Genomic DNA, 859,508 nt, shown 5'->3' with positions numbered 1-859,508 from the left:
TGGTCTCAGGATGGAGCCCAAGCTCTTCTTCATATGGCCTCCACAGCCCTGCTGGATTTGGATCCCCCTCCCCACCTCTCAGCCCCATTATGCTGTTTCTGTCTCTCTCTCTCTCTGCATCTGGTGCCCAGGCCTTAACTTGGTTCTTGTAATGCTCATTAACACCTCTTAGCCTTTGAATGTGCCTTTATATCTTCCTGGAAACCTCATCCTCCTTCCTCCTCTTCCTTTGCAGAGTCAACTCCACTTTACCCTCAGCTCAAATGCTGCTTTCTTAGGGAAATCGCATGATTCACTAGATTAAACATTATGTTATTCCTTAAATTTCCTTCATACCTCCTATTTCAGTTTATGCAATAATTTGATCAATCTGTCTCCCCTACTAGACTTTAAGAGGCAGAAGATTGAACTCATAGACACAGAAAGTAGAAAAGTGGTTCCCAGGTGCTAGTGGAGGAAATAGAGTTGATAAAAGGGTACAAACTTTTACATATAAGATGGATAAGAATCTGAAGATCTAATGTATAACATGGTGACTGTAGATGATAACACAGTGTCGTATAATTGAAATTTACTAAGAGAGTAGAACTTGAATGTTCTCACCGGCTCCAAGAAAGGTGGGGGATAAATACGTGAGGTGATGACTGTGTTAATTAACTCAATGGGGAAAGTCCTTTCACAATGTTTATGTATATCATATCATCACATTTTAGATTTTAAATATCTTCCAATTTTGTTTTCTATACCCCAGTAAAGCTGGAGGGCATAAAAAACAGGCAGGGAGCAGACACCGTGTCAATTTTGGCTTACCTTTGTAGCCTCAACATCTAGCCATGGCAGACCCTCCATAAAGAATTTTTGAAGCAATACATATAATCCAAAATCCCAAATCTTACTGCTGCAGGTTAAGAAAAAAAAAAATGGGTTGGTGTTTCCAAGGTCATTGTAAGAAATTAGAGGCTGTGATACAGGCTTGAGTCATCAGATTTCATACAACTTAAATTGCTCCTCTGCACCTTCAATTCCTTTTGGATATTTTTAGAAACCCTGGGTCTAAACAAAGCTGTGGAAGGAAAATTCATACACCCACCCCCCACCACATGTGTGGTATGCAGCAGAGCAGAAAAACAATCAGAAACGCACTCGATGAAGGAGAAAACAGCAGAACGTGAGTCCCTGGGCAAAGCATCTTGGAGAGGCCAGCCCAACAGCTGTTTGCATTAAAAATGATTGCTTTATATTTACGGCAGACGAGCAACAATAAGGAGTTTATAGCCTATAATCTAACACAAATGACTTGGGAAAATATTCTTAATAGATAGCTCAGTGAGCGTCCCAGGGTGTTGGGAAACCCAGCAGGGAACACTCAGAATTGGCCTTCGTCGATCTGACAAATCCTCACTGACTGGCTGCATGTTAAAACATTTCTCTGCACAATTTTATGTTCTTCCACTTAAGGAGATGCTGCAAAAGACGCAGCAAACTCTGAGGGAACAGACCCTCACCAGATACTCAGCCCCCAGAGTTCCCACTGGCTTCTTAGAAACCGCGCCCTCCTCCCTGGGCTGCATCAAGCCAGGGAAAATGAAGCATGACCTTGTGAAATATCAGTTTCTGGCTCTCTTCCCTCCTAATTGTGGGGATGTTATCATGGCAGAAGAAAAAAGTATCGTTTTCCACACTCCATTCTGGAAAACGATATCCATCTGTGGGAATGCTGAGCCGGCATGATTGCTGTGGCCAGGCGTGGCATCAGACGGACAGACTGGGTGAGAGTTTGGTTTCTGTGAGGGATAAGCTGGAAAAAAGGAAGTCGGTTCTTGGGAATTCGTGTTCTCAGTGCCCTTTCTTCTAACCCTCTTCCCAATGCCTGGGGCTTTCTTGCTGCTCAGTGATGCCCATTTGAGCCTGCAACACCATCTTATGTTGATGATTCCTTTACTGTACACATGGATCCCTAACTGGATTGCATATATACTTCTTAAGAGCAGATCAGTGCCTTAGACCTCTATGTCTCCCTTAGACCTCACTAGGACAATTCTTTCCAGTGGAAAGCAACTACTAGAAAGAACACTGCCTCTCACCCCTGACCATAGCTAATAAATACCTTGTGTCTCTGCTTTCACTAATTCCCCAATCCTTGTGACACTGGTCTGACCTATGCCCCCATCTCTCTTTGTCCTTAATAGTTAAGAACTTTAGATCCATCATCAAGGATTTAGGGACCAGCCTTCTAGCTGTCTCACAGTGGTGTGATCTTGGGGAGGTATTAACCGCCAGGAGCCTCAGTATTCCTACCTGTAGAATGTGGATATGACTGATACCTACTTCTCAGGGGTGTGGTAGAGACTGAGCATGACATGTGCCATGTGTTGATGTTGTTTGCACAGTGCCTGTATTGAGTCAGTGCTCAATCAGTGTTAGCTTCTTGCAACAGTTTGAATGTGTCTGCCCCCTGAAATTTCATATGTTGAAACCCTAATGCCCAATGTGCAGTATTAGGAGTTGGGACCCTCGGGAGGACCTAATCATGAATGGGATTAATGCTTTTATAAAAGAGATTCCACAGAGCTCCCTTGCCCATTTCACCATGTGAGTACACAGCAAGAGAGTGACCGTGATGAACCAGGAGGAGGGCCCTACCCAGGATGTAACCATGCTGGCGCCTTGATCTTGGACATCCCAGCCTCCAGAACTGTGAGAAAAAACTTCTGTTTATACACTACCCAATCTGTGGTACTCTGTTACAGCCGCAGCATGGACTAAGACACTTCTCTTCCTCTTTTATCTTCTTTTTATGAGGGTAATCTCATCTAGGTCTACGAATGTTTACAGAATGCAAAAATTGTCAATGCTCTCTACTAGAAAGGATTGTCCTAATGAGGTCCGAGAGAGAGAGAGGTCTGAGACTTGGACCTGACCCTGAAGACCACGCAGTCCAGTTAGTGATAAATGTATACAATACAGGACCGAACACTAAAAGACAGTAAGCTCTAAGGTCGAGCTTCATGGACTTGGGAAATCTTATCTGAGAAGCAGGGCCTTTAAGCTTTCAGAAAGATTAGCAGGAAGAGGATAAGTATTCTGGATTGGAAAATGACTTGACATGAGTAAAGATCTTTAGGTAAGAAGTAGAATAGCAAGTTCAAAGGACAACAAATAGACCATGTGACTAAACTGTCCTGTATGTGTTTGGAGATTACCAGAACACATGGCTAAAAGAAATCTTTGCTCCAGGAACCACAGCCCTATGGGTGTTTTTGTACATGAATTAGAGGCTATTCAGAATCACAGAATAAGCATATCTCTTCCTAGAGCTCCAACTTACTTGAAAATTAAATTTCAAATACATCATTTGTTCATTAAAATAAATCCAGGAGGGGAGGGTATAGCTCAAGTGGTAGAGCACATGCTTAGCATACACAAGGTCTTGGGTTCAATCCCCAGTACCTCCTCTAAAAATAAAATTAACAAGTAAACCTAATTACTCCCCACCAAAGAATTTAAAAAATAATTTAAAAATTAAAAAATAAATCCAGATATAATGTAGAATAGACTGAAAAATTCAAATGAAAACCTATGATAAACAATGAGAATTTACAAATACTTTACATTTTAGTAGGCTGCTTGAAGCTGTGCTGCAGACATGGAAAATCTCCACTTGGTGGCCTAAGTTTGAGATTCACAACTAAACCAGAGAAGTGTTCCTGGTAACTGAAATTGCATGGGACCAAGAAGGTAAGAGGAAAGGTAAGAGGAAAGGTAAGAGAAAATGGTAACATGTTGGATGCCAAATCCCTTTTTCTAATTTTGTCTATATAGAAGGAATGAGGTTTCAAGGGAAGGCAGCTCTTGCCTGGGGGTACACAGCTGAGGCTCTCTGGTGCTCTTTAAATAACAACCAAGAGAGAGCTCATATGTGGGGTAGCTCTAATATAAATTGTTCTCCTGCTTCTGTGGTACTCTTTCAAAATTAAATCTTACAAGTTGTGGTAGAAACCTTGTGCAATGGTTTTGATAGCTTGTAAGTTTTCCATGTCAGATAAAGAGCTTCCTATTCAGTTGTGCACCATTCCTAGTCAGTGGAAGGCTTGTAGGAAATCTTTCCTGAGTTGCTAGTGAGTTGTTGCCCAAATTATGATTTTTTTTTAAGATCTCTAGCTTTCAATCTGTCACTCTGATGGCATTAAATAAAGTATCTCTAGGAGTCTAGGGTGACCAGCGCACTTCAGGTCCTGCTGGCAGCCAGGAGTCCCAGAGACACAAGTTGGTGAGAAAAATCAATTCAGCTTCAAGAGAGGTATCTACATGGGTCCCAGAGGAACATGGAAATGTCACCTACTCCTATAGTGTCCACAACACACTGCAGCAAGGTGGAAAAGCATGAACAATACATTTTATAGCAAATAGACTCCAGAAATCTCAACCAAGTAGGATTTTCTTAGGACTCTAAGGAAGGTTTCCAAGCCACAAGCTGGAAGAAAATACTTACAATTCACAGAGCTGACAAAGGATTACATCCAGAAAATGTAAAACTTCCTCATAAATCAATAAAGGAAAGACTAAACCTCAGTAGAAAAATGGATAATTCACAGAAGAAACCTGAAAAGCCAATAATCTTGGGGAAGAAAAAAGGTCAACCTCATGGTAATCTTGTAACTGCAAATTAAAACCACAATGAGATAACACTTTATATCTACCATATGGAAAAACGTAAAAGCTCTAACAAAACCAAATTTTGACTTACATATTGAAAACCCAACATCATATTTTCTATCAAAATGCTTATGACTGTAAATTGGCATAACCACTTAATAAGAGTAGTTTATCAATATTTAATAAAATTAAAGATATCCAAATCCTATGGCCCAATAATTCCATAACAGGTATAGAGCCCAAATACACTTCCACAAAACTATACAAAGAATATTCATGAAGCAGTAATTGTAATAGTGAAGAATTGGAAACAACCTAAATTTTTCCCCAGTAATAGAAAAATGGGAAAATGTTGAGTTTTTGTTTACAGTGGAATACTATATAGCAATTAAAATGAGTAAACTGTACATATATATATATATATATATATATATATATATATTTATCAGCATGTTTAAATCTTGAAACTATGTTTACTAGAAAGAACAAGAATACAGTAACCACAATATGATGCCATTAGAATAAAATTTAAACCCTAGATCAATACTGTATACTATTGTTAAACATGGTAAAAGTATAGATACATGAATGGGAAGGATACAAGCCATCTTCAGAATACCAGTTACCTCTGGGGAAGAGAGTTGGGAAATGAGATTGGGAAGGGGGCAAGAAAGGCTTTAACTGAATACTCTATGGCTCAGAGCAGTCAGAAATCTCCCATGAGAAATAAAATCCCGAAGCCTGTGCTTGGGTGAGGGGAGTCTAAATTTACACTGCTTACATGACATAAAAATCTCCAGCTGAGAAACTGATGTTTTAAAAAAAACACAGTCCTGTACTAATCAATCCCCTAAAGCACTTGGCAGAGACACTTTCATAACTTGGGGTGCACATGACTGACTAGCACACTCATAAATCCCTACTGATGATCAGCTCACAAACAAAAATTACAAAACATACAAGAAAGTAGATAGTAGAGCATGATGAGGGAGAGTCAGTGGGCACCACTAACTGGAGAACAAGCCTTCCAGGACCTGATGTTATAGAACATTCCTAAAGAAAGTAAATGATAAGAAGTCCCCATTCCCATTGAAGTGGGCCCTCAGAGCGTCTACAAAGTGCTATTTCAGAACTCCTGTGGAACAATGACTGGTGTACATCTCCTTTTCCTTCCTTTCTGAAAGAATGTGTTCACTGAGATTATCCGGCTGGTGTTCTACCACCATGTTGGAAAAGGGGAAGATATTTATCTTTTTGGTTCACAGGCCTCAAGAGACAAAGAGGAATGGTGTCTGGATCTGATGGGGTTTGAACTGGATGAAATGACTGGATGGGCCTTTGACTTGCTTCCGTTGGGGGATGAGAGGGCTGGAATATGCTCTATAACTGAGAAGAAGAGAGAAAAATAATATATGGTGATAAAAAAGCAGAGACATTTACTGCTCACCAAATATTCATGTGCTCCCCCACATTTTCCAGGCCACTTGCAGTTAGTCAGGACCAATAGACTATTTCTAGGCAAAGGACTCTAAGTGGAAGTGACACAGGTCCCTTCTGGACAGAAGCACAGAAGAGAAGGCGTTGAGATCTCCTGCTCTTCCTTTTTGTTCCCCAGTGACAGTGGCAGCTGCATCTTGAGATAGTTTAGCCACTAGATGGAAACAGCTGGATTGCTGGATCACTGCTTGAAAGGCAGCTGCAGACTTTGCATGAGAGAAAAATAAGCTTTTATGTGATAAGCCAAAACTCATGTTGTGTGTCACTCTTATGTACCCCCCCCACCAACACACACACACACACACACACACACATTACTCATTGAAAAGATCTCATACAAAAATTAAAACTACACAGGGAGGCAAGCCACTATGAGAGGAACAGCAGACATAACCTGGGAATGAATGCCCCAAAAGTCTGAAATAATGGAACTATATGATATCAGCTGTATTAAAAAGCATATTTTGAGTATTTGAAGTACTATTTACAGAAATATAGGGTAATATTTGGGAAATTTTTTAAATATTTGAAAAAGAGATTAGCAGATCTTTTAATAATGAAAAGCACTGCATTTCAAATTGAAAAGTTAATAAAAGATACACATCATATATATATATTTTTTACTCATTGTTTATGGCACAAGTGAAGCTGAAATGCAGTGGGAAATGAAGTGTCTTTCAATAAATTAATTTTTTATGAATTGAGTATTCATATGAGAAAATTGAATTTTGATTTATACCTCACATTATTCAAAAATTCTAGATGCGTTGCAGAAGATCTAAAATATAAAAGTAAAATTTCTAAATGAAAACATTGAAAAATATTTTAGGCAAAGATTTCTTAAATAGAATGGCCATAGAATACTAACAATAAAAGACAGTTGGACTATGTTAGAATTAAGAACTTCTGTTTGTCAAAAGACACCACTATGTGGTGTTGGGAAAGCTGGACAGCTGCATGTAAATCAATGAAGTTAGAACACGCCCTCATACCATACACAAAAATAAACTCAAAGTGGCTTAAATATGACATGACACCATAAAACTCCTAGAAGAGAACATAGACAAAACATTCTCCAGTATAAATCATAGCATTTTTTTTTAGTTAAATCTCCCAAGGCAATAGAAATAAAAGCAAAAATAAACAAATGGGACCTAATCAAACGTATCAGCTTTTGCACAGCAAAGGAAACCATAAACAATATGAAAAGACAACCAACAGAATGGGAGAAAATATTTGTAAATGATGCGACTGACAAGGGCTTAATTTCCAAAATATACAAATAGCTCATACAACTCAATAACAAAAACAAAGAACTCAATTCAAAAATGGACAGAAGGCCTAAATAGTCATTTCTCCAGAGAAGAAATACAGATGGCCAACAGGCACATGAAAAATATACTCAACATTACTAATTATTTGAGAAATGCAAATCAGAACTACATCGAGGTATCACCTCTCACCAGTCAGAATGGCTATCATTAAAAAGTCCACAAATAATAAATTCTGAAGAGGGAGTGGAGAAAAGGGAACCCTCCTACACAGTTGGTGGGAGTGCAAATTGGTGCAGACCCTATGGAAAACAGTGTGGAGGTTCCTTAAAAAACTAAAAATAGAGTTACCATATGATCCAGCAATCCCACTCCTGGGCATATATCCAGAGGAAACTCTAATTTGAAAAGATACATGCACCCCAATGTTCATAGCAGCACTATTTAAAATAGCCAAGATGTGGAAGCAACCTAAATGTCCACTGACAGATGAATGGGTAAAGAAGATGTGGTATATATATAATGGAATACTACTCAGCCATTAAAAAGAATAAAATAATGCCATTTGCAGCAACATGGATGGACCTAGAGATTATCATACTAAGTGAAGAAAGTCAGAAAGAAAAAGGCAAATACAGTATGATATCACTTATATGTGGAATCTAAAATATGACACAAATGAACTTACTTACAAAACAGAAGCAGACTCAGAGACATAGAAAACAAATGATGGTTACCAAAGGGGAAAGAGGGTGGGAGATGGATAGTTTGGGATTAACAGTTACAAATAACTACATATAAAACAAATAAACAACAAGATCCTACTGTATAGCACAAGGAACTATATTCAATATCCTGTAACAAACCATAATGGAAAAGAAAATGAAAAAGAATATATATTATAAGACGTTATATCAATTTGCTGTACACCACAACCTAATACAACATTATGAATCAGCTATACTTCAATAAAAACTTTTTTTTAAAAAGACACCACTATGAAAGCGAAGAGGCAAGCCACAGAGTGGGAGAAGATATTTATAGTATGTACACCTGACAAAGTATTGCTATCCAGAATACCTAAGGAACTCCTGTAGATTAGCAATAAAGACATACACCCAAAAGAAAGATGGGCAAATAAGCACTTGAGAAAAGAAGCTTTTCAAAAGGCAGTTAGCACTGAAAAAGTTGCTCAATGTCATTAGCCATTAAGGAAATACAAGTTAAAACTTGTGAAATACCAGTACAATGCCACCAAAATGAATAAAATGGGAAAAAAATATGCTGGAAAAGATAATCAAGCAATTAGATCTTCCCTTCACTGCCGTGGGAATGTAAATTAATAGTCATTTTGAAAGACTTACTACACAGTAAAATAAAACTGGACAGTTGCATGCCCTATGTGGTAGCCAAATATGGCTCCTGAAAGATGTCCATGTTCTAATCTCAAGAACCTGTGATTAGGTTACATGGCAAAGAGGAATTAAATTTGTAGATTAAGTTAATGTTACAAATTGCCTGATCTTAAAATAGGGGTATTATCTGGGTGTGCCTAGTGTAATCACAAGGGTCCTTAAAAGTGGAAGAAGAAATCATAAGAGAGAACTGGATGAGGGAGCAAGAAGGATTCAAACCAGTTACTGGAGGAAGGCAGGCATGAGCCAAAGAAAACAGGTGCCCTCTAGAAGCTGGAAAAGGAAAGGAAATGGATTATTTCCTGGAACCTCCAAAAAGAAAGACAAGCTTGCGAACACCTTCATCTTAGCCTAGGGAGAGTCATGTTGGACTTCTGATATACGGAACTGTAAGTTACTAAATTTCTGTTGTCTTAAGCCACTAAGCTTGTGTCAGTTTTTCATGGCATCAAGAGAAAGCTAATCTAATTTATGATGCAATAATTCCACTCCTAGATATATACCCAACAGGAAGGAAGAGATATGTACACAAAAAGACATGTACAAGAATGTTCATACAGTCTTATTCATGATTGCCTCAACTAGGAAACCACCCACATGTACATAAATAGATCAAGTGTAATGTCTTAATACGTGGGATACTAAACTGCAATGAGAAACGAATGCTACACACAACAATATGATGGCTCTCACAAACATAATGTTGAGTAAAGGAAGCCAAAAGATTTGAGATTGAGAACTGCATTTATAGTAAATTCAAGATGAGTAAAACTAATCTAGGTTTTTAGAATTAGAATTGTGGTTGCCTTGTCAGTGGATCTGGTGACTGAGGAGGGATGTGAAGGGGGTCTGTGGGGTGCTGGCAATTTCTTGATCTGGGTGGTGGTTTCACAGTGTGTTTGGTTTGTGAAAATTATTTGAGTTGACATTTATGATTTATGCATATTTGTGTATGTATGCTATATTCCAATAAGTAGTTTAACGTTAGAAAACAACGAGTTGATTTTAAAACAGATCACACCACTGAGGTGAGAATTAAAAATTGAAAGATTAATCTGAATGAATTCTGCAGAATGCCACTAGGGGATATTAAGATGTAAAACAAAAGAAAGAATGTAAGAATGAGAAGGGTCAGATTTATCTACAATACATGCTACGTAAAGAGAGAATAGGTGATGAAACATTCAAAGAGATCATGCTGAAAATTTTCCAGACCTAATACAAGACATGACTCTTCAGATTTGGCAAGCAGAGTAAATAAAAATGAAAATAAATACATCTCTTGATATATTGTAGTTAAGCCAAGAAATACTATTATCATACAACAATAGAGGATGAAAGGCAGTGGAATAATAATTTCAAAGAGCTGAAGAAAGAACAGCAGTCAGCCTAGATTTTTTTTTCATTCAGATATATTAAGTATAGTTTCCATAGGGCAAAATTCTCTTTTTACTTTATGCTTCTGTGAGATTTGACAAATGTATACAGCCATGCAATCTCTACTCTAGTCAAGATATAGAATGGTTCCATCACACAGAAAAATCCCCTCATGCCCCATTATGGTCAACCCTGCTCCCACCCCAGTCCATGGCAACCACTGATCTGTTTTCCATCCCTGTAATTTTCATTTTCTAGAATATAATATAAATGAAATCACACAGAATGTAGCCTTGGCCCACAGACTAACTTCACTCAGTATAATGTATCTGAGACTTACCTAAATTGTTGTCTGTATCTATAGTTCATTTCTTACTGCTGAGTAGTATTCCGTTGAATAAAGGCAATACAATTTATTTACCTAACCACCAGTAGAAAGATATTTGGGCTGTTTTCAGTGTTTGGTACTTATGAATAAAGTTGCTATAAAGATCTGCATGCAAAGTTTTCTGTGGACATATGCTCTCATTTCTTTGGGATAAATACCTGGAAATGGAAATTCTGGATCATACGTGGCAAGTGTATGTTTAACTGTATGAGAAAACTAATGGTCTTCTAAACCGGCCGTGCCATTTCACGTTCCTATTTGCAACATGTGAGAGTTCTAGTCGCTCCTCACCCTCGCTAGCACTTCATACTATCCATTTTTTTTCCATTCTAATCTGTGCGTAATGATACTTTGCTGCCATTTTAATTTGTATCCTTTCATGTGCTCTTTTCCCATTGGTATACTTCTTTGATTAAGTGTTCAAATCTTTGTTCATTTTAGTTGGGTTTTTGGTTTTCTATTTTAATTAACTGTATTTTGAAGAAAAAATTTTTTATTTAGATGAACCTGATTTATAATTTTTCTCTTTTTTCTTTATTTTTTAATTGAAGTATAATCAATTTAAAATGTGTCAGTCTCTAGTGTACAGCATGGTGATTCAGTTATACACACACACATATATATATGTATTCTTTTCATGATAAGTTACTACAAAATATTGAATGTAGTTCTCTGTGCTATACAGTAAGACCTTGTTGTTGATCAATTTTATATGTAGTAGTTAGTATCTGCAAATCCCAGATTCTCAATTTATCCTCCCCCGACCTATAACCATAAGTTTGTTTTCTATGTCTATGAATCTGTTTCCATTTTGTAAATAAGTTCATTTGTGTCATTTTTTAGATTCCATATATAAGTGATATCATATGGTATTTGTCTTTCTCTTTCTGGCTTACTTCACTTAGTATGATAATCTCTCGGTCCATCCATGTTGCTGCAAATGACATTATTTCATGCCTTTTTTATGGCTGAGTAGTAGTCTGTTATAACCACGCCTTCTTTATCCAACGATCTGTTAATGGACACCTTTGTTGTTTTTATGTCTTGGCTATTTTAAATAGTGCTGCTAGGAACATTGGGGTTCATGTATCTTTTCAAATGAGAGTTTCCTCCAGATATATGCCCAGGAGTGGGATTGCTGGATCATAGGGTAAGTCTATTTTTAGTTTTTTAAGAAATCTCCATACTGTTTTCCACAATAGCTGCACCAAATTACATTCCCACCAACAGTGTAGGAGGGTTCCCTTTCCTCCACATGCTCTCCAGCATTTATCATTTGTGGGTTTTTTAATGATGGCCATTCTGACTGGTGTGTGGTAATATCTCATTGTAGTTTTGACTTGCGTTTCTCTGATAATTAGCAGTATTGAACATCTTTTCATATACCTGTTGGCCAACACATGGGGATCACTGTTGACCTTGGTGAGGGGTTTCCAGTGGCATGATGGAAGAGGAGCACTGGTGGCAGCCTACATAGAAAACTGGTTCAAAGTGGAGCAAAGTTGGGGGTTGATACTGAAGTAGAGTCAAGAAGAATTTTCTTCTTTTTTAATGGGAGAGAAAACAGTCCATTTTTATGCTGAAGGGAAAGCTCAGTAGAGAAATGTAATTACATGGAAGAGAGAGAAGAGAATTTCTAGAATGGTCACGGAAGAGAGGGGAATAGAATCTGGTGCACAGATGGGAGGGGCTTAACTTTAGATGGGGATATGGATGGTTCACACACAGGTGAGCACGCAAAGAGAAGCCTAAGGACGGAAATTTTAGCAAGTGGCTAGCTGTGGTGGAATCTAGAGAAGTAGAAGATCTCTTGATTGCTTCAGTTTTCTCCGTGATGTAGGAGCCCGGTTCAGAGACAGAGATGAGGAGAGGTGTAGAGAGAGAATGAGAAGGAAGACACGGAGTGGGAGAGGGAGGAGGGGAGAGGCTCTCTCAGTGGTTTGAGGAGAAGGAGGATGTGAAAGTCACATATATCTTTGAGCCTCACTTATATTAAGGACAAGAATTCATAAATTGCACAGATTTTGTGAGGGTTGGCAATAATATTAAAAAAATCCAGTGTTCAAATCTCATAGTTGCCATCATCATATCAACACATCGGTGTGTGTATCTGCTTCTCTCTCAGGCCCCCAGTTCTCTGAGAATACAAATCATGTGGTGCTTTTTTCTTTGGATGCTACCTAGAAAAGTATGAACTCCATTCGCTATCTTAGTATTTTTAATTGTAAGAAACTAGAACAAAAAAATGCAACTAGAGGAAAGAAAGAAGTCACTCGTAATTCTACCACTTCTCGTTGATGTTTTGCTTTTTTCATGCTGACTTTTATTCCAGTCTCCTCATAGCTAGACATCACATAAACAGCCAACATCACATATTATTTTTTTCATGTAACATTATGTATTAAGCATTTTCCATAATGTTAATCTTCAAAATCATCATTTCAATAAGTGCATATTTTTTCATGTATACATTCATGTGAATGAATGTATTAAATTTTATACAGCAATTTAAAATGGGACATTTGTTTCAAATATGTTATTAGAATTTATTACTATGAATGCCTTAGAGCATATTTGAACATAATTGAGGAGTTCATAATAAAGCTGCCTACCATTTAACTACTGGTTACTGACTACCAGTTATGGAGTACTGCACTAATGATTCTTCATGCATCTCGTTTGATGACCTTAATGGAAGAAAAAGTAATTTTTGTATTTATATACTTCAGCATATATAAAAGCTTTTAAATGTCATAAAAATACTCTTGAGCTGACTCATCCTAACTAGATTTTAATATGTAGCCATATTTTAGAATATTCTGAAGAAATGAAATATCACAGAGTTGAAGCTTTTTATCCCATTGTCCTCCCTTCTTCCCCATAGGTGACTACTATCCAGAATTCAGTGTTTACATTCCTGTTTCTTTTCTAAGTACTTTGTTCACATGGATGTGTCAATAAGGAACATACAGTATTGAATCTGTTTGTTTCAAGTTTTGTATAAATGGCTTAATACTTCACATAGCATTTTTGAACTTCATTTTTCACTTGTTTTTAAAAGTATTTATGTTGATATGTGATGTTTTCATTGATTTAAACAGCTGCATATTTTCCACTGTATATATAATCACAATTTATTATCCATTATGTTGGTAGACACTTGGGTTCCCAATAATTTGCATTTGCAAGCAATGCTCTAATTGGCATCTTTTTTCACGTATGCCCTAAGATTTGGAATTGCAGAGTTCTTTAGCATATGTATCTAGATGTGAAATTAAGTAGTCTAGAATGGTGTTTGGGAATCTGTACATAGTTTAAAAGCTCCCCAGAGCTTTTGGTGTGTAGCTGGGGATGAGAACCGCTGCTCTAGATTTTATCCTTTGCAGGTACAGTTAAATTATCCCCACCTCTTCACTTTACAAATGTTGAGTTAGAGGCATAAAATCCTGATTGCTAAGGATGCTGCCTCAGTGCTTTGGGGCTGACAGATCTTAAGAGCGGCTGTGAATATCTGTGTATATGGTCTCTCTGAAGAGGGATTTCAAAGCAGACTGGTCACCGGTCACTAAATGACACCTTTGCAATTCAGCTGCCACCTCTGTCTACGCTTTTACCTGTGGAAGGGAAGAATCAAAACATAAGCCAAACAAACTTAGCTAGGCCTAACACAAGCCAAACAAGCTCAGCTAGGGCTGGGATGGCAAATCATTCTTAACTTATCTGCCGGTGGTAATCAGTTGCTGGAAGCTGCCTCAGCAGAACAATGAGAATAATTATGAAGATTGCCTCTGTGGTGAAGATTGCTGTGATTGATTAGTGATGTCTGCCATGGATTGGCTATCAGTGGTCAGACAGGTGAGGTGCATAATTGGTGTCTACTTGGAACCTAAAAAAAATGGACTCTTTCTGCCTCTTTTATTAAATGTCATACTCTTCAAGTATTACACAAGTTACCGGTACATACTGAGCATAATAATAGATGCTTGTCATAAATGTATTTTGCCTTTTCTTATCAGTGATACAGAATGGCAGATGATAATCAAAGGAATGTCTTAGAAATCAGGGCCAGAATAATATTTTCATGGAAATGATTTTAATTTGCACTTTCCCTAATGACTAATGACTTTTTAGTTTCTTTTCATGTGTTTATTTGCCATCTATATGTCTTCTTTGGTAAAGGGTCTATTTTAACATTTACCCATTTTTATCACGTCGCTTATCTTGCTGAATTTAGAGAGGTTTTTTTTTATATTCTGTACACAAAGCCATTATCAGATAGGTGTCACTTATCTTTAATATTCTTAACACTCTCTTTCAAAGTACAGACATTTTTAATTTTAATCAAGTTCAGCTGATCCATTTCTTGTTATGGTCTGCACTTTTTGTGACTTATCTAAGAAATTTTTGCCTAACTCAAGATCAAAAAGATTTTCTCCTATATCTTCTAGAATTTTTTAATATATGTAACACCTACTTATAGATACAGACCATTTCAAGTTAATTTTGAGTTGGTGTAGGAAAAAGGTCAAGGCTGTTTACTTATTGAGCATATAAATGGCTAATTGTTCCAGCACCCATTGCTGAAAAGATTATCTTTTATCCATTGAATTACCCTGGCACTTGGGTTGAAAATCAGTAACCATGTATACGTGAGTCTATTTCTGAACTCTTGATTCTGTTCCTTTGTTCCATGTGTCTCTCTTTTAGCCAGTACTGCAATGTCTTGATTATCATATCTTTATAGTAAGTCTTCAAATGGGTAATGTGAGTCCTCCAACTTTGTTCTTCTTATTCAAAATTACCTATTTCAGCAATTTTACTTCCTTTGCTTTTCTGTATAAATTTTAGAATTACTCTGTCAACTTCTACCCCAAAAAAATCATGTTGGGATTTTGACTGGGATTGCATTGAATGTATAGAATTGACATCTAAGAGTGAATTTTCCAATCCATGAGCACAGTTATATTTGTCCATTTATAAGGTCTTCTTGGTTTCTCTCATCAACATTTTGTCATTGTGAGCATTTAAATCTTTTGCCTCTTAAATATTTTGTGTTTTTAATGCTATTATAAATGGTACTGTTTTTATAATTTCAATTTCCAGTATTCTTTTCTAGTATCTAAAAAAATTGATTTTCATATTTTGACCATATATCCTGCAACCGTATTAAACCCACTTATTGGTAGATTCTTTAGGAGTTCCTATGTAGACAATCACGTTTTCAATGAGTAGAGGTTTGTATCTTCCTTTCAAATCTGCACACCTTTTCTTCTTCTTTTTTATTTTATAAGATTCATTGCTAGGATCTCCAGTATGTTGTTGAAATGAGCAGTGAGATCAAACATCATTGCCTTTTTCCTAATTTTGGGAGAAAAACATTTATTCTTTCATATACGTATATCTGTATATCAGCTGTAAAGATTTTTATAGATGTCCTTTATCAGGTTGAGCATGTTTCCTTTTCCTCCAAGTTTTCGGAGAAATTTTAACATGAATAGACATGAAACTTCATCCAGGGTTCTTTCTGCATATATCAGATGGTCATTTCCTTTTTTTTTTTTTAAACTCTATTTATTTAGTAAATTATATTGATTAATTGTCAAGCGTTGAACTAACTTTACATACCTGGGGCAGACTTCTCTTGGGCATGTATTATCCTTTCTGTTTGCTGCTAAATTTAATTTTCTAATTTTGTTAAATATTTTTGGGTTAATTTTTATGAGGGAGATTGGTATATAATTTTTATTTCTTAATAATGTCTTTGGCTTTGGTATCAGAGTAATTCTGATCTCATTAATGAGCTGGAAAGTGTTGTCTCCTTTTCTGTTTTCTGGAAGAGTTTGTGTAAATTTGGTCATATTTCCCCATTGAAACCATCTAACCTGGGTTCTCTTGGAGGGAAGGTTTTTAAACTATAAATTGAATTTTTTAATAGATGGAGAGTTAGTTAGGTAATTTATTTCTTCTTGAGTGAGCTTTCATAGTTTGTATCTTTCAAGGAATTCATTCATTCCACCTAAATTATCGAATGTTTGCCATAAAAGCTTTCCATAAGATTCTTTATACTTTTCATGTTAGTTGGCTCTATAGAGGTGTCCCCTGTTTCATTCCTGATATTGACCATTTATGTCTTCTTTCTTTCATTATTATTCTGGCTAGAATTTTTAAAATTATTCTTTGCAAAGGACCAATATTGATTTTATTGCTTTTCTCTATTACATTCTTGTTTCAATTTGAATGATTTCTACTCTTTAGTATTTCCTTCTGTTTATTTTGGGTTTGACATGCCCTTCTTTATCTAATTTCTTAAGGTAGAAGCTTAAGTTACTGTTTTCAACCTTTTCTTTTTTTTCCCCCTAATATAAGCATTTAATGCCAAAATGTTCCCTCTGAACACTGCTTTAGCTTCATTCCGTAAATGTTTGTATGTTGTGTTCTCATTTTTATTCAGTTAAAAATATTTTCTAATTTCTCTTGTGATTTCTTCTCTAACATGATTTACTTAAAGAGTGATGTTTAATTTTCAGAATTTTTGATTATTTTCCACATATCCTTGTGTCTTTGATTTCTAGTTTAATTCTGTTGTGATCAGAGAATATTTTTTATATCATTTGAGCCTTTTCAAATTATTGAACCTTGCTTTTGGTCCAGATTGTGGTTTATCTTGATGAGTGTTCCAAGTTGAAAATAATGTGTACTCTATTATTATTGTGTGACAAATTCTTTGAATATCAATTAAGCTTGTTTGGTTTCTAGTGTTTTTCAAGACTTGTGTGCATATCCTTGTGACTTCGTGTCTGCTTGTTCTAGCAATACTGAGGTAGAAGTGTTGATACTTGTAACTGTAATTGTGCGCTGGTATATTTCTTCTTTAAGTTCTACTAGTTTGTTTTCATGTATTTTGAAGCTCTTTTGTTGGATGCATCCACATTTAGGATTGTTATGTCCTTTAGTGAATTGACCCTTTTTTCATGATAAAAATTTCCCTCTTTATCCAGGTAAATAATGATTATATTAAAATTTACTTTGTCTAATATTAGTATAGTCACTCTGGCTTTCTTTGACCAGTATGCTCATACTGTACTCTTTTCCATTCTTTTAATTTTAATCTCTTTGTGTCTTTAGATTTAAAGTGAATTTCCTATAGACATCATCCACTGGGATCTTACTTTTTCAATCCAGTCTGACAAATCTCTGACTTTAATTGAATTGTTTAGATCATTTATACGTAATGTAATTATTGCTATATGGGATTAAATCTACCATCTTGGTATTTGTTTTCCATTTGTCCTGTCTGTTCTTTCTTCCATTTTTTTTCCTATTTTGTTTTCTATTTTAGATGCAGTGAGAATTTTTTTATGATTTCATTTTATTTCCCCTATTGGCTTTCAGCTATGTATCTTTGTTTTACTTTGTGATGGTTTCCCTAGGGTTTCCAACATATATTTTCACTTTATCTTAGTCTATCTTCATATAATATGATACCACTTTACCTATAGTATAATAACCTTACAACAGTATACCTTTATTACCTTCCTCCTGTCCTTTGTGTTATTATTTTCATATACTTTATTTCTACATGTTACAATCCCCTTGGTACACTGTTATTATTTAATGTAAGCAATTATCTTTTTTAGAAGATTTATTGAGGCATAATTTACATACAATAAAAATCACCCATTTTAAATCCACTTTGATGAATTTCAGTAAATTTACAGTTCTGGAACTATCATGACAATCCAACCTTGGAACATCCCCAGAAGTTCCTTTATATCCGTTAGCCCACTCCCATCTCACCCTACTTCCAGCCTCAGGAAACCACTGATCTACTTCCTGTATTTATTAGTTTTTGTTTTCTTTATATTTAATATAAATGAAATCCTACATCTTTGGATCTTGCTTCTTACATTTAACATGTTTTTGAGTTTCATATACATCATTGTATATATCAGAAGTTTGTTCCTTTTAATTAGTGAGTAGTATTCCATTATATAGATATATTATTTATAGTTTTTTATCTAATCATCAGCTGATAGACATATAGTTGGATTCTAATTTTTGGCTGTTATGAATAATATCACTGTACTGGATTTTTTTTTTTTTGTAGATATATGTTTTTCTTTCTCTTTGGTAGGCATTTAGGAGGAGAATTACTGGGTCACGTGCTAAGTATATGTTTAATTTTTAAGAAACTGCCAAACAATTTTCCAAAGCGGCTGTACCATTTTTATTCCTACTATCAATGAACGAGTGTTCTAGTTTCTCCATATCCTTGTCAAAGCTTACTAATTTCAGTCTTTTTGATGTTGACCAGTCTAGTGGCTATATAGTCATGGCTTGTGATTTTAATTTACATTTCTTTATGACTAAGGATTTTCAGCATCTTCCTCCATGTGTCCACTTGTTATTGGTGTCTCTTCCCATATCTTCTTTGATGAAATGTCTCTTAAGGTCTTTTGCCTATTTTTAATATGGCCATTTGTCTTTTAATTATGGAGTTGTAAGACTCTTTGTATAAAATATATCCTGAATGCAAGAACTTTTGTTGGCTCTTACCTGCTGTTATTCCCATCCGGTACATTTTCATTTTAGACACTGTGTTTTACAGCTCTAGACGTTCCATTTGATTCTTTTTATAACTTCAATGTTTCCCCTACCTCCTAAATATATCAAGTATATTTATAATTTATGAGTATAATTGTCTTAATTATATCATCTCTACCATTTCTGGGTCTGTTTCTATTGATTTCAATTTTTTCCCTTTTGTAAATCATATTTTCAGGCTTCTTTGTGTTCCTGGTAATATTTTACTAGATGGCAGTTATTGTGAAATTTACATGGTTAGGACCTCATTTTTTTTGTTGTTGTTTTTGTTTTTGTTTTAATATGAAACTTGGCTTTATCTCACACTTGAATGGAACATGGAATCAGTTGAATCCTTTTGAGATTGTTTTTAAGCTTTTCTTAGGTGCATCCAATGTGTCTTTAGCTCTACCACAAAGGTAATACTCTTCTGAAGTTTCTACCCAATGGCCTGCATATTATGAGGGACTTCCTCTGTGGCCAGTGGAAACACTTAATTCCCAGTCCTGTTTAAAGTCTTGGAATTAGAGTCATGCTACTACTCTCTGGGGATTCTTCCCCCAGCCTCATGTAGTTTTCCCTCACAAATAGAGACTCAGAGGACCCTCTCTGTAGGTTCTTGGAATCTGGAACTCTCTTTTGTTCAGCTCCCACTTCTCAGGATGCAGTCTCAGAACTCGAGACTCACTGGCCTCTCCAATCTCAGTCTCTTCAACTTAAGAGAGAATGCTGAGTTCTCCTCCCTGTGCTTTAGCCTGGAAATTATCTCTAGGCTGTAAGATAGCACAATTGTACTGCTCACCTCATTTATTTCTCATTTCAGGGAGCACACTCATGCACTTCTTATTTTCCAGTGTTTAAAATCCATCTTTTTTATACACTGTGTCCAGTTTTCTATGTGTTTAAGATGAGAAGGTAAATCCAGTTCCTGTTACTGTATCATAGCTAGAAGTTTTAGATGAAAAGAATGACATGATCTTGCATGTATTTTAACATTATGAGGCTACTGGGTTAAAAGTTGATTACAGAAAGCACAGAATGACAGAGGCAAAGAATTAGGAGGCTATTACTATAATCCAGGCCATAAATGACAATCACTTGTGGTCATGCTAGACATGAAATAAAATGGTAGAATTCTGGACTTGAAGAAAAAGTAAACAGGATTTCTTGATTGTTTGGATGTTGAGTATAAAAGGAAAAGGAAATGAAGGATGGCTCAAATAATTTTGGCTTAAGTAACTAGAAGAATGGGGAGGTCACTGAAAAGAACAGTTCAGTAGAGTGTTGAGAAGAAATTCTGACAGGGGTGGATCAAAGATAAAATGAGAAGGGAGGAACTGGACATGAGTTCCAGGAGAGACAGCTCTCTCAAGGAGTTTAGTCAATCACATTCCATCTCTCAAGGGACTCACAATCTAGTTGGGGAAGAAGGGAGATGTGTAAAGAGATAATTACATTGGTGTAAGGTGTGCAGTAATAGAGATTTCTTTAGCCACAGATCAAATGAATAAGTCTGTAATACAGTGGGATATTAAAAAAGGAAGTATAAAATACTTCATAGAGGTGGTGATGCTTGAGCTGCGTGGTGAAGGACCAGGAAAATTTCACCAGAGGGAGGAGGTGGGCAAGGGCATTGCAGAAGGAGGGAAGAACATGGGATAAGACAACAGGTAGCAAACATCTCAACACACTGAGGAAATGTTAATTCTCCATGGTTTAGCCTAAGGTGGGAATGAGGATTCATGAAGAAATGAAGCAAGAGATAAAGACAGAAACAAGTTAGTTGACAGAGACCCTTCTTTACCATATATATACTTCAGACTTCATTCTGTAAATAGTGGAAATGCCTCTAAGCTCTGAATGTGACTGGAGGAGTTGAAGAGGAAAGCCACTTAAAGGACCTGGGTAAGAACCATTGAGGCCTGAACAAAGCCAAGGAGGTGTAGCATTGTGGGTAGGACCTCACAAAGTTTTAAGCTGAGGAATCAAGAGGTCTTGGCGAGCTGATGCATGGAATGAGTTAAGAGGAACAAAAGGAAGAGTTAAAAATGACTTTTAACATTTTGGCCTGGCCATTTGAGGAAATGGTGATGCCATTAGCTAAACTTGGGAAAACAGAAATTTGTACAGTAAAATATTTTGCATGCCTTCCCTAGGACTGAGTTTTCACTCAATGATGTGATGGCTGTAAGGGTAGGCTAGAAGGGTTTTTAATCTCCTACCCTGGTGGTCTTCATCAGGTTTCCCTACTACCCACCAGTCACTTAATACTTAAAAACTGTTGGAAAATATGAGGCTGCCTATACAAGATAGCTTTAATACAGTTCCCTTAACTAGTTTTACCAGTTTGCTATTTACAAATACTCCTGGAACTGCCGTAGATTCCACATCTGGTCAGATTAATCCAAAAGTTTAGGCTTCTCTTCAGACACACAAATGATAGGGGTAACAGCATTCATTGTTGTACTGCACATAGACTGGAGTCAGTACAACGGTGAGGGAGAGAGAATTCTTATCTTCCCAGAACAGGTCTCCCTCCTGCTCTAGGACCTAGCCAGAGTGCCCATCTTTATGTTCCTCCAGCTAGTCAAACTGTACTGTAGGGCTTTTACACGTGCTGTTTTGTCTCTTGGAATAGTGACCTAACCCACCCGATACCTTATTGTATCATAGCTAGATTCTTCCTATCTTTTGAGTCTCCTTCCTTAACCACTTTTTGGAGATATTGCTAGCCTCAATTAGTCTTTATCATACCACCCAATGAATTCCCTTTCCAACACCTTGTAATTTGTAATTATTTACTTTTTTGTCTACTTGCTTGTTTTACATCTGTTGCCCTTACAAGACTTTATGAGAGTGGCAATCATGTTTACTTTGTCTTCACTATACCATATATAATTTCTGCACCTAGAAAGTACTCAGTAAATACATGTTAAACGAATAAGTAACAATTAAAAAGTAGAAAATGAGGGTTATTTTTAAAAAGCATTTCATCAGTGAACCAACAGGAGAGAGTATTATTTTAGGATGGGAGGAATTTCCTGTTGTTTTTGAAATCATAGCACATAGATAGTAGCTTTCCCTAAGATTGATCCTGTGTGATTTGGGCAAACATAACTGCCAAGATTACATTAGTGTATCAGCCTGAGTCATAATGCTAATGGCGATAATACATAATCCCAAAATCTCAGTGGAGGGTTTGGGTTTTTCTCATGTTCAAGACTGAATGTTTGACCACTGTCTTCTGTGTGGTAATTCAGGGATTCCAGTGTTTTTGGTTTTGTGTGTGTGTGTGACTCTACTATTCTCTCAATGACACTTTGGGATCCTTCACTGGATCCTCTCTATCCAGCCAACAGTCAAAGGGAGAAGTCTTGCCTGGATATGTAAGAGGTTTCAAAGACCAAGTCTGGAAGTGGTATGCATCACTTCTGCACACACTCTGTTGGTCAGAATGAAGCACATGGCCCCCGTGTAACTGCAGAGGAGGCTGAGGAATGTAGTCTTCCTTTGTGCCCAGCAAAAAGAAACTAGATCTGAGAGCATGAAGCCAGCCTCTGCTACAATAGGGGACTTCATTTGGTTACTGTGAGGATTATAGAGTTCATGGATGCAAAAGTCTCAGAATAGCACCCAGCACATCAGGGACATCCATGATTCCAGGTAAGTTGCAAGAGGAGTTTCTCTGAGTTTGCACTAATCACTGCTTGCTAAACAAGGGTGATATTCTAAAGTTTCTGTCAAACCCAACAGCTGGCTGGAGAGTTTTGTGAGCCCCAGTGCCCAGGGAGGCCAGCCAAAGATGCAGGTGCCACCGCCAAGTCTGTGCAGCACATCCTCATGCTTTGTTTAATTTGGTTCCCTGGGTGGGATGAGTTTTATGAGCAGGTGTTCCGGTTAATTAGGTGATTAATACTCCTCAAATTGGAGAGCCATTTCCCCAGTGACAGTCCTTGCTTTGCTCAAATATGAGACAAATCTTTATTGTATAGTTTGGAGAGGCACGTGATCACACTCACCTGCCTGCCAGGCCTCTCAGGTCAGCACTCTGGCTGACCCCACATCTGGCTGAGTCACCATTTCAATGTACCAGTTTAGGGGAACAAAATTTCCCCAGATCATCTGATTTCCTCTCAGATCAGGGCAAAGTTGATCTGGGGGCACATCATTGGTTCCCTGCTGGGGATTCCAATCTGTATCATCTGTCAAGGTCAGAGTCATTGCCTCTGCACAGAGCCCTCCAACTTCTGCAGCAAGGTGACTAAGCTACCTCCAGAGGCAAATCAGGCATCAGAGCTCGTTTTCTAAAATTTGCTCTCTGATGATAGAAATCTTGCCCCAGACTCTCATATACCACATTCCCAATGCCCTCTCCCCAACCCCATACACCGTTCTATTCCTGCCTCCTTGTCTTTGCTTCCCTCAGGGCAAAGACCCCTTTCCTTCCCATGGATTTCATCAAATCTATGCATCTTTCAAAAGCCAAATGGTATTCTTCAGCCCTTCCAATTCAGCTTGAAATGATTTCTCCCTTTTTAGAATTTTCACAGCAATTACTGTATGACCCACGTCAATTAGCATTTAATTATATGCCGTATATTTTCTCTTCTTTCATATATCTTGATTTTGTCTTCCTAACTGGATTGTTGGCAGAGTGGGCTGTGTTTACACCTGGACATATATGAAGTTCCCAATAAGTGGTTGTTTGATTGCTAAATTAAGTTAAATGCCACTTTGTACTTCTGGAAAATGGTTCAGATTCATTCCGCTATACCAGCTTGAGCCACACAGTTGAAAATACGACCACTCACTCCTGTTCCTCACATGTTGCAGCTTTATAATCACAGAGGGACCAGATCTCTTTCTCCAGTTCTAGTTAGAAAAATCCTAGGGAAAACTCTGATTTGCTCATTTCAGCCATGTGGTGAACTGCTTAAAAATCAGTCTTCAGGGAAATAAGATTATATATTAAGAACAAGAAAATTCTGAACCTCAATCACACAGTTGGAGTAAACGAACAAGTAATAGTTGTCCACTACAGATGTATCTGGATTTTGGAAGGTTCTCTTTCTCTATCTTCTCCAAGACAGGTTATTTTAAAATTAGGTATTCATTCATCAAACCTTTATCTAGTAGGAGTGGATTCTGCTCCTTGGGGAGGCTCAATCGATTAACTGTCAATAAACCTTTATTATTCATTCTTAGAGGACAGAGAAAGAAGCCTTTCATTGAAAAAAAAAAAGGTCTGATTGATGGTACCTTTCCCTTAACCCTATTCTCTAGAAATGACCTAAAATTCACATCCTTTGGTTGTTCTCTTTCCCAGGAGGATTTAATAGGGATTATAGTCTTAATTTCAAATTGGAGTTTTCATCATCTCTCTCCCTCTCTTCCTGTTCACCTACTCTTTAGAGACCTGCTTTGGTGGCTCAAGGAGGTAGTGTTCTTTTCAGGGTCCCTGAAATGAATGACACGACTCAAAGGAGTAACTGAAGAAAGTTTAATAAATGGACTGTTTAGAAAGGTGAAGCAAGGGTTAAGGAAACAACAAGGGGTGGGGACTGCACAAGATTTAGCATCAACAGGATGCTGTTCTTACTCTTACCCTCCAAAGAGGCAAGGGATGGGACTGGGAGTTGGAGGACAGGCCTGGAGGACATGAATTATGACCTTCAGTGGAGGAAAGCAGCCACTGCCAAACTGGAACCCTTGTGGAAGGAGCCTTGGCCTCTCTCCCTCCAGCTGCCTGACATTCTGCTGGTTCCCCACATGCCAGACCCAAGGGAGTGCAGGGGATACAGTCCATGAAGGTCAGCCTCCTCGCGAATAGAGCCGGGTGACAGTGGGCAGAGAATGATCTGGACAGTCCATTAGAGAATGATCAGCATAAATGTTAAGTTTCAATGGAGTGGGAGCAAACATATCAGAACGAGGAAGAATGTGTATTGTTAGCAAAAAACCCTCCCAGATATTCTGGAAGAATGTAACTTCTGGAAGAATGTAACTTCTTCCCCCGAAGATCAAGCAACGTTGATTAAAATAAGTAAAACTGAAACGAGAATGTAAAATACGCTAGCTGATTGGGAAGATCATTAATTCCTGTACTCATTCATTCATTCATCATCAAAGATTTATTTGTACCTCTAGGCATCAGGCATGCAAAAATGGATTAAACGTCTCTGAATGTTTGAAGATTTTTATAAGAAAATGTTGGAACAAATGGATTATATAGGGTGACTGCCCTCGAGAATCTAATAGTCTGGCCCAGCAAGGTTTCCTAGAGAAAGTGACAGCTAAACTGATTCTGGGGGAGCCAGATAGGAAAGAGCAGGGGAGGATGTTCCAGGTGGGATATTGAGTAGGTGGGGGAGAGAGGTGGGAGCTGTGGCGGTAAAGACAGAGATCTATTTCAAAGCTCAAGATTGCACTATCAGATCTGCATTAAAAAAAAAAAAAAAGAAAGAAAGAAAAAGGAAAGAAAGAAAGATCCTTGATCTTCAGAGCAAAAAGACAGATTGGTGGAGCAAAACAAACCAAATTAGAGAGAACTGATGTGGGGGCCAGTGTGAACAATGGCCACATATGAAAATAGGATCTGAACAATGGCAGAAGGACCAAAAGTGAAGAGGGGACGGATGCGGAAGATAATCATGGGGACGAATTAATAGGGACTCAGGAACTGAATGGCTGTGGTGTGAGGCGGAGGGAAGATGCTCTGGTGCTGTTCCACCTCCCTCTCCTTTTTCAGCTAACAGCTCCCAGTTTTCCTTTGCAAGGGCTGCTCCTACCTGCCCAGCTGAGTGTAGTTTCCGTAGTAAAATCGTCACCCACGAGTCCTTGTCGCCTCTGGACAAGAGGGTGGTCACGTGATGTCAGCAGGCCAGTGAGTCTTTTCCTCCGGAGAATTAGGAATTCTGGGGCTTGGCACCTGGATCCTACCGTGGTTCTTGTCTTTTTTAATGCGTCGGTCTGCAGTTTTTTCCCTAACTTTTTATGCTACCCAAAGGCCTTCTTAAAAGAGTCATTTTAAAAAACTTCAGTCAGTCAGTTGTCTTCTATGGCTGCAACTGGAAAATCCCAAGTGATTACAGTGGCCTTGTGAATGGCGGCACCTTATACACTGGGAGTCAGAAAACGGGTGGAGGAGAAAGTTTGAGGTGGCTTTTCCTGGGGGAATTGGTGGGTAGTTTGCTTTTGAGAAGCCTATGGAAAAGTAAAGGGAAAAATTTTGTTTTTGATTTGGAAAAAAAAAAAATCGAAAAATCCCAGGAGACTTGTGTGGAACTCTGAAAATCATACCAGAGTGCAAAAGCTGTCTCTGGAACCTAGACATAAAAAGTCCTACCCACTAGCCTGACCTTCTAAGGACTTACTCAGGCTTCTCTAGGGAGAGTAATTCTTCCATGGGGAGGCTGACACATTCTGCAGATGCCTTGGAAATCGGTGGCGGGTGGGGAGGAGTGGATGTGGCCCCATTCTAGGCGTGGGGAGCTCTGGTTACCAGCTCTGGCTCTCTTGTTGATTAGCTGGGTGACCTGGTACCAGTGCCCTCCCCTCTCTGAGACTTAGATTATTAAATACAAGGGTTGAATTTTATTGGGAGTTCTCCAAAAATTCCAAAAGTATTTTAAGTTTACATGTTAAAAAGGTCAGTGATACTGGGATGCTGGGTTAAACAAACTTTAAACCAGTTTCCTTATTGCAGGACTCTTAAACACACTTATCTGTGATGCAGTCACCAGGAGAGGTGGAAGTGAGCAGCCTTTCTTACTCTGTCTTTGCTCAAGGAAACTTTACCCCACCCCAGGAAGAAACATGTGGAACTAGTAGTCAATAGAACACACTTGCAGAAATGCTGGGTTAGGTGATGTCTGCGGCTGTTCCAGCCCAAACACTCAATGACTTTTTGCAGCCAGTGTCCTCTGCACCTACGGTTTCTTCCACTTGCCCCTTCCTTGGGTTGGTTGATTCTGAGCTCTGTTCTAAGGTGGCTCTCCCAGGGAAAAGGCACTTGAATGCCTATGAGTCACTTAAAGACCTAGTCAAGCTCATGACCCCCCACCCCCACCCAGAAGCTTAAATGGAGAGCACCCCATGCCACCCCAACACACAAACACAGAGACACACCCTCTGTGCCCAGAGCACAGATGCAGGCCTAGCCTGAAGGGATTGCAAAACATGCTTTAGTGTGCATTTGGGAAAACAAAGAAAGCTCTACTCTTTTCTGCTCCAGACAGTCTGAGACGCTTGTGTACCCTTGGGCCTTTGCCCAGTTTTCTCATCTGCCTCAGTCCTGGTACTAAATTGGTTCAAGGTTTGGAAGAAAGCTTCAGAGGAAAGGATGTTTAGAGTTCTTAGTTGCTGAAGTCACCCTAAGGACCAGAGCATAAATGCTCTATGGCCACCAGAGGGCGATGACACCAGCATCCGTACGGAAAGCTGCTCTCAAGAATAACAGCAATAAATTGCACCTAATGTGTTTATGAATGATGGAGGGGCTGAAGTGTGTGTGTGTGTACATGTATGTACAGTTGGGTGCACTGGAGCTAAGACTTTGAAAATCTTCTGAGTACAATAAAATAAAATCTGCATCTCTACTACGTATTCATAGGAAGCAGTTGAAAGTTTCCTTGAAGGAAAATGAAGTAGAAGGAATCAGAATAGCATTTATGTGAAAGAAAAAGGAAGAGCTCTGGGGAGCGTGGTTGTTGTTGACATGAGGTGTGTTTGCGTATGTGTGTGAGCACGCATGTGCGCATGTGTTGTACATGATTGAGTGTGAGCGTGTATGAGCGTGAGTGTGTAAGCATGTCTGTGCACAAGTGCGCGTGTGATGGTGTGTGTGCGCAGGCTTGGGTGTATTTGTAGGTGTGAGTGTGTGTGTATGCATGTGTGTATATGCAGGGCTCATTCAGACTTTTCTAGTGTGAGCAGACCTCAAGGAAGTCTGGGCGATACTTCCTCCAGTTCCTGCCCTCTCCCTCCAAACAAACAAACAAAATCATTCCTGCAAGTATTTATGGAGCCTGTAACACGTGCCCCTCCCCACGGCATCTGGAAAAGCTCAGACCTGGCCAATTTAGAGCGGGCACTGCAAGAGGAAGGCACTTGGGGGCAGAACGGATGCCTTGCATGGGAATGACTGTTTTGGGAAAAAAAGAAGAATCGCTTTCTCCAAACAACCCAGTGAGGTGGGCCCAGACAGGGCTGCGGCCTCCTGGCTTTGAGGAAAGCAAGGCTCAGAGGTGACATGATTGACCCAGAGTCACCTGGTCAGGAAGCAGGAGCTCAAGGACCAGGAACATGGCATTGTCAGTCCAGGGATCCAAGGTACTGCCATCATTACCTGTAGCAGCATAGCAGGCATTGGGGCTGAGCAAAGAGGGACGGGCCTCCTGGTAGAGTGTGCCAGCAGCAACCTGAACAACTCAAATGACCATTTTCTGTGACATGTATGGCTGTGGAGTGCATTAGTGTCAATACAGTAGGTCCTTCAAGAAGAAGTTGTGGATCTTTGCCAAGATAACGTAGAATCGTTGAGGATCTTTGTAGATGAGATTGGGCTGCAGCTTCAATAGGCTGGGAAGTAAAACACGGGTGAATGAGAGTGCCGCGGTTTGCGGTTCCCAGTAGCTGTGTGACTTCAGCCAAGTAACCTCTCTGAGCTTTGGGTTTTTATTTATAAAATGGGGGTACACAGATGCCCCCTTGCGGGACAGTGTTGGGACCGAAGGAAGCAATATGAGTGCCTAGCTCAGTGCCAGAATAAAGAAAAAGTGCCACCAGTCAAACCTTGGCTCCTAAGAGTGAATGAGTCTCAATTCTGAGGCCCTGCTGGCCGAGCCCCTCTCCTTCCCAGTTCTTTCCCTCTCCCTCGCCGTCCCTTCCCTCTCCCCCTTTGGCTGCCTCCTCCCTTCGAGCTCTCGGTCGTTCCAGCAAAGTTCCCAACTTAGTCGACATGACGCGCGGCGCAGCCAATGGGAGGCGGAGCTGGCGTTTTTGGGGGGGCGGGAGGGGTGGGCCCCGCGTCTCCGGTGTCTGCCCTGCTCAGTGAATGGAGAGAGCGAGCGCCGGCCAGCTCACCCGGCCGCCCTGTGCCCCAGCCGCCGCCGCCGCCGCCGCGCTCCCGAGCCCAGCCCCGAGCCGGACCTCCCCGGGCGCCGTGTCCCACTGCGCTCGCCTCAGGTCCCCGACCCGGCCCGCGCCCCGGGCCGCTGGCCAGTGGGGCCAGGGGGCGCTCGGCACCTGGGCACTCCGAGCGATGCGCAGCGGGGCAGCGCCGGCCCCGCGGATGGAGCTGCTGCTGCCGCTGCCGCCGCCGCCACCGCCCGGCGCGCCCCGCTCCGCCCGCGCCCCGTGCGCCTGAGCGCCGAGCTCGCTCCTCCTCCGCGCCAACTCCGCCGCACGCTCCCCAGGCCGCCCGTGCTCCCCGCGCGCCTCCGCGGGCTCCACGCGTCTTGCCCAGCCGAGGCAGCCTCCTTCGGGCGCGGGCCGCTGCACACCATGGCCCCGGGGCGGACGGGGGCCGGCGCCGCGGTGCGCGCCCGCCTGGTGCTGGCCTTAGCTCTGGCGAGTGTTCTGAGAGGGCCCCCAGTCGCCGCCTGCCCCACCAAGTGTACCTGCTCCGCCGCCAGCGTGGACTGCCATGGGCTGGGCCTCCGGGCGGTTCCCCGGGGCATCCCCCGCAACGCCGAGCGCCTGTGAGTACCCCTGCCCCGCCCCGCCTCACCCAGGCCACCCACCTGGGTCCCACAGAGGGGCCCCCAGGCACCACATCCTTCCTTTCCCCTTGGCCGCGCTGGGTAGTCTCTGCCTTCACCCTTTCCTGGATTGGACCCTTCACTGAGTTGGAAGTCTGTGGCTTTGGGCAGGTCTGGGGAGAGAGGTCTTGAGGCCCCCTGTGATGGGCAAAAAGCAGCGTCTCTCCAAAGGTGAGGGTTCCAGACTCAGGGCCAACTGACAGCTTCCAAGGAAAGTGCTGGCAGGAGGCGAGAGGAAGAGAGAACACTGCAGCCAGGGAGGTCTTAGGGTGAGGGTAAGGGGTCTGCACTCATTAAAGAGGAGGCGAATGAGAAAGGTGAAGGGTGATGCTGCGTCAGGGCAGAGTCCGAGAGAGGACCCAAGACACTGTAACTGGCTCGGAGGTCAGAATGGGCCAGCTGCTCTCTGGCTGCCCTTGCGAGGAAAGTTAAGAGTGTGTTTGAAGGTCTAACTTCTGAGGAACCGAACAAATTCAGAGTGGGTGCTTGCAAAACCCGCCCTGCCTGAAGCGCAGCCTCGGAGGTGCCAAGTTGCAGCCCCGGCGAATTTTTTATGGCTCAGTTATAAATGCCTCCCCAAACGGGCTGGAGAATGGAAATGCTGACAGCCCTTTAAATGAGACCGAGCGCTATAATCTTACAAACCGCACTCAGCCTCGGATCCTGGGCTTGGCAGCAAGAGGAGAGACGCTTGGAGAGTGGGGTGGATTGACCCTCGTTTTAACCCCAATTGTGCAACCAAATATTTACTTTTCATATGTCAACGTTTTGGAAACATTTATCATTTTGATCCTCGGACCAGTTTCAAAACTTGGACTCCGGGGTGGGCTCTTCCTAGCCTGCCGTTGGGGAGTGGGGAAGGAAGGAGAAATGGTGGAGGGGGTTGGAACGGGACTGGGAACACAGCCCAGAAGAGGGAGAGGGTTTGCTCTAGCTGGTAGATTTCTCTATGCCTTGCTCTTCCTCTGCCTCCTTCCCCATATGTCTTAGGGTAGGTACGTGGGTCTTCCAGACTCTGCCTTCTTGACTTCAGGCTGGAAGAGAGTAGCAAGAGACTAAGATGAATTGTCCTAGAGTGTGTTATTTCTGTTAATCACCTCCTGTCACTCCACTGCTCTTCCACTTACTCTGTATGTGTCCACGAGCGGAGACTCAATAGAACTGCCTTCCTTTTTCCTGGAGCTTTCCTTGAGCTCAAAACATTTTTTTTCCCCCAAGTGCAGTGATTATTCTGTGGGGTTGAACCATGCAATTGTAGAGTGTTAGGGCTGAACCTTCATTAACACATTGCAAAAAACAAGGCTCAGCAATGTGAAGTGACCTGCCTAAGGTCACACAGCAAGTTGATGGCAATAAAAGGGCCAGAATTTAAGGTTTCCGCAACTTAATTCAGACGTTATATTCTACCATACCAGTGCAAAACTTGTTTTAGTGGTATTTTTGGAAACCTTTAACTTATAAACTAAATTCCCCTCCCTCCTCACCCCAGGGCCAGCCACAGGAGTTAGTGAAATAATAACTGTAGCTAATGTTTAATGAATGCTCTCTGTGCCTCAGTTTGTTTACATGGGTTATCTTATTGAATCTCTACAACAGTCTTATTAGTTACACAGGTAGTGCTTATTATTCTACTTTACAGTTAAGCCTTTTTGTCATTTGCTCAAGGTCATGTAGTAGCTAGTTAAGTGTTTGAATTTGAGGATGTCTGGCTCCTAAATCTGCACCCCCCCCACCTCTGCTGGACATCCTTGGAACAAGGGTCAGCTTGGGCCAGGATCTATAAATAGACAGTCCTGGGAGGGTTCTCCGTGGGCTTGGGTCTTAGAATAGGCAGCAGCTGCTACTGCTTCAGGTATAGCCTGCACACATGCAGCTCTCCTGTTGGGGTCTTGAGTCTACTTCTCTTCCATATTCAAAATCATGTTGCATATTTGAGACCAAGGAGAGTGAGCCCCTCCCCTAGCATGTAGGAAGTCTTCAAAAGCATCAGGCACAGCACTGCAGCCAGCATGCCACCCAGCTACCTCCCCCAGGAGACTCCTGCAGCTAGGGCTGCCCATCTGCTCTACAATTGGAGAAACTGGGTAGAGACTGGAGTCCTGCGCATTCGCATGGGCCCCCTGCTGCAGTCATGGCCACTGGCAGAGTAGGAGGTACTTTGGGATATTTGAGTCTCATCTGCCTTGGTTCTGGTCACTGGTGTCCCTTTGGCTGGGATGCATAGGGGTGATGCGGCTGCCAAGACTGGCTTGTCATTCTAGTCTCTTTCCTCCCCAGGAGAGAGGCAGACTTTATAAGCAGGGTGGGCCAGGGTTACTGCGGGTGTTAGGTACAGCTCCCACCCCCATAGTTCTTCATTACCCCACACTCTCTCTCAGTCAACTCACATGTAACATTTCAATTCTGCAAACTCTTAAGGAGGGTTGGGGGGAGGTGGTTTGGCATTTCTGAGCTATGCTAAGGGTTTCTTTAGGGAGGCATTTTTCATTCATTCCTCCCTTCATTCATTCAACAAACATGACTTGAGCGTCTACTGCATTCCAGTAACTGTATATAAAATCATGGCATGTATAGAAGAAAACCAGCAATTCAACTTAAAGAAAGAATGTAAGCAAAGGACAGAAGAAGGAACTTTCCTTTAGTGAGCCCTTTAAACTTCTCCGGGCTTGTTTTTGCTTGTGGCTAAGTTTTGCCAGCATTGCCATCAGTTGCTCGGGACCTTCCTAAAATGCATTTCTGATCTCAAATGTTTACACTGTGTTTTGTAACCGAGAGGAAGCATGTTCTCCCTTCTCCTCCATTCCTGCTATTCTACCTCCCAAAGAGGCATTTATGAAGGGATGGGGCGGGCGAGGGAGGGTTGTTGTTGACTTCTGAGCCCTTATCCACCCATGGTATGCTGCTGAGGGAGACATGCGTGAGGATAATGTGGTCACCATTTGGACTTTGCTTCAGGCCTGGAATGGGACCTGTTAAATTGTTCATCATTAAGCTGGTATCAGAGTTATGTCTGTGTTCTAGCATATTCTCCATAATGTCAGAACATCACACAGAGAAACTCTATCGTTTATAAACTACTGACAAAATTTTTTTCCCCCTCAATGGGGAGGTGACACCCACAAGAAAGCTAAATAAACACAGAGGAGAATTCAGTGTAATTTATTATCCACGGAGCAAAGATAGCCGACAAGGAGAGGGGAAGTGAATGGTGGTGCCTGAAACAAAACATTTACCACGGAGCACAGAGTAAACAGATGTTGCGTTTACCCTTCTGAGTACAAAAGGAGCCCGCAGATGTAATTCTTCTCCAACCACAATCTCAGCCTGGAAAAGGAGGAGACAGATGAAAATGAACTCTCACGCGGGGCCCCCTTTCCCCATCCTGCCTAAGGGCAGCCAGAGGCCCACTTTTCACCCGCAGCGCGGTGGCGGCCTGAACAGTGGAGCGGGGCAAGAGTGGACATCTTCGGTTTTTCACTTGGCTCTGGAACATACTGGAGAGTGCTGTATTTAAATAAACATTTCCTGTTTGCGAAGGAATACGGACTAAAGGCTGAAACGTGAGAATGTGGTAACTTAATTTTCTCCATCACTCCAGATGACGGCAAGCTTTGCCGGTGGTGGTTGGGTCCAATAAAAACCGGCACCATGTCATAGGCTTTCCCTTACTTGACCACAGAGGTCCTGAGGTCAAGTGGGAGACTTTCCAAGATGCTCAACAACCAAGCCCTGCATCCTGGTACTCTAAGCCCTAGGGGCAAGCTGGTGGATCGTGTGGCCTCTCTAGGCCAACCATGGGGATGTGGCCTTTCAGGGAGGCACAGTGCTCTCCTGCTGAAGCTGGGCTGGACATGAGCAGCTGAATGTATCCCCCTCCAGTGTGCTGTGCAGCTCTAAGCAGATTGATCTACCTCTCTGGGCCTTGTTTTACTGAAAGTAGAACTTTAGTCTATGGTTTTTTGTGTATAGTCTATAATTCAGTGGTGAACTGTCAGGGACCTCTTCCCCAGAACATAGAACAGTGCTTGGCACATAGTAGGTTTTCAACAAGCATGTGTTGAAGAAATTAATGATGAATTTCAGAAATACAAGTCTTTCTTTAGTTCTTACAAGTGAAAGCTTGAAAGCTGGGCAGTTAGAGATTTGCATTTTTATGTATGGCTAAGGGCTACTTACTAGTAACCTATTACATGAGTTATTAAGGGTTTCTAAAATTTGGCTTTCATGAACTAAAATTATTGCTTTACTAGAGTTACCATGGACTCATAATGAGCGATCCAGTCTGGAGTCTGGTTGCCAGGTGTTGCTTAGCAACCCTGCAAAACTCCTACTGTGCACGTGCCCATGAAAAGAGCTAACAATCCTGCACACTTCAAACCACAGGACTTTCCAGTCAGGAACTCATCAGTATTATCCTGCACTCTCTGTTGTTTCTGATTGCTGCTCTGCTTGTATTAATGGATGTATTTGTGGATTCATTTTGAAGTTTTGTTTTTGCCTGTGATCTGGGGCCTTGTTTATTTCTGCACTTTTGCCATTTTGATAGTTATTTTGTTTCTCTCCTTTTCTGTTTGTTGTCATGGAGTTCTATCTCCCCTGGAAAGTGAGAACAGTGGGATCTTTTGCACTCAAGGGGACCAGGCAGAAAGGTTTCAGAGCCCCAAGTTCAGACCTGGGCTCTGGAGACAGACATCTCTGGTTTGAAATCTGGCTCTGTCTTTGCTGATGCACCTGCGGTGGGTTACTCTTCTCCTCTGGGCTGCAGTCTATTTAAGTCCCTTTGTACCACATTTCCACGCCCATAATACAGGGATGATAATCGGACCGGCCCCGTGGGAATGCTGTGAATGTGGTGGCTCCAGGCAGTTCACGTGATGCACTCAGCACAGTGCCCAGCACGTTGCTTTTCCGACGACCATTCCTTACTGGTAAAGTGCTCACAGTAAATGTTCCTCTTGGGGACAATTAAATGAAATAATGTACAGGAAGTGCTTAACACAGTACCTGGCACATAGGCCTCCACAAACGATTAATGATAGTGACCACGGCTGTTGTTTCCATTTCTTCATCTGGGCTCCATCCAGCTGGAGGTTTTTGAGATGCCCACTGGGAAGTGCCTGTTGAGGCAAGTTCCTCGCCTGTGCGGAGGCTGTGCCCAGCACCCTTGTGCCCGGTTCCCTGCCTCTCCTCTCTAGCTAAGCCCAGGTTGGCCTCTGTTCCATAAAAAGGGGATTACGGTAGAAGCGGTTTATATCTTTTCCATGGGCGTGCTGCTTTGTGGTATATTTAAATAAGGGATGCATTTTATTTATTTATTTTGGGGGGTTGGATTTTCATGGGGAATTTTTGGCCCTGACTTTTTTTTTCAATGCTCATGCCTTCTGTCTTTCTCTAAAAACCTCCTTTTACCGACTTCCCATGTCTGCCTCTGTTAACTGCTTTTACTTAAAACAGCTGTATTTACTAGCATGCTCCACCCTCATTATGTAAGGTGGTCTTAACCCTTTTTAGAACTGCTAGAAAAAGAAAAAACAAAAACAAAAACAAAAACCAACATACGGCTTTTCTGGACAGCTTTTCTGGACCACCACTAATTCTGGATAGGGTAGATCAGAGGGTACCCCGCTGTCGTGCGTGATGTTGAATTTTCAAGGCTCTCCATTGTTCTTCTCCAGACTTAAATATAAACCCATCTTACCCAAGTGGGATGAACTCATTAGGAATCCTTATTCTGGAGACCTGGGTTGTGTTTTGTTACTACTGCTAGTGCTGGCCTGCCAAAGGCTATGCTTTCCTCCCCACTCTCTGTGGTCTTCGTGGTTCTGTTTCTAGCACCATATTTCATACAGCCATTCCCTGGGAAATGTTGTCAAGAGTGTGGGATCCAAAGTCCTTAATACTGAGTGGACTGGGAAGTGGGAGAGAAGTAACTTTGTGAGTAGAGGTGTGGACTTCAGAGCCAGAGTGGGCTCCAATCCTGGTTTACCGCTTAACTAGCTGGGTGACCTCAGTTTCCTCATTTGTAAAACGGAAATAATAATAATACCCCTTCATAGGATGCTGTGAATATTGAATTAACTCACATAGTGACTGCCCGAACCAAAGTGCATCCTCCATGAATATTCCTATCATTATGATTACTATAATTCTTAATAATTGTAGTCTTCCTTCCAGAGCAAGCTTGCGATAAAGCCTGATTTGGAAAAATACAGATTGTCAAGGTTGAAAAGGGTCCTCTCGTCCCAAGCTCCAACCATATGCAGGTTGATCTTCCAGCAACATAATTTTGGGGAAAGATAATTTTCCTTTGCTTGATTATATTTAGCAGTGAGGCACTCAGTTTTTCCTAAAGCAGTTTATTCCAATTTTAAAAGCAGTTCTAAGAAGAAATTCCTCTTTGTTTAGGAGTTGAACTGATCTCCCATTACTTGTTATTACACAGAGCAAGCAGAATCCTTTTTTCCAAATGATAGGATTTCAAACATCTTACTGCTGTTGCGTTTCTCACCACCCACTTACCCAAGTCTTCTCTCTTCTTCCATAAACTTTTCTTCCATAAACTCAACTATTCTGTGCATGTTAGACTTTGAGACAGGTCCTCTCCCTGTCCCTGGTTATCTTGCTCTAAATAGGTTCTGATCCTTTTTGCCTGTGTTGGTTCGAACGAGATCTTCTGCTCCTCGCTGGCTGGACTCCTGTCACTGCTGAACTCTCACTTCGGACAGCCACTGCCCCTGGGGCTTCTCACTTCGGCCAGGCTGGTCACCGCATCCCCAGCGTCTCCCCAGCCTTCCCTGCTGCTGACCCTACTTCCCCTCGTCCCAGATTTGTGCACTTGACTTTTGGCATCCAAGTGCAATGCTTTGCGTTTATCCTAATTAAATTTTGGCAAATGGTTTCATTTCATCAGCTTTTCAGGAACATTTCTATTTTGAATTTCCCTTTTCGCATGTTAACCGCTCCTCTCCTCATTTCCTCTGCATTTCTAGCGAGCTTGCCCCACAGACCTTTATCCAGGTCGTCAGTATAATCAGCAGCATCCTCTCTGCTTTTTTTCGAAGCCTTTCTATGATCTGGGTGTGGATTACATAAATATACTGTCCTGGTCTTTCTGGCCGGGGTTGATAAAAATGTTAAGGTCTTATTGGCCTGTAGCATCTTCTCTCCCTGGAGTTCTGTTCATATTTTCTCTGGAATGGTTTCCTATTAATGTTTAATTCCTCTGTTTGTTGAATTTTGTCTAAACTTTCGGTTTCTTGTAGCACTTCCCATCATGATTGCTGCTTCGCCCTTGTGCTGTCAGGCTGGTGCCAGAAGTCCTGTCGGCGTGGGACGTGGGGAGCGTGTGTGTGTCGGTGTATATGTGTGTGTTGTTCTCTCCCGTAAAATATTTTAGACTGAGAAACTGGGCCCTTCTTCCAGCAGCCTAGCTCGGATGAGAAGCCTCAGTTTCTCAACGTGATGTCTTTTACCATCTGGGGTGCCCGTTGGCATGGGGCCCACTTGCTTGAGTAGTGCTTGGAATAAATGTGATAGAGGATGAAGCGTGGAGGACTGAGGCCTGCAGACGCTCCCCGAGTCTCTGTCACCAGTGATAATAATAATAGCAACAGCAATCACTGAGGCTACAGCAGCTGCTATTTAGGGAGCCCCTCTGTGCCCGGCGCTGCTCTCACATGACATGCATGGACTCAGTCTTTGAACAATCATGCAAGTCAGGCACTCACTCTGTCCCCATTTTACAGATGAGTAAATGAAGTCAGAGGGGGTCAAGTAACTTCCACAAGTGGAAGGAGTGGAGTCAGGGTTCATCCAGACAGGCTGGTCTCTGTCTTCCCCATCTTCTAAACCCAATTCTCAAAGAACAAGCAGAAGGAAAACAAAAACAAAAACAAAAACAAACAACAAGTCCCAGCTGAATTAGCGAGAATCTGTTTGATGCAAGGTATCCTGAGAGGAATGCCAATGCCATGTTCTGGACACCTGGCCAAGGAGCCACCGCGTCCAGCACGTCCAGTTTGGGGAAGTAAGTGACTTTTGAATTGGAGCTTGAAGGATGACTAGGGTTCCCATAGGTGGAAATGGGAACATGGCTCAGATTCGCAGAAGTTCATGGTTACGTGGAACCTAAGGGCCTGAGCCCAGTTTAAAATGATAGGAGCTGCACTTCAGGAAGTTTTATCTAACATAAAACTTTATGGCATTTAGGGCATTTAGGGTTAAATGCAGTCTTATGAAAAATATCACCATAGTTTTGTGGCTACTTATTATTATTGTTTCTTTTTTGGATTTGAGGGGAGACACCCTCTGAGAACAGAGCTGCTGAGCCTTCTTGACCAGCCTTTCCCCCACAAGTATCTGCCTAGCTTTTCTCAGGGATTGCCCTCCTTTCCAGTTCGTTGTGCCACCGGCCTTCTCTCAGCCGTGATCTCTGGGCTCCCGCCACCCTGAGGTCAGGTCTTGCTAGAACAGGACGTATGTAAGACGCATTCCGGCTGCAGTGAGGGTGACTTCACTTTTCACGGCCTCCTCACTGCTTGTGTGGGCTCACACTCTTCTTCTCTTGTCCGAAATGCCAGTCTTGAGTTCCTGACCCCTGATTCATTCCGCAGTTTGGCAGCAGTGTGGATTGTGGTTCCTGAAAGCCTGCCAGCCCGTTTAACCACCCACCTTGACTCCCTCTTGAGTGTTCTGGCCTCCCTAGTTCCTGTCTGCTACCCAGCGTACCCACTGCTTGCTCCCCCTGCTCGCAGGAATCAGTGTGTATCCTGACCCAGGCTGGTCTGCATGGTGGGAAGTCCATGGTCCTCTTCTGATCCGAGGTTTGTGGGCTTGGCCATGGCTTTGTGCATCTGATGTAGCTCTCCTGGAGCCTGGGCTACTCCTCACCCCTGCCTTGACCCTTCCAGCTTGGCTTGCCCTTGGCTGTTCTTCATGTAGCTCTCCGTGGTCTAGTACTCCACTGGGACTTTTAGCATCTAAGCCTCAGGGCCTGCGATTGGATTTCGGGAGAATCTTTGCAGCCTGGACTTTCACTGGAGACCGGAGACTCCCAGTCCATGGCTGTGTCCTGGAAATAACCCCAGACTTCATCTTCATGACCATCTGAAGCCTTTTATGATGCCCAGGGTTGTGCTCAGAGGGACTCCGGGGCTGGACTCCATGAGTGACGAATTGCAACATGCCCCTAAGCTCCCTGAAACCAAGGCAGGGAAGAAAGAAGATTCTTCTGTGATTGAAAGGCTCGGTGATAATGATTTCATTAGAGAGCTGTTCTGCTCAGAAATGTGTTACAGAAGTTCCTGGACCGTCTAGCACTTTCCTGACATTCCTTTCTCTCCTCTGGGTCTCTGTCCAGCTTTGGAATGTAGGTAGAAAAGTGTTTTTTATATGGGGTTTTGAAGTGGTATTAATGGGAAACCATTAGGGAGTACAGTTTAATGTAACCTTTAATGAAGAAAAACGCCTACGTGGAATCCTGCTTTCCATCATTTCTTTAACTGCAGGACCTTGTAGGAGTATCTTTCTGAGTCCTAATTGTCTCCTCTGTAACCTTTACAATGGTAGGAATAACACTTCTCTCGTGGGGCTGATGCAGCTTTAAATGAGATCAGATGTCTGCACATGCCTCCTAAATCTAGTGCTATGTAAATGCCTCACTGAGTCCACTCACAGTGTCTGATTTTAACCGCTAAATCCTGCATCCGAATGGTGATTAGAGCTCATCTTAGATTCTTGCATTTACAGATGAGGAAACGTGGCAAACGCCAAAGCCTTGCTCAGGGTCACCTATGTTTTTGAACTTTTTCTGGGGTTTTCCTCTTCACTTCTCAAGATGCATCTTTTCCAAGTGCAGATATAGCCTCACACCAGTCATGTCAGCAACCCAACCAGGTGGAGCTGGGAGGGCTTTTTGCCTGAGTAGTTAATGAGTGGCCGTTTCCCAGAAAGTGGAACCAAGAGGCTCCCTGAAAGATGGAGTCATTTAAAGGAGCTATTTGCTGAGTGCCTGCAATGATGAATAAAGCAAGTGAAATGTCCTTATCACCAGAACAGCTCAAAATAATATGGAAATCAATCCAGGCTGTCGTTTCCCACCAAACGACTGAGCAAGACAAGGGCCACTGCTTTAGGTTCAGAGAGATTTATGGGATGGTAGGGGAAATGAAGGATGGGACACCACTGATGAAAGCAAGCCCCCACTCATCCCATTTAGTGGATACAAATATTGTAAAGAAACTCACACACCATTAAAAAAAATAGTACGAGTAGAATTTGAAAAAAAAAAACAGAACTCATGGGGAAAATATTAATCTGAGAACAATTGTATCCGAGAAAGAATTCAAGTATGCCTCCGCAGCTAGCTGGCAAACAGCACAAGTTCTGCATTTTATTAGAGTCCTCACTGCGTAGAACGCTGACCTTACTTGAGAAGCATTTCATAAACACTGACAGCACAGCAGCTTCGAGGCCGTGAGGAGACACAGGGCCTCCTTTGGGAGGCCAGCTTCCCCTCCTGGGCTGTTCCTGGACCACTGGACGTTGTTTCCCTGTGGTGCCCCTTTCCTTATTCTTCTCCTTTAGGTCTAACAAGGCAGGTAGGGGTTTTCCCAGAGGGAAGATGAGGGAGTAGGGGTGGGGGGCTTTGGACTGAAATTTGCCCTCTGCGCAGGTTTGCCTAGGAGTGGGGAAGGCTGTGAGGAAGACTCGGCTTTGAGGGAAAGAGTTGGAGAACTTTCGTTTGGCCCAGTGTCTTTTTGGAGATGTCACCTCGCGCCTGGAGATGTGTGACGTGTATGTGTGTAGAAGGGTGGTTCCTGGGCAGCATTCACCTGACCCTTGGGAATGGGAGAGCTGTGGCTGGCAGTAGCCCTGCGAAATGTGTGCCCTCCATCTCCTCCTGCTAGAAGTTGGCACTTTTCTTTCCATCTGCTGCCAGCTTACAAGTCCTGAATTTCTGCCATGGAACTTGGTTCTTTCCCTCCCCCTCTCATTTCCTCCCCTAGCCAAGAGATTTTCAGACTTTTGAAGTATCTCTAGAGATCATCTGGTCTACCCGCTCCCCACTGCTCTCAGCAGACTCAGACAGATACGTGTCTTCAAGCTGTCGTAGGAGGGGACCTCAGCTTAGTGGTGTGAACTGCCCTCGTGAGAAGTTTGTCCTGCTTTCATTTCAGCCCCGATCGCAGCATTTGGTCCTCAGTAACGATAACTCAGAACTGTAGGAAGCCTCTACCAATCTGGGAAACTAGGGAGACAGAAGACGGACCAAATCTAGTACAAAAAATAAAAAATAATGTGGACCCAGAAGGGAGAGGCACCAAAGGGTGAGTTGGGATTGCAGATCATATCCTGAGGGCTCTAAGCACCAGGGTAGCTCACGATCTAGAAAAGGAAGGTCCCAGACAGAAAAAGCTGCAAAGGAAGGAAAACTGGGAACAAAGACTGGAGCAGAAATCCAAAATGGGAAGGCCAGTTACTTCATGGGAGTTTTTAATGGCTCTAGCACCCTGCTTCTAATTACTTCATACCACAAGATGGTAACCAATCTGCTGTGTTTACTCTGTTTAGGCATACATTTTAATACTTTCTGAAACATTTCCCATAAGCTTTCTCCTGCCATGTGCCTTCCTTGTATGTTCTAGAAATTTTGCAAAGACCTAAATCTCCTCTGGGTTCTTTCCCGACTGGAGCTGCATGCTGATTTGAGCCATATTCAGCCAGGAAGCTCTCTTCCCGTCTTTAAAACAAGAAACATCTCCTTCTGAGAAGACTGCGCTACAGTTTTCTTTGTCTGTGTTGTTAACGAACAAAGAGGCCCCACTGCAAAACAGCATTTCACGAGCAGAGCGGAGCTGATAGCACCTCTTGCCAAATGTGACTGTGTGTAGTTGTGTGGGGGTGTGGGGGAGAAACAGCTTTGTCAAGAGGAGGGCCGAGGGAGGCAGCTCTGGGGAATTTTTAGCAACTGCAGCATGGTGTAGTGGAAAGAAAGTTTGCCTGGGAATTTGGAGACCTGGCTGTACCTCTGACATACTGTGTGACCTTGGACAAGTCACTTGACCTCTCTGGGCCTCAGTTTCCTTGTCTTTTAAGGGGATGAAGGGAGTAGACTGGACAATCTCCAAGGATCATTTTAGTCCTATGCATCCTCACTTCTAGGGGCTGGGATTTAGGGTTTAGACCTGAGCCAACATCCAACCAACCCAAGGGACTTTCTAGAGGCAATAGAGAGGCCAGGACAGCTGCTTCAGGGAGTGGCTGGTCCTTGATTAAGGCTCAAATAATTAGCTCAGCTCCGCAGTAAGCTTTCTGAAATTAAGAAAGAAAAAGATGTTTAGTTTCAAAAATAGCAGTCAGTGTTTCTTAAACCTGATTGGCTTTGGGCTTTGTAGACTTTATGCACAGGCAGAATTTCCCTTCCTTTATAGCGGAGCAGTTTACAGTATTGATGCTGGAATTGGTGTGACCTGGGCTTGCGTGGCATCACAAGCTACGTAATCTTGGGCACGTTCTTTGACAGTCACCTGCCTCATTGGGTTGCTGGAGGATCAAATGAGGTGATACAGTCAAGCTTAGAGGCTAGTGCCTGGCATTAAATAACCACTCAAAAAGCCATTATTCTGATTACTTATTGCTGCTTAACAAAGCACCCCAAAACTTCGTGTTATAAAGCAACCAGCACTTTATTATACTCCGTGATTCCTTGGGTCAGGATTTTGGACACGGCTCAGTAAGATGGCCTGTCTCTGCTCCCTGATGTAGGAGGCACCATCCAGAGAGTGTGGGAGTGACTGGGGGGACTTGAATGGCTGGTACTAGCATCATCTGCTGGTTATTTACTTATATGCCTGACACCCAGGTGGGGGTGACTTGAAGGCTGAGCTGTGCTGGGGCTGTTGACCAGGGGTGCCTACATGTGACCTGACTTATGTGGCTTGAGCTTCCATGAAGCATGGCAGCCTTAGGGTGATCTAGCTTCTTTCACTGGGGCTCAGAGCTCTCAGAAAATTGTGTCAGTCAGCAACCCAGAAGTTGCATGGCTTTTTATGAACTAACTTTAGAAGTAACATAGTCACCTCTTTCCTGTATTCCATTGCTCTAAACAGCGCCAGCTAGCTCAGATTAAAGGGTAGGGAAGTCCCAGAGAATGTGCGGCCATGTTTTAAAAACTACCACCATGGAATTATCATTGTTATTTTCTATACCGTGTAACTAATCTCCTAACTGAATTAAAAGCTTCTTGAGGGTGGGAGCTATATGTGTCTCTGTGGGCTTAGTACAGTGCTTGTGAAAATAAAACTAAGTCAACACATTTTTAAAAATCAAATTGACTTCGATGGGTAGGAGCAAAGTCCCTGAGCTTTAAAATCAAAGAGATTTGGATTTTTAAAACATCTGTATTCAAAATGTGCCCTTTGACAAAATACTTGTCTTTTTAGACTCAGTCTTCTCACCCCCAGAAATGGAGACAGTAAGACCTATATCGAGGATTGTTGTAAGAATTAGCAATATTATATGCAAAAGGCCCAACACAGAGTTGATGCTGATGAAGACTGTGGGGCATCGTGGTACTGTGGCGAGAACACCGATGCTCAAGCTGACAGATCTGACTTCAAATCCCATCACTTCTTTTCTTCAATGAAAGACAAGTCCTTTCATTGTTTGAAGTCTTAGGATCCTCATCTGTAAAATGGGTATAATAGTAAATACCTTTGTAAAGTGAGTAGCCACAGTTAACAATTGTAGTTCTCTTGTTTGTATATTGATTCATCCATGAATTTATGCATTGAACAATTATATATTTAATTATAATCCTGTATTTAATTACACAGTAGCCTCATTTTTCAATTCCCTGTATACTGGGGTCTGTTGATGCCTAAATCTGGGAAGATACCCTCGCAGGGCAGAGAACTTGCCCTCTGTCAAGGAGCCAGCTTGGGATACTACCCAATTTGAACACATCTGCAATTGAATTTTAATTACCCCTGTTGGCTTTTCACCCCAGAGCGCCCCCTGGCTACCTGGAGGTATAACCATTTTGCTCAGATAGCCACCTTTCTATTTTTCTTTGGGCCAATCCTCTTCCTTACTGCTGTGTAACTGCAAGCAAACATGCTAGCTCTTACTGTGTCTGTTTTTGTTGTTGCCTTTTTTTTTTTTTTTAAAGCATTGTTTTCCTGGCTCAGATTCTGCAAACTCTACCACAGGTCACCAGGTTTAATTTTTGTAGGTAGTTTCTGGGACCTGAGGCTCTGTTAGGAACCACTGACTAGGAGCTTCTTCTTTTCTTCCCTAAGATCTGCTAAAAGCTCCCCCCCCCCCTTCTTTTTGTCTAGATAATCTGATAAAATCAATTGACCTTGTTCTTAGAAAAACGCACAAACTCACAGTATTTTGCAAATGATTTTGAGGCCATTCATGGCCACTTTTCCAGATGGCAATTTTCTTCTGAACGACCCTATCTGTTTCAGTGATTTTGATTACATGGGCTTCTGGGGGTTTGCTGAGTTCTACTTGAAGTTCATGGTATGCCTGCGAGATTGTTGTACATCTTCTTGCTTATGTAAGTCTTTCCATCCTCTCCCTCGTAGTAGGCGTGCTGTGTGGTGGCTGCCTAGGATTCAGTCTCGCTTCCTAGGAGAATATTGTCTTTTGCAACTACAGGATACAGTCTGGTGGATTTGTAGTCCGGGACTTTGCCCTCGCCTACTCAAGGGAGGAGCTCATGACCCAAGTCAGGTCCATCCAGTGCTGCCTCCCTGGAATTGGAATCTTGACCAGAGGGACAAAGAGATTGGACATGATGGTTTGACATACCATCTGAGCACTTATGCAAGGACCAGACATGCCTGCTTTCCTTTTCCCAAGAATTTCTTTTAAGAGTCCCATTGAATCCAGAAGTCCCTGATAGCCTCCTAGTGAATTCTCTTTTGCTCAGGTTCACAGACTTGCAACCAAATAACTCTGAGAAAGCCACAGACAGCAAACTTCTGTGGGAGAAAGTGGCATAATGAGAAAGATTGTGCCTGGCATTTGGAGAAAGGCAGACCTGGGTTTGAATCACAGTTCACCATTCACCAGCTGGGTGCCTGTAGGCGAGTTCACTTTTCTGTTAGGATGTCAGCATCATTGTAAAATAAAGATAATGAGTCCTGAAACCCTGATTCTCAGACTTGGCTGCACGTTGGAATCACCTGGGGAGATTTAAAAATGACTGAAAACAGGGTCCCATCCCCAGTAATTCTGATTTAATGATTGGGATGGGGAGGGCGGTGCTTCCTGGATGTGATTTTGTAAAGCTCCCAGGTATTTCTGTTGTGCAGCAGTGTTTGAGAAAACTGACCTAATGAAAAATTTGAAATTATGGAGAATATTAAATAAGTTATGAAAAACACTTAGAGAGTTATGTAGGGATTGATAAAAGTCACTCTCCTTTCCTTTCCTTTCTTAAGGGAAGCAGAATTGCTCGCTTTTGCTTCTAGCACAGTTTTCTTTGTTTGGAGTAGTCATAGCGATGCATGACAACCACGGTGCAGTGTAACCCCGAGTATTTATACCATCTGAGGTGAAGGCCAATCATGAATGTGGCCAGGATTATAGAATATACAAACATGTGATTACTTTCACATCCATAGAATAACTAGGGCGAGTTCAACAAGGCTCTGTGAGAGCATTCTAAGGAATAACTGCTTTAATGGGTGGGCGAAACTGATTCATAATCTCTATGGCAACAGCAAAATAGAGTGATGTCGTCCCAAGGGACCTGGACCAGAACCCAAGACAGTTCTCTCCCAGATCTGCCCGGCAACCTGCTGAGGGACCCTGCCTCAAGCAATTTTCTCTCTCAAGTCCTCGGTTTCTCCAGACTCCATTTGCAACAGAATCTTTGAGGGAAATATGTTGACATGACGGTTGTTAAGACAATGATGAGAAGATTCTATAGGAAGCAAAGGGAAAGCAGGGCCTTGCGACTCTTAGAGGAGATAATTATCTGTGTGTCTGTATGTTGGTTCTCCCATCTGCCGTCCTCCCTCTCCGCTTCCCCACAGCCTCTCCCGTATCTTGCCATGTAGGAACCGATCCAAACCTGTCTTTATAAAGTCCTTTCTACAAAGAAGATGCAACGGGAGACTTGCATCTCCCCAGGGCTTTTCTGCCTCAGTACTATTAACGTTTTGTGCTGGGTGTTTTTTGTTGTTGTTGGGGGCTGCCCTGTTCATTTTAAGACACTTAGCAGCATCTCTGACCTCTACCCACTAGATTCCAGTAGCACTCCTTCCTAATCTAACAACCAAAAATGTCTCCAGACAACGCCAAATACCCCCTGGGAGACAGAACCACCTCTGGCTGAGTAGCACTTCCCTAGCCCAATCTCAGGGAAGTGTGTTTACATTGATAAAGCCGCATCCATGTTGTGAATGCACAGTGGTTAACCTCTGTAGTGCCTTCAGAGATTTTTATCAGTTGTCCACGAGCCTTGTGTCCATTGTCAGAGATGGGGGTTGTGAGTTACAGAGGAGTTAACAGGAATAATATTAATAACCACGGCTACCATTTATTGAGTGTTTATTATGTGTTATGTGCATAGCTAAGTGCTTTATATATTATATTGTCTCAGTTAATATTTACATCGACAGAGTTTGCAAACCAGTGACCAGTAGGCCAAAACCGCCCTCCAAAGTGTTGTGCTTGGCTCACATGGTATTGGCTCACATATTGGTGGTGGTTTTTTTTCAAGTGTTGATTTCTTGCCAACATTTTAAGATTGGGTGAGTTCATATAAAAGTCTATTTCTAGCTTTGTTTTTAAAAATTGGAAAATTTGGCAACCGGAGGTCAGCTTGGCTCTATGGCAGTGATTGACAGGCATTTAGATGAGGCATGTCTCCATTTCACCACAGTCCTCACCACTCCCTATTGTGACTCCAACCCTGAGACTGTGTGTCAGCTTCCATTTGGCATTGTGATATTTTTCTTTTGCTCAGCCCAGCTTCCCTTGTTGGTATCATCTGCCGGGCTCCTCTAAGCTGTCATATTTGTGGCTCCTTCCTTACCCTACACTGTGTGCATATATTACTGCTCCCATTTTAAAGATGGGAACACTGAGGCTAAACCAAAGGAAAGCTCTTGTCCAAATTCATACATCAAATAAGCAGCAAAGCTGGGAGGAGAATCTGAGCCTTCCCACCTCGCCAGCATAGCCCTGCCTGGCATCACGAAGTAGCCACTGGTAGAGTCTCCCTGCGTCCTAGGACTCTCCAGCTGGATATTCTGCTGGAAGATCTTAGGATTTCCTTGGAGAACTAGGTCTCAGTGTCCTTCTGCTCACCAGGAAACCCACATGTCACTGGGATGGGAAGAGTGTCTTCTGAGTGTAGCTCCCAAGCTGCGTTTTTTTCTGTGTCTATGCCACTCTTTGGTCTGTGTCCAAAAGCTGCTCACACACTCCCACATAGCTGTGGGGCCAGCTGGTGTGTGTGCTTCTGCCTGAGACGAGGCCGCTTGCCTGCGGGGAGGATGTGATTGCTTTAGGAAATTAAGTGGGAGTGATTAATTAGGAAATGTACTGAGGACTCTGGAAAGAAATAGCAGAAAATGAAAAAAAAAAAATTGGAACCCTAAATACAGAAAGCTTCTGGCCACATGGCTAAGGATACTGCGTTCAGTGGAACTGAAAGCATTTGATCCTTTTTTTTTTTTTTTTTTTTTGCTGCCATTGCTTTGATATATAAGGATGCTGGAAAGAACCATAAAATCAGCTGATCCAACCTCTCCTTTTACCAAATGGCAAATGAAAGCTCAGAGAGACCACGAGGAGAAGCTGGCAGCTTTGAAAGAACAGCAGGGCTTGGGACTCTGAAAGACCGGGGTTTGAATTACTGATGCATCCTTGCTAGGTGTGGAATCCTGGGCAGGTCTCTGCGTCTTGGGTTTCCCACTGTGAAATCAAGGTAGCCCTGACCACTGCTGAGGGTGGCAGCGAGACATTAGTGAACAAAGGCAGGCACAATGGCCGTTAGTGAGTGAGTGATACGTGCCAGGCACCGTCCTAGCACGTGGCTTGTGTTGTCTTACTTTTTACAGCAGTCCTACGGGGTTGGTGCCATTCTTAGCTCATTTTGTAAATGAAGAACAAAGGCACTGAGAGGATCCATTATTTATTCAATGTCCCGTAGCTAGTAAGTGGCTGAGCCAAGTTTCCCAAGCAGTCTAGGAATCCACGTTCCAACCACTACGCATTCTGCCTCTTGTGCACGTGATATAACGTACAGATAACTTATATAATCAATAAATCACACAGCATCCCTTGCTATTACCCGGTCACAGCCGTGGCTCCCACACACCTGCGGAGTCCTGCTATGTAGTTCTCCTTCCTTCACCCCCAGTGGCTTGACTTTCGGCTTGAGGGTCCTCATATGCAATAAAACTTTTAAGTTACGGGTGAAGTATTGAGCCCGGGAGCTATTTTTTATTCTGTGGGACTTTGATATTTTCAATATGCTTCAGTCTAATACAAAGCTTCCTGTCAGGGCAGCCTGAGTGCCGTTGCCGTCCACGCACGTAAGAATTACGGTGCTGCCAGCGTGAAATGCCCAGCTGCCTGGCTCCTTCCTTCTGTGTTTTCTCTTGGGGCCTCGTGGGACAGCCCCCTGCTATTCTTACTGAGTTTTTGGCTTGTCAGTCAACCTTCTCTTTGGAAACTCTATCCAACCCCAGTCCCATTTGTGGGTTTTAATACAATGAACGTTCTTTCTGGCCCCTTAGGGGATGGGTTCTGGGTCTTTGCTGGATTGCCGTGTGGTGATGGTGCTTGTTCTCCCCCCAGTCCCCTTGCCAACATGAGCTCGGGGGGGGGCTGGTAGCCCAAGCCGAGAAGAAGCAAGGCTGTACTCCTCGTCTCTGTGCCTCTGGATGGCGATTCGCAGTCCTTCTGGTTGGCCTGGAAGTTCATTATTAGGAATGCTAAGTGATGAGTCTGCCCTCATCCTGGGGGGAGCCCCGTCTGTGTCCCCAGAGAGCCTGGGGATCAGAGGTAGTTCTGGAAGGGGGTAGGGTTGTTCGGGTCTGTACACTAATACGGGAGCTTCATAGTAACAATAAAAGCTGACTTCTGTTGACACCTCAGGTTGTGCCAGGCACAGTGCTAAGGGTTTCTTCTTGTTTCGTTTAATCCTCACGAGAATAGGATCAGGTCTGACAGTGAGGCACAGACAGGTTAAATAGTTTTCCGTGTGCACACACAACAGTAGAGCCGTAATTCAGGCCAGTCTGACCCACAACAGCTTTGATTTTTTAACCACCCCACCTTATAGTTTATAGTCTTCTTACTTTTGAGGTGCCGTCCAGTGGGCTCCCCGGATTCTAAAGCAGCTGGTTTTACTGATTCCTAGACATGGAAAAACTGCAGAAAAATGGTGCAGATGTTCCCTGAATTAAAGCCCTGAGATCCTTGCTGCCTGGATCTCTTCTGTGGAGCTGGGCTTTCTTGTGCCATTTCCACATTCCATCAACAGGAGAGTCAGGAAAGAGCTGTGCAGGACATCAGGTCCAAGGGAATAATACAGCACTGTCACCGGGAGAGCCCATTCATTCATTCATTCATTCGTGCACGCATTCGACAGAGCTATGCTCAGTGTACCACGTGCCCCTGGGATGCTCTGGTGAACAAACCATTTCTTATCTCACCAATTTTCTCTTACCAAAAACGACCTCATCACACCTACTACATTGGCTACAGTCAAACAAAACAAAACAAAAGCCAGGAACCCAGAAGATAACACATATTGGCGAGGATGTGGAGAAATGAGAATGCAATGTAAAATGGTGCACCCTCTGTGGAAAGCAGTGTAGCAATTCCTCAAAAAGTTAAGTGTAGAGTTACCATATGATCTAGGAATTCCACCCCTGAGTGTATACTCAAGGGAAGTGAAAGCAGGGACTCAAACAGATAACTGTATGCCAATATCCACTGCAGCGTTATTCACAACAGCCAAAGAGTAGAAACAACGGAAGTGTTCCTCGGCAGATGAGATGAGGTACGTACATACGATGGAGTGTTATTCAGCCTTGAAAAGGAGTGGAGTTCTGATATGTGTTGTGACCAAGATGAACCTTGAAAACATTGCGTTAAGCAAAATAAGCCAGACACAAATATCATATGATTCCACTTAAATGAACTGTCCAGAACAGGCAAATTCATAGAGACAGAACATAGATTAGAGGTTATCAGAGGATACAGGGACTGGGGAAGAGGGAGTTAGTACTTTATGGATACAGAGCATCTGTCTGGGGTGACGAAAGGTTTTTGGAAATAGTGGTAATGGTTGTGCAGCATTGCAGATGGACTTAAGTCCAACTGAACTGTGTACTTAAAAATGGTTACAATGGTGAATTTTATGTTATAGATATTTTACTGCAATTTAATAAAAATCTCATCATAAGAGAAAGAAAAAGTGTGCTTTGTCAAGGAGCAAAGTCTTACAGAAATCCCTTTCTTACTCACCTCAGTGCCCAGGCTTTATGCCTAGCACAGGGCCTGGCATATAGTGGATGCATGTTTCTTTTTTTGCTGAACCAAACTGGGAACAGACTAATTCCATTTGTAGTCGGAAATGGCAGTGAGGCTGTTGAGTGTAAATTTTACTACCATGGCAACTGTGGAACACAGAGATGATACATATGAAAATGCAGTCGTATTTTTGGCAGTTGGGGTCAGCTGGAGGTAACACGGCCCATTGCAGGTAAATAGAAGCTTTGAGGGAGAGTGAATTGTTAGTAATTGTTATAAAAACTCAAAATCCCAACCAGGCTGTGTCCTCCTTGTTCTGGATGAGAGCATCCAGGCAGCTCTGTGGACCAAATGGACCAAAGGGGTAAGAGGATGAAGTTGGTATTGAACTCTAGGAATCTTTGTTACAAGCTCTCAAGGGAAGACAGGAGGCCAAGCACACTTGCCTCCGCTCATTCATGACACAGTTCAAATCCTCAGAAAGAGCCTCTGTGGGCCTAAGCATCTCCTTGGCCATTAGCAGTGTCACAGCTGGTATCTGGGAAGAAGACAACCACAATTTGTCATTTAAGGAAGTAGACCTGGGAGGAGCTGAAAGGGATTCGTCTTGCAGTGTTGTTTCATGGACCGAGATGCTTCTTTTAGAAGGGAATGTGAATTTTGTGTTGCATTCAGTTGTTCTCCCTCTGTTTAGGCTGAGAACCATTTTTGGATTGGGAAGGAAAGCCTTTGCCTCCCTTCCCCTCTAACACGCCTTCTCCCTGACTGATACACACACAGATGTGCAATACCCACACTTAAGCATTATTAGCAGTGGGGGAGCAGTCTTAGAATCCAAAAACCTCATCTCTTGCAGGGTCCACTGTCCTTTCCCCAGCCCACCTATGATGTCCCTCTTCCAGACTCAGAGTTCTGAGCCTTTCTGATGTGTTGTGTGACACAGTGACACCATGAAAGAACCTAGCCCTCTGACACTGCCACGGGGTGAATCCCATTTGAAAAGGTCTTTAGGCAGCTTCTTGGGGACCTGGGGGTGACTCCATGGTAGTACAAAGACCATGGAGTTTGGAATAGGGGCTTGATTTCAATCCAGACTTTGGCACTTGATAGCTGATTAATTTTGATAAGTCACCGAGCTTCAATTTCCTCATCTGCAAAATGGGCACAGTGATACCTATGACCCAGGGTTCTTGGGTACAACACCTGTCCATGAGAAGGACTGGCACACAACCTGCAGGTAGGCAGCTGCCCACTGCTTGGCAGCTACTGCCATTATGAGGAAATATAATGTTTTGTGTTATTTGGATCCGGCGCTAGACGGTACGGATGCTGGTCTGCTTGACCAGCATAATTTAGAAGAGGTCACGATAGCACCCAGCTGCACGCCGTGGCACAAAGAGCTAACGGTTAGAGATTACTCACTATACTTAAAGCACCAAGCTGCGTTACACACATTACTGTGTTCAGCTCTCACCACAGCTCTGTGATGTTGGTACTATTATCATAGCCGTTTTTTAGAAGAGAAAATTGAGGCTTGTTGAGGTTAGTGACTCACCCAAGATCACCCAACCAGTAAGTACTTGAACCCTGACATCTGGCTCCAGAGCCCAGCTGCATACCCAACACACTGGCTGCTGCGAGCACCAGAGCCTTCCTTGGGGCTACTTTGGAGGCTGAGCCAGGGAGATTCCAGTCGCAAGATTTGCCTTGTGTTCTGACCACTCAGTCTGAAGGAGTCCTTCTCCTGTCTTGAACATCTCCCCACGTGCCCATTGAATGAAGTCCCCATTCTTTGTTGCTTTTCCAGGCTTGCCAAATTCAGTCCCCATCAACCATGCTTTAATTGGTTCATTCTTTTATTCATTTTGTCAACATTCATTTGCTGAATAGCTCCTTTGTGTGATGACTATTAGTGATCATTATTTCCGTATACTGAGGTCATTTATGGAGTACTTACTAGCCCCTAGGCGCTGTCCTGGTGACTTTCACACATTGTCCAACGTACTCTTCAGACAACTGTGCATGGCAGACCTTATTACCACTCACTGCTTGTTACTACTTGACAATTGATGAAGCAAAGGCCATTAGGAGGTTAAATTGCCTAAGACCCCCCAAACTATGTTAGAGCCAGGATTCAAATCCTTCAAAGCCTTTCTCAACCCTTGACCCAGGAAGATGTCCTCCCTTTTCCATCTGTGGTAGCATCAGTTAGTCTTCTAGACTAGTGGTTCCCAAGCTTGGGCAGGCATCAGAATCACCAGAGGGCTTGTTAAAACCCAGATTGGTGAGCCCCACCCCCAGAGTTTCTGATTCAGTGGGTTGGGATGAGGCCCAAGAATGTGCATTTCTAACAAGTACCCAAGTGATACCACTGGTGCTGGCGAGGGGACCCCGCTTTGGGAACCACTGCTCTAGTCCAAGTTCTTTACATCTTTGTTGTAACTCGAGCATTACACAGTACAGAGTAGCTCCTGGATATGTATTTGTTATTTTGAATTGTTCAATTGCACATTCATTTTTGCTTTGTCCACCATGTTGTGCTTTTATTTCTAAGTGTGCACATTCTTAGACTTTGCCATTTAGGATTTAAACTCCTGGGGATCAGGAGTTCCACTTTATACTTTTCAGTACCTTTTGTGGAACCTTGCATACACTGGGTGTTAGGTAAATGTCAGCTGGTTGGTTGATGATCCAGAGACCAACCTCACTAAGACCCAAGTTGCAAGCCAGTTGAACTCTGGGAGTATAACTCTTGAGACAATTTCTAGATACCGAGAAGAGGGCCTGGTATATAGTTGGTGCTCAATAGTGTTTGTTGAATGAATATCACTAGTCTCTGTGGCTTTGTGGCCAATAGCCTGTGGCTCTACCTGCTATCTTTTTCCTTTATTCTTTTTTTCTCAGTGAAGCATTTTATTTTATTTTAACCATTTTAAAATTTATGTATATGTACTGTTCGCTATTTCTAAGAACATCTACTTGCTGTTTTAAGCCCAGTTGCAGCTTGGGAACTCAGCCTCAATGCATAGGTTGGTGGACGGAATTTCCCAGGGTTTTCAGTTCACCTACAGCAATGATTCTCAGTCCTAGCTGCATATTGGAATCACCTGGGGTACTTTAAAATGATGTGGATGCCTGATACCTACCCCCAGAGATTCTGATTTCAGTGCTCTGGAGCGTGACCTGGGCAGCAAGACTTGTAAATCTCTCCAGCTGATTCTAATGTGCAGCCAGCATTGGAAACCCTGACCTAGAGCATTTGGCTGCATCTCAGGGGCATTTACCATGGGCTGTGCCGTGTACGTGCACATGGGTGCACACGTGTAGAGAAGCACGAGGCCGGCCACTCCTATTTGAGTGGTGCAGAGTGAGCATCTCTGACTCTGGATGAGGCGTCAGGGATTGGAAATCAAACCTTGGGTAAAAGCTCAGCCAAGCCAGAGGGTACTTGAGAACATGGAGCATGCCTGCCTCCCTCTCCTATGGCCACTGTTGGCCGACTGCTGGTTGCCATGTCCCATGGCCGAGGGGCCTGTTTCAAGGCTGAAGGCAGGAGGTGGTGAGCTGAATGCAGGTGGTGTGGCCATTGCAAGGTCCTTTTGTTCCCCTTGGTTCAGAAAGGGCCGTCCTCCCAGGGGCTGAGGTGTGGGGCATTGCATTTGGCATCGTGCACTTTGGCGCAGAGTTTATTCTTGGGTTTCTCAGTGGAAATGCACACGGCTACTTGAGCCCCACGTGCTGGCTGAGAGCAATGCGAAAGGTCATGCCTGAGCCCCCACCCCAGCAGGTTGCTTGACTCAGCACAATCCTGGTGTAATTAGGCATGACAAGAAGGAAAAGGGGAAAGGGCTGGTGCTTACCGGCGTGCACGCAGCCCGGGGCCCCCAGGGACCAGGGGGATTCAGAAATGCCAGCTGTTCTCAATTTTATTGGAGCCAAGGTTTGGCTCACCTACAGCCAGCTCCATCATTTTGTCCCTGCACAGTTGGGGTGTTCTTCAGTATATCAGCAGGATCAAGTCTCCCAGAGAGATGGTTGGGTGAGTAATTCTCATTCCCTTCCCTTCCCTTCCCTTCCCTCATCTCAGTGTGGCCTCAGAAGCTGTGGGTGGGAGACGCAGTCACATTACTACTTTCAAATCACCCACTGCGGTGTGAGAAGTAGCTCTGAGTACAGCTCTATGCTGGGCGCTGGGGCGGGGACTGAGTCCTCAGACCTGATTTCTGTCCTAACAGAACTTTTACCCTAGGTAGGAGAGCTGCCCAGTGTAAAAGCTCACCTGGTGAACTTGATGACTTGAAGCTCGTCCGTCCCTTCAGGAACGGGAGAAGTGAGGCACAGAGAGAAGGGGCAGAGTGGGACCCTGAGTGTGTTCTTGTCGGCGCTTCCTCCAGCTCAGAGAGACTGTTGGCCTGGAGAGCTTGGTGGGCCTCTGCCCTGCTCCCACCCAGTTTCCTGCTGGTCTCCCTCTGTCCTCGCCTGCCTACCTTCCCCAGCACTGTGCTTATTTGTCCAACACTGCACTAGGACTCAGATCCCCCAGTGCGAAGCCCCGAAGGCTTTGCCTGCGGTCTCAGCTTCCTGAGCTCTACCCTGTGATGCTGTAGGCTCTATGGCTAAAGCTTTACTTCCAAAGCTTTCTTGCTTCTGATATGGTACTATTTTTAGCATCCTTCTCCAGTTATATGAGACTCTCCCACTGTTGTTTTCTTTTGATTTGTCCATCCATGCCCTTGTGTTTTCCACAGAGAGTATGTTGCAGTGAGACAGTCCCTGCAAAGTCCCTTGCTTGCTTCCTGAAACGATTTACCCCCTTGTGGTGCCCCACGTACCAACACCATGGCCCCAAGCCACGTCAGAGTGAACAAACCACAGACTGGAATTGCAGCCGTACAACAGAGAGGAGTCTTTAATTTGGGCTTAAAATAGCCCACAGCCTGAGAGTTTGAGGGATCAGGAGCAAGGTGTAATCTCAGGAATGGGTGTTGGGAGACCCACCCCAGGATGACTGAGCAGGGACTGTGGTCTGGGAGAAAGACAGACAGAGACGGTAGGAGTCTGAGATGGAGGCCCAGCAGCAAATTTAACATTGTCTTCTTGGATCTCTTTCATAATGGAAGAGTGAATGATGTGGCAATAAAAATACGTGGGACCTAGGCCTACTCCATCTGGAATGGAGTATCTGCCCCGCCTCCTTCCTCAAAAATCTCTACAGGTGTTGTTGTAATATTAGCTGTAATCGGGGCAGCCATGCTGCTACGCTCTTGGGTTACCATGCACATTACATGCCCCCGAGGTGCCATTCTCACTGTATATACTCTTGAGCAACGCCCCCTGGAGTTGTGTAAGCCATGACACTTGTAATAAGAAGAGGAAAGAGATATTGAGCACTTACGGGCTAGACATTCTTCTGTCCTCTTGACAAGAATAAACTTGCTTAATTCTCAACCCAATCCAAGGAGGAGGACACTGTATCTCCATTTTACAGATGAGGAAGTGGAGGCACAGTTTAAATAACTTCTCCAGGGTCGTGTCGCTAAGTCAGTGTACCAAGTGCGGAGTAAGCTTCCGTGTAACCCTAGTGCCCACACTTGACCTTGATGCCTTACCTTGCACGTTGCATGTGTGGTTTTTAGTCTTCTTATTATTGTGATTGCCGCCTGTCCTCACTTGGGCTCCTGTAACAAAATGCCACAGGCCGGGTAGCTTACACAGCAGAGGTTTATTTCTCACGGTTGTGCAGACTAGATGCCCAAGGTCAAGGTGCCAGTGTGGTGGAGTTCTGGTGAGGGCTCTCTTCCTGGCTCGCAGACGGCCACCTTCTCTCTGCGTCCTCACATAGTAAAGAAAGTGCTCTGGCATCTCTTCCTCTTCTAAGGACAGTAATCCCATCAGGGGGCTCCATCCGTGTGACATCATCTAAACCTAATTACCTCCCAAATGCCCTACTTCCAAATACCAACATGTGAATTTTTTGAGGGGCGCAAACATTCCATCGTAACACTGCCATTATCTTATTTTCAACCCTATTGGATAGATAAGTTCCTAGGTTAGAGGTCAACAAACATCTTCTGTGAAGGATCACATAGTAAATATTTAGGCTCTGAGGCCCGTACTGTCCAGTCGCAACAACTCAACTGCCCGAGTCGTGTGAAAGCAGCTACAGACGGTCTCTACGCAGACGAGCCTGGCTGTGTTCCAGGAAAACTATATTTATGGGTACTGAAATTTGAATTTCATATAATTTTTATGTGTCAAGAAATACGATTCATCTTTTGATTTTTTTCAACTATTAAAAAATATAAAAGCTATTCTTAGCTCATGGGCCATATAAAAACAGGTTGAGGGCTCCATTGGGCCTGTGGGACACAGTTTTCTGACCCCTATCCTGGAGGGCAGGGATGTCCGCCCCGGGATCTCCCTCGGTCCTGACTGTCAGTCTCCATCCACAGATGCTGATTGAATGAATTACTGTGCAGTAGGCTCTCCCAGGTACGCTGGCTGACTCAGGGGTACCACTGACTTTCAGAGCATGAGTTAGAAGTTTCTGTTTCTCAGAGCAAGGGATGGGAATGCAGGCATTGTCACTGTGGCTGAGAAGAGGGCAGGAGCCTCCCTTCATGGATGTTTGTAGGAGAGTGAAGAGAATTTTTTTTTCCTACACAAAGTGTAAGAATTTATCCTTCACATACAGACCTACAGAACGTGATTCATAATAGGAAACAGACTTCCTCTCAAAGATAAATGGAATGTCCCCCTCCTCCAAACTGAGAAGAGAATTGTTTCCTCTTTACAAAGGATACAAATTGGATTCTCAAAGGAATAATCAGAGAAGTTTTAAAAATTCTCATAATAAGCAAGGTACGGTTTCACGAATGATGAAAGGGAGGTTTGCCTTCCTTGGGTCTGGACATACAGGACTGGATGGAGAATCAGATGGGCCCTTCCTTCTTCCTGCCTAATTCCTGTCCCTTGGCATTTTATCAACACCAGATGGGCGAGAGTGGCTCCTGCCTGAGTGGGGTTGGTGGGCCCATCCGGGTCCCAGTGGCTCAGTGTGAATGAAGGCAGTCTCTTCTTCTTCCACACTCTCCTACAGTAGGTCCTCCTTTCCCCAGCCAAGCTTCCTGACAGCTGCAGTTCATTCTGGTCCGCGGGAGAGGGCATTACAGACGGGAGGCTTGCCTGAGCAAGGGCGTGGTGCCTGGGATGAGCCTGGTGAGTGCGGGGGACCTGCCTGGTTGGACTGGGCTATTTTGGGCTACACTTCCAGGCAGCCAGCCCCAAGGCTGAGGCCTGTTGCCTTGGTGAAGGTGGAGAACCAGCACCACCTATCTGGATGAAGCCAGCTGTGTGTTTGGCTGAATGCTGTCGGGCATGGATGCCCAGAGTTGATACAGGAGCAGGAATGGCTGGGAGAGGGAGACACTGCAGTCATTTCATCTGAAAGCCTTAACTCCCCCGTTTTTCCTGGGTCCTGGGGACGTAAATGGAAATCCTACACAGCTCTTGCCTTCTAGTTGCTCATCATAAAGTAGACAGATTCAGCTCCTTCAGTTCCCCAGGAGATAGAGGAACAAGAGCACGGAGCCCAGCAATCCAGCTCTCTCCTCCAGAACTGTCACCCTGTGGGTAATACTCAGAGGATGTTAACTGGGGCAAGTTACTTAAATGGAGATAATGGTAGTAGACACCTCATAGGACTGCGGTGAGGGCTCAAAGGGGATAGTGCCTGATACATGAAAACTCAATACATGGCAAAATCATTTTTTAAATAATAGCAATCAGATAATTATTATATTAATTACTCAAATAATTACATAATTATTTGATAATTAAGTAGTTGTATTATTATTCATAATTACTATTAGTATTTCCCAGCAGTAATAGTTTCCTGCCTTTGTACACCTCTTTTTTAATTTATAAAGCCCTTTCTCTTCCAGTACCTCATTTAATCAACTCAAAAGCCCTCCGAGGGTCAGCAAGCGCTATTAACCCATTTGCAGATGAGCAAAGGGGCTTTCCCCGAACTCTGCAGTAAGTCATTATGGAGCCAGATTGGGAGCCCTGATGCCACAGCTCCTGGTTTGGTTGTCACCAATAACTGTGTCATTCTGCCTTCTCACAGGGGTCTGGGGCCATGTCAGTAGTGCCCAGATACGTAGCAAGTGTTCTCTGCTCTTCAGGAGCGGATTGCCTAGTTGAAATTTGAAGAGCCTCAGTCTCAGAAATGGAAAGTCGACCTACGAGTGGGAGCCACTTTTGCTGCCTCCGGCAAGAGAAGGCAGGCCAGAAATCCACCAGCCAGGAGTCTTATATGACGCCATCAGATGGCACCTAGAATTTTCTTGTGCTTAACCTGCAAAGACCTGTCTCTGATTTCCTGCATGTCACTCAGCAGATTCTCTCCATGTGTGAAATGAGCAGTGGAGCCAGCTCCCTGGTGGATGGTGTCAGCTCCAAGTTGCATCACAGCCCCCCCACCCCTCCACTCCTCTTCGCAACAGACCTTAACATTATTCTGTGATTACTTTGCATCATCCTTTCCAAATGTGCATCAAATTAAAGAGTTATTAGGGCATGGCAGGACATGTTTATGGGGAAGAATTTCCTTTAAAGTCACAGCTCAGCCTGAACTCACTTTATTAGTGTTTATACAAAGTATGTAGTCCGTTCTGATGCAATCCATGTTTATATTCGTGGGGCAATCATTGCATTCCTTGGGCTGCTCCTTCCTGCTTTCTTAAAGCGATTACCGCACCTGTATTAAAAGTTAATGTGTGTGTATTCTGTGGCTGGTCGGGCTTGGAGACGTGCACCGTTCAGAGAATGACGCTTAACCACGACGCGTCCGGCCAACAGCATAGACTTGGAAGCGGTGAGGGCACAAGTAGACAAGAGGAGGGGCTCCTTCAGGCCACCTGGGCCCCCTCGTGAGCACTTCCTTGTCATTCACCTCCGTCGTGGGTATTTTGTGGCCCTAGGGAGTATGACATTGTGTTGTTTGCTCAGGATGCTCTCAACTTCTTCTTGTTTTCTTAATATAATTATTAATGGCAGTCCCTTTGACTCACAAAAGCATTCAAGTTTGGATGATAGTCTACGTGGTGCCCAGGTTTCCCGCTATAAATGAAACATAGGCATCCACTTTGGCTCTCAAGCCGTTGTCAACAAAGGGCAGATGTAACTCAGTTAAAACTGTCGATAAAGAGCTCAAGTTCAGATCATTCAGTCATTCAACAGATGTTTATTTGTGCCTTTTATCTACCAGACATTGTGCTGAACCCTGAGGACTCAAACATAAATAAGATACAGCCCTGACCCCCAAGAAGCTGGAGTTTATTGGTTTAGCTAAAATGTGGGGTATGTTATGAAAATTCTCTGATTAGATCACTTCATTTTGTCTTCCGTCCTTCAGGACTCCAGATTTATTTCTTGTTAGTCGATTGTTAACGTTCTCAGGCCCTGACACGTGACTGCCTGGACATAAATGCTCATTTGGTACTTAGCAGCTTGTGGCCGCAGATGGGGTCTCAGTCTCCCTGTGCCTCTGTTCATCCATAAAGTGGGACTGATAACAGCATTGACCCTGTGGGCTGATTGTGAAGATGACAAGAGGTCCTGAATGTGAATGCTTAGGGTGTGCTTGGCACACGCTAAACACGCAACACATGCTGGCTCTTGCATAATAATTACTCATTCTGCAGTCATTTATTTAGACCCTCGTAGGGGCTGGCTGCAGCTTTTGTACCTCTGTTGACTAGAACTTAGGCAACGTTCTTAAAGAAAAAAAATAATAAAAGCATATTTTAAGGTAAGGTGTGTTAATGAAGTTCAAAGCATGTGAACATTATCGTGGGGGATAATTCAGGGTCACTGAGATTCTGACCCTGAGGGATCAACCAGTTTATTTTTCTCCTTTTAAAGTTGGGGGAGGTAGCTTTTCCAAGGTCACGCTCTGAGTTAGAAACCGAATGTGGTGAAAGACCGTGGAGACTTGACTTCTAGCCCGTTCTTTCCCACTTTGCCATATCACCATGTGTATTGGTCAGTATAGACAAGGCTGTTTGCAGGAACAAATGAATCCAGATATATCCATGGCAAAACGCAATAAAACTGTATTGCTTCTTCATATCTGGGTAGCAGTGGGTGGCCTGTGCTCTACACAGTCACTCAGGAACCCAGGCTCCTTCCGACTTGGGATGCCACCGTTTTTGACATGCGGCCCACACATGTCAAGAAAAACATGAGAAGGGAAGTGAATGTCATATTGTGTGGGATATTTTATGGCCTTGCCTGGAAATGGCATGTGTCACTTCCATCCACGTTCCTTTAAGCAGATCAGTCACATGGTCCCACCCAGACACAAGGGGTGCGGGGAAATTGAATCTTGCTGTTTACTTAGGAGAATGAAATTGTTTGGTTAACACGTAGCACTGTCCCGGCCATACCATGTGCCTGACATTTCTTGCCACGTTTCCCGAGGCTGACTCCGGTCTCTTCTGAGACGTGTGTTTCTCCCAGGGATTTGCAGAGCCGTTTTTCCCCTGTGCTCTCTGTTGCAGTGTGGGAGGGGTTTTGAGAACAGACCTTCTGGGAAGAGTCTGAGGTGTCTGGGCATGATACACTGGGGCATAAAGGGGGACGGACCCCTTTCAGTTGACAGTCATCACCTGGAGGTTATTGCTCAGAAGGGAAGAAGTTGCCTTAAAGTGTCACAGGACTAATTTGGGAAGGATTTTTTTTTTTTTTCCTGAGAATGAGGTTTGAGGTGTCCTGGGGTGTGGGGAGAGATCTCTGTGGATGCTTCATGGAAAGAAAACATGCCTGGGTGGACTAGGGAGACCTGGGGGAAGAGCTATGGATGAGAACCGGTGCCCCTTCAAGGTTAGTTAAGCACCAAGGTCCCATCCACCCTTTCTACATCTTACTTGTGCTCGCATTTTAAATGATTAATAATCAGCAAATTCATGGTGATAGTCACTTGTTGAGTATTTGCTGTGTGACCAGCCTGATGCTAGAATCACTTTATCATCTCGTTTAATCCTCATAACATCCTAGGAGGGAGGTTCTGTTATTATACCCAATTTACAGATGAGGCAACAGAAGCTTAGGGATGCGTTAAGTAACTTGCCTGAAATCACACTGCTATTTGCTAAGATCTGAGCCCAGGCTGTCTGACTCCAGGACCTGCTTTTAAGCATTATGCTCTGGAGCAGGGATCTCAAATTGGAATGCAGGTAAGGACCACACAGGTGACATAAGCAGATGAATGTGACTGACAAATATCAGAGCATATGCGTTGTCCAAGCGTCTTAACTGCAGTTTACACTGGCCACGAAGGCCCAGGGCTATCACATCATCTGACTTCCGGGAGACAAACCAGAATTCCAGATTCGTATGTGAAATGCTCTCCAATTGGCAATTAATTTACAAATGTTAAAGTCATACTGAGGACCAGACTAAACATGTCTGCAGGCCAGACGGGGCCCACGGGCTCCCAGTTTGCAATTTCTACTCTACTACCTCCAGCAAAGAGCAAGATGTGCCCAGGTGTGCCCCTTTCCTGCCGAAGGATGAAGCTGAACAGAGCAAGGCAGGGGCCGCAGGAAGCCCTCCTGGTGCGAGGAGAGGGAGAGCGGAGCCCCCGTGCTCCCCCCTCCTCCCTGCAGGGCCCTCACATCCACCGCAGCATCCATGCATCCACCGCTGCATCCGCACATCCAGGTTGCTTCTCTTTCTGGCCCATTCTCCTCCCTGCAGGTAGCTATCTGCACGGCGCTGGCTGCAAACGTTTGCAGGTGTAAAATTATATATGCGAGAGTGTTGCCAAGCCAGAAACTTAGCCCAGGGAGGGTTAGCTCCCGAACAACTGAGGTAGTGTGAAGCCAGTTTTTAAAATCAGATGCAGCCATTTCTCTCCCAAATGCGTGTACGTGTTTTTAAACTTGCATGTGGTTATGTAACTGATGAGAATGAAGTGCAAAAGTCGGAGAATAATTGAATCACGCCTCCTGTTGTGTGAGTCGGGAGAGGTAAAGCAGGAGGTGGCAGCTCTGTGAGGGTGATCCGCAAGGAAACACGGCTGTCTGTGACCCGGTGGGATGACAATTTGACGGTTCTTTGACACGCCGTTTTCTCTCTTCCATCAGGGAGGCTGGATGGATGGCACTAGGTCCTCTGGACCCGGAGAGGAAGCAAAGGACACCCGTTAGGGTAGGACAGTCTGAGCAGTTCCTGAGAAGTGCCCTTGGGCTCGTCAGGGAATGCTTTCTTTTGGCCGGATTTCCACTCAAGACTTTAGCTCTGCTGGTCACTTTAGCAGTAGGGAGACTCATTTCAACTGAACCAACTTTTTTAACACTTTTTTTTTTGAGGCAGGGAGGGTGGGTGTATTAGTAATACCTATTTACTGTGGGAAACGTTGACAATACTAATGAGCAAATGTGACGTGCTTAAAAAAAACGAAACAAAACAAAACTTCACACAAGATCCAAAGAAAACGAGTGTATGTTTCTCCAGGCGTCTCCAAGGGGCCTCACTTCGCACAAGGTGTCTGGGAGGAAGCGAGGGGAGTCGAGTCTGTGGTCTTGGCTCCCACGGAGCTGCAAGCTCCTTTGGGAGACGGAGGCAAACACACAGGAAACCAGCAGCAGCACACGAGGTGGCAGGAGACGTGATGAAAGGCCAGAATGAGTTGTGCAGAGGCTAAGTGATGCAGAAGTTCAGAAGTTCAGAGCAGGGAGAGATGAGCGTAGGATGGAGAGGCTGGGAGCGCTGCGGAGAGCAGGGGTGGGAGGCGTCCCGAACCCTGGGAAGAGGGCGTGTCAGTTTCCTGGAGCAGCCGTAACAAAATACGGCAAACTGGGTGGCTTCAGTATACTCTGTCATGGTCTGCGGGCTAAGGTCTGAAATCGAGGAATCGGTAAGGCTGTGCTCGCTCTGAAATCTATAGGGGAGAGTCCTTCCTGGCCTCTTCCCAGCTCCTGGTGGTGGCCCGTAATCCTTGGTGGTCCTCGGCTTGTAACTCCCTCACTCCAGTCTCAGCTCCGCCGTCTCATGGTGTCCTCTCTGTGTGTCTCCATCTCCTCATCTTATAAGGACTCAAGTCATCCTGGATTAGGGCCCACCCTAATAGCCTCTTTTCACCTGATGACACCTGCAAGGACCCTTTATCCAGCTAAAACCACATTCACAAGTACTGGGACTGAGGACTTCAGCATGTCTTTGGGGGGAACACAACCCATAACAGAGCGCTAGGATTTGGATGGGGAGAGGAGGTTGAGGGCCTTCGAGGCCAGCAAATTGCAGGAACGTAGCAGGTGTCCACGGAGTGCCTAGCCTGGTTGCTGATCTGATGGGTGCGCAGTAAATGTCTGCAGACCGGAAGAAGTGAGAATTAAGTGAGGCAGGCTGAAGCAGCGATGAGAACCACCTGGCTGCAGTGCTGTTGCTCTGTGAGGGAAAATGGCACTTGAGAGGAGATGAATCTGGTTGTAGGGGGCAGGTTTGATGTCAGGGAAGGAGACCGAGGGCCATGAGATCAGTCACGTCCCTGCTTGACCCCTTCCATGGTTCTGGTTGCCTTCCGTGGCCTTGGAGGCTGCCCCGTGGGTGCTCCGCAGTCTGGGTGCCACCAGCCTCGGCATCCCATTTGATGCCGTTCTGCTCCAGTCACCTGGACCTCCTTTCTGGAGCTTAGGCCTTCCAAGTGCTTTCTCTGTTCAGAAAGTCTTTGTGTCTCTGTTCCTCCAGTTATAAATTTCTCCCTTCAGCCTGTCCTTTCTGGCTCCTTTTCGTTTGAGTCTTGGACCAAATATCTCTAAGAGAGGCCCCTCCTGGGCACCCTTAGCTGGTACCCCAGCTTCCTCCCACCCCCACCTTTATTCTCTTCACCTCGCCCTGGAATGATTTCTTGGCTGTTCCCTTGCAGCCTGTAGTTCTGCTGTTTGTCTGTGGTTGCCTGTGTCCCGCTCTGCTAGTTTTCTGTTACCCCCCAACAGTCTTATCACAAACTTGGCAGCTTAAAGCAACTCCTATTTATCACCTCCCAGTTAGCTGGGGGCCTCTGCCTCAGGGTCTCCCAGAGCTGCAATACAGCTGTTGGTTGGGGCTGTCATCTCATCTGAAGGCTCTACTGGGGACAGATCCACTTCCAAACTCTCGAGCCTGTCGGCAGAACTCAGCCCCGTGCAGCCTGTTAGACTGAGGGCTCCGGGCTCCTGCTGGTGGTCCCCAGGTCCTCGCTGGCCATCAGTGGAGGCTGCCCTTAGTCCTTTGCCTGACTGGCCTCCCTCACAGGCTGCTTGCCTCCTCACCGGTAGCCAGGGAAGAGCCCCCAGCAAGACAGGGAGTACGGTCATATGTCATCACAGAAGGGGCCGCCTTGACAGGCCTTCGCAGTCTTATATGGATGAGAAGCCAGTGAGCAGGTCCTGCCTGTGCCCAGGGAGAGGGGATCACCCAAGGGTGCTAGTTAACACCAGGAGGCAGGGATTGTGGAGGCCGCCCTAGAAATTGTCCGTCTCTCTCTCCAAGACCATAAAACTTCCCCTAAAGGGAAGTTTCGCTTTTGTGCGGTTGTTCAACACCCTATCCCGAGCCACAAGCACAGTGCCAGGTTCAGAGTAGGTGTTTAATACAGGCGTGTCGCAGGAAGAAAGGAAGGATTCAAGGGAAAGAGACAGAGAGGAAGGAAGTCACGAAGGAAGGAGCGGAGTGACCTGCTTTCCCCTACAACAGCCAGGACAGCCAAACTGCTTGCATTTATCCTAAGGCGATGCCTCTGGCTTTTTCTACATGCCGTTTCTTTTACCAGAATCCTTCTTTTCCCTCTCACGTATTCCATGCCAACCAACCTGGCTGTGTCCAAGTCATTCTTGAGGTCTCAATGAAAATGTTACTATTTTGTGGAAGCCTCTCGTGACCTCTAAACCCTGATTACTCAGTCCTCTTTTTTTTTCAGATGTTCCCATAAGCTTTCATTTATACATAACCCTGGTGCAGTATAGAGCAAGAGTCTGTACACCACAGCCTCAAGCCAAATCCAGCCTTCATCCTGTTTTGTAAAGTTTTATTGGAGCACAGCCACTCCCTTCAGTTTGTGTATTGTCTATGGCAGCTTTCATGCTCCGAACCAAAGTTGAATTGTTGCAACAGAAAATATGGCTGGCCAAATCTAAATTATCTATTATCTGGCCCTTTAAAGAGAAAGTTTGCCAACCCCTAGTGTAGAATGCTTACACAGTCTGTGATATTTGACCCTTTATTTCTTTCTTTCCGCTAATCTCTGAGTTGCTTAAGGACAAGAGACCATGCCCGTCTTGTTTACCCCCGTTTCCCAGCATATAGAACAGAACCTAAATGGTAATGGACAAGATATGTTTGTTGAATGAATGAATGATAAAAACTCAAGTAATGATTATTCCAGGAGGGTCAGTTTACAAAGGGACTATTTCAGAGGTGTGGGTGTGGCTCAGGGAACCAGGACCAGAAGCATTAGAACTATTACCATCCCTGAACTAGAAAAGAGACAAGGAGGCAGAGTTTGCGGGCGGGAAGTGGTCAGTCATGAAGAGGAGCTGTGACCTTTGGTGGTGACACTGCTGACCTGGGTGACCTCTCAGGGCAGGAACCAGGAGCACGGTGCCCTCCCTCTCTCTGCTCCTTCCTCCCATCTCCCGTACAAGTCGAAGAGCAGCAGAAGGGTCCATTCAGGTGAGCCTCCCAGCGTGTGGGAAAAGGTGAATAACTGAAACTGACGCCAAAGCCCCCTCACCAGCTTCCTCTGGTTTGATTGGAATCTCTTCTCTGCTGGTTGTAAACAAGGAGTCAGAATAGACAAGAAGCCTTTCTGGCCCCTCCCTACCCCTTTCCTGAGCAGGATTGCCCAAATCAGGCTATAGGATCTTGATATGAGGGCATCACACCATCTGAAGGCTTGTTCAGGAGCTCACTGTCCCCGTCCTCAGACCCTTCACTTCTCTGTGATCCCTGCCGTGGCCCCTGCTGTCACCACACCTCCACACGCACTTCTTTCCCATCTGCTCCAGGGGTCTTCTCCTCGAATTCCTGCTCTTACCGCTCGCTCAAATCTCTGATCGCCCACTCTCCACGGAATCTAGACCACATCTCTTAACATTTAATTTTGCATATTCTTACATTGTTCCCTAAGTATCTCGTAAGTCTTCGTCCATCTCCTCAACTAGACTGCAAGCTCAAGGTACCTGACGAAAAGGACCAAACCGTCATTTTTAAGCCCGCTTTGTTCTGGTCCCCCAAATATGAGAATTTTGAACCTCAAAATTGTGAAGACTTTATAGATCATGTGTCCAGTCTCCTACCCATCAGACCCTAGGCATCACGCCCAACGAAAGCCAGCTACTAATCTCCACTGTATATGCCTGTAATAGGGAACTACTGTGTTGTAAGGCAGCCCTTACAAATTCGCCAAATGTCGAGACCTCGTCTTTCCTGAAATCCGGAAGGCAGCAGTCTGTATACGCGGGGGCAGGTGGTCGTTAAGTCTGACCTGAACTGATAGTGCGGCCTCTAGCTCTGCACCTTTCACTATCACAGATAAACATCTTTTGTGAAGCCAGTCCTAATCTGCAGCTCTGCAGCCTCTCCCTACCGGCTGTTGGCTGTGGGCGAAAACACACCGCTCCAAATGCTGTTTACAAAGTAATTCTTCGCAAACTTTATCTCTTGAGCCTCATGGCCATCCTGGACAGCTGGTATTTTTGGTCGTACTTTACGAAAGTCTCAACAATACCAACAGCCGGGACTCAGTAGAGTTAAGTGACTTTCCCAAAGTCTCATAGCTACGAAGTGAGGAAGTGGGGACTCAAATCCACATCTTATGGGTTTGCAGTTGAAGCCCTTTTCTCCCTGCCACGCCATGCTGCTTCCCTGGGGGTGGTTTTTTGCCCATCCCCCTTCCTGGATGTGCCACGGCAAAAAGAAAATTTTGCAAGAATGCCTCAGAATGAGTCAAAAGAAGGATGAATGTACACGTGCCAAGATAGGGACAGCGGCCAGCCCTAGAGCATTTTTGTTTCATTTTTTCCAATGTTGTTCTGAATTGCACTTCCTCCCCACCCCACCCAAGGTGTCAAGCAGATGTGAAAACACCACAGAGCTCCCAGTCACAGCATTGGTTTATGATTCACTGACTGGGATGGGGAAAAATAATGCCGGAGTTTACCATGGTGACGCCTGTTTGCGAGGAGGCAACATGGTAGAAGATGAGCAGCGTGGCAGAAAACAGACATAGGCAAACACAGCAAGAAGGCGCTTTCCCCTGGAGTCTGTGGAAGGGCTCAGCGCTCCCACCGGCTCAGTCCTCCCTGGGATAAAAATGTGCCAGCTTGGCTGGAGTGGGCGGGCAGCAGAGCCACTAGGAGTAGCCCTTCGCTTTCTTTTAAGACGTATGAAGGGAAATTCTATTCTGTTCTGTTCCATCCTATTTATTCATTTATTTTTCCTGCAGTCATTGGTTCCCTCGATGCAGTAGAAAATGCTTAGCTCTAATTGTAGATGGGCAGCATGATGTGATGGTTAAAAACACGGCCTCTGCATTCAAAGAGCCCAGGTTCAAATCCCAGCCTTGCCGTTTACTGCTTGTGTGACCTCATGGCAGGCTGCTTTCCTGATGAAACCTTCTAAGCTAGGGTGGGAATGAGGGAAACTGAGCTTCAGCGTCCTCGTGTGAAAAATGGGGCAGTAGTAGTACCTGCCACATACGATTGCTGTCCGGATTAGAGAGAATAGAAGTTCTTGGCACAGTGCCTGGTGCATAGTTTGGGCCCAGCAAATACCAGCTGTTATGAAGGCGGATCTTCAGTATCTTTGTCTGTTGAAGAAATATTGTAATACCTACCTTTCAGAACTGTTGCAAAGAAAGGGGGAAAACACACACAAAAAAGGGATGGAAAGCTCCTGACTCAAAGATACTGCATTTATCAATATAGACTGCTCTAACAAATAGTCCCCAAATTTCAGTGGCTTAAGAGGTGTTTCTGGAATGTGTCTGAGTCTAATGTGAGCAAATGGGCCACAGGAGAGGGAAGGTCTCTGTTCCACACAGTCATTCATGGACTCAGGCTCTTTGTGTCTGCCATCCTTGGGGTCCTCCACTGGATCTACGGAATCCAGCCCAAGACGAGGGAAAAGAAAGACTATGGAGGATTGGGCAGGAAGTTTTATGGATCAGACCTGAAGGTGCCATGTATTGCTTCCGCTCGTGTTGCAGTGATGAAAACTCAGTCACATGGTTGCAAGGGAAGCTGGGAAATGTAGCTGATCTATGTGCACCAGACAGAGAAGAACGGTCTGGTGGGCAGCTTGCCTGTCTCTGCCCCCAGTGTTCAGTGCGTGGTAACCACAGTGTGTGATTCCTAATGTAACACCATGGTGATGCCCATGGCACCCTAAGCCCCACTTAGAGGGCAGCCCTAATTACAGTCTTCACTTCTCGGAGCCTGAGAGAAGGGTCCGTTCTCCCCTCGTCCCTAGAATGACATGGGGGCCTTTGGCCCCTGTGAGCCATCCTTGACCATAATGACAGGACTCAGGGTCTCCAGAGTGGCAGGCAAGCCTCCAAAAGGATATGCTGTTGGGAGTCATGTGAATGCAGTTCCAGTGTTAATGGTAAATTAACATTCAGACATTACATATTTCTCTTGTATCGTTCTATTGTTGCAAAACGAATCACTCCAGAACTTAATGGCTTAAGACACACACTTACTTTAGTATTGTCTTGCATGATTTCTGTGGGCAGGAATTCAAGAGTGACTCAGCTGGGTGATCTGGCTCAGAGCTTCTCATAAGTCATGGTCAGGTGGTAGCTGGGGCTGCAATCTCAAAGGTGTCTGCACTTATGCACCTGACCTCTGGGCTGGAAAGACTCAGACAGCCAGGGCTGGACCAGCTGGGGCTCCTCAAGCATCTCTCCGTCTCTCTGGTGCCTTCACATGATCCAGGGGAGACTTCACACCTTCTGATTTTCTCGGATGGAAGTGCCGGGCTCTGAGAAAGAGCCAGGCAGTCACTTACTGCCTCCTCTTATCCAGCCTCAGAAGTTCTGCAGCATCACTGCTGTCTTATCCTGTTTGTCCAAGCAGTCACAAAGGCCTGTTCAGGTTCAAGGGAAAGGGGCATAGAATCCATCTCTTGAGGGCAGGTGCATCAAAGAAATCATCTGTAGACGTGTTTTAAAATCGGCCCACTTCCCCACCCCACATCTAGACGTGGTAATGGCCTCCCCATCTAGGATCACCCTAGTTGGGATCATTCATGCCTGCACATGGTTCAGAACTTGTACTGGGCTGAAATAGACTGATTTCCCACAAGGACAAAGCTGAAGGTCGAGAAGTCCAGCTAAAGGTCCAGAGGAGCCCGGACTGGGATGGTGGGGCTGGGGGAGGGAGGGCCACATGAGGAGGTGCAGCCTCTTCTCAGTGGCAATTTCATTAGTTCCCATTTTCAGCCAAGCAAGTTGACAATCCAGGCTCTGTGCTCCTCACCGTTCCTAGGTCTGCAAGTGGGAGAGGGTTATGCAAAGCATGGAGGCTTAGAGAAATCAAGTTCCTCTAACTCAGCTAGGAGTTGGGGATGGGACAGAGATTTAAACCCTGACCTGTGTCACCTCAAAGCCCATGTGCTCCCTGACCTCCCTGGCAGTGTGTATAGGGTAGGGGTGGGGGTGGGTGGCAGGCAGATAACACAGCTCTCTCTGCACCCAGGTACCACGGAATTAGAAATGCTGCAAGGGAGAGGCAGTGGGAGGGGACCGCCCTGGGCGCTGTCACTCTATTTACCAGCCACACGATGCACTCCACTTTTTGCCTATAGGAAGATAGCACACCAACAGTCTCTTGGGGAAATCCCGGGACTCATCTCTCAGGCTCTTGGTGCACTGAAATTTCAGAGCGGAGTTTTTGCAGGGGAGGGTGGGAGGGATGGGAGGATGCAGTTCAGCTAATGATAGTAACGGCAGCTGCCATGATTGAGTATTCAGCAAGTGCCTGATAAGCACTGTGTACACATCATCTCATTTAACCCTGATAAAAACTCTTGGGGTCAAGATTGTCACCCTCATTTTGTCAATGGAGAAACTGAGCCTCGGAGATAAAATGAATGGCCCTTAAGTCACTCAGTAGGTAGCAGGGCAGGGATTCAAACTCAGGGCTGCTTCCTCCGTCTGAAGCTCAGCCTCCCAAACACGGGCTCTGTGGCTGGGGCAACCCCACAGTCCCCACCCGACCCCCTGCCCCCAAGTCCACAGCATTTCAGCAGCACACTTTGTGCCCCTTCGTAAATAAATATTAATTGGAAATGTGGGTGCCACGGCCAGTAGCACAAGCTGCCAAGATACCACGCTGTGTCCTAGTAATTAAGCCCTTAGCTGCATCATCGTATTCGCAGTTATCAGGGCCCCCAAACATCCACCTCAATTGAGATGGGAGGTGAGAAGGAACTCGGGGTGATTATGAGCACACACAGAATCCTGTCTATGCACTGATGTTCAATCCTTGCACGAACAGACTTTCTTTATTTCCCTGTGTAGTTTTTGCTCTTCCTTTACCAGCACTCAGCATAATGTGAGAAGTCTAAACACTGCCCCCCTCCATCACAGGCTGGTTAAGAACCAGCTTTGCTATTTTAGGTAGTGGAAAACTGGATGGAGAAGGGGAGGTGATTCCTTGGTGGGTTGACTGAAGGACTCACTTGATGTTTATTTCAGTATGATTTTTGAAATCAGGAGAGTAATTCTTCTTCAAATTTGATTTTCCTTATACAAAGTGCTAGAATCTGAACATTGTTTCCCTTTTCATTTTATGACAGTTGAGAACTCACAGGTCTTTCTGAGGCAGAACTGTAGGATGGCAACTTTAGGACCTGACTAGGACAACCAGAGAAAGAGTGAACATATGGGTGGAGACCCGTCATTGGGAAAATGGTCTCTTAGAACCTAAGTGTTCTGGAGGAAAGCAAAGCCAATTTACAGACACCTTGTTGAAACTTCAAGTTGGGCAAAAACCCTGAAAAGTTTCTCATCGGGAAGGCATGATAAGTAGAAATTAATTGTTGGGCTGCCATTGTTAAGAACTGTAACATACCATTCACTGTCTTTTTTTTTTCTTTCTTTTTTTTTTTTGCATCCAGTCTTCTTAGATAATTTTAGTGAGCACAATATGTATACAGTTGTTCACAGGCTCATTCTTGACTTTGGTTTTCTACCACCCAAGGTTCTCCCTGACACTGATACCACCTATAATACTTTGAGTTTTTCCGTGGCAAATTCTTATCTATGTGGCCATCTTCAGGAGCTTCAGCCTATAAGTTGGGGCAGGAGTAATCCATGTAGCTGTCTTTACCTGTTGTATAAGATTGCTCTGTGCCAGGCACATGTTCTCCTATGATGAGCTGTGTAGTTAAATGAGATATGGCCTTTGTCTTCCGAGAGTTTGCAAACTAGAGCTGAAAAATAGACAAGTACCTCGGTGGGTACCAAAGTCAGTCAAGATTCTTTTGGTTTCAGGGGATAGAAAATTCAACTCAAACTGATTTAGGACAAAATATAAGGGAGATGGGATAGACTGGCTCACATAATCCCAAAATACAGAGATAGCTGGCTTCAGGCATGGGTGGATCCACCTACTGTTTTCATCTCCTGGCTTTGGGAAATTCTCTCTTCATGGTGGCAAGATGGCTTCTGGCAATCCTGAACAGCTTAGCAACTCCAGTGGAGAGAAAGCTATTGGGAATTTGAGTCATGTTTGCATTCCTGAAACAATCACTGTGGTTCAAGGGAGTGAAAATGCTTATAATCCTGACTTGGATCAGGTGCCCATCCTTAGAGCTGGGGAGAGGGGTCAGCCCCACTTGTATGGTATAATCTGAGACCTGAGGGTGGGGAGCTTTCAAAGAGAAATTTGTCATCTGAAGAAGGGGCAACAGAAGCCAAGCAGCTGAATATACCAGGGCCCTACTGTGTGCATAATGGCTAGCTTATTCCATACAGTGTCCTTAAGGTTGGTTGGCAGCTCTAGAGGATACCATTAATCACTGAAATTGCCTTCTCCTTGTCAAGCAACGTCCCTCCCGTCCAAGTCAGTCTGGATTGAATAGACCATAAGTGTAACCTGCAAAAATCTGACCCGAATTTATTCTCCATTGCAGGGACCTGGACAGAAATAATATCACCAGGATCACCAAGATGGACTTCGCCGGACTCAGGAACCTCCGAGTCTTGTAAGTAGCACGTGGCTCTCTGATGCATCTTCTCTTTCAGCTCTTTAGCCCTGTGAAAATGTTCCACTGCCCTGACCTCACACCCCCAAGCACTGGGCACCAGGAATCCACCCTTCTGCAGCAGAAAGCCCTTCATCGGTACATCCAGGTTTTCCCAGCTCTCTCATGCTGTGTCTCCATGCTGCTGGCTGGGCCAGACCGATGGGAGAAGTCAGTTCCGGTGACAGGGAGAACAGAAGGTTAGACACAAATAAATCAACATGCCCGGCTTCTAGGATGACAGCAGAGTCAGGCTGACTCACCATGCTTCCCTTCCATAGAGATTATAATTTCTTCTCCAGCCTGTGCATTAAATGAGCAATCAGGACAAAAGTTATTTATCTTGTTGCTTAGTGGAAAGGAGGGGAGGAAGGAGGGAGAGAGTCAGACAGGGTCAGAGCCCTTGCTGAACTCCTGCAGCTGTGCGCAGACAGGTAGCACAATTTGAGCTGGGCTTCGATGCCACCGGGCAGCAAGATATATCAGGTTTCACTGCTAAATATGGAGCACTTTTACCCATCCCTAAGTCCCAGAGATAAGCCGCCCAAGTGCTTATCTACCGATGCATCTCAGACATTCAGAGGAACAAGAGAAGAGCGATTGGACCCTCTTTGCTTCTTCACTCAGAAGTTGATTTTGACCCATAAGTGTGGCTCCGTAAGTCTGGCCACTGCCTTGGTGTTTGTTGTGTCGCGGAATTTTGGCTGGCAAATTTTTACTAGAAGGTAGCAGCAGAAGTCTTGGTATTGGAAGCCACTTTCTTCTTTCTACTAATAGTCCTTTCTAATACAGTGAGTGTTATTTTAGGGACTGGAAATACTAGGTTCTGGTCCTGACTCGGAATTAACTGCCCATGTGACAGACCTTGGGCAAATCACTGTACCCCCTTGGGCCTCAGTTTTCTCATCCGTAAGACAGGGAGTGAATAGTACCTTAGTTTCCTAGGGCTGCTGTACCCCGATACCACAGACGGGGTGGCTTAAAGAACAGAAACTTACTGTCCCACAGTTCTGGAGACCAGAAGCCCCAAATCAAGATGTCGGCAGGGTTGGTCCCTTCTGAGGGCTGTGAGGGAAGGGTCTGGCCCAGGCCTCTCTTCTGGAGGCCTCAGGGATTCCTCGGGTTTTTGATGGTTGTCTTTTCCCTGGGTCGCTCTCTCCACGTTATCTTCCCTCTACACGTGTCTGTCTCTGTGTCTGAATTTTTCCTTTTTATAAGGACTCCAGTCATACTGGGTTAGGGCACATTCATTTTACCTTGATTACCTCAGTTAAGACCCTGTCTCCAACTGAGGTCGCATTCTGATACATTGGGAGTTAAGGTTTCAACACATGAATTTTGGGGGGAGAGGGGCATGCCATTTGAGCCGTAACAAATAGAGGTCCTCATGCATATAATGCTGCATGGTTTGGACATTTTCATGAACAGCCTGTTTATTCTCACTGGAACCTGTGGAACATTACGTATATCGCCTTGTTTTCCTGATGGAGAAGTAGATATGGTAATGATGATGATGAAAGCTGACATATAGATGGTGCCTTCCACAGACCAAGCTCTGCTGTGTCATTATTAACTCCTCTCTGCCCAGAGGAAACAGAGGCACAGGTAGATTAAATGGGTCCCAACTCCACGTCACAGGGAGCTGAAGGAAGAGAAAGCAGAGCCCAGAATGTGTGCTTTCTGACCTCCGTGCAGTACCTCTGTTGTCTGTTTTACAGACAGGTTAGCAAACCAGGAAGGCGATGGTCTCCCGTTTGCAGCGCTGCAGTGAGGTGGCTTACCTGAGTACCCTGAGCACCGGCGTGTTGGGGATGCTGGGGTGTGAACACGGGGCTTCCAGCCCGCAGATGACTCTCCCCTCGATGCGGTCTCTGGTCTTTGGCCAGTACACCCTCCTCCCACCATCCCTGGAGGGAAGACCCTACCCTCTGCCAAGTCTTTCTTTTGCCCCAAACAGTCATGTGTCTGTCAAATGACTGGCAGCTCTGACAAGTGCGTGTGGGTCAGAATTGAGACTGGGAGAAAGGCGGGGGAGTTTCATGGCTCAGTTTTAGGGTGATTTTTATTTGAGAAATATAGGCAGTAAACTTCTGGTTCCAGGTCATTTACCAGCTTAAAGAATAGACATTTAACTTCTCTATTTTTTTCCCCATCTTTTCCCTCTGCATCTGTGAGAGATTTCCTTTCATACAAGTCAGAATTTTCACCTGATGCTTCATTTTTCTAACGCAGTCAAAAATAACCCTTTGATTTTTCTTACCGTGACATCAGAAAGACTAATAAAAATTCCAATTTCCGTATCTGCTGTCTGCGAATAGAAAGTTTAAAATAATCACGAAAGATCATATCAATGTCCTCTGGATGGTCTACAACATTCCTTTGACTGGGTTTATCTTTTCACTTAATTGGTACATTCTTCCTATTTTGATCAGCAGTGCCGAAGCCCTCTCCCTCCCCACGCTTTATAGACTCTGTTCATATACTGTGCCTCATTATCTGCCTTAGCAACTCAAAGGCAATCCCATTCATGTGGCCCTTTATTACTGTGAAGGAGTCTGCTACGTGGGATAGCTGAAATGCTTCCTAACCGACACCAGCAAAATATCCAGACATTTAAACCATTTTTTTCCCTCAGTCTGTTCTTTTTAGCTGAGTAACCTAGACAACTATCTTTTTTGAAAAGCTTTCATCACACCTTGGCACTTCCCTGTATCTGTTTCTTATTTACAATTGATAGTGAAGCCAGAAAAGACTCAATAGTCTTGAATAATTTGAGCTCGCCACCCGTTTCCATGCAGAACTGTTAATACGGTGCAGGTGAATGGGTGAACGCAGATAAAATGAAGATTGGGGGACTTTGGCTTCATCCAAAGGCAATTTTCCCCAAATAAAGTACATTCAGGGAGAAGATCGAAGAATTACTTCTAATAATTCTTTTCTTCCAGGGGCGGGAATAGGAAAAAGTCTCTGCTGGTGGTATCAATTATATTCCCTTTCCTAGTCTGTTGCAAGAACTCTGCTATGCCCACAATGTGGGGACCAGCTTTACCCCAAATGGGGTTAGTAAAAGGGTTAAACTCCACCCCAGCTATCATCACATAGGGGTGATTTCCGATTGTGATCTAGTGTTAAAACTAAAAAAATAACAATGCCAGAAGAACTGAAAATGAACACAGCCTGTGTCCCTCTAACTCATAACAGATTCAAGCCCTAGACAGCCCTTCTGGGGGTCCGGCCTTTCCTGGAGCCCCGGCATCTGGTCAGTGAAATGGGAGTGACAGCACCTGCTTTAGCACAAGCTCCTGAATTGCATCACAGCCTAGAAGTCTGGGTGGGAGGTCCACCACTCATTCACTCAGTGATGCGTTTATTCATCAAATGTTGATTACTTATTGAGCTTCTAAAGACCAGGTACAGGCTGGACTCTTGATAGATCTAGGGAGTAGATCCCAGCAGGACAAACAAGGCGAGCTAAATACAGATTTATTTGCAAAGGTGTGGGCGAGGCTAAGAGAAACCAGGAGGAGATGGTGCAGTTCCCTGGGGCTTGGAGCTTCAAGAGCAGTGGAGGAAGTGGTTAACTGAGCCCAGCAAAGTTGCCTGACAGCACCTGTGGTCTTAGTAGAAAAACGCAGTCAACCTGAAGTGACCTGGGAGGGAGGGAGCTGGGGATAAATCCCCTACCTGACTCACTCTCCTCCCACCCTCTCCTCTCCTGCTGGTGACCCCCTTTGGCTGAACCCAGTAGGAAACCAGAGTCAGGGAAGCTTCTTGATGAAGTGGGGAAAAGTTAGCCTCCCAGGGCCCGAGCCAAGAGGAGGAGGGGTAGGTACCAAATACAGATGTGTTCCCGTCTCTTCTACTCCCCTTTCGGAAAGAGGCTCATAGTATTAGATTAATGAGTAAGGAATGAAGATACTCATCGTGGGATTCGGGGTTAGACCCTTTCAGAAACCGTGAGAGAATGTGACTCTCAGCCACCCTAGGGTTGCTCCTTGTGACAATCGGGAAGTAATGACAAGTTCTGTGATGGATTGATTGATAGTAAAAGCCCAGCTGAACAAACCCCTAGTCACGAATATTGCACTGGTTCCCTGTTTAGCAAGATGTGCTGGTATGAGTCTGTTAGCATCCCCAGGCCCTCCTTGCCATATGGCGGAATGGAAAAGGAAGAGAAGGGGGGATAAAGAACATGTATTAAGCTTCCGACTGCACTCCAGATCCTGGGCTAGATAATTTATATACTTTATTCCATTTTTATTCTCACGAGGACTTATGAGATGTTTTATTTTTTCTGCCTTACAAATGAGGAAACTGAGTCTCTGAGAGGTTGACTGGGTAGCCCCGTGTCACACCATCAGCTGGTAAGAAAGCAGGAAAGAGATTCTCCACCAAAATTGACAAGCACCCCAGACTGGGAGTTAGGGTTCCCCCTCGCTGGCTGTGTGACTTTATACAGATAATCTCCCCTTGAACAAGTCTCTTAACGTCTCTGCTCCTTGGTGCCCATATAATGCTAAGTGAGGAACAGATATGAGGCCGGCCTGCAGGGCCCAGAAGTAACAAACGTGTGACTCAGAGCGGGTGAGGACTCTGGCCGACTGTTGCTGCTTGGAAATATGAGAGCTGACTTCCCTGAAGGAGTTTCTTTCGTCGGGTGTGTGTATGTGTGTATAATATCCTGGTTTCTAATTGTTTGCTACCAATTCACAAAAAAATGTGAAATATCATTGAGCCCAAACAATATACCCCCGTCAGTGTGATAGTCATGTGTCCGAAACATCATGTGTCCCAGACTAGCCTTTTCCTTGAGGACATAGAATCAGTATGTGCTGTGGCCCGAGGTCCTCTTTCGTTTTTTGTTCATTCACTAAGTCTTTATTCCGTGGCTGCGGTGCTTGGCACCTGTGTCAGGGCCGGGACTATGATGGCGAGCAGAAGTCCTTCCCCGCTTGGTCCTTAGGCATCGTGAGGAAGATGGACTTGAAAATACACACAAGGGCCCGACTGTTAAGCAGGGGCTTGGGGAACGTCTCGGAGGTGGAGGGCTGGAGTGGAAGGAGTCTTCTGAAGTGAAGGCCAGGCTTCCTCAAGGCTGCTCTTCCTTCTCCTGCTTTTCCTTCGGGTGCATCAGGGCACCTTCCCTCCTTCCTGATCCAGAGGAGCCCAGAGCCCTTCCTAAACTCCACCTTCCAAAGAAGCATCCTTCAACCGCAGCTGCATCCCGGCTAAGTCCCCTTCAGCCACCTGGGTCTGCCCTGGATGGAAACTGTGTGCGCTCACATCTTTCCTTCCCTACAATGCAGCTAATCCAGTTTAAGCTGCCATTTTTTTTTTAACTTAAGGAAACAAATGTTTCATTGTATGCTGAATTCTTAGGATATGCCACATGCATGAATCAGACTTTTAACCACCTGCTTTGCGGACTTTGGAGGTCAGCAGAGCCTGCCCGGGAGACCAAGCTTTTGTGACCATTACTTTCATGTTGGGAGCAGCCAGGCCCTGGGCAAGTGGAGTTCTAGGCACAGGCAGTCATGCGACAATAGCTTCAGCCTTTCTACGAGGTGACCCAGAGACAGAGTGAGCGGAGAAGGCCCTTTTCAATGAAGTATTTTTGACTCCTTGGAGGAGGGAGCTCTGAGGGGAGAGATGCTGAATATATATATATATATATTTTTTTTTTTTTTTTAATAAGAAGCAGCTTTTACCTCTTTTTCTGTGCAACATCCTGCAGTGCTTGAAGGGGGGGCCTTTGCTGAGAACATTCTTAAAATAGAGGCATGGAAACCAATCTGTCAGGTAGAAGTGTGCAGGCGGCGAGACCCTGGTTACCGTGACACCAAGCTGGGATGTGCATTATCTTGTCCCAACAGACTGATCCTGGCGGGGGGTGGGGGGTTGCCCAGAGGGTCAAGGAAGGGGCTGAGTGACCATGCCTGCATGGCCTGAAGCCTAGTACGAGAACCCTTGAGCCCCGCATGCCCTTGACCATTGCTGCTTCTGTGGTTCCAGGCATCTGGAAGACAACCAGGTCAGCGTCATCGAGAGAGGCGCCTTCCAGGATCTGAAGCAGCTGGAGCGATTGTAAGTATAGCACAGCCTCCTTTCTTAAAAAGTCTTATTTGTAAATTGGCAGCACTGTGACCTTGCTCCGAAAAGAAAAAAAAAAAAGCTCCAATGTTCAATAAAATGTTTGTTCTTATATTTAAAGCACATTAGATGCCTGTTAAAGAGATACTGAGATCCACTTAAACTTTTTTCTTTAAAAGATGCTGGAATTGGCATCTGGGGCTTGTTTTTCTGCTTCCCAGCCTTGAGCTCTCTCTTGGTAGCTGTACGTGGAGCTTGTTCCTGCCCAAGCCTCAGCCTTCCCTTTTGCTGGGGAAGGAGGACCGTGGTTAGTTATCCCCATCATGGAAGCCAGCATCAGCTACTCCCTACTCCTCTGCACGGGCGGCAGGCTCCCTTCTCAGGCCCTCTCCTCCCTGAGCCCCCTCTGCCCCATTCTCGTGGGAGAAGAATTCAGGCGAGTGGGCGAGGCCTTCGGTGTGCCTGTTTCTCCTCTGAGTGATCATCAGCCTGTGCCAGGAAGCCCACATATTTCCACGAGAGAACGCATTGCCAGTGGTTTAAAAATAGGCCACTGTTCTGAGTCTGTCAGAGGGAGAGAGGAAGAGGGGTGGGGATGGGGGATGGAGGAAGCCTCCATTTGTTTTATTGATTAATGCTTTTGCAGAAGACTCCTGGGTCACTTTGATGCGGGGGAGGGGAGCTGCTCAGATGGTTAAGTGGGCAGCTTCACCTTTCCTCGGTTAATCACATCTGGCAGCTCATAACATCTGGATATTTGCTTTCTGCCCTTTGAGTGGGGATTGTCCCCAAGAGCACTTAGTCATGCTGGTGGGCGGCTCTTCCCACGTTTCCCTCCGTATCCTGGTTGACCTGCCATTTCAGCCTCCTTCTCCTGCAGTTCAGGGGACGGGGCTGCATCAGCTCACTGCTCTCCCTCTTACCTGGAAGGATCCTTCCATAGTTACCTGCCCTGTTGCCAACTCTCATCTACAGGGATGCGCTTGGGTAAGGTGGAGGGCCTGCCGCCCACTTGTTCGCGTTGTGATCCGCCATCTTTTCCCTTGGAGCCACTCCCTCTGGGGCGACATGGGAAGGGGAAAGGGCCATTACCCAGTAAAATCCTTAACTCCCCACTCTGTGGTATGCACTGTCTCGTTTATTGCTCTCCTTCCAGGGCAGAGGTCAGCATGGCATGTCCTACTGTTGCTGGTTTTGAGAATATGACATTTATTCCTTAATAGGGAAAATAGATATACAAATAATGAATGTTGCTTCTGTTTATACTTTAAAGTTTCTTAAAATTTTAATTCTTCTCCTTATTTAGACCAAGGGGGGAAAAAGTATGTGTTGAACCTGCTTCCTTTGTATGAAATACTCAAATTTACCGGGGCAGAATAAATACAAAACCCTTTGTGATAAGGCCGCTTCTTGCTTAGTGTTCTGATTAGAAGTGTAAATAAATTCCCATTTCATTAATTTCATGGTTGTTGGGAAGGAACTAATTGAGTACCGTGGACATGCTGGGACCTCTGCCAGTGTGTTATATGCTGTCTGTAATTTTATCCCCACAAAATTCCTAGGAGGTGTTATTACCCTCGTTCTGCAGATAAAGAAACAGAGACTCAGGGAGACGAAGCCAAAGAATTGTCGGGGGGGGGGGGAGGAAGCCAAGATTCAAAGCCACATCTGTCTGACATCAAAGCCCGCGTTGCTTTATACTTCCGTGCTGCAGACATTAGATGAAGTGTGATCTTTAGCAATGGTCCTGCAAATAGCCTGTCATGCACCCATTTAACTCCAGGGACTATCCGTGGGATATTCTAGCAAAAGGTCTTTTCTTTGGCTTGGTGAACACGGCTGAAACACCGTGCATGTCTGGGGCACCGAGGGGAGTACAGCTGCAGGGTAAACCTGGCTGTTTCTCTACTTCGGTGTATTAGGAGGGCAATGCTAGCTGCTGTACTAGATACACCCTCAAGTCTCATCATTTAAGACGGTGGAAGTTTACTTTTTATTCATATAAAACCCAACAAGGGCACTCCTGGTCACCGGGCCTCTCTCCTCCAAGGGGAGACTTCAGGACGTGGGCTCCTTCCACTCCCCGGCTCTACCATCTTTAAATCTTGGCTTCCAAGTTACCAATGTTTGTCTGCATCAAGCCAGCAGAAGGGAAAACAGCAGGAAGGACTGCACATGGGGGGTTTTCACAGGCAGGACCTGGAAAGAGTACATGTTACTTCTGCTCTTCCGTACCTGAGGCTAGAACTCAGCCACGCGGCCGCCGTAAACTGCAGGGGAGGTTGGGGAGGTCGTCCAGCTCTGTGCTCTGGAATGAGAGGAAACAGGCTTAGTGAGCAGCTAGCCAGTCTCTGACTTGTATTGCAAGTGAGCTGAAGAAGTACTTGGTCCGGAAGAAGAATGGAAGCGTAGGCAGCTGGACCAGTGTGCACAGCGGGAGAGGCACCCTCGTTTAAGGCTCTTCCGTGTCGGAGTGTATGTGACGTTATCCTGTCTGGGGTTCATCTGGTTTTGGTTACCAGTCTGTCCCCGGGACAGAGAACTACAGAATGGGAAAACACAGTGTGTGTGCTAGTAACAGCGGACAGAGTAGATGGCTGATTGTGCTGGCTTATCTTACCTGTGTCTCTGGATTTGGTAGTGGGTTCATCTCTCTCGATCACCCTCTGAAAAAGAGTCTGGAAATTATGTCATTTCTGTGATGTCTGTTTTCGTTTGGAGCGGTCATCATTGGTGTGATCTCCTGAGACTTACAGGGGAGGGGGGAGAATTCTGGCCTTCAGGTCTCTATTCAGGAAATTCTCTGTTCCTCCATGAGAGGACTCCTGCTCCAGACTGAGTTAGGTGCCCTTCTCCCATGACAACACATGATTGTCTATATCATAGCATGTATTCCGCATTTGCCTGATTGTCTCTCCCCAAAACATGAGTATTTTGAGGTGAGGAATTGTGTTCCTTTTAGCTGCTAATCTTAACGCCTTCCACAAGGCATGGTAGGAAGTACCATTGTAGAATTTTTATCAAAAACTTGAGGTTTTGTTCTATACCAGTGGTTCTGAACTGGCGCCAATCCCCACCCCAACCCCTTGGGCCAGAGGACCATGTCTGGAGACGTTTTTGGTTGTCACAACTGCAGGATGCTAATGGCATGTAATGGGTAGAAGTCAGGAATGTTGCTCAACACTCGTACAATATACAGGACAGCTCCCACAACAAAGAATTACATCCCCAAATGTTAATAGGTTTCAGGTCAAGAAATAGCTCTTTCCTATTATGTGCTAGGTGCCATCTGAGTCACAACATATGCCATATCATTTAGTCCATATAACAATATTATGAGGTTAGAATTATCATGTTCCTTATGTGATAAAATACAAAATTCAAAGCATTGCCCATGAAGTATTATCGCTAAATATGCTTGCCCTAAATCTAATTTAGTTAGATTTCTCTTCTGGTTTCCAGGAAGTGAACAGGATAGAGGAGCAAGTTAAATAAAACCAGGAGGAGACAAACAAATCCTGGCGGTGGGCCATTCTATAAGATAACTGCTCTGGTCTCTTCAAAAGTCATTGCAATGAAGGAGGTGGGACTTGATTCTTTTAGGTTAAAGGAAGCTTAGGATAGAAACAGCATAAAAAATTGGGAAGGTTAATGGAGTTTAAATGAAATTAAAAGATTAAATGAAATTGAAAGATTAAATGAAATTAAAAGATTAAATAAAATTAAAAACTGAAACAAGGAGTAGAAAGTATGTATGTCCTATATCTATCAAGAAATTGAACCTTTGATTAAAATATTTCACTAAGGATAGTCTAGGCTCAGATGGCTTCACCAGTAAATTTGACCAAAGTTTTAAGAAATAAGTAGTATTGATTTAGGATAAACTAATTCTATAAAAATAAAAAAAAAGAGCTTTTGTCGTTGGGACATCACAATCTTTGTAGCAAAACTCAGCAAAGGTATTTCAAGAGAAAGTATAAACCAACCTATTTCATGAATATTTATATGAATTTCCTAACAAAATATTAGCAAAATGAATGTGGAGGTACTTGAAAAGGATGTATTGTGACCAAGTTTGATTTATTCAAGTAAGGCAAGGTTGGTTTAATATTTGAAAACTCTCCCCTCAAATAAAAACATGCTAAATAGCTGGGACGGCAGTACCAAAGACTCACAGACCAAATTTACAGTAAAAATAGTTGAGAAAGGATCCCAGTCAGCACCTGCCTCCCCTGTACAAGCAGGTGGGGAAAAACAGCTGGTGGTTGTAAGACGGTTACGTCGTCTCACCTGTGTGGGAGAAAGCAGAGGGAGGGCCTTGAGAGCGGGAGATTGCCTAAGTTCCGGATACATACTCACTGGAAAACACAGTGCTCAATCTGAGAAAAGCTGTCAAATCAGAAGGGAGTTTGAATAGATCCAATTCATGGTTACGTACAAAGGACTCATAATGTGATACTGACTAATTAGTACTCGGAGTATTCTGGGTCCTGTAAATTCTTCAAACTAGCCAAAACAAGGCCCTTTTCTAAAGTCCTAGCATTGATAAGAAACTTTTGGGAGTAGTCAATCAGAACAGGAACAATAGTAGAAAGGAAAAGAGAACTTATTGATAAAGGTGTTAGAAATCACCAGAAGAGTCAGATGTTAGAAAATGGAAGGCCGTGTTTTCCATTGGTTTGCCAAAGCAAAACAGAACACACGTGCACACACATGCACACACACACACACACACACCCTGCCCTCCCCCCAAAAACATCCCACCAAGAATGAGTTCTAAACTCTTAAAGCTAAAAAGTTATCACTTCCCAACCCTCCTTCATAAAATGACAGGGAATTTCTTTCATTTAAGAAATAAGCAACCAAGAAGATTATGATTGAGGCCCATACAGAAATTTTTATAAGAAAAATGAAGAAGAAGAAACGTCACAACCTCCACAGAAACAATGAAAACATGCAAGAAAGAGGCACCCACAAAACAGATGAAAACTGCAGTAGAATAGTTTAATAAAACTAGCTGCACAAATTTAAGATCTTATAAACTCTAAAAGAACAACATAAACCTGAATTTTAAAAACTCAAAAAGTAGATGATTAGAGAAAAGTAGGATTTGAAAGGAGGGGCAGAGAACTCAAGAAACAATTTAGGAATAAAAGAAGTCATTTCTAAATAAAGACTGCCCGCCCCGAAGAAGAACAAGCTTGGAAGAATTACACTATCCAATTTCAAGACTTACTATAAACATACAGTAATCAAGACAGCATGGTATTGGCGAAATAATAGACATATAAATTAACAGAACAGAATAGAGAGCCCAGAAATAGACCCATTCAAATATAGTCAACTGATTTTTGACAAGGGTGTAGAGACAGTTCAATGGAGAAATAGTCTTTTCAATAAATGGTGCTGGGAAAATTGGATGTTCATATGCAGAAAATTGAACCTAGACACAAACCATACGTCTTATACAACATTTAATTCAAAATGGGTCTTAGACCTAAATGTAAAATGTAAAACTGTAAAACTTCTAGAAGAAGACATAAGAGAAAAAAAAATCTACATGACTTGAGTTTGAGGATGAGTTTTGTTGTTTTTTTTTTTTTTTTACTGTAACACCAAAAGCCTGAGATCCATGAAAGAAAAAAGTTGGTCAATGGAACTTTATTAAAATTAAAATTTTTTTGCTCTAGAAAGGACACTGTTAGGAGAATGAATAAGCAAGTCACAGACTGGGAGAAGATTTTTGCAAAGCACATATCTGATAAAGAACTTGTATACAGGATATATAGAGAAGTTTCAAATCTCAGCAGTAAGAAAACAAACGCTCTTACCCACAAAAGAAAGAAAGAAATGAAGGAAGGAAGGAAGGAAGGAAGGAGCAAAAGATCTGAAGAGGCACTTCACCAAAGAAGGTATATAGATGGCAAATAAACATAGGGAGACAGTCTCAGCATCATTTTCACTTGGGTAATGCAAATTAAACAATGGTGAGGTACTGTTGCACACCTACTAGAATGGCTGAAATGCTAAAAACTGACAATACTATCTGCTGGTCAGGAGGTAGAGTAACTGGAATTCTCATTTATTACTGCTGATGATGCAAAATGGTACAGCCACTTTGGAAGAAAGCTTAGCAGTTTCTTAAAAAGCTGAACATCGTTGTATCTCATCATCAGATCAGTGGTTGCTAGGGGTTCAGGGAAGAAGAGGGGTTGGAGGGTGGAATGGGTGAAGCATGGGAGAGGACGGACTTAGGGTGGTGAAACTCCGCTGTATGATGCTGAAATAGTGGGTGCTTAGCATATGCATTGATCAAAATCAATAGAATTTGACAGCACCAAGACTGAGCCTTAATGCATGCAAATTAAAAGTATCATTTAAGAAACTGGAGGATCCCATGATGAAATGCAGACTGTGATGAATGTATGAATCAACCTCACTGAAGGTGATGGAGGAAAAGACTGACCGAAGTAGATTTGAAATGAGTGGAGTCTATGAGACTAAAGACAAAAGGACTAGCACAGAAGAACTGTGCTCTAGTTGAGAGTTGTTTCCCACAGGGTATGGGTTAACAAATCTGAAATCACTATCCACGTACATTGGGATTAACAACGGTTGGTGGGGCAGGTTTCTCACTGTTGAAATGGTGGTTACAGACAAGCAATGGAGAAAGCTGTAATGACCCAGGAGGTAAGGGATTAGAGTTGGAGACATCAGTATGAACAAATGCTTAACCCAATATAGATACTTTCACTTAATACAGATGGACAAATACATAGAAATATTTATTGTTATGTGAATACACATAGGTTTGCATACAAGCAAATATTTACTTGCTCTCTTAGCAAGATGGCTCTAGAAGCAGTAACACTGCAGTGGCATTGAACATGCCTGGCATGTATGAGATCTGGGTTTCTAATACAGTTCTCTATTAAAAAGGAACTACAGTCTCTTGGAGAAATGGATTGATTCCAGGACTGGGGCTGAGATAGGCTGTGCCAGAAGGGAAGTGCTCAGAGACAACAACAATAACCAAGACATGGAAACAACCTAAATGTCCATCAACAGGTGACTGGATAAAGAAGCTGTGGTATATTTTTACAATGGAATACTACTCAGCCATAAAAAAGAATAAAATAATGCTATTTGCAGCAACATGGATGGCCCCAGAGAATGTCCTTCTAAGTGAAATAAGCCAGAAAGAGAAAGAAAAATACCGTATGATATCACTTATATGTGGAATCTAAAAAAAGAAGACAAATGAACTTATTTACAAAACCAAAACAGACTCACAGACATAGGAAACAAAACGATAGTTACCGGGGGGAGGGGGTTGTGAAGGGATAAGTTGGGAGTTCTAGATTTGCAGATACTGACTGGTATACATAAAATAGATAAATAAGTTTATACTGTGTAACACAGGGAGCTAGCTATATTTGATATCTTGTAGTAGCTTATGGGGAAAAAAGAATATGAAAATGAATTATTTGTATATTCATGTATGACTAAAGCATTGTGCCGTACACCAGAAATTGACACAACATTGTAAAAAAAATACAAAAAAACCAACAACAAATGCACAATCATGGGATATGACAAAAGGACATCAGAGCCAACTAAGAGAGCTCCTAACAGCCAAAGCTGAAACAATTTGATCGACAAATAAATAAATCAGTGTTGTATTATAAGTATATACCAAAGTATAAAATAAATATCCATGAGTTCATACTGCTGTCAATAAATTATTGAGTAAATAAGTGGGGAGAGGAGAAGTCGCCCATGCAGAAAATTCTGAGTAATTTATGTAGGTTTCCTGCCCTCAAGGAGGTGCCGCATTACCCTTCACTCCTTAAATGTGGGCTTTGCAGAGTGACGTCCTTCAAAAGAGTACTGTGCGAAAAGGGGAGGGTGGGAAATAGTAACTTTACAGTGGAGAAATGTGACCCGCACCACCTCAGCCAGGTGATCAAGGTCCATACCATGTTGATGGTATGTATCTTGGATATGGTGTGATGAAAACAGTCGTTTACTTGGGTAATGCAGATGTGATCTTCATCTCAAAAAGCCGTCACCCCAGTCTAATGAGAAAGACATCAGGCAAATCTCAACTGAGGGATATTCTAAAAAGTGTGTGAATTGTCTGCAATACTGTCGACGTCATCAAAGACAAGAGAAGCCAGAAACTGTCATGGCCGATAGGAGCGTGGGAGACGTGACAGCTCAATGTAATGAGGAGTCCTGGGTGGTACCCTAAAACAGAAAAAAAAGACATAGGTAAGAACTAAGGGAATCTTAATAAAGTATTGACCTTGGTTAATAATAATGTGTTAATACGGGGTCACTATGGCAAATGTACTGTATTAATGTCAGATTTTAATACTGGAAACTGGGTGGGAGGTGTGTGAGATCACTCTGTACTGTCTTCCCAACTTTTATGTAAATCTAAATCTATTCTAATATAAAAAAATTTATTTAAAAAAGTTGACTGTTCCAAATCCCACTTGAATTAGAGATTCATGGGCAAGATAAATGTTGTTATTGTTTTACACCGAAAATACGTACTAACTTAGATGGAATTCAAGAGCAGATAAATGTAATGGATAATATTTTAAGAGAAATGGAAAATGGAAAGGAAAAAATTTTAAATCAATAAGAAACAAATATGGAGGTAAAAGGAATTTAAGAGAAAGTGAAAGACGTAGAAGTCAGTAAAGAAGTTTTAATACACGTAGAATATGAATCTCTGAGGAGGAAAACTACAAAATGCAACAAAACAAAACTAATAGTAATGAAAAAATTCTTGAAATAAAAGATGATTTGAAGGCACATACTGAAAGGACACCAGATGCCTGGAAAAACAGACCTTGCAGGTTCAAAACTAAACATTTTAATAAAACAATTGTATTTTAAAGGGAAAAAAAATCCTTAAACATTCAATCAATTTGATACTCATAACGGAAAAGAAAATCAGATTTCCAGCGTAGTTTTGACCCCAAAGCTAGAAAACAACTGAATAACTTTTTAGGGACACAAACTGTGAAGCAGAGATTTTATAAACTGTGAATCAGAGCCATACGTATATTCAAGAGTAATGATGACCAAAAAAAAAAAAAAATTATGAGCATTCAGGAACTCAGGCATCATTGTTTTCATGGAGCTCTTCTTAAGGAATCTCCCAGAGAACAAGTTTCATACAACCGAAAGACTGGAGAGAGATTGGCCTAAGGACAGATACGGTCCACACTTCTCCTCGAAGTTAGGTGGGGACTTGATAGAATTCTGTGGGATGAGGGAAGTCCTGTCCTCTCCCTGATCCTCCATCCCCGCTCCCTTTCCCTGTGCTGGCTAAACTGACAGGACTCTGTAGAGACACAAAATGGAAGGGTTCTGAATCCCTGCTGACGTGCAGATGGCTATGACATGAACCAGCGATAAATTTCTGTTGTCTCTTAAATAATGATGTATTTCTTCCCACTAGCAGAATAAATGAGAAAAGTCCTTTCATCTCCAAAGATGCTAAAAAAAAGCATTTAATGAAATTCAACACTAATTCATAAAGTATTTAAAATACTAAGAATAAAATGGAACTTCTTTACAAAAACCCTGAAACAAACATCATAATTAATGGTGAAACATTTAAAGTGTTCCTCTGGAAAGACACCTATCATCATGACTCCCATTCAGCATTGTATTGGAAATCCTGGTCCTGGCAACGATTTAAAAAAAAGGAAGGATGGAAGAATAGGGAAAGAATAGGCATAAGGATTAGAATAGAAGAAATATAAATGTCATTATTTGCAGGTGCCATGATTATAAGTATAGAAAATACAAAATAAGCTGCAGATAAGCTATCAGGATTCCTAAATGAATTCCTCAGATCACTGGACACAGTATCAGTATACCAAAAAATCAATATAATTTCTATATACCAGCAACAAATAATTAGGAAATTTTTTTAAATGATGTTTATAACAGCATCAAAAAAAGTCAACTGCCCAGGAATAAATCTAATGAAAGATGTGCAAAGCTTTAACAGAGAAAACCACAAGTGTTACTGGGGAAAAAAATGAAAGATGACTCAGATACAGCACAATACATTATGTTCATGGATTAGAAAGTGCAGTATCTCAAAAATGTCGGTTCTCTCCCAATTGATACATAGATTCAGTGCAGTCCTAATGCTAACAGGTAGGTTGTTGTGGAAATGGTTAAATGATTCTAAAGTTTACACGGAAATGCAGTTGGCCAAGCGTAGTCAAGACAGATTGAAGACCCAGACAATTGGAGGACACTTGGTGTCTAGAGGACAGAGATGGTGCTGTGAAGTAGCTTGGAATGGATGCTCTAATAAATTGTGATGGAGTAATTAAATATGGAAAACAAATAATCTTGCCCCCTGGCTCATACCATTCACAAAATCAGTTACAAGTGAATTGTAGATTTACATTTGAAAGATAAAATAGTAACCCTTCTGGAAAATAACATAGAATATCTTCATGACTTTGGGGTGGTTGACATTTCTTAAGCAGGATACAGAAGGCACTAAATTTCCAGGAAAAAAAAAAAAACAGAAAAATTGGACTACATTAAAATCACTTTTGTTCATCAAAATACATCATTAATTGAGTGAAAAAGCAGGTCACAGGGTGGGTAAAGATATGGGCAGCGCATGTAACTGACACAGAAGTTACATTGCGAATACGTAAAGAACTTCTGCAAATTAATAAGAAAAAGAAAAATGACCCAGTAGAAAAATGGTTAAGGGTTTTGAACAGGCACTTCGGAAGAGAGGATATCCCAATGGCCAAGGGTCATATGAAAAGACGCTCAATGTGCCATTAGTCTTCAGAGATGTATAAAATAAAACCACAGGGACATACACTCTACGCTCATCAGAACAGTGTAAGAAAACTTACAAGTTGATTATGATGTGAAACAAACTACATTCATACCCTGCTATGGGACTCATTGACTCTGCTACTCCAGAAAACTCTCTGGCAATGTCAAGTAGAGCCGAACATACACACACCCCATGACCCGGCAACTCTGCTCCTCCATTTACATCCCACAAAAAACATCACACACAAGGATGTTCACAGCAGCACTCTTTGCCATAGCCCCCAACTGGAAACGAGCCAAATGCTCATCAACATGAGAAAAAAAATCAACTGTGGTATGTTTATACCATGGGATAGACTGATGGAGAGGGGAGACAGCCAGCACAGAAAAACTACTGCTACACGTGACAACATGACAGATCTCAGACACAGAGTAAGTGACAGAAGCAGGACATAAAAGAATTTATGTTACTCGATTCCAAATCAGGCAAAAGCAATCTATGGTATTAAAAGTCAGGATAGTGTTTATCATTGGAAGGTTGTAAACGGAAGGGGGCTTTAAGGGGTTTCTGGGGTGTACCATCCTGTTTTGAGATCTGGGTAGAGGTTTGGTGGATCTGTTCACTGGGTGGAAATGCTACAAACCATACAATTCCAACTTGTGCATTTTCTGAATATATGTTACACTTCAAAAAATTATTTTAAAAAGAGATTTTAGACACAGATGTGAGAATCAACTTCAATCCATGGCTCTTAACTGAAGCCTGGTTTGAAAAAATTAATGTGTAAAATAAAATTTGGGGACAAATGGAGAAATCTGGGAAGTGGACTGGGTATCAGATGATGTTAGAGAATTACTAGTTTTGCTAAATATGATAATGGTACTTAGTTACATAAGAGAATCTTCATATTTGTGGGGGGGGGGAGTGCATGCTGAAGAATTCAGGGACCAAGTGGCCTGATGTCTATCATTCACTTCAAAGTGGTTCAGTAAAGAAAACAAAAGCAAAGGTAGCAAAATGCAAACAACCATTGAATTGAAGTGGTGGGCATAGGAATGCTCAAGATACATTGTGCCTTTTCTGTATGTTTGAACATTTTGTTGATAAAAAAACATTTAATGTATTTAAAAAAATGATCATATCCCTTTCACAGAGGAAAAAACTGAAGCTCAGATAGTTAAAGTAACTTGCCATGCTGAGATTCGAATCTGGGACTATTCCGAATTCAGGAACTAGGGGGGAAAAAAAGGTCCCTGTCAAGACCTAGCAGGAGACTGAGATATTATGTTATTCAGTTTCCTCATTCTGCAGACAAGGAAACAGGCTAGAGAGGAATTTGACTTCCGTGAGATGTTCCCGCAGCGTACAGTATTTGAGGGGTCGAGCTGCCTTGGGTTAGCTCGGTTTTCCAAAGAACAGAGCACAGTGGCGCCCTTAGCTCTAACCCAAAGTTCACATTTACTCTTTAATTAGATGTGAAGTAAGTAGCTAGATTGTATATTTAAATGCGTATATGTGGCAAATACATATGTTTTTAAATTACTGCAAGAGTCATTTTGTTCCTGGTGGATAGAACTCTGCTTGTCGCACCATCACTAACATGTCTTATTTCCCTGGAGCTCATCATTTACAGGCCAGACCCTCCAACAGCCCATGAATGTGGCTTTTTCTTCATTCGGCCTCATTTGTATCAACATCAAAGCCTGAGCATTGTTATTAACTCAGAATTATGGACAGGGTTTTCTTTGTGAAATTTATCGCCTGCGGTGTCAACACTTAAATTACTCTAAGTTCTTGGGAAAAAAAAAAAAAAAACAACCAGTATCTGTGTGGGTATAAGCTGCCAACACCACAAAGACCACCGCTGACAGATTTTTGATTAGTTTATATTATTATCCCCTATTAAAAAAAAACCCAACAACTTCTATCTTGGAATATTTTTTCCATTGGTTCCTTAAGAATTACAAGACAGACGGAAAGGAAGCTATACAATTTATTTAGGCAAATATCAGGGGGAGAATAAAAGCTAGGGAAGATCTTCACGGCCATTGGAGGCCCAGGTGGGACCACAGGGCTGCGGGCATAGGCCAGCCCTACTTGACTCCTGCCACCAACCTCGCTCTCCTCTGGTCGTATTGAAAGGACTGAGGTAGAAGAAGAGGAGGCTGTTGGCAGACTTACCCCTAAACCCTCCAGATTGCCATATAGTGGATGATGGGGCTCTCTCCTAGGGAGGGAACAAAACTCAAGAGTGTAGGGTCAGTGATGGCAGGAATTTAAGCCAATAATGTAGGAAGAAATTATCGCAGGGCAGTAAGGAACCTGGGCTCTGGTGTTCAGGCTCACATTTACATGCTGTTTGACCTTGGACAAAATTAATGAGCCTCTTTGAGCCTCAGATGCCTCATTTATAAAACATCTCTATATCTGCCTCATAGGGCTGAAACTAAATAGCATGCATGCAAAGCATTGAGGATAGTCTCTGGCTTGTCATAAATGCTCCTAAGCCTTTCACTTCAGTCTCTGAAGCAGGACTGAAAAAAATGACTGATTTTGTGTTCCTGGGGAATCTCTTGAGACAGAGATTGTCATATTTTTTCCCAGCAGCTTCCTCTCCCACCCACCCCACTGCAGCCCATCCACCTCCAGAGGGGCGTGCAGGAGAAATTTTTCATCTTGTGTGTTCGACAGTTCAGTGTTAACAGGCGTTTACTGAGCATCTTCTGTGCACCAGGTATTGTGTTAGCACTAGCATTTTGGGGGAAAATACGAGGGAATCCTTGTCTTCGAGGAGCTTACTGGGAAGGCAAGCATGTAAACATGTGTCTTTCAACGTGGCAGATATTGGACTTTGAAGAGTGCAGAGAGGTCTCTACTGGAGAGGTCAGGGGAAACTTTACCAAGGAGGCATCGCTTGAACTGGGTCTTGAAGATAAAATAGGAATATAAATCATGACTACCAGTTTGACAAAGAATGATGCATCTGGGGCCATTTAGGATGGGGACACGAAGAACAGGGGCCACTCTCTGGAAGCTTCCACAGGCCCGTCCATTTGCTAGTTTAGTTAGAGTGAGTGTGTGGTGGACACTTAGCCTAATGATTATAAAATGAAGCCCATGGACTCTAGAGTTAGGTTAGACCTGGATTTGAACCTGGATCAATCTTCTCCTTTCACTCACTGGCTCTGAGACCTCGGGAAAGTTCCTTAATAGCTCCAAGTACTGTCAGTTAGGTGGAGATAATCATTGTTGAGCAGAGTTGCCTTTCAACCAGAGGCTTATCTCTGAAGTTGGTATGAAAGGTAAAAATGGAAGATATTCAGAATTACTGACAATTTGGTTCTACCTCTCATAAGTAAGACTTACAGGGACCATTTGGAATCCCCATCAACAAAAAAAGGCTGACCATGAGCAGCCCATGAGGACTGAGAGGTTGAGGGAGGAACAGAGCAGAGGCATTTGGAGGCACAGGTTCATTGAGAAGGATGACTGATAGGACCTTCTGCAGCTTATGTTTCTCCCTTGTTCTTCTCTAATTGTTGCTGGGTGCCTGCACTTCGGTTCGCTCACAGGTTAAATGCATACATGACGTGCTGACTCTGTTAACCTACTTCACCAGGCTCTCATGAGATTACCCTTGTGAAGCATTTCACACCGTGACTAGCACAGTTATCACACAGTATCTTTAGCCATCCTCCTGGACCCTCCTTCTCTCCCTTCTCTGCATCATCATCGTAGGTCAAGAGTGATGAACAAGGAAAGAACCATTTCTTTGACCAAGTGAACCCAATGACTGCATTTTCACTCACTGGCGTCTTTCCATCCTTAGGTCACACGCCGCCTGCCAAACACACACCAAGTCGCCTTCCTGACCTTGTTCCACCATCAGAAGTGGTCAAAGCATGTTTTTTTTTTTTATCGAAAAACAAGCTTTATCGTATTTTCTGTCTGATAGCAGTGAAGGCGTTGTCAGAAAGTTACGTATCTGCTAAAGCATTCTAAAAAGCCGCACACACAAAACAATGCAAATCATCATTCTTATTTCTGTAATATTGTCCTTGTGGGGACACGGCCACATCATCCATGTAGAATTGTGCCCAGTTCTTCCCCTGAATTCCTTGAAAATCAAAAGAACCAATACTTGAGCTTAATTTGTTGTGGTCTCTTTCTTTACATCACATTGTCTGGCAAGAATTTTTAAAAATATATCTAAAGGATCAGTTTTCTCATTTCAAAGTGTAACAAGGATAATGACGCTAAGCCTGGGAATATATTAGCCATGTTTTGAATCTCAAAATGCTTACGTCTCCCTCTTTCTCTCCGTGTGTGTGTGTGTGTGTGTGTGTGTGTGTGTGTCTTCTCCAAGATGTGGAGGTTTGGAATCAAAATGGTAATTGACCTTTAACGAGAGCGCTGAGAGAACTGCTTCTGTGTAGCGTGTGGCTGTGAGCTGGATTTTAAATGTTTGATTAAGTTATTAGAGTGTTTTTGCTTTGGCATAATGTACTATAAATTGACGATTGCTGGCCAAAGCAGTCAGTCAGTGGAGAAGAATAAATTGTTTTGAGAGGTGCTTCAAAACCTGGATTTTCTTCTCTTGGAAAGACAGGATCTTAAATAAATCATGTAATACAAACGAGAATTTCCATAATTAAGGTTCTAACTAGGAAGATCCCTGGGAGCTGTCGAGTTATAAAATGAGGAATGATATTCCAGGATGCTTTCCTTTTCGTTTTAAACTTAATGTTTTGCGTGTGCTTGTTTTTAGTGGCCCAAAGACCAAACAGCACAAAACAGGCACATGTTAAATATATGTTGTTAAAGACTTTATCTCTGAGCTGTGAGTGCTGTAGGGAGATTGAGATGCTAAACAAATGTATTAAAAAAAAAAAAAAAGGTTTCAAGACACCCTTGCTTTACAGAGCTTCAAATGGCTAGAGGTCCCTGTTGGCTGCACCATGTCATTACTTAGAGAATTTCTGTTTGGCAGGCCTTACTCCCCGTCACCCAGTAATTCCACTCCCTGACAGCTTTTCTGTTTTCAGAGCATGTCCTCCAGCTTCTGTCATTTAGGAAATCTCTCTTAAATGGCAGCTCCCCTCTCGTGGGGACTCTGCATGGCTCTCGGCCTCAGACCCTCTCCCCAGGATTCTTCCAGCTGTTTCCGCAAAGTCCCACGGCCTCCCGGCAGCACTGCTAGGCTCTTCTCCTGGGAGCAGCTAAATAAATAAAATGTGATTAAATGTATGTGATTGGCTCTGGTACTGCTGTCTTTATTTGATATATGTACACACTAGAGAACTTTCTACCGTACAGTGCACAAGTACACCGTTTATAATTGATTAAGTAGGGCGACTGTGGTCATCTCTAGAAAAGCAGACCCTCAGATTCTCCATCGGGAACCTGGGCACGTGCTACAAGGTTGCGTCCCTGAGATCAAATGAGATGAAGCTGGGACCCCAGCCCTTTGTAGGAGACTGTAGAGCGCTGCCCCCGTTGCACTGCTGAAACGCTGGTTTTTGCTGGCAATTAGTTGAGTGATTAGGAGCAGGGGCTGTGTCCTCAGGCTACCTCGCTGGGAATTTCAGGTTCTCCGCTGGCCAGCTGTGCAGCCTCAGGCAAGTGCCTTAATCTCTCATCTGAAAAAGAGGGTAATAGAATTACCTACCCGAGCTATTGAGAGGATTAAATGAAATAATGCATGTCTTGTGTCTAGCGAAGCATCTGACATAAACTATAGTTAAGTGCTTAATGGGTATGAACTGTTAATGACATCATCATCATGATGATCAGATTTAAGTGACATAATTTAGTTATAAAACCTCTTTTAAGATTGGAAGCAAGTGTCAACGTGAGGATGGACTGTTCAGCGCTTCCCTCACCTGCGAGTGCTCAAGTGTGTGCGTCCCATGTGTGCTGAAGCCCATCCAGGCACTGCCCCCAGGTCACCTGTGCCCAACACTCTGTCTCCCCGGTGGCCTCCATGCCTCCCACTTACCTGTGGTCTTGTAGACCTGCTGTCGCCCAGGACCCACCCTTTCCCAAGCTGGCCCCCGCTTCCTACAGGGCGGAGGCTGGAGTGACAGGAGTGAGGATGCTGGGCCCAGGGACATGAGGAGTTCCTGTCAAAGTCCTGCCACTCCTCCAGTCTTAGTATCCATCTCATCCAGGCGTCCCCCAGGCTCATAATGTTCAAATGGCCCTTCCAGCCTCCACTTTGTAAGATACGAGAGAAAATTTAGGCTTGTCTCTTAGCAAAAAGAAATGAAGATGAGTCTTACTGGAAGCTTTGAGTATCGTGAGATCCCCCATTACCCCCTCTATGGACGGTGACAAGTGAGAAAAGGGACTGAGGATAATGACTGGCGTTTTTGATTTTGGCCTTCACCTTGCCCTTAGAATAATGAATAGCACTAACATTTATTAAACACCTATTCAGGCAGACAGGGCGCTTGGTGCTTTATAGATACTAACTGCCTGAATCCTCTGAGCTACCCTGCAAGGCAGGGGTAATTTTCAGCATTTTACAGGTGAGGACGCAGAATCTCAGAAAAGGTGAATCACTTGCTTTCAGTCCCGCAGAGCAGGGACTGGTGCCTGAACCGAAGCTTAAAACCAAAGCAAGTGCTCCAGGTCTCCATGGGTTTTGGTTTTGTACTGGGGACTGAGTCAGGTTGCAAGGCCACTTCCTCTTCTGTCCCATGAAGCGGGGAAAGGGCAGAAAGAAGACAGAGGCTGAGGCGAAGTCCGTCCTGCCTCCCAAAGGCATATCTAGGTGGGAGATTGTGTGCCCCCCCACCCCGAGCCCAGCCATTCAGCTTCGCCCGTTACCGCCTTCCCCCTCCCCGCAAGGCGCTCTCGGGTTTACCCAGCTCTGTATTGCTGGAGCTCCCACTGCCCAGCTGTGACTGGTTAGCAGGTGGCGGTGGGGATTCCACATCCACATCACTGAATCAGGGGTGGCAGGGACTGGAGGGGGGATGCAGAGCACTGAGGGATGTGGGTGGCGGCTGCCTCTGACTAGCCTCTCATCTCTCCCTGTGTCTCCACCCCCACTGCCGCTGAACTCACCCGTGCCATCAGCATCTCTTGCTTGAAGGACCACAGACCTCCAGGCTTACCTGTTTCCACTCAGGCCCCAGGGACAGTGTCCACACTAGAGCAAGCCAGAGTGCGCTTCTCAAATACAGACTGTGCTTAAAATCCTTCCTTGGCGTCCTTTGGCTCTTAGAATCGACTTTGGTTCCTCCTCCTGGCCCTCAGGGCCCGTGGGGTCTGGCCCCGCCTCCCACCCTCCCTTGCAGCTCCTCCTCTCCCCTCCTAACCTAGTAACCACGTTCATCCCAGCAACGAGGTCACTTTCTCAGGGAAGCCTTCTGTGCCCCTCCAGGCTAGTCAGTCCCTCTCCCACATCTTCTTACAGGACTCGGACCCTTTGCTCATGTCAGTCCACGTTTATACATTCGTTAGTGATGCTGGGTGGATGTTTGTCTCCCTCATTGGACTGTACACCCCGGAAATGGAAGCATGTGTCCGTGCTCGGCACAGCATCGCTGGCACCTGACGTCGAGCCTGGGCAGAACCCGCTCTCGTTAACACTGGTTGTGGGAGTGAGCAGTGTCACTGGTGATTCCTGTGCTTGGGAAACCCAGGTAGGGTCCTCATAGACTGAGGGTCCTTTGGCCACCCCAGCCATTTCCCTTCCACCTCCAGCTGGATAGGCTCAGCTGGGCTCTTGTCTCCCACCCGCAATGGGAATGATGAGTGTCTAGAATTTCCTTTAGAGTATTTAATTATGGTCGTTCCCTTGCAAGGTCATACGCTTATCCCACTGAGGAGCCCATTTGTGAAACCCGTCTCCTAGAACTGTCTTCACTTCTCCCCCGGCAGTGATAGAAGACCAGGTACATAGTAGGTATGCTGGAAATGTTTGTTGAATGCTCTGCAGCATATCACTTTGAATATCCATCCTTCCTAGCAGCAATTTTTAAAATTGAGATTCAGTTTACATAAAATGAAATATACATTTTGAACGTTACATTACATTGCATTTAAAAAATGGAGCCAGGTATTTTGGTCAGCTGGGCAATTTTCTATCATAGTAATGTTTTATATACTAACTTCTGTGGTGATCTTTTATGCGTGCTGCATGCATATGTTTCCTTGTTTCATCTCTACTGTAACCCTGTGGAGTAATTGTTATCCCATTTTACCAGCAAGGAAACTGGGATCCAGAGAGGTTAAGTGATTTGACCAAAGTCTCAATGCTCTGAGAATTGGAGGCAGGATTTGAGAGCAGCTCTCATGGTCTCCAAAGCAGATATCTTGCTGTTGTGGGCTCTTGGGCATCTTAAATCCTAGGTGGTAAAGACAGGATGCAGTTACAGAGTCAAAAGCCTGCTTGTTCTGTGCATCTTGCAAGCAGACCCTGAAGGTAGCACCAAAGACGGAGCAGCCGTCTCTCAGCCCCTCCCGTTCCCTGCAGCCTCCTCCCTCACCTCCTAGGTACCCCTGCAGATGGCCTGGGAGACACACATGCAGGCATTGCTACAGAAACGGATCTCTGAGTCAGCCCTAAGAAAAAAAGAAACCTCTCTGCTGGTTTTATTTTTCTTGGTTGATTTATTTGACAAGGACCCGTTTTGCACATCATTTTGGAATTTCAGAATCTTTTTTTATCTCTGCAGTTCTCTCTTAAAAAGCCGAAGAAGAAATAAAAGAGAGGCTATGTATGCTACCCCCTGTGCAATGCTTTCTAAACCCTGAGCTCTGCCTTTTTACTTTATTTTCTGACCCTGAGATCACACGGGTTGCAGAATAGGGGCTGAGCAGAGCTAAATCCCATCAGGTAGGAGTCCGATTTGCACTAATCCCTAAAGGCACATCTCTATCAGTGTTGTTTGACTTGGCAGGACACCTACGTGGCTAAACCCCACAGAGGAAGAGCACATGAATTATTCACTCTCCAACGGGGCTTCTCTGCTGAGATTAGGTGTTACAACCAGCCAGCGAAAGGAAATGTTCCCAGCTCTGGCTGGCTGCAGATTCAATTAGTGTTGGGTTCTTTACCTGGAGGTCCAAGCGGCCCCACTCCGAGGCCTTCAGCAGAGATTCCAGACGGGTGTTCCTGGGGTCACGCTTTGGCAGCAAGTCCATTTACAGACACATCCCTCATCCTGGCACATGGCATGTCAGGTGCAATCAAAGCAGGCAGCAGGCTTTCCTGGGAGCTTGTTCCACTTTAACATGTGTTTCAGCTGTGGGAAAAGCACGGGGGTGGGTGGACCTCAAGCTGAATTTACAGTTGCCTTTAATAACCCAAGCAACTAAATTTACTGGGTCACCATGCCCCTTTGAACTGTGGTGTGGAATTTTCCATGTACAGTCCTGTTTCTCCGGGGATAAGCAGACTTTCCCATTCAGGTTTGTTGTTGTCTTTGTTGAGTGAATGCCCATGCCTTGGCCGTTTTGTTGAGAACCAGCTTTGATCCAGGGTTGGTTGGGGGATTTGTGGCCCTTGATGCTTACATTTGATGACACTGGCTCAAGTGTGGCCATCCACCCGGGCAGATTGCCTTGTGTGTGCCAGCTCTATAGGAGAGGCCTGGATCTGCGACATTCTTCCTCCTAAAGGCACTCAGGGCAAAGTTCTGCATCTTTTTTTCTTTTTCTTTTTCTTTTTTTGCCTGCTCCACTTTCCTGAGTGCTTTCTGGTTTTGCTAAGAGTGAGTCATGGCATAACTTGGTCAGTTCCGTTAGACCCTTCTAATAGAACCAAGTTCAGGGCTGAGATGTTTTTTTCAGTAGGTCCCACATCTCAAGGCCTAGAAATCAGGGAAATAATTTGCTTCGATTCTGGAACATCTTTATTTTTCATTGCAATCCTGACACGTTTGGTTAAACGGCACCTGAGATCAATTCAAATCAGCAAATTGATATCGAGCACTCACGGTGTTGCAGGAGCCCGTGCTGGCAATGGTGGGAAACGGAGCTCAAGGCACAGTGGAGTCTTTTGACTTCGAGTGATTAGTGTCCTTCCTTCTGTGCCAAGGTGCGACAGATAGAGCATTTCCATTTTCATGGATTTGTTATGTGTGTGTGATGTGTTTTAGATAAATAGCTCTTCAGAGGCATGGCCTTAGGGGTATTTTTGCTTAGAATGAGGATAAAACAGGCAGTCAAGTAAAATTGAAAAGGTGACTTAACTTACAGAAAGATATTAATTATACTACAGGTGATACAAAATGATAACAAAGTGCTACGTGAGTGATTAGAATCTCAAAAGCCAACATCCTCGATGTACTTAAACGCCCATCCCCAAGGAAGCAAGTCAGTTTATTATTCAGGGAAGTAAGCCAAGGGCCTTTGAGTGTTTGACAATACCTGGTCATTAGCTTGCATGGCCCACTGTTCAGCGGAGCCATGATGGACTTTTAATGAAACGTCCTCATATACTGCCCGCTGTCCCCACAACAGTGACATTGAGACGGAGACCACTCCCTGCAACCTTGACGATCCAGAGGAGGAGGAGTTTCCGCGGGAAGCAAGAAGCTTGTCACTAAGCATGCTCTGCAGTGGTCCTGAGAGCGGGGTGCCGGGGACATGGCAAAAGGCAGACACAGCACCATGAGCTGACCGATGGCTAGACGTCAGAGAAGGGGCAGAGGGAAAAAGGTGTCTTGAAGCGTGGGGGCTGCTGGTCTGACGGACTAGTGACACAGGGAAGAAACCCCACCCACGTGCCCCTCTGAGGAGCCTTAAACCCATTCAGATGTGTAAGACTGTTGAGTGCAGTGAATAGACTAACACCGTCGTGGCATCTCTGCGGTGACTAATTTGTGGCTCCCTGATTTTGTTCTGTGCTAAGTGGTCTTCATGTTGCAATTCCGGCAGCGCTGAACAGCTACACACCATGTCCACGATTCTGCCCGATTACTGGCGTGCACGTAATGACAGCCTGTTGAATGGGGGGAAGCAGCGCATGAACAAAGCAGCTGAGCCCGCGGGGAGGCACAGATGTTCTGAGCTGTGTGTGCTTTCAGTCAGATTTTCTCCAGTCGGGGAGAGCCAGGATTGTGAACACCGATACTACGTAGGTTCACGTTTACACTTGCAGTTCCAAAGAGCTCACGTTCGATTTCGCAAGGAAGTCTGGAACTAGCCCCAAAGCATCTTTGTCTGAAAAAGAAAGTGAGTTCTTGAGTCCTGACCTCTTGCAGTACCTGGGGTGGGGCCCCGCTGGGTTTGGGATCTCAGGAGTCTGCATAAGACGTCCCACTCTAAGGAAGAGCCTGAGGGCACATCATGGGCAAAGTCCTTTGTCCCAAGAAACCAGATCAGTTGATTAATACAAAGAGCGAGAGCAGGCAGTGGAGGGCTGGTGTAGGGTCAGACACCAGAAAGGGCTGTTACAGAAGGAAGCCGTTGTGGGTGGTGGGACTGAGGTGGGTGTGGGAGTCTTGTCCTGATGGGGCTGTTTCTCATTGTTGACACTGTGCTTTGTTCTCTGTGCTTTGTGGGGAGGGGTTGGTTTGAAGAACCAGTTTAGAGAATGGACCCATGACATGACCGTATTTCTCTAACCAAGCACCCATGCTTTATTGTTATTGTTGACTTTTTCAAAATGGAAGGTGGCAGGTACTACATATTTGTGATACAGAATTATTAAAGATTAGGAGTCAATAAAATGTAAGTGTCACTGCTTTGCCTGATTCCTGGTTGCCCTTCCCAAATGTAGCCATCTTATATGCTACCAGAAATTATTCTTCTACAAACTTATTAAGGTGTGTATGTTTGAGAGAGTGAGTGAGATCTCATACACCGATCAGAACTTTATCCATGGATGGAGAAGATAATCATTTATTTGGTGTGGTTGAAGGAAGCCAGAAGGTTCCATAGCCCCCCCCCCCCCCAGAAGTCCCCAAGACCTGCCATGGAGCCATGATCTTTTTTTTAGCCATTTGAAAATTATCTTTTAGATTAAAAAAAATTATTAGAACTATTTTTAGAGCAGTTTTAGGTTCACAGCAAAGTTGAGAGGAACGTACAGAGATTTCCCATATACTCTCTGCCCTCATATGTGTCTAGCCTCCCCAGTTATCAGCATCCCTATAGAGCAGCATGCGGTTGCCAAGGACAGGGCCAGGGCCGAATGAGAAAGCCATATCAGCAAGACCACAGGGCTAGAGTGATACCAAGCCCGTGGAGGGGAGCCAGAAGACCACCAAAGCCCCAGGGTCGGGGACAGGGGTCCTGGCTCATTCTGATTGGCCACCTGGTGTGTGAGCCAGCAAGCTGTGATTGAAGAGGTAGGCAGCAGCAGCAGATCACAGCCAACACGTTTGCCTCTGCGTCTGTCTCCGTGCGCACGGAGACAGCGAGCCTCTGCAGCTGGAGACTTCTCGACAACTTGAGGTCTCAAAAGGCTTCTGAGAGCAACAGAGGAAGAGCCACTCAATGATCGCTCACCTGTGATCGTGTGTCTTTGTTGACAAATGCCTGTCTTTGTGCGTATGGTGATAAACTGCTTCTGCGATTCCATGTCTGAATCTCTGTGTTGCAGTTTCTCAGGATAGGCGTAGGCATCCCAGAAAGTGTCACCACTTTGCTTGTGGTGGAGGCTGAGTGCGATGAGAAGCCCTCCCCGTGGCCACGGGGTCTGGAATCCATCCCTCTCAAGGTGGGGCAAGCCCCTTGCTGCATGCCTCGCTCAGCCCACCCTTGCCTCCTCTGGGCAGTACCCATAGTACAGACAGTAAACCCTGACTTACTAATGGTGTGATAAGTTGCATGATGAGTAACTGAAGTTCTCCGAACCTCAGTTTTATCATCTGTAAAATGAGATTAATAATGGCCTGTACCTTTATAAGGTTTCTGGAGGATTTAATTAGTTAAGACCTGTAAAGCTTTTAGAACACCGCTGGTAAACACCCAAGAAAGATTAGGTAGTGCCGCTGTGTTCTTCTGGAACCGTATTCTGCCTCTGTTGTAAGCCTGTGGTCTGGGCTGGAGGTGGGTCAGTCCAATCTTGTGGTCTTTCTGTTCTTTCTGGCCATAAACCTCTGCTGGGCAGGGCCTGAAGTTGACCCGATTCCTATCTGCCTCTGTCCTCAGGGAATGTGTCCTCCACTGGCCCCAGTGTGTTTGCTGATTTAATCAAGAGAGTGATTCAGGGCCCATTCCATTGTTGATGTTGGCTCTGGGCCTAATCTTGTCTGTCTTGAACTGTAAGTCCAGGAAGATGGGCCTGATCTGGTTCAAGTACTCCGCAGGGTGGAGCCTCCCCAGCATTTGGAGTGATAAATAAATGCATCTGAGGAGGGTGGCTAGGTTGGTGGTAAGTTCATCTCAGTTTTACCAGTTCGTCCCTTGGAGAGCATCTTGTTACCTGAAGAGTGACCATTTGGACCATCATTCTGCCAGGAGACAGGAGTGTCTTGGGCACTGAGTTTTTAATAACCACTGCTGGCATTAATTGGGCACTTACCAGTTGTAAGCTCTGTGTTAACCGCTTCCATATGCATAATCTTGGGTGAGCCTCAGAACTGCTCGATGAGTCAGCGGGGTTGTTTTCCCCTTTGCCTAGACGAGGGCATGGAGGCTTGGGCATGTTAAATCGCTTGCCTTAAGGTCGCAGATCCGAAAAGTGCAGAGCCGGGACTTGGGCAGTCTGCCTGCAGAGCTCTAAACCCTCAGACCTTACTGTTCTCACCAGTCACCTGGAGGCCTGGCTACCAGGCAGAGGCAGATTCAGCAGATCTAGGGCCTGACCTGAGATGCTGCATTTTTCACAAGCTCCCAGGTGATGCTGATGGTGCTGGTCCCTGGACCAGGCTTTGAGTGACGAGGCACCAAGCCAGGAAGCCACATAGCCTCGGCTTGGTGTGTTATCTGTTTGTTTTGCTGGGCATAAGGCCTGACCTCATGCAAAGTTGACTGGCAGCCATCGGCTCACCACTCACAGCAAAGGTGATGTCATGTGGGGCTTTCAGCAAGTGAGACGCTAAACCCTGTGAGGCTTTGGGGGACATACTTGATGAGACAGTTGCCATGCTCTTAAAAGTTAGGCAGGGTAGCCCCTCTCCCTGCTGGCTTGAATCCATCCTACTTGACAGAGAGAGAGTCCCTCCACCCCAGATGTGTCTGTTTTCCTAGTCTATGCTGCGTTCCTGGCGAGGTCACCTGACTCTTATTTTGAACCCAAATCTCTTTCTCTTCTTATGCTCCGCCTCTCTGATCATGGTCTACTTTAGCCTTTCATTCTCCCCAGGATAAATCCTTTCAGGAGTTTTCGATTCCTTCCTTGGCTCCAGCCTTCCTTTGGTTGTCAAGTCCCAAATTGATTCAGCCTGTGTCATATCGCTGACATCTGTGCCCTCCAAAACCTAGAGAAAGGGACAAGACCCTGGTCACCTCTTAATAACAGAAGCCATTATTTATTTGATAGCTGATATTTGAATTATCTACTTCCTTAAGCTCTTACCATTCTCCATTGAAGGTGCTATTATCATTGCCGTTAGTCTGATGATGTGTACAAGATCAAGAGATTCGCTCCAGGTTACCTGGAGAGTAAGTTTCAGCTCCAGGACTGAACCCAGAGAGTCAAACTTGACCCTCTCATTCCTCGCCCCTCTGCACTACGCAGTGATCTCCTTTCTCTCCATCCCCACTGCAGCTTGAGGTATCACCGCCAAACACATTTGATCATGTATTCATTCAGCAACCATATTAGGCCTCTGGTATGTTCCAGTGCTATGCTGGGTGCTGGTAATACAGTGGAGAGTGAGACAGGCATGTTCCCTGCTTGTACGGAGCTGCATTTCAGTAATCACCCTATTGCTACTTGCTGGCCACGTGACTTTTAACAGGTTATTTAATGCATGGACATCCATATGGCCCATGTGAAGCTCAGTTTTCTCATCTATAAATGGGGATCATTATTGTACCTACCCCACAAGGATGCTGCAGAGATCAAGTGTGGTCATGTATGGAGCACTTAGCGCAGGCATATAGTAGGTGGACAATAATCTTACCTGAAGTTGCATGTGAATTAAATCCAGGTTCCTCAGCTTGCCGTTCCAAGACCTTTGCTCCAAACACACATGAATCATTGCCCTTCCCCAGGCATGACACACGTCTTCTGATTCCATGACCCTATTCAAGTGCTGTTTTCTTTCACTGTTTATAACAACCCCACCTCTTCTCCACTGTCAGACTCCTCCTCACTCTTCAAAGCCCAACACACATCTTTCCTCTTCCACTAAGTCTTCACCAATCTCACCTGTAAGAATAGCTTTCTGTTCCGTAATACCCTCGTCCTCTGGGCTCCCGTGTAGCACTGGATCACGCTGCCCTGTGCTCTAGTTTACGAGTTTGTCTCCTTTGCCCCATCGTAAGGTTCTTCAGTCATTCAGCAAACACTTCATGAGCACTCCCTATGTGGGAAGCACTGTGCCACCTACGTGGTATGTAATGGAGGTAATAACCGTCCTGGGGCCTGTCTTCACAGAGTGTCCAGTCTGGCACAGCACTAGCCAGGGGAACATTCTGCAGTCATGGAGATGTTCCATCTCAGCACTGCCCCATGTGATAGCCATTCACCACAGGTGGCTATTGAGCATTTAAAATGCCACTAATGCAGCCGAGGGACTGAATTTTTAGTATTGTTTAATTTTAATTTGCCTAGCCACATGTGGCTATTGGACACTGTATTGGACAGTGCAGGCAGCAGAAGAGAGCTGTTAATCAAAATCACCAAAAAAAAAATCAATGGAAAATTGCAGTTGTAGTAAGTACCAGGCATGTAGGAGTACATGTTTGTGTAAGGGCAGAGTAGGGGGGATCTGACGTAGCTTGGTAGGGATGGTTGTCAGGGAAGGCTTTCCTGACGTAGTGATGATGGAGCAAAGATTTGAAGCTACTCAGCAGAATATGCGAGGCATGGACGGCAAGCATGCAGATAAGCAAGCTGCATGTGCAAATGGTCTGTGGTAGTAAAGAGCCTGGCCTCTGAGAGGGTCTCTGAGAGCCCAAGAGCAAGCACCATCCTTCCCTCTTCTTTGAAACCTCCAAGGCACTGAGCACTATGTTATGCACATGGTAGGCACTGCATTAAATTTCAAGTTTGGATGTGTGACGCCAAGGCCTCACTTCCTACGCAGACTTACCTGTTTCCTCCTCAGAAATACCCCAGCTGGGGAGCCAGGAAACAGGAGCTCCAGCTCCAGCTCTGCTCTGGAGGCTCCAGTCAGTAAGAACTCTTGTCTTTTTGTCTCAAGGAACCTTCTTTACCATGTATATGGCTGGCAACCTCCCACCTCTCAGGATTGTGGGAACTATTCTTGTTGTCTTTTGGACCTGTGGTTGTGGCCACACGTAGGGGTGGAATCACAATAGAACCTGTGTATTGTATCATTTGTTCATTCATTCAACAAACACTTGCAAGGACCCGCTTACCAGCAGGTACTCTGCTAGGTGTCGAGGATGCCCCTGACCTCACAGAGCTTGTACTGTGGTGGGGACCCCCATGTGTCCCAGGCTGTAGCAGGCAGGGCCACCGGCTTTTCGTGGGACCTGTAGAGTGTTCGTGGCAATGTGTCCTGGGTCACTGCAAATCAGACACTCCCCAAACCCAGTCATCCTCCACTCGGGTCCCAGATGCCTCGGCCCTGAAGTCGAGCCCTGAGATTGTCAAGTACTTTAGCTATGGACTCCTGGGACTTTCCCACAATCTGTGATATGTGCTCCCCAAGAACTCTGCCCTGCATCCGAGTGGGACGTGTGCGAAATCCTCAGAGTCATCATATTTTAATAAGAAGAAACAAGTAACTCCTTGTTTACACTCCAGCTTTCGGTCCCCACACTGATTCCTTTTTCACACCCTTGGCTCATGAAAGAGCTTAAACAAAGTTTCATTCCCCAAGGCTGGGGGAAGGGTGGAAAGTCTTAATTTTTTTTTTTTTTAACCTGCTCAAGGTCTTGTCCAAACGAGTTGTCACCAAAAAATGAAAGCCAGATGTTATTTTAGTGAGAAATAAATATGTGGCCAAGCTGTGGATTGAACCCGAGGTCTCCCTGGATGGTTTCCACGTGTGTCGGTAGCCGGACGCCCAGGTACCGCGGCTCACTCTCTTTGTCTTGACTTCGCGGAGGCGCAGCACGCGCAGATGGCTAATGAGCAATTAGCGTCCGAGCCCGCATCCCTCCACGGCCGTACCCATCGGCTCATAAGTCAGATTCAAACCAGCTCCGTGAGCCGCCGGGGGCTTCTGAGTTCAGGGTGAGAGGCAGAGACCCTTGTCTGGAAAAGGGGGAAAAAGACAGGGAAAGACAAATTCAAGCTCCAAGTGCTTCCTCCAGCTTCTCAACGAGGGATCTGCTTTTGTTGGGAGCCCTGAAATCCTCACGGGGAACATACTTCAGATGACCATCGAGGAATTACAGATGAAATCAGGGCCTCGGAGCACAGAGCGGCCCTTTGGGGTTTAACATTACAGCGTGTTCTTCCCCAAGCCTGATTCAATGGTGAGCTTTTCAGCCAAAGGAAGTGTTTTCGGTAATTGGCCGAATCTCTGTAGGAAGACCGCTGAGCTTGCTACTGCTTCTATCAGCTTTTCTCTTCTCTTGGATTTTTTTCTCACACTTTTCAAGTTCTAGATACAATCACTTGTGCCCTGGCCTTTGAAACATGTTTCCCTGGCATTAGAACTTCCTTGGAGGGCAGAGAAGAGGTGGGAGAGGGGATAGAATGGAGCACAAAGTGTCAGCGGGGCCCAGAGCAGAGAATAAACCCTTGGAGAAGAGGCGAGCAGCATCAGACTGGAGGTTGTGGGCAAGGGAATTAGAGGGCCAGGCGGGCAGCTGATGGAAATTAGGGATGTCCCACCCCAGACTGGGAGCAGGGCGCGTGGGCAGAGCCAGCCAGAGGGAGGCCTGCATTCTGGCTGACCACAGAGAGTCTAGGGGAGGAAGCCCAGCCAAGGGGCAGGATTACAGGCACCCAGCGAGGGTCTCTAGGGAAAGAGGGGTCTGGCAAAGGCGAGACTGAGCCCCATCTTTAAGGAACCTCTCTGAGGTTTCCTCCTATGTAAATTGAAGATTCATCGCTCATAGGGTTATTTTGAGGATAAAATAGATTGAGCACCATAAAGTGTTCAAGTGAGTGGCACTCAGTAAGTGTTGCTATTATTATTTCCAGGCAAGGGTTTAGACGTGATGAAACAAGGAAAGACATTTCCTGAAACATGAGCTGATTATAGGAAAGAAAGTTTTTCAAACTAGGTTAGCTTGGCCTTTGAAATGTACTATTTATTTATTCATATATTCATTCAGTCTTTCTTGCCTCAGTCAAGAAATCTTTACTGAGCCGCTTTGATGCGTGAAGCCCTGTTCTAGGCCCAGGGACACAGAGATGATTTAGAGCAGAGGTTGGCAAACTGTGGCCCATGGGCCAAAACTGGCTCAATGCCTGTTTTTGTAAATAAAGTTTTATTGGAACACAGCCATGCCCATTCACTTGTGTATCGTTTATGGCTGCTTTCATGCTACGTTGGTAGAGTTGAGTAGCTGCGGCAAACAGCAGAGTCTGCAAAGCCGGAAGTAATTACCATCTGGCTCTTCACAGAAAACGTTTGCTGAGCCTGATCTAGAGAGACCTTTCAGTGTGGTGCCCAGTCTCTAATGAAAGAGGCAAGTCAATAGAAAATTGCAGTCTAGCAAAATCATTTCAGAGGACCATGTAAGTAGAAAAGAAGATCAGACAGGCTTCCTAGAAGAGATATCGTCTCAGCTGAGACCTGGAGGCTGAATAGGAGTGAGTGAAGTAGAGGAGAAGGGAAAAGTGTTCCAGACAGAGGGAACAACATAAGCAAAGGCTCAGAGGTAAGGGAGAGCAAGGTGTGTTCAGGAGCTGAATGAAATTCATCATGACTGGAAGGACCGAGGACAGGGGACATAAAGCTTCACAAGTAGAATGAAGTTTTGATGATTTGCTGAGGGCAGGGAGGAGATACTAAAGCATTTTCAGCAGGGGAACAACATAATTAGGCTTATACTATAGGGATGTCAGTCGACCTGGAATATGGAAGCTGGATTTAAAAGTTGAGTGGAAGGTTAGGATCAAGACTAGAGGCATAAAGGCCAGTGGGGAGCCCATCTCAGTAATGCAGGGGGCGAGCATGGTAGCCTGAGCTAGAAGGTAGCAGGGGAGTTAGGGGAAGAGAATGGTTTGGAGACATATTTAAGAGGCAGTGCTCAGAGCACATAGCAGTTGATGGCCCATGGGGAGTGTCAAGTGGAAGGGAGTGAAACATGGAAGAGGGTCACTCCCGGAGACGGGGACCATGTGGGCAAGAGCACATGGGGTGGAAGGAGGTGACAATGTCCATGTTGGACATGCCTGTGGGACGTCCATGGGGAGATGCCAAGTTTCCAGGGCAGCTCATGTCATTCATTCCACTGCTTTAAGACAAGAGGTGAAGGTGTTAGCCACTTTGATATCTGAAGGAAGTGTTTTCTACGAAGAGGAAAGCAAGGAAAGGCTCAAGGGAGAGTGCGCCCTGATGTGTCCTGGGCGTAGCAGGGAGGCCACGTGGCTGGAGCAGAATGAGAAAGTGGGAGAGCGGGAGGAGGCCGTGATGTCCATCTCGCCTTCGCCCCAAGTGGGATGGGAGCCAGTGGAGGGTCTCGAGCGGAGGAATGACTTGATCAATGAGGGTTCTGAAAGGATCACTCTAGCTGCGAGGGAAGAACAGATGTCAGGGAGCGAGGGTGGAACCAGGAGACCAGTCAGGAGATGACGGCAAATCTGAGTGCACCTCCTCCTCCTCTGTGCGCATCAATTTTCCCTTCTAGCCTGACAACCTCAGAGTCTCTGTGGCTTAACAAAAAGCAGCATTTATTTGCCTCACTGATGGGTCATGGTTTGGCTGGGTTTGGCTGATTTCAGCTGATCTCAGCTAGGCTCGGCAGGGTGTGGATTCGGGCTGTAGATGGGGTCCAGGAGCTTTCATGTGACTTCTCAGTCTCCTTGGGGCTGGTGGCTACCAGAGGCATATTTTTCTCATGGCAGATGGAAGAAGAGATGAGGTCAAGCCAAGTCACAGAAGCACATTTAAAGCCTCTGCTCACGTCACACCCACTGACTCTCTGTTGGCCAAATCAAGGTACATGGCTAAGCCTGGCATCCTGGGACAAGGAAATAGACACTGCCCACTTGAATGGGAGCTCCTGCAAAGACACGTGGCCAAAGTCTGGGGTGGATGATTCCATAGTGGAGAAGGAGGAAAGAACTGGAAACAGCAAACCAACTTACCACGTCCTCATCCAGTGTCACCAAGTTATGCTCTATCATCTTCCTCTTTCTTTCATCCATCCCTAACACTGGTCCTCTTTGACCCACACACGGCCTTCATGTGATCTCCTTCATGTTCTCTCCACGTCGACTCTTGTTTCTTCCAGACAACACATCCTGCCCACTGCCGGCTGAGTTTTCTTTCCTACAAGGTTCCTTACTTCACACTGATGCTGCTTGAAAAACTTCAGTGACCAGCCATTTAGCAACACAGAGTTCCCCAAATGCCAGTAATTTCTATTCCCTCTTCATGGTTTTGGTTAATGTGTCACACCTGTATTATTATTATTATTATTATTATTATTATTATTATTATTATTATTATTATTATTATTATTATTATTATTATTATAATAGTTTCCTTAATGTAACTTTAAGACAGCTTACTTTTTTCCCCTAGCCTCATCTTAAATCATAATGACCACAAGAAAGTTGTATATTTTTTCTAAAACACGTGTGCTGATGAAAATAAACAAGCTTGTGCACTGACGCTCTGAAATCCCTAGAGGTATGGTGACTGCAGGTGGGACCCACTCACCTCCCACCGTCCCTGCAGCTTCATCCCACTGGTCTAGCCTTCACTCTCACCTCAACATATTTCCGCTGCTGGAATCATGATGGTCTCCTCACTGTCTGTGCACCTGTCATGGAAGAGGATTTGCTGGGTGCCTTGCTCTAATGCCCTCGGAACTGGAAGACCCTACCTTTTTCTCTCTGCCTGTCCTTCAAGACGTGCCTCCTCCATGTGGCCCCTCGCCCCTCGTTAGCAGGTTGTCACTTCCTGCTGCACTTAGGGTCTCTGCCCATCACCAGTGCTCAAGCTTCTGCTTCTCTCATCATTCCACGTGTACTGATCTCACCGACCTGGTGCGTGAGTGCCCCAAGCCTTGCATGGCCTGTGCCTGCCAAGTCTCTCTCCATCCACCCTGCAGGGATTCCTCATCCTTCACTCTGCATATTAAAACAGGTGCTGCTTCTGTGGTGACCCATCACAGTGCTTTGGCCGTGTTTCCTCTCTGCCCTTTCTCTGTCTTTCATTCCCTGGCTCGTTCCTTGTCTTTCAAGATGCTAATCAAATATTGCCTCCTCCAGGAAGCCATAAAGACTGCTCCCATGGCTTGCTGTATGTCCTTCTCTCTGAGCACACGTCACATGTGTGCCCGTGGTCCCCGGTAAACTTATCTCCCTTCCCCACTAGACTGACTGTAAGCTCTTTAAGGAAAGGATCTTGTTGGAGTTTGTGTCCCAGAGCATGACGTAGAAGAGGTACTTAGTAAACATTGAATTTTCAATCAATTTACGAATTAAGTGACTTGAACTTCGCTGTTTCAGCAGGACTATACATTCTTTGAGGGCAGAGATCCTGCTTTCCTTTTTCCCCCCTTCTCCATGCTGCTTGCCCCAGGTAGGCAGACAGTAGGTGCTTATTAAATTTGCAACAAGATGAGCTTCTTAGGAAATGCATGAGGTGGCTGTGGTTGATGGTGAAAATTGATGCCAATTAAGGTAGCTTAGCAATTGTAGACTCTTTTAGGCCTACGCTGATTTTGAACACCAAATGCATCATGATTTTGACTCCTGAAGACATACAGGGCTGTGTTGGAGCCCTTTGCCTTTGTTCATGATTGAAAAGAAAGATAAAATTCATGTTAGGTACCTCATCCTGTGCATTCTGTATGAGCTCTACATCTGGAGATGGTGTCGGATTCTTTTTAGGATGGAACTGGTATTTGTGTGTGTGTGTGTAAGACAGAGAAAAAGAGAGATAGCAGTCCAGATGCCAACACACCTGGAATCTATTTGTGAGGATCACTGGTTCAGTCCACAGCTTGGACCATTCATTTATTTCTCTCTAAGTGAACATCTGGGATTCAGTTTGAGACGCCAGCAAGTTTGGATGGGATCTCAAAGCCGTGGTTGGGATAGGGGGCTGCTCGCCTGAGGTGGGAGTGAGAGAGGTGAGCAGGGGCTCTCAAACTGTTCTGCAGAGTTTAGTTCAAATGCAATAACCAGAGGGCTGAGAGCCCCTTCCCATGCTGGAAAAGCATTCAAAACAAGAAGTAACCAAAGGAGAGCCAATCAGATCAAAGCGGTAATGCAGTCTGAAAAGTGCCCCCTTTCTTCTTGCACCCTGTTCCCTTTCCACCCCATAGTGCTAAAAATATCTAGGTAGCTTCCTTTTCTAAGGAAAAAAACAAAGAAGAAGAAGAAGGAAAAAAACCCTTGGACCTGGACCAGAAAGGAAATGCTATGGGAAAGTAAAATTCTAATTAGTTATAGATGAGAATTGGTCACAGATAATTATTCTACATTCCTTTGCTCATGCCTGGGAGGGCTTAAAAGATCTTTTTTTGTTGCTAGATATATGTATCTAGATACCTAGATAAACACACAGAGACACTCACCATCATTAACAAATCTTGCAGAGTCCAAGTGTTTAGAACAGAAATGAAAGGGGAATTTGTCATTCACCAGCTAGGGATGTTTGAATCTTTTGCCGTGGGTCCTCTTTTCTCCTTTCTTTCTTTTTTATCCCTCTATTTTCTTTTACTTTGAACTTTCTCAAAACGAAAGGAAAGGTCAGTGGGTTCAAACAGGATCATTTTAAACAGCGCACTTCCAGAAACCTTGTGCAGAGTTGCACCTGCCCTTGGTGACATCCACCAGCTCGAGTATTTCTCCTTCGATTTGCATCTGTCATGTTCCTACCTGCGGGTTGGAGGGGTGGGAGACCCAGATGAAGGGCCTAGAATAATCCAGAAAGTCCTGTGGCGGACTGTGCTCGTGCCGTCCTATTGAGAACCAGCTTTGCAGCATTGTGTGGGGGATTTTTAGTGGGGTGGGGGAATCCTACAGCTGCCTAAAGTATTTGTCTCTTAATTCCTAGTAGAAACGACTCAACATCCACTGCAGGCTGCTCAAGGCGCGCACAACATCTTGATGGAGCGTGTTTTTACAGAACTATGCTAACTTCTAAGCAGTTCTCAATCCTCCTTTCCTGCTCAGCCTAGCTCTCTCATTTTCATTCCCAGGCAGCACAGACAAGAGAGAGTTAGCCTTCGGGAACCTTCTGCCTTTTCTTTTTTTTTTTCTAGCATTCTTCTTTTACTAATACAGAAACCTCACTCTCATGCCCCCTCCATGGTGTAGGGACCCTCACCCTCACTCTGGCTTCACTTGGTTCTGAAACTGCCCCTGCTTGTCGCTCACCCCACTGTGCAGTTCAGATGGCGTGGGCCTCCCGCTCCTCAGCTTTCAAGACCCTCTTTCAAGCACTGTGATAAACGTGCTTAATTTGTGCTATTGTGACCGCAACCCTCCGGCTACCTGGTTGCAACACCCCTGGAAGGTCCTCAGTGAGATACTCTGGCTTTTTGTCTGTCTGTTTTGTTTTTGTTTTTGCTTTCATTTTTTTGGTTCTTTTTATTATCGTTGAAGGATAGTCAGCTTGCAATTTTGCATCAATTTCTGGTGTACAGCTACTCTGATTTTAATGACCAGAGGTGAAGTCGCCAGCACGGGGTTGTTGGGGCAGCACTGCATAGCAACTTACAGCCCTTTACGTCTCCCTCAGAGTTCACCATCTTCACCTCATTTGTTCCTCGGTGATTCTGTGGAATAGGGGAAGCAGGTATCCACTCACTCATCCATTCATCCAACCAACTAACCAACCAGACGTTTATCGAGCACCTACTGGTTGCTAGAAACTATTCTAAACTCATGAGTTGCAGTGAAACAAAACAGACAAAAACCCTGTTCTCGGGGTGCTTCATCCTAGAATGGATGTCCTCATAAATATTATTATCCCCAGTATTCACAGAAAGAAACCAAGAAAAAGAGAATTTCAACCCTAAGGTCGGATCGCTCCTTTAGATCTGGATTTAGAATCCAAATATTGTGTCCAGCTCTCAGAGTAAGGAGAGCAGCATGGGGGTGACAGGAATCAGCTCGTCCAGCCCCTGGTTCTGTGGAGGGCAGTGGTCCACACAGTCACATGGCTCTTGGGGGCAGAGCTCGGGCCGTAGCCTGGCTTTCCTAAGTGCCAGCCCCCAGACCCTGCCCATGAGTTCTTGGATCCTGTAGTGGCCTGAAATTCACTGGACCTGTCACTATCCTCACCCACCTAGTGACCTCTGTTTTAGTCCACTCAGGCCGCTGTAACCCAGTACCACAGACCGGGTAGCTTAAAAGCAACAGAGATGTCTTCCTCACGGTTCTGGAGGCCAGGGGTCCGAGATCGGGGCTGTGCTGTGGTTCTTCCGGGCGTCCTGCTGTGTCCTCACATGGCAGCAGGCACAAGGGGTCTCTCTGGAGCTGCTTCTATAAAAGCACTGATCCGTTCCTGCCCTCATATTCTAATCAGGTCTCCGAGACCCCACCCCCTAATGCTGCCATCTCGGGGGGGTGGGGGTTAGGGTCTCAGCGCATCAGTTTGGGGGGAGGGACATACAAACATTCAGACCGCAGTGGCCTCCGTACTTCCTAACCCAGCAGAGATTTCACAGCCCATTTTCCTGAGTACTGTTAAGCGCACTCCCTCAGTTCCCTTGCCCGGCCCTTCCTCCCTCCCAGTGCCTGGGAAAACCCGAGCCTTGGCTGAATTCAGTCTTCCGTGGTCTGCACCCTCCCACCCAGGAGACTTGGGTGCGGCCGGAGAATTAACACGTGCCACGCGGACGACTCTCACTCACCACTCGGGGTCACTGACCTCCCGGGGACTTGCTGCTGCCCGCCAGCCCTCCAGCCTGTGCTGGTCAGTTCCCTCTCCTGCTCTTTCCTGGATGCCTTCTTCTCACCTTCTCTCCTCAGTCATCAAACAGCCCCTTCTCCCTCCCTTGGTCTTTGCTGAGAAGACAGAAGTAGTTGGAAGAGGCCTTCCACGGACTTCCACACCGAGAACCACCATACACGGTCCCCTAACCTAGGCCTTCTCTGCTCTTGCCACCGATGACCTGTCCTGGGCCCTGTCAGAGGCCGTTGCCATCACCTGTGCATTGGAATCTCCCCTGCTGCCCATTCAGGAGCCTCACTCTAAAAATATCCCCTCATCCCCTGCATCCTTAATTTACTGCTTGACAGATCTTTCATATCAGCATACAAGTTGCAGTTTCCCCCATCTTAAAAAATAAAAGCAAAGCCTTTCTTGACCCCCATTCCCCTGCTAGCTATCAACCCATTTTCTGCCTCCCTTTTTAGCAAAATCCCTCAAAATTGTTGTTTGCCCCTCCCGCTCTTTCTTGAACCACTCCAGTTAATCGTCATGCCTGACTCTGTACCAAGCTGCTCTTTCCAGGTCATCATATTGCCAAGTTCAGTGTTGTCCCCGTCTTTCTCTACCTCTTGGCAGCATTTGACAAGCCAGTCCCTTCCTCTCCTCTTCCCTCCTTGGAGCCCTTTCTTCACTTGGCTTCCACAATTCCACCTTCTTGCTTCTGCTACCACACGGCAAGGTTTCCTCCTCGCTCTGGTCTCTAGTGGATGGTGCAGCCCAGGACTCAGTCCTAAGTCCTCTTCCCTTCTTTTCTTCATCTCCCATGGTGGCCGTGGTGCATATAGTTAAATCCCAACTACATCTCCCATTTGGTCTCATCCCTGAAGCCCAGATTTGCATATCCAGTTGTCTATCAGGTGTCTGCACGTGGATAGTTATTGGCGTGTCCAATTTAACGTGTCACCTCCGGTCCCTCACCAGACCTGCTCTACCCGCAGTCTTTTCCCACCTCAGGTAACAGCGAGTCCAGACTTTCAGATGCACAGGCTGAAACCTTAGCATCACCCTTCATTCTCCTGTCTCAAGCTTCACCTCCAAGTCCATTGGCAAATCCTGTCTGCTCCACCTTCAAAATATTCCCATCTTAACACCTCTGCAGGGACCACCCTGCTAGCAGGGTAAAGAGAGTTCTCAGAGAAGGGAGGAGCTTGCACAGAAACCCTAAGGCAGGGGAAGATGCATGACTGGAGTACCTCAGAAAGGAGAAAGGCGTGATTCTTCAGTCTGGGGAGCCGCCTGCCCTTTTGGCCCCGTTATGAAATGGGGTCAAAGCAATCCCTGTGGGGATCTGAGCTTTGGCCGCTGCCAAGTGGTCTGGCTGTCTGGAATGGGTCTGTCCAGCTCTGAGGGATGTGCATGACTCCGTTCATTGCATGCACATTACGTTTGCAGTCTATGTTGTGTGTGTGTGTCAGTGTATATGCATTCACATGCACACATAAGTATGTGTTTTCTCCCACTCTGGACATCTTTTCCTGGATCCTGAGCCTTCAGTGTACCAAGGTAGTTCCATGTCCTGTCTGCTGGGGGATCCCCAGAACCACCCGCTCATGACTTTAGTCCTAGATGAAGCAGCCTTGGGGTTCCCTGCATTGTTCTAGGCAAAAATGACCTAGGCCTTGTGGGTGAGTCACCCTAGAACAAGATGACCTCAGAGCGCTTGGCTCCTTCTCTGCAGAGCCAGGACTCTTGCCCTTTATCCCCCACCCCCAAACCCTTTGCTCCTCCTGAAATCAGGGTCTTCTAGAGACGGGTATTTGGGCACACGGCAGCAGCTGGGACAGGGTCAGAGGCAAGGCAGGCTCAGGCCACTGATGTGCTCTGCTTTATCCCTAACAGCCGTGTAATTAGAGGAAAATTGGTCCAATGTGAGGTGCGGGAAAGTTCAAAAAGGGTTGTTTTAGGGTCTTTGTGCTTGTTTTCTTTTCATGCTGGAGCCTTGTGTTGGATCCTGGCGAGGTGAGATCCTGGGCAAGCCCCAGAGCTCTCTAGAGCTGGACAGATATCTCGGAACAAAGTCACGCATGAGGGCAGGCAGGGGCTGAGAATGCCGTTGGGGAAGTTCTGAATGGACAGATCGTTTAGGTCTGAGAGGGGAACAAGGATAAATGCTCTTAAGAGATGGCTGCGGATTCCCCTCCTGGCTTGGGGGCAGTGATTTCCTGGGACCCTCAGAGCCTTCTGAACCTAGAGGACAGCAGGACATTAAATAGGCCTTGGAAAGTAAGGCCAAGGAAGCACAGGGTCAGTTTCCTAGTCTGCTTTGACTCAGTGTCTCTAGCTATAAAATGAACAAATACTCCTTGTTAGTGGCTTCTAGGATTGTTGGGTGGCCTTCTGGTCAACCAAGCACCCAAGAGTTAAGGAAGCAGAGTGGTGAAGGGGTTCAGAGCATGGATTTTTGGTGTCAGAAAGAGATCTGTCCAAACTTTATTTATCAGCTGTGTGACTTTAGACAAGTCCCATAACCTCTCTGTGCCTTAGTTTCTTTGTGTAAAGTAATGACAGTAGCAATGTCACTTTAAGGATGAAATGAGATAATGCATATAAAGCACCTCCCACAGCACTTAGTACGCTGTAAGTGCCTTGTGTTGACAGAAAAAAAAAAAAAAGGAAGGAAGGAAGAAACAACAAGAACAAAGAGGTCATTGTTGCTTTGATGCTAAGGCAAGTTGGTTATTATAATAGTGCTCACCAAATATCCAAGCATCCCTGTGGGTTTCCCAGCTTCTTTTGCAGTTAGGTTCAGCCGTGTGACTAGTTCTGGCCAACAGACTGAGAGCTGAAGTGATAGGAGTCACTACTAGGTCAAGGAAGTTACGAGGTGATACGGCTCCTCCCCAGAACCCTGACCTGGGAGGCCCCATGGTTCTCTGTAGCATCTTATAAGACGGAGCAAGCCCCTTGTGTGAGTGTGGAATCTGTGCCCACTGGGTTAACCCAATGAGATTTTGGAGTTTATTTGTTACTGCTAATAGCCTTGCTGACCAATACAATCATCTATGAAGGAGAGATAAATGTCCCCTCCTTCTGACCTCTTGGGGCATCTGGGGATGATGATAATGATAATAGCAGTAGCTGTAACAGCTACCATTTATTGAGCACTTGAGAAACACCGCAGAGCCCATCACAGATGTGAAACCATTCAGCCCTCTCAGGTATCTCTGACGAGGTTCGTGTTTTGCTATTACATAATGATTGTGTTCCAAAAATAAACTCTTAAGTTATTTTTGAAAAAGGCTCACTTAAACAACTTCAGTGGGGAAAAAACTGCTTAGGGCAAGCGTTCCAGACTATGACAACAAAGTTATTTATCCGACAGAAATGTCAAAAGTAAAGGTTTTTAATTGCTATTAGGACGTTTTTGAAGTTACAAACTAAAAATAACAGATTTTCAAAACTGACATTAGCCAACCTAAATGTCACTGAGCAAATGCTGAATTCCATGGAAGACAAGATTCAGGTCAACTTGCTTCCAAACCGTCAAAATAAATTGTGGCTTGGTCCAGAAGTGCTATTAAAAGGAGGTCCCATTAGATCTCAATAAAGCTGCTACCCAAAAAATGTAAAACTAAAAATACATTTAAAAAAAAAAAGGGGGAGATCCAAATAGTAAAGAATAGCCAGTCACCCAACCAAAGTGGCCCCGGGGCGTTGGAGCTGTAAGCCGCTAGATCTTCCCCCCACGCATGCAGGGGCTGTTTCTGATCATAACAGTGGTATAAAGCAGCAATCGGCACAAATCAGGTTCCTTGCTGAACTGGTCATGTTGCATCCAATTTACATGGTGAAAATGTGCATAGCAGGAAAAAAAAGCCCTGAATTTGATTTGTTAGGCAGATTAGGGAACCAAGAGACTACGAAGCCATCAGTGGCTACAGTGAGCAACTGTGGAAACTGCTCCTGTTCAGGGTTCTCTGCTCTTTTCTCTGCTCTGCTCTGCTCAGAGGTCCCCTGATGTATTGTGACATCCGTACATCCTCGTGGATGGAGGTGCCACCTCTGAGCTGGGATTCCAGGCCTCTGGGTTTGGTTCTGCCCTTCTCCTGGGGCCTGCCAGGAAGTGTCCGGCCTGGAGCTTCCGCTCTGAATAGCAAAGCTACTTTGGCCCTCGGTGATGCTTCTGAAAATACCAGTAGACCTGGAAGGCATCCAGGCTGCCTAGGAAAGTGCCTGGAGAAGGGGACCCAATTGATTTCATTGCTAAAGCAAACAGTCCTGGTGACCTTTGGGAATGAGCACACTTTGACTCCCTCCCTCCCTCAGGCCTTAGCTGCAGCAGCTGAACATTCCACACCTCCCTGAGAAAGGGGAGACCCTTGCTGTGAGGGTGCTGGGGCCTGCTGCTGCCTGAGGTGCTTCCTTCCCGCCTCCTCTCACTGGTCCTGTACTGACTGAGGGGAAGCACCAGCCCTTGCTGGACAGTAGGTCAATAGTGAGGCAGGTGAGCCTGGGAGCCGCGTCTCTTGAAGATTCTGGAGGATGATGCAGACAGACTCAAGCAAGTGGGCCCCCCGGGCATCCTGTTCACCTGAAAACAGGCTGGCTCCCCTCACCCAGCCCAGGAAGCCCATTGATTTTTCAGGCTCCCCGAATTGGCCATTCCCACCTTGCGAATTGCTTATGAAATTCAACAGGCCTTTACTGAAGGCCCCCTCGCATGCCTGTGTCTGCTTGGGTCACCGATATTAGACATACTTCCCGCTCTCAAGGACCTTCAGGAGTTAATGGAAAGTTGAGACCCACACATTAGGTAATACATCATGACAGTCTCAGATGAAGGGCTGAATTTAAATACCAGGTATCATTATCCAGGAGAGGTAAGAGCACAGGTTTGGCATCAGGTGTCTGGGTTCAAATCCCATCGCCATGATTTGGTCAAGTTTGACTTTGGGCAACTCTGTTTCCTTATTATAGGGTGACCAGGAGTACTAGCCTCAAAGCATTTCCATGTGGAATTAAAAGAGATGGCACGTGGGACGTGCCTTGTGCACTACAGACTTGTGGTCTTCGTGTTATTACCAGCTACGGCTACTAGTTGTCAAAATATATTTGAGGGACCCCAGAAGTAGAAGTCCTGAATCTAAGCACACCCGCTACCGCACGGTGGGCCTCCCTGCTCTGTTTCTTTCAGCAATGGTTAGTCATTCTGACTGATCAGTTACCCAAGCGGGAGCCCCCGGGGCCACTTGTAACACCTCCACTCCTGCAACTCTCTCAACTCTCACGTGCGTTCAGTCACAAAACCCTGCTGACTGCCCCCTCACATCTATCTCCGACACTCTGGTATGACTCTTACCCTCAGCCAGGTCCTCACACGGCCACACTGATTAAACAGCTCGCCTTGCTTCTGATTTCACCTTCTTCCAAACCAGGCGTATGGCTACTCAAGAGAACTTTTAGAAATCCAAAACAGACCATCATTCCCTTGCTCAGACCCTTTCTGTGGCTCCTTAGGACTCTCAGTAAACAGCCAAGCCCGAATCCTTTTCTTGTGACCCTCAAGGGCCCTCATGATATGACCTCTGCCTGGCTCTGCAGCTTCATCCTTTGTGTTCCCCAAGTACCTCCGTGTTCCAGACACTCTGGGTCTCCTTGTCCTCCGTGACCATGCGCATACTGCTCTCAGAGTCTAGAACCCTTTATCCCTGTCTCCTGAAGAGTCTCAATTACGCTTTAAAAATAAACACCAAGCTGCTTTCCTTGGGAAGCCTTCCTTTCCCAGGTCTGGGTGAGCTGCCCCTCCTCTGTGCTCCTACAGTATCTTTGCTTGCAAGATTATGCTGCAAATTTTTGTTTCCATGTCTGTCTCCTTCACCAGCATCTGACATCCTTCTTCATCTGCATCTTACTCATGCAGATAGAGGGAGGCACTGTATTCGTAATGAAAACTGACCGGTAAGATGGATGGGTGGATAGGGGATAAATGGACAAGATGGGTAGATGGATGGATAAGTGAATGGTTGAGTAGAATAGTGGGTGGATGGATGGATGGACAGACAGACCATAGACAGACAGGGTAAAGGGTTGGTTGTGTGAACGGATCAGCTAATGGTTGCATGGTTGAATGAATAGACCAATGAATGACTTCAATAAAGTGGCAAAAGCCTCTAATGAGATCTTACACCCTGGTACCCTGAGGAGGACCGTCAGGGTACCACAAAGACAAGGCTCTGTTTCTTGGAACTTCACAGTTCAAGCTGAAAAGCAGGATGACCTTGCAAGTAGCAGCCAGAGGGGTTTTGACCTTGACTCTCCCCATTGTTCCAGGAGGAAAGCTGAGGAGTGTTGACCTTAGAGGGAGAGAGGACACCCAGATGGGCTTTACATCACTGACCTGGCCCATAGCCTGTTTGCCGACCTCCTCAGGTCTGACCTCATACCAGCCCGTTCGGTCCTTTTCTCCATCCAGGCATCACGGATTTATTTCTAGCTTGATCTAGGGCAGATTTGCACGTCTGGGCCCAGGGTGACAGAGCAGCAGATGGCATGAGTGATGGAGGACACAGTGGCCACCAGCCTCCTCCGTCTGCAGCCCAGCGCTTACCTGCTCCTCTCTCAGAAGACAGCACATTTCATGCTTCATTTTCCTGTTCGGGAGCTGCTCGTGGAGCCGCCGCACAAGAAGTGCACCTTGTGCAGCTTGGAGCCTTCGTCAGCTCTTTGAGGAAGACCTTTCAGGACCACTTGGTTCACTAAATAAACATGAATAAATCCTGGAATAGAATGAACCAGAAATGAAATGTATCGAGCTCCCCTTGATGCGGAGGACCAGTATGCAGCCCACCCAGGCCAAAGCAGAGAGACCCCGATGCTCTGGGGAGAAGAGCCCAGCCCAGCCACCCTGCAGTCCTCGTTCAGGGTTTATGAAGCAGCAGGCAGAGCACAGTTGACTACATTTGGTTGTGTTTTTATTTTTGTCCAGCCACAAATACCGGCAAAGAACTGCAAACGATTCCTTCCCTTCCTGGAGCCTCGGAACCAAGCTGGTTTTATTTTTAGCCTCAGCTCTGGTTTTGAGCTTTTAGCACGCCCAGTACCCTAGGCACTGCAGGCAGCGGTGGGCCTCAGTGCAGGGTTTTTGCCTAGACTGGAGCGTTGGTTGTCTGAGTGTGACTCTCACCAGGCTTTGTGCAGCTATGACGAGAGAGGGTGGTTCCAGACAGACCCTCAGAGAGACCCGCTACTGGCCTTGGGGACTTCCAGGAGTGCCCTCTTCAGGGAGGGAAGTGCAGTCACGGTGACAGGTGGTCTGGGCTGGGGGTGGTGGAGGGGGCAGATCTGGATGAAAGGGAGCAGAGACAAAAAGAAGAAAAGGAAGGGGAGAACAGAAGGGAAGGAAGCTGTCGCTGTTGAAAGGCTTTGAGCAACCCAGGGGATCAGAACCAGGGCTCTGGCGGTAGGCGCCCAGGTCTGCATCCTGCCTTTACCACTTCCTAACAGGGTGGCCTCGCAGAACGTGCTCAGCCTCTCCAGGCATCCGTGTCCTTGTCTGTGAGATGCAGGTAACAGTGAAGGCTGTCTTCAAGCTGCCCTGCCTAACATGTAGTGTAGCATCTGACATGCGCTTCTGACTCAGTTTGGTTATGATTGCCGTGTTCTCATTACAGTGCTAAACGTTTATGCACATGCTGTGTCGTTAAGACTTACTGTAACTCACCGAGTAGGGTCGTTTGGCAGGTGGGAAACTGAGGCTCAGCGAGCTAGGTAACTTCCCCTAGGTCCCACGGCAAGAGCATGATAGAGCCAGACCTGAACCCAGCCTGGCCAACCTCACAGTCACAACAGCATGCCCTCTCCGGGACCAGTGCTTCCACGTGTTCGAGAGGGACTTAACACTGACTGTACGGAAGCTGCTCTGAACAAGGAGCTAGATCCCCAGCCCTGCCCTCCTCTCCCCCGGGATCCCCGCTTTCATCCCACTTCCATGACAGGAACACAGGAAGAGCAGATACTGGGACACAGGAAGAGCAGATCAAAAGAGCCCCGGTCAAATTCACAGAGACAGAAATTAGAATGATGGCTGCCGGGGATGAGGGGGCAAGGGCAGTGGGGTGGTGGTGGTCAGTGGGTGTAGCGTTTCAGTTTTGCAAGCTGCAAAATCTCAGGAGATCTGTTGCTCAACAATGTGCATATGCTTAACGCTGCAGAACTTTAGACTTAAAAATGTCTAAGATGGTCAATTTTATGTTATGGCTTTTTCTTTAAACCACAATTAAACAAAAATTAAAAAAAAAAAAATTCCAGTGCCGGAGTCAGGTTGCTGTTTTGGTAGGGCAGGGAGTTTGAGTTTCTCTTGTCCAACTTCCCAGCCTTATCTTGGCTTCCTTCCAGTCAGGAGTCTCACCGACAGCATCGCTGGTCCACTCCTGCCCACACGCCGGGTGAACCCCTTTAGGGCTGAGCCACACGCTTCTGACAGGAGCCTCGTTCCTCGAGGTCCTAAATGCTAAAAGGTCCTAAAAGACCTCGAGGTCTCTCACACACTTTGCCTTTTTAAACTTCCCTCTAGTCCCCTGTCCTTCTCACGTATTTGTCCGTCGACCTGGAATGAAAAAGGGAAAAGGGTATAAACGCCGTCCGGGGAATCATGTCTGCTTGGTGCGGTGGGGGCAGTGCAGACTTTGGGGCCAGAAGCCGGGAAGCAGCTCGCCTTTTCTTCCCTTCACCTGGCTTGGCTCTAAGATGGGCTAATACAGTTACCTCAGGAAGCCCAGCATGTGCAGTTCACTCCAAGCGGAGAAGTTCAGCCAGGCTGTCAGTGATGCTGTTGCACCAGGAGATTCTGAGGATTCTGGAGACAGGAGATTTGGGGACACTAGTTTGGGCTTCGCCGATTAGGCTGCATAGAGATGCTTGGACAGAGACGCCTGGGAGCAAGCATGGAGCAGGTGTGCCCTCTTGGCCGCACGCTCCCAAGGAGCGCCGTCTTCATGGAGACCACAGCAATGGCTCACTGTCCCTCAGAAACGCAGGTGGCCTTCTTTTCTGTGGGCATCAGCATCAGCCACTCTCAGGAGAGAGTCTGGCTCTGTTGCCGCCATCCCCTGTGGGGCATCCCTACTGGGCTGGGTCTTCCCCCCAGCCACCCTGCACACCTGGACCGAGACCCGACGTCCCCATTGTGTGCGGTGAGGACAGCGCCCAGGGTCAATAACTTTTAGGGACCCATGAAAATGTTTTAATTTCTTTTAAAATTAGAAGAAGAGAAATGTGTTCAGGTCAAAGGAAACATTATGTAACATTAATATATTTGTTTTTATAATAACATAGTTATAATATATAATACTTAATTTTTTTTTTTAAATAGGGGAATGTGCCCGAAAAGGCAAAAGTGCCGAGGGCCCACGGAAGTCGTAAACGGCTGGCAGGGATTCCGTCTGACCCTCCAACCCGTGGTGATCTGCCCCACCCTCTTCTCTGTCCCTGTCTCCACTGCTGTCTGTCCCACCACCCCCACCCCTCGCCACTTAGGATCTGGAATATTCTCTCTGGTATTTTATTTATATTTAGGATCCCGTTTCACATGCCGGATCCATCACTTGGCAGTAGCTAACTAGAGCAAGCACGTTCTGATCAGTTAGTGATGTCTCTCTGAGGCTTGTGACGGGGGAGTGGCCAAAAACATGCCGTATTCTTGCTTATGATTGACCTGTGCCTTTTATCCCCAACTTGTCTACAAGCTCCACTAGGTGGAATATACCTCACACGTGCTGAGCACACCCCGTGGAAAGATCTGGAAGCTCTTAATACCTGTTGACTGATGGATGGATCCAATTTCGTGTCCCCTTGACATCCTTTCATTCTTTTTTTCCTCTTCAGGCGCCTGAACAAGAATAAACTCCAAGTCCTCCCTGAAATGCTTTTCCAGAGCACCCCGAAGCTCACCAGACTGTGAGTAGCACGGTTTTGTGTTCTCTACCTGGTGTCTTGCCTGGATTTGCTGACGCGGAGAATGTGGCTGCCTGAGTGTGGGGAGCCCCAAGCCGCGTGGGGCTTGGTAGCGTGTCGGCACACACGGACACCTGGAGCCGGGCTTCAGCATGCTGGCCCCCACACTCCTCGCCAGCCCGCCTTTCGTGGTCCCTTCCTTCAGGGATCAGCTGCGTGAGTGGCCGACGTGGGCTATGGTCTTGTGGTAGCGTCTGCCTCCTTTGCAAGGAGGGAGGAAACTTTTCCTTATAACTTGAGTCTGAATTTATCTCAGGGAAATGCCCTGAGGGTGCGCTTGGATTCACACAAGCCAGCCAGTAGTCTCAAGGGCGCTGGTTTGGAGTAAATGTTTCAACCTCACGTGGCCTTGCTGGTTGGAAGGATTCCTTTGTCTGCTTCCTCCTGCTGCTGGTCTTAGAATGCTGGGTCTGGAGGTCTGTGACTTTGTGGGGAAAAGAAAGAAACACCATGAATTTTGCTTTATCTTTGGAATGGTCCAGGATATAATGAGAAGGATGGGAGGGGACTTGGAGATGCCTCTGTGTATTTATTCAGCATGAGAGTTTGGAAGGTCCAGAGTTGGAGGTGCACGTCAGGATGGAGATTGCGGTTCATGTCTTGTGGGTTTTAGGCAGTTGCTGATTATTGACGGTGAACAGCTCCATGATTTTGAACCAGAAAGTCCTGCTGGCAGTGACTAGTGTACATTACGGGGTGAAGGGGTTGCCCAGGGCTTGACTTTCTGGATGGAGTGATAAGTGTCTGACTGCGGCGAGGGTTATACCCTGGCTGGGAGGCTCTCACATTACCGGGGAGGCTCCAGAGTGGTGGCCACCGTTCTCGTTTCCAGGGGCTGTGTTTGATACCTACTTATGCAGTCCACCAATGCATGTAGGCTCTGGGATCGACTGGGAAATACGAAACACACAGTAATGCGTGCGCTTAAGAAATCAGGAATCTGTATCTCTGTGTGTACACACACACAGAGGCTACACACATGAATGTACTTTCAAGAGCACTGTGTTGGAACAGAAACAGGCCAGGGCTGGCTGGTGTTTCAGTGGTGCAGTGGCCCTGTGTGCCTTCTCTAGGACACCCCTGGCTTTGTCAAGGTCTCCTCTTGCTGGTGCCCCGTTTCCCTCGCTCAGCCCACCTGGCTGGCTTGGCTAAATGTGGGAAATGGTGTGCCTCCATTTTCCGTCTTCCACTCTGAATCCTCCGTGACGGGCGTGAGGGTGTGGGAAGTGCGATGAGTGTCCAGCAGAGCTGAGGAGCGATACCAAACGGGCACACAGGGAAACCACTCTGGTTTTTAACTTCCTCTTCCCTGTACAGTTCCTTCCGTAATTTGCTCACCTAATAGCCATCTCCCCACCCAGCACTACCATGTGCCTTTTCAGTCTGCTTTTAACGAAATAATCAGGCTATATGCTGTTCGTCTTGAATCTGAGCATCACTTTTGAGCCTGTGGAGCTGGGGCTGCTGGGCGACTTTGAGCGGGTGGGGTCTGTGTCCCAGTTGCCGCAGGACATCAGAGGGGCAGGTTCTTGCTCACAGAAGGCGTGGCCTCGCAGCTGCTCCCCATGGCCTTCAGGTGATGCCCATTTTGTGCGAGGCTGGTCTTGATTCAGGCAGAGGACGAATTTCAGGGAGTGATAACAGGTCTCTGAGATGCTGGGGGCCAGGCCGAGGCAGGTGGCACAAGGGTGTGGGAATGTCCAGTGTAACTGCCAGTGTCTAACTGAGAGAGGTCGGGAGAGTCACTTCCGTCCTGTGCCTAGACATCCTTATCAGTAAGTGGGAGTTGCCCCTCTTCCCTTCTCCGCCCCCCTGCCCCGGAGCTGTAAGAATCCTATGAGATTATGGCGTGCGTGTATTTTCTAGGGTTTAAAGTGCTGTATGAGAGTTATCGCCGAGATTCATATCGTTACTCCTACATTTCCCATCTTCACAGCCTCAGTTTCTAATCTCCTTTCTCTGGGAGGCATGAAGGAACCAGGAGCTGCCATGAACACTCCTATTATGTGGAGCTTTTGCTTCGAGCGGGAAAGCTGCAGCTGGGAAGGCAGAGATGACCTTTGACTCATTTTGGTACCCATCCGTCTCCAGGTCCCCAGCCAGGTACAGTGTGACACGCGTAGGCACTCAAGAGTTAGGTGAGTGAATAAATGAATGATGCAGGCCTAAGGATATAAACAGTGCTCTCAGGGAGTTTTGATTCTTTCATGCACCATTCATTCATTCACTCGCTCATTCATTCATTCGTTTAATAAGCTTTTCCTGGGTGCTTGTTCCTGGTGTTGAGCTGCAGACATGCAGACATGAAGGATGCCCAGTTCTCCATGTGCCCTGTCATGACACATTCTGAATGGCTGCCAAAAAGCTGAGAGCTAAATATAAATTTGTTTTTTAATTGAAGCAACTATAGTAACCCAGGCTTGGGCTGTAATCAGCAATCCCTTTTTCTCTCTGGGCTTGATCTTTGATTTTTCTTAATGACCCTGTTGTGTCTTTGTCTTATTTTGTCAGTCATTCCAGGGCCTTTCTGGAAATAAGCAGGGTGCAAATTAGAAATCAATAAATGTGCAATCATGAGTGTGTATACATATGGCACTGGCTCTGTTTTAAAAGAGCGCTGCCTCTCGGTAGACACAGCGAGCCATTTTCCGGGAAATGCTGGATCGGGATGCTGGGCGGCTGTCTCCCCCGTGGTCTGCCGTGTGGGATAAGCTGCAAATCTGGACACCCTTTATCTTATTGGATCTACAGACAAAACCTGCATAATACTCAGTGTTACCTCAAAAATACCTTTTGGAGAGGCTTTGATTGTATAATAAGACATGTCTCAAGTAGTGATGGGAAAGGGAAATAATATTTATTGAGAACCTGTGCTATTATAATGCTACTACTAACTGTTAGTGACGGAAATGTGACTAAAACTAGTTTAACCCAAAGGGGAAATATGTTAGTTCATATGCCTGAGAAGGCCAGCGGGGGTTACAGATGGCTTTAGGAGTAGCTGAGTCCAGGGGCGTGGCGGTGTCACTGGGACTTTATCTCACTCCCTGCAGCCCTCGGAAGAATGCACGGGATGGTGGGCAAAAGCACACTCGGAGGGAACTAAAGCCTAGCAACCTGGGTGGAGAGGGTGTCCTTGACAACGGTCCTGCAGAACAGAATGAGGGTCACACGTGCAGCTCTGAGCAGATCGTTGCTGCTGGTGAGATGGTGTCCTCTCATTGATCGGGTTTGGGTCATATGTTCATCACAGTTGTTCGGGGGTGTGGGTGTGCGGGGCTTGGGGATGGGTTTCCCAAAGGAAAGAATAATTCTGTTATCAGAAGACGGAGGGAAGAGATGCCAAACTTGAAGCATAGCAGACATCCGCAAGTTTATTGAGCATCTAGCCTGTGCAGTTCACTGTGCTTTCACTGGGTGGTGTGGAGCCTCACAGTAACACCTCGCGATAACAATAGTGAACAGATTGCATGCCAGGTGCTCTTCTGAGCATTTTACGTATCACTCGCTTGATTCCCCTAACAATGCTGTGGAGGAGGTGCTGTGATTATTCCTGTTCTGTAGACATGAAACTGAGGCTCAGAGAGGTCAGAGATCTTGCCCAGCATCCTACAATTCGCAGTGACAGGACTAGAGTCAAATGTGGGTAGTCTGACTCCAAAGTCTGCTTTTTCCTACCGCAGTTAGCTCCCTGCCTTAGTACTCCCATTTTATAGATGAGGACACTGAGGCTCAGTTTGTCCATTTGTCTATGGACAAATCACTTGTCCATAGATCCTGTATTTCTAAGCAGCAGCACTGGGCACTCTGCCTCAACACTCAGTATTAAATCTACTTCTGAAGCTTAGAGGTGCTGTCTACCTTACCCATGCTTGTCTGCCCAGGACACAGCAGCCCTGGGAACCGAGTGCATGTGTGTCGCCATGAGGTACTTCCGTTTTCTACCACGCCACACTGCCATGCTAGCTGTTGTGGAGCGCTGAGGTCCTGCTAAGATGGTAGGTCATGGACCTGTCATGTGTCCAAGTATCTCGATCAGGCTTTGGCTGGTTGCCCCACCCCAGACCCCCGCAGATCCAGCACCATCTGACTCCTTGACGCGTGTGTATAGTCATGACGTATCTACCCTCTGACTCTGTTCTCCAGCACACAGAGCACGGGCCGTAGAATCTAGAGCTTAGAAGTACCCTGAGGTTTAGGTACTACCCCTGTGGTCGGTAGAACACTCAGCGAAGTCTCTGTCATGCCTTGGGCACTCAGTAACTATTAGCTCACTCCCGTCCTGATGTGGATCATGAGGTTCTCAAGTGTCAGGACCGTGCTTCTGCTCTTTCTAGGTTCCCTATCACTCCTGACCCAGAGCTGAGCATAGGAGATGGCAGGAAGATGAAGGGGTTGAGGGGCTGTCGGTCACTTGCTGTGAGACCATGGGCAAGTTACTTTACCGCTCTGGGTCTCAGGTTCTGCATCAGTAAAGCAGACAATAATGGGACCTATTTCTCTATGTTGTTGTGAGATAAACGGAAATAGCCCACAGACAACCTTTGGCATCGATTATAACACATAGTAAGTACTCACTGAAAGATGGCCATGGTTAACTTTTGCTGGCTGACTGATGGGAATGGTGCGTGTGCTGGGGCTTTGGCATCTGTGGTGTAAACATTTTAGCACCTGGCAGGGAGTTCAGCTGCAGAACAAATGAGGGCTGAGGGAGTGTTGCACTGGGAGTGGGCAGATCCTGGTCCTCCTCCTGGCTCCACCACCCGCAAGCTGTGTGACCTTCGGTGTGTGACTTCACCTCTCTGAGCCTCACTTATCTCATCTAGAGAGGCTGGGGTGGAGCGTGGTCTGTTCCATGTCTGTAGGTTATTGATTCCTCCTGTTTTGCCTCTCCTTCCAGCTTTCTCTTTCACCTACACATGGGGGAGGGACTGAAGGGTTTCTGCTTACTTGGAAGTTAAGTGGTTAATGTTGCCAGAAATTCCTTAGAAGAAGCGAAAGACAGGATGAAAACAGTAATTAAAAGCTCTCTGCCTTTCACCGGATTAGGGAGCTTTGAAGGGGATGAGAGGGATGCGGTGGTTCACAACTGTTTTTTGAGTTTGACTTTGCCGTATGAAGTTGAGCAGACCACCGGCGTCCTTCTGGTCCACCTCTCCTGGAGTCATGTCCAAAGAGTCCCTTAAATATTTGGTAGTGGTCTAAAGCCTGTAGCTGAATAAGCAGTGGTGCTAGCAACAGGACGGAGGCCCCCAGTTATTCCCCACACGGTTCTACAAGGTATTTGACAGGTTAAAAAAACGCCACTGGGGTTAAACTGCTGTCGCTCACTTGGGTCCGTGGAGTGATAAGAGCCTTGGGAAGTTAATCCCCAGGCAGCTGAAAACAATATGAACCGTGGCCAGCGGACTTAGCCCTGAGGCACTGGGGCGGCTGTCCTGGTGGAGCTGCTTCCCGTCCAAAGAGTTAAAGGTCGTGAGACCTCAGTTTCTTGGGAACTTACCTCCAGTGGGCGAGTCCTCCTCTGAGCTCTCATTTCCGCCCGCTTGTATTTCTCCTTCGTATTCACCATTTTCTGCCCTCATCACAAGGCCGCGTGCATCCATGCCCTGTATCCTCAAACAAACCGGAAGCTGCATTCTGCCAGGTGATCTAACGCCTCTTGGCGGCAGCCCAACATTCGAGCAGAGAACGGGGGCTTTGGAGCCTTACAGACCTGGGTTTGGATCCTACTCTCTGGTGACTGGCGCTGGGCAAGTGACCTCAGCTGTCTCAGTCCGTGAGAAAGTTGGCTGTAAAACGGGGGTGATAACCATCACCCCGGTGTTAGTGTGCGAGGGCTGCCATAGCAAGGTACCTCAGGCTGGATGACTTAAACAACAGAAATCTGTTTCCTCACCGTCTGGAGCCTGGAAGTGTCAGATCAAGGTGCTGGCAGGACTGGCTCCCTGAGGCCTCCCTCCTCGTCTTGTAGACAGCGGTCTTCTTGCTGCTGTTTCGCGTGGTTGTCCCCTGTTCACCCTCACCCTGGTGCTCCTTCCTCTTCTCATAAGGATGCCAGCCTTATTGGCCTAGGGCACCCACCACATTTTAGCTCAATCACCTCTTTAAAGACCCAATCTCCAAATATTCTGAAATCCTGGGGGCAGGGGCCTTAACAAAGAATTTACATCAGCACAGGCATTCCCCAGATGTGTATCGCATATTTACCCTGGGTCAGGGGCTCTGCCAGTTGCTTTTAGGTAGATTCTCTTAGTCTCAGATTTAGGAGGTTAGCTACTACATTATCCCCATTTTAGAGATAAAAAAACAGAGTCCTAGAGATTTAGACAGCTTGCCCAAGGTCATAGAGCCAGTCACCGGAGGAGCCAAAATTCAAACCCAGGCTTGCCTGACTCCAGAGCCCACATTCCAGACCACAATCTCCATCCTATAGTTATGAGAAGTTAGTAACTAAAGAGCCAGGTGCCACCTAGTAGAAGGTCAGTTAGTTTCTTTATCTCTTCGACGCCCTAAATGAGCCCAGACTTGTGGACTGGCTGGAACCGAAGACCTCAAGGTGTTACCTTCTGCTACTTTGTAGGTCCTTTAGCAGCCATCTTAGCCTTCCAGTCCTGCGCTAACCTTTAAAACTTAACTATATGCAATATGTATCTCCATAAAACTCTGTATTGATGTGAAACGGTGCCATAAAAGTGAAACACCAATGGAGAAGGCAAAAACCATGCTACTCAGTTTTCCAGCAGAGCTGTTATCTGATGTGGTGAAACGCTAATAGGACGGTGGGAAACCAGTCCTTCAGGAGGATGGTGGGGGCTGCAGAGATGCTTACCTGCCTGGAGCCGGATCCCACAGTCCTGTCCCCCTTCTGGGCTGACCCAGCCTTCAGAGGCCAGGGGACCGACAGTAAGACCAAATTCGCCCTTGCAGATGCCGGGTCACTTTTTCCAGGGGCACAGCTACCTAAAGCTCATGGAAAAAGTCTGTGCAGACCAGAGCTCCTTTCCCTCCTCCACCAGCAACCCCCCAGTCCCTGAGCGCCGCGGCGAGGCCAGCCTCGTGTCTGCTTTACAGCAGGCTCCTTCACCTGCAAGCCGCGCCGTGTGCATGAAGACGGGTGTAGCTTTATTCCGCTTGTGGACAGATCATGGATTGCAGTGGGTGCCGTGCCACCCCTGGGGTTTCTGTTCCATGTGAGTTGCATTCTCTGTGATGACTGAAGCCGGAGCGAGGAAAGAGGCATGGAAGGTTTCTGTTCTTCTCTTCCCCACAGAGGCTCTATCCGCCTGAGCACAGAAGCCTGTTGCCTTATCCGCAGAGTTGATTCTGAGGCCGATACTTTGGACTGCCTTATAGACTCTCACTGTAGAATTTCAGAACTAGGAATAAAAGTTTTCTAGGCCAGCATTTTTCAACCTTGACTGTGCATCTCAACACCTGGGAATCTGGTTGAAATGTGGATTCTGGTTCTGCAGGTCTAGGGTGGGACCTAAGAGTCTGCATTTCTAATGAACTTCCAGGTGATGCTCCTGGTCTAGGACCACACTTTGCAGAGCAAGGATCCAGACTACAGTGGTTCTCAAACTTAACGTATAGAAAAAAAAAAATTCCTTTGAGGTCCTGGTTAAAATGCTGGCTCCTAGGTCATGTACCCAGGATCTGGAATGGCCCTAAGGATTTGACTTTGTAAATTGGCACCCTAGGTGATTTTGGTGTATGTCACCCAAGGGGCATATTTTGGGAAACACTGATACAGGAGAGCCCCTATTATTTTATAGATTTGGAAGCAGGGAAAGAACCAAGCATCTTGTGAGCACCTACTGCATGCTGCATACTTTATGCACTTGCCATCTACTTTGGTCCTCCTGCAAGATAGGTATGTTTATGCCCACTACACAGATGAAGAAACTGAGGCTTGAGGAGTTTAACTCACCAGGGATAATCCCAGGTCTTTCTGACCCCCAATTCTGTATTTTTTTCTGGTTTATAGTGTGCTGCCTATGCTGAAAGAAATCTTGAAAAAGGCAGGGAGTCAGGGGCAGGAGAGAGAGAGAGAGAACAATCACGGATCTCGGAGTCTTTCAAGGTTCAGCGTTTGTACTTTTATGCTCATAAGAGCTTATATGAACACGTGCTTGTATCTGAGATCTAGGTTATTAAGACTTGAAACATTGAAAGGGAAAAATGTATAGACATAAACGCATGTTTGCAAGTAGACCTTTCTCAATTCCCTACAATTTATCAAAGATAAAGTGAAGTTTTACGTTTTCAAATTCTTTAGCCCTTTAGGCCAGCAGAAGAATTTTCTCAAGTGATCAGGTAATACTTGTACTTGAGAACATTCTGCCAGCTTGGAAACTTTTTAAAGAATTTTTTTAAGAAAGAAAGAAAACCAAGCTGTGACTTTACAATGCTTTGGAATTAAAGAATATGCTTGTAATTTTTACAATTCTTCACAGACTTCTTTGCCACATCTGGTTGATATTACTGGCAGGGATATATGGGGGAATAAACCATGGGCTGGAATGTGAAACATCCCACAAAATGAGTTTCTTATAGGTTGCTGCATAAAACATTCTGAGTCTCCCTCTCTTTGGAAGGCTGGCTTAAGTGATTTCATGGATTTAGTATTTTCTTTGGTTCGAAGGTAAGGGTTGTTGCTGGCCTACTTGGTGGGGGTTCCAAAATGGTTTTCCAAAGACGTGCGGAAAGGGTTAACATTCTAGAGTTGTGCCATGGATCAGGATGGGAAAAGTCACCGTTGAAGGAAGTCAGACCGACCTTTGGTGAGAAATACTGGACGCTGGTGATGATGGTGAAACTGGGGCCAACTGAATTGCTACAGAAAAAAAAAGAATGTAGCAGGAGAGGGTTATATGTGTCAGAGCTTCAGGAAACCTTCAGGTGGTGCATGAAACAGCTGATGGCAAGAAGAGCTCAGCTCCTTGCAAAGCCAAAAGCCTCGGTCCATCCGTGCATTCTCTGTGCTGGATACGAACACAATGAGTTGGGGAAATCAAAAAATAAAACACCCAAGCTGATACCTGGCACGTGGTCAATTCCCTACTGGGGACATGGCTGCCTGACTCCTAGCTAGAGAACTGTGTGACCAGGGACAACTCAAGCATTCGTTGAACACTTGCCGTGTGTGTGTGTGTGTGTGTGTGTGTGTGTGTGTGTGTGTGTGTGTGTCTGTGTGTGTGTGTGTCCCTGCTGCATGCTGGTTGTTGGGATGCGGAGCAGAGTGCAGACGTGTCTAATCCCAGCCTGGAGGGTGTGAGCGTGGGCTGCTCGCCACCTGGCTCCTTCTCAGACTTCCTTGGCCGGGACCCACCTGCAGAGTTGGAACCTTTCTGCACAAGACCATGTGCTGCTCTCAGCACCCTGTGGCCTGCGGTAGAGCTGGCCAACCTCGGCAGGGCTGTGTGGACATCACCAAGGGTGCTCAAGTAAAGTCCGTGCTGTCCAGTGGCTACACAGCCCTTTGTTGAAAATGAGAACCAGAGGCTAGCCTTCACCCGCACCCTGGCATCCTCAGTCTCCTGATCTGGAGTTGGAAACTGTCAAGGGAATTGAAAATGTCGGGGAAATACCACATTGCATATAGAAAAATATCAGCCTTTTGAGGTGGGCAGACCCCAAAACATCCATTCTTCAATTGCCTGAATGTTGCTAATGTACCCACATCCAATAATCTTGAGATTTTTGTTCTTGAATCACATTCAACGTCAACAGAAACATTTCTAAAGGGCCTAATCATTTCTCATTTTCAACCAACGTTTGGGAACCTCTCCAGGGGACAAATAATGTTTTAATTTGTTGTCCCAAATTCTAGCATAATTTCAAATCACACACATACACTGAAGCCTGTAACTCTGGATTTCTGCTGGCTTTCCTATAGGCTCAGTATCCTGCATTTTGAGCATTAATTTCCATTTGTAAGGTTTGCAGTCCGTTTACAAAGTCCCAGAGACTGAGGCTTGTAATGAAAGTGTTGACACGGTATTAACAACAGCAAAACTATGATAACAGAGGACTGTCCAAGCCAAATAGAAATGGAGAAGTTTAAGTAAATTTCACGCTCCTTGCCTGAATGTGGTGTACCGCGCCCACGTTTTTGATTCATGGTTTAGAATAATATTTTAATGTTTTATTCATGATGTTCCTTTCTTCCCGTCATTCCTTCCTTAATTCCCCTCATCCTGCTTATGGTGATGCAGCGTGCTTGGGAGTCTGGACTCATCTTGATTGGCGCTGCTTGTTGTGTAGCCAAAAATCCTCCCCATGGTTGGCTCAGTGGAGTATTCAGCCATGGAGATGATCATTTGGCCTCTCATTGGCATGTCTAGGGCTCTGGACTCCAATTTTTCATCAATGAGTCAGCTTTTGATTGAAATGTACACAGAATCATGCCAACGTTTCTCCCAGTGAAGGAAGCATCTTGACTTTTGGAGGTCAGAATGCTCTGTCTAAGGGAGAAAACTGCATTTCTAAGAGGTGGAAGGGTAGTGGAGGACTGATTCCCTCCGTGTCAGTTTCATTTAATTTGGGATTCATGAAACTCTAAGCTACAGATGCTCAAGAGAGACCTAACTTCAATAATTTTTTAAAAATGAAAGTCATTGGTAGCAACATAGAAAGAAAGGCTGGATCATCAATGTTGTTACTATCACAGCCCTAATCATCTCCTTCCCGTGTCTCTACATCTCCCACTCTGTTCCCCCTTTTATTTCAAAAGCACATGCACATACACAGAACATACCACACACATACACATGAAACCTTCCCTCTATATGAGAATCCCAGACAGATAAATGAAGAGACTTTCCAGGCTGCTGAATCAAAGCACAGATACAATTTCACGTTAGTGCAAGATACTGACTTTTAAATTAGCTCAAATGATTGAGCAGCACTGAGGAGATATCAGAGGTCAGAAAAAAGCGACAGTGGTGGTGGAAAGAGGAGACACTTTGTCTCCTTGGCTCATATAATTGGTGTTTTTGGTGCACAGAGATGGCCAGTAGCAGATCTGCTTCAGAGACCGTAAATTATTAGTGTAAATGTTTTCTCGTCTCCAGAGAGAGTGTCTCTTTTCCCTGGAAAAGATGTGCACGGGTCAGGCTTCTACCCAGAACCTTTAGGGACTTTCATTCCATTTTACAACACAGAGCAGAGCTTTGTCAACCACCAGTTCCCTAGGGCTCAGCCAGGGAACAAAATTATCTTAGGAAGTAATTGTTATGGCTTCCACTGCTAATGGCATTCTCTGCAGATCCTCTTCCCTTGTGCATGGCACTTCCTTTAGTTAAGTGAGAGTGAAGGATGGGAGATCATTAGGCCTAATGAGGCTGGAAAAACAGCAGCCAGGAAAGACCAGTCACCCAGGGAGTCCCTTACTTGCCGGTTTCCTCCCAAGTGGAGAGTCATTGATAGGAGGGATGAGGAGACTGGGTAGAATTTGTCACCATGCGTTACCAGTTGTCCCTCACCTTCCATCCCCACTGCCACCATCCTTTCTCCATGAGATGACTGCAAGGACCTTCCCAGTAAATCTTCCTGCTTCTGCTGGTGTTCCCCCAGTATCCATCATCCATCCAGCAGCCGCCATGATTGCTTTAAGGCAGATCGGATCTCCTTATTCCCCTAATTAAACCTTCCAGTGACTTCACATTGTTCTAAGAATAAATTCAAATTCCCCGTACTACGTAATCTGGCCCCACCATTCTTCCTGAGCTGTCCTAGGCCACTCTTCCCACATCCACCAAGCCGCAGCTTCTTCCTGATGCTGCAACACCCCTGTCTCTCTCTTAACTCATGGCCTTGGCCTTGCTGTACCTTCTGCCTGGAACACACTGACCCCAGGTGTTGGCATGGCCAGGTCCTTCTTGAGATTCAAGTCCTGGCTCAACCATCACTCCCTCAGAAAGCCTTTCCTGACCACCGACCTACAGTAGCACCCCTTCCTTACCAGACACTGTCTGTAACATGACCCAGTTTTATTTTCTTCATGGCACCTACCACTACTCGAAATTCTTTTTCTCACTTATTTGTTTACTTTCTGCTCTCTTTTCCCCCAGGAGAATGTAATCTTCTTGAGAGCAGGGATGCTGTCTGTCTGGTTGACTCTGCAATTACCTACCACTGCATCAAGCATGTAGTGGGCACTCGATGCATATTCTGTAACGGAGTGCATGAGAGAAAGAACTTGGTCTCTCCCAAGTCTGCTTTTCCTCTCAGTATGTGGTCAGAGGCATCTTCTGCTCCAAACCAGAGCTCTTTCCTCATTGCCCTGAAAAACCCCCAAATGATATTTAATAGCATATGTGCACATACCTGCACAACACGGACACACACACACACATGCATGCAAACTCAACAAGTATACACACAAGAGGATGAATAAAACTGATAAACTGGACTTCTTCTCCCAGTTTCCAGCCTCTATTTATTTCACCTTTTGCAAGACAAATTACTTGGGACTAAAAAGTAAACCCTGCCCTGGGGTTCTGAGAGGGCCTTCGTGGAATGAGCCCATCCACATACAGATGGGCTACGCAGCGCAGACATGGGCTGACTTCAAGGGCCACTGGGGTGGGACTTCATACTGCCACCAAAGAGAGAAACAGCCCATGTCAGGATGCTCCACTAGCAGATGTGAGTCAGTGTCTGAGACTGAGAGCTGGGGAGGAAATGTTATTTTTTGATGCTTATTTCAAAGACCTGAGAATAATGTTCTATGATACAACGAAATGAAAAGGTAAACTGTGCTTGCTTCATCTCCAGGCCTCATTGATTTTATTTATTTATTTTTTTACTTTTAATGGGCATTGAAAGGAATTGTCTAGCTATTGGAAGACTCAGCTCAGTAAAGCCTTTCCAGAAAAGAGACCTATGTGGACCCACAGGAAAACCAAATCTTAGTCTCAAAAAAAAAAAAAAAAAAAAGAATAGATTAATTTACTGAGCATTGATCTAAACCTCCGAATTATTTTTTTTTCCTTGATCTGAGATCTAAACCAGAGGTTGTTTGAAAGACATCTGGTGAATTAGTCCACACCCGGAGTGAACCATGTCTTCTGAAATAATTGAACCAGAACCACACTGGAACATCAAAATACTAATGTTTTCCAAACGGACTCTGTCAGAGTCTCTGTCTGGTGTAGCTACAACACCAACCTACTGTTTGATCCATGTCTCCCCTACCGACCCTCGGACCCCCACCCGTCACTCCTTTCTGCAAACCTGCCGTCAGCAGTGGGCAATCACAGGTGATGCGCTGGGAGTGCAAGGCCTTGGAGACTCACTTTACTGCCGCCACGATCAGGAGAGGGGCCGCTGTTCTGGGTGACTTGCCCCACTCACCACTTTTAATTTCACATCATGAGGAGAAGAAGAGGTGTCTTTTCTTGAGATGAATGGAGGAAAAGGGAAGACAGGGTGGAGAGAAAGGAAGAAACCCCAGGATAAGAGAGGGAGGGAGAAGAAGGAACAGCAGTAACCAAAAGTGAACATGGAACAGAGATGGCAAAGATAGTAATACGGTGAAGGGGAACGGAAAGGAAATAAAGAAAATAGGAATCTTTGGGGAGAAATTTATCTCAGGTTTGTTTTTGTCTTTTTCTGGTTCCCTCCAAGGCAGATGGAAGGATTTCTGATCACCTTTGTGCCTCTCCTTTCTGTACCAAGCTCTGTGTAAACTCTTGTCTCTGCAAGACACCCTCAGGGGGCAAGAACAATATCCTCTTCATAGAATCCCAGAGCTGGGTGGCACTTCTAGAGTATCCAGAGCTACACCTGTATTTTACAGTTGGAGAAACTGAAGCACAGAGCAGCAGGGGACTCACAAGCCCCAGCCCTAGGGTTCCTGGTCTGGTGCTGAGGGCACAGCCCAAAGACACATCCTTACCTTTGCCATGACTTTTCAGTAAGTGACAGGGGAGATAAACCATGGGAGAAGGGTCGTTGGCTCACAGTGATTGGTGCTTCCCGGAGTCAGGCTGCCTGGGATAGCAGTTTATCTTTTAAGAAAAAGGATATTCTTTTGAAAGAGGTAATACTGCTCATCCAAGGAAGGAGGAGCAGTTCTTACCTGTGAAAGTGTTGTTGGACGTTCTGTGGATACATTATGTGGTTATTGTCACGACATACCTGAGGAAGGGAATGAAAGAAACAAACCTCACAGGAGAGCCATTGCCAGAAAAGAATCAACAAAAGAGGCAACTGAAAGGAAGGAGTAGAGGCCGACTCCCTAAGGTTTCCATCTTAGTGCTGGAAGAATGGCGGTACCATGATGGGGAGGTGAAGTGGAAATCTTTTTGGAGTGGGGTGATGGGAACTGCTTCTCAGAGCCTGCAGTCGCCCAGGGACATTCCAGCCTGGTGCATCTGAATTTCCACCCCCTGGCAATTTCAGATGTTGAAAAGCTAAAGTCAGCTCGGTATCCAGCTCAGCAGCATTTCCTTTCCCATCCCAGCTGGTTACTTCTCTGAGGGCATATCCTTTGTAAGGAGCCTGTGCATTTAAGAAAATGACCCCAGCCTGTTACTGGTAACCCAGCAGCCGTGCAGGAACTGACCAGTTTTGCTAGGGGCACCGCACCCTTCTTACCTTCCATATACAACCCATTTACCTGCACCTAATTAGCCAGACTTCAGTGTCGACTCCCAAATTGCTATGCTAATGATGGCAGCCCTCCCCTCCCAAGAAATGCTGATCTCCCAGCTCAGCGTGAGGGACTTCACTAATACCTCTTTCCAGTGATATAATTTGATTCCTCCATAGGAGGCTGCTCGGGTCCTAGCTCACTTAGCACTAAATCTCTTGCTAGATACTCTCATTACTTAATCTTTTCAGGCCCCAGACTAGCCCGGGCTTGTTATTTATTTATCCGGGGCCCTGTTTACTTCCCTGTTGTAAATTACTTCTGGCTCCTGGCCGTCTGATCGCTGCACTGATAGACTAATAGCTCGGAGCTACCGCATTTGCCTTGTGTGATGAAGCAAATAATATGCTTAACTTATGGGAGAGAAGTACACCCTCCATTTATTTCACTGGGGGAAATATTACTCAGGGGAAAGGGCCAAATCATTTACCTAGTGGCTGCTGGTGTAATTACGGACAGAATTATGTGAAACAAATTGCCATGTCTATAAATCTAAACCTCCAGTGTCTCAAAGGCGGAGAGGGAATTTTGGTGGCTGGCATGGGTTCTGCGTCCCTGACGGGTGAGTTTCTGAGACAGTGCTGGCAGGAGGAGGAGGTTGGCATTCTGGTTTTCTTGGCAAGGAAGGTGCTCTTCCCCAACTCCAAACTTTAAACATCTAAGGCCAGAGTGGGCAGACTGTAGCCCCTCCAGCCCACTGCCACCTGCTATTGCAAATAAAGTTTTATTGGAACACAGCCACACCCACTCATTTACATACTGTCTACAGCCCTGTCTGTGCTACAGTGGTAGGGGTGCATAGTCCTTGGCAGAAACTGTATGGCTCCCAAAGCCAAAACTATTCACAATATGGCCCTTTACCGAAAATGTTGCTTTGCCAGAAGAAGAACCTTCAAACAAATATTTTATATGGAGTTGGAGAGGTTAATTTGGATCACTCCCCTTAACTCCAGGATGGTCACCACTCACCCTGTAGTGCTTCTGAATCTCTTCCTGTGGCTTCTCTCGACAATTGTGTGGCTCAGTAGGGATTATGAACCCATTTGACAGAAGAGAAAAGTGAGACTCTGAAAGGTGGAGTGTTTTGCCCAAGGTCATTCAGTTAGGAAATTGGAGAACTGGGATTCATACCTTGCCTGCCTGGCTCCAAGTTCTGTCTTCTTTCAGCTCAGCCCCGCTGCTTCCCGAGAAAAAAACGAAGGATGAAAGCATTGGCAGTGGGGGAGGATTTATCTCGGCCTTGCCTCTTTGCAGAAGGGCTGTTGAAAGGGAACATGCGAGCAGCCAAGTCACAAGAAACACTAAAGCTAGAGGAGAAGTGAGGGGGGTCTTGTTTCCTCCAGTCCACACTCACTGTGGGGTGGATGGTGGAGTAGAACCAAGAGTACTTTATCATGTTGGGAAACATAACAGTTGTTTGTCAGGAAGCAAGAGAAAACCAAAGAGAAGAGGGCCTGGGTGATAAAAAGCTTATTTCACGGCCTGCGTTGCCTGTGTGATACTGACTGCCAGAGAGAGAGAGAGTGTAGCCCACGTGGCGTCCTCCTGGGGGAGGTGGACGCCCAGCTCTGCTGCAGCCAGGGTGGAAGGAGAGCCTTGGCTCCTGCACCCTCTGGGAGCAGTTCTCTTGGCTCTGGGGCAGCCTGGAGCCAGACTCAGATGCCGTGAACTTGTGCAGTGGGTGTGGGAAAAGTGACGTGTCCGAGGCCTGCAGACATCGCCAGTGGGCCTGGTGCAGGTGTAGAAATCTCAGGTTGGAAACGGAACCAAAAGCACCTCTTGCCAAATAGTCTTTGGGCTCTGAACCTAAAGAGACAAGAGAGTATATGGAAATAATAGTGAATAACACAGCCATGTCTCAGCAGCTGCCATCTGAATGTTTACAAAGCAGCAGGCGTACTTCTAAACCCTCTCATCGCCAGGATCTCATTTAATCTTCATAATCATCTCGTGAGGTGGGTGTAACTAGTCTGTTTTATTGAAGAGGAAATGGAGCTCAGTAATGATAAACAATTTGCTCAAGCTACTGTATTAATGGTGGAGCTGAGAACCCAATCTGCCTGACCCCCTTAATCATCCCACATACTTGGGGCGGGAAGTGGGGGAACCACAGACATGGAACCAATCTATCATGGACCAGCTCTGCCATGTGGATCTATCATTTTCTTGTCTTAGCCTCAGTGTCCAATGTTTGGATGGGGATCACAGCCAGGGTTGTGGGGATAGTCAAACGTGATGGTGTATTTTCAGCATAAACGTGTTGTCTGGCTCATGGTAAGAGCTCAGCCGGTGACACCCCCCCCCTTTCTCTCTTCCCATGGTGACAAGACAGAAACCCCAGCTTTTCTGTCACTACCATCACTGTCTGTGGTGTCCTGCTGAGCTCTCTGGGGAGTAGGATGCACAGACCCAACCTCTCCCTTTGAGGCATTTCCCATCTAAGGCGGAGCTGCATTTATCCGTGCATCAGTGGATATACATTTATGGACCGTGCAGCCAAAGGGGAGAGGACGTCCCACGAAATGGGAATGGAGCAAAAGGCATCTGCGTCACATCTATGTCAAGGGAAGTTGTGTTTTAGAGGAAGACTTTTTTGCAGTGCACTCATCTTTGCTGAGCTCTGCTCTGGGGAGTAGAAAGCAGAGAGAGCTTCGGAAGTACGCAGGTGGGACCAGTGAGGGCCAGCTGCCACTTCTCTTTTGATTAAGCTACGAAGCCTCGTGGTTCAACTCCTGTAGTTGGCATGGATCGCAGTATACTGATGAGTTGGCCTTCAACAGAAGAATTCGAAGCACAAGAAAATTATCATTGTTTGGTACTGTCCTATGTGCTGGGCAAGTTCTTTCTCCAGCATTTTTAAATTTTTTTCCTCCCAACCGTGAGAGGTGGGTATTAGTCATCTCCATTTGCATTGAGGGAAAGGGTTTAAAGGACTTTTGGTCTCAGGGTTAAGAAGAGATGGAAGCAAGATCAGAGCCCGTGTCTCCCCAGCTCTGGGGCTTCACACCTCAGGTGACCTGTCTTCACACTTTGAAGAAGAGATACTTTCTTTTCTTCTCCCTAACGGCATCCCAACCATCTCCAGAGAATTTCTAGAAATTATTCCAGGGGCTGTGTGTGGCTTCTTGGGGGTCTGACCACTTCCACCCTAGAGGAACCTGGCTTTTTAGGACTCTCAAGGTTACCACTGACAGAAACCTGAAGCAAAGTAGAATCAGGAAAAACAAACAAGCATCGTTGATGACAACACAAAGCCGCAATGAGGGCTGGGGCTAAAGATCACCAGGACCCAGCCCAGAGCCCACTGGGTGTCATCTCAGCATCTCTCTGCCTGGCAGATTCGTTCCCTCCTGTCCCCTTGTGGTGGAACCCTGGCAGGCTGACACCGTGTCCTTACAGCTTTGTGACCAGAGAGCAAAGAGTCTTCCCTGGAGTTCATTCCAAAGGATTCTCGGGGCAGGACTCCATGGAGCCTGGCTACAGCTGTGTACACTTCTCCGGACCGATCATTGTGGCCGGAGGCTTGGACCAACGATTAGCCCAGTCTGGAACGATTAGCCCACATACTGGAAAAAAGTGGGGTGGATTCTAGACACACAGAGACTAGAGCAGACATGCCTCAGCCAGGAGGTGCTCTGATGATGACGCGTGCCAGACATCACTGTCAGCCTTATGCCCAGAACCCTAGGCTGCTTCAAGACAGCAGTTGTGCCTAGAAACCTTGCAGTTTCATTCTCGGGTCCTCCCTGAAATAGGGCAGGCACATCTGCAGCTATTCCAGGAATGACCCAAGGGAGCTTAGGGGAAAAAAAAAAGATTGAGAAGACATCCAGGCTGTGTAGGAGTGGACATTTGAATTCACAGGCTGGGAGAGTAATGTGGAGAAGGGATGCAGACTCAGGAAGGCTGTGCCTTTGTTTCCACGTCTAAGAGGCAGCATCCTTGAAGCCGGGCGGGACTTTAGGAGAAGAGAGGGAACTGATGGAGTTCTGGATCTTACCTCGCCTCCCTCTCTGGCCCTTACCCTGCCGTGCCTTGGCTCAGTCCTTCCAATCCCGCCACAGCTAGACTTCGGCAGGTCAGAGACTCGCCGTGATTTGTTTTCTCTGCATCTTTATGCCTTCTTACTCATACCTGGAAGGCTTTTCTCACATCCTGTTGTCTAAGTAAATGTCACTCTTGAAGACTCAGCTCTGCTCTCTCCTCCTCCAGGAAGCTCTTCCTGATAACGCTAGTCTTACTTATGAGAATGACTCCCTCTGGGCCCTGTTTTAGCATCAGCTTTGCCAACTCTGAGGCCAGTGTTTTGTCTGCCTTTCCCACCAGACTATGAGCTATTTGTGAGTGGAAAATTGTATTTTTATTTTTTTGTTAGCAGGGTTTAGTGCTGTGCAAAAATATTTTTTTTAATGGAAAAATTGAATTAACGGTGTCTTAGTTCAGGCTGCTATAGCAAAATCCCATAGATGGGTGGCTTAAATCGCAGGCGTTTGTTTCTCACAGTTCTGGAGGCTGGGAAGTCTGAGATCCAGGTACCAGCAGGGTTGGGGTTTGGTGAGAACTCTTCCTGGCTTGTGGAAGGCCATCTTCACAAGGTGTCCTTACACGAGGACGAGAGATCCAGAGAGAGAACAGGAGAGAGAGAGAGATGGAGAGAGAGTGCTCTCGCTGGTCTCTTCTTCTGTGGGTGCTAATCTCAGTCTGAGGACCACCCCCTGCCCCGGGGACCTCACCTAAACCTAATTACCTCCCAAAGGCCTCACCGCCAAGTACCATTATGTTGGAGATGAAAACTTCAACATATGAATTTTGAGGGGAACACAAACATTAAGCCCATAACAAACGGGAAGTCGTACCAGGGGGCAGATGTCGATTTTATGGGAATCATTACCTCTGAGGTATCTGAGGGGAAGGATATGAACACTGGCTTCGAATCTAGATGTGTGTCTTCCAAATCTGTTCCATCTTAATGGATGTTCAGGAAAAATTGTCCTGGTCAGATAGGTCTGGGAGCTACTGTGCTAAAGGAAGTACGGAGGGCTTTTTGATCGTAGGACTTCTCAGAGCCTTTACCAGGTTAATATGCTTTGTAAATTTCCGAGAGGTGAGAATGAGTACATAGGTAGTTCCCAGATATTTTCTGACTGTGGAATCTGTATTCATGGCACATTTGGTGGGACCTGGGCTTTTCAGGACTGACGTTGAGAAAATGTGAGGTTAGAACTTTTAAAACATTAGATGAATTTATAGGTAAGATGGCCATTAAAAGACCCTGAAAGAACTATCGGTGGGCAATTCGTTACTTCCCCAGGGGACCCTATGGTGCTCAAAATGGATCAAAGATTTGTCAGTCCAGGTTGGTGATTCTGAGGCCCCAGTTAATTGTGATCACAACTTGGTAGTTGAAAGCCTTCTTATTATTGGTTCTGATTTGTCGCCAGGAATCCTCTCCAGGTACTTCCTTCCACTGAGGTCAAGAAGCATTTCAGAGGCTTTCTGAACACCCCACGTCTTTCTCAAAGCCTCCCCTGATCTGCGAGAGGAAAGGTGGCATTTCCCCTCCGTGCCCTACTCTGTCTGCACTCGCTGGTCCTCTCCCTTCATGTCCTCACCCACCACCCTCAACACTTCCCCTTTGACTTTGTCTCTGGGGGGGGGGGTCCATCTGGCCCCAAGAGCACAGAGAAGCTGCAGGTCACTTAGGCGTTCTGGGTGAGTTGTTGGAATCCAGATCCCTGCCCGAATCCAACATCCCCACCCTCCCCCTTCACTTTCCCTCTTGTGGGGGGGGGTGGACTGAATTCTTCTCAGCCGAGTCCTATGAGATGGATGCCTACAAATACTCAGCAGCTTCCCCAAAGCAGTGAATATTCATGCCTTCACTTGGTGGGCTGCATTCCAGCCTGGGGACAGGGACCTTTCCCCACTCTGCCACCCTGTCCCTTAGGACTGCAGTCTGACCCATGTGTCTCCCGTGGGGAGCCCCATCTTCAGCTGAAATCTCTTTCCTGAAACTTCAAATCCAGAGAGGGCTGCACCAGCCTCAGATCTGCTGCCACCGCTGGAATCTTGGTGTCGGACACTTGCACAGAGCCCCTGCAAAACACACTCATACTTTCCCCTGCCCTTCTGCTCACACACATGTTTGACCCCTACTGCCTCCATGCTTGTTGCCCGTGCTCATCCTCCCTGCCCGGGATGCCCTGCCTTCTCTTGCAAGGGCTTTCCGAATCTAGAGACAGCACCTTGACAGGGAATTCTAAGTTAGAAGATTACTGCAAACATGAAATGAAGCCATCCTTATAAAGCACTGAGCACATTGCCTGATGTCCTGTAGATGTCAGTTGCTTTATCTAGTCCTCAAGCCTCAGATCCTCCCCATCCAGTGAAGACTGTGGTCTTCTCACCTGGCATCGGTCCCCCCAGTTCCTCAGCATGATCCTCAGAGACACGTGGAGGACACATTTAGTGATATTTGGGGCACTGTTTCGTGGACCGCCCTTCATCTTTGGCAGTGTCAAGCAGGATGCTCCCTCTATTTCCGCCTTTTTCTCCCAACTGCGCGGTAGACCATTGTGTTGTCTGCCGGGGTTGATGGCACAGAATAGCTACTTAGTTTACTTGTTTGTGTAATTGAACCACCTGATTGGCTTTAAAAAAAAAAAAAAAAGTCACGGATTTGGAAAAATCATCCCTGTTCTCCTTGCAACCATTCTTTTATTTAAAGAGATTGCAAAATGGTGCTCCCTGAGATGGAATTCTGCTCACAGATACATTGTGTTTGGCCTGCAAAATTTGAAGCAAATGAGTTGCCCATATTTAAAAATTGAGACATTCCATATAAAAATCCAGATTGCTTGTCCCTCCCCCCAAATTGGGAGCTCTGGCCGTAGCACGGGGTCATGGTCATCAGAGCCGATTCTCGGGTGCCCCTTTCAAGGAGCTTGCCTTCTCCAGTTTGCTACCATTCCCATCACTCTCACTGCCCCACGTTGGCCCTGCTCATTTATTTTCATAACCTGTGTAGTCTTAAATTAGGGCGCCAGACCGTCTTCATTCCCCAGCAGCTGTGCGCAGAAGAGGTGGCTAAGGCCCGCCAGGCCAGGGCACCGACTGGCAGTGATGGTGGAGACCACCGAGGCGGGACGGGCTCCCAGCAGGGCTCCTTTTTTCTTTGTTGCGTTTGGAAATTGTCAAAGACTCTGCTGGATTTTTCCTTGATGCTTTCCATGGCCCCTTCACCCCTAAGAAGTGGGCCGAGCCAACATCATGCTCTCCATCCACAGAACAGGGTGCCCCACAAAATGAAGGTCCTCAGATGCTCTTCTTGGGACTCTGAAGGCCAGGAGGTGGGGAGGCAGCATGAGCCTTTCAGATGCGGGTGTCTGTGTAGTCTGTGGACCTTCCCAACACATCTGCCACCTCCAGCCCACAGGGCCAAACCCCCTCCTCTGGGTGCAGTCAGGGAGCACGGAGAGAATTCCAGCTCAGCATGCCTCGAGGAGGCCCTTCCCCTGCATGCCCGTTACCTGGTCCAAGGAAGGGCACGGCTGAGCTGCCTGCCCCACATCGCAGGCTGCCTTCCACCCAGGAGGAGGGCCGGACTCCACCTCTGTGGCTAGTCCACGTGGCCTCCAGCGTCACACCGTCAAAATCAGGCCTTGAAGCTCCTCCACCCGGTGGGGCTTTGCAAATACGGGGTGTAGAGAAACACACAGGTCTGTTTTTAATTGAAACAGTGACTTCATTTCATCCCGGAGCCCCTTGGTCAGGGCCCTGTTTTTGCGGTGACACGGCTTCTCTCTCAAGTTCAGGCCCCTCTGTCTCCAGGTCCTAGTGATGTCGTTGCCGGCAAATGATGGGGGCTGGGGAGGGGGGGTTGCTAATTACTGCCTGGACCAAGCAGCCGTTCTCTGATAGGCAGCAATTTGTGGTGAGGAGACGTCCCTTGCCAGCGATCCCTCTCTAATTTTCTGCACCGTGAAAACTTCTTCCACTCTCTCTCATTTGACATCTCTAGGTTCCCTGGGCTCAGGACCTTCTCATGGAAAGGTTTGGGAGAAGCCAGCTAATTTATTTTCCTGAGTTATGTCATTGAAAGCTGATTCCGTTATTTCTTCCAGAAAAAAAAAAAAAGTGAGCTTTCATACACTTCGTGTGTAGACATACCGTAAAATGCTATATTAATCTGGAAGGGTCCTTTGAAATCTCCTGGTTTAGGCATGGCAAATTGATTACATCTTGAATGCCAACCATGATTAGATAAATGGTGCCCAGGGTAATATGCTGAAAAGGATTCTGAGGCTGATCCAAGCTCAGGAAGGCGCCCTGGGATTATATTACACTCGGTTGGCACGGACCCAGGATGGAGACCGGCAGGATGTTCGCTAGGTACGGCCCTCCCTGATGGCGTTCATGCTCCCCGTCTGACAGGTGAGGAACCTGTGCCCAGACACCAAAGGCAACTCGGGTCCTGCTAGCTCTTACGACACCCCTGTGTGTGTTGGAAAAGGAGCCCCTTCTGAGCTGACAGTGCTTCAGAGTCAGGGGATTTGGGGTGAATCTTAAAGGGAGTGACTAGTGATTCGAGGGCTCCACAGTATCACTGTGGGGCAAGCAGAGGTGTAGAGCTGAGTGGCCCCCTCACCCTCCGTTCCAGCAAGGTCTCTGGCCAGTGGCCGCATCCCAGGGTCCAGGGAGCTTCTATGCAATTTGTCTCTTGTCACCATTTCCTGTTGTTCCTTGTGAGGATGCAGGCAGGTCAGACACTGCCCCTCAGCCGTTAGGAGCAGCTGTAGAGGTGAGAGCTGGAAGGGGAGTCTGTATGATGGAGCGGTTTGAGACTGAAAGCCAGACAGACCTGAGCTTGCATCCTGAGTCTGCCTCTTTGGGGTCCTGGGCCGAGTAACGTCCTTTCCCGGAGATTCAGTTTTGTTTTCTTTTGTTTGGAAGTAGTACCTACTTCATAGAGCTTTGGTAAAAAAGTAAGTGAGATGTTGCAAGTAAAGCTTCTAGCACAGTGCACAGCATTTAATTAACACTGTCTCAGTAAATGTTTGCTATTTTTATCATCTGCCTCCGTGGAGCACATTTTCCCCTGTCAAAAGTCCCCAAGGCAGAGAATTTAGCAGATTATCAAGCAGTCCTGGGGCACCAGGACTCTGCAGTCTTAGAACAATAGACAGCAAGAAAGTAGAATATATATTCTTTTCTAAAAAGTTATGTTTCATCTAATTAAAAATTATTTGAGTGAACCATTTTGGAAATGCGTACTAAATCACAGTTCTGTAAGACACGGAGCTTCCTCTCTGGAAACTGTTTTCATTACCATGAGGTTGTAGAAAGGGGCTGACCTGTGCTCAGAATGAGTGGCCCAGGAGGATGACAAGGACTTGGGTTCTGTTGACCGGTGGTGCAGGAGAAATGCTTGAAAAGATGAAGACAGGCGCCCGTGGGAAACTCCCTCATTATTGCCCATCTTTGTTGCCAGAAACCTCAACAGAACATTAACGTCCAGAGCCTCACCATGGAGAGGTCAGGAAGTTCTCGGGTAGTGTTCCAAGAGTTCCACCTACCCCCAGGCCAGAGCACTTTCCAGAGTTCACCCAACCTCTGCCCCTCCTCCCCCATCACTCATCTCCTGTTAGTGCTGCTCAAGGACCAGGGAGGTCCGGGATGCTAGGAGGCAGGTGGCGTGAGCAGAAGGACCGGTGCTGGAAGCCAGGCTGCCTGGGCTTGCCTGCTACTTATCTTGGGCAGGTTGTTTCACCTCTCAGGGTCTCAGCTGTGTCACCTGTGTAGTGGGCATGATGCTGATACCTAGTTCACGAGCTTGCTGTGCAGATGAAATGAGTTAATGCATGTAGGTGTGTGGAACAGGGCCTGGAACCAGGTAAGCATTCTGTTATGTCAGCCAGTATCATTGTTATTATCATTGTTATTGTTACAGGGAGGTAAGAAAGTCACTTTGGAGACTATTCCGAATTCTCTAAATGCTATGGGAACATACAGAGACTTTTCTGGATAGGAAACATCGTTTTTCTCATTCTACCATTCCTGAGTTTCTCTTACCTGTGCTTTCAGTGCTATTCCAGGAACTGGGAAAGATGAGACCTGTAGTATTAGGGAAGGTGTTCTAGGGGGCAGGGGTAGGGGAAGGCATGGAGATGATGGTTACGGATGTTCCCAGCCCTTGGTTAGGTGTTTACTGCCAGGAAGGGTGAACTGACTTGACTGAGACCCCACAGCTATGTTGTCATAAGGTCTCACCAGGGTTCAGACAGAGCTGTGTGCAGCCCTAGGACCCAGGCTGGTTCTGCCACCTTGTATCGCTGCCCTGTTACTGAAGAAGCTCTCCACGGTCCTGCCAACCGCAATACCGCTATCGCGTACCTTGATGTGTCCGCTGCCAAAGGAAGCATCTGAGCATGAATACGCCAAGTGAATCACTTACCAGGCAACAGTTTTCTCATTAAGAACATGTGTCAGCAAATGAATCTGTATCTCAGCATGAACGAGTCCTTGGGGGGGAGTCATTGGTCTCCATGGAAAAGAAAGCTGGAAACAAAAGCAGTGACCCCAGAAGAGGAGGAGAAGGGGGAGGAAGAGGATAAAGAATGGTAGTGTTAGCGCAGAGGTGAACCTTAGATCAAAAGGTGAAAGGACACAGTATGTGGTTTCTGGAGCCGAATCCTGGCTTTGATCTTTACTGTGTGACCTTGGGCAAGTTACTTAACCTCCCTGTGCCTGTATCTGTGAGACAGGCACGATGATGCTAGTTCTCCCTACCTCATAGGTTCCATTCAGCTGACAAACGTCTGTTGAGAGCACACACTCTGAGCTAGACACTGACACTCGATCCTGTTCCAGGTGCTGCGAGCACAGCTGGGTTTGAAACAGAGCGAAATATGAGCCCTCAGGGAGCTCGTGTTCCATTGGGGGGATGCACAGGATAAACACGTTTAACAAATAAAGGAACTACTATGTTGGATAGTGATACGTGCTAAGAAGAACAGTTACGCAGTGAGGATGATTGTGGATGGCAAGGTGAACAACAAGAGAAGGAAGCCAGAGGGCCCTCACTGAGGAGGTGACATTTGAGTCATGAAGGTGAGAGAAGGAGCCACGTGGGTGATGGAGTGCATGAATGAGTGAGTGAACGGGCTCGTGTGGATGAACTACGACCATAATATACGTAAAGCTCTTAGATAGCACCTCATACGTAGTATGTGCTCAGTAAGTGTTAGCTATTTTTATATTTAGCAGATGAAGCAGTGAAGTTGCTGCCATGCCCCCTGTTTCTGGTTTTCTGAAATGACAGGTCGACAACGTCTCATTGCAGACAGTTGTGTCATAGGACCTCTCTGGCACCAGCTAAGGCTCGTCACACATACGTGGGTCCTAATTATGTTCCCGTATGCATGTAGCCCTTTGGAGATTTTCATATTTGAACATGTTTGCACCACTAGCTCCTGCCCTGTGGGGTAGGTAGGGCAGGTGCTCCCAGCTGCCCCATCTTGTTTAGAAAGGGCGGAGGGATCTGGCATTTCCCGAGCAGTTACTACGCTCCAGGTATGCTGCAATTGCTTTTCATTTATTTGTTGCCTCCCTTCATCTTCCCTCGGTCCAGAAAGGCATGCGCTATTGCTCCTGTTTGAAAGGTGAAAACCATGGTGCAGCTAGGGCTGTGACCCTCCCCGAGAGGCACAGCAGTGCGTGGCTGGGCCCTGGACATCCTGTGGTATAGCATCGTCCTGGCTTGCCTGACCCCCATCTTTGTCTGTGTGTGATCCCTTAGGGATGCCACCTCGGGGTGGCCAGCCGTGCACAGGAAACCAGGGGACGGGGGCCTGTGGTCAGCGTGCAGTCAAGTGAAGTGGAAAGCAACCCAGTGAGACGGGCACAGATCCGCTAATCCTGATGGTTGGAATGCCAGGGATAAATGCAGCCCTGGGCCCGGAAAACAATAGCTCCACATACCAGCAGGAAAGGGCACGGTCGTTGTCCCCCAACCCAAACAACTGCTCTTGATCCAGCAGAGCCAGGGCCTGGAGCCTTTGGCTGCGTACAGCTCAGGAAAAGGCTGACTCACAAGAGATGAGAGCACGGCCCGGAGGGGATGGGAAACAGCAGAAGCCAGGTTTGCCCCCAGTGGCATATACTTTAGGGCTGAGTAACGTAGCAGACAGCCAGTCTCTCCTACCATCCCACCCAGAGTGGAGCACACCCTTGAGCCACAGAGATCATTTGCACTAAAACAATCGGGCAGAGGGGAACCACAGACTGTTGCTTCTTCAGGAGGGGATTCCGCGGTCCTGAGCCCCCCACCACCCTCCAGAGTGGGACCTCTGGAAGCGAAGCTTTCTCCAAGGGAATTGAATCAGCCGGAAAGATTTCAGATCATATTCTCCCTCCCATTGACTTATATATTTATTGGTCTTGGTGGGGAGTCTGAGGGTGGTGCTTAGAAGGCCTTCAAGGGAAATTCTAAAACAATAGGCTAGACTTCCAAATATGTGGTCGTGTTGAGATGTCTTGGGTTGCTTTACCCTGGCTTTGAAAAGGAGCAGCCAAAACATCTTGCTTTGCTAAAATCCTTCCGGAATATGAATCACTGGAGTGAGGGTTGGGGGAAGCTGGATGCTGTCATGGCTCGTCCTGAGATGGGTTGGGTGCCTGTCTCTCCTGGTCTTCTCATTACACTCTGCTCCCTGCCCTGGAGCTGCTCTCACTGAGCTGGGCCCATAAGTGCCACCTCTGCCCAGGCCCTGAAGGAACTACCAGGGCAGAAGTCTGAGGAATTTGCCTTGGTGATTCTGATAGGGAAAGTCACAGAATTGGAAGAGGATGAGAGGGAACATGTCACCCACCTTCCACGGTCTGGGAGATTGTTCCTGGACATCTTTAGTATTTCCTGATGTGCCCCGGACAAAGGTAAAAATGAACTTCCCAGATTTTTCACCCTTCCCCTGAGCTAATACCCCACATTGTCTGACTGATCACTTTGGTGAGAGTTTAGGTCTCCAGAACAGCAAAGAAATATGGGAGAATCAGAACTTCAGTTTTTTTTTCAGTTACTTTTCTCAGCAAGTGAGTTATATTTTAGATGTTTGTCCAAAGAATATCCAAAGAAAAAAGAAAGCAACAGCCGTAGGGATATCCACAGCCCTTTTCCTCAACACCTGTTGATTAAACAGGGCCTGGCTTGGAAAGCCTATGTCTGGGGCCATGATACTCTGGGATCTTGAGCACAATTTAGGTTTCCTGTGTTTGAGTCTGCACACTCAAGGTGAGAAATGTGCAAGTAAGACAGATTAGGTCCACTGACTGTTAGCCTGGTTATGCCTTTTTATTTCCCTGTTTAATAATCAATGGCATCATTTTCTTCTTTCCCCTTGTGTCCATCTATGAGATTTTTCACCCTGCTTGAAATCAAGCTCAAGTCTCCATTTTTTGCAAGTCTTCCTCTCTCTGCACGGTCTCCCCACCCCCACCTTAGGTGTCTATCGTGATTTGGTAACGCAACCAGGGTCGTCTGGTGACAAATCATAACAATGATCCCAGCCATTTAGGACCTAAGCCCTGTCCCATGTGCCGGGCAGCATGCAAGGTGGTGGTTCTAATCCCACTTCATCCTTAGAGCAGCCCCATGAGGAGAATAGGGCATGTGACTTCATTGATGTCCCATCTCAGGAGCATGGAGGCCAGGATTTGCGCCCAGCTCTGTTTGACCCCTCAGCCTCTGACTGCTGAGGTTTTGACTCCTAGCGTGGTCTGCGCTGTTGGATAATTTTGTGCACGTGCTTATCTGGGCTTGATAACTAGGGAATACTCTGCAGGCAGGAAGCTCACATTTCTTTGTGTCCTCATGGCATCTGGCACAACACGTGTGTTTCTGTGTGTTGTTTGAGAGGCGTGTGCAGCTTGTGTTCACTTTGTACCAATTAACCAGGAGACAGGAAGAAAGGGAGACTTGGCTCCTGTAGCGAGAAAGCCATGATAATGCATCTCAACCTTCTCCTATCACACCCACCCCTAGAGATCCTGAGTCGGAAGATCTGGGTGGGACCGGATAATTTGCATTTCTACCAAACTCCTAGGTGGTCTGGGACCTCATTCTGAGAACCACTGTCATAACAGGAAGTACAACCCAAGTTCAGATCCCAGCTCAGCCACTTACTCTCTGACCACAGGCAAGTTTCTACAACTCTGTGACACCCAATAGAGTTTTCTCTAAAGAGAGAGTGGTACCCTCCTCAAGCTGTTGTGAAAATGAACAGAATATCACATATACACGCAGTATTTCTCTACCGGATGAGGATGTGCCCTTCCTATCCTTTACAAATAGGAATTTATTTAATACCCATGACAAGCCTCATATTTTCTTCGTTGTCCAGAGAGGTGACTGAGGCCCAGAGGGGTTCTGTGATTTGCCCCAGGTCCCCGAGCTACTCAGTCTGTGGAGCCGGGCGACAGCCCTGGCAGCCTGGCTCCAGAGCCACACGCTCAGTACCTGCCCTGTCCTTGGCAAGCACGCCTTCCCATTGCGAGGTGGGCTAGGAATGGGCCCTCCAAAAGGGCGGAGAGACTGGTGTTCTAGTTTGTAGGCATATTAACCAGAAACAACAGAGAAAAGACAACTCTTTTATGACCACGGCTTGCAAATCACACACTTGACCTCCCTTCTGATATCAATATGGTCGGGCGGGAGTGGCTGTTTCTCTTTAAACTCCTCTGGCACCAAGGTTTATCATTGCTCAAGAGGAGGGTGCTTGAAAGAAGCCTTGTGGGCTGAAGGAGTGTAGGAGGTGGGTTGCGGGTCAGTAATAAAAGTGGAGAGAGGTTTGCAGCTCCCCCGCTGAGAGCCTCAGGAGTCTGGCTAGCGGGCGGGGTGCAGAGGCACGGCCTAAGGAAGGGGCAGTGATGGACAGGGTGGGAGGGGAGCGAATAGTTTCAGCCTGGCCGGGTAACTGAAGCCGAGAGGGCAGGCAGTGGGAGAATTCCAGCTATGTCATGGGAAATGGCTATGGCCAGGGCTCTGATTAGCAGCCGACCACAAATCCCCTGGGACCCAGCCAAGGGTCAGGAGACTGGGGCGCCACTGAGATGCCAAATGGTTGCTGTATTTTATTGTCAAAGGAGAAGGAGGCGATTTTGACTGTTATCCCTGCATGTGAGTGCTGGCACTGCCAGGAGCTGAGAGCTGGGTGGGGACGTGGGAGTGAGAGGGAAGCTAGCAGAATCCACTTTTCATTCCAGAGAACATAGAGGAGAGACCAAGCCACGCTGCTGGTGCTTGGCATGATCTCAAAGCTTTTTTGGCCACCATCTCTGAAGCATTTCTGCCCTTTCTTCTCCTCTCTGCAAGGTGAGACATCAAAGTCTCCTGTTGCCGTGTTAGAGACATAAAAGGGAAAAAATTGACCTGGATCCTCCCAACTGTATATACGACAGAACAGACGGAATAGCAGGGCTCCTGGGAGCACTGAGTTACCAGTGAACCCCAGCAGTCTGCTTGCTTGACATCTTGGGCTTGGAGCTGAGCAATGAGATGTGGAAAAATCAACTCTCAGAGTAAATGAACTCAGGGTCACAATGGGGGCCGCTGGAGGAATGGGTTTGTGTCACTTGATTCATTCCCCTGGCTTATCTCAAGGCCTGGCAGCATAAAGCCCTTATAAGTGTTTGTTGACTGAATGAGGGCTGATTGATTAATTGATTGATTATGTTCAAGAGGGTAAATTGATTGACTATGTCCAAGAGAATAATGGATTCAAAAAGAATCTCAGCCAACTTCTTAGAAATGTCTCATGAAGGGAAGCTTTCTCTGAACTCATCATGGCTTTGTGTGACTACGGAAGGAAGTCTCTCAGCCAAGCCTCTTTTTGGGGGGATTTCAGTAGGTTTCACATTACACTGTTGAGGTTAATAGCTCAGGCCCTAGAGTTAGACTAAATAGATTTGTACTGGGCAGAGGAGATACGTAACCTTAGGCAAGTCACTTAACTTCTCTGAGCAGTAGTTTTCTCAGTGTTATAAAATGAGGAAAAGAGTAAGTAGTACCTTCCTCTCCCAGTTCATTAGAATAATCTTTGTGGTAGACCCATATTAGTGCTCAGTAATTACAACCCTTTGGTATCACTGAGGATTACAATCAATTGCAAGGAATAGAAAACCACATGGTAACAGGGTTTAAACAATGTAGAGAGTTATTTTTCTCTAAACTGAGAATCCGTGGAGAGGAAGTCTGGAGTTGCTGCAGCAGTTCTGTGCTAACAGCTACTCAGAGAGCCAGGTTGCTCTAGCTTTTTCTTCCATTATCCCCGTGTTTAGGCCTTACCCTAATAATCTAAGTTGGTATGGCAGCCCTTAGCATACATTTTCCAGGAAGTAGAATGGAGGAAAACCCAAGGAAGGAAAAGAACGCATGCCAGTTGCATCTTAAGTAAAGTAGCCACAGAACAATTCTCCTTGCATCACATTAGCATATAGTTGGATCATGCTTTTTAAAAAAAAAAAATCCATCTATCTCTGTCTTTCAACTGACATATTGAGACCATTTACATTTAGTATAATTATTGATATGTTGAAGTCTGCTATATTACATTCTGTTATCTGTTCTCTTTTTTGTTTCTCTGTTTTCTCCCCCACCTCAAGTCTTCTTGTGGGTCACATGATAATTTTTAAAGAATTCCATTTTTATTTCTTTATAGTATTTTGAATATCTCCTTTTGTATGCCATTTTTAGTGGTTTCTCTAGGTATCATGTTATACATACCTAACCTATCACATTCTTATCACTGGTTTTAACAATTTACCAGTTCAAGTGAAGTGTAGAAAGCTCACATCTATTTATGTCCCTTCACCCTCCACAATTTATATGTCTTAAATTCTTCCTCTCCATACATTGAGAACCACACCAGGAAGTGTTCTAATTTTTGCTTCAACCACAACCATAATTTAGAAACTTTAAGAGAAGAAGGAAATAAATTTACTCATATTTTTACCCTCCCCACTATTCTTTCTCGTTTCTGATGTTCATTTCTTTTCTATTTAGAGAATTTCTTATAGCCATTTTTTATGATAGATCTACTAGCAACAAATTGTCTTAGTTGTCTCTCATCTAAGAATGTCTTGATTTTCCCTCCATTCTGAAGGATTGTTTGCTGTGTAGAATTTTGGGTCAATGGTTCTTTTTTTTTTTCAGCCCTCAAAAAAATTTTTTCCCTTTCCTTCTGGACTTTATGGTTTTTGACAAGAAATCTGCTATCATTCAAATTGCTTTTCCTTATAGGTAAGATAATGTTTCTCACTCACTGCTTTCAAGGTTTTTTGTTTTGTTTTTAGTTTTTAGAAGTTTCACGATGATGTATGAATTTCTTTGGGTTTATCCTGTTTGAGTCAGTTCGCCTTCTTGAATCTGTGAGTTTATGTCTTTTTCCAAATTTGGGATATTTTCAGCTATTACTTCTTCCAGGTCTCCCAGTGACACAGATGTTAGATCCCTGAGGCAGTGTCCATTTCTTTCCAGTCTGTTTTCTCTCTGTTGTTTAGATTAGGTCATTTCTACTGGCCTATCTTCAAGCTTACTTATTCTTTTTTTTTTTTTTATAATTACAGTATAAAATTTATTCTCTATGATGTGCAATACCCCTGTTCTATTGATTTATAATCATTTTACAATATTGTGTCAAATTCCAGTGTTCAGCACAATTTTTCAGTTATTCATGGACATATACACACTCATTGTCACATTTTTTTCTCTGTGAGTTATCATCACATTTTGTGTATATTTCCCTGTGCTATACAGTGTAGTCTATTCTACAATTTTGAAATCCCAGTCTATCCCTTCCCACCCTCCACCCCCCTGGTAACCACAAGTCTGTATTCTCTGTCTGTGAGTCTATTTCTGTCCTTTATTTACGCTTTGTTTTTGTTTGTTTGTTTGTTTTTGTTTTTGTTTTTTAGATTCCACATATGAGCGATCTCATATGGTATTTTTCTTTCTCTTTCTGGCTTACTTCACTTAGAATGACATTCTCCAGGAGCATCCATGTTGCTGCAAATGGCATTATGTTGTCGGTTTTTATGGCTGAGTAGTATTCCATTGTATAACTATACCACATCTTCTTTATCCAGTCACCTGTTGATGGACATTTAGGCTGTTTCCATGTTTTGGCTATTGTAAATAGTGCTGCTATGAACATTGGGGTGCAGGTGTCATCCTGATGTAGATTTCCTTCTGGATACAAGCCCAGGAGTGGGATTCCTGGGTCATATGGTAAGTCTATTCCTAGTCTTTTGAGGAATCTCCACACTGTTTTCCATAGTGGCTGCACCAAACTGCATTCCCACCAGCAGTGTAGGAGGGTTCCCCTTTCTCCACAGCCTCTCCAGCATTTGTCATTTGTGGATTTTTGAATGACGGCCATTCTGACTGGTGTGAGGTGATATCTCATTGTAGTTTTGATTTGCATTTCTCTGATAATTAGTGATATTGAGCATTTTTTCATGTGCTTTTTGATCATTTGTATGTCTTCCTTGGAGAATTGCTTGTTTAGGTCTTCTGCCCATTTTTGGATTGGGTTGTTTATTTTTTTCTTATTGAGTCGTATGAGCTGCTTATATATTCTGGAGATCAAGCCTTTGTCGGTTTCACTTGCAAAAATTTTCTCCCATTCCGTAGGTTTTCTTCTTGTTTTATTTCTGGTTTCCTTTGCTGTGCAGAAGCTTGTAAGTTTCATTAGGTCCCATTTGTTTATTCTTGCTTTTATTTCTTCTAGGAGAAAATTTTTGAAATGTATGTCAGATAATGTTTTGCCTATGTTTTCCTCTAGGAGGTTTATTGTATCTTGTCTTATTAAAGACTTATTTAAGTCTTTAATCCATTTTGAGTTGATTTTTGTATATGGTGTAAGGGAGTGTTCTAGCTTCATTGTTTTACATGCTGCTGTCCAGTTTTCCCAACACCATTTGCTGAAGAGACTGTCTTTATTCCAATGTATATTCTTGCCTCCTTTGTCAAAGATGAGTTGACCAAAAGTTTTTGGGTTCATTTCTGGGCTCTCTATTCTGTTCCATTGGTCTATATGTCTGTTTTGGTACCAATACCATGCTGTCTTGATGACTGTAGCTCTATAGTATTGTCTGAAGTCTGGGAGAGTTATTCCTCCAGCCTCTTTCTTTCTCTTCAGTAATGCTTTGGCAATTCTAGGTCTTTGATGGTTCCATGTGAATTTTATTATGATTTTTTCTAGTTCTGTGAAATATGTCCTGGGTAATTGGATAGGGATTGCATTAAATCTGTAGATTGCCTTGGGCAGTGTGACCATTTTAACAATATTGATTCTTCCAATCCAAGAGCATGGAATATCTTTCCATTTTTTAAAGTCTTCTTTAATTTCCTTCATCAATGGTTTATAGTTTTCTGTATATAATTCTTTCACCTCCTTGGTTAGATTTATTCCCAGATATTTTATTACTTTCGGTGCTATTTTAAAGGGGATTGTTTCTTTACTTTCTTCTTCTGTTGATTTATTGTTAGTGTAAAGAAATGCAACTGATTTTTGAACGTTAATTTTGTAACCTGCTACCTTGCTGAATTCTTCAATCAGCTCTAGTAGCTTTTGTGTGGACCTTTTAGGGTTTTCTATTTATAGTAACATGTCATCAGCATATAATGACACTTTTACCTCTTCTTTTCCAATTTGGGTCCCTTTTATTTCTTTCTCTTGCCTGACTGCTGTGGCTAGGACTTCCAGGACTATGTTGAAAAGGAGTGGTGATAGTGGGCATCCTTGTCTTGTCCCAGATTTTAGTGGGAAGCTTTTGAGTTTTTCACCGTTGAGTACTATGCTGGCTGTAGGTTTGTCATATATAGCTTTTATGATGTTGAGATATGTTCCCTCTATACCCACTTTGGCGAGAGTTTTTATCATAAATGGGTGTTGAATTTTATCAAATGCTTTTTCTGCATCGATTGAGATGATCATGTGGTTTTTGTCCTTTCTCTTGTTGATGTGATGTATTACACTGATTGATTTGCATATGTTGAACCAGCCTTGTGTCCCTGGGATGAACCCCACTTGGTCATGATGTATAATCTTTTTTATGTGTTGTTGGATTCTATTTGCTAAAATTTTGGTGAGGATTTTGGCGTCTATGTTCATCAGTGATATTGGCCTATAATTCTCTTTTTTTGTAGTGTCTTTGCCTGGTTTTGGTATCAGGGTGATGGTGGCTTCATAGAATGACTTTGGGAGTATTCCCTCCTTTTCAATCGTCTGGAAGAGTTTGAGAAGGACTGGTATGAGTTCTTCTTTGTATGTTTCCCCAGTGAAGCCGTCCGGTCCTGGACTTTTATTTGTCGGGAGGTTTTTAATTGCTATTTCTATTTCCTTTCTAGTGATCGGATTGTTCAAGTGTTCAGATTCTTCTTGATTCAGTTTTGGTGGACAGTATGTTTCCAGAAACTTGTCCATCTCCTCTAGGTTATCCAGTTTGGTTCCATATAGTTTTTCATAATATTCTCGTATGATATTCTGTATTTCTATTTTGTTTGTTGTAATTTCTCCATTTTCCTTTCTTATTTTGCTAATTTGTGCTCTCTCTTTTTTCTTCTTTGTGAGTTTGGCCAGAGGTTTGTCGATTTTATTTACTTTTTCAAAAAACCAGCTTTTGGTTTGGTTGATTTTTTCTATGGTCTTGTTAATCTCTATTGTATTCAATTCCCCTCTGATCTTTATTATTTCCTTCCTTCTGCTGCTTTTTGGGGCTTTTTGTTCTTCTTTTTCTAATTCATTCAGGTGATGGGTTAAATTGTTTGTTTGAGATTGTTCTTCTTTTTTGAGGAAGGCCTGTATCGCTATAAACTTCCCTCTTAGCACTGCCTTTGCTGTGTCCCATAGGTTTTGAGTGGTTGTGCTTTCATTATCATTTGTCTCAAGGTATTTTTTTAATTTCAGCTTTGATTTCCTCATTGATCCATTGTTTTTTCAATAACATATTGTTTAATCTCCATGCTTTCCTTTTTTTCTCCTTTGTTTCTCTGTTGTTGATTTCCAGTTTCATGGCATTGTGGTCAGTAAAGATGCTTGAGATAATTTCTATCTTCTTAAAATTGTTGAGGTTTCTTTTGTGCCCAAGTACATGATCGATCCTGGAAAATGTTCCATGTGCACTTGAAAAGAATGTATATCCTATTTTTGGGGGGTGTAATGCTCTGAAAATATCCATCAAATCTAGTTTTTCTATTGTAGTATTTAATTTCTCTGTTGCCTTGTTTATTTTCTGTCTGGAAGATCTGTCTAGTGATGTTAATGCAGTGTTAAAATCTCCAACTATGATTGTATTCCCATCAATATCCCCCTTTATCTCTGTTAGTAATTCTTGTATGTACTTAGGTGCTCCTATATTGGGTGCATATATATTAACGAGTGTAATATCCTCATCTTGTATCACTCCTTTAATCATTATAAAATGTCCTTCTTTATCTTTCTTTATGGCCTTTGTTTTAAAGTCTATTTTGTCTGAAATCAGTACTGCAACACCTGCTTTTTTGGCTTTTCCATTTGCATGGAATATCCTTTTCCATCCTTTCACTCTCAATCTATATGTGTCCTTCTCCCTAAAGTGGGTCTCTTGTATGCAGCATATTGAAGGTTCTTGCTTTATTATCCAGTCTGCCACTCTGTGTCTTTTGACTGGAGCATTTAGTCCATTAACATTTACAGTAATTAATGATAGCTGTGTGTTTATTGCCATTTTGAACTTATCTTTGCAGTTGAATTGGTATATCCTCTTTGTTCCTTTCTTCTTCCTTTTGTGGTTTGGTAATTTTCCTTTGTATTATCATGGATTTTATTTAATTTTTGTGACTCCTTTGTAAATTTTTGGCTTGTGGTTACCCTTTTTTGTAAATCTGTCAACCCATTACTATAACTGTTTTTATTAAACTGATAGTAACATGATCTCAAACCCATCCTACTGTTAAAAAAATTTAAAAAAGAAAGAAAAAAATATTCTATATTTCCCTGCCTCCCTCTCCCACTCTCAGTGATTTGTATGTCTTCTTTTATAATTTCATGTTTACTTTATTTGTAATTCATGAGTTATCATTTTTCCAGTTATGCATTTCTCATTTCTGTAGCATCCTGCTGCTTTTCTATTTAGAATAGCCCTTTCAATATTTCTTTTAGCATGGGTTTAGTGTTGCTAAACTCCTGCGGCTTTTTTTTGTCTGTGAAACTCTTTATTTCTCCTTCTATCCTCAAGGATAGCCTTGCTGGATAAAGGATCCTAGGCTGCATCTTTTTCTCATTCAGGGCTTTGAATATATCTTGCCACTCCCTTCTGGCCTGTAGTGTTTGTGTAGAGAAATCAGCTGAGAGCCTTATGGGGGTTCCCTTGTAACTTACTCTTTGCTTTTCTCTTGCTGCCTTTAGAATCATTTCTTTATCCTTGACTCTGGCCATTTTGATTATGATATGTCTTGGTGTGTGTCTATTTGGGTTCTTCCTGTTTGGGACCCTCTGAGCTTCCTGTACTTGGATATCTGATTCCTTCTTTAAGTTTGGGAAGTTTTCAGTCATGATTTCTTCAAAAACCTTTTCAATCCCCTTTGATCTTTCTTCTCCTTCTGGGACCCCTATTATGCGAAGATTGGGATGCTTTATATTATCCCATAGGTCCCTTATGCTATTTTCATTATTTTTTATTTGCTTCTCTTGTAGTTCTTCTGAATGGGTGCTTTCTATTGCCCTGTCTTCTAGATCACTAATTCGTTCCTCTGCATTATCTAGTCGGCTTTGCACAGCTATTAGATCATTCCTCATCTCTGTCAATGAGTTTACCCATTCTACTTGGCTCTTCTTTATAGCTTCAATTTCATTTTTGACATATTTTATATCTCTAAACACTATCTCTTTTAATTCCTTCAGCAATTCGATCACTCCTTTTTTGAAATCTTGATCTAGTAGGCTATCGATGTGTATTTCGTTAATCTTTCTTTCAGGGGATTTCTCTTGTTCTTTTAATTGGGAAAGGTTTTTCTGCTTCTTCATCTTGCTCCTACCTCTTTGGCACTGTGGTTTATGGAGTATCAGTTGTTTATTTTGGTCCTTAAGGATTTTATCTATCTGATGCCTATTTAGGAATAGAACTTAGGAAAAAAAGAAAAAAAAATAAGAGAGAGAGAGAAAGAATTTTAAAAGAAGGGAGAAAGAGGGTTTGAAAACAGTGTATAATGAATAATAGAAGAGTGAGTTGAAGCAGAGTATTAATCGGGTTGAGACGTCCTTTTGAAACCTTTACAAAAAAAAGGGGGGGGGGGAGATGAATAGATGTATTTGAAACCTGTGTCTAATCAATAGCAGGACATCAAAACCCAAGAGAAATAGAAATGAATTAAGAAGTAAAGATTAAGAGAGTAATAGAAAATAGAACAGGTAAAAACAGATTTAAAAAAAAAGGGGGGGGGGTTGTCGGTGTTCTCCTGGAGTCTGTGTGCTTTTAATGTGAAGTCTTTCTGTCTTCGTCCTGTTTTGGAAGCTCAGCTTCCTGTTTTCAGAGGCCCTCCATTGGCGCCCTCTTCTGTGCTGCTCCCAGCACCTGTCGGCAAGCTGATGGCGCCTCCTCCTAACACTGGGTCAGGTGCAGCTCTCTGCTGTGGGCGGGCGGGTCGCTGCTCCTCCGGATGCCGCAGTCAGATGTTGCAGACTGGCCGGGTAGGAGGGCGGGTCGTGCCCCCTCCCAGCACCTCGGTCAGGGGCTGTGTTCCTGCCCGAAAGGCAGGGGGCCGCTCTCGCTCTACCTGCGCCGCCGCCGGTAGCGCCGCTGCTCTGTGCGGCTGCGCGCTCCGCCCTGGTCGGCGCTCCGCCCTGCGCTCCGGGAAGACCGAGGGACAGCCCTGTCCCTGCTCCGAGCCAGAACCCAGCTCCTTGTTTGTCTTTGTGGAGCAAGTTCTCTGAGGGACCAGGATGGAAGGATCCTATCTGCCCCGGGCTGCAGGCCAGTCTCAGTCTGGCCTTTGAGGCTGCTAAGCCCTTCGGTGGGGATGCAGGTTTCGCCCCCGCCCCCGCCTGGGTGCTCAGCGCGGAGGATATGGCGGCTGTGCCTAAGCCCCGCCTCTCTTCTCCCGAAAACTTTCCGCGGGTTTTCAGAGATGGGGGTGTGCACCCTTCCCCCGAGAGCACATCAACCTTGCTGTTTTATGGAGGGCCCAGGTTGTTCTGCCCTGTGCACCCACAGCCACGGCGGGCAGCCCCTTGCGTTTCCCCGGGGCTGCCTCCGTGCAGCCGCCCCCGTCCTCCGCCCGGCTTGGGCAGCCTGGCCCTGCCCGCCGCTGCCGGCCGCGTCTCAGGCTGCGTGTCGGGGGGACGCTCTGTGCCCGTTTAACTTAGTTCTGTTAGTCAAGGGCTGCTCTGTACAGATCCGAGCCTCGGAGGCTCCCCCTCGTCCCGCTGGCCTCTCTGTTGGAGAGGGGAGACCCAGCGAGAGAGCGCCAGTCCTCCTTTGCCGCTCCCTCCCCGCGGGACCCGTCCGGCGCTGCTTTGCCTTTTGTTCTTTCTTTTTTCCTTTTCTCCTACCAGATTTTTGGCGTCTTTATCTTTTGAAGAGGGCGATGTTCTCTCGGAGTTCCGCAGGTGCCCTGGTTGGCTGAGTGGGTCTGTAGATGTGGGTCTTGGTGTATTTGTGGGAGAGGGTGACCTGCGAGCGTCCTTCTACTCCGCCATCTTCCCCGTCTTCGCCCAAGCTTACTTATTCTTTCCTCTGTTCATTCCGTTCTGCTGTGGAGCCCACCCACTGAGTTTTTCATTTTGATTATTGTATTTTTCAGTTCTGAAATTTCCATTTGGTTCTTCTTTCATCTTCAGTCCCTTTGCTGAGACTGTTGGGTTTTCATTTGTACCAAGCCTATTCTTTATTGCTCGTGGGAGCATTTTCATGATGGCTGCTTTAAAAATCCACACCAGTGTTGACACCTTTTGATTGTCCCTGCAAATTTAAGTTGTGGCTTTCCTTGTTCATGGTACAATGAGTGATGGCTCTATTGAAACTGGATATTTTGGGTGTTATGCAATGGAACTCTGGATCTTATTTAAGTCTTCTGTTTTAGCAGGCTCCTGACACTGCCCTGACAGTGGGCGGAGGTGGTACTGCAGAGCGGGCAGAAGTCCTGATTCCCCCTTGATACTTGGAGGAGAGGTTGCCTTGTTATGGCTGGATCCTTGATATTTGGGGGCTGGATGGAAGTGGGGTTCGGCTGCCAACTGTTGATACCACGCAGCTGCGAGGGCAAAGTGCCTTTTTACTGCTTTCCACATGGCTTCCCCAACACCACAGGGTGGGTAAAGGTGACCTCCTCATCTATGGGCAGTGGTTAAAGCACTGACCTTCCCTGGGACTCCTCTGCCACCACCACAGTGGTTAGATTGTTGGGAAGAGCCAGCTTGTCGCCTGTCACCAGGCGAGTCTGGAAGACCAGGCCCGCCGTGTGGTCTCCACTGACACCACGGGGAGGGAGGGGTTTCATTGGCATTCAGCAGCAGGAGCTTGGCCTCCTCTGTTACTCCCTCAGCAAGGGGCTGGGACGCCTTGTCAGGCTGATGAGGGTAGGAGTCTCGGTTCCCCACTTAGCCGGTGCTGGTGGAGATGAGGCTACGGAGTTTTCTGTGATGTGTGGCTGGAGTGGAGCACTTATTGTCCCGAAGTTTCCTGCTTGAGAGGCTGCCTCTTTTCCACTTCTTTGACTAGGAGAGGTGGCTTTTTCGGTCTGTGCCCCCTGATAGATTGGGGCTGCTGGCTTCACCAGCAGCAGGTCTGGGGTAGGTGAGACAAATAGAAAACCCAAGGAGCTCACCACCGTGTCATTAGGATATTTGTTTCACATCATTTCCAGGGCTTTACATTGAACTCAGTGGGAGAAGTAAGGAAAAACATCTACTCCACCTTCCCAGAAGCAGAAGTCCTCTAAGATAGCTTTGAAAGCATTTCGTCAGGTACCTTGATGGTCCTGACAGGGCAGACCTGAGCCGGCTGGCCTGAGCCATGGCTTATCCATATATAAATCCACCTCTCAATCCCCTAGTGATTGTTCTTAGAGATTTCTGCCTGGCGCCCATTACAAAAGAGGTGGAAGATGCTCTCCACTGAACTGTTGATGAAAAGCTGTTCTCAAAGGGAGGAAACAGCCCAGGGTGGGGCAGAAAAGGGGTACAGTTGGGCCTCCCTACCTCTACTGCCTTGGAGCGCCTCTCCCCCTGCCAATCCCAGGGCCAGGCTGCAGGGGCAGAAAGACTGTTGACAGGCTGAGCAGGATGCTTGTCAGAACAGCCACTGGGGGTGGAGATGAATCAGGGTGTCCGCAATTTGGGTCTTTAGGGCCATTAGATGGGATTTTGCCTGGCTCTGTGTGTGTGTGTGTGTGTGTGTGTGCGCGCGCACGTGCGCGTGTGTGCATGCACATATGTATGCACACATGTGCTCTGTGGCTGTCTGCAAGACATCTGTCTTAGAGGAAACCGTGTTTTCAGAGTCCTCTCTACCATCGTATTGATTTCTCACCCTTTGTCAAGAGGGAATGAGCTGGGATGAGAGTCATTGTTTTTCTCTTTTGCTGCCAGGAGAATGAACTGGGTGGCTTATAATCATAAGCCTGACATTTCCCAGAGTGTTTCCTGAAGCTTCTATGGGCTAGTAAATTAAAAAGTTCCGTGGCCAAGAACATTTGAGAAATTCTAGGTTAAAATAAGTTAAACACATTTACTGTGGGACTTCTACGAACCTTTCACGTGCTGATGTGCGTTGTAAAATCTGCAGTTTCCCCCATTTGCCCGGTCACGGATCCGTTTTATGATGGAGCATCGCAGGAGCCTCGTGTCCCGGGGAGACATCTTGCAGGAAATGCTGCCATAGGCAAGGTTCAGGAGAAAGATGGTCCTTCTAGACAAAGTTCACAAGCAAACTCTCTCCCCATCTGTGCCCACCTCTGTGCCTTCAGGAAGGGCAGCCCCAGTTTGCATCTGTCACGTGGGGAGTTGGAGAGTGATATCTTAGTCAGATCCATGTCCCCATAAGCCCTTATTTAAAGGAAAGGACTCTCCCTTGAGTTTCCCTCAAAGGGTCATGTGCCCCCAAGTTACACAGGGGCGCAGGCTCATTCCACTGATGGGGAGACTAAGGTTTATATACTTTTCTTACCTTCTCTCAGCTGCAGCCCTGTATCCACCTTAGAATTGAGATCAGTTCATTTAGGGACCGTTTGCTTCAGCGATTTGATTTTACCTAGGACAAAAAGTTTATACTTTTAGCAGCTTGTGGGGCATTGGGGTTTTCAAGAAATTAATTTCAGATCCAAATTGTTTGTGATGTTGCATCATGTAAACGTGACTTGAGCCAGGAGAGCGGCTCTGATGCTATCAGTTGCAGACACCGAGGTGTTGACAGCGGTTGGAACAGGCTCGCTTTGTCTGAGTAGGAATGCACGCTCTGAATACTGACCGCGTTGATAGGGAAGACTTGAGCGCGTTGTCCTTTTGTGGAGGCAAATATGTGAATGTGCTTTGTAAACTGGTCCTTATCTGACTCAACAGACACAGGGTTGACCAGCTCAAACACCAGCCACTGACACTAGGCTACCAGAAACCGCAACTGCTCGTTCACATTAGAGTTACTGTAACCAGGTCTCCGTGAAGCTGGCAGGTCAAGATGCCTGTCTTTAGTGCTCTCATTCTGTTTGAGTCTTAGAGCTGAGTTTTAGATGACTTCCTCTGTTATGTTCCTTAAGTAAAACATGAGATGTGGCCAAAAGAGGGCTTGGTCTGAGATTGCTTTGAAGGTTAATTTGGAAAATTGGTGAGCTTGCACGTTCAAAATGAACGTTCCAACAAATCAGGCTCATTTCCTCTAATCCACGTTCTCAGTTTGCCCCAGATTTCAAGATAAATTTTCAAATTCCTGAACGTCAACACCCCATAATTAGCACAACAGCTAATAGTTATTGTGCACTTTAAAGTTACCAAGCATCATGCTACCCTTTATAATCACTATCAGATTGAATTCCTTGGACAACGCCATGGGGCTGTCTTGACTTTATAGGGAGGAAACTGAGGCACAGAGTGACTGAGAAACAGATTCAAGGTTGCACAGCCAGGGAAGCTCTGGGGCTGGGATTCGAAGCCAGCAGTCTAACTCCAGAGCCTGTGCATCCCCTCTCGCCTGGGCACAGCCCCATTCCCAGCCGTGAAATGAGACAGGCGGGCAGGGGCTAGACCTAGAACCCTAGGAATAGGCAGAAGGGGCCGAGTCAGGCTCAGCTGGAGGTGACAGCAGGGGGCTGACCCCAGGAAGTGGAGAGTACGGCCGTGAAGGTGATGTCGGTAATGCCAAAGAGCTTTTACCCCGGGGAGGTAATTACGAGTAATGGCAGCAGAACAAGTGATGGAGAAGCCAGGAGTCTGTGTGACCCAGAGCTCTGGAAAGGCTGGCAGCATCAGGGGACCTTGTCAAGGTTTCAGCTGGATGGGAAGAGTTCAGAGGCAACCCCTGCGCATTAAAGGACTCAGGTGTCACATTGTTCACCTTGATAGGCTCAGGGCAAAGGAAGACACCTGGAACCAGTAACCAGAACCAGAGTCCCAGGTGTTGACTGAAGGCAAAAGTTGAGCTAAAAGGTCAGGTTTAGAACCAGAGTCAAAGCTGTGCTGAAGATGGAGCATCCCCACTTGTGAGGCAGAAATCCCGAGATCCCTTCCGCCCAGGTGATAATTAACTCCTCGTACCGATTCAGGACAGGCCCCCAGGCAGAGAGCAAGCAGGCTCTGCCTGACACACAGCCTGTCCTGGAGCCAAAGAGAAAATCCAGGCCTGGGCGTTTCCAAAGAAAAAAAAAAAAAAAATGCCAAGTATCTGAATGTTGTCTTGACAGTCTGTTAGTGGACATATGAAAACAGCAGGGGTGTGGCAATACCACTTAGCCACTCACGCAAATAAAACTCAGTCCGCTGCCACAGTTTGCGGGATATCATATTTGTTGAGAGAATGGGAATTCTAAAAGGGACCTGTAAATTGCCCAATATAATTTCCATTGCTCTGTAAAGTCCGGAAGCCGGATATAAGGCTTTTTGGACTTCAGGGGTTGTTCAGGGAGAGAAAAAAACCATTGTTTGTCCATTTGCTAAATACTAGAAACTTGCTCTGAGTCAAAGAGGGGTCGGGGGTCCTCCTGCCCTCCTCTTGGGCCCACGTGGAGTGAGGGGTGGGCCGCGTGACTTGAACTGAAGCAGCTTGTCAATATTCAGCTGTGAGTTCAGAAACCTGGCCCACGTGAGCAAAGTGATGTCTTAGCCACACACACGCCCCAGGAGATGTGAACTGGATTAAAATCAGAGCAGCGAGGCTGTGGGACCTCAGAGCCTTCCGGAGGTATTTTTAGAGTGCTTTTAACCTGAAAAGGGGGAAGTGCTACCTTTGCGGAGACCAGGAAGCTGTGAAGCGCTCAGAGCTAAACCAGGCTAATGTGGGGAGGCCCCTTGGCCCGTCCCTGGGGTTGGGGTGGGAGTGCCTGTTGTTACGCCCTGGGAATCCGACACTCAGGGGAACCTACTTCCCTCCCTCATTCAGCCTGAGGCTGGGACTCCGATGATGTCAGGGAGGGAAAGAATTATTCCCTTTATTTGTGAATGTGGTTCACAAACACGTGGGCAGCACTGGATCCACTTGTCAGGCCTGTTGTCCCCACTCTCCTGTTGCGGATCTCGAGGTTCCTGTCCCGACTTCTCACAGCTCTGCAGGAGACCCTCCGCCCTTACACTCAGCACACGAGGCAAAAAAAAAAAATCATGTGTAGTCCAAATTACCCTGAAAAATAACACGAGTCACCCCCACCAAGAGCTGTGGCCGCCCGATTTGCCCTCCAGAGTTGGAAGAGAGCAGTTTCTCCAGTGGAGTACCAGCTAAAGTAGTTGACTTGTATTTTGAGATGCCCGAGGGAGTGGCAGGTTTGAGCCTCCCCTGCCAAGCTCTCGGGACGTTCGCCTTCTGAGCACTGTGGCAGGTAGCTGTTTCCGTGATTGCCTGTCTCTCTCTTCTTCTTTGTAACAAATGCACATACTGGAATTTGCCCCATTTAAGTGCATGTGCGCTGGGAATGTACTGTAAGTTACAGAGCAGGCATTCCAGCCAAGGCCCCCTGACTTCAAGCCTGGGCCCTTTTGTACCACTATCATGTGGCCTCCCTTGGTCCAGTATTGCCTAGCCAAGGGAGCCGTTGTCTGCTGGCCTTTCGGTAGTAATGATAACGAGGATGATGACGGTAACAAGAAGTACTGAGATCTCAAGATCTCATCTTGCACTGTGTGTACATATTTTTATCTTCTTTGCTCTTCCAGCAACACCCGGAGAGATGCACTGATTATCCCCATTTTACAGAAGGGAAAACTAAGGCCTAGAAAGATTGAACAGGGTCACTCGGCTGGTAAGCACCAGGGATGGGTTCTGAACCCGGACCCAGGCATCTCCAAAGTCCTTGCCCTTAACCACCTTGCCCTTCTGCCTCTTTCTCTTCGTTTTCCTTGCCCACACACCCTGTGAGGAAAGCGAGCCCTTCAGAGGTAGACGGAGCAGTCATGAGCACCTTACCCTGATCTCTGTGGCTTGCTCTTAACTGGGACCTGGGAAGAAGTTAGTAGCAAATGATCTTGTCATCTGACTAAACAAAGTTCCCACGAAGTATGATGCTGATGTCACATGGAACCCTCGCCAACCCCCCTTCTGCCGGTGCTGAAACGTTCCTCAGATACAGCACACTGTCTACTCTGCAGAGGAAGCTCATTTGGGTCCTGATGGGAGGGTTGTTCCAGCTCTGATTTTCCGCTCACCAAAGCTGTTATCCCAAACTGACTTTTAAAGCGACCTAGCTCTTTGGGGTGAGTGCCGCACCTGTAGTATCGTTTGGCTGTTAGAACCCGGTCCCCGTGATGCAGAGGATGGAGCTCAGGGAAGCCTCAGAAATGAGGACAGGAGGGTTGATCCCAATAAAGGGGGGAAGCAGGGCCGTGCACAGTGGAAGGAATACTCTCCCAGGCAGAGACGGCTGCCAGTGGTGCATTGAATGGAATGGCCCCCTGCTGTGCAGGGAGAGAGGGCCGTGGCCAGGCCAAGAGCCGCTGGTTCGGTGGGAAGCAGGGGGATTGCTGCTTCCGTGGAAAACGCTGATCCCAGTGTCCCTTACGTGCAGCTTTTCTCCCCCACTCCCTGCGCTGATTCCTGGCCTGACACCTGCCTCCCAAGTCCCAGCTTGTGTTGCTGGGATTTCTTCCACTGCTGAGCCCCTCCCATCCGGAAGTCCAGCTGCAAAATGTTTAGGGGGTCCTCTCTCTCGGGGTCAAGAAAGGTTGGAGTTTTGCTCTCTCTAAATTGCTGGGGACTCAAATTCAGTAGATGTTTCCAGCCCCTCTAGTGGGAGTTCAAATTGCCGATTCACGAAGCCACGTGCAGTGGGCGGGTAGGGGCGGGGGGGGGGTCCCTTTAAGAATGACATCATTTACTGAATGATATCTGGACGCTGCTCTGCATCCCCAGGTCCTTTGGAGATGAGTAGGTAGGACCATTCTTGTTCAGACCGGAGCTCTTGTTCAAGGTGTTGGTCAAGGTCACAGTGCTTCAGTGAGGCCCAAGAACAGAAGCCAGGTTGCCTGATTCCCAGGCCAGACCTCTCACACTCTGTATGCTGGCACCCCCTTAAGACAAAGAAGCGACACTGGCTACTCTACCCAAAATTCTTACATCCCTATGTGACATAGGTGTGTATATGTGAGAAAAAGTGTGTGTGTGTGAGAGAGAGAAAGAGCGGGAAATGGGTGTGTGTGTGTGTAGAGTAGGATGGGATGGTGTTCCTTGATCCCAGCCTAAAACAGAGGCCATTTTCCTTTCCTTATTTAGACCATTGTTTAGACCCAAGTGTCATCTGCTTGTCCCTGAGAACCTGCTCAGCCTCACGGCTTTATCTTACTTCATATTTAACCTCATTAGCCATTTGCGGGCGTGCCTGGGCCAGACCGTAATGGCAGGCACACACGGCAAGGGGCCCTGCTGTTTATCTCTGCTGTGGAGTGTCTGGTGTAGTAATTAACTTTGAGGTCTTGCATACAACAGGCTATGAGGGGGAAAATCAGAAAAGCCCTCGCTAATCTGCACAAGACTTTATAAAACAGAAACCAGTTATTTGTTTGTTGCTCGTATAAGGAATATTTGCAATATCCAATTGCATATCAAAACGTAATGGAGAAGAGCCTGGTTTTCGTGTCTAACTGCCAGGGTTGGAATCCCACTCACCAGCTGCGTGATTCTGGGCAAATTGCTTTCTCTCTCAGAGCCTCAATTTTGTCATCTGTAAAAGAGGAATGTAAAACGAGGATGAAATGAGATACGCAGTTAAAGTCCTTGGCTCTGGCCCTGCACACAGAGAGGTCCACTGAAGCAGGGAATCCTCTCCAGCATGCTGTGGCCGTCCAGCGTCCAGCGGTACCCACCGCCTATGGCTCAGATTCCTATTAAGTGGGATCGTCTAACATTGATCATTCCTGACTCAGAAGGACAGAATTGAATTGTTAACGGAGTACCCCCAAGACCTTCCAGATTTGAGACACAATTGCATAACCAGGTTTCTAAAATCATTTACCATTAGTTATGCCCATGATCTTTCAAGTTGTGCAGCAGCAGACAGTGTGCCCCCCTTCGCTTTCATGGGCACAGGCAAAAGCAGTTAAATATTGGCCCCATTCAGGTCCTGGTTTCCTCGAGTCTCTGGACTTGTACTGATAGCCACTAGAGGGTGCACCAGGGGCCTCCGGAGTCTAGGTCGGCTACTGACAGACTGAGAAGTCCAAAGTCAATCCCTGCAGAACCCTCAGAAGGGAAAAGCCATACTGCAGTGTAGATGACAGGAACAGAATTTTGGAGCTGGAATTAATAAAGGAGTCTTACCGCATGATGGAAAAAAGCCCACGTTGTATTCCTTTGTGAGGTCAGGCTGTATCTTTTTCTAACAAGACCATTTACAATGATTTTACCCCCAAGCGATCATTGAGTACAAAATTCCCTTCTCTAAGCAATCAAATAAAATCTGTTAGTATCATTTCCTTTTAATTTGTCATGCAATTAGCGTGTGATTAGAACTTCCCAGGCTGTGTTTCTTTCCTCTCTTTTAGGAGGCTGGGTGGCCGGTGGTCGTGAACTTTAGAGTCAGAGAGATCTGGCTTCAAATCCCCGCTTCCTCCGTCTACCCGCTGTTTAGCTTTTGGCAGATCATACCTTTCTGACCCTCAGTCTTCTCCTCTATAAAATGGGAATGCTAATACTCCTGTAAAGGACTTCTGTGAATAGTAGGTGCGCAGTACAGTGTCTGGGATAGAGTAGCTTTTCAATAAATGGCAGATATTATGATTATTTTGACTTTTAAATGGTGCTGTTAGTCACAAACACCACTGATCTGCCTTGGAGAGCAACTTCGGACTTTCAGGCTGTAATTAAATATGTCAGCTCCACTACATCACAGTTAAAATTTGATCCATCCCGTTTCCTTGTTAAGCATTTATTAGACCATTTAAGAAACAAGCATTTTATATGAGTGCCAATGCCGAATCATAATTAGTGACAATTTGTATACAACACTTAACAGAGGTCGGAAGCTGTTTATGCAAGAGGACAACAGTCCGCGAACAACGTGCGAAGAAAATATACCTCCTTGGCCATTCCTAACGTTGCACGTCAAGGTGTTGCATTTAATTAATCTGTAGAACGTTTAATCTCAGACTTATTAAGAGCATTATTTTGTGAAGGCAAACAAACAGCTCTGCTAGCGGCACCAAACATGTTTATTCCAAATAGTTAATTAAATTGTGTCATTTCCTACCCTGGAGCTTTCAAGCTATTCTGTTTTTCTACCCGTGTGGACATTTTGTCATCATTCGTTTTTATTTCCTCTCCGGCCTTTTAAAAAGAGAAGCTGAGCAGCAGCCCACGCGTCTGTGGAGCTGGAGCATCTTACAAAGTTAAATTGGCTAAACACGGGCCCAGCATGGGCTGCTGGGGCCACCCCCATCTTTCCAAACCCACTGGGGTTTTCCAGCAGCATCCAAACATGCCTGAATGATCCTGAACCTGAACATGAGCAGCAGTAATGGACCAAGGCTTAGAAGATGTTGGAAGTCCCTGGAGCTTGGAGCTGTGCGGAAGGAGGAACAGAGACCTGACCCTGAGTGCCAGGAGATGGGATGGTTGGCTTCCAAAGCTGCCGACCCACATCTCTTCCTGTTTCGCTCTGGCCTGCAAAAATATACAGGGATATATCAGCTTAGGATCTTTCTCTCGGAAGTACAGGGGCTTCCTTTCGGCTTTAAGAATTCGGGGCTCCAGCCCTGGAGAGGGTAGGGAGGACTTGGAGGCAGAGGGAAAGGCTCACAGCTCTGCGTGCCTGGGCTGCAGTGGCTGGGGAGTCAGCATCAGACTCCAGTGCTGAAACTTCCAAGGGCCGGGGGACACTGGACATGGGGCAGGCTGGACTGGACACCCTCCACTAAGAAGCGGGGGGCTCCGGGTCTCTCCACACTCCCACGCTGGCACCTCCAAAAGTGCTGGGCTAAAAAGTACAAAAGTTAGAAAGAAAGGTGCAGAGGGCCAGGGTCTCTCAAATTAGTCCACAAATAGATACGAGCTTGCAAGTCCTCTTGCACAGGAGCATCAGCCGTGGTTCCATCCACAAGGAGCTGTAGTCCAGTGTGACAGATGACGCCAGTGGACATTGACCGAGCACTTGCTCTGAGCCAGGCACTAGGCTAAGTGGTTTCCCCATATTAACTGCAAACAGTTCTGTGAGGTAGGCACAATCATTATCTCCATTTTACAGACAAGAAAATTGAGGCACAGAGAAGTTAAGTGACTTGCCCAAAGTCACACAGCTGGTAAGTGGCAGCTCAGGGATTCTGCTGCACAAAAAGATGATGTGGTAGTATCATGCATTAAGAAAGCAAGCAAGCAAGAATAAACAAGCAAACAAACAAATAAAATACGTGTACACATATATGTATACATCCATGTATCAGCTTGGAAAATTTATGTGAAATTTGAAAAACTCAGGACAATAGATGTTTCAAGGAGGACAAAGTCCCAGCGAGCTGAATCTTTGGCAAAGGTGTCCTTAAGACATGGGGCACACCAGTTGGGTTTGGAAGAACTCACAAATGTGGAGAGAGGGAGAGAGGCAGGAAGAGCATCCCACATGGAGGCAGTTGTGCAGGTGGCCGGGGAGCCGGGAGGCGCTGGAGTGATCTGAGACGGGTGGCAAGGGAGGGCACATGAAGGGGCTGGAGGATGACTGGGGCCAGCTGGCTTGTGGAGTGCCTTGAACGTCAAGCCATTGTCATCAGACCAGAACCAGGGGAAATGAAGTGATTCAAGCCCCGCAGCTGGCGGCATCCTGAAGGGCACCAGGCTCCCTCGGGGCAGTGGATCCCCCTGTCCTAAAGCTGGAAGCTGTCGTTAGTTAGTAGAATAATGACACAGGGCCACGTGCTGCATCAGTGTCGCTGTACCATGCCACCAGCCTGTGCTTGAGCAGGAGTACATTTTGTGGTTATGCCTGGCTTTGTGCCCTGGTTCTGCCGTGTAGCTGTGTGCCCTTGGAAGCGTGACTCAGTTTCTCTGTGCCTGAGTTTCTTCTGCGCTGTCAAATGGAGGTGCAGTGCATTTCTGGGGCAACTGTTGTGGGAATCACAGTGCCCTGGCAGGTAGTAGGTCCTCAGTATGTGTTAGCTGTCACTCTTTCTGTTATTATCATAATCGTGGTAATAATAATTTAGCTTTGAGATCTGAGCATTATTCCAGAGCCCAGAGGATGCCAGGGACAGACAGACAGGTTTAGCCCTCTCTCTGCTTCTCAGCTGTCTGCCCTAAGGGCAATTAATTATGCTAAAGGGTGACAAGGAGCCCAGCCACTCCACCCCGGCCACTTGGTTGTAAAGATCTTCTTTGCGGCTGCCTTACTGCAAGGCTGATAACACAGGTGTGCTTCCTTCGACCCAGGGAGGCTCGCTGAGTGGAGGTCCGTGGGCTCTGCCTGCAGCTTTGGCTTCTCTAGTGTCTGCACGTCCCTACCTTAGGGGCAGTGTCAACACAGGAGAGGCCAGCAGGCAGTACCAGGCTTTCCCGGGAAGGCCACTTACCCTCAGCGGACCTTAGTGGGCATCACAAAATAATAAATTGTATTTCCTCTCTAGTCCAGGAGACAGGAAGTTCCAAATTGGACTCTAATTAACTCTAAAGGAACAATGGGTTCCTCCAGAGCCTGGCAGCTCCAAGCGGGTCTACGGAGGTGTCACGCAGCCTTGGAAAATAATTACAACCGTAATGACGATGGCTCCAAAGTCGGGCTCCTGACGACACACCGCCAACAAATGTGTTTCTCCTTCCTCGCAAGGTTCGCTGCCCTTAATTGCTACCCTGCTTCATTAAGGGGCAATTAATTTTGCGACTGGGTTTAAAAAGGCGGCAATTATCGGGCGAGGACAAAAGCCCGTGGTTAAACATAATCAGCTGGCAGTGAAAGGTGCTCCTTGGCTGATTCAGGGGGAGGGAGGGGAGAGGCTTGTGTTCCAAACAGGCCCCGTTTTCTTTCTTGGCTTTTCTTTTCTCAGTTCACAACTGCCTCTGCTCTTACAGAGTCGGGCATGTGACAAGCCTGCCTTTTTCTGCCCCGGTTACAAGACTTGGCATCTCACAGCTGATTTTGAGGTCTTGGCCAGTGGACCTTCTCCTGCCATAGAAGTCACCCAGAAGGCCGGGGCCAAGCTCAGTGCGGCCAGGGGCCTTGAGTGGCGGGCGTCGCTTCCCAGAGACACCAGACTCCACCTTAGGATTTGACATGCTGGGGGCACTTTTAATTCCAGCGTCATCCTTGGACACACATTCATTCATTCTCACGTCACATGCCACATGTTTGTTGCGAGCATTGTAGACACTGCGCAAGTCTCTTGGGGTGAAGTGGTGAGCACAATAAGCATGTCCCATGCCTTCAGGAGTTTATAGACAGATGGACAAGCTGGATGCTAATGAAATAATAACCCAGATACTTCACGAGAAGCCCTGAAACATGCCAGGCAAGAAAAAGGGACTACGGGAGCATACACCGGGGCATCAAAATGGTCAGGAAAGAGGCACTTGGAGCTGAGACCAGCAGGAGACGAACTCAGTTGGCCAGTGTGGGAGGGAGGGAGGAGCCTGGTCCCGGGAAGAGCAGGTACAAGGGCTCTGAGACAGGAGCCGGTGAGACTCCTTCAGAGAACAGCAACTACTGTCAGTGGACCGGAACCCAGAGGGGAAGGAGGTGAGTGTCACATGTAAAGGGCTAGGCAGCTTGATGGACCTCAGTTTTCCCGTCCATGTAATAAACATGGTGCTGCCTTCTCTTGTCTACACCATAGCAAAATTGTGAGCATAAAGTGAGAGAGTAGCTTTGTGACTGTCATCTGTGCTGCAGTGTTTATGGAGATCCTGCCAGGCACCAGGCATTTCCCTTACAGGGGACAGTCAAGGCTGGAATCACAGTCCTCAACCTACTGACACTGCTTAATGCTGGCAGTGTGAGATCCAGGACCTTCTGCTTTCATATTTCTACACTCTCTCCCCATTTTTCACCATGTACCCACGTGAGCCTGCCTGTTGTGAGCTCTTCTCTCTCTCTCTCTCCCTCCCTCCCCTTCCTTCCCCTCCTCTCTCTCTCCCCCCTTCTCTCATACACCCACGCACATGCATCCGTATTGTTTATTTAAACAAAATTGAAATCATACTGCACTGCGACAGTGTGCGGGTTATGGCTTGGGCTTTGGTGTCAGATTGAGTTTATATCTTGGCTGTGGTCACCACAGGCCACCAACCTCTTTAAGCCTCAGTTTCTACATCTGCAGAAAGGAGGTGTGAATTATCTGCTTCACTGGTGGTGTCTGGATTAGACAAGAAGACAGTCCACAGAGAGCCCTTAGCAAACTGTAAACCCTCGATAGACAGTAACCCTAACGACAGTGTTGTTGGCCTTCCTGTATGGCTTAGTACAACATCTGGCACCTAATAGGTGCTCAGTAAATGATGGTACAGTTACTGAGAATAGCATTGACAAGGATGCTTTAGGATGAGGCACAGACACAACTTATAAAAAAATGAGGAGTTACTAGCTTTTAGGACTCATCCCCTTTTCCTCTTTCTTTCTGCATCTCTATTCTCTCTGGATTGAATGGGCTTTCTTTTTATCTTTTTTTTTTTTCCCCAGACTTTATTTTTTTAGAGCAGTTTTAGGTTTACAGCAAAGTTGAAAGGAAGCCGCAGAGGTTTCCCATCTACCCCTCCCCCACGCAAGCATGGCCCCGCCATGGTCAACATCCCCCACCGGAGTGGGACGTTTGTTACAGTTGATGAACCGGCATTGACACATAATCACTCAAAGCCCACAGTTTACATTAGGGTTCACTCTCAGTGGCATACATTCTGTGGTTTGGACAAACGTACAATGACACGCATCCATCACTGTAGTGTCATACAGAGTATTTTCTCTGTGGGTGGGCTTCATGTAGCAGAAAGGTGGTCTCCAGAAGCTCCAAAGATGTGTTCTTCCACCCACGACCAACGTGGAAAGGATGTCGTCTTGCAGCTCCAGGCGCAACAGCTCCCAGTGTGGACTCTCGTTGGCTCTGCTGGCACACGTGCCTGTCACGTGGACCAGTGACGGCAGCCTGGGATTGGAGCTGGGGTGGTTGGCAACCCCCGCTGTACAATTGTGGGGTGGGAGTGGGGATGTGGGACCAGGTTGTCCCAGAGAGGGTGGGATGGTTTAGTGGGGACACCCCCTGATTAGGACCAAGGCTCAACTCACGGGTGCTCTCGAGCAGACTCATCAGGGCTTCGAGGATTAGCGCTCTGTCATTTGACTCAGGACCTAGACACTTCGTGAGTCCCAGTCTACACTCTGTCTCAAAGCTAATGAACTGCTTTGCCATTTCTCTCTGTCTCTGGGCTGAATCCAGTGGGCAGTGACCCAACGCCCAAGTGATTTGCGAGCCTGAAGGAGGAGGGGAGAGGCTGATTATGGAGTCAGCAATTACTCTGCCCAAGCCCATGCCTGGCAGGGCCTTATCTTTATTTATAGCTGGCTGAGCCTCCCAGAGCCCAGTTTTTGCCCTTGAGTGACTAGTACACTGCAGTTTTAGTTCATAAAACACTGTTTATTTATAATCCTTAACGGATTCTGTTTTATTAAAAGAGAAGTCTCCATCCAGAGTATAAATAACGTTAACTGGTTAAGTTTTAGTTTACATTCACAGCGAATACACAATGGATGGGCACACACCACAGAATTATGCACACTCATGACCTGACTTTATTAAAAAAAAATGTTTAAAGGTCTCTGCGGTCTGAACAAAACCTTTTCCAAAGAAAGGAGAGTTGGAGTGGAGGAATTTAAGATTTTTAAATTAGCTTTGTGGCAGTTGGTTTTTTTTTTTTTAAGTTTCTTTTTGTTTCTTTGACAGTATTTATAGCAGGCACAATGTCTTTGGGTACAGTTCTATGATGGGGGGGATGGAATTGGGGTAGACCTGAGTCTGTTTCTATTTGAGTGTGTGTATGTGAGTGAGTGAAAAAGAGAAAGAAAAAGAGACAGAGAGAACAAATCAAGGGAACAGAGAAGAGGGTTCTTGGAGCTGGTGGCCCTGAGCTGAATCTTGAAGGATGGGTCCGATTCTGAACAGTTCAAAAGCAAAAAGGAAGGAAAAAAAGTGAGCCAAACTCATGGCACAGGGAAGAAGTTGGGTTGTTTAGGTTACCGTGAGAGGATCAGTTTGCAAATGGCACGAAGGTGACACAGGGAGATTAGACTCAAAGATAGGGCGCTGCTGGAGGCTGACGGCCAAAGGGTTTTACACTTGATTTAGAAGGCAGTGGGGAGGAGCATGGTTGACCTTCCTCTTACGTGATTCTTCCAACTGGTCCCATCCCTCAGAAATGGTCTTCCCTCTTTTAACCAGTGTCTCCCCTGAACCCTGGTGGAGCAGCCCCCATTGCTCGCCTGCCCGCCCTCTCTTTCGCCTCCCTTCTTCTTCTGTCGGTCTTTGTGGTTGCAACACCCCCTGGAGAGGTGACCTCTGTGTGACAGTTTGCTCTTGGAAGGAAGGAAGGGGAGACTTCAGGGTCTCCGTGGGGTGAATAGGCTCTGAGTTTCTTACCAAAGACCTACTAGTGCTTCAGGAGTTTCTGAGTAAACTTTGGCCCCTAGTGGAGGGAGCGGCTCTTTGGGATCTTCCTGTAGCAGCCTTGCCAAGGGGGAGACAAGTCCCGGAGAGAAGATGGGGTTTTTCAAGGCAGTAAAGCTCCAGGGGATGCCAGGAATATCCTGCCTGCATCCTTCCTTCTTCTCTTCCTCCCTCCCTTCCTTCCTTCCGATGAATAAATTTATTAAGCCCCTATTGTGTACTTGGCATTTTTCATAGACTGTCCCATTTTCTCCTTGGAGAGACCTGGAAGGGTTTCTTGGGACAGAAAGATCGCAGCCTCAAGCATCGTCGTGGTCCTTACACACACAGGAAGGGACGGCAAATACTTGGCGTATTGGTTGAGACTCTTGCCTGTAGCCAAGGCCAATATCACAAATAGATCACAAATTACTGTCTCGTAGCACCTAGAAGATGCCTCAGAATCATTCTTGACACAGGTGTCCAGGCGGCAACTCCCAGCTGGTAAGAGTGGGCTCCCAGGATTGGCCCTGCATGTCTGACATCCTTCCTAAATACCACCTGGGTGTGCCCGACTTCCTTCACACGCGGCTGCCTGGTGCGCCTGGAGCGCCTGCAGCTGCGTACGCCCCGCCCCACCTGCCCCCCTCCTCATCTCGCCCCCCACCCGGCCCTTCCCGTGCTCACTCACAGCTGAGAGGACGCACTGGCCGCCACTGGAAACTGGCAGTGGTATCTGAGGCTGGGGCTGGTGGTGAGGAGGCAAGGATTAACTCCGCAGGAGACAGAAGCCTGGGTCCTACTCCGGGCTCGTCACTGACTAGCTGGGACCTTGGGCAGGTACATTTGCCTGCCTGGGCCTCCGTCTCCTCATCACTGAAACAGGAGTTTGGATGAAGTGAGGTCTTGTGTCCCTTTAGGCTCTGGCATTTTCTGATGCAGTGAATTACATATTTCACTTTTAAATCTAAAAAAAAAAAACGGAATTCCAGCCGTGCCTTTAGTGATGAAGGAAATAAGAAAGAAAAGAGGTAAAACAGGTTTCTGGGTTTTGTTACTACTGTATGTGTATAAATACAAATAAGAGCCCTGTGATCCGGAACCGCGCAGAACTCAGCGCGGGGTCTCCCTTAGACCTTCAGAGTCGTTGCCACATCTCTTTAATTCCTTGTGCCCGGGGCCCCTGCTCCTGGCCTCGTCTGCTCATCCCTGAAGCCTGCAGGAGGAGGCGACGGCGGTTCCCGCAGCGCTTTCCTGAACAGAATCTGGCTCTACCCCCAGCCTGTCTGTGCTACTTTCCCGTCATCCGGGAGGATCTTGGCATCCTCTGGTCTCTTGCCCCCCAGGCAGGCCTGCAGATTCCTCCCCTAGGTCAGGACGGGGGCAGTGGGGAGGTGGCAGCTGGCCAGCCGCCCCCTCCCTGCTGAGGCATGCTCGCTGTACTCAGAATGTTTGAGCTGCGGTTAATATATCAATATTTGCTCGGGAGGGTGTTTGGCACAGAGCAGGTCCCCAGGACGCCAGCAGATAGATTGCCTTCCCTCGCAGCATTCTTCATTGTTTTGGCAGAGATGAAGGGGTGACTCGCTGCTGACAAGAGGCATGGAAAAGCAGCCCCGCTTTTCCCAGTCTCACAACGTGGCCCCGTAGGGTGTTGTCAGTGCCTCATAGTGTCCCCGTCACTCCCTATTTCCCGGTTATATTTCACTCACTCCCCCTCTGCTGGAGTTCTGGTCCTTATACTCACGTTTGTTTCGCCCACTGAACTGGAAGCCCCTGGGGGTCGGGCTGCGCCGGGAGGAGTAGAGCTTAGGAGCTGAGAGTGTGAGCCTCGGCTGGATCCTGCTCTTGCTGGCCAGACATACATCCTGGGCAAGCGCCTGCCTCTCACAGCCTCAGGCACCCCTCTGGGAAGGGAGGAGGGGGATGGCAGAGGAGTGGTAAGGGCTAGCAGAACACCTCGCACACAGTGAGTGCTCTGTAAAGGTCGGGCCTTGTTAATCATCGCTTTCCCCTTTCCATCAATATCTGGTCATTCTTGGATCCTTTTGCTGCCCTCAGTTTCTTGAGGACAAGGACTGAACCCTGTCTTTCTTCTGTGGTTCTTCTGCTTCCTAGCAGCACAGTGCTGGCTTCACAGGAAAGACTCCCGCAACTCTGGGGTTTTGATGGAGGTGCCCTGCAGTCACAGGCTGGTGCCCTCGCAGCCCTGGGCAGGAGCACCCGGGGGGAGCCACCGGCACCAGGGAGAGAACTTGTGCCTGGACTCAGGACAGGGCTTTTCAGTGAAAACCAAGAGGGGGGCCCTCCGGTCTACGATCTCTCTGGGAGGCGGATTTAAAGACGACGGGGGCCCGGGGCGGTCTTCCCTCCAGGAAGGGCTGGGGCCGTCGGGGCAAGAGGGAGACAGCACTTCTCAGCTGTGTCCGTGGATCACTGAAGCTTTCCTATGGTTCCTCTAAACGTTAGAGCTGTGTCCCCATTACTACATCACTTAGCGGCCAGTTCTGTTCTGAAGCACTTTCTGGAGCTGAAGTCAGGGACTGCGAGACAGCTGGGGTCCCCGGCACTTGGCACACCCCCTGGGCAGGTGTGCCACACACAGGGGCGTCGGACAGCAGCTGAGGTGCCACCGCTAGGGAAGAGGCCAGACCTGTCCCAGTTCCTGGGACAAGACTCAGGCGCAGAGGGCAGGGCAGAGCGGCCACAAGATGGGAACTTACCGTGTGCCAGGCTCCGACGTAAGGGTTTTACGTGCACGGTCCCATTTGGTCTTCGCCGCTGCTCTGTGAGGCAGGTGCCTTAGGTCGCACTCCCTAGAAGCTGTGCCTCAGCTTGGAATTCTTTCTCAAGTGATTTGATGCGGAAGTACTCACAGAGAGATCCTTAAGGAAGCGAGGGACGCAGGATGGGACCGGGAGGATGCCAAGCAAAGTGTGGCTGCAGGAAAAGTCCAGCCCCTGCCTGATCCCACAGGCAGTGCTGGCCAGTGAGTGGCACCTCAGGCCTGTTCCCACTTGAGGCGAGGAGGCTGGGCTTCTGTCCTCCTGTGTCAGTCATTAGCTGTAGATGACACCTCCCGGAAGAGGGTGGGCATAAATCCCCCTGCATTTCTGGGAGAACAACACCCGTGTTCCAACGGCAGCTCAGAGCTGTTAGCAGCCAAACCCTAGGGCAGCTGGGGAACAGTAAGGGGAAACTGGGTGGGGCACCAGCAGCCCCTGCTACCGTGAGTGCAGTTAATAGCCCCATTTTCCTGATGGGGAATCTGAGGCCTAGAGTGTTCATGTAACTGGCCGCCAGCTGTGTGCAGCCAGAGGTCAAACCCAGGTGTCTGTCTCCAGAGCCTTGGGTCTTGCGTGACTTACACTCTCTCCCCTGATAACTCATGAGTCCTGGTCAAGGGCCGGGTGGGAACCAGTAAATGAGAGACAGGTGAGACGTGGGCTCAGGAGTCCTGGAAAGAAGGTTTAAAAAAGGCCATGAGAGGAGCTCAGGGGACAAGACCAGACTTTAGGCCTCTGTGGTGTGGCTAACTCATCCTGCTTTGTCTGGGACTTTCCCAGTGTGGGCACTTAAAGTCCCACATCCTGGGACCCCCTCCCTGAGTCCCGGGCAAATCAGGACAGTTGGTCAGCCCAGCCTTTGGGATGCGAGCCGGGTAAGGAGGTGAGGGTCTTTATTTATGGTGCCGGTGAGACAGGTCAAAGGTAATCAGAGCTGTCATCCTCAGGGCTCCCGACGTCGGAGCCACTGCAGCTTAGGGCTGTTTAGGGCACATGGGTGAGGGAGGCAGGGGGCGAGCCAGGAAAAGCCCCTGGCAGGAGGGTATCCTGGCCAGGCGCTGAGCAGAGGGGGTGGTCTGAGATCCAGGGTGGGCTAATGAGAGGAGAGACTTGGATGGATCGGAGAAGGGGAGGGGAGTAAGTTACCAGTCCCCTGAGGCCTCCTCACGGAGCTTGCCAGAAATAGATACCCTTCTCCTGCCTCCCGCTTTGAGCAGGCTGTTTTGCTGTGTGTGTGTGTGTGTGTGTGAGAGAGAGAGAGAGAGAGAGAGAGAGAGAGAACAAGGGAGAAGGAGGGAAGGAGGATGCACGTTTGAATTAATCTGATGAGTGTTTTCCTATTAAGTTCCACCCCAACCATAGGGCCGAGCAAGGCCTTTCAAAGCCCCGATCATCTGGATGTGAGTAATCTGCAGACCTAACAGGAGAAGCTCTCATGAACCCAGCAGCCATGAAACTCATGAATAATCATGGCCTTTGGTGAAGCTGTCTGGGTACCAGGCAGATGGGTGGTCAGGATCTGAGGTGCAGGGGCCTAAAAGCAAGTCCTGGATCCCCAGGATTGAGTCTTAGGCTGTAATGACTCAACTCTCATATATGTGTATATAATCTATATAGTGTAGGTATATAAATACATATATAGGTGTGTATATATGCATACGTTTAGTCATGTGTATAGGTACATGTGTACACACACTGCACACACCCGTGCTTCTAATCAGAAAAATACCCTGGCCCATTCTGTAGATGGGAAAACTGAGCCCAGGCCCAGACTCAGGGGTCAGGCTTGTTTTTAGGAGTTGAAAGCGGGGGCCAAGGGTCATCAAGTTTAACCTCCAAAATGGTCGATTCAGCAATTCCCCCCACAGCATGATTGACACATGGTCCAGTCGGACCCATAATTGAACTGCCACCTCCTGCCCCTTCAGGAATAAAGGTGGTCACGTGATTGTCCAGGGGCATAGGATGGTGGAGCAGAGTTCTGGTTGACAGCATCTCCGCTTCGGTGGCAGAGGGTGTTCGGGGCTCCGCGGCGTGGGTCCTGGAGAGCATACTGGGAAAAGTAGCCAGCTCTTGCAGGAGGTGACGTGCAGGGACCCCCCTTTGGTTTAGACGTCTTTCAGTTCACCACCGATACTTCCATCTCCTAGTTCATGCTGCTTTCTCTGTTTCCTAGTCAGTGTTAACCGCTGAGAAGTCTGCCGCTTTGGGGGAACGCTCTGGGGAAGGGGTCCTCCCCGCCCCCCTGGGCTGGATTCTGACAGTGACATCCAGCCCAGCTCCTCCCCAAATGGTGGGAAAATTGAGAGTCAACTTAATTTCTAGTTCTCCTGGTCCAGCATCCTGGCCCCTTTCCTTTTGTTCCAGAGACTGTCCTGGGAGGAGCAGGGTTGAGAAAGGCGCTGGCCTTTCCCTGTTTGGGACATGTCATGGAAGACCACGCCGGTGAGGCGGTGACGCTGGGACTGACTGGGGCCTGCTTTCTCACGGACCAAGGCTGTTGCCTCAGGTCCCTCAGTCTCTGGGAACAAAGGGAGCTTCTGTCCCATTTAGAAGGACCTTCCCAGCCTACCCCCGAGGTGGTGAAGGGGCGGCGGGAAGATGGATCCAAGAAGGCCAAGGCTGGGAGCCAGCGCAGCGATCTTAGAGCTTGTTCAGTTCAGTCCTTTTCCAGCTTCCAGTGTTTTGAAGACTTCCTGACGCTTGTTGTCTCTGCCCCTCAGAGAGCTACGTGTAATTTACACCATGACCCAGGACACAGACGCATAGAAATACAGAAATGCAGAAAGAAGAGTGCCATGGAGCGATACTTACCCTTCTGGTATCGCTGGCAGCGAGGGCAGGTATTGGTCCTGTGTTTCTGGTGGTTTCTACGCTACTTCATGAAAGTCTTCGTGTTAACGGTAGTTAACAGTCGGTGGGGCGGAGAAGAGATCACCGCCCACAGGGTGAAACAACACCGGTCTGGCAGAGGAGACAGAGACGCAGGGAAGGGAAATGATTTACCCAGGGTCACACATCACGCTCGGACATTTATCCTGCAGCTACTACATGCGAGGGACTGCCCCAGGCCCTAGAGGGATCGTGGGGAGCAGAGCGCATGTGATCTCCACCCTTCCGGTGCTTAGCGCCTCATGGGGGAGGTAGATGTGAAACAGAAACACGAACAGACCGACGTGCACAATCATAGTACAAGGTGGGGCCAGGGCTGTGGGGGAAGCAAGCCCAGAGCTCCAGGGCAGACCCGCTGGAGGCACAGGGATGGCCGGCGCCTGCTTTTTGATTGGGTGGTCGGGAAAGGTCTCCTTGCAACATTAAGCCGAGAGAATTAGGCAACTACGGAGGGAAGACAGGAGTTGTTGGAGTGGAGGGGGCGTGTTTTGAAAAAAGGGGGCAGCAAGGATGAAGACCTTGGGTCAAAGAAGAATGGAACCGGAGCTGAAAGAAAGCCGGCGTGTCTGGAGCAGAGTGACGGGGAGAGAGGCCCGCGATGCTCACACAGAGACACAAGAGCTCACCCCTGAAGGCCTTTGGACTTTCTTCTAAGTGGGAGCCGCTGAAGGAGCTTAAAGCAGGTATTGGCGTGGTCCCTTCTATGGCTTTCAGATATCCCCTGGGCTCCTAGGTGGAGAGAAGGTTGGAGGGGGCAGTGTGGAAGAGGAAGATCGGTGGATTTTAGTCTACAAATTCTCTGTAAAGACCAAAGGATCCGCCTTTGCAGGGGCCCAGGGCTTTGCACACTCGGAAAGACCGCATCATTAATGAAACATTTGCATCTCAGGAAATGATAAAACAGGCTGCTACATGTAAAAATTAAGTAACTCAATTTGTTTTAACAGCTTGTGCTCTAGTACAGCAATTTGTTTGGCACATACGCGGGACTCCATCTGAACGGTAATTATGCCACACTAATTATTTTACTGCGTCGTGTACATCTGACATTTAATTACGGGCAAGTGTGTGAGGGTAGATTTTCTTCCTCCCTCTGCCTGCCTGACAGGTAGCGTTGTTGCCCGAACCTCTTTTCCACCTACATTGTCTTTATGCCAACTTGTCATCTGCCACGAAATCGTGTTTCCATGACAGCTTAGCTCAGCCATGTTGCCTGCAACTTGCAGACAATCACCAAAATAAACAGTTGACACAGATGTCATTCTCACCCTCCCGTTCTGCCTCTCCCTCCCGCTTGATCTGGCTCCTACTATGAAGATTGTGTGGGTTTTTTTTTTTTTTTCTTTCTTTCCACTTTGAGAGAGGAAAGTGATCCCTGTCAGCCTTGAGCATCCTTTGATACGTTGGCACGTCTCCCCGTGGCTTCTCTTGTGACCTCTGCCCTTCTCCATGGAGACGGCTGGCAGGCTGACTCCCGTGGCCCCGTGTGCAGACGATGTGGCCAGCCGCTGTGGGTGGTAGACAAACAGGCTCCAACTTTGCATTCACGAGAAGGTGGCAAAGGTGGGCTCACCTCTCATGATTCCAAGGCTGCGGACCAAGGCTGCAGGGTGCTCTTCAAAGGGTGCCACTGACAAACGCCATCGAGCACCGTCAGGCTGGGTGCCCGGCCACGCCCCACAGAGATGGGGCTGGGGGCCGGCCGGGGAAGGTCAGAAATGCAGACTCTCCTCTGGGAGGAGGGAAGCAAAAGGAAGATGAGTCGCATCAGCACCTCCTGCTGGTCTGTCATCTTGGCTGGTGTGTCTGTAATGGTCTCTCCACGAACAGGAGAGGGCCGTCTGTGCCTCTCGGCTGGAGGGAGGTAGTTGAAAAGAGGAAAAAAGTTGTGAGAGCAGAACAAGAAAGAAGGGAAAGGCTTGGAAATGAAAGCGACCAGAACACCAAAAGGGGTTTTTTAGAAAATGTGCTTTGCTACAAGACTCGATCTTAACATAGAGCAAAGGTGCATTGAATCACACACACACAACACACACAACACACAACGTATAAAATGAATGTCCAGGGGGTTCAGGGATCATGGGAATCCTCCCAAGGCTAGAGCAGGAGCCATTCTTCCCTCTGTGTTCATTATATTTCCTCTCATACCTGGAGTTAGCCAAGAAATTTGGTGCACCTTAGGGAAATAAAGATTAGACCTAAAGACCTTCAGCTTGGTACAGAACATGCTCTTTGAGAAGTCCTGGTTCCTGCTAAGTTCAAGCTGTCTTTGATTTGGGTCTTTCCAGCTTATGTTTTGCTATTTCGGACCCAAAGCTGCAAACCCTCTGGGCCGGGAATTTGCATCAGTCAGCGCTCCCCGCGAGAGCCAGGTGAGCCTCTGTTGGTTCACAAGATGACTGTTGGTGGCACATGGACCAGTGTATATTTTTTTCAGTTTAATAGTCATGTATTCATTTTAATGTGCATTAATATATGTATAAGCAGACATCAAACGCATGTGTTAATGGATGTAATAAAGTTTCTTGTACAAATTCAGGTTTGGCATGCCTTCTTTGTTCCTCTCTTCCAGACCTTTCTACTCACTTTACAGACTTGCTTAAAACGCTCTCCTTTTAGGCACCCCATCCTCAGTCATCCCCCCTGGCTCTCTTCAACCCTCTCTTGTCTTACCTCTTTATTTCTTCCTCCTCCCTTGCTTCCTCTTCCCCTTCCTTCTCCCTGTTATCATCTGCAGGTGTTCCCTAGAGCTGGGCACGTGCGGGACATCAATCAGGAACGTGTTCAGCTGCAGTGACAGAAAAGTCATGCCCTGGCTTAAAGAAACGGGGCTTTTGAGTCCTGAGGGAGGCACGAAAGAGCTGATGCAGCTGTTCCTGGGTGACCTCGAAGTCCCAGGTGCTTCCTTGCATCCCGGGCCTCCATCCCTCCCAGGTGACCTCCATCTTCATGTCTGCAAGAAGGCTGCTACACAGAAGTGATACCTGTGAAGGCCTCCTTCCCTCTAGACTACGTTCGGTGTTTAGGAAGTGAAACCCTTCCACGTTCATCACATTGGCCAGAACTGCTTCACGTGGGTGTACCTAGCTGCAAGGGATGCAGGGAGGGAGAGAGCGTGTTTTAGCTTTACAATCCTCAATAGCAGCGCAGTAGAGGAAGGCGAGGGAGAACTGGATTATGGGTGTTTTAGGGGTGGCTGAACCGGAACGAGCCAAGGGGAAGGACAAGAAGAAGTGTGGACAGTCACCGCTGTGCTCACAGTCTCAGGGCTGAGAAAGTATGTGTTAAAAGTTAACCTTGTGATCTTATATAAGTTGATGTACTGGCACAAATTTATAGAATTAGAAGAGTTTAGGTATCATTTGGACCTGGCCCGTATTTTAAGAGATGAAGAAACTTAAGTCTGAGATAAAGGGGCTTAGTCAAGGCTCAGCCAGACAGGTACCCTTCTCTGTAGACCTTGCCAGTCCTGGGGTTCTCCTTTGGACAAAGCATCAGAATCACCTGCAGGGCTTGTTAAAATACCTATTGCTGGGCCCCACCCCCAGAGTTCAGAATCTGGTAGATTCGGGGTGAGTCCTGAGAATTTGCATTTTAATCAAGTTCCCAGGTGATGCGGATGCTGCTGGTCCAGGAACCCCACTTTGAGAAGCACTCTGCTAACCAATTGCAAGCGTGCAATTTACAACCAGTAATCCCATGACAGACTTTCCTAAATTGTGCTATTTTAATCTCTGCTTCTTTGTGTGTTCTTTAACAACTAAATAACATAGTAGCGGACAATGAATGCTTCTAATGAGCCATCTAACCTCAATCTTAACAATTGTCAGTGGTCACATTGTTTGGAAGGCAGTCTCTTTGCTCCTGTGACCTGGCTGTGCCTCAGATGGGATGAACAGTGGTGTATCCTCAGTCACTCTGCCCTTTCCCCAAGGTGACAGCTGCCACACATTTAGTGGACCTTTCTGGTCTGTGTTTCTCAGTTTTTTTCCACCATGTAACAGTATCTGTAAACCAAATGTAGCTGCTTTTTGTATGTTTGCAAACATTTTACATAAATAGCATCATACTGTATATATTGTTCTGCAACTTGTATTTTGTGTTCAGTGTTAGGCTGGACTCTAGTCATGGTGATACATCTTAATCTGGCTTATTTATTCTGCCTGCTTCATGGTGTTCCGTTTTCACATGCCATAATGCATTTATCCTGCCCCCAAGTTTCGAGCTACTTCCGGTAGGATGAATGAGGCTTTGATACTGCTGTTAATAGCAACAGTGTATGGAAGTGGGATGCCATCTTGAACTCTCTTCATATGGTCACTCATGTAACACGTCTTTGTCAGGTAGCTGCTTTGTGCCAGGCGCTATTCTGGGCACCAAGGAGTTAGCAGGTGCGAAGTATCTCCCTCCCTTGTGATGCTTACTTCCGGTGATGCTGGCTACAAGTCTATCAGACAGGTGCTAGTATTCACATTTTACAGATGAGGAAACTGAAATTCTCTGTTTTAAGTGACTTATCCTGGTTGCCATAGAAAAGAGTATGGAGTTTTGAATCAAATCATCTCATTCCAATTCCAGAACTATTTCTAATTTTATTGGAATTTCTGGTGAGACTGGTATCAGCGGGACTAATAACAATTACCATTTCCTCATCCCACTCCTCTTTAGAGGCCTTGATTCTTTTAAAAATAAGCTTTTATTTGGGAATAATTTTAGATTTACGGAAGTTTCAAAGATAGTACAGAGAACATCCATACACCTCATCCGGTTCCCCTGATTATTACCATATTACTATGGTGTGTTTCTCAAAATGAAGAAACGGACATTTGTTACTATGGATTGAACTTCAGACTTTATTAGGATGTCACCAACGTTCCCATTAATGCCCTCTCTGTTCCAACATCCCATCCAGGGCGCCACACTGCATTAAGTTGTCATTGTCTCCCCAGTTGCCTCTGACGTGACAGCTTCTCGGTCTTTCCTAGTTTTTCATGACCTTGACAATCAGTGTACTGAGACCTTGATTTAGTGTCGTTTACCACAGGTGTCCAAATGAGGCAGTATCAAGAATTTAGAGATCCGTAACCAACTCAGCTGACAGTTAGGGTTTGGTGCCTCCTGGCAGTGAAGGAAGGTTGCTGTTTCAGCACAACAGAAAGGGGCATCTTTTCGACACTGCCGCCTCGGTGCTGTCCTGGCGCAGGGACACAGGGAGACAGTGGGATGATACGTTGTCTTGAGGCTGGAAGGGCCAGAAGCTTGCCGAGTATGGCAGCTGGTAGGTTTCTGTGACCAAGCAGCTTAGAGAGGAATTATAACCTCGTGCCCACCGATGTCCAGTTCCAAGTGTCTTGTAAGCACAGCGTGATGCTGCTCCATTGCCCTCAGGGCTGCCTTTCTCCATGAACATCTGTGTCTCTCAAAAGTCATTCCTAACTTCTGATTTCTCCCAGTAAAGCCCTTCTTCAGTGACAAACGGATGAGTGTGGGCTTCCATTGCCTGGGTTCTGTGATGTGGTCACAAGAGAGAATTTAATAATTATGTTTGCCGGACCCACTGTCCATGTTGGCTAGCAATGTGGCAATATCAGAGAACTCTTTGAAGCAATATCCAAATTGTCGGTTTAAAGAGTTACTAGGCTTTATGATGGAAGAGCCCAGAAAGGGTCACTTCTTAGAGCCAACTGTTCACTTAGAAGATCAATGTTTTGGGGATGCTTTATGTTTTAAATTTAAATTTTGATTTACATTTGTATTTATTTATATTTAAATTTTATTTTATTTGAAATATATTTTAAATATATATAGTTATGTTTACTTCCATCCCCATTATAAAATAAATGATAAATGTCCACTGTAAAAATTTTAGAAAATTTTCAGAAAATAGCACCTAAATATAGTTGTTCATGCTCCACTTCCCAATGACAGTGACTGTTAAGATTTTGCCTCTTTCTGTATAGTTATACTTTTTTTCTCAGAACATGTTATATACTTTGCGATATTTTTATACAATGCCGTTATAAGCAGTCTACCTGTTTCTTTTAAGCAGCTATCAGATAAGATAATAATATCTTACTTAAATAATCTTTATTTGACTTAATCACTCTATGATATATTTGGTTAATTTTCATGCTGAGAGAAGTATTTGTTAAAGTAGAACTTTCCTCTCCTTGTCTATTAAATTATTTCTGTAAAACAGAATCCTAAAAGTGGGGTTACTGGGTTATTTTAAACATTTTTAAGGTTTTTGATACATTTTGGGGTAGGAGAACCCCTTTTTATGAGAACTCGATGAAAGCCATGTAATAACGCTCAATGTCCTAACTTTGTCCTATGTCACTGGATGTAAAGAAACCTTGACTTAGCCAGAACAGCTGAAGTTCTGACTGACTGATTCATTCATTCATTGATTCACTCATTCGCTCACTCAGTCATAAGTCTCGATGTGGGACACTCTACCGGATGCTGAATAAGATGCTCAGCAAAGCTAGAGCCCCTGCTCTCATGTCCAGAATAGCATTTGGCTCAGGAAGACCCTGATTTGGCTGAGAAAAGATTTAGACCCTTTGGAAAGCATCTCTCACCAGAGGCTTGGTGGTTTAATGCTGACTGTCTACGTCCGGTTTTGTTTTTCTCACTATGCTCTTCTGATCCTACAGAAAGATGGCCACTCCGCTTTCCATTTGAGAGATATTTGTTTTGAGTCCAGGAGACCAAAAAAAGCATTTGCTCGGTGCACAGGCAAGCCATTTTGGCTAGAAGGCTGGTAGTCACGGACCTTTTGGCTGCTGCCCCCTTTCAATAATTGAAATGCACTCACATGTCTGGTAACAATGGGAAACATAGTCTGGAGGGTTTCTCCGGTGATTTTAAGGGCAGTGCTTGTCTTACTGTTCTCCGCATTGGAAAGTAAAGTCCCTGATTTTATGACTCTGCCTGTCAGATTCTCCTCGTTGGTCATCTTAACCATGCGTGGGGTTTTCATTTGGCTTTTGCCTTCTTGTGATGAAGACTGGGTCTGAGAGGCACCATCTTCAAATGGCTTCCTGATAGGATCGGAGGAACAAATGTCTGCCTCTTAGCAGCCAGTGACTGAGGTCAACCGGAGAAACTCTCAGGCTGACTCTGATGATGAAGCCGTGGTCAGCTGTCTGGGGAACGTTTTGTCTAAATCACTTGAATCACTGAAGTCAGTGCAGACTTTTCATTGTAATTATGTGGATCATGAAGTCCTGATGACTCCCAGTGGATCTCAGCAAAGAGTGACTAATGGATCATGGGGTCATTTGGTTAAGTTGGGGAGAAAAATCTGGGCAGCCAAGGGCGAGGCTTGAGGCATTCCCCATCCGTGGCCAGCCTCCAGGAAACGCTGTCTCCTTCTGTCACCCGAAGACCCTGACCCATCAGGGCCTCCCTCCCCAGCCTCATTAGAGGAGAGCCCCAGACACACTGGCAGGTTCGCACGTCTCCAGCTTTGCCCCTTGCCCCCCCGGCGCCTCGAGTGGTTGATATCACCCTGTCAGGAGAGCAGAGTCTGTCCGTGAGCAGAGCTGCGGTGGAGAGCTTGCGAAGGGCAGTGCTCTGTGTGAACCGTGATGTCACTTGTGGGGGTCAGCCTGGCCCAGACTCTGCTCATCATGATGTCACCGCTACAGTCCCTTGGCTCCGAGTCTCAGTTGTTCCTCTTATGTTAACTTGTATTTGTTCAGTGGTAATAGGAGAGGAAAGAGGCTCTGAAGATTTTTCAGTATTTTACCTTTAGCAACGTCATGGTGTTCTCTAGATGAGGTCTCGCATATCCATGTCTACCTCCCTTTCTCTGTTTCTCTGCCTCCACCTTCCTCTTCTTGTCCCCTTCCCCCACTCTCCTCTCTCTCTCTTATCTATACACACTTGCTTTTTAATTTTTCAGAGCACTTGTCACTTCTAAATCTAAATAGGATTGTCCAAGGTGGATGATTTTTAAAACAAAAATTTATCCCAGGATCTCACATGAGAAGATAGTCCCATAAGATGTTTTGAGGTCAAACGGTGTGCCCTTGGAGCACTGGAATCTAGCCTGGCCTCTGGTACCGATCTCTCCCTGGTAAATGTAGTGTCTCCTGCTGTAATTTCTCTCTGTGGGTCCCCGTGCAAGCATGTTGTCAGGTGATGAGCACAGAAGCAAGGTGACCAGAATGAAGTCCCTGTGGGGTGTGAACCCTGGGCCCCCAGCCTGGCTAGAAGCCCGTTTCATCTCCTAGCAAGCTGGCCGCATCTCTACCTGAGGAAAGATAGAGAACTTTGCTCAGGAAATGTGAACCCTCTTCTCAGGCCTTGTTCCTCTCAAGCTGATGGACAGGTATGGAAGGAATGCTTTTGTTGGCAGGAATTCGATGGTGCCCAGGCACAAATGGAAGTCACCTTCTTATCCGTCCTCTCTCTGCTTTGGGGAAGAAGCCGTGGTGGAAGAGGATGCTCTGCAGGGAGAGGGGTGCAGAGCAAGCTGTCTCAGTTTCAGCCAGCTGCCACTTGTCAATGGAGTCTGACAACGCCCTCCGGCTCAGTGAGTGTGGACGCCGGGAATGTGCCTAGTGGTGAAGGTGGAGTGACCAGTGGGAGGCGAAGTAAACCTTCAGCGCAGGTCAGGAACAAGCTGCAGGAACTTGGCGTGCCCTGCATATATTCTTCCAAACAAGGGCATTTCCCACCCTGTGCTGTTAGACACAGCCCCATCCTAACTGTGATGCTTAGTGTCCCCTTTGCCTCTGTTTCTAGCCAGAAGGCTTTTCGTGGCAAGTAGGTGGCTAAGACAGGAATTGAGACCTAGTTAACCTGAAGTTCCACCAACAGAATTGGCCAAATGCATTATATTGGAGAGAAGGCTGCACTGCTGTTGCAAGTGGTACTGGGGATATAGCTTAGCTCCCATGCAAAGATGGGCAGGACATAACAGGCAAAAAGCAAAGGCCGTAAACAGTGTGCACAGTACATTTCCCTGTTGGTATTCTTCGTGTGTGTGTGTGTGTGCGTGCGCGTGCACATGTGCACGTGCATTTCAAAAAGAAGAGTGGAAAGGAATACATCAAAGATCTGAATAATCATCGTTTCTCAAGTTGATGTTACTGGTGATTATTTTTCCTTTGAGGATTTCTTTGTTTTCCAAACTTTTTTCTTTTCTCTGATGACTCACAGTCACTCCAGTTCTAGCAATTTCTACCTATGTTCATATTCCATATTTACATCTATACTTTTCTCTAGGGTTGCTCTGTCCAGTGGGATAGGTTGTGCACTGCACATGTTTAGACACGGGTGAGTGGGGTCTGAAATCTGTCTCTTGATCTACTTGCAAAATCATCCCTGGGTTGTGTCTTCCCATAGGAAGGGCAGCCTTTTTCTAATTTAACTGCCCAGAGAGATGCCTTTTTCTAATTCATGCAGCGACAATGGACTTTCCTTTAGCAAATCTGCTTCTCTGTATGTGTGTGTACGTGTGTTGTGTGCATTGCTAACCATTTTAGCCATCTTCTATAACCACCGTATTGTATGATAAAAGGAAATTATTTCCCAGTCTAATTGTCACAGGATTCTTTCTACTCAGGTTCAGATTTTAGAAATGGCTTTCTCTACAGGTGAGTGTTCAAGGGTTCTTCAGAAGGACCAGTTTCTTTGGGCCTGGCTCCTATCCTTTTATGTGCTTAAATTCATGTTTCCCAGGTGTGAGAATGGATTGGGGGAGGAACAAGAATATCTGACTTTGAAATGTCAGTAATACACACTGAGCAATCAAAGACCCGAGTAACCCCTGGATGCCAGTAGGTTGCAGGCAGCCTTCGTTGTTCCAGGAGATGGTGACGGTGTCACCAGTGGCCCAAGATGAAGGGACACGATGACCATGTGGCTGTGCTCTGGGGTGGAAGATGGTCAAATTCTTTCATCCTCTTTTCAGTCTGCATCTCTTTATATCGTCTCACCTTTGTTAATTTGGGGATACCAGGGTAGCGTAACAGTGAGAGCACACAGTAGCATGAGAGATCCAATAGGCGTGAAATAATGGAACTGAACAGCTCCCAGGGTTCTTTCCTCAAGTCAGAGAAAAGCCATGCTGAGCCAGGAGGATGCTGGGTGCCAGAGCCCAAGCCTTTGATGATGTACATGCAAAAGGCAGGCATGTTCCAAAAATAGCTTTCCTGACCCCAGAGATGGGGGCGGCCCTGTTTGAATTTCAGGGTTGGAATAATGACAGTTTTGTGAACAACCAGTTACTCCGGGTTTCTCCTCTTGAGAGTGTGGTCTGAGGCCTTGGCTTGTGTAGCCTAAGTGTGTAATAACATCTGATTGTGCGCCCAGCGATCCGGTGACAGCCTTCACTTTGAGTTCTGTTTCGGAACAGCCTCCTATCTGGAAGCACCTAAATGCAGGCCCGGGTGAGGCAGAATTTAGAAGCAGCATTATCTGCAGCGCAGCCTGGGGCCAAGCTGGTCAGCTCCCCACTCTCAGCTCAGTGAAAAGCAACAAGAAGTGTCACCCTCCACGTTTGGGGGATGGTAAAAGGGGCAGCCATCTGGTAAGCAGAGGGAGTGTCCCTGTGCAGCTTATGAGCAGCCCTAGAATTCCCTAAGAAGTTGGTTGAATTGAAGTGTCAGGTGGTGACTTACGGGAGAGGAAAACGTACTGAACTAGGAACCGTAGCAACTCCCGGATGATCTCAGATACATCACTCACTGTCCTCGATAGTACCGTCTGCAGTTTGTCACCAGGGGCCCTTCCTGCTGTAAAGCCCCATGGCTTGTGAACAGAACCACTCGCTAAGGATGCCTTAAAGAAAAATTCCAAGGAAAAGCTTTCAAACCAGAAAGAAGTGTAGATTGTTTTTCCCTCCCTCTCTCTCTCTCTAACTGCAGAATACATGTCTGTAATATTTACAGAAGTGAGGTTTTTGAAAAATGTTAATGATGAGATTGTGTTTGCCTCTTAGAAGAACCTGTAAAAGTAAATACAGAGCAGCGAGGAATATGGAGATGGATGATCTCGTAGACACCGGCGGACCATGAAAGCCAAGCCCTTTTGGTTCTGGAACGTTGAGCACGGGCAGGACCATGTGGACAGACCTAGTGGCAGCCAGTGGCTGGGGCAGCCAGGCCACCGGGGGTCACGGGAGGGTCTCCCTGTGGGTGAGTTGTGTCGGAGGCACAGACAACAGACTCACGTCCCCGGGGGTGGAGGTTGGGGGGCGTTTTTTGCATCACCGTGGGTGATGGCGTGTGAAGTTCTACTGCGTGAGCTGCCTTAGAACCTGGACTTGGTCTTGCTCTCCACTGAGCGAAACCAAGCAGAGATTCAGTCAGTTTCCACGGTCATCGGAAAGGTGTAAATTTCCGCATTCTAGAGTCAAATCTGAGCCACCGGGGTTGAGAGAGAAGGCTCTGGTCCCCAGCTCCTGGGGTCTCTCATAGGGGTGGGGTGGGTCACGAGGGTGGCCGTGCTGAAGAGTCTTCCAGAACATAGACTGTGGAGTTGGACAGATCTGGATTGCAGTCCTGGCTCTACCACTTAGTAGGTGTGTAAATTGGGACAGGTTAACACCTCTCTAACTTTAGCTGCCTTATTGCCATATGGGGGCAGGGAAGGATACAGTATGCTCCATATAGTGAGTAGTTATGAGAGGTAAGAGATATCACCATAAATTCCCAAGAAATGGAGGTGAGGGCTACAAGAGAAGATCCTGTATCTGTCCTGAGACCAAAACGCTGGGATCTGACCCAGCAGCACTAAAACAGGGAGAAGGGGACTAGCTGGATACTGGGATGTGGGTGGTAAGTCAGAGGCTGGAAAACCAAGACTGTGGTGGATAAAAGCCAGGGGGAAGCTAAGCACAAATGGATGCAGCTATGGGGTGGGCACAGAGCAGGTGTGTGTGCAAGGTGGGGAAAGTCTTGGATCACGTTTCTTACTGCTACTGTAACAAATTACAATAAATGTTGTGGCATAAAGCAACACAGATTTATCATCTTACAGTTCTGGAGGTCAGTAGTCTCAAATGGATTTCCCTGGGCTGAAACCAAGATACTGTTAGAGCCACATTCTGGAGGCTCCAGGGGAGAATCCATCCCCTTGCCTTTTCCGGATTCTAGGGGCTGTCTGCATCCCTTGGCTCATGGCCCCTTCTTCCATATTCTGAGCAACAGGATAACATTTAAATATCACTCTGTGTTTCTGTTGTCACATTGCCCTCTCTCTCCTCCTAGGCAGGGGTGGAACTCTGGTGGGTGGCACTTCCCTCCCAGAGGATTTCTCCAAGGCGTGTGTTCCCAGAGCAACTATATGAGGAAGATGGACAAGGCTAGAAAATTATGTCCCTGTTGCTTCTCCATCTCATGTCTTACACCATCACTCCCAGACTGAGCACTCTGTCTTTACATCTGGGATCAGTTACGTTTCTTGAAAGATCAAATTGAGTCCAATTTTAAATGGGAAGGAAGGTAAGAGTCTCTTTACCTTCCTACTGAAGAAGATATCCTTCTTGGTTCTATTCTGTGCCTGCACGTGGAGTAGGGTTTTAAGAAGCCAGACCCAAGGCTGGATGTGGAAGCCAGTGAGTGGTGCAGCGATGAAGAGCTTTATGATGAAAAGGAATTGTATTGGCCTCCCATCAGTTAATTGATTGATTTCTTTCTTTCTTTAAATAGCATGACAAACAAATGTTGTAATAAGGTTGTCTTTGGTGTGGTTTCGTGAACTGATGTAATTAAGAGCCATTTGAACTTGACAATGCTGCAAGAAAACCATCCAAATCACATGAACAGAGAAAGTACTTAATTAGCAACTTAGGTGAGCGCCCACTCTTGAGAAGGTGGATGTTAAGATTGGAGGAGAGACGGGAGACCTACAGAGGCAGCACACCAAGGCTGGGTGGTCAGCCAGAGACACATCCTCCCACCCCTTTCCTGCTACCCGTGCGTGAGTACTTACCTACCAGCTGTACCCCTGAAATGGGATGTGATTGGCTCTGACTGCTGCTGCCGCCCACCTGTTGGCGGGAACGTCAGTGTCCAGGAGAAATGCTTGTGTCTTTGGTTCCCTCCGGTTCTCACAAAACAAACATCACCTGGCAATTCCTTCTAGATTGATTAGTCACACATTTCATTCCCGTGGGTCCTTCCTGCCAGGTTAACCATTGTTCTAAACAGTGGCAGCATTAATCAGCGTGATAACAGTTTCTAGTCATTAACAGCGTAATCAGTTTTTTGCCAACTGGAGGCCCTTTAATCAAACCGTCACGAAGATCGGAAAATCATCCCATGGTGGACGCTGCTTCCTAAGAGAGCCACACGTGCTCAGAGGGAAAACGTCCCTGTGTGAGCTTTACTTTGGATCACTTCCAGGGGTCACCTGCAAGGCAAGGGTGAGGAAGGCCGTTCTGGTGGAATTCAGGACCTTTGCCCTGAGTCCGCCAGTGTCTCTGACCTCCATGTGTATTGACTTTGATGCTTTTAATAGCTGCACGGGCAGTCCAAGTACTGTGGCTTTGGATCTAGACAGAACTTGGGTTCAAATATGAGCTGCAGTACTGCCTGGTCATGGGAGCTTGGGAAAATTTTTCACAGAGGAATAAATATAATAATCTCTGTAGAATAGTTTAACATGGTGCCCGGTACACAGTAAGTGCTCATAAACGGTAGTTTAGAAACTGAGACCACTGATTCCCTGATAGGCAGGGTCAACGCCCCTACTCAGCCCGGAAGTCGTTTTGGAAGATAGACCCTCTGCATCCCCCATAAGATTATAGGAGTAAAATCTCTGAGGGGGGAATCAGACAGGAGGGAAGGGGGCAGGGCACAGCCATTCAAGGAATGATGTCGCAATTAACACCAAAATGTCAGAAGATTCAACTCCTAGTAGACCTTGAGGCTCAAGATGGCGGGAGATTTGACTTCTAGTAGACCTTGAGCTTCGTTGTACGCTCATTGTAATATCAATATGGTAAATGACACTCCTGCAGGCGCCATGACAGTTCCAAGGCGAACCACAAAAGGTCATAGTGGGCGGTGGCCCAGTTCCTGGGAATCCCAGCCCCTTCCCCAGGGTAGTTGGAATAGTCCTCCCACTCGTTAGCATATGAAGCTTACTAAGCCCATAAAAGCTGGCAACACCATGCCTCGTGGCCACCTCTCTCGCTCCCTCGTCTTCAGAGACAGCCCACACTCTGTCTATGGAGTGTGTATCTGCTTTTACTTTAACCTGAGCACCCAACCCCCACACCTCGTGGCCTTTTTCTTGCCTTCTAAAACAGCCTACACTCTATATAGTATGTATTTCTCTAAATAAATCTACCTTTACTCAAAAAAAACCCAAAACAACAACAAAAAAAACCCCAAAACTGAGACTAGTGAAATTGTTTAAAAATTCATAAGATACAAACTGCTGTATATAAAATAGATAAATCACAAGGTCCCTACTGTATTGCACAGGGAACTATGTTCGATATCTCGTAAAAAGAAAATATGTACATTTAAATATATATATATCTGTGTGTGTGTGATATATATATATATATATATATATATATAAAACTGAATCACTTTGCTGTACACCAGAAACTCACACAACACTGTAAATCAACTATACTTAAATGAAAAAATAGAAATAAAAAAAAAATTCATGAAGTCCCAATCTGTTTTCTGGGACTTTAGTGCCAAGGAGTATATACTCGGAGAGGCAGAAACAAACCAAAAATGTCATAACCACCGATCAGGTGAAAAGGTGGCTCGTGTTCCCTGCTCTCAGAGTGAGTCACTATTAGAGTGGCAGGTTTGTGCATAAACAGGTTCCTTCAGGCGCCAAATGACACCCCAGCCCTTGTAGCTGTTGTTAAGTTTCATCTCCTAGTGATGGCCAAGGTCCTAAACCCCCAGAACTGCGTGTCATCCAGATTCCTGGGTCCTCTCTTCTCCCCGGAGCAGAGCAGACCACTGGGGAGACCACATGTTTCTGTCCCCTTCACTTAAAGCACAGACGGAGCTCTACGCCTTGACCCCTTTCTCCTGGGCCGACAGCCCGGTTTGGCCTGATCCCGCCTAGGATTTCAAGAAGAGCAGGACAAAATCACTGACTACAAATTTTCTGGCCACTTCTTGGTCTCACCTGGTCTTTCAAAGGCTGTTCGGGGAGCCCTCGAAGACTGAAGGGAGCATTCGAGCCAGGGGGCCCCTCCAGGCACTGAAACAGGAGGGCCAAACTCAAAGACTGGTGCGTGGTCTTGGCGCCATCTGCCAAACACTTCTCCCCCAGAACACAAACATCTTTGCTTGAGACTTCAATAAATGTGTCTCACCCGACCTGTCCAATACAAATTATCAGGGAAATGAAGCCTCTGTTATACCCAGACGTTGGAAAGGTACACATTTCAAAAATGCTACAGTAGAAAGCATACATTGTAGAATCAAGGACCAGCAACACCCTCTGGGCCCCTGTCAGAGTGTCTTTTCCTTGTAATGCCAACTCATGCTTAGAAAATGCCTGGAATATTCTCAAGTGCCATTTAAAGGGTCAAGGGAGAGAATCGGGAGTTTTCAAATCTATTAAATCTCTCTGAATTCACTGGCAATATTCAGAGCTCACTTTGCATAGGCGAACGCGAGAGTTCTCCCGTTGAGATTAGAGACCTGTGGGTGCCATGAAACAGCATTCGTCGTTCTCCAGGGAAGGGGAACCCTTGGCTGTGGGTCGGGTACGACTTTAAACAAACAGAATTCTGGCTCACACCACCCTCCCATCAGCGCCTAGAAATCCTCCGTTCCTCTCCCCCCTCCCCCCGGATCAAATTTGAGGTGAAGTTCAGGTTGGCAGCAGCTTGGCTTCTGCCATCATGTTCAAATTCCACTATTTCTGGCCCAGATTTGCTTTTCCTGGCAGACTTGAGCCACGTCCCAATGCAACATATCCACGGCTTTCAAAATTACAGGCAATATCAGCTGGCAAGAGGTGTAGGGGCAGAGGAGGGAGGGGTGAACAGCCAGGGTAATTGCTGCGAATGGTCCTGCGATGAGGCTCTATTTCCAGGAAGTAATCTCTGCTCACTCACTTCCGGTTCGGCTCTCCCAGCACCAGGAGCAGAGCCATGCTTTTTTACAGACTGTAAGCCCATTGTGAAGTTATGTGTCCTGGCAGTTTGTAAAGTCGTGTTTTCTTTATCTTTAGTGGTGCCCCAGGCAAGCAGACACGTTTGTCCACTCTGTCCCTGACTCATCCAGCAGGACCATCCCTCCCAGCCTTTCACGGGAAGCCACGCTCCTCCGGGACCCAGGGCAGCCTCTGATTCTCTGTGTGTCTCCGGTTGAGGGTCCCCCAGCCCATCCCGGGTGTGGTAGGCATGAAGGAGGCTGGAGGATGCAGCCCTCCCTGAAGGGTTATGTACATCTAAAAAGCTTCGTCGACTTTGAGGCCGGCCCAGGAAAACCTCAGCAAATCAGCTGCCCCTTGCTTTTTATTAGTTTCCCTATAAACAGCGAGGCCACGGCTGCCGTGGGAATCAGAGGGCAGGCGGCAGTTTCATGCTTGAGGACTTTTCTCTGGTGCTGGTGCCAAGTAGTTGGGGCCTCTTCTCATAATGCAAGCTTGATTAGCCTGGCGCTCCCTCCGACCTCAACCTTTTGTTGAGGGGAAGGAATATTTATGGCCGAAAGAAATGTAATTAACAGAAGGATTATGTACATGAACTGGCATCTCACCCGTGATGACAGTGGGACTGGCTGTCTACATTTTTCCCGTCAGCTGCCATGTTCTGTCAGCATGGCCTTCATAAGTCCCCCTCCATTCCTTTATCAATGTCTTCAGGCTTCTAGTCTTTCTCTCCTCAGATCCATCCTCAACACTGTAACAGGGTTGTTCATCCTGGAGAGATAGCTTGACACCTTACCCCTAAACATTCAATAGCTCCCTATTTCCCCAGGGTAAAGTTCTAACTTTGTATCTGACATCTGAATCCCTACAAAGCGTGGTCTCAACCCATGTTGATGGCCTCATATTTCCACACTGTTTCTGTGGAAGCCAGATCAGAGAGCTCATGGCCCCTCAAACACCTGCCTTTACCACATCCCTGCTCAGAATGATCCAGAATGATGTCCACTGGCTGGACTGCCCTGCAATGATGTTCCATTCAAATCCTCATCCCTCCCAGAGCATCCCTGACAGCTCCAGCCTCAGGTCGATCTCTCTCTCTCTCTTTCTCTCTCTCTCTCTCTCTCTCTCTCTCTCTCTCTCTCTCTCTCTCTCTCTCTCTCTCTCTCTCTCTCTCTCTCTCGGCTCCTTTAACACTTGCAGGCCAGGAGCGTATTTCTCACTACTTTATAGAACACCTACCCTAAGTGTGAAGACTGTTCTCTGTCTCTGTGCGGGGCCCCCTGTGCCTGCTTTTCTGGGTGTGCCTTGTCCAAAGTGGAGGTGGACTGACACGGAGGTCAGGACCTCTGGCCCGAGTCCAGAGGGTTGAGGCTTGAGTCCCACCAGAGTGTGCAACCCTGGGCAAGTGCCTTCTCTGGTCCAGTTTCCTCATTTGCAAAGTGGGGAGTGACGACTCATTGGGCAGAAATAGTTGTGATGATTAAATTAGATACATTGGCATGGCGCTAAATGCAATATTATTATTATTATCCTTATGATCGCTCAATAGGCATGTATTGAATGAATAGAATTCTGCTGATAAAACCCAGGGCCTTTCTGTGGGGTTGAACATTTGGCTCTGTCTGTGTGTGGAACCCCTGATCTGCTTCTGTAAATCTGAGTAAATCTCAGTTTCCTCCTGTGGGGAGGAAATTGGGGAGATTAGGAGTGCCCGCCTCCCAGGTTGTAAGAATTAAGCGTGGTGATGGGTATGAAATGCCTACACTTCAAAAAGACTCGATAAATGAGAAAACCATGGGATTCCAAGCATCGCTGTGGGTAAAAGGTGAGGAGTGCTGGCCCGTGTGGTGTCTCAGGCTTGCCTTGGTGGGCCTCAGTTTCCCCAGTCTTCACCTTGAGTCTGTTTGGAGGTGGAGGAGAGAGGGAAGCTTCCTTCTGGCTCTGACTTTATATAAATCTGCTCGTCTGCCCCACTCCCCCCTTTGCCCACTCAGTCCAGACCAGAACTGGGAGAGCTTTGGGATTTCAGAGGCTGCTTCGCGTTCCTGACTTACAGGTGGGGCCCTTCAAGTGGCTGAGGTGAATGCATCACCTGTTTGGCCCCAGGCAGCTCACCAGACCCTGCAAACGCTTCCCTGTGAGCACCCCTGGAAACACACGCTCTGGGCTGTGCGATCCAGCACACAGATGAGCGCCCTGCCTCCCCAGCCCTGCCCTCTCCGTTTCACCAGCTTGATCCTAGGCTGGATAATGTTTCTCTGACTGCCTAATTGGGAGAATTTAGCTGGAAAATTGCCATCGTGTTCTCTTTTAAAGGGTGCCAGCAGCCGGAGGCTGCCAGCTGTAATGTCAGTGGGTAATCCCGGCTTTGCTGCTGCGGATCCAGGGAGCACCCCTCTTTCTTCAGTCTGCTTCCCAAGTGGTTAGACCAGACCACTGGCTCTGAGAGAAAAGAACACCAGAGAGAGGGACAGAGGGCCAAGGACACTCTGCAGGCACTGATGTGAAGGTTCCCGCCCATCCCACGTGCCCCATTGGAAGTGAAATACAATGAACAGGGGAGGGGAATTCAACCAGGTACCTTGGCCTTGTGGGGCAGAGGTTAGCGCCATGGTTGCTTTTCTTCCCCCCCCCCCCCGCCCCCACCACTGCAAGCCTGAGTTTAACCTGGGTCTGGGGGTTGTCGGAAAAGGAAAATGTAGTTCCCAAGCCTTATGCCTAAGTTTGAGAGAGAGACAGTGCAGAGTAGCGTTTAGGAGTGTGGACCCTGGCGTCAGACTGCTTGCCTGGGTTCAGATCTAGGTTCTGCTACTTGTTACCAAATCTCCTGATCTTGTCACCCGTAAAATGTGGATGATAATACTAGCACCTCCCTCTGCCCCACACATCGAGGGACCCAGGGTGACGGCGGCTCTGCCACCTTTAACAAGCGACACCCGGGATCTTCCTGCAGGGTGGATGTCTGCCGCACAGAAAGCGAGGTGCAGAGAGGACTGGCTGAAGGAGGTTTTTATGGGCCAGGCTTAGAAGAGGGATGTCCAATTCCAGTCACATTCCACGCTCCAGAATGCAGTCCCGTGGCCCCTAACTAGACTAGGGCAGGTTGTTAGCCGGTGCTGAGGGTGAAGAGGCACTGCCACCCAGCTCTGCCACGGGGAAACCTTCCTAGTAACAGCAGGCATTTACTGAGTACTTGCCAGGTGCCAGGTGCTGATCTAAGTGCTTTGCATGTATTAACTTAATTACTCAAAATGACATGATGATACTAAGTGTATATTATTTATCCGTGAGACTCTTGGGAGGAACCCAGTGGAACCCTCAAAGGGACAATTAAAGAAGATTTAAGGATATTTGCACACCCCATACTCATAGTAGCATTTTCTACAGTAGCCAAAAGACAGAAGCAACCCAAGCATCCATTGACAGATGAGTGGATGAGCAAAATATGGTAAATACACACAATAGAATATTATTCCACTTTAAAAAAGAAGGAAATTCTGACACGTGCTACAACATGATGAATCGAAGGGTAAACCTTAAGGATAAATATGCTAAATGAAATGAACGAGTTATGAAAAGACAGATACTGTATGATTCCACTTACATGAGGTACCTTAGACAGAAAATTCAGAGGCAGAATGTAGAATGGTGGTTGCCAGGGAGTAGGGGAAGGGGAAGTTACTGTTTAATGGATACAGAGTTTTAGTTTTGCAAGATGGAAAGAGTTCCGGAGATGGGCGGTGGTGATGACTGAACAACAATACGAGTATATTTAATGCCACTGATCTGTATACTTAAAAATGGTTAAAATGGTAAATTTTATGTTATGCATATTTTACCACAATTAAAAATAATTTTAAAAGAAGGCTAAAGGAGGGGGATATTTACAGAGATTATCGGTGTTAGTTATCGGTGCCAGTGAGCAATGTTTCAGCACAGAAGTAGCAACCACGGGAAGCTAATTCACCCACAGACTGAGGCGTGAGCAGCAATGGCGGCTTCTAGAACTAAGTGAAAAGAGCAGCCGTGGGAAAAGGGCCCCCAGCAGGAGCTTTAGGTATAGAACTCATTTGCAAACCACAGCCCAGCAGAGAGGAGCTGGGGGACAATACCCTGACCCCTGTCCTGCTGCCCATGACTCCTCTGGCCACACCCAGCTGGAATCAGAAGGCAGGGGAGGCTGGTGATGTCATCTGTTGAGCCGGCCTCCCCAGGGCTCTGAGAAGGGGAGAGCGTGGAGAACAGACCTGGTGTTGGGGAGAGGGGACCAGAAAAGATTCGGCGCAGCTACCATTGTTCCCACTCTGTGGATGGGGACGCTGAGGTAAAGTACCTCACCTCAGGTCACCCGGTTAGTGAATGCAAAACAGGCTTTGAACCCCAGAGCCTCCTAAGGGAAAGGACAGAAACTAAGATGTCATGAAGGTCTACACTGTGCCCAGCTCAAATGAGTGAGGAAAGAGGCTCAGAGAGCTTAAGTCGGTAACTTGCCCAAGATCAGGCAGCTCATCAGCGGCAAATCCAGGGTTTCAGACTCCAGAGCATGGCTCTTTCTACCAACTGCAGGGACCTTCAGCCATGCAGTCACTCACTGTCACCACCATTATCACCAGCATCAGGATGCGGTCCCTGAGCAAGGGCCGCATTGTGCCTTGTGTCTGGACAAAGGGAGCTACTGTGCACGGACCCTGGGCCTCTCCCACCCCCACTGAGCCTTCGGGCACCTAGTTTGTAACAAGCCACACTAAGCACGGACACAGCGCCATCCACCCGCAGCAGCAGTCACCAGGATGCTGGAGCTGAAGGAGACGTCTGAAACCACGTGTCAGCCCCCTCATTTTGCCTGGGCCAGAATGACCCACAAGTCCAGGGTGAGTTCAGCTCAGCAGTTCAATTCCCTGAGCACCCACCCAGCTAGTGCCTGGTCTGAACCCGACGTGCTGGGAGACCCAAGATGCAGACCTGGGTATCTCACACGCCACGCCATCCACTTCTCTTCACTGCACCACCATCACCGAGACCCGGAGTCCCAAAACCATGACCCATCGGCCAAACCTGCCCTGCTGCCTGTTTGAGGAAATGAAGTGCTGTTGGCATGTGATCATGTCCATTTGTTTACCTGCTGCTGTGGGCTGCTTGCACGTTGCAACAGCTTGGTTGAGTAGTTTCCACAGGGACAGTGTGGCCCCCAAAGCCAGAAATGTTTACTACCTGGCCCTTTACAGAAACAGCTCACTGACTCCTGACCTGCACCAAGGGTATTCGCTTGCTAGGGCCGCCGTAAACAGAGTGCCCCAAATTGGGTGGCTTAAAATAACAGAAATTTATTGTTTCACAGCTGGGGGCTACAAACTCACGATCACTGTGTCACAGGGAGGGCTGCTTCGGAGGGCTAGGAGGAGGGAGAATCTGGTCCAGCTTTTAGACGGTGTTCTCCCTGGGTCTTCACGTCCGTTTCCCTCCGTGTGTTGTCTGTACGTTCAGATTTTCACTTTTGGAGAGTCATGTTGGATCTGGGCCCATCCTAACGGCCTCATCTTACCTTGATCATCTCCAGAGATCCTGACTTCCAAATGAGGTCACATTGGTAGGTGCTGGGGGTTAGGATTTCAATGCTGGGGGACACAGTTCAGCGCATAGCACATGATTTCTCACCTGGACTATTGCAGTAGCTTCGTAACTGGTTTTCCCACAGCCATTTTTGCACGGCAGCCCAGCCCTGCCCTCACACCCTTATCCTTCACCGACCGTCCACATCGCAGATGAGTCATTTCACAGTTTATGTTGGATAATGTCACTCTTGGGTTTGAAACCCTCCGATGCACACCCAGTGGGCCAAGGCTGAACTCTAACGCGGTCCGCGGTGTGCTGCGTGCGGGGTCTGCCCCAGGGTCCTTACCATTTCCTCACACCCCCGACACCTTCACCCTCTCTCTGCTGCAGCCTCGTGGGCCTTCCTTCAGTTACTCAAACTTGCCAAGCATCCTTCCTCTGCAGGGCCTTTATGTAAACTGTTCCTCTGCCTGAGGCATTCCTCACCTCACCTCGGCCTGGTCAACTCCTACTCGTCCTTCATAGATCATCCTAACCATCCTTTCTCAGGCACCCTTCCCTGACCTCGCTCACTAGGTCACATCATCCATTACTGGCTTTATAGCACCATCCTTAATGCTCTGGGAGTGCGAGTGTGTGATTCAGGGATTGATGTCTCTCTGTCATTAGATCAGATCCTCCACGAGATAAGAACACCACCTCTATGCTGCTGTTGTTAGCGTTTGTATCTTGGCAGCTAGCACACTGCCTGGCCCACTGTGAGCTCTCTAAAACCATCTGCCAAGGGTAAGGAGAAGGGAGGAAAGAAAACGGAAAGACAGGGCTCCTCCCCTGGAGGAGCTCAGGGCCTAGTGGGTGAAATCAGTGTGAAAACAGAAAGAGCCATATAGTGTCAAAAGTGTTATCATGGAGCAAACATCTGCGCTTTGTAGGAGCAAAGACGAGAGACGCGTAAGGTGAGAGCAGAGTGAGAGCAGGGAAGGCTTCCTGGAGGAAGAGGTGCCTAAACCTCATCTCATCAGAGTCCCTTAGTCTTCCAGGTAGAGAAACAGCATAATGAAAGGCCTGGACGCTGTATTGCTTTTCTGTTTTTGTGTAGCAGACTACTACAAACTTACTGACCCAAAACAGCATTTGCCGTCTCACCGTCGGTGTGGTCAGGAGCCTGGGCACCGTGTGGCTGGGGCCTCTGCTCAGGGTCTCACAGGGCTGCCGTCAAGCTGCTGGCTGGACTGCACTTTCCTCTAGAGGCCTCCACCTCCAAGCCCCTGCAGGCTGTTGGCAGAGTCCATCTCTTTGTGGCTGTGACTAAAGGTCCTGCCCTTTGCTGGCTGCTGGCTAGAGGCCACCCCCATGTCCTGGAGGCTTCACGTGGCCCCTCCGGTGGGGGTGGGAGGGCTGCCTAACGTGCCTTGCTTCATCACCCCCAGCGAGGGCTCTGTCCAGTCCACTGAGATGGAGTCTTGTTAAGTGAATGTCATCACAGGAGTGCAACTCATTCCTTTTGCTCTGTAACATAGAGGTATCATGGGAGGGAATCCTGCCTCCTTGGCTGTACAATTGAACTGAATCTAGGGGTGGTACTCCATCACCTCTTTCCTATTACTCTGCTTAGAAGCAAGTCACAGGTCCTGCCCTCCTTCCAAAGGAGGAGATCACCCAAAGACGCAGACCCCAGTTGGTAGAGATCCATCTGGGGTCACTCTAGGGTCTGCCCACCACAGAGGCTGGGGAGTACAGTGTGAGGATGCAGACCGTTCCTTCTGTCACCCCCGAGCACTCACTCTCTACCAGGCACCGTTCTTGGTGCTGGAACACAGTGGAGAACAAGACAGACCAGCCATCTTCCTGGAGCTTCCGCACTCAGAGCCACGGGAGTGGGCCGTGAGAGGGGAGGCAACTGTCACTGGGGTGGTCTTTGGGCATCTTCCCTCCGACAGCCTGCCATGTAGAGGGCCTTCTTTCTCAAAAGCTGCCCCATCCCCCAGGAGCGTTAGGCAGGGTCCTTCAGCCGTCCCGCAGACTCACGGGTTATGATGCCCCCGATCATCCATGGCTGCGAAGCCGCCATTTCTCACTCTTAAAGTAACTGAGCCAAACCCTCCACAGCCTTGTGCCCTTCTTCTGCCTCTGCCACTTCTCCCACCTGTCTTCTTCTCTAGCCACAGGAATGTGTCTCTGAAAAATCCCTCTGGCCTTGAGACCAGTGGCGGGACGCCTCCGTTGGTCTACTGTGCCGTTGGTCTTGTTGAGCGTGCTGGACCAGCTGCCTCTGGGTCTGCCAGTAATCTCTTCTCTCAGATAGCAATGCCAGTATCCAGGTGTCAGGGCAGGGACTTCAATCCAGGCCTCCTGGCCCTGAAGGCCCTTCTCTTCCGAAGTGCCTTGCTGTCTGGACTGAGCACACCTGTCCTTGCCTTCCAGCTGGAGAACTTTGACCTTTCACTTATTCCACAAGTGTTCACTGAGTGCCTGCTCGGTGCCAGACCCCATATTGGGTGCACTGGGGTGATAAGACCTTGGCGAGCTTGCTGTCTACTGGGGGAGATGGTCGAGGCTTGAAGGATCACACATGTAGGTGGAAATGACATATGATTCCATCTGTAATAAATGCTAAGAGTGAGCAGCACGTGGTGATGGGAGAGCCCATGGGGGCAGTGCTTTGAGCTGGTCAGCAAGATCAGGAAAGGCACCCTGGCCTCAGAGGTTCTTAACCTGAAATGAGGTGGGAAAAGGAAAGTTAATCAAGTCAAGGGCACGAGAAGAGGCAGTCAGAACAGTGATTCAGGCAGAGGGTGTAACGTGGGCAAAGGCCCTGAAGCAGGAGAGAGTTTGGAGGAACCAACAAGGTGAGTTGGGTGGGAGGACGGAGAGCCAGGTGGTGGTTCTTGCTTGCTGTGGAGTCAGACAGCCAGACCCAAGCAGAGAGGGCGGGAAGGCCCCAAGCCCTCCTCGTTCCCAGGCTCCCTGTGATCCCCGCATGCCGGGGCCTCCCATTCATCATTCCAGAGAGCCCCGCCGTGCCTCCTCCCTGGGGCTGTCACCCCTTGGGAGAGGTTATCGCCACGCAGAAATCCAACCAATCCTCTTACCACGTTCCAGGCACACAGCTTAGAATAATAACATTTTTTCCAAGCCTTCAGAAATGTCAAGCCCACATCTACTTGGAATGAGAGACTAATGTTTCAGCTCTTAGCACCCTGGAAAAATGCAGGCCACAGCTCTTAGGAAATTAAATAAAGCCAGCACGTACATTTGGGTCTGTAAAGGGGGGAGGGAAGCTTGATTTTCTGCCCTGTTTGGCACCCCCTCCCCAACACCTGTGGGTTTGGGAGTAAAAAGCTTGGGTTGAAGGGAGTGTAACTGCAGGGCTGATCTGTGAAGAAGAGAAAGGGAGACAGACAGACTCCCTCACCTCCTCCACCAGCGGCGAGGAGCATATGGGCAGTCATGAGGAGGCAGGGACCCGTGTGCCCTGCTCAGCACTAGTCAGGAGCAAGCAAGGCCTGGCTGAAGTGGCCGCAAGGACGCCCAGCGGGGACCATTTCCTGCTCAGGGCGGGTAGCCCTGGATGAGGGGCCGACAGGTGCTGCCTCCTCTGATACTTTTGGCAGCAGCTCACCTGCTCCCGCAGCTCATCTCGAGATGCGCGTGACCTTGGAAGCTGGGCTTGGCTGAAGGTCCTGGGGACTGCTTTCTGCAGGGTACTGCTGTCTCCTCAGCTCTCTCTTTGGAGGATTTATCTGCAAAAGCTGAAGGACTTTTGCGTCTTTTGAAGTTCTGCCCCCAGAGTGGGTGGCATTTTGACCTAGCTGTTTTGACACAGGGTCATTTTGACATGACCTAGAAATCAAGCCGGTAAATCGGTAGCGTATGTTGTGATGCTGTAGCACACTGCAGGAGACAGGAAGCGGGTCACGAGACATGTGCAGAAGCATCGGGGTTGTGGCAAACTTGAGACTGAGACAGAAAAATGAAGAGGAGGTCAGAAAGAGTAAAGGATCAAAGAGGATGGTTGCACTCGATCCTGGCAATCTGTACAACAATGTATTGCCCACTGATACAGCAGTTGTGATTTTGGAATGACTGTGGCAAGAGGGTCATATCAGAATGACCCTCTTTGCATTGGTGATGCTGAGGAAGGGTCCATTTGATAGAAATCTTCACAGAGTTTCCCCCTCTCTCCTTCCCTTTCATACCCTTGGCCTAGACTCTCATCATCACTCACTCATAATATTGCAATAGTCCCAGCATTGGTCATTCTGTGGTCTGCCCTCCATGTTGCAGCCAGAGGGGTTTATTTTCTGAAACGAATCTGTTTAAAAGAGGATCCTTAACTAAAAATATACTTACCATATGATCCAGCAGTCCACTCCTGGGCATATATCCAGAGGGAACTCTAATTCAAAAAGATACATGCACCCCAATGTTTACAGAGGTACTATATACACTAGCCAAGACATGGAAACAGCTCAAATGTCCATCAACAGATGACTGGATAAAGAAGTTGTGGTATATTTATACAGTGAAATACTACTCAGCCATAAAAAGGGTAAAATTATGCCATTTGCCGCATTATTGGATGGACCCAGAGATCGTCATTCTAAGTGAAGTAAGCCAGAAAGAGAAAAAAAAATACCATATTGTATCACTCATATGTGGACTCAAAAAAAAAAAAAAAGACATAAATGAACTTATTTACAAAACAGAAACAGACTCAGAGACATGGAAAACAAACATTTGATTACCAACAGGGGAAGGAGATAGGAAGAGGTAAATTAGGAGTTCGAGATTTGCAGATTCTAACTTCTCTATATAAAACAGATAAACAAGTTTCTTCTATATGGCACAGGGAACTATATCGAATATCTTGTAGTAACCTATAATGAAAAAAATATGAACAGGAATATATGTTTGTATATGTATGACTGAAATACCATGCAGTACACTAGAAACTGACACAACCTTGTAAACTGACCATACTTCAGTTAAAAAATAAAAAAAGAAGAAGCTCCTTGGCTTCTGCATTCTGTCACAAACCCTGGGCTGCTGACCCTGATCTCTGAATCCTTTTCTTGCTACTTTGCTCTGGAGCAGGCTGGTTTATCCAAGGACGGGCCTCGAGGGCATTATCTGGTGGGCGAGTTTTATCTTCACAGGCCTGAGCCCCTTGAGGCTGCCTTGTACCTAAAAGGCATCCCCAAACCTCAGTAATATTCCACATGCCTCTGTAGGGGGTCAGGAGGGGCGTGTTCTCAGCACAGTTGAGTATGGCCCCCTGCACTCCTTTGCCTGAAAAACCGCTTTTCTGTGAGGATGAAGATGGGGCTAGAAGTTGTACCGTGGGTATTTCCTTGGTTTAAAAGGAAGAAGGAAAAGCCTTCTCAATCTGCGTGATCATGTACATATTATGTGCATTCGAATCGTTAAAGTTTCTTTGGAGAGAGGTTAAATTTATGTGTGGTTTAACCAAACGATGTATCTCCAGGGGATAGAAAACCACCCCCACCACCCTCATTAAATAGTATTTGTGATGCATTGGGGGAGAAAAGGAAAGAAAAGAAACATTGAACCCTGGAAGCGAGCGTGAGAAAACAAAGGGGAAATCGAAATTGTGGATCTGCCAGAAACCTGCCACTCACAGAGCCCACAAATCACAGGGAAACAAAGAGAAATGGAAAGATTTGGTATTAAAAACCCATTCTCCCCTGAACCTGTGCCAGCTCTATAAAACAATTACATGTGATCATACTTGAGGCTTTTCTGAGACACTAATTCTTCTCTTGACATTAAAATGTTGTGCATGTTGCTTTCAAAATGTTGCACCCCGTCAAGAAGGGCACACATCAGAAGGGCAGACGCAGAGTGGAGGGCAGCTCAGCCCAGCTCCTGAAAACTGGGAAACGTCTGGGATTTTCATCCTTTTCTCCCCTGGAAGTCCCTGGAGTTGCTGATTTTTTGACCATGGAGTTGGAATGTCCTTGTCTGGATCCTGGATGGCTCCCTGGTTGCAGGGAAACCACACAAAGGTGGTGGATGGTTCCACGAAGTCCCCCCGCCAAAATACAAGAAAAACTCACCGGAGCTCATGACCAGGAGAAGGTGATATGTCTCCGAGCGTGGATGAATGCGCGTGCTCAGCGACTGCGGAGAAAGCCCGCCCCGGGATCCGATCCGCTTGTTCACGTGAAGTTCCTCGTCGAGTTCAATGGGCCTTTGATTTAAGATTAAATAGGGCCCCTGTGTGAAATCGGTTGTTAGTTTTAAAAGCCTTTTCATTTTGACAGGTGAAAACCTCATCAGAATTACCCTATGCAAAGATGTCAGGAAAAATATACAAGAGGAAATTGGAACATGTGATTGAGCCGAGCATGCACTGCCTCTCCCCCGGCGTTTCTGCCCGGCTTTTATTTATTTCTTGGGCATTTGCTCTTTGGGCATTTCCCCTAATTGAGGCTGCGATGTGAAGTGCACAAAAGGCAGGTGATTTCACAGCTTTTGGCTCCTTGCTGGCACGGCTTCATGGGTACGCTTCTCCGCAAGGGGACCCACCTTTGGATCAAATGTGGGGGTATTTCCAAATGGGGCTTCGAGGAGTGGAGCCCAGAGATGGAAAGCCAAGAAGAAAAATAGGTGAATTAAGTGAAAAGCATGTTGTGGGCCAATTTAATCAGGGCTAATATATCAGGGCCCCATATTGTTTTTGGAACCGGATTCGGGAGTAATAGGATCCCTGACAAGTTGTAGCCAGCCCTGCTAACGAGTGACTGCGGAGTTCACAGACCGGTCTGGAGGAAACCGCAACACAGAGCAGCAAGGGGCAGGTCCGCTCCGGTGGCAAGGGTGGATGCACGGCCAGCTCCGTCTCTCCTTGGCCTCGCCGCTCTTGCCGCTGGTGGGAGACAGAGGCTGGGAGCCGGGGCTCTGGATCTGTAATGGTCTTCCGGGCTTTGAGCTTGAAGTGGCATATCAGCTCTGCAAATTTTGGAGTTGCCAGCCTCCGTATAATAACGTGTGGGTGTATGTGTATACAATATGTACATGTGTTGTATATGACATATATGTTATATATGTTTTTGCTTATACGCATACGCATAGACACATAGACAGACTCACATGACTGAGAGCCAGATTTGGCCCTTAGGTCATGCACTGGTCAGGGTTCTCCAGAGAAACAGAAACAAATGTGTGTGTGTGTGTGTGTGTGTGTGTACACATGTATGTATGATTGTGTGTTTTCATGTTAAAAATAACCCAAATATCCAGGTGCCTTGAAAAACCAGAAGCTATTTTGCAGTAGTGTAAAACTGGCTGGAGGTAATTTCAGCTCTCCCCATCAGACAGGGCATGTGAGCCCCAGTTCTCACTCATACCCAGATGTACATACTCCCTTTTGCATCCAGCTCCACACAGTTACTGGAGAAAAATTTTGAGAGATCCTGGGGAAGCTGGCTGCCCTTTAGAATACGGGATTCATTCGTATAGTCAATATTCACTGGTAGGAGGCAGAGTCAAGGTAAGATATGCATCACTTCACTTAAGGAGTTCACCATGTGTTGGAGAAGAGAGACACATAAGTGGAAAGCTGCCATGCTAAATGGTTTAGTGCTGAGACAGAGGTCAGGTCAAATTCTCTGGGGTCATCCAGTCTGGAGTAGAGGGGATGTTAAGGAAGGCCACCGAAAACTGGGGAGCCCTTGAGCTGAGTCATGAAGATTGCATAGAAGGTTAGACAGGTGGCAAGAAGATGAAAGATGCTCTGAGTGGCAGGAGTAGCCTGTGCAAAGGCCCTGGGGTAAGGGAAGCAGGATGGATTTAGACAACAGTTTGCCATAGCTGGAGCCTATGATGACACTCAGGTGTTGAGGCCAGAGAGGAGAGACAGAATCATCAGGATCATTTTTCTTGAAATGAGGAGGTTTTAGCAGAGAAATGCATGGCATATTTTCATTTTAGGAAGATCTCTCTAGCTGTATTGTGGAGAATGAATTGAGCTGGAAAGATACAAGCAAGGTGACCAGAGAGTCTTCGTGGCAGATGTCTAGAAGTCTGAGATTTCCATTCTAGTAGTTAAAGCTTAGGTTCCTACCACACTGTGTGTGGGATAAGAATTTAATCTCTTATCACACTTCGATGTGAATGAGTTCAGGGACCTTCCCCAAGAACAAGTCTCTGTGGTAAGAGGTGTAGAGGGTACTAAGGCATTGAAAACAAACTTCACCTGCGTCATTGTTTTGCCCAGGTCCTATCCTGTGAGGAGGGACCATCTAAGAGTTCGGGAATGGTCTTGGGTGGGACTAAACACTGTACAGCAAATCAGCAGTCACATTGTCCCCGATGCTTGTGTTCATAGCTTTCTTCTTAGAAAGTGACAACCAGTTTGTCTTTCCTCCCTAAGACCATCAACGTGAAAACGGTCATTTCAGACATCCGTGGCACTCGGGATGAGACTGAGTGCTGGCTGTTAACTTTGCCTTTGTCAGAGCAAACAGAAATCAAAACCAGTTAGCCAGGATGAACCCCCAGGAGGAGGGCTTCAATTGTCAACTTTCACTCTGGCTCCCATGCTGGGCTATTTGTTTAAAAAAATCCAGGAGGTCATTTGGAGAGGCAGCAACTAGCATTTTCCTGCCTGCGGGCTTCGTTGATAAACGGGATTTCCTTGTGTCAGCTTGTCATCTGCCAGTGACTGTGGAGAATGCTGATGAGTCAGCCTAGTTCCAAACCTGGAGGCATCCCTGGCCCACTGGTGAGGATGGGGGCACCTGGGATGAGCCACAGGGTCACTGGAAGGTGGGATGACTCGGTGTCTGCTCCAGCCTTTCCCTCCGCCACCGGTTTAGGAATGGAAGCTCTGAGTCAGAAGGTCCCCGTGAAGGTTGTGGATCCTGTTTTTGGTCTTTGTTCCCCGCTTCTCCCCACCCTCAGTGCTGAAGGAGTGAGTCAGCATCAGAAGGGACCTCACACATCATTTGTTGAGCTCCCATTGTCCTCCTCTGCCTGCGTGAGAACACGGTCCCCTATCCCCGACCCCCTTACCCGGTGGAGCGCCTGACCTGCTTTGCTTTACAAAGCGCTTTCTGGCCACTCTTTTCTTTGTGTCTCAAACAACCCTGTGAGGTGGAATCATATTCCTCGTGGCTGAGAGGTAAACTGAGGCTCATCTACTTTGAAGGATTTGGCCTAGAGTTTCCAAAGCTTCCATGTGATCACATGAGGTCTGAACACAGCTAAGTCCAGAGCATTTTCCTGCCCTCTCCTCCCCAACCGACGGGCGATGTGTATCGTTGTCTGTCCGCGCCCAAGGGGAGCCCGCATTTGCCTTTCTCCCTTGGCTCTTCTTTATTTGGACTGGATCCCGCATTCTGCCTGGCTCCGCTCCAGGCTTGCGCCTGCCTACTTCTCTGGACCAGTACGATCTACTCTGTCATCACTGCATCCTGAGCATCCGCGGTACAAGAGGAGAGCTTGACAGGGTGATTAGATGAGTGGAGGTGAAGCAGAACAAGGCATTCCAAGCTAAAGGTCAGTGGTCTCGCTGACATCTGCTTCCCAGGGTAGAAGCTGCTTTCTGGCTCGTGGTCAGTTGGCCTTAGTTTAAATAAACCCAGCAAGTGGGCCTGGACCTTCCTGTCCCAGCTGGCAGTGGTCCGACTGGCCTCCAGGACTCACCTTAGTTGTCACTGCCTCCTTGCAATGCGTCCTGTCTTCCTTCCCCTCAGGCAGGGTCAGATGCCCTTCCAGCCTGCTCTCCCTTCCCGTAGCACGCGCCACATTGTGTCTTAATCCCCCCATTTCCTGGCCACCTTGCCCACTGCACTGTGAGCACACTGAGGTCAAGACCAGGATTCTGTGGCAGCCACAGCCATGGTTAGGACTGGGGTGGGCTGTGAAGTCAGGCTGCCTAGATTTAAACACTGGCTCCAGCAGTAATAGCTGTATGACCCACTTAGAGAATCTGTCTTCATATCTGTAATCATACCTAATCAGCAAGTTACAGGGATAAAATGGTATACTACCTAAAAAATATTCATCCCTGTGAAGGGCACACAGTAGGTGTGCAACCCAATTAACTATTATCATTATGATTGAATTTGTATCCCCAGTGTCTAGCAGGAGTACATGGAAGGCAGAGGAGGAGGGAGGAAAGGAGGAGGGAGGAAAGGTGAGAGGGTGGAAGGGATGGAGGAAGGAAGACTTGATTGAAGTAAGAAATGATGAATGATTGAATAGATGATGGATAAGCTGTTCAAGTATGTTAGTCAGGGTTCTCCAGAGAAATAGAACCACAAGGAGGGAGGGGGAGAGAGAGAGAGAAATATGGATAGAAGGATGAGTGGGATGGATGGAGAGAGAGAGAGAAGGAAAGAGAGAAAGGAAAGGAGGGAGAGAGGAAAGGAGGAAGATGGAAGCATAGATAGATGGATAGAAGGATGGATGGATGGATAGGTAGGTAGGTAGATAGATAAATAGATATTTAATGTAAGGAATTGGGTCATGCAACTGTGGAGGTTAAAAAGTCCTACAGTCTGCCACCTGCAAGCTGAAGACCCAGAAAGGCTGGAGATATAATTCAGTCTGAGATCCAAGGCCTGAGAACCAGGGGACGTGACGGTGTAGATCCTAGTCTATGGGCAGAAGATGAGCTGAGATGTCCCAGCTCAATCAGTGAGGCAGGAAAGAGGGGTGAGTTCCTCCTTCCTCTGCCTTTCGTTTGGTTCAGGCCCTCAGCAGATCGTGCGTAGACACCCTCAGACACACCCGGAGTGATGTTTCATCCGAGCGCCGTGGCCAGTCAAGTTGACACATGAAGTTAACCTGCACATACAGACATGAGGGTAAGACCAGGGTCCCCAGCAACTCAGTCCTTCCTACCGGCCTGGTACCTGGTATGTCAAGGCCACTGTGTTTGGGGTTTGCTGTACCTGTAAGTCACCTACACTGTGGAAGCACAATCTACAATCTGAGAGGCATAACCCATGCTGGTCAGAGAACTTTCTGAGGTTGTTTTCCCTCCAGATAGAAGGAAGGACAGTCAGAAGAAGATGAGATGGCAGAAGACTGGGGGGCATGGGTGGGCTGGCGGGGAGATGCTTGCTTTGGCCTCTGGAGAAGGTCAGGCAGAGGCAGCGGGTCTGTGACACCTCCACCAGGCTGCGGGGAGCAGGCCCCGCGCCTGTGTGCTCCTAGGGGGAGGCAGACATCCGAGATCTGACCTCAGAGCTCCATGTTCCGGCCTTCCCCGGCCTGCCCAGGTGTGTGACCCTCCCACCCCCTGGAATGCGGCTGTGCTGGAGATGTAATCAGCAGAATTCCTCTGACTTCTCAAGAAATGCCCCTTTGGGAGGGAAAAACACAAACGGGTTGGGAAAACGTGAATTTTGCTGCTTGGGCCTGAACAATTGCCCCATTGTCATGCCCCTGCGCGGCAAAGTAGAAGTCCGGGCTTTCCAATGCCGCCTTTGTTGGAAGCCATCCATACGTAACTCTCGTATCGTTTTTGATGCGTTTGTAGGTGGGTGTGTCAACTTCATCCTCTTGCGCTGCTGTGTTCGTTGGCTGAGCCATTTCACATCCACCAAATTGTATGCAATGTCTCCCTTCCTGGAATGATCAGAGCTGGAAGTATCTAGAACTAGAGTCACATGATGTGTAAAATAGTAGGTGGTGTATCCACTGGTAGATGGCCTCCTCCCTGCCTCCCGGCGTTTGTTCAGAATCTGTCATAAAAATAGTCCCCACTGAGTCTCTGGACATGGTGGGGAAAAAAGGAGCTGCTGCGTCTTCTACAAATGGATTCACACTCAGGCCAACAACGTGCCTAGGGCTGTGCTGACTTCTCGGCTGCATGTGGGGGGGGGGGGGTGCGCGTGCCCGTGGGCGTGGCTTGGGCAGAGGGTCCCCACGTTAAAAAGGATGAGGTGCTTTTTGTGGGAGGAAAAGATTTTTGGTCACTTGGCTCCTCGGAAAGGGAAGTTCCTCCCGGAGTAACTTGGGACTGAATAATGCACGGCAAGCCATGAAACACCACGCAAGGGTACGGAAAAGCCAGCTCTCCAAAAGAAACAAAGCCCAGCTGGGCCCCGTGATACCCGTCGGGAAGACTCGGGAGTTTTCCTTTGCTGTGGGCATCCCTCTGACAGGTTTTCCCCAAACTGAGAGTAAGCGCTTGTCGAGTATATTAAAACAAAAATTTTAAAGGAAGAAAACATTTTGAATGGCTCCTGATTCAGGCCCCTTGGGGGTTCCCCACTTATGTTTTTAACAGCTCAGGCCCTGGCAGGGCTTGACTTTCCAGTTGGCATGAAACGGAGTGGAAAATGCACTTGATCCTCCAAGTTGTGCCTGGGGACCTGGGTTTGGAGCTAAGAAAGGGCAAATGAAACGAGGAGCAGCATTTGGGGAACTTTGAGGTCTCCAGAGCAAGCTACAAAACCCCAGTGTCAACTGGCGGCGTTCCGGCTGTTGCCAGCTCACATGACCACTCTCCCCAAGAACCTCTAATGGCCAGACCGTCCATGGCTAAGACCACATTATCCCCAAACTGCTCTTTTTGCAGAATAAACCTCTCCCCGGTAGTCTGCCCCTGACCGTCTTAATAGGTCCCCAAACTGTCCCTAAGAGATGAAAGCATATTGGGTAAACACAATTTTAAAAGGGCCTATGTGTTTCACAGTGCAATTCTTTTTTCCCTCATTTCACCCTTCCTTCCTTCCTCCCTCCCCTTTTTTTTCCCCTCTCTCCTTCCCTCTTTTCCTTTGTGTCCTTTCTCCCCTCCCCTCACTGCCTCCCTTCCATCCACCTACCCACCCACCTATATATCCATCCATTCGCCTTTCATCCTTACTGGCTGAAACACAAACGAGCTTTACTGCCACTTCTCAAACTTACTGGACCAAGTAGGGAAGACAAGTGAGAATCTCCTTTCAAAGAGAAGAGTTAGGAGTTACAGTGTCTCAGCCCTGGAGGCAGGGCTTGGTGCGCGCTGGAGCGCTGGATAGACGTCCAGCCACGTGGGTCCTAATGTAAGCAATCTTCACCCAAGGTGGCACTCAGGAGCCCTCTGGAATGACCTGAAATTGTAGGCAAATGTGCATGTGCCTGGGGAAACGGTCTACCAGAACCATTAGATTCTTAGTTGTCAGAGCCATCTGGGATTTAAATTACTGATCAGCCGTGTTTTGACCTGTCTGCACTCTACCTCTGCTCCCTTTAATAGTAAAAAGTCTGGAGTCTTGCCACCTGGATAGGAAAACCAGCTCCTCTCAGTTACCAGCTTTGTGATCTTAAAAAATTAGTATTTAATATCACTGAGCTTGGACTAAATGAGTTAATCCAGGAAAAGCATCAAGCAGTGGGTGAAGCCCATCCAAGGAGCTCAATAAATGTTAGTAGTCATTGAAGCATTGATGTAATAGCCTGGAAATACCCCTAAAACACCACCCATGTTACATGCTCTAAACCAAAGGACGGCAAACTATACCTCTGGGCCAAATCTGCCCCACTGGCTCTTTTTGTAAATAAAGTTTTATTAAGACATGGCCACAGCCATTCATTTATATATTGTCTGTGGCCGCTTTCAAACCACAAGTGCAGAGTTGAGCGCTGTGACAAGGACCAGATGGCCTGCAGAGCCTAAAATATTTACTCCCTGGCCCTTTACAAAAAGCATTTGCCAGCCCCTGCTCTGAACAATTAGGTAACGATAAATAACATATAATCTACCTTGGAGAAACTCACACGTGCTCAAGGACGCACAGACAGAGATGTTTATAACATCACTGTTCTACTCTCAGATAGCTAGAAACCATCTAAAAGTCAATCAGAAGAGGAATGCTCTATTCATACTATGGCAGATAAAAAGAATGCATTCTGTCTCTGCTGAGTAATGTGGAAAACTCTCCAGTAGGGATTGTTGAGTGGGGAAAAAAAGCAGAGATGTTACCATTTGTGTAAAACATGCAAAACAGATTGTATATTTTCAACCAGGTCATATGTCAGTATACAAATGCATAGGCAAAACTCTGGAAAAATACACAATAAAGGGACAATAATACTTGCTTTCGAGGAGGAGAGGATGGAGCTTGCAGGTTTTTGTCAGTAGAGACTATCTGTAATGCTTTTACAGTATGAGCCAGGAAAATTCATCCATGTATTTCTCGCTTAATTAAAATTGATTGAAAAAATATCGTATATAAAATATAAGACACTTGGGCAGAACATTGGAAGGTGGGTGTGGTTCCAACAGGTGGAACGACGAGGGACGAACATGAGGCCAGGGAGAGGGACCACAAGAGCAAAACAGTGGCAGCTAGAAGGCACCGCTGTCCCTGGACAGAGATGACAGTGACTGATGTGGCCACATGAGAGGCAGGAGAAGGTGAGGACTGCGGAAGGGAAACAAACAATTGGCATCGAGGGAAGCCTTTTATCACAGTAGAGGTCATAACGGGAAATTAAAGTGTTACACCTGATGCCACAGTGGGCCCCTCCCAAGAGAGGCAGCAGGTGGGAAGGTTATGGGTGCTTAGGGAGCCCTGGGGTCCATCTGGCCTGCCAGACTAGGGAGTGGGGTTTGCTCTTCTCAATCCCTACCCCTTTACATTTTTAAATTTCTTCGGATTATGTTCTAGCAGGAGGGGACCAGAGAATTTGTTCTGCTTCTCAGGGCTTCATAAAACTGACTGGACCATTGGATTTGGTTTTTAACATTAGGAGGGAAGAAGAAAAATGCCTGTTTCTAAAGCAGTTGCTATATAACATGTGCAAGTGCCAGTCACATGTGGTTTGGGGCCAGATGACTCTGAATTCATATTTTTAACATTAGGAAATCCACCCAGTTGGAGGAGAACTTAAATGAGCTTTCTGGGATGAGCAGTAGTTACACAATGGACAGGAGGAAACTGAGTAGGTGGCCAGATTTGGGGCTCTTGTTTGAGACAAGGGTGTGCCCTGGCTCTGGGCTCTTGGCAGAGACAGGAAGTAGGGCAGGGAAATAAAGTTTCAAAGCTACAAAGATGATTCTCAGATGTCGTCTCTGGGAATCAGCAGTCTTCCTTGCGGTCCCCCTCCCAGCCCACGGTGGTCCCTGTGGTGTAAGATGGAACCAGTGAGTCACTAGCCATCCTGGCTCCTCCCTAGGCAGGGATTGGTTAGCAAGCTGTTTTTGTAAAGAGTCAGATAGTAAATACTTTAGGAGTTGCAGGACATGTGGTCTCTGTCGTTGCAACCACAAAGCAGTCATAGACGGGTACACAGATGAATGGGGGTGGTCGTATTCTAATAAAACTTTATTTATAAAGGCAGTGACAAGCTAGATTTGGCCCATGAGCCACAGTTTACCAACCTCTGTTCTAAAGCAGTGATTCTACACCTTAGGGTGCCAACACTCTGTTCTTTCCCCAGATTTGCTGTATGTTGGGAGCTGGTTAAAGACAGTGGCTTTGAATTCTGACCCAAAGCCCTTATTAGCTCTGGGAGGTTGGACAAATGATGTTACCTCTTGAGGCTTAGTGTCCTCATCTGTAAAAATAGAGATAACGTCCACTGTATTGGGCACTTTTGAATACTGTGTGATTAATGAATGGAGGAAGGTTAGCGTTTGCAGTTAGGCATACAGAATACAGATTTACTGGGCTCAAATCACGGCTCCAGCATTTATTAGCTTGTGTAATCTTGGACCAGGTTCTTCATAGTTCCATTCCTCGGTTTCATCATCTGTAAAATGGGATTCATAATATCTTCTTCATAGCATGTTAGGACCGTGTTGTGAGTTAACAAACATGGAGCGCTTAGACCAGTTTTGGGGAAATAGTACATTCTTAATAAACATCAGATACTGGTAGTAAGTGGTAGTTACTGCTTCCATTATAAGTATTTTGTTTTAAATAATAACAGATTTTCACCTACCTTAAAAATTTATAAATTGAGGCTAATTTAAGGCTATCCTGATGATAAGGTCACTCTCACTCACTTGCTTCGCAGTATCTTTTCTTGAGAGGATGAGAAACAAATGGAACATCAGCTTTTAATCAACAGCTGGTCTTATATCTGGCACCACCCAGAAGCAAGTAAGTTCTACCAGTAATATGTTAATTGTGAAAGAATAAGAAATTGAAAAAACACGAGTTACTCTGCTGTAAGACTTGACTTCTCATAAACTGGGGAAGTAGGGAGGGCGGGAGGTGAAGGTCTTCAGTGAAACCTGAGAACAGGTAACGGAACGATCCGTTCGCCTCCACGGCACAGTCCAGACCAAGCGGTCAGCATCTGCCCCCCCCTCCCCGCCCAACCCCAGCCGTAGGTTCGAGTTTGCCCAGGATTTTGCTGGGCCTTTTGGGAAGGTAAGTGGGGTGTTTTGTTTTGTTTTGTTTTGTTTTGTTTTTAATCTACTGGAATGGCTAAGCTGGTAGGAGACAGGCCTGGAGGAGCCAGAGACCATGACATGAACAGATAGAAGCATTCTTGGCGTTACTTACCTCCCTGCACCCAGCTGTACTGGGATCTTCTTGACACCCATACTTCACAGTTATAAATAAATCCCCGTTGTTCTTAAACCAGGCTCTGTCACTGGTACCTCAAAGAGGCCTGACAAATATATCCAACCCTTTGCGCTGACAGAAAGAAAAATTGAAAATCACTTTCCAGGACTCTGTTCTGGATAAAACTGGGCCACATTTTCTCACTTCCTCCAGCAGTTTAGAAATAAGCCACTACATACCCTGGATCAGGCCGGGTGGATAGTTCTGAGGCACAGAAATCCACACTGGCTAAGATAAACAGTAAATTGATTTATAGAAAATAAATTAGGTGAGTCTCGGCATCACTAGAGATCTGAAGACCTGGGGCTCAGAGTGGGGCTGGGAATGGGACGTTGGCGCACCAGCACCACAGAGGACCAGGCAGAGAGCAGGCTGGTGCCACTGCTAATACTGGACACTGTCCTGGGTGCAGGCAGCCGTGTCTAGCACTGCTTCCCCAGGAATGGACTGTGCTACCCCCACTGCAAGAATTCTACATGCCCACTGACACTGCTGCTTCGTGAAAAGTTCTGAGTTCAAAAACCCCAGGCAGGTGCATCTGATGGGCTCAGCCTGCATCACATGCCTGCACCCTAGCTGCAGAGGAGGCTGCGAAAGTGATCTCGCCATTTTGACTTGTAGGGTGGCAGAGAGACTGCACCCTCCCCCTGAGACTCTGGGTAGCAAAAAATAAGAATGGAATGGAATGGAGTAGAGTAGAAGTAAATAAAATGGTATGTGTCCACTATGGTTCGTCTTCCCTTTCTGAGATACGCTGCCACCCTACGCGGGCATCTGCTCACCATCCTTGGCCCTTTTTCACAGCTCACCTCCTGTCCCCTGTGGGTCAACCAGAATACATGACCTGACCACCCCTGCCCACCTCTGAATGTCTTGTCTGAAATCCTCAGCGATTCCCCTGGGACATGCCTTCCCTAAGCTGTCAGCCTTGGGCAGTGTGATTTCCAGAAAGTCCTCAGCCCAGCTCATGCCACCTGTGAGCAGACTCTAAAGCCGCCCACAGCCCTGAGTGACAGCTAATTATCAGGCCAGCCCAGCCTCAGCGCAAGGCTTTGCGCACGTCTGCTCCGCATTGTGGGCAGAAGAAGAATCGGGCAGGGAGCAGCATCAAGGAAGCCACAGGTCCCTTCAAGCCTGCCCCCCTTGTCATTTCCCTTTTGTCTCCCTGGAAACTAATCCCATCCCTCTTGACGACTGCACAGTGAGGCTGCTTGCTCCAGTGATTGTCAAGGTAGCTTATCCCCTTGTTAATTAACTACTCAGAAAAATGCTGTACGACACTGTGCCGTTTGGCTTCCAGCTTGTTAACACAGGGGACTCCAGAGGAACTGTGACCTGGCCCAGGGCTGAGAGTTGGCTGAGAGAGGAAAGAGGGATGGAAGGGGAGCTTCCCCCACCATGGTTCACCATCACTTTTGGGGACCACAGGATGGATAGAGGGGAAGAGGGGGACCAGAGCTGCCATTGGGATGCTATGTTTTCTGCCACCTGAAGCAGGGGGCATCCCTTGCAGGGCCTCGGGAGATGGGGGCTGGGTTACAGGGCACAGAGATCTGCAGTACCGAGTCTGGCCAGGTTGCTAGAAATACGGGAATATGTTAACCTCTTCATTTGGGCAATATTGTCCTAAATAAGAGATCAACGATCAGATGTGGCTTGAACCTAAATTTAAGTCGATAATTTGTTATCCACCGTATGCCAGTCACTGTGCTGAGAACTGTGGAAATAACCCTCAAGTCCTGTCTAGTAGGACAGATAAGACAGCGGAAGAGGCTGCTTTTCAGTGCAAAGGGACAGTGGGCCATGGGGGTGAGCAGGGGGTGCTGTTATAGGAACACAACGGAGGGGCGCTGTGTTAGTTTCCCATAGCTGCTGCAACACATGACCATAAACTTGTAGCTTAAAGCAGTGGAAATGTGTTCTCTCACAGTTCTGGAGGCCAGAAGTCTGAAATCAGCATGTCCGTAGGATGGCCCTCCAGGACAGTCTGTTCCTTGCCTCTTCCAGCTTCTGGTGGCTGCCTGCGTTCCTTGGCTTGTGGCTGCATCATTTCCATCTCTGCCTCCCTCTTGTTTTCTCATCACCTTGTCTTCTGTGTGTCTGTCTTCTTCTGCTTCTCTCTTATAAGGATACTGATGATGGCTTTTAGGGCCCATCTGGAAAATCCAGGATAAGCTCCTCTAAAGATCCTTAACTTAATCACATGTTTAGAAAAATATACGGTGAGATTGTCATATAAAGCAATATTCAGGGGTTCTGGGGATTAGGGAATGAGTATATTTGGGGGGAGCATTTTTCAGCCTACCACACCCCCTAATCCAGCCTCGGATCGGTCCAGACCACTGACCCTAGGCCTGTGTGCCTTCAGACCCATTCCCCACCCTCCTCTGCTCTGTATCTTGAGGGGGGCCAACCCCTGAAAGCTGCGGTTCCCATGTCAGCTGGCTTCCATCTGACTCCTGCCAAGGAGAGCCATTTGTGGGAGATGTGGGGGAGCAGGCTGGAAGGGAGAAGCCAGAGTATTTCTTCTTCTTTGCCTTTTTTTTTTCTTGCCTAACAGCCTCTCTGGTAGTGATTATCTCCTTGGTGCTTGCACCTCCTGCCAGATGGGTAACATCACCTGCTCCCATTGTGCCTCCCTCCTAGGCTTGGGAACAGCTTCCACTGTTGCTATGGGGATAGCTCGGCATCCTCTGTTGGGCTCTCAGCTCCTCTGTCACCTGTACAACCAATTCCCCTGCATTAAATTCCCTCTGTAGGAAACACTTAAGGCAATTTCAGTGACTAGTCTAGGATGCGGACTGTTGTATCAAGAGCTTCAGTGGTGAGCCAGCCAGCCAGATCCTGCCTCGTTGGAGTCCTCAGGTGAACAGGAAAGACGGACAGTAATCAACTCACCACCCAAAGAAATATATGATGACAAACAATGGTCAGTGGACGAAGGGGAAGTCAGAGAGCTTTAGAAAAAGATGAAGAGGAGACACCCAATCCAGGATGGAGGGTCCCGTTTGAGCGGAGATCTGAGAGCGGTTAGGTGACCCAACTAACCTGAGACATTCCAGGGAGAGTGTGAAGCATACACAGGAGGGAGCTCTCCAGGGTCTAAAAGGAGGTCCCCATGACCAAGTGAAGGGCTTCAGGAGGAGGGCAGAAGGGGTAAGGTGGTGGCAGATGGTGCAGGGTCTTGTGGGATTTGGGTTTGGGAAAAGGAGTCAATGATGTTGTTTCCTTGGAGCAGAAGGGACTACAGTTTGGGCTAGTAGCTCCCTAAGGTAGGTCTTAGCTGAGCCACAGGAGGTCAGGGGCAGAAGCCCCCTGGCTCCCGTAGTCCTGCTGGCGGGGTTTGAGCAGACATTTTTCTTCTCAAGTAATGAGGTAGCACATACTGGACACAGAGGCCATATGAGAGAACCTCAGAATGCAGGCACCAGGAAGAAGTTTCTATAAGTTTCCAGCCACAGAGAGGCCTGCCCTTGAACTCACTGATAGAAAGCCAGAGTGCAGGATGGAGCAGATTCTGGCTGTGGCTGGGAAAGGGGTCCTAAGGTTCTTTAGCACTTGTGTGCAAGCTGGGAGTCTGGGGCTGGCCGCCTGAGAATCCAAGGCACGTTTGCTCAAAACCGAGGTTCTCTGGCCTCACCTCTGGGGATTCAGATTCAGAATTTCTGAGGAAGGGCCTGGAATCTATACTCTTGAAAGCTCCCTGGAGATTTCTATGCACAGCCAGGTTTAGCAGCCAGCGCTCACAGGCTGGCTCTCGGATGGAACCCTGCCCCAGGTCTTGTTTGTGGTGTACCGGTCACTCCCTCCACACTCCTCACTCCTGGGCTGACTGTAGTTACCTGCTTCGGAAATGCTGGTTCTATGCTGTGAGTCTCTCCAGGTTGGCTGTCCCAGTGCCCATGATTTTTGTTGTTACTGTTGCTGTGGTGGTGGTGGCAGAGGATGGCTATTTTAAGGAAAAAACATTGAAAGAAGAGTAGGGGGCAGTGTGGATCTCAGCATTTTGCAAACTCCTTGCTGGACCCTTTGTCATGTGTTGTGTCTTTCAAAACTTCTAAAGAGCCATGTACCACCTAGCTAAGATGAGACCAGCTGAGGAAGAGTGACAGGCTTCTCTCAGTGCCAGGCAGAACCCTCCATCCCACACTAGAGGGGGATGGCTGCTTCGTTCCCACCTATCTAAAGTCATTGCCCTTTGTTTCCCACTTTAGAGAACCTGGGGGCACATCTGCCTTGAAAACAGCAGGAGGGACCATCTGCCATGCAGAGAAGCATGGATACTGGCGTCTGGGGGCTCTCCTGCCCCGCTGCCTTTGATGTCCCACTTTCTTGGAAGCCAGGGAAGTCCCCACTCATAAGGCCTGGAAAAACAGAACAGTAGGGGAATAAAGAGAAAGGGGAGGGACTGGGGAGATGCCAACACACTTTTAGAACTCGAATAGTGACTCCGGATTCCTGAATTCTGGTCCTAGCTGCTTGCCCTCCTGCAAGTCATTTATGTGTTGTTCATGTGTAAAATGGGGTGGTTGTCCTGTGTAACCTCGAAGCTCTTTTAAATAAAAAAAAAAAAGGCGTTTGTGCTCCTTGGCCTTGACCGTTCTCTCAGGCGAATAAAAATCGATTATATAGGATGCTAGCCCTTCTGAAGGACGCTTCGTGGCTGAGAGCAGAAACATGGTTGGCTTTAGAGAAGGGTTGGCGTTGTTGCTGAGGAAGTTGACTGACTGCCTCAAATCAAGGCCTCTGACAAAGGATTTTGGAAGCACCCGTGGAGTAGAGGTTGGTGCTGATCCCCTGGGCTTCAGGCTGGTGCTCTGTGGCCAACTCAGCTGGAGATCAAAGATCCAAAACTGGACCATCTTTGAACAAGGGCAAGATGGTGCTGCCTGGCAGTGCCCATGTCATTTCTGCCCCTGGCTCAAATATGCTCTCTGTCCAGCTGAGAAAAATCACAGAAGGAATTTTCATGAACTCACAGACCTTTCGTTATTCCAGAAACCAGGGAGAGGACGGATCAGCATAAGGACGGGGGTGAGCACTGCACGGGGCTTGTAGGTCTCTCTAAGGCTGCGATCCGTCCTGCTGAGCTGGGCAGGCAGTGTTTGGTTAGGGTGTTGACGCCAGGCAGGGCTGATTCACGGCAGCAGTCCCCTCCTGCTTGTTTCCGTTTCATTAATTTTCATTAAGGCTTAAACAGCCATGTATGTGGCCTGGATTTGGGGAATTGGGGTGGATCTGGACAATTAAAACTCCTTCAAGTTTTGCAGGTTATCTCTGAGTAGGGAAAGACCGGAGAAAGGCTCCTCCCCCTCCCCCCCCCCACTCTTTTATTGCTGTGTTAGTTGAAACGATTTCAGTGGGATTAATTGACTGTCGGAATGATTTGCATTTTATTGCCCACGTCTGTTCATTGGGTCAGAAGATGTCATAAAAGTAGAAGCCCAAGGTTGTTGACAACCTCAGAGACAGCAGGCCGCTCCTCAAAGAAATTGGACCGGCCTTACTCATTCCTTATAACTCCGTGCTGTAATAAGCCACATGTTTCCAGCCAACCTGCTCTGGCTCCAGGAGTCAGATTTTGTGTTTTTCCAGGACCCAGGGAAGCAAGAAAGCCTGAGCAGAAGTAGGGGTGCTGAATTTGAGAAAGCAGGCAACCTGGGGTCTAGGAACGATTGGACTTGGATGGCAGACCAGTAAGAATTTTCTCTAAAGCCTGGGTAGAAATCTAATCTATGTGTTGGTGCTGTTGAACTTATAAAAAGTTCATAGCTGTAAATTCTTGTTGTCTGTAGTGGGTAGTAAATGCTCCCGCTGGGAGAAGCAGGTAACAGGAATGGGTGACGTTGGTCAGGTGGCCCGTGGAGGGCACTGGGCCCCTCGGGCACAGGGAGCCTTTGTGTGAATTAGGAAAAGGGACCCCTTCTTCCACACGGAAGCCAACTGGACCAGCTTTGATTTCACCCCTTCCGGGTCCCCTCAGGGGACACAACCTACCCGGCCAAACGCGGTGGCCCGCCCACCTGCAAAGGGGCTCCTCTCAAGGCAACGTTTGTCACACAGGGTGTGGACCCAGCTTGCTAACAGGCTCTGATTTAAAAAAACAAAAACAAAAAACAAAACAAAACAAAAACCCTGGAAATCGAATTTTTGTGTGAAATATCCTGATTTTTAAAATACAAGCCGCCACTTCACTATTTTGTTTCTCCTGCATAGTGGGGGATGACCCAGCAAGGCGTCTGTGAGGTGTGGACCGGGCTGCAGGTTGGCAGGCTCTGAGACCACATTGCAAAGGAATCACTGACACACCACCTCGACTCAACGCACACAATCGAAGCTAAAGGCTTGAGGAGCTGGAATTCTTTTCTTTGGTTCTTACATCAAATGAGCACACTTTAGAAAAGAGCAAGTGCCAGGCCTGGGCTTGTTGAGATTGGTAAGGTGGGGACTGTTCTCCAAGAGCAGGGAGTACGATCCCGAGGGAGTGAGAAGCAGGGCCCTGAAGAGAGGGGTTTCCTGAGTGAGGCAGGGAGGGTTAACCAGGAGGACAGTTCTGCTCCAGGTGGGTGTTTTCTGTAGCCCAGAATGAGCTTTACCTCTTTCATTGCCAGGCAGACGAGGAGAATTCCAGGTCTCCCCCTGGGGGCTTTCAAATTGGGATGGGGCTGGAGGGTGGCCAGCAGGCCAGCTCCCAGGTGGACAGAGCTCGGAGCAAAGCTGTGTGCTTCCCAGAGGCCTGTGAGGGCCGACTCCAGCCCTGACAGTTTTTGGTCCTCCCTGCTGAGCCCAGATTGAGTGCACAGGGATGGATAATTAAACTACTCTGAATTGACAAACACGCTGGAGAGGCTCCCCTTTGAAAAGTAGATCACAGGGACAATTTCCTGTTTGCCAGTCTGCATCCCCAGATCTCATCATGTTGGGAATGTGTGAAGTTTTAACTAAGGCATGTTGATGGCACTCAACACCATTGCCCTTTTGCTGAAGGTTCTAATCATGGATTAGTGGTGATCCCTTTTCGACCCCCCATTTCATCTTCAGGTGCGTGTGCTTTGGAGGCAGAGGGGGATGTTAGATCAGTCAAGCTTTCAGGGCCCCGTTACCCCCTTTTCATATTACTCTGTTCTCTTAAAGAACAGATATATGTCCTTCTGCCCATAAATGGATAGTCGCACATGTATCCAGATTACCATATGCATTTGACCAGGTGGGTGTAAAGACACATTATATGTGGAAGTAGAGTCAACAATGAAGTTAGTTTGGGAGCCTTTGTGTGTCCCCTTCTCCCCACCCTCACCCACCCCCCACAAGGTGACCAGTTGGTTCCCAAATAGTACAGAGAGACAGTGCACGCAAGGGAATCAACTTCTTATTTTGGGTAAGTTATGTCACATATGGTAGTCATTCAACAAAGATATTTTATCCAGTATCCAATTCTGCAATCACTTCTTTTTCTTTGGAGCTGTAAGAAAAATGGACATCTTCAAGTTGTGGATTTGTCCCGTGTTGAACTGCTGGGAACACCTTTCTCGGTGACCGTGGGAATGGTGTTATGGAGGCGAGGAGGGAGCAGGGGCAGACTTAGCCAAAAGGATTAGGCAGCTGCATACAGTTGCTGATGAAGGTACCAACCTGAGGCAAAAGGTAAACAGTGGTTCTTACAGGAAAAAAAGTGTTAAATAGTTTCACATCTGTTTCTTCACTTCTTTCCAAGCTTGCCAGGATATTCTGAACTGATTCCATGGCAAGTTGTGGTAACTCATTAGCCCCGATGCAGTCCTTCCTCCCATTCTGCTGTGTGATTTTAGCGCACGCGCACACACACACACACACACACACACACACACATAGACATTTTTTAAAAATCCTAGGCATTGGGGTCAGAAGAGCAGGAGACAGAGCATCGAGAGACAAACATCCGACCGTGCGTGCGGTGGAGGCGGCTTGCATGCTCTTGTTTTTTTTTTAATAAGTCGTCTCATTCTTGTTTGGAAATAGGTGAGGCATTCAGTATTTAAAAAATTATTTCAGTATTATCTTAACTCGATCTTTGACCAAAAAAGTCAAACTGGGAGTTTGGTAGATTAAAAAAGAAAAAATTGGAGCATAAAATACAAGCCCTTACATCTTCAGCGTCTGGGAGCATCCTTGGGAGTATAAGGGAAAATGGGGCGGGGGAAGGCTAGAAAAAATTGAGAGTTCAAAACTAAACCATAGAAAGCAGTGGTCGGTTTGGTGTAGGTCTCCACTCATGGACCCGTTGGCTGGGAAGGCCACAGGCTGCAGAGTTCTGGCCAAGGACACGTTCTGTTACTCTGTGCAAATCCTGCTGCCTGTCTGAGCTCTGTCGGCCTCATCTGCAAAATGCATTAATAATCAGGACCTTGCAGAGAGTTGTTTATGTTCAGAGGGAAATTAAATATATATTACCTTGTATAATATTCACTATATGTTACGGTGCGTAGGGCTCTGGAGTCAGACTGACCTGGGTTCAAATGCTGGCTCTGTAGCTGTGTGGCCTTGGGCAAAGCACTTAGCCCCTCTGAGCTTCCGTTTTCTCAGCTGAAAACCTGTGCTGATTACACGTGTGTCATTGTGAGGAGTGGCACAGTGTCTATAAAAGGGCGCAGTGCAGGGTATGGCCCAGAATGAATTTTTGGCCAACTTGGAGTGTTCTTGGCCGCTATAGTTCATTCTGTCCAGGCTTTTACTTCCACCATCGCTGCCCAGTACTCACGCCTCGACCAGCTATCTGCTGAGTGGGGTGTGTGCTGCTGAGTGGGGGAGCTGCTAGTGGCTTCTGGGACCTTCCCAGAGCAGGCCTCTCAGTTCCGCCTCCCCCTCTCCTTGGAGGCCCTGATGGGAGATGGTCCTGAAGCACCCAGTCGCTCCAAAACATGCCATAAAAACCCCAGGAGGAGAGAGTCCGTCAGCACCTGTGCGTTTGGGGACTCATGTCAGCAAAATGGCCGGGAGCTTCCTGCCGAAACCCGAGGGCATGGCAGGTTTACTGAGGCCCTTCATTAAGATGAGTTATGAACCCGTGGGTCTCTCTGGCTCAGTTTGGCCCAGGCTGGGGGGGCGGAGGCCCAGCCGGCCCCCTGCCTGCACACTGGGAAACCTTCTTCCTCTCCTCCCCTCCCAGGCTCCTTCCCACCCTGCCGTGCACCCCCTGCCCTTGTTTAATGAAAGAGAAAAGCATCGACTCCTCCAGGGGGTCCCCAGAGCGAGAGGCAGAGTTCAACCTGAGAAAACTGTTTTCTTGTAAGCGGCAGGCACCTGGCTGACCAGGCCTGGCCCGGGCCCTTTGTGCAGAGCCCTCTGCTGTCCTCCCCGTTTCCCCAGGCCATTTACAAGTCCGCACAGCTAGGAGGGTGGGGAGCCACGTGTGTGTGTGTGTGTGTGTGTGTGTGTGTGTGTGTGTGTGTGTGTGTGTGTGTGTGTGTGTTGGGGGGCAGGGGGGTGGTCCACAGTGCAGCCACAGAGCTAGCTGTGCAGACACAGGTCAGAGGTTATCCTGTCAGCTCCTCCAGGGTGCCTGGCTTTTTATGTTTTTGTTTTCTTTTTTCCTTGAAAGCCATGAAATATGATAAATGGGTGTTCAGGGAAACCAAGCACAAACGCTCTCCAGAGCAGTGGTTCTTAACGTTGAGGTGCTCGGGAATCACTCGGGAATCTGGGCGTAGCAGGGAAAGCCTGCAGCACAAAGGTGACATTTGGGGACAGCCAGCTGAGGACTCTGTGGGCTCAGATACCTGCAGCGCTAGTGATGGAGGTCAGATCCTCGGAAAGTCTGCTTACCAGACCGCAGAGGTGGCTGGACCGTAGAATGGTAGACTGGCCGACAGGTTGGGATAGGGACGTTTATGAAAAACAACTTCCCCAGAGGTGTTTTAACAAAAGAAAGAGGAACCTAATATTTACCGAGTGCCCACCATGGGCTTTGCAGCTCTTGCTGAGGAATAATAACTAACGTGCCTCGTACAGGTTCAGGAACCTGACAGCCTGGGATCAAACCCTGGTTCCATCACCTCAAGACAGGATCTTGGGCCAGGTATGTTCTGTCCCCTAGGCCCAGGTTTCTCGCCTTTACCACGGGCGTGACCGTAGCACCTGCCCTCACAGAATTATTTCGTTGTGGGTTAGATGAGATCCTATATGTGGAAGCACTTAGCACCGTGCTTGGCATGTAAATGCTCAATAAATGGTCGCAGCGCTCCTCACCTTCATCCCCAGCATCATCGTCAGCTTTGGGGGTGGGGGCGGGGCAAAGCCTGGGATCCTGTCTCTGCCCCCCCACTCTCTCCGCCTGGTCAGTGGGAGTCTTCCTTTCAGCTGAAAGGATTGAAATTCTCTCTGCCAGGGACCCCGGATGAGAAGTAAAACTTCTTTGTTTAGCAAGAGGCTGTGAAATCAGAAAACAAAACAGCTGAAAGGAGGCAGGTGCCTGAGGACACGCCTCACTCTTTCATGCTCTGGTTTGCACAACCACCTGGGCAAACCCTGGCCTGAGAGCCTGGGGCCCGTTGACGTGTGTTCACTCCCAGATGGAAAAGGAAGGAATTCGGCAGTGAGTCACTGCCTTGGGATACAGCGGGAGGCGGGCCAAGCACCTGCTTTGCTGTCTCTCTTCTTCATCTCTGTCTCTTTCACTCTCTTTTTTCTTTCCTGTTTAGGGAGTTAAAGGTGAAAGCTGATTTGGGGAAGCTAGGGTTCTTCTCAGATTGCCCCAGAATTCTATGCCGTTGGAAAGCTTGAAATCCGGAGTCAAGAAGGAGGACTCTGGGTTTGAACTATGACATTGAAAGGGATCATTAATGCTTCCAAGTCTCAATTTCCTTATCTTCTGAAGACAAACGATAATGGAGTCTCTACTAGGCTGTAAGTGACTTGAGGGCAGGGATTGTAATCTCTGTTTTTTAATTTTTTTTAACTGATTTCTCTCTTGAGTGTCCAGTGTGATATCTCCCGCACTGTTCGTGCTCGGTACGCACTTGAATGAGTGCATATCGCTGGCCCTACTGAGTTGTTGAAATTATTTATTGAGATGCCGTGCATGAAAGCCATTAGCTTGGTTATTTCCAGTGTATATTTATTTTTACTTTTCTCATTTTAGACGTGCTCCTGAGAAAGAGGAAAGAAAGATAAAGAAAGGAAAGTGATGGGAAGAGGGTGCTGGGGGATAAAGTAGAGAAGGGAAGGGAGAGGCGGTGAGTAGGAGCGGTCCCGGGTTTGGAGGCTGCCGTCACACTCGCATGCTTGGTCTGTGGTTTCCGCTTGGCCATTTGTTCTGAGTCTCTGGTTCCTCATCTGTACGATGCGGATAAAATCACTCATTTACTGGTGGTGAGTCTCCAAGGAGAAATGTATTTGTGAAGGCAGCTCCCAGAGTTCCTGGCGTGCATTGGGTCCAGAATGGCATGAAATCTGAAGGCGGAGAGGAAAAGAGAAACCAAAAAAATAAAAAGAAGTAGAACGTGAAGCAAACAAAAGGGTGAGAAAAGGAGGAGTTTGGAGTTTTTGCTTCAAAATCCAGCCCGTTCCTGCTGCTTCTGGCCAGTAAGGGTTGGATTCGGGCCTGAGAAGTCATTGCACTTGGACATCACCTTAGGGCAAAACTTCCTATTTTGTAACCTGACGTGACTCCGTTGAAGCAGTGGGTGGTTTGGGTCAGGACTGAGTGATGTAAGCACAGGATACAGTCCCCAGTGGAGAGGGGAGCACTGGAAACAGGGGTCCCAGACCCTGCCCCTAGAAAGTAAAAGGCCGTTTTCTGAATTCTGCAGCTTACAAACAGCTGTCTTGATCCCACATAGGGTGGAGGCTGCCATCGTCAGCTGGCCCCGCAAGCCAGGCAACAAACTGGCTGTGTGTCCAGAGAGACGCGGCCTGAGAAGAGTACATCTGGGAAGTACTGCTACTTTTTAAAATAACAAAATATTTTTATGACATTTTCAATTTTAATAATTAAGGAAGTTGTGGGCGTTCATCCTGAAAATTTTAGAAAATGTAGAACACCCATCAGGAAATAATACACCCTTGACTTTTTGATATCTATACCTGTGCGTGTGTGTGTGTGTGTGTGTGTGTGAGTGCACATGCCTCTCTTTTTGGTGAAGGTGATGTAAAGTTGGAGTATATTTTTGTTGTTTTCTAAGCACTTAGATACTTGTCCCAAGACCCGTCAGTTCAGTTTATTTCATTGACTGTATATCAAGCCCTGTACTCAGTGAAATGAACTAGATTCTATTTCTAATTAGCTCTTCTCAAGTCCCTGAAATTAAAAAGAATATTCTTCGGAAATGTTAATTGCAATATTCTAAAACATATTTTTTTACTGACATAAATCAAGAGTTAAACAGTGCATTTACTCTTTTTTTTTTAAATTGAAGTATAGTCAGTTACAACGTGCCAATCTCTGGTGTACCACTTAGTGTCCCAGTCATGCATATACATACATGTATTTGTTTTCATATTCTTTTTCATTAAAGGTTATTACAAGATATTGAATGTAGTTTCCTGTGCTATACAGAAGAAATTTGTTTTTTTAATCTATTTTTATATGTAGTATTTAATATTTGCAAATCTTGAACTCCCAAATTTGTCCTTTCTCACCCTCTTTCCCCTGGTAACCATGAAATTGTTTACTATGTCTGTGAATCTGTTTCTATTTTATAATGAGTTCATTAGTGTCTTCTTTTTTCTTTTTTTAGATTCCACATATGAGTGATATCATATGGTATTTTTCTTTCTCTTTCTGGTTTACTTCACTCAGAATGATGATCTCCAGGTCCATCCATGTTGCTACAAATGGCATCATTTTATTCTTTTTTATGGCTGAGTAGTGTTCCTTTGTATAAATACAACACAACTTCTTTTTTGTTGGCGCGGGGAGGTAATTCAGTTTATTTGTTTACTTTACTGGAGGTACTGGGGATCAAACATTGGATCTTATACATGCTAAGCACACACTCTACCACTAAGTTATACCCTCCCCCCACCACAACTTCTGTATCCAGTCATCTGTTGATGGACATTTAGGTTGTTTCCATGTCTTGGCTATTGTATATAGTGCTGCTATGAACATTGGGTGCATGTATCTTTTTGAACTAGAGTTCCCTCCAGACATATGCCCAGGAGTAGGATTGCTGGGTCATGTGTAAGTCTATTTTTAGTTTTTTGAGGAATCTCCCTACTGTTTTCCATAATGGTTGCACCAAGCTACATTTCCACCAACAGTGTAGGAGGGCTCCCTTTTCTCCACACACTCGCCAGCATTTATTGTTTGTGGACTTTTTAATGATGGCCACGATGGCCATTCTGACTGGTGTGGGGTGATACCTCATTGTAGCTTTGATTCGCATTTCTCTGGTAATTAGCAATATTGAGCATTTTTTCATGTGCCTATTAGCCATTTGTAGGTCTTCATTGAAGAGTTGCTTATTTAGGTCTTCTGCCCATTTTTGGACTGGGTTGTTTGGTTTTTTGTTATTAAGGTATGAGCTATAAAACATACTCTTGAATGTCTAAAGACCAGAATTTCCAAAGATTGAGTTATAATATGTCCTGTACTGCTCTGAGGCTCTCAAGACAAATTTCTTCTGCCCTCTCTCTCCTCTTAGAGGAAGGGTGAGAGCAGGAAAAACCTGATTTTTGACTACTTCTTTCCTGGGTATGTTCTATAAAAAGAGATTTTAGCAAGCTGGAGAGAGCGGTGGGGAGGGGGATAAGTAGGAAGGAAAGGGAGGTTGGAAAGAGAGAGAGAAGGCAAAGACAGGGGAAGCAGGAGGGCAGGGAAACAAGAGGGAACCATGGCCGTGCTTTCCTCCAGCGTGGGACCTGCACTTGTCTAGCTAATATTTATTGATGCCCATCACATGCCAGCCCTGGGTAATAATCACAGCCTCCTAAACATACCCTGATCCTAATATATGGTCTCTTTGATCTGTCTTAAGTCTAAAAGACCCTCAATCCCTTTGGCCTTTGAAGAGCACTCCTCATAAACCTTTGGAGAAACTCAGTTCATCTTCTTTCCTGTGATCCCCTTGCGACTCCCTATGGCCAGGGTCAGACCAGCCCGGCCCCAAGGCCACCACCGGACCTGTCCTCTCCTGAATGAAGCCTCCCTTGAGGGTCCTACCCTTGTTGGTGGGCCTTCTGCAAGGAACTCCCTCCCAGAGCACGAGGGGGCTCAGCTTTGGTAAGGAACCTTCCTGGGACACCGCTCACTGCACTGCAGACGCTCTAAGAGGGGGTACAGCTATCACCCCACCCCTCCAAGATGCCCATACCTTTCTCCTCATCCATCTGGTGGGGGTTTGTTGCATTAAAGCCCCCAGAGACAGACTAGATACATAGATCAATTGATCGATCAGTAGAGTGGGAGAGAAGGGGGGCGGGGGGCAGGGTGCATCTTGTAGTAACGGATTACTTGATTTGTTTATTCGTACAAGAAATGTTTATTGACAAAAAAAGGTAAATATATGAGGTCGGGGTGCATTAATTAACTGGACGGAGGAATCTGTTTTACAGTGTAGACATATATCAAGTCACCACAGTGTACACCTTAGATATCTGACAATTTCATTTGTCTGTTATACCCCAATAAAGAGCTGTCAAAATAAAAGTAATCCTTTTGGGGGGGAAAAGGGGTTATTGAATGCCTGCTCCAGTTACGCGTCAGGCATTGGTCTTGGCCCTGAGATCAGTCCAGTAAACCAAACCGACATTTCCACGGTCCCGCCGAGGCGTCGGAGACTGCAGGCATACAGACAAACAGAACATAGAATGGAAATGTCAAGCTCTAGTAAGTCCTGTGTTGAGCGCGAAGTTGGAGGAGGTGGTTAGGAGTGGGGAGAACCCTGCTCGGGAAGCTGTGATGGTCAGAGGAGGCCTCCAAGGTGACAGGAAGGTGGCGACCTTCCAGCTCCGTTCTGATTTGGTGCTTCCCACACTTTCACCTGGACCGAATCCCCTGGGGAGCCTGTTAGACTTGCAGGTTCTGAGTCAAAAGGCCCGCGTGGGGTCTGAGACTTTGCGCTTCTGACAGCCTCCCGGGTGATGCTGACCTCACACCCTGATGTGTGCTGGACCACGCTCTGGGTTAGCAAGGTTCTAAATGCCAGTCAAGGCAGAGCCTGCCCCACCTGGCGGGTGTGCCACGGCCCTCCTTGTGGAATGAGAGTGCTCCAGGCAAGGACGTAGCTCGTGGAAAAGCAGGTGAGCACTAGCTTGGCCTGTTAGAAGCGTCAAAAGCAGACGAGCGTGGCTGGAGATAAGTATGTGATGAGACCCAAGAGAGAGGCAAGGAAGAGCCAGACCATGTAGGGCTTTGCATGAGAGGCGGTGGGAACTCTGAAGAGAATGCGCTCATTAATAGTTTTGCCCTTGACGGTTCTGTCCATACATAGGAGACCGAATCTCCCCTGTGCTTCTGCCTAGAATGCTTCTGGGCATGAAGCCATCTCAACCTGTCACAGATTTGGGAGGGAGGGGACTACAAAGAAAGCTTGCAGACAGCCCACTTTAGAATAGCTAAAATTTAGGCAAACGCTTTCCCCATTCTGGAGTTTTAGATGGGAGACTTTCTTAACAAAGTACCTTAAATGTCACAAAATTTTAGGACACAGCTTTTACAGTTTCCCGGGATTTAGACACACGTACAGCAGCAGCACCGAAACCAGGCCCATAGAGAGAGCTCCAGGTCCTCACTCACCCCTGATGCAGAAGACTCTACTCCCCAAGTATGCGCTTCATCTAGCTGGTTCAAGAAAAATAAATATAAAACTCTGGCATCAACAGATCCCCTCCTTCCTCCCTTTCCTACTGGACTCGCGGTTACTTTAGACTCTCGTGGAAGGAGGAAAGATGACTGAAGTGCCAAACCCAACCGTCATCTCAAAGTGATGGGTCCAAAATTAGAACAAAGAGAAGGCCATCAATCACTCCCAGGTGATGAATCACGACCCGGCCGTAAGCGGAGCCGCTCCGTGATGTATTATGTTTATATCTGACTCTCCGGCTCGACAGTTGGCCTTCGGCGGCAAGTTTCCTACATTATAAAGCTACTCCATGTGTGAGAACAGCTCAATGTGCACAACTCTCAGCCTAATTAATCCAATCACGGGATGGTGATTAAGAGAACAACAGTGGCATTTCCAGAGAGCATCCTCCATCCTCCCGCAGCTAGCTTGTCCCAGGGCTCCAGACCCCTCCTCAGGAGGCTCTGGACCCAGACAGTTCTGGGATCCTGACCCACTTGGGACCCTCGCTCCGTTGTTCATAGCAAGGCTGACCAAGGGTAAAGACCGCACAACTTGGACCCTCTGGGAGGAGTTTCAGCCTCACCGCAGAGAACACTTGGTGGTTTAAAAGCTCCCTCTTTAAGAAGGCTCACCCCAGCTCCAAACACAAAGGAGCCAGAGTTAGGATCCCCAAGCAGGAGGACTTAATTCTGGATTGCATTATTCAGCCTGCTCCTTAGGAGGCAGTAGAAGGAAAGGGTGCCACTTGAGACCTTTGCAGCGCTGCTTACCTCTCTGACCGTCTCCTTCAACTGTAAACGGTTGCTTGATAGCACTTACTTCACGGGATATGCTTTAGGAGTAAAGGGACTATTAGATGAAAAGCTTTGGGACAATGTCTGGAATGTGGCAATGCTCAGTAGATGCCAGCTATTATAATTATTACTGTTGTTATTTGTGCCGTTTAGTGTATCACTCAGGATTCCTGTTTCAAGCTACAAAATCAGACGTAGGTGATTTGAGCACAAAAGGAATGCACTAAAAATGATACTGGGTGGGCTACAGAGTTGCTCAGAGAGACGGAAAATGTGACCTGGAGACTGCCCACCCAGGAAGAACCCCCAAAATCACCCTGGAGGTTTGAACTCGAGGGCGACCCTGCTACTCCCACCAGCTCCAGAGATTGGGTGTTACACACCGCCACCCCCTCCAGCCACCACTGCCCCGGCACCCCATCTTGCTCAACCTGTGTAAAGGATTCTTCCAAATCCTCCTTCTCTGAGGAACCCACTCCTCATTCACCTGAGGATCTGCTCCAATTGGTAGCGTCTCAATGGCATGTCTCTGTCATTACTGCAAGGGAGTCTGGGAAGCAAGTGTCTGGCATTGTCTGGTTTTACTGTAGAAGGGGGCTTTGCTTCCTACTAAGACTCAGAATTCGGAGAGTTCCCCAAATGTTGGGTGAAGGACGGGGCATGTGCAGAGGAGTTGGGCTCCCGCATGGCAGTGAGGATCGTGTGTGCAAGCCCCACCCTGCTTTTAGTACGCTGGTGCTTCTGGAAGTACAGGAGAATTTGGGGATTGAGTTCCTCTCACCCCCAAGGAGAAACCAAGTCACATGAGAGCATGGGGGAGGGGAGGAAAGAGTGTAAGAAAAGGAGTGTTAAAATAAAAGCCTAACAGTGGGACGGGGAAGTATCAGGTCTGAAGGGTAAGTTTCCAGTGCTTTGCCTGCTCCCTGCCCCGCGTGAGCATTTACCAATAAATACTAAATGAACGCGCTGTAATTACTGGATGAGCCCTCTGGCCACCTGAAGCCACATGTGTGTTAAAGAAAGGCTGGGGTCGGCTGTGGGAGCTGGCAGCGTTTCAGCAAGTGGCAGGCGCCCTTTCCTGCACACTTAGGGCCGCTGCAGAGTGCAGGGCTGCTCAGCGATGGGGCGGGGGTGGGGGCGTTGGAGGCTGAGCCTGGCCGGAGGCAGCAGGAGGAACATCCAGATGCTCAGACCAGGGCTGGCCATCAGCTGGCCCAGGGGATTACCCTGCCCGGTGACCCAGCTGTGTAGATGCTCTGGTGTGAGTTCTGCCTTCCCTGCTAGGCCCCCGCTGCTCTGGACTGACCCCCGCCCAGCTGGAGTCTGGAAACATCCCTTGCCGTCTCCCTGGGTGGCTGTGTCAGGATGATAAAACCTCTCCAGACAGCTGAGAGCCAGCACGGTGGCTCCGTCGGACTCACCTGAGACTCTTCGGCCTTAAATAATAAGTCACGTCTTCATCTGTACTCACCTTTCCTCACGGTCCCTTTGGAGCCAGAGAGACCTGATGTGAATAATGGAAGAGCTGATTTTATACAGAGACATACATGCCTTAGGTCATATGCGCCTCTCAAGGGCCAGCAGATATTTACAAACCTCGTTTGATAGATGAGGGTGGCATCTGGGGTTCAGGAAGCTTCTGTGACTTCCCCAAGGTCACACAGCAGTAAGAAGAGGGCTGATCTCGGGCCTCCAGTCTCCCCCGTGCAGTGCCCACACAGTCGTCTCTCCCCTTGTCTAGACACACGTCAGTGTGGGAGGCAGGAGGGCACAGTGCTCGACAGCCTTGGGGCTGGACTTCGCCTGCCTGGGTTGCTGGAAGGATTTAAGGTGATAATGCATGTAGAACACTTAGCACAGAGACAGTCAAATGACAGCTGTCGATCATGTGCTCATTTTTCACGTTCATCATTATTCTGTGCTAGTCTCTACTCCCGCATGCCAGGGCCCCCCACTCTGCAGAGGGTCCTTTCTGTCTTGACACAGCACTTCCACGTGCGGGCCAGCCTCCTCTCCCCCTCCCCGGTTCCTGGAATCTGGAACTAGTCATTCTCATACCTGTTCATAAAGAACTCTTTGGCTCTTTGGGGATCAAAACCGAACTATTGTTCTAGTCTCAACTCGAGCCAGCTTAGATCCAAGAAACATCAAAAGGAGCTTCTGTTACCTTCTAGTGTTTCCTGTGACACTCCGACAGCCTTGCACCTGTCACCCCACACCCACCTCTAACCATCCCGACCCCGTCCCCCTCCTCGGCCTGCGCCGTCCTACCCTCCCAACTGCTCACACAAGGAACTGAGAGCAAGAGTGGCAACTTCCTGAACAACAGGCCGAGTCAGCCATGGTGGTAACTCAAGAACACAAGGCCTTCGTGTTGGAAACAGACAGGGTGGGCAGAGTTTCAATTCCAGTCTCCATCCTGGGTCCTAGGCTTGCCCGCAGCCATGACTGCCTGTCAAAGGGCTACCACAGGGGCCCCCCCACTGTGGAGGCTTGTGTTGGTGGGGGGGGGGGAATGGAGAGCACAGGATGTTGCAGAGATGCAGCTTTGCCAGAGGGTCTTTGAGCTAGAGAAGACTCCCAAAGCAGGAAAGCCCTCCTCCAGTGCCCTTCCCTGGCACAGTCCTTATCACTCTGTGTGCCCGCCCCCCAGCCCAGCAGTCAGTGCTCTGTGACCCTCCTTCCCTCAGAGGCTTTTTCCCCCTTATTTTACACAAAATGCGTTGAATTAAACTCTGGGTTTCTCCTGCTGCTGCTTTGTAGATTGTGCGGAGATGGTTGTTATCTGTTGCTTCTGCTTACGAAGAAGAAGAAAAACAAATGAAAAGTCAGGGACTGAAACCGACGCAGTACCTTCTGTTTGATTAAGTGTAACAAAGACCTTCGGATCATCATGGCCACACATACCAAGGACCACCCGTGTGCCCCCACTGCTGCGAAGCCCAGTCTCAAGGCCCATCTCACATTAGCCTCATGATGACCTTACCTGTAGGGTGATTTCCCTTACAAGCTGCACTTTCCAGCTTGGGAAACTGAGGCTGAAGGAGATGACGTAGCTTGCCCAAGGACCCACAGCCTGGAAGCAGGGAAGCCAGGATTCAAACCCAGCAGGCTGGCTCCCACGCCCAAGTTCCTGACCGCTACACGTGCTTCGTTTTACCGAAGAGGGTTGATGATGATGAAGGTAGCGCAGCAGTATGGGATTCTAAAAAGTGTGCAAGGTCAGTCTGAAAGCGAGGGCATCGGGCTTTTTCGGAGGAAGAGGTAGCGAGAAGGTGTAGGCACAGCCCGATGGCATTCAGGCGCTGGGTTTGGGAACTCGGGTGATGAATCTGGCCTTTGCATCTTTAAATACCTTAGAAGGTCAGATTAGCTCAGAAACCCTGATGCTGAACCGAACACTTGGTCCTCCCGGTTGGCAAACATTAGCTGGTTGAAATACTTCCTGATGGAAATACCAATAACACACTGACAAAAGTTCAGGCTTGTTTCTAAAGGTCGTCTCAGCCAGTGGAGCAATTAGCTCAAGTTTTTTGCCTTTTGCCTTTCCCCGGTGAGAGTTTTAGCCGAAACCTCAAATTTTAGTCCTCTCTGCAACATATGGTCAGTGACAAGAGGCAGCCTGAGATTAGACTTGATACAGAATGTGCGGTGATGAACAATTTCCCTTCATCTGGGCCAGAAGCAGGGGTAGACATTCATACTGGGGCAAACTGACAGGCAGCAGCCTCTCCAAGGGCCATCTTTTCGATCTGTTACATGGATTACTCCCATGGGATGCTCTCCCCGAACCCCAGAAGCATCCGCTTACCTCCCAGACACATCATCCCGACCGAATGTGCCGCAAGCCCCCAGATACTACTTCCAAAGCCCCCCCTCCCTTCTCCATCACCTGTCACCTTCCGCCAGGTGCCCCAGCCTTTCATCTTACCCAGCATCTGATAGGACTGTCTGCCTTCCCTACAGTCTCTTTTCTTTTCCCTTCCTTTTCTATTCCCACTTCCTCTGCCCTCATTCATATCCCATAACCTTTTGCCTGGCCTGTTACAGATACTCTGCCTACATCCCTCCTTCCTGTGCCTCCTCTGTACTCAGGTGTAGTGACCTTTCTGGAACATCCATCTGACCTTGACTTGAGCTGCTCAGAATCTTTCAGAATTCCCCAAAGCTCTCAGAATAAAGCCCAAACTCTTCTGTAGACTGGACTGGTCCCTGCTTGCTTCTCTAACTTCACCTGTTTCACACCCTCCACTCATTTTTTTTTCATTTCACTGTCTCTATGTGCATCTGCCTCCCTACACCTTCCCTGCTCCTCCTCCCACCCCCTCCCACTCCTCTTGCTGAACCCCAGGTGGGCCATGCTCTCTTAAACATTTACACGCTACATCACTACCTGTAATAATCTTACTACACATGGAGTATGCTAAGCCCCCAGTGAAAGTTAGAAATCCTCTTCCCAGGCTTCTGAGCCCTCTGGACTCAGACTCCTACAAGCTGAATTCCTCAGGGAGCCAGAGCACAGGCCCCCTCTCTCCAGTGAATTGCACAGGACCTGCTACATGGTAAATGCTGAAAGCTGTCAGTGGAACAAACGGGGTCTGAATACGCCTTCGATGTCACTGCTCATCCTTCTGACTCTGGTCCTAAAGCGACTCTGATTGCAGATCTCCCGCCTCCTGCTTTCTGGAGCCCGAGTTCCAGTTCCCCGTCCCATACCCTCCCCTGCCAACCACATGTCACTCCTCTGCCCCTCGTTATATGGGTGCATCTGGAAGACAGTCCCTGGCCGTGATGGGCAGTCTCTGGCGTTGGGTTTGCATTCACCTCCCGTCTCTGACTCCGAGGATTCCCATGCCTCTTGGTATGTCCATCAGGGGTGGTAGTTGTAACTCCCCCTGAGGTGGTTGTGAAGCTTCACTGAGACAGTTGGCATAAAGCGTGTGGCCCGTGTCTCACCAGTCAGCGAGGGCAGCCGTCACTCTTGTTGTGCCCCATCTGTGCCTTCTCCTCCATTGCAGCAGAGTTTATGCCTATCCACTTATTTCTCCTGTATGTCGCAGAGGCTAAAAACAAGCCCAGCACACTTATTTTTTTTTTTAAGGTTTTTGTGTGTGTGTGTGTCAGGGGAGGTAATTAAGTTAATTTATTTATTTATTTATTTATTTTTAAAGGAGGTACTGGGGATCGAACCCAGGAACTTGTGCACACTAAGCGTGCGCTCCACCGCTTGAGCTATACCCTCCCCAGCCCTCCAGCAAACTTACTAATTGAAATTGAACTTGCTCTGAGCTGCTGCTATTTCAGAAGGTAATCTTTTCCTCTGAGATCATAAGAAAAGGATTCTGCGTTCTCCTTTTGAGGCTTTTATGACTCAGATGTTATTTAATAGACGTTTCTCCCATAATCAGGAGAGTAAAAGCTCTATGTCAAAGCTTCTCCAGCTGGGCGGGCCGTGCATGCACTGTGCACACGTGCAGCCGCCCGGGTGTGCTCTGCCATCCGAAGTCTCCTCACTCGCCTGTCTCGTCAAACATCTAGGTATTTGGACCTCATTGCTTTAGGCCTTTGAATAGTGGCTGTTGCTGAGCTAGGGGCGTCATGAGATACATGAGGTCCCTGGGGCATCCTATGGCGAAGTCCTACGAAACTTGCCAGGGTAGTGCCTCTCTAAGGGTGTTGTTGGGACACTTTGTTTTGAAAACTCACTGAAGAAATTCCTTTCCACCTTTGGTTGTCAGGAAGGACTTTATTTCTATAGAATGATTAATAAGTTTTCAATTCTGTATCTCTCTTTGCTTTGGCCACTAGGAAGCTCAGAGTAGAACCTACCACCCCACCTTAAGCAAGTCTGTCTGATAATCAGTATCGTCTTCTGACTTTACCCCAGGCTTCATCTTAGTGGCCTACCTTATCTTCCTTTTACTTTAGTCTCTTGACCTCATCAGCAACTGAATGCCTGACCCATAGTAAAGAATTGTTAACCCCAGTCTAGTTGCCAAAGTCTATTACCAACAGACTACTCTTCATACTTTTTTCCATAAAAATGTATGTGTGTGTGTGTGTATATATATATAATATTTATTTATTTACTTATTTATCTATTTATTTTGGGGTGAATGGCAAAATACAAATGAAGAAACTTTATTAATATTTTTTCTCTTTCCCTTTCTTTTTTCTTCCTTTATTGTCTCTCTTCTTAAAACATAGTGAGAGTTCTCTTAAAGCAGAATTTATTGTACTTTTACAGTCGAACAGGGAATAGTCCTTACCAGCTCGGCTGGTGGAAAATTTCCAAGCTGCACAGTTCACTAGTTTATATTACCTAATAGAGAGATAAATAAGCCATGATTCTTCTTAAGGACTGGCTTTTAATTAGATTTTTAATGGATCCTCTTTGACTTTCCCAGGCATAAGTACTGCTATATTAGTTCATTATTGTGATTAAAAGCAGCTAATAATGATCATAACTAAATAATTTTTCTCAAGTGTTTCAGTCCAGTTCGATGCCCTGCGTGTTAGCAGTAGCTGGCTTCTCCTCTTCTCTGCAGTGCACAACGGGGCCACTGTTTGGTGTTGGAGGCTGGGAAGCCTGCAGACATGGGAAAGTGCTTGGGACAGAGAGTACTGTCTCTCAGAGCCCACGTCTTTGTGTTCTCTGGGGTGCTGCTCCCAACACCCTCCATGGTGTTCCTGTGATGAGACAGGCTTCTGGCAACTCACCCGATTAACACAATCAGGGTATTTCCCCAGGTCTGTTTAGGTCTCCAGTTTGGATGTGAGTTGAGTGGCCCAACTGGCTGGAGGTGGGTGAGCTTGCAAACGGCGGACCCAAGGGCTCAGCCTGACCCATATTGGCCACTGGGCCGTTGCAGCACCCTCCCTGTATGCACCAGTCCTTTCTCCTTGGAGGTGCAGAGGAGAATGAATTGTCCCTGTATATAATATAGGGAGCCCCACTGCCTGTGTGGGGTAATTAGTTTTGGTTCTTTACCCTTTTAAAAATATATGTTTTATAAACAAAGATGTGGTCATTGTGGAAATTTTTGAAAATGCCTAGAAGGTACAGAATAACAACCGTAATTTGTTTTACTATTAATACTGTATGTTTGTTCTTCTTGTCTTTCTCTAGGCATATATTTATCTCTACATTCTTTTTTTGCAGAAATGGCATCGAGTTGTTGCCTTAGCAATATATCATGAACATTTTCCCATCTCACTAAACCATCGTCTACCAAATCATTTTTTAAGGTCCGCAGAGTGTGTCATTACATAGATGTACCATAATTCATTCATCTATGGCTATTGTTGGGTATTTGAATTATTTCAAAGGCTTATATTAGTATAAGCAACACTGCAATTAATGTCCCTTTAAAAATATATTTGATGACTTCCATCTAAAAAAATTTTAGCTGCTGGGCCAAGGGGGTGGAGAATTTTAACATTTTTGTTAATGTTCTCCTGTACTGGGAATTGTCATTTTTATGATTAATATTCGTTTCTAGGTTTCAAGGCACAGGGAATGGTAGTTGATTTATTTTGAGCTTTTATTCTTCCCATACAAGTAAGGTGGAACTTTATCCATCCATGTGTGGGTCATTTGAGTTTCTTATTTTGTGGATTGCCTCTTGTCTTTTGTGCATTTCATGTGGTGATGTTAATATTGGTGTGGTCATCTTTTGAGGGGCTCAGAGCGTCCGACTTTATCAAAAACAAAAAAAGGAACTGAACTGGCTGTATTGCTGCGTGCTTCAGGGGAGGGTAGGATCAACTCTGGGCTTGGGATTGAGGAAGTATGGTGGCACCACTGCATCCAAATCTAGCGAATATCTGCAAGAAATTCCAGACTACCCAGGGATACTTTTAAGAATTTATTGCCAATTCTGGTGTTATTTGGGTCATTGTAGTTAGATCGTGTTTCATCCCTGGCTCTGCATTTACTAGCTCTGTGAACTTGGGCCAGGTTGCGGCACCTCTCTGAGCCTTAGTTTCCACATCTGTCAAATGGGATAAGGACCCCTATCTCACTGAGTTTTCTCTAGTAGCAGATGTGATAAAGCTTATAAAACACACTGCTGGCACGATTACAACCCTGCGTGTGAGAAGTGATAAGATCCATGAGGAGTCAGAGAAGGGAGTGGCGGTCTGCAACGGCGCATTTTACATAGTCAAGTACGCTCGTTAATTCCCTCAGGAAAAATGTGAAAATGGTGTATCTCGGGTTGGAAACACAGATTCTGTATTCTTTTTTTTTTTTAATTGAGGTTTAGTCAGTTTACAATGTTGTGTCAATTTCTGGTGTACAGCACAATTCTCAGTCATGCATGAATATACATATATTCATTTTCATATTCTTTTTCACCGTGCTTACTCTGTATTCTTATCGCTGAAATCTCTGCTCTTTAAAAACTCATTGAAAAGTCCTAAAAAAAATTTTGTTTTAAAGAAAACCACAGTGCTTGGCACGAAGGTGGCAGCCATTGAAAGACGCCCTTCTTGTCATTATTATCACTGAAGAACCTGTGCGGGGTGATGTCCAGTTTTCTGCTGCAACGTGTCACTTTTGACGTAGCCTTGATGTAACCCTTAGGGCCTCCCTCAGTCTCTCTCCATCAGTCTTTGCTTAGGGCACAAGCGGGGAGGGGTGCATGCTGTGTTAGAACAAAATCTTGCAGCTCCCATGGGATGGTCCCTCTTGGGGGATTTGCAGATATCCCATCTCCCTCCTGGCCCACAGCGCCGTGGGAATAGAAGTTCTCCCAGGACCCAGGGACACTTTGGGGAGGATGACTTGGCCTCCATGTGCCGCAGCGATGAGTGGGATGCCTGACATGGCTCAAGTCAAAGGTCAAGACAAAAGTCAAGTCGAAAAGAGGATCGCTTTGGTGGTCAGGCTTCTCCAATTGGTTCCCAAGGGATGCAGGCTTAGAACTTCTGGGGACACCAGGACTTTGGCTCAACTCTACAAATACTTCAGAAGGGTCACTCAAGTTGACGCATGTGTATTTAGGAAGATCTGGGGACCCCACCATGAACCTGGGGCTCTGCTCTGTGTGATGGCTTCTGCATCATCTATTTGGGATGGAGTAGGGAGAATTTCCTCTGCCCTTTTTGACTCTGGGACCCCGTGTGACACACTATAAATAGTAGCTACTGTAAAGGTGGGTGCGGAATGATATCTGGTAGTTGGCGAGAGAAGATGTGACGGTGTTTGAAGCGAGTTTGAAAGAGGCATTACTCTTACTGCTTATGAACATCTAAGGCTCTCTAAGAAATCCTCCTGGCGCGGTTTAGGTAGTGGCTACAGGTCCAGATGTGAACCTTTCCACCAGTGATACAACAATCTAACCATGGCTCCTCTGGGCTTCCATTTCTTCAAGAACAATAGTAATAACTTTCACACCTTACTCAAAGGAAAAGTTTTGAGGATAAATTAACTAGGAGTCAAAGCTCAAAGCTCGTACTGTCAGGGTGAGCGGTTTAAGCTGGGTTTGAGTTTCAGAACTGCCAGGGAAAAGCCCTCTGGAGCTTTGATTTCTCTGCTTTTAAAACGGAGAGGTGGAACTGGTTCTCTTCGAGCGGTAACATTCTGGGAGTCTCTGTGACATGTCCAAAAGGATTCATCACCAGCAAATCCCTAGAATATAGACGGTATGTTTAGAACTGAGTCACTATTGAAGAGAATCCAGCTTCCCAGGACGGAAGATGTGCAGAGAGGAGAGAGATTGCCCTTTCTTGTAGCTGCAGTCAGCCACAAGCAGCAGCAACACTCAGCATCCAGGCAGTGTCACGTTGAACGTACATTAAATTTGGGTTCAAATCTTGGCTCAGTCACTTTCTAGCTGTGTAACTGAAAATGAGTCATCTCACCTCTCTGGCCTCAGTTTCCATCTTTGTAAAAAAAAAAAGCAATGGATAATACGTCCACTGCGTCTTGCGAGTGGCAAATAAGACCATGTGCCTAAAAATACTTGCATCTTATAGGGCCTCACACATAGTGGGCACTTCGCTAATGTGACCACCGTTGCTCTCACTGGACTGAAACAGAGAAGACAAATTTCTGTTCTAGCCACCCAGAGAATCGAGAGGCAGTGAGCCAAGAGACGTTGGAGCAGGCAAAGGTTGTTCTGTCTGCCTGTCTCCCCTTCCTAACTTCAGTTAGGGTCCTTCCAGAAAGTCACAGGTGAGTCATCACGGTGAAGTTTGACTTTTAATAATTCAGGAATGTGCATCTGTGTATCTGTCTAAGGAAGAGCAGTGGAATCTATTTTACCCATTTTTCTGGCACCAAGCAGAATGGAAAGGTGTTCATCTGTAATGGGCTGGTTTCGTGCCTTAAACTTTTCCCTTATGAAAATAATTTACCTTGCTAATTACATCACATTAACCAGCTTCTCCCGGTATAGATTAAAGGAAGGCTTTTTCAAATCATTCCATAAATTAAAAGCAGTCCTCCCAGATACATGATTTCACGGATAAACACTGCATTTGTGCTGTCAGAATTTGTGTTGAGAGGAAATGGAGGAAATGTATCCTTAAAGAAATATTTTGCAGTAGTTGTTAACACCTTTCATTCCTTCTGCTTGCTGCTCCTAGTACCATAATATAAATGTGCAAGCTGTTAGCGTGAGATGAACATTCTGAGAGCGTCAGGGGCCACCTGCCTACGTGGCTGGCTTGTTATTTAAATTCCCTTCGCATTTCACAGATTTAAATACTGCCAGAGTCCTGATTTATGTTGTCCGCATCACACACATAAAATTTTCACTGGGATCGCCCTGTTTCTCAGGCATGGGAGGAAGTCATTTGTGGCCGCAGGTGGAGCGGACAGGGTGTGAAGACCCGAGGAGAGCATCTAGAAGCCAGTGGGACTGTGGCAGGGTTTGGGAGTCTCGGTGCTGCCATGTCTGTCCCTGCTCCTTCCGTCAGCCACAAAAGATTTAAGAGACGTGGGAGGATTGAAGGAGCAGAGACATTTAGGAGAAGAAATGCTGAGGGGTATCATCTGTTCCTGGTAGGAAAGAAATCCGCAGCCTCTCCTTCCAGAGATGGAGCTGCTGGGATGCAGAGGGGCGGTCCTGTAAGAGGAGATTGAATTCAGTGACCTTGGAGAAGACAGAGCTGACTGCCCAGGTCCCGCATCTGGCACCAGGGCAAGTCGTGGCTCTTTGTGTACAGCTGGTGCTGCGGCTCGGCTGGCATTTAGGATTCCAGACTTCCCTCCTCTGGGTGTCTGCAGCTGCCAACATGCTAATTTGTCCAAGTGTCATATTTAAGCCTGGCAGACAATCCAACAGGTGCATTTTAAAACAGTTCAGACAAGTAAAGTTTCCATTTCAGAATGTAAGGAACATCTTGGCAAAGACTTGATTTTGAAGAGGTTTACACACACACACACACGCACGCACGCACGCACTCTCCGTCTTTCTCATTCATAGTTAAAGATCTTTCTAGTCCCTGGCTATGTTGAGAACTTCTCTGTATGAGCAAGGCAGGGAGGGAGCGTTAATGGGAAGATGAGGATAACAACAACCTTTTCATGCCTGACTGTGTGCCAAGGGACTCAGGAGTGGCAAAACTTCACAGACAGGGTCTCCGCCCTCATGGAATTTACATTATCTTGTTTGGAGAGACAGACCGTAAGAATCAAACATGGGAGTGAATGAAATGATTTCAAAGCATGTGACGTAGTAATTTAAAAACACAATGGGCAGGAGAGGTTAGCTCAAGTGGTAGAGTGCATGCTTAACACGCACGAGGTCCTGGGTTCAATCCCCAGTACCTCCTCTGAAAATAAATAAATAAAATAAATTATCCCCTCAAAAATAAATAAATAAATAAAATTTAAAAACAAACAAGAAACACAGTGGGGTGATACAGTAGTGACTGGGGGCAGGGACAGGAAGAAGGGGCTTAGCAAGTTCAAGGGACAGAAAGGAGATGAGTGTGGCCAGAGCACAGTGGGTGGGGGAGGGGGCACTGGACAAATCAAATCAGAGAGGAAGGTGGAGGCCAGATGGGTTAGAGCCAAGATGGTGAATTTTGTCTGCACTATGAAGGAAGGGAAAGGATTAAACAGTTACCAAAGTCTATTCCTGGACACCTGAATAGAGCTCAGGGAGCAGTAACGGGGTTCTTAAAGCGTGACTGAGCACTGAGTGAATGGGTGGGTTTCTCCTCCAGCAATAAAGATTCCTCCTCGAAGGATGACTGGTGAACGTCTGGAATTTTTTCAGGGGTTCCCCAAAGATTGTAACTTTCCCAAAGTACACGGATAGACTCAGCCTCTCCAGGCACTTTTCTGGCGCCAGAGAGTGGAGGGTGGGAGTGGCGAACAATTTTATCGTCATGACACTGGTCTCCAGCCAGAGGGGAGGGGGGAATGTTTCTTAGAGCGTAAGTCATGACTTCAGAGGAATGATGTTCCAGCATTTCCCAGGAAGCACTGGTCGCATCTCACTGATAACTTGCTTTAAAGTCTTTCTAGTCCAAGTGCTCGTGGCCCCTGGTGCTACGTCATCAATGGCCAATACGACAGAAAGGAAGCCAGACTTGGCCTTCCCAGCTCCTGTCTGGGGAGCTCTGTAATAAGTTCAGATGGAGCTGGGACAGGGCATCAAATGCTGCATAGGAGCGTCTGTCCGTCAGTCCTCACCTTGTGTGGCTAACAGGATGCTCTGTGCAGTCAGGACAATGGGGTGGACACTAGGGAGTCAAGTAGTAGGAAGGTGGGCTTCTAAGAAGAATGGCAGTATAGTTATGGGTGAGTGAGGGGAGAACTATGCAGAACAAGTACACACCTGAGGGTCAAGCATTTCAGAGCTTTACTCTCCCAGCCCCCTGGCTGGACCAGACTGCTGAGAGAACTCCCCCAGAGCACCACTGAGGGCACACACAGCATCCGCACCATTGTAAGGGGGCATTCTCCTCCCTGGGCTGAGTTGAAAATCCCGCTAAGTTGTCCAGGAAGGAAACATGAATGGGAAAATGGTAAGAGTGGCTTCTGTTTACTGAATGTTTATTCCAGACACCATGCCAGCAAATTGCTTCACTGAATACTCACAGCATCCCAATGAAGGGGATTCAGTTACCATGCCCAGTTTGCAAGTGAGGAAACTGGGATGTTGAGAAGTGGCAGGGTTGCACAAGACACAGCAGAGGAAGTGAGTTTGGGCAGTACTTGAGCCCAGAGTCTCTGACCCCACAGTCGTTGTGTCATCCCCGCAGTTCTCATTTAGGGTGGACGGGCAGTTCATCATAAGCAGGTAGGTGGAGGGTCTGTGATTTTACCACCAGCACTCGGACAGCCCTGGATTTTCTAGTCCAGGCCCCATGTGGATCAGACCCAGGTTGTGACTGGTGCCTCGCACAGTCCAATGAGCACTGCTCTCATTCTGTGGTCTGAAGTTGTTCTCTGCTGCAGCTGGCTTCTGGTCAACCTCAGGCTGGGATCTTGCCGAGGAGCAGAGGGCAGAGCTGCATGATTTGGCACAGGAGGGAGCAGGAGACTAGGGCAGAGAGACTGCGGAGTCCTGATCCGGACTCCTAGCCAGTGATGCTCATGCTGCAGTGGTCCCCACGGTGGTGGTGACATAAGGCGACACACAGAACTAGGGAACCTGCGCACCTGTGGGGCTGGGCAGGTGATCCGAGGGACAGAAGCCAGCCACGTGCACATCTGTCTTCCGTCAGAGGGGCAGCTGCTGCTCAGCTTCTGCCTGTTGGGACCCGTGGTAAGGTGGCGTTTGCATACTCATATCTTCCTTTTTCTTTTTTTTTTTTTTAAGTCAAGGCAGAAATTTAGATTTTTAAAGGTGAGATTTATCTTTAAAATGTTGGCAACTAGTTTTAAAGAAGGGTTTTTAATGTTGCGCCAGGCACACTAAATATGTCTGTCGGCTGAAGGGAGCCTGGGGGCTGCCTGTCTGAGACTTCTGCAGTCCAGCGCTGGGTCAGAGCAGGGGCTTTGGGACAGTCAGCACTGGGTGCGAATCCTTGCTCTTCTCCTTCCTGACAGTTTACTAAATGAGTTGACATCCTGACCAAACAGGAATCCTAATGCCACCTCGCTGTAAGGTTGAAGAGGTAATGTTTTCGAAAAACGTCCAGTACAGGTCCTGGCGGTTTGTGGAAAGAATGCTGCCCTTCTTGCCCTTCTGTGGGGTAGTTGTGAAGGTGAGCTGCACGACTTTGCTCCTAAGAAGAGAGGAAGGTGCCTTAGGGGCTCTTCATAGAATCTTCGTGGTCCAGGGCTGGAGAAATTGCAGCTTTCTGTTTGCCAGGAGGATTCTGACAGTGACTTCCTTACCAGGAAGGTCAAAGGATGCTGTGAGCTTGTGGTCCACAACCTCAGCACCACCTCCGGGACAAAAGCAAGTGTCCCTAGAGCTCAGGCTTTAATGTAAACCCTCTTGTTCAGCGTTTCTCCCCAGTTGGCTTGGCAAATTCTTCAACACCTCTGTTTCTCGCTTTGGGCATTGCAGCATCTATGTTTGGTCTTATAGAAAAGGGCCTGAGATGGTGGCTTCCTGGCATGGAATATTCTGGAAGTTCTTCCTTGCCACTCTCTGGAGCAGCAGAGTCGTTTTCCTGGGGAGGTGCACTTTCCAAACCAGAGGCCGTCTTACACTTTCCTCTGGTCTCAGGCTACTGTCTGAATCTCATAGAAGGAGTGACAGGTAGCGGAGGGTTTGTTCGCCGAGGTGCAGGATAGCCAGAGTAGGAGACAGATTTAGAAATTAATGCAATCCATAGAAAGCCAAACTGCTCCACAGCCTGCCCCAGCCCAGCAAAGGGCTCAGACAGAACCACAGACCAGCACCCACAAAGAATGCCCCACGATCCTAAAGCAGTTTATCAAAAATTACAGCACAGGATTCCATTCGTAACACACAGCAAACGTTCTCTGAATTCTCTCCAAATCTCACGTGTCGGGCAGCTGCCCCTGCTCCCCAGCTTCCTCCAATTATTCTTCCCAGTGTAGCCTGAGCTGCTCCAGCCTCCTTGCCCTGCTCTCTTACCTCCCAGATCTAGTTTCTTCCTAACTCTGCCTTTCCCATGCAAATCAGTCTCACCTTCCTGGCTGCTCCTGGTCTGCGCCTCTCCCCAGAACTCCAGGCAGCAAAAGCAATCTGCCCTGGAAGGCCAGTGGAGAGAAGGGCCGTGACTCCCCACACCTCGTCGCGTTAACACAGTGGATGTCCCAGGCTCTGGAGAGCTTTTGTAGGAGAAGAGCTGAGAAGCAGTCTGAGGAGCAGACCTCGCGTGCGAGACGAGGGCAGTCCCCACGTCTGCCATAGCGCTCATCTCATTGGCCCCTGAAGACATCCCATTCCTCCTACCCCGTGGAGCACCTTTATGCCCTGGTCTTTTCACTCACTGCACATTATAGGGACATTGTTTTCTACAGCCAATCTCATCTTGAGCTCAAGCCTCCATCCTGCCAAAAGGGAGGAAGTCCCCCACCTTTCCGATGAAATGGAGAGCCGCCTCTTTCTGCTTCAGTAGTCTCTTTGGGGCATAGAGGGAAACTATGCATCTCTCACGGCAGGGATGGAGGTGAGGTCTTAGATCGTGTGCTGGCCCCATCCCTCCTGGCCATCTGGCACCATCGCTGACGCCCATGGCTGATCAAACGTGTGGTCTCTCCTCTCAGCACAGTGGGGAGTTGCGATGACCCCCACTGCACCCTCTAAACCCCGGCGCCACCTACCTTCTCTGTGTCTCAAGTGTATTTTCCCTCCAGCCACTAGCTTACTCCTCCTCCTGCTAAGGGGTCCTATCGCCTCCACGTGATAACCTCATGATGGACCCACCAAGCTTCCTACTCGTCACCGCCTTCCACATCCTCCGCTAGGAGCTCGTGGGCACTTTTCAGACTCTGCTTTTCCACTCTCAGCTCTGATTTTCAGTTCTCTCTGCCTAAGCCCAACCATGCTCCCATTTTCAGGCTTCCCGAGCTAGGTGGGTGTTTTGACTCTGGGTTGAGCACTCTTTCGGTGGCACCATCCTGCCTCCCCTACTGGGTGCCCTTCTCCTCAGCAGGGCTGTGAATTCACCCCCAGGGCACCATCGGCTCTGCCAATCTGCTCCCCTGTCCCTTAAAGTAACTATAAGGTGGAAACCATGAAATCAGCAGCTGCAAGAATGGCAGGAATTCTCCCTCAAAAAGACACAAATCCTGGAAGCCAGTGGTTAACGCTGAAATCAGTGGGAGCTTCATTTAATCTTTTTTTTTTTTTAATGATTGCCAGCTATGAATGTCTGGGAGGTAGCCAACGATTCATTGTAAGCACTAAATAAGCTGTAAGTCAAACCTCTCTGCTGATGGCAGTGTGATGTTGAACTCACTCAACTTAACAACCTACATTGAAGAGACAAATCACTCATCCCTGGGCCTCTCCAGCGGCGGTTTGGGAAAGCAGCACATGGATATGTAAGTGTGTATACACGTGTATATTTAATGGAGTGCAGAAAACCTGGCTTAATAACTGAGGAGTGTTTTGCCTTCTACCCTTCTTGCTGGAAAACCTGCCCAGCCCAGAATCCACAAGGCCTCTGAACCCAGTAGGAGCCTCCTCTTCATCCACTGGGCTTGGGAGAAAAGCTATGGAACCTACTCAGGCCCCTTTCTGTGCAATACACTTACCCAAGGAGAAAGGATGGACCACTCCACTCCATTGTCTCCTCCAAGCCCCCTTCAGCTCCCACCTGGACTTCTATGAAAGCTGCCTAACCAGTCTCCTTGGCTCCACGCTGCCCTCTACCATCCACATCCAAGGAGAAGCCAGAGCGGTCTTCTGAGAACCAAGGTCAGATGATGTCTTGCCTCTGCTCAAACCCACCTCCACTGGTGGCCCCTCGTATCTACAATAAGATCCCAGTTTCATGCCATGACAGATAAAGCCCTGCAGTTCTGACCACTACCTACTTCTCTGACGTCTTCTCACACCTTTGCCCAGTGGTCCTCCTAAGCTGCAGCCTCTTCTGGCCTTCTCGCTCGCACTCAAACAGGTCAGGTTCTCCCTGCCTCTGGGCCTTTGCTCAACCTCTGCTTAAATGTCCAGCTTTTGACTTAGCACATCATTCAAGTCTAATCTCAAATGTCACCGCCTGCTTTATTTCTTTTAACACTTATTTCTATCTGAATCGACTTATTTACTGAATTATTATCCATCTCCCTACAGTGAAAGCTTCCTGAAAGCAAGGACTTCTTCTGTCTTGTTCACAGGTATCCCCAGTACTTAGTGCTACTTGGCTCAGGGTTGGCGTCCCCGTGAAACTTCGTTAATAAGACTGATTCCTTTCCCCCTACTACCTGGTGGTCTCCTTTACCAGTTGAGAAACAACCACATTGAAATTTATCTCCAATTTAAGCATTCATTTTTTAAAATTCATTTGTTCAGCAGACGTGCACTGATTCCCTACTATTTGCCCGCCTGTGTGCCAGGCACTGGGGCCACAAGGCAGGCTCTGACCTCAAAGAATTCAGGATCTAGAAAACTCCATGATATTTGTTCAACATGATAAGAAATATAACAAAGATGTGTGTCATGTACTCAGGGATTTCAACGGTGGGATTTCGAAAGGAGATTAACCTTGGGCTGTAACTTGGAGGATACATAGGAGTTAGGCAAACAGAGGGTTGAGGAAAAGCAAACGTGAGGAGGCCCAAGGGAGCCTGGTGAATGTCCTCCATGTGGCTGGAGTAAAGGGTTCCCGTGAAGGAGAAGCAGGAACCAGAAGGCGACAGGGACGAGACTGAGAAGGACCTTTATAATATTCAGGAGTTTGAACTTTGTCTTGAAACTTTTAAGAAAATCACACTGGCCCCAATGGAAAGGATGTGTCAGAGGGAAAAAATGCTGGTCTTAACAGAGGGAAAAAATGCTGGTCTTGAAAGACTGTGGGCCTGGACTAGGGGAGTGTGACAGTTTCCAGAAGCTGCTGGAACAAATTATCACACACTGGGTGGCTTAAAACAGCAATTTGCCCTCTCTCAGTTCGGGAGGACCGAAGTCCAAAATTAAGATATGGGTAGGTCTGTGCTCCCACTGGAGTCTCCAGGAGAGCCTCTTCCGAGTTCCGGTAACTTCGGGCGTCCCTTGGCTTGTGGCTGCATCACTCCAATCTCTGTCTCCGTCTTTACGTTGCCATCTTCTCCTCATGTGTCCCTGCCTTCCTGAGGTGTTTTCCTTCCTTAGAGCATCAGTCATGTTGGACAAAGGCCCAGACTAATGACTTCACCTTGATTACATCTACAAAGACCCCACTTCAAATCACGGACACATTCACAGGCATTGGATGGGCTTAGTCCTTCCAGGCTGCCATAACAAAATACCACAAACTGGATGGCTTATAAACAACAGAAGTGTACTCCTCATAGTTCTGGAGGCTGGGACGTCCAAGACCAAATTGCTGACTGTTCGGTGTCTGGCGAGAACCCTCTTCCAGGCTGCAGACTGCTGACCCGTCCTGGCATCCCCACACCGCAGAGACAGAGTTCTGTGGGGTCTCTTTGATAAGAGCACTGGTCCCATTCATGAGGACCGCACCCCGCTGGCCTCAGCACTTCTCAAAGGCCAACTCCTAACACCACCATGTCGGGCATTAGGTTTCAACATATGAATTCTAGGGGGACATGAAGATTTAATCCATAGCACAGGAGTTTTAATTTCAGTGTATCTTTTGGGGGGGTACATAATTCAACCCATAATTAGGTGTGAATGGAAAGAAGAGGGCAAGTTTTATTCCGTTGAATAGAAATGGATTCAGTAAGTCTTAGAAGTTAAGCAGACGTGCAAGTTTGAAGAAGAGGGAGTCATCGAGGGAGAGTCCCATGTTTTGGGTTTATGCAGTTAGTGGAGGGTGGAGCCACTCATTAAAACACAGAAAATACACAAGACAGAGCTCATGATCCCTTTTCCTCATCTTCAGGAATTAGCCTGTTATCCAAAGCCATCTCGGTAGCCTAAAAAAAACCCTGAGAGAGGAAGAAATGACACGGGAGCCAACTGCTTGAGTAAAGCAAGAGGGAACATTACCTTCCTCAAAATGCAGACCAGAAGCCGAAATGGAAATCAGATTACTGAACTCAATTGATCTCTTAAAAACTAGAGCCACAGACACAACCTGAGTTGTCCTTGTGGAGGAAGAGGAAGGAAACCTGTTTTCCCAGCCGAATCTATCGACTCTTCATTCATTCGGGAGCCAGGTTGAAATCAATGGTGTCTTGTTTGGTTGGAAAAACCTTAGAAAAGGGAGGCCAGCTCCAGCCACAGAGCTTATTTCTGAAGAGCCTTCTCATGCACAGGAAACAGCAGATCTGCAGGTCCAGCACCCTCCGCGTCGGCCCCAAGAATCCGGGGCCTCGTTCCGACGTGGGCCATCCGGTGCCCGTTGCCGAGCCTCTTTGAAGTGCGGACCAAACACAACCCACTTCCCAGGGGCATCGGTGCCTTTCAGCATGTTTACCTGGAGGCCGTGGTTCTCTGCAACATCCGCCCGTGCTTTGAGAGAGAGTGGGGCGGAGGTGGGCGGGGGACCCCCGTGAAAAGGCCGATTGAATCTGCAGGCAGCAGACAGAGGCGATGATGCAGTATGTCAGCAGGGGTCTGGGAGGAAGCCTGGGTTGCGGTGCGGAATGAAATCTACCTTCCTTCTTCTTAAAACCCACTTCCACCATGGAAGGCTTCCACCACGTGATGGCTTAGGGGCTGAGACAGTGCCAGGTCAAGGCCAAAGGGAGTGTGACCTACCACATTTTGCAGGTCGTTGACAGATAGGCTTCCTGGCCCTCACACTCTATATTTTTTGGGCTATTTTTCGTCCCTTAGTTTTCTGACGACTGGAAAGTCTTGTACGGCTTAGCTGGCCTTGACAAACTTTCTCATGCCCGAGGTGGGGAAACCACCTCTGCTCTTTAATCTGACCCGGCTAATTGGCCCTGAGGAAGTTGTGTAGAGAGAAGAGCCATCCATGACTCTTGCCACATACATCTCCTAAGTACAGGAGACACAGAGTGGCCAGAGCCTTCGTGTAAATCTGTTACGGCCTCCTGACCTCCGAGCAATAATAAACGGTATTCTCGCAGGCTGTCCTGGAGATATGAAGACGTTTTGTGAGAACATCTGGCATTCATTGACTCAGGAAAAGGAAGAAAAAAAAATCACAAGCCCTGGGACAGAATTTCATTTTCTTTTCATGTTGCCATGTGGGTGAAGGAGCCCTGCTCTGTCTTTAAGCATGTGTATATGTGTGTGTGTGTGTGTGTGTGTGTGTGTGTGTGTGTAGGGGAGGGAGGGGGTGCTGGTGGTGGTATGTGAACTCTCAAGTTTTAAAGGAGGCATAAAAATGCACATGCATTTCTGTGAAGAAGTTCTCTGGCGGGGGCGGGGCGGGGGCTGGGGGTGGGGGCGCGTCTTTTTGGAGGAGGCTCGGGATGTCCGGTTATTGTAACTTGCTGTCAATATGTCTGCTTTCCTTCTGCTCCTGTGAAGTTTTCTCCGTGCTGCCCTCTGGGAAGACCTGGGTCACAGATTATGGATTCTCTAGGTTGGTTAGGGGACACCAGGGTATGCAAGCTTTAAAAGGACAAGAGCCCGGAGGGCTAGCATGCAAGCTCGCGCGCTCTCTCTCTCTCTCTCTCCCTCCCCTCTCCCCTGCCCACCACGTCTATAGAACAACCTGGCTCATAAGCTCAAAACCAACAAATTGAGATCTCCCTGTGGAGTGCTGTGGAAGTTCACTGCCAAACAGGGTGGATTTTTCCTCCTTCCCACAGGATGAGCATATGCCTCCTTCCCTCTCCTCAAAAGTTGGCCTCTCTTTGATCAGTGAGTTCAAGTCAGAATAGGTCTCAGGTAGCCAAAGCGGCTTAAAATGTTAGCAAACAGTGGGATCCCTTTTAATTTTTAAAGGGGACTCTAATTCTACCCTTTATGACTTGGTTAATTATCCTGGGCCCCTGAACAGCTGTCTATTGATTCCAATTAACATGATTGACATCTCCTCTGGAAGGTAAAAGCTAATCAGCTACAGGATCCCCCACTGAGAATTCATTTCCTTCTTGGAGTCACTCCTGGGCAGGAGGAAACTTAAATAGAGAATTGAGATTCAGCACCCACAGCTCTGACTTAGTCTTTTATATACAGCCCCACAGTGTCTTGTAGAGGGGAGAAGAAAAAAAGGATAGAAGTTTAAAAAAAAAAATGGCAGTTTATTTTGAACCAAACTAACGTTAATTCTGTTGGCTTTCATTTCTCTTCCTTTCCATTTTTCATGAATCTAAATTGATCCCTTGAATGTTTGATTTCCTTTTCCTTTCCTGTTCTAAAGGACCCACAAAGTCTACTCTTGATCAGTTCTGACAAGTTCAAAAGTTGACATGAACTTTCTGGTACAGCCAACTTTCAATTTTCCATATTTTTTCCCCCAGTGATTTGGATACAGATCTTGATGGCTTCCTTGTGGTATTTTCAGATTAAAAAAAGAAAGAAAGAAAACAAATAAGAGAGAGATTATGTCAGATAACAAACGAGAGCCGGAATGATGCAGACTCTAAATATGAAACATAAAAAGAAAGAAAACCAGCAAATTCACTCAACACACATTTCTGGCTGTTATGTGCCAAGTGCTTGGAAACTTCTAGAAGGGGGTGGATGTGATCTGGCTTTGATACCTGTGGCATCCCCTTCTCTCCACACATATTCCTACTAGTCAGAAAGGAAATCTAAGTTACAGTTGGAAGCAAGCTCAATACGAACGGTGTTAGGTAGTTGCAAAAAAAAAAAAAAGGTGATATTATAGACTGCAGAGTATCCAGCTCAAAGGGGGCAGTGGTTAGGCAAATCCTAACGTTAATTGGCATTTTATTTGACTATAAATTTTACTAGGGCAGACACAGCGTTGGCCTGGCTGATCCCCGCATTCCGACAGCCTAGCACAGGGCTTGGCATGTCACTGATACTGAGTGGACATTTGTTGAATGAATGAATTATCTGGGCACAGAACCAATAATTTCAAAAAAGCATGGGCCAAAAGCTGGTCACAGACAATAATTATCGGAAAGATGGATGGATGAAGGAATGAGTAGATGGATGGATAGATGGACGGACTGGATAAAGGGATATAAGAGGAAATGAGATGAGATTCTGTTTTGGACAAATATAGGATAACTAATAATGGATAACTAGATATAAGATAACTAATACGGCTCCGTGTTTACCCTCAAGAAAGAGCTCATAGACTTTGGGTATTTGTACCCAAGGAGGTATAACCCAGTGTTGACTAACTCTCCTTTAGTTAGTTTTGGGCAGTAAGTGAGAACAGTGAAGGAGCCCTTGGCATCCAGCATTACGGTCCAGCAAATCCAGGGTATACTGATGCATTTATTCGATCCCTTTGCCGCCTGGAGAAAACCCCCTTCCACACGAACCTCTTATTTCACTCTCTGGAACCAGGTCATTTACATAAAGGAGAAATGGGGAGGAAAGAAGACAGCCAAGAAGGAGTAAAGGGCGCAGCTAAGCCAGGAAACCAGCGTCCGCTCCTGGCGCTGCAGGGCCGCTGCCTCCCTGGTAAAAAGCAAACGCTCCTGGCAGCATTTCTTGACCAAAAGGGAGCCAAAGACAACAAATGAAAACAATACCGCAAACCCACCCTGGGACCTAGAGAAACACTTTTATTGTGTTTCTCTTTCACCCACTTCTGAATTTAGGGTTTCGTCTAGCAGACTGAAGCGTGCTGCCTGTCATTTGTCAACCCCAAATGCCAGTTTCCATTTCTTAATGTCACGCCTCCTCACCACTACAATCAATCTGTGGACAATGAGGAACTTCCCAGTTTCCCTGCAGGGAGTCTGGAGCCCGAGCCTGGACGTCCCGGGGGGAAACCAGTGCTCCTGATGCTTCCTTTCATGACCATTTGAAAGACTGCGATCCCTCTGCGTGCTGGGCCATCCTCTTCACTGCTCCCCTTCTGTTGCCAGTTGGGTTTTCTTGCTCATGTAGCTTTTCTGAGGGGCAGAGGAGGGGCTCGGTAACATAAGAGACCCAAAGTCAAACAAAGCAATAATACCTTTGTAAATACCCTTAGACAGTAGATATGCATACTGACCCCTGCTGACCTGCTCTGGTCATGGAGGGCCTAAGGGCTCCTATCTTTGGAGGAGTCCCATGCTCCCACCAGAGCAAACGTCATGAACTATGCTTACATCACACGTTAAATAGTATACATTTTCCGAGCAGTTAAAGCATTTTTTATAATTTTGTTTCTTATCATTTTGACTTTATACTTTTTTGTATATTGGGACTAATCTATTTTCCAGCTGCAAACATCTTCCCATGCCCTGAGAAAGCTCACGGGACGTAGGCACTGACTAACGCAGGAAATGACCCCTCTCCCCTTAGTGATTCCAGGGCCCCCTTGCAGGCTGCTGGCTTTCATAAGCATGTTTCCTGACTGTCCTCTGTGTTCAGTCAAGCTGGATTTCCATTATTCGTTCATCTGTTGATGGACACTTAGGTATATATATTCAATAGAATACTACTCAGCCATAAAAAGGAAAAAATGAAATCTTGCCATTTGCAGCAACATGGATGGACTTAAAGGGCATTATGCTAAGTGAAATGAGTCAGGCAGAGAAAGACAAATATTATATGTCACTTATACATGGAACCTAAAAAACACAACAAACTAGTGAATATAATTTTTTTAAAAAAGAAACAGAGTCACAGATAGAACAAACTGGTGGTTACCAGTGGGGAAAGGGAAGGGGGAGGGGCAATATAGGGGTAGGGGAGGAACAGTACAAACTATTAGGTATAAAATAAGCTACAAGGATGTATTGTACAACACGGGGGTTATAGTCAATATTCTATAATCACTATAAATGGAGTAGAACCTTTAGAGATTGTGACTCACTATATCGTGCACCTGTAACTTACATACTATTGTACAGCAACGATGCTTCAGTTTTTTAAAAGCTGGACTTTCAGTCAACCACAGAGGGTCCAGCACTCTGCTGGTCAGGGCATCACTCGACTTCCAAGGGCCCCAAGCTGTGGCCTGTTTTTCGGGGGTTTTTGCTCAGTCAAATCTAACACTCCACATTTCAAGAACGGCATCTTAACTAGGTGGGGCATTTTATTCCAAGTAGCTGAACCACTGGGGCCAGGGAGCTGGGTTCCCTTTTCCAGACTGTGATTCCCTCCAGACGAATCCCATGCCATTTGCAGAGATGAGACAGAAGTGATAACTGTTAACAACTTAATATGATTATTACCTGAAGCAAAAATATTGTGGTGTTTAATATGTATGACCATACTGGAACTCGCGTCTGACCTCGCTTTTTATGCTCAAAGCTTAAAAGTACAAACAATGTTAAATCCTTGGCAGCACGCCTGGAAGTAGTCTGTAGGCAAACTGGGTAACTATTGCTGTGAACAGCCAGATCGATGGTGATGCTTAAATTCTATACAGTCTGGTTGAAGAAAATTTGTCTCCTTTTTTTATTGTCACACATCATCTTTCACCCCAACCAGACGACCAGTTTCACCAAGGCAGAGGTTGTCTTATATTTTGAGGAGCTGTATTCAGTAAAAGATCACTAAAAGCAAAAATAAGAAATAACAATTTTTTAAAAAAATCTATTATCGAATGCTTACCAAATCACTGGTTCTGCTACCGGAATGTTTTATACCTTATCCCATTGGTCAAACGTTTAGGCACATCTTTGTAGAAGGGCTGATGATTTCCTGCTGAAGAATAAGGAAACTGAGGCTTTGAGGGGTGAAGTCTGAGATCACCCATGAACAGGGTATGAATACTCAGACCTTTTTTCTGCTGCAAAGTCTGTGCTTTGAGAGGTATTCAAAGAAACTGAGTTTGGGGGACAGTATGTGAATCTTTTGAGAGCAGTGATGGAGCAGAATTTGACCCTTTCTCCCTTCCACCAACTCTTATTAGACACTGTGCTAAGTTGACTTGCTCTCAAGTCATTCATCACCTGGAAGAGGATATGACCATACCAGGCTCCCCTGTGGCACAGTGGGCTGAGGACCATCATAGAGCCATGTCCTGGTTTGCTGTAGCACAGGGGAAAGAATGGCCAGGAGTGTGAGGGCACCCCAGTATCCCAGTGCAAAAAGAGACAACCTTGTGTGTGAGGGCCTAGAAACATGAAAGCACACAGCACAGTCAGGCGGTGACAGTGTCATCAGAGGCAACTTGGTCAGACCAAATGGATTGAAGGAATCATCATGGAAGATGGTGGTCATGAGGCTAAGTGGAGCTCCATCCTGGGAAGACCTTTGGGGGTCCTACGTTAGGACCAAAGGTAGTAGAGATGGGGGAACGGTTGGATTCAAAAGATATTTCATCCGTAAAATCCATAGGACTCAGAGACAGATTTGAAAAGGGGGAGAGTGGAAATGGGGGTGTCGTTTACCAGGATGAGAATAAAGAGGTGGCTTGAGGAGGCGGTCAGGGGTCAGTTTGGGACTTGTTGAGTCTGATATGCCTACAGGACATCCAGGTGGAGAAGTGTATTTTTTCCGCCATGCATTGTTGAGTGGTCGTTGTTTTGTTTTGTTTTGTTTTGTTTTCCCTTCAATCTACAAATAGAACTTGAGTCCTCCTTAAAGAAGTGGAGTTGCCAGTAAAAATAATGTTGGAATTAGTGTGTCTTGACTCGGGCCGGAGTAGACCCCCTGAGGCAAAGCCTAGAATATAGAAAGCAAATGGTGTTTTTGGCAGTCTGGGGCAGGCACCCAGCTGCTAAGTAGGAGTTTTGGCCTGGAGAGGGGGCTGGGAGCAAAGGAGTGTTGGGGGAGGATGGAGAAAAGGGGGGCAGGAGAATTATCTCTAAGAAGAAATCACTTTTGTTTTTAATTTTACACACATGGGGCTCATAATACTTGTAAGAACAGAGCTTAGCAATGGAGAGAGATGGAGAGATAAGAGTGAGTCTCCCTTCGCGAGAGGCTGGGGGGCACTGCTGCTTTCTGCTGAACAGATTCCAGTGCTCAAAAGACCCTACTTTTCGTTAAGGGCAGGGAGAAAGTGATTCCCAAACCTTCCATGGCTTTCTTCCTGCTTTCCTAAAAGAGCAGTCCAGCCTCTCAACTCTGATCTGCGAGGAGTTTACCCATGAGATTGTGGATCTGGAGGAGTTTCAAATACGTGAAACATTGTTGCTCTCCCTTGTGCCTTATTTTTACTTACCTCCCTACTTTGAAAGCAGTGTCAGTGAACAGTACCTGCTGCAGCGTATCTGATTCTGGGAGCCTCTCACCTCCCTTCTTGTATTAATTTAGGAATGTTTCATTTCTGCAAAAGTGGTGCTGTGATCTTTGCTTTTCTATGCATGCCTTTCATCTGGCGCTCACAATGTGCTATACAGATGTTCCCCTGCCAGACCCCAGTGCCCCCTAATTTGCTTTGAGATCCCCGCAAGTTACAGTCCCTCTAGGCAATACCACCCCTTTACCTGCAGCTAAGCACACAAACAGGATACCCTGGGGGAAGGGTCTCCCTCTACACGCTGCCTTCTGCTTCTTTGCCCATCCAACCTTTTTCAGACCCTGCCTTCTCTGTTCAGTCTGTATAACTCTCGCTCATCAATTCATTTCCATTTGTTATTTCAGCGTGTCTATATTGAGTGAAATACTGAGGACTGTGCTTGTATCACCAGGGATACAACAATGAGCAAAGTGCAGCGGGGCCCTGCCTCTGGGAGCTCATGATACGGTGGGGGAGACGACAGAAAAGTGGGCAGGAACTTACAACCTGGTGTGGTAGATGCTAGGATGGGGCTAAGCGCCGGGTGCCATGGGAACACAGCATATGGGCTCCTGACTCTCTTTGGTGAGACAGAGTGTGCTTCCTATCGGAAGTAAGAGTGAGCTTGCTGTGGTTTGGATCCTGAATCAACTCCTTACAAGCTGGATTACTTTGGGCAAGTCACTTAACACCGAAAACGTGTTACTGAATTAAAAACCTAATAAAGTACCCAGCACATAGTAAATGCTCAAAAAGCACATTTTGGGGGGGAGGGGGTAGCTTAAGTGGTAGAGCACATGCTTCCCATGCATGAGGTCCTGAGTTCAATCCCCAGTACCTCCTCCAAGATAAATAAATGAATAAACCTAATTACTTCCCCCTCATAGGACAAGCAAAACATGTGCTTTGATATTGTTCCACAGATCTGTCTCATCCTTTACGAGGGTATGTATGCATATGCATGACTGGGACGTTGTGCTGTAGACCAGAAATTGACACGTTGTAACTGATGGTACTTCAATTAAAAAAAAAGAAACGAATATTCATTCATCATTCATTCATTCACTCCTTCATTCGGTAAATACATACTGAGTACCACCTTGCGCCAGGCAGTGTTCTCAGTGGAGGTGTGTAGACGTGTGCCCAGGGCTTAGAACATCAGTACTTCTAGGACGTAAATTACTTCATCTCAGCCCTTTTCCTTCTGCGTGGGCTGTGTTTGGAGAAAATCTTAGAAGTAATACTAATAGAAATTCTCTTGCTCCCTGTCGAAGCAGCAACAAGATGACTTTCCTAGGGCCGAGGGAAAGTCCGGGCAGTGAGGAAGTAGCCCTGTAGCTGTGCCCAGCTTGCCTTTTTCAGGTCACCATCTCCCCTCCAGCTCCAGGCTGCTTTCCATTGGCTCCAGCCTGACAGGAGACCCCCTCTCCCACTGCCACCTCCCTCCCCGCCCCCGTCACAGCTTTAGGTCTGCTCAGCAGGACAGGGAACTGCACATAGGAATGCATGGTCATCCTCCGCTGCTGTCAGAAAGAGTCGAAAAGCCAAATTGGGTGCCTTAAAGTTTTACAAGTGCCCACTGCTGCTGAGTACTTGAAATTCTTGGAAATAAAATGCACAGCTCCCAGGAGCTTTTCCTTGGGGAAAACCTGGCCATCTCATTCACAGGTCCAGCCACAGCTGTTCCACACGGAGCGAGAAGGAGACTGTCAGCCACAAACCCAACCGAAACCTTAGCATGAGTCAGCGTCTCTGGGGCCGCCTTGCCCCAGGGCCGCTCTGCTCCGTGGAGGAGTCGTCCCCACGCTGTGATGGATGGGGCTGCTTCTGCAGAGAAGACAGGCTTGTGCTGTAGGGAGCTAAGGAGGCATATGCCTATTGCTGTGGTTGATGCTCCCAAAACACAACAATAGGTAGCTTCCTTCTCCTGGTTCAGAACACAGAGCTGGGCTCTTCAGCCCCGTGGAACTGAAAAATAATAAAGCACCACTTTTTTTTAGTGTAGTCAGTTTAAAATGTGTTAATTTCTGGTGTACAGCATAGTGATTCAGTTATACATAATTTATGTGTGTGTGTGTGTGTGTGTGTGTGTGTGTGTGTGTGTGTGTATTCCTTTTCATGTTCTTTTTCATTATAGGCTATTACAAGGTATTGAATATAGTTCCCTGAAGCACCACTGTTTTGAGCCATTCTATTTTCAGCAAACACCTTGCCCTTTCTTTCTTTCTTTTTTTTAAAAGCTGCAATTCAAATAACATAATACTCACCATCTTAAAGTATATCATTCAGTTTTACGTATATTCACTATGTTATGCCGCCATCACAACTGCCTAATTCCAGACCATTTCCATCACCCCAAAAAGAAAACTACCACTCATCAGTGGTCTCTTCCCGTATTCCTCTCCCTGCAGCCCTGGCAACCACTAGTTTACTTTTTGTCCCTGTGGATTTGCCTTCCCTGGGCATTTTGTATAAATGGAATCATGTAATAATTGACCTTTTACATCTGACTTCTGTCACCTAGCGTGTTTCCAAGATTTATTCATGCTGTAGTGTGTTAACAGTACTGCATTCCTTTTTTATGGCTGAATAGTATTCCATTGTATGGCTCTAACACGTCTTCTTTATCTGTTCATCAGGTGATGGGCATTTGGTTATTTCTAATCTTTTGGCTACTGTGAATAAGGCTGCCATGAACATTCATGTGTAAGGTTTTGTGTGGATGTGTTTTCATTTGTCATGGGTATATACCCAGGAGTGGGGTTCCTAGATCATATGGTAATTCTATGTTTAATTTTTTGAGGAACTGCCAAAATGTTTTCCACAGTGGCTATACCATTTATGACCATGCCAACAGTGTATGAGGGTTCCAATTTCTCCACATTCTTACCAATACTTGTTATTGCCATATATGTATGTGTGTACATATATATATATATAGAGAGAGAGAGAGAGAGAGAAAGGCAGGGGGAGAGAAAGGAGAGAGGGCCCTCCTGGTGCCTACTGGGGGTGAAGTGGTGCCCTCTCCTACGTGTATAATTTGGTCGTTCTAGGCTTTTTCTACTTCTCTCTATGCGTTGCTCCTATCAGTGTAATTTCCTCCTATGTAGGATCCAGATTTTTTCGTAAAATTCTGGAAGAAAGATGATGGGCAATTTTTTAATACTGTGTGTGCCTCATATTTATATCATTCTTACTGTTACCCTGGCCTGAATCTGCCTCACCCCAATCCTGAGCTCCCGGTTCACATGCCTGCCAGATGTCAGGACCCCTCCTACTCCTGCTTTTTACTGGTTACAGGGCCTGAATTTCCTAAGACGGGGATAGTGCCTCCCTCTTGAGCCGGCCCCCTGTCCTGCCCAGGCAGCTGGAGAGAGGAGAGAAGGAGCCCGTTGCCTTCACGTGCAGTCTCTTGCTTCTCTTTATTTCTAAACCAAGGGGCTAATGAAATATATAACGAACTTTGGTTTGGAAGAAATTAAAAGCAGAGTCACATGCAGGCTTACTATGCAAGAGTTTGTGGTCTCTTGAACATAGGTCATGTAAAGTGTCTTCAAGAGATTTGCAATGGACATTATCAAGTTATACTAAGCCAACTCGAGAGAACACAGTGTTTTCATCTACCTTAGTTGTGTGTTGGAGTTACGACTGACAAATTGTTCTTCTTGTTAAAATAAGTCCTTAAGGATCTCCAGCAAACACTGAAATCACCAAGTCATAGTGTGTATACTTGTGGGTAATCCGTTCATGTTTTGTAATTCAAACTTTTCTAGCTAGTTTAAACTGTCATGTGTCTCAACCAGCCCTAATTAGTGAGACTTCAGAGTCTGTCCATTGAGTCTGATTCCGAAATAGAACCGAATAGTTAAGCGCAAGGCAAAACAGGCTTTGGTTTGAATCCTAGCTCTGCTCTGACTCTAGGACCTCGAGCAAGTCATTTTTCTGTAGTTTAAAACGAGGTTCTGATGTGTACGTTAGAGGGCTGCTTTGAGAAGCAAATGAGATTATTTATGTAAGGTATCAGCACAAGGTCAGCCACATGAATTTAGCAGGCATTTGAAGCCTTTAATAGCGATAGTACAGTAGTTGCATCTTTCTTTAAATAATAGGCATGTCCAGAAATGGTGCAAGTAAATTCCTTCTTATTTTTGTTTTGTGGACAATGAAACATATTAACTAGATTAGAGAGCTGATTTTTATTTTTAAGGAACCCCATGGTGAGTCCTCTTTTGTAAATGGATGAATCACTTCTAGTCTTACCTGGTTTATGTACATTTCCCTTTTGGATCTCAGGATTTCTGAAAATGGGACACACCTGTCCAGAATCCTAAGCTCCCATCCCCAACTCTCCTGCCTCTGCTTGAAAAATGTCACAGTGTCAATCTCTGGTTGGCAAATGCTGGTGTGGCAAACAAACAGCACCTTCCTTTGATGTGACCAAACTGTGTATGTGAGAGTCTGGGGTCTCTGGATCGAAGCAGGTACGGGTTCCTGGGAGGAAGAGACTGATTGCACTAATCTTGTTCTCCATCAGGCTTTTATTGGAACTCTCAAAAAAAAAAAAAAAAAAAAAACCTTCATGTTAAAGTGGAAACAAAAGTGCTCCAACCATAATAAGGATCTCAGTTATAACCCTGGGAGAGCAGATGGGCACTGGATTTGATAGAGGGAAACTTTTCAGTACATCTGTCTTTGATAACTTCTAATGCAGAGAGTGGGGCCTTTGAAATTAATTGGTCACTCCAAAGCAGTGTTTTCAATAATGCAACTGAGAACTTTTTGTTATGTAGAAAAGTCCTGACTGGTGCTGACTTTGAGGAGTGAATTAATTTTTCATGAGTTCATAGTGCTTCAGGCTACATTCCAGCCTCTCTTCATTTCCCAGGATTTTTGTGTAGGGTGATTTGTTTTAAGCAACTCCGTATGAAGGTATTTGAGGTGCTCTGTTTTCTCCTTGGTCATTGTCTGGAAGAGTGATTGCAGAGAGTTGGAAAATCCCCCAGTGGGCCCTATGAGCTGTCCTGTCCCACTTTGCTACCGTGTATTCCTTCTTCATCCTCCATTTTCCTTGCATGTGTCCTGTGTACCAGCAGTATACACACCGCCCATCATCAACCAAGAAGACAAGTAGGAGAAGCAAGCTTCCCTCTTGGAAAGCAGTGCCTTCTTTAGTTCTTTCTGCAAGATTTGAGTGAGGAATGAGACCCATCGCTTATTCTTTCCTTGTCATCCTGGGCAGGGGTCCTGGGGCTCTCTACTGGCCTACTTGGGTTCCTAAGAGGATCTGCCTTCACAGGTCTGGTTGCTGGAAATGAGGGTCTTGTCTCATGGAAGCAGAAAGTACTGACTTTACTGTTAGCCTGTCCTAGAAAGCAAGCTCAGCCTCCTTGTTTTTTGGCCCATCTCCTTGGGAGATGCCTGTCTCGTCCAACATTTCTTGAATCTATTATAGTTCACTAGATTGTAAGTACAAGGATTGAAGAGTGTCTGACATTTACTTTTATAGGAAGAAAGGGAGGGAAGGAGGAAGGAAGGAAGGAGGGAAGGAAGGAAGGAAGAAAGATTGGTCAGGTGGATGAATTGTTGTCCTATAGTTGAGATGACTTTGTCTAAGTGCTCAGGCCACTGCAGATGGAATGAGTAAGAATAAAAGCTCTGAAAAGCCTTCACTGCTCGTCCTTTTGAGTCTCAGGTAGCTGCCACTCCTGCGTGTCCCCACGACATCTGGTACCTGGCTCGGTTCAGCACTGTTCACACTCAGTCGTGACTCCCTGTGTGCATGTCTGTCACCCCCACTCTTCTGTGTTCCCTGAGAACACGGAACTTGTTCTGTGTCTGCCTTGTTTGCAGATCTATGGCCCAGTGCTTAGCACACAGCCCACACACAGCTCAGCAAATGGTGAATGAGTGATTGAGGAAGCGAGTGGAAGAGCCATGTAAATTAGTTGGGTCCTCTTCTCAAAAGAAGTGATACCGGAAAATAATATGTGCATATCCAAGATACTCAGAATTGATTCGGAGAGTGATACTGTGCTTCTGTAATTCAGTTTGGGCAGAATGCTACCAGGAGTCATGCGAAGGATGACAGACAGGAAATATTGTTTCAGTAAACAAATTCTGGGCAGCTGAACGTTTTGCAACTTTTTTCATGTTGCATTGACCGTATGCCTATTCATCACCACCTCCATCAGTTTATCAGCCTCACATTCACTCATCGATCATCATTTGCAGAGGCAGGGGTAGGACAGAGGAGCTGGCTGCAAGAAGGACTCCCATTCTTGGAGGATAGCTAGTCAACAAGGGTCTGATGCCGACTGGTGGCATCCTTTCAGTCATAATGTATGCACAAGACCTCTTTTCTCCCTTTATTAAGGGATAATTGATTGAGGTCAGAAGTTTTTGAGAGTCCTGGGAGATTTTTAATCCACTGCCATGATGCAAAGCTTACTACATCAATAAGACAGTTCCATAGGGGGATGGAGGAGTAATTGAGATGCCATACCAGCTGGAATCCAGATGAAGATACATTTGGAAGCTTAATCACAATCCTGTTCTACACTAAATATTCATCCGTCTGTCTCCCAAAGAGGACAGGAAATTAAGTTGTCAAGGACAGAGGGGGAGGAGGTTGAGCTGAAAGAAACCCACACCTCAGCCTTAATCTCTAAATATGCAAGACTGTCTTAGGTGGTTGAAGCAAAAACCTCTTCTTTCCCGTTTTATTTCCTGAGAAGTATTTGAGCTGTTTATACACAATTTATCATCCCTATAGTTACCAAAATGGACTTGTTAAGATAGCTCAGCCTCCTCACTGTGGGGTAATTACAGATGAGCGATGCCATCTCCATAGAAAAATGCTTTATTGAGCCAATATGGAAAAGGATTAAAATTATGTAAACACGCAGAAAGGAGCAGAGGGGTTCCTAAATGGAGCTGACGGCTATGATTGTATCTGCCTTCAAGCGGGGCGTCCCGAAACTTGAACTAAACCCTGGATACGGTCAGTAAGAATTACGTTACATGTTGTGGGTTTTCTTTCATTTCTTTTCTCTTTTTTTTTTTTTTTTTTTTTAAATTTCCAAGTTAAACACTTTATGGTCCCTTCAAGGCATCTAAATTTCATTTCAAAGGGTGGGGTTTGAAAAAAATCTGTGTTGCAGCCATAAATGAGATGATCATTTCTTTTTAAATTCTGCCCCAACAGTGAGTCCAACAGTGGCTTTTTAAAAAAGGGACAGTGACGTTCACGGTCATGTTATCAGGTGAGGAGGCTGCATCAGGCAGGGTGTCTTTGGCTGCAAGTAACAGAACAATCCGCACTGGAATTAGTTTTAATAAGGGAGTGTAGTGGCTCATGTGATAGGAGTCTTTAGGAGGGTGATACCCCAGATGCAGGATGGTAGGGTCTCTGCCCTGCTTCTCTGTGGTTATCCTGGTGCTCTGCCTTCCCCAGAGTACTGACGCCAGCATCTAATTAGTTCTGTCCCAGCCATCATATCCTGATGCTTCAATCTCCAGCAGACAAAGGGTCCTTCCCTTCTCTGTGCCTCTCTCTTGGGAAGAAGTAAATTTCCTAGAAGCTCAACAGTAGACTCACTCTCACTTGAAACCTGCCTAGGCCAGCCCATCGGTGATTATTTGAGAGCCCCCTTTGCGTGGAGGTGGTGGGAGGAGCACGGCCGTCATCTAGTACCCTCTGTGATGTGACCAGGACATAACTACCCAAGACATCGCCGCATTCACGTGGTGCAGTAGAAAGAACACAGACTGTGGAGTCAGGCAGTCCTGCATTTGAATCCCATCTCTGTTCCTAATTAGGTGGGCAATCTGAGTGGATCACTTACCCTCAGTGAGTTTCCCTGCTCCTTGGGTGAAATATGAGGGTGAGGACTGATCCAGAGAGCTTGCGAGCATTAAAGCATGGGACACAGACACAAGGGAGGCACTGCTCAATCAGAAGTCCCATTCTATGGGAGAAAATTTTTGCAAATGAAACCAACAAAGGCTTGATTTCCAGAATATATAGGCAGCTTATATGACTTAATAAGAAAAAAGCAAACAACCCAATCCAAAAATGGGCAGAAGACCTAAACAAGCAATTCTCCAAGGAAGACATACAAATGATTAATAGGCACATGAAAAAATGCTCAATATCACTAATTGTCAGAGAAATGCAAATCAAAACTACAATGAGGTGTCACCTCACACCAGTCAGAATGTCCATCATTCAAAAGTCCACAAATGACAAATGCTGGAGAGGCTGTGGAGAAAAAGGGACTCTCCTTCACTGCTGGTGGGAATGCAGTTTGGTGCAGCCACTTTGGAAAACAATATGGAGATTCCTCAAAAGACTAGGAATAGACTTACCATATGACCCAGGAATCCCGCTCCTGGGCATATATCCAGAAGGAACCCTACTTCAAAAAAATACCTGCACCCCAATGCTCATAGCAGCACTATTTACAATAGCCAAGACATGGAAACAGCCTAAATGTCCATCAACAGATGACTGGATAAAGAAGATGTAGTATATTTATATGATGGAATACTATTCAGCCATAAAAACTGACAACATAACATCATTTGCAGCAACATGGATGCTCCAGGAGAATGTCATTCTAAGTGAAGTAAGCCAGAAAGAGAAAAAAAAAAATACCATATGAGATCGCTCATATGTGGAATCTAAAAAAAAAAAAAAACAAAGAACATAAATACAAAACAGAAACAGACTCATAGACATAGAATACAAACTTGTGGTTGCCGGGAGGGGAGGTGGGAAGGGATAGACTGGGAGTTCAAAATTTGTAGATACTGACAGGCATATGTAGAATAGATAAACAAGATTATACTGTATAGCACAGGGAAGTATATACAGGATCTTGTGGTAGCTCACAGCGAAAAAAAATGTGACGATGAATGTATGTATGTTCATTTATAACTGAAAGGTTGTGCGCTACACTGGAATTTGACACAACATTGTAAAATGACTATAACTCAATAAAAAAAAAAAGTTAAAAGAAAAAAAGGACAGGATTTAAATCTTAAAAGATCACCTACCCTCGGTGAGCTTCCCTGCTCCTTGGGTGAAATATGAGGGTGAGGACTGATCCAGAGAGCTTGCGAGCATTAAAGCGTGGGACACAGACACAGGGGAGGCACTGCTCAATCAGAAGTCCCACTCTATGCCTGCCTTTTCATCGAGTGGGTCTTCCGTGCACTTGCTAACTTACGCTTTCTGTCTCTGAGGTATCGATCTCCATCTTGTAGCTCCATCTTCTAATACATGTACAGTGTAAAGTATAGTTTAATTGAGCGTATTTGCATATGGCTGTGTTTGGCATGAATGGGTCATGTGTATGTATATAGATACATGTCCATCTATATTCAGTCCACAGTTACATACTAAGGAGATACATCCTGTGTTCCACATTGTTCCAGGCGTCCCAGTGTTCTGCTTTAGTGCTACTTGAAGTCTGGTCCACAGGTGGGTACCAGTTGGCAAACTGGGTTACTGGTCCTGGGACACAGTGAGTCCAGAAATGAAGAGGAAGCATTTAGACGCATTTACAGGAACTTGACATTCCTGAGACCTCCGTGCCCATGTTCGTTGTTCTGATGCTTCGTTTTTGTTACATTCTGGAGAAGTATTGGTGCATGATAGATTGCAACTTTAAAAAAAAAAAGATAAAACTAGCCCTTCACAGAATCGTTGGAGAAGCTTCCTAGGACAGACGCAAAGTGAGCTACTTTTTGCCTCCCAGGTGCTAAGCTTTATGTGCAGTAAGAAGAGACGGTTACACAAAGCTGTTAAACAACAGTGCAAACATAATAGTGACAAAGTGCCACGAGGCAGTCGTAAAGGACCCAGTGCCGTATCAGTGGCTGGGATGACACTTGCCACCAAAATCCACAGGAGGACGAGGTCACAGCCCGGCAGTGATCGGAAGAGTCTTCCCTGAGCAGGTGGGTTTGCTGTGACTTTCCCTGCATCCCGGGCCTCCTGTCGGGGTCTGCTGTGTCCCTTCTCACTCAGCGGCCTGACGGGTTAATCTCCCCATGAACGAGGGCCTGCGAATGAAGCTGGATGGAGTTATGTGTCAGACTGCAGCGTGCACGCTCTAAATATCCCGCTCCATGATCCTTGACAGGGCTTTGATGTTAGTGTAAAACACATCAGATTACACGGGACGTCATGTCACGTGTCAAATCAGCACTGGGGCTCCATCCTGACACTTTAATTAGTACGGACAGAGGGGAAGGGTGTATTATTTTTCTGTTTCAAGGCGAAGACCCTAACACCCACTGAGAACTGTTTGCTTATGTCCAGGCCTGAATGTGGTCTTCTCTCCTTTTACAAACACAGCCAGTACCCTCTAGGATAGCCAGCATAAGTAAATATCAGCTCATGAAAAGAGCCTCGGGCCGGGAGGTGTAAACCTCACTAGCGTCTCATCCACTGGGGAGAACTTGTGTGAGCCAGCTGCGCCCCCCAGGCGGCCTCATCTTCAGCAACATAAATGCTCATCGGGTATTGACTTTGCAGTTTTCTTAGCCTTAGAACTTGGCTACTAACGGTTTAATGCGTCTCATAGGAGTATTAGTTGTTGAAATGAGATCATGCCTCTGGCCATGCTCAGATGCCACAGATGACACTAGAGGAGTGGGCAGGCTAGAGGGGACAGAGGGAGGGATGCTGTTGGAGACCTTGGCTCTTAGGCACCCTTGGCCCATCAGCAGCCGCTTACCCCACAGCTGGAAACACCTTGCTCTGCTTGTGCCCCCGCAAGCAGGTGTGGGTGTCCGGGCGCAGGGACACATTCCACCCAGAAAAGCATCCAGGCACGACCTGGCCCTTCGCCGTTCTCCAGCATGGCCCTGGGTAACGAGAAACCCGTGCCTTGCGCTCTGCTCCCGGAAGCAGGTCGCCCGACTTAATACTGAGCGAAACCTCTGCACGTCAATAAGCCGCATTCATTTTGACATCTAGACTCTTGTGTCATTAAGACCTCAGGTCTGGCGCTTGGCTTATCAGTGTGTGTCGATTCTCATTTACATAAGACTTTGGTTTTTCCCACATCTCTGCACAGAGGCCACCAAAAAAAAAAAAAATACTATTAACAGTGAACGGGCTGGGGATAGAGTTACACAGCCCATCGTGTCTCTCATCCCTGCTTAGCATGTCCCTTAAAAAGAACATCGCCCTGTTCGGAAATTAAACGCTGTGCGTTTCGATGTTCTTTACGGAGGGAAGGGGGGAGGTAGGTTTTTCCACTGTTTCATTTTGAGCTTGAAAAACATCCGATTTCATGCCCCTTATTCATCTGTGAAGTGGACTCTGCTGCACAATGGAAGGGAGGTTTCTTCATCTCTTTTGGAAAACGGGAGGCTCTTCTCACCTCCCTGTAGCCGGACGCTAAAACCCGAGGCGGGACTCAAAGATCCCGTAGGTGTGCTAGTCTAGGCTCGCTTATACAGACTGAAGGCTGTTGGGTGTAACTGGATCCCACAAAGGAGCAAAGTGACTCCTGGGGCTGCTGGAAACCATCTCCCCCCCCCCCCCCCCGGAGCTTTCTCCAGGGCAGGGAGCGGTGGGGACCCAATACTTCGAACACCTCTTCTTCCTCCAACGTGAATGGCTTCAAGGCAGAAGCGTTTATTTTTGCAACTCATATGAGAAAAGCCATGTCCAGGGGAGGTTAGGGGAGCTTCACAAGACACACATGTAGTTATGACCAAAGAAATAATGCAGTCTGCACAGATCTTCATTTTCCCATCGATAAAATGTGCTTATCTGTAAAGTCAGGGATGGGGAAGGAAGCTAATAAAAAGGCACAGAGAAAGGAGATCCTGGAGTTTATACAATAGGTTTCAAGGCCCTAAGGTATGTGTTTTAGGTAGGAAGCCAAGAAAGGAAACTTGGGGTTTCTTTTGGAGTCTCCTATTCCAGCTCTACCACTTATTACTGTGTGGCCTTGGACAAGTTACTGCACCTCTCTGGGCCTCAGATGCCTCATCCTGGAAATAGATCATTACAGTTCTCCCTTTGCAGTATTGCTCTGAAGATTAAAAGGAATAATTCTTATAAAATACTTTGAAGAGTTAACTGACATAAAGTGAGCTCTCAGTTAAAGTTGTCCATGTTATTATTAATAATAATGCTACTGCTATTATTATTTATCCAGATTTACTCCACTGCTGCCAGGTTCTCCCCGTATGTTCTGTCCAGTCCTCGGAGGCCGAGGCAGTCCTGGAAGGCATCCAAGAATCTAGGTCAATAGTTCTCAACCTGGGTTCCTATAAGAATCATCCTGGGGAACTCTGAACAATACTGAGGCTTGAGTCCCGTGCCTGGAGATGTTGACTTAATTGATTTGCAGTCCAGCTGGACATCAGGAATTTTTAAAGCTCTCCAGGTGATGTTAACATTAAGAACAACTGGGCTAGTGGAAGGCTCCATTAATTCTGATAGTGAAAAAAAAGTTCCTGAAATATGAGTGGTATAAGCTGCTGTTTCTATACCAAATTTAGTGTTTATTGTAGGTGTTATGTGAGATCCTGTTAGATAATTTAGATTACTTATATGTTAACAGTCCTGCAACTCTTTTGATGAGAATTAGGAAAAAGTATAACTAACATTATCAACCCTGTGATTTCACAGGTAATAGTCTTTAGGTTGAAATTTCTTTTAAAAGCAAAGTGGAGAAGAATGTGTATAAATTCAATTTAAGTAAAATATTAAATTCATACTTATACATTGATGGCAAAAAAATGTGACGTTGATAAATGACTAAGGTGTGGGAAATGTAGTATGAAACAAATAGGATTATAATTATAATTCTGAGTCAATGAGATAATTCTAAAGAATAAAATTATTTTACTCAGAAATTGTACAGTTTGCAGCCTTTGAAAAAATAAAGGTACGTTGATGAAATACGGTGAAAGCTCTAACTAATCTGAGAGGACAAAATTCTTGGTTTCTAGTCATTTATTTTCAGGACACAATCAGAGATAAAAATGTTATTCCATATTTACTCAGCACTGTAATTATAATTACTTTGTATATGGTGACACGGTTAATGATAATGACATCGTGCGTTTGAAAAAAGCTTCGCCATTTACAAAGCACTTGCGCTTACTTACTTAATTGGGCTTCCTAATAACTTGCTGAGGCTGGATTGTGAGCCCCTTGTCACAGGTGGGGAAATGAGACCCCGAGGGGGCGGTTAAATGGCCTGTCCCGCGTTCCACAGCTAAGTCGTGAAGGGGCAGGATTGGAATCTCAGCATCTCCGCCCAGCACAGAACTTCTCATTTTATAACCACTGTTGCCCTTCTGAGTCTTGTGCGTGGTGCCTGCTCTCTCTTCCACGTTAAATTGTAAAATCCCTCAGGGGCACCTCTGACGGTGGATCTCCTTTCTGATAACTTGCTGGGCACTCGGGAGCATTCATTCAGTGTGGCCCCTAGTACCAGAAATTAGGCGGGTTCGATCACACAGAGAGGAAAACCACCACCTTATAATAACCTCCTCACAGGTCTCTTCACTTCTGCTCTTGATCAACCCGTCTTTTCTCAGGACAGTAGCCAAAACCATCTCTGAAAACTTGTCACCCCACCACGGCACCCTGTACTTAAATCCCCGCAAATGCTGCCCATTTTGCTTTGCACAAATTCCGAGCCCGGCTCCTCCCAACCCCCGCCTCCCAAGGCCACACGCTTGTTGCTTCGTCTCTGGACAACCCTGTTCCATGCAAAAGGCACGTCCTCCCTCTCTACTCTGCCAAGAAAACCTAACTTCAGTGTCTTCTCCACCAAGTGGAACGCCTTACCTTCTGATGAGATCAGACCCCCTTGTCACTCTTATCACGCGGCTGACAGATCTTCCCTTCATGGCTCTTAGTATGATTCGGAATCATTTATTTGGTGTGAAGCCACATAAGGGCAGAGATGGAATCACCCCCTATTGTTTTCCCACCAGTCTAGTCTCAAGCCCTAGCATTGAAGTTAGTGCTGCGTAGTAACCGCTCAACAGATATTTGTTGAATTAATGAGTAGCATATGAAAAGGCCACAGGGGTAGCTCACCCTCCCTGAGGACAGGGCGCAGTTTTCACCACCTACACTGAGAGCAAGCTAGGAGGTACAAAGCACTTGCAAGAATTTCAAGGCTGATCAGGGCCACCTCCAGCCGTACCACCCTCAAGCTACTGTGTACACCTGACAACCACTGCGTGGGATGCTCTGGACAGGAAATGAGAAACCGCTAGTGGCTTCCAAGCTGCTTTTTAAGGGAAGAATTCTAAGTAGAGGACCCAACGTCCTGCCAGCCCCACCCCTCCACGGCTCCCCCAGCAATTCCCGAGGTAACATCCAGGAACCCCAGGGCTCTCAGGGACACAATTTTAAAGCCATGTATCTAGTAGATAAATACAGCGCCAGAAATTGGAAATCAGCATTCTGTCCCCAATGAAGCTGCTTTCCGCTTCTGAGCCAGCAAGTTGCTTTTATTAGTCAAATTTCGTTTTCCTTATCATTAAAATAGGTGTAATATTGCTTATCCTAGTTAATTCATTGGACTGTTTTGTACACAAAATAAGATAAAAAAACAATTTGAATAAGTAGAAGCACTTTATGTTATTACTTGAGTCCGAGTTACACAGATATCTTCTCCTCAAGGGCTTTTTAAATGAAGAAGGATGCACTGATTTTCGTAGATACCAGGACATTCCAAAGACATAAACGTAGCGAAAGAAGAAATGCATCGTTCATTAGCATTATGGATTCAGTTGGGTGGTCAGAAAGTGACAGTGTGCTGTATATAGCAGGAGGATCTTCACGTGCGGATCAGGAGACCTGGATTTGAACCTACCTTGTCGTCCAGTTACTGGCTGTGGGAGTTTGATGGGCCATGCAACCCTTGGAAGCCTCGGTGGCCCCCATCTGTACATTTTGGGAGTGGGGGATGGGTGGGGAAGTGGAGAATGGTAATGACCTTATGGTAGTTTGGAGGGTCAAATGAAACGGCAACTTCTTAAGAAAGGCCTTTGGAAGCAGCCAAGTGCCTTAGCAAAGCAAGGCATCGATATTATCCAAGCACTTGCCTATTTAGCCAGTTAAGGAGTTGTCAGGGAGGGCTGCCCAAAATAGCAAGGAAGTATCAAGACTGACTTGAATAATGGTGGGGGCAGGGCAGGTCTACCAGAGAGTGCGTGCTTCAGGCAAGGGTGGGCTTATTCCCAAGGGGCTGGCAGGGCCCAGTCACGACCGTAGGTCATCTCCCTTTTCCAGGAGCTGAAGTAGCTTCTAAAAGCCCTGGATTACAAGACAGAGGACACCATCCAGGTGGGCAGAACGTGTTAAAAGGACCCCAGGTACACTCAAGGATGTTTATTTTTGATTAGAAGATGAGGATTAACTGGATTAAGGGAGGCTCATGGATGGAGAACGTGCAGACGCTAATTGCCCCTAAATTACAGTGGATTCCATTGGAATTGTGTATTCTCCTCCAAAAGCCTAGCCACGGCCCCTCCTTCCCTGCCTCCCTCCCTCCCCACACAATGCTAAATGAACATGTCATTGTAACTGAGATGAAAGGCCTTGAAATTTATTTTCCACTTCCCTCCAAGAGCTCTTGTTTGCAAAACAAAAGAAACTAGGTTACTAATCTAGTTCCAATTTATTTCATACCAAGAAAAAAAAAAGTATTCCAGGGATTCAGATTTCTGGAAGGCTTTTGCAAGCCCTCTTTCCTTGCTAGGTTTCTCTACCACACCAGTGACCAAGATGAGTAGTTCTCAAAACTGAGTGGAGTTCAGAGACACCTGGAGGCCCTGTTCAAAGACATCCCTGGGTCCCACCCCCAAGGCTCTGATTCACTAGGTCTAAGGAGGTCCCCCAAACTTGCATTTCCAACAAGTGTCCCAGCAGCACTAATGGTGGGGATCCTGAGACACTCTCTGAGAACCACTGAACTAGGGAACTAGGGAAGTATTTTAAAGAATCTGGCCAAAGAAAAGAGAATGCAAACCTCAAAGTTCTGGGGCTGGGTCTCTTTGGAAGAGGAGTTTCAGGCACTCAGCAGTGAAAAGTTATTTGTTTCCTCCATCAAATATGCATATATCCTCTTGGATTTTATAAAGCCTATGGGTGGCTTATGGATAATTGTGCTTTGCTACGGCACAGGAAAGGCAAAGGAGCTTGGAACTAGGGCAGGCCCTTCCTGGTGGCCCCCATTCATCCCTCCTGTCTGGTTGGCACCCTCTCTTCTTCCAGTGATTACTGTTGTCAAGTTGTTTTCTGCCACCTCCACGGCCATCGCACCCCCCACACCACCAAACATTCTCTCTGCCTTGAGGCCACCAGTACGAGTCCAATTCTATCCCACATTTATGTACAGATCACTTCTTCTGTGCAAGGCTGGGTGAGACCTGGGCTACTTTTGCTGATGTTCCCAGAACTTTGCAAAGCACTGAACAGCATGTCCGCCGATCTGGGATTTTAGCTCTGACCTTGCATCTGGCTTACCACGTGACGGTGGAGAAATCACTTTCAACCTCTAGACAGGATTTTACTCCGCAGTTAAAGGAGGGGGTTAGTCTAGTGAGATTAGTGGTTCTTCCTCTTTCGGGGAGAATGAAAATGAAATGTATGGACCTCTTCCCAGGAAAGTGCACGTGTGCACATTCCTGGAAAATGTTACTTACAAATTTTAGATTGCATAAATAATAATAATGTAATGATAACAAGCAACCATGATAACTGGCATTTATCAATTGCTAACCACGTGCCAGGCTCTGTACAAAGAAAGCACTTGGCATGTAGTGTCATATTTAATCCTTGCAACACTCCACGAGGGCATTATGTCCAATTTCTAGATCAGAAAATCATGGCAGAGATGGGAAGGAATTCATCTCAGGTCACCCGAGTCTTCAGTAGCAGAGGGAGGATGTGAGGTCCTCTACACTGTCCTGAAGCTGACAAATGGCCCTCTGGCACGCATGACCCCCAGGTAAGAACAGATCCTATGGTAGGTGATTATTTCAAGTTCCTTGAGCTCTGAAGCCCCAGGATTCTACATTTTTCCCCCTAAGTCCTAAGAACTAAACACTGGGGGAAGTGATCCATGGTGTTTTCAAGGCTTTTATGCATCAGAGGTCATCCCCAAAACTTAGAATTTGAAGGAGACTTGGGGTCCCGACTCAGAAGAGCAAGGCACTTCTGTGCTTTGTGTCTGTCTGAAAAATGAATGCTTTCTCATCGTAGTTTCTAACCAGAGGCAGCCTCCTTTCAAGGCAAGGGGAGGTAGCCCATCTCGGCTTGGGCAGGTCAGTAATGTGACGAGATAAAGGGCAGTTTCTTAATGAAAACCACTCTGCCTCCTGCCAGCAAAGGAGTTTTCTTAGTGCATTTCAAGTCCGCTAACACCTCTTCCCAGATCAATGGCTTTTCATAAATGCACCAGGAGATCTTTGAACCGCTAATGCTTCAGGGGCTGTTTAGGTTTGGAGTCAAACTGTTTAATATAACTCTCCTCCAAGTCTGGCTCTATTGAAAGGTCTCAGGAAACAAGGCAGAGGGATGTATAAAAAGCAGAACCGCCATGGCCAAGTGACGTCCCCCCCGCCTCGGCCTCCTGTTTATACAAGCAAATTGGACCAGGCTGATTACTTTCAGGAGGGGAAGGGAGGAACGAAATGACATGTGAGTCCTGGTGGAGAGTTGAGTAAAAAGGAATCAGACGAAAGGTACCTTTTGATTAGAATTGGAGCAAGTCATTTGCTTAGGAGGGGAGGATGCCATCCATCGGCTTCCTTAACAAACAGATTGAGCACCACGACGACAACTGCATCTTGCCCGGGAGGTGTGGGCCTGACTTCCCGCGTCCCTGGGAAAGCGAGTGCTGTTTGGTTGAAACATTGGTTTGAACACTTAAGCTAAAGGAAGGATGTTTTTCAGAAGGTACATGACTGTGCGCATCCAAGAGTTGCTAAACCAAAGGGCAGAGTTTCTTCCGCCCAAAGCTGCTCCCGCACTCACTTTCCCACAGAGCTATGGGTGAAAAGGAAAGGACAGTAACAATGACCACTGGCATTTGCGGAAGGCGCCCCCTGCAGGTCCAGTGTTATGTCTTTACCTCATCTTAACCTCGCAGCCACCCTCTAAGGTGGAACCCCTACTACTGTTAACTCCACTTTCAGGCGGGGAACCTGGACCTCAGGGCAGATAAGCATCTTGACTAATGTTACCTCCACTTGGAGGGGGACCTCAATGACCCCTTCCCTCTAACCACCCATCTATGTCTGTCTCCCACATGAATGTGATGCACTGTCATCGAACGTCGAGCCTGTCCAATCCGAAAGACGTGTGACTTGCTTAACTTATATTTCCCCTTATTTAGACTTCAAGCCTTTTGAGAGCAGGGACCACGTGGTCCTTTGATTTTGCCTCCCACCACAGTGCCTGGTACTGTACAGACCTGCTCCCTGTCCTTTATTCTTGAGAAGCTGATCGAAAAGAGGTTGGGGGTTTTGTGGGGTTTTTTTCTGATTATAACATTAATCCAAGCTCACTGCATGAAATATTGGCGTAGGCATTAAAATTATATAAAGATTAAAAACAAAAAAAAGAAACCACCAGAAGTTAACAGTCATTAACATTTTGGTTCATAGCCCTCTACTCTTTTCCTGTGTGCATGTAGACGTAAATTATACTTTAAGTAAGATTCCACTATTTGTAGCCTGATGTTTTGCTCACAGTAGGTCATGGTCATCTTCCCACATCAACAACCATAGATCTTTGGCAGTCTGTATGTTATAACCTTGCATAGTGTTCCACTGTGTGGTTGTGTCAGAATTCACTTAATCCTCAGCCAGTGGACTCTGGAGGCCCCTGATACTTGCTTGTCTCTGCAAAGATGTAGGAAACGCTCCCACACTTATGACTTGGTGTCAGTGTCTTTCAATTCCATTCTCTGCTCCATTTCTTGAAAACTTGAAACTTGCTTGGATTACGGTTCTTCTAGAAATGGCGAAGCATATGTGTTGTCTGTTTCAGGATGCCTCCAAGATTGATACGGTTCAGTTTTTTAATACGAAAATCTGGCTGTGGCATGCCCCCAAGTAGGAGTCACCAGTGCCCACTCCTGAGTCAGTCTGTCACATTCTAGCCTCATCCCCGATGAGCGCTCTCTCCCTGGAGTCACCACAATGTGGGTCTTGGAGCCTTTTCCATAGAAGACTGGTCTATGAAATCGCTGTGGACAGCCAACAAACCCGGGGTCAAAGGTTAATGAATGCCAGCAAGAGCATGGGGAGAGGAGGCAGGCTGGGTCCCTGGGGGTTTGGGGCCTGAGCCACTCCCCTTTGAAGTTCATGGGTCCACTGCACCCTGAGGAGTCACAGGTGGCTGTCGCTGTGCTGGGACCAGGCAGGTGCGAAGGTGGAGCTGGGGGAGAGTGCAGGCCCCAGGTGCCCTATTTATTATTTTTCATCAGCCAAATGAAAGCAGTTTTTAGATTTAGATCTTTTTTGATGAGCTGTCACCATGGTGATGGAATTGGAAATTCTTTTTCTGAAACATTGCTGTTAAACCATTTGTCGAATTATTTGCATACCATGACTCCAGGAGGCCCCGAGAGCTGTGTGCTTCCCTCCCTGTGAAGAAGAGAGTTAATCTCAGCCATCTCTTGGATTCTTTACTGCAGAGAGGTCCAGGCTTCGATATGCTTGGTCTCTACCCAGTGTGGGGTGAGGCTCCCGGATTCGCCACCACCCCTCCCACCAAGCAGGTCATGAGAAAACAAGCGCAAAGAGAAGGAGAAAAGGAGAGTGAAGAACGTACCATCTGTTCCAGGGAAGTGGTTTTGAGTCTTTCTTCTTCCTCCCCAGACCCACCTTGCCCATCAGATCTCCAAAATCCACCCCAGGGCAGACATGTTGGAGGAGACGTGCATCATTATGACCTTCCGGAATGAGCCGGGAACTAGGAGCCCAAGCTGCTGCCTCCGTGACTGGGCTGGAGCCATTTCTGAATTCACCTTTCCTTCCTTGAGTGACCTTGCAAGATTCCAGATGGAGTCAAGATAATTCTTTTTTAACTCCCTCTGTTAACGTAACTGATGACAGATCTGTGTTCAGAGAAGTCCCTGCTAAGCCTCCTTCTCTGGCTTTGGCCCCTCCAGAGAAGGGACTGCATTCGGAAACTTCCGACACTTGGCTCTGACTCCCACTCCCCTTCACACCTCTTCTCTAACAAAGTGCCAGCCTCAATCACGACGCACAGTGACCTGATGAGAAGTCGTTTAATTTCACAAATTGTCTTCTAATTCGGTGAGATCTGGCAGTGTCTGGGGACGTCGGGAGTTGCCGTGTCGCTCTGTGACACTGCGGCCATGTGAGGATGCCGTACCCTAGGTAGGAGTTGCTCAAGGCTGAAACCTCTGTCTTGGGTTCATGTCTTGTCTTTGTCTCTATTTTGTCTGCCCGCCCCCCCCCCCCCCGTTACTCCGCCTCCCTTTAAAGACGAGCAGGAGGTGGTTTATTCTGGGCTGCTGTCAGTTTGCTCCTGGAGGACGTGGTGCGTATGACAGCTTGGGCAAGGCACGGAGCCCAGGCTGTTGGTGTCACACTCCGTTCCCAGCGACAAACACTGCTGCTCGCCTCCCTGTCCAAATGTGATAACACGTATGTTCTCCCAGTTCTGTGCTGTTGCTCTGGAAACTGAAGCAGCAGCACAATCTAGAGCAGGATCATGACCTAGTCATCCCGAAAAGTCTTCGCAAGCCACGCTGGCAGCTTCCGGCAGGAAACGTGTCTCCGCTCCCACTGCCCAGTGAGGGGTTTTAGACCAATAACTTTCTCTCCCCAGTGGAAAAGGTTTGCTTCTTGAAATTAGAGCTTGTGTGTCTGCCCACAGCTCACGTTGGGGGCGGTGTAGTTAATTGGGAAAGCAGTCAAACTGGAGAATCTCCACCGAGTCCCAGCCCTGCTGCTTACTAGACAAGGCTCACAGGCAGCGCTCGGAAAATACAAGCTGTTACCCTATCTCTTCAAACGCTCCTCCGCTCCCTGCCCGGGGTGGACTGGCCATCCTGGACACTCCTGATGCTAAGTCCCAGGGCTGCGTCCACACCCAGTGCTCTGCTCGGAGCTTACCAGCTCGATGACTCGTCACGTTCCTCGCCTTTCTGATCCTCCTATTGGTTGTTCGTAAAAGGAGAATAATTGTGCCTACCTCAAATCTGGGTGTTTTTTTTTTTTTTAAAGGCTTGTTTTGTTTTTGTTTGGGGGGTTGTAATTAGGTTTATTTATTTTTTTAATGGAGATACTGGGGATTGAACCCAGGACTTCATGCATGCGAAGTTCGCACTCTTCCACTGAGTTATACCTTCCCCGCTGAAGCTGGTTTTGGAGGATGAATGAAATAGCGTGCATAAGGTCCACGGCTCGGGCCGCATCCGGCATGACCTGCTGCTGGCAGAACCAGATGCCCCAACTTCTGGATATAACTGCTTCCGCGGGGAGAGAAAGTCCTTTCCCTTTGCCTCAATTGAGTTCTTCACCCCTTTCTGAAGGTGCACCTGCCCTTATGATACTTGCTTCCATCTGTCTGAAGAGATGGGCAAAGCGCAGGTAGAAAACTCAACCTCTGACCCCCCCCCTACTCACACATTGTCACACCCACCCAAGCGTTATACCTTCAGTATGGTGGGGGGAGCCCGAGGGTTCGGGGCAAAGAAGAAGGAAGGGCGGGGCTCAGAGAAGACTGTAGTGAAAGCAGGGAGCGAGGTACGGGGAGAAGAGATGACAGAGGGTAGAAATAGGAGAGGATGGAGGGAGAGAGGGAGAGAGAGCTCTCCCAGTGAGCGTAGACTAGGTTCACACCTTCGGGGAGAGTTTATCGTAGCCTCTTCTCAATGCCAACCGCCTGCAACTAGAGGTCTAGAGCCATCTCTAAAGCAGAGGATAAGGGTCTTTGAAAATCTTTAATCTTACCATCATTCTTCTTTAAATGAAAATTCCATCCCCCTCCCCCATTTTTTTTTTTTTTAACAAAGAACAATCCACTTTTCACAGTAATGGAGGAAATGAAACCCCAAACCCACCATGCAGAGGTGGTCCCCGCTCTGGGCACCAGCACAGGGCCTCACGGAAGAACTCACACCCATTCTGGGCTCTCAGGGCCCCCAGCAGCCTGTTCTCTGCATCTGAACATTTGTGCAACTCCTCCCCAAATGATGGGCGTCCAGAGGGCTAAAAATGTGGCTGGTGTGACAGCACGTGACCAGATTAAGAAAAAATTCAGAAACACATGGGAGGCGCGCATGCCTCGATAGCGGAAGTTAGAGCTCCCATTTCTGACGGTGCCTTTATACATGCAGAGAACGTCACTTTAGCATGGACATCACTAGAAGTACGAACGTATGAACAGTTCAGCGCCTTTCCCCAGAAGGTGACACGCTGTTCGCTGACTACCTGTTCACCTTTGTCTCGTTTGCTTGTGGAACACAGCAGGGCTTTAAGCCTGGACGAGGTGTGTTCTCTCTTGGTGCGCAGCTGTGTGGAAGCGTAGAGCACACACACTATTGTTCCCTTGGTGTCGTGGCTCTCACTCCTCTCGGGGGGGGTGTCAGGACACATGCTGGAGAATTGTCACCTCTGCACACCCAGCATTTCATCTAAAACAGTGAGGAGCCTGAAATCAGCCCCTCCATCTGCCTGTTACCCCAAATCCCATTACATCCAACAGGAAGCCTTTAGGTACAAGAAACAGAGATCGCTGACTCACGTAACTTCTCAACCTTTCATTGTTCCCCACAAACATGAGAAATACATGGTAGGTATAAGCTCAGTCTGCAAACATCAGTATATATAACATTTTCTCACTCATGTTCACTTCCTACTTTTCTACAAAAGCTAAATCCCAGGCATTCTGGGTCCCTCCGCTCCCTTTGCCAGGGCTATGTCCAAGTTCCACGGTGTTTAAATGGTGCCCACCCAGCACAAGGAAGGAGGTGATGGGCATCTAGTTCAATCTAGTTCATGGAACCTATGTCTCTCTCCCTTGGATCCAATGAGACAACCCCTTCTCACTCAACTCGCTTCTCCCCTGTTAATTCTTCAGGGCACAGGGAACTATTCTGCTTCCCTGCCCCTTGGAGGCGCTGGAAAACTCTTGAAGGCTGTCTTTCAGGCAGTGTTGCCTGTTGCCACCATGAATCCATCACTCATCCAGTGCTGCTGCACCAGGACAGAGCCAAGGGAACTGAGAGTCCTTGCCGCCTCCCCTGCCTCCACCTGCTAGAGGGGTGGTGTCTGCTTGGACCTCAGCTTCTGTCCCCTTCATCCCACCCAATTCCAGTCCTGGTCCTTGACAGAGAGAGGTCAAGAAAGGAATCTCTCACCAAGTACCTGTCTGTGTCTCAGCTCCCTTCACCATCCTTTTAATATTTTCCCCTAGTGGAGAAATTTTTGGAGGAAGGAGGTTACTAATTCTGACTAATCAAGAATACCCTGAGTACCCGCAGGGTTTAGATCAGCACTGTCCAACAGAACGTCGTGATGACAGAAATTTCATAATGGTAGCCACAGCTGCATGTGACTCATGTGATCAGTGGACTGAACATTTAATTTTAATTGACGTAAACTCAAGTAGCCACCTGTGGCTAGTGGCCACCCTACCAAACAGCACAGGTGTAAATTTTGCAAACTTATAAGCCAAGGATTTATGTCTTTGTTCTCTATGGTTGTGCTGTCTACTTGCACACAAGAAATTGTTCACAAATTGGAGGGTTGCAGCATGGAACACATCAGTTATCACTTCAAAATACTATTTCCACATCAATAAATAAAAAGTCGTGTTGTGCTGGTGGAATCAGTGGGCAGCCCAGAATCATTTATCCCTTAAACACTGCAGAAGACACTAAGGCACCTCTGAAGGCTATGATGGGTTCCTGCAACTTGCTTTGGAAACCACTGAGCTAGTTATACCTAAAATCCTGTCTGACAGTCTAAGACGCAGACATATAAATGAGGAAGTCGTGGCTTCGAAGGGGTGGTGACTTGTCTTAAGCCTCACAGCGAATTTTTGCAAGAAAAATCTGCCATACCTTACCTTATTCAAAACTCTTTCTCTTATACTTTGTATCTCTCTGTAGGATTCTAACTTTGATGCTAGGCTGTTCCATCTCCCCCCGGAAATAAATATTTCCTGGAGAAAGGCACTGTCTGTGGTAGGGCATCTACCAGTCAGCAGTGGGGAGGACCAGGTCTTCACACTGGCATTGTAGGATGGGAGTGGATACCTTGGACAAAACTGGTTCCCTCAGCCGCTGCTGCCTCTGCTTCTCCTCCGTCCTTCTCTTTCTCTTGGACACAAGTACCAGTCCCTACACTTGCCATCCATGCTTTTGGAGAAGCTAAGGACTTTCTGAGTAAGGAAAACGCCTCACTCCTTCTCCAGCTTTTCGCAAGGGAGGAGGCTCTGTATATAAAGTCAGTTAAATTGAGCTGCTGCAACAAACGGATTTAACATAATATATAATGACTCAAACCGACTGAGGCTTATTTCTCTCTTATATAAGGTTCAAAACGGCTTTTCCTGGTGAGCGAGTGCTTTGTCTCTAAATAATAGCTAAGAGATCCAGACTCCCTTAGGAGGCTCTGCCACCTTCAGCGGGAAGCATCTTAGGTTCCAGGCTGGGTTTGTCTGCAGCGTGGAGGACCGATTCTGGGAGATGTTACAGGCCAGGCCAGGCTCAGAGTTTCTTCTCACATCTCCTCGCCAGAACTCAGTCACATGACCATGCCTAACTGCAAGGGAGGCTGGGAAATGTAGTCTAGATCTGTGCCCAGGAAGACAAGGAAAGGGGTCTGTTGACCAACTGCCACCCTTCTAAGCCGGCATTTGGCAAACGTTCTCTGTAAAAGGCCAGATAGTAAATATTTTAGGCTTTACAGGCCATACTGTCTCTGTTGCAAATACTCACCTCTGCCATTGCAGTATGCAAGTAGCCAGAAACAGTATGTAAACAAAATGGCATTATGGTGCTCCAACTCTGTTACAAAAACAGGCCGTGGGCCAGACTTAGCCTGAGGACTATAGTTTGCCAACCTCTGTTCTAGACCAGGTAAAGTATTTGTTCCCAAGCGAAACACAGAACAGGCACATTTTAGACTATTTGCAAAGAACTAAAAAAAGTATGTGTATTTTGTCTGAGTGCTGGAGGCAGCAAAAGAAAATGGATCAAGAAGATATAAAAGGAGTCGGATGACTTATTTAATCTTTTATAGAAGAGGAATGTCTTCAGCTGTGCTTTGAAGACAAGGAGGGATAGCTACCAAGAGGAAGTTTATTAAAAATATAGATTTCCAGATTCCACCCTCAGTATCCACGGGTTGCATCCCCGGAAGTCTGCATTTCTGACACGCTTCCCCAGCTGGTTTTAAACAAATGGTAGAGGTGGTGGGTGATCACAATTTGAGAAACACCACTAAGCCATGTGTTTTTCTGACTCTCATGGATGTAATCAGCTGTGAGCCTTCAAGATTTGCAGATGCTAATTAATATAGATAAAAAATAGATAAACAACAAGTTCATATTGTACAGCACAGGGAACTATATTCAATATCTTGTAGAAACTTACGGTGAAAAAGAATATGAAAACGAATATAAGTATGTTCATGTATGACTGAAGCGTTATGCTGTACACCAGAAATTGACACTGCATTGTAAACTGACTATACTTCAATAATACATATATACATACATAGAAAAAAAAAAAAAAGGAGTACCTAAGAAATAAGATGCAGGGTTTGCATGATCCACTGACCTACGTAAGCCTAAGTTTTCTTTTTCCTCCAAGGAAGCTCTCAGAATGCAAGGTAATGGGAGTGATCTGATGGGTCTATCTAATTTTAAGTGTGTTCACTTGTGACTCTCTTTAGTAACGAATTGTGCTCGGCACAACCCACAGTTAGATGAGGAGCAAGGAGCAGAGTCAAGACTTCCAACCAGACAACTGGCAGGCAGTCCGACTTCCTCTAGGCATCCCACCCATTGCTTCCCTCCCCTGGAAGACAGCAGCCCCCAGATCTGAGAAGGGACGGTGTGTCTGCGGCTGTGGGGAATGAGGGGACCCCGCTGGGTGACGCTGATTCCTGATGCCCTGTCACTTCTCTTCCCCTCCCCACGATGCTGCTCAGAGTTCCCTGAAACAGGTATCCCTGGCCACCTGCTTCCCCTCCTTGGTCTGGGAGAGTTGTGCATGGCTGGGTGTCAATGCCTGGTGCTCCTGGGCACCCCAACAGAGAGAGGTAAAAGTGCACTCTAGGTGACCTTGAGAAAGTCACCGCAGAGTGCCCAGGGAAGGGAGTCCCATCAGGCCAGCCCCCTGTTCACGCTCGCCTGTGCGAGCCCCTTGTTTTCCCCTGGACTCAGCCAGTCGCCTGCCTGCCATCAAGGCGAGCAGGGATGTTTTTGATTCCCTTACAGAGAGTGCTGCAAAGCACCGAGAAGTGAAGAGCAAATCAACACATGTATTTCCACAGTTCACCACCCAACTCAGAGGTAAGGGGGGAAAAAGATGAATTACTCTCCGTTTTCTTTCTCTAGGAGAGGATGACAGTCCTACGCTCAGGTCTGATACCTGGGCATTGGAATTTGCCCTTAGCTGAACTTTCTCCTGATCCCTTGTAGGTAAGACCCGGCAGCCCCCTCTCGGCTGTCTGCAGGCAGGGGTGGCCGGAGCCGAGCCCTGTGCTTCGTTCAGCTCAGCAGCTCGGGCGGGATGGTGCTCAGGCAGATGAGCAACCCATCTTTCTGGAGAAGAAGGCAGCTTTATGTTTGCTTCAGTGCCCTTTCTGGCAGCTCTCGATGAGTTTGGTCAAATGTATACATCCAGAAAATTCAAGGTCAAAGGCTCCTCGCATTGCTTCATGCCCCTAATGCAGACAGGGGACAGCCCGCCCAGCGACTGCAGTGTTCATAGCGATCACCTTGGGAGCTTGTGGTTTACAGGGTACCCCCTCCCCGAGGTTCTGACTCAGGAGGCTGGGGTGGGGCCTGAGAACTTGCATTTGCAGAAGCTTTCCAGGTGATTCTGATACAGTTGGTATAAATGACGCAGGTCGTGCTGGGACAAGTGGTGGGGATACGGTACATACGGGATTCAGAGGAGGAGGGTGGTTGTTTGTGGAAGAGTTGTGGGTAGAACCATAACCTCACTCTGCAGTGAACTCTATATCAATCTTTTTTTTCCTTCCGAATTTTTTTCTAATTGAAGTTCTGTCGATTTACAACGTTGTGTCAATTTCTGGTGTACAGCGTAATGTTACAGTCATACATAAACATACATATGTACATTCCTTTTTCATTTTAAGTTACTACGAGGTATTGAAAATAGTTCCCTGTGCTATACACAACACAAGTTCACTTGTTGTTTATTTTATATATAGTAGTTAAGGATTTGCAAATCTTGAGCTCCCAATTTATCCCTTCCCACCTCCTTTCCCCCCAGGAAACCATAAGTTTGTTTTCTGTGTCTGTGAGTCTGTGAAATCTAGCAGTCTTATCAGTCTTGCATTCAGGAAGGACTTGGCTTTGTCCAACTGGAATTTTCCTCCAGCTTAAGCCCATTTTCCTTTTTCTTTGATCCTCAGTGACTCCAGATTACTTTTCCAACTTCTCACAGAAGCAAGTAAACCCAAATAAAACTTTGGAGCTGCTTAAAGGTACTAAGCCATTCCTTGGGGTTTTCTTTTCTTTCCTTTCCTTATTGACAAAATTCCTTGAGGACTTCCTCACAGGACGGATTATCTATGCCAACATGCCACCCTTCCTAGAGTTCCCATTGCAACACACTTCTTGGAGGTCAACGGGAAGTTGGCCCCCGTGCAGGACAGAGGCATTCAGCTGACTCTGAGGAGCTGGCTTCCGAAGGTGTGCGGTTTGGCCTGCCCTTCCCAGCCCTGCTGCAAGCAAAGGCTGGCGTGAGTCTTAGGCATGTTCCCCAAGCTGCCAAGGTGGCTGTCTTCCTTTCCTTAAAAGCTTCCTTTGGTGAGTCTCCAGCGCTGCCAGGTCTGTGCCTTTCCAGCCCCACTCCACGCCATTGCTCTCCTTGGCTGTCCCCTGACTTTTCTGTGCTGGGGCTCCCCCCGGGCCTGATGTGAGCTGGATCACTAGGAAAGAGCAGAAGGGAAAGTCCCCAAAGAGTCTGGAATTGGGGCTGGGGGAGGAGGAATCGCAGCTGATGTCTGAAGCAGCTGATCTACCTCAAAGTGAGGACCACAGACAGGCATCTCTAACTCGAATTAAGCCTGGACTGTATACACTGCAGACGTGTACGACTTTCTCGGGCAAAATTATGTGAACCGCAGATCCCTGGTGATGTTTAAAATTAGACTGCAGGACAAGTCCCACAGAAGGTGCAGGTCTGCTGGAACCTTTAAAGAAGCTGCCATGGAGCAAACTTGAGTTTAGCAGCAACAGTTTACATCACAAGGGACAACAGAGGATGGTGACAGACAGACAGAGCTGGTTCAAACCCCACATTAGCTCTGTGACCCCAGACAGGTCGCGTATGCTCTCAAGGCATTAGTGGCCTTAAGTGGAAAAATGATGCTAACATCAGTAAATGATGTTTATGGAGCATTTGGGACGTTCCCAGCATTGCATAAAGTGCTTTACATAACTTTTAAATTGAAAAATCATACCAACTCTGTGAAGTGTATACTCTTACTTGTTACATTTCACAGATGAAAAAATTGAGGTGCAGAGAAAGGTAGAATTGGAGTGACCTATTAACATGCTCTCGCCCCTGTGCTAACATCCATCTCCTCTCTTATGAGGACTGAATGAGATGTGGGCGAGGAGCTCAGCACAGCTCGCAGGACACAGTGCCCAGGAATGAGAATCACGTGTAATGCATATGCTTCGGTGGGTGGGCTCATCCCAAATGAAGTAATTTCTCAACTTCTAGAAACAGATGCACTTAATGAAGACAGATATTAATTACGTTTTGCTAAACTCCCACATTACAGTGCCCTCTCCTAGGAAAGCTTTCTGGATCTATAAAATTCACCCCTCGTATAATCAGCATGATGCCTTAGTTGCTAGCATTGTACGTACAACCACTCGCTCCGTCTTGACTTCTGCAGCAGAAACGGGAGCACTTCTGTGTGCTCCCGTTTCTGTATTAGACCCAACTTCTTGGTGCAGTGGCTGTATTTACAGCTCTGCACCCACAGGACTCAATCAGGAGGCCCTGGCTTGCTAACTGGCTGGTTTTTCTTAGCCATTGCTCAACGGGAGACCTGGGGGTTTGTTTTAGAGCCTGAGAACTCAACAGCTGAGTCATCATCTTGGGATATCTGCAGCTCCGAACCTTGTGAAAACTGTTGCTAATTTGCTGGCTTCCATGGTGGGCTGTTTGAGGGTCACTGGTCCTTGTGAGGCAGATGGGAGGGACGTGGCCAAGATGGAAGAAAGAGGAAACGCAGAAGATAAGACAGGAAAAGCAAAAGAAAGAGAAAGAAAACAGCACAGAGAGACACGTTTGTCATAGAAGTATAGAATTTTTAAATTGGGAGATTTTTGGAGTGTATCTATCTGTTCAGTGTCTTCATTTCATCAATAACGTTAGAAAGTTCCAGAGGGGTCATTACAACAGAGTTACACAGCTACAGGTCACATGTCATTGTGGGACAATCCCGGAGGCCACTTTGCTTCTGCCTGTCTGTGCATGGGGCACACGTGGGTATCACCAAACTGCCTTTTGGAACCCCCTTGCTCACTGGCTCCTGGAACTCAGAAATCCAGACTCCCTTCGCAGAGGCCCCCACAGCATTAAACACACACCTGCAGGAGCTCTCCTACTGATCCAGGGTCACCGGGAACATGCCCTGAACCTGCCCTTGCAGGAGCGTTCTGTCCTAGACGTGGAAACAGCTGCCTCGGAGGGGCAGGCAGCAACAGTCACCATGGCAAGGTTGGAGGGGCGGGGGTGGCCAGAACTGCTTGTGTTTCATTCTTTCATAATATAGAGAAAACCGACACTGGGCCAAATACAGCAACTTGTAAAGGGTGTTGCTTTATTTTTGTTCCGTCATTGGTTTGCAGTTTATTTTTGAATGGATGTGTATCCTGCATCGATGACCAGGTTTTGCCTTCGGTCCTCCTGGAAGCTTTGTCCTGTAGCCTGCAGCCATTGCAGCCTTCTGAGGTTGCGTCTTCATCCTCCTGCAAACCCAGCTACCCCTTCTCTGCCCAACTTCTCTTCCTTGCCTGCAGCCCTGTGTACGGGGAATGCTATTTCCCAGATCAGAGGAGCAAAAGCCAGCAGGCGTGTCCACGGGAGGGAAGCTAGCTGGACGTAACTCTTGGCCAGTCCTTTTTCGTTTATCTGTCTTAGGCTTCAGCCAAAGGACAGCCCTGACTATTCCTGGTCTTTCTCCTCTCCCTATGTCACCATCCTCTCTCCCCTACCCAGACTTCGGGTTTCCGGGCTCTCATCAAATTTATACTGACGTTCCACTCCACGTACCTGGGTATCCACACCATCGCCAGAAAATTCACTAAACACAGCGCGTGAGAGGAAGTATGTATAACGTATGCTGGCAGGTGATGCTTCAGACACAATGATCTTGAATTGCTCAGTCCTGGTGAATGATGTCATAAAAAGTATGGTCAGTGCACGAGTGTGTCACAAAGCTTTGGGATGTCAAGAGTAAAAGACCATTTATGTCTTTGCTTCCTTCCTTCCTTCCTTCCTTCCTTCCTTCCTTCCTTCCTTCCTTAACAGAGCATTCTCTGTACTCCAGGCTCCACTGGCAGGCAGGCCTCTTGGTTTTGGTGTGGCATTTGATAAATCTTTACCTCTTTTCCTTCCACTACTCGATGCGAAAACCAGCACACACTGGGCTTATAGCATGAACAAGACAGGCAGTTTCTCTTCTGATGGAGCTGACAGTCTAGGGGCAGCAACAAGAGCAAATAAGCAAATATAGAAATGAGATGCTCTGGGGTACACGGCCTGAGAAAATAGGAAAGGAAAATGTGCAGAAGAGATAAGAGGCATTCGACTTTATTATTTGGAGGTCCGGGAAGGACATTCGGGCAGAGACCTGAGCTGAGCAGGAGGAGCCAGCCAAGGAGCTTCCTCGGGCTCCGGCTGCCCAGGGCTACCTGCTCAGCTTCGCTTTCATTCCAAGTGAGTCTTCACCTCAGAACGGGTGGAGGTGAGAGGTCAAGTAGCTGCTCAAAGTGGAGAAACCCAATCCTGGAGAGGAGTCGGCCCTTAATAAGCATCCAGGTAGTCCTTTGAACTTTGAAAAATGAAACCTGTGGTTGGGTCTCCCTGAGCAGGGGGATCGAGTTTCGGTTTTAATCACGAAACCAAAGAGATGCCCCTACCTGTGTCCCTCTTTGCTACATTTCAGCTTCCCCCCTGGAAGAGGGTTTCCTGTCTCAGCTCCTGGGGGCCCCGGTGTGCTCACCTCGTACAGATCCTGGCTGCTCTAAAGATACTGCCCAGCAAACCGGCGTTGGACGGGCTCCTGAAATGGGGCAGAGGCCCCAGGTGTTGTGTGGCAAAAAGCGTGTGGGCAGGGAGGACTGGCTGCAGGGGGTGCGAGAGTTCAGGCTTGTGGGCTGCGGCTCAGATTATGGTGTCACAGAAGGATGGGACAGCTTTTGAGTCCAGGGGCATAAACACGTTTTTCCATCTCCTTAGTTCCCATGCATCTGACAAAACTTCCATTATTCACAAGACGAAGCAACACCACGGGGAGATGGGCAGTGCCCAGGAAAGCTCCCGATCCATAGCTGATGTTTTAGGCACGTGCCGTGTGCCAGACCCTGGGGTAAGCAGTTGACATACATTATGTGGCCTTACCCTCTTAAGATGTTACACAGTAAGTCACAGTGCTGTTCCCATTTTATGGATGCAAAAAGTGAGACTCAGGTTAAGGAACGTGCCCAGGGTCGTCCGGAGAGTAGGCAAGGGCCAGGATTTATCCCCGGTCTGACTTAAGAGCCTCTTATTTGTCACATTGTTGCTTCGCCGCCTCTTCGTGTAGGCGCAGACCCGCCAGAGTGAGACAAATGGGAAGAGGTGACCTACCTTCCTAAAGGCGTTTTCTGAAGTGATTTCTAAAGATATTCGATCTGGGCAACTTTCCAGAATTAGCTCAGTCGTTACCCGTTTAATGGATGAATACGTGGGGAGGGGGTGGGCAGCGGTGAGAGGGAGAGACATGGGTGGAGAATCATTTCCAAGGCTGGGTCCTTTCTTTATTTGACTCCAGTAAATTTTAACGAGGCCCTTAATGAAATCCCAGTGCTTAGCAGAGCCTCCACATTTACAAGTCACCGGCCCGGAGTGGAGGAACGGAGCTGGGGATCCTGGCGCTGAGTTTCATCCGTCCAGGTGAGCCAGGCTGGTAAGAAGGAGCCCCAAGCTCTGAGTAGGACACTCTTGCCCAGACGCAGCGGCGACACTGCCCCAGCCCCACCCCCTCAGGCGATCTGCTCCAGGTCAGTGGCTGCCAGTCAGTGAGACACTTGGAAGAAATACTCAGATACAGTTACCACAGGTCCACAGAGCTTCGAGTCACTTGGCTTTGGAAACATTACAAGACAGAAGTTTGGAAGGAGTATCTTGATGAACATCAAAATCCTTGTCTTATTTCTCAGTCCAGGAGATGCCCTTTCTCACAGCCCAAAAACGGCTTCCACCACATGAAGAGTTATTGTTTACGTGAACTATTTAGTGGATAATAAATAATACTTATAACATATCAAAGTATAAAGAACAAAAAATGACAGTAAGACTGGTTTCTATCTTCTAACACTTAAAAAAATAATAAAAAGAAAGAAGAAAAAAATTTTTTCCGTGCCCTTGAATCCCCCATAAAGTGAAAGATGAAATTTTTATCAAAGTGGGTGGTGGCGTACGTGGAGACTTCCCCGGAATCACATTCTTTATTTCCTACAACACACTAAAAAGGAAAAAAAGGACCGTCTTGTGAAATGACAAAAACAGCTGCAGTCCATTTGCTGACAACAGCTCCAGGTAACTGTTCAAGTCTGGTTGCGTTTGTTCCCTTCCCTTTGACCTGGTGTCCATAAGTAAAGATTTTAGGATGTGTAAAAACCCGAGCTCTGACAGTGGGTCCCTCCCCCCCAGCAATGGCTGTCTCGAGTGTGCTGGACAGTGCATTCCTCAGCCTCGTCTCCTCCGGGTCTGCAAGGCACCCCCCAAAGTCTGGCCCCGTTCTTTGCACAGCTTTCTTCTCCCTGAAACACCATCCTCACTGAGCAGTGGTGGAGTCAGGCTATCTTTTTGGTGGGTGGGTGTCACCTGGCCTGGAAGATAACGAACCAAAGGGTTAGCAGCTGGCCCGGTCATAGGTCTTGTCACCCAGGGACCCACAGGCTTTGAAGACTTGACTGTGGTCACTTTACCAAGTAAAATCGTTTCCTAGTTCTGACTCTTCTGCAAACCAGAGAGAGGTCATCTGGACTCAGGCACCCCTAAAACTCCATGCTTCTAGAAAGCTTGTAAGAGGCATTTTGGAACTGAATTCAGTGGTGTCATTTTTGGACTGCTGGAGCTGAGGCCAGTCTGGGGACTCTGGGCAGGGTCTGGAGCAGAGTGGCCTGGGAGCTGAGACAGGATTTGCTCATAGCTTTGGTCCACATGGACTTCGCATCTTCAGCAGGCTAAGCTTCCCTAAGCCCTGTGTCTCTTTCTAGAAATAATTAGACTCGCATTTCTCCTCTCACCAGGTAATTGGGAGAATCAAGTGATACGGTAAATGTGAAGGAGCTTTATAAACTGTAAAGCACTCTAAAAATAAAGGGCATTATGTTTGAATGGGTGTGACTCAGTCCACAAATTCAGTTCTGCAAACTCAGGTATGAATTTTCACCCACATCCTTTTTATCACCTTAATTTCACCTTCAAGTGAAATCTAGGGTTGCTAAATTTAGCAACTAAAAATCCAGGACCCTCAGCACAGGGCTGTCCCTCCAAACCACCAGGAGACCGTGGGAGGAATTGCTCGGGATCCACCCTGAGTCTGGGCCGTAGTTCCAGGGACTTGGGCAGTGTCAAAGGAAGGCAGAAACCAAGCAAGTTACCTCTGGGACGCATCCTGTTCTCTCCATGTGCTCTGTGGTCACATGGGCAACGTGAGGATTTTTTTTTTTTTTTTACAAACTCACCTTTGGTCCTGTGTTTACTTAAACATACCACACAGCCCTTGCTTGCTGCGGCCATGCTAGACAGGAATCATGAGGCTGAGTCCTCTGCCTAAGCACCCAGCAGTCCTGACTTCAGTGTCAGTCTCTCTCTCTCTCTCTCTCTCTCTCTCACTCACTTGTTCTCTCCTTCTCCTAGTTGCCCTACCTTGCCTCCAGCCCGGAGATATTTCTCTCTTTCTATTGTGAGTAAAAGCCCCTCTCGACCTTGGCTATCTCCAGTTCACTTTGCTCCTTCCTCCAAAGACCCTACGGGGTCACCTCTGAGCATCAACTTTTGGAATACCAAAGTCAGATTGTCTTTGCAGATGGCTTCTCCTCCCTCTCTGGAATGGACCAGTTCTAAAGGCATGAAGGCAAGACTGACTGGGTACTTGCTTGAGAAGAGAAGAGAGGAGTGAAGAAAACTGATGAGAAAAATGAATACAAATTAATCGTTCAAAATATATTCCAGCCGTAATTAAAATGGTGCTCCTTTGGCGTGCATCTAATTGCACCCTGTATCATGGCGTTTCTTGACTGGTCTTTTCTTGCCCTACATTTAGCATCTGGGGAGGGATGGGCACCGTACTGTATCACGTCTGCTAGCTGACCTGAAGTAGGTGCCCAACGAATGCTTGTTGAACTTGTGTTGGTGGCTTGTAGCCGCTTGGTGTGAAACTGGGACGTGGCACTGGCTGCAGGTCTAACACTGTCTGGATCCTGGGCACCTTTCAGGAAACTTGGCCGCCCTTGCTGACCACAGCAGACCAAACACTACTCCGTGGTTTACTGTGGGTCTGTTCTTCCTCGGCGTGGGTAGCTCAGTGGGCTGGAGGAGCTGGCGCAGAAAGGCAAGGGATACACAAGACGCGACTTTGGCGAGGGGCCGGGGGAAGGTGTTTGCAAACAGACCCCCTGTGTGACATTTGGCATCATTTCCAACTAATGATATCTTTCCGAGAGCTTGCAGACCTTGTCAGCTGACTCAACCAAGTTACGATCGCTCAGAGACATGGCTGCGTGGGTCTGGAAAGTGAATTAGCAGGCTGTGGGTCTCCGAAGTTAGCGGGAAAGTACATGATGTAGTTGGAAATTTCAGGGGGAGGAAGACAATGTTCTGTTTTGATACGTTTTGAGGCTCTTTCACACTTGCTTTGTGCTTTGTGTTCCTAGGCAACCTCTGGTTCCTGGTTCCTTCTAACAAGAGCAGTAAATGTTGTTCATGTTGCAGTGTCACCTGGGGTGCAGAAGCGTCGAGCTGCCTTCGCTCAGATTCCTGTCTCGACCACTTACCATGGTGACCTCCAACAGGTTAGCTCATCTCTGAGCTTCAGCCTCCTCGTTAGTGAGACGCAGATCATAACAGCACGTACCGAAGTTCGCCGTGACGGGCGTGAAGGTCCCATGAGAAAATGTGTGGCCGCGCTCGCTGCAGCCCCTGGTGCGTGACAAGGCGTGCTGAATGTTTGCTATTATTGTTTTTGGAGCCGTCCACCTATGAGACAAAGGAAAGGCAGGAAGATCTGCCCCTTTTCGGAAGGGACAACGAGACCTAGAGAGACTGGGTGGCTTGTCCAGACTTACCAGGGAAGCCCTCAGTAAAGAGGTGGACCTGGCCAGGACCACAGGCTCAGTGGATTTCTCTGGCTCCTTCCAGATACCAGCTCTCACTGTGATGACCTCTTTGCAAGCTTCTGTGTTCCTCTGTGTGGCCATTCCCTCTGTGCTCTTCCTTTTCCTGGGACATCCTTCCAACCTCGCAGGTCCACAGCACAGATTATGTGCTCACCCTAAAATGAGTCACCCCCTTTGCCTTGTATTATAGGAGTCAGGAGTTTCCTTTCTCCATGGGACCCAGAGTGTCTTCTAACTCACATCCAGCCAGAGATGATTTCTTTCCATCACAAAGAATTGATGTTTTGGCTTTTTAATCTCCGCCTTCCCTTGTGTGGGCTTTACCTAAGAGAAGAATAAAGTTATCCTCACTTTACTAAGAACCATATAGAGCTGGGAGCGCATGCCCGGCGTTGTAGCCTGATGACTGCTCTCTACCCACTAGCACCAAGGGGAAGTGGCCGGTTCTCCCAGGGCTGGGCCCCTTGAAGCCCAGCACCAGAACCTCCTGGCAGGCTGGCTGCGTGCAAGGAGGTCACTGTTCAGTGTCCCGTTAAGGCAACCGGGAAGAAAAGGAGATTAGGAGGGAAGATTAATGTCCAAATTAACATCCAGAGGCGACTTCCTCTGGTGGCGCTGAGTGTTTAGGCAAGAGGAGCCATGGAGAACCCAAGAACTCTAAAAGCACAGTGTGTGTGTGCACGTGTGCATGCGTGCACGTGTGTACATGCATGTTGTACATACACACGTGCTTGTGTTTGTACAACGTAACCACACTGGGCAGAGGTCATCTTCAGCTCTGATAAATCTTGGGAAGAAAAGCTATTGAGAGGAGCTTTCTGCTCTGAGAAAGTCAGGATAAAATTGTGGCCGAGCAAGATGATATGCGCTGGGTTAAGCAGACAGGCTGCAGTGTACGTAGGCAAACATGCACAGACTGTGTACCCAGAATGCACACTTTCAAGCACACACATGCGCAGGTATAACGTAAACACATTTACTCACCTACCCAGAAACTCCCAGACCCTCTCTACCTAATCTCATTTTAATGTCTATTGTTTTTAGGTCAAAGAACAGATAGAAAGAGGCTGGGGCCAGAGGGGTAACTTAATATCCTTCCCCCTCATCCTGGTTCAGGTTCCCTGATATTGTCTGCCAGTCATGACGATAGGAGACCTGGCAGGGGTGCAGGTGGCCTGGGGGGTGGGGTGGGCAGAGCCGTGGGGCAGGAGGGACCTGGCTCGCCGAGTGCTCAGACCACTTCCTCGGCACCACGTGTGCCTCCTCACTCCGTGCCGGGGAATGACAGCTGAGGAGGCCCAGGAGACTGGCTTTCTCAAAGGCCTCTCTGCTCAGAGGAATGCCTGGGAGATCCTGGTAGAGCACAACCTCTCGTTCGGGAAGCTTTGGCAGGAAAAGAACAAGTGTGGGTGAAGAGCTAGGTTTTCTCTCATTCGGTTTTCAGATCCTGCTTCTAATAGTAAACACCAGGCTCTCATCAGCTCTTTGTGCTCAGGGAGGTGGAAGTGTGTATGTGTGTGTGTGTGTGTGTGTGTGTGTGTGTGTAAGAGGGAGGGGGCGGAGAGAGTCTTTAAATTTTAATTGGTCTGCAATGAAAGATTTAACTGTTTAAAAAACAAAACCCTCTTAGTCCCAGACCACAACTTATGTGCTAGTGTGGGAGGCTGGGGGCTAGTGAAGAAAGAAGGAGGGGAGGGGCGGGTTCCTAATGGGTCCTGGGAGGGTCAGGCTATTAAGGGAGAGGGAAGCAGCCATATGGACAGTAGAATGTGATTCAGACCTGCTAAATTCTCTAGCTGTCGGCCCACCTCCTAGGTGGGGAGGGTCATCTTTGCTTTCCTTATTTTTTAAGATGATCCCATAAATGAAATAGGTGATTGGAGCGTGTGGAGTTGGTTTAAGCCTTAGCGCATACCCCGCGCCAGAAGATGGCCTGGCTGGTGGGAGGTTATGCCGTAAGGGTCTGCAGCACAGTGGTGGCAGATGCCTTGGGGATCGGGCATTGCCACTTGACAGAACGCTTGTCTTCTTCACTGTCTTGTCCCTCCATGTCAGTGACGGCCCGCATCTCCTAGCCTGGGCCTGGACCCGCCTCGCCCACCATGGCACTCCTGGGCCCTGCACAGTACCTGGTACTGAGGGGAGTTCAGCAAATACCCGGTGAATTTCCTGTGGGCATTTTGGGGAAAGTACAGCCCCTAAGTGGCTATGGCCCTGGGGACTTCAGTGTCCTGCCGTTTGGTTGCAAAACTAACCTTGCGCGATAACTCAGGCTGCCTTTGAGGCGTCCTGCACTGAGTTTGCCAAGGCTGTGTCACACCTAAGTGGCAGAGGGGACTGTAGTCTGCCAGGACAAGGACCGTGTGTCCCTGCTTACAGCTGTATCCACCGCCATGGGAACGTATCTGGAACATCGTAGGTACAATATTCGTCGAGTGGGTGAACAGACTCATTGTATGTAATGAAATGTAATGAAGGAACATTACAGCTATATCTCCTTCCATATCCTGATGGTCTAGCTGAAGAGTGAAACGGGATGCGCATACTGGTGCTATCCTGAGTGCCATCTGCAGATCCATTCTAAATGACATGGAGCTGGGTGGAACTTAATGTCTTTGTTCTCTTCCAACACTGGCCCGGGTCATCAGGGAGGATGTTGGTGGTGGCGGTGCTGCTGACGGTGATGATGTGCACCATCAGGTGAGAGCTGCCGTGTGCCAGGAGCCCTCCTATACATTTTACGCACATCACCTCATTCCAGCCTCACAGCCATTCTCTAATGCAGTTACTCCATTTCTCTGGATTTCACAGAAAGTAAAGCCCAGAGAGGTTAACCCACATGTCCAAAGCCACACAGTTACGAAGGCATGGAGGCATATTTTAATCCAGGTCCACCGTGAGACCCCAAAATCCCATCTCTTACTGCTGTGTCACTCAGAGCAGTATCAGACCCAGCTTTGGTGGAAGGCCCAGAGGGGTCAGTGAAAGCAACCAAAGGAAAGCGAGTTGAAGGGAGTCTGTTATGGTTGACCTTGAAAGCCTTGTAACGACCTTATTTTCTCCAGAGGACATTCTGAAAGCCATTGACTTACTGGGGCTCCCCAGGTAGCCAGCCCCCCACACCTGTGCCTCAGAGCTCCCACCCTAACCCAGCAGGGACCCCGGAGGACCCAGTCCATCCGCGTTTACTTCTCTTAGACACACAGAGTATCAGCCCCTCCGACTTTGTGTTTTTGTTCCAGGCGGGTCATGGGCTTCTAGCCAAACATCCTTTCAATTAAGGGACTAGGAGCAGCACCCATGAAGAAAATTAGAACCAGATAAGAAGAGAAGGGCCCTCGTGCTCGGAGCAGAGGAAGGGACTGGTTCCTGGATTATGATGATTTACCAGTGTTTTCCTAACGTGAGAACCGGTCAGCGGGGGCCTGAGTTTTTTATGAGAGAGGAACCTCTTCCAGACAGCGCTCTCCCCAGCAGTCCCGATAAATCCCCACACCCCACACCCCCTCTTCCAGTGAGAGCGTTGCCCCCTCTTCCAGTGAGAGCGTTGCCCCCTCCAGAGTCGTGGTGTCAAAGCCTGTTGAGCTGTTCCTTACTTATCAGCCGCAACCCCAACATTAGTTCATGCTTGGAATATGAAGCCACTTCATATTTATTCTTGTTTTATCTGGCAAGGAGCCTTACAGGAAAAAAAGGAGTCCCCTGCTGGTGCTGTTCAGCCCTTATATCTTTATAGTCTCTTGAATTGATTTGACAGAGCAATCACAGGCCATGGGTGAGGGCAGCAGGCTGGGAGGCCAAAGGGGACCGCGGAGCCCACCTCCCTGGGGCTGGTCCGGCCACGTCTGGGTTCGGCCCTGGGGGTCTGGGTGCAGGCCTTCGCCTGCTCTGCCCCGTGCAGACCAGCACCATAGAGAGAGTTTCCTTGTGGCAGTCGTCTCCTGGGAGCCTCAGAAGAGAGCAGGGGTGTCAGGGGAACCACTAGCAGTGGCTTTCACTACAGAACATTCTAGAAGCCGAGGGGCTCGGCACACCCTACCCCCACCCCCCGCGGGTGTTGCAGGCTCTTGGAAGGGCTTCTCCAAAGCCATGGTGAGCTTCGGGAAGATTTGCCGAGTAACCTGGCCTGCTGAAAAGCTAAGGTTCGAGTTCTACCAACCTCAGACAAGTCAAGAGGGCTTTACCCCAAGGGATGGTGACAGCTTGAAATGATTACACAAAAGCCTGCGTGCACGCAGATGTACACTCTGTTTTCTGGGAAAGGGATCTGTAGTTTTAGTAGGTAAGCAAAGGGGTCTGTGACCTCAGTAAGCTTAAGAACCCATGAACTAAGGCAGCTTTCTCCAAGGTGTATGTGCCCCACTGGGGGTTTAAGTGATTTTAAGTGCAGCTCAGACAAACCTCTTATTTTACTAGCCATCTACTTGTTTCCATGTGGCTTAAATATATATATAAAAAGCTAACATACCGAGTTTATGATTTCACAGATACTAAAGATCAAGGGGACATTAAAACAGATTAAATAAACGTTAAGAGTCCAGTAGATAAGGATGAAAGAAATAAACGGTAGGATAAGTTTTTTGCTTCTATGGCAAAATTCACTAATGGTGAAAAGGGAAATACTTGGATCAAGGAAGAAGACTGGAAGAATCCAGCCCTCATCACCTCCTGTCCCAGTGATTGAAATGTTTCTAAATGAGACCCCCAGATTCTAGTCTCTTCCACCAGCTGCCTGCACACCATTGTCGTTCATGATACCCCGTCATGAGACTCTCCTGCTCTAGAACACACGATGGCTCCCTGTAGCCACCACGTTATCTCCAAACTCCTCGCACTGGATTTTCAAGTCCAGCCTTCTACCTGGCGTTATCGCCACTGTTTCCTAATAATAGTTTGGAAATTCTTCTCCTGCCAGACCAGTCTGCTCACTGTCCTCCCCAGCTCCCCGCATTCCATGTTCGTCTCTGCCTCGCTGCTTTTGCCAGTGTAATTGCCTCCACATCCTGTGCTGTTAATTCCTCTCTTGAACCCCCGCCCCCTGCAAATCTGCTGTTGGCTGTTGCCACCGGTGTCTCCCTTCTCTGGACTCTTGCAAGTCTGCATGTCAGAAAAAAAAAAAAACAAGGACACTGGGTTAATTACCACTTGGTTTGGCACCAGGAAGCCTGGACACAGAGGAGCTGGAGCCGGGGGTCTAAAACTTCCCTTCTGGCTTGTTGAAGTTGTTGACGAAATGGGCTAAGTTTGGGATTAATCATTGAAAAGCCAGGGAGATAAACTCCTGGGTTCCAGAGATAGTGACTCCTTGGTCCTCATCCCAGCTTAGGTTATCAAAACCAAGGACTGTTCATTTTTCACAGTTTATGAGGTTTATCTTTGGCCTGTCAGGAGATGCTGACAGAGAAATGAAATTGGTCTGTTTCTAGTCTATTTCACTTTCTCATTCCCACTCTCATAACAAGTTGAAATGCTCTATTGTAAACACTTGAGGAGAAGAAAAATAGAGACATAAGCAGCAAATGGGAACGTACCTCATAGTTATTTTGCGTTTTTATCTTAATCTTTTAATGTTAAGGCCAAATTCAAAAGATGGGGGAGGGGGATGACTCTCACTTTATTTCAAGTGGAAGGTGAGTTTTAAGTGATTCAGTAGGGGAGGGTGACTGCAAATTAACAAGTGGGGTAGTTGGAGAACTTTTTATTTTCCCAGGATTAGGCAGAGCAAATTCAGGTTCAAAAAATGACAGAGGCGCTAGATGTGAGGAACTTCCAAAGTGCTGGCAGAGATTTTTTTCATTTCATCCCCATCAGACATTCATTAAAAGATAGCAAAGCATTTATAGTGAAATTAAGTCAGGCAGAAAAAGACAAATGCTACATGGTATCACTTATATGTGGAATCCAAAAGATAATACAAGTGTTAATAACCTATAATGGAATATAATCTGCAAAAAAAAAAAAAACTGGATCACTATGCTGTACAGCAGAAGTTAACACAACGTTGTAAATCAGCTGTGCTTCAATAAAATAAAAAAAAAGCAAAGCATTTAGAAAAACCTGAATGTGGTTTGAAATGTGAAAGTATGATGTACTTTCAGAAAAGCATTTTTTTTTTCAATTGAATGAGATTATTTAAACGCCTCTGACATACCACAGCTTTACTAACAAATAAGGAGACAAAGGAAGAAGTTTCTTAGAGGGACCCTGCTCGGTCAGCACAGAATTGACTATAAAAGTTTTCCGAAATGACTCAGATAACACAGATCAGTGGGCAGAGTTATTCAAGAGAAGTTCTAGAACTAAAACTTAAAAATCACGTCTCAGGATTGTTATTATCGAGCAGTCAGTATTTATCCGACGCTTACGGTTTGCACAGGACTGTTACAACTGGCAGGTGTATGTCTTTTTGTGGCTACGTTTGTGTGAAGGTAACGTCTGGCCATTTTTCAGTACGGTTGGTGCTTACCAGGCCTGTGTTGTTCAGCTCTGTATGATACGATTCATCCCCTGCTCTGACTCTGTGATTAGTTCTTACTTAAAGGTTTCCTGTTGTCGTTAATTGGTTTTAGGTCGTTGACTATTTTCGTGGCCCCTCCATTGTTTTTCTCTTGGTATCATTCTGAATCATAGACTTAAGCATTCATGCAACTGAAGGAGCCTTCCAGTTCTGAAAAGGGTGGTGTTAATAACTTTTATAATTCTTTGCGTTCTTAATTAATTTTTTTAAAGCAAGTTGCACCCCAGGGGAAGGGGAAAGCTCAGGTGGTAGAGTGCATGCTCAGCACGCAAGAGGTCCTGGGTTCAGTCCCCAGTACCTCCTCCAAGCAGGAATAAATGAATATACCTAATTACCTCCCCACCCCATAAAATAAAGCAAGTTGCACCCCCCGTTTCAGAATTCCCAGCCTTGCCGCAGTGGCCTGTGGAGTAATGATATGGCACCGTGATGAGAGACACAGGCCCTCCGGGCAGCACACCTGGACTTGAATTTGGGGTCCCCCATTCACTGCCTGTGTCACCTTTGGCCACTGGCTAAGCATCTTGTGTCTCAGTTTCCTCATATGTAGGCCATCATGGTGTTGCAGGAATTAATGGGTTAATACATTGATTAATGCAATGATTAATTGTATTCATAACGATCAGTGGGTTAATACATGCCTGGCCCATACTCGGCTCCCCCTGTGTGTTGACTGTTGCTATTCCCACCTGCCAGGAAGCTTTCAGTGTTACCTTTTTTCCCCCCCATGTAGCAATCCGGAAACATGTATAACTTGTTAATAATCATCACAGCCATTTATTGAGCACTGATTTTGCAAATGTTGGGGAATACTTTACCCCCACTCCTCCTATTTCCATGGCAGGGCAGGACCTTCCAGGCCTGGAGAGGAAAACATCGTAATGGGCTTCATGTCGCCTGCCTCGCTCCGTCACTCACCTCTCCCTACTCCGGGCCCTCGGCTACAAGCTCTCTGAGGTCAAGAGCATCAGTTGAGCCTAGCGGGTCCCCTTTCATATAGATCTCCCAGCTCCCAAGTGAGCACCCGCTCGGTGCCGGCCCCCGGGGTGTGTGGGGCTGTCCCTTCTACACCCTCTGTCCACACCCCTGGGTTTGACAGCATGACGCAGTGACTCAGGTTAAACATGCCTCCCCCGCGAACCCCACCCTCCCACCCCTCTGCCAGAGGCAACCCTGAAAGTTCTGGGAGGCAACACTAGGAGGTCCAGTGGTCGGGGCGGCCACACACCTGAGTCATGTCCTTGATCAAAGGAGTTTTATCAGCCAGAAAGCCAACATTCCGGTCTCCATCTGCTTGATTACATTGGCCTGGAACACGGAAAGGATAGAGTTGTGATTCGTTCCCACAAAGCATCCCGAAAATACTCACACCAGGCTCTGTGTAGCTGTGTTGTTTCACTTGATCTGACAACCCTGTGAGGTGGAGATTATTATTCCTGTTTATCAGATCAGAGAACCAGGTAAAGAAAGATGAAACCAGCAGTAGAAGATCTAGGATTCAAACCCAGGTCTGTCTGATGCCAGAGCTTGGGGTCTCGAACCCCTGACCAGAGGTTCTCGTTCTTGGAAGGCCACCCAGCATCCCGCAGGGGACTCAGCGGAACACAGGTGGCTGGGCTGCCTCCTCCCAGAGTTTCTGATTCAGTGGCTGTCAGGTGGGGTCCCCAAATTGGCATTTCTAACAAGTTCCCAGGTGACGCTGAGGCTGCCAGGCACTCAGCCTCACACTGTCCACTGGCGTTTCTCAGTTCTAAGCTTCAGAGTTCACTGGGACATGACGTGGTATAAAATTGGGGTGCAAAACATTAGAGCCAGGAAAGTCAGCTTCTTTGAATTATAAACCACGATCTCTTCGATCTCGCGTAGAGATCAGATCCTTTTGAAGGCATTTGGGAGTTTGTGACTGTTCTTTCTAAAGCCAAAATGAATCAAGGAAAGGGCGAAGGGATGTGCCATTTTCAGCCTCAACAGAGTGTTTTATTCTTCAGATGCATTTTCTGGTGACATTTTATTCCAGAGACAATCTGGACGACTTTCCTTCTTGAAACTCTGAGAAACCAGAACCATCCCTATGTCCCAAGCGATTGCTAGAATTTATTACCGAGCACTTCCACCTGGTTTTCAACATGAACAGGAGAGAGAGAGAATACGAGGAAATTGGTCCCAAATTCAGGGAAAGGTGATTACATGAAGGATAGAGCTCTGGTCTCTTATAGACGCCAAAGATAAGGCCAAAGAGGGGCTACAGGGGGCTGTGAAATGCCCAGGGCAAGTTCAGGTATGCAGGGAATACCATTTCCATGAACCTGACTTTGACCCATAAGTCCCTGTCTTCCCAGGCTGGTTGGAAACTCCGCACCAGTCACTCCCTGGGTCTTCTCCCCTTCTCCCTTCCAGCATCCCTCGCAGCAGGGTTAGGGGTTTGCACAGTGCACTGTGCCCGGAAACGAAGGATGGCAGCACTGCCCCCCTCTCCTTAACCCTGGCCCACCGAGGTCCCTCGGTTTGCAGCAGCTCTGCTTTTTCTGAGTTTTGCTGGGAAAGGGAACTTTTGGCAAGGCTTCTGGACAGGCCACACAGCTGTGACTCCTGAGGTTTTCCCCCATCCCTGAGGCACAGCAGGGAGCAAGGCCCCTCCCAAATCTTTGGGCCCCATGCATAGCTTCCCCTCTTGAAGGGCATTCCCCTCCCCAACCCTCCATGCCCTCAGGGATCCACACACCAGGGGTGCTGAGCACAGCTTTTCCCAGGGCACAATGTGAACTCTCAGGGCACCAGCTCCCAGGCCCTGTGTCCTAGAGAACACAGGCGTCACTCTTCAGGAAGGGGCTGGCAGATGTGCGATCCCTACTGTATGGGGTAGAAAGTTGGGTTCCCCTGGGTTAGAAATAGGGAACCCCAGGAGGCTGAGGGTCTTTGTCAGGGAGGCAGTTGCTCCCTCCCTTCCACTGTGATTTCTTGAGGGGGCTCTCACCCTGCCTCACAGCTGTAAGGATGACCGGCTTGTACAGCAGACCTGCAGCAGTCACCTGCTGGTCCTGGCATGGCTCAAAGGATCCTGAACTTGCCCAGACCATGAGCCACATCCTACCGTTCATCAGCTGGTCCCCTGCTCCGCCTGCCCACCTCCTGAGGCAGGCCTGGGTCTCAGTTGCTTCTGCATCCCAGGGGAGGCCATGAAAACGCAGATGGCTGGGGCCCCTCACTCTCGGGAGCTCTCCTTCCTGTCACCTCTGCCTGGGAATTGGATGGACTGGCCTGATGCCAAATCTCTGCCCTGACCGGAGTAATGTGACCAAGTATGAAGGGCCATTTAAAAACCGGCTACTGTAACTTGCATCAGGTAAATTCCTGCCAGGCAAGAGTTGAAGGTCAGTATGAACAGAGTTCCTCATGGGTTTCTGAATTCACATTTTAAGAAGTCAACCAGTGGCATCCTGAAGGGCTTGGACCGTGTGGCCGAAGCCCCCGTGTATGTCGAAGCAGTGGGGGTCGTTGGCAGCCATTGATAGATTCTCTTGCATAAGTCTTAAGTACCTAGGGAAGACTATTTCATTTGTGTTCATTAAAAATGAAAATTTAGCTCCAGTCCTCCTCTTTCCCATCTCCCATCTGCTTAAAATGGAACCATTTTATGTCACTCCGGTGTGAAATGGGAAAGGATATTTGTAGCTCAGATGTCCCCGTGTTGACGTCAGCCCAGGTAAATCATGTGTGTCTGGGGAGGAGGAAGCCCGGCTGGCCTCTGGAGGGGCTCTCTCTGCTTGCAGACCAGATGTCTCTGTGTTTGTTCCTCCGTCTGAAAAGCGGAGGCCTCCCTGGAAGGGGAACAGAAGTCTGTTCACTCCTGTTCCTTTCCCAGCTGCCCAGCCACACTGAGCTTCTCCGAGCTTCCTGGTGCCCGTGCTCTGTGCCTGGCGCTGCACTGAGTGTTTTCATGTGCCTTAATGATCGTGGCAGTCACCAGTTGAATGTTTGAGGGGAGGAAGGGTAGGGAGGGTGCGTATGGTTGGTCAAGAGGAGCCAGAATGGATGCCCGTTGCCGTAGGAAGTGGATTCAATTAGCAGCCTTCCTCTGGGAAATTAACCATAGTGCTCCAGCTCTGCACGAGAACAGAGGCCCAGATGTCCAATGTGTTTTGGCCTTGTGTTGGGGAGTTGGTCTGTGTGCAGAGTTGGCAGGTGCCAGCTTGATGCTGGTTTTGCCAGGTAAGCAGTTAACACCACCAAAAGGGGCAGGAGGCAGTGGGGAGCAAGGGAAGACAGGTGACCATCGGAGACTACAAGTTCCCAGTCCATTGGAACCATTTCCTTCTGACTAATGAGAATCATTTATTTTGCAAATGTGTCAAATGGGCCCTCCCAGGGGACCAGACTTCTTGACACGAATAATCCTCAATTTTCTGACAGTAGATTAGCCAAGTTTTTTTTTTTTTCCCTCCTAACCCCCTAAGACAATTCAAATCGCTTTCTTTCATCTCTTAATCATTGAGTACCCGGAGAAGAAAAACTAAGTTTAGCCTTAGCTTGTGCAAACCGTGACTAGGTCTCATATTCAGGAATCGGGGTGCGGAGGAGCAGTTCATTCGACAGCAGAGTAAGTGATGCTTGGAGTATCCATCCTGTTGGATGATTCAAGTGCCTCATTTCCCTTGTCCTGCCCGCACTGCCCTTTTCAGCCCAGCCCGGAAGAGCTCCCTTTTGAACACTTTTCTGCAACGCGTGCTGGAAAGTTCTGTGTGCTCTGTGTTGGTCCACTTGGTTGCACTGTCAGTATCAGGAGGTGCAGCGTGCACGCGGCAGGTGAGGGGCACGCGTAACAGGGGGGCCTCCGATTTCCAGCAACATGGATGGACCTAGAGATGATCATACTTAAGTGAAGTCAGTCAGGCACAGAAAGACAAAAATCATATAATATCACTTACATGTGGAATCTAAAGAATGGACACAAATGAACTTGTTTACAAAACAGAAACAGACTCACAAACATAGAAAGCAAATTTATGGTTACCAAAGGGGAAAGAGGGGAGGGAGGGATAAATTAGGCATTTGGAATTAGGAAACACAAACTACTATGTATAAAATAGATAAACAACAAGGTCCTACTGAATAGCACTGGGAACTGTATTCAATAGCTTGTAATAACCTATAATGGAAAAGAATACAAAAAAAAAGTGTGTGTATAACTGAATCACCGTACTGTACACCAGAACCTAGCACAACATTGTAAATCAACTCGACTTCAATAAAAAAAGAAAAGGATGGAGCTCCTAAGTAAGATTGGTTTCAATCTTGCCTCTGTCCCCTACCAACTACGTGATCTTGAGCAGGGCACCATATTTCTCAGTTACCTCATGTAAAAATGGGGTGAATAATAGCTCCTAACTTAGAGGCTTGTTTTAAGCATTAAATAAGACACGTGCAAAGTAGAAAGCCTGGTGAAGCTTACTAGCACTGAATGTTATTGTTCTGTTCATCACCATTTTGACCAGGGGATGGACAGGCTGTTAATCTTAGGGGCAAGGTGGGATTTGGGTGGGTGTGTAAATAAACAATCTGGTTGGGCGTGGGAGGAGACCAAGATGGACCCATAAGTGAATCCTAGGATGGTGCCTTTCAGCCTTGTAGGATCCGAGCAAGTTCCAGGTGAGGATGTGTGGAAAATAAAGGTAGAAGGCCGTGTAAAATTCAGGGCTCTTTTTTTGTAAGTCCAGAAGATGCCTTTGGATTTGCTCTAGGTCCCAGGAAGCCCTGAAAGAGGTTCTTAACCAGCATCACACCCCTCCCAGCACCCAGGGTCCCCTTTGCCCCGTTCGTTGTTCAGGGTTGTGAATCTTAAAGCCGGTGGGTTCTGGAGCCTTCCGAGGGGATCACACAGCCTTCTGACTCCTGCGCCTCTGGGACAAGGAGGTCTGCGGGCAGCTGGGAAAACGCTTTTCTTCTCCTCCGTCTCCTCCCAGAGCCACACAGCTAGCCTGCTAGGGGCCAATCAGAACAAGAAGCCCAGCCTCTGATGTCTCCTCTACGTCCCCCAGCGCGACCCCAGGCACCCTTCAATCCTAGCTGATTCCAGAAACCCTGCTCCATCAGCTGCTGCTAGAAGCTCACAGTCCATAAATTCTGTGCTTTGCTTTTATTTATATTGTCACGTCACATCCAGAGGAATCCCAGGGCTTTGCCCGAGTGGGACGAGGCCGGGCGGGTTGGTCATGTTCTCATCTGGCTCTGTCATCGGTGCAGCACCAGACAGGCACCGCCCGGGGCAGAGGGAGGGTTTCCATGCCAGGCATCACTTTCCTTGTCTTTATTTTCTGACTTTCATCATTTAGTCAGGATATTTTTTTTTCCTTGGTCACTTAGAAAGTAGATGAGAAAACAGAAACCCTTTGCCCCCAGTCTTAGTGAGGAGGTAGAAAAGCACGCAGTCACCAGAAACGGAACGTCCCTCTGCGACGAGAGCACATGCACAACAGGTTGCGAGGGCGCCTCCAGCTGGTGGAGGGAGATGGCCTTCCTGGGGGATTTGGTTATCTGACCTTTCATCTCCTGCCGCCTCCTTCTCCGCATCTGTGTGGTGGCTTCCTGTGTGCGGCCTGCTTCGGAAGGGTTAGGGGAGGAGTCTCTGGAAAAGCACGGGACGATCCTTGCAGGCAGGCACCACGCACGAGCCTGTGTGAAGGTAGACTAATGCATGCATCGCCGCTCACCCCGCCCCGGGAGCCTGGACAAGAGCACGGAGCCGAGTCCCGCTTGGTCCCCTCCACCTGTCGGCGGCTCCCCAAGGATCTGGCCGTCCTGCACTTGTCCGACGTCTCAGGTTTCCTCAGTCCCTTAGGAGATGGAGAGGAAAGGTGTCTTTTCGGTTGGGGAGAGAATATAAATCTCTAAATGTCAGACCTGAGGCTTAGAATGAGCCCAGAAGGACTGTTTTCATCTGGGGCCTAATGGAGCCGCATGGGTTTCCCAGCCTCTAAACACCCACCTCCTGCAGCCCCGGCAGCTGACCCTCCTTGAGACCCTCATGCACTTGTCACCCTTTCCAACCCAGAGAACGCTTTGAAGCTCACGTGGAGCTCTGGTGGTCATTGTTCTGCCCATCAAGAGCCTTGGCTAAGACCCCGCCTGGCATTTTCTAGTACGAGGGGGACACTATATCAACCCCCACAAAGTGGAGAAGCTAATGACCCTGGGATACGAAACTGCTGCAGTAATCCTGGGAGGCAGCCGCTAGAAAATACGTTCCAAGGAGTATTCAGCCATCAAAAGTGGTATTTCTCAAACTGCGTTCCTCGGAACCCTGAGGTTCCCTGCACTATGTGAGGGACTGAGGCAGGGGGAAAGGGTCCGGGAGGTAACAGAAGCCCAGTGGGCGAGGCTCCAGGCCTTCTGCCTCCAGCCCAGAACGTCTGTTTTCACCCATTCTTTATGCCGTGGTTCTGCATACTACCTCATTGACAGAAGGTTCCACTGCTTTGAAAAAAAAAAAAAAAGAGTTTGAAGACCACTGACTGATTTAGAGGTTCTATCCGCAGGAGTCAAGCTATAATTATATCCACAGGAAAAAATAAATAAAAACCCATTTACAAATCCAGCTTAATTAGCCCTTGCAAAAAGTGAAAGCAAACCTCAGCAGAATTCTACAGGGTTCTGAGTCATCATAATTCTGTTTTCCCTTTCGGATGGAGCTGAGGGTCCTCGCATCTGTCATCAGGCCCCCTGCTCCTGACTCACAAGGTCGCCTCGCACTGCGTGGGAGTGACTTCCATGGACGCCGGCTGGGAAGGGAGTAAAGTCGAAAACTCTTTGCCAGCCCCTCATAAAGCGTCTGAAGAAAATGCGGGGGGTCACTCTCTTTTCTGCAAGGGGCAACTTCTCAGCCAATGAATGGTGGCCCAGGAGAGGAGGGAGGGCGGGGGGGGGGGCAGGTCCAGAGGCAAATGCAATGGCTTTGGGCCAAAAGGTAAAATGCACATTTTTCAGGAAAATGAGAGAAATTTGCCCGAGGCAGGTTCTACTTGCACACTGAGTTCTTATATGGGCCCTTTTATATTGCTGTTTGCTTTCCTTTTAAATAAAAAATGAGTCTGCCAGCCGGGGGCCTCTCAGGTCCTGAAAGGCTCTGCAGAGCAGCGTTGCCCCACCTCCACTCCCAGGCTCCTGGGTCAGGCAGCTGGGAGTTGCAAAGGCAGAGTAAGAGGGAAATGGGGGGAGAGGCAGGCAGCAGTCTGGGCTGCGCTTGCACGGTGAGGGCCGGGCAGGGGTGGCCCCTCTGAGAAAGGGGCTTTCTCCTCTCAGGTTTCCGGGACAGGCTTTTAAAAACATCTGCCTGCTACAAAGGCTACAGAGGGTGTTCCTCGGGTCCCGGGCAAAATCTACAGAGGAGGGCGAGCCTCTTCCTGGTTCTCCGTCCAGATCATCATGGAACTCTATTTCCCCCAACCTGGCTACAGGTTGGCTGCTGGAACACAAAGCCAAGGTGGACAGCCATGGTTTATGATGCCCGTGATCCAGCCCCAGCACCTGGGGCACTGAGTCTGTGCTGAGCCTGGGGCTGCGGGCCCCCTGCTCCCTTCACTGCCAGGCAGGTGGCAGGGCCAGGCTGTCACATGCTGGTGAGAGCAAAAGCCTTGGAGCAGTTCAGATCCCAGCCCTACCACTCCTTCCTTTTGAACCCTCTGAGTCTCAGCTTCTTCCGCTCTAAAATGAGGATACAAGTGACACCTGCTTTGTAAGTCTTTTGGAGGGATGCGAGAAGACTCAGCTCAGTCCCCGGCACGTAGTACCCACTCACGTAAACACCCGCCGTCGTTAGTGCACTCAGAGGTTCTTGCCGAGAAGCAAGCACTTTAGTACAGTGTTTAGTAACGGCACGTGCTTCGCAATAACAAAGATCTGGGTTCCGGGCTCAGCTGTGCCAATTGCTGGCTGTGCGGTTTTGGATGCATCCCCTGACCTCTCTGAGCTTCTTTGTCCCCGTTTGCAGCATGAAGATGATCATGCCCATCTCACAAGGCAGCGGTGACAAATGAAAAGGGATAATGCAAACAAGTACTTGGCACAGGGCTTGGCACTGACCAGCAAACAGTGTATAAATGACAGGTACCCTCATGAACGCCAGCCCTCACATCCAGCATTCTCCACGGAAAACTGAAGTGTGTGCTTTCCTGAAGCCTCCTCAGAGCATGTTCTCCAGACTGAACCAGTGGTCAGCTGACGGACCAAAGCACTGATCCACCTGAGAGGGACCCTGTCCCTGGTCCCCTTGCCTCTCCTTTTGAAGCCAGGCTGGCTGCTCAGGCTCCTGGCTGGGGCAGGGACATAATTGTAAACTTGTTGATTGTAATCAAATTTAATGAGGATAATGCTCTCAAGGCTGCCAGGTGATGGTGGAAGAGATGGAGAGAGATGAGGACTGGATAGGAAAGGGAAATAGAAGATACCAGATTTCACGGGACCTGAGTCATTTAAGACAAAACAGAACAAAAATGTCTAACATGAAAACAAAGGCTTTCCTTGAACGTTAGGGAGCTGGAACTGGTGTTTCTCGCCTTGTCCCACCCTCCCCGGTCCCCCTTTGGTCTCTGCTTTGTTGACTGGTGGAGGAGGGGCTGTGGGAGAAGAGACTGTGGGAGGGGAGGTGCTCTTGACCCAGAAGCCCGCAAGGCCACAGCTCCCAGGGCAGAACATGGACCTCCTGGCAGCCCCGCCTGGAGGCCCGTCTCTGCTTCCTGGGACTGTGGTCAGTTCCCTGGGCCAGCCCAACGCCTTCACATCTTTAGGGAAAGGCGCTTAGGATCCAATGGCTTGGTCCGAGAACAGGAGCTTGGCACTGTTCTGAACCCACAGACGGGGGAGGCGGCTGTGGGGCCTTTATGAAGTGGGTCTGGACTTCCCAGTCTTCTCGTTTTTACCTCTTGACTGCTGTGGGCCAGCTACATATTTACTCACAGAACTGGTAACGATAAAAGGGACCTCAAAGGACGTTGCTCCTGACCCCACCACTTCCAGGAAAAGGAAATCAAACCCGGGCAGGTGAATAACTTGTCCCAGGTCCCTCCCCAGGTGTCTGGCATCCCCGAGATGGAACTCCACGTCCCTCAGCCGATCACCCGTTCCTTCTCCCCTTTCCTCCTGTCCTCCCATTTGAGTGGCGCACTGGGGGCAGGGAGTACCCCTTCCTTTTCCAGGTCTTTTCCCTGCTGCTTTGCCTCAGTTTGTACCTGCCTTTTCTCTCCTTGCAGGTGATAGTTGCAACTCAGACTTCCCTAGCTGTTTTTGGGTTTAGCTAGCTCGCTGTAGAACTTTTGGAATTAAATTAGATGCAGAGGCTGTGACTTGTCCCCACAGCCTTCCCCTGGTTGGGCTGTCCTTTTTACTGACCCTGGGGAGGGGGACAAGTGGGGCAAATCCCACAGGAGGTTTGCCAGAAGTCTCTCTACTGGGTTCTTAGCAGATTCCTTTCAAGTAGCGAAACCTAAGTTGGCAGCTCATCTTCTGTTTGGTAGAAGAATTGCTTGGGTTTGTTCCTTCATACTTTCATTCTCTGCAAACATTGTTTTGGAAAATCAATTTCTGAAATTTTTTGTTACTAATAAGAATTGTATTTTGTGAGAATTTTTTGCCAAAAAAAGGAAAAAAAAACCACAAAAAGATCATTTCTTAAAGAGGTATACATACTGTATTCAGTCATGAATGGGTATGCCTGGTTTTCATGGCTTTCTTTCTATGCTGTTTTGCAAAGCTTTCCTGCATTCAGCTTAGCTTTCTAATAAAAAAAAATGGGAATTCAGTTGTGTGTCTCTGAGGCAAATCAGTTCAGTGCCGGGGCTGAGACTGGAGATGTAAGCGGCCGATAACGCGGAGAGCGGGACTTTGCTTCAGCAGGATTTGTTAATGAAAATAAATCCAGAAAGTTTGGCTTTCTGAAGGGAACGAGAAGGACAAACGGCTGACAGGGCTGAGATGGGGAGCGCCAGATAGATTCCAGGAGAAAGCTAGTGCATTCTTTTCTCTGGAGGCAAAATCCAGGAAGGCTTTTGTGGCTCAATTCTTGCCCCGCTGGCCCCTGAGGGCTAAGTCTCCTGGTTAATCCTCCTCCAGCCTGCTCCAGCCTCCCAAAGCAAGATCTGTGAAGGCCTGCCGTCCAGGTTAAGTTTAAATCCCAGAATGTGTGTGTACTGAGGAGCGAGTTAATTACACCCTTAAGCATCTGGGGGTGAAGTTTGCTTTAAGTTACTTTCCAGTCTCTCTGGGTGCGTCCTGCTCTGGGTTGCTATTTTCCAGAAGCTATTCTGAGAAAGTGGCCGGGAAGCCAGACACCCCTCCTTCTGTGTCCTGTGGCTCCCCAGTGGCCAGGAAGCCCATGGACAGAGCTGTAGCTGAGACCCAAGGTTCTGGATCACTCCTTGCCAGCCAGGTCACGTGCCCTAGGCAAGCCCGTTCTGTCCTCGGGAAACTGAGTGTTGTCTGTAATCCCTTCCAAATACACAGTGGTAGAATGCTAGGGCTTTGGCAAACTGTATACCCATGTCACTGAGAGAGAGAGGAAAACCAGGTCGTGGTGTTAAAGGAGCGATGCGGCAGAGAGATACCTTGGAGTGACCAACCGTCCCAGCTTGTCTGGGACTGAAGCACCTCCCGGGACATAGGACTTTCTGTCCTAAAACCAGGGAAGTTCTGGACAAAACAGTGATCCTAGGTGCATTTACAGCGCCCTGCAGCAGCCTCCCTGACACCTTAAAATAGATGTGGGGTAGGGGAAGCCCAGCCTAGAGGGGATTTCTAGCCCAGTGGGCTTTCTGATGGAGCCTGGTGGTGGGAATGAGGTTGGAAGGTGCCAACAACTGCTTTCCTCAAAAGGCAGCACCTTCAAGTTTGGTTGCCGTGTTTAACCTGCTTCTCTGTGTCACTTCGGGCTGCTGTTGAACTGATATGAAACTCACAGAAAATGGAAGGAAGCAGGAGCTTGCGAGGATTTTCAGTGAACCCCTGCCCCCTCCACCACCAAAAAAGGGGAAAAAATCATCTTTATTTTGTAAGAAATCCTTTCATCCTCTCCCCCTGCTCTGAGAACGGAAGCTCCCTCTCTAATGGATAGGCTGCCACCTCGTGGCCGTAAGGGGGAATGTGGGCAAGTGCAGGTAACCACGGAGAAGGAAACAGATGCCTCTGGGTTAAAAACCAATTCAGTTCCTACCCGGTCAGAGGCAACAAGCTAGTGTTGTGTGGCCAAGGCTGTAATTACATTAACATGGGGAGAGTGTGCCGTGGCACGTGATAAACAAACATGCCTAGTGCTTGCAGGCAGTGTCTCCTAGACTGTTTCCAACAACTCTGAGAGGCGGGTTTTATTATTATACCCCCATTTTATAGATGAAGACACTGAGACTGAGAGGCTGTTACTTTTTTAAGGTGATGAAACAAAGAGCTTAATTTTGAAACCAGGATAGTTTGGCCCTAAAGCTCATGGCCTTGACCACTTGGCTGTACGGGAGGTAAGATCAGCATGAACAGAAAACAGGATGGCACAGGTAGTCTGCGTGGGAGAAACAGGTCATCCTGAATGTATGGGAGGAAACCCACCTGATGGACGTAAATAATGAAAGCAAGTCACAGAGTGGCTCTGATGTCAAGTGCAGTGGAATCCAGAGCAGAGGGAGCGAGAACTAGCGTTGTGGGATCAGAGGTTAAGGGGGAAGGCAGGATCTGAAGCAGCCATTGAACATAGGGATCAGATAAACAGAACAAGCTACAGCTTAGTGACCGGGAAGCGATGTGCTGGCAGTCCATGCTCACTGAATATTAGATGCTGTTAACAGTGTTTTCTATTGTTAGACCCACGCCAAGGGTTTATACATATCTCGTTAATTTGCAGGAGCCCCGTGAGATCTATATTATTATGACTGCACTTTAAAGGTGAGGAAACTGAGTCTTAGGTTATCACTTACGTAAAGTCATATGGATAAAAAGTAAGAGTCACAACTGGATCCCATGTCCTTCTGACTCAAAGCCTGTGCTAAAACCTCCACGTGTTTGCTGGTGGAGGAAAACAGAACTGGTGCGGACCCAGAGGGCAGTGCTCACACCTGCCTGGAAGGGTCAAGGTCACATAAGTGATAAAGGAAGGTTTGTGCAGGGGAGAGGTGGGCGAGGGCACTGGGAACTGAGACAGTGGCAGGACTGCCAATGTTCTGGCTGATGAGCTTGTTGAAAGCCATCTCCCTCCAGCTCCCAGTGCGGGCTGAGAGCTACCTTTGCACTGCTGGAGGGAGGGGACGACTACGTAGCCCGAAAGGGAAGGCCCCCACCATCCAAGTGTCGAGGGGCCCTTACCCCAACCCCCAGGAAATGCAGAGGGATAACTCCACCAGGGGTCCCTTGACCTCGGGCAAGTTCATTCACCTCTCTTGGCCTTAGCTGCCTTCTCCCCTATTACATGGGCATCACCACTGTGGCTCTACGTTACGGGATTTACCTAAATAGCACGGAGCACTGTAGGAGGGGAAGTTGTGAGAATAAATGTAAGAGGAGACGTGGAAAAACTGAGCTCTAGGACGTCCTCTGATTTCCTGAACTGCACATATATGCTTTCTGTGGAAGACTCGGCGTCAGCATGTTGTGGGGAGAATGTGAACGGGGTGTTTTCTTCGTGAGGTTGGACAGCTCGTTGTAAAAGTCTTACTGTGTTGGTTAGGTGTCTTTCAGTTACAAAGTTTTAGGAAAAAATCAACCCACATTTACTTTAATAAAAGAAAAAAAAGTGGATTGTCTCATGGATCTGAAAAGTCCGGGAGTCAGACGACCTGCAGGATGATTTAATCAGGGATTCAGATGCGACCACCACACTCAGTTTCTCCCTCTTGCTTCCCTTCTGCCCTAATTTCCTCTGCATTGGCTCCACTTACAGACAAGCCCTCCCCTCACTGTGGCGTGATGGCCACCACAGCTCCAGACCTCACATCCCTCAGGTTCAAGTTGAGCAGACAATAATACCTGCCTTTGTGTTTGTTCCAGCATTCCTGCAAACTCACCCCCTCCCATTGGTTCCAGCTGAGTCATGGCCGGAGGAATGAGAAGCTCTGATTGGCTCAGACCAGGGCCATGTGCTCTGCCCACCCGTGCACAGGACCTAAAATGCAGGGAAGATTGGCTCTGCATAAGACATGGGGGAGTGTTGCAATTAAAAAACAAGGAAGGAAATGCTGAGGAGATTAACCATCACCATCAGTCAACAGATGCCTCCCCCCATTGTCTTGCCCTTGAGTTGGGGGTACACACTCCCCCTGCAGAACCCAGACTGCTACTTGGTTCTTCTGCTGACAGCAGAGCAGAGATTTAATCTCTTTCTACCTCCTAAGATCTTGCAAAGTCCAGGAAAAAATGGGCAGAGTAATGCTGGGGGCCCGAATGGCCTATTCCTGGCTCAGCTCAGATGGCAGCTCTCAAGGGAATTGGGCTGTGACTCCTGAACTGGTTGTCGAAAGAGGTCACGTGAACTCAGGCTGCAGACTTAGTTCTCTACCCTAGAACTGAACCCCCCCCCCCCCCGCAGGGTGCGGAGCCCAGGGGCTGCAGGTGCAACACGGAAAGAAAGGCCCTGACCTTAAGGAAATCCCATCTAGTAGGGAAGGCACTTGAGGCTCAAGTCACTGTTGTTCTGTGAAATGACCTGAAAATTTTAGATGACTCCTTTATGGTTTCTTGTTGCTGTCTTTGCAGCATTTCTCTCCCATGTGGGATGTTTCAGGACCACTATTTCTGAAAGTTTATTATTAGGATCATCTGGGTGCCTCAGAGTGCAGAGCTGGTCCTCCAGTGGACGCCATGATTCAGCATGGGGGTTGGGGAGAACCACGATCTGCCTATTTGACAAGCCGCACCCCCTCGGGTTGCTAAGTCTGCAAAGTTTTGAGATGTTCTTCTGTTATGTATAAACTTCCCCCAGAACTCACATTTTGTCAACACTTAACCGAAAATCGGCCTCATCTTCCAATTACTTTCCTCCGAGTTCTAGAAGTGGTCCATGAAGGAGTAGAAAGCTTTATAAATGGGGCCCCTCCTCTTGGAAAAGCAGGCAAGAGGTTTTCAGAATTACCCTGACATTTTCCCAACAAGAGGTCACGAGGCCCCGTGCGGTCTCACCTGGCTATTTCCCGGAGACTGCAGAGAGCTTTCTTCTGTTGTTGGCCTTTGACAGACCGCGTGGCCACCCTGACATCACAATGATCGGAGACCATTATGAGTAAAAGACAAGGCCAGCTGAGAAGCATGCCAGGTGACTTAATTGAATTTGGGCAGTTCAGATGGGGTGGCTTGTTCTCATTTAGGAAATTTGGATTGAATAACCGGTTCCCTCGCTGCAGAGGGCCATGCAGTTTGAGGAGCTCTGTGTCAGGAACTGACGACCCTGCCAGTCCCAACACTGAGCTCTTGGCCCACTGGTGTCCACCAGCATTTCAGATTCACTTGCTGTTTGTCTGTTTCTCTCCTCCCTTGGGATTTTTTTTAAAGTTCTGTGATTATTATTTTTAATTTTATGGCACTCAGTTTCAAAGTCAAGTGATAATTCTGGTTTGTCACAAGCACATTTTCCATTGTTTGCCCTCCTTTTAGCCATTACTTTTTCCACTAAATTCAACCTCTTCTCTTTTTTTCTTTTCCTTCTCCTTTCTTCCTTGGTCTCCTTGTAATACGGTTATAAGATCCTAATGTAGTTTCTTTTTTTTTTTTAATTGAAATATAGTCAGTTAACAGTGTGTCAGTTTCTGGTATACAGCATAATATTTCAGTCTTACATCTACATACATTCATTTTCATATTCTTTTTCATTATAGGTTACTGCAAGATATTGAATATAGTTCCTTGTGCTATATACAGAAGAAATTGTTTTTTATCAGTTTTACATGTGGTAGTTAATATTTGCAAATCTCAAACTCCCAGTTTATCCCTTCCCATCCCTAATGTAGTTTCAAACCCAGACTTAAATTTGGGGATTTTGGTTCTTTTGAGAAAGGAAAAAAAATTTTTTTGATTTCTCTGTCCATATGACGTACTTCAAACACCTTTTGGAGAGGAGAGGGTGTAGTTCAGTGGTAGTTTGTGCTTAGCATGCACGAGGTCCTGAGTTCAATCCCCAGTTCCTCCATTTAATTAAGCAAACAAACCAACCTAATCCCCCCCTCCCCCGCAAAAGCTTTTTGGAGATAGTTTATACCTTCCTAAATAAGTAAACAGTTATCGCAGCTAATACTTACTCGGTGCCAAGCACTCTTCTAAATATTTTGTAAGTTAATTTTTACAAAAACTCTAGGAGTCACGTTCCCCATCTTGCAGGTGTGGAAACTGAGACACAGAGAAGTTATGTAATATCCCTCTGGGCCCACAGCTGAGAGCTGATGGAGCAGGGAAGAAGGCAGCTCAGGCACCTCTGCTTTTCCCCAGCAGCCTGCCCGCCTCCCGAGAAGAATTTTAGCCTCCACGAAACAAGACAACATCAAAGCCCACTTAAGATCTGCAGTATTTCCAATGAAGATGATATTTGCTCCCATCCTAGGGGAAGGGATTGCAGGGCTTAGGCAGAAAAGAAAACGTTAGCACTAACCTACTATTGATTTATGTGAAAAGATAAGTGGGCACCAGACAGGGAAATCCCTGGCTTTAGGTAATCGTGGGGAGTTTACCTGGGGGATGAGGCTTGTGAGATCTCTGTAAAGCAGGGAGCGCTCTGTTGCACAGGCAGCGATGTTCTGATCGCTGAGTTTTCTGGAGCCAGTGGATATCAGGAAGTCAGACTTAGCCTTTTGACGTTCAAATCCATCTCAAATGCGGCTGGAAATGTCGTATGAGGCAGGGTCATCAATTCACCCAGGTTTCCGGGACAGCAGCGTGACCACTTCTCGCCTCGCAGTCTGGATTATTCTGTGGCTTTGCTAGCACGGCTTAAAATGCATGATTATTCTTTCTCAAAGGAAACTGAGCAAGTAAGTCGAATCTATGGGCAATAGCTTATCCTCCCCTCCCCCGAATGTATATAAATGTTCTTGTAGCGGAGGTTGTTTTAAGTAAAAAATTTACTGTTGCTAGGCACAATTATGCAGATCAGAAAGGTGGAGTGAGATTGCAGGAAGGCAGGGTGCAGTGGGGGTAATGACTGTATTAAAAAAAAAAAAGGATATTAGTAACCAGGAGTCCCTCGGCACAAAATAAGGAGATTATGCCCCCAAATTCTCTCGGTCCGTTGACCTTCCCATCAGCTTAGTTCAAAGAGATTCTCAGGAGGCCCTGAGGATCCTTCAAAGTGCCACCCAGTTGGGGTTCTACCCAAGGATGAAGCTGTACCCGAAATGCCAGCTCTATTCAACTCTTGATTATCTCCGTTAATCAAAAAAGCTAAGAGGACTGTACCTATACCTACTTAGTGCTTTTCAAATTATCTTTGGAGATGGACTTTTTTCATTAAAAAAAAAAAAAACTCTTCAACCTATGGACTAATATATATTTGTAAAACCTAATAAAAATGCCTTACTAGGCAAATGAAATGAAAAAAAAAAAAACAAAATCAAAGCCCAAATATGTAATTATTAAAACAGGCATAGAATGACACTTGAAAAAAATATAATCTGAATTACACATAATCAGAAAAAAGGAAAATAATTATCGCACTGTGCACGTTGGTCGTGGAAAAGGTGTGTACAGGTGATTAATATCAGGTACTAGAAGGTGGGAGTGTCGAATTGTTAATACAAGTTCCTGGATAACTAACTCTCACCTTCTGTGTTTATGTCTTTAGAGATCAGTCATCAGCAGCTCATGGACTGGCAGTGCTCACCTGGGAGTTAATGGGACTCTAGTCTTGGCTCCAGCCTTCAGTGCCCTTAAATATACAGGGTCCTAGGAGCTTCCTGGGAAGCCAGATGCCTTTGATACAGTAATCCAGGGCTCTAGGAATAATGTGCCTGACATTGATTCAAACCAGTTATCAGAGGACAGTGAGAGCAGATGATGTATCTTTAGAATTCGGGCATGGAGTTATTGATCGAAGAAGAAATTAAGACGTACAGTTATTATAGTAAAGGGCAGGAGGGGGAGGGGCCGCCCTGCCTGGGGCGCCGGCTAACCCGTTTGTCTCCATCTGCAAAAATTAAAGTCAGGGAGTGTCAGCTGGGAACAGGGCCAGCTCGAGGCTGCTGGCCCTGCCACCTGACGCTTTACTTAACTTATTTTATTTTGACGGGCGTGAGGGAGGGCCTGTGTTTGAACACCCGCCGTATGCACTGGCACTGCTGCTCGTGAGGAGGGAGTGGTCCTCCTGCCGCCTTCCCAGACGCCTCCAGGCCCCATCACAGTTCGTCTCCTCCACCCTGGCTCTATTCAGGTCTGATCCCCACTTCCCTCGGATCTCCCCACTTACCAAGATCCGACCTGTTGCCTGGCCCAGTCCCCGTGAGCACGTCCCCCACAGTGTGCCCAGGATGCCTTGATAAATAAACCAACGTGTGATTCAAACTGCGTGCTAACTGATAAGTGGAAATCACCCTGCTCGTGTATATCATTGCACACTTCACATTGAGACAGTTTCTAAAAGTAGTGCCCTGCACGTGACGGTTGAAAGTGGGTTTTAATGCTTTTTTTTTCTGTGTTACATATTTTTATTGAAGTGTAGTCAGTTTACAATGTTGTGTCAGTTTCTGGTGCGCAGCACATGCTTCAGTCACACAGGCACATGCATATATTCGTTTTCATGTTCTTTTTCACCGTAAGTTACCGTAAGCTATTGAATATAGTTCCCTGTGCTGTACAGCCTGTTTGGAGTGAAAGTGCAAATTAGCAGAGAGAAGAAATCCTTCTAAGTCAGTACTTGCCTGGAACTCAATCATCCTTTCCCGTAGCGTTGCAGTATTGCACTGTGTGGCTAAACCAGAATGGATTTATGGATGAACATTTGGTCACACATTCACTTTTTTCACATTACATTGTGAACATTTCCATGATATTAAATAGTCTTCTAACCTAGATTTAACGACTACATCAGATTCTGTTGTATGGATATATTTTATTTAACCAATACTGTATTTTTCTCCCCAATTTCTGCTGTTATCAATTGTGTTACTGAACATCCTTGTAAATAAATCTCTGTCTACCTTCATAATTCTTTTCTAAAGTGAAGACCATAGCACTGTAGGCACTGGATCAAAGGGCATGGAAAACTCTGGGGCCATCCTGAAGTCTTGTCGCAGTGCCCAAGTCGACATGGACAGACAAGACCTTGGATGGTAGAGAAAGACAGGCCCTGGTCCTGACCCTCTCTCTGCCACTTTACCAAGCTGTGTGACCTTTGTTAAGGATGACACTTTCTGAGCTTCAGTTGCCTCCACACAACGTAGGGATGTGAGTACCAGCATCGACTTCACAGGACTGACTTAAAGCCGAGCTAAAATCGTGTGTTTCCAGCCCTGAGCGCAGTTCCTGACCTAGGAGGCGGCCTTCCCCTTGGGCAGATGACGTAGGAGCGAACAAGTCCGTGTCTTTAACTCTGCCTGCCATCTCCATCAGCTTGCACACGAGTCTCAAAGCCGGGCATCGCTCCACAGTTCAGCTTTTGCCAGGGAGAAAGGGTGTGGGGGCTGGAATTTCCAAGGCATGCAGAGCTGGTCTCAGCTCTTCTACAACGAGAGTAAAACCTCCCGTGAACAAACCGTTGCCGGATGAAGAGTTTGGGTTCCTCCGAGGGTTGGGTCCCATTCTCGGGAAGTGTGGGAACTCTGAGTCGTGTGTTTTTGCTTCCTTGATGGACATGATGGTGTCAGGCTCTGAAATCCCAGGACCTGGGGGATGTCCCATTCGGCCCAGTTCCTTCCCTTCCTGGGTTCCGGGTGAAGCGTGCCTAGTGCTGAGGAGAAAGAGAGAGAGGGAGGAATGATACCCGCCGATCCCCAGCAAAACTACAGACACCTCCCTTTGATCTGTTTTGGATGAAACCTCCAAAGGTTAAAATGGAGACAGCCCCCGGGGGAGGCGAGCGGTATGCGGTGAGCTTTGTTTGGAAGCCTGAGTCCCCGGTCTGTTCTTGCTTTTACAGCAGGCACATTTGTATGTTTGGATTTTCCAGAAGGGATAAATCACACAAACAGAGTACCTCGGGAATCCTTCGGGGAGTCCAGCTCCGCTCCAGCCCCTCCTGTTAAACACATGCCCCTTTCACCCGGGCGGTGGGGAGCGGTGCACACACCAGCCTTGTCTGAGGAGCTCTTTCTGGAAAACTCATTCTTGGAGAGAACTTTCTTTGTGCAGTAGTTCAGCCTTTTAGACTAAACAGACGATGAGAAAATAGTGAAGCCTGGGGGAGCAGGGGAGAAGAGTTCCTTTTGGTAAATAGAGGCGGGAAGGCGTTGCTTTGGGCTCGAGACCCTCCCCATCTCTGGTTGTTAACACTCTGTGTTGACCATAGCATCCAAGCCAAGAAAGATGCTACCCTCGTTTCCACTGGGTCCTGTTTTCTCTTTGTTTTCTCATTGCTTGGATGCTGCAGTGAGCCTGCCTGTCCTCCAAGCACACGTCTTGTCCTCTCTGGGCCCCAGCACAGGCCTGCGGGATTTGGCCTGCATAGCAGCATTCATTTAAAATCAAAGCTTTGAAGGTTGGTCTGGTTTGAGAACAATCCGGGAACATGGAATTCCTTGGCATGTGGGCCCCTTGGGGCTGAGTGGAAAGAGGAGAGCCCGTAGTTTCCCCGGGTTGTGTCCAAAGCGGTGTTGAAGAGTCGTCTCCTGGCCGATGGGCCTGGCGCGGAAACCAAAGGCGGGGTCGTTTCCCCTCTCCTCCGTCCCTGTCCTTCCTCCGGTGGGGCTGCCCGGTGGTGCACACATCCTGTTTTTATTATGAGGTGCATTTCGCTTCCAGCCCCTTCTGCCCCACGCCCCCGACCCCCGTGAGCTGAGTCCCAGTTCCATTAAGGCGCTGATGGAACGCGGGGCAGAGGACAGCACCCGCCCAAGGGTGAGCTTCCAGCGGAGGAGAGGGGGGCGTCTTGGACCAGCAATTTCGGGAGACAGCTAAAAGATTAGATAGTAAATTTACTTAACGGAGACTAATCGCCTAGGACTGGGTTTCATATCCTGTTTTGAAATAACGTATTTTCTTTTGTGCTCTGGTCTGAATCTGTCATCCCTCCGCTAATAATGAGAGGCAGTGGGTCTTTAATCTTTGACCCTCTTCCATATAATCTAATCACGGTGGTTTTCTGATCCTCTTCTCCTTATTTGGTGCAGTTCAGGAAAGAGAAGGAACTCGTGTCTCTGGCATGGCCAGCTGGGCCTTCGCTGCTTCTTACGAGGGGCCGGGCTGACTGGTAAAAGCAGACTCTGCCTGGTACGTGTCCTGTGCTCTTCACATGGGGGAGGGATGGGGAGGAAGGAGAAAAGAAAAGGGGAGGAAGGCCAAAGGCCCTTGTGTTCGCACAGATGAATGAAGGGTGGCAGTGAGGAACGACAATAAAGCAGTCATGACATCTGTTTCATCCAAGGCTGCCTCGCAAACTGTGAGTCATGAAATGGGAGCAGCCTTAGGTGAGCCTGCTCCCGCTGTCTCTGAGCGTAGTAGAGTTAGGAGTGAGAGCCAGGTCATCCTCCAATTGTCTGCACATGGAAACTTTTATGCATTTAGCATCCTCCCCTGCCCTTTCAAGCTGGGAGGTCTTGGGGTGTCTCTCCTTCCTCTCTGAGTTTGACTCATAGGCAGGTGCTTGACCCCAGGCAACACACACTGAGGTCTTCCCTTCCCTCTGGGTGGGGTTGCCAGGTGGAGTGCCTCTCCAGCGTCTCTGACTTTGAGAGTCACCCCAGCAGGAATCCTGGAGGCTGGGAGGCTGGGTTCAGTTTGAATGAGAAAATGAACAGAGGAATGCTTTCACCTTCCCGCCTGCCCATCCTTCCCCGTTTGTGTGGCTGTTGCCTGACTGTGCAAACGCCACAGACAAGATCTCTAGCACCTTCCTCTTTCCACCTCTCAGGGCTCTGTGACTCTCCAGAGAAAGCCAGGTCCTTTGGCCGCTTAGACAGAGTTCTCCGGTTGAAAGTAACAAAACACACTAGCAAACCTAGGTAATTGAAGTAGGATTTTTGGAAAGTATATGAGGTCGGGCATGTCGAATCAAAGAGAAGGTCAAGAAACAGAGCTTGCAGAGACAGGCACTGATTCTCTTCAGAGCTTCTTAAGAGCAGCGATCGGTCGACATTTGCACCCAGGCACTAGTGCTAATGAATAGATGTCAACTACATTCAGTTTTTTGGCCCCTTTGCCTATAATTCAAATACCATGGAGAAGAGGGGGAAGGGATAAATTAGAAGTTTGGGATTAACAGATAGACATTACTATATTTAAAATAGATAAACAAGAAGGATCGACTGTATAGCACAGGGGACTATATCCAAGTTCTTGTAATAAGCTGTAATGGAAAAGAACCTGAAAATATATGTCTGTATATGTATAACTGAATTGCTTTGCTGTACACCTGAAACTAACATTGTGAATCAATTGCACTTCCATAAAAAATAAAAAAAAAAGAAATACCATGGAAGGGGAATCTCAGTGGCCCAGCTTGGGTCACACGTTTGGCCAGGGAACAGTAGGACACCTTGTTTAATCGTCCCACTGGATTATATGTAGGGAAAGCCAGTTCCTCGGCAGGTACTAGGGTGATGTGCTGTTCTCCAAGGAAGAGGGTGGGCAGCCAAAAGGCAGGAGATTTCTGCCAAACATCTACAGTTTCCAGTCTCACTGGAATCTCACTTTGCTAGGCGGGTCTTGCTACGGCAGAGCACAGAGCAGCCATGTGAAAGGCTTTGCAAGAGACTGGTGATGCTGTCTCCTCTCGCCTCCTTGCCTTCGCTGTGCCACCGTCTCCACCCCCTACCCCCGCCCATCCTCCGTCAGTATCAGAATAGGCAGACAGACTCCCAAAACTTGACCTTTGGAGCTGAGTTTATTTTATTTTCTTTGAATTTCCAAGGTTCCAATCTTCACTTGTTTCCGTTAACTTCCCTCCTGGGCCCGCTCTGCACCCCATTCAGAACCCTGCCACCACTCAAGATCCCCGTCCCACACCCTCCCCCAAATTCACAGCTGAGATAAATAGTTCAAAGGCAAAATAAATATCCAGCCCCATCCCCAGCTCTGCGTAATTATCTCCCTGGTGTGCACTGGCTTCGCCCTTCTGGGAAATGTAAGAAGGGAAACGGGTCCTTTTAGCCGGTGAATGGTGCTTTATTATTTTGATGCATGAATGCGGAAGGAATAAGAGACAAAATAAAGTTAATAATACATTGCGGTGTAGATAATTCATCACTTAAATCAATAGGAACTGCAGGTCACTGAACTGGAACTGGTGTTACTGTGATCCAAACATGGAATTAATAATTGAAACTACACTGATCTGTCTTCCCGGAATGGGAAGACAGACAGCCCCAGGGATAGATACATACAGCACAGGAGGAACGAGGCGATGGAGATAGACAGATGATTGATTCAACTCCTCCAGCTGTCGCGTACAGTAAATATGAAAATCTGCTTTCTATCTGGAATCAGCCTCATTTGGGAGCGAGGTTAGCTGAATTATATCCTCAGCTGCGTGTTTATTTTTTCATTTATTGCAGGAATTTCAAATGATGGGTTAGCGTGGAATGCCACATTCTTCTGAGGTTGAAAAGAATCTCTGTAGCAATGACTAGGAAGTTGTATGCCCTGCCTATGGGGCCCCCTTACCTCCTCTGCGCCTACCTGGCAATTCTGGGTCCTCAGTTTCCCAGGAAGTTCGGTTCTGCAGCCACGTGAGGGACAGTGGAGTCCGTGTCTGTAGTTAAAGAGCATCATGGAAGAGTCGGAAAGACAAGTCTTGGGAACAGTCCTCAGCTCTACAGCCTTGGGCAAATTGCATATTCTCTCTGAGCCTTGGTTTCCCTCCCTGTCAAGGGAGTTAATGATAGCCCGAGGGTAAGGCGCTGAGGACTGAATGAGATCAAGAAAGAAGGGCACTTAGAGTCCTGGCTGGGACCTGACACCCTCAGTGTTTGACATTATTCTTGGTGGTGGTGGTCGGGTTACTAGACCAGGGTAAGGCTGAGGTTGGTGCTGCAGAGAGAGATTTATTGCTATTAAAGTTAAAGCCAACCCTGGATGCTTTGACTCTCAGAGGAGAATCAGCTGTAGAAATTCATCTGTGTCCTGTTGCCTTCTGCTTGTGGGAGTGAGAATGAATGGGACCCCAAGCAGGGGTCCCACTGGTAGGTCTGGACACATTGCAAAAGTAGGACCTCCCCTCAGAGGTGGAGATTTTGCCAAGTTAAATCATCCTGACTAATAAAATGGGAGCAAGTGGGGTGAAGAACAGGTTTCTAGAGGATGCTTGCAAGAGAGGGAAGCAAAGGGGAGAATCCAGGGAAGAATGCAGGAGGTGGAGCCTTGCAGAGAAAAGTGGCTGAATTTTTTTAAGAACGGAGATGCTTAAAATTCATTTTTAAACCTCCGTCCATCTCCACAGCCTTCACACCAGTCTGTGTCCCATACAAATGCTGTGTGGGGTTGGAGTGGGGGTGATGTTCAGAGATGAAGGAAAAGAGGTTGGGCTTCCGGGCTGGGGTGACAGCACGTCACATCAACCAGACGATGCATCAACTGATCAATTTTAGCAGAAGCAGGACTTTGCAATTGATAAACTGACCCGGAAGAGCCCCAGCCTTAGTCCCTCCCTCAGCCCCTGGAGAGACTGGGAGGAGGCAAGTCTTCCTTGTCATTTGCATGTCCACCTACACCTGTGCAGACTACAGAGGTTCTGGCTGGACCTCATCTGCCAGGTGTGCAGAAGCCCTTGATCCAGGAAATCCTTTCCCATATGTACCTGCATTTCTGCTCGAGGTAGGGTCTGTTTGTCCCTTGGAGTGACTTTTCTATCTAATCTGAGCACCAGTCTGAGGACACCCTGGGCACGTGTGGCCCACCCTGGGAGAGAGAATGGTCGTCCACAAGACCAGCCCCCTGAAGCCAAGAGGGAAGGAAGACTCAAGAAATGAGTCGGACTTCTACAAGGGACACTGCCACTTTTAACCCATCCTCAGAGGAGAGACTAGAGGTGTGTTAGCAGGTGGGAGACCAGAGCCGCCTCCTCTGGGGATGTCCTGGATGCCCCGCAGCAGCTGGGACATTCATGGGAGTTGGGCGGCCAGAATACCTGAGCGGAGGAGAGATCAGCTTGGCGGACGGAGCCTTAGATTGGCAGGCAAAGGGCCCAGGACAGAGAGTAAGTGGATGACAGCCCCTCCGTAAGGATACAGGTGGCCACATTCTGAACTGGTTTTTTTTTAAAAGAACCACCTCTCCTCTCCTCCAGATGATTCTGGAGCCCAACAGCCTCTTCGAAGTGGGACAGTTTTTGGAGGGAAAGATGATATTGTCCATTGAATGCATGCGTTTGGTTCTAAAATCAGTAGTGATGTGAAAATCTGTACAATCAAATGTACCCTTGAAAATCCCTTAAATCACCTACAAATCTCCAGAACATGGTTCCTTCGAAACTCAAAAGGGAAAAAAAGGAACTTACTTTTTAAAAGTCTGTTTTCGTTTGGGATCCAGCCTTCCCTGGCGTGGTTGAGGCTGAAATCTAGTTTGACCTGGAAAGATGACGGGGTCAACAAAGGATTCTTCTTTTTGCTGAGCCATACAGTTCTTCTTCACGAGTCAGATGCGCTGACTGATGTGACTTCAGTAAATAATGCCAAGAACAGAGAAGGCAGTGAACCAAGAAGCAGAGGACCGCAGGCTGGGTCTAGCTTCACTACAAACTAGTTGTGTGACCTTGAACAAGACACTTGGCCTCTCTGGATATTAATTTTCCAAACTTTGGAACAAACCCGGTGAAACTATTTAGATAGATAAGTAGGTGAATAGATAGATACATTCCGGCTTCTTAAAAAATGGATAATTTGAAGTGTTCCAAACTAGAGGAGAATGAGATACTTTTATAAATACCTGTATTTTCCAGGAAAGCCTTATGAGCTAGAAATCCAACCTTTCCCCCCGTGGTGTTACTGAACTGGATTACAAACGGCCAGAATTTATATACAAGGTGCTGAATATATCCCATTTTAGGGCTGAAATCAACTAGTATGTGTGATTTCCTCCATGTGAACAAAGAGAAGTCCTTCCTTACTGTGCTCTAGGTGCCATGTGTACGGGAGATACAGAAGGTAGACTAGAGGCGTCGTCCATGGTTGACTGTTTGGCACCTCAGGTGGACAACTTTGGAAGAATTGTACCATCTTACAGAACTCGAAGGCCTTACTGTTTAGGACTTTTAAAATTTACACTTTTAAGTGAATTTACCTCCCGAAGTCTGAATTTACTCAAACAAGCCATGAATCAGTGGTCTTCCCGTTCTTTGATCAGGTCTCTGCACGTGCCCCGGGGGCCCTTTCAGGAGTGGGGTAGGGAGAGAGGAGGTGAGGAAATTACTACCTGTCAAGACTCCAGGTTCCCCTGGGCCCCTGCGTGCAGGGGTACGGCTCTAGTTTTATCTGATTTATATGTTAAGGGTTTCATGTCAGATTTCATTTAAATAAGGGTCCACGGTAAGAAAAAAAAAAAGGAAAGAAAAGAGACAGATGCTCTGTAAAGTCTGAGGTCTGCCATGTGGAAGTTTTTGTGATGCTTGTAGAGAAACAGACAAAACTGAGTTTGAGAGTCCTGGGCAGATGAGTCCTAAGCTGAATACCCAGCCCTCTGCAAATGTCCAAGAGGAGGTGCGGACTTCTTTCCATCATCCAACTCACACCAGGGCGTGAAACTAATACACAGTTGTTTCCATTGTTCATGATACGTATAATCTATAAAGTCACCTTAAACACTGAGTTAGTGAGAGCTGACCCATCGCTCCTGGGGGAAACACACACACACACACACACACACACACACACACACAGACACACACACACACACCCCTTACATAAATCATCACCTTAATTCCTAGAAAAAGCTCATTCTGGTAGATACTGCTTTCTCTACTTTATAAAGGGAAAAACAGAGTTCAGAAGTAGTAAGTGGATTGCCCGAGGCCACCCTACTAAATAGATGCCAAAGTTGGGATTAAACCCCATCTAGCTGGCCTAAGAGCCAGTCTCCTTGCACTGCCAGGCCCTGCCCCCAGACTGTCCACCCCGGCCATCTCTGTAACAGACCTCAGACTAGAAGGCAGAGCATGGTCTTGTTTGACCTTACCTGGGAACCTATAATATTGGGCAACTCAAAATTTTTGCCTGTCTGCACATGTCCATAAATGACGTAAAAGCATGGCGAGTATTGGTTTGGGGGGTTCAAATAAATTTTCCTAAGTAAGCAAATTCACAAAGATAGAATCTGCAAATAATGAAGATCAGCTATGCGTGTAATGTCAACCATTTACATTCTAGTCAAACTAGGTAAATTACTCATTTTACTATTCTTCTGTTCATGTACGCAGTACATTTTATGTATCTATTTGCATTTCATGGTAATCTATTAGTCAGATGATCTAGGTAGGACACCTTGAACAAGTCAGAATTTTCCCATTTTTACTAATGAAAAAATAAAGTGGAAAATGAATGTGTTGTAGGAAGAAAATGTAATTATATGCAATAGTTCCCTCCTTCTCTGTCCCCCTGCTTTTCTCTGCTCCACCATTCCCTGTTGCCTCCCCTGACCCCTGCTCTCCAAAGGGAAGTTCTCTTTACCAACCAAGTTCCTGGACATCTTATGATGTGAAATCTGGAGAATGGGTAGAAAGACAGGGCCTGAGAGGCAGTAAAATGGCAGGACTGACTGAGGGATGGGGTGTGGTGGCAAGTAAGAGCGTGCAGAACATCCATGAGGGATGCGCATGACATGTGGAGATCAGGAGAAAGGATGTCTGAAAAGTCTTCTTCCAAATAAGTGTAACTTAAAAGATTCAAATAAATACCAGAATTCCTTTTAACCATCTGTGACTGCCCAGCTGCTCCTTGACTTATAACTCTATGTGGAAACTGAGCCACAGGGCCCATTGTTTTATCAGGGTTCTGGGACAAACCTAAAGTCTGTATCTGTTGAGGCATATATTTATTTTTGTAGTCTTTGCAGCAATATTTTTCTATATCAAAGTCATTAGAGAACGGGGAGGTGGTTTTGGATGCAAACGATAAATGAAGTGATGATTATCACTTTTCTGCAAGAGTGAATGTAGAATTAGGGGGTGTTTTAAGTGGCACAGGGAATGTGACCCTTTGGAAGAAATATTTTTCAACATCAGTCTATGTCTTTTATACTTGGTTCTCCTACAAAAAGAAACAAACCTAGATAATATCTCAGCATTTCTCTTTCTTCGTATGTTATTTTTTTATAGAGTGCATGTACTTCCTCTTACGTTATTTAGATTTGAAAAGCCTCAGGTTTCTTGACTATAAAATAGGAATAAAAAAATACCATCTCAAGCCAGTCATATAAGGATTCAGTGAGATAAACTTAGCCCAGTTCCTGACACCAGCTAATGATGCAATATGTATTCCTTGTTATGATAATGGTTATCACCATCCTATCAGTGGGAAAATGCTTTCAAAGAGAAGATTCCAAAAGTTCTTTCTAAAGAGAAATGAAAATACATGTCCACGCAAAATGCCATACACAGATGTTTATAGCAGCATTATTCGTAATAGCCAGAAAGCGGAAACAATCCAAATGCCCATAAAGGACAAATGGATGAACAAAATACGGTACATCCATACAACGGAATATGATTCAGCCATAGCATGTGATGAAGTACTGACACACGCTGCCACGTGGATGAATCTTGAAAACAGTATGCTCAGTGAGAGAAACCAGTCATGAAGTACTGTGTACTATATGATTAGCTCAAATGAAAATGCAGATTGGGGAAATCTACAGAGAAAAAATAGTAGATGAGTGGCTTCTAAGGGCGGGGTGTAAGAGACAGGCTCTTTTTGAAGTGACGAAAACTGTGTAAATTGACTATGGTGATGGTTGCACGTTTTTGTGAATATACTAAAAGCTATTGAAGTGCATGCTTTAAATGGGTGAATTGTAAGGTATATGGATGGTGTCTCAATAATGCTGTTTAAAAATGTTCAGTGAAAAACAGGTTGGGGGGGGTGGTTATTTCTAGATGATTTTGCTTCTGCCCGCGAGTCAGAAGCCAACAGTTAGAAAACTGTCATTATGTCCTTGACAGACATGGAAACAGGACAGAAGGGACCTGTCTCTGTCCCCTCATTCCTTTGGGCTCTGCAAGGACAACACCCAGAATGGATGTTCAGCTGAAGCGTGACATCCTTAAGATGGAAAGAATTTCAAAGGTCATCTAAGGAAAATATGCCCCAGTCACTGCCAGCCTTTCGGCTCAGCCAAACACTTCTTAATCTCTGCTTTTACCAGGAACTTACACCTAGAGAGGAGAAGGGAACTTAAAAATCCATGTGGGGGATATTTGCGGCACAGCTCAGGGGGAAGGGAGGACTTGAGAAAGAATGCATTTGGCCCCGCGGATGGGAGGAGACAGCAGAGTGACAACAGCTGCCCCGGAGTGTGGGTGAGATGCTGCATGCTGCTCACACCCAGCGCACAAGCACGCCCGGAGCGAAAGCAGGCCGACTCAGGTATGAGTCTGCAGCAGGCAGCCAAGAGGGAGTGGAAGGCAACCAGCGGTCGGGGGACCTCATATGAGTACGTCCCGCACTGGGTGCTTCACAGAGGTCCTCTCGCTGAGTCCCTACGTCATTCCTAAAGGGCAGGGTTTTTATACCACTGGTACAGACAAGGAAGCTAAGGCTCAGAGAGGTGATGTACCTTTTCAGAAGGTACTCTACTAACAGGTAGGGAAACGGAGATTTAAGCATGAGATCTAGGGCATCCTCACCTGGGAAAAGGCTCCATCATAATCCACCCGGTTGCTCCAGGCAAAAACCTTGGAGTCATTCTTCGTGCTCTGATTGCTCCCCCCACTTTGTCCGCAACCAGTCCAGCCAGCCAGCCAGGTTGGATCAAAGTCCTCGCCTGGTCCCTCAAGGTCATGTGCGCCCTGGCTCCTCCGTCCCCACCCAGCCTCTTCCTGGACCATTCTGTGCCTCTTGCTTACCCTTCCTCCAAGCCCCTGAGAGGACAACTGCGCCTTCCTCTGCCGAGAATGTCCTCTAAGGTCTTCTCATCGCCAGATCCTTCTCAAACTTCGGGTCTCAGCTCCAGAGTCAGTACCTCTTCGGGAAGACTTCGTGGCAGCCCGTCTAACATGGCCTCCTTTCTGCCTCATCACGGATTATTTCCTGTGTAGCACTTATCTTACTCTGCAGTTATTTTCTGCAGGTTATTTATATGCAGGCGGACATGCTCGCTGTGTCCCTAACTATAACGTAAGTCCAGGAGGGCAGGGATTCAGTTCTCTCATTTCCTGAGATAGCCCTGGAACCTACGACTGTGCCTTGCCCTTGGAAGATGCTAGAGAGAGGGAAGGTAAAAGGGAAGGGGGAAGGGGCCTCTCTGGAGATACCCCACAGGGCAAAGAAGAGCTTAAGAGCAGACCTTTCTAGGGGCAGAGGGCTCTGGGATACCCTGGTTTTCTGCTTTCTTGCTGTGAACGTCTGAACACCTTTCCCATGCATGCGTTTCCACAGGTATTTATTGAACACTTTTTATTCAAAAGAAAACTTCTCAGTGATTGCAAACAGATATCCTGAGAAGCAGGAACTATGAATGCTAAAGTTTAACTTTGACCATGAGGTGCAGTTACAAAGCCTGTGGTCCTAGGTTAGGGGTGGGAAGGGGCAGGGCTGTCAAGGAAAAGAAAAACTCCAGTCTGTGTTGGCTTGCATGAGACAGGGGCACGGAGGAAGTGACTCTCTGGTCCCTGCAACTCAGTGCAACAGTGCTTGCAACTACCTGGCAACTCACAGGCTAGACTCGCCCGACCTCACCAGAGTCTGAGGCGGAGAGAGCCCTGTATCCAAACCATGATGGGGACAACAGCTCTGTGATCACAGGTGAGTCCCCCATGGCAGTGACAAAGATGCTGCTGATCAGAGCAAGGGTCACCAGACCGTGCACACTGACAACACACCTGTGCTGGTGGGGCAGCTCTCCCTACTTTAGCTCAGTCAGTCCCCGAGGGGTTTCTGTGCAAACACAAGCTCTATGAAAGCAGGAAACTTGCCTTTTTAACTGTGGACTCACCAGCCTCGAGAGTAATGTCTAGCCTCTAGAAGAAGTTTAGTCATCAGTGGGCGAATGAATGCAGGAGGGGGGTCCTGTAATTATCCACAGGCACACAAGCCCTTCTAATGCGAGGGGTTGGTTTGGCTAGGATTCACCACCAGAAGTGTAAAGGCTAGAAAATGCCTGGCCCCGAATACGGACTCAGTGAACATTTGCTGTGTAAACGACTCCTCATTTTGCCCATGAGGAAACTGAGGCCTGGAGAAGTGATTGTCAGCTTCCCAAGGTCACAGGAAGTAGTGAAGTGGTGACAACTGGCTTTTAATTATTATAAGAAGAGGATACTTTTGATTCAGGGGTAGGAGTAAGAAACTGCATAAAAATTAATAGGTGAGGGTGCCAGAATGAGTTTGAGATAACCCATGAACACATGTTCTGACCTGCAGGGACAGCTGTAAGCAGTGTAATTCGTGGACAGAAGTCAGCCTAGCGCTGGACTCTGCGAAGATTCTGCTCCTGGGCTTTCTTACGCAGTTCTGTTCAGAAGAGTCTGTTTTTCTTCTGGGATTTTTTCCCCTCAACAGAGTGACTTGATTGATTGATTGATTGATTGACAATGTTTTGTTAATTTCTGGTGTATAGCATAGTTATACATACATCTTCAGTTATACATATATCTTCTTTTTCATGTTCTTTTTCATTGTAGGTTATTACAAGATACTGAATGTAGTTCCCTGTGCTATGCAGTAGGACCCTGTTGTTTGTCTCTTTTGTATATAGTAGTGTGTATTTGCTAATCCCAAACTCCTAATGTATCTCCCTCATTTCCCCTTCAGTAACCATAAGTTTGTTTTCTCTGTCTGTGAGTCTCTTTCTGTTTCATAAATAAATTCATCTGTGTCCTTTTTGAAGATTCCACATATAAGTGATATCATGTGATATTTGTCTTTCTCTGACTTACTTAGTATGATCATCTCCAGGTCCACCCATGTTGCTGCAAATGACTTATTTATTTCATTCTTTTTTATAGCTGAGTAGTATTCCATTGTGTGTGTGTGTGTGTGTGTGTGTGTGTGTGTGTGTGTGTGTGTGTGTGTATACACACACACACCACATCATCTTTATCCATTCATCTGTCCAGGAACATTTAGGTTGCTTCCACATCTTGGCTATTGTAAATAGTGCTTCTGTGAACACTGGGGTGCACATATCTTTTCAAATTAGAATTTTCTCCAGATATATGCCAGGAACAGGATTGCTGAATCATATGGTGACTCTGGTTTTTAAAAGAACCTCCATACTGTTCTCCATAGTGGCTGCACCAAATTATATTCCCAGCAACAGTGTAAGAGGGTCCCCTTTACTTCACCGTCTCCAGCATTTACCGTTTGTGGACGTTTTAATGATGGCCATTCTGACCAGTGCAGGTGATCGCTCATAGTACTTTTGATTTGCATTTCTCTGATAATTAATGATATTTAGCATCTTTTCATGTGCCTATTGGCCATCTCTGTATCTTCATTGGAGAAATGTCTATTTAGGGTTTTGTTTTAGGGGGGTTTGGGGAGGCTTGTTTTTAAAGGGTAGGATGGTGAGGAAGAATTAGGGTGTTACTAATCTTCCATCACAATGAGAAGTGTTGTTTTGAGGACCTCAGAGGGCATGTGAGCTCAGCATTCCCGTCCTCGTCTCCAGGAGCTGGGGCCACTACAGGGAAGAAAAGCCAGTTCATGGAAACTGCACCTGTCGCAGATACATTCGGGGAGTCTCCTTCCCATTAATCAAGCTGTCATCTCCTGACTTGTCAGGAGACCATCTAGATGTGTTTGAGCCTGTCAGCCAGGTGGAGCCGGGCAGCCGCACCGGCTGCTTTCCTTGAGGGTGGCCGGATGGCTGTGTTCAGGATGACCTGAGACAAGGAGAGGGGTTGTCTTCCTGAACAGGAGAAAAATGCAACAAATCGACAAATCCCCGCTACTGAGGGTAACAGAGAAGCCAACAACACACCCGCCTGCGACCTCAGTGTGCAGGGCAGCTCTGCTATTTTTGTCCAGTTAAACACTGGCACCTGGGCAGCCGGCCGCTCAAGGTACAACATGTCAACTGAGGAGAAAATTAAAGCCACAACTCTCTGTGTAATTTATTCATCACAACCTAAGCTGACTCCCTGCTTGTCTGCATGCAGGTCGAGCTCATTCCACTGCTTCCACTGTGTCTATTTAAAGAGAAAACAGAAGAACCAGCTCAGGGGGGTAAGATAAACCAAAACATGAAACCACCACAACAATTCTTTCAATTTATGGCTCAGATGACTTTGTTTTCTCTGCTGGTTAAGAGGACAATGAGTCTGCATCACAATGATTAACCATTATTGTTATTAGTTCAAGTCTGATGTCTCTTGAAAAGAAAATGTGCTCCGGATTTTTTTGTTTTTTCCTGAATCAAAGTTCTCTAGACCAAGAAAGCAAAGCCTCAGTTAGAGACTCTCACGAGGCTTTCTTCCGCTTCTAAAAATATCAGTGCCCAATAAACATTATCATCATCATTTTATAGATGAAGATCAGAGAAGGAGAGTGACTTGCCCGAGGTCACACCATGAGGATGAGTCAGAGCTGAGACAAACCTAAGTCTGTCTGAGTCAAAGCCTCTAAATTTCCTGAGTTTCGTGTAGGAGATCATGGTCAGTAGGGCAAAGGCCTGCAGAGGTATGTAGCCAAGACACTGAAGCAGGAGCTATTTTGGTAAACATAGACGTTACTCTAACTTTTGAAAAGCAGTTTGGGTTGACAAGTGAGGTGGGAGCTGGATTGCTACAGAGGGGCAAGTTAAGTTTTATGTCGTATCTCCCCAGTGAGATTTTATGCTCCTTGAAGACAAGTGCTTCAAAAGAGTACACAATTAGGTATGCAGGAAAATTTCCTTTGTAATGCACCCGGCAGAGCCACGAACAAAGATACCTTCCAGTTTTCCAGTGATGCTGTTGACATCGCTGGCAGTGAAGGACGGTGTCTGCCAGGGTGATGACAGGCATAGGATTCTGCTGCTGTCCAAGTGTGGAGACGAGAGCTCCCATCCCAGCCATATTTGGAAAGAGAAGAGTTTGAAATTCCAGGATAACAGGGAGAGGCAAAGAGGAAGATTTACATGTTGTGTAGAGAGACACCAGAAGAGGACCGGCGGCGCAAGGGCACCGGGGGAAGCAGAGAGCGCGAAAGCTTGCCGATAACGAGGGGGGTGAGCCGCACCCCCGGCTCCGCTGACCGGGGGAAGCAGAGGAGGAGATAGGCTGGGAGAGAAAGAATGCCGTATTGAAACGGGTGGGGAGACATAAATAATTCTTTATCTTTATGTTCAGGGAGGAGAGGGGTGAGGAATCTGAAAAACCCACTCTCGTTTCCAAGGCTCAGGGAGTGCAGTGAGGAAGGAATTTGAACACCTGCCAGAGCAGGTGAGTGGGGCTTGGGAAGAGAATCTGGTGGCAGCACGGAGATGCTAGCAGGAGGTGCGAGAGGGTCTGAGTGTGCACACCTCATCGTTTCCACCAGCTTGGCCGTGATCGGAAGCAAACGCGCTACCGTTCCTGCAGAGGAAGGCTGACCACGTCACATGCTGCCACAGCAGAGCTCTGAGACAGACAGGTGCAGCTAAGGTCGCGAAAAAACCCTCAAAGCTTGAAAATGGGGGTGCCAGAGGAATGCGAGGAGTTTTTTAGTTATTACACAAGTGTTACATATTCACTGTAGAAAAATTGCAGACGCCAAAAAATAAAAATAGTTAATACATAATGACTATTAACTTGTTGATGCAATTTCCCCCCCAGACATTCTTCCTTACACATGCACACGCACATTTATATTTATTACATTGCACTCTGCATACTCTTTGCAAACCTCCCTTTTCACTTAAAATACGTACAGAGCATTTGTCTATGTTTATGAATCACATCCTCCCATTAAATGGCTGTGGGTCTCCCATCACAGTGGTGGGCCCTGACATCCAGCTCCTCCAGTTGGGACATTTAGATGGTTTCCAGTTTTTCCCATCATCAAAAGTGATCAGCCCCATCCATGCATGTCATTTTTTGGTACCTTTGTCAGACATTTCCTTACAAGTAGACTTGCTAAATAAAAGGTTATGCACACATTAAGAGCTTTGGAGATATATTGCCAAATTGCCCAACTGAAAGGCATTAGCGGTTTATATTCCTTCCAGAAGTGAATGCAAGCATCTGTCTCTCCCCATCCTCACTTTCACAGAGTATCATCATTTAAAAAAAAACAAAAAACAACAACAAAGTTGATGCTGTTAAAATTTGAGAGTCTTGAAAGAACACCATGATCTAACTCCTCCCGGAACCGCCCCCCCAAAAAACAGCGCTCTTCAGGAAGAAAAGGTTTAGGCACTGGGGACATTTAGAGCCCCCAGAGGTGGATTTGAAGAAATCAAACTACATATAAACAAATGCATTTAAGGTCTGGGCAGTGGTGGCGACTGGGAGGTTCTCTCCCTGTCAGGTTTAATACGTAGAATCAGTAGACAGCTTCAGCCATCAGAACTGACAGTTTAAAGAGGAGCAGACCTGGGTAACTGTCTCCTGGTGACACGGGCAGAGAGAGGCAGCACCTTCCTGTCTCATACTTCCCGGTGATTCCAAGCCAGTTCCCCAAGTTTTGTCTTTCTGTTATAAAAAAGAAAAAAGGAAAAAACACCCTGGCTTTAAAATAAAGAAATCCACTGAACGCCTCCGTCTCTTGCAGGCAAAAGATTGAATTTCATCTGGGTCCCATTTGAGAAGAGCAGGCATATAAAAGTCTGACATAAATGGCGCAGATAAGATCGAGAGCTCACCTGGGGAGACTTACAAGTGTTTCGCATTCAAAGCACATGTCTCTAATGCTAATCAGATAACCGTGGCTTTTAGTTCTTACATCTGGCACAGAACTCTTGCTTTTATGTTTCCTATTTGTTCCCAGAAGGTAATAAAATTCACAATTGTATCTCATAATCAATACAGCATCTCTTCGGGCACTTCTGCACATTACGAGCACCTAGGCTCTGGCCCGATAAGGGAACCATATGCTGTTTGGGATCTGCCCTTGCTGAGATGCTCCGTTCAGAGCATTGGGTGACTTAGCAGGCAGGTCTTGTTTCCCCAGCTAAGCAGGGCAAGGGGAGACAGCGAGAGGGCCGGGCTGAGCTCACAGGTGGGACGGTGGGCACAGCACGGTACGTTCCAGTGGGGGTTGCTGAGCTATTTGCCTGGAAACCAGAAGCACCAACTCAGAATCGAGTGGCAGACTTGCCCTCAGAAACACAGTGAGCTGTTAGGGCACATGGCCGGTAACTGCTGGAGAGGAACCCTGTCTGTGCTCAGAGTAGCCGTGTCACAGCAATTTGCAGCTCGGGTGCGCTGGACTGCTCTTGGCACGCTGCCCATGTCGGGTGACCGACGTGAGCTTTGCCGGGAGGGACCCACGCTTGAATAGGCAGAACTCATCACATTTCCCTGAACTAACTTAATACCGGTCAAAAGGCAGTGCAAGTCACAGTTCTGTGTTTTGGGACTGATGAGAATGGATGACGTAATTTGGTATTTTGTAGCTGTCTCAAGTTCATGCTCTAGGGTAAACAGAGGAACGCCCTAACCGAGTTTGCTTCTCAGCGATCAGGGTCTCAGACTTTGTCTTCCTGTTTTAGCCTTACTGAAGGTGCTGTGGTATCTCTCCGTGTTAAAGCTAGCATAGTCTCACACCTACGTAACGTGTGACTTACCACCTAAATGTTAATGAGAATAAGCTTATGTCTTAATTTTTGTTCTTACCATTTTACCTTCAGTATACATATTTATCATGGTAAGATTTGTCTCTTTCACAAAACTCTAAATGAAGGAAAACACCGTTTCTCTTCTTTGAACGTGATCCATTTAGGCTCAGTTGTCCAGAAAACAAAAGATGAGGAGCCTGGACTCTGGTGAGATAAGCGTGGGGTTCAGGGCACGCCATGGAAGGAGGTGCCCGCTCAGGGACGTGTAAGTGGAGGGTTGGCCCCTGTGAGCAGGCAGCCTCCTTGAATAGAGTCCTGGTCCCTCCACCAGCCTCACCCTAGTCCTGGCTCTGAGCCTGGTGGCCATCTCCAGGCCTTTTTTTTTGGACCCATCAGTGATACCTAGCCTTTAAAACCTTCTCCACTAGAAATGTATTGAGAATTTATGCTGGACGTCAGGAACTGTGCTTTGTGGTGTGTGATGTGCGAAGAACAGACTGCCTTACGGTAACAAGGTTCCTCTTTGCTCATCTCCAGGTGGCTTGGCTCCCCGAAACATGAGTTGACTGTTCCTCCTTCGATGTCCATCCTAGTTTATGTTACATCTTTGCCTCCGTTACATTTTGTGCCAAAAGATTAGAAACAAATGCCACCAGTTGACCAGAAGTCTCAAAGGTTGACTGCTTGAACTGGCTTTTACCTTTTTTTTTTCAGCTTTTGCTTTATTTATAAAAAGGAAAGTTCACTCAGTTCACCTGGCTTCTTACCTTTAGTTCAGTCTGAAACACAGAATGAGATCGTTTTGGGGACTGTGCGTTCAGCAGCCTCCTGATCTCCCCTCATACATCTTATTGGCCAATAGCACATGAGACTGTGCCCCAGGCTTTCCGGAAGTGCATGTAAATATCTGCCTGTCTCTTATCTTTCGTGGTAGCAATTTATCGAGGAAACTTACTTCCAACAGGCTAGGTATTAAACTCTTCCTTACATAAACCCACATCGGATGTCTCTGATCAAATTATAATTTTCAAAGTATTCCATCACTGAGTCCAGTGAAATTGTTCCTAATATTTTCCCATGACCGGGTGACTTTTAAAATCTTGGTAGTGCTACCTAAGTGTTTTCCCAAAGGCTTTATTAAATTAAGATTTGCACAAATGCCCACTTCCTATCAGCAGAAAGTCTGCCCACTTGGAGAAAAACCAACCTAATGATTTTTTTTTTTTTTCTTGCTTTTCTCTGGCCCCTTGCATTTCACTTCATTTGGGCTGCCTTCTGCGAGCTTGCTGTCGTAATGGGGGACAACCCTCCGTGGCCTCATAAATCAGAATTGTTCATATTTATGGCTTGAGGGTTGGGTTTTTTGGTTTGGTTTTTTGGTTTTTTGGGGGTTTTTTGGCCCCCTCTCTCTTAAAACTTTACTTTTATTTCTTGTTTAAGGGCACCATGTTACGGAAGGAAAGTTATCTTCTCCTGGTTTTTAAACTCCAGACTAAGTACAAGGCAAGCCTTACAGAAAAGAATCAGCAACAAGAATCTGAGGTTTAAAGATGCAAATCATTCTCTTGTCGCTGGCCTCGCATTTTTGAGAGTCTTTCAACAAATACCTTACCACGTACCTATTATGTGCCAAACTCTTGGGCTGGAAACTGGGAGTGCTCTGATTAAAAAGGCAAGCTTTTTTTTTTTTTTTCTAAGTATCTGTCCTCATGGAGTTTGCTGTCTAATGCAGAGGTCACTACACTTTTTCTGTAATAGGCTAGAGGGTAAATATTTGGGGCTTGGAAAGCCACATGGCCTCTGGCACAACAGCTCAACTCCGCCGTGAAGGGGGAAAGCGGCCTCAGGCAGTCTGTGCAGTATGAGTGACTGCTTCCCAGTGCAGTTTTATTTACAAAAGCAGGCAGTGGACTGGATTGGGCACATGGGGCCAGAGTTTGCCCACCCCTAGCTGAGTGAAAGAAGGAAAGAAGTGAAAACAAGTAAGAACTCAGTGCAGCAATTACCACATGTGATCATCGGCATGAAAGAAACAGGGCGCTGAGACAGAAGCGACAGGGGTGGGGGACTTCCTCTGGACGGGGCAGTGTGGGAGGGAAAGGCGGCCTGGTGGAGGTCGGGAGGGTGATCTGAGCTGGATCCTAAGGGAGGCGAGAGGTCTGCAGTGCGAGGAGAGGATTTCAGGGAGGACTGCGGTTCCGAGGAGGGAAAGTGCTTGGTGAGTCTGAGTTGCCAAACGGCCACGGGGGCCACCTTCCATGCCGCCCAGCTTTCTTCGTGCCTGCAGTGGGGTGCTCCTGGGGGACATGGGGAGTCTGTTGGTGTACCCCAGAATCTGGCCTTCAAAAGCTGCTGCTCAGGCTGCCCTGGGGGGCTCCCCGGGACCCCCAGTGTGTGGATAATGGCCGCACCTCTAGCCACCCAGGGAAGATGGGGTGGGCGGTGTAGGGGGTCGCTTACTTTTTCTTCTGTTTTTTTCCTTCTACTTCTTAAGGGAGGACCTTTCACCAGTACATGGAAAACAGAAAGCGTGCTTGGAATGTGTCAGGCTAAGCAAAAACACATGGTCTGGATATATTCTCCTAAAATAGAGCAAGAGAAAGGCGGGAAAGAGAGCAGCCTCCTATAAATCATCATTTGTCCAGGGAAAAGGTTTCTGACAGATGTGCAGGGTACCACTGTACGTGTGTGTGCGTGGTTTGATTTCCACGGCAGAATTTCATCGTCTGGTCCTATCTGCAGAGCAGGATGCATGTGCTTTCTGTGTCCGGAAGCTGTGTCTCTGGTGTGGCCAGCCCTGAACCTCCTGGGGGTACTGAAATTTCCTGCAGGTATCCAATTGGCCAGGGATCCCAGATTGAGGCAGAAGTTGAGCAGGTGGATGACCAGGGACTGTAGAGCATGGGAATCCGTAGTTCTGCACAGTAAGAATGCTGAGACACTGCGGTCCCGTGCGGTGGGGCTCAGCAGGATGGTGGAGTGATGTGGCCTCGCCCTTTCCTGACCTGCCCCACCCGTGGACACAGTACCCAGAGCCACCTGTTCAAAGCACAACTCTGGCACACCCCCTCTGTGTGTCTGTCTCTCTCTCACATGCACACACACACACACACACATACACATACATTATGTGGTGCCCTATGGCTCTTAAGATAAAAGTAAACCTTCCCAACATGGTACCAAATATCCCATGGTACAAATATCTTGTCCTTTTCTCCAGCATCACTGAACTTGTTGTCAATTCTACCAACCCATCCTGCTTCCTCCCGCTGCAGCACCTCTGTCCATGCTGTTCCCTCTGCACGGAAGCACTGTTCCCTGACACGTCTTCACTCTGTTCGCAGCTCAAACACCTGGACTCCTAATTAAGTCCATTTTCTCTAATTTCCTATGACACCCTTTGCTTTTCTTTCAAAGCACTTATGGCCATTACAGTTTTCTATTTAGTTGTATTATTTGATGACTGTTGATTCGTCTTTGATTAATCTTGGTGCTCTCTCTCCCCGCCCGCCTCCCTCCTCATCAGTTCTGCAGGACACAGGGCAGGGTCTGGGGATAGTTTTTGTGTTGATTCTATTTTTGTTTTGTTCTGTTCATCTTTTTACTAAAGCAGTGTCTTGTATGTGGTTGAAACTAAATGCAGTACATTTTTTTTAATGAATGAGGGACTTTGCTTCCTCTTGCAGTGGACACCTGAATAATCTTCAGTAATTTATCCTATTACCTGGGGGTTCCCCCTCTGCTGGGGCTTCTTTCCAATCAAAGATGCATTGGTCCTTGACTGGGTATTTCAACAGTGATGGGGGAGGTGGGGAGGGGAGGGTTAATGACTGTCCTTTCTGAAATGAAGATATTCTGAGGGAAAGACGTTAGGAGATTATCCACTGACTCCTCCTTATACAGGTGAGAAACTAAAGGATTTCAAGGCAAAGGCTCATTAGATTACCATCCATCTTTACAGCCCGAATTGTCAGTTCCTTAGGACACAGACTCTTACCATAAGCCATGCTGCCTGCTGTCAGTCTCAGTGCAACACCCTTCCTGAGTGCAGTGCCCTTTTTGATCTTATAGCAAGGTTAACTTCCAGAAACTAATAAAGCTTCATCACCTCTTCCCTTTCCCTCTTGGAATAGCCCCTCTCCAGTATCGTTGTCCACCCCAGGCTAAGCCCAGTGCCCCTTTCCACTCCAAGGATGCCCAGCGTCTTCTAGAGGATGTCCCTATGCCCATCTTTTCTGACCCAGTATCATCCTCAAAACATACCTGTTCCATATCCACGATACACTGATCTGTAATTTCGCTGATTCCACTGTCAAACCATCTAGTTGTGTTCATGGCCTTATATGCAGTTCATCTCAGTAAACGCCCACATTCAATCCAGGACCTCCTGGAACTGCTTAGCAGTAGGAACCTAGGACACTCTTACAGACCAGTGTGGGAGCTTTTTACCCAACTTGTGTTTGTTCAGCCCTGTTCTCAGCAGAAAAAAAAAAGACCTAGATTTCACTTCTAAAACAGGAACTTCCCCCAGCCCTGTGTATACTAAAGGCTGCTTCTGCTCATCACAACTGAAATGACTTGATTTCTCCATCACTTCCCGTCTATACATGGACTGAAAGTTAACTCTTGAGTGGTATTGAGCCCATCCAAGTTTCAAGAAGTCATACAGCTTCATTCCACGTCAAGCTTGCCAACATGTGGACAGAGTGAAATTCCCTGGGCTCTCTCATTGGCTCAGCCATGCCATTTGGAGCTAAGTCTCCCCACCTTACCTGCAACTGTGGACTATGTCCCAGGTCCCTGAGCTTAACTTCCCCATTTATAAAATGATTCCGATTGCCTTTTGTGTGTTTCTAGGCACCTACATTTAATTGGGGAGAGCAGGGAATAAATTCGATTCATTGTCCAGTATCTGGGAAGCATGGCTAAAATGAGCCAGGTGTCTAACAATGGGGAGAGGTGGGGAGCATGGTGAACTGGAGAGCAGGTACCCACCAAGGGGGACAGCAGGACCTAGCAGACAATGGGGCTGTCTCCCCAAAATCAACCCTGCCCTTCCCCTACTGGGCAGCAACCCATATGTTTAGGATGCAACCCACCCCAAGCCACATGTTATACCCCTGACTGGTATAAACTAATCAGAGGACTCTTGTACACCTTGCTATCATGATTGTTTCAGGTCATCCAGGTTTAAGCCAACCCACAGAACGGTATTCCCAAAGCCACAGGTATCAGTTTAAAGTGGTCCATTCAAGCCCAAAGCCTTGGGAGTCTTTGCTGGAAATTCTGAGAAAAACCAAGGCTGGTTTCCTCTCAATTCTCCAGAAGGCAACTGTAAAGTCTAGAACCACAGCCACTGTTTACGAGGAAGGTAACATCTTAGAAGGAAGACTGGAGAAGCAGAAAGTTACTGTGGGGTTCTTAATCACCTTACAGGGCCCTAAATCTAATGAACTTTGCCTTCTAATCTACCTCCGAGCCTGTCAGGTACTTGGCTTGGGTTTTCCTTTACTTGTAATACGATTCTTAACCCAGTTCAGCTCCATCCAAAATATTTACTGTGCGAGCATGCAGGTCCACACTTTTCAGATCTTCCTTTTTTTCCCCTAAGAAAATGTGGGTGTTTCGCTTAAATTTCATTATTTAAGTACCATTTGGACCAAGCAAAACATCTCTCTAAGCCTCTGGTTCATACCTCCCAGGGCTCTAGGGGTCTGATTTGAATATTCTCTGCTTATGTGAGACCACAAATCCTTGCTAGATGCCCAGATATTTTCTGTCCAATAGTCATAACCTGGCTTTGTATCATCTGCTCTGTCTTAAAACCTTAGCATTACCAGGGGTGCTGAAGACGCTGTCACCAGCTCCTGTCACTGAGCTAGGGAATGTCTGAATGACTTAGGGCTCTGACGGCTCACAAGTTTCAGGCAGGATGAGGGAATTAGGAAGAAGTTTAAGGGTGTCTCATACCTACCTTCTCAGTGCTGTCTCTTCATCACCACCTCCGGTGGGCCAGAAGGAGGTCCAGCAAGACTGCTGCGACATCTCCTGGCCCTCTTCTGGGCTCTGATGGTTTTCATTGAGCCATAGACCACTGGAACTGGGGGGTACTGTACTGATAATCTGCTTGAACCTCCTCATGTTACAGATGGGCCCAGATAGGGGAGAAACCTAGTAATGGTGCCAAGCTTAAAATCCCCAACTTCACTCAGTTTTATGTTATTTACATTGTATTATGTGTGATTCTTTACTTTCTCCCAAAGCAAACCATCTAAGCCTAAAAAGGCATCTTTGACCAGGACTGGTTTAAGTTTGGACTCACGCTAGTAGTCACACATGGTCAAGGAATGTTATGGAGTCTGATAGTCCTGAGTTCGAATCCAGCTCTACCATTTACATCTACAGGATCTGGGGCAACTGCCTTAAGCTCCCTGAGCCTCAGCTTCTCCCATACGTACGGAAGTATGAAGTTGTACCTCTCGTGGTTGTTGACAATTAAAGAAACCAATCACGTAAAGCGTCTCCCACAGTAGCTGGCATACAGTGGGCAGTTAGCAAATGTAGTTAACCTTTTTCTTTTCAGGAAGCTTAGAATTTTAGGAAGGTGGCATTGCTCCTTAACTCTTACCTGCTGGGTTTTATTCATGCGTCTGTTCGTGCCTGCATTTATAAATCAGAGATTCACAGAGCATCCACTGCGTGCCACGTAACTGCTGGGCATCGCAGGCCCAGAGTGAGTAAGGGAGACACGGCCCCTGCTCTCCGAGCGTTTATAATCCAGCAGGGAAGACAGGCATTTAAAACGAGTGCATAGAAAATATGCAACAGAGTCCCAGACTCTCTCTGAGCCACCAGCCATGTTAAGGAAACAGTATAATATGTGGCTAAAATGAAAGGCTTGGGGAATCCGACCACCTGGGATTGAGTCCTGGCTCTGCCCTCTGCCCTCTATGTGTCACCTTGGGCAGGTTACTTAACCTCTCTGTGCCTTAGTTCCCTTATCTCTAAAATGGGGATAAATTAGGAGTTTGGGATTAGCAGACAGAAACTACTGTATACAAAGCAGATAAACAACAAGGTCCTACTGTATAGCACGGGGAACTGTATTCACTAGCTTGTAGTAATCTGTAATGAAAAAGAATATGAAAAGGAATATATATATGTAACTGAATCATTATGCTTTGCACCAGAAACTAACACAACATTGTAAATCAACCATACTTCTGTAACAAAATTTTAAAGAATAAAATAAAGTGAGGATGATAGTAATTGCTCCCTCGTAGGACTGTTGCGAGGGTTCAAGCATATATAACAGTGCCTGGCACAGAGAGAACCCTCAATAAATAGTCCCTGTGTCACTGTCTGGGGTGACAGGGTTCTCGCTAAGGCCAGACGTCTTCATTTCTGCTGAGAGGCCACAGCCGTGCTCCCGCACGTCTGAGCTGAACGGAGGAGAAGCAGCTCCAAGCTGACTCCCAGGCACAAGGAAGACAAGAGCTGGGGCCTGGCAGCCGCAGAACTAAGCAGCCATGTCCTTGGGGCTCGGAATCCCTCTGCCCACATCACTAGGCCAGGTTCTTGGCCCCCACACCTCAGGCTCCGTCCCGGAGAGATCACCTGCTCCAGACAGCCGGGGGTGGGGCGTCTGCCAGGTTGTCGCCCATAAAGGGAACAAACGTAATGGTTTGCTTTTTCTTCCACTTACAGACACTTTATCCCACAAAGTCGCAGATGATGTGGAAGAGTGGCCTCTCCAGGGTGGCTCTCACGTGCAGGAGGATTTTCTTACATCGGTTGGCTGTGCAGTCATATGAACTGACACAGACAGAGCCTTCTTTTCCCTGATGAGCTCCACCTGGCTTTGAACAGCTGTCAGAAGCTGGGATGTTATTCTTGAGAGAGACTTTAGGTCCTCTAGGATGTCAGCCAACTCCTTCATTTACAGATTGGTAAACTGAGGCCCAGGGTCAGACCTAACTTGCATGAAGTCACAAACAAGTTAGTGCGAGAGCCAGGATTAGAACTCGGGCTTCATGCTGTTTCTGCTTTGCCACCGGGTCAGGAAGGCTGCATGCCCGTGTGCATGGTGTGGCTGCGTCCTGCCTCTTGTGTTGCACCAGCGCAGCAGATCGCTGCCCCCACTACTTTGCTGGTGTGGATGTAACCCAGATATTTGTGGGCTGGTCTCTTCTGCTTCTTGAGCAACTTAAGGTCAGATTCAGCAGGAGTCTCATACCCCAGCCTGAAATCTTCTTAGCCACGACTGGAGACGCTGTTGGAAGGGGGAAAGGGGCAGGAGAGAAGCTTCCACCACATTCACAAAACCAACTGTAAACAGACATCATTAGTGATTTCTTCCTTGCTAGTGCTGTTCATCTCATCTCTCTGCCTCACCTCAACACACGGTCTCTGTAATCTCCACTCTTACCCTGAACCTTTCAGCAGTGGCCCAAAGCTTGTTGTCCTTTCTGGGCCCAACGAAGGTTGGAAAGTTGGTCCAATGGTGCTGTTTCCCAAGCTTGTCCCTTGCACGCCCCAGCTCACCTGGCCACGTGGTCAGTGCTGGAGTGAGTCTCCCCGGGTGTAGGCAGGACTGCAGGTTTTTGAACTCATGCTCAAATGCAATTTCTCATCTCTCAAGGCCTGGAACAGCCAGACCCCTAGAAAAGGCTGAATGAACTCCTTCAACCTGCACTAGTGAGCAGGCTCAACACTGTGGGCGGGGAGGGGGCGGTGCTGGCAGAAGAGCGGGAACAGTCCAGTCCCAACCATCAGTATTTGTATTCGCAACTTAGAGAAAGCAGGAGCCTCCAGGGAGCAGTGCTGTCTAACCTGCAAAAATAGAAAAATAATTTTCTTTTCAAAGACACCACACTACCCAATTGGTTTGCTAATGGGTTCTGGCAGCCTTTGTATTAGTCTGAGAAGCCATTCAGACCACCACTGACAATGTCAAACTTATAAATTGCTCTTGTTAAAACCTGCACATCAAAATTAAATAGGAAACACCTGGTGAGCTGCCCCCCCTACCACCACCACCACCGTGGGGAAGGCCAGGAGTGCCACTCGGTGGCCGAAGGAGCGTGGCCAGGGAACAGGCTTTTTTCCAGAACGCCCAGAGCGGTCCTGAAGTCTTTGGAGGCAGAGAGGGGGATGGGGGCAGAAACCTGGAAGGCGTGGGGTCAGATCTGGCACACAGGGGCATGTGCTTTTTTTTTATCTTAAGCTGTAGATGTTAGAAATCCAGAGTCGTTGCTTTGCTTGAAGGTCACATCTGGCCACCCTGGCCCCGGTTCTTTCCTAGCAATAGTCGGCTGGAACAGTAAACAAGCCATGACTCTCCGCTGTGCTCAGCAGTGGCTCCGTGTGCAGCCGCTTCACTCCTCTGCCTGCTCTACCTGGCCCCGCTGGCGCCTGAGTTTGAACTCCCTGAGTTCTTAGGCTCTGGAGATGGAGAACCTTGGCTTCGAATGACCTTGGCAAAGTTGTAGCCTGCCCGCAGACCTTGCTTTCCTCATCTGTACCGTGGAGGTGACACACCCTGGTCGTAGTGTGTCAATGAACTAATCAAACGGTTATCTCTGGGAACCTACTTAGAGTGTTAACCGTTTTAGACGGGAATCTTCAAGGCATTAGAAACAAACAGCCTTTCCTCTCAAAGAGCTTCCTTCCGTTTTGCTCTCCAGGGCAACCAAAACTAAGCCAGTGTTTCAAATAAAAACTAATAATAACCAATGATAATAATCGCGAACATTTATGAAGAGCCTCGTGTGCTACACGCACTTCTCCTACTTTGTGCCCATTACCTGTGCTCCTTCCAGCCCTGCAAGTTTGGGGTTATTCCTCCTAGTTTCTGGGTGAGCAGTTAGGGCCCGGGGGGATGAATACCTGCCCGAGGTTCACTCCTTTGGAGAAGCGATCGCTAAAGGTTGCTCCCACCCTCGCGGCCTCCTTCCTTCCTATGTTTGATCAGCGAGGATAAGACGATTTTCAGTGACTTGCTGGGCTCTGGAGTGACACCTGTTTCCCCGGAGCAGAAATGACACCTTTGAAGTAGAATTTTCTCAGCTCCCGGCTCCACAGGAAAAACCTCTTTGAGGGCCCATTATGGCCGCATTCTAGAAGCCGTCAGCTCAGATGCTGAAATACAGCATTTCTTCGGTTCTCGGCCGCCGGCAGCAGGGCAAACATTCCGAAGGGCAAATAAATATTTACATATGAGGGCTCTTTGTGCTCCACGAGTGTTTGATTCTGTTGCCCCAGTTCCCTGGGCTGAGGGTCAGTTCTGGAGCCCAGAAGAGAGTGTGGGAGTGAGCGCGCAGACGGCACCTGTATCCCTTCAGCTGGGCCCTATCAAGCACCTGCTGTGAGCGGGCTCTGGCCCCGCGTCGGTGATCGCAGGTGATGACGTGCCTGCGTGGCCCGGGCACCTAAGCACAGCTCTGCGCTGGGTATCCCACTTGATTACCACAGCTCTTCCTTTTACAGATGAGAACAGGCTGGGTTTGTTTCTGACAGCCCTGGCGTGTGCGTGGTCACGGGTCAAGAAAAAAGATAATATTCTCACTCCTTTTTGTCCCTTCCCCCCATTAAACTGTAGGCTCCCTGAGGACTAGATGGGATGATAATAGTTGCTAAGATGCTGCTGGGGCCTCCCTGGGGGGCAGCCCCCTCCGCCAAGCGCTTGCCGTCTCTTGGAATCCTCATGGAGACTCTCATGACCTGGGCATAATAAATTCCTCTGAAATGCAACCTGCGGGAATGCATGAAAGTTGTACCAGTCTGCTCCCAGCTGTGGCCGTGGGCGGAGAAGTATGTATTTGAGTGATGCCTCAATCTCTGTAGAGAAGTTACCAGAGCAAAGACATCCTCTGATTGGATCAGCTTCTTGGGAGAGAAATCGTGTTCTCTGCGGGGTTCACCTCCCCATTCTCTCCACTTTCTCTCACTTTTCTTTCTTACTATCCTTCTCTTGCCTTTTCTTTCTTTTTATAATCTTTCCTTTGTCCTTTTGGTCTCGTTTTTTCCTACCCTTTTAGCCATTCTTCGTCCTCCACTCACCCCCTCCTCTTTCTCCCCTTCCTTCTCTTTCTTGTCTTTTTCTCCCTCTCTTCCTCCTCCTCCTCATCTCCCCCCTCCTGCACCACAGTCAGCAGATGGGAGGAGAAATGTTTGCGGAAACTTCTGCGGGTGATGGACCAGGGTCGGGGGGCAGGCTGGGGGTGGGGGATGCAGCAATGCAGGGGAAGTAATACCAGATGTGACGTCGGTGCCAACAATCAGCCTGAAATGTAAACGTGTGCCGAGCTCCAGTAATAAAGCTCTTAGAGCTGGAGGGCCGGGAATGCCAGATGGAGGGGGGGGCCAGGCCTTGCCTCTCAACCAGAGGTGGATCAAAATCCGGTCTTTGCATATGTTTATGCCTCCAACATCCCTTTTCACTTTTTCAGAAAGGTGATCCATCTTCTCCCCAGTTTATTAGAGGCGGTTTTCTAGCACCACTTATAAAATATTACAGGCGGCCCCGTGACTCATGGCCTCATTTATAATCCACAGCACTTGGGAACTTTGGGGGAATATTTCTCATTAAATCTATTTCCCAACTCTTTGGGGCTGCCTCCTACTTCCCCAAGAAACACCAGGAAATTCAAGACAGGCTTGAGCACTGGGGCGAGGTGGATCTCCCAGTGTTGAGCCTGGAAGACAGGGACAAGGGAGTCAGGGATGAGGGACGTCCCCGGTGACCTTCCAGCAGGGCTGTGCGGTGTGTCTCCCGTGAGACCATAACAGCCTTGTGTGCCTACAACCTTCAGTCACAAGTCTGTCCCCTTGGCTCTGCATCTTCCTTTGGTGAAGGTCCGTCTTCATGAGACAGTTTTGCAGGGATAGATAGAGTGACAGGCCAGGCCAGGCCAGGGGTCGGCCCCCTAGTCAGCTGGATCCCCTTTTTATGGAGGGCGCTCTTCTCTAAGGAGTAAGCCAGGAGCTCATTTCTTGGACTTTCCCATCAGGCGACGTGGCTCCTTCCTATTGCCTGCAGTGATATTTTTCTTCATAAGCACTGTTCACAGCTGGGAATCACTCTTGCCTTAACCAGTGTTGACATTAAGTCATTCTAAGCCCGTCACAAGAACGCATGCACTTTGACCGTTACAAAAGAACAGAGTGGCGCTATTCGCTTGCCCAGTGTGCACAGAAAGAAAACCCACGCCCCCATCTCCCACACCTATAGCTGCTCGTACCTAATCCCCTGCGCTGGGGCGGGTTTTTCTCCGGGCGACTGCCATCGGCCGAGATAAAGGGGCAGAACCCGACTTCTCTCGTATTTCCCTCCTGCGGCCACCTGTGCTTTCGATGCCCCATCGTCTAAGCCTCTAGGATGGGGCATAACTCACTGAAATTAGGAAAAAAAAAAAAAAAACAGGCTTGGTGGTTTTATATTTACATGTTGGGTTATGAAGGGTGATCATCAGCTTACGGAACTGACCTCTGTGTGCTGAGCAACGAGAGGCAAACACGCCCTTTCAAACTGGGCGATTTCACCTGCCGTTCTGGCCGACGTGTGGCCTGGAGAGTCTGAGTCGGGAACCACGAGTCTGCTCCTCTTCCCTACGCCACGGCCTTGTGCGGGGAGCTTGGCGACAGATACTTTTTGTAAAATAGGTCTTTCCTTCTATTATAGTCTATAATCAAGGGTGACAAACTGTGCCCTGGAGAAATGACCCAAGGGCCAAGTCTGGCCCACTGCCTGTTTTTGTTAATAAAATTTTACTGGAGCACAGCCATGCTCATTCGTTTATTGTCTGTGGCTGCTTTTTTGCTACAACAGCAGAATCGGGTGCTTGTGACAGAGACTGACCCACAAAGCCTAGAATGTTGACCATCTGGCCCTTTAAGAAAAAGTCTTGCCACACAGCTCTGTGGATCAACATGTGCATGTGACAGGTTTAAGGGATTGTCTAGGGCAGTTTTAACTAGCTATGACTGCCTTACCCGCTGACATCTGTACCTAACTCTGGCAAAGATTCCCCTCCACGCTGGCACTTTGATTTTTTTTAGCCCAATCCGGTCAGCTATTTTTGGCCCCGTGTATACAGTCATGGCACATGCTTTTGAAGGATTCTCAACAGATGCCTTCTCCAGAGGATGCGCTGGCTGTCACAGGAGCAGGAACATCCCTGTGGCATGTCCCAGGGACTGGAGCTTCACGGAGCCACACGTGGGTGACATACGACAGATACGAGCCCTCATGCATGACCCCGTCGCTTTGTATTTCTCACGGCACGGTTCCTCTCGGAATCCCCATGGAGATGCTGAATGGGCCCCATGTCTGCCTGGACTTTCTGGGGCTTGTGCTCTGGGGACACGTTATAGGGAGGGAAGCTTGGCGTAACCAAACCCGATCGAGTTTGCTCAGGGGTAAAAGCAGGGCTGCAGAGCCTCGGAACTGCTGCCAGTGAAGGGACTCTCACAGCTCAGCCTGTCCAGGGGCTCCCCGTCCCGATCCTCAGAGTCCCCAGAAATGCTTATAAAAAATACGGATGCTCAGGTCCTGCCTCAGGAAGTTCCGATCCCGGAGATGTGGGACAGGGCATAGGTGTCTGGGTTTTTCCCATGCTCCACCGAGGAGTCTGAAGAACAGCAGGTATAATCTAGTCCGCACTCCTCCCTTGAGCACGCAGGACGACGAATCCAGAACCGACCCAGCAGGTGACCAGCCGAGACCAAACCCTCGGGGCCTGGCCAGCCATCCTCACCTGGTTTCCAGACTTACGTTAGCAGCGCCCTGGGGTTCTCACAAGATGCCTGTGAGGAGAGAATGACAACCAGGGGGTGGCCCAAAGCGCCAAGCTCCGGTCTTGTCCGCGTTCAACCGGACTCACTCCTTTTGTGTGCTTTATGTGTTAGTCTCCCTTTAGGGTTCGATTCTGGAGCAAGAACAGGCAAGAAGAAAATATCTGCTAATGGGAAAAAAGAAACCCTCATCCTGCACCTTACAGCAGATCAGTCCATTGAAACTTTCCCGTCAGATTCCCCTTTTCTTAAAAATCTCCAGAGAAGGGGACTCCACCACCGAAACCTGTGAAGTGTCGCCCCGTCCCCATGGTCATCTCTTGCAGCCGGGGAGAGAAAGCTGCTGCCTGCAGCCATGTGTCCTTCTGCAGCTCCCACGGGCTCCAGCTCTGAGCTCACTTTACATCTAAATCCTGCCTGCTCCAAACTGAGCCCCCCTCCCCTCTCTGACTTTCTCCTCTACATCCGAAAAACGACACTCAGCTGCTCCTATGCCTCATATAGCATGGCTACAAGTCAGACCGTGACTGAACTCCCACCATGTGCCTGGCACTGTGTAAGGCCCCGGACAGGGCAGGCGGGATGCTCGGGTGGACCATGCAGTCTGGGGAGAAGAGAAAGGGAGGCATGCGGCCCATCCCTCACCGGCAGCAGTCTCCAGCATGCTCTTCCTCCTGCCTTCCTCCCAGGGTGATGCAAACTACCTTTCAGGATCCTTCCCTATTGCCCAGGCCTGGAAGCTTCCCCTTGCCCCGGACCCTGGATGTGGGGCACATTCTTTGAGAAGGACTTCACTGAACCCGGCAAAGTATGCAGAGGAGCTGGCCCCCAGTAGTAACACGGGGAACACTGAAGTTTCGCTCAGCCCAGACGGGTGGTGGCCCCGCTTCTTCCTGGGCAGGGATGCAGGGCCTGGGCTCAGCATCCTGGTCCGTCCCTTTGGGCCTCAGTCTCGTGCAGTGTCTCTGCCCTGCCACCTCCTGGCCAAAGCAGGTAGCGAGCAGAGGGGCTGTGGGAGGGAAGTCCCGACGCCCAGGCTGCAGGCGGCATCTCTTCTGCAGCTGAGGGATTCGAGGGGCATCCCCAGTGCTCTCTGTGGAGACAGCCCCACGGGCCATGGACTGTGATGGGCAGACACCAGCCCAAACACTCCGCCAGAAAGTGGCCCCAGCAGAGGCAAGGATCTGTTTTCTCTCTTGTTTTATTTCTCTTCCAGCCTTTCCGTTTACATTGCCCCTGGTGTCTGTTTAGATGTTTAAATGCTTGCATATTTCTGTGTGTGTGTGTGTGCGCGTGTACACGTGTGTTTAGGGTCTAATTCTCTGTGTGCAGTGAATGTTCCTGTTTCCATAGACAACTTTTACTCTTCATAATGCAGCTCAAGCCAAAATGAACAGCACAATGAATATGAACGATAAAATGACAGAGCTGTAATAGTGACAATAAGACACCCAGCACATTTGTCATTTGTTTGTGAAAAGTTTTCTCTTTGCAGGAAGGACTGGGCCTATTTTTAGTTCCAGAAACTTCTCTGTCATCAGGTGGTATGATAAAAGACTTCATGAATGGGGATGTGTTGGGGGGGAGGAGCTGCTTTATATACAACTAGGTCAAGTTAAACATGCGATCCCTAAATGCTGGAGTCGTTGAGTCCAAGGCTGGGGCTGAGATGGGAGTGAGAGGGGGAGGGCTAGGCTGGGGGGAGGGCAGATCATCCGTGCAGAAGGACCCCGGGCAAGCTGCAAAGGGGTGGTGGACCCACAAGCCCCCAGATGCCCAGACCCTGATGACTCAGGGTCTGTGTGCTTCTAAGTCAGCCCGAAAACCCGTGGAAGATGCAGGGGCCAGGGAGTCCCTGCCATCACCCAGCCTCTCCCCTGGATGTCACTGTTGTGCTGCGTGAACAACACTGGGGAGCACATAGGGGACCATGAAAAACCCTCCCTGGAAGTGGCTGCCCCTTGGGGCTGGGGGAGACCCAGTAAAAGAAGGACCAGGCCTGTCTGCCAGCATCTGTGCGGTGGGGGTGAGTGTCCCCCACGCTAGCAGCCATGGTGCCACCAAGGCTCACTGTCCTGGGGCAGGACTGGCTCTCTAGCACTAAGAGGAGGCCAGGGCAGCTGAGAGAGCTGGGCCGCATCGAGCCCCGTCCCTCTTCCTGGTGCTCAGGCCCTCGGGCAGAGGCTGCCAAGTCAGGGGGGGTGGGACAGGGCCCTTCTGGGCCAGCGTGCGCAGTGCTTACACCCAAACTGCAGCATGACTCTCAACAGCCAGGGGGATTGGGGGCAACTGTCTCACATCTCAGAGCGTCTGTTTCATCCCCTTCATCAGATGGGACTCCCTCACAGCTCTGTAAAAACAGGAGTAAAGTACGTAAAACTTAATACATTATAATGCAACTATTATAACCAGGAATTTAGCAAGAGTGCGCAAAGAACCTCCCAAGGCCTTAGCCTGGGAAGAAAATCGTGTCTCCAATGCAATCGTGAAAATAAGCACTTGCTGCAGAGATTAGAACAAATCAGACAGATTTGGCCCAGGCCTGACAGAGCCAATGCCCTCTTTTCTCTTTACTTGGTTTTGAGTTTCCTAAGGCGCTGGCTGCCTCTTTCCCGAGCCACATATGCGTGTGTTTGGATCGATGTGTTGGGAGGAAGCCTCTGAGTTTAGCCCTAAAGCAGTCAGTGGATTTTTTTTTTCCTATCTCAGTGTTGATAGATTTGGAATAACTGAAAGCAGACGTAGAATGTGTTAGAAGGAAAGCGTGTGGACCCGTCCCCAGGCAGAGGCTCCCGCACTGACGGGAGAGGAGAGACAGACCCTTGGAGGGAGGCCAGAATTTGTCAGCCTCTCCCTTGCCCTAATAGCGGGTGCCAGTCAGGAAGCCTTTTGATCTCCGTTTGGCCTCCTTCCCTGGAATGAGATCGCACGTTGTAAATTATTAAAACAACTCCCCGGTACAGGTCAGGGTGGTGTGGCTGCGGGTCGTGGGAGCGCGTTTCCCCAGTCTCGCTCCGTTTACCTAAATTGCTGCTCTTACCGGCTTCCCGGTCCCTTTGCACGAGTGAAGCGTCAGTGCTGCAGGTCTGCTGAGCCCGAGAGGGGTACCACCTCGGGGCCTCTTCCCGGCTTCCTCCTCCCTGCCTCCCGTATCACAGGTCCCTCCCGGGGAGGGTTCTGGCTCTCGCCTCTGTTTTATCAGCGCCCTTTAGATGACTGGAAGTACCGGCTCTTCCAAGTACCAAAATGGACTTACTAGACTGGGGCCATCACTTTCAGCCCAGGCTACGTTAAGGATACAAGTGTGGGGCCCATTTGATATTAAAGAGCCATCGAGTCCCCGTACAAAACAGCTTGGGGGACGCCAAGCCCGGACTTGCTAAAGACTTCCCCGTATTTGTCTCATCAAGGAACAAACTGGGAAGTGGAGGGCACTCTTTTCATGTGATTCTGCATTTGAATTTTCTGTTTTTAGGGGAGACTTTTGGTATCTTAATGCCATGATCACCGACTCAACCTGCCCTTTTTCTTTCAGAGTGTTTTGGGACCAGGGCCCCCAAAGAGGCTTTGTCTTTGTGTCTGAGGGCACCGGGGAGAAGAGAGGCGAGTGAGGCACGCTTCGGTGGGGGAAAGGTAAATTGGAAAATGAGGAGGGAAGCAGTGCCCGAGCAGCTGCAAAATTGTTCAGAACCATTTTCTCAACTGGGTTAATTGTGCTTCCCCGTCGTGCAAAGACACCTACGCCTTTCGAAGCCTGCGTTTCTTTATTGCAAAAAGCAGCCTATTAAGAGAGACAGATTGTCTACCCAGAGCAGCTGACTCTCCACCACGCTTCCCATTCCCTGCATCCCAGTCCCCTCCTGTGAGCGCCCCTGCCCCCCAGGACAGAGCTTATCTGACTGTCTCCCCTCAGCCTTAGCTTTATCACTGGGAATGGTTGTCAGTGATGAGAGGAGGGGATGGGCAGACTCAAACCAGCTCCGCTGTAAGAGTAGGAATAATTACAAAATCTCAGGCCGTTATCCAATTACTTTGACATGTGGCCATTCTAGGGAGTTCTAACTGGATTAAGTTCATTATAAAAAGATTAGTCCTAGGACGGGGACTGTGCATAACAAAGTGAACCTTCAGAATGTGCGCTGCTGGGCCACCAAGGACTTTGGGGGTAAAACTGAGTGAATGGCTTTGTTTATTGAATTACTGCTTAGGGATTTGCCGAGGAGTTTTGTTCAGATAGAGTTTTGTGTTTTAAAGCAACTGTCAGCAGTTTCCTGTTTGTTTTCCTTTTTTCAACACCGTTCCTCAATGCCACTGCCATCATTGTCGGAGCACTATCCAAGATGTTTGTTGCTGATGCTCTGCGTGAGCACGCAGGTGAGATTATTGATCAGAGTGGATGTGAGACACACGGAGCTCATGTATTATTCATCAGCTGTGTGTATATGTGTGCATGTAGATTGTCCCCATATAATACCCTGTATTTGCATAATGTTTCGTAGCCTTACAGAACACTTCCATGTTTCTCATTTGACCCACACAGCAGCGCTTTGGGGGTAAATAGGCATTATTATAATGATTTTACAGATAATGAAACTGAGACTCAGGTTAATCCATGGTCACCCTGCTAGATGGTCCCCGAACTGAGGTTACCACCCACAGTTGTTGTTCCTAGCCTAGCATTCTTACACGTATAAACTCAGTTTGTATAAGTGTTTTAAACACAGAGTATGTGTTCAGCTCATGGTAGTTGAATATTTAGAGTAACAAAGTTGACTGAGATCACTTTTCTTCCTCCATTTGCCATGAGAATTAGGTATCAGTTTTGAACAACTAAGTTAGTGGCCAAATACTTTCTTCTCCTTCTTCCCAAACTCAGGGAAATTTTGCGAGCAGGAAACATCATGGAACTGTTCTTTGGGGTCACCCCAAACTCTTCTTCTGGTATATTCACTGGAGTCTGTCACCTTCCTAGAATAAACGCCCGAGTCCCTTCTGAGGGTCCTGGAATTGGAGACTTGGGTATTAGCGTCAGTGGAAAAATGTAAATTACCGATCAATCCCTTACGATTTCACTTAACAACTTGGTTTTTTGGGGCTCCAAACGCCTATGGGTGAACTGGTAAGAATTAAAACTCTTAAGGAGGTAGATCTGAGGTCCTTATGTCTGTTAGGGGCAGTAGCGCCTCCACTTCCTCCTCCTAAGCCCCTTGCAGACATTGCTAATGGATCTTCGCACACTTCTCTACTTAGCCTTGGCTTGGACTTCCAACATGCCCCAAAACTGACCTCCAGGCAGCCACCATCGAGAGTCGAGAATTGGCTAGCAGCAGGCATCTCTTTACCCTTCTGATCCCAGACTCTGGTGACCCCACAAAACTCCAGAGACTTTGAGAGGCAAAACCAGACCAGGAGGTCAGTCCCCTCATGTCTGATAACATCTTTATGGCCTCATTTGGTGATCGGCATTTCAAAACACCCACAGAAGGTCAAGGAGAATGTGGAATAATCAAAAAAGCTTTAGCTTTAGGAAGTGAATATATTCAGAGTACAGTTGTACTCTGTAAAGATTAGGGCAGAAGCCAGCTTGCTAGACAAGAAAGGTTTGTGCATAGACTGAAATCTAGATTCCTGCAGACCAGTGATTCTGTATACCCCTGTTTCCCCAAAAAGAGACAAACAGATACAACATGCTGTACAAATGTTTACTCTCTAGAGCACATCTAGCTTTTAGACCAAGGTTAAAAAGCAAACAAGTAAACAGAACAAATATAGACTCTTAAAGTATAGCCAGGATTCTCATTTGCAAGTAATAGAACCCAAAATCAAAATGGCTTGAAAAAAAAAGTGGGGGGAAGAAAGGAAAGGAAACGTATTGGATCTTAAAACTAAGAATTCAAGGGCTTCAGGCAAGGCTGGATCTAGTAGTTCAATAATGTCACTGGGACTGTTTCTATATGGTGGTTCCCAGTGTTTACACACTTATCATTTCAACATGGAGTTTGGCAGGGAAATAAAAGAGCTTTTTCCCCCAAGTAGTTCCTGTAAAAGTTCTAGAACTTATTCTAATTGGGTCTGGCTTGGTCATGTGCCCATCTCTGAACCAGTCACTGCTGCTGGGGGATGCACTATTCAGATGGGCCAGCCTGGGTCATGTGACCTCCCTGGAGACTAGCCCTGCCCCCTCCCAGCTGTACACACCAACTACTTACACTAGAAATGATGCGGATATGGAAGATTGGAGGGAAAATTGACTGCCTCTCAAATGACTGCTTGCTCTGTACCAGGCCCAGTGCTAGATGCTAAAAGAAGACTTTATAAATAGATCTAAAGCTTAACAATTTGCAGATTCTTTTTGTATAAATAATCCTATTAAATCCTGACAAACACTGCAAGATAGATATTTTTATTCTTACCGTTGTGCAGATGAGGAAAGTTATGTTCAGAAGGACTCTGTAACTTGACCTTCAGTTTACCCATCTCCAAATTCCGTGCATTTTCTGTGATTCCTGTGTCTGGATCGGTGAGAATCTTAACATGGAAAACTGAAATTCTTCCCTCATTTACCTGAAAGAGGCAAGTCAGAGACTGGATTTCCCTTTCTCCACTTGGAAACAAACCTTGAACCCCGGGTTTATGCTAAAGAAAACTGTGTCCCCTACGGGGCATCGGTACTTAGGTACGACGTAGAAGCAATAGGTGCTCTAGTTTACTGAGCACTTACTGTGTGCCAGGAACTATGTGAGCACTCTACAAAGAATTTCCCATTTCAGGCCAGAATCAGCTCCGGCGAAAAGCACTTCTTATTCCTGTTAGACAGCTGAGAAAAGCAAGCCTCAAAAAGATGAAATGCCCTAACGTAGGTAGCGTGTGGAGCCAGAGTTTGAACCCAGCTCTGACTTGACTGTGCTGTGTGCTTCCTGCCGGGAGGTGAATGAGCCTCATGCCTTTGATTTCGGTCACTGACTGATTAGAATTCATTAGAAAACTGGATGGAGATAAGAGATGAGAAAAAACATCCATCCCCATCTTTGTGGGAGCCCAGAAAAAAGTGGAAGAAAATTAGACTGTATACAAATTCCTGGTGATTCAAAAGGCCTCAAACCAAAATAATGAAAAACAAATAGGCAGGCGAGCTGCAGGCTGAAACGAGAATATCAGCTTTCAGAGATTTCCAAAAGTTAAAACCGGCTAGGTTTTAGCTGTCCAAGCCCTGTGGGCTAGTTTGCTCTCATAGAAGAGTCTTGTGTTTCACTTGCTCCTGTAACTCACTCCGGAATGACAGCAGTCCTCAGGGCATCCTGAGTGTTTCCATCTGGAGGCACCGGCCGCCCAGCCGGAGCTTCGCTGAAACACAGTGCACACGTTACTGCGCCCAACCCATCCTTTGCCAGGTCTGCTTTGCTGCGAACCCGCATTTTCATATCGTTTATACTTTTCAAGGTACACCTCTCATGACAACACTGGCAGCTTTCAATTTATGAGGCTTATTAGCAAATAAAACTGTCCTGAAAAGCCCAGATTTGATATCTGGAAGATTCATTTCAGGATTGATTTAATGCAGCCTGCCTCGTCGTTTATTTCCCATCTCCAGGTTGGGACTAAATCACCCTCATACTGTTGATACCCTTAATATGATGGTTGGTGTTTGCAAAATAGGCCAGGCTGTAAAAGAATCTGAAGACTCTAGTTGCTCCCATTTCTTTTTTTTAAACAGAGATGATAAAAATACTTTATAACTTTATGTGTCTAGGAGATTCTGGGATTTTTCTTTTCTTTTCCCCCCTCCTTTGCTATCAGTGATGTCGTTTGAATATAAATAGCGGTAAATACATTCAAGGATGGGGTTCTTCTTAACCGTTGGTTTGCAGCAGTGGGAAATCACCTACTTTCTCTGGAGTCACCACTCTGCGTGGAGGACTGGTGACAGCTGGCATTCAATATGACAGACCTATAGAAGTACCATCCAGAAGCACTCCATCATTCAAGTCTTCTGGTTCTTAAGCCTTGGGCAGCCGTCACACTTTTTCAAGATGAAGACTTGAATGGAACAAATCTGTGATTACCAGACCAGCCAGTGGCGCCCTCCGAGGGCTGTTACCCTCTGTTAGCATTTATCACCCACATCCCATTTGACACTTGTCCTTTATTGCCTGACAGTCTAACTTAGCTTTTATCTTATCCTCCCCCATGTAGTACACCTGCTGAGAACACAGACCCCAGGGTTCGTCCAGTCCAGTTTAAATCCCATCTCTGCCATTTGCTTCTTGGGTAACCATGGTTATTTACCTTCACCCCTAATCTCGAGTTTACTCATTTGTAAAATAGGAATAAAAATAGGATATACGGTTAAATTAAGTACCGTATGAAGCAGCTCTAAGAGAGTGCCAAGCACAAGGTAAGAGTTTAATAAATTACAGCTATTATTATGATGATTAACATAGAGATAATAGTACGAACAACATAAAACGCGGTCTTGAACGTAACTTTCGGTTTTGCACACCAAAGTGCCTTGCATAAAGGTAGATACGGGCGTACCCCCATTTTATTGCACTTCTCAGATACTGCTTTTTTTTTTTTTTTTTTTACACCAATTGAAGGTCTGTGGTCACCTTGCACTGAGCAAGTCTTATCAGCACCATTTATCCAACAGCATTTACTCCCTCCGTGTGCCTGTCACATTTTGGTAATTCTCGCAATGTTTCAAACCCTCCACTAGCAAAAAGATTATGACACACTGAGGGCTCAGATGATCATTAGCATTTTTTAGTAATGAAGTACTTTTAATTAAGGTATGTACATTGTTTTCTTTAGACATAATGGTATTGCACACTTAATAGACTGCAGTATGGTATAAATATAACTTTTATGTGCCCTGGGAAACCCCAAAATTTGTGTGACTTGCTTTATTGCAATATTCCCTTTACTGGGACTAAACCCACAGTCTCTGAGGCATGCCTATAACATGCACCGGTGAGAGCTCTTGATTATAGAACATTTATTTTTAAAGGTCAATTTCACTGCTTTTTAAAATTACGTATGTCCTAAAGTGAAATAGTGACCAATAGAGATGCTTAAGGCAGCTTTCTTTGCAGAAGAGTGCTTAAAGCTGTTCGACGTGCTTTGAGTGCTTGATTTTTCTGCAACCAAGTTTCCTTTGTGTCTGCAATAGTAAATTGTTCAGCCAAGCCTTCCTTCATAGACTATACTTAGATCATCTTAAGCCCTTCTGAATTCGCAAAAATTCCAAATTTCTGAATCCACAAGTTTCCCTGTATTCCCTTAAGATCATCTTAAGCCCTTCTGAATTCGCAAAAATTCCAAATTTCTGAATCCACAAGTTTCCCTGTATTCCTCACCAGACAGCAGTTCTGGCCGGAATTCCTAAGCCAGGTGCACATTCGTGCTCTTCCCAGTTACCTATTTCAACATAGCAGTTCAGGGGCCAGGTGATGCTGGCGTCCCATGCGGAGAGGCGCCCAAGAGCAGCAGGGACCCCTGAAGACCCCGCTCATCCATCCCAGCCCTCACCTGCAGCTGGCCTAGGTTTGTGGCCCAGGCAGGTGATTCTACCCAACCTGCTGCTGATTTGTCTGCCTTGAATTCTCCTTCACTCCCTGTCCCTTGCCTGCCTCCCCCCAGGTGCCCCATTCTCGTGTGTCTACAGGGTTTTATACACCCGGTGAGGACATTTTTTCCTGTCTTGCAGTGGATTTTGAACAAGTATCTCTGTCTCCCACATTGGGGTAGATTCGTTTCTGCTCCAATTATTATATGGAGAAAGCAATAAAGCAGAATAAAGAGAGAAGATTAAAAATCATATCATAGTGTCTAAATGCCCTGAAAAGGCATTCTTATAAATTACAGCACTCAGATACGGAACTTTCTTCCAGAACACGACAGCATCACCATTAGCAGCAGCACGATCAAGCCCCCAGGCATTTGTCACTTACTAGGTACCAGGCGATGTGCTAAGCACTTCATATGCATTTCTCACCATTTCCTGTTAAATGCCCCCTTTCCCTCACACACTGATGTCTGGTATTAGAATCCAACATCCTCTGTTAAAGTTAGGTGCTAAAATCCATCCATGCTGACAGTCAAATGCCGACAAAAAATTGTAGTTGCTTTTTTTTTTTGCCCAGTGTTTAGCCAGAATACACCTCATGGACCCTCCTGGTGGACAGACCACCGTAAATTGTATGAATTAGAAATTGGCCCCGCCTCCACGTAGTTGACTCCAACATGTCAGAAAATTGTCGTGATATATTGGTTTGTTAGGATAAGGGTTTTATTGTCACACCCTAAGGAGGAAAATACAATAAACATACAGCCCCACATGTCTGTGATGTGACTGGACCCCCCCTCAGGATTATGTCCATGTTGTATACGTGCGCTCCGGGAATCAGAACTTCCATCCGAGGTATTTCTGATCAGGAGATTGAGTGTGACTCTGATGGTTTGCTTTGGGAAAAAATACTGGTGATTCTAACTGCTGTCATTTATTAGAGTGTTTTACATACTTGCCACTGTGCTGGACACCAAAGTTTAATCCTTAAAAAAAAACCCAACAAGGTAGCTGTTAAAAAAAAGGAAATGGAAAAGGGAAGGAGGTGTGTCAGAAAAGGAAACGGAGGTGCGTGGAGGGCTGCTTGACTTGCCTAAGGTCACACAGCTGGTGGGTACCCAGTCTGCGATCCTCTCCCATGTCTGTGATCTTCCTCCCCAGTCCCAGTCACCTCAAATGTCTCAGGCTCAGAGAACGCCAGCACCTCCCATCCAGCTGCGTGAGGCTGATGGCATCCTGCGTACCACCTCCCCCTGCCCCCAACCCCGTATCTCATCAGTCTGGTTGATTATATTGCTAAAACACACTGTCGATCCATGGTCATCTGCTGCCACCACCCAAGGCCAGGCTGCCACCTCCTTTCACCTGGACTGCTACCTCCTAAGGGATGTCTCCTCGTGCACTCTTGTCCCTGTCCCACTCATTTGGAATTGATATCCCTTTTCCAAAATGCACATCTGATCCCCTCACCCTCCAGCCTAAAAACCCTGTATCGGTTTCCCCTGTTCTCTTAGGGCAGAAGTGCAGGTCCTCCTACGTACCCTACAAGGCCTGCTGGGTTCCATCCCAGCGTCATCACCACACTCACGCCCCTGGCCTCTGCGCTCCAGACACACTGGCCTCCTCCCTGTCCCTCCAGCCTGCTGGACTCCTTCCCACCCCTCGGCCCCATAGTAGCTTCTCCCCTGCTCCCCTGACTCCACCTGGGTGGGTCCCACTCATTCTTCCAACCCCAGCTCAGGTGTCCCTTCCTCCAGGAAGCCTTCTGTGATTGTGCCCTTGCTCCCATATACATCTCTGTGTGCAATAAATTCACTTCCGTAGCACCAAGCCCAGTGACAATTAAAGAGCTACTCGTGTAGTCGTTTCATCTCCAGGTGCCTCCACCAAGCTGGAAACGCCAGGAGAGCAGGATTACATTGAGATCTTCACCGCTGTAGCCCCCGTTCCTAGCATGGGACAAACATGCAATAGGTGCTCAATAAATGTATGTTGATTGACTAAATGACCAAGTGATTTCAAAGCCCCCTCCCTTTACTGAACACCACCCTGCCTCCACTGAGAATCAGTTGTCAGCGTGTCACCTAGTCTGGGAACAGGGCCTTATAGGAAGTTATGGGTCATGGAAAGCTGTGTGTCGGTTATTTCAGCATCTAAGCTGCTCATTAAGTTGATTTCATGCCTTCTGGAGGATATTCGTTCTCCGGGGTGGACACCGTAACTTGGGAGGTCTTTGCAATGATTTCTCGCTTTGAGTGGGAAGGCGGTGGTCCAGGAAGGGCATGTGAGTGAGCTGGCCCCATCTTTGGTCTTGGCCTAATGGATGTTGACTTGCCATCCACCAGTACTGGGATCCAAGTACCTTCATGCCAGGGGGCAGCCTTCATTACAATCTCCTTGTTCCAACTGACTAATTTCACATCCATGCAGACCTCCCCAGGCTAAGCATCCCTAATTGTGTAGAGGAAACTAATTGTAACTTTGGGATCCCAGAGGTTTTATTTGCTAGGCCAGGTTCATTGCATTGTTTGAAATTTGCTCTCAGTCTGATGCAGCGTTTTTGTTTGTTGTTTCTTTTTTAGGGGGGGTTACCAGACAAATATAAACAGAATAGCTCCTTTCATGTTTGCCATCTTGGAAAGAATATCCTTTAAACAAAAATCAGACACAAACAGAAAGGATGCTTCTCAGAGAAACCACACCACAGGGCCTGTGAGCACTGTAATGTGATTTCTCTGAATTTCTCCAGGGCCCTAGGAGCTCAGAAGAGAATGTCATGGTTTGTGCTGAAGCTCTCTTACCTTACCACTCCTCATAACCCTCTATCCCTGTGTATTTATGAAAACACCGTGAACACTGAAACACACTCAGGCCTCCCCTTTGGCCAGGAGTTTGAGGCCTGGGTAGACCCACTAGGCTTTTCCATTTAGAAAGATCATTTCATCAGTACGACACTGGGACAAAAGAATGGTCGATCAGCAAGTATTTCTTCAGGTGCGGTGGGAGAATTAAAACGAGGAGGGAACAAACACACCAGAACAACAGAATGGAGGCTGCACCCCTGAACTGAGGAAGGGCCTGTGTGGTGGTGGAGATGAGAGGGTCCCAGGAGATCATCCCCACAGGCTGATGAAGTCAGGGAAGGCTTCCTGGAGGGGGTGCAGCCAGAGGGGCCCTGAAGGCACAGCGTATTTAAGCCATTTCAGGACCCGGAGGGAGATAACTTGCATCTGAATGCTGGCTTCACTGTATTTTAACAGGCCACCTTGAACAAGTTAACTACCCTCTCTGAATCTCAATTTCTCAGCTGCAAAATTAGGGCAAGATTTATCCTGACAAGGGTCATTATTCTTTTTTTGTGGTTTGGTATTTAAGGATATAGGAGATAGTGTATAAAAGGTATTTGGCATTGTGTATGGTCCACAATAAGGGCTTAAGCATCATTAGCCACTGTTGATTGTTGTTTTAGTTCCCCACCTTTGCACAAGGCTCTCTGCCCTCCTGAACCACTCTTGCCCGGTCTCAGAGGCTGACTTTGCTCTTCTCTCAGGGCTGAACTTGAATGTCGGTGCTAGCAGAGCGAGCACCTCCCCCTCGTCCTGGGTTCTCCCGTAGGCTCCTGCTTCCCCATTACTAGAGGTAGGACCAGCCTGACGTCTCCTGAAGGCAGTGTCACGCCCACCTCCGTTTCTCCCCACAGTAAGTCGGATAATTATTAGTTGAATGAGTAAGTGCATAAATGAGCTGTTTCTCTCCTGGAGTCTCACTCTGTGCAGGGAAAATGTGGATCGGGAGTAGGTCGTTTAAAGGTGGGCGTTTTAAGCAGAATCCCAGCCAGCAGGAAGGGGAAGCAGGCTTGGGTGGCTCAGAACCATCCTCGCTCTCCAGCCTCTTCCCTGGAGCAAGAGCTTCCAATAGGTTAATTATTCCTCCGGGGAGCCCTTGCAGGTGATGATTGCTGTGCCGTCTGCCAGGAGCCTTGCCCATGTTGGCAGATGGATCTCTTTGGAGGATAAGAGAGCTGAAGTCCTGGTGGGCTTCTGGGAGGCACGTCGAGCCCCTGCCCCGGCATACTGAGGAATCCTGGATTCCTCAGAACTCCGGAGGGAGCCGCTGCTGCCTGGGAGAGCAGAACAGCAAGCTCCCAGTCACACCGGGAGGGGATGGAGCGAGCAGCACGGCTCAGCACCGCGCTCAGTGAGCATCAGCTGAACAATAAATGAAGGACGAATTCCTCCTCGCCTCTCTCCCCACGGCACATGCCACTCAGCCCACTGCGACCCAGTTTATCCTCTGGAAAGGGTGACTCTCCATCATGTGACTCTTCTGCCGAAAGATCTTCCTTCCCTCCCGTTGCTCATTCACTACAGCCCGACTCTCCTTGGTGGGCCTTTGCCGACCTCCAGGGTCTGGCCCCAGATGACCCTTGTCGTTTGCTCTCTGACACTTTACCCACATCGATGGTTTGGAGCCAGAGACCCTGGACCCAGAACTCACTAATGATGCTCTCCAGGGGACGGGACACAGCTCTTCAAAGCCTCAATTTCCTCATCCCTCAAAAGGCAATCACAATCTTTGCCTCCTCCAGTAATTGCAAGAATTAGCAGAGATGCGGGTCAGAAGCACTTAGCCGACGGGAAAGCCCTTTCTAATGTGCTGGTGATTGTTAAACACCCTCCACTTCAGCCCCATTGCTCTGTCTGACACCCCTGGGCGGTCTTCGCCGACAGCACTTGCTCTCCTCTCTGCGAGGCTCTCTTGAGCCACTGGCAGTGAACGTGGCCAACTCAGTCAGCTGGCCCTTCTGCTTTGCCCGGTGTGCTTGCTGGTGGCATTCACGTGGAAAGCCCCGTGTTATTGCCAGCTTCCGAAGACAAGGCTCGGATTGCGTCTTATAATGACAGCCGCTATTTTTTCCTTAAATGGAGGTACTGAGGACTGAACCCAGGACCTTGTGCATGCACTGTTCCTCTGCACGGTCTCCCTCCCCGCCTATGACAGGGGCTATTGATTGAGCTCTCCCTGTGGACCAGACTCCCACGTAAGGCTGTGCATTTTGCACCGCGTTCAACTCTAGGGGGCGCTACCCAGATTGTAGTCTGTGCTGCTGACGTCTTCACAGGTGTGAGGCTGGTTTAGCGGTGCATGACCTCGCTTAATTCTCACAGCAGCCCCAGGAGGCAGGCTTCCCCATTGTATAGATATGCAAACAGACTGGGAGGGTGAGAATTGGCCCAAATGGCACAGCCAGCTAGGGAGGAGCTGGGATCTGACCCCAGAGCTGTTTCCCTCCACATTCTTTGGCGACCCGCTATGCTTCCCCACAGGGTGTCCCCGGGCGGGTGCTTACCCCCATCACACATGTCGATTGGTTGACAGACAAGTACACTAGGGCTTTGCTGTCTGCAAGGAATTTTGCCAAACAAACAAGAAACAGGACCTTCTATTACTCTTTCTGCTTCCTTGTGTGTAGGCGCCCAGGGAGAGGGAGACTTAACAGAGAAGAAACCCAGGCATATGTGCTTTTCCCCCTCATCCCCTTTCTCTCCTTCTTATCTGGTCCAGATGAATAACTTGCAAATTTATGGTGTCTCCTACCAAAATGAAAAGTGTCAAGAATGGAGTAAGGAGTTGGGATTTGGGGCTGAGTTGGGAGAAATGGTTCTAACATGTCCTGGTCACCTGCCAGGGAACTCCTGGTATATGGCAGCCTCGCTCCCCTGCGGCAGGCAGCCTCCCCCCGCCCCCTTCACCTACCTGTGGTCCTCAGTGATAACGTGTAGTCCTGATCCCACCGTATTTGAAATCACCAGCATCCCACCAGGATCACTGCGATGGCTGCAGGCCTGGCAGACGGGCAGGTTTCCCTCCCTCCCCGCAGTTCGGTGGCTCAGAGTGGAAGTGTCAAGGAACATTTTCAAGTCTGGCTCCAGTGCTTGGGTACATGGAGAAACATCTCCAGGATGGCATCTACCCAGATGATTAAAGCAGATGTTGGGAGGGGAAACTCTAGGAGTCACCTCAGGCTAGCGTGCCCTGGGCAGTTCTCTGTGTGCAGAAGTGCTAACACACCTGTGCCACAAACTCTCCAGCCACAAATCTTTATTCTCCTTCATTCGCCTGCACTCACTCAGCGCAACCTTAGGGCAGAACTGCTGAAGCCAGGAGGCTGAGCCTGCGGCCAGGAGGTCCCAGATGATCCAGTGCCGCACACCCTGCCCAGCCCAGGACACATCCCTCATTGTAGTTCTCAGGGCACACCATGCCTTTCCTTCCCAGAGAGATCTCTGAACTTGTGACTTGAGATTTTTGTGGAGGGGCAGATGGGAGAATCTTAGGCTCAGTGATGCCAGGGACCATGTCTTTCTTTTGCCCACCCCTGCGTCATCAGATCCTAACACCATGTCTGGCACATAAGAGATGTACAGTGTTACTCCCAGGATGCACAGATGGGGCCATGGATGAATGGTGGATAGATGAATCAATCAATCAATCGAGTAATCATTTGTTATTTCAACTTTTTTTTTCTGAAAAGGCAAAAGGCAAGTAAGAAGCAATCTAAACTCCATACATAACATAAGAAAAAGCAAAATAAAAATAAGTGTAGTCTTTCTCTTTTGGGGTCACCTTTTCGGCGGCTGCTCTGACTTGCCCTGGTGGGATTGATCTGTGCCTGTGTTTCTTTCCTGCCAAATCGTGGGAAATGCCAATGAGACAATTAGCGAGGGTCTCCTGGGCTCTCCCTGCCAGGGGCACGGAGGGCATTGGGCCTGGGCCGCCTGTCAGTGGTCGGGCAGGAGGTGACATTTGCAGAGGGAGGTGGCGGTGTTGTCGGCCGGTGAGATTCCAGGAGGGTTTGCAGGCTCCCTGTGGATTTGCAGCATTTATCCTCTGATGTTACATCTTCCAAGGGCCCGAAAGCCCACAAGTCATTGACCAGGAGGCACATCGCTCATGGCGCGTGGCACCGTGAAACAGAACAAGGGACGTGCTGGGTGGATCCGGCCTCCAGGGGACTTCTGGTTGGATAATTTCCAGACCTGAGACTCAGCTTCCCAGGTGAACTGAGCTGCAGAGGTCAGCTATTGCCCCTCCCCAGGGTTCTCGTTCCAGACCTGAGGAGGAGGAGGGCAGTGCCCTAGACTTCCTTGTTCCTCAGAACAGCAGCCGTAACGGTGCTGAGGGTTGTACGTTTTGAGTGTGTGTTATGTGCAGATGCTAAGCTCAGCTCTCTCAGTGCTCCGTCTCCTTAGAGCCTTGCAACAAGAAGACAGCGGCACCAGTTAGCCCCTCTGTGCAGATAAGGAAACCGAGGCTATGAGAGGTTTGAGGAAGTGGCTCAAAGTCTCATGGCTAGAAGTGGCCGAGTGCCTATTGGAAACCAGCCTGCCTGACTTCAGAGCCCCAAACCATAGCACCTTCAGCCTCTGAGCGTGTCCACCCATTTTATTGTCTGTGTAAACGTGCACCTATTTCCCCGGCAGGGCTGTACAGAGAAAATTTAAAAGGATTTCTTCTCCTCTACACGGATGGCCCTTCCTACAATGGATGCTTCTCCCCACGTCTCGGCCACCTTTTCTTCAGGCAGAGATGCAGCCGTGGGTTCTCAAAGCTGAGTGGAGGCATTTAAATCCCCAGTTCCCGCCCCTGCAGGTGCTGGTTCCTCTGATGGACATGGCATCCTCTATTGCCTGCTTCCCTGGGCTTGGCCTAAATCTGGTCTTTGCCAGAGATCCTGGAGTGACAGCCGAGGGGCATGGAATCAAGTTGCTTATTCTTCCTTTTTTTTAAATTTTTTTTATTTTATTTTGATGGCGGAGGTAATTAGGCTTATCTATTTATTTTTTAGGTGGTGGTACTGGGGATTGAACCCAAGACCTTGTGCATGCTAAGCACGCATTCTACCACTGAGCTATACCCTCCCCACAAAGTGCTCATTCTTTAAACCAGTGTTTTCCAAAGAATGACAGTCAATATTATTTAGGGATACTTAAAAATTTTTTTCTAATTTATTATTATGCATTTAATTTCATGTATACTGGAGAAAAATAGCAGAGTTAACTCTTGATTTTACTGATATTACTATTTTTCCTCTTTAAATAGTTTTTCAAATGTGAGCCAATCTCAACAGGATTATAAGTAAATATGACAGAAATCTTGAAGTTGGAAAAAATGACAAAAGTTTGGAAAATGCCACATGAAACAAACCTTTACTGAGCACCTATTATTTGCCAAACACTCTACTGGGAACGTCACAATTAATAATGTGTGATGCCTGGCTTGAAGCTCTCCACCCGGTGTGGGAAACAGGCAGACCCGCAGTAACACAGGATGGTAGGTGATGTGTTGGCAGTTGAAGAAAGTGCAAATCAAGCCGGATGAAGGAGGAATCCATTTCCCGAGGATCAGTGTAATGGGCTTCAGAGAGGATTGCCACTTGACCAGGTCCTGAACGTGCCTCCATCACCCAGTTAGGAGTAGGCGCTCTACATGGAGCTTACACTCTTGTAGGGAAGAGAGGCCAAATCCTGTTGGTCAGGGAAACGTGACGCCAATGCAAGTTTTGACAAGCGCCCTGAAGGAAAGACGCTGCAGAATAAGGATGAGGGTGCTTCCCTGGTGGAACAATCGGAGAAGATCTTTCTGAGGAGCGGAGAGGAAGCCACCAGTCATGGGAAGAGTGGCCCAAGAGCATGCCAAGCAGAGGGAAGGGGTGTGGGCTGAGGCTCTGAGGGAGGAAAGAACTTGGGCGTCCTAGGAACAGGAAGCAAGAGGGAAAGCGGTCCCCAGGCCAAACGGCAAAGGGCCTTGGGGGCCACAGTGAAGAGTGACTTTGATTCTACACTCAGGGAGAAGTCAAGGGGAGGAAGTGAGAGGTTGTCTGGCAGACATTTGGGGAAATGGACTCTCCTGGTCGGGGACAGTTTGAGCAAAGGCCCAGAGATGTGAAAAAGCATGATGAACTTCAGGAAGGGCCAGTATAGCTCATGCCAGGAAGAAGCAGGGGCGAAGCTGGAGCAGCAGGTTGGAGCCCATTGGTCTAAGGCATCAAAAGTCACACCAGGTGCCTTGGACTTAACATCTGTTTTTTTAATTGTGGTAAAAGAGACATAACATATAATTTACCACCTTAACCATTTTGAAGTGTACAGTTCAGTAGTGTTGAGTATTTTCACGGCATGTGCAGGCCATCTCCAGAACTCTTTTCATCTTACCAAACTGAAACACTATACCCATTAGAAAACAGCTCTGCCTGTTTCCCCACCAGCCTCAAACCCCAGCAACCACCACTCTGCTTTCCATCTCTGCGAGTTTGACTACCCAGATACCTCACCCAAGTGGAGTCACACAGTGTTTGTCTTTTTGTGTCTGGCTTGTTTTACTTACCATAATGTCCTCAAGGTTCATCCACACTGTAGCACGTGTCAGAGTGTCCTTCCTTCTTATGGCAGAATAATATTCCATTGTATGGATGTACCACATTTTGTTTCTCCATTCATCTATCAACAAGGGTTCCTTCCACCTCTTGGCCATTGGGAATAATGCAGCTGTGAACATGGACGTACAAATACTTCTTCAAGACCCTGATTTCCATTCTTTTGGGTACATACCCAGAAACAGAATTGCTGGATCTTCTGGTAATTCCATTTTTAACTTTTGGAGGAACCACCATCTTGTTTTCCAAAGCAGCTGCACCATTTTACACTTCGACCCACAGTGTAAAAGGGTTGCAACTTCACATCCTCACCAACACTTATTTTTGGGAAATAATACAATTTTTAATAGCAGCCATCCCATTGTGTGTAATGGGGTATCTCATCATGGTCTTGATTTTCATTTTCCTAACAATTAGTGATGTTGAGCATCTTTTCATATGCCTGTTGGCCATCTCTGTCTCTTCTCTGGAGAAAAGTCTATTCATGTCTTTTGCCCGTTTTTTGATTGGGTGGTTTTGTTGTTGTTGCTGAGTGGAATTTATCTCCTAAGCAGTGACAAATTAAAGGGTTGTTAAGCAGGGTGTTATCATAGTTAGATCCAAACTGCAGAAATGGAGGTCTGGCAGTAGGAGAGATGTGTTGGAGGGTAGAAACACGAATCTGGGCTCCCAGGGAGCTGGCTTTGTGATGATCCAGTTGAGAAATAGCAAGAGCCGGAACCAAGGCAGTGGTGATGACTAACTGAAGAGCTAATTACATCCACTCACTCCTGAAAACTACAGTCCCCAAAATCAGAGATCTTCGTAACCCCCTAGAGAAATGGGCTCCTTCTCAGGACCTCATATCCACCCTTCTACAGTTGGGTGGGTGGACTCAGACTTCTGGCTCTTTGGGAACTATGGCTTGTAGTTTTATGATGACCCTGAATTCTGAGTCACTGCTTCTGGAGAAAAACACCGTGTCATTGAGTGCCCTGTGGGATGAAACATATCCTGTGCAAATCACTTTCTGAATCAAGCTGGTAGAGGCTCCAGATTTTACCCATCTTGGTTCACGGGCTGACCCTTGTCAGATGGCTTTGAATCCGTTTTCTAGCAGCTGGCTGAGCTCTGAAGTGTGTCATTTTAGCAGTAAGAGGACCAAGACCTCACTTGGTTCCTGACTTTGAATGTAACAAATAATACTTTCTTTCCCTATTTTAGAAAAAGTAATGGAGCTTAGAGTTGGCAAACCTGGGCTTGACTTTGGGGCTGAGCACATCACCTTCAGAACCTCAGTTTCTGCTTCTATAAAAGCAGGGAAACAGCCCCCCTCCACACACACACACACACACACACACACACACACACACACACACACACAATTTTTTAACCAGAGACTACAGTCTTCCTCACTCAACATCCACACCAGCGTCTTCCCTGTGCACTTTCCCGTCCTGAGAGACGGGAACACTGAAAAGGACCATCCCCAGTCTGCCCTGCAGCCAGGCCTCTGGGGGCGACTTAATAGCTGCCATCTGATGTGTTTGTACAAGTCTGGAATTCAGAACTGAGTTATGTGGGGAGAGAGGGGGTCTGCCGGGGGTCCACCCTGCTGCTGTGGCCCCAGCAGGCACGGCGTGGCCATGGAGCCAGCAGCTCTGGGTGTAGCCTCCAGATCCCCACGTGGCAGCTAAGACAGTCTGATTCTGGAGCCAGCAATGGGGGCCACTGCATCCTGCTTCCCCCGCTTGTGCAGAGTAGGAGCTCCCTTGGCTGGCCAGTTCTGCAGTGTTACTCCTGCGAGCTGCTCCCAGAGGTGCACCTGGAGCCTCCTCCTCCAGCACATCCAACAGGTTTGTAAGCGTCTAATCCCATTTGCTACGAAATGTGTATAGATGCTTACAAAATTGTTGGTCTTCTGGCTTAAACTTTCTAGAGTGGTTCCTGTTACCTGTAACCAATCCCAGACTGGTTTACAGATGACACAAAATAACAAGCAAATGTTCCTAGTGCCCTTTGAAGATGCTCAGTGAAAACTGGTTCTGAGTCTGAAGTTGAGGCTGGTCTTCACCTTGGCAGAGGAGGCTGATGCTTCCCTCTATGATGAGATCTCAGGGATGAGAGAAAGGGATTTGTCTGCCTTCCCCCCTCCACTCTGCTGAACCCTCCCACCTGCTCATTAATCTCTGGAAGGTGTTGAAAAAGGGAAAAGACTTTCTCACTTGGAAGTCAGGCTCAAAAACTGAAATGTCCCTGCATTCATTAGACTGGCTTGAGTTGAAATGAGGGGCAGTGGTTGATCTAGGCTCCTTCCCTAAAAGGAAGATTTAAGGAGGAAGGAATGAGAAAGACGGAGGGTGCTGGACCTCATTTTCGCAGGAAGGAGAGAAGCAGGACATAGGGAAAGGAAGCCAGACGAAGACTAGAGCTAGCAGTGCCCTCAGGCCAAAAGGCCTGTCCTCCGGAAGCACGCGGAGTCAGGATGCTCTGCAGGCCGTGCCCATACACACCAGGCAGTCCCATTTCTCTGGCTCCTGTGAGCAGCTGGAAGTTGTCCAGATTGACTGAAGCACCAAGAGCAGGGGCGTCGGTGGTGCAAAGAGAGACTGGAGAAGTGGGCAGCAGTCAGAGCTTGCAGGGCCTTACGGACCAAGTTAAGGACTCTGGTCTAGTTCAGTGGTTGGCAAACTTTTTCTATAAAAGTCAAGATGGTCTATGTGATAACTACTCCGCTCTGCTCTTATGGCGTGAAGGCAGCCACGGACAGTACATAGCTGAGTGTGACTGTGCTCCAGTAAACTTTATTTAGACAGCAGGTTAGATTCAGCCCACGGGCCATATTTGCTGATGCCAGGCCTAGTCTAAAAGGCATTTAGGAAAGGATTACTTAATCATATTTATGTTTGTAAAAGGAGCCCTTTGACTTCAGGGTGGGGAGCTGATTGGAGGGAGCAGAGGGGTCCGAGCAGCCCAGGAGGAGGTGATGGTGGTTTAGGTGAGGATGCTGCCAGTGGAGACAGACAAGTGAATTGCCCAGATATTTGGAAGTAAAAATAATAGAACTTGGTGATTAAATGGATATACGAATTAAGGAGAGGGAAGTATCAAGACAGATACCCAGGTCTCTGGCTTATAGAATGTTCTGGGGGTCAACTCGCTCGCCCTGCTTTTCCTCTTCCATCTAGTCATGTGCTCAAGCAAACCAAGTCCCCAGAACATTCTCGGTTCAGGCATCTCTCTTCCGGTCACGGATGCACTCTTACAGTCCTGGTTGTAAGGCTCTAGGCTGGAATCATCCTTGACTCCTTTCTTCCTGTGAGTCCTGCTCTCATCTCATTAAGTACCTGATCTGTCAGCTCGGCTCCTCGACGCCTGTTAATGCAAATATCCTCGCTTTCCACATCTTCTCAATTCCTAGCTCAGATGGCGAGACTTCTGATGTAACGTGTTCAGGTGACAAGGGAGTCCCAGACTATTTGTCTGCATCAGTTCAGTTCCTGAGTTAGGACGGCAAGAGACTCTTTATCAGGCAGCGTCTGCCCACAGTTTCTTATTCATTCCCAGTGCCTCCCCCACCCCAAGTCCAGCCCACTCTCAGGCCCAGACTCCTTTCCAGCATCCCCTATAATTAGTTTATACGTCACTGCTGGTCAAACTTCATGAGGCACTGTTTGAGTGAGCCTGTCTGAGAACCTCTGATGGGTGCCCAAGGCCCCCAAACCAAAGCTGGTGGCCTTCAGCCGGCCTTCCGGCATCACAGAATGTTACAGCCCAGCCCCTCTCTGTGACGGTGGTCTCTCTGTCTTCCCCTTTGGGACCCTTTGGTCCTGGTCAAGCCCTTCCCCATCCTCGGATGCACCATGCACACTCCCACCTCTGCAGATTTTTATTCATATTGGTTCCCACCCTCCACTTACTGTGTTCTATATAGGATGGATCTTATTTACAAAGAGGAAGACCTCAGTTTGAAACCTTGCACTTGACTGAGTAACGCTGTAGCATGAGGCCAGTTACTTAGGGTCTCACTTTGCTCATCTCCTCTGCGAAGTGGGGTTCATTTCATTAACCTTGCAGGGTTGGTAGGAGTATTAACAGAGAAAACTCACATCATGCATTTAGAAAGTGGCAGGTGTTCAGTAAATATTGCCTTCCTTCCCCCACGTCCCCTGAGAGTGGTTTAAATAATTAAGCAATCGTTTATGAATAAAGGTGCAAATAGTGTCTGGCACATAGTAGGTGAGCAGTAAGGGTTGACTATATTTTTTTCTTCTTTAATTTGAGGAATTATTAGGCAGAATTTATGAACAAAACAGTTCTCCTTCTGCTTGCCATTCCATCATTATGATAATCAGTTTTGGGAACTCAAGAGATCAAGAACCCAGGCGGGGTGGGGAGGCCGCTTGGAGCTGGGACAGGACGGGAAGAGATGCTGCCAGAGGCAGGAGGAGGGCACTAATGTGTGCATTTCCCAAAATCAACTTCCCCTAATTTTTAATTTTGCTAATGGCTAGTCTTTATTTGAGATGTCATGCTGAAATAACTTTTAATAACGGAGAACTAATGCACTCATTTTTTCCTCTCCCTTCCTCTACATCAGCAAGGACTCGGTGCAATGATGTATATCACCCTTTTATTTTAATTAAGCATAGAGCTGTGAGAGGCTTGTCAAAATGTTGCCAACAGAGAAATGCTTTAACGGATGTGAACTTGAGGTTGGCTTGTCCCATATATCTTTACTACATAAAATCGCCCTCTTCCTCTTGCACGTGAGGTGAATGGCTGAGCCGGGTGTGCACTTCTGAGTGGAAGCACTGAGGGAGTTCGGAAACACGAAGAGTGTGAGACTGTGAGAGTTTCCCAGAAGATCAGAGAGGAAAGAAAAGCTATTTTTCTGTGCATGATCGTGTGCAGGGAAGTATCTTTTTAGATAGAGGTTCCCTATCTTTTTTCCTTCCACAGGTCAGGTGACAGATGATGTCCAAATACATAGATTTTTGAGAAAAAAAAAATAGCATTTTTATATCAGAGACCTGGGATTCAGACTGGAGCAGTCTGACGCCAGAGCCTTGCATTTGGCCATCCCTCTAAGTTGCTCCCCCTCTGAAGGAGCGTAGCAATGTGTCAGGACGGTGAGATGGCAAAGGCTGTAAATGAATGAACGAGTGATGCGCTGTGGGCACTTATGGGATGGCTTAAATCTAATGCATCAATGAATGCAGCATGGAAGACTTGGTGGTGTGGTTTTTTGTTTTTGTTTTTGTTTTTTTCAAAAATAGGGAGAGACTCAGTTTAAATAAGCCAAAAAAGGAGACCGGGACAGAAACATACAGAGCAACTGACTTAAAGAAAAGAGGATTTAAGGAGAAGACTTAACCCGCACTCAAAGAAGTAAGCTTGAACTCGGAGAGGGAGAAGGAAGGCGGCAGTTTTGGAATCAGTGCAGAAGCTCCCTGAATGCCAATACATCGGCTCGATTCACAAGGGTAGGAAAGAGGCATTCAAACTGAATAAGGAAGTTGGTGAGACGGAGCCCCGCAGCGGGAATCTGTATTCCCTCTGTGCAGCCCTGACTGTCTCACTGGTGAATAATTCATGCTGAGATTATCCTCCCTGCCTCTAGTTAAGCTGTTGCTCTTGCTCTCCAGAGAATTGGCCCCCGGTGCATGAAGCTGTTGTGATTTCCCTAAGAGTGAGGTGTCCTGGAGAGGGGAAGCTAGCGACCCAGGGAAGTTCACAGAGACAGGGTCTCACAGACTCTGGGGGGTGGGGTGGGGGGCGGCATGAAAGGGCCAGAAGCTCCAGCTGGCTGAAATCTTTGACTCCCGAACATAAGCCAAATTAATCAAATAAGCATGCACATCTTCCCCGAAGGCAGGGCTGACATCCGCACTTTGTAGCCCTTTCTTGTGCTCCTCTAGAACTGCCCAAAAGGGGCCAGAGAGCCAAAAGTCCTTTATCTTCCAGAATCAAGGTCAGTGTTACAGAGAGTTTGCTGTTCGGGGAACTTGTGGTGCTAGAGATCCCCTGCTGGAAAAAAAAATGACAGTCACTTCCATATAGAAGAAGTCAAAACCCCCGTTTGATTTTAACCCCTTGGAACCACTTAGTATGTGCTGACCATCGACATGGACCGTCATCAAAGCAAGGTCCTTGAATCAGAGAAAGCATATTGAATGATATCAAATTGAGTGCAAGTCACCAAAATGCGGCGTGGAAGAAGGCTCTTTGCTTGGGTCTTCCTACTTTTTAATCAATGAGGGAGTGGCCTTAAATAATAAATGTATAGAATCTAAAATATAATCTGTTACTGTTGCTGTTATTATTATTAAAATTATTAGAGTTGACAAAATAAAGCATTTGGTGACGTTTAATCTGGAAAAGAAAAGCCTAAATAGTGATTCAATTTGTCTTTATTAGATAAAGGGCTTTGTTTGTTTTTAATTATAAAAATAAGGGTTCTTTTTTACAAAAAAAAAAAACTTATTATCTAATTTTACAATGTAAAAGTCCCTGTCCTCTCTTGAATTCCTCTCTACAGAGTTAGCCATCATTAAAAGCTTGGATCTCTTTCCAGAAAATCTCTATGCAGGATCAAATGTAATCAGTCTGCATAGTGTTTCGAAGTTTGCTGTTTCATCTAAAATTATATCATGGCTCTTGTTTCCATGTCAGAACATAAATCTTTTTCGATAAACTGCATGGTATCCTGTTGTCTAGATGCACTAGAATTTAGTTTAACGTTAGCCAGGTAAGCATTGATAGAGATTTAAATTGTTTCTAGTATTGCCAGGACAATGCTGCAGTAAACATCCTGTATCTCTACACATTGCTCACAGTGTATCTACAGGATAAATCTCCAGGCATGGAATGGCTGGGCAGAGGGTATGAACACTTTCTGTTTAGGTAGGTTTTGCTAAGTTGTCCTACGGAGGGCGTTTGGGTGTCTGTTTTGAGAAGGCTGTTGCTGTATCTGCAGAACATTTTTAAGAAAAAAAAAATGAAATGGGCACAAATGAAAGCCAGAGTTCTTTGAGCCAGACTAAAAGTCGAGCTCTGTCATCTGTGTGTAACCTTTAAAGCATCACTGAGGTTGTGACGGCTCCTTTTCTGAAGAGCTTCAGGCAGAATCCTCCCTCGTCCTGGCCCCAATGCCACACTGCCGCGCTGGTGCTCAGGGAGGCTGTCGCCGTGCCACACGTCCATCCACCATCCAGACCACTGAGGGCTGAGTTCTTCCACCTGATCATAATTAATGGCAAGTGCAAGGGAGCTGTTGGAAACATAAATCAGGTTCACAGACCTCTTATAAAATATCTTCTAAAAACCCTCACCTCAGCGCAGCCGTTGACAACATGGCTGGGGCCTCAGTGACAACTGATGTACGAACTTCCTTTACCAAAGTATTACTAGCCCCAGGGACCCTTTAAATTTCATTTTCTTTTTCTTTTGCCCAAGCCAGAACATCGGGCAGAAATGCATATACATGTAAGATGAATGCAGTGCACAGGTGAGACCTCTCCTGCTATGAGTCTCTCCACACCTTGAATTTTGGATTCTCAAGCCATTTATAAATGCAGCTTCATTTTTCTTCCCTGTCATTACCTGATTTCATCGGAAAATCTCAGCATGTGGTTCTCTTTTCCCTTAATTCATTAGACTTGGCATTGCTGTTTATTATATCAACGTGACATCTGTCTCATACAACATCTTTGAAGCACCAGGATATTTGAGAAAAAAAAAATGAGGACTTAACTCTTCAGGACTAACTGGAGACTGTTTAAATTTATAGAAGTGACCTTTGTAGATCTTCCTCCGGATAGAAATATATTTGTAACCAAAATGATAATCCGTATTTCCTCATTCCTAAGCTGAGATGAATGGAAAGAGACTTGGGGGAAAGCTGGGCCATTTATTCACAGGTTGTTTAAAGTCGGAGTTAGTCTGTCTTGGGAGAGAAGATTGTATTAGCTTGATAAACAGTGCTGCAAAGGTTTCCTTGGCTTCTCCAAAGAGGAATTAGATTTGAATACACCAAAACCTTCCATACTGGAGGATGTGCTTCCAGAGATAATATGGACATAAAAGCAATACCGAATTTTTTTTTTTTTTTTTTTTTTTTTTTTTTGATGGGAAACAGGAGACATTACAACAGACTTGAGGATTTAGAGAAAAGGCTGGCAGGAAGCCACAAGGGCATGGTGGAAGGGCGAGCTCGGCCATCTTTCTTCAATACAGACAGAATCTTGTATAAAAAAAAAAGAAGAAAAAGAAAAAGAAATCATCGGTACTGTCTGCAGCCCGGTGTGCCTTCTTTGGAGTTCTGGCCGGGATTCCTCAGTGTGGAGGATCAATAAAAAACAAAGATGGGGCTTTGATGGTGATTTATGTCAGTTCTTCCCTCTCCTGTAGTGCCACACACAGATTCGGCAGTAGGCAAGGAAACTGGTGTGTCCAACCAAGACACAGCATCCCATGGAGCTGGGCAAGAGGGATTCGGAGCTGCTAAAACCCGGCTCATAAGTCTCGTGGTGTGGTAACACTACGACTCAGCTAGGAGCTACTGTTGACTCTGTCCCTGGAACCCAAGCTCGCTGCACAACTGACCTTAGATAAGGTGTTGGTTTCAGGTCCTTTTAGAGCCTCTCAGGCCCTCAACTTGACAATTACTATGCAGTGATGTTCGTGGTTGTCTGTTCCCAGTTACTCATCATTCCACCGGAGAGATAGAAAAACTCCTCTTTAGCGATCCCTTCATTTATTTCCGTCTCCTTTGTACCTCTGAAGCTGAACGTATTAGTCATGTTGTACAAGGATTGCAGGGTTGTTCCCAGCTGTTCAGAAGGAGAAGGGGGAGAAATGACAGGCAGAGAAGCCGCCATCAATAATACAGAGCACTTTGTATTATTTTGGTGTTGTCAGCAATCTAGCCAGACCCAGTCGCTCTCCTGTAGGAGGCTTCCCCGGGGGAGCTGAGACAAGAAGTCCCTGGAGAAAGAGAGTTTGGGCGGCCAGGGTGTGGGGGAGTGGGTGGCCGGGGATAGAAAAGAGAAAAAAAAAAAAAAAAAACCTCTGTTAAGACTGAGAAATACATTATCTCTAAAATCGGCAGTCCCTTTTGGTGAGTTAAGTGGAAGCAAGTTATGATCTAAATCAATAGAATTGATAGTGTTTTCATCTTGAAAGGTTAACTGTATTTTTGACACTCCCCTATCTCCCAAGCAACTTGGCTTTTAAGAAAAATGAAAATAAAATCCTCTGGGCAAGGAGCCTCGGATACACTTAATTTAGGGCTGGTATTTACGAGTGGTCATTGACCTTGAAATTCCATTAGCACTAATGAAGGACAGTGCTGGATGCGTCCTGCCTGGAGTCCGGGAAGTGGCGCGCGGGGTGCCCGGAGGGCCCCGCCCCTCTGGCTCCACACTCCGCTGGGACCTGGCTCCCAGGGCTGCCGCCTCAGCTGCAGCTCTGTCACGCAGAGCTCAGCGGACAGCCTCCCCTGGCTGTGCGTTTTCCAGGTTTTCCCTGCAGAGGAGAGGAGAGAAACCCTGTTCAGGTGAGAGTCTGTTGCTCGCTGTACATGCTCTTTCTTGACCAGCGCAACAGAGTCCCAAGGCACATAGGCAACTGGCATCCTAAAATTTCCCATCTGGAAGAGACCTAAGTGACCACTTGAACTGAGATTCCCCCGTGATACCCATCGCCTGGATTTAACAGTTGTGAATATTTTTATTTTCCCCAAGTATTTTAAAGTAAATTATAGACATCGTGACACTTTGACATCTTTCAGTACACTTTGCTTAAAAAGTAAAAATGTGTTCTTACAAATTACAAACACCACACGTAACAAAGTGAATAATAGTTTCTTCGTATCATCCGATATCTAGTCCATATCCCAAGTCTCGCAACTGTCCCCCAAAATATGTTTCAAAACCTGGCTTGTTCAAACTACAGTCCAAACACAGCTCATGTATCACAGCCCATGTATTTAGTCATTGTTCCACTTCAGTCTGGAACTGTGCTGTTCACTGTAGTAGGCTCTGGCCACGTGTGGCCAAAGAGCTGTTGAAATGTAACTGGTCCAAATTCAGATACATGGTAAGTGGGAACTGCACACTGGATTTCAAAGACAGTACCAGGAAAAGAATGTAAAATGTCTCATCAACAATTTTATTTTGATTGTATGTTTGAAATTATAGTATTTAGGACATCTTGGGTGTAATAAGATTTATTATGAAATATATTTGTTTAAATTAATTAAATACATTAAATGTATTTTATTTAAATGTGTTATTAAATATATGGTACTTTTTAATGCAACTACTAGAAAATTAAAAATTGCATTTGTGGCTTATATATTTCCATTGGATGGTGCTGGCCTAAAACATTATCCTCTGCTTTTTTTTTTTTTTTTTTAATTGAAGTATAGTTGATTTACAGTATTGTGTTAGCTCTGATGTACAGCATAGTGATTAGTTATACATTTAGATATATATTCTTTTTCATTATAGGCTATTACAAGATATTGAATACGGTTCCCTATGCTATACCTTGTTGTTTTACCCTTTGCTTTTAATCTGAAAGAGTTCCCTTTTTTTTTTTTTTTTTAATTTTCATGCCATTGACTTGTCAAAGAAACCAGATCCTGAAGCATGTCCTAGTTTCTGGATTTTTCTGCTGGCTTCTCCATGCTGCAGTTTAAGGTGTTCCTCCAGCCCCTGCATATTTCTAGCCACAGGTTAGTTAGGCTTGCTTGGATTTGGGTTTAAATGTTTTGACAAGAATACTGCATGAGTAACACTGTATCTCAGGATGCACCTAACGTGGTTTAACTGTTTTCATGCTGAGCCTGATCAGTGGGTTCAAGTGGTTACAACTGATCCCTTTTTTGGAAAGTTCTTTTTCTGCCCTCACTACCAGCCACAGTTTGTGACTAATAACTTGGCACCCTGAGTCAACCTTTAACTGTTTAATAATTGCAGCATTCATTGATGACTGTTGCCGGAATCAGTTACCTAATTGGAAACTGCAAAAGGATTCTTTTCCCCCTACATTCTGCTTACATCTATTCATATGTAAAGAAAAGCTCAGAAACCTGGGCTGTTTGGTTACCCTGAAATACAGTTCCTATGGGAGAAACCAGATAAATGATTCTTTAACTACCAGTTTTCAGAATAGAGTTATATAGTAGTGAGAAATGCTTTTTTTTTTTTTAACTTTCTCTTTGGAATACATTTGTGAACTCATGGATTTTTTTATATTAAATATCAAATAGAATTTTGTAAGTTTTTAAATCAGTTTCTAGCATTGAAAAATCTACAAAAAGATATCAAAAATGTTGCATAAAATCTGTAGTTTGAAATTCCTGTGGGACCCTGGGGAGGGGGGGGTGTCCAGAGACCGTGGGCTCATATGTCTATCCCCAGGGTCCTGTGACGTGGAGTTTGACTCAGTGTTTGGACAGACATGTGCTCCTCTGCTGGTAACCATCCCCACCCAGCCAGTGAGTTCAGTTCTCTGCCTCATCCCCGTATTTGAGTTTGTGAGCTCAATTCCACCGTATATCACAAATAAGGAAATTAAAGTACAGAGAGGAGAAGGGACTGGCCCAGGATGAAAAAGTAAAGTGAGGGCAGAGTTGGGACTTGAAGCCCAGTCTCCTCCCTCCCAGGAGGACCACTGTGCTCGTCCTCAGTTGCCAAGAGGCTATTCCCAGAAAGTCTTAAGTAACAGGACAGCAGCTAGTGGAAGGCCCCCGTTCCGTATGGACACTGCATTTCCTGCACACAGTTGACAGCTTCATACTCCTGCCCCTGGCTCTCTGACCATGATTAAATTTCCCCCAAACTCCGGCAGTAGCTCTAGTTCAGGGCCCTCCTTGGGGACTGTGACCTATAGAGTCAATGTGAACTACTCAAAATAAATAGGATTAGTGCAACCTCTTTGGAGACCCTCTTGGGCAATATTCATCAAAACTTTAAGTGCCTCGACCCTTTTAGACCCAGCAGTTGCACTGCTGGGAATTTTTCTAACAGACAGATTCACAAAGTATTCCAAGATATATGTATCTTGAAGTCCATTGTCCCCCACAGAACATTGGAACCATTCCTCAATAAGGGACCAGTAAATGGCTTACAGCGCATCCATATACAAAGGAATTAGTATGTGGTCATTTAAAAGAGTTAGCTGGAGCTGTCTGTGCAGATATGGGAAAGGTACAGTTAATTTTAAAAGAGGTAGTGTTAAGTTAAAAAAGAAAAATGAAGAACAGTGTATATATTATTGTCTTATTTGTGCCTACTTTAAATAATAGGTATAAATGCTGGCATGTATAAACATTTTCAAGAAAGATACACAAGAAAATGTCAAGACCTTATAGAGGAAGAGACGAGCAGGCAGAGTGAGGGAAAAAAGATACTGGTTTTACTTTTTATTTTATATCTTTATTTTCAAAATCATGAACATGTATTCATTTGTTAAATATTAAATGTATAAACAAATTTGAGTGTTCCAATAGAGCAGTTGGATTAGGGGAAAACTAATGGTGCAGTTTTTAAAATCTAGTCTTTCAGTCACTGAGCAAGTGGGCGATGGTGCTTCTCAGAGCAGCAGAAACCAGATGTGTTACTGCGCATATGTCCCGAGGTGCTAGGCACTGAGCAGGGTGCATCTGGGGAGGGACAGGCAAGTGGTAAGGCGCTCGCTGCCAAATTAGGCAGAAAAGACCAATAGACCTCAGATGACTCTGACAATAGCAGCCGGTCTGGAATTAAATGCTGATCTTGGCTCCCAGGCTCTCCATGCTTCAGCCTACAGAAGAGAATCTCCTACAGGGAGGCCGACAGGGGGGGTGGAATCCCAAAGCCAAATGAACTGCAGTAGATGCATCCAGGTGGGGTGGGGACAAGGAGGAGGGAGAGCAGTTTGGGGAGAGGATGGGCAGGACCAGAGCAGTGGAACTGAGGGTGAGTGTAAGGGGAGCCTGCAGAAGGTTCGAAGGCTTTGGTTTGGCAGGGTGTGGGTTTACAGCCTAACTTGGCTACTGGTTGAGGACCCACAGGGACATACATGCATCCTAGGCCCTTCATTTGTAAAATGTGTAAAATATACTGTAGTGGCGTTGTAGGAATTAAAGGGTATAATGTACATTCGGTGATCAGTCTGTAGGGAACACACCTAGAGCTTCCTGGCCTGGGGATGTACGGGAAGAGAGAGAAATCCAAAAAGAGGAAGGGCAGAGGCAGCAGGTGGTAACGAGAGCTGACTACAAAGTCAGGCGGTCTGGCTCCAGTGCTTCACTCTCCCACTTCCTAGCCGTGTGACCTGAAGCTCCCCTGACCTCTTGGTGTCTTGATTTTCTTGTCTCTTAAATGGGGAGAAGGTGAAAAAGACTGGTGCATATACTAAGTGTGTGAATGAAAATCAGTTCAAAAAACTGACCCAGCACAGCCAGCATCATGCAGTCTAGGTATGAGGCAGTTTTAAAACGTTATTATATCGAATCCTCTCCAAGACTCTCTCTGAGACAAGAGAGTTAAGACACAGTAAGGAAAAGGTTTCTCTAAAAGGTGATGGTGGTCAAATTCGGACCTGAATCTGCTATTCTCTGCACTGCTGGCTTTCCCCACCATACCTTTCATCAAATATGCCGCCTTTATTCTGAAATCAGGGGCTGGAATTCTTTAGAAAGGAAGCCAGAGGATGGTCAAATGACGGCCACTCCTTATTGCTAGAATGCACACAGACGTTTTCATGATGCTAACAAGAACTTAACGTGTGGTGAGACTGTTTTAGAAAACTATAAGTAAGCCATGCATTTAATTTAGATTTTGCAAAACCCCATTTTTAATCAGAGGCTCTTCATTAAATGCATACGCACTGAGAGCTAATGATAAGTGATGGAAAATAAGTTTAAATCCACAGTGCAGCCGTTCTCCCACGTGCATGAGTTACACGAGCATTTGGGGGTGGTAAAGAAAAGGGGGAAACCAGTAGGCTAGCTACTACAGCTCAGACACCCCATAAATTATTCAGAACTGTGCTCTGCGGTCTGACGTACATGTATCTGTTACATAATCATTATTCTTCACAAGTGTTTTTAATAATCATTTGGTATTTAATTAATGTGCATTATTTGTCGTGGGAAGTCAGGCTGGTTTGAGAATTAGGGCTGAAGAGAGGAGGCTGGCTTTCATCAAACCGGTGGAGAAGCTGTTTGATTTTAAACACCGCTTTTTCTGCTTTTGCTCTTGTACCCGGTGCAAAATATCAGGCTGCACTCTCCGTTTCCCCACAGCCTAGGAGTTTTTATTGGTGTTTCCTTTACAAAAGAAGGGTGAGGTCTGTGACTTCTCTCACAGTCCCATAGGTAGGGCTCCAGAAGCCCTTCTTAAGGATACAAAGCATAAGCTGTGTTTCGAAAGAGGTCATTTTGATCAGGTTTATAAAGACCAACTTGTTACCACCATCTAACTTTGGAAGCGTCATGTGATGGTTTAATTCATCCGTGAAGCGTGGCCAGATATGCATGTGTGTGTGTAAATGTGTCAACGTACAAACGTGCATAGGTGATGATAGAAACGTGTGTGTGTGTCTTTATGGATAAAATATTTCCTTAAACAAACCGGAGCACGCTAATGGAAGGGAACCTCCGCTTATTTAGATATTTTAGTCTGGAGGTTGATTTCTCTATGACAGCAGAGAGTAAGTTACAGTGGACCTTTAGTCTCATTACCATGTAAGTAAACAGACTTCTGCATAACCAGACTGAACCAGCCAAAGAACTCAGTCCTCTAATGTGATCTGCTATCAAGGGGCGAAAACAATTATTTTAAGAAGCTTGTTTGCAGTCCAGATGGTTTGGTTCTGCACAGAATCATTTGATGGCGTTCTCTCGGCTTTGAAACTGCGTACCTATCTGCCCATGTTTAACAAGAAAGGGAATGCTGCACATTTGTAACTAATCAGGTTAATGGGTTTAAAGCAAATCCTGCAGAGGGGAAGGCGGGATTTCTTTGGGGAAAGACTGGAAAGAAAGTACACCAAGTTTAGGTAGTCCCTTCAAACGTGCTCGAAGCCAGACCAGAAAACAGGCTCTGATGCCAGGAGGAGCTGAGTTAGGAGAATCGCCCCAGTGGAGGGGCAGGCAGGAGGCATGGCTTTGTTCTCTGTGTCTCTTACTGTTTACAGCTCATAAATAAATCTTCAGGTCATATTCTCAAAACTCTAGGTGGGGGATTACAACTCAAATATGCCTTCAAGTGAAGGCATAATAAAATTATTTCTCTACGATCAGAAAAGCAGCAATGCAAGCCCAGTGACAAATGGCAGTGGGCACAGGGACCTCAAGGTTAGGAGGCAACGGGGAGTTCTGAGGAGGATGCTGAACTCGAAAGAAAAATTGCCTGCCCCTCCCGCAGAGGGCAGCTGCCACCGAGCTCCGTGCCGTGGGAGAGAGGACCTAAACGGATGGACATCAGAGTTTTCCAGAGTAGTCCCAAACCCAGATGTTATGTTCATTTCCCAATTTTTAAATGTTGGCTGAGATTTGTTTTTGTTTTTGTTTCCTTTTAAAGGACGTGCCAGCCAAATTAAACACCAGTTTGCAACATCTGCTACAGGCAGAGGGAGAGTCCACAAGAAGTAAAACTGTGCCCTAAATATCGGTCCTCTGTGTGAGGACAGCTCGGGGAGGGACCCTTGCTGCCTTAGGTGCTTTTTATTCACATACACACGTGGCCATGATGGATGTGTGGCTGGAGGACAGGCGTCATCTGTGTGTATGATATGGGTTTGCATAGAAAAGCCCTTGAGTGTGTTGGGAGAAAAGGCAAGAAGCCAGGGTGAGTACCCTGATGTGGTTTCCACGTCACCTTCGTATCTGTGAGGGAGGCTGAAAGCTAGGGGTTAGGGACATGTCACTAGCATTGTTGGGGAGCCTCTGGCACAGAAATGACCACAACTTCTCCATAAGTCTTAGATCCGGAAGCATTTTTATTTGAAGTAGAGGCTGAAAGCATTTATCATTCTTAATCTATGATATAGGGTAATCGCGGTTAGAAAAATGGCAGTGACTTCGTATCTGGTCTGCTGTATTATACTGCTCTGGGACAAGGAAGATCTGTATTAAGCCGTGTTTGCTGGTCTTCAGAATTCCTGTGTGTGTATGTGTGTGTGTGTGTCCGCATGTCCTTGCTGTGTTTCCTTGCAGTTTGTCACCCTGATGAGAGGTGTTCCAAAATCCCTGGTCCTAAGAGGAAGTCCCTGGAGCTGCCTTAGGAGCGGCTCATCCGCCGCACTCTGTCCCCTCTTGCTTCAGCGGTGTGGGCCGTGAAAGGTCTGGGGATGGGAGACGCTATTAATTCAGGCTCTTCGCCGTCTCTCGTCCTCCTCCCCAACTCATCCTTCTTGACATCAGGCTTCGTTCCCACAGAGTGACATCAGCTCTGCTGGAAACCTGCCCCCCGTGTCCGCAGACCAAGCCGTGCACCGCAAGCTCCTCGGGCAGGTTTGGGGAGAGAGCGGGCGAAGGTGTGAGAAGGTCAGGAGGACAGAGGGGTCTCATGGGGGTGACTGACAAGGTCACTGCCCCTTCCAGAATGTTTGCAAGGAGTATGATGCAGCCACTTAAAAAGATGAGTATACAAAATGCAGAATCACGGGAAAACGCTTCGTACAACATGGAATTATATTGTATTTTAATCTGTTGTAAGATCAGCCGTACATTTAAATAGTTCAAAATCTAAAAGATACAAAAGGGTGTGCAGTGAAAAGTGTCCTTCCCCCTCCCACCTCATGCGTAGCCCCCCAGGTTGTGATGTGATGTTAAGTTGTTACGGAAATGACAGGCCAGCCAAGAAACAAGCACCACTCAGAGGGTTGGAGAACTCAGATGTATTACGCCGGCGGGCTCAGAGGGGCTTCTGCTCCAAAGCTCTGAGCACCTCCAAGACGTGCGCATGAGGTTTTATAGGGTAAAGTACAAGCTTGGGGTATTCGGCCAATAGGCATGGAACAGCTTTAGCCGCATCGTTATCACAAAAGTGGAGGCAGGGAGGCAGCAAACCAACATTCCAAAGCCAGATATATATCTTTGAAAATCCAGCTGGCTAGCAAAAAACATGAACAGCAAACCAACACTAATTAACTTAGATTTACGAGTTAGTCCAGCAGAACTCAGATCAGTATTCCGATACTTAGATTTGTGAGTTATCCTATTAGCCCAGCCCGGCTCTCCTTCACATTCCTAGCCTTGTGAGTTATCTTGTTAGACCAGCCCGGCTTTTCCTTCACAAAGTGAAAAAAGAAGCATATAAAGCTAAGCCTTCCTTGCCCCCTCTTTCTCTCCATATGTATATTTATTTACGTGTATGTGTCTATAAACACACCCACAGATGCACAGGAGAAAGACCGAAAGTAGTAAGCGAATGTTCACAGCGGTCATTTCAAGTGGAAGGATTCTAGGTAATTGCTTCTACCTTCCTATGTTTTCCAAAATGTATTTATCCTGTGTATGTCGCTCTTAGAAAATAACACATGAAGTTCTCTATTATGAGCATAATACCATCATTAGAGTCACCGGAGCAGAAGTGGCTGTGACCAATCACCAAAGGGAAGAAAAGTCACTCATTTCCTGACAGCCCAGAACTCACAGCTGACGGTTACTTCGTCTTCGCAGGCTCCCTTCCTGGCCTCTTCTTTGCATCTGCACGATCATAGTTTAATATGGTTGAACTTAGTTACATTTGCCTTCTGATTAACAAAAGACGCAGGATATTTTTTCTATCACCTGGGTAACCGGAAAAGAACTTACAAAAGAGGGATGTTGCATCTACACGCAGACAGGTGTCGAAGGAAATGAGAAAGGTCTTCCAGCGGGGAGCCTGTAGATAAATTTACATCCTGGTAAAGCAGCCACACAGACGAGGAAGGATCACAGGCAGTTAGTTACGCCCCAATAATGTGCCTTTTCATGTGAGGTCCGAGGGCCGGGGCCACCTGCCTAACTCACCCACAGCTGCGCTTCTGCAGAAGGCCTGGCTGGCATCAGCCATTGGAGCACAGAGGCTAAAAAACTTGGTGCGAACGTATAAAAAAATCCCTTAACCTTGCTCCCAAGGACAGTAAAAAGGAGCTCTGGGAAGTGTGATCACGCCCTTTAATTTTAACTTTGAGTACACTCAAGTAACCTGTGAATCCTTTACTATAAAAATCATTTAAAATACAGAAATATCAAGAGTTATAAAGTATCAAATAAGAGTTATAAAGTATGTAATTTTGGACATATATTGTTCTATTCCTCTATTTTCTTTATTGGAGAAAAAAAAATATGGCCAATTCGTCTTAACCCTCTTTCCCCAATCCCACTCCTTCCTGTGGAGATAACCACTGTTAATGGTTTGAGATCTAGACAAAACTTTTCTGATACCCTTTTATCCAAGTCCATAACCATGCACAGACACATAATGAATGCATGCTTTTTTAATTTTAATTAAACTTAAACTCTCAGGTTGGTGGTTTTTTTTTTTAATCGCCTGGGCTCTAAATCTCAGTTATTCTAAGCTCTTTACCAGAGCAATAATGTTTCCCACATATGAATCACCAAATGCTAAATGTGCTCTTCTCAGCAAATGCAATTCATTTGAGACTAACTCCCGATAAATTGCCTGTGATGTTTCTTTATTGCCAGAGACAATGGGCAACGCCAAGGCAGTGAAGGGTTGTACCAAACTGGTCATTCGTTTTAATGTGGCCTGGCAGTTTTAATCCTTCCTGTATTTTTAAGTGTAACAGCGTGGTATGGTGTGTTAAGGTATTTTTTTTCCATTCTTCTTTCCTATCTTGGACATTAAAATATACAGCGGTAAGATGGGGAAGAGAATATGATATTTTCCTTATGAGAAAACACACTGCTAACCCTGTTTTTGCAGATACTGAGGGATGTGAGGCAGCGATGAGGACTTGCTGATCATGAGAGTTGTGGGCTGGCTGTTTCTAGCACTCCAGCTGAGTCCCGATAGGACCCCTGTATTTCTTCAGCTCTCCCCCGTCTTCATGCTCTGCTTCTTAACACTCAATACCTCAGCCACGAGCTTACCCAGAAACCAACTTCCACACCCAAATTCATGCTACACGACATGGGACGTCAGCCAAGTCCCCTCAAAGGAGTTAAAGAATGCCTCTGCCACTTCTTTTGTACCCCCAACACCTCCTTAATGCCAAAGCTCAAGCATTACCCCGATAAATGAAATACAGTGAAATAAAATACTATTTAACTCCAGAATACTTGACAGTATTTAACCAGGAAGATACTGCCTTCTTTCCAAGGTCAAAAAGTCTGGACAGGATCTCTGTGCTTGTGGGTTCCTCAGTCTGCCCTTCTTTCTAACTGGTTGATAGTGGGGAGGGGGGAGGGGTGGAGGTCGGGGGCCACAGGATGGGTGTGATGAATGAGGCTCCTCAGAGTAAACGTTGTGTTTTTAGCAAGGGTGGGACAGGGTTCTGGAGTCAAGACAGACACAATCCTGGCTCCTGTTTGCTCTATGCCCTTGAGCAAGCTGCCTGGTATTTGAACTGTGGTGACCTTCTGTGTAAAATCCCAGTAGTTGACCTGCCTTGTTACCGCTTTTGAAATTGAAGTGAGCACATAGTAGGTGTTCATCCAATGTGCACTTTTCTGAGTATGTATGCAAACGTAAGCCACGACTCCTGGAATTTCACTGTGCCTTATAGATGCATTCCTGTCAATAGGCAGGGTTGGGAAATCTCTACTTTTTTAAAGAAGGTTGTCAGATGACAACATCTGAGGAACCCCAGAATTATCTAGAACTTCTGTGCCAGGCCAGGGCACCCTTCCGCTGCCAAAACTCTGGCACAGAGGACCTGCCCTTCCCCGGAGACCGGGAGCCTGGTCCCTTTTGTTGTAGGTTCCTTTAATTATGCACACGCGTCCATCAGAATGGATTCTCTCCATAGTAATCACCCTCCTGCCATCAGGCCTGCCCCCAAAACTGGAATTGGCATTTTGCAGTGATGTCTGGGAGTTCTTTTCTGTGCACTAGTAGGAAAGAGAAATTGAAACCGATGCAAAAATGCTTAGAGGAATCCTAGCCACAAGATAAGTGCTGGTTAAGTACGTGTGAGGTCGTATTGCTGTGATTATAATTATTTCTGAAGTAAAGTTTCCTGGATTAGTCTTCACAGAGGAGGTAAGAGTCAGAACGTTACAATTCCACAACTTTCTCTATGAGGGCGGCTCTGATTGACAGCTGTAACACACATAGCGACGGAGTATCCGGAATGGAGAATTAGGCTATTTGGGTTTTTTTTTTTTTTTCCTTCCTCACTGTTCACCTTCTCACGACTTCTACTCCACACGACTTAGCAGGAAAGGCCAGGAGGGAAATGAAACGTGATTTTTCTTACCTAGAACGTGTGGGCCCTGAGTTAGCTACTCCTAACACGTGCAGACACAGCAAAACCACTGAGGATGGTTCCCCTGCTCTGAACATTTCTGAGCTTCTGGAAATGGAGTGAGAGACGGCAGAACACTAAAGGGAGGTGTGTCGAGGCCTCTCTGCTGAGTGCCTGACAAGGCACTGGCTTTTTTTTCTTTTTTTCTCTTATTTTATTTTATTTTTTGTTGTTGTGGTTGAAGTATAGTTAATTTACAATGTTGTGTTGGTTTCTGGTGTACAACATAGTGATTCAGTCATATACATATATATATGTACACGCAAATTCTTTTTCATATAGGCTATTACTAGGTTCTGAATATATTCCTTGTGCTATATACAGTAGGACCTTGTTGTTTATCTAAAGCATTGACTCTTGTGACACTGCTTCCTCCGGAATCAATTGAGGGGTTGGTGATACTCAAAATGTGTCAAAGCGCCCAAGGTTATTGGGCGTGCAGCCATGCTGGGTTCCCCTGTCACCCCAACACTTCAATCAGAGAAGCTCCAATGAGATCTATTTTGTACATCTGTGTACTGTGGGAACACCCATCCAACAAAACAAATCTGCATTTAAATAATAGCGTAAAACCCACTGAAATAGATGCTGAGAGGAAACACCATGATCGATGTGTACGGGGAGCAGGAAGGGATGGCTAGCGTAGGGTTCGGGTCAAGAGCGAGGTGAAGAGAGGGGGTGGGAACCTTGAGGAGGGCCAGTAGGAGGGCAGCACGACCTGACCACGCACGCACGGCAGTGGGACCACGCCAGGCCCCAGTGCCCTTTAACCCTCAAGTCATTCACTCCATGACCACCCCACAAGTGCCCTCTTTTTACCTGGGGCAAAGAGCAAGGGATTCGGGGGTCTTGCCCTGCCTTTCTATGACACTGGGACTTTGGGGCAAAGCCTTAGCCTTCTGGTCTGGAAGACATGACCCAACTCCCTCCTCTAATGAAACACTGGGGTGCAGATGGGTTTATAACTCATCCCCCCAAATGCCAAAACAGGCTCAGCCCTGATGGGGCAAACATGCTGAAGCAAGGGCCAGGGGTTTCCAGGGGTGCCCGGTTCGCACCCCCAGGGAGCCCGGCTGCTCCTGAGTTCCTTGTTCCTCTCCTGCCCCACTTGGTGTGTGTGGAGACTCAGGGCTCATTCGTCACTGCAGAGAACAAATGAGGGAGAAACATATGGTGAAAGAGTGACAGCCTGTGGCTTTTTAACTGAAAATTTACATGTAAATGTGAATGAGTGAAAATATCAGTTATTTTTTAATTGGCTTTCCAGATCAGCAGAAGGAAGGCCTGTTCCTGCTGGTCTGCTGGTTGCGTCATGAGGTTCCCATCAGCATTCAGTGAACTGTCCTCTTCCCTGATTAAAACCCGCCGGTGTCTGTCTTTGTCCTCTGATCATGTCCAAACCTGATCCCATCTGTCATCCCCTCCTGTCTTCACGACCAGTCCCCACTCCGCCACCACCCTGTCCTTGCCCCATTCTAGCCACACTCGCCTTCGTCTGCTTCTCAGATCACGCATGGCCGGTGCTTAACCGTCTGGGCGTCCTCACCACACGTGTCCTCCGTCAGCATGCTCTGCACCAGTAGAGCTCAAAATCCCGCAGGCGTTAGCGTCAACCCGGGTGGCTGAAACGCAACGCCTGGGCGTTGTTCAGACCTTGACTGCAGACAACAAGGACTGCGCCTTTTGTCAGGTGTAATAATTGCTAAATGTTAAATTAAAAGTCCCCTTGATTAGAACTGCAAACTGAAATATATATATGAATAAAATGACATGACGTCTGAGGTCTGCTTTTTGTTTTTTAAATTGAGAGATTTGCTTTTTAAAAAAACTCCAGAAATTGCTGCTAAATGTACCAGTGGATGAATATGCCACACACACAAAGCAAAACAAAATGAAACTCCAGAAAGAAAAAAAAAAAAATGTTGGGGGGTGGGGGGAAGGAGAGAGGCAGGGAGAGATGAAACAAAATTAGCAAATTGTTGACAGTTGTTGAAGATGATGTTTATTATACTATTCTCTCTACTTCACGTATGTTTTTAAATTTCCAGTTAAAAAAAAAATTTATTTCCCTGGGGGGAAAACGCCCCACAGGTGGCTGTTCCCCACCCACCAAGGTTCTAATTCAGAACATCTGGGATTGCATCCAAGAATTTGCATTTCTGTATGTGTGTGTATATATATGTATGTATATGTATAACTAAGCCACTTTGCTATACACCTGGAACTAACATTGTGAATCAACTACACTTCAATTAAAAAAAAAAAAAAAAAAAGAATAAAGTCCCCAGAGACTTCATTTTGCTGCAGAGGCACCTCTAAAACAAAGAATTTGCGTTTCTAACAGGTTCCCAGATGATACTGATGCCGCTGGTCCAAAGACCATACTTTGAGCACCATTGCGCTGACCCCCACTCCCACGCACCCCTTCCCTGCATTCTTGCTACACGGCCTTCCTGTCTCCATTTCTTTCCTCTGGCTGTCGTCTCGGGTGGTTGAGCTGTCTCATTATACATGTTCCTATCATACAGGCATCTTGTATTTCTTCATAGGGTCTAAATTGTAAATGCTCACCTGCACCGTGATTTATGTTTGCCCCCTCTACAAGTCCGTAAGCTGCGTGAGCAAAGAGCTAGTTCACCACCTCGTCCCCTGTGCCTAGCACTGTGCCTGGCATACGGTAAGTGCTCGATAAATGTTTGTTCGACGGGTGGATGGATCTGGAAAGACGACCCATTTTACATGCGGGCAGAGCATTAGGAAAGCTGTCCACATGTTGCAGAGAGAGCAGAGGAGGGAGGGCATCTGCCCAGTTAGTCGAGTCAGCCCAGGTGCTCCCTGGCAGCCGGACAAATGCCAGCTGCTGCACCTAGACCTCCTTCCTGTCCTGTGCTATTGATATAAAGCAGACACAACATAGGAAGAGGACAAGAGCCTTGTCCGCAGCATCAGGGTCCTGCATTCTCACCCCAAACTGTGTGACTTTGGGCAAACCCTTTCACATTGGGGGCCTCGGTTTTGCCATTTGTAAAGCAAGAGGGTTGGATCTTTTAGCTCCAAAATTTGCCAGGAGTCATGGGTTCTGAGCAAAGATGCTTTATTCTGAACAGCATCCTAGAATGCTCACAGTATCTTGTCCTTTCCCTGGTCTCGGCCAGATCGTGTCAGCGAAGGGAATCAGAACAAGAGGACCAACCTGATTCTTGCTTCCCACCAGAGCCTCTGTTTGGTGCCATCTTTCCCCAGAAATTGGGAGGTTGGCTGTGAAAGGCTGAGAGGCCACAGACACAGTCTTCACAGGGCCAGAGCCTCAGGGGGCACAAAACCCAAGGGGCACCCTCCTCCAGCCTCAGGTCACCCAGCTTTAGGACAGCATTCAACCCAGAAGCCTGGCTGAGACCTCAGGACAGGAGTATTTAACCAAGACTTGAAACACATGTGTGCATTTCAGACTAGTGTCCCCAAATCACGCCTATTCTTTTTCTCTCATTTCCTGTTTTTGCAATCACAGTTTTAGATAAATAACCTTGAACCTACATGGCAACACTCACAGCTTCGCTTGTTCTGTCTGTGGCTTGCTGGGAGGAATCCACTCCACGGCAGCAGTGTGCACACCCAGCATCGCTTCCCCCAACCATTGTGTCTTCTTTTTGTGTGTGTTTGTACGTGTCTAGAAGGTCTCCTCTCGGTTTCCTGTGCTTCAGGAGAGAGGCTGTGGTTATATTCAGAAGTAAATGAAGAAGTGATTTGGAAAGGCTCAGAGAGAGAAAGAGTGTAAGGAGGTGGGAGGATCTTGACTTTCTTTGCTGCGTGTGTTACCGAAAACAGGCTTTTACATAAGAGATTAAGAATCCTTTCTTCCCAGATATTTTGATGTTATGGTAATAGCCTTCTCAGGTCATAATGCCTTTTAACCTGATGCCCCGCTCTGTTTGGGGTTTTGTTCGTCAGGGCAGAGGACGTGTTTTCCTTTCTCTGGGTGTAGCCAAGGAGATCCAATTATAGATTATTAAAAAGCAAGCTGCAAAGGACCAGAAGAAAGGGAGGGGCGTTCACAGGTTCAACGATATGAGGCTTAGAAAGTTGATAAGAAGGATTAGAATTGAGAGATGAAAGAAGATGTCTAAAACCCCAATCCATTCTAGGATCCATGACTTTATATATATATTCTCCAAAATTACATGAATAAAGGGGAAAGGAGGGAGGGAGGGAACAAAGAAAACTGGCTTTGGTTCAGAACGTCAATTATGTCTTTTTTAGATTCCCCTTTTCACAATTTATTTGACATTTTGAACAGTGGCCAAAAAAGCTATTATAACTATAAAACATATTCATTGGTATAAATCTCGTTAAGTTGAGCGATTTAATTAAGGTATTGACATGCTTAATTGATACGTGTAAGCCAAGACCGTTTTCGTATTTCATTTCCATATGCTTTCTGCTTTAAGAGAAGTGAGGAGCTGGAAAGAAAGAAAGAAAGAAAAGAGAAAGAGAAAGAAAAAAAAAAAAAAGGCTCCCTCCATAAAAATGCTGTAGATTCATCTGCGCCTGACGTCCCAGGGGACCACTTCCTGCCACTCTCCTTGATTCAGAGCCAGCTACTCCTCTAAGTGGCAATGCTCAGAGGGAAGGTGATGTATACCCAGCTTGAGTGCCTGTCAGGCCCTCTTATGATCAATAGGAGAATATTTATATTAATAAAGCACCAAGTTAATTAAATAAAACGGTCCTCTGGGTAAACTTAAGATACTACAGGATGGGCAGGGATCGATACATTCTGCCATTTGAACATTAAGTATGTGCCTTGAAATTTTATGGAGCTTTTAAAAACTCGCTTTGTAATGTAAAAAGTTTGAAACCTCCGCAAGTTTTCTCTGCCAAAACCTCGGGTCTGGCTTCTGGAGCCAAGGGGGATCGGAAGGATGGATCAGCCAGAGAAAGGGGCTTGGGGGAAGCCCCGGCAGGCCCTCCCCTGGTCTGGGGGGCTCCCCTCCTCGGAGGAAGAGGGTTTGTCCCTGAGGACAAGGCTAGGCTGGGGGACGCAGACGCGAACCCAGGGCAGGGTCCGGACAGGGAGGACAACACCGCATTGTCCCAGAGCAGCCTCCCAGATCAGATATGAGGGGGGGTCTCGGACCCCCTCCCGTTCTCAGTCTCCCGGTTGTAGGAAAGCCCAAACGCCAGGGTCCTCTGGAGAGGGGCCTCTGCCTTCCAGCCTCGCGGGCCCCTGCTGGCGTCTGCCTGGTCCTTTCCCTCTTGCCTTCCTCCTCTCTCGTCCTCTCAGCCCCTCTCTTTCTGTGTGTCTCTTCTTTTGTGTGTGTGCGAGCCTGCCTCCGTCCTGTTTCCCTCTGTCCCATCCCTGTGCGGCTTCTTTCTCTGTGTATCTGCCTCTCAAGGTCCCTGCTGTGCAGTGACTGTCTCTATGCATGTGTGTTGCTCTCAGGCTTTCTTTTTCCTTTTGTTTTTCCCTAGTTTTATTCTGTCTCACTGTGTCGGTCTCTTTCACCCTCTCTCCCTCTTGGTTTTCATCTCATCACCTGCCTGTCTGTCTCTGTCCCCATCTCTCTCTTTCTCTCGTCTCTTTATCTATCTATCCAGCCATCTCTGTCCCTCTCTGCTTGGGTTCTCCTGCCCAGCACCCGCTGACTTTAAAGGCAAGCTCTCATTCACAGAGACAGACCCCGCGAGAGCCTCCACACCAGCACTGCCGAGGCCGTGCCCCTGGTTCCACCCCCTCTTTCCTCGAGCAGCCGTCTCCTCTTTGGGACGGGAAAGCGGTCTGACCTCGAGCAGCCAGGTCCATCTGCAGAGGTGACCTTCACTTCCTAAGAGGTGACGTGATACTTGCTGTCCCGCATTGTCCCCTCCCACGGACTGTGTCTTCTTGTTTCTTAGCTTTGACCTACAACGCCTAACTCCCTGGGTATATAACCTATTAATGGTGACCCTTCATTGGAAAGAAAGCCCCAGAACAGTTTCAACAGGGCGGTGAGGACTCTTTTCTCAGGAAAGTAACTACAGCCAGGAATTTGCTTTAGCACCGAAGTTCACTGGCCTTCCCACCTTAACTTTCTCAGCCTTTCCTCCAAGGGCTGTGTCCTGCGTGGCTGTGGACCCCTCAGAAGCTCATGCAATTCCCCAGCTTCCTTTGGAAGATGGAGGGGGACTGGGACTTGTTCTGAGTCTGTGCAGAGGCAGCTGGATCCACAGTCTGCTCTCCGCCCAGAGCCATGTCTGTGCTGAGGACACTTCCCGGTCTGGACCCTGCCTGGGCTGGGATCTTAGCCTCTCCTCCCTGCCATCAAACTGGCTGCCTTCTGGCTCTCCTTCTCTCCCTTCCCCCTGATGCAAGTCTCCGGCCGGCTTCTCTGCACGGCAGCGGCTCACAGTCAGCCATGTCCAGCCAGCTTCCTAGGGGGTTATAGGGAGCTGTGCGGCTTTAACCCATGTCCCTGCCCTTGCCGCCCCACGCTTTCCATCCTTGGGAGAGCCTGGGAAATCCTTAAGAGGTTGAGTCTCCCTGCAGGACCAGGGGGAGCTTTGAGGCACAGCAGGCTGAGTGGAGCCCAATTTTTGCTTTCTTTGGTATTGAACTTGACCTGGAGTTGCTGCTTTACAGCTTAAGAGCTCCTGTGCAGTATTCTCTGGGACAAGGAGGCAGGGATTGTCTTATCTTTCCACCCAGAGTGTTTGATTGCAGACTTGAACAGATGCAAGCAGTACTCATAACAACCAGTATTTATTAAGTGCTTATGCTGAGTCAAGTAGCGTTCCAAGAGCTCTGAATTCATTGGCCGTTTTTATAGTAATTCCCTGATGCAAGTATTTTCACTGGTCCCATTTTACAGATGAGGAGACTGAGGCTCAGATAGGGTAATCTACTCATACAAAGTCACACAGCTAGCAAGGGGCCAGCTTGGAGTTCACACCGAGATCTTCCAGGCTCCTGAGCCAGGCTGTCCATACTGTGTCTCCCTGCCTCCTGGGACCTTGACCGTATGCAGGACTTCTGGGCTCAGGTAAGAAAGGAAAGGAGTTGCACTGCCAGGAAGAGTGTGCTCCGGCTGCAGCTGATGACCAGTCTCAGGGACGAGGGAGGTGTTTCCCCTCGATCCCCTCTCTCTCTCTCCCACCTCCTACCACGCAGGTCCTGTCCTCTTTGCCTGGGACAGGGGGGTTTATTGTATCTGGCACGTGGCTAGTGGCAGCAGGCTCAGGTTTGTCACTACATTTCTTCGTCTTTGCAGTTCGCTGGCTTCTCCCAGTGCTTACATCCCTTGTCTCGTGCCTTTCAAGCCAAATGGCCAGAAGCGGGTCTGGGATTAAATATTAGTGTTAACTTCAAACTTGGTGTAAATCTATTCAACTGCATCCATTTTTACATAAATAAGGGAGAGAATAGCATCTGTTCTCCTGTAGTCAATACCAGGACACCCACAGGTGTGAGTTATTAGCAATAACTGTAATTGCTTTGAGTGGAGCAATGAACAGTGCGGAGGTCATGAGAAATGTCCTTCTGTGTATTATTCCCATAGCTTAATGACTTAAGCTGCGGTATCCTTCATCCAGCGCTGGGCTTGCAGAAGGTGGCTTTGCAACTCAGAGGGCTGAGCTCTGGCGGAATTGCTTTCCTGCTTCGGTAGAAGATAATTTTGAGCCTTTCTGAAACCACGTTGATTTTTATCAGCACATGGCCCCCAGGATAGCATCTCACCTTCACCACGGGGATTTCACTTGTTTATTAGGGTTCTGGAAAGTTACAAGAGAGAACAGGCATCTACAAGCCACATTTTCTTGGGCTGCAGCCCTGAATTCCAAATTCCAACCTCACAGCAGCTGCAGCCCAAGGCAAAGCCTACCCCGACCCCTGCCGGCTCCCGTGTCTTCAGGAAAGCAGAACGGATCACGGAGGAGTAATTCCGGTGCTACACACTCTTAAATGTAGAAGGGAGGAGTTGTTCAGTCCCCAGAACGTTAGTCTTAGGATCAGGCACACACAGGGCATCTAGAGTGTCCAACGAATCCTTTCCTTATGATCAAGTTGAACATTTAAGGTTACAAGGTGTGGAAATTAGCAAACGGCTTTAACTGCTCCCAGACACCAGTCCCGTAGCACTGGGACTGCCTCTCTCCTTCCCACCTCTGCTTCCACCTCTCCCACCCGCCACTTGACTTCTGCTAGTCCTCTGGCTCCAGAAGGGTTTCCAGATCTTTTAGACAGTTTGGCGGTGAGGAGACTGACCCCAGACCAGATGGTCACAAAGATAATCAGAACTTTCTCACTGCCAATCATCCCCTTCTAACATCTCCTGTATCTCGATGCTGAAAGCATCTGCTTCTGTACCTAGAGTTTCATGATCTTCTGTTATCCTAGTCTCAGCGATTCAGAAACGGGGAGCTGAAACATTGTCAGGTGCACAGCCCCTTTCTGGGTCGAATTCGTTTTCCAAATCTGTTGTACCCGCTCAGGCCAGATTTAAACTCTATTGCAAGAAACCTAATTATTCCTCTGCTTCGCCTACCTTCCCAGTATAACTGCTCATTCCCACACTTGAGCTCAGTGCACCACACCTTGCTCGGTCGGAGGTTTTGTCTGTGTCTCCTCAGAACGCAAGCCTGTCCTAGAAGCATTAGGTCACATGCGTGATGGTCCACCAGGCAGCGGAGGTGGCAGGGCAGAGGGGTGGGACCAGGGCTCTTTCTAATCCAAAGGGACAAATTGGACTTGGGGGGGAAAAATCCCCAGAGCTTGAAATTTATTCTCGATCATCCATGAACAGGCAATGGCATGAAATCATTGTAACTTATTTTTTTTTATACATTCAACAAGTATTTTTTAAGCTATGCGTCAGACCTCATGCTCGGCAAAAGTCCCTGGGCCACAGGAAGCTAGTGAGGGGGCCAGGGAGAAAAAGAGCCTGTTACCTGGCCGGCTCCACGTAGGTTAGCAGCAGCAAGCAAGCTCTCCAGATCCAAGCTCGCTTTACCTGTGCACAGGCACCTCGTTTGCCTTCAGCTCTTTGATAAAGTCAAATTAAAGAGTGCCCTGGGACAGAGTTAAAAGGACCACGTTGCAGGATGACTTACCATCTTGCTGGAGCTTTCTTTTCAAGGAAAGGGTCAGAGGATGTGGAAGAGAGATTGAGCCAGTCCCAGATTCACTCCCTGCTTTCTGAAGGCCAACAGGAGTGGCCAAATGGTAACCAAAAATACACACCTGGAAGCCCCAAGGAAAGCATGTTTAGAAAGCACACCGTCCACCCTCTTAATTTTTGCTAATTATTGCCCAAGCAGATTTCCACGTATGGGATTTAATGCCTGAGAACCTAGGCTACCAGGACACCGTCTGGGAGGCAAATAAGGGCACTCAGTTCAGCAGTGAATCAGGAAGCAGGCCAAATGCACACACTTCATTTCAGGACAATTCCATAAACGCTCCCCGCCACCCCCGCTGCCTCCCCCTCGCTCACAGGATTTCCATCTCCTAATTGCAAAGGCTTCTTGGCCTGGGAATGTCTTTGTGAAGAAGAGCGGACTCCACGCGGGCCATCTCTCTCAAGAAGACATGGGGAGCAAGGACGCTTCTCCAATTAATCAGCAAATGCCTGGCTCCAGCTTTCGGCCAAAAGATCAATTTACATAAAGCTACTTCTCAAGATGAATGTGCCTCCCCCTCCACTCCTCCTGCATCCCCCTTGCCCAGCCCGCATGAGACATGCTACTGGGTTTCAGGCTGACAGTATGAGCTGCGACAATCAAATCAGGGGTGAAAACCTCAGAGGGCTGCCGAGAGAGAGGGACAAAGGGGCAGGAGAGGGTGGGAACGGTATGTCAGCGGGAAGGAGGGTGGATTGCACAGAAACGGGTTCCCTTTCCCAGACTCCATTGGGCAGACACAGAGCTTCAAACAAAGTGGGGGAAAAGAAAGGAAACCCCAGTCTCCATCTTTTTGAGCCAGGTGGACCACTCCCCTGCCCACAGACAAAACTGACAAATTAAACCAAAACATCTTACTGGGTAAAAAAAAAAAAAAATGGCAGGGGACTCTCTCAGGTACATAATTAGATCCTTACAACCAGATGTCTTCCGGCACCAGATTTCTGCACGTGATGGAAGGACCTCGGAGTCGCAGTTGTGCTCCCTGAAGGGGCACACTGGTGATGGAGGCACAGACTCAAGTCAGATGCCAGTAGCTGGAATCCTGGTGATGCTTCTTGGACCATTTAGTGACACAGGGAAGTCTGGAGCAGAACAGAAGGCATCATCAGGCTGATAATGAGAGCTCCCCAATCCCGTCGAATGTAACTGATTCGTTGCTACATTGTGATAATCCCAGGGATTAGTAAACTGTTAAGAAGCTCAGCCTCTGTACCAACTGGCTGGAGATGATCCGTCAATTATAATGCTGTTTCGTGAACACAAAGAGCCTTATTTGGGGTTGCATGTGATAATTAAATGAAGAAAGCTGCTTTTTTGGACTGGAAGCATTGGTTATTCCGTGTCAGCCCTAGAAGGGTGGTAGTTTGGAAAGAAATCACATTAAATCCTAAGGCTGCAAGGAGGTTCTCTGCCCCCAGGAGGGATGGCTGAATGACTGGAATATCTTAATCCACAGCTTGCCTGCCTGAATCCAGGGGTTTCTATCTTGACTGGCCCTCTCTGCATTTTCTATTGGTAACCCAGACCCACCCCCCAACCCCCCGCCAAGCAGTCCTCCACTGGGCTGCTTTAGATTGGCTCCAGCGTCTACAACTCTTTCCCTCTTGTGGCCACGAGTGAACACGTGGCTGCAGCATCCAGGTCCTAGCCTTGCCCTGTAACTGGGCTGTCCAGTACAGTAGGCATTTGCCACGTGTGGCCACTGAGCCCTCACAACCTGTCTGGCTTGAACTGAGATGTACATACAAAACACACCAGATTCTGAAGACTTGGTGTGAAAAAAAAGAATGTGAAGTAGCTGTTTAATATATTTTTACATCGATTACATGTCGAAGTGATTGTATCTGGGAACTATCACATTAAGTGAAATACTTTATTACTACTCATCTCAACTGTTTCCTTTTATTGTTTTTAATGCAGCTAAGAGAACAGTCTTAATTGCATTGGTGGCTCATATGGGACAGCACTGTTGTAGAGCTAGCAGGTCTTCGCTGGAGGGGTGTTGGCCTCTGCACTCCTCAGCTCTTGAGATGCTCCGTCGGCCAGCACAGAGGGTTGCTTGGCTTTGACCTGGGGGAGTTAGTTTGGATTGGCCCTGCGCTCTCCCCAGCTCACCCCCTCACTATTACTATTGTCCGCTTTCAGCCTGCTTTACCCATTTGCTTTAACCTGTGAAGCCCTGAGACATTTGAGTTTGTGGTCTCCGGAACATCCACCCAGAAAGAGACAGAAAGGGTGCCCACGATGGGAGCTACTCAGAGAGCCAGCCAGTAACCCCATCTCCACCTGCAGCCTCTGGTAGCATCTCGTAGCCCTCAGGCCTCAGCCTGGGTGCTTAGCCCCGCTGTGCTTGAACAGCAGGCCTTCATCCGAGCTCCCGGCCCTTGGTCTGCCCGTCAGCCTGGCGGCGCCGTCCTGCTCGTTACCTGCCCCCCGGTGATTTCCCACCTAGACTGCAGCCCTCCTAGCAAACTACAGGGAATCACCTGCCTGTGAAGCCCCACCAGGAATGTCCTCATCTCAGGAAGGCAGAGTCTTCCCCGTGGGTTTGGGAGGATCAGGGACAGAGTGCTTAGTTTTCTTCCACCGTATCTCTGGGATCCCAGGAAAGGGTGTAATCACCCAGGGACTCTCAGTTCTTCCTAGATCAGGCTCCAGATGGGGTCCCTGAGTGGCTTTCTAAAATATAGACTAAATGTTGTCACTGCCTGCCTCAGTCACCTCCTGTGAGGAGGCCCTGTCTACCCATCTATCTGTCTGTCTGTCTGTCTACCAGTCTACCAGTCTACCAGTCTGTCTGTCTACCAGTCTATCTACCAGTCTGTCTGTCTGTCTATCTATCTACCTACCTACCTACCTACCTACCTATCTGCCTACCTACCTACCAGTCTGTCTGTTTATCTATCTACCAGTCTGTCTGTCTGTCTATCTACCTATCTGTCTTGTAGGCATTTTGCCCAATACCAGCAGGCTCACACCTGAGACACAGGAGGCCTTTGCATCTTGGACCCAAGACTTTCCCTAAAATGAGACTAGCTACTTAAGAAAGTAGGATGCTGTATTTGTTAATTAAGAAAATAAATGCAGTGATTTGCACTTACGTACTCTGTTGGAATATAGAAAGCACTTGCTTGTCCATTATCCATGAAGTTTATCCTAATTTCACAGAAATAGAAATTGAGGCTCAGAGAGTTAAACGAATGCTCTTGAAGACACACAGCCCACTAAGTGGCACAGCTGGGACATGAACTCGGCCCCTAATCACATACAGTAATCGTTCTACCCATGTTCTCAAACTTATTTCAAGTGTCCAGAACTCATCCCCAGGGTTTCTGATTCAGTAGGTCTGGGATGGGTCCCAGGAATCTACATTAAAATTTTTTTAATTATGGAAAATTTCACCCATGTACGAAAGTCAAGCACAGATTGTAAGTGAACCCCCTTCACATACCCATCACTCAGCTCCAATAGGTTTCAGCTCATGGCCAGTCTTGTTTCGTGTCTACCTCTACCCAGTTCTCTATCTTCTATTTTATTTTGAAGCAAAACCCAGACATCATCATTTCATGCTTAATTATTTCAATACGTATCTCTCAAAGAAAAAGACCTAAGTAAAAGGAAAAATGGTAACATAGCAAACACTTTAAAACATCAAAAGCATGACATTATATACCATGATCGTATCTAAATTACTTTAGAAATCAGGGATCTATATTTTTTCAAGGCACCATCAGTAAGTAAATTCTGATCAGGTAGACGGTGAACCCCGCTGTGAGAACGGCAGCTCTGCCATGCCAGCTCTTAATAACATCTTCGAACTGTCCTGATTTTTATCAAACTGTCCACTTTGAAAGACAAAACCAAAGTACTTGATGAAACAAATCTGCACCCCTGCAAGTCCCAGCGATTCAGATTGGCAGCTTTCCCTTCCCCCAAAAAACTAAAAAGATTTTGTATCGCGAGTAAAACAAACCTGTGAATTATTTTCCTTGGTGGTTAGGAACAATCTTGTGGTGTGAATTTAGACACAGGCTTCCTTCTTGTTGAAAAGGAAAGAAAAGTGAAACTGTAGCTGTTACTTTTTGAGGTGTCTGGATGTTTACGTTCTCATGTATGTACAGGTGTCTGCTTTGTCTGCTTATTTGTGTCTGGGGTCGATGAGATGCACATTCCAGGAGGACAGAAGCTTGGTTCTGTTTACTTCTGTATCTCAGTAGAGTAGCACATAGTAGGTGCTCAATTCATTTTGTTGTTGTTGAGTAAAATCAGAATCTGAGCTGACATTTAAGCCACCAGCATTAAACATCTGGGTGCTATGACTAGGACTGCACTGACGAGCTTGTCAGAGAAGGCAGAGAGGAAGGAGCTCTTACTGAAGTCTTTCATTCAGTAACTTTTTAACATCAAGGGAGCAGGCAATGTCAGCTCCTACTGCAGTGAAATAGAAACTTGACTGGAGCAGTGGGAAATCATTGTTGCTTTTTGTTTTTGTTTTTGTCCCTCCATTAATACTTTGAGTCTCTGGCATTTCTTTCAGGAAATGCTCCTGGTACTCCACTGTAATCTCCCTCAGACAAAGGATGCCACTGACCAGACACCCAGCGGGTGGTACCAGGGCTTCAGAGCTGGGACATATGTTTGGGGCTCATTTGGTTTTGATGGTGACCCAACTGCAAACATATAATCTTGCTTATTAAGATAAATTGCCTGCACAAGAGATTTACCTTTTTAAGATAAATCCTCCCTGAAGCCCACATTATAAAATCCCCAGGGAATAACTTTTCCTGCATATCTGTCCCTCCTGCTATATAGAATAAGGTAAGCAAAACGATCTTTCTCTCTGAGTCCTAGAGTAGAGTGATGAGTCAGTCCCAGCTACGTGTGTTAGGAGCTGGGGGTAGAAGAGCAAGGCTCAGCTTCGCAGAGGATGCTAGTACTGAGAGCACAAGAAACGTTAGACTCATAGATTAGCCTTCATTTTTTAAATCCCTAAATGAGTTTTGATTGATACCTACTGCACCAATGGGCTGTTTCTTCCTGCTAGGCAGCGAGTGACTAGGAAAATAATTTTAATGCATACTCAGGTCGAAGAGAATCAGAATGGCAATCCACTGCCCTGATCCCGAATCCAATAAAGGTTCTAAATATAAATGCTTTTAGATTATCCTCTCTTTTCATTTGGCTAACCAAGAATTGATGGATAGTTTAAAATGTTACTAAAAAGGCACCTGATTGGTCTCCGTGCAAGGGGCTTGGGGAGGTAGACAAAGAAGGTACCTGACTGGGTCGTCCCAGTTTCCTTTGCTCACTTAGCTTCCTCCATGGCCTCTTGATCCTGGACATGTTACCTTTCGGGAGTGATTTTTCTGAACCTTCAGAGAACTTTCTGATTTAGGAGAACTGTCCTTGAACTCTCTTATGAGTGCTTTGGGTTGGATCCTCTGGGTCCCTTTACAGACATTGGCTCCCATCTCCTGCCTCTTTGGGCCTTGCTGTTAAAAAGTCACGGCTGGGAACCTCTTCAGCAATCTATCTGTGAGCTGCTGGAACTACTTCATCCAGCCTTACGGAGAGCAGGCAGAGGTGGGGAATTTGCATTTCCCCTGGGTGCTGTAACCAAGGACTGTCTGGTGCTGGGCCACAGAGACCCAGATCCCTTGGTTAGAGGCAGGAACTCCCAGGGTACCGGGCTAAGGCCAAGCCCTTTACCTAATTGTCCTTCATTTCTTCTCCATCCTGCTTCCTCCATCCCTTACCTGTCTCTCCCAGGAGCACTCTGTGAATCCATCACTTGGCTAAGCAACTGCTTCTGAGAGAGCCCAACCTAAGACAGACCTTTCCTCCCGAGTCAGGCGCTCTTGTTTTATCCAAAAGAATCTAGACTACAGAATACAGATACTCTTGTCCAGATGACAGATGTGTGAAACTTTGATCTCCCTCGGATTTTACAGAAAGAATATTAGCAACGTGTAGGTGTTCTATTCCTTGCAGAGCTGTCGGTGTATGTTCTGAGAATGGCGATAAGGGGTTTTCAACAGTGTAAATCCAGGGCTAAATGGGGGGAAAGTCCAAGAAATAAATGCAGCCTTTCATCGAATGCCTCCACGGTTCCAGGTGCTGTCCACAGTGCACACATACCAACTCATTTCATCCTCACTGTTAACCTGTGAGGTCACCAAAATTAATAGTCCCACTGTAAAGATGGGGGCACTGAGGCATAGAGCATTTCAGTAGTTTGCATGATCATACAGCTTGTCACTGGCTCTACCTACTTTAGACACAAGAATTCTCCAAGGTCAGGGTGCTTCCAAGCCCCGTTTTGTACCTTTGGGAAGATTCGAGATTGACCTCTGGGAGCAAATCCCCCATAAACTGTCATGCAACACAGACAGGACTTGCTGGTAGCATGACGGTGACCGAGACAAGCACACTGTCCCCACCAGGGCAAAGAGGAGAGCGTTTTCTTGCTTCTTGCCTTTGGTCTTGCTGGTAAGCATGGGAGGCAGGGGTGGGGTGAAGGTGGGGACTGTCATTCACTGTCGCTCTGAGAACAAAGCACGCCTGACATTGCAGGGAGAGCCCCGGGAAGCACGTCAAAAGCGCCACTGGAACTAGACAACCTTTCAATCCATTTATCAAAGTGTCTGCAGTTCCCACTTCAAGGTGGATGAAGCAATAATAAATTTGCAAAGAAAGTTAATCTGTGTCCAAAGCATTTTAGTAAATTAAAAAGGTGGGGAGGGGGGCAGCTGTTGGCTGGAAGGGGGATATATTGGTTCTTGCCAACTCCTATTTGACTTACTGTCTCCTTAATAAGTCCTCTTTGGTCTTGTGTTTTTGGACGGAATAATCAGTCCGTTAATCATTTTCCGGAAGCAGGAAAATGCACTTTAGCTAATGCAGTCCTCCTTTCTTTCAGAGCCCTAATTATTTAAAAAGACATCCCGATCTGTAGCCCCACTTCCCACCCAGCCATCTTCCTTTGTTTCCCCCAGAAAATCCCGGCACACCCCTCTTTTTCATTCTAACTCCAACCTCATACCTTTTATCTAAGGATTGAAGGAAAAAAAAAAAAAAAAAAAAGCAAGTTCCCTTTCCCTGGTCACTTTCAAGCATTTTCCCCCAGGAAGAGGGAGGCACTCAACCCCTACCAACAAGCAGTTGGCTGGAACTAGGCTCTTGGGCCCTACGGATAGATTTTGTTATTTTTATTTAAGTGTCAGCCGAAAATGGTGGCTCTTGTCTCTCTCAAGGATAGTACTTAACCATCGCTTCATGCTCTGGCATCACGCTGAGATAAACACACTATTAGGAACCCTCACAAAGGCCCGGGAGATAATTGTGAAGGGACAGTTACCAAAAATGAAGCACCCAGCCCTGAACCCTCTTCCACGCCCCATCAGTAACACCATTAAAGCTGTCAGTTTGTCAGCCCACTGGAGGTATTTATGAAATCAATATACAATCCTGCAGATAGATGGGAGCGGTATTGTTAGCCGGAGAAGGAAGACTCAATGGAAAATAAAATTAATAAAATTTACAAGCAGATTGTCATGGAGAACAGATAAATTCCCTGCAATCTACTGCCTTGCTCAGTTGCGGTAGGGGGAAATCCATGCGGGGAGGTGGGAGGTGCTATGCTTTAAACGGGGTTCCTTAAGATGGGGGCAAGACTGGGTCTGTTTACAGCAAAAAAAAAAAAAAAAAAAAAACAGCGAGCAGAAACCCAAGTGGCTGTCCCATCCAAGCGCGGGATTTTGTCTGTGTGAGTGTTCCTTGGGAGATTTTCCACCAGATTTTTCTGCTTAGACATGGCTCGCCTCTCTTCCTCCCACTGTACTGCAAACCAGAACTCCCATACAGTCGCTGTTCCTTCGGTAGACTGGGGTGCCTTAACCTCAGAGGATTAATGCATTACTGGACTATGTACCCCTTCTTCTGGCTTTCCAGCGGGCTTAAGGGTGATCATTCTAAACCTCTCTCCTGTTTCCTCCACCTGCCCCTGATTCTGATCATCAGCCATTTGCCGAGAGTGTGGCCTGAGCTGTTTCCCAGAGCGGCCACAGCTAGCAGCCAGGCCTGGGAGGCTCGCGGCAGGGGCTTGCTGTCATTTGCAGAGAAGACTGGGCCCATTGTGGCTCCCGGAGCCCTGGGTATGGCCCAGATGTCATGGAAATTGCATTAGTCAGATGACAGGACCTGGGCCCCTTTCTCCTGGAGGCTGATGGAGAGCAGAGGAGTGGCCTCGGTGACACTGCCTGACCTCTGCTGTCATCGTGGGCTTTGTTCAGCGCCCTGACTCGAGGCTGGAGCCCTGCTCATTGAATCAGGCCCAGCCGGGGGAGCCTGCAACGGGACTCACCGTGCATCTGAATTTACTTACATCTGCTGCAGGCAGAGGAAAGTGGATTTGCGATGGGGAGCACTCTGTTCTTCAGCCCCAGAAGCCGCTAGCATCCATCTCCGAACCCTGCTGCAACTCTGAGCCTAACAGTGGCCCCGGACAGTCCCCGCGCATCTCCTTTTGGCCAGCTGCTCAGCATGTGGCCCCTCAACAGACAAGAGCAGGAGGTGTTGACCCAGTGCATTCGCCTCAGGGGACTTGATACCAAGGAAGTAGCCAAACAAGTGTCCCCAGAATGCACAGGCAGGGAAGTTCACCCCAGTGTTTCGGTAAATGGCAAACAAATACCCAGCAATGCGGGATCATATAGCCGTTTATAGAATTGGATGATATACAGCCATTAAAAATGTCAGTGTAGATGTACAGTTAATGATATGAACAGATGGTCTCAATATAGTAAGCAAAAAAAAAGGTTATGACAGACTCTGTACTGTGAGATCATATTGGTGAAATTTATATATATTACTCCTAATTGGTAACAGTGGTTATGTCTGGGTAGGTAATTTTTTTACCTTAATATGTGAAGGTTTTTGTGTTTTTTCCGAAATAACAGGAATGCATATTTATAGATATAGATGTGATTGATACACATGCACATACTTGATTAATCTCTAAGACCCCAAGCAAGCATGAGGTATGAATGAAACAAGTGTGTGTGTTTGGTCCAGCAAAAAATGAAACCGGAAAACAAAATGGAAAAAAAAAAAAAAAGCATGGGTCTTATGAAAGGAAATTGAGGCTTTGGGGATTCATAAAGAGGACCTTGGTGCAGGACTTGGGTTTGAGCCAGCTTCAGGACGTGACACTTTGTCCCTTCCCTTCTTTGCTCAAAGCAACGTGTTCGCAGGGCTAAATCCGAGATGAGGTGCAGTGGGACCCCCATTTTGGATGGGTTTGTGGAAATGAAAGTTGAATTCATCACGCCTATCACAGAGATGATCCAGGAGACCCCCAGAGGTCTCTCTGGAGCACGAATAAAAGCAGAGATGGTCATCCCCTGTCAGAAAAGCAGGATGGCCAGGCTCCGTTCCAATCGCAGATGGCAAAGAGAGAGAGTCCCTGAGAGATGGGAGACGGAGTGGTGTTGACCCTGTGGTGGGGGAGGGACGCTGTGGGGGAGGGGAGAGGAAGGGGTCAACTCTGGGAGGTGGCAAAACAGAGACTTGGGTGCAGAACGTGTGTGCGACAAATAACCCAGCAGCTTGGCTCGTGGCCTGGAGGTGCGAGACCACCCACAGAGCCCGCCTGGAGGCGAACCGCTCCGCCTGGTAACCATTTCAGCAAAGGCCGGCACCAGAGGAGCAAAGTGAAGGCTTGCAGCAGCCTGCGGCCTGCGACTGAACAGCCCCCCAGGCACCCCTGACGGCAGAGGCAGCCTCCGAGGGGTTTTGTTATCGTAATGAGATGCAGATAAAGCCAGGCCGGGTGGTTAACGCCTGTGCGTCTTCTCTTCTTGTTTAGAGACCTGAGCGAGAACCAGATCGTGGGCATCCCCAGGAAGGCGTTCCGAGGCATCGCCGACGTGAAGAACCTGTAAGTGATGTTTTCCTTCCTTCGATGCAGATGTGATGCTCTGGCCAGAGCAGGGCGGGGGGACTGGACGGGAAGGCGGTGTCGCCGTGCTGTGTGCTGCCTCCATCCAGGAGCCTCTGAGGCGGGTTGAGGGATGTGCTTCCGTGGTTTCCAGGGAACACGCGTCGATCGCCAGCTCCACAGAGTCCTGCCTTTCTCTGGTTTTTCATCCTCAAGTGTGAGCATGGAGTCCCAGACCTGAGTCACAGCCTGGCCCCAGAGGGGCCTGTGGCCTGGAGCTCGACTCAGCTTCTCCCAAGGTCATTACCGTCTGTAAAATGGGGATGATAGCCTGGTGGGGTAATGATGCAAATGAGAACGTGTTTTAAACACTTAGTGCCTCGTGTTTGTAAGTGTTCACTACGTGGGAGCCTTGATGACGCTCAAGATCGTGATGGTGAAGGTGTAGCTCACCGTTAGAAATGGGATCTTGTGGGAGAGCCCTGGGACTTGTGTCCCAGGATCATGGGGAGAAATAGCCAGATCTGCACGAGGTGCTTGGGGTGGTTTTTTACAATTTTTATTTTGAAATAATTATTGATTCACAGGAAGCTTAAAAAAATAGCAGATTGGTCTGTGTACCCTTTTACCCAGTTTTTTCCCAGTGGTAACATCTTATATAACCATAGTATAACAGCAAAGCCAGGAAGCAGACCTGGGTGCAGTCCACAGACCTCATTCTTCCGACGTCCCGGGTTCACACTCACTCATTTGTATCTGTGTGCACACGTGAGCACGTGCACTTCTGTGTAATTTTGTCACGTGCAGATTCCGTTGCCCATTGCTGCAGAACTGTCCCATCATCACTTTTTTGAACTTGTCAAATAAGGAATTTTGTCGTTTCCCACCTGGCCCCGTCTGTTTGCTTCTTATCATGACTCCTGGGCCCTTCCCTTCACGAGGAGTATGTCTTCTGAATTTTCTACCCACGCCACTGTGTCCGTGGGCTAGAAACATGTGTTTGGACAGGGGTACAGAGGAGGCATTTCTGACCTCCTCTCCAGGCTCACATTTAACTTGAAAAAGTCCTGAAGGAGGTTTTTTTTTAAAAAAAAAAAAAAACAAAAACTAGTTTAGCTCTTACTTTTCCCTATATGGACTGCAGGGATCTGCGTGTGCTGGGAAGCTGATGATGGCTTCCTGATACAGGCTCTCTGCCTCCCCTTTGCTGAGAACTGAGCGGAAAGCTTTAGGTGTTTAACATGCAAAGCATGCAAGAGGCAGAGTCATCTGGGGTGAAGGGGGCAGGGGACAGAGAGGACTTTGCAAGGGGATCCCAGACAGTAGGCTGCCCACTGCTTCATCTGGGAGCGTTTGCCCAGGAGCTGGAGAGGGCCAGGAGGAGCAGACAAATTTGTGAAAAATGTGACTCTAGATCATGCACGTAAAACAAAACTGAGAAGTCGTGTTGATTAGCATCCCAGAAAGGCAAGATGAGGGAGGAGCTTTACAGATCCTCTAAAGCCCCACGGATCAGCCGTGAGAAAACTGAGGACCAGAGAAGGGCAGCGACTAACTCAGAGTCAACCAGCTGCTTGATGGCTGAGCCCTAAATTTACATTTTACATGCATAAGTGGTGTGCCGGTCCTATCTCCTGGCTCTGATTTTAAGTGGGCCAGCTAACAAAAAAACATACTGCAGCGATGGATAAGCGGGTCTGTGTAATTACCGACTGCGTTTTTGGCTCTCAAGAAGGAGACTCAATGGCACAGGTGTCCTCGGCAGTTGCGGGGGCCGGGGGGGCGGTTTACTGCTGTTTTCCTGTACTGTCTCCGACTTCACAGAGGCCTCGGGAGCGAATAGCGTCAAGAGTCTGCAAACTCGGGAGCTACAGTCAGCCCGCCTTCTCCAGGCCACGCAGATGTGTGTCCCTCAAGGACCCGAACAGCCAGGATCGGGGGCGGGGGGCGGGGGGTGGGGGTGGGGGAAGGGAGTACGCACACTGCTTAAAGGATGAATTGACCAGCAAAGCTGAACGGGGTGGATTCCTTTACACTCCTCATCAGTGCAGCCAGCACTCTGTCGGTGGCCAGAACCTCTAAGGCCCAGAAGTCTGATTCATGTTCTCAGGTGACTTACAGTCTAACTGGGGACGGGAAAGATGTGTGCATACGAGACAATGTTTAGGGAGGTAACAGTCCACAGCCAAACTGGCGAGTGAGCGGCCATGCGTGGTAAGGGGCCGGCAGGGCTCAGAGAAGAGCAGTAGTTTTAGGCAGAGTAGCCGGCAGGTTAGAGTAGCTCCGGGCCGTCTGATAGCTCCGGGTCTGACCTCCAGCTGTTCTGCATCCTGAGTCTGTGACCTCAGCTAGTACCTGACACTTCCGAGCCCAGATTTCTCCCACTGTGAGGGGAGGGTAAGAATTGTACTGAACCTCCTAGGGGGTTTGTGAAAGTTAATGAAATATGGCATATGAGTAACTCAGGACAACGCTTGGCACGTGGAAGGTGCTTAGAAAGTTCTAGCCACTGTTACTGCTGTCTTCCTTTGTTACGATTGTCAAGACTGTAGCTGAGCCCAAATGATGATTGGAATTCACAGAGTGAACCGGCCAGTAGGGTGTGCAGAGTGTGGAGGCAAACCTGTGGAAGGTGTGTTTCAGGGGACACAGACAGAGCCATCTCGTGGGAGTGGGGCGGTTATGAGGCAGAGTGACAGGTGATCAGGTCAGAAAGAGAGGGAGAGGCCAGGTATATGGACTGTAGCTGTGGGTCCTGAGAATGTGGATGCCTTCCGACCTGGGAACGGTCACGATGAAAACGTCTGGAAGAGGATCTAACCTAGGACAGAAGGTGGGAAAAGGACAGGGGGTGGGAGATGAGGCGGTGTAGTCCAACACGAGGGATCCGGGCTCGCAGTCAGGAGTGAGGGAGGAGTCCACAGTGAGACACCAGCGGAGACCAAGTCCAGAGAACTTGGCAATCCACAGGTTATTAGAGGCTGGGGAAAGGAAGGGGGAAATGATGAGTTCCGAGTTTAGATGATACAGACAGTGATGGCAAGTGATGTTTTCTGAGCTCCTACTAAATGCCAGTTCCGGAGGAAACCACAGGAAGTAGGACACGTAGACCTGTGAGCTCTGCCTTCGTGGATCCCCCACTCCACGGAGATCGAAAGATCGGGAATAAGACCCAGGCGGGACAACCATGAGTTGGACGTGAAGCGACGTCAAGTCCTCCACAGACAGTGTGGACGGAGCATCTTCTGTGTGTTAGGAAATTGGCGACCCTGACATCCCATCCTGTTCTGGCTGGTTGGTCTGTGGGCCACAGCTACACGGACGGTGTTACTAAGAGGGAGTAAAACTAATCTTACAACCTTAAAAGAAAATGTCATGTGGGGAATTGGAGCTACAGGACCAGAGCCAAGGAGCAATTTCAAGAAGGGAAGCATCTGGGTAAAGGTTGATGGTCGAAGTTGTACATTTAAACGTGCGTCAGTACATGTAAAATAGGAGACACTTTGCAGACATGACGTTTGTATAAAACCTGTTAAGGAAACTCCCCTCCTCCGACCAGACTTCGTTTACCCACGTGCAGACGTGTGAATGCACCGCATCTTTATCGTACATCGCTGCCACCCGTCTGTGTGAGAACCACCTGCCTGCCCGCGAACCTTCTCCCTCACCTGATGTCTAACCACTCTTCTACTGTTACTTACATAACATAGGAGTAGATGATAAATTATTGGAATGTCAGGCTGTGAGATGACAGTTGGGCCCATTTATGATACCGTATATTCATTAAGGGGAGAAACTCAAAGACTGGCTGTTTTTAGGTTTTAATTTTGGAGTTTTGACAAGAGTTCTCTTGGCTTGTCTTGACATCCCTTCCAGAAGGAAGAGACTGTTACCGCCCTCTTCCAGATGACAAAATTAAGTTTCGATCAGTGTGCGTAACTGAGTAAAAGTCGGCAGACGCCACTGGACCTAGGCCTCCGCACTTAGCCTGCCCTTAGTAACACAGCCCACCGTCTCCTGGACTCGATCCAGGGCCCTTTCTCTCTGCCCTGATTGCTCCTGCTCAGCCATGCTAGCAACAGGGAGCAGGAAGAAGTAACCGAGGATGCTGCTGGCAAGTGGAGGCCTGATTCATGGAGGCAAGCAGGCAGGCTGGTGACTTCTGTTAGTGCAGAGAGAGAGGGGACCCAGGCAGGATTTGAACCCTGGAGGAATGCAGAGCCACCAGTGTGATACTGGTGCTGAAGGGATTTGGTGCCCCACCCCAACCAGGCAGAGGAAGGAAGCCTCTAATTGCTTCCTCCTTCTCCAGGGAAAAAAAGAGAGAACTAATTAGCTGGGAATACCACTCTACGCAGTGACTAAAAGCTGGTTTTATGGCTGGTCCCGCTCCGCTGCCTGTCTGGGAGGGAGAGAGGTGCTCTATTTAAAGAGAGACAGTTAGATGGACAGACTGATCTGGAGAAAGAAACATTCGGGTAGACTGACCTGTAGATCCACCAACATTTGCCAAGCCAGCATTCCCTGCCCACCATATGCAAGTACCGTGGTACGGGCTGGGTGAAGACACAGTGAGAAAAAGATGAAAGGAGAGAGAGGTCATCGTAAGACATAGAGATAAGAAGAAAATGAATTGGAAGAAAGAGAGATGACAGGCCACAATCCAACAAAGCATCTTAAGAAAAAGACAAAACCAAAATAGATTGTTTTTCTTTAAAAAAAAAAATGTCCCCTTGCTGTATCTTTCTCAGCGGTTATGTTTTTCTCTGTTTTTCAGTTTCTATTTGCGAGGACTCTGTAGGACATGCATTCCAGAAGGGAAAATCAATAACCCCTGTCTCTGCCAGCTAGCAGAATTTGGAATTGACGGTTTCAAAACAAAGCTGGGCAGGCGGCCTTTGTGTTTCCTAGTTAGTCTGAGTTGCCGCACTGCCCGAGCCTGCCCTCCCGCTTCCTGAGATTAATTAGGGCTGTCTTAGCCCCCGTGAGCAGGCGGTAATCTTGTGTGAGGGTGAGGGAGGGGTGGGGAGGGACACACAGCGCCCATTGGTGGGTAGCATCTCCGTCTGCTAATCTCAGCCGCCGTTCACTGCGCCGCTGCACCTGGAACAGAGTTCACACTCCTGGTCATAACCTGCAAGACTCTACACAGCCCGGCCCCTCTCTTACTCATCCCATGCTTCCCATGCGGCAGTCCATCCCTTGAACACCCCAAGCTCCTTCCTGCCTCCGGGCCTTTGCACTTACTGTTCCCTTTGCACGGGCTGCTAAGCCCTCAGACCTCCACAGATTCGGCTCCTTCTGATCCTTCAGTTCTCACCTCCTCTAAGTGACCTTCCTTAGCCCTTCAAAAACAGCATCCCAGCCCTCTCTGCCCTTCCTCTGTATCCCACTACCCAGTTATATTTCTTCAGAGCACTTACGACCCTCTGAAATGACCTTAATCATCTATTGGTCACCGTGTGTCTGGATGTCACACAGGGACCCTGCCTGTCTCGAACACTGTGGAATCCCCAGTGCGCAAATAAGACTGACTAAAAATACATCCAATTAAGGTATTTGTTCTTTCATTCCTCAAGTATTTGTAGTTGGCCTGTTACATATAAGAAATCATTCACGATTGTTAAGATGTTTAATATGAAAATAATATCACAGAATAAGGCACTGTCTTTGCACTTGGAGAACTCACAGTCAAGTGACGGGGAAGACTAGTAAACCAGTGGTTGCAGGACTGGGGCCAGGGCTCAGTTGGGGGTTAGGACAAAGATGTGGGGAAGTCCAGCGAGACAGGCCTGATTCTACCTTTACTCAGGAAATGACATGAAGCGGGTCGTGAGGGGTGAATAGGAGTTCACCCAGGGGAAGGGCACTGCAGGCAGATGGAACAGCACGTGAAAAATCGCCAATCTGTGCAAAGGGACAGAAGTGTCTGGAAGAGTTGACGCTTGTCAGAGATTCATGGCTGGAGCACTGCGAGCGAGAGGAACCGTGAAGAGAGATGAGGTTAGTGAGATTTGTGCAGTGGGGAGGCAGGAGGTAGGGAGTGACAGTCAGGGTGGCCTTGAATGCCTGATCCAAATGGCAATGGGGATCCACTGAAAAGCTTTTAATAGGGAAGCAGCGCGATCAGATTTTTATTTCAGAAAGACAGCTCCAACAGCAGTGGGGAGGGTGGGTCCCCGAGACTGAAGTCAGGGTGGCCAGCGAGGAGATCTGTGCGGTTGTTGGAAGCTTATGGTCCTGAATCAGGCAGGCAAACTGGACCCAAAGAGGCAGCAGCAAACTGCAGAGACCTGCGGGAGAAAGCCGGCAGGCCCCGTGGGGGGCTGACTGGACAGATGAGCTGAGTGCCTGTCACCAGGGCTTATCGGGCAGAGGCAGGGGCCGCCTTCTAGGCACGGCATCTCTGCAGACTCCGACAAGGGAAGAGCGCCTGCCTCTCATGATGAAGGTGATGCTGCGCCTTGGTGGTGGTGGTGGTGGGGGGGTGTTGGGGAAAAGCTGCCCGCAGGAGGCAAGCAGGTGCCGAGCATCACCTTCTCGAGGTGCAGCCGGTTTTCCAGCCTTTCCTTCTGTGGCTATGTGTGTCAGCTTCAGAGGTGCTGCTGGAGGAAGCTGGACTGGACCCCGGTCTGCTGAGGGCTGCCCAAATGAGCTGTTTAAAGAAAGAGAGAGCATGTAAGTGGAGGACATAGGTCAGTGGTAGAGCGCGTGCTTAGCATGCACTATTCAATCCCTGGATTCAATCCCCAGTACCTCCATTAAAAAAATAAAATAAAACCCAGTTACCTTCCCACCCCCACCCCCACAAAAAAAAGGAAAGAGAAAAAAATTTTTTAAGCATTTGAAAAGTGTTTTCCTTTCTTAAGAAAAAAAAAAAACGAAGGGATCATGGCAGCCTACCTGCCTGCCTCCCCCTCCCCCCTTCCTCCCTTCTCTCCCTCTTTCTCTCCTTCGTCCCTCCCTTCTTCCTGCGCTCCCTTCCCTTCCTCCGTTTCTTCCCTCCTTCTTTCTTTCCTCTCTTCCATTTTCCATTCTTTCTTCCACAAATCATCATTGAGCCCTTCCCCTCACCAGACCCCAAGCAAGTCCTGGAAATAAAAAGATGAATAAGCAAAGTCCCTGCTTTTGACACATTTCGTCACAGAAGGAGGCAAACAGATGCACAAAGGGTGTATATAATAGGACAAACACTCGCCTAGAGCACTCCTCTCTGCCCCGACGGCCAACTGTGTAAGTGCTCAATGAATACTCGGTTGATTTATTTAAAGTAAATCCTCTGAAATGAGAACAAAAGTAAAAGAAACTGGGAAATGAGACTCCCTTGTTCTGGAAAGGATTTGATGCAGTGTGATCCCACGGCAAACGGGTGGGGTGGTCAGCGTCCCCTCCCGCAAGTTGTGCCTGGACCTGGAGGGTGTATGGGTGACGAGGAGAACCCTTTCTAGGCTGAGACTGCAGTTCTGTAGACTGTGTTAGAGGTCCTCTGTCGGGCTTTGGGCATTTCTGATTACATCTTGCCCTCAGTGGTAACTGCCTGCTGAGAAGTTTTTCTCCTGCACCTGCCTGCAAGGTGTGTCGACGGAGAATTTGAGTCTATCTTATTTACTGTTTTATTTGAAAGAGTTAGTTTTATGCCTGGTTCCTAGTAGGTGCTCAGTAAACAATGAATCCGTGGAGACTTTCAGGAGAAAGAGACTCCAGCACTTAGAGGACTGCTAAAACCCTGAGTCAGAGTGCAAGATTGTGTCTTGTAACAAAGGAAAAACAGCCTGTAGAAGATAATGGAGACCATTATTCTGGCTCCAGCTCTGAAATTTACGATCTGGGACATTTTTGTTTGTGGGCAGAATTCTTTTTTTTTTTTTTTTTTAACCCCTTTAGGCACTAAATGCACAGCAAACGAGGGGTTTAAAACAAGCATGTAAACCAGAACCATTTCTTTTCTGCGTCCTGGCAAAAAGGCACAATGATTCTGGGCCCCTCGGGGTTGGGTTCAGCAGTGTCAACAAGGCATTCGCTGTTGGACTGAGCTTTTGCCTGGAGATTTGTGTCTCCAAAGAGAAATGAAGGGTCTTGAGAAGAGGGAAGGCGACTATTACGGTGGAGATCACACTTCGAGACGCTACGATTGATGTTCTGATTGTTTATCTTATTGGAGTCAATGTAGTGTAGTGATTGAGTATGAGTTTTGGAGTCAGGCTTGATTTTAAATTCTGAATTTGCTGCTTATGACTTCCATGACTTTGAGCAAGTGACTTACCTTTCTGAGCCTCAGTCTCCCAATCTGTAAAATGGGAAAAATACTAGTGAGGTGTAAAACAGGGAAAGTATGTGTCTTACATGTGTGAATAATGCTTCTTTATGGTTCGCCCAAAGCCTTCATAGATAGTATCTCGTTTAATTAACACAACAGCCCTGCCAGATCGTTAGGGAAAATTGTATTAGTCTCTAGATATAGATGGGGAAGTTGAGGCTCAAAGAAATTCAGGAATTCTCCCAAGGCAAGCGGCAAGTCTGGAATGAGTCTGGAGTCTTGGTCAGTGCTTTTTGGAGTGGTTAGCCAGGAAAAAGCTCTGAGGTTTGATCAGAGCAGAGAGATGGCTCGTGGGAAACAGCAGGTACGGATCAGTGGGGGGGTGTTACAAGGGCATTTCTGGTTTCCAGCACCAGCCAAGACCCCAGGCAGGAATGAGCTGAGATCACCATTGGGAAAGTATTTTTGAGAAAGCCATCAAGATTGTCTGAAAGTGTGAGGTTTTTTTTTTTTTAATTAATAGACTTCATTTTTTAAGAGCAGTTTTAGGTTTATAGAAGAATTGAGTGGCAAGTACACAGTACACACCCCTCCTGTCCCCCAACACATGGTTTCTCTGATGATTAACAGCTTGCATTAGTCTGGTACATTTGGTACCATTACTGACCCAATGTTGATACATTTTAACTACGATCTACAGTTTACATTAGGGTTCACCCTGTGGGTTTTGATCAATGTATAACGATGCACATACTACCACTGTAGCAGCATACAGAATAGCTTCACTGCCCTAAGAATTCCCTGTGCCCCACCCATCCCTCTATTCCGCCAAGCCCTGAAGTGTGAGCTTCCACATGAACAGGTAAATCCCTTCATGTCTTTCATAGCCCTTCATAATAGCTTATATTTATCCAATTTTTCAGACTCAGCCCAAGTCTTCTTTTTATCTTCTTTGAAAGAGGGTAAGGGACTCCCTGCAGATGTAAGTGCCCGTAGAGCAAATCCGCAGGAAAGCCGGGGCCAGCCGCAGCTTTCCCACTCAGAGCCTGAGGCAGGAGTGTGGGAATTTCTTCTCCCTCAAGGAAGACCTGTGGTTCAAAGAACCTGCCCAGGCCTGGGGTTATGTACAAACTGCAGCAAACTCCAGGATCTTTAGACGATGGTTAGGTACTCAGGTTCCTGAATCAGGATGCCTGGAGTCAAACCAACCCTGACTCTTACCAACTATGTCATCTTAAGCAAGTTATGTAGCTCTTTCTTGGCCTCAGTTTCCCCATATGTTAAGTGGAAATAATATTACTCTCATCATGGTGTTGTTATGAAGGTTAATGTAACTTATTATTGCTGCCTTTATTCTATCTCTGAGCATTAATTTGGCTCAGATCATCACATCTAATGGACTAAATCTTCCCTTCCCAAACAAATTCATGCCCAAAGAAAAAGGTTACCTTCATGGTGCTCTGTTTCCTAACTCTGAAAATTCTGACTTCATCACACCTTCTCTTATTTTTCCCAGTGGGGCTGCCCTATTCTGTGTATGGTTTGTAATAGGCCAAGTACGAAATAGTTCAGATAAAAAGAAGGTGCACCTTCCCTACCCTGTTCCCTCTCCCAGTCCCCATCAAGACTCAGACAGTACCCAAAGAGCCCAGGAGTTCTGGGTTTGGTCACAGATCTGCTATTAACTGCTGCCTATTTCAGACAGGCTGAACAATTACCCCTCCTCCCACAAAAGTGTGCACTCCCTATTCGCTGGAATTGGTGACTGTGTACCCTAGGTGGCAAAAGGGACTTTACAGATGCAATTAAATTAAGGGTCTCAAGATGGATAGATTATGCTGGATTACTCCAGTGGACCCAGTGTGATCAGAAGGGTCTTTACAAGAAAGAAGACATGTGTTGAAGGCAGAGAGAGAAGGGACCATGGGATGCAGGGAATGAAGACCCTCCTATCCCGGAGAAAGCAAGGAAAGAGATGCTCCCCCAGAACCCCTGGAAGGAACGCAGCCCTGCTTACGCCTCAGCATTAGCCCAGTGAAACGGATCTAGAGCTTCTGACGCCCAGAACGCTAAGAAAATACATTTGTGTCGTTTGTTGTAAACCACTAAATGAGTGGTCATTTGTTCTGGCAGCAATAAGAAACCAATGCTAACACTGCCCTCAGGCTGCCACCTAACCTCCTCGTCTCCGTTTCCGTGTCTGCTAAAATCACGGACGTGTGTTGCGATCAGTGGATTTCAATGTGTGTTCTGAGAAACTCTAGCGTTCCAAGAGCCCACCAATAAAAGTAGCTTTTCAATAATCATAAAGTTTTAAATTGTCCCTTTTAGACATTAAGGTTCAACCTAAGATTTGTATAATAAAGAGTTGTTTGTATTTTTTTTTTTTAAGGTTTAAAAAAAAATCACTGGAACTAGATAGACAATCTCTGTGGTTGGTTCAGGTTGTTTCGTGTGATAGTTCTGAGATCACCTTCCATCAGGGAGGAGGGAAGCTGTGTCACTGAGACAAAACTCAGCAGCAGAATCAAGAAACCGGGGCCTGGTTAGGGATAGCAGAAAAGGCGGGTCAGAATGAGACCAGATCTTCATGCCTGGAAGCTGGATACCAAGGTTGAGGCCTGAGCTGGTCTTACCTTCAGAGAAAAGGAAAAGAAAAAGTTGGATGTTGACTGGGAGATGCTTTCTGGAATGGGGCTGAGGGCCTCTGAAGTCCTTCAGACATCCTTGGGACGGTTTAGGGATCTCTGCAGAGGGCCTGAGTTCAACCAGGTTTCCCGCACCATCTGCCTTTCTGCTCGCTGCAGCAGGACAGCTGTGAAGCATCTCACGGGAAAGGCTGATTCGGGAAGGGGAGTTCTTACGGACTCAAGGGGGAAGACTTGGTCAGCCACGGTGCTCAAAAATTATTTGCTGGGTGAATAGAGGAGTCGTTTATGTAGGGCGCAGGACGATGGTGCTCAGAGCCTCCGAGAGCCTTGCCGCTGCTCGTGCTGGTTGTGGTCTGTTACGGGAGCTGGCGGTGCAGAGCCCCGTGTTGTCGGGGAGCTGACAAATCCACACGCACAGTGCCTGCCATGCAGGAGTAAAAGTACTTGGTTGTCTGCCACAAGCGTTCAGCTCTGTAAATGGACAGTGTGTTACAATGTGTCCGTTTAAAATGACAGCTATTCTTTGCCATTGTTAACACCCTCCTTTAAAGCTGTCTCTATAACCAGTCCCCAAGCATAACGTGCAAACCTAAATTACTTCTAAATGCCCATGATCAGTTCTCAGGTGCTCTGTGTGCCAGGAAAACTACCTCACCAGACAAGTAAGTACCCGGTGAACAAGGCTTGGTTTATACGGTGCAAGGTCCAGGAGCAGTTCTGAAATTTTATAGCTAACTGGCATTTTATTATGAAAGTTGGCGCTTCTTGTTCTGCTTATGGAGGCAGTACCATTTCCTGGGCTCAGGGATGGCGTATTTGTCCTGAGATTCCCTCTAAAGCCCACAGTAGCTGAAACACTGCTGTCTACCCCTCTGCCTCCACCCAACACCCAGGATAAACAGAGGTTCTCTCAAGAAGGGAGTCGTGCCTCACACAGGTACTCTTTCTTCTGAGCAGGTAGTAAGTTCTGTTTATAGAGCCCTGACCATGTACCAGACACCGTCGTATTAATTTCTACATATTATCTCGTTCAGTCCTCATGACAACCTTATGATTACTGTCATCAGTTTACAGATGATAAACCTGAAGCCCAGAGAATTGAAGTGATTCACCCACAGTCCCATGCTGATAATAAGTGGCCAAGCTGGAATTTGAACCCAGAGGGTTTATGTCTACAACCTGTAACCACTACGCAATACTGCCTAAGCTTAGAAAAGCATTTAATGAAAATCAAAAACCGTGACCCAAATCCCACCTCCAGATAAGTTTTGTTTCCTCTTTATGGGGTTTCAAAGATCAGCAGTACCTTTTGCTTGAGAAATCTGGATTTCCAGCTTCCCTGGAAAAATCATACGTGTTAACCGTGGATGCTCAGTCCTGCCTGCGCACCACAGGCTGGAGCTGAATTGCGGCTTCTCTCTGAGATGCTCCTGTCCCCAGCAGGCCTGCTCACTAGTCCTGCAAGATTGTAGAGAACCCCTCGTAGCTGCACAGAGCCATCTTAAAGGAAGCGTTAGGAGCCCACCTCTTACCCTGGAAAGAGCCCCGGTCTTTGGTACAATAGCCGGGGTTTCTTCTTTGTGCTTCGCTGGTTGGGCATTGCTGCCCAACCTGAGCCTCCGTCTCCTCAAAAAAAAAAAAAAAAAAAAAAAAAAAAAAAAAAAAAAAAAAAAAAAAAAAAAAGCTTAAGCTTAAGCAAGCCATACATTTTCATGTGAAAGTTAAATGAGATGGTAAGCGGGAAGGACTTACGCTAGAGCCTGGCACAGAGCAGATGCTCAATAAATATTCATATTCTGTACCCTACCTATCCCCACACAGCTTTCCACCTTCACGGACACAAAGACAGAATATCTCATGGCTGTGCTGTTGGTCTACAGGGTTGGAAGAGAAGGGACGGTTTGGGAGTTTGGTTTGGTGGTCTTGGAGATTTTCTGTGATCTAGTGTACTGAAAGTAAACCCTTCAATAAGGGATTATAAACATACCTACCATGCATTGTCACATGGCAGCTGGACACTCATTCTGAGTGCTGTGTGAGGAGGAGCAGGAGGTGATGGGACGTCTGGCTAACTGGAGAATGGGGGCTCCATCTCAGCATCACTGCTGGTCAGCTCCCGCAGAGGCACAGAAGCCTGGCTTTAACCACTATTTTTTCACTTTTCTGAAAAAGCAAGAAATTTAGATTTCTACGTGGAATCATCTGATTTTGAAATGTTGGCATCTAACGCAAAATCTTTTGAAACACTGAGTGTCTACACTGGGCAGGGCAGATCACACCATCTGTGGGTCAGATTCAGCCACGGGCAGCAGGTGCCTCCCACTCCCTGGGTGAGCCTGCCACAGGATGGGGAGGTTCTGGAGGTTTGTCCCAAAGCCTCACGTTTCAATTATCTGATCCTCACTAGTGTGTTGGCAGGTCGTAGTGCTGTAATTCCTTAATCCAGTTAAAATCCACCTGTCTCCAAGGGCCCTGAAAGAGTATTTCTAATGGTGACAGTTAAGACAGTTAAGCTGGAGAAGGACAAATTTGGGAGCATAAACTCCTGAAACCGTACCATGTGGATCGTTGCTAATTGCACCAAGCAGAGCACTGACTCTCGACTTGAACTTCCCCTTCGACCACATCCCATAGTGTTTTGAGGCCAAATACTCTGCCAGGAAGTGGGTTTGCTGCATCAGGGTATGGCCTTGGCCCATTCCTGAAGTGGATGCCTCTGCTCTGCTCCTTTTAAAGTCACACCCCAGCGGTCATCTTCACTGAAGCATCCCAAAGCCTCCAGATCCCCTGGGACGGCACATTCTTTAGCTTGAGTCATGGTTATTCATTTAGATAGACTGTTTACTCAATTCATGCACATCCATCTCTCTGCCTGCACTGTCGCCAGCATCCTCTCAACCCTGTCACTGCCTGCCTCTTCTTTGAGAAACGACCAGAGCTCACAAATCCTATAGGTCCCCTCCTTCCTCTCTCCCTGGCCCACCCTAGAATTTCTCTTCTTTTGTTTTTTAAAGTAATGATTATATTGTTTCCTTGTAACCGTGTGCACTGTTTCCATGTGTGCTTTGGCGACCACCTGCTTCTAAATCTTCTGGACCTCGTTAAGAATGCAGATTCCTGAGCCTTGTTAACGACTGAGTGAATCATAAGTTCAGATCAAAGCTCAAGAATCTGGGTTTTTAACCCACTCTTAAGCTGGTCCAGTATTTGAGAGCGACTGACATGCTGAATAAGGATTTAGCGCTGACGTGAGTGAAACCTGTGTTTGAATCCCAGCTCTCCCTGCTGGTCTTGAGTAAGTGGCTAATTGCTGAAGCTTTGTTTTGTTTTGGTTTGGTTTGGTTTTTTGTTCTCTTGTTTTCCCCAGGGAGACTAAAGGTCGTACCTAATCAGACAGTGTTTGTAAAGCAGTTAGCAGTGACACAGAGTGAGCACTTTCAATATTATTATTATCTCATTTAATTGTTATAACAACCCAGTGGGGTTGGTGGGGTTGTCCCCCCTTTTTTTTCTTATTGGTATGGAGATATATTTATTATAGACGTTACATGGAAAAAGCAAGAGTTACAAAACTGTAATAGCATCTTAACTACATAAACCATGTACAATATGTTTAGGGATCCATCTGGTTGAAAGAAACACTCAAATCAGCTTAAGAAAAAAAACAAAACAAAACAAAAAAAAGGGCACAAGATTCTCCCAGACCTAAGGCGGCAAGTGAAGAGGGCAGGATGATCCCATTTAAAGATGAAAAAAATGTGCTCTCTGCAGAGTTAGGCAGTTTGCTGAGATTGCACACAGCAGAGCTGAAATTTGAATCTATGTTCATCTGACTCCAGTTGTTAACTGTTCTTAAAATGAGGGCTAACAGGCCCGGAGGATAAAAAGGGGGAGCACCTACCCCCGCGTGATGCTGGGCAAGTGTCTGTTGTGATGCTGGGCTTTCCCTGAGTTCCTTTGGGGGCGAGGGAGGCGTCGGCTGTGATTCGCATTGACTCCTTTTGTGCCTCCTTTTGTGCCTCGTGCCCCAGCCTCTGTAGCTCTTAATTTGTCAACCCCTTGGAATGCTGTCAGGGGAGGAGGTGCATTGGAGGGTGGTTGGAGAATGTGGGAGGGCCTCCCCTGGAGCAAAGTCAGAGAACAAAGCCTCCCTTTCAGGTCCGTTCAGGCTTTTGTTTCCCCAAACAGTGGAGGGTGGAGGACCTCCGGTTTTCTTCAGAGTTTCTCCGTGTGAGCGCCCTACCAGCTGCGGATGAGTCTGGCCCAGCTTTGGCCCCGACTGACTGCACTGCACCGCGAAACGCGGCCCCAGCGGGGGACGGAGGGGCGGGGAGAGGGGCTGCCATCAGCCGGAGGCCACTTTAGTCCACGCATCTTGCAGGGAGAAGGAAGAAGGCGTCTAAAACAAGAGATGTCGGAATTCATAGTGCTACCTGGAACTTGGTTACTCCACCAGGATGATTTTTTTTTGCCTAAGGCTGGGGTGGGCAAAACTACTGACTGTTTCCGTGCGTGATAAGGAATTAAACTCGTACGGAATCCAGTCAATGTATCATTAAGATTTTTTAAAATCCGATTACCAAGCCATATATGCTCCCATTTAATTAAAAAAATAAAATGGAAAATACATTTAAGGTACATTAATAAAATGTGGATATAGTTTTATACATGCATGTATTTGCATGGGAAATAAAGTCCAAAGGATGTAAACCGAGATTCTGTGTTATCAAGGTACAATCCACTTACCCTAAAATGCACCCATTTTAGACTGCCATCAAAAAGAATACAAATGACAACTGTTGGCAAGGATGTGGAGAAAAAGGAACCCTTGTACACAGTTGATGGGAATGTAACTTGGTGCAGCCACTGTGGAAAACAATATGGAAATTTCTCAAAAAAACTGAAAATAGAACTACCATAGGACCCAGCATTTCCACTCCTGGGTATATATATCAAAAAAAAAAAAAACCCCAAAAACACAAATTTGAAAAAATACATACACCCCAGTGTTCACAGCAGGATTATTTACAATTGCCAAGATACAGAAGCAATCTAAGTGTCCATCAGCAGATGACTAGATGAAGATGTGGTGTGTGTGTGTGTGTGTGTGTGTGTGTGTATATATATATATATACACAGTGGAATATCACTCAGCTGTTAAAAAACCCAAAGTTTTGCTATTTGCAGCAACATGGATGGACTTGAAGGGCATTATGCTAAGTGAAATAAGTCAGACAGAGCAAAACGAATACTGTATGATATCATGTATATGTGGAATCTAAAAAATACAACAAACTAGTGAATGTAACAAAAAGGAAGCAGACTCACAGAGAACAAGCTAGTGGTTACCAGTTCGCGGGCGAGGGTCAATACAGAGGTGGGGGGAGGTGGAAAGTACAAATTATTAGGTATAAAATAAGCTACAAGGATATATTTTCAACATGGGGAATGTAGCCAATATTTTGTAGTAACTATAAATGGAAAGTAACCTTTAAAAATTGTATAAATGTTTTTAATATATTATAAATCAACTATGCTTCGTTAAAGAAAGTACTAACAAAAAATGCACCCATTTTAACTCCACAGTTCAACACATTTTCACAAGTCTATTGTGATGGACTCAGAATGTGCTCTGCATCTCGGCAGAGTCAGTCCCCTCTCCCATGCCTCAGCCCTGGCAGCCACCAGCCTGCTCTGTGTCACTGTCCATAGTTTTATCTGTAGAACCAGTTCATGTAAATGGACTCATGCAGTATGATGTCTTGTGTATCCAGCTTCTCTCACTCAGCGTAGTATTTTGAAATTCATCTTATGTTATATTGTCTGAGAAATACTCCACCGTACAGATATCCAACAATCCGTTTATCCATACCCCTGCTGATGGGCACTTGTATTGTTTCCAGGTTTTAATTGTTGTGAATAAAACTGCATGAACATTCACTTTTGTTTTCATTTCTCTTGAGTAAACACCTAAGTGATTTTATTTTTTTTTTTAACTTTACCTGTGTTTTAAATATTTCTACAATGAACATATATTACTTAAAAACGACAATAGCAAATGCCAGAGGAGGGAGAACCTGCCCTATGTCCATGGTTTGAGAAAGCTCACATGAGTTGGGAAAGAAAGCTCTAATCAATATATTTTCTTGTTGCCAGGGCAGCGCATCCCACTTCTTCCCATGAAATATAGATGTGATTGGAAAGATTTCTTTTCTTGAGTGCTTGGTAAGAGCTTATAGGACACTGAGCTGGCAAAGGTGCGGGCCAGTATTTCACACAGACGGTGGGAGTGTCGCTTGGTTTAACCCCCTTCACGAGGAATCTGGCAGCAGCTATCCAAGTCGAAAATACCCATACTCCTCAATCCATCCATTTAACTTTTATGAATTTATTTAAAAAAATAAACTCATCCAAGTCCCCAAAAGGTGTATAGGTCAGCATCATTGGTAGAGAAAATGTCTTGGGAGCCACCTAAATGTCCATCAAGAGGACACTAGTGAGATGAATCATGGTATGTCGTTGCCTGGACTATTACAGGGTAGCTAAGGGCCGTGAGAATAATCTTTAAAGATAACACAGAACAGCATCCAAAGCTGATAAATGAGAACACAAGATGCAAGAGAGTCGTTGCCTTTTTTTTTTTTTTTAACCATCATTGCTTTTAAAAGTGCATGCTTGTATTTGTTCTCATTGGCTTTTAGATTTGTGAAATTTTTTTTTGGACAAATTTCTAGAAAATTCTGCAAGTAGTTGCTGCTGGGGAAGCAAAGTGCAGAACTGGAGGGACAGGGCGGGAGAGGGTGTCGCTTTTTCCTCCGGACTCTTTGAGGCTCTCTGAACTTTCCTTTATCGTGTGCATATATTTATATACTAAAAAAATTTTGCTGTGAGTTAAAGGAACCCATCTGATCTCAACGCAGAGAATGGGAGCACTCCTACTTCACCTGATTCTCTGGTACGAGGTACCAGAGTGTGCTTTTCTGAGCAAGAACTCACAAGACTCTGAGCCGGCCGTGCCCCAGGCTGCCTGTCTCTGTCACGGCTGACCCTCCATAACTGGAAACTGTGATCATTACCATTTGCATAAGTACTACCGCATTGACCCCTGGTCCTGGCTGCCGGTTTTGAATGAGGGGAATTATTTATATTCCACGGGCATCTCTGACTGTGGCCTTGACCAGCCCTGAGATATCTTTCAACAACGAATCACCAGCAGCCAACCCCTTGACCTTTGGAAAACGAATTTGCCTGCCGTTGGGCGGCCTCAGTTCTCTTGCCCAAGTAAAATGTCAGTTAGATCGCTTCCTGAATATCGCTTCTGTCTACTTAAGCATATTCAGCCCACCAACCTGCAAACGTTTGCTTGAGTCTTTCTGAAATAAGACTCCACACCCAAATTCAGAGCGCGCTCTGCACGGTCACTGAAAGCGACCAGGGCGTCGACTCACGGGGAAGGTACAGATGTGGAGCCGTTGTGCAGTTGTCAGGCGCAGCAAACTCTGCTGTTTAATTTGGGTCCATGAGCACTTTGGGTCTTGGAGCATTTTGTTTCACACGTGGTGTTTTTTTTCCTTCCTTCCCGGCACACATGGTTACCCAAGCCAGGCAATGAAGAAGAGAAGACCCAGCTTTCTCTTAGACAGTCTTTGGGGGTTATGGATGAGAAAGAAATGAATGGGGAGGAGGGTGTGGCTGGGTGCTGGTGGTTCAACCCAGAATAACAGAGAAAGAGGACCCCGCCAGGCAGTGAAACCTCAATTTAACTGTCATCAGTTTCTGGAGTTTTCTGCACTCAAAATTTAAGACATTTCACAGGGATTTAAACAAAAGGGACTTTCCACAAATTCCCGTAAGCAGAGTCTCCCTGCCCCCATTCCCTTTAATCTGCTTTTACTGTTCATGCCTTGTTTTAAATATCCCAAGGGATTCCTTTGGCCTGGTGTCCGGCCAAGCCGGCTGCAGGGAAAATACATAGACCACGAAGCCAAGATTCTACACTTTGCTTTAGAAATGGTCCTATTTTATTCTCTCTCAAAAGAGAAGGCTCGTCTCTCCGAATTGCATCTCCTGTAGCTCATTAAGTGATGTTCTCACTGTAGCCCCAGCTGCTATTGTTAAAAAAAAAAAAAAAAAAAAAAAAAGGCCCATCTTTGCCCTGCACACTAAGTTCCCAAGGCCCCAAGGCCCCCAGGCTAGGGGTTCCTGCTTTGAATTTTGAGGGGCTTTCTTATCATGCATCTCAAAGGTCGGATGGTTTGAATCAGTCTCTTCCTGGGGCCTCTGTCTGTGTCTCAGGCCATCTTAAAGTGAATGCTGGCATTCAGCTCCCTTTGGGGTCCGTTGTGAAGGTGCTTCACAGCCTCTGCACCTTGCTGGCAGTTAAGGTGGCCCTTGTACGGTTTGGAGAGCCTGCAGGCAAGCAGTGTAACTGAGCTGTGGCTGCGCAGAACTACTCAGCTGGATTGCTCGTCACAGAAGCCACCGCAATGAACTATCCACCCAAGACCGTTTTCTGGAATCAGCTCCTTAATGCAGTTAGATTTCCTGAAATGAATTCTTCTCTTTGCCTGCCCTACTCCTGAGACCAGAGTGAGCTGTGCCTTTGTACTAAGTGGTTTGGCTGGCATTACGGCTCCTCTGCTGCCATCAGTCCTGCTGCCTGTTGAATGGAGGACTTGGGATTCAGGTCGCTCTACTTAGAGTCATAGACTTGCCAAGCTAGAAAGGGACTTGAAGAAAACACTGTCCACACCTCTCCTTGGAAAAATGTGGTGATTACACTTGTCCAGGATCATTCAGACCACAGGCAGGAGTTGTAGCCAATTCCTGGGTCCCTGTGACCTGTGTCCGGGTCTTAATTTATAAAGGTGATCGAGTGCGAACCCAAGGAGGTCAGCACCATTGAAGGAAAACTTCGTTGTTCCTCGGAGTTCTCCTAGAAATGGGAGGCACACCATGCCACACAGGGCGGGCAGAAGCAAGAGGGAGGGGAGGCAGAGACCACAGCCTTTACTCAGGTTTCCTTTGGAAAGGCAAGGCGGGGCTCAGTAAACAGCTTGGGGTTGGCCAGTGGGACCATGGGCATACGAGCTGTCCCTGGTGGTCTGATACCTGGCCCCCAGGTGACTTAGGGAGGGGTGTTATCGGCTTGGTGTGTGAGAGATAAAGGAGGTGGTTGGGGGTATGGACTCGGTGTTGGTTGGTTTGTATATAAAAGATGGGATGACTGACAAATTGTTGACTATCTCAAGGAATGAACCAGCTCTGAGAGAGGCAGTCTCTCCTCGGTCAGCAAGGCCCCCTAAGATGTCAACCATCATACAATACAGAAAATTTAAATCCATGAATATACCCCTAAACCCGTGGGATTCCTCGATTCCTTCTTATTAGCTCCCCCCAACCACCATCTCACCACACCTGAAGCCCAAAATGGGTTGAAAGACTCGAGCATCCCTGAATTCTGATGGCAATACACATTCATCATCATTTCTGTCTTATTTTTTTCCCCTGGTGTATCATATGTCACTCTTCCCTCCCCAAATCATGTGACCTGAGGGGTTCTTGATCAAGTCCTGACTACTCTGCCGAATGCTATCTTAGGATTTTAAGTCACTCTCTCTCTCTCTAATCCTCACTTTCTGCTTTTTTGTTAAAAATGGGGGACTTGGACCTGATGGTCTCCCAGAGTGCCCGCAGCACTGACATTCTGTGACTCCACAGTTATAATCCCCCAGAGGGCTGGCATCTCCTTCGGCAGGGCTGAAGGCCACAGTGGGGGATATTGTTAATGACCTGAAAGCCAACAGTGATGCCCTGAAGTTAGGTGGCTGGATAGGTAGTTAGGGAGGGAGGGAGGTGGATATTTCGCAAGAAATCTCAGTGTTACAGTTCACAATCAGGGCTCAGAAAGTAAGTTCAAGGAAGATAACTCGTTAGGACTGGAAGACTGAGTATCCCGTCCCCTGCCTCTCCCACTTCATCCCCCTCCCAACTCCTGAAGGAAACAAAAAGGTCATCTCTGCATACACACAGACACCTGCACACACTCCTGAAGTCTCTTCTGAAATACGTGGGATGCATAAAACAGCACACGCTGTCAGATCTCAAGTTGGGCAAATACAGAGACAGCATTTTCAGTCTCATTGAAAAGTAGTTGTCAGAAATATGCCATTCATTCAGAGTCTCTAAGTGCTCTGTCAAGCTTTAACTTGATTAAAATTGAAAACCGCATCGCTTGAAAACCAAACGCGAAATCGAAATCTCTTTACTCAGTGCTCTTACATTCTGAAGCCTGGGCTTATGGATTATCTTCCGTTAATTTATGCCATCTTGGTGCCATACATTAATTTTGAATGTATTTGTTGAAAATTTCCTGTAGCTTGCATTTATGGTTGTCAAAGGGGCTTTTATCTTGAAAAAAATGGGGCTGGTTTTAATTACAATTCTAAATAGCTTCATAACCATCGTGAACCCTGGATTTACATCATCTTTATGACAGCCGCACGATTCCCACTTTATTGATTTTGTCATTTGCTTCATTACAGTTAATGCAAACCTTTTGTACAGACACAATTCAAGCTCTGCACTCTTCTTGGAGGGGTTCGTATAGCGCGTCATGACCGTAAGAGACCCCATCCCTCCACCCCCTGCTTCCACTGCAGTGCTGACCAAAGGATAAATCCGGACAGGAAATAGTTCCAAAGTGGCTATCCATCACAGACAAAGGAAATGTTAGCTCTGACTGTCCAACCCTTTCCCCTGATCGGATGGGTTCCAACTTTTCAGTTTTGAAGTCCTGGGAGGTGGCATCGCTCACTGTGGCAGGACTGGTGGGTTCGTCCCACCCCAGGCTTCCTTTGTCCTCTGTTTAGAGAAGCCTCACGGCAGAGGTCACTCCATCTCACATTTCCCATGTGAATCCTGAACGCCCTGTGTCTAGTCTGGCCAGGGGCGAAGGAACCCCAGTGTATCGGGATGTTAAATGTGTCATGTCCTCTGCTGAGCATGTGGGCGCCCAGGTAAGGATTCAAGGAACCTAGGATGGAAAACTGAAACCTTGGGTGGTGAATTCGAAAAGTAATTTTCTAAGGAATAAAAGAAAGGAGAACCTAAGCAGGGAGGCTGCTTCGGGAGACTTTGTGGACAAAGGCTGGCACGCTACGTAGGTGGAGCTTGGACGGCCTAGAAACACAGCACTTTGACCTGGAAATGAGCATTTCCCCCTCAGCTCCAACTTCCAGGGGTTGTGAGGGACCTAGCCTTTAGCTAGGCTATAAAAAGAGGGTGGACTTGCCAGAAAGAGCAGTGCTAGTCCCAAGGTCATTTCTAGGGTTGAGGACTCCCATTTATAATGTACTTGAGTGGTGAATCTTGGGAAAATCCCAGAAGGCTTGTTCTCTGTCCTGGCACCTCCCAGAAGCTTCTCAGTAAATCACTCAACTCCAGGGTGTCAGCCAGGGAATGGCTTTCTCCTCTTCTGCCTTCAGAGGCTGTGTTCCCCATTTTGTCAGCCTCCCATTGGACGTGGGAGACTAGCCTTCGCTTCCTGATGCCACCGTAAAAATTACCCAGCGCTCCTCAAAAGTCACCTCTGCGACTAATGGGAGGAAAGCCTGTTTCTGAGACCAGCTGTTTCTGACCAGGAAGACGGGACACTTCAAGGAGGCGAGGTAGAGGGAGCCACAGCAGCCTAACTGCTCACCTCTGACCCCACGAGCATTCAGAAGCTTGAGAGAGCAGGACGTGTCCTACCGCAGACGTGCTCCATGAATCACGACCCGGCGGGCACTGGTGAGGCCATCTGAGCTCGGTGGGTTCCTGTGGAGCATTTTGGCAAACGTTAATACCACAGTTCATTCATACTGGTATTTCTCTGCCAACCTACCATTCAGACCTTCAGTATCTTAACTGTTCCGGACAAGAGGAAACTCACACTTGCATTCTCAACATACTGCGTTAAAATAAAATCTGACTCCTTGGCTAGTACCTGTAATAACACAATGCGGAAATCCTCATGTGAGGATTCAGGGGCTGGATTAAGATCCTGCAGCCCTGAATGTCTTCTCAGGAGGGACGTGTAGAAATCATCTTATTTCACACTTATGTTTTACTGGTAGGGAAATTTTAGCCCAGAGAAGTTAGGCCACCACCCAGCAAGGTCAGAGATCCTTGTCACCTGATTCCTGAGCAAACTGTTTTTATCTTCCCCACCGAACCACAGGGTCTTAAGAAAAACTCTGCTGCTGGCACATGGGAAAAAGAGAATCTTTGTTTTTCTTTTTTCCCCCCGAGTGAAGGGCTTCTTACCCTCTGTTCTCAAGTGGGAGCCATATCCTTATTTCCCTTTTCTGGAATCAGGGGAGGAATTAGAAGCCTCCTTCAGGCTTGACATGACCAGCTAATAGCAGCAAGAGAGACGCAAAAACGGTCCTTCCAGACTGTCGGTTACACTGACTCTCACCTTAGCACCCGGGTGGGAAACCGTCTCAGTTCCCTTCAACTCCTAGGCCTTTCTCTCCTTTGTTTTTCTGGCTTCTTCCTTCTTATCCAACTTTTTGGAATTTATTCAGCTCAGTGAGACCAGTGCGGCTGCTCCAGAGTCCTGTGGGCGTTTGGAGCCAAACGGTCGGGGAAGTGACTCACTGTTTTTACCTGGCCTCCCTCCTCATTGCTTCCCCAGCCCACTCCGACCTCTGGTCGGAGACCTTCTCTTGCTGCCCCGAGGGTATCAGCTGTGGTCTCCTTTCCAGCCTTCCCAGAGAAGGAAGCCAGAGAACCAATCTGAGAAAAGAAATGAGGAACTCAGCTTCTGAAATGCAAACACAATCCTCCGAGTTATCTGTGCTGGTAGCAGTGGAGAGGAGGCAGCAGTGGTGTGGAAAACACAAAATAGTGGCTAATCCCCCGACATTTTATAAACTTGACTTGGGAATCAAGCCAGTGACTTTTACCCCTTTCCATCAAGTTTACCATCCTCGTTCCCTTGCTTAAACCGACTTTATTTTCCCCTGAGTGTAGAGTGACTGGTAGTGTCCCCAGAGTTTTACAGTTTGCTACCAATAATCCCCCTACCATGTTTCTCTCCATCATTCTCATTGCTTTTCAAATGCTGAGATGTTCTTTTCCACGTAAGATAGAATTGGGTTTGCAGCCTGATTGTGCCTAGTATAAGATCTGCGCCTGGGTTTCCCTGCCTTTCTCTGTGACATTGTCACAGGAAAATTACCCTCAGTGTGATGCTCTCATAAAGCTCCTCCTTTTTAAATCTTTTTAAGGTAAAATTCACATAACATCGAGTTCACCGTTTTAAAGTATGCAGTTCAGTGGCGTTTATTACATTCGCAGTGTTGTAACTTCCATTTATATTTGAAACATTTTCATCCCCCCCCCCAGAAGGAAACCGCATACCCAGTAAGCACTCACTCCCCATTCCCCGCTCACCCCCAGTCCATAGCAACGGGTTAATCTATTTTCTGTTTCTATAGACTATCTGTGCTGAATATTTCACATAAATGGAATCCTACAATATGTGTCCTTTTTTGTTTGGCCCTTTCACTTGGCATCATGTTTTCAGGGTTCATCCATGTTGGAGTAGGTAGCAGTATTCCATTCCTTTTTATGACTGAATAATATTCCATTGTGTGGCCGGCTCGCAGTGTGTTTATCCATTCACCCACTGGCTGACATGTGGATCGTTTCTGCCTTTTGGCTGTTGTGAATAGCGCTGAGAACGTTTGTGTACAGGTTTTTGTTTGAACACCTGTTTTCCGTCCTTTGAAGTATAGCCCTAGGAGTGGAATTGTGAGTCGTCAGGTCATCCTGTTTCACTTTTTGAGAAACCATTAAAATGTTTTCCAGAGTATCTGCTGCTGCACCATTTAACGTTCCCTCCAGCCAGGTGGGAGGGTCCCGATTATTTGACATCTTTGCCAGCACTTGCCTTTCCACCCGCGTGGGGATGAAGTGGTATCTCCTCGGGACCCCCTCGGGTTTTGTAGCAAGCCCTTCCTGTGCACCAGGTGCTGTGAGGCAGGTGCAGTCGGGAGCAAGGCAGCTCCTGCCCCTGCTCTCCTGCTGCAATGAGTCCAGGCATCCATTATTCATTAGGAGTCACAGTGAAGGAAGAGCAGCCGGCCTCCTCCCCGAGTCTTTCAGTTCTGCGCGTTAGCTGGATTGGATGTAGTTATCAGCACTGCCCATGTTGCTGAGTTCTGATGCCCCTTTTTTCGGCAGTTAATTACAGGGACCTTGATATCCCCTTACACCGAGCTTACAAGACACATTTTAATTGGCTTCTGCCGCCGCAAAGATACCTTTGAGTGACGCCTGGCTAATGGCCACTGACCCCGCACATCCGAGTGCACGACCTGGCGAGTGCTGCCCCGTTGTTTCAGGACCTGGGGCTTGTACACCTTTGGAAGACAAGTCTGTGTCACCACTGGGGAAGGCCAGGCCCAGGAAAGACTGATTAAAATCTGTGCAGTTTGCCAGTTGCCTGGAGCACAGTCATTTCCCTGGATGTGCCTCGCCTCCCAGCTCAAGAAAGCAGTAAGCTGTTGCAGCCGGGTTGGGAGTCCACCCATCGGGCCCCAATAAGCGATCTGGGATTGTAGCATCTCCGGAGGGATGTAGGCACTTTCCCATTATCCTCAGTGACTGGAGCTAAAATCAGTCTGCTTTCCCCAAGGATTCTAAAAGTCCCGTGGCGTGGGACTCCCAGGAAATCTAATTCAGAGACACCCAGGGGACAGCGAGGGGACACTATGAAGTGTACTGCCCTCATCTACTGTCTTCTGGGTCAGAATGCTTGCAGGCCAGTGAAAGCTACTGGGTCCCAGTGACATGTGCCAAGACCAAACTGTGACTTTTCTGGCCAGCGTCTTTCCAACCAAAGTGAGTTAAGTCTGCACAGTCTTATTACAGGCTTCCCATCCTTGCACTATGAACGTCAGAGAGCAGTGGGATAGCGTGGAGGGTAAGCCCCGAGGCTCCTGGATCAGGAAGACAGGTCTGAACCTGACCCTCCGATGTATATTAGCTGAGTTGCCTTGAAGATGCTACGTAACCTCTCTCTGAACCTTGGTTTCCCTCTTGTGTTTGCAACTAGTCCTCCTGCTGAAAAATACATGCTCTCGTGGAGGGAGGCCCGAAGGGTCAGGAGGATTTGGAAAGAGCGGTTCATTTTGCCCGAGTTTTCACAGGCAGGTTTCAGAGAGGATGTGGCCTCTGAGGAAGGTCTTGAGGGAAGGGAAGGGATTCCCCGAACGGAGGAAGCGGGGTAAAGACCAGCTTGAGTGGGGCACAGAAACGTGCGAGAGGTGTGGTACTTCCCCACGGTGCGTGGGGGGGTGGGGCAGCGCCTCGCTAGGGAGTCTGGGCTGTTTACAAAGAAGCAGCATCACCAGCGGTCACTACGGGCATGGACAGACCTGCCTGGGTTCAGAGCCGAGCCTAGAGATGGGACGCTGGACACCTCACTTGCCTTTTCTGCAAAACAGGGATGATGGCGTTGTGAGACCCAACTGGGAGGAGGTAACCGAAGATGCTCCGCTCAATTCCTGATGCCCAGTTAATGGGAATGGGTGCTGCCGCATGAGGCGATGATTGTGGTTGTGTTGCTGCTGTTACAGTTTACAGTGTAGCCACAGGGAGTCGTCAAAGGCTTGTGCGCAGATTAAGGACTGAAGATGAAGAAACCCCATGCCACAGGTGACGGTGTGCCATTGGACTATTTTAGGTGCTCAACACATGTACTTGATTGGTTATTCATTGCAAGCGTTCTCCCAGAAATGGGGTTAAATTTTGCAATTACCCTCCTTAGCGGTTCTCGCCTGTGGGAATTGTAAGTATGGGCCCATACTGACATCGTCGCCCATGGTTAGAGAAGAATTTGTATTTCCTTTCGTGTAGGGTTTTGATGGCTCCTTGTATTTCAGTCTCCCATCCGCTGGAGATGTACAAAAGGCATATGAGTCTGAACTGCCACCCTCAGTCCAGAAATAACATATCGAGTATCTCAATTATAGATGCTTTGGTCTGGGGCAGAGGAAGAAGGGATAGACGGCTAGGCTCAAATCACAGCAGGATCTGCGTAAGATGAGCAGGAACTTTTTCTTAAAGACCTCATAAGAAATCGGCCTCAGGGCACATAACTTCAGAGCTGAAAGAGACTTTTAGAGATTACGTGGACATGTTCTTAGATTTAACATTATTTGTTTTAAAGCAAAGAAAACTAAGCAATGCCACAAGTGCAATTTCAGAGTGCATACATGTCATAACTTCCATACTCAGAACTTCCTTTCAGGCTTTACGCTATTGTCTCCATTTTACAGATGGAGAAACTGAGTCTTGGGGGCATGGATGGCATCACAGTCCATTCAAGCTGGAATAACAAAATACCCTAAACTGGGTAGTTTAGGAACAGCAGACGTTTGTTTCTCCCAGTTCTGGAGGCTGGAAAGTCCAAGATCAAGGCGCAGGCAGATTCTGTGTGTGCTGAGGGTTTGCGTCCTAAACAACTATCTTTTTGCTATAGGGTCATGTGACAGAAGGAGCGCGGGAGCTTTTTAAGGGCCTCATTTATAAGGTCATTAATCCCATTCATGAGGCTCTGCTTTCATGACCGCGTCACCTCCCAGAGACCCCACCTACCTCTTAATCACCTTGAGGGGTAGATTTCAACATAAGAATTTTGGGTGGACACAAACATTCGGTCTATAGCATTCTGCCCCTGGTCTCCCAAATTTCATGTCCTTCTCACATGCAGAATAACGTTCATTCCATCCCAGCAGACCCGCACTCATTCCAGCATCAACTTCAAAGTCTAAAGTCCAAAGTCCCATTGGAATATCATCTGGATCACATATGGGTGGGACTCAAGGTACGATTCATTCTGGGGCAAATGCTCTCCAGCTGTGAACCTGCAAAACCAAACATGTATGTGCTTCCAAAACACAAAGATCTTTCGAGGTCTTAGGAGGCCATTCTTGCCCTCCCTGTGATGCAGCCTTGAGGCACCGGCTGGGGGAGGTCGGAGACTTCAGCCTTGAGTGGTGCTGAATGCATTTGAATGAAAACCAGCATCCTGCCTGCCCTCCTAGACGCCTGTAGCTACTTTGGTCTGGGAAGAGTTGCTCTGCTATGGCTGCGCTTGTGGGTCAGGTTCTCATGCTGAAATAGTTTATCTCTAGAGTCCAAACGGAAATTTTCCAAAACCTCCTTGGGGGTGAAAAAAAATTTAAAAACTCACTACAGTTTGTGCTGGTTGATTTAAAAAAAAGAGGTAAAACACAGAGGTGTGGGAGATAACTTTCAGGCCTGTTACCCAAAGCACATTTCATCTTTCCAATTTCTCACCCCTGCCCTCCTCTGCCAGAGAGGAACCTCAGATGGTTATCGCTCAAGAGTGTAACTAGGGAAACCACAAACCTGCCCCAATCACTATGGAGACAACCTTTTATTTGTTTGGCCTCTGAGTATTCATGACATCAGCAAGGATGCTCCTCACAAAGGAATTTTAATTCCCAATGAGGAAGGTTAAGAACCGCATTATAATACTTCAGCAGCTTGGAGAACTCCCACCGGCTTAGTTGTCGCTGTGTTTGTGAAGGGACAGCCCGTGTTACAGTAGCTGCAGTGAGGAGCCTTTTCCAGCTGACGTAACTGAAATCAGAGTTTGTGAATCAACAAGACATGTTAAGGTTTAGGGATACTGGTAAAGGAAGGACGTGCTGAGAATAAATCTGTTTCCAGCAGTCAGCCCCAGGGCTGTAATAAGGTGCACAACCATCAGGTTTGCCTGGCATGGAAGCCCTCCCAGGACGGGTCTCAGAAGTTTCAGTGCTAAACGGGGGATGTTCCAGGCACACCTTGGCGAGCTGGACATCCTAGATACGAAGCCCTTTGGTCCTCACATCAGGCTGACACAAGAAAGGCTGGGTTTGAGGTGCGACTCAAAACATGAGAGCTCATTTTGCAAACAGTAACCAACCTCCCTCAGTCCCTTGGTCTCAAAGCTGCTAGGAAACAAAAGAAACTCTCTTGTTGTGAATGTGGGGTATCTTTGTTTGATTTGCTTTTTGTTTGTTTGTTGTTCTTTTATTTATCCAGAAATGCCAGAAGTTTGCTTCAAATCGAAACTTGTCCAAAAGAAACGAGAGCTCAGCTTCTTCCCAACCACTATCCTTCCTGCTAAATTGGTTTGCAGGGATTTCCACCCCCTACCCCCTACCCTCCACCCCCCGCATTTTTCTGCATAAATGCATTTGCCAAATCCCCAACAAACCGGAAACTATGTAAACACAGAAGCGGAGTTATTGATATTTCCCAGTGATATGTAAAACACGCCTTTATTCTCCAAGGTCTGGTGTGCCTCTTTGGTACTAATCCATCATCTGTGTTTGCATTAACGCACAGCCTGTTTTCAGGAGCATCTACTAGAGTGGACGCAGTTACTCCCCCGCTGAGAAGTTGCATACATCAAGCAACAATATGATATATACCAAATAAAAGGTATTAACGCTAGCCATGTGTGTGTGTGTAGCAATGCTTGCTGGAACAGATTCATGCTTCAATTTGTAACTAAGTTCTAGGCAAGATGTTCCGATCAGAGAGCTTAATTAACCGGGACTCTGTCCCCTTGCAAAGTGGGATGGGTTGGCTGAAGTTTTGGAATGCTAACCATCATTTAATTATCTAAATATCTCCGTAAACAGGACTGTTCTAAGGCACGTTAAACTTTTAGAGGTCAATTATTGCTTACTTTGCCTATTTTTTAATATACATTTGCATTTACATGCATACAGTAGGGAAACAGTACATGTAATTATTATGTAGGAAAAGTAGGCATAAACTTGTCAGTGCTATACACCGGGATCTTTGCGGATACATAAATAATTCATGGATCAGCAAACATATCTATATGCGTGTATTCTTGGGGCTGGTGGACAAGTGTACCAGACGTGCAAAATAATAGATCCACCTCTTCTTGCTCATTTGAGATGTTGTTTTAATGTGGAATTACAGTAGCTCCTTAATGATGAGAGGCAGTGACAATTCATTAGCAGACCGTGGCTTGGATCAAGTGTTTGATTTGCCTACAAAGTGTGACCAGTACTCAATTACATGAAGTGTATGCATTTCTTTTGAACACTTTTTTTTTTTCCTTTTGACGGTTAAAATAACCTTGAGCTTTATTTTTTTTTTCTTTTGAAGACCCCAGCCAGCAGAAGACAAAAGCTTTTATAATTTGTTTTTCAATAATGATTTTTTAGAATGTTAAACTGTTGTATAAGACAACCTTCAGCAGCACTGCTAGATTTCTTGTTTTCTGCTAAAAGTACAGTTGGTTAACAGGGAGAAAGGAAAAGCAGGTGAAGGCTACTCCATGCTTTGTCTTATGGCTTGTTTTACGTAAGCTGGGATTTCCCAGGTTTTTTGTTCATAGTGGCAACATTCTATCTATCCTCAGGGTTAGAAAAAGAAATACACTTTGAATATGCATATGTAGGAACATATATATTTCATCAAAAACAAATTCAAATTAGCTCAGTTTTTAGAATTCTCTTATACCTTTTAAGGTAATTGAGATGTAAAGACCACAGGTGGTAACTTTTCAAATATTTTCAAAGGACATCTCACATGTCATTCTGTATCCCGGGTACCTAATACAGTGTGAACATCTGATAATACTCATTTGCTCTTACGGGTTCGTTAATTGTTGGATTCCGAGACCACAGACTTGCTTTGAATGTCTAAGTAAGACTTCCCTCTTGCATTTCATGGAGAAGTCCTTCCACTGATCTTGTGCATTTCGTATAGGTAGTTTTGCTCAGAAATCGGCAAACTGTTTAACTAACTCCAAAAGGTGCCGAACCTTAGCTCCCTTCCCCCACTTAGCATGAGGAGGACCCCAGTCCTGGAGCGAAACACTGCAGCTGGATTTGGGGCCCCCGGAGTGACAGTGCCCCGAGGCTAGGTTTAACCATCCATGGGCCGAGGCACTGGGGCTCCCAGAACATCTGGATGAGAAGTGAACATCTGGGCAGACGTACCCTGGTATGTCAACCTTGCATCTGGATAACTAGTTAGGAATTGTTCACTTCTCCCAGCTATCCAAAGCCTGTTTCTGGAGATTTCTCCTTTCAAGGTGTTCCTTCTGCAGCCTCATATGCATCCTTGAAATCATAAAACCATCTTTCTTCTTTTGTTCTTGTGTGCTGGTGGTGCTGGTGGTGCTGGTGTTGGGGAGATAGGTACATCTGCTCTTAAGATTGTAACCAGTTTTTTTTTTTGAAGCTCCTTTTTTGAGGATTTAGATAGGCTTCTTTCCATGTTTGAACCGCCAAAAAATATTTCTATCCCGCTTCAGTGATGAAATTTGAAATTGTGATCGAAAGAGATGAATTGTGATAGCACTACGCTTACAGAGGGGAATTCTTACAAAAGCGCAGTCTCCCTGTCTGCTGTTTGTGGAGATTATTTTAAGCCCTCACTCCCGCTGGCTTTCCTTTCTGACTTGTTTATAGTCTCAGAGTATAAAAATACAGTAGTCAGAAACCTCCTCTCGGGGAGTCTACATTTAGTTCTTGTCTGAGGATTCCTTTCTGAATGGACTCCGGTATCGTTTTAGCTCTCAGCGTTGTTTGCCGAAACCTGAGCTGCCCAGGGAAATTAGAGCAGTTAATTTAATACCATGAAGCTGCGGGGGCTTCTCGCCTTATTCACAGGCAGGAGAGTGTAAATCACACGGAGTATTCTGTATGAAGGAGAGGATCATAAAAGTCGCCTCAAAAAAAAAAAAATACAGCCAACCTTCGCCGTCCCTCTATCCACTGCCTTCCTGCTCCTCATCTTCACTCTGTGCACATGGAAATCTCCCTTTCTTCCAAACGGCCTCCCCCAAATGCTCGCTAGCAGAGATCTGTGGGGCAGAAAGGCAGCCCTCTTTCTCATTCCGGGAACGCTCCATCGCTCCGCACTGTTAGTGGTGGGGCCAGAGGGCCACAGCCAGGACAGCGTGGCTCGGCTTAGCGCTTTCTGCCTTATAAATTTGGGCCCAGCCCTACCACACCTGCCCTAGGAGGACTCATTCTGCAGCTGCACATGACCAGCTGTGAAGTTCCTGGCACTATGCTAGGCACTGGGGTAGGTTATTCTGTGTGGTAGGAAGACAGGATTCAGTAGCAGTGTGGTAACCCACTTCTTCTGGCCAAGGGACACTAGAAAGAGAGCTGCCAGGCACTCGCCGACTGCTGAGTTCTCAGCGCTCCGCTTCCAAAGTTCCTTGGCCCGGGCCTCCTGAGTAATGGCGATTTGTGTGCAGTGGGCAATGGACTTTTTTTTTAATTTATTTCTGAGAGGATCGTTGAGTGAGTCTTTTCAAAGGCACAGTATGGACCTTGGACCTGAGAGCTTAGAACACATGTCAGCGGCCTCCATCAACCCCCAGAAGCAAATGGCCAAGTCAGATGTTTTGGCCTTTGCTCTGGAAGGTTCTCTGTGTGCCTAACCGCACTACCCTCCCACACCCGCGAAGAAACACTTGGGTTTGCACTTATTTCCTCTCCCTCTCCTGTGCCTCAGGACTAACTTGCGTGTGTCTGAGATGTAATTTAGAAAGAAGAAACCTTGTCCGAACCAAGCGTGTATTTACTTTGTTTTAGGGACCAAGCTTATTTGCATGAAATATCAGAATTGATTGCAGACAATTAATGAGCGTTTTGCGAACACGCTGATGCTCAGTGCCATGGAGATATCATAGCTGGGAGGTGAAGCAACTCAGGTCTCCGTTTGCCTGACAGGACCCTCGCAGGCCCTCCCCCTGTGGACTTCCGTATGAACGGTGCATCTCGGGAGCGACTCTAACACCGAGGCAGGGAGACTGTTTATCTGTGACTAGAATGAAAGGAGACAATCTTGGTTATGATAAATGTCTTCCAGAAAAGCACACTTCAGCATAAATATTTTAAATTTTGACACATTTCATATGTTCCAAAATACTCTGTAAAATACACCCACAGAGATGCTTACGTTAAAGCTCGGTTTTCCCCGTTACTAATGAATGGCAAGGTGCCGGCATGTGCCACCCGCTGAAACTATTTAAACATCACGTAATTGATAACGTAGCAGACATCTCCGCTTTGAGCCTTAACGTGAGCAGGGTCCTCTCAGAGACCTTCGTCCCCACCACTTCTGTCTCCTGGGTTGCAAGACGCTGGTGGAACACTGAGTAGCAGATTTTTTTTTTTTTTTTATCTTTTGCTCATCTCCTTTCCCTCTACCCTTTTAAATTTTTTCTATTATCTTTTCTTTTTAAGTTGAACTAGTTGATTCACAAAGTTGGGTTAGTTTCTGGTGTACAGCACAGTGATACAGTTATACATACATATATATATATTCCTTTTCACGTTCTTTTTCATTATAGCCTATTACAAGGAATCGAATGTAGTTCCCTGTGCTATGCAGTAAGACCTTGTTGTTTGTTTATGTTTTATCTATAGTAGTTAGTAAGCTTCTTTCTACGACTTCATTTTTTCTCTTCTATGAGTTTCTTCTCCCCTGCAAATTGCATTCTTTCCACATAAACTTCTGTGTATTTAGAGCATCCTGTTTGGTTTGGTGCTCTCCTAAAGAAGAGGAATAGAAAATGCTTCACAAATCTAGCAAATCAATAGTATTTTAATAGCCAGGACCTCTCTAAATGTCTGCACAAAAGCAGATGGGCCGCTTACTGCCGCGTCTTCTCGCTGCCCTGCGCTTCCCAATTTGATGATTTAGATACTTTTCTACTTGGGTGGATGGTGCCGTTTTTGCCGAATTCAGCACGTTCATCGAACAATTTCTTGGAGCCCAAAGCCAGCTCCACTACATTTCTGCTTGGTAAGGGTTGGTGGCCTTGACGTGGGACAGGAGCTGTTGATTCATTGGCCCTTAAACTGATGATAAATCTGGAAGTTGGGCAGTAGAACTAGACTGCCTTCATAGAGCCTTTGCGGGGCATGGGCGGCCCAACACTTACGGGAAGTCTACAAAAAGAGAGCTCCATAAACTCACGTTAGGAGAGGCTCCGGAAAAATGCGGGGTAGCAGGAACGCTGAGGTCCCATGTGAGTCGGCGTCAGCAAGACCTCTGAACACCAGACACAGAACTAGTCAACCTGCAGAGTGCTTCTGCTTCTCGAGACACCCATGTCCTGCTTGTCCTTTCATTCTAAACGTCTAGTGTGTTGCATCATGAGCGTTTTTTGAGACAAGTCAAGCCCCCATGAGACCGCGGCAAAGCCCCTCTGCGGCGATGCACTCCATCACTCTGATTGTGCGAATTTCATTCACGCACCTTTACGCAATCTTACATCTATGTATTTTTTTCAATGATAATAAAGATTTTAATCATAATTCCACCTTCCTTCAGCAGGCTATAAAATGCTCCAAGAGGGCTACCAAAGGGAGCTTTGACACATCTTCTGCGGAGAGTTGTCTTAGAATAGATTAGCACAAGTTTCAAATGAAGATTCCAGCATCAGGAGAGCCTCCCACCTGAGATGGGCTGATTTTTGGCTGAGACAAAAGATAAAGGAGTCTCGGAAGGAGTACTTCTTTCGGCCAGTTCCCCCAAAGACCGTGTGGTGTGTTCTGCACAAAAAAGTATAATAGTCTAGTAATAATAACCATTTTCTGTGTAACACCTTTTTTTAAATTAAGCAAGTTATATATTTATAATAGGTGATATTTAAGTTGGAATGTGGTCACGGTAAATCTCCTGACCTGTACACATCAGGCACATTTTGATTTGAGATCATGGTGTCTATCTGTTATCCCTCAGCTGAAATAACCCAGTCCCCAGCTAGAATGTATATCAGTTAAGGCATCTTTTAAAAAAATAAAAATAAAAAACTTGATCTTCGTGCTTATAAGATGGAAAGGGAAATAAGTGGGGGGAAAAAAAGTCCCAAAAGAGGTGCATTTAATTCTCCCCAATTTAAATTTAAGTGGTACATCTTTAAGGCCATAACAATATTCCTTTTTTTTTTTCCCCCCTCATCAGGAACACTTCCATCAATGAATTTCTTTAATGTTGATGCTGGTTGCTGCAGTTTGAGAGAATCTGTATTTAGTCAGAAAATGCTTCAGTAGAATGACCTACCAGATGGGCCCCATAACAAAGCACGGAGGCATCAAACCACCACAGACATTTGGTGCTTAGAATAATAAAAAGACTATAAAATTAGATTAGTTGAGTCTAATTTGGAATTGGTATATTCCCCATGCACCCTCGCCGCTCTTGGGCAGATAAAGCCTTGAGATTTAGCACTGTGTCAGAGCAGAAGACTGCAACTTCCAGTAAAAGGGAGCCAGGGAGCGGGAGAGAGGGGGGAAGAAAGCATTCTGGGAGGTCACGGAGGGCAGAGCAGTGACCTCCAATGATTTACAGGCCTTTAGCTTAATGAAATTGTTTCAGTGACATGACGGTAAGAGCTCGTAATGGATTGGATGCCCTAATGTAATGAAATTACTCCCTTCTGCCTAAAAAAAAAAATGCGCAATTAATATTTACTGAGACCTGACAGCCTTAGGAGCGCTCGTCTGTGTGGTTCCCCCAGACAGTCAGAGCGGAGAGGCGAGCAGCGTGGCAGACAGGCTGGCTCTGCGCGAGCTCCTGGCGGGGACGAGCAGAGCCGGCGGCGCGGGGCGGAGGGCCCGGCGCTCGGGGGACCTCGGCCGCCCGGCCCCTCGGCGCTGCCCCGCGCAGCCTTCATGCTCTCCCCTTGCTTCCCCACAGGCAGCTGGACAACAACCGCATCGGCTGCATTGAAGATGGAGCCTTCCGAGCGCTGCGCGATCTGGAGATCCTGTGAGTGCCTTTTGCGATCGCTGCCTTGTGTGCGTCTGTGCGAGTGTGTCCGGGTGAGGTGGGGAGCGGGGGAGTGTGTGTGCCGGGGGGGTCCCTGTGGATGCATTCCTGTGTCTTCTGCTGCAGTGCTATTAAAACTGGGAGCCGGGGAGATCCCTCCGGCTCACCTTGGCCAAAGTGTTTGTGGGCAGCAAAGTGTGATTTCTCACCTCCCGCAGCCTGGGGTTCCTGCTAATTAAGTCTCCATTGAGTCCTTTCTCCCCCGATGCTCCCGCGGTATTTGTTGCTGGGTGAAACAGATGGGCTGGAGTTAAGACCCCCAGCGCCTGCCAGAGCATTCAGGGGAGTCTGAATGTGAGCTTACCGAGACACAGGTTACAGGTCTGGGAGATGAGAAAGGGGCTGCACCAGGGGGTTGGCTGGAATCACCCAGAATCAGAAGGCTACTTTGGCACAGGACCAGGGGAAATGCCAAGCAGCCTGGTAAAGTCCAGTCATCGCCACTGTTCTGGGGATCTCATCTCAGGTTTAAACCCAAAGTTTAAGCAGTAACCTTAAAGTGACGGGGGTGTGGGGGAGAATGAGAGGTGAGGGCCGCCTTCCCAGAAGACCACCGTGTGTACCTTGTCTGGGGAAAAAATGTGTAGCTGCCTTTCTGTGTTCTGGATTTTCAAATGGGTCTAGCTAAGGAAACCTGATTTCCAGGGGGAAAGTCAGCTAGGAGTCATCCTGGGGTCATTCAAACTAAAATTGAATTGTGTAAGAAAACATTTTGACAGTTCTCCCCCAAAACTACCCTCCCAGCTGTCCCTGATTTGGGGAAACCTGGAGAGGAAGGCAGTAAAGCCTGGCAGAACTTGCATCAGGAGATGTGAGGTCCAGTCCCTGCTCGGCCCCTGAATTAGCTGTGTGACCTTGGGTGAGTCTCTTCTATGATGGGAGCCTCAGTTTTCTCATATGAAAAACGAAAGGGGTGGCTGCTATATCTTGGGGTGACTTCCCCTTTCCAAGTTCTGTAATTCCTTGCTTCTAAAAATAATTCTGATGGTATAGTTTGAGCCAGAATGATAACAGTAGGATGTGTTGAGCATCCCCCTGAAAAATAAAAAAAATTACATAGTCACCAGGTTACATATCTCTGACTTCCAGAAGAATGAATAAATGTCAAATAAATGAATGAATGAATATATTAAAATATCCCTTTATCCATTAAAGGAAGTTCCTCCTTCCACCTTCCTTTTCACCTGGCCCCGCAGACAGTAGCAACGGGTTGGAGACATCCTCTCCACGTTGTGTGAGAGGAAGGTGATTCCAAGAGGAATCACGGGAAATCAAAGGGGATGCTGATGCTGCAGGCTGCTGGAAATCGGATGAAAGCCGAGAGTTCCCGGTACAGAAAAGGCAGGACCCACAGCCAGAGAGGTCAGGTTGTCATTCCTAAGATGGATGGTCTCACCTCACCCAAACTCTGACCCCGGAACCAGCAACAAATGCGTGTCTGCTAGGGAGAGGATGCCAGCCCCAGTTTAGTAACCCAGGACTTCTGTTATCAAGAGGCTGGAGCTGAGAAAGGGAGGCGCGATTTTTCCCTGCCTGCAAAAAAGCCTCTGTAAAAAGGGCTTGCCAGGAGCATATCACCTTCTTCTTGAGAAGGATGAGAAAATTCCCTGGGAAGAGACCGGGAAATAGAAGTCACCAGCTGCCACAAAACAGCTGTGACGACCTGACAGCCCACGTGTTAGATCTGTCGACCAGGAGTGGTGTCATCTCGCCTCACCAGGAAGGCTGTCTGGGGGGAGAGGGGTGGGCGTACCGTCAGACACACCTGGGTGTGGGGTCCCAGATGTGGTGGGACATTGGCCGGGCTAGTCTGCTTCTCTGAGTCTGTTTCCTTAACTCTGATGCCTTACATACTACGTAGGTGGGGCTCTCTAAATGATGTCCCCTTCATATCCCTAACTTTCTCCCCACCATGCCCTCATCTCCATCCCCCTGTCCAGGACAGAATTGGACTGCCCCTTTCTGATGTGTGCTATGACAATATGAAAATATTTTTTATCCAGATACCCTAGGTCTCTCAAACTTGAAGCTTAAAAGCCTGTGATTTAAAAAAGAAAGTCTTCATTCTCAATCATTGTAAAGAGCCCACAGGATCTGATTAGTTTATCTTCTCAATTCCAAACAAAGCTAGATCAATAGCTTTGTTTTAAAGACACTCTCATTTGGCTTCACATGGCTAAGTACTTAAAATTAATCATAATCAGTTATTCCATGGGTTTTTAATTTCCAGCAGAGGCACACAGCTTTGGAACCATCCATCTTAATAGCGAGCCATCCTGAAATTGGCTGGAGCTGACATCTCCATCTAAAGAACCTCCCCGCCCCACCCCCAGACCTTCCAAATCTCATCTACACATTGACATGTTAAAAGATTTCTCTGTAATCACAACTTAGACACCATAGAGAAACTTGACAATGAAATAATAAATAGGAACTAAGTGAGGGCATCATACAGTAACTTTGTAAATTCTTCAGAGAGACAGAGGCAGACAGAGAGAGGAGTTCAAAACACTCTGTCCCCACAAAGGTCATCTTTAAGCATCTCACGCTTCTAAAGTCTGCAAAGCAAGAAGACAAAATCTAGTATTTGGAGTGTGTTTTCTCTGTGACATAAGGAAGTGTGCAGTACAAGACTCCTGATTACTTCATGAAAATTATCTCTGAAAATTAAGTGTATGGACAAAAACTGCTAGTGGAACTATTTCACATGGGATCACTCTGTTATTCCATTCTTTCTGTGGGTGGATATACCATGAACTCCTTTCCATCGGGGCTGAGGTCGGCCGCACCGGTCACATTGAATAGAACCTAGGAGGTGAGTCGGGGCGGGAAGCCCTGGCAGTGAGGCATGAGGAACCGTGCACGGTTGGGAAAGTGTGAAATGTGCCCACCGCAACCTCATTTTTAACTCAGGCCCCCCTGGGGGGATGTCCAGCACAGGGTATGGTAGACAAAGGGAGAGAGCCACCACCCTCCCCTCTCCAGGCAGCCAGAAAAGGGAGGAAGGAGGAAAGCATAGTATGGGCGAAACTTGTCAAGGCTCCCGCACCACTGCGGAGGAGGAATCGTAAGGCGGGTGATGACAGCTGACCTTCACTGTGGAGGTGCTGGTACCCGACACGAAAAGCAGCGCCTTTACATCCGTTCTCTCTTTGCATCCTCACAACCCCTCCGTGAAACTCTTACTGTCGCCCTCCTTTTCCAGAGGAATTCCCATTTCAGAGAAACCAAGCAACGGCTTAACTAGCAAGCAGCAGAACCCGTGCGCTTAACCCTTCTCCCAAGCTGCCTTTCTGATCTGTGTTGCTAAGGCTCTCGTGGCGTTGGCTCCCCAGAAGCATGGCCAGCGTGTGCCGCAGGGGCTTGTGAATTGGCCCTGAGGACTGGTTGAGGCCGTGCCTCGCAGTCCTGCCGAGGAGACCGCCAGAGCCTCCCACAGCTCGTGAGATTGTCATTCCCTTTACTCAGCGACGGGTCCCCACAAAGTGGAAGGTAAATGAGACTCGCCGGGGAGAGAAAAGCCATCCTGCTCTTCCGCCGACATACGTTCTAGTCCCAGAGGTGACTTACTCTCACTTCTGGATGTCGCCGATTGACTTTGGCACCCGACAGTTTGGGGGCTCCGTTCTCCAGACCTCCCTAAAATACAGCCCCAGCTTTCTGTAGGGAGCTTAGGTTTCTTAACTGAGGGACCCTGGCTTTCTGTGACTCAGCCACCCTTCTGTTGCCCAAATCATGGACCCTTCATTTCCACTCGTTCTGTATGTTTGGTGGTTCATATCCAAGGTTTTACCGGAGTAAGGCGTGTTTAAACCGCAGTCAGATATGCCGAGACTGCACTTCCCTGGCTGGTCCGGAACTGTGTGTGGAGACCCTCTGAGCCCTGGGGTTCTAGCCCCTGCCAGCTAGATTGAGGACTGCCAGGCATTGCACCAATGTTACCGGGCTCCTCCCTGCCCAACCTGCCATCCTGGGCCAGAAAAAGTAGTTAATGGGAAAAGAATTTTAAGAGTATGGACAAGTGAAACAAAAACAAGAAAACCTAGTTAGTAAAATATTTGATTTTTTTTTTTCAATAGTATTGCAGGAGAAGAGAAAAGATTCTCAGACATTGTCTTCTGAGCATATCAGTTCAGTAGATAAACGCTGCCCAAAATGCCAAACCAAAGATGTCAGGAACACATCCTGAAAATGCTCTCAGTGCGTGGTCTGCCCTTGATAAATCACAAGTACTGGCCAGATTCCCCGTCGATCCGACAGGTCTGCAGATAACCACTGTGTGCTGTTTTGAAAGCCTTGCTCCCATTCATGTCACTTACCAATTTTGGAAGTTTCATGACATTATTATCAGCAGGCTATGGGAGGACCTTAGATGTCTCCAGGATGACCTCTTATTGTTGAGATAAGGCATGAAAAGGTTGAGAACAGGGTCAGAACTAGAGGGAGGCCCATGCTGCCTAATATTTTGTGTCCAGGGCACCCCACTTCCCTTGCTCTCATCCTAGCCCTAGCTAGGAGACTTGCCAAGGGCAACAGCACAAAGGAAGAGAACCTTGGTCTCTGGACTCCGATCCCATGTTCTTTGCCTGCAGTGGGCATCTCCGTGCAATGAGGCTGTTCAGAAGCAATCCCCTGGCAAGGCTGAGGACCCTAATCACAGTTGTCCTTTCAAAACCCCTCATTAAATGCTTTATATTATTTAGGAGATTGGGAGAGGGCAAACTGTAGTCCACGACAGAAAGAAAGCGTGATTCTGCTTTCAGCTTTTTTGAAACCAGCGGTTGCAAACTAGACTACTGACTGCAGATGAGGTGTTTTTTTTTTTAATTCAGTTGAGTGTTTTTTACAATTTGAAATCAGTATTTCATATTGAAAATGTATGTTATTTTTTTTTAAAGTCCAGAATTCCAGCCTTGGACTGGGGCAAGCCAGAAGCATTGGCAACCCTGGGCTGCATTTCTGCATTGCAGTGGTCATTTGTGGCTGAAAAGCACATACCCCGCCTGAGACGGGGTATGTAGACTCCACTTGCCCACCGACCTCCACCCGCTTCAGTGACCCGCCAGCCCGGGCAGCCCCTGCTTTAATCCACTTTAGAAGCAAGGGCACACTCCGCCGGGGACAGAAAAGCTTTAAATGAGCAGGTGCTCTGGCGGATCATGCACTAAAGCCTGGCGCTTACCAGAGCTGTTGAATAGACATGCAGAGACAGAGGTAGGTGACGTGGAGTCGAAGACTCCCAGACCGAACAAGGACACCTCCGAAGCCATCAGGAACGTCGCATGCCTCATCTTCCGGGACGTTCTTCTCAAGAGTTGAACGTGCCTCCAGATTCCCTTCGATTTTAAAACAGTTGTAATTGGGTTTGTGCATACGATAAGAAATAAGAGATGAATACGCCCCCCCCCCCCCGTTTCTTCCTCTCTAGACCCCAGCGTCGGCCTGTGTAATGAGCAACCTCTCAGTCCTCGTTTAGAGAAAAGAAAGTCAAGCGTTAAAGCAGTGGTGGGAATTAACCAGACTCTGAGCGCAGTCCTCATTCAGCCACGTTCCGTCAGGCATGACATGGCCTGACTCCGAGCCCTACTTGTAGGTACAGAAAGAGAATGTAGAAGAAAGTCCTCTTCTGGTATAACAAGAAGGCAGGGAAAAAGAAATTTGATGACCATCCTGATACCCAGATTAGGGTGGTTGTCCCAGCTGAGGGGTGCTGGGCACTGCGTGTTGGGACATTTATAGACACGGTTGGTCCAGAGCTTAATGCAAATGGTGGTGTTTTCTCCACTTCAAATGAGTGTCCTCTGGGTGTGGATCCAGATGTTCTGATTAACAAATAATGATGTATTGATATATTATATAGTGCAATGATATCATACCAATTATTATCATAGTTATTATAAATATGATAATTACTCTCATAGCCTCCATGTTTTAGCATCTGCTATCTTCCAGGCACTGTGATAAAACATTAGAATGTCGCATTTTACGTAGCCGCTCTCCCCTTACAAGGTGGATCTTGGTAACCAGCTCTCACCAGTGAGGAAACTGAGGCTTTCTTAGAGAAGTTGAGCAACTTCTCCAGGGTGACACTGACAAGCAGAGGGGAATTACTCTTCCAGTATCAAATCCAGCTCCGCCTGGGGTTTGAGCCCCCGCACTTAACTGCCCTGCTACAAAAAACTGAAGTTAAAAAATACGTACCAGAGCAGACATACCAAAACGCAAGACAGTTGCATGCACTGGTGAGATTAATAGCTGTGGGAAATGCCCAGAATAATTGAGGAAGCACAGGCTTGTTTGTTTGTTTGTTTGTTTGTTTGAGAAGTTGACCCCCAGGATGCTCAGATCTAAACCTGTGACGTCAGCTTAATCAGCCTCACGTCCCATTCTGTGAAACTGCCCCGGACAATGGAGGCTGAGCTGCTTGGGGTGATTACTGTCCTCCCATCAGACTGGTGGCCAAACCAGCTTCACCAAATTGGGTGGTTTGGGGTTCATTTTCTTGAAAAAGAGGAGTAATATTACCCTCTAGGCTAGTTGTATGGACTGAAGGAGATCCCTCAGGCGTGTGGCTGGCAAATAGCAGATGTCCAATCAGGATGCTTATAAACATCAAAGTTGAAAAATATTCCTGTACTGCACACTGCCTGATCTCTAGAACCTGGCACAAGTCTGGCCCATAGTAGGTGGTCAGTTAAAGTTCACACTGAGTTGAAATTTGGTTCCACCCTCTGCATCCGCGGATCCTGTATCCCACCGATCCGCCTACTGTCGGTTAGGTCTGGGATGCGGAACCAGCAGATGTGGAGGGGCAATTGTAATGAACTGAATTTGAAGTTTTCCCCACCCCAGGCTCAAGGTTCTCCGTTATGTCTCAACCCTGAACAGAACCATGGTTGTGGTTGTCCTAGAATTATTTTAAATGTTGAGCAATGTAGTATTTTACTGAAACAGCACGTTTCTCACATTACCTTTGGTCTTTTATTCCTTCAGCTAAGCGGGGATTTTTTTTTCCTTTTTGCCTTTTTAATAATGAACAAAATTAGAGGCATGGTGAAAATTGGTGTTTTCTAACAGAGACAAGATTCATTTTCATTTATTTATAAAACGTCTCTCCTGGGTTTCTCTGGGAGAGGCAAACATTTTATTTGTTTCAACAGCCGTTGGAATCAGGGTGTTTAGTCATGACATAGCTTTGAATATAGAGCTGTCATTGCTTAATGTAAGTCTTAAAATATCTCCAGAGTATGATTTTTTTTTTTTTTTTTTTTTGGTACTGTGCTGCAAATTGAGATTTGTTGAGGCGATCAGGATTAAAATTGCGCCTTGTGGAAAGCATTGGTAACTTCCATTCAGCCCCCAGCGCACTTGAAAGGGAACTGAGTTTCCCATAAACGCACACCCTTCATTCATAGTCTCCCAGCCTGGAGCCGGATCCTAGTCAAGCTCTTCAAATAACAGGCTTGGTTTTGAGAATATCAGCTTAAGGGAAAAGCGAACGTTTCTTTGAAATGTCAGAGTTTTTTTTTTTCTATTTAAATAAGTAGCACTTTTAACAGTCCAAGTAACTAGAATCTGGAGGGGTTCTAGTGGTTTCCATGTTATTTCATTTTCCTGTTCCCATAAAGGCTAGTTTAGTCTTCTGAACTGAGAATGTAGTGATGTACATCCCTGAGCTAAGGATATGGTGAAGATCATTGAATCGTACTTTAAGACGGTCTTGAATTAGCAAGACTCCCATGGTCAGCGTGTCCTGTGAGTGACACTTAGGTGGACTCAGGTAATGGTAGTGCTGCCTTCCTGGATAGTGCAGATTTGGAGCTGGGTGGGAGTACCGCATGTGGACAGGGCACGCCCTCTGCAGATCTCCAATAGCTCCCACCTGCTTCCCTGCCTCCCGTGCTCCAAACTTCTGGAGGCTTTTCAAATCCATGAATAAGCACAGTGTTTAAACAGTGTATTTTCTGGCTCTAAATACTTTGAAATGCCTGCCACGTCCCTCACCCTCCACTCTGCTCTTTCTCTCTTTATTTCAACATCTGGATCTTATATCCCTGCAAAGACCCGTTTCCACTGAAACCCAGGAGTATGGTTATTAAAACCGTCTTCCACCAAAGTGAAGTCTTGGTGTCCCCGAGGGCTGTAGACTCCAGCCACCAGATCTCTGGCTGAGATTCAAGCCTGATAAACTAGGTTCAGGAGCAGCCTTATGGTTTGCTTTGTCCCGCCTAAAACTAAATGGAAAAATACCTTTGAAAAAAGATTTCCAGAGGGTTTTCTCTCAGGGACAAGAGGAAGGAGGCCGTGGGGGAATGCCTCACAGCTGCCGAATGCCTTGGGAGGGACGGGGGTGGGGTGTCAGATCACTCCCAAAGTGGAGCTTCAGCGCAGGTGTGAGAAGACGCTTCTGTGCCGATGGTCAGACTCTGCCCTTTCTCCACCCCCTAGCTGCCAGCGGTGGCTTTGGTGACCGCTTAGTATCCTGCCCCTTACCAGCTCTTGAATCCCCTTAGCCGAACCTGCCTATGCCTGCTGCTGCCACTTCCACTGAGTATATGGAAGATCGGATGGCTTGGGTGGCCGGTAGCTGAGAGTCCATTACTCTACTGAACTGGGTCCTGGAGGCCAAGATCCTGGGAACTCAAGCAGGAGATTGATCCCCTCTCCGTTAGTTGGCTTCATGAAGGGGAGGAAGGAATAGGGAAGACACAGAGACACAGAGCTCGGGCGAATCAGAGCATCATTGTTACCTTTCCCTGAGCTCTCATCTTCTATCTTTGAAGGCATTCATGAGCAAGGGATGGTGAGGAGGAAGGATGAATGGTCCTGTTTCTCCAAGGCCACATTTGAACTCACCATAGAAAAGCAATATACAGCTCATTCTCTTTTGACTTACAACTAAGTCAGAGGGCCCCAACGGTTGGCCCTGTTTTAGTCATTGGTTGAATGAAACCTGCAGAGGGGAGGTTTCATTTAAAAAATGTTTTTGTCTTTCCAGTGTTTAAAAAAATTAGAATTAGTTCCCAACACTTCGATCTTGGGTAATTTTATTGAGAAGTGTATGATTTCAACTTCTCTTGAATATTTAGAAGCTGTGACCATCCTGGGTTCACACGTGGCTGTGATGGCCTGGAGCAGCGCCGTCCAACAGGACTTTCTGTGATGAAGGAAATATTTCATATGTGAGAGGTCCATTGTGATAGCCACTAGCCACGTGTGACTCCTGAGCACTTGAAATGTGCAACTGAGAAACGCAATGTTTAACTTTATTTAATTTTCGTTGATTTAAATTTAAATCGCCCCATTCAGCTCGTGGCTGCCTTACTGGGCGGTGCAGGTTTGGAGCTGAGTGGAAGTACCGCATGTGGACAGGGCGTGCCCTCTGCAGATCTCCGATAGCTCCCACCTGCCTTCCTGCCTGCCCTGCTCCAATCCCGTGGAGCCTTTTCACATCCATGAAAAAGCGCAGTGTTTAAACAGTGTGTTTTCTGAAACTAAATACTTTGAAATACCTGCCACATCCCTCACCCTCCACTCTGCCCTTTCTCTCTCTTAATTACAACATCTGGATCTTATACCCTCCAAAGACCCTTTTTCACTGAAACCCAGGAGTATGAATATTAAAACCGTCTCCCACCAAAGCAGAACCCTCTGCATGCATTACTTTCTGGATCCCAATTATTCACTTCTATCAGCTCTGCAGATGACTTCCACAAAGTCAGCTGGGTAGGAAAATCGCTCCCGTGTCTGGACCCGTCCCTTCTCCATACAGAAGCTGAAGATGCAGCAGGCGGTCAGGGAAGCAAGCCTGTTAACCCCACAGAAGCTGAACCTGGCGTCTGCATAAAGAGAAAGAAAAAGAGCTGAGCCCGCGCAACTCTTTCCGAATGCTGCACAGCGGGGGGTGGTTGCAACGTCCATCAGAGTTTGACCAGATGTCCTGTCTTTATGCAGATCTGGAGCGATCTGGGCATTCGCAACCCCTTCCATGGGCTTCTGGAAAGCTGTTCCCATTCCAGGATTGCCATTTTAGAGCCAGCACCAGTCCATTTGGAATCAGAGAGTGAAACTGTAGGCTGGAAAGACCCTGGAGGTCCCCTGGTCCCACCACTTCATTTTAAGAGAAAGAAACTCCCCTAGAAAGGCTGTGACTTGCCCACGGTCGTAGGAAAATGTCGTGGAAGAGCCAGGCCAGAAAATGGGTCTGTTTGACTGTCAATCCAATGCTACATATTGCCATCTACCCTTTCCCTTTATCAGCAGACAGGAAACAAAAATTAGCGAAGCCAGCCTCTGTGTCCTGTCCCTCGGAGCATCATCCCTTAATCTCCAGCATTTTGCCAGAGGGAACATTTTTACATTCGCCATGGGGACCACAGCCTCCCTTTCTAGGATCTTCCAATCCTGCAGCCTCTGCACGAGGGAGTGCCCCAACAGGAGGCTGTCAAGGGAAGAGATCAAATTCTGCATCATTGGTCCCAGCTGCCAGGGGTGACCAGAGGCCCAGTGAGTAAGCACCAGGGACCCCTGCCCATCTTTGAGCCCAAATAGCTGAAGGTGTAAATTGTCCCCAGATCCCTGAGAGAGTCCAGTCCCCCCCCAGCCCCCCACTTACAAATACCTGTGGGCAAAAACAAGGTCTCTCTGACCTCTCAGCCCAAGAGCACAGCCTCCTTCCTGCAAAGAGTTTCTTTTCAGTTTTTTTCTGCTGACAGCTCTGAAGTGGCTTAGTTTTGAACAGTACACAAGAAAACTTCCATGTTTAGCCGCAGAGCTGGTGAGTAGTGTGCAGACAGCAGACAGGAGTGCACATACCTGGCAGAACACAGTTTTTCCCTAGAAACAGACACCTCTTCAGGGCTCTTTGCCCCTGAGTAATGACATCGGGGGCGGGGTGGAGAGCATTGACTAATTTTCAATGATTTTTAAAGATAGTTCATTTGAATAGTCAGTTGTTGGGGCGCATCTCAGCCGGTAACTGCCCTGCAGGGGATACAGTGTTGGGGCACGGCGTTAACCACATAGCACCACGATGCCATTAAGGTACTTTAACGTACTTATTTCTGTATATCACATATCACGTACGTGCTATATAGATGTTAAATATATATATTTGATTCAAATTGTTAAATTAGTCTGTTGGGTTCTGAGGCCCAAAATTGGCATCTACAAGCCAAATCCATCCCCCGGGTGTATTCCATTTGTGACTTTCGCTCCTTAAGGTGATTTAGTCAGCGCTATTGAGGAACGAGGAGATGGCATAAAGAAAATTCTAGATGTCTGGCTTTCTCTTTAACCAAAGGAAAAAATTGTCTGCGCTGCACCTACATTCCAGCACAGCAACGGTCCTTTGAAAAGAGAAGTGATGGTTCCAGGCAGTTTAGTCAGTTTTTGTTAAGTGGTCCTAGGTGCCAAACACTGAGCTGGGCCCTGCCTGTACAACGGGGCACGAGAGAGAGGTGCTCTCTGTCCTCGCTTAGCGCCCACATCAGTGGCTATTTAAGAACTTTCCCCTTCTTGCTCTCTTCCCGGCTCACCTGCAGCTCAGGTGGAATTGTCTGTCTGTCTCGCTCTCAGCTACAAACTCACCTGTCCAGTTCTGTAAGTTGGAGGTCATTCTTCCAACCCTCAGCCCACGACAGACATCTTGACACACTGGAACCTGCCTGGTTTCTAAATAATGTAGGAGACAAGATTGATCGTCCCGGCTCCCAGTTTATAGATGATGAAATAGAATCAGGAGACTAAGGGCCATCTCATTCATGTGGTCGTTTAAGGTACATTTCACAATTATTTTGGTCCTTGGGAGGCTGTTGAATCATTCTGAATCACCACTAGGCAGTATTTGTGATGATCTCAACAGATGAGTAAGGAGTTCTTCAGAATCCAGGGACCAAAAACAGTGGCGCATCACGTATACTTACACCGCCAGCATCTGGCTGAGCAGTGGTGAGAGCTGAAGATTCATCTTTCTCTCTTGCTCTTCCACTTTTTACATTTCTTTTGCGGCATTTTTTTTTTTAAAAAAACACCGAGGCTCTGCCGAGTGGAAGGAGATGAGTTTCTTCCCGTTGTAGTATGAATATATAATGAAGGAAGAACCAAAGACAAGCCCTTTTGTTAAGGAATCCGTATCATCAAAGGCCCACATTGGCAGCTGATTGTTTTTATTTATTTCTGTGGGTTTTACATGACACCTGGAGACCGTTTAAAATGTTGCTTGGCGGTGAGAGCCCTGTGTTTAAAAATAACGCTCACCCGGTGCCAAATCACTTTAGAGTTGGGTACAAATATTGAGACAAAAACCCCAGCTGTTACTGCTTTGGCTGCTAATTTGAGGTGTCAGATGAGAGCCCGACTGCTATACGTCAGTGAGTAAGGCCCCTTGTGAGGTCATTATGGTTTCTAACAGTTGAGAGTAATGGGCTAATCAGTGCAGCATCGGTTGTTTTCATTATATGCCCACACAATGGTTATGAGCTTTAATTTAAACGGTCCGCAGGGAGATCAAGGAACTCGGTGATACGCAGCACCCAGGATGGTCCAGGAGAGCAGGTGATGGGAGAGAGATGGCTTCCCACCCTCTTCTCGCACCTCTCTCCCTCCGTCTCTCTCATTCCTCCTGCCCCATATGCCCTCGGAGACTCATTGTCTGTCCCAAACAGGCAGAAGATGAGCTTTGCTTAAGGAGCAGATCTGGACTCTTGGTTCCTCCCAGATGTTCTGAAAAACCCCAGTCAGCCAGTCCAACAGTCAGGGTGGCTTTTGGCGACACTGAGACCTGTCACCAAGGCCTGGACCTTGGAAGGCGTTGAGCCGTGATTGCCCTGCTTTCTGTGTAGCCTCTGCCACCACCTCCTCCCCGTGCTGAACTCTCTGTTCCTTGGACAAGAGGGGGGTCTGGCCAATGCTGTGGCTCTGAGCAGCCGTGACAGCGAGGCCAACACAAAGGTCCCTGCCACATCGAAGCCAGGGAGGGCTGAGTCTGCCACTAAAATGTATGATTCACCTCCACCTCGGGACGGCAGGGAATCGGACAGCCGACGTCTGTCGAAGGCAATCCTGTAAGAGGCGGTTTCGTGTAATGATTAAAAGCATAGGACCCAGTGTCCCACTTTTCTGGATTTGGATATTGGCTGTGCAGCCCCAGGGTCAGGTGATCAGGGCGGAGCTCACTGATCTTCCCGGGGTCCGAAATGGAAATGACAAGAGTGTCTCAGGACCGTTGGGAGAATTAAATGAGATAATGCGTGCGCCCTGCAAAAACGTAATCGCCAGGATCAGTGCTGTGGTTGTTATTATCTGGACGTGTTTATTGGAGGATCTTGGCAAGCTCACCTCAGAGCAATATCCTTTACTGGTCCAGCTCGTTAGAGGAAGGCAAAGTTCATGAGAGAACCTATAACATTCAGTTTAGGTTTCTCGAAGGATGCATTATTGTACGTTATTCTTCCTGATTTCTGGAGTTTCCTAGAGCCTCCAGCCAAATCGGAGCAGTGCGGTAGAGCTGGACGAGAAAGGCAAGTTCAGCCCTGATAGGAGAGAAGCAGTCAGGGAGCTTCTCCCAAGCGGGGCAGAGGCAGCACAGGTGGGGAGAGACCCTGGGCTGGGAGGGTGAGGCTAGGGGGTGCCTCTCTCAACCTTGGTAGCCCTGGTGGCATTCAGTGTGTTCTCTCCCAGGGCCAAATCCACAGAGATGCCACGTATACACATTGTAATGGGCCAGGTCAGCCAACAGCGTTCCCATTCCCAGGAGCTAGGCACGTGTGGAAGGATCTAGTATCATGGTACCTCGCACCATGATGACTGCCAGTCAGCAGCCATGAAGCAAGACCCACACAAGCCAGTCCTCTGTTAACACGCGAGCCAGAGAGGAGAGCGGGCACCCAGAGGGTCCGAAGTGGCCTCAGTTGCATTCGTCTCTCCCTGTCTGAGCCGGCAAGAGGGAGGGGCAGACATAAGACCCTACCCAGCCCCTCCTGTTGAGGTCCACAGGCTACCAGAACCCCTCTGGGCTTTTCATCCCCCATGCCAGCCGTGTAGTATTTCCCTCAGGGTCCAGCCACAGAGATCGCCCTCAGCTGCCCTTTAGGAAATGATGCTGCCTACTCTGGTTGTGCCCCGCCCCTGTGAATCATCCCTGTGAATTCAGTGCAGGCACTGTCGGATGTAGTTATATCTTCCGGGCTTAGAGTGCTGGCCATTGGGCTCCCACATTTGTAAGGACAAGGCAAGGAATCTCCACGCTCACTTAAAAAAGATATCCTACTGCCAGGGCTGCTGAGGACCCACCAAGAGTCTCCTTCCTGGAGACCCTTAAGGAGGGAACCACCCTATTTATCTAGACTTAAGGAGAAGGCAGCCTGCCCTGGGGCAGGGGATGAACAGGCCAGTCTACCGAGAGGGTCTGTTTGACCCAAGGAGTCTGGACCCTCACCTGTGTGGTGGGGAAGAGGAGGGGTTCCAAGAGGACCCCAGGAGGCTTGGCAGGCTGGGAGACTGCCGTGGCACTTACTGTGGATGCCTGGTTTTGCAATTATGTGATACATGCTCACAGATAATATCGCTGCATTAGAGCCAATTACATAGTGCTGTGGACACACAACACGCAGATTGCACCCAGAGCCAGGAAAGCAGAGTGATAAAGCGATGGCCTAATCGGAGGAGACAGGGAAATGTCAGCTTTATTAAGGTTGCCAGGGTGGCGGGGCTGCAGCTGGACTCGGCCCCTCCAGATCAGAGATGGCTGTCTTGAGTGACGCGAGGGAGGGCCAGACGGTAGCACCCAGCGGAGGTCAGTGGGGAGCCGGGGGCAGAAGTCAAGTTGGACTTCTCCAAGAGTGACTGCGGCCACTCCACTCAGGGCTGTGTGCTGTTCCAGAGCTTCCTCGTGCCCTCCACACAAGGGGCCTGCGGTCCCAGCGGTGGCCAGATGCTGCCCTGCACGCTCAGGTTAAAGCCTGTTCTTAGCCTTTTCCCCTCATTCACTGCTTCTCCAACTTGAGCTTGCATAAGAATCCTCTCCTGCGCTGAAACGCTGGGCCTACCCGAGTTTCTGATTCAGTAAGTCCGGGCGAGGTCTGAGAATCTGCACCTCTAATAAGTCCCCAGGTGAGGCTGCAGGTCTGGGGACCACCCTTTGAGAACCACTGCCCAGGCTCATTCCACGCCCACCCCAGGGTGGGCTCTCCTGCCCTGCCTCTGGAACAGAGCCTTCTGGGTTCTGATTCCATCACGGTATTGCAAGCTCCGGGAGCACTGGGACCCGGCTTCCCAGGTGGGAGTACGGGATGGGAGTGAGAAGTGCGGATGCTAGACTCGGACTCCCTGCCCTCGACTCCCAGCCCTGCCACTGGCCGCTTGGGCTCCCCTGCCGGTGTTTGGCTTAGTGTTTAAGTTCTGAAAGCCGCTCACCTAATCCCCTGTCCTTCCCGAGCAGCCATGCGACTCGCTCAGCATGTCACACTTCATCACCAGCAAAAGCAGGACCAGAACTGCCCAGTTCTAGAGCAGCCAGGAGGCAACAAACCATGTTTGTAAAAAGCCAGTTAGTAAATGCTTTAGGCTCTCAGGCCATATGATCTCTTTTGCAACCACTCAGCCACTGTAACGTGGAAGCAGCCATAGACAGGATGTGAACAAGTGGGTAAAACTGTATGTACAAAAACCAGGCTGCACTGGATGGGCTTTGGCCTGTGGGCAGTAGCTTGCCAGCTCCTGGAACAGACTGGTAGGCACACCACTGCTTCCTGCCTACACTGGGACTGGGAGCCCTTGCCTTCCTGCGGCGCCCCAGTGTTTAGCTGAGGGACACAGGGCAGCACAAACTTTTTCAGGGCACCAAGGTTCAATTTGTGCATTATAGGAGCAACAGCACCTGCACCATTCCCCCAGCGCCCTGGGAAACAAGTTTAATGCCCCCTTTCTAGTGTTCACAAGCAGGAGAGAATGGGATCCATTGTCCAAACAGATCATTGTAATATGGAAAGTGACCCCTTTCCATTAGGCATCTATGCTCCAATTAATGAGAGAACAGATGAGAGACTGGACAGAATACAGCTTAAACTTAGTCTCAGCATAAATGCAATCTGTATAACAGGGCAGGGGCTTTCTTTATAAGAGACAAATAGGAGGCAGATCCACTGACTGTCTTTTAAATCCCCTGGTGGGAAATTGCCTCATTTCTAGTTCTTACTGAAATGCCAATTCAGTAGCTTGTCATGGTGCAAAAAAAGGGGAGGCCAGACAGTCCTGAAGTTTCATAGAATTAATGTGACCCTGAACTTGAGCTTGCAACCTGATGGAAAATGCTGAATTGAGAGCATTTACTTGGAGGAAAACCTCCAATTTGGATGCCTTGCAGTAAAGCGTGTCTTCTCACAGTATCTCCAAAGGAACAGAGCAGTGGGGTTGAAGCTAGATTCTGGAACTAGCAGAACTCTTCCAGGAGGAGGGGGTAAGTGAGATTGACGAGGTCACTGTAGCGTAGGCTTGTCCAGCCTTCTAATGAGGGTCGGGGTGGGGCATTGCCAGACCAAACCATTTATTTGTTTTTTCCATCGGTTAATTTTCAAAGTTTATACAACAAGAGGAAAGAGGAGTCTGTGCAGTTAGTTCTAGCTTTGGGTCCCTGAGCGGGGATCACAGAGACCGTCTTTGCTGGGGTAACAGACTTGCCCTGAAAACAGGAGGCAGTGGGTGAGTGGGGGTGGGGGGGAATTGTGGTGCAAACAGAGAATTGTTGAGTCCTGAATCCTCTGGTGTGCTACCCTGGGTAAGGCCCTTACCTCTTGTCGCCTCGAATTGCTCATCTATAAAATGGGGACAAGAATTTCAACCTCGAAGTTCTTCACGCACCAAAGAAGATGAGGATGAAAGTGTATTGTAAACCATAAAGGACTAAACAAGCTGGGGCCATGCTAATAATAGCTCATACTACATACTACTGACCGCTGCCCATGCGCCAGGCGGCATGCCAGCCGTGTGCCTTCCGTGCCCTGTCTCACGGGCGTGACGGTCCGCTGAACAGTGCCCCACCACCACCCCCCAGAAGGTGTCCGTGTCCTCAGCCCAGGAACTTAGGAATATTACCTTATGTGGCAGGTGGAACTTGGCGAACCTAAGAATGCTGAGAAGGGGAGTTATCTCGGATTATCCAGTGAGGCTCTAAATGTCATCACACAGGTCCTCTTAAGAGGGAGCAGGTCACGGTGAGCAGAAGATGTGCCAACAGAAGAGGTTGTGGGGGATACAAAGAAGGGGTACAAGCCAAGGAACATGGTGGCCTCTGAGCACAGTCCCGTGAACCCATTTGAGACTTCTGACCTGCAGACTGTCTGAGAACAGATTTGTGTTGCTTTGCCGCCCAGAAAATGTGGTCATCTGTTACCGCAGCAACAGGCAGCTAAGGGAGGTGTCCTTTCTGGAGTCAGGCTTGCTTGGATTCAAGCCCTGGGACCACCATTTGCTTCACCCACGAAATGCAGGTGATGGAAAGGTGCCTGCCTCATCGGGTGGTTGTAGGAATTAAATGTGATGGTGCGAGTGGAACCCTCCACCCAGTGCCTGCTTGGCGTACAATACACTCTAAGTCAATGTTGGCAATTATTAGTAGCATCTCATTTAGTCGCCGTAAAGCTCTGTGAGATCGGTGCTGCTGTTTCCCCCGTGTTACATAGGAGGAAACCTAATAAGATTCAGGAAACTTACTCCTGGTTGCACGGGCTATAAGTGGCAGAGGTGGAATCTAAACCAGGTCTTTGCCTTTGAGGCCATGAGCACCTGCTCTGCCCCACTGCATGGGGGTTAAGACAGTGACAGCCCCCTCGAATGCCAGCTCTGTCTGGTTCTTGTGCGAACCAGATAGACCACAGTGCTCCCTGCATGGGCAGAAGCCACCAAGACTGGAAATCAAATCAATCCGTGTTTATTAAGGAAACAGAAACTGTAGCTGCCACGGAGATCGGCATCCAAGAGGTTACCAACCCTCTGACATCCCTGGGCTGGCCAGCCCCACACAGCAGATCCTGAGGGTCTGAATACTGTGTTTAGCCATTTTGGTTCTGGAATAATTGCTATTATCGTAAATGTTTTATAGCCCTCATTACGGCTCACATTTAAATATCAGTGTAGTAATACATTAATAAGTCATCGCTGCCGGACTATTGCCGGATACAGTTACAATCCAAGCCCTGCACTGTGTATTCAGCTAAATTAGGGCTGGCTGTGAACTCAACCTGACGTTGAGCGGCTGGGCGTGTTTGGAAGAAAGCCTCTTTTCTTCAGAGGCTTCTTGCTCTTTGCCTTTGAGAGATTAGGGGATGCTTAAATTTTTGTGTGGTGGTGGTGAGTCAACAGCCCTAACTAACTAGGTACTCCCGAGTGTGGCGTTTGGAACTCTAGGGTGGATGGACGAGGAACCGAAGGCAGTGTTTCTGCCCTGAAGGCATTCCTAATCCGAGGGAGAGTGCGGTGGGGTGGGGTGGGCTGGTCCTCACTCCCAGGAAGCTCCCTGCCAAGGCAGGAGAGCCTGGTCTGATGGGAGTGACAGATTGTTCCTCCCTGTCTGATGAGCTATTCTGAACACTTCCTGGGTAGATGGAGATAGGATGGATTCACACACACGTGCACACAAAGACCCATACACACACACACACACACACACACACACACACACACACACACACACACACACAGAGAGAGAGAAGATAAGCCACATGAAAGAAAACAGCTACATGGATTCAACTTCATAAAATGCCGAGTGTCTGAACTGGTGCATTAGTAGAGGTGCGGAGCGGGCAGAAGCCGGCAGCGTGAATTCGGTTCATTCCTCCTTGTCATGCCCTATGCCTAAAATAATGCCAGACACGTGGTACGTGCAGAATAAATATGGGGGGAAGAAGGAGGGGAAAGTACTAGATTCTGTGCCTTTGTGTAAATAGAGGACAGATGCCTTGAGGAATCGCCTAGGGCAAGGGGCTGTGGTTCCCTGGAATTCTACTGAGGGCTAGGGTCGTGGGGAGAGAGAGAATCTGATCTGTGCAGGGCCCCTTGGGGGGGTGGGGGGTGGGTACGGGGGCCGCTGTGTGCTGGACTCAGATATGTTCCTGTTCCCGTGGGGGTTGGGGTTAAGTGAGGGGAACAGGAATGACCAGCACAGGACTGGGTTCTCTCCACTAATGTCAGTAAAATGGTAGCCTCGGCTTACAGAGCATTTCCTGCAGGCTAAGCCTCATAGCAGCCTGTGAGTCGGGTGCCGCTACCTGCCTCCTTGAACCTGTGGGTGAGGGATGTTGGTGATTTGCCTGAGACCACATGACTAGGGTAGGTAAGACCGAGTGTGAACCATGTATGGGCCAGGTCATGGGACTGTAGTCATGCACAAGACAGAAAATGTTACAGGGCATTTTAAGAGAAAGGTCGTGTGTTTACCAAGAGCCAGGGGCAAAAGAAGTCTGCTTAACCAGCTTCCAAAGAAAGGCTCCTTCCTGGGCCACTGGGCGCCCGTGAAAGGGCAAGAGGAGTGGGGCTGATGAGGAAGGAGGTGACCCCGGAGGAGCACAGGGGCGAGTGCCATCACGGAGGATCAGACCACGGGCTGTATCCCGCTCCCGCTCTTTGGGATGCAGAGTGAGGCAGGTGTGGGGCAGAGAGCTGAGAACTGGGCTCAGCCTCACCACGATGATCGGTTGCCTCTGTCTGCGAAGTCACCGAACTAAGCGGCCCAGGAAAGCCCTCCTTCTACGTAACATTTCCACCTCTGCAGATGGCTTTCTTGGCTGCCGCGCCTTCCCTGGGATTCTAGAAGGGTAAGCCCGGCGCTGTGTTTACCTACAGCCAGATTTCATTCTAGGGCAGACTTACTTCATTTTGGTCCATTTACGGGGCTCCCACCCCTCTCTTCCCTTCTCCCTGTACAAAGATACCAGTCAGTTGCACTGACGGAGTCCCCATCCTTGGTCACGGGGAGGCACAAGAGGAGGAGACTCCATCCCTGTCCTCACCGGGCTCACAGACTCACTTGAGATAAGATGTACTTGAAGAGTCAGAAGATGCCTGGAAAATACTCATAAAATAACCTATCCACGTGGCATCCTGTATGAGGCAGGAGGTGTGATGGGCAGAGCAAGGAGTTTGGAGCAAGGCAGTCAAGACAGTGCTGGCTTCAAGTCCCATCTCTACAGCTCCGCAGCTTTAAATCCTTGGGAAGCAATCTCGCTACTCTGTAGCTCGGCCCCCTCATCTATACCAGGAGGGTAATGCCCGCCCCGCAGGGCTGTGTGCAGCTAAGGAAGACGCTGTGTACCTGTTTCCTTCTAAAATGAGGACAAGAATATGTAACTGGCTTTGTAGTTGTGAGGATGAGAGATGTTGTAACGAAGCACTTGGGAAACAGTGAGATTTCAGGAAGCCCCCTTATTGCCCCAGGGAGGTAAGTATGTACTGAGAGGGCAGCAGAGGGAGGGAGGGGTCCACCTGTAAAAGGGAATCCGGGGTCCTCTTACCAGCTGGAGGTCCATCCGCTTGTCTCCGGCTGCTGCACCCACGGATTGATGGTCCCTCTTGCAGTCACATCCCACCCTCCCCCACCTTCCATAAGCGTCCTGGTGCCCCCCACCCCACCCCCACTGCTGCTTCCCTTCTGACCATCTCCCTTTTCCCTCTCTCTCCACAGCACCCTCAACAACAACAACATTAGCCGCATCCTGGTCACCAGCTTCAACCATATGCCGAAGATTCGCACCTTGTGAGTAAAGGTCCCTGCTTCCTCCCTACCCGATGCAGCCCCCTAAGCCGCTAGTACAAGGTCACCCTGTACCCACATGCCTCCTCCTCCTGCTGTTGACTAAGGGGTGTGCCTGCGAGCCAGGGCCGGCTGGGGGAGGGGCCACGGTGCTGTCCGTGGTCCTGAACCACCATTCCGCTGCAGGCGGACTCGTTTCTCTTCACCCTGGGAGTCTTCCTGGACGGGAGAAACCTTCTTTGTGTTTTCCATCTGGATGGAGAAGTTTATTAGTGTTACAACCTCTAAAACTGGGATGTGATGGTTCGTCGTCTGTTTAGCTCATGTCCTGGACCATTGGCAGTTCTGTCATTATGGCCAGGGGTTATGGTTGGTTTCCCCTCCTGAACCGTGGAGAAGAGGGAGTGCTAGTCCTTCCTTCTGCCCATCCTCCCAGCCTCCACCCACCGCACTCCCCTGCTCGCCTGCTCCCTGGGTGACATTCTGACATTAGAATGCAGTGACTTGGGTCTTTACCTGTAATGTGTGGGGTGGCTCCAACCTTCCAGAGTGTGTTCTCAAGAAGCAAATCTCCCACTGAGAGCAGGTCTAGTGCCTTTACTACCTGGGAAGTTCCCCTCTGCTCTTAGCCAGATACCCCTTGGTGAGTGCCTCTGCTGATGGATTCTGCTGGCCTTTCCAAAGAGGTTCACACTTGATGCTTCTCTTGTGTTAGTGGAGCCTCAGTGGTGTTTACATCACAGTAGTAGGCTAGCCCCCAAGAGTAAAGTGCCTGGCACGTAGTAGACAGTAAATGGTACTGATTATTTTATTATTATTATTATTATCAGTGTCATTACCATTATTATTGCTAGCATCATCATCATCATCATCATCCTGTTTATCCAGAAATCGGAATGGAAAATACCAAGCAATCAGCTTATCTATGGCCCCCGGGCAACGTGGAATCCACAGAGATGTGAACGTCCTTAGAGCGATGGTCCCTGAAGTGGGAGGGGTGGCCCCTAGACCAGCAGTGTCAGCATCCCCTGCGACTTACTGAAAAGCAAAATTTCAGGTCTCACCTCAGACCCATGGGATCAGAATCTCTGGGGTGGGGCCAGCCACCTGTTTTTAACAAGCCCTCCAGGAGATTTCGATACTCAGAAGGTTTGAGAACCCCTGCATTAGTGATAAAGCGACCTTATTGCAGGTAAGAATGAAGCAAAGGTCAAGGAAGCAATTACTAAGGAGGTGATTCGGAGACCCTAGGAAGGACGCAGGCTGGGAGTCGGGCAGACCTGAGTTTAAATGCGAGCTCTGCCACTTACTCTGGGCAAGTTTGCTCGTCTCTCTGTTCTTCAAGGGCGGTGAATTGATAGGTGCTTGCCTCAAAGTTCTTGTGGGAATGAAATGTACTAGCGTGTCAAATGCCTGGTCATGGTGCGCCCTCCACAAATACTAGTTATTATAAAGAAGGAGGCCCCAAGCTCGGCTTCCAGCATCGTGCGCTCATTCCATCATTCTTCCTTTGATCCCCCATGGGATGTCCGAATTCAGCCAAGGAAATCTATCCTCTTCCTCCCCTTTTAAAAAGGGGATGGTGCAGTAATGGACTTTTAAGGCAAAACCACTTGGTCTTCAAAGGCCTCTTCAAAGTCCATGGCAAACCACGAATGAGCTACAGAAGAATGTGGCCCAGGGCTCCTGGCCAGGAAGCCAGAAATGAGCCTCGGGGTGCCAGGCCCGCATCTCCCCAGTTGAATAGAAGAAATAGAGCTCTCACCTGCAGAAGCCAGCAGTCCAGCTGCTGTGGGCTGCCCCTCTGCGATTTCTGCTCCTCTCCCCAACCCCCCACCCCGGTTGTTTTCAGTTTAAATGCATCAATAACAGAACTGGGCTGGGTCCATGGGAGGCAGGGGAGATGGCAAGATCTGGGTCTTGGGCACTTTGTTTGGGTCTCGTAGGGGTCGGGGAAGAGGGTAGGAGGGTTTTTTTTCCTCCTGGTTTCTGTTGTCATACTTCCCTGTGGTCCTGAGCACTCGTCTGATGAGTTCAGATCAATCAATCAATCTCGTCTGTTCTCTTTGCTCCCTGCCCACTGCCATTGCCTCTTTAGTTTAATTTCAGAGATGGCTCTGTAGAGAGTTCCCTGGAGACCTGAGCTGACTAATCCCCCTTCACTGTAATTAAAGTGTGGTGGGTTGGGGGCCGGGGAGGGGGTTTGGTGGTGGAGACGCAGAGAAGAGGAGAGAGGAAGGAAGTCATAAATGGGATTTCTAAAGGAAAGCTTTTATATTGAATTCAGAAAGCCACATTTTATAGAAAATGAACACTGACCCTCTCTAAAAGGATTTGCTGGAAATTTAATTTAGCGTCTGTGGCTAAAAGGCACCTTTTACAAATTGGCATTTGTATTCATTCACCTTATCTTCTGCAAAGAAAAAAAAGGTGGCTTCGCCAACATGCAGTATGGTGTTCCCGTCAGCAAAAGACCACAGAACAACTCGGCAGGAACCACTGAGCCACCTTGATGCTTTAGCGTCTGAGATGATAGCCTTTGTACAGGCAGGGCCTTGGGTTGGGAAGAGACTGGAGTCTGGAGCTGGTCTCCTCACAATAGCAATGACAATAGCAAACATTTCTTCGATGGTTTATGGTGTCCCACACCTTGTGCTAAGAACCTTTTCATGAGTCATTTCAATGCTCGCGATGGCCCTAGGGAAGGGGCTCCATTAACATCCCCATTTTACAGATGATAACACTGAGGCCCAGGGTTAAATCACTGCCCATGGTCATAGTTGAAAAGCACAGAGCCAGTGTCAGATTCCAGCAGTTTGACATCAGAACCTGAGCTCATCCCGTTCAGTAGGAGCAGAAACAGAAGAGCATCAGACGAGCTGAGGGAGGGGAGACGACGGCTTCCACGTGGCTGAAGGGCCCCTGGAGGCCACCCTCCCCACCCCATCACAAGAGTTACTGAAAGTAATTAAAGTAATTTCTCTTCTCACTCCAGAAAATTAAAAATACTCCTGGCAGTGTCTGGGCTCAGGTTTCAAGATCATCATGATTCTTTTTCTTGTAATATTGGAGTTTGGGATGATACGGCTCAATTTGATCTCCCAATCACGATGTGAAAGGCAACTCAGAAGAATCTACCCAGCCTGACTCTCCAGCCTTTCCAGAGGCAGTTTGGGTCACCTCTTATCCGTGGTCCTACCTGGGGGAGAAGAAATTCCTACAGAAGGCAAAGGGATAAGGGCCGTCTAAAGCAAGCTTAAGAAGAGAAGTTGCTTGGGGCCGGCCAGCAGGGATTAAGGAAGAACCAACATAATCTAATCTTCCAAAAGTGAGACCTCTGACATTTTGATTATCCCAGAAATTAACTAGCTCAGTAAGGATCTGACTAACCTAAACCTCACTTTGGTTGTTCCATGGATTTCTTACCCCTGATTGGAACTGATGGGAATTTGTTTGCATTGATCTGCCCCGTTTCCTTAGCTTCCATACCTCACTGCCAAGGAGGGTAACTCACTAAACTCATTAAAAGGCACACAAAAACTCCAACACCTCAGCCCGTACGTGCTGCTGCAGCCTGCCTCTGCTGTGCCTGGTCACCTAGAACTGGCCCACTGTCACCATTTTCCTGGGCAACCTTTATACCTGGTGGTGTAGCTCCCTGATGGGTCAGGAGACATATCGTTTGCACGCATGCTGCCATTTCCCAAGAAGTCCCAATGGGGAAAAGGAATTCCCTCCTCCCTTTCTTGCTTTTGAGAAAAGAGTAACTCGTTCCAGGTCCACCACCAGCCCCCCACCCACCCCACCCCCGTCCTCTTTGGTCATCTTTGTTGAATACACAGAGCTCTTGCTTTCCTTCTTAGAACTTAGGATCTTGCCTCCCCCATCCCTTCCCACCTGTCGCAGCTCTTCCTGGAGTGCCAGACTAAGAGGACGCCAGGCTGGCTTCAGCAGCATAGGGGGGGTCTGAGCTTTGACACTCAAAGGGGGAAATTGCCTGGGGCCCATGACAGGCACAGTAAACTTGGGCTTAGCAACCTGTGAAAATGTCTTTGACCTTAAAGTATTGGTTTTGAAGTACAAACGGGTAATTATAACATCCATTAATTAATCATTTTTAAACAAAATCATAAAAAAAAAAAACCCGTTTCAAATTTTTTCAGCAGAAAAGAATTACATTCTAGCTGGGATTTAGGTTCATTTAGTTGGTCTCATATAATGGGACCTGGGACTCCCCTCCCCACCCCGCCCCCGCCCCGCACGGGCCCCAGCGGCCCTGGCCTGCCCCAGGTTTGCACCCATGCAGCGGCAGGGACGCTCTGCCGACAGGCAGCACAAATTGCTGCCCTTGGCCGGCGTTTAGCTATGTTGACCTCGCTATAACGGAGTGTGGCCAAGAGCCCTTCAGCTCCCTCCGTTTCAGGCATGGAGGGAGCCCGAGCCGCTGCCTCGGGCCGCCTCTCAGTATTAACTGGAGTGACACAGAGTGCTTGGAAGTCCCAAGGTACTGCTGTGTGGTCAGCCGGTCCAGGACGGGGTGTCTGAAATTTCTATCAGAAAGCCAAGTATGTGATGAGCTGATGTGACTAGAACTCCCCTACCACCACTTGTAAGGACCTAGGTTTGTAGGGAATGTGGAAGTCGGAGATCCCTGATAGAGAAACCTTGGGGAAGAACCTTTAGGGGCCTCTGGATAGGCAGGGTTTGCCCACCAGTTAGTGGAAAGGAAGCTCAGTTTAACCAGAAGGGATTCCGCCCAGACGTGCAACCTGCAGATCCCTCTCGGGAATCTTATTCACTCCAGGGCGAGACGTTGATCTGAAATCACGGCTGCTCGAGGGAGAAGGCCTGAGAGTCCTGGGAATGGACAGGAAGCCTTTTCAGAGGCACTGAACCAGTCAGAATCGCAAGCACACCGGGTGGAACTGAGCTTGGGGAGGCAGGGAAGGGCACTCTGGAGAGATCGCGGTGGATTTCAGGAGTCTGTATGGACGACCCCTTATTTGGATAGGAGGATGGCGAGCAGGTGCATCCTTCAAGAACTACCCTTCTCTCCGCGCCCTGTTCACCCGGGCTAGCGCACACAGTGGTGTTGGTTTCAGGCTCACCAGCGTGACCTGCAGGGGGTCCATGAAAGGGACACTTAGGGAGGGAGGGAAGGAAAGAGAAAAGACAACAGCAGATCTCAGCCACACTCCACCGCAGACTGGGGACTGAGACAAAGAAGCTGTTGCAAGCCGTAACTTGTAACTCGGGCTAGCTAAAGTACTGAAATTTGCACCAGAGTCAGCCCTTTGGGAGTATAGAAGTTTGACCCAAATCAGCACCGTCTGTATAATATTGTTACACCCCCTCTCCTATGTGCTGAGTGGGAAAGAAAAGGATGGAATTAATACCCAGAGACAGGAATTGCTCAGAGCCCTGGAGGCCTCCGTTGGACGTGGCCAGCATGAGAAGATGGCTGTCATCTGTGGCCTGGTGACAGAAGGGTTGGGGCTTCTGCGGCTATTCAGTGGCGCAGAGGGAGTGCTCCCCTGGGCTTCTGAGGATCATCACGCTGGGCCAAGGGGCTCAGAGGTGTGGCCCTCTCTGTTCAGCCAGTGGCAGCCTCCCCACTTCCCACGGTGACAGCAGCATCTTCCCTCTGTCCCTCCCTCTCCCAGGCGCCTCCACTCCAACCACCTGTACTGCGACTGCCACCTGGCCTGGCTCTCGGATTGGCTGCGGCAGCGGCGGACCATCGGCCAGTTCACTCTCTGCATGGCTCCCGTGCACCTGAGGGGCTTCAGTGTGGCGGACGTGCAGAAGAAGGAGTACGTGTGCCCAGGTGAGGTGGCCCCTGCGCTCTCCCCTCCCGTCGTGTACTGTGACTCACCCACCCGGGAGCTGTCCTTGACGTCACCTTGGCCTTGAACACGCACCGCAGCCCAGAGCTTGGCGTGGAGCCTCCAGTCGCTGAAAGAACTCTAGTGCACCTCCAGGGGCTGCAGAATAGAAGTCTTGGACGGGAGGGGAGCTCAGTGGTAGAGCGCATGCTTAGCATGCACGAGGTCTTGGGTTTGATCCCCAGTACCTCCATTTAAAAAAAAAAGAAGAAGAAAAAAAATTTTTAAAGGCTCTTGCATCCAGTAAAGGAAAATTCTCAAGGAACTCACTTTATGCTAAGCCTCGTAATCCATCAATGTGAGGAAGCCTAACATTCATTAGGTCCTTCAGCGTTAGCCAGACCCGTTCCTATTGCCCAGTTGCTCCTAGAAATTGGGAGACAGGCTAATGGAGGCCCCGAGGTCAGCCTGCCTGGCTGGAAATCTTAGCTCTGTCCCTTAGTGATGTGTGACTTTGGCAAGTTACTGCATATCTGCAAAATGGAAATAATCGTAGCCCATAACTCAAGGGATGGGTGGGAGGATCAAATGAAATAATGCGTATAAAGCACTTAGCATAATACACAGCACTTGGTAAGAGCTAATGAGTGCAGTTTAATTATTATAGTTTAGTGGTCCCATGAAATGTGCTGAGCAGACATGAGAGTGTGATCTGTGGGTAACTGAAGTGTAACAGACGCGCAGATGCCCACGTGGAACAGGAGACAGAGCTGTGCTCGGACACGACCAAAGGCAGCTCAGCTCTTGAGAAAAGCTTCCCAGAGGATGTCACTTTTTGCCTTGGGTCCTAAGTGTTGCTTGCTTGTGCGTCTTTACTTTCATTGACATCATCCATTCCCGTCGCCTTCCCTTTTCCAGTGGCGAGGAAGTCGAGCTAATCTCTCGGAACACAGCCCTGGAATTGGGGGCCAGTGGCTTCTAAAGGCTGATCTTGGGGTATGCGCGTGTAGGAAGGGAAAAGAACCACAGGGAGCTTAGCTGCCCTTCTCACTTTATTTTTTTAACTCTTGCCCGTTTTCAGTTTGGAAGGTTTATTGAGCCCGCTATGCGCTAGGGGGCCCGGTACGGTCAGGCGTGAAGGCGGGCCCGCTTCTGCGCCTGGGCTACATGGCCCACATTTGGAATTTGCCTGGAATTCAACTTCATCCCGCTCTCTGCTGCTTTCTCCCACCATGTCACTATTTCATCGGGTTATTTGTTATCCAAAAACATTTTAACATGTCTCAGAGCAGTACCTCAATAATTTCCTATAGACGCCCACTCAGAAATCACTTTCCATCAAACACATAATAAAACCGTTTATCACACAGGCACCAAAATCAAATACAGTGACTGTAATTACAGTAATTATTAGGCAAAGGGTACAATAGCGGCATAAGTACCAGTGAAAGAAATAATTACAGAGTGCAGGAGTCATCCAAGAGCTCGTGAGGAAAGCTAATTAGGGAGGATGTGAAAACACACCATCATAGGTGGGTGCCAAGTTGAAAGCTACACACGGACACAAATACACTTCGTCACAGAAGCACCGAGACACTGCAGTCAGGACCTGAAACCCAGGGTGGGAAGGCTGGCCCTTCTGGGTCCTGGAGGTGCTCCAGTCTCACTCCTCCGAAAAGACTGGATCTCCCAGGTGGGTTAGTGGTTACGTAGGTGCCTCTTAACCTCCTCTGTTTCTAGCAATCAAACCCATCGCTTGTGATGGTCCCCGTAGCATCTCAAAACGAAGCCAGGTGTCATTTGAGGGCGTGAGAATTTAATCCAGAGACTCCAGAGATGAATACACTATTAATCTCCTCCCTCTTGCTAGTAGTGAGAATTTAGGGGGTAGAGGACATATTGGGGACCCTGTGCATGGGGGATTTTTTTTTTTTTTTAGATGCTTTTCCCAGGCTCCCAAGGGTTAAAAACAGAATTCTGTGCAGGGTTACTTTCTAAAAAGTTCTACTGGTGAACTGAACATCCATGATGAGTGAAACACCACCATCATTAGTGGGGTTCAGGGGGAGCACCCCCTCTTGAAATTGCTGCCTCTTTAATAATTAGTAGAGGTGGTTGGTGAGACTGTGGTAAAAGGATGCCAGAGGAGGCAGTGTGGAGCAAGGCTCGGTCTGCGCATACGCAGGGGGTCAAAGAGAAGAGCTGTTTTCACATACTGACCCCCTCCATGAAATGCAGCCCACCTCGGAGGGTGCAGGCCCCCCCAGCCCCGACGGCACAGCCCAGCCCAGCATCTGAATGAGGCAGTTCTGGGGACAGACCTGATGGCGGTGGTTTGTAAGCTGCAAAACCACCAGGGCTTGTCCCCATCCAAGCTGTTCCCCCCAGTGACTTGCAGAAGGAGGACTTCAGTCAAGAAAGGAGGGGCACGCACATCTCTTAAGGAATAGCTGTCACCTGCTTAGTAGAGAGGTAGAGATGGGGCAGCAATTAAGCTGTCCCCATGTGCATCTCCATCACCAGTGGCCCCTGTCGAGGCAGCAGAAGAAAACCTCCCTGTGCCCCTACACGGTATCAAGAAAGTCACCGAACACACGACTCCAGAGACAGGAAAGAGCTTTATCTCTCTCAGCCTGTGAGGGCCCTGCCTGCCCAAGTCCCTGATAGCTCCCTTTGAATTAAATCCGGCTGTCTGGAGCCCAGCCTCCTCTCCCCCGAAGCCCTGGCTACGGGCTCCTTATCACTCCAGCTCACCCAGAAATGTGCTAGCAGTGCACTTTGGCAAAATTCATCTCCTCTGTCAACTGTCCCCTTCCGTCGAAGGCATTTATTTTCTTCCCCTGGGGAGACAACTGGGAATTTTTCACAAGGGTGGGAGACTCTGCCTTTACTTTATTTATTATTAACAGTTTTCTATGATACACAACTGGGCTGCCTGGTTTCCTTTCGCTATGGCTGAAAGGATTTCTCTGTGAATTTGCATGGTTTTAAAAGGACAGTTATGGCCGTAGGACGGGCAGAGTCCCTGACCCAGGCTGGGGCTTTATCAGAGTTCGTACAACAGATCAGAGAAAAGGTTCTGCCTTGGCCGTAATTAGGCTCATGTTATATGAGTTGCAAGTTGTTGAAATTTTTTTCCCATCCTTACCTAAAGGGCTTATTTTGGAGTGAAAACCCTAGGATTTCTCTTCTGTGTGTCAATTTTCTGATACCTTAATCTGAGAAAGTTTCTACCAGTTACAATATGTAATTCAAGGGTATTAGCTAAATATTTGATCTCTTGAGTCAGTTATCGCTTTCCTCTGAACATCTTTGAACCTTTTAGGCCTCGTCCACTGGTTTTACATTTATCTGTCCATAGCCTTTGAATGTGAGATATCATTTCATGAAGATTAATCTTGTCTTCTGGCGGCAGGGTGTAGCTCAACTGGTAGAGCACATGCTTAGCATGCACGAGGTCCTGGGTCCAGTCCCCAGTACCTCATTAAAATAAGTAAATAAATAAATCTAATTATCCCCCCCCAAATAGAATAACTAAATTTTTTAAAAATCTTGTCTTCTAGTCAGAAGGGGCCATGTCTTACATTTTTTTCAGGTGCCCCAATGCCTGTAACAGTATGTGATCCTACTGTGGCCTCTCAACAAACATTTCCTGAGTTATTATTAAAAAATGAAATAGGTGTGTCTCCTTGGAAACAAGAAACTTTCCCCTTCTACTTCTTCTTCTTCTTTTTTTTTTTTTTTTTAATTTGGGACTAGTTACTAAGTATAAAGATAATTAAGGTAAGCCATGACTAGCCGCCCATCTCCTTAGGAGGTTTTAATTAAAACACCATAATTGGCATTGCAGGAATGAGATTATTAGGTTTATTTAGCCATTCCCCAAATTATCATGCCTGTGGTATTTAAATCACGTTCATTTATATTCTCGTCATAATTGCTCGAGTTCCATTGTCATTGCAGTCTGCTGTTGGCTTTTGAAAGGCCAGAGGCCAACAGGGATGCTTCATTTGAATACTGGAATTAATTTATTTCCACATGCTCATGAGGCCATTGGATTTTCCGACTCATGCAGCGCACAGGAAATATCCCATAAATGTTAGCTGCTACTGTGAGAATGACGGTCGGTCTTAGACTGGCCACTGCTGTGTCCGTGGGCAAGTGCACGCCTCTCTCAGGGCTTCTGTTTTCCCCCCATCTCCATGGCCCTTTCTGGGTCTGAAGTCCGGTGACCTTTCCCCACTCACCTTGGCAGACAAGTTAGGACCTTTCGCTTTTGAGGTGATGATCGTTACCGTTTTCCAGTGTGAAGGACAAAGACGGGGTGACAGGTGGGCAGGAGCCGTGTCCCTGGTTACCACTCCTTCTTTCTTCTCTCTCAGTACTGGAGGGGGAGTTGTGCCGTCGGCAGAGAGTGGACAGTCAGTACGGCGTCCATGCTGATGACCGTGGGCACTTGCCCGGTGAGAGGTCTAGCTGGGGACGCATTCCTGCCCTCGTGCTCACTGGGGGCCCCCTGGGCTGGGGAGCAAGCAGCTCCCTGGATGACCAGGAAGAGCTGGGAAGGGCCAAAACCTGTGCTCCCCCCGAGCTCTCCTCTGCCTTCCCTTAAGACGTCAGGCCACAGTCTGGGGAGTCTTGGGAGACACTTGAAGGCTAGGAATCTCAGCTTCCTCCTTGTCTGGCGTGGAGGTAGCTTTGGCTCCAGATGGAAATTCCAGAGCTGCAGGGATGATTAAGAAAGGTGATGCGGGCCCCCAGAGGGGAGACAGGTACTTGACCCACACTGCCGTCTCCCTGTTCCGGAAGAGGACACCCTTCCACCCCAGGGCAGTAGCATCTTAGTGCTGGAACTGCAGGAGTTTCAAGAGCAGAAAGCTCGGGCGCTTGCTTAAAAATGAAGAAAGGAAGAACAAGCCCGCGTGCACGCCTAGGTTTCTAAGAGAACTTCTTAGAAAGTAGATTACGGGGATTCTGTGTGCCGGTCCATCATGACGCTCTGTCTTAAGGCCCTTTCTCGGTCCGGGAGAGGAGAAGGTAGTACCAGGTGGCGGGCTGGCTCGAGGACCGTGAGGATTCATGAGAGTCCTGGACCCGTCCTACGTCGGGAACAGCCACCTGGACACAGGCAGCCACACACCTAGAGAGCCGCCTTCCATCAAAGATGCGCCGAGACTCCTTCTACCCAATATAAAGCCTCCGTTCCCCTCTGTCTCTGCCTCCTAGCTGTGGTCATGGAATTTGCCGGGTAGAGCAGTTGGTGTTTCCTCACTTTGTCCCCATTGGAAATGTCCTGTCCCCTGCATGATCCCTGCACGACCCTCTTCAGCCTCCACTTGTATGGACAGGAAAGACCGGGAGGGATGGATTTGCTGACAGAGCTCAGTGGAGGGCCTAGGACACCTGACCGGCGCAGGTGAGCCAGGCACAGAGGGGCCCCAGGGCCTGGACAAATGGACATTGCTGTGTGGAAAGATATGGGCGTCGGGCACAAGAGTCCCGTCTCCTCTCCTTGTAGCCCCTCCGTCTCCCCACTCTGGGGCTGGTCCTGTGGACCGGAGCCCAGGGCACTCAGAACTCAGGGAGCCTCCCCTCGGGGTCCCTCTGGAGGGATTGCTCACCTCCGTAGTTTGATGGCGCTCAGTCCCCGCGTCTCCAAGGCTTCTGAGCCAGTTTCACACACGTGTTCATCCTCTCACTCGCCCAAGGTGTGTTTATGGAGCGTTTTGTGTCGGGCCCTGTTTTAGGCACTGAGGACGTGCTAGTGAATCAGACAGAGAAGTCGCTGCCCTTGTAGAATTTCCCTTCTGGTCTCCACCTGTCCAGAGACAGAGGGCAAAGGGGAGGACTCCTGCCATCACAGCCATCAGAGGCCCAAAGGGAAGTGGGCTCGGTGCGTCCAGCATTGATCGGGGAATGTTTCCGAGGAAGGCAAACCCATCTTTCAACCCCATCTTAAACCTGAAGTGTTCTGTTTCAACAAGAGGGTAACATGCTCACCAAGTGCGAGTACCCGGCTGCGGGGCTGTTAGCCTGGGCGGCTGACAGAGGCTATAATTACTGCTGTTCCTCTCTGCGTAATTAAAGGTGTTGTTAGTGACCTGGTTAAGGAATCTTTTCAAAGGCTTGTTCGCCTTGACAACACCCCTTGAAGTGCAGCACACCCTTTCTTCAGAATCAGAGCCACCCTGTGAAAGACCCAGCTCGTTCCCAGGGGGACTCAAGGCTGCAACCTGGGTCTGGTTTAAACAGAATTAATTTCTGCATAGATATCAGAAGGGGCACCTCTAAAGAAACTCCGTTTCAGAACTTCCCTGTTGCCCATGTGAGCCCTGGAACATATGTCTTTCTTCCCCTCTTTTCTGACACCACCACCGCCTCTAAGTAGCCTTTTGACAGGTCAAAACGGGGACGGCCACCCCACACCCTGCACCTTAGTGGATGGAAAGGCAGGCGCTCAGACTCAGGACTCCACGGAGCCCCTCACGTTTCCCACCCAGGAAGGTGTGGGGTGTGGAGCGTCTCCCTGGCTGGTCAGGGCACGAGCCTCTTGATGGGGAGGGCCAGGCTTGGCAGTTTGCTTTGGGGAGCCCCATCTGCACCTCAAAAGCCTTGACATCTGAAGCCGTACCACTCCCAGCCTCCCTCGGAGGATGCGGGTGAGGGATGGATGCCCTGCACATTGTGAGTCCTCTTTGCTCCCTGCGAAGAGATGGAGCGGAGGAGGGAAACCTGTCAGGTGTCTTACTCCTCCTGCTGTCATTTTCCTAAAGAACATTAGTTGATCTTTAGACCCAGAAAGGGCTTCAGAAACCACGCAGTCTAAACTTCTTGTTCACTGAGATGGCAGCAGAAAAAACTCAGAGGGGATACTATCACCCAAGTTCCTACAATTAGTAACAGAGCCAGACCCAACAACAGCACAGACAACATCGCTAAGCCCTGACTCTGTGCCATGCATTCTTCTAAATGCTTTGCATGCATTGACTTCCTTTGCCTTCATGACAAAGCCATGCTCTGAAATAAGGATTATTGTCTCCCCCCACCCATTTTACAGATGGGGAAAACTGAGGCATGGGGACATAAGGATGATAGGATAGAACCAGTGTTCAAACTGAGCCAGTCGGACTCCAGAGCCCACACTCTTGGCCACAACACTCTCATTCCTGATCTGATGCTCTTACAGGCTGGCTCTCTGGGGTAAAGACTTTCTTTTTCTCACTTTACATTTTCTCAGAAATGTAAAGACTTTCCCCATTTGGAACAAAGCCAGTACCACCTCTCTCTCTAAGAGAATGTTCCACTTGAGGATTTTAGTGTAAGTCGTCATCTCTCTGCCATTTTCCCTGGTCTCCATTAGATCCACTAGTGTGACGCTGGAGAGTTTGAAGTCCTTGCACCCTAGACATGAATATTTTCTCAAGTGTTCCAGCTAAGAGGATATTTTTAAATTGTGTGTGTGTGTGTGAAAGTGAGGCCAAGGGGAGTAAAAAATCTTTGATCACTGGATTGGCACTTTCTGTCAACGTCAGTGTTCCAAATTAAGCCGTAGGCATCCATTTGAGCCCTTGCAGAAGGACCACCCCCACGTGTAAGGACTATCGAATGCAGAGAGAGGACCCTCCACTTTGAGTCACTCAGCATCCAGATGAGAACTTGGCCCAGGCCCAGTCTGTCCTCTGATTCAACCACTCTAGCAAGACTGTCTCCGGCTTCCCAGCCTCAGCTTCTCCAGTGAACAGGGGCCAAACCAAAATCATCTTGCCCTACAGACATTTTCCGTGTTTTGTGTTTAATCTGTCTCCAAGAGCCCCCAGCCAGACGTTCCATGTCTGAGCAGGGAGAAGATTTGCAGAGTTAATCTGAGTTTGATCCCAGCCTGTGGCCCTTTGCTCTGGGAGGGGGATGTGGAAAAACACTGAAATAACCCCAGCTGGCTGGATCCCCAGGTGTGGGATAAAGGTCCTGAGAAGGCCATTGGGTTGAGTTTATCTTTCGGACCATAGTGTCCACATTTGGAAAACCAACCAAGGTTTGAGATTCTTACCTCGCTTTGAAGAAATAGTCGTAGCCTGAAAACTTACACTGTATCTTTAAAATGTTTGAATTTACTTTTCCCATCAGAGGGTGGAGGTGACCACCAGAGAAAGTGATTAAGATTCTTGTGACTCTTTGAATCTTGAGTTAGTTTGCTAATGTATATAGTTATCTTCATTTGGCTTTCTAAATAAACTCCTTCAATGCCATTTTCTTGGGGTTTTACCACTTTGCTTTAAATTCACATGGGTTCTCACCTCAAACAAAATTAAGACTCCAATGTATGTAGTCACTTGTCTTTTTTCTAATGAGATAAGTTTTATTTGCATGTTCTCTGGACATAAAAGCTGTTTGAAAAGGCCTCAGATGTCACTGCTGATGGCTGTATTGACACTTGGACAGCAACGGTGCCCCAGATGGGGAAATTCTGCCACCTTTTTTCCTCCCACCTGGCTTTGATAGTGACTTGGAGCCACCAGAGAAAGGGATGAAGGTGTGTCTACACTCAGTATCCAAGCCCCATATAAAAGCCCCAAACCCTGGGGTGTCATTCAGACGTTGGACCCCCTGGAAAAGTAGTCCCAGTGTAGGCTCTTTGCATGCTAGTGGTGTATTTTCACGCGTGATTGACTCTGAGAGCAAGTCTGTCTCTGAAAGACTGGGAAGATAGGATGACAGAGCAGGTGGAACAAGCCAAAAATAGTCGGGTTAAGGTCAGACTCCCTCCTCTTGGCTGACTACTTAGCCAGCGGCAGCTCTGTCTCCCAGATGAGGGGCAATGTCAGCTGGCGGTCATTTTTCAGGTAGCTGATCAGGTAGCACTGCCTCCTTGGGAAGCCAGGTAAGGGGCACGGAAGCCCCGGCGGCTCCTGACGCTGACATGAGCTGACCATCGTGTTCTGGCCCCACAGGCCCCCACTCGGAGCCTCCGTCCTGCAACGCCAACTCCATCTCCTGCCCCTCAGCCTGCACTTGCAGTAATAACATCGTGGACTGTCGAGGGAAGGGCTTGACGGAGATCCCCGCCAACTTGCCGGAGGGCATCGTCGAAATGTGAGTGCCTGTCTGCCTCCCTCTGTCCCTGGGAGCTCGCTTCCGGGGCTCAGCCAGCACCCCCCACCCCCACCCCGCAGGCTGGCAGCGTGCTGGGCCGGTGCAGCTGCCTGTTGAAAACACTCAGCCACCTCTTTGCTCTCCTCGCAGGCCTTCCCAGGTACGATGTGCTCAGGGCTCAAGAGTATAGACGCTAGAGCACAGTCAACAAACGGTGGCCCGTGGGCCAAGTATGTCCACCACCTGCTTTGGCAAATAAAGTTTTACTGGGACACAGCCATGCCCGTCCCCTTATGTGTTGTCTCTGGCTGTCCTTGTAAGGCATTACTGAGTGATGTAACGAAGGAACTTAAACCCACCAAGCCTCATAGATCTCCCGTCTGGCCCTTTACAGTGTTGGCCAGTCCCTGCCCCGGAGTCCCCCGTGATTATATCCCTTCCGTGTACCAGCTGTGTGATTAGGGGCAAAATAATTGCTCTCTTTCATCTCTAATTTTCTCATTTACAGTAATGTGATAATTACAGTATAACTCAGCGGGTCATTGTGAAAACTAAATGAAATACTGCATGTAAAGCATCTAATTCAGTACCTGACACGTGGGCAAGCCTTCTAGAAAGTGGTGCTGGTGCTGGTGGAAAGTATATGAGTAATGAACTGACTTCGGAACTACCGTTATCCAAGCAAGAGGTTGCGCTCTTAATCATGTCAAATCAGATTATTGTCACCTAGATTGGACCTTTAGGTAACGAGACAAGATTGTGCGTGTCCATGTGTGGGCACAGATGTCCAAAATTCCAGTCAAATTTGTTTATCCATGGAGCTCAGTTTATCCACTCTTCGTCATACGTTAGAAAACGACCAGTGTCTCGTTCTGGGTTGAGTGGAGAGTCAGTGAACACTGACCTCAAGGTCACTCTTTAAATGACAATAACTGTTTTCATCTGCTACCTTCACCTTTCAACGGCTTTATTAAACACCTGATTAGATGGAACCCCCTCCAACTGAAAACATCATTAGATAAAATCTCTCCAAATAAAAGATACTGTATACATTTCCCCCCTCTCTCTGCTTCATCTCCTCCTCCCCCTTCTCCCCTGCCCGTGCTTCCTCCTCCCCCTCGGCCTCCTCCTCTCTTGTTCCCAGTGCATTCCAGTAGATGACCCACTGACTCTTTCATTCATTCAACAAACAGCTGTTGTGAGCCCAGTGTGTTCCAATCATTGTTCTGTGTTTAGGGAGCAGCAATGAACAAAATAGACAAAATAACTGCCTTTATGGTGCTTGCATTCCAGTAAACAGAAGAACACAATAAGCAACCCAAAGTAAATTGGGTAATATATTAGAATATGGCATGTTCTGTGGAGAAAAATAAAGAAGTGAGAAAAAAGACAAGTGGATATCTGGAGGAACAGTATTGCTGATAGCAGGAACAGCATGTGCAAAGGCCCTGAGGTAGAACTATGCCTGGTATTCCAGAAGTCCAGTATGGCCGGAGTGGAGTAAACACAAGGGAGAATGTTAGGGGTTGAGGTCAGAGGGGTAGTGAGGGGCCAGATCATGGGGGTATTTTAAGGACTTTGGTTTCACCTTGATTGAGATGAGAAGAAACATAAAACTTAACAACAGGGGAGCCTTGGTTTCTCCTTCCTTCATCTGCTTTGCCCGCGTTTCTCCGATTTCCTTATCAACTTTCTTCCCCAGCCCCAGGGGACACAGTCTGTGCCTCCACACTCTTCCGGTAGGCAGGAGCTAGTCAGCCAAGTGTTTTTTTCCCCTGACATCAGTACCTTCTATGCTTTCCTCCATCATCATTCAGTCCTCAGTTTACTTTCAACAAGAACCAACCATGAATTCCCTTCGTGTCTTACCATGATTCGCCTTCACTCCTCGTCTTCCATTGCTCTAGCCTTGGAGAACCCTTCTTGTCCTGGAGCTCACTCAGACCGCTGCAGCACTCCTGCTCAGCCCCTCCATGCCCTTCTTCCACCCTCTCTCCCTGTTCCTGTCCCTCCTCACTTCCCTTCCACACGCTTTCCCCTTCTCTTTTTTCTCCCTCCTTTAATCCATCCCCTCCCCCCCTTTCCCTCCCCCCATCCATGGTCTTTCCACTTCCCTCAACAGTTTAGTCTCTTTCTCCACCCAGTTAACCCTGTGCTCCTGGTCACAAGACCCTCCCACCTCCCTCTCCATCCATGCCAGGACTCTGGTCCTCCCAACATGGATGTCAAGACAGAATTCCTGCCAGCGTTCATCTCATTTCAGATTCCCATACATCACTGCTTTCTTTCTCTGCCCCACCTCCTTCCTCTTTCCCTTCATCTGCCAGGTTTTCTCTTTTCTCCTTGGCCGCCACAGACTGTCGCTTGACCAGGTCTCAAACCACAGCCTGATGGAAGAGGCCAGTCCAGTAGTCAAGCTGGAACCACTGACCCCCACCTCAGCCCTGATTCTGGAGCTCTGGGCCTGCCCGCCCTCCTCTCCTGCTCCAGCTCCCTAGACCCCCAGCCTGGGCCCCACAGGCACACAGCGTGGGGGTCTGGGGGGCAGAAGTGGCAGGCGTCCACATCAGAGGTGGGAGGCCAGATCATACCTGGGTTCTCAGGCTCACGCCTGGACACTGAACTTTAACAGGAACGTTGACAAGCGACACTGGTTACTTCTGCAGGGCTGTCTACTAATTACTGAGTTTTTCCTTAAATGAGGTAAAGTAAGAAGAACAAGCACAATGTGATGTTTTTTCCATTGAGCAAAATTATTCCATTTAAAGAAGTGTCCTTTATTTTAAATTTCTAGTCTTCCTTATTCTGTTGTCAAAAATACTCTTCATTTTATAAAATAATGGCCACTGAAGAAAGAATATGTGTGTATTACAAATATCTATTTAATTACACTGTACTTACTATATAATTATAAATATATGTCTGTATATAAATACATGTTACGTATGACAGACACACAGAGATTGCCTTAACTGGCAAACTAAGAGGTCTATAACCAACTCGCCTGTGAAATCTTAGTCTGGGAATGGCCAACCTAGCTGGAGTGCTCCTAAATATAAGCAGCAACAAACAACCACCAGCGTCTACACGACCAAGCCGAGTGTAGACCACGGATTCAGGCAGACCCACATTCGAGCTCTGGCCCTGCCTGTTAGCCTTTGGCAAATAACGTTTCTGAGTCTTGGTTTCCTCAACTGAAAAATGCTCAGCACTGGGTCTGGCACGTAGGAGATGCTGCAATAGGATTAGCACTGATTATTATTATTGTATTTTTTTTTAATTTTGGCGATGGTAGGGAGGTAATTAGGTTTATTTATCTTTAGAGGAGGGACTGGGGATTGAACCCAGGACCTCGTGCATGCTAAGCACGTGCTCTACCACTTGAGCTACACGCTCCCTCAGCACTGGTTATGACTATTTTGCTACGACTGTTGCTACTACGGCCATCACTCTTGTTAGGTGTGGTGAGGGGGGTCAGAGACCACATCACAGGAGCTGGAGCCTCCTGCACCAGAGACCCCTCCATAAAGCCAGGTCAGTTCTTTGAAAGTTAGGGTTGAGAGAAGAGGTTCGAGGACAAGGCTCACCACTTGTGTTGTGAACTGAGCCTGCAGTGGGTCATCTTCGTGCAGACGTGGAAATAAGGCTGCCGCTGCTTACCAGGCAGCCCCAGCCCACCAGACGGATTGCCCAGGACTTCTCTTCCTGTGCCTGCCCCACTCTCCTCTGTGCTAGAATGAAGCTGGGACATTGAAGCAGATGAGGCAAGACTCGCTGGTTAGATGCTGGGTGGGAGTGACCTCTAAGACAGAACTTTGCAGAGGAAAACTGCTCATTCATTAAGGCAGCAAAGCCCGTGCCTGGGGATCTGTGCATTGGCCGAAAAGTCTTTAAAGCAACTGAAATTCATCCTCTATCAATGAGAGAAGGCCAGCAGATGGGGGAGGTTGAAAGATGAGAAAGAAGGAGCCGAGAGTGGAAACTAGGTTGCACCCTAGGACACAGAGGATGTGTCTGATTGATCATCTCAGAGACATCTGAGTGTGACTTCTCTTTTCACCGTCTCGAATTCCGCCTCATGTCTATGGCCGTGCACATAATCCCAGTTTCTCCTTTCTCCTTAGGGAGGCTTAGCGTCTTTTTAGGCTCTCCATTCCCTACACGTGCAATCCTTACGTGGTAGTGATGCCCTTAAACCTTGGGAGGGGTTCTGCACTCCCCAACATTTTGAGGAAAGAAGGGCTATCTCTCATGCAAAACAAGCTGGCAGTCTCTGAGATTTTTTTCCAAAGCCAAAGCAGCTCAGAGAAGCGTGCACTGGTCTCCCCACATAGCAGAGCCAATTCCTCTAAAAATAGCTTTCTTCCAGAGAACCCACAGCGAGACAATTCACTGCAGATTTTCCTCGAAACTGAGCTCCCACCAGCGGCACTGTTCTTGTTGCTCCCTCTCGTTTCTCTGAACCCGCTCCAGCCTCCAGCAGGGATAGATTCTGGGAAGAGCCAGAGGCCCACACATTCTTCTGTTCGGTGATCCTCGGTCCACCCTCCTGGGTCCTCAAGGCTCAAGAAGGGCCATCTGTATGTACCTAGAACCTCTTCTCAATCTCTGTTCCATCCTCTTCCATTTTTGCTCTATACCCTGACATACTGTTGTCCAGTGTCTCATGCGCTCGGCTATATGAGTAAATTTAGTTGATGGAGGACATCTGTGGGTGGGCTCAACTGTCAAGTCATACATGAAAGCATCAAGGGAAAAGGCAGCCCCAATTTCCACCTAGTGTCCCCTCAACCCCACTGTGTATCTGGGGTGGGGAGATAAGCAATGATTTATCCACTTAATAAAGCAAATATGCCCCATGACCCTGGTCATCAGGGGATTTTAAAAAGAAAGAGACGTTAAAAAAAAAAAAAAAAAAGCAGCCAAAAGAACAAAAGGGCTGGAGGGCTCTGGAAATCGTCTTCTGGGGTTCTGAGCACCCCAGGCTTCTGAGGGACTGCCATGTGGAAGGAGGGGCATTCAGGGGGGTGGGGGCAGGTGGGAGAAAGGGGAAGCCGGTCAGGCAGCAGAATAATTAAGAACGGACCCTCGGGATAAATAGTCCCAGGTCTGAATCTCAATTCTGCCGCTTACTTTGGGTACCTTTCTTGACATCTCGTGCCTCACCCAGTTCCCATCTTTGCAAAGTAAGGCTCCTCGTACCTACTAGAGATTCTCCCGTGAAGATTGAATAGTAGAACGATTGTGTAGAAAGTCAGCGCAATGCTTGCCAGCTCCGAAAGGGAATCCAAAAAGGAAAAGCGTGTGCACATGTCACACACGTGATGGGGTAGAATGCCTTTAATCTCAAGTTCTCATATTAGTCTTCATTCATTTTTTTTTTTCCTAAGTTGATGACAGAGATTTCTCTGTGGAGGCCTCTGGGAATATGCCTATAATAAGAGGAAAGATGACTCTGGGTCCGCACCTCTGTTTTTCCATAGGCAACACCAGGTACTCTGCAGAGCTGGTTAGGAACACCTCATGTCACATATGCCCTCGTGCCTCATCTTTGTCATTATTATGTTAATAGTGCTACTTGCTTTGTAATATTGTTGAAGGGGTAAAATGAGCCAGTGCATGAAGAGTTCCGTGTCCAGTGCATTAAAGGACCCCAGTAAATGGTAGCTCTCCATCATTATTGCAACCAAAATTCCAGCCCAGTTCCAGAATCTCTTTATCAGGTGACTTGTTGCCATGTCCCTGCACTGGCTGTGCCCCTGCCAGTCCCTGTGGCATCATGTTGACTTATGTATTGCTGGAAATATGTTGTGTTCGGTGGCATGTTTGCAAAATGACAGATCATTAGGGAAGCACCGAGGAACTAGGGCAAATCAATACAGAGCGCAAATGGCTGAAATCCCCATCAGATGTTCCCATTGTTTTTACTGGTGCCAGAAGATGCTCAGATGTTTGATTTGTATGTTTGTTTTTATGCTGGTTCTATTAAATCAGTTTGCAGCCTGAAGAATGTTTGCCAGACAAAGAAAGACACATGTGCCAGTTAGGAGAGGCGGAAGACAGCCGTTGGCTTCAGACACATCCCTAAATGTGACAGTTTTTTCGGATGCTAATGCTGCTTTTTGTCCTTCACACTGCATTTTTGTCACTGGGACTACGGATCTTTGCATGCGTGTTCCAGGCCGTGTAAAACTCACCAGAGGCTACCTGCTGCACAGAGCCTGTGTGTGTGCCCACGCACCCGTGAGGGCACACACACAGTCCGGATGTCCTCCCTTGACCAAGGGGCCATTTCCCTGAGGAGGAGCAGGCAGTGAATAAAAGAATGGAGGTGCCTTGGCTCCAAATGGTATTCGGCGCAGCTCAGTGACTGAGTGTGCGGGCTTTCCAATTGGATGAACTTGAGTTTGAGACTCAGACTTTGTGAATTTGGACAAGTGACTTAACACCTCTGAGCCTCAGTGTTCTCATGTATAAAGTGGAGATATTGATGACAAATAGGATCTGCCTCCGAGAGGTGTAAATATGAAGTTAGATGAGCCACGCAAAGCCCTTAGCCTAATGCCTGACTGTAAGCACCTGAGACTTGTTCCTCTTACGGGTGTTCGCCTTAACTTTATGTTTATTTTTTGTTTTTTAATTTTATTTTTATTGAATTACAGATGGTTTACAATGTTGTTTCAATTTCTGGTGTACAGCATAATGTTTCAGTCATACATAGACACACCTAGATTCCTCTTCCTATTCTTGTTCATTATAGGTTATTACAAGATATTGAATACAGTTCCCTGTGCTGTACAGAAGAAACTTCTCTATTTTATACATAGTAGTTAGTATCTGCAAATCTCAAAACTCCCAATTTATTCCTTCCCACCCCCTTCCCCTGCTGGTATCCACAGGTTTGTTTTCTATGTCTGTGAGCCTGTTTCTGTTTTGTAAATAAGTTCATTTGTGTAATTTTTTTAGACTCCACACATAAGTGATATCATATGGTATTTTTCTTTCTCTTTCTGACTTACTTCACTTAGAATGACAATCTCCAGGCCCATTTGTGTTGCTGCAAGTGGCACTATTTGATTCCTTTTTATGGCTGAGTAGTATTCCATTGTGTGTGTATGTATGTATGTATATGTATATGTATACACACACACACACACATACATATATACCACAACCTCTTTATCCAGCCATCCATCGATGGACATTTAGGTTGTTTCCATGTCTTGGCTATTGTAAATACCTCACCTTAACTTTATATTTGAAGCACACTGACTATTCACAACTCACCCCCCAGACAAATTCTGATGTCCCCTGGGGCAAGGCTAACCCATACCCTGTCCTGGCCTTGGTGCCCCATATGGAGTGACTGCAGGGATAAGGACCATCCCCAGAGTGTACCAGGCTGAAGAGGACAGGATACAGATCCATGTCCCTGCCAGGGTTAATAGGCTAAGATTGGAATTCCTTTTTCTTTGTTCAAAACCACACCTCCACGCTACTTGCACATTTTAATACTTATTGGCATCTAGATTCAATCTTTCCTCAACTCTTACAGCCTTTTTACAAAATACCTACTTCTGCAGAGGCTACATGATGTCTCAGAACCAGCATTGGGGTCTTCGCCCCTTAAACTTTTTCTGGGACTTTGGGAAAGCTGCTTTAGTCTCTGGGCCTCTGTTTCTCCGTTTTCAAAAAGACACAGAGGCAGCGTGTCCAATGGACGGAAAAAGACACCCGTCTGCCACTTACTTGCTCTGTCACTTTGGACAGCCTGTTTGATCCCTGTGGGTTATATTTTCCTTGTCCACAAAACGGGGCCAACACAGCTTGCCTCCTAAGTGTAAGGATTAAAAGAGACAATAGACAGAAATCAACTCGACACCATAACCGAGAGCGCTTCTTGTTTGTTATGTCAGCAATAAAATTCGGTTCTGTGATGGACCGTCTTGGGCCGGCCTCTATCACCAGGTAGCACGTCTTACCCTTAGCTCTTTGCGCCCATCACTAAAGTGCGGATTAACCGATTATGGACGGACAGCCCCCAGCGCTGACGGGCTTGCACGGGCTCTTGGCCTGCCGCTGGGGGCGACGGGTCTTCTCGCAGAAGCCAGGGGGGTTGCCATCGTTACAGACAGTGGTCCTCTCCAGAGGCATCCTCCAGTTGCCATCCCTTGTCAAAGTGGCAGGTGAATCCCAGGATTCCTGGAGAGCATTTGCCACCTGACTGGCAGCCCCAGAGGCCCATGGAGCTGCTGCCTTGGCTGAGAGATCCCTGCTGAGCTCTGCTCGGCTGGAAAACAAGAATGTCCTTGGAACGTGTCAGGCAAGGCGGCCTGCCCAGGTCTGCTGCTTCTGTGGGTGGCTCTATCGGGTAGCCACAGCCTCGGAGACCCTGTGGCATGCCCTTGTGGCTCACCGTGAGCCAGCCAGCCTGCTGTCCAGCCAGCCTGTGCCCACGTGCCCGCCAGAGCACACCCCCGGCCCCCTGCAGCCCCACGCAGGCCTTCTTAATAGACCGTGGCAGTCTCATTTGTAGACTTTATTCACCCGGCAGCCGAGAATGATCTGTCCTGATGCTCCTCCTCTCCTCTCACCCGCCTTCCCTCTTTCTTCCCCCGTCACCCCCTTCCTTCGGCCTGGAGAGTGATTTGTCTGTGTTATGGGTAGGCCTGACAAACCATTCCACATTAGCAGCTGAGATGTTGTTTGAAATGGGAAAACTGCTGGCAAACTGCTCCATTAGTGGTTCCAGTAACAAATACTCCATTCCCCCAATGAAGATGAGATTGCAGAGGCACAAATTAATAAGACTGTCTCCCCTATTCCACAGCAGGAATTAGTCTTCAAGACGAATGGGTTCATCCCAGCCAGAAATGTGCATGCACGCGCTGTAGCCTCCGAGGGAGTCAGTTCCTCCTGTCTCTTCCTTCTGCTTCCCCCTCGCTCCCCCTACACACACCTTCCCAGCTGAGGGTTTGGGGATCAGCCACGCCAAATGAGGAGGTGATGAAAAGATCCGCAGCTCGGAGAGAAGGGAGATGGATGAGGAGGAGACGCTGAGTCCTCAGCCTGGGCCAGGCCGTCATTCATCACCTCTAATAGCGGGCCCCGCCTCCTGCTCCTGCCTGTTTCCCACCACACCTGTTCCTGGTGACGGGAAGTCATTTGAGGGATGCAAGAATAAAGAATGGACAGGCTCGCTCGCTCCTCACAGCTCCTTCTCTTCCAAGGAAGATCTGGGCCCTGGGCGTGCCACATCTCTCGTTCTTTCCAGGGTAACAGGAGAGGAAGCATTTCAGCAGAGTCCATAAGACGGTAAAGCCTCAGACGGCAGCAGCCGCCCCGGGGGAGTGGTCCAGCCGGGGCCCCTGGGGCCCTCAGGCTGTCGGGGAGCCAGCTTGATGCATATTAGGCTGGGAGCCTGAAGACGTGAAGGCTGTTCCTCCACCCGATTGGCATGGCCGACTGGAAACCACAGAAACAAATACCGAATCATTAGGTTGTACACCTGAAACTAATACAGTGTAATATATCAATTACATCTCATTAAAAAGAGAAAAAAGGAGCACAGAAATGAAGTCAGCCATTGGCGTTCCTGCCTGTCCAGTAGCCCAGCAGCAGCGTGGATGAGCTGCTGACTGAACGGAGACGTGCTGCCATGACGGATGCGCATGGCTACCTGTCCATCTCTCTTTACTCTAGTTACGTCCTACAGCATTTTCTGAAGATGACAGCTGCCTCCAAAGACAGCTTATAGGAAGCAAGAACCAAATATCCTCAAGGAAAGATCATCCTTTCTAACTTTGTCCCCAGGGAGTTAGACACTTGACTGGGCCCTCCACACGTCAGAACGTGAGTCTCCGGCTTTTGAACACTGTTTGCAGGTCTCCCTTGACCGGGAGTTTGTGCCACAGGATGGGAGAGACCATCCTGTCCCCACGGCCCCCAGCAACCCCTTGTCAATGGGTGGATGTTTAATTGACTCTTCTCTGCTCTGTTTCTCAGACGCCTGGAACAGAACTCCATCAAATCCATCCCCGCTGGAGCCTTCACCCAGTACAAGAAACTGAAGCGCATGTGAGTTTCCCCTGCGGAGAAACGAGCCCAGTTGCTTTCAGCTTGAGGAGGGGTGATAATGGGGAGTGGGGAGCCTGCCCAGCTGAGCGGCTGCATCCCAGTCCTCAGGGGACTTAAGTGTCATGCCAGGAATGTCTCCCAAGATGAGGAGGTGAGTCCAGACGCGTTGCCTTCAGATGGGGAGGTGTATGAGTTTAGACACCTCAGAGCTAAGGGCCTCTCCAACTAAAGTGAACTAAAATTATCTGGCTAGGAGGTATGGCTGAATCAGCCTAAAAAAGACCCATCTCACCATTTTATTGTCCCGTGGCTTTGGGGGTGTGGACCTAATGTAGGAGTTTCAGTAGAGATGTGACAGTGGCCCTGTGTCATTCTACAGCCCCATCACCAACACCCCTACAACCATGCACACATCCATCTAACAAATTCTCAGCAAATATCCACTGTGCACAAGGAAATGTGCTGTGGATCTGTGGGTAGAGGGTGAACTAAAACGAAATGTACTCTCATGGAACTAGCATATTCAGGTGGGAGAGCAGAGAACAAGATATATATATCAGAAACTGATCAGCACCAGAACGTTAAACAAAGGAAGGGAAGGGCATGGAGAGTGCTGGATGGGTGGGTTGGCCCATGAAGGCCTCCGAGTGCAGGTGACCCGAATAGGGGAAGGGACTGAGTCTGGAGGGGCTCTCGGGAGTGTGCGCGGACGCTCTGCAGACTAGCGAGGGGTGGAGTGAGTGAAGGGGAGAGTGGGGATATTCTGCAGGGGCCGGATCCCGTGGCCCCTGCAGACCATGTAAGGACTTGCTAATCTTCCTAAGTGAGATAAGAAGCCTTGGAAGCTCCCTTGCTTGTGACTGTCCCCAGCACCCCCTCTACCACCACATCCAATGTCACTATCATCCTGTCAGGACCTGGTGACACCAACACTGCTGTAACCTTCTCCACCACCACACCGTTGATGGCACCTGCACCTCATCGCCCTCATCCCCGCCATGGCGGCAGCATCCTCCTCACCACCCTTCCCGTCGTGTGGCCACCCTGAGCACTGCTCTGTGGGTCTCTCAGAGTGGGGTGCTCCGAAGGGAGGCCAGTAGGATTCAGAACCAGTCCCACCATTGCCATCATGGACACTAAGAACCTGGGAGGGAGGCTCCTGTCCCTTTTCCAGGCTAAGAAATCATTTACGATAATCACCATGCTGTTACCATCGCCCTTGCCCCTTCTCTGACCCCCCACAGAGGAAGGAGAGAGGGCAGGTAGAAATACCCACAGACGTGGCCTTGTTCCCTCCCACCGGAGGCTGACTCCTCCGTTTCCCTTGAGCAGGAGGGCCTACATTAAAGAGGTTAAGTGTCTGCTGGCTCCTTTTATGTTAAAAATAAACATCCCTGCGAAACAGTGGCATTGGTAGGCTTTACCCTCAGATCTCGGGAAGCCAACTCCCATCTCCCTGGAAACCCAAACCAAACAAGATTTTCCCCTGGTGCAGTTCCAGAAGCAGAGAGCAACGTTACGCACCCGCCCTGAGCGCTCACTTCTTCCCTCCCCTTGGCAGCGTTCCTGCTGGAGGAGCTGTATAAATATAGGCCTTAATATTTAAAACCTTGGACCATTAATCTCCTCGTCTTCCTGCTTCTCCAGCTCACTCTCCATACCCCCCCGCCACCGCCCCGATTCATTTTTAAAGCCCAGCTAGATTCTGCAGCCAGATAGTAATTTCAGTGAAAAATGACAAGTTCCGTCACTGCCCCAACCTACATCTCTTGCATGATTGAAGTTACTGCTCTAATTTTTGTGAAGTCCAGGTAATTTAGGGCTTGGCCATGTTTTACTGTCCTTTCTCCATCCCATTGGAGTTGCCATGATCTGTGCATTCAGAATTCATGAGACCTCCATCACGACCTGCGAAGTGAATTTAATTTTTGATCACTTCTGATGCTATTGGTATTTATCGTGATGCCCTTTCCCCCACTGCCCCCAACCCCACATGACAGTAAAGAAGAGAGGCCACTTAAAATTTTTCTGACCAGCAGAACTTCCAAAACCCAGACTGAGGTGCAGTGGCTTGGAGAAGTGGGTCCCTGGTGAAAATGGATTTTAAAACCCTAAATATGAACCAGTCTGTCTCTAATATCTAATAGAAGTTTTCCCTCAACTCTGCAAGAACCACATCCTCTTCCTACCTCCAGTGACCAAAAAAAAAAAAAAATTTCCCTGAATAAATGGCATTGTCCTTGAATAGAATGAATTTCTGGTGGGCAGCTTAATGTAAAAAGAAACTTTCAGGTAAAAACTAGTATCAAGATAAGGAAGCCTTTTGTAGGGACAGTAGGAGGCACTGGAGAAGGTGCCCGGGTCTCACAGGGCTGGTTACCCAACAACGCTGACACCCGAAGGTCAAACTTTCAAGTTGTTTGGCCCGAATAGGGTGTTGAGTTCTTTCCCTCCGCGCTCTTAGGTGGAGCAGTATTCCACAGCCTCCACCACTTCCTCGTGTCTCACACTTCTGTTTCCTGCTTGATCCTTGCAGGCGTTGGATTTTGCCATCTCTGTTCTAAACAGTGTGCAAAGGCCACTCCTTCCCCATCATCCAGTTTATAAGCCCCTGGGGACTGGGGTGGATCTGAGACTGACCAGACTCTGAAGCACCATGGCCTGAAATATGACCCAGGGACCGCCTGCAGGGGTGATGTGTCACATGTGCCGACTTCTAACTCCAGCTCCCCAGCCGGCCAAGACTCTCTGTGGGTGCATTTTAATAAACACCCCTAGTGAGGCTTGAGAACCACCGGTCGTTAAGATTGACCCAAACCCCTGGAGTCAGCTCTGGGACCACCTGATGTGGACTAGGAGGGGTCAGGCATGGAGATCAGTGGGCACTGAAGCCATCCCCAATCTGCCTTTCTGTCCAGTGCCACCACCTTCTGCACCCATCACAGTGAAGTGGAAGGGAGACTTGAGACGCCAGGTCTGTACCCGAACAGCCATGTCAGGTCCCTCATGGCTCCAGGTCCTTCACCTCCCAGAGCTGCTGTTTCCTTCCTGCAGAGTTAAGAACTAAGAGGAGGTGACCACCAGGGCCAATTCCCAGCTAAACTATCACTTCTCCAATTTCTACTCCCCGGCATCTCCAGAACCACAAGACATCTCTCACTGTGCTTAGAGAGGGGTGCATGCAGAAGTCTAGTTATGAACTGAAAGCCAATTTGCCCTGACAAGGCTAAAGCAGAGGGCTTCTCCACTGGCCACGGAACTTCCTCTCACATGGCCGAGGTCTAAGGACCTTAAAGGGACATCCCATTGGGGATGTCAGGGAAACAAAACAGAACAGGCTCTCTCACTAGTCTGATCTGAGCACAGACCCTGCACGCTTGCCCGAAATGCCTTGCGAGGTCCGGCAAGATTAGGATAATCCAGGGCATTTGCTTGTTAACACCCTTACACTGAAGAAAAGCCGGGTGTAAGCTGACGAGTTTGCGAGCACAATCTGGATTTGTTAGGGACAATCTCGCCCGCTAAAGGGATCAGCTCGACAGCTGTGCCTAAGAATCCTTAACCTGTGGGGTATCCGTCAACCTGCAGGCCTTGGAAATGGGGATGGAAGGGAACAGAGGCCTAGGGAAGGGTGTCAGGCAGCCCCTTTGAAGGCTGTTAGGAGGAGGAGAGAGGCCCGAGGAGTGCGCTTAAGAGGCTGGGGGGCTGGGGGGTCTGGCCTCGCTGGAGGCAATTGTTTAAGAACCTGCTTAGATGTGCTTTCTTCTCGATACTCCCTCGTCTCCTCCTTATTGACCCTCCAAGACCCCAGCCCCTCCTCATCTGCACGAAAGCAAAGACCCATTGATTTATTTTGTTAAAGAAAAGGAACCAGAAAGGTTCGTTGTGGCTGGAAATTGGAGCATCTCCCCTTCCAGGGACAGGAGCCCAGAGGCCCACCCTGAGCTAATGGCTTTTAAGAGAAGTCCCCCCTCCAGGGAAGTGCCGGTGGGGAGAACTAGAGGAGGGTGCTCTGAAGTCACTGGGATGCTGCAGAGTGAGCAGGGAGATTCCGCTGCACCAGCGAGGCCTGGCTAGCTGCCTTCCAGCGCACAGCATCCTTCTCGCTCACATTATCCCAAAGCCCTGGGCATCACTGCCCTGGGCTTGCTCTGGGAGCACTGCCAGCGACAAGGCCAGGCCTCAAAGCCATCCCGTGACAGTCTCATGAGATGTTTACAGAGACTTAAGTCACTGCTTAAAAACTCCTTTCAGGTCAGAGAGGAAAAGTCACTGGGGAGGTGAAATGACTCAGGACTTTGGAGGAGAAAAATAAGCGTTTACCGAGGCACGATGCAAAACAGTGATGCTTCCAGGACCCTTGGGCCGCGTTTGAGTGAGGCCGACTTCTGCTTCATTTATGCTGTAGTTGCTTGGTAACGTGACCTAGGACAAGTCCCTCATCTGACTGGGTGCGGTTTCCCACCTGCAAAGTGAGGGCTCCCATGTGCATAGCAGTATGTCAAAGTCACGGTGCTGTGAGTGTTCTTTGAAAGCCAAGAAATGTGATACAAATACAGTGCATTTCATCATGAGGCGGTTGAACTGAATGATCTTTAAGCCCCTGTTGTCACACTGTAAAGAAACAGATTGAATGATTAATCCATCCTCACCATTTTGCATACCTGAAATGCATGGTCCACACCTAGGAATGGCCGTACCACACCTTTGAGCTGTGTTCTCAGTCTCTCCCGTTAATGTTTTCAGAGACATCAGCAAGAATCAGATATCGGACATCGCTCCAGACGCCTTCCAGGGTCTGAAATCGCTCACGTCTCTGTAAGTGGGGAGCAGAGTCGTGTGGGGTGCGGGTGGGGGTGGGTGGCAGAGGGATGCGTCCGTATTTTTCAGGGGGTGTTTATCAAGGTTTTATGTTCCCTCACACACTTGTGGCAACCTGGTAAAAGAAACAAATATTTCTTCAGGGGAAATTGATCTTGGGGAATATTTCTACAACCCAAATGCATTATTTTTATTGATTAAGTGCCCAGCAGCCTTCCCAGTTATTGGCTTCTAATTCAAATGCATCTTCTCCCCAAACCGCACTCCCTCCTCCCACCCCACCTGCCTCGGCAGCGCTGTCCAGGGAGATGGAGGGAGAGAAGGGGCATGTGTGGTTATTACCGGGTGCCCACTTCCCCCGTGCATGTGGACTTGTCAAAGGAGGAGCTAATTTTCTTCCTCTGATTTTAAAGCTTTTTTTTCCCCAAACCAACCTCATGGCTATTGTTCTGAGAAAGCATCAATCCCATTCTATAAATAAGCCTTTCATATCTTTGATTTCGAAACCCTAAAGCAGCCTGTTGGATGGAAACAAAGCCGTGCCCACTAAAGGCATAGAGACCCTCAGGGACAGGAGGGCACGGAGCTTTGTCCTGATTCTGCCAGTGACTCGCCATGTGGCACAGAGACCATCCCTTGAGTCTTCCATGCATGTTCCCTCCAGGCAAAGTGGGGACAGTGCCACCTTTCCGACTTAGCACGCAATCGTGATTACAATTAACAACAATAACTGGCAGTATTTATTAAGCACTTACTGTGTGCCAGGTACTGTTCTAGGAGGCTTGCAAATTTCATCCTCACAACGACCTAAAATACAGAATCTATCCTCATCTCTCTTTCATGGCTGAAGAAATTTGGGTGATCTAAGCTCCGCACAGACAGAGGTTTTTATCTCTTTTGATCCTGGCTGAATCTCTGGCACTCAAGCAGTACCTGGCACATAGTTACTGGGCCAAAAAAAGAAGAAAAAAATCTGCCGAGTAAATAAATATAACGTATCCAAAGCCCACGGTGACAAGTGAGAGAGGCAGGATTCGGACCCAAGCAGTGTGACTCCAGAACCCAGCCTCCTGAGATAACGTGGAAGGTGCAGCTAAGGTATCCTGGGTTGATACTATTCGTATTCTTTGGTGACCTGCCCACCTGGGCAAGAGCGAGGATGCTCAGAGGCAAGCTGTCCATGCTTTGTCACCCTGTGCCACCTGTTTGTTTAATTGATGAGTGGGCAGGTAACAAGATACACATTTTCCCCCCACCTGGCCCCATCCCACCGGGAAGGGGCTGCAGACAGGGAAGTCTCTTGATTCAGCTGTTGCCTGCTGCTTGCAGAGTAAATTAGTTTCATTTATTGGGTTAGAACATCTGGCTGGGATATCAAAGACAGGATTGTGTGTGAGATTAGCGTCTGCTTATTGTGCTAAAGATCACAGAGGAGAAGGGAGAACGGCCGTCTGCCACCAGGATCCTATCCGTGCCCCCACCCTCCCGTTCCCCTTGTCTGGTTCCCCTCTGCTGGGATCCGGGAACGGTCTGAAGATCGTGAGATGCTTCCTGTCTTGCAGGAAAAGAAATTCAAAATCTGGTTGCCAAATAGGAAATTGGCATGCCACTAGCCAATTCTGAAATATACAGGGACGTTGTTTAAGTGAAGGTCCTCTCACCCCCCGATGTATGTATTCGTCCATTCAGCAGGTGCCTGCTGTGTCCTGAGTAGCCTTATAGACACTGAGAATACGGTAGTGAGCTGGACAGACGAGACCCTTGGTCTCATGGAGCTTTGAACACAAACGCACCCAATCCAAAGTCAGCAATGGCCAAGGTGAAGAGCAGGAAAGCCTTTACCCCATGCCTGCGCCTTCATTCTTTGAGCAAACTATTGTGCTAGACCCCGTTCGGTTTTCAGCTCTAGGAACCCAGCCACGAACAAGCCGCATAATGTCACCCACCCACATGGAACCTGGGTTCAAGGGGGCTGGTGGGGGAGGCACAGACAATGTTTAAAGTAAACCAATATATAAGTAATATTATGACATAAATGTGGAAAAGGGATGGAGAAATAAAAATAGGGTGATGGGTGGTGAAGAAACGTGAACTAAGATGTTCGGCAGAAGCTTCCCAAGGAAGAGAGGTGTGAGCTCAGACCTGGAAGGCGGGAATACGCAGTCAAAAAAAGATCTGGGGGGAAAGCCAGGCAGGTCTGCACCCAGATGCCCCGAGGTGGACCCACACCCACTTCAGCCTGCCAGAGGGTGGTTTCGACCCACGGAGACGTAGAGACGTCCCATGTGGACGTGTGATTTGAGGAGCCCCTGGCCTTGCCGCCCCCCCCCACCAGTCTCTGCACGGGGGATTCTGACATCAGCCAAGACGTGCAGACAGAGACACTCCTGCATTTGGCACAGTGAGCAGAGGGACGTTAATATGAATTACAAATGTGAGCCTGAGCCATCATGCTGACTTTTATTTAGTCATTAATTTGTTGAAACATTAATGAAACACACCCGCGGGCTGAGCGGAACGCTGAGTTTTCACTCCTGGTGGCATCTGGGAAACGGGGTGGGTTTCTCTCTCCCACTAACCATCTCCTCATCCTAGTATTTTGCCTCCTCAAAGACACGTCACAGCCCGGATTTGCAATCTGAGTCGGGATTGAATCTTGCATTCGTTCAGTGCGCTGCAGGGCCCAAGAGGGGATTTTCTTAAAAACCCTTCTTAGCTGAGTTCCCTCCATCTCCAAGGAGGCTGGACCCTAGAGACAGCGAAGTCCGTGGGATGGATGAGAGCAGAGAGAAGCTAGCAGTGACTTCCATGCCTGTGCCTAGGACCCACTGGGCACTGGGCTGGAAAGACAGACCCAATAGACTTTGTCCCCAAGCGTCACAAGTCACCAGAGACCAGCCCATGAATAGGAGGCCCAGTGTGAGCGATGCTGTAGGCTGGAAGACAGAAGGCTAAAAGAATTCAGAGTTCTTTAGTTCCTGAAGCTCAAAGGATAGAAAAATAAGCTGGAGTATAGAAGCTGCCACTACTGCAGTAAGAATTCCTTGCTCCCTAAGAGCCAGCCCTTGACTCAGCAGCCCTGCGCCATCTGGAGAGGACCCCAGTTACCCGGAGCCCTGTCTAGGTGCATGATTAAAGGACTGGGCTCAGGAATTCCTACGATGCAACAGGATATTAAAAGGAAACATTCTATAGGCTGGGCTCAGCCTGATCGATACCCATTGAAGACAAGAAGACACAGGGCCGGCCAGCCTCCCACACATCTTATTTATTGCCAGGGTGTGAGTCACATTAGCAGCTGCGGGAGACACCACAAAGGGACTGCTTCTCCCTATTGTGGATTATTTATTGAGCTGGGCTTCCCAGGAATGAAACAGGAGGGACCCCATTTCTCCTCACCTCCCAGACAGCCTGCCCCTCGGGCCCCCGGTGGCAGTAGCCCGCTGTCTTGCTGGTGAGGAGAAGGGATGAGGCGGGCTGGGGAAGGCGATGCTTTGAGATGTCCCCCAGAGCTGGCCGAGGTGATGGCCTCCTATGTCGCCTCTCATCCGCAGTGACCACTGTCCTCTCCGCTCCCTTCCAGGGTGCTCTATGGCAACAAGATCACCGAGATCGCCAAGGGACTGTTTGACGGGCTGGCGTCCCTGCAGCTGCTGTGAGTAGGAACTTTGTCACTAATTGGGTCTCTGGAACTGTGTGCAGGCTCTTTCCTGCAAACTTTGAGCCATGCTCTGCAGAGTTCTTTTGACTTTGTGCACACTGAAGAGGGAAAAAAATAATTCGTTTTTGAGCTGTCCACCTTTCACCTCCATCATTTCTTCTTGGTGGAAAGAGAGCCAGGGAGTCGGCAGGGGGAGGCTAAGGCCAGCGTGACTGAAGCTAGACGATCCAGCTCAGGAGGGTGGCCCAGGCATGAGTCACTGGCCTCAGGTGGGGGCGGCTAGAAATTAAGCCGGAGTTGAATCCTACACAGGAAAGCATCCTGCAGGGGTGTGCTAGGAACGGGAGGAACTCAAATATTCATACATCATATTCCAATACGAAAGCTGAAGCAGAGCTGCTGACAGTCATGTGACCTTGGAGAAGGGTCGGGCTGGGTGGTGAGCTGATCAGTCACCACTGTGACTGCCTGGCTCAGGTATGGCCGAGGGGCGAGCGTTTATTTAACTTAAAGGAAAGTTTGTTGCCTCGAATTTTAAGCTCCGGGATTATTTATTTGCATTTATTTCATTCTGGTCATTTGAGCTTAAATGTTTGAAGAAGATAATTGAACTCTGATGTGCAGAGGTGAGGAAAGGAATTTAGCTCATCCTGTATTTTAAGGCTTTGTGACTGGGGGAGAATTCGCTCTGGTTTGCGATTAGGAGCTGTGGCATCTGCATGCATGTACTGTGGGGAGGGGGTGCATACATGTTCACATCTGCTTGGGTACCATTTCAGTTCCTATTGCTGTTAGGAACTGATCTTGAGTATCTTGTGAGCAGTGGAGGCTACCAAGGCTCAGAGAGGTAAATGACTTGCCCTCAGACACACAGCAAAATATGTGTGGAAACTGGAGTAGAGCTTTCATGGTCCTGTGGCTCAGAGGGCTCCTAGCTCTCAAACAGCATGGGATGTATGTTCCCAGAGGTGTGCGTCTGAGTACAGAGGAGTGTGTGTGTGTGTGTGTGCGCGCCTGCACACGTGTAAGTGCGCTGTTGTAAAATCACCTCCAAGTCACAGGCAGTGAGGAAGGGGCCCAGGGCCTCCCTGCTTCCCATGTGCAGTTCAGCAAAGCTGCGGTGTCAGCTTGCAGACAGTGTGGGTGAGTTGTGTCTTCGGATGGCTGGGCGTGCAGGAGCGAGGACGGATGGAGGAGGGTCGGCCACATACCTCACACGTGGTGACGCCCAGACACTCTTCAAGAAGGAGGAAGTGAGCCTTTTCTTTCTCCTTTTCTTCTCATATCTTTACGCCCTACCCTTCTCATGTCCTGTAAGACTCAGCCCTGGACAGAGTCTCCTAAGATAATACAGGAATGTGAATCATGTCTGGATGAGATGCCCAGCTAGTTTCCAGGCAGCACATCCATCACAGCAGTAGTCAGCCTTGTTTCAATGAAGCCAAAAACAAGAGAGAGAAAATTCTGTATCTTTCTCTCTGCATCCCTTCCACCCAGCCCTGCACACCTCTGTCTCCGTGTCTGTCTCAGTCTCCGTGTCTCTGTATACACTTTAGTGTTCAAAGGTCCCAGCCCTCAGTGAGCCGCGGTGCCTGTTTGTTAGAACGGCCTGCCAGGGCTCCGCAGGGAGCTGGCTATTTCACAGATGGTATTCTTTGCTTGTAGCAAGGAAACGATAAGCTACAACTGCCACCATAAGGCCGGTTAACTGTAGCTATTAATCCCTTGCAAGAAGAGTAACCATAGCACGGCCTGGAGGTAGATCTGGAGGTATTGTGTTCCAGTGGCTGGGGTGAGCATCCTTTTGCAGTCTGGGTTTTGGTGTGGAGAGCAAAAAGCCCTTGCATGTGTTAAGGAGAAACATAGCACGTATCCGAGTGCCTAGCACAGTGCACGGCATGTAAAGATTCCGTAAGTGCATGATTTTTTTTTTTTTTAAAAGGAAGCATATCCCAGCTCCAGACTGACAGCAGTCACGAAATAGCTAATAACAGGGCTTTGCACCGGCTCGGAAGGCAGCTCCGGCTGCACAGCACCATTCTGAGCAGACAGGATTGAGTAGCTAGGAGAAAAGACAAAGCTTCCCCCCTTCTCTCCAGACCAAGAGTTGACACAGCTCAGGCCCGCTCACTTTCCAGAAAAAAAGCCCAGCAACTGTAGCCGTCATTGGGCTTTGACCTGCCGTTGAGCAGTTAGAAAGCACGTCCTGATTAGATCTAATTTAGCGTTCAGCCCCGCGGTAGATTGGATTTCTCCTTGTTAGGCTGGAGACACTCCGATAAGAAGGCTCTGATTAGAATACCCTGGTCGTCTGGGAAATTTCCTCTCCTTTGACTGGAAGGCTTTTTGCGAGGGGTTTTGTGTTTTTTTTTCTTCTCTCTCCATCTCTCAAATTATTGGCGCATCACAGAGCCAAGCTGTCTCTGACACCCGGAGTGATCTTGGATGTTTCCTTTCTGGCACTTGTCGTGATGCTGCCAGGAATAACGCAGGTGCCTCGGAGCTGGTTGTCCTTCCTGCCCTCCCTTGCCCTGATCCTTTAAACCTTTCAGCCATCCCACCCCACCTGCCCGGCTGTTACGCACCCAGCCCTCCTGGGTCATTTTGTTGCCCTGTTTTTTTCTGGTAGATGGCCAACACTAAAGGTAGAATGTCTCCATCTCCAGCGTCTCTCAGAGGCGGCAGCCCATGGGTCTACATGGTACAAGCTTCAACAGTCCTGGGAAGGTCCCCCAAACCCGGTTCCCTGTCCTCCGGGTGTCGGCCTCCCAAGAGTCCCCTCCTTGCGTCAGAGTCCCAAAATCTTCAGGGCTTTAGGGACAGCCTCTCACCCACCTGGTATGGAAGCCTGTCCCGTGCACCCCGGGACAAATCTTCCTACTGCTCATTCAGTTTCTGGTGTACAGCACAATGCTTCAGTCATACATGAACATACATATATTTGGTTTCATATTCTTTTTCACCATAAGTTACTACAAGATACTGAATATAGTTCCCCGTGCTGTACAGTATAAGCTTGTTGTTAGAAAGCTCTTTCTTATGCTAAACCTCAGTAACGGCTTCTGAGAAACTCAGAAAAGGCTTTTCTCACATTCTTCAAGTGTTTGGAAAAAGCTGGTGTGTCTCCCTGCAATGATCTATTTTTGTTTCTTTTTTCTTTTTTGAGGGGGAAGGTAATTATGTTTATTTATGTATTTATTTTAACGGAGGTACCGGGGATTGAACCCAGGACCTCGTGCATGCTAAGCAGGTGCTCTTCTGCTGAGCTACACCCTCCCCCCTTCTCCCTGCAATTAATCCGAAACAGGTTCAGTTCCTGCAGAATTTCATCGTGTAAACACACATTTGTCGTTTATTAGTAATAACCCTTGTTATCTTGGGGGGGGGCACAAGGTAGTCTGTCAGCTGCCCTCCTTAAAACGGGCTGCTGGGAAGTGAGTCAGATGCCCATTTGGGCAAAAAGTGTGTTCAAAGCATCCCTGCTGAACTGCGAGAACAGAAATATTCCACATGGAGACGTGTCAGAATCCGAGGTTAGGACAGGACACGTGCTCCCAACTCTGGTCTCCCGAGGAGTGACCTGCCCTCTTCTCCCAGGCTCCGTCCATCCCCTTCCTCACTGGAGACTGAGGGTGAACGCTTAGCTCCTCTTGGTTCCCCTGCCCACCCTGGCTGCTGGGCTCCTGGGATGTGGGTGGAGATGGTGATCCTGAGCGGGCAGCCAGCCCAAGGGCCCCCAGCTCCGTCACCAGCTCGGAGGGCAGTCCTCCCCGAGGCAAGGAAAGCTCCTAGTGTGTCTCCAGGGCCATCACCTCCTCCGCTGCGCCATCACAGCACCCCCAGGGAACCTGCGCATTCAGTGAGCGCTCACTGACTACCTGGCGCGCGTGGGAACGGCACCCATGTGGGGCAGGCGGTCGTTTCAGGTGGAAGAGTTCACATAAATGCTGGCCACGGTCGATGTTAAGCCTGCTCCAGGAGGTCTTAACCCAAATCAGGCTGTCTTGGGGCTGGAATAAGTTAAGACAACCCAGGCACCTGTTGTTTGATTTTCTTGGAAGGCAGACAAGACCATTTGAGGATCTTGGAGTTTTCCAAGCAACATACCAATTACAAGGCAGTGAGCAAAACTTCACTCCCTGTAGCTCACTTTCTCTCACCAGCTGTTTCACAAGGATAACTACTGTTACTAATAATAACAGCCAACACATAACCAAATACTTAATATGCGCCAGAAGCTGCACTAAACAATTTCATGTACAACTCTCACGTGATCTTGACAACAATGCTAAGAGGAAGGTATTGTTGGAAGGCCCATTTTACAGATATGCAAACTGAGCAACTGACGGGATAAGTAAGCAGGCCATTGTCTCTGAGCACATGAGTGGTGGAGCTTTGGCAGGCAAGCAGTCTGAATCTGGAGCCCACGCCACAGACGTCTGCTTCAGACCCAGTCATGGGCTGATCTGCTGAGCTAGTTTTGTGATTCGGGAAAAAGAATTCCTCACTGGCTCAAGCCAAAGAGGAGATGCTGTAGAACTGATGGTGAATCGGCTCCTTTTGTTCCATCTCAGTGTAAGTCACAGGCCGCCGTCTCCCGTGGAACCTCGTCCCATCCATTGTCCTCACCCCACTGAAGTTTACCCTGAGCTCTGTCCAAGAGAGATCTGTCCAGAAGCTGCTTGGTTTTAGAGACTGGGCCGAGGTGAGGTGGTGAGAATTCTCCCCAGCAGCAGACGCTGACTCATTTTGTGATGCTTTCTCGTGGGAGGAAGCCTTCCCTCTCTCGTGTACGTGGGGAAGGTCTTGGGGAGACAAATTCTGGACTCATTCCATGCTTTGGTCATTGAGTGAATGGCTTATCCCTCTTAAAGGACTGATGAGGCAACAGTCAGGAAGGCAGGTCCCACCCAGGGAGCTGTGGGGGAGGGAAGGAGCAAGCCAGGTCCCACTAGGTGAGTCCTGAGAACAGGTGACAGCTCCCCCCAGTCTGGTCTCCCAGAATCTCAGCTTCCCTCTGATCGCCGTAGGAAAGCCCAGTTGCCTCCTATGTCTGGGGAGTCAGAGAAGGTCCTCTTTTTCAGACAGGCCACCCCTGCACTTGCAGTTTGAGTCACCATGACAACCCACAGCCCATGAGCCGCAGCACAGCCATCATCAGGAGAGAAGAGTCATCTTTGCCCCTAGCTGGGACTTGGAGGGCCCCTCTTGTTTCCTCGGGCGAGGGTGGCCAGAGCACCCATTCACAAGTGCAGAGAAGATGCTGGGCAGGGCCAGAGTTTCTTGACCTCGTGGCACCATGTATTACCAGGTTCTTCCCCACGTCTGGCCTCAGGAGGTTGCTGAAGGTCAAAATAAATCCCCCATATTTCTTAGGGAAAGGACGAAAGCCCGTTGGTTCTAAGGCAGGACCTCATTACCATTAATAGATAAAAGACATTCAGGATGGCAGAGGGTTTAATTCTAAAGAAATTTTTTTTAAGAAGGGAAGACACAATAATGAAGGAGGTGAACTCTAGTTACTGCAGCTGAATCACGGTCCAGAAGAGCTCCCCTCCCTGGCGTCCTCACGAATAGTTTATACAAACGCTTACTAGTGGGAAGGACTTGCAGGGACACACAGAGAATGAAGGGACTTTGTAACCCATTCTTGAAAAATGATCACCGTCCTGGAGGAGCCAGAGAAAGGGTAATGCCGTGGGCTGTCGGTACCGTTTTCCGCCCCACCCCATGCATGCACTTGAGTGTTTATGGAAGAGAAACTGACTCCCCAGCCTTACTTTAGGTAAAGGAGGCTCCATGAAGCACCCCCCCCGGAAGGGGCCTGGGCCCATCTTCCTATCCTGTGGTCTTTCCCAGAAGGGCTTCCCTCATTCTCCAGGAAGGAGCCAATACACTCTTCCTCGACACCGGTTTTCTGAGAAGACCTCGTACGCCGGGGTTTGGAATATGCTTTTGGCGTTTCCAGACAAACACGGTTTCTCAGTAGGAGGAGCAGCCGGAAACCACTGTCGTCCGCAGACCCTTGGGCAGGTGTGGGGAATGTAAATGTCACCTGAATGATAGCTCGGGGCCCCTGGTCAACGTGTGAACCACTGGAGTCACCAAGGTGACTTTGATGCAATTTATCACTAACTCTGACTCCAGGTGTTTGTGTTTTCCAAACCTCGCAGCAACGGCTATGAGCTCGGGGGGGTCTTGGCTGAGGAGGAGATGTGGGCAAGGGCAGTGGCTAAAAATGGGGCCTCAGTGGTCCCCTACCCCATTACTGCCCCTGTAGCCAGAGACAGGAACCAATAAAGAGTAAGAACAGCTGGGGAGGAGGGTATAGCTCAGTGGCGGAGTGCGTGCTTAGCATGCACTAGGTCCTGGATTCAATCCCCAGTACTGCCATTAAAAAAACAACAACCTAATTACCTCCCCACCCCACCCCCAAAAAAGAGTAAAAACAGCTGCTACATTATGAATTCTGACCAGGAGACTGGAGATGGGGAACCTTTTCACAGATCAGAGTGGACCCCATTGCCCTCCTGTGGCCCATCGCCCCCATTACCTGGACCCTGAGTGAATGAGGCTGCAAATGGGCACAAGTGATGAGAGCACCTGGGACTTTTCTGGCCAGGCCAGGCCCGGTCCCCGAGCAGGACTGGAGTCACGTGTCCCCTCCTTAGCCCCGGTGCAGGACGTGGGATTTTTCATCCCCCACCGCTCCTCTCCGCCAGCGCCGAAGCTCTCAATGGCTTCTGTTTCCTGCCGTGCTTTTTCTGAAGGCAACAGCTCCTGGAAAGGGTTCTCTCTCCGCAGCATCGTTCTGTTGGTTAGTCAATGGGCTGAGTGCTAATACCTCTTGACATGGAACATATGTGGAAGATGAAAATGCTCGGAGAAGTGGGAGGGGGGCCGGGGGCAGAGAACCTCGCAGAGCGTTCGCCCACTCTCGTTAATTTCCTCTGACGGGATCGCGGCTCTTGTCTCTCGTTTTGTTGTAGAATCATCACTAAGTTAATGGCACTGGCTGCAAAAAAACCTACTTCCACTTCCACCTCGAAGTTTTAGGTGCTTTCTGCAGTCTCTGAATGGGCATCAAGGTGGGAGTAAAGTCTTTGAACTAAGATGGCATGGGTCCAACCAAATCTCAACCTCCCGCTTACTAGGTGTGCAACTTTCATCAAGGGTACTTAAGTTTTTTGAGTGCCAGAGGTGTCATCTGTCAGACGGAGGTAACACCTACCTCAGAGGGCTGTGGGGAGATTTCAGTGAGTTAATACTTGTAAGGAGCTGGGCGAGTGCCCGGCCACACGTAGTGCTTACTACCTCTTAGGTCGTGTGGCCCCAGCTGTTCACCTGGCCTGATCATCCCGGCCCTTCCCTCTCTTTTTGGTTTATACGGCCTCTGAGTTTCCTTTGGGAGGTGGTCTGGGAGCGAGTGAACACAGTACACCTCCAACCCCTCCCCCACCCACTGGGTCCAACAGCGGATCAAAGTGAGTGTCAATGTTTTGAGTTTGAGTATCAGGCAGCCTCTAGAATGAGGCTTGCATGAGGGGTGCTGTTGTCACTGCTCCGTCACCGTCCCCTGTTCTGCACAGAGGAGAGTGAGAATTCAGGGTAAGGGGAGTGCAGGGCAAGCATGCCAGCTCCCCAGCGGGCACTTAGTCCGCCATCCCTGAAGGCTGAGACCCTGCTCTGCACAGGTACAGGCCTCTCAGTGAAGAGCCCGCCACTTTGTGCCAATGGCCGTTTGGTAAGCGTCCCCAAAGTCCTCCCATCTCGTCAGCTTGTTGCCAGGTCCTCCCTAAGAGTCAGCAGGACTCCTGGTACCTCTGCACAGCCACGAGGCAAGCAGTCTTCCAGCACCTACCAGACCTCCGTTTACCTGCAGTGTGCCCAGGTGCATTCCAAAGCTGGCAAAAAACAGCCACTCTGCAGAGACAGGGAACACCTTCCCCCAGGCACAGGAGAGAGAATACGGGTTTTACAGAGTGGATAAGAGATGAACTTTGGAGTCGGGCAGGCTGGAGCTTCACTGGGTGACCTCGGTTGAATCCATCACCACTCTGACCCTCAGCTTCCTCATCAGCAAAACGAGGACAATCATAGTGCTGCTGTGAGGGTGAGATAAAATTCTTCACAGGCGGTGCTTTGGAAAACACTCGGCACGGGGCTGCACACAGAGCTGTGGTCTCTGGAGATGATGCTGCATTGTTATTAATTCACACAACGGTTACACCTCTGCTCCGCACAGGGGGACGACCCAGGACAGATGAAGCAGCCTTGATGGGAAGAGAGGCAGAATTAGTCCCTCCAGTGAAAGAGGCCTGTGTTCAGAACTTCTTACAGAATTGCTGAACCCCATTTCAAATAGTTGTTTACTCTTTGTCTGCTCCATCATAGAGTTTTTTTCTTTTTTAAATTCCCCTGCAACTCTTGTCCGTGTACCAGAGAGCTCAGAGATCCTTTCATGGAAGCCAGACTGAGTTAAGTACCTGCCAAGCTTCCTCCCAAAGGAGAGAGGACAGAAGGACAGGCTGTGAGATGGAGCTGGTACCGGGGATCAGTCAGGCTGTCCTCAGCATCTAAATCTGGATAAGCAGCTTAATTTTATCTCTCCCTGCACCTACGCATCTTGCCTTAGGGAGCCAAACATCCTGGGAGAGAATAAGTGACCAGGAGCCTCTGCCCTTTGTGTTTCCTTTTGCCCCTGCTTCATACACTGTCTCTGCCTAGTAATTCTGCCAGCCTGGGTTGTCTCGAGGCCTCACATCTTTGTGATAACACCCCACGCTGAGAGACCTAGCAGTAGTATGGAACAAGAAAGCACTTGGATCAGAAAAGGAAGCCTCGATAGTTTTGATGGGTACGGAGGGTTGCCAGAGTGGCCTGCAGTTTGGCTAGCCTTTCAAGGCAGGTCAGAATTGCCACTCCCGCCTCCCTGTGGCCATCCTCCTTATCTAGTGTCTCGCATTTGCTAGAACCAAGTACTGCAACTGGGCTCATGAATCTGCACTAGGGCCTCAAATCTAAATGCCTTCTCAGGCAAGGGAGGTAGAATAAACTTGTGATGGGCAGACAGTAGGGAATGGTGAGGACTGGGGCAGACAGAGCGTATGTCTTCTCTAAAGTGAGCAGCCACTTCATGGCTGCCTCCAGTGGACCCAGTGTTACTGGAGCTTCTGATTTTTTTTTCAAGAGAAAACAGAAATATGGTGTGTATGTGAGAGGGAGAAAGAGAGGAGTGGAATGTCCCAATTTTTAAAACACTGGGAGGGCTGAATGAACAGAGTTGCACGTGGGGTCTTACAGTATGTAGCAGGGAAGAGTCTATCCTCAGGTTATGAGCCTGGCACCTCTGACCTGGTCTCCTTACTGTTAGCTCAGTATTCCCTAGCAAGGTGATGCCCTCAGAAAGCCCGGAACATCAAGATTTGGAACAAATCACTCACTACGTACTTTATTTTTCTTTTTAAAACCAGAGAACCAAAAAAATCGTGTGTGTGTGTGAAGGGTCCATGCCTCCCCTGTGGGGGCTTGGTCCCGTTGGAGCCTCTTGCCTTTCTCCCCGTTTCCCTGTTCCGTAGCATCCTCCTCGGAATGCCCCCCGAGTGGAGTGACTTTGACTAGAATATATGAAGCACAGGAAATTCTTGGGGGAAATTGCTACAAAGAGGATGGACAGATGGGGGCAGGTGGGTAGATAAGGTGTTCATGAAGAAACTCTAGAGACCTCAATTACCATAACTGCTTCAATCATGCTCCCGGGAAACGTGTGACCTTCAGCAAGCCCACCAACCTCTCAGCCTCAGTTTCCTCATCTGTAACACGCGAGGCTGGCTCTGCCCATCTGCCCGGGTTATTGTGAGAAAAATAGGATGTCAGAAAAGCAGGTTGGAAAACATGAAAAGTATTCTAGCAACATGAGCTTTTTTCTGCTGCGAGGCAAGAGGACATCTGCGTGAACCCTTGGGACCCGCCCATTATTAGCCAGATTAAACAGGCAGTTTTTCTTCCCCTCGTCACCGCCCCAGCTGCTTGCCTCTCTCCCGATGCGCCGGGGCCGAGGGGAGGCCAGGCCTGCAGCGAGGAGGGCAAGGGGGCGCGGGTGGTTCCGCTCCCACGGCAGCCCCTCCGTTCCCGACCCCAGTCCCCCGGACCCTGGCACCAGGAGCCTCCGGAGGCAAGCCACCCCGTGATAAATCTCACGGGTCCCTCCCCACACGGGAAGCCCTGAGCCAGCGTTGAAAATAGAAACTTTTAAAATTCAAGATTTTTGCTGGTTTGTGTCTTACCCCCCTCACTTTCATTCACGAGTGATTAAGAAATGATTTTACACTAGTTTTGAGGGCACAGCTAGTCAGTCTAGGATTATAAAGGAAATCTTTAGGACCCAAAGTGCTTGCCTTACCAGCCTCATTCTGGAAAACACTCCTGTAACCCTCATGGCGTCACCTGTGCTGGACCAGCATTTCACTGTAAAGGCAGCTTCCTTTGATGCTTGGGTTTTTTTGTTGTTGTTGTTGTTTGTTTTTTGGGTTTTTTTTTGTTGTTGTTGTTGTTGTTTGTTTTTTGGTGGGGGAAGGTTCTGAAGAACTAAAACCGCAGCAGAATGGGGTCCCTCATGGACAGGAAGAGTGAGCCTGGGGGACGGGTGTCATTTTAGAGGAGCGTGGCCCCCTGGAGTTGCCTATGGAGTTGAGTATACTTCTTAAGAAATGCTGGTGCTGAGCACTGAGAACGAAGGAAGGAATAACATAGGTGTCATCTGTGCCTTCATGGAGCTCACGTGTCTTGGGCGGGACGTGAATGGTAAAAAGAATAAATACCGTCTCACCACAGACTGGGAGAAGTGCTGTGAAGGAAATAAGCAGGGGGCTGTGAGATGACAGGGGCCTGGGGGTTGTACCGGAGGTGAGGGGGTCAGCGCAGGCCTCTCGGAGGAGGCAGCCTTTGAGCTGAGATGCAGAGGCAGAGAAGGAACCACCTTATGAAAAAGGGTCAAGAGCGTGTTCAGAGAACTTGGACCAAATGCACGTGGTGTATTTGAGGAATCACTGAAGGTTCCATCTGTGTGTGTGAGAGAAAGAGAGAGAGAGAGAGAATGTGTATGTGGATGCACACATGCCTACCCGTGGCTGTATTTTTTTCTGGGAGGATGACCTATATCATTCATCAGATTTCCAATGGGAATCAGTGAGCCAAAAGAACTCTAAGGAATTTTCTGAATCAAAATTACCCTCAGTCAATCAACTAAAGCTTCAAAACAATTGTGCCAAATGATTTTTTTCTTTTTTTGGGGGGGGGGGCGGTTCCTGGAAGTTCTGCCTTCTAAAGCAGAAAGCGGGTGCCAGTTTGGGTCATCCCTGAGGCCGGGGTGCAGGGTGAGGCACGAGGCCATCCGTGTGCGGCCCAGCGTCCACGGTGACTGCGGCAGGGGTGGGGCGTGAGGGCCCAGACCTGTCCAGAGTTTCGGTGGCCCCAGGCACGCAAGTCCCTCTCTTTCTCTGCTCAGGGCGGGAGCCCCTGGCTGCAAGGAGGGCGCTGGGGAGTCCTGCCAGACACAGCCCTTGCTCAGCAGGTAACCCCCAACATTAGTGAGTCACCAGCCTTCCTTCTGCCCGCAGCCTCCTCAACGCCAACAAGATCAACTGCCTGCGGGTGAACACGTTCCAGGACCTGCAGAACCTCAACCTGCTCTCCCTGTATGACAACAAGCTGCAGACCATCAGCAAGGGGCTCTTTGCCCCCCTGCAGGCCATCCAGACGCTGTGAGTACGCTGCCTCGAGCGCCAGCGGTGCCCGGGCAGCAGGAGGCCCCAAACGCGCAGTCCCAGGGGACTCTCAAAACATAGGCAAAGCAGGTTCCCAGAACCTGCAGCGAGAACGGAACACTAAGGACAGCAGCAGCGCCCCTGCGCTCCGTGCCCACCGGGTGGTCTTCCTGTGTTCCAACCCGTAAGCCTCACAACAGCCCTAGGAGATTGGTGCTGTTATGATTCCCCCATTTCTCTGTGAGGAAACCAAGGCACAGAGAGGTTGCGTAACTTACTGAAGGTTGCACAGCTAGTAAGAAACAGGATTTGAACTCCTTGCTGCTCACCTGCTCTCTTAACCACTGTGGCCACTGCATTATGAGCAGCCTCCATCTCTGCTGATAACCTTTCCCTGACCACCAACAGCTGCCCCCCCACCCCTTGCAAAACCAACCCTCTGGTACCGGCACCTTGGGACTTTTTCACCTCCCTTTTTAGAGGGCAATTCCTCACTCCCAAGCACTGCAGATGTTCATAAATAGCGCCATCAGAGAGATGACACCTGAGCACGGATCTCAGCAGGTGCTTTTGATGGCTCCGCCCCTAAGCTTAGACCAGAGCCCCAGCCCCAGGCCTCACCACGAACCTGGGGGCCTCTGGAGGCCTTCTGAGTCATCTGGCACTTACCGCCCCTGTGGCCAGAGACGGGAGCCAATAAAGAGAACAGCTGCTGCACATTGAGCCCCGACCACGTGCTGAGCGCTGGGTATGGCGCTCCGGAGAGCTTTCTTCCTGAGCCAGGGGAAGCCAGGCCCACAGTGCTGCCCTCGTGATGCTGAGGATAACAGCAACCAAACCCGCTACTATATATGGAACACCCACCATGTGCCCGCCGCCGTGCCAGCTGCTTTATGCGCCGGGTGTTACTGAGCTTGGAGAAATAAAATGCAGTCTGCTCTCGGCATAAACCCTAAGCCTGCAACTCGCTGTGCCCGTCAGAACTGGCGTGGGTGAGACTCGAGACAGTCAGTGGTGGGTCCTGCCCCCAGTGGGGAGAGTAAGAAGGCTGGTTCCCCAGCCCGGATGCCCGCCGTACCTGCAACTGTCTTTTGCAGACAGCAGGCCTCAGGCCCCCCTCTCGGGGTCCTGTGTGAGAGCAGCCCCCATGTCCCCCAAAGCCTCCCAGGGTGACGAGGGAGGGAGCCCGGCGCTGGGTGGTCAGAGCCCGGCGCCGGGCAGGGTGGTGGCGGAGCGCGGCACCGAGGGTCACTCCTGATGAACTCCTGTCCCTCCCGCAGCCACTTAGCCCAAAACCCGTTTGTGTGCGACTGCCACTTGAAGTGGCTGGCCGACTACCTCCAGGACAACCCCATCGAGACCAGCGGGGCCCGCTGCAGCAGCCCACGCCGGCTGGCCAACAAGCGCATCAGCCAGATCAAGAGCAAGAAGTTCCGCTGCTCAGGTAATCAGGTTACGGGGCTGGGCCCCACCTCCCGACTCCGAGCGCAGCAGCCCCGGGGAGGCCGGTAATCCAATCCGGAGGACGGCTAGCGCTGTAATGGCTCCTGGGGAGCATCTTTGCAAATTAAATTGGGGAAATTCAGTTAGCCCTGCAGAAAACCAATTAGCTTATGGATTTAAAATAAAACACACACACACAATAAAAGCATTGCGGGGAGGAGGGGCGGGCGATTTCAGAAGAGACAGAACCCAGGCAACGGCACATCACCAGGGCTAGGGAGAAGCCAGGGGATGAGGCGGCCTTCATACACGTGCTCTTTAGAGGCTGTGATTTATTTATTTATTATTTAGTTTCCAAAGCATGCTCCCCAAGTGGCAGATAGAGAAATACATATATTCCAGGCCAGACTGTAGGAAGCATGGAATCTTGGGGGGCTCTTATCCCCCCTCAAACCACCTTTGGTACAGTCCTGAGACCAGAATGGTATGATAGGTTTCCCAGACATTTTTGCTATCTCCTCCGCCCCAGACTGGTGCATTCTGATTATGGAGAGAACGGCAAAGAGTTTTGCTTGGGAAGAAAGCAAAGCCCTGCTCTCTAGTTCCCAAGCTCTCTCTGTCTGGAAACCTGCCTCTCTGCCGCACCCAGAAATGACACCGGGAGTGAATGGTAGGGGGAATTCTCAGCTCGTCTTGGAAAGAGAAGTAGCTCTCCTTGACCCAAGAGCTGGATGAACGGGCGTTAAAAATGACTATCATTTGTGTCATTTGCTACTGGAAAAAAAGTCACCAAGCTGCTTGGTGCTCCCAGTGGTGAGAGTGTGATAGTATGGTGTGCTGAGGTGGGTTGGAACCAACCCTCACCATCTGTGTGTCAGTGAGAACTGCCCTTCTGCCCCGACCCGGAGCGTCTTATGGAAGTGAGTTTTCCTGGGGAGAAGGCCAGTGTGGACGCTGGCTGCTGGGAGGAGGCTAGCAGACAGACTTCTGCTTCTTCCACGTTGTTCTTGTCCTCAGAGTCAGATTCTTCAGTCCGTGTCTCCAGAATGATAAACTTGAGCTATTTTATGTTTTTCAACAAAAGCAAATACCTCGAGAGGGCTTGGAGGTACCCCAGCGACTCTGTGGCAGTGGGAGACATTGATCTCAACTCGTCTTCCCCAGAATAACAATGTCAGTTACAAGAGCAGTTTCTTGCCCTGGACGAGCACTGTGCTGAGTGCTTCTAGTTTGATTTGCTTCCTCCAGTAGTCCTGTGAGATCAGCAGGAGAGCTCCCCTTTCTGCAGCAGAGGGAGCTGGGGATTCAGAGGTGAAGGGGCACAACAAGCAAACAGTGGAGGCAGGACCGGACCCCAGGTCTGGCTCGCTCCTCAACACTGCGCAGCGTGTAGGAGAGAAGGGCCTTTTGAGAAGGAGGCCCCGCTGCTTGGATGACCTTTTTCCCTGGTCTCATGGCCCCACCCCCTCCCCCAACCCCTGACCGCTTTCCTTCAGTTCCTTCTTGGGGCCGGCAGCATCTCAGGGAGGAAGGTGCTCTCTCAGCCCAGAGCTATCCCCTGAGGCACAACCATCCTTTCCCAAGGCTCTTTCCTCATGACTTACACCTCTTACTTGTTCTGCCGTCTCTCTTCCTACCCGCATCCGGCCAGGGCTGAGTTAATTAGCTCTGGCCAGCAGTTGTGCTCAGGGAAGAGGGGGTGCTAAGAGGCCAAGGAGGGCAGGGTGCTGTCTGCCATCCCTGACCCATCAGTCTCACGGGGGTCCAGTCATGGTCTCAGGCTCCAGGTTGATGCCACACCTCTCGGGGGTAGGGCAGGGATGGAATCAGCCCAGGGTCCGAGGACTGGTGCCTCCCAGGGACACGATCTTGTCAATTGCCTGGGCATGACTATAGGCTGAGGTTGGGGGCTGGGCAGAGACAGAACAAAGTAGGAGAGAGAGAGGAAACAGCAAGTAGACCTTGAAACAGTAGAGCTTGGTTTCAAGTCTCTGCCACTACTTGCCTGCCTTTGCACGGGCAGAATCCTGGCTCTTTTTCCCTATGTGGGGTAGGAATGGTTGGAAATTTTAAAAAGAAACAAACAGGGAAAAGGGGCAGGGTCTTTGGATTGCCCTGTCTAAGTTAGCTTTAAAAAAAAAAAAATCAATACTAAGCAGAAAGATTATTCCTATCAAGGCAGAGGAAGTTGGGGCTCTGGTGATCCTGACATATAACAATGTTTATGCTCTCATTCTGTGTAGCTGCAGACAGGAGAGGTAGAGAGAGCTAGCTGCTGGTGAACTCCAAAGGCCTTGGCTTTGAGAGACACTGGGGCCCAGACCTGCTTAGCCTTGAGGGATACAGAGGCCATAGATCTAAAGCTCTGTGTTTCCAAGAAGCTCAAGAAGAAAGGAGGAGGAGCAGGTGACACGTACTGGATTTGACAGATAATAAGTCTGCGTTTTACTTCCCCCTAAGAGCACCCCCATTGCAAAGACAGCTGATGTAATTAGGAGCCAATTTGAGCGCTGCTCTTGCAACGCATAAAGCTCCTCCTTCGGCTGGGTGTCTGGCTTCCCAGCTGCCCCGTGTCTGCCTCTGTCAGCTGCATCCGCTGCCCTGGGCAGCAAGACCGGGTTCGAGGTGAATGCTGCTGGCTGGGCTAATCTGATCATCAGATTAAGTCCTCCTCAGAAGGCACCATCTGGCTGCCTGAGACCCCAAGCCCATCCTCCAGGGAGCACTTAGCGGTTGGAAAATGCTGTCTGCCTTCCACGATGCCTCCCCACTTTGTGCGTGGAGATGGAGTTGGCGAGAAGAAAGGCGCAGGGTGTGGTGTGCTCCCTGCACTCAACGTGCCCGAGGAGAGCAGACAGCACGACACGTCTCAGGGAATCACAGCTCTAAAGCCCTCAGAGGTCACCCGGTCTGCACTAGAGAGGGAGAAACTGAGGCCCACCCAGCAGGAAAGTCTTATCTAAGGTTACAGAGTGGTATTTTGAAGACAAGACCTGCAACCCAGGACTTCTGACATACTGCAAAGATTCTTGATGACTTTCTTCCAGGCCCCTCCATTTCTTTCTGACGAGGGGAACCAAAGAGAAAGAGAAGGAAATTTTAAGGCTTGGGGGCCGGGGCATGAAAGGGATGGATTTTCCCTGCTTTGGTACGAAGGGCCTGATCACACTTGAATACAAAATCCCCAAACCCAAGTGTTTACAGAGCCCTGCCTCTCTGGGGGTGCACTGGGGGGAGTCAAAGCAAAATCTAAATTCCAGTGACCAACTCTAGTTGGGCAGATATGGGGAGCTTCGCAAGAGGTGGGGCCAGATCCACGGCTATGGAGTGACCTTGACTAACTGGTCAGTCGTCACAGATGACCTATATGCTGTCAAGGTTCTGCAACTGTCTTGTCCCCAAAACACAGTATGGGGGAACAGTGACCCTGTCCCTCCTGTCAGAGGGCAGGACAGGGAGGATCCCAGTAACCTGGTGCTGACTCTGGTCTCTTCAAGATGCACACATCTCCTCCCAATGGCGTGGGCAGAAGTTCATAAAAACTGCCCCTGACCTGTTGCAGATAAGAATATAAAGACTGGGTGCCCTCACCTGGGTCCACAGCATCCAGAAAAGTTGGCTGTTGGTCCCCCCAGCCCACCCCGTGATTCACAGTCATGAAGGGAACTGGGAAATCAAGAAGGACCCTAGAATCTGGGTCTCCCCCCTTTTCTTCCTTCTCTTAACTCTGAAAAAGATTTCTCATCATGAGGGTCACCGGTCACCTCCTCTGTGATCATAGTGATTGTGGGTTTCTCAGTCCCAAAGCCAGGGCCCCGTGGCTTCCCCTACACTCTCCCTACTAGGAACATACATTTTATCTCTATGCCCCACCCCTCCTCTACTATACCTTGAGCGATCTAGAATGAACGTCTGTCAGGCAGACGGTTTCTGGGGACCCTGAGGAGACATCAGAGGGACATTTTCTAAAGAAGAGCATTGCGGCTTTGCTAGACCACTGGGAACCACAGTCTGTCTCTTTAAGGCACTGGGAGAACAGACTTCTCTGGATCCACTCTGCTGTGGGATGGGTCCTATGTAGCAGAGAATGCAGAAGATGCTTCTGCTAAGTTTGATGTCTTGCCGGGTCCAGTGATGTGGTTGAGCGGGGTCCAGAGGCTCAGTTCAGGCCTGTGATATGTTCACAGACATTTGTGGTCATAATTACCTCCAGAAGGATCCTTTCTGTTCTGATACTCCTGAGTAGGGGGCGTCCAATGGTCTCCCACTCATTCTTCTCCGTTCCTCCCGTGTCTCCCCCGGGGCGGGTACGAGGGTCGGTGGGGCTCCCGTCTCCGGAAGTGTTCCTGTGGAACCCCGCTCCTGGTACTAATCGCGCAGTGGGGGCCTGCTCCGACTTCCGCTTCTCCACGCTGCTTCCTCTGAGCGCTCCTGTCCTCTCTCTGACGCTGCTTCCTGACCTTGACTCTGACCGGTCACCGTGGGGCTTTCCTTTGTGCTTGATCTAACCATGTGGTGGAACGATGGAAACGGAACATGGTTCTGTCAAGCACCGCGGAAAGCACCGCGCTCTCCTGCAGCATGGCCCACCGCCGCCGCCAACACCGCTGGACACCTCTTCTCTGCTCTGGAGCACCGCAGCCCACCACCTGCAGACCCACCTCTCCCGGGCTAGCCTCTCCAAGGGCAGGGGGTGGGAGTCTCGAGGGCTTCACAGGGCACCTCCGCCACCTCCAGGTAGCAGATATGGGCTGAAATGGGGATGGAGAAACACACCAGGGCAAGCTGAGAACTGTATGCACATCTCCTGTCCCAGATGGGGTCGCCCTCCCCCACATCTAGTCTGGATGCCAGCCAAGGGGTGAAGTCTGAGCTCAGAAACCACCGTTTTCCTTCTTCCACTTGAAGGGCGCATAAACCCAAAGCGTATTCCCATTGTTTTGTGGAAGAGCCCCAGCCCCAGGTCATTTTTGCAAGTGGTAGCTACCCCAAAGGTCACACGGCTAGTGGCCCACCCCCATTTTTCTTGGCAGCATTAGGGATTCGTGTGAGCATGAGAATGATGAACCTGGCGTGAGCCTGAGCCGTGGGAGGTAGCCTGAGGCTCCTTCTGGAAGCCGACCCTCCCCTCCTGAGTACTTCGGCCCTGGCCCCCGTGCAGCCTGAAGTCCAGGCTGTTCCCTTGACCTTCCAAGCACAGTAAATGTGAGGCCACAGTGCCGGGCTCCTCGGTGGTGCTAGCTTAGTGCCACGTGGTGGCTGTGCAGAAACCCGCTGCCTCTGATAATAACAGAGAGGGGGTCTTGGCCCCTCTCATTTTGCTTTCTTCCTGATAAATCCTAGACGTGGTGTAACCAGAGATAGTGTTGTTGGTTCATGCCATGGAGGCCGTGTCCTCTCCCTTGTGGGAGAGGGCCATGGAGGGAACCAGACCCTGGCGTGAGCCCCAGAGCTGGGCTCTGGGCTCCCATGGTGATGTGTGACTCTCATTGCCTCCTGTCTCTCAGGTTAGCCGCAGAGCCAGGGGCCTAACCGCTGCTGAGTGATGGAGAGCCCTGTGTACCTCTCTGAGCTCTTCTACCGTATGTCGGGTATTCACTATAGACTATAGAGTATTTACTAAGTCCCATTTTGCAGATGAGCATATTGAGGCTCAGAGAAGTCAACTAACTTGGCCCAGGGTCATCTGACTCTGTAATAATCAGCCTTCCCAGCTATGGACAGCCCCATTGCCTTGAATTATAAACTCAAACTTGACTTGATAGGGAGTCAAAAAAAATTTTTATAACACTCCCTTGCAAGCTTCCTTCTGTTAATAGAAAATGACTTGAGCCAGAAAGAGAGCACGCATCTGTCTTCAAATGGTTCCTCGCCTCCAGCGTGAATGTACCAAGACCCATTGGTGCAGAACAGGTCCTCCAACCTGGAGAAGTTCCCTTTCCCTCTGAACAGAGAGGGCATTTTGAGTTCCTCGGCACTGCCCCACCATACCAGGGCCAGGCCTTTGGGAGTGGGTCTACACGTTCCCTTCTGTGGGTGCCTCCCTGGTCCTCCAGCAGCCGGCCGTGAGCAGGCAACGCCCAGCTGCAGGCCACGGCCATTATCCTCTGCTTCCAGGCAGATGGCTGCATTCATATTACTCTGAGAGGAAGAGCTTACTAGGATAGCCATCTGCCCAACCGACCTCCAAACTCCTGGTGAACAGTTGGTGTTTTCCAGCCACTGGTGTCTGGTCCCCTGGCCTTTGCCCACAAGTGGATAACTGTGTGCCTAGCCATGTTCTCTTGATTCCACTCATTACCTGTGACCTTTGCTTATCTCTTCAAGCTGGCGGGCCTCCTACTCCCCCCAATTTCTCTTTCTACTCCTTTCCTTCTTCTTTCATCCCGCCCATCTTAGGGACATTGGAGGTAGAAGAGGAGAGCACTAGACACATGCAGGTCCTTGGTCCTCTCATAATGGTAGATCTGTGACTTCCGTTCAACAGTGCTGGCCTCTGCAGCCAAGGCCAAGGCCATCCAAAGAATGGGAGCCTTGGCTCCCTACCTGCCCCAACCCCATAACCATCTAAACATTGCATACATTCTCTCCTGGGAAGCGGCTGCAGGGCAGGGATTCAAAATAAAATTGCGTTGCTGTGGATTTCCACTCCCCTGGTCTATTAAAGTTTCTCTGTGCTCACGTGCAAAGTGTTGTTGTTCTGAGCTGCCCGCCAAAGGGGGAGAGGGCTCCAGGGGCCGGAGTAGGCAGGATGCCAGGTGACATCAGCCATCCCAAGACCCGTTCGAGCCGGGGTCTAGTTTTATGGTGCTTATTCAAATCCTCTGAGATCTCTCCTGTCTGAACACCCCCAAAGAGAAGAAGCAACAGCCTATTTCAGTTACTCCTTTCCTCCCAAGTATTTCTGGCAGTGACAAATATGCATTGAGATTGAAATTGACTTTTAAAGCTCTGGAAAAGTTAAAAATACTTTTGGGTAGTTATGAGCATTAGGCATAACAAATGGCTCCGAGAAACCCTGGGTAGTTAGGGTAATGAAATATGAAGTGATGGAGGTGGCATTTCAGGCTGGCTCTGACTGGGGAACGAACTTTTTCGGTTATGTACCTACGCCGTGATTAACATTTCTGGCTCCCACTCGTATAAAATCTCGCACTCTGACCCCCTCGTTATTACAAACCAGGGCAATAACAAAAACATCAGGGGGAAAAATGTTGGAAAGAACACATTAGTCCATCGAATCTAATTGCAAAATCATTTCATTAAAATGGGTCAGCGGCTCCATTGCAGAGGTCATCCAGTTATAATCCAAGTATACTACAGAGAGCGATTCCTGCTAACTGCAGCCGCTCTCACCTTGATTAAAACGAAAACGCATTTAATCGGCGGCTGTCCCCAGCCGCAGCCCAGCCGGTGCACATCTTCAGGCTCATCGTGTCGGAGAGCAAACTGTGCTCCCTCCTGTCTTCCTGGCTTTGATCAGCATTCAGGGTTCCTCTGCTTTGCGAGGATCCTGTTGCAGACACCTTCTCAAGGAAAAATACATGCACATGTATGAAAAACCCCTTCACGCCGTCACTGTGTGGAACCACTGTCAGGGAACTAGAGAGGGTTGTCATTTAACAGGGTTTGCACAATGAAATTCTTCCAGGGCTCCGCACACTGATGTGTCTGGGAGAAAATGGCCTGAGTCAGAGTTATTCAGTGGGACGGATGCTGGCAAGCCAAGAGCAAGAGATTTGCATAATGCATTGGACCAGGAAGCAGCCCAAATCACCAACTGGGGATACCTGCATGGGTTTTGCTCACATAAGCCTGGGGGTGGAAAGTGGGGTGAAGGAGGGGGATGAGGAAGGAGCAGAGAGGGAAAGGAGACAGGTCCAGGCCTGGATGTTCGGTTTTAGATAGATGATGTCACTTCAGAATCAGAGATCCACCAAGTTCATCCCATACCCGGAATTACCATAGGGAGAACACGTGAAGAATGAGAAGCCAAGAGGGCAGCACAGACGTCTGCTTCCTGTCTCCACGCTGCCCACTGCAGGAAAATGCCATTCAGTTCACCTCCACCAATTTGACTTTCTAATCATTCCTAGGACTGGGATAAAGGTTTTGTCCAAAGGTACATCTGCAGTAAAACAGAGTACTAATCACATGGGTCCTGACAGCAGCCTGCCTGGGTTGGTCTCTCTGCCACGTCGCGCGTGACCTGCCAGCCTCAGTTTCCTCATCTATAAAGTGGAGTCATAATAACCTCAGAGTGTTGCAAGGATTTAATGGGCTCACCCATTTGAAGTTCAAAGAATAGTGCCCGGCTCGTGAGCCACACTCAGTAAATTGAGCTGTTATCACTGGCTATGCTGATGTTTCAACAGCCTCTGACGTGGCAAATGTTCCACTAGGTCCTAGGGAGAAACAGAAGCGCAACCATCCATATGCCTCTTGACCCTTTCCCAGAGGCTCCCCACTGCCATGATCTTCCTCACATCTTCACAGCCCCGTGAGGTGGGGGCAGTTATTCGATTCCCATTTTACATGTGGAGAGACTGAGGCTAGTGAGTGGCAAAGCCTGGACAAACCCACGTCCTCTGCTGCAGAAACCTCTATACTGCAGGTGCCCAGTTCTGCTCCAGATGCAGATACATAGTCAAGGTTGGCCTCAGCTAGCCAAACAAATGATGTTTACATTCTCTGAAACGCCGTAGAAATACCCACATATTGTATGTGCTGAGGACATGTATGCACTGGACAAATGTGGGCCTGGCTCCTCTGCCTGGCCCTGTGCTGATGAAACATTGACGATGAAAATGAAGGCGCCCCGACCCCCGTCCCCTGGCTCCTGTCTGATAGAAGAACCAGCACTTCCCCGTTATCCCGGACAAGATCCGTGGTCTCCCAGAGGTCCCCCCAGGGAATCATCTCTCATCACTGAAGCAGCTCCCTATGGCATCTCTGCCCTGTTGGTCCTCTTAACATTACTGCGTAACCTTTAGGGAAATTCAGTTTCAAAAAAAATTCAGTTTTAATCTTCGCTCCAACCACTCTTAGCTCGTCAGAACTGGCTTTTCACTGTCGCTTTGAGAGCTTTGTCTCAAAGGCAGAAGGTACATCTGACCCTTACCAGAGTTGTGCTTGTCTTCACAGGGTTTTAAATTTGAATTCATTACCAATATTAAAAAAAAAAAAAAAAAAAGATTTTCAGGCAACCCTGAGCCAAATTCCCAAGCATCAGGGCAATGGGCTTCACTTCCCCAGGCCCCCAGCTCCCATCATTGCCTTCCCAGTGTTGAAGCCAGCAGTCAGCGGTCAGTGGTCAGTGATCGCCGTGTGCTGGGCCCCGGTATCATTTCATTACCTGCTTTGTCCCTGAAGACAACCGAGTTTGTGACCCCCCCCCCCACCTCCTTCCCACCCCGGGCATAGCTCCATCAAAACCCCATCCAGATCTCTTCATTTGGATTTTCGTTAACATTTAGAGGGTCCGTGGATAATGGGCATCATGGATCAAGTAGCCTCCCCACTAAACCACAGACTGAATTCTGTACACAGGGGCCTAGGAGCATGTCTCTGAGAACACCCATAACTTTCATCAACTTCTCAAAAAGGTCCGTGACCCACAAAAGCTTAAGAGCCCACAGAGCCTGAGCCATGAGGACTGAAAGTGAAGAATGACAAAGACCAAATGGGAAGCCAGTGGCCTGGGAGGCTGGGGGGCAGGGAAGGCCCCCGCAAGGTGGCCGCAAAATGAAGGCAATGCTGTGTCTGTCACTGGACCCTCCCCCTGCCTTGTGTCTCCCCACCCCCGCTGCCCACAACCTTGCTGCTCCGTCCGGGAACCGGGGTCTCTAACGCGCCCTCTTTGGCCCCACCCAGGCTCGGAGGATTACCGCAGCAGGTTCAGCAGCGAGTGCTTCATGGACCTTGTCTGCCCCGAGAAGTGCCGCTGCGAGGGCACCATCGTGGACTGCTCCAACCAGAAGCTGGCCCGCATCCCCAGCCACCTGCCCGAATACGTCACCGACCTGTGAGTGCTGCCTGGGCACGAGCCCCTGCATGTCCCCACACACCCAGTGCTGATGAAACACTGAAGGTGAAAATGAAGAAGCCCCGACCCCCATCCCCTGGCTCCTGTCTGATAGGTGAACCAGCGCTTCCCTGGTATCCCGGGTGTGGTCTCCTAGAAGGTGGCCCCTCCTGGCTTAGTCACCCACCCGGGCGCCCCTTGGCTGTCCTCTATGTCCTGGGCTGAGGGCAGACCTCCCCCCCCCAGGCATCCCCCTGGGGACAGCTTGCTCGCAGATAAAGACAGTTTGTTCACTCTACAAGATTTGCCAAACACCCACTGTGAGTCAGGCACTGTGCTGGGCCCGCCGGTTTCCACAGTGGACAAAGCAGACCGTCCCTCCTAGCCTTTAGGAAGCTTAGCACGTAACCAGAAAGATGGGTGTTACATAAGTGACTGTCATAAAGTGAGAAGACAGTGAGAATGATTAGTACATGTGGGCCTCCAGTTCTCCCTGCTAACAGAGAGGTGCGCTGGTTTAGCCAGAAGTGCAACCAGAGCTCCAAACTTACAGCATGAGGGGGAGGAGCGCACGGCAGGTGGGGACTGACGGACCAGCGCCTGACTCCTGTCTTCCCCAGTTTTCCTGAGACTGGGCAAGTCGCTCCTCAGATCTGAGCGTCAGCGCCTGAGCTGAGAATGGAGGTGACGGTACGTGCCCCCCCATGGGGGTTTGGAAGGTTGAAGTAAGAGAATGCAAGCGCAGACTTCATCTCGAATCCTGGTGCGGAGTAAACTCTGTGTAAATGATGCTGGTCTTTATTATGATTGTTATTTTTCTCTTTGACTTTACAAATCACGGCAGGGCACAGCCTTTTTGGTCTCCTTCTCTGCCTGCTCTCGTATGAACGTTGGGCACAGAGTCTTTGCGCTGCCCTTAGCAGAGGGGCCATGATCAGGAAAGAGCCCAGTGGCTTGGAGAGGTGGATGAACCTGGGAGTCTTAAGTTGTCATTGGTACCCCTGCAAAATGAAGGCAGATCATTGGGCCTGGGTTGTTGGAGTGCTGAGTACTCAGAATGTTGAATCTGCCCTCATCGGGGGGCTTCCTCCAGGCAGAGGAGCCTGGGCTCCCATCCCGCCCCTTGGCACACTCCCCTTGTCACTGAGACGCACTGGGAGTGTCTGCAGAGCTACTGCCCTGGGCCGAGTGTGAGGTCCCAGCGGCATCTCAGCTGAAGCCATGGGGGCCTGGGGGCCTGTGGAGGTGGCGCCCCATCCGCAGCTAACCTACTGCCGCCTCTGCTTGCTTCCCACGTAGGCGACTCAACGACAATGAGGTATCTGTTCTGGAGGCTACCGGTATCTTCAAGAAGCTGCCCAACCTGCGGAAAATGTAAGTCAGCCTCGGGAGCTCGGCAGATGGAGCAGAATGCCAGGGCCCAGGTGGCTCCCTCTCCCTCCTCTCCGGCCCCTCTCTGTCTCCCCTGAGCCCTGCCGTGGGCATGTCCTGGGAAGCGGGACACAAAGGCAGGGCCGTGCGGAGACAGGGTGTGCATTCTGCACCGTCCCTGACCCTTGCCCCATGCCCCCTCTGCTCTGGTCCCCCACCCCACCCCCAGTGTGGTAGCGGGGACTCAGGTAAGGACCAGCAATGGGACACAGGGGTCAAGGGTGCATGTGACTACTTAGTAATTCTTAGGAGATGACAGTTAGAAGGTCTGTTTTTACCTGGACTCTGAAGGCCTCTGCATTGGTGAGGCACGTTGGAGCAGAAATGCCGGTTGCCTCACGCACTGAGCTTCAACCTCTGTGTCCCTGGGTCTGAGCAGAGCTTGTACTCAGGCAAAGGCCCATGTGCTTATATTGGCTTTTCCACCACCAGGGCTGCCTGTCATCGTAACCCTCTCCTTGCCTAGGAGTTTAGCCAAGTCATAAAGATGAGGTTCTGAGCTCTGAGAGCAGAGGCCGTGTTCCCTGCCTCATTCGAGCCCCGCACACCCACCTAGCTTAATGTTCCCCTTTGTGTGGATGAGGAAGCCAGCAGGGCTCAGAGAGGTTCCATGACTTCCCTGAGATCACACAGCCAGTAAATGTTGGACCTGGTATCTAGACTCGGCTTCTGCTGAAATCACACTGGGGTGCAGCTGGCTTGTTCCCTTCTCCTCTTCCCTTCCCGGGTGCCCCAGCAGAGCACAGGGCTCTTTACCATCTAGTTCCCTTCTCCTTGACCGTGCTCCCCACCCCCACCCCCTCCTCCACGTCTCCCAGCCCCGCAGTTTGGGTCTACCTCTGGAACAAAGGGAATTCGGTCAAGCCTATTATTCACGGATCCCATATTTGCTGATTGGCCTACTCGCTAACATTTATTCGTAATCTCAAATCCAATACTCGCCGTGTTTTCCTGCTCATTCATAAACATGGACAGAGCAGAAAAATATTTGAGTTGCCCTCCACGCACGTCCCCAACCGAAATAGAACAAGGCCACACTTGGCTTTGATTTTTTTTTGTTTCAGCTCTCAGACTGCAAACAAGTGTCCAATCTGCAGCATATTTAGTGCCACATCTTTTTTTCCCATGTTTGTGCTTTTGTTGGTGATTTCACTACTTAAAACGGTCCCAAAGCCTTGTGCTGACCGGCTGTCTAGTGACCGTAAGCCTAAGAAGGCTGCGAGGTGCCTTACAGAGCAAATATGTGTTGCGTAAGCTTTGTTCAGGCAAGAGTCACAGTGCTGTTGGCTGTGTGTGCAATATAAGTACACCAACAATATATATCCAATAAGATGTCTTTAAACAGAAACACGCAGCAAACAAGGTTATGTATTGATCTGTTGACAAAATGCCGTGACCAGGCGCTCACAGGAACCTAACCCCGTATTTCCCCTAGGAGCAGTGACTCAGTGTCACTAACTCATCTTGTAACCCTTGTTTTGTCTTGCTCTCCACTCTGCTACCCATCAGTCCCCTGCAAGGAGAGAGACCTTCCCCTGCCCTGGGCAGCGTCTAGATCACGTTAGTGCTATCCGGGCTTTCTCCCTCCCTGCCTGCTCGCAGCCACCACCTTGGCTATGGCCTCAGGGACGGCTCTGCACCTGGGGGCAGTGGCAAGCATTCTGAAGGGGCAGTGGAGGGAGGAACACAGGTGGGGTCTGGTAAGGATCGTGGCGGTCCATGTGGTCAAGCCTACCTCTAGCACAGACATCACCCATCACCTGCCAGGAGACATCCTTTCAAAGTCAACCTCAGGAAATGCACACTTTTTTTTTAACCTCAAAACAGAAACTTGCATGCATATGGAGATAAGGCAGGTATTAAAACAAGTAAAGCCGGCCAAGTGCATATTTGCAGAGTAAATAGGCTCAAGTAGTCTTTGCCTCCATAAAGAAGTATGCACTCTCCCATTTTAGGTGAAACTCAGGCACTCTGAGTTTTTCATCTTCCCACTTTTGACCTGACTACGGAGAACTCTGTCTGGACAGTAAGAAAAACAACAGCACAAACACAGTGATAAGTGGTAACCAACTCCTAGCTTCAGCATCCAAGCGATAAAAGGGAGTGGTGGGGCCTGTGGCCAAATGCAGGCCCAGTTCTCATCCAAAGGGGATGCTACCACTCCGTTCATCCTAGCGTTTGCCACGCTGGGATGCAGTCAGGGATGCCAAATACTCCCCTCACGAGCGCGGCCAGAAATCCAGGCGTGAGGGAAGAACAGGCAGACTTGCATTTGTTCTGAGTTCAGCTCTGTGCCTCCCCTGCCGGGTGACCTGAGAAATGCCCTCAGCCTCTGTGCCTCTGGGCCTCAGTTTCATGATTTGCTGAATAGAAATAAATCCACCTGTCTTGTAAGTTATGGTGAGGATCAGAAGTAAGTATAAGAGATAAGGGGACTGTGGTGAGAAGGTGCTGGAAGACAGAAAGAGGAAATAAAGGTTGAGCAACCCAGAGTAGATGGTTATATATATATATATATATTAATGAAGTATAGTTGATTTACAATGTTGCATTATTTTCTAATGTACAGCACAGTGATTCAGTTGTACATATATGTATATTCTTTCTCATTATAGGTTATTACAAGCTATTGCATATAGTTCCATGTGCTGTACAGTAAGACCTTGTTGTTTATCTAAAACAGTAGTTTGTATCTGCAGATCCCAAACTGCAAACTTATCCCACCCTTCTTTCCCCTTTGGTAACCATAAGTTTGTTTTCTGTGGCTGGGAGTCTGTCTCTGTTTGGTAGATGAGTTCATTCGTGTCCCTTTTTTTTTTCTTTTTTAGATTCCACATATGAGTGGTATCCTATGGTATTTTTCTTTCTCTTTCTGACTTACTTCACTTAGTAGGATGATCTCTAGGTCCATCCATATTGCTGCCAGTGGCATTATTTTATTCTTTTTTATGGCTGAGTAGTATTCCATTGTATAAATATACCACCACTTCTTTATCCAGTCATCTGTTGATGGACATTTAGATTGCTTCTATGTCTTGGCTATTGTAAATAGTGCTGCTATGAACATAGGGGTGCATGTATCTTTTCAAATTGGAGTTTTCTCCAGATACATGCCCAGGAATAGGATTGCTGGGTCATATGATAACTCTGTTTTTATTTTTTTAAGGAATCTCCATACTGTTTTCCATAATGGCTGCACCAAATTACATTTCCATCAACAGTGTAGGAAGGTTCCCTTTTCTCCACACCCTTTCCAGCATTTATCATTCGTGGGCTTTTTAATGATGACCATTCTGACTGGTGTGAGGTGATGGATGGTTATATATTTAAAACAGGAGTTGCAGGCTCACATACTCTCAGGACCCCCTGTGGAAAGGGGATGGGTGCAAGGCAGTTCTAACACCAACAATAATAATGGCTACTAACAGTTACCAAACACTTTACTCTGTGCCAGACTGTACTGATACTAATTCATTTACTCCTCACCAAGAAAAACAAAGAAGCTCTGAGATTGCTTCATTTTGTAAATGAGGAGACTGAAACAGAGAAAGTAACTTGTCCAAGATTAAAAATTAAGCGGCAGAGCCAGGAGCCAGGAGTGGTGACAGTGCAGATTAGCTGGGGAGCACATGCATGCTCTATCTGAAGGCAGTGAATGCATGTGTGCACATAAGTGTGCCTAAATCCATATATTTATACGAGCCAACCAAGCAAATGTCCCAGTAGGGCAGATCTGGTCCCAAAGACCGCCAGCTGCAACCACTTACTTAAAATAACTTGATGGCAACTCATTTTGTTAAGTAAATGGTCCTTATGTGCTGGGACCCATCACCACCTCTACACCCCTATGGAGGTGGTCGGTCAGCTGGATTTCTGCCCATCAGTGTGGTGAAAGCCAGTGGTGCCTGAGACTGAGTCTGCTCAGCTTCCCCACAGACTGTGGGGCCAGGGCCCTAAGGCTCCAGTCTGGACAGTAGTACCCTGATGGGGCTCAAGGGCAAGGAGAGGGAATACGGGGCAAGGAGTTTGGACTCTGCTGTGCCCTTTTGTGTCGTGTTGGAATCATGAGATTTCCATGAGTATCACTTGTGATAAGAGATGAAAAAAAAAAAGGTATGAGCTGTTCCCCACAAGGGTTATTAGGACTCTGGTGACTCAAGGCGGCTTTTCAAGTGACCTCACATTCAGAGTGGGGTCGCAGCCTTTCTCAGTGAACTTCCAGGTCACTTCTCACACTGAAGGAGCATCTCAAGCAGAAGCTGACACCTGGCAGCCCTCTAGCCAAAATTGGGTACACCTGCGTGGATTTGTTGGCAGTGGTTGCGTTTTTAATAATAAGTCATCGCCCACTTTTAAAAATCATGAGTTTTCACGGAAAAATAAAAGTGGATTTCTGGCATCTTTTGGAAAATCAGAAGGTCTGGCAAAACATCCCATGTTCCCAAACGGCTCCATTTTAGCTGAGCTGAGGAGCTGCGCCCTTAGCTGGGACACATGCTTTCCTGATCGCTGTCACCTCCACTGGGCTTGCTTCCGGCTTTAAGTCACCTGCCTGGACCATGTGGACCTTTGAGTTTACAGCCCCCAGCTTGAAATAGAATTTCCACCTCAGGAGGAGGGAAAGGTCTGTAAGGATGTGGATAGGACGTCCCCGACCTGACAGTACTGGAATGCTGCTCAATCATGATGTGGTATCCTTGGTTTCCAGAAAAATCCACCCAGCTCTCTCCTCACTGCACCTCCACCTAGGGCTGGGCTTTAAACAGGATGATGCCAGGCACCTTCCCGTCGCCAGACGGAGTTTACAGGCTGTCCCCCAAACCTGAAGAGACGGACCTGGAAGAGGCTGAGTCTTGCCGCCTCAGACTCAGGCTTTCCAGAGATGAATCCCCCAGCCTTGGCGTTTCTTGGGAAGATGAGAACAGGGTCTGAAAGGGACGCCCACCATCTTACGGAGGCAGTGCAGCCAAGCACTGGGTTTGTCCTGCCCCTGACCGCTCTGAACCAACCCTGGGCCCGGGGTGGGAGTTTCTGAGGGTGGGTCCTTTCAGGTATCAGACCACCATTCTCCCTGGAGCCAAAGTCATGATGAAGCAGTAAGCCTTCAGGTGGAGAGAAGCTTCCTGCATGGCCCTAGGTTTGCATTTAGGGGTTTCCTGGACTCTGGGACATCTTTCAGGAAGGTACTGCTCTGAGAATAAGATGGAGCCCTTTCGAAACCCTGATGCACTGGTTCTGTCTCCGGAGCGCTTGCGCCAAACTGCTCGCTCTCTCTGGCCTCCAGCCCGAGCTGCCTGCCGTTTTGCGCAGTGCTTTGATGAATGGAGAGAGAGCAGCAGCCTGGTCTTCTGGAAAATTCTATCCCCCTTTTTCACTCTCCTTATGTTTTCCATTCTTCCAGCCTGAGGAAATCCGATCCACAAACCTTACAGTCATGTGATGTTAATTTTGCTCATTTAAAGAAACAGATGTCAGGAAATGGGACCCTCCCACTTCATAGCCGCTGTAACTCATTGTCACTGCCCCGTCCCATGTTCCCCAAGAAGCCTAACTCTGGAGCCGGAGGGGAAGCTCCAGCATTTGGATGAGTTATAGCTACTGGGAAGGCCTTTATCTCTCCCCCTATGTCTAATTTGGGGGTAATTTGCAGTCTCTCCTGTGTATTACCTTCATTCCCGGGTTATCCCAGACCGGAGCTACCAGGATTTATAAGAAAACCAGCTGAGTTTAAGGAGAGTCAGACGGAGCAGAAATTCAGTTTGAGAGTCTCCCAGCTCTCAGATCTTGGGGGGAGGATCCTGAGAAGTATTTGCCCCTATTTCCTTGGTTGGCAGGGTGGAAGTGGGAGGAGAGGAAGGCCATGGCCAGGAGCAGAGAGGCAGCCATCAGTGCAAGGGTGGGACTGTCTCCTCGTCACCTGCCCACAGGTGTGGGCGTGGCTGCCCCTTGAAGACTCAGCCTCTTCTTTGCTGCACTGAGCCATTGGGTGCCCAGCTCCATCAATCGCTCTGAACCATCCCTCTAGAAGGCTTCACCCCTGAGGTGGCTGTGGGTCAGCCCAAAGGTCAGCAAGGAGGGCACCTGAGAGAAGCAAAAGTCCCAGGGACCCATGTGGTGCTGTATCCCCTCCAGAGCTCTGTGACCAGGAGCAGTGCCCTCCCTTCCCTGGGCCTCAGTCTGCTGTGTAGTAAAATGGGCCAGCGGGTCCATCTCTGGTGAGCCTCAGTTCTAACAAGCTCAGCGAGTTAACAGTCCTGTCTCCACCTGCAGATCTCTGCTTGACAGGACACGGCCCCCCAGGCTGTCTGCTGGGGAGTCTGGATTCATCCCTCTGCTTGGGGAAACAGCGTCACTTTCCACTCCAGCCAGCCAGCCTGGGCTGCCTTTCAGAGCTGGACATCCGGGTGGTTTGGGGAGGTTCCCCACCCCTTGCCTGCCAAGGAGAGCCCGGGAACTCACAGCAGCAATAGCTCTGCAGCCCTGCGCACTGTTCAGATCTCCTGTGTGCCTGTGCGTGGCAGTTGGGCATCGGAGGGGAGATCCAGCTCTCAGAGGTCAAGGGCAGAATCGGGGTGGCAGCACCAGGCTTGATAGGACGCAGCCCTCTTAGGGAAACAGTGTCCCAGACCCCGAGTTCTGCAGAGCCGTCATGGCAGGGGGGAGCATCCACGTCACCACAGGAACATTCAGTAAGGAAAGGCGGTTCCCTGGAGGCCTTTCTGTGTGCCCGAAAGCCTGGCTGCAGTCCCAGGTCTATCAGCTGTTCAGACTTAATCTGTCTGAACCTCAGTCACCTAGTCCGTTAAACAGGACAATGACAAAAAACAGTACCCATCTGATAGGCATTGTTTTGAGGATTTGATGCGATTCTGTTGGTCAAACCCCTCCCGTGGTAACTGCTCAAAAAAGTAGTAACTGGAAAGTGTCCATTTATATCCGGGATCTCAGCTGGGAGCTGCAGGGTCTACAAATGCCCCACCTGCGCCCCCACGGGGAGCAGGCATACTTTATATTTCCCCCCTGCTCTCCTCCTGAGAATCACTGCTTAGTGAGAGCATCTGCAAAAGAGGGAAAATGAGTCTGAGAACCACTGCTTTAAATCTGCCGGCCCCCAGGGCGTTGAAAAGATCATCATACTGAAAAGACTTCAAACGCTACACAGTCTATTTCGCAAAGGTAGCCTCCCCTCCACGTGGTGCTGGGGTCCCCCGTCCCATGGGCACAGGTTCTGAAGGTCCCCATCAGCCAGGCCCAGTCCAGGAGGCGCCTGAGAGTACCCAGATGGCTGCAGGACTAGGGATTCCCACCCTGTGTCCTGACCCATTCCGTCCCCTCCTTCTAGAAACTTGAGTAACAATAAAATCAAGGAGATGAGAGAGGGTGCCTTTGACGGAGCGGCCAGCGTGCAGGAGCTGATGCTGACGGGGAACCAGCTGGAGACGGTGCACGGGCGCATGTTCCGTGGCCTCAGCGGCCTCAAGACCTTGTAAGTGCCGGGGCCTGGACCAAGGCCCTGAGGGAGGGAGGTGCGAGGGCAGGGGCCCCGGAGAGGGACTGTGAGGGCTGGCAGGCAGCAGACTGGGCCTGACACTGTCCTGGCCTGCTGAATCCCTTCCTTCCTGGAGCCAGAGAGACGGTAGACATATCCCAGCCCTGGATGGGAAAGAACTTAGCATGCTAAGCACCCCTCAACATGCACACACACCCCTAAAGACACTTGCCCTAATATATACATAGATTCATGCCAGAAATACACTGATAAAGGCACACACTCACACATTTACCCACATAGATACTACACTTGTACATAAAAATGACATACAGACACACGTGCAAGTTGTAGATAAACACATACACAAACAAGAGTGTGCTTACACAAGCACACACACACACACACACACGCACATAAGCTGATGTCCACAAACACATCTTGATTCTCCCTTCTCCTTGCAGAAATATACATGCATATACTAACCATCATACAATATACAAGTACACACACACACAACACCTGCTCCTACTATAAATAAAGTGTGCACAGCCAAAAATGTACGTCCACGTTTACAGGTAGCCTCAGTGGGGACCCAGGCTCTGCTGTCACAGGACAGACCTCAGAGACATAACTGGTCTGGGCATGGAGTGGGCAAAACTACACACACACACGCGCGCGCGCGCGCGCACACCCCCCCCCCCCCCCACTGTGGCACTGTCATGGAAGTGAAAGGACAACGCCTGTGCTGGCTGAGCCCACCCCTCTCCCTGCAGGATGCTGAGGAGTAACCTGATCAGCTGTGTGAGCAATGACACTTTTGCTGGCCTGAGTTCGGTGAGGCTGCTGTCCCTCTACGACAACCGGATCAGCACCATCACCCCTGGAGCCTTCACCACGCTTGTCTCCCTGTCCACCATGTAAGTCCTCCTGGACCCACAGTGCACACACTCTGGGCTCCTCTCCTGCAAACTTTGCCCCTCGCAGCGCCCTGCTATCTGTGGCCCGAGGTCATCTACCCATCTGTCAACTTCAGCATTTGTCAGGCTCCCTCCATGTGCCAGCCATCTTTTGGTGTGGAGCTTTTACAAATGTGGGCCCTCCTTCCTGGAGCTCACAGCATAGTGAGTTGCCACAGAAGGGAGGTCCACGGTGATTTGAAAACATACCATAGGCTTTGGGGAGGAACAGTGGAGCTATGTTCTGGAAGGTGAGTGGGAGTTAGCTTGTTCAAGAAAGCAGGAGGTGCATTTCCTTCAGCGGGAAGAACATGTGAAAAGGGCTGTGGTGGGTTAAAGCAGAGCAGATATGCAGGACTGAGCAAAGTCCAACGTGGTCATAGTACACAGTGGGCGAGGCTGGAGGGGAAGCCAAGGCCAGGCTGTGGGGCTGCTGCGGGCCATTTTGGCCTTCATCCAAAGCATATCAGGAAGCCACTGAAGGTTTTAAGCAGGCCAGCAACGTGATCTGACGGGTTTTTAAATGATGTCACTGGCTTCTTCAATGTGTGTCAGAACAAGTTAGAATCTAGCTTTCTGGACGCCTAAAGGAGTGTTCCTGCCCACGTAATTCACTGTATTGGGAAGGGAGGCTGTTTAAAATAATGGTTAAACTCTGGGCTCTAGAGCCAAATTTTCTGGGTTCAGATCCTGGCTCTACTCTTGTTAGCTGTGTGACCTTGGAAGAGTTACTTCACCTCTCTGTGCTTTAACTGTTCCTTCTCATAATCTACCTCATAGGATTGTTACATGAGGACTGAATCTGTTGATATTTGTAAAACGTCGTGGGAGGACATAGCTCAGTGGTAGAGAGCATGCTTAGCATGCACGAGGTCCTGGGTTCAATCCCCAGTACCTCCATTTAAAAAATAAAATAAAACCCAAAAGAAAAAAATATTTGTAAAATATAAAATGAAAGTACTCAAGACATGTTAGGTTTCATGGTTACTCATAGTGTTTCCATGTGGCTCTGTTACCCTTGGTTGCTGGTTCATTTCCCCCTCTCTTGCTTTCCCCAAAGACCCTTTGGAAGACAGAAAAGAAAGGCTGTTGCGGTCTCCCGTTGCTGCCCGTGGTCATGCTCCCGTACACCCACCTCACTGGGAGTAAAAGCCAAAGTTACAGAATGTCCTAGAGGCCCCACGCCATCTAGTCCCTCAATGCCAGCCCCACCAGCCTCCTCACTGCTCTGCCCACACCCCGGCCCACTCCCACCTTAGAACTTTGCACGGGCTGTTCCCAGTTCCTGGAAAGCCCTTCCCCTGATTCCCTCCCCTCCTTCCGTTATCTCAAATGTCAGTTGCCTCACCCCTATTCCACCCATCTGCCATCACCCCCGTTCCTCTGGCCCTGCTCTTCTAGTGTGTTCCCTAGCACGGACCATTCCTAACATACTATTACAACATTTTTGTTGTTAAGTACGTATCGTCTGCTTCCCATCAGCCAGAATATAAGCTCCAGAAGGACAGGGATGTAAGACTGTTCCGTTCACTGCTGTATCCTCAATGCCTACATCAGTGCCTGGCACTAAGTAAATGCCCCCTATTGAACTGCTGAATAAACAGAGGTGAATGAATGGAGGGCAGTGGGTTAGGAATGGGCGCCAGCGGGTTGCTTTATTTTAGCCCACTTTTTCACGTCTCCCAGGTGCCTCCACACTGGGAATCCAAAGACACAAAAGATGCCTAGAAGGGTAGAGTCACAGTGCATGAAGGGACCAGCTCTGACGGGAGAAGGAACTTGCCCACCTTCTCACGGGGCTACTGAGTGTCAGAGCCACATTCGCCCCCAGGAATGTCTGAGCCCCAGCTCTTACTCACCGCGTCGTACCGCAGCCCCGCCAAGGGCTCTCCGGCCCTCTCCTGGAACCTCCCTAAGCTTTACGTTCGTCATTTGTGAAACGAGAACAATGTCCCCTCCTCCCTTGAATGAGAGGACGGATTTGTAAAGTGCTTAGTTTGGGGCCAGTCCTCTAGGAAACCCCCCAAAGTGGTAGCTGCCCTCACCCCTCATCAGCCCAGTCAGCGCGTCCAAAAGAGATGTATGACGTGCCTGTGCTGAGGTCCTGCTAGTTCCTGGAGACACAGAGGGACAGCCAGACCCGGTCCCTCCCCTCGCGGAGCTGAGTCCAGGGAGGGAGGCATGACAGGCTCCGATGGGTGCAGTGGAGGAGATGGAGGCGGCCGAGGGGGCAGAACGGGACAGGGGCTGCTCATTTCCCTTCTTTGGGGATGGTCATTTAAGCTGAGAGCCGAAGGATGAGGAGGGGCCAGCCAGGCACACAGTAGAGAGGTTCACCCCAGGCAGGAGGTAGAGCGCGTGTGAAGGCTCGAAGGGTAAGAAAATCCCCGCGGAGGAAGCGAGGCGGTTGCCGCAGCTGGAGCTCATCTAACGAGGGCGGATGTGCTGGGAGACCCTGAATTCTCCGTCCGCGGAGGTAGACCCGGGCATGTCCATCCGCGGAGGTTCAGACTGAGACCCTCGCAAAGACTGCATTGGGGTTTTAGCGGGGAGTCGTCCTTCGCTTTCCCAGACCTCCTTCCTCTTTCCACGGAACCCGGAGCAGAGCTGCCTGCCGGAGTGCTGCGTCTCTGCTTGCAGACTCAGAGCCCAGGGCCAGCTCCCACGGGACAGAAGTCAAGGCGAACTACTCACAGGGCCCTTCTCTCCTCCCAGAAACCTGCTGGCCAACCCCTTCAACTGCAACTGCCACCTGGCCTGGCTCGGCAAGTGGCTGAGGAAGAGGCGGATCGTAAGCGGGAACCCCCGGTGCCAGAAGCCATTCTTCCTCAAGGAGATTCCCATCCAGGACGTGGCCATCCAGGACTTCACCTGTGAAGGTGAGAAGGCTGGGGGCAGGGCGGGGGGTGGGGTGGGGAGGTGCAGTACCTGGGGGAGGCGAGGAAGCTACAAGAGAGGGGAGATAGAGGCGGTGACTGAAGATCAGGACGTCCTGAGATCTGATTCTCCTCTGCACTCAGGTGTGAAGCTGGAGCCCTGAAGGGCAGGCTCCCTTGTGCAAATTAAGAACTGGTGCCTCTTTATACAGACATTTTACTTCCATCAGGCAGAAATCTGCCCTCATATAGTGCTTTTGTTAAAACAAGCTATGAAAACACTGTTGTACCAAATTTCCTAATCTGCCATATCCACAGTGAGGTTGGTGCCCATAAGATAATGCCACACCCTTGTGCAGTGTGCAACCTACACAGCTGTATATGTGATCCCCTGGGCTCAGTTTTCCTACCTGCATTATCATGAGGCCCAGAATTTGTGCTAATGAGAAATAGACTTCAAAATGAGCTTCTGGGAAATTCCTGTCATTGGGTAGGTGGTACAAACACCTGAAGATCCAAGGCTTTGACTGTTAGGATTCCAGATGGCTTATTTGTTTGCGTACATTCAGGCCAGCACGATTTTTACTTGGTCAACTATAGGTTATATAGAGGCGGATGAACTGGTTTTTGGATTACCTGAGGTTCAGGTATAATGAGGTCTGGCGACACATTCACCACCCTCAGAGGGATTGTATAGTGAAAGGAGTGGAGAAAGGGAGGAGAAAGGGGAAGGGAATAGACAGGGCTCTGACCCGCACTTCAGTCAGTTTGGCTTATTCCTGATCCAGTTAACCATGACCTCTTCCCTGTCTAGTATCTGGTTAATCAGGTTTTTAGCATCTTTGTTCTGTGTTACATGTGGTAGAAGGCAGACAGCTCTGTTCTATTCTTCTTTCCCCTCCAACCATGGATGAGACCAGCAGGCTCCTTATTCCAGGTTCTGGCTCAAAGCAGAGGGTTCCCCGTTACCGCAGACAGCTGAGTCAGGGCCGGCCTCGTGCCCTCCGGGTGGGGTTGCCTCCCACCACGCTCACCCCAGGGCTCTCCACAGGCAATGATGAGAGCAGCTGCCAACTGGGCCCGCGCTGCCCCGAGCAGTGCACCTGCGTGGAGACGGTGGTGCGATGCAGCAACAGGGGGCTCCGCACCCTCCCCAAAGGCATCCCCAAGGACGTGACCGAGCTGTAAGTAACCCCCACACTGACCCCTGGAACCCCACCACCACCAGCATTCGTCACATTTCACCGCTGCAACCAAGACGGCCTGGGGATGCCCTGCCTGAATGGGTCCCAGCAAGGGGGCGTCAGAGCCTCAGCGAGGGCAGGCAGCATCTTACACACGGGGTGTCAGGTACCCTGCTAGCACTGGGGAGATGGTGAGTGAAACAGGCGTGACCCCTGCACTCGTGGGCTCACGGTTTACAGGGGAAGGTAGACATTCGCTCATCTCAGAAGCACACATAACATGACAAGTGCTACAAAGAAGAGGACCGAGGTTTCTGTGACATCTGAAAGTAGGGAGATTTGACTTCAATGTGGAGATGGGAGAAAGCTGCTCTGATGGGTGAAGACAGAGTTGGGGTCTAAAGGTTGAGGAGCAGATAATGAGAAGGAGGGAGGCTGCCTGAGCAAATGCCGAGTGCTGGGAGCCAGCAGAGCCCCGAGTGGGACTGGTGGAAACTCAGAGGGGCCGCTCAGGCAGGGAGATCCACTCCATGCCACCTCCACATCTCAAGTTTCCACTCTCTGCGCAGACCCCAGGCACACCCCCACCTCTGGGCCAGCTGAGCACATGCCCTTAGACACAAGCAACAGATTCCACCCAGACACTCCCCTCCAGGGAGCCTTTCTCTGACCAGCTCTGCTCGTACCTCCTGGGGTGGAACCTGAGTGTGCCCTTGTCTGCAACAGCTGAGGGCTTCCTGGGTGTGTGTTGTGGCTCCTGGCATCTCCTGACAATCAGTAAGGCGGTAACCAGGGCTGCCAGCCCAAGGACAGGAAGGAAGGTCTTGATACACACTAAAAAGTTTCTGTCAGCCCTGGGTTTGGGGTGGGGCCATGCCTCTTGGTGATCAGTATGAGCAAATCCTCGTAGTTCAGTGAGATCCATGCCCTTTCCCCGGCCAGGCTGCGTGTGGGGTGGGGGCTGCAGAAAATGACCCAGGTACCCGCCTCCTCCCTGGGCTAATTGAGTACCAAGTGGCACCTGTCAAAGAGAAGAAAGTGCCATGAAAACGGGCCCACAGATGCTTTTCCCCCAAAAAAACTCACGAAATAGAGATTGAAGTAAAGATAATTGGCCTTAATTATAAAGTAAACTTCAGAGCTTTGGGAGGAGACCTGGTTTCCTGTTTTGGAAATGGTGGTGCTTTTCTCGGCCAGACATTTGTTCCAAAGCTCGCCAAGGAGAGCAGCCCTCTGTCTCCAAACCATCTCCTGGAGGGGAGAAGGAGTGCCTGGGAAGGGTGGAGGGAGACAGGGAAATAGATGCCAGAGAAGTGAAAGCTGGCAGACCCAGAGAATGACGGATCGGAGGCCTCTGGTTCAGGAACATTGGCCGAGTCCAGAGTCAGTGTTTCCAACGCTGGCTTTCCAGCTCCCTCAGGCATCATTAGTTATCTCAGGCAGAGTTGCCAACTTACAAAACAAAATTAAGTTTAATTCACTGAGCAGGAGGAAAAACAAAGTTACATAGCATTTCTCCAAAGGGCTGGGTGTGGGAGTCCTGAGCCAGCACGAGAGAGCAAGGCAGTGCCCTCCAGGGGGCGGTGGTTTTTCCTCCAGGCAGCCCTCTGCAGACCTTCCACGGCCCTTCCCTCTGGGGGTCTGCCATCCACAGTCTCTTCTTGGGTGAGTCGGGCCACACAGAGACTTGCTTTACTCACATTTGCTCATTCAGTTCCCCCAAGTTGTCATTGAAGTAGGCCATTTGGCAGAACGTGGATGGACCCGGAGGGTCTTACGCTTAGTGAAATAAGTCAGACGGAGAAAGACACGTACTCTGTGTTATCGCTTATATGTGGAATCTGAAAAATAAAACGAATGAATATAACAAAACAGAGACAGACTCACAGATACAGAGAACAAACTAGTGGTTACTAGCGGAGAGAAGACAGAGGAGGGGCAAGAGAGAGGAAGGGAATTAAGAGGTACAAACTACCATGTATAAAATAAACAAGCTACAAGGATACACTGTCCAGCACAGGGAACATAGCCGAGAGTTTATAATAACTTTAAATGGAGTATAATCTACAGAAATACTGAATCACTGCGTTGTACGCCTGAAACTAGTACAATATTGTACATCAACCAACCCTCAGTAAAAAATAAAAGCAGGGCCACGGTGCCACTGACCTGCTTTCAGTGATGAGGAACTTTCAGAGAAGTAAAAGCCACCTCCCAAGTCGTACCTTTGGTAAGCAGCCCAGTTAGGGTCAGAGAGCAGTTTAGTCTGACCCCGAATCCCATGCTCTTGGCAGTTTTTCCAGAAGTTCTTACACTTCGGGGTCTCGAGACCCCTTTATGTTTTTCAAAAGCATTGAGGACTCTAAGAACTTTGGTCTATGTGAGTGTGATCTATTGATACCATATTGGAGACTACAGCTGAGAAAAATTTTAAATATATGTTAATTTATTTAGATGTGACGATAGTGTACTCATCGCATGTTTCTATAAAAAGCACACTTTTATGAAAAACAAACCAAAAGGAATGTAATGGAGAAGCGTGACATTATGTTTTTACAAATGTGGAAGAAGCTGGATTTTTATACCTGCTTCAGCACTCCCTCTGTTGGGATATGCGGTTCTGGGTGAAGTGTAAAAAGGAAAAATCTGGCTTCACATAGATGTGTAGGTGGAAAGAAGGAGAATTTTGATAGCTTTTTCAAATTACTGTGGATAATCTTCGTTGATGACACACCAAAACCACGTAGTGGTCACTTCCTTAAAGGCTGGTTGTAGTGTGGACCCTGAACCTGTCAGTGGGTTCTTCGGGCTCTGTTACGTTAAGATCCACTGGCCCGCCTTGCACTTTGAATAGGACCTGCCCTTGTGCTTAATCTTGTAACAGGATGCACTCATCATTTGGGAAATACTGGTTCACTCAGTTGTGCAGATCTTCCCAGGGTTGGCACATGGGATTATACAGCATCAGATCTGCCACAGCCGTTAATACCACCACTGATCTCATCAGAAACGTCTTTTAAGTAAGGGGATGCTGTGAGGCTCTGTGTGGCAGTTACAGGTTGTCTAAAATTTTAATTTTCACTTGGAAGCTCAATTTTTATCATCTCCCACGGATACTGTGAGCTGTTTCTCTCGAAGTGATGAGCTCACTCCGTTCATTTTCAAGAAATTGTCTACTAAATACACATCACTGAAAAACCTGTTTGCAAGTCATTCTTTTAAGTAAAAATAGTGTTTTGTAAAAAAAAAAAAAAAAAAAAACCCGGTTAGTTCAGCTTGTAACTCAGTTGTACAGGTGCTTTTTCTCAGGACAACCAGTCTACACCCTGCACAGTGGGGGTGCTATATGCACACACAGCACTAAAAAGTGGAGTGCTCAAGGGTCAAGGCATCATACAACTGGTAACTTTTTACTGCGTCATCGAGTCCATTCTTAAGTGACACTGGCTTTTCCTTTTTACCTGCAAGCACATGGAGCTGTAGAATCTAGTGACCACTCAGGTCATTTGGTGTCACTGCCTTGACTCACCCTGAGGTACCAGCAGTTTGATTCACATGGTGCAAAAGGAGAACAAGGTTTTAATCTTATTGCAAAAATTGTTTTAGCTTCATAGACCCCTGAAGGAGGACCCTCCCAGGTGTCTGTGGACAGCACTTGAGAACTACCCAGTCATTACGCACTGTCAGGCAAATAATACACAGAGACACCCGCGAGAAGTCAGCATGAATTCCTGATTTGAAAGCAAGCCTGCAAAGTCTTATGAAAAGCAGAGCAGAAACAGATGTGGGACATCTGAGCCCCCAAGGTCACTGACACGAATACTCTGTTCAAAGGTGGGGGCCTCATTGGCTTCAGAAAGTTCTAGTATTCTATACCATGAGCTTTTTAGATGCAAGCTTACCACTCTGGAAGAAATTACACCTCAAAACCTGTTTGCTTGCATTGAAGGGAATGTTTACTAACATCAAACCTTCCTGGGTCTGGAAACAAAATCTGCAAGCCTGCATCTTCCTGAGTGCTGGAAAGGAGAATGAGACTCCGGTGCGGGTGAACAGTGTTCCCACACAGGCCACCCCTGGTCAATCTCCAGGAAGCACCGATGCTGATTTGGGTCTGAGGACCATGACCATGGATTTGATGTCCTGCCACCGATATCCCAAGGAGAGGAGAAGGGAAGTTTGACATACCTCCCTGCAGGCACCACTGTTGGAAGAAAGTTCTGTCGGAATGTGAATTAAGGGCATCGTGGGAAGCAGACTGGCAGTACAGGCATGCATGTACACACACACACACACCACTGATGGGCATGTACACACACACACACACACACACACACACACACTCCACTGATGGGGATGGGGCTTGACCCGGAGGTCACGGGGCTGGGGCCCAGCTCTTTGAGAGTGAGTGCAGCAGGAAGTGATGACAAGAATGCAATGATTGAAGGCGAGGGTGAGACCCGGCCCGGCACTAGTTAGTTCCAAGGGGCTGGAGGATGGGAGTCTGGGGTACAGCATGCAGATCAAAGGAAGCTTTCTCTGCCTCTCCAGTCTAGTTAGGGTGACAGATGTGCGTGCAAGAGAAAGGGCAGAGCAGCGCAGTAGGGGACAAGCACACATGAGTGGCCTGGACAGATATGCTCTGGGATAGGGAGGAGTCCAGGAAGTTCTGCCCAGCGCAGCCTTGAGGAAAGCAAGGGAAAATGTCCTGACGGCGTGAAGTCCAGCACAGCCGCCATGTATGCAGCATTTCCTGTGCCGGGAGCTGCACCAGATTGTTTCATGTGGGATCTCATTTACTCCTCCCAACAATCTTACGAGGCAGCCATTATTGTAGCCATTTTGCAGATGAGATAACTGAGGCTCAGGAAGGTTGAATAATCTCTTAAGATCACATTGCCAAGAAGCAGAGCGTCAGCATGAGCCTGGGTCTGTCTGACCCCAAGGCCCATCCTCTCACCACTGAACTCCCTCCCTTTGGCAGAGGCCCTGGTCTCTGTGCGCGCTGCCCCGTGGCCTGTGTTGTTGGGGACTTGTGGAAGGTGGCTCTGCATCTCCTTGGAACCTGCTGCCTGCATTCAAGCAGGGAGAAGGCAAACGCAGCCCCCTGCTGGGATGCAGTAGGGACCTGTCAGTGATTCCAGCAGGGTCCATCCTGACAGCTGGACCTTCCCCAGCAATGCCAGCTGCTGCCCAAGAAGAGGCTGCTGCTTTCTGTGACCTCCTGTGCTGGGCAGGCTCCCCAGAGCACTTTCTAGAGCAACTACCAGCACTGACTGCGTCCTTGCCTTTATTTGGCTCCGGAAGAGGGACAGAAATTGCCCGCAGCCAGCTGGAGGGAGCTGGTCACATCTTTGGAGAGCAGACTGGCTCTGGGCGCAGCCGCACTTAGGAGCCCTGGCCCTGAGAAGACCTCAGCAGATGGCTTCGGCAGAGGACACTTCTAGGCTGTCAGGCAGGGAGGGCCATCTGTGGGAGGGACTGAGCGAGCCCCCTTCACTCAGGCAGGTGTTCACTGAGTTTATTGTGTCAGATCCTGTCACAGAAGCTGGGGACACAGCAGCTAACACGGCAGATAAGATCCCCAATGTCCCAAATGTGGGGTTGGGGAGAAAGACCATACAAAAGCTAACCAGTAAATGAAGCATTTCAGATAGGACATGGAATAGTGTTTCCGAGGAAAACGGGGAAGGAGTGGGAAGAACGTGTTTTATGGAGACCCCAAGGTGGGAAGATCTCTAAGTCATGAAACCAAGAAGACGATAAGACGCAGCAAACAGAAGGGCAGAGAGGAGGGCATGTCCTGAAAACTTGCAGGGGGATGTATAAGTGCTTGTAGGCCGTGGTGAGGGCTGCCTTTTTATCCCAGGAGAAATGCAGAGCCGAGGAAGAATTTTAAGCAGCAAAGTGACACGATCGGTTTCTCATTTTAGAAATATTACTCTGGAAGCAGACTCTGGAGAGCAGACAGCCATGGGATCATTATCTGTCTCTGAGTAATCATGTATTGTTGGCCAGAGAGATCTGTTTGTCTCGGTGTGTCCCTATACGTATGAACATATACGCATGTGTAAATGGATGAGATGCAAGCTCAGAGAGGTTAAGTATATACATATGTGTATGTTCAAACATTATTGAGCAAGTCAAAACTATTGGAGCCAGGCACTGCTCCAGGGCTTTCCGCAGAGACTCCCATCTAGTCTTCATAATTGCTTCAAGGTGGCAATTATTAGCAACCGCACTGTAAGATGAGGTGACACAAGCTCAGAGAGGGTAAGTAACTTGCCCATGGTCACACAGCTATTAACTAGTGGAGCCAGAATATGAGCCTTCTCGGCTGCCTGACTCCTGAGCTGCCCACACATCATCCCAGGCCCCCTGTTAGAATCCTGGCCTGGCGTCAGGGCTTTTGGAAGGTGGCGGCCCTCCTGCTCCTTCACCATTCAGTAGCTCCAAGAGTTCTCTGTGGGGCACTTGTCAGCAGCACAAAGCTTGAAACAGAAATGGGGACCGTTCAATCGACAGAGCTCTGTGTGGATTTTCATGCTAGGCAGATGTGTCCTCGTGTGCTTGTGCTGGGGCTGAAACAGAGCATTTAAATGCAGATCAACGCATAGGTTGACCCGCTAGAAGTACTCTGGTAGTTCTGAGGCTGGCAGGGCAAGAGTGCAGTCTTCTGAAAGGGTCCCTCTGGGGCCTGGGCTGCAGGCTACAGGCAGCTTTGGAGTTCAGAGTGTTCATGAAGGGCTTCCTACAAAGAGAGCTTTCCCACACAGCCGCATCTGCATTTCTGAAGTGAAACTTTTTGATTCCACGTCCTCTGAGCTGCGATGCCAGGTCGCCAGGGATGCTCTGCACTTAAAGCAGCTCCCTTGCCGCTCCCACTTGGCTCTGCATGCCAACTGCAGCTCCACCTGGGGAGTTCTGGGGTTTTCATCACACAGGTGATGTTTCCTGAGCATCTGCTGTTGCCAGCTAGTGTACCGGATGCTGTGGTGAGCCAGACAGGCGTGGCTCTGCCCCATTCGTCACACAGTCACACGAAGGGCATCACCGGTGGGTGTGGGGGATGACATCAGGGAAGCAGTGCTTGAGCTGGGGTCTGAGCGTCTGGGTGAGTTAACTAGACAAGGAGGGAGAAGAGGGACCAGCAGTACCAAGACCTGCCCCCCTAAAGAGGGGCACTGAGCGTTCACAGAGGGTTAAGGTCAGTGGAGTTGGAACCAGAGATCGAGGGAGAGTTTGGTGTAAGAAGAGCCAGAGAGGCAGGCCGAGACTGCAAGGGTAAAATTCATGAGTCAACTCAGCCAGGCTTTGGTGCCCAGTTGTTTGAGCAAACACGGGCTAGATATTGCCATGAAGGTACTTTGTAGATGCAGTCAACATCTACAGTCAGTTAACTTTTGAAGTAAAGGAGGTTACCCTCCCTACTGTGGAGACAGGCCTCGTAAAGTCCGTTGAAAGCCTTAAGAACAAAAAACAGGTTTCCTGGAGAAGGTGGAATCCTGCCTCAAGACTGTAACATAAAAATCCTGCTTGAGCTTCCAATCTGCTGGCCTGACCTTCCTTAAAATAAATTCTTTCTCTCTGTCTCCATACGTGTGTGTGTGTGTGTGTGTGTGTGTGTAATATACTCATATTCCCTGTTGGTCAGTTTCTCTGGAGAACCCTCACTGATTCAGGACAGACCACAAAAGGCTTGGCAGGGTTTGGGCAAGAGTCGGGTGGCCCTTCTCCAACAAGCAGTGGAGGACAGGGCAGGAATTTAAGCAGGGACAGAGGCTGATGCGGTTGGCACAGCACTGCCCGGAGCCAGGCTGGAACCCGGGGGAACTGGCATGCTGAGCTCCAGGATCATCTGGGTCGTGTCGTCCATCCTCCAGGGTCCTGAACATCCCTGTGTCAAGTGAGGATGCCGTCAGCATCCCTGCATCCCAGTGGTCATTTATTCAACTGCTCAGCAAATGGGTGCATTTGTGGAGCATGGCCTGCCCTGCAGGTGGAGTTGGGCCAGGCCCAGGGCGCTCCTTGAGACTACTGTAGGTTTCTGTGTTTTTAATCCAGGGTCCTGTGAATGGCCTTTCTTCACGTTCATTCATTCATTCATTCAACAAGGATCTGAGGCCCTGCTACGAGCTGAGCACTATACAGTGCCCTAGGACGCAGCAGGAAACAGAACACGCAAAACCCCCTGCTTCGTGCAGCTGACATTCTGGTCGGGGCGAAGGAGCAAATCAGTGACACAGAGCAGAGCACGTCCTCTTGGGCTGAGATGACCAAGAGTGAAAATAAGGGGCACAAAGTGGTGAGATGAAATAGCCCAGGGCTGACTTCTTGGGCCCTGGAGTCCAGCAGATCTGAGTTCAGATCCTGGGTCCTGAGCTTTTCTGCTTACCTCTCTGAGCCTCAGTGTTCTTGCCAATAAAATGGACAAAAATACCCAGCAAAATACACCCCTCAACTCCAAAGAGTTAAATGAGATAACAGACTGGAGTCTCTCTCCCAAAGCACTGGGATATACACCTCAGCTAGTGCTGGTGAGTTTTGTTTGGGTTTTGCTGTCGTCCTTGTCATTGTGTTGTGTGTGAGGTTCAGTAACTTACCTCAAGCCACAGGGCAAGCCCACGCCCTGGGCCCACCCTCCAGTGTGCTTGCCAAGGAGACCTGGAGTTTTGGCATCTTATTCCGGGTCTTGTCTTAGATGCCTCAGGTTTGCTAAATAATTGAAGCAAACAAACAAGAGTGAGAGAATGAGCAGCAGAAGAGTGAGAGGTCACGGCCGGTGTGAGGCCAGGCTCCTTCAAGCCGCTCCCTCCCTCGGGGTTAATTAGTCTCCCTCCAGCAGAGGTGCTCTCTGGACCAGCATCTCCCCGTCAGCCCTGCTCATTCATCCGGCTCCTGCCTCCCAGCTTCCCTGCGTGCCACGCCGTCCACAAAACACCTCCTGCAGGGCAGTGGGCGGTGGCCCCCCTTCAGCTGCACAGACCCCTACCACCCCCCCCCGACACCCTTCCTGGCTAGCAGAGAAAGCTGGAAGCCTCCCCCATATGCCTGCTCCTCCCCACCACCACTAGCCCCTCAGTGATGAGGGGCAGGGCCAAATGACCACACAGAGCGTGAGTGCCCCACAGGTGATGTTGGGAAAGAGGTTTTCAGGGAGCTCTTGGAAACACCAGCCCCTGCACCTGTCTGCAGTCATGGCCTCTCCTTGCATTTTGGTTTTTAGAGGGGGTTGGGGTTTTTTATTGAGTTACAGTTAATATATAATATGTTAGCTTCAGGTGTACACCATAGTGATTCAATATTTTTATACATTATGAAATGATTGCCCAATAAGACCAATTACAGTACTATTGACTATATTCCTTATGTTGTACATTCCCTCCCTGTGATTTATTAATTTTATAGCTAAAAATTTGTACCTCTTAATCATCTTCACCTATTTCTTCCATCCCCTGGCTCCCCTCCCCTCTGGCAACCACCAGTTCTCTGTGTCTGTGAGTTTGTTTCTGTTTTGTTTTGTTTGCTTTGGTTTTTAGATTCCACATTTAAGTGCAATCATACAATATTTGTCTTTCTTTGTCTGACTTACTTTGCTTACATAATACCTTTCAGATCCATGCACGTTGCTGCAAATGGCAGAATCTCATTCTTTTTTATGGTTGAGTAGTATTTCATTGTAGCTGTGTGCCGCATCTTCTGTATGGATTCACCTGTTGATGGGCACTTAGGTTGCTTCCATATGTGGGCTATTGTAAAGAAGGCTGCTATGAACATTGGCGTGCAGATATCTTTCAAATACATGTTTTCATTTTCTTTAGATAAATACCCAGAAGTGAACTTGTTGGCCACAGTGAACTTAGGGGTTCACATATCTTTTCAAATTTAGTGTTTTCATTTTCTTTGAATAAACACTTTGAATTTATTTCTTCGAAAAAATTCAGAAGTGGAATTGCTGGATCATACAGTAGTTCTATTTTTAATTTTTTTGAGGAATCTCCATACTGTTCTCCGTAGTGGCTGCACCGATTCTCAGGCCCACCAGCAGTGCTCCAGGGCTCCCTTTTCTGCACACGCTCCCTGACACGTGTTGCTCTTGCCTGTTTGGTAACAGCCATCCTGACAGGTGGATAAATTGGTAACAGTGTGATCTGCCCTGCCTCCCGCTCCTCCCCTCACCCGCCAGACTCTGGCCTCCTGGATCTTCTTCCGTTCAAGTTCAGGCTGTAGTCTCCTGTGCTGCGTCTCCTCCTTGGCTGCATCTTTCTGCAGTAAGCCCTTGGCTCTCTCTATCACACCACCTTCTTCCTTTCCTCCGAAGCACACGTGACAATTTATAATTTACGTGACTTTATGTGTGTCTCTTCTCTCTCTCCCTCCTTCTCTCTTTCTCCCCTCCTCTAATTCCCCTGCTCCCTCTCCCCATCCCTCCTTCCCACACACCCGTTAGATACTTAAATACCAGAAAGTAGACACCATCCCTGCCTAATTCACCAATATATACGGTACTTGGCACATTGCGTTTGCCCAATAAATATTCCTGCCTGAATAAATGAATACATCAGTGAATTCATTTCTCTTAGCTCCTCTGCCTGAGGGCATGATTTAAATGTGTATGTGGCTGAATGTTAAGCCAGATGATCAAGCTCCCTGAAGGCAGAAATGGGGGCTGGTTCATCTTTGTATCTCCCCCAGCATCTAGCATAGTTCTTAGCACGTAATAGATGCACAACAAAGCCTGAGGACCAAAGGGACATTAATCCAACATGCTGGGGCAACCAAAGACCATGTGGGGTCCTGCCCAGTGTTCTGTGCCATGAGGCTCCCTCAGGGCCAGCCAAGGGAATAAAGTCACTTGGCCTTCATTTAAGTAATACTCAGTTGAACTTGTCCTTTAGGCTAAGCCTGGTTTGGTCACTGACAGACTTAGCCATATCGTATTTTAACCCATTTCGTTCCATTCAATCACTCTGTGCTGGGTCTCCTGGAGGCCAGGCTGGGCACTAGCACCTCCTTCTGCAGCACGTGGCCTGCAGATCAGGACCCTCCACTGTTTCCCGGGAGCCTATCAGAGATGCAGGCTCTCCAACCTGGCGGCAGATCTGCTGTATCAGAATCTGAGTTTTAGCAAGATCCCAGCTGATTCATGTAGATATTACAGCTTGAGAAGCCCTGCGCTAAAAGATGGTAGACCTAGGATCTGCCTTCACGGAGCCTAAGGCAGGCACGGTGCCAACGAACAGCCGAGCTCGATGTTGGCTGTTATGAGAGAGGAAACTGAGCTTTATATCAAGGGAGCCTCACCCAGGGGATCAGAGCAGGCATTATAAGCCATCTTAAAGGTTTTGCTGTTTCGTCCGGAGAGCAACAGGAAGCCCAGGGAAAGGCGTTTACAGCAAGGGTGGGAGTGAGTGAATTGCCCCGTGTCCCCTCTTGAGGGTAGTAATAACCTTTGTAATTCATGATCAAAACAAAACTTCCTTCTGTCTTCAGCCACACACAAGTGTCTGAAGTGCAGCCACCCCAATTCCAGGCTGGTCTAGGCTCAGCCTTGGCCCATCCAGGAGTCCCCTTCTGTTGGTCTGCCCTCGTTCTGAACCCCTTCGCCTTCCGTACGTGCTGGGAGCCACAGCACAGGGATCCAGAAACATGCCCCTGTGTCTGCGCTTCCGGATGCACATCAGAGATACTCAGCACTGAATCGGGGTTAAGATGAGTCACGGCTCAGCTCTCTGCACCCTCTGGCAGCTAAGTAGAGGCCATATGGAACTGTGGTAAGACTGCAGTCAGAGAGACCTGGGTTTGAGTCCTATCTCAGCCACTTGCTCGCTGTGTGACCTTGGGCAAATGTGTTAACATCTCTGAATTTCTGTTTTCTCAACTGTGACTCTCTGCCACATAAGTGTATCGTGAGGACCAGGTACAAAGTGAGTGCTTCCTTTATGCAACTGATAACTTAGTGAACACCTGCTGGGTGCCACTCTGTACACAGTCTTGGTGGGCTCCATCCCTGGGCTTCTGCCAGCATGGAGCTTAGCAGCCCCGTTGGAAAAGGTGTCGTTAGTTGAACAATCACACAAATGAATATTAAATAACACATGTAGTATGTGCTTTGAAGTGGGGAAAAAAAAAAGAGCTAGGAGAGAATAAAACAGGGGACCAGCCTGGGAAGTCAGGGGAGGCATCTCGACAAGATGGCAGTGTGTCCGGCATCTCTCTCCCCGGCATGACTATGCATCTCTCTTTCAGGTACCTGGAAGGAAACCACTTAACAGCCGTGCCCAGGGAGCTGTCCACTCTCCGACACCTGACACTCATGTAAGGAGCCCAGCCTCAGTGCGACATGTAGTTTTCTCTCCTGGGGGAGCTCAGGAAACTGATGCGGAGGGTGGGGAGGGTGGGGAGGGTGGGGAGGGCGGCGGGGCAGGCTTTGCGGCACTCCTGCACTTTTCTTCCTGGATGGAGCAGCAAGAGGCAGCCGGGAAGAACGGACCAGCCGGATGTGCCAGGTCTTACCCAGTGAGAACTTCGTGCAGAAGTACCCAGATCCTGGCACCGTTGGCCACCTGCACCACCTTCCTCCTTGGCTTAGAGCCTCTGAGCTTCCAGGCTCCCAGTTAAATTCTTGAGACCCCTCAGTCTTCAGTTTCTTGCAAGCTGCAGCTGCCCATGTGTTTGCTAAAAGCACTAATGAGCATTTCTTCTTCCTCCTCCTTTAGTTACTCAAAAGTGTTCTAAGGAGATGGTTCAAATTGAGGTTCCTTCAGGTGGGAGCTGCTACTGGCTCCAAGTCTGCCCAAACCCACGGAAACTCCTGAATGAGTAGAAATGCTGGGCCTAGGGGCAGGGGGTGTAGGAAGCGAGGCGTCCCCTGAGCTTCATCCCTCAACAGCCTCACCATCTTGCCAGTAGATCACCCCGGACCCTTGAGCAAGTGGTAGTTTAAAGATGCCCTGTCTGCTTAGGGGGCAGGGAGCCCTGGAGCAATGGCCCTCAGCTTCAGCTGATTATAGAAATCATCTCAGCTGGGTTTTATTTTAAATACTGATGCTCAGGCCCATCCTAGACCTATTAAATCAGAATATCTGGGCATGAAACCCAGGCTTTGGAGGACATAGAGCTCCTCAGGTGATGCTAGTGTACAGCTAGTGTTGAGAGCCACTGCTCTGGGAGAAACTGGAGGTTGCCGTTGGCAGAGGACCACTCTCCCACCAGCCTCATTCTCCCTAGGAGAGAATCTGAGAAGATGGAATAAATGAATGCTAGACGAGAGGGAAGGTGGAGGGACTGGGAGAGGAAGAATTGATCAGGGAGAAAAAGCACTAGAACAAGGAGGAATTGTTACCTTATGTGTTATGTTTTGCTGGTAGAATAAAATGTATGGATAGACATCATTGATTGAATAGCTGAATAAGTGGATGAATGAATGAAACACAAGTATTTGAATGATTGAATAAATCTTCAACTAAAAAATGAACATTTGGACTAATGAGTGGGTCAGTGAATAGATGGGTGAGTGGATGGATGGATGAATAGGCAGATGGACAGAGGACAGGTGGGTGGACAGATGGTTAGATGGACCAACATATGGGTGGATGGGTGGACAGATGGACAAATACATGGATGAATGGGCAGATGAGTGGATGGATGGATGGATGGATGGATCGATGGGCGGATGAATGGATGGGTAGGCAGATTGATGGATGGATAGCAGGCATGCATGCATGTGTGAAAGTTGGGGATGACCTCCTTTGGATGCAACTAACGGTACAGAGTGACCCTTCTGCTTACTTTTCCTAGTGACCTGAGCAACAACAGCATTGGCGTGCTGACCAACTACACCTTCAGCAACATGTCTCACCTCTCCACCCTGTGAGTACAGTGTGGTGTTGTGTTTAATATGAGCCTGAGTAGGGAGGGTGTAACCCAGTGGCAGAGTATGTGTTTAGCATGCGCAAGGTCCTGGCTTCAATCCCCAGTACCTCCATGATAAATAAATAAATAAAAACCCAATTACCTCCCCCCCAAAAAAACAAACAAAAAACCCATGGGCCTGGCACTAAGTGGCCTGTGGCCATCCTTCCCTTGTCCCCTCAGGCTTACATTCTCTGCCGTAGTGATCCTCAGGGCTGTGGCTGACCCAGCACAGGGCAGGCCTTAGTCATCAGAAGGAAAATAAAGTAGGTCAGAACGTCACTGTCTGGGTGGTTAGAGAGAAGTCGGCACCTAGTAATTACTGCTGAAGAAGTTCCTCTGTGGAAAACCTCCTGTGATTTGTGAACTTTCTTTCCCAGTGGAGGGTTTCCCCACACAGTTGTATTTTGCTCGGACCCATTTATTTCCCATTAGCTCTGCAGGCTGTAAGCACTCACCATTGGACAATAGACGGAGGTGATGGCAAAGCTGGTTAGGGAGCCAGCCTGCTAGGAGACCTAGGAGCAAACTGGGAAATGAAGCCAGTGAGCTTCCTGGAGCTGTGGGGGATGTTTCTCTCCTTTTGGTCGGTAGGCTGATTTTTGTCAGTGTATTAACACTGGGGAGGTAGAGGAACCGTTTGCTTTGGCTGGTCCACGGTGTGGACAACGGATGCATCAGCACTGAGAACAGGAAGGGCCAACAGAGCCTGTGTGTCCTCTTCCGCAGGATCCTGAGCTACAACCAGCTGCGCTGCATCCCCGTCCACTCCTTCTACGGGCTGCGGTCCCTCCGCGTGCTGTGAGTACCCCTTGTGCACGGGGAACAGCGGGCGGGGCTGAGCACTCCTGGTCCCCGCTCTCCTTGGCTCACAGCGCACTCTGCCCCCACCCGAACCTCCCCACCCAGCTCTCTGAATTTGCTCAATCTGGCAGAGAGCGCGAATGCTTAAGAGCCAGCCGTTCCCGGTTCCAGCCCACCACCTCCTGTGGAACCTGAAGCACGTCCCTAACCCCTCTGAGTTTCTTCCTCTTTATGTGCAAAATGGGATCCCTAGCACCACCTCCCTGTGGGGGTTAGGATGTGCAGTTACACAGCTCCGGTATACTGACGATCGTTGTTTCACAGTTGGTCCCCCTGGCTTCAGAGGGGCGATGTAAACGCTGTGAACCTCTGCAGGGAGACCAAGCTCGTGGATCAGCGAGCACAAGCTGGAAGCCCAGGGCCAGCGCACAGACAGCACTCCGTTAGCAACTGAGTTGACCCAGAGAGGATCTTGAGAGTTTTAATAAGTGGCCAGCATTTAAATATCAGGAGGTTTCTCATATAAGCCCTCATTTCTACACTGTCTTGGAAAATGGAGAGAACTGGCTGTCCCAGGGTTTCCCTCTGCCTTCCTGCAGGGCTGGGCAGTCCCACCCCTTTGAACAGGGATCTGCAGTCTGCAGCCTTCATGCCAGCTCCCTTACAACTTTTCACCTTAAGACACCTACACGGCCCTGGCCTGCACATGGGTAGCGGATGGCCAACTGAGGCAGATGAGCTCTGAGCAAAGACCAGATGGCCACGGAGTCCCCTGCTTTCCAGGCACGGCTCTGCCCTCCCCAGCTGTGTGTCTTCCCATCCGTGAAATCACCCATGATAACGATGGTGATCGCCTCACAGGGTCGTATGAGGATTAAATGAGATACTGTATGTAAAGCACTTAGCGTGGCTCTGCCTCATGGGCAGACACTGTGTAAATATTCATTTGTTACGACTCTTCTCACGTCAGCACTTGCAAGCGCAGGAGTGGCGCCCTACTGCCGCCCTTAACCCTAGGCCCAACTGCCACCTGATTTTCGTGCCTTCTCATCGTGCACCTATTTTGTTGACAAGGGAGAACCTTTTGAATGATACTCCCATGAGGACAGGGATGCCAGATCCTCTGCCCCCAAACCTATCACCTTCTTACCCTTCTGGCCCATTATTACTAGAAGAGTGATAACCATATTTTATGGAGCTTTTCATGGTCATTACCTCATACAACTTTCTGCAACAGTGCTCTGAGGTTGAGGGGACTATGCCCATTTTAAAGATGGGAAAACTGAGGCCGAGACTGGTCAAGTAACTGGCCCAAGATTCAGCAGTCAGGAGGTTGCAGACCCCGGGATCCTTCCCAGGACCCAGTGACAGTGGGCAAACAGCACCCAACGAGCGGGTCCATTCCAGAGCCTCCAGGCTGATGTGATTTATTGAGGCCCACGAAACACCAGTGTCAGCGACAACTCCTGCCACATGTCATCTGTGCTGTTATTAAAAATCAATTCTCTGGGGGCAAAGAAGTGCCTGCACCGACAGCGTGCAATCTGTTATTGCCACTTATTTATCATCCACCTTCTCTGGGGAGCCTGAGGATGGAGACATCAGCAGAACCATTTCCCTGCTTAAAATTGAGCACAGCGGGCTCGTCTCATTGGCTGGGGCTGGACCCGCTCCCCCCTCCACCTCCCACCATCCCCCCACCTCAATCCCAACGTGTTGTCTCCCGTCCCAGTCTTCCAGTTCTGGGCACAGGTTTGCTGCCAGAGGGTGGGACCTGCCATTTTAATGGAATCTGTGTGTATATGTTCATAATTGGAGCAGTTCTGGTTGGGGCAGCTCCACATGTGAGAGGGAGAAAGGGAGAGAATGTCTGCCTGTCCATCTGTCTGTTTGCCAGAGCAGTGGGGCGCCCCTCACCCCCTCTCCGGGGACTCCTCCTCCCTCAGCATCTTGCTGGTCCTGCTGCGGATCCACGGCTGTCATCAGCTCGCCAGCAGTCCGCACGCAAACCCCTTGCACGTGCTTCTTGAGTTCAGCACGAGTAGGCTTTTCGCATCATCATTTTAGAATCATGGGATCTCGCAGATAAAAAGGGAATCTTAAAGGCCCTCATTCCAACCATCTACCTCAGTGGGGAGCAACCATTTTCTGCATAAGGGCCAATGCAGGAAAAATTTTAGTGTTTATGACCTACATTTCTTTTATGGTATTTGTATCCTTTCTCCTGGTAATTGCACATCTAGGAATTTTTACTACAGGCTAATCCAAAAAAAAAAAAAAAAGAGAGAGAGAGAAGAGTTCTCTGTATTAAGATCTTGGTTGCACTGTTATTTTTAACCTAAATTTTAAATATTACCCAGCAGTGCCACAGTGGGGAAGCGTTCAAGGAAAGCACGAGGCAACCGGTTGATGAAGTGCAATTATTAAAAGAGGCAAAGAGGAAAACTAGATAGCAGTGTGGGAACCTGTTTACCACTTAGCGTGATGTGGGGAAGTAACCCTGATCGGTATACATGTTACAGCTGTACCTTGTGAACATGGATGACGATGGAGAAGGACTGTAAGGGGACATGGGCAAATGAGAAGACCCACTGATAGCGAACTGTTAATATAGTCGTTTCTGTAATAAGTGAAAACAAAGTTGAAGATGAATGAAGCCAGTAACATGTATAATTTGGGGGGTTGAGAAACAAAATAGGATTTAAAAATTTTTTTTATTGAGGTATAGGTTGATTTACAGTGTTTCTGATGTATAGCAAAGTGATTCAGCTTTATATATATATGTGTGTGTATACATACATACACACACACACATACACACTTATATATATACACATACTTTTTCAGATTCTTTTCCATTATAGGTTATTACAAGATAGTGAATGTAGTTCCCTGTGCTGTACAATAGGTCCTTGTGTTTATTTTATATATAGTAGTATGTATCTGTTAATCCCAAACTGCAAATTTATCCCTTCCCCTCCTTTCCCCCTTTAGTAACCATAGGTTTCTTCTGAGAGTCTATTTCTGCTTTGTATCCCTTGTATCATTCTTTTAGATTCCACACAAAAGTGACGTCATAGTTGTCTTTCTCTGCCTGACTTAATTTCACTTAGTCTGATCATCTCTAGGTCCATCCATGTTGCTGCAAATGGCATTATTTCATTCTTTCAGAATATGATTTTTGAAATCAGAAATTGCAGCATCTGTAACTGCATTTGGACATTTGTATAGTCTTTTGCCAATTCTGAAGAGTTTCATTAATTTGATTAAAATGTCAGAGACCCAGGGATGCTGGCAGTTTGGGGTGAGGGAGGAGAATAAGCCTCAAGGTTCAGCCATAGACAAGGGCCAACAAGTCTTCCAGAAAGCAAGAAAAAAGACATTTAAGAGAGAGAGTGTGTGTGCGCGCACGTGTGTGTGTGTATTGGCAGGTGGATATGAATACATTTCAGAGACAGGACCTTGGTCAAGGAGCTCTGAGCACAAAACACTGTGTGAAAATAAGCTTTCCCTACTTTAGTCCTAATCTAAAAATAGCAGCAAGAGCACATTCTCATGGACATTCTAGTCCTTCTCCAGGGATCTGTGTGTTCCCTGATCTTTGCCCCACACTGAGCCACATGCCTTATATGCGTGTGGTCCCAACTGTCACCCTGCAGCCCCAGCCACAGGAGGGCCACCTGGAATCAGTTAGCACTGGGAGGGCTGATTCAGTGTGCACATGACCTCCCAAATAAATAAATAAGAAACCACTACTTAAAATTTTTTTAAGTAAAAAAAAACCAAATCCCCAAATAGACAGAAGACCTGTGCACATGCACAAGATTATCATTCATCATCCTCTGTATTTTCAGCTCCTAGTCCCTGAAATATGCTGTGTATGCACATGGGGCTGTTCTTCACTATTCACCCAGTGCCTGGATTCTCTCTATGATGTCTCTGCCTAGGGCTCAATTTGCCCTTTGCCTGATGATCTTCAGAGACCGAGAGCGCGTTCCCTCCCTTCCCAGACAACCTCGTTCCATTTTTGACTGAGGGGGCTTCAAGATGGCAAAACAGAAGGATGCAGAACTGACCCTCTCCCATAAATACATCAAAATAATGTTCGACCAGCTGTTGAACATTAGACAGTTCTGGTGAGCCAGAAGGTGACTCCTTGTGACCTTCAAATCATGGCCCTTGTTTGACCCTTTGGTGCCTCCAAAAAAAAAAAAAAGTTTAATTTTGAATTTTATAAATGAGGAGTGAGTCTTAGAAATTATTCTGTCCACACCACTCATGTCTAAGACAAGGAGATAGATTCAGAAAGGTTGAATGACTTCCTCAAGATCATTCACTTATGCATCCTTTCCCAGATGCCTACTGTGAGTTAAATGCTGCGCTAAACACTAGGGGCGGAAAGAGGGAATGAAGCACAGTTCCTGCTCCAGAGAGGTCATGGTCTGGAAAAGGAAACAGACAAGGAAGTCGGCAACCACAATACAGGGGCATATCTGTGGAAGAGCCACAGAAATACAAGTCAGGACGTAGCCCAGAGTTGGCCATCAAAAAGACTTCCTGAAAGATAGATACCGCGTTTATTCAGCCGTGACCATGCACTGCACACTGGGCTGAATGCTTTAGTGACATCATCATATTCACTATTCCCATCAACTCTAGGAAGAATATCCCACTATTATCCCCATTTCCTAGATGAGGAAGCAGAAGCTTGGCAAGATTGAGTAGCTTTCCCAAGGTGACACCACCAGCACAGAATAAAGTTGAGATTTGAAGCCGAGACTTGCTCTCAGAACCACTGCTCTTAACTCCTGCTCCCAAAGCTTAGCCTGAGATGCCAGGGGAAATTACCTAAATAGGGATAGGAGTGAAGAACATTCCAGGGGCGCAGGGTACAGCTCAGCATGACAGCTCATGCCTAGCATGCGTACGGTCCTGGGTTCAGTCCCCAGCGCCTCCGTTATAAATAAATAAGCCAATAAGCCTAATACCTCCCAAATAAATAAATAAGAAACCACTACTTAAAATTTTTTTAAGTAAAAAAAACCCAAATCCCCAAATAGACAGAAGACCTAGATAAGCAATTCTCCAGTGAAGGCATACAAATGGCCAATAGGCACAAGAAAAAATGTTCGATATCACTAATTATCAGAGAAACGCAGATCAAAACTGCAATGAGGTATCACCTCACAACGGTCAGAATGGCCATCATTACAAAGTCTGCAAAGGTTACATGCTGGAGAGGCTGTGGAGAAAAGGGAACCTCCTACACTGCTGGTAGGAATGCAGTTCGGTGCAGCCATTATGGAAAACAGTATGGAGATTCCTCAAAAAACTAAAAATAGACTTACCATATGATCCAGCAATCCCACTCCTGGGCATATATCCAGAGGGAATTATAATTTGAAAAGACACATGCACCCCAGTGTTCATAGCAGCGCTATTTACAATAGCCAAGACATGGAAACAGCCTAAATGTCCATCTACAGATGAGTAGATAAAGTTGTGGTATGTATCTATATGTATGTGTATATATACATGTATATACACATACACAATGGAATACTACTTATCCATAAAAAGGAATGAAGTAATACCATTTGCAGCAACATAGATGGACCTGGAGATCATTATTCTAAATGAAGTAAGCCAGAAAGAGAAAAATACCATATGATATCACTTACATGTGGAATCTTAAAAAAAGGACACAAATGAACGTTTTTACAAAACAGAAACAGACTCACAAACATGGAAAACAAACTTATGGGGGAGGGGGTGGGGAAGGATGAACTGGGAGTTCAAGATTTGTAGATAATAAGTACTATATATAGGTAAACAGCAAGTTTCTGCCGTATAGCACAGGGAACTATATTCAGTATCTTGTAACCTGTTATGAAAAAGAATATGAGAAGTAATCTAGGTGTGTATACGTATGACTGAAACATTATGCTGTACACCAGAAGTTGACACAACGTTGTGAACTGACTATACTTCAGTTTTTAAAAATGGAGGGAAAAGAGGCAGAGGAGATATAAATTCCCCAACAGAGGCCCAGAAGTCAGGAAGGGCATGTGCCCTGGGAATACATCAGAAACTCCATGTGCGGCAGTCCTGGAATCCCAACACGGGACTCACTGCTACCTTTGAAATGATACCTCTGCATAAGGTTTCTACTCTAGGTGAGTCATGCCTTGAGAGGAATGGCCCGAAATACGTCCAAGAACATGGAGGGGAAGGAGTCGTGACCGTGCTTGCAACAACCCTCGCTAACATCGTGTGCGGGCCCTGCATGGAGTCCTGCTCCAGCTGAACCACTTGCATTGTATCTTTAAATCCTTACAACCAGCTTAGCAAGCAGTATATGAGATCCCTTCCTGACTAACGGGGAAGTGAATCAGTTCAAACCACCTCAGGCAGAAAAAGAGAATTTATTGATGCAGGTAACTGAAAAATTCAGTAGAACATTAGGTTCTAGGGCTGGATGCAGGAACTCCAGTGGTACTGTCAGAAATAAGTCTCTACCCCTCAAGATGAACCTACCAGAGAAAGCCCCAGAAGTGCCCCTCGCTGGCCCGCTTAGGCCACGTACTCAGCCTCAGCCCCATCGCTGTGACTCCGGTTGGGCCGACCTGGGCCATAGCTCTGCCCATGAGGCCAAACCGCTTGGACTGAGAAGTGAGGAGGGGGTGAGTCCCCAGTGGAAGACGGAGGAACCACTACAGAAAAGAGGAGAGTGATGTTGATCAACGCACACCCCCAAACAAGTATCTACCACAAGGAGATACTAAGAGTTCCTCCATTTTAGAGATGAGAAGACTGAGGCACAGAAAGAATCAGTCCGTTGTCTCAGGTCACACAGACAGGGATTATCAGAACAGGGATTTGAACGCAGGCTGTCTGGCTCCAGACGTTAACCCCCAGGTCACCCGGGAGTGGCCTGGCTTGCTCAGAAGAGAATTCACCCACCCCCACCCCACATTTAGGACAAGGACATTCCTGCCATCTGTCATGCACACTGTGAGCACCCGGGGATAGGCAACCCAGCGTGGACGGGGGTGATCTTGCCCTCCGGTTGCTCTAATAATGCCCTCAGCTACATCCTGAAATTCCCTGGTCTGCTTTGACACCTCCAAAGAGTCAGGGGGGAGAAAGGCTTCCCAGGCGCTTAAAGATGAGTCATGCTGAGTTCAGAGTTGCCTGCCAGGCCCAGGCCGCAGTGAGGTGTACGGGAGAAGGCGAGGTTAGAGGGGGCAGTGCCTAGTGCTTCCTGCGGGGGCACAGTTGTCCCGCTTCCCTGGCATCCGTTAGGAGGGTGGTTGGACGTTCAGGAGTCCTTTGGGGGCCAGCCCAGGAGCAAGAAGCTGCAGTGCGGGCAGGTTTCTTTAGCATCGTCCCAGTAAATTACAGCCCCATTACTCTGCAGTGGAGAGAGATCTCAGCGGCTCAGCTCATCATAAATGGGAGTGTGACGTGCAGGAGTCACGGCACCAAAGCTGCCTCTGGGTCATTTGGTGTTTTTATATTAGGGCTTTGTGCCTCTCCAGGGGCCCGAGCTGCATTGGGAAATGATTAACAGTGGGGCTGGGTGCGTTTGCCAAACAGCAAGCAGCCGTGGAGTCATCCAAGCTAATAGCAGGCGGGAGCCGGTGTGATTTATAAATAACCACATGAATGAGAGACTACATGGTACTGATGAAGGAGCTAAGAAGTGCTTCCAGCCCCTTACCCAGGATGGTGAGGAGCTACCAGGAACACTCTTCAGAGGACTGGTTACCCTCATCCTATTTCCTGGCTGCTGAAGTGTTGCGGACAGCTTTCACCCTGCCCCTCAAGGAGACCAGGGATCTGGGCAGAGGGGGAAGGGGAGGCGCTTATGGTAATGAGGCAGACAATTAAGCGTGGTCCAGAGGACCAGGAACCGCAGCATCACCTGGGAGCGTGTTAGCCATGCAGCATCTCAGGCCTACTGAATCCGAATCTCTGGGAATGGGGCTCAGAAATCTGCATACGTATTAGCGCCAAAGCTCAGCCAGCTTGAGCAGCCCTGTTCGTTATTAAGTGTAGTTAAGCTCATGTCTCTATGTCAGCTGAAGACCCAGGGCAGGCCAGCCTCAGCTAAAAGGAAAACAGAAGAGCAGATTCATAAGTTATCATCCTGTTTACACTTCCATGGTCAACGTTCATCACCTCTTTGTTTTAACTAGGGCTCCCTTCGCAGCCCAGGGGACGGTGCCCAGAGGCACTAAGGAAACCGTTGAGTTTCTGCCACTGTCACCCACCTTGCGTTTCACGGGCCAGATCCAAAGTGAGTCATCAGTTTGGGGATCCTTTGGTGGGCCGTGCATGATTCATCCGTCCACGGAGGGAACAACCCATGAATTGTGGATTTGCTCATGTTACTTGAGCAGTAGAGCCATGTTCCTTCAATTTTTTTCACAGACCTGTTCTCCAGGCATTTATTGAAAGTTCAGTATGTGCCACCACTCTGCAGGTGACAGTAGCTCCCAGCTACTCCCCCGCAGAGTGAAGAGAGGTGTGATTAATGCCAGGCAGGTTGCTGGCCCCTCAGACGTACTGTCAGAAAATGCACACAAGCTAGAGACCCACACAGATGTGTAGCTGATGCCAGCTCTGCCCCTCAAGATGAGAGCCCGGCTCCAGGGAATCTCCCTCTGTCACCTGAACTGGGATTGATAGCATTTCTCCACCCCCTTAAAATCTCTCCAGGTGGATATGGAGAGAACCAGTTTCTTGATCTGTACCAGACATTCTTCAAGATCCTTTTGTGAATATTAATAATGGGTAACCATTTAGTGCTCAGAGAATGCCAGGCTCCACATGGACTGATGTACCCACAACCAGCTGCTGTGGCAAATCCTTTTACTTCCATTCCCATTTTACAATAGGAAACCAAGGCCCAGAGAGGGTAAGTAACTCAGCCCGCAGTCACACAGCTGGTAAGCGACAGAGTCGGGGTCTGAATGCACGCAGCACAGCACAGCTCTGGAACTTACGGTCTCAAACACAGTTCTTCACATTACCTCTGAAAACACAATGCCTCCGTTAGGTAGCCAGCTGTCTCTGTTTCAGGTGCAAAAATGGAGGCCCAAGAAGGAAAGTGACTTACGCAGTGTTCCCCGGCTGAAAGGGGCTGGTTGCTGATTCCATCCCAAATCCGTCTAATTCAAAAGCCCATCTTTGTCTTTCCCAAACCCTCTACACCCGACATCTCTGCTGCTGAGCTGGGCATGGAAACATCCGTGCCCCTGACGTGAAGGGGACGCCCCCTCCGGCTGCTGGTGGCAGGGCTCGGAGTGCACAGAGGGGTGACTGGGCCAGCCTGGGACACCAAGAGAGGGTAGTGAGTTCAGAGCTGTTACCTTCTGATCTGTGTTTCTGCTTCAGAACCCTCCACGGCAACGACATCTCGAGCGTCCCCGAAGGCTCCTTCAATGACCTGACCTCTCTCTCCCATCTGTGAGTAGCCCTGTTTCTCCCCAGCGTGCATCTGCTCAAAACAGAAAACCGTTACAATGCCAGGGAGAACACTGTCACTGCTCCCATCTCAGGACAGTTCTCTCCATATGCACAGGGTGTGTTTTATTTACAAAAACATGTGCACATTGTACACATTTTGTATTCTCTGCTTCAGATGCCTTCAGAGGCATCCTCAATTGTGTAAACAATGTAAATATCTAATAAGAATGAACATAAAACTCCTACTATGTGCCAAACACTTTAGATGAATTATCTCACTTATTTCTTACAGCAAGAAGGCATTGGTATCCCCTTATTAGACATGATGAAGCTGAAGTTAAGAAAGGCTGAAGAATTGGTCCAGGGGTGGCACAACTAGTTGGTGGCAGAGACCTGGTTCAAAGCCAGGTTTGCCTGATGCCAGAGCACATACTCTTCCTGCACGTGGCATCAGGTAGTCCCTTCCCATTTACACATGGGAGACTGAGGCCCACAAAACTACACCTCCGCCAGGGAAAATGTTTCTCTTTGCATACCTCCTCTGTGTGTATTAAGTTATTTTTGTATTATGCACATATACTACAACAGTGATATATTATGTTCACAGATGGTGAGACATCCAAAAAATAGACACGTTGGGAGGGCATAGCTCAGTGGTAGAGCGTGTGCTTAGCATGCACGAGGTCCTGGGTTCAATCTCCAGTCCTTTCATTAAAAAAAATAGAAATGTTACAGGCTATGATGAAAAATAAGCAGAAGTTTTTGTATTCTCTTCCTGGACAGCACTTAGAAGATGATACCATTTCTCTGCCCTACATTTTCAAGCGGAGAGGTGGAAGGGAGGAAAAACTTCCTTCTCTTCTTAGGATCTGTGGCTGGCCCGACATAAGACTGATTAACCAGAGAAAAACATACACATTTATTTAATATTTTAATATGTACATGGGAGTCTTCAAGAGGAAAATGAAGACCCAAAGAAGCCATTTAGCCCAAAAGCTTATGTACACTTTTACACAAAGAATTATAAACTAAGGGGCTATGAGGAGACAAAGGGGCTGGGGCTGGGGCAGTAAATCATGAGACAGTGACCGGGAAATATATGGGGGACACTGATGGAAGATGAGGGTTATTTTCATAGGTTTGTACAGATCCATTTTAGTGACAACGCCCCACCTCTGGTGATAAGCATGTTCTCTTCCTGGTGCAGGAAGGGCACCTTTCTCACAGGAAATTTGGTCTGCTTTTAGGTAGAAGGGGGAAAGTCAGAGAGCCCTCCCTGCATCTGCTGTTTCTCAAGTGCCTTCAGCTCAAAATAGTCAATAGCCAAAGCAGCATAAGTGGGGGCGGCCTGTTCTGAACCCCTTCAGTGGAGTGAAGCTGCTTCATTGGTTGCTGGGTATCAAATCCTCTGCAGTACATCCTCCAGTGCACCCTTTAGTGGGGCAAGAGCGCCAGGTAATCCGAGGGCCAGAGGTCCAGGAAGCCCCCCTGGAGGTGTGGGGATTGGAGTCGAGTTGAGAATGGAGTCTTACCAGGATAGGTGAGAGTAAAGCCTCAGAGGTGGGAGGAACTTGGGTGGTGTTGAAACATCCACAGGGACTAGTGATGCAGTCTGGAGTCATTGCCTTCGCCCTAGTGGAAATCAGGTCTCTGCTGGTCCTCCCGTGAGACACCCCTAGTCGAGCCAAAGTCTGAAAATTCTGCTTTTCTGAAGGTCCAAGACCATAGAACCTGTGGGCCAAGCAGGGGGAAGGGGGGGGACCCTGACTTCCTGCTCTGCCCCCTAGGGCGCTGGGAACCAACCCGCTCCACTGTGACTGCAGTCTGCGCTGGCTGTCGGAGTGGGTGAAGGCGGGGTACAAGGAGCCCGGCATCGCCCGCTGCAGTAGCCCCGAGTCCATGGCCGACAGACTGCTGCTCACCACGCCCACCCACCGCTTCCAGTGCAAAGGTAGGTGCTGACCCACCCCTGCACCCCTCCCTGCCCCTCGAGGGTCTGCTCTGTCTCCAGCCGCCTGTCAGAGCTGCGCATCTCATCAGGGGTGATTTCTAAAACCACTGCCCTCTTTCTTCTGTGGGTCACACGAAGACTCAGATGCTGAAACTGGTGTGAACCTGTGTCTAAGGGTCCGTTTATCATTCGCTGCCCTGAGTCCCTCTGCTGCCATTGACATCTTACTCTACATATTTTTGCATAGTTAAGAAAACCTTTAACCTACATTTTTTGCCCAGCATCCTTAAAGCATAAGCAGTTTCCCGTTTTACGACAGCACGCTTTGGGCGCGTAAGACTTTGACTGCGTGATTATGATAACAAACTACCACTGAGTTATTATGTGGCCGGTATTATGTGAAGCACGTCTTCATGTATTATTTTATTTAATTCTTACTTTCCATGTATTCATTTATTTCATTCCCCAACACCTCTGGGGTATTCTTGTTTTTAAAAAGGAGAAAACTGAGGCTCACTGAAGTTAGATGACTTCTCAACATCGCACAGTTAAGAGAATTCGAGGTCTTTCTGATTCCAGAGTGAGTGGTCCAGACCGCCAGGCTGTAACACTCTACCTTAACTTCTTGACCAGTTCCTGGTTTTGAACTGTTAAGAGTATTTCCATTTTTTTTTTCTTACCATGGTTGTATAAAGGTCTTTCTCTATTTAAAAATATGTCCTTAGATAAGATTCAGAGAACAGAAATTACTTCACCAAAGTATATGTTTATTACTAAGATCTCCACACTTACTGCCAAATTGATTTCTAAAAAGGGTTGTAACCAGTTTACGCTCCCAGTAAGTGCATTTTTTGTCAGACTCTTGCATTACTGTATCTTATTTTGTAATCGTGGCTAATTCAATAGATGAAAAATTTTATCTCCTTATATTTTGTCTTTGATTATTGGGGAAACTTTTTTTTTCAAAAATTTACTTTCCATTTGTATTACACACACGTGTCTGCTAATGTCCTTTGCTCATTGTGTCCCTGGGACACCTAGTCTCCCCGGGACAGATAATGTCCCTGTTGTAAGGTGAAGCCAGGGTTGGGCCAACTGGTATAGATTCTTAGTCAAGCCGTTCTGTTTACCGTGCCCACAAATGGTCAGACTCCCCATGGGGTCCATCTCAATCCAGTCTCCAAATTGATGACTGTTATTCCAGGATCGTTTCAAGTTCTGGCACTAAATAGGGCCTGATTATCTGGGGCTTTGTCCAAGTTGGCTGAGCAGTGGGGCAGCCTCTGTTGCAAAGCCGTGTGCAGGGACCATGACCTCCCTCCCTCCAGCCCTTACAGCTGAGGAGAGCAGAAGACAGCCGAAACTGGCATGGGTGCAGAGTGTACCTGAGCACAGTTGGCCATCCATCGTCCGTGTCACTGCTATGTCTTGTGGGGCCATTTTTTACTTCTTCCTGCCAACCCTAGGGTTCCGCAAGGGGGAACTTCGTATGTGTGCCTTTGGCCCAGGCACCGCGCCCTTCTTAGCCTGGCACAGACTACTCCATGGGGAGGGAAGGAAGAATGGGAGTTCCAAACAGAACCCAGGCCCATGGCTTCCCGAACATAAAATGTTACACAAGGGGTTTCTAATTATGGTGCATTGTTTGCAGATTAGCACCAAAATCGGATCAGGCTAATTACAGTAATTGATTTGACTGCAGAAGTGCTTCTGAATGATGTCCCACTGTGATCTTTTTTCTCACTGGATGATGGCTGAATTAATGGGACTCTGGCTGGACTGGATGTTCCGGCTGAAGAGGGCCAGCTGCCCTCCGGGCATAGATGTGGAGGGGCTGGGAGTTGGCTGAGGAAGGGGCCAGAGCGAAGGGGAAGGGAGGTGTGACAATGAGCATACTTGGGGACCTGCCACCAACATTCTGTGGTTTTGCTGTCCAGGGCCAGTGGACATCAACATTGTGGCCAAGTGCAATGCCTGCCTCTCTGGCCCCTGCAAGAACAACGGGACGTGTAGCCAGGACCCTGTGGAGCTGTACCACTGTGCCTGCCCCTACGGCTACAAGGTACTGCCGGGGGCCCTGACTCCCACCATCCCTGCCCAGGAATGGGCGCTGTGCACTGCTGCCCCTCCCTTCTCCGAGGCCAGCGAGTAACTCCACAGATCACCTCCACACGGCATTTGCAGCAACACTCCTGGCCTTCCCAGAGCTGGTGGGGGCTGCCCAGCTGCCTCCTATTCATGCCAATCACAGAGAACCCCAGAGTCTTGACAGTGAGGCAGCGAGATAAGGAAGAAACGTAATATTTGTATTTTCTTTCTTGAATATGGGGAAATGAAGACTCAGCTATAAGTGCTTCCAAGCAGAGGCATCCCTTGACTCACCATCCTGACTTCTTCCTTCCAAGGGGATTCCCTGTTCCGCCCCCACCTCCCCTCCCTGCCATCAGGACAGCCAGCCCTGAAAGTACCGGTTCCAGCTTAAGGAGGGTACAGGGATGGGGGATTGAAAGCCTTAGGGGCTGCTACGCCAACCCTCACTGTTGACAGGCTCAAGTCAGCCAACAGGGGCATGGAGATCCCAGTTCTCCAGTCTCCCCAGAAATCCAGGCTATTCTTACCCAGAAGCATCCACACACATTATCCCACCTCCCTGCTAACATCTGTGAAGTATGGACAGTGTGCCAAGCACTCTGCTTGGCATTTTTACTCATCTTTTCTCTTTAAACACCCTCTGGGAGGAAAGACCCATTAATTCCCAGTTTACAGATGTGGGAACTGGGCCCCACGCTGTTGACAGGGCTTGACTCATTGTCCCAAGCTTGTAAGCAGTGGGGTTGGTTTAGGACCCCGGGCTATGTAATTCCAAATCCCCCCCTTCCCCTGGAGTGTTTCCTGGATAGCTGAGACCCTCGCTGTGCCTGACCGGCTGGGGTGGGGCTGGGGTGTCAGCAAAGCCATGACTGAGTCCTCTTTCCCAGACTCCAGCCTCCCCAGGGCACCCGTCTGAAAGCCCGAAGCAAGCCGAGAGTTTCCAGACAGTCCCCAGCCTGTCTAACGCACGCGCCTGGTACCAGCTGAGTGGGAGGCAGCTGGCGTCCCCGGGCTTCCTGCCCCCAGGGGGATTTGTGTGTGTAGTGACAGGCTTGAGGGACAGACTGGCTCTGGGGATTAAGGCTCCCTGGTGGTTTTCTCAGCCGTAGATGTGTTCCAGCAGACAGTGTGAGAGTGCCACCTACGGGCCGTGGATAAGAGAGCCAGAGGATTCCTTTGAAGCCAGTGGGATGCCCCCCTCTCCCCCACCACCTCCCGCCCTGGGCAGCCGACCTCAGGGCTTCTAACTCACGGGACTCCCAGACCCATGCCCCTGCACATACACAAACCACACACACACTGTAGGGGAAGAGGAGAAATTAAGCAGACATGCTCAAGAGGCCTGGATCCTCAAACTGCCTCGGATTATTCAGTGGAGAAAACTCAGGCTGTGCAGTTACACAGAGTTGCAGGTGTGGATCCTGGCATTGTCATGTCCTAGCTGTGTGGTGATGACCAGTGGCTTCACCTCGGGCTTCTCATCTGCAAACTAGGGCCTGTCACACAGGCTTGCTGTGAGAATCAGATGTATTGTAACATACGCAGCGCACCTACAACAGTAAGTACTCAGTAGCTGTCACAAGGCTGCCTTTTACCGTCGCCCAATATGCTGGTCCCTAATACCAGGGTTTGGGGTGGGCCACCAGGAGCAGGTGGTGTGTTGCTGGTTTCACCAGGGATTCTCAGTCTGTGACACTGAACTCTCAAGGATTGTCAGCTGCTTTCCTAGAACTGTGACATGTATTTATAGCATCCCCAATTCCATACGTGTGCAGTTAGCTTTTTAAGTATCAACTACGGGCTGGGCACCTGGACTGTATACATTCATTTCTTCCTCTGATTTTCATAACCACCTGATGAGGTGGGTGGTGTCATCCCTATTTTAAGGATAATCACTTCAAATTCGGAGTCTTACTTTCCTCTCTTTAAATTTGGCCTGAGTGTGAAAGTCCTGGAGCCAGGCTTGAAGCCCCAGCCTTCTTCTCACTATGCTTGATGACACGGTGAAGCTGAGCTGGCCATCGGTGTCAGAACAGAGAGTGTGTTTTGGACTTTGCTCACCAGGTTCTGTACATCTTGTAGACTTTGAAAGAAACTGAACAGAGGTTTTGATATTTAGGAAGCTGTAGGGCCCAGGCAGGTATAGGATGCATTGTTCCTGCTGCAGCTGATGGTGGTGGTGGTGGTGATGATTATGGTGGTGGTAATGGTGGTGCTGATGATGGTGCTGATAATGGTGGTGGTGGTGATAATGGTGATGGTGGTGATGATGGTGATGGTGGTGGTTATAATGGTGGTGGTGGTGGTGATGATGGTGGTGATGATTATGGTGGTGGTGATGGTGGTGATGATAATGGTGCTGATAATGGTGGTGGTGGTGGTGATGATTATGGTGGTGGTGATGGTGGTGCTGATAATGGTGGTGGTGGTGGTGATAATGGTGGTGATGATGGTGATGGTGGTGGTGATGATGGTGGTGGTGGTGGTGATGGTGGTGATGATGGTGATGATGGTGATGGTGGTGATGATGACCCCAACAACAGTACTATTAGCAGCTAGCATTTATGAAGTGCATACTGAGTACTAACACTGTACTAAACAAAGTACATGCATCATCTTGCATTCTCCTCATTAAAGCCTTAGGAGGCAGGTCCTAAAATGACCTTCCTTTTACGGTTGAGGAAACTGGGCATAGTGGGTGAGGGAGTCAGGCAGAGCTCAGAGCCAACTGCTTCCAGAATACATGCTCTTGGCCACTGCATTCACTGTCCATTGGCAAGCACCATGATGGCAGGGTGTGACTCGTGTGGATGATTGTCTCTATAGCCATTTATGACCTGCCTGAATCTCCAGGACAGGGAGAGGTATGACTGGGAAATCCCCATCACTGTCGAAAGGGCTTGACTCAGTTTCCCAAGCCCTGGGGAAGAACACCAAGCAGGACCTTCTGGAGCCTATTCCCACCTGATCGCATGGCCTTGGACAGCTCCAGCTCCCCTCCCCGCCTCGGCTGTATAATGCAACGGACTGAACCACGGGGGTCCTTTAATTGCGGGTTGCATCTCACCCTTCCTCCCGAGTTGCTTCTCCCTGCTCTCTTTCCTGCCAGGGTTGAAGCCCACCCAAGCAGAGCGACTGAGGTAGTAGTTCTGGGTGAGTTGCTAATTTGGCAACAGTCACCAGACACCCGCATAATGAAGCTCAAAGTACAGGTGTTTATCTAGCCATTCCCAGGTATCTCCGTTTTTCCATCCATTAGCGAGTGACCTTCGGAAGCCACAGTAGTACATAAAAAGCATGGCAGCCACTGTTTAATGTTTAGTAGCAACTACTATTAATCTGTTTTAATGCCAGGCCTTTAAGAAGCAGTGTAAGTGCTTTATCTCATTTAATACCTTTTTTTTATTGAAGTATAGTTAATTTACAATGTGTTAATTTCTGATGACTAGCATAGTGATTCAGATATAGATAGATAGATAAATAGACAGATAGATAGATAGACAGACAGATAGATTCCTTTTCATATTCTTTTTCATTGTAGGCTCTTACAAGATTTTAAATATAGTTTCCTGTGCTACACAGTAGGACCCTGTTGTTTATTTTATATATAGTAGTCAGTATCTGCAGATCACAAACTCCCAATTTCTCCTTCCCTACCCCCCATACCCCATCTGGTAACCATAAGTCTGTTTTCTATGTCTTTGAATCTGTTTCTGTCTTGTATCATATAATACTCTTAATCATCCTCTGAATTAAGTTGTATTATCCTCTTTTGATAGGTGAGGAAACTGAGGTTCAGAAAAATTGAAAAACGTACCCAAGCTCGCACACCAACGGAGCACGTGTGCTAAACCCAGAACTCAGCTCTCTGTTGCAGCAAAGTCTATCCCCAGCCACTCCACTAGGAACTGATTCTCTATAAACCTCACTCTTCCCACCTGTAAATGGGAATAACTACTCACTGCAGAGCTGTTGTAAGCATTAAAAGAGGTCATATGTGGACTGGGCCTGCCTCAGTGCCAGGGTTCAGGAGACACTTAACGAAGGATAGCTGTTTTGCCACTATACTAAGACTTGAAAAAACCAGATACACATTTTGGCTGTTTCTTCTTCAGCCATTTAACTTCACACACAGATGTTCAGTGTCTCAGAGCAGTGCTTCTCACACTTTAAGGTGCACAAGAATCACGTGGAGACCTCGTTAAAGTACAGGTTCTGATCCGTTAGATCTCAGATCAGGCCTGAGACTTGCATGTTTAACAAGCTCCCAGGGGATGGCAGTGCTAGTCGTCCAAGGACCACACTTTGAGTAGCAAGGTCGTCAAGCTGCCCTACCGGCCACATCTCAGAAATGGGTTTTCCATGGGGGTAGCTTTTCCCAAGCTCCTGTAAAGGAAGCTAGAAGCCCCAGCCGTGTCCTTTACCCTTTACACACACACACACACACACACACACACACATACGGGAAGGGGATGTGGCAGTGCTTGGGGGCTAGAGGAGACACTCCCGCCCCCACCTCCACCCCTGCCCCCAGGGGAGGAATCCACCTGGCGTCCCTGGTACTTGAGAGTCCCCAGAGCAGAGAGGCTGGTCCACGCAGGGGCCGAGGGGACCCTGCCTTGACCTGCTCAGGGTTCTCCTGTCCTGCAATTCACGGCCCATTCATCCGGCATCACCACCGCCACCACCAGCACACATCCATACACTCCTGAACTATTCAGCAGCAACCAAAAACCCGAGAAAGCCTTTTAATCGCCTACATGCAGCCCTATCTCAGGCCCCCATCATCACCACGATCATTATCTGATCTCAGTTACGGTGCTGCCATTACCTGCCGGGTGCCTCATATGAGTATGGCTTCTCATCATTCGTTAGCCCCTGTAGGGTAGATATTATTCCCATTTTACAGATGAACACAAGTCTCAGAGAGAACTAGTCATTTCCTCCAGGCACACAGCAGCCGCCAGACTAGAATGTGCACTCAGACCTGCCTAACGCCCGAGCCCGTGTTTTGAGAGGGGCAGGGTGAGTGGCCGGCACCAAGCGTCCCAGCACCGGCTTTGGACCAGGTGTCTGGGTTCAGCAGCTGCCTGTTCCACTTACTGCAGCGCGATCTTGGACACACCATCTCTCTTCACCAAGTCTGCCTTCCCTCTCTGTATAAATGGGGGTAATAACAATCATACCCATCTCACAGGGGTGTGGAGAACACCCCACGCCATCATGAGTGTAAAACAGCACGAGGCCTGGACTGGAAAGCGTGTGCCATAAACGGTAGTGAGGACGGGCGCTGCCGCTTCCCTCCACACACAGGCTTTCTGAAAGGGATCCCGCGCTGCTCTGGTTTAGGACGAACCCAGATCTCACCCCAAACTGCATCTCCTTCTCCCCTCCGAGAAACCTCTGGCGGGTCCTTCAGCTGTGACGGGGCCTGGAGAGACCCACACAGATGCGGCCGTGCCTTCAAGCAGCTGGAGCCGGCGCCCGAGGCTCGCATGTTTGAGACCGTAGGAGGAAGGCAGAGGCCTGGGCACGGCTGACAGCAGCGTCCAGCCAGGAAGCCCGGTCCCACTTGTCACGGGCTCTGGCGGCGGCAGCAGAGCAGGGAAGCGGCTTTCCCCGGGCAGATGGCGAGCAGGTGGTGTGGCAGTAGGGAGGCTCCCATGCTCATCCCCGCCTGGCATGGCACCCACCCCGTACCCACAGCCCAAAACAAACACAGCAGCCTCCCCGCCAGGTCCCACAGGTCCTCCAGGGGACTGCTTGCCAAGACTTGGGCGCGCTGCTGGTCCATTGATCCCAGGGGAGGAGCTGGAGGCAGAGGACCAAGAGTTGCCTGCTCCCTGAGATGCTGGGTCTTAACGTGCAGTCTGCGCCGTGGCCTCCTTCCACCGGGCCTTTGCCCTGGCCGTTCCTTCTGCCTGGCAGGCTCTTCCCCACCCACCACACGGTTGGCAGCTTCTCAGCCCAGACATCCCCTTCAGGGGGGCCTGCTCCAGAGGAATCCCACTCGCCCCAAAACTCTCTCTCACAGGGGATCTCAGTCTGGCCTAATGTCAGGATCACCTGCAGAACTTCAGAGTAAATACCAACACCTGGGCCCACGTCAGGCCGAAGATGACTCTCTGGGGGGCTGTCACTCCAGAGGGCCAAGGTCTGCTGGCCATACTTCAGCCTGAGTCCGCCCCACTCAACTTGTGGGTCATGGTTAGGTCTCGGCGAGGCCAGTGGCACCTACAGAAGGCCTGCTGTATGCTAGCTGTGTCGTGGAATGTTCAGCGCTTCCTGCTGTGAAAGGTCTAGTTTCATTCTGGTAACAGCTCTATGAGGTAGGCTTGGAGAAGTTAAAAGGCTCATACAGGGTCAAGGTCAGCCAACCAGGAAGAGATGAAGCCGGAATGCAAAACTAGGTCTGCCTGGATCCAAAGCCCGTGCTCTTGGCCAGTGGGTTAGGAGAGCGAGAAGGGACTGAATTCTGGGCAGGAGTGGACTGGGGCCCAGACCCCTGAGTCCTGCGTTCCTCCCTTTCTCACTGCGGAGTGACCAAGGGCAAGTGCTCCCTTGGGCTTTCCCCAGGCCACCCAGCAGGCTTGTCACAGGACCTCCATGTGGCCATCTCCCTGGCCTCCCCGCAAAGGACCCCAGGGGTCTCTTTGTCATGGCAGCCACTGGAAGCCTCCCTAACCACGTGCTTCTCCCTCCCCCGCTCCTCAGGGCAAAGACTGCACCACGCCCATCAACACCTGCATCCAGAACCCCTGTCAGCATGGGGGCACCTGCCACCTGAGCGAGAGCCACAAGGACGGCTTCAGGTAACAGCTCCCCTGGGGCCTCCCCTCCCCACAGCGGGCCGCATGGTCAGGCTTCGGGGCGCAGAGGATGCACGGCTGCGCTCACGGAGGGCCTACCGTGCCCAGCCCTTGATGTGAATGAGTCCGAGGTTCTTCACGCCCCACAAGGGGGCTGCTACTGTCCCTTTTGTCCAGATGAGGAAGTTGAGGTATCCCAGGGGTAAATCATTTGTCCACATTTAACTGCAAGCACCGGTACAGGGATTTAGATTCAAGTGGTCCGTCTCCAGAGCAGGGAGGACTCCAGGGCAAGCTAGAAGCTACAGTTGCTGGCTAAAGTCAGAGCAGGATGGGATGATGGATGAGATCTGCCAGCCTGGTAATTCCACCACTCTTGTCTGTGTTATCAAAAGCAGTAATGGTAGGTGACGTTGATTAAATGCTCATTATGTGCCAGGCCCTAACCCTAAATCTCATGTAAATCCTCACAAGGACCCTATCTGTCTGGTACAGGTAGGCACTCTCCCCATTTAACAGAGGAGGAAACTGAGGCATGGATATTGATTTGCTCTAGTTCCCATATCCTGACAGTCATTCCTTCCTGTCTTCCAGCCCCACTTCTTCCTCCCCGGCACTAAGAGTTCAAGGAGGGAAGAAAAAGGGAGGGTGGGGATAGAAGCCACTTAGGTATTTTTTTTTTCTCATCCCTGTCCTTGGAACAGGCATTCTAGACCTCTGCCAATCCTCGGGCCCCTTCCTGCCTCCCTCCCTCCCCAGCTGCTTGCAGATGTGCAGTTTCCCGGCCCACACGCTGGCAAAAGCTGACCAGCGGGAACTGACTCCTTCAGCTGGCTCCTTGCAGCTGACTCCCAGTGAGCCAGTGGGGCAGGCGGTGGAGGGGGCACCCAATGCCAAGCTGGGTGCAGAGGCCTAAGCGCTCAGGTCTCAAACCATCAATTATCAGAGGCCCTCTGGCTGGGGTTGCTGTGTGGGCTGTGAAAGAAATCAGGTTCTGGGCTCTGGGTTCTTCTCCCCGGGGAGCCCAGCCACCCACAAGTCTGTCCGCCTGCCAAGCCAGTCCCATCAAACTCAACTCCTGAAAAGTGAAATTCAAGGCAGAGTTCGCTTTCCTGCCTGGAGCTGGCCAAACCACCCACTCCTGCCCTCTGACTGCGAGCGGGGCTGAGGAGAAACCACCCAGAAATCGCACGGCGGTGGCCACCAGGCCCCGGCCAGGAAGCACACCTCCAGGGCTGGAAGCCTGGCCCTGCTCCCTCTGAAACCCGTAAGGGAGGGTCCTTGCTCGCCTCTTCCTAGCTTCTGGCGGTTGCCGGCAGTTCCTGGCATTTCTTGGCTTGCAGCTGCATGATTCCAGTCAGTGCCTTCAGTGTCACATGGCCTTCTCCCTGTGTCTGTCTTCACACGGCTGTCTTCTTATAAGGACACCGGTCATACTGGTTTAGCAGCCCACCCCACTCCAGTGTTAACGTCATCTTCAGCTAAGGCCAGCTGCAGTGACCCGTTTCCCAATTAGGTCCCGTTCTGGCATACTGCGGGGGTTAAGATTTCAACATATATTTTTGAGGGGACACAATTCAATCCATGACACCTCTTACTAGTCAGAATTCTGCAAACATCACCTACCTCTTCATACAGATGCTTCTCCAGCCTTGACGCGTTGTCTGTCTGCTCACAAAAAGAGCAAAGGCTGGCAGAGCTGGCCGGACAGGAGATGTGAGCTGCCTGTGACCCTACACCTAATGCATGGCTCTTGAAATCTCCTTGACAGCCCTGCCCTCCCCTCTCCCCGCAAGGTCTCCAGTGAGGACAGAAGAGACTTTAGCCTCTTTCCCGCCCTCCATCCACTCCATGAGCAACCCCTGCTCCCTGGACCACCCCCCTCTTACCCCACTTCTGTGCAGTTCTAAGGCTCTGGGGAGAGTCAGAGAACCTCATTTCAGGAAAATAGGCAACCCTATGGTTTAAGAGCTTTGGAAACCTACCCCTTGTCTGGATCTGAAGAAATGACCTTTTTCATGAATGCCAAGGGTCAAAAAAAAGGAGTCATTTTGCTCTGCCTCAAGAGCTCAGACCCGAGAACCCACCCCTCCTAACCCCTGCCTTTTGTAGGAAATGTGATGGTGCCGTTTTCAGGTCATAAAGGGAAGGAGGTTAAGCAGGATTCTAGGACCACAGAATTCCACCTCCTATTTGTTTAGTTGTGTTTTTTAGCTAAATCCCAAGTCAGAGCAGTCTCTGAAATGGCGAGAAGCCCAGAATTCGAGGTCTGAGGCTGAAACCCAGGTTCACGGATGGGGTGTTCACCCCTGAGGAGGGGGGACGGGCCACAGAGAGAGTCCCTGAATCGCTCATTTCATCAGACACTCACTCCCACCTGCACCCTCCCAGTGCCCCGCACTCCTCGTCTGCCCAGCCCTCATCTGTTTTGACTTATTTTGCATGCCTAATCCTGGGGACGTGGCCAAGGTCAGGCAGAGAACAGGTGTTGAGGTTTTTATCCAAGAGGTTTAGCACACCGGAGACAAGTTAAGGAAACGCGTCATGCTGATCTACAGGGTTTTAAGCCAAGCTCACCAGAAAGCCTCCATGGGGGAAGAGAGGGGTCCTCGGCCCCATCCCCTCCTCCCCCAGAAACTGGAGGGGGCTCAGAAGCAGCAGGAATACTGGGAATACAACAGGGAGAAATGGCATCCCTGTGGAAAGGTTGAGGAAGGGGGTGGTTTTGTTTAGAGCTAAATCCAGTTAACATGTTCGGAGCATTTTCTCCTCGCTGTGTACCCTGCTAAACATTTTACTTGTATGATCTCATTTAATCCCTACAATCGCCTGGGGTGGATAATGCCACCAGTCCACAGGTGAGGAAACCACGATGCAGGATTTAATTCCCGGGAAACCGGGCTGCAGAGCTGATCTTGGCCACTGTGGCCTCTCCCGCTCCCGCTAGAAAGGCTGCCCTTGAGTAGAAAGCCGCAAAAAGCACGGGGTTTGTTACGCTGTAGGGCGCCCACAGAACAGCTGATGGAAGGGCCACACAGGAGACAGCTGGAGGAGTGTACGCTCCGCCCCGGAAGCCACGTCCAGCTCGGGGAGGGAAGGAGGGGGAGGAGGAGGCATTGCTGGTGGGAGCTGCCCCCGGGGCGAGGCGGGCAGCCAGGGCCAGGGAGACGCTGGGAGACAGCCCCGAGACAGCGGGCTGGATGAAATGCCCCCTGGGCTCCTAAGGGCCTTCCAGTTCAGGACCCCAAGGCCCCGGGTGTCCAAAGTACCGTCTTGGGCCTCCATCCGGGGGAGAAACCTGACTGGTTCTCCTTCCCACCCTGCACCTTTCCCTCTGCCGCTCCAACTCCCCCCCACCTCCCGGACCCCTGGCTCCCCTCTTCCCCACCCACGCATCCCCCGAAGCTGCTCCTGCCCCCTGGGCTTCGAGGGGCAGCGGTGTGAGATCAACCCGGACGACTGTGAGGACAACGACTGTGAGAACAACGCCACATGCGTGGACGGGGTCAACAACTATGTGTGTGTGTGCCCACCCAACTACACAGGTGAGGTCCCGACACCCACCTGCGCCTGCGCGGGCCCAGGGGGGCAGTGGGGCCGGCGGGTCATGTGCTGGAGGAATACCGTTTTCTTAGCTTCCTCCAAGGCCTCCACCTCCTTCCTTTCCTCCGGTGGACAAAGACTTGAAGCCCCCAAGCCCCACACTAGGCCACGAGGGGCTGCCCAGAGGCCCTCTCTCTTCCCTTCGCTTCCCCACCGCCCCCCCAGCAGGTCACTAGCTCCTTCCCACCTGGAGCGGGTTCCCAGGGCCCTTTCAGCTCTCCGTTCGTTGAATTGGTGTGCATCCCTTCCCCTGGGAACCCCGGAGCCCCAGCGGTGGCTGAGGCCAGCAGACAGGCCCTTGCACTGTGGCCGTGCTTTGTTCAGGTCTGGTCACCTTTCTCTGGAAATCTGCATTTTCCAGACACTCTGCCAGGAGCTGGGGGTACAGAAATGAGCAAGACAAAGTTCCCTCCCATAATAACAAGTGTAGGGAGAGAGATGTATTCGACAGAATGAGAACATAATACCGGTAAGCCCAGGGGTTGGTGGGATCACAGAGGACGCCAAACCCTCTGGAGAGTAAAGGAAGGCGCCCCACAGGAGGCGCCCCCTCAGGGTAATCTCTGTACCCGCCCACCCCACAACACAACACCTTTATCTTTTGTATTAAGAGCCGCTAATGAGGACTTTACATGTGCTGTAAGATTGTAAAGCAAAATGCCACCAAGTGGTGTAAACACAGACTTTGTTCTAAGATCAACCTAAAGTGGCATATCTCAAACTGGAACTCCATAAATTCTATGAATTCTTCAAAGAAGAGGGTCCAAGGGCAAAAAAAAAATTGGGGAAGCACTGCATATAATAATAACCCTCTTCTCCAAGCAACATGATACAAATTAGCATGTTAGAGGTTCCCATGATTCTTGCTTTAAAGAAAGCCATTTAACTTTGTTTAACCCTGCAGGTCCCAAACTCATTTGATCTCAGAGCTTCCCTCCTACCCTACCCGGAAATACCCTTGCCAACCCAGACAATATGTGTTCCAAGAAACGTATTTTGAGAAACGCTAGCCAAAGGCAAGAATGCAAATAAGGATGGTGCGGCCCAGGGACTCCTACACCCTAGCCTATTGGAATCTGATGTCAAGAATGAGGTGGGAGATGGGAAGGCGTGGAGGATGAATAGAAGCAGTCTTGATGCCTGCAGAGAAGGAAGCCAAGTAGCCCCCACTGCCCCTCAAGATCCTGTACCTTGATGCAGGCCTCCAGCCCAGTAGCCAGATATCCCAGCCTAGCACACTCTTGGGACCACAGGGGTGTGCCGGGACCAACTGAGAAAAACATCTATTCCACTTAATCCTAGGCCTCCTGGGGTCCCAGAGAAGGCTCAGTGTGGGAGAAAGTGCAGGGACACCTGCTGAGAGTCTGCCCTCCTTATGACATACATCTTCCGTCTCCCAAGGGTGGAACTGTTTAAATTAGCAACAAGCAACTCTTTCTGTATGCAGAACATCGCATTAGCCACTAGAGGTACCGAGCAGTCTAAGCTCTGCCCTCAGTGACAAGAGCTTCTGGTCTTCCTGAGATGAGAGGAATCATCATATAGAATTAAGTCGTTGGTCCAGAAGAATCACTGAGAACCAGAAGAGAGTAAAAATCGCAGCAGAAGGCATAGGAGCTCAGAAGAGGCTCTGGGCAGAGGAAGGACTTGAACTGAATTGATGGTGGGCAAATGGTCAGGGGTGAGGGGAGATGGGATTATGCAAGTGGTCTCCTGCCCGTGTCTGCAGCTGACCGGGACGCACTCCTAGTTTGTCATACTTGGTTCCTGAGAATGGGATGTTGTGGTTTTGTCTGTCCCAGAAAATACCAGAAGTCCCACACAGAGATCACATCTCTCTGGGAGATGAGGAAGAGGAGGAGGCTTATAAAACACATAGCAGCCTCTGTGGTCCCGAGAGGCTGGGGCAAAATGAGGACAGGGTGGGGGTCAGCTTGTCCCCAGCACAGCAGAGAACAGACCCCAGGGCTGTTGTCGGTCACTCATTTACTCCCCAGCCACCCTCAGGACCTTCCTCCACCCTGACCCCCCGGAGCCATGGTCCAGGCAGCCTTCTTCTGTTCACACCTGCCCTCTGAGAAAACTTCCCTGGCTAGGAGTTTGTTTTCCTAGATCACTTTCCACCTGACTTGACCGGGTGGAATTTGAGGACACCCAAAGCTCAGAGATGCACCTGCCAGCGACCTCACCGCTGCCAGCCCCTCTTACCGCCCACATTCCGGGAAAACTTGCAGGTGCTGTGAGTTTTTCAGGGCTTACAGGCAGGCCTAGATCCCTGGGTATTTATGACCCACCCATTTGGCATTGTCTGGCACTGTGAACTTCAAAAGGAATGTATCCAGAGACCAGAACATCGCATTCCTTTCATGTTTTCTTCTCTGAGAAAATCCAAGAGGCTTACTTATCTGTACCAGGTGGAAGGTGCTGCTAAGCCATGTCTGCTCCTCCGGGAAGCCTCTGGGCTTCACCGCGTGTCCCCGGACTCACACTGACAGCTCTGTGTTGTCATTGCCTGCTTATTTGTAGTCTGCCGCCCCTCCCCACCCCCACCCCCGCCACAGGAGAGAACAGGACCAGGTCACTGTTGTGTCCCCAGCACCTGGCACAGTGCTGCCACACAGGAGGTGCTCCATAAATGGTGTGTGGAGTGAAAAAAAAAAAAAAAAGACGCAAGCACCACCCAAGGTCATGCCCATGACCTCCTGACCTTCTAGCCAGTACCCTGCCTGATGCCTGGGTTCTCTGCCCACCCCACCAGGTGAGCTGTGTGATGAGGTGATTGACCACTGCGTGCCCGGCTTGAACCTCTGTCAGCATGAGGCAAAGTGCATCTCCCTGGACAGAGGATTCAGGTAAGGCTCATTCATGCCCCAGCACAGGGTCCCAAGGACTCGGCTCCAGCAGTCTGGGTTGGACGCAGAGGCTCTGGGCTCCCTCCATATTATTTTTTCTCTCTTTCTCTCTTTCTGCCTGTTACTTACCTCTCTGCTGTTACCGTGTCATTGTCTGTACCTCTGACTAGTCATGGTCTTAATTCTCCAGTCAGTCTTTGTCTCTTTGTGGGTGTTTCTCTTTCTAAGCCTCTGTCTCTGTCCTCTCCTCTCTCACTGTGTGTGTGTGTGTGTGTGTGTAGAGAGATCCCCTTCCCAGACCTCTCCCCCTCCCTCCCTCCCTCCCAGCACAGCTCTCGTTTCTGGAGCTGGTATAGTAAGGCAATCCCACAAAGGAAGCCAAGTCCCAGGGTGTTCAGTCTTCTTCCCCGTGTGCAGCCTTCACAGCACTCTGCCCTCTGGCAAGTGTGCCAGCTTGTGCACCTGTGTGTGTTGGGGAACACGGGTGGGAGTGGAATGGGGGGAGGGAGCGCTGGCAGAGCTGTCCCATCTCCACGGCGAGCAGCCGGGCCTGTAGGAGCCAGGGCTGCACCCGAGCAGTTCTAAGGCTGGGTGGAGAGGCCGCCTCAGGAGAAGGTACCAGTTCTGGAGCCTCAGAATCAAATGGCACCCCTGGGAGATCACCTCTGGGCTCTGTCCCCACCTCCTCCCATTGCTTCTTTTGGAGAAGATCTTGAGGCCCTCAAGTCCTGGGTTTTCTGACCTGGTGGGGACATCCCAGAACCTTTTGGCCAAGAACACTCTCCTCTACCCCCAAGGCTGCCCTCCGCACGCAGCTGCCTCCCCGCTCCCCAGCAGGCTCTGTCCAACACTGGGTGGTAGGGGTGAGGGACTCTAGTACCAGGGAATCAGGGTTTGGAGCAGGCAGGGACCAGAGCACCTGGGGGGACCTCAAATTAGCCCTCGGTAAAGGCACCCGAAGTGATCCCACAGGGTCACCCCTAGGGGTGAGGGACGGGAGCTCGGTGCCCGTGCTGGTGAGTCTTTACAGAGAATCCCAACCAGCCTTTCATCCGGTGGCATCTCCAGCTTCTGGAGCACAGATGCTCAGGCTCTGGTCTCCATGGCCGCAGGAGCTGTCATCATGCTCCATCTGTCCAGCTCTCAGTCACTGCAGAGAGCTCTCAGACCTCGGGATCTGGGACTATGATTCTACACTGCAAAGCTTAGGGCTTGGTGGCAACCCAGGATCTTAGGAAGCCCCAGACTGCTGACATCATTCTGACATTTTTCTGCTAAAAATCACAGAATCTTAGCAGCTTAGCACTGTGGACTCTTAGATTCATAGTCTTCAAAACTTGAACCTGTGAACTCTTAGAATCCTAGAGTCTAGGAATTAAGGTTCCCGGCTGCTATCTCCCAGCTAGCCCCCCTACCAGTGCCCACATCCTCGCTGTGGGAGGGTGGTGGGCACTGCAAGAGGTCTTTGAGTCCCTCCGAGGCCCTTGCCCTGGACCTGGGGGAGGGAAGTTTGACACAAAACAAAGGTTTAGAAGAGAAAGAATTTCTGATCCCTGAATTCTGGTTCTGAGTGTTGCTGGGGTTTGGAGGAGAGGGGAGAAGAACCTTCTGGAGCACAGAAGGAAGCCCTGCTACCCTAGGAGGTGGGATGTGAAGTGACTGCTGAAGGATGCCTAGAACTGGGGTGGGTTGAGAGAAGGAGGGGGACCCCACCCCACAGGAGGGAGAAGAGTCTAGAGAAGGTGAGGGCGAGAGGGGACCACGAGCACATCGTCTTGTGTTTTCCTCTCGCCTTTGGACATCCCGAGCCTAGAGGAAACCACAAAGCCAGGGAAAACGAGAGAGGCACGCGAGGACCTCTGGCATCAGAGGGAGCACAGGGAGCTGCGACCCTTTGGTCCTGCACCCTCCTTCAAGTCTGCCTTATCTTCTCCCGTTCCCTCAGAGATGTGCCGGGGGGCCTTCAGGTCATCGAGCTACCTGAGTCTGAGTGAGGGTGAGGGACACCACTGCCCGCCTTTCCCACTCCGGGATTTGACTTCCGATCGGGGCTGCTTTTTAACCGAAGGCAGAGCCAAAGGGAGGGAAGACATGCTTAAAACACAAACTTGGACCCAAAGCCAAGCTGGCCAGGCAGACAGGCAAAGTGCTTTGGGTGTGCCCAGGGAGGGGCAGTGGTGCTCACTGGGCATCTGAGCTCCGCAGAATGGGTGGGATATCCTTGGATGGAAAGAGATCAGTGACATTCGCTCCATGCTGACGGGGCAGCAAGCTCAAGGATGCTGGCTTGGACAAGCACACCCAGCACGAGGACTGGTCAGAAGTGGTCCAGGATGCAGGTCTGGGATCGGGGTGCTAAGGACCCCTTGAGTTCAAGGGCAATGTAGAATAGAAAGAAACCAGTATAGCTTTCAAAATCTTGAGATAATACATTTATGCACAGTGTCTCTTAGAATCTTGAAAAGGTCCACAGGCCAACTCAATAATGTTGATTTTTTTTTAAATTAAGATGCATGTAAATCAAAAGTCCCTTCTCCCAATGCAACATTTTATAATTTTATCCCCCTCCCCTGCCATCACCATAACAACTCACATCCCCAGAGCAGGTATCAGGGACATTAACAAAAGAGACATGAAGTCAGTGCAGCCTTTGCCCAAGTTTGAAGGTGTTTGTCCTCAGAGATTTCCTGGTATGCTGTCCAAATGAGGCCTCAGCTGCGCAGGACAGATAGTACTGAACACAGAAATAATCATATACTGAAGCCCTGAAAATGATAAGGCATGCTGCCCATAAACACTGAAAACAACAGTAGCAGAAACCAAGATGGCAGTGGCCAGCCGGCAGTGAGCGCTCCCTCTGTGTCAGGCACGGCGCACTGCCTCATCCAACACTCAGCAACCTTAGGATGTCGAGGCTGTTACCCACCTTCCCTGTGGGGCGGAGGCGAAGCAAGGTGGAGCACGCAGCCAGCACACACATACACAGAAAGGGATGCAGGTCAGTCCGGGCCTGGGTGATTCCTTAGCTGACTCCAGAGACTCCCGATGTCCTCCCTGGAACCGAGGCTGTGACTTGGTTACTCCCTCTTGTCCAGAATCAGTAGGTCAAATGCATACCAAAACTGTGTAAGCCTTACACTGTGGAAAAACAGCTGAGGGTGAAACGTTTTGAGGACCACGGGGGATGCAGGCTGCACCATCGGATGCTTGTCTTTAGCTGCTGAGGAAATGATGTGCAGATCTTTGCTGTTGGAGGTGAGGTCCGTGATCCAGCAGCGACAGCATCTCATGGGAGCTGGTTGGGAATGCTGATTCCCAGGCCCCGCCCAGATTCCCCGCATCAGAAGCTGCACTTTAACAAGATCCCTGGGTGTTTTGTTTGAAGAGCGCAGGTGTGGAGAGGGCTGTAGCATTGGGGAAAAAAAGGAAGGCTGTCAACACATCTGCCTTCAGACCTCCGCAGCTTCAGCTGTGAGTGAGCGTGGCTTCCCTGGTTCCTCAGGAAACTCTCCTCCGTAGCCTTGAACTCCATGCTTAACAGCCTGAGTTTTACCCTGTACGTGGCGAGCAGCGACTGTTGCCTTGGAGAAGCGCGTACAGCTTGAGTTGCTCTGCGGGTTCTTGTTAGAATTCGGGAGACACAAACACAAATGCCGTCCGGGGCCGGGTTTACCATTAGCAGAGGCCTGGACCGAGGTGTGTGAAGCCCATGCCTCCACAAAGGCATTCCCGATCTGTTTCTTTGAAAGGGTAGGAAGGAATGTGGGCGAAGATGTGAAAGTTTGCACCTTCTGGTGCAGAAGTAGGTTACATATTTCAGATTTAGCCATCAAATAAGCAAAGGTTATTACAGGTCAGATCATGCAGATTTCACAGCTTTGGGATACAGGCCCAGTAAACCCTCAGACTGGCGAACTGCTCCCCTTCCAGGGACACCCCCACCCCCTGAGTATCTTCCTTTGCTGTGAATCCATAGCACACACCATGTTATGCCAACCCCAGAGATGCCAGGATCGAACTGCGATTCCAACCCACTTCTCTATCTGTCCTAGAGAGGGAGGAGGGAGGACCATCCGTTTGTCCCAGTGTTTCCCCAGTCAGGCTCCTTTGTCACAGAAGTATTCCAGGGTCTCACTTCCCACTCCACCTCGGCCACCTGCACCACACCTCCCCCTGCCCGTCCGTGGTTCCTCCTGACTTGGACAGGCTGTGGGTACCATTTACACTCTGCCAGACAGAATTCAGCCAGGGAGCCCAGAGGGGTGTGCAGACTCCAGGCCCTGCAGGAGGCAGAAGAGTCGGGAAGCCTTTGTATTCCTGTGTGCCTCAGCCCCTGGGAGTAAGGTGGTCTATGGTCTGCTTCTTGCTAGGACTTGGGCACAGTGTCGCCCCGGACAGAGGAGCCCAGAGATGCATGGTCTCGGGGAGGCCAGCTGCAGCAGCCTTCCCTGGCCGGGTTGAAAGCTGGCCCAGCAGGGATGCGGTGGAGATGCCGGGCTCCTCAGAGGGGGCAGGGCAGCCTGCAGAGCCTGGGTGGGGCCAGTATGCCCATCCTCTCACCTGGAGATCAGGAGGCAGTTATCAAGGGTGGGGGCATTCCCCCTTCGTATCCCAGCCCAAATCTCTGGGGGAAAAAAGCGAACAAGCAATAGGGTAGACTCCAAGGGAGCACCCACAGCATCACGTCTCCATCATCCTTGTCAGCACCCTCTACGTATCACACTGATTACCCAGTGTGGATCTAGTGCCCCACACGGGCTGTATCACTCAATTTTTAAAACCACCCTAAGAGGTGGAGTTACTGATCATCAGTTCCTGTTAAATGTGAAGAAACTGAAACACAGAGAGGTAAAGAGCGGCTGATAACACTGAGAGCAGGGTCTGGCACACCTAAGCGTAAACAAAAGATCATTAAGCTCTGGGGGCTTCAGAGAAGTCGCAGCTCTCTCTCGGAGTCCTGGTTTCCTCCTGGCATTGGAGGGGGACAGACCCTCCCTCGCAGGGTGCTGGGAGGCCTCAAACATGGCGTTCCATGAAAGGTGCTTAGCCCGGTGCCTGGCTGAACATCATTAGTTCTGAGTAGACAGTGGCAGATCCAAGCCAGATTTTGTGTGTTGCAGCCCTGCGCTCCTCAGCCTGGCTCCTGACACAAGATGCCCCAGGTAAGGCAGGCAGACGTAGGCTTGCAGGGACCAGAGGCCCTGGACAGCCCATGAGATGGAGTGTGGGCCTGGCTTTAGGGAGCCTGCAGGAGTTGAGGGAGCTTGGGTACATGGGCAGGTAGGGGAGAGAGGAGAGGCTGCCTGGAGGCCAGCAGGGCCACGGAACAGCCTCGCTCTGCTCTGTTCCAGGTGCGAGTGCCCCCCTGGCTACAGCGGGAAGCTCTGTGAGGTGGACAATGACGACTGCACGGCCCACAGGTGCCGCCACGGGGCCCAGTGCGTGGACGCGGTCAACGGCTACACGTGCACCTGCCCCCAGGGCTTCAGGTATGGTGGAGGGGCCCCTCGGGAAGGAGCCGGGCAGGGGGCAGCAGGCTGGGGGCTGGTGGGCCCAGCAGCCCAAACCCCAGGTCTCCATGGTGCCTTCATTCCCCTAAACCTTCTTCAGCCCTAGCAAGTCCCAGCACAGACGTTGTTAACCCCATGCTATAGATGGAAACGAGAGCTACCCAGGGCAACCGCGTGGAAGTTGGACTTAGGGTCCAGCTCGTGTAATGACAAGCTTGGGTGTGGTTCCACCTAATGGAAGATGCCACCATTTTGGAGCCCAGCTTGCAAAGCCGGGGTGGTAGCCACATGGCCACACTAGCTGGAAAACAAACGTTATGGTGCCCTGGGGAGGAGGGTGTAGCTCAGTGGTAGAGCACATGCTTAGCATGCACGAGGTCCTGGGTTCAATCCCCAGTACCTAAAAAATAAACAAATAAACCTGATTACCTCCCCCTAAAATTATCAAGCAATCAATCAATCCATCCACCAAGGTGCCCTAATGGCAGAAAAGTGGAGGTGAATGGGAAAGTTTGGGGTCAGTCACTGGAATCCGTGAAGTCAGGAGGGAAAGGGGGGATGAGGGACACTGGCCAGGTGGTCTGATGTCTGTGAAGTATGTGGAAGGGGTATGTGGGTTCCAGCTCTAGCTCCCACACTGCCTGGAAGGGAAGGGCTCAGTAGGGCCTGGGAAGAGGCGGGGACCGCACCTAAGGAGGGGTCAGACTGCAGGACAGTTGTGTGTACATCAGTCAGTACTCATGGATGGCCTGAATCCAACTGTGCAACTTGGTCACAAGCCTTGGTCACAGGTTCTGAGAATGTGAGCCTGGGAGAAACCAAGAGTTCTCAAGGCAGTTGATTCCTAAGCCTGATTAAGACCATCTGCATCAGAGGCTTGTGAAAGTATGAGTTTCTGAGGCCCACCCCAGAACTACTAAATTAGAATTGGAAGAGGGGGAAGTGGGCAGAGGAGCTGGAAATCCACACTTAAAAAAATTTTTTTATTGTGGTAAAATGCACATAACACAAAAGTTCCCATCTTAAGTGTTTTTCAGTGTACAGTTCAGTAGTGTTAAGTACTTTCATATTGTGCAACCATCACCGCCATCCGGCTCCAGGACTCTTTTTATCTTGCAGATCGAAACTCTGCATCCAATTAAACAGGAACATCTCTCCTGTTTCCCATCCCCAAGCCCCTGGCAACCACCGTTCTACTTTCTGCTTCCAAAAGTTTAACCACTCTTGGTATCTCATATGAGTGGAATTAAACAGAATTGGTCTTTTTGTAACTGTTTATTTCACTTAGTATAATCTCCTCAAGGTCCATCCATATCGTAGCCTGTGTCAGAATGCTCTTCCTTTTTTAAGGCTGAGTAATATTCCATCGTGTGTATATACCACATTTTGTTTATCCATTCATCCGTGACTGGATGAGAATCTGCACTCAACAAATTCATCACAGGCGATTCTGATGACACTGAAATTGAAGACCTGTGCTCCAGTCCAACCCCGTTACTTTAAAAATGGGAAATCTGGGCTAACCGAAGGAAAAGGACTTGGCCCATTCAGTGGCAGGGCTGGAACTAGTCCCAGTTCCCATCTTGTGCCACCTTCTATGTTAGCAGCTCTTTGGCCCAAATAACCTGATGTCTCCTCTCACCATCCCCCTGCCTTTCCTCCCCCCGTTCTCCTTACCTCCCTTCCAGTGGGCTCTTTTGTGAGCACCCCCCGCCCATGGTCCTGCTGCAGACCAGCCCGTGCGACCAGTACGAGTGCCAGAACGGGGCCCAGTGCATTGTGGTGCAGCAGGAGCCCACCTGCCGCTGCCCGCCGGGCTTCGCCGGCCCGAGGTGCGAGAAGCTCATCACCGTCAACTTCGTGGGCAAGGACTCCTATGTGGAACTGGCCTCTGCCAAGGTCCGGCCCCAGGCCAACATCTCCCTGCAGGTGCGCCCCACCCACCCTGCCTTTGGAAGGACCCCAGCGTGCCCCCAAGCTTTGGTTGTTCCGAGAACAGCTGGGATGCCCCAGATGGTAGCAGTCCTGCCCCCTTCCCTACCAGTTGTCAAGGACAACACTCAGCTTTGGGGGATCTGGACCAGCTCTGTCCAGAAGGCTCTGTAGACAGCAGCCCCCCCTTCCAGCCTCATTCGTTCTTTTCTCTAGGAAATATTCAACTATTATATGCCAGACACTGTGCTGGCAATGGGGATTTAGTGGTGGACAAGATAGGCAAAGCCCCTTGCCCAGGGAAGGATGACAGGAAAAGGAACAGTGACAACCCCGGGTGTTGTGGGAGCATATAGGCGGGGCAGTGATCCCAGCCTATTGGGAAGAATCAGGGAAGGCTCCCTAGAGGCAGTGACAACTAAGCTGGGATGTGAAGGATGAGTAGGAGTTTGCCTGGAAAGGGGTGGGAGGGTGAGGGGCTGACAGTGCAGGATCAAAACAGGGTGCATTTGAGCCTGAGAGACGGCTTGTGCAAAGGCCCAGAGGCATAAGCAGGCAGGACATTTTTCAGAGAACAGAAAACCATTTGGTATGAACCAAATTCTTTTCCAGCTAACTTATTTCAGATTCCTTACCTGGGGGCCTGAGTACAGTTATTCCAAACTGCACTTCTGGGTGACATCAATGCTTTTGGGGGGGCAGGAGAGAAGGGAAGTGTGTGATAGAGAAAGCAGGCCCCTGCTCACAGGCTTGCTGGGGAGGGGCACCCCCGAGACACAGCTAGAGGGTGCAGGCCAATAAGTGGCCCTACCCTCCTCCTGGTTATGGCCACGATAACCCAGGTTTCAGCCTATGTGAGAACGTATTCATTCAGCAGAGATCCACTGGGCATCTATACCTGCCAGGTACCATTCTAGGCACTAGGGTTGCATAGATGCACAGAAGTTCACGACCTCACCTTGTGGAGCCTACAGCCCAGTGGACCAGCCTCTGAGATGGGAGTTGACCCCCAGCACACACAAGAAGGAAGCTCTGGTTGACATCACCACCCCCTCCACCACACCTCATCACCCTCTTGCCTTCCTCCCTCAGTCCTACATACCCAGGGACCCAATTGTTAGGTCCCAACTCATCAGAGCAGCACCCAGTGCCCCAGACACCCCGATGTCCTATTCAGCCACCTGCTCCATATCTGCTCCTTCAGCTGCTCCTGTGCCAGGCGGTGGGGGCCCACAGGCGGGTCAGAGAGCCCCACCGCTGCAGCCCAGGGCCCAGGGCAGCAGCTTCTGAAACCGGTGCTTCTCAGCTTTGGCAACACATTAGAATCTCCTGGGGGACTTCTTATCTTTGCCTGGGCCCCACCCCTAGAGATTTGCACGTAGTTGGTTTGGGGTGAAGCCCAGACAACTGGTGTTTTAAAAAAATTCCCCGGAGGATTCTTAACACTGTGGCTAGTTCATAGTAAATACTGAATTAGATAGTGGTGCTTAGTATTTTGTCTATAATTATTATTATACTTTATACAGAGAGACTAAGGCCCTGAGAGAGAGGCCAGATTAAAGCTCAGGGCTCCTGGCATGCATATGTGCATATAATTATATGTGATACATGTCATGTATAAATATACAGCTATACACACACACGCTCTTACATAAAAACATAGTAGCGCACCATGGGTGCTTCATAAGTATTTGCTGAATTGCTCGATCAGCATTCACTAGAGGCTTAAGAATAGGCCCTCCTTGCGGAAACTTACAGACGAGATTTGGAGGAGGACATAAGGACATGAACTCGGATCCGGGGTTCGTTCAGAGGATGCCACGTGGGAGAGGGCTCTGTGAGGTGGGGACGGGGAGGCGAGGCCTAAGGGGAGCCCTGACCCTCGTGCCTCTCTCCAGGTGGCCACTGACAAGGACAACGGCATCCTTCTCTACAAGGGGGACAACGACCCCCTGGCGCTGGAGCTATACCAGGGCCACGTGAGGCTCGTCTACGACAGCCTGAGCTCCCCGCCAACCACGGTGTACAGGTGAGGACCGCGGTCCCCCCTCCACTGCATGGGCCCCCGCATCCTCCCGCCTGCTTCCAGCCCAGCAAGGAGACGCCGGGTGCCTCTCCTCCCCACCACACACACTCTTTCCGCTGGTACCCAGTGGTGGGTGGGAGCCAGAGGAAGAGCAGGACAGGAAGGGAGGAAGGCAGAGCCTGTGGGGAGATGACACCTCATTACCATAAGATAAATGGCCAGCTGGCTACTGGGCTGGAGTCTGTGCTCCAATGGGGACGAGGCTGCTTAATGAGATGCCCTTTTCAAAATGTCATCCTAATCTTTCATTAGTTTAAGGAAGAAAACAGGGGGAGATTAGCATGTAACTGAAGGGGAGGAAATTCCAGGGCACTGAGGGCGCAGAACTACTCCTTCAGTGACTTTCAAACCGTTCTGAAGGACGCTTTGTCCTAAACTTCCGTCTTTCCAACCCTCGCCCTGATTTCTACGTTACCAGTATGTCAGCTGGGCTATTACCTAACACGCTGCCTTCCGTCAGCGTTAAATCTGCTCCTTTCTTAAATTTAGCTTCATCTTGAGTCGTATCATCTGTGAAATCACAGTCCTGCTCGTTCGATATGTTACATTTTTTTGTCTACTCAGTAAAAAGAATTCTAAACTATTAACATTTAAAAATTATTTTTAGTTATATTTTTGTGATACTTATAAAAGTAACTATTCAAATGAGAAATGATTGTGTTACACTTAAAATCACATAAACCCTCCTGGGAAGGAGAGCCGTTACTTGGGGGAAAAGCACGGGATGTGAGAGAGACCCCCATCCAGAGGCCGGCCGCTCCCCTCTGGAAGCAAAGAGCACATTTGACTGGGATTCTTGAGGAGCGGCCCTGTTTACCGGTAACTAGATTCATTCTTCAGTCAAAACTTCACACAGAACTCAGTAATGCTAAATCCACGGAAACAAAACTGCCCTACAGAGCTGGAAGGAGCCGTTTCCTCCTTCACACACAAAGGCCCCCCAATATGCTGGCAGCAAACCAGTTGTAAACCATTGCTCAGACCAGGGTCCTGGAGGTGAGGTCCCGGGGCAGCACCCGGGAACCTGTTAGAAATGCACACCTTCAGACTTCCCCTCCCCAGGCCTGCTGCCCAGAGCTCTGGGGGCAGGCCCAGCCACCTGCTTTAAGGACCCTCTGGTGGATTCTGATGTCCAAGTCTGAGAAATACCAGCTTACCCATGAAGCCTTCCTGGAGGAGGAGGCATTTGGTGGGTCTTGAAGAAAGGGAAGAATTTCTGTGAGTAGAGAGAGTAATGGACGAGCAGGCTGGGAGGACAGCAGTGACAAGCCTGAGGGACAAAGAAAAGGAATTGACCAGAGTAGAAGGTTCCCAGCAGAGGGTGGCTGGAGGGAAGACCAGCTGGGTTAGGACAGTCAGGGACCATGGACATCCCAGTGGCCTCAGAGTTTCCTGGAGCCAGGGCCTCCTAACATGTGTCCTGGAGCTGCTGTCCGTGGGTGAACTAGAGGGGACAGAGAGCCCGCGGGCAGGGCCAGAGCAGCTTGACGCCAAACATCGGGCTTGGACAAGCTACCCCACGTCTTCCCTCCGCCTTCTCCCTGGTGGACTGTGGATGAGCCTCCGGGGGTGATGCTGAGGGCTGGGCGTTGATGGTGTGCTTGGCCTCTATCAAGGACAAGAAGGTGACAGCTAGGTCGGAGCAGCTGGGCTCTGCCCAGAGCCTGGGGACCTCCCCCAGCAGAGCCCCGCCCTTCCCACTGACGTTAGCTGTTGGTAGGGGTGGTTTGCTGAAGGGGTGACATTGTTGGTAGGAATGCTGGAACACTGCTGTGGCCTAAATCAGGGCGGGAGGAAAGAAATGGGAACCCGGAGAATTACCATCTCCAGTCCTTGTCAGGGAGTCAGGTGACAGTTAGCAGGTGGTCCTCAGGAGGCCCCCACGCCCCTTCTGTTACCCATGGAAGGGACCAAGTAAAGGATGTCCTTGCCTAGGTCTTCATGCCAAGCCTGGTGCCAGATATTTAGTGTCCTTCAGCTCTTAATCAGAGGGCCCAAGTCTCCAGGAATCTCGTATTAAAAATGGTTTTCCTTCCAAATACTTTTCTCTTAGCAGCCCTGATTCTGCCCTAATAGCACGCTCTTTACCTCGCTCAGAAACCTCTCTCAGGCATCTCGTATGGGCCGGGTCCTGGGCTAGGCACAGGGACCACAGAGCTCAGCAAAACACAGTCCAGAGAAGAAGGCAGATGTGTAAATAAGCAACTGTCGCAAGAGCAGAATAAAGTAAGTCTCGCAGGAGACGTCGGTGCATGCTGTGGGGACCCCAAAGAACGAGCAGACGGTTCTGCTTAGAGAACCAGGGAAGGCTCCCTGGAGGAAGAGGTAATGTTTGAGCTGAGAAGTGAGGAGGCTCTGGGCAGGGGGAGGCCCCATCAGTATGAATGGAAGCCACGCTGGGAGGGGCTGGGGTTAGTGGAGCACACGGGCCAAGCTGAGCAGCAGCCAATGGGACCAGGAGGCCATCCAGCCTAAAAATGAGACCTCCTCCCCAGAGTCACAGCAGTGACCTCTGGCCTCAGCCTCAGAGCCAGGGACGGGGAGGCAAACCGAGGCTGATCTCATCAGGGGAGCTGGCAGCCTGCAGTCTCCTGCCCGCTGCACCCCAGCAGGGACATACAGGCCTGGAGCAGCTGGGTTCCGTGGCTTCCCTCGTGCGGGTGCCCAGCTGGAGTCACAGGTGGTGAGGTTCTATTCCAGGCCCAGGAGACATAACACAAAAACCCTACTGCACCCTACCTGCCCCTGAGTGGGGACAGACTGCACTGTTCCTCAGCTCCAAGACTTGTCTGAGGAGCCAGCTTACCTGCCTGCAAAGCCCAGGCGCTGAGTGGGGTGTCAGACTTGGGAAAAGTGGGTCTCAGTGGGGAGTGGTGGGGACTGTGGCAGCCTGGAGGGCACCGCTCCAGCAGAGATGCAGCTGTGTGGGAAGGCAAGTTCTCAAGAAAAGCCAGAAAGTCAGGGTTTCTATGTGAAATACCTCAGGGTTTAAATGTTGGCCATTTTAAAACACCCCCGGAGAGGATCTTTGGCGAGCAGTGCATTCTCCCTCCATCCTAATGACCACAAACCCATCCATTGCCAGGTCTTTTCTCACCTGATCCTTGTCACAGCCCAGGGCAAGCATCCTAACTCCTGTTTTAGGGATGGGAAACTTGATGCTCAGGTGAGTCCTTGGCCCAGAGACACAGAGGCCAATGAGTGGCAGAGCTGGGATTCAGATCTAGGCCAGGGCCCCACCAGAACCCGCTCTCCCACATGCTAGGGCACGGAGGCTGGGGCCTAGAGATGGAGCGTGGCTGTGCTCTGATGGTCCAGGAGTGCGGAGTTGTGTAGTGCGGGGATGCGGTCTCAGGCTGCTGCCTAACCTGCATCCCAGAAACTCTTTGTGAGGCTCTGTCACCACCTAGTGGTCACACCTCAGCATACAGGTGAGCGTGCCCAGCGCAGAGGAATGACCTTTCGTCCCACAATGGTGCAAGGTCCTATTCCTTGGGAGCTTGGATTTGACTCTGGCCTACACCACCTCCACTTTAAGACTCTGGGCTAGACATCTTAAATCTCTGAGCCTTGGGTCTCATTTCTAAAATGGAGCAAAAAATTGTACATCCTGCCTGGGTTTGTTTTTTTTTTTTAGTCGAAGTATATATAGTCAGTTACAATATGTCAATTTCTGGTGTACAGCATGTTTCAGTCATACATGTACATATATATTTGTTTTCATATTCTTTTTCATTATAGGTTACTACAAGATTTTGAATATAGTTCCCTGTGCTATATAGAAGAAATTTGTGGGGTTTTTTAGTTTATTTTATATATAGTAGTTAATATTTGCAAATCTCGAAATCCCAATTTATCCCTTCCCATCCTCTTTCCCCCCGGTAACCATAAATTTGTTTACTATGTCTGTGAGTCTTTCTGTTTTATAGATAAGTTCATTAGTGTCTTCTTTTTTTTTTTTTTTTTTTTTTTTTTTTACATTCCACATATGAGTGATATCATATGGTATTTTTCTTTCTCTTTCTGGCTTACTTCACTTAGAATAACAATCTCCAGGTCCATCCATGTTGCTGCAAATGGCATTATTTTATTCTTTATGGCTGAGTAGTATTCCATTGTATAAATATACCTCAACTTCTGTATCCGGTCCTCTGTTGATGGACATTTAGGTTGTTTCCATGTCTTGGCTATTGTATATAGTGCTGCTATGAACATTGGGGAGTTCCTCCAGGATATATGCCCAGGAGTGGGATTGCTGGATCATATGGTAAGTCTGTTTTTAGTTTTTTGAGGAAGCTCCAAGCTGTTTTCCATAATGGCTGCACCAAGCTACACGTGGGAGGGTTCCCTTTTCTCCACACCCTCTCCAGCATTTATCATTTGTGGACTTTTGAGTGATGGCCATTCTGACTGGTGTGAGGTGATACCTCATTATAGTTTTGATTTGCATTTCTGTGGTAATTAGCGATATTGAGCATTTTTTATTTGCCTATTGGCCATTTATATGTCTTCATTGGAGAATTGCTTATTTAGGTCTTCTGCACATTTTTGGATTGGGTTGTTTGTTCTTTTGTTATTAAGTTGTATGAGTTGTTTATATATTCTGGAAATTAAGCCTTTGTCAGTCGCATCGTTTGCAAATATTTTCTCCCATTCTGTAGGCTATTTTCTTTTGCTTATGGTTTCTTTTGCTGTGCAAAAGCTTATACATTTAATTAGGTCCCATTTGTTTATTTTTGCTTTTATTTCTATTGCCTGGCCCTAAGAGAACATTGCTAAGATTTATGTCAGAAAATGTTTTGCCTATGTTTTCTTCTAGGATGTTTATAGTGCATTGTCTTACATTTAAGCCTTTAAGCCATTTTGAATTTATTTTTGCGTATGGTGCGAGGGAGTGTTCTAACGTCACTGATTTACATGTAGTTGTCCAGAGAGTGCAGGTCAAGTATTTAGCATAGTCAAGCATTCAACACATGGCCACAACAGCTACTAAGAGCAGAAGAGAATTCTATGGGCCCCTTTTGGCCAGCACACATTCTCTTGCCAGTACCAGACAGGAGCCGCCCAGCCTGGCTCTGACACAGCCAGTGCCTCCCCCTCCCACCCGATGCTGATCCACCTGGCTTCGTGGATAACGAGGAAGACTGCCAGAGCCCCTTCTCTCCCCTGCAGTCCCTGAACATCTTTCCAGGAGGCTAATTGCTGGGCCTTGGAACCGCAGTAGGACCATCTCGTTTAGAGTTCACAGCAGGTTGTTTTGGAGTTTGGTTTTGTTTTTTCCAACCTTTTTTCTTTTGTAGCAGCAGAGCCGTTTTCCCATTGACATTTTACTTCAGTGGCCAAAATTTGGGGGGAAAAAAAAACAAGTAGAAATGGAACCATGGTTATTTGCAAGATGGGGGTGAGGAATGACAGCCTTCATCACCGCACACCCCAAACCTCCAGGGTTCCACTGTTTGAAAACCACCAGCTGTAGGCATTATTTCCAGGAGACCCTGGTTAAGATGTGCCAAGAAAGTAACCTGTTAACCCACGAGCACTTGCTGGCACAGACAAGGTTATGGGATGTTTTGATTTGGAATCAATCCTTAATATTTTCAATTGAGATGTAATGGACATATGACATTATATTGGTCTCGGGTGTACAACACAGTGATATGTATTGTGAAATGATCACAATAAGTGTACTTAACACCCATCACTGTAGTTTTTTTTTTTTCCTTATGATGAGAACCTTTAAGAGCTATATTCATAGCAACTTTCAAATATAAATAGAGTATTACTATCATCACCATGCTATATATTACACCCCCAGGACTTATTTATCTTACAACTGAAAGTTTGTACCTTTTTGACCCACTTCACCCATTTCAGCCACCCTCCCCCCAACCCTTGGGAACAACCAATCTTCTCTCTGTATCTACAGGCTCAGAGTTTTTTCTTTTTGGTTTTATTTTTAGAATCCACATATAAGTTAGGTCATATGGTATCTGTCTTTCTCTCTCTGACTTACTTCATTTAGCATAAGGCCCTCAAGGTTCATTCATCTTGTCACAAGTGGTGAGATTTCCTTCTTTTTTATGGCTGAATAACCTTCCACTGTACCTGTATGTACCACATCTTTATCCATTCACCCATTGATGGACACTTAGGTTGCTTCCCTGTCTTGGCTATTGTAAATGATGTCGCAGTGTACATCGGGGTGCAGATTTTTTTTTTTTTTGAGTGTTTTTGTTTCCTTCAAATACCCACAAGTGGAATTGCTGGATCATATGGTAGTTTTATTTTTAATTTTTTGAGGAACCTTTATACTGTTTTCCATAATGGCTGCACCAATTTACATTCCCACTAGCAGTGCACGAGGGTTCCCATTTCTCCACATCCTTGGGGATACCTGTAATCTGTTGGCTTTTTGATAAGAGCTGTTCTAACAAATGTAAGCTGACATCTCATTGTGGTTGTGATTTACATTTCCCTGACAATTAGTGAGGTGGGGCAACTTTTCATGTCCCTGTTGGCCATCTGTATGAATCCTTTGGGAAAATGTCTATTAAAATGTTCTGCCCATTTTTAAAATCAGATTGTTTGGGTTTTTGCCATTGCGATGTATGAGTTCTTTATATATTTTGGACATTATCCTCTTATTAGATATATGATTTGCAAATAGTTTCTCCTATTCAGTAGGTTACCTTTTTATTTTGTCGATGGTTTCCTTTGCTGCCCAGAAGCGTTTCAGTTTGAGGTAGTTCCACTTGTTTTTTTTTTTTTCTTGTGGTTTTGGTGTCAAATCTAAAAACTCATCGCCAAGAAGGATGTCAAGGTGCTTGCTGCCTATGTTTTCTTCTAGGAGTTCTATGGTTTCAGGTCTAAACATTCAAGTCTTCAATCCATTTTGAGTTAACTTTTGTGTACAGTGTAGGACAGTGGTCCAGTTTCATTCTTTTGTATGTGGCTGTCCACTTTTCTCAGCACCATTAGTCAAAGAAACTGTTTTTTCCCCATTATATATTCTGGACTCCTTTATTGTAAGTTAGTTGACCATATATGCATGAGTTTATTTCCAGGCTATCTCATTGATGTACGTGTCTGTTTTTATGCCAATACCATACTGTTCTTATTACTATAGTTTTATAATATAGGTTGAAGTCAGGGAGCGTGATGCCTCCAGCTTTGTTTTTCTTTCTCAAGTTCGCTTTGGCTCTTGGGGGTATTTTGTGGTTCCACCCAGATTTAGGATTGCTTGTTCTATTTCTGTGAAAAATGCCGTTGGAATTTTGATAGGGATCACATTGAATCTAATTGTATTGAATAGATTGCTTTGGGTAGTATGGACATTTTAACAATATTAATTCTTCCAACCCATGAGCATGACAGAGCTTTCCATTTGTGTCTTCTTCACTTTCTGTCTTCACTGTTTTCAGTGTTCAGGTCATTTACCACCTTGGTTAATTTGTTCCTAGGTATTTTATTCTGTTTGATTCATTTGTTAAATGGGATTGTTTTCTTAATTCCTCTTTCTGATAATTCATTATTCGTGTACAGAAATACAACTGATTTTTGTATATTGATTTGATATCCTGCAACTTTACTGAATTTGTTATAACAGATTTTTAGTGGAAATTTTAGGTTTTTCTACGTATAATATCATATCATATGCAAATAGTGACATTTCTACTTCTTTTTGATTTGGATGCCTTTTATTTTTTCCTTTTCTAATTGCTCAGGCTGGGACTTTGAATACTCTGGTGAATGTAAGTGGTGAGAGTGGGCATCCTTGTTTCTGATTTTAAAGGAAAAGCTTTGTTTTTGACCGTTGAGAATGATGTTAGCTGTGGGCTTGTCACGTAGGGACTTTATTATGTTGAGGAGTGTTCCCTCTTTGTTGCAGGTTTTTATCATAAATGGATGTTAGATTTTGTCAGATGCTTTGTCTGCATTTATTGAGATGATCATATCATTTTGACCCTTGATTTTGTTAATGTGGTGTGTATCACACTGACTTGTGTGTTGATCCATCCCTGGTAATAAACCTCACCTGATCATGGGCTATGATCCTTTTAATGTATTGCTGAGTTAGGTTTGCTAATATTTGAAGAATCTTTATATCTATGTTCATCAGGGATGTTGGCCTATAATTTTCATTTCTGGTGGCATTCTTGTCTGGTTTTGTAAACTGAGTTTTCAAGTGTTCCTTCCTATTCTGATTTTTGGAAGAGTTTGAGAAGGATTCTTATTAAGTCTTCTTTAAATGTGTGGTAGAAGTCAGCAGTAAGTCATCTAGTCCTGGACGTTTGTGTATTGGGAGGTTTTTTATTCCTGACTCAGTACCCTTACAGGCAGGCCTCATTTGATTGCACTTCGCTATTTTGTGCTTCACAGATAGTACACTGTTTACAGATGGAAGGTTTGTGGCCACCCTGTGTTGAGCAAGTCTTATCGGTGCCATTTTTCCAATAGCGTTTGTTCACTTGGTGTCTCTGTGTCACATTTTGGTAATTCTGACAATATTTCAAACTTTTCCCCTATTACTATGTTTGTAATGGTGATCTGTGATCAGTGATCTTTGATGTTACTGTTGCAAAAAGATTATATGGCTCCCTGAAGGCTCAGGCGATGGTTAGCATTGTTTAGCAATAAAGTATTTGTAAATTAAGATATGCACATTTTTTTAGACAAAATGCTATTGCACCCTTAAGAGACTACAGTATAATGTAAACATAACTTTTACACGCACTGAGAAACCGAAAAATTCATGAGACTCGCTTTACTGAGGTGGGAGGTGGTCTGGAACTGAACCCACAGTATCTCCGAGGTCTGCCTGCATATCGATGGAAGTAGGTAAGATAAAGGAAATAAACTGTAAAACAAATGGGACTTCTAGGAGAACCTATAGGTGTAATAGGTATTCTCTGTACTGTTTTTATTTTTGCAATTTATGTTAAGTTTGAAATTATTTCCAAACAAAAAGTAAAACAAAGTGTAAGTAATACCAGTCAAGTTCACAGCCCGGCTGGAGGAGGCACTCAGCAAACCCCCTGGCTGTCCCCTTTCTCTCCTGCCCAGCGTGGAGACGGTGAATGACGGGCAGTTTCACAGCGTGGAGCTGGTGATGCTAAACCAGACCCTGAACTTGGTGGTGGACAAAGGAGTCCCCAAGAGCCTGGGAAAGCTCCAGAAGCAGCCGGCAGTGAGCATCAACAGCCCCCTCTACCTTGGAGGTAAAGCCCCATCCCCTCCCACCTCCACTTCCCACCTGCCCTCTGCGCTCAGGCACCCACGCCCAGGCCCACCGGTGGGGCTCCCCACTCTCATCTCAGCACTCACTGCCAAAGCCAATCAGGGAAGGCTTCCTGGAGGAAGTGACAACCAAGCTACTCCCTAAAGGGCAACTAGTTAGCCAGGTCATAGGGAGGAAAAGAGAGAGGGCAGGACTCCTTTGGAGAACTGTAAGTTGTTCAGGGGAGATGAGTAAAGGTAAAGGCGGAATGGTGAGGGAGGAGGTGGAGACGGGGCTATTCAGGCTTCCCTCTGCTCTGCCACCTCTTCAGACCCTGTGAGGCTCAGTTAATGTGTGCAGAGGAACATGTCTGAGGTCATTCAAAGGCCAAAAAGAGGAGGAGCCACCAGTCTGGCAGAGCCTGGGCCTGAAACAGCCTGGGGCCATGTGCAAAAAAAGGCACCAGAGCAGCTTGTTAAAAACAGAGTCCCAAGACTTCTCACAAAGGAGCCCAGCTCTGAGGGCTGGACTGGGCCTGGGAATCTGCGTTGTTGTTAACAGCTGGTCCAAGGAACGCCTTTGGCGCAGAGCAATCCCAGAAGGGGCACAGCTCCTCTCCCAGTGAAGATCGCCAAAGTTCCAGGGATTGAGACTGCTCCCCCAAGCCCCTCTTGTCTCCCAAACTCGAGCTCGCCTGCTGTGTTCTCCTGCGGGGCAGCACCAGGGGGCTGCGTAGGCCTGGCGGGGACAGCGGAAGAAGGTGGTTCACCCTCTAACCCCTGCCTAGAGCATGTGGGCCTCCCCTCCTGCAGGCATCCCCACCTCCACGGGCCTCTCGGCCTTGCGCCAGGGCACGGACCGGCCCCTGGGTGGCTTCCACGGCTGCATCCACGAGGTGCGCATCAACAACGAGCTGCAGGACTTCAAGGCCCTCCCGCCGCAGGCCCTGGGCGTCTCTCCAGGCTGCAAGTCCTGCAGCGTGTGCAGGCACGGCCTGTGCCGTGCCGTGGAGAAGGACAGCATGGTGTGCGAGTGCCACCCGGGCTGGGCCGGCCCACTGTGCGACCAGGAGGCCCGCGACCCCTGCCTCGGCCACAGGTCAGTGACTCCACGTCGCCCCCCACCCCGCCCACCAAGTGGGCACTGATGGAAGCCGGAGGGACAGCAGTCAGCCTGCAGACAGGGCCCATGTGAGTGGGGCTGCTCAGGTCAGGAGCTTACACATCCAAACAGCAGGTCCTGCTCAGAGACATCAATGTGCAAGCGCCCTGCTGGAAACATCCTCTGTCCAAAGCTGCGGCAGCCCCCTCACTGCCTTGCAGCAAAGTAGGAGGGGCGCCTGCGCGCATGCACCTTGGCAGCTGGGCACATCTCGTCCCCGACTGGGCTGTCCCCTCAGCAGTGCCCTGTGCAAGCACCATGGGCGTGTAGCCACGCACAGCCGAATCACTTCACGGCTCCGCCATTCATTATTTATTCAGATATTTACTGAGGGCCTCCTGTGTGCCAGGCCTTGTGCTAAATAGAAGAGATCCAGCATTCTCAGTGTTTAGAAATCTGAGTCAGCCAAAAATAACACCAGAGCCGTGACTAGTAATTGGCTTGGCTAAACCAGTTGGCAAATGATATTGTGGATCAGGAGTGAAGGGCGGCTAGAAAGGAGCCGACTTTCCTGGGTAGCTCTGGAGCGTGTGTGACTCTATAATGAATATGTCTACGATGAATCCTTGCTCTGAATGTCATCCCAGTAGAGAGAATGCTACCTTGCGATTAAGAATACAGGCTTTGGCATCAGTTTCTCCATCTATGAGATGTGGCTAAGACTAGCTACTGCACAGGACCGCAGAGGAGGGGGGTTGTAGAAAATAAGACCAATGCCAGGTGCAAAGCACTCACCCCAGTGCCTGCACAGAGCAAGTGGTGGTGGTGGTGACAGGACTAATCATGTTATCCATTAAGACGACAGAGCAGTTAAAATGTTTGGCGAATGCTTAGGTTCCTCCACGCAGTGACTTGCCACTTGGATATGTGGGTTCTGACGCCTGGGTGTAAAAGAGCCACAAGCCAGCCTCGTCAGGCTCACAGCTGGCAGTGGTTGTTGGGTGATGCTCAGCCAGTAGGCTGGCGCAGGGCAGACCATGGGATGGAGAGGGCCTAAGGTCCCACAGCTCCGGGACCCCTGGACAGAGCCTGGGCCTGGCTGGTGTGGACAGAGGAAGAAGCCTCCAGTGGCACTGACTGCCTGGTTCCCCTCATCCTCGCCTCTGCCCCCAGCTGCATCCAGGGGAAATGCGTGGCAACCGGGACCTCGTACGTGTGCAAGTGTGCCGAGGGCTACGGAGGGGCCTTGTGTGACCACAAGAATGACTCTGCCAACGCCTGCTCAGCCTTCAAGTGTCACCATGGGCAGTGCCACGTCTCAGATCGAGGGGAGCCCTACTGCCTGTGCCAGCCTGGCTTTAGTGGGGAGCACTGCGAACAAGGTGGGTCTGCTGTGCGTGTGGGAGGGGACACCTGGGAGGGATGCAGGGGTCAGAGCTGGACTCCATACCCAGGGGGCCGAAGTTCCAGTTCCAGCTGTGCCACTGAGTGGCTGTGCCACCTTCATTAAATCACTTTCTGAGCCTCAGATTCCCTCTTCCTGAAAATGAGGGCAACACTACCCCTTCCTGTATCAGTTATCTATTACTGCATAACAAATTAGCTCCAACACAGCAGTTCAAAACCACACTAAACATGTTCTATCCTACACAGGTCCTATAGGTCAGGAACTCAGAAAAGGCTTAGCTGGAGAGTTCTAGGTGGGGTCTCTCGAGATTGTAAACAGCCAGGACTGCATGAACATCTGGGTTCTTTCTCCTCTCTTCCCCCATCCCTCCCTCCAGCTGCCAGTGTGGCCCTCCAGCCAGCACCACTGACCCACCTGGGAGCTTATTAGAAATGCAGACGCTCAGGCCCAGCCTAGACTTTTTGAATCAGAGCCTGCATTTTAACAAGAGCCCTCAGTGAGTCTGACGCACAGAAACATTTCAGATGTTGCGCTGCAGTCTCCTTCCAGTCCTCCTGCCATTACTGGGTCAACAGAAGACAGTTCTTGGTCTGATTTAATTTCAAAAGCATCAAATTACATGGCCCCCTTAGTGTATTAATTTGGAGGTAAGCTCAAAAAAAGGACAATTAAATTATATCACAATTGAGATGGCTCTGTCTTACCTTGGAGGTTTCTGTCCTGCAGGGAGACTGAGAAGTCTTCCGTCCTGCCACCAGAACCCCAGGCAGGCCACCTCCTGTCGCCAGAGGACTCTCTCTCCCATTTACCCCTTGTTGAAATACCATTCTTAACCAATGTTGTTAAATAATGAATTTTGAAATAATTTCAGATCTAACAGGAAAAGTTACCAGAACAGTAGAAACAGCATCCCTCTTCCCTTCAACCAGAGGCCCGACTGTGACCAAGCTGTCGCGTCTGCACTCTCCCCTCCCCCACACCTATGATCATTAGTCTTTTTCTGATTCTTTTAAAAACCTCATAATTTTAAAATACTGCATCAGGCTTATTAGCAAAATTCACATTAGCCACCTAAAGCTTTAAAATGCAGAAAGCTGTTTTGCATTCACAATCCCTCTGAGGCTCGTTACAGACTGTGAAGTAGCAGGAAGGACCACAAAATGTGTCACCATTTTCCAGACAAGAAAATTGAGGCTCAGGGATTACAAGTGATAGGATCCTGGTCCTGAGTCTGGTTCTCGTTCTCTCTCGTTCTCTCTCCCCTGCTGCACATGCTCACCCAGTGTCCTGAGAAGTGGAGGTGAAGAGTTGGGTCAGTAAAACATAAAGCATTCAAATTCGGCCCATCACTGTCATACAGGGACACCGGCTCAGCTTTGCCAGACCACCTAGTTTTCAGAGGAGCCAGAAATCCCAATGTTTAGGTGAAATCTCCTGAGTTTTTATTTCTTATATTTAATCTGGTTTTTAAGCATCTATGGAGCAATCAAAATAGCCCAGTCTACCAGCTTGCCACATCTAGTTTGGTCTTTAAGTCCCTTGAAGAAAGGGACCAAGCCTGCTCTTGTCACCCTTATATCCTTAGGGCTTAGTTATAAATCTAGTATATAGCCGAGGCCCTTGGGTGGATGGGCAGGGAGGTGGACGGACGAGCAAAGCAGTAAGTACATATGGGCTTCAGATCACAAGGGTCGCCGAGCATCCTACCCCAGAAGTGCTCTGCCCTCACCTTGTCTCCCCTCCGCAGAGAATCCGTGCCTGGGGGAGGTAGTCCGAGAGGTGATCCGCCGCCAGAAGGGGTATGCGTCCTGCGCCACCGCCTCCAAGGTGCCCGTGATGGAATGTCATGGGGGCTGCGGGCCCCAGTGCTGCCAGCCCACCCGCAGCAAGCGGCGGAAATATGTGTTCCAGTGCACAGACGGCTCCTCGTTCGTGGAAGAGGTGGAGAGACACTTAGAGTGCGGCTGCCGCCCGTGTGCCTGAGGCCTCGCCCCACCGTGGACTCCAGCCTGGTGGGTGGGGACAGCCACGCGGAACCCCCTGGAGATTCCAGGTGAAGAAGTGGGAGCTGGAGAGGAAGCAAAAGAAGAAGAGAATATTAAGTATATTGTAAAATAAACAAAAAATAGAACTTATTTTTATTATAGAAAGTGACTATTTTCATCTTTTATTATATAAATATATCACACCGTCTGAGTATATGTACCATATAGTGATTTTTACTGAGTTGTTCGTTTTGTGTTGTGTATTTGTCGTGTTTTTATAAACAGCTGTTAAAAGTTTTAAGAAAAAAGACTAATAAAAATGTTTTAAAACTAAAGGATGAGAATAAAGAAGTGATAGCCTGTCTGAGGAGGAAGGAGGCAGCTTATATGTGCAAGAAACACGAGCATGGCAGAAACGAAGACCTGCTTACTGAGCTTAGGAAAAGGAGTGAGGAGGAGAGAAAGAAGGAAAATATTTTTCTTTGTCATTTCTTCTTATTTTTAATAACCTTTTTTTCTTCCCTATAACCACCCCACTTTTCCATCCAGGTCGCCCAGGAAAAGCCACTGAGCACTGCACTGGCCTCAGACTCCTGCTGGGACCCAAAGCGCTTGCTGTCCCATGAGCCCCGGGCCCGGCAGGGTCTGCGCCCCCTGCCGACCCCCTTGTCCGTCCTGGCTGCCCTTGATTCCATTACTGGACGATCTGAACTCCGCCCCAGGTTTACTCTGAGCCTGTTTTGCCAAATCTGAAAACAGCAGCTCTTTTCCGGCCCCTCCCCGGGAACGCAGGGGTCACGCCACCTCCTCGGGCCCCAGCACCAGCCCTTCCTCTGGAAGCTCTGAGCCACAATGCTCCCTGCAGCCAGTCTCGTACTGGAACGTGGTGTCAGGCAGCCAGGGCTGCTGGGAATGAGGAAGGTCGGGGGCCAAGCTTACCCACGGCTACGGTAGAAGTCCGACTCTGGAAAGTTCTGGGTGGCTCTTGCCATGGGACAGATGGCCTCTGTCACCTAATCCTCCAGGCCCCCATCATCATGACAAAGACCCCTCCCCATCCACAACACTTTCGGATGCATATCCGCACTGCACTTTATTCTATCTGTGCAGCCCCTGGACCAGGGAAGGGTAAAGCAGTACAACCCCATTTCATAGACTGGGAAACTGAGGCCTCTCTCCAGCCCTGTATCTTACCTTAAGCTGCAACTCTGATAGCTGGAAGAGCAAGGCTTGAGCCCGGACTCAAAACTCCAGATTCCTTCTCCAGAACAGCATAAACACGGAAGGTCCAGGCAGTTTAAGTTCATCAGAGAAGTCCTACCAGAAAAAGGAAAGTAGATTTTTTCCCCATTTTCCCTGGTCTTATTCTGCCTTGTTCATTCCTTGTTCTGCCTCCTTAGTATCTGGAGAGATTCTAGACCGAGGGACTTAGGTACCAGGGAATGTGAGCAAGGGCTACCCGTCCAGCCCAGACTCCACTCCGAGAACTGCCGGCCCCCCTGAAGGGCACTTGCCCCTGTCTCTTCCCCACCCTCATCTGTCCCCTTCCAGCCCTGTCAGGCCAGTGCAGATGGCCCTGGGACTCAGCTGCTCACACCAATGCCCTGTCTCACCTCCACCTCTCCCTCCCCCAGAAGCCTCCCCTGCAGAAGCATCTGAGAGGAGAGCGTGGGGCTCAGTGGACCATCCAGCCCTGAGTGTCCCCAGAGGAGCCTATGGTGAATCAAGAAGAAAGAAAGGAAAGGAAGATGGAGGAACATAAGCCAAGTGGCAGATAAGGAGGGCGAGAAGGAAGGAAGGAAAAGGGGGGAAAGGGGGAAAGGAGAGAGAACTGAAGAACAAAAGGAAGTGGAGGATGAAGAGAAGAAGGGATAAGATGGAGGAATTTACTTGTGTATATTGTTTGTAACATACATTATGTCTCAGGTACTTACTGTACCTTATGATGCATTTGTTTCAAATACTAATAGCTAGATTTACTCAGTACTTACTACATTATACATCGGGTACCATCCTAATTTATATATATATATATATATATATATATATATAAATATATATATTCATTTAACTCTCAAAACCACCCTGTTGTAAAGACACTGCTAACCCATTTTACAGTTGAGTAAATTGAGGCATGAAGAAGTTAAAAGACTTGCACAAGAGTAGATGCCTCATAAGTCAGAGAGCCGGGACTTGGGCCCAGGCTGTCTGACTCCAGGACTTGCTTCTCGTGGGATGAAAATACATCCCACGTCTAAGGATCCTACGGTCTGAGGCAGAAACAACTGTGGAAATAGACAATTGTTCTATTATATGGAAGTAGTTGTTCAGAGTGAAAAATTTCTAATCTTGGGTCTTCAAGGATGAATAGGAGTTTGCCAGGGCACAGGAAAGGGAGTTGAACTTTCAGGGAGTTCCCTATTAAAACGAAGTGAGATATCAAAAGACCTGGTTTGTTTGGGGAGCAGTCAGAGGTCTGGGGTGTCAGGACGGTGGATGCACACTGGGGAGCAGGGACCAGTGAGTTAGACATGAAGGCAGGGGTTCGACCACAAAGGACCATGTGTGGCAGGCTAGATCCCAGGGCCCCAGCAGGGTCTGAGGGCAGGGGAATAGCGAAACAAGCTCCGCTTTAGGAAGAGAGCTGGTGGCAAAGTAGAGAAAGGCCTGGAAGAAGAGGTAGGGCTCTGCCACCCAACATGGCCTTAGGGCTCCCCTGGATGCTCTGGTTGTGACTAGACAACGCTGGTTCCCAGATGGGTCACAAAGCCTTTGTGGGAGCTCGGAAACTCGGCCCTGGAAGGGGTGTCCTGGGATCTACCCAATGCCCCTCCCATCCCCCAGGCCCTGCCAGCCCTCCTCACGCAGGCAGGTGGCCCTGAGCCTTGTTCCACCACCAACACTCCCAGCCAGCTCTCCCCACCCAGCACGGGGTCCGCTCAGCCTGCCGTCCTGAGAGCCCCGCCCGGGGTCCCCGACTTCCTGGCAGAGCTCACCAGGCTGACAGCTTCCTCCCAGCCTCCCCAAGGATTCAGAGGCCTCTCTTCACCAATCACCCCCTGGGCCCAACCCTGAATCCAGCCACAGTCTGCCAAGATAGCCAGGGTTCTCTCAGTGTGGCTTGGGGGCAATTTTGAGCCTTCCCCTCAATTTTAGAAGCTCTGAATTTAAGCCAAACTCAGGATCATTAAGAAAAATCCTCCCCAAAATGAAGTTTCTCTAACAAACGGAGATTAAAACTCCCTTATGTGAGCAGCCAAATTCTAGAAACTGGAAGTCCCACGGGGCAGGAAGAGCTCGGTCGGTTAATTTGCACACTGAATGGTTCAGTGTGGGGATGTGCACACGCGCAGAAGAGGGGGCTCAGGCTGTTTCCCCCTGAGCAGGATTCAGGGGGAAAGGAAGGGATTGTCCCTTTTTGACTCAACCAAGGGACCCTAAAGGGTTTATGTATTTAAAAGCTCTTTGTAAAGTGTAAACTAAAAACCTTAAATGTAAGGTGCTACTGTTACTATTACCGTTGTTGTTGCTATTATTGACATGCCAAAAGGCCCGTTGGAGAAGATGGCTTTGCCTTTTCAATTTTATAGAAAAGAACCTGAGTCGACACTTGAGAAAGATGACAGAGAAGAGGACAAGGAGGAAAGAGGCAAGGCCAGGAGGGGGGTTGAGTTAAGTCTGCCCTTCACCAGATACAATGCTATCAGCAGACTGAACCTTTAAACAGAGCAACCGCCCACTGCCTTTGCTGGGAGCAGAAGCCCCTAGCGTAAACGGAACTGCCCCTCAAAGGCTCACCAGGTCCCAGATAACAGAGTGGGAGGAACCGGAGGGGATCCCCGGTGACTGGGAAAGCTGGGAATCAGTGTCTAGACCACAGACCAAGTTCTAGCAAATCAACACCATGGGCAGGAACAGACCCAGGTAGGTGCCCACCTGGGCCAGTGTTCTTCCCGCGACTCCAGAGGGGTCATCCAGACAGAGTAAAGCCTGAAGCAGACCCTCCAACACCTTCTGGGTGGCCAGCAAAGTACCCTCCACCCTCCCCCCCAGCCACCTCCCAGTGCACTCAGGTGGCCAGGAAGCTGGGGCATGGTCTGGCCTGTGGGCACTTACCCGTGCTCCCCAGGCTGGCTTAGACAAAGGAAACACTTGGGCAAAGCTGATGAGAGATGCCAGCTAGCCAGGGCTGGCAAAGGCAGAACTGAGCATTTGGCAAAGCTTATTTATCTAACTCAAAAATCGTTTCTAAGAGGAAAAATTTTAAGATGTTTTTAAAACAATGTTATAGTGCCACTTCCCCAGTATGGGATAAATAATGTTTTTTTTTTCCTTAATAGACTGTCATATGCTGATGTCATTAAAATAAACGGATGAGTCACAGGAGAGCAATGAGACGCTCCTGTGAATACTGTAAGCTCAGCCCTGCTCTGTGGTGTGTGTTTTTATTTTTACTCCTGACCTCCACACTCCCTGGGGCAAAGATTACTGCATTCATGGGGTTTGAGAAAGTCTGATGTGGAGTAAGTGAAAAAAAAAAATTGGTTTCTTGCACCATGATGGTGGAAAAATGGATCCAGAGCTCCCCAGAGACGTGGGAGAGAAGACTCAACACGTGGCTTAGAGTCTGCAGGGCACATGGTTTGTATGGTGACAGACTGGGGCCAAGGGTCACAGAGGAGGAAGCCACTCCAGGGCAGAGGACACTTACTAAGACAGGAAGGAAGATTCCTTTGGAGTCCTCCAATGCCTAATTAAATCCCCTCCTTGAGTCATTCTTTCCACAAGCATTTAGTGAACATCTACTATGTGCAGGTACTGGGCACTGGGCACTACAAAGATGACCAAGACAAAGTCCTTGTTCTGCTGCAGTTTAACTTTTAACTGAGTGTCAATCAACAAACAAGGATAACATCAGATAATAATAAAAAAAAAAAGTACAGATGACGTGAAAGAACAGCTGGTGGGTACTTTATACAGTGAATTCAAGGAAGGGCTCACTGAAGAATGGGGACAAGGGGTAGGGTGAAGAAGAACTAGTACGAGGAGGAAGCCTGGCCCCCCACCCCCAGCACTCACTATCTGTCCTCACGTGGTGGCATCTGAGGGCAGTGGGTAGCCCAAGCTGCTTAGGAGGCCAGAAGGGATGATGTGGGCAAGAGAGGACCATGAGTGGACTTGCGAGTGAGGGGAGAGCAGCAGAGGTCACCTCTCAGCTTCCGAGCCCTGGGGCACCCTTAGGAGCCCGTGGCCTTTCTGAATGACGAATGCCAAGGGTCCGCTACCTCCTGAGGCTGACTGAGGTCACCTTCACTTCCTGGCAGGTGATCTTCCATCTCCAGTGTCTCAAAAAATCTGAATGGGGGAGGGGTTAGATTTTGTGCTGACACACACTGCATCACACAGCCTAGGCGTCCCTTCCAGGAGGAGCTGCTGGCCAGAAACCCACAGCCTCCATTTTCCACGCTTAGACCAAGGAGCCCCTCCTCCCAGGCTTAGGACCTATGTGGATCCCTCTCAAATTCCCTTTTGTGTGATAAAAACTCTCAGGAGGTGAGCATAGAGGGAACACATCTTAACATAATAAAGGTCATATATGAGAAACCCACCGCTAACATCATACTCAATGGTGAAAGGCTGAAAGCATTTCCTCTAAGATCAGGAATAAGACAAGGATGCCCACTCTCACCACTTTTATTCAACATAGTATTAGAAGTCCTAGCCACAGCAGGCAAGAAAAAGAAATACAAGGGATCCAAATTGGAAAGGAAGAAGTAAAACTCTCTCTCTTTGCAGATGACATGATACTATATATAGAACATCCCAAAGATGCCACCAAAAAAACAACTAGAGCTCAACAGTGAGTTTAGTCAAGTTGCAGAATAAAGAAGTACAGAAACCTGTTCCCTTCCTATACACTAACAACAAACTATCAGAAATAGAAATTAAGCAAACAATCCTATTTACTACTGCATCAAAAAGAAGAACATACCTAGGAATAAATCTACCTAAGGAGGTAAAAGACCTGTACTTGGAAAACAATAAGACAGTGGTGAAAGAAAACTGAAGATGGCACAAACAGATGGAAAGATACACCAAGTTCCTGGGCTGGAAGAATATTGTTAAAATGACCACACAGTCCAAGGCAATCTACAGATTCAATGCAATCCCTATCAAAACATCAGTGGCACTTTTCACAGAACTAGAACAAATAATTTTTAAATTTGTATGGAGACACAAAGACCCCGAATAGCCAAAACAATCTCAAGAAAGAAAAACAGAGCTGGAGGAATGAAGCGCCCTGGCTTCAGACTATACTTCAAAGCTACACTAATCAAAACAGTATGGTGCTGGCAGGAGAACAGACACACAGATCCATGGAACAGGAGAGAGAGCCAAGAAACATGCTGCACACCTGAAACATATGTCAATTATATCTCAATTTAAAAATATAACACAATATTGATATGATGAAATAAGACTGAGAATCCACCTTGCAGGCTCCAACACACCAAGTAAATACAGGTGATAAATGCAGACGCCAATATCTGGCAGCAAAAAAAAAATAAAACCAATTTTTTATTAACATTCTTTTTTTTTTTTTTTTTAGAATAACAAAAAAGATTTTTACTAAAACATAAGATTTACAGAAGTTTCCAGTCAAGCCATACAAAATGGTGACAAGCCTTTTCTTGAAGGGAGCGTTCTACACCTCGCAGCAAAGTTACAATGTTATTAGTGAGGGCTGTGATGTTTAATGTTCCCATTTTGGTTCCAACAATCAAGCTTTTCCATCTATAGGATGTACATAAAGTTAGACTTGGCTAGAGAGCATATTCTAAAGAACTAACTGGTTAGCTGCTTTTAACCAATGTAGTTAGATCACCATAAAAGCAGGGAAATGAGCCCATAAAATTAAAACTACCTTCCTGCCTCAAAAAAAATAAAATAAAGAAAAACACCCACACTCCAGCGGCTAATCCCTTGACAACAACCACCTTCATTCACAGTGCTATACACTTAATCCATGATGGGGGAAACGAATAAAAGCAGAGAGAGGCCCCTGCTTTTAAACGTTGCACAACAATCCAGATGATCCTTCTAGCCTCTGCTCACGCTTTACAAGGGAATCAGGACAAGACATAAATGTGTATTTAATCACCAAAGGGCTGAAGATGTCTGGGCTTTTATTCTGCAATGTTTCTAAGAAGGCATCCATTCAATGCAAACAAAAAAAGGGAGAAATCTTGGCAGAACAGGGAAAGTGATGCACACTTGACGACTGGACTGATTGAAATATTATGCATGGCATATAGCCTAGAGTCCATGCTCTAGCTGTTTCTGTGGCTTGGACTTCATTGGTCTTCCACTGCTCCATTCTATCACTTGCTAATGGATCATCTGGCACTTAACAAAGCCTGGATCGAGAGCAGAACCGTGAGGATCTGCAGTGCTGGGGACCACTTATCTTTCAAAACATCCAAACATATGCTTCCCAACTTGTCTACATTAGGATGGTAACTTTAGCTCATGAAATGTACTTTAGGGGCTGCCACTGGGTATTCTTCGGGAAGCAATGGTTCAGGTTTAGAAGTCCCTCCCTCAAAGGGGGAGTCCTGGGGGCCAGCAATGACCACATGAAAATAATGGCTGGTTCTGCCAGCAGACACCGAGTTTCCTTAACAATCGTGCGTGGCAGCCCAGCCATCGTCTCAGATCCCTTTACCAACGCTCTTGAAAGTCGAAAAATATGAAAACGAATGTACGTATGTATATGCATGACTGGGACACTCCGCTGTACTCCAGAAATTGACACACTGTAACTGACGGTACTTCAATGGAAAAAAAAAGTCAACAACTTTCTTCACTGGACTCAGATGCTGTTTTCACTTGGTTATAAAAATTAAATTTTAAAATGTGGCATAAATGTGTAACTCTTTACCTAAATTGGAGGTGGGCAGAGGGTAGAGAACAGCTGCTAAACCTGCTTTGAGTCCTTGAATAAATTATAATTAATTGAAGCAGGGGAGCATGTAGCTCAAATGGTAGAGCGAGTGCTTAGCATGCACGACGTCCTGGGTTCAATCCCCAGTACCTCCATTTAAAAAAAAAAACTAATAATGAATAAACAGACCTAATGATCTCCTGCACATACACAAAAAGATTTTATATATATATATATATATATATAAAATAAATTGAAGAGGGATTCTCAGGGTGACCTCTTCTCCAGCGACCTTGTTTTAAAAATGATTTCAACATCCATCTCCTTCGGATGGTGACTGATCAGACCTAAGAGCAGTGGAAGATTTCCTAGTCACAGGTGAAAAGGCGAATTCACAGACCAAGAAGGCGAGAACACTGAGCCGCATCGAGTACATGCTCTTTATCACACATCACATACATGTTAAGACCAAAGCAACGCTGCCAGAAGTTCCTGCTCTCCCCATTTAACTAGTGAGTGAGAAAGACCTGAACTGCACACCTAGGAAACAGCAGAGGGGTGACTGAGAACAACGCCCTTACCCTTTCCACTACCACATGATCTGCACAAGCCCCTGGTAAATGTCTCCTACTGGACTCCTTTCCACATACGGGGTGTGCCGTGCAAGATACTGGAGCTCCCTGGGACTAAGGGAAACTGACACGCTAATTAATCGGAAGACTGAAATCAGACATTGTGTAAGCGCTGGAATAAAGCCCATGCAACTGTCACGGGGAAATAATGGGAACAGCTCTTTTACAGAGTGGCTGCCGCGGACCAGAGGTATTGCACATTAATCCCCAACTCTCTCCAAAATTACGCAAGGTTGTTATCTCCATGTTACAGACGAAGTGCCTGCACCTTGGACAAGTAAGGTCATTTACCCAGGATTCCACAGCAGGTAAACTGCAGAGCTGGGATTCAAACCTGGGTCTGCTAAGTCTAAAGTTATATGCTTTTCCACCTCCACCATGCTACCCCAACTTTGGCAGCAAGGAGAATGCTCTCTATCCTTCATGGGTAGGAAGAGGGCCCGAACAGGTGTGCAGAGGTAGGAGGAGGTGGTGAGTCCATGGAAGCTGAGACCTGAGTCTCATGGGCAGGCCTTAGGTAGGACCACACAGGTGTAGCTGGTGAGGCTGGCCCTTCCCCGTGCCTGTGAGGGTCATCTTCCCTCATATACATCCTCATGGACTCAGCTTTTCAGCTGATGGGGCCACTGCAGTATTATTACCCATATCCTCTACCCACTCCTGCACTAGAGAGAAAAGCATGTGAACTGGAGTCCTAGGGCTGCCACTGACTTGGTAGGCCACTTGGGTAAATACGTTATCTCTCTGAGCAGCCGCCAAAAATAAAAGGGAAAAGGTTGATAAAATCCACCTGCAGTCCAGAAAAGTTACCTGGTTAAATGGTCCTGCATTAACCCAATTTCCAAGGGTAGAGGAACATTTCCCATACACCACCAAGCAATTCTCAGACACCAGCTGGGTGTCCTACAATTTAACTCAGTTCTGACACTGTCTACCCAGAGAGAGCATCAGATTCCACAGGTTAAAGGTTTAGTCCTTCAGGACAGCTCCCCCATCAATCTCAGAAGCCAGCTGTAAGTCCAGGTTGCTATGTGTACTTCTGATTGATAAGCTATAGATTGGAGGTTCTGATGACCCCCTCTTTGGGTTTAATTAATTTGCTAGAGGGGCTCGCAGAACTCAGAGATACATTTTACTTGCTGGAGTACCAGTTTATTATGAAAAGATGTAACTCAGAACAGCCAGATGGAAGTGAAACACAGGGCAAGGTATGGGGAAAGGGGGCGGAGCTTCCCAGCTGTCTCCAAGCTCACCAGTCAGAAAGCTCTCTGAACCCAGTCTTTCTGGGTTTCTGTAAAGGCTTCATTATAGCAGTGTGACTGATTAAGTCATTGGCCACTGGTGAGTCAACTCAATCTCCAGTCCCAAGTTAAGGGGTGGGACTGAAAGTTCCAACCCTCTAATCACGTGGTTGACAGGCTCCACTGGCAACCGGCCCCCAATCCTTAGGCGCTTTCCAAAAGTCACCTCATTAACACAACAAAATACACCGTTATGGCTCTTATCACAGGAAATTCCAAGGTTTTTAGGAGCTCCGTGCCAGAAACAGGGAAGACCAAATATTTATTATAAATCACAGTATCACACTTGGCAAGAACTTAACCATGAGAAATGATTCTGTGAGTAAACTTTGTAAAAACTACAAGCACCACAAAGATACAGATTAATCCCAGAAATGGTAAGTAATCTGTAGTTCTCTGGGGTTACTATAACAAAGTACCACAAACTGGCTTTGAGGCGGGACCCCTAGGCAGGGCCGCTGCTCTCCTCTTAGCACCATAGGGTTCCCTGGCCCAGAGGCTCTATCTCACTTTTTGCCTCTAAAGTGGCTTACACCTAGAATTCTATTGGTTCCCTGAGGTCACTTCTGATTGGTTATTTCCTTCATTCCTGATTGGTTATTACTCTCACTTCTGATTGGTCCATTTGTAGTACTTTATTTGCATGGAGCTCACTCCTGATTGGCCTATTTCTACAAAGCTTGTTCCTGGTTGGTCAGCTTCTGTTGTACTTTATTTGCATATGATGTTGCAAAGTATAAAACTGGCAGCTTATAAAAGGCCTGTGTAAACCTACAGACGGGGTCCAGAGCTTGAAGTGTTAACTCCTCTGGGCCCACTGGTGTAATAAACCTGAGTTCTCCAACTCTCTGAGTGCTGCTTGGTCTCTTGCCCGGGTGTAACACCAAGCCACAACATTTCAAAACAACAAATCTATTTTCTCACAGTTCAGGAAACCAGAAATGCAGAATCAATGTATCAGCAAAACTGATTTCTATTGGAGGCTGTGTGACAAACTCCCCGATCCGCTCTTAGCGTCTGAGGTTTGCTGGCAGTTCTTGGCTTGTAGATGTTTCACTCCAATCTCTGCCTGCATTATCTTCACGTGACCTGTGTCTGTCATTTTTTGTCTAAGGACACTCTCCTTGGATTTAGAACCCATCCTAATCCAGTAAGAACTCATCTCAATTGTAAAACAAAGAATGTTGCCACCCATCTAATTCTATCAGGATTAAATTGCAACCCACTGCAGCTGCCCACCCACAGCATACCCTGTGGGGAATTCAGGTTGGAGAGAAACAGGAAGCATTCTGTGCTTTGAATACACAGACCTTTAGAGAGTTAAGATGCATATCGAGGGAAAAAAATTTCAATGACCCCAGATTTTTGCATCTTCCCAAACATAAAAAGCATTAAAATCATTAATCTGAGATATCTGTTCTCTGTGATGAGCACAAATCTTTTTATGCTTGAGTACATGTTTTTCCCACCAAAAAAAAAAAAAAAAATTATATATCCTAGCTCTTCCATTATCTCTTTGGAGTAGTTCCTTAGAACTATCCGAGAGGCGGTCTCCTGGGCTACAGTTCTCAGTAAGGTCCTGAAAACCTGAAATTCACTGCTCTTACATTGTGCAGGTTTTCAGTCAACACAATCTTTACCTTAATTACACCTGCAAAGACCCCAATTCCAAATAAAGTCACATTCTGGGGTTCTGAATGGACATGAACTCTGGAATCCTGTTCAACCCACTACATAATCTAATGCCTTCATATATAGCTGAGGCTTTTTAAAGGGAAATGATTTACCCAAGGTCATACAGTTTCGCATGACATCTAATGATGTTAGAGGGAGGAGAGACATGGGCACTGTGTGACTTTCAGAGACCACAGACCATACAGCGGTGGACATGTAGTAGAGAATAACCTTTGTTTTGCTGGAGCTTTACAGGGACACCATGACCTAGACCACGGGAATGGCTGTAAGAACAAGGAATGCCTGCAGCAAGAAGATTACAACAACCAACCACACCCCCTCCCTTATTTTTTTGTATAAAATGAGCCTGTATTTTGACTAGAGCAGGATGGTTCTCCAAGACATTAATCTGCCATCCTCTCAGTCTGCCGGCTTTCCGAATAAAGTCGCTATTCCTTGCCCCGACACCTCGTCTCCCGATTTACTGGCCTGTCATGCGACGAGCAGAACAAGTTTGGACTCACAGACAGATCTACACAGATCAAGATAAATAAGCTCATCCTACATGAAGAAAAACCCAGAAGTCTGCTTAAAGCAAATTTTGTATTTCCAACCTGTTTTTCTCCCTCGCAGGGAACAGAAGAAGGTGGGCATTTTGCACCACAGAAAAACCACTGAAGCCAGAGAAACTGAAACAGCAGGACCCCGGGGGGCCCCCCACTTCTTGTTGTAGGAAATAGGCTTCATTCAGCCTCTTTGACCTTCCCTGGGTTCCAAAGGGCAGATTCTAACAGCTGCTAATCAGAGAAGGGAGGGGATGCAGAGAGAAGGGAGAAACAGTCAAGAAACAATAGCACAGCCTTGGGGCAGGCTCCTGGTTCCTCCTCAAGGAACAGACAGCAATACCTTTGAGTTCTCCCGCAGAAACTGAGGCCCCCACCCAGGTGGAGGATGGCAACTTCAGGCTGAGCACAAGATTCCTGGAGCAACGTCCTGTTACTTCCCCATCAACCAATCAGAAGAAAGTCACACATCCTGCAGCCCTCACCCCAAATTTCGCCTATAAATACTTTTCCCCAAAAAACCATCAGAGAGGTTGAGTTTCTCAAGCATGAGCTGTCCTTCCTCCCTGCTTGGCCCTGCAATAAACCTTTCTCTGCTCCAAACTCCGACTTTTCCGTTTGTTTGGCCTCACAGTACATCGGGCACACGGATTTTGTTAGGTAACAAAACCAGAGAGCCAGCAGTGCGTCACCAGCCAGCTCTTTAACCAAACACACAGTTAGAAGCCACCTCCAGGGTCCTCCCCCTACAATTTCCTGCACGTACAGTTTCAAAACCCTGCCAGAATATTAATCAGAGAAGTTCCAGACCTGGCGGGCAAGTTGATCACTCATGTCTCCTCAGCGTCGCCGGGCCTCCGGGCCAGGTGTAGCCACTTGGAATTAAGGGGGCAACTTGATCTATAGCTGTTTTCCCACGCTTTTCTGCCTGATTATAAGTACAGCTTTATGAAAATCCAGCCACACCATAGTCTCCATCGGGCTGCATTTTTTTTTTTTTTTCAAAACTCAACTCTCCTTCACGGGCACAGAGCATCTGTTTCAAGTCAGAAGCCAGGGCAAGCCTGTCTCCCACACGGCGGGGAACAGAAGTCCCAGCCGTGGTCTTTTTCTTTTTTTTTTTTTTTTTTTTCTTTTTTCTGTAGGATGGCATCTTTATTCCCGTTTCACAGGTAAAGAAAGCAGGTGCAGAAACGGACTCTGGGCAACCCCCTAACAAGAGAGGGGCCAGGGTCAGACAGACTGGCTGGCGGGGGGCCAGCAGCCAATGAAGGCTGGAATTAGGGGTGCTCAGGGCTGGGTGGGTAGAGGGTGGACCTCCAGGGAGGGCAGCGCAGGGAGTAAACGGGAGGCCGCCGCCCAGGTGCCTTACCCCATCTTATAGACAGGAGGTCGCTCTGCCCCCATCATAGCTGTCAGGCTGCAGCGGGAAGGGCTGCCTCCACGCCTCCGCCGCCTGGAGAGTGGAAGGAGGGGGCTCCCGCACTCGGCCTGCGTGCGGTGGGGGCAGCATAGCAGACAGAGCTGCAGGCAGCCCGCCCCACCCAAAGGCCCCATGTTCCTGGCTCTCCTGCCCTGCTGGCCCCTTCACTGACGCTCTACAGAACCAAATCCTGCAAAGGCCGGGCCACGGGACCCTCGGGGACTCTCCACCCAGGGAAGGGTCAGGGCGAGCTCCACCTGCCACTTGCCAGGAGCTTAGGTTCTGGGGAGGGGCCCACAACCAGCCGCATCCCCCCTGGCCAGACCCCAAGCAGCTCCTCTGCTCGCCAGCACCCAGCCCTGGTTCTTAAAACCTCGTGGCCTGAGATAATTAGCCTCCAAAACAAATTCAGCTGCTGAGACCTGATCAGAAACTACTGGGTTTTTTTTTTCCTAAACTGATTTAATTCCCACCACCAGTCCCTCTGACCTTCCTTCCTTTCTTTCTCTGGCCTGAGTCCTGAAAAAACGGAGTTTGGAAATGCTTAGAGGACAGCTCTGGTGGGCCCCAAAGCTTCAGGGGGAGAGAAGGGTCTGAAAGATACACAAGGGATGAGGAAAGAAGCCAGACACCAAAGGTCACATATTGTATGATTCCTTTTATATCAAATGTGCAGACTAGGTTCAGCCAGAGACAGAAAGCAGATTGGTGGTTGCCAGGGTCTTGGGGGAGAAGGAAAGGGGAGCGACTACTTAATACTTAAGGAGTTCCTTTGGAGGGTGATGAACATGTTTTGGAACTAGACAGAAGTGACGCGTGCACAACAGTGTGAATGTACTAAAGGACGCGCAAGTGGTTAATTTTATGTTCTGTGAATTTCACCTCAATTTTTAAAAAATTTTAAGAGGGAAAGGGGAAAAAGGAGGGGGAGGAGGAGGAGGGAGGAAGCCCTGCCACAGAAGTGGAGCTTTCACAAGAGCCAGCCTCCAGGGCAGGGGGGCCAAGTCTAGGTTAACCCTTCCCTTCCCAGCGCAAAACCTCAGGCTGCGTGCCTGGGCATTTTCCCAAGGAGCTTCAGCTGAGAAATTGCACCTCTGCAGCAGCTGGTTGGCCCCCTAAAGCTAGAAAGCTCTCCCCTCACGGGTGCTTTTCTCTGATAGATGTTTTTAAAGAGAGAGGCCCTACCTATTTTAAGGACTTGAAATGAAGTAAAGTGGAATGAAGCACAATGAGGGGAAAAAATTTTTTTTTAATTTAGGAGTCTCCGCTTACCTACTCAGAAGTGCTAAAAATGTGCGTTGCCTTCAGTTGAACTGAATTTCTGTTTCGAGCCCCCATCCTGCTGCACAGCAAAAACTTAACCTTGTTCAGTTCAGCCTCCCTTTCTCCAGGGTCGAACCTACATTCTCTGTGCATGTGAATTCTATGTGAATCTGCGGAAGGTGTCTGTCCCTTGCTGTGCTCGTGGAAAACTGCGTAAAATTGTAAACATAAAGCACTTAGCACAGTGCCTAGTAAATAATGGGCTAGCGACCACAGGGTGAGCAGGGGATGGAGAAGACATAGACAATGTGATCCACGCCCCCACCCCACCCTCAAAGCTCCTTCCAACAAGCTAGGCAACCAAGCTCTAAGGCAAGGATACAGGATGTGCTGAGGGACCAAGACCACAGTCCCAAGCACATCTTTGGTACTAGGTGACTGCGATCACATCTGAGCTACCTGGACTCCCTGGATTAAAATTAGAGGCTGTTACTAAGAGACAGCAGAGGAAGGAAGGCAAAGAACAAATGTTCACCATGGACTCTAAAGGTGGATCACAGTTTTTCCCTCAAGGAGCTCATGTATGACGAAATAGTTTGGTAGGATACAGAATACAAGGCACTAAACATTATGACGGTGGGATGGACAGGTTACAAAGGGGCAAAAAGGGAGAGGAGAAAGGGGGTGATCAGAGAAGCTTTCCTGGGAAAACTAAAATTTGAAATGAATATTCAGGGACAGGTAGGAGTCCACAAACAAAAAAGGGGGAAAGATCTTTCAGGCAACTGAAGAGACTGGAAGAGCAGGTGGAAAACGAGGCAGCAGAAATAGAAAGAAGCAGATCATACCCTGCCTTGTGAGCCATGCTAAGGAATATGACTTTTTCTGCTAATGAGTAGTTTTCAATGTGTTTTTTCACTAACAGCCATGATAATGTGAAGGAAAAGCCGGGCTGGTCTAACAAGATATAACTCACAAGTCTAGGAATGTGAAGGAGAGGCTGGGCTGGTCTAACAAGATAACTCACAAATCTAAGTATCGGAATACTGATCTGAGTTCTGCTGGACTAACTCGTAAATCTAAGTTAATTAGTGTTGGTTTGCTGTTCATGTTTTTTGCTAGCCAGCTGGATTTTCAAAGAGATATACCTGGCTTTGGAATGTTGGTTTGCTGCCTCCCTGCCTCCACTTTTGTGATAATGATGCTGCTAAAGCTGTTCCATGCCTATTGGCCGAATACCCCAAGCTTGTACTTTACCCTGTAAAAACCTCATGAGCACGTCTTGGAGGCGCTCAGAGCTTCGGAGCAGAAGCCCCTCTGAGCCCGCCGGCGTAATACATCTGAGTACTCCAACCCTCCGAGTGATGCTTGTTTCTTGGCTGGCCTGTAGTTTCCGTAACAATAATAAAATCATTTCACATGGCAATCTGGACCATATGTACATACATATATACATCATATATATATAGATGTAGACATATGTACATATGAATCTCAAATGTAACTACTCTGGGAAACAGTTTGGCAGTTTAAACAGTTGTCATACGTCTACCCTGTGACCCAGAAATTTTACTCCTGGTAGCATGGCCCAAAGAAATGAGTGGCTATGAGCACAAAAAGACATACACAAGAATATTCACAGGAGCTTTGCATAATAGCCAAAAACTAGAACTAGCTTAAATGTCCATCAACAGGAGAATTAAATAACTAAACTGCAGTGTACTCATACAATGGAATACAAAAATGAGAATGGACACACCACAGGTCCATGCAACTTCATGAATGTATCTCAGACATACTACTGAGCTAAAGAAGCCAAACCCCAAAATGGTACATATTCTTTGATTCCATTCAACTCAAGAATGGGCAGAACTAATTGAAGCTAGAGCAGTCAGAATGGTGGTGCCTTGCAAGGAGCAGGGGGAGGGGCGGGGGAGCAGTCTTCACAGGGAAGGGGCAGGACGGAGCTTTCTGGGTACGAGATATGTTTTATATCTCGATCTAGGTGGTGGCTAAAAGAGAGTACACACATATAAACATCCATCAAGCTGCACACTCACAACCTGGCACTTTACTAAATATATGTTATATCTCAATGCAAAGTTGTTAAAAATTATATATGCCAAAACTCTCCTAAACACATGTCAAATATGTGGGGCTCAACAGAGCCTCTCAGAATACATGCTTACATTTATAACAACCTGAAATGGAGTGGATGGTATCTGAAGTTGGCGGGGGGGGGGTATAGCTCAGTGGTAGAGCATATGCTTAGTATGCATGAGGTCCTGAGTTCAATCCCCAGTGCCTCCAGCAAGGGGACAAAAGAAAAGAAAAGGAAAAAAAGAAAGCAAGCAGGAGTTGGCCAGATCCTGCCTACTTGCCTGCTAAATAAAATAAAACACAACACAATACAATACCAATCTGAAATACATGTTTTGCAAAACAATACTTACATGTGATTGAGGTTAACATTTAATCTATTCAATTTTTTTTAATGCTGGTTGTAACTGACTACATTGACTTCATGACCCTTTAAAGGTCATAATCCATTATTTGAAAATCACAGTTCTAGACAATAGGGATCCACTGAAGGTTTTAAGAAGAGGAGTGACATGAACAGTCTAGAGCTTCCCAAAGATCCCTCTGGGGCGGTGTGGAAGATAGATTCAAGGTGCAAGACTGGAGCTGGGAGATCGGGTGAGGAGGCCATCAGGTTTGGGGATGGGCCCTAGAGGAGGGTCTTAGGCCAGGTCATTCTTTCCGACTGTGGGGTGTTGTCTGCGCTCTGCACTGACCTCACCTGCATCGCGCCTCGCCACTGGTGCCCATTGTGGAGTCAATGGCACCCATCCTACATGTGAATGGCATCCCCACTGGGAGTGGCTGGCGGAGCGGAACCACACCCACCTCTTCTACCATCACAGCAGAGTTACATGGACATGGGGCAGAAAACCTCCCTCACTCTCTCTTCCCAGCAAGCAGTGGTTGCCCCATCAATACGATTAGAGATGGGGGTCGAGGTAAAAGCTGACATGGGAAGAAAGCAATTTGTGTGTCCCTGCTCTTTCCCAGACATCACACAAGGCACTTCATGTGTGTTATCTCAGTTCATTCCTACAACATAGATCATATCCATCCCCTTTAGAACAGACATGATCGTCCCCAAGGACAAAGAAAGTGAGGCTTGGAGAGGGGAAGTGACACCCATATCCAAGGTCCTGGAGCTGGTAAGTGATAACACCAGACTTAGAATCCAAATCTGCTGGAAGTCCAAGCTCTTTTTGAACAAAAGGCCTAAGAACATGAGCGCATCCCATCTTGATCTGAGATGCTGGTGCTGGCCTAATTTCACAAAAACATGCTTACACCCACGGGCTCTGTGAAATCTCCCAGGGGGCGTGGACAAACCTCAGCCACGCAGCCTGCTCTCTGGGTGTCACTGGGATTTCACACTCCCCGTTTGAAATATGGTAACTTACGACTTTTCTCTTATCTTTAATTCTTGTTTCAGCTCAGCCAAGGGTTCTGACTGGAGCAGACCTCACAGCTCCAGGACCCAGCACTGGGCAACTCTGACAGCTTCTCTGTTACCTCATCTCTCTGGCCAGGGAGAGCAAGTGAGGGAACCACTGATGACAGCAGGAATTCTGGAGGCTCCAGGAGAGGGGAGGTGGGGAAGGGCCATGTCCCTGGGTACCAGGCCCAGGCTGGCCCAACAGCCCTCCCTGCATTTCTTCATGAGTGTCGCAAGACGAGGAGAAGCCACTGAAATCCTTGGCTCTGAGGCACCATCTTTCCTTTTAGTCACCGCCAGAAGCTCTGGAGGCAGACGAGGATTCGGAGCTCTGGGGAGGAGACACTGAGACGAATGAGTGTCTCACAGCAGCTCTCAACATGGTGCTCAGTGAGGATGGCCTTCAGTTCACACACGAGCATGTGTGTGCACACACGTGCGCACACACACACACATCACCCAACCCAATCACTGCTGTCTCCGTCTGTGCCCTGAGAAGCCAATCCTTGGGGTTCCCTTGCTCCCTGGCTTGCCTGCTCCCAGGCTCTAGCCAACCTCTTGCTTTCAGTTTTAGGATGGAGGCCAAGCTCACTTTTCCTAGCTGACCCCGGCCTGAGGCCACCACGCTTCCTTCTCAGTGAGATGGCCCACATTCTGCCTATGGGATGTGTATCTCCTAGGCCTTTCTCTTGCCTTTTGAGATGGCCCCCACTCTGTCTATGGAGTGTGCATCTCTCTCAATGAATCTACTTGTACTCAAAAAAAAAAAAGAGAGAGAGAGAGAGAGAAAAGAGAGTGGTCATCTGTTCTCCAGATTGTCCCCTGAATTCCAGTCTCAGTGGTTCTCAGGGAGCCCCTCACTTCACTCAGGGGGAGAAAACACACAGCGCCTCTCAAAGAAATTCCTGCTCTTGGATGGCTCGCCCTCCATCATCTCCCTGCCTCTCTGATCCTCGCCAAGTGGCACAGGGACCAGGCTTTTGATCCCCACTTAGCATGTTCTGCAGAGCTGTGCTAGCACCTCCCTTTAGATATTGAGGGTTATTAACACCTTTTTTTCTCAGCTCTGTGGGTACTTATGAGCAAGAATATTAGAAAATTAAGGATGCTGGTGGGGAGGGGCAAGATGAGGTAGGAGATTAAGACACAAACTACTATGTATGAAATAAATAAGCTACAAGGATATACTGTACAGCACAGGGACTACAGCCAGCAATTTTATAATAACTTGAAATAGAGTGTAATCTATGCAAACTCTGAGTCACTATGTTGTACACCAGAAACGAATATAACATTGTAAATCAACTATACCTCAATAAAAAGAAAAATTACATATAAAAATAAATTAATTTTAAAAATGTTGCTGTACACCCTCTACCCACCTTCCTCCCTCCATCCGTACCTTTTTTGTGCATCTGCATACAATCGATAAATTCCACCCCTACATGCACATGTGCACATGCACACACACACAAATACAACAAGTAACTGAAAACAGAGTCTAAGAGACCTGGGTGGTGGAGGCATTATCTCCACACGTATCATCGGGGCCCCAGTGCTCTGTCACATGTCACCCTGTTAAGACATCTGGCCCTCGTATGGAGAGGTTTTGCAGGCCTGGGGTCCATTCGGCCCCCCTCCAGTTGCTTTTCTATGCGTTCATTTTACTGTTGGACAGTGGGAGGCAGCCTGAGTCCTTCGTTTCTGAGCTCCCAGCGATGCTCCATAAAAGTCCCTTGATGGTCCCCAAAAGGGAGTGTCAGGCCATGACCCCGGTGCCTGGGTCTCCCCAAGGGGCATCACTAGGTCTGAGCCTGTGTCCTTAAGTCCTGGCATCATCTGAGCCAATAACTGGGCCAAGATAGATACTTCCGACGAATGCCTCTCCTGTCGGCAGGGCCCGGCTCCCAGGTTGGAGTCCCCGCACACAGCTCACTTGATCTGGCTCTTGTGCAGAGCTCTGTGGGAAGCCAGGAGACTACTGTCTGTCTCCAGGAAAGATGAAGGTGCTCATTTCAAGCCTACTGAGGTTCTTTTTTAATTTTTTAATTTTATTTTGTTGGGGGCAAAGTAATTAGCTTTTTGTTTCTTTCTTTATCTTTCATGGAGGTACTGGGGACTGAACCCAGGACCTTGTGCATGCTACACACGCGCTCTACCACTGAGCTCTACCTCCGCCTCTTTTTTTTAATTGAAGTAGAGCTGACTTACAATGTTTCATTAGTTTCAGCGCACAGCATAGTGATTCTTAGGTTCTTAGAATCACTTCAAGGTGACTCATAGAGGTTCTTGATGAATCAAACTAAATATAGTGGAAGAAACCCTGATTATTTGCTTCCCCCTCCCCATTTTCCCCCACTGCAAACGTAACCACACTGATATGCACTGATAGCTCTCTTCCCTCCTGCAGCACGGGGCGGGGGACATCAAAGACCCACCTGGGTCTGGACCCCATCCTTCTGCCTTCTCAGGAGAGGGCCCCCTTACCTTTGATTTCCTCCCTCCTCAAGCAGTTTCATTCTCTCTCCCCGATCTTCCTAGTCACCTAAGATTCATCTCTAGAATGATTAAGAAGCTAGACTTACAGGTGAAAACTGGAAGGAGGGAAGAAGGAAAGGATGAAGGAAAGGAGAAGAGGAAGGAAGGGGAGAAAGAGATGGACCCGACTTCCCCTGGAGAAACGAACCCTCCTGCAGGTCTGACTTGACACCGGCCAGCTATCACCTTCACTGCTCTCCTCTTCACAGCCACAACTTGTGGGGGAAAAGTCTATATTTGTGTCTACTTGTTCACCTCCTATTTATTTCTCAACTGGCTGCAATGTGGTTTCTAATCCCTTTCCTCCACAAAAACTGATCTGAGTTCACCAGGGAGAACCTAAGTGCAAAATCCAATAGACAAAAAAAAAAAAAGATGGTTTCTCCTGAGAACGTGGTCCTGAGGGTGCCACTTCTCCGGCTAGGTTTCTTGAGACTCTCCCTTCCCCTGGCCTCTGTGGCCCTACCTTTTCCTGACGTGCACCCTCCCTCTCCATCTCCTTTTCTTTTTTTTACCCCATTAACCCTTAAATGCAGGGCTATTTCTAAGCCTCCTTCATTCCTTATGCCCACAGGGACAGGACATTCAAACCCACAGTTCCAACCGCGAGCATCAGCTACCCACGGATGACCGCCCAAACCATGTCATAAAAACAGCAACAGTAAATATTTACTAACAGAGAACACATGCCAGTGCTGTGCCAACCCCCAAGCACAGGCGGAAGCGGGCACCGTCATCAGCCACAGTTCCCGGACGTGCGGACTTAAGTAACGAGCCTGAGGTCACACGGTCAGTAGGAGGCTGCTTTTCAAGCCCACTCACTATCACTTCTGGTTTCCAGCAAGAGGAGGAACTAACAAGGGCTGCCGGCTCCTTCTCCCCAGTTCAGTCCTGGAGGAAGCATGAAGGTGAAAGGGAGGTCGGTGAATCTGACGGTAGCCTAGGAAACAGAGGACAGCCAAGTGCCAACCAGAGTCTGAGCGGGACTTTAGAGCTGCTCTTTTCTCTTCCTTGCGTTTCCACGGGGGCTGGGGATGGAACTGCCTGCCAGCCAGTGCTCTGGGACAGATCAGCGACAGTAGGGCACTGGCTGGGCTGGGGAGCAGAGAACAGCAGGTGCACACAGATGGCCGGGCTCTGGGCACTCCTGCCCGCCCCACAGCCTGAGGACGAAGGGACCGCAGCCAAAGAAGACAGCTCTTGGAAAGAGCAGTGCCCATGAGTAAGGAACAGCCAGGTTCCTCAAGGACAGGGAAATAAGCGGCGGTTGGCTCCGGGCCGTCTTTCCAGAGCACTGACCCTGAAGTGTACACCTCGACACACACTCACATTCAACATTGCGCAGCACACAAGCCATGGCCAAGATGATGCACAAAATTAACCATAACGATCCCTAGCAATTCAAAACGAAAATTCTAGACAATATCACCCTAAGCAGGGGGGCGGGGGCAGGGTAGGGAGGAGTGAAAACAAGAGAAAAAAAGAAGGGAATGAAAGCATGCTAACACGTTTGTTTTGCTCAGGAGGAAGATAGTGACATTAATAAGTTTAAGACATTATTAGGGAAGATACCTGCAAATATTTGTCTTAATTATTTAAAATTGAATCCATGTATTTCAAACCAGTAGAACAAAATTCAGGGAGGCAGGAAAGAAAAAAAATCAAGTTTAGTAAACATAAAAGAAGACAGAAATAAATCCATATATAATATTAGTTTTAGTTTCAACAGAAATAAATCCATATATAATATCAAATTTCGTTTCAATAAAAGTAAACACTGCTCAAAAAACAGACTGGAAGATATGATTTTTAAAAGATCTAGCAAACATAATTCCTATAAATGATTGGTAGGATTTATGTCTACAAATAGCTGCCTAACTTTTGAAAAATATGAGCAAAGAAGGGGTGTTCTTGTTGCTAATCATTAAATCATTTTATTTTTTTTTTTGTTAAATCATATTTTAAAATACAGTAATAAATCTAGTGTGCTGGTATGAAGGAAGAAATAAACCAATGGAATGGAGTTAAGAGTTCAGAAATAGACCCGCATATATGTGGGAAATTGTTAGGTAACAATAAATGGAAATGGACAAGTTTTCGTGGAGACTATGTTGAGAAAGCCAGTTTATATATGATGAAAAACAAGACTGAATCTGTACATCCGACCACATGCCATGGTGAGTTACAGAAACATTGAAGGCTAAAGTATGAAGGGTAAAACTACAAAATTAATAGAAGATAGTATCTGTGTGACCTGTGAGGAAGGACCTGTTAAAATGCTAAAAGCAGACACCACACGGGGAAAAATATTACACTTGACAACACCAAAGTTAGAGGTTTACAGACAAAATATACAGATGACAAATTGAGAAAAGATACTTGCAATATTTAAAGTTGATAAGAGATTAACATCCAAAATACTCAAAAACTCCTTCAAAAATCGACAAGAAAAGAACAGGAATGCCAAGAGAAAAATAAGCAAATGATTTAGGAGTTTATAAAGAGGAAACCTGAGTGGTTAACAAGCAAAAAAGAAAAGGAAAAAAAAAAAACCTCTAAACTAGTAAATAATGACATATGCAAACTATTATTAGATGTTCCCATCAGATAAGCAAAAAGTAAAATCAGAAATACACAGTGTTGACAAGGCTATAAGGAAACACCAACCAATCCACTTGCACTGCTGATGGGAAAGAAAGTCAGAACTTTGGAGGGCAATCTGGCAGAACTTCCACACTTCATCAATTCTAAGATACACGTTTTTTGTGTGCCATGAACTTAAGGTGTAATGTCTTGCAGCTAAGCCTGTGTCCATTCATCTGATTCCCACTGGAGCTTAAATTCATCATGATCTGGTTGAACTCATCACCTTGCCCTACCCACTCATTCCAGCCCCACTCTGTTTCTTCTAGTGAAGTCCCTACCAGGTTGATGGTACCATCATCTACTCAGTCACCTAAGAAAGTAACTTGAGAATCAGCTTGTGCTATTTCCACTTTCTCACTGTCCTCCTCAGTCGGTTACCCCATTTGATGATTCTGCCTAAAAGTGGTCTTGAATCCCTCCGCTTCTTTCTAGCCCCAAATGTAACGCAAGATCCAAACACTCCCCTTTGAAAGGACTGCAGTAGCCTCAATCCTGCATCTTCCCCTTCCCTTCCCTATTCACGTTGCATACCAGCTGCTAGAGTGATCGTGATCAGTCTAAACTGTAAATGGGTTCACATATCTCCCTCACTTAACAATCTTGCAGCAGCTGACCAAAGTTCAAGTCCTTTAAGTTGGGTACAGCATCTTCACCATCTGGCTTCTGCCTCTCTCCAGCCTCATTGACCCAAAAACACAGACCTGGTGGCACCATACTCTGCCCTGGAAGCTCCAGGGTCGGTCAGTTAAAAGAAATTTGATTATCTAAATAATTAATTATAATAGATTAGCAGAATTAACCTACATTCTTGTAGACTAAGCATTTTTAAAATTTGGCATTTTTGTATCATTGCAATCTTATTTAAAAAAATGCATGAGGAATATGAAGAACTCCTGTATACTCTTTACTCAGATTTGGCAACTGTTTACACTTAGCCCCATTTGCTTTGTCTTTATAATTCTCTCTGTATCTTTTTCACATCATTTTTCTGAGCTATTTGAAAGTGAGTTGGAGACACCATGCCCCTCTACCCCCAAATGCCTCAGAGTATTTATTTCCTATTGAGAACATTTCTCTCTCATACAATTATAAACATCGGCAAGTTTAACATTGGTATGGTACTACCATCTAATCCACAATCCATACTCCAACTTTATCAACTGTCTTAAAAACACCTTTTAGATACTCTTGAGTTTGTCAGTGGAGGACCAACCCTGGATTGCAGGTCGCGTGGTGCACCCAGCTGCTATGTCTCTTTGGTCTCCATTAATCAGCCGTTCATTGTCTTTCTTGACTTGGACATTTTTGAATTGTTCAGGCCAGTTATTCTGCAGACTGTCCCCTGACTTGTTTTCATCTCAGGTCTCCTTATGATTAGACTGACGTTCTACACTTTGGGCAGAAAAACCAATGCAGGGACATGGTATCCTCTCAGTGCATCCCCATCAGGAGGTATGGCTGGACCCAGTGTTGGTGACGTCAAGATTACCAACTGGTTAAGTGGCATCTGCCAGGTTTCTACACTTTCAAGTTAGTATTTAACCATTTTATTTTCCCCTTAAACCACATAAATGTGCATGTATTCCCCCAATCTTTTGATTCAGGCCAAGGCTTCCCCTTTGAGTGTAACAGGTCTGCCAACTGGATCTCTAAGCCATTTCCAATGCATTTCCTAGAAAGCATTGCCGAAGATTTTCAATTTATTTAAAGAAGAGCAAGAATTTAAAGCCACTTCCAAAGCAACCTGAGTGCTGACCTGTCTTAGAGTTTTTATTTGTTCAGGCTTTTACATAAGCAACTTGACTTTATCCATTTTTTCCCAAAGTTTTCAACTTGGTTTTCATGGTAACAATTCTCTTTTTCACACGCATATTCATTCGTGGATATGATTTTTCAACTAATTTATAACATTACAGTAATAGGTGCAACTGGCCTAAGCAGGTTGAGGAACAAATGCAACTGACTGAGATTGTTAAGCTCGCAACTCAGCTGTTGGAATAAATACGGTGGGTACTCCCATTCCATCAGCACCCAGTATGCTGTGAGCATCAGTCCGTACACTTTTCAGACAGAACAGATGGTGGGGGTTAATCTAGCAAGGCAATTAAGTAGAAGTCGGTTAACAAAGCTTTTGCTGTGAATTTAATTTCCCAGAATTAAGGGACATGACTTTTTAGACTGAAAAATCACACCAAGCACCCAGAAAAAATATCACTTTACTGGGGATAAAGAGTAAATTCTAAAAGAACCCAGAGAGGAAAAAAATATATTCACCTACAAAGCAAAGGGAGTCATAATTGCATCGGATTTTTCAACAGCCTTCTGATGAAAAATTATTTTCAGTCGAGGCTTTTGTACAAAGACAAACTATGAACCAAGTGTGAGGAAGGCAGCAAATGCTTCGTTATGCCAGGTCTCCGAAGCAGTCTTTCTCAAGAAGGCAGTGAGGAGTACACGTGGACTACAACAACACAAGAAGACTCAGGATCCAGGAAACAGGGGGCCCCACCCAGAAGTGTGGCAAAGTACCAGCCAGCCAGATTAGAGAAGGAAGAGGTCTTGGGGGGCGGCGGTGCTGGGAAGGGGGGACGAAGCTTGGAGATGATGATCTGATGTCTCTGAACATTTAGAAATAGATAGGCATTTGACAGATTTGTAGGAACACGGGAAATAAAGACCAATGAGTACCTTGAAAACGAAGCAAATGACAAATATCAAGGCACCTCAACAACTAGGAAAAAACAGTGGTAGTACCAAAAATACAAAAGCCAAAAAAAGTATCAGAGCATAAATTTTGGCTGAACCATGAACGATATTTATTATATAGTTAGAGTCATACAAACCCTATCTATTGGCTTAACACAAAATGATGTAGAAATAAAATGTCAGCTTTGAGACACTGGAACCTCATCCTGTTCGCTGCTGTATCCCAGTATTAGAACCGTGTTTGGAAGGATGAAAATTTTTAAGTCAATTTATCTTTTTTTTTTTTTTTTTGATGATAGTATTTGAACTTTAAATGTTTAACAAAAGGTAACAGTTTTTTTGTTGCCTTTCTTTCTTTCTTTCTTTCTTTCTTTCTTTCTTTCTTTCTTTCTTTCTTTCTTTCTTTTCTTCTTTTCTTCCTTCCTTCCTTCCTTCCTTCCTTCCTTCCTTCCTTCCTTCCTTCCTTCCTTCCTTCCTTTTCTATCTATCTCCATTGTGAGAATTCCTGGGCCATGCAGAGAAGGAGCTAGTGAGAGGTGGCCTGCCGTTCTCCCAGGCTCATCTCCATGGAAACACGTTGTTCTCACAGGCTGTCCCCCACATCAATCTCCCAGCTGGGTCCGTCCGCACACATGCTGCACCTGTTAGAGTAATTCACTGGATTTGAAGCTCTGTTGGTCTTCATTGGTGGAGCCAGTACATTACTCTAAAGGCAAACTTGTTCATGAATTTAGCCTATGTTAACAGATAAGAAAAGTTTCTAATGGTTTTCAGTTTGGTTCTACAAGTGTTTATTTTCCACACAACTGAACCTCTCTGATCACTAACAACACGGATAATCATTTTTCCTAGTTATCTTTAACCGTTTTCTTCCTATTTCTAACATAATAAATGAGAATTGCAGAAATTTTGGAAAATGTAAAGAAGAAAAGGAATCCTTCCAAATAACCAGAGACAACACTACCAACATTTTCTAAGTGACTTTTTTTTCCCTTCTCAACACTGAGACCTTACTATTGTAGATATAATTTTGTGCCTAGGTTATTAACCAGAGGAAGTAAGCATTTCTCCAGCCATTAAATATAAATCTCACAAGTAATATGAAAGATTGTTTCAAAATGATTCCTTTTAGAAGAGAATTTTCCCTGCTAAGGATTCGATGTTTCTCAGAGAAGCCCTCCGGGGCATCTCCATGGAGTGCTGACTCTCGGGACATTCATGGGATGTTAAGGGGGCGCTGGTATTAAAATCAGGCTTCAATCCTAATACCAGTGTGTTGCTCATCAGCTCATGACCTTGGAAGTTTCCTTCTATGAGATTCAGCTTTCCTTATCTGTAAAAGGGGATAAAAGTATCTCCCCCACAGGGTTATTAAGTAGACTAAAAGAAATATGACATGTCAAGTGCTTAGCACGGTGCCCAGGAAAGAGGAAGTGTTCCAGGAAACCAGCCACCATCAACATCATCACCACGGTCATTAAGGGTCATGGGAAGCAGACGCTCCTGAAGACAGGTGACATCTCCTGCTGTTAAAATGGCATCTCCGAGCTGGTTGTCTTGGCTTATTTGATCCTGCCTATCTCTGTTCCAGTTAATACTTCTTTCTGAGATGCTGGAGTATTTTGCCTTCCAAAGTGAGCATTTAATGAATGCCTTCACCCATTCTGCATCCTGTCTTCTTATTCCAGGGAAACTTTAAGAATCTAATCTCCAACTTTGGCCTCAAGTCACACGTGAGAAAATAAAGGTGTGGGCTACATACTTTGTTGTTGTAAAATAAGAAGAGTATTGACATTAGCTGAGTGCCAGCTGTGAGCCACAATCTGGGCTAGATGTTTTTTCCACCAAAATTCTGCAGTGTAGGTGTATTTCTCCTTCCTGGCAGATGAGGTCACCTTGGCTCAGAGAGGGGAAGTAAATTGCCCACAGTCACACAGCCAGGAAGTGACAGATTCAGAAATGGAAGCGAATTCTCCCACATTTCAAAGCCCTGGCTTCTTCTCCTCTATCATGCTGCCTCCAGAAGAAGCCCAAAAAGGTTCAGAGAACACTGTTGTCCATAATAGTATTTACTAAGCAGTCACCAGATGCCCAGTGCTAAATCTGTTCCCTGCATTATCTCATTTAATCCTCATATCAACCCTAGTAAGTAGATACAGGTGTCATCCCCATTTAAGAGAAGAGAAAACTGAGGCTCAGAGAAGTTAAGTTCCCTGCTCAAGGTCATGTGGCCTTGAAAAGACGTTTTTGGGATTCCAACCCAGGTCTGCCTGATTCCTAAGAGTAGGTACTGAACCACCAAGTCCCCCTCCTTCCTGTCATCCCTGCCTCTCACGCCCACTAGAAACATCTGGTTGAAAAAAAGAAACTCAATCTCTATATCCCAAGTTCTCCAGGTTTCAGATCGATCCTCTCACTCAGTCCACAACTACTGCACCTGTAGTGAACATCCTGCACATCAAGGGGAGACAAAGACAGAGACCTCTGCAACTCCATCCCTGTGGTGTCCGTGACTATCCAACTACAGCGTCCCAGAAGGCAAACCTGGCCACACAGCTGCATTTCCTAGGCCTCCTCACGGTCCCCATGCCAACAGCCATCCCAGCAGAGATGGCATCAGTGACATGCATTGCAATGAATTAAAATGTCTTCAAGCCTGAAATCGTTTTCCAGAGAAATTGGGCCAAAAGCCAAACCTCTTCTTCAAGCTTCTCACCCCTAAGGCTTTTAGATCTGCTTTCCCTCTGAGACAGGTCTCTGAGAAGGGGGACAGAATGACCCAGTGTGTGCTCCCTCCTGGGAGAGGAGGCCAGTGGCTGGCTGCTGCGGGGACATAACAGGCAGGCGGCCTAGCCTCCAGGTGGGGACAGCTCTGTGACCCCACGCGTGCGGCAGAGCATCCCGGGGAGACGGGCTGAAGTACACGCCCGCTGAGACCACATTCCTGCTGGGCTTCGCACCAGCCTGTCTGGCTTCCTCATTCCCTTTCTTTTTTGCTCCCTCAAAAAACTGCTTGAATAAAGAACCCAAAACAGTGGGTACCAGAAGCGGTCCTGGGAAACAAACTGCATGCGGCTTTTGTGCGATTGCTAAGGATTTCACTGTCGGTGAACAGGACGCGGCGAAGTTGGAGGGCACACGCTGATCTGGGACCCGGGACCCTTTACTGGAGTGCTTGCACCTGGACGAACATCTCCGCCAGCAACAGAATACAATGAAACTATAAGGGACTAAAAATAACTGCAGGCACGCAGCTGGGGCAAATTATGAACAATAAGATACAAAAAGGTGAAAACCCAACTGCCACCTCTGAGTGCCAGGAGCAAAAGCAGGGTACCAAGCATGCACATAGCACCCCCAAGGGGGTGGGCAGACCACCTAAGCCGCCCCTCCAGCCTGACCCACCCATCCATCCCTACCTGCAGCGCATTTTGAGGACCAGCTCACCTCGCATCCGGGAGTGAGCCGGGGCACCTGTTACTTGTTTCCACTCCCCTCGTGCTGTAGCACGAGTCCCAGTAAAGCCTTGCCTGAATTCCTCTTCTGGCCTCTTATCAATTTCTGTTGATTAAAGAGTCCAAGAGTCCAGGTCGATAACATCTCTAGCATCTGAGGTCTGAGGGAAATGGTCACCAAACAGGCCTCGGAATAGGGTGACTCTTGTTGAGCACTGCTGATTTGTTAGAGAAAATGACAGACTCGTTGATCAACAATTTCAGAGGGCCTGCCTGGCAGCACTTAAAGAGACTTTGGCCTCCTGGAGCTGGAGGGCACACAGAGGAAGCGTTAGAGTGGCAGAACTTCAAAGAAGGCCAGTGCTGGGCTAGGCGCATCCCCTAACAGCGAACACAAAGCCCGTGCAGGGAAGGAGAGGACCCTGATTCTTGGGAGGGACTATCTGAAGAGACAAACTCACATACTCCTGAACCTCCGGGCCTGCAGGTGAATCTCTGTTTTCTTGCCGAAAGGCAGAGCCCCACCTCCACCCTGCCTCGCTGGAAAACGAGGCAGGTGCTTTACAAAGCAATTCTCCTGGGGATTTGCCCCACCTCCTTCCCTAGCCACCAGACTGATAACCAGGGTAAAGCTTCAGCATGGACCAACTCAGGAAGTGCGGGGCCCACTGAGGAAAGAAAGGGGTTATACGTCAGACCTGGCCAACATACACAAGCCCAAACTGCCTGTGGAAGATTCCGGGGGTGCAGGATCAAGATGGGGGGTGACATATATTAACTGGATAAGTAGAGGGTTGGTTTCTTTTTTTATGTAGAGGGGTCCTCTCCACTGATAGGAGGTTTAACACCCTGGCAGGGTCTCCAGGGGATGGTTCCAGTATGGTGATGGCACAGAACTTGAAAGACTGGAGAGAGAAAGGATCCAAACTGAACAACGTAGAGATGCCAGAACTGCCCCTGCAAACTGGAGGGAAGGACGGACTCGGAGGGGTGACATGCTGGGATGAAACCCACCAGCTGACCTGGTGTTCCTTGAGAAGGCCTGGAGGACTCTCCAACTAGCAGAGAGGTAAAAAAAATGTGTTGGTGATGGGGCAACAGTAGCATGAGATGCTCAATAGCAACCGTTACAGAACTGGGTTCTGTAGACGAAACTGGAGAATAAAATTCCGGAGGAGCAAAGACCAGTGGAAGCACTCAACCCTAAGAAACAAGATGGTGCAATTCCCAGAAATGGCAACAAGGTTAGAATAGCAGCCAAGGGGCTTGACCTGCAGGGATCCAGGCAGATGGCTCACCAAACAGAGTCATCTTGGGGGCAAATTAGGACAGCCAATTAGGTACTGCTTCATATACCCAATCAGACATCAAGAATAGGGGAGGGTACAGCTCATGCTTAGCATGCATGAGGTCCTGGGTTCAATCCCCAGTACCTCCTCTAAAAATAAACAAGCCTAATTACCTCCCCCACCCTGCCAAAATAAAATAATTAAACAATACAATCATAATCATAATCATAATAAAAGACATCAAAAATGGATTAAAAAAAAAGGAATGGATGGCCATCATTAAAAAGTCCACAAATGATAAATGCTGAAGAGGCTGTGGAGAAAAGGGAACCTTCCTACACTGTTGGTGGGAATGTAATTCGGTGCAACCATTACGGAAAACAGTGTGGAGATTCCTCAAAAGACTAAAAACAGACTTACCCTATGATCCAGCAATCCCACTCCTGGGCATATATCCAGAGAAAATTATAATTTGAAAAAACACATGCACCCCAATGTTCATAGCAACACTCTTTAAGTATCCTCTGTTTGCAGGAACGTTTTAAAACTTCATGAAGAAGGTATTATCATCCTCATTTCACAGATAAGAGAACTGAGTCTCAGAACCCATCGAAGCTTCCAAAGGCAGTGATAAAAGAAATTTTCACATCTTGAGATATGGGGAAGTCATCCTTGCTTATACATGAGTTAACTTGAATTTTATGCTAAAATAGCCTGTTTGCAGCCTATCAAACATACATTGTACATCTGCTTTAATTATTAAAGAAAAGGGTACACTGACCAGAAGTAAAGTATGTCCATGTTAAAAATGCAGATTAAATGCCCCTCTTCCTTGGACACCAATGCTGGTCCTCCTGTGTTTAAGACTCCCTTCCCAGGTGCTTAGGTCACACTGACTTGCTGTGTATGTCCTGGTCTGGTTTTGTTGTTACTGGGTTTTTTTTGTTTTTGGTTCTTTTTTTTGAAAACTTGAAGTAATGTAACCCTGACTCGTCTAATGTTCTTTGTTCTGACACAATATAAAACTGTGCAGAAAACCCTGTTTCTCTGGAGCAGATTCTCAGAGCAACCTGGGAAGTAGGCTTCCAGGCTAGTCCTCAGTTTGGCTCCAATAAAATTCTTTTCTATTCTTATTATTGACTGTTTATTAATTATTTTCATCAACAGCAGTAGGTGACAGAGTAAAGATTTGAACCCAGGTCTCTCTGCCTCCAAAACCCCTACTGTGTCTTCTATCACACACCCTACAGGAAAGGAATCCCAAGGCAATGATTTTTATAACATTCTTGATAATGCCTCAGAGTATCAATCTTGTGCATGTAGGTGTTTAGATTCAAATCTGTTTAGAGGGGGAGGGTATAGCTCAGTGCTTAGCATGCACGAGGTCCTGCGTTCAAACCCCAGAACCTCCATTTAAAAAATAAATAAACAAATCTAATTATCTCCCCCTAAAAACATCAACAAAAAATGCAAGGAAAAAGAGAAAAAATAAACAAATAAATAAATTTGTTTATAGTGAAGTGCACCTGTGGGTTATTCTGATGGTTAATGGAAATAATCAGTATTGAATTCTTTGCAAGATTGAGGTTACAGCCAAACATGATGTTGCTCATCCCCTGGAATGTGCTCTGTACCCAGTACCCTGAGCCTTCCACATGGAGTTTAGCACAGTGGTCCAGAGCATCAGCTACGGTGTCAGCCTGTAAGACCCAGCCCCAACCAGGTGAATGACCTTGAAAAAGTAGCTCATCCATTTAGAGCCTTGGCTGTCCCTTCCGTAAAACCAATGCAACAATAGGTAGGACCTATGTCACAGGGTTTTTATGAAGATCAAATGAAATAATCTAAGCAAAACTCTCAGCACCATCCTGGTACCTAGTAAGTGTTCCATAAATGTTCTTATCAGACTGGAAGCAACTTGAGGGCAGGGAATGTATGGGATTTTCTTCACCCCTGCAAACCTAGAACCTAGTACAGGGCCTTGCACATTGTAGGCATGTGATAAACATTTGCTGAGTGAATACTTTTATTTAAGATAGCTCACTTAATCCTGAACAAATCTATGAAGCAGAGACCGACAATAAACACAATTTTTAAAATGTTAAACTGTTTAGGTAGTGCTAAGTTATAGGAACAAAAACAAAGCAGAAAAGGACAGAAAGTGACAGAAAAAGTGGGGGAAGATATGTTGTCAAAAGCCAAGAGCTATATCAAGGTGGGGACAGAGTCAAATGGAGGTCTAATGGGGGAACGTTATGGACTAAATGTTTGCGTCCCCCCAAAATTCATAGGCTGAAGCCCTAACCCCTAGTGTGGCTGTACTTGGAAATGAGGTCATAAGGGTGGGCTCTGATCCCGTAAGATTAGTGTCCCTATAAAGAGACACCAGAGAGCTTGCTCTCCCCATCCCTCTGCACACAGAGAGATGGAGGCCACTCACAAGCCAGAGAAGAGGCCTCAGACTGAAACCTACCTTGTTAGCAGCTTGACTTCTCAGCCTCCAGACTCAGGAGACGTAAGTTTCTGTTTAAGCTACCTGGACTGCGGTATTTTGTTATGACGGCTCGAGCTAAAATAAAGCACATTCCAGGAAAAGGGAAAATCAAGTGCAAAGGCCCTGAAGGAGCTTGATGGTCAAGGAACAGCAGAAAGCGAGTAAGTGAGCCAGAGAGAGAGTGGTGAGATGCTCAGGCCAGTCTCAGCCCACACGCTCTGACAGCAGAGGGCTGGGAGAAAGCCGCCACCCCAGATGAAATCATTATCATCATCACCCTGGTGTTTAATGTGAACAGCTGACTTTGTCCTCAAACTTCTGTAAAGTGTAAACAAAGGCCTTTTGGGGAAACTAAGGTATTTTCACAGTTCTGTGGATAAATCATATTCTTGCCACACAAATTCAGTTTCCATACAAATCAGGCTGCTACACCCATGACCTCCCCCTATTGTGAAATTCTGGAGCAACGGCTGGAAACAGAATCCCTTCCTCTCACTCAGGCAATGCCAAATGTGTTCCAGCTATGAGCCACCAAGCCATGACCCTCAGCCCCCAGCTGGGGCCCATGTGAAAAGTACCAGGGAAAGGATCCGATTTCTCTGCGCTATCAGATCTGGCCATGCCTGTTGTTTTTCATACCGGAGTGGATCAGCAGACCTGGTTAATGCTGAAATGACTGCAGGTAATTAAACAGGCAGGACTGGGCTTGGCCTTAGAGTAAGAAGGAAGGACAGGCTATGCAGATTTTCCTTTCTTCAACGCCAGCATTATGACATTGGCGTTGGTGTCTACTTCCTCCTGAGGCCATTTAGTGTTGGAGGCAAAGATCCAGGGGAAGGGAGTCAGATGGACTGGGAAGTCAAATGCAGAGGTGGATGTCGGGATCTGTAGCTTTCGGGACAAATGTCTCTGCCTTTTATCTAAAGTGATGATTTGCAACTGGGAGTGATTTTGCCCACCCCTTCTCTAACCTCCCTCCCCACCCCAGGGAGCATGTTTGGTTATCAAAACTTGGGGCCAGGGGAATGCTACTATCATCTTCTGAGTAGAGGCCAGGGGTGCTGCTAGACGTCCTACAGTGCACAGGATGCCCCCTCAACAAAGAATGATCCAGCCCGAGATGTAAATGCTGATTTAATAAAGAGGAGAAAGAAACAGACACCCAAATATTTAAGGGGTTTTCAAGTGCCATATGATACATACACACACACACACACACACACACATCCCATTTAATCTTCACACCAAGTCTACAAAGCAATGTGCATTTCCCAGATGAGAAAATGGAATCTCCAATAAGTGCAGAATTCACCCAGCTAGTAACTGCCAGAGGAGGAATCTGAACTTGGCTCTAGGTGATTCTCACCAAGACTGTGAGCTCCATGAGGACAGGGACCTCCATTGTCCCTAGGGCCTAGCAGAAATTGGTACCTAACAGAAGTTCAATAGAGACTTATCTGAATTAATAATGGATAAATAAATGAATGCCTGAATCAAGGGTCCTGAAGGGCATGCTCGTTTCTTCCCACTACTCCTTAAGAATGACAAAAAGCCTCACCACATCCCTCCAAGCCTCTGGTCAGGGCAGTACGTTGCATGTCAGAAAGAGGTATCTCCCCAGGCCAACTCAAGTCAGAATAGAAGTTTATGGTGAGAGTGCAGGAGTGTTAAGGAAACGAAGCACAGCCAGGACTCGGAGTGCCCAGTGCTCTCTGTCATCTCTACGTCTTGGTTTTCTCTCCCAACAGATAACTTCCTTTGTTCATCTTGTATATGGTTCAATATACGAGTCTCATCTCCACTTTGACTCTAAAAATCCCCACGGCTTCTCAGCTTGACTGTCCTTAGGTGACTTAGCATGGTCTGTCGATACCCCAGTTATCATTCCCAGAGGAGGGGTTAGATTGGTGCAGCTTGGGCCAGGCTTCATGACTCTGGCCCCAGCCAGATGGCTGCAAATTCATGAGAGATCCTGACCGAGAACTGGCTAAATGAGCCTTGCCAAGCCTGAGAACCATGAGCAATAAAAATAATCGTTGGTATTTTAAGCAATTACGTTTTGGGTGACATTACACAGCAACAGGTAACTGGAACATATTTTGGTATCAGAAGTGGGTTGCTGCTATAACAAAAACCGAAACATGTGGCATTATTACCATTCTGCTCCCAGTCCCAATGTCTAAAGACCAAATACACTTTCCTTATTATAAATCAGAGCAACACAATCATTCTTGTGTTTAACCGGCAGGCAGGAGCTGGAGGGGCCATGAAGTGTATGTTAATGATAATCTGAAGGGTCTTGGCGATGACTTAAAGGAAAGTGAGGAAAATGCCACTGGGAGCCGGAGGAAAGAGGCCCCTTCTGGCCAGTGGAAAGTTTGGTGACACTGTTGCCTGCTGTAATGGAGAAAAGAAGGAAAGGTACCTGACAAACATGATCATCTGACCAACCTGCCTACAGTAAAATGCAAAACAGAGAGAGCAGCTAAAAAAAGGGAACTTTCTTGGTTTTCAAGCAAAATTTATGGGGTATGTAAAATAGCTAGGGTTTCCTGGGTTTGAAAATAAAAACTACTTCTCACTCCCAGCCTTTTGCAAGAGCAAACTATTCTCATATTAAAATGGCTTTCCAGCAAAGGATACACTTAGCGTCTTTTGTTAAGAGCCCAGAAGGACTTAAGAAGATAAGTTATTAAGCGTTCCAAACAGACAAAATCCTTCTAAAGAGCTTATGGGTGTGCCTCACTGTCTCTATGAACAACAGGATTTCTAAGACTCTTAAGGGCATTGTCCCACAGAAGCCTGAAAAGGCATCTAAGGTAGAACAGGACGTACATGAGTCAAAGAGATTTGTGGCAGTGGCTTTTTCCCCGATGGAAGGAACTCTAGTAAGAATCATAAAAGATTGTCAAAGTTTTTTAAAATCAGCTTGAACTAAAAGAGGAGATACAAAAAATAAAAAAATAAAATAAATGAAAGAAGAGATACATAACAATGTGATATGCATCCTTGAGTTCGGCAGGAATTAAGGCCCCACCCGGAGGGAGGATGCTAACTGTGCTGAGACCGGAGACTGGTCAGAACCTAAGAAATGATGATGTTGACCTTTTCTGACCCCTATGACTTCAATCAACTAAAGCTCTGCCCCAGTTCTATGCTGAATTCTCTGCTCGAGCCCCTTCATCCATATGCACGTACCCTGAGCTTAAATCTTCCCCCACATTGCTTTGGGACAGATCCCCGGTGTTCTCCCTACTTGCTGCAAGTAGTAAGACCTTCCTTCTCCAGCTCAACATCCACCAAAAGGTGAACCTAGTTTTTGGGTAACAGGCAGAGCTGCAGAGACGTATTGAAGAGAACTGGACCCTAATCAAGGAACCCACAATGTATTTACTGCAGTTATCAGACGCCTATCCCACCACCGTATGTTGGGTGTGGAAGACAGACAAGTTGTCTTCTTCGTTCACAGATACTCAGGTCAAGAAGAATCATTCTTGAAGAGCCATACCTGGAAGTGATACCAAAGATGAGATCCTGGACTTCAAGCCTGAACCTGACCGCAGGAGGTGTTTCAAGAGCATCTCGGAAAGGAACGACTACATTTTGCTGAAAGGGAGACAGGAATAATTTGTGATCAGAGGCAGTTTTAAAATATGGCCTGTAAATCCTTTGACATTCCTGGAATGACATTCGTGGAATGTCTTCTTCCCCTCAGTCTTGGCTTGATTCCTAGAAAATAGCAGAAGCCCTGTGCCAGTTTCCTGCCCAGGCCTTAAGAAATGAGCAGCTTCTACTTCCTTCTGCTTCCTTCTGCTTGCTTTTGGATCCCACCCATCACACTCTGAGGAAGCCCAGGGAGAATTCAAGTGTTTGAGTTCCAGCAGATAGCCCCCCAGTGAGGTCCCCATCATCATCAGGTACCAGACACGAGGGTAAATAAACTTTAAGATGATTCCAGCCCCACCTGATACCCAGGCGTCACCAGATGACAGGTGCTGAGGCAGACACAACTGGCTGAGCTGGGTCAGCCCCCAGAACCATGAGATAATAATTAAATGAATTTTTTTAAGCCACTCATCTTTGGAGTGATTTGTTACGCAGCAATCGATAACCAGAACAAATACTTATGCAAGTAGTCTGAGTAACCTTAAACTGATTGAATGTGTGACGGTGAGCATAAGTAACTTTCATAATCATAAGGAGTCACTGAAATAAAAAATAAATTAAAATTTACTGTTAAAATGACACAAGGCTTTGGAATCAGAAAGAACTAGGTTCAAAGCCTGCTTGGCATCTTCTCAGTTACAAGACATTAGATAAGTTACTTAGCCTCTCTGGTTCCCAGTTTCTTTCCTGTTGAAATAGAGTTAGTGAAGAACACCTATTGAATAAGGTTGTTGTGAGGTTTAAAATCAGAGAATAAATGTAAATCCCTTAGTCCAGTCCCTGATACATACTAGCTGCTAAACAAACATCTCGTTGTTGTTTCTTGACACTGGTTGAGCCCTTGTTGGCTAGCAAGGCCCCCAAGCAAAGAACAGGACTTCTGTCATGTACGAGCATTGAGAATTCTTTTAAGCAGCCTGGCATAGTGCCAGTTTGCCTTGTGCAGGCTGGAAATACACATTTCAAACAGGGCTTAGGATTCATTTGGTTCCAGATGGGATTCGCTCCTGTCCAGATGCTGCTGGAAACCGACTCACCTTCCATCAGCGGCTGTGAAGGTAAACAGGTGAGAAGCGAGCAAGGTAAAGGAGACAGACTTCTTTCCACACCATGGACAAGATCCACGCTGTACACAAGGACTCAGGGTCCGTACAGTGCGTGAGGGATCTAGTTTGATTTTGCGTTGGCTAGTCAATTTGGCTAGTTGAATGTTAATTAAAAATTGACTTTCACAAAGACCTAAAGTTTATGCCATAGAACATTCAAAGCAAGAAGCTATGATGTAAGGAAGCTTGAGATCTAGTTAATGATGTTAATTCAGTCATTCTTGCATTGAATCACTCATTCCACTACCAGAATGCCTTCCCCTATGGTGGGAAGGGTGAAATTGGGAGTTCGAAATTTGCACCTCTTGGGGAGTGATGGACATGTTAGGTTTCTTGATTTTGGTGGTGCTTTCATAGGTGTATATACATCTATTAAAATTCATCAAACTGTACATCTGAAATATGTATAGTTTACTGTACAGAAATTATACCACAATAAAGTTGTTAAAAAAAAAAAAAAGAAAGTCTTTCCCTAGGTGGACTTGAGGCCCACCTAGCTGCAGTCCTTACCACAGCCCAAGTAAACTTTATAAAATGTGATTCTAATCCTGACGCTGCCCTGCCTTTAAATCTTTGGTGAGTCCCTGTTGTTCTTTGACAAAGTCCAAACTCTTTAACATGGTTCATAAAAAAACATGGTCATGTTCTAGTTTAAAACCCTCCAATGGTATTATATTACTTCTAGGATAGAATCCAAACTCTCTTCTGTGCCCTACGAAGCCCTGCATGATCTGGATCCTCCCTGACCTAAGCTCTCCCCACCTTCTACCCCACCTCCCTCATTCCACTCCAGACCCACTGGCCATCTTCTTGTTTCACCAACGTGCCTCAGAGCCTTTGCACCTGCTGTTGCCTCTGCTGAGAGCACTCTTTCTTGAGTTCTTAGCATAGCTGTTTCCTTAAATCTCCCTAATCATCCAATCTGTCACACACACCCATCAAAGAGTTAGTTGACTTTCTTAACAGCACTTATCGTAAGTGGTAATTCTCTCACTTCTGTATCTGTAGGTCCCATGAAAGCAGGAATCCTATCAGCCAGGGTCATCGCAATATCCACAACTCACCAAACGGTGCCTCACCTACAGGATGTGCTCAAAACTTCCCTTTGGCATGAATGAATCTCCATTTTCCAGACTTGGAATCCAAAGCTCAGACAGCTTAGGGGAGTTGCTTAAGTAGCAGGGCCGAGTCTGGCTGACTTCCAAGTCCATGCTCTAGACCAGTGATGCTCAAAGCCCCTGGTCAGCGAACTACGTGTTACTGGTTCAAGCCTAAGGCAGTGACAGATTGTGTCAAAACATGCGACGATGCAATGCTGCCTTCCACAAGCATATCTTGCTATGCAAAAAAAAAAAAAAAAAAAAAAAAAATTGGCTGAGGGGAAAACAGCGTGGTTAGCGACGTAGCTGACGTGAGTTCAGCGGCAAGCCCCCTGCCGCGCTGGGGTCTAATCACCAACGGAGGGGGGCCGGCACCCACTCGCCCCACTTCGATCAGCGCTGCTCTCGTCCCGCCACCACACCACACTCCTTGCTCTTCTTTACACCGCAGCCCATGACTTCCCAGGAAGCACCTGGTTTATTCCTGGCTCCGTCTTCCTCTCATTTGTGGGCTTAAGCACAGGAAGTGTCTGCTAATTTGTATTGCAAATGAAGAGAATATTGAGAAGATTTTCTTTTTTTTTTTTTAAATCCTACTTTTCAAAGCCAGCAAACAAACCTATTTTTTTGGATTATTTCCCCGGTTTTGGAATTTTCATGAGGCTCCAAGCTCCAGAAAGCTATTCTTGCTGGCTAGTTGGCTAAACTCTCAGTCAAAGCCCTGATTTCCAAACCAGAACTGTGCAAACTATTCTTATACACACTGGCCTCACAGCCTAAGGCAGTGACAGCCTTAAAAGTCCTATGAGGCCAAGGCTGTCCTTATGTGCTCTTAGCCTCTTATACTGGTGCAGAGCTCCCTAACCAGTCTGCCCCCATTCTCCATCACTGGGGGCTTTCTATCAGTGCTTTCACTTCTAACCTCACCAAATAGACCCCCTACACACACACACACACACACACACACACACACACACACACACCCCTCATGCCAAGGCAGAATATCAGTAGGAGAGGTTTGCTCATTCATTCAACTATTCAGAGTTTTCTCTGTGCCAGGAACTGTATTAAGAGTTAAGGATTAAAAGAGTCCTTGTCCTCTGGGAGCCTTCTTGAGCTGAGTGAGGAAGTAAGACGAAATATGACTTAAATAGTAAGTATCATGGTGAATGCTATGAACAAAAGCACTAAAGTTTTCTAAAATGGTCAAAAGATAGTCTGCTTGTGTTTGCTGGTGAGGGCAGAAGAGACATTTAAAGGGAGGCTAGAATATCAGCATGAATTCTTTGTCTCTCCAGTAGTCACGTCGTCCAAAGCTCTCATGTGCCAGGGACGGGGTCGAGCACTTTAGATGGAGGAAGTCATTTCATCTTCACAGAGGCTGAAGGCATGGGAGCCATTTTGATTCCCATTTTACAGATGAGGAAAACTAAGACCTAGAGGTAAAACCACCACTCCAAAGTTGGACAACCAATCAGAGGTCGGGATCTAATTCTGCTGGATTGTCCTGTCTAGTTTTTAACCATTGCACTCTGCTCTAACTTGCTCAAAGCCTTGATAAATACACTTGTGCAGGCATCCTTGGGCAGGAATAAGCCCATCTGTAATTAGCGCTGCCCCTGATTAAACACGGTGTTAGGAAATACATGATGGCTCCCAGGTCATAAACTCTTCAGTGTTACCCCCATAAAGTAAAGTGATTCACACCCACTAAACTGCCTTTGTTGTTCATAATTATTGGTTACTGGAAGTTTTTACAAGGATGAGAGTTTCCAGGTTGCATCTGAAGGACTTGAACCCAAACCCATCAATTTAATCATATGTGAGCCAACATTCTGAGTCAGAGCCCATGCTAGACTTGGGGATACCAAGCAGAGTAAGTCACAACCCTAGCCCTCAAAGAGTTCACCCGGTACTGAAAGAGACAGGTGAGTAAACGATCACTATATTATTATGCACTGAGTAGCAAAGACAGAAGCCTATACAGGGACCAGAAGTAGCATAGAGGAAAGGAAGTCTGTCCAGAAGAGGATTGGGTTTTAAAGTACGAATAGGTGTTCAATGGGAACTCAAGAAGAGAGGCTTACACGTGCAAAAGCAGTAACAGCATTGGACAGTAGCATGTACGCAGTTTGCTATAAGCAGTTTTTGTCTTAGCAGAGCATACAATGAAGGGTGCGTAGATGCAAGAGATGCCGCTAAAGAGATTCACAGCATCTAATCATGATGGGTCTTATACCCTAGGCTGGGATTTTTTCCTGAAGATGACACCGGTGGGGAGAGGCACAGTTCTAAGCCCTGGAAATGATACAGTCTGGTTTGCTTTTGAGAAAACTCACTCTTGCATCCGTAAGGAAGGCGGATGGGATAAAGCCAGCCAAGAGGCAGGAAGGACCTTTACGAGTATAAATGTGAGACCCAGAGCCTGGTGCTCAGGCGAGAGCAGTGAAGTCAGGCAGGAAGGAACAGGCAGGAAGACAACAAAAAATACTTGGTGACTGGTTGGATGTGGACTGTGAGGGGGCGAGAGAAGTCCAGGATAACTCCCAACTTTCTGTGTTGGGTGAGTGGGTGGATGCTGGTACCAGCAGCTGAGGCAGGGCCTTTAGGAAAGTGAGCAAGCAAGAGAAGAGTGGGTGGGAAGATGACAAGTTCGTATCTGGACTTGTTGAGGTTAACACGCCAGGAGGAGGGGGCAGAGCAGAGCTCCAGAGAGAGGCTCCTCCTGGTTCCCATAAGGCAATGTCTGGGAAGACTCCTTCCTGAGCAGGGCAGGAGTATATGACACTCAAGCTGGGGGGCCTCGAATATGCAAATCGTCAACTGCCGAAACAAGCTAACTTCTACGACTAAACATACATTGCGTCCCTCAACCGAGGAGAGGATGGCCCTCAACAAGGCCAAGGCAGAACCCTTACTTCCCGTTTATGTATTCCCCACGCTCTCCCTTCTTGGTAAAGGACACTACCATACACCCCAAAGCTCCAGCCTAAGCCTAAAACCTACCCCTCGTGCCTCCCTTTCCCTCCCCTTATCCACTTCATCTGACTCATCCTCAGCCACCACTCTACCTCAGACAGCCCCATCACTCTTGGTCCCTCATCCTGTGTTATCGTCACAGCTTTTACACCATCTAAATTCACTATCTGATTTGTACTATTGAAAATAATACCGTGCATCTGTCTGCTTGTTTACCGTCTATGTCCCCTTTGGAACATAAGCCCCGGGAGGGCGGGGGCTTTGTCCTGCTCTTCACCGTATCCTCACCCCGAGACCGGCACCTGGCACACCGCAGGAGCCCCACAAGCATTTGTTAAATGAAGCTCTTGATCGGGTACTTCTCTCCCTCTCTGCAGCCACCACACTGATTCATGCCCCCGCACGGTTCCTGGAGTGCTCTCGGAGCCCCCCACCCCAACCTGGACTTGGTAACTGATAGCACGTGGTCCAGGAGGGCTGGGGGGGTAGAGCCTGAGGTGACTAGTCTTTCCAAGCCACGACACCTCTCTAACCCACCCATTTTTCACATAGCAGCCACAGCAGCCCTCTAAAATCAAAGATCATGTCACCCCCCTCTATCTTAAAATCTTCCAGTGGTCCTCAAGGCCCAGCGTGCCCCATCACTTCTGTCCCTCAGGCCAATCCTAACTCCAGCGCCAGTCACACCTCTGTCTTCCCCAGCAATCTGCAGGGATCCCAGCTCATACACCACCTCCTCAGAGAAGCTTCCTCTGACCATCCAAACTAAGATACAGCCCCCGTCCTCTCCTGCAATCCCAGGTACCATCCAGCACATCAACCTGGTTATTTCTTTCACATCACTTGTCACAGCCTGTTCTTGTTTCCTGATTTATTAACTGGATTATTGTTTCTCTCCTTTTTGCCTCTCTCTCCCCTAGCATGGACTCCAGTGCCCAGAACATTGTCAAAGCTCAATGAGTATTTGTTAGAAGGAATTGTGCTTCCATTACCATGACAGTGATGCTGCTGCCCCTTACGCTAATGATGCTCCCCACAGTGAGATGCTGGTTTGGATTTGTGGATCCAAGGACCGACTGGAGCATGTTCTTGACGAACTAGTTAGAGACAGAATCCACTGTTACAAGCTTGGTCTGGGCTTTGAAGCTAGAGTGTGTGTGTGTGTGTTCTTCATACTAGGAGACCTCACAGTCATCATTAGGTACAATCTACCACCTGTCTCGAAGGACACCCACTCATTAAAAGCAAAATGAGGATGTGTCAGGTCTCCTCTATCACTTTGCAAGATGGGATGGAGTAATTGCGTTTGGTAGAGAATAAATATTGAGACAGGATCTGCTCACATCAAGAACTTTTCTTGGCCCCTTTAAGATGTTCTTTGCAGCTCCCCACACTCACTCTGTTGGGAAGAGTTCTGAAGACAGAGTAGGGAAGAGAGAAAATGCTGTTAATCAGACACTGCTGGAGGGAGGATGGGGCCAACAGCCAACAGGGGCTGCAGAAGACTGATTCTGGCCAGAAACTGAAAAGGGATTACCTGTCAGTTTCATTAACACTGGGGAAAACTTAAAGAAAAACATAGTTAAACTCATCTCACATGGCTCCTGAAAAAGAGGTATATTTTAGTGAACCTCAGAGGTGGAAGAAATCTCAAACAATTGTTTCATTTTACAAATGTGTAACTTGAACCCAGAGAGGAGAAAGGACTTCCCCAGGGTCCTAGTGACATTCCATGGCTGATCTAAAACTAGACTTCTACATGAAGGTTCGTGTTTTTCTGGCACATGACAACATCACAGGTGTGAATCTAACACTGAAGCTAAATTAAACTAAGTCATCCATATGTGGCCACAGAAACCAGCAAAAGCCTGTGTCAAAAACTCACCCAAATTCCTATCGCTCTCATTTCTAGCTCGCCTTCCTCTTGGTCCATGGCCAGCCTATCACAAGGCATATGTACCACCTCCTCTTTGACGTCCAAGCTGATACTATCAAAAGAGGCAGGAAACAACCGAAAGATGTATGTTGGCAGATAACAGGGTGCACACGAGACTTACAGAAGCAACTGATGAGTCATACTCAGTGGTGAACATTCTCTGAAGCCGTATCAGATCAGAAATCATGACTCTCACCCCAAAACACTGTGGGAAAGCTGGACCATTCAAGAATATCTAGGGTTCTGTCTAGGATGAAATGACTTGGTGGGGGAGAGAGGAAAAGAAGGTTAAGTCTACCACTCAGGTTTCTAAGTGATCAGGCCACATATCTGGGAGCTCACAATAATGTACCTATAAAAAATATACATAAAAATATATTTCTAAGTAACAAATGTGGAGCCTGTGGTCCCAATAGCAGAAGATAAGGAACCACAAAGCATCAATCAGACTTGAGGTCCAATCCTAAATAATAAACTTGGGCAAACAGTTTAGATACTTAACCTTTCTTCCTTATTTTTACAATAAGGATAATGATGACAATAAAAACACAAGCATCATTTACTGATCACTACACATGACAGTGAACAAGTAAAGCACTTTATGTACCTTCTTTCATCTCAACCTTCATCTCAAGCCCATGAAAGGTAGGCATCTTTTTTTTTTAACACCTTCCTTGTGGTATGGTTCCTGGACAGTAAACTATACATATTTCAGATATACAATTAAGGCATCATTATTTCCAATGAGAATCAAAGAGATGAAGTAATTTGCCCAAATTTATAAGCAAGTTGTAGAACCAAGATGTGAACTGAAGTTTGAGATCTTAATCATTTTATTTCAGAGGGTGATTGTGAGGATTAAATTTAAATTAAAAATTTTAAAGTAGGGAAAGCACCCTGCAAAGTTCTGTCTCTTAGTACATGCTCCCTAAATGATGGTTTGTGTCCCTTTGGGTCCTTATTTGCAACCTTTGTCATATCCTCCACAAAGAAGGGGTAATAAAGCTCAGTTCTCCATTGCCAACTCTCAAACCATTGTTTGCCAAAGTCACTAAATTCCTGGTCACCTCACTGGGGGAGGTGAGGCCAGAAGACCCCCAGTGCCATCCCTTCCCATTCCAGCTAGGGGACTCAGAATCTCGGAGGCACAGGGAAAGGAGTGAAAACTGGAACACTTAACTTTCTTCCCCGGGAATCAACTTCCCCTTTGGAAGGAGAGAGCTGGGCCACAGTGCCCCTGAGGGAACCATGGAAGGAAGGGTGGCAAAGAGCACGTGCTCCGCAAGTGACTTAACTTCTAAGATCCTGTCCCACCTTCAAAATAAGTGATAGATAATCATTGTACGCAGTTCACAAAGTTGCCGGATCATATCATATAATTCCCTAAAAGCGCTTAGCAGAGTGGCTGGCACATGGTAAGCATTTTATAAATGTTACCTAGTATTGTTACTGCCGTTACTATTAATGTCACCATCCTTCCATTCCATTCCAGCATTCCAGGTGTCAGCCAGGGAATTCCTTTGTGAATGACTTTAACTTACAAATGCATTCACTAGTCTGTCTGAAGAGCTGCTCGGGAGCGCTGTATTTAGCGCTCTCCCTAGCACAATGACCAGGTTTTCTGCCTCCAAAACTCTGCAACTTGCAGAACAGCCATTACAATACCAGCCAAGAGCTCCCTTCGCCTTCTCTCCCTCCCGGCGCCGGGGCGAGGCTCGGGCTCTAGACTTCCGCCGCCCGCCCACATCAGCCACCATTGGTCGCCTGGTCGCTGGCGTGATTAAAGCTCCGCCCCCCTCTCTCTGGGACCACTCTGAGGCGATCTCTGGAAGCGGAGGGGGCCACTGAGGAGGACCCGCGATGCATCCTGGGTTTTGTAGTTCATCTGCACAGCTGCAGCCTGAGAGTGGGGCCTCGCGATCCCGAGAACTACAATCCCCAGCAGCCAGGAGGAGAACGGAGAGAAGGGGGGGCTAGCGTCACGTGGGCTCTGGGCCTGGGCGGGCTAGTTCTCAGTGCGGCGGCGGCGGCTCGGGGGAACGGGGCCTTTTGTTTGGAGCGGCGGCGGGGGGGGCCCGGGAGCGGCGAGGCCGGCGGCCTTCCCCAGCTCGCTAGCTCCCGGCCGCCCCTCGCGGGGGTGGGGCGGCCGCCCCCTGGGCCGGGCCTCGTCTTAGGCGCCGCCGCCCCGCCCTTGGCCCGCCCCGCCCGGCCCGAGGGGAGGAACCGGCCGGGCCTCCCCTAGAGGCCCAGCCACCTCCGGAGTCGCAGCCAGAAGCCTCCGCTCACGGAACCCGAGGCTGCCTCTCGCCCCTCAGGCCGACGCCATGAAGATCAAGGATGCCAAGAAACCCTGTAAGATGGGGGCTTGGGCCCGTCGGGTTGGGAGAGCACGTTGGGCCCGGGCTGGAAGCCGCTTGGCGGGGCGGCCTGGTTCAAAGCCGGTCTCTCTGCGCTGGCGCCCCGCACGGGATGCGAGTGGAGGGACCTTTTCAGCACAGCGGTCGAGGCTCCCTCCCCATCCCCCTATGCTCGGGTGACGGTCGCTTGCCGCCCCCTAGCCTTCCCTCCCACTTCCTCCTCGAGATCTGGGAGGTGCTAGAGGGGGATTTTTGTTTCGGGATTTGCTAGGCAAGAGTTAGAGCTACGAGTCCGCTCTCCCGGCTTCCTCTGAAGTCAAGTTGAAAACGGGCGGCCGCGGCTGTCAAATTGCGCGGGGACATTTACCACCCTTTTAAACTGATTTCTGAGCTTTCTGTGTCCTTGAAGTCCCGGTGGGTTCCTGGGAGTTGTCACTGTTGTTATAATTAGAACTTTTAAACACACGTGCATGACACCGACCAGTGGGTAATTGCCCTGGTGTAGCAACTAGTTTGTTTTTAATACCGATGAAAAGATTAACATCACCCCTATTGCCGCCACTCAGCTAACCAATATTAATAGTTTGGTGACTACTCAGATTTTTCTGTGAATATGTATAGCATGTACTTTAAGAAAAAAATTCTTTCCATAGTTTGAGAGTAGATCGAGAGAGTTTGCTTCCTTTTATTTTTAGCTTTTTAAAAACCTTTTACTCCTGTAAATGGCTTCTTTAATCTGTCTGCCATTGTGATTGTCATACTTGAAGTCCATTCTTCCAGAGCAACTAGGAAAGTGGAATGCGTACTTATATCTTAGGATTGTATTGGTATTTTGCCATTTTACATTGTTGAGTGATCCAACAGTTCTAGTAAATCTCTTGCTATAAAACAGAGCACTAACACCATCCCTTCCCGCCCATCATGTTTCTTGTAAACCTCTCTGGAGAGGCAACCTACGATAGCACTCTGAAAATTGCTGATTGTTATTTAAATGTGAGATAACTTGGTCTTAATTTTACTGTTGAGAAAATTGAACTTACTGAGCCCCAGAATAAGGCTGCACCAACCAACTCTGCTAAATGAGGTTCAGGGCCCTAAGTCACCTGACTCATAGTCCAGTGTTCTTTCTTCTGTACCTGGAGGGTATAGTCTAAATACTTAAAGACAAATCTTTCTAACCTGGTAGTTTTATCTGCCAATTAAAACATTTTTTAAGTGATGATTTTTTTTAAATGATAGCTAATGAGTTCTTATTCAGCAGTCTATAAAATAGTGATGTGAAGGCTTAAATGACAGTAATATAGAAACACTTCTAATTTACACTTGCTGAATTAAGTGAATCTTGAACAGATGCAGTAATGTAGAACAATTGGACATCTTCCCTCAGCACGTATATTTTCTTTGCTTGTCTTAGAATTTCCATTTAGTAAAATGAGTTTAACTGTGACAAGCTCATATTTCTGACTCTTATGGTATTATTTTATTTTTGCCAGGACAGTGATTTGATTACTTAGATTGGGCAAGCTTGTAGTCACTTAACCACCTCTGTCAGAGGTGTTTCTTATCTAGCAAAGATGATAATTAAATGTGTATTTGCTTATTACTACATTGTGGTGCGTTGTAAGACCATCAACATTAGACTTATGCTGAAAAAGCAATCAACTGATATGATTTAGAAGTCTGAAATAACATTTCCAGTTTCTTATACATAAAAGGTGACTTGACTGTCTACTCAATTCTTTCCAGTAAAAATAAAGAATATCTTGTTTTTGTGTGAGGGGGAAAGAAAGTATTTCAGCTGCAAACTGTCGGGGACATGCATGTGTATAAAACTGGCAAGTATTACTTCCTGTGTTTTAAACCACTCAGGTTAGCTAAAGATATATTTGTTTTGGTTTTTGGTTCTTGTATAGGGCTTCTTTTTATAATCACAAATTTACTGAGCACTTGTATGTAACACACTATCTTTACATGCATTGCATCATTTGAACCTTAGAGCAGCACTGGGATCTAAAAGCTGTGCCTCATACTGGTTTTGGTTTTTTTTTTCATGCACTTTGTGCCTCATACACTTGTTTGTGTCAGGCTTCACATACCTTCATAGAATTACTCACCTGTTAGAAAACATTACATTTCGTTCCATCACTAATATATAACAGCTTATAAACCAATGCATGTATTTAACCAGAAAATAAGAAAAAGAATTGGTTTCATTCTCTAGATTGTGCAACTAAAAGATAAGCTTTTGAAATTACATGTTAATTCAACTCCAGGGGAAGGATGAAGTCAAACATTAACCTAATGAAAACTTTTTACTAGAACCACAACAGTGGCAGTGTTTGGATCACCTTTACTTGTGTTTTTCACGCTGCTTAAATACCTCTGTGCCTCAACTGACATGATTTTTTAAGGTGGGGGTTTTTCAGCCTTTGTTTTGCTCACCTGTATGGCACTTAATGGGATTAACAAGGTGATAATAAGCAATTATATATATATGTATATATATTATATGCATTTTTTTTTTAATTTGGTGCTATATAGGTTTGGGGGCCTGCTTTTCTAACTGAAGCAGTAGGGTACCTGAAGTTTTTGTCAAGAGCAGAGAGAAGTATGTGTCATATGTGTGCTGTTTGCTTCTGTATAATTTGACCTGTTTGTAAATTGAGTCATTACTTAAGAACAATCACTTCTAGTAGATTATAAGGTGCAACTGGTCGTGATAGCCCCTTAGATGTAACTCATTTACCAAAGGGGGAAAAAAATCTTCTGAAGCTCTTCTGAGGAATTATAATACTGAAGGTGAGAAGATGGTTTTTTTCTTAGTCTATTTTAGAACAAAAACTTTTTTTTGAATGATTATCAGGAAGAGTGAAATGTCTTTTATTCAAGAACTTGAAGCATATCTGTACTCTACCAGTGCACATGCCCATTTTAGAATTTTGTTCCTTAAGATAATCCACTAACATTTTGAACATTTTCAGCATTTGATTTCTCTTTCTGCTAGAGAACAATTAAATCCTAGTTTGGCACAGGATCCCTTTGAGCTAAAATCTGCATGGGGCCAATAACAATTAAACAGCTCTTTAAAGCTCCCCTGCTCCTTAACAACACTTAACAAGGTACCGAACTTTTGTAACAGCTTGTTGGAAGTCAACAGTCGGCCCTTGTGGCTAGGTATCTTCTGTTTAATCATCTAAAAAGATGATCAGACAAGTGCATTTCTTTTGCATACCTAATCTACCTGGTAAGAAAGATAATTTCTTGGTAGCACTCTGCTTGTAGTGGTTCTGGATATTTTTGTTACTTATGGGGACCTAATGGAAGTCATGGCTGCTCTGTTAGGCTCAGGTGAGAAACAGAATAGGAGCTATTATTTTTGGAAGGCCGCATAAACAGATGAGAGATCTAGGAAATGCTCAAAGTCTAGGAAAGATAATCAAAGTACTTATTTATATTTATGGAAAATGAAAATGTGTTTTGTTCTTTAAATGCATTTTGATCCTTTTCTTTTTGGCCTTGGCAGTGGAGAGTTTTATTTCTCAAAAGATAGAGAAATATTTAGGTTATATGGAGGAAGTGGGCAGCTTATGCACTGGTGACCTACTTTTACCTTGGCCCTTGGCTAGAAGCAGCAGAGCTTTAGATACAGATATTTGCCCAATTTCTTTGGAACCTGGTATTTTTCTTACCTCATGGAACTGTTAGTGGCCCATGGTTGTACTTAATAACCTTGTACTTTCATTGCAAATCAGTAAAGTTTAAGCTCCATGCCCCCTTCCTCTGTCATTTTGTTTAGTGACAAAATAACAAGCATAAGTTTTGTTTTAATGCCCTGAAAGTATTTGCTTTAATGCACTGAAAGTTAGACCACCTGCTAAATGAAAGGAATGGATCATAATTAAGGACATGTGTCTTCTGTGTTCTTGTTGTCTCCTTCATACATTTTGAATGATGATTTTTTTCTCTGGCATAAGGTGAGAGAATTCTTTTTATTTATTTTTTGGTGGGGGGAGGTAATTAGGCTTACTTACGTATTTATTGTTAGAGGAGGTACTGGGGATTGAACCCAGGACCTCATGCATGCTAAGCAGGTGCTCTGCCACTTGAGCTATACCTCCGCCTTCTCTGGCATAACGAAATGAATTTCAGAACTTTGCTGAGTTGAAAGGATCTCTGTGCAAAAGAAGACACCTATAATGTTCTGGTTTGTCTATTATGGTTAGTAAGAAATTCATGTTCTGCTGTATAGCATCTCTAGTTACCCTTCCTTTAAGAGCAGACAGCAAAAGACAGCAGACTTAGGCGAGATGTGACATGAGTGTTGAATGTCCTATCATTCATTTTAGGAGTGTGTTACTTAAGGTGACTTCCGTTGCTAGCCACCCAACAAGACTGAAAAAATTTAGTTTCTTCAGCATCTTAGTTTATACAAGTCTGTGGTGACAAAAGCATAGCAAAAGCTGCCTTCACGTCCCAAATTATTGTCTTAAGTAATTTCACTTTAAAAAAATGTGTCTTTTTTAAGATTGTCTTTAATGTAGATCTGGATCTGCAACTTGGGTGTCAAATACAAAAACAAATTAGCTATTTCTCCAGAAGAAGACAATGAGAGTTATTCCTTCCTCATAGTCAGTATAATTTACTAATTACAGTAGATGTAAATTCTGAAATAGAAACATGTATAGAATCCTTTCTCACTGAATGGTTTGCTGTCGGTTTCTAATGGTACAGACATATCAAATAGGTAAAATAGGGGTATGTAAGAAACAAAGTAGAACCTTAGCGGGAACTAATTTTCCTTGGCAACTTACACATAAAAAACTTAAATACATGTTGTTAGGCATTTTGTAACCTGTGTATCTTAAGTTTTAATTATTTTTGAGTCTCTATCGTAATGATTAAGATCTCAGAGAATTGACTTAAGGAAACGGATTCGAGAGGTTAATGGCTTATCCAAAGTCAGTATAGCCCACTTAGCATCAAGTCCCAAACCCAGGTGATGCTCCCTGTCCAAGTGTGCCTGTCCCCAAATAGACTTACTTCAGCATTATCAACAGCTAATTTTATGAACCAGATACACCAAAGAAGCCTAGTAAGTTTAATGAACAAAGAAGTTCTTTTTAAGGAGGTACTTTTCCCTTGGGTTACTTGAAATGATTATAGGCTAATTTTATTACATGAAAAGCCTTTTAGAAACATTTTCAAATCCTAGGTAATGACCTATTATGAAAACTGAATTGGTCCAAATTTCTCCTAATCCCCTGGGGCACAGGATAAATATTTAATAAATGAAAAGGAATGCCTGCCAGGCCAGGAATTAAAAGACCCTGGTCCAGCTCCAAGCATCCTAGGTTATGGGTTTTTAGAAAATACACAGAATAGCCCTTTGAAGGGAAAAGGGTGAATTGCACATAGCAGATGTGTCTTATGTCTTACCTATTATTGACTGAATGCATGATTCGGGGTAACTTTGTGGCTGATTAACTAGTTCCTAATTGGCATTTCCAAAATCAAGATGTGTATTTTTTACTATTTATTTTTTATCCACAGCTTTCCCATGGTTTGGCATGGACATTGGGGGAACTTTAGTGAAGCTCTCATACTTTGAACCTATTGATATCACAGCAGAGGAAGAACAAGAAGAAGTTGAGAGCTTAAAAAGTATCCGGAAATATTTGACTTCTAATGTAGCATATGGATCCACTGGTATTCGGGATGTACACCTTGAACTGAAGGATTTAACACTTTTTGGCCGGAGAGGGAACTTGCACTTTATCAGATTTCCAACCCAGGACCTGCCTACTTTTATCCAAATGGGAAGAGATAAAAACTTCTCAACATTACACACGGTGCTATGTGCTACAGGAGGTGGTGCTTACAAGTTTGAAAAAGATTTTCGCACAGTAGGTACCTCACTTCAAAGCCTGAAAGGGATGCCCTTTCTCTTCAGTTTTTAAAACATGAGGCTAGGTTTCTGTCTGTCAGAATGTTCAGAGATGATGCAGAGAGGGGATAGTTTGTTTGGCACAACTGCCCTGCCCACTGCAGATGTCCGGCCCCCTAAGTCCCTGCCCACTAAATGTCAGTTTGGTTCTCCCCGCCTCTCCACCTTTTTGAAAACTAAAATGTACATGCAGATTTCAAAAACGCCTCCAGAGGCAGTATCACTACCACTGAGAACCACTGGACTGAATTAAGTCCCTAAGAGATTTTTGACACAAAAGAAACAAGTGAAAATGCAGTGGGTAGTAGATGATTTTGAAGTTCTATAAAGTACATGAAAATTGTACAGGACAATTGAGTCAAGTATTTTAAATGCTGTCCTTTGTTCACTTTATAAATCTCCTTTTGGTGTTTTTGTTACAGATTGGAAACCTCCACCTGCACAAACTGGATGAACTTGACTGCCTTGTAAAGGGCTTGCTGTATATAGATTCTGTCAGTTTCAATGGACAAGCAGAGTGCTATTATTTTGCTAATGCCTCAGAACCTGAGAGATGCCAAAAGATGCCTTTTAACCTGGACGATCCCTATCCACTGCTGGTAGTGAACATTGGCTCAGGAGTCAGTATTTTAGCAGTCCATTCCAAAGACAACTATAAACGAGTAACTGGGACAAGGTAGTGCCTTTTGTTCTTACTGCAGCATTTATACTGTTTGATACACAGCAATTGTGAAATTATCATATTAATGCTAGCTTTGGGAAAATAATGTGTATTGGGCAGCAGCTAAAAATGTTGATGTATTAAGTTAAAGTGTTGCAGATATTGTTTTATAAGGCATGTGTGTGAAGACTCAAACTAAAATCATCAAATGTTTATATTTGGCATCAAAATTTCCATAATGATAGTGATTTTTTAATCTGGAAAGATTCCAGTAATGTTTTTATTTTCCAGAGCATTTTCCTCACTTTTATATAAACATTTTTAAGCCTAAACCTTACCACATGCTTATTTGATTCATATTTAAGTGGAGTGTTGGGCAACGTTGTAAATAATTCTTATAGAATGAATTTAATGTGAGCTCTTTTCTGTATTATTACCTGGAAAATGTGAAATGACATTTTTAAATTTTCATTATGATTCTGATAGGTTCTTTGTCAACTTTTAAGGAAGCTGGAGACTCCGGTTTATTGACTTGAGAAAGAAGGATTTTAGGATACTTTAGTTTGATTTGTGAAAAAAAAAATCCCATTTTAATTTTAGTGCAGTACTGCTATTTCAATGATACTTAAATTTAATTAGTATTTGATTTCTGTAGTGGCTAAAAATCTACCTCCATTGTAACTCTATGCCAAAGAATTACAAGGAAGTTTATACCTACTTCAGTCAATTCAAAAAGACAGAAATTCAGTCTGTTAACTAAATTCCGCTAGTGATTCAGGAATAGAACCTGTTAGAAATTTAGGTGAGACTAGGGAGCAAAGGTTATGGTCTTAGGGATTAGAGAGACATAATTTTATCTTGCGAGCATATCCAAAAGAATAGAGCCATGTAAATTTCTGTCTTTAACATGATGACCAGCCTGACATAGATTTCCTCCGTGTATTCATTTCTGAGTCATGTGAGTGTTCATGCATCACACTGAAAAGGCCAAGCAAACAGGCCTTTTGCAAAAGTAGTTTGTGGAAACCCCTTAGAATTACAATTTTTCTCCTGTTAATTCATATGGAACTAACTTCTAACACTCCCTTTTCATGCATACAGAGACATTTGTTTTTAGCAATTGCAAAGTGTGTGGTGTCAGGTGAAGATACTAGAAGATAGAAAAGATCTCCTGTGTGATGTTTCCACACAAGATTTTTTTTCCTTTGGTTTATTCTTTGACAAGTTTAGTTTTGCTATATATTTTTGTTAGGTTTAGCAGTGTTTTCTGTCCGTGTGTTTACTGAATAAATGAGTGCTCTGTTCTTTTACTGTGAAGAAACAATACAGTGTGTAAGTGCAACTTACCAAGTGTCTTTATTTTCTTTAGCCTTGGAGGGGGTACTTTTCTGGGTTTATGTAGTTTATTGACTGGCTGTGAGAGTTTTGAAGAGGCTCTTGAAATGGCATCCAAAGGTGACAGCACGCAAGCTGACAAGCTGGTCCGTGATATTTACGGAGGCGATTATGAAAGATTTGGTCTGCCTGGCTGGGCTGTAGCATCTAGGTAAGTTTAACGTTTATGTTGTAATTAAGGTTTCTTGTTTAGTTTTTAGAAAGCGATATATCAGGAAGTCGTAAGGGGGCTTCCTCTTACCAGTTTAGTTCTAAGTTTTGAATATTCACATAGTTTTAAAATTAAATGTACATTAAGAAGTCTCCCTTAAATGCACTATAAGAAATTATTTTATTAATTCTTGAGTATCCTCCCAGTGTTTCTCTATGCAGATACATCTCTTCATCCTCCCCTTATAGAAGGTAACTTTTAAAAGGTAACATTTATATACCATTATACAGCATATTATATACAGTTGGCTCTCCTTGTCCTTGGTTCTGTATCCGCGGAGTCAGCCAACCTCAGATGGAAAATATATATATATATATAAAAAAAAAAAGATAATTTCAGAAAGTTCCAAAAAGCAAAACTTGAATTTGCTGCCTACAGGCAACTATTTGCATGGTATTTACATTGTATTAAGTGTTATAAGTAATCTAGAGATGATTTAAACTATATGCATAGGTTATGTGCAAATCCTCCGTTGTTTTATATAAGGGACTTGAGCATCTACAGATACTAGCATCCGAGGAAGAGCTTGGAACCAGTCCCCCGTGGATGAGAGGGGTGGCTGTATCGTCCACCACAGCAGTGTAGCCTAGCCTGTTTGCCTGCCTCTTTCTTTCCCTCCTTTCCTCCCTCCTTCATCCTTTCCCTTTCTCCCTCCTTCCCCTCCATCCTCCTCCCTTCCCTTCTTCTTCCCTCCCTTCCTTGTTAACAGCTTCATGGTATTTCACTGTGTGAATGTATCATAGTTTGATGGGTGTTTGGGTTTTTCCAGGATGTGCAGTTCATTGAGTCAGTAAGTCACCTTGTCCATGTATATACCTTCTTTTGTATATGCGTAGATTTATCTGTAGGCTGTATTCCCAAAATGTATGAAATGTTGCTTGTCATCAGCAGATTTGATTTTGTTTATCATTTCTCTGCAGTTTTGGGAATATGATTTATAAGGAGAAACGAGAATCTGTCAGTAAAGAAGATCTAGCGAGAGCTACTTTAGTTACTATCACCAATAACATTGGTTCTGTGGCACGGATGTGTGCTGTTAATGAGGTAAGAAAATTTTTTAATCACGTGAAACATGTGAGTTGGAGTTTCATTACATAGGCTTCTACGCAGGCTTCCTCATGTTCCTTAAGGAGGCCTCTAGGATTGAGCTCTCTGAATCCGTTAAATCCCAAGACTCATTAGTACGTATGTTACCTACCTAGTTGTTACACTGCCTTTAAGGAAAGTAGCAGATAATTCAAACTGGAAATAGGACAAATAGATAATTTATATTTCATGTTTATTCAGAGATCTTTTCAGAAGTACACAACCTAAATACCTTGAAATTATGAAAGAAAATTCTTTCTAAACAGTAAGCCAGTTTGAGGTAACAGGTGATCGGAGGTGGGAGGGCTTTTTGGTGTTAATGTAGCATTTGGTTAGTGGAGTACTTGGAAGCTTGCTCACTGCCCTCGGCTTCTTTACAGTGCTGCCTTGTTGCAAATGGATCAAGCAGCATTGTACAGGGCTATGAAGGCATTGAGACCTGTTCTTCACGTGACATTTGAATGATACGTTCTTATAAAAAGCATGTACTGCTAGATTTACCTCATAGTCGGGTTATTTTTATTTGAAGAAGACTATGTATATAATTCTGCCTTCTTGTGATAGATATATTTGCCCATTTAACTTTTATAAATATCAAATACTTTAAATGAGTTGGGAATTTTGCTTTTTTGAAGGAATCGTTCATTTGTTCATCCATTCATTTATTCATTGAAATAAATATTTTACAGAGTATCATGTGCCAGGCGTTATTCTAGGCACTTCTGAGATACATTCGTGGAGAAAACAGAGATCCCTGACTTTGTGGCGCTTATGGCCATTCTAGTGACGTAGTAAATGAATATAAATAGTTTAGTAAGTATTAGGTGATAAAATGCTATTTTTTTTAGAAAAGGGAATTAAACAAGATAAAGAGAATTGAGTGTAGATCAGATAGTGGCAAAGGACAAATACTGAGTAATTGGGTAGTTAAAGAAGGCTTGATTGAAAATGTGACCCTTATTCAAAGATTTGAAGGCAGTGAGAGAATCATGGATGCAGGAGTTTGGGGAAAGGGAGGCTCTAGCAGAGAGAACAACTGTGTAAAGACTCAGATTAATCTGCTGAATTAGTCTAAATTTAAATCCAGAATTCTGTTTCTTGAGTTAGTAACAGTGGAGTAAGTTGGCTGAGGGAGCCACTAGCAGGCCTTTTAACCTAGGTTTGGGAAATATTTCACTTTAGGAGTTGACAATCATCTGGGACCTTTTTTTATTAGCCCTCTAGGTCCAGATTTTCACTGGCCAACTGACATTTAACAGTAATTATGGCCATAGTTTATACTATTCAAACTCAGTGTGCAAAAGCGTATACTCAAAAATACATACATTATTGTGAGAGTAGAAGGAGGTTTTCTGGAGATTCAAACATCAGTTCCTTATTTGTGATTTCCTAACCTTAGAGGCACCTGAGGAACCAGAGCGATGAGTAGAACTTAACAGGGAGTGACTTGATGGCTTCGGCTGGGGACAGAGGCTGCTGGAAGCCTGGGGCTGGATGGGCATACCTGGCAGTGTGGCTCTCCAACCCTGTGGATCCAGTCCACGGGTTGCGAGTCATTGCTGAGCATAAACTGCAACGCGCTGGCCAAGTTTACAGCTTTTTTAAGCCCTAAACACATTTAAAATACTTTTCCTTGGTGTGTCTCCTTTTGTCTCATCAGTAATGTTTCTCCAAATTACTTTGCTGAATGTATTGGTCATTTTCAAAAACAAGCCTTGTCTATCATCATTTAACTAGGGTCTTTCCAGAACTTTTCTTTTTTAAACTAGACTTTGTTTTTTAGAGCAGTTTTAGCTTCACAGCAAAATTGAGTGGGAAGTACAGGGTTCACATACACCCCAGCCCCACAGAAGCACAGCCTCCCCTGCTGTTACTGTCCAGTGCTAGTTTGGTACATTTGTTAACAGTCGGTGAGCCTACATTGACATCCTCACCCTGTCCACAGTTTCCATTTGGGCCCCCTCTTCGTGTACCCTCTATGGGCTTTGACAATTACAGTGACATGTAGACTAGCTTTTAAATATTCGGGATTATGGAGGCACATAGCAGGAATGCAGTAGGCACTAACAAAAGGTAGTCGTCGTTTACATTTGTAAGTAGAGATTTTCTAAACTGTACTGTGTTGTAAAATCTTGGTAATGCTTTTTTCAAATCATTTTCATTGTTCTTTTCTTTTAGAAAATAAACAGAGTTGTCTTTGTTGGAAACTTTCTACGTGTCAATACTCTTTCAATGAAACTTTTGGCATATGCACTGGATTACTGGTCAAAAGGTCAACTGAAAGCGTTGTTTCTAGAGCATGAGGTATGATGCAGAAATACTGTTTTGTGAATTTTAATAGCATGCTTTTTTATGCAGGTTTCATATGTTGTTTCTGGCCCAGTACTTACAAGTAAAGTATAAAACTGCATCTTACCTGAATGGTGTGTGGATTCCCTCCCTTCCCTTTGGGTTGGGGTCGGGGTTTCTGTAACCTGGCGGGCATCCCAGTGAGATGAGAGCTTCACAGGTCTGACTAAGAGAGCAGTAGCAGGTCTGAGCTCCTGAAATACCGGGGCTGCTTGTGTCTTTAGTGGATTCGTTTGTTCAATTGTTTTCTTTTGTTTGTTTTTTCTCCCCTGAGAGAGGTTATTCTGCAAGATTTTTTTTCCTATTTATTCACTCTATCCAGTTAAATTCTGTTCTGAGCAAATACCAGTTCACGTAATGTTTTGGATTCAGTAAGTTTCCCTGGAATTATTTTGCTTCTGGTCAAATGGATATTTTACTAATAAGCATTTCAGTAACACAGATCCTGAGTATTTGTTCTGCTCTTAGAAGCTTCCGTGTGTCATTGTCACTGCTGTCACTATACAGGTCAGAATGTGTACCTCGTGCAGCTCCCTCTGGCATGCTGAGTGCTGTGGGAGTGGCAGGCAGAGCCAAAGGCATTTTCTTGAGGAAAAGTGAGGGGAACACAGAATTGCAGTAATCGTCCTGGAAGCTTTAGTGTCTAAAGGCCAACACTTTATAAAAATATGTATTTCAAAAGTGTATATATTGAGAATATAGTTTTAAAAAATTTTTTACAGTTGCTGACAACACAGAGATTGGTAGATTTCTGAATAGGTGTTCTTTAAATAGACTGCACACAAATACACGCTCTTAATAGTGTTAATATTACATGCTAATTTCAAAGCTGCGCTACATGAGTAATTGTCTTTGAATCACACAGGGCTATTTTGGAGCAGTTGGTGCACTCCTTGGGCTGCCAAATTTCAGCTAAAGCATCAGGTTTCTCTCTGCTAATAAATGTCATCGAAGAGGAGCTGAAAACCAGAGGCATTATTACTGCATTATTTGTCACTGGGAACCAAAGGATGAGAGAGTGGCACTATGCCGGTTGATCTGTAAAGGTCAAGATGGTGAGCTGCTACTGTCGCCGTATTAAAAAGAGAGCTCCGGTAACGTGAGGTGTTTCTGATGGAAATGCTTTCCCTTTTGTATATAGCCAGTGTTAAATCCTTAAATGCAGCACAGCCTCTGATTGTGGAGCTTCCTCTCAAAAAGATTTTCTATTTATTTTATGTAGCCAACGTTGCAGTACTGTATGTTCAAACGTGAATCTTAAAAGTCTCAGAAATGCTTATTAGCTCATGAAAATAATTGATTCTGAGTATTTGTTACAAGTCTGTTCTTTGTATGTCTTGGTTACTAGTAAGTGGACAGTAACATACTGTGTATCAAAGCTTAGGGAAATGGCAATCAAAGATGATTTTTATGTGATTTTTAGAATTGTTAAGGCAATATTAATTATTCATTATTGTTTTCTAGACATATCTTCTCCCCAAAAGCATGCTCATGTGATCTTTCCCCAGAAGTATAACCTTTTTCAAATGCCATAATTGAATTGAAATACTATTGTTAAACATTAGCCTGAATTTTAAAATGAATCCTAGAAAATGCACATGATTGGCAATACAGCACTTTTTGTGTTTTGAGTTAATCAGTACGTTTAAAAATGTTGAATAATTGGAGGCTTACTTATGTATTTGGAAATCCGTTCAGTGAAGTCCCAGGGCAGGGCCATTCTAATGGAATATGTTCATATTGATAGGGTTTTGTGCTCTTTCTGTGCCGCATTTATCTTAGCCCCAAACTTAGCAGTTTCTGTTTAATTAGGTCTGAACCACCAAGCTAAAGACTTTCTTCTGTTATGAACAGCAACAAAATCATTTATTCTAAACGGATGTTACGGAAATCCAAAAGATGAGTTGTTTTGAAGCGGGGGGAGTCTGAGGCAGTCCTGCAGAATCATAAGAGGATCAGTGTTGCGTACATTCTGGTAATAAAAGCATTATAGTTACAAAATTTATAAATTCTTTTGCCTTGGAATTTATTCTCTATTTTGAAGTCATTTTTTATAATCTTATACATTTTTTCAGAATTTTCCTTTGGCAGTAACATTTTGGAGGTCCAGTAGTGCAGCGAAGTTTTTCAAGACTATTAGCAGTTTAGGAAGTCCAAAGACTTGGGAAAAAATATTCACCTCCTTAAATTACCAGTAAATCTGGATGTGCTTTGAAGAGCTTGAAACTTGTTTACATTACAGGAAGAAGGAAGTATTATGATGTGTTTTTACAGAACACAGTTTTGCTCCAGAGAGAATAATTTTTAGTTGACTCTTAAGAGGTGCTTGAAAGAGACATTTCTCCTTATAGTTTTCAAATTTTGTGCTCAAATACTTAAAATTTGGTTTTCTTTATCTATAGACTTGAACATATAAATAATAAGAGTGAATATTTAGAGGGAAAAGCCTGTGAAGGTAATTTTTTAGAATTTAGAATCTTTGGAGCGTTGAATTCATGTCAGTCAGCGGTCATTTTGAAAACCTGCAATGACTAAACATTTCTACTTTAATGTTTCCATTTTAGTGACTAGTTATTTCAGCCAAAAGCCATCTGTTTAATTTATTTTAGAGTCTGATGATTTGGGCATCTGTACAAAAAAGTTTTAGTTTAAATGAGAAACTTCACGTTTTATACTTGTGGCAGACTGTACATTGGCAGTTAGACACGTGGGGCCGTCTTTAAGAAAGAAATGGAAAGGTCAAGGTATATATGAGTTAGTTTGATCAATACTTTTGTTAATTTGGAACTGTGATGCATCCTTTTTCTCTTTTGAAAATGAAGTTACCTGCTAAAATGCACATGAAGTGAACAGCTGTCTCACCACTGTTGCGCTTGGCTTTTCTCTTGTAGAATCTAGACTTGCTGGAGTAATCCTAAAAAGCATTTCTAATAATTGTACAGAATTGTGATGAAGGCCACCAGGATTCTAGTTTTTTATTATGACCTCAGGAAACCGCTTGTAAGCATACAGTGGTGGTAAATAGTTTCGGTTCTAATCCCAGTCAACCTAATGCCTCAAGGCTCTTATGTTCTTGAACAGTGCTAATAGAAATGTGAGCCACCTGTAATTTTGCATTTTCTAGTAGGCACATTTAGAAAGCAAAAATTACTAAATTACGTATTTCTGTTTAACCCAGTATGTCAGATACGTTATTTCAACATAGAATCGCTATAAAAAGGTATTTGGGAGGTTTTTTGAGGGGAGGGGGTGCCTAGTCTTCAAAGCCAGCGTTATATTTAACACTTACAGCACAACTCAACTCAGACTAACCACATTTCACGTTCTCAGTAGCCACGTTTGGGTAGTGGTTCCTGTGTTAGTGCAGGTTCTGGAACTAGCCCTTCAAGATGAACACTATCATGTATTCACTAAAACTTCATTAATACGGGCTTTTTAAAGAATGTTAGAGAGGGGACCATATGGGAACCTTATTTTTTAAATTCATGAAGAGCGATGAGAAGGACCTCATTTGGCCTGGTTTATTTCACTCCGTCCAGCTATATTTCTGACCATTCCAAAAACACCTTGTATCGCCTCCTGCCGTCTCAGCATAGTATGTGTCATTTTTCTAATGATACCGATAAAGTTGCTCAAGACACATCCTGACCATCCTCATCTGTCTTCAAAATGTGTATTTCCTTCACTGAAGTAAATTTGATGATTTTAATGACTTTAACTCTCCCCCCTGCCCACCTTATCTAATTGAACTTTGAGAAGCCAATTTTAAAGGACTAAATAAAGAGACCCTTTTAATTCTTCACTGAGTTCCATGTACACAAAGAGAATCTTCTTTGTAACTTTGGATTTAATTTTCATTTTTAAAAAACTGCAGTAACATTTTCTAACGCAAGGAGCAGTCTCAGTTTGTTCTGGGGGCTTGGTAAAGAACACAGGGTCTAGAACTTCCCACCACCACTACCCCTTCCCCCAAAAGATTGATTGCCTTTTAACGAGACTTTCAGAACCAGTGGCCTTTGGTCCTACACCCCAGCGCCTCCGAAGACAAAGTGCTAGTAGACATCCCTGCCTGTTGATGCGGGCATGCTCGCTCAGCTGCTCTAGTTTAAATAGGTGGGCTCTTAGTTTAGGTAAAGTTAGTGCCGTCGCCAGTAATACACATGGTATCTGACAGTCCTAGAGGTTCAGGTTATTTGCCAAATATTAGACTATGAAGATTCCTGAGTTGTTTTTTTTTTTTTTTTACCTTTGTGTGCAAATGTGATTGGTATATTGTAAGTACCAGCTCTTGAAAGTCCATTTCTGTAAGAAAAATGGTGCAGCTCAAAGGGAGAAGGTTTTCCTCTGTGTCCAGCGGTACCCCTGCCTTCTAAGAGCAGTCCATCCCATCTTGCCTTGATTTCGAAGGTTGCATGCTTGGGTGGAAAGCTTTAGCAAGGCAGCAGTTTCCAGATGTCCTTTATAGCCACTCTACCTGTTATGTGCAAAATTTTTCAAATTTTGTTCAGCGTGACATTTTTCTGTTGAGCACTTTATCCTTTTTAGTCTCTTGCACCTGAGAATGTAGTTTAGAAATTCTTTCTCCTTTAAAGCCATGTAAAAACCGATAAAGGATAATCACTAGAAAGATGAGTGATGCGTTGTTTTGCATTTCACTCACTGTTTTGTGGTATGTGTAACGAATATGAGAAACATACCACATTTTTGTAGTCGTGCTCTTTGTCTTTATGAGACGTGATATGCCCTGAAGTGTCAGTCGATGTCCTGTTTTCCCAGTAAGCTTGTTTATTTTAGGGTATTTTATCCTACTGCGGAAGGGATTCAGCCAGCTTTGTTTCTATCATCAGATAACCTCAGAAAATAATGTGCTTTATCTGTATCACTGCCTGTTTTTAATGTTTTATATTTCTACTGAGCCTAGTAGTTGATCAGCAAAGACCCCAAAATGTGAGTAATTTTTTTTCCTCCTTTAAGGTATTTGAATAGCCTATTGAAGATAATGGTTCTGTGAAAAATAAACCATCCCAGCTTTTCGACCGTATCTAAATTTTCAGTGATTTCCACTTCCACGAAGCCCAAGTGTCTTCTTAAAGCAGTCCCGTTGTTCCTGTTACCTGTCTTCAGTGGTCGTGGGGTCAATAACTTGATATTGTAACAGAAAAGGCACCAGCCACTGGTCTGACTTCTCTGAATATTATTTTTTTTTATTTGTGAAATGAGGGTTTGATTTGTTTTCAGTGGGAAGTGACTGGATAATGATCAGGATCTTGAGAAAGGCAGTTGCTCTGTTCATTGCAGCGTTTGAAATGACAAAAACAATTCTTTCAGACATTCAGCGTCATGTTTTAGAGTTCATTTTATTTGTATATGTTGAGAGGTACTAGATTTCGGATTCTCACCAAACCACTAGAGTTAGTTATTCTCTCATAATGTTATGTTATTGCCTGTAATGGCCAAGTAGTAGCTATACCTTAAATGAAGGGTTTATATCTGTGTATATATATAAAAAATTGGATGTGTATGTGCTTTAATCTGTAAAGGTATCTAATTTTTATTGTGCTATAACTTCAGCATTATATGGGCATTATTATAACTTTCCCATTGTACAAAAAGAAACATACCACTAAATTTATGGATGTCTGAAATTAGGTATATTGGGGGTTCTTTTAGCGGCCCTTTTCTTTAAGCTGTTTCTTACTTCTGATCATTCTGAGTGGGGATGGATGTGGGATAAACCCCTCCTGGAGTTATTTACTGCTTTTGTCAAACACAGTTCATAGTGGAATGTATAAAGCACAGTTTTAATTGCCTGCAAGTGAGTTGAAATGGAGTGTAGTCATCTACATCAAATAGGATAAAGACCCAAAATACCTTTATCCTTAGGATTGCCTGAGAATAATCAGATTGGACATGTGTGTGGTATTTCCAGCTTACTATGTAAAATAAATGTACCAGTGAGTCGATACTGGGACTTCAGGTACAACAGTTGGTGCTGAATGATGTGTTTGAGAGGAAACCAATTTTTTTTTTTCCTTTTAAGAAAAAAAAAAACCCTAAAAATCTTTACATTCTGACTCTTTCTGTAGTCAAAAGGTTATTTCTGGTTTTAGATTTTCAGTCTTCTTGCTGCCAGTCATTTTATGTTCAGAAGAACTAATGAGGCATGTATTTTTCAAAGGAGTGAATGAAGGTAAAATTCAAGGTTTTGAGTTGTATAAATAAGCAGCTAAATTTCAAATCTAAGATATTGCTGATTTTTTTTCCTATTTCTTAACATTTTTCATACATAGCAGTGCTTATAGTACGAGTAGCTTTCAAAGAAAACATTTCAGTTTTTTATAATTTGTAAAATATACATATATAATAATGCAGGTAGTTTGAGATTAATTTAGCTTTACATGCTGTCTCTGAATCATCGGGATCTCACACGTCACACAGTTGGTAATTGTCACAAATATGCAGCCATTTGAAATTTGCCACTTTTTTTCTTTAGTTTACAACATTTGGAAACAAAAGATAACTTTATAGACCTAACATCAATATTCTGGTCTCATTGTCCCAAATATAATTAATGGAATGTGGATATAAGTGAGGTTAAGATGGTTTTATCATTTTTATGTACGTTATGTGCTTTGACTTTATTTGAACTACAGTGAAACTTGGACTTTTAACTGAAGTTGAATGACTTTTGTCTTCTGCCCAGGTATCGACCAAATCATACGTTGAAGTTTATATGTGTTAATTTTACTTACAGAAGCCATTTCTGTCTAAGTTGCCTTATTCTATCTATTGCATTGTTCTTGCCAAGTCTAAGCTCTGTCTTGTTGGAATTCTTTTAACACTGAATCTGTGATGTAAAAATGTATAATGTGCTACAAATTTTATTCATAATAAACTAAGTTATAGCCTATTATAACCTATAAAACATTTCTTGTAAATTGTCTAATTTATTTTTTCATTTATGTACAGTTTCTTATATAAATTTTTAAAATAATTGTTGTGGTCTGTTCTATAAACATTCCTGTTCTCTTTTCCTTAAGGCTTATTTGCATGAAAGAAACTTGGGTTTTGCTTGTTGGTATTATATGGCCATTAGGCCAACTTCAGGACTCTGTACCTTTTATGTAGTCTAACTTTTTCTAGTTTTGTTCATATTCTAAATAAGTTAAAATCATGCTTTTTATTTCTTACTTTGCAAATAAATTCTCTAAGTTGTTTACTATATTATCTTTTTTTTTATATGTTGTATTCCCACGTTTCCACTTCAATTAAATGTAAGGTTTTAACTGAAATCAACTATAGTAGAATGCAAACTCTGAGAGCAAGGACTTTGTAAAGTCGTGTTCACCCGTGTATTCCCGGTACTTGGCACAGAGAAAGCATTCAGTGAAAATACGCGAGTGAATTAATTGTGGAGAAAGTGTCCTTATCGATCTCGTCTGCCTGTGTAAGGTGGGAGTAACTGTAGATTTTCCCCACTCTCCTCCCCAACATCAGAAAGCACAGGTATGCGGTTCAGACCATCATGGAATTTGCCTTACGTTTATTAACACGTGGAAAGCTTTGCTTTGCCTTGAAATGAGGTCAGAAATGCACGTCGTCCGCAGAGTGGTTCCTAGATGTGCTGTACGGGAGATGTGCCAGAACACGTGTGGTGCTTTGGTATCACTCTTCGCTCGGGGTTATTTCACACGTGCTTCCTCTAAACCAAAACTTCATTTGTTTTTCGTAAGTCACGCCTGTTAGCATTATTGCTGTTTAAAAAAAAGCTTTGATGATCTTAATATGTGAGGAATTGGGTTGGAAAATTGACCTCTGAGTTTTCAAACTGCACGATTGCCTAGACGCCAGGCGTATCGGAGTGGTTGAAAACGTGAACACTACCGTGTGACCTGCGAAGTACATATCCTTTCTGTTTTAAAATTTCAGTGAATAGGAACTAGGATGAAAAAGTATGAGGCGGTGACACAGCGGGGAGATGACCGGCGGGGGCGGGAGTCCCGGGCTCTGTAGTGGAGCCCCCCGCGTGTGCGGCGGGCAGCCGGGTGTGCGCCCCGGAGGAGCGCGGCCGGGCCTCGCGCCCCGCGGGTTTACCGCGTGCAGGGCTTCCTCCGCCGTGGGCAGCACGGGGCCAGCTCGAAGCTCCTCGTGGACTTTCAGCTGCCAGGAGGGCCGGGGCCCCTCGCCCCCCAGGTTGTTCAAGGGTCAGCTGTGGTTGAAGGCTACACACAGAATGAGGGTCTGAGTGCTTCATGCTAAACAAATACGTTCCATTCCAGAAGCAAAAGAAACAAAGGTCTTATAGTGGCTTCTATACGCAGAACTATGTAAATTTTGAAAGCAAGATGTCTCTTCTTTTGACATGTTCCTCAATTGAGCGTATTGTGTATTGAGCAAACACTGATGTCTCTGCATCTAAAGTCTGTTGGTCTCTTCCTATGCAAAAACCTTTCTAAACTCCTATTTTAAGATATTCCTATACTTCCGATTTTTGAGGGTTTTTTAAGTTTGGTTTTTGTTCTCTTAAAATAAACTTGGAAAACTCGTCTCATCTCTGGGACTACCTCCTTTACATTAAAAACTTGGTATTTAATGTTGCTTCCCCCCCCGAGGTCCACAATACAACCCAATACTCAACTTACGTTTAGATAAACAAGTGCACGTCTCTGGCCAGGGCTTGAAAGGTAGCCTTTATTTACAGTTTCTGAAAACAGTAACAAAGATTACCAAAACCATAAGGGCATGTTCTCCTAGAAGAACCCAATTTGTTCCTTTTTCTCTAGCGAGAGTTTGGAATCAGCTACCCCCAATTTCTTTGGTGGGGGAAAACCCAACTTTTAGCATATATTAAACACGCCATTCAGAAAATTCAAGGGCATGAACTTGAAAAAGGTAACTGAATACATATTACATAGGGTTGCTTTTTTTTTTAAGGTATCATTTTAACTGATTGACTAAAGAACCTTGATACCTATGTTTTCAGGTCAGGTTTTCAGGATAGCTGTTTGTAATACTTCAAAACCCTGCAGCGAATTTGTAACTGACTCCTGAGTTTTGTTTACTTTTGGTTTGGGACCTGTTTTATTTTTTGTAATAAACTTTATTAAGGCATGGTTTTAAGTACAATATTTGATTATACATTTAAGTAAATATAATAAATTTGCACACCCATGTAACCACCATTCTATTTCCTTCATTCCAAAAGTTCCCTTGGTTTCTGTCCTGGTTGATCCCCTCCTGACCCCATCCCCTGACAACCACGGATCTGCTTTCTGTCACCTGATTCCATTTTATCTTTTCCACAGCTGTCGTTAAAGTGGGTTCACACCGTATGCACCTTTATTTCATTTCCCAACCCTCTAGAGCTACTATAGACATACTTCAGACATATTGCGGGTTCATTCCAGACCACCACTGTAAAGCGAGACATGAATTTTTTGGTTTCCTAGGGAGTATAAGGATTATGTTTGTAATACACTGTAGTCTATTAAAGTGTGCAAATTATGTCTAAAAAATGTACATACCTTAATTTTAAATACTGCTAAAAAAAATGGTAATCACCATCATCATCCAAGCCTTTAGTGAGTTGTAATCTTTTTAGCTGGTTGGGGTCCTGCCTCAGTGTTGATGGCTGCTGACTGATCATTTGGTTGCTCAAGATTGGAGCGGCTGTGGGAATTTCTTAAGAACAATGAAATTTGCCACATTAATTGACTCCTTCTTGAATGATTTCTCTGTAGCATGCAATGCGGTTTGGTAGCATTTTACTCACAGTAGAACATCTTTCAAAATTGCAGTCAGTCCTCCTAACCCCTGCCACTGCATAATCAGTTATGTTTATGTCATATTCTAAATGCTTTGTTGCTTCAACAAGCTTCACAGCATCTTCACCAGGTGTAGGTCCCATCTTAAGAAACTACTGTCTTTTCTCATCCATAAGAAGCAACTCCTCACCCACTAAAGTTTTACCATCAGATTGCAGCCGTCCAGTCACATCTTCAGGCTCCACTTCTCATTCTAGTTTTCTTGCCGTTTCCACATCTGCAGTGACACCCTCCACTGAGGTCTTCACCCCTCAAAGTCATCCACGCAGGTTGGAATCAACTTCCAAACTCCTGTTAACTTTGCTATGTGGACCTCTTCCTGTGAATCACAGACGTTCTGGGTGGCATCTGGATGGCGAACACAGTAGCCACTCACACTTGCGTCACCGTGTCCTATTCCCTCTCCTGATTCTGATTATGGAATTTATAGTTCAATTTCTGACGTGTAAGAAAACTAAATCACTGACATTCTATTTTTTCCTGGATTCTTTTTCCATAATGCTACTTTAGTCCGAAATCTTCCCAGTGCTGTAAAGGAAAGAAGGCTATCTTGAATCTTAAAGAGACATCCAAATAAAGCTGGAAAAAAATCGTTTTAATTAACAATTTTTTAAAAAAGACTCTTAGTCTAAGAGCACACTTCAGATTAGAAAAGCCCTAGGATTTTTCACACACCAAGAGCCAGTGACCCGGCAGGTTTAGGCATCGAGAATCCAAGAGTTAGAAGGAATCTCAGACTGCTGATTCAAGCTCAGGATTTTACAAGGAGGAATAAGGCTCAGGGAGGTCAATTAGATTGACCCACGTCACACAGCAGGTTATTAATAGAACTAAAACTCAACCCTAGCTCTCCTCACCCTACTCGTCAGTGCTTTTTTTTTTTTAACCTCTTCCTTTTGGGCAAGTCGTATATGACACTAGAACGCTATCTAAATAAAATTTTTAATAATTAGGTTATAACATTTAAACAAGGAAGAGCAATCAACATAGAAAAACTGAAAAAACTGCAAGTACACTAGAAAATCATAGAAAAAAGTGCAAATATCTCCATGAACAATATATGTAAACTAAATTTGCCAGTTCAAGGAAATTGTCTGATTGGGTTTAAAAGGGGGAAAAAAACACCTGTATGCTTTTTCAAAATTGATGTTAAAAGAACCTGGACAGTTTGAAATAAAAAAGGAAAAAAAAGATCAGGCCAGCGCCGAAAGAAAACTTACGTAGCTTTATTAAGACAAGCAAAGTTAACTTGAAGACAAATGCCATCATTAGGGATGGGGTCATTATGTAATCATAAAATGAAGCAAAAAGACGTAACAGTTTAAAATATGTACGTAAGTAATTAGAGCTAAAAAAATAGCAAATAAAGGGAGGGACAGACCTTAAAGACATTTTCACTCCTCGCCTCCCCCACCTCGTCCCCTCACCAGCTGCCTCAGGGTCCATAAAATGCTGGGTCCTTTTGTTCGAGGTCTCCTTCAGCAGTGAGAGGACCCCGCGATGCTCTGGCCCGCCTGACCCTGGGTTGGGGCGCCTTTCCATGGGGGGGAATATAGAACAGGGGAATTGGTGCCTTCTCCAGTTTCAGCCTCTTGCTTTTCCCACCACAGTAAGTGACTGAAGACTGAACGCTCTCATTTTGGGCTCCTTGCCTTTTGAGCTACTCCCACAGCCCGCAGCTCAGCGCTCTCTCCCAGCTCAGCTGAGCTCCTTACGAACAAACACTGTAGGCAGAGCTCAGTCAGGGGTCAGAGGTGGGGGGAATATCAGTAACTTTGTCTTCAGCCACAGACATCAACCCTCCTCCTCTTTGGAATCTCAAGGAGCAGTCTGGGCTGTCACAGGCGCCCCGCAGAAAAGCTCGGCTGTCTGAGCAGTTATTTAAAGTACTGTCCTAAGGCTGCCTTTCCCAGCCGACGGCAACAGTGGTTTGGGGCTTTAAATAGTGGCGTCAGCCCTGGGTCAACATCAGAATCACCTGGGAGGCTCACCAAACACCAGCGCCAGGTCTCCTTCCCCCGAGTGCCTCTGGTTTTAGTTTCACTGACTTAGAGAATGAATATGGTTCTGCTCCAGCTCTGTCACACCTTGGGTGATTCCTGCCACTTCCCTGAGCCTCGGCTTCCTCGCCTGTGATATTGGGGGTAAGGACACTTGCCTCCCAGTGGTACTGTGAGGAGTCAGTGAAACAAGGTGCCTGGGAGCAACTGGCACGGGATCCCTGCACAGTAAATGATGTCTCCATCAGATCATGAATCAAGAGGAATTTCCCGTGAGCCTAAGGGCTGAGAAGATGACTTTGAAGAGTTAGAATTGCCTCTTTAAGGAGGAAGAGTTTGGAAGGGTGGAGAGGCAAGGGGGCCACTCTCAGAGGTGAGCAACTGGGGCCCCTGCCACGGGCCTCATAATTTTTTTTTATTAATTAATTTGTGGGGAGGGGGGAATTAGGTTTTTATTTATTTTTAATGGAGGTGCTTTTTAAAATTAATTTGGGGGAGAGGAGATAATGAGGTTTTTGTTTATTTATTTGTAATGGAGGTACTGAGGATTGAACCCAGGACCTTGTGCATGCTAGGCACGCACTCTAGCACTGAGCCACACCTCCCCACCGGACCTAGTACTTTAGAAGACAGCATTCTGGCTTTCCTCTGTCTGCACCTTGCCCCAGAGGGCAAGGAGTCCACAGGGGCCAAGCGCCATGCCCCCTGGAGCCCAGGCCCCCACCTTCTAGACCGCGCATGAGGCACTAGGAGCCCAGCCTGAACAGCCCAGCTCCACTTCCATTTTCTGTCCCAGGCTCGTCATCCTGAGAGGGGACCATGCTCCCAGTTTGCAACTCTAGTCCCAAGGGGCTTCAAGGAGGCTGTTTGAAGGGGCAGGGGTCAGTTCTTTGATTTGAGGACAGGGAGTCTACAGACATGCCTGTGAGCCCCTTCAGGGCGTAGGTGGGCAGAACCAGGGGTGGGAAGAGGAAGGGGCGGACCACCGGCCAGGGGCGCTCAGGCACTCCCTGGAGCTGGTAGCGGGGAGGCCAGTGTTAGTTTTACAGCTGATGTTAGCCTGAACGTTCACGTTTCAGTATTTCCTGGTATGTTCTCCTTACTAATTTTAAAATAATACTTTTTACAGTCAAATAAATGCTTAGCTCTATGCCTGGGACATCATAAGTGTTTGATAAATACAAGCGTGGCAGAATCCAAGTGCAGCTCAGATGTGCTAAGGCCTCGTGCTCGGTAGCAGGATTGCGGCTGGGACGGAACCTGCCAGTTGAAAAGAAGTTAGTTTCTTCCGGTTTAAAACAGTCCCTTTTGGCCAAAGTCCTCATCTCCCTCCCTCCCCGTTCTTTCTCCCCTCATCCCGAGAGGCATCGCGGCGGCAGAGGCTGACGGACATCGGGGTGAGAGTGAGGGTCGGGGTGTGCTCTTCCCGCTGGCTCCCGCTGCCTCCCGCTGGCTCGGAGTCCATCTAACCTGGTCTTTCAGCATCAGCCTCCTGCCTCACTGCACCTGCTGGGCTGAGCTCAGCTGCGGCCAGTTTCTCTGAACCTCAGCAGGAAATTCCACCCAGCTCCCAGCCCTTGAACCAGTCCCCTTAGAAGCCCAGCTAAGTTCCCCCCCGCCCCCGCCCCCTCCCCTTCCTCCGACACACCCCACAGCCTTTGTGTTTGCTGTTAATTCTCAGCTCCCTTGTGATCTTACACTGACTGTAAGAAGAAAGGTGGCAGGAGGGGACAATATGCGGAGCTCTGTGCAGGGACTTCAGTTGCCCATTGCTCCCCTCAGTCAATTCCCTAAAGCCAGTAAGACGGGCATTTTAGCTGGAAGTTCTCCAACAGCTCTAGCCTTATGGGCTGCATTGTGCTTCCCCATATTACAAATATTGAAGCCCTACCCCTCAAATGTTATTTGGAGGCTGTGTTTGGAGACAGGGCCTTTAAGGAAGTAATTAAAGTTACGGGAGGTCATAAAGGTGGGGCTGTAATTTGATAGGACAGGTGTCCAGAGATCGCTCCCTCTCTCTCTCAATCGAAGTCTCTCCTTGGGCACACAGAGCAAAGGCCATGCAAGGACACAGGGAGAAGGCAGCCACTGACTGACAAGCCAAGGAGAGAGGCTTCACCTGGACTTCCAGCCTCCAGAACGGTGAGAAAGTAACTGTCTGTTGTTTAAGGCATCCAGACTATGGTACCTTGTTATGACAGCCCCAGCAGTTTAAGACAACTCGAGATCCCTATTTAATGCCTTTTGGGATCCCAAGCAAGCCAGGTGCCCCCTGTCACTGCTACCTGTTTCCTGAACCTCACTACCCACTACAGTTACAGTCTCGTGCTTTTTTTCCCTTGTCCTCCGACACCAGGTGTCACCTTCCCTCCTACATTCCCTTAGTCCTTCCTCCCACGTTGCTTTGGGACTTGCCGTGTTGTCCCACTGGCCCAGGAACCCATCTGCTGCTCAGGGACATTCTTCAGCAGGTTTTTTTCCATGCCATTTCTCCACTGATGGTCCCACTTCAAGCAGTTTCAGACATGCTATAAACAGAGATGCAAATCTCTGTATGTGGGAATGTTCGTATCAAAGAAAGAGGCCAAGTTTCCCCTGCCCTGTCCCTGATCCTGGGAGACAGATACCCGGTAAGGAGGCTCCAAGGGTTCCTTATTGAGGCTGAATTGGCTCTGAGGAAGGGCTGGACCCTGTAAGATTCTGGAAGTGATCTTCCGGTTTCCAGGGGGTCCGTTCCCATCCTCAGGGTTTCATCCTAGCAATGAGTTAATTAGCCTCGTATTGGAGAGCAGGTTTTTCAGAGTAAAGGAACCAACACCACAGACCTCAGTGGAGGGCCATAGATTTTGTGCACTTGATTTCTGGCTGTAAGCCTGGGGAATCTTAAGCAAGTCATGTCATCTCTCTAAACTGCAGCTTTCTCACCTGTTAAATAGGAATGATGACCCTTGTTTTGCAGGGCTTTAATGAAGATTTCACACTGTTCATGGAAATGCCTGGTTCAGGGTTCCGTAGACATTTACTCCACTCACTCTCTTCTTCCTAAGTCTGGCCAACTAATCTGAACTGCAGCTCCCCTCCTCCACTGTGTGTGTGGTGGGGAGAAGTGGGTGGCTTCTTTTAAAAATTTGAGGGGGAGGGCGTAGCTCAGGTGGTAGAGTGCTTGCCTAGCATGCACCAGGTCCCGGGTTCAATCCCCAGTTCTCCCTCTGAAAATAAATAAATAGACAAATCTAATTATCTCCCCCCGACACACACCAAAATTAAGGAAGCATGCCTTCAGAAACTGCAGGCTAACTATAACCTGTGTCCAAGCACATCTTTAGGAAGCCAGACTCACTCTCCAAATGGCGCATCAGTGAGCAATCTCTCCCAGATGAAATGTCGATGGCCTTGGCAATTGGCAACGAGGGTTTCGTGAATGTATGAGTGAATGAACAAATGAAAGGCCTTCTGAAGGCCCGGTTTGGGAACATGCCCTGCTCTCCTGGGACCGCTTGCTCTCCTGCTCCCTCTGGACTGGCGTGGAGAGCCACGAGTGAATGTCCTGAGAGCAGCAGCTCAGGGTCTGGAGGAAATGCCTTTCAGAGACAGGTGTTTTCCAGAACTTCTTCTTCCACTTGTTCCTCAGCCCCTTGGCGATGCCACCTTGGGTGTGCTATGCCTTGTACTTTGTGAGGTGGACTCAACATCCTGCCTCCCTGCCTTGTTTTGCTGTTTTGAAATCAAAGGAAAGGGTGGCACAGGGAGATGGGAGAAAGAACACAAAGAAGCCAGAGAGCCCTCCCTGCTGTGTGTGTGTCCTTGTGTTGGGACTTGAGGTCAGCATGGGCCGCGTGAGGGGGAGGTGAGATCCCACTGGGGTGCAGGAAACAGCAGTGGATTTAGAGCACAAAAGACTGACTTCTTTACTAGCTGTGTGAACTTGGGCAAACAGTTTACCTTCATAAGCCCTGTTGCTTCGCATATAAAAGGGCAATGGTGACTAAGCCATCTAGGGGCTGGTGTCATTATTACACATACTAAGGAATGCAAAATGGCTTACTTGAAGAGTAAAGTCCTAAAGATATATATAGAGAGATATTGCGGTTAGGATTCTGCTTGGACTCAGACAGGTTGGGTGTGTTTGACTATATTATTGTCCATCAATATCCAGTGCCACTCCCCGAAGTCAGGCTTGGTCATGTGACTTGGTCAAAGTGTAGGAAGTGCCCCTTCAGTTCCAAAGAGGACTTTACAGGCTCATTAACACTCCCCCCCACCCCGACTCTCTTCCCCACCTCTGTGACCAGGGGCCCTAGGGAGTCAGGACCCTGAGTGGATGGAACAAGCACCATTCCCAAGCTGTTCCGTGATGGGTCCCTAATACCAGTCGTCTTAGCCGTTTGGATATTTTAGGGGGCTGGATCTTTACAGCAGCAAAACCGAATCTGGCTTCACTGATACACCTGGGTGCCATTTCTTTACACCGTTTAATAGAAAAACAACACGCAATGAAAACATATACATAGTAACACTGAACACAGCGCAGCCTCGGGGAGATCTCAGGGACAGCCCAAGCTGGGTTGCTACTTGCCGCCGCTCTTCGGAAGGGGCCGGTAGACCCCGACAACCACAGCGTGGTCCCTCTCATAGGGCTCCAGGGTCAGCTGCTCCTGGGGCTTTAAGTTCTCCTGCTGCAACTTCCTCACCTCGGAAGCAAACACCGCCTCGGCAGATGCGGTGGAGTCGATGCAGTTGGCCTTGATGGAGATGAGGAAGTGGCCCCCGTTACGCAGGAAGGTGTGGGCGTTCAGAGCCACGATGCGGGACTGGTCGGGCTGGGCCACGTCGGCGAAGATCACGTCCACCATCCCGATGAGCATGCGGTACTTCAGCGGGTGCCGGGCATCTTCGAGGACCGGGATGATGTTGGTTCGCTTCTTGGCCACGTTGACCAAATCGCGGCCGGCACGGTGGGAGAACTCGACTGCGTAGACCAGGCCATCGGGACCGATGATGTCGGAGACGTGGGACACGGTGGTCCCCGAGGCAGCGCCCAGGTACAGCACTTTGGACTTCGGCTTGATGTGAATCTGGTCGACCCCGCCCAGGATGGCAGCGGCCAGCTTGGAGCGGAAGGGGTTCCACGTGCGGTATTCCTGTTTCACGCCGCCCTCGGTCACCGTGACCCGGCGCTCGCCGTACACCGACTGGCCGGGCACCATGTTCAGCGTCACCAGCGCGTCCTCCGCCCCGCGATAGATGAAGACGCCCTCGTGCCGGTGCGGTTCCACCGACACCAAGTTGGCGCCCTTCCTGCGGCGGTTCTTGCTCTTGGCCACCCCGCCGCGCCGCTGTCCGCCGCCCCCGCGGTCCCTGCCATCCCCGCCGCCGCGCCCCCGGCCCCGGCCGCCGCCGAAGCTGCGTGCCCGCCCCCCGAATCTGCCCTTGCCCCCCGCCCCGCCGCTATTGCCTCCTGCTCCCTTGCCTCCTCCGCCGCGACCGCCGCCCCCGCGGCCGCCCGCCCCGCCCCCGCGCGAGCCCGCCGACTTCATGGCGCGCCCTGGGCGCCCAGGTGGTTGGCGGCGGCTGTCAGGGATTACTGGTGGCGTGGGGAGGTTGTCAGGGGTTACCGGTGGCTCCCAGCCGTTGTCAGGGGCCGCCGGTACCTGGGGGCGGTTGTCAGGGGTCGCTGGTGGCTGGGAGAGGTGATCAGGTGTCGCTGGTGCCTCCGGGCCGTGGTCCTGAGGCTGGACGAAGGTGGGCGGCAGCAGTTGCCTGCTGGGTTAGCCACGCGGGCGGAGGGAGAGAGATGGGCGGCGGTGGGGACCAGCTCTACTGCAGTTCCCGCATCCCCGGAGCCGCCCTTTGACGCAGCGACGGGCGTGATTGCATCACACCCGCTATGGCGACCCTGCAGTCCCGGAAGCCCCCCTTCCCAGCCTGCCTGCAGACACAGCCTGCTCCCGTGTAATGCTCCCGCCTCCCCTTTCCGCATCATCTGCTCTCTCAGAGACCCCTGGCACTTCTGAGACTCAGGGAAGGGGGAGTCTCCTTGGCAAGAGAAGGCGAGGCGAGCATCATCTTCAGTCCTTGCTGTGCCACTTGCTTGCTGTGTGGTCTCAGGAAGCTTACCTGACCTTCTCTGGGGGTCCTGTCTGAACTTGGGCAAGTTTCTTGACCTATCTGGGTCTCACTATCCCATCTATAAAACCCAAAGCTTTGAAAACTATAAAAGCTTTGTTCTGGAGCACCACATACACTTGCCCCAGTCCTGGTGCATGCTAAGTATTCTACAAGCATTAGCTTTTCTGTTTTGTTTTGTTCTTTTTAATGTATTTCTTTTGGTCAACTTTTCATTGAAGCGTACTGCTGTCAGAGCTTTTGCCACCTGAAAGTGGCCCTGGCCCTCCTTTACAAAGTTGATGGAAATGCACCTTGGTACAGATATTCTGACAAACCCTTAAACAAGGTACCTATACTTCCACTTAGGTATTCCACTTTGAAGATTTCATCCCAAAGGGATGATCCCAGCAAGAAATAGTCATTAGAAGGAGAAGACAGAGAGTGGTGATGGAAGCAGAGGTGATGATCAGCATTAACATGGAGTCTTGGCAGAGGTGAGATGAAGGAGACTGACCTAGGAGTTTTTAGAAGACAGAATCCACAGGACTTTCTGCTAGACTGCGTATAGGAAGTCAAAAAGAGGAAATTCCAAGCCAGGGATTGCCAAAGGACAGTGGCTCCTCTGATGTGGTTAATAGCCTGCAATCCGCAGCCCTGGTTGCTATCTGCCTAGCTCTTCTTTTCCATCAACTGTGCTAAATCCCAGAACTTGTTCTGGGAACACTGGGCAGCTAGAAAATATTGATTCTTCAGTGTGAATGGGACACATAGGCCAGAGCCCTAACACACGTCGGCAAAAGCCAAAATCTCATGTTTATTACTGTATTCTAGTCTGTGTTTCAGAAATCTGCTCTTTCAATATGCAGCATTTTCTTGATCATTAAAAAAGAACCATTCGGTAGCACCACGGACAGCAAAACAGGTGGCAAGCGCAGGCTTGCACGTTCTGTGAGGACCACGGACAGCAACACCAACTGGGGTTGTTAACGCTTCCAGGGCTGGCTTTGGGGTCAACCAAGAGCCGGGGGAGATGGTGCAGGTTGTTGTAACCAGACCATCTGTCCTCCACAGCAGCTGGACCATTCTGCATTCCCACCAGCAGTGTATGAGGGTTTCAATTTCTCTAATCCCTACTAACACTAATTATTTTGGGTTTTTTTTTTAAGACTAAAAAATATATATAGCCAATCCCAGTGGAAGCTGTGAAAACGTGTCATTGCTGTTTGCATTTGCCTAATGATGCAAATGATGCTGAGTATGTTTTCAAGTGTTATTAGTCATTTATATATCCTATTTCAAAAAATTCAAGTATTATGCCCATTTGAAAATTGGATTGTTTGTATTTTGGTTATTTATGTATTCTGTAAGAGAATACATAATGTAATGTGAGATCTTTATATTCTAGACAATACATTCATCAGATTATGCTTTGTACATATTTCTCCCATTATGTGATTTGTCTTTTGACTTTTTGACAGTGTTCCTTTGATGCACGAGTTTAGACATTTTGATTTAGTCCAAAATTATTTTTCTTTTATTGTTTAAGAAACCATTGCCTAATCTTCAGTCATAAAGATTTACATCTATGTTTCCTTCAAAGTTCTGTAGTTTCAGCTCCTTAGATTTTGGTCTTTGATCCATTTGGAGTTATTTTTGGTATACGATGTCAGGTAGGGGGTCCAAAGTCATTCTTTTGTACTTGGTTTATAGTTATTCCAACACCATTTGTTGAAAAGACTTTACTCCATTGCATGGTCTTACTACCCTTGTTGAAGGTCAGTAGACCATAGACTATGGGTTTATTTCTGAACTCAATTCTATTCCATTGATCTATCTGTCCTTAATCCAGTTTCACATTGTTTTGATTATTTTCAATTTGTATTGTTTTGAAATTGGGAAATTTTGAGTCCTCTGTTCTTTTTCAAGGTTTTGTCTAATTAGGGTTTCTTGCAATTCCATATGAATTTCAGGATCAGCTTGTTAAGTTCTACAAAGGAGTCAGTTAGGATTCTTCTGATCAAGAATAGGCTCAATCTAGATTAATTTGGGAAGTACTGCCATCATAACAATGTTAAGTCTTTGAAACTATGAATATGAAATGTCATTCCATTTATTTAGGTGTTTTAAAAACTTCTTCCAACAGTATTTTGTAGTTTTCAGTGTACAAGTCTTATACTTCCTTGGCTGTATGTATTCCTAAATATTTTACTCTTTTTGATGCCATCATAAATGGATTTGTTTTCTTACTTTTTGCATGGTTCATTGCAAGAACAGGAATACAACTAACTTTTGTGCATTGATGTCATGTCCTGAAACCTTGCTTTCACAAGCTGTTAGTTTTGTGTGTGTGTGTGTGTGTATGTGTATTCTTTAGGGTTTTAAAAAATATATATATAATCAAGTAATCTGTGAAGAGCTAAGCTGAATGTCTTTTGTATAACTGACCTGGCTAAAGCTTCCAGTAGCACGCTGAACAGACCAAAGCTGACTTCCCTATCTTGCTCCTGATCTATTGAGATGCTCATGTAGGGTTTCCCCAACCCCTTCAAATGATTAATAGGATGTATTACTTTATTTTCAAATGTTAAGCCATCCTTACATTTTGTGGACAAACATTTGCTCATGATATAGAATTCTTTTAATATTCTGCTAAATTTGATTTGCTGACACTTAGAAATTTTTTTCTTTTTCATCTATATTCATAAGGGATATTGATCTGTACTTACTTTGTGATATCTTTATTTTAGTATCAGGGTAATACTGGCTTCCTAGGATGAATCAGGCAGTAATTCCGTCTGGAAGACTTTGAGAATTGGTGTTAATTCTTCTTTAAAGGTTTGGTAGAATTCAGAGACACCATCTGGCTTTGGCAGTTTCTTTGCTGGAGGTTTTTAGTAGAATTGATTCAGTCTCTTGTTCCAGGCCTATTCAGATTTTCCACTTCTTCTTGAGTCAGTTGTGGTAGTTTGTGTGTTTCTAGGAGTTTTTCTATTTCATCCCTGCCTAATTTTTTGGCATGCAATTGTACACGGTCTTCCATTCTCTTATGATACATTTTAGTCTATAAGGTTAGTAGTAATACCCAGTTTCATTTCTTGTTTTAGTAATCTGAGCTCTTTTTCCTGTCAGCCTAGCTATAAATGTTTATCAATTTTATCGATATTTTCAAAGAACCAAATTTTGGCTTCATTTTCTCTATTGTTATCCTATTCTTTATTTCACTCATCTCCACTCTAGTCTTTATTATTTCCTTCCTTCTGCCTTCAAAATGGTAACTAACTAGGGAAATAAAAGTCAAAACTGAGATACCACCTCACACCCAGTGGGGTGGCTACAATTAAAAAACAAAGCATTGACAAGTATGGAGAAACTGCAACCCTTTGTACTACTGGTGGGAATGTAAAATGGTACTGCTTCTGTGGGAAACATGGCAGCCCCTTGAAAGACAGAATCACCTTTTGGTCTGGCTATTCTGCCTCTGGGTACATACCCCAAAGAACTGAAAGCAGGGCCCTGGAGAAAACTGTATATGCATGATCACAGCATTATTCACAATAGCCACATGTCCATCCATGGATAAATGGGTCAGCAAAATACGACATATACATACCATGGGAATATTATTCAACCCAAAAAAGTATGGGGGGAGGGTACAGCTTAGTGCTAGAGTGCAGGCTTAGCATGTACAAGGTCCTGGGTTCAATCCCCAGTACCTCCATTACAAAATAAATAAACCTAATTACCACTACCCCACCCAAAGAATTAAAATGTGCAAAATCAATAGGAGTTATTAAAAAAAAAAAAAAAGAAGGCAGTATGACATATGCTACAGCATGGATGAACCTTGAGGACATTATATTAAGTGAAACAAGCCAGTCACAAAAAGACGTTAAGCACATGGCTCCACTTACATGAAGTGCTCAGAGTAGTCCGACTCACTGAGTCAGAAACCAGAACTGTGGCTGCAGGGTCTTGGGGGCAGGAGGGAATGGGGAGTTTTTGATTAATAGGTATAGAGTTCCAGTTTTACAAGATGAAAACCAGTTCTGGAGATGGAGAGTGGTGACAGCAGTACAACATTATACATGTATTTAATACCACTGAACCCTACACTTGAAACTAGTTAAGATGGTAAATCATATGTTATACATATTTTACAATGAAAAAATTGCTGTCCCCACTCCCTGTTGTTTTTGTCACATATACATGTGTGCCTATCAACGCAGATAGCACTGAGCACTTCCTGTAAGTGGAACCATGTACTTATGGTTACTGTTTTATGCAGCGGTCTTATAAATCATGTAAGAAAAAAGCAGTTACAAACAAAACATACATTAACATTGACTCTTACACTTACTGGCATTCTTTATCTCCTTGTGTGGATCTGAGTTACTGCCTAGTGTCCTTACATTTCAACTCTTTAGCATTTCTTGTAGGGAAGGTCTGCTCTCTGTTTTTGTTTATTAAGAATGTCTCAATTCCATCTCATTTTTAAAGGAGTTTTTCCAGACAAGTCTTAGTTAAGACTCCCTTCTCTAAGGCTCCTTTGAGGCCGGAGACCCTCAGAAATAGCATGGTGCAATACCAGTCATGTTTATTAAGCATCTGTTTTTCCAGAATAAATGGCAATAAAGGTGTGTTGCTGGGGACCACAGTAGGCCCTGATATAAATGGGATTCCTTATTTAATTAAAAATTAGGGTATTTTTCTTTTCAGACGTCTAGTTGTTAGAGATAAAGAACCAAATGTTCTGTTGGTAGTTGACAAATTTCTTTTACTTTTTTTTGTATTCACATGATTGTAAAAAAGCTAACAATGCCAGTGGCCACTTCGGTAAAAACACACAGTGTTCAAACCTAAGGAGGATCACATTCTCTGGACAGGCTTTATCCCCAGGATATCGAAGCCCTTGGCCATGACAGCAGCCACTGCTTCACACAGCAGCAAACGCCATGTGTTCACCTTCAGGACTTCTCCTGACAAGACAGAAACCAGAAGGCGGTAGTTAATTTTTCTCTTTGCAAATCGCTATTAAGTTATGTGTTACTTCTGGAATTCACTGAGAAGGGACAGCCCTACTCAGAGATGTTTGGGGCTTTAACTAGAATCATCTTTACCTTAAACTATGAGGAGAGACCATCTAAGAGATAAAGGTGTTCAGTTCAGGAAATCTGTTTTTAACTGATAATAAAAGAAATACAAGGCATGCACTGATTAGATTATAATTTTATCTTTCGTTTTGAAATTTGGAGTTCTTTCCTAAGCCTCATGGTCTAAACTAACTATGAACTTTAACACCATAATGGTCAGATTTTTCCCTAACGATGTTTTAGTCCTTAGGCATGACTAAAACGCCTGCTTGCCCTGTAACACATTAATTCAGCCTACTTCATTAACTATGTAACATGAGAGAGCAAAAAGCCTAAGCAAAGGTATTTTTCCCCCCAAGGGTAGTTTTCATTATCAAGAACCCCAAAGACTCACTCTGGGACCCTCAGTCACACTGCTTCTGTCAGAAACATCCTGTTACTAGGGGCCTTCCAATTTTCTATGGCACCTTTAATTCCAGCCCACGTGCCCAAGGGTGGGAAAACTGGTCTGTTCCAGAATGGGAAGAACTCCATTTAGGCTTTTATTAGCGCTAGCTCAATTTCGTGTGTCATATATGATATGGATTACTGGGTAATCGTTGGGAGGAAATGTAGGGGGAGGGTGTTTCCATAAATAAAACAAACTGAAAGTCACCCACATTCAACGCAAATAAATGACACGTCGGTGCCCAATCCCCAGTATGACTACTGGATGAGCCACTTACCAGTTTGTCGATCCTTCTCCACACAATAGCAGCTATCGTAGAATTCTGTGAAAGTAGTTGCCAACTCATAGATATAATCACAGAGTGTGTGGAGAAGTAAGTCATCTAAAATCTTCTGCAGGACCTCAGGGAACCGCAAAATGCACCGGCCTAGCTTCCACTCCTTCTCGTGGTCCAAAATGATCTTGGTCTCTCGGGCAGCTTTCCGGAGCATTTCTTCATCAATACTGGCCAGACGTGCAATAGACCTGAAATATTAGGCAACAGCCATCAATTCCCCTTTGCTATGCTCTTCTCCATTGAAAACATGTAACAAGAAATGACTGACAGAGGGGGGAGGTTATAGTTATAGCTCAATGGTTGTGCATGTGCTTAGTATGCACAGGGGCCTGGGTTCAATCCCCAGTACCTCCATTTAAAACAAAGTAGTAATGTCTGAAGTTTGTGTTGCTTACTGTACAGGAACCATACCACAATAAAAGTATTACAATAAAAATACAAGGTCATGATCAGTGCGTTAAGTCTTAAAATCTGGTAGTAAGAGGACTCTAACTCCCCAAATTTATCCTACCATTTTGACAATTCTAGTTCACCTGCCTTCCCATAGTAATTTTAGAAACAGTAAGAATGTCGCTACCTCTAGATTTTTTTTGTGGATGTTCTTTATAGGCTTAAGGAAGCTCCCTTCTATTCTCAGTTGGCTGAAAATTTTTATCATGAATGATGCTATATTTTGTTAAATGATTTTTCTGCATCGATTGACATGAGCATTTTTTTTTCAGGTTGTTAATATGGTAGATAAAATTGACTGATCTGCAAATATTGAATCAGGCTTAGACTCCCTGGAAAAATCTTGTTTGATAATCATGTATTATTTTTACATACTGCGAGATTTGCTCTGCTAATATTTTGTTGAGTTTTTGTGTTTATGTACATGAGGGATTTTTTTTGGTATTATCTTTGTCTGGTTTTCCTTTCAGATTAATACCTGCCTCATAATACAAGAACTGTTCATTTCTCTGTCGGCTAGAGAAGACTGTCTAGAATTGGTATTATTTCTCCTTAATGTGTTTGGTAGAATTCACCAGTGTATCTGTCTGGACCTGGAGGCGCCTTCCTTTTTTTGTGTGTGTGTATACAAGCATACATCTGTATTTTCAGCATGCTATTTGTATCTGTTTTACTAAAGAGTTACTATAGTCAACAGAAGAAAAGTCAATAGATACATCAGAACTGTAATGTGTATCTTAAAATTTACATGGAAGGTAGAAAATGGAAACTTCTTTTTCGAGAAGTTTTAAGATGTAAATTTATTTATAATTTAATTATAATTTAATTTATATTATAATTAGTAATTATAACAAAAGACAGTGGGTTATCTATGTCATGTTGGGTGAGTTTTGGTGCTTGTGGTTTCTGAGGAATAAGTCAGTTTCAACTAAGTCACAGAATGCATGTTCTACAGAACAGAGCCCTTTACCACCCTTTTAACAAACACTTGTGAGCTCTGTAATGCTGCCTGTTTTCATTCCTGATTAGTAAATTACATTTTTTTGTCTTGATAAAGATGTATCAACTTTATTGATCTTAAAAAAAAAAAAAAGAGCTTTTGTCTGATTTTATTGTTTTTCTGCTTTAAAATTTCATTGATTTCTGCCCTTTTTTACATTCTTTCTTCTCCTTGTTTGGGTGCATTTTTCTTTTCTTTTTTTTAGTTGCTTAAGATGGGAACTTAGATTACTGATTTGAGATCTTCCTTTTCTAATTTTTAAATAGTTCATACTGTGAATTCTTCTCTACGAACTACTTTAACTACACATCTGACAAATTTTGATAAACTGTATTTTTATTTTTGCTCAGTTCAAAATATTGCTTTAATTACTCCAGGACTACTTCTTTGACCATGACCATGGATTGTTTAGAAGCACAGTGTTTAATTTTCAACTGTTTAGATGGTCACCTATAAACTTTGCTATTAAGTTCTAGTTTAATTTATTATGATGAAAGAACAAACTTTGTGTGATTTCAAGTATTTTGAATTTTTCAGTTTTTTGTACCCCAAGATATGCACTATCTTGGTGGATGTTCTGTGTCCACTTGAATATGTATTCTGTTATTGGTTAGACAGTTCTATGAATGTAAAAATAATAATAGTAAAACTAAAATAAATAAACCTAGTTACCCCCCCACCAAAAAAAAGACATAACTGATTAAGACTAGAAGTTATCATCCTTTGATTAAAAATAAAAACAACGCTGTCCCCACAATCACCTTATTCTGGTGAAGGCGTACAGCAAGTAAGCGGCTGTATTTCCTCTGTCATCCAGCATTTTGTCAAAGGAGAAGATGTAGTCATTCAACCGGTTATGGGAAAGATCAGCATATTTGATGCAGCCATAAGCAACAGATGTCTGAGCAGCTTTCAGTTCCTCCGTGGTTAAGACCTTTGGGAAAAACACGTAACTCGTAAGTTAACTGATCACTGCTTTGCCCTGCTGTCTCACAGGCAAAAGCTGGCGGTAAGGAACATCTAATGGTGCTCTTTAACCAGTAAACCTTAGTCAACATCGACACTGAGGTAGAAAAATGTGGACCAATCTACAAAGAGAATAATGAAAATACAATTTATCAGCTCTGCGTAACAAAGAATGTTTCCACAAGAAACCTGATTTGTAAATTATGACATGTCATCTTTTGTGGGGGGAGGGGGCAATTTTTTTTTTTTTAATTTTGATGGAGGTACTGGGGATTGAACCCAGGACTTCGTGCATGCTAAGTACACACTGTACCACTGAACTATACCCTCCCCCCTCAATGACGTGTCAGCTTGAACACTTTTTCCCCAGTGTATTTATTCAGCAGATGTGAGACTGAAAGCACCAATTATTAGTTTCTGTCTGCTTCGTTCCATAAAGATTCTGAGGTAGCTTCCAGGAAACACAGTAAAATAAAAACAGAAAATTAGGGTGAGGTAATTAATTGGAATCAAAACAGGGTTTCAAGAGTTGGAGGAAGAAATCATATATACTGTTTTGCTAAATCTGGTCATGTGTTCTGAAGCACTATTAGGCCACAGTAAGTAGGTAAGGACTTCTGTGCTGGACATGATGCAGTAGCTTGAAGTAGACTAACCCTTCCACCACCAGCAACCATTTAAAAGCTGAAGAAATCGTATGAAACAACACTTTGAAGCCACCAAAGAGCACCAACACAGGCAGAGACTGAGGGGCTACAACGTCTGGGAGCACAGACACGTCTGAGCTCCACGCCCACCTGGCTTCTCCCGGGGGGGGCATTATGCCAAATCACTGTGTGGTGGCTGGGGTGGGGGGTGGGGGGCAGACAAACCCCAAGCAGTAAAAAGTGGTTTTAACTGAGGTAAGAAGGCAGAGTTGAGAATGTGGGCTTGCCAAAAAAGCGAGGACACAATCATCAAGAAGAGGGAAACTCGGGAGTGAAAAATTCTCCCATCGCTGGTTCAAAGCAGTGACAGGTGAACTGAGGTAACTATGCCACATTAATAAAGGAGGAAGAGGCCGTGGTTTTTGTAATGATAGCCAAGAACTGCTTTCACAATAAATACTCAACAATTCATGAAACAAACTGTGCAAAAGAATCTGAGTAATATAAGCCTGTCATAATTGGACTGACCACCTTTACTCCTTCCCAGGTCTCGCAATAAAAACAACAATGAAAAACCACACAACAAGGCGTGGTACACAATACACAAGTAAGTCCTTGGACTACCTTGTCTCTTTCCTTTTCCTTCAACTTGTCCATGGAGCGTTTTAGTCCTTCTTCCAGAAGGTCTATGAGGCGCACTGTTTCACCTGATCGTGTTTTAAACTTCTTCCTAATAAAATTAAACCATTTCAATTAAATTTCGAAACAGAGCTTCCAACTTAGACATCTTTGAAAATGAAGGTTTGACACTGCTTTATTTAGCAGACAACCAGGGAGGATGAAAAAAGAAAGCAGGCACTTTCAAGTGTCTTTCATCTGTAGCCCTCAACTCTCAAAGCGTTCTGTGCTTTAGGCTCCTAACAGCATTCTCTACATGTTCACCTTCAGTAAGTTCCCTCAAAGGGAAAGGAGGAGGACATTTGTTAATTTGTTCATTTCCCTGAACACACACAGCATCTTGAGCTACTTCATGCGGTTTTCAGAAACATTACCTGTATTTGTGTGATGGCAGTGTTTAAGGCTATGTCACCAAATCTAAAATGCCACAGATTTTAAGAGATACGGTGATCAAAACACTAAGCGACCCTAAGACACTATTAAATGTAGTATGTTAAAAATTTCTCTACATTCTCCCTAAAAGGCTACATTCTCTGACAGTGATAAGACACAGGTACAAAAGACTCAGCTGGGTACACCATTACAGCATATGTAGACCAAAGAAAATTGTATCAAATGAAATATAGCCTCTTTCAAAAAAAAAATCTGGGGGTCAGGCATGTCATTACCATCTTTAGAGTTGCCAGACTTACTTGTCTTCCCCTAGCACCACACCAAATCCAGCGTGAAACACTCGAGTCACCTCAGGATCATACCAACCAATCATCTGAGCGGCACCAAATATTGTCTGAAAGTGTAAAGACTACAAAGAAACAGAAAGAGAAAGTTACTTGCTAAACTTGCTAATTTAAAAAAATGATTCAAAGTTCTGCTTAGGAAAAAAGATAAAATTCAACTTACAAACCTTGTAAGTACAGTTACAAAAGCTCTTTTTTATTCCTTATAAATGAGAAAAGTAACACCTTTTCCAGTTTATGGAGGCAAGCTGGAAAGCTGGAAGTATTCAAGTTTGGCCAAATCCAAACCCTATTCTTTCTCTTATAAAATTTATAGGGTGTGTGTGTGTGTTGTGAGGGGGAGGTTTTCAATCCCCAGTACCTCCATTAAATTAAAAAAAAAAAAAAAAAACAACAACAACAACAACGAAACAAATTTGTAGGGTCGTCTAGTGCCAAATGGCTCACCATACTGTCTCACCTCCAATCAGACAATGTAGAACATATACAAATCTACAAACTCACCTGTCCACTGTCCACCACATAAATAATCATATCTGCTTTCTCCTCAAATAGTCTTTGTTTAATAGCAGCCAGGTCAGATGTGTCATAGGTATAACCTCCATCTGATTTTACTACGGTTAGAGGTACGGAACATCCTGGAACAAACACAACCTTTCTGCCATCATCCACTTGCACAAATCCTAGATGGGAAAAAAAGAAAACTTTATATATTAAACCTCATTTATAGTAACGTCAAAATGGGACAATCTGAGTATTAGGTAAATAACAAATAAAGGCAAATAACTTAAAAATATAAACGATATTAAACCACATTTATAATAATGCTAAAACAACATAGTTGTCACACCTGGAAGATGTTAAGAAACTCATTTATTATTCTGAAAATTGATAAAGAAAATAATCAAGCATGCTATTCAACCAGAGGAACTCACACCGCCTGAGGCAGAGTTCAACTTGCTACGGCAGCAATTCCAAGAGAAAGAAAGAGTTCATGTTTTTTATTGGCGTCCCAACTGGACTCTTTCTGTTTGTTTCTCAATAAACAAGAAAAGGGAGTGAAAGTAGGGAGAGAAACCTGAGTTGCAGAACATAAAATATGTATTAAACAAACGTAATGTAAAGACTTTTAAAACAAATACTCATGACTGAAAAAGAGTATCAATCAACTTAGGAAATTTGAACTCCGACTCATTATTTAATGATACTAAGAAACTATTAATTGTCATGAAGTGATTTGAGGGTGGGATGAAGGGCCTGTTGTTTCAGAGACAAACCAAAACAGTTACAGATGAAAACATTCGATGTAAGCAGTGTATATAGGAAGGTACAGACATAATAAAGTTGGCCTCTATCTATTTAACCTGGGTAACAAGCGCATGCAGTTGGGGGGGTCACTGTAATATTCCCTCCAGCTTTTGCTTGTTTGAAAATGTGTACGATACAGTTAAAAAAAAAAGGCAGAGTGCTTACCTCTATCTTCAAATTCTTTTACAACATCATTCATCCTGTCTTGATAGAAAGATTCTCCCCTCTCTATTAAAGAGATGTCCAATGCCTCATAGATCTTATTAAATTCTAGGGGGAAAAAGTTACCAAATAAAGAAAATGTATAATTTAAACAAATATGAAACATGCATCTTATCTTAAAAAAAGTTTATTACTTAACTGAAACATTTGGAAGGAAATTAATTACACTAAAACATATGATACAGAATATTATACATACTGCCATTTCGAAATTGTGGAAAGAATATAACAAGATACATATCAAAATTATTAACAGTGGGTGGGAATACAGATAATTTATTTCCTTTTTTCCTGTCTACATTTATTTTTTTCCTACAAGGAGCAAATACCTCTTGTGTAATTAAAAAAAAAATTACTCTTAGAAACTGTAAATGAGAAGGAAAAAAGAAAAGCCTTTTCTATCTGTAGATCAAATGTTTCCTGAATTTTCTTATGGTTTTCCCTAATTTGTACTGTTTATTGGTCTGTCTAGCCAGGCATTAGTGACACACGATTACCTACAGGTGCACTGTACACATTCTACTGCCAAGTGCAGCAAAACAGCCATCGTTTGCCTTTTCCAAAGATCAACTGCCTATTCTTGTCCATTTATCGTTCAAAGTGACCCCTCAAATTACATTGTCCAGTCTGAAAACTGAGAATTGTCTTACGATGACAAATAAATGTGGAGAACCACAGGACTCTGCATGACACTCAACTTAAACATTCGATTGCATCCTGTTGCCTACTTCCCCTCATTTTAGCCCTACACATTTCTGGATGGACTTATTCCTAAGTATTTTAAAGCTCTGGATGCTACTGTGAATAGCACCTTTTCTCTTTCTTTTCTACTTTCTTTCTTAACTAAATTTTCCTGGCTTTTAAGAAAGTTAAATTTTGCACCTGACTATCTTTATAAACTTTTTTTATAGTTACAATTTCAGAAAATATTTAAGGAAAAAAAAATCTGCTACTCCCTGAAATTTAACAAGTCATTCAAGGTCAATTATGAATACTCAAGAAACTATATGTAGTAGTTATTTGATGGATGAATGAACAAAGCCCAGAAGCTCACCTTGGCGGGAGACATCACAGATAAGGTTCCAAGCTTTCATGATGTCTGGGTTTTTACTCTGGAGCAAAACTACACACTGATACGCTCGCTTCTTAAATTCCTCCTCAGTATCAAATCTCTTCTTGGATTCCTGCATTTAAAAAGAAGGTAAGGTTTGTAAAGAGTCAGCCCCATATTACTAGATTAAAAAATTTGTTCATTTCTCAAACAAAAACAAAAAACACCCAAAAAACAAAAGCCCAGACCAAGCCCCCCAAAAAACCAGAGTCAGGAAGTAAAAGTTTAGAACATCAGAACAACAGAACAAGTGCTCTATCTCAACAATCAAGAGTATTGCTAAGAATGTGCCCTCCAAAACCCTATTACTTCTTCCGAAATAATGTTTCTTGAAAATATGAAATTTTCACAATACTAACTCTACCTTTCCAATTCACAGAAGCCTATTTCACAAATATGCTTGTTCCAGAGGAGTAATAATGAACAGCTAACAGATGGGCTGAATTTTCTGGGCTCTAATTACCATTTCGGATGTGGTTCTGGATGAGCAATTTTTTTTTAATGAAAAATAAAACTGTTTTAATTGTTTTCTGTTTTGTATCGTAGTACAGTCAGTTGACAATGTTTTGTCAATTTCTGATGTAGTTTTCTATTTTGAAAGCAACACATGCTTACTGAAAATTAAATTATTGTTAATCCCACTCCAAAACCAGCAATAACATTTTGATATAAATTCTAGACATTTCTTTGCAAACTCACATCTATGTTTTAATGAAAACTGGAAATATACGGCTTTTCTTTTACCTTGGTTTTAAAATTTAACAATGTGTTATAAACATTTTAATATGTTAATAGATGTATATTACTGTTAATATACTACTAGTATATAATATATATAATTAATATATATTAATAGATGCACAATATCATACATTAATAGACTGCATTAATAGATTTGCATTATATTCCGTGCACAGAATTCCAACAGATTATAACATTAGTTACCTCACCCATCTGATACCAATAAACAATTTTCCATTTTTTTAATTAGAAAATACATACCAAAAATTCAAAAAAACTCCAAAAACCCCAAAACAACGAAACAAAACCCCCTCAAAGTTCTTGGGACGCTGACTATCAAAGGAAAATACTTTTAAAAAGAAAAAAACCTACATGTGTGAAGTCATTTACAGAATAGACTAAAGCTCCCCAGAAACGGTGCGGGGAGAATCCAACAGGGTGCAATGTAAACTTCAGCCCACACAGCCGAGCCAGTGTGCAGTCACACAGTAACATGACAGAGTTCAATACAATGTTAGGTGGGCACAGTACAAGAATGATGACCCTGTAACCACAAACGATATAAACATTTGTATAAGGAGTAAAGGAGTCAAAGAATATTTACCACAGTGACTGATTTTAAATTACTGTTAATGGTAAAATTTGTCTTTTCAAAACTATTTATATATACTTAATAATGCTTTCAAACTATAAAAATCAGGGTAACAACAGCATCAAGAACTTTTAAATACTAAAATGTATTCTGATGAACAAACTCCTAAGTTCACTCAAGACTAGGCGATGTGATAGAATTAAATGTCTAACATACACCAATAAAGAAAGCAAACATGACGTGTTAAGGGACAGGGAGTTAAGTGACTTTTATTTAACCCCATAGTAGCTTCAAATATCATTTTAAACTCCCTGAGGAAAATGAATAATTATGATAAATGATAAACATACAAATAATAGAACAATAAATGGCATCAAACCTTATAAAAAGCCTGGAGATCCCCAATAGGAGGTGAAACTGTCAGGTAATCTGGAAATTTATCTTGCAGGTGAGCAATAAGCATGCCAAACTGGGTCCCCCAATCTCCTATGTGGTTTAGTCTATACAAAACACAAAACATAAAATCACTTAAAAATAATAAACATGGTTAGAGTAGAAGAATTACATTCCATTAGGAACCACTAACATTTAAGTGTCAGTACATCACATTTAGTAGTGTCTTATAAATTATCTTAGTGTAATTTAGACAATAGTTCTCAAATGTCAATGGAGACATTATTCAAAATGTCAATCCAACCATCTCTCACTCCTCACTGCTTTCATCTAATCTCAAACCACCAGGTCATCTCTTAACTGGATTATTAAAACAGTTTTCTAATTCATTACTATAGTTCTCCTTTCTTTGCCTGAGCTTCATAGAAACTAGAGTTATCTTTAATTAGATTACATGCCCTGCTAACTAATACTCTCCAATAGCTTCCCATTGCACTTAAGAATAAAATCCCAATTTCCTACCCTGGCCTACCAAGCCCAGCACAATCTGTCTTTTGCTTCCCTCTCCCACTAGAATATATACCCCTAGTACAGAAGGCACTCAAGAAATATTTGTGGAACAAATGGGGAAGCTTTCCCCCTGGTTCCACATCACCCTCCAACAAGTCAAAGAGTCATTAATCCAGAGGAGGGGCCAAGGACATAATTTAAATGCCTAATGGGTAATTATGAAGCAGAACCACGCTTATGAATCACTGACTTAGTCAAAGATTCTTTCTCAAGTGACATTTTCCCTCTTCTACAGACTCTCCAAAGAAAGGCAAGAGTACATACCGTAGCACGTTATAGCCTGCAAACTCAAAGAGGCGGGACATGCTCTCTCCTATGATGGTGGACCTGAGATGGCCCACGTGCATCTCTTTAGCTATGTTGGGAGAAGAAAAGTCAACTATAACCTGGGATAGATAATAAAAAGATTTTTTTTAAGGGGTATAAATATTTTATCCTGTTAACACATTCATTAATAAAATTAAACAATAAACTCAAGACAAACAGTAGCTTGGACTGTAATTCCAACTGTGTTAGGCTTTCTGATAAAACTTGTCCATTATTCACTGACAAAGAATCAAATCCATTTAAACAAGTTATCTATTCCCTTTTTCAGAGAGAATTTATAAGTATCAGGGGAACTCATGGAATGAAATGAAAAGAAAAATCACACAGGAAGGAAGACCCAGGGGAAAGGCTACTTCACGGCTATGTTCATGATATCAAAACATTAACGATTAAATCTCAATATAAAAAGGGAAAGCCATGCCTCGTTACAGCTAACACCATTCTAATGTATTATTCTAGCAACAGAAAATTGTACGTGTACCTTTTTGTTCTCTCCAATGGCAGGCAGTTGAACACCATTCACCAAGAGATTGGTCAACTGTTCTGATACAAAGCTCTTTCTTAAGTGAACATTAATAAAACCTAAAAAACAGAGAAGAGAAAAAAAATCAGGCAGCCTCCAATCTTGAGGACTGCTCACTCCCAAAGACTTTCTCAATTTCACTTATGTTGGCTCCAGAGTCCTAATCTGGCTCTGGCAAAACTTTTCAGGTTTCCCACACCACTTGGGACACTGGCTTCAGTTCTCCTGTAAGCTTCCTGTTTCAGCATCTATTTCAAACCTTTGCCACTCTCCTGAAAACTTCCTACTTAATTCAGGACCCCTTCTCTCTTAGAAAATGATCTGTTCACCTCTTAACAGAAAATAAGTGACCTTTTCACCACAGAATATCTGTCATTATCTCCTTTTTGCTGATGAAAAACTGAGTCACGGGGAGATAAAGTAACTCATTCAAGACCAGGTGGCTAAGTCTAGACTAAAATCTCACTCAGATTCCTAACTCTCAGTCCACAGTGCTTTTACGATCTTGTTCAGTATACAAGTTTTCACACTATGCTCATATTTTAAATGGTTTTCTTCTCCTATATCAAAATGACTCAGCATTAATACAACCACTTAAGGAAGATAACAGTATGTCATACCAGGACCAGCAATTTCAACTTTGTCCATATACTCATTGTCTGGGAGGTGTTTGATAATGTTTTCAGCAATTTCTCTTGGATTCACTTTCTGTTCCTTGGTTCTGAGCATCTATAACACATAAAACGATTCATTATACAACAGGTTTCAGCAAGTTACTTGGAAACGCACATCTGGCAAAGCAAGAGATGCATCTGACATAAAACCCATCAAAAGGCAGAAGAAGAGACCAGTGACCTTGTGAAGGATAAAGCATCAAGAATCCACAGCGCCAGGAAGAATACACAAGTGCCAAAAGCACAGGGTCTCCATTTGAAAATGAGTTGTCACAACCACCTAGAACTTTTTAATGAAGACTTTCAAAGTCTTTAGTTATAATGCCTGTTTCTGGGGTATTTACAATTCTGATTTTCAAATCATAAAGTAATTCTGACTTGAGAAATAAATAGCACCCTTATAAACTTAACCCCAATGCAGACACAAAAAAATTATTTAGAAAATATCTGGTCTCTTTAGATTAACCCTTTCAATTCAGCGATGAAAAGAAAGCAAAAAGTCCCAAACCAGGGGCAATAAACAAACATACTAGACAATATAGCTATCAAAAATGAGGAACTCCTCTGACTGAACATGAAATACACAAGCCCACCTCAAAGACCCATCTCCATCAAATATCTGATGGAAATGCTGGTTCTAAATGGCTAACTTTTAATCCCTCGATAGTAACACAGCAATCCGGGACACAAAAGGAGGGAAGTGCTAAAACAGAACAATACCAACTATTACCCTTAAATATTGAGAATATATTATACATAATTTAAATATTCAAATTCGTGCTTTTTAAAAATTAAAAACACACGTTCCCTTTTCTCAAGTTTTTCAGAACTGTGGAAAATGTTTTCACGGAGGATACAACAATTTGCTATTATTTATGTAAACGGTAATACTTACAATGCTTAAGAAAATCAAATCACCAAGAATGCTGGTAATAATGATGCTAATAATGATATAACACCAATAATAATACCACAGTCACCTGAGAGATGCCCATAGCACTGTTACACTGATAGTCCCCAAACTTGGGCTGTTGACTTGGTGTCACTATTAGGGGAGGATTTTCCAAGTCTGGATAGGCAGCCTTAATGGCACAACCAAAGACCTCTTGTAAGCAACTATTGATGTTAATCATATTTTTAGTTGGTCTGCTCCTTTCTGCTTGAAGACTCTGTAAGAAAAGAATGGAAATGTTAATAAATTCTAAATTATCACACAAAAATTCCCCAAATATTTCAAGAAACTTTCAAATGTCTTGAGAAGAACCAAAAGATAACTAACACACACTCATAGTGTACCACTCTCATATCTGGGATATGCTGAGAAACACAACAGGGCAAGTCTATCCCACAGCATCTAAGACATAAGTGTGAAATGCCTCCAAGTACTTTCTACAGTTACTTTTTATCAGAATAGAAACCGGGACCAGGGAGTAAAAAGGGCTGACTGAATATTCCCAACTTCTCTAAAGCACTGAGAAAACAGTATAAAATCAATCCTAAATAACTTCATAGCAACTGCTGGAAGTGAAAGCTCTATGGACAAAAGCAATAGAAACATATTCTCTCCGTTAAAATGTATGAAGGGGGAGGGTATAGTTCAAGTGGTGGAGCGCATGCTTAGCATACGCAGGGTCCTGGGTTCAATCCCCAGTACCGCCTCTATAAATAGACCTAATTACATACCCCCCCCAAAATAAATAAATAGAAATAAAATGTATGACACAGGTCAAAAATACTGTTAATACTAATATATTAGAATAACAGGTTGTTTTGTCTCACTGCTAAATAATCTCATGTTGGACCATCCTACCTATTCCTGTTTCTTTGAAGTGTAGCATATTCACTTAAGATGGTGTCCAATTACCTCTATTACTGCACTTTTCATGTCTTCTCTGAATTATCTGTGTCTACCACTAGGCTTCTGATTGCAAGGAAAGCGTCTTATTCTCGGCTCTATCCCTGGCACCTACCATTGTACCTGCCACGTAGCAGGTCAAGAAATGATGACTGAGCACATACGCTCTTAATAGAACACAAATGAAAATGCTACCCGCACAATAATCACAATTTTAAATTGGTCAAATGTCAACGATGTGCTCTATGAATGGCAACAACAACGAAAGCTATTACCTGAGTAGTACTGAATGAACTGAGTACTACTGAGTGTCAAGAACTAAGTCAAAACAACAAGGTCCTACTGGATAGCACAGGGAACTATATTCAATACCCTGTAATGGCCTATCATGAAAAAGAATATGAAAAGGGGTATATATATATATATATATATATATATATATATATATATATATATGTGTGTGTGTGTGTGTGTGTGTGTATAAATGAATCACTATGCTGTACACCAGAAATTAACACAACACTGTAAATTGATTATAGTTCAATTAAAAAAAAAAAAAGAACAAGTGCTTTATTTATGTGCATTATCTTACTTCGTCTACACAACAGAAACTGAGTTTGTGACCATTACCATTTCCATGTGGGCCAGAGATTAAGTAACTCGCCAAGCATAACAAAGGCTAACCGGCAAGGTCAGGATTCAAGCTCAGTACTGCTGGAGCGGAGAACTCAAGCTCTGTGCTTCCTCATCACCCTCTCTGCCATACGCAAGAAATTCTACTATTCTTAAACTCACTAAAAAAACTGGTTTTTTAGTTAATCAATAATTGACTCCCTGTAGTGACACACTCAGAAAAGAGGAAGATACGCTTTTCACAATCTAAAGACTTCTAGTAACAAATACTAAAGTTATTTAGATATGTTCCCAAGACCTAAAACCTATTACAGATAAATCTCAATCTTTGTATTTTCAAAGGGAAGGGGTACCAGCACATACGTATGGATGTGTGTGTTTTTGTGTGTACATATGTACACACAAACATATGAATCCAATGTACTTGATTTCTGCACCATGCAACTGAGTATTTGATTATTATTAAACACTTTCCCCCAAACTGTTTCATATGTGCACGTCTTTTCTCCCTCAAAATGGTAAGTTCCATGAGGTTAAAAATATTACATATGGTAAAAGCACCTCTGCTATAACGCAATATAAGCAATCTGAAACACTTTACATTATGTAAAAAATTACCTTTTAAAAAAAGTTTATGAGAAAATTAGCATCAGAAGCAGATCATTCAAAATCTACGATTCTGTAACAAGAGTACCATCATATAGCAATCTTAACATTGCCACTGTTGAGAAATATCTAATTCTTAGTAAGTACTAAATAAATATAAGAGTTAATCTTGAAAAAGGAAAACAAGGACAGCTCAATGGGAGGGAGCATACGGAAGGGTTGAAGCTGCTGAGTTAATGAAACCGGCAGTAAAAGGCCTCAGAGACAGCCATCCAACGTGGGGTTCTAAGTCAGAGCATGAGGCCAAAGTGAGCCTGAGGAAGGCGGGGATCAGTGGGCATCCCACACAGTCCTTCATTCTTCTGTGGTGTGCTGTCTCCTGTCGTTTGTGTACCTCGTGTTCAGTGCTGTTACTCAGCAGGGTGAAGTGCCTTCGAGAGAACCAATGCGCCCACCACATTTCACTGACAGAATTCTCCTATTTACACGTTAGAATGAATTTCCATTATGAAAACATGTATTAGAATGCACTGTACTTCCTTTTGTATCTTTCCCCTCTTAGCCTCTGGCACATATTAGACACTTAATAATACTTGTGAATTGAAATAAATACATTAGGGAAATGAGTATAAATGAGTGCATAATAAATGAGGTAACCAGAAAGGTGAGACATCTGGGGGGGAAATTCCACTGAAAAGGAATCTTGTGATTTTAGAAGACTCAAAGATGAAGCTATTTCAAGCAGAACAGATCACAGCAAATACAGACTTGATGGGAGTGGGGCAGGCAGAGCCTCAGATGAATAAATGGGGTCAGCTTTGGAAAAATGGTATAATGCCAGTGCAGCCTGGCTGAAAGTAGCACGCACACAGGAGGACAATTACGGGGTGAGGTCACCCTCTAGGATGTGTCATTAGCAGACCTGAAAGGCAGGCTGAAAAATTAAAACCCCAACTGAAGCAAGCTCCACTTTTTGACAAAACTGATGAACGCTGTTAGATTATTAAGTCATTAAAAAATGACAGGACAGCATAAGCTTCATGGAAAAAATCGCTCTGAAATACTAGGTAAAAAAAAAAAATCACAAACATGACATTGTAAAATATAAAAATAAAATTGTACAATAAAACCAATTTAGGGCAGAAAAGGGCTATAGGTGTATTTGAAAATATTTCACTCTGACAGAGGCGATTATTTAAGACTGAGCTGGCCAAAACACGTAGCATGATGAAACATTTCAAACGGCCCTGGAAGGACACCAGCAACTTCTCCATTACTTGTCCAATAACTTAGTCCTAACTTGTCTAATGCAAGGAAAAAGGACAGGGTTTCTTTACCCCTTTTCCAAATTCCTCAGGGTATACTTTCAGAATCTTCGATAACAATCATTTAGAAAAAGACATAACAATTCAAATTGTAGAATGAAACCAGAACTCAGAGGACCCACCTTTTGAAGGATATTCAGGCGATACTTTAATTTTAAATTTTCTTCCCGCAACTGCTCCAAACTTGAAGAAGCTTCTAAACAGTTGCAGTTTTTCAACCGATCGATTTCAGCAGTCAGAAACTTAATCTCTTTCTCCTGCGAAAGAAAAGCCACTTTGCTCAGTCCACCCTGATTGATGGCTCCTGTGATGTGGTATGTTGTCCCATAAACTTACTGCCTCATTTCCCCTCCTCTCCACCTGGGCATAGCACAGGTGATGGGCGGGATGGACTTTTCCTTTAATCGGTGAATTTTCTTCCTAGAGGTTTTTGATAACTTTAGGATATTACCTTTAATAAGAAAAAATTAAGCATGTGTGTTGAGGGAGAGGAACAGGAGTGTTAAGCATGCAGTGAGATAAGCCTCAGATCACTGGTTTCTTTCTTTGGCTCAAGTGCCTGCCCGTTTTGCCCTTTCTGAGACAAAAGGATTTTCCCATTTTTCCCTCTCTTTTCGGCGTCTTAGGTCCTAGACCAGAACTTTCACTCTAACACCTGAAACTAAAGACATGCCAATTCAAAAGAAAACAAAGCTTCCACCCTAACTGCATTGCTAAAGGAGAGATTCCTCTCTGGAAATGTCAGAATGTTTACCTGGACGTAACTACAGCCCAAAAATATTGACATAAATGAGCATACATTATGTTCCAGGCACTGAGCTAAACACTTTTTATAAATTACCTCTATTATTCTTATCACAGCCCAGTGAGAGGGTACATCCCCATACTGACAAAGACCATATGACTCAGAAAAGTAAAGAACTTGCCAATTTACTAGACCAACTTGCGACTGATTGAGCATAAATAAGTTTCTTTGACGAGAGTACTTAAACTACTTTCCCATCACCCCTCCCACCGCTCCCTGCCGGGGCCTAGAGGGTAATGGAACTGTCACTGACAAGCTACGACAGTTCTTTCCCCACGAATACTGAAGGCGAGAGGGCAAACTCCTGTCTGATAATGAACCACTCCATACGGGCTTTTCAGGATTCCTCTGGCTCAGTATCATGGAGAGAACGGTGGCTGAGCTGCAAACAGGACCCAGGGCTCCCGCTTTTAGCCCACTTTCCTCTCTGCCTGTCCCCAGAGAGTGCGCGTGTGTTCGGGGGAGGACTGGCACTGGTCGAGGGGCGGTACTCAACACGCCAGGCTCCAGCCCCCCGGGAGATGGTGGCTTGGGGAGGCCAGGGAGAGCGGGGGGGGGGGGCCCTCCACCCCGCTTAACGACAGTGTCACTCAGGGCTGGGAACCACGGGTTCTTCCTCTCCCACCTCCGGGAGAACGCTCCTGGGGTGGGGCATGAGCTTCCGCGGCAGCTCCGGCCCGGGTCTCGGGACACCGCTGCCCGTGTCGGCGTGGAGCAGGCCGATCCTCGCCTCGCTGCCGCCGCCCCTTCGCTGCCCCGCCGGGAGCTGGGGCCTGGTCCCTCCCCTCCAAACTTTCCCACCGGTCCCATGCGGCCCTACCTGCTGTAGCAGCCGCGCGGAGCAATGAGCAACTAACCCGTCCATCCTCTCGTCAGCGCCTTCGCGACCAAGTCACAGGAAGCGGAAACGCAAGCCCCGTCCGGAAGCAGAACCTCTTCCGTTCCCGCTCCGCTCCGCCCCGCCCCGCGGTCTCCTGGCTGACTGGGTGTCAACGCCTCTGCTGCCCCCTAGTGGAATCCAGGAGACACTGCGGGGAGAACCCACGGGGAATTTTCTGCCAGGTTGGGGGGCTGTACCCTTTGTAGTCTGATGTTGGGGGAGGGGAGGGGGTTTGAGGGGAATGGGACCAGAGCTGCTCTGTAACTGAACTGACTTGGACAGAGGCACTTACTTAAAGCCTCTGTCTCTCAAGGGCTTCAGTTCACTCCTCCGTCAAATGGGAACAAAACTAACAAAATCCATTCATTTATTCAATAGCATTTATTATGCACATTAATGTAATGTCGGCACTATTCCAGGAGCTGGAATACAAGCTGGAAACAAGTCAGACAAGGTCCCCGCTTTCATGGAGGTTACATTTTAGAGTGAATAGATATACTAGATGAAATCGTAAATAACAATCTCAGTTAAAGTGCCAGGAAGATAAAGAGATAGTGACTTGGATCAGGGAAGACATCTCTGAGCAGGTACTGATGCAGGAAAAATGTGGGGTGAGAGGACGGCCAGGTCTCAGTTTAGTTCCTGGGATGCGCCCCACCAAGGGTGGGTCCTTGGCTTCACGCAGGAAAGAATTCAAGAGGAAGGCACAGTTGAGTAAAGGTGGATTTATTCAGAGAGATACATACTCCATAGACAGAGTGCAGGCTGTTTCAGAAGGCAAGAGAAAGGCCATGAGGTGTGGGGGTTGGGTGGTCGGTTTAAAGTCAAAATAGTTACACACTCCATAGACAGGAGTGCCGGGCTGCATTGCTCAGAAGGGAGAGTGGCCACAAGGCGTGGTGTTGCTAGCTTGGTAACTTCACATGCTAACAAGTGACAGGATTATTCTAACTACTTTGGGGAAGGAGGTGGGACTCCCAGGAATTGGGCCATCACCCATCCTTTGACCTTTTATGGTCAGCCTTAAAACTGTCCTAGCACCTGTGGGAGTGTTTAGCATGCTACTGTATTTCAATGAACGTATATTGAAGCTCAAGGTCTCCTGGGAGTTGAACCTTCCACCATCTTGCTGCTAACTGCTGTGTCACTCTTTTAATGGCCATGCCCCGCCCCCTTCCCTCCTGTCTCAGTACCACTGGAGATAAAATTCTAAACAGCTAACCTAGGATGCAAGTTCTCAGGAGACAAGGACCTTAACTGTCTTTTTGACTCTTCCCTATGCCCCCAGTCCTTAGAGCAATGGTCTCTAAACTTTTTTGCTTCTATGGCTCATAAAAGAATTTTTAAAATGCATACCCTAGTGTAGCCTTTTTAAAAGTTGACATCTGAAAGCTCTTGCCACAAATTTAAATAGCGGTAATGAACGATTTTCTGGCATGCTGTTTCTTTTTAAGTGCTCTTAATGTATTTTCATCAAAACTGCGGAGCTGCAAATTTAGCTCATCCAATTTATGGGAAATATTTGCCATATTAATTAATTGGCAAAGCCAGTTCTCTTTGTCAAGTCAAATAATTCATATCATAGTTACTTAATTTTTTTTTATTCTTAAAGTTTGCCTTTATTTTTATTTTTCAACCAAACACAAGTGTTAATATATGTCCCTGTGACACCTTTTTATTTCTCTAAGGAGGATGGAGGGAAGGATGATGAGTTGGTGGATGGATAAATCAAGGGACAGACAGGTGTTCACCTTCAAAATAAAGCAGGAAAAAGGGCCATCTTCCCAGTAAGTTTCCTTTGCTTGGTGCTGAGTTTCCCTCAGAAGTTGTTTGAATTGTAGGAGAGGTCATGAGAGTGGGGCCTGATCTAATATGTTCAGTGTCCTTTCTCAAATCAACTCGTAACGGGAAGGCTGACGATCACTACACAGCAGCATGTAAATGTGACACTCCTGTTTTAAACTACACAAAAAATAATGATGTAACTATCAAAAAATAGCTGGTGTTGCCGAGGAGAAAGGGGAAAGTATGTGTCACAATCTCATCTTTATGGGAGGGAGTGGACGGATCTTGCCTGCTGACGTTGAATGAGGACTAAAGGTCAACTATTTAAGAGGAAACCACCAGATTAACAATTATCAATTGTAGATTCCAGAGGCTGGGAGTGTCTTATTTTATATCTTATGTCTTTCTGCGGCACTTGAGATTTTTTTTTTAACCATGTGCATTAATTATATAGTAATTGAAAACAAATTCTAAATTGACAAGAATGGGGCACCAAGCTCCCGTACTGAGGCTCTAGGTGAGGGCAGGCCCCCGTTCTTATCCTCCTGCACACAATGCAAACTGCCCTAAGCACAGAGTGACTCCCAGAGCTGGTGGGGAGGCCACCCAGGGTCCTACGGTCCCTGGTCCTCATCATTCCCACTTGTCCAACATCTGGGCCCAGTGTCACACCAGCCTGGGTCTCGATACTAAGGCATTTTACTGCTTGTAAAAGCAAGAGACTGTTAGCAATAGAAATGTCCATCAATTAGTTCATGGTACATTCATTCAGTGGAATACTACACGGCTGTTAAAGGGGTGAAATAGCTTACAGATACCAAGAACCATTCTAGATATATTAACTCAATCTTTACCAAATATGCTTCCATCATCACTATTTTTGCCATTTCTTTGTGCCACTGTGTTAATTATGTGATCTTTGTTCTTTAAATTGATTCATTTTTAAAACTTAAAATACTTCTCCTCTTCCTAAGCAGTAATATAGCTGTGAATTCATGAGTCTGATGGCCCTGTCAAAATAAATATATGATTATAATTGTTTAAAGCTTCATGTAGGTACTCCCTAACATTTTCTTCTATACTTTGGGAAATGCTGCATCAAATCATTGGTTGTCAAGACAGCTTATCAAGGGGGTTGGCAATTTCCCAGGTTCGTGTTGTTACTTAGCAGGACTGGAATTAGAACTTTGGTCTTAGACTGATTCATTCCCTGAACAATTGTTTGAGGGTCTGCCCTGTCCTCAGGGACTGCTCTGGCCTTTGGGCTAAAATGGTGTACAAGACAGGTATGATGCTTGCCCTTCTGGTTCCAACATCATCTGCCTGATCAGAGAACCAAAACCAAAAACTCAAATATGCAAATGCAGGTGGTAAAACATACTATAATTCCAAGCTTACATCATTTTACTTCTGATTAGCTTCATGTCCATTTATGGTTAGTTGTAAATGTGTGACTTACCACGTTCTCCTAAATGAATGTACTCAGTCCCAAGTGCCCTGGGGGAAGCCTTATTAGTGGTGTAGGACAAACTTTTAAGTTCAGTTATTTCCAGAAGCATCTAGAATATAACAAGAATATACTTTCTCCTAGAATATAACAACTTCCCCACTATTCATTCATTAACAGCTTACGTCTGCTCAGTGCCTAACGTGTATTATCTCCTTGAATCTGCACACCACTTAACGAAGCCGACAAACATGCTGAGAAGAAATGACCAAGAGGCACTTTTACAGTTTTACGTGGAGCTCTGACAATGCACTTTAAAAATGTAGGCAGCAATTTATCTACAGACACTGTCATACATGTGTGAAAGGATGGATGGACAAAGAGAGCAATGAGACACTGTAAAAGCAAGAGAATGGCGACAACATAAATGTCCCTCAATTAACTTACGGTACAGCAGCCATCAGGCGGAATACTACATGGGTGTTAAAAAGAATGAAACAGCTTACACATATCTTATTAAGTGAAAAAAGGCAAGGTGCATGGCGCTTTCTAGAGTCTACACTTTCAAGTGGAAAAAAAAGAATGTGCATGTAAGATTGTATATGCATTGGCTACCTCTGGAAAGACTTGGAGGAAACTGTCAATAAACAGGGTATCTTTGGGGAAGGAACTAGCTGGTGGGGACAGAAGTGTGAAGGAGACTTATTTGTCACTGTAGGGCGATGTCTTAAGAGCACCCTCTGGGCTTAGTCCCAGTTCTACCACTTACCAGCTGTGTGAGGTTGGATAAGTAACTTAACCTCTCTGGGCCAGTTTCCTCAACTGTAAAATAGGAATGATCGTGATACTATCTACCTCAGAGGGCTGTTGTGAGGTTAAATGAGTTAAAAATAAGTAAACCTTTGAATAGTGCCTGGGTCTGTGGTAGTGGAAGGATTTGCTACCAAAGTCTTGAGTGCCCTTTGGACTTTGTGCAGTAGGTATTAGCTATTAAAATAATAAAACTAATTGTTAAAAGGGAGGATTGATTTCAGGGTGAAAAAAAAATCGAACTTCGCCTCAAAGAATGTAAACGTGTGTGTTTGCACGCATGCGCACACGTGCACTGGGAATCCCCATCACTTCTGCTTCTTTATGTTGCAGGGTGACGCGTGTGTGTGTTTGGGAGGGTGCGCTGAGCCTGATCGGAGAGGTGTCTGCATCCTGGCATCCCCATGACAGCCTTCAGGACCTTCCTTGCTTCCTGATTAGGAATGACAAAGGAGAAGAGGCCACGCACGCCTCTGGGGCAGACTTTTTATCCCATTCTGCAGGTGTTTATTACGGACCCACTCTGCACCACATCCAACAGAAAGCAAAGTAAGGAAGGTCCCTGCGTTTAAGATCTTATGTTCTAGAGGGAAGAGGCAGGTGAGGGGGATGTAACAAGATCATGCAGAGAGGAACAGTGCTCTGAAGCAAACAAAGCAGGTTACTGTGTCAGAGTGACATGTGGGAGGGTCAGTGGATGGGGTGGCCCAGGGTCAGGGTGGAGAGGCTCTCCAAGGGGGTGAGGCTTGAGCTGAGATCTGAATAGTGATGAAGAGAGGGCTGTAAGAAGGCAGGAGGAAGACACAGTGGAAGAGTGTATCAGGCAGAAGGAACCAGAGGTGCAAAGGCCCTGTGGTGTGGCTGGAGTCTGGTTAGCAGAGGGACAGTTCACTGGACAGATCTTACCTGTTAGCTTTCTTGGGAGGGAGAAGGCACCAAGACTGTCAATGTGCGTATGGCAAAAGATTTAGTTAAAAAGGCAACCACTGGCTTAGTGAATGGGACAAACAGACCCAGTGAAGTTTACTGAGTGTTTCTTTTCAGACTAGTCTCCTGGTCCCCTCACTGTTCTCCATACCCCCACGCAGAGAAACCACAGGATTTCATGACTTCATTCTTCAAAACCCAATGTTCAAAGTCCCCTTAAGTAGGGCCCCACATGACATGGTAACCCCAGGAAACAGAAACTGGAGCTAAAAGACAATAGAAATTCTCAAGTCCAAAGGTGGGATTTGCATCCCAGATCTGGCCATGCATTATTTGAGTGACCTTGAGAAGGTTATTTCACATTTCTGAGCTTTTGTTTTTTGAAGATTCTGGAGAAGACATACTCATGATTTCAAGTGGAAATTCCTTTATTTATTCTTCAGTTTCTTGCCAGGCAACCAACAGGATGTATTGGTGGTTGGCCAGTGAACTGTTTTTTTGTAGAGAATTCAATGCCATGGCTGACAGAGGGCCATCTGCCTTCCACAGAGGTGGTCTGTTCCTCCCCGCAAATTCTCCCTCAGCTAAAGCAACACGAGGAGAGACACTTCTCTGGCTGGAGCCTTTCCCTCACACAAGGAGCGCGCTTAGAGCTCTGCTTCTTAGAACTTGCCTTGTCAAGAAGGGGGCTCTACTCGCTCCGTCACCCCTCCCTCAGTGGTCCTTGGGGGCCTGGAGAGGGTCATGCATTTTAGTGCCCCCAATGGGACTTTCTAGTAGGACGTGGGGCCTCACCACTTTGCCTCTGCTTGGGCCTCATTCATACCATACCCCTGGGTCCCTCAAACTACAGCGTGCAGAAGACTGACAGCGGGAACGTGGATCAAAGCAGGTCTTGGGGCCATCCTTGTTGGGGAGGGGTCCAGGGGTCCGTGTTTTTAACAAGCTGCCCCAGGTGATTCGGACATGGCTGGTAGCACAACATACTCTGAGCAGAGCTGCACAGGCTACCGTCAGGGGGAAGGGAGACATTCACCACTTGTTTGTTAAAGGCTGACCTGGGATTGTCGGCGAAGGCTCCAGCTGAGCTGTCCTTTTCACTCAATGAGCAAACGAGTGGACCAAAGGAAAAAAAAAAACCAAACCATTGGCTGCACTGGGGATGGGAGGGGTGGGAATGACTGGGAAGAGGGTTGGTCAAGAATCAGGGAAACACAGACAAAGTGAGGTGGTGGGGGAGAAACAGAGAGAGAGGAAGTTCGTTCAGAAAGGCCACTTTATTGATGGAGATAAGACTGAAAGGCGCTCTCCACAGCCCTCCCTCACTTGCTTCGGTGGCTTCACTGGGCATCTGAGACCCGCGGGGGCTGCCTGTCGCCAGCATGGGCTGGGCCATGGCCCAGTCATCCCCACGCTGCCCGCCCCAGGTCAGGCGGCCACATACAAACACGTCACAGCTCATGAAGATTTGTGGGTGCACCTCAGAATCCCCCAAAAGGTTCCCGTGCATTTTTTTTAATATTGTACAAAATATGTTAAGTAGGAAAGGTCAGCTGTGCTGTGACATCGGCAGGACGTCCTTTGAGGATTACCGTCCCCCAAACATTACTTCTTATTGCAGTGAAACCTCTAGAAGGTAGAGCTGTACAAAAAAAAAAAAAAAAACTAAACAATTTTATTTTAAGAAGAGCAGTAACTTAACACTGCTTTAGTTCTTTTAAACTTTCTTTCTCAAAAATACATTCCTAAATATACAAACTATACAATCTTGTTGTTGTAATGCTGGTTTTCTGTTTTTTTTTGTATATGTGTTTTTGTTTTTGTTTTTTTAATAATAATAGAACCCAAACTAAAAAATCGGTTCGTCTTCAAACCAACAAGAGTGCTGGAGGACTTGTGACTCGGTACCTTCATATAACACCACATAAATAACTTTAGCCACAGTCTAGGTTCACAGCATGGTCAGTGGAACAAAGGAAATACTTTTCTGGCGATTAGACGTCGTCCGCAGAGAGGGTTGGGATATTCATCCGAGGCCGGGTGAAAAAGGCCATCTTCTCCCTGTGAAAGAGGCCAGCCCTTTAGAGCTGGGTTTTCAACCCCACTTTACAGATGTTACAGGCAGAATCCCTCTCTGTCATGGGGCCATCCTGGGCACGGTAGGATGTTTAAGGGCACCCCTGGTCTCTACTCACCAGAGGCCAGGAGTGCTCTCCCTCCCCTTCCTCCAGTTGTGACAATCAAAAATGACCCTAGACATTGCCAAATGTCCCCAGGATCCCCAGATCATCCCTGGTTGAGATCCTCTGCTTAAGGGGACATCAGCAGAACCAGCCATCTTCAGTTCTAATCAGAGGCCTCTGGAGTCTAAAAGGGCCCTTGGGCCACACGCACTGTTTGGCTTAGATTCCCAATTGGCTAAAACCTAAGGGATGTCAATGTGGTTATAAAGATTACAGTCTAGTTTACATGTTCATATTCCACCAAGGAATTTTTTTTTTTGCACATACACAATTATGAGTATCTTTTCTGAGAGGACATCACAAGACGAAATGCAAAGCCCTCTGTGAACGGGAGGCCCCCCGCCACTTGGCATGGGGGGCCCTCCTGTGACACGCCTGGGTCCGGTGCCGTAAGAAGGCATCGCCGTGAGATCCCGGCAGGCAGCAGGCAGGGCTGGGGAGGCCCAGCAAGCATCCGTCACCCTCAGGCTTATTTATCATGCAGCCAATCCTCCGCAATTACTGGGGATGGAAACGCTAAGAGGCAAAGCCAGAGCAGGTGGCTCATTCATTAAACAAGAGGATCGGACAAATTAGCTTGAGTTGTGTGGGGACTGATAAAGACGGGCGAGGGACAGCACCGCAGACCGCCGGGGATGGCTTGGCCGAGGGTGAGCACCTGCTACAGTGGGGCATGTGAGGCGGGGAGCAGGGACACCAAGAAAAGCAGGCAGGCTGGGCAGGCTGGCTGTGAGGAGAAAGGCGGGTTGGCCAGGCACCCGCTTGCTGACCTGAAGGACTGCACCTCCGGGGGCTCCTTACAGCTCTGGCCACGAAGCCTGTGCACGTCCTTGGCGGCCGTCCTCATCATCTTGTCTGTCTGAAGCTCGCCCTTGTGCTCTGCTCGGTCCATCTGTAGGGCAAAGTGAGGTAGTGGGGAGTCTTTAGGAGGTCAGCCAAGGAAAACTTTCTAGCACAAACGAGGAGTCCACTGTGAAAAGTCTGGGGGTCACCGAACAGGCAGCCTCACTCTTCTTGTCCCACCGCAGGATCCTCTTGATTGTGAATGATGAGGGGAAGTGACCCTACTATCTGTCAGAAACGACAGGTTTCTGGGGCCAGGGGACTGAATACCTGTGGGGACCTGTCGGCAGAAAGGAGACGAGGGCTGCCTGGTGAAACATGTGCTAAGTCTCTAACCCTGAGGGCCACTGCGGAAGGTAAAGTTTACAACGACCTCTATGTTATAGAGAGGATGCTAAGGCTTTCGCACGTTAAGAAACTTCTTTCGTGTCAAACGACTAAGATACGGTGGAAACCCAGTTCCCTGTCATGAAGTTTTGTTCAAGGTTTTTAGGTATGTTACACCTCTTCCTCCTGATGCAAAACCTATAGAAGCACTTTTGAGAACAAACCAGAGAGCCTTAAAGTATCTATGCATTATAACCTTAAAAACACTGCATGAAGACAGAATTTTGGTCAATGAAGCTACCATTTAAGTAGCTCTTTAATAGTTCATTATCAGACAATCATAGATGTACTTTTTTTTTTTAATATTTGAAAGGTCAGGTTTTCTTACTTGGTGCTTTCTTAAGGCAGGGCACCTATGTACTTATTTTCTTACCTCTTTTTGCCTTTGCTACTAGGAAGCTCCAAAATAAATGTAATAGACAACTACCATTGGATTAAGGATATATTTCTTTCTTTCTTTTCCTTAAAACTTTCTCCAATTCTCTATTTTCCCTTAATGCTCTTATTATAACTCTATTACAAGTATATTTGATATAAGTAATAAATAAGAAGGAAATAAAATGTTTCTGGAACTTCTGAATTACCAGAGTCAACTGAAAGCTCCCACATTAGTCCAGATCTAAGAAGCCCAGCACCACCTTCCTGCTCTATCACCACCTGCACTGAGAACTGGAAATTCAGCTAATGGCCCTCCCAACAATCCAGGCAGGCGCCCTCTGTAAGGTTCTCTTGCACTGTTTGGCTGTGTGCAAGAAAACTAGCAAAAGTCTGTCATTCCCGGCCTGGGCAGCAGTCCCGGCAGCTATTACAGGAATGAGTCAGACGGTCTCCGTGTGTTTTCTCTGTGGTGTTTACTTCTTCACTATAGTCTGGGACCTGCTAGCTCAAGAGCCACACTGGTGTCAAAGTCAAATTTTTACTCATCCAATTATTTTAAATGTAGCTCAAACAAGCAGATTTTGTAGCCATTTAGAATCTGCCGGCTTTGCATGCCCCACGAAGCTGCACCCAACAACTGCTAGCTTTAGACAAGATAAACCCCAGGCTATAAAAGACCCCAAAATGCTGTTGCTTTGGAGTTCTCCAATCCAGAGACTCCTCATGGTGCTCTGAGTGACATCATCTGGATACACAGGCCCCCTCTCCCCTGGGGGGGTCCCCTGCCCTCCTCCCCTCTAGGTCGTGGCCCCAGAACAGTTGCCCTTGGGAGGTCTCAGGCAGTGAAGGACTTCCCTCACAGGCAACCTTGTGAAAGCATCGTGCGCCATGGCCATTTTGTGGTTCTTTTTCTTTGAGCAATGCTGGGATCCCTCAAACTAACTACACTAGGGCAGAGACATAAGCAGACTTCTAGTTCCCAGCATCTCCATCAGGACAAAGCCCTGCCAGGAGCTGCTCCTCTCCCCTTTGGAGATGCCTGCTCTGCGGGATGGCAGGGTCGGGCACTGGGGCAGGTCAGTGTTCTGTATTTACTCTGCTAAAATGTGTGCCCCAGCACAGATTAGGTACCCAATATGTTGGATGAAGGACTGCCCGGAGGAATAAATGTGTTAATAATAAGGCTCTGCACAGTTAAAACACGGGACTGCAGCGAAAGGACGTGGCAGCCGGTGCAAGACTTAATAAAGTTCCCTACCAGGCGGAGGGATTCCTGCATCCCTTTGCTGAGGTCTGTGCGGGGTCCCAGGAACGCTCTCAGGGGGGTCACAGGACTTCAGGACCCCTTCAAAGCCCTGGCCACCCTCCATGGCAGCTCCGGGCCCTCTGCACCTGCGGAGAGCGACCTCCCTTCTCTCGGCGCCGCTCACCCGCTTCTCCAGCATCCTCAGCAGCAGGCGGAAGCGCTCATCCTCGCGCAGCCACTGCGGGAGCTCCTTCTCCCCGTGACTCTTGGCTTGCTCCAGCTGCTCCTTGAGCTCCTTCAGCACCGAGATCTCCTGAGTCAGCTGGCTATGCCAGGTCCTGGTCGCTTGCAGGTCCAACTCGAGGTCCAGTGAGGTGCGGAGCAGGCGCTCAGCGCGCAGGGATTTGACGGACGAAGGCTGCGAGGGGTGGATCGGACGGTTGTGACCCGTTACTACAGGGCCGGGTCCAGTGGGCCCACATGACCCCTCCTCTGACACTTCAGATGCCCTCCTTCATTCAGCCGCAGGCTTCCACTCCCTCAAAAATGGGGCTTGCCTCCTCCCTCGAGTCTGTCTTGATTTCTCCTATGTCTACAACTCACGCGATTGAGCATTTTCATGCCCCAGGCACGATGCTGGACGCCTTACTTTTGCTACCTCAGTTCATTTTCACAACCCTATGAGGTCCCGACTGTTACCCTCTGCAAGAACCAGGCTCCCAGAGGTTAAGTCACACAGATTATAAGTAGTCAAGTTGCGATTCCCCCGCCTCCACCCAAGCACCTGCTCCAGAACCACCCCCACCAGCCCCCAACTCCCTCCACGGTGCTGTTTCCTCACTGTGTCCTCAGCATTGACACTCTCCTTTACTGGGTTCTCCTCACCATCCTGCTCTGAAGGTGTTTCCTCAATGCAGGCGGGTTCCGCCTGGAGAGGGGAAGGCCTGTCTTCTTGGCTTTGTGTTCCTGTGATGGACGACTATTGTTACTGCCTGTCCAGCATCCATTTCTCTAGCCTCAGAGTGACAGCACCCTCATCTTCCCTGGGGGAGCCACACCTCCTCCGTGCTCAATTCCATCTAGTTCACGTGGGGCTTCAGGGCTAGGAAATGTGACCTGTACCTGGCCACACAGGATCTCAGTGATGGCTTCTGGGTGAGTATATCACCTAAGCCCAGCCAGTAACACTCAGTTCTGGCACTTCTGCTGAGCTGCTGGGGAAAAGGCAGCGTGTTTAGGCAGAGGTTGCTAAGCCAGCAAGATGCAAACCTAGAACGGATCATGGTCATCTTTACCAGCATATTGGACAGCCCTGTTTAAGAATTAAGCCATCTGTTTCTAGAACATTTTACTATTCGACCTTTCCACACTAGTGTGTGAGGGTATGCCAGTTTTTCTCAATGTTTTTTAGTTTTTTACTTGTTTCAACTGGTGTTTCTCTGGTTATTGTCCTGGTTGGTCAGTGTGATTTGCCACTTCTTTTGTGAATTGTCTTTTTAAATCCTCTTTTTGTTACTGTTGGGATGTATCCTCTTTATTACTTACACTTTAATGTACTTTAATGCAAATTGTATATTACTACTTGTAGATCACTAATTAAATATATATGACTAATTAAAAAAAAAGATTAAGCCATCTGGAGGTAGCAGTGCCATGAGAGGGGGAGTGAGGCTTGATGACACTGTTTCAGTTCCTAGCTCAATGCATGCCTGAAGTTAGTCCAATATCTTAGAGTTTTCCATTAAATGAGCCAATACAGTCTCTCTTTCACTTTCAAGCTGTATTTGAGTTGAGTTCTTCAGTAATCTCTATGTAAAAGATATCGATCAAATACAATCAACTCTCCTTCTATCTGAAAACACTAATGATTGAAAAAGGATAACTAAGTGACTAGGAGACAGGATTCTAAGGTAGCCGCTAAGATTCCTATCTCCTAACACACATGTCCTGCATAATCCCCTCCCCTTCAATGTGGGGGCGGATATGATGGGATATCACCTCTATGATTAGGTAGCTAATCAGCTGAATTTGAGTTAAGCAAAAGGGAGATTATCCTGGGTGGGCCCGACCTAATCAGGTGAGCCCTTAAATGATGAATTGGGCACTTCCTGGAAAAAGATCTCCTGTTGCCTTGAAGAAGCAATGCATGTTGTGGAGAGAACCATACAGCAAGGGCCTGAGAGGACCACTAGCAGCTGTGAGCAGCCCCTGGCCTGCAGCAAGCAAGAAAACACAAGGGAAATGAACCCTACCAACCTGAGGGAGCGTGGAACATGAATCTTCCCCTAATTAAACCCGTAGATGGAAATGCAGTCAGTCAATGCCTAGATTTCAGCCTGAAAAGACCCTGAGCACAGGATCCAGCTAACCTGTGCCTGAACTCCTACCCATGGAAACTGTGAAATAATGAATTTGTATTATTTCAAGCTGCTAAATTTGAGGTAATTTGTTACGCAGCAACAGAAAACCAACATAACGCCCAATAAAGGGATTTGAGAAGTGGTACATAAGCTATGACTATGAGACTTATCCTTACTTAAGGCTGGCAAGCATCCTTTTAGGAAGATGAAACAGCTCAGTGCAGAAGTTCTATGATGCTCTTCCAGAGTGACCACTGTCTGGTCTGTGCTTATAAATGAGCAGGGCCAGGAAATCCAGCCAAGTGATGTCTGTGACTGGAGGTCTTGGAGCAACAAATGAAGATTCTTTTGCTTTGCTCTGACCGATGTCCAGTCTTAGCAACTTGCCTGGACAGGCCGAAGCAGAGAGAGGTATAGCTCGGACAGCAAGTGGAGGAAAGACTCCAGTGCCCGAGGGCCCTGGCCCAGCCCCTGGGCTCCTCTGTTCCTCAGAATATAGTTAGGACCTGATGGAAACGGGTCAGACCCACCATCAGGGGTTCCCTTGGCAAGTCAGCCCCTTGGCTGAGGGGAAGAGGAGGTGGACATGCGGGAACTTAGGTGGGGCCTGTGAGTTGTAGGATGTGCCAGGGAGCAAGCGGGAGCTTCTGCAGTACGTTTTCGCTGGGAGTGGGTCATGGAACACCAGCCCCAGAATGCTCCAAGGAGCTTATCAAAATGCAGTTTCTAGGCTCACCCCAGCTGCCTGGATGAGACCACCTGGGAGTGTGGCCTCAGAACCTGCATCATCTATACGCTCCCAAGGAGACTCCCAGCGCTCCGGAGAGTGCGGCACCAGCCAGCCACAGCAGACGGGGTTGGGGTCGGGGGGCCAGAGGGGACTGCTGGCCATCCTTGGCACTTGAGGCGTGTCCACATTCTCCCACAGTCTGCACTCTCTTCTATCTGCATTGCTTCCTTTCTCCTGCTCTCTCTAGTTCTTTCTGGACACGTGTAGGGGAGGGGTGGTGATGGGCACAGGTCCCCCTCCGGGTGCTGGCTGTCAGCAGCAGGCCTGTGGGAGAGGCGGGGGGCCCGCCCCTGCTTGGGGCTGTCAGCACACTCCCCTTTCTCTGCACATTCTCTTTCACGTTGCTCTCTCTACTTCTCTGACATTCTGACTCCTGGGTTTCTTCTAGTTCGGCAAACTCACCAGAACCGTTGTTAAGTCTGTGTTGAAAGCCCAAAGTGAGGAGGGCCCCTCTGTACCTCCTGCAGCCCTGCCTAGTGAAAGTTCCTATCAGGAGTCGGGACTCTGCCTAACGCTGCCCACCCGGGTCCCTCTGGCAAGTCCCCATGAGGAGGGGCGAGATTGCTCTGCGGGGACAGCTTGTGGCCTCTCCCCTTGTGTTTCCAGCTGGACTGGGAGGTGCCCATTCGCACCTCCCTGCTTCTGGTCGGTGTTCAGGGGGGCACCCGGCGTCTCTGCCAGCAGGGAGGGCTGTCAGAACCTTCAACTGCTCAGCCAGCCAGCCAGACGATGAGCAGAGTCCTGCGTGAGGCAGGGTCCCATCGGTGACTGATGTCGTGGGCTGGTTAATTCTTAGTGACTCTGATTTCCACCCAAGAAGACGAGGCCCAGTGTGCACGCTCCTGATCTAACCTATTCATCATAATAACAAGGTTACATTTATCCTCTGGCACTCTTCCCAGTCTACCCAGGCCTTATGGTTTACCAACTTCTGTTTGCAAATACTGTCATGCTTGCAAAGTGACTTTTTTCAAACCAGTGGCTGAGAAGAAATGGTCAGACGTCAGGAGATGTGTGTGCAGGACACACCAGGCTTGGGGAAACGAGGCGGGAGCAGGTGCACACATAGCTCCCAGGTGACTGTCTTACCCGCTTCATCCGGACGCTGCGCCGCTCCAAGGAATTTCGAACAAAAGGAGGCTTCTTGGATAGGGTGGAGCTGTCACTGTCACTCCGGTTCAGCTGCAAGAGAAAAGTAGTGGGAAGCTAATTAAGGTCTGAGTGCATTGGTCAGGCACCTAGGTTTCCATGCACCTTCCTCTTCTCTCTAGGTGAACACTGCTGAGCGCACACTGAAGGATGCATGCTGTTACGTACTCAACATCCCATATCTCCTGTAATCCTTCCAGCAACCCCAGGGCGGGGAGCATCACTGCCTTACAAACGAGGAGATGGAGACTTGGGGTTATAGAACCTGACAAGGCTGGTGAGCCAGTAGCCACACAGAGGGGTTGACACCAGGCAGTGTGACTCCAGGATACAGTGACGCCCTTGACCTACCACGTTAAGGCCTATTTGCATCAACTCTTCCCTGTCACCCATGGAGCCTGCCCTTATGGCTCAAATGGAGCCCCTGTCAAGGCTGACAGATACATGAAGAAGCAGCCCAGAGGCAAAGCCTCAGGGACCGTATCCTTGGAGAAGATGGAGCAGACGTGCTCTGTGAGGGCGGTGTTGGTCACAGCACCCCCTCCTCAGCATCCCTTCAATCGCTCAGTTATCTGGACTCTCCCCAGAGGGCTAACATTCCTCCTCTACGGCCAGACATCAGGGCTCTGCTGACAGTGCATGCCCCTGGTGGAGGAGCGGAGAGCAAGGTTAGGGAGGGTGGCACGTCCCAGGACGTGCGAGGCGGCGCCGTCTTTCTGGAGTCGTATTTCCAAGTCAGTGGGATTGCCACGGGCTGATGCTAGAGTCTGTTTGTTCTGGCAGCTGGCAGCTCACTGCGGCGCGTCTCTTCCGAGAATCTGTCCACGTCGTCGCTTTTGTGGTTATTAATCATTATTAGTGATCATGATATTGATAGTCCTGCTACGCTGACAAACACAGCAGCCCCAGGGATGTCACGGATCAAACAGCTGCCACTCTAGGCAGAGTCTCAGCCGGGAGGAGACACAGACAAGAGCAACAATAGTAACAGCCACGTGGCCGGAGCCCCTACGAGGTGCCACGGGCTTCATCCTTTGTCGGGCAGTTTCTTCTAATCTTCAAACGATCCTAATGGAAGGAACTGAGGTCTGGAGACACTAAGACACTTTTACAAGCCACACTGCTGGGAAGCATCAGAATAAGATGCTCCAGGTCCAGTCTGTCTGACTCCAAGGCCACGTCCAGAGCTCCCATGACCTCTCGCAGCGGCAGGAGTCTAGTGGAGGAGGCGTCCATGCTGCCCCAAGGCAGTGGGGGGTCCAGCCGGGGCCCCGTTCCACGGCGGCACTCTCGATGTCCTCCCCTGACCGTCTCTGTGGCATGGTTTTGGCTGTGGTCTAGTTGGCCTTGTTCCTGCCTCATTTCTGAGGCTGGTTTTACAGCCTTCTGATGAACTACTCAATTTCCTTTCTAAAAACTTCCTCCCTGCATATATTGATCACAGTCTGTTTCTGTTGCTTGCTGTTAAGAACCCTGACTGGTAGAGGACTTGGTACTAGGGAGTTGAGTGCTATGAACCACAGACTGGAAGGCATGGAGCTGGCTGGGTCCTAGAGGCAGGATGCAGCACAGCACAGACACCAATATTCCCTGTTGGAAATATGATAAGGCTCATTCTGTGCGTGAAAAACAGGGATACACTGTTACCTGTTGTATCTTGGGAGACAGACTGCCTGTCTACAGAGTTTTAATGGAAATGATAGGAAAAAAAAAATCAAGATGTTGCACTGTTGGCTACTTCTCGTGGCCTTGAGTAATAGTCTACAGGAAGCAGATGAGCTGGGGCTGAAGTGTAGTTAGAAAGCAAAGAAGGAAAAATATATGGCTTTGCCAAGAAAGGCCCTTTCTGCCTGCGGCATGGGGTCCGTAGACTGCGAATTTCTTAATCTGCAGCCCAGCAGGGTTGGAACCTGGTCCAGGTAATAGAACATGGGAAAGGTCCAGTACAGTGCTGGGTGCGTTACAGGTGCTTAATAAATGGGACCGGAGCTCTCTGTTATTCAAGGATGCCCATCCTGGAAAAGGCCACTTAAAGTGAATCCATCTACACAAGGGACCAGAATTTTATAGCAAATATTGAGGGGGAAAGTCCGACTTTTTAGTTAGAAAAGAGAAACATTTTATAGAAGTGATATTCCGTGTCTTCCATGTGGCAAAATTACAACTGCATCCTAATCCTGATGAAAAAGGACAAATCAAACTCTCATTCTTTTTAGTGTGGTTTTGCTAACCAGTAAGATCCTTCCCTTTGTGTTTGATTCCACTGCACGTTTATAAAGGCGGTAGTTTTGCCAAAAAAAAAAAAAAAAAAAAAACCAGATTATCCATTACCCTAAGGGCTTTTCTAAATCCTTCAAATTATTCACATTTGAAACACGGAGAGGATTTTCCTCCTCCTCAGCTCTGCACTGGCTTAACTGCAGGATTCTTCACTTGCGATTCAGGAATTCCCTCATGTTAAAACCACATTCAGGGACTGCAGGAAACCCTGCGCCGTCCGCCAAGATACACAGCTACGTTGCATGTGCTCATGTTGACTTTTCAGATGCTTAGAACCTCAACCCTGCTAGCTGGAGGTCTGACACAGAAGGGAGGGGTTTATGTTATTTCTGGGAGGGACTGCGGGGAATGCTTTTGTGGGGACTAATTTGATAGGTAGCCAGGAAATTAGTGAAACTGTCATGTTATGAAAAAATTAGCTCCTCTAATTAATTATTAATCGTCAGACTTGGATACTGAATATTAGATATTGAAACCACCATATCCCATCTCCCTCTCAAATGCCAGTAGGCAGGTGGGTGGCAGGTTGATGATGGGGGTGCCTCCCTTGTGACGACTCACTGGAACACTAGGCAGGAGGGTTCTGTTTATGCTTTTTGTTACTGCTCACGGGTTCTGCATGGCAGAGGGCAAGGAAGGATGCTGACACGTCATTTGAGCCTCAGTTACAGGGTCCGGTTCTGCAGCCCCAGCAACCAGCATGACTCCTCAGATATGGGAAGGGCACAAACCCTCCGTTCCCGGAGGGCTGGCAGAGAGAGGGGTAGATTCATTGGAGAGCCAACCACGGGTACGTGGGAGCCAAGCCTACTTCAGGGCTTTGAAATCCAGCAGGGTCTGCAAGAGCAGGTCGGCAACAGAATTAGGTTAAAGAGGACCAGGTGGAGGCCAGAGTGAACTTGAGGGCACCCTCCCCTCCACTCAGCCCAGGGCAGCGGCCCCCACTGCTCAGCTCCAGCCAATTGTCGCCAAGACAGAATGTGTATCTCGTGGTGCCAGACAGTCCTTTTTTTTTTCCCCCAAGAGAAACTGGAATTTCATCTTCATTTTTATTTTATTTTTACTTGAATTTCCTAAGTTTTCAATGGTATCAAAAAGTTCGATTAAAAAAACCCTTAAACCAGTGACTAAATAATCCTGGTCTGCTGCTCTTGTGCAACCCCAGGCTGCACGCTGGACTCGCCCTGGAGGAGGAAGAATGTCCGTCAGGGACGGTGAGGGTCAGTCTGATTCCAGCAAGCGGTGTGGAAGGGCAGGGTGTGAGCACGGAGTGGAGATGGGTCGGAAGTAGGAAAAACACTGGCCATGCACTGGTTACCAAGCCTTTCCCACACTGTAGCGAATTTTGTCCTTAAAACACCCCCATGGAGTCAGTCTATTAACTCCACGAGGAACGTGAGGCTCAGAGGCGTTAAGGTGCCCGAGGACGCCAGGCAGCGTGTGCGTAACTGGGATGCGCGCCCAGAACCCTGGGCTCCCGGCTACTCCGAGGGAAGCGGTGCTCTGGGCGGAGGGGATGGCGCCCGTGGCTGCTTACCCGGCACACGTACTGGCTCTGAGGTCCCGGGGAGAAGGTCTTGGAGCGGATGATGGTGCTCCCTCGAAGAAACGGCCCTGGGGCTGGCGTGCCCACCCGCCGATCCTTGGGCCGCACGACCGTGGGAGAGGGGGCCGGGGTCTCTGTGTTGGTCTCTTTGTCCACCTGAGGAAGAAGCCACAGCTCTGAGGCCACCTGCCGGGTCCGCAGTGCCAGCCACCCAGCCCGAGACTCACGGGGCAGACTCCCCAGCTGCTCCCCATTCCTGTCACCTGGCCTTTGGCCCTCAGACACAGCCGGGGGTTTTTGAGGCCCCAGCCCAGCCAGGACGGCACCCAAGGCCCTGAGTACCAGTCCCCAGTCCTCCCTGACACCTGTAGGTTGGGGCTGTGGGAGATACTGAGTCCCGCACAAGCTCATGTGAGCAGTGGAGGTACCTCCAGCATGGATGTTCTGGACTGCACACCCTCGAGACTTGGGCGTCAACCACATTCTGACAAAGCCACACCCAGAGCCTCGCCACCCCAGCCGAGAACTGCTAATGTCTCCTTGCAGCTGTGGGGGCAACCCGCCAAGCTCGTTTGTAAGCTAGGTGACCAGGTTGTCTATTGTCCTTTTACAGCAGTTACCAGCAGAGATAAACAAAAACACCCAAATGAAGGGCCTTGGTGAGTCTAAACAGTGCCTTTGTGCAATTTTGAAAAAGGCACCCCCCTCTGGCTGGAGAAACTGCAGAAAGATCTCCCCTTGGTGTGGAACAGTTAGAAGGCAGGCCTGGGGGTTTCTTCCAGCTCCCCCACCTCCCCGGGTCAGGCACCTTTGTGCAGTGCACAACCTGCAACTCTACCCTCACCAGCCCTGCTCAAACACAATGGGGTGCTCTACTTCCAGGAGGCCTGATAGTGGAAAGAACACGAGATCTCTTGGAGCATGAAGCCTGTTCTAACAGGTCACCCCAGTGCAGCAGGGAAACAGGAGGCGAGAGGAACTTGACTAGACACCCCCTCCTTTCCCATCGCATGTCCAACAGACCTAAGCAGAGAAGTCCATTTAGAACCCATCTGCAAGGACGGTATTCCTGTGTCCATTTTAGAGATGAGAAAGTGAAGGCCTGAGAGGGATGGAGTCATCCGCCTAGGGTGGAGCAGAGCCAGCATCTGAACCCAGACCCTTCTCCTATATAGCTTGAGGTCTGCCCAGAGAAACGGGAACTGCACAAGGCAGGAGAGATGGGGGGGCCAGTCAGCCTCGCAAAACTGCCTTACTGTCGCCGAAATGACCCCGATTCCAGGCAGGGACACTCCTGCATGACCTTTTGCAGGTCACCCCACTCTGATGCTAGGACTTAATGCCAAGCCTTTTCTGACTGCTTGGGCTCAAGGATTGAGGGCTGTTTCCCCAAGACAGCCCTCCCCATGTCCCTGGCCCTCCTTACTTTTACCGCCGGGCATTCGTCCATATCTGGTGAGACTTTCTCAGCAAAAACGTCCTCCTCTTCCCCCTCCTCCTCCTCGTCCTCATCCTCGTCCACTGCTGCCTCGTTCTCACTCGTCTCCTCCTCGTACCTCCTGTGATGACAAGGCACCTGGTTACCCACAGCGCCCACTCTGATCTGCTCACCTGCCTTTACGTGCATCCAGGGCAGGGCTTCCAAACATTGTCAGGACTGAGGACACATCTTTTAAAAAACATCCATTTCAGGGAGGTACAATTTACATACACCAAAATGCATTTCCAGTGTGTATAGTTTGATGAGTTTTGAACAATGTGTTCCCCTGGGAAAGCGTGACCACACTCAAGATCTAGAATGCTCCATCACCCGGAAGGGCTCCCTTGTACCTCTTCCCAGTTACCCTCTCCCCACCCCCAGCCCACCACTGACCAGCGTTCTGTCCCTACAGATTAAATGAGATTGTTCCTGCATTTCATAGAAATGGAATCAGACAGGATGTGCTCTTTTGTCTCTGGCTTCATTCTCTCAGCATAATGTCTCTGAGATTTGTCCATGGCGGTGCATGTTACCCATCGTTCACTCCTTCCTACTGTTGAGTAATATTGCATTGGATGGAGACACTGCACTGTGTTTAGCTGTGTATCAGGTGATAAACATTTGGTTTGTTTCCATTTCTTAGCAAGTACGAATAAAGCTTCTATTGACATTCACCTACAAGTCTGTGGAGACACAGGATTTCATTTCTCTTGGACACTGTATTCGTTTGCTGGGGCTGCCATTAACATAATACCACAGACTGGGTGGCTCAAACGACAGAAGTTTATTTCTCACTGTTCTGGGGGCTAAAAGTCCAAGGTCAAAGTGTTGCAGGTTTGGTGTCCTCTTGAGGGCTCTCTGTTGGTGGCTTGCAGATGGCCACCTTCTTGCTTTGCCCTCATATGGTTTTTTTTCCTCTGTGTGTGCATCCCTGGGGTCTCTCTGTGTGTCCAAATTTCCTCTTCTTCCAAGGACACCAGTCATATCGGATTAGGGCCCACCCTAACACTAACTGCCCCATGTTAACTGGATCAGCTCTTTAAAGACCCTGTCTTCAAATACAGTCACATCCTGAGGTCCTGAGGTCAGAGCTTCAATATATGAATTTTGGGAGAAAAGAATTCAGACTGTTTTATATATATATATATATTTATCTCAAAGTAGAATTGCTGGGTCATACAATAAGTTTATCCTTTTAAGAAACTGATAAACTGGTCTTCCAACATGGTTGTGCCGTTTTACGTTCCCACCAGAAATGCTATGAGAATTCCAGTTCCTCATCTACACTTGGCACTGCCAGTCTTTAAATTTAGTCATTCAGCCGGGTGTGTATTCATATCTCCTTGCGGCCTTAATGTGCACTTTCCTGTTGAGAATATTTTCCTGCATTTTTTGGCCATTCATATTTTCTTTTGCAAGGTGTCTGCTAGGATTTTTAGCCCATTTAAAAACTGGGTTGTCTCTTTATTACTGAGTTGTAAGAGTTCATGATATAGTCTAGATATCAATCCTTTGCAAATATTTTCTCCACGTCTGTGGCTTGCCTTTTTCTTTTCCAAATGGTGTCTTCCCAAGAACGGAAGCTTTTGGTTGTGATAATGTCCAGTTCATCAGTTTTTCTCTTTAATGGTTTGTGCTTTTTGTGTTGTACCTAAGACATCTTTCCCCATCCCCAAATTGCAAAGACTTTCTCCTGTAATTTCTTTTAGGAGTTTTCCAGTTTCAACTTTTATATTTAGCTCTATGATCCATTTCAGATTAAAATTTGTACATGGTGCTCAAAGACTACTTTTTTCTATACAGATATCCAGTGGGGTTCCAGCATCATTTGTTGAAGAAACGTTATTTTTGATGACACTCTTCATAACCATCCTTTCCCCTCGGACTTCAGGGTTGGAAGGAGTTGGTGTGACCAGGGGCTGCATTTATTAATCAGTCATTGATCTCTATTCCCATCTTTACTTTCTAAAGACATACATAACCGCCAGGCTTCTGATCAGCAGGAGACAGTACTGCCATACTGAGCTGAAGGAATTCCAGCCCAAAGCAGAGAATCTGACATCTAGTTAGTTGGCTCAGGGAGACTGTGGGTAAACATCAAATCTCCCTTAGGATTTCCCCAACAGGGAGAACAGATCTTGGCTCTCTGTCTATCCCCAGCCCAGTGATGAAAACCTTCCTCGCACTTAGATGGGGGCTCTTGCTATGGAGGGGCCTCTGCCCGCCCTCCTTTGCTCCCTCAGCCTCTTGGTCCACGTGGAGAAGAGCCTTTAAACGTGGGCACTCGCGGGGAGTGCCCCGTGAGGATTCTGCAGATGCCACGTGAATCAGCAGTGATGGGGGGGCTTGGGGAGCTCCAGGTGCCGTGCTGAGGCCTTACAACCACGCCGAAAGCGACTCTCGGCTCCGTTTTACAGATTCAAAAGCTGAGGACCAGACAGTGGACGGGGCTTGTCCAGTGTCACCGGCCGCTAGGCGGGACAGCCAGGTTTCCAACCCGAGTTTCTCCAGCTCTGCTAAGCGCTCAACCGCAAGGGAAGTCTCTTCTTTTGTGACTGAGAAGCTGATCTAAATATTTTCCAGGAAGAAAAAAAAAAAAACTCCATTGTAAAGAGAAAAATATCTTTTCACCATTTGGCAAAGTGGCCAAAATAATAATAATAAATAAAAATAATACATATGTATGTGATAATATCAAGTGCTGATGAGGGTTTGGGAAAAAGGCACATACCCCTGTGGGGAGTGTTAATTAGAGCAGCCAATTTACTCTCTGAAGTCAGTTTAGCAGTATTTGCTAAAATAAAACCAGTACATATTCTTTATGAAGTCCCGCTGTTTGATGATGTTGACTGTCAGGTTGTCGGTGTGGGGGTAACTCTCGATCCCTGCTGGTGAGAGCTTTTACTAAAAGTACACTCTTATCTGAGAATGATTCTGTAAGGCCTAATAAAATATAAAACACACATGCCCTGGGACCCAGCAAAGCACTTCTCAGCCTCTGTCCTCGACACACACACACATAAGCTGCCAAGGATGCAAAGGCAAGGGTTATCACTTTAGCAGTGTTTGTGATGATATTCTCCTATATTTCCTAATGCTCTAAGAGTTTCGTTTTGCCTGTGGATTTTAAAAAAGATCCAGTCCTCTGAGTAAATGCACTAAAGAAACCTAAACAAATAAAAGGAGGGAGTTACAAAGGCACCCCCCCTCCCTTGGGTCTTGGGTGCAGGGGAGATGGGAGTCAGTCTTTGGAGCCCTCCATACTGGACTCCAGGGCTGAGCCGGCACCACAGAGCTAGTTAACATTCCGGGACCAAAGGAAGCCTCCAGGCTGGGGGGAGGGACTGCAGATGGATTCACCCCAGGGATTCCCAGCCCTCTTTGTAAGTCAGTGTCTAGGGAAGTTTGAATGGCAAAGGGTAGGGGAGAGGGGGCCACAAAGGGAGAGAGAACAGAAGGCGGTTGCTAGGAGATGATGTGAAAAGTCTCAGCACAAGCTTGGAATCTGGCGGAAACCACTGATCTTGTGCCAGGGTTTGGGCAGACAGGTCCTGGGCCTATTTCCGGCACCAGACCTCTGCAGTGCGCCAGAGAGAGGGAAAGAGAGGGAGATGGAGGGAGAGAGAAGTAGAGAGGAGGGAAGAGGGAGGCAGGAAAGAAGGGAGAGAGGGAGAGAGGGAGAGAGAGGGAGAGAGAGGAGGAGGCGGGAGGGAGGGAAAGGGAAACAGAGTGGGGAGAGAGAGACAGGAAGGGACAGAGAGGGAAAGAGAGAAATTGAGACGATTTAGAGAAAACCCTAAAACAAACGAACATACAAAAATTCAGGAACACTGCCCTATTCTTTATCAACATGGAGGAATAAACAGTAAAAGAATAATAGAGGGGGTCACCCGGGGGCCAAATCCAATCTCCTGCCAGTTTTTAGACAGTCCAAGGTGCAGGCTACGAATGGCTTTTATATTTTTAAATGGCTGAAAAAAAAATCAAAAAGAGAATGACTTGTCATGACATGTGCAAATTATGTGCAATTCAGATTTCGGTGTCCATAAACCAAGTTTCAGGGACAGAGTCCCGGTGGGCGGTGTGTGCACCATCCGCGGCCGCCTTCACACGGCGACAGCAGCGCTGAGTGGATGGGACAGAATCTGCACGGCCCCAAAAGCAGGCATTTTCTACCCGGCCCTTTGCAGAACACATGCGCTAAGGAAAGACCCCTTCCGAGGCCAAAGGTATACTTTGGAGCTGGAACAGAGTAACACAGAAGAGCCACTGAGTACTTCCTGTAGGTCTGGGTCTGTGTTAAGTGCTTACCATGCATATTTTTTTCAGTCTCCAAAATACCCCAGGTGTGGAGGCTATTCCTTACATCTGTATCTCACAGATGGGGAAACAAGGGTTGGAGTCAGGTTCCCAAACCAGGCTTCATGTTAGAAGCACCCAGGAAGCGTTTACACCTCCTGATGCTCAGGGCTCACCCAGACCTAGGATCCCACAGGGAGTTGGCTGAGCGAGACTCCAAGCCCGCATCTGTCTGAATTCAGAGCACACGCATTCCAGTCCAAAGACATTTCCTCCTAAGTGTCGAGGTTCAGAGGCTGGGCTCCCCTCACAGCAGGTCGTCGGCAACGCTCCTCCACGTCTCCCTGGTAAGAATGTCTACTGTCGCTTGAGCACCTACCATGAGCTTTGCACAACTTCCTCACTGGCTTTTCCCTCAGTCCCTTCGGATCACCCCGCACAGTCAGTGGGATGTCCCCACTTCTCAGCGGAGGATCAGACCAGGTCAGAAGGACTTGCCTGACAGTGTTTGCTCCTAAGGGGCAGGGCAGCGAGTGGGAGGAAGCATGGTGCGGGCTTCCGGGCAGCTGGTGATGGTCTGCCCCTCGATTTGGGTGCTGCATTCACGGGGAGTTTGGTTTCTGAAAATCCACTGAGCTGATGTGAAGTTTTCCGTATGTATGTTATGTTGCAATAAAAAGTTAAAAAATGCTCTGCCTAAGGTTACACAGAAAAGCTAGGATTTGAACCCTAGTCTGCATCACTGTTTCCTGAAGTGTGTGATGCGGGCCTTCTGTACTGCAGAGCGCGATCATACAGTGAGAAGGCTGTGTCCCGCTCACTTCCCCTTCAGACCTGCTTCCATCATGGAGGGAGTCTCTCTTGGGCAGCAGCATGTCTTGAATTCTGCTGAAACCCTCACCAACCTGCCTTTTTAACAACAGGAGAAAAGACCTTAGCTTTAGAACCTTGGCAAGCAATGCACCCAGCTCGACTTTAACACTCTTTTTGTATTTTCATTACATTTAATCTTCCACAGTTACCTTCTAAGGCAGCTTTGACTCATGGACTAATCCATTCCTACTTTCTTCCTGAGTCACAGAATTCTGATTTTTGTACCAACTAAGAGGACTCACTTTCCAGTTTCCCTTGCAGTCAGGTGGGCCAAGTAGTAAGCTCGGCCAATGAAAAGCAAATAGAAATTGCTGGGTGGGGCTTGCAGGAGTGCTCCTTGGGTTAAAGGCACGCAGGCACACTCTGTTGTCTCTCCTCTTTCCTGATGCCTGACTGATGGCTGGTGACTCGGCAGCCATTCTGGGCTTAGCAGCCTTGATGATGGGGGTCACGCAGTAAGGACAGCAAAGCAGAATGAGAGAAAGAGCCTGGGTTCCCAGTAATATTACAGGGCTGACAGATGAGCCTTGGTTTCTCTTCTCCCGTTCTTCTTTTTAAGTAATAAAGAAATAAATCTCTGTCTTATTTAAGTCTATTATTTCTGCTTTCTATTCCCAGCAGTCAAATGCAATTCCTTACTGAGGAATCTTCGATTTTTAGCAGATTGTATTTATTTTCCAGTTTTAGTGTCATAAAGCTTCTTAATTTTTTTTTTTAAAAACCAAAATAAATGTAAGTGCATCAAGACAAACACTCACAGGAGAACACTCCTCTTGGTTGCCCTGGTGTTTGGGGATCTCATCCCTGGGCCCAGGTCCAAGCCACATCAGTTCCCAGGGGAGCCCTCACTTACCAGCTGTCTTCCAGGGTCTGTGTGCTGTTCCTTCCCTCCTGCCTCTTCTCCAGCTCCACAGCTGTCTGTTCCAACAGAGCAGACACGGCATCCTGCGGAGACAAAGACATGCGTCCATCTGGGCACTGTGGACATAGCCCCACCTGGCAGGAATCAGAGCGACTGACCCTCCCAGTGAATGGAGGGTAAAATCGAAGACCAGAATCAGTCTTGCCGTAAAGTCACATAAATTGGAAATACGGTCCTTAGTTCTTCTAACTGACCATTCCCCTGAGAACAACCTCTGTATGCATGGGTAGAGTTTGGAAGCCAGCTAAGTTTAGTGTTTGAGTGAGACAGAATTACAGGTCTCCGGATGTAAGGAGATCATAGCGTTGTAAAGGGAAACCATCCCATAAACCATCAGCAACAAGACAATCTGAGGACTGTGAGAGAGATAAGTACTGGGTGTTTGGGAACAGAGGAATGGTGGCAAAGCTAGCCTGGGGAGGTTGCATTCAGGGAAGGCTTCCTGGAGGAAGAGCATTTATCCTGAATGGTGTCTACAGTGAGGAAGCCTGTGTGAATTGAGGAAATTAACCTCTCTGGGACTCAGTTCCTTCTAATAACTACTCCACCTCAGATGCCCAGCCATCTCCAATTCTGGGAGAGGCTCTTCCTTCCATCCAGCCAGGTGCTGCATTTGCAGAAGGGCATGGAGCTGTGGCCTGGCTCACCGTGCTTTCAGGCCCCGGGGTGGCAGCCAAAGCTCCTGCTGACTTGGGCTCCCTGCTCTGTTTCTTCAAGTACTTGTAGCTCAGGAGGTTGTACCAGCGAGTCGACCTCTCCCCAGACCGGCAGACCTCAGCCAGGCTGATCTGGGCACCTCCCTGTTGAGGACGGGAGAAAACGAGAGCATAAGTGGGGGGGGGGGGGGGTGACAAGGTGTTCAGGGAACTTGGCTTCTGGGTGAGGTATGGAAAACACCTCTCCAGGTGAGGTGGAAGCTTCCGGGAAGGAAGAAAGGGCCAGGTGTTAATCATTTCCAATAACTCACTCACTAATGCATTTGTGCATTGACTTGTGTGGGTTCTTTACATATTTGGGATACTAACCCCTTATCAGATACATGATTTGCAAACATTCTCTCCCATTCAGTAGGCTGCCTTTTCATTTTGTGGATGATTCCCTTGGCTGTGCAGAAGCTTTTTCGTTTGATATAGTTCCACTTGTTCATTTTTGCTTTTGGGTGTCAGAGTCAAAAAAGTCATTACCAAGAATGATGTCAAGGAAAAAGATTTTGAACAACACCAAGCTCCAGCCACAGGGGCTAGAGGAATAAAATATAAGATATCTATACAGTGGAATATTATATACCTATGTATAAAAAAAATAAGGAAGCTCTCTAGGTACTGATGGGGAGAGTTCTCCAGGCTATATTATTAAGAGAAAAGAGAGAATAGTGTGGAATCAAATACACAGTGCAGTACTTTTTGTCCAAGAAATGGAGAGAGGGTAAGTATATAGACATATATATCCTCTCTCTATATATGTATTTGCACCATATTTGAGGTGCAAGGGAGAGTGAACATGATCACATAATCACATATGCAGCAAGAGATAAGAAATACAAAGAAAAACCAGTCCAAGTGGCTACCTATCTAGGAGAGGTGGGAGGGGCGAGGGGAGTAGTATTCCCCCTCAGTAAAACTTTTCATACAGTTTCTCTGACTAATGTAAATAGATCTGTTAAGATGAAAACAAATTACCACCAATTCACCTAACTGAATATAGCCCCAGAGAGAGAGGATTTATTTCAAGTGACTTAATATTTTTACTGTATGTTTAGCATTCACCCTTTGTGGAAAGAACTACGAAATAATTTGAATTACTCCTCAGAGGTCTTAACATTTCAACACACCCCCTTTTGCAGAGTCCAGACTAGGTTTGGGGTCTAGTACACTCACTGTCCCCACACGCAGGGGGCGCTATGCCAGTGGGTGGTGGAGACACCAGGAGCCTGCGTGTGACCAGGGTCCGTGGCCATGCAATGGCTCAGGATGGGGCCTGGGATGAGGAGGGAACTCTTCAATCCACCTGGGATCCTTTCTTCCAGTTTCTCCCCATCTCAGGATGTACCGGGGCCTGGCAGGGGCTGTGTGAAGCCATTGTGTGGCTAAAGGTGACCTCTAGGAGAAGAGTGGTGAGTAGGTGGAGAAAACAAGGCAAGTTAACTCCTATCTGCAGAGTCATTTCAGGAGCTAAATACCTGGCACATTTTAGGCACCTAGATAAATTTAAATATACACAAATACGTTTATATATCACTCATTGGTTTATTTAATAAGTGTTCTTTGAGCCCTTCGCAGACTCCTGGGGAGACAGACAAATACAATGTACATCACAGTTGAGAATATGTCAGGCCATGTTTGAGGGGCAATGGGGAATGAATATAATGATGGCTTTCAGGGGCGATGCTGCCATTGGATTATGCTAATTTCAACAAGATTCACTGTCTATTTTGGGCTGGCTGGTAGGTGTGCATATGGTCTACCTTGGTAAACTGGATGCCTATGTTGATGGCATTTACGCATTTTTTTTCATTCATTCATTCAACAAACACACATTCGCCCAGTAGACTCTACGTGCCAGGCATTGTTCTGGGGGCTGAGGATACAGGAGGACTGAAGGCAGAGGAAAAATCCCTGCCTTCATGAGTGTACAGGCCAGTCTGGAGGAATCAGATAATCAATAAGAAAATTCTGTATTCTGCTTTGCAGAGTCTAAGATGCCATCAGTTATAAAGTGTACTATTATTTCATGCACAACTAAGAAAGAAAAATAGTTGCCAATTAAACTATGACCTGCCACCCTGTGTACATTGCATCTTGATTTCACAGATGAGCAAATGTGAAAATCACATGCACCTTAATATCTATGATGTAGAGAAACGTTGGGTCAGGGAAAGAGCTGCAGAGGAAATCACACAGGGAAAGGGGACAGGAGGGGATGAGAGAGGGGAGGGGACAATGTCATTATAAATAGGGTGGAAGGAGGTCCTCACAGAGAAGGTGACATCTGGGTCAAGATCAGAAGGAGGCAAGGCAGTGAGATTTGCCCATTAATAGCTGCGAAGAGAAAGTTCTGTTCAGCAGTGCAAAGGGCTGGACGAGGGGGCGTGCTGGTGTAGTCAAGGGGCACAAGGAGGCTGGAGGAAGAGTCCCGGGGACAGACCGAGAGATAACAAGGAGCAGATCCTGGAGGACCTGGGGGGCCAGGCCGAGGCCCGGGTGTTGACTCTAGGTGCAGACAGAGGCACGCCTTTAGTCATCCAAACCCATAATCCAGGTAGAAGAGGGCGATGGTGATGTGTGACAAAGCTGGACTCTGTGTTTGAATCCAGACTTGTCCACCTACTCGCTGGGTGACCTGGGCCAGTTATTGAGCCTTTCTGGGCCTGGAGAAGTGGAGATAATTCTTACGTTGCTTCCTAGGGCTGAGCTGAGCATTAAATGAGATACGGCACGCAGAGTTCTTAGCCCAGCACTGGACACACAGACACTGCTCAGGATGGGTACTATTGTCCTTGCCTGGCTGGTGAAATGGCTCAAAATAGACCAGAGATTCCACAAAGCCGGCAGTGCGGGGAGACCCTGTGTGGGAGCTGACAGCCCTTCTTCTCGTGTGTCACTTTCTTGCCTCCTCCAGCCACAAAACACGACAGCCTGACACTCTGCGTCCCCACGGGATCCGGGAAAGTAGGCTTCCCGTTGGCCACGGATGGAGACAAGCCACGGCGGGATGAGCGCTTTGGCTGCTGCCATGGCAACCAGCAACGGCCAGGCTTCAATTAGGAGGGAGGAATAAAAGGCATCCAATTAGGAGAAGAAAACAGGACTGAGCCTCTCCTCATTTTGGAACGCTCGGGGCTGAGGACACGCTTCACTGGAGGAGCCCAGGCTGGGAAAAGCTTTCCGCTCCAGCCTTCAGCATCCACCCACCTGCTTGCCAAATGCTTCAGTCACCTTCCCTTCCACCTGTGGGCTCCAGCGAGCACCGTGCTGGCACAGAGAAAGCACCCAGGGGGGCTGACTCGGGTGGGCTTCAGAGGTGGACCTGCCTGGGTCCTAACTCTGCTCCTGCCACTTCCCCACTGTGACCTTGGGACAGTCGCACCCCAATCTTCTCACTGGTATAACAGTACCCATTTTATAAGGCTGTAGTGAGGATCCATAGAAAGAATATGGGCAAGGAGATGAGCTCACCATATAAACGGCATCCAATAAACGTATGTTATTGCATTACCGTTGGTAATAATAACAACAATAACCACGTACATGGCGATGATGCTGTTATGTGCCCAGCTGAGCAGCACAGGGATGGGGAGTGACTTCCGGCGAGACCTACTGTGTGCAGACACTTCATTGCTTTACATCCTTGCTGTGGGGACCAGCAGCACGGGCAACTGGTGTGCACGTGAACGTTCGAGAAGCACTGCTTCAGCGCTTCACATGGTCCTCAGAGGACCATCTGGGAGGTAGCCAGTGTTGGCTGGATTTACAGATGAGGAAACTGAGACAGAATTAAAGAGTCTCAGGCCACACGGTGGGGAAGGGCAGGGCTGGGGACTCAGCCTCAGGCACCAGGGATGTGGCCCTGCAATTCCACAGCAGAAAAAGGAGCTCCCCACTCCCCACTCCTAGTAAATCTGGGAATGCTGTCCACCTGGAAGAGCCCCGGCCCAGAACCCAGGATAATCTGTGTTTTCTCCAAGCCTTCTTCCTGAAGGGTCAGGTGGACCAATCCCCAGAAGGACAGAAGGCTGGACAGACAGACAGACACAGTCCTCACCAGGCACTCCTCCAAATGGCTCTTGTCGGTGGCACAGACATCGACTCTTAAGGTCTTCTGGTGAAGGGCTGGATAGGACATGGACACCCAGAACACCTCGTTAAACAGCAGCGTGTCCGAGGCGTCCAGGGGTCGGGTCCGGAACAGGCAGGTGGTGCTTTCGGAGCAGGGAAGGATAGCCGCACGAATGTTCCTACAGGGACAGAGATGCAGGAGAGCCTGGGTCAGGTCGGGTCAGCTTAGGTGTTGGGCTGACCAGTTGCTGCAAATCCCCAAGGAGACAGCAGCGGGCCAGGGTCTGCGATTTCTCTGTCGTTATGCGGTCGTTCATGAGGGAAGCACAAAGGGCCCCAAGGATAACACGCTGCTCTTCCTCCTGAATCCCCCGGTCCTTAGACCCTCAAAGCACGGGCACCCGAGGCCCGTGGTGCGTAAACTTCTGTGTGTAGGAGGATCAGCGAGGCTGCTGGGTCACACTGAGGGACCCTCACACCACTGCTGGTAGGAAGGCAAAATGCTGCAACCCCTGCGGAGGGGTAGATGCCAGTCCTAACAAAATTACACATGCGTTTACCCTTTGACCCGGACAGCTGGCTTCTGAGCATCCTTCCACCAACACCGCTGCACAGTACCAATGAGACACGGAGAAGGTGGTTTATCCCGGCACTGTATGTAACAGCAAAAGACTGCACACAACCCCAGTGTCCAGTGTTCCTTCTGTTTTGCCCACTCTCTGGCCTGCCTCCCTCCTTCCCATGTGTTGCACCCACAGATGCTGGCTGGGGTGCAGATCACAGAAATAGATGCTCCTGCTGCTACACTCAAGGCCTACATTCTAGTAAAGGAGAAACATGTAGGCAGGTAAGCTCAATGAAACACAACCCGGGCTGCAGTGGGCAGAGCCGGCGGGCAGACCGGCAGGTCTTCGCTATATTATCAGCCGCCAGTAACACCCCTCACACTCTGCCCACAGAAGCACAGTGATGCGAGTCGGCTCTTGAGAACAGCAGACCTGGCTCTTTCTGCACGGAATACTCAAGCTCGGAGCCAATGAAAGGGGCCGTGATCTTCCTTTTGAGGCTTCAAGCTCAAAGGCAGGAGTTTGCCACCCCATTCTTAGTGCTGGCACCTGGCAGGGGCTCAGGACGCACACGTCGAAGCTGTCTAGAGCGCTCCTCTCCAGAGTGAGCGTGTTTGCCACTGTGCCCGCATCCATGCAGCCCTGAACCTGCAGCGCAGTCATACGCCCTAAACACCCACTGTGGGTTTCCTGGGGCCCGCGGCTGAAGCAGGACAGAGCAGGAGAGCGTCCCCCGGGATGGCCGCAGACAGGGGAGAGGGTAACACACACCCCGTCAGCTGCATACTCACACTTTCTGGTCTTGGTGCGGCAACAGTGCAGAAAGGTTGCTCAGCTGCATGATTAATATTGCAAATTGCTTATTCTTCTCGTCATACCTGAAATGCAAAGGGGCACATGGAGCACCGATCAGGAACCCTTATCTCTCCCTCCCTTAAGAATCACAGACGTGGCTGCTGGCAGCTCTGGGGACCGTGGTGAGCTGGAGAGGACAGTGTTTGCTGCCATGCAGGGAGAGCTGTCAGAATTTTTAAAGAAAGCCAGAGGTTGTATGAAATTTTCTGATATTTAAATGTTGGCAATTAATTCCCATTTAGGAAAAAAAAATATTGAGGCCATCCCGCATCAAGAGAAGACAAAAACAAGAAATCTGGGGCTGACTTTGGTCCAGATGAGATGATAAGACAAAAGCCACAGCAATAAGGACCAAACAGACCAAGAGGAAGGAGGTCTCGGTCCCCGCTGGCTGTGCCGCTGGACAGCGCAGTGAGTTGGGGCAAGTTACAAGGTCTTCAAGCCTTGTTTTTTCTCTTTTGTGAAATGGGGAGCTGGGAGGCAGAGAAGAGTCACCCACAGGGAGCCCCACAGCTGTCAGGGGGTCCTGCTGGCTCCCTAGGCAGCCCTGAAGGTCAATGCTGCAGATGAGGAAGAGCCCCTACATAGACCACGCCCCTCTGTCCCCGCCCTCCCTGCCACTCACTTCAGGGCGATCTGAACCCGGGCTGCACCCACGACTTCTGATTCGTCACTGTCGAAAGCAGCGGCTTCTGAAGCACCCAGTCTGGAAGACAACACGGGATAGCAAAAGGCTCAGGCCTCCATGCAGTGACCTGGGGCCAAAGGCATTTTCCAGAGACGGGGTTCTCTCTGGGCGGGTGTGGCCAGATCCTCAGGGAGGAAGGTCTGGGTCTGCTCAGCCTCCCTGAGGACCCTGCCTGCCCACCACTGCTCTGGGTCCCTCTAGCAGAGGCTGCTCTCTATCCAGCACTCGCTCCCCTAGCCATACACCCTTGACGGTGACCTTGGAACTAGCAGTCTCCCAGATGGGAAGCGCCTCCAGCCCCGGGAGGAATAGAGCTGTCTGCATCTTCACCTCCCTCCCATGGGTCCCTCCTGCATACCTAGGGGGCCCGGGCTCTGCGTATTCAGAGTTCCCGGGGCTCGGGGACCCACCTCTGCACAGAAGCCTCATACACACCACTGTCCCCGGCCACGGATTCATCCGACACAGCAGCCGAGACACAGGCCAGTTTCAGGCTGCACCCCTGGGCCATATTCACCACTGAGGGAGAGAGGGAAAAAGGCAGGACGGCAAGGCGGGGTTTAGAAATGAAGATATTGTTGTCACGACACATACTTTTGATCCCCCTACTATCCCAAGATGGTCCTGGCAAAATCCAACCACCTCTGAACGTGACAGCCAGGTCCTACCTAGTTTGGGGGTGAAAGGGTAGCATTTGATTCTGTCTTTAACATCCAAGATTTCAAAGCCCAAATCACCTGGGTTCAAATCTCAGCTTCACCTACTGCATGACACTGGGACACAGATTTCATCTCTCAAGTCCCAGATTCCTCATCTGCAAAGTGGGGCTAATAATGCCCACCTTTTAGGGCTATTGGGAGACTCCATGAGACGTTATAGAGAAATCCTTAGTATAGAGAATGGCGCAGGGGAAGTGCTCTAGAGAAGTCAGTGCCGCTAGCCTGTTACTACACCATTTCCATCACTATGGTGGTGCCTTCTAGATCGACCCCTACACACCTTGGGCAAAATAACAGCCCCTGGACCCTTGGGAGGGGCAAGAGGGGGAGAAAGGGAAGGATTTAAGTACTGGCTTTCCAACTCGGCCCATTCCACTCCTAGCTCAGCTCATCTCCCCCGCCCTTGATGCAGCCCCTCAGGAGTCTCTGGCTTGGAGCTCAGACCTAGCATTCAGCCCGTGCTGCACATTCCCGCCTTCCCTAATGGATGCCGATGGTGTGCCAGGTCCATTGCCAAGTTCAGAGCTACCAAGATGAACGGGACAGTTCCTGACCTCCGCACAGCAGGGGAAGGACGGATTCGGGTGCTTCAGCCTCACAGCCAGCACTTCTGAGCACCTGCTCTGTGCCAGGCAAGGGCGTGTGCAGACTGAGGAAGAAGCTGGGGGCAGTGCAGGCTGGGGAAGGGATGGGGACCATGAGCCTGGGAGAAGCCAAGGGGCCACCTGGGTGTGGCTTTCCCAGCCCGTGTCCCACATCTGTGGCTGCAGCCCTGGGGACCTCCTGCCTTCAGATCCATCCCTCTCCACCCTCCACTAAACCACTTAAGGAGATTAATTTGTCTGCTGACTGCACAATGGCACTAATCGCATAACCTGCTTAGTGTCTGAGCTCAGCCTGGCATCGCTTGCGGTGGGGAAGGCTTCTGGAGACGGCGTGAAGAAATCCCGACCTGAGACGTGAGCGGTCTCGGGTCTCCCAGGACACTGTGGGGGAGGGCGGGGGGGTCGCTCCCTGCACCCGGCTGGGGTCCCAGCGCCCCTGAGCCAGCTTATGGAAGCCCTTAGACAGGGAGCGCCGGGAATGCTTCCTGAGCCTCGTTAGAGGTTCCACCTGCACCCCCTCCTCTCTAGAGAACAATTTTCTCAAGTTTGCCACCTGCTGTAGTAGGAAGCCTGTTTTTATTTTTGTTTGAGAGTGCTCGGCAAGACTCTCTTCCCGATGAGGGAGCCCCAGGGATCTCTCGGCTCCTCTTCTAAGGAAATCGCTGGCGCTCATCCAGAGGAGCTTTTAATTAACCAGGAAATCTCGGCATTCCCCATTTGCTCCCACCGGCCCTCGCACACAAATGAACGGATAGCTCTGGGCACAGCAGTGGCCCTCCTGCCCATTCCTGGAGCCTCAAGGCTGAGATGGGTCGAACTTCTAGCTGGCCTCACGGAATCCACGGCTCAGTGCGGGCTCCGGGCAGGTGGTCCTGGAGCCAGTCCTGACTCTTCTGCTTCTCAGCAGTGACACTGTCCTTGGACAAGTCACTTACCCTTGCTGTGTCTCACTCCTCTCGTCTGAGGATAAAAATAGCACCCACCTCACACAGTTGTGGGACTGGCAGGAGTAAGTATGCATAGGAGGGCCTGTATCTTGCACACCTGGACTCAATTAATCACCTAGCTCAGTCCAGATCATCACACCAGACAGGTGTGGTGGGGCCAGCGAGCACCAGGAATGTCAGGAATAAATACACAGAGCCGCTTCATGTCCTGAGAGGAGTGTGACAATAAAGAGGTTGGGTTCTGGGGGCAGAAAAACCCAGATTCCAATCCTCACTTCCCCACTTGTTGGCTGGGAGACCTAGGGCAGGTGATAGCAGCTCTCTGAACCTCTGTTTCCTCATCTGTGAAATCAGTATAATAGAAAAAACCTATTTCACCACAGAAAGCACACTGCCCACCACATAATGCACCCCAGTCAGTTAAAAAAAATTTTTTTTTTGTTCTTTTGGAGGGGGAAGGTAATTAGGTTTTATTTTTTGATTAATTAATTTTATTTTTTAAATGGAGGTACTGGGGAATAAACCCAGGACCTTGTGCATGCAAAACATGTGTTCCACCACTGAGCTATACCCTCCCGCCACCAATAAATATTAATAGCACAACTTATTATGCGATTGCTGCTAAAGATAAAGATTTTCCTCCTAATAAATCTTAGCTGTCATCATCCACATCCTCTCCCATTTTGAAGCTTCCGACCTGAATCTCAGTCCATGCCATAATGTTCTTTCTGACCCTGTGCAGAATGGGAGTCACATATCCATCCCTGGCTTCAGTCACGCAGATCTGTGCCACAATTAGGATAAACTGCAAACTCCTGACCGTAGCCCCGCAGGCTGACGGGACCTGTACCCTGCCTGATGCAAGGCACCCCGGCCCCTCTTGCAGACCCTTGCTCCAGCCTCAGAGAGTCTGCTCTTGCTTCTCCCAAGGCTGGCTCCTTCTCACCGTTCAAGCCTCCGTTCAAGTGTTGCCTTCCTTCACCACTCAGTCTGAACTGGCAGCCCCAACCTGAAAAGCTCCACCACACCCCCCGTTTTATTTTTTTCCTGGTGCTTTTATCGGTTTGGTTGTACAGTTCTGTCTGTGCCTTCATTGCATGTAGGCTTCCTGGGAACCGGGACCTTGTCATCCTCCACACTGTATCCTTGTGACTAACCCACATGGCATATCTGTTCAATGAACAAATGAATGAATCCACGTACACCCCTTAGCACAGGACCCGGCATTTCATTTCAGTATCTGTTGAATGAATCCACCATGGAAAAATCCTTAGCTCAGGACCCAGAACATAGTAAACACGTAATAAATTCCTACTGAATGAATAGGTAAATCGATATACCACGTAAAGAGCTGGCACACAGAAAGCAGTAAAAGTTGCCCGTAGTTATGATAATTGTCATTGGGGTCTGGGACTCAGACCATCCTCCTCCCTCCTCGAGCCTCCCGCCCTCGGACATGGTGCCCTCTACCTTGGCCCGACTGCTTGCCCTCCGGTCCTGGTTCCTCCAGCCGGTACCTCTCCCGGGTGCTGCTTCCAAGGCTCAGTTCGCCGAGAGTGGCACTCAGCTCGGGGTCTTCAAACTCCAGATTGCTCAGGAAGGTGTCTCCAGCCAGGAGGGGGTCAGCGATGAGAGGGGAGCAGGGCGGGGAGGGGGACGAGAGCGAGGAGCGGGGGGACAAGGAGGTCATGGACTTCGGGGTGCCGGACACGGAGCGCAGAGCCTGCAGGCGGCCGCCCGCCTCTGCCTTCTGGGTCTTGGCCACCTCGTCCTCGTGGATGGTGGTGATGCAGCCCGAGGGCCGGAAGCCCGTGGCCCCCTCCAGGAGCAGGAATTCCACCTTGCTCTGCAGTTCCGAGTCCAGCTGCTCGAAGGGGTCATAGTAGAGGTCAGTGAAGCTGGCTGAGGTGGAGGAGTCCAGGCTGGAGGCAGCCAGGGAGCCCCGGCTGGACGTGAGGGATCCAGGGCTGCTGCCCGAGGACAGGCTCTGCATGCTGCCCGAGAGGCTGGGCCGGGGGAGAAGGAGGGCGAAGACATAGAGTGGGTGGGCCGCTTGGCACATCCCACCTGGCGCATAGAAAAGCACCGCGGGCTCTGAGAACATATTATCTCTTTGGACCCTCTTGACAATCTCCAGCATCCCCATTTCGCTAAAGACGATATCCCGAGGCCACGTTGTCAGGAGGCGGGGGGCAGAGCTGGGATTCCAACCCCAGCCAGCTGCCTTAAAAACCCACTTTTCCCTCTCTGTTTCTCACACCTCCACCAGCTGCATTCCATTTGTGCATTTTACTATATTTGAATTCAGCCCCAAATAATGCTTAACATTTTTCTTCAAATCAACTCATTTTTTACACGTTCACGTATTTATCTTAAAAGGAAACTTTACATCCTAAGTGTAATCTGAAAAGCAGTACCACTTACTACAAACTGAAGACAACTGTTAAAAATATCTGAAATATTCTACAATTCCAGCCACCGTGCCCACAGAGGCCCAGGCCCGAGGCCCGTTCTCTCCGTGGTGTGCAAGTTGGCTGGCGGGGATCAGAATGAGACACACGAGCACCTGACTGGGGCCCTTCTGTGTGCTGTCACAAGGACAGGATGCTGCGGTCTGGGGAGGGGAAGGACCCTGCCCCCGGCCACATCAGGCCCAGCCCAAGTCCCCTAGACCATCCATCTGCCTGCTGTTCCTCTAAGTGTGCATACTGAAGAGGACATGTGAAGGGCAGAGGCTGGGCTGGGCCACCTGGGGACGCCTGCATCTGGCCATGCCCCGGGGAATACCCACTGTGCCGCCTCCTGCTCACCTTTTCAGCTGGGAGTGCAGCGCTGCTACCTGCCTGGTGGCTTCCTCCAGCTCTCTCACCAGCTGGCTCCTCTTGCTGTTTAACTTTAACCTGAAGGGAGAGAAGACATGGGGGAGGAGGCTCAAGGGACCCAGCCTCCATCTCCCTGAAAGAGGAGTGGCAGGCGTGTACTCACGGCGATGTACACACGGACCGCTCCCACCCCAGCCCCCAACAGATGCGCGCAGACGTCCTGCAAGGCTTATACTATGATGTCTGGAGGGAGATGGCCTCCACGTCACATCCTACAATAACTGCTCTGTTCATCACCTGCTACACACCAGACGCCGAGTAGGAAGCGTGTGACATTGCCTTAATTCATTTGCGCAATAATTCTGCATCTTAAGAATTCTTTTTTTTTTTTATACCACTTTGTATATGAGAAAACTGAGGTTCTTAGAGTTAAATAGTTTACTTAAAGCTAGAGAATTAGTGGCAGAATTAGGATTCCACCAACCATCCCTCCCTGCGCTGTGCACAGGTATGCCGGGGAGAGAAATCAGCTGAAGGCCTGGTAGATGACCACACGTAGACAACCATCCACAAGCCAAGGAGACAGGTGCCAACACCTTGACCTTGGACCTCTGGTTTCCAGGACTGTGAGAAAACAGAATTCTCTTAAGTCACCCAGTGTGTGGTATTTTGGTTTGGCAGCCCTAACAAATGGATGCACCATCTCAGGGTAAAGTATATAAGGGAAAAAAGGCAGGGCCCAGGACCAAGCTATGAGTATTTACAGCATCCCGAGGCTGCATGGACCGGCAGGAGTCAGCAAAGGGGCTGGAGAGGATGGTTCCAGAGAAACTGGGGCAGAGCCAGGTGAGTGTGACAGAACTGGGGAGCAAAGACAGGCACCAAAGCCCACCACAGCCTGCAAGTTCCATCAAGCAGACCAGTGCCCTCACCCACTCAGGAGGGCTGCTGTCGCCTACCCACTGAATGAGTGGTTCTCAGCTTGTGGTCACAGGCCTCCCGCATCAGAGGGAGACATCCTTATTAAATGCACATTCCTGAGTCCTACTTACATGGACTGAATCAGAAAGCCTGGGGGCAGGGCCCAGGAACCTGTGTCTCTATTACCTATCCCAGGTGACGTTTAGGCCCTAAGGCTGAGGAGCTGCTGCACTGCAGGGGGACTGCAAGGTGGGAACTCCCCCAGCACGGAGCACGGTGCCCACCACACGGACGTGCTCAAGAAGTAACTGAATGGAGGACTTGCCCCCCCGTTGAAGGAGGGAAGGCTCATCCCCTCGGCTGAAAGACCCGAATGTCAGATCTCCCCTGGACCGATGCGTACCACTGTTGGCCTCTTGTCCCCTTATGCCATCCGGTTGGAGGGGGAATGACTGACCCACTACTCCCCGAGCACAGCCAACCCAGCCTGGGGTCTGGGAGAGAGAGTTCATTTCCATGGAACACCTAACCGGGCCATCTCTTCACCGACACACCCAGGCCTCCAACACAGGCCCTGCCATGAAGACCAGAGCTCGCTGGAGACACAACTGGAAAGTGATGAGGGACAGGTGGGGCTTGTTACTGGGGAACCAGCCTTGTGAAATTACAGAAGAGACCGCGGGAGCAGTGGACAGAGGGGCCTCAGCATGGTTCTTGGCCAGTTCAATCCCTGGCGCTGTTCTTCCAGAGTCCTACCCGGGGCTGGGGAGGTGAGGGCCAGGCAGGAGGCTGGCAGATGGAGCCTGAAATGAACAAAACCTTGATGCTTAATGGAACAGACAGGACTGTGAATCTGACCCTCCCTAAGAGCAAAACCTTGAAAGGGTGTGAGGTCTGGGGTCAAGGAGTGGCTGGGGTTCACCATTTTTGCTCTCGTTTTCCTTTCCTCTGGGAGAAGACCAGAGAAGCGTTTCCTGGGAGGAAATGCAGGTCCCCACTGGAGCCCCAAAATGAGGTGGAGGAAACTAGGAGCCGGGAGGCCTTGACTTCCTGAGCGCGGTGGGTGTAGCCACCAGCAACAACACGCAGGTGCCGAGGCCGCCTCCCGGGGGCGCTGGGCTTAGCGGGCCATATGGTATTTGTGTGCAGTGCCCGGCACATGCAGGGAGGCCAAGAACACATTAAGCGTGGAAACCGGCAGAGGATCCAGAAGGTGGGGATGGAATGCCCCCAAGCTGCAGCTCAGCACCTGGGGTGCTGGTGAAAAATGCAGGAGCCTGGGCTGTGTCTCAGGGCCTGGGGAATTGGTCCTGGAGGATAGAGGGGCAGGGAGTCCACACTCTAACAAGCACCCTGCGTGACCGCACGGCGGCTCTTGGGGGGTGGGTGGGGGCACAGGAAGGCAGGCGGAAGCAGGAGGTAGGACGGGGTGAGGGGAGTCAGGATGTCTGTGCCTCTAATTGATCTGTGATTGGGTTTTGGCAGGCCCTGCGGTGTGTGTGCCCTTCCTAGATGTGTCTATTCTTGTCCTTCCCAAAGTCACCTTGAACGGAGACGCTGCTGTGTGCAGGTGAGGAACACAATCCTCCCATTTTGAGAGAGAAAAGAGAGAAAGGAGCATGAGAAAGAGAGAAAGAGACCGAGAGAGAGGACAAGGGGGTCGGAGGGATGAACACAAGACAGACGAACAGGAGAGGCCAGAGGCAAACAGCTGAACACAGACGGAGACTGCTGGATGGGCTCTCTCCTCTCTCCCCTGCAGGAGGCTCAGAGCCATTAACACTGCCCGGTCGTTCCTGTGGCTCTCGCCTCTTCCCGCCCACGCGCCCCCTGGCTTCCCTCTGCACGTCCCCCAGAGGACCCTGCCCGCTGGGAACTTGAGTCACCTGCTTAGCATCTGCTGCGAAGTGGAGATGCTGGCTGCCCTGGACTGGCCGTGTGAACCCGCTGTTCCATGGGAGCAATGAGACCTTTGAAAGATGGGGCTGAAGGCAATAATAAAAGACTTCCTATGTGGGCAGCAGCCTAGGGTGAGCATGAGCTCTGGAGCTAGCCAGCCTGGGATGTAATCCCAGCTCTGCCACTCGGTGATGGTGGGCGAGCCTCAGTTTCCTCATCTACGAAATGGAATCTAGCCTCAGGGTTGCTGCGAGGTTTAAGTGAGATGATACTGGTAACAGAGGCTGGTACATAATGGTACCTTTGGCATGTAGTGTAGGGGTCTCTAAGAGAATATCCAATCCTAGTTTCAAGAAACCAAAATCATTATAGCAGGGAAGAGCCTCAGTTCATAATCTGGTCTAACCTCCGAGCTTCAGGCTACACAGGTGTTCAATGCAATTATCTTGTTTTTTTCCCCCCATTAGGCAACTGAAGTCCACGTTGGTCAATGCCTTGCTCAAGGTCAGTGGTGGCAGGGCATCTCTTTTGCCCTAACAAGGAGTAAGGCCACCATGAACCTGTTCTCTTCCACTGCTGGCTGTGAGCATGATAAACAGTGAAGGGTTTTCCAGTGATAGCCACAGGGCCTGGGAGCATGTCAGGGCCCCAGAGGACTGGTAGACAGATTAGGAGACTGGAGGCAGAGGCCTGGAAGGGTCTGTCCAGGATGACTAACCATTTTTTTTTTCAACTAACAACATAGGCATGATGGTTTCCAGACACAGGCCTTGTCCCCAGGGTGCAAAGCCTTAAGGAAAGAAGGACAGAGTCTTATTGCTAAAGGAGATTTCTAGAAGGTGCTTCCTGGGGTTGCAAAACAACAATGATTGAAGCCTGCTCCTCCTCCCACCTACCTGGTGGTGGGTAGGTGTTAACCAGCCACCCCTCCTCCCAGGGGAGGATAAAGGAGAGGAAAAAGACACGTCCCTGGTAGCAGTTTTGACAAGAGGCTTGGAGGGGAAAGATTCCCCACCATTGACCAGTCAGTGGACTCTCTGACGTGCTTACAAAAGGCCAGGCAGAGGCTGGTCAACTTGATCCAGGTGGCACCCTGCCATGTGCAAATGGGGCTTACTCAGTTGCTAGGGAGGGACTGCAAGCTCCCTGAAGGCATCTTAGGACCCATCATGGGGTGATGCAGAGAGAGCGGGGCCAGGCACCTAGGATGCCTGGCCTGCTGCCACTGGGGTGCAGGTAAGCTTACCTGCCTTATAAACTGGGTTTCTGCCTCTGATTTCACTGGAAAGAGGAATTCCCTTGCTCATTCCTGCCCCCAAACACACACACACACACACACACACACACACACACACACGTTTGAAAATCATTATCTTCAATTCTAGCTCCTTAAGGGTAGGGACCTTGCTCAATAAAGTCTGCTGCCAAAAAAAGGAAAAAAAAAGTCAAAATAACTGAACAGATTTTAAGGGTAGCAGGGTAGGAATCATGACTTATTGATTTCTGAAACCTCCATATTGCCCTGCATACAGAATATGTGCAACAAAATGTTTCTTAAGTGAATGAATGAATAAATAATAGGCTGATGGACTGAATGAATGAATGAGGGAAAAGTTGGGGACTGCAGGACTCAGGGTGGTGAGACACTGAAGGGAGTAAAGTCTGTTGTAAGGTCTAAACCCGTGGCTTTCAGGTTAAATCAAGCCCACAAATGAAGCTGACTCAGTCTTCATAGTATTAAAAATTCTTTTGGATTAGTTGCCAATATTAAAAAAAAAAATCTAAACACTCTTTTCTTGAAACGTGGGGAGCTCTGGCAGCCTGGGGCCTGCACTCCCACTTGCTGGGGGCTGGAGGCGGCACCTGCTTTAGACACGGTGGGGGGGCCTGTGCAGTCCAGTCCAACACGGCATTTATATCATCTCTCGACCCCTATAAGCATCTCAGTTTGCACCCCACCCACCCACCAGTGTTTTTCAAGCCGCAAATTACAACGCCTCAGTGTATGGCAAAATCGATTTAGTGGGTCATGACCAGCATGAAAAGAAATAATCTAAGAATATCAGAGGGCTATTACACATAGAAAGAGTCCGCACCGCCTTGTGAAACTTTTGTACGTTAGGTAATAATATAATGTGTCACTGTCACAAAGTTGGAGGACGCCTGCTCTACATCACATCTCAGGAGAAAAACGTCTGCAAGCCTGCGCATGCGCAGACGCTGGTAACGCGATTCCCCGGTGAAGTTCCGCGGTAAGTTGGTTTGCGAGCCATCTCCCCAGATTTGCTACTTTGGAAAGTGGTGAGATCTCTAAACAGAGTGTTCTTGGGGTGGAGCCCAGGCGCCCCAGGGTGTCCCCCTTTGCCATCCCCCCACGGGTAGCTGGGAGAGAGACCAGAAGCAGAGAGGGGAGGGCCCTGTGCCCCCCACCCCGCCCCCCATCCCCGGGCCCCGGCTCAGCCCCACCTCTCGGTCAGCGCCTTGCTCTGCGTGTCCCGGGCCGCCTGCAGGTCCTTCTCCAGCCGCTTCCGGGCCATCTCCAGCTGCTCCACCTCCCCCTGGGTCCACTTTCGGGGGCTGATGAAGCGCATCTCCTTCAGCAGCTCCTCCTTTTCATTGATGAGGATCAGCCGGTCCCTCTCCGAGTCCAGCACTCCAGGCCAGGCCTCACTGTCCAGCTTGGCCAGCTGGATCTTCAGGTTGGCGATCCTGCGGGGCCGAGAGGGTGAGCGTGACCGGTGCGCCCCGTGGCATTGCAGGAGCAGGCTGACAGACCGCGTTTCCAAGGTTACGTGGTCCAAGAAGCCACCGCATCCTCAGAGAGATTTTTGACAGCGACTGATCAGCATGTGATCTCATGGAACAGATTTTTATCTGACACACACATGTGGTGCCTACCACATGCCTCCCATGAGTAGGCTCTGCAGGGAGGGGCTAGAGGCTGTCCCCTTGCCCTAAGGGACACTAAGCCTGACAGAGCAGAGGTGGATTCTCACCAGGCAATAGCCTTCTACCACTAGCGTGGTGACCTTGGGCAAGTCCTTGGTCTCTCTGAAGGGCATATCAAAAGTTCCTTCCCTGTGGGGTTATGGTTGAAGGTTTTATGACATAATTCATCAAATGTCCAAGTGCAATACTGGGCACACAGCAAACAAGGACTCAGGGGATGTTTCTGCTGCTACTGTGGTTATTCCCTGGCTTAACCACATCTTGGGTGTATAATGCTGGGTGCACACCCTGAGTCTTATATATAAGAAAACAGCTATTCCTCCTTCCTAATTGGGGTGAAAATGAGCAATGATGTGTTCAGTGTGTCTGGCACCTAAGTGCTGAGCCAGTGGCCCTCATGGGTCCACCACAACGACAGCAAATACTGCTGTAGCTAACCTTGTATTCTCAGTCCAGAGGCGGGTGGTGGCACTGCATGAACCACCGCAGACTTGAGGTCAGGGGCCTTGGGTTGGAGTCATGGCTCTGACTTTCTTAAGAAATTATTGAGGTAACACAAGCTTCTAGCACAGTGCTTGGTACACTGCAGGCCTTGACAAATGTTACAGGAAGGCGTTGGGAGCCCTACCCCTTCGCTGCTTTGAGACTCAGTATTCCCATCTGTATGGTGGGAATAATAATGGTACCTGCGAGGCAGGAGGGCCAGATGAAAAAGTATCATTAAGAGCTCTTTAAACAATGCCAAGTGCTATCGAGACATTAGGTATGATTATCTTTGGATCAAATTAAGATTCCCATATTGCTAAGAGTACTGCCACAAATACTTCACAGCAATCGCGTGATCCGTTAGGATTTAGTCTTTGCAAAGTGCTTTTTAGCTGTCACGCCCTAGCCTCACCCCATCCCTAGAGGGTGGATGAGACCTGGTGGTTAACCCTCTTAGAGAGATGGCCAGGGAGGCTATGGCTCACCTAAGAGCGCGGGTCACAAGCACGGCCAATACTTATTGAGATCCCCGGCCTCTGGACCCTCAGTTCAATCCTGTCTGCAAACAATGTGGCCAAACTCTTATTTTATCAAAACACTGTTGGAGGCGAGACCTCCATGCTGCGTAGTGACAATTCCATACAGAGAAACACATCTACATTTGCTCCTTCCCTAGCCAAGTGTCTCGGCAGGGATTCTCAGAGTTAATTAATTTAAATTCCATATTCACATACACAGCAATGCATCAAGACTGGCTTTGGGATAACTTCGTAGCTGTTGTTCTCCGTCCAGCTGCTTTGAGGATAGAGTGGTGTGGCCAGACCTGGCAGGGGATCCGCTACACGTGGGATGATGAAGGGATGATTGATGCTTCCTTGGATGTGCTTTCCGGTGGTGCTGTCCCTACACCAGTGCTCCTCAAACTTTGAGCCTTAGGAGAAAACTACTACACTCACTCCTCAGAAATGCACACATGGCAGAATTTGGCATACAATGATCAGACCTTGCATGAGAGCCACCTGCCCTCCCTGCATCAAGACCGCAGCCTCTGCTTTCCCATTCAGCTGGCTGCTCTGTCCTGTACACTTACACTACCTTTGGGAGAAGGTGGATGCACAAAGCTAGATAAAGGCAGTTGAGCCAGGAACCCGTGTGATGAGAAGTTTAATGGCTCAACCCAAAAGGGAAGTGCTCAATTCTTTTGTTTCTCCATAACTGATCACCTAAGACAGGCATTACTGCAAGCTGGAACAGATCGAGGGTTCAGAGTGGTCCCCTTCAGCGGGGACAAGAAGTGGTTGACCAAGTGTAGAAGTTGTGCTGTTTTGCTGGACCTCTAGGGGGAGCTGAAACAGTGCACAGGGCGTATTTTTCCCCCCACCTGACCAGTATCCAATTTCTCCTTCTTTTGTTAACAATATTCCAAGTTTTCTTTGGGAAATCAGTCCTCTTGTACTTTCAAGTTACTTGGTTCCCACGAAGCTGACCTCAATCTCCTTCCCAGAGTCGGGCACATGACTCATGCTTAGACCTTCAGAGAATTCTAATTCCTCTCACACTGCAACAATGATTGCTTCTCTCAGAAAAGCCAGGGGGTCTCAAGCCCAAAGTTTGTTAAAACTATTGGGCAAGGTATATCCTCCTTCTGCTGGGGTTGCTAACCTGATAGTATATGAGCCTAGAATTGCCGGGGGTCATCTTCCCACTTGGATAGGGAAGCCCGTCCACACAAAGGCAAGCAGGGTGGAGAAAAGGAGTGAGACTGAATGTATGTAACATAATTTGAACCCCTGGATCCAGCTGTGCCTGAAGCTAGGATATCTCAGGACTTTAGAATTCAATAAGCCAACAAATTCTCTTTTTGGCTGCTTCTAGTGTCTATAGGATTCCTGCCATTGCTGCAAAGCGTTCTACTGCTCACACACTGTTGGCAGAGGGGCAGGGCTGGGCACTGCCACACTCTCCCTGGCCTGGCTTAGACTGTCCACGGGCTGGGCAACGTAGCCTAAGGAAGAATGCATGCAGTATGTTTGGCTTCATCCACCATCATTCCCTGAGGGTTCCTTCCCAGTGAGGCTGGCTCAGTGTATGGGAAGATCATGGATCGTCTATGGTTCAAATGTGGACTCTGCCACCCCCAAAAGGTCCTGAAACATCTTAGATCTTACCTTTCTCTTCTCCAACATGGAGATAATATGAGATAAGTTATGCTACAAGGTGCCTTTAAAGTTAAATGAGATGGTGCACGTACGAATGTGATAGTCCATTGTCTGGATCATTACAGAGGCTCTAAAAATGTCAGCTTTGATTACTGTTTTAATGTTATTTGTGTCAGTGGAACTCATCTGCTTAGGATTCTGTGAAGCCCCACGATATTTAAAGTCCCTGGGGTCAGCACAGTTTAAAAGCACAGCTTGCTCCCAGCGGGGCAGGGGACACTGAAGAGGGCAGTACCCATAGTCCTTTTAGCCTGTTGCTAAAACCCCGGCTATCCTCCTTCAAACCAAACTGCTTAGAGGATCATCGGAAAACCTTGATTTTAGAAACTGAGGCTGGCAAGTGGAAAGATGACTAGGCTTTGAGGTTTGAAGTGGGTTCAAAGCATAGTTCCACTCTTTATCCAGCCAAGTGTCCCTGGTTCAGCCATTTTCTCTCTGAGTTGCAAAAGAGGATTAAAGTATGAAGATTATAACTCGTACTCTCACAGTCATTACGAGGATTAAACAAGATGAGGTGTGTAAAAAGCCAGGCACACAGCAGACACTCTGCAACCCTAGTTCCTGTTGGAGCCACCCTGCCCACAGCCCCCAGTCTCTAATTACCTTCTCTTAGTCTCTTCATAGCGAAGGCGCAACCTGACCTTCTCCGCCAACTGATTGTTGCTGCTGGTGCCGAACTGGAGGAGAGAACAAGTCGGGAATTACACGGCTATCGTGGCCAATGCTGAGCTGGGTTTCAGGCACTCATGAGAGACTTGACAGCTTGTGTGGGAAGTAGCTAAAAATAGCCCCCAATTATTGAGCTGGCTGTGTGAATCTCAGGGAAGCTAGTTAGGGAAAAACACTTTCCTTCCTTCAGGCATGGGAAGAGCCCCCAAATCAGATATTTATCCCTTCTAGAAGAGAAGCCAAGAGCCCAGAATATCATCCTTCAGCCCCAAATGGCTTGGAGCCCATTCAAGCCACAGAAGCATGGAGGACAGCTGGTCAGGAGGGAGCAGGGGCAGTCAGTACATGAGAAAGCCATCCTCGGCGTGCTGGGAGGGGGTCCACCAAACACTCACGGAGCCGGCAGGGGCAAGTGAAGCACTGAGTGAGGGAGAAGAAGGTCCTTGAACTTGAAAGAAGGTACACAGTTCCTTCACAGATACTCTGGCCCACAGGTGGCTTGTAGCTGGACACCTGGGTGGTGCGGGGAAGGGGAGGGCAGCCCCCTTGGCCATGTCAGTCTATCAAGGGCAGCAAGAAGCTACAAGACTCATCCCATCAGACATGAATATAGTGTTTCCTGTTACAACTACAGAAACCAGACAGAACAGCAGGTAGCCATGGAGGCTGGCTCATTCAATGTCACCGGCTCTAGGAAAACAAAACTCTTCAAAGTTGCGGATTGCTGGGGGTCAGCGCTGCTCTAAGTCTTTCAGGAGCGATGCCTGGCCAGCACTTGCGCTGCTCATTACTGTGACTGGGCTGAGGTCTGAACTGGGAGGCAAGCAGCTGTCTGAAAGCTACATGCCTGGTTTGGGGATGAACAGGAGGGAAATATCCCCTGTTCTCCAGCTGGTAAAAAAACAACAGAATGGCGCTGCAAGTTATCACGAAGGAAACCAGGGAAAGACACCAGGTCCTTCAAACATGCTTTCTGTGCAGTATCTAGAGATGCGAGCACGGTAGCCAGGCAACGCTCAGGTCCATAGAGTCAGGGCTGGCTTTTCCTCCACCCCATCATCTCATGTCCTCTGGAGGGCCAGGAGTCTGTAAGAGCACGAAGCTCCGGAAGGCTGAGGCAGCAGCCAGGCCCAGAGCGAGCCACTGGTCAGCTCCTCAGGTGAGTAACAGGAAGGCCACTCCGTCCCTTGGGACCCCCAGCAGCACACACTGCCTACTCACACTTCCTGAGATGTCCGTCTGGGAGCTCACATCCAGGTACTGTTTCGGCAGCGGGAAACCCGAACTCTCCAGAGAGCTGCTGCTGGACCACAGGTCAGAGTGGGACCCTCGGTCGGTGCGGAAGCCGTCCTTCAGCATGGCGAGACTCTAAGCGGGGAGGGCAGGGTCAGCCGCACACCCTTTTGGGAGGGAGCTCTGGGGTCTGTCTCTCCCTTTGAATTTAGTAGGGAACCACACTCACCCCAGACATCCCACTTATCCTGTAAAGAGCTACTGGTGAGTGGGTACTCGAGTGGGTACTCATCTGAGCGCCAGGCACTGTGCCGGGCCCTTTATGAGGGAGAAATCAGTGAGGACGCTGGTTCTGGAACCCCTGCTCTGCTCCTTCCTAGCTGTGTGACCTGCTCTTATTGATGAACCTCTCTGTGCCTCACTTTTCTCTCCTGCAAAATGGAAATCGTCATGGGTCCTGTCTCACAGGGCTGTCGTACTGATTAATGAGATGACCAGCGTAGAGCGCCAGTTCAGTCAATACTCAGTAGCTGTCAGCTTTCCCTAATCTTAGTTAATCCTGATCACTGTCCTGAGAGGAACGACCTATGATTATCCCCATTTTACCCAGGAGGGAGCTGGTACGTGGAGAAGCTGGCAGCTAACAGAGCCAGGATGCGGTCCTGGTCTGTCCGACTTCAGACTTGGCAGTCTTAACTGCCGAGCGTGACCAGAACACGCCTCACTGTCCACCGATGCCTCGCCTCAGTGTGTTCACTGCGCCGCTGCCCTGGGCAGGAGCTCTGAAATGATTCCGTTTGTCATAGAGTATAAAGCGTCCTTCACCAAGTCATTTACAGTCTCTGACCTTGACTGCTGATCTGCTGATGGGAACGAAAACAGGGTATCTCAGTGGTCAGGGCAGTTCCTCTGAGCGCTGGGCGGGATTCACAGAGGTGAGGAACATGGGCTTCCAAGTCAGGTGAGCACGGTTTGAATCTCGGCTCTTCTACTTATGCCCTGAGCTGTGCAGTCTTTGTCTGTGTGATGGGGAGAAACTCGCGCTGATGTAAGAGGTGAGGCATGGTGCGTGCATAGCGCTTGGCGCGACTGGCTGACACGTTAAACCCTATCTATCGCCATTTGTTCAGATCCCATCACACGGCTGGAACACGCAACGAAATGCTTACAGAGAGGCTACATTTTGATGTCAAGGTTAGTGATGTTGAAACCACCTCCCTCCATTTGGTTCTGTGCTAGAGCTGGTGGGCGAGGACATGGCCTTTGGACTAGACCAGAGAAGAGGGCTCCTGTTCCCACCCTGCCATTTACACTAGCTGTGTGACCTTGGCCAAGGTACTTGGTGCTTCTGAACCTCCATTTCTTCCTCTATACCATGAGACTAAAAGCCAAGAGAACCAGTGAGGAGCACTCTGTGACCTGGCAGCGTATGGAAAGTGCATGAGCGCTGGCACAGAAGGGCGCTCAGGAGAAATGCTCACGTCACGCAGGTACCTTAATGAGGTCTTTCTTCTCCTTTTCTCCACAGGTGATGGCCCTTTTGATGGCTTTTGTTTCTCTTAAGACAGCCTGAGCCTCGTCCAGTTTGTAGCTGCCCTGAGCGTCAGACATTTTCTTATCGATTCTAGGAGAGTCAATGGGAAAGATCAAAGTTAGGGTGAGTGATGGTGTTTCCCCAGGGAAAAAGAACAGACCACAGTGCTCGGGTCCTGTAAGAAGTCCCCTCTCTGTCCCGCCTACCCTTTTCCCTCTAGGTCCTGCCTATTGGATAAGGCACAGAAGGTCCCTGTCAAATTGCAATTGTCTGCAGGGCTGCAGAAGCAATGCCATTCTTAAAGCCAACTCTTACAGGAAGTCTTCCCTGATTACCTCCCTGAGTCCTCCAGGCTGGGCTCGGTGTTCTCATAACACATTGCACGGAGCTGTGACACTGTACTCAGTACGCTGTGCTATAATTAATAATTAATGTGGCAGTGTCCTGGACTTGATATGACAGGCTTGAGTATATTTGAGTAGTTTTAGTATCTGGCATAGAACAGTCCGTCCTTTTTTTGTTTCTTTCCTTTTAACGTTTATTTATTGAGTGAAAGATTCTTTAGATTCTATAGAACTTTAAAAATTTCAAAAGCTTCAGACACATGATTTCATTTAATCCCATAATAATCTTTCCTCTGCCACCCCTAAATGGCCCCTCACCCCTCCCCTCTCCCCATGACAACCACTGGTCTGTTCTCTATGAGTCTGTTTCTTTTTTGTTTTATTCACTAGGTTGTTGTAATTTTAGATTCCACATATAAGTGATATCATACAGTATCTGTCTTTCTCTGTCTGACTTATTTCACTTAGCATAATGTCCTCCAAGTCCATCCATGCTGCTGCAAATGGCAATTTTTCATTTTTATGGCTGAGTAGTATTCCAGTGTGTGTGTGTGTGTGTGTACACACCACATCTTCTTTATCCATTTTTCTGTTGATGGACATTTAGGTTGCTTCCATATCTTGGCAATTATAAATAATGCTACTATGAACATTGGGGTGCATGTATCTTTTTGAATTAGTGTTTTTGTTTTTTTCAGATATATACCCAAGAGTGGACTGGCTGCGTCCTATGGCAGTCCTATTTTTAGTTTTTTTAGAAATTTCCATACTGTTTTCCACAGTGGCTGCACCAATTTACATTCCCACCAACAGGGTACATGGGTTCCCTTTTCTCCACATTCTCGCCAACATTTGTTATTTGCGTTCTTTTTGATGACAGCCATTCTGACCGGCGTCGGGTGTTTTCCCACTGTGGTTTTGATTTGCATTTCTCCAATGATTAGCGATGTTGAACATCTTTTCATGTCCGTGAATCTGGGTCTCTGGACCTCAGGATTCTTGGGGCTGGATCATTCTTCGTTGTGTCAGGACTGTCTCAGCTACTGCGGGATGTTCAGTAGCATTCCTGGTATCTAGAGACTAGCAGCATCCTGACCTTGAGCTGTGACAACCAAAAACGTCTCCATGCTTGACCTAATGTCCTTTGGGGGAGAGGAGCATAATCTTCCCTGGTGAGAACCACTGCCTTTCACAAGCATTTGTTGAGTTAACAGCCACTGAAGGCAAGGTGAGAAGGATGAAGGACTCCCAGCCCTACCACTTAGCAGAGTGCCCTTGGGCATGGCCCTGGAGCACACGGACCCTATTTCCTCCTCTGAGAAAACCTGGATCATGTCATCTGGCTGGCCCATGTTCATGCAGCTGTGAGGAATGTCAAATGGGGTAAGGATGGCACATCGGGGGAGGGGCTAGGAATCACCGAACAAATGCGAGGACTATAATCCATCCTGCAGAGCTTATCGGCTCATCCGCGCCCTACACACAGGTTCATTTTGATGGGCGAAGGTGGGGGGAGAAGTAAGTGAAGGTCATGGAGGTCAGACAGATCAGAGACGGTGCGGTCCAAGGCCTCTGGGGAAGGAGGGCTGTGCTGTGGGAAGGTTCTGAAGGCAGAGAGAAAGTTTCACTGCTTCACACTTTTATCAAAGGCTGGGGTGCGGTTTCAGTCCCCGGTGAAGAAAAGGAAGATTTACGGTCTGAGGGAACACCACAAACTCATTATTTCAGGATGAGAAACCACTCACGGGCATTCCTTTCTGATTTCCTGCTAGAGGCCACACTGTCCCGGGCTAAAAATAACCTGAGTGGGGAATCACAGGTCTTCCTCCAGGCCTCATGGTCTCCGCGTCGGAGCAGGCGTTCTCAGCTCGGCCCTCCTTCTCCCGTGATTTCAGCCTCCTCCGTGGAGGGAAAACAAAGCCCCAGTCATGTCTTCCACTAAAAATAGCCTGTCTATTCCTTTCAAGGACTTGAGTCTGGGCAAGCCTGCCAGGTCGGCTAAGACGGGTCTCAGATTCAGTTTGAAAAATCAGTCTAATGGGAGCGTTCCCGACGGAGGCTGGACCAAGATGCTCCCTGGAGGGGAGGATCCCCCCAGAGCGAGGGTCCAGGACCGAAGGTCGCCCTGCCCGAAAGGGGGAGGGGGTGCAGGGGAGACCCTGTTTGCTAGAACAAGCCTCGGGGCTGGGGGCTCTGGGGACGGGGCTGTACCCAGCTGTCCTCTGCCGACAGAGTGAGGATGGCTTTGAAATCCTCAGCAGGAAGAGACAGAAGCAGTCTGTCAGCCGGAGCTCGGGCTCCTCAGCCAGCCTCTACCTGATTGCTCTTGGGGGCCTTAGCAACCCAGGCTCCGGAATTTGGCTCCGGAGAGCAGCTCGGAGAGGGAACACTCCTGGGCTTGGGGAGCGGGGGAGGGGAACAAAGGGTTACCATTATGTACTCAGTGAATGAATCTTTTTTTTTTAAGGGAAAGAAAAGTTGTGTGGTTGGTGGGGAGGAGAGAGTGTTGGGGGGATGCTTGAATTTTAGGATTTCCAAATTACACAGCTGCACTTCGGAGACTCCCACACCCAGGAGCCACAGGGCAGCCACGGAGAAGCAGGGCAGAGGCTCTGACGGCAGCCTCTTGGTCTTGTCCGGACAACGCTCACCTGGGCAGGGTGGCCCTGGGGATGTGCCAGAAGATGCTGTCCTGCCCTCCTCCCACAGAGATGGCATGCCTAGTCTTTCCTATTTGCGAGGGCTCAAGGCAGCTGACGGGGTCAAATCCCAAGCTTTTGTCTCAATTTTTCTTTTCGGTCTCTTCTAAGAGGTGTTCGTTAATCTTCAGCAACCGTTTTTCTTTTCAAAACTGAGTTTGCTGATCAGGAACCAAACAAATGGGTGTTTCACCTTCCCCCATGTTCTGCAAAGAAAGGACACTAAGACGTGGCTGGATCACCCCCCAATGGACTCTGAAAAGGATCCCAAGGGAGAGGAAAGGGACCTCATGTTTTCTGGGTCTGGGGAGGGGGCTATCTGGGATGATGCCAGGAAGGCAGGTATTAGGGCATGAGCTTCAAAATCCAAGAGTCCCGGGGTCCAATCCCAGCTCTGACGCTCACTAGTTAGGTCATCATGGGCACATTTTCAGCCCCATGAGTGCCTGCGTCTGTAACATGAGGCTGAACAAAAACTGCTCTTAAGGGAGTAGAGACGAGGAAGCGTGGTGACAGGCGCACACTCAGCACAGCCTCTGGCCCGGGGCGGACGTGATGGAGTTCATCTGAGTTCCTTTCCAAGTCCAAGCCGGCAACCAGCTAGACGTCGCCACCCCCTTCAGCTCCCTGGGCTTGCCATGGGTTTACCAATTCAATGTTTTCAATCATTTATTTTTCAGATAAAGAAAACAGAAGCTCAAGGGGGTTAAGCCACTTTTCCATGTTCCCAGGGAACTGAGATTTGAACCTAGGCCATCTGCCTCTTGCGGCCACATTCCTAACCCTCGACGCCAAGGTGTGCATTAAAGCAGAAACCCTCCTCCACAGTGAACACGGGGCCCGGCTTCCGGCTGAGGAGCGTGGGCAGGCCCAGCGCTGTGGTCTTATCTGGGCCTGACATCACAGGCAGCCGGCCAGGCCGAGGGAGGAGGAGAAAAAGGAGGCTTGTCTTTGGGGTTTCAGCGTCAGCTTACCAAACGACAAGAATTTTCAATGCTGCTACAGAGTGACAAAGTGGTAAAACAGGTTTGTGGTGGCTCGGAGAATAATGGGAAGTGTTCTAACCAGAAGCTCCTGAGAATCACGGCGGGGGGTGGGGGGGGAGGAAGGGAGGGGAAGGGGAGGGAAGGGCACCTGCGCTGAGATGATGTGGGACTGAGTAGTCCTTAAACTATGTGCTTAGAACCCACTCTGCTACCCAGTGAAGGCCTGAGGCTGCTATTTGCTTTGCAGGAATTTTCTAAACTCACATCACTGCCCTCAACTGTCCTTGGCACCACTGAAGAGTGCCGAGAAGCATAAAGCATGCGCATCCCTTGTCCCAGTGAGATTAGAACTTGGTCTGAGAAACAGAAATTGGCATATACATACCTACGTATGTAAATAACATGTATCTATATAAACACAAAGCCATAACATATAATACAAAAATGTATCATACACAATCTGTAATACAAAGTCACACATTCTCGTACCTTGGGTTGTGGGGGAGTCACAGTGGCTTACCTGGGCAGTGGGGGTTTGGGGAGCAGGGAGATGTAAGAACCAACTGGACCCTTAACTAGTGGTCACAGTCCCCTCGAAGAACAGGGCTTGGAGACAGACATCCAGAGGTTTGGAGCTGTGACCACAGTGTGGTGGGAGTGGACTGAGGTCCAGAGAATTAAGAAAAGGTTTAGTCAGGGAGAGGGAAAAAGCAAGTGTCTACAGAAGCTGCTGCCTGTGCAGAGGTGGCTTCCCTGGGAATCTAAGTGGATCTCCCTTAGAACAGAGAAATCTACTGGCTGGCCTCCTTGGAGCTTCCAAGAGGGCTACCAGGCACCTCTAAAATGACTGTTCCCTGAGCCCATCAGAGGTACTGAATGTGATTCAACGCATAAGTCTCGGTGATATGTGTGGTTATTAATGGCAATAAGCTAATACTGTGAACACTTACTGCGGGGCTCAGGTTCCCCATTTATAAAATGGAGTGAGCTAACAGCGCATTCCGGATAGAGCTGTGACGATGTCACCCACGCAGAAACACTGAAAAGTGGGAGGGGAGGGTGTAGCTTAGTGGTAGAGGGTATGCTTAACATGCATGAGGTCCTGGGTTCCATCCCCAGTCCCACCATTAAAAAAATAAATAAACCTAATTATCTCCCCCCTACACAAATAAATAAACAAAGAAAAATTGAAAAAAAAAAACCCCAAAAAACAACACTGAAAGTGCTCCCTGAAACAGAGGAACTGCTCAGCAAAATCTTAGTATAATCAGGGAATGACAATTAACACGTCTTCTTTAAAAAAACAACAGGGCTGTATTTTGCTTGGCTTCAAGCCAGCTTCTAAAAGTGAAAATTACATTTGGTCCAAGTTCTGGAAACTCCTTAAGTCTCCCATAAAGCACAGGGTACACTCTTTTAGTAATTTGTTCGCTGCGGAGGAGGTCCTTGTTCCCTCAGCGGAGCGCACCAGCGAAAGCCGTTGCTCACTTTTAGGGGCCCTGGAACGGGCTGGTTTTGTTTGTGTGCGCATCAGATTCCCCCGGATCTACTGGAGGGGATGAGACAGGTGCACAAAAATGCCCAACAAGACCTGCCTCCATGACTGGCTGGCAAAACTCAACAGAATGGGACAGACTTTCAATGGCTTTGGATGTCCTCGTCGGAGGACGATGAGAGCTTTGTGGTCTGAAATGATTCTCCTTTGCTTTTTATAAACCACAATCCTTGGTGACAGGAGCTTTAGTAAGTGCCAGTGGAATCGAATAGAGAGCCCCATTTCTAGAAGGGTGGACAGAGACTGAAGGAGAGGGAGACAGAGAGGGCAGGAGGGGAGCACGGGTGGGGGGCAATCTCTGTGCTCTGCACTGCAGGGTGGACTTACTTCTGCAGGGTCTGAAAGCCACGCTCTTTGAACTGTAGCTCCTGCTGGAGATGAACCATCTCTCTCTTCAGCTTGTTAACCTGGACGGCAGAAGACCACGCACAGGGCCAGGTCAGAGGTGGACTGGAATTAAGCCCCAAGCTGCCTTCTCTTCGAAGGGGACCCGGAGTCCCCCATAGCCTCGGCAATGATGACTCAGGTCAACACCCCCTGGGCTCCTCTCACTGGTGTTGTCTTGGTCTCTGCGGCCGGTATCCCAGCCCAAGTGTCCTGCAGGTCACTCCTCGTCAGCACTTGCTCCAGAGAAACAGGAAGTGGACTGGAGCCGGCTGACCTGGGAGGGAGCTTGGCCTTCCCACTGCCTCGCTGGGTGGCCTCTCAAGCCATCTCACTTCTGAGAGCCTCCCCTCCCTGCTCTGACAGATGAGGATAATGGCCATTTCCTGGGTTGTGCATTACTTAAAGCAGGTAATGGGTATGGGGGCGCTGTGCGTGGAGGCGAGAGGTGATGCCCTAACTCGAGAGGTGAGACATGGCCTGGGAGCCAGCTTCAGCCTGCAGGAATGCTCTGCGTGCCTTGCAGTGTTATTAAATCCTTAAAAATTAGTTGCTAATAATTAAATATTGAGATATTTCTGACAGTAAGCCTAGATACACAGTTCTTTTCTAAAAATATTTGAAGACTTGCCAGTGCGGAGCCCACATTCCAGCATGGCCGTAAGAGCACAGGGCTGAAATTCCATGACCCCTTTAGATGGGGCACACCCCTCTAGGGTCCCCACTACTCCCTACTCTGCCTCACCCCCAGCCCCCGCCCCCCTTCCTTGTCTTCTTGCAGGCATCTCAACGTGCAGAACCTACTTGAACTTGCATTAAGCCAGCGTTCACAATACTAACTTCCCCTTGAGCAAGTCATTGAGCTGCTGGTCCTCAGTTTCCATTATCAGTAAAAGGGGACTAAAAATATCTATCCCCTAAGGCAGTCGCGAAGTAATTAAATACGACAATGTCGAATAAGCACCGGTGAGGAGGACAGCACCCCACAGTCAGAACTTTGGGGGCAGCCTTGAGTCCCCTGGGACCTTGGCAAGTTACTTAGACCCCCTGCTTCCCCAAAACCCCCTCCAAGCCTCTGTTAGCTCATCTTTAAAATGCAGGTATTGACAGGAGCTACTCCATGGGGTTGTGGAAAGGGCATGAGATAATAATACTCAAAAAGCGTTTAGTGCTACGCCTGGTAAATAATACAGCAATTGCTTGTAAGACGGTGGCTGCCGTTAACCGTTACTATTACTAAGACGATGGCTGTTACCACGTCTACTGTTAGTACTGATGCCACTGCCTGGGTGGAGCATTTACAGTGGTCTTGTGGGTGGACTAGTTGCCTAGGGTTGCTTAATGACCACCCCCCATCAATAGTATAAGCAAAGGGGACCTACCCGGGATTTTGCAGTGGCAATTTCAGCTTTCAGGATCTCAGGGTCATACTTAGAGCTGGATGATGAACCAGAGACCACTGCAATGAAAAAGAAAAAGAAAATTTCTGTAGAGGAAAACATATTTTGGTAAAGTTGGCTTATTTGGCCATCTAGAGCAAAGCTCATTTTATGTAGTTACTTATTTAAATTAATTCATTATTTTTTTCATGGAGGTACTGGGGACTGAACCCAGGACCTCGTGCATGCTAAGCACACGCTCTACCACTGAGCTGCAGATTCCCCTTATTTCGCCATCTAGGTAAACCCAGAAGGGAATGGCTATTAGGGAGAAACCTAAATGTCCAACAAAGGGGGATGTGTTAAAACAAACACGGTACACAGATAAAATAAGGACCATACAACTTAAGTGATTCAAAATGATGGTGCAGAAGAATACTGAACAAACCTTACTGTTACACGGAAACACTAATTTACAAAAGACTACAAAGAAAGAATAACTTAGATTCATAAAATATACACAGACAACAAATGTACACACACACAAAGGCATCTGGAAAAAGACTGGAAAGAAATTTACCAGAAAGCTAATACTGCTATCTAGAGATTTAGATGATGAATAATATTAATTTTCATCTTTGTATTTTTCCGTCTGCCGCATTTTCTAACACATATGTATTTTTAATCAGAAAACGATTGCTAAATATATCATTTATTTTACTTTACAATATTAATGTACATTTGAAAAGGAAAATAAATTCCCTGCAAAGCTATCACCCTAATACAGTTATCTTCCCTCCAAGTTACCTCCCAGTGTTTACCTACAGTTCTATCATGTGCAGACATACCTCAGAGATACTGTGGGTTTGGTTCCAGACCACCACAATAAAGCAATTATCACAATAAACAGATTACTGCAATAAAGCCAGACACACAAATTTTTTGGTTTCCCATCGCCAATAAAAGTTGTGTTTACACTCTACTGCCATCCATTACGTGTGCAATAGCATTATGCCTAAAAAATGTACATACCTTAATTAAAAATTACCTTCTTGCTAAAAAATACTAAGAGTCATCTGACAACGCAGGGTTGGCACAAACCTTCGATTTGTAAAAACTACAATATTTATGAAGTGCAATAACATGAGGTCTGCCTTTAGCTACAATCTTACTGCATTTACAAAACAGTATTTTTTTTATGGCTTAAAAAAGATTTTAAGGCTTACAAAAAGGGACACAACAGAGACATACGGTTAAAGTAAGGAAAATGAGACAGAGGCAAAACGAGAGGGCGGAAGCCAGCGGGGACAGGCGCGAAGTTAGGGCTCATCGCGTACCGTGAGGTCCCACTTCCTGACCAGCTGCCACAGACCTGGCGCCGAGCTTCCTAACTGCTGACATGAAGAGGGAAACGGGCCCCATGTAAGATTCATGTTGTCTTCAATGTAAACACAGCCCCGCTGTTTAGGAAAAGGTCATTCATTCTTGGTAAGGGGGCCAGAAAAGCCTTTCTCCCGAGTCCTTAATCCCACTGTCTGAGCACTTTCCTCGTCTCCCATTTCCATGTAACATCACCTGAACACCGTGTGTGTGTGTGTGTGTGTGTGTGTGTGTGTGTGTGTGTGTGTGTGTGCGCGCGTGCTCCACATGAAAACTGACAAGACATTTTGCACAGTCTTGCGTGTTAAGTGTGCAATGATGGGGATGGGGGTGGGGATGATGGGGATGGGGATGGAGATGATGGGGATGATGGTGATGATGGAGACTGGGCTTTACCAGAAGAGAGGAGTGGCAGGAACACCTGGGTGGGAAGGATCTCGCAGACCCTGCTGTGAGCATGGAACAGGGCCTCCAGACACGTTTCATTTCCAATTAGAAGCTTTCATTTCCTGTGCTGTACTTCCTGCTGGACTCAGGGATTTTGGGGAAGGACCTGGTTGGACACTCGGCTGGAGACATGACTTAAGCAAATTCCCCGGACAGGCACTTTTGGACAAAATGTTAAGGTACTTAACAATAGTTGTTACCCGCTGATAGTGAGTAAAAATGTGGTGAAAAGACAAGAAGAGTCATCAGTGAGGAAATAAGAAGGGAGGTGCCCGTTCTGTGAGCACCTGGTCCAACTAACCGCCCCGCTCATCCATGCACTGCCGGACTTGGGTCTGCACGTGGGGGAAGTGTTACGGGGAGCGTGTAGTGAGAGCCTGAGAAACATGGCAAGACCTGCCCCTAACAAGGAGAGGGTGGCCGTGGGGACCAGCACCGCCAGGGCAGCCTTGTGCAGTGCAGGAGCGTTCCTAGGGCACGCTCAGAAACCCTGGAGTGCAGGGGACCCAGAAAAGAACACTCTGCCAACTGGGCCACCAGGGGCTTGAATGATGAGCTCTGGAGAATCACTGTGAAATGCACTGTTGTTCCCGAAGCTGCCGAAACGGGATGTGACCTGTTTATTATTTAAGTAAACTTTTTGCCGAAGTAAAAAAGACATATGGAAAAGTGCACAAATTGTATGTGTGCAGCTTGACGAACTTTCACAAAAGAAGCACGCTCAAGTCACCAGCACCCCAGTCAAGAAACAGGTCATCAGCCTCCCTTCTGTGTCCATGTCCCCTTCACTAACCCCCCAACAAAATATTTTATGTTCAAACAGGACCTTAGAGACCACCTTTAAGGTCACATCTTTTTATAGGTTTTAAATTTTAGCTTTTATTCAAGTTATATATGAACAGTTGAACAGCCCCACAGGGTCCAAGATGTGCTATGAAAACAGAGGACTCCCCAGTCCACTTCTCCCACTCGCTAAAAAGGAACCACGTCAACCAGTTCCGCCAGTTTCCTGGGCGTCCACCTCTGTGTGTCTGATAACATGCATGTATCATTGTTTCTTGATTTTTTTTTTTTTTCTTTCAGTTTTAGGCCTGATTTACTGATTTCTCTCTCTGGAGGATGGAGTCTTAGCTTCACTCCCTCTCCCTACACCACGCAGCGCTCTCCCCTCCCCCCCGCTCCTCCTCCTCCTCGGAGATAACTCTGGCCAGAGCAATCAGTGTTAGCATTACTTTTACTCTGCAAACATTATTCAGGGCCGAGGCACGTAGCCAACTTTGCTTACTTTTTCTTTCCAGCACATTTTTTTATTTTGGGTTGTTTTTCCTGGAGTTAATCATTATCATTTTTATGCTTGCTTACTTTCTACAAATTTACCCCTGACTGAATCTCGCCCTCAGCCAGTTATCTAAACCTCCTGTCCCGGAGTTCCTCTCTTGGGCTCTGTCTCGCCAGGTGTGTGACAGCTCCGGCGTGTCCTCTCTGCACAGCTGGCATCCTGAGAGCCCCTCTGTGCCTCTCTCCTCTTTCCTAAGTACCACATCCTTCCCTCTGTGACCTCCTCCTCATTTTGGTAGAACATCGCTTCCAGGAGCTTCTGGAGAAAGGAGCCATGAAGGAAATAAGCTTTTTGAAAACATGCATGTCTAAAAATATCTTTATTCTCACCTACACCTGATTAAAGGTAGTTTTGCTGGATATAGAATTCTAGGTCGGACATGATTTTCCTTCCAAGTCTGAAGGCGCTGCTCCACCGTCTCTCAGGGTTCCAGTGTTACTGCGGTGAAGCCTGGAGCTATTCTGAGTTCTGATCATTTTTGTGTGACCTGGTTTTTCTCCCTGAAAGCTTTTAGGATCTTGAATCATTCCTAGTGTCTGAAGTTGGACAGTGGTATGTCTTGATGGGAGTTAACTTTTAATCCATTGTGTTGAGTGCTCACCGAGCCCTTTCAATCTAAAAATGCTCCTCCATCGGTCCTGGGAATTTTTTTCTGAATTATTTCACTGATCCTTCTTCCCCTGTTTCCTCTGTTCTATTTGGAGGATTTATTACTCAGATTTCTTGACCTGATGCTCTTTTTGGTTTTTTTTTTTTTTTTTTCTCTTATTTTCCATCTCTATGTATTTTTGCTCTGCTTTTTAGAAACTTGCCTGAGTTTTTAACCTTCCAGGCTTCCTGTGGATTTTTCATTTTTACTCTCATACTTTAATTCCCAAAGGCTCTTTTTGTTCTCTGAAGGCTCCTTTTCATAAAATGTAGCATCCTATTTTAGTTTCATGGTTGTACAGCTTCTCTCAATGCTTCCTTCTCCAGGCATACTCCCTGTTTCCTACAAGGCCTCCCCATCACCATGTGTTTGTTTTCATCACTGTTGTTTATGTTAAGGCTTTCCATGGACATCTGGAATCCCGGCTGTCTGCTCACACTTAAGAGTAGGGGCCCCCAAAGCCGCCTGGAGTGCAGCTCGTTGAGGATGGGTTACACGATGGACTGTGGATCACGTGGTACATAATTTGGCTGGACTGTCTCATCCAGGAACCCTCACTGTCAGTGTCTTCACATCTTTTCTCTTTACATCTCTTTTCTCTGAAAAAAGAAACAGACTCGGATTCTCTAGACTCTTCAACTATTCAGCCTCACAGGAGGTAGTAAGCAGCCTGACACCTGCCTGGGAACCAAGTGGTGCATGCGGGTGGGGGTCTCAATGTACAAGTCCATGTTCCCTCCATCACTGTTTTCAGTGTGGGGCACCTCAGCTTTGAACTTGTCTGTATCCTGTCATTCAGAGATTCTGTTTTACTCTCTCCAAAAAATACACCTCTAATTTTTTTGCCAGGGTGGGGATGGTCAGGTGCCTGGCTGGACCGATTTGGGGAGGAGATCTGGTGGTCTGTGTCTCAGAAACAACTTTCATCTGATCGTCTTGATTCGCGGCCTCCCCGGTTGACTCCTGCTCCCGGAGACAGCGCTGCCTCCAATTCCCAAGGCGTGCGCACAAGCTCCAGGTGGACCAGAGAATTGGTTTTTCTTACGACCAGCCGGTTTTCTTTTTCCTCAGGTCTATCAGACGGCTTGCCACCTGTCCGTCTGCTTTCCAGCCTCCACATTTTATTGCTGCTCTTTTTCTCCAAGGCTCCCTGTCCTTGTGCACGGATGCCTGAAAAACCTCTTATCTGATACTTTCTTAGTTTCAGGAATGAGTGAAAGCACGTAGGCGGTTCAAATGGCATTTTTAGCTGCAAGGTTCCCAGTGATTGATTTTTCAAATGGGAAACCAAGATCTAGAGAGAGGAAGGAGCATGGTGCGGTCCCAAAGAACCCAGTTCTCCTGAGTTCACATCTGTCAGAGGACGGGAGGACCCCAGTGTAGCCCCAAAACTTTTGAATTTGACTAGCTGACTTGGATCAAATTAAGAAAACTGTTTTTGAGGTCAGACACTCTGGGTATAAAAGCTAGTGCTACCAGTTTTTACCAGTGTGGCCTTTGGGAAGCTACTTTCCCTCTCTGGCCTCAGTTTTCTTATCTGTAGAATGGGAACAACACTATCTTGCAGGATCATGTGTATGTGTGTAGAGTGAGGTTACTTTAAACAAGCATATTTCCAGCATATTGCCCTGCAGAAATTTAAAAGATGTACATTAAATGTTAGTTCTCTTCTCCTTCCCCATGGACTTAGAGATTGCACCAGAGAGGACAGCAAAGTATCCAGCCCCAGGGCAGGGCCCCACCTGTATCCAGGCCCTACAGTAGCCAAGGCCAGGTGGCAAAACTCTCACAAGCCCCGGCAGGCCATCTGGGATATAGTGAGGCATGTGACCTCACTGGTCTGTCAACTTGCTGGAGAGCTTGCCGTGGAAGGCAAACCTGGCTTGTAAAATCCAAAGAAAGTCATGAGGCGGCTTGGGTCATGCGTCTTTAACTGGGATGCTCGGGCTGGGGGATGCGCCAATCCCACACTGGCTTGGATCTTAGCTCTAGGTATCTGAGATGATCCCTTCTTCAAAGTTCCACACGGTGGTGTCTTTGAGCCTGATGGAGCGCTCAGTAGCGTCGGAGGTCATGTGACAGGACTGCATCTGTCACTTCCTACCACTCACCATGCATTTATTCTCATTGGTTCCAGGGATCTGTTAAAAATCTTTGTCATTTCAATGCCAATGGATGAATAAATGAAATAAATACTGTTATTATTTATGGAGAGCTCAGGAACGTGACAAGCAATACTCCAAGTACTTTGTATTTCTTAACTAATTTAAACCCCTTAACCCCCCAGTGAAGGTGATACTATTATTGTGTCAATTTTTTAGATGAAGAATCTGAGGCAGAGAGAAATGGGATAACTCGTGCAAAGTTACACAGCTAGGGAACTGCCTATCCTGGACTTGGATGCCTGCAGTCCAGCCTGAGTCCACATTCTCAAAATGTTAAGAAATACATTTCCTGTCAAGAGAATCTTTATTGAGCCATTAATATGTTCTAAGGGAAATGTGCTGAGTGGCTTACCTAGACCAGTGGCCATTACCACTATCCATCTCCAGAACTTTTTCATCTTCCCAAACCGAAACTCCACCCATGAAACCAAGAACTCCCCACCTCCCCTGGCTGCTGAAGGGCTTTAAACAAGGAGCCAGGCAACTTGACTGGCATTCTGAGATGATTACAAGTGAATTAAAAGGAAATGGAATGAAAATGGCAGATGAATCACTGCAAAGCACAAGTAAGAGCAGGAAAAACAGTCGAAAGGGTGGTGGTTTAAACAAGGAGTGGAGATGAAAGGCGACAGGTAGATCCGAGAAGCACCGAGAGGCAACACAGGCAGGACTCTGGGGCCATTCGCTCCTCCCTGCAGTCTTGTCCGCGGTGGGGGTGCTGGTGGCGGGAGGTACTCACAGCTGACCTGGGAGCCCAGCTTGTGCTCCCAGACGGCATGCAGCTGCTGGTACTCCTGCTGCGCGAGCTCCAGGCGCTGCTGCTTCACCTGGTAGATCTCCTTCTGTGCGCTCAGGGCCTCCTGGGCCACCACCAGGTAGTCCTTCAGCATGTGCTCCTGCTCCCGCCGCCATTGTACCCGGGGGTCCTCAATCTGAGTGGTTTCTGCAACAGAACCCAGAGACCCTGGGTGAGCACTTCACAAATAACCTGCTGAGTTGGTAGCCTGTGGTATCCACTGCCAGAAAACAAAAAGCCGAACAGAGAAAATCACAACAAATGGGAATGGGTTAAACTTAACCTATTAAACAACAGAGACTTCATTTGGATTAAGCAAACACACACACACACACACACACACACACACACACACACACACACTCTCACACAAAAACCGGGATCAGTTTCCAAACCCAAAGTCAATCTTTCTGAGAACAGCCAAGAGAAGGACCAGATATGAGTTCTCATCTAGACAGAGAGGCTCAAGGACATTTTAGATGCTCAAGGTTATCCATTTTGGCAAAAAGTAAAGGAAAGTAAAATAAACATTTCACAGGATATGAATAAATACCCTGCTAGAAATGTAAATTAGAACAGCCTTCCTAGAGGGCTACCCGATCATGAAAATTAAGAGCTTTAAAATGTTAATACCCTTTGTCCAATGATTCCTCCTATAGTAATTTATTATAAAAGTAATAAATTCAGGCAGAGATGCATTTGTACAAAACAACAACAAGAATAATAGTAAGCACTTATTTAATGTTCATTCTATGCCAACCACTGTTTTAATTTCTTCATATCCATTAACTTCTTCAATTCTTACACTAACCCTATAAAGGAGATTATACTCTTATACAAGAGAAAGCTTAGACATAGAAAGGTTAAGTAAATTGTTCAAGGTCACAGAGGAAATAATGACTCAAAGAAGCATGCTATATTTACATAATACACTAAGACAGCCATTAAAAATTATGTCTCCAGAGAAAAATTTAAAAAACAGAAAGGTGCTTATGATATAAAAGTAAGTAAAATCACTAAGTGCAAAACTGTATAAATAATTTTGTATCTAACAAAATACACAAGCACATTCTCAAAAACTTTAGCAAATTATCAACAGTAGGTATGTCTGGGTGGTAGGATGCTTTCCTCTTCATTCCCTTTCATTTTTAAAAAAAAATTATGTGTACCATAAATATGTACAGTGATATTCTCAAAAAGGTAAAAAGACCAAAAAAAGGTTTTTAAAGGGCAGCTGGCAGTTGAGCAGACGTAGAAGAGGTCAGAACAATGTCAAAGAACAGATGCCTATTCAAGGTTAACTCCTCAGACATTTCCCAGCTGGTGGGTGGGGCTAGGGGTGACTGACAGCAGGAACTGTCTCATCACCGCCATATGGTAAATCCAGCCTGCGGATAAGTCTTGTTCAGCCTGAAGAACTTTATTAATTTTGAATTGATTACTGGTACGTGAAAACAAGGGGATTTATACACTAAAATCCTGGTCTCTGGCTCTTCCTGATCTTTCAGAAGATGTGGCCACCTTGGGTCCACAATTTCTCTGCTTCATTCATTTACATCATGTGTCTGGACCCTGGGAAATTTGAGCTCGTGACTCCTTCCGTAGGCCCTGTAGATCTCATTCCTCCTGAATAGGCCCAAATGAGCATTTCCAGTGAAAAAAAGAAGAGACGGGGAGACTCATCACAAAGGCAGCGGGGCCATGTCCTCGTATCTACCAATAGTCACTGTGTTACAAGGTGCAGGCTGCTCAACCTCTCTGAGTCTACGTCTCCAATTATTAAAGAGGATAATGGGCCCTGCCTCACTGCTTCCCAGGAAGCTGTAGAGGACTTAATACTCAGGTAAAGTGAAAAAACGAGCATAAAGCCAAAACTATTCACTGAGGGCAGTTTTTGAATTGCTGTGATGAGCAGTTCTTTAAGCTTTTCCTCTTCTGGTTTTCTGGGTAAAGAAAACAAGGTGTGAAGATTGCTGGCAGGGGCCACAAGGTTGCTTCCCACAAGGAAAGCTTTGCAACTCTTCAATCAAGCAAGAGGGAAGAACATTAGTAAGAGAAGGAAAAAAAAAAAAAGAGGGAGGAGAGAATTTATAAAGCTGGGCTGAAGGACTGTGGGGCCTGACTTCCCACCAGCAGATGTAGATTTCCTCGGGGTTCGGGGCTCCTGGGAACCCCTCAGGGGCCAGCCGAACTCCTCTGGCTAACATGGAAAAGAAATTTGGCCTGTCATGGCCAGACTGGAGATGTTTTTTTAAAGGATGTAATCTTTAAAAATTTGTATCTTTTGGAAAAATACTAAAAAATACAACAACAAAAAAAGTCTCACAATTCTACCACTGCAAATTCATAAGATGAGAAATGAGAGTTTCCATCTCTCCAATTGTACATCCTGGAGGAAACTGCCATTAGGAGTCTCGCACACTAACAGATAGTACCCTCTGATCATACACAAACTATACATACGTCTCTATATACACAAATATATTTTTAATGGAATGTGACCGTGTCATATATATTGGTCTGCAATTTGCTTTCACCTCCTAAGGGTACATCATGTTCATTTTTCTTTGTACGTACACAAAGATCTACCTCAAGTTTTATTCTTTTTTCTTATTTTATTACTGTTTTTATTTTTTACCTAACTCGGTCATTTAAGTGGCTGCATAGTACTCCATGGCATGATATTACGGTTCATTTATGCTAGGGTAGTAGTGGTTTCCCAGACCACTACTGGGAAATACATGGATGATTTTCTCTCCTTTTGTTATCACAATCAATGGTGCAGTGAGGATTCTTACAAGCGTACTTCCATGCACTTGTGCGATCAATCCTGTAACGTGGATTTCTTAAATGAGGAACTACCGGGTCAGCGGGTATACGTATTTTAAATTTTAGTAGACACTACCAAATTATCTTCCCAAAGGTTCTACCGATTTTCATTCTCACAAACAGCCTTAGGAGAGTGCCTTTTTTCCCAGCTTCTCAGCAAAATTGCTGTGTTGTTTTGTTTTTTTTTAAGTTGGTGCCTCATGCAGTATTTGGGGTTCTGGCAGTGTATTAGAATTAGCTGAGAAGCGTCAAAAAACAAAAAGCCCGAACGCTGTCCTCAGAACACTTACATCAGAATTTCTAAGAGTAGGGCCCAGGAATTGGTAGTTTTAAACTTTGCCAGAATCACCTGGGGAAGTTTTAAAATCCTGATTGATGCCCAGATCCCACCCCTGGACCAATTAAATCAGAAGGAGGCAATGGTTATCTGCAAAGCTCCCCAGATAATTCCAATGTGCCGCCAAAGGTGAGAACCACTGTGGAAGAGGTGACACATAGGAGGGCTGAGTGGTCACGGAAGCTGGCAGACAAGGCTGGCAGGTGTGATGCTGAGCTCCAGATAGAATCAGCAGCCAGAGGGCTGGCGGGAGTGCTGGGCCCTTGACAAATGCCTCGGGCACACCTGGATGGACCCTCCCCACGGTGCTCTGGGTTTAATCAGAGAATGGCGTCCTTCCTTCCATGAGGCCCTGCTTCTTGTAATATAAAAGGATGTGAAATCCTTAACTGAAGGCTGGCTTGGCTACCATTTTTGGTGGCCCCGGCTTGCTTCTGTAGTACAAACCAACACGGATGGATGGATGCACAGAAAGACAAACACAACACACCTCCCCACTAGAACACTGGTCTCCACCTGGCTGCACGTTGGAAATCACCCCAGGGATTTCCATTTGATCAGTCCACAGTATTAAGTGGGTATCAACACACTGTTTAAATACATCTTTTTAAAGGCATAATTTAAATACAATGAAGCACAATCATTTAAAGTGTTTTGTTGGATATGTTTTGACAAATGCATTCACCATAAATCACCACCTGCTATCAATATGTAAATATTTCCTTTTACCCTGCAACCCCGTACTCTTCCCCAGCCAGTCACCTCCACCCCCTCCTCCCTCCGGTTCTGTCTGTTTTAGAACAACATGTCATTGGAATCAAACAGCATGTGCTCTTTGGATCTCCTTCCTTTCACTCGGCACAGGCTTTGGAGACTCACTGATTTGTTACATCAGTTGTCCATTTTTTGTTGTTAATGCTGAATAATATTCTTCTGCACAAATACAGCATAATTCACTTTTTGATAAACTTTCAGGTTGTTTGCAGTTGGAGATTACTATGAATAAGGCTGTCATAAGCATGCACACACAAGTCTTAGCACAAGTCTCTACCTAGGGGTGGAGTTGCTGGCTTGTATATTAATTATATGTTGAATTTTATAAGAAACTGTCATACTGCTTTCCAGAATGGTTACTCTGATTTCCATCCTCACCGGGAGTGAATCAGAGTTCCAGTTCCTCCACTTCCTCACCAACCATTGATACTGTCCATCTTTCCCCTTTTAGGAGTTATAATTCCCTAATGACTAATTATGTAAAGCCTATTTGTATGTGTTTATTGGCTATTTATATGCCATCTTTTAAAATCTTTTGGGTTGTTGAGCTTCTTAGTATTAAGTTACAAGAGTTCTTTATATTTTATTGATAAGGCTCCACTGTCAGATGTATGTGTTGCAAATGTTTTCTCCTTATCTGCAGCTTGCTTTCTCAGTTTCCTAATGGCGTCTTTTGAGGAGCAGAGGTTTTAATTCAATGAAGCCCAATTTATCATTTTTTCTTTTATGCTTAGTGCTTCTTGTGTCTTGTCTAAAAAAACCTCTGCCTACCCTAAAACCTTGTAGATTTTCTTCTAAGTTTCCTTGTCGATGTTTTCTAGTCTTAGCTTTTATGTTTAGATCTATGGTCTGTTCTGAGTTTATTTTTACGTACGGTGTGAGGCTGGGGGTAGAAGGGGAGGTGTATTTTGTTTTTTTCCCTGTGGATATCAGTCGTATCAGCAACTGCTGAAGGACTGTCATTTGGGCACCGGGCTTCGTCAAAGCTCCCTAGGCGGTGCTAAGGAGCTGGATTACCTGCTGTTAGTCCTGAACCAGTCACACTCTGAGGGGGGTCCTCCCAAGCCCAGCCCCTTCTGCTGACACTCCCCTTCCTGAAGTCCATCTCACCAGAACAGAGAGCTTTGCACCTGGGTGGGTTCTTAGAGATCCCCTTGGCTGATTTATTTTTTAGTTCTTGTTTTTATTAAAACTAAGTGCATACATGGTTTACTCATTCGGCATGTTACAAACTTGCCTACGTAAAGCATCATTCCTCGAGCCCCTTCGCCCCCATGCTTCCCCTCCCCCAAAAGGCAGCTACTTCCAACGAACTTTACTTTGTTGAGCTGCTTGAGTGCCACCACTGTTGAAAACTAGTTCTCCATCCTCCCCCAGGCTCCAAACCCCCACCTACAAACACCGCACACCCTGCATACATCTTACACGTTCATCACACTTCACGCAGAGCTCACCCCACCGCCTCTACACACCACACGTGCGCACCCACGTGGCTAACACTGCTCAGTTCTCCCCGGGGCCTTAATGACAATTGACTGAAAAACAGCCGAACGTCTGGAGAGCGTCCAACCTTGTTCCCATGCAAAGGAATGCAACTGGAAAACGCGGGAGTGACAGTGTAAACCTATGATGAATTCGTCAAGAAGTAAAGACATGAAACTGGCTCCACGCTGATGAAGGCGTGAGGAAAGCAGCCCCCTTCCTGCTTGTGATAATACAAACTGCCACGATCTCTTTGAATCATTATCGAACCAGGAATATGCACCAGCAGTCTCACAGGTGTTCACAACCTTTCACTTAGAAAACCTCTATTTGGAACTATGACTCCAGGAAAGTGTCATAGAAGGAAAAGGCAATATGCATGAAGATTCTCTCCCCAGTTATTTATATCAAACAAATGGAAACAAACCAAAAGGACAGCAATGGGGGGTATTACGGTGCACTCTGTATGTTAAAATGTATTGATACCTCTATCTGACATGTTAAAATGACAAATATGAAGACTACGTGGGATTGCCCAAATACTTACGATATAGCATGAAGACAGCAGAACATATAATTTGACCAGTGATTAAAACCATCTAATCATGGCGGGTGTACTGAGGCAGTGGGACCGCTGAAGACGGACAAATGAAATAATGGAAACGGGTTCTATTTTCAAAAGAATTGTCTTATTTGCTGTTTCCAGTTCCTCCCCCTCTCCCTTTTTGTTTAGACTCACTCTGGTCAAGCGTCTGTCCTCTCCAGTCCTTGTCCAAAGCTGCCCTCCAAAGTCAGGGTCACCAGTGTCACCTGGGTTGCTAAATCTGTTGGTCACTTCTCAGTCCTCTTCGTACCTGATCTGTCAGAAGCATCTGGCGGGGTTGACAGCACTCTCCTTGATCGGTTTCCTCCTGGTGGTTTCTTCTTTCCTTTCTGATCACTCCCCAGAATCATGACTGGTTTTCTCCTTCCCTGTCCCCTGTTCCTGTCCCAGGACCCCATGGCTCGTTCTTTGGTCCTCTTCTCTCTGACTTGACTTACTCCTTTGCTTATCTCATCCAGCTTCATTTCTTTAAATACTATCCAGATGCCAACAACTCCCAAAACACATACTCAGCCCAGACCTCTTTTCCAAACACCAGATTCCTACATCAAACTGACCAGCAACATCTCTCTGATGTGTAACAGGCGTGGAAGATGCGACATGTCCCGATGAACCCTTGTTCTTCCTCCCTACGCCCACTCCTCCTACAGTTTTCTCCATCCAGCTGGTGGCAACTCTATCCTGCCCGTTGCCCAGGTCCAGTGAGGGTCATTCATTCCTCTTCCTTTCACACCACACGCGCGGTCGACCAGGAAGCCTTGTTGGCTCCATCTGGAAAATGCCTCCAGCATCTGGCCATGTTGCACCACGCCCACCACTACAGCCTTGGTCTGGGGCACTGTCCTTTGTCACCTGAACTACTGCAGTGATCTCTCACTAGTCTCCCTGCCCCACTAAGGTCTATCTCTGCAAAGCAGCCAGAGTGACCCTTTCTTCTTCTTCTTTTTTAGTTTCTTTTCTCTTTTCTTTTTTTAATTGAAGTATAGTCAGTTACAATGTGTTAATTCCTGGGGTACAGCACAATGTCCCAGTCGTGCATATCCATACATTTGTTTTCATATTCTTTTTCATTAAAGGTTATTACAAGATATTGAATATAGTCCCCTGTGCTATACAAAAAAAACTTCTTTTAAAATCTATTTTTAATATATAGTGGCTAACATTTTCAAATCTCAAACTCCCAAATGTATCCCTTCCTACCCTCTTTCCATCCCCCAGTAACCATAAGTTTGTTTTCTATGTCTGTGAGTCTGTTTCTGTTTTGTAAGTAAGTTTGTTTGGCTTTTTTTTTTTTTGATTCCACATATAAATGATATCATATGGTATACTTTTCTTTCTCTTTCTGTCTTACTTCACTTAAAATGACGATGATGGTCCCTCCATGATGCTGCAAATGGCATTGTTTTATTCTTTTTTATGGCTGAGTAGTATTCCGTTGTATAAATATACCACAGCTTCTTTATCTAGTCATCTGTTGATGGACATTTAGGTTGTTTCCATATCTTGGCTATTGTATATAGTGCTGCTGTGAATATTGGGGTATGTGTATCTTTTCAAATTAGAGTTCCCTCCAGATATATGTCCAGTAGTGGGATTGCTGGATCATATGCTAAGTCTATTTTTAGTTTTTTTGAGGACTTGCCATACTGTTTTCCATTATGGTTGCACCACAGAGGGACCCTTTTAAGATGTAAAACAGATCATGCCACTCATCTGCTTAATTAAAATTCTCTAATGGCTCCCATCTCACGTGGAGTAGAAGCCCGAGCCCCCAGGCGGACCACTGCCCCATCCGTGCCCTGCTGCCCTCTGGCCTGGTGCCCTTCTCCCTGCTTCCTCCCAGGTTCTGCTACATGCACACCCCGCTCCTTGCCAGCCCTTGAGCAAATCGAATGTGATGATCACACCGTAGCAGTTTTGCCCAATCAATCCTCTCTACTTGAAATGCTCCCCCACCTCCTTCAAGTCTTAGCTTACATTGCATTTTCTCATCAAGGTCTTCTTCCTGAAGACCTTTACCCCTGGCCTCCCCTGCCACCCTCAAACGCAGCCCCACACACCTCAGCCCCACGTTCTGCTTTCTCTTTCTCCCCAACGCTGGTCATTTTTAATACAAGACAGAATCTCCTTACTTACTCTGTTTCTTCTTCCCAAATGAAAGCTCTGTAAGGGCAAGGATCATCACCACTTTGCACTCTCATGAATCCCATGCTCCCAGAACAGTGTCCAGAACGTAGCAGGAGGTCAGTAAATACCCGCTGAATGAATAAACGCTCGATGGTGGATTTAATCTGTTGTTCAATTCTATCGTATCTATAATTCTTAAGAGAGTGATTTCAGCCACGGACACGCAGAGGACACTCAATGCTTGGACCTCGATGGTCACACACATGTTGCATTTGTATCACTGGCTCCATCTGCGGAGGTGGTGCCCTCCGTCCAATGAGAGCACCTTCCAGCCGAAAGAAAACCAGTAGCCTGGTAGGATCCTAACGGCAAGGATCCTTCCCACTGAGGCTCTCATCTACTCACCTCCCCCGCCCACCCCCCACTTCTGGCATCCTCCCCTTAAGAACAAACCTTGCCACAGCAGCGCAAAACTCCTTCCTTCTGTTTCTCCAACGACTCCCAGGAGCACCTGAAAATCCCACTCCTGCCATCAGATTTTAATGAGGGGGGATGCACTCAGCAATTACAAACAGGAAAGGACTGATTAGGGTTTCTGTGCATCAGTGTTCCCCCCAGCATACCATGCGGCCCTCCAAGCATCAGCCTCATTCCCCATACACACTCAATTAGGCATATTTACTTCTCATTATCCAGTATGCAATCATGGGTGCTAATAAAAACCTCTGCTACCCCCAACAATGCAATTAATGCTCTTAGCAGGCTCTCAGAAACTCTCCTGTGCCTTGGCACCAACAGCAGTCTGCTCACTCACCCATTTAGTCATGCATTCATGCACACATGCCCTTTTCTATTTAACCAAGGTCAAGGGCACACCTACTATGTGCCTTGCCAGGGAAAGACCTGGGACCAAATGAATTAGACCCTGTCCTGCTCTAGAACTTGCCACGACAGGTTGAGCGGCCATACTCCAGAGTGATGAGGGACACAGCAGAGGTGTGACCAGGAGCCACTGCAACCCAGAGGAGGAGGTGGGTAGAGAGGCAAACTCCACTCCTGGCGCCAGCTCAGATCCCAGCTCTGCCATGTTTTGGCTCTGAGTGTTGAGCAGTTTCTGCCCTTGAGCCCCACTTACAAGATGGGGATAATCAGCCTGACATCCTAACATCCCACAGGGGAGCTGGGAGGGCTGAATGAGATGACGCCCAGGCGGTACCTTGCCCAGCACACTGGCACAAGGGGATGCTCAGTAAACAGGGGCTACTAGGATGTGGCGCTCGACTCCAGCCTTCAGACATTTGCCAGGCATGAGCCATAGCATTCCATTCTCCTCTTGCCCAAGAGGATAAAAGGCATCCTACAGTTCAGAAGGTTGAGAGCGAGACAGAAAAATTCTCCTTCCTCTGCACACATGAACAAATGGGGCAGCAAATCTCAGAGGACAGGCATCATCTTGGCCAAGAAGGTGCACGATGGATGAGTCCCGAATACGCGTCAACTGTCCCTGGCTGGGGGACCGCCCCCTGGGTTCTTCCACCTGTCAGACCACGTGCTTCTCCCTTTCTCAACCTATTCTGCCAACAGAGTCCCAGGGACAAAGACAATAAGAGTCTTCATTCTGGATCAGGACACCTGGATCACGGATATGAAGTGAGGGTGGGCTGACTGGTAGGATGGGCAGAGACACCACACCAGTGCATCATGGACACAAACATGTGCATGCTGCTTGGGACTCGCTGGGGCTCCATCTGCTCCAAAAGAGTCTGTCTGCCAATGATAAGGACACATCTACCTTACACCAAAAAAAAAAATCTGTATGCATGCAAATCAGTGTATGTAAAAAAAAAAAAAAAAAAGAATGTATGTATATACACACATAAACACACAACTGGGAAATTTCTGGAGGGATACACAAGAAATTGATATGAAAAGCCGGGGAGATGGGCTGTGAGAGGAAGAGTTTTAGATTCTGTTTAAAACTTTCTGAACTGTTACTTATATGCGAGCATACATTCTCTCTCTACGTCTGCACTGACATCTCCATCTAACTCTACATGAAACAAAACTCAATCTGGCTTCGTGAGCCCCTGCAGGCAGCTCTTCCAGACTTGGAGGCCAGGCGGGAGGGAAAGGGGCGGGCAGAGGGGGATGGGAAGGGAGGACAGCCAGGAACTTACTGGTGTTGTGGTCTATGAAGTAATCGCCAACCTGTGGGTCATACGCCTCTTCCCATCCCAGCGGCAACTCGTCACTGATGCAGTCGGCAAAGGTGAGCGGTTTGGTGTACCTGGCAAGGGAGGGGAGAAACAGACTCGGTCAGCCCGCAGTGCCCCAGGCCCTGCGCGTGAAGCTTCTCTCAGCCCCCCTGCTCCCCTGGGCTGGCCCACCAGATCCAGAAGCCTTGCAGCGGGACCCCGGCCCTGCAGTCCCCGCTGCTCCCCGGAAGATGAGCGCATAACTGAAGGAGGAGGGTTAGATCACCTGGGAGGGAGGCAGGGAATTTGCGGCAACCCCAGCTTTGCCACTAACTTGGGAGTGGTTTGAGCAGGGCAGCTGCCTTCCCCGGGCCTCTGTTCCAGCATCTCTAACTGCAGGGATTGCAGGAAAAGGCTCAGAGGTGAAGCCTTGCTGCTGGACTTGGACTGCAGCCCTCTCAGGCTTCTCCACCTGCAGTGCACTTGGCCAGCCCAGCCCCAGTCGTCCTCCTGGCTCCACCCTGTTTGTCGTACCTGCTCCCCTTCTGGAAAGCGCGCTGACTGCGGCATCTGGCACAGCAGATGCGCCCTCCCCATGAGTTTGGCCGGTATTTTTTTTTTGCCTCCTGAGTCGGTTCCCAAGTGCCTGTACCCATTGCTGTCCTTCCCTGCACAATCCAGGCCAAACTGATCTTTCAGCAACAACCACCCTCTCGGTCCCCATTAGGTGGAAAGTCAAGCGGTGGTAATCACCCCGTCTCGGGGGCTAAGTCAGACAGGAAAACACATCGCTCAACTCAACGAACAGAGGTTTGTCAAGACTGGAAAACACCACAGACCACTGGTCAAGCACTTTGGCCAGTGCAGGGGGAGCCAGGCATCTAGACATGGGAAAGTCAGCCTGACCGGCCCCTCCATGCAGCCCCTTTGGTTTCTCCCCGTTTCAGCATCTGCCTAAAATACAAATTCTAATATTCTCCCTCCCTTGTCTGCTCCCCATCCCCTCCCTGATTCTGGAAGCAGATTGGCAAACTGAGGGGCGGGAGGAAAGGTGACTGGGATGGGGGTCTAAGATTCCTGATCAAGAACTTCCCTCCAAGCTAACGACCCTCTTATCCTGTGCTGTCTCCTTCCCTCTTAAAACCCACTCTGAATCAAGCTTAAAGCAAAATATATGGGGGGAAAGAAACACTGAAAGAGCCCCTGGTGGACGGACCTGGTGTGTTCGCGTACCTCTGTGTATCCACGATCTGGTTATCTATTGACCGAAGGGATGGAGAGCCCAAAAAGCTCCTGTCAGTCAGAAGCTGACCGCAGTATTGTGGGAGACAACGAGGATGAGGCAGTGTGCTCATAATTAATACGCTGTGTGCTCAGGTAATACAATACGCTGTGTGCTCAGTATTACCCACTGAGGATTCCATAAGCATCACTTGTTAGCTGTGGGAGTACGGCAACTCACCCGCCCTCTCTGAGTCTCAGCATTCTTATCTGAAAAGTGGGGGTAATAAAAACTCTCCAGGTTGTCAGTTAGGTTACATAAGGTCATGCTTGTAAAGGCATTTTAGCACGGATCCTGGTGTGAATGAATGCACAAAGAACATTCTCTCCACTTCCCAGAAGGGGAAACTGAGTCTGAGAAAGATTAAATAACGTCCTCAATGTCAATATCAATGACAAAGCTGGGATTTCAAGCAAGGCACTCTGCCTTTTGAGACCCTGCTGTGAGCCAAAATGTTCTCTTGGAAGTTGACATCTTCAGTGCATCACCCAAGCCCCTTGGAAAATTACAAGCCACCGTCTTGGAGGAAAAGAACGATGAATTGGGGAAGACACAGGTGATTTGTTTAGGTCAGCAAGCTCTTTACTCAGGAGGACAGATGCCAACCTGGATAAAGTTTCTGTAAAGCTGTCTTCAGCGCTGCACCCCCCACCCTACTACTGCACCCCCCACCCAAAAGCCCTGCCCAGAAACCAAAGGCCACATCCCTCAGTGCCTCCCCCTCCTCAAACTCCTGTAAATGGTTTGTTCTCACTTCCTTACAAAGGATGAAGATCAGCGACCAACAGCCGTTTCTCATCCAACATCATGTCATCTAATGTCTGAAAGGGTCTCTGAAGAAAAACTCCACGGACAGGCGTACCCCGCCACGATGACCGACGCTGTCACCGAGGGCAGGCAAGTCTGGGAGGGGACAGGAATGCCCGGGGCAACCACAGTCAGACTCTTCTTTCTGGCTCATTCCTCTGCCCTGAGAAGCCCTGCCTGCCAGCCTGGCTGCACAGAGATGAATCCTGTTATCCACACTGTGCAACCCAGAAAACCAAAAAGATGTGCCCCCTCTCCACAGTTCCCTGAACCCTTGCATGGGGTCATCACCTTTCAAAATTCTTTCCAGGGGATGAATTACATGATTTCCTCAATGGTGCATCTAAGCCACAGAATCTTAGGTCCCCCACAACTGGCATTCAATAAATATTTGTGGCATGGATGAATATTAGAATGAATATCCAGGAACAAGAAATAGTGATGCAGTGTTCTGTATTTGGCTAACGTGGAAGGATGTCATAAATGACATTGTTGAATAAGAAAAGCTGCAGGACTACAGGACACTGTTTACAGTAGGACGTTTTGCCTAAAATTTGTGTGTGTGTGCAGAAGAGAAACGAGAAAGATAGACATTAAAATGCTATCTTGGTATAGGGGTTTTAACGTAATTTTTTTCTCTTTAATTTTTTTAAACTTAGTTTTTCTGTAATATTTCTATATCAATTATCATTAAAGATTTTTTTTAAATAATGGCTAAATCTAAGCCTGGAAAACAAGTTACATATATCTCATGTTCCTTCTCTGGGCAGCATTTTTCAAGTGAGAAAACACATCCAACATCACCGTAGTTGGCAAACATTAGAGGCAGAACCTGAAGCCCCCCCGCCTGACTCCAGAACCAGAGCTTTGCTAATGAAACCTGACAAGACCAAGGGGATCTCAGAACAATCTGGAACACAAAGGAAGCTACGCCCGAGATACAGAGGATGAAGCGGGCAGGGCTGGGGCAGGGGGTGGCGAGGAGGAATCTGAAGCAGGCGAAGGGCGCCAGAGCTGTGTCTTATTTGCACCTTCAGTTTTTCCACACCTTGGTGCAAAGCTATTCAGCACACTTGGATAATCCACAACTGCTTCATGAAAAGAAACTGAATGTTTCAAAGTCATCAAGACAAGTGATTCCCTGAGCTCTGTGTGTGAGGACAGGGATTGGGGGAAGAGGAGCAGGTCTGAAACACCAAAAATGCATCACTTTTCCAGAAAACCACGAACTCAATGATTGCCCCGGCCTTAGATATAGAGAAGCCAGACCTGAAATAAACTACAAGCTACAAGCATCAGTCATGTACCCGACATCGGATACCCTACCGGGGCCGAGATGCCGATTCCTCCCTGAGGCGAATGGAGACACTGTGTCCAACAGGGATAAAGAAGAGGGAGGCGAGAGGACCAGTGTCAGAAGGAGGGGCAAGAGGAGAAAGGAAAGCTTTGGGTTTGACATTCAGGCTTCCCTTCAAAGCGATCATGGGAGGAAAAAAAAAAAACAAAAAACAAATCAGAGAGCTGATAGTCTAGCTCTCAGCGCGTCTATGGGAAAGAGAAAAGCTTTTATTGGAAGACTATGCAATTTACAAGAAATCTGGACAGCGAGATTCTCTCTGGAACAAATGCCAAGAGGGAGATGAATTATTCAGTGTGCAGAGACGTGCCATTCAGAGAATCAGGATGAAGAAGCGTTTTTAGCTGCATAAGGATTTAAACACACACACACACACACACACACACACACACACACGTATATCCACGTGCACATACTCCTCCCAGAGAGAGGAGCTGTCCGTTTAAATCAGTCCCCCCTGGGAAACTGGGTGCTTCTCTGGCCTGCAGAGTTTCCCCTTGGGCAAGTGCCAAGAGTGTGAGCTGGGAAGAGATGTCTGCTTTCAGATGTGGCCAGGACTTGGGGGCCTGCCTGGAACTCCCAGCCCCCATCACTCGATGAAGTGATTCACCCCAGTCCAGCCCAGTGCAGTCTTTGCCTCCAGCCTCCAAGTCCCGGGCTGCTGAAAAACCCCAATCATGAAATCAAATGACCCAAATGCTGGAGGGGTGAGAGGGAGTGGGTAGAGAGGGAGGGAGGGAAGGGTGCCAAGAGAGAACTCGTTCTGCCTCTTCTTAATTGCAAATCTCTGAAGGAACACAAACATTCCTGAATGTTTCACAACAGGCTCTCCTGGAAAAAGAGAGCCCCGGATGTGTTGCCTTGGCGACAGGTAGGTTCTGTGGGATCACCTGTCCCGGGAATGCAGGCCCCTTGTCCTCTTTCCGGCTCCACATTGCTTCCCTATGGGCCACGGGAGAGGTTCCAGGGGCACATCCCCACGGCCAGCACTCGGTATTCAGACAGTGTGTCTTTTCTAAGCAGGCAGCTCAGAGAAGGAGCGGAAAGCCTTCTGCCAAGTCTAACACTGGTGGTGATTCTCTGGGGACTGAAGAACGCATAACATATCTTTCATGTTCCTAGTGCTTCCCGAGCAATCTGAACGCTTCCCACAGTAACCTCTTTATTGCCGGCCAGCAGGATGCTGGCCCCCCGACCGGGCTCTCTCCGAGGGCCAGCTGGGCAGGATCGCTTCCTAAAGGGCCCTCCAGACTCCATGCCAAGAACTGTCCAAACTTTCAGCCGAACCTCTCCTCCCAGCCCGGGCACAGTGGGCAGGCCGGTGCTCCCCACCCCGGGGTGTTTCACACACATAGTTCCCATAGCTCAGATTGCACAACTCCTGAGGACATGCCACCTCCGGACGGCGGAACACCACTGCGGAGCAGTGCCCTCGCCTTCCACGCCCGGGAGGCCGGGGTGGGCCAGAAGAAAGTGCAATCTTTGCAGTTCTCTTTCCTTCCTTTAGTTCGGTTTGGTCCAAACATCTTCATTCATTCCTTAAACAAATCTGGGGCTGATAAAAATAACCATCTCATAAGTTAGTGAGGAGGGCTGAGCACACGAACCACAGCTGACTCTTAACCAACACGCAGCTACAGAAGAAGGCAAGACAGACAGGACCCTGCCCTTACCTTCCCGCGGGAGAGACAACCCAACCGGAGAGAGTCCGCAGGATCGTTTCAGAGACTTTTGCTATTCAGAAAAGTACAACAGGGCAGTGGGATTGACCATAAGGCAGGGCGGGGAGTGGGGGGCACGCAGTCAAGGGAAGCCTCTCGGAGAAGGCGATCTCTGAGGGGAGACCAGAGTGTGGGAAGCAATAGGAACAGCCACTACAGAGGCTTTGGGGCTTGATGATGTTGGTGTGAGGAACAGAAAGGAAAGCCGCAAATCTTCCTGTTATGAGTGACGGGGTGGAGGCCAAGACGGGCAGAGGCTGGGCTCTTAGGGCTCTGGGCCCCCTGCTAGGGCTCTGAGTGCTCCCCTAGGGCCAAGATGCACAAGGTGACCTGGCAAGGCTCTTCAACTCACCCTCTCCTCAACTCCTCTCTCCCTCGTTGCAATCAGTCCTCCAAGCAACAAGAATTTATGCATGGACACAGCAGCTCAGGCTTACGTCCACCACAAAGAGGGCTCAGGCAACTGGATAAGCCTCGTTTCTGCCTTCGTGGGCAGAGGGTCTGGCCAGGGAGCCGAGGCTTACACTTAAAGCCGGTAGTGGCCCATCCCTGTGACATCCGGTGGTGGTATATGTGGCAGTTAAAGTATGCTACCTTAGGCTGAGAACCACAGGCATTTAGAGGAGGCAGGGATAGTTAACGAGGTGCTAGGTCAGCTGTACAGATGTGAAAGACTAAGGGTTTGGAGGAAGGGAGAGATTGGGGCCATGGGGTGTAGTCGGAGGAGGCTGGAGAAGGAAGGTGTCCAGGGAGGATGCGGGTCGGCTTCATGGCCATGGAGAGGCAAGGCAGCCGCTACCCCGCAAAGGCGGAGGCATTGATGCCGGGCTGAAACCCATGGTCTGCCTCTTCCACAACCACAGGCACATTATGTAACCTTGTTAGGAGTTCCCTCCTCTGTGAAACTCAGAGGTCCCAATCGCATCAGGGTGTTGTGGGGATTAAATGAGACAGCCCATGAGGAGTGCTTAGCCCAGCGCCTGGCATGTAACAGGCCCTCCGAACATGTGGGTGTTAAATGATCAACTGAGAGACTTCGGTGCTGTGCGTACCGTGAGAACCGTGTCATCTTTCATCTTAAGTTGGCAGGACACGCTAGCTATCATATCGTCATCATCACTGGCCCTGTTTTTCATCTCAAGAGATAACAGCAGTGGTTAAAACTCACAAGCTCTGAAGTCAGCCACTTGCGTTGCCAGGCAGGCACCATCACTTGCTCACTCTGTCCCCTTGGGCGTGAGCCCTAATCTGCCTGAATCTGCTTCTTCTTCACCTGGAGAGTGGGGATGCTCAGCGTAACCACTCGGTGAAATATATTCATACTGTATATGTGCAGTCAAATTGTATCAGTTTTACCGAAAAAAAATGAAAAAGGAAAAAAAAATATTCTCATGGTAGTGTTATGTATTAGAAGAGAAAAAAAAAATGCGGCAACCTAAAGTCCAAAAATACAGATTGATTAACTTGCAGCAAGATCACAAAATGTTCTATTACGTGGCCATCAGAAATCATGATTCCAGGAGATACGTAACAGCATGCAAAAATGCTGAGAACGTAATGCTAAATGTAGCGTTAAAAGTAAGTTACATCACAGACATAGAAAACAAACTTATGGTTACCAGCGGGGAAAGGGGCTCGGGAGGGATAAATCGGGAGTTTGGGATTTACAGATGCTAACGACTGTGTATAAACTAGATAAACAGCAAGGTCCTAATGGACAGCACAGGGAACTATAGTCAACATCCTATAATAACCTATAAAGAAAAAACATATACGCACACATAACCAAATCACTATGCTATACACCAGAAATTAACACGACATTTGTTAAGTTGACTATACTTTAATGAAAAATTATTTTCATTAAAAAAAAAGTAAGTTACAAAAGTGTATATATAGTATTGTATGCTTTAATTATAAAAGTAAATATTTGCATAGGGAAAACACTAGAAAGAAGTACAGAGCAGAGCAGTTATCTCTGGGTGATAGGATCATGAGATACTGTTCTTTTCTCTTTGTTTATGTCTATTTTCCACTTTGAAGAAGTACACCAGTTAACCTAAAAAAAAATATGAGCTGTGCAGAGCCCATGGCACACAGGGCTCCACCAATATTAACTGTTAATATTAGTTTTTTTTTAATTCTTATTTTATTACAGTGTAGTTGATTAATAATATTAGTTTCAGATGCACAGCAAAGCAATTCAGTTACACATATACATACATACATATATTTTTTCAGATTCTTTTCCATTACACCTCATTACAAGAAACTGAATATAGTTCCATGTACTACACAGTACGTCCTTGTTGTTTATCTATTTTATATATAGTGATGTGTATCTGTTAATCCGAACATTTTATGTCTTTTTCCATGAGGCAAAATAACTTTCTGTGCTAATAGCCAATAAGCCTTGAACTGTATTCCACAGCCTCCTTTCCTGGAGGAGCTGAAACTACTTAAGGTCTCTCTCTTTTTGGGGGGGGGGGGGCGGAAGCTAAACCAGAGAAAGTTAAGAGGTGGCAGCCGGATTGGATCTGGCTCTCAACTTTTGTTCTCTGAAGGAGGCGTTTAATTACACCAGGAATTTCTATGTTCTCTCTCTCTTAAACACTCCCCTCTACTCTCAAAACACCTGTCTTGACATTCTGTTTATCTGACCCCCAGATTTCCTAGCTTCCCTGCTTTGGTTGGGCTGGTTTATCCAGAAGCTTTCTTGGCCTAGTCACTCCCATTCCTGGAATTCTCGTATGGGGGGAAAAGAAGTGAAGGAGGAGCTGGAGGGGAAGGAAGGTTCCAGACTTCTCCCCTACCCACCTCTAGTCCTCAAACCGGGGCTCCCACAAACCAGTGGCTCACCTCCCCCTGCTGAATCTCGCCCTCACTCTGCCCCAAACCACCCTTCCCAGAGTTCTTGGGATCAACACGCCTGGGTCCTGGGCCTGTTCCCTTCCATGGCCTCCATCCCCGTGACTCTCCGCTTACTCATGTCCGGATAGCCTCCAGCTCCCTGACACCATGGTGATGCTGCTATTTGAGTGTGCATCTTACTTGCTGGGATTTAAGATTAAGATGCTGAGAACCAGGTCATGGCTACCTGCCTACCGGACAGCCAAGCTCAACCTAAGACGTGTTTGTCTGTCTACTACTGTGCTGTATTTTAAGAATGGAGTTACCGTGCCTTTGAAGGCAGGTACTGTCCAGCTGCACACAGTCCCCACTGCTCTCTGACGTGTTTCTCCTGCATCTTGTCCCATTAAGCAGCAGCACAGAGCAGCAGGAAGAACGCCGTGCTGTGGAGTCAAGACTCCCTGGGCTTAAATCTCGGCTCTGTTAGCTGTGTGACCTTGGGCGAGACACTTAAACTCTCTTCAGCTTAGTTTTCATGCTCACATAACAGGAAAAATTATAATACGCCAATGGAGCACAGTCTGTGCCAGAAATGTTCCGAGCATTTTGCATACATTAACTCACTGGTCCTCCTGACAACACATCCACGTAGGTCCCATTCAGACCCACCCTACGGCGTCCTTTGAGGATTAGATGAGATAATGGATGAAACAGCACTTTGGTATACAGTGCGGGCTCCATAAATGTGAGCAATTCATTATTACTTTGATTGCTGTCCAAATGAGGCACCCAATGCAGGGGTATTAAAAAAATGTTAAAACTGAATGTGGTATCTGGGATCTGGCCAATCCACTCCATGTTTTATTGGTGAGAAAACTGAAGCACAGAAAGACTTGTCCAGAGCCACTCGAGGACCCAGTGGCAAGGCTGAGACTAAAACCTGGACACCAACCCCAGGCCTGCATCACACTCATGACACCAAGAGATCAAATCAGCCTGCTGCTGAGTTCAGCTCCACGTGAGACGCAGTGATCGTCTGAACAGCCTGCAAGAAAGAGTTACAGATGGGATTGTCCGGGGCGAACTAACCTTATTATGCTGGACGGAAAATTACGACTAAGCAAGAATCCGTATGAAACCACGAAGCTCCCATTCATGGAAAGACAAAATTGGGAGATGGGTCCCTCATTCCGCTCGCCTCCACAGTGGAAGGTACTTTTCTGCCAGTACCATGGCAGAACCGAGTGCTGGGTAGACATGTCTCTCCCTCACCCAGCTCCACTCAGCCCCATTCTCATTCCTGAACTGAGAGTTAGGCTAAGCAAGTTCTGTGCCCTGTAGGAAGGGCCAACAGGACCACGTGGGACTCCCAGCTCCATCTGAGCTGTGTAATCGTAGGCATTCCTTCCCCAGCTCCAAGCCCCAGTTTCCCCATAGGCATGAAGCAGCCCAGAGGTCCTGCCGCACAGGGCTCTGGTAGACTTGAATAAATCAGCACAGGGGAACGACCCAACGTGGCACTGGGCAGGGGACGCTGGGCAGGCCTGTCTGTGCCTAGGACTCTGAGGGCGCTCAACCCCCAGCTCCACTCCTTCCAGTCCCCTGGGTTTCCAAGGGGTCTTCCCAGGCGCTGGGCTGTGAAGGAGCTTCCAGCTCTAAAGACAGAGGCCACAGCCACCCTTCCCTGGAATCTGGCCATTCCTGTTCCTTGAGCTCTGATCCTCACCCCGTCCTGCAGCCTGAGGAGCTGGTCCTTCTAGAAACGGAATCGGCCGTGAAGGCTTCTCTGGGGTCCTGACGTGTGGCTCCTTCCACGACAACACAGTTTAGGTGGAGCACTGGAAGGGGAGCGACGAGAACTGGGCTTGAATCCTCACGTTGCCACCAGATTAACCAGGCACTTGGGCGAGGCACCTGCCCTCTCTGGGCTTCCCATCTGCAAGACGAGGGAGCCGAAACGTAACATTCCTAAGGCCCCCTTTGCAGTTTCGGCCTTCGTAAGTCTACTGTCCTACCAGTCCCAAAGTCAAGGGCATTGTGAGGTTGCAATGAAACAATACATCTTTTGCTGAAGGCCAATTAAGTACTAGGCACGGCACTGGACCATATGTTCTGTGTAAAACAAATCATGTCCATTATTTTCACAACATTTCTGTGAGCCACATACAGCCACTCTCGTTTGACCAACAGGAAACTGATGCTTCATAGTAATATAATAATAATCATAAAAGCTAAACTTCACTGAGTGTTTATAAGGTACAGGCACGATTCAGGGCCCCAGACAGGGACTCGATTTCACCGGTTCTGAGCCGCACATTTTAAAACACATTTTAGCATCTCTGAAATTGGGATGTGTGTTAGCACTGCTGACATCTTACAACACTGTCGGCCAGGCGGCATTCCTGATGGAGCTGTCACTGCCGTGTGTGCACAGACATCAAAGGTGCACAGACATCAAAAGGCTTGGGATAAAATCCCGGAGACGATAATTGAGCCCTTTTAACCCCTAGGAACCAAATGGTTGCGAGGACGGGTGGAGAAGGCAGTGAGCAGACACGTTTAGCAACATTCCCGAAGCAGGAGTGCAAGGGAGGCTACCTCTGCATAATTGCCACACAGGCTGCAGAGCTCGGCACCAAAGCCTTTGAGTTAGCTCCTCTTCAGGTCCCATAATAAGGCTGCATCACCCCACATTCTCAAGGGCACCAGGGACGATATTAGAAGCACAGACTGTCAATAATTCTCAGTTAAAAAGTAACTCCAAAGTACCGGATTCAGAATGAGAGGATATTTTAGGAACACTGGAGTTTTATTTGTGTTTAAATATTCCTTTTTTTTTTTGTATGTGGAAAAGCGATATGCGATTTAAAAAAATCAGAGTTTGAAAAATTTATTTTAATGAGTATGAAATAATCCTTCTAGTCAATTTAAAAAACTGGGTCATCGTTTAATTGGTAGCACTTTTCCTTTCCTAGTGGCACATAAAATAATGGTGCCTCTTAACATCCAGGTTATGTTGATTTGTAATCATCCCAAACTAGAAACCACCCAAATGTGCATCCACCGCGTTATGGGTAGACAGAATGTAGCACATCCACACACTGGAACACAACTCGGCAATAAAAAGGAACAAGCTATTAATACACACAACAACACAGATGCATTTCAGAAACATACTGGGTAAAAAGCCAGGGAAGAACCAAGACTCTATTGTATGATTCCATTTATGGAAAATTCCAGAAAATACAAACTAACCTATAAGGACAGAAGGCAGATCAGTAGTTGTCTGGGGATGGGATGGGAGTAGAGGGAGAAAAGGATTATAAAAGGGCACAAAGTTTGGGGGATGATGGGAGTGTCTGTCATATTGACTATGCAGATGGGTTCGTAGCTGTATATGTGTATGTCAAAGTCATCAAATTGCACTCTTCAAATACATACAATTTACTGTGCTTCAGTAATTCCTCAATACAGGTGTAAGAAAAAAATAAAGGAAAACCCATACACAATGCTATATGATATTAAGTTGTTTAAAATAATCTAAATACTATAATTAGCTCCATTTTACAGATGTGGAAACTGAGGCATAGAGAGGTAAGCCGATACATCCTGGGATACTCAGCTTGTCAAGAAACAAATCCAACTGGCTTCAATTCTCAGCTCTGCCACTGAGTAACTGTGGCCAAGTCCCTTCCTCACCCTGGGCCACTGTTTCCCCATTCCCACCATAAGAAGGTGACACAGTGATTGCTAAGGGACCTTTCTGTACTGAGTTTCCAAGACTGTGTCCTAAGGACTTGTCCAAGGTCACACAGCCACAGAGGAGTGGATCCTCCAGGGCACCCAGGTTTCCTGACACCCTCTAGTTCCCCTGGCCATTGGCACTGGCACTCTGAACACCCCTCTGACATCATCTTGTGGTACCAGCAGTGGTTCTCAGCCCTGAGCTGTGTCAGAATCCCACAGAGAGCTGGGACCCACTCCCAGAGTTTCTGATTCTGGGCTGCCCTGAGAATTTGCATTTCCAACAAGCTCCCAGGTGATACTGATGTTGCTGGTCCCAATGCCACAGTTAGGACCCACTGGTATACAGCATCCCCTATGTGATAACTGCAGGGGCTTTGAAAAGTGGTATTGAACCTTGTGTTCAAGAAATCCTTCTCCTTCTCCTTCTCCATCAGAGCTTTCTGGTTCCCGTCTCATTCTCAGGGCCTGGTCATGGACCCCCAGGGTCTCCTGAGCACAACCCTGCACGCAGGCTGTATCAGCCCTTTCTGAGTATTTGCTGAGCTCCTGTCCCACCCAGAGTTGCCTGAGGCCACGCAGCCAGCAAGCACAGAGCAGCATATGGACCTGATCCAGGAACTCGGGTTCTCAACCTCTCTGCTCCTCTGCACGTAGTAGGTCCTCAGGGAGAGCATCGCCTTCTGTCCTCCCTTATTAAACCGGTCCTCTTCCCCTTGTATCTATTTGCAGAGAGAAGCCCAAGCAGAGCTGGGGGAGGGAAGAGGAGGGGCAGCTGTTGACCGTACCTGGCCTGCCGGCTCTACAGGTGCCCCGGTTCTGCAGGTGCAGGACTAGACCACAGAGTCCACTGGCCCCGTCTCTGCAACCACCAGGGGTCTCCTGGGTGCACTTTGTGTCTTCAGATTCACACCTGTCATCTTGCGCTGTAACCAACACGGCTTCTACACTTTGTCTCATTACCTCTGGCTGCCCTTGGATGGATGTAGGTATAAGATGCTCTAAATGCCTGCCTTTCAATGGCCCTTTCTCCAGGCCGTTCCACTGGGACCACGGGGATAAGCCCTTTAGAAGCTGAGCCATGCATTTCATACTGGAGGCATATCCTGCCAGAGCCCCAGGGGGACATAGCACTGGATCCCCCTGCCCCCCCACTAGTCTATGGACTGCTCAGCCCCTGGGTTGTCCACCCAGGCAGGTAGGGCCTTCCTAATAACACCTTCCCTCGATGCTGCAGCTGCTGCGTCTAGGAAAGCACAAGGCAGCACAGCCTGGCCACGTTTGAGGAGCTCAAAAGCTGCTGGTGCCCAAGTGTTTGTTGATTGCATCACGGTGGGCCGACTGATCCAGCCTGGAAGCTCACCTTGTCTGTCCATCTAACTGCTATTTCTTTATTCTCCAAGAACGCAGAGGCCGACACTGACCAAAGGAGCCCTGCACAGGAGATGAAAAGAAAGCAGTGCTCACCTCTGCAGAGCACAACTTTGAGGGTTTATTTTCCTCCCGTCGTTTCTTTTTAAAGAAGAAAATAGACCTTTGTTCCCGGAAGGGAAGCCCTACCTGCGAGTCAGCGTTAAACACCAAAGTGTTCTGAGTTGAAGGCGGCTGAATTAAAGTCAGCAGTGAAACAAATAAGCAATTAAAATAGCTATTTTAGGAAGCCCTGGAAAGCAGTGGATACAGTATGAATTATTCATTCACACTGCTAGGATGGCTTCTGGGCATTGTCCTCTGTGCCTCTGTTCTCCGGCTCTTGTTCATTCAGCCGCTCAAGCACAGAGAGGGGACACAATACCCTGGCCTTGGGACATGGGTGTCTGAGTGCGTGCACACACACATACACACAGACACATACATGCTCCACAAGGAGGCCAGGTGGCCACTCCAGATGGTGAGACACATGGAAAAGAAGCCCACAGGTTGGCAGACGGCTTCAGCTCCCGTGCCAGGGGAGAATATATGAATTTCCATTGGGCCCAAGAGGGGTGTGTGTGTGTGTGTGTGTGTGTGTGTGTGTGTGTGTGTGTGTGTGAATATATGAATTTCCATTGGGCCCAAGAGGGGTGTGTGTGTGTGTGTGTGTGTGTGTGTGTGTTGTGTGGTCATGCAATTGCGTGTGGTGTCAGGGAGGGGTGGGTCACAAAAGATCACCTGTGCAGTGCAAGAGAATATATATAGTGTTTCTAATACTCTGCACACTTCCTAGCTGCTCTGGGGTTGACTTGGGGGTTCAACAGGCAATGGGTGGGATCTGGACAGTTAGCTGAGCCCCCCCCCCCCGAGCCCACCCACAGATGCGCACAGCAGGCTTGGTGGAAGGCTTCTATCTGACCCTGAAGCCATCAGCTCCTCCTGCTGCCTGACCATAGAGCAGTACTGTACTATCATATCTTACACCCATCCAGGTGACCTTGGACAAGTCCCTTCCTCTCTGGGGGACCTCAATTCCCCCACCAATGAAACCAGCGGGATGGACTCCATCTCAACCAGTCCTTTCAGGTCTGGCACTCCATGGTACCATTCTGTCATGAACATCTGGCCTCTCAGAGGTGACTTGTGTGCTCCTGTGGAAGGACCCAGTGTCACAACCTTTAGTGAATAACAACGTTGCACGCTCAGTGTGCTACACGTGTTGCTCGTCATTAAGTCCTCACGGCAATCCAGTGGAGTAAGTGGTTTGTATCACAACCCCACGGGAAACAGGAGTAAACGCGGCCTTAGAGAGAGATGTTGACAGGTTGCTCAGCTGTTAAGAGGTAGATTGAGGATTTGAATTCAGGTCTTAACTACTACTCAGAAAGTAGATGGCGAGCAGAGAGGGCATAGCTCAAATGGTTGAGCACACGCTTCAGCAGGCATGAGGTCCTGGGTTCAATCCCCATGAACCTCCTCTAAAAATAAGTAAACCTAACTACCTTCCCCCTCATGCCAAAATAAAATAATTAAATACAATAACGGAAGTAAATAAACTTTTTTAAAAAAGAAACTAAATGGAGATAGTGACTTTACATAGTTGGGTGGCCAGAGAAGGGAATTTTTAAAAATACCATGGAATTTAAAACTATCCTATATAGTTTTAAACTATAAAGTCTGGTAAGAAGGAAACATGAGGAGGCTCTTTTTGCCCCAGCTACAAACATTAGGAATGGACATCAGGAATGTTTATTAGGAACACAGCAGGAGGGGCTGTGGGAGAGGGGTGGCTGGCTGAGAAGAAAAAAAGAAAAAGAAGTGGGTTTTAGACAAACTGAAAGAGATGCTCATTCTTGGAGCCCAAGCCAGGAGCAGAAGTCATGGCTGATGAAGGACAGACCTGGTGAGAGATGCACCCAGTACTTACTTACAAGAGAAGAGGCCTCCAGAACTTCATCCACTTGCCTGGAAGACAAATGCATCAGTGACTTGATGCTGTTCTGACCCTTCCCAGGTGGGAAGAATTAAACGCGAAGATATTCAAGGCAACGTTATTTATTTTAGGGAAAGAAAAGACTCAATATCTGTAGGGAATGAACACTTGGTAAACCATGGTTACAATGGTTTGATGCGACCCTTTGAAAGGCATGCTCAGGAAGCATTTTGAATGACAGAAGGGAGCAGGTTCATATTACAGAATTTAAAAGAAATTTTAAAAGCAAGATGCAAAACTGTGCACATAGCATAATCCTACCTGCCTGCAAAAAAAAAAAAAAAAAAAAGGGAAAATGCCAACATGTTGACAGTGTTTGCCTCTCACTAGTGGGGATGAGGTTCAGCGTTGTTTGTTTTTGCTGCTTTCATAACCAGAAATAAGACAAAAAAAGAAAAAAACCCTAAAAATACCAAGGACATTTTTCAACCCAACTTCAGTCCTTCTGTTTAGAACGTCTTACTTCCCCTCCTTAAAAGAGTCATTCTAACATGAATCCTAATTTTCCTCTCACAGAAAAATTCAAAGCGTTCAAAACAAATTCAAAAGCATTAAAAGGCTGAAAGAAAACAAGCAAAAACAGTAGTTACGTGATCCCTGCATAAAAGTGGGGCCACGAAGCGGCGTGGAGGCCAATAAGACCCCCAGAGACAGCCTCCCCGGGTCTCCCCCTGAAAGCCTGAGACCGCCCCCCAAGACTGGACCAGCCTGGGAGCCTGTCTAGAGACTGATGAGAAAGGCTCCTGAGGAGATGTGAAATGTATTACTAGAGACTCTCCCTGCTGACCTCTGGGTATGAAGGACACTCAAAAAAAACCAAACCATTGTCCATCACCCCTAATTTCCACCAGTTCGGTTTTACTGGAGGAGTGCTGGTGGAGGGGGAGAAACAGGGGGGCAGCTTGGAATAGTTTGTGTGTCAAATGGAAAGCTGACAGAGATCAGATCAGAGTGTGATAAGACCTGGTTGGAATACAGGGAAGCAGGAGCTGCCGAAATGACTCTCACCCCAGCCTCCCTGCCCTGCAGACGCCCTGGCCTAGGAAAGGCGGCACCAGCTTCCTGCTGCTCCTCGTAGGGACACAACTCCAAGCTCATTTGGTGCCGACTCCACAGTATTTCACACACTCTGTGCCCTTGTCTTGGCTGTTCCTTCTGCCCAGAACATCTTCCCCTGGACACCTGTTCATCTGAGGCAGGGGACTGGAGAACAGAACTCTCTTTCTTTCTCTTTTTCTTTTTTTTTTCTTTTAACAATATGTATATTTTCATTATTTGTTTATATGTCTGTGACTTCTGTGAGTTTCATGGGGACCTGAGCAATATCTTATCACTGTAACCTCAGCATCTTATAGGACCAGACACCGGGTGAGTGTTCATTGAATGACTAAATGTACTCACAAAAGAGCAAATGAAGAAAGAAATGGTTTCTTAGGATCCCAGCAGGGTTCATTACCATCTTGACCATTCCCCCACTTTACAAATGAGCAAATCAACACTCAGAGGCTCTCCTAAACGGACAGGGCTCCCGGGTCCCTGGTTTGTGCCAGGACTGGCCATGAGCCCACAGGAGCCCTGGCCCGTTGCTGGGTCCTTTCCACCATGAACTGTCTCAATGGGTCCCCCTCCTCATTGCCAGCTGGTAACTGGAGAAGTGTGGCCACAGCCCACTCTCCTTCCCCTGGGAATAGATTACCCACTGGGTAGTCAAAGGAGGCGTCTGTCTCCCACTCCTGAGTCACTCGCACTAGTATAATCATCATCACGCAGAAGTGAGATTTTCCCTGGCACGTGCACTCCCTGGCAGCCCTTGGAGGGCTCTGCTCAGAAGTCCTGGGAGGAGGACGTGACACCCGAGGGTGGAAACGATCCTCGGGGATTGTCTATGGATCTCAGTTACTCGGGAGCTGGTCCTGAGCGCACGTGCCCCCCAGATCACGGCAGGGAGTGGGCCACGGATGCTCCCCGCCGGCTGACTTAGGAGTCCCTTGAGGGGCACGCATGGACTCCGGCTGCTTTTCCACAGACACCGGCACAGAGGAGCCCAGAGCCTTACTGAGGCCAGGCGAGCAGGCAAGGGCCTTGGGGCCACAGAGACCCGGGTTTCCAGCTGCCAGAGCTGGTGCCTGACCCTTCATGCCGACCCCACACAAAGAACGGGGCTCGGGAAGTGTGGCCTCCTTCCCTTCCTTCTGCTTTCTCTCCTGCATGAAGCCTCCCGAGAAACATGCTTTTTAGTTACTTGGCAAGTCTATTCAGTGGGTTTCACGTGGCAAGATTTCATGGTGGAAAAGGAACATATTTGGGTCCAGGATCAGGGGATGAACCAGGAGCCGTCCCTTTTGCCCTCACTCTCTGCGTCCTATGTGAATGGGGAATTGATCCCTGAGCTTCAGGCTTTCATTGTCCACGTCCTGGACCTTCACCGGCTGGATTCCCAAAGCCCCCGATCTCTCCCCTCTGTTCTCATCATGTCCCCAAAGGAACCATCGCCATCTTGCTCTCTGGCTCTCGGCCCCTCCCTCCCTCCCCAGGTCACAGCCCCTCTCCTCACTTCTCCAGCTGTCAGTTTTCTTGGCTCTTCTACCTCGTCCTTCCTGCTCACCTCCTCACTCTATTGAAAACAAAAAACAAACAAAAAGCAAACAAATCCAATCTTGTCACTCTCCTGTTTCAATCCCTTCAAAGTCTTGTCACCAAAACCAGAAGGAAATCCACACTTCTGCCTGTGGCCCAGCCGTCGTCCACCTCTCCAGCCTTATCCAACTCTCAGAACTCAGCTACCTCACTCCCACCTCCCAGGCTTTGCCCACATGGTTCCCTCCGCCCAGCATGCTGCTCCTGGTTCCTGCCCACACGTCCAAGAGCATACCGGCCCATCTGCATACTGCACGGCTGTTTCCTTCTGTGCCTCTGTCCGGCAGCTCTCAGAGGCCCTCCCAGGCAGCCCTGCCCGAGTGGGTCCCCCCATTACTTCCTATCACTGCATCTGTTGACATGCTGACTGTCTGTCTGTCTGTCTGTCCCACGCAAATGGAGCCAGCCTGCCTAGCTCACCACTGTCTCTCGAAGACGGAGCAGAGTCAGTTGCAGCTCCTACTATGTGCTGAATGAAACAGATGCCTCGTGAGTAATCCTTCCTCTCCAAGGGGAAAAGGTTTCGAGTTTGCTTGGTTTGGTCGTCTTTTTCCTTTTCCCTTCCTCCTGAGGCACCGTCCCTGAGCCCAACACTTACAAAGCCAGCACCAGACTCCTCCAGAGTTCCAGGGTCACAAAGCACATGGCCCCTGTTACAGGCTTGCCCCCGATCCTTGATGCCCTCCATACATCCCACAGCAAACTGGAAACGACCAAGAGCAGGCCCTGAGGAGCCTCCTTGGGAAGACTTGGAACCGACAGGACAAGAACAAGTCCACAGAGGAGAAACTTGCTGATGGAAGGGACGACATGGGCTTCCAGAAACCTCTCCCTATAGACTGGCAAAGTCAGATCCTGCAATGAGGTCCATGGTGAACACCAAAGGGGACTTCAGGAATTAAGATTTTTGTCCCTAGGACAGTGCTCATGCTAGGCACACCTTGGGGTCCCGAAAAATGCAGAATGGAAGAAAGAAAGTTTTTTTTAAGTAAGCTAAAATATATTTCAGAAATTTATCCAAATAGTTGAAATGTGATTTTCCTTACAGAACAAGCAAATCAATGCAAAAGGATTCAACGGTGAACCTTGATTTATGTCTGCTCGATGGCCTCAATACTCAAAAACAAAAAATGAAAAAACACTCATGTTCAAAGGAGCTTGAGCTAATGAACAAATACCTCTTGCAGAGTTATTATGCGCCCAGCCCCGCACATGCACATGAGCTTACAACTAGCTGGAAATAAACACACAAGTAGATCCACGCTTGCACGGGAATATACCTGGGGGCATGAGAACAATGAAGACATGGTTCAAAATAGAACTTTCATAAAAGGGGCCACTGGATTCAGAGAAAGGAGAGCCTGCAGGCTGACTGCTCCTGGGAGGCTCCCAAGAGGAAGCAGGAAGTAGCCTGGGTCCTGAAGGGCAACACTTGTTCTCGTGTGCAGCAGAGAGGAGGGCCTCGAGAGGGGCTGTGACTGGCCGGATGGCCCACAGCTACGGAGGGACAGCGTCAAGTCCATGTGCCAGGCCAAGGGGGCCAGGCCCCCCACCCCTGAGGCTTAGGGAGGGGAGGAGAGGCAGCCCTGATTCTCCAAGGTGGAAAGACTTGGCCAGGTCAGAGTAGGCTGATGCCAGGAACAAGGTTGTTCCGTGTTTGCACGTCAACGGCATCTTGTCTCTTTACTTAGGAACTTCACATGCAAAGGGCAAGAACTACCTCAGGGCCTGGAAGAAAATTCTGGAAGGGAGAGCCAGACTGGTCACGGGAGCTGCTCCAGGGAAACCTGGGGGGGAAGGGGGAAGGCTGGTGGTGGCCTCCTCTTAGGGAGGCAGGAGAAGAACATGAGCAGACCTGCAGAGCTGAGCCTGGGGAGCCCCCAGGACGAGAGGCAGCGGGGACCGCCTGTCCCGGGCCCCCTACCAGAGCCCAAAATACACAGAAGGGTTTCCACGTGGGAGCGAGGCTGCTAGTGGAGTGGACGCAACATGGGTGTTGGAGCATCCAAGTCCAGGTTCGAGTTTAAGTCACTGGCCAGCTGGTAAGTGACTTCACCTCATTAATGATAATAACAGTAGGAGTCCTCACTTGCAGGGCATTTGGGAGGCACTGACCTGAGAGTCACAAGTATTAACTCAGTTTACCTCTCCTAGCAATCCTGTGAGAGGACCCTGTTTTGCATCGTTAAGGATCACGATCTGCATTTTAGACGGAAACCGAGGCATAAGTTGGAGCTCAATGAATGATACTTGAATAACGGCCAGATAAACCCAAAGCACAGCGGAAGCCGGAAATGCCTGCCAAGGGCAGACCATGGGGTTCTTTCTTTGTCAATGTTATTTCATTCCCTGGCTGGATACCCCATTTCTCAGATGATGAAACTGAGGCTCAGAGGGGTTAACTTGCTTAGAGTCACAGGGAAGCAATAGGGATAAGAAGCCAACTGTGTCTCAATTGTCAACAGTTGATGAGCGTGTCCAGAACAGTGTTTTCCAAACCGTGTCTGTTAAAGTTTATTGAGCTCTTCCCCGTGCCAGGCTGCATGCTTAGCGCGCTGTGTTCCTTTCTCATTTTACTTCCCCGTCTTCCCTCTGAGGTCAGGTCTCGGGTGACCACCGGGTCACAGCAAAGAGGGGCCCACCGCTGGAAAGGAGCAGCTCTGGGCTCTGAATCCACACCGGCTCCTTCGACTCCACCAGCTGCCTCTCCAGGATGACAAGGTAGAGACTGTGGGGCAAAGCAGGGTATCCTGGGTGGAGAGCATGTGGGGAGTGAGCAAGTCACCGGGCAGACATCCCGGTCTCAGGATCCAAGTATAAACAGGACACTGAGCGAGCAGGTGGCATTTGCACAGAAACAGCATGCCCGCGGGCAGGCCTCCGCGCTGTTCTCCCAGCGCCCCCGCCTCCCGGCCTCTCTCCTGCCTCCCCTCTGCCTGCGATGCCCTCCCCCCTTCTCTGGGGTCAGACTCCTCCCCAGGCCCCTAGGGGAGCACCCTGTTCTGATCTCCCACAGCACTTCGTCCAGAGCCCCCCTTCCTCACATTCCATCTCGTCGCACCTTCATTGTGTCTCTCCTACTGGAGTGGAGCTGGCTTCGAGGCAAAGTCTACGCTGGACTCATGTCTGAATCCCTCCAGTACTGTATTTTCCCACGTGTATATGATGCTTTTCGGTGGCACACAGGACAACTTCACGTGGCAAACACACGAGGCAGGACCAGGCATTGGATCTTTCAGGATCTTTTCAATCCCCTTTCAGCTTTTCAGATTCGATCAAGAACAGAGTCTCAGTGTGGTGACGTGTCTCTAACACCTCCAACATCTGCCAAGCTCCCGTTGAACAAAGAGATCAGACTCCAGGCTCAGACGTATCGGCTAGGGACTGATCACATCATTTTGCTTCTATTGGCCGTTGCCAGCGATCAGGAAGAGGGAAACTGAGAAGAGGGTACCCCAATGCCTGAGTGACAAATCTGCAAGAGGGTGTTCCGATGACGGAAGTTTGAGAAACCCTGATTTAACTCACTGCCTGCAATGCCTTGGACGTTAATAGACATGTGTTGAGCAAAAGGCAGAGTAATCCAAAGAGCAGAAGACTGAATGAATGGACAAATAAGTGATCATGAAGATGACAGCCTTTCCTTCACTGCTCGCCCCCCATGTCCTGCCCTTGGCCAGACACCCTTCATCTCTGAGTGGAGAACAGAGCGTTGCTGGACAGTCGGAGCCAAGGGGATGTGGGAAAGTCAGGCCAGAGAAGGAGCTCTCAGCTTCTGGCCAGGTGCCCCTCGGGGCCATATGGACGACCTCCTGGGGACTGGGCCCTGCGGACCAGCAGGGGAAGATGTGGAGGACAAGGTTTGGGGTTCTGCACCCATTTTTGCCCTTTCTGGTGAGCATGTTGCAAATTTCCCGGGGCAATTACCTCTCTAGGATTCTCAGCCCGTGTGCTTTGGTGGAAAGTTGATTCTACCCTGGCTCTAGAGACGGGTATTTGATGTCGGCTGGATGAAACCCCACCCTGTGCCCCTGAACTCTGGCTTCTGGTTCAGGGCCAGGCAAGTGACCCAGGAGGGACCCATGAGAGTCAAGCCCAGGACTTCTGTCTGAGCCGTGAAGGACAGAGACCCCCTTTTGCACTCGTCTTGAATCCTAGAAGCTCACCATATGGAAACTGAGAATAAAGCCAATAGGGCAGCAGGTGGAGCCAGGAGACAGAGGAACCCGAGTCCTGCAGCCATCATCGGAGCCCTGGGGCTGACAATGACTTCTGCTGGATTTCCTCAGTCCCTGCCCAATCTACCCCTATAGTATTTGATGTCCAGTGTGGCTGAGGGTCCTGACATCCTGGAGGAACGACCTGGAGATGGCAGGTGAAGCAGGAGTTTTAAGCAGCATAGGTGGAGAGCTCACGTTCGGAGGGCCCTGCCAGGTGGTACCCACACGGACCACCACCCTGTCTGCTGGGTGGAATGTCGAGTAATAGTTTGAGGAAACAAAGGCACTACGGTGGCTGCTTTTGGTCACAGAGTTGGGGCTGGTGGACCTGCTGGTCCAGACCAACTTTTCCAAAAGCTGGAGGGTTTGGAAGACCCAGGTCCAGTGGGCTAGGGGTAGTCAGCCCCACTCCCAGCCCTGCTCTACCTTGTCTGCAAACAGAAGCAAAGGGAAGGAGAGCCAGTTTAACAAGGGGGGAAGAACGCAGTGCTCCTCCAGGCCTGTCACAGCAGACCAGGGGGTAAGTCCCGGCCTAGAGCAGCCACTCCCAGACTGCGCGACCTTGGGGAATTGCTGGGACAGGTGCTCAGTAACTCGTGGAGGGCTGGTAACGCCAGCTGTGGGGCTGTGCTGAACGCAAGGCTGCCTGGCTGTGACCAGGACCCACAGAGCGGGACAGGAGGCAGAAAGCCTTTACAGGGAAGAGGAAAGGGGGCCCCTGGAGCTCAGTGTTGGAACACATTTAAAACAAAACAAAACCCTCCCTGGATGTGTGAGGCAGGAGATCCTGTCTTCAGGAGATTTCAGGAGGCTGGCTCAGAGACAGGCGAGCAAGGGGAGAACTGGGCAGGGGGTCCGAAACCTAGGTGCCCAAGAGGACCTGCCCCTCTGTGACGGAATGACCTTGCAAGTCCCTGCAATGTAATTACGGGCACTGGTTGTGAAAGGACTTTCAGAAATAAATCATTATGTCCAGTCATCTCATTGGGGAGACGGAGAAAGTGAGGGGAAATGACCTGGTGATGGTCACTCAGTGGTAGAGTGGGGAGGAAAACCCACCTTGCTCCTCCATTTACCAGCTCTAGGACCTTGGGCACAGCGCTTGACCTCGCCGTGCCTCAGTCTTCTCTTCTGTAAAATGGAACGTGGTTGAGGCATGTTACCTATTACAATCCTCAGACCCCTCGGGAACTCCTTTCTTCCCATGTCCCCAAGCAAAGAACCTAGACTGTAGTTTGGGGACCGGTCACCTCTAGCCCCATCCCAACCAAATTCCTTCGAGGCCACATTCAGGAAGGCCCTCCTCGGGCCCTGTCCCAGGTGGAACACTCTCATCTTTCTGTGTGTTTCAAGTGGACCTTAACCAGACAACCACACCTCAGCCCTCCCCAACCCCAGCTCTCGGGAGGAAGCCTTTGCACTTCCTCCTTGGAGAAGCCCGTGTTTGTGATGGCCGTCACCTCCAGCTAGCAAGCCGGCCAGGCTCCCCGCTGGCCGGCTGACATCGAGGTGGGATAAAGGCAGGCCTGTGCTCCCGGCCAAGCTCCCACCCCACCCCGGAACTTGCTGAGAGGTGTGGCCCAGGATCGGGACAATGCTGTGTGGCCCTCCCCTCTGCCAGCAGTGCCAGCAGCTCTTCCCCTCCGGCCGTGGATTAAAGGGGACTGGGTAAGTGCCCAGGCGGAATAAAGCCTGCAAACATCCTGGGGACGTGCCCCTCCTTGGCAGGAAAATAGGAGCGAGGGTGAGGGTGACGGCTCGGGTCTCCCCCTGCCCCACCCCCACCACACACACAGAGCAGTTGCGTCCCCTCTGCTCAGGACCAGCTCTGCCACTGGGCAGCTGGGTGCCCGGCACACATCACTTCACCCCTCGGTCTGCACCCCCCGACTTGTAGAACGTGGCAGACAGGAAGACCTATCTCACGTGGGTAAAAGAGCTCAGGCACGCCACGAGTTTGCACCGTGCTCGGATACAGCAGGTGCTCAACACGCTCTCGTGCCAGGCATGTTGAACGAGTAAACCAGTTGCCTGAACACCACTCCTCTGACCTCACAGACCAGGTTAGATCCCAGCTTTGCTTCAAATGACTTATGATCCTTCCCTGTAGACAGTGACCTTCCCAAGGGCAGGCAGCAGGCCTGCTCAGATCACTGCGGTATCCGCAGGGGACGGTGGACAGCATAACGCCTGGTGTGTACGGTGACAACGAACACACAGGGATTTGTTTTTTCAGACTGACTTTGCCTGGCAGTGACTTTGTGTCAAAACCTCCAACAGATTTCACCCAGGCTAATAAAGGAAATGGATCCCCGCTTTCTTCAGCTCCCTGCCCTGACACTCGAGTGGAGGGTGGATGAGGGAAAATGAGGCCTGTGTTCAGATCAGGCCACAGGCAGACAGAAGGGCAGACACAGGGTTTTCGTCCCACGTTAGCAGGGGACCCACAAACAGGTCCCAACAGACAGAGCAAAGACTTCACAGGACCTCTCTCTCCACACCAGCATCTCAACAAAAGGTGTAAGGAAGGTCCTGGAGCAGCCGCTGGGATCTGGCACACAATTCCAGGCTCCCTCTCCAGCCGAGGCAAGGGTGAGCACTGGGGGAGGCAAATGGGAAGCTGGAACGGACCCCACCATGGCGAGCTGCATACGCAGTCCCCTATGGAACTGCTCCTCCGCTAGGGGGCTGTGGCCCAAACTCATTAAATCCAGAATTCCCAGCATCCCAGGCCCCGGAAACAGCGCCCACCCACACAGTGGTCCAAAGTCATTGCAGCTACTTAGGGAGACCCTGCCCTTGGCCTCTAGGGAGGACCCCTGTCACTCAGAGGCTGGTCTGGTGGGTTAGCGGGGTATTGCGCATGCCTGGGGGGTGATTTCAAAGGACCCCATCAGGAAAGGAAGGAGGACCTTGAATATAAGCCCAGAGTCACAGATTCAGAATAGTTTTCTTACTCTAGAGAAACAATGCCTGTTCCCGCACTGCTCAGCTCCCCCTGCCCTGCGTGCCCCCCACCCCTGCCCTGAGACTCCCAAGAGACCCTCAGAACGTTTGTCCAGTGCCCCCAAATCAGAGCGGAAGCATCTGGGGGCTGGGGGAGACACCCTGCCTGACTTAACCTCTAGGCTCTTACTCAGATCACTCCATGAGGACCCAAGCATGCACTGCCACATTAAAAAGCAAGGCACATTCGGCAATCATTTCTAAACTACCCCCAATGTATGGAACAATCACTCAAAAAGCATAGCAAACTTAGGCCCTGGGAGCTCCCCAGCTTTTACTTTTTAACTAATTCTAACTAGGCACACAGGTTTCTCAGCAATGGCTCAGCGGCATGCCTTCGCTCAGGGCAAACCAGGAGATGTTCCTGAGTATCTTGCACGCGTTTATGCTCCCAACAAGGGTTTCAGGCATGTCTACCAAGTGCAAGGTGTGTGCGGTCTCTTTTGCAGGTTTTGCACTTCCGAAATAACAGGTTCCTAGCCCAGCTCCAGACCTGCTGACGCCGGTCTGTGGGCTTGCGCTTCCCAGGCCCTTTTCCTCGCTGCTTCTTCACATCAGATACAAGGGACCTGATTCATTTTAGGGAGCAGGTTGCTCCAGGCAGCTGGAGATCCCGGCTGCAGCATCCTGGTCCAATGCCCTTGAAGGTGTGTGCCCCTCTTGGCCATGGGGTCTGTTAAGAAACGGGTCAGTCATTTCTCCCTGCCATGTGGTGCAGGGTAGAGCCTCTCACACCACACAAAGGCCTGAATGCCGGCAAGACTCTTGTCCTCAAACTTTTAGGTGGTTCTCCTTCTTGCTGTAACTTTTATTTTTATGTTATTTATTTTTTTTACATTTTTTTTATTGAGTTATAGTCATTTTACAATGTTGTGTGTCAAATTCGTGGAGAGCACAATTTTTCAGTTATACATGAACATACATATATTCATTGTCACCTTTTTTTTTTTGCTGTGCGCTACTGTAACCTTATTTATTTTAAACCTTGAACTTGGATGTAGGGTGTCACTAATGTTGTGAACCACAGCTCTGCAGAAAAACTGGGCCACAGAAGAGTTACAAATTCTGGTGAAAAGTACAAACAACAACACTTGGTAATAATAATAATAATAACAAGAACAATGAACACCTACTAAGGGTACTATGAGGGCTAAATGAAAACTCAGTAGATGCCTGGCCTCTGAAGGATGCATGATCTACTGGCCCTACCCTGGAGGGCTTGCACAGGCAAGCCTGCTGCTTCCCTTCCCTCCATCCCTGCCTGGTTGGCACCTCTGCACCCTGCAGCTCTCAGCCCAAGCCCTGCTGACACGGCCCAGGGCCCACCAGCCCACCTACCAGAACCTGTAACTCTGCTGCTAAAGCTGTCACACTGGTTGTTTTGTGTGTCTGATGGCCCTGTGGTCTCCCAGGAAGATTCATAAGGGCAGGGACATGTCTGCTTTGCTCTCCTGGTCTCTCCGGCTCCTTCCACAGCAGTTGCTACGCAGGAAGCTCCCAAGAGAGCACGGACTCTGGGACTGGACCGCCTGAGTTCTGACCACAGCTCTGTCACACGCTAGCTGTGGGACCTGGGCACGGAACCTCACCTTTCCCTGCCTCAGTCTCCTTACTTGTGAAACAAGGGTAAGAGTACTGTCTACCAGGTGCCCAAGAGAAATGAGAACCTATCCACACCCCAAAGCATGTAAATCAATGTTTGGAGCAGCATTATTCATAACAAAGAGTAGAAATAACCCAAATATCCATCAATGGATGAGTGGATAAACAAAATGTGGTAAATCCATAAAGTGGAATATTACTTGGCAATAAAAAGGAATTAGGTACTGGCACAGTGGAAGTCATGACGTCATGGATGTACCTTGAAAACTTTATATTCAGTGAAAGAAGCCAGACACAAAAAGCCACATAGCGTATGGTTTCATTCATATGAAATGTCCAAAATAGATAAACCTATAGAGACAGAAAGTAGGTTAGCGGCTGCCTAGGGCTGGGGGTAGGGATGGGAAGAGACTGAGGGGGTGATGGTTAAGGGGAGCTGGGTTTCTTTTTTACGGTGATAAAACATTCTAAAAGTGATTATGCGATGGTTGCAAAACTCCATGGACATGCTAAAAATCATTAAATTGTGTATTTTAAATGGGTGAATTGTATGGTCTTTATATCTCAATAAAGCTGTTTTTACAAAAAAATCATAGTACCCATCTCCTAGGATTGTTATAAGGATTAAATATTATTTGCAAAAGTGTTTGTTACCTAAACTACGTAATAACTCGCTCATTAAACCTTGACTACACGCTGGACATTCTGCTAAGCATTTCACAAACAGAACATTATTTCAGCCACATAGCCCGCGGAGGGAAGTACTCACCCACTTTACAGATGAGGAAACTGAGGCTCTCAGAGAGTAAGTAGCTTGCCTAAGGGGATATGGCTGGTAAGTGGCAGAAGCAGGCAAAACCCGTGCTGAACCACCAGAGACAGACAGAACAATGTTCCCCAAACCTTGGGGCTCCCTGGGCTTGTAGTGGGAACCACTTGGCAAAAACAAACGACATCCTCACTCACATCAAATGAGATCCCCACCTCCCCCACCCCCCACCCCGACCCTAAGAGCTGTCAGCTGGCGTTCTTTCTCACTAGGCGGCTAGTTGTCCCCCGGTCCCAGGCGCCCCTGCTCTGGGGGAATCTGGTTTCTTCGAGGATCCCAGCTGATGTGCTCTGCTTCTCCCCACTCAAAGCGTCTTCGATCGGGGGACTCTGGGGTCCTCACACCTGCAGGGGGTTGGGGCTTCTCTGGAATCCCTGGTCCCTACAATGGCCAGGACTCGTTTCTTAGCACCTCTCAGCACCAATTCCAATTCATACTTTATAAATCTAAAAAAAAAATTAAACAAGGTCCTGCCACGTCTCTGTTAAAGGCTTCCCAGTGTCTTCTCACTACGTTCAGAACAAAACCCACACTCTTCCCCAGGCTTGAATACCCCTCATGTCAGGCTCTCTGACCTCCTTCAGCTCCTTCCCACCAATTCTTCCAAGGCCCCCTCCACGGCAGCCACCCCGCACAGTCCGCGTCATGCTGGGAAATCGCTCCTCCTCGCTCCACGTGGCTGGCTCCTGGGTTTTCAGATCCCAGTTTAACTGTCACCTTCCCAGAGAAGTCTTACTGACTGAGCCATCCTAATTAGGTCACTCTAGTTTATTCTCCACCAGGGCACCATTTTCTTTCCTTTATGGAACTTACGACAATAGGCAATTATATGTTTATTTCTTTTTTTCAGTCATTTAGTTTCTGCCCCCCTTACCCCCATATGATGCACACTAGACTACAAGACCCACGTGAGCAAGGACCAGATCTGTCTTGTCTGTCACCAGGCCTGCACCATGGGTGCGTAACACAGATTTCAGGGTGTCTCGACCTTGGCCTTCACCATGAGCCCCTGCTGCGGGACATCTGGGGCCAGGTAACTCTTCGTTGCAGGGGAGCTGTACTGCACACTGTAGAATGTTTAGCAGCATCCCTGGTTCCTGATCATTAGATGCACCTCCCAGTTGTGACAACCAAAAATGTCTCCAGACATTGCCAAATGTCCCCTGGGGCGGGGGTGGGTGGGAAAGGAGTTGACAAAATCTTCCCCAGTGACAAACCACTGATGTATCTGTTGAAAGAGTAAGTCAAAAGTAAAGAGAAAAAATAACTCATCGCAAGAGTGGGGCATATGGATATTAAGCAGGCTGTCCCCTGACACATGTCAGAGTGGAAAAGGGAGGGAAGTTACAAGTTCGGGTCTTCACAGGACCCCAACGATTCTGCCACCATCAGCTGGTGTAGATGGTTGGGGGGCAGATAAGGGAGTATGAGGCAACGCTCCCTTTTCTTAGAATGCCACCCCAAACTTTACACAACTCAAGATTATCTAACGGGGTGCCAATTCCCAACTGCAGTCATGGCATGTTAGAAATGCCATGTGCTTTGCAATCGTGATGATGAATGATGGCTAGTATTAGTTGAGTACATCCACCACGCTGTGTAACACTAGGACCTGAGGTGGGCGTCATCACCGTCCCAACGCACCGGAGAGACTAAAGCACAGAGAGGTTTGGTATCTAGTCTCCCAGGCACAAGTTGCGAAGTGAAGGTGCGGGGATTTGAGCCCATCCGGTTTAAATGCAGCTGTCTTGCAATAGCCACTAATTGACATGGATTTCGCAGCAAGTCAGAACCCTCGCCACACCACTACGGTGATGAATTTCATCTTTACTCCCTACAGTGAAGCCAGTGTCTAAACACACCAGAAGGGTGTTGTTCTAGCTCAGCTCCTTCTGACTTGGGGCCCTGAGCAGGTGGGAGACCACAAAGTATTGCTTTTAAAAATAAGAACGTGCCCTGGCTCTCCTATTGGACCCAAAATTATAGAAGCAGAGATGGCTGACCACACTGGAGAGACCTTTGGAAGTCACCTACTGCTGGGGATCTCAAGCAGGGTTCTGTCTGAGGCGATGTGGGTCACCCGAGACCCACGTAACCAGGCGGGCTGGCCACAGCAGGAGAGGGAGGCAAAGGCGGGGTTCTCATGCCAGGGGTCAGGGCAAGATTCCACTGGGAGAAATGGCTCCATGGCTAAAAAAAACATGTGAAAACCCCTGATAAGAGTCCAATGCCCTTGTTATAGTTGAGGAAACTGAGGACCAGAGAGGAGAAGTGATTCGCTCTAAGCAACACAGACTTCCCAGTTCCCCTGCGGGAAGGAAATCAAAGACTTTGCAGGTGGATGGAACTGTGTTTGAATCCGGGTTCTGTCCCTTAATTAAGTTCTTTCACTTAAGGGTGTGTTGGGAGGATCAGATCACATGAAGCATGCAAAGTGCTTAGCACATTTCCTGGGGGCATAATAGATGCTCACTAACCACCTGCTATTCTCTCAGCCCATCTTTGACTTTGGTGGCACCTCAGTTGGGGAACTGCTGCTGAGATGTCCCTGCTCCCTCAGGAAGCATGCCGCAGCACCCTCGCCTCTTCCAGGGCCGTGCGATGCCAAGGAATCCTGGAAGGCACACCTCTCCCAGCAAGAAGCAGGTCTGGGTGATGAGGGAAGCGTGCCTTAGACGCTCCCACCTCGCAGCTCCCTCAGAAAGAATGTGTTGCATGATTGCCCCTTTTATCTCGATGTTTTTCAGAGAAGGGGGTGAAAAATAAAGGCCAGAACTTCAAGGTCAGGTTCACTTCCCTGCAGGCTCCTCCTGGGCTGAAATGAAATTTCAAGAATGCAGCCTCTGGGCTGCCGTTTACATTCTCACCCTCTCTGGTATCCAGGAGACCAGAGGGACCTGTCGCATTCCATCCCACCAACCAGCCTCCTCCGCGGCATCCTGCTGGGGGCAGGGCCTGCCACTGGCTCTTGGGAGGAGCATCACTGCTTAGCAGGAGGGTCCGCAATTCATTCATTTGTCCAACAGATATGCTCAGAGCTTACTGGAGCCAGGCGCTGGGGATGCAGTTTGATGGAAAACGGCCCTAGCCCCCGCTCTTGGGAAGCTTGCAGTGCTGCAGAGAAGACGGTCATGCGAATAACGTGAGCAGTTCTGCAAAGCAGCAGCGCACAGAGGCGTGAGCCTGTCTTCCGGGTGGGTCTGAACAACTCAGCAGTATGAGAGGAGGCTCCGTGGAGTAAGTGCTGATTAAGTTCAGGGCTGAAGGGGAAGCAGGTGTTAATTAACAGGTGAAGAGGGGAGGGAAGAAGGTCCACGTAGAGGCACTAGCCTTTGCAAATGCATAAAACTGCCATGCGTTGCAGACCTGTGGTCAGAGTACAGTTGGGGGGTGGAGGGGGCAGGATGGGTCAGGAGAGGCAAAATCAGGTATTTATGTCCCATGTGCCACGCTAGAGCATCCAAGTGTTCCTAAGGCAAGGGTGGCGGGATCAGACTGATTTTCTCTAAGAACCTTGTACCATGGAGAGGGGAGTGAGGAGAGAAAAAGTTAGGGAACTTCAGTAGCAGCGTCCAAGTCCTCAAAATGAGGGATCTGGGCTGATGGTGGAGGGTGGGGAGCTGTGCAGGTGGAGCCTGGGTGGGCTGCCCTCCTTCCACACGTCCCTCTCCTGGCAGACCTGGCATCCACGGCAGCCACACCAGCAGTGAGTGAGCTCGGCATTTCTAGACAGACATCACTTCTGAGCAGCCTCTCTGGGTTGCAAAGGTCTCAGAGGGGCTACCCGTCATCTGACAAACCTACACTTGGCCTTGCATCAGGATCACTCCAGGCAGGAGAAGCCTTTTTCCCCACGGTGGGGTGCACAGCATCGAGGGCACGTAAAGGCGGTAAAGAGATTGTCAAGAATTGTAACGACACACACGTTTTCAGGCACCTCTAGTGTTAAAGGGGCGTTTCCTCCAGTTCCAGAAGGGAGAGGAGGGTCTGTAGAAGCTTGTTGGATGCTATGCATACAGGAGAGGTACTCAAAAAAACATTTTGAGGCAGGAATTGGGAGAGAGAAAGGGGAAGGCGACGAGACAGTCAACTGGTTGGTTAGTGATTTCTCTGAAACCCCAATGAGCCTCGGGGAATTCTTGGTCTCATGAACGGGGAGATGCTGGCTAGTTTTCAGCCAAGTTAGATGGAGATCCAAACCTGGCTGTCCAGCCCCTGGAGTTACATCCCCAGAGATTTGAAGGTCAGGAGGTCAGAAATGGGGCTTGAGACACTAAAGGTACCTCCACTCAATTTTTAAAATACAAGTTAAAAAATTAGATAAAAAATAATAAAGTCAGAAAAAAAAAAAAAAAAACCACTTGCAAATACAGGCAGCAAAAACTTTCCCCTCCTTACCCATGGATACAAGCCCCTCAAATAACAAGAAAGTTAAGATTTCCGTCTCAGTTGTGTGTGGAATCTAAAAAGAAAAAAAGCTCATGGAAACAGAGAACAGACTGGCAGTTGCCTGGGGAGGGGGGCTGAATTGGGTAAAGAGGGTCAAAAGGTACAAACTTCCAGTAATAAAATAAGTCAGTCATAGGGATGTAATATACAGCATGGTGACTGTAGTTAGTAATACTGTATTGTGTTTGGAAGTTGCAAAGAATGTAGATCTTAAAAGCCTTCATCACAAGGAAAATAAAACTTGTAACTCTGTATGGGGATAGACGCTAACTAGACTTACTACAATGATCATTTCACAAGATATACAAATATCAAATCACTATATTGTACACCTGAAACTAACATAATGTTATATGTCAATTATCTTCAATTGAAAAAAAAAGATTTCCTGCGTGTCCTTCCAGAAATACTTTCACGGACACATCAGCAGTTGTATGCACTCAGACACACACACACATACACATCCACAGACACACATCCACACGATTTCATCAAACCCAAGAGAGCAAGCCTCAATTACAAAAGTTTTATTATATATACAACAAAGAAAGAATAACACTGCCAATAAATTATGGCGCCACGCTTTATCTTAGAATATTTACTTTACATGAGTTGAAAAAGCTCATTTAGGCTTATTCAGACATAGACTTAATTATATGGCTCTCTTTTCCATATACGAAAAGAAAAAGAAAATGCATTTAGCTCAGGCGTTGATAAGACTGCACCCCTCCTCAGCTCTGAGTCACGCACACCTGTGGGGTCCTCACAGTGCCATTCTTTGTGCCACTGAGCGCTTGGGCAGTGATTCTGGAAAGGGACCTCAGATAATGCCTCTAGCTTACTTCCAAGCTGCTGAAAATTACTTTGAGTTTGGATTCTGGGGCATTCTTGACTTTCCCAGAAGATGTCAAAGACCAGACATCTAGAACAAAGATCAGTCTTAAATGGTTCAGGACTGAAACACAGAAGCGTCAAGGTACCAGTGATGCGAGCAGGAACACCAGAGTCTGTGCGGGTGTTGGCAAGGACTATGCCAACAGCATTTCTAAGATTCAGCCCCAATTTGAAGCTGTTGACGTGTTAACATTTGAAGATGTGAACGCCTTGTCTTTGAAAAGCAAAGAAACAAGTTCATCTTAAAACTACACTCCTTAAAATTACACTCCGGTGCATACGCGATCTCCCTCCGTTGACGTGGAGTCGCAAACTCAAATCACAACATGAGCCAAGCAGGCAATTGAGTGACATGGAAAAGGTGAGGCTGTAGGAACACACAGTGGTTCCAAAGCAATGATGCTCAAAGGGTGATCCTGGACCAGCCGCTATTTTAATTCTGCATGGGCCAAATGTTTCTGTGGGATGCAGAATCCTTTAGAGCCCCTCTGTAAGACTCTACTACATATGGATATAATGCTTTTAAACCCATTTTAAAAAACATAAAACATACTGTTCTGAATCTTCTTGTCTGCTTAATCATAGATCTTGGAGTCCTTGCCATGTCAGCACCTGGGGCTCTTCTGCACTCGGTTAACCGCCCACACAGCACTCCATTGGGTGGATGCCCCCCAAATTACCTCCGCAGCTCCCAGTGTGAGACATTTCGGCTGTCTCCTGGTTGTGTTGCTCTCACACTCAAGGCTGAGTGAGGAAATGGCAAAGCTGCTGTTTGAAGCATGACCCCGGCCCAGGGGGGAGGGGGATTCTAATGGCCCTAAACTGGGGATCGGCTGTGAGTCACCCAGCTTACTTCTTGGCAGCTCTGCCTTGAGGTCGGTTTGAGGCTCTGGGGAAGCGGGGAGGGTTTGGCTGTACAGGATTCTGGATGCACCAGCTGCTTCTTATAGTCAGCGGCTCTAGGGAAGAGGATGGTGACGAGGGTCCAACTCTTTCCTCGTCTTGTGAAGGAAAAGCCGGGCTGGTCTAACAAGATAACTCACAAGTCTAGGAATGTGAAGGAGAGGCTGGGCTGGCAGGATAACTCACAAATCTAGGTATTGGAATACTGATCTGAGTTCGGCTGGACTAACTTGTAAATCCAGGTTAATTAGTGTTGGTTTGCTGGTCATGTTTTTTGCTAGCCAGCTGGATTTTCAAAGATATATTCCTGGCTTTGGAATGTTGGTTTGCTGCCTCCCTGCCTCCACTTTTGTGATAATGATGCGGCTAAAGCTGTTCCATGCCTATTGGCCGAATACCCCAAGCTTGTACTTTACCCTATAAAACCTCATGCGCACGTCTTGGAGGTGCTCAGGGCTTCGGAGTAGAAGACCCTCTGAGCCTGCCGGCGTAATACATCTGAGTACTCCAACCCTCCGAGTGGTGCTTGTTTCTTGGCTGGCCTGTCGTTTCCGTAACAATCTCCCTCTTACTGAATTGTACAGCCTTGTGGTCCCCAAACCCAGACGCAGCCTGCCACAGTCCCAGCAACCTCACTGCATCCTTCTCCCTACTCCCCGTCCCTCTCCCTCCCCTCCCCGTTTCCTCTTCCTCCCTAGAGGAAAAGAAGAAAGAGAAAAGGCAAAAGGGGCCTCAGGGAGTGAGTGTCTGTAGAAGTGAAGGGAGGTCTTAGCTTCATTACCCCAGGACCCCCTCCCACTGAGACCTCCCTGTCCGGCACATTCCATCCACGCAGGGTGGGCTCTGTACAGGTGGGGAGAACAAGAATGATTACCTGATGCTGTGATGAGCATCCACCATCCCAATAAACCCTCGCCATTCTCCAAGTGCCGACTGTTCTCCATTTTATTGATAGGAAAACTAAGTCTAGGAGAAGGTGAATGCCTTTGCACAAGTTATGCAATTTACATGTGGTCTCCCTTCACACAACATCCCAGTTTTTCAAGGGTTTCTTCCAAGGGGGTGTTTCCTGGGCGGCAAATCGAAACTCAGAAGTCTTTTTCCTGGAGAGTGCGGGTCCCAGGCCGATCCCTAAGACCCTCCTATTCAATGTATTACATCCCTGGGTGCGATGAGGGGGATCTGGCTGGGGGTGGCGGGAAATTTGAGGCTTCTTTTAGTAATCATTCAAAGAATTTACATCTTAACCAAAGCCATAGCTATTAACAAACATTGCTTTATGGGGGAGGGTATAGCTCAAGCTGTAGAGTGCATGCTTATTAGCATGCACGAGGTCCTGGGTTCAATTCCAGTACCTCCTCCAAGTATAAATAAATAAAGCCAATTACCTCCCCTCATAAGAAAAAAAAAAGGAGGAAAACAAACAAAAAAACATTGCTTTACACCACTTCACTTTCCCTTTTATTTTTCTACCCTTTTAATTATTGTTTAGCCCTGTTCCTCCCAATTTCATTCACTGACCACCCCTACAGGCAAAGAAGCAAGATGGGTTTTCCTAAACTCTCTTCCCTTCCAGTGGGCCACGGGCACAAGGGCCAGGGGTCCCCACAAGACGGCACTCAGGCTCTGTCTGCCAGTTCCAGGCTCATTAGCACGGCTCGTTAATTATAAACGCTCCCCTCCCCAGCCAGCCCTCTTCCCCAAACACCCCAAACAGCACAGATTAAGTTTTAACTTTTGCTGGCAGGACACCTGCTTCTGAAATTCCTCCTCCCCCATGACCTCCTAGGATTTACAACACAAAGGCAAACATTTACACTGGTTAAGATTTACCAAAAGGAAGTGTGGCCTGGAATGTTTCCTTTGAAGTTCTGTCTCAAAAGAAGAAGGAGCCCTTTTTAAATAGGTAAGGTAAGAAACCTCAAAGCCGCCTCGGTGGTGTCTGACAGGCACTTAGCACAACCAGGTCTCTGCAGTTTCTCACCTGGCGCTTGGCATCAGTACACGTTAACTCCTGAACACACCTCAAAGCTGCGGGTCCTGCTGCTCCAGGATAAACGGGCTTATCAGCCAGTAATGCAATCATGTGGCTTCCTGGAAACCCTAGGGTAGAACTTTCTTCCTGAGATATTACCAAGGGGGGAGGAAGAAGAGAAGAAGGTCCCCCTACAAAGGGGGAGAACCAAAAGGCAAAGCCAGCTCTACAAGTGGGAAGGATCCTGGGGTCCACCTGCTCGCTCCAGGCAAAGGTGATGGGTGTTCTCAGTGAGGCATGTCTGGTTTATCAGGGGTGGGCGAGGGGCTGGGGCTCAGCTGGCCCAGGGTGGATGGACGCTGGCTGAGCTGATGGAGTAAGGGCCACAAACCACAGCAAGCAGTCACCAGACACTGAGATCATATAGATATTTTGGGGGGAAAGGAAGTGAGAAAAAATTCCCCATACCCACCCCCACGACTGCTGGTGCAGGCCGATGGAAACGCTCTAACAAGAAAAGGAAGGAGGCTGTGGTTGTAGGCCCTCTGTGTCCAGTCAGAACCTTCCACTCCTTTAATGAGCACGCCTCATAAGCAGTCAACCAAGAATCCCGACCACGTGGGGCAAGTCGCAGGCGATGGCGGTGCGCACCGCCAAGCAAAGGAGAAGTGATGAAGCCAGGACTCGCCAGGAAATAGCAGCATGAGTAACCGACGTTGACCTAGGCACCTGCTGGCCGCTTCACCTGGTTGCTCACTAGTCCTCAGTATAGACCGCTGAGGTAAGGGTTCTTATCCACACATTGCAGGTGAGATCACTGCAGCCCGCTAATCTGGCCAAGGTTGCCAACGATGCTCAAAAGCTCAGTCTCTTGCCACTGCCCTGCAGGCCGGCCTCCAGATGGAAGATGTGGATTAAAAGCAGCCTGCACGATGTGCCAGAACCACTGGACCCGGACTCCTAAAGTGTGGGAGGCCCATCTCAGCGTTTTTTTCAGCTGGGTGACCTTGAGCAAGTTCCCCAGCGCCCTGAGGGTGTTTCTGATTTCTCTTCTGTCCTCAGCTGCAGCATTTCTGCGGGCTGCGTGTTGGAAGAAGGAGTCCGCATCCACGCACTTGCTCCAACTTCCTCACGGGGCCAGCTGAGCGCTCAGAACTTCACCAGCATGACTGCAACCTAGTTTGGTAAGGCTCTTTGCTCCCTCCTGGGTTCCCTATAAAGGGAGAAGCAAGTTCCTTCCAACAGGAGCTTATGTTCTCTTTATACATCCTTCCAGAGTTGGAAAAGCGGCCAATTTAATGCTCCACTACACGATTTTACACTCAGACTTTCACCACGTGGATGTCTACAAGTACCAGCCTTTCATGGTTCTTCAGTCAAGCTCAGTGCCAGCGAAGTTTCACCTTTCCTTGCCGAGAGAGCGCACATCCAGGGCCCCTGCACATTTATTCTTGGTGCCTCCGGCTTCCCAGCATCTCCTAAACCCACGGTTTCACTCAGAGGAACAGCCCGGTCCTGACTCTGAACTTGATCCAGAGGCCAAAATTACAAACCCATTTCTCGACGCTTCTAAAGCTCAGTTTTCCAGCTCATCAATTGCGGGTGAAAGGATTTACCTTGCAAGGCTGTCAGGGAAGAGTTAATGAGAACCCATCATCAACATTCCAGCACAGTAAGTGCGGGGTCCTTTAACAGACTACTTCAGTGAGTCAGTGCAAGACATGCATGTCAGAAGCAAATACAAAACTATAGGATCCGGAGTGAACAAACGGACTTATCAACAAATGAGGTAATGGAGGGAAGGAGGCGGGTGAGGCTGGGAAGGCCAGTGGGGCCCTGAGTCACGCTAAGAAGTTTCGGGGTTTTCTATGGGCACTGGAGAACCACGAAACGTTTCTGAGAAGGGGAGCCGTTTTCTCTGGAAAGCCCTGTGGAAGAAAATTCCAAAAGTAGTTGCAACATGATTTGCTGGAAAATGACCTTGGAGTCTGGCCACCCTGTTACAGTAGCTGAAGCAAGAAATGACACCTTGACTCAGACAGTGAGCACGGAGACCAGGAAACACAGAGGCCTGGAGAAAGGGTGGGACGGACTTTAAAGACCTCAGCTACCAAAAGGGCTCGAAAGCTCTGTCCTGTCAAAGAAGCAGATTTGCAGGGATAAACTCTCCCCAGTGCTTGTGTTTTGTTCTAGGTCTCACGTGTGGAAAGGAGGCTGTGGTGCCGGTGACCGGAAGTACTAACGTCCATCCCATATTCACCCCACATGAGATGAACAGAAAGCAAAAGCAAACAAAAAGAAAAAAGCATGGCTGTTCACGCGCAGAGCAGCATCATTCACTATAGCCAAAAGGTGGAAGCAACCCCAGCGTCCACTGACAGATGAATGGATAAGCAACATGTGGAACATATAACCAGTGGAATATTCTGCAGCTTTTAAAAAAAGAAGCAAATTCTGACATATAGGACAGCAGGGATTGACCTGGAGGATATTATGCTGAGTCAGATTAAGCCAGGTCCCCAAGCACAAATACCACATGATTCCACGTACACAAACTCATACATACAGACAGAAAGTGGAGTGGGGGGGGGGGGTGCCAGGGGCCAGAACGAGGAGCTAGTGTTTAAGTGGATACAGAGTCAGTTTTGCAAGATAAAAAGAGTTCTGGACGTGGATGGTGTGATGGTTGCAGAAGAATGGGAAGGAACTTAATACCCCTGGGCTGCATGCTGAAAAAATGACTAAGATTGTAGATTTGATGTATTGTGTATTTTGCCACATTTAAAAAAAAAAAGTTTAAAAGGAAAGGAAAGGAAAGGAGAAAGGAGAGGAGAGAAATCATTGCTGGGCTGTCAGCACATGGGACTGAAAACAATGCAATTCTGTGCCAGTCAGGCACACCCTGTATCTGGAAACCTCCTTCCCTTCCAGGCAACATTTCATTATTGCTTAAAAATTCCCCTGACCCCGTCCCCTGCCCCACCTGGTGCTGTCTCAGCCCCCTTTCAGTATCTGAATGGTAGGAGCCAGCCTGAGGTAGACACCGCCCCTTTATCCCCTGTTATGGGACAGACACCTGGAGTTCCCCGTGACCCACACGGACCCCCTGCCGTCCAGGCTGGGGAAGCATCGTCCCCAGTCCTGGCTGGCATCCCATGAGAGGCTGGCAGTTTCCAGAAAACTCTTCATGGCAGGAAGAGGTGGAGCACCCCGTGGCAACAGGCTACAAGGGCTCCAGAGGGACAGCCCCAGGGCCTGCCTTCTCGGGGGGCCCAGGACGGACACAAATGGTCACAAGACGGAGCCCGGAATGAGGCTGTGGAGTGCAGCTGGCTTCTGCCCACCCCTGTCCTGTCACTGGACTCAAAGGAGATGGGGCTGGAATGAGGAAATGCCTCCATCCATCCTTCCCCCAAGGAAGAGCAGGCAAACTTGCTGTGCTGGATCCAGCCACTTATTCATGTATCTTGAACCCGACTACTAGGTGTGTACACGCTTAGGACTAGCGTGTCTTTTTGATGAATTGGCCCATTATGATCAAAGCCCTTTATATCTGCTAATTCTCCTGATTTCGGTAAACTTTGTATGCTAGCATATAGCCATTCCAGGTTCCTTCTGATTAGTACTTGTATGCTACATCTGTCCTATCTTTTTTTACTTTTAACCTCTCTGTGTATTCACATCAAGTGAATCAACTGTAGACAGTCCCTACACTGGAGTCTGGCTTTCTTTCCCCCAACCTGACAGCATCTGCCTTTTAATTAACATGTTTAGCCCGTTTCCTTTGAATGAATTACTGGTATAGCTAGATTGAACTTAACCAATTCTGTTTCTGAATTCTCTTTTCCTTCTTTTAAAAAAATACACTATTATTATGTTTGCTTCAAACAGTCAATTATCTTTTAAAGAAATTAAGAAAAAAATTTTTAATCTTTTCTATTTCTGGTGCTCTTAATTTCCCAGGTAGATCCAAGTTTCCGACTGATACCATTTTTCTCTCAGCCTGAAGAATTTCTTTGGACATTTCTTAGTCAGTAAATCTGCTGGTGAGAATTTATCTCAGCTTTTATCTGAAAAGAAAGCTTTTGATTTTACCCTCCTTTTTTTTTTTTTTTAAGGATATTTTTGTTGATGTAGAATTGCAGACAGACCCTTTTTTCCCCCATCTTTCAGCACCTTAGAGGTATTATTCAATTATTTTGGGGTTTGCACTATTTCTGATAAGTCAGCAAGGTTCTTATTGTTTTCCTGAACGCAATGTGTCTTTACCCTCTGGGTGATTTAAAACTTTTCCTCTTTCGCTTTAGTTTTCAGCAATGTGATCACGATGTGCCCACGTGTGGTTTTCCACATGAATATCCTGCTTGGGGTTTCTTGAGCTTCTTGCATCTGTGGGTCAATATTTTCCAGCAACTTTGGAACTTTTCAGCCATTACGCCAACTATATTTTCTTTTACAATCTCTCTCTTTCCTTCCCTTTTGGGAATCCAAGTGTATATTTGTTAGACTGATGAATATCGTCCCACAGATCCCTGAAGTTCTGACCATTTTTTTTTCTTCTTTCTGTGCTTCAGTTTAGATGGTTTCCACCGCCCTGACTTCATGGTCAGTGATCTTTCTTCCTGCACCATCCGATCTACTGTTACACCCATCTAGTGAATTTTTCATTTCCAATGGTGTAGTTTTCATCTAGAATTTGTATTTGGTTCCACTTCTTCAGTGCTTTATTTTCCTTTAAAAATCCTTAAACACAGCTATCGTAAGTATTTTAAGTTCATCTTCTGCTAATTCCAACATCTCTGCCATCCCTGGGCCTATTTCTCCCTAAGTCTAGTGTCTTTTCTGCTGTACGCTAGCCACTCTGAACACTAAGTTATTGGGAACCTGGATTTTACGTTCCTTCTTTAAAGAATATTTAGTTCTGTTCTAATTGACAGTTGATTTATCGGCAGATCAGCTCAATTCTCAATTCTATTGAGGCTCTTTAAGTCTGGTTGGGCCATGAGGTGAGGCTAATGATGGAGGTCACGTACTAAGTACGGTAGACCAGAAAGATATAAGGAAACTAGGTCCCTGAAGCCACTCTGGTACTGACTAGGCTGCCTCTTGATTTTTTTTTAAAAATGTGCTCAAGAAGTCAAGCTCTGTCTTGTAGTTAAGTTGTGTTTGACTTGGAGAACCAGCCGCTACACACTATTTCTGTCGCACCTCCTAAATAGCAGGCTCTGTGCTAGGTGTTGAAGATAAAGCAATTTATAGGTTAGATGTGGCTTCTGGCATTTTAGAACTTATGGTCTCAACCAAAAGATGGCAAACGATGGCCCATGAGCCAAACTCACCCGCTGCTTGTTTCTGTAAATGAAGTTTCCGCTGGGACACAGCCGTGCCTATCTGTGTCCATGCTGTCGATGACTGTTTTCAATGCTACGTAGTTGAACAGCTAAGACAGAGGGGAATGGCCCACAAAGCCAGAAATATCTACCATCTAGTCCTTTCCAGAAAAAAGTGCCTGACTCCTGTTTAGGACAGCAGTCCTCACTCAGACTTTCTGGTCTCGGGACCCCTTCACACTCTTAAGACTTCAGGACCCCAAAGCGTTGTTGTTCATGTGGGTGTTACTGGTCAATATTTACCATACTAGGGATGAAAACAGAGAAAATTTGAAAATATTTATTAATTCCTCTGAAAATTAAAAAAAAAAAAAAACTGTATCACACATTACCCTACATCGCAGCCTTATAATTTTCCAACCTCTCCCCTCAAATTAGTGAGGAGAGTGGCATTATTTTACATTTTTTGCAAATCTCTTTAATGTATGGCTGAGTCCTAAGAGCCACTTTTGCATTTATCTGTTGCAAAATTGCATGTCATGTAGCTCCTGGAAAACCGGTCCTCGTGTGACAGGTAGAAAGTTAAAAGGGCAGATAATTTCTTAGTATGACTCTGAAGTTTTGACTTTGCAGACCTTCTGAGAAAATCCCAGGGACCTCCAGGAACCACACTTTGAGAATGCCTGGTCTAGAAAAGTCCTAGGCTGATATTAAACAGAAAAAAATATGAGGTCTTCACGAATCACCACTGAACAATTGATTTAAAGGAAAAGAATCTTGCCCTCTGAGGGAACATAAACACTGAACCTGGCCCCATTCGGGGAGCGAGGGAATGATTCCTTGAGGAGCTGCTGTTACAAGCTGGGCCCTGAAAAGGAGTGAGCCAGGTGAGGGCAGGATGGGGAAGCCGTCCCTTCCTTCAGCACATGTGCTAAGGAAACTGGGTTAGGCCCTAGAGAAGGATCAGGGAGTAGGGTGACTGTCCCCTGATTCCTTCCCTTGAGGTAAGTGACCAAGCCAGAGGTCTGCCCCGGGAAGCTGAACCCAGGGTCCTCCTTACACTCCTGGAATTTACCCCATGGACAGGGGAACCCTAGTCCCTCTGGGAGGAGGCTGATGTCCCACAGATGAGGCACCACATGGAGGCCCACGTGCTGAGATGCAGAGGACCGTCATCCAGGCCCTTAGGATGCAGTGTCCCGTGGTGACACAGGCAGCCGCACAAACCCTTAGCTCACTGCCTTCCCTCAAGGCAGTGAGGGGCCATCCCTCGTCCAGATGGCTATTTGCTTCAACAGCTAGTTGGCTGAAGGAGCCACAGCAGCTACCTTTGCACTAGATAGATGCCCAGGCCCACTTCCCGGCCGCCAGCTCTGCGCACGCTCACTCTCAAAACCAGACGCCGCCGAGTTTCAGGGTGGATTTGAGGCTGGCACTGCTCTTTCTCCCCCCTGACGTGCCCAACCTGGGGGTGTGAAACCCACTGGGTTCCAGCCACCATCTCACCTCAAGGTCCCAGGGCTATCGCCCCGCTTGAAAAAGAACTCGGCAGAGGGGGAAACCATCCTGGAGGATGGAAGGTGCCAGTTCGACCCTGTTCACTGAGAGGAATGCAGCCCAGCACCCATCAAACACGTGCAGCACGTGTCGAACCTCCGGTGGAACCCTCTGTACTAGTTCACTGAGTCCTCCCAGTAGCCCTATGAGCTAGTTCACGTGTCATCCCATTTTACAGATGAGAAACGGAAGCACAGAGCGATCTTGCAACTGACCCACAGTCCCCGTCAGGAAGGAGTGGAGCCAACATGAAACCCAAGCGGCATGGTTTCTCTAGTTCGGTGCCTCGAATATTACCTTTGCCTCTAGCTTTGAAATGACACAAGGAGTTTGTTTTTCCAGAAGTATCTGCAGAGATGCTCAACATCACTAATCATTAAACAAATGCAAACCAAAACCAGGGGAGACCATGTTATGCCCATTAGGATGGTTAGTATCAAAAAAAAAAAAACCCCACCAGACAGTAACAGCTGTGTTGGTGAGGGTGTGGTGACACTGGGACCCCTGTGCATTGCTGGCGGGACTGCCACATGGTGCAGCCACTGGGAAAACCAGTGTGGCAGCTCCTCAAAAAATTAAAAATAGAATTACCATGGGATCGAGCAATTCCACTTCCGGGTTCAATACCTAAAAGATGGAAAGGCAGGGACAGGAACAGGTATTTGTACTCCCATGTTTATAACAGCATTATTCGTGATAATGAAGAGGCGGAAAAGTGTATCCGAGGATGGATAAGTGGATACACAAGATGCGGTGTATACATACAATGGAATATTATTCAGCCTTAAAAGGGAGGAAATTTGGACCCAAGCAACAGCATGGATGGACCCAGAGGACATTATGCTAAGTGAAATAAGCCAGTCACGAAAGGACGAAGACTGTGTGATTCCGTTTGTATGAGGTCCCTAGAGCAGTGGAATTCGTAGAGGCAGAAAGCAGAATGGTGACTGCCAGGGGGAGGGGGAGGGTGAACGGGGAGTTAGTGTTTAATGGGTATAAAGTTTCAGTTTTACAAGATGAAAAGAGTTCTGGAGACAGACGTGGTGACGGCTGCACTGCAGTGGGAAGGTACTCAATGCCCCTGAACCATACACGTGAAGAAGGTTAAAATGATAAATTTCATGTTATGCATATGTTACCTGATTAAAAATAAACTTTAAAAAATAAACTAAAAGAAATACCTGCCTAACAGACCTCAGGACGTTTATTATTATAATTACAGTAGGAATGATCCTGAATTATCATCTGATTTTTTTTTTTTTAAATTGGGGCTAACTTTGTTTCTGAACGTCTGGAACTGAGAAAACAGTGCTGTGGCCTTTCCTTGGTCCTCACGCCAAGCCTAGGAGGTGATTAGCCGGTTTAAGCTACTGATTTCGAATCAGAAAGTTAAAAAAAACAAACAAAACAAAACCCTTTGTGAAAGAGAACGGGAACAAAGGGCTGATAGGCCCGGGCCTATACAACAGAAGCTGGCTTGTGCCGGGTAACCGGGCCCTTCCATCTCCTCATCGCTGCATTCTCGCCTGTGAACATGTCCTCCCAAGGCCTGGATTTTCATGACGTCAGCGGGCTATTGCATTGCACTGATAACGCATCATTCAGCGTGGTGTGTGGCCCCTCACAAAAGCAGGCGGCACCCCTGAATGCAAACGGGGACATTTGGGAGACAGAGCTTATTCTAGGAGTCGCTGACAATTAGATCTAAACTGTTCCCAGACACCTGTCTCTCCCTCCCACACAATCCTGCTTCTCTCTCTCCAATGAGCAAGGATACTGGGAATACTGGAGAACAGGACTCTTTCTGAAGAAAACCTCTAAGCTCACTTTTCCAAGGAGCTGTGGATCCTAAGAGGGCAGGAGGCAAAGAGGGAAACAGGAGAGGCAGTCCTGGAGTGGGGAGGGCCCTGGGTTTGGTGCCTGGGAACTGATGGGGAGCACGTGCCCTGTGGGTCATCACAACCTGTCTGCTGCGCCCCCACCCCTCCCCCCGCACCGTGGGGCCACGTCTTGTCCTCACCGCCCTACAGAACAGGGTCTGTCAATCTGGCTGCCTGAGGACTCCAGGAAGGAGGCAGAAGCTTCCTCCAGCGCCTGGATTCCAGCCATTGCACCCTGGAGAGTGCGAAAGCTTAACTAATTCTCTAATCAGGACACACACACAAAAGGCTCGGAGACGTGGTTGAGAAATGGTTAGCGATGTTACATCAACAAGGACCAATGACTCCAGGAGACGGCGACAAGAGTTCAGGGCATGGATTCAGAGAGCCTGCTTTAAAACTCAACCCTCTCACCAACTTGCTGTGTGACCTCAATAAATTCCCTAACCTCTCTGGGCCTCATCTTCCAGACCAGGCAGCAGGTCACATAGTAAGTGAAACAGTAAATGAATGTCAAGTTCCTCAGTAAACGGCTGCTGTCACAGCCTCCAGCAGCATCTAACAAGATTTTTGCACCTTACCATCTTGTGAATGTAAGATCTGGACCGAATGATAGCACTGTTTTCCTCCTGGAAAGTGAATCAAGTGTAGTGTGGGGAGAGGAGAAAGAGAATGGATACAGAAATAACATTCTAATGAAAAACGCATGAAAGAAGCTCAGTCATTACCTGAAACCTTACAACACCTGACACCCTCATGGAATCTTGGCAAGTGTCTGAGGATTCTGACAGGTTCCGCATTTAAAACTGGGCGCTCCCCTCTCCCCAGTTCAGTGTGGAAGCGTTTGCTGAGGGCCTACTGTACACGGAGCCCTCAGCTGCCCTGCCCTGCCCTGCCCTGCCCTGCCCTGCCCTGCCATCTATAACTCAGCCAATCCCTCCCTTCTTCTCAAAGAACCAAGGAAGGTTCTGACCCCACTTCGGACCGAGAGCAGGCGCCCTCAACTCTTGGGTGCTGAGGTCCCCTGGGGTCCCAGCAGTCTGGGATGACCCTAGAATCTCCCCAGGCCTTTCCAAAGCCGCCCTGCCGTCCCCCCTCCAACCCCACATATACACAGAGAAGTAAGCAAGATCAGAGGCGGCAGCCTGGTCTGGTAAAGCAGGTTTCCAGCTGCTCACATTAAGGATAAGGAAATGCACTTTGTTTTTCAGAGCAAGGTGACGGGCCGCATTCTTCAGATCACAGGCATCTGGCTCCCCCTTCACCAACGCGACTCAGGCAGCCTGTCCAGGGTTCCTCTTATCTCTACACGGATTTCTCTTGGGCCAACAGTTACCAGTTTGGCATACGGTAATTGGGGAGGCTCACACAGAAAACGATGGTGACAAACTGCAAAGTGCTGGGGGAAGGGGCTCTTGGGAGTTTCATGGGCTGAGAGCTCTATTCTTTGACTCCTCCTGGCTGACAAAGAGGGGCAGCCTTGAACATTCTAGAGGCCCTGGGTCTCGGGTCAGGCTTGGGACTGGCAACTCATTCCTTGAGCTTTTTTTTTTTTTCCCCTGCAAAGGAGGTATCTCAGGTGCTGGAGTCTTTCCGAAATGTAGACGGAGAGCTAGGCTTCCTCTGGTGACACTCCAGCCCCAAACGAACGGGCTGTGCCCAGGCCAGCCAGAGCCCTGGGCTCTCCTTGGGTCCAGTGCTTGCCCTCTGACTACAAAACTTGACCTAGGAGTTCAGACTTGACCTAGAGAGGAGCTGGAAGGTGGCAGCTTCTCACTGGGAACCATCCACTTTTCACCCTCTACTCTGTAGCGTCCCCATTACCTCTCAGGTGCCTTTGCTCACGTTCATTCACTTATTACTTCCAGTTACGAACAAAACTGTGCTAGGCCTGGGGAGACTCGACAGGATGCTTTACCATTTGGTGGAGAACACAGACATGAGAAAAATTCCAACTATGTGGTAGAGTCGTGTTAGGAGGGTGCACAGCAGGCCCCCGACACGAGCTGTGACAAAGATAGCAAGGCAGGCTCCTGGAAGAGGTGGCCTTTTAGCCGGGTGTAGCAGTGCAGGAAGGGAGTACCAGCAGGCTGGGCGCTAACCCGGTTCATGCAAAGGAAAGAAAGTACCTCGTGGGTGGGGGGAGTAGAGGTTTTTAGGTTTAAGGTGCATTAGAATCAGCTGGGTGGCACATTAAAAATGCAGATTCCTGGAAGCCCTGCTGAGATTCTGATTCAGTAGTTTCCAGGTGGGGGCCCAGGAATCTCTGTTTTACAAGCTCCCTGGAGGAGTTTAAGGCAAGAGGTCTGTGGACCACACTCTGAGAAAGCTTGCTTTGAAGGAATGCGGTGGGGGAGCCATTTGTGGCTTTGATGGAATATTGGTTTATTTTCCTGGAATGTCCCCAAAGGGACTTTGGACAGCTCACTAATGACTCGTTCTTCAGTCATTTTATACAGACGTCCATACAACATCCAACAAACTGGAAATGAATGCAAGGAGGGCGTCAGGAGCCTCGCTCACAGACGGTCACACTGCGTTCCCTGGGGTGATGGTGGGCGTTATCTCAGGAATGTATAGGGGCAAGGTCCACGCTTATGCAGGAACGCGTTGCACAGGTGAACCCAGGCCAGGGAGCAGTGATGGGAAAGGCCTCTGGAATCCAGCCACACCTCCCCGCCACCCCCATGCCAGGAGGACGAGGCAGTCCGCAGGGCCTCTACCGACTTTCCCTGCAGCCTGGGGCTGGCTCCCTGCCCCGGTACCACCCTACTTGGGCTGTGCCTGGCTCGGATCAGGATGTGATTGTGGGGGCCGGCCTCAGCCTTGGCCGCAGGCAGTTGCTGCCAGTCCCCTCACGGCAGTACCTCTGCCCTGTTCAGAGCTGGTTCCCGGGAGCTTGCCATTTATTTTGCTGGCTCAAGCCCTGGCCTGGGAAGCTCATCAGGGACCCCAGAGCTCCCTGCCTTACGCTTGCTGCTGTTCTCTGAGGGCTGGAGTCCTGCCTCTGTGATCTCTGGCAGGTGCCTGCCGGGCCACCTCCTCATTCTGTGTTACAGCCCAGACACCGCCACCCCCCGCTAAGGATTCCCATCTTCTGCCTGCGCCATGCCCTGCCTCCCGGGGTCGTGTTCTGCCACCGTGATGGACTCCCGGCCCAGCCCGCATCTGCTCTGAACTCTGGCCTCTGGTCTCTGACCCCGCTGTGGGCATGCCGTGGCCTCAGGACCCCGCCTTTTCTCAGCAGGCGTGATCCGCTTTCAACTGAGCCCACCCTCCACCCTCCACCCCCACCCCTGATCTGGCTTCAATCCCATCTTCCATGTAGGGACAGGCTGAGAAGCTCCTTGCCTCGACAGTACATCTAACTGGTGGTAAGAATCCACCATTCATTGACATTACAACTATACAGCGTGCCTTAGATCAGAGCAGTTAGAGGCACCGCCGGCCACAGAACCAAAAAACAAAACAGTGCTCACCAACGTTAATGTCCAAAAGGACCACTGGGGATCTTGTTAAAATGCAGTTTCTGATTCAGTGGGTCTAGGGTGGAGCCTGAGATTCTGCATTTCTAACAAGTTCCCAGATGGGACCCCACACTTCCAGAAGCAAGAGAGTCGGGGTCACGCAAGTGAACAGGAGCTTGCCATAGTGGGGTGAAGCCAAAAGCAGGGCTCAGAATCAAGCACGTCCTCAGACAGAGTAACCACAGGTCCTCTAATTGCCACTGTGTTCAGAACAATTGACTCTGGAAGTTCTGAGAAAGAGTGACCCAGGGATGCCAGTGGTCCGCCGCCTCTCCCGAGTGGGCCGTGGTCGGTACATGACCCCTGACCCCTATTGTGTTTTCCTGTATCAGACGAGTCTAGTTCAAGGTCGGCTTTGTGGTCTTTCCAAATCAGCATCTTTACGAGAATTTGAACTGGGTTCACCGAGTTAGCTGTGGCTGCGGAGGTGCAGTGTTATATGAGACAGGCTGGGGCTGTGACGGCCATATGTCACCTATAAACTAACGCTGTGATGATGTCATGACTGTTAACATTCTTAAGTACTTATTCTGAGCCTTGCTCTCAGTTATGTGTCCTAAATAAGAGAGTCCACACTGTAATTCTCACAATAACCCTCAAAGTGGATGGCAGTCTAATGGCATGAGCTCTGGAGCCAGAGAACCTGAGTTTTAATCCCAGCTTTGCCACTTTCTAGCTGTGTGACCTTGGGCAAATTACTTAGCCTCTCTGTGCCCGACTTACTCATCTCTAAATGAGGCTAGTAATAGTACCTCCGTCAGAGAGTTAGTGTGACAGTTAATTGAGCTAATAAATATAAAACACTTAGAGCAGGACTTGGCACTCAATAAAATCTTGGCTATTATTTTACTACTCTTAGCCTTATTTGTATACAGTGAGGAAACTGAGGCTCACAGAGATGAAGTAGCGTGCTGAGCAAGTTAGAGGCCAAACTAACTCATAACATGATAAATGAATTTATGAACAAATTTTAGATTTGTTGTAGTTCTTTGTAGGTTTCAGGAGGTAGCAGAAACCATGACTCCAGTGGGAGGACAGGAGGAAACAGAGGGAGGTATGTGGTCCCTATACCCTTCCTTAGATTCCTGTGAAATCTCTAATCTCACAACAGCCTGTCTTTTCCAGAGCCATCTCGTGTTGCTTCTGTTGCTTTTGATTAGAACAAGCCTGACTTAAAGTAGATCCCCTCCAGCCGGAGCAGCGGGGAAGATGACGAATGAGGGCAGGCCTCCTGGAGCAAGTGGTAACCCACGTGGCCTGAGAGGGAGGTAGGGCTACAGTGGACACTGGTGGGGCTTCAATGGAGGTGGGCAAAGTAGTTTGTTTGAGATCCGGACTAGAATCTGTTTAAGATTTCTGATACTTTGCAGAGCTTGTCTGGACAGAGAAGTGATGTCCAGCAGGAAGCCGGAAATGGGCACCTTTGGTATCACGGCAGAGCAGGTGGTTGAAGGCTTGGGGACACAGGCCACCACTAGGGAGAAAACTGCACAATGCCTTACTTTCCTAGATAAGAATGACCGCCAGTAAAAGGGGAGGGTTGGCAACACCATTAGATGCTACACGGAGGCATTTCTCCTGGTGACACTTCTGGAACTTTGCTCAGAGGAGGGGGTGTTGGAGGAGGAGGATGGAGGGTGAAGCAGAAATGGGGGCTGTGGGTATGGAACTCCTCTGTGTTCCTCAGAGAAAGGGGTATGGGGTGAGACTGAAGACCCACTTTTGGAAAGAGAACACCTGAGCACGCTCTAGAAACATCCATGGATGCCTGAACAAAGGACGAGATTTTCTGATGAGAGGACCAGGAAGCAGGCCAGGCTGTGGGAGAGGCTGACGGCATTCTAGTCCTGGTCAGGTCTCTAGAATGACTTGCCATTTGGAACGAGTCTATTCTTTGATCAGTGCTTCTCAAACTTAAGCTGGTAACAAAATCACTTGGCGGTTCTTTTTATAAATGTGGAGTCTAGATTTCACATAATCCAGAGACTCCGACTGTGTTGACCAGGGCCAGGCCTGGGAATGTGCGTGTGAGTAACTCTTAGACGGTTCAGATGCAGGTGGTTGATGGATCATGCTGCCTCATGGGAAGAACAGAGCACCCCGGCCAAAGCCAAGGAAAAACACAGCTTGTTGCCGCCACAGTGAGTGCCATGACCTCCTGGAATTAAGAAAACCTGGTAGAAAAGGTGGAAGGGCGGTCACTATAGATGGAGCCTACTTAGAGCTAAAAGCCAACCACTCTTCTCACTACAGAACTTTTTATTTCTATAGCTTGACCTCTGGCATCATTTACAAGGCCTATTATTTTTTTAATACCACGTCCTCTTTATCTTCCTAATCTGTGAGTGTTTTATGTTTGTATTATTTGTCTGTAAGCTCCATGAGGATCGATGTCTGTCCTTGTTCACTGCTGTACCCACCTCAGCACAGTTCCCACCAGGAACCCAACACACAAACATAATGACACTCTTTGTTTTCAGTTCTATGCAACATGCAACTGAAGTGGAAGGTAACTCGTGCAAGGCTGGAGCCACTTCAGACCTGAGATGACCCAACTGACTTCTAGTGAACCCGAAACAAACATCCTGAAGCACGTGCCACTGGGCAAGAAAGAATGCTGCAGACCAAGCCCACATGCCCTTCAGACACCAAAGCGTCCAAGGGACATTTGATTCTTGCTAAAGTCTCTCACACCGAAGTAACAAGAGATGAGCCTCCCTTGAGCAGAACGGTCAATGAGGAGGGTGAGGCAAAGATGCTGACTACCACCATGGATGGAGGAGTGTTGGTCCGGGAAGGGATCGCAGGGATTTTGAAAAACCAACTGTGGTCAGAAAATAAGCATACTCACTCTGCTCACTGAGATGGGACACCTGCTAAAGCAGAGCAGAGCACACAGAAAGGCCCGGCTCTCCAGCCAGACCTTGAGCAACTGAGCAAAGCTGCTACTCGAGGAGTCACAGCAGTGAAAGGCGTTCTGGTCTGAATTTCCGGAACGAACTCAGTGTTGCTCTCCTCAACAGCCTAGCCTGGCCTAAACGGTGCATTGTGGGGACAGAGAAGCAGATTTCGCATCCCAGTTCTGCCACTTATTAGCAGAAAACCAGCAAGTTTTCACCCGCCTGAGCCTCAGTTTCCCCATCAGCAGAATGGACAGGGTAACAGTTCTCACCCCATAGAGATGCTAGGAGGATTAAACTGGAAGATGCACTCAAAGCACACAGCCCGGATCTTGGCACTACTGAGAGTCTTAGTAAGTGCCAGCTGTGATTAGCTCTCATCCACAGGCTATGACCTACAGGGTGGTAACGTTTGCATTCCCTACTCTCTCGAAGTCTCCAGGACTCAGACGTGCGCGTGAAAGCCAGACCTGGTTCTGCCGAGGGAGGGCAGAGGGCAGACGCCCAGCCCCCGAGCCTACAACTCCATAGTGGCTCAGACCAATTTATTTAAAAGCATGACTCCTGCAATGCGAGTGGAAAGATTTTCACATTAAGGCAAAGATGAGCCCAAATCTCTTTGATACTTAACACATCAGGAAAGAAATAGCAAGACAGCTGTAGAAGAGGGGAAATGACCAAACAAAAAGGTGCCTGACATTCTCCAAATATCTGCTTCTCCCCCTCCCGTAACTATTTAATATTTCCTGAGTCATCCTCATTTTCCCGAGTTGAACTGTCTAAATCGTCCATTTTAAAGCCTTTTACAAGGTGCTTTCGCATAATCTCATGCAAACTCCACAAGCACTTTGAAGAAGGGAGATACTTACCGACCGTAGTGGTTCTCCAATTTGGCTGTACTTTAAGAGTCAACGGGGGAAAGTCCTATGCCCAGGCCATACCGCAGAGACCCATTAAACCAGATTCTCTGGGAGTGGGCTGGGCATGGATATTTCCAGCACTCCCCTTCTGGTGAGTCTGATGTGCAACTGAACTTGAGAATCACTGACTGATCCTCCTGCCCGCCCCCCCCCGATCCAGACACAACCTCCTATTCTCTGTTGTGGAAAGGAGATCAAGAGTCATTATTCCCCCGTGAGAGACTGATGGAGCCTGGGGCTCAGGAAAGCCAAGGGGCTTGCTGCAATGAGGAAGAGCCAGAAACGGAACCCAAAATTCCCAACTGGGGAGCCTTCGTTTCCTGGCTTGGTGTGGTCCTACTGTGTGTCAGCCATGGAGCTGCCCATTAACAAGAATGAAGATGCAGGTAGTCAGGCTGTCCTACTACAGCATCCAGTGTCACGGCGAGAGGGGTGGGGAAGGCCTTTCTACACTTCACTTGTGAGCTGAATCTTGATGCAAAGATGTCAAGTGACGGTGGAGCCTGGCAAGGGAGGTGTGGAGATCCAGCTTGGACAGTAAGGGCTTGGTGTTAAAATGTTTGTAAGCCAATGAAGACCATTTCACCTGGCTGCATCTACCTGTGCTCAGAAGGCTCTTTAAACCAGGGGGAGGGGATAGCTCAGTGGTAGAGTGCCTGCTTAGCATGCATGAGGTCCTGGGTTCAATCCCCAGTACCCCCATTAAAAGAATAAAATAAATAAACCTAATTACCTCCCTGCCAAGATAATAACTTCTGAGATTTGCAAATATTAACTACTACACGTAAAAATGGATGAAAAAACAAATTTCTTCTGTGTTGCACAGGGAACTATATTTAATATCTTGTAGTAACCTATAATGAAAAAGAATATGAAAATGAATATACGTATGACTGCAACATTACGCTGTACACCAGAAACTGACATGTTGTAACTGAATATACTTCAATTAAAAAAAAAAAAAAAGGCTGTGCATACCTGGTTTTGGCCTGTGACCACTAACAAAATATCTTAAGTCATTCCAGCTGCAAACATTTGGCCAGTAGTTCCCAAACCTGCCGGGGCAGCAAGTCACCTGAGATGCTCCTTAAAAGACAGATCTCAGGGCTCCACCCCCAGAGTGTCTGATGAGTGGGTCTGAGATGGGACAGGACACTCTGCGTGTCTCACAAGTTCCCAGTTGAAGCTGATGTCCTGCTCTGGAACCCCATTTTGAGGAACACTCAGGCCTGGTGACCAGTAAGGAGGCTGAAGAAACACCTAGGGCCCTCCACTGGAGGCCAGCAAATGTATGTTGTTTTTTTTTTTTTTTTTTTATCAGCAGTGGAAATAAACCACTCAGGCTGGTTTTGAAACTTTTTGAGCTGTTAAGTTACCTCTTAATAGTCCTGTCTAGCAAAAGCCTTTGTTTACTGGGAAGATGTGTATCTGCTAAAGTAGGATCAGTTTTTCCAGAAAAACAAGAAGAAAGTGATTTATGTCCAAAGGGAAAAAAAAAAATCTGGTGCTCAAAATATATGAACTGAGCAGAAACTATAGAACTGGGGGTCAAGCTAGCAAGCAGGCCTTCATCGCTGCGGTTGGAACTGTCTGGACAGTGCAACTTCAACATAATGAGAGATCTCTAATTTGATTCTGACCGAGCCTATGAGGTGGGTTCTAATTTACTCTCATTTTGCCAGTGAAGAAATTGAGGCTCAGGAGGGTTTTTGGAGCTTAATAACCAAGGTCAGAGAAGTGGCCAGTGACAAGTCTGAGATGTAAAATCCAAGTCGTGGTCGAGGAGAACAGCCGTGGACGAGGCCTGCCTGGAGGGCTGCTGTGAGGTTCTGAGAGGAGGGCCGTGCCTCTCCCCAACACCTCCCCGGCACTTCCTAGACCCGGGGCGGGGGGTGCGTGGTAACGGAGCCCAGCTCCCCTTCCTCTGCCCCCCAGCACGGGCAACCTGACTCGGCACCAAGGAGAAACAGGGAAGGCTGTTCCCTCTGCCCTGCTCTGTGACCATGGATACATAACTCTATACATTCTCAGGTTAAGGGAAGTTCCTTCTGGCTTCTGGAATCCCCTCGGACCTCCTGTTACCCTGTGCTTTATTTCACGATGCAGGAGAAAACCCTCCTGGACTTTGCCACCGCTCAGGCTTTAGGTCAGCAAAAGGGCTAGAACAGAATCGCTCATAGCATCAGCGCGATGCAGGTAAACTGCTTGCTCCTGAGACCACTGCCTTTAGCTCTCTTAGTCTAAGAAAGAGGGCCAGGTTACCTCACCTGCCTTCTTCAGTTCTCTTCTGTAAACAGGGATGAGATGGTACCCCAACTCCTCACCCCCTCCAGGTTACTGTGAGGAGTCAATAAATCAACTGTGAGCGGTCTGCAAAGCACCGGGCACACACCAGCAGCATCATCTGTCGGAGACACAAACTTCCGGGCCCCACAGCAGCCCTACTGACTCCGGCTGGGGGTGGGGGGCGGGGGTGAGGCGGTGGGATTGGGGTTAACAAGTCCTCCAGGGGCTTCTGATGCTTCCCCATGTCTGACAATCACTGCTTTAGAGTGTTAGCTTTATGAGGACAGGATTTCTGTTGGCTGAATCACTGCTAAATCCCCAGTGCTGCAACAATGCCTGGCATTTTACAGATTATCCAACTACAGGCACTCAATAAAGATTTTTAAATGATCGAGTGAGTCCAGATGAAACAGGAGGGGAAAGAGACCAAGGTTCAGAGAGCCTGGCATTTCTATTGGCACAGCTGGATGACTGTCTCTTACTAATTTGTAGTAAATGTTATGAGTCGGGGACTGTCTTGTGTCACCCCTGCTTTCCCAGCACTCAGTCCGGCACCCAGCTTATCCTAACAGGATCCGGGTAACACCCTATGGAAGGCACAAAGGTCTCCCCGACCCAAATCTCAGTTCACACCACAACTGCCAATGGGTGTCACAGATAATGCCATCTTCCTAAGATGGGTCAAAGAATTCGAGCAAATACCAAGCCTCCGGTCACGATGTAATTTATCTGTTTAACTGTTTGCCCATCTCCCTCGCCCGAGCGTACAACCGGGACTGAGCAGGGACTTTGCTCTGATCCTCGGCGAGGGCAGTGGAGCCTGAAGCCCAGTAGGCACTCAATAAATACCTGCTGAGTGAATGGCCAACCCCTGGCTGGGTGGGACATGATAACTCCAGATGCCCTTCTGCAGCGTCGCCAGGCTAAACTCAGCAGGTTACCTAAGAGCGCACGGGGAAGAACGGGGGAAGGGGACAGGATATCAAAGCAGATACAGGTGAATCCCAGAGACCTCCTGTTCCCACATCAGTTCCCACATCAGCCGTTTCTGCTCAGCCACACCAGTGGCAATCCATTACCCCTCTTCACCACGGGACTGCCGGTGCCAGCTCACAGGCAAGAGTCACTTCACTCCAGAAATTCCAAAGAAGGGCTTGCCTCCGATAAGACTAGGGGAGAAAGAATTTATTGGTTTATTTATACAACAAGTGCCCCAAGGTGGTTTGCAAACTCTTGATGTCACCATGGTGCAGGTGAGCCCTGGTTCACCAGGAAGAAACCCAAGTTGGCCAGGAAGGGACCATAGTTCTAGCTCCCCTCTCTACCAAAGTAAAGAAGGGTAAAACCAGCCGACCTAGTGAGCGCTGCCATGGGAAAGCCTGGGGCGGACCAGGCACCGGGCTCAGACCCGACATGATTGATGTCATTTCATCTTCCCACAACCCTCGGGGGGAGGTGGGTCCTACGCGTACCTGTGTTTTACACAGTGGAGAGGGAACTTGTTCAAGGTGACTTATCATACGTAAATGACAGAAACAGATCTCCAGTCTTCTGGAGATCGTTATGACGGCCTTACCTACTGCAGGGAACAGGGTGGCAGGTCAAACCAACGCTTGGCTGGAGCCACACAAACCGCTTTCTCCATCGTGAACAAGGGATATAGGCTGATAGGTGTGTTGCCTACTTCTCTGTAGTGAAAAAGGTCCCTCTTCCTTTGCTCCCTGCCTCTCTGCTCCTTTCCTCTCTCCAAATTCACTGAAAAAGACTGCCGCGGTGCAAAGAGTAAGGCTTTGAAGTCAGATGGGCATAGATTCAGATTCCAGCTCTGCCTCCTTCCACCTGTGTGACTGTGAGTTTGTCACTTGGCCATTCTCAGTCTCAGTTTCCCCATTTGTAAAAGGCCAGAAAAACAGCACGAGCAACAAACTGTGCTTGGCACATGCCAGGTACTGGATAAAGATGACTTAGGTGTAACTGTTATCACCGCCATGATCCCTAGGTGTGGGTCTGGGTTCTCACTGCTGGTGATGCAAATGCACTTGTAAGAAATTCCTGGACTACATAGCTTCATGCTCACAGAGCCCTAACCACCCCACAAAAAGCCACGACCGATGCAGGATCTTAAGGCTGTCCCAGGGCCATCTCATCCTAGCAGCCCCCTGATGCCCGGATCTTCATACTTTATCCTTCCAAGTCAGGTACCAGTCAGTGGATCCTGAGGGCATCCCCGTGACAAATCAAACAAGTAACTGCCACTGGGCGGGGAGGAAGCCAGTGTGGGGACAGCCCGGCTGCCACCAAACCAGGCCCGGCAACAGCAGGCAGCCGGCTGGGGAAAGTCAGCAGCTGCCGCTGGCCTGGTGTTCCGGCTGCCAGAGTGATGAATGGAGCAGGGGGAAGGAAAAAGCCAACAAAGGTGTCCCTAATCTTGATGCAGCTTCATTTTTTTTTTTTTCTGGCTGACCATTGAACGGGAACTTAAGCCTCAGTCCTTTTTCTTTGGCAGACATTTGAAACCGAAAGATTCCGTTTCTTCCCAATGGTGCAATGTCATGGGTAGAAGCAATGGTGGGCGGGGGCGGGGAGGGTATGTAACCCACCGTGCTTGTCCTTTTTTCCCCTCCTCCCCACTCTCTCTACTCCACCCCCTCCTCCCTGCCCAGCATCTTTATAGAATGTTCTGTGTTCTCCCCACAGGACAACAGCGAACGCCGCTCCCCTCCTCTTCTCCCCCACCCCCATTATTTTGGCAAGAGCGTTTCTGCTCAGGAGCCGGAGGCTTAATGGCCTGCTGGTGAAGGTTAAATAACAAAACACCACTGTATCCAGTTTCTAAGTTTTCTCTTCTTTTATCTCACTCTGAAACAGGGATTCAGGGCAGACAAGGAGCTTGTCAGCAGCAGCAACCAGAGCCTTTGGCTCTTCCACTGAAGGGTATACGGCCGGCTGTCCTCTCCGTGCTGGGAATTTTTCTGCATGGACTCAGCCCAGATCCAGACCCTCGGCCCTGTCCAAGGAGAAGTACAGGAGGTGCCGTTTCTCCCAGGGAAGTGGGTTCCTCTTGTCTGGGGCCCCTCGCTGAGCTGATGGCAGAGGCTCATCACCCAGAGGCAGACGTGGCCAGAGAGAGCTCCTGACACTCAGCACGGACAGCCGACTGCCATGAAGTTGGCACCCCCTGCAAATGCTGCTAAAACCTGAGCAAGGCTTCCTCCATCCAGAGTTCTGTAGCAACACGCCGGCCACCTTCCAACTCCCATTTATTCTAGCCTTGTCTCTCCTTATGTGCACCTGAGCTTGGCGTTCCAACCTTCCTAGTAACTAAGGCAACCCGATTCTCTTCTCTTCAAAAGGGCAGTCATGCACAGCTACCTGGGATCCCAGGGGATTGGGGAATCAGGTCACTCTGGCAAGGCCAAAATCAGGGAGGGGTGGGGACAGAGAGTAGCTGCCTTGGCTACTAATTCCCTGGCCGTTGGGAGAATTTACCCGAGCAACTTGGGAATGGCTTTGAACTCCCTCCACACACTGGATCCTTCAGCGTTTCTCTGCCTCCAGCGCTGTTCTCTCCCTCCCTCCCAGAGCTCTGGTTAGCTGCCTGCTCCCAGAACATAGAGTTTGTGCTCAACAGTCTCCTAAGCCGCCATGTGGATCTCACTGGCTTCTCTGCTCAAGCCTCCTTGGCAACATTTTTCCCTGAGACCCACGGCAGGTTGGGTAACTTTCGAGCCCTGAAATGGCTCCAGCTAATTTGTGTGGATTCATGAGTTCAACTGCCTGGGCTCCAATCCTGAGTCCATCACCTGCTGCTGGCGACCTTGAGCAAGTGTAAATACTTAACCTTTGTAAGCCTCTGTTTCCCTAGCTGAAGATGGAGGTAATAACAGTACTTACATCACATGGTTGGCAAAAGGATTAAATGAGATCATAATATAAAACACGTAGTGCACAGCACAGAGTGCATATTCAGGAGATTTAGCATTATTATTCTCTTATTCATTTGTAGGCTCCAAAGCCTCTTATTTCTTCTTGTTATCTATCCTAGCGCTTTTTAACCTTCTTTCTTCATGAATGACATAAGATATTCCAAGTATCATAGACTCCCATGAAATGCACAGATCATAAACTCAACCCTTGGAAGGAGAGGAAAAGCTCTCTAATAATTGTAAAGGCCCCAACTACAAGTATTGGTGGACCATTCAGAACAGAAGCATGGAGACTAGAGGTTTTGGGTAAATTTCCTGGCAGGCTGGTTATAAGTCCCGCTTAAGGAAGCATGTCGGAATGTAAATTGGTGGAAAGTGACATTAGTCTGACCATAACCTTAAATCTATTATAACTGATTATAAAAATAGTAATTCACTTGCAATTGCTGGTACTTTAACTGCTCAACATATAACACATTCCTATGACACAACTCAAATGATTGTGACCCTAGGAAAGAAACTTGCTGATCTGTACATTCAAAGAGGATTATGAAAAATAAACCACAAGCATAAACTATTCTCAGATTATTACAATGGATGAGAAGAAACTGGGTCTGATTTTTAGGGAGAAGTTTACACGAGAGAAAGAGGAAAGGAGATCTCTACTGGAGGCTCAAGGTTGACATTTTCTGTGTGACCTTGGGCAGGTCATTTGTCTCTGAGCGTCAGTTTCATCCGTGAAGTGAGAGGGCTGGACCACGTGACCAGAAAGGTCCATTCCAGCTACAAACCACTACAGAATTGGATGGAGACCCGGTCTCCATTTGACTTAAGTGTTTCCTAAGCACTTCCTAGTAAAAGCTAAAAGAACTGGCGTTCCCAAGTGTGTCCTGCCTGTCAGGCTCTGTGCAAGCTGCCCTACCTGACTTGGCTTATTTAATGGCTTTTGTGCACCACCCCATCCTAGAGAAGACGAAACAGGGGCTCAGAGAGAATATACAACTTGGCAAGCAAACTCAGGTAGCAAGTAGCAGACCCAAGACGCCAGGATTCAAAGATTCAACCTCTCTCTGTTTGCTACACAGCTCTCTGGATAACCACGGCCAGAAGAGTAGCAGCAGGTAAGTGTAATCAGGCCTGTCCTGGCTCCATTCCCCAAGACCAAATTCCTTAGGCAGTGGAGCAGAGGTCTGGATTCAGCAACGGATTCCCACAGGCAGCTCAGTGGTAAGAAATGTGCGTTCTGGAGTCAGAGTGCCTGCCGTTGGCATTTCAGCACCTCAGAAGCTGAGTGGCTTTTCCCAAACTTAGCCCTCCGGAGCCTCAGGTTTCTCAGGTAGATAACTGTACCTATTCCCAGGATTGTTAGGGGGATTAAAAGAAATCACCCATGCAAAACTCTCAGCCGACTGCCTGAATACAGGAAAGGCTCAATCATGAGGTCCCACCTAGCTCACAGGAGGGCACGCACGTAGTAATGAGCAGTTTCTCAGTTGCTCTATGGCAGGGGTTATGACCCCGGGGTGCACGAACCCCCTGAAGTTATTTGCCAAAAACTATGTTCATGATTTTCTTCGGGAAACGTCCTTAACTTCTGCCAGATTCTTCTAAGGGGTCTGCAACCAGAAGGAGGCTAAGATCTTTTGCCTGCTGTTGACCCAGCACCTTACAACACGAAATTAAACCTGAGATAACAGGGCTGGCAAAAGCTCCTCCTCAGATCATGAGAGAAGTTTCTGGGGCCTGTCAGCAGGGCCTCCAGCACGTATCACACAGACCCAGAAACGGGGCCCACCGCGTTCCCAGGTGCCTCCTAGAAGAAGGTCTGAACACAAACCACCACACAAGCAGGAATCAGGCTTCAGGAACCTTCTCTGGCAGGGCCAGTTCCAACAATCCATTCTTCCTCTGAGAACAATCGGTGTATTTGTTTTTGCATACCACGGAGTTAAATACACACGGAATGCTGGCCCTTTGCTGGGAGCTCCCAGAAGCAGCCGGGGTTATTCGGCCAAAGGAAAAACCGCTCAAGGCTTCATCTGCAGCACCTGATTTCCCACTACCCCGTCACCTTCCCAGACGGGCCCTGCCTCCAGAACCCACATTTCTAACCACTCAGCTGCCCTCGGAGCCTTTGGCCCAGTGGGCAGGGCCCAGGCTGCCCACTGGCCCCTCTCCGGTTGTTGGGACAACCGTCCTGAGGAATTTCGGCCTCCCAGTCTTCCCCTGGGTGAGAAGGGGAGAGAGCTGGCAGGGCTGGCAGCCCCCTGGTGAAAGGGGAGGCTGCGAGCTGGATTCCCTACCTCCAGCGGCCTCCATGCCGGACAGCACACAAACCAGCTCAGCCCCAGAGGGAGGAATGTGCCAAGACATTCTTCAGGGCTGGTAACCCGAGACGCTATTTTGTTCTTCTTGGTGGCTGAGAAATCACTTTTTGGACTGAAGGACCATTTGACTGACTTCTTTTAAATTCAGGGGAATGGGTTGGGCACAGCTCCTTCATTCAGGTAAGGAAAAAGCCGACACAAATGGGCGCGCGCATGTGCACACACACACACACACACACACTACCAAGGAGTAGATTTTTTTTTATGTGATATTTTGTTTTGCAGCATTAACCAGATGCAAAGATGTAACTACCTTGGCAGAATTTATCTCTCCGCCGCCCGACCACCACCCAGGAAGAAGTTTGTTTTTAGCTTTTAAGAAAGCCAAAAAAGAAGACTATTTTTTTTTTTAAAGAAGAAGACTGTTTTTAGCTTTAAAATTTTTTCTCCCCCTTACAGCCCCCTCCCTCCCAATTCTGCCTTGGGGTCTGGAGGGGTAAGGAGAGGCAAGGACTCTGAGAAGTCATATTTGAGACTTAGAGACCACCTCATCAACCGTCTTCTCTCACCGATGGAACACTTGCATCTCAGAGAGGTCAAGCGATTTGCCTGGGGCCACAGAGGCAGGACGAGAAGGCAGGAATCCCTTCTCGGGTGTGCGAGAGGGAAATTCCAGAGAGCCATAAGTGGATGCCCTCTGCTCAGCTCTTCCCCCAAACTTTCAAAGCCGGCCTACCACAACAGTGAGCTCAGAATCCCTCAGCACCTCAGGCTCGGGGCGGGGGGGGGGGGGAGCCCCACCTCAGCAGGGTGCAGAGAGGATGACCAGGAGACACAAGGCGCAACATGAAAACCAGTGACCTGCAAGGTGGACAAAAGTTAACAGCTCCACTAAGCACCAGTATGATTTTATTTTTTTTGAAAATGTCAGAAATATTTTGTTTTTAATCTCATTTTGTATATTTATTATTATTTTTTATTGAAGTATAGTCAGTTTACGGTGTTGCATCAATTTCTGGTGTACAGCACAATGCTTCAGTCATCCATGGATGTACATATAGTCATTTTCATATTCTTCTTCACTGTGAGTTACTACAAGATATTGAATATGTTACCCTGTGCTATACAGTATAAACTTGTTTATCTGTTTCAGATATACCAGTCAGTATCTGCAAATCTTGAACTCCCAGTTTATCCCTTCCCATCCCCTTCCCGCCTGGCAGCCACAAATCAAAACTGATGGAACACTTCACAGATTTGCGTATCATCCTTGCACAGGGGCCATGCTAATCTTCTCTGTATCGTTCCAATTTTAGTATATGTGCTGCCAAAGCGAGCACAAGCACCAGTGTGGTTTTCATTCCTCTCCATTACTTGCCAGTCAACACGGGCCCCGCAGGCCTGATGCTGGGGCCATGGACAGGCCACAGGACTGAGCTCAAATATAATGGCATTGGTTTTTTTTTTTTTTTTCACCTTCACTGTCTTTTTAAAGGTTCCCTTCTATTTGCGGCAAGAGAGATTACTAATTTCCCATTTGTGAATGTGGCTAAAAATTTTTCAAACTGGGTAAATTTGAAGTCAGTATTAAGTAAGCAATAGCACAGGTGGATATAGCAAAGAAAGGGTGGTCCACATTATAGAATACTTAAATCTAGGAAATGATGCTGTGGCCAAGTCAGTTTCCCACGGAAGCTCTACTGCGTTCCCTCTTCCAAGGGTAAAGAATGACTGTTGTTTGAGAAACTTTCTACAGCAGTGTTAGCCTCTCAGAGCCCCGTGGCAGTTCCTAGATGTATGACCTGGGGTGAGTTAGCAGTGCCCTCAGTGTTCAACTGCTAATAGCACGTTGGACTCAGGAGCTGCTGGGACCAAAAATGGGGGAGGACACAGAAGTTTGAACTTCTGTCATGTTTAGGAGGCCAAGGGACAATGGGCTGCCCAGTTCAACAACATAGTCACAGAGTCCCTGGGGCAACTGATCCTGAGTGGGGTATGGGGAAGGAAAGTGAGTCAGGACCACAAATTTGGAGGTTAGGACTTCAGAGCTGGTAAAGAACCTGGCTTAAGGCAGAGTGGTGGAAAGGTCAAAACGCTCAAGCAAGTCACACCTCCGGGCCTCAAAGTTTGTCTTATGTTTGACAGCAGCAATTGGGCTCTGATCTTCTATGTCCCTTCCAACTTTTAAGAGTTCTACTATAACTCCCCTTCCAAGCAAACCATTTGTTTGACAAATAGGGAAACTAAGGCTCAGAGGTTCAAGTAGCATGCCCAAGGGTCGCTTTTCAACATTAAAAATTTCTCTTCCGGATTAGATTAATGAGACATTCAGCATTAGCACTGAGCACAGAGTAGACACCAAGGCAATGCTGAATAAATGAACCAAAGTGCTCAGAGAAACCACAGGGAACCTCAGCTCACATTTTCTTTCTGCTTTTTCTTTTTCTTAACCCTCACCTTACTACACACCCTATCTTGGACTTCTGGGACCTCCACCTCAACCCTGTGAGAGGAAGGGTCAAAAAAATTCACCTTCAATGCTTTACAGGCACCTGATACCCAAGGTCACAGCCATCAAGTGAAAATTCCATATTCCTGACACACTTTGACCACAGAGGTGACAGCAAAGGACAACAAATTGGTCCCAGAGGGTGGTCCTCCCCTCCCCCCAGAATATACATAGGGAGGCGGTGAGTGTGTGCAAAGAAATACCAAGCAGTCGAAACCAGGAGAAAGTCTGGAGGCCAAGAGCCACACCAGCCATCTCACACCACCCGCTTCAGTAAAGAAAAAAATCCGGTGCTCCAGCAGGCATGGTGCCCACCAAGGTCAGGAGGCGCTGGTGCAGGGCTGAGGAGCTAGGGTCCCCAGAGGAGGGGAGGGAGGAGAAAGAGGAGATGGGCATGGCTTTTCGGAAGCCTCTCACCTCCCTCTATATCCTAACAGCTTCCAAGTTGCTGTGAGATTCCTGGAGAACCAGTCTCCCAGATCAGCCCTCCCCCGCTCCCTCTTTTCCTTCCCACTCCCGGCCTCCAGGCCCCCAGACTGCTCCTGTGCTCTTCTCAGAGCCTCCGAGGCACCTGTCAAAAACACACTTGGGGCTGCCTTCCCCTGCACGCAGTGTCCTTCCTCCAGCAGTCTCCCACTGAACCCTCCGTGCCTCCTACCCGCTCCGAACCAGATGCTTCCCCATCCTCCCTCCTCCCCCACCCTGTGCTGGGGAAAGCCTCCCCGGGAAGCCCCAGCATCACTCGGCTAGGTCGCTCCCCCGGCCCCCGCCGGACCTAACTAAAGGGGGTGGGGAGGCGGGGCTAGAGCTTAAGGTCAAAACTCCGGGCAGGTGCCGGCTGGGGCCTAAGTCCTCCATCAGAGGATGGCGGTGGGGGCAGTCTGGGCCAACTCACTGGCCGCCCCCTCCTCCCAGCAGCCCACCGGGGCAGGAGCAGCGGTCCAGAAGGGGATGGGGGGGTGCAAAATGAAGAAAGCGCCAGGCTGGCAGAGCTCTCCCGCATCCCCTGCCCAGTTCTGGCTGGTGGCCCCAGGGGCGGGGGTTGGGGGGGGAGCCTCTCGGGGTCCTACCTGTCCCGCGGATCGATCCAGCTGGTGGTGCGGCTCGTGTGGTCTATGTAGTAGACCTTGCCGTCGAAGTCGCGCGCCTCCTCCCAGCCCTCCGGCAGGGGCAACTCCGGCCGGGGCATCTTCCCGAGCGCGGCCCGCGCTCCCCCATGCAGCTCTCGGCCGCCGCGGGGGCCCCCGGCTCAGCCGCTCCGGCAGGCTGTTCTCCGCTCGGGCGGCCGCCGAGGCACCATCATCCGGGGGTGGGTGGCGCCCGCGGGCTGGGGGCTCTAGTGAGGGCCGGCCGGGGTGGCGCCGCTGTCCATGCGGCCCTGCGGCCCCGGCCCGGCGCCGCCCGCTCCTCCCGCCGCCGGCCTCTCACGCTGCCATGTGCGCCCGCAGCGGCGCGGTGCGGTCCCGGGTGCGCGCCCGGCCGGCGGGGCAGAGCGAGCCGGCCGCAGCTGCCTCCTGCCCTCCTGCGCGGCGCGCGGCGCCCCCCACCTCCACGCCGCCGCCGCCGCCGCCGCCGCCGCCTCTCCCTCCCCGCAGCCGGGTGCCGTCCCACTCTCCGCTCCAACGCTCTGCGCTCGCTCGGTTTGCGACTTCTGCCTCCGCCAGGTGCGGCTCGGGCGGTGCAGGTAACCGCGCTGCCCCGGAAACGGGAGGCGGAGCGCCGGGCGCCAGGGTTCCCGGGTCCCCTCCCCGCGCCCAGCGCCGCGAGGGCGGGTCCTAGGGCCCGAGACGCGCCCCCTCGTGGGACAGTCCCTGGAGCCGGCCGCCTCTTCGCTGCTCCTGCTGGAGGAAAGCTCCTTACCTGGGGCCCCGACCCAGACTGGAGCCCCGAGGGGCTAGAGCTAGACCAGCTCAGCCTCTGCTTCCCAACGCTCCGGGCTCTCTCCACCTCGGGTGTCCAGGCTCTTGGCACTAGTGGCCCCAAATCTTACAACTCTCGCTTCTCTCACGTAGAATCGGGAGTCAGGCAAGAAGCGGTTAAATGGAAACATTCTTGCAAATCGGGGAACATAAGTTTTCCAAGATCTCTGATCCCCTCCCCCAACACACGCACCATCTGTCTCCTTCTTATTCCATTCTTCTCCCCACGTTGTTCCACCCATCCCCCCACCCCTCGCGTTTCTCAGTGTAGCTGACTCTTCCCTGGGTCCATCAAATTAGGAGTGCTATGAATCGCCTCCCCCGGGAGGACTTCAAGGCGGTGTTACGGAAGCACTCTGTAAGAGTAATAGTAATGATATTGTTATTGTTAGGTAAATTGAATACTTAACCTGTCCCAGGCTGTGGGCCAGCAGCTTCACATGCGTTCTCCTCTGTGATACTTTATGGAATGTTACGGATTTGGGGGAAGGGGGTTATGAAAAAGAAGAAAGCAAGCACAGTAAAATTCCATTTTGAAAAATAATTAGAAGAAATTTAAAAATATTTCTTGAGAAATTAAAAATTTGTAATTATACTTTTTTTTTTTTTTTTGGTATTTACAAAAAAGAAGGTAGCATGGTTGAGCTAAGGACCAGCTGGCTGGCTGTGTCTCCTGCATACGTCTTTAACCGTTTTATGCCCTGGATATATGGCAGGAAGCTGGACTAGAGGAATGAAGCCCAGCGCGGTGTATCCTTTTGTCTGAGCCCCACAGCCTCCCAGAGGACCCACCATCCTCTGCTGTAGGGGCCGGGGTGCGCTGAGCAAAGGGGAGAATCCCAAGTCTGTGGTCTCATCTCTTGATAGAGAAGACCAGCCCCTCGCCTCCAAATGCCTTCGGCAAAGCCAGTTATTTCCCTGAGGCCAGGCCCATGGGCTCAGGGTTTGGCCTTTCCTTCCCTCCCTCATTCCATAGATGCCATGCACAGAAGTCTTCATACTGGCCTCAGAACACTCAGAAATAGGAGTTCCCCCTCCTTTTATGGGGAGATTCCCACAGCCCTCTACGCTTCCTCTGCTTGGGCCTTGCCTTCACTGTATGTAAAATCCTCCCATTAGTGATGAGGGCGGTAGCTCAAAATTAAAGCCAACATGATGCTAGGTGCTTCACACGCACCAGCTCCTTTAAGCCTCACAACACCACTCCGGAATAAGGAATACTGCTTCTAATACCCATTTCACTGATGAGAAAACTGAGGCTCCAAGATGCAACATTGTTGGCCAGGGACACAGAGCTAATAAGTGAACCTGCTTGTGCTCTCCACCATTAACCTATGCTTTCTTTCCTCCTCCCTCCCTCCCTCCCTGTCTCCCTTCCTTCCCTCCTTCCTTCCTTCCTTCCTTCCTTCCTTCCTTTCCTCTGCAACTCCTGGACCTACCCATGGTCTGGATCTGGAATATTATGGATGCTGGTGAATGCTTATCTGTTTAGATCCTTGCTTTGTAATTATTTGGCCAAGAAGCAGTCTTTTGGGGTCTCAAACCCTCCCTGTTTTCCAGCTATGTGACTTTGAGTAACTCGCTTCACCGAAGTCTCAATCTTAGGTCTGAAAAACATAATAATAATACAAACTCTAATGCAGTAATAATATAGCAGAGCTTGTTGTGAGGGCTGCAGATGAGGAATGCAGAGGCCTGGGCCCTCCGCAGCAAGCCATCGTCTCAGGAGCCTCCTTATGGAAAACTCTGGAGCCCCATGACTGGCAGCAAGCGTGCCCCTGGGAAACAGGAATTGATGAAGCATTTTCTGTATCAAACACGAGCCCCTGTCCTTTCCTCTCCTGAACATTGCCTGTGGTTGCTGGTGACAGTCTTCCTCATTGCTGATTTCATTTTTTGTCTTATTTTGCAACCAAGCCTTCCCACTGACTGGTGTTCCGTTGTGAAGGGAAAACTCCTTTTCGATGGCCAAATCCAACTTTCATTTTAGCGCAGGTGCCCAAGCCCTGGCATTTCCAAATGGCTTGTTCTTTGGGATCTTTAGACCTGAGCTGGTAAGCAGGAAGTGGAGACCAGAGCAGGAACTGACTCCTTAAATCCTTCGTCTGTCCTTCTTACCTCCTCCCCGCAGCAGAAGAATCCTAGGTTATCTCCCAGAAGCTGCAAGCAGGGTGAGGTAATAAAACAGATGACTGCCTGCCCCATGTGATGGTGGGTGAATCATCCGCAGGCATTCTTCGAGGCTGAGGACAAACGTGAAAGGGATTAAAGGTAAAACCGGCTCAGCCACGTGATGGGGCGGATTGGGCGTAATTCTACAGGTGAATGAACCACAGGAATCTGAACCTAAGGCAAGGAGCTCAGCCTCTCCCGGCCGTCCGCCTGGGGCTGTGCCTGGCTGCCCGCGAGCTGGAGGCCTGGCCAGTATCGGACCCGAGCGCAAGGGACCAGAGGAGACACCTGAGCCTGAGACAGGTTGTCTTGTTTTTTTAAAAAGACACCCCCCTGAAATCCTTTCCCCCGCTGCAGCAGCAAAGGCGAACACACATGTGTATCAAAGAATTTCACAGCAGCAGGGTAACATATTTCATAAAGATGGTAAGGAGGAGAAATTAAGCTTAAAAAAAAAAAAGAAGAAACAGATATGCCAGCAGTAGTTTCCTCTTAATGTCTACATTCTTCAAGGAAATAGAGGCTGTGGAAACCTCTGCGGAGATTTTTCTTCTGAAGCCATGACTGTACCTCCTGACTTCATGCCTTCCCTCCCACGCATCATGCATCCCACATCCCGGAGGACGCACAGTTACGTTTCTGTGATGGAGCCAGTAATGCCTCCCTTTCTTTAGTCATGCATCGTGTGCCATTCATAATGGGGCCTATGAACTGTTTTCTTCCAATGATGGGAAACATGTCATAAACCGGGGGGAAATTAGGACGCAAGAAACCTTTGGCAATTTGAGAGCTGAGACAGAAGAAGTGGTTTTTTTAAATTTATCTCTGGTTCTTCAGTGCTTAAAACAGAGCTTGAAAGTAAATTGAAGGAGTCCAGCCCAGCCAACTCATTTTACAAATAGATGGAGTTTCTATGAATGGTGACTCATTGCCCGTATTCTCATTAGTCCCATTTTACAGATGCATACACTGAGACTCAGAGGCAAAATGATTTTCCTATAGTGACTTGCTAAGTCATAAAGTCAAGAGGCCAACTCAGCTCCTTCCAAGTGAGTTTTTGCTGCTTAAGTCATAGCAGTGTGGGATCTAGAATGTAATTGAAGAAGGAACTTCAGGTTATAAACAATCTGGTTGGAAGTGGGTGGAGGAACAGCCAGGAGACCGTCTCAAACTCCTGCTTTCACTTGGATTGCACGTCGTTGATTGGAGTGGTTGGAGGTGGGAGAGGGAGGGCTGAAGCCCTAGCTGAGTTTACAATGAGAGGACAGAGTTGAGGTGGGGGTTCTGAAGACAGACCAACCTGGTTCTCAACCTCCACCAGTGCTGCCAACCAGACCCACCTGGGGGCTAGCCAACAGGATTTAACAGGCTGAGATGTCTCCCTGCCTCCCCACCACACTGCCTTTTTTTCTTGCTGATTGATTCATTAACTGAAGTGGACTTCTTCTGGACGGGAGGTTATCCGGGGGCTGGCAGGAGAGGTTTCCACTCTCCCATCCAAGAAACCTCTGGGTGCTGGGGGCTGGGAGCTGTTGTGTCTTTCACCAGGGAGGAAATGAATTATGCACTGCAGGAGGAGGTGGAGATGAAATCTTGGTTTCAAGGGTGGGGGTGTAAAGAGGAAAAAAAAAAAAGGAGTGTGAGCAGAGGGAGGGAGTTCCTGCGAAGCAGTGCTTTCCCCTACTCCCACCCCAAAAGCAAAAGAGGAGCCCTGGTGGGACACAGGTGGGGGTGCAAACGAGCGCAGTAACCAGCAGGCAGGCTGAAAGAAGCCTCTCTTGGGTATTTATAGCGTTCGCATCGCCATGGTACCCAGGCGTTTAAATTAAACTCCAGTCTAACCGCTTAGAGACTGGTGGAATGAAATGCTTTTTACCTGTCCTCTGCCCACGGCTTGATGCTTCATTCTCAGAATTTTAGGTGAGCAAACTGAGTGAATTTCATTTTACAAGATACTAGCAAGAAGGGTGTAGGGTTGGGGCTTAAGCCCAGATAATATGCCTTCCCAGGGTGGCTGGACGGAGTCGTGGGAAACACCTGGGCAGAAAAAAATATTCGTGAATGAAATTGGGCTCTGCATCATGGCTGATTGTGTGGCTCTGGGCATGAGACGGCACCTCTTTGAGCCTCAGTTTCCTCATCTGTGAAATGAGAGCATTAATACCTTCCTCACTGTCGACTTGTGACAAGTATGTGAGATGATGTAGATCGAGTGCCAGCTCAGCCCCTGAAACCCAGAGCTTCTTTTAGAGGTGACCCCTTCCCTTCTCAGCTCATTCATCATTTATTCAACAAGACTCTTCTCTGTCAACGGTGTACCAGACAATGGGTCAAGCCCTTGGGACACAGGGTGGTTTCCCATCTTTCAGAGAGTACAGTTTAGTAGGGGAGATGTGCAATATACGAATCAAGAAATGAATAAGTAATCGCATGTTGGGATCAATAACAAGAGGGAAACAGCTTACGAGGACAAAATACCGTAGAGTGGGGATGGGTAGAAAATCTCTTGACTATCTTTTTTTTTCTTCACTCAGTTTGAGGTCTTCCTGGCTCCGGTTCTTGGTGTGATAAATGGTTTTGGGCTGAAATCTGGACATTTTTATATTGCGTTCTGAAACTCTGGATCTTATATAAATTGGTTTTAGCTGGTTTGCTCTGATACCATTCCAGCAGAGGGATGGGGGGGCACCTCGTTACCACCAGCTGAAGGTGGAAGTCCAAGTATGCATTTGGCCTTGTTAACATCTTGGCTGGGGGGTGGTCCACACTGCTCACTGGCCTTCTCTGACAGCATCCCAGGGGAGTGCTGGGGCGCCTCATTATAACCTCCTGAGGGTGGCAGTTTAGGGCCCCTCCTCAGCCTTTGCCGGTGTGGGTGAAACTGGAGCCACAGGTTTCCCCCCTGTGGTATTTAGCTAGAGTAGGGTGGTTATTGTCTAAAAGCTTTTTGTTGCTAGTCTACCCCTTTCCTGAGTCTTGGCTAGAGAGAGCAGGCTTTTGTTGAGCTTTTTGTTTTTTTTTTTTTTTTTTTTTGATCTGGACCATTGACGTTTCTGCATTTCCACTTGTCCAGCACTAGGTCTGGGACATGAGGCCAAAAGAAAACGCAGAGAACTACGCGCCCCATCATCCGATCCTGGGGTCACTAGCCGTCGGCCTCCCTTTCGGCACTTTCAGAATCTTCTTCTGTTTGTTTTATATATCATGTCCAAAGGTCTTCATTTTACTTAGTGGGAAAAATAGGAAGATGTATGCATACTCCATCTTCTTGGAAGCAGAAGTTCATGGCTCACTCTGAGTCCACACAACTTGATGTGTCTCAGCTGGAATTCACTTTTGCTGCAGCCAGCGTCTCCTCCTCCTGTCGCTTCTCCACCCTCTGCCTCCCTGCCCCATCTCCACACCTGTTCCTTACAGGTATCTCACACTGAACTGAGGATTCTACCTTCATGGACTCTCCTTGTCTGTTCCTTCCTTTGACTTAAGCCCTAGCCCAGACCCTTTTGTCTCATTCTTGTCTTTGTTTATTGGAGTAGAGTTGATTCACAATGTTGTGATAGTTTCAGGTGTACAGCATAGTAATTCAGTTAGACATATATATATATATTCTTTTTCATATTATTTTTCATTATAGATTATTACAAGATATTGAATGAAGTTCCCCGTGCTATATGTAGGACCTTGTTGTTTATCTGTTTTATATATAGTAGTTTGTATCTACTAATCCCAAACTCCTAATTTATCCCTCCCCTCCCCTTTCCCCCTTTGGTAATCATAGTGATTCTTGTCATTTTAAAGCTTCACTGAACTCCTGGCTTGTGTTTTGACCAATCTTCACCCCTCCAGTGTACCTCCTCGTCTTTCTAAGGCAAGTGTCTATAGTGCATTCCTCAGGGTCAAATTAAAAAACGGTCTGAGAGCAAATACATTTGGGAAATGTTGGTTTTAATAAAGAGGTTTCTTTACCGTGGGACTTCTCAAAGCCCTCCGTGTACCTACATCCAGCATGAGTAGCTAAGGAAACAGTATAGAATAAAGAATTGCCCAAACTTCTTTGACTAAAGTGTCTTTTTTCTTCCTGAGGCATCTCTGGAATACAATGTTGATAAAACAGGAGTTGGCAAACTTTTTCTGTAAAAAACCAGACAGTAAATATTTTGGGCTTTGCCAGCCACATGGTCAGTCTGTGTCAAAACAACTCACCTAGACGGTATGTAAACGAATGGTGTGGCTGCGTGCCGATAAAACTTTATTTCCAAACAGGCCACTGGCCCTCAGGTTTTAATTTGCCCACCCCTGTTTTAGAGCATCATTTTCGTGACAGAGACCTAGGTCCCATCCTCAGTTTCTCACTTTTCTTTACTCCCTGTGAAAATTCTGTCTACAGGAGCCTTGGGTCCTGTCTCACAGTACGGGTCTGTTCCCATCCCTCCATCTCCCCTTCCACCATCTTGGATGCGTCCTGGCATCGCCTGTTCCTTGAACAGCTCCCCCCAAACTGGGCTTCCTCTGCCCACTTGCCCTGTCATTCCTGATGGTGTGCCAGGGCATCTGGTCATGTTACACCCCTCAAGGTACACAAAGTCCAGGTACCTTACCCTGTGTTGTAAGGCCCACTTTTGGGGGGGGGCCCTTGTCCCCCAGAACAGTCTCCACTTCCCGCCTGCTGCCCTCACACTGCACATGGCTTGCCCAGGGTCAGCATTCCTCCCCTCTGGACAGTCACGCAGCCTGTTTTCCTGCTTAGGACCCTCCTCCTCTGACTTCGGTTAGCAAATTCTCCATCTTCTGCTTGTAGCTCAGATGAGCCCTTCTTCCCCCGCCATCCAGGTTGGGTCCCTCCACTTCATCCATGAGCAGTCCAGCCTCATCACTTGATTTCCCTTTTTTTCTCTCTCTCTGTTGCTGTTTGTACCTTTCCCAACTAGCCTGTAAACCCTCTGAGGGCAGGGCTGTTTTTCAATCTTTCCCACGTCTCCAGTGCCTGGAACGGGCCCAGCACAGATTGACATGGGTGTGTGTTGGAGAACATGGGCTAAACCCTGATCAGGGCCTAAGGCTCCCTGACAGCACCTTTTAACTGCTTTTTCTCCTCCTGGAGAGCAGATGGCATTAAACTGTTGGAATAATTAGGAGTCCATATGCCCCTCTAAGAAATAATTTGCCCATCTGTGGTGAGGAATGAGAATTATGCAGCCTCCAAGGGTCCTTATGGAAGGATGTTTCTTTTTAGTTTGAGTCTGAAGGCTCTCAAAAGTCTTTATTTGAGAACTCTTTCTCTTTACAGAGTTCCATATCTATCAAAACATTAGGAAGAAGCCAAGTGCAATGCGTGATCCATGAGTGTGTCCTACATTACTTTTTAAAAAAAGAGCAAACTGCACAGAACATTCTTGGGACAGTTGGATCAATGGGAATATGGAATGTATTTTGAACAACATTGTCACATCAATGTTAGCGATCTCAGGGCTGGTATTGTAGTTACTGCAGGGGAATAATCCTTGTTCTTAGGAGATATAAGCTGAAATATTTAGGAGTGAAGTGTCATGATGTCAACAACTTACTTCAAATGGGTCAGTAACCATTTGAGCCTTTCAGAGGGAGGGAAGGATGCAGAGAAGGCAATATTGTTAAAACCCAGTAAATAATAAAAAGGTACTGTATTTTATATTTTATTCAACTCTCACTTATCACAGAGTCTGGCAAGGAATACACCTCAGTAGATGATGGCTGAACTGTAGCAGCAACACTGCTGAGTTCTCTAACCACATGCATTGCGTTGCTCAAGAGAATCAGTTGCCTTCCACCCTATGAACTTCTGATATTGGGCTTTGAGCAGCTGTACAACCAAAAAGCCCAGCAAACAGCCATCTCTCTCCTGGTGAGCTATAAGGCCTGAGCTCCATATAGACTTCACACAGCTTAACATTTTTTATTGTAACAGTCTTTGTAAAGGAAAATAAAGATAGGAGAGAAACTCGCCCACCATATTCCAAAGAAGGGAAAGGAAATCTGGGTTTGGATGTGACAGTGGGTCACCATGTCTGGCTTGATCCAGATAAGGAGGGTGGAGACACCGGCTCATCTTCCTGGACAGCTCCCCAGGTGTCCCTCTAATGGCTTAGCTGCAGGTGGCACGCGGCTCTCTGATGCCCAGCCCGTGATCCAGCTCAAAGTTGGAAATTGCCTGAAAGGCTGAAGACTCGCACCTGCGTGGAATTCACAGGGATTCGGGGGCCTCTTCTGGCCTCAGTCTCCTGGTGTTTTACGTTTTCATTTCATGATGATCAAACATACAGTCTAGCCCAGAGGAGGAAGACCTCCCCTTTGGCAGCCCTTCATGCAGTGAGATGGACCTTCAGAGGTTGGCCAGCCCTCTGACGTGGGCCATGGGCCAGAGGATGGCATGGGAGAGAGCAGACAGATGATGGGTTTGCCCGACATGCAGCTGCCAAGGAGGGTTTTCTCGTAACCAGGGGCTTCTCTGGGGAATAGCAGTGAGGAGATGTTAGTAATGATAGTGGCCGTCGATGTAGCACATACCCTGTCCCAGGCACCGAGCTGGCATTTCCCACATCCAGCCTCAAAATGTCAGTAATCCTGGGGGTTCAGACCTAGGCCTGCCTGACATTAAATTCCAGGCTGCAGAGTGCCCCCTACCCCTGGGAATACAGACGATTCCACCAGCTCGTGAGATCTGGTGTCTGAGTGCTTGGTAAAGTTCTGGATTCATCTGAATGGTAGATGGAATTACTGTTACTCTGAGGACACAAGGACCAAGAAACCCTCCCCTCCATGGTTCTCATTCATAGCTCCAGCACCTCAGAAGAGAAACTCTCTGCGATCAGCAAGTTGACAAGTAACGTGGTTGCCCCTAGTAGGGGCGAGGTTCACCTGTGCACTGTCACTGAGTGCCTGAATCGAACAGAAAAAATCACTGGGGGAGGTGGGAGGCAGATTCAGCCTCCATTTGGACCCACCAGCATGGACATGGTCCACTGCCTGGAGTCTGTTCAGCAGAGCCCTCCTGTCGGCAGGGAGGCCAGGAACTCCCTGGTTCCAGGTGGTGTGGAGGCTCTCCATCTGTGCGGCATCCTCTTGTGGACAGGGAGCCAGGGCTCGCATCACAAAGGGAGCTTCTGAGCCAGAAAGATGGTGAACGGTAAGTCCAGTGAATCTTTGGGGTGTGAATGAATGGAGGGTTTTGCAGAGGTGAGTGGCATGGGCCAGAGGCTCGGATTCCCCTGTGACCGGGAGCTGATCCCGGAGCCTGATCCTTCAGCTTCTCCCCTCGCACGAAAGGTGAACTGGGCTGAGTTCTCCCCATCTCCCCTCGAGAACCAGGACCTGGAATGTGGGCTGTATGTTTGGCACAGCATGCATTCTGTGGCTGCAGGTGGAGAGGATGTGTTTCTGCACGTCCAGATCTCTGTGTGGTCAACAGAGCAGGTGGCTATTTGCCACAGAGGTCCTGGCTGTTGCTAACCCCAACAAGCAGGAGATAGTCTTTTGTTTCCCCTGCCCTTCCTGTGCCCATCAACAAGGCTGGCAGTCTGGAAAGCAAACAGCAGCTCACACACACACTTCATCATGCTTCTCCCCTCCTCCCCCCACCCCCATCACACATTGCCTAAAACTTCCCCCAGCAAAACACACTGTGTGGCACCTCTTCCACGGAAGCACCCTACGTTGGCTCTGCAGGTCCCAGGCATGTCCACGCCCATGCATGTCCCCACGTGGTAGAGAACCACTGGGGCTGGGTGTTAGCTCTGCTGGGCTGTGGTCTCTTTACAGGGAGACAGGTAGGGGGTGTCTTAGGTTGAGTTCTCTGGGAAAAAGATTCTGGGCAGGCGATTTGGTGCAGGATGTTTCTTAGTGGTCCAGGAACAGCACCTGGGGAGGGAGCGAAGGATGCAGGATTGGGTGGAAGGAGAAGCTGGGCTGCAAGGCGGTAGCAGCAGTGGCCTCAGCCGATCCCATTGGGGTAATTCTTCAGAGAGGTCACTCGCCAAGGCAAGCAACCAGGTTTTTGTACCCCTGTATCTACCAGTCGCTGGATGTGGGCTTCTGCCAGTGGTAGGGGGCAGGTGTGACCTTGCACAGGGCAGCTCCCTTCGGAGAGGGGGTTTGTGAAGTCGCCGCAGGCAGCATTCCCAGCCCCGGGGAGAACGAATGACCACTACAGGGGGTGGTCCACCCCGTGGTCCAAAGCATCATATTGTGACCTAGCTAAGCACACCCTTAAAATTCGGAAGAATACAGATAACGTTCTTTTGCTGCTTCTACCACAGTTATTATACTTAGCGAATTGTTTATTTTAAAATAGTGCCAGGCCTGAGTTCTTGACCTTTGGGTATCAAAGTGCCTGTATCCTTGAAGCCAACAGAGGAAGCGTTTCACCCTTGGATATCCTCTCTCTCCCCTCTTAATGGCTCTTTGACATTTTCATTCTCTTTTGTATCCCCCCGGCCCCCCCAACCACACCCCAGTCTTGTGGAAATTGACGGATCTCAGTGGTGTAGGTTCCCCACTCTGGCTCATGCCAAACTCCCAGTGTGACGTCACTGAACGCCGGGTTGGGAAGAATCGCGTGTCAGTCTCCAGCACATCCCTGAGTGCGGGAGCCTCAGGGAGGGCGGGAGCCTCGGAGAGGGCGGGGGTGGGGGTGGCCTGGCCTCAAGGCCCTGAGGCAGTGGGCTGAGGCCTGCGTGTTGGCAGGGCCAGGCTAGCCTGCTTCCCTCTGTTCTGAGGGCCCGAGCTGGCTTGTGTGTTGAATGGCTTCGGCCTGGTCTCCTTCCCGTTCCCCCCAGTTCTATTCCTTGCACAGGATGTGCCCCTGAATGGGAATCTCATTTCTTTATGTGCTGGTTCCTCAGTCCTTCCCCACTGCCAAGCTTCCTGCAGGAGAGTAACACGAGGGCTTCCAGCAGGGGGTGGGGGTTGCAACGAGGGGGAGGGGGCCTTCAGGGCAGTCATTCTGCCCTCCGGTAGGACAGCTGAGCCTTTCACTGAGCCTAGGTGCTCTGTCCCGCGGGCATCTTTGAGTTGGTGCTGAGTGATGTCTTCTGTGTCCTACAGTTAACAAGAGCCAACATTTGGGACTCTCATCTCTGGTAAGCGCTTTACCTGTGGATGTCCGTTAATTCTCATAGTCACCGCAGGAGGCATGTAGCATTATTTCTCCCCACTTTACAGCTGAGGAAGCTGAGGCTTAGGGAGGTTTAGGATTTGTTTAAGGCTGTAGCAAGTATGTGGTCAAGCAGGGTTCAAACTCAAATCATTGATTCCAAAGCTCGTGCTAAAACCCATTTCACCAGGT

At 47.5% G+C, this 859,508-nt stretch overlaps 5 protein-coding genes, 2 long non-coding RNA genes, 2 other non-coding genes and 1 pseudogene across 12 annotated transcripts; 3 read left to right on the top strand and 7 right to left on the bottom strand.

Annotated features, from left to right (window-relative positions):
- Positions 1-3,645: 3,645 nt before the first annotated feature.
- SLIT3 (slit guidance ligand 3) lies at positions 3,646-614,470 on the top strand. Of its 3 annotated transcripts, none has more exons than XM_064480085.1 (36): positions 3,646-3,750; positions 72,644-72,715; positions 78,767-78,838; positions 124,628-124,699; positions 418,035-418,106; positions 453,792-453,863; positions 474,598-474,669; positions 480,330-480,493; positions 489,440-489,581; positions 499,587-499,658; positions 504,405-504,476; positions 508,063-508,134; positions 519,759-519,902; positions 521,186-521,349; positions 531,222-531,372; positions 532,672-532,746; positions 540,146-540,289; positions 541,069-541,212; positions 543,967-544,130; positions 545,179-545,311; positions 557,561-557,629; positions 559,112-559,183; positions 559,955-560,026; positions 569,432-569,503; positions 571,291-571,454; positions 573,392-573,516; positions 580,260-580,357; positions 583,760-583,904; positions 586,721-586,809; positions 592,161-592,298; positions 594,008-594,248; positions 596,150-596,280; positions 605,401-605,555; positions 606,367-606,652; positions 607,829-608,037; positions 609,811-614,470. In XM_064480085.1, exons 2-36 carry the CDS (start codon positions 72,681-72,683, stop codon positions 610,044-610,046), a joined length of 4,338 nt encoding a protein of 1,445 aa, XP_064336155.1. In that variant the 5' UTR covers positions 3,646-3,750; positions 72,644-72,680; the 3' UTR covers positions 610,047-614,470. The 3 variants fall into 3 exon arrangements, with proteins under 3 accessions (XP_064336155.1, XP_031294118.2, XP_064336156.1); XM_031438258.2 differs by lacking the exon at positions 3,646-3,750 and adding an exon at positions 29,492-29,887 and having other exon boundaries at positions 583,760-583,899; positions 586,716-586,809; XM_064480086.1 differs by lacking the exon at positions 3,646-3,750 and adding an exon at positions 29,493-29,887.
- Positions 607,001-609,917, bottom strand: LOC135319476 (uncharacterized). Its single transcript, XR_010378109.1, has 2 exons — positions 609,793-609,917; positions 607,001-609,350 (listed from the first exon to the last, which is right to left on the bottom strand). It is a non-coding gene; the product is annotated as an uncharacterized LOC135319476 (long non-coding RNA).
- On the bottom strand, positions 611,243-655,978 carry LOC135319475 (uncharacterized). The gene is made up of 3 exons (XR_010378108.1): positions 655,716-655,978; positions 647,000-647,097; positions 611,243-611,365 (listed from the first exon to the last, which is right to left on the bottom strand). It is a non-coding gene; the product is annotated as an uncharacterized LOC135319475 (long non-coding RNA).
- On the bottom strand, positions 615,286-617,756 carry LOC105089409 (ubiquitin-conjugating enzyme E2 N-like; annotated as a pseudogene).
- Positions 627,088-627,159, top strand: TRNAT-AGU (transfer RNA threonine (anticodon AGU)). Its single transcript has one exon. It is a non-coding gene; the product is annotated as a tRNA-Thr (tRNA).
- Positions 655,979-656,291: 313 nt separating the features above from the next.
- On the top strand, positions 656,292-675,505 carry PANK3 (pantothenate kinase 3). Its single transcript, XM_010980447.3, has 7 exons — positions 656,292-656,630; positions 662,186-662,538; positions 663,002-663,255; positions 664,610-664,786; positions 665,767-665,890; positions 668,111-668,236; positions 669,147-675,505. Exons 1-7 carry the CDS (start codon positions 656,603-656,605, stop codon positions 669,195-669,197), a joined length of 1,113 nt encoding a protein of 370 aa, XP_010978749.1. The 5' UTR covers positions 656,292-656,602; the 3' UTR covers positions 669,198-675,505.
- Positions 675,506-684,563: 9,058 nt separating this feature from the next.
- FBLL1 (fibrillarin like 1) lies at positions 684,564-690,839 on the bottom strand. Its single transcript, XM_064480084.1, has one exon. It carries the CDS (start codon positions 685,640-685,642, stop codon positions 684,674-684,676), a length of 969 nt encoding a protein of 322 aa, XP_064336154.1. The 5' UTR covers positions 685,643-690,839; the 3' UTR covers positions 684,564-684,673.
- A 122-nt stretch (positions 690,840-690,961) lies between these two features.
- On the bottom strand, positions 690,962-709,150 carry RARS1 (arginyl-tRNA synthetase 1). The gene is made up of 15 exons (XM_010980449.3): positions 709,072-709,150; positions 707,569-707,703; positions 704,008-704,196; positions 702,974-703,082; positions 702,312-702,412; positions 701,768-701,889; positions 700,920-701,040; positions 699,151-699,280; positions 698,040-698,144; positions 697,071-697,249; positions 696,522-696,631; positions 695,776-695,881; positions 694,300-694,472; positions 692,029-692,276; positions 690,962-691,189 (listed from the first exon to the last, which is right to left on the bottom strand). Exons 1-15 carry the CDS (start codon positions 709,114-709,116, stop codon positions 691,080-691,082), a joined length of 1,983 nt encoding a protein of 660 aa, XP_010978751.1. The 5' UTR covers positions 709,117-709,150; the 3' UTR covers positions 690,962-691,079.
- Positions 709,151-715,358: 6,208 nt separating this feature from the next.
- Positions 715,359-847,479, bottom strand: WWC1 (WW and C2 domain containing 1). Of its 2 annotated transcripts, none has more exons than XM_031437762.2 (23): positions 847,169-847,479; positions 783,237-783,346; positions 772,850-773,053; positions 766,134-766,210; positions 764,695-764,774; positions 758,744-758,873; positions 757,238-757,384; positions 755,951-756,024; positions 752,160-752,402; positions 746,862-746,951; positions 745,522-746,057; positions 742,191-742,299; positions 741,718-741,798; positions 741,029-741,115; positions 739,658-739,850; positions 735,544-735,696; positions 734,828-734,919; positions 728,749-728,881; positions 727,314-727,478; positions 723,437-723,529; positions 719,382-719,615; positions 717,114-717,235; positions 715,359-716,161 (listed from the first exon to the last, which is right to left on the bottom strand). In XM_031437762.2, exons 1-23 carry the CDS (start codon positions 847,285-847,287, stop codon positions 716,095-716,097), a joined length of 3,339 nt encoding a protein of 1,112 aa, XP_031293622.1. In that variant the 5' UTR covers positions 847,288-847,479; the 3' UTR covers positions 715,359-716,094. The 2 variants fall into 2 exon arrangements, with proteins under 2 accessions (XP_031293622.1, XP_064336153.1); XM_064480083.1 differs by lacking the exon at positions 847,169-847,479 and adding an exon at positions 806,338-806,405.
- On the bottom strand, positions 844,823-844,929 carry LOC116148541 (U6 spliceosomal RNA). Its single transcript, XR_004132072.1, has one exon. It is a non-coding gene; the product is annotated as a U6 spliceosomal RNA (small nuclear RNA).
- Positions 847,480-859,508: the final 12,029 nt, after the last annotated feature.

This window comes from Camelus dromedarius, chromosome 27 (genome assembly GCF_036321535.1).
Source record: "Camelus dromedarius isolate mCamDro1 chromosome 27, mCamDro1.pat, whole genome shotgun sequence".
NCBI lineage: Eukaryota > Metazoa > Chordata > Mammalia > Artiodactyla > Camelidae > Camelus > Camelus dromedarius.
This window is presented reverse-complemented; position numbering and strand designations above follow the sequence as displayed.

Excerpts from the sequence above, each read along its gene's own strand:
- SLIT3 (XM_031438258.2), top strand. The coding sequence starts at position 29,691 with ATGGCCCCGGGGCGGACGGGGGCCGGCGCCGCGGTGCGCGCCCGCCTG. Across the intron at positions 78,839-124,627 it reads CTGAAGCAGCTGGAGCGATT|GCGCCTGAACAAGAATAAAC; the intron begins GTAAGTATAGCA and ends TTTCCTCTTCAG. Across the intron at positions 418,107-453,791 it reads ATCGCCGACGTGAAGAACCT|GCAGCTGGACAACAACCGCA; the intron begins GTAAGTGATGTT and ends GCTTCCCCACAG.
- PANK3 (XM_010980447.3), top strand. The coding sequence starts at position 656,603 with ATGAAGATCAAGGATGCCAAGAAACCCT. Across the intron at positions 665,891-668,110 it reads GGATGTGTGCTGTTAATGAG|AAAATAAACAGAGTTGTCTT; the intron begins GTAAGAAAATTT and ends CTTTTCTTTTAG. Across the intron at positions 668,237-669,146 it reads CGTTGTTTCTAGAGCATGAG|GGCTATTTTGGAGCAGTTGG; the intron begins GTATGATGCAGA and ends TGAATCACACAG.
- FBLL1 (XM_064480084.1), bottom strand. The coding sequence starts at position 685,642 with ATGAAGTCGGCGGGCTCGCGCGGGGGCGGGGCGGGCGGCCGCGGGGGC.
- RARS1 (XM_010980449.3), bottom strand. The coding sequence starts at position 709,116 with ATGGACGGGTTAGTTGCTCATTGCTCCGCGCGGCTGCTACAGCAG. Across the intron at positions 701,890-702,311 it reads CCATTGGAGAGAACAAAAAG|GTTATAGTTGACTTTTCTTC; the intron begins GTACACGTACAA and ends TATCTATCCCAG. Across the intron at positions 694,473-695,775 it reads AGGAAAAGGAAAGAGACAAG|GTCTTAACCACGGAGGAACT; the intron begins GTAGTCCAAGGA and ends TTTTTCCCAAAG.
- WWC1 (XM_031437762.2), bottom strand. The coding sequence starts at position 847,287 with ATGCCCCGGCCGGAGTTGCCCCTGCCGGAGGGCTGGGAGGAGGCGCGC. Across the intron at positions 757,385-758,743 it reads AGAAGAAAGACCTCATTAAG|AGTCTCGCCATGCTGAAGGA; the intron begins GTACCTGCGTGA and ends CTCCCCGCTTAG. Across the intron at positions 746,952-752,159 it reads AGCAAGGCGCTGACCGAGAG|GTTAAAGTTAAACAGCAAGA; the intron begins GTGGGGCTGAGC and ends CTCTCCCTTCAG.